Here is a 1,008,495-nt window from a genome sequence, read left to right on the forward strand (position 1 = left end):
AGAGAGAGAGAGAGAGAGAGAATTTTAATATTTATTTTTTAGTTTTCGGCAGACACAACATCTTTGTTTGTATGTGGTGCTGAGGATCGAACCCGGGCCGCACACATGCCAGGTGAGCACGCTACTGCTTGAGACACATCCCCAGCCCTGCTCCATTTTTTAAATGAAGGAACTCACTGCTAAAACGTTCCTCTTAGAATTGTCTTCATACTATTCCAGATCTTTTTACATGTTATATCACTATTCTCATTTATTTCTAAGAATTTTCTAATTTCTCCTCTAATTTCTTCTTGTATCATTTTTCATTCAAAAGAGTATTATTTAATCTCCAGTTGTTAGAGTGGTTTCATTTTTTTAAATCTTGTCATTGATTTCTAAGTTCATTACATTATGATCTGATAGAATTCAAGGAATTAACTTTTTTTTTGTATTTGCTAAGATTTGTTTTCTGTTCCAAAATAAAATCTTAATTTTAGAGAACATCCCATGTGCTACTGAGAAGAAAGTGAATTCAGTTGTCAATGGATGAAATATTCTATAGTTATCTGTTAAGTCCATTTGAATAATAGAATTTTTAGTTCAAAGAGTCTACACTTAGTTTACATCTGTTTGACCTACGAAGTGGTGAGAGGAGGGTGTTAAACTCACCCACTATTATTGTATTGTCTGCTTGATTTTTTTATATTGAGAGGAGTTTGTTTTATGCAAGTACCTGCACCATTGTTTGGAGCAAAAATATTTACAATCACTATGTCTTATTGTTAGATGATTCCCTTAATCAATATAAAGTGATCTTCTTTGTCTCTTCTTTTTTTAAAAAAAAATATTTATTTATTTACTTTAATTAGATATATATGACAGCAGAATGCATTTTGATTCATTGTACACAATTTCAGCACAACTTTTCCTTTCTCTGCTTATAAACTGTGGAAACAACTCAGATGCCCTTCAGTAGATGAATGGATAAGGAAACTGTGGTATATATACACAATGGAATATTACCATATTACTCATATTGTTCAATGATGTAGCGTTGCATCATATGCCATAGCCATAGGGTAATGATGTTCATCTCATTCCACCATCTTTCCTGCCCTCATACCCTCTCCTCACTCCTCTCTCCCCTTTGCCCAATCAAAGTTCCTTAATTTGGGGCTGGCATTGTGGCTTAGCGATAGAACGCTCGCCTAGCACATGCAAGGCCCTGGATTCCATCCTCAGCACCACATAAAAACAAATAAAGGTATAAAAAAAGTTTCTTAATTTTTCCCATGCCCCTTCCCATTATGGATCAGCATCCATTTCTCAGAGAGAACATCATCAGCCTTTGGTTTTGGGGGATTGGTTTATTTCATTTAGCATGATATTCTCCAACTCCATCCATTAACCCGCAAATGCTACAATTTTTATTATCTTTTAATGCTGAGTAATATTCCATGGTGTATATATATACCACAGTTTCTTCATCCATTTATCTACTGAAGGGCATCTAGGTTGGTTCCACAGTTTAGCTATTTTGAATTGAGCTGCTATAAACATTGATGTGGCTGAGTTACTATAATATGCTGATTTTAAGTCCTTTGAGTATAAACTGAGGAGTGGGATAGCTGGGTGAAATGGTTTTTCCAAGTTTTCTAAGGAATCTCCATATTGCTTTTCAGATTGGTTGCACCAATTTGCATTCCCACAAGCAATGTATGAGTGTGCCTTTCCCCTCACATCCTAACCAACACTTATTGTTGTCTGTATTCTTGATAACTGCCATTCTGACTGGTGAGAGATGAAATCTTAAAGTAGTTTTGATTTGCATTTCTCTAATTGCTAGATACATTGGACATTTTTTCATATATTTGTTGATTGAATGTATATCTTCTGAGAAGTATGTGTTCAGCTCCTTAGTCCATTTATTGATTGGGTTGTCTGTTTTTTTGGTGTTAAGTTTTTTGAGTTCTTTATATATCTGGAGATTAGTGCTCTGACATGCATGTGGTAAAAATTTGTTCCCAAAATATAGGCTCTCTTTTCACCTCATTGATTGTTTCTTTTGCTGAGAAGAAGCTTTTTCATTTAAGTCCATCTCATTTATTAATTTTTGATTTGGGCTTATAGTCCACTTTTTGACATTCAACATTTTAGGGTTGATTTACCCAGATGCCTGTGGCCCCCAAAATGTGGTTCTACTTTCCCCACAAATAGGACCTGACATTGGCACAATAGATCTGTCTTGGTTGGATATTTAATTTTCTCTGATGTTTGATCACTTAAGTCCTGGGCCTGGGCCAAGCAGGACTTCAGCTTCCAGAACCCCTTCATAAGCTACCAGGGATATCCTCTGGCTTTCCAATTTCCTAGCTTTTCAACTTCTTATAAATCATAGTTTCTTATTATCTTCCTCTAGGGCATCAGTGGTGCTTAGCAATAGCCATGAAATCCACTGCCATAGAGTACCCATATGCTTCTCACCTGCCTGGTATGTCATACCAGCTATCCTATTAAACCCAATAGGTTCACCATTCCAATTCATTTGGTGTGAGAATATTAATCACTGGGTTGCCACCTGTGCCAGGTGCTGTCTATACTCCTCCTACCACAGTAACAGAGACTTCAAATGTCAACAGGGAGGGGTGATGCAGTTCCAAAGCCTCGTTTTATCACCATTTTCTTAGGCCATTCTCAGCACCAACCATCTCAGACTGGATTACTTCTTCAGAAACATGGAGGCTACATAAGGAAAAAGCATTTAAGTTATTGAAATTACAGGCAATTTTCTAATTTTTTGGTTGGGTGGCGGATTCATTGTTGTTTTTTATATTACAAGGTGATTTACATATATTTACATATAATATTTTAGGTATATCTAATAATTTTTAAATAAGAAGGCAAAAAAATAAATCATTTATTAATTCTTTTTACCACATATTATGCTACCATAATTAGAAAGTTATGGAAAAACATTATTCCATTAAAAAATTCTCTTTTAGCCTTCCAAATACTTTAAACCAGTTTATGCATGTCTTTATGTTGTTGAAAGTATAAGTGGTCATATTGAAATTAACTAAAATGATGGTAGTACATCATTTTTGTCACTTTTTATTGTATTATTTTTAAGAAAAAAATTGTTTGTTTTAGTTGTAGATGGACATAATACCTTAACTTTATTTATTTATTTGTATGCGGTGCTGAAGATCAAACCTAGTGCCTCACATGTGCTAGGCAAGAGCTCTACCACTGAGCCACAACCCCAGTCCACTTTTTATTGTACTCTTGATAATTGATTTTGAATAGGAAACACTTCAAATTATTTTTTTATAAATATAGTCTGCTTTAACTTTTAACCAATTAATGTTTTAAGTCTCAATTTTGAGGTGCAAATAGAGATTGACCTAGAAGTCCTGATCTCAACAGGGTTCTGAGACAACATTATCAAAGTCATAAGAAACACTTCTGGTGTCAGTCTTTAATAAATTGTACTGATTTTGCTTCACAAAGTTTGATCTTTTCATAAACTTTGCTGCAATATTAATGTAATGATTCTCAATTCTTTCTATGATGGACCCCTTAAATATTGGCAAGTTTTGCCCAGACAAGAGTTGGTTATTAAATAAGATCTTTTTTTTAAAAAATTTTTTATTGGTTGTTCACAACATTACAAAGCTCTTGACATATCATATTTCATACATTAGACTGAAGTGGGTTATGAACTCCCAATTTTTACCCCAAATGCAGATTGCAGAATCACGTCGGTTACACATCCACAATTTTACATAATGCCCTATTAGTAATTGTTGTATTCTGCTACCTTTCCTAAGATCTTGAATAACTGTTTTTTTGGTTTTTTGGAGCAAGGGAATAAATGGTCACCTCTATGCCTTGTGAAACTATATCTGGCTACTAGATGGATAATGAGTGCAGGAGAAGAGCTTGGGAAGAGAAGGACAGCAGCCACTGGAACACTTGCCAAAGTCCAGGTGAGAAACAGTAGGGGTCCGGATCAAACTGCGACAATGATATTGGAGAAGGAGGATGAAATTAAGAAACTTTTTGACTCTATCCTGGAAAAGGACCTGATCATTTAAAGATAGAGATAAAGAACAAAGACAAGTTAAAGATGACTCAATTTTCCACTCCAATTGACTGGGTGGAGATAATACCATCTGCACAATTTAGTAATTAAGGATAAATCAGTAGATTTGGCAGAGAAAGGACTAACTCAAATTTTAGCCATGCTGATTGTGACAGGTCTATAGGCCACAGAGTTAGAACCATACAGATTTTTAAGTGGGAACAATTACCAAAGGAATATATTATATATTTTTTAATGTTTTAAAAAACTCTAATCTGCCATCATCTCCGTTATGCTTTCCTTATCTCCCTAAAATGAATAAGAGAGAGGACAGATTTTCCAGATCTATGAAAGGAAGTAAAGAGTGCCTGATCTAGATAGCAGCCCTAGACCAATGCCCCAGCACTGGGCCACACACATGCAGATCCACGGACACCTTACCTGGAGCTGATTTTTTTCTCCCTAATATTTTAGATTCTATTTTTTATTTAAAAATTTTTTTTGTAGTTGTAGATGAACAGCATGTCTTTATTTTGTTTATTTTTATGTGATGCTAAGGCTTGAACCCAGTACCTCACCCTTGCTAGGCAAGCTCTCTGCCACTGAGCTATAGCCCCAGCCCAGATTCTTTTTAAGATCACAAAACATTTTTAAGATCACAAAAACATTCCCAAAATATAACAAGTTCAATTCTTTATTAGTTTTTAATATATAACTCATGCTAAAAATGAATGATTATATACTGTCACAATCCATAATTCCCAGTGGGCCAACACAGAAATAATCAATGTATAACAACAGGCCTACTGAATAAGCCAACCAGTTCTTTTATAAATGGGGTGTATAAAGCATTAACAGCAGACCCGTTCTACACTTTTATTTTTAGTTGAGCTTATCTGACCTTAAAATAGATTTGCACTGGGGGAAATGTAAAACTTCCTCAAATATAGTACTACTTGATTTGGCATAAGCCATGGGGTGGGGTTATGTCTCTGAAGAGACTTTTTTGCATACTGGAAAACATAAAAGAAAGTTCTATTGCTAAATTATTTCTCTGAACTTTTTATACTCTGATGAAGTTTATGAATGCATCTTTGGGCTTAATAAAAATACTGCTAACTGGTGTGCCCCTCACAGCTATCCTCACTTCTGGAATTGGCCCCAGAGCATCTACTCTCAGGGTGATTGGTGTTGCAGTTTGGCAGCTATCCCTGCAGAGTTTGTTATGATGTCACCAAAGGATGATCCAAAAAATATTGTGATCAAACTGTAGTGGCTGCAAGGATGCCAGACTGGCCGGCAAATAATTGATTAGTCTGCATATCTTCTTCACCAATGACTTTTGGCGTAGCTTTTGCAGTAACAACGGCACAAATGTTATTGTGGCCACACACTTTATTTGTCTTAGATAAATGTATTTTGTCTTCTGGGTTCTTAACTTTCCCATCAACCCCCTATTACCGGGACTTCTTCCATTTCCTGACAGCCTATCAGTACCTATCTCTGCTCCTTCAGCAATAAACACAATATCTGTTTGTTATGTTTCGGATTTCTCAAATATTTCAGTTATTCATCATATAACTTTGTAAGTAGTTATCACCCTTTCACTAAGGATAATACTACCGGGGGAAACTCAGGGCCTGAGAATGTAAGTCAGGTATCTCTAAAGAAACAGAAGTAGGCAGGTGGGGAGAAGGAGATGAGGTCCAAAAACCTGAGAAGAACCAGGGGAGCTAATGGCGTCAATACTAATCAAACCACAGAAGTCCAAAGTCCTAGCTCAAGCCTAAAGGCAAGAAGCACAAGGAAAGAATTCCTCCTTCTTCTACCTTTTGTTTTATTCAATATCTCAGATTAGATGATACCCATCCATTTTAGGGAGAGCAGCCTACTTCACTAAATGTCTTCCAAAGACACCCTCACAAACACACCCAGAAATAATGTTTAATATGGGCACCCCAAGGTCAGTCATATGGACACATAAAATTAACCATCACACTGAAGTAACTCAATTGACTCCAGTGTTTAGATCAGGCTGAACTTCAAACCTCAACCATTATGCTATGTTGACCTCCTATGTTACCTGCCTACATTCTTCCAAAATCTGTAGCTAAAGGAAATACTTTAGGAAAACAATATACTTTCTAGTATGGAAGATTATAGGAGATAGAAGTCCTCAGAGGATTCAGATTCTTGGATCCAAGCCCCCAGAGGGCAAAAGTTGGCCTATTTGACTCAATTCAACAAATGATAATTTAGGCCCTCCATATACTAGTCACTGTGCTCCAAGTTAGAGCAGAAACAAATATAAATTAGACCAAATTCTATCCCTAAGCAACTCATATTTCTCTGCATCTTTGTTTACCAAGTATTACTGGATAGCGTGGTAACCTAACAGAAGAATTTAGCTTAATGAAGGCAGTAACATTCTAATTTATCAGGTGTAACTTAGTATATTGGTTATTTGGACCAATCCCCAGTTCCTTACATTCCCCAGAGTATCAAGGACTACCATGAATAGCAGAAGTAGAGTAGTGATAGAAAGACAAAGCAATTAGAGATCTATGTAAGACCATCAGAGATCCCTGGACCACTTATAAGTTATAGTGGGCATTTTTTTAATCATCATCCCTTTCTTGGAGAAACTTCTCTTTTCCATAAATGGTGATATCCTAATGGAGCTATTATCCCACAGCCCTATCTTCTTTGGCCATGAAAGTAGGCACATTACTCAAGTGTCCAATCATGTCCTTCAAGGCATAGTGATTGGTCCAGAGGAATACATGTGCTCTAAGCAGAGCCTGTCAGTATCACAGAACCCTGATGGCATCATTCATTTCAACTCTAAGGTAGATTTATTAGACTCTGAGTTCCATGAAATACACTCATGCATTAGCAAATTGTTTTATATGTATTTGTTTGGGGGCTGTTTGTGTGTTTCATGTAACTGAAAGTGTAAGAAGCAGCATAAGAAGTTGGGTAGAAAGTATAAATTGGGTTGAGTTTCTGTTGCTTGGAACCAAGAGTTCCAACTTTAAAAAGAAAAAAAAAAAACAGTTATCCTTAAACCTTATTCGGCATCAGTTAGTGGAGCTGCGTTGTTAAATCTCTGAGGACGACAAAGCACAAAGTAGAGGGCTTGGCACAGTTCCCCTGCTCTTCATTTTCTGTGCCCCATAAAAACAGCACTCTTGGCTATGTGCTCACTGTGTCTCCCAGGTCTCTTCCGGAAGGATTTGGAGCAATCTCTGCCACTCTGTAAGAATCAAGGGTGTCGCTGAGAGCAGCATCTGTGGAATCCTAAGTATCCAAGGCAGGCCTCACCTCCCTATTAGCAATTTAAGCAGTTTTGCCGTCAGATCTTGGGACTTGACCCTTTTTCTTTGTTCTGACTCTCTGCAGATGCTGAGCAATGAATTGAGAACACTGGTCTAAGGTTTTTATCTCCAATATTTTAAAGCAATATTTTAGCTCCTTCTTCTTGGTGATGAATAGATAGATTTCCAACTATGAATAATCTGAAAATAAGCATTTTGTGGATCTTCACTGACCATTGTTAAGGCAGTTAAGACTTAAATCAATTTCAATTACCTGGCACCATGGAAGGAAGGATGAGATCTGGAAACTATTGTCATGGATTACATGTGTTCTGTGGTCCCTGGGTCTGAAATTTGGCTACTTAAAAACACATACAAAAAGTAGCCGAGTTTCAGCCTCACAAGCTCTGATAATTTACCACTAAAAACAAACATGTGCTCAAGAGACAACTACTATGTAAACAACACTCAGAAAGATTTTTTAGCATCTGCATACAGAAGCTGCCATCCTATACCCAGGAAAGCCCAGGGCACCGAACACAAAGAATGCTTTATCTTTTTGGGGAGGGTGGAGGCAGCATCTGTTGAGCATGAAAGAGAGACAGCACAAAGAGTCTCTTCTTTAGCTCAGGCGGGGAAATGAAACGTGATTCATCGCTCTGTCTTAAGCAGTTGCACATTTACTATTCCATAAGTGTGCTAAAAATTGGAGCTTACCTTTTATTAGAAACTTAACACTTATCCTTAGTATTGGCAATGGGTTACAAAATGCTTATCAGGCGGCAGAGTCATTCAATGTGGCTTGTTTTCACTGAGAACTCATGGCCATGTATGGAAATAGTAACTGGCCCTTAGTAGGTGCTTAATATATTGCATTTCTGGCCCATGTTTCCATGCACACTGTTCTCCTTTACTTTTAGCAAATATGGTTTTAGAAAATCAAATATGGCAGGTAAATTAGGGCATACACACTATAAAATCAGAAGACTCTCTTATCTCAGGTTAATTTTAAATAGCAAGTCCCCTCACTTAAGATGCACTTAAAAATGGAACTATTGACAACCAATTTCACTGTGAAACTTTTAGTACACACTAAACAGGGCACACATTTATGAGTGCCATTTGGCTCCCACCAGGAATTTGCAAAGCAATGGCTAGAAGAGTTGACTGAAAGAATAATTGTTTAGTGAGGCAGGAAGTTGAAAGTATTTAACTTAAAATTAGGTTTGGGGATTATCTGAGGTCTTCAACTATTCATACAAATTGTATTCTTCATTATCATGGGTAAACAGGATAGACTGTGAAGCCTATGTGAATTTATTGCCATGTGTTGCCTCCAGAATCATCAGTTCACAGATTTATGGGTTTCGAATGTGAATTTTTCCATGGATCACACACCCGTCATGATGGTGAGTTGCTTTGGCCAAGCTATGTGAGACACAGGGACTCCTGCCAAGATGCCAAGGGGTGGGGAAGGATATGTAGAAAGGGAAGAACCCATGCTACTTGATATCCTGCTTTCTCAGCTCCATTGGAAATCTGAAAGCTCCAGCCTACCTTCCAATGCAGATCAGGTTCCCCATGGTAGACTAGCCTCCTCATTAAGGCTGGTCCCTCCCTAGCTCACCCCTGCCCCTTCTGCTGCCTATTAGAGGTCGTAGTGAAATAACTCACTCCAGGCCTACACTTGAGTGTCTCTTCAGAAGTCCTTTTAAATTTAGGCAGATGGTTTAGTTTCTTTTCTCTTATTTCAAGTTTGTTTATGGTTTTGTGCTTTTATATAATTACACATAACATTATCTAAGGAGAAATGTGGTTCCTAATTATCTGGGGTCTGATTCTTGCTTTTAGCATTTACCAAACAATAGCTAACATTTCTGGTGATCAGCTAATAATTCATTTTCATTCTTGCTCCCCAAATCAAAACTTAGGAAGTCCATCATTCTAGTGCTGAGTAAGTCTCATTGGGGGACTAAATATCAGAAGTGCAGAATTTTAGAAACAGCTCTGTGACGAACTCTATAAGCTTAAGCAAGTCCTGGACTCCAGGACTCTTGTGATGGTTAATTTTGTTTATCATCTTGGCCAGGCCCTGGTGCCAAAATATGTGGTCAAATGTTATTCTAGATGATTTTGTGAAGGTGATTTTAGATCAGTGGGCTTTGATTGTTCTCCACAGTGTGGGTAGTCCTCATGCAATCAGTTGAAGTTTAGAAAAACCAAAAAGACTGGTTTCTCCAAATAAGAGTTAATTCTGCAGCAGTTGGTCTCCAAAATTGAATTGGCACATCAGCTTATCCCTCTGTTTCCAGCCTGCTGATCCACCTTGCAGATTTGGGACCTGCCAGCTTCTATAATCACAGGACTCAATTCCTTAAAATACTTTAAATCTCTCTCTCTCTCTCTCTCTCTCTCTCTCTCTCTCTCTCTCTCTCTCTATCTCTCTCTCTCTCTCTCTCCATATATATTTATTCCAGTAAACTCCAAACTTAAGAATTTGTAATAAAAACCAGTACTTTACTTGAAGTTGAGCAATTAGAAATTTATTTTTGTGATAATGACCCTTCCATGAATCTGTCTTCTTTGGTCTGATCTCCATCTCAAACAAGCTAACTCCTAAGTATGGCCCACAGGTCTCAGAAAAAAAAAAAAAAAAAGGCTCTGTTTCAAGGTGAATGTCAAGGTCGAGCTCCCTGTGCTCTTATCCATGTCATGGCGGAAGGAGGGTTCTGACTAGTCTTTCATAGGTCCCTGTTCTCCTCACCAAGATACACAGGGGATTTCCAGGTGACTTCTAATATTCACGTACAATTTGTTTACTAAGACAAGATTGACAACATGTTAACAGTTTTTGTTCATTCAATTTTTTTACCCATTATTTTTAAAGTCTTTATAGAAAGTTTATCATGTACTAGGCACTAAGAGTTCAAAGATAAAGAAGAATCCCTCCCTATATCTAAAAAAATATACTACAGACTCTTAAAACTTCCAAGGGAGATGACATGAAATATTCTCAAATCCCTAAAATCAGGAACACAGAATTATTTTTAGTTTCCTGCCTTATTTTCCTAAAACATTTTTTTTTGCTTTCTCACATATAACCTATGAATATTTTCATACCACAAGTTAGCCATCTTTTAACTTTGCTCAGTTGTAATCTCTTCTACAGAAAAGTTATTTTTCCCTATGCCTGTAAACAATTATTTGTTATATGTTTGCTCCTTTAACCAGAAATACATTATCAGTGATGAGCAGAAGACCAATAGAATCAATGGGTCAGTGGGTTAATCCGTTTATCAGATAATCAGCCTTGGACTTGAAAACCACCCACGTGGACCTGAAATCCAGTCTCATATTTCAAACAATTCAGCTGAGGTCCCAAGTCTACATAGTGGCATTATCTCTCCTCCAAGGTGTGTGTTAAATTCTTGAATACCTAGAGTTGACTGTAAAATGCACCTTTGTTTTCCCACCCAACTTAGTCCTCCGGTAGCTAATGTCATTCGTTCAATTGTACTCCATACCCTATCTGGTCATTCTTTTATGATAACTTTTGCCCTTACCCACTTCCACTGGCTCCAATCATACATCCCTTTTCCCAGACCACCCTGCCTCCCAATTAGAAGTTGCCGGATTCTATCAGCCTGGACCCTGTGACCTTTCTTCGTCCACATTGCTCCATTTTAGTCCAATTGAAAGCCCTGACAAAAAGCTAGGCCAAGTGTTTTATTTTTATTATTTTTAAGGTAGATTATTTAAATTTCCAGGAATCTTTTTTGATTGATATTTTCTACTACATAAAAGTCTTTAATATTATTATTCTTTTGCACTTGGTGAGCAATCCCTTTATCATCTTTTGTTATTAATTTCACATAATATATGAAAGTGCACAATCATAACTGTAGAGCTTAGTGAATTTCTACAAAGCCAACCTACCTGGTATGTAGCCATTACCCAGATAAAGAGATCAAATAATTCCAGCACCCTAGAAGCTGCCCTTATAGTCCCTTTCTAGTCACTATCTCTCTCTAAACACTCATCTTGACTTGTCTGTCTTCAACTTCATGCAAATGGAATCAAATTGTGTAATTGCCACTATTGATATGCCACTCAAATCTCCCTTCAAGAAAGAACTAGCAGGAGGGACACAGTAAGCCCACAACCTCTGGCTATTATACCATCATATCCTGTGGCTTTCCCTAGGTTGCCCAGCCAATGATGAGCAGGGTGAAGACACTGGAGCCAAGCTATTGATGCCCAATACAGGACCCTCTAATGTGCAATCTTTGTTTTAGGCATTTCCATTGGCTTGGCACTACAGAGTTGCACTACAGTCTAAAACTCTTCCCATTTAATTCTCCCTCCTTCGTCCTCTCCTCTCACAGATGTCAGAGCACGTTGTCACATGATGTCTCTCCCCACCTATATCTACTCCCTGTCCTCTTTATTTTTCATAATACATCTCACAGTCTTCAATTCTGTCTGGGCATCTTCTTCATAAAGGACTTGCACTGACCCAGATTTTTTTGTCTGACTTCTTTCACTAGAGCTTGTATATGTGACATTCACCCATGAGCAATCCTTTTATTAAAAGTCTAATTATGCACTAATAAGGCTATTAAAAGTCTCTTGATATAAGTGTTAAAATTTTATAACCAACTATAGTCTCTTTTTTTATCTCTGTGATTAATTCTACTCTCCCAACCGCCAGCCTTCCCAAGCCTCAGTCAAATCCTCACAGATGATCTAATGCAGCCTGAAGTGCATGCCTAATAAGAACTTGTCTCAGAACCAGCTCAAAAACTATCAATGGCTCACTCATTCATATAAACAAATAGTATGTTATTACCTACTCTGTGCCAGGAAGTGGGAGGGACGATCCTTGGCATGCCAAAGAAAGTCGAAGTTCAGTAGCCTGTCAATGGAGCACCCCTCCGTGTGTGGTTTCACTTTGGCTTTTCAGCTACATCTCCATGTACCCCATTTTTACCCTTGAAGAAGGCTGGTCCCCCATTCCAAAGATTCTTTAGGACTTCCTACCTCTGCCAGTCCAGTCGGAACCTCAAGACAGATCTGGACAGGACTGGATGCTTCCCTGTTTTTACCTTCAAACCTTCAACATCAGCCTTAACATAGCATTGGAGAAGGGCCTTAGAATTTGGTGAGAAAGTGCTGGGCTTCTCAGCATCAAGAACAGAGTTCAAGACTTTGCTCTTCTACTAACTCTATGATTTGAACAGTCCCTTAATCTTTCTGAGCCTCATCTGTACAATAAAGAGATCAAACTAGATTGATCTCTTCTCTTATGGCCCTGTTGAGGACTCCAACCTACTTGATTAAGCAGAGAAGGCCAGATAGTGCTGCCACATTTGGCTGTGTAATGAACCACAGCATGTTCTTAATGGTTCAGTGACATTCATTTTGTCATTTACTAGGATATAATCTTCTGGGCTGCCTTGCCCCAACTACTGGGTAACCCTGCTTTCCATCTGGTACCTATTCTGTGGGCATTCCAGGGACTTTCATTTCCTGTGTTGGAGTCTGGAATCTTTGAGACCCCTAATTTCAAGTTGGAGGGGAATAAAATTGGTCCTGCAATTCTAAATGCAGAAAAGATGAACATTCTATAACCCATTTGTGTCACAAACATGTTCTCTCTCTCTCTCTCTCTCTCTCTCTCTCACACACACACACACACACACACACACACACACACACACACAATCTAAACAATGTCATGAATGTGAATCATTAGCTATACATATGCATAACTTCAAATTTAACTTGTAGGTATATACAATTGCATCTTTATATCATTTTGTATATAGATCGAAAATTTTAGTTTTAAGAAGTAACTTATTCAAAATTCTAGGACTGAAGAGTTAGTCATTTCAAAATATACTTTTGGTTTTGAATTTCTGCCAATAATCTAAAAATAGTTAGAGTAGTACTTTTGCTTTTATTTTAAATATGAATTCTGTTTGACTTGATCATCTGTCATCAGAGGCTCCTAGTTTCCCTCTGAATTGAATCCTCTGCCTGAATTTGTAATGCCTGAAAATAGTAGTTAGAAATGTAAGCATCGACAGCATACATACAAATATACTCCAGTTAAAATGCTTACTATTAATGTGTGTGATTATGTAATACTTTAAGCACTTAATAGCACTTAAAAGAGTTTGTCTTCATATAGCTCTAATTTTCCCTGGAGTTTTAATTCCATTTTCTAAGAATATTTACTAGCTGTTTTCAAAATGGCCAGAAAAAGCCTAGATAAATATGTGACTAGAAATTTAATAAGTCCAAGTTTAATAAAGAGCAGGAAAGAAAGAAAACTAGCATTTGTTATATGTGTATGTGCCAACTTTTGTGTTAGGTACTTTCATATATATTCTTTTATTTAATTACAGACAAAATGCCTATAATAAAAAAGGGATAAGTTTAAATAAACTTTAAAGATTTAACAGGAATTTAATGATTTTACTGAATTCATGCAGATCTTTTCCAATGCCTGCTTTTAAGTTCAAATTGATAATAAATGTTTATTTGAACTCCCTGAAGACATCACCTCTGGTGTATAATTAAAATGAAATCTCCTCAGCTTACTTTAATAACTAGAAATGTGTTCAGCATTTTGGCCCTTCCATCTCTCCTATTTTGTCATGTTAGTATAATATTAAAATTGCATTTTACTTAGTCCTCTCTGTTCATCTTATTTTCTAGGAAATCTGAGAACAAATTTGCATTAGGTGTGATATGTTCTTCATTGAGTGTTGCAAAAATGAATTTCATTTGTATTTAATAGACTTCATTGACATAAAGTAAGACATTTTTAGGTTACTTCTAATTCAAATCTTGAATTGTTAATGAATCTGTAGGAAAAAATAGCAATTTTAAAAAATAATAGCACTTAAAAAGACCCATTTATACTTTTAAAGTGTACCAAAATTGTCCAAGCATATTAAAATAGAAATTGCAAGAGAGGCAAAAGATTTTTTTGTCCTGCTTAGCAATGAATAGTCAGTAAGATAAAAGATTTTTAAAAATCTTTTACCAAAAAAAAAAAAAAAGACAAAAATGGACCAAAAAAAAAAAAAAGTTTCTTCCAGAAGCAATTTGTAGAAGGCATAGGATGGGAAGACATTTGTAAATTACTCATAAACAAGTAAACATGGATGAAAGCAGTCTGGGGAGTTGCCCCATACTGTTTTAGTTCATTAATATGGAAATTTAAGAGTCATATTATTAATGATAGCTACTAACATTTGGAAGCACAGAACCATTGCATCAGTTTCTTATTTGATTTTTAAACAGCCAATAAGTTCTCCAGGATCTTCACCGTCCCTTCTTACAGGTGGTATTGATGTCAGAGGCAGATTGGAGAAGAATGTTCCTTGGTAAATTATTGTGAAATCTCTGTGGCCTCCTTTTCCAAGAGGTTTAGTTGGAAGCATCCAGATGTGCATGATTATTTACTTTTGCTGTATTTCACCCACATTTAACTCCCGTTCATTTATCCAGACTCAAGAGATTGTGTAGATTACAGGCCTGTGCTTCTCAAACTTGAGCCTGTAATAAGAATTTACCAGAGAGCCTGTTTAACCACAAGCTCTCAGGCCCAAAACCCAAAGATCCTGATTCAGTAGGTCTGGGTTTATCTCAGAATTTGCATTTTTACAAGTTTTTCAGGTGAATTTCTGCTGCTAATCCAAGGTCTCTTCTTTGAATAACACAGTATAGGCTTTTGGTTTTATTTAATGTAGGATCTAATAAAGACATAGATTGCTAGAGCCACAAGGAGAGGATCACAGGCCAGCAATAATCACTTTAATGCTAACAGAGCTATTTGGCATGATTAAGAGCTGCGCAACTCTACAGGTCTACTTAAGTCTTCAACCTGTACAACTGTCCACTGTATCCTTGAATACTATATGCATTATTCCAGAAGTAGAAAGAGAAGGGGAAACCGTCAGAGTAGGGAAAATGTAGAATTTGGTTTGACCATTGGATTTGGGGAAGTTCCAAGTTGTGGGATATTATCACAGCCTGTCTAGTCAGGCTGATTCTGGATCAGAAAGTTTAAGGAGAAAATCTGAAATCAGCTCTGGAAGACAGAGATTTAGAGCGGCTTGATGTTCATACAGTTCTCTTTGAGTTCCAGGGGATAAAGAGTATCATAAAGTTAGTTCTATACAGAATCCTTGTTGACTTAGGTGGCACAGGCCCCTGGCAGCATCATGAGATAGCACCAAGGCACCATCCACAGAATGTTAGCAGCAGAGGTGATATAAAGGCATCCTCTAAGTGGCAAAAAAATACCTCCCCCACTGAGGGGAAGTCAGAATTGAGCCACCACAGATATCACCACAGATACCACCTGGGGACTCCAGGGGCATCGGGCTGAGTTCTTGGGGCAGTGCAGGCAGCAAATATGAAGCTTGCTGAATACCTCTTAATATAACAGGAACTTGCTCCTGCTTACAGGCTATGAGTTCTGAGTACCTCCAAATGAAGAAGGAAAAAAAAAATCCAGTAATCCTAAGAATACAGATTGCCAGTATTCTCTCTTTTTTGCCCCAGTATTCTCTTTTGTGATGATGTGATGGAGAAAAACTTTATTATTTTACTATTAGTCATAACACCACCAGCAGTTCAATCTTTTGATGGATTGATCTCTGTGGCTGGTAAACTGCCACTTATATCACCACCTCAGTTTGTCACCAGGTTTTGAAATCTGATACAAACCCACAGCTCTGGGAGCAGGAAAAGCTCGGACGAGTGGGTTTTACTAAGCTAAAGTCCACTGAATTGTAGAGACCATTCTCTGTTCCTCCCAGCATTCCCTCCATGGCCCATTGAGTAGGAAGACCTGCCTCATTGAAAGCAGTGGGAAGGAGCTGTCTGTCCTCATTCCACCATTTACTCCTTCCCAAGGAAGGAGCAAAATATCTAATTGATAGATTTGGGAAGAGGAATGGAATTGTTCCTAGTCTAGTTCTTTCTGCTTTGATATGGTCAGTCCTGTGGGAGGTGAGAGTATTGTCCTCCTCTGCCCAAAAGGTGTTTGTCTCCTACAGAAGAGAATCTGATTGTGGTGTAGTGGTAGCTGGGTGGCTAATCTTGTTCATTATAGTTTGACTGCTATTTAAACCACATTCTTCCATCAAGGTCCCAACAAGAAATGGAAAGTACATGCAAATTATGGTAATTTGAGGAGGATATATTCACAAAGAAGCTATTTACAAATGTGGGGGAAGAATACTGGAAACCCCCAAGGGATAGTGCCGGGATAGAGCCAAAATAGCAAAGGGGAAGGAGAGATGACCAGTGCCCATAAGCAGAGGACCATGCAGGAAAGATTACCATGAGAGGAGCTTTGATCTTCAGTATGCAGAACAGTGACCCTTGGTCAAGGGACACAGCCTGAGGCAATTAGATAGGAAGAAAGACAAGAAGGTAATACCCTAGTGTCACTCATTTCTATTCCTTTTATCTTGTACCAGGGCTCCCTGTTGACTGACTGCAACCAGAGGCCAAGCGCAAGGGAGCCCACTGATGATAGAGTTCAGTGACATACTATAGGGGTCCCACATCTCACCTGGACCTGCCCATTGTCTTGCATGATGTGCCTACACCATAGCTTCTAACTGAAAGCACCAACAACTCTTTGCCTGATGGATTTCTCAAGCCAGTGGAATCCACTTGACTTTCATACAGAGCAGCTGAAAGTCCCAGATAGGTAGTGAGTTCTGAGAGCACCCCTTAAACAGTGACTGATAGGAATTGAAGGATTACTACTCCAGCCCTTGCCCCTCAGGGGTAATTCTAGGCATGTTCTACACTATTGCCTAGCATTTGCCTGTAGGATCAGTGGGATTCACTGTCCACAGTTGCAATTCTTGATACCTCATCCTTTATTAGTCTTCCTCCCCTTCCTTGTCTCACCTGCCCATTGTCCTGCTGGTACATGTAAGGATTACCTCCTAAACTATTTTGTTCAAACTATTAAACTAAATAAACTATTTTGCTCAAGTCAGATCTTTGAGTCAGGTCTTCTCTCAGGGCACCCAGACTATGATAGAAGAACATACAGAGCAAAACAATCAATAAATACCAGTCTACAACAGACTAGGCCTATTACATTTAGATACAGGAAGATAATGCTAGAAGAAACAGGTAAAACAATTCAAAGTGACTCCCTCTGGAGAGGGGATTTGAAATAGAGCTGGAGAAACAGCTGGGAAAAAAACATCTGCTGATTGTTAAAACTTGGTATGAGGATTTGATTATTTAATATATATGTATTTCATAAAAATAAAAGATATTATTAAAATATGCTTTTGACTTATTTGCAAAAGAGGAGTAAAGGGAAAAACAAAGAAACAGAGGCCAATTAAGCTGGAGGAAGAAAATTTCCTTGAGAGAAATGTAATCTTTGTGATTAGGTTATAAAGATATGAAGAGAAAAATGAAGCACTGGAAACCAAATTTAATCTACCCAATTTGGAGACAGATAGAACTGAGTCTAACTGCTAATGAATATGGACTATAAAGCAGGGTGATGTTTTAATTATTATTAGCCCTTGAAAAGTAAATGGGGCTCAGAAATACACACACACACACACACACACACACACACACACATATATATGACTCAAGATTCTAGGAGCAAAAGCAAACTGAAATGGCATCCCTTGAGATAATTCAGATATAAGAAGTACTGAATATCATTCTCTAAATAGGGTGTCCATAAAACTACAAACTGGAAAGTACACCATGGAGAATAAAATGATTCTACCAAGTGATGACAGAAAACCTGGGCAGCTTTGAGAGGAAACTATCAATGTAGAATGTTCAAAATATTATCGGTTAGGTAAACTTCATGGTGACCTAGTTTGGGTTGCAATAATCTAGATATTACCTGTCCTATGAGAAGAGAACAAATCTAATAATTCGTAGAATTCTGGGGTTATTCCTATTGAAATGGTTGAATGAGCTTCTATCATACCACAGATATACCACAGATAACAACTACAGACTCTAGAAAAAATATAATTAAAAAAACATTTAAAAATATAATAACACAAGTATCTGAAGGGAGTAGTGTTTAGGAGGAAAGGGTGTCAGGGGGTGAGTTTCCTACTTGTATGGCTTGAGTCCAGAGCTGATGTTGGCATTATACAGAGCAGCTGAACTCTGGAGGAAAACCCAAAGTTGTTCTTCCCTAAAGGACCAGAATCAGAAACAAGAATTGGAGAGAATCATCCAAGAAAGTATTTAGAGAGATGGAGTGCCAAATAATACAGCAAAGTTATATCTGGTCCCTGACATCCAGATAAAGATGAACTGAACTGAAATTTGAGCTGTCACCCAAGAGACAGAGTTTGAAGTTTGAGTCTAACCAGGTTAATTGCCTGACCAAACTCAAATGGGGGGGGGGGGGAAGGTCAATACTTTTCAGAGGAATTTAATAATCCAATCTCTACAAAATAATAATCTTGATATCTAGGATACAACTCAAAATATTCAACACATAAAACTAGAACATTTTGACTTACTCTGAAGAGAAACAATATTGAGAGACCAAACCCAAAATGATTCTGTTCTTAGAATTAGTACACAATAATTTTAAAGTAACTGTTAAACTATGGTCAATGGGGTAGAGAAAAATATGCTCAAAATGATTGAAAAGATGGGCAATCAGAAGAAATATGAGTGGTCAAAAATAAATGAAAAATGGGCTGGGGCTGTAGCTCAGTGGTAGAGTGCTTGCCTTGCATGTGGAAGGCACTGGGTTAGATCCTCAGCACTACATAAAAATAAAATAAAGGTACTATGTCCATCTACAACTAAAAATTTTTTTAAATGAATGAAAAAATGTTCAACATCTCTAGCAATTACAGAAATACAAATCAAAATTGAGATTCCATCTTGCCCCCATCAGAATGGCATTTATCAAGAACACAAGTAACAATGTGGGGGAAAATGTTCACTTACACATTTCTGGTGGGACTGCAAATTGGTGCAAGCACTATGGAAAGCAGTATGGAGATTCCTTAGAAAACTTGAAATGGAACGATTTGACCCAGTTATTCCATTCCTTGGTTTATACTCAAAGGACTTAAAAACAGCAATACTACAGTGACACAGCTACCTCAATGTTTATAGCAGCTCAATTCACAATACCCAAGATATGGAACCAACCTAGGTGTCCTACAACAGATGACTGGACAAAGAAAATGTGGTATATATACACAATGGAATATTAGCCATAAAGAAGAATGAAATTATAGCATTTGCCAGTAAATGGATGAAATTGGAGAATATAATGCTTAGTGAAATAACCCAGTCCTGCAAATTGGTGCAGCCAATACGCAAAGCAGTGTGGAGATTCCTTGGAAAACTGGGAATGGAATCATCATTTGACCCAGCTATCCCACTCCTCAATTTATACCCAAAGGGCTTAAAAACAGCAGACTACAGTGATGCAACCACATAAATGTTTATAGCAACACAATTCACAGTAGCCAAATTGTGGAACCAACCTAGATACCCTTCAGTAGATGAATGAATAAAGACAATGTGGCATATATACACAATGGAATATTACTCAACATTAAAAGAGAATAAAATCTTGGCATTTGCAGGTAAATGGAGAATATAATGCTAAGTAAAGTAAGCCAACCCTAAAAAACCAAATGCCGAATGTTTTCTCTGATATAAGGATGCTAATTCATAATGGGGATGGGGGCAGCATGGGAGGAATAGACAAACTTTAGATAGGGCAAAGGGGAGGGAAGGAAAAGGAGGGGGCATGGGGGTAGGAAAGTCAATAGAATGAGACAGACGTCATTATCCTAAGTACATGTATGGCAACACAAATGGTGTGACTCTACTTTTTGTACAACCAGAGACATGAAAAATTGTGATGTATTTATGTAACATGAATTGGGTTGCATTCCGCTGTCATATATAACAAATTAGAATAAATAAAATGATATATATTATTAATATATCTAAGATGTGTGTGTGTATATATATATATTAAGAAAGAAGCCAGTCCCAAAAAAACCAAAGGCAAAATATTCTCTCTGATAGGTGAATGCGAACCCACAACAAGGGAGTGGAAGATTAGAAGTTCATTGTGCTAGACAAAAGGGAATGAGGGAAGGGAGAGGGAATGAGAATAGAAAAGACAGTAGAATGAATCAGACATATCTTTTCTATCCTTGTATATGAATATACAACCAATGTAACTCCCCATGATATACAACCACAATAATAGGACCTTAATTGGAACAAGTTATACTTATTTTATGTAAGGTATAATTGTCAAAATACACTCTATTCTCATGTATATATAGAAAGAATAAATAAATAAAAGGTAGCTTCATACAAGTTAAATTATGATATCAAATACTAGAAAATATCAAACAGCTTTCAGCATTTTACTCTCCTCAAGAGTCAAAGCCTACTTTAATACCTTTCAAGCGTTGAGTATTATACAGCTTTTATGTTATTCAACTTAATAAAAAATTATTTCTTTCTGCTATTTCTATAATGTTCTCTTAAGTGATTTTTTTTTGTAGGCCAAATTTTTAAATGTATCAGAAATTTAGATGACTTTCTTTTTGAGCCATTTCTCAATTACAGTGGGTATTATATATCCTGATCCAATGATAAGATCTACTTATTTATTAAGGCAATAATTATTTGCTAAAAGTAGTAGGTTTTTTTACATAGTAACTATTTACTTTTTAGTTCTATCTGTGACATTTTGAAATGATAAATGTTTTGCATTTTTTCTAACCAAAGCTAAACTTGTTTTTGTCTCACATTCCATGATTGGGAAGGTTTTGCCCATTATAAACATAAATTTTCATTGGGAAAAAAGATAAGCAGTCAGTAGAAAAGCAAAAACTATGTAAAAAATCAAATGGAAATTTTAGAATTGAAAAGTAAAATGCTTGAAATGAAAAAATTACTGAATGGAGCATAAAGGAGATGACAGAGAAAGGAAGAAAATTTGAAGATAGATCAATAGAAATTATTCAATCAAAAAGTTAGTAAAAAGAAATCAATAAACTACAGAAACTAACTCAGAAGAGATAATGATATCAAAATGTTTAAAAATTTATACTTGTGCTCCATTTGTGTACAATGTGTCAAAGTGCATTCTACTGTCATGTATAACTAATTAAAATAAATTCTTAAAAATAGTAAAAATTTATAATTGAAGTCCTGGAAAATTAGTAAAGAGACTGGAGAAGAAAAGAATTATTATAATTTAGGTAAGTAGTATCTCTCAAAAACACATGTGTGAGACAATGCAAGAATGTCCAGAGAAGAAATGATTAGGTTATGATAGCCTTAACCTAATCAGTGAATTAACCCACTGATTATGAATTAGGAGGTAACTTTAGGTAGGTAGAAGGTAGCTGGAAGAAGTAGGTCACTGGGGTTTATATTTTTTACCTGGAGAGTGAATCACCCTGCCTTTCTCTCTCTCTTCCTCTCCCCCCACCACTCCCATCCTGGTTATTATGTCCTAGGTCACTTTCCTCTGCCATGCCTTTCCACCATGATATCTGCCTTACCTTGGATCTTTAACTCAGAGCTACAGAATTAGCTCACTATGGACCAATCCTCTGAAACTATGAGCCAAAATAAACCTTTTCTCCTTTTGTCATGTCTTTTGGTCACTGTTATGAAAAAGCTAACTAAAACAAGACTATTTGAAGAAATATTTGAAGAAATCATGGTCAACATTTTTCCAAATATAGTAAAAGTCATAAATTTACAGATTGAAGGATCTCATCAAAACTCATGCCTGGCATTCAATCCCCAGCACCATGAACAAACAAGCAAACGAAAACCAAGTAGGGTAAATATGAAGGAAACTATGACTGACACTTGATAGTAAAACTGAAAAAAAAAAAAAAAAACCAAAAGCTACAAAAAAGAAAATCCTAAAAAGCAGCCTGAGAAAAAATGTTTTCCTCCAGGATATTGTCAACTTTTTATCTGAAACATAGAAACCAGAAGACAATAGAAAGCCATATTTAAAGTGTTGAGGGAAAAAACCCTGTATGTTCAGAGAAAATATCTTTCAATAACAAAGATGAATTATAGACATTTCAGGTTAAAAGAAGAAACTAATAAGAGGATTCATCACCGGAAGCCATGTACTATGAGAAATATAAAAAGCATTCTTCATACTGAAGGAGAGTACTGGATGAAAACTTTTATACTTAGGAAGGTATAAAAAGCATGGAAATGGTGAAGAAATGGATAATTGCATAAAGTCTCTTTTTCCTTCAATCTTTAGAAATGTGAACAGTTTAGACTTGTATTTAGATGCAATAAATATGGCTACTTTAGTATAAGGGAAAAATGGGACAAATGAACCTTTATGCAAGGAGTCAACATTTTACATAAATTGGCAAATAATAACCCTAAGTGGGCCATTAAAAGTTAAGAATAATAGATAATAATAATTCCCAGTGTAATTAGCAAAATAAGTAATGCAAAAAGGTATACCTAGATAGCGAATATATAGATTGAAATGAAATTTTAAAATGTTCAGTTGATCAAAAAGGCATAAAAGAAAAGGAGAGGAACAAATTAACGAAAGAGTCAAAAGACATAGATGCAATCAGGCATAAATCCAACCATATCAATGAATGCAATTCAAAAGTTAAAGGACACCTTTAAGCAAAGGGCCCAGGAATAAATAGATATCTAAATGTGTTGGGGAGGGGGTACTGATCTGTAGCTCACATAGTACATAACAATTAAAAAATAAAAACTAAAATCATAATGCTTTTAATGAGATATTCTTTTAGGAGAATAGCTTCATGACTTGAGGATAGGCAAACTTTTGTTAGGACACAAAAACAAAAAAATTATTTGGGGAAAATGACAAATTAGATTTCACCATAAAGAAAGGGACTGTTTATAAGAGTGTAATCAGAATATAGAAGAAGCAAAAGAGGGTAGGGAGAGTTTTCCAGAATCTAGAAGGAGAGACTCATGCAGGAAAGGTCACTTTGAAAGGAGATATGATCTTCAGAATACAGAGCAGTGACCTTTGGTTGGGCTACACAGCCTGTTTGAAGAAATCCCTTGGGAAGGGAACCAGGACAATACATAGGCTAACATCTTCTTCATCTCTTACTAGGGCTCCACTTGGACTAAATCTAACAAGAAGCCAAGGACAAGGACTAGTTGATATGGCTGTGTGAGACATGGTCGGAGCCCCATACACATTTCCTTGGCATTGACATTCCCAAGTTGTATTTATCAAAATCACCTTTTAACATTTTTATTATATGAACACAGGAGATGCCAACAGTATCATTCTGCTAGTTGCTATAGACCTACAGTGTGTTAGTTAGATTTTCATCGCTGTGACCAAAATACTTGACAAGAACAATGTAGAAAAGGCAAAGTTTATTTTGGCTCACAGTTTCAGATGATTCACATGATTGGTTCCAAGGCAGAGACATCAGGATGGAAGGGCATGGTGGAATAATGTTGCACTGCTCATGGCAGCCAAGAAAGGGAGAGAGAAAGGGGGGGCAGGGACAGAGAGAGTCCCCAAGACCAACCCCCAGTGACCTACTTCCTCTAGCCACACTCCCACCTGCATAACAAATAGTTACTACCCAGTAGTTCATTATATATGAATCCATCAAATGGATTAATCTCTTGATGAGGTTACAGCTCTCACAATCCAACCATTTCCTAAAAGCTCCACCTCTAAGCCTTGCCTTGGGGACCATGCTTTCAACCAAGAGCTCCTGGGGACATTCCAGCTCCAGACCATAATACACTGTCAGATCCCTGCCAGCTCTCAGCTTCCCTGCTCCCTCAGCTCTCCCATATGACCTGTTTTAAGTTTTAAGACAAGCTGTGCTTGGTGGTCCCCAGGTCCCCTCTGACAAGGCTCTTGAGTGGCTTCCACACCCACAGCTTCTGCTCAAGACGTCCTTATCCCTCATCACCCTGCTTTTCATCACTTGATCTTCTTACTCTAGCGCGGGGGGGTCGGGAAGATACCCCTGTGTTTGCCAGTGATGTTAGAGAGGGATCTTCTGGCACAAATGTTTTCCCTGGAACTGGAACTGGAACAAAATTTGAATGTGAGATAGAATGGAAGACAGTTGGGTCACTGGTAGCACTTAGAACAGAGGTAGGATGAATGCCCAACATAGAAGAACACTAGATCCTAGAACAGAGTACTAATTTCTGAAGAGATTTTTAAAAATAGATTTGCTAAAGTTCAACTGTTTCTTGAATCAATTTTCATTTTTTTTTCTTTTTTGTGAGACCTGGTGAGGCTTTCTGATATCTCTTAATAAGCCTGAGGAGACCAGAAAAGATCTCAGTTCTTTGCGATTTAAAAAAGAATCCTCTTTCATTCAGTTAAGACACAAGTCTAAAATGATGCCTCACACCATCAAATGGTCTTGAAGTATTCAGGTGATGTTGGATCCAGCAATTCAGTGACATTACCAAAGACTGATCTCATTGTCTATCACTTTTGCCAACTGCAGTGTTGGCTTTATTTAAGGTTCCAAATAGAAGCTCTTCTCTCATGGTGGCAGCAGTTCTAGCCCTCACAATTTTATAATCCATCATTGGAAGGGATAGAAAAATAACCTTAGGATAATTTCTGCATAAATCTTGAGATTTGCACTCATTGAATGAATTCAAGTCACATTTTCATCCATGATTCAGTCTCAGGGAAGAGGAGTATTTAAAGAGCTAATTTGTCAATGTTCTACACCTGAAGCTAGATGTTGGCTCAACATCTATGAAAAACATGATCTCCCAAAGAAACTGGGGTCTATGGAGAATGGGTTACTAGAGAATGGATACTTGGAGGCAATCCATATGTTCATATGTTCCAATTCTTAGCCTAAATGACTACCAGAAAATATGCTTCTGCAAGCATTGATTTATGGAGCCTGGCATTCTACTATATTTTGTTAAAACTTGACCCTCCATTAATATGCCAGTTTCCCTGTTAAGAAAATACAACCACACACACATTCCTGAGAAGACAGAAATGAGGAAGTGAGACAGTAATTGAAAGCAGGAGGCTTGTATATCTAGGAAGAAGGAAATTGCCCCCCCAAAAAAAGGAAATGGAGAAGAGACTTGGGATGCTAATGACAAATTGTGTCTTATTTAAACATGTGCCAGCTGGGTGCTGTAACATGTGCCTATAGTCCCAGCTATTCATAGGACTGAAGCAGGAGAATCATTTGATCCTAGGAGTCTGAGGTCAGTGACAACATACCTAGACTCTTTTTCCAAAAAAAAAAAAAAAAATGCCAAGTGTCCATATTTCACAGTGCCATATTTCACGGTGTGTCTGAGCTGAACTGAGAAGGCTGAGAAGGTCCATTTGCCCCCCTCCCACCCGGCCTAGAATTGGTTCCTGGACCTCAGAGACCACTCTAGATATTTGAGACATTTTCAATTAAATCTTGATGGACAGTGGTAAAGCAGGAAGATGGGTCTCTTCCAAGACTTCCTTCTCTACTAAATTGAAATAAACAAGATCTGCCATCAGGCATACTCTTCCAACTTCCTACCAAGTTGCACAGACTTACACCTATTTTTACAACCAGAGACAAAAGTGATACAGAAAGGTGCTTATGCAGTAACCTTGGAGGTTCCTTAATATGTCATTCAGACTTATAAGCATTTTAATATGGTGCCAATTAAGCACATTGATCCCTCATTCATACCGATCCTGCCTTCATTTATTCCTTTCTCATCCTGTACAGTCCAGGAACTATCTAGATCAAAGCAAGTTTACAAAACTCCTATTTGATAAGCTCATAAGCCAATGGGTCAGGAGAGAGAACAATGCTGATTTATTTATTTTCCTATAAAAATTAGAAAATTAGTGAGATACTTGAAAAAATGAAGTAAAAAATATATTTTAAAAATTAGGTAAGCAATTAGTCTGTTATCTCAACGAGGTGACACTCACGTTGGCAACTACTCGTTTGGCAATCTTGCAAGCAAAATTTTAAAGACTTCCGCTGATTCACAAGAACAGACTCATAATTTGTATAAGTTTAAGTGTTCCAGCAAGTTAAATATCCATATGCAAAACAATCAACTTCAATCCATACTTCCTACTATATGCAAAAAGGAGCTCAAAATGGATCATAGACCCAAATGTAAAATCTAAAATTATAAAATGTCTGGAAGAATGTGCAGGCAAAAAATAGTTGGTTAGGCAAGGATATCTTGGGTATGATACCAAAAGTAAAATCCATAAAAGAACAAATTGGACTTCATCAAACTTAACAACTTCTGCTCTTCAAAAGACACAGTTAAAAGAATGAACAGACAAGTCACAGACTGGAAGAAAATATTTGCAAATCAAATATCTGATAAAGAACTTGTGCTTAGAATATATAAAGAGTTTGCAAAATTCAATAAAAAACCCACATTTTTTAAAAAGACAAAATAAGATATCCAGATGGCAGATAAGCACAGAAAAAAATGTTCAGTGTTAGTCAATAGGAAAATGCAAATTTCCAGGCATGGTGGAACATGCCTGTAATCCCAGTGGCTCAGCTCGGAGGCTGAGGTAGGAGGATCTCAAGTTCAAAACCAGTCTCAGCAACTTAGCAAGATTGTCTCAAAATAAAAAAGGGCTGGGGATGTAGCTCAGTGTTTAAGCTTCCCTCAGTTCAATTATTGGTACCAAAACAAAAAAAAGAAAATTCAAATTGAAACCTCAATGAGAAAGCACTCACATCTCTTGGAATGGCAAAATAACTGGCCATAGGAAGCATTGGTAATGCTCATAGACTATTAGTGTAAACATAAAGTAGTATAAACTTTGGAAAAAGTTTGGCAGTTTCTTATGAAGTTAAATATACATCAACTATATAATCTAGTCGTTCCATTATTTTTTATTTAAATCTAAGAGAAATGAAAACATGTCTACACAAAGACTTTTCTATAATGCTTAAAGCAGCTTTATTTATAATAGTTAAAAGCTGGAGACAATGTAAATCTCCATCAACAGGTGAATGAATAAGCTAACTGTGGTACACCTATACAACAGAGTATTAGTAGACAATTAAAAAGAATGACCTATTGATATGTAAAGCAATGCAGGTAATTCTAAAAAGTAATCACACTGAGTGAAAGAAGTCAAGCCAAAAAATAATAATAAAAGAGTTCAAAAGGTATGAGTGCCCTTAGATAAAATTATAAAAAATAGAAACTTATCTATAGCAACAGAATGGGGTTGGGGGAAGAGGGAGGGATTACCAAGGGCCAAAAGGAGGAAACTTTTGGGAATTAGAACTCATTCCCTAACTTAATTAGGGTGAAAGTTTAGAAGATATACAAAACCTATCAGATTGAGTGCTGTAAATGTGTACAACTTATTGCATGTTAATTATACCTCAGCACATAATGAAATTTTCATATTGGTTGAAGATACCTAGTCGTGCCTGAATCTACCCAATCCCCTACCCTGGGATTGCCCCTTTCCGTTCACAGCTGCAGGCATTTGACTGTTCTCCCAGGCCCTCTGCCATCCTGCCTATGGCTTATTGACAACAGGAAATGCTTCTTTTTAAACCCTTGGATTTAGATTTAAGTAGATCTCTCCTTTAGAGGACTAAGCCTTGAGAGTGTTGCTAGTCAGACTTTCATCTTATGTTCTATCTCTGGTAACTATGCTTCTTATTTCTCTTGTACTAGAATTCTGGAAATAAATTTCCCATCTCTGATTCCTATTTTTTTAGTGCCTGACTTGTTAGCTGATGATGTCAGAATTTCAACTGGCTGTTTGTAACCAAAGTAGGAAATATTATACTTTAGAAATTTTCCTCTCATGTAAAAAACAAAATTAAACAAAACCACCCAGAGATAGATAGCCTATGACTGCTAATGATGGATGGCTCCTCCATGGTCAGTGGTCAGGGACCAAGTGTCTTTCTTTCTATAACACCATACTTAAAGCATTGGTTTCTAATTTCAGGGTTTTCTGATGGCTCAAATTGTTGAAGCCTTAGCCATTGATGTTGGCTTCCAAAAAAAAAAAAAAAAAAGGCAAGGGAAAGAAGAAATAGAGGGACAAAAAGAAGCACAAAGCAGCTATTTGCCCTTTAAAAAATTTTTCAGAAAGGTTCACTTTGCAACGTCCCACTTTTATTCCACTGGCTAGAAATTAGTTAGTTATATGGCCAAACTTTGCTACACACACCAAATGAAACCAAAGTTCTCAGAAGGAAAGAGTAGGTTTGGGGTGGACATAATTGCTCAGCCTAGACACTTGCAATACTCCTTACATCCTCTCTTTTTCCCTGTACCAATGCCCTGTCTTATCTCTCAACCTTAACATGTGCTGATGGACTTCTAGACATCTGACTGTCTGCTGACTACTCACCTGTGTCTCAAAAGAATTGTGCACTTCTAGTTTCTATAGCTCTGCTGTATTACCATATTTGTTTAGATTGCTTGCTTACTTCTTATTGGCTTTCCTTGCTGTTGGCACCAGACTTGGACTGTCTTGTGTATGAATTCCTGGTAAATTGTACTTTCCAGTATTGCCAAAGACATTTGCAGTCCCCTTAGGGAGGGGAAGATGAGACTTTTGCATGAGAAGCAAATATGGAAAAAGGGCAATGATAGCTAGTCCTTAGGTCAGACAGAAACACATTTGGTCTAGGGCAAGCAGATCCTTACCCTGCTTGGATTGCAGTTTCTTCTTCCTTCTCATTCTTTGCCTAATCAGCCATCACTTTGAGAATATACCCCTGTATCCAAGATTTTCATTCCTAGTTTGGCAAGTACATTGCTACTTTCAGAAATTTCTCCTCTTTATGGATTCATTGGCACAGAATCATTTTCCAGCAACAAAAGTCTTTAGTCTTTGATTTAATCTTAGAAATTATATTTCCTTGACTTTCTCCATCACCTGTTCTGTCAGACACCATTCTCATTAATAGCATCTCCAGGCTCTATTCTGAGAGTGTTGATAAACAAGTTTGTTTGTTTCCAGGGGGTTTGCTGGAGCAGGCTTATGTTGGCTTAGAAGAGATGGCTGTTAAAAATAAAAATAAATATAAAAACATAATTTGTCAAACTGCTGGTAGCTTGAAATTGGCCATGTAATAGTAATCACAACATGAAAATTGAAAACTGCTACTAATAAGGGCTTTCTTTTTTACTGAAAGGTGGCTCACCAGCAGGGCATTGGTTGTTTCTTCCCCTAATTGCCCCATGAGCATGCCCGTGCACACCCACAATGGATGTTCCTCTTCTCAGATCCTTATTTCTTCACTTTACCTTAGCCTCCAGGTGCAGATGACCCTTCCATACTCAGTTATATCCCATGACTTAGCATTTTGGCTATTATATTCAAACATTTGCCTCATATGATAATGGGATATGTATTTTGAAAGTCCATTCTGGGTTCTAAAAGGACTTTTTGCAAAACTACTGATGACACTATTTAAGAATTACTAATATCATTCATCTGTTTTTAGAACATAAATAATCATATAGAGGTATCATGGTGTGTGGGGGAAACCTACATATAGAAAATAGTGTTTCAATACAAGGAATTCATCTATCCATATCAGAGTGACTCATCATAAAATATTAACTACTGTGAAGTTGATATCAGCAGGAAAAGGACCAATTAATTATTATAGGTATTTCAGAAAGCCTGATGCAAACTGTGCAATGATAAAACTACGTGAAAGAACCAAAATACCAAATTGCTTTGCCCTTGGCAGGAATGACATCAATTCTAATCATGCTGTTACCTTGTATTGATCAGGAGCTGTGTTACATGTGTCTCTGATTAATAGCAATGAAAAATGAATTGTTACTTATTATTAAAGCACATCATAAACAATATTATTCAAAATATGGAAGGAATAATTGTAGAAAGAACAAGGAAGACTTAGGAAACACTAGACAGAATTTGTAAAGAATATGATAATCTTTGATTAAAAAGCTACTATTTCTTTGCTTATAAACATTAGAGGTTGTTAATATAGTAGTGGCTGGAGTCACATGCTGAGGAGACAGACTGTCTGGGTTCATATTTAGAGCTTTGCTACTTATTAGCTCTGTGATTTAGGGTAAGGTACTTCTTTTCTCTGTGCCTTAGTTTTCTCATCTGTAATATGTAACTAAAAGCACCTGCTGCACATAATTACTATGAAACTAAAATGAACTAATACATAAACCACTGAGAATGGTAGCTGGCATTTACTTAATAATTAACAAATATTTATTTCATTTTCATTACTGATGTTATTTCTTGAACACCTAAACAATGTGCCAGGACCTGTGCTACATGATTTATTTTCAACTGCTTGTAACCCAGCAGATAGGCACCAACATTAGACCCATTTTTTCAGTAAGGAAACTGACTCTCTGTGACATGTAATTTTCCCAAGGTTTCAAGGCTAGGAAGTACGAAAGAGCTTGGCCCAATATATTTTAAATGATAGAACTGTATGTAAAACCACAGCTGGTATTAAAATCCAAGCCATCCCTATATTTAGTATTCTACTGGGAAATTCTTCTTCATGGTCAACTGAATGCTTGCATGCTGTAGCATAAACTATTCTCGTTCTGTCTTCAGCAGAGGCAGAAAAGCTCATCAGCATCCTTGTGTTTTCGCTTGAAGACTATTAGTAAGTTGCCCTTCTGACTTATCTTCTTCAGGTTTTAAAAACACACAGCTCCTGTAGGCCTTTCTCATGAATCCTATTTATTAACCATAGAATAATCTCCACAGAAGCACTTCCACTTTCTCTACCAGTAATTTTTAAATTAGACTTTAAATCTGAAGTTCATTATTAATGTAAGTAGGGCGCAGTATCCTTTGGCTGAACTTGCTTCATTTATGAAGAAGCTGAATATAAGGATCCCTTTCCTTGTTTTGAACTTTCTTACTCTACCTTCCTATTTAAAAGCTGCCTCCTACACAGAAACACAATACATTTTAAAAAGGATTTTTTAAATTTTCAATTTTGCACGTCATTTTGTTTCTCAGGGCTCAGTCTAGATTCACGTATACTTAGTTGTGCCATCAGGAAGACAAATGGCATTCTTTAAAAAGTGAGGCTTGTGTCAACATTAATCGTTGATCCATTCACCTTGTCCTGGCCAACACTGTGCTAGACACCAGGAACAAACAGCATGGTTCTTGCTAACAGGGAGTAAATAAATCTTACAAGAGACACATGTGCAATTATTTATGATAGAGCAATGAGCTGGATATGGTGGTGCATATCTGTAATCCCAGTGGCTTGGGAGGCTGAGACAGGAGAATTGCGAGTTCAAAGCCAGCCTCAGCCAACTGCAAGGCGCTGAGCAACTCAAAGAAACCATGTCTCTAAATAAAATACAAAATAGGGCAGGGGATGTGACTCAGTGGTCTAGTGCCCCTGAGTTCAATCCCCAGTGTCCCCACCCCCCCACCCCCTCACCCCCGCCAAAAAAATAGAGAGAGGCTGGGATATAGCACAGGGGTAAAGTGCCCCTGGGTTCAATCCCCAGTACCAAAAAAAAAAAAAAAGATGGAGCAATACATAAGAATCAACAGGACTATGCTGGGCATGATGTTGCATGCCTGTAATTCCAGTGGCTTGGGAGGCTAAGGCAGGAGGTTTGTGAGTTCAAAGCCAGCCTTAGCAAAACCAAGGTGCTAAGCAATTCAATGAGACCCTGTCTCTAAATAAAATACAAAATAGAGCTGGGGATATGGCTCAGTGGTTGAGTGACCCTGAGTTCAGTCCCTAGTACCCCCCTCTCAAAAAAAGAATCAACAGGAATATGGGACAAGGGGAAGCAAAACACTGTGGAATGTGAGAGTAGTAGAATCTGATCAAGATCTGATCAAGAACCCTAGGTAACCAGTTGGCAGTTCTGGCTCAATCCCACTGTAACAATTATAATCCCATCTATTATGGGTTGAGTTGTGTCCTCCCCAAAAATGATCTGTTGGAAGCGTAACAGATCTTATTTGGAGACAGGGTCATTTAAGATGAGGTCACTGGAAGACGCTAATCCAATATGACTGGAATCCTTATGAAAATGGGGGATTTGGACATAGAGGTAGACATGCACAGAGGAAAGACAACGTAAAGAGACAAAGAGGGATGTTAGCCACTTATAACCCAGCAGAGAAGCCTGAAAAAGCTTCCCTCCTGGCCCTCAGAAGGAGCCCATTCTGCTGACATCTTGATCTGGGACTTCCAGCCTCCAGCCTCCAGCGCTGAGACAGGAAATTCCTGTTGTTTAAGCCATTCTGTCTAAGGTACTTTGTTATCAGAGCCCTAGCAAATTAAGATACCATCTCAATGTCATAAGCATAACTCACATGCCAGATTCCACTCTAGGCAAGACTAGTTCCACATTTGGGAGGATTTGGACAAAAACAGGCAGAACAAACAAACCAGAGATATGCCTGCATCTGTCTTCAGCTTATTCTTATGCTGTGACCCAGAGGAATCCAAAGGTTTCTCTTTAGTGAGTTTGGGTTCACAAGAAGACCCCTTAAACTTTGGACCTCCAAAAGCAATACTAGTGGTCCTTTGTTTATGAGGTAAATAAAATAATGTGGGGAATTTTAGAGTGCAACTATGATTAATAGATAAAACTGTACTAAGTAACAGATCAATAATGGCATTACTTAAATGGTTAATAAACATAAGAAAATATGCTCAATAGCACACTCATGACAAAACTGCTCTAGGTAAACAGAGGTACTAATTGCACATCTGAGAACAAATTGTGCTTCCTGAATGAATTACAGCCTGTCCACCTACAATATACACTGGTGCCATTTGTCATTCTTGTTGCCAAAACCAAGGTCAATGGAGCTTCCTAGAATACACAGTGACATGTACCTTTAAAACCAAACCCAACCTTCTGTTAGGTGTATGTTCATTTCAGGAACATCTTCTAAGGGAAAAAAAAAATTTAACCTAAAAAGGTCTGAAGCAGTGAAAAGATAATCTCATAAGTTCAGCCAAGGTACAGCATTTGGGGGTTTTGTTTCCAGCATGCTTTGCCCTCAGGCTGGTTAGGTTATGCTTTCTTTTCTCACCCCCAACTCTTCATTTTCTCTGGAAAATTTCCATGCAGAACTCTGGTTCCAGGTCATCACTTGATCTGTTGCACTGGAACACCAAGGGAATGACTCATTCCTTTGGATTTGCCTCAGCAAGTCTCCAACAAGTCTTTGTTCCTCTGCCCACTTGCACTCAAACCCTTGGCCTTGGCCAGTGTCCATAATGGGTTTTTCTTTCATTCTCTCTTGCCATCCATCCTTTCACTTCTTAAATAATACTATGATTATAAAAGTGATATACCATGGGGGAAAAATGAAGTGTACAGAGTTAAAAGTGGAAGTCTGCCCACCTTCAGCCTCACCCTAAGGCAAGGTCACTGTGTGAGTATCCTTTCAGGCAAGTAGATTTCCATCCTCCCTCCCCACTTCTTGGAGTTTATATTGTACATAGTGTTCTGACTTGCTCTGATCACTCAGAAATATATCATGGATACACTTCCATGTCAACACACATGTATCTCCCTCATTTTTCAAGTTATTTATTATTCCACAGTGTAGGTGAGAACAATTTATTTAGCCATTCTTCTATATGTAATGTTGAGATGCAGTCCTTTTTTTTTTTTTTTACTTTTACAAATTCTACAATAGACATCTATGTAAAAAAATTTCTGCACACTAGGTATTTCTGCAGGAGAGGTAATTTGTAGTGGAAATGTGTAGTCAAAGGTTACATGTATTTTTAATATTTGTAAGTACTGCAAATTGCTTTCCAAAAAAATGTTTATTAATTCACACTAAAGTCAGTTAAGTATGACAGTTTCTATTTCTTATACACACTTACAAACACTTGATATTAAAACATTTTTGCCAAATAGACAAATTTTAAAAATATGCTTCTCAAAATTTACATTTTAGTCGTGTGTGGAGGTGCCTGCCTATAATCCCAATGGCTTGGGAGGCTGAGGAAGGAGGATTGAGAATTCAAAGCCAATCTCAGCAAAAGCGAGATGCTAAAGAACTCAGTGAGATCTGTTTCTAAATATAATGCCAAAATTGGGCTGGGGATATGCCTCAGTGATCGAGTGCCCATGAATCCAATCCTTAGCACGAAAAAATAAAATGAATTAAAAAGTTTCAGAAATAAAATTTACACTATAATCAGTGGTGAGACTGAGTATGTTTTCATATGCTTATTAGCACAATTCCTTCTTTCAAGAATTGCCTCTGCATATTCTTTATCCATTTTCTTATCTTACTGCTTCTCTTGTCCATAGTGATTTTTAAAAGCTGTGAGTAAAAACAGTAACCTTTTCCTGTTGTGTATATATATTGCATATATTTTCTCCCACTAAGTAACCTTGTTTTTGGTACATTTCACTGAACCAAAATTTTAAATTCTTTTGTGGTAAAAAATAACCAATATTGTAAAACAGTTTCTTAAGTCTTTTCTAGTTCTTCTAAATATTGAGATTATTAATCTATCTGGAATTTCTTCTAAAATGTGGAGTAAGATAAGGTATTTGTTATGCTTAACTCAGAAGGTATTTTTATTCAGAGAACAATTCACTGTGGGTGTCCAGCCAGTAGATACCAAAGGGTGACTCAGAGACCCAGTCTCCTTCCATTCTACTTCTACCCTCTTCTAGATAAGGAGTCAACAAACATTACCTACATCCAGCCTACCATCTGTTTTTTTGGAAATAAATTATTATTGGAACACAGCCATGCCCACTTTTTACAGAGTCTCTGGCTCCTTTCCCATCAAATGGCAGGATTGAATACTTGTGATAAAGACCACATGAAGAACACAGCTATCTGGCCCTTCGTGGAAATGATTTGTGACTCTTGCTCTGAAATCTCAAGGGCCTTAGCTTCCACCTGAGGGGCTATAGTATACTGAAGAATAAAACAACCTCCAGATTTCAGTGCTTAAAAGAACAAAGTTTTATTTCTTGCTTATCCTGTATGCCCACTAAGGACAGAGTGATGGCACTGCTCACTGTCATCATTCACTCCATCTTGGAAGACTGGCCATCACTTTGCACCTTGTGGTTTGCAGTACTAGAAGGAAAAGAGAATGTGGTGACCTTTACATTAGCTCCTAACTTTTTCCCAGAGTGATATTCATCAATACCATCCATCTTTCACGGCTGAAGCAACGTGCAGGGTTCTATTCCACTTCAGTCAGGAGGAGAAGTGCAATCCCACAATCTGCTTTGAAGGAATATCTGTGACCAGCCCTAATAAAATACCACACACACACACACACACACACACACACACACACACACACACACACACCACATTCATCCCCTCCCTTAAGGGAGATAACCCAGATTTTACCTAGTGACTACTCCCAGTCAAAGTCCAGGATCCCTGATCTCTATCAGGTCTGGATATTTAATAGCAATCTGGAGCCTAGCAACTAAAATCACTCTCTATCCACATGACTTGTTCAGATATCAGAATTCAAATAGATACTACACAAGTTATTGTGGCCTAAAAGCCAGCTTCTGGGATCTGAACTACTTCTGTGAAGGTGAACCCTGCTCTCAATGACTATGCCTAGAATCAGGAGAATCAGGAATCCAGCACAATCTAGGGGTGGAAAGCAAGAAACATGGCGTTTTGCTGGAATCAATACTGTAACAGTCAGGTTTATTGACTCCGATGCTTATGAGCACATTGGATAAAGGTGTGGGTGGAAATTCGGAAGAAAACAGTAGGTACAGTTTTAAATTACCTACATGAAAATATTAGAAAATAGAAACTAACGTATTTTGATCACCTCTCAGAAGACATTTGCTTTAGAAATAAAACCTGCACTTTCAAAATTTCTGTAAAAAAACATTCATAGATTAAAATCATAGAGAATCATTTTGAGCAACAGAATCATACTAGCATCAGACAATCTCCTAGTCATAATTTCAAACAATAATTTTTTCAAACAAATTTTCAAAATATAGTGAAAACACCAATATGTATTCTTTTTCTTTAGATTTTTACCTCCAAATAATAATAGAAAAATAAGTTATTCTTGACCTAACATTGCTTTGTTAGTTATTTGATGTGCAAGATTTTCCTTACATTTCAATAAGCATTTAAACCCTCTCTTCCAGAAACTGAAGGTTTTATTTTTTCCAGAGTAAATTATTTTGAATAGCAAAGGGTATAAGTTTGATTTGAAACTATCTACAAAATTTATAAGTCTGAGTTCTTTGGCTGAGCCCTTAGCTAATTCTTGAAAGATAGAATTGTTTTACACAGTTGCTTTATACTTATCTTTTCATGGAGGGAGACCCAAATTCCCAGTAAAGAATTAGTTTTAGCCTAGCATGTGGTATAGTGTTACTACACTACTATTCTCCATTTTTTTTTTATCATCTTAATGCTTTAACATCTTTCCTCTCAGTACACATAGCAGTTATTCTTATGGCCACTACCTACTTCCTGGAAACCGCCCTCAAATGTCACATTCAGTTCTTGGGAGTATTTTTTTTTTGGTCAGACCTCACTAAGCAAGTTGGATTTGGAGTTCTGGAAAGATTATGAAGTGGTAGAATAAAGGAATGAAGACTGAATTCAAAGCACTTCCTAGAAAAGCAACAATTTATTATTCATTTTAGAATTCTTAATTATATGGGAACTACCTCTCTCAAAACTTATGTGAATTATTCTGCAAAAAAAAAAACAAACTCTAAAATGTGCATCAAATTCCAAGTCAAACTTTTACAAGTTACCTACTTCACCATAACTTACTAAGCAATAGGATGGTGTTTGTCTTCCACATGTGGGGCCTCTAGAAGTAAGCTTTCCTCTCTGCAGCATAGGTGGGGCCAGCCTCTCTGAGAATGAGTAATTCTTCCACCATTTATTAGCTAAAAACTTAAACCTCTCTGTGATTCAGTTGTTTCTTTACCTGTAAAAAAAAAAGGATAAAAAATAATAGATACCTGGTGGGAATGTTTGAAGGATTATATCAGCTAATACGCATAATTTAACCAACATGTGTTTATATTTTAAATGAATTCGTGATCCACATACTAATCCAGTGTGACTATTAGGTAACAAGAACAATCAGCACAAGTCTCGAAAGAAAATAAGTGTTTTCCTTTTAGCTCCTCTCTTGTTTGTTAGGGTTGTGCTTTGTCAACAGAGGCACGTTTTGTTAGCAGATTTAAACTTAACCCAAAAGGTGTATTTTATTTAAAATTATAAATTTCTGGACATGGGAACATAGACAGTTCTGCTGTACACTCAGGAACCCTTACACACTCTAGAGCTTGAGAGGCATAACTGACTCCGGTCTGATATTTGTAAGGGGCTTTGACATCCATGCAGTCGCCTAGAAACAGTTACTGGTATTGAGAAAAAAGAGAGGCTAGGAAGTTGCTGTTCAAAAATAAACTGGAGAGCTGCCTGCATTTCACTCTGCGGCCTCTGGAAGAGGCGTGTTATCTAAAGTGCTTCCATCATGAATAATGATTGAGAAACTGCCTTTACTCTCCCGACTCCTGCACTCTCAGGCAGAAACCCATGGGCCGATGCCTAAGGCGTCTCATTGTAACTCGGTTATCTCTCTCTCCCTCCGTAACCGGCCCGCCCCCCACCCCGATCATACACGCGCGCGCACGCGCGTACACACACACACACACACACACACACACACACACACACACACACACACACACACACACACACACACGTTTAGAACCCAGGGTGAGTCCAGGAGCGAGGGCAAGGGGCCAGAACACTCCGGGATAGCCCGATTTGCAAGGTCAGACTGAGTCTCTACTTTATCCGTGCCTATTTTTCGGGTCATTTTCAATAGGCTATCTTTGTTTACATTTTGAACTTGGACCGTCACCAGAACGCATTACTACCTTCTAAAAGGAGAAGCATCTTGCCTTTGCAGACAGTGCTGGTGGGAGCGAAGTTCATTTTCCTGGATAGGGAAGGATGATTCCCTTGCAACTCTTGCGGGTTGTAACACAATCTTTGAATAACGGGGGGAGTTTCCGTGAGGAGGAGGTTTGGGGGAGAGGCAAGGAGGTTGGTGTGGAGCAAGGAAGCAAAGTGCGGAAGCTGTATGGGGATTCTTCTAGAAAGTAGGGTGGGAAAGGAGCTAGGGAGGGCGTGTGGAGGGACGGGATCTGTGTCAGAACGTGCGTGTGAGCGGATACAAAACCCGAGAGAGGCGTGAGCAGCGCTGTGTGTGCGAGCAGGAGCGAGGGGCGCCGGCTCGGGGTGTGTGCGCCTGGTGAGTGACACTGAGGGGCGGGCTGGCCGGCGGGCCGGCGGGCGGGGGCAGCCTGCGCGGGGCGGGAGTGTCCCTGCGTGGAGCCGGCCGAGTCGGAGTTGTGTCAGTGAAGGAATCCAGTCCAGGGGCCGAGCCGGCTGCGCTCTCCGCCGCGAGAGCGGGCAGCGCGGGGCGAGCTCGGGACGGCGCGCGGCCCAGCAGCGGCTCCCTCTCGGCCCGCCCTCCGCGCTGCAGGGGCCGCCACTGCCACGGCGCCACCCCCGGCGACCGCGCCCCCGGTTCCCGGCCCCGACCCGGGACAGAGCGACCGACGCTCGGCATTGAGGTAAGCCAGGAGCCGCGGTCGCCGCCTCCCGGGACCCCCTCTACGCCCGCCTGCCCGCGCCGGGACGCGGAGCGCGGGCAGACGCGGCGGGGCCTGCGCGGCGGGGATGGAGGCTCGGCTCGGCCGCGCGCTCCGCAGTCCGGGCCGCCCAGCCCCCGCCGCCTCCCGCGGTGCTGGGTGTGGCCCGCGCTCGGCGCCGACGCGGGCTGGCGGCGCGGGCTGGCGGCGCGGACCGGACGCGGAGGTCGCCGTCCTTCCCTTCTCCGGCCGGCGCGAGCGAGCGGGAGGCGGCGCTGGCTCCAGCGCACATCTGCGCGCCTCGGGCGAACGTGTAGCCGCTGCGCTCCAACGTGGACCCGCCCGCCCGGGATCTGAATGGCCCGCGGCCGCGTTCTCTGTCTGCCCTCCTCCCGCGCGGGCGCCCCCTTGCACTCCCAAACGGGAGTGTGACCCACCCACCTCCCGTCGCTCGCCGCCCTCCAGCTCCGAGCCGCCAGGCTGCCCGCGTCAGCTAAGATCTTCCAGTCCTCATCCCGGCAGGGTTCGGGGGCCGTGGGTCGCGGAAAGTCTGCGCCCTTGGGCGCCTGGCGGGATCGGGATGCCGGGAGATCCCCTGTGTCCAGTGCCCAAGTTACGCTCGGCGGTGGCAGGCTGGTGGACGGAGTGGTCGCCAGAGCCCCGGCCGCGGGACAAGCGGTCGCGCCGCAGCGTTGGGCGGGTGGACCCCAGAGTCGGCGGACCGGCCCTGGAGCTCAAGACCGCGGGTTGTTGCCCACACGCGGAAAGCGTTCTTCCCGCTGTCTGGACACACTTCACTTTCGCGTGTCTGGGTAGATCGCCCTGCCGGCTTGCACAGGCTCTGTTGGTCCACGCTACTGCAGGCGTGGGGTGAAGGGCCGGCTTCACCTGGACTGGGACTGAAGCTTTGCATCTTCTCCAGAGGAGGTTTCCAGTGTTTGGAGGGATGTGTGTTTGTGTGTGTGTGTGTGTGTGTGTGTGTGTGTGTGTGTGTGTGTGTGTGTACTTCATAAGAGCCTCGGTTCCCAGGAATCCTGATTTTAGCAGATGCCAAGGTTTTGGAGACCTGACATTTTCATTAAAGATTCTTTCTGTACAGCATTTTCCTTTGAGTGTTTTACAGCATCTCTAGCTTGAGAACTAGTGAAAACCCTTGAACTTCAAACACAGCTTCTTTCTTTCCTAACGTGAAATATTATGTGTAATATTTTCACTTATTTAATTAAAAAAATATTGAAATATTTACCAACCTCCTCTCATGGCCCACAGACTTGGAGAAAAAACGATTCAGACATTTTAGAACCTTTGCAGAGAAAGAGATTTTACAGCGAAAAGAGTAAAGTCGGGTGACCTTTCTAACATCATTTTAGTTTGTCTTAAAGGAACATTTCATTGCTACTCTAATTTTGTTTTTCAAAGAATTAAGCATATGTGCATTATGGCAGGGAAAAGGACAGGAAGTCAGAAATAGAAAAGACTATTCAAGTAGTAAAAACAATTATTTTGAAAGATACTCTTTAAAAATAAAGTTGCCTTCTGGATAAAGTATTTTATAGGCCTTATAAAATTGTGTTACTTAACCAGAAAGCCATGTAGTGTGTAGGGAGACAGTCTTATCAGGTAACTGTAATGTTTTAAAATATCTGGGTATAATGTTGCCTGGTTCTTTAACTGGGGAAAAATCATCTTTGGGAATGATTTTCTGTTTGTACAAGGCAAATACTACTGCAGTCGCTAATTAGAGTTTCAGAATAAACTCACGCTGAGTTAAAACCTTTTTTATGGAAAAGCAGAACAAAAACACATTAAATTCTATATCTGTGTGGCTTTAAATACACACAAACCAGAGACTAGTTCCCCAAAATAATTTGCATAAAAATACACTCACTTGAATGCAGAGAATATTTAAGAGGTTAGCAAAAACTGAACATCTGGGAAAAGGGTATATTAATTGGCAATTTTCTTTCTTTATTCCTTGAAAATATTAAATGATTTCCTAAGAATCAATTTATTTTATTGTACTCTTTTAGGTAGTCAAAATGATCAATACTCCTTTTGTACTCATTTTTGTTTTTAGGAGGAACCTCCTAAGGAAAGTCTTCAATTGTTACTTTCTCTGTTTACCCAATTTTTCAAATGGCTGTTGTGGAGAATAGTATGTGCCTGCTTCTGAAGCCAATTCCTCCACCTCAGTATTCATCTGGGAAACAAAATACATCGGCAACACCATGACCATCTTTGAAACACTACCAATCTGAAGCGTCTTATTGGTCACTTTTGCCATGTAACTGCTAATACTTTCCACCAGATATTAAGCTTTAGAAATGTCTTGCTTCTGGTCCTATTTTTTTTAAAATCAGTTTCTCAGCATAGGATCAGAAAATCATACTTTCCTTAACAATGAGTGTTTATTAATGGTGGTAGGTTGGAGGTGCATAGATGGTCTGCATTCTGTTACCTTTATTCAGTTCTAATTAGCCTCTTGTGAAGTAAGCCACGATGAGAACTTTTGGTTACAAAAGTTTTGATAAGATGGAAGACATGAAAGTCAGTCCTGGTAAGATTGAGGTTGCTGCCAACTGTCCTACTATATGACAAGAGTGGAGTATGTTTTGTATGCAGTAGACAAGTACTGCTTAGTCACTGTTCCATGGTATTGTTTCTTTGGTCATTTTCTGTAGAACTTTTACTATTATTTGATTGTGATAATTAAATCTGATGGTTGCTATAACTTCTATACACAGGAGCTTTTGTAAGGACAACAGATCATATAGACAGATGTAAGTAGTTGGGCCTGTGCGTTGAACCCTAAATGAGTGTGCATAATTCACCTGATCAGTTCATTCCATCACTGTTTCCCTTAGAGTGTAATCACACAATTAAAATAGGATTCATGGTACAAACAGTTAAAAAACCAGTAAACATACTTATAGAAGAAAAACAAACTTTTTACTTCCCTTTTTTGAAGTAGTTTGCTATGAAGGTGTTATTTCCTTGACACATCAAAATGGCTAATTTGGAGTTGTGATGCTCGTTATGTAAATAGACCATATGTTGAATTTCTATAGAAAGTTTATTTGTACAGTGTTGTAGTAATGGATAGGATCCCCTGAGTACCATAGCTGAGAAAAATAATCTGTGAAGCTATTATCTCTATATAATTTTAATTACTTTTGTTTAATAACTAGTATTTTTATTTTCTTATAAATTTTAAGTGTTTCCTATTGGTACACCATATGTATTCTTATCTCTAATACCAATACAGACACTTTGTTTAATAGACTTTTCACAGGGGTGTGCTACTGTCAGGTTATTAGAGTACAGGTCTGATAACAAGCTTTTCATATTATCTGCTAAACTTGTTCTGGTGATGGTGAAAAGACTTTCCATTGCTTAATACTTTTTTTGGTATTATCCAAACTGGAAAGCTAGAATCCACCCCTGACTCTTTTCTGCCTTTTTCCCTCTGGAAAACTGTGTCAAGTACTATTAATTCTTCCTTTGTAACAGTTTCTCCAAGAGCCCGCCTCCACATTTCCTTTTCATTCTTCACTTCCCTTGGAGCCCAACCCTCCGCCAAAACTGTTTGCTACAGTCCTCTACACTCTGGTCTGTTATTGCATCTGGTCTGTTATTGCATCTTCCCATTCTGTGCACTTCTATCTCATCAACCTCCCTAAAATGTTTCTTTTAGAACTCTTCTCCAAGGAGGTCTCACAATAACACTCACTGTGTTGAACTCAGGTTTAGATGATTCTAAAATTAGTGCTATTTCCAATATAGATGATCCCTAATTTAGGATGGTCCTGCTTAGGATTTGTCAACTTTATGATTGTGTGAAAGCAATGCTTATTCAGTAGAAAACTGTACTTTGAATTTTCACCTTTTCCTAGGCTAGCAATGACGCAGGGCAGTGGCATCCAGGTGGCTACCAGTTAGCCATGGATACTCTATACTGTACTGTGTTGCCAGTGCTTTTTGGATACATGCATTCAATAAAGTACATGGGATAGTAAATGCTTTGTCATAAAATAGTCTTTGTGATACAGGATTTTGCCAGGCTGTAGGCTAATATAAGTGTTCGGAGCAGGTTTTTAGGTAGGGTAAGCTATCATAGTCTTCAGGTTAGGTGCATTAAATCCATTTTCAACTTTTATGATATTTTGAACTTATAATGGACTTAACAGGACCTAACCCCACAGTAAGTCAAGGAGCAACTATATTTCAAATACTTTCGAGGGCTCTGCTCAGCCCTCTTGCCTTTAGCATACAGTTCAGCCTCTCAACCTGGTTTTCATGTAACTCATAGTCTTGCTCAATTTTAACGTGTCAACCTTATTTGCCACTTCTTTCCAATGCCAAACATCAGCTCTTACTAGTTAGAGCATCACTGTCCTTCTTAGATGACATGCTCCTTTATCTTGTTCCCTTTTGTTTACACTCTGCCTTTTAGAATGCCTTTTCATGCTTCTCTGACCTGACTGCACTTTTCAAGTTCAAACCTTGATCTGATCTTTTTATTCCCATTGGTTTCTTCCTCTTCTGCCCTTTTGTCTGCATCATTCTTTAGACTTTCTTAGATCCTCCTCCCACTGTTGTGTGCTTCATTCTTGCTTAGCCAACTAGATTGAAAGTTCCTTAATGGCACAGATATACCTCATACTATGTCTTTGGACCAACTATAGACCTGGTTATAGCATGTACTTGACAAGTACACCTGTTGAATGAATAACCCACAGGGTGATTTGTTTTCAAGTGATGGGCCTTGTTACTGTCTCTGTGCTGCTCACCAATGTGTCAGCTCACAACCTGACACGTTGTCATGACCTCAACAAATATTTGTTAACATAGAAAGTAATGTTGAAATTGGAAAAAAGAGTCAGGCATTTGAGGGAGGCATCTGTCAAGGAGTTTCTCCCACTTTTCTTCTGTGGTTCTAATCAGCCTCTCCATTCATCAGCTGTGAGGATTTTGAGGACTCGGCATTTCCCAGAGTTCAGATAATGATGGAGCATAGCAGTTGTGAGTTGGAGTTTAGAAAGCTACAGTTATTTTAAGGTTGAATCCCAGTAGTGAGCAAAAATAAAAGCATCAGATGCCAGTATTTTATACATGATACAATTTGGCTAAAGTTATCAGTTATATAAAAGTTTGTTTAATCAGCCCTAAAATTCCAAAAACTCAACCTTTTCATTTAAAAGCATCTATATATAAATTGAAAAAAAAATCATCTGGGCAATCCATCTAAGGGTGAAAGGTGATATAGGGATGCCATATCCATCATGTTGTATTCAGAACCAAATTCAATTCTTTAAACCTTTGGTAAGGCTTGTTTTATATAAGGCACTATTTCTGCTGAGGACTTTGTAGTCTAGCAGGAAAAAATAACACAGGCATCCAGGAAACAAAAGTCCACGAGTTCAGGAGAAAATTTTCCTTCTGTTTGAGATGGAAGGGACTGCCCTGGAATGAGGGCTGTTTTGGCTGATGATTTAAAGGATTTGGATAAGATTTTAATAGCTGTTATTAGAAATATATGAATGGAGAAAGGATGACGAGGGTCAGGTGGGGAGTAGAGACCTAAATTCTAGGATTTTTTTTTTTTAATTCTAACATAAGTTCTCCTTTACACAACTGCTACTTCTAAACTGAAATCCAGCTAGGGTTCTCCTGGGCACTAGGGATCTGCAGTGTTTGATAATGGAACATAAATAATATATAGATACCTGTAATAATTCTATATGATGCCAGGTGTTGAACTGGCCATGACATAAAGCACAAAATAAATCTTGTAAACAATATGACCAGTATGTTCCTGCATAGCATCCAGCTTGCTTAACAGTGCTTGAAAAGGCCTCCCTCATTGTGAGTGCTGACACACAGTAGCGTAAGTACTGAGAGACCTACACCAGATTATTGTCCCAAGCGACCAGTCAGAGCTCAGTAAATGCCCTTAAAATGGAACCCTCATTCTGATTCTGTAGAACTACCCTCAAGGACTGTTAAACTAGGACAACAGGTATATGTCTCAGTAGGACACATTTGGGGTCAATATAAGAGAGCTTTTCCTATTCCGGATTGTGCTATTTCAGGGGTTGGTAAAACTCCTACCAAAAAACATGTACAAGGCTGTATCAGGCAATGCCTTATTTAATTACATGCATTTTATCTTTCTTTCCTAAATACAGTGCTATGAAATACATACTTGTGTTACCCCATTTTACCAAATGCAAAACTGAAGCCCAGAAAGGTGGAAATCTAGGAATTTGCAAAACAGGTATCAAACCCAGGCAGTTTGAGGGCAGAGACTGCATATGTACTATGATGAGGAAAGGTTACAAATATCTGATTGTTATTTGGGTTTTTAAGGTCGATTCCTATCATTAGACTTGATTCTTTTAAGTCTCCTTTAGGAAATAAGATGCTGATTGTTGCAAAACACTAATTTATTGTTAGAGCACCCAATTCTTAGAGATTTCGAATTCACTGAATGCAGTCAACACTGTCATTGTTATCATCATCCTCATCCTCATCTTCATAGTTATCATCTCATTAAACCTCACAGTGAACTTGCAAGGTAGAAATTATGTACCCTTTTAAGAAAGGGACACTGAAGCTCAGGGAAGTTACATAACTTGATTAAGTCTTCAAAGTTGATAAGGGGTAGATGAATTTGGTGTCTGGTCCCCCAAGCTCCTGCTTTTCCTTATGCCATCCTGTGAGTAATGCACATTGACATTGAAAATATTTACTGAAAATATTTACTGATCAGTTCTGTGGACCAGTCAGAGAGACATCAAGCTACAAACTACCTCTATGGCTCTACAGATAAAGAACATTGCCTGAGGTGAATGTTTAGGTGAACTCCAAAAGTGTGTAAAAGGCTTATAATATACCAAGATCAGATCTGAAACTTCAGAAAACTAGTGAATTTTTCCTGTGTTCAACTTTATCTGATTTTATGCATGATATATAGTATTATTAAAGAACAAAAAAGCCTTCTTGTATAATTATACAGTTGGCCCTCTGTATCCACAGGTTACCTCTCCAAAGGTTCAATCAACTACAGATTGAAAATACTGAAAAAAGATTCTTTGTCATTATTCCCTAGGCAATATAGTATAACAACTATTTACATAGCATTTACATTGTATTAGGTGTTGCAAGTAATTTAGACATGATTTAAAGTACACCAGAGGATGTGCGCAGGTTCTTCTGCAGAGACTATGCCATTTTCTACAGAGGCTTGGGCATCCATGGATTTTGGTAACTGGAGGTGAAGGCTGGTCCTGGAACCAATCCCCTGCAGATACCAAGAGACTATTGTATTTCATTTATATTTCTAATAGTGAAAAATAGTTTAGCAATGGGAGTGTTCCATCTTCCTTATAAATGAGAGTCTTGGGGCTGGGATTGTGGCTCAGTGGCAGAGTGCTTGCCTCACATGTATGAGGCACTGGGTTAGATCCTCAGTACCACATAAAAATAAATAAATAAAACAAAGGCACGCTGTCCATCTACAACTACCAAAAATTTTTTTTTTTAGAAATAAAATAAATGTGAGGATCTTTCCCATTCTCTTCTTTTCTTTCCCTTCCTTCAGTCTGAAGCAAATTCTCTGGATGCCATCCCTTCTTGCTTCCTCTGGTGCCTTGCTCTCTTATATCTTTTTTTCTTCAGGATCTTAACCAACCTTTTCATTCAGAGCATAAGCATGCGTATGTCTTTTTCACATTTTTTAAAAACAGAAAACGAAAGACAAAAATCCCTTTGGCCCATTCTCTCTTAGCCTGGTCATGATCCATCTCATTCCTGGTCTTAGAAGGCAGCTTCTTAAGGGATGGATCCTCATGAATTGCCTGTGCCTCTTCACTTTCACTTCACCACCACCCTTATGTATTCCTGTCCTCTCATGATGGCGGCCCCTGTTCTTCAAACCCATAGATGTATTGCCCAGAGTTCTTTTCTGTCTCTTGACCTGGTATAGCATTTGGTGTATTGATTACTCTCTTTTATGTGAAACTCTGCCTACGTGTCTTTCAAATCACTTCTTTCTCCTGATTGTTTTCTTCTTACTCAACTACTCTTCATTGGACCTCTTTATAGGCTCTTCTCTTTCTGCCAAACTTAGTGCTGTAAAGAGTCTGGCCTTCAGCCTTCTGCCTGCTCTTCATATTTGCCCTGAAGTAGATCATCTGTTTACTTCTGCTATCATCTATGTGATTCTTTTGTTTGGGTCCCGAACTCAAGGTTGCTTTATGACTGAGATATAGCTACACCTCCCCCGCACCTTTTTAAACTTTTAAATTTTGAGACAGGGTCTCACTAGGTTGCCAAGATTGACCTTGAATTTGCAATCCTCCCGCCTCAGCCTCCTGAGGAGCTGAGATTACAGGTGTGACCCACCTTGTGTGGCTTGCCATTGATTCTTAAATCTGTGTATTCAGTCATGAACATTTTTCTTACAACTGCTTCAGGTACCTTAAATTCAGTAAGTTCATAACTCTACTTCCCCAGCTCTAAACCAGCAGATTCCTCTGCATTTTTTTTAATCTCAATAAATGAAACCCACTTCGTGGTTGAAAATTGAAGAGTTGCTCTGGATTCCTGTCTTCTTCAGTCCCTACATTTTATTTTATTTTTTTTAAGAGAGAGTGAGAGGAGAGAGAGAGAGAGAGAGAGAGAGAGAGAGAGAGAGAGAGAGAGAGAATTTTTTAATATTTATTTTTTAGTTCTGGGCGGACACAACATCTTTGTTTGTATGTGGTGGTGAGGATCGAACCCGGGCCGCACGCATGCCAGGCGAGCGCGCTACCGCTTGAGCCACATCCCCAGCCCCCCTACATTTTCTTGACAACTAAACCCCGAGAGACTATCTTTTCAAACTCTCTTGAATCTTTCCTCTCCTGTCTGTACCATTACCACCACTACTGCCTTGGCTCAGGCCCTCAGCCCTTTCTTGAGGATTATTACAGCAGTCTCCTAACTGATCTCTCTGCCTTCTGTCTGGCCTGTCTCCAATCCGTTCCCCACACTGCTGCCTTTCTAAAAGGCAAATCTGATCACGACTCTCTGCTGCTTAAAATCCTTCAGCACAGTCACTGCATCTTCAGGATAAAGTCTAAGCTCCCTGGCATGGCACAAAAGCTCCTTTGTGATCTAGGCCCTCCCTTCATGTATGTATCAAAGTCTCCTCTAATGATCCTGGTCCCCACTGTCTACCCCTGCCCATAGCATCTGTGGTACAGGAAATGAACTGTTATAAGAAAGAAATGATAGGAGAGATTATGGAACTGCAATGTCCAGTACCATAGCCACTATTGCCTGTGACTATTGAGCATTTGAAATGTGGCTAGTCCAAAGTGAGATGCACTATAAGTGTGAAAGAAGACTTATTGTTCTTTTAGGGTTTTTTAAAATTAGTGCCTTGTGGATACACGTAAAGGTGAGATTCACTGTGCTATAGAAAGAAGACTTTATGTGGAAAAAAAAAGAGTGTAAAATATCCCATTAACATTTTAATATTGGTTGTATGCTGAGATAATATTTTGTTTATGGTTGAGTAAAATATATTATTAAAGTTAATTTCATATTGTTTTAGCATGGCTACTAGAAAAAATGTAATTACCGCATGGGTTGCATTACAGTTCTATTGGACAGTGCTGTTACAGGACATCTCATTCCCAGGAAATGTGTCCTATACAAGCCAAGCCCATGAGCCTCTTGAATGATTCAGTCAGCCCTAGAGTATAGAGAAGCAACAGTGGTTTCGTTTCTTAAATCTAGAGATATAAAGTGCTTTAGGTAAGATTCAGAATCAGAGAGACAGATTCTGAACACTAGAGGCAGGAATCATACATAGAATGTACACAGCTTGGAAAGTACATTAAAGTACATCAGTCATTGCAGGCCTCCCTAGACCCCCATCAGGAGTGGGAAGCAGGTCTTGTAGTGTAGCAGAGGGAGGATTTGAGATGGATGGAAAAAGCAAGGAGGAGAAAGTAGAATTACATCCCTGGAAGCATTCTGCTTGTGAGGTACCAGGTGAGAGGCAGAAGGCCAGACCTCTGAGATGCCCTGCTATTGATCTTTCCCAGTGAGTTAATTCCCAGTTCCCACTGTCTGGTTCTAAGATCCTGAACAAGTTAATGAATTAATGAGCCTGAGTCTCGATAACATACACATCATACAATCACTGTTCATCAAACAAAACTATAGGCCAAAAACCCCCAAAACCAAACAAACAAACAAAAAAAAAAAAACTGGTAAGTGCTCCATGGAAGTCAGTTATGCTTTAAAACTGAGGGTAGCCATCTGTGCATCACTTGGCCCAAAAGGCTTTAGGGGAAAGGTATGCGGGGCTCTCAGAAAACCCAGAGGGTAGGTAGTATGTTGTGTCATAAAAGATAGGCAGAGCTTTATTCATGTGTTCATGGTGGAAAAGCCAACTAGTGACAGGAAACCAGAGCTTGTTGGGTTGGAGCAGGAGGGAGAAACTCTCCTGGAGGAGGCACTGGGAGAAACCAAGACAATTAAGAGAAAAGTTGAGAAGATTAGATTCCAGTGAAGTCTGGAATAGGCAGTGTGACTAGGTGTCTTCTCTCCTGGAGGGTTGCATGCTGCATTCTTCTGAGCCCTAAGATTCTGAAAACAATCTTCCTCCTTGAAGTCTATATGAATAGCTGTTTTTATTTGCTTTACGTGGTGGACATTTGTATAAGAATATTTGTTAAGGGGGGATATTTTTGTGCTAAAAACAAAAGTTTGAAAGTCATTCATCTCCAGAAAAGGCCTGATAGGAGTGGTGAAAACCCTGGAGTGGTTATCACTCCTTTGTCTGCAAGATTTGGGACCAGTTTAGCCCTTTGCATGCAGAGGCAGCTCCCTTGCATCTCTCTGTCATTGACTCACCTGACATCAAGCATGTGTAGTTTACCCAGGGACATGCAAATGCAGCTGCAGAATGCAGAGCTCAGCCTTGTTCTTGGATATTCAAGTTTTTACTTTGTATTCCAAGTTCTACTTTGTCTCCTACATTCACAAGGCCCTGCTTTGAGTTCTGTGTGGGGATCCCAAATCATCTTGAGGACCAGTGCTGTCATATCTCTCCAGGTTCTCTTGGGACAGTAGTGTTGCCTCTGAGCTGCAGACCTTAGGGCCATGTCACTGTTACTCTCTTTTAGGTCCCTTCAATACTGATACATACCAGCAGTGGTCAAGACACTTAATAGATGTTTTTAAAATTGAATAATTTGCCTGTATACTGGCTGTATTAGTCCTTTTTTGTTACTATAAAAACAAAAAAATTTGAGGCAAGCTAACCTTATAAAAAAATGGGGGGGGGTAATTTAACTCGCAGTTTCAGAGGCTGAAATTTCAAATAGCATGGCTGCAGCTTTATCATGGGCCTCATAATAAATGGTAGAAATGCATGTGGGAGAAAAGAGATCTCAAAATAGGAATCCAGAAAGAGATTAAGATCCCATAATCCCTTCTCAGTGACCTAAGGACTTCCCAATAGGCCCCAACTCTTAAAGGACCCACTTCCCAACATTGCCACTTTGAAAACTAAGCTCCTAACACACAAACCTTTGGGAGACAAATGACATCTGGACTATACCACTGGCTGTTGGGGTTCCAGACCGCTGACAGCAAACACTGCTTTCAGAATGGCTGCCCCTCTTGTTTCTACATTCAATTTGGAAAGAAGACAAGCAGTGAGCCCATTTTCTTAAATTAGGATACATGTGTGTCTTTGTCTTCAGTGGGAAGGCTGGTCTGAAGGGTCCATGGGAAAGGTGGCTGCCTTGGCGGTGTGATTTCAGAATCCTTGCTCCTAGAAAGGGTACTTCAAACATTGGCAGTTTCTCTTTCATGTTTTCTAACATGTGGAAGTCTTCATTACAAAACTGCTGTTTTCTTTCCTAATTCCAGTATTTCCTGAAAGAAAGAAAAGATGAGCTTTGGTACTTGAAAAACCTGACTTTGGCTCCTGTAATTAATTGGCTGGCTGTATGATCAAGTTGTTTCATCTTCCTGAACCTCAGTTTTTTCATGTATGAAGTGAAATTAGAAATACCTACTGTTCTGTTATGTCTAATTAAGAGAAAAAAGAAAGTGCCCAGCACCAGGACCTCAAATGCAAATGCTATGGAAATAGGAACTTAAACTTAGAAGACATTTGCTCACTAGATTGAATAATTATATAGACCTTTCCCTGAGACGGATAGGGAAGAGAATAAGAAATCTGGACCAAGGAGCACTGGTGAAAAATGACCGGAAGGAAGCTGCCTTCGTATTTTGCTTAAGTCCAGTCCTGCCTAATGGTTTGCATTTGTAAAAATATTCATCTTGGATTATGGATCCAGCATGAAGCCATAAGGGAAAAAAGCCAGTTTACATCCTCTGCCAGGATAACATAACAATAAGCAAAGTATGTGTTTGAATCTCTGAGTAGTCAGGTGCACTACCATCAAAATAAACTTTTAATTTCTATTCTTTGCTGATAAATTACAAATTAAAGAAGCCTCTAAAATTCCCTGAAAGGGAAGGTTCATGTACAAATTAGACACCAAGGACAGGTTTCAATCATTTTGTTGCAGCTATTCTTGCCTTAACTGAAGGTGTTTGGGAGGTTCTTTTATTGCAGCCTTTGTTGCTTATGAGAAGGAGGGAAAAGCTTCAGTACACTAAGGAAAGATGATTTTGATTAGAGGCAATATTGTTCTCAGTGTGGGCTGCCTTTCATACATTATAGTGATTGCTAGTACATAACTGAGGGAAACCCTCTTATTGAAGTGCTGTAAGCAGCAATGAGATAGTCTGATCTGACATACTGCCACTTCTGATCGACAGGTGTTTATTACAGGAATGTGGGCAGACTTACACTCTTTAAAGAGAAAAGTGGAAGATATTATGCTGGTTATGTGACTGCTAATGTCCTGATCTAGCAGGTCTTTGTCCTTTATCATTTATTTCCCCTGTGAAATCTGAGCGGTGGACTGGATTCAGTACATGCACAGGTTTCTGCCTTCCTAGACTTTTGATGCAATTGATCACCTCACTGTAATACTGTGGCCTACTTGAAATATTATATCAAAATTATGAACTTCAAGGAGAGAGCATAAATCTGCTGCCTCAAAAATTAAAAATAAAGAACTTTAAAAAATGTTATTTAGTGCTGCTTTGTGGATTGAATATATAAACTCATTTATTGTTCTGATAGTCCCCGAGCAAGAACTATTTTGGCTGCAGTAAATGATATCAACTAAGGTTTCCATGGCAGCATCAACTTATAATTTTCAAACTTTTGTAGATTTTTACCTTCTGGACTCTTCTGGATTGAGTTTAAATTTGAAGGGTTTTTTTCCCCTCATTTATTAAGGCAAAGCATTTTTAGGTATTGCTTGCATTAATGTACTAACATGAAAATTACTATTAAGAAATTAGAGGGCTGGAATTGTGGCTCAGTGGTACAGCACTTGCCTAGCATGTGTGAGGCACTGGGTTCAATTCACAGCACCACACATAAATAAAAATAAATAAATAAAGGCCATCGACACCTAAACAATATTTTTAAAAAAGAAAGAAATTAGAAGCATACAATGTGGGCATTGGAAAGAGATAATGAATACTATGCTTCTAATCACCCACCAACTGCAGGAATACCTTCCACAGTATCCCAGTTGCAATTGAGCCCAGCCAGGAATTTATAGTTTTATGATATCAATGCTTCCAATGACAGTTGTCTGCAGTTCCTAGATCTTAAGCTTCTCTTTAGATTTGAGTCTTGTCTTATTTGTGATCGTACCAATACTCATTATTAAGCACAGGCAGACAAAATATTTTTTTCCTCATGGTGTGCTGAAATCCACCTCCCCACAGCTCACCTGATGGTCTTCCCATGCCCTTTGTGGTGCCACAGAATAAATAGGGAGCTTCTGTGAGGTAGCTCTTCAAATATTTGACCATATCTATTGTAACTACTAAAAGTCTTTTCCTTTCAGAGTTATGTGGTCACAGTTGTCAACTGATATTTCTCCTGTTGCTTACACTCATCTGGACCCCGCCTCTCTGTTCATACCCACTTAACCATAGAGTATCTTGAATTCAACACCCTTGGCCTGACTCTTCTGAACAGTAGAAACCAGGGCTACTGTTGACTCACTTGGCCTTGGTAACGTCTGTTATTAACCTGTTCAAATGTGGTGACGGCTTCCTTTGTAAATCAAGGCAGCACACTGTTAGATTATATATAAAGTCAAATAAAACTCCAAGTCTTTTTAACACCTTCTACAAAGCTAGTTCTCCTTTATTCTCTGCTTGAGCAATCAATCATGTGTGCTTGTTGGAGGATTTCACATTTGTCCTTGTTAAAATTTGTCTTTTTGTCAAATTACTTTTCTTCATTATCAAAAAATTTTTGAATTCTTACTTTTTAAGTCAATCTGTTAGTGATACTTTTCCCTTGTTTATCAGTTGCACATTTGAAAATGGTATTATCTCTGTGATGGATAAAATGTTGTCCAAGAAAGGCCAAATATAGGATCCTGAAAATTTCTATAAGCAACTTCTTGACATCAATATAGTATTAGTTGTTTTTTTTTTAACCTGTTGTATCATCTTCCGCTTTTGCTTACTTTCTTGTCTAAGAGAAGGAAGTCAGGGAGAGACTTAGCCAGATGCCTTAGTAACTCTATCATTGTTGGTCCTCTAATTGCCAGTCGAGAGAAGTAGAATGAGATTAATTTGGAATAAATTTAGATCACACTAATTTTCATTTTTGAAAGTTTTACTAGAAATTGCTTGTTACCACTTCATTCAGTTCTCTTTACAGAATCATTACTCTTAAAATGAATTGGTGAGGTGACAAGAAATTATTCCTTAGGTGTCATTCCAACATAGTATTGTATTCACACCTCCTGGGACAGACAGTAATCAGGCTGAGACATGTCCAAAGAGTTTATTGGTGCCTGCATAAATGGCTCCATAACTTCTCCATAACATGACCATGACAGAGAATAAACTGATGGCATTATGTCACCAATGGGTTTGTTTTCTCTAAAATCTGTATTATTTGTAAAGAGTTTTTCCCCCCTCACATAATTTTTTTTATCTTTTTAGATTAATATCAGATATCTGTCAATAACACATGACAGTGCTTTCTGTACTATATTTTATAGTTTTTATGTACAAAATTGCCCATGCTTTTTTGCCTGGGACTAGATTAAAAAAAAAAAGAGTAAAAGGATAGTAGTTCAAGAAACACAAATCTATGATAAGTCAAGGAATAAAAGTTATTGCCTCACAAAATACTAGCATTTTGTGATACTTTATTTTTTGAAGTATTCAAACATTTTGTTTTGAAACTAGTTTGATTTTAAAAATAATGTGTACCCCTTAAATCTGGAAATCACTGGAAAGGATAAAAAAATATGAAAAGTCAACTAAAATTTTACCACCCACAGATTGTTACTGTTGTGACTTGAGTATTTTCTTTCTAGATATGCATTTTTGTGGGTTGTATGTATGTTTAGGAGTGTGCATGTGTGCATGTATTTGTGTGTGTGTGTGTGTGTGTGTGTGTGTATGTGTGTTTCAAAGTTTTAAGCTAGCCTCATCATGGGCACAGGAAGTTTGTACTGAAGAATCATTTTGGCATAGTAGTTAATAGTGCTTTGGGATCTAGAGTGTAGCTTAGTGGTCTCTGGATTTGATTTCCAGCACGAAAAAAAAAGAAAAAGAAAAAAAAAAAAAGAAAAAGAAGTCTTTGGAGTGAGACACAGATACATTGAGATTCCATCTTGTCATACTGTTAATATAGTGACTATAAATTACTGAAGCTCTCTAGACCTCAATTTCTACTTTTATAAAATTCATTATAAGAATTAATAAGATATAAAAAGTTTATTATAAAAATTAATAGATAATTCATGTAACATATGTATGTCATTCTTGGCCTATAGCATATATTCAGTAAGTGTGAGCTAGTATCATAAAGGTTTTATTTTCTACTTTCTTTACCTAAATTCTAGGGTAAAAAATTTCTTATCATAAAACATTATTTGATAATATTTGGAATGACTGCCTAAATTTCAATATATGAATATACCTTAATGTTATCATTTCTCTACAGTTAGACCATTTCCAATTCTTTGCTGTCATAAAAGTGCCACAGTTAATATTCTTTACATTATTTTTTGTGCATAGAAAACAGATTAAAAAATGAATGAATAATGACATTCTTACATAGAGAAAAAAACCCTAGCAGTTCTTTCATGTCTACTAACATAGCAGATTATATGCAACATTCTTTACAGCAAAATTCTCATTTAACTTTTGCACAACCCCTTTGAGGTAAGTCTGTCTTCCCCATTTTCCAGATGAGAAAGTTTGAGGGTAGATAAGCCTTTTGCTTAAGGCCTCAGAGACCGGTGGTAGAGATGGTATTTGGAGTCAGCTGTCTGATTCCAAAGCTTAAGTTCTTCCCACTCTGGCATGCATTCATGCCTATCTTTTTGAGGCAGGCAGAATGAATGGATACCATTGTACTTTCTACAAAATGTCACTTGGTGCCACATAAAAGGTAGGACACTTGGCCTGAACTCTGGGCTTATTCAATATAGTTCCTCTTGTTTTCATATGTTCTTATATGTTTTAGAATCAGGCCTCATTAAAATAAGGCATTAGCTAAAGGAAATGAAGCATTGATATGATTACTTGACAAAAGGAAACCTCTGGGAAGAAAACATTTGTTTAGTCAACAATATAAAATGCTTCTTTGTTTTAATTGTATGGACTAGGCCTGAATCATTTATCTCCCTAGGAATCAGAGTGTTTCACACAAATCAGTTTAGGAATTAAGCAATAAGAACAAAGTAAATTGACACTGTCAAAAGAAACTGTACTTTTTATTACTTGTACATTAAGGGTTGAATGAAAAAAATATTAACCTTAGCTATAAGATGATACCAGCAAAGAGCTGTGATAAGTACAGATCGAGGGGGAACATAAAGTATACTGGGAAGTATAAGGTGCCCACCCCAAAGAACTATTTGATGAACTGACAGGCTGTCTTTAAAGTCAGCCTTTCGGAACACTTACCTTGGCAGCTCTCAAGTCTGACTTACGGCTTGTAGTGTGGCAGCCAGTTTTGTAGGAAAAATACATAATTAATACGAAGAAGAAGGTACAGGTATTGCCAGTCAGCACCTCACAGTTTCTTAGAACAAAGGGACAGTCAAATTTGTCTTTTAATAGGGTAATCCTCATTTGTCACTTTGTACATTTCAGTTCTTAGTAAAAATGGAAGCAAAAATTCTAGCTTACAACTTGTACTAGCTTACAACCCTAGCAGTAATATTTCATATGCAAGAGGTACTTTGTTGCAGAGTTTGTAATTTTTATAGCCCTTGAGCTTGCACATTTTTTTGTCTTGGAATTATTCCTATTTTCCTTGGGTTCTTTGAGTTCTTGCAGGGGAGAAACAGTGTCCTCAAGGCCCAATAGCCAATAAGGTTTTGTACCTTGACAATATCACCCACCAACTTGAACCGTTGGTGTTTTTTCCCCATGTGTTGTTGTAGATGGAAGGGCCAAACAAGTAAAATTCCAGTTCTATGTACAACTAATGAATAGTTAGATTGGAACACAGAACTATATGTGGAATCTACAAATCAGTTCTGAGACATCTATTACTTAGTAGCTGTCTAATCTGGGGAAAGAACTTTACTATGTCTGAGCCTCCAGTGATAGTCAGAGATTATCTGTAGGATCAAATATATCGAATAAGCTGTTTTGTTAACTCAAAAGTTATTTTGTGATTCTTTTCATAATTATTAACTACTAACCACAGGTCATGCCTCTTGGGGAGGAGCTAACATTTAAAATATTTACAAATGAAGAATGATGAAAATATTTGTGACCTATATTACTAGATCTTTCTGACTCTTTGCTTGTGTTTTATCCAACAATAAAGGTCCTTCCTTTACCCTGGAAACCTATGGTGCTTAGCTTTGAATCTCTCAAACTTTGGATTTGGAGAGGCTGGGATTGTGCCTCAGTGATAGAGCACCCTCCTAGTATGCATGAGGCACTGGGTTCGTTTCTTAGCACTACATACAAATAAAATAAAGATATTGTGTCCACCTAAAACTAAAAAATTAATATTAAAACAAATTTGAGTTTGGATGGTCACTCCAAGGCATATTCCCCTGAGGATGGAGGGGAACCCTTTGAACACAATAAAGACTTTTATAAAAGTAGACATTAGATCTGTTGTGTTGTTTTAAGATAGAAACAAAACTGGTATGTGCAATGCCTATTTTAGCTTTCAAGAAAAAGGCTCAAAGAAAAAGACAAAAAGGTAGAAAACATATTCCAAGATTGCATTATAGAAAACTATAGGAAGCTCTTTGGTTATTAGAGGACCATGCTGCTAGTGGCAAGAGGAAAGAGAACAAGAAGTCAGGAATTCTGTTGCTGGGTGACATCATGTAAGCTTTTTGGAACTCTCCCATCCCCATTTAACAAGATAAGGGCTCAGAACTGCATTTCTGCCCTTTCCCTGGGCTGCTGTGGGGTTACTGCTAAGTTTTGCCTCGCTTTTATTGCCTCCCAGATGGTCATAGAGGGTGGCCCTTTCTCTCAGTCTGTTAGAAGAATAAGATTTGTCCATTGGCCATGCTTCCCTGAGCTGTACCGTAGGACCCTTATGAAGGTGTTTCGGGCAATTAGTGATTGAAATGTGTCCGTGAAGTTGCCCAGGGATGGGAGTGAGCTAAGTACTGTTTCAGACAGCAAGCCACTGTGACCAGTTAGTTGGGAGCTGACTCAGGGCCCCTGGTCCCAGGATGCCCTGAACATGCCAGGTAGTAATACCTAAACCTGCTGCTATTCTCATTTTGAATTGGTTTCTAAATTTTATTTCTCTTTCTACACAGGAAACTATTCTGAATTTCCCTCCTTTGCTTTAAAATCCAGACATTCTTCATTAGCTATTTCCTGAATGTCTGTCTGCTCTGAACTAGGCATGGTGAGAGGAACACCGAGAAATCAGACACTGAAAAGGAAAAACATGCATAGGTAGAAAGCAAGGTGTACCTCCAGAGTTGAGAGAAGGGGGAGGTTAAGTTTGTAATGATTTTCTTTTCCCTCTGTACTTTCTACAATAGATTGTACTACATAAAAAATCTATAGCAATATTCATTTATGTAGCAAATCCTATAATAGTGAAAATCCCTATTATCTGTGACTTTGGCATGCATCTGTAGTACACAATTCCAATACAGAGAAAACTTTGGACAGTCCCTTGGAGTGAGCTGAAATGGGATTTGACCTATATATCAAGCTTTTATGGTTTTGATATTTTTCATTTCCTCGTGTCAACAAATACCTGACTTGATATTAAAGCCAGTTAAATCAATATTTCTTGCAGTAGTCAAGGTACAGCAACATATATCCAAGGGCACCATATCCCTAACAGCCATATTTTGTTGTGTACATATATTTTATCATAAACCTAACTGACTGAACTGTCTTCTGATGGATAGCTGAAAATATCAACATAGCTACCATAAAAAGAAAAAAAGCCAGAGAATCTTTAATCTTGTTCCTCACCCATCGTTTAAGCAATCCTACAATTTATTTTGCTTACTTTAATCATAAGGAAGGACAACATGAAAGGTCTCTATGGTGGTGGTTGTGGTTTCTTTATCTCTCCCCAAATTGATCTGCTTTAACCTTTTCTCTCTCTTTCATCCCTACCTGAGGATGTCTGACCAGATACAGGTGGACCCAAGAGTCTCAGACTGCAGGAATCTAGTCATTGTAAGGAGAAGGAGAGTGGGGTGGAAGCCCATTCCTACTTACTCTTTTTCCTGAACTTGTAACCATTAGATTTCTCAAAGCTACCTGTTAGAAACTCATGGTATTTCTAGAAACAAATGGCCAGAAACATCAGTTTATAAACACCAACAAATTCATTTACTGTTTGTTATCAGGACCTTCCATGTACTTCGGTACATGCATTATTATTCTCACTTTATAGATAAAGAAATGTGTGAGACTTGAGCTGCTGAGTGAGTTATCCAGGAGCATTGATAGAAAGGAATTTGGACCCAAGTTTGTTTGATTCTAAAGCCTTTTCACTTTTTATTACATTAGACTGTTTAATATATATCATGAGATTGAAGAATAAAATTTTCAAGTTGTTAAAGTAATAAATACATACTTACTATAGAAAGTTTGGAAAGCAAAGACATTATAAAGAAAAAAATTACTCATCCTTAATCCTTCACCCCAGGGATAATCACTACCAGAATTTCAAATTTTTTTTCTTTTCAGGCTTAACGAAAGCTATAATTTAGACACTCAGATGAATACTATTGCCAAAAATTATCATCTTTGAAGTTAACACATGTACTTCAACAGTGCTGCCATTGCTTAAACTTCCTTGGAATCATTTTGAGAGCCAATTTAGGAAACAAATTCCCTGTAGACACCCTCATCCAGGGGACTTTGGTAGAAACAGCAAAGACAGTGTATCTATTACCTGAATACCTATCAAAATAATACATAACATGTTTGACCATTTTGCACCTTCTAAAGCCATATGCTACAGCTATTTAACTGTCCTATAAAGAATACCATCCTTGCCCTCTCTAAGAGTAAACACCGTATTTCAACTTCAGTTGCCGTGGGGGATGGAATTTACAAAAACGCTGCTTCTTACCATGTCAAATATTGATGGATATTTGGGGGTATGTTTAAAAGCCTTTATTAAAAATTAAATCTATAAATGTTTAATATCTTATTTGACAACTCATTTATTACATTGTCAACACAGCAGTGTTTGCCTTTTGCAGTGCATAAAGAAAAATCAGAAAATTGTTTTTGTCAAAAGTTTGAAAAGCATGTTTTGAAATCAATTCCTTTGTAATGGAAGAGTTACTCTCAATGAATTATTCCCCTCCAAGGAGTTTTTGTGAAAGCAAATTTATCTAAGTGTGATGAACTGATCTTTAAATAAAGTCAGTAGCATCTTGTGTAGCAGTTAATGTTTCCCAAGGAAGGAAGCGTGCGCACGCGCGCGCACACACACACACACACACACACACACACACAGAGATTGCTATCAAAATGGCCATTGATATACTTTACTAAGTCTAGAAAGTCAAGGAGTTAAGCACCTGCATCCCATCAGCTTATTCTGTCACCCTACCCCAAGACCACTGGGCACCTGGGACTCCTGACTCTGGATTTTGGATGGCTGCAGAATTCCTCAGGGCCACTCCCAGGGTCGAGGATTGGGAAATCTGGGCATGTGCACTTGTCCACAGGACTGTGTTCTTCCCCATCTTCTGATTGCCAAGATTTCCTACCATAACAATTCACTTTGCTTTAGAGCTAATTATGAATGTAGGTCATGTCTGTGTTGAATGTCTTTGGCATTGTCCTGACATTGTGTCTGTCCACGTTTGTTGGGTAATTGAAAGGTTATAATATATGCTCTCGGAAAAATGGACTGTTGGGAGAAAAAGTTAGTCTGATTGAAAGAAAGTCAGAGTCAATGGTAGAACTTCCAGGTCAGTGCTTTCATTTAAACATGAAACTTAGGAATGTCAGATGACTTGAGCAAGGTCACCCAGAGGTGGTGCCAGAGCCAGGCGTGCAGCATTAGCATCAGCTTTCCTAAGGAGTCCCATTCTTTCCAGCACCTCCCTGATCTTGTTTCCCACTGGTTCCCTGGATGGAATTCAGCCTTCTGAGTGTAGGATCACTGACCAGAGCATCCAAATCCCCACACGGTGCTTAACACATTGGAGATATGGGATTCATCACTCAAAGAGAGGGTCTAGTGAGTGCATGAGTTCTTGGTTGACCTAGGACCTTTGCACACATCTCTGTGCCTAAGTGATTACTGGCTGACTGCTGAGTTCTGTAGGTTTATGTGTACATTGTAGGCTATCTCTCCGAGAAGAGAACATTGGTAACAATAATAGCCAAGATTTATTTTTACTACATTAGGCAGGATATCATGTGGCTACCAATCCAGGCTGATTGACATACAATTATTGATATCCAATAAAATGGTAATTTTTTTAAATGAATCACTGATATTTGGATGGATATTTCAAAAGTCTTTACTGGACTTTTGAAAAGTCCTGATTGACATCGTTGGAAGCACAGCCCCACTGTGTGTGTCTTGTATAATTCAATGAATCAGGTCTTTGGACCTCTCTTTGCCTCATTTTCCAACATCTATAAAATGCCAGTGATGACACTGTCTCCCTCAAAGTATTGAAGGAGTTTGCCTTTGTGAATAATGCCTTAAGAAATGAATGTTAGCAATTGTTATTAAAATATCACTTTTATGTGCTAGGTGTGTTAAATGCATTGCACACATTTGATATCATCTATGACTTTGTTAGGGAGATACTATCATTACCTTCATTTTGCAGTTGAGTAAACTAAAGCACAGGGTGGCTACTCCACCTACCCAAGGCCACGGAGCTATTAAATCATGGGTTAGGACCAATTCCTTGTCTACCAGACTCTAGATGCTGTGCTCAAGTGCAGGTATGATAGGGAATGGATGGTGTGGTCACTAATATGAGACATGCTTGACCTTCCAAATTTCCTTTCTTTATAGAACACTCCAGAACCCTTCTGCTTCCAGGAACATCTCTGTGGATTCCAAGGTAAGTAAAGATGGTCCTTCCCTTCTTCATGACCTCCTCCTGCCTATATAGCCAGCTGTCTCAGCACCCACATCTGACTCCTGTAGGCCCCCTTACAGCTGCTTCTCAGGGTCTGAATACCAGAGTTTTATTTATAGTGTGTAGACTGAGGCACTCCTGCTAGGGCCATTGGGGCCAATGGATCTGAGGTATGTCTGCCCATCCGCATCCTCTTCCCACCCATCTCAGTATGTCTCTGGATATTGTTAGTTCTCATGCATCTAAACTACTTTGGAATACCACAAAAAGAAAAAGGAAAAAGGTCTTTTATATACATGCTTGTGATTTAGAAAAGAATTACCATTAAGAGTGGCAGACTCTGGAGCCAGACTGCCTGGCTTTCCATCCACACCGATAGCCTTTTTCACTCTTGTCACTGTTGTTGAAGAATGTGCCCCAGTGAATCTAGAAGTCTGACTTGCAATTCCAGTGCTCAGTCAGTGTGAAACGGGAGTGGAAGAACCCAGGCCTCAGAACCAGACATCCGGCTTTGCCTCCTGCTTATGATTAATAATCACAGTCTTTGCACTTCACTTCTTCAAGCCCCAGTTTCCTCCTCTGACATGTGGATGAGTATGCCCATCTTGCAGCATTATTGGGAGGTCTCAAGTTCAGATATGTAAAGGAAACTTACCCAAGCTTGACATCCAAAAAGATGGTAACTATTTTTCATACCAATCCTTGATATTTGACTGGATATGTCAAAAGTCTTTGCTGGACTGAAAGTATGTTGTTTTAGGTTCATACATTCTCTGAAATGTTTGTATCCCCCTCTCCCAGCAGCCTGTATTCTTTGGGAAAAGATCATCTTTGGTCCAGATCCAGTCAACGAATCATAAATTCCAAACTGGGCTGGTACAAATTAAAGAGGCCTTAGTGATTCCTGTACATTTTCATGAATATTTAATCTAAACTTGTTTTTTTTTTCCATAAACCCCACCCCAAACTTTAGTAGTAAGATGACTGTAACTTTTTGAAAAGAGCCATTCACATGGGTGGGAGTTGGTTGTTTTACAGGCATATAATATAGTGCTTAACTTCCGAATATCTGAGTTACTGCAAAAACCCTTCTTTATAGTTGTTTAAAGAGAATTATTCTGGGAAGAACTAGTTGATTTTTCTCTCCATCTCTCTGTCTCTAGACGGACAGACACATACACACACACACACACACACACACACACACACACACACAGCCTAGTTGTCCTTTTGGTTAGGCAGCTGAAGAGTTACTATGTAAATTCTGGCAGCCTTCTCCCCATCAGACAAGCAAGGGCACAGTCAATTCCTGTTTTCTTGGAACGTATACTAAATAATCAGAAACTCTGATTATTCTGCTGGAAGGCAACAGCTTGATGGAAAGATGTACCAGTTGAAAACAATTCTGATCATATTTTTGTCAGGAGAATGAGATGCCTCCAGCTGTCTGTCACTAATCATATTAGAGGTGGAAAGCAGGAATGCTTTGGCCTGCAACAGATTACTCTAATCGCATGTTGGAACACTACTTTTACTGGCTGCTTATCCCAGAACGGTGACATTAGACGTTCCTGCTGTAACTGGTCTTGCCAGTTGGTAGTAGTCTAAAACATATGCCACATGAGCACACTTAAGGAATTTTCTAATTACAGCTCAAAGGCTTTGCTTTTATCTTTTTATGCTTATACTGCAGACATCACTGATTGAAATGATTTCTCCCTCAGCATAATCCTATTGCCAGTAGTTACAACAGACTGGGAAGATGGTAAATGAAACCCACAATAACTGAAGAGGTGTCCGAATTCAATTAAGAGGAAGCCTGTCCCATGTGGACACAGAAGCCATATAAATCCATTTTAATTGTGAGCTGTGGTACTTATCTGGTCATGTTTATTTTGGATGCAAGTGCCAAAGCTGGATTTAGACCAGAACTCCAGATCTTCGAGCTCTAATGACTAATTTGGGTTCCCGTTGAATCCCTTTATTCATTTCTTAATTCATTCTCCTAGAATTAGAGTTGCTTGGTTGCAATCATTTCATAAATTTCTTGTAAATCAAAACAAATATACATAGATTTTTTTTCCCCTGATGGTGCACACATAGATCTTAAAGAACTGTTCTTGGTATCAAAATAATACTAACAGTTTCAACAACAAAAATAAAGTAACTTTTTGCAAGGTACTATAGTGGAAAACGGAGTGAGGCCCCAGGAGACAGAATTTTGAATCTCAGCTCAACTTCTCATAGTTGTAGGACCTTGGTCAAGATTCTTTTCTTCTCTCTGCCCCAGTTTCTTCATGTAAAATGGGATGAATGGTAGTACCTACTTCACTGAGTTGTTTTGAGGACTAAATAAGCTAATATGTGTAAAATATGAAATGTGCATTGATATGTGGAAGATGCCTGGTGCGGTAATAAATGCTAGTCATTAGGTTTGTTATCAATAAGACAGTGGTAGACCAATAAGCAGATTTTGCTGGTGCCACAGTATTCTTATCTAAATATATCCTGTTTCTGTATTCCATTTGGAGAACATTAATGATGATAATGAAAACACTGGAGACTCTGAATTTGGGATTAATCTCTATTATTTGTATTGTACCCTTAATTTGGCTACAGAATTAGCATTTTTTGGCTTTCCAGCCTTGATCAGTGGTAACCTGAAACCCTTTTGATGCAAAATTGCTTTAAAATTGGAAAGAACATTTTATTCTCTCAGCATACACAATATTGGCCTTTGGTAAAAAGAAAAGTGTGATTATAATATGTAAAACAATGTGTGTGTGTGTGGGGGTGCATGTGTGTGTGTGTGTGTGTGTGTGTGTGTGTGTGAGAGAGAGAGAGAGAGAGAGAGAGATAAAGAAAGAGAGAGGAAAAAGAATAGGAGAGATATTTGGGGGAAGAATCAGCTCGGATAAATGCATTGGAATTTTTCAAGCTATTTTAACAGTAAAATATGTTTATTGCCATGTATGAGCTAAAGTCTACAAAAAGATAAGTCTGGTAATTTGATGATCTTTCTCCATGGCTACATAAGAAAGACTATTGAGTAAGTTGATAACCAAAAGATGCATTGCAATTATTTTCCCTTAGTTTTTTTTTTAAACTACAGGAGCTCTTCAGGTATACATGTGTGTACCTGTCTATCTGTTCTAGAGAAATGTATATCCATGTGCATCCAGTGATGGATGAAGTGTAATTATATGTTGAAATATTATACAACAATGAAAAAATTAACTAGAGTATATACAATAACATGGGCATGTTACTAAAGATGTAATGTTGAAAAAAGACACCAAAGAACAATACATAGCAAACTTATTACACATTAAAAAATATGAAAATAGACAAAACTAAATTTGTTGCTAAGGTACATATACAATGTGGCTAAAACTATAAAGAAAAGCAAGAAACTTATTACTGAAAGAATCAGGTATGAAGATAGTGGTTACCTCTCAGGGAGGGAAGAGAAAGGACCTGGAGGTTAACTGGATATGAAAATTCTACATTTTTATTTTAACAAATTTTTACAAACTAGCAGAGTCTTTTCTGCAAAGAATTTTCAGAAACTAAAGATAATTTTAACATTATAAGCAACAAGACAATGTCAAAGCTTTGGATTGTCAAACTCTGTCATTCACTTTATGAGGTAGTGATAGTGACTTCTAGATCACATCTGGAAAGAACTGATCACAAAAATTCTGAATTATCTGGGAGACATACAGATTTATATCTACCGTGGTTAATCATAAATCTCATCCTACACATATGTGCCTTGATATATCATGACTACAAACTTGTCAATATTGTCATTCTGCTTACCTTTTTTTGTTCATGGTTTATAAAATACAATGTGTTAATACAACAGTACATGTATATGAATTGTAAACAAGCAACCAAATATATATTGGGGATACATGTTCAAAACATGTGATAAAATATCTTGGGTACCACTACTACTTAGCTCAAATGTATATCATAGTTGTGGGATATACTGTCACTCCAGTCGTTAAAATGTATAGAAGATGGAAACTTGCCATCTATGTTAAAGGGAGACACATCTCAGCCCTAATTTTTTTGTTGTTGGCAAACATCAATACTAAGGCATTACTTTATATATTTTATTGCATTAAAGCTTTTGTAGAGCCCTTAGGTTTGGGTTGCAGTAGAAAAGACAGAAGGAGAATCTCAATCTCTCTTCTCTCTCTCTCTCTCTCTCTCTCTCTCTCTCTCTCTCTCTCTCTTGGTTTGGGTTTGGGTTTGGGTTGCAGTAGAAAATACAGAAGGAGAATCTCAGTCTTCTCTTCTCTCTCTCTCTCTCTCTCTCTCTCTCTCTCTCTCTCTCTCTCACACACACACACACACACACACACACAGAATAGCTTTTTTGTTTGTTTGTTTGTTTCTGTTTTGCTTATATTCCCTGTAAGATTCTTTTTAACTGTTGGGAAAAAAAATATTGAATACCCTCAGATAGGTTTTCATGAGGCGAGAATACTGGAAAGTATCAGGTGGTACATGTATTTTGGCTTGTGCCATCTGCCAGCATCCAGACTGCAGTACATAGGCCTCTCTGAGCCTCCATTGCCTTCTGTCTATCCTGCAGGTGATATCAGCAACCTTTCCCCGACTCTTTTTTTCTTTTTTCTTTTTTTGGTACCAGGATTGAACCCAGGCTACTCGACCACTGAGCCACATCCTTAGCCCTATTTTGTATTTTATTTAGAGACAGGGTGTCACTGAGTTGCTTAGTGCCTCACTTTTGCCGAGCCTGGTTGAACTCACCATCCTCCTGCCTCAGCCTCCCGGGCCACTGGGATTACTGGCATGTGCCACCATGCCCCGCTTTCCCCAACTCTTATGGGGCCATCTATGTGAAAGTATCTGTAAAACGTTGCATTTCCTACAAATATAAAATATCATGATGATCCTGTTCCTTCTATTTCTTGTTTAACACAATATAACTTTTTATGAAGTCCTGATGTCCTTAACCTGCAAAGTTCTTTTGATTTGAAGATACAGAAAATGGCTGGTTTAAATTTTAAAAGTAGTTATTTAAATTTTTTTACTGGAAAGATCCTGGGGTGTCTCAGAAATGATGAATGGTTGAATCAAACCAAATCACATGTAGGACATGGGAAACTCAAGGGACCTCAGCATTGGACTTTATGGTTCTTTTCTCTTAAGATATTGCTATTGTTGTGATTGAGCAGTAATGACTGCTCTGGAGAGAATTTCATTGGTCCATCCCAGGTCAATTGATCACCCTTTGAGGAGATAATGTCATGTATGACAGACACGATTCCAGGGAGCTCCAGCCCTGCATATCTGGGACAATTCAGAGAATAAGGGATGCCTCTGAGTATCTGCTTACAACTGGTATAAATGTTTCAGTAGCTGTGACGAACCCAACTTTCTTTAAGGAACTATTCTAATAAAAAATTAATCAAAGAAATATAAATACAAAGGTGAGGGTTTTCTTCAGTAAATGTCAGCACCACCTGCTTATGTTCATCTTGCCGGGTGGGGGACCAGCAGGGACGGGGACACTGGACTTGATGTCACTTTCTTTAATTGCTGAAAAATTCTCTGAAGGTCCCATGAAGCATCCTGTGTTTTGGCTCTTTTTCTGAAGTTTGGCTTTACTTTCACCTATAATGACTGTTTTACCTCTTTTAGAAAGAAGGCATTAAATCAGTTTTAGCATTACTAATGTTGATACTCTCTCCACTAACAGCTTAACTTGCCCTAAAATTTTATGCCAATAGAGAAGATAAGAGAGTTACACAGAGTCTGCATACCACAGGCGAGTCATCATTACCATTAAAAGTCCTCGAGTTTTTTTCTTATAAATCTATTATATTTGAATATATCATAACCATTCCTAAAAAAATGCATATAGCATTTCTCATGTGAAATGGGTTATCTGATAAGTAGCATTTGTTCTACCAGGGTCTGAACAATTACTTGTAATATTCCAGAATGGATATAATGAAAATGTTCATATGTCTGACAAATGACAAACTTCCAAAACAAGTTGAGCAAGTCAAATATGTCCTAAATATTGAGTATCCTAAACTCTCTTTGGAGTGTTCATTGTAAGCTATAAAAAGTGCTGCAGTTTTTTGTTTTTCAAGCACAAATATGACTGAAATAAACAAACTTCATATTGTTCACATTTGCTTTCTGTATAAAGAAATTTTTTTTCTTAGAGAAGCCATGCCATTGAAGAGACAGATATAGTGATAACAATCATTATTTACTTACCTTTCATGTTCCAAAACGTGGAGTTATAATATAATGTATAGTGCATACTTTTTAACTTTTTTCCAATACATTGTCAACCCAATTCTCACACTGGTTATAAGAATAAATTATTATTTGTCAGATTTTAAGTTACTGACTCATGAACTTCTATTGGTGGCTATTTTCCAAAGGTTTCCAGGTGTCCTGACTAATGCTTTGAAAGACCAGCATTAACAATAAATCATACTTTTTCTGTAGTGGAATGGAAAGGATTTTGCATTCTGGGTCCTCTAAGCTTTGATATTTGGAAGTTACTTAAAGTAAAGGGGTAAAGCATTCTCAGGCTTTAACCCTTGAACTTTAGGTCAGCCATAGTCAATAGCAAAAGCATCTTGATAGCTTTGTTCTCCTAACCCTGAGATTTCTTGACTATAGGAACTGACAGAGTGCCAAGTAAAGGCCTAATTGCATTCCTTGTTACTGAGAAAATAAAGCTCAAAGGAATTTTCCTTTTTTCAAAGGGATACCTGAGCATTAACATTTTTGGAGGATAGCAAAATTGTTTATAAGACTTGCAAACCTTTCTGAATAGCTTGAAGAGCGGTCTGGAAGCCAGATAAGAGGCGTGTGTGGCTTACTTAGAGCAGTAAAGGGTTGGGGAGTGAGTTAAAGGGTGGGAATTGACTCTGATCAACAGGCTGATCTTCTTCCTTCTCTGTGGTCTGTTCATACTCAGCTAACTGACTGTGCATCAGTTCTGTTCACCAGTATTCCCAGTGTCGTGCCAAGTGTGTGATACTGGTATGTGAGAGATGTTCACTTAGTATTTGTTGACTGCATGAAAATATTCAGGTCAATATTTCTGTGATCTGTGTGTTGGAGACTAATGTTTTGGGCTGGATCTCCTCTGAACCAGATTAACTCTAGTTAACTCTAGTGGATTGAGATCTTTAAATACATAGAGTTTATATTCTAGTGAGGGAGCCAGACAGTGAGAAATCAAGTAACCAAGTGAACAAATGAAAAATTACAGCTAGAGCTACGAGTGGCAAAAGACCTGAATGAAGAGAGTGCTGTGATAGATACTAAGGGCTTTGAGAAACCAGACTCTTGGAGCAACCTGAAAACCCCGGTGTTAGAGAAGGACTTGATACAACCTTTCAGATGGCTCAGTTTACTTTAGGAGTTAGGTGGTCCAGTGAAAAGTCTTATCTTGTCATACTTTTTCTTAATGCAGTAGTTTGCAGAGGTCTTACCATGCCAATAACATCAGTTTCTACCGTATAGAATTTTGCTTCCGATACCTCAGTTGCCTAGTGCCTTGTGCCCAGGCCAGGGATCGTTCTTTGCCTCACTTCACTTTTCCCAGCTGCAACTTGTCTCCCAAAGCTAGTCAGCTGCCTCCCAAATGCACACCAGAGAAAGCCAGATGACCAGAAGAGGGTAGATCAGCACAAATTTATCATCAAAGCTAAAAGAAAGAGAGCCTCAAAGTGAATGCCCTGCTGACTGTGGGTCAGGGTGTTATCTTTGTATCTCAAGGACAGAACATTTAATAAAGATTTGGGTACAAAGTACACTTCACCCTCCAAGCATGCTGAACTATGTCAACCAGAAAACTGTTCCTTAGGGTTTACAATTTCCTCTCTTTCCTAAATTAAAAAATGCTAATGTGAACTGTTGACTCTCAACAATACGTTATTATCCTATATAGGGCAAAGAGTAAATAAGACACTTGCCTAATGAAATAACCATTCATTTTAACTCAGCAAGCTGGAAGTAATTTTAGCTTCCCCCACCCCCATTTTCCATGCTTCTTTGTGGAAATAGGCCAGAATCATTTTTATTCCACCATTCTTCATAACCTTATAGTATGCTTCCTGTTTATGCTTTAAGAGCTGTTTTTAAAGAGCCTTAAGGGATATCCTTTAATACTTTCCCTTTTAAAAGGATTATTCATCTACAGTACCCCCTTAGAATGTTTGAGGGTTTGGAAATATAGAAGCTTCTTAATGAGATATGGTTAATGGTCTATGCAGCGTATCACAGTGTTTACACCTGGTTTAGTTAACATAAATTGTATTTAATTAGTCATTCTCGAAAAGAAGTAGATATTTTAGAATAGATTTAGTACCTAAAAACACAGTTTGCATTTTATGTATAACAGCCATAGATTCTGTGAGTAGTATTTATAGATTAAAACAACATGTTTGCAGTAACATAAAGTCAATTCTTAGGAACTTAAGAAGTTACATGAAGTGTCTTATTGGTACATGCAAAACATTCACAAGAGAATAGAAGATCACTTTTATAAAAATTCTTCATGAACTTCAAAATGCTGAACAAATGTAAAGCAATCATGTTATTTTTGCTATTTTTACATTTGTGGCATGCAGAATTTCCTGACTGAATGACAGACCATAGCTTTTTGTTTTAATGCTGAATGTGTTCCTGTTTAGAGTGAAATTTCCCTTTTCCCATATGACCCTGTGTCAGAGGTGCCCTTCAGTTCCTTAGCTGGGTTCTTTCATGCTGCACTTGACTTTTGAACCCTTCAGACCATACTTTTGCCTCCATATGATGCTTCACATGACACTTTAGAAGCAGGTATTATTGCCAGGAAGGAACCATGTCACATCTGCAGTCTATCATGACTTAAAGAGTCCACTGTAGCTGTCTCCCCTAGTCCCTTGCATGCACTAGAACAGAAGGGAGCAATACCAGTCACTGGTCTTATGTGGCACTCTGCTGTGGTCCTTTCTGACAAGTCAATATTTCCAGAGCTCCCCAGTGACACTCTTTATTCTTGCTGTTGTACTATTGTCTTGAGACTGGTACTTTTTTTTTTTTTTTTAGCTAATTGTTATTATTATTTTAATTATTCTAGCTACCTGAGGTTTTTTCCTGCCCAGGCTGTGTCTTGGTGGATCTCTTTATTCTTCCTGATCCCCCAACACCAGATTCCCTGTGTGTTACTCTTTTTGTCCTCACTACTACAAGGTACAAGAAAGCATGTGCTGGTGATATTCCCTGCCCAGGTTTTCATCCTTCTCCCTGGGGTGAGGCTGCTCTTTCCCGCAGCACTCCAGAGGTGCCAGCCATGCCTTTGTTCCACACTCATCTCAGAAGGCTCCCCTGGAGTCAGTGCAGTGGGAGGCACGGCCCTTTCTCCTTGGAGTGCTCCTCCAGAGAAGTGCTGCATTGTCCCTCTTGGAGGACCCAGCCATGGGAAACAGACTCCCTGACAGTCACCCTGGGTTACACAAATATTACTTCCATTTGGCTTGACCTTTCACTGTGCTAAAAAATGACTGAACATACTTAAATCTTGTACAGAATTTTTCTGGAAACAAAAATAAATGGGGTTCTTTCAAGATGCCACACTCGAACTTTTGCCCTTGCTCTTCCCTTTTTGAGTCATTATGTTCAGTTCAAGGTTTCCTTTTATCGTGTATTTTCTTGTTGTAAGAAATAGATAATTTCTCTACTGATAAAATTATGAATCACAGAAGCGACATGATTACTAGAGATAAGGACACTTCATGTGGCCCTAAAGTGTTTAGCTCTGGGAATAGAGTCTTGCTGACATTTCTTAGTGCTCACATGTGCACTTATGTGTCACTGGAAGACTGACTTCTCAATTCTGTGACTGCTCTAATGCAATGGCCCAGCTTATCTCACAGCAGCCCTGCAAAGAGGTGGTGTCATCACCCACCCATGTATTTTAGAGACACAGATGCAAAGGGAGAGTGAAGTTAAGCAACTGGCCCAAACTCACACGAACTGTGGGCAGGACCAGGCTTCAGAACCATGGAACAACTAAACTGCCCAAATGACTTTCCTAAATATAGCTCCTGGAAGCCTTGGTTTTCTCATCTCTGAAATGGAATAGTAATACCTACTTTGCTAAACTGTGAGGATCAAATAAAAATAATTATTTGAAAGGGCTCAGTAATTTGTAAACTGCCAAAATATGAGGTTTATGTCTGGGCTCAATGTTTAAGATATGTTCTATTAGTCAGGTGAGTCTCACTGAGTCTGACCCTTGATGTTTGGATGTACTGGTAGTTCAGGTGAAAACCTGTTTGTTTGTTTGTTTGTTTTCTTGAAGCTGTCCAGAAATCATGGAAAACATACGGTTTCACAATGAAAATGATCTTTTTCTTTCACAATGAGAATGATCATTTTCTTCCAAAATGGTGGCATTTGGAAGCAGTTAGAGCACAAGCAACAAGTACCAGAAAATTTTTAACATACCTAATAAGTTCAGTGTCATTGTTTCCCTGTAACCCCAACCCCCATCAGTGTAGCACTTAACACCTCTCTTTTTCTTCTAAGTTGTGCTCCATCAATTTTCTTCCAAGTATCTGTTTCCCACATACTGTGGGCTTGTCAGTAACTGTCCTCAGTGTGGAACTGTGTCCCCTGCCAGCATGGGGCCCTGAAACAGAAGATATATTGATTGGACCAGGGCTAGGCCAATCAATGGAAAAGAGCTGGAAAACAAACTCAAAGATAAGGATTTGGAAAGGCCACAGACTAAAAAAAAAACCCGTGCTTCAAAATGTGGGACAGGAGACCAGAGCCAGCACCACAGAGAGGTCTGCTGGGTGGTTCCAGGAGCTGGGAGGAAAAATGAGGAAAGCTCTCCTTCCCCTCTGATGCTGGGCCTGCCTTCCCTACAGGGACTCCTTCGTGTTTCCTTTTGCTTCCCGCCTCCCACAATGCTCTTCCCCGTCACGATGGGGCATCAGATCTCTCACAGTCCCTTGGGGGAAGTGAATAGCCTGGAGGAGAGCTTTTATGAATCCTAGAAATTGAGTTTTTCTGTTTTTTTTTTTTTTTATGGGACTCATATTGCATACCCAGGGTCACCCTGTTTGGCAGGTCTTCCAAGCAGGATTTGTGATCATAATGAATGATTTTTTTCCCCTCTTCTATTTTCTGGATAAGAACAATATCCTTGCCATCCAGTCTCCAAATATAACAAGCAGTTATGATAGAAGAATGTCCTTATGTTAGGAAAAATGTTGGCAGTCTCAATGATGTGAAAATGTCCAAATTAGAAAACATGTTTAAAAGGAAAAGCTGTTGTTCGGTCCTTTTTTTGAATCAGGTGGACTATAAAGGAATAAGTAAAAAATTCAGAAAAATGTGTGGTCTGACAGCACATTCCACTGTTTCTCTTTAGTCTTATAGGTACTTGTTGATTTTGCCTAAACTTCAGATATCATTTCTATCATTTCATTAACATGCCAGGCTGCAAACTGGTCCTGGCATCTAATTGGGAGCATAACTTGCATGAAGATTTTCCAGCTGATGCATGTAATCAGAGCACTGCAATAATGTTGCTAAGGACTAACTGCTTAGAATGTCCTAAAGAATAGTGGTGAATGTCAAAGAAGTGTACTTAGCATAGAGGATGGAGAAATGACAGCAGGTACCCAAGAAAGAGCCCAAATGGAATATACTAATAGTTGTCCACTCCCAGTAGATGCCTAGAACCCTATATACATCATGTATTTTTCTGTTTACACATGCCTTTGATAAAGTTTAATTTATAATTGAGCACTGTAAGAGATGAATAATAGCTAAAAATAAAATTTAAAAATTGACAATATGCTATAATAAAAGTTATGTGAATGTGTTCTTGCCCTCAAAATGTTTTATTGTACTGTACTCAGCCTTCTTCTTGTGATGATGTAAGTTGATAAAATGTCTACATGATGAGATGAAGAGGTGAGTGATGTAGCACAGTGATCTAGCAATAGGCTCCTTCGTAAGTGTCACTTGAACTCAAGCACAGCAGTACTGCAACAGTTGATCTGATAAGTGAGTGACCAGTGGTAGGGTAGCGTTTATAGCATGGATACCTTGGATAAAGGGATGATTCAATCCCAGGCTAGCTGGAGCAGGACAGTGGGAAATAATGATCACACTTCTTAGAATAGTGTGCAATTTAAAACTTGGGAATGGTTTATTTCTGAGAATTTCCATTTAGTACTTTTGTATCTCAGATATCCACAAATAACTGAAACTCAGGGTAAGGGGAGGCTACTGCATGAACTAGTCATGGCAAAAGTGTATAAATAGGGAGTATCTGGTATGACATCATCTAATTGATGAAGGCATCTGTAGTTATTATTTATCAAAATTATAAGCACATCACTTAAACTTGACCAACTCAGGTGTGCCTATGCAGCTTTTCTTCATGCAGTACTGAACTTCTCATAGCACTTAATAGGGAAGCAACTCAAGTAAGTGAAACTATGTGACTCCCCATCTAGAGAGCAGTTTGGCATTTTTGAAATTATTATTTCTTTTAAATAGGTTTACTGTTTTGTCACAGAAATTTTATTTGTAGAAATTCATGTTAAGGAAATAAGTACAGATATGTGTAAAGGCTTTAACCACAAAGATGTTTATTACAGCATTGTTTATAATATGACAAGTAGGAAATTGCTTAATCAGCAATAATAGATTAAATATTTTATGTGTATTATGTTACATTCATACATAGAAATAATTATTTGATTACTGTGGATGTTATAGATAAATATTAATAGTGAAAAGATTTTTATATTATATTTTGATAAAATGTAGCAAAAACCCAAATAGGTACAATGTGATCACTTGTACATTAATGTATTAATATAGTCTCAGAAAATGACCTGGAATTATAATTAAGATTTTAAAAGTGGTTCTCTGGGTGGTAAGATTATAAGAATTTAAAATGTTCTTTCTTTTATCTGTTTTAATGTTCTTGTTCTAAGCATATATTGCTTTCTAGGAAAAAAGGAAGGAGGGAACGAGGAGGAGGAAGAAGAAAATAATTTTTCATTGAAAAAGAGAATACGGAGCCAAACTGTATGAAAGAGACAGACTCTGGATAACAGAGCCTTCACATGATGATTTCTATCAGAATTTACTTGTAAACACATTTCGACATGTCCATACATAGGTATGGACATGTCAGTTTTGAGAATAGTAACTGCTCTTTAGTACTCTTGGTTTAGTTAAGATCATTACTCTTTATCCAAATCTTCCCTGCAGAATAAAGGAGCTCAATTTATTAGGGCAGCTCTGGGGTAACTTCCTATTCTCAAATCCCAGGTCTACACTTCCCACTTCCTGGGCCTACAATTTCTTGTGTGTACACTTCCTAGGTCTATACTTTCCAGATCTACATTTCCTGGATCTACACTTCTCAAGTCTACATTTCTTGGGTCTACACTTCCAAAGTCTACACTTCCCAGGTCTACACTTCACAAGTCTAACCAGAGAGACTGCTAAATGGGAGACTCTCTGCATTTCTTCTATTTACAAGCTGCCAAGCAATGAAAATGTATGATGAAAAATTCATTGAATTATTTGTAGTATATTAACCCACTCTGAAATATTTTCCTTAATCATCTGCTTCTTTGAAGAGAGGTGTTCGCAAAGCCTAGCTTTCCATCACTTGTTGGTTACCCTAGTTTTTACCTTTGCAATGCACTTGCAAGGTCAGGGTTACACAATTGAGAACTGCACAGTATTTGAGGGGAACTTCAGCTGTAGGTGGGAAGCAGTTGAAGCAACCTGTAAAAAGGATTCCCTCCCATCAGAAAATAAAAATTCACCCCAATTGATAAACTCTAGCAGCCTCTCAGCCTCTTTCTTTTGGATCAAGGATGCCTCTGTCCTGTCTACACCCTGGACCTGGTTTCAATCTATAAGACAGGATATCACATATTTTTCCACATTAAATCACCTTTGGCATATGTCATGGTTGGAGAACTCATTTGTCCTACCTTTAAGAATATCATTTCAGAATGAATTCAAAATTAAATGTATAGGTAGGTAAATTATAGTATACAGCTGGCAGGCTGACACCCTCATTCTATAGCTTCTGAATGAACATTGGTTGAAAGAGTATTACTCCACAAGTTAGAGTCTATATTTTGGTCCATTGTTGTGGAACATTAGAGAGATGACTTAGCCTTTTTGGGTCTAAGTTTTCTCCCCAGTAACAGAGGGTTAAATTTGGTCATTTGCAGGCTTCCTTCCAGTTCTGAAATGGTATGACTGTCATCTACAAAGGCATTTATTGTTGCCTACTGACTCAAGACCAAAGGCAGAGGGTCATCAAACAGTCCATTCCTGTGATTCCCCTGCCACCTGACTCTCTTTGTCCAATAAACCATTCTTCTCTTGTTTATCTTTCTTTTCTTATGCCATGCTGCATAATTTCAGAGGCAATATCCTTTTGGCATTCTCTATATCCTCTAATATATGATGTATCTTTGTGAACTAGTGAAAAAAATTCTTTAAAGCAGCTACTTCCATTATTCTCCAATTTTTAAAACTATCCCCTGGGCACTAAATGTCAATTTAAAGATTCCTACATTTGTTACCGTTTCTAACCTAACCAATAGAAGTCTGAGGCATAATTTGAAACAGAACGATTCCTGCCTGGAGACAGTAGCTCATAAATATGTAGTTTGACTTATTCCTATCATTCAAGAAGAAATTAGGATTTTTAAAAACATTTTTAGCAATATTTTATTCAGTATCTAAATTGAATATGCAAAATTGGGCTGCTGTACATGCTTGCAGATCCTGCATTTTTAATTGTAGGTACATCAGTTTTTAATTGAGTAATAATTACAAGTGAAGTTACTGTAAAATGGAAGTCAGGTTATTGACTAATGAAAGATTTTACAAAATCAAATTCGTTTGTGTTTTAACTTGCTTTTTAATTTTATAGACTTAAAATATGTTGTTCCTCCTTTGCATATATCAAATATCTGTCCCTTTTTTGTAGTAAGCACAGAAAACCCAACCTAAGCAGGCCACAGAAGAGACTACCGATTTCCCAACCATTACCCATTCTTTCCCTCTTCCCTAGTAACACACCTTGATTTTAGTCAAAGGATGGATGTGCCTAGCTAAAAGACAGCACTTCCTTGCTTTCCTTACAGTTAGGAGACAACAGAACAATCATTTGATGAAACTTGTAGAAAACCTCTTCAGCGGGAAGTGACTGAGTTGCATACTTCTTGACTTGCTCCTTATTGGCTCCTTTCTAAGCTCCACATGGTCGCAAGAAGGCAACCTGAGTTGCAGCGTCTGCTTCATTCAATCCCGAAAAGAAAAAGTCCACTTTCCTAATAACTTAAGCAGAGCCCTAAATGTGGTTGTCCTTGGCCTGATTGTCCATTTGGGGTTGCAGTGAACTCACAGTTGATTCACATGGAATGATATGCTGATGCATCATTTTGCATCAGATAAACCACCCCTGAGTGGAGGTAGCTTCAGTGGGTCTCCCAAACAAAGTAGAACTTCTCTGGCTAAGAGAAGTGGGAGTGGATGGATTTGGGATGATCAAGCCACAAATATCCACCCCACCAAGTTTTCAGTTTCTTTTGAGTTATTATAGTGCCTAGCAATCTAGTAAACTGAATGCTTTGCAAAATTATGTCAACAGTGGTTTGGCCATTGGATTCATTTATGGTAAAAGAAATTGAAGGCAAAGCCACACCATTAATCCAGATAAGATATCAAAATGTATTTTAGTTTTCCAGAGTAATGTCTTACAATAAGCCATGTAATTTCCCTTTCTCATCTTTAGTATGGCCCTCTAAAAGGGTTGAATAAAGAGCTAGCAAAAAAAATTTTTTTTTAAACCCACAACAACCGTTTTCCAATATAGCTTGCTGATGTAGCAGAGGACATTGTTTCTGAACATAAAGTTGTATAACATGTTAGAGCTAAATGAAATTTAAAACAACTTGTGACAAACCCTGAAAAAGTACTGCTTTAAAATAGTAATGTCAGCAGGCTATTATGCAACCATCATACTAGTAGTGTTTTGAGTTTAGATGGAGGAGTAATAAATAGGGCAATGACTATTGTGTTTTCTTTGATATGAATTATCATGTAAAAGTGACTTGGAAGTGACTGGCTGCAGATCCACATTGGGACTTGGTAACCAAAAACACAGATGATCATGGCTACATTTCTGAAAGTGTTCACATGGCTCTCAATTAGCTCTGGGCAAGGCAGCTTCCTGCAGAAGCCCACATTGATTTTTCAGAATGCTTCCTAGCGTTTCAGCAGACCAATTGTGTCGATCCTTTGAAGCCACGGGAAACATCCTTGCAGGATGAACTGTGAGACATATTCCTGCACTGGCCAGAGACTGGCTCTCTGGGCTGAAGAACTGGGTGAAGTGAGACTGAAGTGTAGTGACAGAGCTTGGGCTCTATAGGGAGAATGGCCTCGGTTGGACGCTGGTACCTCCATATGCACCAGAATATCATTTAAGCTCTCTGAGCCTCACCTTTCTCATTTGTAAAATGGAGGCCTGTGATAATCTAATGCAGGCATGTGAAGCATCTCACCCAGTGCTTCTGACCTGTTCTGAGTGTTCAGTGCCCGTCAACCATATTGTCTCATGGCCAACTCTAGAAAAGGAATGTTGACTCTTCCACTCATTCCCCCTGAGTTTCATTAAGGGAAAAAGGAAGAAACTGTGGGTGTGGAGAAGTTGAGTTTGAGTTGGCCTCAGCTCTAACAGTGCTATTACTTTTCTATGTGGAAAAATGGAGTCAATATTGGCATGTCATAGGTGCTTTCAGCTACATTGGGTCTTGCCCTTACTTTGAGTACAAGTCTGCTTAATGTAGCTTCCTTCTGGAAGAATGCCATTCACTTGCTACTGGAGAAGAATACCAAGAAGTTAGCAAAGCCCCAGGCCTGCAGAAGGCACCATGTGAAAGACTGGTGGACACTCTGTTCTTTTAGGCCTGTAAGAAAGAGTATCACCACATCTCAGAACATCCATACCCAAGGACCCATAACCCTTTAGTTTACAAAGGAGGAAACTGAGCCCTGAAAAAGGAAAGGTGACACAAAGACCACATCGGGAGTCAATGTCAGGGCTGGGGTTGTGGCTCAGTGGTAGAGCACTTGCCTAGCATGTGTAGGCACTGGGTTCAATTCTCAGCACCACATAAGCATAAATGAAGGCCCAACAACAACTAATAAAATTAAAAAAAAAAAAGTCAATGACAGAAACTAAACCCAAGTTTCCCGATGCCCAAGTCTGGGGAGATAAGGATTCTAGCCACCAGCTGACAATGCTTATCTTCCAAATCTCTTTTTTCTGGTCTTCTATGAATTGCCAGTCTCATTCAACCACTGAAGGACAGGAATTCCCTCCTTCCAGCAAATTGATTTCTTAAAAGCCACCTCCCACTCCCCCAACTGTCAATATCTCTCAGTCTTCCTTCTGAGGCCACTCCGTATCTCCTGCCTTGGGGTCTAAAAGGGGCCCCTGCCTTTGGCTGTGAATGGAGAGGGGCTGAAGGCCTCAGTGTTCATATCTAGATTTGTTCCTAAGCACTTGTATTGAAGATGACTCAGTGTGCCCTGTCTGGTGCCTGGAATCCTTCACTTCAGGTTTGATTTTTCCAGAGAATAAACTACCTGTGTCCCACAGTGGTGGGGACAGATTGTTGCCAGGCCATTCTGTCATCCTTCTGAGCTTTACCAGGGCTCTTTGGGGTCCACATGACTGCCTGCTCTTCTGTACTCTTGTCCTTGGGCTCTTAAGTTTCAGTGTGCCCTGTTGAATCAAGTTGCCACTCCTCTGTCTGCTTTCCAGCTTCTAGAATGGTTATGTCAGGTCTCGGCCATATTTGTCTCCTCTCCTAGTTTTTCTTCTTGGGGCTTATTATACCTTTTATATTTTCACCATCCTAGTGGGATTTGGAAGGAAGCAGAGATTAGCTCATTAGTGTTAATTCCCCTTCCTTCCTCCATAGAGATGGTAATAGCCATTTTTAGAGTATATTGTCTAAAAATCCATCTCCCTTAATACAGGTTTTAATGTGATTGACCAGAGCTGAGTGCAGTTAATTTTTTTTTTCTTTTTTTTAAATGTTGAGGATCTTGGCCTTCAGCAGTACAGAGAATGGGTAAAGGAAATCGCAGTTCTCATGTGTGAGGAGTTACCATCCGTGAAGATCACACCATATGTTCAGTCACTGCCAAGAACCTTCTGAAAAACAAATCTTCTCAGGTTTTGTGTTATCACCAAAAATTAACCTCACAGCATGGTTCACAATCATGTTTATGAAAGTGTTTTAAAAATGAAGTGCAGCATTCTACAAACCATGGGTGGGAATCGGTGAGAGCTCTGGGGGAGAGTCAGAGCTGAGGATTCCTTCTGGAGCTGAGCACTTGCCGGGAGGGAGTGCCAAACATCTCTGTCAGTGTTTATGTTTTTAGATGCATTCCAGCGACACAAAGCTTCCCTCCAAGTGTGTACACACGGGGAATGCAGAGGAATAAATGTTTGTTAAGTGAATAAACTTAATGTATGGTAGATTTTGTGCCTACACCAACATGTTTGCAGCAAAAACATCTGAAGTCAAGACACTTTTCAAAACCCTAGGAAATTAGAATTAAATGAACAGCACATATTTTATTTTGCCAAAGACTAAAATTTTCCAGGAAAATATAAATATACTACCTTGTCAGTAACTTTTCTCTAACACCTGATATATTTTAGTTAATACCACATTATTCTTGGTGTTCTGACACACATAATTGTTGCCAAAGGGATTCATCTAATATAATATTCAGAATTGATGGCTGATTTACGTAGCCTTAAACTGTGAAGGATGGGGCAATAAAATCTTCGTATTCACTCCTCCCTCCCACTAGCAAGGGTTTATTGATTGAGTTTTTCTTTTTGATACAACAATAGTTCAGCCTTGTGAAAACAGAAGGAACAATCATGTAGAGTTTAGTATAAGGTGGTTTTGTTTGGACTGCTTTATTCAGGAAGTGTTGGATTCTAGAACTATCTAAAGGCTTTAATTAGGAATCCCCTGCCCCTTGATTTCGTTCTTTGAGGATGGAAGCCCCATGTTCCATTTCATTCTCTCATATTGATCTGGTTCACCGTTGTTCAGGCCTATAGATGGTTGCCTTCTATTCCCTTTAGTGGGTCCTGAGCATGTCCTTATATCTCTTCTCCAGTTTCTGTGGACAACTTTCTAGCTTGGGTAATTCCCCTTTTCAAGGCACATTGTAGTTTCACATTAATATGCATGAAGAAATAACCAGAGTCTGATTTTTTTCTTTTTCTTTTTTTGCATTTCACCTCTTGCTTTTGCTAACGCAGGGCAGGACCAGATGACAGTGCCTCTTGTTTTACAACCAGAAGAGGTGCTTGCTGCATTTGTGCTCTGTTTGTTTTCTTATGTGAGTGAAACTGACAATTTAAGGACCATAGAAAAAAGGCATACACTTAAAGACATAAAATGAATTTTTGCAAGCTCTATATAAAACATAAAACATTTTGATTTTGAGGCCACTGTATAACCAGCAAAAGTTTAAAAAAAATTTTAAAATCCAACAGCATTATTTTTCTTTCTCTTTTAAACATTATCCCAGATAACTGGCTTAACTAGTTTTCCTCCCACTCTATATCGATCAGTCGCTCTGGCTTTGTGCAGAGGCAGCTCAGAATGCTCTTGTAAATCTGATGCTTTTTTTTTTTTTAAACCCCTGATTTTAAAATAGCTGGATTTAATGGCAGGGGGCCTTCAGACTCTGTTCCTGAATGCTGTTTTCCTCCCACTCCCTTGGAGAGGGAAGCACTCATAATTTCTCCCCTTCTCTTTTGATTATAGGAAAAATCAGGTTTGGGGGTAACTGAGTGCCCGGCACACCTCAGTTTAGGGTTTGGTTCCCCAGACAATTGCTGTCTTGTTCCTCAGCTTCCAAGGCGAGGGGAACAGAGAGGGTGAAAGGGTAATGAATTCTTCTAGGTGGTGATAAGAGCTACATTCCAAGAGGATTAACAGCACAAAAACCTTCATGTGCAGGGGGAAAAAAAAGAGAAAATGGGGGAGGGGAGCACCCACATGGACACAAATAGCCACAAAGGGGAACTTTTTCAGGTGTCCTCAAAGCCACATCTAGTTTCAACTACTCTGGCAAGAGCATCTACATGCTGTGCATGACAGGAACGTCCTTTAAAGGCTTGGAGCACTTTTGCTGCTGTTCCAAGGAGGGTGCCCTGTGTGGTTTCCTTTGCTCTGCCACAGGATTACAGCTGGCCCCTGTCAACTACCTCCTTGATCAAAGCACAGAAAAATTTCCAAATACCTTGATTTTAGACTTTCCAACCTAAAAAGCAAAGAAAAGGGAATGACAAAGGGTCCATGTAATCTGTTAACCACATCTGAGAACTGTTCTGGAAATGGAAATTTGGCCCCGTTTAAACTTTCCTAAAACAGCAGGATCACAGCATTGAAATTGGGGATCTTGATTGTGCAACTCAAGAGGAGGTCCCTTGTCTGTGTTTTGACGGAAGTATTTGGTGAAATTTAAAGGCGGTATCATTGCCATCTGCTAATCAAGGTCCAGACCCAACCCACACACATCTGCTCCCTATCCTCACTGTCTGTTAGGAAAATAAGCCTCTCTTTTCTTGTTTTATTTTTTCCCCAAGTCACTAACCCTAAAGCGGAAAACAAGAGCAAGTAGATGTGGCCCCAGGATGTTTTCACCCCCTTGTAGCATCTTCTACCCACAATAGCTGTAACACCTCAAGTTTTCAAACTTTGTCTAACTGCCCTTGACTTCCTACCTTCTACTTTTCAGAAAGAGTCTTATTTTAGCTTACCCCCCCCAAAGGAAAAATCTAAAGGTATTTGCTATTCAGACCCATTGTCCTTTAGAAATAAATACATAATCAACTCTTATTGAACCGTGAATTTTACAAGTAATGTGCTATGGCCTAAAATAGAAATGTGTCCCACTATTGTAGGCAACTACAGCTTTTTACATTTTCTTGGCAGAACTCAAGTCCTCTCTTTAGGGAGAAGAGAACATTCCACAAATATCGAACTGTGCCTTTGGTAAAGATGCCTGATCCATATTTTGCATGTGGTGTCCCTTGGAAATGTACCCTCTTGATGTTTAAATAAGTTAAACATTTGCCGGGTGAGTTTTGTTTGTGAGAGGATTCAGTTCAGGAAGGCATGTTAGAGCAAACCTTAAGCTTATTAGCTAACCATGTGTAATTATCTGCCTGTGTCCATAATTTTAACAATGTGAATCATTAGCTCAGACTCTGCCTGTCTTTTATCCCACAGAGGAAAATTCTTGGCTAAGACCAAGAATTTTAGTGAAAGCTCTTTGTTCTTGGTAGGAAAGGATCATGTTTCTTACCTTTTCACAATGATGTGACGAACAATCCTGGAAGTGAGGCCTTAGGTCTTAGGTCATGTGACTTATACCTTGTAAAGAATCCCAAGATCTGCTGGACCATCTTGCCTACCTGCTTAATTCTCATGCATTTGAGGCCCTCAACATCAGAGGAGGCTGGTTATTGCCAAGGATTCTTGTTGCTGTCCACTTTTCCCATTTGGGAGGACAATTTATAGAAAATACAAGTAACTTTTAACTGCCTGTAGATGTATTTTAAAGTGCTTTCTGAGGTTCACAAGAAAGAACTTTTCAGTTGAAGAGAAAACAGCCATTAGTGTGTTAGTTATTGGCTGTGACTGAACAAACCAGATTTTAGCAACAAAGGCAATACCTTTGACGCCTTGCCAGGGTTGTGTGTTGTAGCTAAACATGACATTTAGAAATGTCAACTATGAATGACTTTAAAAAAAAAAAAACTGTGGTAAGGTACAGTTGGATATACTACAATCTCCGACTTACAAGAACTTGACAAACAAGTTTCCCGTGGACATTAAAGGCCACCCTTCCTCCATCTCTCCCTCTGAGGCATCCTTTTCACTTTCCTCCTTCACCTTTCACCCCTCAATGCCAGAGCTCCTTCAGCACTGCTATGGAAACTCCCCGTGGAAAAACTTGTCTCTTCTAGGAAAACTGGTTTCTAAATCAAAGAAGAAGTTTTGCAAAGTAGACATAGCTTGCGGGTCTGACCCCAGACATAGTTCCTGGGCAGGACCAGATGGGTTTCCCAATATTTTTTCTAGCATGGTGTGATTACATTTTAACTTCATTTACTTGGACTCATTTGGACTTCTGAGAATCCTTTTTAAAAATCCAGATGTCCATGAAAGGACTAAGGAAACTCCCTCCATTCATTGATATGTTCACATGAATGAGGTAAAGCTAGTGACACCACACACACACACACACACACACACACACACACACACACAAACCAACCTCATGTGTGCTCCGTGATTTATATTTCATTATTTACAAAAGGTTTCCACCACACATGTGGTCTTGACAGCTTCTTTACAAAAGATAAAGTTGCGACTCAGATAACTTGAAATATTTGAGCTTCTGAAGGCAGGACTACAAGTTACAAACTTTAAATTCTGAATTGAGTTCTCTTTTCATTCCATGTTTTATTGTGTGTTCCACTGTGCCTTTTTAAACAGTGAAGCAAGCACATTTTCAGGTGATTGGAAAATAGGATATAATTCAAAGACTCTCAAAACCATCTCTGACCTTAATATTTGGCTAATGTGGAAGATCCTTATACCTGGAAGGTGAAAATTAGATGACTGAGTGTTGTAAGGAAATAAAGAAGGTTGTTTCTTTACTTTCAGTTCTTTAAGGAATGAGGTTATTGTATGAACCTATAAAATACAGTTAAAACCAGAACGTTGAGATTTTACAACTTGACTGAGAAATATCTATGTACTGATAAATTAAGTAATTAATAAAAATTAGGAATTATATTCCTATTTATGGGCCTAAGCTGAACTTACATTTGTGAATTTGAATTAGTTACTCAGTCCACGCTTGGTCAGTGGGTGTTTGTATCTACAAAGTTTGCTGGAATTTCATACCAGAAAGCCAGGCTCTTTAAATATTTTCATGCGATAACCTTTCTGATCAAGGCCTAGATAACACATTCTAAAACTGATAAACATGCATAAAAGCACAATATACAGACCTATTTATAGTAATAAATGGCTCTAAACAGATTGGCTCACTGGCAGTGAACATACAATGGGAACATCATAAGAGATGAACTTGTGCCATTTTCCAAGATAGAAAATTCTCACATTTTACATAAAGCCAGAAGTATAAAAATGGTTCCAAGAAAAAACATGTGTTAAGAATTATAAGTGTTTAGCTTAGAAGGAGGGGAAAAATGGGTTATCACAAACATTGCTTTTTTTTTTCCTACCAAAGTATAGAAACAGTTTCCATTCTCTGACTCCATGATGTCATGCTCCGAATACGACAGTGAAAGAAATGGAATTATGCAAATGAATACAAATTCAGCTGCTTTAATAGGAAGTGAAAATCTGAAGATGGCTTGGCAAATAACTTAGAAAGCTTTAAGCATCAAGGAATTATTATTTTTCTAGGATCTAGGTGAAGTATGTTGCTGATTAAAACTATAACATTACCATCTGATTCACAGGTATTGAAATCTGTTCATTTCTCCTTTATTTCTTCACCATGTGTTTTTGGACATGTGTTTACCCTTCCAATCTGCCTCTCTCAGAGAGGCCACTGCATTCCTGATGGTCCTTTCATTGGCTTGTCGATAGGATTATGCTTTGGATTTTGCTGTAGTCTTTAACATATCTGGCTAAGTGAGCTACTGAGAAATAAAGCCAAACCCAAAATGTCATTAAAAGGCTTCCCAGCTATCTGAACATTGGCAGGAATTTGGAGGCTCTGACTCTCATCTCACCTGTCACTTTCTTTGGAGAGAGGTAGTTATTACAAAGACCATTGATTTCTGCCTTTTGAAAAACCTGGAGAGGAAAAAGCAACTGTATAACTTATGTGATTTCTTTTATTATTAAATGCCTCTTTTCATGGTTTAAACAGGATTTGAAAAGCCAACCCAGACCAATTACTTTTTCCATACTTTAATACATCTTGGCTAACTTTTAAAGCACAGGCTGCGTTTTATATAATGAGAACAGAGAAATTTTATTCTTATTTCACATGAAATGGCAAGTACCGTGACTTGGTTTAGATCAAATTACATTCAAGTAGCCCATCTGAATGTTACCTGTGAAATAGCACCGGATTTTGAAATCTCTGCAGTTAGTTTTAGAGCATCAGTATGTACATGTACAGGACCAGTACCTGTCTCAGAGTGCATTGGAGACGTTACCTTTGAGAGATGACAAGGATAATCAGTTTGACTTCATAGCAGAAGGCACCCAAGCACACACAGTTGCTTAACCACCGAGACAAGGAAACTGCCCTGATGTCAAGCAGCTCGTGTTCTGTCACTTGCCAAACACTCCTGCTACAAAGTCATGTTCTGAAATTTTCATCAACCAACTAGATGAATAAACTATGTGGTTTGGATTAAATAATATCTGCCTAAAAGGAAAGAAGTGAAGATAGCCACAAGGCCAGATGGCAGATGTATTTTCTGCAGAACTCTATTTGGAAAGTGAGCTTTATGCAATTTGGAGGCGTTTCTTACCATCTTCGGAGACCATTTTCAGAATAAGTCATTGAGGAATCTAGCACACAGCTTTCAAAAAATGAATGGCACAGATGTAGGCACATCATATAACCTGTGCACAGAATTATAGCTACCTGGTGAAAATGCTTGAATGTCTGTTTCTCCCAGCATTGTTATGACCTCTTCCTCTATCCCATCTCTTTCATCATTCATTTGATTGAATTTATGTGACTGCATTATCCTAGAGCTAAACTTCATAGCCAAGAACACTGTGGAGTTCACACGTAGGAAAGATCTGGCTGAGAAGTTACATGAACTAATTATCGCTCTTTATCTCATGGTTGATGAGATTGTTCACTCATATGCAGAAAACTAGCAACTGTCCATTACATACACACAAAGATAATTTCCTTTGTTTTCAAAGCAAAGCATCATTCTAAAATGAGTCTTGCAGCAAACTTAAGGATAGTTTGGACTCTTAAAGATTTAGCCTGTCTTCCATATTAAAGACATTCTTTGAGATTAAAGGGTAAGCCCTAAGCTTTTAAATAGAAGCAAAGAAACATCAACTCACACTACTTATACAGCAAATCAAGACAGAGGTGAAACTTCAAGAAATCAATTAGGGCTGCCAATTTTCCAAGTGGTTGGATCATCTCTATAGTATTTGATTTTATCTGTTTCTTTATATCTTAACTGGTCATTAAGACTTGATCATATCCCTTCTACCTGACTTTATTCTCCATGATCACCTTTGTTATGCTAGTCAGACCCTAAGAGTCTCCTTCCAGACTCTTCTGAGTCATTCTAACCCAAACCAAATATTTTTCCCACCCAGTATGCATCTTAATGTTGTCCTAATCTTCATAAAACATTGATGGAATGATTTTGTTTATATATAACATTTTCTGTGGTTCTGTATTTTGTTCTACCACAAATCAAATCCAGATTTCTCAGCTTCAGTTTCATGGTCCAGGGTAACCTGCCACTTCCTCTCTTCATTCTCTCCTCTGATGACCAACTGTATTTCCTACTCTTCTATAGTTCGTTGATGCTCTCATCAGTGTGATGAAAGCTAGTCTCTCTCCCATTTCTGTGATGAGTCTGCTCCCTTTTTCCTTCTAAGTCCTACTTATTCAGCAACCATTGGCTTAGTCCCCACCTTCTCCTTCCAGTTCAGCTCAACACATAACACACTGAGCACCTGTTGTGAAATCAAAAGTCACTTTACAGTGCATGGAGGGGACTCAAGGCTGTGGAGCAGGTCCTCTTTTGTATCACTTGAGTCTTCTGGATTCTCCAGACTCCCAGATCCTTCTCTCCTAAACTCATGTAGCACTTCATGTCTAGAACAGTGGTTTCCAGAGTGGAGTGCTTAAAATAAGTCATGGATTGCAGGAAGAATGTACTGGAACTTATGCTGATATTTCTTTCATATCTTTACAAATTCCTATTTCAGTGTTTCTATACAGCATATGATATATTAATACAGAAGTACCTTTGACATTTATAGATAAATAGCATATATACAGTCAGTCTTCTGCGTCTGTACTGTATCCATAGATTTAACCATCTGTAGATAAAAAAAATCCAGAAAAAAATCTTGTACTGAGCATGTACAGACTTTTTTCTCTGGTAATTATTCCCAAAACCACACAGTATAGCAATTGTTTACATAGTATTTACATTGTATTGTAAATAATCTAGACGTGATTCAAGGCATCAGGAGGACATATGTACATTACACACAAATACTGTATCATTTTATATGAGGGACTTGAGCATCCATGGATTTTGGTATACAAGGAGGTGTACCAGAACCAGTAACCCACTGATACTGAGAGACATCTTTGTGAGTACATAATCCTTATGCAAGCTATCCACTATAATTATGGATAATCTACTATAATTAATGGAGTAAATGATCAAAAATATACAGACCCTCAAATTTCAAAGAACAATTTCATTGGACTTTCAGGAGGTCAGCAAACTGAACTGCCAAAATCCATTGATTCTCTCATTCAGAAATTGTTTACTGATTCCCTACAGTGTGCCAACTAGTGGTTAGAGAGAGAGAAGTCTGGCAAAAAGAGATCAAAATATCAGCTTTATTTCTGAAAGAAGCTTGCTGGAAGATATGGCTTTATATCTGGGCAAGGATGGTTTGTAATACCTTACCCAAGCATTTGGCAGACCAAGTCACAAGCAAAGGAGACATTTCATCCCCTTATCTACCTCTTTCTTCCTCAGCCAAGTGCAGAGCCTACACCTAAAGCTACTGCAAGTCCAAGAGCAGGTGAGGAGGTAGCCTCTTGGCTGGCAGGTGGAAGGATTCTAACAGTGAGGACTGAGATTTAGTAGAGCCCACCTGTTACCCTTTCAAATGCACCCATGAAACAAGCCACTCCTTTTTTTGGGGAGGGGAAACAGGTGGCAGGGGCTCAGCAATGTCCGAGTAATATGGGTTCCCTTCTAATAAATAAACCACTAGTATTTTTTGACTTTTGTCATCTCCTAGTAAGTTCTGTTATTTCAAATGTATCTTCCTAGAAAGAGCATTCTTTCTTTTTCCCCCAAAGAACTAGCAAAACACATAAACAAGTTGACAGGATTAGAATTGGCTGCAGTAAAGATGTATCTGTACTGAGACCTGAGGCTTGCTGCCATTAGATGACCCTTCTCTGAGTTCATCATCCAACTTCTCAGTGCTGTGATAGAACTGATCAGGGGGGTGTGTATGTGCATGCACACTCCTGCCTGCCTGTCCATTGAAGTGTCTTCAATATTAAAAAAATGGCACAGCTGTTAATCACATCTGGATTCCTAGTGAAACTCCTTCCCTGGTTCTACCCCTATTCCTCCCTCCACACACACTGAGACACACACACACACACACACACACACACAAACACTGTTACCACCATCACACTTTGCAGAGTGTGCCACATGTACGATGAAAGATGTGATCATGTGAAACAAAACTTCTAAGTGCAAACAGAGAGAAAGAAAGAGGAAGGAGGAGGAGAGAAAAGGCATTAGTAGGGCATCATGGGCTAGAAAGTGCTGGTCCCTGGATGAAGGACTTCCTTGAGGCTATCTTCCTTCCTGCCTGCTTTCAGAGGGTAGAACTCTCTAACATTCTGGAAAATTAAACTCTTTTCACATTTTATCTCTTTATAAAGAGAGACTCAGTAACTAAGATGACTAAACTCAGGCTCAGGGAACAGTTTTCTCCAAATTCTGAAAGCTTTCATGCTATACTTTAAATGCTTCCCATTCTGTTCTGGAGGGGATTGTTCAGCACCATCCTTTGTCTGAACAGTGATATTAAGTTGACTAGTAGATTCATGATGAATCAAGCCAGTCCTATGCCATCACACACCTATTGTGTATACACGTTTTTAAATCCCCTCCAATTTTACACATCCTACTTTAGTTGTGGAAACTAAATCTAAAAATCACTTGATACTTTCTAGTTGCTTCTCTGTGTTTATCCCATATATTCAGTTGTTTATAGGACTAATGTTAATTCAAAATCACTTCTTTGCCTGTCCATCCTAATTTCTTCACGGTATTAGGGCATTTATACCTAGATCTTGAGGATATAGAAATCTTAATCCAATGATATAAATGTTGGAAATTTCACGGAAGTTAGTGTGGGAATTTTGGGGATTAAATATTAGGGTGCTGATTTGGCTGCTCTTATAGAAGGTAAACAGCAGCAGCTTAAAACTGTAAAATCGATTTCTCTGTCATGTAAGCATGTAAGCACACAGCCTGATGTAGACCAGACACCTGCTCTGTCATTCTTCCACCCCCACTTTATGGCCTCCATTTCAAGATCTTGTCTCACATCACCACAAGAAGGAAAATAAAGGAGATAGGAAGCACACACCTTCCTTTCAGAGGTACCCAAAAGTCATGGAGATCATTTCCATTCACATCCATTGGCCACAATTTAGCTGTGTGGACATTCCAAATTGCAGAGAGCCTGGAAACCATGGCCTTGAGCTTGGTGATCATGTGTCTGGGTGGAAGGAAAGAGGGAAGATTGGAGACAATAGTTCACACTGCCTCTGGCTTTGTACAGCCAGCCCAAGAAGCATGTTTCAACCCTGAGTTCAGCCAGGGCACTAGGAAGCAGAGTAGAAAATGCCTCAGGTTATAGAGGAGAAGAAATGCTGCTCTGCAGTGGAAGCTTGGCATTGCAACCTCGTGCATCTCAGGCCTCCAGTTCTGTGATAAGACGTACGCCTCTTTACTAAAGAAGTTGAAGTGTATCTCCCAGGGATACCATTTGCTATTGCGTAATTGAATTAGAATAGTTTTCTAGTGATTTTCAGGCTTAATAGATGCCAGAGAAGAAATGTCATTGTCATTGTCATTTTGGGTCACAGAAGCCTTGCTGCAACCTCTAACCACACTCTCCTTTCAGTCTAAGTTATTGCTACACTTCTATGAAAGGAGCAGTAATATAGATTAGAGGCCTGCAATGATAAATATTAAACTTTTAACATGCAAATGAATGAATCTTTTTAATTTTTTTAAATGATACTTCTGCCATCCTTTTGTAAAATCTGCATTCCTTTAACAATGTCTGTTCTAGGAAAATAGCCATAAAAATATGTCCTGCTGATTACAGTGCTGCACATACCCCATCTGGGACTTGCATTTGTTTACTTGATTAGCCAAGCGCTTTTTCCTGTTAGTGTCCACATTCATCTTTTTCAATTATAACTCTGGTTTTCATCTCAACCTGACAATTCCAACCTGGATTTTGACAGTCACACTGATTTTTATCTATTTAAACTGCTAGAAGCAAAATCTGATTTTGCCCCTTGCTTTTATTATTGGGAAAAGTAATAAAAACCAAGGTGGAATTAGATCATGGACATCCATTATTTTAGCCAGGAACAAAGAATAAATATATAGTTTTTTATAAGTTTGGATTAATTTATGAGTATGGAGGCTGTTAAAAAATTACATTGGAAATATGCTGGTCATTTATTTGATATACAATGTTAACAATTTGCCTGTTATGGAAAAACTATAACACTGATAATTCTGCACTAATCTCTGTGGTCAAAGCTCTGGTCAATCCCACTGAAACTATATGACTGGCACCCAGCAGAGGAAGAGGGATGGTGGGGAAGCTTAGTGTAAGACAAACAATAGGTGCTCCCTTCAGTATCATTATTTCCATTCAGGTAGATCATGCATGCTGAATAGGAGGGAAATTGCATCCACTTCACAAGGAGTAAAGAAATCAGATACTAAGATTGAGGTCAGAGCAGAGTCATTGCTGCAGTAAGTAGGAAAGAATAGTAGGGGAGGTGGGGCATTGCTGGCTTTGGAGATGAAAGAAAGAGAGGAATGAAGCTAAAGACTGGGGTCACTTCTAGAACCTGAGAAGCAAGGAAGCAGAGCCTCCTCCAAGGCTTTCAGGAAGGATCCGTGATGAGCCTCTGACCTACAGAACTGGAAGATAATAAATTTGTGTCATTTTTCATTAAATTTGTGCTAATTTGCAACAGCAACACTAGGAAAATAACGTGTTCAGTTTCCTCTCCTATTCAATGAGAAGACTAGAGTGATCCATTTCACCAGTTTGCTGTGGGGGCTGAACAGAATGTCCTGTGAGAAGTCTTGATGCAGGGTGGTGGTGATGCACCATGGCCTGATCAGCATTCGGTAGGGACTGCTCACTGAGTACTTTCCCATCTCAGGCTGCTGGTGGACTTATTTATTTGATATCACTGACAACAGTCAAGTCCTATGTTGGCCTTGTGACTTTAAAGGGACTTCTTACTGGTATCCCTGAGATTCATCATGAATTGATTTTATATTCCCAATCTCAGAAGACATTTTTATCCTACTCATTGACAAGTCATGGGAAGTTCCTTCTAGTGTCTTCCATGTACCTTCCCCCGAAAAAATTTCCCCTCTAATCTCTTTCACCCTGGTAGGAGAAATGTCTGGTAGGGTATGTGGAGAGGTTAGAGGGAAAATCCCTAGCAGAGAGAAGAGAAGGGCAGTCTGTCAAACTCCCAGGTAAGGGTAGGAGAGATATCCCTGTGGGCTGCCCTTCCAGAGCCATATATTCCAAGTCAGGGCCTTACTAGGCTGGGAGGAATAAATCTGGTTACTGTTTTCTTTTTTAACTTATGGAAAGTTTTGTTCGTTTGCTTGAATGTTTGTTCTTGTCTAATGACTCAGAAAAGGAGAATCTTTACAGTCTAACATTCATTGACTTGCTGCGGCCAATTAGGTCATTTGGGTTGAATGGTGTCAATGAAGTGAAGGTCACAGGTTCTTCTGTATCTTAGTTGAGTTAGATTCATTGTCTTAGGAAAAGAAACCATCAGAATTGCATTCCTACTACTCTGGTGCTAATCCCACTTGGGTTTGCAAATCACAACTGATACCGTCAATTACCAGTGAGGAGTCCTGCTTCTTCATGTGTTGAAGTATAATATTAGAGAAGCACGCCAAGGCAAGCATATAAATCAGGGTTTATTTAAAAAGAGGTAACATGGACTTCTCCCAAGAGGGAGAAGGGGGCATAGCTGGTATCCCGGTATCCCAAGAAGTGAGGTGTTCCTCCTTTTTTTTTTTATGTCTTAGGCTTCCTTTGTTCTCCTGCTCTCTTCCCCTTATCTTTCTCCTTTCTGTGCATGAGACTAGGCCCAGGAAATGCTTGGTGGGATGGCCAAAAGGTGGGAATCAGGTGGGCTGAAGGGGGATGGGAAGGATGGAGAAGCCCAGGACACATTAATTAATAACTTTATAACTCCCTGAAGGGAGGGGCAATTCCTGGGACACGTTACTTTAGTATCAGGTTGTGGGGGCAGGGTGGGCAGTTTATCTTGATAGGGTGAAGGAAGGGCTCTGAAGGAATTAACATGTCAATTCCTCCATTCTCTGGATCTGACCCTTGTCTATCTGCCTGTCTAATTCTGGCTTCATTATGAAGTAGATATTATTACTTGCATTCTCTGTTGAGGAGGGGAAAGTATCCTCACAACATCACTATGAAATAGAGAGATAGAAGTTGTTATCCCCATCTACAGCCGTGGGCCCAGGAGCTCATGGAGGGTGGCAGCTGTAGGGTCTAGCTGTAGGGTCTGACTACAGCGCAACTCCCCCCTGGGGATGGTGTTGGGGCCTCTCAGCTGAGACCATGTTTCAAAGCCTGATTTCCAGTCTTCAAAGTCTACATTGGGCTCCGTGAACTCAGAGATGATTGGGCTCTACGATGGAAATCTCAGGCTAACAAAGTTTCCATATGATGATAGATCAACCAAAAATCTTTTATTTTCTTAGGGTGTTTCCTTCTTTCTAAGAATTATGTGCTTCCCCTTTGGTTGGTATCCCCATTCACGTGGCTAATTTAAGACCCAGCTTACGTCTAACCTCCACCTGGAAACTTTCCTTGGCCCTCCTAATCATGATGATTCCTCACTTCCACCTCCAACTCCAGGTGTTCTAATAAATCATTGCGCTTTCCCTGTAGTAACTGACATTGAATTATGCTCTGTGCATTTGCCTGATAACCCTCACCAGAGTCAAAGTTCCTTAAGGCCAGCGTCCATATTTCTTTTCTTTTTTTTTTTTTTCTTTTTGGTACCAGGGATTGAACTCAGGGGCACTGGACCACTGAGCTACATCCCCAGCCCTATTTTGTATTTTATTTAGAGACAGGGTCTCACTGAGTTGCTTAGTGCCTTACTTTTGCTGAGGCAGGCTTTGAACTTACAGTCCTCCTACCTCAGCCTCCTAAGCCTCTGGGATTAAACTCGTGGCTTCAGGGTCCATATTTCATTCACAATTTTCAACTAGTGCTTGACACAAGTCTACCTGTATAGGAAATGCTCAACAAAATATTCTCAAATGAATAAAGAGTGGAAAACCTATGTTCAATTACCAGCCTTGTCACTTTTTTTTCCCCCACTTTCTTATTGTGTGACTTTTAACAAGTTCCTTATAACAAAGGCTCTTATATCCTTAGGGCCTCAGTTTTCTCATTTGCAAAAAGGAAAAACTTTGTTGAGATAATAGGACATTTTTTTTCAAATATGAATGTACCAGGATTCTAATGTAACTCATTAGGCATCCAGGAGCCATAAATCAGCAATCACATCTTGCAAATGATAAGTAGGGAACATTGCCATGGACTTCATTTCTTCAACATGAATTGATTCTTTCACTCCATCCACTTGCATACCTTAATGGTCAACAGACTCATACCTATTTCTGTGTTGGTAATTCTGTGTTTGACCTAAGGGTTTATTTCCTACAGTATGCTGTCTTCATTGAGACTGATTGGTGTATCTAAAAGGAACTCTTTCAGCCTGAGAAAATAATAAATTATGCTTACATTCACTTTTTTTGTTCTATGTCCATCTATTTTTACCAGAGGCAGTTAAATAAAATCTTTTGCTGTACTGAGAATTTCAAGTGAAGATAAATTATTGTAAGAGAAGCATCAGTATCAAACAAGAAAATAAGTCAGTAAATATTGTTGGTTTTCCATCAACTTGAGTTGGTAATAGACCTAATACCATAGTTTAACTGTGTAGAATATTTGATGAGAAAATAAAGGAAGAAAACTTACTATTAGAATGACAGCAGTAAAAGTGTGAATGTCAGTTGTAAATAGTTGCAGTAGCTCATACATGGTGTCTGCCGAGTTAACCCCAGGGTAGAGGAATTCATGTCAAACTAGAGTGGATTTGAGACTTATACATTTTAGAGGTTGCTGCATTCTGTGTTCCCAAACTTATTACTATAGGAATCAGAATCTTTCCAGGACTCAGGTACTTCTTACTAGTAAGGTAAACACAGTTAGACATTTCATTAATATATCTTATGTAATCAACTGAAATGGTAATTCACTTAAAATTTGTATAGGTACACATACTTTTTCCTAAAATTTGCTATACATTTTCTGGTGATTATGACTAATTGAAGCTCAAAAGCAGACTCAACATTTTTTAGAAATTTTTTCTTAGCCTTTCTGCAAAGTCTTTGTTGTTGGTCGCCCAGGCTGACCTTGAACTCCTAGACACAGTTGACCCTCCTGCCTCAGCCTTTTTGAGTAGCTGGGACTACAGACCTATGCTACCATACCAGGGTACCTCACCGCAAAGTCTTAATATTTTTGAAATATAATACCTGACAAGATAAAACATTAGTATTCTAAATAAACCCACTACAAATAATTTTTAGCCTCGATTTAATTGAATGTTTTTTTTTTCCAGTGCAGAATTTTCTTTTATCTTTGGACAAAAATTGTATTCAGCCTAGCTAGTAGACTAATTAGCATTAAGTTGGGTTTCCCCCCTCCCTCTCTTCCCATTACTTTCATGGCTTGTTGCTTAGTTAGCAATCCATGCTGATCTCTGACCTGCTGACTCAGCAGAGTCCACTTCCAGGTCAGGTGGCCATGACCTCTTTGGACAGAGCACCGACTGTTAGCAACACACCAGGAAAACAACAAAGACAAATGGATTTGTTGTTTATCTGCACACAAGTTGTTCTGAGCTCCAATCCCGGCCAATAAAAATGATTTGATGACTCAAATACTTGATACACAAACCTTGATGAAAATCTATACATTTCAAGAAAATAAGAGTGTATATTTATTTCATACTGAGAACAACACCTTTTGCATTTAATCAAAGGTTACTTAAATTACTTCGCAAAAAGTAGATTAATGAAATTAAGAAAGTAGTGATTGTATTTACATGTCCCAGGATTGAAAGTAAATTCCAACTTTTAAGCTTCATGTATGGCGTAAAGATATGTAAATGAAAGTCCTAACTTTAAAAGTTACTAGTCATGTTGATGATCAACTGAATAACTGAATAATATTATAAATTGGTCTACATTCTTTTAAAACGCTACTTATTCCCATCATTGAGATCAATGATTCTTAACTGGTGGGTGATAAGGGATGTAGTTTATAATGTAGTACTTTATTAGCTCTGATATTTAAATTACAATACTTAATTTGATATTAAAATAAAGTTTCCTTTATCAAAACATTGAGAAAGCTGGTTTTAACTCATCTACCCTAAAAAAATAGGTTGGTAAATGGCAGAATTTGTAACAGATCAGAAATAGAAGGAAAAGGATTTTCCACTGGAATAGTGAAGTGGGTGGTTCCTAGAGCAGGAATCTTGCTTTGTAGAGAGGCAGAGGTGTGAGGATCCAAAAACCCCAGAGAGGACATACACTTGTTGACGTGAAATGGAAGAAGAAAGAAAAGAAAAGCCTGGAAATGGTTCTTTGGCACTTCGTAAACATTCCATAAATAGTTTTGAGTGAATAAATGAACTTCAGACCACTTGGCCATCGCAAGCATTGGTATAATTTACTTCTGATGCAGCATACAAAAATGACACAGGAGTAATAAGTCAGAGTGATGAGAGACTTAAGCTGTTTGGACATCTGTTAGAAGTCTTGTTCATGTTTAAGTGAAAACAAGGTCTCGGATACCAATTTGCCTTACTGTCATTTTCATCTCTAGGAAAGTAAAGGAAATGAAGGGAAACACTCTTTTGGATCTAATTTTAACCAAGAAGAGATTGGCTGGAGAAACAGAAGAAGAGGGAAACTTTATCCATTTACTCAATAAATATGTATCGAGACCAGCAGTCATTTTAACTTTTAACTTTTGTGACAGCCAAGGAGCAAACAGTGGATACAGCCACATATCCTATGCATTTTAGGAGAGAAATTTCAAGTATTTCAGAGAAGTAGTGTACAAGACCTAATATATTATATATATATATGAAATATAAATATGATTATAAGATACATTAACATAATCAATATTATGTTGCAAATAGTACACATAGTATGTACTGTATGTTCCAATTATTATAATCAATAAATAAAATTCTGGAAGCATAATTATGAATATTTTTCCAAATAATTAAAGCTTATGTGTGCACACACACACACACACACACACACACTACAAGTCTAACATGCCATGATTCTTTGAATGATTAGAATTAGAGGTGTAATTCTCAAAAGTAAGGAAGGGAGATGGTTGTGGCTGCAAAGGGCACACTCAAATTAACTCAAAATATAAACATTCATTTAAAGAAGAATGCAAGGGGAAGCAAATAAATATGAACAAATATTAAAGCAAGAGAGAACCCCGTTAGAAAAATGTCAGGGAGCCTAGAGCCCAGGGTGAACTGAAGTATGTAAAAAATTCTAAAAACAACAAAAGAGACTTAAAAAGCTGGCAAGGAACAACCCTTCAGAAAATGAAGTTGACAAAATAAGCCAGATGTAGACAACTGGAATGCTTGGGATGTCCAGTGAGTTGTACACGTTTTGGAAACACAATGTTATAATTTCCTGTCAAGTGGAATAGTATTTCTATTATATTTTTCATTATGCAGTTTTGTTTTACATTTGTGGAGAAAAAAATAAGAAAGGGACAAGACCTCTGATGAGAAAAACAAAGGACTATTCATAAATTCTTATTCTTGTCTATTAATCCAGGATACCAATTTATTACCTGGTGAGGAGAGAACTGAGACCAGCAGTGTCATGTGGGACCCTTGACCCTTTATCATGGATGGGGTCTCCTGGGCCAGGTTGCTTCCTCAGGCCGAACACACCTCTGATTGATCCACTCTAGTCAGTTATTTTACGGAATTTCAGAGAGAGCTCTCCCAAAGCCTAACGATTGACAAAAAGAGAAAACATAAAACCCCAGTAAGATTTGAGAATTTATTCTGAAAACAGAACACTCAGAAAAATAAAGTGATAATCATTTGGAGCCAACAATAAGTTAAGTAGGACTAAGTGATTTTCCTGTTCAGTGGCATAACTATAATGCAAAATGAAGGAAATGTGGTAGATACGGTATATATGAACCTCATCAAGGTGGTTTTGACCACATCTCAGGATTTCATTATGGATTTAATGGAGATATAACAACAGAAGAGTTAAATGGATTCCAAACCCAAAGTGTGTGAAAGAATAGGTTGATGTGATTACAGAGGATGACCTGTGTAGACATCTACTTTCTTCTAGATCTCTCTGTAAATGGTGTGAATTATGATGTTTGATGAGAACAATAGAAATAACTTATTATTGAACTCTTATTGTCACTTTCTATTATTTTCTATGTGTTAACTTATTTAGTCCCCACCACAATTGCATGCAGTTGATACTTTTTTATCCTCACTTTATAAAAAAGGAAATAGCACAGAGAGTTTAAGTAATTTCCTCAAGTGTCTGCAGTGTCTAAGTGGCAGAACTGATTCAAACCCAGACTGTTTACAAAATGGCCTAAGTGACATAAATAATATCCTTCAATTTGTGAATGAATGCAAAATGAATATCTAACATAGAAAGTTATAGATTTGGTACCCAAAAGAACCCTAATAGACTTGGAAAATAAGCCATATTAATGAAACAAAATTAATTTGAGCTAAATACAGACTCATACATTTAAGTTCCCAAAAATCATTTGCAAAAGATTGGGAAAATGGGATTCTGTGATATATTACATGAAGAAGTTTTGGAGAGTTTAATTGACTATAGTGCCATTATCGCCAATGTATAGAGTGATGTGATTATCAATAAAATCAATGTTTGGCTCCAATGAAAAAAGAATAAACTATAGAAAGAATGAATGATGAATGCGTATACTCTCAAAAACAGAGTTCTACAGGTTCAAGAAGATGAAATGCCTTAGCCACAAAAACAATGTTGGGATTTACAGAGTCCTTTTCAATTCTGTCATCTTTTTATCTTATGAATACTTCTGTACTGGAATAGAGGAAGCATACTTAAAATGAATCTGGGAGTTTGAGGAGAGTCGTCAGACTTAAAGATGTCTGAAGGCAGGACTATAGTATTATGTGGGAAGTTACAGGAAGGAGTTGACTCATTGTAGCCAAGAATGTAGGTGTGTAAGTGGCTTTCTCAGGAGTGGAGTTGTATTTGTTTGAGTAAGAGTTGGATGGTCACTTGATGAGAATGTTGGTGAGGGGACTCACAGTTCAGAAAGGAAGGAGATTTCTTCGTCCCTGATAACCCCAGGATTCCACTAGAATAGAATTCCCAGCCCACTCTCTGGAAACCAGCGGTGAGGGATGGATATTATTCAGTGAAGGGTTGAAGCGGTACCAACTTGTAGGTTTGTAGCTAAGTTGAGACCAGAAAGATGCTTCTCATGAGAGACGGATTGAGTTACAAGCCAAATCTAACACAAAACTGTTTGACAGAGGTATTTTTGTCTCCTGGTGGCAGTTTCTTTAGATTTTGCTTCAAATAATAAATCACAAGTTGTCTTCTGATAAATCCATATTTTCCAGGCATTTCTGGCCCTGTCGGTGCCAGGCTTTTTCCATTACCATCTCAGACTTCTAGGCACGAAGAGTCCAGAGGAAATAATTGACTTCTGGGTGTATGCCTTGTAGTATCAGTGGGACTTGGTTTCAGTTTTCATTTCAAGCTTTCACATGATACCTGTCTACAACTGAATGAAAGTACTCTGGATTCTTCCTGGGAACCAAAAGTAAAGATGGAGAATATACTACAATACAGGCATTGTTTCTCCTTTTTGAATTCTAGAGTTACAAGGCACTCAGAGGTCACCCAGCTTCCTGAATTGAGTGTATCTCCTCTCCAACATCTTCACGGAGTGGCCACCCAATCTCTGCCCAAACACATTCTGTGACAAGAGACTCACTAGCACTCAGGATAGCTTCTGCCTTTAAAAATACCAGAGGTATCTACCAGAGGTGTCAGACATGGTGGCACCCACCTGTAATCTCAGCGACTCAGGAACCTGAGGCAGGAGGATTGCAAGCTTGAGACCAGCTTTAACTTAGTTAAACTTAGTGAGACCCTGTCTCAAAATAAAAATAAATAAATCAATAAACAGGACTGGAGATGTATGTAGCTCAAGGGTAAAGCACCTCTAGGATTCAATCCCCAGTACCCCAAACAAACCAACCAACCCAGATGTAACAGGAAGAACTCAGGTCAGAAAGAGAACTGGGGTGAGGTGAGAATGAGAAGGAGTTCTCTTATTTGCTAAAAGCAAAGCAAAGCAAGGATGTTACAACTGTGTAACTGAAATCATACCATGTAACACCTTCTCCCATCTTCTGCCTTCTGAGATCATCTAATTGCTTACTTCCTGAAAATCCTATCTCCCTACAGGAGCCAATCTTAAAATTTTACTGCATTACAGTTTGCATTAAATAAAAACACATAGTGGATCCTCAATAGATATTTATTAATTGATGTCTGGCCACGAAGTGAGTAGGTTTTCTTTCTGGCTTCACTCACGACTTACTTGTTTCTGCCACAGGTTTCACTCTATGCTTTTTTCCCTGAAATGCTGTTCCTGTCAACGTTAGTGGTATTGCCTCTAGGTGGTGAAAAATGGCACCTCCTCTCTGAAGCCCTCTCTGATTAATGCCACCTCAAATAAAGCCTTCTCAGCCCTCCAGAAGTTATAGTCATTTCAGAATGATTAGTTTCATACTGTTACATTCCTGTTTCTCTGGGCTCTGACACCTCATGCCCTATAATATACACACTCCTGCAATAATAGTCTCAATTCTCAGAGACACATGGACACTCTCTATCTACAACTATCAGGCTCATAAGGAGCACGCTCAAAGGGCATGTTCCACAATTGGATAATGAAATTGTTAGCATGGGTTAAAGAAAATAAAGAAAGAAAACCTTGATTACCTGTCTCTATAAATCTGCCAAGAATGGTATAAATGGAATCAAGACTGTAAGGGATGGATCTGTTTCATCAAACAGGTGATCAAAACCTAATGCAGTTACACTTCAAAATTGCTTTAAGGTAGATTGGATGACTTAACAGAAAGTCTTCCAATGGGAAATAATATACGGTATTATATTTAGTCAAGAGGCCTGTACAATATTTGAGCTATTGTACAAAAAGAGTTTTGATTCATTCAATCTTCAGAAAAATGATTTGGAAGAGATTAAGCTACATACTGCTGTGGCTTATAGACCATCATAAGTATCTGGTACTTTCTGAATTTCCCGCATTGTGAGTTGAGTCATCGGACAGGCCAGAGCTCAGTGCAAAGTAGAAAAGATATGGTGTGTGCTCTCAGGCCTTTTAGGCTATAAATTATGGGGTAGACAAGATAGTTCATGAGAAAAAAAGGTTTCCAAAGATCTCATAAAAGGCATATAGGTATCGGCACAACAAAAATCGGTATCCTGCTGGAGTTTACGTGAGTATATAATGGTGAGGTTATTGGTCAAACCTGTTTGCACTGCGTGGAAATGAATTATTTTTATTTTCTTATATTCCATAGAAAGATAAATTTCAGTTATTTATTTATTTATTTTATTTGGATGGAAATGTGAACTTTGACGGAAATGGACTGGAAGACCTATTGTCACTTGGTTATGTAGTGTACCATGGCTGTGTTGACAAGAAATGAAATAAGTGGTGGATGCTGGCAAAGTTACCTGGTTAAAGAGGTGGGATATGTGGGGTCCATTAATGATGTGGAGGAAAAGGTGTTGGTGTTTGGACCTCTGCTAATGACCAAAAGGCATTGCAGGGTTAATAGGGCAGTGGGGAGGAGGACAGGGTTACCCCCCTGTTCATGGAAGGGTGTGTGAAGGGATGCAGGCTGGAACAACATTTGACAATGCAGATTCTAATGGTGCCATTTAAACAGATAACTTAGTACAAGGTGTTAAAAAAACTGGGAGATAAATTATTAAAAACTCATTGGAACCAACAAAGGGAGAATAAATGACAGGACATGCGTTCTCCTTCCAGCTGTCTCTGCCAAACACTTAGCTTGTCACTAGCATTGTACTCAGTACCTGGGAAAAAGAAAGGCCAAATGGAACTGATCAGAAGCAGTCGTTTTAAGAGGAAGGAATTCTTTTTGTAATTTCATTAACTTTATGCATGTTTTATATATTTGAAGTATTTTAAAATTATTTACTGATTTTTTCCCATTACAGCATATTTCCAGTGACAAATTTCTATTTTTTATTATAGTTAGACATCGAAAGAAAATTTGCTAAGATAGTCAATAAAACCTCTAGAATTTGAGCATATTAAAAAAAATGATCAAAATGAACAACTGTATATATCCATATATAATAACCTGAAATCAGAATGTGTGGAAGGAAATTTAGTAGTCTTTAGATTTCCCTAATTAGCTCTAAGACTTTACTTGAACTTTGCTCTTTTTGTGTAATAACTGCTTATTGTCTTCTAAGGATAACCACCTCAGCTGGGAACTTGGTCATAAAGCACCGATCACATCCAGTAGCCACCTAGCGTGGTCTATGGGGAAGAGGTATTGTAGTAGTAGATTTGCTTCTGCTTGGGTTTAAGTTTTAAGAGCACAGAAAATTAGTGACCTCTGGATACTGATACAGCTCTGAGCATTCCTGTCTCCTGTGTATGCTGCTGCCAGGCCCTGCCTAGGACTGCCCCGCCCTTCTTTCTGAAGTTGCCCTGGCCCTCTATCAGATGGCAGTTCAGTGGGAGGAGGGAAGGGTGGAGCCACCGGAGGGCAATGTGTGGTCAGAAGGTCAGGTTTCAAGAGCCAGCTCTGTCACCTGCTGGATGCATAAACATGACCTCCTAAGCCTCAGCCTTTCACCTGTAAAATGAGGACAGAGAGAGATCTACCATGCAGACGATAGGGATTCTATTTATATTCCTTTACAGTACTTTTATAGTACTAGCCGTGTGCCAGGCACTCTTGTAATCACTTTACAGATACGAACACATGGCAGTAACACCCTCTGAGGTAGTTACTATTATTATCCCAACTGTACTGATGAGGAAATGGAGGTAGAGAGATCAAGTAACTTGCTCTAATCCCCAAACTAGTAAGAGGCAGAGCTGGGACTCAATCTTGGTAAAGTGTAAAGAATCTGTGCAGCAGAAAAAAGGCAGTGTTTCCTCTGTGTGGCAGTGACAGAGGCCCTTCTTATGGACACCTCTGCCACAGGGTTGGTGCTGGCGGCTGCCAAGGTGGCTGCCTCTGTGTGCATAGCTAGTGGCCTCTGATGGGTGGGACCAAGTGAGGCCTGTACAAAAGACATAGTCTAAGTATGTGTAGAACACTTTAATTTTCTAAAAACATCAAACCGGCCAACAAGTAACATGTAGAGGAGAGCTAACAGATGATTCTAGTTGGGCCAAGAACCAGGAACAACAGGTTTTAGGACAGGGAAATTGCTTCAGGATACAGTACCGGGAATGTTTGCTGATTGATTAATATTCCAGCACTGGTGTCACCTGGAAGATGAGAATCCCTTCGTGGACAATCTTACCCAGAAACTGACCTTTGGAGTGAAGACTACAGTCCCACCCTGTACTGTCTTGCAGTCCTTAGAGCCCTCAGTATAAAGGTTACAAGTTCAGTCTTACACCTTCCCTAGGGTAAGAAGAATGAAGAACTGGGCACTCACTAATATGGGCCTGAGGCAAAAATCAGTGGGAAGTTTACAAAAAGGAAACAACCCGTCTCTGAGAAGGTGAGGCTCTCTGAGGCCACTGGCCCACTGCTGATTACTCAGCCACACCCAAGATCCTGACGCTGCCCGGGTTTCTGGCTCTACCTACGTCACTATTGAGATGACTTACTGTAAAAGCAAGTTGATAAAGGTGGCCAGTTGGGGCACAGAGCTTATCGGCTTGCTGAGAAAGCCTGTGGCTGGAGACTGTGCATCGAGGGCCCTGATCTGGAACACCAGGAAGCCTTCAAAAGTGAGTGGGGTTTGCATTTGCCGGGAAGCCTCAGGAAGGACAGTGACGGGGACAGAGGCAAGAGTGGGGCTGGCAGCCTGAGAGTTCTTTCCTGCCAGATGTGGATGTTCAGGGTCTGCCTTAGCTCCCTAGTATTTCTTTCCCACCAATCACCAGTGCTTCCATATGCTATTTTGTTCAGCGAGTGCCAGTGACATTTCAAGAAAGTAGGAGGGACACGACTTTCTGTGCTACTTTAAGAAAATCTTTCAATGTTTACTAAGAGAATTCTGACTTAATGAACAAGGACTACTGTTTAGAAATGGGAATATACTCAGAAGAGATAATGGATTCCTGTTCCGGGTGCTTATTTCATGACAACTGAGTCAGTGTCCCAGAAGAGCTAAATGTGTAGGTTAGGTTTGCCAAGTCTAGTTCGAGGTTCTCTTCCTCAGCCCAGAATTATATTACAGAACCACAGTTCGGGTTTTCTTTGGAGATGACTATGCAGCGTTGTCCTGAAAAAGATGCAAAGTTTTCTAAAGCATGGAGCCACACCCCCTCGAATAGCAAGCTGCCCCTAACCTTCCTCATGCCAGGTCTCTTGGTCTAGACTCTCCAACTGCGCAGACCATAGTCCCAGCATGGCACAGAATCTGAGCTACATCAATTTCAACTCTCATTTCTTTAGTCCATACTCCGACTTCCTTTTTCTACCTCTATATATGGCTCTTTTCTTTGTTTTTGCCATGATCTCTGTCTCCATTGTTGATCCATAAACTCCTTGGGGGCTAGGAGATCTGGAATGAAGAGACCTGAGTTTGAATCTCAGCTCAGCATTTTAATAGCTATATACCTTGAGTGAATACCTTACCTCTCTGTGCTTACATTTTTTTTCTATAAAATGGAGATGATAACACAAGTTCATACTCCATAGGGCTATTGTGAGATTAAAATAAGTTAATATGTGAAAGATATAAAAAATGCTAGAGAAGTACTGGGTATGCAGTGAGAGTTCAGCAAGGTTCAGCTTTCACCATTACCAGCATTCCCCAGGGAACCTGGTGCATTGTCAGTGTTGAATGAATGTTTGTCAAATAATAAGGAAAAACATTGCCCTTTCTGTAGGAATTACTCATAGCTGGTTGGAGAGATGGGGGAAAGGAAAGGAAAAGATGTTATTTCTTTTTCAACATTTGGGGAGTTTGTGACAAGGTTCTTGGTGCTCTGGGGTGTGAAACACTGTAAAGATCTGTGGTCTAAATCCCTCTGGGATTTGAGATTTGGGATTTTCTCAGTGGGTGGTGGGATGGAATAGGGAAAGCAAATTCTCCTGTGATCTGCAGGGGGACTGTTTGTAATGGCTTGCTTGCAGAGGGTGGGATTCTTCTGAACTTCCTCTCTGCTTCACATAACACTGGCCACTTTACCTTTCTTGAGGCTTCTCTGAGGATGGGCATATTTTAAAGACTTCAGCTTACATCATCACATCTTAAAAGAACAGAGCATAATTGAATTGCTGATACAAGTGGGTACTTGTACCAGGTCCAGGTCACCCGCATCTCTATGGAAACACATGTTTGCTTTAAAACCTAGCAATCAAAAGCAGATCTTTATAAGGAGCCAGTGTCGGGTCACTTTTAGAAAAAAAAGCATCTATTTATACTCTCTAGCTGTCAGAGACCTATAAAATCAAATAATTTCAAATTAAATAGAAAAATCATGTCATAGATGAATGCTAACAAAACCTGCCATGCATCCTTTCCCCACGCTTGCACTGCCTGAGATCCGCTGCATTTATTTTAGCTGTCCTTTGCTCTTTTGCTCCCATTTGCATTCTGCTGCCATGGGGAGGTGGTTTGGCACGTTATGCAAAAATGGTTAATCTTCATTCATAAGCATTTGCCAGTACTAAAATGGAAAATTCAAAGCTGGGCCTGCCATAAAGTGTGCTTTGTACTCGTCCCCATCGTATCTCTGTCTGTGCAGCATACACAACGTTGCCCACAATGCGGCGGACTCTGCCGCCCACATAAGCACCGGGGCTGTGGAGTGAAGATATTCCCTCATAAAGGTCTAAAACTTGCATCAGCACATCTTGCCCTAGATCTGCTCAAGTGATATTCTAAGTGATTGGAAGCTTTTATCTGCCTCCGAAAGCAGGCCTTTTCAAATAAGTATTGACTGTTAATGACCTGTTTAAATAAAACATTCAATTTTCTTTCTTCCCCCCCACAAAGAACTTAGTAGGCAGCGACATTTCTCAACCAAAGGCTAACCCTGCTTTTCAAAAGAGGCTGAGCTGAGCTTTTAAATGTGAAATTTTTTTTCTGGCATTTGCCCTTAAAAGGCTTTTCAGTGAAGTTGTTCTAACAGTGGGTTGAGTACATTGAAGTGTCTTTGAATAAAAATGCAACCTTGAGATTTTTTTTCTCCCATTTAAACAAAAAAGTCTAAGTATCTTCATATGAAATTCATATTTTAGTCACCATTCGGTTCCATTGTTTATGTGTTCTCAATGCTAATAATTAAAGCAACTCTTCTTTAAGGAACAAGACTCTACACAAGAACTTTTATTAAACTATGGAAGTTAAACCACAGATAAAAAGAGCTAAAGCCCTTGGAATCTAAGAGACCTCAGTAATTACAAGGCCAGATAAGGAACAGCAAAGTGTTGAGAGAAAAGGAAGAGGCACCCAACAGAAGACAGAAGATTAGGCCACTGAAACGTTAAGCAATGTCAAGAAACCTATCTAATAATAAATTTAGACAAAGTCTTAATAGAAGGGACACTTATTTCCCTCTCAAGCTGGCATGCAGGCACCCCAGATCATGCTTGGGAGATTGGATGGTTGGTTTCTTGACTAGTTCAAGAATGATATATACACAGAAATGGCCTAGTTCATCCAAGACATACCCATGCCGTTTTGTTGTTGTGTTGATGAATTTCAGCTTTCTGCCATCTTGGGGCAGTTTGGGTGTTGTTCCTAGCAATTCTCAGTGTCCTTACAGGCTTATAATAACTGAGAGCTATAAAGGATCATAGAGGTCATTTGCTCCCACCTCTTATTTCATAGCTGGAGACCTGAGGCTCACATGCCTCACTGTGGCTGGGTCGGTATGAACGGTACCCCATATGGACAGGTGTGCAGCCTTCCTGTAACTGAAAGCTCAGTTCTTGTCCTGGATGCCAATTAATGTCAATTTAATAAAGAGGGCACAGTTTTGAGGAAAAGGGAAAAGTTTTATTGCTTTGCTAGCTAAGGAGAAACACAGGGGACTTCTGTCCCTGAGGTTGTGCCCATCAGGGAAAACAAAGGAGCTATTCAAAGGCCACATTTCAGGTATGCTGTAGTTGGGGGTCCTAGGGCTCCCTGATGGTGTGTTAGGATTCACTTTTTAATTTGGGAGATATTCACTTCCTAGATTCTCTGTTAGACATCTGCTTCCTGTGGAGCACAGATAACTCAAGGTAATCTTGTTTCTCCCCCACCTCCAGGTGAGGGAGGGGAAGAGGGAGAAGAGGAAAAGGAAAACATGCCCCTTTTAAAAAATAAGCCTCAGAGCTATATTTGAAAGGTGAAGTGGACCACTGTTACATCTAGCCAGGTGCCATGGTGCACACCCATAATCCCAGTGATTTGGGAGGCTAAAAGGAGGATTGAAAGTTTTAGTCTAGCCTCAGCAATTTAGCGAGGCCCTGTCTCAAAGTAAAAAGTAAGAAAAGAATGGAGATGAAGCTTAGTGGCAAAGTTCAATCCCCAGTACAAAAACAAAAACAAAAAAGCCTTTCCCCTCCATTTTCCCCTTGCATCAGAGCACTACTCTCCACAGTAGGAGAATGAAATAAATCAACCTGTGATCTTGCACCTTCTTGCAGAGGCAATAGCACGCCCTAGACTAAGGCAAAATGCAGGCATCTCTTAAGAAGTTCACACTCTGGGAGGCAGCTGGATGCCATTTAGGCTGAGAGGCTTTCTGTTGCTTCTTAAATCATGTCACATTACACACACGATTGGGCCTGATTCTTCCCCTCTGAAGCAACCTTCAGAAAATGCCTCAGGATCTATGTGATCACAGTATTGCCTGGGTATACCAAAGCCAGGTACATAGACATTTTAATTACTTTAATTTATAACAAAGAAGCAACTAAATGCTAGACCCCAGGAATGCCATGGAGCCCTTTGGTGGCATCCAACATTCAGGAAACCATCCACTAAATGCATCCCTTTGCACTCTCCCCTGGGAGTAGCAAACTTTAAAAAACAGCGCCTTCGCTTTATAACAAGTACATGAAGAGTAGAAAGGTTTGCTCTGCAGTTTGTGCGCCCTTTATATGTACATCACATGCCTGCCTGTTGGGATGGGCCCACAACGGCAGGAGCCTGCCTCTGGATGGTCTTATGCTTCTTGTGTTTTTCCTGCAGTTCACAGACAACAGGTTCCATGACTGGTTTAATCTGATGGTTTTGCTATTAGTACAGTAGTCTGAGACACCAGAGTCCATTGGCTTGGATTTGAGTTCTGGCTCTGCCACTGGCTGTAGGAACTTGAGTTCTTCTTTGTGCCTCAGTTTTCCCATGTGTGGAATTGGGGTCTTGTAATTTCTAGCTTATCACATTGTGAGGGCAGAGTGAAAACATGTGTCGAGTACTTTGGCAGAGTACCTGGTGAATTTTAAGTGCTCCATAAGAGTGCTAATTATTATTAATAATATGTCAGTGAAGGAACCATTCCTTAACAATGTTATTTGCAAGAAACTGACCCCCATTTATCCATCTAGGTTTCTGTAGGAATCTGTTTGTTGTGTGCAGAGATTGGGATCAAGGAAGACACCCTCTCTGTATATTCCCAGGAGCAGACTAGACTCTGGCGGTTCTCTAAGTTTACCCAGTGTGCATCCACTGAGCTATAAGGCTGGTTCAGCACCAACTGCTGCCCATCTCCAGAGCCCTGATTCACTCTCTGGTGAGGCACCCACTGTTTACATTGCTAATAAATTCAAGGTGGTATTGGGGCTGTTCCTCTAGGAACCATATTAGGCTCCAAGATCTCACTTTTCAGTAGAGATATAATGTGAGCCACACGTGCAGTTGTGTATGTTCTAGAAGTTACATGAAGAAAAGTAAAAAGAAAAGGATGAAATTAATTTTTAATATTCTATTTTGTTTGACGAAACCTATCAAATACCATACTTTAAACATTAAAATCAATATAAACACGTTAATAAGAATTTACATTCCTTTGTTGTACCAAGTCTATAAATTCCCTGGTGTTTTTTACACTTTCAACACATTCCAACTCAGACTCATTTTATGGGAAAATAACCTGGGTAGTGGCTGTTTTCAATCACTTCTCCACACTATTTGGAGCTGGGACTCAAAATTATTTTTTAAAACTCCTCAGTGGATCCTGATTAGTCAGAAAGTCAAGTGGATCCCCATCCTGTACCGACTTGGTCTTTTTTCTTTTCTAAGCCATAAATCATGATATTTGGCATTTATCTATGCCCTTCAATAATGTTATAATAATTTATTGAATATATTAACAGCCCCAAATATGCTTTTCGTGTATTTTATAATTTTTATGTTTATAAAAAATCATGTGGAAAATGTTGCATAAATGGTCTTGAAAAAACATCAAAATCATTATTTTAAAATTTTTCTTATGTCTTTCCTCTGGTTTCCTAAATCCAGTTTAAGTGGAGTGATATAATACCTAGAACAGGAAAGTGAATTTAAGAGCGGTAATTGGGTTTCAGAGAAACAAAAGTGAAACTTTATCGCTGTCTACACTATAAAACATGGGCAGAAACAGAGATAGGAAAGTCATAAAGCCATTTGGCATTTTAGTATGATGTTTTAACTTTTCATGTTTCATATGATTGCGTGGGAAATATAAAATATATTTTAAAACTTTGATTTGATAATTGATCAGGTTTCCATACATGCTAAACTTTATTGAATTGTTATCGATTAGAAATGCTAAAACAAATGTATATGCCAGAATTTCTACTCTTCAGGCTTATTTTTCATAAAATATGTTTATCTTTTAAAAATATTTTTTAGTTATACATGGATACAGTATCTTTATTTTGTTTATTTATTATTATGTAGTGCTGAGGATCAAACCCAGGGTCTCACATGTGTGAGGCAAGCGGTCTGACGCTGAGCCACAACCCCATCCCAAAATATATTTATTTTTACTTATAAACTAATAGATCTTCTGACTAGTATTAATGCATAGTATGTAAGATCTTTGTGCTATGAGTAGTTCAGTTTGATAGAACTTTGTGTTTGAAGGGATTGGTGATAATCATATTTGTACTTATTAATTTTACTGTGGAGAATATTAGAGATGATATATTAAAATGGTGAAATTCTTTCCTTTGTGATTGATGTCTTTTCCTAGTAAGTTTTAATGGTTTTCTTGATCTTCATTTTTCCCTAGGATATATACAAAAATTTGATATCTATGTTTATTTGTAACACTGTGACTGAAATCTAAATTTTAATTTTAAAGAAAAATCTCTTGCAATTTATTCATTGCATGAATGTTAACACTTACATTTCTGGTATCTTAATTTTACAATGATTATTTGAAATGGTGCATGTGTTCACAGATTCAAATACAGTCTTGGGTTGCTTAACAGGAGGTATACATCTGAGTAAATGTGTTTTGAGATAGTATCATTGGTGTGGTGAACATTAGAGAGTGTGCTTACACAAACTTAACTGATATAGCCTACCACACACCTGGACTACGTGGTGTGCACCATTGTATAGGTAGGCCTTCATTGACCAAAATGTATGCAGCATATAATTGTAGGTAGGCCTCAATAATTTGTCTGTTTCAAGAATAGCCTCAAGTGATAACAGGAACTAGAAACCGAGTTCTTTCCCAAGAAGTCAGAGATCCCAGTACCTGTCTTATAGACTTAAAGCTCTTGTGGTCCACCTCTGTTAGGGTGTGAGCAGTGGTCATGTACAGCAGCATCACACTACTGAGTGTGATGACCAAGCATGATGTGAAAGAATTAGGCAAGTCTGTTGTTCCAGAACGTCTCCCACTCACTGTAGGACCAGAAAAATCACAGCATTAGGGGCTCTTGTAGCTACACTAGATGCCTGCAACTTGGAGGGCTGGGGTTCCACATTACTGAACCCTGGGTTTGCCATGTGGAAAGAGGTGAAGATATGTTTGTTGGGAAAAAAAAAATCTTTAACTATCTAGGTTAAACAGTGAAGATTCAAGTTCAGTTGAGCTGTCTGGCCAGATACAGTTCATAGTAGAAAACAGATTCCCAAAAGCTTATCAGCACAGCATAGTTTCCTTTTCACAGGGAAGAGCACAGGATGCCATGCAGATATAATGTGTGCTTCTGAACATTCTGGAGGGACCAGGGCCAATAGGAGGCTGCAGACACTCAAGGAAGACCTACAGGGCACATTGCAATTTGCCTTTGCCTGTCCCACAGTTTCCCTGGCATTTGTCTTTATCAGTAGAACCCATCTAGCCACTAAATCTGATAATTTTTTTAAGGCAAATTTATGATCTTTTTAGAATAAAACCCTTCAGATGTTTTCCATAACTGGAATTGTGGCCAATTTAAAAAAAAAAAAAAAAACGTGATTTGGAAAGGGTGTTGGAATCCACCTGGAAGCAGAGTCTGGAGAGGCAACTTTCCACATGGAAAAAAAATTAAGAGCCTCAAACAGGCAGAGAACAGCTCCCTACTGTTACTTTTTTTTTTTTTTTTTAATACTTCAGCTTCAGAAAGTGCTGCATACTCAAGTCTAGACATCAAAAACCAAATGTAAAAACAAATCAAAACTTTTTCACACATGTGTAATTTCAAAATTAGCTATGTCTAGAAAATTCAGCTGGTCTAGTCAAGCGAAAGGCTCTGTGGCTCATGGGCCCATCCTAACAAATGGCACCAAGGCCAGTTGTCAGCGTTCAATTCTTACAGCTCCATAGGAGTATCTCCATGCTCCCCCATACATCACAAACTGCAAAGTCCATGCAAATACAGTGTATGTTTACATAATGCCAGAGCTTTCATTTGGATGAGAAAAATCAGCAGTCTAAAAGTCATCAGGTACGATTGTAGACAATCTTACAGGCACTGAGATGACTGAGGTTTCACTCTTCATGACCTGTAAACAGAAACACTGAATTATTTGTCCTGGTACTTCACAGGCCATCTCTGTTTGCTGTTAGAGATAATAAGAAAGTTATCTTTTACTGGTAACTTTCAGAGGCAGGAACAAGTGAAAAGAAAATTCGGGTATTATTTATCAACTATATACTTACTTTCTCCCATATACCAATTAGAGGACATAGAAATTGCCAATTTGAAGACATGGGAGGTGTGTTAAAGGGAAGGGGCACACTGTTTGTAGAGCATAGAGGAAAGAGCTGCTGTACTGGAAATAAGTATGCAGGGTCTCTCCTACTAGTGTGCTAAAATGCACCTGTCAGTGGCAGCACCATTTGGAAACTCCTTTGAATAAAGTCTTAGTATTTTTAATATTTGATAACATCTATGTTGATTACTACTGAGAAAAATTAGGGGGTTGCCTGACTTTCATCCTAAAATCAGCAAAAGGTAATGAGTCTAAGTTCATGCCTTACTTTAGAACTAGATTCAAAGGGAGAAGTCAGAAAACTGTTGGGGAGAAAATCAGAGGAAAAAAGCAGATAATTTTTGCAAGTTATTTAAAACATAATATCTCTGAAGATGGGGGCACTTTATAGCAAAAGTCAGCAAGAATACAAGAAAGAGTTTCAATGGTCCTTAATTGACAAAAAAGTGTTCAATATGCAAATAGGTAGTATACATTAATACCTTGGCTTGATTAGCTATAGCTGCTAATTTCTGAAACAATCTGTTCATGCTTTTAAGTTATTTATTCTCTATCTCAAAAAGATTGAAACTGTATTAAAGATGTAAGATCTGTTTTCCATAATGATGGTGAAAGATTTTAACCATATGAGAGAAGCAAAAACACAACATCTTGATGTCGGAGAGTCAGATCTCAGAGCAGGGCCACCACACAAAGAAGATTGGGCACCAAAGGCAGAAAACCTGAAGAGTTAGGGAAACACAAAGATTACGGACAATGTTAAGAGCTCATTTAGAAACCAGAGATCTTAAATTCGTGGTCCTCAGAAATTATGTTGCAGTTATATTTGTATTGCTCCAGAAACTCGTTCATGTTAGTTAAGGGAAATGCAAGTTTAAACACAGTCATGTACTAATGGAGAGACAGGCAGGACCTGGAGACTTTAGGTAGTCAGGGAAGCCCTCTTGGAGGAGGCGATATTCAAGCTGCAATGTCAGGAAAGAGATCTAAAGTAACAGCATTCAAGATGGAGGAGAAAGGAAGTGTTTATGTTTTCACCTGGAGCCACTTCTAATTCTTTCTATAGTGCTTGGTCTAGTTATTTAAGGAAGTGCCCATTAAATACCTGTGAGATTACCTACAGGCTGATAAAAGCTTTGGGACAAAGAAAATTGAGATGAAAATGCTTAGTTTAAATAGGTGCAATTTCCCTTCTCTTACTGTTTTTGACCACCTTTTTTTTTTTTTTTTTAAGCACAATAAGAAGAAACACAGTTTGGGTTGCATTCCCATCTGTCTTTGTCATTTTTAATGTCAATACAGAATGAATAAAAGATTTTACGTTGTCTTCCAGAGTTCTCATATCATACTTATAGAACAATCTAAGTCAATGCTTAGCTTGAAAGTATTTTTACATTCTAAAATAGTATTTATGATTATGACTGAATGAAACTGTTTACTATGTCAGAAGGCAGCATAAAAAAACATGTTGAGAGATCAATTTTAAAATTTCAATCTTTTTTTCCCCTTCTTCCTTATAGGGCTTATTCCACTAGAAGCAAGATGGCTGAACTCAATACTCATGTGAATGTCAAAGAAAAGGTAAGATCAAGTTATATTGGCTTGCAGAACCTCCAGACTGGATAACATAATCCCTAGTTGGTAAAAAGTCATTTACAGGGCTTGGGTTATGGCTCAGTGGTAGAGCACTTGCCTGGCATGTGTGAGGCACTAGGTTCAGTTCTCAGCACCACATGTAAATAAACAAATAAAGGTTCATCGACAACTAAATATATATTTTTAAAAGTCAATTACAATGGAAGAAGGGGAAAATGGTTTGGGGGGATATATAGTAAGTTTGTCACACTATTCAACTATTAACAGAAAGAATGATAAGTTGCATTTACTGAATGTATATTAAACACATTACATTCATTTTCTCATTTTGCTCTTGACTATAGCCTCATGAAGTTGATACTGTTGGAAATTTCTATTTTATAGGGGTAGATATCAAGAAATAGAGAGATAATTTGGCAAAGTTCACAGAGTGAGTAACTGACAGAACTAGGATTTGAAGCCTGGCAGTTCCCCTTTAATGCCAAGATTCTTGACCAACTTACTTGGTTGCATCTGAGAACGAGGGCATTACATTACCTTCCAGAACTGGCTTCATCTAGAGATGACCAATGCTTTACCAGATGGCCCCTGGGTAGCCTTTTCAAGTCTCTTTCAACCCTGAGAGTTCATGACACTGAAAATGTCCCTTCCTCATTATTTGTTGGAGACCAGTTATACTTCAGAGTCCCTCTAAATCTGTGACACTTCCTCCACCTAAGCAGTCCCTTATTTGCTATACACACTACCTTAGCTCTCAGCTCTTAATGACCCATGAACACAGACCATGTAGATAAACCTGTCCAACCCATTCATGTGGCCCCTAGAAATAGAAGCCCTAGAAGTGAGTTGCCTGTGGTCATCCAGGTAAGCAGAACAGCCTGGCCTCAAACCTAGGTCTCAACCATGTTCATGCCACCTTCCCTTGGGAACCCCTCCCGCCATTGCACCGCCAGTCACTTAAGGGTGGGAGTTGGTCTTTCATCTCCTTGTATCCCCACCATATGAACAATACAGAGTGAAGAAAGAAAAAAGTAACATTTCTGGAGTCCTTACTATTTCTTCTTTCACTTAGAAAAGCTGCCATGATCCCAAACACTGTTCATGCTGGGAATATGACTGGCACTGAACAAGTAGATGAGGTTCCTACTCCCACAGAGCTCACATTCAGGGCAGGGAAGCAGAGAATGAACTCAAGAACATATAAGTGAGCACAGTCATTTCTGACAGGGATAATGACTATGAGGAAAACATGCTGGGTAGTTTGATGGAAGGGAGGCAGGGGAGGTGGCTACTTACATGAGTAGCCAGGGAAGCTCTTAGAAGAGGTGATAGTTGAGCCTCATGAGATATAGACAACGGGAAAGAAACACTCATGCAGATCTGAGGACAGAGAATTACGAGTAGAGAAAAATTGAAAACAGTTGCCCAAAATGGACCAAGTTGAATGTGTTTGAAGAGCAAATGGCCAGTGTGGCTGGACTGTGAAGGGCAGAGCGGGTGGGATGGGAGCTGAGTTCAGGGGGTACCACTTTGCCTGGGCCCACAGACCTCCAACGGACATGAAATCCAGAGTCCATGAGCTTGGATGGGAACAAATACATTTTTATCTTAAAATATGAAAGTACATTTTTGTCACCAGTAACATCTAAAGGAAATTTAGCATTTCCTTCAGTCATGAATGTCGGCAAAGAGTAAAAATAAACCCATAGTAACAGCAGCAGGACCTGTTACTTTCACAGCTAGAAACCATGAATATTTTCATATCAGATTACATTTGTTACAGATATCATGAAATGTTATTTGTTCATCACTGCTTAAAAATTACTGTAGTTCTAGAACCTGCTGCTGTATTATTCGATGTGTTAATGGAGAAGTGCATATTTTACTGTAGCATAAATTTGCTTTTTATTAATATTTTAACTGTATTTCAATGTGAGTAGTTTCTTTTGTAATCATATGTATTTTATAGCATGAATTTTAACACAGTATCCTGAGAAGGACCCCAAAGGCTTCACCAGTCTTGTGGAGGAGGTCTGTGTACCAAAAGGCTCAAAAACAGTGATAGGGCCATTTAGGGCTCTATTCCAAGGGCGAAAGCAAGCTGTTTGAAAATTGTAAGCAGGAGCTCGGCTTAGTGTAACAAAGCTCATCCTGGTTTCATCAGTGACTATGTTACATGTTTTGTAAATCTCCTTATTAAATAGCCTTCTGTTTGACAAGGGCACTGAGGCTTGTGATCAGACTTGGTCAAAGTAAGACTCAGGAAATGTACAAGAGTAGGGATTCAGGCTCAGCTGTGTCTGGTTCTAAGGCCTGTGTCCTATCTACTCCATGACTGCTTCTCAGGGTTTCTACCAAGATATTCCTGAGAGCACAGAAGAACAGACTTGTTATGTCTCTGGAGATGTGGTCAAAACCAACTTCTACCAACATGTAATATTATTGGAATTTTATGTGTTATTGTAAAAATTGATTCCATTTTTTAATTTGTTTTAATTAGTTATATATGACAGTAGAACACATTTTGATACGTCATATATAAATGGAGTATAACTTCTCATTCTTCTAGTTGTACATGATGTAGAATTACACCAGTCATGTAATCTTATATACACATAGGGTAATAATGTCCAATTCATTCTACTATCCTTCATACCCTCATACCCCATCTCCTGCCTTCATTCCCCTCTGGCTAATCCAAAGTACCTCTATTCTTCCCTAGCCCCTTTCCTTATTGTGAGTTAGCATTCACATATCAGAAGAAACATTCAGCCCTTGGTTCTTTGGGATTGGCTTATTTCACTTAGCATGATATTATCAAGCTCCAACCATTTACTGGCAAATGCCATAATTTCATTTTTTAAGGCTAAGTAACATTTCATGGTGTGTATATAACACATTTTCTTTATCCATTCATCTATTGAAGAGCACCTAGGTTGGTTCCATAGTTTAGCTATTGTTGAGTTGAGCTGCTATAAAAACATTGATGTGGCTGTGTCACTGGAGTATGCTGATTTTAAGTCCTTTGGGTATAAACTGAGGAGCTGGGTCAAATGGTGGTTTCATTCCGAATTTTCCGAGGAATCTCTATACTGCTTTCCATAGTGGTTGCACCAATTTGCAGTCCCACCAGCATCGTATGAGTCTACTTTCTTTCCCACATCTTCACCTGCCGAGATACATGACTGAATCAGTCAGGGTCACTCCAATGAACTGGGCTGCCTACTAAATAACCACACAGAAATAGAAAGTACCTCTTTTGGGGTTCAATGATGGTTCCTTGACCTCAGCTTCCATAAGGGAGGCCAGAGAGGCAGGCGAGAGAGAAAGAGAGAGAGAGAGAGAGAGAGAGAGAGAGAGAGAGAGAGAGAGAATGCCTAAAACCCCTCCTATTTATTGGGGAGAAGCCATTCAAGAATAATCCACCCAAATAAGGTAAGGGATTGTGTTGTCCCATTGAGTGATGCCCATTGCCAGAGCTGTACTTCCTTGCAGAGCGAAAGTGAGGTCCACCTGCTCTCGTGCTGCGAGGGGAAGCCAGTTTCACACTTTCATTGCTCAAGGCTTGAGGGTACGTGCTCAGCTCCTATGTGCTCAGCTCCTGTTCATGGCGGCCCCCAATACTCACTAACATTTATTGTTGCTTGTTTCTTGATTATTGCCATTCTGACTGGAATGAGATGGAATCTTAGCATAGTTTTGATTTGCATTTCTCCAATTGCTAGAGATGTTGAACATTTTTCCATATATTTGTTGCTCAGTTGTACTTCTTCTTTGAAGTGCCTGTTCATTTCCGTAGCCCATTTATTGACTGTTTTTTGTTTGGTGTTTTTTATAGTTCTTTATATGTCCTGGAGATTAATGCTCTGTCTGAGGTGCTTGTGGTAAAGATTTTCTCCCATTCTGTAGGCTGAGTCTTTACATTGTTGTTTCCTTTTATACAGTTTTTATCCATTATATTCCATGATGTAAACTACAGATCATTTTAATATAAACTATTTTAGCTTATTGATAATTGAGTAAACAATAGCAGAAAGTTGTGCACTTTTGATAGCATGGTTTCATATTCTCCCTGATTCACAGTCAGATATTCAAGTGAGAATCTGTGTTCCCCATTTTGAGACTCTGGGTAAGGTATAACAAAGATTGGCCCCTTCCCAGCTGTATTTGGATGGATTGAACGGCTCTCAAGATGGACTATGGGAAGGAAGAACACTTTAAAGAACCAAACTCCCTACAACACATAACTAGTAGACCAATATGGTAGAACGAGCAGTCAACACTTGAGTGTTGTGTTGTATTCATAACACAGTTGGCATCTGGCCAGTATAGGGAAACAGACTGATCTACATGCACACAGACTGCCATGGTTAGTGTTAAGGTTCCATGTATTAGCTCAGGTGCCACATCCATCCACCTGTCATGAGCATCGTTAGATACCCATGTGAAGCATCACAGTAGATGTTTGCCATTGCACTTCAGTAGCTTATCAAAATGTTGGCAATTATTTTGAAAAAAGGTGATGTTTAAGTTTTAAATATTATCAATCTGCATGACAATGAAAGTAGAGCCCTTCTAACTCAATTAGTGAATTCCATCTTCCCATGTCAAGAGGTTAATAGAATTTTCAACTCAATAAAATAAATCATAATAAACAACTGAAAATTCTGATCTTCTATAATTTTACATTAATTTATTTTAACATACTTGCTTCCTTTAGTTATTAGCTTTTATGGCCTTTTTATGATTAGCTTGTTTCTCAATCTGTCACACCAAGCAATGACATTTCGATGCTTGAGAATAATAACAACTGTTACATCTTACATTACAAGCTTTTGGGGATTAGAGAACAGAGCCTATGTAGTATTTTTAATGCAATAGCTAGTCAAGCACTGTGGGAAATGAAATAGACATGTTGAAGTGAGTTCTTTGTTTATCTCTAGTGGCTTTGTGATTGGTGGATTAATTAGGAGTAGGTGCTTTGGTGAAGAAATAATTTTTGTCCTCATGAAGCTTTTAGTCCAAAGGAGGAGCTAATAAAATTTAATATTCGAGTCAAGTGAAACTTACAGTAGACACTCTATGACAGTTTTATTTGAAAATATCCTCACATATTTGGATTATAACTCTAAGGATTTAAAGTGGAAACATCGTTGGAGTCCAAGTTCATTCTCCTTCGTGTGACACAATGCTTTGATCAGACCCCAGTCTACTTTGACACTTTCATCTCCTGCCACTTCTCCACATACCCCTTCAGTCCAGCCAGACTGACCTTGAATACTTCTTCCTCTGTGCCATTACAAAGGCAGTTCCTGCATGTGAGATGTCCTCCTCAGGGACCTGACCTGCACTCACCTTCCTTTGAGGAACTCTTTCTAAACATCTCACTTTCCTCTTGCCCTGCCTGAATTTCCTGCACTTCCTCTGTTGTCTGTCTTATATTTTGGTGGGATTCTCTGCATTTTTCACTGAGGCTGTTATTCCACATAGCATAATTGTTAGTTGGATCTCTGTCTCCCTGTGTGGACCTGCGTGTTCCCTGGAAGGCAGGACTGGATCTTAGTATGCTCCCGATTGACACATAGTTGACTCCCCAGTTAGAGTTAGATAAAATGAACGGATAACAAATGAATGAACACACCTGCTTGAATAGTTAAGTTCTTTAGAGACTACATTTCCCATTCATGATATTTTGCAAAATCTCGAGCCTTCTTGAAAAATGAAATGTAGGTTAATGGAAATGTCATCTCATTTTAGTACTCTTTTTGCTATTAAAGTGTGTTTTAAATTACTTCTAAAAACAGAAACTTAGGTTGCTTAGGTTGACTACCTCTGGTTCTGCGGAAAAGTGGCATCTTTATGAGATGATTATCAAATACAAGTGGTTTCAGGTAAGACTCACAATAACAACTGAGGTTATTAGGTGAGTAACCAGCCATATTCTGCCACACCAAAATAAAATAAAATACATTGATTTATTTTAACATACTTTCACTCCACTAAAGAGAGATACCAGAACAAAATCTTTGGAGTAATCAGGGATCTTATATTTAGGACATAATTCATTTTTCACAGCTCAAATGATTTTTAAAAGAAATTCAATCCTAGAAACTCAGATAAATTAGTCAATAGTGACTATTGGATTATTTTTTTTTGCTTGAGATGCTTGGGTACTAAAATGATTTACAGTTTTTTAAATATAATTCTCAAGTGAATAAGAAAAGGATCATTAGGACTGATATAGACAAAATAGAATTTTTAGTCACATGTTATTTATGCATTGTTATGAATGAGTTTAAATCAGATTCAATTCAGCAATAGTACTTGGAGGTGGAAAGTAAAGCAGATCCTTGTTTGTAAAATGGGGTTAATATTTGCTGAGTGTTCAGTTTCAGAGTGAGAACTCATTATGATGATGAGAGATTCTTAAGCCACCCTGGGGACCCAGTATCTCTTTAGGAAGTAATGTCCAGCGAGGTAGAGGTATGGAAGGTGTACAGAGTTTGGAGATAGGTGTTATTAGTTCCCCAGTTTTTAGTTGAACAACCTGGAGCAAGTCACTTATCTTTTCTTGGCCTCAGTTTCCTGATTAGTAGATTGGATGTGATTATAAAACTTGCCTCACAGAGCCATCAAATACAATAGTAAGTGCATAGCTGCTTTATGAACTCTTAGTAATATGAATTATAAACAATCTGCTTATTTTACAATCAGAAAATTTAAAAAAAAGAGTCCTGATTAAACATTTTGTTTGGAACTCAAAAGTATAAATTTCCATAGAACTGAAATTAGGGGAAAAAATTTAAAGTTCAAATGAGAGAAAGAATATCAAAGTGGACTTGACTTCTTCAAACTTTGATAGCTATTGCTGAGCTTCACAAAAAATAATTGAGACTAGACAATAAGATGATATTGAAATGGGGAATAGCTCCATCTATAATATCATTGCTGAGCTGTGCCACTTATTGCGAATAGCTTTTAGAGCTGTTAAAGTTATAGAGGTAAATTGGATTGTAAACAATAATCGTATAGTGTCATTAAAATGAAGGGGAAGGAATAAAGAAAGAGAGAAGAGTCTCTTGTCCACACTGGGTGCAGAGAGGTGTCATTGTCAGCATTTCTTCAGATGACTGAAATAGAGGGTGTCTATGCCTCTATGTCCTGGAGTCCACAACAGGTGGACAGATTTTTTTTTTGATAAATATATCCTATTTTATTTTTTTCCTGTAACTGTTTTGATCTATGTTTTACCAAGTACTAAAATGTAGTTCAGATCTTTTCATGGGACATATATAGTTATAAAAAAAATAAAATATTTGATTAAAGAGATGTTAATGGGATGATCATATAGAAGAAATCCTCATTATACATCTTAAAATATTAATCCCATTTGATACAGAATTCATTTCATGGGGTTGGAAATGAGTTTTAATGTTATGCAGTTGTTTTGAAAGAACAAACCATGCAAGCTTTGGGGCAAATCTTAATTTCATAATTTTGCAGGAGCATTTAAGTTAACTTAGCCCAGCCCCTGGATTCAAACAGCAAAACTTCAGCTGCACAGCTTTCAGATTTCACCATGAATCGGTTCTTGTCATCATTTTCTCATAGGAAAGGGTCATTAAATTTCCCTTTCAAAGGAAGGAGAAACATTGACAATAGTTATTGCCTAATGCTTATATACAGAACTGCTGTTATTGTTGCTTGGCAACTAGAAGAGATTTGACAAGGAGTCTAAAGGAACTGAATGAATAAATGGAAATGTCAGCATCAGTTTCAGGGGATAAGAAGAAATTTACTATTGCAGGATTAGCATCACATTGCTTTTTCCAAGTTGCATGATTGGAATGCACAGTGTTTCTGTTCTGCTTCGCCTGCCCACCTCTCCTTCCAGCCTTTCATCACAGCCCCTTTTTGCACTGTGGCTGAGAGGTATATAGAAGATAGATGGTTAATGCTAAAGAACACAAGAGCATGTCAAAAATGAAATTCTTTGCTGGCAGGAAAAAGTAACCTCCGTTGGCAGTCCCTTGGGATTTATAGGTACTTTACCAACATTCTAGTTATTTCTCACAATGATCCTTCATATTAAATTATCCAGTTTTTACAGATAAAAAACGACAGGGCTGCAACAAGAGTTTCTTCTCTTCTGACCTTGCATTCTGAAAATCTGTTCAGATAGATTACATAGACAGACAGATGGATAGATTCAGCACTTAAGAGTAAACTGCTTGTATTAGTAATAAAGCCTCTTTTTTTTTCTCTATAAGCCGTTTCTCCACAATTTGATTGCAAATTCCTTATAAGCAGATAGGGAATTTTAATTTATGTACGTACTTAATAGCTCCCACAGTAGTAATATCATAAACCTTCTGTCCCCAAAACATTTGCTAATTAATCAACATTTAGTTTAATGATTAGTCAAGAGTCTACAATGGCAATTCTCAATTCATAGAGCGGAAGAAGGAGCTGGTACATGCTCCCTGAGTTGGGGCAAGTATTAGAATGTCAGCTATAATTAGAAAAAGGAAAAAAGGCATAATTATGTTCATTTGAGTCTTCCAAGAAGCAGATGCCAGGATGAGAAGCGATTAGAAGAGATGTATTGGGACAGGAAGAGAGGGTAGTGCTTATCAGAGATAAAGAAGAGAGAGCAGGCAGGAACAGTTATGGAGTACCCTCAGACTTCCATGCAGGTCTGACATCTTTGAAAGGAATAGAAGAAAGGGAAATCGAGTGGAAAGAATCTCAAACTTGCAATACAGTGCTAAGAAAGTTTTGGCAGGTTAATGGGGTGTGTTCAGGGCATGTTGACCACTGGAGGATTCCCCCATTCTTCAGAAATCAGCATCCACTAGTACACGCCACCTCAGTTATGGACAGGGGCATCCTGGAAGGAGTATGGCTGGGGTGCAGATGTACTGCCCCCAGGGGTGCAGCTGAGCTGTCAGTCAGCTACTTCCTACAGCATATTCATATCCTCCACAACACTCAAGAGTATCACAAAATCATACATTGAAAAAGGATATTGAATCAATCATATGAGAAAAACATGAGATTTGATGTTCTTTGAAAAGAATGAATAAAAAGTTTGAGATCAGCTGTTCTAAATTAATTAGTAAATTAAAATGCAATCTCTAGAATTTTTCTTCCCTTAGTAATCTGAGCCCTACTGCCACTGGTGTGGGGCATCTCCTCAACTTGTAGAGTAAACATTGATTTAGTAATTTTATCTTGTTTTCTTCTTTGATATAATGAGAGCAACTGTGAACAGAGCAGGGAGGAAGAGCAGGAAGAAAAGATTAACATTAAACAGAGACATGAGATGGGAGGGAAAGGGAGAGAAAAGGGAAATTGCATGGAAAAGAAGGGAGACCCTCATTGCTATACAAAATTACATATAAGAGGTTGTGAGGTGAATGGAAAAATAAACAAGGAGAGAAATGAATTACAGTAGATGGGGTAGAGAGAGAAGATGTGAGGGAAGGGGAGGGGGGATAGTAGGGGATAGGAAAGGTAGCAGAATACAACAGTTACTAATAGGGCATTATGTGAAAATGTGGATGTGTAACCGATGTGATTCTGCAATCTGCATTTGGGGTAAAAATTGGGAGTTCATAACCCGCATCAATCTAATGTATGAAATATGATATGTCAAGAGCTTTGTAATGTTGTGAACAACCAATAAAAAAAAATTAAAAAAAAGAATTGATTCTGGAGCCAAGTTACATAAATTCAGTATGGCTCTAATACTTATTAGCCACATAACATAGACTGACTATATTACTCTCTGTGCCTCAGTTGTCTCATCTGTAAAATGGAAATAAAATATGATGTCTAAAAAAAAAGAATATACTCTTTCCTTTCTTCTTTCTTTTCTATTTTTTTATTGCAATACTAGATGGAATTCTAGGGATCTCTGAAACTAGGCTATATCCCCAGCCCTCTTTAAATTTTTTTTTTAAATTTTAAGACAGGGTCTCATAGAGTTGCCCAGCCTGGTTTCAAACTTGTGATCCTCTTGCCTCCGTCTCTTGAGTAGCTGGGATTACAGGTCTGTGCTTGCTTGCTTGCTTGCTTGCTTTTTTTTTTTTTTTTTTTCAGTTCTTGGAATGAACTCAGAGCCTGTGCATGGTAGGCAAGCAGCTCTACCACTGAGCTACATCCCCAGACCTAAAAGTGTATTTGTTACTAACCACATTAAAAATAACAAAGGAACATGCTAATTCTACTGAAAAACTATGTCCTTTGGTATATGGTGTTAAATCTCTTGTCTTTATGTGCCAACTGAGGGAATTCATGCGGCCTTCAGGATTCTCTCCAACTGTAATGTTAGGTGAATCCAAAGTCTTTCCCACTCATGAGCACTGTGAAAGACCAAAACAGGGCACTGTGCCACAGATAAGAGAACCTCAGCCCTAACTTTAGCCTCTCTGCATGTCACTTTCTTATAAAATGAATGAAGTTGATTAAAACTATCTCTAGAGTCCATTTATGGTTCACTGTTACAGCATTCCTCTTGCCTTTCTGTCTTTGGGACCCTTTAGAACTTTGCTCCTTAATCTTCAAAGATAATTATCAATAAATATGTGCTAAAATGATGATTGAGGATCAATTACATAACAATATTTTTTAAAAAAAATCGTGGTAAGAACACTCAACATGAGATTGGCCTTCTTATTGATATTTTAAGTGTCCAATATAGTATTGTTACTACAGGCACAATGCTTCTGGAACTTTTTCATCTTGCATGAAAGAACTTTAAATGCATTAAACAGCAACTCCCCTATTTTCTTCCATTTCCAAGCCTTGGACGCCACCACATTTTACTCTCTGCTTTTATGAGTTTTATTGTTTTAAAATCTTATAGGAATCCTGCAGTGTTTGTCCTGTGACTGGCTTATTTCCCTTACCATAATATCCTTTAAGGTTCATCCATGTTGCCAAGTTGTTGTGTGCTGCAATATTTCTTTCTTAAGGCTGAATAATATTCATCTCTATGTGTCTATCTCATTTTCTTTATCCATTCATCCACTGATGGACAACCATTAGTATTTTTCTTTGCTTATCGTTCAAATTGTAATTTTAGTTGTTAGACTCATGCATAAACTAATTTTACTTTTTACTCTCCTTAGAAGAAAAGCAAACAAATAAAAAATCATTGGGAAAACTAGATCTGGTTATTGGATGATTGCTTTTATTGATATTTATTATTGGTCACACTCGTTAAATAAAAAAGTGCTATGAAAGTGAACAAACACCATCATCATTAGCAATTAAAGAAATGCAGATCAGAATTACTCTAAATATTATCTCACTAGAATGGCAGCCTATGGGGAGGTATCCAGTGCCTTGTTTGGGGATACTTTTTCCTGCTCAGGAGGATGTAAGCCACCTATGAAATTGAAGTTAGAATGATTAGTGAGGAACAAAAGACAGAGTCAGAAAATAGTTTCAAAGGATGGAGCTCCTGATAGGTCCAGTCCACACAGGAGCTGGAGCCAAACAACTAGAAAATGGCTCCTGTGGTTTATTTAAAGGGGTACATCAAAATCAGGGATGTGATGTCAGGGGTGGAGTCTTGCTTCCTGATGTCTTGCAGTCAGCAGGTTGATTGGCATTTTGGAAGGTCACACTCATCTCTGAGGGGCTGTGTCACTGCAGCAGGTCACCCCATCTCCAGTGCTGTGTGGGACTTGAGGTAGAGCTTAAATAGGGTCACATGTGTCTGGGCAGTCTTAGCCAGAGGAAATTTCCCCTGGAAGTTCCCAGATACCAGATTCTCCTTTTCACTAGACTGTGATGATGATGTAGTTAACGCACAGCCTGCCCATGGTTGGCTCTCAACAGCAACCATCAAAAATATAAACAATAATAAATGCAGGAGAGGATATGAAGAAAAAGGAATACTTTTGCACTGTTGGTGGGACTGTAAACTAGTACAACCACTATAGAAGCAGTATGGAGGTTCCTGTAAAGACTATACATGGAATCACCACATGACCCGACTATACCACTCCTTGGTGTTTAGTCTAAAGAAGTAAAGTTATCATACTAAAATGATACATGCATACCCATGTTTATAGCAACACAATTCACAATAGCCAAATTATGAAAGCCAGCGTAGGTAGCATAGGTGTCCATTAGTGGAAGGATGGATGAAGAAAATGTTATATATATATACACTTATGTGTGTGTGTGTATATACATTGGAGTTTTATTTAGCCATAAAGAAAAATGAAATTATGTCATTTGCAAGAAGATGGATGGAACTTGAGAGTATTATGTTAAGCTAAATAATTCAAACTTAGAAGACCAGGGTCATATGTTTTCTCTCATATGTGGAAGCTAGAGAGGAAAAAAGCACAGGAGTGGGGGGAATAGGGGTGATTTCATGAAAATCAAAGGTAAATTTGTAGAGAGGAAAGGGATCAGGGGTAGAAGGAGAGGAAAGGGGAAAATACTAGGGAATGATATTGGCCAAATTATATTATAGTGTATACATGTATGAATATATAACAATAAATCTCACTATTATGTACAGCTATAGTACACCAATAAGAAAAATATGAACCAAAAAAAAAAGAAAATCAATAAGCACCTCTTAAAGAAGAAGTATATCCCTGGTTTTCAAGGGTATTCAAAGGGTATTCAAGTGGTCTGCTTCTTCCACACGATAGTGAAGAAATATCCAAAGTTAACATAATATGTTGATTAAATTAACTTTCTGATTCTAGCATTGACTATAGGGTAATTAACTTTTTTATTCTAGTATTGATTAAAAGGTAATAGTGACTTATACCTTTATAGTACTCTTTATCTGGAAAGTCTGTGAATGAGCAGGGGGAAAAAACAACACACAGTAAGAATGGGTGTCAATAATTACCATCCCCTCCTCCCCCAGTGAACACTAAATTCCAAAGAAAATGAGCAAAGATTTGACTGAATATTCTGATAGAAGCAGAAGATAAATTTCTACTGTGATTAAAATACCAAAAGCAAAATGTCTCGCTTTTTTTGTCTGCAGTAATAAGTCTAAATATGGAATTCATTCAAGATAGTGGTCAGACAGAATATTTGCCTAATCCTAAGACTATGCAGGTATGAACAGCTGAAAACAGACTTCTGATGGACTCAGGGGCTCACCCAGCCCTAAAATTATTTGCAAGTCTAACTGGTAATTCTGGGAAAATAGAAAGAATCAAGCACAATTATAGAAAACATGCAGGTCTACACAGAATAATGCTAGCTAGATGGGTGAAATGAAATGTGTATTAAACCGTTGCTTGTCTCAGTGTAAATTAAAGGGGCTGTTACCAATAGCAACCATTTCATATAATTTCAAGTGTCAGATTGAAGATCAAAATTCTGATGTGAAAAATTGCTCATGGACTAAATTAAAAGATTTAAGACATTTTGTTTATTTAATTTTACTAATTCTTTAGATAGGAGTAAAGTCCATATGAGTATGTCTTATTCTGCAAATCATCAGACTTATTTCTAGGAGTTAAAGAAGTAATATCTAACATAAACTATTGATTTCCATTTTGTGTTTTAACAACTGTTAAATTAATTTGCTTTTTTCCAAACGTTCAGTGTCTTCACCAAGTATAGACACAAAATAGATTGAAAGAACTCTGGGTTGTTGCTTTCATTATCTTTAATCCTTTGAAGCAGATTGTATTCTCCAAAGTGGCAACAACAAACAGTATCTCCCTCATTAAGAGATGGAGTCTCTGACCCTCCCCTTATAACTGGGTGGGTTTTTGGAGCTCACTGAACAGTATAATAGGATGGAAGTGACTTCAAAGCTAGGTGATTCTGCTCTTCCTCATGAATTGGATACTTCATGGAACGCTGGACTGCCATGTAAGCAACCTGACTGTTCTAAGGCTACCATGCTATGAGGAAGGACAGACTAGCCCATCAAGAGAAACCATGTGGAATGACCTTGAGACTACATGAAGAGAGAGATGCCCAGCCAGCCCTCAGTACACCAGCCTCTCTCTCCTCCATCATCTGCCTGCATGAGAGACCCCAAAGAGACTCACTCAACTGAACTCTCAAATTCCTGACTCACATGAACAGGGAAAAGTAATAGACTAAGCCACAAAGTTTGGGGTACTTGTTCTGCAGCAGTAGGTTAACTGAAGGGAGAGGGAAAAAATCTCTCTCCTACAGTTTTGATTGACAAAAAAGGAATACCAATATTTTTTATATTATGATATTGCATAAATAATGGGAGTATAATAGTACACTCAGGTAAATGAGCTGGGAGATGAACAGTAAACCTAAAAAGAGATTTGTCCTATAATACCTGCTTTTCTTTTCCTTGCCCACTCTTCCTTAACAATCCATGACTTCCATTATATGGCTCACTCATAGTTTGAGAACCATGAGTCCAATTCTGATTGGACATTAAACCCATGATAAAAACTTTTTAAAAAATGAATGCTAAATGTATGATTGTCTGGGGAGCTCAGGGGTATGTAAATTTTTTAAAGTTACCAGGTGATTTCAGTTTGCAGCCTGAGTTGATACCCACTATTTGATGCCAACAATGCTGGAATCTTTATCACTATCTCAGTTCTTCCCCTGTTTTCCAAAATCATAGATTCAGCTGCCTTCTAGATCTGGACATGGATGTCTCACAGGCCCCTCAAAAAGTAAAGCTAGTTTCCCCCTCAAGCATAGCACCCCATCTCTACCACAGCTCCTTTCTCAGGAAATTACCCCACTGGCCACATAGGCACTCGAGCCTCAAATCTGGAAGTCATCCATCCACATTGCTTTATCTTCCTCATTCCTCCACCTAATTAAACACAAATCAATGGCTTCCTTCCAAGCAATGTGTGAATCCTTCTCTACCATGTCCCATCTTGGTCCATTTTCTCTCCCCTGGAGATTGCAATAGAATTCTAACCAGCCTTCTTTTGTTCTCCTCCCACTCATCCACAAAGAGGCCAGAATAACCTTCTTAAATAGCCAATATGCATCCTCCTCTCCTCAGTAAAACTATTCAATGGCTTACTCTTAGTATAAGGCTTGGAAATCGTCCTATGACTTGCAGGACCTTCGCGTTCTTCACCCAGTTCCTTGGTCTCCAGCTTCTTCTGCAGTCCCCTCCATTTGATCACTGTTCCTTCTTTCCCTCAAGGCATGCCCCACTCATCTGACATCCAACCTTTTTATTTTTGCATATGTTCAGTTTCTTGACTGAGTACAGATTGACAGAAATCTGAGTGTATGCTCCTCCTGAAATACTCTATGTCTTCTCCCTTTCCCCTCCCTTGACTTAGTGCTTCTCACCCTGCATTTTGTGTAAATTAACTTCAATCTTTAGGGCTTCCAAGACTTTCTATGTTAAAATTAGTTTCCCCCTGACAGATAACAAAGCATCTTTACTTCTGTTGTCACACATCTGTTATCAAACATCTGTCTTCCTAGACTATAAATTCCAACTCAGGTCAGGGGATGTATGTGTCACAGCTTATGGTCCACCTTTGGAGTCTGTAGGTTGTGACTGATTGACTGAATAAATAAGTAAATGAATGTGAATTTTAAAATAGAGCTGGGGCTGTAGCTTAGTGGCAGAGCGATTGTCTACATGTCTGAGGCACTGGGTTTGATTCTTAGCACCACATAAAAATGAACAAATAAAATAAAGGCATTCTGTCTATCTACAACTACAAATAATTTTTTTAAAAAAATCAATATCAACTCTGGGAGTGTGGTAAATACTCTGGCCTCTGTACTTATCTCTGGCCTATAAAAATTCACATGAACAATTTGGCTCTGGCCTATATGAAATTCAGACCAACAAATCTACTAAGGTATAGGAGATGTCAACTCATTTTTTAAATGATACAAAATTGGAAAGAATAACTAGTTCACTGCCTGTTTGTGGGAGCAAAATGTGAGGTTCCAAAAGATACCAGCAGGCTAGAGTAATGAGTCAGAACTGATACATTAAAGTTTAACAAAAATCATGTCAAAATACTAGTCTTATATTCTAGTCATAGTACAAGTATAGGATTAAGGATGCTTATCACAGAAACAACCTGGGGAGAATTAATAGTAAGTAAGTTCCATTTGATCCAGTAATTGGTGTGGCTCCTAAAAGTGCTAATGTCATATTAGACATTTTCATCGATAAGTGGGTTACCACCATGGCAGGTACTGGTCTCCCAGTCCTACTCTAATCCAGCCTGTTCTGGAACAATGTGCATCATTTATGGAACCACATTTTAACAGTAAACACTCGAAAGAGCTCTGCCAGATGGTGGAAGCTTGGGAATCACAGCTTATGAAAAATTGCTATAAAGCATATGTTTACCCCATAAAGATGGAATTCTGGGGAGCACTTCTTAGTTCTTATACATCAGAAGGCTAGAACTGGTAATATCTAACATCTCCTTTCTGGTCATGTCCTTATCATTGACCTCTCTCATCTCTTTTTTTCTCAATTGGATCTCTCATCCCTCCTCGTCTCCCTTGTCTCCCAATCCATCAATCCCCTCATAGACCCCGATGCTTTCATCGACTACCCTTATGGTACCCGGCACCCAAATCCTTGAGTCCTAAGACCCACCACTGTGTTTCTTGCAGTTTGTAACCTTGGGCCATTCTTTTCCTTTGTTCCTGCTTCCGGCTCATGAAGAATTGCTGCCACGCCAGCTGGCTCTGTGACCGATCTGTGCTGTCCAGCATCAGTGGGCCTTCAGGCCTGCTTAGCCCTCTTTCATTGTCCAAGGCCATTTCCGATCTCATTCCCAGTGGAGGCAACTCGAAATCTTTCTTCACTTTTTAAACCAGAGGAATGGCTTCCAGAGATTTTCCTTTCCACAGTCTCAGATTTTTATCGTTTCTTTGCTTTCTCTTTCTCTCCTGATCCTCCTTTCTCCAAATTCTGAGAAAGAGAGAAAAGACTCTCCCCTCCTATCCAAAGCTTGCTTTTCCACGTGAACTTTGGTGCCATTTTCTCTCATTTCCTGTGGGACCTGGTTTCATAATTCATCTCCTCTGTCTCCTTTCTTCAAATGCTTTCTCACTGCTGGCTCCTTCTTTCCGTCAGTGAATGTGCTCCAGCACAGGGGAGGTCCTTGTGCAGGGATTGTTTTAAGATGGATTGGAGAGAGGGGAAACTAAGCCACAGGACCCACTGAGGTTTTTAATCCCAGAATCTAGGGGAAAGACAAAAGGAATCTGAAAGAAAGAACAGGCAGGGAGTAGATGAGATCCAGAGAGAGTTTTATTATGAGAATGACTTTTGTTCATTGTTTTTTTTTGTTTGTTTGTTTGTTTTGTTTTTCTGTGTGCCTTTGCCTTATTTTCCTTACCATTTAGTCAGCTCCTTGGGGCAAAGATTGTGTCAGATTCATCTTACTTTTTCTCACAAAATCTGACTTGCAATAATTCTCCCAAAACCTTTGGTGGGAAAGGCTGCCAACTGGAAGGTGTGTGTGTGTGTGTGTGTGTGTGTGTGTGTGTGTGTGTGTGTGTGTGTGTGTTTTAAAGAGGATAATTGGGGAGATGGAGATGTAGTTCAGTGGTAGATCATTTATTTTCCCAGCACATGTGAGCTGTGGTTCGATCCCCAGTACCACATACATACACACAAAAAGAGCACAAGAGGGCTGGGGTTGTGGCTCTGTGGAAGTACACTTGCCTAGCATGTGTGAGTGTGAGGCACTAGTTTCAATTCTCAGCACCACATAAAAAATAAATAAATAAAGGTTCACCCACAAGTAAAAAAATATATATTTCTAAAAAAGCACAAGAACTTAAAATACTTAATAAAAATAAATAAATAGAGGATAATTTGTGGATTTGGAAACAATGTATCTTTATAAGAAGGAAGAAAGTGTCAGAATTGTTTCTCAAAATCGGTCCTTTGTATTAGCTGCCTGTTGCCACTTTCGCAATTTGTCAAGGGTAGTGGCTTAAAACAGCATATACTGATTATCTTAGCGTTCGGGAGGTCAGAAGTCTGAATGGGTCTCACTGGGCTTCATCGAGGTGTAAGCAGAACTGCATTCCTTCCTGGGGGTTTGGTGGAGAATTCACTGTCTTGCCTTTTTAGCTTTGGAAGCTGCCTGCATTCCTTAGCTTATCACCCCTTCTTCCTTCAACCCCTCAGTGGCTTGGCTAGTCTTTCTCACATTGCATCACTGACTATATTCCACCTTCTTTCACTTAACAGAGGTCCTTGTTATTATGTTGGGTTCACTGAGATTATCAAGGACAATCTCTCCATCTCTGGAGATAGGCTAACAACCTTGATTCCATCTGCAAGTTCAGTTTGCCACACAACCTGATGTATCCATAGATTTTGGGGGATCAGGACATATTGGTCCTTGGGGAGCCATTATTCTGCTGCCACAGCCCTGAACCAGCAGCATCTACCTCACCTGGAAGTTTATTAGAAATGCAGAGTCTCAAGAATCTCACCCCAAGCCTCTGAATCAGAATCTGCATTCTAATCAGATCCCCAGGTGATAGGGATGTATTTTAAAGTTTGGGAAGCCACAAGTAGGCTACTGCTAAGATTCTCTTCACTTCAAGCTTCCTGTGATTCTTGAAAACTGTTGCTGTTGTTTTGTTTGGTTTGCATCTTCAAGTCTTCATCATTTTTTCTAATTCTTACTTCCTTAATTTTTATTTGTGACTCTGGTGTTAATTCTGCAAAAGTCAGCCAAGTATAACATGATAATACCCCCTGCACAATTTTTTCCTGGCAGGAAATCGATGTTAGAAAAGGCAGTTAAATTATGGAACTATACTTGATGTAGAGGTACTGGTCTGCAAGGAGTATTTTCTTCCCCAAGAAGATTCATAGGAGAACTGCCTTATTTTCTCCTTAGTGTGTAGATAATATTAGTGGCCCAGAAAGTGAAGCAAAAAGTGCAACAGATGAACTATTTTTAAGGCATCTCTGAATGGCTTAGCACTTGAGAAATGTGACCAAAGCTGATTATAAAATTTCCTTCAAAGTTGCAGGAATGGCAAACCCATAAATAACTTTGGTTCTCATTGGTATGAAGTGGAGTTGCTGCTGTTTGCTGTCTTTATTGTAGGGTTTAGGATTAAACTCACCTCTAAGATTGCAAACTCTTTAAGGCTTGGAAACAGCCATGTGCTGTGCTTGGGATCTAAGAGGCACACCATACATTTTGAGTTTGAATCCATTAAGCCTTAAAATATGTATATATGTATGTGTATATGTATATATATATATATATATACACATACATATATATTTGTTTTAGTTATAGATGGACACAATACATTTTATTTATGTATATATGTATGTATGTATGTATGTATTTTAAAGAGAGAGAGAAAGAGAGAGAGAAGAGAGAGAGAATTTTTTAATATTTATTTTTCAGTTTTTGGTGGACATAACATCTTTATTTTATTTTTATGTGGTGCTGAGGATCGAACCCAGCGCCCTGCGCAAGCCAGGCAAGCGCGTTACCGCTTGAGCCACATCCCCAGCCCCTTTATTTATTTATTTTTATGTGGTGCCCAGGATTGAACCCAGTGCCTCACACATGCTAGGTAAGTGCTCTACCTCTGAGCCACAACCCCAGCCCCGCCATTAAGCTTTTTAATTCTGTGTAATGCTTTATGAAGAATTTTAGAGATACACTAAAAAACTGGGGGGGGGTAAAAAACCTGGAATATTTCAATGACCATTTTACTAGATTTCCTGTGTTTTATTCATTCAATCATTTATTCAGTTATTTGACAAACATTTATAAATCCATCTACTAAATATCGTCTACTGAGGGTTTTTTTTTTGGGGGGGGGGGTACCTGGGATTGAACTCAGGGGCACTCAATCACTGAACCACATCCCCAGCCCAATTTGTATTTAATTAGAGACATAGTTTCACTGAGTTGCTTAGCACCTTGCCTTTGCTGAGGTTGACTTTGAACTTGTGATCCTCCTCTCTCAGCCTCCTGAGCCACTGGGATTACAGGCATGCTCCACGGCACCCAGCTTCGCCCACTGTTTGAGACTCTGGATGTAAAGATTTTCTCCATGTCATTCAGCAGCTCTCATCCTGGTGGGGCAAATAGCCACATAAGTAAATAATCACAGCAGAATAAGTGCCAGAAAAGGTTTCTGAGCAAGACTCCTGGGCTTCTTTTTTTCCCAGTCTTTCATTTCCAATCTGACTGTATTTATCTTTCAAATGTTCCATCTCTCCCCTTTGCCAATTGGAGTAATTATTTAGCTGTGTATTTTTATTTCCAGCCTTATCTGCTAATATTGCCTTCAGGCAAGCACTACTTGCTCTAGAAAATGAAACCATCTCAAACTGGTGCAAGTAAAAAAAAAAAAAAAATGGTTACTAAACAGGTCTGGCAAGGTGTCCAGAGACTTTGGGAAGTTAAGGAAGCAGCAAGTGAGAAAGTGGGACAGCCCCTGTCTATCTCCACAATGATGTCTCTTCCTTTGCGTTGAATAGCTGAGACTTTCAAGGCAGAGAATCTGATTGGTCCATTTGCCTTTTCAAGCTGGGCCTCTTCCTGACCGTTATGGTTCATTGTCAGTGTACTTTGGTTGTTGCCTTCATAGCACTCACTTAGCATGAGATGCAATTATAGACGGTCCCTGACTTACTATGGTTTGACTGACAATTTTTGACTTTACAGTGATGCAAAAGTATATGACAGTTCTGTTTTTCACTTTCAGTACAGTGTTCAATAAATGAAGCTGTTCAGCTCCTTGTTATAAAATAGGCTTTCTATTACATGATTTGCCCAGGTGTAGACTAATATAAATGCAATACATATAACACAGTAGGTTATACATACTAAATCCATTTTTAACTTACAATGTTTTTAACTTACAGTGGATTTGTCAGGTTTTAATTTACGTGTTCACATCTATTTCTTTCTCTAGATTTGGCAGTGATCATGTATCTTTTGTTATTGCTGTGTCTGGTCACTAGTGCAGTGCCCTGCACATTTAATAAATAGTTAAATGAAAGAATAAGAGGGAGATGAGAGTACGTACTAACCAAGCTAAAGATGCACTTATGGTACCAGTAGCTTGGGATGGGGATTGGGAGAGACTGTGGGGCCCAGGAGGTTCTCTGAGAAGGAGGTATATAAGACAGTCTTCCCCAAATAAGTCCTAACCTACTCTAGTTACATGTTGCCTTTTCAAAGCAACCGATAGATCCACACCTTCTTCTTCATGGCCCAATGTAAATGTTCCCACTTTTTTCTGTTTAAATTTTATTGAGCAACTAATATAGGTCTAATTCTATATCAAACACTTTACATACATCATCTTTTCCTGTTTTTATAGACTCTGTCAGGTAATATCTTCATTTTACGGCTACAAAACCAAGTTTCAAAGACCTAAGTAGTTCACCTAAGGTCACTGAGCTAGCATGTAGCAGAGCCAACATTAGAACACTGGTCTGTTTATTTCTAATGCTCCTTCCATGACATTTGGCTTGTCTCTCTAGGAAGTATGCTCCCCTTCTCAGGCAAACTTAATTTCTCCCTTCTCTGTAGTACCACAGTACCTTGTTCATAAAGACAGTACAGCACTTATTACATACTTTTATTATAGATATTTCTGGCTCCATTGCTAGACTGTGTCTCCTTAGAGAATCTGTGATTCTTTTTAAGATCCTGTCATACTTAGTGTTCAACCAGTGTCTTTCTCCTCAGCTGAGCTTTGAAAGGATAGATAGGCAATTATGGTATTTTTTTTCTTTTTTCTTTTGTTATTGTTTGGTGATTCTGAGGATCAAATCCAGGGCCTCACACATGCTAAGCACATACTCTCACTGACCCATGCCCCCATCTCCATTTTTTAATATTTTTGAAACTTACTGAAGTACCATAAGTTTCTTACTATACAGAAGTAAAACTGTAAGAATTTTAAAGTTTCATATTTCAGAGATTATTGGATTATTGAAATATTCTTCCAGTCTCTGTTAATGAAATATTAAAAAAAAAGTAAGTATGTTCTCCTGACCCACACAGTGCTTAGGTCACACCACAGTCAACTGAGACCCACCCCCCTATCATAGTGGATGGTACCTGCAGAGTAGTGAGATGGTTCAAACACATTAGTGGAATATTCTTTTGACTCTGAGTAGCAGTCTGGTATAGGTACATGTTGACAAGTATTTTATTAAATACCTACTAGATGAACCATGCTAGTCATTCTGGAATGGGCATGACGATCATACAGAAATTACTGAGATGAGGATTCTTCCCTAATATTGCTTACTATCTGGGAGGAGACATAATGCTTAGGATATGAAGGACAAGGTGCTAAGACACCTATTGACAAAGGACTATAGAAGTCAAGGCAGAGATGCTTCTGGCAAGGAGGAATGAGAAGAGCTTCATGGAGCACTTGGCATTTCAGCTGCAAGGCAAGACTCAGACAAAGCCTCTTAGGTTAAAGGCAAAGCCCAAGCAGAGGTGGGGTCTTGGAGCTCAGCTACTGATGGCCTTGAATGCCAGGATTTAGAAATTTCACACTATTTTTTAAGTTCTTAAGGAGGGAGTAAAATGGTCATGATTATGTAGTTGGCCCTCTGTATCCATATGTTTAGCATCCAACAATTCAGTTAACCATGGATGGAAAATGTTCAGAAGAAAATTACATCTGTACTAAACATGTATAGACCTTTTATTTTTCTTGTCATTATTCCCTAGGCAGTACAGTAAATAGCATTAACATTGTATTAGGTTTTATAAGTAATCTAGAGATGATTTAATTAGGTGGGAGATATGCATAGGTTATACACAAATACTGCACTTTTTTATATAAGGGACTTGAGCACATGTGAGTTTGGGCACCTGTGGGAGACCTTGGGACCAATGCCCTATGTATTGATACTGAGAGACAACTGTGTTTTAGGGAGAGTAGCAGCTTTGGGATGAATTTGCAGGGGAAGAGATTGGAAGCAGAGGAAGCAGTTAGTTTGTATTCATTTGGTAATTCTGGGTCTTTGATGATTACACAGCTGTGTAAGTGAATGGATAACTTGGGTCAGAACCACTTTGGAAACTCAGACATAGTTTAAGTGGCTTAGCAGTAACCCAAGAATTGCTAAGTCTTCATAAATAAAAACAAATAACTATGCCTAGTGTGAACTAGAATATCTGTTATCAGCTCTTGAACCACCCAGCTCTGGTACAGGGGAGGTAGGTTAATGTGGAAAGCTAAAGCCAAACTGGGTGCATGAAAGTCATACTGCCATGCTGCTTAATGCAGGCGAAGTTCCAGCTGGGTGGGCTAGAGGCAGAGTGGGCCAGAGCCTACAGTGCCAGATAGGAAAGCCCCAGAGATGGGGGAATGGAGATGAAAATACTCAGGAAGTAATATCTAACCAACCTGCTGTTTCGAAATAGCAAATTGAATTTGCCAAACCAGATTTAAATTAGTAGAAGCAAAACGGAGGAGCACAATTTGTAAATGAACCACTAACTAGCGGTCTTGACTGTCACCCAGCTGCCTAATTGGCCGCCTGGGGGGCACCTATGAACCTCTCTGTTTGGGGCATGAGAGCTGTAAGGCTGCATGCAAGTGCAGTGGCTTCCAACAGCGGCCTTACGTGTGAAACTGCAGCAGCCTCCACACCAGCTTGGGCCTGGCGCTGAAGGAAAGGCTGTGCGTGAAGTGTCACCAGAAACGGCCTCTGCAAAACAGCCACTGCAGGCGCGAATTTGATGAGTTCTCTGTATGCAGACTGCCATTAGTCATGCATTGATTGATCCATTCCTCCAGGAACTCTCTTTCCAGAAGCTTCCTTTCCAAATGCAAAGACAGCCTTTGAGCACAACCTCACAACAGTGCTGCCTTGGCCATCCATGCCTCGTATTTAATGCTATTTCATAATGAGGTCTCTGAGATTTAATCTTTGTGATTCTGCTGGGTCATGAATAATGCCACAGTGACGTTCTTTCATGTTTATATGCCCGTGTGAGTGAATGCAATTTCTCCATCTTGCTCAAAGACATTTCCATAGGAAAATAAATGTAATGAGTAAATAAATAACAAGGATGGGAAACTATGCTGCTCTATCTTCACATTAGCCAAATCTAGAGGTCAAAGCAGAAATTGAGGTTGGCCCAGAAATTCACTGGAATTCCATTTTTCTGTGGACTCTCTAAGTATAGGCTTTTTTCCTCTCCCACTCCCATTTCTGCAAAATTTAGAATACCTGTCCTAATCATCCTCTAGGAATTGTATCCAATTGCATAGTTAGATTTGATATCAGAACTCAGTTGTTGACAATTTTCTGAGTAAGATATAGAAAAATGCCAGAGATAGAATATGTATTCTGCATACATCTGACCATGGGTTTTTTTTTTTCTTTTAAAGGAGAATAGGAAAGAACAGTATAAATATCTTAAAAGGTAGTGTCTCTACAAGGAGTAGTTTATATTGTGTTTTGCCTTAACACAAAATGTATTAGTTTTGCGGGGGAGAGATAAGAAGCAGGGAAAGCAATTATTTTAAGTCTATTCCAAAATTTTGGGTCTGTGCCATTTGCACAGATGTGTAGGTAGATTAGAAACTTTGGTCTAATGTAACAATAATATAGTTCATGTAATTAATAGCTAAGTATTGTATAATTTAGAATGGCATGCTTGATGTGGTAATAATGATGGTAATTATTAAGACATTTCATATAATAGGAGCTAAACCATAGTGACTTGAAATATGAGAATTTTAAAGAAATTTATTAGAAGGATAACATGCCATTTTTATATGTAACTTCAATATATACATAAGCTATAAGACAACATTATTTATTGTTTGGACTGTTAATATAATAATCCTGGACTGGAAACAGGATTTTTGTCTTTGCTTTCTCCCCATCTTGACACCCATTAAATGTTTTTCCAAAAGGGTAGTGGGAGAGAAAAAAATTCTCTAACACAGAGATGAAAGATAAAGTACAGTGGAGGGATGCTGGGAAGGCCTGCACTCATGGTCTTGCAGGCCCTGTCTGACTTGGTCACTGCCCACGTCTGGCCTCACCTGTGCTCTGCAAGCCTCACCCTCTGCCTCACCTCCAGGCACTCCCTCTCACTGTGCCTCCCCCCATTCATGCTGTTGCTTCCTCTTGCCCTCCCACCCATCTCTGCTCACTCATCCTCCATATCAGAGCCAATCTGTAAAGTCAAATCTCACTGTCAATGAATTTATAGCACTCACATATAATTTAAAAGTATATATTAATTATTGTCATCATTCAATCAGTGTACATATTCCCTTTAGTCTCTATGCTCCAAAAAGTTTGGTGCCTCACCACATAGTAGGTGTACAAGAACAGCCCCAGAATTGAATTTTTTAAAGAAGGTGTACAGAGAAGAAGTAACAAAAAAACTTAAATTTTAAGGAGTTAATTTCTTTTAATGGAGGCTGGAGAAACTAAGAGCCATAGAAAACAAAAGAACCTTGATAGTCATATATATTTGTATTGGAGCTCTTGGTAAAACTCATATTTAGCATTTATAAATGTCAGGATTCAAAGCCAGCTTTCTAATCAATAATGTCAGCACCTCTACAAGTCATATACTCATAGCTTGTGCTGTTTTCTCATTATAACCCAAATATTCTTATACACAGATCTATATGAAATAGGCTGCCATTTTCTAACATAATCAGGAAATAGGGTGCACTGCCCAATGAAATGCTTTGGTCAATAGCATCACATTTCACATACTATGCTCAAATAATCCATATTCCATGAATCCTATTAGAGCAAACTACATTTAACTCTAAAACTCACTGATCATAATTTAACCACTAGTGAAAACATGTAAAGATTGTATAGTGCTTTAATGACCACTTACCTTTACACTATACAGTACTCTAGTATTCATCAGTGCAGAAATCATTTTTTTAGAAAGCTGGATGAACAAGGTTTTGCTAAAATAGAGCATCCTGTAATAATCATAAGTTTTTTGAGATGAAGACCAAATAATTCTAACAGGCATCAAGAAAGAGTCTATGCTAAATTTAATTAGTAAATGTTTATAGGTCGTTAATCATTGAATGTAAGCTTGCACTGATCAAAATCCTTAGCTTCTATATGTATTTACTTCTTTTTTTTAATGTTTGATTTTTCAGAAGTGTTTGAGAACATTTTTCATTTACATCTAACATTACCATTTCATAAATAGAGCACTCCACCTTTTCCTATCTTTATAAACATTAGCGGAGTTTCACAACATGCTTCTGTGACCCCTGTTATGACTATTTTTATTGCACAGATAGAGAAGCTGAGGCATGAGGCTATTTCTATACATTTTCTAAAGATACCCCAGAGCCAGTGGAAAAGAAGCCCAAGACAGAAAAAGATTCTGTGTCCTCACTGAAAACACATCTCGTATGCATCTTGGTCTTGGGGGAGGGTAGATTGCAAAATCAGAGTTGGCTTTTCACAGTTGCTGTTACAGGCCTAACAAGGAGCTCTCTGTAGCAGTGTGTACACCAAAAGCATGGGTATCAAGGTGGTTACCAGGATGATCACTCACTGGTCTGAAAAAGCCACAGTGTGCAGTTACCTTTTCAGGCCTTTCTAATAGCTATCATTCTATCCAAAGGGAGATTCATAGATGACAAATATTTGAAGTGTTTACCTTTCTTTTTCTTTTCTTTTCTCTTTCAGATCTATGCAGTTAGATCAGTTGTTCCCAACAAAAGCAATAATGAAATAGTCCTGGTGCTACAACAGTTTGATTTTAACGTGGATAAAGCTGTGCAAGCCTTCGTGGATGGTGGGTACATGTGTTCCCTGAAGCCAAAGACAGTGTAACTCAATATTCCATGTATTCTATTTTCTTCCTTAAATGAACTGAATGTCAGTGACCAATGTTTTAGTTTTCATAAAAATATACTAGAATTTTAAAACACACAGTCTTACTCAAAAAGAGCAGAATTTAGAAGTTATTTTTCCTTCATTAAAAAGAAAAAGAGTTCTGGTAGTTTCCAAAGGATGCTGATTATAATGCTCATATAATGATATGAGTTTCCTTATGTCTCAGTCATTCTGATTTTGTTACTAAACGTGGCCTTTGCCAGGCATGGTGGCACATGCCTGTAATCTCAGCAACTCAGGAGGCAAGAGGATTGCAAGTTCAAGGCCAGCTTCAGCAACTTAGTGAGGCCTTAAGCAACTTAATGAGACCCTGTCTCAAAGTAAAAAAATAAGGGGCTAAGGTTATAGCTCAGTGGTAGAGCACTTGCTTAGTATATGAGAAGCACTGGGTTTGATCCTCAGCACCACATAAAAAAATAAAATAAAAGTTATTGTGCCTATCTACAACTAAAAATATTTAAAATAAAAAAAGAACCAGACATTTTTTTAAGGTGAAAAACAAAAAGGACTGAGGATATGGCTCAGTGGTAAAGCACTCCTGGGTTCAATCCCCAGCAATCCCCCCGCCAAATGTCCTTTGTTTGATGGCATCTTTGAGAATGGAGGACAGTGAACTTTACTATTGACCTTTATGACTGGAGTCCTTGAGCTCAGTGCTTCTGTAGTCCAAGGGGACTGGTTTATGGCTTTTATATTTTTTTTCAGAACATCAGTTCATCTTATCTATCTCTAAAATAATTTTGCTGTCTATAAAGTTTTTTTATTGTTTTTTTTTTTAGGCAGTACATTGCCAGTGACATTATAGAATCTAGTCTCAGAAGTTTGCTTAATCCTAAAAGTATACACCTTAAAGCTTTAGATTTTTCTGTAAATTATGGGGAAATTCTCTTCTTCTAATCAAAGTAAACAAGTTTCAGTTTTGAACAAAGATCCCTTATCTGTCCTTAGTTATTAAATGTCTTCTGTCCTGGTATTAGTTTCAGTTTTGTAAGTAGGGACTAGCTAAACACAATCTGACAAATAGAGTCAGGGAAGACCTGTCAGCACATTCTCAGTTGTAGCCCATCTACACTTTATTTGCCAAGGACGGTATGATTTACTTATTTTCCGAGGAGTAGACTAGGAGTAGAATAACCTTCCAGAGTTTCTGCAAGTATAATTGCATTTCAGGGCAAGATCTTGGAACCAAACATGCTCACATTCTGGTATCACCAGTCAAGGTTTAGGATCCTGAGTGAATTAGCAAATGATTATCATTCAAAATAGACCTGTAAGCAAATCGACTGAGCATAACTTTGCTGTTTTTTCCTGCTCTATAAGCTAGCAGATGTTGAATCCTTAGTCATTCGAAACAAATAATAGAAAATATAATATTAATCTGCCTCTGCAGCATTAGGTGCCATTTGTCTCAAAAAATTTTTGGAAATGTGCACATCCTGGCTCAGATAAGTCCTCTTTTCAGGTTTCACTTGCCAACATCACTTGTACAGAAGAAAAATTTTAGAAAAGGAAAAAGGCTATTATCCCCATTCCTCCTAATCCCCGCTTGGATTGAGGCCCCCGTGGTCCCCATGATGAAAGTTTTTATTTCAGTGACCTGATGAGATGTGCAGATGTGCAGATGTGCAGGAGCAGGGTACTGCCTTCAAATCTGTTTGTGATTAGATGGATCACTTTGCTTGTCCTTGAAAATTTCACCTTGTCTCTGTTGAGATTTCATTAATAAAACTCGTTGCTGAGGAAACTCATATCATTTTGGTTGAGAATCCAATTGGAAAAGTTGTTTAAAAACCAGAGAGTCAAAAATATTTGTTAGGAGACATTTCTAAGTCATATTGCAAGCCCTATTTCACATGGCTTAAAAAACTCCCAAGCAGCTTCGGTATAATTAAAATTTAATACTAACAGCTTCAAAATCCTCTGCAAATATGGGTATTTCTTCTTTAGAATTACTCTCTATAAGGTCACTGTCCAAATCACAAATAGAATTTATGTCAAGATATAAAAACTGGAGGACTAATTGAATATTGCAGTTATAAAAGCAGAAGCTATTCACCTTCTTCTGATTAAAAAGAATAGGAGTTAGCACTTTTTAAAATTACTTTTATTTAGAAAACAGAAGCTTAGCCGTCAGTTAAAAATGACCCTGCTGATTATGAACCACTGTTGTGACTTCCCAAGAACCTCACGAAAGAACTTCCTACAGTTCTTACACAGGAAAACACTGTGAAACATTAATTCTTTGGGAAAATCCGAAAAGCCCAGTTAATAAAAAGTCTGAATTATAGATTACTTTTAGGAGCAGTTTTATTATTTCAAATACAAGCAACTCAAACAAGTCTAAGAGGGGCATAGAATTGGAAACTGGGTAGATAGGAATGAATCGCCTGTCTAAACCTTAGCAAGAGAGCCTTCTGCGAATGTGCCAGCCACAACGGACCCAATGATTGGGTCCCTTCTTGTTTGAAACGTCTTACAGAGAGGAGCCTGCAGTTTATCTTTGTTTAGCCAACACACTCTCGGTAGAGAACTCTCAGTCTAATAAGATCATATAAGAATGCTTACCATTGTTGAAAGAGTACACTTAAGAGCTATCCTCTAAGAAATGCCTGTGTATATGAAAACAACTGATGAACTCACTATCAGTAACTTGTTATCCAAATTACCCCCAGCAGTTGAAACCAGTAAACTTTGTTAGACCACGTGGAAACAGCGATTATCCTAGCTGACCAGTGATAAAACATCCTGTCAAAATGTTTTATAACTTAATCAGATCTGACTTTTCCTCTAAGTCAGTGCCATCCCATATCTGTGTGTGAATGGGATAGACGGAACTTGTGACTCAAGTCATCGTTTAATGATCTTAGTTGGTTTCAAGATGGAAGCCTTGTGAACATGTTCCATCCCTATCACAGTGGACAGAGAGAAACTGATACTGTACGATCTCCTCATCCTCCTGCAGGTTTTGAATGTAATGAGTATGAGTAGAAAAAGAGAAAGAATAGCCACCCGGAAAACTATAATTCACAAGGTTAATAATATTCAGAATCCCATGTTTGGTTCAGAAGATTTAGGGTGTTTTTATTCATATATTAAACAGAATAATTTTAATTCTACCTATAGCAATGAAGCTATCAGAAAATTCTCAAGGTGTGTTTCATTTTCCCTATGATAATACAGTGATAAAAAATAAGCTTCATGGAGTGGAGCTTAATATTAAGATAAAACTAAGATTATGCAGTGACTTAAATGAAAATCTGGGAAAGAAGAAATGAAACTCACATTTTTATTAAGGTAGGATGTAGCAAAACAAACAAAAAGCCCCCGTTCCCTGCACAATTGCTACCAGGATGAAAAGAAAGAGATGTATTTTGTGTGGTGTTTTATTATATGGATATTTGTTGAAGATTTTTTTGTCTTTATCTAGGCAGTGCAATTCAAGTTCTCAAAGAATGGAATATGACAGGAAAAAAGAAGGTAAGATTAATATTGATTGTGAATTAGTAACATCATCAATCAAAACCTTCAAAGTTGTTATCATTTCAACAAAGCTGCCAATTGTATGCTTCTTTCAGATATATTAATATGTATACCCAGAAAGCTTCCAAATTCATGACTTTCTTAAATTACCAGCCACTCTCATTATTAATGCCTCTATTTTCTGTTCAGTGTTTTTTAACCACCAGGTGTGCTTAAGAAGTCCTATAGTTGTGTTTTTTTGTAAGTATTAAGGGGAACCCAGCTGGAGAATTCAAAGCATTTAAGACATTGACTTGCCTGAACATATCCCATACTACAAAGGAAAAAATTAAGGAGTGTTTTTAAAGATACTTGAAAAGCTCTAAATATATTTTCACATATTTTTTTTTCATCTGAAACAAGCTGAATTCTAAGGTTGATTTTTAATAAAGGAAGATCAAAAACTTCCTTGAAGCTGTGGTAAGCAAGGGGCCTTCTTGAACACTGGCATGCCCCTCCTCCTCCGAGACAGAGGGGAGGAAATTTTACTCTGTCCCGTTCCAGTTACATGTATTGAGCCCTTATCTAGTCACAAGGAGACTGTGACTTCTGAGCACATGAGTGGTACCCGTGGCAAAAAGCTGCAGCTCTTTTCAAAGCCACCGACCCACCTGTTTGCACCATGGCACAGCCAGGCCCTGTGTTTTGGTTCTCATGGGATATTATATGCCAGCCCACCCTTTCCCAGGAGGGAAGATCACAGGCCTGTGAAACAGGTTTTTCACAAACAAAAAAGGAGTATTACATTCACACAATCCCAAGATTACTGAAATTACAAGAATCATCCTTTTCCCCCCTTTTCTCCTTCTAGTTTCATGTATAATAAGAAGAATTATAAGATTTTTTTTTCATCTTTGTGTGCCACCATCTTTGACAATCTCTGCTTATCTTTAATCATAGCTTCTCAGGCTTCTGTGTGAGATGAAGATGATTTGCAAGTGATTGAAAGGCAGTATTTATCTTTACATGGAAAAATTTCAGATGTGTGGTTTGGGTTTTAAATTTCTCTGATGTAAAAAAAAAAAAAAAAAAAAAAAAGAGCAGAGAGCAGCAGCTGCAGACCCAACTCATTACCAAGTCTTTCTCTTCCAGGCTCAATAGGGAAATGGCCTCCCCAGCCCATTAGACTATAGACTTAGGGCCTGAAAGCTGGAAGCCCTTCTCCCTCCACTCCCCAGACCCACTAAGGGGTGGTGGAATAGGTACCATTGACTCTTTTATCCTGCACACGATGATGTTCATTTCTCACCTAAAGGAATCTTATTGGAAAGTGAATGGGGCTTCAAAAGAGAAGAAAGGGAGTGGGGAAGAGGGTGAACAAGAGGAATACATTCTTTTCATTTCTTTCCCAAGTATGCAGGAGAACAAAGCCATGGCTGGAGCCTGCATCCTACTGAGTTAAGTACACTGAATATCAACTGGATGCAAAGCCAAAGTCAAAGAAAGTGTACCACATACTTAGGAGTAGCTACTCTTAATTTCCTAGATAATATTATATATTCATGATTAGGGCATTATAGGAGCAATACAGTAAAACTTTGCCATATGATATTGGGGTCTGAACAACTTCATCTGTATAAAATGCAGGGTTATGCTATTTCAGATAAACAAAGTGAAGCCTTGTAATGCTGTTTAGCTAGTAGCTGAGAAGACCAGGGATCAGCTACACTGTTGCACAGTCCAAATCCAGGTGGACCCAGATGAGTTTGACATTTGTCACCTCCAGCCTAAATATTCACAGGGATGATTATGGATCCCATGGCTACTTGAGACTTTCTGAATAGTGGCAGCAATTTTAGGAATTTCCTGCTTGGTTGGTGCCTATTTCAGAGGTACCCAACCTACCTTCTACTTTCTCATTTTCACAGGAAGAGTTCAACCCTTTTTTCTGGCAATCCTCCTCTCTGGCACCCTCCTTCCTGAGTGATGGGAAGGCCTCCCCTGTCCATAACCACTTTAAGAAACCAGAGTTACTCTCTAATGGCACCGATGCTGAACTCAAGTTCATGTGACAAAATTTTGTTATATTACCACTCACGCATTAGAGCCTCACATTGCTCAAATGTCTCTGCTATTTAAGCCATTCCTTGTTCTCTTTTTCTCCTTTTAAAGGAAACTGTGTTTGTAATGTAAAAATTTAGACAACATATTGGTAGGAGGAAAATATTTAAATTAACTTGGTGGTTAAGATATAGGTATTTTTGCCTATTAACAGAGCCAAGAACCAAACAAAACAAAACAAAAAAAAAGATAACCTTATTTTCAACTCTCAGATCGAGTCTGAGCTGAATATAATTATTTTCTCATTTGTTTCTCATTATAGAACAATAAAAGAAAAAGAAGCAAGTCTAAGCAGCATCAAGGCAACAAAGATGCAAAAGACAAAGCCGAGAGGCCTGAAGCAGGGCCCCCGCAGTCCCAGGCACCAGCCATGCAGAACGGCCTTATAAATGGCTGTGAGAAGGACAGCTCATCCTCTGAGTCTGCCAATGAAAAGCCAGCCCTTGCCCCTCGTGAGAAAAAGATCTCAATACTCGAGGAACCTTCAAAGGCGCTTCGTGGGGTCACAGGTCAGTAAGTCTTAAATAAATCTGCTTAGGCAGACACAGAAGAAAAGAACACACAGGGAACTCATTGGGGTTGCTACTGGTGATGCTGGAGAAGCATCCGCTTATGCACAGATGCATGGATCCACATGGGCTTCCTGAAGCCAGGATAGGGCAGGAGTACAGGGTTAAGAAGACGTGCTCCATCTAGCCCTGCACTAAGTCCTTAAAAAAAAAAAAAAAAAGTTCTAGTCTGTATTGGGATCCTCAGGACAATGGAAAATCTTATTTCTTTGTAGACACCTCTGTTGGAATTCACCTGGGATAGGGAAGGATAATTGGTGACAAAAAGAAATCTTTCCTTTAGGAAGGGCAGATCAAATTACTTTAACTCCTGGTGAATTTTATATGATGTGATAGAATATGAGCATCCAGGGTGTTAGAATCTGGAATGTTAATTATTTGCACTATAGCTATAATTAATTAATCTACAAAAAGCTACTTCTCAATACACTGTTAGGCTTTGAATACATCATATTTTTTTCCCTCCAGTTTCTCCCATTTCTGTAAAATTAGAAAACTGTCTTAGTCTGTTTTCTGCTGCTACTCTAACAAAATACCACAGCAGGATAAATTATAAATAATAGAAGTTTATTTGACTTCTGGGAAGTCCCAAGATTGAAGGGTGATGGGACAAACTTTCTCCTTTTATAAGTAACCCACTCCCGCAATAACTAATCCACTCCCATGATAACAACCTTAACTCATTCATAAGGATGGGGAGGCTTATATGTCAAGAGCTATGTAATATTTTGAACAACCAATAAAAAAAAGGATGGGGAGGCTCAAGTCCCTTCCATATTGTTGCATTAGGGATTAAGTTTCCAACACAATAATTTGGGTGACACATTCAAACCATAACATAATTGTATTGAAATCTAATAGAGCAGTCGTTCTCAATGCTGTCTGACCCAAAGCCCCATTTTTATAACAAATCTTAAAATAAATCTTATAAATAATATAATTTACCTAGAAATAGAATTTCAATAAAAAGATAAGAACTCTAGGAATAAGTAAAATGGAAGGCCTTATAGAGTGACCCAGTGACTACTTGTAGTGGTGCACTTTGTACTTGTATGATGTAAGACAGTAGTCAGCTGGATACTGTGGACACTGTTTCTTTATATTTAACATGTGAAGAAAGCGTCAGTAAGTATGGTTGTGCATACATGTGAAATCACTTGGAATGCAGCTGATAAACACCCAGATTGGCAGGGGGTGCTGGGTGCCAATTTCAGCATCAGGACTGCTCGTCTTCCACTTGGGGAAAGACTTAGTCAAGTCCTGAACACCATAACGTACCACCTTCCCCTCAGTTTCCACAGAAGTTGAATCCTGGCAATCTAAGTAAATCCTATAAGTCCTTAGTAAAACTGTCTAGATTCACCTCATCATTTTTTTTTTAACAATCATGAATGTCCAGGTAAACATAAGAAAGTTCAGAAGGCAGCACAATTCTTGTTGTACAGGATGTTCCTGTGATTGTGATCATGTGGAAGCCCTTCCCCCCAAACACACATATACAGTCATTTTGGTAAATGTTCAAAACACTCCCTTGGCCTTTCAGAATGCCTCCTATGGGGTGATAGATCCCTCAGTGAAAACCACTCCACTCATCAATTCCTAACATTTCTCTTCTAGCTATAAAAATCCTGACTTGATTGAATCAGTGACTTTTTAAAATAGTCTGACATCCAGAGCACTGTGCTTGGTGCCTCAGTGGGTTCTGAGAAGGATAAGGTGTGTTCTAGTCTTTGAGGGGATCACATTATGATGTCCATGTAGGGAGGGCTCTGGGTACCCCAGGGAATTTAAGGTTTGGAGAGGAGAGGTGCCACACCCAACTGCGCCATCCATGGTGGCAGTGGGCATCAAGGGGCCAATAGTCAAGGTGATAGGGAGGACACAGAGGCTCGGAAACAGTGAGAGGAACTTTACCCAGCACCTATCTCTATTACTTTGCTGTTTGCAAGGCATTGGCAGCAGCTGACATGCCAAAGATGAGTAAGACACCATGCCTGGCTAGGATAAGAGTTGGGTCCAGCAGAAGAGACAGGGAGACAAACTAGAAATTACTTGTGCCAAATCAGGTGCCATGTGCCAAGTCAGGGATTCAGTGAGAAGGCATTAGAAAATGGACATTCTGTACAACACACTGGTCAACCCTTAAACTGCTCACGAAGCACAAACTTTCTTCCAGAAACAATTTCCTGGGGTTGGGGATGTGGCTCAAGCGGTAGCGCGCTCGCCTGGCATGCGTGCGGCCCGGGTTCGATCCTCAGTACCACATACCAACAAAGAAGTTGTGTCCGCCGAGAACTAAAATATATATATATATATATATATATATTAAAAATTTTCTCTCTCTCTTCTCTCTCTCTCTCTCTCTCACTCTCTCTTAAAAAAAAAAAACAATTTCCTAACAACTCCATTAATAGTGCTGTAATTCAGATCATCCTCATTTACTATAAGATGGTTTTCTTAAAACCAAACAATGCCCTAAGCAACTTAGTGAAACCCTGACTCAAAGTACAAAAGAAAAAGTCTGGGGATATAGCTCAGTGGCAAAGTACCTCTGGGTTTCCCAGTAACAAAACAAAAAAGCACAAAATAAGACAGTGGCAACAACAAAAATGATCTATTTCGTTTTGAATGCAAATTCTCCAGGAATTTTTTAATTTAATTTTTACTGTGTCTACAATTTGGAGAATTTTTTGATTTATAGTCAGGGCAGGAGAAAGAGATTAAATAATGGAGTAGCAGATTCCCAACTTCACTTGTTATTGCTTTCACATGAATTACTTTCAAAATCTAATTACTCAAGTTACTGTTTTGATATCAATCATAAACTAAAAGCTTAGCACATATATTTGTTCATTTACTCATAATTTATACCTTCTTCCTAAAACAATTTCAATAACTCTGTCAAGTATATGACTAGAGAGAAGGTGATGCAGAAGGGCTTCACTTCATGGTGGGTTGCTAGCTTGAAAGTTAAGTGCCCACAAAGGGAGTTCTCTATACAAAGGGGCTTTGGTAAACCCTATCATAGAATTTCTTATGAATAATTTCTGATTGCACAAAGAAGCAACCCAAAATCCCTTTGGTTCTGTAAGTCGAGCATGAAGGCATTATTTGTTAATGTCACTGATTCATTACAAATCTTTATGCTTGGTGTACACTTCTCTGTTAAAGAATAAATGATGGGAACGGAAGGTTAATGGATGTTTTTGCAAAAGGAAGAGAATCCTCTTGGTTGACCATGAACTTCATTAGCAGCCCACGGGTTTGGATCATGAATTTTAAAATGAGTTTGTAACTAGTTAAGTTTTACTTCTCAATGATAATGAGGGTTCATCAGGAAGTTCATTCCAAACCTGTTAAATGACTTTAAAATGCCTGTTTGGTCTATCAATAATCCTAAAGACCTCTAAAGATAACTCTTAGATGAGTGTTAGGGTTTGGGAACTCTGCATATCATGTTGAGGGGAATTTTGGTACTGGCAAGGATGAGAGAGAGTAATCCTTAAATCCTGTCTCCTCCCTTGACAGCTGAGGAAACTGAGGCTCATAGGTCGAGAAACCAAGAGTATATCTGTTCTCTTTAAAAGTTGGCAAAACCCTGACTCAGATCCATGCAATCTTAAACATGCAGTGGAGAGCTACTGCTGAAACTGTGAACTCCCTAACTCCTAAAAAATGGATACTGAAAAATTAGAAAAAGTAATAATAATAATGATAGCCTATACTTGAGTGGGTTCACAGTTTGAGCCTAAAAGAAATCTCCAGGCTACTTGTGGTGGAGCATTTATCAGGCTCTCCAGTAGTGAAACTGGCTGAACAAAGCCTGCCTTGGATGCCCCACTGAGCAGGAGGCTGTGGACGTGTTTGGGGCGTGCTTTATCTTTTATAACACCTTGACATTCAGGATCTCTCTTTTTTAAAAAGCCTTAAACAGAATCATTGTTCTGGTAGGGGAAGAGTTAGCGTTAAGATCTATGCAGGTGGCTCAGGGGTGTTAGTGTGACTTCCTACGTGAAAAATAACTACCCAAAGCACCATCATTTCAGGCTGTAAATATAGTACTGTCAAGTGGGACAGTGCTGTGTGTCAGTGTATAGCTTAGAAGTTTGGGAGTAGGTTTTAGGCCTGAGAGTAGCTCTTTTCTGTATTTCAGAATTTTTAATAACAGCTCAAATTAGACCTTTTATATAATCCAATCAAAATCATCCTATGTTCAAATACTAAGTCAGGCAAGGAGTAGACCAAGATTTATTTTTACCACAAGTCATGCCAAAGATAATATTCTTTTTCTTAAGGAACCATCTAAATGTCTAAAGCACCTTCAGGTTCATATTTTCCAAGTATGCTTCCTGTCTTATGTTTAGAAACGTAGAGCAGAAAGAGTATTTCTAAGGCTCATGTAGCTGAGATGTGTAGGTGCTCATTTCCATTTAGGCTGGAACAGTAATTCACATTCCTCTATTGTCTTTCTTCTACTGGATGCAGTTCCCACTGAATAGGAAAGACACAGGACCACAGGCCACCAGCAGCTTCAGTGAGATAAACCTTGAGGCAGGCTCTCCTGTCTTTGCCTTGTCCTCTGGCTGACTCCAAGCACCTTCCTTTATTTTTCCTCATCCTGTAAAGCAATCTTGGCAAGTCTGGTCTTTTGTTCCCTGTTCCCCATGCTGTGTTTACTGACCTCCCCAAACCAGAGTTCAGGTTTGCCCTGTATTACAGGCCAGGTAGGGCCCTGCTATTTTCCCTTTACAATGAGAATTCTCGGTTTCTGCAAGGAATTGCTTTCTCATTCTCCAAGTGAAGTAAACCAAATGAGAGAGAAAGGGCCCTGTTATTTTAGAACGTTGGTTGCTTGTCTTTCATTTGTGCTTTCTGTAACAACAATAACAACAAAAGCACGCCAGCACTGTTTCGCAGTGTTTTATATGGCCTGAGGTTCCCACAGGATTTCCAAGCAAATTTTTTCATGTTGCTCTTGGCCCAAGCTTCAGGATGACCTCCCCTGCTTCTCTAAGCCCCATATTGGACCAGAGGATTAGAAAAGATGAACAAGAAGAAAGCAGCTAGCTTAGAACTTTAACAGCAAAGCCAAATGTGTATGTTCTAGGATTTCAGCAGTGCCAGCTCTCAATTGAAGCAATAAAGCCGTGACTCAGAACTAGGACATTGAGCAGTAGACTTGTTTCAGACCTTGATCTCCTCGATTACTAGACACATGACCCTGAACAAGTTAACCACTCTGATTGTCAGTTTCCTTATCTGCAAAGCAGAATATAGTACTCCACTTTATAAGATTCTAGTGTATAGTAAATGAGATCCATACGTGATTAGTGCAGCCTCTGGCACAGAGTAAACCTCCTACTGTTCATTGATCCATTGAGTAAATATTGTTAAGTATCTAACAGAACATGTGCCAGGTGTTTTTCTATAGGAAAAGAACAAAATGACCAAGTTTTTAGTCTCAGGAAGTTGACATTCTTTTGGGAATAGGAAAAAAGAGATGGATAATAAGACAGAATACAACAAAGGTGCTGAGATAATTATAGATTATGATGAACATGCAGGAAGCTTTTAGGAGGAAGTAGGGGGTGGGAGCTACAGTTTCGTCAATAAGCATCTGAAAAGGACACATTTAAGCTTAAATTCAGGTTCTTCCATTCAGTCTCTCCTATCAGGTTATCATGATCTGGACAGCCTATGTTTTATTTAAACTTTTATTAAGCACCCTAGTGGAACCCCTTATATAACTATAACCACAGGTTTTTGCTAATTTTTGAAAATTGAAGGTACAATACTTTATTAATATATATGTGTGTATACATGTATGTATATATGTATACGTATTAATATATATAGATGACCTTAAGTACTGCTACATGAACATGTATCTTGATATATTTTAAGGCACATATCTTCTATTTTCACTTCTCATTGTTATTTTAGCATCTAATTTCTTGGTCTTGGCTTTCATTTACAGTTGTGTCTTGCTCAGCCCCAACCTCTGCTTCAAGCACCACCATATCTGAGCTGTCCAAGTAATTTTAGGAGAGACCTTAGATTGCATTTCTAGTGACTCAGAGCCCTCCTTCCTTTCTCTGGGCATGATAAAACAGAGAGAGAGAGACAGGTACAAGATGTAGTGACAGGAGGACACAGGACACATAAAACCCCTCAGGTGTTTCTCTGACAATCGAGGAGGTGAAACTCCAAGGCTTCTCCTTTCTCTTCCTTGTTCAAAAATCACTTCAACTGTGACTGGATGACTAAGACACAAAACTACTCATCTCTGAATACAGATGCCTTCAAGACTTCCCACGCATATATTAAAATGGATTTCAATGACAAATGGATTTAATTAAGTGGACCATACTCCCTATAAAGACCAAGGTTTCAAAAAAAAATTTTTTTTAAAAAAGACTTACATGGTTCTATCAAAATGCCAGGAGAATTGAACCTGTTTTGCAGAGAAGTAAAACAGAGGAAGGCACTTGATTTGTTAACATGCCTACCCTTTGCCATTGACAGCTTGTTATTATCTATTACCTTTTAATATAATCAAGTCTGTAAAGGTATTAATGACATATGATTTGGTGTAAAGACAGTGTAAACAAAACTAAAAGATTTTTTTCCAGTCGGAACACAGCCAGCTTTAAAGCACTCTGAGCTGCTCAAGTTTCACAGGACTTGAATGAAATAATAAAGCCCATTGGCATTTGATAAAGAAAAGGAAAAGGCAGAACTGACGTTATGTCTGAATAAACCTGTCTGTTTTGGTCTCTGTTCCAGAGTTATTGGTTCCTCTGTTATCTGTTATTACCCTGTGATGCAGAGGTGGAAGAACAATGCAACTTGCAAGAGAAGTGTACAGTAATCGCACTGTGAAGAGTTTTCTTGGGGCCTCATCAGTAGACTCTGATGCTATCATATCTCATCAGTAGACCCTCATGCTATCATATCAAGAGAGTTATCTTTGCTCACTGTCTCTATTTGTTCTCCTCTTTCTCTTTCAATCACCACCCTATTTGTTATGTATGGCTTACAGTCCATCTCTCCAAAGAAACTGCTCCCACTAAGTTCACCGGTGGCCTGTATGGCATTGAGACTAGCAGGCATTTTCAACCCTTTATATTTTTTCCTTATAGCAGTATTCAACATTGGCACCTGCTGTATCCTTAGCCACTCTTTTTCCTCTTGTTTCTGCCACCTGACACTCTTGTGTCTGCTTCTTCTGTTTCCTTTGAGAGTCATTCTTTACCTGGCTATTAACTTGTTGAAGCTCTTCAAGGCTTGTTTGGTCCCACCCAGGTCCAGCATCATGTAAAGACAGCTTTTCTTGTTAGATCATTTCAACCATACCCTAGCTTTCATTATGCAACATGGCTCACAAACTCACCTTCCCGGTCCAGGTTACTCTCAGAACTTCAGGCTCTTATTTGACATTTTCTCCTTGACATTTCAAAGCATTTCAACAACATGCTCAAAACTAACTCATGATCTCCTTTCCAGTCTTGGCTCTCTTTTAGTCTTCCTGATCTTACTGCACCATCTCTCCAGGGACGAAAGCAAGAAATTTAGGTATCCATCATGGCATTTCAACTCCCACTTCCAATGGCGGTGACCAGGTTCTGTTGATTTTCATTTCTACGTCTTCCTAGAATCCATCCATTCTTACTGTCTTCACCTCTACCTTCCCACCCAAACCACCACCCTCTCTGGTCTGCACTGCTACAGTAGTTCACTCACTCATCTCCTACATTTAATAATTTCCCTCCAAATCATTCTCTGTTCTGTGATCTCTTCAAAAGACAAAGCAGACCTTTTATGAGTAAAGAGCGAAAGTCTTATCCTGGCCTCCAGACCCCACTCTAGCCCAGTTTGAAGTTGCTCATTGTTGTTTTTTATTGATAATTATGAAATTTGTGTTTCTGAACTTAAAATACCTTATCCTAATTGAGAAAATTTGGAAAATCAGTAATGTTTAAGGAAAAAGAAATATATCCTAGCTCCTAGAGAAAAAAAAAACTCTGTTAAATTTCATTTTAGAATTTTTTAAATGCAGAGATATAGAATTTTTTATAAAAATCCTATTATGCAACATGTGAACTTTATAAATCTGCTTTTTACTTGACATGTATACTACCTCATATCGTTTAATTTTCTCTAAGGTGATTTTAGTGACTGCATTGTACTTTTATGAATTTGCCATCTTTCTTTTAAATATTCCCAAACTATTATTCATGTGGATTGTTTCTGTTGTTTGCTTTTAAAAACAATACTTTGGTGGACCTCTTTTTTGTATGTAAAATTCTATAAACAATTATGATCATTTTCTTGGCATATATTCTCAGAAGTGGAATTACTGGATTCAAAGGATATAATTTATTTTTCTATGCTGGGAATTGAACCCAAGGCCTCACATATGTTAGACAAGTACTCTACCTCTGAGCTACACCCTTGGTCCTGAATATTTTGTTAAGTTCTTAACATGTTGCTGGTCAGAAAGGTTGTTTTAATTTCATTGTATTTATTTGTAAAACTGATTAGTAGGGGTAGAGATCAATTTTAGGAAGTTCAATCTTCATGGGTATTATTCTCTTGTAAATATTTAAGAAGAGTCAAATCAGTTAACCAACGAACCACTAATTATATATTTTCAGTTATCATAAAACACTACTAAATTCATTCAGTATTTTTATGGCACAGACATTTAAGCAACACAGATATTAGAAATCTTATCAATTTTTTTCCAGGTAGAACTACTTTATAGTACCCAAGTAAATCATAATTATGATGTTAATCATGATGTGCTTTACTGAAATTGTATGTGTATAGAAGATCATGAAACCATTGTAATGGGTTAAAGTAATTATTTTAGAACTACTCTATATTTAATTCATTTTAAAAGATAGATTTAAATACTGTGTATATTTCTTCAACCTGCTTATAAGTGTGTCAAGCTTTAACTAAAAAAGCAAAAAGTAGAAAAATTCATTCTCAGAAATTTAAAATTTGAATACATACATGGATATACATATATTATGAAAATCTTTGAATCAAGTCCATGTATTTCTCCCAAGAGGAAGATTTGTTTGCTTTGGTGCTGTTAACAAAAAATAACCAGCACAGGTTGTGTTTTACTATGTAAAATAAATCAAATCAAGGACAAGTAAAGTATGTAAGTTGATACCAAGATTTAATACCCTGAAAATTGATAGATGTCAGCATTCTTAAGAGTTAAATGTAATTGTATGCACAGCAGCTGAGTGTAAATTGGTACAACTTGACTGCAGACTAATTTGGCAAAGCATACCAAGAACCTTTCAAGAAAGACATGAATTTACATCTCCTTCATCATAAACCCCATTAAATTATAGTAAAAGAATTTTTAAATGTGGAAATCCACAATAAAGAAGAAAATGAACAAGAGGACATCAATTTCTAGAATAGGGAAAAGAAGCTTAGCAGGATAAGTTCAAGCAGGATAAGTCATAGAAAAACAACACTATAGTTAAACGATTAAAGTCAAAAATGAAGAGAAAATCGTGAAAGCAGCTGGAGAGCGGGGGAGACACTTTGCAAACAGGACAACCACCATAAAAATGAAGATTGACTTTTTATCAGAAACAATATAGCCCAGAAGACAATAGAGTAAAATCTTTAATGGGGGAATATTAATATGGAACTGTATTTCTAGAGAAAATGTATTTTTAAAAAATGAAGATATTTTCAAATAAAAGCTGAACAAATTCATCCCTAGCAGACTTACACCACAAAACAAGCTTAAGAGTGTTTGACATTAAACCAGATTGAAATTTGGAATAAATTGCTAGAGGAAATGAAAATGGTAAATAAGTAGATTGAAAGATAAGAAGTTTTTCTCTTCCATAATTTCTTAAAAAAACAACTGGCCATTTAATGCAAAAATAACAATTTGTTAACAACATATGTATGAGTAAAATATACAACCATCAGAAAACAATTGTTGAGTGTGAGTAGAATTATATTACTATATGGGGTCCTACTTTATACATGAAGTAATACAATATTGACTGAAAGAACACCTCAATAAATTAATGATACAATTTGTAATCCTTAGAAGAGCCTTTAAAATAAGGATTTTTTAAAGATTGTAATCATTAGAACAGTCTTTAAAATAAGTATTTTTTTTACAATTATAACCATCAAAATAGCCTTTAAAGAGATTTTTTAAAAATTAAAAAAAATTAGAATAAGATAAATTCAAAATGGTAGATACAATCCATAATACTGATGATCATATTAGATATAAATGAACTAAAATTCTAATTAAAAAACAGAGGTTGAGTAAAAAAACAAGTAAGACCTAACTATATGTAATTATTCTAAGAGATGCACTTCAAATGTAAAGACAGAGACAGGCACAAAATTATAGTAAAGATATACTCTCCAAAGACTGACCATAATAAAATAGGTCTGACTGTATTAACACCAAAGAAGATTTTAATACAAAAAAAATATTAGCAGGGTCATTTTAAAATAATATAGGTCAATTCATCAAAGAAAGGTGACAATTCTAATTTAATACATATGTAATGACCAAGTTTCCAAATCTGTGAAGCAGCAATTAATAGATCTAAATAAACAATGCCAGAATAATTATAGATTTCAATACCATTTGATTTAGTCAGCTTTTTTGCTGCTGTGACTAAAAGGACCTGACCAGAGCAACTGTAAAGGAGGAAAGGTTAATTCATTATTACTCATAGTTTCAGAGGTCTGAGTTCATAGAAGACCAGCTCCATTCATTGGGGCTCAAGGTGAGGCAGAATATCATGGCAGAAGAGTATAGTGAGGGGAAGCAGCTCACATGATGATCAGAAATTGGAGACAGAAGTCTTCACTTGTAAGATAACAAACATATACCCCAAAGTCACCCCCAATTCCCACCTCTATCAGCCATACCCTAGCACTTCAGTTACCACTTAGTTAATCCCTATCCAGGGATTAATTCACTGATTGGGATAAGACTCTCACAACCCAATCACTCTCCTCTGAACCTTCTTGCATTGTCTTACACGTGAGCTTTTGGGGAACACTTCACATCCAAACCATAACACCATTTTCTTAGTAATTGATAGCAACAAGTAGATTAAAAACCAGAGTATAAAAGATTTTAATAACACCATCAGCCAACTTAACATAATTGATATTTATAGAACACTACACCCAACAGCATCAAGAATATATAGCATTTTCGTTGAAATGGTCTTAATTTCTGGACTGTAAAATAAGTTGCAACAAACTAAAATATATTGAAATCTTTAGAATATGGTTTCTGACTACAATAGAATCAAATTAACAATCAATAGCAATAAGACACTTAGAAATTAATCAACCTTCTAACTAATTTTATTGGTCAAAGAAAAACTCACACTATATAATAGAAAATATTTTGAATTGAATTATAATGAAAATATAATAAACCAGTTTGTAATACCAGAAATGAAATTAACCCTGGCCCCTAATTCAAAGACTAACTAGCTACAAGGTAATATAAATAATAATTCCAACAACTTAGATGAACTAGACAAATTCCTTTAAAAACATAAATTGCCAAAATTTTTAATAGGCCTATAGCTAGCAAAGAAATCCATAACTAGAGCCTCCAAGTATAGATAGGCTTCATTTATGATTTCTAACTAATATTTAAGGAATAAATATAGAATACTACCAACTCATTTTATGAGGCCAACATAGCGCTGACAAAAGGATATTACAGAAGAATATCGTTCTTAAATAAAGAAACAAAATGTCCTCTACAAAATATTAGCAAATGAAGTAAGCAATATATAAGGAAGATAGCACACCACAATCAAGTGTGATTTATCCCTGAAATACAACATTGCTTTTACATCCAAAAATCAATCTAAGTATTTACTAACAAAATAAAGAAGAACAATGATGTGATCATTCCAATAGATTTTTTAAAAAATATTCTTTAGCTATACATGGATACAATACCTTTGTTTGTTCATTTTTTTAAGGTGGTGCTGAAGATAGAACCCAGTGCCTCACATGTGCAAGGCAATCGCTCTTCCACTTAGCCACAACCCTAGCCCTCCAGTAGATTTTTAAAAATCACTTGACACAATAAAAACTCCCAGCAAAACAGGAATATAAGAAAACTTCCCGAGTCTGATAAACATATAAAAACTCTATAGCAAATATTATATGTAATGATGAAATATTGAATTCAGTTTCCCTAAGATTAAGAACAATGCAGGGAGTTCAGTGGATTAGACAAAGGAGAATGAAGGGAAGGAAGGCAGGATAAGAACGGGAAAGACAGTAGAATGAATCAGACATAACATTCCTGTGTCCATGTGTGAATACATGACCAGTGTGACTCCATGTCCTACACAACCACAAGAATGGGGAGTTATACTCCATGTATATATAATATGTCAAAGTACACTCTACTGTCAGTTATATCTAAAAAGAACAAATGAAGAAAGAACAATGCAAGTATATCTGTTGTATATTGAACTAGGATTCCTAGCCAGTCCAATAAAGATTGGAAAGGAAGAAATTAAACTTCTTTACAGATGTCATTATTGTATATATAGAAAAAAATCTTAAGAAATCTATCAAACAAAATAAAAATAAAACTACCAGATCTCGGGGCTGGGGATGTGGCTCAAGCGGTAGCGCGCTCGCCTAGCATGCGTGCGGCCCGGGTTCGATCCTCAGCAGCACCACATACCAACAAAGATGTTGTGTCCGCCAAGAACTAAGAAAAAATAAATAAATGTTAAAATTCTCTCTCTCTCTCTGTCCCCCTCTCTCTCACTCTCTCTTTAAAAAAAAAAAAAAAACTACCAGATCTGATAAGGAAATTCACTAAGTCTCTAGATATAAACTTGGAATATATAAAAAATCAACCATGTTATTGCACTATAGTAACCAACATTTGGAAATTGAAAGTTTTAAAATTAATACCTAGAAAATAAATTTGACTATAGATACACAGGACTAAAAACTGTAAAATGAAGCAGAGTTTTTTTTTTTTAAGTGATACTAGATATTAAACCCAGGGCTGCTTTATTACAGAGTTACATTCCCCAACCCTCTTTATTCTCTGAGACAGGATCTCAATAAGTTGCCAAGACTGGCCTTGAATTTATAACCCTTCTGCCTCAGCCTCCCAAATTGCTGGGATTATAGGAGAGCGCCACCTTGCGCAGCTGTTGAGATAATTTTTTCTTCGCCTTTGGTACTGGGGATTGAACCCGGGGGCATTCGACCACTGAGCAACATCCCCTGCCCTATTTTGTATTTTATTTGGAGACAGGGTTTTGCTGAGTTGCTTAACTCCTTGCTGTTGCTGAGGCTGCCTTTGAACTCTCAATCCTCCTGCCTCAGCCTCCTGAGCCCCTGGGATTACAGGCATGCGCCACCACACCTATCCAAGATAATTTTTTTTTTAAAAGCCAAATAAATGGTATCCTATATCATGTTTAAGGATCAAAGGATTTTATATTGCTAATATATAAGGTATCCTCAAATTGGTTTATAATAGATTCAAAACAAGTCATACCAAAATTTCATCAGATTTAAATTTATATTGAGACACAGAGGGACTTAAGATATGAAATAATCTCAGAAAAAAAGAGCAAAGTTGAGGCTGGGGTTGTGGCTCAGAGGTAGAGTGCTCACCTAGCATGTGAGAGGCACTGGGTTGGATCCTCAGCACCACATAAAAATAAAATAAAGATATTGTGTCCACCTATAACTAAAAAACCAAACATAAAAAAAAAAAAAGCAAAGTTGGAGGACACACATTGCCTAGTAGTAGACTAGTTATATGGATACAATTACTTAGCAAACCAGTGTGGCAGTGGTGTGTGGCTAGATAACTTCGTCAGTGGAGCAGAGCCCAGAAAGAGACCCATGTGCATAATCAATTGATTTTCAACAGAGATGCCAAGACAGTTCAATGGGGAAAGGTCACCTCAGATTTATGTGCTCCTTAATTTTTTATTTTAGTTTTTCACATTTTACATATTAGTTGTTAAGGGCAGAGAGACTATGTCTCATGTGTCTCCTGTATATAAGCCCCTCGATACCACATCCTGGTACTCCACTGGATGTATCTGTTGAGTCCATTTGAATCAAAACTCAAAATGATTCTCAGTAAGTTATAATAATACCATCTGTATTTGGATTTGATAAGTATTTTTAATAAAAAGAAGGCTCAGATAATAGTTAAATTCAAAATCATATAAGCTTCTAGGAGCTGATTTTAGATACGTGGACAAGGATTAAATTAAAATTAATATACAATTTTATTGAATGCTGAACAGATTGCATGTTTCCAGAGATAAATTTTCTTTAAATGATGTGATTAACCACTTTGGTTCAAGTATTTGATGAATATTAAAGTCACAGCCTGAGACTCACATCAAACCAGGCTCCTTACAGTTGCAAGGGCCCTAGCTATGCAGAGTACTGAAGTAATGCTGATTCATTGATCCATTCATTCATTCGTGATTCAGTATATAACATGCATCTACTAGATACTAAGCATATTATGATAACAAGACATATATCACTACTTTCTAAGGTAGAAGTTACAGAATTTTTCAAGACTTGAATAAAATAAATATTCTCTTATTCTAGAATGTAAATTAGTGGAATGATCACACATTGTAGAGCACCTAAATCATGCTTCTTATGATTTATATTAGTACTATCCAATAGAGATATGATGCAAGCTACATATATAACTTTATGTTTTCTAGTAACTACATTAGAAAAGTACAGCCAGGTACAGAGGTACATGCCTGTAATCTCAGCAATTTAGGAGGCTGAGGCAGGAGGATCACAAATTTGAGGCCAGCCTCAGCCATTTGGCAAGACCCTTAGCAACTTAGAGAAACCCTATCTCAAAATAAAACAATAAAAAGAACTTGAGATGTAGTTCAGTGGTAAATTGCCCCTGAGTTCAATACTCAGGACACCCCCACAATTTATATATATATATATATATATATATATATATATATATATATATATATATATACACATACATACATAAACATATAAAGAAAGAGGTGACTTAAATTGAGAAATTTATTTTATCTAATTTGGTAATCTAAAATATTATCTCAGAATGCAATTGATATTTTTATTTTATTTTTTAATTTACTAAGATATACACCCAGTCCTAATATTTTTTAAATGATTGAAAAGCATTTTTTACTCTTTTTTTTGGTACTAAGCCTTCAAATTTCAATACATATTTTATGTACAGGACATCTTAATTTGGACAAGGCACATTTCAAATATTCAGTAGCCACGTGTAGCTTGTGACTACCCAACTGGACAGGAAAGACTTAGGTCAATCAGCTCATGGTCTGTCAGAGTTTATTCGTTCCCTCCAGAAAGATAGAGAACTGATGATGTTCCTGTTATTAAAGGGAATTTATTATATCCAGGAAAGAACTCCCATTTTTCTATCACTAGAAATATGAAGATTTGTGGTCAAGATGAATGTAATTCTATTAGAATGTATAATACTCGACCAGTATTCATCTGAAAGAATTCTGCAGTTTTACTATATTTTGAGACAGACTTAAACAGCCAGTATGCAAATATATCCAAGTAGTCCTTGAGAATTTAAACCTTCCTAGTGTTCAATGATCCTACCAATAATAATATAGTTTTTCAGGACCCTAAAAAAATATTGGTGCTCAAATTTCTCAATAAATATTTGCTGTATAAATGATGAAATGAACCAAACCACATTATCCGTTCTCTGATACACAAACAAAATATTTTTAGCTCTAGGGTAATGAGCCATTGCTCATTTGCATGCTTGTCTTCTGTTTAAAATTCATTTGCCTCTTAACAGAATAATTTTTGTTCCTCTACCTGTACTCATTATTTCTATTATGTTATCATATATGTCCCCTTGTTTTCAAGAATATGACTAATTTACAACACTGTGCACAAAGAGCTATATTTTAGATTCTCAACTTATAATATCTCATCAAGACTGAATCTCAGCTATGATTTACAAAGGAAATGAGTTGAAACCAGCTTGTACTTAGTCATTGTTTTAACACAGATGTTTATCAAGTGGATAATACCGCCCATGCCCACTCCAACAGAATCACCTGGGAAGCAGAATGCTGGGTCCCCTGTTGCATCAGGATCTCTGGAGGTGGTCTTTAGGAATTTGCATGTGTGATAAGTACCAAGGGAGAGTCATTACACACTGAGGTTTGACAACCACCTTGCTATGGTGAAGTTCCACTTCAGTGTAACAAAAGATAAAGATGCATACTGCTGTTTAAATTGGTTTCGTTACCGGAGGAAATACTGTTTTTGGTATTTTATTTAACTTTGTTCGTTACCTTTTGTGAACACTTTATTGTGTACTGTAATTTCCCTTTAAGTAAATTTTCATTGTTCAGCCCCTAAAGTATGTTGTGGTTCCTTCACATGTAGGCTATGAATGATGGAGTCAACTAGAGTCAAGTTATATTTAGCATAAATGAGCTAATGTCTAAAATCAAATTGACAAGGATTGGGATCATATTCTCGTGCACTTTCCCCTGGTGCAGTCTGTAATGATTGTGATGGTGTCAGGAAAGGTGCTTCTTTTTTCTTATTTCTTTTCAATGAAATCATTTCAAGTGTACTTAAATTCAGTCACCATTCTCTAGAAAGCTATAAGCCAAACACAAGAACTGGGACTTCAGAAATTACTGTGACTCAGTGTCTGCCCTCCAGGAGATCACAGCCTCTGCAAGGCAGTGGTGAGACACAGACATGAACTTTCTAAAAGGCATCATGGAAGTAAAGAGAAGTAGCCTGCAGCTGACTCTGTAAAGGAGACCAGGCTTCAAAGAGATGCTTATACCCCCTGAGCATGCACCATATTTGGCCAGAAAAGTGCAGACCTGCCTACAACACCCTTCAGGACGTGGGAAAGTTTAATGGAAGCATTCTTTCCACTAAACTCAGCTTTCTCCAAGAACCTGGCTTTCAAAAGCACACCGGCCTCCCTTTATTCACACCCAGAACTCTCCAATAGTAAGATGTTAAGGGTGATACATTTCCTTTTCCGTGCCCTTAGATGCCATTTAATTTACTTCATCAATAACGACGTAGGAACTTACCTTTAGAAGATGCCAAAAGCAACGTGCTGCTAATTTATTGCCACATCTATTAAAGCTCCAGAGAGAGACTAACTCCCTGGATTTTAAATATAGTTGAGATATTATGAGGATGTTCCCTGATTTAAGCTCTCCGTAAATTAGATGAAATGATTATAGTGCCTGTTGTCACTTCATTCTTGCCCTGTCTCCAATCACTCTTCTGCCTTCATTAATTCAGAATAAAATACCACAAGACATAAACATAGCACCTTGGAGATAGGAGGGCTACATCTTTATAGCTTCAATATGAAATCATACTTTAAGATGGAAATGGGGGAGCAGATCATGCTCTTCTCCTGTAATCCTCTTAATAACCAGCCTGGATAGCTACAAGTGAGGAAACCAAGGCTCAGAGTAATAAGACGCTTGTCCTGGGTCACTCTGCAAGTAATTACCAGAGCCAAAACACACGCCCAAGTCTTCTGACTGGAAATACAAGGCTCTTTCTTTCTAGTGTAACCTCTAATCTCCTGGGGATTCTATTAAAACAGTCCCTTAACCATTGTGCCATGAAAGGCACTATTGACAACATGTGAACAAAACCAAAAATCTTGGCATCCCCATCACTTTATCATCACTTCACAGTCATTATTTGGTGTTCTCTTACAGAAGGCAACAGACTACTGCAACAGAAACTGTCCTTAGATGGGAACCCCAAACCTATACATGGAACAACAGAGAGGTCAGATGGCCTACAGTGGTCAGCTGAGCAGCCTTGTAATCCAAGCAAGCCTAAAGCAAAAACATCTCCTGTTAAATCCAATGCCCCTGCAGCTCATCTTGAAATAAAGCCAGATGAGCTGGCAAAGAAAAGAGGTAAAGTGATTCCTTTTGCACAAATGATTCAACGTATTTTGCACACACAGAAAAGTGCCAGAATGATGGAACTTGCCAAAAGATGCTGCTTAGTGAAGAGAGATGCACATGAAATTGCATGTCTTTCTCTGATACACATAGATTGAAAGGCAGATGTTATGTTCCCAGGTTAAACAAAGGTCTGGAGTGTTCGAGTGGAATTACGTCCCCTTTCTCTGCCCCTCTGTGGCCACTTTCTTTGCAGACATGGATAAAAGTGCACCACAAATACCTCACTCCCTAATGAGTTACTATGCAAGTGTTTAAGCAGGAGCTCTTTTAGAAGGGGTTGATGTTTCTCAGATATACAAGTTCTAGAATTACACGGCACAAAGATGAGTCTAGAGTCTGGTATGTCTCCTTCAGAGATGATCTTGCCCACTGAAATTCATTTCTGTTATAACTTTCAGACTATGTAACACTGAAAGAGGGTTTTCTATTTGACATACTGGATTTTTGTTATTTTTAAAGCTTTGATATACTTGACTCAGAGCTCCTATTAAGAACGAAAGGAGCCAAATCATTTCCTTTCTGATTAAATCATATTCTTCTCCTTCAGCCCCAGTTGTCTCTGATTTCCTGGGGTGCAGTTTGATATACTTGCTCACTTTTCTTGAGGGGGATTTTATTCTTCTGAGAAACATGCCCTTGTTGGGATCAGTACATGTACTCTCTGTAGACCCTGGTGACAATTGCAGGAAACCAAGCATGATGGGCACCCAAAGAGCTGCTTTAAACACTACTGCTGTAATTACAGGCCTGGCTCAGGACGGATGGGGCTGCAGCCAACGTACCTGGCACCATGGCTCCATCCTCCCTCTAGCTTATTTGTACCTTTCCTGATCCCTGTGTCATTTTCCTCTTCTAAAAGCCCTGATGGCTTTTAACCACACACAGCAGTGTTTATAGAGAGAACCAGCCGCACAAATGGCCTTTAGATTCTAAGACACTGCAGCTTGCGGTAAAACACAATCAGAGCCTCTTTCTGAGGAGCAAAGAAGATAAGCATTCCCCAGATGGCCCAACCAGAGGCCTCACTGGTGAAAAACAGCAGCCTTGGGAGCTGGACAAATCACCCACTCTGCATTATACACATCCTCTTCACAGAACTTCTTTTATTCCATTAAGAGAGACAAAAGATGAATCTCTATTTTCGGTGGGTTGGTTACTCTGTTTGATTGTTTATCTCACAAACAGAGGATGAAGTACTCAAGTTAACAATTATTTTTTTCCTTGACATCAATTTCAGGCCCAAATATTGAGAAATCAGTGAAGGATTTGCAGCGCTGCACCGTTTCTCTAACTAGATACCGTGTCATGATCAAGGAAGAAGTGGATAGTTCAGTGAAGAAGATCAAAGCTGCGTTTGCTGAATTGCACAACTGGTGAGTCATTCGACCTAGGAACTATAAATGTGTTGTGCTTGAACCTATAGTTTGTAAAAGCATCAGATGGAAAACAATGTTTATTTTATACATAAACATCACAGAACAACTCTAGCAGATTTTCTTAAAGCTCTGCAGTGAGCAGCATGTATCTTAGGAATAAAAAGGAAGAGAAAGTATTTGAACAAGAAGAAACCTGAGAGACATAATTCACTTTAAAGTTGGCCCAAAATTATATGAAGGATGTAGAATAAAACCTCAATAGAGAAAAGAACCAATAATACTGACAAATGCCTGGAAGATGAATAATGTGAGTACAACCAAGGAAACAAAATATTTACAACTTTGATATTATAAAATAAGAAAAGTTCCCTTAACAAAAAGAAACATTTTATGGAAGCCTAGTGATAGAATCCTATTCTTGAGTATACTTAAGACTAGGTGAACTGACGTAGTTTTGTCTTGTCCTGCCTGCCCTGCCCTGCAACTGATTTGGATGGAAGATATTTCTTTGAGGCCTGTGTGCATGTCCACAAGTAAAATGAAATATTTATTGGTATAGGTTGTTATTATTAGTAGAAAAATGTTGAAAATACTGAAAGTGTAGCAGGACTCTGAACTTCAAGTGACAGAAACTCCAGTCACACTAAAGATAAACGAGAATTAATTGGCTGATGCACATAAAAATTAAAGAAGATTCCTTTTGGCAAATTTGGTTCAAACCCAAATTATATTATCAGGACTCAGTTTCTCCCCCACCCTTTTCTTCTTACCTTCTCTTCCTCATCTTTTCTCCTCTCTTTCTCTTCCTCCCCTTATCTCCTTTCTCAATGTCTCCCATGATTTTTCACTTCATTCTTAAGCAGATCTCTCCATATGGCAGCAAAGGTATCATCCCTGGTTACTCCAGACTTACATAACTCTTAAGCCCTGGAATCTAAGAGGTGGATTTATTTCTAATAATTCTAGCAAAAAAAAAAAAAAAAACAAGGACTACTTCCCATTGGCTGGGTTGAGTCACCTGCCTGTTTCTAGACCAATCACTGTGGCAAGAGGGATAGTCATCCCACTAGGCAGGCCAGAGTCATAAGGTTACCACACAGACAGCAGTGGGGTGAGCCCCACACCTCAACCCCCCGGACTATGAGTTGAAGAGCATGGTTTTCCAAAGGAAAACCAAGATGCCCACATCAAAAGAAAGAAGAATAAGGTAAGACAAAGAAAACTCATATCCACGATGCTCAGGCTCATCTAACATGTTGTCTGTCTCTTTGGCCTCCCATAATCCTAGCATTTGATCACATCTTCTGCATATTTTTCTTATTCCAAGTCTTTGCTTTGATACTGATGTGCTTTTTAACAGAAACTGTGGAGTTGTGTAAAACTAAGGATTAAGCTTCACACTAACTTAAATCTAAAATTCATGAATTTTAAACCATCTGCTACATATAAGATCCTAAGGATGCAAAAGACACCAGGGACTTCAAAGAAAAGCTTCCCCTGCAGTCACCAGTGAGAACTTCACAGGTGCCCTAGGTGAGGAATCCTTTGCCTAACCCAGTCCTTATGTCAGGGCCTTACTGGAACTCTTCCCTCTTGTCAAAATTATAGAATAACTAATGGTTTAAAGCAACTCCAAGAACATGTTTGAATACTTAGAGAAGATAAAGATGCTATACTAATGAAGGCTTGCATTATTATTATTTTTAGTTACATGAATTTTCCAATCTATCCTTAAGTAAGTTGCTTTACTACTTATATGTATACCCATCTTCGAGCCTCTTCTGCATAGCCAGGATCAGCAGACCTTATCTGGAAAGGGCCAACTAGTAAACATCTCAAGCATTACCAGCTTATGGCCTCTATGTGACTACTCAGCCTGCTGCTGTGGCTGAAGCAACCAGAGCCAATTCAGAGAGGCAATGGGCCAGATGGGCTCATGGGGGTTGCAGTTTGCCAACCCATATTGGGGGACTGCTTGGATAAGAGTGCTCTGTCCTGTCGGTTTGTGCGGCATTTTAGGATAAGCCCTTCCTCTGAGAACTTCTGCGTGATACCTTCCATCTTGAGTGACTCACACACTAGTTGACCGAGTGTAGCAATGACCTCAAATTACCTCTCTCTTCTCCAGATGTTCTGAGTACTTTTTATTTTATTCCATTCTTCTTCTTAGTAAAATGAATAGCACATGGATCACGAGACATCTTGAGATTTACAACAGATTTTTTTTTCTCAGTACTGGGAATTGAACTCAAGGGTATTCTACCACTGAGCTACATCCTCAGCCCTTTTGGAAAAAAAAAATGTTTTACTTTGAGATAGGGTCTCACTAAGTTGCTGATGTTGGCTTTGAACTTGCAATCCTCCTGCCTCTGTTTCCTAAGTAGCTGATTACAGGACTTTACGACTACATCTGGTTTCCCATTGTATTTTAAACCAATGGGGAAAGATCACTTCTAAATGAGCTCTTCCAGGCAGTACTGCTGTTGAAAAGTCACCTACATAATAAAAGGGGACTCTTTCTCCAAACTGAAGAAGACATTTACAGCAAATATTCTCTACGCAGTTGCTATAAAAGGAGTAAACACCAAGCACTTGTTTTCTGCTATAACCTTCAATAAAAATGATCCTACAATAATTGCATACGTGTTAACTTAAAAATAAAACCACAGTACTTTTTTAAATCAACCATTTGTATGCATTTCTGCCAAGTGGAAAACTTTGCCTCTGCTCCAAATAAGCCTACAGCCCAGCCTACGTGGTGACGTGTTTGAACAAAGCCTCCCTCTCGTTTTCTAAGGGGGAAGACAGGATGAATTTTAGAATCTGGAGTGCTCTTGAAAAATATCATGTGGCAGAATTGAAGGCAGCTTAGAAATTATTACAAAGAAGTTTTCCTATTGCTGGTGAAATCACAAACCCTAGAGAATCATAGATATAGCACTACCCATTTAGGTACGGTTGTAACCTCAGGATGACATCAGAAGGTATAGCTAGATTTAGAAGATATGAGACAGGGCTTCCAAAAAGAGTGCTAGTTCTGGAACAGATTTGAACTCGTGGTCCACAGTGTCACAGGTGTATGCATTCCATTGTCTTCTTTCTTTGGGCCACTAGGTTCTCTGACCCCAAAATACTCACTGGGTGTAGTGTGTGGTTTAGAAATAAATAGAAACACTAAGGTAAAAAATTAAAAATCTTCACTCTGCTTCCAAAGTGTCAGCTTGAGGACATGAGTCCTGCTCAACTAAATTACACACAACTAAATTGCACATCTTCAATACTAAGTGAACACCCATCAGGGTAAAATGAGCTGAGTTCCCATCGGTCCCAATCGGGCTGTGAAGAACACTTGTTCAATACAGTTATTGAAGAAAACCTTTAAGTAGCTAAAATATAAAAATCCAAGTTGGCATTTAACCAGGACTCAGCTACCTGGTGCTAAATGACCATAACTTAGAACGCTCTCATTTGCAAGGGTAACAAAGATGACACAATGCTCTCACAATACCTCTGAACAGAAAATTAATTTGGCAACAGGAACACGAAAAGTCACATCAGGAACTAACATGAAACAGCTGGTTTCTCTTCTGTACTATTGGCCTCCTACCACAACTGGAAAATATTCATCCTTTGGAATCGTAGCTGCCAGATTTCATTGCTTTGTGTGCAAACTAGTTTAGCGTCTCACCACAAAGCTGTGTGTGTTTGTGTCCAAGTTGATTGTGAAGGCTTAAAATGAGCAATAAAACATTAAATTAAAACAAAAACATCAAGGAAGGATAATAATACTTGATATTTCTGCCATATGTTGGGGGAGAAAGTATTCCAAAACAGAGCTAGCTGTAAAAATTCTGTTAGGTGCTATTGTCAATTTAACGTCTAAGTAAGACCACTTTTAAAGAAAATGGAAGCCCATCCAGGGCCAAGAGGGGGGGAATGTGTGCTGCAGGGGAGAGGAAGGAGTAAAAGGGTCTCAGAGACTGAATGAAGGAGAGGGCTACATTGCAAGCTGCTTTGCTTTCAAATAGGAAAGGGAAATCAGTCAAAGCACAGCGTTCTGTAGAAAGGGACCAAGAATGTGCCTATACTTTGTGTTTATTTTTTTCCTGAAGCAATGCCAGGTTTAGCCCAGGCAGAATCTGGAAATAGGTCAGGAGTTTCAGCTCCCCCAACCCTCTGTTCTTGCATTTCCCCTTTCTCTGCCTCTGTCCCTTAGTCCTTTCCTCCTTCACAGCACAAGGGGTGAGCTTCCTGTAGCCCGCTACAGGCCAGAGCTCCTCACCGAGACACCTCCCTGAAGACTGGAATTTGTGTACTGCTGTTCCCAAATACCTTTTCTTTCCTTCTGTCTAACCATTGAAACTTGTTTGCCTTATGTAACTGGTGACCTCATCTTTATGATGATATCTCCTCCCTCTAAAAGTGACATATTTGCATATTAACAAATGCTCCCAGGAGACTCCCCAGCCAAAAGAACACCAGAATTTCAGGATAAAGAAATAGTCATTCTGAGATAAGTTTATTTTGTCCAACATCCCTCAGTTCCCACTCATTTGTTACTAAAGCCCTGTTGGTAGCCAAGCACACATTTTGGGGGAGGTAAACAAGTTGACCCCATACACTGACAGATATCAGCTCTGTGACATTTTAAATGTTTTTTTTTTTCAAGAATGTGAAAGCCCTCCCAAATAGGAAATTCTAGTGAGAATGTTGTATTTCAGAATAACATAGGTGAGAGTCAGTCAGTCACATATTCCCAGATCACTGGACCTTGGATGCCCAAATAGTATAAAATTATTGGAACATATGTGCTTGGAGCCATAATAGTTTGAATTCAAATAAGATAATTTTTCCTCACTTTTGAAGGTTTATCATGCAACATGATTCTTGTTGTTTGTCCCTCCCCTTGCAACACACACACACACACACACACACACACACACACACACACTCTCGCTAAACTTTTAGCTACTTTTGTGTGATGCTGGGATTTCTACGTAATGCTAATAGCCTGGTTTTTCTGTGCCCTTTGGGGTTTGTCTTTGTGATTAACTTAACATTGACTGAAAGATGATACCTGTAAATTAATATTCAGCTTTCCATACCAAAGTATATGTGTGTACACTATTATTAAAAAAAAAAAAAACTCTTAAAGTGATTGTCCTTTGCCAAGTTGCCACCCCCACCCCAACCCCACTCCAGATATACTGATTTCAGTGGTCTCAGGAATAGGTATTTTTTTAAAAATTACCAAGGTGATTCTCTTGTTCATCTATAGTTGAAAATACTGGTTGAGGGGCCCACAAAGGGAATCATGTCTGGGGTCAGAATAATAGTTCACAATTGGGTGAATTTGCCCCGTGGGAGACAGTTGATCTGGCCACATTCATGTCACAACTGCAAGGAAGGAGTGCTACCAGCTTCTAGTAGGCAGGGATGCTGCTAACCAGCCTGGAATGCACAAGACAGCCCCTTCCCGCCCCCTCTTCCTTCCCATGAGCCCACAACAAAGAACTAGCTGGCCCCTGTGTCAGCAGTACTGAGACTCCTGGGCAAGAATGCACCAGTCCTGCTGCCTATTCTGCCACAGCTCCTTGAGGGAAGGACAGACTCCTCCCTTTGCAACACCCCTGAGCATTTGTCTGTCCCCTAGCCGCCCTCTGAGGCCACACTGGAGACATAAGAGAGGGGATTTCCTTGCCAATCACATACCTCAAAGAACGTAGTGTAATGCCTTCTCTTTTCAATCAGTGTACTAGGAAATGTTTTTTCCATACTGCCTGAAACATAAACCTTCTAGCTACATGTTTTAAAGGTCAAATTACATTTTTTGCCTCCTTGAGATCAGAAAAACAATTATATTGTAGTGTAGAAAATTGAGGGCTTTGCTGTTTTTGTCTGCTTTTCATTATAGAATTCAACTCAGTCCTTAGAAGAAAATGGAAAAATTAAGAACTGAAGTTTGTAGCTAATGACAGACAGTCACTTTCATTAGCCATTCTGTCTGTACCTGAGTCTTTTTTCCTCATTTTGCAATAAAACCAAATATCACAGTGGGGACCAGGATTAGGATGAAGATCTGAGGCATGTAAAGATAAATACTGTGGGGGGAATTGTTCTGTTAAGGTCTGTTTGGAGTTATTCTTCTGTGGCTTTAGCCAGTCATCAGTATTACTTGGTGTTCCTGGGCACACATGGCATATGTCCAGGTACTCTAATGCCTCTGGTGTACTCAGGTGTGCCAGCCCTTGCGCTGTTTACACTGAATGAAACAGAAGGTCTTTTTGCATGGCTTATGGCACAGGGGTATTTGAACAAATACTTTTTGACCATTTAATTACCCTCTCACTTAGGTGCATCATTGGAATTATGGACTACATACACTTTAATAGGAAAGATAGATTAGATGAACAGGACACTAGAATCACATCTGTGTCATAAAACAGATGCTATGACAACATGTGGACTTGAGATAAACATGAAGAATTGAGGAGAAACTCCATTGTGAAGCCCAAACAGTGAGCATTTCTAGTGCACACAGTGGAATGGAGGGTGTATGCACGGTAGCATGGCTGTGCCATCCCGAATCGATGCTTTTCTCTGTGCCACTCAACAAGGTGTGCTTAGGATGGGATTGCCAGTAGGAGAACTCATGTTAGGACCCCCTTTAGCCACATGGCATTTGTTATATGATGATTTTAAGTGCTTTCAGTTCCCTATTTAATTATCAGGAACAATTACTAGATTTTACTAGCTCCTGAGACAATGCATGTAATGAAGACAAAAATCCAGAGTTTAAGCTATATGTGTTTTTTGGTTTCTGGTTTTTTAATAAATTCAAGAGTTTGGAATGTGTTTTTAATTTTTTTTACAAGAAATTTAATAAGAAGTCTCTATGTTCTTCTGCTGTAGAAATGAATACAATCTTCCCATTGATCAAAACCTGAACAAACACAACTTTCTGACATATCTCCCTTTCTTTCTTATCAAATGGTTCTTCTAGGTGCCTGCATGCTTGTGACTTGTACAAAGCACCATACAAGGAAAATTAAACAAACTTGTACCTTCCCTCCACACCCAATATTCCATATTATGTGAGGATTTAAAAGAACACACCATGTGGGGAAGAGCATGTACTTGCCAAGGATACCCAGAGACAATAATAGAAGAGGCTAATAAATATATTTATGCCTCAAGAGAGCCATATGGATGGTTTTTGTTGCTGTCTAGCTGACAAATTGCCCAAAATGACTCCTTTTCCTCACTCTGCACCAGGCCAATAAAAAGAAACAAGCTCCCGGAACCATTCTGAAATTGTGAAAAGGGCAAATACCATATAACACGGAAAAACTCAAGGTTCCTGTGACTTTGTGGCTAAGGCCAGTCCCTGTGGTACTGTGTATTTCAAATCTTGCCTCATTTGTGAATATGTGTCATTCTAAATAGGTATAGCTCACTCTTTGGAGGTGAAAGTGTCTCTTTTCCTATTTCCTTTTCTCCCTGAGGTTTTTCTCTGCATTAGATGTTTCCCCAGGGCCACTACGAGGACTGAATGAATCAGATGGCATGAAGGAAGAACAGGTTGATAAATACAAAAAATACCAAACTGGCCTTTTCAGTTTAGGTTCAGTCCCAGGAAACCAGCATAAATAGCACCTCATATTAATAGCCTTCCTGAGCCGCGTGGTTGAATTACCTCCATACGTTATGTCAGCTGCACACTTGGCATGGGAAGTCCATTCTGTTTCACTGCAGCCTCCTTTGCAGAACAATAGACCCACAATAAGAGGTTGATCCTGGTTTCAGCTTGAAATCTGAAAAGATTTCTGAATCTTTTCAGCAAATGAAGGCTACCAATCAACCAGACTTGTAACATGCTTCTGAAAGGAAATTGTTGGCTTTCATCATAGCGTGAAAATGTAAGAAGGAATTAAGCAAATTGTTCTATTGGTACATTCCCATAGGGTACTGGTATGATCTTTCTTTAAATTTATAATATAATATGTTTTTCTGGGAAAAATATAATGAACTACATTGTTCTTACATGTTAGCATAAATATCAAATACATTATAGCATTTAAAAGGGGGCTATTCTAGGCTACAATTTCAGAATGGGTCTTAGAGCTTATTTCTACTTCTTATACTGGTACAGAGTGACCCTTAGAAACCCTTGTGGACATTTGTCAGCTAAGACAGCAAAAAAATTGTACAAATAAGACTGCAAGGAAGTCGACATATCAGAATTCCTTATATAACTCTTTCAATGACTATAAACTCTTGCTTCTCACTAGGCCATATTCTAATAAAAGTCCCATTTTCCAAGGTTTATTAGCCTCTAGTTAGGAGGCATGTGGTGTAAAGCAAGACCCATTAGAGTTTAAATCTCATCTGCACATATTCTAGCCCTGAAGCTGGTTAAGTTTCTTAACATGTACTCAGCTAAAAACAGGGGTACTGCTGTTACATTCAAGGGGTTTTATAAAAATTCATATACAAGGTAATGCACTCATAAGATCACTCTAGAAAACCACTATCCTGGCTCATGATAGATGTTCAGTTAAGATTGGTTCTCTTCCCTTCCAAGTGGCATTTAGGAAGTTTCTCTACACCCAGACCCTGGGAAGAACTTATCCTTCTCCAGCTTTCTGTTAGCATGCAGTAGATCCCAGGTATGAGACATGGATATTTCATCACTCTTACTGTTCCTTGCTTGAGGAAGCAAGAACTAAGGCATAGGGACCCCTGATTTCAGAATGGCCATGATGCCAGCTTTCCTTCCCCTTTCATCTCTTACCATCTCTCTCCCTACCTCTCTCTTCCCGTTTCCTCATTTGTCCCTTCAGTAGGCAGATGAGTGTGTGCCAAAACTCTAATCCTTAAACTTCTGTGTGCACAGGCAGCATCAGGATCCCCTTCCCACAGATTCTGATTTCATTTGTATGGGTCGGTGCCCCGGAGTGTGCATTAATGAGTTTAGTGAATACAAATGTAAGTGCTCTGAGCACCACACTGGAAGAAACACTGCCAAAAATACTAATGGATTAAGGCAATCTCTTTCCTTAAAAAGCCCAAGGTCTGGGACTGGGGTTATGGCTCAGTGAGAGAGCACTTACCTAGGACAGGTAAGGCCCTGGTGTTCGATGCTCAGAAACCACATACAAACAAACAACAATAAACCAATATACAAACAAAGTAAAGGTTAACTTCTTAAAAAAAAAAACTACAAGGTTTTTGGGGCTGGAATTGTGGCTCAATGGTAGAGAGCTTGCCTGGCATGTGTGAGTCCCTGGGTCCAATCCTCAGCACCACATATAAATAAATAAATTAAATAAAAGATCCATTGACAACTAAAAAAAAAAAAAAAAAAGCTGAAGGTCTACTGGCTGCATACAGAAAAAAAAAAAAAGCCACAAAAGTCAGGGTGGCAAATACTGGCTAGTTAGGAAAGGGTCTTGAAAGCCACTACTTAGAGCAGGGCAGCAAGTGAGATCGGAGGAGCCAGGTGGGTATGTTCTCTCCCCTCCTTTCTTCACCTGGGAGCCAAGGAACTCAGGAGGCTTCCAGGAGGCCAAACGACATAGAGACTGGGCCTGGCTGCCTTGGTTTAGATGTAGACCAGCATTTCTGATTGTTCTTCTACCTCCACATCTCTTACAGTTTCTGTTCCCAAGTTATTTATGTTCAGTAACTATGATGGCATTGGCATAGATAACCCCCTCCCAATTTTTTTTTTCTCAAAATGTTTTTGGGTGGAAATATAACAGAGTGTTTAGAATGTTTGGTTCTATTTTGTGTAGGAGACAAAGAAGGATTTTGCCTCATTTCATTTTGAAATTTGTTTTCTTTTATCCTGTTTTCTATATTCTCCAGTTTTTAAAATAAGCTTGCAAAAAAATGAAATTAACAAAATGTGAAGAAGAATGTCAGCTCAGCTCTTTAAATGGTACCCTTGTGTTATAAGACAATTAATCCATGGATAGAGTCTTTTGCTTTCTTTTCCCATGGGGGCTTAAATCCTATTATTTTCCTAGAAACTTAACTCCAGTTAAGGTGCTTTTCCCTGAATATTGATCCCTGTTGAAAGAGACCAACTAGGAAGTAGCTAGCAAAGGTAAATTGTATTATTAAGCAAAGTTATATGTAAAATTCTAAATGGAGGGATACAATGAATATACATTTTGCAGTTGGATATTTGATATCATAGGATTTGTAGACATATAGGATTTTTGCAACTCTTTGTCATTTAAAAAAGTTGCAAGAAGAAAAAGGAATCACTTTGGGTTTTCTTTAATTAACTTTTCTTTTTAAGGAAACCCAGACTTTTATAAAGTCTTCAATGTTAAATCTGTATGTGTCTCATTTCAGAAATACTCCTCAGACAGTACAATGCAATATTCGTAACTGTGATTTCAAATCATTGTTTGATTCCAACATAAAATATGCAGACTAAGATATTCACACAATGTATTACATCTGATAAATAGAAATAAAATGGGTTCATTCTGATTGGTAAGTGGAGTACAGTTGTTCATTGGCAGAGGGATATTCACTTTGCTTTGTATTATTGAGTATGCTTCATAGTGTACTATTCCCAGGGGTACCATTTCCAGTCCAACTTCATCATAATCATGATTAGTAGGCATGTTATAGACATGTATGTTGATGTTGTGTATTTACCAAATAATGCTGGAATTCAAGAAACCTTTGGAAAGATCAATGTGTTGCCATTGTTGCATTCAGAAAAAGAGAATCCCATTATGTCTTACCAGTTATGAAAAGAATTCAGGTTGTTATATGATCTTAATGCAAAAATGTACATAGGAGAAGGTAAAATTCCAGGAATTCCAGCAGTGTAGCAAAAAGCAAATAAATGTAGCCAACTGCTTGATAATGAGGGTTAAATCAAGGACAGTAGAAGTGGAGAGAAAGGTAGAAGAGGTATTTCTCTACTGGAATAGACTTCAGTGGACAGAATCACATGGGAAGTGAAGGACAAGGATTGGTGACATCAGTAATCTATATACAGAATATAGGAGAGAGACGGGATGGACAGAGTTCAATGAAGAAAGAAAGAACCAGGAATTGGTAGCATACAAGAACATGAGCGCCATTTGTAGTTAGAACTCAGTTCTCCTGACCCTAGGAATACACATCTTGCTGCACTGTGGCTCTCAAGCCAAGGAAGAGATTTCGTTGACAGTTATAATGGTTGAGAAATGGGTGAGTTGAAACCTTACCCTGTCTAACTTTTCCCTCCTTCAAGAATTACTGAGTACTCAGGAAGTTGGACTGGAAATGGTACCCCTGGGAGCAGTACACTATGCCTTAAATGTATAGAGGAAGCTTTCCTGCATTCCACCTGATGGACAAGATCCCCTCACCCAGGAGAAAGAACAGATCCTTAAACTTCTCAATACAGTTACTTCTTCCTTCAGCACTAGATAGTGAAGGGCAAATGGAGGTCTCCAGTTCAAGGCTCCTCTAGCAGCCACTGGGCATTGCAGGGCCATCTGAAGCCTGGGTGGCATCATAATTCTTACTCCTGTGCAGTAATAAGGAGCAGAGCCTAGGGTGGGAGAAATGCTCTAACATTACTCTTTCTTCTTCAGTGAAAGAAATGGAAAGTCTTTATACCGGGAAGCCTGGCTATAGGACTTGTTCCTCATTTGCATGCCTCCTACTATTTGGTAGAGGCCAAGGAGGGTAAAACATTCCAATAGCATTAGTTAGAATCCTTTCTTCCAAGTCTTCTCTTTCTTTATAATGAGGCAGAGGATGCAGGTTCTTGTACAGCTTGCCCACTTTGCCAGGCCCTGCGCCAGCCTCTGACTCCCTCCTGATCCTCCCGGCCTGCCTTGTCTGCTTGGCAGGGGATGAGTTAATGAAGCACCAGCTGAAGCACTTTTTGCCTACAAAAGGTCCTGAAGCAAAATTGTCTGGAATCAGATGGTCAGGGGCAATTTCTCTCTCTCCAGTCTCCCTGAGGCAAATGCTTCAGAGGTGGGATGTGGCCCAGTTTTAACTCTTCGCCATCCAACTCTGTTGTTGCAGACTGATTTCTTTAAATTCCCTTTGAAATTCTGCTTTCATTCCTCAGCATCCACCAGCAGTTCTTATCAATCATGGCTGCCTCCCAATCATTGATAGCATCTTTATTTTTGAAGAACACTAGGCCAGACGCAGTTCATCCAAGCTCCCCAAAGAAGCATTCATGTCACTCAGTGTCTTGGGCTCCAGATTTAAAGATGAGCCTTTCACAGAGCAGAAAATCATAAATCTATTCCTCCTAAAGAGGATTTCTGATTCTTTTTATTACTATTATTATTAGTTCCCCACAGAAAGGAATCAAGACAGTGGAAACATTTTTAGGAAATGACACTTTATCTCCGTGATTAACTATATAATAAACCATAAAATCTTTGCCATGGTAATCTCCTCCTTACACCTTATTGCTTTGATAATAAAAGCTTTTTTTATGACAACAAAATAAAATTTTATTATCCAAGCAGTTTAGATAAAAGAAGATGTGGTTTGGGAAGGATAAAGGGCAGGTCTGAAACATGTGAGGTCAGCGTGGGTTTTATGTGGTCTCTGTTTATATAGAACATGTTTGATATATCCTCAGTCCAAGCCAATTAAAGAGTTCTGTATTTCTGTCAAGTAGGCAGGATCCCTGTGGAAAAGCAAAACCATTCAATACTTAGAATTTAAGATGAGTGGGGAAAGCACACATTTCAACAATGAAACCAACCCAATTTGCAAACACAATCATCAACTACCTGTTTTGATTCTGAGCCAAACCTTGTTTGGTGAATATCATTACACTTGTACTCACAAGCTTATGTCTTAAATGATTAGATTCTGTCCAGGACCAAAATCATGGACTTTTACATAAACATGATTTATTTGCAAGCACCACAATGTGCCAGTTAAGAATTTTCATCATTGTTATGCTGTAGAAAGAAAATGTTGTCTTTTCTTACATTCATCATTATCAAGCTATTTTTGTCGAGCAACCCCTGAGAATCTAAGATCATAAAGTTGAACAGAAGTTTTTAAAAACTTAGAGCTGGGCGCCATGTGTCCCACGCCTACAATCCCAGAGGCTCAGGAGGCTGAGGCAGGAGGATCAGTAGTTCAAAGCCAGCCTCAGCAAAAGCGAGGCGCTAAGCAACTCAGTGAGACTCTGTCTCTAAATAAAATACAAAAAATGGGGCTGGGGATGTGGCTCAGTGGTCGGGTGCCCCTGAGTTCAATCCCAAGTATCAAAAAAATTTAAAAATAATAATAATAAAAAAAAAAACCTCAGTCAGAGCTTTCTGAGGAAGTGATGAACAAGCCAAGACTGGAAGGAAGACTTAATCAGATAAAGAGCTTGAGAAAGAAATTGTCTTCAAGGCCAAGGGAAGGGCATGTGCCAGGGCCTTGTAAAGGAGACAGCAGGGCTCCTACCTCCTGGGGCGCCACGATGCTTCAAAGAGACCATTCCAGTGAGGCGCTTGCACTCTGCTGATGTGCCTGGCCTGCAGTCAGCATTCAGAAACTGCTAGTTCTGATCAGCTCCCATCTGGACAACTGAAGGCTGATGTCTGTCTGACAGGAGTACCTCGAAAGCAAATGTGTGACCTTTTTGCTTCCCCAGTAGGAACATGGCCATGACACTGTGAGTCTTCTGTGACTCATCGACCCTGAATGTCATTCCTCTCGGGTGGCCTCCCTCCACATTTGATATCTGTACACCAGGGTTCTGCCAAACATGCTCAGCCTTCCCCAGCCTGCAGAGTTGTTTTCATCAAGCATCACTTCAGTGGGTGTCTCTGTCCTGGTTCCTCTAAGGAGATTCAGCAGCACTGAGGAATCACTCATGAAGCTGGATGTCACACCCAGTATTTGTGGGACTATGGAAGGCTTTAGACAGGGGCTTTCTTTTAGTCTGGAGCCAGCTCCTCACTGTCTGACAGGCAAAAGAAAGACTGGCGTATACTACTAAGTCTGCCACACCCATTTGCCAACGTATTCTTCCCTCCCCGTGCCTTCTGCCTTGGAAAAGCAAACCCAAGGAACCCTGAGGTCCTAAGGGACGAGAATCTCAGCAAAGAGTCAGGTCTTTCTGCCTCAGGCTGGCTCCTGATCTTGGTTTGCTGTAGTCCATAAGTTGAGAGCAGGGTCCTGATTCTGCAGAGAACCTTGGTTGACTTTTAAGTGCATGAGTTTTGAAAGCAGTCATACATAGATAACAGTGCTAGAGTTACTATGATGCCTAAGGACTATCTTCCTTTGTTGAAATACCCAGAGGAATGGAAGCATGGTTTGATGCCAGCTTCACAGGCTTTTCCATATCCCCAGGTGTGTGCATTAAACAGATTAACAATTTATTGTGTAAACCTTCATCCCTCCTGCTGCTAGCACAGAAGGTCTGAAGTAACCATTGTGTGAATATCTGGCTCTGTTTAATACGTGTTAGACGTGGGGATGAGTACTATCCCTCAAATGTCCATCTTGTAAACTCTCTGGGCACAAAATTATGTTAACAAATTTAATCAACAAAAACTTTCCCATGACCTTGTAGCTGGTAAAGAAATTATCAAAGGTCCTTTCCCACACCATTCTCCCCACCCAACACACAGCCGGTAGAATTCCCAGCCTCCAAGGTCTCTGCTTGGTTTGGGGCAGGGTTAGTGAGGGCCGATGACTGTGTTGGGACATCTAGGCACTCCCACTGCAGTCTGCTCCTCTCCCAGCTACTGGACATATGAGGACAGGCCAATCTTATGTCACATGCTTGTATTTCCCCTGGTTGTGTGCATGCCTCTCTCCAAACCTGAGGCTTCTATTTAGAAGCCTTCTAGTTCTAAATAATTTTTCCTGCCAGCATCATTTTCTTCCCTTTCTGTTTTTCACTATTTCACCTGAGTCCTGCAGGTCCTCTCACATTCTTCTCAGCTGTTACAAAAATAATGGAGGCTCCACAAGAGTAAAAGGAATCTTCTTCCCCTTCCTTCCTTCCTTCCTTCCTTCCTTCCTTCCTTCCTCCCTCCCTCCCTCCCTCCCTCCCTCCCTTCCTTCCTGTACTTCCAGCCCCCACACCCTTGGCTGGCATGGACAGTCACTCAGCACATATCGTTCAAATGACTGAATGTTTTATTGCTTTTTCCACTTCTGGGAAGCTGATGCTGTCTACAGTTGAGGCTCTGAGCCCAGGCCTGGAGGAGTTGCCATTCACTGCACACATCAGTTCTTTTTATTTGGATTTCCTCTCTCTGTCATATTCCTGTATAGCCATCTGAAACCTTGTGAAACTCTGCCTCACTCCACTGGTGAAGAGAATTGAGCCCAAGTTACCTGCAAGTCTCGAGTGACTCTTAGTGCCATCATTTTGTAACCCATAAGTCAGCTCAGGTTGCCCAGCCTTTAAATCCACTGGGTTTTCCTGGCCTCCTGTTCCATGTCCTGAGGAAGTACAAAGCCAGCTCTAAGGGCTGGGGGTGGGTTTCACATTATCACACTCACTAGGTCTTTAGGCTGTGCCTCTTCCTTTCTGTTCCATGTATTGATCCAGATGTGAAACCCAGCCACTTCCTCATGTGTGTACCCCTTCACACATCCAAGCTATCCACAGAATGCATAGTGAGGATATGGGCATCCCGAGCAAGGTCCACAGCAGTCTCCCTCATGATGGCATAGGAAACATTCGGGCTCCTGGAGAGGTTCTTTTGCTCTGCCCAGCCTTCTCACTGAATCAATATCTCTCTCTCTCTCTCTCTCTCTCTCTCTCTCTCTCTCTCTCTCTCTCTCTCTCTCTCTCTCTCTCTCTCTCTCTCTCTCTCATGTTCTCAGGCAGAGTACCTTAACCATATATTTGTAGTAAGGGCCCTGAGTCCAAAATATCTATGCTTGCTTCTTATTTCCTGAACAGCTTCTCCATTAGCCTCTGTTTTCCTAAACTAAAATGGAAGTGCCCTAAGAAGGTTATAAAAAAAAGCAAAATAACAACAAAAACACACTTGCCTCCATTATGGCTGCATTGGTGAACTTGACAGAGAAGCTCAGTATACCTTACAATCACAGAAACACAAGGCCCATTGACTCAGCCCTCCATTTTATACAGCTACCAAATATATGCTGGTTTGTGCACAGTTGGATTTTGGAAAGAAATACAAGAAACTTATAACATTGAAGACTTCCAGGGAGGGGAACCAAGTAAACTGGAACAGGAGTGGAATAAATACTTCCTTCTCAGCGTATGCCATTCAGTATCATGCATTTCCTATATTTAAAACACATTGACGTCATACCTACGTAATGTCAATAAAGAAGGTGCAGGTTTCCTGATATACTGGTTACACAACAGTGGTCATATCCAGTGACCTTAAGTCATATGCATCATGGGGATGTTGATGCTGTCAATGGATGAGGCTCTGGGCCCAGCACTGGAGGATTTGCCACTCACTTCACACTTCAGTTCTTTCCATTAGGATTCCCTGCTTGGAAAGAGCTGCTTCTCAGTCAGTTTTCAGTCATTCTCCAGGTGTTTAGGTAACATGCAGTAGTTGAGGAGCCCCAAACTGCTACAGATACAGCCCAGAGACCACTTATTCCTCCGAAAATATTGAAAAATTCTTAAGAAGAAATACATTTTCAACACTAAATTTGAAAGCACATCTGATGGAGGGAAACAAAATACACCTGGAAAAACAATCTAAATAGTAACAAGGATGATAACTGCAATGTATTGAAGCATGTTGGACATGAGCTTATAATTAAACTATACCCCCCCCCAAAAAAAAACTCATTGGTAATCTTTGGATGATGTTAAGAAATTAATTATAATTTTTAAAAAATATTTTTTAGTTGTCAATGGACCTTTATTTTCATTATTTGTATGCAGTGCTGAGAATTTAACCCAGTGCCTTGCACATGCTAGGCAATTGCTCTACCACTGAGCTACAACCCCAGCACCAATTATTATTTTGAAAACTGGTAAATAAAAGGGAGAGTCAAATGTTTATCCTGCTTTTCCTATACAAACTATGCTTCATCATAATCAAATAGCTGCAAGGAAACTTTCTTTTTATAGAAGGATATCAGTAAATATGTAAAGGAGTGATAGAACTTGAATGTGGCCATTATGCAAATCCTGTTGATCTAGGCAATGACTATCAATGGATTCCAATAACTGAAAATAAGATGTCCTTTTTATTTATGATAAATTCATTGTTAGATGCAGAACCTTGATGAGACTTAGTACTTGATTTTTTTTTCCAGGAAGAAAAGTTTATAATTCTATCAGCACACACATAAAGACCAAACACGCATAGAAACTATTTTATCTGGAAAAAATATCAAAACTGAATCTCATCAAACTTCTATATCTAATAACAAATTTGTAGAAAACACAAAAAGAATGGGTTAAATGGTATCATGGATATATAATTAGTATAATTCAGACCTTGGTCAACTTTAGAACAAACAGCCTGGTTTCTTCAAATAAATTGCAAAGGGAATGAGAAATCAGATAAGAGGTTTTAACCTATGGATTAAAACACAAGAGACAACCAAGTATAACAATCAGGCTTTGTTTATTTGGTTTAAACAACCTATTAAAAAGATTTATAGAACAACTGGGGAAATTTGAATTCTGAGTATATATTTACCAATATTAAATTATTGTTAGTGTTTTTAGATTCAATAGTAATACATCAAAATGGTCCCCCCCAAAATCCCTATGACATACATATTTATGATATGTATATTGTGTGTGTGTACATATATATTTTGGTCAATGAAAATAAAAGAGTATGTGACTTCTGTACTTGTATAGACATAAAAAAATCTATGAAGAAATCATAATGAGTTGTCACTTTGGGAAGAAGAAATAAGGAGTTAGTGGTTGGGATGAGAAGAGACATACTTGGAAAAATAATCACTTATGCAGGTAATATCTTCTCAAAGGACTAACCAAGAAATAAAAGAAATATCACCTGGAAATGCTTATTTGGGAGAATGAGAAAGGCAAAAATCATAATGCAGAGCATGCAGAAGGATTATCCTGAGTCATATTTGTCAAAGTACAATCCCAGGACTTTCTGATTCAGAATTGGGCCCACCTCACTCTCTTCTGGCCAGAATCTCAGAGAGTAGAGCACATTTGGCAGCTACAGTCCTTGGTGACCAAGTGCCAGCTTTTCAAATACTGGTATTTTGGAACTTTGGAATGTATAGGGCAAAAATACACCCAAATTTGAATTCAAAGCAGCACAATTCTGAAAGTCTGAAAGCCTTTTTTTTAGATGTGTTGACAATGATTTAATCAGCAGATGTCACTATGTAATCCTTGGGAACATCCCTTCCATGTTGCCTCAGTTTTGGAGAGACAGAGAGTGCTGTTGGCATTGTAGCATAGAAATATTTATGGTAATTTGGCATTTTGTTTAATGAAAATCATTTTTCTCTTACTTCCAGTGTCTATTAAAAGTTTATTTTTGATTAAGCATTCTTTCCTTTTGTTTTTGTTTTGTTTTCCCCAGCATCATTGACAAAGAAGTTTCATTAATGGCAGAAATGGATAAAGTTAAAGAAGAAGCCAGTAAGTAGACATATGGTTATTTGATTAGGTTCCTCCTAACCAGAAGCAATCCATAGGTCAGATTGACAATGATACTGGATTCTGAGCAGGTTCTAAAATTCACGTTGAAATCCTGGCTCATGTAACCTTAGTCAAGTCACTGATCCCCTGGAAATCACAGTTACGTCATTTGGCAGAAGGACAGAGCTGTGGCACCCCCTCAGTGTAAGTGTATGGCAGAATACTCACTCAGTAATTAATGAGTGTCAGTTGGAATTTGAAAGTTCGAGGGGACTTTCTTTCACAGGAAGAACTTATACTTAATCAGATTTAAGGTAACAATGAATTCAGTATTAAATTTTAAGATATTCATTGTTAAACCTTTATAACTTATTGATCTTGCTATATTATTTATACAGTCATTTTCTTTTTTAGATTCAATTAACTCAAGTATATCAAATTAAATTCCCCTAAAACATTCATCTCATTTGAAACTTAATTCCCTCAACATTTGAAATTTATATGTATAAATATATCTGACTTTTTTAAGCACTTCAAGTGCCTGACAAGACATTCACAAGCCTAACAAGCAGAATAGTCCCAAGCTTTTAAGCAACTTGTATACGATTAATAATTTAAATTTAAAGATATGCTAAATGAAATTTTCTTAAAACACTCCAATTCTGTTTGCAAACTTCATCAAATATGCTGACACCTGCCAACTTAAAACCACAAAAGAAAAACAATTCCATGTTCTAAATTGGAATCACAAGTTAGATTGCTTAATGTACCAAATTCTCTATTTAAATGATGAACACATTCAAAATTATCTTGATCATTGCAAAACTTTTCCTAAATTTAACACAAAATAACAACATTCTTAGTTTGATTTATTTTATTTTATTCATGTTTATGTCTGAACCTTTCAGTGTGGTAAAGTTACTCAATGAGTAGCAGAGCTGATTTGCCTTCCTACACAAGCCCAGGCTCATGGTTAGAAGTTTCATCGAAGACAAGATTACAGGTGGACATGCTGAGACTCTCTTATTATTGAATACAGTCTTCTATAACAGGACCCCCTAAGATAATATATTTTTCAGGTGCAGTTTAGCTTTACACTCCTGTTTCCTAGACATTTTAAATTCTTCATCCTCACCCACATTTTTTCTTACAAGTTGAATAAATGGCAGTCTGCACCCCCAGCCAGGTTTCAGCTAAATCCCTTTTCCTTTGCCCGCAATGTCAAAAAATGTTGAAATAATTTTAAACAATATTTTAGATCTAAAATTCAGCAAGTTTTATTAAAAGAAACTAATATGATCCAGGGTGAAGCTGTGGAATATTTAGGTAGTTATACAATCCTTATAACTGTGAAATTATTTTGTCTTATGAAACTTGTTTATTTCTTCAATAATAGTGGATTATACATATGACATGGGACTTTGTTTCTTAGATATGCTTTATTCCAGGTTCATGTCCTAATGATAAAAATGCAACAAGACAGACTCAAATGATTCTCTAGAAAGTCACTAGCATAACACTTTCTCAGCGCTTCACAAAAGACCTCAGGTTTTACATACTCATTTTTCCTTCTTGGAAAATTAATGTTAGATGCCAAGGCCTGTGGTATTTGGAGCATCTCTGGAAAGCACCACTGTTTTCAAAATTCCTTCAACCAATAAACATTCACTAGTGTGCTTCCTTACATGCTAAGCTCTGTTCCAGAGTAGGGTAAACAGCAAACAGATAAATGTACAGCCTACACTCACTGAGCTTTCAGGCTAACTGGTTCACTTAAAACTTCAGTAATTGGTGCTGCAGATTCTGGTTTTAGAAATGCCCATAGCCCTGGGAAAACCAGTTTGCTTGTTCTGGAGACAGACAGAACTGAGTCGAAATCCAGCCTCCATACCCAATGGCTGTGTGACCTTGAGCCATTTTGTTAACTTCTCAAAGCCTGAGGTCCCTTATCAGAACAGAAGAAGTAAGAATAGAATCTATCTCAAATAATTATTGCAAAGATAAAATGAGAAGATGCGTGCTAGACACTTAGCATAGTGTGTGACACAATAGGTATGTAAAAAGGGAAAAGCTCTTATAGTTTGCCAAGTGCCCCTTAGAGGTCCAAGAAGTTATGCTGCATCTTTCTGGAGACTTGCCTATGTCAATCAGATATCTTCTCCACAATTGAAGGAATGATTGAATTAAGTACCCCACTGAATCAGGGACAAACTGTCTTTGCAATCACCATCTTGAACTTGCTTATCTATGACCTCAACATTATTTTTCCATTTTCTGTACGTAGTATAAACCATTTTCCTCAATTATAACATAAGTTCATATATTCCTCATGGCACCTAGCACAACACTGAGAAGATTGTTGGTACTTCACAAATATTTGTTAAATTAAGTATTATAATCAGTTTAGTGTATATAGACTGTGGGATGCAATATTAGTGAACATTAATGTGATTGCAAAAAAAAGAATGAATAAATCTCACTTTGTTGCTAATATTTATAATTACCATTTTGATTATATTAACCATATCAAACACTTCACAAATGTTATTTCATTTGGTCACACAGTAACTCCACAGGGTGTATACAAAAACCTTCTTAGGATGTATACACATTTTACAGATAGAGAAACTTAACATTGTAGTACTAGAATCTCAAACTTGATCTGTCTACCTAGGGAACTGGGAGGCCTGCCTGCACAGGCATGTTCTTAGGGTGTGAAGTCTACTAGAGATATGGGGAAGAAAAGATCACTTTGTATTAACAGGAAATTTCACTTTGTAAAATGCCAAATTCACAAGAATTTGTCAGGAATAAAAAGAATTTAAAAGAACCTTTGTGCTTAAAGATTCCTTTCTGCTCTGACATTCTCCCCACACCCCCAGAATTCTGAGCACACCTGCTGATGAGTATTATTGAAGAAGCCTTAAGATTTTCCCTGGTTCAAGTAATATGAGCCAATCTTACAATGTGTTCCAAAAACTTGAAGGAATTTATAAATCCTATTGAGAAAATGGATTTCAGCATACCAGATACTGTTTATAAAAGTGCATAAATAATATTAAGTTCTGCACACAGTAAAAACCTAAGCTGTATGGAACTGTCTCCCTCTACAGATTTCTGAAAGGATGGTGCTTTCAAAACATACTTATTATTCTATTTTAAATTACAGGATCAATGCATCTTAAGATCTGATCTGTTTTTGTTTTTGCTTTTTGTTTCTGTGATTGATGTGTTTGAGGTGAAAATGTTTGCCCCTAAAGAATATTGGCTTTAGATCTTAACTTTTAAGGCTTTTTTTCATAATGAAAGTCTTTGAAATGTTAATGAGACTATATGTAAAACGCATCCCAACACTTGCTGATGCAAAGTATTCATTTTCGTGCACATTTGCATGAATTTCAACTCAGAATTTATTGGTGATCTTGCACCTGCATTCCCATTTTAGAGCCCATTTATATCTATTTCTAAAAATCTTATGTTTGGTGTGAATGCCCAAGTTCTATATAATCAAAAAGAACAATGACCCATAATTGTCACCAGTCCCACAAATGATCCATTAAGAAAAGTCAGATGTGCTTTTCGGAACAGTCACTCAGGATCTACTGACTGACCCCTTTACTAACTGTACTAACTGCTTGTCAAGTCTGGGTCTTCAGAATTTATTTTATTGTACTTTGCAAGATGAAAGTATCTCATTTCGTCTTTTTACTCAAGAAGTTAATTTTAATGTTGAATTGTAATGGCAAGGAAATTAATAAATAACCATTCAAAGGTATGGGTCCTCAATGTTCTAAGTGGTCCCTGGACCCTAGGAACTTCAATCCTTCATTAGATATTTCTTTCAAATAAAGGACTTGTTAATTCAGTGAATCCTTCATTCAGCAAGCATGGTGGGCACTCTCTGTGTACCAGGTACCGGGCACCAAACACAAAGAACTGCATGGATCATCAGTCTGCATTATAGTTCCATGAATGACTAAAGACATTGACAAGCAGGTAACATTAATCTGCTGAGAGGGACAGGTGAGAAGGTACCATGTTACATCTAAATAGGGCTTTGGCTCTTCTGCTTTAGCCAGTTGCTGACTAACTGTAGCCAGAAATTCCAGTATCTTAAGAGACACCAGAAATCTAGCTTTCAAGTGGAATTTCTTAATATTTAAATGTGAGCACTTAATTTGTAGAAGTAATGTGTGGGCCAAACAAAACAAGTCCTCTAGACAAAAATGACAATGGATCACCTTTTTGTGACCTCTGATCTAATTGGATAACCTGAGACATCATTCAATAATACATTATCTACATTGAGATGAAAATTCCTTTACACTCCTGGACAATTTTTTTACAAGCTCTTCTATATCCCGAAAGACCATCAGGCATGTTTTTTCTTTTCTTAATTTGTATTTTTAGTTATACATGACAGGAGAATATATTTGACATATCATACATACATGGAGTATAACTTCCCATTCTTGTGGTTGTACGTGATGTGGAGTTACACGGGTCATTTATTCATACAGGAACAGAGGAAAGTTATATCTGATTCATTCTACTGTTTTTTCTATGTGGTACTGTAAGGGAGCTCAGGTAAATAACCAAAGCATAATTGGTATATCTTGGCAGATGATTAGGCTTTATGACTTTTAGATTAATTATTTTATTGACTTCTCAACATTGATTAAACATTGACATTAGTTTAAAAAGTTAATGTCCCTCTGAAGAATGATTTGTGGTTTGCAAGGAATCTTAACTCTCCATGGATTCTGTACTTTTCAGATTTTTGAGGAGACTGCTATTTGACATTTTATATATTAAGAACTCTTAAAATCAGAAATCATATTGTTTGGCTCCACATGAACACCCTGAATCTGGTCTTACAAAGCAATTGGTCCTTGTTCAAAAAGAATATGAGTTCAACATACATGACATCTTACAGGGTTCCTATTTTCTTAGAACTCAAAATACTGTCCAAAAGGAATAAAAGCAATTCACATGTAATGAATTGGAGATCTCAGGTCTCTTTATTGAAACATGAAACTTCATATGTAAATCCCACCTAACGCGTTTGTATTTGTTGCTTCGGTTCCATAACCTTTTGGGAAATGCGTATACACAGTTTAACCTAGGGGTGACTACATCTCTCTGAATCTTTAGTTCATCTGACAGAGATGGGGAAGTATAGCACCAGAGAAGTGCCCAGTGTCTTCTTTACGCGTTCAGATGTTAAAGAGTTCACACAAATCCGGTTCAAGCTGGATTGTCTCACCCTTGAAATTTTTCCACTGGGGACTCTTATAACAAAGACATAAGATCCTCTGTCTGGAACTTCCCTCTATTTGCAAAATGGAAATATATCTGCAGAGCATCAAAAGCAGAGGCATTTTTCAGCCCACAAAAAGCTAATAAAGTAAAACTTTTATATCTGTGTGCCAGTAACACAGCTAGTTACCCTAAGTGAGTATATGTTAAAATTTAGAAGGTCTGGTGCTGCTGGAATTTAAGGTACAGCACATACAGAAGAATGGATTTTGCTCAGTGGACTCCCTAGCTTTGCAATATGGTTCTGATGGGATTTTAATGTGTCTTTTTTCAGAGATAATTGTTCTGGGTAACTCACACATTGAAAGTTCCAAATTAAGCAAGTGACATCAGATGGTAATGGAGAAAATGAAGAAGAGGAATGTGGGTAGATGGTGAATCAGAAAGGACCAGGTTTAGTTTGGGGATTAGTGCATAAGGATGCAAGGAAATGGGTTGTTGGTGAAGGGTATCAAAGATGAACCCTCTGTAGTGACCAGCTCAGAAAAGATAGTTGTTGGTCCAACTAAGTCATCTGTCTGTAGAGGGAGAACTAATTCCAAGAAATTCTGTCACTTAATGTTTAAATCTCTGGCCCTAACGCATTATTCCATCTTACTTGGCAGTGGAAATCCTGACTGCACGTCAGAAGAAAGCAGAAGAACTAAAGAGACTTACTGATCTAGCCAGTCAGATGGCAGAGATGCAGCTGGCTGAACTCAGGGCAGAAATCAAGGTCAGTTCTGAAATGTCCCAGCCTGAGCCTGAGATCTGATCACCATTATGTTTGTTTTGCATGCACAGGGTGCTGCTCTCCTTAGGCCTATCACCATACACCCAGCTCTCTTTCATAGGGTTGAAATGCAAAATACAGAAGAACAAAGAACCACCTAATCACTATATTTAAGTATAATATGACCTGAAGGGATATTACTACAAAGGAGAGATACAAGCTATTTTCTTAGTCCGTAGGAACTGACCCAAGTAAAGTGTACTCAACCATGAATTATAGCCAGAATGGGGAACATTATTTTCACACTATGTAATTTGTGTGTATGTTTATAAACACACACTCATCTAAGCACACCCTAAGTATGAACTCAGTGTAACAGTAGGGATTATAAAGCAATCTGTGTAGACTCCTTTCTCCTTTTCAAGCTTAATTGCCTTTTTATGAATCTGATTACCCACAAATGTGTATTTATTAGATTTCTTTTTCCATTGCCGGCAACAGAAATGACCCTGGCTAACCTCAGGAACAAGTAGAATTTGACAAAATGTCAAGGATAGGTCACCAAATCAGAGTGTGGTCTGAAGAACTTGGATCTAAAACTAAGAAAAAAAAAAAAAAAACTAGAGTGGCTGGAGTCATGTGGGAAACAAGCACTCCCAGATTCTGTCTTCTGGACACCGTGGGAGTGAGTGACTTTCAAACATCATTAGCCCTGGAGCCACCTTCCTTGTTTAAATATCTCAGAGAAAGGCACTGATTATCCTCCATTTGGACCACATCTATAATTTGGCCAAGAGTGAATGTGACACCTTGATTTACAGACCCAATGAGACTGTGGGTCATTTAAACAGCATTGGAGTTGCCCAAAGGGGAAGTGGTTGCCAGAAAGGCAAGGACAAGTATTCACAACCAAGTGGGCAGTTTATAAATTCCTCTTTTTCACTCAATAAACTAAATAAACACACACATGCACTCCACCTTTTACCCACCTCTAGGAAACTAGAGTCATTTTGAGAGAATTGCTGCTACTTTGGAAGAGTATCTGCTCATCTAGGTGTAAAGTGGTGGAGTGTGGCCGAAAGCGGCAAGTGACATTTTGGTCCCCTCCATCCTGGTTAGACATGAAAGGGAGATCATAGGGAAGAAGATGAGAACGAAAGCCTTGGGGTGTTTCCCTGTCTTCTCTATTCTGGTCTTTGCTGCCTCCCACCCAGCCTGTTGCTATGGCCACCAGACTTTCTGCCCCCACTGTCTCCCTCTAGCCAATCCTCCATCCTAAATTCAGAGTTATCCCTCAAAGCATATCTGGGCTTTCGTGGTATGATCCTTCCCTCTGTCTCAGAATAAAATTCACAAGTGGACTGCAATATATATTTCAATTCCCCCTAAGAAAATCCCAAGTTGTTAGAACATCAGGTGAGTAGTATGAAATTGCAGCTTCCTGGTCTATTGAAATCATGACTTCTTCCAAGTTTCATTTCTACTTTTCAAAATTCCACTCATATAATGGGTAGTAACACAGGCTTTGGAGTGAAACAGTACAGCTCCAAAATTTCTACATCTTTGAGGAGAAGGTATGTATAGCCTTAGATTCTTAGAATTCCATTTCCTCCATCTGTAAAATAAAGATAATAATAATCCTGATTTCATAATAAGGTGACCAGATGAAAGTGCGATTATCTGTTAAGAATCTGGTCAGTGTCTGGTAAATGTTCAATATTTTTTATAATGTTCCAGCTCAAATGCTCCCTCTTGCATAACTATTTCCCTATTCCCTCAGTAGGAGATCATTTCTTCCTCTTTTATATTGCTAAAGCACCAACTTTATTCTACCTTGTATTTAATGATATCTCTTCACCTGCCATTAGGTAAACTCCCTGGTAAACTCAAGGAGGGACTGAGTCATAGTTATTGCTGCATAGTTATTTCTCACTCTGTCATCTACACATAGATCTTTAAATTTTAAATTGAATTTTAAATGAATTGGAAAATAATCTCTTTTCCACCTCCTAAATAACAGCATTTGAAATTCCACCATTGAAGATGTTTTCTAGATACTGAAGGGTTTTTGGACTTCCTGGTTCCCTCTTAAAATAGGAATGGGTGTCTAGGAAAGATGATGTGTTTTCTCTTGATGGTTAATACCTTTGTAGGCCCTTGGCCAAACTAGGAAGCCTCTGCCAGAATATAAGTCAGAAAATTGCTCTAGCAAGGAGCACTAAAAGGTTAAATAGATGACTCCAGATGGACATTTTCCTGCATCACAGTTTTGTCTAAGCCTAGACCGGGGAAAGACAAAACCCATATGTATTCCCAGAACAAGGTGATCATGGTCAGGTAGAGCAGACCAAGACTGACTCCATGGAGCCTCATTGATGCCGCTCACCCAGCACCATCAGCAGGCACTGGAAGAGCAGAGGGAATAAATGTGCAGGTGTCTCAGTCATTTCTGTGATCGTGAAGCTCCTGCTTTACTTTTCTTTCCTCCAGCACTTTGTCAGTGAGCGAAAATATGATGAAGAGCTGGGGAAGGCTGCCCGATTCTCCTGTGACATCGAACAGCTGAAGGCCCAAATCATGCTCTGTGGAGAAAGTGAGTTTTGCATACTTGCTAAATAATTCTGTGTGAGTAAGCTTGGTGCTATTTGGAATTGATATTGGAAATGTCAGGTGTACAATCCCCCAGCGGGGCTAAAGTGAGGTCTAAAGAGATTTAATGATCTAAGGTCATGACACAAGTCACTAGAAATGTCAAGATTTGAACTTAGACTCTTCAAATGCCACTGCCCATCAGTAAATCCCTAGGATTTATTATGAGGAACAGAACAGGTCAACTGGTTTATACCTTTTGCAAACTTTTCCTGAGCACCGCCAGATAAACTGCTCCTCTGATTTCAGAAGGCCCTGGTCTACAGAGACTGTTCTGCAGAGAGTGTGAGGTCCTCATCAGTCTGGAAACAATCAGCTATTGTTGTGCAGGGTCCAGCTGTCCTGTGCACTGCTCTGCAGTTCCCAGAGCTCCCCGCCCTCTCCCCTGGTTTCCTCTGCTGAGTGAAACCTGCAGATAATGAAAGACCTCACTTCAGTCATTAGCTTTAGTCTTGTTTCCTATTAAGCTTTAATTAGAGCAGCTAATGTGCAACAAAATTGGCCGCTACTTTCCCCCCTACTCCAGCCCACCCACAAGGGGAGATGGAAATGAGCTCTAATGTGATTTTGAGGAGAGCCACAAGGAGGAAAGAAGGACAAGTGAGGGACAAGAACAATCCACAGTTTCACAGTCAACTGAAAAATTGAGATTGAGCTGCACTTTTCTTTTAAGTGGAAACTGCTCAGCCCCACCAAATGTAACAATATTTAACCTGATCTAAAAATTATTGAACTAATATTAAATAGAACATGACATCATTTGGGGGTATTCTTTATATTTTATTCACATATGCATGTTGTAATATCATTAACTGTTTTATATGCTCCATTCATGTATAATAATACAATTCATTTTTGCCTCTTCAAAATAGATAGTAGTCATTTTCCATATCAATGTATTCAACTGATCACTTATTTAAATATAGTTGATGTAACCAGTCCTCTGATGTAGCATCCAAGTTGCTTCCAGTTTTTACCATTAAAACAGAAATATTGCAGAGCATCCTTGTTCACACATCTTTCTCAATTACCTGACTTTCTGATTGCACTGCTTTAAAATTATTTTTTCCTTATATGCTCTCTCCCTTACAAAAAATCAACCTATTTGCCACTCTCCATCCCTAGCTTTTACAAACAACCCAGTTCACAGTTGGAATTTTTTGTTGTTGTTTTTGTACCAGGGATTGAATACAGGGCTGCCTAACCACCAAGCCACAGCCTCAGCCCTTTTTTATTTGAGACAGGATCCCATTAAGTTGCTGAGGGCCCCTCTCTAAGTTGCTGATTGGCCTCAAACTTGGAATCCTCCTGCCTCGGCCTCCCTAGTCCCTGAGATCACAAATGTATGCCACCACGCTGGACTCACGTTTGGAAATTTAACTACCCATCCCAGTTTCCACTTCAGCAGGATGATGAGCAAGATCCTAATGCTGAGTGACTCTCACCCATCTCAGGTGGGGTGGTAAAGTTTTACCCATTCTCCTTCCAGTGCCATCTAATGGGAGAAACCTTCCCTTACCAGATTACAAAGTCCCAATGAAAGAGCCTCACCTGTTTGTGTCCCTCACAAGGTCCTTTCCATCTTGGCTTTGTTGAGAGCACATTGAGAGCCCACAGCTAATGAACTGGAAGTAGCAGTCTCCAAGCTATAGGAAATAATGACCCCACACCACTGAATCTCATGAGTCATGCCAACAGCCCCAAAGAGCTGCCTCACCTTAACTATAAGATGAAGGGACTGGCCCCTCTCCTTTCCATTTCTACTGTTCTGTGATCCCTACTAGTCACTCCTAATCCCCTTGCAGAATGCTAGGATTAAGTCTGATCCAACAAAGGTAGCAGAGAAAATTGCTTTTAAAAATTGGTGACAATTTTAAGATTCAGAGAAAGGTCTTGCTGTCCGGCCTGGTAGTCAAATCCTGGTGAGCTGTGAGAGAGAAGTCACAGCTTTATCCTTGAATTGATTCCCTCTGGCCCAATTCAGCATAATCACATAGAAATCATCCTGTCAGAAACCACCACTTTCAAAACCAGTGGGAATGGCAATAATAAACGTTGAACAGAACTGCCTGCACCCTGAGCCTGAGCTCTGAGGGGGGTCTACCTGATCAGCCTACCTTGCCTGCAGCATTGGAAATGGTGCAGATCCACAGTGGAGCTAAGAAAGGATTGGATAATTTAGCTCTATTAGAATTTAAAGGATGCATCAGGGACTGGCAGGCCTGACCCAATGGCAAGGGGATATGCAAGAGCCAGAATGACAAGATTCCTAACACCTGACATGTTCCTGTTCCCATGCTCTCAAGACATCACAGCTCTGACAGCCGAGTGTCTGCATGCATACCTTTTCATCTGTGTGTCTTCCAGACTCACTAGTCCAGGGATCTGACAAGGGTGGCAAGAATGGGTTTGATAATGGGAATCTACAAGGAAGAAGGCATTTGCAGACAGGGCCAGAGAGGGAACCTCAAGGTTTCATTATCTCTCTTCCTTTGGTAATTCTTGACCTAAAGAATAATATTTAAGCTGCTCAGATAAGTTTTATTTCCTACAAATGTCTCCCAACTTGGATGATTATGCTGTAATCAATTTAGTGATTCTCACAGGAGAAACTGAGTGGTCTCTCAGCACTGAGGTACCCTTTCAAATGACATCTTCGAAAAACAAAACCTTGCCTTAATGTTTGTACAGAGCTACTGCCAGTTCCTTCATCCTCTAGTGCTTCCTAATGGTGTCTCCAGCAGCAGTGTCCCCACTCTGTGCCTAACACCAAGCTCTTTCTTGTTGCAGTCACACATCCAAAGAACAACTATTCCTCAAGAACTCCCTGCAGCAACCTGCTGCCTCTGCTGAATGCTCATGCAGCAACCTCTGGGAAACAGAGTAACTTTACCCGGAAATCCAATCATAACAAGCTCTCTGAGGGTAAAGCAGCAAACCCAAAAGTGGTGAGCAGTCTTCCCAGCACCACCGACCCTTCTCACCAGGCCATGCCAACCAACAAGCAGGTAAACTACCAGTAGGGGCCTTTTGACTGCCTGCAGGATCCCTGCAGACACTGTCACAGGGAAAGAAACCATCCATTTCCAGAGGAAGAAAACAGCAACTGCTAGATGCTGAGTTCCCAGGGGTTCCTCCCAAACTCCTTTACCCCCAGCAGCACTACCTGGTTCCACAGGACTCCCCTAGTCCATCCGGTCTACCCTTCCTGGGCTTTTCCCATGGGCAAGAATCTCATGCAGATGAACATTAGCAGATCCAGAGCAGGTCCACCTACATGATGAGATGGCTCTTCTCACTCCCTTGAGTGCCACCATACTGAGGTCCCCATTACTGGCCTACATGTGGAAGGGACCCACACAGCCACAGGAACAAGATTCAGAACCAGGCCATTGAAACCATTGGTGCCATGAAAACTGGTGTGTGGTTTTTCTTAAAAGATAATTTGATTCCCACTTATGTTTAGTTTATCAGTAAAAGGCCAAAGTTAGTATAAACTTCTCTTCCTCTCTTGGGATTTTAGTAGAGGAAAACACATTTCAAAATGCCATTATTCACTACTATCCACCATGGCCTCTAAAAATACTAGTTTCCAAAGGATAATATTATTTCTCTCCTGCTTTTCCACTCTACCTTTGAAAGGTGGTTTCTACCTTATGGTTAGAGAATGAACAAGGAATAAGATTTAGTGATACAGAGGTTGGGCATGCTGTAAAGACACCTTTTGTGATCTGTAAAAAAAAAAAAAAAAAAAAAAAAAAAAATCCCCCAAAAATGCTGGTTTTCTAATCCATGGCCTGTTGAGTCTTGTTTCGGTCTTTTAGAGTTCCCACTAATAGCACTGATTGGAATTTCTCAGATCCTGAATATCTTCATAAACTTAAAAGTAGCGCTTCAATGAGGAGCATTCTGTTTCTTCATAGGTTAAAGATCATAAGCAAGTCTGTTTTACTTGTAGTCTAAATGCATCTTCATCTCTCCTACTCCTTGCTCATTATTGAACACCATGTTAAATTTATATCTAACATTTAGAACAAGAGTTTCTCTTTTATAATTTCTTAAAAACAAAGGAAGCCATATGAGATGCTATGATGTAGATAATCCTCCTGCTTACTGTTTCAGCATTTTAGATAATGGCTCCTATAAGTTGAAATATTCTTATTAGTCTAAGCCAGAACACTGTAGACTGGGCAAGAAGAGACCTTGTACTTGAAAATAACTCTTTCCAGCCCTCCCCAGCCTTACCCTCCCTATAGAGTGGAGGGGTCATTGAACAAAGGAGACATAGCCACCCAGAACATGCTCCCAGGATTTGAACTCTGGGAATTCTTTTCTCACATGGGCTCAAGCCTGTTCTCAGGGTCTGTTTGGACTACTTCCCTGGATATACAGCCTTGAGGGCAGACCACACTACCAGTTTATATACCTATAAGTCCAAAGGGTATGGTTGTGGGACTGGGGTGAGCTTAGGTATGGTGCTAGCATGTCCACATTCATATGTGCAAGACACCCTCACAGCATGAGACACAGCAAGAGGTAGGAGGACAACACTCAGATAGATGCTGTGTGGCCCCTGATTAGGGGTTAGTGTGCCCTAAATCTGTATCAAGTAGTCACTGTGCACAAATCAAGAACTTTATATTCTTGTAACTCATAGAATCACGTTTTAATATAGAGGTTTGATTTTTAAAACGGGTCCACGTTCATGTAATAACCAACTTATTAATTTTGTCAGGAAATAGTACATCAAGGGGGAATGCCTCCACCATTTTCTCACTGTAGACTTTTAGCAACATTCTTTTGTTTTTCCTTTTTTTTTCCATTCTTTTTTTTATTGGATGTTCAAATCATTACAAAGCTCTTGACATATCATATTTCATACATTAGATTCAAGTGGGTTATAAACTCCCATTTTAACCCCAAATACTGATTGCAGAATCACATCTGTTACACATCCACATTTTTACATAATGCCATATTAGTAACTGTTGTATTCTAGCAACTTTCTTAAACCCATGATCCTCATCTGTACAATGAAGCAAATAACAGCAACTATCTTCAAGGGGGATATGATGATAAACAAGACAACACATGGTGAAGCACCTTCCCAGTGCCTGGCACTCTGTAATCATTCCATAAATGTTGGCTTTTATTCACCTCAAGAAGTCCAGAAATCTTTCACCTCTATAGGGACAGACAGGCTTAATCCATTGCTTCCTAATTACTCATCTGTTTATGTTCCTGGATGTTGATCAAAAGGCATGATTTTTTTCAGTATAAGGCTTCAAAATTGGTTAGCTTACAGCTACAAAAAGTTTAGAAAAAGAACTAATTGCCTCTGTGAAAATACATGTTACCTCCTCATTCTACCACAATGTACCAAATATACCTCATCTCTATATTTGCCCAAAGTAATAGTTCAGAGCTATGGTAATGCTTTTTGAAATAAAATAGAAAACTGCTTTAGAGAAGAAAAATTATGGAGAATTTTACTTTTTTCTTCCTACATGTGATTAGAATCCATATACATGGGCTATATAGAACATCTCAGAAACTATCATGGCAGAGAATCACCATTGCCCTGCCCTGTGTACATTTCATTTTGTTGTGTTTTAAGCACACTTTGTTGGTTTTATTTGGTCTGGTTTTTTATGTTGTGCTTCTTAGGCTCTCTTTCAACATCAGTAATTTTCTTGCAGTTCCATTTACAAGATGGGCCACATTGTGCTAAGGATTTTATTAGCTTGATGTCATTTGCATGTTGCCGTATTCTTCTGAGGCATTCTTTGGGGATGTGAAAAGCTTACCTGTGGCTTAGAGATTTGGTTTCCCTGTTGTCTAGTGGTGTCATCTGTGGTTTGCTAGCAGCTGACGCTGACACTAATCTCTTTTCTTTTTTGGCAGAATGGACCTTCTAGCCAAAGACGAAGATTTAATCCACAGTATCATAACAACAGGCTAAATGGGCCAGCCAAGTCACAGGGCATTGGAAATGAAGCTGACCCAATGATGAAGGGCAACAACCGGCATGATCACAGAAGACAGCCGCACAATGGTTTCCGTCCCAAAAACAAAGGTGGCACCAAAAATCAAGAGGTCCCTTTGGGGACAAAGACCCCAGAGGCCACAGCCCATTCTGAAAAGCCCCGGCGAAGGCAGCATGCTTCAGACAACTCAGAGGCCAGGCCTTTCCGGGGCAACGTCGGTAGGGTTTCACAGTGCAATCTCTGTCCCACGAGAATAGAAGTTTCCACAGATGCCACGGTTCTCTCAGTCCCGGCTGTGACGTTGGTGGCCTGAGCTAGGAGAGAAAAGAGCAGTTTTCACTCAGTTTTGGTTCCCTGCCCGAGGTGCTGACCCAATTCGCTGCCAAAAGAGAGTCAATCAGAATATACAAACCCTGTATGGTTGTGTTATCCTCTCTTAATCATTTTTACTAATTCTAATACTCGGCTCTAGCTTGCTTCATAACTTTCATGGCTTTGCTTGATCTGTTGACGCTTTTTCTCATCAAGATTTTGCAGCATTTAGCCAGGCAGTATTTACTCATTTGTTAGGAAAATCAAGATGTGGCTGAAGATCTGAGGCTCAGTTAGCAACCTATGTTGTAGCGGTGATGTCAATCCATTGATTGTCTTTAGAGAGTTAATGTTGAAAAAAATTCTTAATGAACAGACAAACATGATCTGCTGAAGACACATGCGCCTTTGTAGAATTTAACATCTGGTGTTTTTCTGAAAAATATATATATACATATATTGCTTTATTTGAAACAAATTAAAATATGCTGCATTTGACACCTGGCTCATTCTTTTATTGATACCTTATTTTTGAACGTTCTCGGTAGTATTTTCAAGAAAACTTGAGGGACTAGAGTCTTCAGTGCAAAGCTCTGTACAATGTTGTTTCTTGAACAAGCACCCTTTCAGAAAAAAATAATACTTCTTTCATTTACATTATAAATAGATGAATACATACCACAATCTTCTTTTAGACACCATGTGGTAGTTGGAGACCTGGGGTTCAAGTAAAGTAACCCTCGGCTCTGGCTACTTAAACTGATAAAGAGAATGTATTGGTTGAGTCACAAAAAGTCTAGTTTATCAGGACACCAGGTCCTTTCTCTTGATTATCTCGGCTCCCTCTTCCTCCTTAGCCCACATTGTATTGAAAATGGTGGCAAATGATCACCTTCATATGACTCAGTTCTGTCCCCGACACTATCCAGAAAAGAAAACCTTTCCAGGAAGCTTCTACATGGAGCAAGTAATCTTCTCAGAACTCTCAACAAAGGTCTTGCACACTGTTGTTCATAAGTCCATCCAGGGCATATACTAATTAGCACAGACTAATCAGAGCCCACCCCTGGTGCCAAGATGGGACCAGCTCTCAAAAAGCACTTTGGGCCATATAGAGAAGGGCTACCATTTCCTTAGGGAGAGAATGGCACTGGGTGGCCAAAACTCCAAAGAGCCTGATTCCCCTATATTTGCAGGATTTCCATTGCAGTTACATGTGTCCTACAGATTTGTTGGCTACTTTCAAGTGCAAATACTGCTTTTTAGCTCCATGGTAACATTTTTTTTCTGGCAACCCAGGTTCACCAGTTCTCTTCCACAGAGCAGCCTGAGCAGCTGAGCCTGCAAGCCACGCAAGCATCCGTTTCTTCTTTTGCCAAGTACAGGAGGATGTTTGCTCTTTCTCTAGCACTTTCTGAGGTCTCTGGGTGTAGCCAGAATTTAATAGGAATTCAAAATGTTAAGTCACATTCCAGGAAGGAAGGAAGAGTTGTTCGTTCAAATAAGAAAGATGAATGTTCAGGACTGCAGCTCTGTTTACCCCATCTGAAGCCCTGAATTTATGTCAGAAGGATTTTGTACAATTTTTGTGTAGCAAGACTTTGCTCACCACTGAAAAATGTCAGTTTAAATGTGACAGCTTTAAAGATGGGTGAGATAATTCTTGTAAGGAGAAGAAATATGGGCATGACAGGTCATGAATATACCTGCCTTTGTCAGGGTTGGAACCAACCACTCTTAACCTTGCCTCACTCCCTTGAGTTACTCTGGAGTTAAGAAAGCTCAAACACATTCAGAGAGTATGGCAAATGTTCCCTGGTCACTGAAAAGAAACAAAGGATGCTAAAAATTGTTCAGAATTGATTACATTTTTTTCCTAGATTTTTGCCTTAGACTCTGGGCATATAATTCCCTAATTCGCATTTTTCAAATGGTAATTTCAATATTTTTAGTGCCAATATTGGTCCATTTAAATATTTTCACCAATGGTAGAACCAGTTTTTGATCCTAGAGATCTTGGTCATATTCTGACATTCTTTTATAATGTTTTAAGCTCCTTTTTTAAAAAATCTAAGAGCCATATGTGTTTTAAACTCCCTTCTTAATGGACAAAAGTCAAAAGAATGGATACTTCTCTTTTAAATCTTTCTCTAGTGGAGATTAGAACAGTTAAATACCCATGAACATTGGATAACTTCAAAACTCACCCACAGTGTACCACATAGATTTTCCTTCAAGACTCCATCTGTGAAATCCGAACTTCCCTGTTGGGTCCCCAATTACATTTCCAAATTTACATCTCATTTGAGAATCTACATACTCCAGCTCTGTGGTGTTGAGCCTATCCTCTATCAGGGCATGTAAAGCAACCAAGCACAGAAAGTCAAACACAAGTCACTCCCTCAGTGGAGCCTCTATCACAATTTGGGGGAAGAAACTAGCAACCCAACAAATTCATTTTAAAGTTCAGTTCAAGAGCAGTGCAATTCTGCTGGTTTCAGAAAAAAAGAGATTCTAATTAAACTTTCTTAGAGAAGTGACATCAAACGAGGTTTATGGGGAAAGTTACCACACTAAAAGCAATTTCGGCCAAAGTGACAGATGGGAATTCTGACTCTGAAAGCCTAGATGTGAGCCTCAACCTTGATTTAGTAGAGAAGTAGAGATCAAGGGTCTGTATAGTTCTTTTCCTAGGACAATTTGGTGGTATAGGATTGGGGTGTGGGGGACTGGTTTGCAACTAGATAGGGAGATGCCTGAATTCCACACTACCTGTGACAAAGAGCTTCCTGCCTCCAAGTCTTCTCTCTCTCCCTTTGTGCACTGCTGCCTGTGAGGAGTGCCCTCATGTGTCTAGTCATGGTAAAATTTTTGGTTTTCAACAAGCATTCCAGTGACAGCATACATGAAATATGTGATGGCACTTTTTAAATTTTTTTTTAAACCAAACTTGCTTCAGAGGCCATGCCTAAAATTCAGGCATAGGAGGGCTAGGGACTGCAAGTTGTTCCAGGTAGCACAAAATGAAGCAAAAGAAAAAAAAAAAGCCAGTTACTTGCTCTCAAATTTCTTTAGCAAGCTATAAAATAGCAGAGGACAAAAAATAATAAGAATTCAACTAACTGGCTAATACATTTATCCAGCCTTCTTCAGCATTTTTCTGAAAGTACTGAACCATCTTAATTGGCCTAATTTTGTGAGAAAAAAATTATGAAGAGTTGCTAAGTCCCAGTAATACTCTCGTTACTTAGCTTTCGCTTTATCTGACATGCCTTTATAGATCCTAAGAAAGTTCTCTGTCTATTCAGTTTCAAAGAACCAGTTCCCTATCCTTGGAGGCAGATCAGCGAAAACCAGCTTTTAATCTCATTGTAGCAACCCGCAGGCAAAGGTTCACTGGCCTGGATCAGGTCATTCCATCTGACAAATGCACAATGTTGCGTTCATCACACAAGGTTCTTACAAATTTTTAGGATTAATTTTCAGAAGCCCCTTTGTCTGAACTCTGCTTTGTCCTATAGCTCAGAAGAACTCCTGGTGCTACTGCTAAGTTCAAGTTTCACAGGAGAAATTACCACACACAATTTCAATAGAAAAATAAATAAATCCTAAAGAAAATTTTATTTGTCTGAGAAAGCATGTAGAATTCTGGCAAAAAAAAAAAAAAATCAGAGTCATGAATGTGACAATGACCAAAGAACTTCTATAGAAAATGAATGTCAAAAGCATTTTAGCTTCAGATACGTAGATTTCAATTAGATTTAACTATTCCTAGTATTTTGAGAGAACACACTTTCTGTAAATTCCAGAAACAAGCCAACAAATAGCTCAGGATATAGCTCAGGCAGGGTCAGGATAATAACTTACCCCTCTGTCATTACCCTCTGCCTGAATACCTATCACATAATTAGCATTCAATATATTTTGATTGGAAGGAAGAAAGAGAAGATATGAATGAGTGATCAATTTCATTCAGAAAATTCTGCATGTGCAAAATAATTCTGTAAAACAATTCAAGACAAGATGGGAAGAGATCAGAGTAGCTAAAGTCCTGACCCTGGGTGTATCCTGACCCTGCCTGGGTTCAAGTCCAGGCTTCATCACCACTAACTGTGTAAACTAGGGCAAATTTGTAAGCATTTCACTACCTTGGTTTCTCCATAGGTAAATGGGGCTAGTGACCATATCTGCCTCAGAGTTTTTATGAGGATTGAATGAGTTAATATTTGCAAAGCACTTAGAAAAATATCTGGCACTAGGCTGGGGATATAGCTCACTTGGTAGAGTGCTTGCCTTGCATGCACAGGCCCTGAGTTCAATCCCCAGCACCACAAAAAAAAAAAAAAAAAAAAAAAAAAAAAAAAAAAAGAAAGAAAGAAAAATATCTGGCACTTTATATGGGTTTCAGGCAGGAGACAGTAACCACAGAGTAATCCGATGGGGACACTTTATAAATTTATATGAAGAAGATAGAACTATAAATGACTAGTAACAGGATTAGCTATTAAGGGAAAAGAACACAGGAATCACAGATAGGGGAATAATCATAAATAAAGCTGCCAAGGAAGGAATAGCTTTGGAAGAGCCTTTTCTTCCCAGCTCCCACCTTCCAAAGCTGAGATTTGGAACTTGGGAGAGTGTGACTGTGGCCTCTCAGCTCACAGAGGTGCTGCCTACTCACTGGGAATCCACCAGTTGGAGTGCCATGAACACACAGGAAATCCAGCTGGGATACCATTAAAATCTCTAGGAAGCCACCAGCAGGAGTACTATGGAATTATCGGGGAAGCTAGCGGGGAAATTCCCTAAATTGGAAACCATGTTTGGCAGTGCTTGCTGGAAGTAAAGGCCATTGGGACCTCACAGGCCAAGCACTGCAGGAGCAAGATAACAGGGTTGCATACTGAACTAGGAAGAAAAGCCCTTTCTTCCTGCAGCATCCTTCAATGATATACTTCAAACATCAGCCTGATAATAATACAGAAGTGTCCACAGGGTTCTGCTCCAGTATCATAAGCAGGGCAATGAAGACTGGATTCAGGAGTGAAAAGGAAAGAGGAAAAAACTAGCATACTCTTAGAAAGCACTATAAGAGCTTTTGGTAAATATAAGTAGCTACGCAGTATACAGAAGACTTTTAAGTCCCACTGTGTTCATCCCCAGGTTTGGGTGGAGTATAGCAAGTTCCTACAAGGGCAGGCCTAGCATGGTGCTTAGGGGCCTGAAAACTCCTAGCTTTGCCTTGTGCTAGTAGCTAGGCACCTTACCTACCACCTCTGAGCTTCAGTTTCCCCTTCTGCAAAGTGGAATCTTAATGATACACCTACATTATAGGGTTAGTGTATTAAATGTTAACATAAAAATGCTTAAAAGAGAACATCCTACCTTTTATTAGATAGCTCCTTGGTCAGAAAAGCAAGAAAAATATTTCTAATATTTATCAAAACCAGAAATATAATGAGCTTAAAGAATAGATTTTTTTCACAGGCATGCCTGAGTTGTACTTCATTTATTATCATCCTCCCTCTTGATTCCCAGGGTACCCCTCCTGCCTGTGATTACCAGTTCCAATGTTCTCTCACTCATCACAATTCCTATTTAGAGGAGGGAATTATTTGTTCCGATCTGGTCACCCGACTAGAGCAGTGGTTCTCAACTTGGGGCAATTGTTCTCCCCTCTAGGAGACATTTAGAAAATCTGGAGATATTTTTGGTGGTAGAGTAAGGAAGGGTAAAGAGGCATTGACCAGGGATGATACTAAACACACTACAGTACCAAGTATGATCCCATTGATTAAAAATTATCTGATTCAAAATGTCAACAGTGCCACTGTGGAAAAACCATAATCTAGAAGTGCTATAGTCTGAATTTGTCCCCCCAAAAGTTTATGTTAGTAACTTAATCTCCAGTATAACAGCATTGGGAAGCAAGGCCTAATGGGAAAGATTTGGGTTGTGAGGCTCTCCACTCACAAGTGAATTAATGTCGTCTATAAAAGCGCTTGAGGCTCCGAGTTCAATCTTGCTCTTAGTACTCTCTTGCCTTTCAGCCTTCCTCCATGGGATGATGCATCAAGGTTTTTGCTAGATGTGGGCCCATCAATCTTAGACTTCCCAAGCCTCCAGAACTGTAAAAAATAAATCTGTTCTTTATAAATTACCTACTCTCAGTTGCCCTGTTTTAGCAAAATAGCCCAAGATAAGAGGGTATAAGGGATTTGGAGAAAGGGAACAGAGACAGAGTAGACATGCAAGTGGTGCCTTGATTCCTCTGGCTTCATGGAGATCTTGACCAGTGTGGCCCATGTTACCAGCTCCAGACTGTCTAACCCACCTGGCATCCTGTACAATTTCTGATGTCCTTAAACTACTTTTGCCATCTACTTAAGTTCCCAGGTCTTCTGAATGAAGATTATTAGAGAATGAACTCTTGAAAAAGTTGCTATTAAAGCAGAAATGTCCAAATTTTTAAGAAATCTGGACAGAAGGAAACAGTTGTCTTTTCCCAACTTTTGCAGATATTCTACCTTTTTATTTCTATGACATGTTTTTTATTTTTAATAAAAGCCTATTTCTCTTCTAAACCCAGGCCCCCAGATTCATACCTGGAGCTCAGCAGAATTTTACTAAAGTAACATGGGCTTTGGGGTGAAAGAAGAAAAGAAAAAGTTTGAGAAGCTGTTAAATAAACAAGTAGGGCAGAACACTGACAGATACTGTAAAATTCTATTTGTCATAGCCACTGCCTACTTCAAAAACCATCTAGCTAGCAACTATAAAATGTGCATGGGCTGTCTGAGGCAACACACATGCTAACAAAGAAAAGTTAGCTTTTCTGTAATAATGTAAACCATGTGTATCTCATGGAGTTGACAAGACTGTGAGTGAAAATGGCCTCTTTGTGAGTGCACCACCAACAAACTTCAGTGAATATACAATTCTAGAAACAGCTGGAAATCAACTTTTTTGTTGTTGTTGTTAGCTATTCATGATGTTTCTTTTCTTGGTTGTACTACTTGCTTGAAATCCTGCATAATAACTGCAGCTCTCAACAAAGAACTACTCATCCACTATTCACTGACTGGGGAATCAGTAACTTGTTGATAGTTTTCAAGGGAGAGTTTTAAATATGGGAAAATGACAGTATGTTCCATAATTTAAAAGTTCCTTGTTAACTTTTGAATACATATATGTAAATCATTGGAAAATACTTTCCATTTGAAATAGTAGAAGCTATTTCCCTTCATTCCATCAAATTGATACTTTCCACTTAGGATCTAGCCAACATCAGATCAAATGTAGATTAAAGCTATTCAAAGTGAGTGAAGGTATATGTTAATCCTTTATAAGGCAACCTCATATTCATTTAAATGCTAGTAGTATTCCCTTTACAGAAAAAAATCACTACCACAGGCCTTTGTACACATTCAAAATGCTTTGTAAATCCAAAGTTTCCTATGAACAACTTCTCAGGAGAAGCTAAATATGCTTGTAATTTCATTCCTTCTTTAAAAGTAAAGGTATAATTGGATAATAATTGTACCACACTCAACCACAGACAGAAGTGGGTTGACAATGTTTTCAATGTTAGCACTTGCCAAGGAGGCAGGGAGATTTGACCTGTGAATGGAAAGAAATTGCATCAGCAGAAGTGGTGCACTGAAGCAGAAGGGGAGGCCAGCCTGGTGCTTTCCTCTCAAGTCAGGAAGTAGCAACTCTGGGATCTGGTAACGTATGTCTCTGAATTATTTTAAATAACCTGACAAGTCATGTAACTCTGCTGGTCTTTCCTAACAGTTATATGGTCATTAGCATGATCTTTATTCTCCTGACAAGTAGAAAATGCAAAGTCAAAAATCAGTTTCTGCACCCCCTGAAGATTGCTACTAGATAAATGTTTTAGAATAATTTTGATGCAGAGTGTTGCCCTTTAACTGCCCAGAAATTTATGGAAAATCTACTGTGCACCAGGCACTGTAGGTACAGAAGCAACAGTCTGTCTAGCAGGGAATGAAAATGTGATCCACTGCTTTAATGTTTTCCTGATCAAAAACTTCAAATATTAAGTAAATTCATACGTTTTTTTAATAATTACTTCCTCTCTTGAGCTTTTCCTTTAGTCAGACTGATGCTGTGTCATTCGGCAGAAATCAGATTATGGGGCTAAAATAGGTAATCATTATCAGATAGCCTTAACTTTTCTGAACTCCACAGATTTAATCTTTAAGAATTGGGGAAGACTTTTTTTCTTTATGATGTTGTTTTGAAAAGAAAAAAGCAATAAATAAAATATATGAAAGTATTTTGTAAATTGTAATATAGGGCAATTTAAACAAAAGAAATCCTTCAGTAGGTCCCCATTGCCAGCCTTAGGCTCTCAATGACACAACTAACCTGTTTTTACCAGGTAAAACCAGTTTTCAACAAGACTACCTGGAAGGGTATAATCAAATTTTTTTATATGAGTTCACTTATATATCCTACTTACCATTAAGAATTTCTATGTGTCTCCTGATCCAACTGCCTGAACCTACTTCTCAAATCACTATTTATAAAGCTTTTCTTTTTTCTTCTTTCTGTCCAGAAAAAACAATATCTTATGATGATTTATCCATTTATTTTTATGGTCTGCTAAGGTAATGAGGATTTTAGAATAAAACAATTAAAAACATATTTTTTACATAAAATTAAGCTAATCCCAGGGGACCATACCCAAATAATTTCAAGTTACTTGACCATTTAGAATTTGACTTTGACTCCTGATACTTGTGTCTCTTCCTTACCTGAACTGCACCAGCTTCCAATAATTATTCCAAATACATTCTTACAAAGGCTAAGTGCACCAAGTAGATTTCCCCTGAAATGGAGACTATTGTCTGACTCACCCAAGATTAATCTTTAAAATGCTTCCTCTTCCTTTCCAGTAAATGTTTATTATGTATAAAATACACCACACATACACACACACACACACACACACACACACACATACACACATATGCACATATATGTATAAAATTTTCTTATATGAATCATCAACTTGAAATCAAGAAATACTAATAATTTACAGATTGGTAGTTTCAAAAATTCACTATGGTCTTTAATTTTCAGAACACCTGGATTCTGTATAATAGCATTTTTAAGGCACCTAAATATTTTATATATTCCACAGAAGAATATTATGTATCTTCAATTACTTTTCTATCCAAATAAACCATGTATTTTAAAAAGTACTAGTAGATGGATAGTTATCCAAAATTGTTTTAATTATTTCATTCATTATCTGGACAAGAAAGCAATTTTGTAGGCAGAAATAGAAAACCTATTCTAACTAACAAACTTCAAACTGCTAAAGAGATTCAAGACTTAAGAACATTCACAGAAAAATGTTTCTTTTTATGGAAAAGTTTTTCTTTATTTTGTAAAAAATAATGTTTTGACTATGTTTATGTTTTTCAAGGCAATGCAAGAACAATGCTAAGCATCTAAGTAAAAAGTATCCTGCTTATTGTTGAAAATGCTGAAGGCATACTGCTCACTGAAAGTAGAATATATGTTTCAGTTACAAAACAGAACATGTAAAGTAAATGCACAAGTGAATAGTCATGAAAAATAGAGGATTAATCAAAATATTCTGTTTAAAAATATTAAATTCAAGTTATGCATAAAAAATCATACTGTATATTCAGAATGACTATAATGGTCAGTTCTGAAGAACGAATATTAACTTTAGTTAAAAAGTTAAATTTTTTAACTTCTCTTTTTCAAAGTAATTTCAAAACTGCACTATTCAAATTCAAAAATTTAACATTTCATTCCAAAGACATGTTGTATAGTTCTTATCACTGAAATCTTTCTGTGGTGTCTATAAATAAATCTGCTAACGGAAAAGAATAACAAAAGCCAATTTAGGAAAGAAAATGGCTCAAGTGAGAGTCAGAGTGTGATCTCAAATTATTGTCTTTTCCTCTCCCCATCATTTCATTTCGTATTGTGTTTTGAGCCTGAGAGCAACTGCAGGCAGCTTACCTTGTTCTACTCCCCTCTCTGACCTCTACTGGCTTCAATATACTGTAGGCAAGTGCTGATCCCACCCTCTCCACTCACCAGACAGGACCTGGGCTGCAAGAAGGAGCATTACAACAGTGCCTAGAGTCTACAATGTTTCAGCAACAAAAGAGACTTCTCTAATGATCACTGTGCTGTACTGTCACCTTAATACCAATTAACCATTTAAATAAAATTTTTTAAAAAACCAGAAAATCAAACTGCTCATAGACAATCCTTTAAAAGTTGGGAAGATGGATGAGAAGTAAATTTAAATAAAACCCCAACCATTCAAAGTCTCCCCTCCTCCATTCCTACTTCACACAATTCATTTTTCCCATAATAATCTTAAGCATAAACAGAAGCCTTCCCTTCTACTGCATCAAGAAACAGTGTCACTTATTGGTATCAGAGGTGTTGAAAGCTCTGAGACAAACAGGAGTACCAAATCTACCATTTTTATCCATCAGATTGGTCTTTCTCATTTTCAGTTCCCACATCCAAAGGTTTAGAGGGGCTGGCCTGCCTCGCTGCTGCTGTGGGGATGGGCAGAGAAGGCACTGCAGCACACAATGGAGTCCTCTTCAGCTTTATCACTCGGTGGGGTGTAGACTTCTTGTCAGAGAGCAACACCTTTGCTGGAGGCGGGTGTGGGGCTCCATTTTCAGCACTTCTGGCCCCATGTGAAGCTTGAGAGTGACCAGATGTCCCAGTGCTCACAGGGTTCACAGAGCGCTGAGATGCCTTTCCAAAGCTGCCACTCTGAGACTGGTTTGCTGGCATCTGAGAGGAGATCTGGATAGCGCTAGCTGGAGACACCCTGACTGAAGTGGAGTTTTTCACTTTAATTTGGGTGCTTGTGGAAGGGCCCAAAAATCTGACTGGCTTAGGACCAGCCTTACAATTCACACCTTCTTCTTCCTCTTCATTGAGTGTTATCAGTCGCCTAGAAATACAGAAGCATGTCTTTTTCAGTATTTACAGGTTAGTAACTAATCAAAACTTCTCCAAAGTGAACTTTTAGGGTTACTAAAAAGGTTTTCATGAAAAATTAAACCATCAGGAGGTTCATAAGTATCAACCTATTTTAACTTTCAACTTCCACTGACATCAGTATGTAAGTTAGCAGGTTTACAACTTGAATACAAATTATATTTTATCAAGTCACACATAAGGTAGGCAAGGTGGGACACATCTATAATCCTAGGAGCTCAGGAGGCTGAAGAAGAAGGATCACAAGTTCAAAGCCAGCCTCATCAACTTAGCAAGTAAGCAATTTAGCAAGTCTCTAAGCAATTTAGCAAAACCCTGTCTCAAAAAGTGTGTGTGTGTGTGTGTGTGTGTGTGTGTGTGTGTGTGTGTGTATAAAGGGCTGGGATGTGGCTCAGTGGTTGAGCACCCCTGGTGTCAAAAAAAAAAAAATCACACATAATATTAAACTCCAAAAGGTAAATATGGAGTGTTTTATAAGAATTACACTACAAATCACTCTGTTCCCAAGAATCCTGATGTAATAAGAAGATAATCAAGAATATCTAAAGTAGTTTTCCCCAGAAGTGTGAAGTTTACTGAAGTAAAAAAAAAAGAGGGTTTCACAAATAAATTTGAGAAATGCTATTGTATATTTTATTCTCCAACTGGAGCTTTAAAATCCATGTTGACAAATTAAAGGTTCTGAAAAGGTCTATAGTAACAACATCCATGTAACTGTGTTAGATCTGTATTTCACAATTATTCTGTAACAAAACCTAAGACAGCAGTAAAATGTGCATGTTGTGCACACATTTGAGGGTGGGACCGCTAGAATGGTCAAAAACATGGTATGGTTAAATGTTTTTGAATTTGGAATGTTCTGGACAAACTTTCAAAGATTCCTGAACTAAGGTTACCATTCATCATAAATAACCTAAAGGGAGAATATTTCTAAAAATGACCTAAAAAACATGAAGGGCAACAGCAATCTTCCCAGTCCACTTCTTTTCACACAGCCTTAGTGTGTTGTTAAAAGCAATTACAGGAGAGAACTCTCATTCTTGGAAATGGGATCAAACAATAGTATGATTATATGAAAATTTCTGTATGTAGTAAGAATGCCAATATAATACATTAAACCTTAAAACTTTACGGAACATAATTAGATTTTCTCTGGTGAGTCACATTGCTCCTTGGGTCATCATAGCGCTTCTCATTATCTTGTTAATGCATCAAAAATGATGCTTCATGACATCTTAGAGAAAGGGCCACTAACACAGAGGAAAGTCTCCATAAACCAGTCCTGTCTGCTTGTTTTTTGCCTACATCTTCCACTAGACTCTACACCAAGGTATCTTAACCTTTTGTGCTATTATCATTTTAGTCATATAATTCTTTGATCAGGTGGATCTGCCCTGAGGATTGTAGAATGTTCATCAGTATTCCTGACCTTACCTACAAGATGCCAATAGCACTGCACACCAGAAATGTGACAGCTTAACAGTGCCAAATATCCCCTGGGGGACAAATCACCCCTTATTGAGAACCACTGTGCTAGACCCAAATAATATTTGCTAACTATTGATTCAAAAGGTAAAATAAGGAATGATAATACAATTAAAATCTTTAAAAATAAAGATGAGATCTGTTTTGATAAGAGATAAAGATTAACTACTAAAAACTGCAACTTCTCTTCATTACTGAAAAAGATCCAGAGAACAAAAGTAAGAAAGTAGTCTGAAATTCCATGTGGTTAGAAAGCAAACTCCAGATCAGGTGATAGTGATGCCACAGTATCCCAAGGCCCTGCATAAAATCCAGACACTAAAATTAAAGTATGATTTTAAATGTATTTAAAACAGAAAGATGCAGATGTGAAGTGAATTTAATGCTAATAATGTCATGGAACACAAGAAAATACCATTAAATAAAAATGCTATTGGTGGCAATAGGAAAGAAAAAGAAATTCAGAATAAGGCATAGGAAATTTCAAGTATTAAGTCTAAATAGATTTTTTTTGACAATTGCCAATAAAGCATAGGATTTGTCTTCTGTGGGGGGAAAAACACCTACCACTGCTACTATATCCATTTAAAACCACATTCTCCAAAGAGAATATACTATACATTCAGTTTTAGAAAATTAATTATCCCCAGTTTTTACATAGTTTTTGTAATTCTACACTTCTCAAGATCTATATTATGATAAGGCAGAAGAATATTCACCAAGGTGACTAATAAGTTTATGGTCAAGAACTATTATTCATTTCCCCCTTCATATGGGAAATAAAAGCAACAGCCACATATTTTTCAAAAATAACAAATAACCTCTTTCGAATTGGAGTCATATGCCGCAGACTTCCAAGTAAAGGCCGCTCCTCCAGTGTCCAACATTCTATGAGTTCATGAGGCACCCGCCAGTAGCTAACACCTTGAAGATAAAAAGACCTAATTAGGAGACCCACTGTCCACACCGTTGAGAAACACTGTGTCACAGTAAGATTCACCAGGAAGAGTTTGAGATTCATGCCTCCCCACTTGATGAAGGGAGGCATGTACAACATCAACAGGAAATGCACCAGGACAGCAGAGTGGTACAGCGAATGGCCTGGATCTAGAAGAGCTGCTACCAACCTGGACTTTGCCACTTAGATTACTGAAGCAACTCAGGTCACCATGCATGCTCAAAGGGCTGAGCGCATGCTGGTTACAGGCACACACTCTGGCCAAGACAGCCTGAGTCTGTATCCCACTCAGTCACTCACCAGTGTTGCCTTAGGAAAGCTACTTTTCTGGGCCTAAACTTGATTTTTCTCTATAAAAAGAGAACGATAATAATAGTCTGCACCTCACAGGATTGTTGTGATAATTAAGTAAGTGAACAAATGTGAACAGTTTAAACACTCAAAATTGTTGGTTCCTTTACTATCAGTGTCATGTTGGTAAGATTATAATACTGAACAGTGATTATACCACTTGCTCTGTTTGCATCGCTATGCTGCTCTGACCATCAAATCAGGTAAACTTAGAGAACCATTCCTTAAATAGCAGATACTATGTAAATAGGAAACATCACCACCCTATTAAAGCCAGAATAATCTGAGTTAACATGTTAAGCCAAGAAAACAGCCAAATTAACTTTAATTTTTAAATATGACACACTTTTGATTGAAACTTAAAACTACATTCTTATGAACCTCAAAAACATTATGGTAATAAAAGATGCCAGATATAAAAGATCACATCTTGTACAATTCTATTTACATGGAGTATGCAGATAGGCTAAACTCATTGAGACAGACAATCCACTAGTGGCTGCAAGGGCTACAGGGGAAAACTGAATGGGCGGGGGGAGTAATTGCTTAATGGGTACTGGGGCTCTAGACAGGTAATGGTTTCCCAACATTGTGAATGTAGTAAATGGTATGATATGTATAGTTTAAAGTAGTTAATTCTATATTATATGAATGTTACACCAATTTAAAAAAAATTATATATAGACAAATGAAAATAATTATGTTGAACAAAAATTGCTTGGCATTAAAAAAATAACTCTATAAGTCCCAATAATATTCTTTGTGTCTTCTTTTCATCATTAAAGTTCTAGTAATAATAACCAACTTAACAAATATAGCCTATAAAATATTACATAGACATGTTCAAGACTCAAAGAACCCTATTAACCTCATTTTAAGTACAACTTTCTGGAACTGTTTTATCACATTCCAAAAATCTACGTGTTACAAATCCATTACTAAATAGTCCATTAAGTTTGCCTTATTTTTTAAGTCAGGTCTAAGATAATTTACATAAAATAAGATTTGCCCTTTTTAGGTACATACTTTAATGAGTTTTGACAAATGTGTAAAGCCATGTACTCAAGGTCACAATCAGGATATAGAACATTTCTATCAGCCCAAAATGTTCTGAATTAACAACATCCTCCCCTCTTTATCTAGTTTCACCTTTTTCAGAATGACATAAAAATGGGATCATATAATATGTAGCCTTTTGTGTTTAGCTTCTTTGGTATGCTGCTTTAAAATTCATCCATGTTGATGTATTATTGTTTTTTGCTAAGTAGTATTTCATTGTATAGATCTATGGAGTGCAATTTGTTTAACTTTCATTTTTTACCTCTCTATAAAATAATTCACACTCATTATATAAAACCTGCAAAATATAGAAAAGTATATATAAGAAACTCAAAATCAATCCTAATCCAAAAAAGTAGAAATTATAGCTGAGGACATATTGATATATTTCATTCCAATCTTTTCTAGTCATATGATATATTCATAGCTGAAAGTACTTTGTTTCATTTTGTTTCCTGCTTTTGATCATTTCCTGAATTTTATGATTTAAGGACATGGAAAACAGGCCCCAAGGAACTTCCCTTACTGTTCCCCTACCGCCCTGCCCTAAATGATCCCACCACCAAAACTCCTCCCTTGACCTGGACCTGCCAGCCAAAAGGGCCCTCCAAAAGTAGCTAACTCCTCCCATGAGCTGGCTCTCCTAAGGCCCTATAAACCCCAGACCCTCATGGTGGCCTGCTGCCATTCCTCTTACTCTCCCACCAAGATATGCCCTGTGGTGCTGAATATAGCATTGCTCTCCATGAGATCTCCCTCCATTTTCTTTTTCTTTTTGTATTCTCTTTCATGAGCTTTCAATGATGAGTGCTAATTTATGTCAAAAGTTGTTCAAACTAAATTTTTTTTTATTGATTGTTCAAAACATTACAAAGCTCTTGACATATCATATTTCATACATTAGATTCAAGTTGGTTATGAACTCCCAATTTTACCCCAAATACAGATTGCAGAATCATATCGGTTGCACATCCACATTTTCACATAATGCCCTATTAGTAACTGTTGTATTCTGCTACCTTTCCTATTTCTACTATCCCCCCTCCCCTCCCCTCCCATCTTCTCTCTCTACCCCATCTACTGTAATTCATTTCTCTCCTTGTTTATTTTCCCATTACCCTCACAACCTCTTATGTGTAATTTTGTATAACAATGAGGGTCTCCCTCCATTTCCATGCAATTTCCCTTTCTCTCCCTTTCCCTTCCACCTAATGTATTTGTTTAATGTTGATCTTTTCTTCCTGCTCTTCCTCCCTGCTCTGTTCTTTGTTGTTCTCATTATATCAAAGAAGACATTTGGTATTTGGTTTTTAGGGATTGGTTGGCTTCACTAAGCATAATCTGCTCTAGTGCCATCCATTTCCCTGCAAATTCCATGATTTTTTCATTTTTTAGTGCTGCGTAATACTCCATGGTGTATAAATGCCACTTTTTTTTTTATCCATTCATCTATTGAAGGGCATCTGGGTTGGTTCCACAGTCTAGCTATTGTGAATTGTGCTGCTATGAACATTGATGTGGCAGTATCCCTGTAGTACTCTCTTTTAAGGTCTTCAGGGAATAGTCCGAGAAGGGCAATAGCTGGGTCAAATGGTGCAAACTAAATTTAATAGCTTGATTATATTCCAAACAACTTTGGGTTATATATACAAACTCCAAAACATGAGTATATATATAATATATAAATAATTTATTCCCAAATAATTTTAATATCTTATTCCATTCTGCAGATACACCCAAAATGTGTGTAGACAAATTTATCAATTTGGACTTTATGATTTATTTTGTGCTTATAATTTCTCTACTTAAAATGCCAACTGTTTGTTTAAATTTCTTTTAATTTGACGTAAGGTTTTTTAATTCATAAATCCACTTTGAATTATTTTGATAAATGATGTGAGGTTAAAGTTTTATTTTTCCTCTCAAGCATATTTCTCAATTATTTATTAAATAACCTATATTTTTTTCCATTGGTATTACAGACAATGTTTTTATTAAAATTTTACCAGTGTTTACTCTTGATCTGTACTCTATTCACACACAAGAAACCATTTTTTTTTTATTATCAGAGAGTTATTGTAGCATGTTTTACTATCAGCATGTTTTACTATCAGGCCCCTAATTCTACTTGCCAAAATTTTTTTGGCTACTTTACCTATTTATTCTTTCAGAGGAATTTTAGAATCATTCTCTCAAGATTTCCAAAGAGTTCCATTGATATTTTGGCATAAATCATGTTAAAACTCTAATATGAGAAAAACTAATATCTTTATAATATTCAGATTTTCCATTCAGAATCATGGTAAGTCTTACCATTCTCTTTTTTTTTAAAATAGATGGATGAATGAATGGATTGATGGAACAGGTAGATAAATAAATTTCATCAGTTTTCTTCATAAAAAGACTCAAGCATATCTTAGATAGTCTCAAGGGAGAGTCTAGTTATTTTATGTTTTGCTTATTACTATTGTGAATGAAATTTCCCCACAATCATTTCTAATTGATTATAGGTAAGCTGTCAATCACTGTAAATCTATGTTGTATCCAGCTATCTTAGTCTACTAAATCATCACTTAAATACTTTTAACTGATTCTTCCAAGTTTTCTAAAAATATATATTGTCCACAAATAGCAATGATTTTTGTCTTTTCTGTTCTACAGTTTTTTCTCTCTTACTTCTGTCACCTGGCACAGGAATGAAGCCAGGTTAAGAGGTTAAGAGTAAACACCAATGACAAAAATATTTCTCCAGGCCTTCCAGAACTTTGTTAAATAACAATGATGCTCTATTACATGCTGTTTTTAAAAAATAAAATCATTCACATGTTTTGTAAAAGTCAGTGATTCCAGTTTTCCATTTCAGCTTCCTAAATTCAGTGGAGAAAGAAGCCAGGCCAGGGCCCTCCAGAAGTCTCCTGGGCATCCTGCCAGGCCAGAGGCACAAAAGAAGACAGAGAGAACAACAGGGGGTTTGTTCCTCAACTTGAGCATAAGTGTCTCAAAGTAAATTAAATCTCAAATAATAAGCTTAAAGAGAATAGCTCTTTTTTCATTATTATACATCACCCTGCATGCTTGAGGGGTAAGATGGGAAAGGAAAAGGAGGAAGGTAAGGGGGCTAAAGTTGAAGAAAGGAAGAAAGGCTGGTGCCAGCACTGGCCAAATGGTGGACTGGCAGATATAGAGTTTTTAATAAAAATCTCTTCTACCCTATATTCATGTTTGATTACACTATTGGAGTGACTCTGCACCATGTAAAAAAAGGAATGAGAAGTTGTGTTCCACTTGTGTACAATATGTCAAAATACATTCTACCGTTAAATTAACTAATTAATAAATTAATCAATTAAAAGTCTCTTCCTTGTGGGCTAGGGATATAGCTCAATGGTAGAGCACTTACCTAGCATGACAAGGCCCTAGATTTAATTCCCAGTACATAAATAAATAGCCTCTTCCTTTCATTCATTCTTATGTGATTGGCAATATGGCTCTACCAGTTTTCAAAGTCATTTGAGGATCGTGATGTGTCTTATTCATCAATGGATCCAATTTTAGCACTTAGAGTGCTTTGTACCTAATGAACATTCGATATATACTTATTATTTAAGAAAAAATACTTAAGCATAGAACAGTTAACTCTCTGTAATTCCTAAGCTAGTCCCGCATGGTCTTTCTGAGACTGTTTCCTCATCTATATACAACTGGAAATAGTAAGCAGTATATACGTTGCTTTAGTACTAAGAGCTATACATGCAAACTGATTAAAACAGTGTATTGTCAGCTCTCTCCAGGTAGCTTGACTTAAAATTTCCAGTTTTCAAAGTGTGTATTTAAAAATTATCTTGTTTTCTAAGAGTGCTTTAGACACCTCCTTCATGATTTTCATTTTTTCTCCATTTTCTTACTCATTTTATGCTTAATTTAGAGGTTTACTTCTTAGGACAATGCTAGGTACACAGTAGGTCTAAATAAGCTCTTGCTTAATTGAACTAATTAAGCACAACTAATAAAAGCATATTTGAGGCTAGTAAATTATAAATTATTAATAGTATCTCGAAATTCATGGAGTTTAAAGATTTATAAGGAAACTATCTCTATGTCACCACAAGATGACAAATAGCTTGACACACTCAAAAATATATTTTCTCAAAAAAGAAATACAACATTTATGTTTACTTTGTCTTATTAAGGAAAAGTATGTGAAAAGAATTGCACTGTACCTTTTCCTTCCCAAGCATCGAAGGCATCCATCATTTTCTTCAACTCAGCTACTGAATAATAACTCCAAATGTACTGAACATTATTTCCCGCCTCTCTAGAAATATTACAAAAAATAATGGAAATACCAACATATGAATCTGTATACATATATTCGGCTAAGAGACTCAGTAAGTGCTTGATGACTAAGGAAAAAATAACATACACATTCAGTTGTTGTTCTGTGACCCTTACACCTACACATAAACTATAAATTAATATACACATATGTGTATGCAAGTATATACACACACACAATAGCACATACATTTGATCTTTTTTTTAACCACAGTAAAGTATCTGTTAATTTCATAATATAAACCATATTGATAAGTCAGTACATTTTTTTTATAATGGGCACATACATTTTAAAATCAATTTTTTAAAAAAATCAGCCAACTCTAGTAACTTTCCTATCATCATGCCATGCACTTGTATATACCTCATATAGAAGCATCCTTGCCCATAAAGAATTCAGAAACTGACGACCTCTATAATCATCTGAAAACCAAGCCTATATATATGGTCAAGCATTAGTCACTAATATGTGACCCAATCTAATCTCCCAGAGAATTTAAATAAATAAATAAAAGTTTGCTAGTTGAATTGACCAGTATCATAAGATTACACGAACTACATTAAAGGGACAACTTTAATGTATTTAAGTCATAGAATTCAAAAGCTGGAAGAGACCAAGGAAGGCCTTCATTTTTCAGAAGATATGAGACACAGGCAGCCCTGGGCCACTCAGTGGGCCTGCTGACTTCTAGTCAGTGCTTCTGCCTAGTGTTCAGGAAAGACGCTGGGCATGTGGCTTTGCTTTTTTTTTTTTTTTTTAAGCCTCTCAAAGGATTCTAATGCTTACTCCTTGTTGAGAACCACTGTCCTGACCATACAGATGGCCTGTAATTTGTATACATGTAAAATGGTGTTAGTCATACTCTCTTCCTGATGTAGACCTATCTCCACAGCTATGGGGCTCACCACATTCACTGAGATGTGCTTATGGTCTTTTCTAGTCAAGCACAATATTTCACCTCTTAGAAGGCATCAACACTCTATTTTGTTCCTTTTACTTTTAAACTTGGACATACCTTTTAAAAATGCTTTTGCTATGAATTCTTCCTCCAAGCTGCTTATCAATAGCATCAGTTCCATCAGTTTTTGTGGCATATACACCAATAATTCTGCTCTCACAGCTTGCACCAGATGTGTTAAGATAGTGGAGAACCCAAACTGTTGGCTTATTGCAAACTAAGCCATATGAATCACAGAAGTCTGTTAAAGCCTGAAGCAAAATATATATATATAAAAAACTTGAATTTAATGGAGTAAAGTGAAAAATGAATTTGTTCTATTATTTTCATGCAAAGCTAAAATCCAAACTGATCAGAAGAGAAATAAAAAAGATTATAAATTTCAGCCTAGTCTTTAAACATGTATGTAATGAAATTATGGGTGGAAGGGTCACAAAAAATACCACCCAAAAACCAATGCACTTTTTTCATTTAGACAATCCTTTTCCATATGGAAATTCTATTTTATCTCCTCTTCCAGCCGACCAATTTTATAATCTTTTAATTTTATAGTCTTCCTAAAATAAGTAAAAGTTAGATCTCTTCTTTTTCCTTTAGAATATTTTCACAAATATTTCCCATATTTCAATCTTCCATTCACCTTCCACTAACTAGCCCCATGGTTGGTCCTTATGTTTAATTCCAAATTCCAATAAAGGACTAACCAGATTAACTTGTTCTTTTACACTGAAAGATAGATATATGTGAACTCAAAAAATATTGTTTGAACTCATTTGGCATTTATCTAACCATTCATTTGCTTGAATATTAAATACCTACTATGTGTTGAGCATTAAGGTCCTGGAGTTATTATGGTGAAGAGACCTACCCTCCAAGAGTTTACAGCTAATGCAAAAGACAGACATTAACTAAGTCATCAACATACCATGTAACAAGTACCACCTGATGAGAATAAAGTAACTGCAAGGAAGGGAGCATGGGGTTTCACCAGTGGAATAGCAAAGGACCTTCCCTGGGAGAAATGACATTACTACTCTACACACCTTAAGGAGAGGCACCTTTGTTGTTTTGTTCACTAATATATCCTCAAGTGTCTGGAATAGTGGCTGACACAATGGACATGCCCAATATTTATACTAAGTAGTGAATCTAAGGACCTCTTGTGTCTTGCCCTTTCATTTAATATTGCTCCTGATTGGTCTTAAACTGTCCTTGCATATCTAGAAGAATTTCTAACTACACTATAAATTGTTCAAAGGCAAAAACTGTACATTGTATTTCTGAGTATCCAACACAGTCCCTGTACAGTGCCATATATGTCACGAACAGTTAAAACATATATGTGTTAACTGATTAAATAAATGTGGATATGCTTTGCCTTCATTAAATACAAACTAGGAATAAAAAACAATAGAGTTGAAATTCAAAAGATGAACATTAACTTTCCCCAGGCTTTTTTTTAGCCCCATTCTGTAAATATGTCAAACAGCACTAAAAGACTATTATTTGGCAGTTAAATTTATAAATAACTTCAGTATCAAAACACATACATCTATGCAAATTCCTGAAGGGAATCTGGAACCAAATCAACTTTCTCTCTGAGCTGCACTCCTAATGATCAACCATCCATCAGCTTACTTCCTAGACACTGACATCCAAATCAAAGAAACAAACCAGTTGAGATCACTTTTCACTATTAACAATTACCCAGGGAAAACAGTTTTCTTAGGTACTAATTAATATCAAATATAATATTTATCATAAGACAGAGATAATGAAACTTATCAACTCATGTAAAGATCTTAAGATGCAACTCCACATGGTGTACAACCTGAGAAATGAAAAGTTGTGCTCCATTTGTGTACAATGAAATGAAATGCATTCTGCTGTCATGTATAAGTAATTTTAAAAAATTTAAATTAAAAAATGTTAAAAAAAAAAAAAAAAGATGTGGCTGGGTGCAGTGATGCACGCCTGTAATCTCAGCAGCTCTGGAGGCTGAGACAGGAGGATCGTGAGTTCAATGCCAGTCTCATCAACCGCAAGGCACTAAGCAACTCAGTGAGACCCTATCTCTAATAAAATACAAAACTGGGCTGGGGATGTGGCTCAGTGGTTGAGTGCCTTTGAGTTCAAACCCTGGTATACAAAAACAAAAAACAAACAAACAAAAAAAGATGTGATTTAAAACAGAAACATCTTTAAAAAGATTTACTGATCTCAATTTGAATTAAATTAATGTTTTAACTCACTGATACACTCACTAAATCAGGTAAAAAAAATTATTATTTAGTATGACTACTCTTTTAAAATAACCATTTTAGTAAACTAAATAATACTAGTATGCTCTAAGAAGTATCATAATATTTCTCTTAATTTAAAAGAGCTTTAGCAGCAGAATGGTTCTATAAAAAAGTCATCAAAAAGAGAAATATAAATTCAATTAATCCTTGAGTGGCAAAGTAATACACTTTTCTAGAACTGAATTGTGGCCTTAAAAACTGAGTAGGAGTAATTAAGAGTCGTGTCTTCAAAAAGCATAAGAACTATCTCATGTTTCATTATGTGACAACACAGGTGATACAAGATAATACATATTGCTTTGTGCATAATAAATAAATTACATATTTTAAAACTTAAGAAAATGCCAAGACCTTTTTAAGTTCTATATTTGACCTTAAAGAATATGTCTCCATTTCATTGGCCAAGTGGTCAGACAGGCTGTATGGGTAAGGTATGCCAAAGTAATCAGCCTCTTCCTGTAGGGCAACACGAGTGTGCTCATCTGTGGGAATCTGAACTTCTCCATGAAGATAATCCAAAAGGTATTTAAATAGATGTCCATCACGATCAATAACACAAGCCCCTAGAAAACATTCAGTTAAAAAATGGTTGCATAGATTCATATGATGATCAATAAAACTTCAACAAGTCTGATGACCTCTACAATTGTAAATATTTCTTTCTCACAAAAAAGTTAACATTTATTATTAAGATAGGTTTAGCTAATCAAACTAAGTTAGACTTTTGATGTTTCACCTGGAACAGTAAATATGATATACTAGCTACCCTCAGCTTACAAATAGATGATAGTACATAATTGAATTTGAGTGGTTGTTTGGGGAAATCATCTGCATCTCTAAAACACTGCACATAAATCTGAAAGCAAGTATCTATCTCCAGGGTTGTCATGTTTGGTTGTGTGGGTGAACTCTGTACCTGTAGGCCAGGCCAAGGGGATGAGCAAGGCTAAAATCAAGCTCACACTTTGCTCTTCCAGCCAAGTGCACTCTGCCATGGAGTTGTACCCTCTTGGATAAAAGGCTACACTTTTCTAATACGCACAAAAAGATTATGTGGGCCAGGCACATGCCTGTAATCCCAGCAGCTCAGGAGGTTGAGACAGGAGAATCAAGAATTCAAAGCCATCCTCAGCAGAAGCGAGGCATTGAGCAACTCAATAAGACCCTGTGTCTAAATAAATACAAAATAGGGTTGGGGATGTGGCTCAGTAGTTGAATGCCCCCGAGTTCAATCCCTGGTACCTCAAAAATTAAATACATAAATAAATGATAAATTTTTTAAAAATTAAATTAAATTTAAAAAAGATTATGTGGGTTAGTGGTATACTTTGTATTCTTACCCACCATAGAGTAAAATATATTCCAAGATCAACTTGGAATTTTGATGCAATAACCACATTCCTACTATGGTCACTGCAAAAACCAAGGGGACCTCAGACTGATAGTAGAAAGGAAGCTTACCCCTAACTTCAACATCTTTAAAAAGATTTGTAGGCTATGAGGGCAGCTACTTTCCACAGAGAAACACATTTTCTAACTTGAAGAACACATAGAAAAGCTAATATATTTAACCAGTCTCAATACCTTCACCCATAAGGTCTCAGGACAGGTGTATAGAGTTGGAGCTGCCCCTTGCTAAAGAGGACACTTGGGTACTTGCCACTATGTTCAGCGTTGAAATATCAGTGACACTATAAGCCTGAAGTTCCTAGCACCAAGTATGCCCTATGTTTGAGATTTTTAGGTTAGTCCCTTAAGAGTGTGAAAACCGACACTTTAAAAAAGAAGGAATGCCACATTGGTACCACTTTATGGTAAGAATTTTCTTAGACAATTTAGTAAAATCAGAAAAAAAAGAAAAAGCTTCTGCATCACATACTTCGTATTTTCTTTTCTCCCTTGATTTGTTGAGAAAAGGATTAAGGAGGTAAAAATTGGGACAGAGAATAGAGCTCAATCCCTGGTTACCATAAACATTCTGCACCAGGGATATCAGGCTGTGGGTACCAGACATTCAGTGATTTTCCATTCTTTCAACTGCATGTAGTTGACAAAGCAACCTCCCAAGACCTTGAGTCATTAATAATAGAATAGTATCGTGTGCTCAGGACTTCTCAATCCCAGTTCTCTAATACAGAACTAGAGTGGGTTCTGAGACTCACAAAAATATTTAGGGCAACACAAGTGTGCTCATCTGTGAGAATCTGAACTTCTCCATGAAGATAATCCAAAAGGTATTTAAATAGATGTCCATCACGATCAATAACACAAGCCCCTAGAAAACATTCAGTTAAAAAATGGTTGCATAGATTGGGGTGATAAAGATAAACCAGTAGTAGGTTCAGTAGCTGTCACAGTACTTGAAGAAAAGAGAACAGACCCAGACCATATTATTATATTTTATAGTTTCTTCTAAAACATCAACTTTGGAGACCAAAGGTATCACTACACTGCCATTTCCTCAACTTCGCATGTCAGACCACACCACACAATACAGCTAGGCCAAGTGGCAAGGGCAACTCTAATTTTACAACATCTGCTTTGTAGGATATGAGGGCAGCTACTTTTCAGAGCAAAACACATTTTCTAACTTGAAGAACACATAGAGAAGCTAATATATTTAACCAGTCTCAACACCTTCACCCATAAGGTCCCATGACAGAAATAACTTTCAAAATACTATTAATCCCCATAATCACGTCCTGGTTGGCCTTCATGTGTTCACTTCTTTGTTAACTTTCAGCAATAGCATCACAGATTTTAGAAACTCATATTTAATTTCTATGTACTTAATGAATCTCCATACAGCCCTAATGATCTCAATAATTAGTAGACTAATATATTCCAATGTAATTAGGAAAATCAGAGGGAATTTAAAATAGATTCCCATTCTAATGAATATTCATGATCATGCTTCCAGACTTTAGAAATTTACCTGATTCATCTGTTTTTAGAGGAAAACGACCACTGAACATAGATGCCAGCATAGAATCCTTAAAACGGCACAAAGACTCTCGCCGGGCTGTGTAAATACAGCCACCCACATTCAGCCGAAGAATATCGAGCACCTCTTCTGTCTTGTGGCCTGCCATTGCTCCCTTGGACACCTAAAGGTTTGCCTCACACTTTCAAACTTCAAAATAATGGCAGTCCAGGACCTCCTCTGTAAAAACAAAGGACAATCATCACTGACATTTTCAACAATAAATTAATGATAAAATAAATATACTTGAATATGATTTTAAATCACTTCCTTAGAACTGGCAATGTTGAATTGAAATATTTTATAGAATACGAAAGAAGTTTGGGGCTGAGGTTGAGGTCCAGTGTAGAGCGCTTGCCTAGCACATGTGAGGCACTGGGTTTGATTCTCAGCACCATATTAAACAAATAAATAAATATTTTAAAAAAAGAAGTTTAAGATATGCTGAGAAGTTGGAAAACTGGCCTGAGAATTTATAACAGATCATAAACTATCATCAACTAAATCACAGCTGCTGAGATGACTTCAGAGAGCTAAACATATGTCCACACACAAAGCAAAGGTGAGGCACACTTATGTTATTTGGTATTGACATGTCTTTTTAACTGGAGAAGCTACCTGGACTGCAGAGGACATTTGTGTATAGCATGGAATTGAGCTGCTAGGCTTTTACCATTTAGTTCTGAGATCTTGGACAAATTATTTATCTTCCTTTTCTTGTTTCCTCATCTATAAAATGGAGGCAGCAATGGTGCCTACATTAAGGACTAACAGAGGAATAAATAACAGAATATATAAAAAGTATTTGGAATAGTCTCTAGTTCAGAGTAAGTATGCAATAAATGACAAATATGCATAATGAAATAAATTTTACCATAAGGTATTTACTGACTTGATACTGACTCTGTAGATTAAAGGAAACAAAACAGCAGAAGTTATTAACAAATAATTCTAATTCTTAAGTTATATCACTTATCAATTGAGATCAGAATTCTGTAGCCAGAGTAGTCTAGAACTATAATTGACACCTCTAAGGTATCCAGTTTCTTCACTCTAAAATGGCTAAAGCTTTGGTGATGTTTTAAGGGTTTTATTCCTTCATCCATTCTGGAGATTATTAACCATAGGTGTCTGTAGTGTTTTTACAGAACCTGAAATGATACTGTGCTAGGAAAGATGCTCTTTTTTTTTAATTTTTTAATATTTATTTATTTTTTAGTTATCGGCGGACACAACATCTTTGTTTATATGTGGTGCTGAGGATCGAACCCGGGCCGCATGCATGCCAGGCGAACGCGCTACCGCTTGAGCCACATCCCCAGCCCAGGAAAGATGCTCTTAATAATGAGAATCTTCAGTACCTATATACTTCATAGCAAGCTTAAAATGCCTGCCAAAGGCGCAACTACATCCAGGTCAATCCATTATTACTATGTGATCAACTCAAATCCTTTTGTAGATAATCCTATTTAGGCAGTTGCCAATAAAATGGAGAAGACCACATATGTGGATCATGGTCAATAGACAGAAACTATTATGGGATAAAAGTTCAGTCTTACAAAACCGTTATGGATGTGACTTCTTGCTGTCCAGAAGTCCTGGGAGCAGCACTCCAAAGATTCACGAGAAAATGGCTTCTGAATCATGGGGTGGCACTGGTTCCCGCTACCCTAGTTACCAGCTCCCTGGAATCCTATCTATTCTTCATGGCCTTGACAGATCTCTTTTCTTGCATGAACTTCCCAAGTACCCACCCCAAGTTAGAATCCTTACAGTTATTCAAATGTACTTTGTACTTCTGCCCACGTTTCTATCCACTTATTTAACCGCTACTTTTTTCTTATTTGTAAGCTTGAGGAAGGCAAGGCTGGTGTCACCCTTAATAATTCCCATTTACTGAATGCATGTGCCAGCCACTACAATTCACAGAAAAGCCTTATCCGATAGGAATTACTGACCCTATTGACAGATGAAAATACTTGGATAAAAAAATAAGAGTGATGTGTGCAGGGTCCACATTGGGACCTAGTCATAAGTGATGGAACCAGTTGCAATCCAGGGTAGCAGGATCCATCCCAAATTCTTCCAGCTGCACCCACGAAGCGGCCTCCTTCAGGACTGCTCCACCCTTATGGCTCCTGATCCAGGACCCTTCACTCACGAAGCAGCAGTGCATCTGAAGACCTGATAGCTACAGGAAGGCAGCAGCACCCTGAATCCGAGGGGCTAAGAGCTCCTCCCCCACCTCCAGTGATCTCTCTTAAGGCTGAGGACCATCATCAATTCAAGACTAGATCTGTGGCGGCATTCCCAAAACCCCATCCTCAGATGCACCCATTTAGGCTTCCTTCTATGTGAGAAGGGCAGGGCTCAAAGGGGCTGTGTCCCGGTGTGAGGTTCTGAGACCACCTGCATCAAAACCATAAGGACGCTGGCTGAAAATGCAGACTCCCAGGCCACAGCAGAATCTGGTTCAGTCTGAGAGGGGCTCGGGATCCGCCCTAGGACCACACTTTCAGAAACACTACTCGAAGGGCTCACTCTTCCTCGGAGAGGGACGAAAAGGAAGGGGTGGAAAACCAGAAAGCCCCGCGGGGGTCTCCAAAGGCCCAAGGACCCCGAATTGGTCAGAAGCCCAAGCCTGCAGCCCGGGGCGCCGGTATCATCAGCACGGCCCGGGCCTCCTGGGGGCGCCCCGCCTCCTCCCGGGCCCGCGGGCCGCGGCCCACCCGGCGCCCGGCTCCTCCGCACGGGCGGGGCGCGGCGGCGGCCTCCCGACTGACCTGCGACCGGCCGGGCCTTCGGCGCGGCAGCCGGACGCCGCCGGGCCCGACGCGGAAGTGAGCGCCTTCTCCGCTGCTGGGCAACTCGTGGAACAGAGCTGCCCCAGCGGCGCCCCCGTGCGGCCGGTCGGGCTGCTACGGCAGGAGGAAAGGAAGACGAAAGGCCCCGCCCCCGATCTGCCCACCCCGCCCCCGGCCCCGCCCCGTCGGCACACTCCAGTTGGGACTTCATCCTCGCCCCAGGGCAAGTTGCCTAATGCCAAGATTTATTAATTTATTGTGGATAAGTCTGTTTGGGTAGCGTTTGCGATTTACATGTCTTTTTCACACAAAGGATTCCTGTTTATCTGTGACAACCCTGTAAAAGATGACTTTATTCCTGTTTACAGCAAGAAAATTGAGACAGGAGCAAACATTAACTGAACACTTTTGTACAACTGACACTGTGCTAAGAAGTCCTTTGCTGAAATGCTTAATTTCTCCTTAATAGTCAACCCAAAAGAATTCTTTCGGCTTCTGGTTGCACCCTATCTTGTACAAGGGACTGTGCTGGACATTTCAAGACAAATAAAATACAGTCCTGTTTTCAAAGCACTTCTCCGGAGTCCAGAATGATAAGTTCCTAATTCATTTGTCTGGGTTTTTGAAAGGAAGAAGCCAAAGAGAGGTAAACCTGCCTACCTCTACATCATCAGCTATTAACAGTCTCGGGGACACTGGAAAGGGTTTGCTCAATTTGCAATTACTGAGCACTAGCTATGAACCAGACACTGGGAGTGAAGAACTGAACAAGATCACGTGGCCAACTCATGCAGCTTAAATCTAGTACAATGATCAGAACAGTTTTTCTGTAAATATTTTAGGCCTCGTGGATCATACAGGATTGATGAACTCTGTTGATGTAGTGTGAAAGTAGACATAAACAATATGGAAATGAATGAGTGCTGTTGTTTTAGTCAGCTTTTTTGTCACTATAACCAAAAGACCTGACAACAGTGTAGAGAAGGAGAAGTTTATTCAGGGCTCACAGTTTCAGAGGTCTCCATCCACAGAAGGCCACCTCCATTGTTCTGGACCTGAGGTGAGGCATGGAGGGTGAGTAGGAGAAAAGCAGCTCCCAAAGGCCACCAGGAAGCAGTGAGAGCTTCACTATCAGGGAGGAAATATGTGCCCCAGAGGCACACTCCCAGAGACCCACCCTATTCAATCACACCCTTCCTGCCCAGTTACTATTTACCACCCACTTAATCCATTCAAGTGAATTAATGCATTTACTAAGTGAAGATTCTCATAACCTAATCATTTCACCTCTAAACTCTTGCATTTTCTAAACGTGAACTTTGAGAGGACACCACAGAGCCAGACCATAACAGTCATGTTCCAGCTTTATTAAGGACACTGAAATTCAAATTTCACATATTTTTAAGTGTCATGAAATAGTCTTTTAAAATGTGCTATTGTTTTTTTTTTTGATAGACCCAACCTGATCTTTTATTAAAATTGGGAGCCATCTTGCCACAAAGCCATGAAAAGATAATTTCGGCTTTACTGTAAATTACTGCAAATTCTGAACCTGCTTGGAATGCCTGCTCGTGCCTTGAACTCACCCATGCCTGGCTCTCTGACCAGATAGCAGCCCTCTCTGAAACTTTAGTGACACCTCACGAATCTTGGCCTTCCCTGGCCAGACAACGACCCTCTCTGAGGCTCTAATGGTCCTCATAAATTCTGATGTTGGGGCCAGCAAAAAAAATGTAAACTACCATTAGTGTGATGCTTGTCAGAGTTCTATTATCTGTAACCCCCCTTTGTGTAACTTTTTGGGCTATAAAGCTGGGCAGCAAGAAAGCTGCAGGGCTGTCTTGTTCTCGCCGTTTTGGGAGGGAGAAGCAGCCAGGCCGGTCAAAATAATAAGCTTGCTTTAATTTGATTTTAATTGGAGTCAGTGGTCTTTTCTTGCATCCTGGTCTAACATTTTCAAACTCTTCAATATATAGCATCCATTCTTAGATCTAGAGCCATTGAAAAACAAATGGCAGTTATGGGCCATAACTTGATATCCTCTGTTAAACAAATGGCAGTTATGGGCCTTACCTTGATATCCTCCGTTCAAGTGGGAGAAACAAACCTAAGCAAAATAGTTACAGAGAGTGATAACTACCTAGCAGAAAAGAGTCAGAACAAAGTTGCGTAGATATCTGAGCTTGGCTGGAGAAGTCTGCACTGATAAAGATGTTTAAGTTGAGAGCTAAAAATGAGCCTACCTTCTGAAGGGTTGGAAGAAAATATTTCAGAATGGAGGAAGAACAGAGGACTCAGCTGTTTGTTTGTAGAAAAAGAAAGGATGCTGAAACTTGGTGGGCACCAGGACTAGTGGAAGGTAATAGGAGATGAAGTTGAAGAGAGAAGAAGAAGCCAGGATTTAAGGCAACTTGTGGACATAGCAGGAGGGCAAAATTTACTTTTAAGCATAATGAGAAGCCCCTGAAAGGTATTAAACATGTCAGTAACACAGTGATTTACTTTAAAAAAAGAAATCACTCTACCTACTGTGATGAGAATAGATTGGAAAGGCATAAAAATAGCCAACTGTTCTCTATTAAGTTGATACTGATTCATAAATGGAGAGTGGGCTAGGGAAGAATGGAGGAACTCTGGATTGGGCAGAGGGGACTGAGGAGGGAAGGGGTTTGGGGGTGAGAAAGATGGTGGAATGAGACAGACATTATTATCCTATGTACATGTATGATTGCTTGAATGGTATGACTCTGCGTAGTATATAACCAGATAAATGAAAAGTTGTGCTCCATTTGTGTACAATGAGTCAAAATGTATTCTGCTGTCATGTATAACTAATTAGAATAAAAATAAATACATAAGAATAGCCAACTGTTACAATAATGGGGGCGGAGGGAATCATAGCTCCACCTGAGTAATGATGACAATAGAGAGAAGTGGATAAAGAAGGGATGCAAGAAATATATAGGAGACAGAAATGACATAAAATATGTGAATGGATCAACTATGATGTGTTGGTTTAGATCTTTTGGGCAGCAACCAACAAAGTCAGGTAAGACATGCAAGAGATTTGGGGGAAACAACTGTGAAGGAAAAATTGGAATGCATCTGAGGGTAATCAGAAGAGATATTAGAGTAGATACAAGCTAATCCACGTGGAAAAAAAGGAAAGGAAGGGTAGGAAAAATTGTACACATGATGCCATTCTAAGAAAGTTTCAGCAAAGTTAATGGGGAGTCTTCAAACCAAGGTCTCCCATCAGAAGAGTCCCAGGTCTCTTTGCCTTTATACCAGCTGTTCTCAGTAGTGACTGCTGGGAAATACAGCTTGAAACATAGTGATGGATGTCAGAGTACAGCAGCTTGGGCAGTCAGTCAACAATCCTGCAACTGGAGATCTGAGAGGTGCACATTCATGGCTGCCACATATGGGAAATAAGGAAAAGAGGGAAATGCAGGATTCCTGCTGAATTGTTAGCTTGAACAACTGAATGATGGTAAATTTATTGAGATGGTGCATTATGGGAGAGGAATGGGCTTGAGGGAAAGGTTGTATTTTGGACTAGTAAAATTTAGAAGTTTAACAAGACATCGAACTAAAGAGATAAATAGCAATCAAAAGTAAAGTTCTGTGATAAAGGTGTAAATGTAGAAGGCATAAGCACTTAGAGCCATGGAACTGGATGAAGTCCTCTGCATAAAGGACAGATAAATAAGACTGACTTCAACAATTAGAGGTCAAGCTTAGAAGGAAGAATCTGAGGAAGAGGAGAATATGAAATTATAGGATCCAAGAGAGCAAAGTTTCACTTGCTATCAAATGCCAATGAGAGATCAAAAGTCCATTAGATTTAATAATGTCAGAGTTCTTGGTGACCTTGACAAGAGCAATTTTAATGCTGTGTCAGCTTTCTGTCAAAGTGACACAAACCACTTACAAGAAGGAAAGGATTATTTTGTCTGATGATTATAGGTTCAGTTCATAGTTGCTTGGCCTCATCACTTTGGACCTATAGCAAGGCAGAATATTGCCGCAGTCTGGCTGGGCACAATTCAGGAGCCACTTGTCAAAAGAAACTAACTTTATTTTTAGAATTATAAACGCCAAGCAAAACAGCTCCTCAGGAAAAAAACCCTCAGAGCCCAACTGCCACCACCGGCTTCCACAAGCCTCTCACCCACACAACCCTCACCACCTCCCACCATCCTCCTGCTCTTGAGGCTGATTGGCTGGGTCGCGTGGGCGGCCAAAGAAGTCCCCCAATGAGCAGCTCCGTGGTCTGAAAGGGCAGGGAAATAGTCCAATGAGCAGCTCCGTTGAGGAGCCAATCAGCTAGATATTGCTGGGGCTGCTGTGAGCCAATCATCAGCTGGCAGTCTGAAGGGCAGGGAAACAGCCCAATGAACATCACCACAGAGGAGCCAATCAGCTAGATGTTGCTGGGGCCGCTGTGAGCCAATCATCAGCCGGCAGCTGGAAGTTTGCTGGCAGCTGGAAGTTTGCTGGGGCCCCTTTGGCTGTGGCTCTCAACAGAATATCATGGTGGAGAGTGTATGGTGGAGCAGAGCTGCTCACCTCATGGCACCCAGGAAGCAGAGAGAAGAAGGGACCAGGGTCCCAACATCCCTTTCAAAGTCATACACTTGACCTAACTTTCTCCCATAGGCTTTACCTCCTAAAGGTTCCACCACAGGGCCTTTGGCACATGGTCTTTATGGACATTTAAGACCAAACCAAAATAAATGCAATGGTGAAGATGCAAATCCAGATAAAAGAGGTTGGAGACTAGATATGGCTCTTTAGAAAAGATGAGTGATAAAGAGAAGTGGGGTGTGATTGAAGAGAAATAATGGTCAAGTTAAGGAGTTTTTTAATGATAGTCAACAGAAAAGTTTGTGTGGATGGAAATGATTTAGTAGATAGATAGAGATAGGTGATGCAAGAGAGAGAAGGGACATTTGAAAGAATGAAAAGCTTAACAAAGCGAAAGGATACTAGAGTTACAGTTCAAGTGGAGAAATTTCAGTTTAACAAGAGTAGGGATAAGAAGTAAAACAGATTTAAGTTCAGCTCGGTAGATTTCATGGGAGGAAAGGGAAGATGAAAAAGTCTGATCAAGTGGCTTCTGCTTTCTTGATTCAGTCTAAAGGCAGGTCAGGGCTGAGGGGAGGAAGAGGAAGATAGAGCTTAAATTACATAACTTGGGAAATTGAAAACTGAACTCTATAAAAACATGCTAGATTCATGTAGGTCCTGACAAAGTAGAAATAGCACAATAAGATAGAAAGAGAGAGACATAGAGAAAGAGGAAAATAAAAGTAAAAGAGGAAAATAAAATATAAATATATTATATTTATAATATAAAAGTATATTATAAATCTGGGCTGGGGATATCGCACAGTTGGTAGAGTGCTTACCTCACATGCATAAGTTCCTGGGATCAATCTCCAGCACACACTACACACACACATACACACATACACACACACACACACACACACATACACACACACACACACAAATATACCATAAATCTGATCTTTTATCCACTCATGGTATTGGCACATGAATAGATGAATAGACCAGTGCAATAAGAGAGAAAGTTCCAACAATTGGTCCTAATTTGTATGGGAATTTAGTAGGTGATAAAAGTGGTTTCTCATATCACTAGAGAAAAGATGAATATTTTAATAAGTATTTGTAGGACAACCAGGTCCTACTAATTTGGAGAAAGACCAAATTAGATTCACCAGCTCATACCATAATGAAGAATAAAATCCAAATGGACCAGGAATGTGAATGCCAACTATTAAACCGTATAAATTAGTATAATGACACATGTATTTGGTATAGAAAAAAAAAATATCTACCTACTATGACTCAAAATTCAAATGAAGTAAAAATAGAATCAATGAATTTGACAATGTCTAAATTTTTTGACTAACAATTATAAATAATGACAAAAGACAAATTGAAATCTGAGAGAAAACATTTAAAACAAATATTCCAGACAAAAACCTGAGAAGGAAGGGTGAGTAATATAAAAACCACTGGATAAAAATGCATTAAAAATGTGGACAATTCACACACACACACACACACACACACACCATATATAATCACACATATACTCAAAGAGACTGACACACACACAATTGTATTAGTTTGCGTGGGAGCCCTGGATATTAGGGCTCTATCTGAAGTGTGAGAAGTAAAAATTTATTCCTAGGATGTAGGTTCCCTATTTACTTCTCTTATTGTTTCTCTTGCTGAGAAAAAAAACTTTTTAGTTGGAGTAAGTCCCATTTGTTGATTCTAGTTATTAGCTCTTGTGCTATGGCTGTCCTATTAAGGAATTTGGAGCCCGACCCAACAATATGTAGATCGGAGCCAACTTTTTCTTCTATCAGGCGCAGAGTCTCTGATTTGATATCAAGCTCTTTGATCCATTTTGAGTTAACTTTTGTGTATGGCGAGAGAAAGGGATTCAGTTTCATTTTGTTGCATATGGATTTCCAGTTTTCCCAGCACCATTTGTTGAAGATACTATCCTTTCTCCATTGCATGCTTTTAGCCCCTTTATCAAATATAAGATAGTTGTAATTTTGTGGATTGGTCTCTGTGTCCTCTATTCTGTACCATTCATCCACTCACCTGTTTTGGTACCAGTACCATGTGTTTTTGTTACTATTGCTCTGTAGTATAGTTCAAAATCTGGTATCGCTATACCGCCTGATTCATACTTCCTGCTTAGAATTGCTTTTGCTATTCTGGGTCTTTTGTTTTTACATATGAATTTCATGATTGCTTTATCTATTTCTATGAGAAATGCCCTTGGGATTATGATTGGCATTGCATTGAACCTATAGAGAACTTTGGGTAATATTGCCATTTTGATGATGTTAGTTCTTCCTATCATGAACAGGGTATATTTTTCCATCTTCTAAGGTCTTCTTCTATTTCTCTCTTTAGGGTTCTGTAGTTTTCATTGTACATATCTTTCACCTCTTTTGTTAGGTTGATTCCCAATATTTTATTTTTTTTGAGGATATTGTGAATGGGGTGGTTGTCCTCATTTCCATTTCAGAAGATTTGTCGCTGATATACAGGAATGCCTTTGATTTATGTGTGTTGATTTTATATCCTGCCACTTTGCTGAATTCATTTATTAACTCTAGTAGTTTCTTTGTAGACCCTTTTGAGTCTTCTAGGTATAGAATCATGTCAACTGCAAATAGTGATAATTTAAGTTCTTCTTTTCCTATTTTTATGCCTTTAATTTCTTTTGTCTGTCTAATTGCTCTGGCCAGTGTTTTGAGAACTATATTGAATAGAAGTGGTGATAGAGGGCATCCCTGTCTTGTTCCAGATTTTAGAGGGAATGCTTTCAGTTTTTCTCCATTCAGAATAATGCTAGCCTGAGGCTTAGCATATACAGCTTTTATGATGTTGAGGTAAGATCCTGTTATCCCTAGTTGTTATAGTATTTTGAACATAAAGTGATGTTGTACTTTGTCGAATGCTTTTTCTGCATCTATCGAGATGATCATGTGGTTCTTATCTTTAAGTCTATTGATGTGGTGAATAACATTTATTAATTTCCGTATATTGAACCAGCCTTGCATCCCAGGGATGAATCCTACTTGATCATGGTGCACTATTTTTTTGATATGCTTTTGTATTCGATTTGCCAGGATTTTATTGAGGATTTTTGCATCTATGTTCATTAGAGATATTGGTCTGTAGTTTTCTTTCTTTGAAGTGTCTTTGTCTGGTTTCGGTATCAGGGTGATGTTGGCCTCATAGAATGAATTTGGAAGATCTCTTTCTTTTTATATTTCTTGAAATAACTTGAAAAGTATTGGTATTAATTCTTCTTTGAAGGTTTTGTACAAATCCGCTGTATATCCATCCAGTCCAGGGCTTTTCTTGGTTGGTAGTCTTTTGATGGCTTCTTCTATTTCCTCCTTTGTTATTGGTCTGTTTAAATTGTGTGTACCTTCCTGACTCAATCTGGGCAAATCATATGACTTAAGAAATTTATGGATGTCTTCACTATCTTCTATTTTATTGGAATATGGGGTTTCAAAATAATTTCTAATTATCTTCTGTATTTCTGTAGTGTCCGTTGTGATATTGCCTTTTTCATCCCGTATGTTGGTAATTTGAGTTCTCTCTCTTCTTCTCTTCGTTAGCATGGCTAAGGGTCTGTCAATCTTATTTATTTTTTCGAAGAACCAACTTTTAGTTTTATCAATTTTTTCAATTTTTTGTTGTTGTTGTTGTTGTTTCAATTTTATTGTGTTCCGCTCTGATTATAATTATTTCTTGCCTTCTACTACATTTGCTGTTGTTTTGCTCTTCCTTTTCTAGGGTTTTGAGATGAAGTGTGAGTTCATTTATTTGTTGGTTTTTTCTTTTATTGAGGAATGAACTCCAGGCAATGAATTTCCCTCTTAAAACTGCTTTCATTGTGTCCCATAGATTCCAATATGTTGTGTCTGTATTTTCATTTATCTCTAAGAATTTTTTGATTTCCTCCTTTATGTCTTCTGTAACCCATTGATCATTCAGTAACATATTGTTCATTTTCCAGGTGATGCAGGATTTTTCCTTCCTTCTTTTATCATTGATTTCCAGTTTCATTCCATTATGATAAGATAAGATGCATGATATTATCTCCACACCTTTATATTTACTAAGAGTTGCCCTATGGCATATATATATGGTCTATCTTTGAGAAGGATCCATGTGCTGTTGAGAAGAACGTGTATCCACTTGATGATGGTTGATATATTCTATATATGTCGGTTAAGTCTAGGTTATTAATTGTGTTATTGAGTTCTACAGTTTCTTTATTCAACTTTTGTCTGGTGGATCTGTCCAATGGAGAGAGCGGTGTGTTGAAGTCACCAATAATTATTGTGTTGTGGTCTATTTGACTCTTGAACTTGAGGAGAGTTTGTTTTATGAATGTTGCAGCACCATTGTTTGGTGCATACATATTGATAATTGTTATGTCTTGTTGGTGGATCATTCCTTTTAACAGTATATAGTGGCCTTCTTTATCCCTTTTGATTAACTTAGGTTTGAAGTTGATTTTATTCGATATGAGTATAGCCACTCCTACTTGCTTCCGAGGATCATGTGAGTGGTATGATTTTTCCCAGCCTTTCACTTTCAACTTGTGTACATCTTTTCCTATCATATGAGTCTCCTGAAGGCAGCATATTGTTCAATTTGTTTTTTTAATCCAGGTTACTAGCCTTTGTCTCTTGATTGGTGAATTGAAGCCATTAACGTTTAAGGTTACTATTGATATATTGTTTGTACTTCCAAACATGCTTATTTATTTATTTTAATATGGTTCGTTTTTCCTTTTTGGTTATATTTTTTTGTTCTTCCCTTTACTGGGTTACCTCCCATTGTTAGTTTTGGGTGCTGTTTTTCAATTCCTCTTCTTGTAGAGTTTTGTTCAGAATGCCTTGCAATGCTGGTTTTCTGGCTACGAATTCTTTTAACTTTTGTTTATCGTAAAATATTTTAATTTCATTGTCAAATCTGAAGCTTAATTTTGCTGGATACAGTATTCTTGGTTGGAATCCATTATTTTTCAGCTTTTGAAATACATTGTTCCAGGATCTTCTTGCATTTAACATCTGTGATGAAAATCAGCCATTAACCTAATTGGTTTACCCTTGAATGTAATCTGCCTTCTTTTTCTCATAGCTTTTAATATTCTCTCCTTGTTCTGTATGTTGGATATCTTCATAATTATGTGTCTTGGAGTTGGTCTATTAGGGTTTTGTATGTTTGGGGTCCTGTAGGCTTCCAGGATTTGGCAATCCATTCCATCTTTCATATCTGGGAAGTTTTCTAGGATTATTTCATTCAATAGGTTGTTCATTCCTTTGGTTTAAATCTCTACACCTTCTTCTATCCCGATGACTCTCAAGTTTGGTTTTTTTATAACATCCCATATCTCTTGGATAGATTGCTGGTGATTTTTTAGCATCCTTTCTGTGTTGACTATATTCTTTTCAAGTTGATACACTTTGTCTTCAATATCTGATGTTCTGACTTCTATTTGATCTAGTCTATTTGTAATATTCTTCTTTGAGTTTTTAATTTGATTTATGGTTTCCTGCATTTCTAGGATTACTGTTTGACTTTTTTAAAAAAAATCTCTATATCTCCTGGTAGAGCTCGTTCATTGTCATTTGAATTTGCCTATTTAATTCGTTTTCAAAGTATACTTTCATTGTTTGGACTTGCTGTCTAAAGTCTTCTCTAAGATTCCGTTCCATCTGAGTTAGGTATGCCTTGAGTTCTTTCTCTGTCCATTTTTCTGAAGCCTCTAGGTTCTCCTGTGAATTTAAGTTGTCCTGCATTGTTTGTAATCCTTTTTTCCCTTGTTTTTTCATGGTGCTCACGTTGTTTTCCAACTCTGTTTGACTGCTGTGTTTCTGTTTTCTTCTTTAAATTTGTTTTGGTTTTTATAGTTCCAATATCTCTCCTTTGTGTTGGGAGACAATGTTTAGAGATATTGGGTTTAATTGTGCTTTAAGGTAAATTCATTAGTTTCATTAGAGGCCTACAGAATTTGATGGCATTTATAGAATTGAGGGTTTTAACTTAGGATTTTATGATGAGGTCGGGTGCTTTGATGGTATGGAGGTTAGCATATGTTAACTTCTTTGGGGGGTTGCTCAAATGCAGGCGGATATTAACAAGAGAATAGACAGGAGTACTTGGGTGTAGTTAAGGGCTTAGGTGGACTATGGACCGATTCGTAGCATTCATCTATTTACATTTAGTAAGTTGTACGTATTCTGGGTGGTCATGCTTAAGAGGAAAGATGGGGAAAAGGTAAGGAAGCAAACCAAGAAAGAGAGGGAGAGAGGAAAGAAAGAGAAAAGAATAGAAAGGAAAAGGAAATGATAATAAAAAATTATAATAAAATGCAGTAAAATAGAAATTACAATTTAAAAAAATAATAGTATAATTGTAGAAAAGAAAAAAATTAAAATTAAAAAAATTTAAAAGAAAAAAGAACACTGTTAGACTTCTATTTTCTTCGCTTCCAGTAGGTGGTGCTGTGCCTTCTGGGCCAAGATTTTGCCCTCCAGCTATAGGAAACAGTCTGTGTGAGGCCGCTCCCTCCTCCCCCCACTGGTGTCTCTCAAAACCTGTTAGCTTAGGTTAATTCCTGGTTTCTAGTTCCCTGGCTTCTCCTGTCAGCCAGGTCTATCCCCATGTGATACTTCTGCGCAGTTCAAACTACACTCTGTGCCTGCAGTTTCCTGGACGTGGAGTGCTGCTTTTGGGAACTGGCACCTTATTGTTTTGATTTCCTCTGCTAGCCCCTCCTCCTAGAGCTGGCGAAACAGGTTTCGATTTTGCCAATGGTGGGAGGGAGGAGTTGGGGGTCAGGTGCCTTTGCCTTTCCCCCATGCCTCTACTCATGTTCATTCTGTTAATCACGCCCCCGGAAAGCCGGGGAGAGATTTTATGTGATTTCTCCACTGTATGGAAGATGGTTTTGATGTCACAGATCTGTTCTATGTCTGAATGAGCTATGATCAGTCGAAAACTGGCGATGGTGACGTCAGCTCTCCAAGACAGTGGCCAATGGCTTCCTTGGTGGTCTGGCTGGTGTGGAGGATAGAACTGGACCGCTTCCTTCCCCTGTCTCAAACCCAGAATTCAGCACTGAGCACAGTGAAGGCACAGCCAGCAGGCGCCCGAAGAATCAGCAGCGCCTTATCTCTGCCTTGCTAGGTCACCATTTCTAGGGACACCGTTTCCCGGCGCGCGCCGGAGTCTCTACCAGCAGGGCAAGTCACTGAATAAACAGCTTGAATCTCCGTGCGGACAAATCGCTGATGGTTGAGTCCCAGTAACTGATCCTCGGGGGATAGAAATCCTTCCTCTAGGTTTTGGTGCACCCTAATTTTGCTGGAAATTCCCAACACGATAGCTTTTGCTGCTCCAACTCGTCACTCACCTGCGCAGTGACGTGGTACACGGGGATGATGCACTCCATTCGCAGCCATCTTCCTCTCCTTCCTTTTCTATTGTTTTTGTCCATACGTATGGACCTTTTTACTACATGATTGTCCTATGAATCAGAATGGCTGTAACTCAGCCACTGGAGACAAGAGATTTTAGCTGCTGCTGCTTGCTGCTAGCTATGGGGTCCTAGCCCCTGTGACCAACAGTGCTTTTAACCCTTGAATTACTTGACCTAAATGCCAAACACAGACTAACTTAAGATCTGATGGTAATGCTAGCGTTTGCTGCTAAAAAACCTTTGGAGCACCCACGTGCCACGGAAAAAAGTGCAGGATGCACAAGAGCTGCAACCGCAGGTCACAGAGACAGAACAAGCTGCTACCGCAGTAGGATCTTAGCCAGGAGGGGGGAAATGCAGACAAAATCAAACAAAATGCAATAGGCTAGGAAAACTTTGGGAACTTTTTCCCCAACAATGGGCAGTAAACTCCATGTTGTTTGTATCACCATGGTAACCAAGGGGTGCCTGGCAGGAAGAGCAGGCTTCCTGGTCCCACCTCCCACACTTTCGTGTGCTTCCAATTGGTTCTTCCACAGTCACTCAAACAGGACTTCTAGTCCCGCCTTCCAGCCACTAACCTGTACTACTGTGTTTCAGATTTCTATGGGAGCTGCTCAGAGCCAGTATTTTTAAGAATGCCTACCTGTAAATGCTAACAAAAGATATCTTTTTCAGACAAAATTTAATTCCACAGGTTTCTATGTTGCAGCCCTAAATTTAAGTTAGTTCTGAGTTAAATAACCTGACTTTTCTCTATAGTTGTGTTACTAAATAATGTTCTATTGATGAGAGATATCAAACATGCTTCTTTATATTTTACTTTTAATTTTGGAGGTTATGAGGATGCATTTGTTCACCACAAGAACAAAGCCGGCAATGTTCCTGTGATGACCAAAAAATCCTTATTCTCATTCCTAACTATAAAAAATAAATATATATACTCAAGGATCTTATTTCAGTTACATCAAGTGACATCACATAGAAGAGTGCACTCCTAGTTAAAAGTAAATTAAAATGGATCCAAATATTTTAAGACCACATGGTTACATAAAGTTAATACAATTATAAGTTATGTTCTTATTCTTAATATATATTTTGTAGATATTTAGATAAACTATATTTGTTAATCTATAAAATAATTAGCACATGCCTAATTGATTAGTTAATATATATTTGCCTTATTGTTTTTCTTCAACAGAAAACCCATAATTTATATTTTATATTTACGTTTATCAGATACTCTGCCTTTTCAGTTATAGAAATTTGAGATAAATGTGTTTACTATAAATTTTCTTTTAAGTGAAAATACAATCTTCAAGTAGTTTCTAATTCTCAAAGTTACTGTTCAAACTCATAAAATGATAAATAATTATAATTATGTCTACAAAATATCTAAGGATTTTAACTATATTTTCATTGATATTTCTTATCAAAGTACAATAATTTGTTTATAGATTCTAAGGTTTTCAGAAATTGTTCCAAAGTATAACCAAAAGAATTTTTCTAAAAGAAAAAGATGCTTCAGCAAAGAAAAAGCACTCATGGATCCTAAAAAGAAGAAAGAAATCATCTTTGAGGAAAACAAGGTCTTTATATTCATATTTCAATGATAAAAGTATTTTCCTAAGTAAAAAAGATTTTTTTATTATTATCTAAACAGATGATGTAAAAAGTTAGAATGATTAAAAAAGAGATTTATATATACTAAACTGACTATAATTAATGTAAGGGTATTTCAGGCTATTTTCCTAATTTAACTATACTAATGTGAGCTAAGATTTTGTCCGTATTTTGACATTATAAGCACCTATTAAAATGTAAGTTTATTTCTTTAAAGAAAGATCCTTATTGCCTAATAATTCTTACTGTTTAAGACAAAGATTAATTTTTGTAAATAAATTCACATTGTTGATCATTGAACTACTAACTTAAATCCTGATTTTAACAATTGTCCTTAGAGACTAAAATTGATTGATTCTAAGACACTGAGATACTAATTTGTACATATTTTGTTTGTTAGATAATTATAAAATTAAAAAACCCCAACATTTTATTAAGACTAAAGTTCTCCAAATTAAAGTTATGTATTAATTTTAAACAATAAAGTTTACAAAAAGATTCATTGATATTATATAAGTTCTGACTAGATCTATTGTCCATAAAAAATACAGTAAGATTTATACACTGCTCCCTACACAAAAATAATCTTAATCATATTTTTTAAAGGCAATTAAGAGATACCTATTTAAAGGATAATCTAAAAAAATAGAGATTTTGAGACCTTCTCTCAAAAAGATTGAGATTGTTAGAATGGATCAACTAGTCTACATTAAAAAATTTTAATAATCAATAAAAAGTAAATCTATTCTTAATCATTTAAATACTTGTACTATTATCTATAATTTAAACTAATAATACTATGACTTATGCCAAGCATTTACTCAATTTTATTAAATAAGGAAAAGGGGAATACAGGATCCCAGAGAGACACTAGTCTCTTTTAAATACTTTAAAAGTTTTTTCTTAAATTGTAATATTGAGAGTCTTAATGTTACTGAACATGATTCAGTAAATTAAATCAGATATCAAAGGAGGGTTTAAACCAGTCATCATTATAATGATTGAGAAACCTGGCACAGGAAGGTAAATTTCCAGCTACAGAGTTTATAGCCATGAAGCTTCATGAGCTTGTCAGGTAAATAAAAATTATGAAAAGACTTGTATGGACCCATTTCCCAGGTCCACCTTTAATGTGTCTTGCAGTGTGGACTGGAAAGTCCACCCATGAAACTAAATTAAATGTCCTGACTGTAATGGTCAGTTATACCTATATATTGATTCTATGGTAAACAGACTGTCTGGAAGTATCTTTTGAGAAAAAGACAGTATTGAAATAACGGATTGTTCCGCATCTGTATGGATGGCGGCTGTGGACCAGATGTGAGTAACACCAATTAAGGGCCAATTCTGTATGAGGGATCTCCTCTTCCTCTGTCTCTCTCAGCTTTGTCACTATATTAGTGTTTGTCTGTCTATGGCATGTCTCCTTCCTTCCTGAATGCAGCCCCACCAGCCCAGTGCTGTGAGCTGGGCCCTCCATGGAGAAGAAACCTGAGTTTGCTGATCCTAGGGTAAATGCTGGCGTGGAGGCCATGGGGTTCATTATCTATCAAGGAGACAGAGAGCCCTCTTGGGGATGATGCCATGCATACTCCACCTCACCCTGTTAGGCCCCAGAGGATGGCTGGTTAGTCAATGACGGGTAAGATTCCTCAAGGGAGGTACAACCTAAGATAGGCACAGTCGCAGAGGGGCCATCAGGAGAAAATTTGGGGGCCAACAGAGGTGAGCCAAAGAACCCCCCCCCCCCACTGAGGTAAAGGCCTAATTCTTCTCCCCTTCTGCGAGATGTCTCCTGCCCCATGGCTGCTTTGCTCCCTACTCCCAGCTCAGATCAGAACCCTAGTGAAAGAGACCTAGACTGTGGGAAGTCATTCTCGCACGTGATTGGGCACCTCCCGGATTGGGTGTGAGGCGCTCTGGCTAAACTGTGTTGGAGCTTTCCCCACCGTCTCCAGGTGCAAGAGCCTGTCCGTGTGGGGGTGTGACTGACCACTGACCCTGACCTTGGAATGCTGCCCCCCCACATTCATTGGATGAAATTTTCCCCTAAATTTCTTGTTCTCCAATAAAAGGCCACTCCCTGGCATGCTCTCTCTCTCTCTCTCTCTCTCTCTCTCTCTCTCTCTCTCTCTCTCTCTTGCTAGCCCTGAGTAAGCCTTGCTGCCCCACTGGGTGGTTCAAGGTGAGAGCCATCTCAGACCTGGTCATAGAAAAAGGTAATTGAGTCTGTTTTATTTTGATCTCACTAGTTAACTTCTATGCCACGAACCTCTTTAATGAAACCAGCGTGCTGGTCGCCTGGTGGACTAGTCAATAGTGACTGCCTGCTCACCACAGCAGGAGACAAATGCAGCTACAGGAATGGGCCATGTCTGGATGCTTTTCTCTTTCTTGGTTCCCATTTTTTTCTATGCTTTTCCTTTTCCTTTCTTTTCTCATCAGGGTTCTCCTTTGACAATACATTTAATAGAAGAGGAGAAGATGTTAGAATAGCCTTCAGTTGCAACTAACAGCCAAGAGCATATAGAGTTTCCTCACAGTATGGTTACATTAGGCAGAAGATGATTGGCTTATGGATATTATCTTGCTTATGTAGATTGACAGGCACGCCCCACTCAAACCCTATAACAGTTGTGTACGTTCCAAAAAGAAACTGAGCTACTGGACATTGACTTGAGGTTTGTCACCAGCCAGTTATCACCAGCTCCTGTGACTGAGGTAGCCAAATAGCTGAGCAACAAATTGACCACACCAATAACAGAAACTTATGCTAGACAGCAGATAAAAACCCAAGCCAGCCAATTATGCTGGACTTTAGTGATTAAGACTACATTTAACTTTATGGACAATTGTTGGAAAGATTATTAAAATAGATTTTTCCAAGGGTATTTGTATTACTGACACACCTAATTAACTCCTTAAATATGAGAGTAAAGAGAAATAATGATAAATATCCTGTAGCCTATAAGAATACAACTTATTGCCTCATTAATTATTGCTAGCTAATATTTCAGAACTATTATATGCTGAAGTTAATATTGAAGCTTTGAAACAGGTGTATGTCTATTAACCAGACCTAGACAAACTGCTGGTCTCATAATCCCTAAAGTGACTACTTTAAATATTATTCCTTGCTTATTCAATTTCGGCCTTTGTGGCTATGTCTTAAAACTTACATTGTATGGATTTTCTTAATGTTTGACTTAAATTACATCCAACTTCCTTCATGGTCAGATAAGTACTGATGGAAGGATGAGAACTAAGTAATGATGTTCTATAAGATAATGTAATGAATAATGTGAGTGAGCGCTTTGCTCTATGGTTTATGGAGAGGCCTAAATGCCATGGCAATGAAAATGTCTGTTACTATGGCCAAAAACAATGCGTCCCAGTAAAATTGGGAAAAGATTAAAAATCTTCTGATGAGTGTTTGGCAAGGTAATAATAATCCAGATTATTGTGTTGACTGTTATGAAGATACTATGTTTTCTACTAATTCTTTTTGTGTTTCAATAGCAGATTGTGATGACCTTGGACCAAGAGCCAAGTGACTGAAAGAAAATTTCCCAGTTACATTCTTTTTTTTTATTAAGAAAGGAGGAATATGTGGGAGGCCAACCTTACGGGTGACTGAGTTACACTCCCTAGCTGGGTGCTGAGGCGCTCAGTCACAGAAATGGGTGTGTCTTGCTACAGCCCCATGGGTAAAGCTATGCTCACCTGTTCCTTTGTAATATAACCCCTTGCCCTGTTTAGGATAGAATCTTCCATGGAAGTACCTTGTGTGTGTCCCCTTCTCTTACTGTGCCCTTGGGTGTGGCCTACCCGGGTGTCAGTCAACCTGCTGACAGTGGACATCATGAAGATAGACTCAGCCCCCTGAAACCTGACCCCTTGCCTCATTTGAATAGCTTCTCCTCAATAAAAGGGGTCAGCGCATGTGTGCGCTCTCTCTCTCTCTCTCTCTCTCTCTCTCTCTCTCTCTCTGCAGACCCTTAAGGTCAGAGGAGCTGTCACAGTGACCCCAAAGAAAAAGGCATTTGTGTCTCTTTTGTGGTTATTTCGTGCAGCCCAGTTAGCCCAGTTTAACCAGAGTGACCCCTGAGCCTTTTAGTTGCGAGAACAGAAACCCAGCAAGTTTGGACTGCCATAATGAAATATCATAGACTGGATGGCTTAAACAGAAGAAATTTACTTCTCACAGTTCTGGAGACTGAGAAGTTCAACATTAAGGTGCCAGCTGATCCATTTTTGGTAAGGACTCTCTGCCTAGCTTGCAGATGGCTGGCTGTTTCCTTGCTATTTCATCATATGTTAGGGTGGGAGGAGTGGGGAATGGCTCTTTCTTTTCCTCTCCTATAACGCCATCAAATCTAAAAGGGTAACTATGTTCTTAACAAAACCATTTAGCTATTCATCTATCTTGATGAAATTCAGATGATGGAGAAGATAAATGGTCTTTTGTGAATTAACAAAAATTGGTAGTCATATTTTTATGAAGAAAAATACTTCACATTTGCTTTTAAGGGTGAACGTAGAAAACCTTTATGACAAATGTTTAGGGTGAATGTTTAGCATTTATGTTTTAGTATGTTTTAGTATTTATACTTTCCTGCAAAGCAGGAAAGGATGAGCCTATTCAGGTGGGTGTATTTATAGACATCATCTAATTTTTTTTAAAGAAATTTACAATCCAGTGTCTTTATCTTTCCCTCTCCAATTTTTTGGTGCTTTCATCAGCAGCCAACCCATTTTGAAATCAGTGCTTTGTATTTCCTTCTTTGATTAATTGTATGTTAAGAGACGTTATCTTTGTGCAGTAGTTGATATAACAACACTGAGTGTTTCTGGCACAACCTAATTATTTCTTTATTCTGTAAGAGCAACTATTTACAAGAGATAAGGAAGTTTTGGTTCTCTGAATAATGTCTCTAAAATGTCTTTTTTTAAATGAAAGTATCAGAACAATTTTTTAATATAGAGCTTTTATTTTTTTTAAAGGAAGCAAATATTTTAAATGAAGTGACAGGTAAAAGCTCTACATTCATATAACTTTGAAGGCTTACAATGCAATTTGATTCGCAAACTCATGTCTATCCACATGTGGTCTTTCCTCTCTTCTTGCCTCAGAGGAAGAGGTGACTTTTTAATCTATGGTGTTTCTATTCTGATTCTGGATCCACACTATCCCCTCTTTCCTATGTGATTTTCTGTCCATCTCTGCCACCTTCTCCTCAGCCTAAAAAAAAAAAACCCTCCTTCCAACTTGAAGTCTATTATAACTATTACTACTTTTCTTTTTATGCTCAAAGAAGTGTCAGCTCTCATCTCTGCATCTAGGGCTGCTCTCACTAAAACAGTTGTTGTTTTAGTGTAAGGCAAGATTGGATGTTAGTCTTCTCCTTGACCGTTACTTATTTATTTTGCACCGTACTGGGGATAAAACCCTGGGCTTTAGGCATGCTAGACAATTTCTTTACCACTGAGCCATATCCCCAGCTCCTGGCTGTCCCTTCCTTGAAATAATCTCTCCAGGCCTCCATGAAGAGGGGGTCACCTCCTACCTCTCATTACCTATTGCTACCCTCCCATCATTCTTCCAAATGTTGACATTCACTGGGGCTCCACATTCAAGGACAGAGTTACCAACCTGTCTTCCCGCTGCCCTAAATGATCCTACCACCAAAACTCCTTCAAAGACCTGGCCCTGTCCCCCCCCCCCCACTCTGCTTGCCAAAAGGGCCCATAAAAAGTCACTAACTCTGCCCCTGCTGGCTCTGCTAAAGTTGGTTGTAAAGCCCAGCTGCCATTTTATCCCTGAAAATGAGTCACATCAAGTGTTTGGTCCATTGACTCCAACTCTGAATAAAGGGAAGCTTGCTGATAGAAGATCTGCTCCAGGCTTCCCTCATTCATATGCTCATGTACTTACTCACCTTCTACCCTCTTTGTGCTTCCACTTGCTCTTTATCCATAGGGTAATCAATGCCTGTGATTTCTTTTCATTTTTTTTCTATTTGGTAACTGGGATTGAATTCAGGGGTACTTGACCACTAAACCTGTGAATTCTATTGGTGTTCATTGATTGTAACTGAAAACTCAGTCCCTGTCCCCAAAGCCAATCAATGCCAATTTAATAATAAGGACACAGTTTTTTTGAGAAAAAGGAAAAAGAAGGTTTATTGCTTTGCTAGCAAAGGAGAAACATGGCGACTCCTATTCCAAAGGCTGTGACTCTGTTTCAGGAGGGACAGGGGGCTTTTAATATAACCCTCTTCAAGGTGTGCTCTGGTAGGGATTCCCAGGGTACACCAAGGGCATGTTACGATTCACAGGTTAATTTGGGAAATATTAGTTTCCCAGATTCTCTGCAGGCATCTCCTGCCTATGTTGGATGTGTCCAAGGGCAATTAACTAGGGGAAGAAAAGATAACACTGTCTTTCTAATCTTGTTAGTTAGGGAGGGGGAAAATGGGAGAAGAGAAGAGGGGGGAACCTTAGAGCAATGGGGGCTATATTCAGAAGGTGAAGGGACCACTGTTACATGATGGCTCTCAAATCTAGCCATCTCTTTTCAACTCCATATTTATCTGTGTATCTACTGGGAATTTCCATCTATATATTCTAAAAAGACCTCAAATAGCAGAATTCATTGTTTTCTACAACTGCTGTTCCTTTGCATTGGCAGCAAAAAAATAGAAGAATGAAGGGGAGTTAAGATTTTTACTGGAGTCTCAGGCCAGATGCCTGACTTTGATGGGGGAGGGTTTCCAACAAATTAGATCCAATCATTCTTCCTCAAAACAAACAGACTCTGTAATGATGAGAAACAGAAAAAATAAAGTTCAAACAATATGACCTCATTGGAAAGGTAAAGTGAGATAAAGCACCTCAGCCTTACCTCTGGGTGCTATGAGCTTTAGGTTTAACTGGAGGAAGAATTGGAGCAGGAGGAAAGAGTATGCATAATTAAACCATCTGGTCAAACTGTGGGTCTGTTTGAGTAGTATCTCAGTTCTGGTTCTTTGAGATGGCCCCAGAGAGTCTTTATCATCAGAGGAAGGAATTTTTATTTGCTGCTCAAAATGTTTATCTATCAGACTTATGATCCTGGAAGGGGGCAATTCAATTCCCCTGAGATGATTGCTTCTGCTTGGGGGAGCAGTCACATAGGTTGATCTGTCTTCAAGGCTCTGCTGCTCCTGGAAGGTGTAGGGCAATGACTATAGACTTCTAGGATGCTATGCCACTCCAGAGGTCTGGAACAGGATGCTGCAAATACTGTATCTCTATTCTCTCCACCCAATAACTTTTTCTGCTTCTATCAGCCTTGGTTAGTTTTTCTTGATGCAATTCATCCAGTTAGAATGGCACACATGATCAGATCAGGTGGTTTAATAAAATGAAGGTACACTATTTCTACTTTGTTTTATTGGTTTATTGATTTGCAGTGACTTTTGCTTGGCTCCTTCTCAGGGATCATTTTTCTTGGATGATTTTTGTTTCAGTAATGCTGATCTGTTAAAGAGGAATTTAGAAAAGATTTTAGCAATCAGCTTTTTTTATTCTCCTTTTTCTTTGCTTTTTTTGAAATGTGAGGTGTGTGGCTCAGAACAACCAAAATTTAATTGCCTGGAATTCAGCCTTAGGTAGGAAAAAAATCAGGTAAAGAGTTTAAAGGAAAACAGGGAAAGGAACAAAATCAGTGTCCAGTGCAGGAAAGTATCACAATAAAACTGTGACCTTACTTAATTGGTTTATTTTATAGATAAGGAATTTGTAATTAGGAACATAGAACTAAAGGCTGAACTACAACTGTTATCTCTTGACTCTTAATCCAGGGCTACTGCCTTTGTCTATTATATCAAAAAGCAAAAATGACTGGAAAGCAAGCTAAGATCAAGTTAAATTCAGCCTAGTTAATTATATTTGTGTGTGATAAGAATTTACATTTTGAAAAGCATTTTATACTTACAAAGCACTTATATCTTAACTGCTAAAGATAAGATAGTATTTTTCTAAAAATGTGTTGGAATTCTTGTCCTATTATTATTATTATTATTATTTTACTGGGAATTAAACTCAGGGGTTCTTAACCACTAACCCACATCCCCACTCCTTTTTAAATTTTTATTTAGAGACAGGGTCTCATTGAGTTGTAGTGCCTCTCTAAATTGCTGAGGCTGGCTTTGAACTCCAGATCCTCCTACCTCAGCCTCCCAAGTCACCTCAGCCTCCCAAGGTGATGGAAGTACAGGCATGAGCCACCACGCTCCTCCCCCAGCTTGTCCTATTATCTTTAAAACATCTTTTCTTCCTCTGAATTCCCTGTCTCCTTTTTCTATTTATTTTAGTTTTAAAGTTGTAGCTACAAAATTAGTGTGTTAGGAGGAAAGCGTTTTTATAATGTCTCTGAACAAAAGAAACCATCATAAAAATATATTGGATGTTGTTATCAATCTCCATTTTGCCAACGAGGAAACAGAAGCCTAGAAAGATTAAATAACTTGGTCAAAATTAAATAACCATTAAATGGCAGAGCCATGACAAGGTTCATTTAAAGAAACAAAATATGCATTGAGCAATTTAATGTTCTAGATTAATTAAACAAAATACAGTGCTAGTTAACTCCTAGGTTACCAGAAATTTCCATATTCAACATATTACATTTGAAACTGTTATTACTGAAGTTTTTATTGTATTTTTTTCAACTGGTCAATCATTAAATACTTTTTTATTTATAGAAGATTCATGTAAGTAGGATTCAGATCTGTAGGAAGACTGACCTCTAAATCTATAAATAGACAAAATATCTTAACTCAAAAGCACTTCTTGCATCACTTGACTATATAGATTCTTCAAAGATGGAAAGTTGTGATTCTCAAATATTCCCAAATAAACTAAAAACTGATGATAGACGTCCGCGGTGGGGCACGCCTATAATCCCAGTGGCTTGGGAGGCTGAGGCATGAGGATTACAGGTTCAAAGCCAGCCTCAGCAAAAGCAAGGCGCTAAGCAACCTAGTGACACCCTGTCTCTAAATTAAATACAAAATAGGGCTGGGGATGTGGCTCAGTGGTTGAGTGCCCCTGAGTTCAATCCCCAGTACACTCACCCATCCCCCAAAAAAGTCGAGTGAGGAATGCTTTTAAGTGAACACTAAAGAGTCTGGCATCACAATTGGGAATGAAAATATGCAGAAAAAATGGTGAGATGTAGGCAGGTAGTCTCCCAGTTATGTAAACAATATAAACCTTTCAGCAGACTCGAGGCGGCTGTCAAGTCTTTCCGAAGTCTGATTAATAAAGGTATTTTGTCAGAGGCGTGTTTCCTTTTTTCAACCACATTTCAAAACAAAGGCACGTCACCTGCTTAAAATCCAAGGGCATCCCTGTCACGCCAGTAGTCCAATTCCCCTAGCCACGCCCCCTCAGCGCTTTCGGCGGGGCCCCGCCCCTTCCACCGCCCACTTCCTGGAAACCGAGCGTCTTTTCACATCCTTCTCGGAACGTGATTGGCTGCTGCGGCAACCGCTAACGGCTGTGTAATTTAAACCTGAGCTCTGGTTGCGGCTGCGCGCCGAGCTCCTGGACCTGCGTGGCCGTTCCCCACGCTAAATGAGCGGTAAGTCAGTGACCTGTGACTCTGGTGTGGCCGTTCCCAGAATGGCAGAGTCTGTGCTTTTCTCGAGTTTGCGCCTCCTGGGTCTGCCAGCCTGGTCTCTGGCCCGTCCTCTGCCCTTCCGGATCCCGACTGCTGCCGCTGCCCCGCTATGGGGGGCTGGTTCTTTTCTTAGGCTCTGCTGGGTTTAAACGCCCTGTTGGGCCGGGGTAGGGTGGGGGCCTTCGAGCCACCAGCTCCTCGAGGGAAAGGGTTTCTGTCTTTGTGACTGCTCGATTCCCTGCTTCAATAAAGATTTCCAGTGCTCGATACAAACTTGATTGTTAAGGATGCTGGCTTAAAGGTTCGAGGGAGGGAGCTCACTCCTTTGGAGCGCTCCTTTAGAAGAGAAGCTGGCCTGAGGCGAAGGGTGATGGAAGACTAGGGAGAACTTGAACTTGAACTGGGTCTCCTTGATGTACAGGTAGGATTTAAGTAAAATAGGAGTGATGCTGTTTCTAGATGAAGGATCTTATTCAGGAGAATTGGATGTGGACCAGAATATTTTGAATTTAGAGATAGCTGAGATGCGGGCTGGCTAGGAGCTACAGATATTGAGTGCTGTCTATGTAGCAGGTCGCATACAAGGCACTGTACATACGTGGGCTCAGTGCCTTATATACTATAATTTTATATAGTATAAAATTATTTTAATCTGGAAATTGAGACTTAAGAGATGTTGAAATTACTTAGCTGTGAAATGTTGAAACTGGGGCTCCACTGAGTTCTAACCACTGTCTCTAATGTCTGTTTAGATGGTAACTCACCCTGGAAGGATATTCCAGTGGTGTGGTTCTGACTTCTTTGGTGAGGTCATTGATATGGGATGTGACAGTGTTAAGAAAGACATTAAGGAAGAGTCCCTGATTTCTAGCAGGAGCATTTGTATGGGTGAGAGCTCTGTTTATTAATTTAGGAACTGTGTTAAGAATCAACTTATTGGGGAGGGCAGTTCAGCTGTGGTTTCCTAATTAGTAAAATGAAATTTGATTTTCCTGACTGGCTTTTTTTTTTTTTTTTTTTTCCAGTGATGGACTTGGTTTTTATGTTAGGTTATCTTTCAGATATGTGAGATGCGGTAGTTTGTATGGAGGTTCTGTGTTCTTGTGTTTTACTGCCAATGGAATAGAGAGTGATCTTTTGTTTTTATTTTTTTTAGTTGTTGATAGACCTTTATTATATTTTTATTTATATGTGGTGCTGAGAATCAAACCCAGTGCCTTACCCATGCTAGGCAAGCACTCTACCACTTAGCTACAACCCCAGTCCCATGGTCTTTGATTTTAAAGTTTATTTTTGATGAAATTTTTGGAAGATGCATTGAGCCTTAATTTTTTTAATGTCTTTAGTTGTTGATGGACCTTTATTTTATTCACTTATTTATATGTGATGCTGAGAATCGAACCCAGTACCTTATATATGCCAGGCAAGTGCTCTACCACTGAGCCACAACCCCAGTCCCAAGCCTTAATATTGAAAGCGTTCCTTGTTCAACTTCTTCTCTCTTGTAGAAATTCCTTCTAAAATTATTTGTCCATTATTTTCTTGACATCTGCTCAGTGCTTTCAATAGGTTCATTCCAATATTGGGCAGATTTTACTATTGTAAAGTTCTTTCATTCATCCCTACTCATTTTTTTTTTTCTACAAATGTTTATCTAGTAGCTGCTGTATGCAAGGAACTATTCTAGGCTCTGAGAATAGAGCAACAAACAAATTTGATAAAAAAATTCATGACCCCACTATGCTTACATTTCAGTAAGAGAAAACAGATAACACATTAAATAAGAAAATTACTTAGGTTTTTGTTAGACTGATAAATCAATGGAGAAAAATAAATCAGGAAAGGGAAATGGTGACAGATGTGCAATTGTAAATAGTTTGAATGGGAAGCCTTATTAAGAAAGGGATATTTGAGCAGAGACTTGAAGGAAGTGAGCAACCCCTAGTTTTTGAAGGAAAAGTTGATACAAAGGAAAAAAAGGAATGCATTGGCTCAGCACTGGAAGCGTGTCAAAGTGGCCCAAGTGGCAGGAACTTAGTGAAAAGGTAAAAAAGGTATGTAGATAGGGGAGTTGAGAAAGGGAAGAAGTAACAAATTGTATAGTACTCTGTAGGCTATCACAAAGATTGAGTGACATGGAAGGCTACTGGAGGATTTTATAACGTAGGAGTTATTATATGAATTTATAAAGTTTAGTAGGATGTTTCTGGTTGCTGCTTTGAGAATAGACAGTGAGGGAGAAGATAGTAGTAATGACACCATTTAGGAAATTGTAGCAGTAATGTATATGAAAGAGAATGGCATCTTGGATCAGAGTGGCAGCAGTACATATAGTGGTAAGTGACCCATGGAGATATATTTTGAAAGCATGATTGATGATAAGAGTGGATGTGGATGTGAAAGAAAGAGAAGTTTCTGTCTTGAGCAACTGGAAGGATGGATGAAGAGAACATTAAATGAATGAAGAGAACATGGTAGAACAGGTTTGGGGTAGGAGGAATTTAGGACGTGTTAAATTTGAAATAATAATAAACATTTAAATAGGAGATGAGGAGTGAGCAGATGAATTAATCAAGTTCAGGGAAGAATGTAGATTGAGAATATAAATGTGAGAATCATCAGCATTAAGATTTAAAAGTCAGGGACTGGGTTGTGACTCAATGGTAGAGCACTTGCTTAGCACATATGAGGTACTGGGTTTGATCCTCAGCACCACATAAAATAAATAAAGATTGTGTCCATCTACAACTAAAATATATATAAAGTAAAGATTTAAAAGTCAGGACACTGAATAATAGCCCCAGAGTGAATATGTAAATAGAGAAGAGATGAGATCCAAGAGTTGAGATCTGGGTAACTCCAATGTTATTAAAGATATAAAGAATAACCAACAGAAAAGACTAAGACAGGAGAAAACCCAGAAGAATGTGCTGTTTTAGAAGCTAAGTGAAAGAAACTATGTCAAAAGAAGGGAATGATCTGATTTAAATGAGAATTGGACTTTTGAACATTGTTATTTGATTTAACAACATGGTAATTTAGTGACCTTAATGAAGAGTTTCTATAAAGTAATGGAGAAAAATCATTGTAGCATGCATCATGTAAGACCGGGAGAGGAAGAATTAGAGATAGCAGGTATAGACCAGTATAAGGGACCACTTGTATTTTTTAAAATGTTTCATTTTCATGCATTTGCACATACCTTTCCTTCTCCCTGCAATTTCTGTCCTAATCTGGATGCCTGACAAGTTTTTAAAGTTTTGTTCATTCAACAAATATTTATTGTGTTCATAGCATTCACTAGGCACTGTTCTCTTTCAGCTGGGAACCATATCTGAATAAAATATACAAAAATGCATGATCTCATGGAACTTAGATTCTAGTTGGGGAAGACAGACAATACATTCTGTAGTATGTTAAATAGTTATTTAAATGCTATGAAAAAATAGACAAGTGTAAGAGTGATCAGTCAGTCATGCTAGGGGAAGGAGCTAGTTTTAAGTGGCCTCACTAAGAAGGTGACATTTAAACGAAGACTTGCAGAAACAGTGTATATCTGGAAGAAGAACTTTTTAAATAGAGGATATTTATTCTAAATAAAAAATAAACAATACAAAGGACCTGAGACTGAAGAGTGCCTAGGAGATATCAGAAATATTTGGATCTTGCTGACCAATGTGACCTGACAGGAATGAGCTACAGGGAGAGAAACAAGAGTTGAAATATAGTGATTGGAAGAAGGGGAGATGGCAGAGAGACTTCTGGACTTGTAAAGACTTTAGAGAATAATAGGAATGATTTGAAAGTTTCAAAATATATAAACTTATCTGCTGTAGGGAGGGCAGTAGTAGAAGTAGGGAGCCAAGAGACTATTGCAAAAATTCAGGTGAGACAAGATAGTGCCTTGGAGTAGGTTAGTAACAGTGGACATACCAAAGAGGTCAGAGTTTAAATATATTGTGAAGGTAAATTGGGATGTGAGGGAAAGTTTTGGCATGAGCAACAGGAAGAATGGAGTTGCCATTAACTGAAATGGGGAAGGCTCTTAGGAGAGCAGTTTTGGCTAGGTTAAATTTGATACACCTATATTGGATAACTTGTTTTGGTTTTTCAGTTGAATTGTGGAATAGTCAGTTGGCTATTTGAATCCAGGGAAGTTCAGGAAAGAGATCCAAAATTAGAGACATAAATTCTGAGAGTTTTATTATCCAGATGGTATTTTAAGCCATGAGGACTATGAAACTATGAAATAGTGCATATAAAGTCCAGCAGAGAACCTGTTATATGACCTATAAAAGTGACTGTGAGGGAAAAGCTAGTTAGGTATGCATGTATCGCTGGGGGGTGGGGTGAGGTTTAGGATCAGGAGTATGGTATCAGGAAAAAGTGTTTTTGAGTAAGGTGGAATTAACCATATCAAATTCATATAGATCCTGATAAATCAGGTAGATGTGGACTGAGAATTGACCTTGAGATTTAGCAGTGCAGAGGTCATTAGAGATCTTGGCAAAAACAGTTTAGGTGTAATAGAGTAAATGCGTGGTTGAAATAGGTTTTTGAGAGAATTACAAACACATAGATAATTCTTTCAAAGATTTTGCTGTAAAAATCTGAAGACAATTGGAGTAGTATTCTGAGGAAGAGGGAATGAGAGGGTTCTTTAAGATGAGGGAAATAGCAGTACACTTACATGTTGATGAGAATGATCCAGCGGAGATGGATTTAGAGGAGAGAATTGTTGGAGTTGTGTTTTTGAGAAGGTGGAAAGGCATGGGATCCAGTGCATATATTTATATCTAAGTAAGGCAAGCTTGGCTATAGATAGGAACACAGTTCATTTATAGCTACAGGAGAGAAGACAGATGGGATGACAGGAGTAGGTCACTGTAATGGGAATTTTGAGAAAGTTCTCCACTTTACTTCAATGTTCTCAGAGAAAATAAAAGTGAGCCAGGATTTGAAATTATCAGCTGAAAAAAAGAAGTGACCCACAGGATGGTAGGGGACAATAGCAATGAGGGGTACAGAGTAATGGAATCTAGTGATATTCTATTCAAGACTGGGAATTTTTAGGGAGAAAGGAGTTTGAATGGTCTTCAAATATGAATATGATGTGGCCTCTAGAAGGGAGATGGGACAAAAAGTAGCCCTTGCCTATTCTCCAGGGCTGCTGGAAAGTCTGCATCCTCCGGAGAGAGACTGGTTCAAGAGGATGGAGTGAACATTTAGAAAAAATATTGAGGCTAGAGAGGTTTTGCTAACAATGGATTGTGAGTTTCAGAGGACTTAAGGAGTTGGGCATGGGGAAAAATGGAGACCACAATCATTTTCTGTGGCTACTGTGGCAAATTACTACAAACAAGGTAGTTTAAAACAACAGAAATTTATTTTTTTAGAGTTCTGGAGGCTAAGTCCAAACTCTACTATTTACTGAGCTGAAATCAGAATGTCTGCAGAGCTGCTCTCCTAGAGATTCTAGGGAAGAATCCATTCCTTGCCTCTTTCAGCTTTGGCCATCTGTGGCTTGTGGCAGCATTGCTTCAATCTTTGCTCTCCCCTCTGAGAACAGTATTTAAGTCCTACCTGGAGAATCTCTCCTTCATAGGATCCTCAATTTACTCAAATCTGCAAAGAGTCTTTTTCCACATCAAGTTTAGAACCACATATATTTGCTGGGGTGCGTTTTTCAGCCTACTTTAAGATTAAATGAGGGTTGTAGAGAGCTGGAGTGGGATTAGAAGGAGAGAGATAGGGTGACCTGGGAGTTTAGAGATTCTTGTAATCAACATAAGGAGCACAGTGAGAGATAGTCCTTTGGGCTCAGAGTAAGTAGTAGTGGAGGGACTGAGTATTCAGGTGCCTACCTCCAATAGATGACAGGGGTTTTTCTAAAAATCTGCAGGTGAAGTTTACAGGCTTGAGAGGTTGGTCTTTTCCAAGTATTTGGCTCCACATCAACTGCACTTTCTCATTGAAACTTTTTCTGATCCTTTTCCTCTGCCCAGGTAGAGTTAATCACTTCTGTGTATTGTGCATTAGAACCACAGTTCTTTTCATACTATAATTGAATTATTTCTTTATCTTTCAGTTTTTAATTAGACTTTAAGGTCTAATAGGCCATAAATCTAATAGACAAATAGACAAGTTTAAAGTTTCCTTCCTATTTCTCTAATCCCCCTCCCTTTTCTCAAATTAGGCATATGTCTTCTGTGCTTCCATTAAACTTCCTACATTGTATTAAAACAGTCTGTTCCCACACTGGATTATTTATTTTTTGAGAGCAGAGATCATAACCTGTCCTCTGGTCTCAGTACTTAGTCTAGTGCCTGGCATATAGGTTTGAATGAAAAAAAAGATAGTCATTTACCTTTTTGGATTCTACTTTAAATTACTTTTTATTGCTTCCATACATTCAGATTTTATGTGAAAAATTTTGCAGATACTTATCTATGAAGGGCATAAATTTTAGAATGTGATTATATTACCCTTTCCTGTGGTGTTGGTGGATTCTGTTATTGAAGTATCTTGGTTTGGGGTGATCTGTTCCTTTTACTTGTATTAATACTATTATTAATAACTCCTACCTCCCATCCTTTGCCCTTTCTTTTTCTTTCATTTCAGTGATGGAGTACCCAATGATGGAAGCTAACTCAATTACCTCAGGAATTAAGAGAAATGTGAAAGACAGAAGAATTTCAAAGACTAAGTTGAACGTTTCTCTTGCTTCAAAAATCAAAACAAAAATAATCAGTAAGTACCACAAGTTTTAAAGTATATTCACACTTTTACTTTTCTTGGAGAATTGATATATTTGCTATCTTATTTCATCAAGAATAGAAAATTATGCTAGGCATGGTGGCACACACCTGTAATCCTAGCTACTCAGGAGGCTGAGGCAGGAGGATCACAAGTTTGAGGCCAGCCTTAGCAACTTAGTGAGATCCTGTCTGAAAGAATAGAAAATTCTGCTACTAGAATGGCAATGTGTAAATCAATGGAAGTGTAACTGATGTGATTCAGCAATCTGTATACGGGGTAAAAATGGGAGTTCATAACCCACTTGAATCAAACTGTGAAATATGATATATCAAGAACTATGTAATGTTTTGAACGACCAACAATAAAAAAAGAAGAAAAAAAGAATAGAAAATTGCTAAACCTACTGTTTTGTTAGTTGTAATTTTTTCCCCCATTTGATCCTTCCTCTGTCCTTCAGCTCCTGTTAATTGAGTAGTTTTGTTGATTTTTTTCTTAGTGGTGACAGCTGCATTTTCAACAGTGAGGTTTGGGTGACCCAAGGCAGCTACCTCTTATGCTGCAAAGAAAATACCAAAGTGATTTCTCTGGAAAAAAGCTAAAAAGAGTAATAGATTGTTCTGGCATGCTGTGGCAATTGGATGGTAACCTAGAGTGGCGTTGGCATAGAGTGGGGTGCTATAGTAGGTTATTTTATATAGCCAAAACTCACTATGAAGATACTAAATGCTTTGGGAGTGGGATTTCATGAATTCATGAAGGGGCTGGGGGAGGGATACAGGAGAAACTCCCCAGAATAAATTCTTACTAATTCTATAAATTATTTGAATTGGTTTATATCCATTTTAGTTGGAATGGAGGAAGTGTCCTTTGTAGTTACATTTCCTGCTGCTATATCTGCTCTGAAAGATAATTGTGTTTGTGTTATGAAATAAATAAGCCTTGAGTATCTTTAAATCATGATGTTGCTCCTGTCTAGGTCTCCAGGGCCATCTTGTATGTTAGCCCATCTCCTATAGTGGCTGAGTCCTTCTCTCTTTGGCAGGGCCCATTGTGCACCCCCTATTATAAGGGATATGCTGTGCTTGAGGAATACAACAGGAAAATTGTTATTACCTTTAGCTTCTGGAAATTTTGAACTGGTTCCAGTCTTTTTCCACCAGCTATACCAAGGAGAGCTATCTGAAACTACTCTCAATGCCAAAGATAAAGCTACGTTTTGGACCCTGATTTTTAGTTGCCCAAATTTTCTCTGAATATCTAAAAATATTATTACATTTTATAAAACATATTTTACATAAACTATACTTTTATCCAGTGGAATATGTTATTGGCATATGGTAAGATATAAATCCAAATTATAAAACTATAATTATGCTTAAAGTGTACAAAGGGAACATATTATATTCAAGATGAGTTAAACCAAAGAATGCACACTGAAATTTCTTTGCTACCAACAGAATAGCATTTCAGTAGTGATTTGAATCATATTTGCATAGTCATTTAAAACATACAGGTCAGGTTTAGATTGCATTCCGTGCCTAAAAATAAGAGATAGGCTCTTTTGGATGTAAGTAGGAGATCCCATAGTTTTGACTATTGTCCAAAATTACAGTAAGGATGCCGCCTTCTACTTGATGTTCTTTTGGTACCAGGGATTGAACCCACAGGTGCTTAACCACCGAGCCACATCTCCATCATCCCTCTTCCCCGTTTTATTTTGGTACCAGGGATTGAGACAGGGTCTTGCTAGGTTGCTTAGGGCCTTGCTAAATTGCTGAGGCTGGCCTCAAACTTGTGATTCTCCTGCCTCACTTTCCTAGTTGCTGGGATTACAGGCATTCATTACCTTGCCTGGCTTCCACTTGAGATTTAAAAAATGGACTTTGGGAACATAAAATTATTTATCCAGTTCTGGAACTGTAGAAACTGGCTTTTAATGTTTCACAGATTGACTATCTCAATTCCTATGAGACATTGCCAGTTAGAGCTGTGGGATCAGCTTTTCTGTTTTACCTTCTATTCAAAAGTAGGAAAGAAGGTAGGGCAATAAGTATCAAGAGTTCATTTTCATGGTTGATCTAACTATCTAGGACACTGGGTCTGTATTACTGTGCTTCTCTTATTCTCAACTTCATTTATATACATTTTGCTCTCTTTGCAACTCTTTTCTTCATCTTCTATGTAGCTTTTATTTCTTCATCTTAAACTCTGGGTACAGTTTTTTTTCAAAATGACATCTGTATTGCTATTTTTTTCTAGCATTCAGTTCAAACTTATAAACTGAAATACATTTTTAAAAATAGTTTTACTAAGGAATATAAAAATTTCTTAAAGCATAAATTTAATATTAACTCAATTTTTTTTACAGACAATTCTAGTATTTTTAAAATTTCTCTAAAGCACAACAATAGAGCATTAGCTCAAGCTCTTAGTAGAGAAAAAGAGAATTCTAGAAGAATTACAACTGAAAAGATGCTGTTGCAAAAAGAAGTAGAGAAACTGAATTTTGAGAATGCATTTCTCCGTCTAAAGCTAAATAACTTGGTATGGAAACTATATTGTTTTTGAATTCTAACGTGTAATTAGAATCTTTTAATTAGATTATTATAGAAACTAAAAATGTTTTTTAAGTCTTTGATTTTGCAAAGAAGCATTGATAATCAATATGCTATGTAAATTTGTGTTAAAGGACCAACATCTAATGGGTAATAAAATAGTTAACTTCAGTCTAATTCTAAATGTGTGCTGTGTGCTCTGCAAATCAGTATAATTTTGTGATGCACATTTGATTATCATAGCAAAGCAAAGCTTGATGCTTTAGTACATTATAGAAGGATGAGCTAAATTCCTCCTGGGAAATGAGATGAGTACCCTCCCAGGGTGTTTGTATTCTCCTTTCATGGTAGCATTTCCCTGGCTACAAACCAAATATAATGAAGGTTGTAATTATTACTTTTTCTTTGAACTTTCAACTCTCTGTCCATAGGCTGGGCAGTGAGAGCCAGCTAGGCTGCAACTATAGATCTAAATCTAAAATGAGTAGAAATTAATTTAAAATGGAGAAGTGACCTGTAATACTCAAAGGTTAAATATCTCTGATCAATTATGTTTATTTGCTAGGTGATATATTATTATAAGAAGATAGAAAAATGTTTGTAGGAAAATTTATAGTTGATATCTCAAAAGCATTCAAAATGTCTGTGTATATGACTATTTGGACTATTCAATGTAATGCCTTTTTATCTCAATGTGATCTCCATAGAAAACAGTTGAGTCTTCTCACATTGACAGTGTTCACAAATGTATTGTATTATAATAAACTCCAAATCTTAACTGATTAAAAGAGGTCTCTCTTTATTTTACATATACAGAATAAGAAGCTTATTGAAATAGAATCACTCATGAACAATAACTTAATAACTGCAATTGAAATGAGCAGTCTTTCTGAGGTAAGTGAATTTGTGTGAGGATAATGTCATTTTTTAGCATTATTGAGGATAATTGAGAATAGCTAAATACCATCAAGGTTAGAGATCATATTTTAAACCTTGTGCAAAGAAGTGATAATATCCATTTTTAACTGGCTAACAGCACATTATTTTATGTAATTGGTTATTGAAATTATTACATAAAATTTAGATATCTATTAAAAGTAATAGGGTTACATGGCTCATTGAAATACAATGGCTTCTAAACAGACTCAGAAATAAAAACTTAATAGAAAGGTAGGCATTTCAAATTAGGAAGAATTTGTATTATTTTAAAATAAAAGATAGAAACAATTGGAAAAACTATTTGTGGGGTGGAATTAGAGGCAGATTCTATTCATAGCAATCTCCAAAATAAATTCTAGATGGATTTAAATGTAAACAAGGGAATCATTAAAATTGAGAAGAAAATGCTAGTGAATTCAAGTTAGGTGGAAGAGATTGTTCTATACCTAAGCAAGTGCTATACCATTGAACTACATTCCCAACCTTTTTTTTTTTTTGGACAGGGTCTTGCTAGTTTGCCCAGGGATAGCCTGGAATTTTTGATCCTCCGGCCTCACTCAGCCTTCCAAGTAGCTAGGATTATAGATGCATCCTATGTGTGAATATAGCAAAGTTTTATATATACTGTCTACAGTTTCTCCTGTACCACCCCTGTTAGGTTTTCACCACCATAACACTAATACTGCTATTCTGAAAATGACCATTAATGTCAATGTTGTAAAACTCTACAGATAAGCCTTGGTCTTAATATTGACCGTTTATGACTTTTAGAAGACCACACATGCCTGTGTCTTATCCTAACTCTCTAGCTGTTATTTTTCATCCTGTTTGCTGGTTCTTTATTTTCCTGACTTAGTTCATCAATCTCATGGTTTTATTTATCACCATGTACTGGTAACTCCTGAATTTGCGGCTCCAGCCTGGCTGTCTCCTCTGAACTCCACATGATACTTATCCAGATAACCTGCTTGACACCTATTTGGCCATTGAAAGGTATCTCAAATTTCACTTTTGCTACCAAACTGGTTTCTTTGAGGTCTTTATCTGAAGTATTTTCCTATCTTTTTTCTTGCCCAATCTCTGATCCTTTAGCCAATCCTTTTAGCTTTGTCCTTATGATCTGTCTAGAATTCTACCTTTTTTCACAACCTTCTTTCACCACCCATGGCCATGGTACCACCATCTTTTACCTGAGTATTATAATGGCATCCCAACTTGAGCTTCTTGCTTCTGTTCTCTTAACTCTGCACTCTTCTCAAGACAAAGTAAAAGCCACAGTGATGCTGTTAAAATGTAGTCTCTGCCTAAAACCCTCCAGTGACTTCATCTTATCTCTTGCCCAGTTTGATCTGAAAACTGAAACTCTTATCGTTTCTCACATCTCATAAACTCCTCTCCCCTCCATCCACTCTAACTTCTTCAATCCGCAGACCTCCGCCCACTCCCTCGAGCATAGATGAGCTGCCACTTTGAGCACCTCCATACTTGTTCTTCCTTCACATATTGGCTCCAATATTTGTGAGCTCCCGTGTGAAGCTTTCCTTGGCTCCTCTGTATAAATTTAAACACTTGCCCATCCCATCCTTCATTTTATATCTTGCTTCCCTGCTTTAGTTTTTCTCCTTGACCACTTTTTATACTATATAATATATAATTTTACCCATTAATTTTGTTTTATTCATCCCACCAGAATGTAACTTGATTACAAGGATTTTTGTGTGCATGTAGGAACAATGTCTAAAACGTAATAGAATGCAGTTAATTTGTTTAGTGTTTTTTTTTTCTCATTGAGATTGAGGCTTTTCGAGGGTTTTGATTTATTTTGAGACAGGGTCTCAGTTTGTTGCCCAGGGCTTTGCTCTGTTGAACTGGGCTTCAGTTATCCTCCTATCTCAGCCTTCTGAGGAACTGGGACTATGTGGTGTATGTCCCTGTACCCAGCTCCCTTTTTTTTTTTTTTTTGTAATTCCAAAAAGCAAGGTACATATTATCCTGCAATCTCTCTGTTTTTGAGATTTTTAATAAAAATAATGCTAAATAATGTAAAAAAACAAAACAAAACTTTTTAGCATGATTGCCATATGGTGTTTCTTCTTAGGTTTCAACTGATTACTTATTTTAGTAGTTTTCCTAATCTCATAGTTCTGGGATAAACTTCAGAAATGATGTATTATTCTTTTAACTCATGCTACTGAGTTATTTTTGCCAGTAAGTGAGCTCTCTTTGTAGTTTTTTCTCCATACAGGCTTTAGGCATTGATAAAAATGTCATATATACTAAGATTTTAGAAGTTTTTCTTTTCTTATTGTCTGGAGAAGTGATATAGTTTTAGAATTATTTATCTTTATAGGTTTAGTAGAATTTTTTGTGAAACCATTTGGACCTGGGACCTTTTTAATAGGAGTGATTATCTCTTTGTCAACTTTTTTTCTATAGATATTGATCGACTTAGAAAAATTTCTTCCTTCTATGGTCAGTTTTATTTATTTACCTTTCTTGGAAAAATTATCTGTTTTATCCAGTGTTTTAAACTGATTTGCATAGAGTTGGCCAAAGTACTATGTCATTTTAAAAAATTTTGTCTATTGTATTTTCTCAGTTGACTACTTCCGTGTATTTGACCTGTAATTTTTTCACTATATTAGGTAGTTGTAGTTTTTCTTTTGTTCCTTTAAAAGCATCATTCTTTTAATTTAATTTTGAGTTCTATCTTGGTGTTTTAAGCCTACTAGTTTTCATTTTTTCTTTAATAAGTTTTTCTATTTTTCTGTGGTTTATTTTATGTTAATTTTCTAACTTATTTAGAAATGCTTGTTTCTTTAACTCTGTAGGTAAGGTGTCATTTTCTTACTGCTTTCAGAATTTTTTTCATTGTCTTTAGTTTTGAGAATTCTGACTTTGATGTGTTTGGGCATGAATTTCTTTGGGTTTATCCTTTTGGGGGTTCATTCAGTGTCTTAGATTTGTAGGTTGATGTCTTTCATTTTCAGAACTACTTCTCCAGGTATGTTTCTACCCCTGCCCTCTCTCTTCTCTTCTGGGACTCTGAGAATGTGAGGGTTATGTCTTTTGTGAAAGTCCTACAAATCCTTGACTCTGTTAATTTTTTTTCATTCCCTTTTCTGTCTTGTTCTTTTTGGGTGATTTTTATTGTTCTGTGTTCACTTTCATTAAATTTTTTCCCCTTCTGTCTTTTCTTTTATTACTTTTGAGCTCTCTGGATTTTTATTTCAGTTTGTCTTATTTTGGTTTTTTTATTTTTCAATTCTAGGTTTCTGCTTGGTTTTGTACAAATTTGGTTTTCTGATACTTTGTTTCTTTGCTGAGTCTCTTTCTTCACTTGTTTTAAGCAAGTTAATAATTCTTTGTTTAAGCATTTTTTGATGGTTGCTTTGAAATTCTTGTCAAATAATTCCAATATTTGTTATCTCAGAGTTGGTGTCTGTAGTTCGTTTTTTTTCTTATATAAATTTAGGTTTTCTAGGCCTGGGGATGTGGCTCAAGTGGTAGCGCACTCGCCTGGCATGCGTGCGGCCCGGGTTCCATCCTCAGCACCACATACAAAACAAAGATGTTGTGTCCACCGAAAACTAAAAAATAAATACTAAAAAAATTCTTTCTCTCTCTCTCTTAAAAAAAAAAAAAATTAGGTTTTCCTGAATCTTGGTACATGAGTGATTTTCTGTTGTATTTTAGACATATTAGGTGTCTTATGTTATAAAACTCATTATTTTCTCAAAGTCTTCTGTTTTAACAAATCTCCTCTGACTTCATGTGGATGGTTAAGAGGAGGTACTGGGTACTGCCAGGTGGGGACCAGTGTTTAGGCTCCTTAGGCAGCTTCTATTAATTATACCTGTTGGTAAAAGCTGCCTCATAGCATGGTTGTATGTTGTGTAATTTTATGGTCCTTATTAAAATTATTTAATACACATGTTTATTTCAGAAAATTCAGAAAGTCTAGCTATTCAAAAATATAAAAGGTTAAAATCACCTACACTAGAATTTTAAATATGTTTGATAGATCCAATGTATTATATTATATGATGATATATGTATTATATTATATGATGATATATACATGATATATATATATTACATAATATGTAGACATGAATGTATGCATATAAGTGTAAAAATCTTATATATGTACGAATATTTATTCCTTTCATAGAAAAATATTTGGAAGGTTACTTAACAGAATTATTGGGTGGTATGATTAAGGATGAACCGTTTTAATCTTATTGTCATATTGTTTTCAGTCAACTATTGATGACTAATGCAAAAATTGCCCTGTTACTACTTATGCATGTCCTTATATAGTTTGGCTGCTTTAAGGACAAACATCATTTAATGAAATTAGAAACTTTGCTTTCAATTTTCTTTGTTCTGTCTGTTTTCTTTTTTCTGATAGTTCCATCAAAATTCTTTTCTACTGCCAGCTAGCAAGAAGAAATGGATTAGTAAACAGTGCAAGTCCGTGCATCTTCCATTTGCAAGGTAATTGCTTCAAAACTTGGCTAAATAGTGACTTGCAAACTTCTACATTAGGATAAGGCAGACTGGACCTTGAATAGTTTTTATTTGGTTTTATTTCTTAAAATTTAGAAAAGCATTTAAAAATAAATAATGAAATTTATTTTTAACATTTTACCAGTAAAGGAAATTAGATATTCTCAAAGCATTCAGTTTTAAACCTTGAAATAATAGAAAGAGGCACCGGTGGACTCTTGGTTACATGGGCTTGAATTTCACTGGTTCAGAGCACAGAGGATTTATATAACACAATCAGTGTTTTCATTGTACAGTCTTTTTTTGTCAATCTGTAGTTGCCTATTAATGTGGGAATGAGAATGGTTTGTGGTGTCTTCTTGTATAGGCAGTATCTTCAGGACTCCAAAGAAACTTAATCCTTAAGTCAGTAATCAAGTTCTTCTGTAGTATCCTCCTACTTTTAATTTATTTTCTTTCTTTTGACCTCTGTTTTTTTGCTGGGGAAATCTGATAACTGTTTCTATGTTTATCATACTACCTCAAGCTTTATAATTAACTTTCATCTTTTCTATTTTCCTCCTGTCTAGAATTCTCATTCCTTAATTTTATTATAAGTCATAGAATGCATCTTATTTCAATCAAACCTGTCAAGTTAAAAGAAAGTCATCAAGACCAAGACAAGTTAAATGACTTAATGAACTAATAGCATTGACTGAAATCCTGTTGTTTCTTTCCAAAAATGTTCTTTCTGTTATATAATTTATAGGTTTTATGCTTTTTAAACAAATAAATGCACTTATATATTGAAACATTAGTTGTAATTATAGTTTAAAATTTCTCATACTCTCTCAATTTTTATATTCATTCTAGTTTATCCCATTGATTTGCCTATTATGTATGTTATTACCACTTTATGCCAGTACATTTTAATTACTGTAGTTTTATAATGGCAAAATGTATTATTTTGTAGGGCTTTAGTTCTTTTTCAAAAATGTTAACTATTATACATATATTGTTTCATATACACATACAAATTTCATAGTGTTTTTTTCAGTGAATTTTTGTTTGAAATAAAATATAAATACACGTTAGAATTTGGCAAATTTCACAAGTGAATAGCATTGTATGACCCATACCTAGACCAAGAAATAGATTAGTAATATTACTTTAGATACCGCACTTTTGTGCTCTTTTCTAGTCACTACCTAATACCCAACCATTAGGATAAAGTTATATCTTATCAGACTTTTAAAATTTTTTAAAGAATTTTTCCATTTCTTTCATCTATAGTATTGAATTATTGACATAAAATTGTTCATAAAGGCATAAGGCTATGTGCTTAATATGTGTAGGATATATAGTAGTATTCTCTTTTTTTTCTAAATAATTTTTTAAAATAAAAATTTCTCAATTCTCATTTGCCTTTAAGGGTTCCATTAAGTTTGAATGATGATGATGATGATAAAGAGAAAATGCAGAATGATGACAAAATTGTATCAAAAGCATCACCTGATATTCTCTCTTCAGTATCAATAGGACAAACTTTATCAACTCAATGTAATTTGGATGTGTCATTCCATAAAGAAAATAATCAGAATGTGAATGATTTAGATCATTCAGAAGATATTTCTTCCATTGTTGATGTACTTCCCAAAGGTGAGATTATTTTAAAAATTCATTTTGAGCTTAGTTACATTCATCAGATTTTCTTCTTGAGGACGATGATATGTAAGTAGTTAGTAAGTTAGATCTCTTAATGTTACAAATGTGCTAACTTCTCTCATTTAAAACTGCTGATATTTAAAGGAAATATGCTGACAAATGTAATATCCATAACTGCCTATTACTCTAGAAGCAATATTTAAAAATGAGCAGGCCTATGATTTTCTTGGTACCTTAGCCTATGATTTGAAAATAAATATTTTATATATATATTTTTTTTAAGTAAGTTATTTTCCTCTCCTTTTCATAAACTTGAAAATTGGGAGCTTAAGTGGATATTACAGTGACTTTTACTACCTAATAGTGGTAAACCAAACTCTTGAGCCTGCACAATGACTGAGTAATAAACAATGATGACACGAATATTTTATTTACATGGTATTCCTAAATAATTATCCTGTGGTATATCTGACACTCACATATTTGTCATAGATTTTCAGATTGACATATAAAGTCATAACTGTATTAAATTCAGAGCTTAGAACTATTTGTCCTTTCTGACAATTTATAATAGCCTAATAGCTTTTGTATAATAATTCTTATCAGAGTTATCTCTGATATTTGGGTTCATTCATTGGCCTCCTTCCCCTTAGAAATCATATGTTAATGGTTCTACTGTTGGCTCTACTCCACTCTACTGTTGGGGCTGAGGCAGTATGAATTCTCCAGTAGTATATATTTTTCCATAGATACCCTTTTAAAATTTAAGTTTTTATCAGCATAGATTCTTAATAATATAAGGATCTGGCAAGAATATATTGTCAGAAATCTTCTCTGTGAAATGGCTTCATTTTCTAATTTGTTTAAAGTAACTTATTACCTATTTCTGATTTTTTTCTTCTTTATTTATAGAAAGCTGTTCTCACTCAGATCAGCATTCTAAGAGTTTACTAGTGAGTGAGATGAGAAATGCCCCATTTGTCAGCCACAGAAAGGAGAAACCATCTCCTACTAAAGTGGACAAAAAGAAGAAGTGTGGGTCATCTTGGGAGTCTCCTGAAGACACTCCCTGTGTGACAGATTTAGATCAGCAACAGATTTTAAGCCCAGAACTAAAGTGGAATAATGAGATAAATGATTATTCTAATGAAAAAAATATTACAATACAAAGAAATAGACAATGCCTTCCTGACATATCTTCGGAGTTTGCCAGCAAACCTAGTGCAGAATGCATGAGTCCAGTTAAGAATAATGATGACCTTCAGGAGCAGAAAACTGTGTATGATGATGACATGGATTTAACTGCTAGTGAAATAAGCAAAATTATTACAGTTTCAAGAGGCACTAAAAATAAAAGTAAAATAAAACCAAATGATTGTGGAAAAAAAACTTTCAGAAAAGTAAAAGATTCAAGCTCTGATAAAAAGAGAGAAAGATCAAAGAAAAAATGCAAAAAGAGTTCAGATGTAGATGTTGAGGAAAGGATTGAAAATAGACCAGAAAAATCTGTTGTCCTAGATGGCAAAAGGGATTCAGAGGATCCAAATTTTATTTGCAATACTGAACACCCGATACAGGCAAACATAGTGAAGAAAACAACCCTTCAGAATAGCTTTGATCAAGATGATGGACAAAATACACACTATAATGAAAAGGAGAGAGGAATGCATGTAACAAATGAGCATAAATTTCTACAGGACAGCAAATTGGATATGGGTCAAGATTCTCTAACTTATAATAAAAGTAAAGCTTCTACACAGACATTTGTGATGCACAAATTGGAAAAAGATAACTTATTCCTAGACCAAAAGAATAAAGAAACCATTTCTGAAAACCTAGAAGTTGCAAATAAATTTCAAAGAGCTGATATTTCCTCCCAAAATAATGGAAATTTTTGTGATTATGAGACCCAGAATATGTTGGACACTGATATGCAGCTTGCTCAGCAAAATGAATCAAAAATAAATAATAAGCTTAGGCAAAAAGTAAATAGGAAAACTCAAATAATTTCAGAAGTGAACCAAATATATGAGGCTAATGATAAAGGTCTACATGTCCCAGAAAAAGGTAACTTTTTTCCCCAAACCCAAGTGGTTAAAGAGACCTTTTCTGAAAACCTATCAGTTTCAAAAGACTTTCAGATTCCTGCTCTTTTCATGAAAGGTAATGGAAACATACATGATTATGAGACCCAGAATGTATTGGGTTTGCAAAAGCAGATCACCAGTTTGTACCCTGTTCAACAAAATGAGTCAAAAGTTAATAAGAAGCTTCGGCAGAAGATAATTCGGAGGACGGAAGTAATTTCTGAAGTGAATCATTTTGAAAATGACAAAAGTGTGCATTGCCCAGAAAAAGGTGATCCTTTCTTCCTACAAAAGGATAAAGAAGCCATTCCTGGAAACCTGAAAGACTCAAGTGAATTTCAAACACCTGTTCTTTGTACCAAGAAGAGTAAAGAGCTATGTGAGTATGAAACTCAGAATGTTCCTGGGATGAGAAGGCATATTCATGATGTGCAACTTGCTTGTCAGAATGATTCAAAAGTAGACAGGAAGCTTAGACAAAAGGCACATCGAAAGACAGAAATAATGTCTAAAGTCAACCAAATATGTGAGAATGATGACAAAGGTATGCATGACCTAGAAAAAGATAACTTTGTTTCTTTAACCCCAAAGTATAAAGAAACCATTTCTGAAAACCTAGAAGTTGCAAATGAATTTCCAGCAGCTGATTTTCCCACCAAAGATAATGGGAATTTATGTGACTATGAGATACAGAACGATTTAGATTTGAAAAAGCTTGTTGCTAATATGCAACTTGTTCAACAAAATGAATCAAAAATAAATAAGAAACGTAAGCAGAAAGTAAATAGGAAGACTGAAATAATTTCTGAAGTGAACCAGTTATATGAGCCTAATGATAAGGATGTGCATGACCAAAAGAGCTATACAGAAGATCTTGATTTGAAAGCAAATAAATCTAAACTTGAATGTGAAGGTATTATCAGTGGACATTATATGGAAATCAACAATAATGAAAAGGAAAGTTGTAATGAAATTCCAGATCTTTATAAACTTGTTAACAAGCATAAAACAAAATCATCAGGCAAGGCAAAGAACTTTTTGATAAGAGATAAGAACAAATCAATTTGTCAGTTAACAGATTCTTCACTGTCTAGTTTAAAACATAGTACTAATGAAGCAGATTCTGATCCTGGAAAACAGACTGAGCCACCTAAGAATCACAAGCAAAGCACCATAACTCTGAATACAAAAAGAGATGTCACTTTTGTGGAAGTGATAAACGAAAAGTGCGAGGTCAAAAAAGTAAATAAAAGGACATCCAAATCAAAGAAAAGGAAGACCCTCGCAGATCATTCTTCAGGGACCAGTGATGTAGTGGAGATAATACCTGACATTGATCACAGAAAGTCATTTGACTCTGAACAAGCTAATAAAGAAAACTATTTGGAGAAAGATAGTACTGTCAAAATTAAGCCATACTTTCACACAAATGTGTTTAAATCTTTAGCTCAGATGTATTCCCCTAACATACAAGATTCTTCCTTTGACAATGTTCATGAAAGTTCAATACCTTTGAGTATTTCTTCCAGTAAAAACCTGATGATAAAAGAAACTTTTCCCTTGGAGAACTTATCCATCTTTCAAGTAAGCGATGATGTACATGAGAAGATTAAAGAAGTCAGCCAGCAAACAGGAAAATCAGGAAGAGGTAGGTCAATACCTGGAGTGATCAAGTTGTAGAAGTGGTATGTCTTTGTTTTTGGTTTTCAGTTAGTAAAAGTATTTTATGTTATAACTGTTTTTTGTTTGTTTTTGTGGTGCTGGGGATTGAACCCTTGTGCATGCGAGATAGGCATTCTACCAACTGAGCTATATCCCCAGCCCATAACTGGTATTTTTCATGGAATTTTAAAACAGTATATAACTGTGTAGCTTAAACGAATTAAATTCTAGTGCTTTGAGAAGATAACAGTATTGTCAGGGACATTTACAACCTTAAATGCGATTTGGTCTTTACCACAAAGTTATCTAATAGTAGCTTTAGATAGAAAATTTCCTTTTTCATGTGTTTGAAGGAAATTGAGTGTTTTAAATGTATATTATAAGGAATGGCATTGGTTTTATTATTTGGCTACTTATAATTGCCAAAGACTATTACAAGTTTCTTAAGAGTGCAACTCTTCATTCAACAGCATGTGATCTAAGAGTTATTCTAGGTGTTGTCAAGGACTGAAAAGTAAGACCAGCATCCTTTCCTTAGAACATAATGCATGTGAAAGTAAAAAAAAAAATACAATGGTGAAATAAAATTCTTCTAATAAAAGCAGGTAAATTATGCTAAAGGATATAATGAGGGGAAATTTCAATTAGAGGAATTTGCAAAGACATTATTAAGTAATCAGCATAGGTAAGATTTTTACTCTGTTAGTGTTTTTTCTTTCCCCAGTTATTCAAATAATGAAGTAGAAAACCAGGAAAAAAGTCACCCAGAAAAATGGCAGTCAAGCTGAGCTAGCAATTCCGGAGGCGAGGCAGGATGATTGCAAGTTCATAAGTCAGCCTCAGCAAATTAGTGAAGTCATAGGCAACTTAGTGAGACCCAAAACAAAACAAAACAAACAAACAAAAAATCATAAAAAGGTGATGTGGCTCAGTGGTTAAGTTCCCCTGGGTTCAATCCTTGGTATAAAAAATCAAATCAAATAAAAAATGGCAGTCAGCATTTTGCCATATGCTTGAAAACTTGAATCTGCACATTTTAAAATACATATTTGAAATAATACTGTATTTGATTTTACTTATCCCACTTTTTTCATTAACATTGAATCCTAAGGATATTCCTTTGTTATTAGAATTTTGTAACATTAGACATTCCCATATTTTTTTCTTTTTTTTTCATTGGTAACTCCAGGCAGGATCCAAAGAAGAGTTTTGCAATCTCTTCTCTGGGTTCTATGGAGGTTTGCTTTACCCTTCTGTGTTAGCTTCTTAAAGCACTGCATCAACCTTAAAAAGGCACAGGTAAGGGTGATACATTCTCATATCAATTGAATTTTTTCTACTGGGAAGTAACATTTCAAAACTTGTATGTAGAACACTAGGATTTTGATATGGATAAGGATGTTCAGGTAAAAGCCACCTGAAGAAAAAGAAGTACAAAGTCTAGAGTTATAGGATATATTTCAGGACTGGGGAACAACCTCTCATCCCTCTGTTCCTCATAGTGCCTTTCACAGTGAGCAATAGTGACATCTATGTCGAATGAATGTGCAGAAATTTGTGTTTCTGTGAAGAGTTGAACCATGAAGAATTTTTGGTATATGACTTTTTTTTTTTGGTACCAGGGATCAAACCCAGGGGTGCCACAGCTCCAGCCCAGCCCTTTTTAAAATTTTATTAGAGACAAGGTCTTGCTAAATTACTAAAGCTGGGTTTGACCTTGTAATCCTCCTGCCTTAGCCTCCTGAGTAGCTGAAATTACAGGCATGTGCTACCACACCTGGCTGCTTTGTATGTGATTTTATAATAAAAATGCTGCAGGCTTTTTTTGATAATTTGTTTCCAATTTTAGGCCTCTTTTACTCTCAAAATTGAATCATCAGGTTTAAAATTCCTGCCATGGATTTGCAAATTGCCATATATCCCATTTCTATTTCTATAACTTTGCGTACAATTTTACAAATATTTGTGAAAATAATGTTCTTTGCAGGTAGCAGAACATTACAGGACTTGACAAATACCAGTTTTGTTTCAAATAACACTGCTAAATCTAAAAATGACTTAGAAGATCTATCTTTAGAGATGCCAAGCAGAAGAAGGAGGTGTGCTCCTGCGAGTTTCAAAGAGCCAAATCTCAAAAAGCAAGTATTTCAGTGATTTCAATATGCTATTATAAAATAGGTGCTTAAGAAAAAAATTATGCCAAATTAGTATTAGAACACTCCTAAACATCAGTAAAACATATAATGTTGACATATAATAGCCACAGTATAATCTGGGTAGATGTAAAGAAATGTATTCTTTAACCAGGGTTTTTTTTTTTGTTTGTTTGTTTTTTTGTTTGTTTTTTAATGGAGAGAATGGGGGCTTGAATTTAAAGTGGTTTTGTTTTGTTTAGTTTCCATTCTACTACTGCCATTTTTTAAATTGTAAATTGATAATTATATTTTTATATGTGTTGCCTATGATTTACAAGCCAATGTTGTCTATATCTGTTACCCATATTTATTTATTTTCCACCTTATTCTCTGGAGGAAGTCAATGTGGTTTGTGTCCTTTGGTCTCAAAGAATAATAATGCTTTTTAAAAAATATTTATTTTTTAGTTGTATTGGACACAATGCATTTATTTTATTCATTTATTTTTATGTGGTACTGAGGATCGAACCCAGGGTCTCATATGTACCAGGCGAGTGCTCTACCACTGAGCCATAACCCCAGCCCTACTTTTTCTTTTTTGTGTAAACTTTATATATACCTCAACAAAGAGACTGCTATTGCCTCCCATCAATTTATCTATTCCTCAGGTTCGATATTTATCAATATTTTGCCATATTTGCTTCATCTGTCTTTTTTTGTTTTTTTAAAGTAAGTCCCTAATACTGATTTAATTTCTAAAATACTTCTGTACGCATCTCTAAATACTGAGAATTTCTTAATAAAATTCTTAACAAAACTAGATGAAAATTATCACATGTAACAAAATTGTCAATAATTCCTGTCAACTAAAAGCCAATCCCTATTAAAATTTCCTTAATGAGCATCAAATGACCAGATTTCCCTTTACATTTGTATTATTCAAAAACTCATGTTTTTAAGAATAAATCAAATATGCTACTTTAGAAAATCTAATCATTCTGGAGCCGTGTTTTCTGTAGGTTAGAGAAAAATATACTAAATCTTCCTTTGCATTGTTTCAGTATTTGCTCTTTTTATACAATTTGAGACATTAATGGTTTTGACAGGTATTTAAAAAATAAGTAGTAGAGGGCAGCAACATAAGGGAGGGTGAAAGAAGAAAGAGTGAAATAAAGGACCAATGCTTTTTAAAAACAGATTTATCAACATATAGAATATAGCTCTTTATAGTGACATACCATACCATAAATTTCACTCATTTAAGTTGTGTAATTCAGTGGCTTTTTAGCATATTCCATATTCCTCAGATATGTGTAACTATCAATTTGAGAATATTTCTTTACCCCCCCCCCCACCGTGCCCCCTAAAAGACTTATTCCCTTTAGCTATACTCCCCTATCCTCCAGCCCTAAGAAACCACTTATCTGCTTTCTGTTTCTATAGGTCTCCCTGTTCTAGACATGTCATTTAGCAGTATGTTTCAGAAGTTATGTATGCTATACCAGTAAATCATTCCTTTTTATGACTAGTATTCTATTATATTAATATACCACATTTTGCTTATCGTTTCATCTATTGATGAACACTTGAGTTTTCCTGGGGTTTTTTTGTTTGTTTTTTTGCTATTATAAATCATATTTCTGTGAAAATTCATGTGTAAGTTTTTGCATGATCATGTTTTAATTTCTTTTGATTATACATTGAGGAATGGAATTGCTGTGTCATGGTAGCTGTTTAAAAATTCAAGGAGCTGTCAGAATGTTTTCCAAACCTGATATAACATTTTACATTACCACCAACTGAAGAGAGTTCTGATTTCTTCTCACCAGTATCTGTTATTATTTGACTTTGATTCTGGTCATCTTAGTGGGTATGAAGTGGTATCTCACAATGATTTTGATTTGCATTTCCTTGATGACCAATGATCTTTGAGTATCTTTTCATGTGCTTATTGACTACTGTATATTTTCCTTGGAGAAATATCTATAGATGTTTTGTTCTTTATTTAGTTGAACTTTAAGTTAAATTGTATTTTGAATTAATTTTAGATTTACAGAAATGTTGAAAAAAATAGCACAGTTTCCCATTGACCCCTTACACAACTTTACCTAATTTAAACAATTTATATTGCCACATTACAGTTATCAAAACTAGAAAATTAGCATTGGTACAATACTATTAACAAAACTTTGGATTGCCTCTAACATCCTTTTGTTTTTTAGAATCCTACCTAGGGTCCCACATTATATTTAGTTTTGATTTTTCCTTAGCCTCCTCAAACCTGTGACAGTTCCTTGGTCTTTTCTTTTATGCTTTTGAGGACTATGGGTCAGTTATTTCATAGAATGACCCTCAATTTAGGCCTTTGTAATGTTTTCTCATGATTACAATGTGACCATGCATTTTGGGCAATAACTCCACAGATGATGTGTCTTTCTCATTGCATCATATCAAGGATTCATCATGTCAGTATGTCTCACTACTGGTAAGGTAAGCTTGATCACTTGGTTGCAGTGGTGTCTGCCAGGTTTTTCCACTGTAGTTTTTATCTTTTCCTTTATGAAGGATGTGGGGTACATTTATGTATCTTGTTTCTCAAAATTTCACTTACTAATTTTAGCATCCACTGGTAGTGAATCATGCTTGCAACGATTACTACTTCGATGTTTGGCTAATACTTTCTATGTCCCTCTTTCCTTCTATGCTACTTGAAATTCTTCTGTAAGAAAGTATTGTTTTTTCTTCCTTCTTTCTTTCTTTCTTTATTTATTTATTTAAGTGTAGACTCATGGATATCTATTTTATTCTATAGATGAAAACCCATTACTGTAAATCTTGAGTTATTCAAGTTATCCCAACTTTGGTATTAAAAATTCCTTCAGGTTGCTTTCTTTTTCCTTTTCACAAGACCTCATAATATTTTGAGCAGTTACTTACTTTCTGATTCACAAGATGTTCTAGGCTTATCATTTCTCTGGCCTGGCCCTAGAATCTAGCACTTCTTCAAGAAACCTGATTCCCTTGACTGTAGAATTTTGTTCCAAAATCAAGGTCTAGGCACAAAGTATACTTATTGCTTATATTATATTGGACTAGCTATCTATTGCTGCATAACAATATTACCACGTATCTAGAAGCTTAAAACAGCATACATTTATTACTTCTCAGATGTGGTCCAGGAATCTAGGCATGGTTAACTGGTCCTTTACTTGGGGTCTCATAGCTACAGTCAGGGTGTCACCCAGACTGGTTCTCATCGGGAGGCTCTACTGAGAGAATGTGCTTTGAAGACAGCATGGGTGGTTGGCAAAACTCATTACCTTATGTGTGTAGAACAGAGGGCCTCAGCATCTTGCTGTTGGATATAGACTTGTTCTCAGCTTCCCTCCCAACCAGGCCACTTCTTTCAAAGTCAGCTATGAGAGAGTCTCTAGAGAAATCCACTACTAAGATGGAGCTTTATACAATGAAATGTATTCTCAGAAGCCAGGTAGCCTGCCACCCATGTCACATTCTATTGGTTAGACACAGATCATAACTCCTGCCAATAATCAAGGTAATAGGATTATGCAAAATCATTAGTGCCAGTAGACATGAATTATAGGGAAATCCTCCTTAAGGGTCTGTCTACCACAGACATCATTGCAGTTAGACCTTCTGATAGACAGAGCTAGGAAACACATGTATAATATAGTACCATAGACACATACATTTATATTTTTTTATCTATATGTATAGTAAAAATCATGAATTTATACTAGTAGTTCTGTTTCCAGTCCAATACCATAGGGTTCATTTTAGCCTTCCCCATTTGCTTATTCATAATTTTCCCATCACTGAAAAGCTTCATTCTCACTATTAATATTTGTTCAATTCAGTGTATACACAAGTAATTTTAGAATCATTAGTCCATTTTCCTGTGAGAAACATGTTAACTAGCTAGATTATAATGTGTGGGTTTTTTTTTTTTTTGTCTTAGATTAGTTTTTTCCTTTCCCATTTCCTTCATTGTAGTTATGTTATTCACTTGTCATGTGATTAAGTTCATGTGTTATAGTTTCCATTCCATTGTACCAATATGTGTCTCATCAGCAGGGTGGTAGAGTATGCCCTTTCTACAACCTCATCAACAGAATGTATTGTCATATTTTAAAAATTTGTGCTGTGATAGATAAAAATTAGTTATTTCCATGTCATTTAATTTGCACTTCTCTGTAACTGAATGTGTTTTTCTTATATTCTTGTTTATCATTATATCATTTTTTTGGTCAATTTATGTCTTTGTCTTACTTTCCTATTGGGTTTATGATCCTCTATCCATCAGATATTAGGTATTCTTTAGGACTAATTAGTCCTTTGTGGTATGGAATATTTTGTCAATATTTTTTTCATTTATCAGTTTTCTTCTTTGTGTTCTAATTACGTTAAAATTTTTTATTTTCAAAGTAGTCAAATTTACCAATCAATTCTTTTATCCTTTTTGAATTTTGAGATATAGTTGGAAAGCCTTTCTTCTTTCCAAATGGCTACATACCTGTCCCAACACCACTATTTAAAAATGCATTTTGGCCAGGTATGGTGGTGCACATCTATAATCCCAGCAGCTCGGGAGACTGAGGCAGGAGGGCGTGAGTTCAAAGCCAGCCTCTGCAATGGCAAGGTGCTAAGCAACTCAGTGAGACCCTGTCTCTAAATAAAATTACAAAATAGGGCTGAGGATGTGGCTCAGTAATTGAGTTTCCACTGAGTTCAATCCCTGGTACCAAAATTAAATAAATAAAAATGCATCTTTATCAGAGACTTGAGTTATTAGCCATGGTTACATACTAAATTCCTATATGTGAATTTTGGGAGGATCTAACCTGGACTTTTTATTATATTGCAATGGTCAACTTATTTATTATGGGGACTTTTTAGTATGTTTTAAAGTCTGGTAGAGATAATACCCATTCATGGGTTTTTGTTGTTGTTATTTTGTTTTTGCAGCACTGGGAATTGAACCCAGGGCCTCACACATGCCAGGCAAGCATTAGCATTCTACCATGGAGCTTTATCCCCAGCCTTTAATTTTAATATTGAGACAGGTTCTTACTAAGTTGTCCAGACTGACCTGGAACTTGTGATCCTTCTGCCTCAGCCTCCCAAGTGTCTTGGGATGTGCCATCATGACCAACTCCCAGGTATTTTTAGATGTTTATTTTTCCATATGAACTTCAGTATTGACTTGTCTAGCTCAGATTTTTATAACCTCAACACTAACATTTTGTTAGATTAGATTATCTAACATTTGGAGTTAGATATTTCTTTTTTGTGAGAGGCAGTTTGGGTACATTGTCAAGATACTACTAAAGTATCACTAACCTCCATCCACTAGATGTCAGTAGCATCCCCCCATTTGTAATAATCAAAAAATATCTTCAGGTGTTGTAAAATGTCACTGAGTTGAAAACCACTGGTCTAGCTTGTTATTTTGGGGGGGATTTCACTGAATTGATATGTTAATTTAGGGATTGATCTTTGTAACATTAGCTTTTTTCTTTTTTTTCATTCTCTATTCATTAAATTCTTTTTTATATATCAGAATGCATTATAATTCTCACATATAGAGCACAATTTTTCATATCTCTGGTTGTATACATAGTATATGCACAACAATTCTTGTCTTCATACCTGTACTTTGGATAATAATGATCATCACATTCCACCATCATTAATTACCCCTTGCCCCCTCTCTTCCCCTCCAACCCCTCTGCCCTATCTAGAGTTCATCTATTCCTCCCATGCTTCTTCTCCCTATCCCACTATGAATCAGCCTCCTTATAGCAAAGAAAACATTCGGCATTTAGTTTTTTTGGGATTGGCTAACTTCACTTAGCATTATCTTCTCTAACTCCATCCATTTACCTGGAAATGCCATGATTTTATTCTCTTTTATTGCTGAGTAATATTCCATTGTGTATATATGCCACATTTTTTTATCCATTCATTAGAGCAGCAGAATTCACAATAGCTAAACTGTGGAACATTGGCTTTTTCTATCCCAAAACAGAGAATATCTTTCTATTTGTGTAAATTATTATTTTGTATGTGACTTTTAGAAGTGTTTTAAAATTTTCTTCACATTGAATTTGCACATTCTTGTTGCATTTATTTGTAAATATTTAGTCTTCTTTGTTACTATCCTAAATGGAAATGTAAATCATGCTCAGTTTATTGTTTTGTATATATGAAGACTATTGAATTTGTGTCAGTCAGTATATATGTTGTTTATATTTTTTATTTTTCTGTCACTCATCTCTGAAGTTTTTCCAGGTATACTATGAAATCTTCTGAAAATAGAGATAGTTATACTTCTTTAGCCCATCAAACACCTCTAATTAATTTCTCTTTTCTATTTGCATTGGCTAATACCTCACTATAGTGTCAGATAGTGGTAGGAATAGAAGACATTCTTACTTTTTATTTTAGAGCAAATATTTTTATTATCTATCTCATTTAATGATTCTGGCTTTAATCAAGGTATTTATGTTTAATTTATCATATTAAGAAAGTGTCCCTCAATGCCTTTTGAGTGTTTTATCATGAATTTTTCAGTCTTTTTTAGCATATGTGGAGATAACATATGCATTATTTCCTTAGATTTATTAACATATGGTATATGATAATGCATTTTCTAATATTGAAATAACCTTGAATTTCTGGAATAAACCCCATGATCATGATGAGTCATGATGTGTTTCTTCCTATTGTGATATCAGATTAAATTTGCTAATTTTTTTTTTAGAATTTTTTGTCAATATTCATAATTAACATGGATTTAATGTTTTTCTTATTTGACCTGTCTATCTGGTTTAGGTTATCAGTATTACATTTGCTTCAGTAAGAGAATCAAGAAGTTCTCCTTCCTTTACAACGTTCTAAAATAATTTATAGAGGATCTGAGAGTAGTGTGTTTAAGTCTGTTATTACTGAGTCCCTATGTCTCCTTGTATCTCCTGTAGTAGTTTTTTTTTTTTTTTCAGAAAGATAGTCATTTTGCTATTTGATACATAAATATCATACTTATTATATATTCACTATAGATTCTGGCTTTTATTATTAAAAATGTTTTGTTTCATCATGTGTAGTGCTTTGGAACTTAAAAGGTAGACACTTTAAAATATGTCATTTGTATCACTTTCCTGATTACTGTTGCCACTCCTATGCCAGATATCTATGATGACCATTCTGTGAGAGCAAGCAGTTCAATTAGAATCTTTTCTCATGGGGGTTAACCAGAAACTATGATATACCTGCTACATTCCATTTCCAATTCAAAAAAGAAAGAAGAAAAAGTGTGGCAGCTGGGTTGCCATCTCTAACTATTTGTACTGAATGTACATTGTGATTGTTTTGCTCTTAGAAAATTTGCCAACTAGTATTATATGGTGTGTGGAACAGGGTACAGCACAGAGAAATAGACCCACTCTCCATCTAACCTTTCTTTTCTTCTGAATTTGGGATTGTGTGCATGCATGTTTGTTTTTTTTTCTAAAAACATACATATGCACGCATGTGAAGAAAAAATACAATACCACTTTTTGCAACCTAATTTACATACTAAGTAGATGGATCAACCAACTTAGTGAGAAAATAAAATTACTGGGTAAAGGAAGAAAAAAATAACTCAAATGAATCTGTTAGCTAGTAGGAAAGCAAGAGAAGCTCAGAGCAGAGACTGAATGAGAATCAGAACACAAAACAGTAATTGGAGCCTGAACCTGGCTTTTGCCAGAAGGCATTTGTTTAACTAGGTGAACCTAACATTGAATTTACAGCTTTCTAAGTAACAGAACACAAATCCTAGGGTTTAGCTAAAATGAAGAGTCTAATAATAGATTCCTTTTAAATAACGTTGAGCTCTTCTGTCAGTAGAGCACCAAACAAAAATAACTTCCCACTAATTTTTTTTTCAACCCCAGAAAGTAACTCTGGTGCTGAATTTAGGAGGAAAAAAATATTTTTGAGAATTAAGAACCAAAATCAAGCCCTCGTGCAAATCACAGCTGGAATTCATAATATCTGGAAGACACAAAAAACTTGAAGTGTAAGATTTAGTACAAGTACCCCATGACTTATAGCACTCTTGTTGTCTTGAAGAAGCAAATGCAAATATTTTCTGGAGGAACCCTCCTTCACTTTGGCCTCAACACATTTTCCACAGCTAAGTTCCAAGGGAAGTAAACAGCTAGCTCACAGTAAAAGAAAACACTACACACACAAGGAAACAAAGTTCCAACAGAAATGACTGATAGCAGAATCAAATACAGAATATACAATGAGTATATTTAATGTTTCAATAAGGAGAGGCTTGGGAAAATGAGTAGTTTAGGAAGAAAGGAAGTCACAGAAAAGCACATACAGCATGATTTCATTGATATATAAAGGTCAAAAGTAGATCAAACCAAACAATAGACTTTTTAGGAGTACAGTCACAGAGGTTTAAAAAATAACTATGAAGAAAAGCATAGAAATGATTAATACAATGCATGATGCTGGTTACTTTTGGAGAAAGAAGGAGATGTGATTAGACAAGGACATACTGATGACTTCTTAGGTGTGGTAATATGTTTCTTAACCTGAGGGGTAGGTTAAGAAACATTTATTGTTTTTAAATTGTACATTTAGAAACTTTAAATTGTATATTACACTCACCTATTGTATGTATGCTGAAGTTCATAATAAAAAGGAAATATGTAACAAATTATGTATAAAATCTGTTGATTATTTTTTCTTAGACCATATTTATAAATTCCACTATCAGGGTATTTCAACTACATGGCAAAGCCTGCTTTTCTTCTAGTATGAGGCAATTTTCTTCTCTACACTTCATAGAAAAGGAATTAGTTTGGAGTTATTGTTAATCTTCCTTTTTTTTTTTTTTTTTGCAGAAAGATGAGAAGATAAGGTAAATATATGGATCCTAGTTTTCCAGAGTTCTCAAAGTATAACAAGTCAGAAAAGAAACAAAACAAGGATCAAGAAGATGAAACACTTGAGGATATATTTTTTGTTTTTTTCTCTTTTGGCCTTTTGTCTTTTTTGGAATGTTACTCTATCTATCTATTCTTGTATTTAGAAAAATGTACATAAAATATCAGTTTTTATAATATTTAAAATTTCATAATCATTTTGATCATCATATTCCTGCTCACTTAAGTTTATTTCTACCTACTATCCTTTAACCAAACCAATTATTACCCTTTTAACCAATAAAGTATATTAATAAATACTCTTGCATTGGTTATCTTGTATATCAAGTCATGTTTTGTTTTGTTTTGAGCCATTCTATACATGTGAACATTCAAAGGGGTTTAAAAATCACCTCCTACCCTGGCCAGTTTTCTCTCATCCTTCATTCTTCTACTTTCCGAAATACTTGTTAGGGATCAGTTTATTACTTTTTTTTAACATATAAAATCTGATGACTTTGGGGAGGGAACTAACCTTTGAGACCCTTTTGAGTTTGGTTTTTAAAATTTTATTTTAAAGATTGCTTACTATTCTAGTAGTAAGTCCTAGACAATTTCTCACCAGTACAGGTTTAGGCCCAGAAATCTGCATTTTTAACCAATGCTTCAGGTAGTTCTGTGGCTAATTGTCCTAAGATCACAGGGAGACTACTAGAGGAATATAGGATGGCACGAAACTTCTTCATAATGTTAAAGGTGACATTTCTACTGCTAAGATAGAATAGCCACCCAATAATGTCAGTATGTCAGTTGGATAGAGGAGGGATACTTTTGTTAGATTTTCATATATATATATAGTTGTAGATGGACACAATACCTTTGAGCTTCACATGTGCTAGGCAAGTGCCTTACCACTGAGCTACACCCCCAGCCCCTTGTGTTAGTTTTTTGTCACTGTGATCAAAATACCTGGTGAGGACAAGTTAGAGGAGAAAAAGTTTATTTTATCTCACAGTTTCAGAGGTTCAGTTTATGGTAGGTGGATTCCATTGGTTTGGCCCAAAGTAAGGCAGAACATCATGGTGGAAGGACATGGAAGAGGAACACTGATCATATCTTGCAACCAGGAAGCAAGGAACAAGGGGAGGGGCCATAGGGAAGATAAATCCTTATAGGCCACACCCCTCAGTGACACACATTCTACATGCCTATGGTTACCACCTGGTTAGTCCATCCAAACTAGGATGGGCTGATTAGGTTACAACTCTCATAATTAATAATTTTACCTCTGAATATTCCTGCATTAACACAGGAGCTTTTGAGTGACACCTCATATCTAAACCATAAAATACACTGTGGTTAAGAGCTTGGCACCTCACAGTCTCTGTTCACTTTCCTGAACTATTATTTTAAGACTTTGTATACCTCTTAAATTCACTAAGGTATTATATTTTGGTTCCCTATTATTTCTATTTTTTTCTCCTTTTCATGAGATTTGTCCTTTTATTTCTTTCCCATGCAAAGTATTTTTCATTTTATATAGTCACATTTATTGAGCTTTTACTCTTGGTGGAATTTGGTCACAGAATTTCTATTCCCTGATTGTAAATGTGTTTACCTCTGGTTTTATTCCCCCTACATTTAAATTTCTGGTTCATGTGTATTTTTTTATATTACATAGTATGATATGTAATAGAAAAAAATACACAGTGTGAAGTATGAATGTAATTTTTACCTTTGTCCATATAACTCCCCATTAATTAAGAAGACCATGTTACTACTGACTTAAAGTGCCACTTTATATTTTATTCCCATGTGCGCTTAAATTTCTTTGATTGACTTTCTTCTGTCTTCTAGCCCTTGTATTTTTTATGACCAGTACTATACCCTCAAAATTATAAAGAATGAGAGTTTCAAAGCTTTCCTCATGGGTTTTGCACATTTCTTGATGAAATTGTACTAAGGTATTCTATCTTTTTTACCTGGATAGTATAAATGTGGCATTCTCTTTGATTCTCTCTTCTAATTGATGATTGTTTGTTAGTTAGGTTTCCATTGCTATGACAAAATACCTGGGAAAAACAAAGTAGGAAAGATGTATGGTTTCACAGGTTTCAGTCTATGGTTAGCTGTGGGGACAGGTGCATAATGTGGCAGGCCACTCCCCTTGTAAGTGTGTGAGCGGCAGGTCACTTAACCCATGGGCACAGCCCTGGGCGTGAGGCCATGTGTTGCAGTCCCTGCGCTTGCTCCATGGCCTGCTCCTCGATTGGTCACTGCAAAGGCATCAGAAATAGCATTGGTGGCTGTCTGTAAGCTGCTTAGCTACTGCCTGAGTATATGTACATGGTAACTGTGCAATAAAATCAGACCTGCTTCTTGCCTGGTCTCCAAAGGTCTTGATTAGCGACTCTGCAGTCACACTCTCTTCTACCCTGTTCCATGGACCTCCTTGCTGGATGAGAGAGAGCCCACACAGCCAGCTGTCTCCATTGCTCTGGATCTGAAGAGGCAACACATCAAGGCAGCAGGCCATGGTGGAGCAAATCTGCTTACCTCATGGCAACCAGGAAGCAGAGAGAGAAAGGTGCAGGGGACAGGATACAGTCCCCAAGGGCATAACTCTAAGGATCTACCCACTCCTTTGAACTAGATCTCACTTTCTATAATTTCCATCATTTCCCAACAGTCCATTCAGCCATGAATCTATTAATAGGTTAATCTATTGATGACATTAGAGCCTTCATGATCCAATTACTCCAGGTCTATACAGTTGGTTGGTGCTGGTTTCCTGAAAGGGACATGATAAGACTGTGAAGTGTGAAGCCAGCTGTTGTACTAAAGTCAATCACTCCTGCCAGAGTGAACCATTTCTGCATGGTGCAACCAGGAACAAAGCACATTATTCTTCCTCCTCCATACTTCCTGTTTGTTTCTAATACCCTCTTTTGGTAGAGACCAAAAAGAAGCCCAGAAAAAGAAAATAATTATTTGCAAAGACCTGGCCTTAGCAAAACAGTGGATACGTGTGGATTTGAATCTGAGACGCAATAGCTTAATAGCACAAAAGTGATCTATGAATGTTCTCCTTAAATGTGTTAATGAGATGAACTATATTCACAGATCTGATGATACTGAAACCTTGTTTTCATGAAATGAATCTCACCTTTTAATATATGCCAGTTATGGTCTCAACTCTATGCCTGACTCCATGATTTACTATATGACATTGGAACTCTGAAAGTATTGTTTCTGCTTTACTAGCTAACTTTTTTTTTAACCTCTGCCAATGGAATCACTAGAAAGAGATGGAAAAAATGGAAAGAAGGAAAAGAAATTTAATCTCCTTCCTGTGGCTTTGCTTTTCTGTCTACATCATCTCAGTAATGGCATCTAATCCAACGGCAACAGTTCCAGTCACCAGTTAGAGATACTAGCATTAGTTGGGTTTTGTCCCTCATCAGAGGCTTCAGGCCTGCCTTTATAGGAAGACTCCTTTAGTTCCCGAGGTATCAGCAACATCCTTGCTTTACCTGCTCCTTAGAGATCTCAATCCTACCCTGCTGAGCAGTGCCCTCCCTTAGAGGTCTCCTTCAAAGTTTCTAGGTTCTAATAACCCAACTTCCCTTTGTTACACTTGTTGGTTCTTATGCATTGCTAGAAAAATGAAAAATTGTATAAGCCTATAGAAAAGATTTTGATAATATCCAACAAAATTTTATATAATTGACTCTGAAATCACACCTTTTCTAAAGTATACCAAAAATCCCTTGCAAAAATGTTAAAATATCATTATGGCATGATTTGTAATTACAAACAAAAAAGAACAATCTAGTAACCATCAACTGGAGACAGTTTATTTGAAAGCCTATTGAAATGAAAATTTCCTATCAAGTTCATAACAGAAAACTGAGATAGATAACTAGCTTTGGAAAAAATATTTCGAATCTACATCCTCTGTAGGGTATACTCTAAGGTAAAAAGGAACTTTAAAGAAAACTTTCACTCACTAGTCTTATTGCTATCGTAATATTAATGTTCTTATTTTGAAATATATCTGTGAACAGGATAAACTATTAAGATTTTAGAACCAAGATTATTGACACAAGAGAATAGGGGTATGATTGTAAATCAGTCTGTTTTCTGTTACTATAACAGAATACCTGAGAATAGGTAATTTCTAAAGGAAAAAGTTTTGTTTGGGCTCATGATTCTGGAAGTCCAAGAGCATGATGCTAGCACCTACTTGGCTTATGAGAGGACCTTGAGCTGTTTCAACTCACCACAGAAAATGGAAGGGAAGTGAGTATTTGCTGAAGAGGCAAATCAGGAGGGGCTGCCTTGTGGTAACTAATTTAGTCCTGAGCAAGAATTCATGTGAGAAAGACATTAACTCATTCATGAAAGCTCTATCCTTTAAACAAAACACCTCTTACTAGGCCCTGCCTCCCAACGCTGCTGCCTCAACATCATTTTTGTAGAGACAAACTATATTCAAAGCATATCCAAGGTTTTTTTAAACCTTTGCAATTTTGAATTTTAATTAAATATATCAATGTGAACTTATACTTTTTTTTGCCCCTTTTATTACTTTTTATATTTTCTAGCACTATCCATTGAAAATGTCTATAAACAATGGCAACTCATTGGCAATGAGCACCTCTCCCAGATTGTGGTTTCTCAATATTATTACCCATTCAAAGAAACCAGGGCTCTTTCAAGTATGTCTGATTTTAAGTCTGGGACAGGATATAGAGAAGGGACATTTTGTTATGCCAGAAAGCAAGAAGATTTTCAAAAATTCATGCAATCACATCAAAAGAACAAATTATAGTTTGAAGATACGTCCATTGGCTAAAGATGGGACACACAGCATTATTAGGAATAATAACCATGATTGATTAAAACACTGGCTATGGGGAAAATCATAAATTGATATGATAAAAGGGGAAGAGAGATAAAACACTTTGGATACTACTGTAGGTTAATAGGATGCTAACTGATTCTCTGAAAATTTATAATTTAAGAAAAAGTTATATAAATTTGTCTTTCTGGTATGAATTTAATTTGTGCATTGTCAATAGTTCTAGGAAAGGATAGGGAATTCTATTCAAAAGAATCCCTGCTGATGGCAGGTTCTCTTACATCGACCGCCTAAGAGTTGTAGTATATGAAGCAACAACTTCTTCCCTCCTCTCCTCTCCGCCATTTGCTCTGCAGCCAGAAAGCAGCAATCATGTGTAAGTCCATCTCCATCCACGTTGGCCAAGCTGGTGTCCAGATTGACAATGCCTGCTGGGAGCTCTACTGCCTGGAACATGGCATCCAGCCTAATGGCCAAGTGACAAAACTACGGGGGGGGGGGGGCGGGGGAGGAGATGACTCCTTCAACACCTTCTTTAGCAAGATAGGCACTGGCGAGCATGTCCTCAGGGCAGTGTTTGTAGACCTAGAACCCACGGTCATTGATGAGTTCGCACTAGGACCTACCCTCAGCTCTTTCACCCTGAGTAGCTCATCATCGGCCAGGAAGATGCTAGCAATAACTACGCCCGAGGTCACTACACCATTGGCAAGGAGTCTATTGGCCTTATCTTGGACTGAATTCATAAGGTGGCTGAGCAGTGCGCAAGTCTTCAGGGCTTCTTGGTTTTCCACAGCTTTTATGGGGGAACTGGTTCTGGGTTCACCTGATGAAACATCTCTCTGTTGATTATGACAAGAAGTCCAAGCTGGAGTTCGCCATTTACTCAGCCTCCCAGGTTTCCACAGCTGTAGTTGAGCCCTACAGCTCCATCCTCACCACCCACACTACCCTGGAGCACTCCGTGCCTTCATGGTAGATAATGAGGCCATCTATGATATCTGTCGCAGAAACCTTGACATTGAACATCCAACCTACACTAACTTGAATAGGCTGATAGGTCAAATTGTGTCATCCATCACTGCTTCCCTCAGATTTGATGGAGACCTGAACGTTGACCCGACAGAATTACAGACCAACCTGGTGCCCTATCCCCGCATCCACTTCCTTCTGGCCACATATGCTCCTGTCATCCCAGCTGAGAAAGCCTACCATAAACAGCTTTCTGTAGCAGAGATCACCAATGCTTGCTTCGAACCAGCCAACCAGATGGTAAAATATGACTCCCACCATGGTAAATACATGGCTTGCTGCCTGTTGACGTAGTCCCCAAAGATGTCAACGCTGCCATTGCCACCATCAAGACCAAGCATACTATCCAGTTTATGGATTGATGCCCCACTGGCTTCAAAGTTGGCATTAATTACCAGCCTCCCACTGTGCGCTGTGTGCATGTTGAGTAACACCACAGCCATTGCTAAGGCCTGGGCTCGCTTAGATCTCAAGTTTGATCTCAAGCATGCCTTTGTTCACTGCTACGTGGGTGAGAGGGTGGAGAAAGGAGAGTTTTCTGAGGCTCATGAGGACATGGCTTCCCTAGAGAAAGATTATGAGGAGGTTGGTGTAGATTCTGTTGAAGGAAAGGGTGAGAAATAAGGAAAGGAATACTGAAGTTAAAATGTCACAAAGGTGCTGCTTTTACAGGGAAGCTTATTCTGATTTGAACATTGAAAAGTTTTGGTCTGATCAATTAATCTGTATGTAGCATTGTATGCTCTCATATATAATTACTGACCCATGCTTTAAAACATGAATGCTTTGTCACAGACGCAGGCTGTCCATTTCTCTGATGAGTTTTAAATAAAGTATTCCCTGTCAAAAAAAAAAAAAAAAAAAACGAAGAATTCCAGCTGATGAATACAGAAGGAATGCTAGAACTAGAAAAATTGCAACTGCCTCATAATAACAACTGGCAATATTCTACGAAGAATGTGAAACCAGTGAAATGTTGAAGAGAAAATCATTATCAAGACAGAGATATCTTATTGAACTCATTGATAAATATTAGTGTCATTAAGAATGAGATAATCAGACTTCATACACCTCCTGGTGTGCTGCAATATACCTATGAAGTATTCTTTTTTGAATATTTATTTTTTAGGTGTAGATGGACACAACACAATGCCTTTATTTTTATGTGGTGCTGAGAATCGAATCCAGGTCCTGCCTGTGCTAGGCAAGTGCTCTACCGCTCAGCCACAATCCTAGCCCCCTATGAAGTATTCTTGACATACACACACACACAAAAAAAAAAAAAAATTGAACCCAAATAAAATCAAGGCTTTGGGTCTAATATCCAGTGTATAGAAAATAACTAGTATGTATGGAAGAACAAATAACTCCAGGAAGAAGTAATCAGTTATATTTAAAATGTGGATCATTTCTATGGGATAATCAGACAGGAGAGGAAGGCCAGTATGGGGAAAGGCTGGTCCTCTAGCAAATTGTTACAGGTAGAAAAGACGAGTAAGTTCTGGTTTTCTAGGGTAAATACACTTGAGAATAATATATTGTATTGTATATCTCAAAATAGTGTGAAGAAAGGATTTTAAATGTGCTTACCATAAAGAATGATATGTTTAAAGTGATACATATGCTAATTGCCCTAATTTGACTGACACACAATGAATAAGTAAATCAAAACATCACATTGGATGTATGAACAATTATTATAGGTCAATCAAAATATACTATGAAAAAGGGGAGGAGAGAGGAGATTGTGTTAGATTAAGAGACCACAAGCAATTACATTGAGTATCTTTTGCTTGATTCAAAGAAATCAAGTGTAAAAATACTTTCTTTAGACATGGAGAATGGTATCATGCCTAAATAAGAAAACTTTTGTGTGTGTGTGTGTTTAATGTATCCTGAAGTATTTCACAGTAAAAAGATGTGTTTGGGATTGGTTTTAAAAATTGCAGAAAGAAATGAAGTGTTGACCATTGCTACAGCTTAGCCAGAGGGAGGGAGATGCTACTTATACACTTCTCTTCGACATAGAGATTTAAAAATTTTTCACAATAAATTTTTTTTGTGTTTAGATAAATAAAACCATATAGGAAAATGTTCTAAGTATGTTAAGTAAAAAGAAGTCTGGGAAGTAATGAGTTTGATCCTATTTGAGTTTTAATAAGTTTTAATGTGGATTTTAAAAATGCAAAACAGAGCCAAAAAGTTAACATTGGTAAATTCTCAGCATTCGTTTTTGGATGATTTTTAATGTTTGTACTTTTCAATTCCAAGTCGTTGAATTTTTCCAATATGTCTTACATCTGTTGTCATTTGTCAGGTAAATTTTATGATTAATTACTGGATAACTTGTCAATTATGATAAAACTTTTTCTTAAAAGTTCATATCAAAGTAGCTCTTGGCTTAAAAATCATAAATTTGTATAATTATTTGTAAAGCCAGAAGGTAAAGTTGTAAAAACCATCCGTAGTTGCCAGGCGTGGTGACGCACTCCTGCAATCCCAGTGACTCCAGAGCCTGAGATAGAAGGATCCCAAGTTCAAGGCCAGCCTCAGCAATTTAGTGAGGCCCTAAGCAACTTAAAATTTTGCGATTCCAAGGGCTGGTAAGTGCCCCGGTGTTCAATCCAGGTACCTGAAATAAACAAAAACAAAACAAAAACCCACCTCGTGGCTTTCCTGCAGATCTGAATAATCAATGCGAGATTGTTGACCATTAAGAGTACCAGACGGCAGCAGGCGAACTGGGAGGGGAGAACTTCAAATCAGTGGGAAAGCACCTAAAATATCACCCTAAAACGACCAAGGCGATGTCGCTGGACCCACGGTGGCTGCCGAGGGAGCAACGCAGACGCCTAGCACCACCCCCAGGGCCCGAAAGGGTCAGTCCCCTCTGGGCCAAAGGCCTCCGCCCACACAGCGCCGGTGACGCCCACAGACGTGCCAACCCGAGTGGCTTCCCAGCTAAAGCTCTGCGCCCGGGCCTCAGCAGCACTGCCCCGGTCCGGAGGGCTGGTGGACCTTCGGCTCCGTTAAAACCCGTCTGGCTTGGCGGTCTGTACCACCCCGTCCAGCTGCCGCGCCTCCGGGGTCCGCTGTCCTCTGCAAACCCGGACTGGGACCGCACGGCTGCCACCATGGACCCGGCCCCCGAGCTGCTCTTCTACGTGAACGGCCGCAAGGTGAGCGCGCCCGCGGGGCTGCAGTGGCTCCTGCCACAAGTTCCTGGTCCCTTAGGGCACGAGGCGCGGGCGGGGCATTCTGGTCCCCACCTCCACATGGGGACAGAAAAAGGAAGCCTTTCAGGGACTGCCCTGTCTTTTGGCCTCTACTCCCTGGATGTGCCAGTTCCCTCTATTTTCAAGGCTCACAATCTGATTACTAACCCCATTCCCTCCTCAAAGAAGGAGAAAAGAGTTTCTCTTACCCATCAAGGCCAACACTTCCAAATCTTCTGCTCCTGGAAAACTCAGCTGATAGAAGGAATGTCTTCCAATAGATTGAGAACAATCTAAGTAGATGGAGAAGACTTAATTCTCAGTGTGTCTGAGCAGAAAGCATTTCAAGTCAGACCACAGGGATGAACTAATTCAAAGCCATCCCCATCTTATCTCAGATGAAGAAATTATGACCTTCCGGAGTCACAGCAAGTTCCTGGCAGAGTTTAGCAAAGCCAGATTCTGGAGACTACCAATGTCCTCATAGGGCCCTCTGCCCTGAGGCTCTGTCGGTTTGTTCTGACTCTGGGACTGATCCAGGCAGGGTTTGAGTCATTCAGGTATAACAGAGCCCTGTGAGCATCCTTTGAAACATTCCTTGGACTTGGCATTGACTACTTGCTCTGAATGTTTTCTCAGCACAGTCTGACACACTTTGAAGGGGGAAACCAAGGCAGGAAGGTTGAGGGGTTTGTATTTGTGGCTGGCTTTATATTATATATTTTTTAAAGAGGATCCCCCAAATTACACATGTTTTAAGCCCCATAAAAACTTCTGCCCCTGTTGCCTAGGTTCCATAGCAGATGAAATAAGCTGTTTTTTCCTAAACTGTAATGAGGGGCCTTTAGGATCCCTCACATGACTAATATGAGAGAGTTAGGATGATGGGGTAGATTGACAGCATGTCATTTTTTCCCCTTTTTTATGACAAAATGGTAGAGTAGACACAATCCTGTTGGTGGTAGTGATGGTATTTACTCAAACAAGGATTCAATTCCAGCTCTCTCATTGATCCAACCAGGACTTTCAGAGGCTCAGCCCCTCTCCTAAAAGGGGACAATACACTTTATGAAGAGTGACTATTTAATCTGCTTTATTTTTAAGGGCCTACATTATGCCAGCCCATGCTCACATTTGTGGGAAACAGCAAGTCCACTGGAAACAACAAAGTTCCTATAAGCATGGAGTTTACGCTGCCTGGGGGAAACAGACCACAGCAAATAAATAAATAGAAATGTAGGATGTTAGGCATTGATGGGTGTTGGTATGAAAACAGAGCAAAGGGAGGGTATGGAGATGGGCAGAAGCTGATACTTGAGATGAGATGGACATTTTGGCCTCTCAGGGTGACATTTGAGCAGCAACTGGGAGGAAATAGGAGTAAGGCAAGCAAACACCAGGGAATGAGTATTTCAGGCAGAGCGCATTGCAGGTAAAAGATCTGGGATCAGGAGGACTTCTGTGTGTTTATGGGGTAGGTCAGTAGAGCTGGAGGCAGGGCCAAAGGTCAGATTAGAAGAGGAGTGTTAGGTGATAAAGGTTTTAGTTAGTGATTTCACCAATCTAAAAAAAAGACATACGGTAGTGAGGCAGCACAATTCACAATAGCTAACTGTTGGAATCGACCCAGATGTCTGTCAATAGATGAAAAGATTAAGAAATTATGGTGTATGTATATGATGGAGTTCTACTCATCCAAAGAAGAGAATGAAATGATGGCATTTGCTAGCAAATGGATGGAAATGGAGAAAATCATGCTAAGTGAAATCAGCCAAACTCAGAAACTCGAAGTTTGAATATTTTCTCTCTTATGCAGAAGCTAGAGTGAAGTAAAGGAAAGGGAAAGGAAAGGATAAGATTACATAAAGAGGGCTGGGGATGTGGCTCAAGTGGTAGTGCACTCGCCTGGCATGCGTGCAGCCCGGGTTCGATCCTCAGTATCACATACAAACAAAGATGTTGTGTCCGCTGAGAACTAAAAAATAAAAATATTAAAATTCTCTCTCTCTCTCTCTCTTACTCTCTCTTAAAAAAAAATTACATAAAGAACCAATCAAATACAAATTAATAGCCGAGCCACAGGAACTCTAGTAGAAGAAGGAGGGGGATCACAAACTGAAATTGAATTCCAGGCATGTATGAATTTGTTGGGGTGAACCCAAATGCTCTGTGTAACTATAAAGCTCTAATAATTAAAAAAAGTTTTTATTAAGTGAAGCAATAGGCATTTTGAATCTAACATCTTCTTCCCCTTTTTTCCTCCCTTTCTTCCAAAGAAATAGTATTGGGATTTTTAACATCATGACAAATACAAGTTCGTGCTCCATTGATTTTTAAGGAGAATAAACTTGTTCTTATCATTGGGCCCACCCTATCTATAGGCCAATCTAATGTCCTGAGATAATTTGTAAAATACACTCTGGAGATATTAGTTCAGTTTTTGCAGTTACCTCATTTAAAAGAAAAATCACATTAGCCTTTTTCTACCCTTTCTCTCCCTTCCAAATTCTGTTAGGTGTTCCAACGTTGACAAGCAAGCCTAATTACTAGATGGATAGAATTAGAAAAAACTTTCTGATTCCAAGAGTGAGAGATTGTGGAGAATGGTGTGAGAGGAACTACCCAAAAGAAAGAGGTATCTTAAAGTGAAACAAGACCTCTGGGATTAAAACATTGCCTTTGAAAAGGAATCTTGGAAGCTAATTAAGAGTCTTTAGGTGATGTGGTTGGTCTCTGGTCTGTGATTTTTGCAAAATCTTCCCATGTCACCAAAAGTTGTCATCAGGCAGGAGCTAAAGCCATCTGGAAAACAAAGCCAGCTCACATTGCCTAGAGACCTAATTATGGAGAAATTTATGAAACCATCTTCACTTTTCCAGGGGACCCCAGAAGAACAGTGACCCATTGAACATGAGTTTAAGGGAGGAAAAGCCCATGGATTAAGTATACTGTAGATACCATTTTCTAATCTCAACCAAGAAACTGAAGCACTTTGTTCCACCAGGGAGTGAAGCCTAGAGACCCAAGGTGTAGGCTTTGGAACTAACAAGGCATCAATAAGTTTGAATTCTGCAACTGTGTAGCTACTCCACCACTAGGCAGCTCTGGGGCCTCAGGCAAGGTGTTTCATATCTCTGAGTCTCAGCCTTCCCTTCTGCAAAATGAAACTAATAACCATACCTTTTCTTGTGGAACTGGGATGAAAATTAATTCCATGGTTAGCAAGGCGCGAACTATTGTTAATACCTGAGCTAGAAAGCAATCGGCTTCCTTAGTAGAGCCAGCATCTGCTCAGAGGAGCCAGGAAGACAGACAAGTGGTCATAAGCACGGTTTGCTCATTACTTGTTTAGCGTTAGCGCAGAAATCTGGAAAGTTGCTTTCTGTTGGTTAGTGTCCTTGATTTACCGGGAAGAGAAAAGAAATTTCTGGGACGCTGGGATGGCTGCAGTGCTTCGGAGAAAAGTGGAAGGGGTGGATGCAGATGAGGCAGCAGGATGCAGCAAGTGAGGCTGATTTTAAAACAGCCCGAGTGTCCTCACTGCCTGTGCCTCACGTCTTCTTCTCTGCTGTGGATTCTTGTCCTTCTCTACTGTGTCCTACAATGTTCACCTCCGTCTCCCCTCATCCTCTATCTCTCAGGCCTTGTCCTTCTGCATGTACTTCCTTCCCTTCCTTATTTTCTGTTCTTTCCCCCTTTTTCTCTTTCTTCCTTCGGCCTCTATCTTAGATCTGGCTGAGCCTTGTACAGTGTGAACTTGGACTCTCTTGAAAGAACTAGCAGAAGTACAGAGGGACAGATTTCACCCTTGCAACATCCAAAGTTATGCTGGGATAGATACATTCTGTGACTGTGGCTTCACTTCTGTCTGAGTGAAGCCAGGCCCTTCTAGAATTAACTTTCTAGTCCAGAGTCCCTGAGAATAACTCTGCTCTTCACCCTGCCCCACCCCTGGCCACCGTGGTAGTTCTGACCTCCCTGTTTCACTCTAAGAGCTTACAGGAAGGATACTTGCTGGCTTTGTAATCTCCTCAAACACTTACTAGAATAAATATTCCAAACCAGCAAGGCTGCTTCTGTTAATTTTTTCCTAAAATATGTCAATGTCCTCAAGCCTAATATGCTTTACTCTCCAGGCTAACCAGATCCTTTCTCTCCATGAAAACTGGGCTTCTGCACATTCACCATCATATATATAAATTAGGATTAGTTTCAGATTCAGTGGTATAAGCTTAAAAGTAACAGTAGTTGGGCTGGGGATGTGGCTCAGTGGTAGAGCGCTCGCCTGGCATGCATGAGGCACTGGGTTCCATCCTCAGCACCACATAAATATAAAATAAAGATATTGTGTCCATCTATAACGAAAAAAAAAATAAGTAACAGTAGTTCAAATAAGATAGAAGTCATTTTCCTTTTTTGAAGAATGTATATATGGGGATAGAAGTTGTGAGGGTGTTCCAGAAGGTTCATCGTGTTATCTGGGACCCACGTTTCTATTTCCCACTGATCTATGAAAGCCACTTGAGTTCCAGCCATTTCATCCCTATTCCAGGAAGATAGAAGGAAAAAAAGGAGAAAGCACCCTGGGATTGTAAACAGTCTTTGCCATTAATAACTTCTTTTGTTTCTTTTTATCCTTTCTTTTCTTCTGTTCTGTGTAAAACATCATCCCTCCCTCCTTGGAGTTCTCATAGCAAATTGGACACATCATATGACATTTATTTATTTAATTAATTAACATTAATTATGTCCCTATGATATATTTCCAGCACGGAGCTCAGTGTTTGAAGCAAAAAAAAGAATAACATAAGGTAGTTTTCCCAAGATCAAAAGAGGCTGTACAAGCACAGATAATTATGATGCAGGGTAAACCGTGCAATAAGAGGTGAGGTCGTTGACCAGGAGCTCACAGAGGAGGATGCTTCCTTGCCATATGGAGTGGGGAAGGTATATTAGGTAGCAGCACTCTCCACAGAGAATTTTGAGCAGGACATTGAATGGCATGCAAAATTCTGCCAAGTAGAGGGGAGAGAGAGAGAGGACTTTCAGGACAGAAGGAAACCTGTATGTAATTTAAATGAAAATTAAAAGTATATAACTTCTGGGTCCAGCCAGTTCTTGTATCTGATTCAAAATACATGGGTCAGTTGGCATGAAATGATGGGCAGTTTGTCAGAGATACATTGCCAAGGAGTTTAAATTTCTTCTAGGACTGTGGGAACCCTTGAGTATAAATTCACTAAGACCCATTCAGCTTGCTCATTAAAGATGTGTATTTTTGGTTTTCTCTCCCAGAAATTCTCTCTCCAGAGGGGCTTTATTTTAACAAGCACCTGGATGATTCAGTAAGTCCCAGAATGGCAGTCTGGCAGCCAGGAGTTATGCTGAATTTAAGCAGATACATGAAATGATAGGACTTGGGTTTTAGAGTGATCACTCTGGTAGTGGGGTACAGGGAGGCATTGCAGGTGCCAAAGTGGATGTGGGAAGACACATTAGGCAGTGATTAATTGTTCAGGCTCAAGGTGGTAAGAGCTCATGCCAGGTGGTGGCAATAGAAGTGAAGGGTGTTTAGAGAATCATCTTGGAGGTGTGAACTAGGTAACACTGATCGCAGTGGGCTGAAAGGAAGAAAAATTGAAAATGGCTCAGGTTTCTAAGCTTAGATGACCCAGCAGATAATGAGGCCACAAAATAGATTGAGGAGGAGGAAAAAAGAAGTTGGGGAAATAAAGCAAAGAGTTCCACTGAGGGCCAGTTATCTGGAGGATGCCTGGAGCATACCTCCCATTTTTCTTGTAGAATGTGTACATGTGCGTGCGTGATACACACATCTCTCTTTCTGTATTGCAGAGTCCCCTAGGGTACAGACTGTGGCAATTGGCATAACCCTCACTTTTGTCTGCCCTATGGCTGTCAGAATTGAGAGAGTGAGGAGGCAGCCCGAGATCCTTCTTGTTCCTCCTTACCTTCCTCCCTGAAGGGCAAACTACTCAACATTACAACATTATGAAAGATGATTTTGGCTTCTGAATCTGAGAAGCAAAATATACTTTTATCTGTTCTGTTAATCTAAAAGAAATCTCAAACCTTTAATGCAAAATGAGATAACATGGTCACTTTGAAAAACATGACCGATGGTGACATCTTAGTCATGCCACTCCTGGGTATGGCTGTCCCATGCTGTGCTGCAGCTCACACACACACCTGCTCAGGTGTGCCCTGCCACACAGCTTGACATCACTGACCTAGCCATCATATCTTCTCCTTGGCTTCTTTGATTTGGGGCCATGGTTGGTTGTGGTCTCTTTGTGGAAGCTAATTATTTGGTAAACAAACAAGTCTTTTAGTTAACTTTATTGATTTCTCAGAGACTCATCTGTTCCATCAGCTCCTCTCAGCTGCTTCAGAGTTTCTAGGAGAATCTGGACAGAAGTCCCTGCTGTTCCTGTTAGTAGAAACAACCACTACCTTAGAGAACAGTGATAATTCAGGACTAAGGACAGTGGCAGGGTGGGGACTGGAGGCTGGGGCAAGATTTAAACTCTACACTTGAGAGGCAAATTCATGTGTCACAGGTTCCTTAAACCTGAAATCAACTTGAAAACGTGTTAGTGTGCATTTTCCCACATCGATGTTCATAGCAGCACAATTCATAATAGCTAGACTGTGGAACCAACCCAGATGCCCTTCAATAGATGAATGGATAAAAAAATGTGGCATTTATACACCATGGAGTATTCCGCAGCACTAAAAAATGACAAAATCATGGAATTTGCAGGGAAATGGATGGCACTAGAGCAGATTATGCTAAGTGAAGCTAGCCAATCCCTAAAAAATAAATACCAAATGTCTTCTTTGATATAATGAGAGCAACTAAGAACAGAGCAGGGAAGAAGAGCAGGAGGAAAAGATTAACATTAAACAGAGACATGAGGTGGGAGGGAAAGGGAGAGAAAAGGGAAATTGCATGGAAATGGAAGGAGACCCTCATTGTTATACCAAATTATATATAAGAGGTTGTGAGGGGAACGGGAAAATAAACAAGGTGAGAAATGAATTACAGTAGATGGGGTAGAGAGAGAAGATGGGAGGGGAGGGGAGGGGGGATAGTAGAGGATAGGAAAGGTAGTAGAATACAACAGTTACTAATATGGCATTATGTAAAAATGTGGATGTGTAACCTATGTGATTCTGCAATCTGTATTTGGGGTAAAAATGGGAGTTCACAACTCACTTGAATCTAATGTATGAAATATGATACATCAAGAGCTTTGTAATGTTTTGAGCAACCAATAAAAAAAAGAAAATGAAAAAAAACGTGCATTTTCCTCAAGTTTGCATGAGCCTACCAAAGTAGCTCTCTCAATTTTGCGTGTATAACTCTTGATTTTCTCTATTGTATAGGTCATAGAAAAAAACGTCAATCCAGAAACAATGCTGTTACCATATCTGAGGAAGAATCGTATCCTTTTCTTTGCTTCAAATGTGTGTGTGTGTGTGTGTGTGTGTGTGTGCAAGCACGTGCATGCTTGTATATGTTTAGCTGCAGTGTTCTCATCAGATGATATTTCAAATGTTTTTAGAACTACACCGAGACACATGCCCTACTATCATGTTCATCTTTGAGGAAGTCCTACATCTTAGTTTTATAGTCAGTGCACAATTGTGGCCGTCAAGAGAACCAAGTTCTTTTCTGATCTCTATTTTAGCACTAAGTAGATGGCTTAAACAGTGAAACGAGCAATGGGAATTAAAGCAGTTGATATTAAAAGGGATTAATTAAGCATCCTTTGTATCCTTGAGGGACACAAGATTTCACTCTGTCTGTAATGATTAATCAGCATTTCCATTACAAAATAAAGCACAGGAATCTCATGAAATGAAAGTAAAATAAAATTGGAGAAATTCAACCTGAAATCTCAGACACGTGAGCATGTTCCTAAAGCCATCCAAGATCTTCAAACATAACAACAATGAATGCTGACTTCCTAGTCAACCACAGTGCCTATGTGTACTATTTGAAGTCTGGCTCACTGTGAGTGACAGAAAACCCAAATAGTAGTAGACAGGATGGAAGACAGAAGTGTATTTGTTTCTCATTGTGTTTGTTCAGGATCTCCAGGAAGCCGACACCAGAAATAAAGCTACATATGTGAGGGTTAAATGCCTGTGTGACAGGAGGTAAGGAGTGACTCAGAGAGGGCTCGGGGAGCCTCTGTAAAGTGCAGTTTTTCCTTCCCAAGGAAGGAAGTCCTTCCCCCCACCCCTTGAGGGAAGTTTGAGTGGAAGGGCTCTGGGCTTCTGGTCAGTACAAGGCATGGACATCAAAGCATTGGGGATGGTTGACATGGACTCCACGTCTTTCCACAACACAGAGTCGCTTGTGGAGATCAGCCCCGGGGAGGTTTGGATCTCATGAAGGTGGTGGCGATCACTTCCTGAGTACAGCAGCCGGATGGCTTAGTCAGTCACCACCCCTGTTGAAGAAAGTCTGCTCCCGGGACTGTCATGCTCCCCTTGAAGAAATGAAAGATAGGTTGATCAGAATTAAGAAGCAGTGCCAAAAAGTTATCAGGGAAGGCTTATGTCTGCTCCACCCTCCTCAGCATGAAGCTTTTACCTCGTAGAGGTGACTAATTGAGATCCAGTTGTTACAACTGAATTCCAGCAGAGAGAAAGGAGGAATGGACAAAGAAGGGGGCACCCCTCTTTTGAGTACACTTCTCTTGTGGATGTCATACATAGTACTTATATTTACTTCCCATTGACTAGCATTGTTAATGACCCCATGTAGTGACAGAGGAGGCTGGAAAAAATGTATACTTTGATTCTGGACAGCCATACATGTGTCTAAAGTTTGAGGTTTCAACTATTGAGTAATAATGAGGGAACAAATACAGAGTAACAAGTAGCAGTTTCTGCCCCTGAAAGGCAGATAAACATGGCTAATATGACACAAATAGTCCATAAGTCATTCATAATTTAACATTTACTTTGTATGTCATTACAGACTCAAATAAAGATGAGAACAAATGTGAAGTGTCCTTATACCTTAATATGCTCAAAGTTGTACATGTATAGACTCTTTCCGTTGTAGTTTGGCCCTGTTTTTGGCAACATGAGGTCCAGTTTATTTCAAAGACGTGCTATAAAGACACACAAGGAAATCAAGAATTTACGAGACTAAAACAGTAGCTAAATACACCACTTGACAAATGTGTTGAACTTAGAAATATGTTAAGAGTCTGTGAAGGTGCTGTTTGACAAGGTCAAGGCTATTCTAGAAAAAGAATCATGGAAAACACATTGTTCTTAACCATGCTTCTTGCAGTGCGACTCACAGGGACTAAGTATGGCTGTGGCGGGGGAGGCTGCGGTGCCTGCACAGTGATGATCTCACAGTATGACCCCATCACCAAGAGGATAAGGTGCCTTGCAGCAAAGTGCAGATATGGTTCAATTTTTACAATTTTGTTTAATGTCTTCATTTGGTAAATATGTATCAAGCACCTACTATGTTTGTATCACAATTATTTTCAGGCTAGACTCACTCTGCTGTTTGGGCAGGAAAGGCCAGGTAGAAATGGTAGAGGAGAATAACTCTTACAGCCTGTTAATTCATCTCCTTGCTCCCACGCAGTGCATTCTCTCTCCATCAGCGGAGAGATCCTATCCTGCTTCTGCTTAAAGCACACCAACAGCTTCCCATTATGTTTAACATCTCTGTGTTTGGTGTGTGTCCTTCAAGGTCACCAAGTTTCTAGGCTCTATAGGTTGATGTCTTCCATCAGCTTTAGAAACTTCTCAAGGCATTATCTCTTCAAATTTTTACCTTTGCTATTTTTCTTCCCCCTCTTCTGCAACTCCCATTATACACGTTAAGACATTTTATGTTATTCCACAGAGCTTGGATGTGGGCTAAGGGTCTAGCACTGGTTTGATTTCAGATACGCCTGTGCACCATAGCCAAGCCACCTGCTTTCTGAACTCTGAGAGATTTCACCCTGCTTTTCAGCCTGGTTTGCCAACTTTTTAGGCCACTGGGAGTTCTCTTTGCTCTCCTTTCTTCCTTTCCATGCTCTGGGGGCTCTCTTGCATCCATAGTGTTTTGTTTTTAGCCTCTAAAGTATAGCAACAATCCTACACTCCCTGAAGGTGGAGTGCCTAAAGTTTTTTCTTCCTCCACAGTCTTCTTTCTTTGCCTGGAGAGTTTCTTTCAGCTCTCCTTCCCCACCTCCATTTTTTGGTCTCTACCTCCAGCAGAGGATAATGCAGTCTAGCTTTGTATTTTAATCTGTTAATATCCACCTACAAGTGACCATTGATAGCTTATTAAAAATCAGTCTGGTTTGAACTTTAGATAGGGAAAAGGAGAAGGAGGGGAAGAGAAGGGGGCCTATGGGTAGGAAAGATGGTGGCATGAGACGGACATCATTAACCTAAGTACATATATGAAAACATGAATAGTGTGACTCTACTTTGTGTACAACCAGAGACATGAAAAATTGTGCTGTATTTGGATAATATGAATTGAATTGCATTCTGCTGTCATATAGAACTAATTAGAATTTTAGGAAAAGATCCTGTTGAAGATCTTTTGTATGTGAAAAGAAAAAAAGTCAGTCTGGTTTCTCCTCCTTCCTGTCTAAGGCAGATTCCACCTCCTCCTCCTTCTTCTTCCATTTCAGGAAGAGAACAACTGTACCTTAGGGATGACAGCAGCTGTGTCTTCTGTCTTACAAGAGTTTGTCACATAAGAGATTTTATTTAGGTTTCTTATGTACTCAGTATGGGGTGAGGTTTTTTTTTAAAAATATGTTTTTGTAGCTTGTTTTGGCTTTAGAACAAGAATGATGGTCTCTTAAAACTTTCTACATCTGAACTGCAAACTCAGCTGCCTTAAAGCCAATACTCAAACATCTCTCTTTCACTATGTGCCCCCTTCACCTTCACAACTTTCTCTATTCACTTAGCCTGCACTAATTTATTCACAGCACTTCTCATCATCTCAATTGCACAAAGTGTATTGTGTATTGTCTATGTACATGTTCTTCCCCTTCCTTCAACCAGAATATGCATTCTGCAGCTATTTTCTCTATTTTGTGAATGAATCTTAGCACCCAGAAATCTGCCTGGCACATAGTAAGCACTCAATGAATATTTATATTTACTTATCAATAAATAATTTCCTTCCAGTCTTTCTTTTGTGTTTATCATGTGGAAGCATACTGCACATAGTGTTTAAATACCTATATATTTTGCCTAATTTTTCATGGATATGTTTTAGTAAATAAAATGTCAATGGCTATGTATGTTCTATCATTTTGGTGGACTAAAACTCATCCCCAAATAGGAATAACTTAGACTGTATTAATTTTCATTAATATCAGCTATGCATCAATGAAACTTCTTATATTTGTGTCAGTGATTATTTCTTTATAAAACATCTATAGAGGTGGGATTGCAGAGTAAAGAGTATGCATATTTTAAAGCTTTTAAAAATGTTTTCCAATGAAGTGTCTTCCAGAAGAACTTTGGGAGAGCTTCATTTACATTCTTGTAAATAGTATATAAATCCCATTTTCCAAATCTTTGCTGATAATAGATTCTATAATTTTTAAAAACATTTATCATTTTCTTTGATAATACAGTATTTCTCATTGCTTAATTTGAGTCCCTCGTGATCATTTTTGAGGTTCACTTCAAGTGTTTGAGGAACACTTCAAGTGTTCATGGCCACCTGTAGTTCTGTTTGGTGAATAAGAACATTGTAGGAGTCATTTTGAACTGGACATTTTCTAGCAGTATTTTTTTTTTTGCTTTTGTGGGATTAAGTGTTCTGTATCTCACACTCGATCTATCTGAAGAATGACCTCAAAGTTCACTTTATTGACCAATAACCTTAGCCCAGCATCTGCCTGGAAGGTGGAACAAGGCCTTGGGTGGATAGGTAGTTACATGTAACTAGAGAATGTCAGCCCCTCATTCAAGAAGAAAAACAACTAAGGTTAGCTGAAGCTATTCTGGAATTAGAGTTAGGAGGCAGAATTTAAACCGTGCTGTCCACATTCCCACTGTAACCTTGAGTAAATCACTCAGAACCTCAGATTATACTTCTGTAAAATGAGTGTGAGCTAAGGACCAATTGCAGATTCTCAGCCTGGGGAAGTCATACAAAACCTGCGCTGTAGAAAATGAGGACTTGGTACCGTGAGGACCCAGTCCTCTTTCCCACTAGACATGATGCTATTTATACTCTGTTCTTCTTTTTTGCATCCTGAAGACACTACCCTGCCAACGCCTGCCTGACCCCCATCTGTTCTTTGTACGGTGCCGCCATCACCACAGTTGAAGGCATAGGAAGCACCAAGACGAGAATTCATCCTGTTCAGGTGTGGATGTGCCTCTTTCTCACAGGGTCTCTATGCTTGGAAAACCACGAATGACATTGTGAGTCCCGAGATTGAGAGTAGAGCCACCTGGGCCCTGCTGCTTGGTCACTGCTAACAGGTTAAACCCAGCTGGAGCTGAGAATAAACCTGGCATGCTGTGATATGATTTTGTGACTGCCTTGGAAAGGCACTTTTGGAAGAGGGGGAGTGAGGTACCGGGGATTGAACTCAGGAGCACTCAACTGCTGAGTCAAGTTCCAGCCCTGTTTTGTATTTTATTTAGAGACAGGGTCTCACTGAGTTGCTAAGTGCCTTGCTTTTGCTGAGGCTAGTTTTTAACTCATGATTCTACTGCCTCAGCTTCCCAAGCCACTGGAATTACAGGCATGTGCTTGACTTTTCCCTAAGAAAATACTGACATGACCTCTCATGTTTTCTCTATGTTTTAATTAAATGGGACCTGACCATCTTATGTTCCAAACTCATAAAGGTAGAAGAGTCAGTGCATTGAGGGATATAATTTTATATATTTTTTCTTGTTTTGTTTGTTTGTACAGTGGAAAATTACATGGAAGTATCAGCTACCAAAAAAATTTGTTAAACATAGGGCTTGTTCAGAAGACAGTTGAGAGGCCCCGTCAATGAATTTTGTGACTTTTCTCCTAAAACAATCTCCTTAGAGCTTGTCCCCCAAGTGAAAGATACCTTCAGAATCCCCCAAAGTGGCCTGGGTTGTCAAGATCCCTGCTTCTCATAAGCTTTTAAGCTTTTAAGAGTAGGTTTGTTGAAATCATACTTGTTTTGATCTAAGTTAAGGAAATTCATTATGAGAAGTGGACAAAAGTTGGAAAACACGGGAGCAGCCTAGAAAATAGCCCAGCTTCAGATTCTCTAGACATGAAGGAATTTTGTTTATTTCTCTGAAACCTCACTAGCTAGCGGGAGAAGATTCTCCTGGGTGTCCCTGTGAGACTTGGCTGTATACAAGCACGGGAACTCTTTCATCCTCAACTACTGCTGAGCTCCCATCTTCACAATGTTGCCAGAAAGCAGTTTGCAAACTGGACCTGTCCTTTGGAAATTAGACTCCAAAGAGGGGCAAAAAGTACCAGAACAGTTAAGGCAGTACTTCCTGTTTCCTCATCTGGATTAGTGGTGGCCTTTGTAAACTGTGTGTAACAGCATCAGTACAGTAGTTGGCAGATAAAACTCAAGAAATACTCAGAGGCTGGGTGTGGTGACGCATGCCTGCAATCCCAGTGGCTCGAGAGGCTGAGTCAGGAGAATCGCGAGTTCAAAGCCAGCCTCAGCAAAAATGAGGTGCCAAGCAACTCAGTGAGACCCTGTCTCTACATAAAATGCAAAATAGGATTGGGGATGTAGCTCAGTAGTTGAGTGCTCCTGAGTTCAATTCCTGATATCCACCCCGAGCCCCCCCAAAAAAGAAAGAAAGAAATACTCAGAAAATTTTTCTTCGTTAATTTCTCAATTTGAGTGTAATTTGACTCATTTCTCTGAAGGATTTCCTTGATATAATTGACCCACAACTGCAACTGTACCTTGAAACCACCTAGGAATCTTTAAAAGATATTATTCCTGTACCTCACTTGCACAGTCTTTTAGTTAATTGGTCTGGGGTACAGCTGGGTCCTTGGAAGTGTTGAGCCCTCCTGGTGATTCCAAAGGCTGAGAACCTCTGCTGTAAGTGAAGCTTAAAAGCTGATGAGAAGCGGGGATCTTGACAACCCAGGCCAAAGATACTAGGCCCTCTGGGATAAGAAGGGCTTTCAGGGGCCTCTTCTTCAAATTTAATATGCCCAGAAGTATCTGGAGATCTTCTAAAATGGAGGGTCTGGTTTAGTAGGTCTGGAATGGAGCTCAAGATCTGCATTTGTAAATGTTCTGTCCTTCCAGGAGAGGATTGCCAAGTGCCACGGCACCCAGTGTGGATTCTGCACCCCTGGGATGGTGATGTCCATCTACACGCTGCTCAGGAACCATCCAGAGCCCACTCTTGATCAGTTAATGGAAGCCCTTGGTGGTAGGTTGTGTGTGTGTGTGTGTGTGTTTTTGTAACGATGATGACAACAGCTGATATTAGACACCTTACCGTGTACCACACAAATGCTGTTTTAAGATTATCTTACAATAACTTTATAAGACAGGTACTGTTAGTATCCCCATTTCATAGATGGAGAAGCTGAAGTTTGGAGACAGTCATTTAAAGTATGCCACCTAGGTGTAGAAGAGTAGGTTTGTTGAAATCAAGCTTCAATTAGGTCGCACATCGCATTTGGCCAATGTATTTCTCAGTCTTCTGTCTTTAAGATTTTCTTCTTTTTATCAGTTGTTTGCCTATTTTTATAATCATTAAAAAGCCAGGTTATTCATTTACCCTTGGAAAGAAACCAATTACCTCTACAAGTTGCTCTCTTACTGCTCAGGGTAGGTGATCTCAGCAACATCTCACAAATCAGAAGACCATTGATGAACATTGCATGAAAAGATCTTCTGATGATTTCTTATTTCAAAGAACTGTCTGAGGCCACTCTGGAAAGATTTTATCAAGTTCAAGATCTCAGTGTATATGTGTGCATGCGGGGGGTGGTCTTCATCAACAAGATTCTACAAAAATTAAAAAAAAAAAATAACAGCTAGGCTCTGGCTCACGCCTATAATTCCAGTGACTCAGGAGGCTGAGGGTGGGGGATTACAAGTTTGAGGGTAGCCTCAGCAACTTAGCAAGGCCCAAAGCAACTTAGTAAGACCTGTCTCAAAATAAAAAATAAAAATGGCTGAGGATGTGGCTCAGGGTTAAGTGCCCTTAGGTTTGATCCCCAGTACCAAAAAACAAAAAATGAAAGTAAAAACAAAAACACAGCCTCTCAAATCCTATGTCTGTTGATACTCTCCATGGCTCAATTTGTCTTTGTTTTTGACCTCCTGAAGACCTTGTTTCTATGCTCACCAAGCATGAGACTGAAGCTCATGTCTACACTTCCTCTTCAGAATGTTCCAGGGAAAACTAGGGCAAACAGAAGCGGAAGAGACAGTATATGAACTTTATTCTGCCTAATTTCCTTTAGTCTCATCCTGCCTTTGATTTCATGGCTGTTTTTAAATGTAAACAGTTGATAAGGGTTCTCAAATTTTAGGGTATAGACATATATGGGAAATTTGTAAATAATGAAAAATTTTGGAACCCACGACCATAGAATTTGGCTCTAAGGTCTTGTTTTTTTAAATTATATGTCAGATGGGGGTGGTGGAAGCCTACGAGACCACTGTGAGAGAAACACTGACCTGGTAGTGATTTATTATAAATGAATTATGGGCCCAGTTGCTTCCAAAGTTTAATAACTACCTTTGCTTCTATATAATATTATCCATCTTTCTATCAACTGAAGCTTAACACATACTCTTTATCTCTCTCTTCTCCTCTCTTGCAATAAATTGATAATTGCCATAGTAAGTATTAATAATAAGGGATTTTCTTCTTTTAAAAGGAGAATAAAAGCCGGGTGTGGTGGTGCATGCCTATAATCCCAGTGGCTCTGGAGGCTGAGATAGGGGTTTACAAGTTCAAAGCCAACCTCAGCAAAAGCAATGCTCTAAGCAATTCAGTGAGACCCTGTATCTAAATAAAATACAAAATAGGGCTGGGGATGTGGCTCAGTAGTTGCATACCCCTGAGTTCAATCCCCAGTTATCACCACCAACAAAAGAATAAAATCTTTTTTTGTTTGCAAAAACATGGACGAACCTAGAAAACATTATGCTAACTGAATGGAATAAGCCAGACACAGAAGAGCAAATATTTCATGATCCCTCTTATATGAAGAACCTAAAATAGTCAAATTCAGCAAAGCAGAAAATAGAATGGTGACTAGCAGGACCTGGGGAAAGGGAAAATGAGTGATTGTCAAAGTTTGTTATGCAAGAGGAATAAGTCTTAAAGAGATAATGTACAGCATGGTGCCCATAGTTATCACCACTCTATTATATACCTAAACATTTGCTAAGAGGGCAGGTCTTTTGTTAAGTATCCTTGTTATTGAATGACTGAGTGCATGAATGAAAAATGAACAAATAAGCAGCAGGAGGAAACTTAGGTAGCTGAGCTGTTAAAATGTACCTCAGGATTCTCAATTAAATATCCCAAGTTGCTGATGTAATAATTTGTGCAGATTAGGTAGACTGAAATGTCCAGCAGAATTTCCTTCTGGGATGAGGTCCTTATTTTTATTTATTGTGTTTGGCAGCTTGTGTTTTTGTCTAGGTTACTCAATTAACAGAGCTGGGGTTTCCTCTTTCAGGTAACCTGTGCCGCTGCACTGGATACAGGCCCATAATTGACACATGCAAGACTTTCAGTAAAGTAAGTAGAAAAGAACTTGTGAATGAGTATATTTTTCCCCAATGAAGCAAAGTTGTAGGGTTCATCAGGTGTGATTAGAGGAATAGCCATTGTAATACAGGGCTACTTCCTATCTCGAGGTCTATGATTGTTATTTTCTCTTTAGCCTTGGGCAGGAGGGTTACCCTCATTCATTGAGCTTGCCTTAGTAGTTTCATCGTGAGCACCTAAGCATTTTGACATTGGTGGCAGTTATTGCTTGCAAGAGGCCATTCCTGATCTGTTTGGGTCAGGTACCTTCCCAGGAGCTCCTATAGCTCCTTTGCACCTGGCATGTATATGGGCATGCCCTGCATAGCATTGGTGATAGTGTGGCACCATTGCCCATATGCTGTTCCATCTCTTCACTAGACTGTGTGCTACTTGCAGCAAAGGCTGTATATCTCCATGGCTGGTCACCATGTTCTAATTGAGTGGTTAATCAATATTTATTAAATGAGTAAATGAACAAACAACTTTGGGATGGAAGACAAAAGACAGCCTTTTGGAAGTTAACCTGTGAAAGAATGATGTCATAGATAAGAACAGAGTGTTTATATGCCAATAGTTGTGCATATTTATTGTTAAATGTTTGAAATATTTAATATTATTAATTTTAATCATTAATCATTAATAATAGTAATTGCTGTGTGCCAGGCTTTGTTATAAGAGCTTCACATAGTTTAACTTGTTTAATGTACACTGCTATTCCAAATTCCTTATAAGCTCAGGTTTTTCATTAGAGTTAGTTTGGATGTGTTTAAGTACAAACAATTCTCCTTTATGACACCATAATCATAATGATTCTATATTATGAGGTTTATCTGGTAGTTACCCACTTTATTTAATATTTAGTAGGATCAGCATTAAATTCCTACTGATTTTTTTTTCTCATTAGACTTTTGGCTGTTGTCAAGGTAAAGAAAATGGGACTTGCTGTTTGGATCAAGGAATAAACGGATTACCAGAACTTGAGGAAGGAAATAAAGTGAGTGAAATGTAAAGTTGTTTTAAAGTTTTCTCAGGACATGTGCAATGACTGACTTGCTCTTAGAAAGAATACCTTCCTCCCCAACCAGTGTTAACATGTTCCTTCTCATTCTCACTTCATTTCTATTTTTAAAAAATCAGCCCAGGAAGGAGCAGGCAGATAGAAGACCGGAAACAGGTACAGGGGTACAGTTAGATAGGAGGAATATGTTCTAATTGTTCAATAGTCAGTGAGATAATTATGATTGACAGCAATTAATTGAATATTTCAAAATAGCCAGCAGGGAGGATTTTAAATGTTCTCAACACAAATAAGTGATAAATATCTGAGGTGATAGGTATGTCAGTTATCCTGCAGTTTCAAACTACATGCCATTCTGAGTAGTGTAATGAAATCTCATACTGTCCTCCTTTATTTTATCCAGAATATGAATCTTCCCTTTGTCCAATGTATTCCACTTTATATATGCTACCCACCTATTTGTCATTTATTTAGTAGTCATCTTAGTTATCAAGTCATCTGTCAAAGTATTGCACGGCTTGTGTTCAAGTAATCCTTCTTTTATTTAATAAGGGCTCCAAAGCACAAGAATAGTGATGCTGGTAATTTAGATACACCAAATGGTAACTATAAAGTACTTCCTTTAAGTGAAAAGGTGAAAGTTCTCAACAAAATAAGGAAAAAAGGTTGTATGCTGTGATTGCTAAGATTTATAGTAAGAATGAATAGAGTAAGACAGCATATATAAGGTTCAATATGATCCACAGCTTCCAGAAGCCATTGGGGGTCTTGGGACATATCCCTCTACAAAAGTGGGAACTACTTTAACCTCTGGTACTTTTTCTCTTTAAGACAAATTCAAAACTCTTCTCGGAAGAGGAGTTTCTTCCATTGGATCCAACCCAGGAGCTGATATTTCCTCCAGAGCTAATGGTAAGATAGGCAATGTTGGGTCTAGAGGGTTGATTTATAGAGGAATTCTGGATTCTTTCAGAAGCTGACTAGCAAATAGGTAACACCTTTTTGTCATCCTTATCTCAAGGTCTAAAAAGTGTGGACCAAGGAAGAGGTGGGGGAATGAGGGTGGAGGGGTCATCTGACTGAAAGAAGGAACTGGTGGTGTCTGTAAAAAGCCATGCAGTCACAATGCCTATAAATGTAAACACATTTTCTGCTTCCAGTTTTTCTGTAGTTCATTCTTCCATAGGATTATTTGACAAAATTCAGCATGTTTAACATTAAAATGAATTTCTTTGAGATATAAGAGCACCAAAGGGATTTACATGGAGAACCTCTAGAAGGAGAAAAACACTGTCATATTTTTATCTCGAACTCTGATTCCTTGTAAAGCTCCACTTTTTAGGTCATTTATTTTGTTTTTCAGAAAATCTGTATTTCTTTTCTTTGTTCCTACAATGATAAAGCAAAAATGAGTGGAAATGTTGTCATATGTATCTTGAATCCCCATTTCTTTTTCAATAGATAATGGCTGAGAAACAACCCCCCAAAACCAGGGTTTTTCATGGTGATAGAATGACATGGATTTCCCCGGTGACCCTGAAGGAACTTCTGGAAGCTAAATTCAAGTATCCCCAGGCCCCTATTGTCATGGGGAACACCTCTGTGGGTATGTAGATACCCAGGGACTTCTTATGGGGAAATCAAGGGAAAGGATTTAGAAGGAAAACAGCCTCATATATGTGTGTTTTCAAATATAATAATCTGGAATAGCATTTTTAATCCTTTGGACTCAACTTTCTCATCATTGCTCAAGAGACTTTTTAAAAATATTTTTTAGGTGGCAATGGATCTTTATTTATTGAGATGCAGTGATAAGAATTGAACCCAGTGCCTCACACATGCTAGCCAAGCGCTCTACCACTGAGCCACACCCCCAGCCCCTCAAGAGACTTTTTATAACGGCAGAAGTAAATCCCTTGTGTCCTTCAGTGCCCAGAGTTGTGCCTCACAAGCTAGCTCTGTAGCAAGCCAGCAGCAGAGGGGCTGAGGATGGTTGTCTTGCCATTGGGAATTAATCTGAGCCTCATCTTGAAGCTTCTCTCTGTTCCTTCTCTGGGTGGTGTCTCAATGAAGATAATGTTTTACTGATGCTGCAGTTTCAGGGGCTTCTGTGGTAGCAAATGTAGGTTCAGTTTGCCCCATTCATTAAGAACATGCCCTCACCCCCACCCCAGAGTCTTTCCAAGGAGAATTCTGAGCATGCCATAAGGCCCAAGTTTTAGGGTTGATAATTCCAAAGAGTCCTCCAATTTTAATGAAAATGTACCCAGCCATTTTCTCTGGGTCTGGGTTGACAATAACTAGACCAGCAGATATATAACTTTAATATGTTTAAAATCATCATTTTGATTGTAATTTCAAAATTAAAAGGACAGTTAGCCCCCATTTATTCTAATCTTCTTGTTTTTTTCCCCCTAATTCTTTAGGGCCTGAAATGAAATTTAAAGGTATCTTCCACCCAGTTATAATTTCTCCTGATAGAATTAAAGAACTAAATATTGTGAATCATTCATGCAATGGTAAGTTCTTAAGGCCTTTGCTCTCTTAGTTAAGACACATTAATCAACTTTGTTGTTATTGCAAACAAGCAGACAGAATTTTTCCTAATTATAATAGGAATTCTCTTCTAAGAATGATAACATTCGGAGAGGGGCTTAGGAAGAATTCTCTAAAGTTATACCAGATATTAATTGTCTGAATAGTCAGATGTTTTTACTGAAGCAATTTCCTTGTCTACAACACCAGAGAAGGTAAGAATTACTCAATGAGGGTCCTGGGCTAAGTACTGAACAGAAGAGAAAGGTGAAAAGGATGCAACCTCTGCTCTCCAGAAGCAGGCAAAGCAAGTTTATGTATTAAGCAGCTTATGCACTGACCTCTCCATTCCTAAAAGGAAGTTGATTTAATGACAATGATGAGAAGCAACATGAGTGTGGGTTTGAAATATAGTCTCTGGAATCTAATTGTTTACTATGGCAATTATATATAAATTTGTTCAGATTGTGGAGATTAAGCATGATAGAATGAGTAGTGCTTGATACAGTGGGTGTTCAGAGAATTTAGCCTTCATCATCTCCACAGTCAATTCTATCACCACTACCACCTCCATCATCCCACCACCTCTACAACCACCATGACCTTCCCACCCATCACCATCTCTACCTCTACCACTGTCATCACCATCACCACCACCACCACCTCCATTGTCATCACTGCCTCTACCATCATTGCCCCCACCCATCATCACCACTACCTCTACTGCCATCATCACCATCATCGCCCCACCACTCCCACCATCACCACCTCTACCACCACCACCACATATAAGTAGGACAACATGTATCTACTATAAAGATTCCTTGTCTGAAGCTTTGGTCCAGTGGACATTTTCAAGTAAGAAGTGATCACATGGCATTATTTATGCATGACCTTATTTTAGGACTGACCCTGGGTGCTGGCCTCAGCCTGGCTCAGGTGAAGGACATCCTGGCTGATATGGTCCAGAAGCTCCCAGAAGAGAACACTAAGACGTACCATGCTCTCTTGAAGCATCTGAGAACCCTGGCTGGGTCCCAGATCAGGAACATGGCTGTATGTATTTGATGGCAATAAACTCTGGTGGATGACTATTCCCTCAGGAAACATTTTTGTTCTTTAAGAACAAACAAAAGGAATAGTTCTCCAAAGTTTGTTTAATCCTTATTTTAGTGCTCATGTTTTTATAATTATAAAACTAAAGTAAAAATAACTTATTATTTTTAAAAGTCTTTAGGGGGCCACATTGTGAGCAGGCATCTAGATTCAGATCTGAATCCCCTCCTGGCTGTGGGTAACTGTACCCTTAACCTGCTGTCCAAAGGTGAGTGACAGCTCCTAGTTGGAGATTGTTAAATCGGCTCCTCTGACCCCTCTTTCTCTCTGGGGAGGCAGAAAGTCCAATTCTGGAAATGATTATTTCTTATAATGTTAATGTTTCTATCTGTCTTTCTGGAGGTTGGAAAGATGGTCAGTCTTGTCTTAATCTCACACTCCCAACCTCATCTGCTTCTCTTTGAGATCCTGTGATAGATATTTTCACATACTGACCACCTTATAGTGAACATACTTGTGTTGGTTAATGTCCTAATGTGATTTGATTATTGGAAAGAACTATAAACCATTGAGAAATCTTGGACCCTATTATTGGAGAGATCCCTCAAGGGTGCAGGAGTGTGTTGCATTCACATCATGTTTTGGGCTCCTACTTAATTTGTTCTAGATAGATGCCTACAGGTCTTTTCTAGCCAACCAATGGCTGGGCCTCATTATGTATTTATTTATTTGATTTTTGAAACTAAGTCCAGGAGTTTTATTTTTCTTTTTTTATTTGTTCTTTTTAGTTATGCATGACAGTAGAGTCTATTTTGACATATTTATACAAACATGGGCATATACCTTATTCTAATTAGGATCACTGTCTTGTGGATATACATGATATTGTGCTTCACTTGTGAAGTTTATTTCTCTTATTCCAATTTGAGCAACAATTATTAAAAAGTTCTAATTGATCCTTTATAAATCTAGAGGTATTTTCTCTTAAAATTATGAACTTTCTATTACCTGCATTGTGAAATACTTACTCCTCATATCCTCTAACCTATTAAATTATCTTAAGAAGGTTTGAATTCAGAGTTTTCAATTTAGGTAATATCACTGTTAAAAGTCATACCATGAGAAGCAGGTTTGTCATGGGACTACATCCATCAAAAGTTCCTTAGTTTTTATCCCCAGGTCATGTTTTAATGTGGCTTTAAACTGTCCCATCTCCCAAATATAAGTGCTGGGAAAGGTACAAACAACTAAGACAACACCTCACTGGTATATAAACTAATTAAAGGGAATTTTAAAATCCACCACTGAACCTAGTAGGGTTGCTAGTTATAAACTGTAACTGTTTATTGGATGACTTGATCAAAATATCAAAAGAAATATTAATATCTACTCCCTATTGGTGAAGCTCAAGCTGAATCATGCCATGCAGGAAGAGGACTGCTAAGGTCCTGTCCTACTCTAAATTCTGAGCTGCTCTTTACCAGATATTTCTACCTGTAAGCAAGCAGAGAAGGCGAAAACGGTGGGAATAGGCTGGAAGGAGTGCTGCAAGATGCCCACAGAGGGTATGAGATTTGGGAGCATAGGAACGGTCAGTTTCCCCAGGTACATGGTAGAATTATTTCCCAAGTTCTGTGATTTTATTCAATAGGCTGGAGATTTCAGGGCAAGTGTCATTTCTTTCCACAGAAGGAAAACGACAGATCCCTTTAAATGAGAAGTTTCTCAGCAAGGACCCCAGTGCAGATCTTAAGCCTCAAGAAATCTTGATCTCAGTGAACATCCCTTACTCCAGCAAGGTGAGAAGGTCCTTCTTGCCTTAGTGTTGCCTGTGAGCCCACAGTGGTTTATTCCAGCATAGGGTGGGCCAAGAAAAAACATTGAGTGTTGATAGGGAAGAAAAAAATCAACTTTAGAAAGTGGCATGAGGTCTTTATCTTACAGGACCTGTGAACAGTTCCTTTTGCACCTAACATTTAAAAAAATTTTTTTTTTTGTCCCATAAGACTTTTTCCCTAAATGAAAAACAAAGAATATACCTCTGCCTGTGTGCTGGGGTTTGAAAGAGGCTAAAAGATATATTTGCAGTAGAATTTAGAAAAAACAAGGGCTTTGGAGACAGATGGACTCAGATTTCAGACCTGGTTTCAAGACCTGAACTAATTACTGAATCGCCTTGAGCCTTCGATTCCTCATCTGCAAAATGGGATAGATTACACCTGCCTCAGAGGATATATTAGTTTGCTGGGCTGTGATAACAAAGAACCACACACTGAGCATATGTTACAACGTAGATTTATTTTCTGCAAATGTCAGAGGCTAGGAGTCTTCTATCAAGGCATAGCAAGGTTCATTTCTTCTAAAACCTCAGACCTGGGCTTTAAATTGCTTTCTTCTCTTTCTGTTTTTGCAAGGTCTTCCCTCTTTCATTCGTATGTGCAAAATTCCTCTTCTCAAAGGACACTTCAACATGTGAATTTGGGGTGGACATAATTCTGCCCATAAAAGAGGATGTGACAAGGATCAGATGAGACAACATACACATACTCCCTCCTGGTACAGATCGTTTTCAGTATGTTTCTACATGTGCCATTTAACTTTTCTTTCAGTGGGAATTTGTGTCAGCCTTCCGACAGGCCCAGCGGCAGCAGAATGCTCTGGCAATAGTCAATTCAGGAATGAGGGTCCTTTTTGGAGAAGGGGATGGCATTATCAGAGAGCTCTCCATCCTGTATGGGGGTGTTGGTCCAACCATCATCAGTGCCAAGAATTCCTGCCAGAAACTCGTCGGCAGGTAAGGCATCATGTCCTTAGACCCCAAGTAACAGAGCAGCCCAATCTATGGGGAGAAGTAATTGTGAGAAGAAAAATGCTTAGTACCTTTCTATTTTATGGCAGGGAATCCCAATAATACTTCATGATTATTTCCATGTCTTGTTTTAGTGAATTCTCAAGTAGGCATGATGGAGAGAGAGTCATGATGGAGAGGGAGGGAGAGAGGGTGGGATGAAGGGAGAGAGAATGCCAATATTCTTATAGTACATGTACATTCTTTATTGTAGGGGATCATTTACCACGATGAGAAATAGATTATGTGAGTTTGTTCTAAAATTAATTCCTAAATGTATTTGCTTACCTGACTTCTTATATTTATAGGTAACATTAATAGCTAGGGGCTGGGGATGTGGCTCAAGTGGTAGTGTGCGGCCTGGGTCCGATCCTAAGCACCACATACAAAACAAAGATGTTGTGTCCGCTGAAAACTAAAAAATAAATATTAAAAAAATCTCTCTCTTTCTCTCTTAAAAAACATTAATAGCTAATATTTCTTGAGCACTTACTAGCATTTACTAGCATTTAATAGAGAATAGTGGTTAAAACATGAGCTTTAAACTATTGGTGGGTCAGACTGCCTGATCCAACTCTCAGCTCAGCCCCCCACTACTACATGATCTCAGTCATCATTTTTTGGGGGGTGGGTATTGGGGATTGAACTCAGGGGCACATCCATTGAGACACATCCCTAGCCTATAGTTTGTATTTTATTTAGAGATAGGATCTCACTGAGTGCGCCACCACACCCAGCTCAGTCATCTTACTTAACTTTATGGTACCTCAGTTTCTTTATCTGTCAAAGACAAATAATCATATCCACTTCATAGGGAAGTTGAGATGATTAAACAAAAGAATGTATATACAGTGCTTAAAGCAGAACTTGCTTCTCCCAGGCCATGGAGTGAAGAGATGCTGGATACAGCTTGCAGGCTCATTTTGGAGGAAGTGTCCCTTCCGGGCTCAGCTCCAGGTGGGAAGGTGGAGTTCAAAAGGACCCTCATCATCAGCTTCTTCTTCAAGTTCTACCTGGAAGTTTTACAGATTTTGAAGAGGATGGTAAGTGGAACTGGTCATGTGTTAGCTTTCCCAAGACTGGGGGCTTTGAGGGGCACCCAAATGCTCTGTTGAGTAGAATAGAAAGAAGACCCAAATCAGAAATGCTAGGACTTACTAGGTTTCCATCTGGCTGTCTGTGGATGGGTGTGAGTTTGGGGAAGAACTGCAGGTGGAGCACAGTGTTAGGCAGGATTCTATTTAACACCACTCGGTTATTTTGTCTCTGACCTGTTGTTTTTCTAGATAATGTTTAGAAAACTGGCTAATGATTTGAATACATTTTCTTCCACTTATTGAAGCTCACCCATGTTTGGTTTTCTTTTCTGGGCTCAGCTCTATTTTTCTCACCCATATGGTGATGGCGGCAGCCACTGTCCAAGATTATTGTGAAATGGGTCATCATAGAAAAATGGCTTATATGATCCTTGGTGCTTCAGAGGAACCACTTAGTGGTGGTCCTGATGATAGTGGTGATAATCCTAGCATTCTCTTGCCTGGTCTTCCTTGTGACAGTTAGTTGCAAGATTGTTGGCTAGGGAGGACACAACTGAAAATAAATTCTCTGAATAAATTCATTAGGACCCAAGGAAAGTTGAACTTTATTGGCCTCCCTTAACCCCCTGCTACAGCCAGCCTTAGAGATGAGACTGGAAGCCATGACTCTTCTTGTGGTATGGAAAGTGTGTTCACCTTAAATAACAGACACAAAGTCCTCTCTTATCATTGCTTTTGAAAGTACCTTCTTATTATGAATGGGAACAACTAAGAACCAGAAAGTTTGTATCAGAATTTTAAGAATGGAAGTCTGAAGTCATATATAAATGAGATTTGGCACTAGATCATCAAAAATGGGGAAAAATATAGCCAATTGTAGACTCCCTTAATTAAGAGCAAACGAATACAATTTCTTGGTGAATCAGTGATATAATTTAAAACTTCTGCCTTGTTGTAGTTTTATACCTTCCATCAAACTTCCCTTCTTTAAAAATAATAGCCTTTATTAACTTTATTTTCTATTGAAATTATTTAAGTTTTAAAAAATGACCAGGTGTGTTGCTTAAAGTCTGTGTAAAAACCCAAATGCCCCATTTCCTTCTGTTCCTAGGGGTGTTCTTCCTCCTGTGGAGTGGTGGCCAGGTTCTGCCTCTGTACCCCTTTTCTGCCCACATGGCAAGGTTTCATGATCTTTGCAATTGCATGATTTGGCTCTGACTTTTTCCTGGCTTAAGTATTCTTTTTTATTTTATTTTATTTTATTTAGCTTCCTATTATATTGGTGTGTAAGTCCTCAAATAATTTAGGAAAGTGTGTAGAGAACAAGAAATGTAGAGATGGTGGAAGCCAGTGACCTACTATATTTACTGGGCTCTTTCTACTAGGTGGATGCATATGTACTTTCTAGGGTACATGTCCTTGAAGTCAGGGAGTTGCTTGTACTTCCAAGGTTCAGTACTTAATAAATGTTAGACTTCAGAGTAGAAATACTTGCTAAAGCTGGGGGTAGTGGTACATGCCTATAATTGAAGAGGTTCTAGAGACTGAGGCAGGAGGATCATGAGTTTAAAGCCAGCCTCAGCAACTTAGTGAGACCCTAAGCAACTCAGAAAGACCCTGTCTCTAAATAAAATATAAAAAAGGGTGGGGGATGTGGCTCAGTGGTTGAGTGCCTCTGGGTTTAATCTTAAGTAGATACTTGCTAAGAATAACTCTAGCCTCCCTTCTAAAATCAATTTGGAACATTCGAGAGCATTTAAATATCTCTCATGGTTCTCCTTTTCAGGACCCAGGTCACTATCCTAGCTTAGCAAACAACTATGAGAGTGCTTTAGAAGATCTTCATTCCAGACATCACTGGAGTACGTTACAGTACCAGGTTAGTGGCCTTTTATGTTTTCTTTTTAAATTCAGAGTCTGTGCTACAGAACTGTGGGAGGTTCCCAGAGTCTCTCAGTGACTCTCAAGCTTCATAAGCCCAAGTGCCCCTTCTGGTGAACTCCCTGCCTCCTGGAGTACTAATTAAAAGCCCAGAACTGGGCCAGAGATGTAGCTCAGTGGTAGGGTGCTTGCCTAGCGTGTGTTGGGCTCTGGGTTCAATTCCCAGTATCATGAAAAGAAAAAGAATTGTAAACCAATGAGGAAGAATCATTACTGAAAACAGATTTAGCAATGGTTATTTTAAAGAATAATGTGTTTTGATTTTCAAGGCCACACGTTTTGTACTGTGGCCTGTGCTGCTGACTTGAACGAGCTGCTAGCTTGCTGTGTGCTTTCTGCCCTTGGCTTTGTGGTTGTCAAAGCTCAATCAAAGCTGCGGTCCATGTCAGGACTGTGGGCTGCTCTGGTTTTATTCCAGAGGAACAGAAGACAGTCCTTGGAGGCTGGTGAAAATTCAATGACAACTTTTTATGAGAGCTACTGATTTGTTTTGTTCAAACGTGGAGATCCTTTGCTCCCCCAGTTCCTTCCACCTGTCCAAGTGATTTTTCTGTGAGTTCCATTTTAGAGTTGAATCACACAGGAGTTCTAAGAACTATTTTCAAGTTTTCTTAGTATTGGCTGACTGTATGGGGAAACAGAGCTGCTCACATCTTTCAAATGGAATTTTCTGCCATGACATCCTAAAAATATCACCAGAAGTCATTCTGTTGGTAAACTGGATACAATCTGATGGGTTTTTCCTTGAAATTATTATGAAGAAATTTGACTTTGAGAGTTGTATTAAGTTAAAAACAGGAAGAGTGTCTTTAAAACATCAGTTCAGTGAATCTGTTGTTAGATTCCGTTATAAAACTTATAGTATGTCATAACAAACACTGAAGTTGCTGTATACCCCTTGAGGTTTTAGGTTCAATATGTTCAAAAATGCAAATATGCCAAACAGCATTGGAAGTGAATATTTTGAAAGCTGAAAACTGCCATGTTCCCTGGTGTTCTGTAAAATATGGTATTCACAATCTTCAACTTATAAATACCCTAAGATTGCCATGGCAATGGAATACATTTCAGCAAGAAACAAATTAGTGGGCATTCAAGCCATCCAAAAAAAACTGAAAATCTTCACATAGTGGATGACATTGAAGGAAGTTGTTATTATAGATTGCAAAATAAAGGTTTGGATGCAGTATATCTCCTACACAGATGAGAGTTGGTTTTGGAAGAGACTAGTGTCCCACATCCCCTTTAAGGGCGTACCCCCAATGACCAAAAACCTCCTACTCGGCCCCTTCTCTTCAAGGTTCCCTGCTTCTCAATCACCTCTATCACATAGGACTTTAGGGGACATTTCAGACCTAAACTACAGCATACAGCATGCAGCACCACCTTTCTCCAGTATATTCATCACAACTGATAGGAAAAAATTATAAACTCAGCTAAAATAATTTCATACTTGGTTACTCAATAAGATAAAGATATATTTTGGAATTCTCCCTCGATCTTTTGGTAGCTTTTACACAGAACATTTTCAAAAGACTTTTTTAATGCTCTGATACTTTTTTTAAAACCAAAAAAAGTGTTAATAATAGAAAGTTTCCAGAGTCTTTATAGATTCATATGAATGTGTTTCTTAGTGTCCAAACTTATGAATTGCCTAACATTTTACTTTTGGGAATGAAAAGAAAAAACTCTTAGGATTTAAAAAACATAATTTTTCACTCAAATGTTGTGCAAGCTGAGAGCCCGGTGTAGTATGATAACTCAGCACTTTGGGGGATATTTTACAGAGGAATCAACTCCTATTATCTGTACCATTTGGAAAAACATACCTGATAAAAGCTTCACATTTTTTTTTCTTTTGATCATCACCTTAGTTCCCTAAAGAAGAAGAGAATTACTGAAAGGTTCTGGCCATATGAAGGGAGCAATGAGCTCTATCAGTGGAGTTGGTGTGTGTTGAGGCTTCTTCAAATCCCTGCTCATATCTGAACCACCATATGTAAAATTTTCTTTCATTTTCCTGTATTTCTCTGCATTCATAGACTGATTAAATTGTGCATGGTTCCAGTCCTAAATTACTTTTTTTAAAAATAATTCTCTGCTTTCTAGCTTATGAATCAGGATGAACTCAACAAGAACCAAAAACACTGAGCCAGTATTCCTTTTTGGTGCTGTATATTATGGTCACTACAAATTGAAGTTTTCATTTAAGTAAAGTGAACATAGATATTGAAACAATAAATGCTATTGATCAGCTTTTATTCTATTGTAAAACAGTACATTTTTATAAAATAGAAATAAATTCAGTGCATCCTCTACACATCTTATGCCAAGTCAGTTATAAAAAGCACTCCAATTTCTGCACAAATTTGGTTGACATTTCACTTCTTATTTACATTTTGAAAACAATTGGGTTATTTTCATTTTCTAGATGATCCACAACATGTTCCCAAATTATGCATACCACTCTCTCTTTCCCTTGTGATATTCTGTGCCTGTTATCTGCCTGGAGAATTTCTGATCTATCTTAAGCTAAAGTTTTCTTTCCTTGAGTGCCTCCAGTGGGTGGACAGTAAGTGAGGACCACTCTTCTCTAATCCTGTGGGTGGGAGAGGGCTTTGGGGGAATTGTATATTTCATAGCTATCTTTACATAAAGTTCTCCATTGTAAACATGTCTCTCCTCCACTCATGAGATTTCTTCCGTTAATTCATTCAAAAAAGACAAGAAAGCCAGGTGTCTGCCAGAAAAGGAAACATGTTGGATCCATAGGATCTCAAGACAACTTTCCCTTGGTTCCATAGAACAAGAGTCCTGGGGCATTTTCAGTGAACCAGGAATCACTTCAAACCTGAAAATATGTACCTATAAATGAAACAGGACTTAGACATCTCATTCATTGCCAGTGTGTACTGAACAGACTTTCTCAAACTTCACATTCTGGTAATTGAGTACAAAAACATCTAGGTTTTCTTTCCCTCAGATGCCTTAAATTATACTAAGTTGGAAATAGGTCAGGTTGTAGAGTTTCTTTTTCCTCCCAGTCAAGGTTTTCAACCAGTATGTGTTCTGTTTGTGACTTCTCTCTTCCCACCTGCTGTATAATATAGGCCAGTGCTATGGGTTTATCTCAAAAGAAGAATCCTTTCTTGATCCACAGTTCAGGGTGACCCTGTGAACTGCAGAATGGGGCAATGGGTGAGACAGGAAGGGGAGATGTCCCTAACTTTGCCTACACCTCACTCTACTGACCTGACTGTGTGCCCTAAGGAAGCCTCTGGGGAACTTGGCCTCAGCTCAGCACCAAATACATTGAGTTATGGAAGAGGCTGCCCAATACTGCTTGCCAGGCAGCTCCTCAGCCACAGCCTTTACCCTGGTCTCTAAGCTCAGCCTAGGTCATGTCTTGAAACCCCTTCTCCTTTTTTTCTTCATACCTCCACTTCTCTTCCCAGTACCGGCCCAACTAGGACTGCTAACAGCTCTTGTATCTGAAATGTCAGGGGAGATGTCATGTTGCTTAGTTTCTGTTTTGATTGGTGCAACATCTAAGGTACTCACAGAACCAGGAGCAAGTCATTTTACTCTATGGCTCTCTAAAAAAGAGTAACACCAGTCAATCACTCAAACACCAATGAATCACTTAAATTCAAGTCCATTGTCTATCCAAATTGTCTAAATTAAGAGTTTTACTGGTTATTTCTTAGAATTCTTCACTCAAAATGGTAGTGGTGGTGGGGCTCTTCTGGTTAAAAACATACTCTCAATATTTTCTATAAAGATTGTCACCATATCATCACATTCTTGCAAAATATTACATGCATCATGTTCATATGTAAGTAGGAAGATACATTTGATAATAAAATTTAAAGAAATACATGAACATTAGCAAAAGAACATAACTTTATATTATCAGGAACAAAGATTTAAATTAATTTGCATATGCAAATAGAATTTCCATTAGAGATGTCTGACATCTATATTCAAAAAAGTGAAAACTCTAAAAACCACATGATGGCTACATATTCCAGTTTTCCTATCAAATTATTGTAATAGGCTTATTATTCCTGGTGTTATTGTGAATTGTGACTGTTTTCATTCCCTGAAGTGTTCTGGTTTGGGTGTAAACCATATTGTTACCCTCTTATAGGAAATGTACATAATATGATTATTCTTGTTTTCTCTATAAAAATGTAAAAATTATATGTTGATTATTTATTAAACAGAATGTAGACCCAAAGCAGCTCCCGAGAGACCCAATTGGCCGTCCCATCATGCATCTGTCTGGTATTAAGCATGCCACAGGGGAAGCCATCTACTGTGATGACATGCCTGCAGTGGACCGGGAACTGTTTTTGACTTTTGTAACTAGTTCAAGAGCTCATGCTAAGATTGTGTAAGTGGTCTTACTCAAAAGGCATTAATGATTGCCTTTTTGTCTAAATCAGTCACATTAATGGAGAGTAATGGTATAAAGAGGGTAAGCTATTTGTTGGTGATGTCCAATGTAAACTGGAGACACAATGGGATTGAAATTTAGTATTTACTACAAATTTTCCCTCCATGTGATAACTTCTGTGTCTCCCAAATTCTTTCTAATTGTCTAGCAGAGAATTATGGGAGTAGTTCTTTAACATATTTTTACCTCTCTCATCTCATACCTTATTTTCAAATTAACCACATTCTCAAGGATCTGTGGGGGGTGTGGCTTCTCTGAGGAGCCTGTGTGTGTGATGTCGTCTAGGTCTATTGATCTATCAGAAGCTCTCAGCCTGCCAGGTGTAGTGGACATTATGACTGCAGATCATCTTCAAGACGTAAATTCCTTCTCCACAGAGACATTGCTGGCAACAGATGAGGTATTTCACTTTTGCTTTCTGTTTGAAAAATGACTTCCTCAGTTCATGGCACTTCATATTTTCTTAAAGCTACCATTTAATTTGATATGTCATAAAAGTATTCAATATTCTTGAATTATTATTATCAAATATAATAAGATATTTTTATCTTATAAATATATCTTATAATATAGATATTGAATGCATTCAAATATATTCCTTTCCACATAAGAAGTTTAATAGTTATATAAAAGATACTTTGGTGTTTTATATTTTATAATGGTTATATAGTATGTTGCTCACAATATGAAAAAATAAATGAACAGAGGATTAGGCAAGGTTTACTTGCAAATCCTTGCCCCTAGCAAATCTCTTGTCATTACTCCAGTCCCACCATGTCCAAATTTTAAGTTTGAGTTCAAGTGGTATCGTAACTCTGAAGCCTTTTCTTATCCTTGAATTCAGAAGTTCTCTTTCCCTCTCTGAACTAATTCTGACTCATTCCGTCACACTACCACATATTCAGTAGTCATTTCTTAAGGATCTGTTATATCTGATCATCATAGCTGAACAAGACATGTGGTCCCTGCCCTCAGAGAGCTTCACGTCTGTCTTTGAGAAGTGGACTTTCAATGCACATTTTTTTTCTTGCATCAAGCTTATTTATTTGTATATCTTATCTATTCCCCCTGCCTAATATAATTTCTTGAGTGAGGGGCCATGTCTGATTCATCTGCATATTCTGTGTAACAAGGTAAAAGAGTAAAAAACAAAACAAAACCCAGTGAAAACACCATTACCATTTGAAAGCTTTAACTTGGTCTACTGTATGTCAAGTTACTAGAAAATACAGCAAGGACAGTGTTTAGCAGGTTTTCTGCATAACTAATTCAGACTTCTCAGTTCGATAGTTATACAAAAGAGCTTCATCCTTTGAAATAGTCCCTAACTCTGGCTCTTGCTGGAAGATTTAGTGAATAAAAATGAAAGCTTGATGACCAGAAATCTGAACTCAAGGTTGAAACTCCCCTGAGGTAGGGTTGTATATCACTGGCAGGGGGCAGTGAGAATTACAGTCCGTGCATAAATGTTAACTAAACAAGCGGGATTTCCTGGCTGCACCTTAGAACCTGCTCTCTGAAGTGTGCTTATGCAGACTGTGAGCATCTTAGGGATTGATGTGCCAGGTCACAGGGGCAAAGCCGAGCATCTGTGGAGAGTAGTGCCATGTTGGAGGATTGCCTAGCTGGCCTCACTCCTTTTCTAACACTCATTTATGGCACTTTATGACTTTTAAACATCTTTTCACTGCAGACATTTTTGTAATCATGCACAAAATAGAGACTCCATAGAAGCATCCTCCAGCTTCAACAATCAACATGTTTCACTTCTCTCTCTTCTCTGCCCCCAATGCACCACACCCAACTATACACTAATGTTTTAAATACTATTGTGTGTTTGTGTGTGTGTGTGTGTGTGTGTGTGTGTGTGTATGTGTGTGTGCACTGCTGGAGATTGAACCCAAGCCTTCACACATGCTAGGCAACTTCTCTATCACTGAGCTAAGCTCTCCAAACCTGGTATCATTTTTTTCTGATAACATTTCTGTGTTCACTGTGGAAGACATAATGGTCTAAAGTAGATTGTTTTAAATGAATGTTTAAATTTGAGTGTGAACCATAGAATAAGGTGGGAGAGAGAACTCAAATCACCTGGTTCAGACTATTTTTACCTGTCGTGAGCCTTAGTTATCTGCTCCCCCCACCCAATCCAGCTTTCTGTCCTGGTCCCTGTGTGAGCTCCCCAGTCCACCTACCTCATCTGCAGGTGACATGATATTGACTGCAGCCCCCCAGGGAAGCGATGCCCTGTGCTTGGTCATATCTTGGCAGTTGAGTCTTTCACATGTCTTCCTGAGAAGCCTGAGCTCCAGGACAGTTTGTAGGCAGTGACTTGTTCACCAGCAGTGTGGTGTAATCACATGAGAAGTCTCTTTCCCAAATCACCCCCTTTTGTAGATGAGCTACAAATTCTTGCTTCTCCCTGTCTTTGAAAACAGAAGGTTCCTTCTGCAGATTGGCCCTAAATGTGGTGGGACAGCCAGGCCAATCATAGCTTGGTTCTCATAAGCCAGTTGGCCCTCAAGAAGCCCCCCTTGACTAGGCTAGAGCCTGAGTCCGATCAAGGCCGCATCGCCCCTTCCCCTCTGCAGCTGCCTCTGCCCCTGATACAGCACAGAGATGTACAGTGCTTTAGAGTCAGCAGGTTCTATCGGCATGGGCAGATGGAGAGGGGTCCTTTATTGTGCGTATCAAGTCTTGTGCTGTGGGGGGCGGGGGAGATAATGAATGAATACCTGCTCTCCTTGACATCAAAGGTCTTTCTGTGTCATAGGTATTTTGTGTGGGTCAGCTTGTCTGTGCCGTGATTGCAGATACTGAGATTCAGGCAAGACGAGCTGCTAAGCAAGTAAAGATTGTCTACCAAGACGTGGAGCCGCTGATCCTAACAATTGAGGTAATGAGTTTGAGGTGGTGCCAATTTAGGGAATGGAAGAGCAGACATCAGAAGTATATCAGTTAAAAGTTAAAATGCTTTTGGTATAGTAAGACCTGATCAACTCAAACTAGATCAGTATGACCAATTTCTCCAATTTATTTTTGCCTCTCAAGGGATGAGTATAGGCTCATCCCTTGTGCACACAGATGGCAGCTGGGAAACATGGGTTTCCTTGTTCATGTTCAGTGACAAAAGGAACCTTATTGTCTCAGCATTCCAGGCACATGTCCTGAGACAACCCTAATTAGGCCACTTGGGTCACATGTTGAGTTAATGACTGGTCAGAGAAATGTAGGAGCTGTTTGTTAACACTGAAACTGAGGGTGGGATCATATTTCTTGGTAATGCATGGGCTATAGAGGGAGTGCAGGAAACCTATACAGAAATCTGAGCATTGCTTGGAAAGGGGAAGATGAGAAGAATGCTAGATGGACAGCTAGCAATGTCCAAGACTGTGGGTCTATCCTTAGCTCTGATTCACCTCCTCTCAGGATCTGGACTGATTAGATCTTCTATGAAGCAGATCTGGGAGATATTACTTTTAGATTCTTAAATGCATATCTTAAATGAATGTGGAAATAGATCATAAAATGCCTACAGGAATTTTGGCAACTTGAACAAATTGGAGAGTTGCATTTTCTATCCTAATTTTAGACAGACGTTGGAAATCTATAGAGGTGGTAAGAACCATCTCCATGAAATGGTAAGGGTTCTGAATATTCCATTGCTTCTTATAATAAGGAAAGCATGAAACCTCCTGAGTAGACTAGGTTCAGTCCATGCAGGCTACATGTACTCTTGGGAACACAGTGTTACCCTCACAATATAATGAGCACATGGTTCTCTAGGTGAGTAGCATGGTCTGAGATGAAAAGAGGAAATGACTTGGCCAAGGTGAGTGTCATCATGAGAACCTGACCTTGAGGATGTTTTCTGTCATGAGACTTTATACCTAGGAACATGGCATTTTTTTCTGGAAATTTTACTTAGCATTTTAAAATTACAATAAAATAATGTTAAGAAGATAAAAACAGAAGTTTGTTTGAGTGAGGCCTTGCAGATGTCCCTGGCCAGTTTCAAATTCACACATTCTATTCCCTTCTCAGGCCGTATCATTCTTATGTTGCCTGCTGTTCCTACTTACTGTATGTATTCCTTTCCCCAAATTTTGCTTTTGAGTTAGGATTACTTCTTAAGAAATTATTTACATAATACCCCATAATTTTTTTGGTAATTCTTTTCCCAATACAAGTGGCTGAGTATCCACCCTTCCCTTCCCCACATTCCAGCCAAATGAAAGTCCAATAAATAAATAGATACCCTCCTCCCCTGCCTTCCCCACTTCAGCCAGCAGTTACCTGATTGTCTGCCAGAGAATATCAGAATTATGGAAAAGAGTTACCTCCCTCTTGGTAAGAGATAAAATTCTCCACGATCAGTCAACTGGATCAGAGTGTATTTGATCCAAGTTGATAGTAGGAAGCTATGCCTGGCTCCCTACACATTAAAGTCCTGCTAACACTTTCCTAACCAATGAACATTCAGGAAATTGACTCAAAATTATTAAAAGAGCAAGGAGAAGTGAAGTTGAAAAAGCTTAAATTTTAAAAAGTGGAGTTTACAAAGGTAGCTTCTTTCTTCAACTTGGAATATCTGAATCTTCAATTAATAAGAAAAGCACTGGAGTGTGAATTAATTCCAGTATGAAGTATGTTATAGAACAAAATAGGATAACAAGAAATATATCTGTCACTAACACTAAAGTTGAGCCTGGCTTATGCCTGGTTTTGGTAGTTTGAATTGGGAAACTCTATCAAAACTCTTAGATGTGCGGGGGTGGGGGGAAAGCTGAGGGCCATGGTGAAAAAAATGTGCTCCCCACCAGAGTTTCTCCTTAAGCATCATCATCCACAGCTCCATCAGCTGGCAGCTTTGAAGAGCTCTGCGTGTGGGGCATGGATCTAAGGTGGTTTTGTGCATGACCTCACTAAATGCTCACAGCAATCTTAGGATGCCAAACCACTGCAATGACCATACTGATGAGGAAACTCAAAGACAGTTACCCAGGGTCACATTGCTAACTGTAATAGCAATCAACAAACACTTTGTCCAACAGCCTGGATCTCACAGTGGCAAAAAACAAACCAGCCCACTTTTCTCAGTGGAGGAAATGACAGGATGACAAAAGAACATCCCTGTAAGGTGTGTGGACAGGATAGGTCCAGACAGATACTGATGGCTTGAGAGATCCAGAGTTAGGAGAACCCCCAACTGCCAGCAGGTAGGAATTTTATGGATGAACGATAATCCATGGTGGATCATGCTGGCAGGAACTCACATGGCCCATTCACCGACAAACACATGGATCATAGTAAGATAAATTCCCAGGGATAGGTAAGAAAATCCTGGGTACAAAAAACCAACCTAGGCTGTTGTAGCTGTATTTTTATTTATGTGTACCACTGCACTCCTTCTCTGGGGACCAGGGAAGCCAGTGTGTAAGTGGATTGGTGGCACCTGGACAAAGCTGATAATAGAGACTTACTTCTAGGATTAATGGTTCCAGGTGCTCCACTTCCCTCTACAAATGAAGTGCTTATGTCCCCAAAGGAGGAAGGCGAGACCAGCAGGCAAAGCCACCATGATCTCAATCATTAGTGTTTTCTGCTAGCATTTATTGAACATTTAACTATATGCCATCCAAGCCCTTTACATGTTTCATTTCACAACCCTCTTGGACCTATATGCACAACTGTTACTTCACAAGATGATACTCATAGAGGGGAAGTAACAGCCCACAGTAAAACAACAAGTAAGTGGAGAAAATGGATATAACTCTGGGTGGAGCCGCATTTCTGAACCAGTGTGCTATGTGGCCCTGAATACATAAAATAAGTTGTGGATTGAAGACAATAATTTGCCTGCGAAATACTAGTTCCATTCTTGGATTGCCTCAGTGCCAGGTTTTTTCTGAATATACTCAGTTTCTTTGGACCCAACAGGCAGATTTCCATTGGCTGGGGAGTCTCCAGGCCTGGTTCAAGGCTCATAGGATTGTGGGAAAGTGCCTTGATTGGCACCCCAGGGTGTGGCTACTATCATAGGACTGGATCTCTTGCAGACTTGCAGCCTTCTCTGTTCTCTTTCTAGGATGCTATACGACATAATTCCTTCTTCAAGCCAGAAAGGAAACTGGAATATGGAAATATTGATAAAGCATTTAAAGTGGTTGACCAAATTGTTGAAGGTAAAACTATCTGGAAAAAAAAATAGGGGGAGAGAAAATAACCCGGAAGCCTTTTGAGCAGGTCTAAATTTAAGCCTTCCTTTGCCTTCTAAAAATCACCTGACAGGCTCAGTGTGTGTTGCCCTTGGAAACAGGCACTTCATTCACATATGGATCTCCCTGTGTCTTTGGTGTGGGATTTACAAGGGACCCTGAAACTGAGATTATTTTTCCTAACCCTGTGCTGTCAGGCAAAGTACCAGTAGACACTTTCATATTAGTGGCTTTTTGGTTTGTAAGGACCTCATGAAAATGTAAATGTGCCTGGAGAAATCACTCTTATGCCAATAGTGGGATAAAATTGAGTCTCAGGGATTACTTGATCAAGTTGGTTTCCATCCTAGAGAGTTGAGATCAACACCCTAGGGTGAAGGGAGGGGGCTGTGGGTGGGGCTGCAGGGATGGTCAGACAGTGAAACAGGTTGTTAATACTTTGTTAATTCCTGGGCACAGGGGCACATCCTTGTAATTTCAGCTGCTTGGGAGGCTGAGGCAGGAGAATGGCAAGTTCAAAGCCAGGTTCAGCAACTCAATGAGGCCCTAAGCAACTTAGTGAGACCTTGTTTCAAAATAAAAAGGTCTGGGGATGTGGCTCAGCGATAAAGTGCCCCTGGGTTCAATCCCTAGTATCAAAAACAAACTTTGCCAACTTTACAGGTCTATCTAATATTGTTCCAGTTCTGTTTATTTTAAATGAAGTGAATATTGAACAAAATAAACTAGTACTACTGCAAGCCCTGAACTCAAGCCTAGTGGCTATGTGTGGGTTCTCATAAGTTGTTAAAAACTTTAATGGAAGTTAAGATCTGAGTTCTCGAAATTTTAATGTTTATATTATGTAAATGAGGGAGTCTGTTCATTCTGCTGTTCTCTCTTTGGGTGTGTGTACATGTGTGTATATGTGTGTGTGTGTGTGTATGTGATATCTACTATACATATTAGATTTTGTGCTCAGGTTTTCTTTACTTGGATTTTGGATAAGATAGGAACTCTAGAGTGAAATACAAAATATTTCCTTGGGAATCTTCCTCAAACAATTTACAAATCGCTATTATTGGGCACATTTAAAAAATTTTTAAAGTTCTACCTTCCATCCAACACTTCCCTCTGATTTTTATCACCCCCCTCCCGCCTTCCTGTGGGCTCATTTGAACAACTTTTAGAATTCCATTTTGATTTATCTGTATTTTGGAGTATATCTCCTTGTATACAATTTTTTTTAGTGAAAACTCTCTCTGTATAAATATATATGTATAACTATGATATATATCCTATATGTAAATAACCATGATATATTTATATATTACATATATTTACAGTCAGTGATATTTTATATATAATATCAACATTTTGCTAGTTTAAGTGTGAACCTTACCTCCCTTTCTATCCCTTTACTCTTCCCTATTCATAATATAATTGTCTTAAATATTTCCTGTACATACATTGGGAACCACACAAAGTATTGCTATAATTATATTTTAAACACAATTTGGAAAACTCAGGAGGAGAGTTATATTCACCTGTATTTTTATTCTTTCTGAAGTTGTTTCTTCCTTACAGATATTCCCATTTCCTTTTATTTTTTTTAAGTCATTTCCTACCTATTCCAGAAACTTTCTTTAGCTATTATTTTGGGGTAGGTCAGTTGTAAACAAACTCTTAGTTTTCCTTCAGCTGAGAATGACATGGTCTCCATTTAATTCTTGAAGAATATTTTTACTGGATAGAATTCTAAGTTGATAGGCCTTTTAGAGCTAGAAAATTTGGTGCTGCTTCCTCTGGTCTCTATGGTTTTTTTATTTTTTATTTTTTGGACAGAGGATTGAATGCAGGGCCTTGCACTACACTCCAACCATTTTTATTATTTTATTCTTAGACACAGTCTTACTAAGTTACCTAAGCTGGCCTTGAACTTGGGATCCTCCTGCCTTAGCCTCTGAATAGCAGGGACTACTGGTGCATGCAACCTAGCCCAAGAGAAACCGGTGGTCTTTTTTTTTTTTTAAGAGAGAGAGAGAGAAATTTTTAATGTTTATTTTTTAGTTTTCGGTGGACACAATATCTTTATTTTATTTTCATGTGGTGCTGAGGATCAAACCCAGGCGCACATGCCAGGCGAGTGCGCTACCACTTGAGCCACATCCCCAGCCCAACCTGTTTTCTTTGGTAGTGTGTTTTCCCTACAGATTAGGTAGTATTTTTCTCTCACCGCTTTCAAGACGGTTTTTTGTTTATATTGCTTTTTTTCTTCAGTTTTCTGAAGTTCAACCGTGGTGTATCTTGGCATGGAATTTGTTTAAATTTATCCAATTAGGGTTCAGTTGGCTTCTCAGATCTGTAGGTTTATGTCTTTTGCTGTTTGGAAGATATTCAGCCATTATTTTTTTAAATACTTGACTTCAGTGACCCAAATGTCAGATCTTTTGTTTTGGTCCCACAGGTTTCAAAGCCCTGTTCTTTTTTCTCCAGTTTGTTTTTTCCTGTTATTCAGATTGGCCAGTTTCTCTTGTTCTGTATTCTTGTTCAATAATCATTTCCTCTGTTCTCCTTAGTCTCTTGGTGAGCCCATCCAAGGAGCTTTTTAAATTTTGCTTGTTTTATTTCTTAGTTGTAAAATTTCCATTTGACATTTTTATGCCTTCTATTTCTTTGCTAAGACTTTCTATATTTTCATTATTGCTAATTGAATCATTGTCAGATAATCCTGACATCTGTATCATTTCCATGTTGGCATCTTTTGATTTTCTTTTCTCATTGAAGTTGAGGTTTTCCAGGTTCTTGGAGTGATATGCCATTTTTTATTGTATCTGGGACATTTGGATATCATGTTATAATGTCTGGATCTTATTTAAGTCTTCTATTTTCCTAGAACTGACTCTGTTGGTGGAAAACAAGTGCGTGATGTCTTGTTATTGCCCATAGAGAATGGGAATACAGGTTCCCCATGTATCTGCAGACATAGCCCAGCAGAGGGGCTGGGGTGCCTCATTACAGGCTGACTTTCCACTTAACCTTTGCAGGTAGAGGTGAGGCTGCAGATTTTTCCGTGGTGTTTGGTTGGGGTAGAGTGTTTATTGTCTCAAAGTATTTTGTCTTCTGAGGCTTCCCTTTTCTTGATCCTTTGTCTTAAAAAAATAGCAGACTTTCACAGGTATTTTTTTTTTTCTGTCTTTGTCCGTTGATATTTTTGGATGGCTGGCTTCTCTAGATCCAAGGCTGGCATGCATGTGGCAAGCATTTACAATGATTGCAAAACCCACTGAATCCAATGCTCTATTTACACTTTGTCTCAAAGTTCCTAGTCAGTCTATCTTCTTCTCTCCTCTTAAGTAAGTCTTCTGTCAATTTGACATCAAACAAAACAAAACAAAACGAACAAACAACAACAACAACAACAAATCACCAAGCAAAAGATTTACTGGGAAATCAAATACAAGAAGAAGAATTGAAGTTGGGAGATGCACCCAACTAGAGGTGGCCTCTGGTTTGTCAGAGGATGAAGGAAAATGTTAAGGTTTTACTGAGGACAGAGGAGGTTACACAGGCTGTTTAAAGGTAAGCCCCCTGGCACAGCAGTGTCACTGGCAGCTGATGTGTTCTGATTTTGGCAAATGTCAGTGGTTGGTAGGTTAGACTTTTAATCTTTCAATTTTAGGGTTACAATTAGTCCCTTGTAGTTTTGGGTTGAGCTTGCAAGACAGGCATTTATGACCTGAGCTTTTCTCTTCATTGGCCTCTTGACACTGTATCACTTGGGGAATGACATAAATGACTCCATTTTGTGTAATTAGCTTTCATACTTCTTGTGTTGATTTATACATAGTGTATTTAACAGGAGGAACAGGGAGAATTATAGCGACTCCATCTTTCCTTGGAACTAGACATTACCTGGCTATCAGTTTTTGACTCTAAAAAGGCACATATCTTTCCCTAGGGCTCTGTGGCCTGGCTCAGCAGACACCACATATTTCTCTACAGAACTCTCCTTCAACTCTGCAGACGTGCAGAAAGCTAAACATTGTTAATTGTTACCCTTCACTACCCAGCAAACTGCCTGTCATTGGAGTTCCTGAAAAACAGGATATAGCTGGGGGGCACTAGCTGTTCTTTGTGAATGCTTCCTTCACTTCCAAGAATTTTCCTTTAATAGGTGAAATACACATTGGAGGTCAAGAACATTTTTATATGGAAACCCAGAGCATGCTTGTTGTTCCCAAAGGAGAGGATCAAGAAATAGATGTCTATGTGTCTACACAGAGTCCTAAATACATACAGGTAATATGGGGCCATTGTGAAGGCTGTCAGAAAAGTCACAGGATCAAATGTACAAAGCACAAAAATGTCATTTCTTTAGGAACCAAGGAAATATTCAGTACTAGTAGCTATATTGATTAGGGAATTAAGAGCCATGTAATTTCCAAACTTTATTTTTGTTGTTGTTGTTTATAGATCTATTACTTTAAAACTATTTTTGTAATCAGCAGGTCTCTTTTGCTCTGCCCTTAGTACTGTTGAGAAAAAAGAGAAAGGCCTATCTTCCCTAGCTTATAGTACCCAACTCTCAAGAAACAGTTAGGGAGCCATATTGGGAAAAGTATATCAAGGTGCTAAATCAGTTAAGTCAAAATTTACGTGAGTGGAGGAATGAAGAGAAAGAGGGGTTTGTTGAGGGCTAGAATGACCCAGGATATTCATTCTCTCTCTCTCTCTCTCTCTCTCTGTCACACACACACACACACATACACACACACACACACACACAGAGAGAGAGAGAGAGAGAGAGAGAGAGAGAGAGAGAGAGAGAGCCTTAAATCTGGATTTATAGTCAGAGTAAAGTTTGTCTAGATGGTAGGAGAAGAGAGGGCATTTCCATGCCATTTCACAGCAAGATCAAATGCCACTCATCTATTCACTACTCATATCCTCTGCAAACAGTTGTTGCTTATGTCCCCTCTCTCTGGCAACATGCATGCCAGCAAGGAGGAACAGCACGATGACTTTCTGAGCTGGGATAGAGAGTGCAAGACAGGGAGGTTAGGTGTAAGCATCAGAGTGAAAGTAAGGAAAGCAAAGGGTCTTGATCCAGCAGGTTCAAAAGAGCCAGTGCTATTACCAGAAGAGCAGGAAACAGAGTATGGACAGTGGAAAATGAGGCCTCACAGAAGTTGGAACACTAAGAAAGGGTCAGATGAACTCCGTTCCAGTTCCATCTGCTCTTCACTCCCTGTGTGATGTTGGGCCCGTCTGTCTTAGGCACCCCATCTGTCAAAATCAGTTGTTAAGACTAAGACCTCAAAGCATAAAGAATAGCACCTGCATCCAGGGAAGACCAAAGGGTCCACTTTCACAGTAATACAGATGGGGTGAGAAGTGTGCATGCTTCAGTGGAGACAGCAGAATGAAGGGAAACATCCAAGCTGGGAGAGGCTCAGAAAGCCACAGAATCTTACAGCTTCAGGAAACACATCCCTAGGGATAGTGTGAAAAGGATACTTTGGGTGTTTCATGGGGAAAACAGGCAAAAAAAATGATAGTCCCTAATTATCCATTGTTATTGCAAGAATTATTTAATAATAGTTTTGGCAATGCCATTGTAGCCAAATATTGCTGAGATCAACTGGGGATGTATGCTAAGGTTCTTGGGCTTTTTTTTTTTAATCATTTAGCATAGCCACACAGTTTATGTAGCATATACAATATGATGGAATCAAAATGTAAAGTGGCTGTCACACTCCTGTTTCAGGGAACAGTTTCTTTTTGCTAAGGTTATGGGTGTGCGTGGTGGTCACAATTAAGTCCTTGCTGAAGATAGATCAGATTAATGAAATCTGTTATCATTTACAGGATGTAGTTGCCTCAGTCTTGAAGGTCCCAGCTAATAAGGTCATGTGTCACGTAAGACGCGTCGGTGGGGCATTTGGGGGAAAGGTGCTCAAAACCAGCACAATGGCAGCCATCACTGCGCTTGCTGCCAGCAAGTAAGTGGAGAAAAATCTTCTGAATATATTAAAAATAAAGTCAGACTGAAAATTTCAGTATCAGGATTAATGAGGAAGAATCTAGGCCAAGATTATTTAAAAATCACACATGATATACAAGCACCCAAATTAGCTGCCAGCTTATGGCAACTTCTTTGTCTGTATCGTCAAGCTATATCCATATAAGAACCAAAATAAAAATCAATTACTAAAAAGAATGAAAGCCACAGAAAATCATTAGAATACCTGGAAAGTTGACAGAAACAGATCCTGAATGAACGGGGCTACTTGTTCTTAGCACCTGTTAGACCTTTAGAAGAATGTGTATGACCTTTTGAGGTAAACACACACTCTCTCTCTCTCTCTCTCTCTCTCTCTCTCTCTCTCTCTCACACACACACACACACACACACATTTTTAAAGTGTGTATAGTTAATGTGTATAAGTATGCTTAAGTGTATATTTTCTTGATTGATTTAAACAGACTTTGCTTTTGTTAGGTTTATTTATTTATATTGTCATTTTCCTTTGAGAATCTAAAAAATAATAATAATAATACCAATTATTTCTTGACCAATAAAAAATTCCTAGAAAACTTTCCATAGTAGAAAATAATTATTATTTTTCTTTAAAAGAGGTAGTTTACTTATCAAAGTGGGATAACTACTCCAACAGCTAGAAACTTGCAGGAGTTTAAGCCTTTATTATGTTATTTCTTGGTCAAGAAATTGTCTTTGGAGGAGGCACATCTAAAAGGCTTAATTCCTTTGCAGAGTAATGTAGGTCAGTTCCTTTAACCCAGGAGCAGAAACCTTGATTCTAGACCTGTCCTATTTGGGAGTACTTGGCAGTCAGGCCCCACCTGTGTTCCTCCATTTGTAACCAGATTGAAGTGTGGCCTTGAGACTTTACCTATAGCCAGAGGTCTTTATGACAAAGGGAAATGTCCCCTTGAATACCCTGGAGACTTCCTCGACAAGTAGCAAATGCCAGATGTCATGATCTCACCAAAGGGAGGGGAGGCTACCACATTTCCTGGAGGTCAGCAGAGGCCAAGTGTGGGTAGTAGTTCTGTGTTTTGTGATGTGAGTGAATGCCACTCAAGGTCTCACTAGGAGCTATATAACCTTCATTGTAAGAATTTACCTCTCATGCCTTTTTTCTGTTTCAGACATGGTCGTGCAGTCCGCTGTGTTCTGGAACGAGGAGAAGACATGCTGATAACTGGAGGCCGAAACCCATACTTTGCAAAGTACAAAGTGAGCAGAAGATGGGTGGAGGGAAGGATTTGCTACAAACAGAACATGACAGAAATGCAGAGGCGGCATTTATCTATTCCCTAATGGGGAGTAACAATGAACAAATTAACAAATGGCGCGTCTATTTAACTTTCTGTTCCTTGTGCTGATTGTTTAATTACTGGCTGGTTCAATGAAGCTTTTCTGTTTCACTCAAAGATGTCAATTGGAGAAAAAGGACTAGCTGGCATTGGACATTACACAGTGAATAATTAGAAAACCTGTGAGCATATGTGTCTATGAAAGTAGGTCTAATAACTACTCACTCACACAATAAAAGAGGTAAAAAATAGAATAATTCTCATAACAATGGTGTTATGTGAAATTGCATTTATTTGCAAATGGAGTCCTCTTTTTTAACATATCAAGGGTATTTTTGTAAAACTGTGCTCTAGAAATTCCTAGAAAACTTTCCATAGTAGAAAATGATTATTATTTTGCTTTAAAAGAGGTAGTTTTACTTATCAAAGTGAGCTAACTACTTTAACAACTAAAAACTCTCAGGAGTTTAAGCCTTTATTATGCTATTTCTTGGTCAAGTAACAGCCCAGTGTAATCAGCAGAGGTTAGAGGAAGGAGGACTCTGTTCCACAAAACTATTCAGAGACTCAAGCTTTTTTCAAGTAGTGCTACCACCATCCCTTTGGATTGCAGAATCTAATATGGTAGCCAGTAGGCCATTTGAATGACCACTGAAATTCACATTTGAGTGAACTAAATTAAACTAAAATTCCGTTCCATAGTTGCATTTGCTTTATTTCAAATGCTCAATAGCTACATGTGGTTAGGATCGAATAGTACAGACACAGAACCTTGCCATCATCACAGAAAGTTCTACTGAATAACTCTGCCCAAGGACACTGAGTCCTCTGTAGGGTCTTCTGCAGTAGATAAGGAAAGAGAAAGCACATGGAGTGATGTGGAAGGTATTTCTCACACCAGGTCAGTAAGAGGTGGACCTTGCAAGGACCTTGGTGTCTTTGGCCAGAACTTGGCCCCCTAACTAAAAAGGTAGCTGGAAATACATCTTCCTGTGTGCACAGGATGGGGACCACAGGATTTGTTGAATGTGTATCATGGTCTCTACAAATGTCTCCCTGAACACATATTTTTAGAAACTAGCAAACAAATCTATTTTACTCTAAGCTACATTTTGAATTCAGTTTAGTTCAAAAGAATTTGCTAGAGTGAACTTTGTTTTGAGGAGATTATTTTTGGGGGAAGGAGGAGAGGAATAAAACTTACACATATGATATCATTATGCAAACATTAAAAATTGAAGGTTAAAAGGTAAAGTACATGTAGCAAATCTATGAAGAGAGGTGAATATAAGTTGGAGTATGTACAGAAGACTTCTTAGAACAGGTGAAACATAAATGGACCTTAAAGAATGAATAGATACCATAAAAAAAACATACTAGGTGGTGGAACCAATAATGCAGTGGTGGAATGAGCATGGCATGTTTGATAGGGGTAGGGGTAAGGGGAGGGGTGCATTAAAACACAGAGCAATTACCAGAAGGTAGTGTAAATAAGATGTAATACAAGACCAAGAGGGGCCTAAAGTTCCAAAATGGGGAGTTTAAACTCTCTCACAAGAAACAGGAAGACTGAATAGATTCTTGCTCAGTCAAGTGCCATAACTAAACATGGGTGCATCAGTGAGGGTAATATGATGAGAAAGTGCAGGATGGCCTGAGAGAGGAAGATGGACCAGTAGAAAGCAGCTAATGCATTCAGACATGAGGCATTTGATATGATAGTAAGAGGCAGAAGAGATGAGTCTAAGAGTCATTATTCTGTAAAATAAGATAGGATTTGGTGAAAAATTTGGCAAAATACAATGGAAAATAAAACCACAAACATGACTTGGAAATTTTTAGAAGAAAGAGTCGAGTTGGAATGAGAACCAACCTGGAATGACAATGAGCTGGTTTGTGTAAATGTTGGAGAAGAAGTGACGATAGGACATTGAAACAGAAATGTCCTTCACCAATATGGGACTTTGTTGAAAGGACTAGATTATAATTATAGACGTTATCACCACTGTGGTGACTAAAACTATGAGAAGATAATGTTTTCCAATGGAGAGTAGTGTGAGAACAAGAGATAATATTAATATTTATAATAGTAATATTAATAATTTATATGTAGAACATCTGCTGTGTGTTGTTTATGTGCCTGTAATTTTCCATGTATTACTTTATTTATTTCCATTTCACAAATAGTCTAAGAGGGTAAATGGCTTTTCCAAGGTCACAGAGCTAGTTTTATATCCAAGAAATTATTGCCAAGTCTACATCATAAAGTTTTTTCCATATGTGGAGAGTTCACAAGTGACAAAGTAAACTTTAGATATTTAATTTCTAGTGTCAGTATCAGAGATCAGCTCTCTCTGCACAGGTTGGATTCATGAACGATGGCAGAATCTTGGCCCTGGACATGGAGCACTATAACAACGGGGGCAGTTCCCTCGATGAATCATTATGGGTAAGTGTTTTAAAAAGCAAGCTTTCTTGCATTTTTCAAAGAGTATTATGTAATATGATTTATGTCAGAAAAAATGTTCCATCATTAAATAATATATAATTATAAAAGCATAGAGTCCATCATTGCAGGGATAGCCTAGTGTCACTCACTGGCACCCACAGAGTAAGCCCAGAGATCTTGGCTAAGTCTCCATATGTGTGCTATTTCTGTTCTTCCATACTTAGATCTGTTTTCAGATGCAAGCATTGACCAACTTTCTCCTCTCTGGCTGGACTGACATTTTGGACTGATATCTTTTGCTTGTGGGGGCTGCCCTATACAAAGGAGGATGTGTGGGCATCCTTGACCTCTACTCAGTAAATGTCACTGGTGGGCTCACACCCCAGTCTTAATTACCAAAACTAGCCCCAGACCTCACCAATTGTTCTCAGGAGGTGGAGGGAGGGATTAATCCTGATGGAGGAATAAATGCCAACCCCCCTCCTCTCATTTTCCCTGTTTTCCAGAATACTGCCTTCTGTAGAATGCATAGACCCCAGGGTTTAGGGCCTACGAACATTTCCAAGGCTTCTGGAAATATTTGAAGCCTAAACATAATACATTTGGGGCTGGGGATGTGGCTCAAGCGGTAGCGCGCTCGCCTGGCATGTGCGTGGCACTGGGTTCGATCCTCAGCATCACATACAAACAAAGATGTTGTGTCTGCCAAAAACTAAAAAATAAATATTAAAAAATTCCCTCTCTCTCTCTTTAAAAAAATAATAATACATTTGTTCTAAAACTTAGAAATACTAAAATAATAATTTTAAAAGAAAATGATTCAAATTCTTTAGAATAATTTAACAGTAAAATGCATTTTAATTGGGAGCATGGCATATTTTTAGCATGTATGATGTGATATGAAGAGAGGATGCTGTTTCCAGCCTGATTTGGTCTGAGATATCAGGATGGTCAAACAGGTCCAGAAGGACAAGGCCCTTACCACACCAACTCTGGATTTCTCTAGGTGATAGAAATGGGACTTCTGAAAATGGACAATGCTTACAAGTTTGCCAACCTGCACTGCCGAGGTTGGGCATGCCGAACCAACCTTCCCTCCAACACAGCTCTGCGTGGGTTTGGCTTTCCTCAGGCAGCGCTGATCACCGAGTCCTGTATTGTAGAAGTTGCGGCCAAATGCGGTTTGTCCCCTGAGAAGGTAACACTGTTTTAGTCTTGCATATAAAAGGTGTTGAATATCCGAGGTGGGAGGGCCTTTGAGAATCATTCAGTTTGAGGTATTTGAGATCCAAAGGGATATATGATTTGCCTGAGGTCACCTAGCCAACTGGCAAATATAGAGCCAGGACACCAAAGTTCAATGTTGCTTGCTATACCCAGATATCTTCTCAAAAATCCAGGAAACAGGGTACACTGAGGAGTAAGCAATAGATTCTTACCTGTTTAGTGAGAATTTTCCATTGGTTGGTGGGTTCTATTAGTTTATTTTCCTTTGATACACAAAATGCCAGTGGTTTATTTAGCTCACAGTTGTAGAGATTCAAGAGCCTGGTGTTGACTTCAGGGGTCAGGCTCATTCTTTTATGATAACTCACTCTCATGTCAACTAACCAGGATCCCATAAGAACTACCTTCATGTCTTCAGAGGGCAGCACCCTTCAATGACTTAACCCACTAGGCTCCATCTCTGATGGTTTCCACCACCTCAACACCACTATTATTGGGGACCAAGATTTCACATGAACTCTGGGGGGATCAAACCACATCCAACTGTAGCAGGTATATAATCCCTACCACCAAATTCTGTCAAAGTCTTCTTTCCTTCATGTGATAGCGGCTGTCATGAAGTTTGTCATTTCAGTGGCTAACATGATTTTCTTTGGGTGATTTTTGAGTCTCAGCCCAGTCATCATCAAGGATGTTTCCCTCCTTGGTGCCTCTTCCACCCTTAGATCGTAGAGTGGAGTTGGGTGGGGAGATGTGGTAAGCTCTCTTCCCGCCCTCCCTTGTTCCTTCTGCTGTGACACTGGGGCAGGGAGGAGGAAGAGGAGGACCTGGGAAGACAAATGGCCCCTCCCCATGTGACTTCTGCCAGTGAGTGCTGTCCTCTCTTTGGCACTTCATTTAGCATTCCTCTAGTGACCAAACCTCTTTGCCCCATGCCCCAGTCCCCAATTCATGTACCTACTTTCCCCTCTAGATTTCACAGTGTTGGACTCTATAGCCACAGATAGGAGTCATCCTTGTCTCTGGAACTTGTTCCTCCCTTCCTGTCCCCCCACCCAGCTTCTCTCTTTGATGTTCTGTCATACTTGGTAGCATGAAGAAGGAGAATCATGTGAAGACCTTCCTTCCTCTTCCAGAGAATAACCTCTTAAAAACTCTGTTTTCCCTGCAATGGCTCAGCTCACTAATTCCTAGTCTTCCTCTAATAATGATCTGAGAGAGTTTTAGGGGGGATAGAATGAGGCAAGTGTCTCTGTAGTAGCCCCTGTCAGCTTGGAGAGGGGCCTGGCCACAACTGTGAGTTTTCTCAGCTGAGAATGTAAGGTACTTGGCATCTTTTGTTCTCAGCTGGGAAGTCTTCATTGCCAATTCTGTGATGAAAGAATTGTACTCAGCTCATCAGATATCTTGGAATAGAGTCTTCTAATTTGTTCTTCTTCCTAGATGTCAGTTATATGTAAACAAACTTTCCTGTTTGTTTTGGAAGTAAGTCTTATTTTGACACAGCATTTGAATAAACCAAATCATTTAGCCAGATACTTTCAACGGATACCCACAAGTGCAACTAGAATTGAGTGGATCTGGATAGTGTTGAGATAAAGAAATCTAAGGGAAGGATTCCTTCCTTTAAATTTGCACAAGAACAGCATAGAAACATACAAGTCATTGCTCACATCATTGATAGATGCTCCAGGTGGGGAAGAGGAGAATTCAGTGTCTTGTGAAAGGTTTCATTCAGCAAGAACCAGGGAGAACTCAGCTTGGATCACACAAGATGGGCAGAATTGGACTAGGAAGATGGTGCATGGATGAGACCATACATTCTGATTTCCTTTCACTTTTAATCTCCTTTCTTAGGTTCGAATGATAAATATGTACAAAGAAATAGATCAGACACCCTACAAACAAGAGATTAATGCCAAGAATCTCAGCCAGTGTTGGAAAGAATGTATGGCCAAGTCTTCCTTCTCCGTGAGGAGAGCAGCCGTGGAAAAATTTAATGCGGAGAATTACTGGAAGAAGAAAGGGCTGGCCATGGTTCCCCTGAAGTATCCTGTTGGAGTTGGCTCTGTTGCCTTCGCTCAGGTCAGTTCAAACACAGGGGCGTGCCATCTGGAGGTGGCCCAGGCAAAACAAAGAGCATGGAAGGAACTTTCCATTCTGTTGCACCAGCCACGTGATTTCTGTCTCCAGTTGCTAAACTTAACCAGAGTTGTGCTTAGTCACATCAGCTTTGCTCCAGAGGAGACTGAGCTCCTCTGCCTATGCTCCCATGGTTGGTGAAAACATTCTTGCTGGGAAATTGGGAAACCTGAGGTTTACTCCCGGCCCTGTCAAAAAGCAGCTGAGATGATTTCTCTGGGCCCCAGATGGCTCATGAGGAAAGTAAGAGGGTAGGAACAATGACTTCCAGGACTCCTCCATCTATTGTGGTTCTGTGTCTCTGGAGAGGAAATGGAAATGGAGGCTTGCAAGGTGTTGGGGTGCCTCAACTCCCATGGGTGGATTGCAGTAAACTAAACCCAGAAAAGTAAATCATTTCAATAACTTTTAAACACAAATTTAGGAGTTTGTACCCCCTCCTAGCTATTAAAAGTATAAAGAGAAAGACTGGGAATATGCTCTTATAGTTTCTTTAACTGATTAAATAAATCCCCTTGCTTGGTTGCTAAATCCCACTAGCTATTTCCACTTCTTCATTCTGGAATGAAAATACCCCTAACAGCTGGCAAAGAGCTGCTGTATTCTGACTCACTGAGGGCAGCAGTGATGCAGACTGCCATTTTCTCTCTTCTTCCATAATGTAAATTTCCATGTATGTAGATATCCAGCAGGGCCCTCACAGAGCTTGGTGGTTCTTCCTCTGCAGGATTCACACTTCAAATGAGCCATGAAGAAGGTACAGTGGCAGGTGTGTTAAGTGAAGATGCAATAGGAAAAAATAATGGGTGGATAGATTGTGGGAGGAGCATTAGTGAATAGGTTGAGGAAGTAGACAGGAAAAGTGGTAAAAAGTCCCTGCCCCATTCCCTTGTCCATCCATACACCTAACTAGCCTAGCTGAACTTTGGTGTAATCTTTATACCATTTTCATGCAGCTTTGATTGTAGGCAAGTGGCTGCTCATTACAAGTGGTTGTCCTACTGCAGCCTTTTTATTCCTTGCCTATTTGCAGTGACAGAAAGTAACAGAGAGCCATCTGTACACAATTTACTCAGACAGCAGGGAAGTGGGTTGGTGGAGATATTCAAGAGGCCATTGTTGAGGAACAAAGGCAAAAACAAAGTTATTAAAAAGGAAGTGGGGGAGAGGACTGCAACTGAGAAAAGGGTTTGTGAATAATGAATCTTGGTATACAATTTGGGGTTAAACTTATTAGCTGGCAGATAGCAAAGAAGTTAGTCAGTCCTTAAGCAGACTGGACAGGATTGTCAAGAAACTCAACTCTATTGTTTATGGGTCTTCTGGCAATCTTTTCTTGTTTTGGTTTTTGTTACCGGGTATTGAACTAGCCACTGAGCCACATCCCCAGCCCATTTTTAATTTTTATTTTGAGACAGGGTCTGGCTAAGTTGCTTAAGGCCTCACTAAGTTGCTGAGGCTGGCTTTGAACTTGAGATCTTCCTGTCTCGGCCTCCAAGGCCACTGAGTGTGTGCCACCACACCCAGTATCCTCTGGCAATCTTGAGTGTTAGGCTATGGGGAAACATGGCAGGCTGCCTCTAATTAGTAGCTTCCATTACTTAATGGCTAGCCTTTGCTGTAGACCAGGTCTGTATCATTTCCCTTATCAGAAATTTCTCAAAAAGTAGATGAAAGTAATAATAGTTGAGTACCCACTGTTATAAGTCCTTTAAGATTTTACTTCATCCAACCCTCAGGGCAGCCTATAAGGTTTGTATGTTCATTTTATAAATAAGAAAACTAAGACTCAAAGAGTTTAAATATCTTGCCCAAAGTCCCACAGCTAGTAGAAGCTAAGCCAGGGCTGGAACTCGGGTCTGGGCAGCTTCTGAAACCTTCTGCCTGGAGCACTTTTTGATGGGAACTGAGCTGGGATTCAGCTCGGCCGAGAAGAAACTAGATGAGAGCCAGCAATACAAATTCATTCTCAGAGGCTACTGGGAAGCCTTTGCCAGAGAACTGCTGTGTGCTCAAAAGCTTTGCTTAGGACTAAATCAAAAGAGTTTGAGATCAGTCACAAACTGCTTCCCGAAAGACACAACCTGAAAGATTCTGTTCTAAAGCAAATAAAATAGAGAAGGGAGCTAGAAATATTTGAGCGCCTTCTCTGCGGAAGGCCCTGAGGTGGGATTTGTAATCTCCCACTTGATTACCCTGATCTTGTCTCTACTGAGTACGTGTGATTCTGTTTTATAGATGGGGAAACTGAAGTTGGTAGAGATTTGCTCTCTTGCCCAAGGACATGCAGTAAGGAGTGGCAGAAGGAAGATTTGACCTGCACATGCCTGGTCTCAGGTCCCATGGGTCTTCATTGTCCCATACTGCCTCCCTAAGCAGAAGCACCAGCTGAGGGAGTTCTCTGTAACTCACCTACAGTAGGCTTAATTCCTAGAGTGGGAACACTGAAGGACACAGACAGTATCTAATTAACTTCTGTGTTTCTGGGGCCTTGCTACAGCACCTGGCAATGGTTGTGCATTGTTGAATGGTTGGGCATTTGGGGAATCTTAGGATTAGAACTAACTTTTCACCAATACTAGCAGTCATAGCTTGAAGATTTAAATTGTATCAACTAAGTTCTCTATTAATAATGGAGAGCCATCTGTTCCAGTGCTCCAGTTGTGCCAATTTTGTAGATGAAGCTTTGTGGAATTATCTTTTGTGGTCTAACAATGAACCATCCAGTGGTGCCACTTAACTGAACCAAATTTGACATTTTTAATAGCCTGAGGAGATTGCAGCACCACATGGAACAAATTAATCAGGGTCTACAATAGAAATACTGCCCGAACCCCACAGGCAGAGCGCAGTCACCAGCAGGTTCACACAATGGAGGACAGGCACAATCCTCTGTAATTGCAGCTTAGTCACAGGTGCTAAGTCCATCCGTGCTTGGCAGAGTCAAGGAGGCCAAATACAAAGTCTGAAAACTTAAGAAACAAATCAAATCACTATGCTCTTGCAAATTCATTCATTGGATACTTCTTGAGGTCCTACCACAGGCAAGACACCATCCCACATTTCAAGGGATGCCTTAAGACAAGCTCTTACCTCTCCTGGGCTCACATGCCAGCAAGGTACAATCAAGTGCAATAGAAGAAAGCCCAGAAGTGACTGTTGACATTAGGCACCACCTGGCATCTGATGCACACCCCCAGAGCAGCCAGTTCTGGGCCATGGGTAGAGGACACCGCTCTTTCTCTTTATCATGCAGCCAGGAGCACAGGATGGTGAAGTCATATGTTAGTTGACAGTAAATCACCCATTACATCTTCTCAGGGCCCCAGACATGATTATTATGGCACAAGAGTCTAAAATTCTCCATTGGACCATGAATATATGTGCCTTTGTTCTTAGAGAAAGTGTACTTTGGTGTCCCCATTTTGACAATACATCCCCAGTTTACACCTGCTGACTAGCTGAAAAATCTACTTTTATTGTCCAAAGTGTCATATTTGGAATGGTAGGGGCTTCTGGTTGTCACTGGAGTAATGTGAACCTTTGGATATCAAAAAAGAGTTGTTCCCCAAGTGTGGTTCACAGCCCAAAAAATGTCTGTGAAGGTCCTTCTGTTGGGCAGAGAATTGGCTGAGAAATACAATCCTTTTCTTGGGTTTATCTGGTGATTGACATGCAATTCCTGTAACTTTCACTTATAACCAGGGTTGCTTCTAAGTAATCTAAGTAGGTAAATCATAATATAATAGTAATAAAATATGAGGTTCATCAAGCAGAAATTACCAGAATTTTCTGAAGATCTTCTTTTCAAATCATAGATTATTATGCCACTCTGTACAGAAACTTAGATACTAAGGAACCCAGCTCACAGAGCCTTAGTGACCCATGAACAGCTGCACAGGTTGCCTCTCAGGCCTTCCTAGACCACAGTGAAACCAGGTGGAAGCACTTAGACTGTAGACTGTATGGTGTTGATGTTACTTTCATATTGGAGACTCCCTGAAGAAGTCATCCTTATTTTCTGCAGTCCCCTGGATTAGAGGCTCCATACTTTAGCACCTGCAGGCTTGCAAGAAAGCACATTCTTGTTCATGGTAAAGCATATTTAGCTTGCAGACTGGTGTTTCTAGAGGAACCTTTAATTTTGTTAGCAGTTTGGTTGCTTCTGGGTCCTTGTGGGAAGCTATATAATTAGATAAGATTCCTTGCAAGTTTCTTTTCAAATCCAAAGCTTGTAATTCTGTGCCAAGATGAATTAAGATGGGTTTAGCTCATTTTGAGGAAAAACAAATCATGTCTGTCTGTCCTTCTTAGTTGGGTTTTCATTTTTTCTTCTCTGCAGTATGCTTACAACTATGAGAATATTCTCTCTCTCCCTCAACCTACATATATTTAACTGAGCATTTTTAAATGGAGGGCTTGTGCGTGCACACATATATGACCCCAAGCTCCACTCCGAAGCAGGGAGAGGGGTCCCTAGAGACACCCGTGTGCTCAAGGGCCCTAACTAAGAAACAGTAACTTAAGGTGCATAGTCCTGCCTCAGACCCAGACCCACCTAGGACAGTATGGCTTCTTGTGTGGTGATCACAAGGCATTGCTTGCCCCACCATTGCCATGACTTTGCTCTGGTTGTGCATATATTTGGCAGGGTCTAGGGAGGATGGAAGGAAAAGGATCATTTCTGAGGAAAGCATTTTTATTGACATGATATGTGATAACACCAGTCAAAAAAAATTCTCTTCTGTTTCATCTGCTTGCATCTCTTCTGCTTAGGCTGCTGCCCTGGTTCACATTTATCTGGATGGCTCTGCGCTGGTCACTCATGGCGGGATTGAAATGGGGCAGGGTGTTCATACTAAAATGATTCAGGTAAGAGTACCAATAACTGTATTCTGTTGGGTGTGTCCTCACTGATTAAGTTCATGAAAGAAAACTGTGAATGTATATTTTCTGTTCCAAATTAAAGGGTAAGAGATAGATAAGCTGCTAAGTTATGAGCAGAAACTGGGTAGATAAACCAATTTTATAACTGAGGCCCTAAAAAAAATATAGTAGAAGGGACTCAAGTTTTTTATTTAAAAGAATGTCATGTTTTATTTGTTGATATATATATATAAACAACTGAGTTGTATTTTTTCAAATCTTTGCTAGGCAATAAAAAGATTTGCAAATTCTGACTTATTGCTTTATTTCTTGCCCTTTTTATGGTAAGGGCTCTGAACAATTGATAATACAAATAACATTTAGTATTTCTAACCAAACTCTAATGGTTTTCTTTTGGCTCACTTGTTTTAGATTAATTTGAAGCTACTGTTTCTATTTTGCTAATTATGATCATAATATTAGAGTCTATAAAACGTCAAAGATGCAGAAAATTGGGGGGGGGGGAAGATCCTACATAATTTTGCCATTTTGGCATCTTTGAATTTTGCCTTTTTTTCTTTTTCAAAAGATTACTGACATGTTATTTATGTACTTTTTAGTGACCACTTCCTCCTGTCATTAAGAATTCTTAACAATCATGATTTTAATGGCTGCATGTGGGTGTATGTGTAATTTATTTAACTATCTCCAGTTGTTGAACACTTCAATTAATGTTTTTGTACATTACCCTATGATCCTACAAGTAATTGTTTTCTCAAAAAAGCTTACAGAAATAGAATTAGTAGGTCACAGGATATAAGTATTTTAAATTGCTTGACATGTATTACCAAATTGTTTTCCAGAAAGCATCCATTTTATCATATCCTAACAAACACTAAATATGATGGATTGTTGAAAAATTTTAGATAATTTGCTAGATAAATGAAAATGCTTCATTATTGTTTCACTTTACATTTTTCTAATTATAGACATGTTGAGTACATATTTTCTTTTATGTTGCAATCACTTGAGAATTGTCTGGTCATTCCTTTTCCCATTTGTGGGTGAGATTTTAATGTTTTCCTTATGAGACCACAAGACACCTTTACCTTGTGAGCCTGTGCACTCTGTGCCCATGCTCTGCTGAGAGCCAAGGATTGTGGAAGAGCTCCATGTACCCATGTCCTTGGAGTGTTGGGCAAGTTCTATTAAGTTGTACTGCTAGCAGGAAAGAGGAGAATTTTGGATTAACTAGAGTTCACAATATAATTGTCTCCAGCACTAAAAGTGAAGAACAAAGCAGCCTACTAAGCTCTCATGTTGACACTCAACCCCAGCATTATCCTCTTCTTTTGTGATGTCTATGTTGCTGCTTTTTCAAAGCCATTGTCCTGTCTCAGGAGAGATGCTTTTCATGGAGCATCTACAGTTATGTGCACAGTAGATAAGCATTTATTATTGATAACATTGACTTCGTTAGAATTTTGCAGTATGGTGGGATGAGCAGCCTCAAAGGCATTAATTTCATGACTATAAAGACATGAGTAGAGCAGTTCCTCCTGCTTTGGCCTGGGTCCTTGCCTCCTCTTCCTGATGCTATTGCACATGAGGAAGTCAAAGAAAATAAAGTGTCTTCATAACTTGGGGCCTGAACAAACTATAGGACTTTTAGAAGAGACAAACTTTTGTGACTGGAGGTCCTGCTTCCTTGTGCCCGTGGTGTGTAAAAGGGCTTCACATACATACTGTACCACCTGGGCATGTGCACAGATCTACAGCTCACCAAAGTGTTTGAAAAGAAACTCTCTTCTAAAATCCAGGTGGCCAGTCGGGAGTTAAGGATGCCAATGTCGAATGTCCACCTGCGCGGAACAAGCACGGAAACCGTTCCTAATACAAATATCTCTGGAGGATCCGTAGTGGCAGATCTCAATGGGTTGGCAGTAAAGGTAAATGTCACTGTAGTGGCATCAAAATCATTAAGCCCTCTAGCACCAAATACATGAGTGGAGCTCAGAAGATGTTGTTGAGTCATCCATTTCTTATCTCCTACCCGACTCTTGGGCTCAGTCAGCGGCACAGCACACAGTTCTCCTATACTGGAAATGCCACCTTTTTCTCCCTCACTTTTTTTTATTTTTTGTTTTTTCTTTATTTTAATTAGGTATATATGACAGAAGAATGCATTTTGATTCATTGTACGCAACTGCAGCACAACTTTACATTTCTATGGTTGTACACAATATAGTGTCATACCATATGTGCAGTCATACATGTACCTAGTGTACTGATGTTCATCTCATTCCATAATCTTTCCTGCCCCCATTCCCCCTCCCCTCCTCTCCCTCCCCTTTGGCCAATCAGAGTTCCTCAATTTTTTTCCATGCCTCTTCCCTCCTCCTTATGGATCAGTATCCACTTATTAGAGAGAACATGCGGCCTTTGGGTTTTTTGGAATTGGCTTACTTCACTTAGCATGATATTCTCCAACTCCATCCATTAACCCGCAAATGCCGTAATTTTGTTCTCTTTTAATGCTGTGTAATATTCCATTGTGTATATATACCACAGTTTCTTTATCAATTTATCTATTGAAGAGCATCTAGGTTGCTTCCACACTCCCTCACTTTTGACATTTTGCTGGCCAGCAAGTCCTTTTAATTCTACCTGAAACTGTCTTTATATCTTTCATTTCCATATTGTGTTAATCTCTTTGAGTCAGATTCTCACCTCTTGCCTGGGTCATGGTAAGACTTCTGTCTCTTACTCCAGTTTCATTCCTCTCACTCTGTCTTATGCTACCTGAATGAACTTTCCCACAAATGAAATCTGACCTTGTTTGAAGACAGTGGTCAGTGGTTTGCCCACAGTTTTTCTGTGAGACGCTGACTTAGCATGGCTTCCAAGGTCACCATCTTGAAGCCCTGTTCACCATTGACACACGTGTGGTGTGTACCCATGTGAGATCTTTCACAGCATCCTCTTACAGGGTTGGTCTCTTACTTATCTTCCTAAGACCTTTCAGATAAGCCTATGGGATGACATATCATGTTGTTTTAAAATTGGTGTTTTCATGAAATTGTTATCATCTTCTAACTTAAAAATAACCCCTAGGATGCTTGTCAAACTCTTCTAAAACGCCTTGAACCCATCATCAGCAAGAATCCTCAAGGAACTTGGAAGGACTGGGTGAGAATCACTGGTTCTCTGTGTTTTATGTTAGAAAAACAGGAGGGTGTGTGTGAGAGGGATATGTGTGAATTAAATGTCTTCAGGAAGGCACTCCAAATGGCACCACCACTGCTTCATTGTAAATGAGAGATCCTTTGGCTCTCGGCATGAAAAGGTCCTATCATAATATGATAGAGGAACTCTCACATATGGAAAATTTTCTATTGGAGAAAGAGATGGTTTTTTTCTGACAAAACTCCTATTTTAAACTAGAATTAATTAATGTTTCATTCTATGGAACCTAGGCATTTTTTGGATAACATCTGTCAATGTGTTTTCTTCAGGTTTCACCATTCCTAAAATAGAAAAACAGCACTGGAATCATTCCATAAAAGTAAAAATCGTTTAGGCACTCATTTAGAAATAGTAGGCCTTCAGCTGCTTCCTTTGATCAACTTACAGTCTAGTTGGAAGAGAATATACATTCTCAAGTCAACTAGCAAACTTTTCAAAATAATAGAGTATAAAGTATCAGATGGTATGGAATAGACATCCATAAACACTGGGAGCATATGTCATACTATTCTAAAATATCAACTTTGCAACATCAAAACACAGGTTTGGTGAGATAATATTTAGGGAATCTACTTACATGATTCCAGGGCTGGGGGTATAGCCCAGGATGGAGTGCATGCTTAGCATGCCCAAGGCCCTGGGTTCAATTCCCAGCACCCCCGACAAATGTTCCTGCTATTTGATAGAGTAAGGACTAACTCTGTGATTCATATTTATGGAAGCTTTCGGTCTTTTCTGGACATATTTAAGGATATGAAATCTTTAAAAGGCTTTCAATGTTTCTGCTCTCTGCCTGGTGCTGCCCAAGTCCAGCAAGGCTGAAAGTGGCTGGAGGAAGCTACAGAGATGCAGTGCAGAGTAGTCCTCTGCAGTTCACTGCAGAATGCTGCCATCCGCCCACTGTCTCCTGTAATGGGTTGCACTTCTCATCTTCTCTCTTCATCCTGGAGATGTGGACCTAATCCTCATTTTTCTATGTAGTATCCAACTGTGTGCACTGTTAGTCAGAAGACCTTTTAGTAAAAATGGTGCGATTTAGCAAAATTATTCTCTTCAACTGAAACTGTTATGGATACATGATGTTACAATTAAACATCTAACCAACCATTGTTTCCTAAAATGCCCTCTGTTGACAGGCTGTCTTCCCAAATGACTGAATGAATTTCTTTATAAGCAGAACATGGGTTGCCCATTATAGTCTGGTCTATAGGTGTAACATACCATAGAAGTCATTTATTAGAGTCACACACATTAAACAAATGTAGTTACCACCTGCAGTGAACCACAAATGCCTGTGGAGTGATAAAAGGAATAAATTATTGCTGAAAGGAATAAGTTAATCTTGTCCTCCCTAGTTATTGCTCTGGGTAGCTGAATGTAATGCTTAGTAAAATTAAAACTGAAGTCTTGAGGGATTCTTTCTTTGGATATCTTTATTACATCACATTGTATTCCTTCTTCACAGGCACAGGCTGCTTTTGATGAAAGTATCAGTCTTTCAGCTGTTGGATTCTTCAGGTAAGTAGTCCTTTCAATCACTTGTGGATTGAAAATAGCAAGTGGTATTGTGATTATGGAAAATAGCAAGTGGTATTGTGAGGAAGAGTTTCAGTTCTGTCTGCAATTTTGACAAAAGTATTGATTTTATATCTTTAATTAATCCACTATTATAAAGAACATTTTAGCAGCTAGTTAATCCATGTCTAGAAAGTCTTTTGCTGGGAAAAATAGGCATACAAATGAAATTCAACCTAGTAATGACTCAGCTCATCCTGGGTGCAATAGTTAGGCTCTCTGGGAGTTAGTGCTTGGAACCCCTGGCAGTGGCTGGCTGACTGTTGAAAACACAATCTACCCCTAAGTTAAGAAACAAAGGTAGGGATGCAAATGAAATGCACAATAACATAGACACCATTTGCATCTTCTAGAACAGCAAAAAAAGAAACTTGACAATAACTGTGGTGTCGAGATATGGAGCAATTAGAACTAGCATACTTTGGGAAATAATTTATCAAATTACTTTAGTGAAGAATTAATGCCATCGGAGAGCAGGGTGATATAGTGAGTCTTACCTGATTTTGTCACTTTGCCGTTGTTGTAGGAGTTCTGGGCCACTGACTAAAGATTGGAAATAGGCACTGGGAGCATTTTCAATGGCTTTCTCCAGCTGCAGGAGCAGGGTAGAGAGGCTAGAGAGGACTGGCAAGCTTCTGTCCTGTATCATTAACATTTGCCTGGTATCCTTAAAGAAACAAGAGTTGGGAACAGAACAGGCCATCATAGATGGCAGAGGCAAAGAATGAGAGCTAAGAAATCTGATCCATGCACCCCAACTCTTGCAAAGAAGTTGAATTTTGAAGCCAGCAAGTGAGACAAAGCAGGCAATTGTGCACCCTTGAAATAGTGTTTGGTGTAAAATGCAGATGGGATTCCCCCAATCTGATGACAAAAAAGATTAGCTAAAGGTTATAGGATAAATAATCATAAAGTCAATATCAAACCTATGGGAGTAAGGATTCACTCACTGGTCAGAAGTAATTGAGTGTTTTATCAGACAATGTGAGTTGAAGAGGAAAGAATTAAATATTTATTTACTTAGCACATTTGTTGAACATGCGTTACATGCTGGCCCCTCACTGTATAAATATGTCCCTCTGATTTGCACAGCTCTGTATGGGTCTGTTTGATCATTATGGTTTGTGATTATAGGACTTGATTGCTTAACAATGCACCTCAAGATTCTGTTTCCTTCAGGGGTTATGAGTCACACATGAACTGGGAGAAAGGCGAAGGCCATCCCTTCGAATACTTTGTTTATGGAGCTGCCTGTTCAGAGGTTGAAGTGGACTGCCTGACAGGGGATCATAAGGTCAGTACCCACTGGGAAGCTTTGCAGGTTGCACTTAGGATGCATCTAGACTCCACCTATGTCATCCGTTGGAGTGTAATTGAGTGTGGGGTGACTGCACCATGCCTTTGGCTAAGGGTGATTTCTCTGTATCAGAGAAATCAAGGGCAGACAGTAGTCAGTTTTTGAAATCTTTTTAAAGGTCCTTCTTTTGCCAAGCATGGTGGTGCGCACCTATAATGCCAACAGTTCTGGGGGCTGAGGCAGGAGGGTTGTGTGTTCAAAGCCAGCCTCAGCAACTTGGCAAGGCCCTAAGCAACTTAGCAAAACCTTGTCTCAAAATAAAAAATGAAAATGGACTGGGGATGAGGCTCAGTGATTAAGCACCCCTAGTAATAACAACAACAAAAAGGTCCTTCTTTTTAGATTATTTAAGTGCATCCCTGGGTTTTTAAGGGATTCTATGAAGAGATGCACACTTAGATTCTTACACACACACACACACACACACACACACACACACACACACACATACACACCAGCTTCAAGAATTCAGTTTGTCTTTTTGTACTTGGACATTCTGGAGTTAAAGAAGTCATTTACTGGTCACTGTCAATAATCATAAATAATAATACATAATCAATAATAATAAAGGATTCTGGAATAACTCTCACTAATGTCATGGACCAACCTATTAGTATTAATCTGTCCCAACCTTACCCAGAAGCAAGCTTTAATTCTTGATGTCAATAAATATCCCTTGGGTCTACATTCTTGAATTGTGCTCACATGTAAGTTTTTATTTATTTTGTCGCCAATATGTGTTTTAAAAATTATAGTCAATCTGATCTTTAAAATTATGTCTACCTGTATTGTACTTGCCTATTCCAGTATCTGGCTTGCCTGGGCTCTAACTCAGACTAGCTCCCTTTTGGAGACTTTGGACTGAGACAACACAGTGATCCCTGTAAGCATGGCTTTCATGCTAGAGTGGTTGTCCCACTCCACCAGGAAGAGTTCTCACACTAACTGATTTCTAAATCCCTTTTCCCTCAAAGAGAAAGTTAGTGAAAATTTAACCATTTGGATTTTCTTATATCTTGTATATATGCCTTGGCCTTGTCAAGATCCAAGAACAAAGTAATAATTAACCTTGGTCTTAGCTTTTAAGATATGTTCTTATAACTTATTTGAACAATCTTAAGAGATGTATTAAATAGTCTAATCATAAAAGCTTGATCTATGCTCAGGGAAGGTGTCACCCCTAGGCAAAAGGCCATTATGTGCCTTTCCACCAGAAGCCTTCCCTGGAGACATGTTTCTCAGCCATTCTTCTTGTGTTGATAGAATTGCTCTGATTCCTGCAAAATTCTATATATTAGTTGTCTATCACTGTATAACAGATTACTCCTAAACTTAGCAACTGAGAACAATGTATGTTTATTAGCTCACACCACTCCTGTGGGTTGGATATCTGGAAGTGCTTAGCTAGGTGATTCTGTCTCAGGGTTTCTCATGAGGCTATGGTCAAGATTTTGGTGGCCTCAGTAGGGACTGGAGAGTCTGCTTCTAAACTCTATCACATTGTCCCCCATCCTACCCAGTACTAGGGATTGAGTCCAGGAGCGCTCTTCCCCGAGCCCCAGCCCCAGCCCTTTTTATTTTGTATTTCAACACAGGGTTTTGCTAAGTTACTGAGGCTGATCTAGAACTTACGGTCCTATAGCTTTAGTCTCCTGCAAAAGTAGGATTATAGGTGTGCACCACTGCACTCAACATCATCACTTTGTTATTGATAAGAGGTTTATTCCTTGCATGAACCTGTCTGTAGGTTGCATGAGTGTCTTCAGGGCATAACCACTGGCTTCCCTCAGAGGTGCTAGTCCAAAAGAAAGAGATTGTGAGCAAGTGAGAGAGCAATAACCTAATAACCTAATCCCAGAGAATTGTACTACTGCTTCTGCTGCATCCTAATGGTCACAAGACTGACACTAGAGAGTTAGGAATAGAGAGGACTACATAGAATGTGAATCCCAGATGGTGGGGATAAGTGAGGGCCTTCTTAGGGGCAGGATACCACATTCTAGACCCACTGCCCAGCCTGGTTAGAATACAATGACAGATTGTATCAAGTCCAAACCTCTGAAAGCAGAACCTTCACTGACATTGGACTTCAGATGGCTTCCTATCAACTCCAGTTGAGACTGCTTGCCTCCTGGAAGAGCAGTCTTGTTACTGGTGCCAAAGAAAATTTTACATTTCATTGTATCTTTTAATAAGAGAGGTAAGCACCTGAAGTCGGACATTCTCAATCATTATCTAATTTTCTTAAGAAAAATGTTAGATGAAACTCCCAGATCAAACAAGAAAATTGATGACTTCCCTTTGCTCCATTAATAATTATAAATAGAATCTCTTTGTCATGGCAGAGACCATCATGTCACATCAAAGAAGGTACAGACTTGTTAAAGAGCAAAATGGTGTTAGCAGCACCCTGGCTGGGCCTGCTCTTTTCCTCATTTACAGGTTATCAGAGAGTAAGCTGTAATGTCAGATTTATTATCTTCTCCACTCCCAAAATGAAAAATCTAGAACAGCAGATTACAGTCCAAAGACTTTCTGTTGTTGCATCCTGAACTCTGTGTTTCTGTAAACATCACTCAGTCAGTTGAACTCTGGATACTGGGTTGTGTAGTAGCCATAAAGTTGTGCAATAGGGATCTGAAGGCCATAGATGTTTTCTTTTATCATGTCATCTGTTATATTTGTTGTAGTGGATTAAGCTCAATCTGCTGCATCACTCAGCTTGAATCAAAATCAAGTAAATATTTTATTTTCTTACCATCTCCAAGAGGAAGAAGAAAAAAATAGTGCTTCAGCTGATCAAGAGTATTTGTATAACTTTAAAAGTTTTACGTAGTAAAACCTAATCACATAATAAAATTGCCATGGCTTCACTTTCCTGGAATAATATGACCCAAAGAAAGGTTTTATCCCAAAGCCAGCCAGGCAGGAAGTTGCCTCAGCTTCTTCTAAGTTACCTGCAGTAAAAATAAACAGTTGAACCTTTTTTTTTACTAGAACATCAGAACAGACATCGTCATGGATGTTGGCTACAGTATAAATCCAGCCCTTGACATTGGCCAGGTATGTAACTCAGTTGCTCCGCTTCCTCCTCATACAAGCCAAAGCTGCTTCAAGGTTTGCAGGGAAAGTGTTCCATGTGTGCTTTATCTATTCTCTTACCCATCTAGTCAAAGTCTATTCATTCAACTGCAGAATGCAAATTTCTTACCTTTAAAGGGGGAAGGAAACACGATGTTTTAGATAGTTTTTGAAGACATATATGGTCTGATTGGGGAGCTTGATTGAAGCAAGACCAAGCCTACAAGTGCCCAATGGGCCCCAAACCTCTGATATATAAGAAGATCCAGTGCTGAGTGCTGAGCTTTGGGAATATGATGGCTCTAGCTTGAAAGAGTTTAAAGTTGGGTTAGAATAACACACTTCAAATAATTATAACAGTAGCTATTGACAGGTAGCCTGTGGGCTGATTTCTAGCCACAGACATTTTTCATTTAAATTTGAAATAACTGACAAGATTGAAAACTCACAAATATCTAGCTTCTCTTGAAAACAAAAATTTTTGCCAATGCTGGACCTGCATTTCTATAAGGCAGGGGGGTTGATTCATTGCATCTTTGGGAATTCACACACTCCCCCAATGACACAGAACCCACCTGGAATCTTCACACACTTGCTTTACCTGCCTTGAGCTTGTGGCCAATTCAGCTCACTACCTGTGACATAGAGCCTAGTGTAGCATCTCTCCAGCCCTGGAGAATGAGAAAAATCTGTGGGGTGGAGGAGTCACAAGAGGCTTCATGGGGAGAAGTGAGCTTGGACCAGGTTGTCAAGGAAAGATCAAGAGAAGACCTTCCAGGTGGAAAAAGACTAGAGGAAATCAACCTAAAGAAGGACCTGGAATGAAGAACATGCTGTTCCTGGCTGGCATGGGTCCAGGGCTGAGAATGGTGGTGCCTTTGTGGGAGCAGCAGGCAAAGAGCCTGGAGCCATGGTCAAAGAGGAACTGGTTGGTGATGGGTCTCCAAAGACAGGCAGTTAGCTTAGTGAATGCAGGTGATATGCTTGGGAAATGTCCTGGAGTTTTAGGAAGTCTCAGCTAACATCATGATGGCTCCCTATGGTCAGAGGAAGGAAGTAAATGAGGAAGAGACCCAGAAATGAGGAAGAATGTCAGAAGATGCTTTTGGCCATGAGTCCATGTCTAGGAACTGGAGCATTTTAAAGTTGTAAAGGAAGCTTAGAGGTAACATAGTTCACATTCGTCATTATAGGGGAGAAAAGTGAGTCTATAAAGGTGAGGCTCCCTTGGGAGTGGGGATGTGGAGCAACCTGATGGGATTCTGGAGCCCTGAGAGCCTTTCGCTGTAGACCAGGCAGTCAGAGGTCTTTACCTGCCTCAGTAGCAGAAAAAATGAGGGTATTTGGACGACAGGCTCTGTGAGGACTCTCCTTGAGCTATAATTTTAACTGTTAGACAAGATTACAATCCAAGTCACTTGACTTGGAAACTTAGCTCCAGACGAGATGTATAGAAATTCCTTTAGGTAGACTTTCAGCAACGTGCTCTAAGACACCCTGAAAGCCTTCTTAAACCATAATTTAAAAATTCAAACAAACAGCATGAGGTTGAAATGCTGTTTACTGTTGAAAATATTCTCATATGTGGAAATTCTTTTTTCTTTTTTCTTCTTCTTCTTCTTCTTCTTTTTTTTTTTTTTTTTTTTTTTTTGCCTCAGGTTGAAGGTGCCTTTATTCAAGGCATGGGACTTTATACAATAGAGGAACTGAAATATTCTCCTCAGGGTGTTCTGTACACACGTGGTCCAAACCAATATAAAATTCCTGCCATCTGTGACATCCCTACAGAGCTGCACATCTCTTTTTTGCCTCCATCTGAAAAGTCCAACACCCTGTATTCATCTAAGGTAAGCTGTGAATAAATGCACGTTCATATGATACCTGTTGATCAGAGAGAGGCCTACCGTCACTTCTTTCTTGTCTGGTGTTTTCACCAGGATTGCAGAAGAAAACATCCCTATTAAACATTTTAAGTATAAAGTAATCTAGCAACATAATAAGAAACATTTTAAATATTGCAAATCTTGGAGCCTAACATGAGTGTGTTAGTGCCATTAGGTTGTGTCTCATTCTCCATCTTGCAATGATCATCTTCATGCTTGTATCTGCTTTCTCTACTTGGGATAATTTTCTTAGAATTCTAAGAATGGGACTGTTGGGTCAAAAGATTAATCTACTTTTTAAATTAAAAATTACATATATAATACTTCACAAATATACAGTCACATTTTTTTCTATATATTTATGTGCAAAGTTAGAGAAAGAGACATCATCTGATTGGTTTGTTTGTCCCAAGGGTCTGGGAGAGTCTGGAGTGTTTCTGGGGTGTTCCGTGTTTTTCGCCATCCGTGATGCAGTGAGTGCAGCAAGACAGGAGAGGGGCCTGTCTGGACCACTGAAGCTCAATAGTCCACTGACTCCAGAGAGGATCAGAATGGCTTGTGAGGACAAGTTCACAAAAATGGTATGTTCTACCTAGTAGAAAAAAATGATAAAATTCTCAATTTGGGGCTCATATTGGTAACCATAAATTTCTTTAACCCACTACTGTGGTTTTTCCATGGAAGAAAATAGAACTGGAATCCTGAGGGCATCAGAGCAGGAGAAGACCAGAATGGCCCTTGAACATGGACCCCTTCGGTTTCATTTTTCCCTCAGCCTGGCCCTGCTTGGCTTGTTCTGGGGCCCAGTTCTATGCCACTTGAAAAATGGAGGTTCATTCCCCTTATTTTTATGTATTTTCTTTGTCTCTGTCCTTCCCAAGACATCTGTGTCAGAAACAAGAATTCAGGGACTGTCCTCAGAACCTAGGACTCCTGGGCCAAGAGTAAGCTGCTCCAATAATCTGTTTCCACTCTTGCCCCACACAGGAGAGGGTGACTACAGGAGTCCTTCCCATGACCTCCCTGTGGAGCATACAGCTTGGGTCTTCTTGGTTATAGTCAGTGATAGGATTTTTAATTATGGAGGAAAGTCATGCCATTCAGTTATTCCTCTGACTATAAGAAAGTTCTTTTTCACATTGAGGGGAAACCCCTCCTACACTCTTGTGCTGGCTCTAGGTGGCATCCCTTATGGTCTCTCCAAGTCCCCATGAATCAGCTCTTTTACTCTGGAGAGGCAGACTTTTTCATCAGTCCCTCGAGTGTGAGATGATGGCTTGTAGCTCCTCCTCACTGAGTCCTCTCCTGGATCCCTCCTCATTTCACATGCTGTTCCATTATGGTGTGTAATAAGTGAGTCTTAGAATTATCACACACCAGTTGTTCCCTAGCCCCTTGTTGCCTTGGTTGCCCCCCAATGGGTTTGGCTTACTTTATGGTCTTACTTTATTTATTTATTAATTTTGCCTAAATTACAAACTTTTTCTAAGTTGTGAACTTCCCAAATTTATTCTTTTATTCTAGATTCCAAGAGATGAGCCTGGGTCCTTTGTCCCTTGGAATGTACACATCTGAATCAAATGCAGACTTCTGGAGATGATGGGACAACTCTTCCCACCTAATGATCAATCCACTCTCTATGCTCTAATCATTCCACTGCTTTTATAGAAAGATGATTTGAAATGGTCCATTCAGATTTTGAAAGCTATGATTAAGCCATTTATAAATTATATTTTGAAATAGTATAAATACTAATTGGCTTTCTCTAGGGTGATAGTCTTCATTGCTCTGTCCTTGGATCCATCCAGCTAAATGGAAAGATAATGACTTGTAAGTGATTCATATTTGGCTTATATTCATCAACAGCAATTATGCTGTCTAGTGAAAGGCAATTTTATAAATAATTTTTTATTAATATGAACTGTGAAGTTGTCATTTTTTTCATTTATTCCTATCTGGTATGTCCCCCCTTTTCTTGTCATAATGGATATAGACACTGTATCTAAGGAGTCTGTAGGACCAAAGGGGAGAAAATACCAGATAAATTGAACTTCATGAAAATTAAAAGTTTATGTTTTAAAGGATACTACCAAAAATTGAGAAGAAACCCACAGAATAAAATATTTGTGAATCATGTATTTGATAAAGGCCTCATATCCAGAATATATAAAGAACTCTTACAACTCAACAGTAAAAAGAGAATAACTCAACATAGAAGAATGAGCAAAGGAATCAAATAGACACTTTTCCAGAGAATATGCATAAATGGCCAATAAGCCCATGAAAAGATGCTCAAATTTGTTAGTCATTAAGGAAATGCAGATCAAAATGACAATGGGCACCATTTTACACTCACACACACGAGGATGGAAATAATCAATGATTGACAATAGTGAGTGCTGGCAAGGATGTAGAGAAATTGGAACCCTTATCCATTGCTGGAGAGAATAAAAAGGGGTTTAGATGCTGTGGAAAATAGTTGGGCCATTCCTCAAAAAGTTAAACATATAATTGCCATATGACTACTTGAGATTGAAAACATATGTTCACACAAAAGCTTACACACAAATGTTCATAGCATTATTCATAATAGCAAAAAGTAGAAACAACCTAAATTTCCATCAGTGGTAAAAAATGGATAAAAGAAATATGTTATGTTCATACAAGGGAATTTTATTCAATCCTACAAAGGAATAAAGTACAGATATAAGCTACAACACACAGGAACTTTGAAAATGTTATCTAAATGAAAGAAAACAAACACAAAAGGCCATATGTTGTATGATTCTATCTATATAAAATGTCCAGAATAGGCAAACTCAGAAAGACAGAGAATAGATTAGTGGTGGCCTGGGACTGAGGAGATAAAGCATAGGGGAGGTGGGGAGGTTACTGTTACTGTATTGGGCATGAGATTCCTTTTGTGGTATTGAACACATTCTGCAATTAGTGGTAGTGTTTGATATAACAAACCCACTAAATTGGGTACTTCAAAAAGGTGAGTTTTATGGTACCTGTATCATATCTCAAATTTTTAGAAATGCATCTGTAGAAGAAAAAAAAGAAAACTTGGAAAAGTTTGAGAAGTTATGAGTATCATAAGAAATTTATTCCACTGTTGTCAGAGATATGGAAACCTCAAAGGGAGGCTAACAGCAGGATATAATCGATGAAAAACCCCATTCCCACTAATAGCCATGAGAGGCATCCCCATATACATATAAAGTGCTAGAGACATCTTGTCATAGCTTCTTCTCTGACATCTTCAACTACAGAATTGTCTCAGGGTCGGGTTGAGATTATAGCAGTTCATCGGTTGCTCAGACTAATGACTGAGGTCATCTTGTTAGGGTCCATAAGTATCTCCCTTTAAAGAGCGGATTCTCTTGTTCACAATGATTTATGGAGCATTGACTCAATGCCAAGCCCTGTTCCAGGCTCTCAGGGTGTATAAGTAGAAAAATAAATAGACAGTGGTCCCTGTCCTTGGAAAAATCATATTCTGCTCAGGGGACACAGACAAAATAAAAAACATAACAAGTTTGGAGTGGGATTGATGCCGATTAACGCTAAGGGGAAAAGTCAAAATAAAGCAGGTGAAGGCCAGTGGGGTGGGACGGGGTCAGGAGGCAGCGTGCAGCTGGATGAGGTCAGAGAAGGCCTTGCTGAGGAAATGGAGATGGTGGAAGTGTGAGCCAAGCAGGTGTCCAGAAGAAGAACATTCCAGAAACAGAGAGCAGTGGAACAGAGTCCCTTAGAGGGAGCAGCCTGGCCTGTTTGTGGAACAGCAATGGTGCATGACTGGTACGAGTGAAGAGGGAGCAGGTCATTATGAGGACTTGGGCTTTTAACTTAGGTGGATGCAGAGCAGAGCACCAGCATAAACTTACTTCTGTCTTATGGGATCACCTCGAGTGCTGAGTTGACATAGACCAGAGGAGAGCTGGGGTAGACGGGAGATATAGTTCTCTGCTTTCTTCCCCCATCTTTGGTGAGTGTCTTCTTTCTGTCCCTTTGCTGACTCTTTCCCCTCTATCACATCTGTATAAATGTTGGGATTTCCCACCTTCTTCTTAGTAAGTGACTTTTACTCCTATGGCCAGGAACGACTCTCTTATTCTAGCTCTGGCCCTCTAAACCTTATTCTTGTTTTTTTACTGCCACTGAGTTGTCTCAAAGTTCACCAGACTTAATGTGTCCCAAACAGATTTCCTTGTCAGTACAACCTGCATGGGTGTTCAGCCAGAAATAGAGAAGTGATTCAAGGTGCTCTGTTCTTTTGATGTATGAATCTATTCAGGCATCCTGCCAATCCCAACTCAGACACCTGTTCTTGAATCTGCCTCTCACTTTCTTTATTTCCATGGCTACCATGTTATTCCAAGCTACCTTAATCTTTCCACTGATGATTGTAATAGTCTCCTTCTGAATTCCTTGCATATATTTTGTTTCCTTTTCTAAATATTCTCTACATTGAAGCTAAAGTTTTGTGAACACGCCCACACAATCATGTTTTCAGCCCTGGCCTAAAACCCTTTAATGACTTCTTATTCATCCCACCAGAACAACATCCCAATTCGCTAAGGTGGCATGTGTGCTCTGTGTAGTCCAGCCCTTGACCTTCTCTTTAGCTTTGTCTCAGGATGCCCTCTCTTTGGCCATTTGGATTTCCCATTCTATTTTTCACTTTGGAACCTCTGCCTGTGTCCTCTGCATGGAAGGTGCTCTCACTTTCACCCTCTTTTAACTTCTCTATAGTTAAATGTGCAAATGCAAATGAAGGATCTTGTTAGAATGCAAGTCCTAAAGTCTTGGAAAGCTCAGAAGCAATGAGGTAAGGTAAGGTGGAAAGTAGAGCATTCAGAATCCAGCTCCTATGTGAATGTAAGGATTTTAAGCAAATAGCAAGAGCAGGTCCCCAGTCCCCAATCCCTCACTGCTGTTGCACCAGCCTCTCTCCCACAGTTCGCAACTGGAGCTACAGGATGGGGTGGAGGGCCTCTCATGACAGGCTTACAGGGGAGGAGAAGCTGGCCTTGGTTCAAGTGGTTTGACTCCAAATGTAGGTATAAGCTAGCTATGTGTTATGTGCACTCTGGCCCCTTTAAGAAGAGGTGAGAAGCAGGTCTCCCAACAGGCAGAGCTTTGGGTAGCACAGCTGGTTATCCACTTTATGTGGAAAATAGAAGCACCCAAGGTCAAAAATATTAATGGAGTAGCAAATGGTTTGGCCAGCTGCTCAGGGGCCTGGGAGGGGAAAGATTGGGAGACGGGACAAAAAGTACGTAAACGGACACATGGGAGTGAGCCCAATATGTGAAGATTTTTATATTATAGGTTAACACTGAGCAGGAAGCTCCCATTGTCATGGGAGAAGGGATGTCTCCGGAGACATTTTTGAAGGAGTCAGAGAAGAGGGGGGAAACTCAAGTCAGGACTAGCGAGGTTCTTGGCATACATGACTGGAAAGAATTTCAGCACGAGCCAGACAAAGGCATAGAGAGAAGTTTATCTAGGAAGGTAGATACATACACATGCAAGGAGAATTCGGCTGTCTCAAGAGTGAGAAGCAGGCTGACTTGGGCTGGGTGTCCAATATTTATAGACAAACGTATCAGGGGCCAGACTGGAGGTGGGTCCAGGCTGGAGCTGCATAATTTTTTTTGCCAGTTTTCCTGTGCTTGTTTATTTCCTTCTTTTTACAAGGGTGTGGGCCAAGGACACGTGCCAAGGTTTGCAACTGTGCTTTCTGCATTTCAGTGGCTTGATTCTGCATTTTAATGGTTTGAGGGTTTTCCCCTTAAGATTGTTCCTTTCTCTTTCCTTATCCTAAATCCTTATCTCACTTTGATTTAAAAAAAAAAAGAAAGAAAGAAAAAGAAAAGAAGTGCCAAACAACCAAGTAGACAAAATGGCATGGCCACTTGCAGCCTCTGTCATAAGTTACCCCAGTGCTGACACAAGGGTGTGAGGAGTCATGAGGTCAGGGTGGAAGCTACATGGGATCCAATAGCTGGAGCTCCTACTTACCAAGCTCTGGTGCTACAGGAGGTCCTGTCTGCCCCAACACAGGGCAAAGCTCCCTCCATCTGCCACCACCCCTCCAGGAGACCAGCTGGCTGACTACATTAACCCTTTCCATCCTGGGAGGAGCAGGGATTCATTTGAACAGAAATTATACATTTTCTGGGTAAAGGTTTATATTTCCTGCCTCCAATGGTGATAACCATTGCCTTCCCCTCTCTAAGGGCTCACATGGCATGAAGCCCACTGGCATAAAGCTCCATTTGATGAAAGTCAGACCAAATCACAGCAAACAGAAGGGACCCACTTTACAGCAGAGTGGGAATGAGCACACGACCGTGGAACCCACTTGTCCCATCACACGCTGTACCTCTCAGAAGCAGCTGGTCTGAGAGCAGTGGAATGGCATAGTGAGGCACAGCTGGCATGGCAGCCAGGCCTGTGAGCATGGGCTCCAACCCACGGGATGCAGATACTTGAAACTGAAGGACTCTCTACGATGCTGTGCCCCAGTAGACAGTTAACAGACGGGCAGAAGGAAGATGTGCATTTATAACAGATTATGGTTAGTATCCATCTTATACAATTCTTCAAGTAGACAAGAAAGTCAAAAAGGAGAAAACAATCAAAGCCGGGGGAAAAAGCACAAATATTCACTAATATGTAGCAAGATGGATAACTTCACAAAAGAAGAGAAATGCTAACCACGAACTGTCACCACATACTGGAAAACGACAGTATGAATACCACTCAGAGCTGGGGAGGGCTGGGAGGCACTCTCCCTTGCACATGATTTGTCTCTTAGGAAAATTAGGTGGATCCAGTAGTGTGTATACCCTCCAAGCCTTAGAATTCCATCTCTAAGAATTCATCCCAAAGAAGCACTTGCTCAAAGGTGCAAAGGAAAAGTCCTAGGATTTTCATTGCAATGTATTTGTAATAGTGAAAAACTGAAAACCCTTTGTATTGTAAGTCAATAGAGGATTTACATACCATGACAAGTAAGGCAACATGAAAGCTGTTAACATTTATGGAAAGCTTACTCGGTGCCAGGCACTATTCTAAGCACTTTACATGTAGAAGTTAATTTAATCCTCAAAACAACCCTCACAGAGATACCATTATTTTGTCCATTTCACAGGTAAGGTAAGATATCCTAAGTAATGAAGAGAACACAAGTTTTAAATTAGTATGAACATCGAAACACTGGCCAGAGCAATTAGACAGACGAAAGAAATTAAAGGCATAAAAATAGGAAAAGAAGAACTTAAATTATCACTATTTGCAGATGACATGATTCTATACCTGGAAGACCCAAAAGGGTCTACAAAGAAACTACTAGAACTAATAAATGAATTCAGCAAAGTGGCAGGATATAAAATCAACACGCATAAATCAAAGGCATTTCTGTATATCAGCAACAAAACTTCTGAAACGGAAATGAGGAAAAACACTCCATTCACAATATCCTCAAAAAAAATAAAATATTTGGGAATCAACCTAACAAAAGAGGTGAAACATATATACAATGAAAACTACAGAATCCTAAAGAGAGAAGTAGAAGAAGACCTTAGAAGATAGAAAAATATACCCTGTTCATGGATAGGCAGAACTAACATCATCAAAATGGCGATATTACCAAAAGTTCTCTATAGGTTTAATGCAATGCCAATCAAAATCCCAATGGCATTTCTTGTAGAAATAGATAAAGCAATCATGAAATTCATATGGAAAAATAAAAGACCCAGAATAGCAAAAGCAATTCTAAGCAGGAAGTGTGAATCAGGCGGTATAGCGATACCAGACTTCAAACTATATTACAGAGCAATAGTGACAAAAACAGCATGGTACTGGTACCAAAACAGGCGGGTGGACCAATGGTATAGAATGGAGGACACAGAGACTAATCCACAAAGTTACAACTATCTTATATTTGATAAAGGGGCTAAAAACATGCAATGGAGGAAGGATAGCATCTTCAACAAATGGTGTTGGGAAAACTGGAAATCCATATGCGACAAAATGAAACTGAATCCCTTTCTCTCGCCATGCACAAAAGTTAACTCAAAATGGATCAAGGAGCTTGATATCAAATCAGAGACTCTGCATCTGATAGAAGAAAAAGTTGGCTCCGATCTACATATTGTGGGGTCGGGCTCCAAATTCCTTAATAGGACACCCTTAGCACAAGAGTTAACAACAAGAATCAACAAATGGGACTTACTTAAACTAAAAAGTTTTTTCTCAGCAAGAGAAACAATAAGAGAGGTAAATAGGGAGCCTACATCCTGGGAACAAATTTTTACTCCTCACACTTCAGATAGAGCCCTAATATCCAGAGTATACAAAGAACTCAAAAAATTAGACAATAAGATAACAAATAACCCAATCAACAAATGGGCCAAGGACCTAAACAGACACTTCTCAGAGGAGGATATACAATCAATCAACAAGTACATGAAAAAATGCTCACCATCTCTAGCAGTCAGAGAAATGCAAATCAAAACCACCCTAAGATACCATCTCACTCCAGTAAGATTGGCAGCCACTATGAAGTCAAACAACAACAAGTGCTGGCGAGGATGTGGAGAAAAGGGTACTCTTGTACATTGCTGGTGGGACTGCAAATTGGTGTGTCCAATTTGGAAAGCAGTTTGGAGATTCCTGGGAAAGCTGGGAATGGAACCACCATTTGACCCTGCTATTGCCCTTCTCGGACTATTCCCTGAAGACCTTAAAAGAGCATGCTACAGGGATGCTGCCACATCGGATGTTCATAGCAGCACAATTCACAATAGCTCAACTGTGGAACCAACCCAGATGCCCTTCAATAGATGAATGGATAAAAAAAATGTGGCATCTATACACAATGGAGTACTATGCAGCAATAAAAAATGACAAAATCATAGAATTTGCAGGGAAATGGATGGCACTAGAGCAGATTATGCTTAGTGAAGCTAGTCATCCCTAAAACACAAATACCAAATGTCTACTTTGATATAATGAGAGCAACTATGAACAGAGCAGGGAGGAAGAGCAGGAAGAAAAGATTAACATTAAACAGAGAAATGAGATGGGAGGGAAAGGGAGAGAAAAGGGAAATTGCATGGAAATGAAGGGAGACCCTCATTGCTATACTAAATTACATATAAGAGGTTGTGAGGGGAATGAGAAAATAAACAAGGAGAGAAATGAATTACAGTAGATGGGGTAGAGAGAGAAGATGGGAGGGGAGGGGAGGGGGGATAGTAGGGGATAGGAAAGGTAGCAGAATACTACAATTACTAATTGGGCATTATGTAAAATTGTGGATGTGTAACCGACGTGATTCTGCAATCTGCATTTGGGGTAAAATTGGGAGTTCATAACCCACTTCAATCTAATGTATGAAATATGATATGTCAAGAGCTTTGTAATGTTGTGAACAACCAATAAAAAAAATAAATTAAATAAATAAATAAATAAATAAAAATAAATTAGTATGAACAGTTCAATTTCACTTTTTAAAAACTAATAATGTATATATGCATGCATACATTCGTATGTTCGTGGGAAGACTGAATACATAGGAGTTCGGTGCTTGATGACTAAAAAGTAGACATTAGCAAGGAGAATATTTACTTTTTGCTTTACATATATTTTTTTTAATACCAGAGATTGAACTCAGAGGCACTTAACACCTGAACCACATCCCCAGCCCTTAAAAAAATATACTTAGAAACTAGGTTTCACTAAGTTGCTTAGGGCATTGCTAAATTGCTGAGGCTGGCTTGAACTTGAGAGCCTCCTGTCTCAACCTCCCAAACTGCTGGGATTAGAGGCACATGCTGCTGTTCCGGGCTATTTTTTTTTTTAATGCATTTTAAAAAAAATCATTTAAAAAGAAACTGACAAATATATCCAATACCAAGTAACTCGCCGGAATGTGGTTTGTTTACATGATTCCTTTTCACTTCACTGACTATGGTAGGTTTTTGTGGCCGGAAAGTTTTTCCAGTGGATTACCCCTGGGACAAGGAGAAGTACATGTTCTGTAAGAGCTAAATTGAGATTGAAGTTCCAAAGTGGCTTAAGGAAGGGGGAAAGTGGGAGTATCAAGGAAGGTGGTGAAATAAGGTTGGGAGCAGAGACAGGACTGGATCACAGGAGCCCACTCAGATAGCAGACTCTGCATCTGGCTCCTCAGCCTCCACTGGGAGCCCCTCAGCAAGACTGTTACGAGGACACAGAAGCAGGTGGAAAACCTCACAAGACTCAGCCAACTCTGTTGGCATCATGTCTTGCTCCAAGGACTCAGATGAGCTTATTTTCTTTGTGAATGGAAGAAAAGTGTTCTACATTGTTATTGCTAAATTTACATAGAGAAAGGAAGTGTGATAGAAATAATCTTTTTTTTTAAATGTTGCCAAAGACGGTATTAGATTCAGGTGGGCAACCTGTGACAAATCCAAACCAATCCTTATCTGTAGTTCCTCGGAGAGAGAGGGAAAGGGGAAGGGAGGAATTAAGAAAAGGAAGAAGAAGGAAAAGCCTGGGGCCAGAAAGAGAGGATCTCATAATACATATAAAATGTGTTAGGATTACTAGAGGAAAAGCACTTGGTTATATTAATGTCTTGAGATCACATTTTGTAAGAGTGTTTGCATTCATGTTAGGTTATGGCTTTTCTTTTTTAGGACCCTATTTCCCCTCCTTTCCACCTCCTCCCCCAGCTCTGACTGTAGCTTCTACACCCCCTCTACCACTGCTGACACATGACCATGCATAAATTAGGAGTTTAAACCTTCAGATCACTTGCAAATAATGATGCAAGTTTTGACCAGAAAGAATGGAAGGGATGTGCCCGAAGGGCACAGATAAACTTCACAGGTTACATTTTAACACTTTGCTTCTTTAAGCAGAGATTCTTAACTCCCTTAAGAGAAGAAGCTAAATCATTTTCTGGTCTCAATTTTTTTTTTTTTTTAACTTCTTGAGATTTAGCCAAGGTGTAATCTATGACTGGAATGTTCTTTGATTTCCACCGTCCTTGACGTTGCATGTGATTGTGCAACCCAATATTTTTGTTTTCAGCCCTATTGGCAAAGAGGAAAAGGCAGTCAAAGTTTAACTTGAGCTTAATGGTACTGTGTGCTGTGCACACCAAACACAGACTGGGAAATGAAATGAAGGCTCGGCGTGGCCATGTAGGATGCCCTAGGTCACTCAGCTAACAAACACTGCGGGGACCTTGGCTTTCATCTGTCTGCTTGCAATGTTTGTGTCCTCTCCCCTGCTCCGTGTCTTATCTCCTAAGGAGATGGCTGGTCTACAATTCCCCACTAAAGGGAGGTGCCTGTGGATTTCCTGGGTATTGAACTAATTCTGTTTGTCCACTGCTTCCTTGTTCGCTTGTCAACTCTGAGTGAAGAACAGAGAACAAAGAGGGTATTTTGCAGGTGGCCATGAGAGCTAAAATTCAGCTCAATTCCCCACTCCTTTCATCTAACTGTATGAATGCAAGAGTTTTAACAGCGTATAGCTCTTCAATATTTCAGACCTTTTTTATTGTTTTCTTGAAACCAGGGTGGTTTTAGAATGAAAATTCTTGTTGGTTATCCTCTGAAACAAAGCCAAACACTTGTCCTGCCAAAATAAAGCAGAAAGCAATACAGTATTATGTAATTTTATAATTGTAGAGTGATGTTTGATCGGGTCAGGCAAATAAGATTCAACAAATATATTCTAAATGATTTTTACTATTCATAAATAATAATAGGACAAAAGAAAGTTGCCTCAATCTGTAAAATCATGTCCTGTACGCAGGTCCTTGAGAGGAATGCAGACCCGGAATAAATTTATTACTCTATCTGAGAAAACCATATCCTTTTGTTTGTTTGGGAAAGCAAAGCAAATTAAAAACTCTGGTAACTGAACTTTTTTCCTATTATTATGCTTCCTTACAAACATCTCGATGTGTGTTGTAATTGAGTAAAGTCAGTGGCTTGTCTTACAAATGGAATGGCATGTGGGCAATGGCTCCCAGTCTAAGTGAGGACAATGGTCACCAGTGGATAGTGTTTAAAACATGGATTTTTCCAGCTCTGCTTCCAGGGATGTTAAATCATCCTAAGAAATGTCCTTTGATGGGGACCCTCAACTTCTTGGTCAGCATCATATTTAACTGAGGCTCCAGCATTGGTCTCCAGGGCCAACACCAGGCTACCTGTGAACACATGATCCTTGCCTGGACTGCCCTTCCATGCAACTGAAGGTTCACAAACAGGAGCTCTGAGAGCCAAAACCAGTTTGAGTTTCCCAAAGGTGAGCCTCAGTGTATGTCTTGCCAATCTGCCTCCTGGAGGTTATCCTGATTGATTCCCAAACTTGAATCATAGGATAAAGATGAGCATATGCTATAGGGTGGTCCCTGGGACAAATTAAACCACATCTACACCTGTAAGGGTCCGGCGGAGCATCGGAGAAAGAGACCACACAAGAGACTGGCTCCATGCAATTGGCAAAAGGGGATTTATTGGGGATCCATTCCAGCGTGCTGGGGCCCCGTGCTCACTCAAGAAGGGAGAGCAGCCCTGAGCCCAGAGCTGAGGTCAAGCAGAGCTTAAGTACACTTTCTGGAGAGGGCGGTGGGCTTTGCATACATCAGAACAAATCATCATGAGGCAAGGGAAAATTGAACAACAACTCTGAGACACGATTGGCACATTCATTGGCGGGAACAGGTTGGGCGGGGGTGATTGGTCATTCCTAAGCGGGTTACACATTCAAACTGATTGGTTTGGGCCCTGTGACAAACTGCACAGGGCCCTAGGCTGAATGGCCAGTAGGGCATTGTCTTAACTATCTCCGGAATCTGGGTGTAACAGAGGAACTTAATAATACCTAATCTTTTACATTTTAATTCAAGCCTTCCAGCTTAGAAACTTTATCCTTTCACACCCACACAAGAAATGAGAGCCAGAAGGCAGAGAAAGACCCTGGCAGACTTTGTTTTTTGTTTGTTGTGTATTTGTGTATTTTAATACCCAAAATGTTTTAAAAATATGCCCTTAGAAGCTAAATGGGCATCATCCTGAGTGTGCTGTCACTCATTCTTTCCACTTTGTCATTTTTCACATTCATATAATGAGGTCAATGTACCAAAACAACATTGGGGCCTTTCCAGCTCCACCCAGAAAACCATCTCTAATTCACTGCATCCCTTCTGTCCTCCCCATCACCAAGTCAAGAATAAACTTAAAGTCAAGGCATCTTGTTTAAAAGAGGTGGTATTGTGGAGGATCCAATTAGAGTGGGAATCATCTGTTCTCAATGACTTCCATGGCTTTTAGATTACTTTTTTCTCTTCTGTGTGGAAAAAAAAAAAAAGATAAACCTGAATAAAAGTCAAAAGTGGAGTTGTTATGGTTTGGATGTGAGATGTCCCCCAAGAGCTCATGTGTGAGACAATGCAAGAAGGTTCAGAGAAGAAAGGATCGGATTATGAGAACCTCAACCCAATCACTGAATTGATCAGTGATGGAATTAATTGAGGGGTAACTGAAGGCAGATGAGGTGTGGCTGGGGGAGGTGGGCTTTGGGGGCGTGGCTTCGGGGTATACATTTGTGTCTGGCAAGTGGAGTCTCTCTCTGCCTTCTGATTGTCATGTGAGCCGCTTCCCTTGGCACGCTCTTCTGCCATGATGGTCAGCCTCACTTAGAGCCCCCAAGGAATGGAGCCAGCCTTCTAAGGACTGAGATCTCTGAAATCGTGAGCCCTCAAATAAAACTTTTCCTCCTCTAAAGTTGTTTTGGTTGGGTCTTTTAGTAATAGCAGCAAAAAGCTGACTAAAACAGGAGGCTCTCTAAACCAAGAAAAGAACAGGACTTGCTTCAAACTGCCAAGAGGTCTGTGTCCCTGACCTGCAATTGGCTGAGGCTGATGATTTTCCTCCATGGCAAGTGGCTGGCATCCGTTGGTTGGTAGGTCAAGATGTGGTTTCTTAAGAGATCCCACATTCTAACTGATTTATACTTGAGCACCAATGCTTGTAGGGCAAGCAAGGTATTTCAAGAAGTCATTGAAATTGCACCTGTCCTGAAGTCATTTTTCCCCTATGTGAAAATTTAAGGTTAAGGATGGACAGAGTTAGTTCCTCTTTTTTTCTTGACCATGACACTTCCAGTCCAATTCACAGGGATGAAGTATGACTGTGGAAGAGGGGGCAGTGGCACCTGTACAGCCATGATCTTAAGTTGCGACCACATCTTCCAGAAGATCCGGTATCCTTCCTCCAAGACTAGTCCATGCAACTGAATCCTATGTTGATTTTCCATGGAGTTTTATTCCTGGCACACTCTGGCCCATGCCCCACTCAACAAAGAAAGCTGAACTATCTCATCTTTTATGAGCTAGAGCAAAATTAACTATCTTACTTGTTGATAATTGGAGAAAAGAGGAACAGGATTATACTTACTTCTGCTATCAAACATGACACTAGTTCTTGGCATCCTCCTTTACAAATAAGGGAAACTGAGGATCTAAGGGAATTTGTATTTTTTCACCAAAGTTATAGAACTAGTGAGAGAGCATAAAACCCAAGACCATTAGACTGAAAACCCCAGATTTATTTATTTGTTCCTATGTCCATTTCAGTTTGTCAGTTGTGATGACTGGTCAAAGAATTAGCTTGTTCCCTTTAAACAATCTAGGTAATGTATGATTTTAGAAAGACTCTGGGAGGCATGGGGAAGAAGTTATATGAGACCACTAGCAAAGCAAATCATCCAACAATTGAGTGCAGGTAACTTTGGTTCTCAGTACTTAGGGAAGGGGTAACTCAACAAATATTGGTTGGATGAATAATGAAGTCAACAGGGCATTTCACCAAATTCTCAGAGGGTTCCATGCATATGAGATTCATTGTACCTATCAGGAGGAGAATGAGAGAAATTGAGTTTGGCCCTGAACTTGGTTATCTGTTTCCAGAAGGAATAGTAGGAAGGGTGGGGCAGTAGGCTTTCAAATCTGTCCTTGGCAGACCTTGCAAAGAGAAGAATCTGGGGTTTTCAGTCTCTATTCCTGAGATATTTTGTTAACAATATAGTTTTGGGAGATAAATGGCTTTCTTAATTTCAGGTATTAGAAGTTTATTTTTAAGTGACCATACTTAAATTGAAAATCATTGTGATGACTCAGCTTTAACTTGTACTCAGTTATGTTTGTGTCAAAGCAATTAAATATATATCATCTAAATACACATTTTTCTTTCTTTTCCCTCCGAATGCCACTGCTGTCTTTGCCAATTCTTTTCAGCTTCCCTGTGGGAACTCTGAAGTCACTTCTCTGTCGCTGCCTGCCTGGTGCCCATCTGTTCTCTCTATGGGGCTGCTGTCACTATGGTAGAAAGCACAGGAAGCACCAAAAGCAGGATTCATCCTGTTCAGGTAAGAGCGTATTTTAACACTTTTAGGATAAACATTGGTTTAGGTAGCTTCTTTAATTGTCTGGACTTTGGCTTATAGTTTTAGAGGACACAGATTGTTGCAGGGACAGATGAGGCAAGGCACCGAAGATTCTAGGAAACAGTTTTATTTGGTTGCAGCCAGGTTCAGAGGGCACAGCTTTTGCTGTAAACAATCAATTCCCTGAACCCTGAGTTCAGGTAGTTTCAGAGTTTTATACTCAGCATGTAAGGGGAGGGGCTCAGAAGTTCACAGTCTGCAGAAGTTCACATAAAAGCAGCTTTTTTTTTTTCCCTCCACTGTTTTTGGGCAAGTTAATCCTTCAAGGATAATACTTGAGAAGAGGAGAGCTTCTCCTCCCCTCTCTTTCCTCCCCCTTCCAACTGTTACCATGGAGCCCAATTGATAAAAATATAGACACCTCTATATCTTAAAAATATAGACACCTCTGTGAAGCCCATCTCAAGGCCAGAGGCCTTGTTTGCACATTTCTACAAACTACTATACTGGATACATTTGTGAAAACTAGTAAGGGGGTGTCCAGCACCTGGAGTGCTGATTTCTTCCTAGCCAGTGGCAAAGCAAGATAGGGCAACACGAAAATAGGAAGTTTATCTACAGTGAACTCTTTTGCAGAGACTCTTGCTGACAGTCCTAAAATCAGCCATGGTGAAGATGAACTGGAGAAGCCCAGGTAAGAGTTTTCTGTGGACAAAGGATACCACTTCAAGATGGCAGGCTAAGACTTCTATCCCCTTTATAAAAAGAAATATTGCCCTTTTCTTAATTTCCTTTTCCTTCTGCAGCTTTATTTACTTATTTATTTATATTTTATCTCCACAGAAGTATAGAGAAGGTGGTAAAGAGGTCATGGCTCCAGCCTGAGTCCCTTCAGACCATCTCTTGACCACAAGGAGGAGTCTTCCTTTCAGGAATGTTTTGGGTTCTACCAAAAAGACACAGCAGGGGGAAAAAAATCACGCTTATCTTCATTTCTGTAATAAAGTGAGAAAAACAAAGATGGAAATTCTATGTATGGTCTGTGTAAAGAGTTATGCTGCTAATTCTAGCCAGAAAAAAAATAATTTTGTGACCCAGATATATGAATCTGGCATTGGCTGCTACGTAGTAGTCCTTGATCAAAACTACATATGATGAGTATACCCCCAAATTAAGTTATAAGTGCTTTAGGGGCAAGGATTATGTCTTGCTCCAAAAATACCTTTCCACACCATGAGAAATTGGTGTTCCATTACGATTATTGGCAGACAGTGAGCCACAGGCCAGAGGGGGGGAACATCACCAGCAGGTTTGTTTGTCCTTTTGTCCCGAGGAAGTCCTTCACAACATCAGAGGCACATATATGGTTGTTAGTTTCCAGTCCAAGTTTTTATAGGACTTTAAACTCATCTACTAAAGATTCAGTTTACTAAAAATGTCCAGACACAAACGAAACTCCAGGTACCCATCAAGGTCAGAACAAAAAGTAAGACATGGTAAAAATGGATCTCTCCTTATGGGGACAGGCCTTGATATTAATGCTCCAATTTAAATTCTTTTGAATGGGTGAGGGTGAGGGGATCGCCCAGGTGGTGGTGGAATGAGAAGACAAAATGAAAAATTAGCTATTTCTATTTCCATTGTCTTGACTGACTCCAAACTGGCCCTTGAAGTTATGTGCTGGGTTGACACTCTGGACTCCTTTCCCAACTACCTCAGAAAGCTTCCTTGGCACTGTAAATGTGAGAATTCACAGCTCTTCCAGTCACTAACTGACAGGCTTGTACCTACCAATCAAAGGTCTCTGTCTCATTTCCAAGAGTTTCCTACCCCTAAACTTTCACGTTAAAGCTCCCGTGCTCTTTTCTTTTAGGAAAGGATTGCTAAAGGCATGGTACCCAGAGTGGATTTTGCACCCCAGGAATGGTGATGAGTCTACACCCTCCATTAGATTAGATAATGGAAACCTTGAGTGTAAAGTCACTAGTGTCTTAAATTGTGGGATAGTTGTTATTTTCAACAAGAGGAGCACAGATGCTAAAGCGACTTCATCTAAGGGATTAGGCCAAAGGGCTTATTCATCTTTATAATCTCTATAATCTATACTATTATTCATCTTTTAATCTATACTTTTAAAGATGTAGCAATTATCATTCATCCTGATTTTGTGGGAGGAGAAACTGAGGTAGCCAGACAGGAAGTAAAGTGAATTTTCCATATGACTGTTACATTCTTGGCATCATAGCAATTGTTTCTGGTAAAGCTAGTGTAATATATATTTGGATGGCATATGCTTTGTGTGGGTGTCGTTGATGCAATTGAAATGTTATTGAAATGGTGTTTGGAAATATTAGGACTTTTGAATCTTTTAATTATGTTCTTAGAGCTAGCTGAAAGAAGCAGCGACCTTGCTTTTATTTGTTGTTGTGGCTGTTGCTGCTGCAGTCATGGTTGAAGTGTAATTAATGCCTATGAAATCATCGACTCTTAGGAATTAAGGGGGAAATCACTTGTGACTCATGAACTTGCATCCAACTGAAATGCCTTAAGACTTGAAAAATGGCATTTCTCTCCCTCTGTCCTTTGGGAGACTTTTTTTTTATTCTTTTAAAATTTTATATACTATTCTACTCTGTCTAGATACTTTTTAAGTTCTATTCTGTTATTTGGAAATCTGAAAAACATTGCCTTCTGTCTTGATGTAAGTTGTGGGCTAAAATATTGAACAGGGTAAGATAAGCAGAGGTTTATGGGATCACGGTGAACACTGTACTATTGTTTTCATGTATAATGATTTACATTTGTCTCTCCTCTCCACAGAGGAGCACAGATGTGTCAAATGCCTTGTGAAATTCTTGTGCTTTGGTCTACGGTGTTGGTCAGTCTAGAATCTTATCCCCTAAGGGGGGAGGGTAACTGTATTGAGTACCCAATTTCCTTTAGGGACCAATTTCCTCTTGTGCTTATCTGATGCATTTAGTTCACCAAACATTCCTTTGGTGAAAAATATGGAAGTAAAAATAGGAACGAGATAGTTCTGCCTTCTCTCTAATAGTCTGTTGATACTACTCTATCTTCATTGAGCAATGTGTTTGTTCTCACTTTGATACATTTTGTTGTTGATGGTATTTTCCACAAAATCTATCTCAGTCTGGTGTTCAGCCAACTTAATATTGCTCTGTACACACTTTCCCCTTCATCTTTAGTTTATTTTTTCCTTCAGAGTAACAGGCATGAGTTTATTGAAGATATAGGAAAAGAGAAAGGGAACTTTTTCAAGGGTAAGAGGGTCCTCTCAGAGAGAAGGCCTCTTCTGCCCTCCAGTTTTATTGGGAGTCCTAGGGAAGTTTCCAGAGAATCCTGCCCAGGTCCACCTTTTAATTTTTGACTGACAGCATAGGAACTTCATGCACTGCCTCCAAGAGGGGATGGTGTGTTGCTCACAGAGTTGGAGATTTTAAGGAAACTGGGTCCCCCCTGCTTTTGCCTCAATTTTCTCCCCCCTTAATCTGTTTGTTACCCTTTGAAGAGCCCCCAGCAAGCTTTCTTTGTGAGGGTCTTGATGTTTTGGTTGCCCAGGTAATCGGGGCGATTGGGAGTTGTGATAGTTTCATGATAAAGGAGGGTCTAAGTCACATGATCTTGAAGCAATAATTTTTCTAAAGAGGAGGTAATTATGGCTGGGGGGAGGTTTTAACATTCTAGCCTCCCATCTTCCAGGAGCTTATCTGTCAGATAAGGCTTCTTATAGTTTCATGTCACCCTTCATTGTCTTTTCCCTGCTCATCAATTCATGGCTGATAAGCTGCCTAACATCCCCCTACTTAAGGACTTGGGTTCCTGAATTCTTTTAGTGTATTTGGGAATCCATTCAGTCTGGATGCTTCCTTCTGAAAGAGGGCAAAGTTGGGGGGTATAGCCCAAAGTCTTTGTTTTCTATCAGGTGAGACATGGACAGTTAAATGTAAGTGACATCAGGATAGTCCAGAGATCCATGGTGACATTTGATGGATGACTGGATGAGGCATACTTAAGGCAGGGATCATGCTTAAACATGAATTAGAGTTCTCACTGATTTTACCCTTGAGTGAGATTCCATTAAGTTCTGGAGATAAAAATGAGAGGGTAAGAGGAAGAGAAAGAGGTGACTTTACTCTCCCAGGCATCAGGGTTCAAATCTCAAGATCACTTCAGATTCTACAAGGGTGTTACCATCACCTCAAATCCTTCTCTATCTTCATTTACCAGTTAAGCATTGCCCTTCAAATGGACTGAGGGTGAAAGCCCCAACTTTTACACCTAAGGGTTACAGTATCTGAGCTCCAATCAAGAGGCCTTTTGGTTCTTACTAGAATGTGCTCGAACTAAAGAACCATGGATTATCTCAAGATTTTTCCTCTAGTCTCCAAAAATTTAAGGTGAAGAATAGAGGTACAGAAAAAGCAGAATGAAAATAACCAGAAAAGAATCAGGATAACCAATGATAACTTGGTGCAAACTCCAGAGGTTACAAGTCAGAGATCAGCTCTAAGGCTGAATCAGGCAAAAGACCCTCTTCAAATTCTGATTCTTGCAACCATGCCAGGAAGATTTCAGGCCTGTGTGCAGAAAAACAGGCATGAATTTATTGAAGGGATTAGAAAAGAGAAAGGAGACACTCTCATGGGAGAGAATGGATCTTTTCAGAGAAGAGAAGGAACTCAATCTTCAGTTTTGCCCCATGACTTTCATTGTTTCTTTATCTCCTTACTCCTGGATTGGCTGTACTTTGATATTTTGACACCATCATGGCAGCCAACTTTTTTCAGTACTTTCTATATACAAAACATTATTCTAAGCTAAGCATTATGTGCCAACTGTACAGATGAGGAAACTGATATGTAGAATGGTATGGAAGGGTGAAGTTACTGCCCAGGATCGTATAACTAGCAAGTGGAGAAGTCAGGTCTTAAACCCTGGTAATTTGGTTGTAGGATCCATGTTCTTATTTATCTTGTCTGAATCTATTTATGTTTTCCCAAACCATTTTTTCTTGAGAGGGTAAGAGGAAGAGAAAGAGGGAATTATTTCTCATGGGAATTATCAAGACCTTCTTTATTTTTACTTTCCTCCAGTAGAACTATTTTTCTCTTTGGTTTCATGTTGTAGAGTATCACCTGGGTTATGTTTTAATCTTCTAAATTACTGATTTATTTAGTCATGCATCCCTCTATAAACATTAATGACCACCTATTTTGTAATGTTCTGTATGCTTATAGTCCTCAACTTTAGGAAAAATCAGTCCCGAACAGGGATTCTAATTCAGAGACAATTCTATAAGGGGTTCATAAGCCTGCAGATTTTGTGCATAACATTGTGTGTATATTCACAGAACATAAATGTCATCAGACTCTCAAAGACTCTATGACCCCTTCAATAAAAGTGAAAGTCAGTAATCTAAAAAGATACAGAACAGTTCAGTAACGTCCTGATTAGATCTAGTTGCCCTGCCCTATTCCCAGACATACTTTCCTAGTTGTTGTAAGAGACACTCTCTCCCTGTCTGGGTCAGTCCTTTCAATATTATATGTTAACACCATTTAGTGACTGCCAAGAACTGCAGAAGGTCTGAGATTTTTTACACTACTTACAAGTTGATAAGTTAGACTGTCACAGTTTGACAGATGCTGATAGAAGACATGAGACTCCTGGGTCAGAGACAAAGGACTTAATTACTCACAGCACTAGCAATAGCTACAATAGTATCATTAGCACCAGTTTCCACAATTTAATGTGAAAAAGACCAGTGATGCCCAAGTGTGCCTGAGTATTCAGGAGAGAAACCCTGAATATAAGGAACTCAAGTCTTGCAAATGGGTGATAAGTTTCCCAGAAAGTGGCATTCATTATTTTTAGTATTCTGGAAATAAGTATTTCTGCTCATTCCTTTACAGAGACACTCTTTTTATTTCAAGGCTCTTCACTATAGAAACATCCTTGAAAAGATAATCTGGACCAAAAGCAATTAGTTCTTCTGCTTATAAGATATGCACATCTCTGGCATGTGACTTGTATCCCCTCTAGAGTTCTTTCTGTCCTTTCTCTTCACCGTTTTCCTGTTCTGCATCCTCCCAAAGACTGCATCCCAGAAATGTATCCTAAGAGACTTCTGAAAGCTCTAGCTCAGTCTAGAAAAGCTACTGGAATTTTTTATGCTTTTTGGTGGGAAGATAAAAAGAGACCAAGTTATGAGTGAAAGAGACATATCAAGGGCAGAGAAATGGCCTCTGGGTTGAAACATTGTATATTCCTTTCTACCCAGATAATTTACACTGCTGTACTGGATGTAGACCCATTGTGGAGAGTGGGAAAATGTTTAGTCCTGTAAGTGTGCAACAACTGATGGCTGCTGAGCCAGCAGTCCTGGGCTATAGCAAAGCATCGTACCCTTCCCTGCCTACTCCCTCCTCATATCCCACATCCACAGGATTGGTTTTCAAGGAAAGCTCAATATTATATATAGAAAAAGATGCTTTACCATTTTACCCATCTCAGTAAGGGGAACTAGGTTTTTTTTTTTCTTGTAATGCACACAGTGACACCTTAATAGACTTTTTGAAGGTAAAGTTTATGAAATAGCATATTCTAAATGAAAATGGATTAGGCCATCCTCCTAACATCTTGCTTTGTGATAGGGAAAAGCAAAGAGTCTATTTCTCATACTGCCATTTCAGCAGCACTTTTTGTTGAGTCATAGCCAAAGTGAGACATTTTCACCAAATAAATGCCTGAGTTCTCTCTGTACGTGATTCCATCTTTGATTAATACTGAAGGTAGAGGGGAAGAGAGGAGAGGCCATTTCCATTTTTCACATTGTATAGAATCAATTGCCACCAACATCCTACAACATCCAACTACTAAGCCCAACTACTAAGCTTCAGACTCTCCTCTGCCCACGCCCTCCACAACCCCCTTTCTGAAGAAACACACACTATTCTTCCACTCTCACACACAGAGCTTCTGACACCAGATGTGCGGGGTTTTCCACACAAGCAATTCTCCAACTCTACCAGTTTAATTCAGTTCTGACACTTTTCCTACAATTAGTGTCACAGCCCATAAGTTAAGGGTTTGGTCCCACAAGACCACTTCCCACCTCACCTGCCAGTGGCAAGTCTGGGCCTATTTCTGATCCACCGGCAATAAATTGGCAGTTCCTACATCCCATTCTTAGGGTTTGACAATTTGCACGAAAGATCCAGAGAACTCAGGGAAACATCTTACTTTTGCTCACAGGTTTATTAGAAAGGCTGTTTTAAAGTGTGTAGATGAATTGCTGGATGAAGAGGTGCATAGGACAAGAAGGGTTCTGAGTCTCCATGGGGTTGAGGTACACTGCCTTGCTGGCCCATGGATGGGGTAATCAACTCAGAAGCTTATAAGTCTCCTAGTCAAGAGTTATTTTTTTTTTAATATTTGTTTTTTAGTTTTAAGTGGACAGAATATCTTTATTTTATTTTTATGTGGTGCTTAGGGTAGAACCCAGTGCCTCATGCATGTTAGATGAGCAATCTACCACTGAGCCACAGCCCCACCCCTATTCAAGAGTTTTTACAGACCTCTCTAGCAGCCTCTCTCTTTAGAGGTGGGTGGGTGGGGTGAAACTTCCAAGCCTCTAATCACTTGATCTTTCCATTGACCAGCTCCATCCTGAGGCTATCTAGGGTCTTCGTCTTAAGTCACTTGAACATAAACTCAGGAATGATCAAAAGGGCCTCACCATGAGTATCTAAAGACATTCCTATCACTTGGGAAAGCCAAGGTTTTTAGGAGCTCTGTGCCAGGAACCAAGGACAAAGATCAATATGCTTTTATTATACTCTATCTTCCCCCCGCCACCCTCACTATTGTAAATGGCTAAGAAAGACTATATGAAATCATTTATTTAAAAATGCATTCTTGTTCTTGCAAAGATATACCTTATAAACTACAAAATTATATATACAGATATATTTGAATGTCTATATTATTTTAAAAATGTGAAAAAGTAAGAAAAATTTAGGATGATGACCAAAAGGGACATGCAAGGAAATATATGTAAAGGAAAGGTTAAAAGGAGATTAGAGGACTACATAAACAAAACTGATATGAATGAGCCATGTAAAATATTTATTGTTATATCTGGCAGTTATAATTATTATTTTTACTATCTACCTGAGCTGGACAAGTAAGACAAATAACAATAAGATTTATTTATTTGTTCATTCATTTTTCAATTCAATTCAATTCATTCATTGATTATTTGAAATCATGTATTATAGACTCTAGTACCATTCATTATCAACTGTGCTTCATTTTTAGTTTCCTTGTGTTTTTAAAGATCACTTGAATCAGTTTAATTAGCTAGATCACTGGGATCAGATAAGCATAGAGAAAAGACCCATGCCTGATATCCAGGGAAGAATGCGTGGTCATAGTTTGAGTAGTAGGAAAAAATTCTTCAGTGGAGCCCAATTCTTGAGTTTTGGTGGCAACCCAGATGACATTGTCCTAACTTTGAAGGCTCCAAAAGACAGCTTTTCTCTCTTCTTTGGGAAACCTGGTCCCTGCTCCTTTCTCTCTGGAGAGGTTGTTTGAGGATTAAAGACCTAAATACCTTGGCACTGAACATAATACCTAGACTATGGTAGACAACTAAGAAATTATAGGTATTTATTAAAAATTAGAGGGAATATAAATTTATGTTGTATAAGCAAGAAATAATCCTATTATCAGATTAGTACAGCTTCAAATTCTGATTGCACTATTCTCTAAATTATATTATAGCTATATAATTTGATAAATTGCAAAACCTTTCTAAGTATTTGTTTCCTTATCTGTACAATGGGATTATGATTACAAGGATTAAGTTACATCATATCTGCAAAGCATGAAACATCATGCCCAGCACACTGAGTGCTCAACAAAACCTAGACTACAACTAATAAGGTTACTGCTACCACCACCACCACCACATCTGAGTTTATTTTGTGCTACTATAACAGAATACTGCAGACTGGGAAATTTATAAGGAACATAAATTTATTGGTTCACAGTTCTAGAAGCTGGGAAATTCAAGATTCAGGGTCCATGTCTACCAAGGGTCTTCTTGATGCATCATAATATGGCAGCAGGCATCACAATGGTGGTAGGGCAAGAAAGTGAGAGAGAGGCAAAAAGGGACCAAATTCGTCCTTCTAATAGGATCCCGCCCCTGCTGTAATGGCATTAGTCCATTCATGAGGGCTCTACATTTTTAAAGAACTCATCTCCCAGTACCATCCCAATGACAATTCAATGTCAACATGAGTCTTGGAGGGGACAAATGTTGAAACCACAGCCTACCACTACCATAACCACCATCATCATCTCTTTTGATATTTGACAATTCTATGATTTTCCAATTTTGCTATTTTTATTTTCTTCTATAGAGTTCCTCTTGCCATCAAATGAATGAAGAAGGGAAATGTTGTTTGGGTCAAGAAGAAAACAAAACTTAGAAGAAAGACAATGTAAGACTTTCTATTTCCTGAAGCTTTTTATATTTGGTCTGAGTGTGTCTCGTCAATCTGATTAACAGGGCTTGGGGTGCTGATGGAGCAGGCATGGGAAGTTCTAAACACCATGTCATTCTCCCAAACTCTCAATCATCGCCAACCCAAATCTACCTTGTAGAAAGGGTTCCCTGTACTGGGCCTGAAAGGAATAGTAATCATTCAAAGATGGCACCAGCATAGTGATGACTGCTTAGGAAAAAGAGGGCCTAGTTCAAGTCCCAGATCTGTTAACTTTTTAGTTCAAGTCTATTTTTTTCCTCAGTATAATGGTATCAGATGTCAAAAAATTTGTTGGGAAGACTAAATGGTAGACATAAAGGATATATATTATACCTCAATTAGAGTAACAAGCACATAACAATTGCTTATTAAATGCCCACTTTCCCTAATAACTGATGTCCAGGATCACCCTTAGAGCCAATCATGGCATGAGATGGCTCATAGAGGCAATAGAAATTAGAGTGTTGGGTTAGGGTTGTAGCAGCTCAGTTGTAGAGCACTTGCGTAGCATGTGTGAGGCACTGGGAAAAATTCTCAGCACTGCACACAAATAAATAAATAAATAAATACCTTAATTATTATAAATAAATAAATAAATAAAACTAAGTTCTATCAACAACTAAAACAAAATTTTAAAAAAGAAGAAATTAGAGTGTTTAGGGAATTCAAATTTTCTATGTACTCTTTGATCCAGCAATTTCACTGCTGGAAATCTACCCCAGGAAAATAATTACAGATAGGTCAAATACTTATTATATACAGAGGTATTTGTCACAATGTTGTTTATAATAACAAAATATTGGATATAACTTAACTGTTCAACAGTAGGGGATCATTTCAATACATCAAAGCATAACTATATAATTGAAACTTAGAAAAATCTTTGTTTTTGTAACATTTGAAAATAAAAATGCTACATTTGAAGTGAAAAATTTAAAAACTGAGCACTCTTGACACTGAATCTGTAGGAAAAATTATTATTGGTAAATACAACATAAGCATAAATATACAAAGCCAAGAAAAAGGAGTAGAAGGAAATGTACTTAACATAATGGTAATTATCTTTTCACAATTGTCTTTCAAAATCATTTTTTCTTCTATAGAATTTTCAGGAATTCTACATGATTTTTCTACATGAGCATTAATTTTATAATCACACACACAAATGTTTGGACAAAAAGAAATTCTTAAGGATGGTATAGTAGTTACAGCAAAAACACAATTCCCTTTAAAAGTCAAATTTGGCATGATTTCTAGGCTAGAGTGGAAGAAAGAGGAAGAAAGTTTAGGCCAGTTTAAGCTGTTTATCAAGTGGCCAGCAAGTACCACTTCCTGGAGTGACAAGAAAGGTCTGGCCAGACCCTGACATTTGTAGACCCAAAGCAAAAATACAACTGGGTTCTATTCTCTTCCCACTTCTGGTGTCACAGATTGGATACCTGGCTCACAATTCAAGCTCCATCCACTTCCCACTCTCCAGTCAGCTGTCTCTTAGCCATGGCTCAAGCACCTGACCTCTCTGAGAGAAGGGACTGGAGCAGAGACCACATGGGCCCTGGAATAGGTTTGGGGCCTTTGGGGCAAAAAAAAAAAAAAAAAAATTGAGCACATGGGTATTCACAGCCTATGGCTAGAAGATGAGATGCAGGATATGAGTGGAATATTTCTTGACCCCAGGGTCTCTTTGTCCCTGTGGAGGGGCATGAGTCGGGGCCAGAGCAGAAACCCAGTGATCTGGAGTCTAAAGAGCAATATGGGAAAGTGCTCCTTGAAGCCAATTTGATGCTTCTGATATCAATAGAATATAAATAAGAAGATACTCCAGGATGGCAGGCCTCATTTTTCAGATACATAAAAATAACATTACATAAAATCTAATACAGTGCCTGTTTAATCCCTCAAGCTATTATTATTACATTACTTATTTTTCAAGCTATTACTACTACATTGCTAATTCTTCACATGTGATTTTCCCTATCACTATGAGTTCTTGTTGGAACTGCTAAGCTTCTGACCAGTGAACCCTCTTGAAGCTGGGCTAGCTGACAGCTAGAGCTAGTCACGGTCCCTGGCTGGTCTGTTAGAAAGCCACATCTTGCTTTGAGCTGAGTTCTGCTATCTTGTAATTTCCATGTATGGGATAGCCCTGGGGAAATCTGTCCCCCATCTTTGAGACTGCCCTTCTTATAGAAGTGGCCCACTCACATCTCCACCTCTCCGTACTCACCTTCCTTTCTCCTTTCTAGGTAAGTACTTTTCATGCACTTATTTCACTTAATTCCTTGTTCGTCCCTGAGACTCCACGTGACATCTCCATAAGTGGCTCCCAAATCCATTTCTGCTTCTGTTGTCTTTCCTGATCCTTCACTGCACTCCTGATTCTGAGTTTATCATGTTCCCCACCAACTCCAATAAACCCCTCTCCCCTGACTTTCTATAGTTATGCTATTGATACCATCACTTTTTTTCCCTCCCCCAGAGCCAAGGCCTGATGATCCTCACACTCACTGTGAGGATCATCTATCCCTTTTCATTTGCACTCAGCTCATCTATCCCTTTTCATTTGCACTCAGTACTCACTTGGCCCAGACCATTTTCATCCATGCTGAGATTATTGTGGAAAATTCCCTACCTGGTCACCTTCCTTCCAACATGTCCCCTTCAACTCAACTCATGGCAAAGTTCCCAAATTTCCCAGAATTGCTTAGAAGGATTATTAAAAATGAAAGTGTTTTTCCAGATTAGACCCTCTTGGTATGGCCTAGAAATAGCTCTGAACTTTTACAAACCTCCTCAGGGGACAGATGCAGTTTGTCTGCAGGTCTGGAGTTGAGAACCACTGCAGACCCACAGTCAAAGAAATCTCCCAGAAAATTGGCTCAGAAATCGTCAGTGGCTCCCTCTGGCCCCAGAGTGCTGTCTTAGATGTGAAATTTGCTTTGAAGACTCCTGGCAGCTCCTTCTGACCCTCCTCTCACTCTGCCTCCTACTTACTAACCTCTCCCCTGAAGTCAAGAGGATTCACTTGACTGTGTGATTTTCTCTATACCCTGTGAACAGCCTCCCAACTGAATCTGCCAGCTCCATTGTCCTCTCTCCCCTCTTCCAGGAAACCTTAGCAACCACTTGCTCCCACCCCCATCCCCACCCCGGAATCTACTCCTTATACCACGAATTGACACTTGTCTTCTGCTGCCCTTCAGTGTAGTTAGCTGTCCCCAGCTGGGCCTAGCCCCTGCACACAGTCACCACTTAACTAACAGCTGCCAGTTTCTTTCTGCTCCTAGTCCCCCTGCCAACCTGCTCTAGCCAAAGCAGAAATGAAGGGTTGGTGTGTCTCACTGCCTTGTATCCCCAGTCCACAGTCCAAACCTATCAAACAGGAGACACTCAGGACTTGGCTGCTAGGGATCATGAAGCTGATCAACTTTTGACTTTGTTTTTGTCAAAAAGACTAAAATATTTTTTTTCTTAAGGTTTGTACAAACTATATGAAAAAGAAAAATTTCAGCCCTTGGACCCAACTCAGGAATTTATATTTCCCCCTGAACTGATGGTGTATTCTTGTTCTTGTTTATGACACTTTTGAGAGAAAGGACATTCCCATCAGCTCATCCCCAGTTGTGTCTCTGCCACCATTTGCCCCTTTGAGTAACTTTGTATCATTGTCCTCTTCAGAGACTTATAAAAGAATTTTTCTCTCCAGATTTTGCTCCTGGACAAACTCAACTTGTCCCTGATGGTCCGTGTAGCAAATCTCCTCTCCCTCCTGTGTCTAGGGCAGGACATCGCATATGGCACACAAGTATCTTTATTAAAATAAAGAAAAACTCAGGATATGAACTATAATCAAAGACTCCTACAGACTTCCTGACTCATGTTATCTAACATCTTGACATAGGTTTAAATAATTTAACAGCCTCCCTTTTAAATTTTAAAATTTTTCATTTAAAAAAATTGTTTTCATTTTAAAAAATTGTTCCTCTTGACCTCTCTTGGACTCACTTGTATTTGTTTCAAAAACTTCTGTTAGAAGTCAAATGTCAGGCAATGAACTAGGCACTTGGGATACAAAAAAAAAAAAAAAAAAAAGACAAACCTCCTGCTTCAAAGAGCTCATGAACCTTCCAAATTTGTGGAGGGCTTCCTATGCCCCACAGAGCTCTGTCCTTACCCACCCAGTATTTTCATGCCAGTAGTTCTGGGTGTGCTCACCAGGTCTGAGTGCATATCCGGCCCGTGCAGAAAGAGCTGATGTGTAGAGGTTCCTTACTACTGCTTCATGCAGTGCTCTCAGCATCCTGGTCTCAGAGCTGCTCACATCTTTAAAAAATCACTAATAACCCTAGTGAGGTTTTGTTTATATGTGTTATATCTGTTGGCATTTGTAGTATTTAACTATTCATTCACTCATTCACGTCTTTAGAAATAATAAGAGAAAACACGTTAGCATAAATCCATTGTTCACAAAGAAAAACCTATATTTTTCCAAAAAAGAAAATCAACAAGAAGAGTGGCATTGTTTTACACATGTGTAAATCTATTTAGTGCAAGCTAAAAAGAGGCAACTGGTCCCAGCAGCTCAGGAAGCTGAGTCAGTAGTGAGTAGAAAGCCAGCCTCAGCAATGGTGAAGCTCTGTCTCTAAATAAAATACAAAAGTAGGGCTGGAGATATGGCTCAGTGGTTGAGTGCCCTTGAGTTCAACCCCTACTATCCCCGCCTCCAATAAAAGAGGCATCTAGGCTCGCAGATCTGGCTTCTGCCTTCAGCTGGTTTCAATACCATACATCACACAGCCTTTGTAAAAACTCACTGGACACTCCTGAGAGAATGAGAAGGAAGGAGGCAGGTAATATCCTTCACTACGAAATCATTTTGACCTTGGGACCCCTAAAAAGGGCTCAAGACTCCCAGAAATCCTTGCACTATAGTTTCAGAGGTACAAGCCTCACCTGATCAGACATGTGAATTATCTCATTAATCAGAGTTTTCATTCATTCCCAGGGACTCCCATCTCTGTCACCCTTTCTAACACTAATAACTTAATGCAACATTTACAGACTCTTCATGATAAAAAGAAGTTCACTTAGCCAGTCTGCTTTTAATTACTGCTTATATGCCGCAGGCTTTGCCATGATTGTTGTTCCTTGTTTACATTTCTCAGAGTGAAATGTTCTTCTATGAAAGCATGGAAATTCCACCAAAAGATCTGTCCTTTGGACGCTCCCAAAAAAAGAACAAAATAGTTTTTCTTAAAATATTTTTGCAAGGGTATCACCATAATTTCAAACAAATTAAACAATTCAATTCCTGCTTGAAAAAAGCTTTCCTTGTTTATTATTAACTGGCAAATTATTTAAACAATGCTTCTTCCAGATGCATGAAACTCTTTCAGTTTCAGAGAGCTCTGGGCAAGGAGCCTGGTGTCCCTGGGTTCATGGTCATGTTCACATTAACCATCTGTGTCACCTTGACCAGGTCACTTCTCCTCTTTGGGCTTCCATTTTTTCTTCTGTTAAGCTAGACCAGTGATTCCCATATTTACTCAAGTGAAGGAGCAATTGGAAGTCAAGGGCTTTTCTTTCAATGTCATATTCTTTGCTGGAAATAGTGACAAATTTAATTAGACTCAGTGAAATAGGAACAATTTTAGACAGAGAAAATATGAGCATATTAAATGATTCCTGTATTGAACCAAAACTGAGACCACAGAAATCCATTTAAAAAGAAGAGAAGAGAAAAAGGCTGCTGGATTAAACATGGTCAATATTTGCAAATTATCCTCATAAATATTTATTTCATACTTGTTCATTTCTTCTTATTGTTACCTATCACAGCAGTTGGTTTTAGAGAAATTGACTGAAGGAAACCATAAAGAAATTCTGCCCATGAACTACCGCTAATTGAGAAAAATCCAATTTTCAAATGTAGCTGTGAAACCTTTGAATCTTGCTTAGGAAACAATAATCATATGTGAGAGAAAGGTCCCCACTGGCTTTAATAGGTTTGACATTCTATGTTTTTATTGAATTTCTGCTGTTCAATAAAACAGCCAGTCTTACCCCACACTTCAGTTGACCTCTGAGAGCCAAAAGACCTTCCTAGATCATCTAGTCAAATCCCTGATTTTCAAAGAAAGCAAGCCAGGTCAAGAGAGTTTCCAGGTTTTCCTAAATTTGCCTGGCTACCTTAGTGCCCGGATAGGGAAAGAACCTGGTTCCCCTGATTCCTGGTTCACTTAGTGTATTTCCATTCTCCATGCTTGCCTGATGATAAATAGCTCACAGTCCCCAGTCTACATGTAGTCAGTTCTCTGTGGATATTCCATTATCATTTGTAACTTAGTCAATAATTATTTTTCAGTTGAGAATTGGATGTTTGAAGTTTTATCCCCAGTACATAGGATTCTTAAATGTTTATAAGTTAAAATTTAATTAAAACCCACTTCGTTTTTTTTTTTAAGAGAGAGAGAGAAGGAGAGAGAGAGAATTTTTATTTATATATTTTTTTAAGCTTTCGGCGGAGACAACATCTTTGTTTGTATGTGGTGCTGAGGATGGAACCTGGGCCTCACGCATGCGAGGTGAGCATGCTACCACTTGAGCCATATCCCCAGCCCCATCCACTTCGTTTTTTGAAACTATAACAGATGGAAAAATAAATATGCAAAGCAGTGAATGTGATTATGAATTGATTAGGCCACCATTCTAACAAGTTTCTTTGTTTTGTTACCCATGGAGGTTCCATTCATTCTTGTTCACCTTGTGTGTTATAAAGAAGTCTGTGTGTGTTGTTATGGACATTAGCACTAAGTCTGACTATAAACGTAAATACTGCAGAGGATGGCAGAGGATCCTCAACAGAAGATTCTGACTTTCTGTGGGGAGAGGACTACCTGGATTGCCCCAGGAGCCCTAAAAGACCTCTGGAACTGACAGTGAAGTATCCCAACACTCCTCTTGTATTGGGAAACACTTTCCTCTGTGGGTAGCAAGGAGACCCCAATTCTGACTTCCTTTATTGAAAATCTAAATTTGTGAAAGGAGGTGTAAGTGTGGCATCTACTCGCAGATCAAAATACATACCTAGTGATTCGACTGCCCTTTTGCCTGGCTCATCTTGTTATATGACTAATTTCTTTGGCTCCTAAAAAAGCAATTTGGTTTCTCATTCCAACTCTAGAATATGATTAGATTTTTCTGGGGTTAATATTTCCATTTTTTTTCAAGCATCGATCAATAGCAATATAGATGTTCCTCTTACTAAATTCTAGAGTATGAAATCCTGGCTTACTATTTGGGCCAGATTCAGCTCAAATATGAGAAAAATGACTAAGGAGGAAGACAAGTCTCCTTTGTCATAGTTTTATTTCACATTATTCATTAGGTCTATAAGAATCACTTCTAAGTTGTAGTGTTATTTGCAAAATGAAATCTAGCTGGCTTCTTACTCTACTAATGATAATTCTTTTTCCTTTAGGGCCTGATATGAAGTTCAAAGAAGTTTTCTATCCAATTATCATCTCTTCTGCAAGGCCCTTGGAATCATTCACAGTGACTAACACAAAAGAAGGTGTGTTCTCATTTATTATAACAACGCCCTTATATTGCAGATGGTTTGGCTAAAGAAAGCAAAGGCTATTTGACATTAACCAAATCATGGGGCCATGCAGCTGGAGGAAATCATTTTTGGCACCATAATGCTGAACCACAGCTAATCTTTTGAAAAGAATATCTCCTAAATTCAGAAACTCCCAGTAAAGATTACATATCCTCTCTTGAAACTCAATTTTCTGCACAAAGCTGGAGTTCAACAAATGTTTGTTGATTCATCCAGAAATTCATTCGGCTATCTCCGATATTTCCATTGTTCAGGGAATGCTTAGCTTATTAATTTCCTTTAGCAACAGAAAAGAACAGCTATCATGCTCCCTGTTAATAGCCCATGGCATTTTCACAGGCCAGAGGCAGGCCTAGGTATGCCCCCAGTTCCTCCTTCTCCAGCTCAGCAGATCCAATTTCAGTGGCTGTCCCCAAACTACCCAATAAGGAAAGGTATGATTTGGTTTTCCTCCATCATTTAGGACTCAGTGGAGTTGATTCCTTAAATTAACATCATTCTGTGAAAAGTACATGTGGAATAAAACTATTAAAAAATTATTTATTGATTAGTTTAATGGTTATTAGGCTTTTCACTGGATTGCCTGCTGGTAAACCAACCTCCTGAAAAAGCTTTGATTTCTTCCCAAGAACTAACTATATCTTGGGAATGTTAGATGCATAAGGAGATTATGCATCTACAATGGTAGAATAAACAATAGTTGACATTAATATTTTCTGTTATCAATAGTGAAATCTTCTTCCATGATGTAATGGATGCTTTTAAGATGGTGCTGTGTTTGGCTTATCTCAGTTACAGTGATTTTTAAATGTTAATTAAGTAGAATTGGGGATTTTTAAGGAGAAAAGGTGAAAAAATACCCATTTAAAATGCTGCATACATTGATTTTAAAGCCAGATATAAATTTGCAAACATGAAGTAAAATATTTTGTGTGTATTTTTTTTATGCTCTTCTTAATGCTTTCCCAGTATGAACACATCTGTTTGTCTTGGATAAGTAGAAAGAAGAGAACATTTTTAAAAATGCTTTCTATCTTGTAGAATGTCTAGTAAACAAAAGGATGTATAATTCTAGGGAAGCTCACACCTAAAACACCCTTCTCTGGTATTTTAGAGTCCTTTGAATAACTGGACAAATGTGGCTCACACACACAAGTGTACGCACTCACATGCACAAGAACTGCTAGTGTTGTTGATTTCACCCGTGGTTTCAAAATTGCTGATTCATCCTAACAGTTCTGATTCTGTAAGAAATTAACTCATGCTTTCAATCTTTATTTAGTTTTCTTCTCTAAACTTGGATTACTTTGTAGTGAACCTGCAATTAAACATTCTTTGAGGTCTAAATAAATATGTTTCATAATCTCAAAGGCCACAGATCGCTATTTGTTCAATGACAAATCACAGCCATGTTAAGACAGGTCAAAAAAGTTCATGACCTAAGTTCACAATGTAATATGAAAAGCTATGGAGATGTGGACATGTGCACAGTTACCTTCTAGATAAACCTTTCGATTCCTGAGCTGGGATATCTGTTCAGTTAGCCAGTTGGGTAAGCATAACAGAATCTTGTTGAAGAAATTTCACCCTGAGACAAATTCATCATTCCATCTATTTACCCCAATGAAAGTCAAGCCCTGCTTCACCAAAGGTCTCAGCTCCATGCAGCACTGCCAGCAAACCTTGTTTAAAGGAGTCCCAATGCTGACTTCAGTTTCTTTTTACAAGAGTCCTTTCTGTCTAACTTCCCAAAATTAAAGCGTGAGCTCCCCCTGCTGAGTTAGTCTGTGTTGATGAAACAAAATCCAGAACATTCCTGGGTTCCCTATCAGCCTTAGAAACATAAGAGATTATGAATTATAATATTTTTCTTCTTTAAGAACTCATGACTATAGTGCAGAGTGGAATGGAAAGGCAAGGAAAAGCAATTTTGAAGGTAAAAATTCATTAGCTGAACTTTCTCAGTTTCAAGACAAGATTTCCTAAGCAGATAAGGCATTGCTTAATAACCACTGAAATGAGTTTACAGGAGGGGTTTGCAAGCTCCCTTCTCATACCTACCCTATTACTTGGTTTTGGTACTTCACAGCACTTCTCATATCTGAAATACATCATTTATTCATTTGCCTGGTTATAACCATCTTCCCCTGCTGAATGCTGACTTCCTGATAGAGAGGAGACCTATCTGTGCTCTTAGTCCCTAGAACAGTGCACACAGTAGGTGTTGGGTTGATGGATGGAGGGAAAGAGACCAGTGAGCGTTTACTCACAGTGGCACTTAGGGTCATGGTTCAACTAGAGAACATTTCAGTACCAATCAATCACATAGAACAAGTTTAATAGGGAAATAGAGAAATGAGAGAACCATGAAAGCCATGGTGAACGGTGTGGAATTCAAACTCAGCTTTCATATGGGGAGGGCTTGAAGTTAGATAGGGAAACAAGCACGGAGATAGGCACTGAGGATAAAGAATCTAAAGAAAAAGGTCTGGACCTTGCCCTCATGAAGCTCATAATCTGTTTCACACAAATAATATACAAATAAAATGCAAAATTGCAATTGCAACCTGTGCTATACAGGAGAGGTGCAAATGTTAGAGAAGCAGATAACAGGTCAGCCCGACCTCCCTGGGAGTTAGGGAGGGTTTTGCCAAGCTGAAGTCACAAGGCAAGTGGAGTGATTAGGTAGAGAAAGTGGGAGCAGCATATACCAAGGGCCAGAGGCTGAAAACAGCACCTATTGCTGGGAGAGGAGAGGTGGGGACAGGCCAAGTAGTGCCTGGTGAGGGAGCACTCTGTTCATGCAGCAGAGAGCTATCGCTCTCTGGTTCTAAGGATCGTGATTACTTCTCAGAGATCCTGTATTATTTGTGCTCTCTTTTCCACACTTTTCTGTATTCATAAGTTGTTCTACTGTGAGTATGTGTTACTTTAATAATCAGCAAAATGGAGCATTTCTGAGAAAGGTGGCATCATATACCCACAATGGTCTTCTCTCCTTACTTGCTTTCTTCTTTTCCAGGCTTGCAGAATATTAACGAAGCTGTCTTACTTTCAGAACTGACCCTGGGTGCTGGCCTCAGCCTGACTCAGGTGAAGGACATCCTTGATGTGGTTACCAAGTTCACCAAAGAGAAGTCACAGATATATTATGCTCTCCTGAAGCATCTGAGAACCCTGGCTGAACAACAGATCAGGAACATGGCAGTAGGTTCCCTGCACCCCACACCTGAGTGTGGGTCCTGCAGGAAGGAGAGCTTGTATCATCCTCTGTTTCTACCATGTTCTGCTGTGTCCGTCTGTGTATTTCACATGACTGAATCATGCATTGCCAATTTCAAACCCTGTTGTAAAATCCATTTAAGTGATCAGGTTTGTTTGATCAGGGGGTAGTGGGGAGATGTCTTCCTGGTTCACCCACCCAGCTGAACTTGTCTACAACTGTCTCTTGAGGATCTACCCAGTCCAAAAAGGTCTATCATTAACAGCTCCCAAAGGAGTGCTTCAACTTGTTACTTTATAAAGACAGCTGATAGATTTATTGAGAAGAACTGACTTGATAACAAATATGAATGCAAACCACACAATTTATTCAACATCATAATGTAATTCTATATTAAAACTATAATATGTAATATAGAGCTATAAAATACTAAAATAAATATAATATACATGTAAATAGGTATAAACTATAAGTAATATCCAGGCAGCGTTATGCCTGTTAACCTTTAATCCCTCTGCATGAAAGAATCACCAGACTATCTTTGCAGTCCAGTCCTAATTCTCTTCTTTGATTATGATGGTTTTGTCTCTGCTGGCCTCTTCAGGACTCTGTGTTCATATTCCAGGCTTCCTGAGTTGGTATGGTTGTACTTTCTTTCCCTGAGGGCCTTTAACCAGCAATGGGAATCTCAGTCATGCTATCTGTAGTACATTGTTGGAAGTAAATTCTTCACCAATGGGATCCTCATGGATGGCCTTTCCCAGAAGCTTGCTTCCCCAGATCCAAAGGTTGTTATTGTGTATTACCTAGAGGCCATCTCACCTCTGCTCCATCTCACACCCAATGCCAAATTTTAGCAGTGGCATTCAAGTGAATTTTCACTTTCATTTTCATTTGTCTTCACATTTCTGTTTAGTAAATAAGTAAAAGGATTAATGTTTCCTGAAAAACATTTTAGGGTTTGCAAGAAAATTTCATCCATGCTGGCATTTTTAAAATTCTAATTGCTGAGTTAGGTTGAAAAGAAATGTCATTCTTTGTTTAATTCAGCCCTTTCACAATTTATTTAACAACAAAAGCCCTGAGATTGCTTATTCATCTTTCTTTTAGTCCTTAAGTGGTTACATGATGAGCAGATTACCAACTTCTGTCGTCAGCCCCATTTTGGGTGTGGGTAATTGCATCCTCCAAGTTGCTTCCAAAGGTGAGTCACTGAATTCCCTTATAGGTACTGATGTCTATTTTACAAACATCAACACAGAGTAGTAAGATAATATGAACTCCTCATTGACATCGTTGGATGCAGTGCTGACTTTTCATTTGGCTGTGGCTAGACCTGAAAGCACACAGATTCAAGAAAAGTGGGTGGAAATGTCACTTCAAGCAATCAGGGAGCACCAGTGAACACATCTCAACTTGTCTTTCTCCTTATCTATTTATTATTAAAAGTAAACCCATGGGGTTGGGGCTCAGTGGTGAAGTGCTTGCCTGGCAGGGGCAAGACCGTAGTCTCAATCCCCAGCACCATAAAACCGTGAAGAAAACACCAAGAAAGTAAAATCCTGCCACTGATTTATGTATTAGAGCAAGACTATAAAGGAATAGAGCATAGAGTTTTAGTTTAGTAGCAATTTTGTTTTAAGAGCTTACTCTTTGTCCTGCACTTAGGTGTCTTAACCTACAATGTTTCTAACATCAGAGTGGGAAGATTTTCCTCACTCACCAAGCTGTTTTCTGTCAGACATTCACTGAGTTTAACTCAATTGTGGTACTGCCTACCTGGAGATAGAATCAGATCCCACACACTGAGGGCTCAGTCCACATGACTGTCCCCACTTTAGATGCCAACAATAATTCTAGTCTTCTGGAGCTTCTGACCAACAGGCTACATATTGGGACTCTTATGACCCTTCCCTTGGTTTCCACTGATTTGCTAGAGTAGCTCACAGAACTTTACCCATTCATTATAAAGGATGTTGGGAAGGATGCTGAAGAACACCAAGTAGAAGACATGAGTAGGGCAAAGTGTGCCCTCTCCCAGCCTTATCTCCAGGTATCTCCAGCTGGCCCAGACCCTAGTCCTTTTGAATTTTTATGGAATTTTCATTATATAAGCATGAGTGAAGACATCATTTGGCCTCTGCTAAAAGCAGTAATCCTCTAATCACTTGGTTGGTTTCCCTGGCCACCAGCCCCTAACCTGAGTTTGTCCAGATGCCCACCAAAAGTCACCTCATCAGAATAAATGATGCTCCTATTTACCTGTGGATTCCAAGGAACTTAGGAACTGTTCAGATGCTCCTATCACTCAGGAAATTACAAAGGTTTTAGGAGCAACCAGATCAAAAACCAATATTAGAGCAAAATATTTTCCTAATACTCTTGCCTACAAGGGTTTTAGAAGCTCTATGTTATGAATGAGGGTATATATATATATATATATATATATATATCATGCTGGTATAAATTTTATACCAACTTTGTCAGGCAGACTTATATGAAAGGAAATTTCCAGTAGGAGCAGCAGACCAGGGAAGTGGCCCCTGTGTAATGAAACAAAAGACAGACTCACCTTCATCGGATAAAGATTTATCACCACCAAGTACCTTCCTCCAGAGTTCCCAGAACATCACAGGTGGACAGCGCCATTTAGGTTAAATCTGTCCTTTCTCCCAAGGTGGTTGTTTCATGGAGAGTGACATTGATTTGGGTGTCCATGTTCTCCGATGTGGGTTTGAAAGAATCACATAGGCTTAAGATTGTTTCATGTATTGATTGTTGCTGTCGTTGGTATTTAATTGTGGATGTCAGTGCTCTCGTGAGTAATGTGCCCATGCTTATTCCCATTCCTCCCTGGACAGTCCAGCCCTTCCAACACATGCTCATTATCTCCCCATCCACTCATCTGTCTGCCATTGTCACATTTGTCCACTGATCCGGATCGCTCTGCCGTGTAAGTCACGCATTGTAAGCTTAGCAAGTGTTTCCCATAAATCACAGGAGTCCTGCTCTGTTAGTACAGGTAGAAGGTGGTTTTTCCAAGACAGTCCCCAGTACATCTGGATACAAACGAAATCTTGGGATAGTCATGATGTTACATGTGGCAATTTTTCAATTTAATTTTAATTTTATAATGTGTTTTCAGAATAGAAATATGACTGGATTTAATAAAGTAAGTTTCAGTACTATATACTTGGGAATAAATGTTTTTTCCTCCTTCATAGAAGGAATCCAGCAAATGCAAGCCTGAAACCAGAACAAATCCTAGTTTCTATTTTCATTTCTGTCTCTAGAAAGGTATGGGTTATGAAGTTTACAATATTCACTTCTATGTTTGAATTTAGTTGCCTTATTTTTATTTTGAATTAAACTCAGCATAATAAAAAAATAGAATTTGTAGCAAATATTTTGCACATGCCGAGGTATAAGCAATAATGGCAGATTTAACATTAACCAGTTTCATTAGCAAACTCTAGGACATTGCATTACGTTCTTACCCTTCTTCAAATGCTCTAAAAGCCCAGGGTCTTTGGAATCACAACTCATGTAATTAAAAAGGACCAATAACCCAATATCCTTATTGCATAGGTGTAGAAATTGCAGTCCAAAGAAGTTTAATCTTTTCAACAAAGGTTCACAGTGAATGAGTGACAGAACCAGGTCTAAAGTCCACCATCAGCCTCAGGACAGTTAAGTAAAAAATAATTTATAAAATCTTTCATTTAGGTCTTATTGTCCAAGACTAATGTTTTCTTTCAATTAATGAGGACTACAAGGATATGAGCTAGCAACCAACTGAGCTCTGATCATCTAAGACACTGTCAGTAAAGGAGGATTCCATATTTACCGACGGGCAAAATCTACCTTTGACTTGCTCTTTCTTTGATAGCATACCTGTTTGCCAATTGAAAACTTGGTCAAAAGTGGATGTTACTATTGAATCTCAGTTCTTGTGTTTCAGATCACTTGAGCCAGTAAATAAAAATCAATTTCCAACACCAAAACATAGAAGAGCAGAACATCTATTTTGTGGGCATTTTCGCCTGGTATTATTCACCCACTCAGAGTTTGAAAGTCTGCTGGGCACTACATGAGCGTCAAAGACAGATGGTCATCACCCTTTGCTAAAAATGTTAATAGGTGTCTTCTCTGCCCTAGGGCTTACAGAAAAAAAAAACTTTAAAATTCAGAAATACAGAAAAATAAAGTATAAGGAAAATGAAATGAAATTAAGATTTGCTATTGATAACTTGTCACTGATCCTCAGAACCCAACATGCAGATTCATGACTGGTTCGTTTTAAGGATGCTAGGACTCAGGAAAAGTTTTGCCAAATGAGAAGAGAGATGGTGTTCTGAGAATGGAACCTAACCCGGGTTCATGACTTTCCATTAGGGTGTCTATAGCAGAAAGTGGGGTGATTTTGAAGTAAATGAAGCAGCAGATTCTACATCACATCACCTATATAGTGTTCTTGTCACCCTCCAAAGTTCAACCTAAATCAATCCATGAAGAAATAATCAGATAAGCTCCAGTTGAGGGTAGTCAGCAAAACAACTGACTATGACTCTCATAAGTAAGTAAGTAAGTAAGTAAATAAATAAATAAATAAATTCTTCTAGGATAAAGAAGCTAAGAGGGGTGGAGACAACACCTTTGTGGCTCTCATGGGGTAATCATAAAGTTTCTTCTTGTATACTTGAGGAAATCTGAGCATGAACTGTACATTAAATAGCAGTATTGAATCTTTTCTCATTAATAAGGCTTATTATTATGACAATGGTGTTGGTCAATGGTTATACAGGAGACAACCCTGGATTAAGGAGTTACATATGGAAATATTTAGGGATGAGTGTCAATGATGTCTGTGATTAACTCTTAGATGGAACATGTGTGTGCATGTGTGTGTGTGTGTGTGTGTGCAGTACAGTGAGAACATGCATATGTGGTACAATGTTAGCCATTGGTGAATCTGCAGACCTAGGTGAAAGGCATTTATTGTGCTACTCTTGATATGTCTGTACATATCAAGAAAATTTTCCAGAGTAAAAAAAGATTCTTATTATTTTCCAGTGGGAATTTGTGTCAGCTTTCAGACTGGTCCACATCAGCAAAATTCCCTTGTGATTGTGAATGCTGGAATGAGAGTCCTTTTCAAAGATAGCATAATCATCACCATTATGGACTTTGGCATCTTCCATGGAGGAGTGGGCCCCACTACATTCAGTGCAAATAGGTCCTGTCAGCAGTTTATTGGAAGGTGATTTCTAAACCTATACCTCATATCAAATAAAGTCTGCTGCTCCTAAAACAGTGACAATTGACATGGTTCTCAAAGGGGGTCCCATGTTCCCTCTCTGTAGCATCATAGCATCTTAGAGTAGATGTATGTGATTATTTAAAACAATGCTTTAAATAAACAAGTGTGCACCAGGGCCCATGTGTAGGTTATGATATTCCTATGTGAAAAATAGTTTTAGCAGCCTTCCTTTGTGTTTTTAAAATTAATTTTCTGGTAAATATCACACACCTTTGTATTCCTTACTGAACTGATTAGATTTCTCTCTTTCTGTCTTTCTTTTTTCCCTCCTCCTCCTCCTCCTCCTCCTCCTCCTCCTCTTCCTCCTCCTCCTCCTCCTCCTCCTCCTCCTCCTCCTCCTCTTCTTCCTCCTCCTCCTTCCTTATTCTTTTTAATCTAGATGTTGGGGTTGAATGAAGCTTGCAGGCTGATTCTAGCTAAAATCACCCTCCCAGCATCTCCTCTGCGGAGGAATGGTGGAATACTGAAGAACTTTCATGATCAGCTTTCTCTTTAATTCCACTCAGATGTTTTGCAGCAATTAAAGATGAGGGTAAAGATGAGTTTGCCTTTAGGACACTCTAGGGAAGAGAGCTCTTTCCAGGTGCTTCCAGCCTCTCTCAAGTTTCAATAAGCACCACGTGTTTATTTGATCTCTTTTTCAAATTGTGTTTCTGATGTCCCTTAATGGATGATACTCAAAGAACTCCTCTAATTTATAGAAACTTCCCCAAAGTGATGAAAATAAAAATCTGAAGACCATGCAGCAACATACAGTTTTTTTTAAAAAAAAAAAAAACAGTCAACTAGATCTTCACAATCAATACTTTCCATTAAAATAATAAAAGTGTCTTTATTTCAGGACCCTTGTGCATATCACAACATCTCCAAGAAACCAGCATCCTAGAAGACTTTCCTTTAACCATACCTCTGGGGACTCAGTCGTTTGAGGTTAGTACATTTTTTGAATGAACAGAACTGACAAATAAGGATACAGCTGTCCTTTAACCTTGCTTTCCTTTTGAATTTCAAATCACTATTGTAAGCTCAGCTATGGGATGTTACACACAAGCAATAATAAGAAAGTGCAGTGAGATGACAGTTCCCCTTAACAACAGCAAACAGAAACATCTCTGAGGATAATATCAATAAGAATGTGCAGGGCCTACACATTAAGAGAAGTTTTAAACTAGTATTAAACTTAAAATGAGACATGATTTGTTAGAATGGACCCAACTACTATGAATAACTGTAACAGTCTAATAATAATTTTAAAAGACATGGATAAAGGGAAAGATGCAGTCCTTAGCTAGGAAGACATAAAATTAAAACATAAAAATAGACATTGTGAAAAATAATAGTAGTAACAAAGGGAAATTAACCCTATACACTTCTGAAATATAGTACACATCTCAAGATGTTAAACATTATAGATACTGTCACAGGAAGAGACTGAAAGACCAATGGGACAGCACAGAGTTCAGAAATAGATCAGAAAATGGGGTATCATGAGAAATAAAAATGCATGTTAATTAAGTAATAAGATGGAGTATTTAAACAGAGATAATTGATGCAATTAGCAAACCCTTTCAAAGACAAAGAAAGAAACATAAAACTGTCTTATTTCTCACCTTACAATGAAAATAAATCCTAGCTTGATTGAAGTTTTAGAAATTAAAAACAAAGGCAGGAAATTTCTAGGAAAAATATGCATGATTATTATTTTTTTAAGTCCATAGCTCGGGGAAGACTTCTGTGAGTACAACATGAAACCCAAAAGCTATAAAGGAAAAGACTGACAAATTTGACTATGGAAGAGGGAAAAATAAATTTAAAAAATATGCAACAAAAACTTTTATACGTTAATAAGAATAAAGGAAAACTAAGAAAAGCATTCCTACTGGCAGATCACAGGGAAAATAAAACCATTCAACTTCTAAAGCCTCACATGGTATTTTTTAAAAGGCAAATTTTAAGCAAAGCGATAGAACTTTTATCTCTTAAGACTGGCAACAATTTAAAATGTTGGTAATAGCCAGGACTTATTGAATTTGGATTTTTGCCTATAATCTTATTCCCTTATATAATAAAATTACTGAAGCTAGATAGCATATTGGTTAAAATGGCCAGTATTACCAGGACCTAGCAACAGGGGGCAGCAGAGATCTCCTGCTGTCTCTGTGTTCAGTGACTTTCACTGTCGCAGTTTCTGAAGTGGCAGAATTCAGCAAGAAGGGACGTGTATTTTCAGTTCTTGTCATCTTCTTGGTGACAGTGAGTAATCAGGTGGCAGCTGACTCGATGTTATCTTTAAGGCCTTCTCACCAGGCCAGGATGTGTCTGTCCATGCCAGGATGTGTGTGCTCCAGTCAAGGAATCTAGTCAAACCCACCATCAGCAAGTGGGTTGCTGCACCTCTGTCCCTAGCTTGTCCTGAGTGGGACAATGATGTTTCCTGAGGAAGCTGGTATTTGAAGAGTGGACACTCCAATCTGAATATTTCACTAAGAGTCCTTTCCAGTCAATAAACAAGAGAGAACAATGAAACTAATAAGAAAACACGGTCACTGTCACAATTCTCATTTGCATAACTAAGGAAACACCAGTGACTCTAGTTATATTAGCTGCATGGCTTTGGGGTTGAGAGGGAGAGATGAAAGAGAAAATCAGAGTATGAAGGCAGGAAGTAGGTTGACCCTGTTCCCTTCCCTGCCTGGGAGGGGGCATTTGGGTCACCACAGATTGCTCTGGCCATCTATTGCCTTCAGGTTTTTTTCCCATGATGTGGGTTCATTTCCTCCTCTGATCTGCTCCAGCCCTCACTCAGCCTTGAATTTCAGAGCCTCCTGTGCTTCCCATTCTCTCCCACAGGACTCAGACTCCAGTTTCCATCAGTGAAGGAGCTGCCTATTCACGCTGGAGTCTTCCACGGCAGAAGAGAGCCCTATGTCCAACTCATATGGCTGTGATGATGGACACCTCTGAACTTATCCAGCAGGGCAGATTAAGTTTCAGGGAGTATGTTAGTCAGCTTTCCATCATTGTGACAAAGCACCTGGGGAAATCCACTTAATAGGAAGAAAGGTTGTTTTGGCTCATGGTTTGAGAAGTTTTGACCATGGTCTGTTGGCTCCATTATTTGGAGGCCTGTAGCAAAGTAGTACCTCATAGCAAAAAGCATACAGTAGAACAGAATTTCTTACCTCATGGTGTCTAGGAATGAGAGAGAGAGAGAGAGAGAGAGAGAGAGAGAGAGAGAGAGAGAGAGAGAGAGAGAGAGAGATATGGGAGTCCTAATAGCCACTGCTGCAAGGGCACATTCCTAGTGACTTCCTTCCAATATGTTCCACTCCCTAAAAAATCCACCACCTCCCAATAGCACTATAGGCTGAAAATCAAGACTTCAACACATGAGCAGGAAGCTTGAGAAAACTTTTTTCCATATCACAGTCAGAATCTGTCCTGTCAGCTGCAAAGACACCTTTAGGAATCCTGGGTGTGGTGTGTCCTTCACCAGGTACAGGATTACAGAAAATGTGGATTGAGAAATCAATATAGAATGTATGAATTCATACATATACATGCATGTTTGCACTTTCTTATGATAAAAGTAAAATTCTCTGTAATGAACACTTGACAAATATAGAAAAATATAAAGAAAACCCAAATCTACTGGAAACCTTTCATACATACACATACAATCACTTTTAAAGTAATCAAATATTAAAAACCTAATTCTCAGGCAAATCTAAAGTAAGCATGTATCAGAGACTTATTTTTTATTTTTAAATTAATTAATTAATTTTAATTAGGTATATATGACAGCAGAATGCATTTTGATTCATTGTATACAATTGCAGCACAATTTTTCATTTCTCTGGTTGTATACAATGTAGCATTGCACCATACATGCAGTCATACATGTACCTAGGGTAATGATGTCCATCTCATTCTACCATCTTTCTTGCCCCCATGTCACCTTCCCACCCCTTTCTCCCCTTTGCACCATCAAAAATTCCTCCATTTTTTCCATGTCCACTCCATTATGGATCAGCATCCACTTATAAGAGAACATTCCACCTTTGGTTTTTTGGGATTGGATTACTTCACTTAGCATGATATTCTCTAACTCCATCCATTTACCTGCAAATGCCACAATTTTATTTTCTGTCAGAGACCTATTTAGCTTATTAATGAGGGGACCAGTGAAATGATTCAACTGAATGAAAATGAACTTGAGATTGAGTATAAAGTCACTGAAAGAATAATGAAAGACGTAGCAGATATAGATAACAGAAGTGGTAAATATCTTAGAGGGAATAAAGCTGTAATCTTTGAGACTGTCATTTCTAAGGGAAGGAATCATTTGATTCTTTACTAAAAAAAAAACTACATGTTACTATGTAACTTAACAGAATTTCAGCCTAATCATTATTAAATAAAAAGTCCTAAAAAAAATGATCCCCTAAAGAACAAGGTAACCATTGACAGGTTTGTTGGACTGTGTTCCAGTGTGACATTAAAAGCACATGAAATCTTCTTTTATCTTTCTCCAAGTTTTGAATAATGTTTTAAACATGCTATTATCATTTTAATAGATTTCCTTCTAATCTTAAGAGTTATTAGGGTGTAATAAATAAGTAAATAAAAATAAAGTGAGTATCATATTGTATCTATAATCTGACATCCCTCTGTTTTTACAAAATAGCACTATCATGAACCTTTCTTCATGTCACTAAATATTTTTCAAAAAGGGATTCTTAACTGAAACAGGTTTTTTATTCAAATGGATAGGCTCTTACTTACTTAACCAATCCTCATTTGGGGGAACAAACAACATTTTAGCAAATATTCTAGTACATGAATTTGCACAGATTTCCATTTATATCCTTAAGACTGATTCCTACTTGTAGAATTTCTATGTCATAGGTTCTTGAAAAGAGCCTAGAGAGATTGTTTCCCATTTCAGCAGCCCTTACCTTACCAACATTGGGTATTATGTGTTCTGATCTTTCACAATTTAGAGAAAAATTGTATCTTGTTATTTTGATTAGCATTACTTTATTAGTGAAACTATTTCTTTTTTTCAGATGTTCACTAGCCATTTATAGTTCTATTTTGTTTTTATATGATTAAATCTCATAAAAATGAAAACTAAAGATAGATTTGAAGGACAAAATTATACCCAAAGGGCTGCTGAAACCTGAAGGAAATATTAGGAAAGGGTTTTTCACTTGCCCTATAGCTAAAAAGAGGATTTAAGGCCATCTGCACATAAACCTCATCACCTCAGGCTAACCCACCAGTGTACACCAACCCTCGTCACCCCAGGCTAACCCACCAGTGTACACAGAGGGCCACAGGAGAGGACAGAGCAGTGTTCTAATGGTTAATTTTAATTTTCAACTTGATTGGATTAAAATATGCCCAAGATTAAGGAGTTTATGGGCGTGTCAATGAGAGTGTGTCTAGGAATGATTGGCATGTGGGATAGCCAACTGAAATGGAGACCCTCCCTAAGTGTGGGCAGCACCATCCAATAGTGAAGCCAGATTTACAGATAGGTAGTTAGTGTAGTTAGGTAAATCGGGTCTAATATCAAGTAAGATAAATAAAACAGAGGCCATTATTGAGAATGGAGTCCAGGAAACCAGAGCAACACTTGGGGAAATTGAAATGTTAATGTCCCCAAGGCCTGGAACCTATTCTAAGGAACAGTTAATGAAACAGCTCCCAGCAAACAGGGAAATGCTGATCAAAGCTGCCCCAGGCCTTTTCTGCCCAGATTATTCCTTCAGCCCACCTATCCCCTACCTTTTGGGCCTTCCCACCTGCCTCCTATCACTGCAAGATAACGGAAAACAAAGGACAGGAGTGTGGGAAAGCTGAAAGAAGACCTTAGCTATAAAAAAGGGAAGACCTCTCCGTTCCTCAGATTCCACCTCTTGGGTCCCCTTCTTCCTCCAGGGAGAAGTCTTTTCTGCTGTCCTTTAATAAAGCTTCTACTTTCCACTCTAAACTTGCCTCTGCGTGCTTCTCTGGTGTTATACCTCAGCATTTGGGGAAGCAAGGACTCGTCACTGGTAAACAGCGGTTACAATAGGATGGTGGCTTGGATGGGATGAAAGTTGGAAGAACAAGGAAGTAGAAGCAGATGTAAGCTCCATTTTTCTCCAATGGGTTCTTGACTGCAGCTACAATCGTCTGAGGAAATGGGACTCTCACTTCTTCACTCTTCCAAAGTGGTTTCTCCAGAAGCCTTCAGTGTTGGACTAGGGTAGCACCGTTAATCCCTCTTGTTCTGGAGCTTTGGCCTCTTGGACAGTGCAGCTATTGGTTCTTTCAGTTCTTCAGCCTATAGATGGCCATTGTAGACGATTCCAGCTTCTGGTCGAATAAGCTAGCCTGATAAATCCCCTGCTTATAATTATACTTCCTATTGATTCTATTCCTTTAGAGAACACTGACTAATACAATTGTCTAGATTTTTTTCCCAAATAAAGAGCTTGGCCCTCCCTCTCACATCAACTGATGTTCTGAAGCTGGATTGGTTGTTGGTCTAAGGAGGTTTACCAAATGAAGAAAAGAAACTGTTATTTGGAAAACATCCTGGTGTTCATCTCCAGGAGCACCATGCAACAACTTCAAGGGACAGAAATATCCACTGGGTAACTTCAATTACATGAAATTACAGAATACAAGAACTGACACTTCTTAAAGATCTTCACTCTTGTGTTATAAAATTTGCCTTCAATGAAGGAAGAGTAAACTTCATCCGCACCCCAGCTCTAAATTCATAGACCCAGATTAGTTAAAAAAGAAAAAAAAGTCTGCCAGGCATGGTAGCATATGCCTGTGATTCCAGTGACTTGAGAGGCTGAGGCTGGAGGATCACAAGTTCAAAGCTAGCCTCAGCAACTTAGCAAGACCCTGTCTTGAAATTAAAGAAACTAAAAAGGGATGGTGCTATGGCCTCTTTGGTTAAGAACCCCTGGGTTCAATATCCAGTACCAAAAAAAAAGCCTCTAAATTTACAAGTTCAAAAGTTGGTTTAGCTAAAAAGCATGATTTTTGAGGTTCAGAAACGAAAGCCCGAAGAGTTTGAAAATAAATAAGCAAGCAAACAAAAACTTCTGCCCAAAGTTACTTATGGCAGTTCTGGGTCCAGAACTGTGTCTCCTAGTTTCCCAACTGATGCTTGTTTAGTCAGCACTGCCTCCCTGCCTTAAGGGGAACCTCACACAGGCTCCCTAATAGACGTGCCAACAATGGGAAATTGTACCTCAAGTGGTATTTTACTAAGAACTGTTTAAACTATGTAGTTTTTCTCATAAAAGTAGAATTTCCCATATGCAGTTCTTTCACAATCAATCTCCTGCTGGTCCAGTCCCCACCTTGCCTCATCCTCATCATATGTACCCTCTATAGTGTCATGCGGATAAACAATGAGGTTGAAGAAAACTCCAGTTAGAGCTGAACACAGGCTTGAGGCATTTAGAGTAGACAAAGATGTACCCATTTCTTTATGGTTGCTTCTGACTCATAACACCAATCTGCTTTGTGCTTTTTTTTTTTTTTAAACCCAGTTCATAGATCCCCAGAAGCCCTTGCAAGATCCAGTCGGACGCCCATCATTCATCAGTCTGGCATTCACCCCTCCACAGGGAAGGCAGTGTTTTGTGATGACATGCCTGCCTTGGCAGAGGAACCCTTCCTGGCAGTGGTGACCTGCATCAGGCCACATGCTAGAGTTGTGTAAGTGACCAGACTTGCAAACCCAGTAATGCCTAGGAAGTTTTTTCCCCAGTTCCATTGATGCGTCCAAGGCCCTGGCATGGCCTGGTATCCTTGAAGTGATGTTCCTGGTGACAATGGCAGTGAAGAAGGCAGACTGTATGCCCAGGACGAGGTAGCACCATAACAGTGCCTAGCATTTTCACAGCAGCTGCTCTTTCTTGGAACTGATTATTTTCCAGATGACTTTGCACACATGACCATATACAATCCGAGTCATAACGTTAGATTTCTTATTTGTACTAAGCCTTGTTTTGGAACAGATTTAAGGCAGCTAAGACCCCTGTTAAGTTGACACTGTTTCATTTTAAGATGAAGACTTGGAAACTTAGATGGTCTTAGCAAACTGTTTGGGGCCATATAGCTCTGAGTGGCAGAGCCAGAGTGAGAACCCAGACCTATCTCTATGCTACCAGTCACCCACACACCATTCCAGGCATGTCTTCCCCCAACCCCAGTTGGCAAGAGCCTTTCCAGTGCACATTTTCATTCCCTCCTGGCATGTTCCTTGGTCTGTTTTTTTTTTTTTTTTTTCTGCAGGTAATTTGCATGGGTCAGATTGTCTGTGCTGTGGTTTCAGATTCATATGCCCATGACAAGCAGGCCACAAAAATGATGAAGTTTGTGTATCAAGACATGAAGCCTGTGATTGTGAGTATTCATGTAATGTCAGCATCTGCTTGGCCTTTGGCCAGTTTGGAAGTGTCTTTCCAGAAAGTTCCAAAGGATATTGTTTTACTCCTGAAAACCCTTAATCTTGAGTTTTCCATCTGCTATGGAGATAACACAAACTGGAAAACTTATTTTGTCCTGAAATTTTCAATTTTCCTTCCTCTTACCACCAGGTACTTCCATTTGGAACTGTGTCCTCCTATCCCACAGCAGATTCTAATCATGCCCTGTGTGTCTAAGTACTCCTGAAATGCTTCTGGTTTTCCTTAAAGGGAAAGTCTCAAATTCCAGCTTGACATTTGAGTCCTACAAAGTTCAAACCTTTGCTTTTTAGGTTGATTTTAACACTTGTACATTTGAAATTTATTTCCCCTAGCTCCTGTCCCAGGTTCCAACACCTCAGGTCCTTCACTGCCCTTAAGTTTTCTCCTGTCCCACATTAACTGGCTCAGTCCTCATTGAATGTGCCTTTGTTGCCTGGGCTTTTCTTCACTTTTTGCCAGGTTCCAAGGTAAATCTACAGTGATGCCTTCTGTGTATTCTGCGATAGATCCACTGCAGAGGGACATAGCAACATTGCCTAGAAGTAGGATATTGAGAGTAATCATTTGCATTACATTGGCCAGGCCTGGCAGCCTCTGCTCCTTCTAAGGAGAGAAACTGAAAATTTGTCCACAGATAAATGCCATGGAATTGCTCTCACTGGAGGTCAGGTTCAAAGTGAAAAAAAAGGAATGATCAGAATTAATTTTAACATACTACCCCATGACATCAACATAAAACAAGATAAAAGGCCAAAAGTGAAATGAATCCAAAAAGCAAGCAAGAAAAGCACGGGGGAACTCCTCAATAGTATTTCTGAGTATAACTCAAATTCTAACTTTCATAAAAGATTTATCAGTTATACTATATAAAGTAGCACACTTCAGCAAAAGAAAAATATAAGCAGTCAAAAAATAAATACCAAGTGGAAAATAGTTGCCATACCATAGGCACCAGTTTCTTAATCGTTCCTGATTTCTTAATTATATAAAGAATTCCTAGAAATGAAAAGGAAAGGCTAGAAAAATAAGCAAAGAATACCAGCAGACAGATCACAGGAGTAAATTATTTAAAAAGGGCCCTTATAGGTAGGAAGAGATGCTTAGTCCCTTCCTAAATGAAAAGCTACAATTTTAAGCCATTTTTAGCCTACAAATTGTCAAAGTATATTAAGTTTGACACCACATTCTGTTGCCTTCTTATCTTCCTGATAGAAATACAAACTAGAACAACTTCTATGAAGAAAGATTTAGCAATATCTATGAAAAGTCCAAATGTATATGCCATTTAACCAGCAACCCTGCTCTGGGAATTTATCCTACAGCTTAGCTTGAACTGTTCACCTGCCAAATAACGTATTTTAAAAGTTTTTCTTTGTACCATTGTTTGCAATAGGAAAACACTAGAAACAAATCGAGTGTCTATCTATTTATATAAGGGAATTCAATATGGCTGCATATGTAATTTTTTTTGATTGAGGACATTCTCACACTTCAATGTGAGAGATGAGGAGGAGACCAAAGTCAGAAATCTTGAATTTGGTCACATTGGTAAGATCTGTTATTTATTACCTTCTGTGGGATAGAAGGATCTCCAAGTTATTCAGATAAGCAAAAGAAAAAAAATGCAGAAAGGTGTACAAAGCAGGGAGTGTGGTAATATAGATTTACATTTGCTTGCATTTGCATAGAGAAGTTCTGAAAAGATACACAGGAAACTAATGATAGTGATCTTCTTTGGAAAACAGATGGAGGGACCAAGACTCTTCATCAGATACGTTCAGATTCTGTTTCATTTTTAAACCACTGGAATGCATTGTCTAATTTTGAAAAAGAAGTTTTCAATGTAAGTTTGAAAAATCCCTTAAATAAATGATAAATCTGGGCTAAGGGTGTGTGTAGTTCAGGGGTAGAACGTGCCTAGTGTACATGAGACCCTGCGTTTAATCGTAAGGTGCAGAACATAAACAGACTAGAGTTTGAGAACAACTTGACTAAGGAACAAAGGTTATGTTTCTGTGGAGGTCTACGTATTGAAATCATTCCTTTGTAACATACTTATCAAAATCCTAACTAGGAATGAGAGACAGGTAGAGAATTCTGGAGTTGCCTACAGGGTTTAGACTAATCTAATATTAAGCCTCCATAATAGGTGTGTTTTTGTGAGAATAAAGGAGAAAGAGAAGTCCAAATCCATGAAGGATGAATATGACTGGGTTCCATTATATGGTGAACCTGTGTTCTGAAATGTGCCAGCTCAGGAAATATAGTTGAAAAGTGCAGGTGAACCCATGGAGGCTCTAGGAAGTCATGTTTGAAATCTGCACTGTCCTAGGGAATTGTTAACATTACATGTAGTTTTCAGCATGAGGGTTGTGAAGATGCCCAAAGACAGAAATCTTGAACTTGTCCACATTGGTAGTACCTATTCTTCATTACCTTTCAGAGGATGCAATACAACATAAATTATTCATTGGACCTAGAGGGCACGGGGAGCGGGAGGGAACTATGACAAAGAAACATTTCAATGTGTCAGTCAAATCATTGAAGGTGAATTCTAAAGCGCCTTTTTATCATGGGAGTTTTGGGCATATTGATGCTGCTTTAATGATATTACTTCTATATTTATTTATTTAATTCTTATTTATCTTAATTCTTCTCATGGAAATTAGAAGAAAAACAATCCAGAATCAAACTCAGAGAGAAGGAAGGAGTTTTACAAAAGAATTTGTACTGGTTCTATAGCTTGTAGAAGCCATTTGAGATTTTGAAAAAGAAGGTGACAAGGTCAAGATTGCCCTTGAATGCACCTGGAAGTGCAGTTTAGATTGAATGGGAAGAGAGTGCCCATCAGAGAACAGGGTCAAAGGTCATTATAGCGTGCCAAGTGAGAAATTATACTTGTTGCAATAGAGTTGGGCAGGAAATGTAGGTGCAAGAGATAGTCAGGTACTGACTAGGTATGAAGAGCAAAAGGAGCATTCAGAGGACTCTGAAATTATGGATTTGATGAGCAGGGGAGAGACAATATCATTAACAACCTGGGGACATTATAACATATTTGAAGGCAGGCAGAAGATGAGGGGGTCCCAGGGGCCAGCAGGTGTTCATGGGTGTTATTCACAGGCAGTTTTGAGAAATACTGGGGCTGGAGATGGGAGTTTGGAAGACCCCATGAAAATGAATGAAGTTACCAAAGCAGAGAACAATGTCCAAAAATCCACTTAAAAGAAAAAATTATATATATATATATGTGTGTGTGTGTGTGTGTGTATATATATATATACATATATATATATATATATATGGCTCTCAGATAAAAAGACTAATAAGCTAATACTGAAATCTGATATCAAGAGGGAGGAGAGAAAATTGCTATTGTTGAGAGAATATATTTAATTGAAATTTACCAGACTTTAATTGGGCAAAGAATGATCCTCCAATTGGGCAGCCCTCAGAACTGGAAGAGGTTCAGAAAGCTGTGCTCCACAATGTGGGCAGATATTTATAGATAGGAAACAGAAACAGTCCAGAAACAGCTCAGTTGGTTACATCTCAGGCTGTCTTTATTTGGATACAGCCTAATCATTGGCAGCCTATGATTGGCTGAATTTCAGTTTCTGTGATTGTCTAAGACTCACCTGTTAAAAAAAACAAAAACAAGAACAAATTTAAATATTCCTAGTTAGTCTTTCAGTTGATGTACTAAGTTAGGTTATATTTCATTACCTAGAGACTCAAAGTATGTAGACACCCTCAGACCAAATTTGGTGTAACCTAGTGCTATGATTGGTTAATGAAAATTACAGCCACCAAACTCATAGCAGAAGGAGCGGGTGGGGAAAGACAGAGAATGCCTGAAGACAGAATCTTTACTGGCAGTTGCAGTTAGAGTTATTATTAAATTGCAAATTTCTGTTACCTAGAGAACTAAAATTGGATGAACCAATAAGTCCAAGGCTTAGAATCAAGGCTGCCCATATATATATTTTGATACTAATGATTTCAAAATTTATATCTATGAATTGCTCACTAAATCTTCAACAATGTTTTAAGTTATCTCAATGCTTTTCTAAACCACCTCCCCCTTCTTGAATGGAGACAAATGTTATCTTTGAAAACCTATGATTAATCATAGGCTCTGAAGTGTTACTTTCCACTTGGGAGAAATCTGAAAAGAAGGAGAGAGACTTTTCCTCTACTTCTTCTCTCCTTCTCCTCCCTCACATGCACCCATTTATTTTTCACACATCAAGTCCTATGGAGTTGTTTATTTGTTTTGTGGGGCTGGGGATGAACCCAGGACCTCACACTTGCTAGGCAAACTCTATTGCTAAGCTACACTCCCAGCTGCGCTGTGGGTTTTAATGAAGTTGAAAGAGATTTCAACTCAGTGGCTGCAGAGTTGTGGTTTGGGGTTTTAATCTTTCCAGCAAACAGATGAAAAAATTATGTCGGGTAGAATGTCACTTGTTGTACAAGTTTCTGTTTGCTGTGTAAAGTCAATTCTGCCCCCAGGCAGTTACATTACAGAGGTGGCTTTACCCTTAGGTGAACGCATCTCATTCTTTGTTCTTCCCTGATGATCAAGATCTGTTGCTCAAGTCAATAAGAATGAGTTTCTAGTTCTTGAGAACATACTAATGTGGGAAGGCAGGCAAATGGAGCCAGATGCACAGGAGATTTTGAAATTGAATGTAATTGCTCAATTATCTTGCATATAATAAATTACCAATGAACAGTTGGCCAAATTATAAGGATTACTGTAAATCAAATTAGGACACAAAATGTTGTCCCCATGAACTGAAAGAAAATAATATTAACATTTAGTGAAATATACTACATTCTGTTTTGAATACATAAAAATTAAGTTCCTCTAAAGATAAGCATCTCTTTGCTTTGCTGTGTCTAAAAGGGAAAGTGCACTTTGGTGAACAGGAACATTTTTATATGGAGACTCAAAGTGTATGTGGGGCACCAAAGACAAAGGACAAAGAAATGAACATATATGGGTCAAGCCAGAATGCAGTGTTCACACAGGTGGGTTCCTTTCCAGTCACGACTTCTGGCATCACAGCTGTAGAACTAAATGAGGCATTGTCATTTTTTTCTAATTTATAGCTGTATAACCAAGATAATGAGGTAATGTTTAATTAAAGGCTGAACATCAGGACAGGGGCCAAGCCTAGCCCAAATTTTTACATTTCCTTTAGTGTTCTGCAAAATTCTACCCATCCCCCACTTTGTCTAAGACGATGACAGCCTCCTACTTCATTAGAGAAAAAAAAATTGAGGTCATCAGTTCTGGAATGTCCCAGTCTCCTCCATCTCTCCCCATCCTCATCACATGCACAGTCTGCAGGTGAGAAGTCCTCCTTCCCCTCCAGGCCAGTCTTTACACCTGCACCTTTGGTCCCACTTTCTCCCTATCAATCCATAAACTCAAGTCTGATCAAGGAACCTGGTGGCTACTGCTTCTCTCTCTTCCCCTTCTGAAACAAGTTTTTAGAAGAGTTGCCTACACTTGCTGCTTCTCATTTGTGCTTCAATTCACTGCTTCTGCCAAAGTCACCAGTTGTCTATTACTTCTCAAATCTAAAAGATATTCTTCTCTTCTTCCTGGATGTCCCTGCTGCCTTCCACACTGAAGATCACTTGGGCATTGACACTCTTCATGCTCCTGACTTTTCAGATGCTACTGTCCTGAGTTTCTTTTCATGATGAATGATTGAACTTTTCCAAAATAAAAATTTAAATAGGAAAACATAAGAAGGAAATAAAACATGCTAAACATATAGTGAGGATATACAATACATGTATTCCTCTAATAGTCTCCTTCATAATCATCCTCGGGAAACTTAACATTGACAAGCCCTATTTATTTCCTATGGATCATGTTCAAATTTCTACAATTGACTCACTAATGTCCTGGTTTTTGTATTTTTTTTTTGTCTTCTTCTGATCTAAGATCTAATCCAGGGTCATGCATTGCTGTTTCTTTAATCTCATTTACTCTAAAATAATTTCTAAGACTATGTTGTCTTTCACAGAGTAGATATTTTTGAAGAGTCAAGAAGGACATTCCTTAATTTGGACTTGATGGTGTTTTCTTCCTGATTAGATTCAGGATGAACATTTTTGGCGTGAATATTACAGGAATGTCTTTTGAGCTTGTCATATCAGGAGGCAGGCCCACCATGTTGCTGTGGCCCATTACTAGGGATGTTAAGTTTGGTCATTTGTTGAAAATGGTACTGTCAGGTTTTTTCTTGGGTACAGGTACCTTTGCCCCTTTGTAATGAAGCAACCTGTGGACTGCTAGTTCAAGACTGAGAGTATATATCTTCCCCAGTGATTCTAGTGTCACTAATGATTCTTCTCTGAAGATTCCAATTCCATTATACATGTGCATTTATTACTCAGCACTCTTCCATAAAGAGCTTCAAACGTTTTTGTATCAATGTGGACTTGAAGATTCTTTTTTAAAAATTGATGTTACAATGCATTCCAGTTATCATGATTTTTGATCCTCAAATTACCCTGAATTTGGCCAGAAGGAACATTTTCACGCTTTCTTTCTTCAATATTTTGACCTAGAATCTATCAGCTTTTCAGAACTTTCTCCTTGTTACTTTTAAGGGAGAATGGTATTTAGAAACCAAATCTGGTGCTAAGTGTGTTCACTGCTCATGGGGTATCAGTACTCTTAGGCTCTCTCAGTGTTCACAAATAGAACAAAAAAATTTTTAAAGAGAAGACCATACTGATCCAACAATTCCATTCCAACACTCCAAGTTTCTCTCTGTTATTCATCCTTTCCATATTTGTGTCTCCCTTCACCCACAGCAAGAACCCTGGTTTCCAACAATATACTTTATATTTATTCATTTGCTCAATCTTATAATACACACAAAATAGTTTCAAAATCACTACTTTCAATACTACAAACAACAAACTATAAGTCACATTTAAGCTTTCTTTGTATTCTTATAACCTTTCCCAGGGACAGACAGCGTGCACAGAGCACTGAATTCAAAGTTTACTTGGCTTAATGTTTTGTGACGACTTTACACACAGCTGAATTCATTTTTTCTCTTTATATTCAATTTGAGCTGATTTTCCCATTGTAGTTCAATATTTTTATTACCTAAAGCACCTTCATAAATATTAATGGTGGGATATAATGCTTCAGTTATTGGTCTTTTACTTCTGAAGTATTTGTGATTACCTTCAGACTTTATAAGGATTTCTTCATGGATCCCAGCGTTTTCACTAATATTACTAGTAATTTGCTCTTCCCTAGTATCCTTGCACACTGGAGATTGTGTGTACCATCTCCTGCCCACCTACCTGCCATGAATTATCTAGGTGTGACTACCCCCACCACACACCAAATATGAGCTACAAGCTGGGATCCAGGGTTTTAAATCTGCGTTTCTATTCCCCTCAGCCCTGGCCATAGTATTTGGGGTGCTCCTGTGATTCACATCAGCTCCAGGCAGAAATGACTCAGCTAATTCCATTTTGGAAAGGAACCAGGGGTCCTGATCCTGGTGCATATGCAATCTATCTCCTAGGAGCTCTTCAAATGCTGATATTTATTTTCCCTTTATAGACTAAGGAGATCAAAATTCTAGGTGTGGGCCAACATAAAATTTTGTGATATATATATATATATACACACACACATATACATACACATATATACACATACACATACATACATACACACACACACACACATACACATACATACATATATATGTATGTATGGCTTTAGGAGAAGCTTACTTATCAGGTTTGCAAATCCTGGGCACAAGATTCTCAGCTTGCCTCCCAATTCAAATGGCTATTGATATAAATCTATAGAAGAACCTTTATTTCCTCCCAGAAATGTACCAAGAATTTGTTATGCATTCATGAGCCATTAGAAATCATTTAAAATCTTATATAACTTAAAGGTACTCACAGAGAACAAAATAGAAATTATATTTGGTGGTGCACTGATGTTCATTTTCAATTCATTCCTCATCCAAGAATTGGTGAATCTTTGGCCCTTTGTAGTTAAGGTCTTTTTCTTCTTTCTCTGCCCCATTCCATGGTATTTCTGTGTTTCCAGTATCTTTTTTTACTCCTACACAGCTCTGTGGACATCACATCTTTGATTTCAGGCCCTTCTCCAAGCACACAGATTATTCTCAGTGTCCACAGACACTGAATCTATGTATCATCATGTTTCCTCAGAGATATTTCCCTGCTGCTCATTGCAGAGGGTGTCTCCAGCTTTGCCCATGACCTCTCTCCCAGCCGCCCTCCAGCCCTACTTTCCACCATTCTGTTCCAAGTACAAGCTCTCCATAGCATTCTGTGCTGGTGACCACATTCTGCCCAGCGTGACAGAAGGAATTATTTCCTGATTGATGTCTGAGTTAAACATGAATCCTCTATGGAGCAGAAACATAGATAAACATAAAGAATCGAAGTGTCTTTCTGTAAACTTCTTTCTGCCCAGCTGCTGCAGGATTCATATCATCACTTCTCACCTGCTGGTAGGGGTCATTACCAGCTTTCCTCCAACCCACTGGCTTCCACTTCTGCCTCTCCCTGGGTCAGTGGCAGGCCTTGATTTATCTCCATGTCACACGGATGGCTGGTCAGCTCTGCCTGACTGACTCAGGATCATCTTTATTATTTCTCTCTGTGTGATGCAGAGTTCCCTCTGACTGTCTTTTCTGGCAGCTCATTTATATGAGATATTAATGCTCATCTCTAAGCATCTCAGCGACCCTTTGTGGGACTCTGGGGGCTGCTGAGCAGAGGACAATGAGGAGCCCAGTATGATCACTTTTGTGATCTATCACTAATACATTTTGAAAAGAAATATTAATTTATTCTCTCAATTGTGACTTTGCAGGCATCTATAGCATTTTCTAAAGTCATCTCCCCAAATAGATAAAGAAATATATTTTATTCTAATAAATGGGAAAATGATAGGAAATTTCTTTTCCTGTGAATGAACTTCTTGCTCATCATGTGTGTACTGTGTAACATTCTGTAACAACTCCAGACCCACAGGAAACAGTGGTTTGTACCTTGGGCATTCCAAAGAACAGGATCAGCTGCCATGGGAAAAGGGCTGATGGATCCTTTGGAGGGAAGTTGAGCACACAAGTGAGTGTTATCTGTGAGCCACGCTCACACGAACCTGGGTCCTCTGTATTTCAGTTCTTAGTCCTCCATTTCTATTAAATCCCAGAGTTTTCTCAACAACACATGAGGATAAAGGCCAATGGGCTGCTACCCTTCCAGAACTAATGAAGGAGGGTCACTGTAGCATGAAGAGTTGGACACCCTCTGTGCTTCCAGCTGCGTCCACAGTGCTGGGTGGATTCTGATCTAATTATTTTCCTGTATTCCTTCCTATCTCTGCACAGCAAAGGAAATAAGAATAAACGAAAGAGACAATTTGATTCATTGACAGTATTTATTTAGCTATGAGCAAAACTTCATCAATATAGAAAGTAAGACAAAAAAAGGATATTAATATTTTGCCTTTGGGTGGCTTACTATTTCTTAAGGACAAGGACACCTGACCATACATTAAAAATTTAATATATTTGGAAGAACTCTTGAGAAACTGCTGACAGCTGTGCTTCCTGAAAGAGCTAGGTAACTGGACCACCAGAGCAGGAGCTGCAGTTCTCATTAAGTACCCTTTGAACTTTCTGAACTGTGTGACATGTGCATGTATTACTTATACAAAAAATAAATTATTTACAGACATTACTGATGCACACAGCTAGTAAAGAGTGCTGTTATAATGCTGGAGGGATCAGATGATAAATTCTGCCTCTCTGAAGCAGACCAGATCTGTTCTCATGTAACAAGCATCTAGGAATAGTTACCCAGGGGTCAGGGACCAACACACACACACACACACACACACTCCCCCCCCACACACACACACACACTCACACACACAGTTCTGGAAAAGGACACAAATGCAAAGACATGAGATGTGTGTTGGATTTTGGTAGTCCCAACCAAATTCAGGTTGATAGTGAGCATGAGAGCTTCATAAATGAGGTAATGTCACTGACATATTGAAAGAAGGGAAGGTTGAGTCAGTCTGTTGAATGGACCACCTCAGGTTTTTCTGTATAGGTCATAATCAAAGTAATGTTTCCTTAGATGGTGGCTTCTTGAAGGTGGAACTAGTCCAGAGAAGACTCCAGAATTGCAGTAACTACAGTTATCTGGATGTAATGAAATAAAAGCTCAGCCCAGGGGGTGGCTGTTGCAAGAGGAGAATTATATCCTAGAAATAATTGGCAGGATTTGAATATGAATTGGTATTAGATGAAGAATGTGAGAAATTGACTTAAAACCGAACTTGCAGATATGCTAATTATTGACACCACTAATAAAATGAGGAATCTGGTCAGTAAAATTAATTAAGGAATCACAGAAAGCTCCAACTTCAGAGGGTTTTTAATGTCCCAAATTACTCCAAGAGGAAAATCCCATGAATAGGTCTTGACTACTCTTCAAAACTATGAATCATGTCCCCAAACAACCACAAAAGATTGCTCAATCATGGCACCTAAGAAAGATCAATAGAAAAGAAACCCTGAAACATACACACAGCATCCTAACTGCCTCATTTTCAAGAAGCAGCAATAAACTTGGTGCTTCCTTTTCGTTCTGGGAGTGACTGTGCTCTGAGTCTTTTTTGTGTGGCCAATGGGTGACATTGGTTTCTGGAACATTCCACAAACCTGAACTCAAAATCTCAAATCACTTAAAATTGTGACCCTCTTTCTCTCTCCCTAGGACTGGATGCCCAATCTATTCTAAAGTGTGAGGATGACATGTTGATAACTGGGGACACTACCCACTAAGGGGAAATATAAGGTCACTGGATGGGACACATTTGCAAATTCAGCAATCCACTTACTTGCAGCTTCAGATACATACAGTCCTGTGAATGTAACTGATGGATCTTTTTACCAGGTCTTGGTACCATGCAGTGTGACAGCTGAGTCACTGTGCATAAAAGAGGAATACTAATATAGGGACTGGGAGAAAGGCCAAAAGCAAGACAAGAGTGTGAGCAGAAGCTTGCAGCTACAGGTCTCTTCATTTCTGGGGACCTCTGGAATACCAATGTTAGGATTTGTGGTGAACTTGTCCAAGCTTAGTTCATCTTGTGCATTCATTGATCTAATTATAGACATGATTCCATCTCTTTGAAGGATAGTATTCTAGCAGCTTCAATCTCAAGAAATATAGCCTGTTATCTAGAAGGGAACAAAAAATACTGCTAAGAAATAAGCAGTAAAATAAACATCACAAGGCTCCAACTCTAAGCCCTAGGGATTTCGGCCCATAAGAGAGGACCTTTGGTTCTCACAGTCTTATCGACTCTAACTTGAAGCTTGGGTCATTTCTCACTCTGCTGTGGATTAGAAGCAAACCCCTGCTCAGATATCACCCTCTTCAGCTAAGCCCCAAGTCCTTACAGATTCAATTCCATCCACACCACAAACTATAGCACATTTCCCATGTGCCACTGCATCTGGCTCATTCCTGCCTGGGTACCTGACACAGACCTCTAGCCTTAGACATCTCATTCTGAGTCAAATGACCAGCGATAAGCCTATCTCCATATTAGACTACTGTCTTCTTCTATGGAAAGAAGGTTTCGGTCTTTGCATTTCCATTCTCCTAGTATCTAGTGTATAAAAGATGCTCTAGAAATACATGTCAAAATTAAGCAGGTGACAGCTGACACTTTTAAAGGAATGGAGGTCAGGCGGGATGAGGGTCAAGTAAGCTGCTTTCCTTGGAGGGATAATTATTTCAATAGATAAATACCCTGTGCAGGGTCCTTCAATAAGATCGTCAGAGAGCATCAGTTGAGTCAGCCAAAACAACGAAGGGATTTCCAACTGTCACTAAAAGTAATGGAAGAAATTTGTATGTTTAGTCTGAAGAAGAAAAGAGCTAAGGAGCAAGGGTGAGCCCCTCTCCAGAGAAGAAAGTACCCCAGGGAAAGAGGGCGGGACATGTGGGTGACTAAAAGAAAACACATCACTGGTCAACTTAGGACAGACTCCTCTCCCTTCCTGCCTACTCCCTGCAGCCTCTAAGCTGGGGTTCACTGGGTGTTGTACTTCTGTAAACACACCAGAGCTCACAACACTGATTGGGACTGCAGCCCCCTCTTCCACCTCCTGATGGCTGATTAGACAGCCCAGACAACCAGGTTGCAACCCCTCCTCTGAAGACCTGTGGAAGGAGGGTGTAGAACCATTTTCTGTTATGATAGAAGAACAGCCAGAAAAGTGGACATAAGAGGAAGACAGAGCTCCATCCCCTGTGAGAGCTGGCTAGTGCTGGACCAGCTATCTCCCTGATGCTCTTCCTGTTGGCCAACAGGAGGGATGTTATAGGCCACCTCTCAACTGTTTTACCATGACTCATAAAATACATGTTATGATGAAACCCAGTACACACACACACACACACACACACACACACACACACACACACACACTTACAATTAATAAATGTAATACTTTCTGATACTTTTTATCTTTCTCTCTTCTTCTCCTCTTCTCTATTCCCCTATTGCTTCCACTCTCCTTCTCTTTCATTTATTCTTTTAAATATGCCAGTTCCAACTGAATCAATTGATTTCATTACTTATTAATGAAATAGTTTGAAAGGCACTGAACAAGGTGGATTTCTGTCAGGGTGGCCAAATAGCACATATGTTAAAGCCTTGGAGATGTTTGTAAAAATGCAGATCCCTGTGCCTCACCCAGAAACCCTGCATCTGAACTTCTAGGAACTGCTTGGGACACAGGTATAACTCCTGCAGAAAGCCCTGCCATGGAAGAGTTTGAAACAGATGACCTCTTAACTTCTTTCCAACTCCAATCAGTGTATGCAAGGCATTATGTTAGGAGTTTTGGAAGAAATATAAAACATTGGCACCCATCCTGCTGGAGATTCAGCATGTGCACATGAGGAAGTCAAATGGCAGTTCATAACTAACTGGTGGCACTTGATTACCAGCCAAGCATACTATCCATGAGTTCAGAAGATATGGACCCCTGTGCTGTTGTAGTCAGGGAAGACTCAGCAGCCAGAAAATCACTATCATTGTTATAGTTACTAGGGAAAAAAGCATAGTAGCACATTAGAACAGTACCCCTCCTAACCAAGAGTGACAATAATTTTCTGGTTGCAGAGTCTTTCCTGACAACAAAGAAAATAAATAGCTGACATTAATTTATTTAATTGCTTTCAACACTTGCCTTCATGGGAATTCTCATTTGATGCTGGCAGCAATCCCATGAGTGAGGTCAGTGGTAATCAAAGTGTGGTTTGTGGACTAGCAGCATCAACATCATCTGGGAGTTTTTTGGAAAAGCAGACTCTCGGGCCCAGAAGTACTGAATCAGAAACTCCAAGGTGGGCCCAGTAATTTTTGTTTTACCAAGTCGTCCAAGAGATTGATGCACATGTAGTTTTAAGAACCCAAGGGTCAATTAATAGTTTTGTCCCTGCTGTTTCACATGAGGATGCTGAAGTACAGAAAGGTGTGTTGGTGGCCCAGCCTCACCCAGGTAGTCAGCGGTAGAACCAGAGTTTGATCGTGGGTAGGTTCACTTCCCGGTCCACACTCAGGCAGGATTAGAGAGAACTCCCCTTGCATTGTTGAGATGATCAGGATGCAGTACTTGCATGTCACATACTCAGAAGCACACACTGTTCATCTCTCACAGCTTGGCTTTATGAATAATGGGAAATCGAGGCAGCAGACATTGAACATCACATCAACGGAGGCTGCACTCAGACGACTCTGAACTGGTACGTGATGTGCAAACACATCTGGGAATCCTATTTTATTGTGTTGATTGGTTTAATTTAGGCTTGGTTTCTTAGAGTATAGACTTAGAAGGTCTGCTGTGTCACTTCACCCATGCCTACTAGGCATGGAATGTAAATTAGAGCAAGAATGACTCAGAAAGTTCTAGGTCTGTGCCGCCCTCTGAGGCAGCTGGGAAGCTACCCTGCCAAGAATGCCCAGAAAGTACATTCACTTTCCCTTTGCTGTGCTCTAGTTGGGGTGTGACCCTTTGATGAAGGCCAAGGTTGCCCCCCAGAAAACTTCCACAATGCAGAGCCCAGTCCTCCCTCCCTTTCTTCCTTCCTACCACCTTGACCCTACACAAGACCAGAAGGGATCAAGGAAGGACACCTTTGACTTCTGGAAGGAGGGAGCATTAGGCCTGTCTTGAGCAAGTCTCTCCTCTGCTTATGCCAAGAGATACCTCTTATCTACACTCTTCCCAGTGTCTCCTCTACCCATCTGGCAGAGCTGTTCTCTCTATTATTTTTTTCCACCTGGAGTCATAACCAGTGATTCAGGAAAGTCATTCTGTGCCATAAATATCAAAACACAATTGTCCCTCAGTGTCTGTGGGAGATTGGTTCCCCTGAGGATTCCAAAATCTGCAGATGCAGATATAAAATGGCATAGCATTAGCTTATAACCTACACATATCCTCCTGTCTATTTTTAATCATCTCTAGGTTACTCATAACACCAAGTACATTATAAATGCTGTATACTATATTGTTTAGGGAATGATGGCAAGAAAAAAAATGCCTATGCATGTTCAGTACAATTTTTCTTTTTTCTACATATTTTTGATCGGAGGTTGGTTAAACCCCTCAGATGCAGAACCCACAGATGTGAAGGACTGACTATAATTTGTTGGGTCATTATCAGAAACCTTAGGATTTGCTAAGATTTCATATTTTAAGTATTCAAGAAAAAAATGGAAATTATCCCAGGAAATATTAAAGAAATTGAAGTCTCCAGTCTAAAGAAAAAATAAAAGGCTGATGGTTCACAAACTCATAACATTTGGGAGGCATCAGAGAATTTTTTTTAAAGCTAGCATTAAGTTGTTTCCATTCCTACCAAATTCAGAACATCAATTAAAAATACCTTTTCTTTTCTTTTTTTCCCCCTCCTGGTGCTGGGGATTAAATGCAGGACCTTATGCATACTGAGCCCACACTGCCACTGAGCTACATCCTCAGCCCCAGAAATATCTTTTATCCATTCATATAAACATGGGCATACATACATGTGAGTGAGTGTATGTGTGTGTGTATGTGTATGTATGTATGTATGTGTGTGTGTATGAAGTGCATGTAATTTAAAATTAAGTAGACGGTCACTTATGTAGATATAGGTGACTAGGGAACTTATGAGATTCCTCTCTACAGTGATGCAGAGAATCAAAGAAATATATCTCAGAAATTACTTCTCCTTCCTTGACAAGAAATTTGATTACTGCCTACTTAAGGTGACATCAATCCATATTTCATTATTTCAATGAACTTTTTACAGTGTACTCAAACACTGAGCATGCTTTGCTCAGACTTGAAAAAAATGCCTATAAGATCCCCAAACTGTATGTCCAAGACTGAGCCTGCAACACCAATTCTCCATCCAATACAGCCTTCTGGGGGTTTGGTTTTCCCAAGGAGGATATGTAACAGAGACCTGGATGACAACTGTGGCAGCCAAATGCCATGTACCACCAGAGAAGGTAACAAACTGATCATCATAAAAGGTCCTTAGTTAGAAGCAGTCTTTCAATTCTCAAAATCACATTTTCTGAAATGCTTAATTTATCTTCCATGTGTTCTTTCATGCTGGTTCCTTTATATTCCACAGCAAACCTCTGTTAGGGACTCACTCTCTGTGGATCTTGTTGTGAAGTCTGGCATTTTTAGTCACCAGGTTAGAGTTAAACATGTACAAAACAGTTGATAGGACAACCCACACACAGGAATTTGATCCAAAGAGTCTGATAAAATGCTGGGAGAAATGCATAGAAAATTCTTTACACTACAGCAAGAAAAAAAAATATGCAGAGGAATTTAACCAACAGAGTTATTGGAGAAAGAGGGGAAATGCTATTATCCCCATGAAATTCACAGTTGGATATCCAAAGACATTTTACCATCAGGTAATTTTCAGGAATTCTGAAAAAAAAAATTTCCAAGGGCTTATAATAAAAGATCGATTGATACCAATTTTTAGAAAATAACAGCAACTCCAGAGGGTTTGGTACTAGTTCCCTTTGCTAGAGCTATGGGGCTGTTAGTTGATGAATAATTGTTGATAACAAAGAAAGTCTGAAGGAGAACATCAAGTTTTAATTTACAGATAATTTAGGGAGTGTCTTAAATCACAATCTCATTTAACATTTGTTGACCTGCTTTTCTGTATCCCTTAAACATTACTTCTGGAAAGCATCTCCGACCTGCAACACCTGCCCTGCACCACCTATCCTCAATTCTTAACTCTAACACAGTCACACTATTTAAGATTATTGATTTACCTTATGGCTCATCATTCCTGGCACACAGAAGCACACACTTATCTTGGTCACTGCTTATTTCTTTGACTAGCACAAGGTATACAGGTCTGCATGGAAGGATAGATGAATGGGTGGGTAATGGATCAGATGGATAATAGATGTAGATGAATGAATGCAGTTTTACATGAATGAGAAAGAATTTTTGTGAGTATTGAGTATTCCTTTATAATTTCCTTAAATTTGATCTACAAGTTCTGGGAAAATAAACTGGGGTTATGTGGTCCTTTCTACAAAGCCACAGTGGAATTGGATAGTACAGAGAAAATATTTTTTGTCAGTGATTCGTTGTTACTTTCTGTAGATTTCCCAAAGAATACATTTTCCCTTGGGAGTGTTGCAATAGCCAGAGAAAACTATGAGTCTTTTTCAATAAGGGCCAGCAAAATCAGGCAGAGAGATCCCTGAAAATCATCTTTATTGGGATTTTCGAACATTTTTTTTACAAGAGTGGAGTTATAAAACTATAAAGTGTTGCATTAGAAGAAAAAAATGGATGAAAATATCTAAACATTCCTACACTGAATATTTATGGGTTCCTTGTCTAAGAGAGATGAGACTCTTCAAGCTACTTTTTAAGATTCTAGTAAACACCTTCCCGTGGGTGGTTGTGGGAGAGGGAGCCACTCCAAAGAACTAGGTTGGCTGGAGCTGGGGTTTGTCTACTTTAGCACCTCCATCAATCGCACTGTTCATATGTTGCCAATGGATGGTTTGGAAACATCCTTCCTATTAAACAGGTTTCTTTCAGATGTTTAATTAGCCACACCCCAAATTTCGATTTAAAGCAATCACGAACCTCAGGGAAGACAATGACTAGTTTAGCTTTTTAAAATTCAAATTAATACATACATGTATATTTTTTAACATGTCAAGAGCTGCTTACCTCTAACATATCCTGACTCCCAGAATATTCCTATAAAATCTCTCAAAATTCACCTGACCAAGATTCTGTATTCAAACATTCTCTGCTCTGCTCTTGAAAGAACGTAACCTGTGATCACAAATTGTTTCCACTTGGCAAAATCAATCTCTTAATAAGGGATTCCTAGAGGTGGTGTCTACATCTCCTTGTTTTCTTGGTGTAGGAACCTGGGATGTCACCAAGAGCACTGCCCCATAGGACAAGGAACTCCAAGCACCATTTACACCCAACCACCAAGTGCTACTAACACATCTCCTTTCAAAGAAAATTGTTTAAATATGTTTTTAGAGATAAATATTTTATCTCAATGAAAATAATTTTATTCCATTGTACTTATATAAATAATATATGTTCACTACTGCAAAAAATTAAACAATACAAAAAGATTCCAGAAAAAAATTAAAATCCACTGGAAGTCTACCAAGTCAAGAAAACTGCTATGAATGTTTTATTAATATTCTTTTCTATACCTCTCTATGCATTCCTACACATATCCATATAATTTTACACTATTGAGGTCATTTTATACATGTTTAGTTGTAGACACATTTGAACATTTTTCTGTTTTGTTTTAGTTTAGTAGGAATGTTGCTTCCTCCCCTCCCCCAGCCTTCTCCCTCCACCTCAGTCATCAGGTCACCATCTTTAGCAGTACAGGGTATGTCCTCCCATTTCTTTCTCCCTATGCCTATAATCGTGAGTAAACATTCATACACATAAACAAAAGTTTGATAGCATCATAACATCACTGTGTGAGAATGTTCCTGCCATCTACCCCTTACCACCTTTCTGGTGAATAAACACCTGGAAACCAACTTACATCAAGTGAAAAAGCAGTAGCCTCAAGAAAACTAATGAGGCAGAGGTGGGATTGGTGTGTAAAACCTCTTGCTTCCCTTAAAATTCCACTTGACACATCCCCTGTCAAGCCACCTCAGTCATCTTGAGTTCAGAAAGAAAAGCCAGAGCCTGGTATTCTCGGTACACCATTGCTGATACCTCCTGGGTGACCGACACCCTCACCCAGGCAATGGGCTGCAGTCAGGGGATTTGCTGAGGGAAAGTCTGACTTTGTAGCTGACTGTTTAATAACTGACCCTGACAGGTCTCTAATTCCCATGTTGGTTTCCTCATCTGCAAAATGGGACTAATGTAGTAGGATTGATATGAGGACTAAATGAGATAATATATTTTTAAGTTACAAAGCATGTTAGTGTGAGAGATAAAGGAAGCATGAGGCAGCCCTTAATGAAAATATGAAATGTTATTCAAAGATGTGAAAGGGACACAGATAGAATCATTTCAGTTCCGGAGCAGAGGGTAAATGACAAGGTTTCCAAGGACACACAGATGGCATCAGCTTCATTTTCAAAAAAATTGTTTTTCAACATATATATGCAAAGATGTTCATTGTTGGAAGATATTCCTACAAGAGTGCAACCAGAAAACAGAAACCTGCACAAAGCATTCCTTATTTAGAAACCTCCTAAATAAGTTATAATGGAATATTGTGCAGATATTAAAGCAAATGAAATGGATCTTATATATGCTGATAGAGAAAAATATTCAAGATAGATTATTAGTAAACAAAATCAAGAGCCGAATGGTGCTTATGCTATTAAACCTTTTGTAAAAGCTCATCACCAAATGATGGTATAGTCACACACACACACACACACACACAAAAATTCTGAAGAAGAATTGTAAGGAACTGATAATTGGTTTCCTTTAAGAACAGAGACAGGGCTAACAAGTGGGCAGGGAGGGCATTCTTTATTTTGTACCTTTTGCATTTTTAACTAGGTACATGTACATGTTTGTCACCCCTCCTATGAAACCCTTGAAGCCAGATGTAAGATCATTATCTGAATTCCATGTATTATGTGAAATCCTTCGTGGAGTCTGGGCAACACATCCCATTTAGGCGTGATGATATATATCTCTGTAGCAAAGTATCTGATTATTCACGCTAAGTGATATTTTAAAAAAGATTCTGAATCTCACCCCACTGGATGAGATTGGTGAAATTTCTCCACCAGGAGTTTGGGAATTTAGCATTACAGGTAAAGAATTGTGAACTTAAATTAGCACTTATCAGTTTTTCTTATAACAACATAGTATGTGAGAGTGAGACTGTAGACACATTTTATACTTTGCTGTATCTTATTCTATAATTCTCTATGTACTTCTGACTTCCTAAGAGCAATTGAGAATAATACGCCAGGAGGAACAAAGAGAAAGTATCCACTAGGATAGAATGTCAATCCCCAAGTGACAACTAAGGGTTGAGAAAGTCTGTAACCCAACAAAGAACAATGAACTCTAGATTCTTCTGATTGTTAACAACTTGAGTCAGTTCGTTATTACTTTGCAGAGTGAGCAGCTTCTTGTTGAATTCAACTCCACACTAGAACAGACGCAAAAGGGAGGACAATGCCCATCAGGCATGCAAAGTGTAACTTAGTCAATGCTGCAGGAAATGGTGAGAGGACCCAGTGACAGCGCCTGACGTGTTCTAACAACAAGATACGCTTTTAGGTTTCACCTTACTTCACAGTTTTCATGGACCTCATACATGCTAGGCAAGCACTCTGCTGCTGAGCTACAGCCCCCACCCCAGGTGGAACATTTTTAAGGAAGTCATTGGTCAGGTAGCAATGAAACCGTGGCTTTCTTTCAATTGGCTTTGGGTACTTGATTTGTGACTGTCTCACTGTCCAAGATTCAAGGAGAGATGGCAGGAAGAGCAAATTTCTCCCTTTATTGTCAGGCTGCTGCTCTGGTTCACATCTACACAGATAGATCTGTTTGATTTGCTCATGGTGAAGTTGAACCAGGACAAACTATTAACACCAAAATAATACAGGTGAGAGAGATTGTCTCAATTTTGCCATCATTCAAAAGTAGACCTTATAAAATTTTCCCATTCTCTGTATTATATGAACTTTGGACTTAATGATGCAGTGACCACCTGTACACAGTACCCTTAGGAGCTCATTCTGGACTTCCTGGGAAGGAATCCACCGGAATTTTGAAAGAGGGCTTCACCTTCCTTCTCTAGTTGGAGGGACTTCACCAGAACTCAGTGTCCCAAGGGATCAGTGGCTTTTGACCCTTGGCTGCAGCAGCTAGAGCTTCTCATGGGCCCCCAAACTCAGCTGCTAGGAAACCAGGCTTCCCAGACAACAACTGAATGTAATTAGCACAATAAATTCAAACCTCTTGATGCCAGAAAACCTGTTCATTTTCCTACCAACAAGTCTACTTTCTCACTCTACAGATAGGGAGTTGAGGTTAAGTCTAGGGATCTCTTTTCTAGAATGTGGCCTCCTTGCCACATGTCCAGCAGGCCTCTCTGTGGGTGATGAAAAGGTGGAGGATCTGTGCTATGTCTTGCAAAGTCCCACTTCCCCAATAAAGCCTGCTTTAAATCCTGCCATATGACATCAGGGGATCTTTTCTGTCTGCAGTCACTTGATGGGTTTAGGGTAGAAAGAAGCACTTATCATTTTAAAAATTCTTTGGAAGTTTCGATTTGTATGTTTACCCAAATTGTAGGTTTTGAAATCTCCTTATTAACTTTTCAAAACAAAAAAATAACTTACTAGTTGTAGTTTCACCATGGACTGGTACATTCTGTTTGCTTTTCTGGGCAGGTGGCCAGCCATGAGTTAGAGATACCGAACCCTAGCAAGAAGAACAAAATGATGGTGTCCAACACAATCAGCACCGTGGCTTCCCTGGTGCAACGTCAATGGAAAAACTGTGCCAGTGACCATTTCACTGACTCCCATCCTTCTCCATCTCAAAGCCCTTTACCAGAGGAGCCTTCTCTAGTCTGGCAAATTTCTCCTGGTGCTTTTCCACATGAGCCCTGGAGATAAGAGGGTAAAAGGCCATCTCCTAATGTGCCTTAGTATCACCCAAAGTAGTAGGCACCAGAATACTGCTTAGCAACATAAATTCTAATTTTCCTTAATCTATTTTAAGAACACCCTAAGACCCTACCTTCACAAAGGCAGGCATCATCACCTCTTTTCCTGAAGCATTACCTGAAATACAGAATATAATAAGACCCACAGAAGGCAGAGCCTCAGGGAGAATCCTTAGGTGAGATCACTGTATATTCAGTTCTGTATTAAAGTGCAAGGAGGTTACCCCTTTGAAGGCTTTGAATGTAGTTGTTACCACTCCTATGCCCTTGCCATTCCAGTCTCTATGCCCAAGCAGGACAAAGTTATAACAAGCCCCTACATTGAAGACCTCCTTATATGAGAACAAAGATAGTTTCAGATGCCTTCTCAGCAGATAGAGAGCAGTTTTGCTGAGCTAAGGGTTCTGGTGTCTGGAAAAAGGCAAGTATGCTACTTTGAAAGGAGACACTTTAATCCCAGCTACTCAGGAGTCTGAGGCAGGAGGATTGCAAGTTCAAGGCCAGCCTGTGCAACTTAGAGAGACCCTGTCTCAAAATAAAAAATAAAAAAGGCTGGAGATATAGCTCAGTGGAAGAGCATCCCTGGGTTTAATCCCTAGTATCAGAAAAAAGAAGGAAGGAAGGGAGGGAGGGAGAGAGGGAGGGAGGGAGGAAGGAAGAAAGGAGGTAAGTGAGTGAGGGGGGAAGCGGGGAGGGAGGGGTCAGACTTTCCTGGTTTGGTCAGTTGAACTTGATACCAATGCCAAGAGTAACTTACTTAATCCCAACAACTGTGTAGCCACTCAGGCTCCAGGCTCTTCTTCCACACAGCTTTAATGAGTGATTCTAGAGTAAATTAACTGAGATAATAGTGAGTTTTGTGGTTACCTGGTCTTGTTAATATTTTCAAAAACCCTTCAAGGTAGGTACTAGATAGAGTGATATCATCCAAACCACAGCACTTTGGAGAACATGACATAAATGCAAAGATGATGAGTATAAATGGGGATTGATCCGGGCAAAGCAGACTGTGTGGCCACCTAGTGCTAGGGTCTTCATGTCACAGATGAGGTCAACAGTGCCTGAAGAATAAAAGTCACTTCAATGCTGAGAAGAAGCGGAGCTATTCAATCCCAGGGACATACAGCATCAACGTGCACATTTCTTTACACACTGCATTGAATTCTTGGGTTCACTTTCTTGGACAGTGGTTTCCATAGATTTACTAAATATTTGGGAAATTGTAAATAAAATGTTGACACATGGAACAAAGGAAGCACTTTTTTGGCTGAACTGGGTGGGTGGGATTTGCATTTTGTCTGGCCACCCTCTGACCTACTCTTTCACCTCATGAAAGGTGGCCCCAAGGTTCTATCTTAGCAGCATTTCCATAAGGTACAACAGGCCCTGACACTTTTCCAGATTGGAGACATACCACAAGGGAGGTATGTCTGAGGGAGGCAGAGATTACGGAGGCCCGTGTAGGAAGTACTGCGTTTGGAAGTCCTCACATTCCAATCCTCTGTTGCTCTTCTTTTGCAACCTGTAGAATGCCTGACAGACCTTCATGGGATACCTGGAACCCATCATCAGCCAGAGTTATAATGGCACCTGTAAAGGGTGGGTGAATACCAGGTGTGGCCAAAGCCACACAGTTCCTGGGGGTCACTTGTCTAAAGCACCGTTCCCAATTGTCAAGGAGCAGACAGATTACCTGGACACCTTGTTAAAATGCAGATTATGCTCGGTGGGTCTTGGATAGGCCTCAGAGTCTGCATTTCTATCAAGTTCCCATATAACTCCTGTGCTGCTTGACCATGCTTTAAGCAGCAAGAGAGTAAAGGACAAATATAGATCAATAAGGTACCTTGCAACCAGATCCTATTGGACAGAAATATCTGGTTTACCTGGAGAAGTAGATCAGAGGCACTAAATGTCATTCTTATTTGAATGTAACTTCATATGTAGCTGGTTATTAACCAAGGAAAGTAGAGCCTATGCCATCCAGTTCACTTTTAGAAAGTTGCAGGAAAAGAAAATAGCAATCAGTTAATGGGGGCTCTTGCTGGAGAAGCTGTTATATTGGATCAAGTCTTGAAAAGCATCTTTGGTGAAGGCTACAGATACTTGCCACTTTCCACATAGTCAATTCAAGCACTCTTGGGGAAAACTGGCTAAGTATATCTGGATGGTAGTTTTTGTTCTCTAAGAATGAAGGTTTTTATATGAGAACATGATCCAGAAAGTGAAGGAGCAGAGGTTCTGCAAAGCCTCTTATTAGCACTGTTGGAAAGTGACTTTGAAGTTCCATGAGAAAACCTTGTGATGCAGCAATGGACCGAACAGGCTTGAGTGACTGGATCACGTGATCTATCAAAGTTTTCACTTGGGTTCTCTGAAACTTAAATATATATGTGCATATATATGCCATGGCCATAGCTCCACCCTCAGCCATTCCCCAAGGATAGCAACAGGAAGACATGATATCCTTTGACAGACTTTGCTTGGCAGTCCTGAATTTGAACTTCCACCACAGACATCTACCTTAATCATTTTTCCTTTTTTTTTTTTCTTTAAAAGGATCCACCAAAGCAGTGACTTGCCCTCCTCAGGGGAAGTCAGACAGGCAGTCATACTTCTTGAGCATATGTCAGAACCTGCTTTGGAAATATGCTTTTTGTTCATTCAGCAAAATAATATTCCAATAATAAGGAAGAGTATGACAGTCAAAAAATGGCTGTTTTCTCATGCTTTGCTTCTTTTGTCCAGGTATTTATTTTTCCTTTAAAAATATTGCTCTCCTGCTGGTCAGTGAAGCTTTTTGTCAAAGCATTAGTCTCTCTGCCACTGGATATTTTACGTAAGAGATATCGAATGCTGCCCTAAAATTAGTTTCTTTTAGAATATAAAAGGATCTTTGGAAAGTGGTACTCTATTGTTTACATTTTTTATTTTTTCTGTTCTTGTTTATTTTACTTCATTTTCATTGAAAGGTTTTCACTAGGAAAAAAATGTTTATCGTGACAGGAATGTAGGTAATATTGAGATGAGTCCCCAAATTTCCTACATACAATGCCTTATTATATATAAACCAGTCACAAGTTCCCACCTGCCATGTTAATAGTCCTGTGCATAGGGTGGACAGCTCAGGATAGAAGGATTTTTGTAAAATTTGAAGTGCCAGACAGCATGGATTTAGCATTTATGCTTTTCAGTCCTAGTATTTAATAAGACATATGTACCACATATGTACCACAATTCAAGCTAATCACAGGGAGCAAATAAGGAACATGTTGAGTAGGGCTGCTAGTGTTTCCCCTGCCCAGGAACAGGATGATTCCAAAGCAGAAAGCAGGGAGTTGAAGGTGAAGGTTCCCACCTAGAGAAGATGGGAAAATTCAGGAGAGGGAGTTAGGACAGCTCTCTCCAGTGCTGTTGGAATTCATTCCGCTTTCTCCTTTTCTTCATGTTGACTCTCTTCATTGTACTGCAGAAAATACCAAAGTCAATGGAACCAAGACTCCAACAGCAATTTCCCAAAATCTTGAATCCAAAAGTAAAATCATGAGAAAGCATTAAAATCCAGATTTTGACAACTCCTCTCACTAACTCAAAATGCTCATTTCCATGCTTTTTTCTTTGAATGAATATTTATTGAGTGCTTGTTATGTGCTAGGCGTTGTTCTTGATGGAGAAACAGCAGTAAGCCAAGAACCCAGCCCACATGTTTTGCTTGCAGTTATTTTGCATTGCCACCTCATTTCCCGTCCTTTCCTCCTCTTCCTTCCAAGACACACCTTTTAATTGTCTTTCAGTCCTGTCCTCTCCTGTCTCCCCTGAAACCGCCCCATCAATCATCCCTTCCCTCTGCATCTTTCCCTTAATTCATTAACATCCTTTTATCAATATGCTCAATTTGCCCTAACCTATTTTACAAAATTAAAGAACAACAAAGACAATCTAATGTATGAAATATGATATGTCAAGAGCTTTGTAATGTTGTGAACAACCAATAAAAAAATAAAGAAAGAAAGAACAACAGAAGCCTGCTCTCACCCATGCTGTACCCACCCTTGCACTGAGCTATAGTTTCATTTTTGTCTTTCTGCTTCCTCTCGCCGCCTCACTTTGCAAGGTGAGTCTGACTTGGGCACTCAACACCCTGATTTCTTAATCCATCCCAAATGGCTGCCTCTCCACAGTACTCTAACGCCTTGCTCTTGTTAAAGAAGTAAAATGATTTCCACTAAGCTGTTTCTTATTATGTAGGCAGTTAAACCTATTGTATATGTAGTATAGTTAACTCACAGGGCACCAAATGGATTTCATTTCTGATTAGCTGGGATAAAGACTGCCTGCAGAACTCTTGCCAAGCATTTTGGAGCCAGATCTGAGCCATACAGAAAGAATCATGAGGTAGATTAGTGATGTTTGTGTTGGGTGAATGAGTGTCCAGGGAGAGAGGTGAGAGGCAGTTGGGGACAGGGTTTTACTTATATTATCTCATTTAATTTTCCTCAAACCCTGCAAGGGGAAGATTCTCGACCTTTTTCATAACTGAGGAAACTGAGACTCAAATAGGTTATGTGTTCCCTGAAGTCATGCAGCTGGCAATAAGCAAAGCCTGGACCCATGTATCTGACCCAAATGTGCTTGCCTTTTTCATTCCACCACCCTTCTAACTACTTTCAAAACAGAGGTGGTGCACTCAAGAGAAGCAGCAGAACTTGACAATCAGGATTATTGCTCCTAGTTAACTTTTTTTCCCCATGTCCTCATTACACTGTTAACCCTTCTTTTTGTGGCCAAAGGAAGTTAATGCTCTTTTAGCAAAATACAGAAATAATAATAACTAATAATAAAGTGATAATATTAAGAGCTAACTGCAATAAATAGGACATTCATCAAGCTCTTTTAGTATGCCAGACATCATCTAACTACCCCTAATTATGTCTCAAAATTCTACAAGGAGACATTGTGACTTTCCCATTTTATTTATTTGTTTTTTTGTTGTTGTTGTTTTCATTGATTCTTTTTAGTTTTATATATATGAACCATTAAGATACATTTTGACATCATCACAAAAGCATGGAATAAGAAGCAAGGAACCGAGTCTTAGTGCAGCCAAATACTTGCCTGAGGTCCACAGATAAAAAGAAGAAAGCCAGGATTCTGGGTGGGAAAGCCAAGCCCCTCTAAGGGACCCAACACCTCATCATTACACCGAGCTCCCTCTTTCCAGTGACTAAACAGTAGACAATATTTTAAACTAGCCTAAGCTCTTATACTTAGCATAATTTCAAACTAGTTTAATTCTCTAAGCCTTACATAGCTATCAAATCAAATAACCAAACTTTATGCCTGGATTATGTTACTGTCATTCTCATTAGAAATACATACACAGAACTATAATTCCATGCTCTTCTCTTAATTTTTACTGAGATATAAGAACTTGGTTTATCTAAAGAGTCCCAGAATTTTTTTAATAAAATGCATATTTCAACTTACTTATTTGACAATGTCCATTTAAATTTCTGCATTATAAATTACTTTTTAGAGAGCCAAGCTATGAAAAATTTCTTTTCCTAGTGATCTGCTATTCTTTATATTTTGTTGTTTAATAAATATTAAGTACTTTCTTTTTATTTCTTTGCCTTGGCCACCAGGAAGCTTGAAGTTAATTTTATGCTTAATTTAGTTTTATTATGCATAAATCCTTAGTCTTTTAAGATTCACTCTATTTCATTTCTTGGTTCTCATCGGTTACTCTTATTTTAATGTCTTGATTATTGCATCTGTATCTGTTGGGAATCATTTTGTAAACAGGCTCATTTGAGGCTCCTTATAAGTGAAACTAAATTAAATGTTTGTATTTAAATGAATCTCTCATGAGTTAAATTTCTCAGCAGATGAAAAAGACCCTTTCCACAGCAAGTGACCATGCACTTGAATACAATTACTTGACCAGTTTATTTTCTTTTCTCAAGAATAATTGATCACCAAAATTTTAACTCCTTTTTAGATGTTGAAGCAACCACAAATTTATTTTTAAAAGGTTGGAAGCACAATACAGATGATTTTATTTCTGCAGAATCATTTGAGAATGAATTGCCCTATTGCCCCTGAGCACATTAGTGCTTAGTATCACTCAATACACAATATAACCATAAAAATCCATGGTATGTTACGAATGTCTAACCATCAGACCCTATGTGTGACTTGCCAGTTGTCCCAGTCAAGTCTTATATAGCAAAAAGATCCAACACGGAATCTTACTTTGCATTTAATTGTCCTGTCTCTGAGGTATATTTCAGTTGGCATCAGGTCTTCCATCTCTCCTAGACATCTACAACTTGGACTACAACTTGTGAAGATCATGGCCAGGTATCTTGTGAATGTCTCCTAATTTCAGTTTGTCTGATGTTTCTTCATGATTAAATCAAGGTTATGCATTTCTGTCAGCACATTACAAAAGTGACTTCATGTTCCTTTCATTGCATCCAGTTGGGTGACACATGATTACAGTGTGTCCCACCTGATTAAGATAGTATCTACTAGACTTCCCTGCTGTGAGGCTGTTTCTCTCCTTTTGTAATTAATACTTATTGCATGGAGAGACACTTTGGAACTATGTAAATATATGTCTCTCATAAAACTTCCTATTTATTTATAATAGTATGGACTCATGGTTTCCTATATTATTCAGTGAGTGATAATTTATTTACTTACTTTTTTTGGTGCAGATGATTGAACTCAGGTCCTTGTGTATTCTAGGCAAATGCTGTATTACTGATCCACATCCCCAGCTCACATTATTCATTTACTATTATTTACTATCATTTATTTTTATGCTTGAGTCATCACAATGGATGACTCCAGGACTAGGACAGGAAAAGTAAAAGGTGAGCCTAGAATAGTGAATTGTGCCATAATACAAGGAAGAGTCCTGAGAAGGACAAGGACATGTCAAAAGGACACAGAATGGGTGCAAGGGGCTCCAACTGGCCAAACTAGTCAGGAATTTTGCTTTTTGTTTAAAAGACCAATTCTCTTGTAGAGCAGTCATTTTTATTACTCTTCTTTGGACACTCTTTTGGTGCACTCCTCCAAACTCCAGCAGGAGTCCCAAGATACCACCAGCAGGAGACTGCTTCCTGATCTTTGCTTCTCCTAGTCCTCTCATGAACTCACAGCATCCTATTTCTCAAATTCACTCTACTCTGCTGTTGACCTGTGGCCTATTTTGCTTTTTCTCTGAAATTCAACTGAGATGTGAAGCCAGGATATCAGCAAAAAGCCCTTCCTACTTTTACACTCTCCCTAGTTGCAGAAGAAAAATCATAAAAACTGCAGAGGGAACAGATGACCCAGAGTCTCCATGGCCAACACATTCTCTCCATGACAGGTCTACACAAGAAGTCAACTCAGAACCAGAAGTTTTCCTAAGGGCATAGAATTCAGAAGGGGGATTTTATGAGCAGGCTTTTCAATGCAATATTCCAGCTAGGCTCACATCCATCTCCTACCAACCACACTGGAAAATACCTGAGTTTCACAGGAGTTCCCTTGCATGCTAACAATGGCCTCTGTTTCTTTCTGTCTCTCAATCTCATAAGGCTTCCCCAATTTTTCTTCTGATTAATGTGTTAACATAGAGATGAATCTCATAATTAATGTTTTAATGTATTAATCAGAACTCATCTTCTGATTAATATGTTAACAGAAATACCTGTCTGACAGGTATACAAATAGTGTGCAACTTTTTTAATCATATAGGTCAAGACTAATTTCTCTACAAGAAAAATGGTAAAAGAGGACTTGTACTCAGAAAATATAATCTGTACTATCCACATATAACACTAATATCATAGAATATATACAACTCATACAGATATAATAACATTGTAGAATGGATGAATAATGTGGGTTGGAAGAAGAGGAGTTGGAGTGTCTGGGAAGGAAGGAAGGCAGTAAGAAGGGAAATAGAAGAGAGGAAGAAAAGAAGGAAGGTCATGGAGAGTTTATGGAAAAAAGATGTCTCACTTCTTGGCTGATCAAGTCAGAAATATAAAGTCAATTCCTCAAAACTATTATCAATTATTTATATGAGAAACTTTGTCCAAGTGATCCCGGCTTGCAATTTAAAAGAAAAAAATCACCAAAATGTTTGTGACTAGTGGAAATTTTGACTAGGAGCAGAAAATGAAAGAAAACACTTCAAAATTGAGAGCAATTTTAAAATCACATAGGAAGGTGAAACTCACATTGTAGGGAAATTTTGGTGATGTACAGTATAAAGATGTTGCTAAAAAAGAGTCCCTCTAATCAAATGACAGCATCATTTAATTATGAACCTTTCAGCTCCACATCTTCCCAACATGGCTTGTCAAGCAAAATGCCACTTGTGTCACAAGTGTGTGTGGGTCTGGGATCTCAAAGTACCACAGCAAGAAGTGGAAGAGGAGCGATCGCCGTCATCTAAGTGCTGGATCTCTTGAAATGTGTCATCTGAGTTTATTTAGCCTTATTTCCTGACAAATGCATACTCAGTGCCACTGTACCTTACCACCAACCAACAAGATAGTGTAAAAAAGAAAACTATTCTGGATTTTCCTTCTTTTCCAAGTTGCAAATGTTTTAAATGTTTTGGGAGTATTTTAAAAATATGGATGTATCATGGAGTAGATGCTTCAAAATTTTACTTTTGCTTAAAGTTAAAAGTGGAGCCTCTTGTTGAAATCCTGCATGTGAGGTGGACCATATGCCTCACAGCAGGATCATGTCTCTTGTTGTCTGCTCTAGGCACTTGGTGAATCCTCGAGAAGCACCATACTCTGTTTGTGATGTAAGTTAACTCTGAAGACGGTCTGATTTCTCTCATTTTCATTTCTTAGAGAAAGCTCTGCTGCTAATCCGTGTTCTGACTACAGAGAGTATTTTGTCTTGTTGGTGCTAAGAAGTTCACATAGACTGGGAGAAGGGAGAAATTGACATTTATCCTTATTTTGTTTGTGGAGCTGCCTGTTCTGAGATTAAAATTGACTGTCTGACAGGTGCTCACAAGGCAAGTGGCAGATACCATATCACTCCGTGGTAAATTTTTAATGAAAGTGCTGAGACTGACCTTTTGTGCCCATTGCCTAGCAAATATTTAATAAATAACAATTTGGGTGCCAGCAAGTATATCGAAAAAAAATGAGTACTCTCATCCCGTGTTGGTCCTAATTTATTCAAATGGGTTAGCCTTTCTTGAAAGATACATCAAACATCCTCACACTGTGTGTATAATCTGAGTAATACTACTATTAGGCATTCTTCCTGACTCACCCACAGGTGGGGGAAGAGGTACCAAGGTGGTCAAGGAAAGCAAGAAACCAGGCAGATAAATCCTACCAACAGAAAAAGGCATAATAGCTGACAACTGTGGGTTTTACAGAGAAAGCAGCAGGGCTGGCATACTGTGTCTGGGCCACACAGGTGGTACCACTCAGAAGGGCCACAGCAAGTGATTCTAAGAGATGAAGCTGGGGAGCTAGTCAGGGACCTTGGCCATATGGCAACCCACTGACACTTCGGGTGTCTTTTAGGAATCAGGATCCAACCAAGGGTTTTTAGCAGGGGGAAAAAAGTCATGGTTAAATCTGGAATTTAGATAGGTCAGTCTGGTGACTGGGTAGATAAAAACAGATGACTAGCACAGAACCAGAAGGCAGGGAGGCTTCTGCAATAACCTAAACAAAAGAGGATGAGGGTCTGTATCAGAAGCCACAGGAATGAGAAGAAGGGGGTAGATCTAAGACATATCGCATGGAAGGTGGATGTCATTTGGTGATGGAATACTGAGGAAGGGAAAAGGAAAAAGCAATGGCCTACCTTAGGTGATTGGACCCCTGTTTCATTCAGTTTTCTTTTTCTCAGAGCCTAGCCCAGAGCCTGGCACATAATAAGTGCTCAATTAGTGGTCATTGAGTTGTGAATTTTTAAGTTTTATTTGTAGAATAATAATATTATATTATTATTTTAATTTTATATCAAAAATTTGTTTTGTACACCACTAGTGTTTGTATACCCCTTTGCAATTAGTAAAGATCTTTCTGGGAAATTACTTAGTTAATTCCATAACAACTCCATGAGCTAGGTATTATTATTGGTATTTTCATTTTACAGATGAGAAATCTGAGACTCAGATTAAGAATTTTTTTTTTTTTTGGTGGTGCTGGGAATTGAACCCAGGAACTTGTGTATGCTAGGCAGGTACTCTACCAACTGAGCCGTATCCCCAGCCCTCAGATTAAGAAATCTGATCAAAGTTTCAGTTACTAAATAGCATTGTGAAAATTCAAAAATCAGAATTTCTGACTCTTTTTTTCGGGGGTGGGGGTGGATACCAGTAATTGAACTCAGAGGCATTCAACCATTGAGCCACATCCCAGCCCATTTTTTTTTTTTTATTTTGAGACAGGGTCTTGCTAAGTTGCTGAGGCTGTCTTTAAACTTGAGATCCTCTTGCCTCAGCCTCCCAAGCCACTGAGATTTTGCCACCACACCAGGCAAAATTTCTGACTCTTAAATTTCATACTCTTTTCGAAATAAAGGTTTTCAAAATAAATGAAAAAAATAAACCATCCCAAATGACAAATCATTGTTCAGTTCATCCCTGATATACTAATGTACATTAGAACAAGTTACCAAAGAGCTGGATATAACAAATCTCCTTGTCACTCTATCCCAGCTAGAGAGAAAGCCACAGACCTCTTATTCTTATTTCTTCTGGCATTAGACTCAGAGACTTGGAAACCCCCTAGAAAAGTTTATAACTGTGGCTCACAGTAGGAACAAGTGAGACTGGACCTGAGGGAAAGAAACTGGCTGGTAAGTCAGTGTCTTGATGGAAATTTGGAACTTGACCCAAGTCTTACTAGCTCAGATCCCTGCCACCTCTGTATACTGGTAACACCCTCTCCCAAGCTATAAAATCCAGAAAGAGGTCTGCTGTCAGGTGCTGTGTACTAGCCAAGTGAACTTGCTAGTTCACTTGGATAGATATATGAAGGTTCTAAGCCTTAATTCCCTCATCTGTGGAATGGTAATTCCTAGATAGTGAAGGCCAAGCTTAGGTCCACCAGGTTCCAGATGAAAACAAACAAAAGCAGCCAGGAGTTCAACGCTTTCTGTGAAATGGGGACTGAAATCCATCCTCACCACAATGGGAGAGCAGCTTGATTCACTATGAAAAAATAACAGCTAAGGCAGAGATTCCTGACCGACCAATCCTGAGTTTGAGGGAAACTGCAATTGCTGCCTGGAAACTAGGAAATGGTCCAACCAGAAGCACTATCCCAATGAGCAAAGAACCCAGAATTACTGACAGAAGACCTGCTTCTAAACCAAGGAACCTGGTGGGAGCAATCACACAATCCAGGGATGAATGGTTAGGGAGAGAAAATAAAAGAAACTTCACAGAGAATGAGCTTGAAAACTAAAAATTTGAAAGCACACAAGGAAAAACTAACATCATGAAATGTGATAAGATAATTTGTTGCTATGGAATGAATATAACAAATTGAAATTACTTTAAGATAAACATGTTTAAGATCCTCAAAGAAATGTCTGGGTTTTGTTTTTTGTTGTTTTCAAAAACAGGAGGATATGAAAAAAGTTGATGACTATCAAGAATAAGTATATATGAAAAGAACCAATAAAATATCCTGACAGTTAAAAATACAGTTATTAAACCTAGAAGTTTTGAGATCAGAACTAGTCAAAAAGAGAATTAGTGAATTGAAAACTCACATTGAGGGATTTATTGAGAATATAGCCTAGCAAGATACAGAGATAAAAAATATGAATGAGAAATAGTGAAGCCAGATTTAAAGTTAAGTTAATCAGTGTAGTCAGGTAAATCAGGTCTAATATTGAGTAAGATCTAAAATGGAGGCCATGTTGAGAATGAATTCCAGGAAACGCAGGACAACTCTTGGAATGTTAATGAAGTTCAGGAAAAAGCCCAAGGCTAGAGCCCATCCCAAAGAAGTGTTAATGAACAGCCCCCAGCAAACTTGAAGGTGGTGACTCAGAAGTCCTTCCTGACCAGATTACTTCTTTGACCCACCTGTGTCCCACCCCTCAGGCCTTCCCACCTACATTCCATCACTGAAAGAACTATCACTTTCACGGATTCCATCTCTTGGGTCCCCTTCTTCCTCCTGGAGAAGTCTGTTCTGCTATCCTTTAATAAACTTCTATTTTCCACTCTGACCTTGCCTCCGCGTGCTTCTCTGGTGTTATACTTCAACATTGGGGAAGCAAGGACTCGTCACCGGTCAACAGCGGTACCAATAGGAGACATGAAGGACAAACTAAAATGCCTTAGTATATTTCTAATAAGAGTGAGAATAAAAAGTATAAAATACAGGAAATGGCAAAGAAATAGTAGCTAAGTATTATTTAGAATCGAAAGAGATACAAAATTCAAAAAATACCCAGCAAGATAGTTAAAAATAAATCCAAATATAGACACATTATGTAATGGATAAAAGATGAGGAAAATATTAAAAAGCTAAAAGTGTAAAGACATACTATTTTTAAGAGGTTGACACAAGACTTCTTTTCAGCTTTTCAGATTCCAAAAACCAATGGAGTGTTATCTTCAAAAGACTAAGAGGAGATAACTATCAACCTAGAGTTTCAGTGAACTTGGGATAGATATATAAATATCTATATCTATCTGAAAGAAACTGAAAGGGTTTGTCAATCACCAATCTTCATGGGGGGGGGGGAATAAACAGAAAGAAGGAATGAGATAATTAAGCAAACCTCTGAAAGAAAAAAATGCATTAAAAGCTTTGTAACATTGACATATTTGTAAATTCGATATTCTTCTGTTTATTAGCAACATGCTTTATGCAAAGTAAATAATAAGTGATGCCTATTCATTAAACTGAGTCAAGACAACCCTGCTACATATTTTCATTATAAAAATTATAGCTTCTAAAACTCTTTCACAATATTATTATCTTAAAATAGCATATAACTTAAAATAGACATATTGACTTCTAGTATTTTTATACAAAATTTTACACACATATTCTTATCTGTGTATTTAATTTTATAGCCTGATTTTTCTTAATTTATATACCATTATTTGGTATATTATTATTTCTCTCCATAACCATTATTTTAAATGGCTATATAATATTGTGACTGATTAAGGTAAAAATTGTGATGCTGATTTTATAGGAAGAGAGACTAGTACTTGATGTTAATAAACTTTTAAAGTTCTAGTAGATAGCATATACATATTATATACCAAATAAAAAAATAAAACCATACAAAAATACCAACTATTGCCAGTCAAAATGTTTCTTGGGATCAATAACCTCTAATTTTTTTTTATTCCAAGAAACATTTTAACTGGCAATATTTGGTATTTTTATGATCTTTATCAAAAGTAGAACTTTGCCATGGCATTCTATGATCACCTTTTAAACCCTTGGTAAGAGAAAATAATCTTACAGTTTAAAAATGGAATATGTACTATAACCATCTGTTTTCATTTTTAATCCCTAAAGAACATTAGAACTGACGTTGTCATGGATGCTTCCTTTAGTATAAATCCTGCTGTGGATATAGACAAGTATATGTTTATATCTTATATCTAAATTGTCCAGTGAGTTAGTATATGAATTTTTTACATACTAATCAATATTTTACCTGTCCTAACTACAGGTTAAAAGAAGCAAATCTCTTTCTTCTATTTTTGGGTATCATTAAATAGTTTGTTCTGTTGTTTAAAATTATTTCCTCTTTCTCACCCTCCTATTCATTTACATGTAACAACATAGGAATAGAATTCTTGAATTCTGTTTTTTTTAATTCAATGAACGTCTATGGATTGCATAGATACAGGCCCTGCTAGACCCAGGGAATCAAGAGGGTCCCAGAAATCTTGTGTTTCTACAATTTCTAAGAGACTGTGACACCCATGATGGATAATGGAACCACAGACCAATGCCTAAGAATCATTTAGGAATTCATTACAGGGATGAGACAAAAGATGTACTCAGCAATGGGAAGAAGAATAAGGAAGAGGAAACAGATGTTCACAAAGACTTAGGAGATAAAATTATCAATTGACCAGGACTAGAAGAAAAAAAGACAACGGTGGTGGGGGAATCCCAAATTTCCAGCATGGAGATCCAATGTTGATGGTAGTTCCAAGGATGGAAAATACAAAGAGGTGTAGAGGTGTACACTTACAAGTATGAGCTCAGCTTGGCTTTGTTAACCTCAAGTAGCCTGTGAGAGATCCAGGTAGAAGTGTCAAGGAAAAGATTGAAAGTCCAAGTCCAAACCTCAGAGCAGAAGGTGTGTATTTGGGAGTGATCCAAGTAGAAGTATTAGTTGAAATCACATGAGAATTAGGATCATGACAGAGAGGGAGGGAGGGGTAGAGAGAAAGAGAGAATATGAGCTTGGAGGCTTTAACTCCACAGTGAAAAGTCACACAATTGTATTTGTTAACATTTTTATGTAACCCAAATATTTTAGCACATTACAAATATGAACAAAGAAAACAAAAGTTTCTTTTAGCCTAACATTTCTTTTATCTTACCATTGATTTCTTTTGGATCACATTTTTGTAGGCCTAAATTCTATTTAAACAGCTGCTAAATTTAAAATATAATCAGCTTATGTCAAAATTTAGCCCTTGGAAAGAGAGAAAGAAGGGGGAAGATGCTGGGATATGGGTCTACTGCTTTAGAAATTTTCTGGGACATTCTTGAGAAAGAACAAACATGAGACCTTGAACACCATCCTCAGATTTTGGAAAGACCCTTTGATAACTGGAAAAGGGGCTGAAGAACTTTTTTGAAAAAATTATAAGTTATCCTTTCATTGGTAAAATGTCTTTGGGGTGAAGAGATCTTGTTCCAGGAGAATGAGGCATCTGTTTCTAAAATTCACTGCTAAGCAAATAACTTAGCAGACCATTGAAAATAAGTATTATTTTGTTTTCAAGAAAGTCTGGGCATTTTTCCAAAACCTACCCAAGAATTTCAGAAGTCATTGCTTATATCTGTAAGTAGAATATAGAGAGCTATAGAGACCTGGACTCCAGAGGGAATCAGTCACTTTAAGTGAGTGAGAGCTTTCGATGATCTAGCTGGAAATTCATAAACAGCATGAAAAAGTGAGATTCATTTCTTTCTTTGTCTCAGATTGAGGGGACATTTACTCAAGGTCTTGGATTTTATGCCTTAGAAGAACTGAAATATTCTCCTGAAGGAGTCCCATACACATGTGGTCCAAAGCACAACATTCCTTCGGCTACTTACATCCCTGAGGAGTTCCACATGTCCCTGTTGACATCAAAACAAAATCTAAAAGCAAGCTACTCCTCCAAGGTAAACATCTACAGTCTTTATTTAATTTGACCCCTGTACATGCTCCTTTTTCCTTTTAACAAATGAGTGGATGGATGAGTGGCCTAATCTGTGTTCTATTAGGATATTTAAAAATCACACTGAGGGATTTGCTGAGAATATAGCCCAGAGAGGTATGCAGAAATGAAAAGCATGAGTGAGAACAAAGGAGAGATGGCATTAAGATAATGCTAGGGTGGAAGGGTGGCTCACAGCTGCTCTCTGCTATAATTAGTCCCCAGATCTCCACCAGGACCCCTGCAGAGGAGATGAACTGTATTTAAAACAGCTGGCTGCAACATTAAGCTAAGAAAGCGGTGAAAAATCACACAACACAGAGAGTAGTTTTTAAACCAAGGACAGGTTGGCTTTGTGACCTTAAGGATCAGCTTCCACACTAGAAAGAGAGCTCTGGAAAGAGAGCATGAGCCCTCATTCCTTTATTTAATAGCAGGGAGCTCAGAGAGGAATAAGGTTTCAAGGGTGGAGTCATGCTTTATGATGTTGTGGTCAGCAGATTGATTGACATCTTGGTGAGTCACACCCATCTCAGGTGCTATGTGGGATCTTAGGCAGAAGTAGAGGGGGAGGTGCACCTGCATCATGGGATCAATCCCTTCACAGTGCCAGGCCTATCCCTTCACTTGACTACTATGCGCAATAGTTCACACACACAGCCCACAGACGGCTTGTGACACCCAGAGAGGTTTCTAGCACCTATCTCAATATCTGGAACCCCTTGGGGTCTTTTGATAAAATATAATATCTTTTGAAAAATCTGGAACCCCTTGGGGTCTTTTGATAAAATATAATATCCTTTGCAAAATCTGGGGAAGGGGATGGGTGTCTGTATGCCTGTCCTTGCCAGTGTACTTAGCCATACCCATGCTCCTCTCAAGCCTGACTCAGAAGGCTGCATTGGAGCCAAGGGTTTAAAAAAACTAAAAAGATAAAACAGATTCACTTCACTACCCCTCACAGTTCCATCCCTTGACTGAGAAGAGCTGAGATCAGAAGAGGCAAGGGAGAGGGCCTGCTGATGCCATCTGCATCTCCTTTGCTCCCTTCTTGTGGCTAACAGCAGCCCAACCATAAGAACCAGCATGTTTGCAAATGGATTCCAGCTTTACTTAACCTCTTGGTCCCAAGGATATCAAATGGGTCCTTCCTCAAGTGTTAGAGACAAATATCAAAAATCACCTAACTGGTGTTACCAAATGCCAAAATTAAATAAATCCATGCATCTACTAGATAAAGAGGACACAACATTACTAGATATTGGAGTAGATTTTGTCAGTAGATGTCCTTAGCTGATATTAGGTTGAATCATACAAAACTGATGATATATTTGACCATTTTTGACTTACAAATATGGTAGTTTTATATGGTTCAGCCTAGTAGATGAGGAAATACTGGGAGAGCAAAGGCTGACAGGACCCAATTCTGGAGACAGGAAAGCATTGATTGGGCAGAGTTGTCCCCAGAAGTTAGGCAAAGATGCTCATCAAAGACTCCAACATTCCCCATTCCACATCCTAGCTAAGTCTCCCTTTCTTTTAAGTGTTGTCAAATCCCTTTATGATAAACCTTTGAAAATTCCCCAAACTCTATTATTTTAACAGCCTACTTGTAAGGATACCTAAAAGGCTGAAAGATCCCACTCCACTCTTGAACTTGAATCATATGTATATGATTCAGTAGGTCACCAAAAACTGATAAAAATCTCAAAATAAGGCTTCAAGAATTTGTTTCACAGCCACTGTGTCTTGATTCATTCTGGAGATTCCAGAACGTCTAACAGCAGGACAGCTAGGACTGTGTATCTCCTACAGGGATACCAGTGAACCAGCAGATGATGTTCTGAGAATTCCGTTAACCTTGAGACCAGCAGCAAGGAGAAGTCCTCAGGAGTGCCTTCAGCCCTTGTTTCCTGTAAAACTTGTTCACATTGTTAGAAATGGAGGAACTTTCTACACCCCCATCACTACACCACCCCTAACCCACAAGCAGGGTAAGTTCTAGTCATTACACAGCTGCTCCCATGAGCCTTCCCTCCCTAACCCACACTCACCAGTGAGAGGGCTACCCCAACATTCCAAAACATGAGAAAGAAGCAGTGCGGGGCATCCTTGCCAGCCACGCTCAGGTGCTAAACCAGAAAGCTAGTCCAACATCCTTGTCAATTCTTCCTCCATTCTCTCCCAACACCCATAAAACACCCAAGAAGGGCTGAGGTTGTGGCTCAGCGGTAGAGTGCTTGCCTAGCATATGCAAGACCCTAGGTTTGAATAAATAAATAAAATAAAAGTATTGTGTCCAACTACAACTAAAAAGTAAATATAAAAAACAACTACAACAAAAAAAGAGTCATAAGAAGATTCCCTGAACTTCCTTGGCCCCTCCAATGTGTACCTGGACACCCTATCTCAAGTCTAATTCTACAATGTCATATTCATGAATCTTCACCCGCTCTACAAAATAATAAACACTTCCTGTGGGCGGATGATTTGATTTGTTACTTCATCTGACTTTCCAGGACCCCACTCCATTTCCTCCCACTTAAAGCCAACTATACTTCCATTTCTCAGAAATTTTTGTGATATTCATTTTCCAATTAAGGGCAGCAGAAAGTTTTATGTAGTCACTTAAATGTCACAAGAGGGAATTGAGACCTGAGCTTTCCTTTTAATATATGTGGAACTTAGAGTTTTAAAGTGTTAATGATTAGCCAGTTTTAAAGATGGCCATATGGACATCATTATCTTGACCCCAAATATGGCTCTGAATACGTGGGTAAAAGAGGCTGAACTGAACATTATCCTTTCAATAACAACATTGTTCAACAATAACACCCTTTCAATCCACAGAATTGGTCACTGCTCATGCTATGGCAAAGCTTTGACACACGTTTAGAGAGGGGATATAGAAATAAGAAATGGTAATAAGCCAAAGTTCTCCAAACCACAATTTCAGATTATTGTCTCTACATATAAATGTTTACATGTTTATATGAATTTATTTTTTTAGGTATAAACATTTTAGATATAAATGTTCACATGGAATATAACCTACTCACTTCTCAGCCCTGTAATCTGCCCTCTGCTCTCACCATGGCACTAAAACAAGTGTCCCCAAAGTCTCCATGATCTCAGTGCTACTATCAGATACAATGGGCCCTCTTTAGCCCTTAACCTTCCTGACCTCTCAGCAGATTCACCGCCACTGATTGCTTCCTCCTCAAATCTCTCTCCTTGGTTCCTGCAATGCTTCACTCTCCTGATATTCCTCCTCCCTCTCTGTTTATTTCTGGGTTTTTGTTACTGCAGATTCCCATTTCTCTGCCCAGTCCTTAAATGTTGATGTTCTCAGAACTCCATCCTGGACCTCAATGTTTTCATTCTAAAAACGTTCCCTACATGATCTTATCCACTAGGAAACAGCCGTAAGCATTTTGAGGACAAGTCCTACGTAACCTCCCTCAGACATAAGACAGTAGATAAACCTGGGGGATACTTAAAAGTATTTGACATGTTGAATTGATTTTTTTCCATCTCTAATCTAGTCCCCTCCGTGGCTAATCCCCAGACCCACTCCATCAACACATATATTTCCCCTAAAAGAGAGTGATGGTCACGACACTGTACTTCTTAGAGAGAGGTCATTTTTTGCCCTTCTCCTGCTGTATATATTTTCTCAGTTAAGTCCTGGAGTATCATTTTCTAATTGGCAGTTTATGGCTTATTAAAGGATCATAAAATTAATTTATGAGATCATAACCACCATTTTAATTAAGCTTCATAGAATACAATAATAGAAAAATATCAATATGTTTTATATGTAATAAGGAAAAAGATTTTTTTCTTAGATGTCTGCATATGTGTGCATGTTGCCCACATGTATATATTGGGAAAAATGTGACATGTAGATCTTACAGTGGATTATGATAAAAAAAATAAAAATAAAAAATTTGAGAGACACTGCTTAGAAGTGTTCATGTCTTATCCAGATCAAATATAATCCTGGCATAGTCTGTCTCATAAACGATGTAGGTTGATAATGCCCTCCTTAGCCCTAATGAGCATGATGAATTTAAATCCATTTAAGAGTAAGTTTCAGAATAATTATTTTTTTCATTTTAATAAAACTTCATAAAATGATGGGCTACTCAAAAATGAGGGACTCGTGTTGTAGCTCAAAATTTTCTTATTTCAACAGGATGTTGTCAAAATAAAAAATAAGTAGGTCACCATATATTTTTCTTTCTTTTTAAAAATTTAATTATTTATTAGCTCTAATCAGTTATAGATAACAGTAGAAAACTCTTCGATTCGTTATATGCAAATGGAGCTGAATTTTTTACTTTTCTGGATACATATGAAGTAAAGTCATACCATTTGTTCAATTATACATGTACCTAGGGTAATGATGTCCATCTCATTCCACCATCTTTCCTACCCCTTTGTCCCCACTGCCCCTCCCCTTTGCCACATAAGTTCCTTCACTTATCCCATGCCCCCCCCCAATATGGATTAGAATCTACTAATCAGAGAAAACATTCAGCCCCTGGTTTTTTGAGATGGGCTTATTGCACTTAGCATGATATTCTCCAATTCCATCCATTTACCTGAAAATTTTATTCTCTTTTAATGCTGAGTAATATTCCATTGTGCATATATGTACCACAGTTTCTTTATCTATTTGACATCTATTGAAGGGCATCTAGGTTGCTTCCATAGTTTAACAATTGTGAATTTTGCTGCTGTAAACGTTGAAGTGGCTGTGTCACTGTAGTATGCCAATTTTAAGTCTTTAGGGTATAGACAGAGGAGTGGGATCACTGGGTCAAATGGTAGTTCCATTCCAAGTTTTCTAAAGAATTTCCATACTGCTTTCACATTGGTTGCACCAATTTGCAGTCCCACCAGCAATGGATGAGTGTGCCTTTCTCCCCACATCCTCAACAACATTTATTGTTGCTTGTATTCTTGATAATAACCATTCTGAATGGAGTGAAATGAAATCTTAGAGTAGTTTTGATTTGTATTTCTCTAATGATTAGAGATGTTGAACATTTTTTCATATATTTGCTGATCAAATTTATATATTCTGAGAAGTGTCTGTTCAGCTCCTTAGCCAATTTATTGATAGATGGTTTGTTGTTTTTTGGTTTGTTTGTTTGTTTGTTTGTTTGTTTTTTGGGGGTTTTTTTGGTGTTAAATTTTTTAAGTTCTTTATATATCCTGGAGATTCGTGCTCTGACAGATCACCATATATTTTTCCAGAATATATTTTCATAGTATCAAATAATCTATTTCAGGAAATGCATGGCTCTCTGTGGAATGGGCCACAGGACCTTTAGACAGATACCATCCTATGGAATTCTATGAACATGCCACCAGGGGGCTACAGCAGGCACTACTCAGGCTCTAAACACAGCTCCTTGCACTCCACCTCCTCCAGAGGATAATGAGAGGGACAGTTAGGTACCTATTCCAGACCCTAGAATTAAGGATATGTGTGGTGGTATAATCTCCTTCTCAATGATTGTGGCTTTTTGAAACCCTGGGACAATATGTCTAGCTAGTTACTTGGGAAAGTATCACCTTGTGCAGTTTCAGAACCACACAGGGAAAGACTATAATGTTGCCTCACAGTCTGTCTCAATGGGTTGCCTTTTTAAGATGCTTATTTTCAATGAAAACACAGATTATAAGAAATGACTTGTCCTAGCACAAACTATGCCATGGTATCCCAGCTTTCCCCTTTTCCTCACCCCACACTATACTCATCTGGGCCACATATCTAAGGGAGTGGGAACAACCTCTCTGGAGTTAGGATCATCAAGTTGTCACGTAGTCCTCTGCCCTGGAAGCATTTGATCTTTTCAGATATCGCAGCATTTTGGAACTTCCTATGTGCAGTTGGACCAGGACTCATTGCTTGTCTTGGGTGCCTCTTCCCAAGTCCAGTACAACCAAGTGTTGCTTTTCTGAGAAATGCATCATTAGGCAATTTCATTGTTGAATGAACACCACAGTGTGCACTTACAGAAACTTCAATGGTGTATGTCTGTCACTCAACATGGCCAGGAAAAGTTAGGTGTGTGAGATGCTGCCAGCATAAGACAGAATATTGTTTTACAATCAACTTTCTTTTAAATAAGTAGGAGTACACTCTAAAATAATTTTTAAAAATAGTAAATACATAAACTAGCCATAGAGTTGTTTATTATTATTACCAAGTTTTATGTGCTGTCCTTAGTTGTATTGCTATATTTTTATACAACTGACATATAGTACATTTGTTTACACCAGAATCACCACAGACATCTGAGCAATGCACTGTGTTATGATATTAGACTATACAACATCACCAGGAAACAGGAATTTTTCAGCTCCATTTTAGTCACAAGGGACCATAATCACATATTCTGTCTGTCACTGAGCAAAACATTGTTATGCAGCCCATGACTGTACTCAGAGGTACAATTTCATAGTTGTTCTATATAATTATATAGTTATATAGTTGCTCTATGCCAACCAGGAGAAAGGGGAAACTTCTTCTAAGGTAAAATAAGGAAACTCTACATAAGGACAGGTTGACACCTATAATACTGCTCAGTGCCAATTGGCAGAAAAAGAGATGGGACAGCAGAAGAGTCACAGGTATCAGTGTCTTCTTTTTTGTTCTGCTATACTGGAATGCCTGAGACTGGGATATTTAAAATGAACAGAAGTTTATTTGACCCATAGTTCTGGAGGCTGGAAAGTTCAAGACTGAAGGGCTCTCTTGTTGCATTAAAACATAGCAGAAGGCATTGCAAGGCAAGAGACAGCAAGAGAGGGCCAAAGTCACTTTTATAACAAATCCACCTTCACAATAAAGAACTCACTTCCACAGTAATGGCCTTAGCTCATTTGGCGCAATGCCCAAGGTGTTGAGAGGCAGGACCTGCACGAGGCAGGGGCAGAGCTCCCGTGACCTACTCAATTCTTCAAGGTCCTATCTCCCAACTCTTTTGCACTGGGGATTAAATTTCCAACACATGAACTTTGGGAGACGCATTCAAGCTGTAGCAGTTGGTAAATGTGACCACCCTGCAGAGGAGAGTGATGCTGAATCACAGTAGCTGTGGATTTAAGGTTCAGGAGTGCCAGCAGGTTAGGTCCAATCCCAGCTATGCAGCCTTGGGCAGTTACCTAACTTCTCTGAGTCCCAGTTTCCACAACAAAAAAAGGGACAACAGCCAGGCCTAACCCTCAGAATTATTGTGAGAATTGAAGGACACAACCCATGTGAAGGGCTTGACAAGGCCCAGCAGGGTCACCTGAGGATTGTGGTTTCTGCTGATGTTACTTATGCTATTGTTATAACTGCTCAACAAGCTCTTCTGGATGGGTGTTGACTTATTCACTTATTCATTCAATAAATATTTACATTGAGCACCTGTATGTGACAGTTCAGCCTCAGATAGGACTGACATGGCCCCATTTTAGGCCAAGCTGGTGGCATCATTCATCAAGCCATTCCTCATAGACAGAGTGACTATCACCGATGGATTCTAAGCCTATTCAGGAGCCTTTGATCGCAGCTTGCTTTCGCCTCAGATTTGTCCACAGGAAGATACCAGCCCAGCTCCATCTATACAGTCTGGTTTCTGCTTGTAAGTTAATGTAATGGAACAAATTTATATATCAGTCTCTTGAGAGCTTGAGTAGTCTTCTAGGGCCAGTCAACTGCAGAGCCCTGATACTGGTAGGTTTCTGCTGGGTTAAGAAGTAAACTCAGACTATAATGATTGTCAGCTCCTCTTCCCTTGTGAAACCTTCCAGATCTGCCCAGGCTGCCCAGGGGACTCTCAGGAGCAAGCAACTGATGTGCAGGGGTCAGAGCCCAACTCTACCACCTTTAGTCACCTAATCCTGGGTAGGACACTCATAATGCAGGGACCTCACTTGCCAGGGTCATTGTCAGGATTCAGAGTCTAATGTATGTGGAAAATTGTTGGCAGCAGAAGGCAGAAGGCAGGTACAGTCACATACTGTTTCAGTTAATGACAGACCATATATACAAAGGTGGACCCATCAGATGATATCACCTCGATCCCCTATTATTGTCTTAGTTTGTGTAGTTGCAGAATGTGGGAATTGCCTCACAATGCTTTTTTACAATGTTCCCCTTTGTTAAGCAACATATGACTGTATACAAAAACTATAGCCATGGCTTCCCTCTCTCCGGTCTCTGGCACTCTGGCCTGTTGACGACAGAGACATGGGGTGTGGATCCAGGCCTCCAACCTCAGAGGAGTCCAGCTGCTGGGGAGGGCAGGGCTGCAGGACCTGATTGAACCAGTATAGGTGCAGTAGTGAGCCACTGATAATGTCAACAAAGGTCTTTGAAGCTTCTCTGGGCCAAAATAACTCCACCAGCTCCTGCTCATTTCCAGGGTTAGTCACTGTCTGAGGGGTTTCATAAGCCAATTATGTGAGTTAAGACATGATTGATCAATTAAGGCAACGGATTAGCTATGAAGTACATAAGGAGGAAGAAAGTTAAGTCATTCACAGTAAGAGCCCTTTGCTGGTTCCCCATGAGCTTATGATACACACAGAGTCCTCAACAAGGCTTCCAAATCCTGCATAGTCCACCCACTGACCTTTCCCAGGGCTCCTGGTGCCATGATTTCTGCATTCAAGCCACATGGCCTTCTTCAGTCCCTGCATGGGCCCAGCCTTTCTCTTTCAGCCTTTCTCTTTCTTTGCCAATGTCACCTGCATCTGTCAGGGTTCTCGAGAGAAACAGAACCAATGGGACTACCTGTGTATATGCCTGTACATATGTGAATGAGTTACACATGTATGTTTATGTGTACATGTATGCATGATACATACATATGTGTATACATATATGCATATGTGTGTATGAGTATATACAACACAGATTAATTTTCTTTCAATTATGGGGGTGACAAGTTCAAAAGCTGTGGGGCAGACCAGCGGGCTGAAAATTCAGGTACATTTCTGGGTTAAAGCCTTGAGGCAGAATAATTCCTTCTTCTCAGGGAAACCTCAGATTTTGCCCTTAAGGCCTCCAGCTGATTGGATGAGCTTCACCCACAGGCTCAAGGGTAACTTTCCTTAAAGTCAACTGATGATCAATGTTAATCACATCTACAGAACAGCTTTACAGCAACACCTACACTGCTGTTTGACCAAACATTGAGGTTCCTTAGCCTCATCAAGCTGTCACATAACCACCTGCCCTTCTGCCTGAGATTAACCCTCACCTAACTGTCAGTTCTCACCCCTGAGATATCAGTGTAAATGTCACCTCCTCTGCCCCTCAGGTCATGTAGATGTCCTGGCTGTCCTGTCTCATAGCACTTTGATTTTTCCTCTGTGACTCAGCTCATTTCCTCTTGGCATCCTCCTCCTACTCGACCTCACTTCATCAGAGCAGGACTACATAGGCTCTGGTCACCACTTCAGGGCTTCTCTGGCCTAGAGAGCATCTTGAGGCAAAGAAGAGAAAGACTTCCTCCCTCCAGGTGGATGAGCACCTCACAGATCAGAACCTGCTAAGTAGCGAGTGGTCTAAATGTCACCTCATGATCCGACAGCTCATGTGCAGGAGTCAGCCTGTACAACCAGTCAGAAGAGTGCCAGTGTGTGACATAAAACTTTTCATGCAGTACAGGATGTATGAATGTGCCCTTGACACAGTGGTACAGGACTTGGGTGGTGGGAAACTTAGATTTTACCCTAGGGGGCATTTAACCCAGAGATACTCAATGGCAGGCACCGCACACCAAGAGGACATGAATCTCCTGGAAGGGGCATGAGTGTCTTTAAAAAAGCTTTGACCTACTATGATACTCTCAGTTTATAACTTGGGAAAGCTTTATAAGACCTGTAATTTTTAAAAAATTCATACTAGGAAAGATAGACCCTTGGCAAAGGCCCGGTTGGGAATGTCAGCCAAAAACCAAGATATTTCTTTGTCCTCCTCATCCTTTAGAAACTCAGGTGGAACTGTGGGTATTACCTGAAACTGTGGCCAGCCTCCCTGCCTGCACCCACATGGCTCCCTCAAGCATAAGCATTTCAGGCCTCTGCCAGTCTCTCACCATTTGGCAAGCTTCACCAACTTTGGGGGTAACCACATGGCCTACCTGCCTCCAAACCAGAGCTTCTTTAGGGACCAGCCAGTTGCCTATACAAATGGAAACCAAGTCCTGTAGCAGAGCTCAGAGCTGTCCTGGAGATCCTAAGGGACAGTTGGGAAAAACCATATCTTGAAAAGAGAATGAGTCCAGGTAGGTAGGTACTGATTTGGAAGAGATAAGGGACTATCAGGCAGAGCCCACACATGCTCAACCATAAGTGAGTTTGTTCAACATTCACCATCCCCAGCATGACCCAGACCCTCTAGATGCTCTTCTACATTAGCTTAGTCCATTGGTCACTGTGCCCACCCCTGCCCAACACCACATGGGCCAGATGTCCTAGGCGAGGTTTACTAAAAATCTTCTCTTTTAATTTTGTCTCCTCCCCCTCCCACGATGGTTCAGGGGAATCCAGAATGTTCCTGGGGTCTTCAGTGTTCTTCACAAGAATTGATGCTGTGGCTGTAGCTCACAGGGATACAGGCTTAGCCCCAATTTTGGGATGAACAGCCCAACCACACCCGAGTTGATTCAAATGGTCTATATGGATCAGCTTACAGACACAGAATGGGACCCTCTACCTTGTCTGCAAATCTCTGGAACCCATCAGTGCTTCTTGGTACATGTGGGGCAGAGAGCATATGTCAACTTGAAAGTAAATTCATAGTCCAAGAATAACATTTTCACTTAGAAAATGAAAGTTACCTATTTTGAATTTGCAAATAGAAAGCTATAGGATTTTTATGTTTATCATAGGGTATATGGATTTTAAGGGTTGAGTAATGTTTCTTTCCATCTGGGGCCTGAAAGGGTTGTAGTGGACCAACTATTGATCTTTTCTGCTGCTAGCAACCTTCAGCCACAACCCAACTTCCTCCATTGCCCCAGGTGCGCTGCACAATAGTGTCATTTCCTACATGTGGCATGACCTGGAGAAGGTTGGGCAGCCCCACCTGTGGCTCCACAACTGTGCTGTCCAGGACCATAGCCACAAGCCACATGTGACCACTGAGCACTGGAAAAAAGTCTAATTCACATTGAGATGTGTCACAGTGCTAAATGCTAAATTCACACTTCACTTTGAAGCTGCATTACCAAAGAAAAAATATAATATTCCTCCTTAATGATTTCATATTGATAAGATGGTGAAATAATATTTTGATATATTGAGTTGACGTTAACTCATTATAAATTAATTTTATATGTGTATTGATGGTTTTTATCACTATAATGAAATTCCTGACACAGGCTAACTTTATAGAGCATAGACATTTACAGTTTTAGAGACTGAAAATTCAAACAGCATTGTGCCAGCTCTGGCAGGGGCCCTATGACAGATGGTAATAGAGCTTACAGGAGGAAAGATTACAGCTGGAAACAAGAAGCCAAAAAGAAACCCAGGGTTCAGACTCAGGCTTTTCTAACATCTAGCTCTGGTAAGAACTCACTCCAGGAGGCCAGTATTTCCTTCAGAATCAGTTCCTCTAATGACCTAAGTACCCCCAACTAAGCCCCTCCTTTTAAAAGTTCTACACCATCTTCCACTTCTGTTGAGAGCCACAGCAGAAGGGGCCCCAGCAAACCTCCAGCTGTCAGCAAACTTTCAGACTGCCAGCTGATGCACAGTGGCCCCAGCAACATCTAGCTGATTGGCTCCTCTGCGGTGATGCTCATTGGGGGACTTCTTTGGCTCCGCCCATGCAACCCAGCCAATTGGCCTCAAGAGCAGGAGGATTGTGGGAGGTGGTGAGGCTTGTGTTTGTGGGAGAGGCTTGTGGTAAGCCGGAGGTGGCAGTTGGGCTCTGGGGGTTTTTCCTGAGGAGCTGTTTCCTTTGGCCTGTGTGGTTCTAAAAATAAAGTCGTTTCTTTTGACAAGTCGCTCCTGAATCGTGCTCAGCTAGAATGCGGCACACTTCTACATTGGGCATCAAGCTTCAAACACAGTTTGAAACTTTAAAGGGCAAACCACAACAAAACCATGGCAACATATTTTACTTTTTTCAAGTGGCTACCAGAAAATTTTAAAACTTATGTGTGACTTTTATCTGTGCCTTGCATTGCATTTCTATTAGACTACTGCAACTATGGACAATCCCTTTTGTATCTTGACCTGAGAACAAAATGACTAGACTTAGAGGTATTGGAAGTTGGAAGTGATTTAGGGGCTGTGGGGAACCAGGGCAGGTGATCAATCCTGTCGTTGCTTAAAAAATAAGCTTTCACAAGCTTGAGAATTAAAAGTCCATACCAAGGAGAAATGAAGAGAGAGGATGAGGAGAGATGAGGAAGGGGAGGCTGGGGAAGAGGAAGTACTCCTGAACTTGATTCATCCTTCAAGTCGCTCTTCCTCCTTGAACCCTTTTAATGTCCCCATCACATCTGCCCTGATATTGTTATATTTGTCTTCTGGCCACCCCCATCTGTTTATTTGTTTAGCTCAGTTTAAGTAGGTTTTATGTACCTGGTACAAGGCATTATATTGGGCTGAGGCAGAAACACAGTAAACAACACCAGTTCCTGCCCCAAGGAGTTCAAAGTCTGGTGCAGAGACAGACAATGGAAACAGGTGGTTACTAAACAAACCACCCAGTATAAGGACCAGCACACTGAGACAGCACCAAGAACTGAGAGCTGTTTACACATCCAAAGTGTTTCCCCAGCTGGGTGGCTGACTTCTTTAGAATAGTTAGCATGTTATATTTCTGCTTCATCTTTGATCACTCACAAAATGCTAACCAATTAGAAAAGGTCAGAGTGATATGCTAGCTTTGAAATCAGATGGTTAGGTTTGAATCAGTCCCAGCAATGCCACTTAACTAGCTGTAAGTGTGACCTTGGGCAGGTTTTGACCCATTATTGTATGCCTTTAAAATAGTGACAACACCTATCCAGTTGTGTCTTTGTGAATGCTAAATAAGCTTAGCTCTAAAACTATTTAACAGTGCTGGCACATGGGAACAGCTGAATAAATGTTAGCAATGACTATTAATTAGAGCAACACAAGTAGAAAGTATTGTAGTGGATATAGCACAAATGCAGGCCTACAGAAGGTGAGGAGGAGAGAAGATGACCTCTAGTTGATGGTTGAGGCATAGACAAATAGACATGAGGGAGAAGGAATGCCAGAGAGAGGAAAAAGCTAATGCAAAGGTGGGTGTCAAAGAATCATGGGGTACATCTTGGAACACAGATAATTTGGTTTGTCTGCAAAGCAAACCAAAGAGGAAAATCTGGGGATTAAACTAGGAAACTAGCCTGGACTAGAACATATTAGACACAAACCTATATTAAAGCCTTCGGGTTTTATTCTGCACACCCGCAGGTCTTTGGAGGTAATTTGATCATAGAAATGGCATAATCAGGAAGCTTAATCTGGCAGGTTGCATAAGGTGAATTAGCTTGAGACAGAAGAGTTGGGAAGCCTCTGTAATAGTCAAGAGATGGCAAAGGATTGAGCAAGACCATGCTAATAGCAATGAAGAGGAAAGACAGATTTAAGCCACAGCATGTGCTACCTGATTGGATGGGCTGGAGAAGTTGGGGTGAGGACAAACAGTCAAGATAAACCCAAGGTTGTGCTCAGGCAGAGCAGGAGGATGGTGACAACAGAAAAAGACTACCAAAAAGGTGGAGCTGTTTCTGAGGGAAGGTGGCAAATTCACTTTAGCCTGGTAGTCAGCCAAGAGATTTATCCAGCAAGGAGTTAATTCCAGATTGGCAAGAGGTCTGCACTGCAGATTATGACTCATGAATTAAATTGGTAATTAGAGACATGAAACTGGATAAAACTCACCAGAGGGTGAAATTACACAGAGGAAAGAAAGAGGAAAATATAGCAGGGGATGAGAGAAAGGGAGAGAGAGAAGAAAGAAAAAATGAAGGGCAGAAAGAGAGGAAGGAGTGAGGCAAGGCCAGGAGGGTGGGGAACATGAAATGGGAAGAAAGATCTGAGTCAAATGGGAGACATCAGGCACAGAACACTTTGAAAGTGAGTTAGGGGTCCCCGGATTCCATGCACTCTGGGTACCTTCTGACAAAGCAAGCCACCTGTGTTGCAAGGAGGTTCCCTTTGGTCAGCGATTTTAAAGGTTCTGAACCCCACCCCCACCTCAATCTCCTGTACACCTACTTAAAAAAGAACTGGCCTGAAAATCACACCATTATCACCCCGATGGGCGCAAAGACACAGCAAGTTACTCTGCCCCCAGATCCAGCAGTGCTCAGGGGCCGCCTGGTGCCCAGAAGCCCCTTCCCCCGCCCCCTCCCTTGCTGTCTTCCATATCCTGGAAGGTACAGCAGGGATAGAAGGTTTTCTAAACATAAGGAAACGGAGGTCACAAGAAATGGGTGAGTGGGCGGTGGATACATCTTGATGACCTTCAAGAAAAAATGTGTACAGATTAAAATTGTTTGCCTGCCTGAGAGATCACTGTGCCCAAACCTGGAGAACCGCAAATAACAGCTCTGGTCTGATGCAAATGGCCTTTTTCACCCAGCCACTCAGAAGCCGCCCCCCAAACCCCAGCCAAGAACTGCAAGCCCGTCAGAGCGTCGCGCACCCTGCATTTCGCCACCAACCGAGAGTCGCAGAGTCGGATTTGCCCTGAACTTTAATAGCGGCTCCCGCAAGCCACGCGCGCTGCCCACAGTGCGAGACTCGCGAGATTCAGAAGTTTCGCTTTCACAAAGACAGACTGTGACCACCCCTGCCGCCACTATCAGCCCCAAACTGAGTTTGGGGGAAACCGGAGGTGGGAAGGGTCCTGCGCCCAGGTCGCGGCTCTTGCGGAAGTCAACGCGGCCCCGCAGCACAGGGTGTCCCAAAGGGACTCGCGGGGACACGACGGTGGTTGAGGGCACCACAGGCCTGCAATATCCATGTCCCAGCGCAGCTACCCCGCAATCCAGGGACGCTGGTGGCAGTGAACGACAAAGCCCAGCAGCATGAATTTCTTCTCCCTGCAGGGGATCCTTGCAAGGCGAAAGTGATGGCGTTTATTCTTGGGCTCTTGGACAAACAGAAGAATTCAAACAAAATATGTTCAGGTCATTCTGAACAAAAATATGTTTTCTCCAGTTGCTCCAGTGTGGAAAACTGGTAAAGAAAGATGGAAAGTTAAGGAATCCATTCTGGAAAGTGCCCTTTATAAAAATGGCTTCAAAGAACTTGATGAGTTTCAAAAACCTCAGTAAATAGCATTATACAAGTCATCTGTCTTGACATGATGCAAGTACAAAGGGATGTATATTGTGATTTTAAGAAATGGATACATCCTCCTTTAGTGCCTGCTGTATGCAGGTAAGAGTTTCACCGAAGCAGATACCTGGTTTCTCAAGTGTGGGAACAATATGATATTTTTGCCCTTGAAACTAACGCAGAGCAAAAATGTGCCAGGGTTCAATTGAGGACTATATCACCAGCAGCCTAACCTCTCTGAGAATACTGGGTGCAGTATTTCATTACTGCACAAAGGTGTCCTGTGTTTTAAAGTACTGCTCTGGATAGAACAAAGCAGAAGGGCTGGATCTAGGAAACCAATAAAGAACTTAAAGAGTATATGGCATGAGGAGCTGAGCTGCTCAGGGTGGTGAGTGCTGCCGATGTGGATGGAATTAATTTGACACATTGTTAGAATTCTTTTTCTAGCGCAAGAAACTGAATGAGCCCAATGACTCATCTGTTTGCTTGCCACATAGAATAATCGGTGTTCAGATTATATTCACCCTCTTTCCCTTGCAGCCGAAAATGAATTTAGAAAATTAGAAATCAAATCCTCATTCTGAAAAGTATCAAAAGCAAGCTGTGTTATAAGCAGTGTTGGCCTTGGATAGAAAAATTGTAATCTTTGTGTGTAACTGCTTGAATTTATCACCAGAAAGGAAAACTACCAGTGATTCTCAGCCATAAAATACAGAAGACAGTATTTCATTACTGGAATTTTGCAAACTTATTATGCTTGCTTTAAATTAATGGGGCTGGGGATGTGGCTCAAGTGGTAGCCCACTCGCCTGGCATGCGTGCGGCCGGGTTCGATCCTCAGCACCACATACCAACAAAGATGTTGTGTCCAACGAGAACTAAAAAATAAATATTAAAAAAAAATTCTCTCTCTCTCTTTCTCTCTCTCTCTCTCTCTCTCTCTCTCTCTCTCTCTCTCTCTCTCTCTCTCTCTCTCTCCCCTCTCTCACTCTCTTTAAAAAAAAATAAAATAAATAAATTAAATGACCCCTCCAACTAAATCAACTAAACTGAGATGACTAGTAATGCAAAACACCCTCTGAATGATTCTTCTCATGTTTCTTTATATGTGTAAGAAAAACATTTAAAGAAAGAAAATGTTTTTTAAACTAATTATGCTATGAATGTGTCATGCTTTTTGGTTTGTCAGAACTGACTACGGACTGAGAAAAAATGGGAAATTCTATTTTATGCAATAGATATGAATTTACTTCTTAGATAAATTTTTACCTCCTGAATATTAGTGAAATAAAATTATCCATCTTTAAATTTTCTCTTATTAAATGAAAGATTGCTAAAAGAGAATTTTGATAGCCTAAATATAAATTCTATTTTACTTGGTGTATTTAGCTTTTCTTTTTTTATTACACATTTAATTTTTTTCCAGTTTCCATGCCAGTGGGTACCTATTTTCAATGATAACATACTTTTTGGTTCTTTGAAACTAAAAAAGGACTCATTTTAAACTTACTATGACTTTATGATAATTTAACTTTGTTTTAGCTTTCCTTAGCAGCAAAAACTCAATTTTGAACTTAAAAAAAAATTCACATTGATTTTTATGAGTTATTTCCTTGTTGTTTTATATACCATTTTTAAACAGACTCTACAAATTTTTGAATAATCATTATGCACCTGAATAATCATTATGCACCTGAAGATTATTCTATGCCACTAATTATTTCTTTGTTTCAATTTTTTTTTTGGGTCTTCATACATGTACTTTGGATTGTAATGATCATCACATTTCACCATCATTAATTACCCCATGTCCCCTTACTTCCCCTCCAACCATTCTTTGTTTCAGTTTTGATTAAAGTTCACTTCCCACTTATGCTCAAGAACTTTTACTTCTGAGCTGGTTGCAGTTTATGCATGCTAATAAGACCACACAGAAAACAGAAGATCTAAAATGGAAGATTAAACATGAAGAAACATTTTCAAATCAGAATATTTTTCATAATTTGAACATTTAAAAAATTTTTAAAAAATCTTCTTGTTTCTTTTCAATTTATTAAATGAAAGATTGTTAAAAGAAAATTTTGACAGTCTAAATATAAATTCTATTTTACTTGGTGTATTTAGCTTTTCTTTTTTTATTACATATTTAATTTTTTTTCCAGACTATTGTGGAAATTTAGTTTGTTTTAGTTTGTTAAAGAATTAGAAATTCTTTTTTATTTATCAAAAAATTAATAATTCCTGTTTAGAAAGAGGAATCATTTACACAAGTGAGATAATCATTGGAGAATATTTTAAATATCTTATTAAAAATAAACTATTTTGTTGCTAATTATTTGAGTAGTTTAAAATATTTTTAAACCTTTTTTCTTAATCTTTTTCTGAAGTTTTCTTTTAGGTTTCACAGACTGATTCTAATTGCAGCAAACCCTGGTCCATCCCTATTCCCTAATGTTTGGGGTTCAAGAACAGAAATTAATTTTCTGATGGATTTAAAGGCTCAGGAAGTCATGCTATGAACATCTTATCTAAAATATATAGCAAGTTAGAGGCAAATCTTAAATCTGCATATTTACAAAATGTTTTATAATCCCAAATTGTACACATAAGCAGTGATGCTTCTGAAGCATCAACAAAATTATGGTGTTTAAATCAATCAATATAGCACCTTTCAATTTGTGTGCAGTGCTGACTTTATAGACAAAATGAATACCTTCACCATAATGTTCCTATTCTGGGGAAAACATAAATGATTTTGTGGTTCTTTGCTTGCAGTTTGTGAAGTGACTTATTTAAGATATTATTCTTAAAACTTAGTTTTCTTCAGTATGGAAAGATTTGCCACTGTAATGCCAACAAAGCAATGTTCAGCCTCTTTCTCTTCATTGAATTTTTTTCCTCTATGACAGTATTCAAAATGAGGATTGATTGTCTTTAATGACCCAAATAAATCTGCTCAGGTAAAAATGACCAAGTAACTGTACTCAATATGCCTACCAATTAGGTTCTAAAGACATAAACACTCAATATTTTCAGTGTTCAAAACCTACTTATCTGGTCTGGAGTACTCTAATATACATGTTTAAATACTGAATGATGAACAATAGAGACTTCTTTTTGTCCAACTGATAAATATATAAACTTTTTAGGGGCCATGAATGTCAACAAGCTGCTTTTGCACATGGCAGCACAAGTCCACTCACTTCAATAAATCCTTTTTTGGATTCCCACTTGTTCCCTCTCACCTTTCCCTTTTGGGGGTGTCTCTCTCCCTCTCATCCCTGACATTTCAGTGTAGGAACAACTTGTGTGACAAGTGAAGAGAATAAAAGATGTCATGCTAAGCAGGAATAGGAAATCAGGGAGGTAATTTTTTTATCATCCAGGCTCTCAGCACATTCTGTTGGAACTACAGCAATAAAAATAGTACATAATAATGGTCAATATTTGCATGTCTCTTTCCAGTTTCCATTTCCGCATCCTCTGTTCCCTTGGAGCCTCACAGTAGACCTTCAGCTTTGTGTCTGTGCATTTAATCTTGCTTTGCATTTTTTTACTGAATCATCAAACACACTTGTCAGTTTCTTGAAGGCAGGAACTGTGTTTTATATTTCATGAACATATGCACATATTAAACCACGTAGAAATTAACCTTCTTAAACTGACTGCCAAGTGGTCAAGAGCTTTCAATGGAAGAATCCCTGGATTTGATGATTCGAAAAAATATATATATATTAAGACTGAAAGGAGACCAATGACACTGACAGAGAGGATTGGAAAAAGTCCAAGGTGGTTGGGTCAAAGGAAGATGTCTAAACAGGGAGATGAGGGAAGTAACATTGAGGGATCCCCCCTAAGAAGATGCCTCCAGGGCCAGAGCCCTCTGAGACATACTTTGAGGAACATTACCTTAGGGGCAAACTTGCTTTCCATGGTACCTACATATGATATTCAATTATTTTTTTCTGTTGAAGCGCATTTATTCTATTACAAAGTTGGTAGTATATGTGAAATGATTTTTATAGGCATAAAGTAGAACATTATAATTACATCTTAGTTCTTAGTCTAATTTTATTTTAATTGTATTTTTGCTTAATCACATTTGTTATTTTTATTATTAGACTTTCAAAGAAATTTTTATTTTGTTCTTCAATACTACTCTTTTCCCCGTTTTCTTATTTTTTTTCTACTTTTGTCTTCATTTTGTACATATTCTAATTTTTCTTGATTTGTTTTTCTCCTACTACCTTTTTGAGGGGCTTTTATTTTAAATCATTCTAGTTTAGTCAAAACATTTAGAGCTATGAAATTTCACCCCAAATATACTTTTAGTTGCATCTCATAGATTTCTTTGATATATACATAGTACTGTCTTTATTTTCTATATTTTATATTTTTTCTTTTTATTCCTTTCTTGAGCCTAATGAATCAGAAATCTTATTTTAAAACTTACCCATGGTAGTATATCCTTTCCTTATCTTTTTATCATTAATTTCCAGTGCAATTTCATTGTGATCATACATGATTTGTTTAAAGGGGAAAATAAGGAGAAGATGATATAAGAAATGAACTGGGGAAAAAAATATATATATATATTATATAGGGCATAGGAATATATATAAAGGTGACATGACATTAAAGAGTAAAATAAAATAATGAAAACAAATGAAAAGAGGAAGTAAAAGGACCCATGCCTGGACAAAGGAGAGTCTCTAGTCTTGCTCATTGGCCTGGCAGCTGGTTGGATTGTTGATAGCGCTCCCTGTGCCAGGCAGTGTCTGGAAACCAGAAAGATGCAGGGCAGGGAGAAAAGGACAGAGTAATGGGAGAAATAAGCACCAGAGAGACTCCTCAGAGAAAATTCAGCTGCTTGACTCCCCTACCATACCACAGGCAATCTGCCAGCAGTCTGGCCCCTTTCTGCCTCCCCGCCACCCTCTGCCTAGTCCATGCCTTCTCATCCCTTAATTCCTCCAGGGTCACAACTTGGTATCTGTCTCACACTTACCCCACCCTTTATTCTCCACCAGACAGCCAAAGCAGTCTTCTTAAAACTTGAATCCAATCCTATCACGGTCAGCTCAATACCCTCTGGGGACTTCCCACCCTCTTTAGAAGCCTCTGCAAAATCCCCACCCCACTTCCATAGCCTCCTGGTATAATATAGTGTCTAACTACTCCTGGCCTCATTTCCTGCCAGGTTTTCATCTGCAACACTGAAAGGAGATTACAGATACAGACTCCAGAGCAATCCTGCCGCTCACGGGCTGTGTGGTATTAGGCAAGTTGCTTTAGTTTTCTCTGAGCTCTTGTGGGATGAAAAGAGCCCTAAGAACAGCTGCCAACCCATGACCAATCTATGCACAGGTCAATGGTTTAAAATAACTTGGTGTCTTGAACAATTAAATTTTTAAAAGGGAGTGCCAAAATTATTAAGGAGAGAAAATGTTCTTGTGGGTTGTTACAATCAAGTGTTAAAAACAAATTTTTATGAGGTCTTTCATTGTGTGCACAGTGGAATCTCCCTTTGCTCTTTCATTCCAGAAAAAAAAAAAACATTAAAATCTCATTAATGTTGGTAGTGTTGTATTGATTTATAGCTTGTTTCATTTTTAAATAAATAATATTCTCTTAAAAACTCACTTTTTAAGAGAATATTAAAAATATTTTGAAGTCCCTGACTTCAAATCCATTTCACAGGGGAAAAGAGTCTTAGACACGCAAAGGCAGTGAGCTGACTCACTCATAGCCCTGAAGGGAACAGAGAACAGCCAAGAGCTGCTGGAAGTGCATGTGGGCAGGCAGGTGAGAGCCCTGGTTGGTGCGTCTGGACTGCCAGTGAGACTATAAATCGCCCTGTGTCAGTCTGCGCTGCCCACTTGAGCTTCCCCAAGGCCTATAGGTATCTGGGATCTTGCTCTAACATATCTGCTTAAAAAAAAAAAAAAAAAAGGAATAAAAAAGAAAAAAAAAGACGTTCTTTATTCTGGTAGAAGCAATTTTTTTATTTTTTGGCATAATGCCTTCCCCTTCCAATTCTGATGAGCTGATATTTTTTGCGAATGGAAGAAAGGTAAGTTCATGACATGATTAACATGAATTTTCATATACCAGGGATAAAATCAAGGCTTTCTCCCCCCCCCCCGTGTGATGCCATTCATTTAATTTTTCCTTAACTTCTGTCTTCTTCTGTTTGAAGTCATATAGTGGTATAAACTTGGGTCAGTAGTTGAAATGGTGCCCAATTATTAAAACATGGGGCTTCTATTTGCTTTTTGTTTTTCCTCTGCCTTCCCTCACAGCTTAGCCTCTCTGTTTCACTGGGAGACACAGAGAACTAGTGGCAGAAGTAGGGAAACAATAGCCCTGGTTTTAGGAAATCTTCTCTGCCTAACCAATTTAATGACTTTCTGTGGCCATGAGTTATTTGAGTCAATTTGGGAATCTGTGTATTCGTTCCCTATCTGAGTCCTTTTCAGGTAAGTTGGGGTCAAAAAATTATCAGGTATATCGGAAAATTCAGGCATCAGAAAATGCACTATATCTTCAAAATTTGGGCTCCAAGTAGTAAAGGATTTCTTTATTATGTTTCTCTTCTAAAGCCACCCACATCAAAAATGTGCCCTCAGAGCAATGTCTAGAATTGCCATAACATGTCGATATTATCTTCCTAATCTCCCTTCTCCCATTTCACAATGTAGGTAATAGAGAAGAACGCTGATCCTGAAGTCAATCTGCTGTTTTACGTGAGGAAAGTTCATATCCTTGTGTTTCGCTGTAATCCATCTGAATTGGGTAGTAAGATGTGAACATGGTAAGAACTATCAAGAAAGTCACCTGAATTTGTTCTAGATAATGACCTTATGTTCCATTGGCAGAGTCTAGTCGGAGTTCAGAGAATGAATCTATCAATTTGTGCTTTGTTTGATGCATTTTTTTTTAACCTGAGCAAAACCAAAAGAAGCATCCAAAGAACCATGACTGTGCTCACTTGGGAAATAACTTATGACTTTGGAGCCCAGTGGTCATTCTGATGCTTGTTTCATATTCAGGAATATTATTGATGTAAATGTGTCTAGCCGAATTTCTGGCCAGCTAAATATTCATAGGTGCATGTCACAGGCAAGAGTGTTCCACAAGACATACTACCGACTGCTCCTATGTCCTTGGGTCATCCCTATCAGAGAAAACAAGTATTATTAATGTATTTCAAACTCCCAAAGTATAGTTAATGCCCTTCAAGCTTTCCATCTCTGCTCTTAACTCCACATTCCTCTGAGACCTTCAGTACACCTTTAGTATTCAAGGAGAATTCCTTGGATTTGGGTGCAACTATAAAGGGCTGGTACTTAGGACCAGTTGTGGCCATGGTTATATAAATTTATATATGAGCCCAAATTGCATTGAACTATGCACGCATGTACCTGAGTGTGTGTATAAGAGGTGAGCTCAGGATAAGTTCTGCACTCTAGTTACCAACACTGTGCCAATGTCAAATGGCTGGTACCGATTTGTACTATAACTATGTGACTATCATCAGTTGGGTCAATTGGGGGAAGCTGGGTGATGAATATACAGGGCTGTCAGTACTACTTTACAAACTTCCTGTGCAACTATAATTATTTAAAATAATAACTTAAAAATATATACTCATTGAGCACATACAAAGCTCCAGGAACTGTGTTAGGCTCTAGCCAATGATGAACAAGTTGATATTATCCTCTTTCTCTGTCTTTTTTGCCCCCAACATACATATCTGAAGACTATTTCAATACTCCCTGTTCTCACCATGACCCTTTGCTAAAAAATAGACTGTATCTCACCCTTGTTTTCTCTCAGACTCCATCTCTCTCTACTTAGTACCTCGTTGTCTGGTTTCCTACCCATCTTTTACCACTCTGCCCAGTACTGCCTCCTAAGGTCATTATTCCACTTACATTCCAGGTGGGCAAATCTTCCCTCTCCACTCCTGCCATTTCCCATCTAACTCCTTCAAAATCATACTAGAAATCAGCAGGACCTATCACTCCCTTTTTATATTATTTCTAAGTACCAACCACACTTCCCCCTGCTTTCTCTGACATCTTAAAATGAGGAAATAGATCTATATTAGGAGAAAACTGAAAATTCACAAATTTCCAAGCAAACATTGCCAGAACTAGCCCTAGGAAAAAATCACCCCCAGCGCCCCCACCTGCTTTTCCTCAGCACCTGCCTCTGTTCATTCCTTGATGGTGCCTAATATAAATAAGCAGTTCTGGGCAAGTAAGAATTGCCTGGGACCACCAGATCCCAACTTTACAATTAGAGTGAACAGTTCTGTACAGTTCTGTAATGGGGTCAGAGGTGTTATAAAACTTACTTGTTCCTCAAGTGGGTTGTTATGATGAATGGCTACTCTAGAAATGAATGTTTGTGAATAACCACAGATTCTTCTGCCAGTATCGTCCTACTTCTCTTTCACAGGACTCCTGTAGTCCTTCCAAAAAACTGTACCTACGTCTGGGAGTGTGTGTGTATGTGTGTGTGTGTGTGTGTGTGTGTGTGTGTGTATAATTTTTTCCTTTAAATCATGTCATCCATATTGCAAAAACTTTAGGATCCCATAAAACCTTAATATACTAGTGACTCAGGCCTTAGCTTAGGAGTCATCCCCAGAGTAGAACACAGTCACACAAAGAGCAAACTTTGGAGGGATCTGCATCTCTCTTCCACTGTCCCATTCTCTCCCTGTCCAAGATCAGAGGATCTTTCAGAGGCCCACAACTTCCCATTGACACATCCCAAAACCCCCACCGCCCCACCCAGACCGGCCAGTGGATCCTGTATCCCTGCTTGTTCAGCACCTTCCAGCCTGGTTTTAAGCAACCTGCAGAACAAGATGATGCACCCCAGGCTGAATGGCCCACAGCTACTTGGGGAAAGAAGGGTGCAGCACATTAGAGTTGTTTAATCTCCCATGAAATCCTGACTCTAGAATCAAACTGATGACTTCAGGGGAGAGGGGTCCTAGAAGCACCGCCAAACATTTGTCCTTCACCCACCCCTCACCAGAGCCCTGATATTGCTTGTAGTTCTGAAAACACTTCTTAATTTTATTCAGCTGATTTTATCAAGTGCCGGGTATTCTAAAGTAAGCTAAAAAACTGTGGGCTGCACAGAGGAAGTGGGGTGAGCCCCATGTCATGGCACACAGGGAGGGGCACTCACCCTGGGCTTGGGGAGAGAAGGAAAGGACCAGGCAGTTTCAAGGCAAATAGAACTTGGAACCAAGGGCATTCCAGTCAGTGTCCAGAGCATAGAGTGCTTGCAAGGAACAGAAGGGAGTCCTGATGGCTGCAAAGACCTGGAGGTGGGGGTGGGAGGCTATGGTGGCAAATGAAGGAGAAATAAGGAATGAGGTCCTTGAAGCAAAGGGCCAGGCCTGGCTGATGTCATTGTCACAGAGTGCATGAGAGTTACAGACCACCAAACATACTAAGCCAAATTGAGAGGGAATAAAAGGTTCTTTAATGAGCATGCCAGGCAAGCAGCTGGGAGCAGGCTAATGCCCCAAAGAACTCCCAGCACCTGAATATTGGAAGTACAGAGTTTACAAAGACAAAAACCATAAGAACAACTGAGGCACATATAGGTCAGAAAGACCCTGTTGATACAGATAATTTTGATCATATGAGAGAATTGTTTTGATTATACATTTTAGAGTCATTTTGTTATACATCAGGGCTGTAGTCAGGGATGCAGGAAGGTCCTACTGTACTGTCAACATAGATACAGCTGTCAGGAGGCTGCAAAGAAAATATTTTAAGCAAGCATTCAATGGAGTTAGGTCAGAACAAAATGGCATTACTTTGGTTCTTTTGCATTTCAGTCACAATCCCTGTGCACGCCACCTGCCCACTTAGTGTTGGGGTAACTTTGGGATATATTGTTGGGCTATGAATAGGACACCAAAAAAGCTCTTCAATGTAAAGGAACAAACAATAACTGACCTAAGTCAGTTTGACTGAAGTTGCTGTGTTAGGCATATAAAAAAAATATAGCACACCCAGTTAAATTTGAATCTGAGTGCGTAAGACATGCTAAATATTCCTATCGTTTATCTAAAAGTTAAACTTACCTGAAGGTCCTGTGCTCTGTCTGGCAACCCTACCTGATGATGAGTGTTGAGATGACTCTACAAGAATATGGAAGGAATTGTCAGGAACTCCTAGTGAGGGTGGAGGGAGGGGCCGTCAAACCAGCTACTGGGCATCCAGAGGACAAAACTGCTGATGGAATCAATTTTTCACTTTTTACTCAGGACAATTTTAAAATGCATGTCACAGACTGTTTTTACATTCTGAGGAAGTGAAAAGTGACCCTTGTCTCTGAGCCAGATAGCACTTGATTCTTTATTTGGAAATTTCAGGAATTTCCAAAAGCAGAAACAGAGGATTTTCTTGCCTTTCATGCCCCATTCAATGGAACACTTCAACTAAGATATGAGCCACTTACTTTCAGCCCTCTGCCTGGATGTGGAAAGCCTGGCTTGGCAACCCTAAGATGGCTTAGCTGGCTCAGATGGGGACTAAAGAACAAAGCAGAATGTGTGCAGCCTGTCTGGGCTGCTGCAAAGAACTTCCCCTTACTCCACCACTAGGGTTATCCTGACCCTGCATTACCTCTCCTGGACAGCAATTTCCAAGATGAAAATGAGCCTTAGCCTCCACCCAAGCCAATTATAAATTTCACCATGAAATCCTTTTTAAACTTCATCCAGAAAATGTCCCAAGCAAATTCCAATAGATTCTTGGATGCAATTCCACTAGAACCTAAAGTAGGGGATTTGCATATATTATTTGTGAAAATATGCAGATGTCTTATAGGAAGAAGATATACAGTGATGGTTGATATTATTGACTCAACTAATCCCATAAGAAAATAAAAGCATTACATTGCTGTACCTGAGAAAGTTAAACCTCATGGGGTTGGGGGTGGATTTTTCTAAGTTCTGCACACAAACTCCTTCCATCACTCTGAAGCAATAACACCACAAGGGTTCTGAATCCATTGTCCAGTTCTGGACTTTTTACTGTGGACTTTTTCACAACTCATTTAGATGCAAACTCTGACCCAACAAATGTGAGGTTCAAGCAATCTTTGGGTATCCTACTTGTGTGAATGTCCATATGGGTCACTGTAGAAGTATCCATGTTTGATCACAAGGGGCTTCTCTAGGCCCACTGGGAAAATCTGAAAATTTTTATATCTGGAAATTCATCTGGACCCGAGGTTTTCAGATAAGGCAGTGTGGGTCTTGGGATTTCTTCTCACCTTTCGTCAATGAGCTCATTTATAAGCAAAAAGATCATACATAAGCAGGAAACTGGCCAATTTGTTACAAGAGACATGGAAACATGTTGCTTGTTATCAATCTCCAAAGGAGAGAAACGTGAAAACCAAAGCAGCCAGGGACCCCCTTTTCCTTAACTCCCTTCCCCCAGTCCGTCTCACAGGTACAAAATATGGCTGTGGGGGAGGAGGCTGTGGCGCCTGCACGGTGATGGTGTCCAGATACAACCCGAAGACCAAGAAGATCCAGTATCCTTTGTGTTGGCCTGGCTCAGCTCTGGCCTCTGGCAGGGTGTGGAGCCTCTCACTTTCGCTGTGGCCATGAGCCCCTCCCATCTCCTTCCAGGAATCTAGCATAGTCATGTTGCCTCCAGATCTTTCCCACAGATGTTCTTTCTGGCAGAATGTATTGGCCCATGTGCCAGTCGCTCAGGGCTCTGCTCTCTACTGCTGCAAAAACACTTGCTTTGTTTTTGAATAGGAGATTTCAGAGTGTGTATCAGGCAAGAATGGTTAATGGAAAGAAGTGATAGTCTTGCGGGAAGATGTAGGTCAACTCAATGAGAAGAGTTGTTTGCTCAGAAGTGCTGAACGACTTCTCGAATCATGCCATACAATTGAACCAACATTACCTTGACCTAGAAATGAAATCTGTGCTCTGATTGAATGCAGAGGTGAAGGGAGAGTTGTCTAGCATGACTGCCAAGTTTTTGCCTTAGGAAACTTGGCAGGGGGCATTTACAAATTAGAAAACTTGGAAAGGGGTGAATTTAGCTAGAGACACATTGCATTTAGGGTAATTATGGGACACTTCAGAGGGACTGTCCAGCAGAACTCTAGATTGTTCTGTTATTTAAAGAAGAGTTCTCATTTAGAGCTTATAACTTAATGTTATATCATCAATACTAACAATAACAATGCTAATAAAAATAACTATTGAGTGCTTATTGCATACAGGCACTATTCAGAGTTGCTTACATATAGGATCATATTAAGTTTCCCAAACAACTTTGAGATAGACATTAAATTCACTCACATTTTGAAAACAGGAAACGGAGGCAAATAACTTTCTCAAGGTTTCATGGGTCAGTGAGTAGCAAAGGCATGTTTTCATCCCACATCATGTAAAAGGCAGGGGAACTACAGGAGAGAGTAGAAGTGTGAGACACTGTAGGACAATAGAAAGGAAACTGGGCAAAGAAAGAAGCCCCCACACAGGAGACCAAAAGAGTCTCCAAAGTTGAAGGAAGACTATCAAATGGAGAAGGTTCCAAGAAGATAGCGGTGATCACTATTGTGAAACCCTAACCCTAACCTCAAACCCTAACCCCAACCCTAACCCTAACCTGGGAACACTAGATTGCTGCCAGGACAAGGTTGGCAGAAAGATAGAGCCAGAAGGTAAAATCCAGTTGCTACAGGCATGATTGGAAGGCATGGAAATGGTGGAGAGATTTTGAAGAAACTTGAACAAGAAAGGGAAAAAAGATGGGTCAATGCTAGAGAGAGATGTGAGTTTGAGTGTTTTGTTTTTTGTTTTATCACGGCCAACATTTGACTTTATTCCTCAATGCAAAAGAATTTAGGGAAATGAGACCCTAGAAAGAAAGTGGATAGTAAAACAATGGAGGACAGGGAAAGTCCATGAGAGGTCAAGAGTAAATGGGATCCAGAGCACAGGGGAGGAGGAGGATTGGTAGTTTCTCACCTACCGATCCTTGAATGGAGGTGAGAATGATGCAGATCAGAGGAGCAGTCTCGCCAGCGGGTGAAGAGAGCTCATGCCTCTATTCCCTAGATGAGGCTCCAGGATAAGACTGAGGAGAGCAGTGAACACTGGAAGTGTCACAGAGAGAAATGGGAGAGGAAGAGAAGACTAAGAGGAACGAAGGAACTGGAGAACATAAAAACCAAAAATGGATCTGTTACCCAATGTGCCTGGGGTCTGCCCTAGCTTTGTACACCAAACTCTCTTCCTGGGTCCCTCACTGGTCAGCTGAGTGACTTCCACACAGCTTTGATGATTCTCAGGGAGGGTGGAACCAAGAGCAGAACTTGGTTTTTGTTCAGAAGAATGGCAGTCATACCCCAGCCTGGGTAGAAGAATCATTCCCAGAAAAAGGAACACTCCCCACACCTGAAAAGACAATGGGACTTAGCCTGAGTGGGACTCAACAAGCTAAATTTAGCTAATGATGTCTGGATCCCATTCCCAACCAATGAGATGAGACTCCAGTGCTCACCGCACCTACCACGCCATTAAAATAGACACTAATGTGGGACAGGTGGCCAAGACAAGGGCAGGATACAGTGCCTTTCAAACTCAGCCACACATTGAAGTCATCTGAGGAGTGTTAAACGTCACTAGTTGATCTGATTTAATTTAATACACCAAGAGTATCTGTATTTTGTAAAACTTCTCATGGTTGAGAATCACTTGGCTAAACTTCCACATGGTAGTTCTCAGAAATCAACATATTAACTTCTGAATTCCTTTCCCTAGAACGAGAAAAAAATAAAATAGAACTGGAGAATGGAAGTCTCTGAGAAGTCCTTGAAAGCCTTTACTTTCTTTTCCTTTCCTCTCTAGCATTCTACCAGCTATATGTAGGTCCTTTCTTGACATATCCAGGAGTGCATGTCCCTATAGCTAGTCTGCTCTGTGTTCCCAGGGAAATAAAATATTGTGACTCTTCCTGGACTGAATTGTCATCCCCCAAATGTCACCCACTCCTGCAATTCCAGTGTGTTCTCTTTACATCATTCCATTGCAGCCATTATCCCGTGACAGCATGCCTGGTGCCCATCTGCTCTCTGTATGGGGCCGCTGTCACCACTGTGGAAGGTGTAGGGAGCATCAAAACCAGGATTCATCCCGTGCAGGTAAGAGCACAATGATTGGGACCAGCTGATGGTATGGGAATCCCCCACCCCAGTCTAGTGACCTCCCATTTGGTCACCAACTTTGACATCCTTTGGGCTTTTAAATTCTTATTTTGTGACATTCAGTGCTTCATTTGCTAGTGCTCTTTTCAGGGATCTTTTAAAAATTCTTTCATTGATTGTAATAGATCTTAACCCCAAGAAACTTTCTCAGCCCCATCTTTGCCCTAAACCAAAAGAAAAGTCCAGTCTGAAAAGAGAAGAAAATGAAAGAGGAAACCAGAGATTTATAAAAGTAATAGTTTTCCCTTCACTTTTAAGATAAACTGAACTCTAATAGGGAGCCCAACCATACATAAGAATACTGCACAAATGCTTTCCAAACGTCTGACAAGTAACAGTACACCATGCCACAATAAAACAAAACTAAAATAACAAGGTGTTGACTAAAATTCAGAGGACTATCTAAAGATATGGAAATGTTAGTTTTATATACTAGAAGAGGAACATCTTCCCGGGATGAGTTTTAAAAGCACTATGTAGAAAAAAGAAATTATAAAAGCGTATCTTCCCCTGAGATTCCTTCTCTTGGAAGGCTGTGCTTGGAACTCCCAAGCTTGGCTGACAGCTCGTTACCTTTGATGGACACTTGCTAATAATGCATGTCTTTCAGCCATCAACTTAATGGCTTTGTGTTCTGTTTAAGATCTTGTACCATGCTTGGCTCATCATCTTAATTATGCAAACACTTTCTGCTATACTTGTTGGATTTCTTTCTCTGAAGTTCTTGATAGTACAGAGGTGGGATTTGTTCAGCAATGCCCCGGAGCAGGCTTGTACTGACTTGTGAGCATGAATTGTCAGTGTGCAGGAATTTCACAAGCCAGTCTTAAAACATACACCTATTCATAAATCAAACTATATACACTCACAATTACCTAATTTATAAAATAATATGGATTATGGAGGTGGAAGTAGTTAGACTATGAAAATTGGCAGAAAATATAAATCAGGGCTGGTTTTTCCCCCAGAGAGCCAGTTTTTAAACATTTACAAGCACATTTACAACCGGATTTATATGCCACATCTGAAATAAATTGCCTTTAGCAATAAATTTAACACAGCCATATTGTCTTCTAGCATTAGAACAATGTCTGTCCTTTGAGTTGAGCCACAGATGAAGTGTTTGGCTTTCATTTCAAGAGGCACACTCTTTGAAAAAATATTTATTTGAAAACATTTGCATCACACTCAAGCCGGCCCATTGAGCAGCCGTTGAGAGGTGCACAGGACAGATGCACGGTCCTGTCTCCCATTTATGTCATCATGGCATAGGGTCTTTGAAAGGAGCAAAGTAAATTGTCATTTCTCTTTTTCTGTTGTTCTGTTGTATTTGAGCGTAAATGGTTAAATTGTGTAAATTAAGTACATGAATAGTACAACACTACTAAACAACACTGTACAATTTTCAAAACATTCATATAGATAATGTCCTTAAAGTCATCAAAAATTCTGAAATATAGTTGGAGAAGAGGATGCAAATTATTTGCTCATATTCAACTATTTATAATGATCTGTAAAATAGATATCATTATCTCCATTTTATAGATGAAGAAGTCAAGTAAATCAGCCGAACTCACACAACAAAGGAGGTGCCAGAGGGACCAAAACTCACATGAAAATGACACCAAAGCACATTAGTTGTTCTAAGCCACACTTCCTGTTTCACAGGCTCCAAATAGCAAAGTGTCTTAATTAACTTGCTTTTCTTGAGGGCAAAAATAATACACATCTGATTTTAAGAAATAAAGTGCTTTCCTTTCAGGGGTTATCTTTTACCCTGCAGTTATTTCTGGAAAGTGGAATCTACAACCTTTTGTTGCGGCCTGGGGAACAAAGGTAGGGAAACAAGAGGTCTAAAGCATAAATGATGGGTGTACCATTGCTTCCCAGGAAAGACTTGCCAAGTGTCATGGTACACAGTGTGGATTCTGCAGCCCAGGAATGGTGATGTCTATCTACACGCTGCTCAGGAACCACCCAGAGCCAACACCTGAGCAGATAATGGAAGCACTTGGAGGTGAGTCATCTTGGCCCTGCGTAGGCAGGAGTCAGAGTAAAAAGTGCTCAGGAAGCTAGACACAGAGACCCTGGCTCATGGGAGAAATAGTGGCACAGCTTCGTGGTTCCAGGCTCCTGACTTCCTTAGTACCTGTCCTGACCGAAGTATTTCTAGAAGGGGCTGTCTTTGTTTGGCAGCAATGATGCCAGGAATGGGCATGCTGCTGAATTCCTGACTAATACTTTTCTTTTGGTAGAGCCGTTTGTCACTCTGCAAAGACACACAGATGGGCTCTTTCTAACACTATCTTTTCTAAATGTAGAAATTTAGGTAAGCTGGAAGAACAAGATTGTGCTATTTCCTTTTTAATTAATCTGTCTGAATAGTTCATTAACATCACTTACTAAAATTAATTTTGCAAAAAGGAAAGACTTTTTAGATACTTTGTATCTTTATGCCCTAGTTGGTTCATTATAATAATATAATCCAGGAGATCGTAAAAACAATTAGTTATCAAACAAACTTAGCAATTCGATCTCCTGAGGCAAAAGAGCTATCAAATTTAAATGAACAAAAACAATTATCTACCTGAAAAAGCTATGTTGACAAATGCAGTGTTCTTCTTTTTTTAAATTTTTATTGAGAAGAAATTCATTTGTCATAAAATTCACCTATTAAAGTGTACAATCCAGCGTTTTTAGTCTGTTCAGAGTTGAATAATCATCCCCACAATCAGTTTTAGAAAATATTCATCACCCAGAAAAGAAATGCCACAACTACTTAGTAATCAGTACCCCCCCCCCCGTTCTCTCCCTCCCAACCTCCTACCATGGCAATTACTTTATTTATTTATTCATTCATTCATTCATTCATTCATTCTAATCAGTTATACACGACAGTAGAAAGCTCTTCAATTCATTGTACACAAATGGAGCAGAATTTTTCACTTCTCTGGTTGTATGTGAAGTAGAGTCACACCATTTGTGCAACCATACATGTACCTAGGGTAATGATGTCCATCTCATTCCACTGTCTTTCTTACTCCTCCCTTTTCCCCCTCCCTTCTACCTCATACAAAATTCCTCCACTTATCCCATGCCCCCCCATATGAATTAGCATCCACTTATCAGAGAAAACATTCAGTCCCTGGTTTTTTGAGATGGACTTATTTCATTTAGCATGATATTTTCCAACTCCATCCATTTACCTGAAAATGCCATAATTCTATTCTCTTTTAATGCTGAGTAATTTTCCATTGTGTGTATGTACCAAAGTTTCTTTATCCATTCATCTATTGAAGGGCATGTATGTTGGCTCCACAGTTTAGCTATCGTGATGTGGCAGTGTCCCTGTAATATGCTGTTTTAAGTTCTTTGGGTATAAACTGAGGAGTAGAATAGCTGAATCAAATGGTAGTTCCATTCCAAGTTTTCTAAGGAGTCTCCATACTGCTTTCCATTTTGGTTGCACCAATTTGCAGTCCCATCAGCAGTGTACGAGTTGTCCCCCCACATCCTCACCAACATTTATTGTTGCTTATATTCTTGATAACTGCTATTCAGACTGGAGTGAGATGAAATCTTAAGAGTAGTTTTGATTTGCATTTCTCTTATTACTAGAGATTTTGAACATTTTTTAATATATTTGTTGATGGAACAAATGCAGTTTTCCATAACAACACTAATTTCATGGTGACTGGTCACTAATTCTTAGAAGAAAGCTATTAAGGTAAATTTCTAGGTATTATAGGAAAGTTCTTTGTTCTTTTCTATAAACAGAACTGGACAGAAACTGAGTTTTATGATGAAAAGATGCAGAATACGACTAAATAGATGTTAAATTTAAATGTTATACGAAGTGGCATATTAGTATTCCCTAATATTTTCCCTTATCACTTAACAACAACTTTTTCAGTTTCTAGTTAAACACTATTAAAACATGGGTCGATAATTTCAATTATAACCTGAATGGATTGAGCAATTGATAATTTTTGCTCAGTGAAATAATGAGCAACTAATGAGGTATCAAGAACTTTGAAAAGCATAGGTCTTGTGATTTGCCCTTTTTATCAGCTTATTTGATTATGAGGCAATCTTACAGAGACAAATTATACCTTTCATGATTCTGTGCCTGTGATTAACATAGAAACCATCAAGAAAGAGATGGTACTGTCAAGTTTGGCTAAGTGGATGAGTCAGACAACTTTGTTCTAGGTGTAGATAACTTGAAGGGTATATTTATGCTCTCTGTAGATAACTCGAAGAGTATATTTATTTGCTCTCTTTCTAGAATTATAAATATTAGACACACTGATAACCTTTGTGGGTCTTTTTTTTAATAGGTGGTGCTGGGGTTCAAACCCAGAGCCTTGTGCATGCGAGGCAAACACTCTACCAAATGAGCGATATCTCCAGCCCTCATGGTCATATTCTAAGAAAAACAATAATACAGGGGCTGGGAATATAGTGCAGTTGGTAGAAAGCCTGCCTTATATGCACCAAGTCCTGGGTTCAATCCCCAGCACTGCCCCCCCCCACAAAGAAAGAAAAACAATAATATAAAATAAAGTTCAAATAAATGTAATTAGTATAGGCTTATAAGTTCTAAAATGGATAACCAACATAAACATCGCTGCTTAATTTAATCTAGGCTTTTCCTTTCAAGACTAAAGGAATAACATTTTTGAATTTTCATCTTTTTTTTCTTCTTAGAATTAGAAAAATGTCTATAATGGGCAGTTATCTTTTCTTCAGCAGTCTTTAATACAGTCTATGGAGTTAACACTGATTATGTAACCCTGAACAAAATGAAACAAAAAGCCCTAATACTGGCTCACCCCAGCCTTTACTGCTAGCTTACAGCTTATCAGAGAGAAGATGTGCATGGCCTTCCCACTACTTGTATTTCATACCACGTAGTTATGTTCTAGAAATTTCAGCTTCTTCCTTCTACTCTAAGGAATTCTAAATTCACATCCTTCCATGTTTTTTCTTCTTTGGCAAAAAGAAAGAGACTATGGAGTCTGCACCCATTCTTGTGTATTCAGGTTCTTCTAAAAAGAAAGGAGGGAACCCACAGCCCAACTTCCCTTGTGACTCACTGGAAGCAACACTTTTCTTCTAGGAGTTTTAACTTGCCCGATCCACATATACACACTCCCTCTGAAATTGTTAAACTATAATTGAACATAATAATTTGAAACATACTTTTAGTATAAAAATAATACATTCTATTGTGAAAGGGTCCCCAAATTTAAAGACATAGAAAAACTCACCAATAATTCTGCCACCAGTAGCGCCACCCAGACCAAGACATTAACACATGAGCCTTTGGGGACTCAGACTATAGCAGTCCCAATTCCTCTTCCCCTGGGAGACTGCAGGAGAAAGGTATGACGAAGGGACATATAGATGATATGGAGATGCAGATATACAACTTAGGATAGGGGCAGGAAATAAAGCAGAAAGGATTGAGAAAAACTTTGGAGATTTCTGTGGTATTTCAGGAAGAAAATGTAACCATAAAATCTATTTTTTGAAGAACATCTCCAAGGGAAACATTTTTTTCTAAAAAATCTTGCTGGCTTTAGGGAGAAAAAAAAAAGAATCTCAATACTAATACAACTATTCCACTGAAAACATGAAGTACAGATATGCAATGTATTTCTATATTATTTTCTAAAACTTTACCCCTTGTTAATCAGGTAATTTGTGCCGATGTACTGGATACCGACCAATTATAGAAAGTGGGAAAACTTTCTGTGTGGTGAGTTAAAAAAAAAAAAAAAAAAGACTACCCATTCTGTTACATTAATGATCTTTTGCATAAAATAATGTATTGCATTCACTAATCTCTAAAATAACTCTAGGTTGCCTTTTCTAACCACTGAAAGTTGTTAAATACCTACAGCTTGTTTTTTTTTTTTTAAATAAATGGTTAGCATCTGTCTTGTTTTTATCCTTAAATTGGTCATTTTCCTGAGGAGGACAGAATTTAGTTCATGACTTCAAGAAATGTGTGGTCTACTAAAAAAAATAAAGCATGGAAACAATAAAACCATAATTGAAAAGCAAGATATTAAAAACTCAACATATCCAATATATGCATATAAATTTTGAAGGAACATGAACTTAAGAGAATTAATAAATGAGAAGAGAAGAGACAGAGGAGAGAAGGGGAGTTTTGAGCTAGGTCCTAAAGGAAATGCTAGAAATGAAGGCTAGAGAGAGGTCTAGGAAAATTCCAAGTAAGAAAATGGATGGAAGTAGGAAAAAGAGAGATGTCTAAAATTCAGGTAAGAATGACTAAATGATGAGACTAAAGTATTAAAAATTTATAAGATCCTGTTTGGGGCTAAAGAATGTAAATGTAAAGCTGATTACCAATGTGTAGTCATTGTTCTCAAGCCAGAAATAACACAATGAGAACAGAATTTTGGAAGACAAATTCTTGGCACTTGCTTATAGATAAGCCTGGGGAGCCATGTTGGGAGTGAAGGCATGGACTAGTGCCATATCCCACACAGGAGAGAATGACGACCCAGACCAGTGTGGCAAATGTGGATACAAGGAAATCACTTTTAAGAGGATTGCCAGAACCATAGCCACCAGATGGTAAAGAGCAAGGAACCCAGGTCACCTTCCAAGTCAAGAAACAGGAACCACAGGAGACAAAGGAAGCTGGGGAAAAAAATGATTTAGCGTATGGGGGAGCAGGTAGTTTTGAAATATCTTGTTTTCAGAAAGTTGAATGTCAGGAGAAGATATATTTTGAAACAATTTCAGTAGGGGTGTTTTTCCAAAACCCATTTTTTATGGTAAAAATTAATTTTTATATAATTTTTTGGCTAAAAACAATTCAAGGTACATAAGTTCATGCCAAATACTATAAAATCTTTAAAAGATATATTTTAATGCCAGTACTGAAAATTTTCAAGTTCTACATACTACTGGCTATTTTATTTTAATTCCTGGGTTGGATATTATTTATGTGGAACCATATGAGTGGGCAATATACTACCATTTTTGACCTTCAAAAACAGCAGTTTCTTTGTCTGATTCAACCTCTTACAGTGTGATTATTTTTCTGGTGACAAAAAAAAAATCTGTACAAAGATAGAGACAAAATTAGATATTTAGACTCTCTCTCACACTGGGTCCCCACATTCAGTTACTTATAGTTAGTTCCTTTGCTGGGTACAGCATTGACACAAAATCCAAATCCCTTCTTAATTCTGTAGAAATGATCTTGCAAGTAAGATATACCAGCTGCTACTTTGGCTGTAGTTCTATGTGTCAGGCACTGTATGAAACTTTTCTAATACTTAAATCTATCAAATCTTTTGGGGGTGGGTTTTATAATCCGAATTTAACCCTGCTAATATGTGTTAAAGCAGACACTAGACCCAGTTCACCTTGACTTATTTTTTTTTAATATTTTTTAGTTATACATGGACGAAGTATCTTTGTTTTGTTTATTTACTTTTATGTGGTGCTGAGGATCGAACCCAGTGCCTCACACATGGGAGGCAAGCGCTCTACCGCTGAACCACATCCTAGCTGCCTCCCCTTGACTTATGTATGAAGAACATCTCTAGATTGCCACAAACCCTTTGCCAGTGTTTACACATTGAAAAGGGAAAGCAGGAATGATAAGTCTGATTGTTGTAGTAACTAATAAATGAATTCTGACCCCAAACTCTGCATTTCTGCATGAAATGTCCTAAAAATTAACGTTAAATGCTTTTCATATGCTTGAGTCATCTCAATAATTCAAAATGATCCCAATAAACTAATAATAAGCTCAGGCTTTATTTATATTGATATTTAGAAAGTTTTCAATAAAGATACATGCTGTATCACCATTAAGATGACAAAAAGCAATCTGTTGGGTTGGTTACTACAGTGTACCTACACTTCATATATCTCAGTTCCAATAGAAGCCTCTGCTGGCTGACTCCACCCGCCTCTCACCCCTTTGCCATCCCCAGATATTGGAATGACACTGTTTACAGGACTCCATCCTGACTTCGTCTCGTTCACTCCCTATTATTTTATTTAATTGTTCAATGAAGAGATAGCAGGTTACCTAACCTGCCAGAGGCTAAGATAGGTAATTAAAGAACTAACTAATGAATTTGACTTCAACTGCATTACCTCCTAAGGAATCCAGTGTTTGTCAGCTGAAAGGATCCGGAAAATGTTGCATGGATCAAGATGAGCAGGCTCTTGAAAACAGACAAGAAAAAGTAAGTATCTGGCTTTTCCATTTCAGTTGAGATTGGCTGAAAAACATCCATATAAACCCAAAGGAGTTCTCTGTTAGTGTGAGTAAGTAAAATGCAAAATAAGTGAATTGGGATCATCAAAAGCCTCAAAGAGCTCCAAAAATTAGGAGGTTCATGATTCGCACCAGGCTTGTGGCACAGGCTGCTTCCCTTCCCAAGCATCAAGGCTTTCTGTGCTTAGTCTGAGTTTAGCAACCATCCCCATTCCTCTCACTAAGAGGGACTGAGCAGCAGTGCCCCCTCATGCTCTAGCCAGAAAAAAAAAAAATACCTGCAAATGATTTCTGGGACTCAGAACAAAAACCTGAAACCCAATTTCTGACACCAGAGGAAGAAAACCAGAGTCTAGTAAGCAAGCTGGGAAATCACCCAGTGCTCCTGAGAGAGTGGGAAGAACTCCACTGAGGGATGCCCTGTGGTTCTGGCACCTCATTCTGTGTCAGGACATGTCAGAGGAAGGGGCCCTGACTCTGAAGTCTCACACTTAAACCTTCCTGCACCTTTCTCAGTAACTCCGTGTTTTGTTTTGTTTCATTGAGATATGTACCAAACTGTATGATGAAGATGAATTCCAGCCATTGGACCCATCCCAGGAGCCTATATTCCCTCCTGAACTGATAGTAAGATACTTCTATTGTTTCATAACATGATATGGTCTCTGCCTTTTTGTATTACACTATGAAATTACTAAGCTGTAACATTAAAAGTGAGAAGTGTGCCCAAGATAATGGAGCAAAAACCCATTTTTAGGGACTTTATTCAGATAAGTGGACCAGACAGCTTGGAAGAGTGGTGCTGCCAGGATCAGCTGCCAGGATGCATTGGTTGAATCCCATCAACTGAAGAGCCTCAGGCCAGAGTACAGTGACTCACCCAAGGTCATTGGTACTCTGTGAGATATCTTAAAGGTCATTTGTAAAACCAGTGAAGTAAGAATCCAATGATGGGCTGGAGATATGGCTCAAGCGATAGCGTGCTCGCCTGGCATGTGTGTGGCCAGGGTTCCATCCTCAGCACCACATACAAACAAAGATGTTGTGTCCGCCGAAAACTAAAAAATAAATAGTAAAAAATTTTTTAAAAAAAAGAATCCAATGACACTTAGAATAGCAGAATCATACTATTCTTACATTTAGTTTCTGTAATTTCAACTCAGGGTGGGAAAGAGAAAGGGAAAATAACGTATATAGTGCAGTGTGTCTGCCACTCTCTTCTGTGCCTGGAGAGAACACGAGAGAGGTGATTCCACTAGCTTCAGAAGGTCTCAGTCCCCACACACCTCTCAGAATGTGAGAACTTGGGCATCCTGAGTACAAATCTAGAAATAAAAATTACATGCATAGTGTAGCTGTCTGTACGCACATATCTAAATATAGACATAGAGACAGTTGTTCAAAAAACCCATTTATGCAATTCCTGCTGAGTGATTTAAGGGATGCTTTTCAAGGATAATTTTGTCTATAAACAATTCTTGTCCAGCAGAAAATCTCAAACCCAAAGATGAGTCTCCTCTGAGTCACTGTTGGGCAGAACTAGAGCAGGAAGCCTGGCATCTTAGTTCCAGGCCAAGCCACCTTCACTACATTGTGCTATTTCCTCTTCACACACTCACTTCACAAACACAAACGGAGTTTAGGCCACTCTCCATGATGATTCTTTAGCAGTGCCATATGGATCTTATCAACAGATGACTCATTGGCGATCCCTAGAAGCTGGGTCTCTCCAGAAAGCTAAAATGCAGCCCACCTGGACACCCAGAGCTGTGGATACACTCGTGGCTTGTGTTCAAGAGCCCTGCTTGAAAGTGTGTTACATTTGCTTCTCTGCAGAGAATGGCAGAAGATCCAAATAAGAGGAGATTGACATTCCAAGGGGAGAGGACTACCTGGATCACCCCTGTAACCCTGGACGACCTTCTGGAGCTGAAAGCCAATTTCCCAAAAGCCCCGCTTGTCATGGGGAACACTACAGTGGGTTAGTGTTTGCTTCCCTGTTCTTTAGAGTGGTTAGCCTAAACTCTGTGTCTCTTCTGAAACTCCTCGTAAGTGCAATTCCTTTTTGTTAATGAGACTCATGATCCTTTAGAATGATTTGTTGCTTTCTTTTGAATATAAGTTACGAGCATCACAATTTTCATTCTGGCTTATCAGTATTATTATTAGCATCCATTTTCTTCTTTTTTCTGATTGCTTGAAATGCTATTCCCCCTAAGGACCCGCCATTAAGTTCAAAGATGAATTCCATCCAATTTTTATATCTCCACTTGGACTTCCAGAACTATACTTTGTGACCACCACAGATGATGGTAAGTACCTTCTTTCACAAATAAGATATAATTGTTGGCTATTGGGCTGTTGGGAAGCAACCACAAGTGCTGAGTGATTTTGAGATTTCACAGAATAACTCACCTCACTTATTTATTCAGATATTTACTGAGCACCTACCCTGTGTCTTTTATGAGCATTTTCAAATGGATTTACTCAGCTTCATCACTGAGCTCTACATCATCATAGGAGCCATAATAGCAGAAAGATGTCACATACCTCACCAGGTATTTAAGGATTGACCAAACAAGAAACTGAAGACATGTGCTGTCCAGTAGGAAAGGTTCTTGTCACACATTACTCTCTGATTCACAAATTTTCTCAAGACTCATTCCATATACACATACACAAACATATGCACACACACATACACATATCTTGACCACAAGAAATGTAACTATGAACAACAAATTTGTTTGAAATGTAACTATGAACAACAATTTTTTTTATCTTCACATGCTTTACAACAACCCCGAGAGATAGACAGACATAGCAGGCAGCCATGGTATCTCTATTACCCTACAGACGGTATAGAATCAAAGGGCTTAAGTAACTTCATCAATATCACACAGCTAGCATATCCAGGTCAAGGCTCCAACCCAGGTCTTCTTGCTCCACCTAATGCACTAAGGAAGGCAATCTGAAAAACACATCCCACCATCCACTACCCAGACTAAGCACTGGAATGATAATGACTGTAGAAACTAAAAATCCTATAAAGCAAGGTTCTCCCCAGTGAGGAAACAGAAATCAAGTAGACAATTTCTTGACAGCCCCTCTGACCTGCCAGTCTGAAGTCAGTCTGTCTGTTCACTTTCTAACCAACCTGTTGGAAAGTCTATATCAATGGACTCACAGGGAGAGATCGGGCAAGGGAGGCCAGCCATGTAGAGCAGAAGGTTGGGAGAAGGTGTGGGAAGTATTTGGTTAGGGTGTGGTGAGGAGGTGGGGAGGAGGTAGAGCCTGTGGGATCCAAATCAGTGTTTGGGTCTTCACTGTTGTCCCTCCGGGGAGCAATAGGCACTGTTTCCCTAACCATCCATCTAGTAGATTTTAATACCACCCATAAAATGTATATCTTTTTTATGTGCAGTGTGTGTTTTGGTGCTTTATACATAAAAAGAGTTTCGCACTCCTTTGGGAGCAATATTGCCCCCATTGAGGATGCATGGACTAGATGACATCACTACTTAAACCATACCCTGTAAGCATACCTGCAAATAAAATTGACCCAAGATATGGCAGTTGTCTATTCTTTTTTATCTTTTTGATGTGAGAACAATAAGAAGAGATAACTGAAGAAGGACAAATGGGCAATTGACATTTTTCAGGTTAATTTTTATTTAGGCTTTGTAAGCTTAAAAACAAAACAAAAAACCCTTATGAGACCTTGACTAAGATTTCCCTATTTGAGCAATTTATTTAGGAAAAGTAAATGAAGTACTGAATTTCAGTTATTCGTGCTTGATATGTGCTAAAGTCTATGACACACATGACTGAGAAAAGGAGTTTGGTGTTCAGTATTTGAGAGTAAAGCAGATTGCCAGAAATATTTTTAATTATTGTATTTGTTGGTTGTTGTTCTGAGTGAATATGGAAAGCGAAGACAGATTGAAGAGACTGGTTTCATGCAGTCCTATCTTGTTAAAGTTCAGTTAAGCTTATATTCCACTATCTTATTTTTAGGGGTAACAATAGGTGCAGGATACAGCCTGGCCCAGTTGAATGATGCCTTACAAATTATTGTTTCGGAGCAACCAAAGGAGAAGACTAAGACATTTCGCGCCCTCCTGAAGCAACTGAGGACACTTGCAGGAGCCCAGATTAGAAACATGGCTGTACGTTCTCTATTAGATAAAATAAGTCACAGTTCTGGACAGACATACAGTTCTGCTCATTTTAACCAGTGTTATCCTGAAGAGGAATCCTAAGTCAATGTTGAACATGTCTCCTCAATATGAGAGTGGGGATGGGTGGAGGTGTTCAAAGTAAGAGAACTGTGATATAACAAGATTATGATACAAGAGTCAGAAGATTCCCAAATCCTAGTCCCAATTACCTGTGATGATGTATGATCCTGGAGAAGCTATTTGATCTCTTTAAACCACTGTCTCTTAATTTTTGAAATTAAGGTCCAACCCAATGGACTGTCTCTAAGGTACTGTCCAGCTCTAACAGTCTATGAAATATGCCTCCAAGATGCTCTTTTATGGCTGGTTCTCCTCTTAGATCTTTGTATTAAGGTCAGTTTCTAAATGTGTCTCCCACATGTGCATTCATGGATTCCCCCAGTTGTCTAGCTTACTGGGGTTTCCTAGTTATTTAATATTTGAGAAAAAAAATCAAAGGGAGATCAGTAGAGTAGAAGAAGGGGATCCAGGAGAGTGAGGAGGAGAGGGGAAATACTGGGAAATTATATTGACCAAATTATATTGTGCACATGTACAAATATATAACAACAAATTCTACCATTATGTACAACTGTAATGTACCAATAAAAATACAGTGGGGGGGGACTTAAGAAAAATTGGCTCAGACTACTCCCCATTCCACACATGGTGGGTAGATTAGCAGGATTTGGTGGGGTCATGGGTCACTGTATTTCTCCTGTTTGGCTCTGGCTCTTTGGCTGATCCTCCAAATCTGCCCTTCATTTTCACCTTCTGCATCTTATGTCCCTTTTCTAAATGGCATTGCTCCTCTCAATTTCAACTTGACCCCGTAAGTCTTCAGAGAGCCCTTGTTTGAGTCAATGTGGAATAGCCTTTACTGAAAGTCCAAGGTGACAGAGAAGCATTCTATTTCACAGCAGCAAGATAGGCTCCATATCCCAGTTTTTCAATTTGCTCAGGCCACAGTCTCTCCACCCTCCTCATGTTGTCTGACACTTTCTCTACCCTTTGGCCAAACCTTCCCTTCCCGCTAACCTGCTTTCACCAGCTCCCAAAATCCCATTCATTTCCTTTTGTATCTATCTTCGTAGGTAAACACGCCTATCAAGGAATGTTTCCAAAGACAAATGCATATTTGAGTCAGTCCTTGAGGAAATCATTCCTCCTTGTTGCACATGGAAGAGGAATATTTTCTCAGGATGGGGTCAAGAGTGGGAATCTTGTATGATATGTTGTCTGAATCTACTTAGCTGCTTCCAAATTCACAGATCTTTCTGTGACACAAAGAAGAGAATTAAAAACTTAACACAAGGCCTCTGTATAGAGAATTCATTATCTGACAAACAACTAAGTACATCTTTTCAAATGCCATCCTTTTTTATTTAGACTTTAGGAGGACATGTGGCAAGCCAACCTCATTTTTCTGACCTAAATCCCATTTTAGCAGCAGGAAATGCAACCATCAACCTGATATCTAAAGGTAAGAGGCCAAGCTTCAGATATTCTACTTTAGACTTACCACTGTTTGTTTTGTAGCTTCTGCTGTAATTATTAGCTGGGGACCCAAGAATATTTAATTTCACTTCATAAGGCTATGTTTACATTGCTTCATCACACACCTTCAAAGGGTGAAACTTTGATCAGTTAGTCTGCTCTCCAGAGGTCCTTTATCTTACAAACTGGATACTTTTATTGCACCTGACAATTCTTCTTAAATATTTGACCAATTTGTGAGCAGTTAAAATTACAGTATCAAAGTAGTTGAAGAAAAATACTAATGAGCAGTCTCTCCATGGCATATTTCAATCCAGAGTTTCATAAAAATGGCAGTTTTTCTTATAAGAATTTCATTTTAAACTAAATGAAGTTTGTGGGACATCTTACCCATTACTTCTGTCCTTATTCAGATACTTTGAGCTTTTGGGAGGATTTTAAGTTTCAGGAAATTAAAACAAACTCATATCATTCGCAGGGCTACTGGTGTATGAGATTCTTCTCTGATTAAAATTACTTTTTTAAAGGTGACTCAAGAGAGTATGATAAACTAAGAGAACAATGTGTGTGTGTGTATGTGTGTGTGTGTGTGTGTGTGTACACATATATGCAAATAATCAAAGAGAAAGTGATATATCAGGAATCCCACCTCTGCCGGAAGTCCTACCTCTAGTACTATGGAAAGGTCATTCAATCTTTCCCAACCTCAATTTTACCATTTGTGAAATATAAACATTGCAGATTGTTTCCAAATAACTTTAAAGTTCCTTAAGGCCAAAATTTGTGAGTGGTGTATAAATGTGCTGTGAGAACAGAAAAGACTCCTCAGCTTATCAGGTCCATCCCTGTCATTGTGCAGATGGGAGCCCAAAACTGCCATGACTTGCTTTTCAGCAATCCAGGTTGGGAGCTGGAACTAGACCCCTGTGTTCTGGCTCCCGGCCCTCATGCTGTCTTTCCCACAGAGACATCACATCCACCCCTTGCCATGGGTTCTGCAGTGAAAAAGCTCAACCTAATCAAGGCCATTTTCTCTAACAGAAGGAGAACGGCAGATTCCATTAAATGGCCCTTTCCTGGAGAGAGCACCAGAGGCCAACCTGAAATCTGAAGAGATTGTCTTGTCCATTTTCATCCCCTACTCTACACAGGTGACGGTCCTGGAACTGCTGCCCTGCCCCACAGAAGCCCTGCTGGCCCTGCGCGGAAAGCCTGAGCTGCAAACAGGCTTCCAGGGGAAATGGCCCCCTATTCAGAACCAGCTGCTTCAGGGAGACTTTGGGCCTCTCACAGGGGGAGGCCAATTCCCAGATGGTCATTTGATTTTCTTTCATAGAAGGGTCACATTATAACTTTCATGGATCCTCAGCATTTGATTCTTCATGACTCCCTTCTTCCATAAATATATATATTTATGTTTGTATAAAGGCAAATATAACCCTGGCTGCATTCAGTACTCTATACACATTATTATTATTATTATTATTATTATTATTATTATTATTATTATTATATTCATTTCTTTCTTTTGATTTAAAAGAAATTAAGAGTGAAACATGGGCTTGATGTATATTACTCTGCCAAAGTTCAAGATAGCCTTTACACGAACTAAATATGTTTTTACTCTTGTTGATTTTATTTTGTAGTTTTCTAATAAATGGTCTAAAGATTTCTCGTTAATGTTTTGCAGAGGTACTGCTTTAAGAACACGTAACCTGGGTTAATTTTAGATAATAAATTATCACCTACAGGATAGAGAGATAGATATTAAAGCCCAGTACTCTGGTGATATTGATTTGCTGGATGTTTAAGATTAAGATTTAAAATTAAAGTTAAATTAAAAGGGCCAAAAAACCCAAAAGAACTCCTAATAGTATCCTGGTCCTTATCCTTGGGTCTAAGGGTACATCGGCCTTGCAAAAGCAAAATCTTTTTTGTGAGTAGAATTTTTGATTTCAGATGAATGTGCATCTTAGCCAAGATTGAGTACATAGTCAACATTAGCTAGGGGAAGCTTCTAACAAAGTAAAAGTTATTTCAGGTGTTTCAAAGTCAACCAACATTTATTAACCAAATCATTTAATAAGATTCTTTACCTACCGACTATGTATCACGGCACGGTGTTCAAACTGGAAGATACTATAAGAGTTAAAAGACATGGGGTCCTGTCCTCAGAGTCTCTAACAGGAAGGGCTTGAAAGGTAGGGTAGGGGAAGGGGGACCAATTGCCTGGGACAGGAAATGACAGGCAGCTAGAGTAGTTTCTATTGGGGGACAGCTGGTGACAGAGAGACTCCTGCCCTGAAAAGGGAGAGAAGGCAATCAGGGTCAGAATAAAAGATGATAGCCCTGAATCCATGGGGTGGCCAGTCTGGGCAGGAGAACCACGTGGAGCTGGGAGGTAGGGAACAGGGCAGCTGGACAGCCTGCAAGGTGAGGCAGGGAAGGTAGCCAAGGTCCATCACTGAGCATCTCAGCTGCTACAAGGACTTATGTGTTTTAGCAGGTGGCCACCTTTGAAGGCCTAAAGCAAGGTAAAATTTGAATAAAAGAGATATTTTAAGAATATTGATCCAGTAGAAGAAATGAGTGAGCATAAATTGGTTGGGGAAGGACTGAGGGCAGAAGGAGCAGTGAGGAGGCCAAGGCAGTGGCACCTTTTCTCCTGACTGTCCCCTCATCCCAACAGCAGCCCCCGTTACCAGCTGATCCAACCCAACTTCTCATTTTAAAGAAAATTAGAATGTAAACGGTTTAAGTCACTTACTTACCCAAGCTACATGTGGCCATCCAGAGTTGAAAGAAATAGAGCCCAGGGGATGAGCAGGGACTCTGGAGGCAGACAGCTCGGGAACCCCAGCTCTGCCACTTACTTACCCCAGCTCTTACACTTACTGTGTCTCTTTGTGCAAGTAGATCAGTGGAGATAAGCACTAACCCTTTCTCTATCTCTAGTGGCACTTTGTGTCGGGGCTCCGGCTGGCCCAACGGCAAGAGAATGCCTTTGCCATTGTCAATGCCGGGATGAGCGTGAAGTTTGAAGACAACACAAACACAGTCCGGGAGCTCCAGATGTTCTTTGGAAGTGTTGGCCCCACCGTGCTCTCTGCAAGCCAAACCTGCAGACGGCTTGTTGGGAGGTATGTCATGGCGTGTCTGAGACATGAAATGTGGGCCATTCTGTTTGGAATGTTTTAATAAAAAATGTACTTGGGAAATTTTTTTCAAACATATATATGGTCCCCTTAAAAAAATTAAGCACCGCAGAATTGGATGAAGAAAGTACAAGCCACCCAAAAGCCAGGCCTTTGAGAGAAAATGATTCTTTTATTGCAAGTTTCTGTAGTAAAGTTTATGCATAAATCACATGGTTTGAGTAGGTGGTACCTCTAAGGAATCTACTGTAAAATACGTAAATAGCTCTAATTCTGGGACTTAAGACATCTGAATATATTCTTACTCCACTTAAAGAACATGAAATATATTTTTAAAAAGTCACATTGTCTTTTTCTTGTAACTCTCATGACCTCTAGCATTTGGAGAGTAAGTTCTAAAAATTCTTCCAACTTGCAGTTTTACAATAAATTTAACCCATCATCAAAATTTAACCTTCTTTGTCAATACTAGCAATTAATGCCAGGTTTTTCAGATATGAAAATAAATCTATGCTTCCAAAATAACTCTGTACAAATTTCCGCTCGTGAAATTTTTCCAACTCTCTTCAATCATTGGGTCATTTACCATGTTTATGCAGTGTACTGTGTGTACCACTCACTGATCTAGTTCCTGCAGACACAGCAGAGCACAAGACAGACAGAGCTGCAGGTCTCAGGAAGCTTTGGTTTTAGTAGTGTTTTGGTTGTTTGTTTTGTTTTTGTTTTTCACTTGAGCTATGTGAGGTAAATCAATATTTCCAACTCATTTCATTAAAAAAAATAATAAAGGAGAATTCAGTAAGGAAACTTTGGGAGCCCCTGCATTAGATGCTTAAAAAAAAAAAAGCTAATGAAGTATTTTGAGAATCTTTTGTTCAGACTTCATAGATAATTACAGATGCCTGGAATTATAGCTCCGTGGTAGAGCAGTTGCCTAGCACATGTGAGCCCAGATTCAATCCCCTGTACTTCCCCAATTCTCTCTCTCTCTCTCTCTCTCTCTCTCTCTCTCTCTCTCTCTCACACACACACACACACACACACACACACACACACACAGACATACATACACACACACACACACACACACATACACACACACACAAACCAAAATGGTTACAGGATGCACTCCATCTTTCCTTGCCCTATCAGTTTCATATCTATCTGTCTTAGTACACTTTCTATTGCTATAACAAAATTCCTGAAACTGGATGATTTATAAAGGAAAGAGGTTTACTTTGGCGCAAGGTTCTGGAGGCTGGAAGTCCAAGAGCATGACACCCACAAAGGCTTCTTCCACTCCAACTTATAGCAAAAAGTTGAAGAGCAAGCAAGGAGGTGTTGGCTGAAGAGAGGACACAGTGGCATACTTGCATTTTAGCAGCATGCTGTTACAGTGACTAATCCAGTCTCTCAACTGCATTAATCTCTCTTAAAGATTTAGATCACCTCTTTCAACACCACCACAATGGCAATCAAATCTCAACATGAGTTTCAGAGATGATAAATCGTAGCACTGTCTTTGCCCCGTCTGTGAAACGTTTGCATTCTTACTGATAGACAGTGGGATGACGAGATGCTGAGTGACGCGTGCCAGTGGGTCCTGGATGAGATCCACATTCCCCCAGCAGCTGAGGGTGGCATGGTGACATACCGGCGGACACTCATCATCAGCTTACTCTTCAAATTCTACCTCAAAGTGCGGCAAGGGCTGAACAAAATGGTAAATGATTTCTCTGGGTCTCTGGTTCCTTGTCATTCTGAGCATGGGTCTGCACAGGAAGACTTTCCCTGCCTGGTTTGGATAATACACTGAGTGTACCTGGCATGGTGCCCCCCATGGTGCTTCCTAGCCTCCAGCCCTGCCTCTGGACCTGGAGTGGTTTCTCCTCCCCTTTCCCCTCCTGTACTCCCAGGCTCTGAAGGGGGCAGCCTTGTTAGTCTATTTGCCCTATGATCCATGTGACAGGTGCTAAAACGTAATAAGAGGTTAACTAACCATGGTGAAAAGCCTTCAGTAAGTAAATTATACCTTTTCCTTGTTTGAAACAAATTTGCATAAAAATAATTATTTAATACTTTGAAAATATGAGTTAATGTAATCCTAGCTATTTGGGAGGCTGAGGCAGGAGGATCACAAGTTCAAGGCCAGTCTGGGCAATTTAGCAAGATCCATTTACAAAATAAACATGAAAAAATGTCTGAGAATGTAGCTCACTGGTAGAGCAACACTGGCTTTAATCCCCAGTGCTGCAAAGGAAGGAAGAAGGGAAGAAAGGAGGGAAGGAAGAAAGGAAGGGAGGGTGGGAGAGAGGAAGGGAGATGTGAGTAAAGCAAAAAGGAAGAAAAAAATGATTTGTGACCCCCATCATCCTTATTCAACCATTATTAATATTTTAGTGCACATCCTTCTAAACCCTTCTTTATGGATGTGTGTGTGTGTGCATATTAATAACTGTTCAATAGACGTTGCTTGTTGAGACCCATCTGTGAACTATTTATACATGAGGATCTTTTCAGCAGGGTAGCCAGTGAGTGGGAAAGCCTGGTATTGGGAACTTCCCGTGGCAATCTCACAGGGTAAGATTGCCCACAAACATGTGAACTCCCCCTGAGCTCTGCTCAGGAAGGTCCCATGTAGGACCAGAGATGGGGTGACCTGCTGTAGTCAACAGCCTCTCAGAGATGGCTGTGACCTGCCAATATGCCAGTCAACCTTTGACTGCCAGACATCACGAAGCAAGACACCACCTCTGAAACTTTATCCCTGCCTTTGATGTACCCCCTTAAATAAACCACAGGAGCCATTTTCTAATTGTCCAGCTCCAACTCCTGTGTGGCTGAACCTATCAGGTGGTCCATCCTTTAAAACCGTGATTGTGATTCTGCCTTTTGTTCTTTACTAATTATTTCAGACTTTAAGTTCTTCAGAGGCTTATCCCTCTGAGCAGGCAAAAGGACCCTGGCAAGGTGCTAGCCACTCCTCGATAGTTGCTTACTTATTTTACTTAGTAATATGAACATCTTTCAATGTCATTAAATATTTCTCAGTGGCATTGTGACCAAATGGTTGCATGCATATTTATGGATGACTGTACAGTTATTTGATCCATACCTTATTTTTAAACATTTAAATTGCTTCAAGTTTTCTGTTAACTAGTTTTTTCTTACTCAACCTCGTTTAAAATAACTTCCACAGCAGTGTTTCTTCTACTAAATATTATTGATATATCTTATTATTATACACAATTATATACAATTATATATTCTATTATGTATTATATAGCATATTCTATATACAAATATATGTATAATTTATTAAATATGTTTTATTTTACCTATATTCATTATTATATATTGTCATATATTGCACACTTTTACATATTTTATCACTATAGAAGAATTCAAAATAGAGAGGGGCAAAATTTTTTTAAATCAACTGTAATCCAATAATCTACTATTACTATTAACATTTTAGGATATACACTTTGATATTTTTCAATTTCCTTTTACTAAATTGGAAGCATACTATACATAAATTCTGTAGCATTTTTTTTACTTAACTATATTCCCTGAAGTATATTTCTTCATCATCATAAAAACACTCCTACAAAACCATTTTTTTATGATTACAGAATATTGCATCCTGCTGTCACAGTGACTAATCCAGTCTTTGTGTTAAGCCATTTTCCTATTGTTTGATATTTAATTTAATTCCATTTTCTTCACTATCATAAATAATCTAAAATTGAACATTCTTGTAAATTAAGCACTGCTTGTTCCTCAGTTGCTTCTTGGAGATACAAGCTGAGAAGATTGGCCTGGATTTGAAAGCTCAGCCTCCATTTAGAAGTGCACATATTTGCACTCATTCATGATGACTTTGTCCAGTCTGATAGGTGGCTTATACCTGTAAGACCAGCATTTTGGGAGCTGAAGCAGGAGGACTGCAAGTTCAAGGCCAGCTTCAGGAAGTTAGTGATAGCCTGTCTCAAAAGTTTTTTAAAAATTAATTAATTTAATTAAATTTTTAAAAGAAAAGAGAGAGACCTTGTCAAGAAGGGAAGTCTTGGCTCTTGGAAACAACCTCACTTTTCTGTGTGCACAAGTGGATGCAGTAGTTATTCTCCAAACCTCGCCCACTAGCTTAGAGAACTCTAGGCTCAGGGCTTTCTGCCAACAGAGCTGCAACCTAAGATCTCAGAGAATCCACTGGATAACCCCATTTTTCCATGTTTTTCAATGTTAATCATTTATATAGCAAAATTAAATGTGAAATAATCTTTTCAGGATCCCCAGAAGTTTCCCGATATCCCAGAAAAGTTCTTGAGTGCTTTAGAAGATTTCCCCATAGAAACACCACAAGGAATCCAGATGTTCCAGGTGGGTGGGTAAAGTTTTTATTAATCTATGTATGTGTTTGGGATACATATGCCCGTTATATATTTATTACTAGTAGAGTCTACAAAAGCCTAATGTCACCCACACACAAATTGCTTGGTTGGCTACTGTGCTTTCATTCAGGGCTACTCAAATAATTCTATTCTGAATTTTTTTTCTCCATTATTTTCAGTTTTGTTGCCTAAATATTTCCCCCTTTATTTGACCAGTATCCATCCATCCTTTAAAACCTGACTCAACATTTACTGCCGCTAGAAAGCCTTCTTGCTTCATGACAACCACCCTGAATCTCCCAGGAACTTAGATATTTTTGTTACACTTTATCAATTGTGTAAATTATTCTTTATTGCCATATGAAATAGACCGCCTTATTTTAATGTGTGTTTGTGTGGGTTCTGATGCCTCAATGAGATTGTAAGAATCCTTGAAGACAGGAATGATGTCTTCTTTGGGGGGGGGGGCAGGAATGGGGATTTTAATCAGAATATATCCCTTACTATAGAACTCATGGATACTAATTAACCTGATTCACAGATATGAATATCTAATTACCTATAGTTTTCATTTGTTTGTTTGTTTGTTCACTTGTGAGTAAGCTAGACAAATCAAATCAAATTTTCAGGATATGAGAGAACTTCCAGTATAAATTTTACTTGCTTTGTTCATTAACAGTGTGTGGATCCCCACCAATCCCCACAAGATCCAGTTGGCCACCCAGTCATGCACCAGTCGGCCATTAAACATGCCACAGGGGAAGCCATATTTTGTGATGACATGCCCCGCCTTGACCAGGAACTCTTCCTTGCTGTAGTCACCAGCACCAGAGCTCATGCAAAGATCATGTAAGGAAACAAAAGATGTTCCCATATGTTACTAAAATGCATTCACAGTTTCACATTCAAATTGAGAGGCTATTGCATATTTAAGTCAATTTAGAATACTCATTTCTTCTTCTGGATAAGAAAAAGTTTTTGTTTTTTTTTCCAGAGATGCCCATGGCATTTGTTAATACCAGCCAAAAGTCCCTATTTACAGCCACACTGTTCATGACATTGAAGTGCTTAGGACCAGTTGAGAAAAGTCATTTTTAAGCATAGTTATTAAAGAATCTATGACCAAGAGTTAGAACACCTGCTAGATAGTAATATTTTTCAACATAGACTATTGGTCCATTATTTAGTTATGAAGTCCACATATATTTTTTTCTACTTGAGAAATCGTTTATATTGTGCCATGAACTTACTTCTGCATCTTTAATATCTACCATCATGTTTTCCCTGCTAGATCAATTGATACTTCAGAAGCCCTGTCACTTCCAGGTGTGGCTGATGTAATCACAGCAGAGGATGTTCCAGGGGATAATAACCATCACGGAGAGATTTTTTATGCACAGAATGAGGTGTGTGATTTGTGCATGGTTTATGATTTGAACACTTTGCTGGAGAGACCAAAATGATTATCAGTTGCCACTGTAACATCCACAGATTTACATGCACACCACAAAAACTGGAAACCAATGACTCCTCCACCTCTGTGATTCTCCACTTCTCTCTTAAATCAGGGGTCTCTTTGAGTTTCCGATCAGAAGTCATCAGTCTTCTTAAGGAAGGTCTCTGAATAACTGTGAAAGAGAAGCAATATGGAACAGAGACATTATATTAGGTAGAGGGGAGTGAAGGGAGGGGAGGGGGTATGGGGTTTGGAAGGATAGTAGAGTGAAGCAGATATTATTACCCTATGTACATATATAACTGTATGACCAGTGGGATTCTACATGATGTACAACCAAAAGAATGAGAAATTATACTCCATCTATGTATGATGTATGAAATGAATTCTACTGTCATGTGCAACTAATTAGAACAAATTTAAGAAAGAACAGACATTGAAAGAAAGCAGAATTTCAGGTTGACCAGATCACTGTGTGTGCTGCAAGAATGACGAGGAGTGGGAAGACAGCAGAAGGCAGATCATGAAAGTCAAGAGAGTTAAGTTCTGCAACCAGTTTTTGTGTCCCCTAAGTCCCAGTGGAGCCACTGGTTTAAATTTTATTCTCATAGGTAGAAAATAGTTTTCTTTTTGGCCAGAAAATCCAGCAGGTGAATGTTAAAATGTGGGAATGATCACTCCTTTCTGATGAGTCTATGCCCTTAGCTAATCAGCAGCATGTGGCTTTCCTGCAGGTCATTTGTGTGGGTCAGATCGTCTGCACCGTGGCTGCCGATACCTATGCTCATGCCAAAGAGGCAGCTAAAAAAGTGAAGATCACTTACGAAGACATAGAACCAAGGATTATCACAATAGAGGTAGTCTGACCACTTTGCATCTTGTAGCATGATTAGGGCAGTATACTTTGGGACAGAATTCAGTCATGGAGTTATAAAATAGTATAAGCTGGGCTCCATCTATATACTTTGTTCAGTGCAATCCTAGAGAAAGGCTCTAGTAATCAGCACCTCAAGACAGAATCCCGAGAGCTTTCCTGTCCAAACACCTTCTTCCCCACAAGTACTTCTGCAGCCAGGACAGCAGTGCAACTAACTTCCTATGCCCATTTCTCCTGTGGCCTCTCACCAAAGCCTGCCTGAGTATTGCCCTCAAGACCCCACAAACAAAGCTAGTCAATGGGAAAATCTAGAGCTCCGAGGAACTCATAAACATTGTAACATTTGTTATATTACAACTGCTGGGTCCTCTGTTTCTCTGCCCACTGTTCTTAAGCACAAACTCAGAAGACAAACTACTTGGATCCATAATCTGATTCTGCCATTTAACAGCTTCTCAATAGAATGAAAACCTTGGCAAGTTACTTAAACTCCACAGACTTTGGTTTCTCATCTGTAAAATAAGAATTTTTTATTTTATTTATTTATTTATTTATTTATTTTTATTTTTTGGTAGTGGGGATTGAACTCAAGGGCACTTGACCACTGGGCCACTTCCCAAGCCCTATTTTGTACTTTATTTAGAGATAGGGTTTCACTGAGTTGCTTAGTGCCTTGCCATTGCTGAGGCTGGTTTTGAACTTGTGATCTTCCTGCCTCAGTCTCCCAAGTCACTGGGATTACAGGCATGTGCCACAAAGCCCCGAAAAATAGGAATCTTTATGAGGTTTAAATGAAAGAATCCAAGTAAACTACTTAGAATAGCACCTGGGGATGCAGTCAATAAATGTTGGCTATCATTTTTGGTTTTATGGTTATTAATGAGAGCAAAGATGTGCTGTTTTGTTTTATATCTCTAGTGCCTACCAGTGTTAAACCCACAGTTGGTGCTCAATAAGTTTATGTTGAGTGATAGTGGGATGGAAGGATAGATGAGCAGGTAGATGCCTAATCAGGTTGAACATCTTCATTGATTTTCCCATTCTTCCCAACAATTATCAAATTCAAATTTTTCCGATGATCTTATAACTGCCACTTACTTCTGCTCCTTTCTTCTCATTCTCACTTTCACTCCATCCTCCAGCACCATCCTCACCACCTTATTGTCTGAATAACCACTTAAAGAGGCTCTTGTCTACAGTTCAGCCCCTCTCCCAGCACATTAACATTTTCGAGTCCCCAAGTTCAGCAGTTTACCTTTCCTATTCAGCACAGTTCCCTTACATAAGATCTAACTCCTCAATGTAGAGTCAAGGTCTTTCCTACACCATCCTCAATCACCTTTCCACACTCATCTTCCACTGTTTATTGATAGACAACCTGCAACCTAACCAGTCTGTCCTCATTTTGGTCCCTCACCTGATCTCAGCCTTAAACTGTTATTTTATGATGAGCCTTTAACTTCAAATGATTGTGGATCTGATTCAGGTAGCCAATACAAGGCCGTTCCTGAGCATTCCACCCACCCCAGCCTCCTCCTCCTTAAACTCTTTTTACTCTATCATGAGCCCGTCTTACCCCAGAGTTGGCGCCTTAAAACCAAATGCCTCAGATAATCACTCAGCAATCTAGAGGTGAGGTCATGGCTAATAGAGCTTTGTATCCTTAGCTCTTCTCCAAGTCCTTGAAAAAAATTAGTGAGTCACCTCTGGATGCCTGTAATTCACTTTAATCCAATTTTCACTGACTCTTCACACTGTTTTAGCTCCAATTGTCTCTGTTTGTAAAGATCTATCTGAGGGGCTGGGATTGTGGCTCAGCGGTAGAGCACTCGCCTAGCACGTACAAGGCACTGGGGTTCAATCCTTAGCACCACATAAAAATAAATAATAAAATAAAGGTACTGTGTCAAACTACAACTAAAATATATATTTAAAAAAAAAAGATCTATCTGATAGAATAGAAGCATGGAATTCTGACGGGGGACAAATAGTTTATTAGGATGCAAATTTAAAAATTGTTTTGGTTTGTTTGTTTCTCCACTGCAGCAAGCCCTAGAGCACAATTCTTTTCTTTTTTCTGAGAAAAAAATTGAGCAAGGAGATGTAGAGCATGCCTTTAAGTATGTTGACCAAATCATTGAAGGTAAGTACAATAGTCTAGAGCCAGAAAATAGAAACTTCTAACGTAAAAAACTAATTTCAGTCATCTGGTTTGAGAAAAGCTGAAACTCTAAGGCAGGGCTTTTCTATCCTATTGTGGTTGTTGAACAACAATTTAAAATGCACGATGAGTTTAAAGCTTGATGAATTTTTACATATGTAGAAACCTATGCAAACACTACCCCATCAAGATACAGAACATTTCCCGTACCCCAGAATTCTTCCTACATCCTGTCTTGTAGCCCTCAAAAGTATTATTTTAACTTTTATCACTGTAGATTCATTTTATCTGTTTTGAACTTCACATATATGGAATCTTTTAATATAATCTTTTGATGTGCTTATTTTTTAATTTAACATTTTATATGGAAGAGTCTACCATGTTATTGTATGGATCTGTAGTTCTGTTTTCATTTTTCAGTAGTTACAACATTAGACAAATAGTCCACAATTTATTTACCCATTCTGCTATTGACAGACATTTGAGTTTTTATCAGTTTGGGACAATTATGAATAAAGCTTTTATAAACACTATTATACTTGTTTTTTAATGAACATAAGCACTTACTTCTAATGGAATATACCAGGACTTAAATGCTGAGTAATAGCATATTTGTATGTTTAGCTTTAGTAGTTAATGCCAAATATTTTTAAATGACAATGAAAGTCATACCAATTTTATTCCTATTAGCAATTAAGAAAATTCCATTGTTATTGCCAGGCTTTGCAGCTTTATCTAATCAGTTAGATGAGTACTGGTATCTTGTTATGATTTTAGCTGGATTTATTTAATTGACTAATGATGAACTGTTTTCATACGTGTATGGGCTCTTTTTATAATTCTTTTTGTTGAACTATCTATTCTAGTCTTTTGCCTATTTTTCCTTAATTTTTTAAATCCAAAAGTAAAAATTAATTATAATTAATAATACATTTATATCACATTACTATAATTATGTAATTGTTATTAATGTAATTGATAATATAATAAATAATCTATTTACTTACTGGTTTACAGATTTTAACATGTTTTTTTTTTTTTTTGGTACCAGGAATTGACTCATGGCCACTCAACCACTGAGCCTCATCCCCAGCCCTATTTTGTATTTTATTTAGAGACAGGATCTCACTGAGTTGCTTAGTACTTGCCTCACTTTTGCTGAGGCTGGCTTTGAACTTTCGATCCTCTTGGCTCAGCCTCCAGAGCCACTGGGATTACAGGCGTGTGCCACTGTGCCCAGCTCATTTTTATATTTTTTGGTACAAATTCTTTGTTGGTCAATTATATTCTTCCAGTCTGTGAATTATCTTTTCACTTTCTTTATGCTGATTTTTTATGATTAAAATGAAATCCAGTCTTTAATACACAGTGCCAAATTAACTGCATGTCCATATGAAACAAAAGGAATCTCGAACCCTTATACCATATAGAAAAATTAATTTGAGACAGATCATAGACCTAAATGTAAAAGCTGAAACAATCAAGCTTCTAGGAAAAACATAAGAAAACTTCTTCATGACCTTGGAACAGGCAAAAATTTCTCAACAGACACAAAAGCCAGCAATAACTATAAAGAAAAGTCACCTAAATTGAATTTCATCATAAAGAATTTGCTGGAATTTTGTCTGAGATTGCATTATAACATGTATTAATTTAACATAATTGAAATACTAATAATAAGTCTCATGAACCATAAACATAGTAGACCTTGCCTTTTATTTAGGTTTTCTTTCTCTCAGTAATTTTTACAGTTTTCACTATAGATATCTTGCACATCCTTCTTAATATTTATTCCCAGTATTTAGTGCCTTGTGATGCTATGATAAGTGATATTTAATTTTCAATACTTCTATCTAGTATGTGAAAACAATGTTTGTGTATTGATTGGCTACCTAGCAATTTTATTAAATTCATTTGCTCCTTTAATAGTCTTAGAGAATTTCTTGAATTTTCTATGTATTTAATCTGTGACTGTTTTCTATCTTTTTCAATCTTGATACTATTGTTTGTTTTGACTTGGTGCACTAAGATCTCATTAGTGTGATTTTAAAAATATCAATACCTGAATCACACCCTAGACCAATGATATCAGAATCTTGGAGTATAGAGTCAGAGCATAGATATATTTTTAAAACTCACCATGAGATTCTAATGTATGGCCAAGACTGGTATTCACAACTGTCATTTTGAAGAAAATTACTGTGTGTCTTTGATCAGAGAAAACAGCACAGGGTCTCTGACCAGTAGGTTCTAAATAATTGAAATGGCAAGTGCTATAAATGTTTATCTTTTATTAAAACCTGGTAGAGACTAGAAATCGTGTTTTGCAACATCATTCTATTTAAGCAGAAACTGCAAACTACCTCGCAATTATATAAACAATCCTTTACTTCAGAAGAGGACACAACTGGTAAGCTGGTGAGAGATGCTCAGGAATCTGACAGTATCCACTAACTATGCCAAAGGTCCAATACTCCTCAAGGATTCTGTTTTTTAAAATAAAATGAAATTTTCACAAAGGCTATAAGTTTGAGGTGAAAGTTATTCACCACCACTCCCCCAATAGTCACCTCAACTAACATTCCTCAGGTACTTACTGTGTCAATACCATGCTAAACATTTTATATGTACAACATTATTTAATCCTTATAACCTTAAGAAATCAGTATTTTTTCTAAACCTGTCTTAAGTAACTAAGCATTTACTACGTACTATTTGAAATGTGAGGGAAATAATTTTGAGAAGGAACATAGCCATAGCTTCATTTTAAAGGTTAAGAAACTGAGGTTTATAAAAGTTAAATCCCTGGCTCAGGTCTCCTATCCAGTTAGCTGTAGGACCAGGAATAGACCCTGGTTCTGGCTGGCCCAAAGGCCTTGCTTGTTGGGCACCATGCTAGATTGTCTTTTCATTTTTATTCTCACTCAAAGGGCAGATGATTGACAAGGTGCCATTTGGAATTGCTGCCATTTGGGATTTGGGCAATTGTGGGATTTCAAAATGTTGGAACAAGGTAGGAAATTTGAAACATGAAGAAAAGAAATGACTAAGAGTCACAGAGAGTGCCAACATGAAGAAGTGTAGTAGCTAAGAGCATGCACCCTGGCTGGAGTTGGGTGACCCAGGTGTGAATCCCAGTTCTTGTGACTTTGGACGGTTTCCTTAACCTTTCTATGTCCTGGCTTCTCAATCTGCAAGATGTAGATAATAATACATGTTTCATGGATTTAAGGGTGGATTTGAGGATTAAATGAATTAAATGAATTAATCATCTATGAAGTGCTAAGCCTTAGAAAAATACCTGGTATACTACAACACTATGTAATATTAAGTAAATACATTTGAGTTTAAAATAATACCCTGATAGCATTAGGATTATTTTGAGCTGAGGGCAATTGAGAAATACCAGGAACAGAAAAAAAAAAAAGCCACTTTTTTCCAACTGAGCTGCATTTCCTATTAACTCCAAAAGCAGGGTATATGTTTCCTTTTGAGAAGATGTTCCCCTCCCCCCTCACACAGGGAAGGGCAAAACAAATTGTGACAGTGAGCTGCTTAACGCTTTGAATATAGCCCTTGCTGCTCTGCCACTGCAACTTATTTTTTAAATGAACATGTTTCTTTCTGTTTCTTTCTCCTTGCTCCTCCCTAATCTCAGGGGAAACAGGATAACCTTTCTTCCCCATTTTAAGCAGATTTATCTGTCCTTGAGCACACACCCACCATAGGAACAAAGTAATCCAGACTTTGGGGATGGCATAAAATGATCTCAGAAATGACTCCCAAATTAACAAGTGAATTACAACTCCAATAGAGAACAAGTGGAATGTAGCCTTTGTATCACCTCCTTAAAAGCCCCCTGCTCCTACTGACGGGCAGAATCATAGCCTTTGGAAAAGTAGTTCCCTGTGATTCTCCTTTGCTAGCAAAATAATAAAACTTATTTTTCCTTTTTCTCAAAACCATGTCCTCCTTACTGGAATTGGCATCAGGGACAAGGAGTACAACAGTATCACAAAAAGTGTTTTAACCAAATGATATAAGTCCAGCTCTCCATAACATAAAGCAACTTGGTCTTTATAAACAAAATGCCACCAATAGTGCCCATGTTGGTACCTGTGACTTAACATTGTCCTGTGTTCATGCTTTACAGGTGAGGTCCATGTGGAAGGACAGGAACATTTTTACATGGAAACACAAACGATGCTGGCTATACCAAAAGCAGAAGACAAAGAGATGGTGTTACACCTTGGAACACAGTTCCCAACACATGTGCAGGTAATAGGCTGTTTTTGGAAATGAGACTCCAAATGACCTCTCATTCTTGTGCCTTGAACTATGTGCATCCCTGACATTGGTTGAAATCCAGTGAGAATAAAATGGAATAAATAACTTTCAACATGATTTGGAAATTTTGCTACCTTCCAAAACATAGGACAAGGTTCATCTTTCCCTCTTAAGAATTGATCTCAGGGAGGTCAAATCCTTAGTACTGTATGTTAATTTTCCTTTATATGTCACTGGTATTGCTATTCTATATAAATGTTCTACTATATCGGTGGTATGTGGGTAAAGCAATTGCATTTCCAAGACATTTTCAGACATTGACAGAGTAGCAACTAAATTCCAGTCCTATGCTGTGGCTTGAGATATAAAGCAGTGTTGTACCCAGAGAAGTGAAAAAAAAAAGTCCTGATATTCCCATGTTTCAAAAATGGAGTTGCTCCATAACACTGTCCGGTACAAGGGGATACTTTAAAAATAGTGACAAGTGTCACTGGGAGGGAATCCTGACACCTTGAGGACCTGAAGGAGTGGCTCCATGGGAAGAAGAAGTTACCAGTTGCTATTCAGGCAAAATGAAAGGCTGAAGTCACTGGCTCTGAGCAGGGATATGGCTGTGACCTCCACAGTTGCAAGTTTTGAAGTGGATGGAGGAGGGGTGAGGGATATGAGTTTTACCTCTAAGCAGCCTTGTGATCTCTTGAAAGTTGCTGGGCATCAATATTCTTTTCTGTAAATTGAGGGAGGTAATAAGATCCCTGAGGTCCCTTTTTGCCAGAGGTTTGGGTTCTGGGCTTCCAGGGATAAGGTGCATGTGTCCAGATCACCATTGCCACCCACCACCAACACCATCAGTTCCACACAGCAGGCATCTTCCAAGGGTTACTAAAAAACTTAGGGCAGCATCAAAAGCAGTTACAGCAAAGCATTTGAGTGGACATTTCTGCAAAGAAGAAATATGAATGACTAATGATCACATGATACGATACTCTGAATCATCAGCTACCACAGTCTGGCTGGGCACAATCAGGGGCCACTTGTCAAAAGAAACTAACTTTATTTTTAGAACCACACATGCCAAACAAAACAGCTCCTCAGGAAAAACCCTCAGAGCCCAACTGCCACCACCGGCTTCCCACAAGCCTCTCCCAAAACCACAAGCCTCTCCACCTCCCACAATCCTCCTGCTCTTGAGACCAGTTGGCTGGGTCCTGTGGGCGGAGCCAAAAAAAGTCCGCCAATGAGCATCACCGCAGAGGAGCCAATGAGCTAGAAGTTGCTGGGGCTGCTGTGAGCCAATCATCAGCTGGCAATCTGAAAGTTTGCTGGGGCCCCTTCGCCTGTGGCTCTCAACAATCAGCCACAAGAGAAAGGCAAATCAAAGCCACAATGAGATATCACTCCACGCCCACTAACATGGCTATAATCTAAAAGAGAGATAATAACAAGTATTGACAAATATGTAGAGAAACTGGAACCTCCATAAATTGCTAATGAGCATGAAAAATGGTGTAGCCAATGTGAAAAACACTTAGGCAGTTTCTTTGGATGTTAAAGATGAAATGACCATATAAACCAGCAACTCTACAACTATCTACTCAACTATCTACCTTTGTCCACACAAAGGTTTAAACATAGATGTTCATAGGAGCATTACTCATAAGAGCCAAAATTAGAAACAACCCAATATCTATCAACTCATAAATAGATAAAATCTGATATATTCACACAATGGAATAATATTTAACCATAAAAAGCAATGAAAAACTCCTACATGACACAACATGGGTGACCCTTGAAAAAACATTATGCAAAGTGAAAGAAGACAGTCACAAAAGGTCACACATTGTACAATTCTATTTATATGGAATGTCCAAAATGGGCAAATCTATAGAGATGGAATATAGATTTGTGGTTGCCTAGGCTGGGAGGTTGCAAGAGATGAATTCTGACTGCTTAGTGAATACAAGGTTTCTTTGGAGATGCTGAAAATGTTCTCAAATCAGACTATGATAATGGTTAACAACTTTGTAAATATAAATATATGTGGAAGTACTTATTTTTTTTTTTACTGGACAGAGAGGAAACATGGATAAGAAAGTAAACTATTAAATTGCACTTATGAGGCCTTGGGGACTTACCTCTTATAGGAATATGTGGCTGCAGCACTCAGTGTCCCAAGAAGTAGAATCGCCTGCCACATGAAAAGAGCTGGAGGAGCATTTGGAGGGAAAGTGACCAAGCCCGCTCTTCTGGGAGCCATTAGTGCTGTGGCTGCCAATAAGTAAGTGACAGTGATCACTGTGTCATGTCAGCAGTCTGAGTGGCATGGATGGCACGTGATTCCTTCCAACCTTTCATCTCAGCCTTCAACTCAACTGAAATTGGCTGTGTGGAAGGAAGGTCAAAACCTCAGTCCTACAAGAGACACATCTTGTTATGGAATAAACCATGGGCTCTGCTGTTGCCTGCAGATGTTCACGCAGCCTCTGCCTCTTTCTGTTGGAATAACCAGACACTGGAGTAGCCACGATTTGTGAACCTTGTAACTACAAGAGTTCACCAAGACACACTCAGGACAAACTTGTCTTATCCCAGTCTACCACTAAAAAAAAAAAAAAAAAAAAAAAAAAAAAAAAAAAAGAGTTCTTGGAACTTTCCAACAATAGAAAAGGCTGTCCTTTAAGTAGCAGGTTTATAGGAGTTGGAAACATTCCATAAGAAACCAGAGTCCTTGATACACACTTTATGAAAAGGAAGTCTGCAAGGGAGGTTGAGCTGGACAGAGTGCTGAATCTCAAACTTTCAGCCTTAACAGCCCACCTACAGCAATGTGTTAATGCCCTCTTAATATCACAAGTGAAATGCATAATAATAAAGCCTATTTAAACACATAATTTCAAAATGATCATACAACTCTTTAATGTAAATATTAACAAGAAATAAAGGTGGAATCATTTATAACCAAATAATATATCACATTAAAATTAATATATATATTAATTTTAATGTTCTTACAGTTTGCAAAATGTTGTTAAAGGCATATTACTACCCCCTTTGAAAACCATTAAGCTGCCAGGTACTATGGCATACATCGGTAAGCCCAGTTACTTGGGAGATTAAGGCAGGAGGATCACAAGTTTGAAGCCATCCTGAGCAACTTAGATCCTGTGTCAAAATAAAATTTAAAAAGGGATGGGCATGTATGTCTGTGGTAGAGCAGTTGCTGAGCACGTGCAAGCACCTGGGTTCAATACCATAACAGGAAGAAAAATAAAACCCCACTAAGCTAAATTACTTCAAGTCTCCTTCCCCATCTCTATGCTTATACAACTTTGTGAAGCCCCCTGCATATTAACAGAGTCATTTCCCATAGGACTGGCTGCCCAATCAGATTTATCCTAGAGCGAGGTGATGATATGCTGATAACCGCTGGCCGCCATCCACTGCTTGGAAAATACAAAGTGAGTGAGAGCCTTCAGGTTTAACAAGCCACTAAGACATTATGTTAATCAATCAATAGTAAAGACAGTTGCTCAATTCCTACCTCTTAAAAAGGATATTTGGATGCTGCCTAAAGCTAGTCAGAACTTTCTGTCTGGATCAAATTCAACTTGAGCTCTCCCTGAGTGTTCATCCTGTGTCTGTCATATCTAACCACGCGTATAAGCTAGGTAAGGGTGGAGAATTGTGATCAGATGTGTTTGTGTACAGTACAGTTAGGTTGCAAAGAAGCGTAACTGAGAAAATTGTCTTGCTATCACTTTGCAGATTGGATTCATGAACAATGGTGTGATCAAAGCTGTTGATGTCAAATATTACATCAATGGTGGATGCACTCCTGATGAGTCTGAGATGGTGAGAAACAAGCTTTTCCATAGCTTTTCAGTGGGGCTATATGTGTCATGCTTTATTTGCATGAATATTCATTTTATGAATTAGATAAATTCTTAAATGGTTTGTGTTAAAAATAAAATTTAGAGAAATGGTTTTGAATATTGGATAGAAGTAAAGTTTTTTTTCCTTTAAAGTAAAGTTTTTTTTCCTTTAATCCAGGTGCTGGAGTTCATTGTGCTGAAATCTGAAAATGCATATGACATTCCTAATTTCCGATGCCAGGGCAGAGTTTGCAAAACAAATTTGCCATCCAACACTGCCTTTCGAGGATTTGGCTTCCCTCAGGCCACGGTGGTAGTAGAAGCTTACATAAATGCTGTAGCATCTCAATGTAACTTACTTCCAGAAGAGGTAAACGGTCAGAACCCCCCTAATAAAACGCTGGCTTCATTGGGTCAAATGTATCTTGTGCACCTACACATAGCATTATGTCAGCCTCTGTGTGGTTTCTCAAAACTGAAACATATCTATGTATCAGTTAGCTTTTGCTCTTGTAGTAAGTCAACCACAAAACCAAGTGGTTTAAAATAATTAGCATTTTTTCATGAATCTGTAGGTCAACTGGGGAGCACTTCTGGTATGGACCAGCTTAACTGGAGCTCTATTGATCTCAGATGGCTTCACTAACTTGTCTGGTAGCTATCTGGTGGATTTATCTGGGAATGCCTCACCTAGGAAGGCTGGAAAGTGCTCCATAGTGGCTGTGGTAGGCTAGCCCATATTAATTCTCATGGTAGTATTCCCAGAGTTCCCAGGAGCAGCAAAAACATGGCATGCCCCAATATGCCAATACTTTTCAAGTCTCAGTGTGCCTTCCTATGTATTATCCCTTTGACCAAAGCAAGTCACAAAACCAATCCCAGAGTCAGTGTGAAACTACCCCAGGGCAGAAATAGAGTAGAAAGATTATAGCCATTTGTGCAAAAGTTTAACCACAGTCAAGACTTTGAGGAGCTAATTTGAAAATAATTAGGACACAAGGCAATATTATATAGGAGTAAAAGGACTTTGAATTTGAACTTATCACTAACAAACTTGTGACAAGACTAATAATAATGTCTAGTGTTTCTCAGGATCATCAGGAAGTTAATTGAAATAAACACACTTAGAAAAACACTCATGCCTGGAGCATATAAAGTGTTAGTGTTTGATAGTATTTTCTGTTTTGCATTAATTTCAATTTTATACCCATACATTTGCATTTGCATATTTATAGCCACGTATTTAATTGTTTCTTTTTTCTTTTTTATTTTTTTGTTTCTTTTTTCTTTCTTTCTTTCTTTTATTATTAGTTGTTCAAAACATTACGTAGCTCTTGACATATCATATTTCATACATTTGATTCAAGTGGGTTATGAACTCCCATTTTTTCCCCATATACAGATTGCAGAATCACATCGATTTCTTTTTTTAGAAATATTTTCTCTGTATCAGACATATAACAAAAATGCTGTTATATATAGAACAAGCATTCATCCTTAAAATCCATTTTACTTTATCATCTTTCAGGTTAAAGAAATAAACCTGTATAAGAGAACTAGCAAAACAGCCTACAAGCAGACATTTAACCCTGAGCCCTTGCGAAAATGCTGGAAAGACTGTCTGGAGAAATCTTCATTCTATGCTAGGAAACAAGCTGCAGAGGAATTTAACCAAAAAAATTACTGGAAGAAGAGAGGGCTTTCCGTTGTCCCCATGAAGTATACCATTGGAATCCCCATAGCCTACTACAGTCAGGTGAGGTGAGGAGAGATGTCCTCCTGAAAGCCCTGTTCCAAATGACTGGCCTCTGGAAAAGGCAATCATATGCAACAAGGAGTTGTCCCTGCTGGGGTCAGAGAAGAAACTGGGGCAGTTTCCTTTAGCAGGAGATAGAGTAGGCTTAAGCAAGGATGGGGACTATAGGTATTAGGGCAGACCTAGCAGGACATGGCATGAGGACCTCAATCAACAATACAGTCTAGCTCAGGGGCTCCTGGTTTTAGTAGCAGGGTCCCAAACATGAGTATTGAGTAGGGAGTCAAATTTCAAGTCTGTGAGAGAAAGAAACCTTCCTAGTTTCTTGGAGAGCAGTAGGGTCATTTGAAGGCAGAGCTTCCAAAAGTATAAGAATAGACAGCTATTCTTCAAGTTTCTATAGACACAATAGAAACTTGAAGTTTTCTATTGTGAGGCTCAGGGACTATTGGGCTTTCTTTTTAAGTTTAACCATAATCAATTTTTCATGGGGTTCAATTTCTGATTCTGTTATTTTTTTATTTTTGGGTATATTCCCATTAATTGCTGAAATGCCCCATAACCAAACTTTTGCAAAGAAAAGCATACAGGCCCCCTTCATGGTGTGAGTGAATTATACAAATTATGTTGAAGTGTTATCCTAAAATGTCTGCAGATGGTGTGCTGACTCACAGTCCCACCTCTTGTCTCTAATGTGCTCCATCAATTAAAGTAATCCTACTTGATGAGTAGTCATCATCACTAAATATAACACGCTTTCTGGAGGCACATGATAATACTTAGGCGTGGTCATCCATTACTCTTGTTAGAGTGTCAGGAATATAAAACACAGTTTAAACATTCCTGTAGATAACTTAATGATCCAAAAAGTCTGGATCATAGCCAGGAGATGGAAGAGATGAATTAGTTGGTATTTTAATGCTTTGTGGCAGGGACATAGGCATCCATATAAAGGTAGGTTCCCAATGAGGTAAGTGCAGGATCCTGGGCCATATGCTAGAGTGCAATGGAGATTGAGCTCAAGAAAAATTCTGTGTTTGCAGAACCACTACGTGGCCCAGCCTCTTCCCTCCTATGGTCTGGCCCTGGAACGTGCAAATTCTATGAAATCTTCATTTGGAATAACCAGCTTTTTATGTCCTCAGCTAAATTGACTGAAATTTGTCAATATCAGTTTCCAAACTGTATTACAATGATCTCCACCAGGCAGCTGCTTTGGTCCACATCTATCTAGATGGCTCTGTCCTGCTGATTCATGGTGGCTGTGAACTAGGACAAGGTCTGAACACCAAAATGATCCAGGTGAGACAAGTGCTCATGTTTTCTCTTGTAGGAGAGCTTATCCCCTTACAGACTAAGATCAAGCATTACATGCACAAGTCAATTTTAATACTCATCCTAACCTCAGGAACATAAAAATGCAGTAGAGTGAGGGAAATAGATGTTGGAATTGAGAAAAATATAATATTCTTCCTGCATATGAGAGAACTATGAATTTTCTGAAAAATGTAGCTCCAGTTTCAAAGATAAAATACTGTAAGGCTTCATGGCAACTGCTCAGAACAATAATATGTGTCCCAGAATGATCACTCTGCCATGTGGCTTCCATAAAACTGGTATAAAAAGAAGTACAGCAAGACTGGTTGGTTGGTCCACATATCTCCAAAAAGGAGTGTATCATCTGTGGTGCCATTTAATACCCAGCTTAACTGTTGTCATCTCGGCAGGACAGCCAGCCAGTTTTATACTCAGTTCTAAAAAGAATGCAAAGTTTTCTCACTTAGAAGTGGGCATAAAGCCAATGAAATAATTTCTCTTTTGCATCCTGGCAGGTGGCTAGTCGAGAACTGAACATCCCCCCATCATACATACACCTTTCTGAAACCAGCACCATCACAGTGCCCAATGCTGTCTTCACAGCTGGGTCCATGGGGACAGACATCAATGGAAAGGCTGTACAGGTGATTCTTCTTTCATCTTTCAGTCACCCAAGGTCTGCATTGGGATACCTTGTCCTTCTTTATGGAAGATGAAACTGAGGTCAACAGAGTTCAAGTTCTAGGTCACTGGGCTAATTGTGATGGAGCAGAGATTCCCAGCCAAGTTTTCTAAAGCTCGATTTGGTGCTTCAGCTGCACTAGGCTATCTTTTATAATTCATATTCTTCTTCATTGTGCAAACCTGCCCCTTTAGCAGCCTCCCTCTGTCTCAGATAAAACAATCTCCCCCTTCTCTCACCCAGCACACCAGAGCAATGTGGTGCAGTCCTGCCTTGCTCTCTTGGAGAGCTTGGGCCTGGAAATTAACCTCCCTAAGAATCCATTCCTTTTGTGCATCACTGGAGATTGAGCTATCACCCATCTCATAGAAGTGGGTGAGAAGAAATCTTATAAAAATCCATCACATAACCTTCCTTCCCACCCCTAACCTCTAGAAAACTATCAATTGGTCACTAGTCACCAACAGAGACCATCTACACAACGTGACAAACACCTGGTTGAAAAGGGAAACTTTCTGCTTGACAAATGTGCCCCTGTATCAACTCCTTGGATAGTGGTCCTATGAAATGCTCAGTGAAAATATAAAAGCTCTACAATCACAGAGTTTGAGAGATGTTGCACTCCACGTCCCACTCCATGTAAATATTGTCAGACCACCTTTGAGACAAAATTAAGTTCTTCCTCTGTAGTTCAAAAATGTAGGAAAACTATATAGAGCGGAAGTCCCACCACACACTGGCCACCACCATCTGACTTGGTCAGCAACCTGTCCAGTATATTCAGAGGGTGCTCTTTGGTATGAAAGCCATTTGCTTGCCCTTCAGACTTTCTGCAGTTCTTCCTTGGACTTCCATGGTGGGCTGACTGTGCAGAGCTTTCAAAGCCCACGAAGACCCACTGCTTTCAATAGTTCTAGATTCTTCACCAACTAATAACCACATGAGACTTTCAAAGGAAATGTAACAAAAGCTGAGGTTCTGCTAACTGTAAAGGCATTGATGGTTCCACACTTTATGTACAGAGAATGTCACTTGGCTAGGTAGGACTCAAGAAGATGAAGTCATTCATTTCATAATCCCCAAACTCTAAAAATCCAAAGTCTTTTATATGGGAGTCTAGGAAATGGCCATTAAAAAATGCTTGTAGAAAAATCCTAAATAATTTTAATGTAAGAGCAACAGTAGACAGTTTAGGTAAATGAATAAGCATTTGTATACTTATGTTTATAGAAACAGAGAATGACTAACTATTAAACACTGCAAAGCAAAAAATGCAACAAGTGGAGAAAAGTAATTCTATTTTAAATTTCCATTAATTTCTAGTTATCCTTAAAATAAAATGGTTAAATACAGAAAGTGCATTAATTAGAAAACAAACAAACCAACCTAGCCCAGCAAGCATCTCTGCTGAATTGGCCTCTCACCAGAAGACTTGTCTTCAGAAGTAAGTACTAGTCTTCAGGCCCCCAAGCTCCAGGAATCCTTATCAAGCTCTATGAGTGACTTTGGAGCCCCTCTTGCTAGGCTTGAGGTGATTTAGGGGAAAGTTATCACCAGCTAGCCAGGCTGACGACCTATGCTGGGTTCACAAAATCTAGCTACATCAATAACTGAGAAAATGGCAAAGAAAGCACACAAGCACACAGAAATGCCTTTTCAAAATCCGGGATGGCTCTCAACCTTAGGGGTCTATTGGAAAGAGAGAGCTTACACCTTATGTGTTCATAACAATGTTAATTTCACTAAATTAATAATTGTTCATGAAATAATTTTAAAAAAAGAAGTTCAGAGTCACAAAAGAATGGCAAAGGTTCACTGCAATATCTCACTAAATTAAAGGGTGAACTTACCTTAGGAGATGCGTGAACTCTAAAGTCACTCAGAGGAGTTTAGTGGTCAGGGTGTTGCCCAGGAGACCTGCTGAGCTGAAGCCACCATGTGGCTCTCTAGCAGCAGGAAAGATTTCAAGCACGTTTTAACAGGCAGAGTTTTCGAGAGAGAGTGAGGTAAGGACACACCATATAGGCACTTCCAGAGAGAACAATATAGCTCTTATAGATCTAAGTTTTTAAAGGATTTGGGTCCCTTTGTTCTTCACTAAATTTCTCATACCTGCCCCCCACATGGTTTATTACCCCTTTGCATAACCCTCAGCAATTTTTCTTTGTGAGGATAGCAATGACCTGGTCACCGGGGAGAGTCATGAAGACCTGGTCACAAGAGAGAAGGTCTTGAAGCAATAGTTCCCTTAATGGGTTATAATTAACTATGTCTGAAGGAGTTTTGATGAGCCAGTACCCATTTTCCTGATGCTTATCTGCTTTGATAAAGTTTTATGTTATCCTCAGTCCCCTGACTTGTGGACTTTCCTTGATGACTGTGTCTGATGTTCATCCTGTAAGTTACTGCCCTTTAGTGTCCCCTCTCTACCCACCTGCTCATAACTAAACTACCCACCTAACAAGAGTGAGATAATGGGAAGGAGATCTGATATTTGGAAAGATATGGGGACTCTAGGACTTAGGTTGCCTTGTATGTGGCTGTCTCTTAGAAGGCATCCATTTGTAATGAGGTCAATGATTGAAAACTGAATGGATCAACAAAGACAAATCTATGAAAACAGTAATCTCCTCAATGCATGAGAAGCTATAGACCATTTTCCAAAGAGAGGATGATAGAAAAGTAGTAACAGAAGCCAAGAGGAGGGTGTTCTGAGGCTGACCTGAGTAAGCGTAGAGATACAAATGGACTCACATTTGAATTAAAGGTGGAAGCCAAGCTGGGATCCACTAACTCCCAGGGATCTAGTATAATCTTAGAAGTCCAAGAAATTACCTCAATAATTTCTGTTTTCATTTCAATAAAAATCTTTTAAAAATTAAAATAAACATTTCAAGTATGAGTGGAATACTTGTATTGATGATTGTATTTGCCCACATTTGGGACCAAAACTACTTTGGGTCAAGGCAACAACAACAACAAAAACAAACATGCAAACAAAAAAAACAGCAGAGATGGACTTCATAAATGAGCGTTGTTTTCCTGCCCAGTGTAAAGTAGGTGATGACAGGGAATAAAATGCAAGGGAAAAGCTCATTGCCATTTCAGTAAGAAGAGTGGAGAGAAAACTGATTCTTTACACTAGCAGAGTTGGCATGTTGGACTTAAAAGCACCTGCGCCTTAGCAGACAATACTTTTACACTCCAAGCAGCAATTTAGCTTCCAAAACACAGCATCATCTCTCAATTGAATTAATGTTGTTATTTTGAACTTTATTAGTATATATATTGGTGTGCATGATCTGTCATTTTGGTTTTGCTTTATAGTTACAGAAAAAAAACTAACTCTAAGGAGACTCTGCTTAGCTTTGTGTTAACATATATATAAACATTGTAATAAAAATAAGTCAACACTATAGAAGCTACAAGAAGATCTTTTTCCTTTGAAAAGATTCAACACATTTTTTTCTCAAGTTTAAGAAATCCTCCTATAAGAGTAAGGAAGATACTTAAAAAAAATGGCAGGCTCCATCAAAAGTGATTTAAATAACCAACAGTTTGCTATTCCCTCTGCCTTTTATTTCTGATACCATTTCAAACATTTATTTCTAGAATGCCTGCCAGATTCTCATGGCCCGTCTTCAGCCCATCATCAGAAAAAACCCTAAAGGAAAATGGGAAGAATGGGTGAGTGTTCCTTTTATTATCCCAGCCAGGAAGAGGCAAGGACATCCACATGGGAATGAGTCATAGATGTGTGGGCTGACAGGTAGCAACCATTCAAGAATACTAATGTATTAGCATTTACTTCTACCTTACAAAGCAGGTAAAAGAGATACCCATGTTCATTGCCACCTGGTTCTATTTCAGAGCCTAATATCTTATAGAACACAATAGCAGCATGAGCTCAGAAGTCAAACCCCAGGGGTGTTGCCCCTGTGCCATGGCTATGGCAGCAGGGCCAGGGTCTCAGGCTTTGGTGTTCTCACCTGTGCAATGGAGAAAACAGCAATGCTAAGATCAAAGGATTGCTCTATTTTTAATAGTTGCTACTACAATTACCATTATTATTATTGTTGCCTGCCCCTATCCAGTTACAGGGAAGATGACATAATCTTATAGTAAGACAGTCAAAATAGTGCAAGGTGAAAATCCAAATATATATATATATATCCTATGTGCATACCTAAATACATAACTACATAAAAATGTAGTCTACCCCGCTCCCTAATTTGTGAAAAATAGTAAAATTTTTACACTGTGCAGCCCAATTTGGATAATACCAGAACACAGCTGTCTGCTATTTTTCCCTAGCAAATTGTGACCCATAGCTCACACTCAGTCTTGAGTCTCACTACAGATAAATGTAAGTACAGAGCCCCATGTAAACAAGAGACAAGCCCAGAATGGATGGGTGTTGTAAATTACTTTCCCTAAACTTATACTTTCTTTTTAACTAATCATCTCTTTCAGATTGCACAAGCTTTTGAAGAATCCATCAGTCTCTCAGCAACTGGATATTTCAAGTAAAGGACATTATTACTTTGGCTAATATTATACTTGGGCAGGGGTGATGTGATGTGGGTGTTAATCCTGTAGTCAAGGGATCTCTGGAGATGGGGAAGGAGATGAAGATTTGGACCAGGAGCAGGGGAACAATCCAGAGCCTCCTTGGGGAAGGGCAGACACCAGTCCATCTCCTCCTGAATCTCAGCAATTCTCTTATAGCCCTGATTACAGTCCCCTCACAAGAGAAGGGGAAGCAGACCTCCAGCCACAGAATGGGGCACAGGGTCTGCAGCCTTCTGCCCTGTAGTCTATAGGACCCCACACAGCCAGGTAACCAGATCACTAATCAGGAAAGTACCTTAAGTACCTTTTTTTAAAAAATTCCATTCCTGATTTCTTTTCTCAGAGGCTACCAGACAAATATGGACTGGGAGAAGGAGGAAGGTAATGCATTTCCATATTTTGTTTATGGAGCATCCTGTTCTGAGGTTGAAATTGACTGTCTGACTGGGGCTCATAAGGTAAAAAGCAACATTTATATGTGCCATCTTTATAGGGTCAACACAAAAAGTAATATGTTTCCTATACTGTAAATAATAACTAACTTGATCCTCCACGTGGAAGAAATAGGGACAGATATATAACTTAGTTTTTAAAAAATCTACTTTAAATAACTTATACTGTCCATTATATCTTTTCTCTTGGTGTAGCTCCTTAGAACTGACATCTTCATGGATGCTGCTTTCAGCATAAACCCAGCCCTGGATATTGGACAGGTAAGTACCTTCCCCACAGAGACTTTTAGTCAATCCTATTTAAGAGGAATTCATACAGAATACAATTCTCCAGAATCATCCAAACCTTGTTCATACCTCATGCAAATATTCTGCAACATATATTATTATTACACACATCATGCACACTTGCATACACGTACAGATAGATAAAATACTGTAAGAAAATTCAAGAAAAAGTTAACAATAGATGTCTGCATTTCAGGAATATATATGATTTATTCTGCCTTGTAAGTCTCCATGCTTTCTAATTTTTCCTCAATGAATATTAAGTTTATAATTAAAACATTATACAGGTCCATAGTAATTAAGTTACGTTAGTGCTTACATTAATATTGAATTTAAACATTGCATGATTTAGGGAAATAAAATAGAAAAATTTTTAAACACAGTTTTTCCCCTTTGCTGAATTTAATTCTGATTCATATCTCACAAATAAATAAAATTAACTCACCCAAATCTTTTAAACTTGGAGTTAAAACTTTTCCAGTTGTTGTGGAAGCTCTGTTTTTTCCAAGTTTGTTTCTCAAAGTGGGGCCAACAGACCAAAGCATCAGCCCACATCAAACCTGCTCACCAGCTCCCAGGTGAGGCCAAAGTGACTGGTCCCTAGTGTGCACCTTAATAGCAATTTGGAGACTGAATATCTTGGCATCCAACCCTAAGAATTTTGTGGAGCTTTCATCTGCCAGTCTCATTCTACCATCCTAAATCCTAAGGAACTAGTTTGCCTAGCTTGACCAATGGACTTTATAAGGAATTATTTTGTTGACTCATCAGTGTTTCTCAAACTGTGGTCCTCAGTCTCTCTATACCCAAAGCAACTATAATGTTTCTGGCCCACTTCAGGTTGAGTTGTGCTCATCATAACTTTGGTAGACTAGGAATTGAAATTTGCACACAAAGTGGAACTTAAATTTGTAAAGTTTGAGAACTACAGCTAGTCCCAGGCCCTGGTCCACCTCTCCTTTTTTTTCTTCCTACTCCCAGCTAATTCCGGCCTCTTTATTGCTTTTGTAAAGGAAAATGGGAGATCCTATAATTAGGAAAAATTCTACATTTTCCCATCAGAAAAGGAAAGAAAAACAGAAGTCTAGACTGAATCCTTTGAGCTTTTATTTTTTCCTTTAGAGACACTGTCATTTCCTAAAGTAGCATTTATATGTGCTTACCTCATTCTAAAATTTGAAGTTTCGGTAAAAACTCAAGCCGTAATTCTCCTTCAAGTTTTATAACCTCTAGACAGGCATTTCCTTTGAAAAAACCTTTATCTCAGAGCATAATAACTTATAAATAAAGCAACATGACTTCCAACCCACCATGTTTAACATTGATCTCATTTATGAAGGGAAGCAAAGAATCCAGATATTAATATCTACTACAGTGTCCTGGCTCCATTTATTCTAGTTCATGCTCCTTTTATGGTAGCTTCTTTTCTATCTAATCCACAGACATTTATTGAGAACTCTATGTACCAGGCACTGTGCTGAGAACAGAATAGAAGTAGACCCGGCCTCAGTATGCTTAAGAGTGGGGGGTGAATAACAAGTATTCGAGGTGCAGTGAGCCTGGGAGATGCACCTAGAGGTGAAGGAATATCCTGAGAGTGGTCATTTTCACCTGGAACTTAAAGGGTGAGGAGGAGTGAATAGGGGTTTGCCAGGTAGACAAGTTGAAGTGGTCAGGTGTGAAGAGAATCAGGAGAAGCTGCATTTGCAAAGACTTGGAGGTGGGAAAGAACTGGGTGGGTTTGAGAAACTACCTGGAACTTGGGCAAGCGTCAGGTTACATGGGGTACCTGAGGATGAGGCTAGGCAAGGTGGAGGCACCTTTCTGAGGACCCTTTGTAAAGTCCATTGCAATACGTTCAAGAAAGGCTCACTGTGGTGGGGAACTCGACTTCCTTTCATACTGGAATATTTTTTCAACCAATATCACCCAAATCTCATGTATGAAATTTCTGACTGTAGGTTGAGGGAGCATTTATCCAGGGCATGGGATTTTATACCATAGAGGAGCTGAAATACTCCCCAGAAGGTGTGCTTCATTCTCGGGGTCCGGATGACTACAAAATCCCCACTGTCACTGAGATACCAGAAGAATTTTATGTCACTTTTGTGCATTCCCAAAATCCCATTGCCATCTATTCATCCAAGGTAAGAACTTGAGACCTCTGTGTTGACCAGGTCCACCATAACCAAATGCCACAGGCTGGGTGGCTCAAACAACAAATTGACTTTCTCATGCTTCTGGAATCTGGACAGTTGAGATTGGGATGTTGGCAGGGTTGGTTTCTTCTGAATCCTCTCTACTCAGCTTGTAAATAGCTTTTCTCCTCCTTCCTATTTCTTCACATTGTGTTCCCTCTATGCCCATCTGGGTCCTAGTTTTCCTGTCTTAGAGGGACACCTTTCGACTAGAGCCCACCCCAAATGACCTCATTTAATCATCTCTTTAAAGACCCTATCTACAAAAAACAGTCACATTCTTAGCAACTGGGGATGAGAACTGTTTTAGTCAGCTTTTTCATTGCTGTAACTAAGAGATCTGACCAGAACAATTTTAAAGGTAGAAATTTTACTTAGGGCTCACAATTTCAGAGGTCTTAATCCATAGAAGGCAACTCCATTCCACCGGGCTCAAGGTGAGACAGAACATCATGGCGGAAGAGTGTGACGGAGGGAAACAGCTCACATGATGATCAGGAAGCAAAGAGAAACTCCACTAGCCAGATATAAATATATAGCCCCGAGCCATGGCCCAATTGCTCCTGAAACCACATCCTACCACTTCAGGTACCCCTCAGTCAGGGGATTAACTCACTGATTCGTTAATTGTATTCAATTGTAATTGTCTTACAACCCAATCATTTTTCCTCTGAACCTTCATTCTTGCATTGTGTGAGCTTTTGGAGGACACCTCACATCCAAATCATAAGAAGGACTTCAACATATGAATTTGAAAAACCTCCTCTTAAAAGAACTTTTGAAAGGATTCCCAGAACTATTTTGAATTTGTTTGTTCCTTTGAATTGCAAATCCCCCCAAAAGAAAACAAGCTCTCTCAGAGTAATGCTCAACATCTTCAGAATCCTGAGTCCTCTTCATTCTTGAGATATGAAAGAAATCTAAATCAAATAAGAAAGGTCAAGGAGAGCAGAACGTCTTGGCTCCTTAGGCTAAGTGCCACCAGAAGATAAACTGACCTTGCAGGCAAATTACATCAGCCCAGATGTAATATGGGCTTTTCTGCTGCTCAAGGTCTAGCCACCTTGCTACCAGACCTCCTCATTATCGAAGAGGACCCTCTCTCACTGGCCCCACTTCTCCTTCCATATTTTCCTGAGAGTAACCTGGTTTTTCAAAACCAAAGCGTGGAAAAACGGTTGTCTACTCCCAGCCTTTGTCCCATTCCTCCACCAAGGTCCTGAGACCAGACTACCCTAAGGAAAGAAAGAAGAAATATCAGTACAAAAAGCTTTGGTGAATCATTCAAAATATAATGTCAATTCACATCCATCTAACACACTCCAAGAAAGCCCACGTGAAAAGGAGCAACCGTGTCACTGTCCCCAAGCCCATCTACAAAGATTGTGGTCATTTTGTTTTGGCTTTGAGTTAAAACATGATGACCCAGAGGCAGGATTAGAGAATCCTAGAGGGCAACCAGGGACTTTGGTCTTCAGGACTTTACCTGAGAAGGAGAACAGGAGATTTTAACTGCTAGATATCCTGGTGTCCTGGAACATTTTCATCAGCTACTCTCAAGAGCACCCACACAAAGAATTGCTGTGGGGGAGTTCAACCCAATAATCCAGATGCACTCCACTATAGGGGGCATTAAAGCCAGAAAGGGAGAACGTGCGTAAATGGCCTGTGTGTGTGTGTGTGTGTGTGTGTGTGTGTGTGTACACAAATTAGTCCTAAAAGAACTGTACATTTCTAACTGCCAGTTGTACCTCTCTCAGGGATTGGGTGAGGCCGGAATGTTCTTGGGATCCTCTGTATTGTTTGCCATATATGATGCAGTGACTGCTGCCCGCAGAGAGAGGGGGCTGAGCAAGACGTTTGCCATAAGTAGCCCAGCAACTCCTGAATTGATTCGGATGACTTGTGTGGATCAATTTACTGACATGGTAAGGGAGGTTCCTGTAAGAATTGCTCCTTACAAGGGTTTTCAGGTCCTTGGTTTGGATTTGATAATGACAAAATTAATTTTTTTAAAAAAATTACTTCCATAAGCTTCCAATATACTTCAAAGCAATTGCAAAGTGAGCAATTCTCTTCAAATAAAGATTGAATTATTTCAGACCCAAAAGATAAACACACTGAGCCAGTGCTAATAGAAGATGGATGTGGTAGGTTGCATCTTTAAACACTATCAAAATGCAGTTGGTGTGGCATTTTGATTAATTCAGTAACCAAATTATATTTACTAGGTATCAGATCTGGTCTATTACACAGAATGTATTTGTTAAGTAAACTAAGAAAAATAATTTAAATGAAAAATATCAGGTCCCTTGACACAACTTGATTTGCCTTATAATGACACAGTAATAAAACACAATTTCATTTGCCATTTGCTAAAAATATATCTCAAATTATCATCAGAAAGCATTTCTCTATTGAACTGCTTACTGCAGCATGAGTCTATCATATAAAATTAGATTGAACATCATGCTTTAGAAATTACAGGGATTTTTAATAAGATGCATCTTATCCCAAACATAAGTCTTGGAGGATAAGGAGGTTTATGATTCAAGAATTGAAACAAATATGAAAATTACACAATTTTGATAAGGATAAAATAGACATTGATTTTCCCCTTTTTAAAAATACATTACTTTTAATTATAACATTTTTCCATGTAATAAAACTATATTAACAACTATCTCCCTTCTTTTGATTTTTTTAGGTTCCCAGAGATGACCCTTCAACATTTACACCTTGGTCCATCCATGTATCTTAATCTTGTGTTTTCAAGAAAATGAAATAATATGTGATTAATCTTTTTCAAAAAGTCTCAAAGCAAAGCAAAATATAGCTTCACTTCTGATTGTCAAAGATAATTTTGGCATTTTAAAAATATTATCTGTGTCTTAGGTACCTGCATGATTATGTTTTAGGATGCAAATTTTCACCAAAAGTATAATGAAACTCAGAAATATAAATTCTAATTTTAGTTTTTATTATCCTAAATATCTATATCACCATGATTTTAAAACATGGTAGAATTTTCATAACCTGGACAACCCAAGAGAGACTACTCATGCTTTATTCTTCAGAAATCTGCTCAAAGCAGATTTAAATCTGTAAAATCATCCACACCAAAAACTATCAGGACTGGATTCCCCCAATGTCTCCTAAAAATAGCCAACGCACATGGTAAAAACCCTGGTTTACAATGCTTACCAATTCCCATGGTATAAATATTCCCACAATGGCAAATTCCAAGCCACCACTTTAGGAATCTAAATGTGGAGTTGGAAAGGAATGCTCATAATCAGCTCTTGTGAGTAGCTAAGGGCTGTCTCCAACACTGCATGTCCACCACAGTCCCAAGGCTCCTGTCAGTCCCATGTGATCTATTTAGAAGGGGCTTTAGGAGGAAGAAGCTACCCTGGTTTGGATGAAGTTTGTCACCAATGGTTCATGTGCTGGAAACTTAGTCCCCAGTGTGGTGGTGTTGAGGTGATAGAACCTTTAAAAGAAAGAGCCTAGCAGAAGGTTATTGGGTCAAGACCACTAGTGTGAAGGGATTAATGCTGACCTCAAGGAATGGATTGGGTCTCATAACAGTGGTTGAGTTTCCACAAGAGCAGATTCCTAAGAAACTGAGCTTTGCCCTTCTTTACTTCTTGATTCCTCTCTGGCCATGTGATCCTTTGCACAAGCTACCAATATGTGATGTCATCTGCCATGTTGTGACATAGCAGAGACCCTCACAAGATACAATCATCCAGAACTGTGAGCCAAAATAAAAACCTCTTTTCTTTATAAAGAACCCAGCCTTGGGTATTTTTTTATTGCAACAAAATACTAAGACTAAGGCACCATTCAAAGCCTCCAACTGGTCTGTACCCACCATGAGCCATGTACAAGGTACTGTATCTTCCTACCTGGAAGGTCACACTGAGTAAAAGAAAATGATCCCAAATCACTCTTGAGTCCCTTGTTTTAGATTAGTGTCTGAAAGGTGAAATCAGAACCATTTTCCTTTTGCCATCAAAGGGTCACAAAGTCCTCAAGAGTCTTTTTTATTATTTCCTAGCTATTTTACATTGCATTTTCCTGCAGAAATGCAGTCTCATGCCAGTTATGGATTTTTAGTTTACTGTGAGGTTTGAAAACACAAATAAACAAACTGAATCACTTCTCAGGGATCTGTGCAATAAGTATTAAAGCTCTGCATTTATTCAAGCTCTGTATACATTAACTTATAAATGTAATTTTGCAGTGGGAGAGTAAGTGTGTAGCAATTGCTTATATGTGTGTGAGATCAAATCAGAAGAAGAAAGGGCTGATAGTAGAAATAAAGGAGTTTTTTCTTTTTTTAAAGAGAGGAGAGAGAGAGAGAGAGAGAGAGAGAGAGAGAGAGAGAATTTTAATATTTATTTTTTAATTATTGGTGGACACAACATCTTTGTTTGTATGTGGTGCTGAGGATCGAACCTGAGCCGCACACATGCCAGGCTAGCGCGCTACCACTTGGGCCACATCCCCAGCCCAGAAATAAAGTTTTTTTCAAAAAAAAAAAAAAAAGAGGAACAAAGGCAAGTGTCTCTTCTTCCAAGTGAAGTGTGTATGTTCATGCTCGTGTGCACCCTTGTAAAAACTTAAGTGTGTACTTGAATTCATGCAATAATCTGGATTGCCTAGAACTTAACACACAAAAACACAAGAGCGAATAATAAAAAATAAAAGTTCACTGGAAATATATTTTCTGTAATAAAATTGGAAGACATGTTTGTCACAAACAAATTAACTATAAAACTATTATATTTCATAGACTAAAGGAGCTAGGACCCTGGTAACTCAGAAATTGAGTTTTTATAAAATAAGTCTGATCATTCCAACAGTATTGAATTAACTGGAAGAATTGAGATGAGAAGTCGTTCCAATACTGGTATGTTTTTAAATAATAACAAGTTTCAAACACAGAATTAATATTCTTATGCCTTAAATGAAATTACTAATTTATAATATCTGTTATGTTACATAATTAATCCATATTATTGATTGACATAAATATATGTCATTGTCTAATTTTAAAGTTATTGCATTGATAGTTGACTTTAAATTTAAGATGTAATTTTTTAACCAGTGTACTCAGCAAATGATCAAGGACTCCCAGAGATAAAAGCATGTAATTCTAACTCTGGGCAAACTCTTAATGCTTATTACTTGTAGAAACTTATCATTCCTACTGCTTCATTTTGGAGCCAGTAAAATTTTGTCAAAAGAGAAATTCTGTGTATCACTTGCTACATATACAGTTCTTCTCTTTTCATATCCATGGGCCCAAGGATGTCTTACTTCTCCTGGACAAAAGTTCACAATTAAACAGTTTTGTATCATCTTATGGAAACAAGGAAAATGGAGTTGAGTGAATAGTGGTAAGGATGGATTTGATTTCAGTTTAGCACCTCGAACCTGCAGATGCTCAAATTTGGGAAATGGTCAAGAAGAAGGCTGGAGCATGGCTCCATGGAGATCTCTGTTGTTTCTTTTAAGGAAAAATCTTAAATCCTCTGCACTTGGCCAATATTCTTTACACTACCAGGACACATAGTATTGCAGGTTGAGTTTTCCAGACACTAAGAAAGAGTTTGGGAAGCAGGACTTTTCCTAGAAATTGACACCCAGTAAAGAAAAGTTGAAAATGCAGAATTGGGCAGAGGAAGAGGTTGAATTGCAGTGTAGTCCCCCAAAATACCATGAACCCAGCAGGGAGCGCTGGAGCAAGTAGTGCTCTACTGAGTTGCAGACTGCAATGTACCTCCACATCACTCACTGGCAGGGCTCCCCCAGGAAGGGCACCACCTTGAGGAAGGAGGCTCTCCACCTTCAGGAGCTGGAGGTCCATGCTGACCCCACTCCCCAGCTGGGCCCAAGTGCTTCCTTCAGGGATCTGGTTGGCTCACCTCCACATCTACCACCCAGACCTATCAGTTATTCTTCCTGATTTGCCAGTTTATTATTTACATGCATATAAGTAGCAAATCACATTTATACATTGGATGAATTACTTTTATAGAAAAGATTAATTTTGTTTTCAAAGAAATGCACAATACATATGAATATGTAACGTTTTTCTACCTTAAGTCAGTACTTGCCCCAGAAATTCTATGTCCTAAATTTACTATATTCTTTCCTTACTCATTCAAAAGTATTCTATTAAATTCATTACAGCACACTGTGTAGGGTGCTGTTATTTATTACAAATAAAACTACAGAGCAAGTTAAGTTCTTCTTGAGATTCATTATCTGAAATTGACAGTAATTAAAAAATTGACTCTGTCCGTATAAAAGAGTGACCAAGTGGAAATGTTAAAGATGATGACTATCTGCAGAGCTCTACACACCCAAGCCCTGAGTTAACAAAGATGGCCTGAAATCAGCATTGTAAGAAAACAAAAATTTATTCTAAAAGATCATAGGGATACCCAAGGGTACTTCCAATGTAAATAGATGTTTAATATCAAATATTTCTCAAAAATTATAGTCGGGGCTGGGGATGTGACTCAAGCAGTAGCACCTTTGCCTGGCATGCATGCGACCCAGGTTCGATCCTTAGCATCACATACAAACAAAGATGTTGTGTCCACCAATAACTAACTAACTAAATAAATAAATATTAAAATTCTCTCTTTCTCTCTCTGTCTTTAAAAAAATTTATAGTCAAAGAACTTTGGTCATCAGCCAATCATTTGATTCACTTGCTAAGGAATATTCTATGACACTTCCTGCTTGCCATGTATTAAATTCATATGCACAGTAGACTATATTTTTAGGTTCTTCTTTGGTTTAATTGATCTAGTTATCTGTCCTTATACTAATACTATATTAATGAATACCATACCAAGTGCTCCCTTGATCTTCTTGTTTTTCAAATTCATCTTAACTATTTAGTCTCATACCCCCCAAAAAAATCATTTTATCCAATTACCTCTAAAAACTTAGGTAGGTAGAATTCTAATTAGAATTGTATGGAATTTAAATATTAACTTTAAGAGAATAGCTGTGTGTGTGTGTGTGTGTGTGTGTGTGTGTGTGTGTGTGTGTGTGTGGTGCTAGGGATTGAACCCAGGGCCTTGTGCATGTGAGGCAAGCACTCAACAAACTGAGCTATATTCTCAGCCTGAGAATTGCCTTTTTATACTAATTTTTCATTAAAGAAAATTTTGTCTTTCCATTTATGTAGATTTTGTCTCGTGAGTAGATCCTATAATTTTTTGCAAGAGGAGAACTAAATTTGTTTTTACATGATCTATGTTTTGGAGCTATAAATTTTCCAATACTTATGTTATAACCATTCACTAGATTGTTTCTTTCTCTACCAATGTTTATATGAAGTTATATGTTATTTCACTTTTTCATTATTTTGTTTTATCCATTGCAACCTCCAAGGATATGTTACACAATAAGAGAGAAAAAAAACTTTATCATTCCCACTTGACTTTCTACAATTTATATTGTACCTTCCCAATTAACCTGCTCTTATCTGTTTAGACTTCCTCTTCTCCTCACTTTTTCTGCTAATCTCAAATTTTAATCAGAACAGAATTGGTTTTTTGCTTTGCCTTTAAGGTTAGTATTATTTATTGGTTTTTCTAAGTAATCTGATTTCATTAGTTTCTTCCTCTTCTCTGTGATTTGGAGTTTTTCTTGAGAATGGCTTCTAAATCTTATCCAGTAATTTAACATAATCTATTTATTTGACCACAGTTCTCCTTCTCCGTTTTTAATGTAATATACCAAGCCAGATTTAATAATTCTGATATTTAACTTATAGTTCTGATATTGAATCACTCTTATGTCCCAGAAATAATTTTTTTACTGAATATATTATCCCTTGATATATTTCTGGATCTGATTTTCTAGTATTTTACTTAAAATATAAGTGGGATTCTTCTATAGTGTTTTCTAATATCTTGAGTTGTATTAAAATTATTAAGTTTATAAGATGAATTAGGGCTGGGGATGTGGCTCAAGAGGTAGCGTGCTCGCCTGGCATGCGTGTGGCCCGGGTTCGATCCCCAGCACCACATACAAAACAAAGATGTTGTGTCCGCCGATAACTAAAAAATAAATATTAAAATTCTCTCTCTCCCTCTCTCACTCTCTCTTAAAAACAAACAAGATGAATTAAGCAGAATTTCCCTTTATATATGCCAGGGAAAGTTTAAATACCCTTGTCATTAACTTAATGATTGATTATACAAAATTCATCTATAAATCATTTGTTCCTACTTCTTTGTTGAACAATAGGATTTAAATATTTCATCCTGCCCTTCATGATTTCTTATTCTGCTGTCTTGCTCTGTACAGAGGTATATTTCCTGCACTTTGTTTTCTAGGTCACTAATTTGGATTTCAACCATGATCATCTCGTCTACTGAATTGTTCTTTGGCTGGTCTAGTTTACTCCAAAAAGTGTTTCGGGGACTGCAGTTTAATGTTCTTTTTTAAATTCAGATTGACAGTTGTCTCCTCCCACAGTTCTCTTGTGCTAGGTGTGTGTCCCACCTATTTTGACTGATCCTCCCTCTGTTCTTGGACCTGTATTTGTTTCCCAGGGCTGCTCTAAAAACTTGTATAACTTAACACTGCAGAAATGTATTCTCTCCCAGGCTTAGAAGCCTGGAATCAAGGTATCAACCTTCTTTTAAAGGCTCTAGGAAATAATCTTTGTGCATCTTCCTGGCTTGTGGTAGTTCCCAGCAATCCTTGCCACATTGTGGCCTGCAGACACATCACTCCAATCTCTGCCTCCATCTCACCATCTTCCCTCCTTGTGTATCCATCTGTCTCCAAATCTCCATCTCTCTCATGACAGGTCATTGAATTCAGGGGTCACCCCAATCAAGTATAACTTCATATTAACTTGATGACATCAATAAAGACCCAGTTACCAAATAAGATCGCATTGAGAACACAAGGCTCTCTAAAAGGTCCATTAAGTTTGTTTTCATCTGTCAGCTCACTGGGCTTCAGCTTAGATTAAGAGTACCCTAAGAACCACAACCACAGGCTGTAGAACAAAAAATGCTCCTAATCCATCCTCACCCTCAGCAGGGTAGAAGCAGGAAGGCTGCCAGGGCCCTGTGAGGCAAATAGAGGAAGGCCCCTAGCCTTGGCCTCTCCCACTCCTCACACTCATCAAGTCTCAGGGTCAAGAAGGGCTCAGGCACCGCTTTTGGCACTACTGACCTACTTACACCAATGTCAAGATTTCTCTCCATGTATCACCCCCATCCAAGGACCAAGCTCTCTCCAGATTCACTGTTCTCAGGCTGCTGATCCCCAGGCACTCCCTCAGCCTATGGGGAAGAATCCTCTCCCACAGAGCCCAGAGCCTCACTGGCACCCAGCTTCCCATAGACTCAGCAGAGGTAGAAAGGTTAGAGCCTGGAAGGGCAGAGAAGGGACCTCATGGTCAGAAGAGTGGAGAGGGAAAGGCCTGGAATATGGGTATTTAATGATCAACCCAAACCCTCAAGGTCCTAAAAAGTGCTCACTGTCTGCTTGCCTTTGTTCTATTTGGGGTTTGTAATAACTCAACAAAGAAGGCCGCACCCAGTGACACCAAAGCCTACTACCAGTACTTTTCCATTTGTGTCAGTGAACAGAATGTGTAACTTCTTCCCCTACCCCCCAGGAAGAAGGCCTGTTTGAATTGGAGGAGAGAGTAAGTGTCATTTCCAATATTAATTCTTTTATTAGCTAACAGGGATCTTTGATGTAAATCATAAGTCCTTTTTTATAACAAACATCTGAGCACCTGTTAACATATGCGGAATTTCTCTTGCCCACTGGAATAATCCATTTAAAAGTGAAGAAACTTGTTCTTCCTTCTTCATTAAAGGAGAAAAAAAAAAGAAAGAAACAAAGTGATTGCTTTTTGCCATTGTCTTGAGTAAGATCTGAGAGCAGAGGACTTGGCAGAAACTGCAGCTCACCCTCCTGCTTTACTTCGCACACTCTTTGTTCACTCTGAAGTGGGCATTTTCCAAGCTAAGCTCCCCAGAGCCCTGGGGGCTTCTTAAGGGGAAAAAAAAGCCAGAGGACTTGAGACCTCACTCCTCAGCTAGAACAGCAAACTTTTTGTATTATCTGTTTACACTTCACAAGATTTCACTCAAACAAAGGTTTCCCGGATCAAACAAGTTTGAAAAACATTTTTTCAAAGGCAATACAGGATCAGTTTTCAGTTTCCCAGCAATTAATGCAATTGGTTCCCTAATCCAAAGTACTTTTATATAACCTAAATCTAATACCATTATCCAACCTTAGTACTCCAAAACTGTTTTTCTACTCCAAATGCTTGTATTTTATGTCGATGATGAGAGATATTTTCCTACGGCTGCTTTGGGAACACCATGGTTCATGCTTTCTGGTCTCTGGCAGCATCCAGCTCCCGTCAATGGTGACTATGGGCCCTTTGTGTGTACAAGTTGCCCTCTTTTAGAGGGAAGCATGAAGTGGTGAACAGATTGGGGACCCTTAAAAACAGCTGCTGTGGGGTGAGGGCATTCAGACAAATGCCCTCAAACTAATGCCCTTAAATCGAAGTGACCGCATCCTGTGTCGCCACGTGCTCCTTTCTCTCTCTCCTCATCCTGCTTCCCTTCTGGGCTCAATTCTCAGGAATTAACTCCTGTTCATCTTTCAGGCCTAAATGTGTCTTTCTCAGATGTATTACCTGGTCCTTATCCCAAAACAAGGCTAGTTTCTCTATTTTGTGTTTGTCAAAGGCTTAAATGTTGAATTATCTGCTATCGTCTTGTGAAACCCTGCAGAGAAAGGAAATGAGTGGATCTGCTGTCTTCTGTACCTCTGCCACTTAGCAAAGTCTGGTGCAAGGCAGATACACAACGTCTAGCAAATTAGTTCATCACTAATTTCTCCTTCTTTTAAAGTATCTTGGGTCATCAGTCAAGTACTTATTCACCCCTGCAATGAATATGTTATCATTCACCCTGACCACTGTGGGGGCTACAAGTAGCTATTGTTTACACTAAGGTTCTAAGTAGAGAAACACCAAGTTAAAGTGGAAAAACAATTAGGAAAAAAGTTTGGCTAGATTGTGGTTTTTGTTGTTGTGTTTTGCTTTGATTTATTTGGTTTTTATGTGTGTATGTGTAGTTGTTTTGGTTTTTGCTTTGTTTTGCAGAGAAAGAGCATCTGAGGCCAGAAACAGGGACAAACTGTAGAGGACTTAGGTCTGAGTTTGGACCTTATGTTCCAAGCCACAGAGAGCTACTGGGTGGGGGGGGTTGAGCAGGAGGAACATGATCAAAAAGGCTAACTCAAAGGTCTTGACTTACTCACACCATGATCTACAACTTCTCATAAACCTATTGTTAATTTATTCAGCCACTTCTTAATACATGTGAAATACACACTTGTACACTAGGTATGCTAGGCCTTGTATGCCTGAGGACCTGGCATTAGAATTATAAAGAAATTTGAAAGCTTCAGCTCATTTGATTAGGAGTGTTTTCTGGAACACCTCTGTGGTGGGAAAGATGCTGAAACCCCACCCGGACCAACTGAGAAAGAGATCTTCCCCATTAGCCCTGGCAGAGGGATGCCAGATGTCTGTGGTTTCTGGCCTGACACGCTGTCATGTAGTGAGTGTTCTTAGCATAAAGGGATTGCTCTAATGAGGGTTCCATGACCTCATGAAGGAAGTGTGGGGAAGAGAGGTCTTGCCACCTCTCCTGAGCATCTACTTGCTTTACTAATCTGCAATGCCAAGTCCTGGGCATGACTTCAGCTGAAAGAACAAGGACTGCTGGATTTTATCTGTGACAGCTCACTGGAGATGTTCAGAGAGGTCAGCCTGGTATGTTCTTCTGATCAAGGGTCTCTATGTATACCTAGAGATATTTCAACCCAGGAGATCTTAGTTTTGGTTTCTGCTTTACCTCTTACTCCTGCGTGACCCTGAGGTGACCACTCTGGCCCATGGGCCTTACATTAAAAAGAAAATGTACAGTGGTTGACTAGATCACTGTTTTCCAGCAGAATGATCACAGGGGTGGGGAGAAGGAGTGCAGAGGGGCTGGGTGGATGCAGCACTCCACACTTCTCCTTCCACTAGGGCACAGGCTGGACTTGTTCATATGTTTTCCTCTGAGGGGACATTTCCCAGGGTAGAATAAGGAACAAGTTGAGCAAGTGTGAGGTCTCAGGAAGCGCACCCTATACTCCAAGAAGAATGAAATCCATCCAGGATATGTTCCTAGGCTAGAGGTGACATTGCAGAGGGAGGTTGGGCCTAGATTATTGTTTTTCACACTGATGATTTCTAGACTAATGCCCTCAAACTTCAGAAAAAGCTAGAAAAGGTGTGGGCTGTGTGCCCAGCCAGCTTTGAAGCCAGGATTGGTAGGAGTGAGGCACAGGATTAGAGGCCAAGCCCTCAACATAAAAACCTCAAAGCAAGGAAGTCTCCACCTCCTGCCCTCCCCTCTGAGGCTCCAGCCAGGGAGAGAAGCCAGTTGCTGGTCCTAAATCCTTTCCACTCACTTCTGTGGCTGGTGCCAGAGAGCACTCCCCATAGAACTGTGAGCCGAGCATTGGCAGGTGCCATGCCTTGCCCATCGGGATCGGATGCGTTGGTTTTCTTCGTGAACGGGAGGAAGGTGAGTGTTGGGTGTTACTCCCTGGCTTGCAGAGGTCAGCCTGCTACAGGGCCTGATTCCGCCTGTTCCCCTCTCAGTCAGGGCTTGGCTCTAGCAGCTCCGTGGGCTCTGCCATTCACTGCATTACCTTACACAGAGAGCTTTGCCTCCCTGAGTCCTCACTTGTGGAATCTGTTTCCTGGGGCTTTTGTAAAGATGAAAAGAGAGCCACTCCCTTCATTGCTTAGGATCCCACAAAGTGCTTATATAACTGAGTCTGAGACACGAAGGACTTTCTCCAATATCATCTTCATCTTCAGACTCAGGAGGATAAGAAATGGAGCTTGCTTTATCTTTCTATTTACCAACTTCATTTTTCAGTTGAGTCCCCTTTAAGCAGAATCCATCAAAGTGTAATCTCCATCAGTTTAGTGTCCCCCTCTCTCCCTGGGTGTAGCCGAGTTCCAGGGGGAACCTATGTGACAAGGGCAGGGTCTCCTGGTTGCCACTTTTCCCTAACGTCCTCCCCTCCTGTCCTCACAATCCATCCACACAGACCACTGCCTGCCCTCAGCGCCCTCTGCCAGGCCCTGTCATGAGTCTGTATCTCTCGAGGGCACATAGCTTCTCTCGGGCCTTGTGCCCTCTCCTCCAGGGCCTCTCTGACCTCCAATCCCACATTCCTCACTGGGGTTAGGTGTGTCTCCCCCACCCACACACACACACCTCTGGGCTTGGCCCAAGAAAGGAAATAGACCATGGAGCTCCTAACGTCTCATCACTTGCCTAAGAACCCTCTCTCCTGTATCAAATCTTCCCAACCAGCAACCACCATGTACTTCCAAAACAATCCACAAGCTGAGCCCTACCTGCTTTGCCACTGGCCTTGGCTTTGGAGACTCAAAAGAAAGCCAGAGGAGGCTCCTTCCTCCTCATGCTGTTCTGTGTCCTTTCAGAGTAAAGTAGCTGCAGTCAGAACAGAGAATAAGTCCAGGGTTAGAGGTGGTGGGGGTGAGAGTGTTAGGTGATAAAAAATAGGATCCCACCACATTCTCAGTAAGTGTTTTAAAGGAATTAGGGTGGTACAGGGGCAGGCAGAGGGGGACTTCTTCCCTTGGATAGGTGCCCCTGGAATCCAGAAAGCAGCTGAATTTTAATATCTCAACTTGGAAGTACCTTTCTATAATTCCTTATTCTTTGAGGTCTAAAAAAGTATATGTCTTCCTTTGGGGGGGGGGAAGAAGAATCTAACACTGACGCCCACTGGATCTTCTCTTTCTCTATACAACAAAATGACCGTTTTCTGGACACCTCAAGACAAAGTCAAAGGAATATCCCAAGATACACAGTGGGAAAGAGGCACCAAAAAGGGCCCTCATGATTTCTGAGTGCCAACACTTCCACTTCCCAAGGGGAGGGATAGAGGAAGTCTAGTGTCTCACCAGAACCACCCTGGGCCCTGAGTAGGGTGTCAAGGCTCACTGTAGGGCCACTCTGCTATTGAGTACAGTAGGTTGAATTGGAAGATTCCACTAAGGTAGATAGGGGAGCAAATGTGAAGAATACAAGTCCAGGGGCATTTGTAGACAGAGGTGGATCCCAGTTTTTATCATGAAGATCAGAACTGCCATGCTTTGTGAGGCTCCTACCCCTAAATGTGCATGAAAGTTGTCTGACTTCAGAGCACCAAAAAAATAAAAAATAAAAAAGGTGCATGTCTAATATGATAGCCGAAGCCCTAAATCAAACAGGCTATAACAGACATTCCACTGGTCACTGATTCAACCCCATAATAACATCTCTTCTGTTTTAACACAGGTGACAGAAAGAAATGCAGACCCAGAAGTGACTCTGCTGACCTTCCTACGAAAAAACTGAACCCTTTTTAGCTAAGTCCTGGCTGTGTCTGTTCCTTAAAAATCAAGCCATGTGACCATGGGAACTGATCACTTCCTCCATCCAGTTGGCCCTTGGCCCTTGCTATTTGTTTTTGGCCATGGTTTTAAGTTGGATCTCAGGTGAAGGAGGCTAGTTTGGAGAGGAAGAATTTTCCCAGAGGTGCTTATATTTAATAGCATGAAATAGAAACTAAGCTCTTCATTTCCTCACGAAATAGTCCCTGGAGGGCTTTGCAGGTCCCCAGCAGAGTGTCATGTAATAGAAGTCCTGTTACCTGCCCCTTCATGAAACCAAATTCTCCAGAATCAGTGAGATAGTGTCAGAGGAAAAGATTTTCTTTCCCTATACCTGCTTTCTGACACCAGACTCCTCCAACCCCATTTTATATTCTGGAATCTAGATCTTCATAATGGCCAACATATTTTAATGGGCAAATCTAATGGATCTCTTGGAATTGCCAGAAAAATTAAAATAATTGAGAGAAATTTCAAATTGATTAAATTGGCCTCTACAATATTGTTTATAAGCCCACAAGCTCACATGGTTTATAATTAGTTGTCAATATTTGAAAATTAGGGAATTCCATGTTTTAAAACAAAACTCAAGATTTTCAGCTTCTCATTGTGACTGGGAAACTGGCCAGTCCTGCGTGTCAATAGTCTTGCTTAGAGCTCAGTAGGGACTGTTCCCTTTGAGTTCAGGCTCTCCAGTCACACCCTTGTCACTGTATTTATTTGTGTGACATCTCTGGTTAAGCATTTGAGGCCATGTTTTAATTCAGAGTAATAAACCCTATCATTAGGAAAAAATAGATAATAACAATAAAGACTCAGTGATTCTGAAGTGTTTTTAGCCAGTCTAGTCAATTACATCCAGTTCCATAAAGTGTGTGAAATAGATCACAGGGAAAAGGATGAATGCGGCTGGGCCTAGATTCAGGATCAGACTTGGACCAATCCAGGGGTGCTCAAGGAAAAAATAAAAAAGTAAAGACAGGAGTTTTCTCTGAAGATTCCTTGTTTTTAAATACAAGCTACTGAGCAAAATTCATAATACATTTACTAAAAATAAAGTTCTTCTCCTCCAATTATATGATTGGAGCCCAGAGGAAGACATATAAGAATACTCTATAATGAAATAGGATTTTTCAAAGTTTTTACATCATTATCCCATGATATGCTTGTGATAAACCTGTGACAATAAAGTAGATATTATGCCTCCTTCTGTGCAAATTAGAAAATAGGCAAGAAAAAATTAAGTATGACCCCATGTCACATAGCTAATAAGGTATGGAGTGGCCTTTAATAAGACCTGGAAGTAAGAACATGACTTCAGAGACCTGCAGCTCACCCCACAAAGACCCTAGGGAAGCAGTTAGCTATGGCTAGATGCAAAATGTTCCCCTTGGCAACTTTTCCTTGATCACCCCGACCTCCAGTAGGCCTCACAGGAACCAAGTATGCCTGTGGAAGAGGAAGCTGTGGAGCCTGCACGGTGATGGTGTCTAAGCACGATCCAGTATCCAAGAAGATAAGGTACCCACCAGACACTCAGAAGCCAGAAGAGGGCCTTGTTTATCTGCCTGGCTTGTGTTCTAATCTCGCAACTAAGAAAGATTTTTGGATTCTTGTCTCAGACTCCTCTGAGAAATCCCATAAATGCTGGGAGGCATCTACTCAGATAATGGAAAGATGATTAATTTTACATGTAATTTCGGGAAGATCATAAACCTCCCAAGGCTCGTCTACATGCCCTAGGTTAAAAAAATCCCAACTTAGGCCAACAACATATTTAACAGGTGAGGAAATTGAGACTCAAAAAAATGAAGTGACTTGTTCTGGGTAGAACAAGTAGTAGCCTGTAGAACAAGAACTTGACCCCAGAAAGCCTAAAGCTAATTCTCTTCTACTTTTGGGATGCCCCAACCCTGTAGAATAGACATCTGGGCCACATTATAGAACTTGTGCTTTTTCCAAATCCCATTGGCCCAAGAAAATAAGAGATGGTTTAGAACATAGGTCATTCAATATCATTTAAATTAACAAGCAAAAGAATACGCAAATGTGTAGCTATGGGTAAAAGACCCATATCTTTTGCTTGCCTTTGCTTTTTATGAGGTCAATGTCTCAAAGAATATCTGTTGAAGTTCAAGCACTCTCCTAGAGACCTTAGTCCATTCCTGTTGTTCCCAGATGAGTCCATTCTAGGCCTAGGAAGTTTTTCTGAAGTTCAGAATGCCCATCTCCACCTTAAGGATCCTCAATCCTTGCAGATAGCACAGAGACAAAGAGAGGACTGACTCTAACTGCTCCTTGCTGTCACCTCTCCAGTTCCCCAGCCTGTCAGAGCTGATTGATGGGCTTTGGAGGTCTTCTGCTGCCCTTCTGGCTCCAGTATACTCCATGAGGCAGGACTGTGTTTCTCCTCCTGTTTTTTTTCTTGTGTTTCTCATACAAAGACACTTCTCCGTCACTGCATGCCTGGTGCCCATCTGCTCTCTGTATGGAACTGCTGTCACCACCGTGGAAGGCATTGGAAGCATCAAAACCAGGTTTCACCCCGTGCAAATAAATATGAATCTCAATTTTCACACTTTTTATCTTTATTGCTTTACCAAATGTTTCTTGACTGTACTGATTCTAGATTACGATCAAGTAAGTAGAAGGTTGGGATGTGCATTGATCAAGGTAACAACATCTGTCCCTTGATTTAAAAGAAAACTGGAAATACATCCATGTTTTATTAGATGGTTATCCTTCTTGTTACTTTTTCTACCTGAATTATAAGCAGGATCATCAAAATACCAATTAATGACTATTGGACTATGATCTAGAATAGATACTACACACTGGCTATTATTTGTAGAATAAATACCTCTGTATATAAGAGGATAAAATTCAATATTGTTCCATGTGACACAGAGGTCTCAGGAGTACAATCAGAATTGGGGATGAGAGAGTACGAAGATGGCCGCTGCGTACAGGGGTTGCTGAAGTGCTGAGCGTGGGGCTCTGAGCAGCAGCTTTAATCGAGATTTTAAGCAGCGTGTTAGAGCTCATTTCACCATTAATCTGTAGTGGACCACCTTGCCAAGCAGCAGAAAAAACAAAGAGATTGAAAGAGAGACGCTTTTCTGCTCAGACCCGCGGGCGCTCTGCGCCCATCTGCTGCCTCTTTCACTTCGCTACCGGCAGAGAAGCTGAATACGTAAACAACAGCGGATTGTAAGTACCTGACAAAGAAAGCTCAGTACAACACCTTTTTTTTTTCTGAATATTTTCTATACAAGGAGAGTTAGTGGATTGGGATTGTTGGCTGGGCTGTGGTTTCGGGGCCGAAAATCCACTCCGCGGGAGCCGCCATTTGCTTCCTGCATGCTGTCTTAATGGCTCTGTCTACATGGTCCTGCTGCCGCACCTAGAGACGGGAACTGGGCTGCGTGCCGAGTCCTATCCTCTGAAGGCGGGACCACGACCCAGAACGCAGCAGTTGCTTGTTCCCTGCTGCACCTTTGGGCAGAAACTGTTCTGGAGTTGTTTTGTTTGGCAGTCCCCTGCAAGGGGACCCGCGCTCCAGAGGGAGGGGCCGGAGAGCTGCAGCGGCAGCCGCTTGGGGAGCCAGGCACCTAGCCGAGGAGCGACGGAGGTCCCAGCGTCGCTGCTAAGGCCGCGGACAAGCGTGGCGCCCGAGCGCGGCCCAGAGCCTGCTTGCTCAGGATCACTAGGCAAAGCTGAGCTGACGTGGAGCTAAGGCGTGCAGCCTGGGCCCCTCAGAAAACACACACTGAGCACGAATCAGCTGCATGCAAGCTCTGGTTCGCCTGCTTCTCGTGTCTCAGCACTAACGATCCCACTGAAGTAACTAGTCCCACCTGAACTCACAGAGGTAAAAACCAACTGAGCACCATAGCCGGACCCAGGGAATCAGGAGGGACGTGGGACCTGCAGCGCAGAACTCCCGGCTACTGATTCCACCAGTGCTGACAACAGAGGTCCCTTGCACCAGATACCAGGGGAGTCGCTACCTGAGGGCAAACAAGTTCCCTGGGGCCCTCAGCCCCAAGCCATACAAACTTGGGGTCTGAGGGAGGCAAACAGAAAGGGTGTGGCCAGGCATCCATGAAAACAGAGCTCCCAGGAGCAGCAGACCCAGCGTGTAGCCAGTAGTGTGGTAAGCGTCACAGGTGAGCGGGGCCTGGATTGAGGAACCACAAGAGAAGGCCCTAAGCACTCAGGATTGGAGACCCACACAGTCTGGGAAGAAGAGCTGAGGCACAGTGATTGGTTCCCACCTATCAAGAAAAGAAGCCTGGCCCAGTGGGCATAGCTCCACCTACTGGAAGAGAAGTTAACCAAGCTCTATGACTGCATTTATTATTATTATTATCTTTCAATGATTATTATTAGTACTTTTTAAAATTTTTCTATTTTTTTAATCTTTTTATTTTTTTTTATTTTTATTTTTTTTTACTTTTTGATGTTGATTAGTTGTTGTTCTTTAACTTTCTTATTAATGGTTTCAATTTTTTAAATTCTTTTTATTCTATTATGGTTACTATTATTTTTTAAACTTTAATTTTCATTTTTTATTATCACTATAATTTTTTTTGTTTTAAAGTCTTAATTTTTTGTTCTTTTCTTTCTTTCTTTTCACTTTTTTTCTTCTGTCTTTTCATTTCTTTTCAATTTTCTTACTTCCCCTTTCCTGAACTCTACCTGCCTACACTCATTCTCTTTAGTGACTTCTTCCCTTCCCTTCTATTATCTCTCCTCCCAAGCATCCAATAAATTTATAAGAATAAACAGTAACTCAGCAGTCAAACAGAACAAGAAGTAACATGAGCATAAAAAAGCAAGGAAGAAAAGGAGTACAAACAATGAAGGACAGCCTAAATATTCAGGAGGACTTAGAGTCATCAGAAAAATGGCCATATAAAGAACTCAAGGAACACCTTAGACAGATGGAAAAGAATCTTAAAGATCACATTGAAAGTGAATTACAGAAACAGATAAAAGAAGAAGTTAAGCATCTTTATCAGGAAATAGAGATTATTAAAAAAAATCAAAATATAATTCTGGAAATGAAGGAAACGGTAAACCAAATTAAAAACTCAATCGAGAGTATCACCAACAGAGTGGAACAAGTAGAAGCCAGAACGTCAGATAATGAAGACAAAATATATCATCTTGAAAGGAGTCTAGCCAACTCAGATAGGCTGGTAAAAAATCACGAGAAAAACATCCAAGAGATTTGGGATAATATAAAAAAACCAAATTTACGAGTCATCGGGATAGAAGAAGGCACAGAGATTAATACCAAGGGAATGAGTAACCTGCTGAATGAAATAATTACAGAAAACTTTCCAGAAATAAAAAAGGAAACAGATATACAAATTGTAGATGCATACAGGACACCGAGCACACAAAATCACAGTAGACCAACGCCAAGACACATTGTTATGAAGATATCCAACATACAGAACAAAGAGAAAATATTAAAAGCTACAAGAGAAAAGAGGCAGATTACATTTAGGGGTAAACCAATAAGGTTAACAACGGATTTTTCATCACAGACGCTAAAAGCGAGAAGATCCTGGAACAACGTATTTCAAACACTGAAAGACATTGGTTGTCAACCAAGAATTTTGTATCCAGCAAAATTAAGCTTCAGGTACGACAACGAAATAAAAATCTTTCAGGATAAACAAAAACTAAAAGAATTCGTAGCCAGAAAACCAGCATTGCAAAGCGTCTTGAGCAAAACATTACATGAGGAAGAAATGAAAAACAATAACCAAAACCATCAGTGGGAAGTGCCTCTATAAAGCCAGAGGGCGGGGGGAAAGCTAAGCTAGGAGAAACAAACTAAAAGAAGATAAATAATCAAACATGGCTGGAAGTACAAACCATACATCAATAGTAACTCTAAACGTTAATGGCTTAAACTCTCCAATAAAGCGACATAGGCTGGTAACATGGATTAAAAAAACAAACCCAACAATATGCTGCCTCCAGGAGACGCATCTGATTGGAAAAGACATACACAGGCTGAAGGTGAAAGGTTGGGAAAAAATATACCACGAACACGGACCTCGCAAGCAGGCAGGTGTGGCCATCCTCATATCGAATAAAATCGACTTCAAGACTAAATTAATCAAAAGGGATAAGGAAGGTCATTATATACTGTTAAAAGGAACCATTCACCAACAAGACATAACAATCATCAATATTATGCACCAAATAATGGGGCTGTGACATTCATGAAAGAAATTCTCATCAAGTTCAAGAATCAAATAGACCACAATACAATAATTATGGGTGACTTCAACACACCTCTCTCACCATTGGACAGATCTTCCAAACAAAAGTTGAATAAAGAAACTATAGAACTCAATATCACAATCAACAACCTAGACTTAACTGACATATATAGAATATATCATCCAACATCAAGTGGCTATACTTTTTTTTCAACAGCACATGGATCCTTCTCAAAAATAGACCATATATTATGTCATAGGGCATCCCTCAGTAAATATACAGGGGTGGAGATAATACCATGCATTTTATCTGATCATAATGCAATGAAAATGGAAATCAATGATAAAAGAAGGAAGGAAAAATCCTACATCACATGGAAAATGAACAATATGTTACTGAATGATCAATGGGTTACAGAAGATATAAAGGAGGAAATCAAAAAATTCTTAGAGATAAATGAAAACACAGACACAACATATCGGAATCTATGGGACACAATGAAAGCAGTTTTAAGAGGGAAATTCATCGCCTGGAGGTCATACCTCAAAAAAAGGAAAAACCAACAAATAAATGAGCTCACACTCCATCTCAAAGCCCTAGAAAAGGAAGAGCAAAACAACAGCAAATGTAGCAGAAGGCAAGAAATAATTAAAATCAGAGCGGAAATCAACGAAATTGAAACAAAAGAAACTATTGAAAAAATTAACAAAACTAAAAGTTGGTTCTTTGAAAAAATAAATAAGATTGACAGACCCCTAGCCATGCTAACGAAGAGAAGAAGAGAGAGAACTCAAATTACTAACATACGGGATGAAAAAGGAATATTACAACAGACACAACAGAAATACAGAAGACAATTAGAAATTATTTTGAAAACCTATATTCCAATAAAATAGAGGATAGTGAAGGCATCGATAAATTCCTTAAGTCATATGATTTGCCCAGACTGAGTCAGGAGGATACCCACAACTTAAACAGACCAATATCAATAGATGAAATAGAAGAAGCAATCAAAAGACTTCCAACCAAGAAAAGCCCAGGACCGGATGGGTATACAGCGGAATTTTACAAAACCTTTAAAGAAGAATTAATACCAATACTTTTCAAGTTATTTCAGGAAATAGAAAAAGAGGGAGCTCTGCCAAATTCATTCTATGAGGCCAACATCACCCTGATTCCGAAACCAGACAAAGACACCTCAAAGAAAGAAAACTACAGACCAATATCTCTGATGAACCTAGATGCAAAAATCCTCAATAAAATTCTGGCGAATCGGATACAAAGGCACATCAAAAAAATTGTACACCATGATCAAGTAGGATTCATCCCTGGGATGCAAGGATGGTTCAATATACGGAAATCAATAAATGTTATTCACCACATTAATCGACTTAAAGATAAGAATCATATGATCATCTCAATAGACACAGAAAAAGCTTTCGACAAAGTACAGCATCCCTTTATGTTCAAAACACTAGAAAAACTAGGGATAACAGGATCTTACCTCGACATTGTAAAAGCTATTTATGCCAAGCCTCAGGCTAGCATCATTCTCAATGGAGAAAAATTAGAGGCATTCCCCCTAAAATCTGGAACAAGACAGGGATGCCCTCTATCACCACTTCTATTCAATATAGTTCTCGAAACACTGGCCAGAGCAATTAGACAGACGAAAGAAATTAAAGGCATAAAAATAGGAAAAGAAGAACTTAAATTATCACTTTTTGCAGACGACATGATTCTATACCTAGAAGAACCAAAAGGGTCCACAAAAAAACTACTAGAACTAATAAATGAATTCAGCAAAGTAGCAGGATATAAAATTAACACGCATAAATCAAAGGCATTTCTGTATATCAGCGACAAAACTTCTGAAATGGAAATGAGGAAAAACACTCCATTCACAATATCCTCAAAGAAAATAAAATACTTGGGAATCAACCTAACAAAAGAGGTGAAAGATCTATACAATGAAAACTACAAAACCCTAAAGAGAGAAGTAGAAGAAGATCTTAGAAGATGGAAAAATATACCCTGTTCATGGATAGGCAGAACTAACATCATCAAAATGGCGATATTACCAAAAGTTCTCTATAGGTTTAATGCAATCCCAATCAAAATCCCAACGGCATTTCTTGTAGAAATAGATAAAGCAACCATGAAATTCATATGGAAAAATAAAAGGCCCAGAATAGCAAAAGCAATTCTAAGCAGGAAGCGTGAATCAGGCGGTATAGCGATACCAGATTTCAAACTATATTACAGAGCAATAGTAACAAAGACAGCATGGTACTGGTACCAAAACAGACGGGTGGACCAATGGTACAGAATAGAGGACACAGAGACTAATCCACAAAGTTACAACTATCTTATATTTGATAAAGGAGCTAAAAGCATGCAATGGAGGAAGGATAGCATCTTCAACAAATGGTGCTGGGAAAACTGGAAATCCATTTGCAACAAAATGAATCTGAATCCCCTCCTCTCGCCATGCACAAAAGTTAACTCAAAGTGGATCAAGGAGCTAGATATCAAAACAGAGACTCTGCGCCTGATAGAGGAAAAAGTTGGCTCCTATCTACATATTGTGGGGTCGGGTTCCAAATTCCTTAACAGGACACCTATAGCACAAGAGTTAATAACAAGAATCAATAAATGGGACTTACTTAAACTGAAAAGTTTTTTCTCAGCAAGAGAAACAATAAGAGAGGTAAATAGGGAGCCTACATCATGGGAACAAATTTTTACTCCTCACACTTCAGATAGAGCCCTAATATCCAGAGTATACAAAGAACTCAAAAAATTAAACAATAAGAAAACAAATAACCCAATCAACAAATGGGCCAAAGACCTAAACAGACACTTCTCAGAGGAGGACATACAATCAATCAACAAATATATGAAAAAATGCTCACCTTCTCTAGCAGTCAGAGAAATGCAAATCAAAACCACCCTAAGATACCATCTCACTCCAGTAAGATTGGCAGCCATTATGAACTCAAACAACAAGTGCTGGCGAGGATGTGGGGAAAAGGGTACTCTTGTACATTGCTGGTGGGACTGCAAACTAGTGCAGCCAATTTGGAAAGCAGTATGGAGACTCCTGGGAAAGCTGGGAATGGAACCACCATTTGACCCAGCTATTGCCCTTCTCGGACTATTCCCTGAAGACTTTAAAAGAGCTTATTACAGGGATACTGCCACATCGATGTTCATAGCGGCACAATTCACAATTGCTAGACTGTGGAACCAACCCAGATGCCCTTCAATAGATGAATGGATAAAAAAAATGTGGCATTTATACACCATGGAATATTACGCAGCACTAAAAAATGACAAAATCATGGAATTTGCAGGGAAATGGATGGCACTAGAGCAGATTATGCTTAGTGAAGCTAGCCAATCCCTAAAAAACAAATACCAAATGTCTTCTTTGATATAATGAGAATAACCAGGATCAGAGCAGGGAGGAAGAGCAGGAAGGAAAGATCAACATTAAACAGTTACAATAGGTGGGAGGGAAAGGGAGAGAAAAGAGAAATTGCATGGTAATGGAGGGAGACGCTCATTGTTATACTAAAGCACTCATAAGAGGTTGCGAGGGGAATGGGTAAATAAACAAGGAGAGAAGTGAAATACAGTAGACGGGGTAGAGAGACAAGATGGGAGGGGAGGGGAGGGGGGATAGTAGAGGATAGGAAAGGGAGCAGAATACAACAGATACTAATAGGGCATTAGGTAAAAATGTGGATATGTAACAGATGTGATTCTGCAATCTGTATTTGGGGTAAAATTGGGAGTTCATAACCAACTTGAATCTAATGTATGAAACATGATATGTCAATAGCTTTGTAATGTTTTAAACAACCAATTAAAAAAAAAGAAAAAAAAGAATTGGGGATGAGTAGGGTCTAAAAATAGCTTTGCTAGATTAGGAGTACAATCATTTTTCCAAATCCTAACCTGAAACCAGAACAAAGAGTTTGGATCCAAGAGTAATGGCATGCACTGGCAGAGAACGCATCAGTTCCTCTTTAGTGTCCTAGAGGTTTGGGGAGTCACAAGACCAGATCAACTGAGTCCTTCGAGGCAGAAGGAGCCCCAAGAATCTCTGAGTTTAACCACATGAGAATCATTTCCAAGACAAGCAAAGGTAAAGAATCCAAAAGAGTCTGTTAGAATCTACTAGATTAGGCAAGATGCTCACATCAGGTCCATAAACCCCAATGCTAGGATTACACTCTATCCTGAAATCTAGAACAGGGCTTCCTATTTCTGTTCCTAAACATCACCAGGGAGGTTGTTCAAGATGCAGATCCTGGGTCAAGAGGTTGGGAGCAGGGACCCTGAGTTCTGCATTTCCTACCAGCTCCCAGGGGAAACCAATACTGTCGGACCACAAACCACCCTTTAATTAACAAGGATCTTAGACACAGACCAAAATACTTAAAAGTAGAATTTCATCTGGGCCAACACAAAAGAATTCAAAGAAGAAAGGAAAATGAGATTGACAGTAGATAGTATTCAAATTAATCAAGAAGAGGTAGCCTCCTGGTCACCCTCCTTGATGGGGTGTTCAAGAAAACTATTTTTGAAATTTATGCACACGCATTATAATTATTAACGCCTGAAGAGTTCCTCTCTGGGAGTTGAAGGTGCACAGTATCTCAACTTGAAGGATTGAGCACCTGACCTTGAGAAGTGCCTATAATGATAGTCTATGGCTTCTGAATCACTTCCTCCTAGAGCATCCTACTAAAAGGGACACAGAGACCCTGACAAAGAGGCTAGGGTACATTTGCTCAGAGGGAGGGTTCCACCTCTCCTACCTTAATTAATTGAGTTAATTGCAGCAGGAAAGTATGGCTGTACCCATGCTATGTCCTTCCAGGAAAGAATTGCCAAGAGCCATGGCACCCAGTGTGGATTCTGCACTCCTGGGATGGTGATGTCTATGTATGCACTAGCTACCCCAGCCAGGTGGATAATTTTCTTCAGGCTACTATATGTCACCCTCCACATTATTCCTGCCTTACTAATATCTCCACATAGGTCATTTCTAAAGTAGCTACAATCCACCCAAGAGCAGAGAAAGATGCTAAGCAGTTCCCTTCTTATCACAGTATATACATGGTATGTTCTGCAAAGCACTGATGCACAGCATATGGACCACACCACTTATCTGTCCAGTGATTTGTGTGGCTGCCTTCATTAAGGGCCTGTGTTAGTACTGGGGCTGCCCTAACAAACCACCACAATCAGGTTGGCTGTAAGGAGGACCATTCATTCCTTGCCTCTTCCTAGCTTCTTGTCTTTGACAATAGCCCCTGGCATTTTTTTGGCTTATAGATGAATCACTTCAATCTGTGACTCCATCTTCACATGGCCTTTTCCTGTGCCGGTACATCCAAATCCATACCACCACCCCCACTGCTTTTTTTTTTTTTAAAAGGACACCAGTCCATAGGACCTATCACAATCAAGTATAACCTCATTTTAACTCAATTACATCTACAGAGATCCTATTCAAAATGAGGTCTTAGCCACAGATTTTAGGGGTTATATCTTCAACACATCTTTTTAGAGACACAATTCAACCTCAACAGAACTCTTACAAATTGAGAGAATTCTTTAAAATTTTCAATGGGTGTAACTTAATAAAAAGGAGTTCATCAATATGTCCTTTTTATGGGATCAGTTAACTTCATCTTCAGGTGTCAACACTCTTTAAACAAGTCATCTTTTATATTGAGATTTTTTTAAATATTTTTTTTTACTTTTAGGTGGACATAATATCTTTATTTTTATGTAGTGCTGAGGATTGAACTCAGGTTCTCATGCACCACTGAGTCCCAGCCACAGCCCCTAGACACACAGATTCTTAAATTGACCCTCAAGCAAGCACATGCCTGTATTCAGCCAGCTGCTGATAAAATTCCTCCTCTCTCCTGTCCTCTCTTTTCTCTCTGCTCCAATGCAGAATATCAGTTTAAGTCATGTAGACTCCCTACCTTCTTTGGGTCCCTCTCCTACTCTAGTCCTTCAGCAGATTCTCAGTTTAAAGCATGGCCAAGCCCAATCTCCCTCATTAGGCATTCAGAGAAGACTGGTAACTGGTCCCATTACCTAAGGCTTCCTCCTCCTCCATGTGACTCCCTTTAGGCCTTTCTCCTCTCTGCCTCTGCACATTTCCTCCTCTGCACCTTGCTTGTGTTGCTCTAAGAACTCAAACTGCTCCATACCAGTCCAGAGCTTGCTCATCTTTCAAGCCTGAGCTTCTTAGAAAGGTATCCCCAGATGAGCTCTAGTCCACACTGACCCTCCCACTCCCTATATCCTTGGAAACCTGAGGTTTGCAAGCTTTACCATGCAATAGAATAAACTACAAACCTCTTAAATGCATATTCCTGGGCCCACCCCCAAGACATTCTGATTCTAGAGAATCTGAGCAGAGCCAGGGATCTGTATTTTTAACAAAAAACAGCCTTCAGGAAATTCTGCTTCATGACCTTAAAATCCCAGAGGAGACCAATGACAAACTGCCCGAGGCATGATACTTTTCTCACCTTGTGCCTTGGGAATTTTTTATAGTTTCTGTTATAGGATCACGAATATCTTACGATCTGAAATATAGTTGTTGTCAATAAATACACAATGGGGATGAAGGTGGAGCTCAGTGGTAGAGTGCTCACCTGGGCCCTGGGTTCAATCCTCAGCATCAGCAAAAATAAATAAATAAATAAGTATCTAGAGCTATTTAAAATTTCACAAGAAGCCAGTAAATATAAGTCCTCCTGACTGTCATGCTTCTCCTCCAATTAGGTAATCTCTGCCGCTGCACTGGGTATCGGTCAATTCTTGAGAGTGGCAAGACTTTCTGCATGATGAGTAGGTGAATCTAGGGACACCCTACAGAGCAAGAATGACAGGGATGCAGGAATTAGTTTTCCCAGACCATCTCAAAAATCAATAAGGGAGATAAAGTAAGTGAGCTCCAACTGACTCACTGAAGTTTAAGCTATTTCCTGGGGATTGGGTGAGTTCTGTACCACCTTTGATGTTGTCCAAAATCACAGACAGAAGTCAAATGATCTAACCAGACATCCAGATATTTTTTTTTTATCAGTTAAGTAAAGTATCTAGATAGGACAAGCAAGAGGGCCTCAGGAAACCCAAGTAGACACACAAGGGGATAAAGTTTGCTGTGGTGAGGTAAGGTTTATTCCAGAATCTAACCAGCTGGGAAGATATGAACAGATTTAAAAAAAAAAAGTTGAATAAGTAGAGTGGAATCCAAAATTCACTCCAAGTGCAACAGCACAGGGAGCTTCCTCTACAAAATGGGGGAACTTCAATGGGCTGTTGTGAAAATCAGGTGAGTCTTTCTTGGCACTGAGTAAGAGTTTAAGAAATAGCTACTACTGTTGTTGATAATGTTGTTGACACTATGAACTAGCATTTGACGGGGGTACCAGACAGGTGCATCTGATGACCCTCTACTGAGGGTAAGATGGTGATGGGCAACAAAGTCCTTAGATCCAAGCAAAGATGACCCCACAGTTTAGAAGGCCCCCCTCTGATCTTTCTCCAGCTATTCTCAGGAGTCAATGGGGAAAAGTGACTTGCCTACCTGGAGTCTTCACCCCTTTTCTAGGTCATTCTCCAAGTATGGTTTTTGACTCCACTTTTAGACCAATATAAGCCCCTTTCCTGATATGCTCATCTACACCCTGCACCCTAGGTCAAAGGGAATGGACAGAACTTGGAGACTCTGGTGGGAGTGTTCACGTGGGTGAGGCCCCTCATAGTGGAGAACAGAGCCAGGGCTGAAAGAGAAAGGGAGCAGGCTATAGGCTGGGGCCACCATTTATATTCTTTCCCCAATTCCACAAATAATAGAGGTAAGCCTAGAGGTGGACAAGCAAGTATGTCCAGCTAACCACAAAGTCAGGCAGATGTTCCATGTCCTTGTGTCCCAGACTTCTATTGCCACATTGGGGAAGCCAAAGTTAACAAGCCAAGAAGTAAAATGAATAGACTGTGAACCCAACAAATTGCAGGTATAAATGGAAAAGCTCTTGTGAAATACAAAGAAAGTTAGAGGAAAGCCCTTTCCCTATGGATGTGGTGCTATTCACCTTTCCAGGCAAACTGATTCTGGGGATAAGGTAAAATGTGGTCAGAAACTGCACGCTACAGCCAACACGTCCCATGGGACTTTAATGGGCGACAGCAACCCAGCCCTAGAAGGGTTGTAAAAGGTTGATATCTCCTGGGCCAAGGGAACATGGGCTTCTTTCCATTATTGTTGACTCAAGGTCCATCCTGGCAGCTCTCAGAGATTTCAGTAGAAAAGGAAGCTTTCTACTTTCTTGGCCCAGCTATTTCAGTTTCTTGAACAGAATTAGTAAGATGGCAGTGTCAGACACTTGGGAAGAGTTAGAGAACTGTTGAGGTGTCTGAGAAAAGGTATTTTAATAGACACTTAGGAGAAATTATCTGAGGAAGAATATAGTAGAGGTAAGTTTGGAGGAAACAGAAATGAAAGAGATTCAAATGAAAACCTGCTTTAAAATTCATTATCAACTCATTCTCTGTCAACCTATGCATATCCCAAATGTCTGGGAGATCTGATTTCTTCTTTTGCTTCTTTCAAATTTTTCTCAAGTACCTTATATGAAATATGATTATAATGAATAATGTTGTTGAATATTGTATAGAGTATATTGCTATTGTCCCAAAAAACATTTTGTAAATTAATTATACTAAGTATTAATCTTAAAAATTCATAGATATTATACAATATGTACAAAAATTTTCATATACTATGTAGTATATAAACATGTAATATATAAATGTAGTATATATATATATATATATATATATATATATTATGTCAAATATCATTAATAGAATAGGGTGATGATAGTCTCTTTTATACTTTGGTACATTCTGTGTCATTTTATATTAGCATAATTATTTTATATTATATATATATATATATTCTATGTATATCATCTTATATAAATAGAGAAATACAGCAAAAGAAGAAAGGCCTTATGATTATCCATGTTCCAACAGAAACTACCAGCAGTGTTAAAAAGTGAAAATCGACAAATCCTTCAGGACACATATATACTTACCTATTTTTTAAAAAGTGTTTAATATAAGGCATCCTTCCTCTTAGGGGTCAGCTGACTGTCAGCAGAAAGGAACAGGAAAATGCTGCGTGAATCAGAGAGAAAACCATTCCTCCTCACTGGACAGGAAAAGTGACGTGAATGTCTTTGTTAGTTTGGGTCTCTGGCTGTGAGTGGCCCAGTTTTGAAACTGGACTTGCTAGTTTCAATGGTCACTCTCTGCTTTACTTAGAACTGTCCTAAGTGTATGCTCAAATATGGCACTTGGCATTTGGAAGTGGGTAAAATGGCTATCTGAAGCAAAGACCCCTATTTTCCCCTCAAAGCCTAAAGGACTAGAACAAAATCTACTTGCACAACAGAAAAAACATCCACCCCTCCTGAGGGTGGATCATGAGGTGGGAATGGATTTTGGAAGCTGCCCCAGCTCACACAGAGTCCGTACTCTGTCACTGCGCCTCCTTCTCTTCAAAGAGGGCACAGCAACCTCAGGAAGTCTGAGAGCCCTCCAAAGTCACATGTCAAGTTAATGGCCCCCATCCCTAGGACATCCAGCCCTAAACATTCCAGCCTCTGAGTATCAAGAGATACTCATTTCCAAAAAGGAGCCACTGCCAAGTTCTCAAAGAAATTACTTGGAGAAGTTAAAATGCAGGATAAAATAGAGAACTGGCTCCTGTTATACAAGAAAACCTGAGAGTCAGAGCAAGTCTTAGCCAACACTGTGCCTATTATCCCCTCCTCCATCTCTTCAAACCTACCCTTTTCTTTTGCCCTTCAAACCTACCTTTTCTCCATGTTTGCCCCTGTCACTTATTGGTCTAAAGAAAGTGTCCAGTGGAACAGAGAATGTTTCCCAATGGATGTGGGCTGCATCCCCCATGACTACTACACAGAGGATCATTACCTTGGTGCAGTTAATACTTTCTAAAGTCAATCTCAATTTCTTGAGAATTCAATTTGGGCAATGATTGGTCTCTAGGGGCCACCTGATTTACATTAACCAAACTTAAAAGAATATGATATTTAATCTAGAATGTGCTCCAATATGTTCATAAAGAAACACACGATTATTAAGTGGGTCTTGGGATCAGCGAACCACAAGTCCTTTTTCTACAGGAAATCTTGTATAGGAAATCAAATTATATTGCAAAGGCTGTGTGCCTAGCAAGGACACAGAGCAGTTGCACCATCTCAACAGGTACTGTTCTGAAAGACCCCTGTTCCATGGAGGTGGCCATTCTACCTGGCCAGGTGTCTGCCTTGCAAATCTGACTCCTCTTTAAGCTCTGTTAATATCTTCTGTTTGGGCAAGTCTTGGCCTAGAACCTGTTTAGGGGAACTCTTCATTTCTCAGCCTTGAATCATTATGCTTATCTGACATTTTCATTCTCAGGCCTACTCTCATTTCTAAGTTTTAGAGATACACCCCATCATCACCTGCCAAGTACTGCCCATATTTAATCTAACATAAAAACTAGTCATTCTGATATTGGCCCTTAATGCCTCAATCTGTGGCCCTAAAAAGAACCTTTAAAAGGAGAATTTTCCTCCTGGAAGCTGGGAAGACCCCAGAGACATAAAAAAAAGGGCATGGGGGTTGGACAAATGTCAGACCGTTTCACCTAATCATCACAATTACCCTTCAAAATAAGCATTACTTCCCCCTTAATCTTTAGAAAGGTTAAGTACCTTCCAATGGAAAGGTCAGAGAGCCGAGCTGAGAGTCAACTAGACCTGTATGCATCCCACATCTAAGTACCCTCCCATGGCACCTGCTGCCACCCCTGCATCCCAAGGATCTCTCCCAATTTTCCTTACTTCTTTAGGAATGTTTTCTGGCAACAAGTGTTTTCCAAAGCTAAAACAGCTCTGAATCAGGCAGGATGACGGTTCAGGAGATGGTTCACTATGCTTTGGTTTCCTTAAGTATAAAATCGAGATGACCATTAACTTCCTTTATACAATTATCATGAGAATTGAATAAATTATTATACATGTAAAAACACTTGGTTGGGGGTGTAGCTCAGTGGTAAAGCACTTGCCTAGCATGCAGAACAGGGAGGAAAAAAAGCACTCAGTAAATATTAACTATTATTATGAAAGTCAGGCTCCATGAGTGAGTGTATGTGCATGCTAAATACAGGACTTCTCAGAGCTTTTAGCATTTTGAATCCTGACTTGGCCGGGGGAAAGACAGTGGTTAACACAATGTAGAGGGCTTATTTAATGTCTAATAATTCTTCATACAATGTCTTAGCATTTCCCAGAGTACTTTTTGGAGCAGTTCATAGACTACTCTTTCCTCTAATATCATGCTACTGGAAAATCTGTATCTCTCTTACAAGATTCGTATTTAAGTTATTTAGTTTGAACCATTTCCCTATATAAGGAGAGTAGGTGAATTAGTATTAGTTAATCTTGCCTAATTCCTATAAAGAACTACAGCACTGTTGCCAATTGAGTGGGGCTGACAGGGCCATCTGCTTCTTCCTTCTAAAAAGATTTGCACAGAGTTATTTGCGAAAGAGGAGTTCCAGCCATTGGATCCAACCCAGGAGCTCATATTTCCCCCAGAACTCTTGGTAAGATGAGTTGAGTGTTTTATGTGCTTGTTTAAATATAACCGGTTATGAACTCAGTTTTATAAATCCACCCATTTCCTTCCTGTGACACTGTCAAATTGTGGAAGTGGTTGATAAGATGGAGATGCCTGTTCCCTCCCCAGCTCACCACCCCTGAGCCACCCCCTGAATGTACCCTGAAGCCCCATCTGAGGTTTTTAAAAAAAGATTACACCATTGCTTTCATCATTATTATCTGGAATTTGCCCCTGTCAACCATCCAGGTGATAAAGCATTGTAAGATCCTGCTTGGTTTTTCTGGCCACTCCAGTGAATTGGCTCCCAAAAGCACCCCTATTCCTTACCCTCCCCTTTGTCAGAATCACAGTCTTTATTCCCAAGTATTTTGTGTCTCGTTCTGTAAAACACCTTTTTCTGAAGATGTTCATTCATTCATTCAAAAATGTTTGTCCAACAAGCCAGCACTGTTCTAGGTACTGACATGAAGCAGGAAACCAAGCTAACAAAAAGCCCTGCCCAAGAGAGCTTGCAGTCTGGTAAGAAATAAGCAAAACAATAGATGCCCGGTTTCTGTTCTCTCCACTAAAAGGCTCAGGGGTCACTCTAGTTAAACTGGGCTAACTGGGCTGCATGAAATAACCACACAAGAGACACAAATACCTTTTTCTTTGGGGTTCTGTGATGGCTCCTCTGACCTTAAGGGTCCGCAGAGAGAGAGAGAGAGAGAGAGAGAGAGAGAGCGGGCGCGCACACACACACACACACACACACACACACACACACACACGCGTGCTGACCCCTTTTATTGAGGAGAAGTTATTCAAATGAGGCAAGGGGTCAGGTTTCAGGGGGCTGAGTCTATCCTCATGATGTCCACTGTCAGCAGGGTGACTGACACCTGGATAGGCCACACCCAAGGGCATAGTAAGAGGAGGGGACACACACAAGGCACTTCCATGGAAGATTCTGTCCTAAACAGGGCAAGGAGTTATATTACAAAGGAACACGTGAGCATAGCTTCACCCATGGGGCTGTAGCAAGACACACCCATTTCTGTGACTGAGCGCTTCAGCATCCAGCTGGGGAGTGTAACTCAGTCACCCTTAAGGTTGGCTGCCCACAAATAGATAAGAAATACAATGTGTCAACCAGTGAGAAAGTTGAAGGAGAAAAATTAAATAAAACAGAAGAGAAGAATAGGATGCAGGTAGTTGCCAGAGAAGACTTCTCTGAGAAGGTACCATGGGAAGAAAGTCTGGGAGGAAGTGAGGGAGCCAAAGATGTGCAAAGATGTACAAAGATGTGTGGGGCAAGAGCCATCCAGGCTGTGGGAACAGCAAGTGCAAAGTTCCCAAGGGTGAGAGAACAGCTGGTCAAGGGACAGAGTAGAGGCTGGCAGGGCTGAGCCAAGTAAGAGGCAGCCTCTGCTGGACTGAATGCCACTCAGCTTTTACTCTGCAAAAGACAAGGAGCCATTAGGAAGGCCTGACAGAGGAGGGATATACCCCTGCAGATGTAGCAATGGGATCATCCCAGCTGCTGTACTGAGAGTAGTCTACAAAGGGCCCACCCCGAATATCTTTCTGAGGGGTGGTGGCTGGGACAGGCTGCCAGAGTAGGCAGTGAAAAATGAGTGGATTCGGGATCATTTTGCAAGAAAAGCTTATTGATGGATGTGATGTGGGTGTAGGAGACAGAGGTGGCAAGGCCAAGAGCTTTGGACAGCTGAGAGAATACAGCAATTTACTGAGAGAGCACAGCAATTTAGAGCACAGGGGAAAAACTTTAGAGAAAGGGGTCATTTTTCCTTTTGGGGTTCCTTATCAGGGGCTTGGAAAGGGATTGGCTGGCAGGAGCTCTCTTTCAGACAGGTTAAATTTGAGAGGTCTGTTACATACCTAAGAGGCAACATTAGTGCTCATTCAGATTGAGTTTGCATTTCAGAGGAAAAGTCCAGGATGAAGATGTTAATTTAGGAGCATTGGTGTAGTTGTGATTTTTAAGAACATGAGACTAAATTATGCTAAATTAATCCACTCTGAATGGATGACAGGTACCAGCTTATTTTGTCACTTGTCTCCCCTCCCCCCGCAAAAAAAAAAAATCTAATTTCAGGAATTTGGGTATTAGCCAATAGGTGTAGTGAGCATCTTTCTGGGCAAGTGGAGCCCAGAACCCCCAAAATCTTTCTATTCCACCTGGATACTTGTTATAACCCAGGAGGACTGGTGTGCACACAAGCACACACAGTTGCATTTGCCCTTAGAGGATGGTCGAGAACTCAGGAAAGGGAACCCTGACCTTCTATGGAGAGCGAGTGACCTGGATCTCCCCTGGGACCCTCCAGGATCTCCTGGAGCTGAAAGCGAAACACCCAGAAGCCCCTCTGGTCCTGGGCAATACCTCACTGGGTGAGTGGCTGCAGTGGGTCTCATCCCACCATCAGGACTGAGCTGAACCTGCTGTCTATTACTCTGTTTTTACTGCATGTTTTAGGAATAAAAAAATCTCATTCTGTATAATAAAACCAGTGGTCTCCAAAGTTGGAGGTACATATACCCTGATAGTATGTACAGTGACTCCATGAGGGAGGGTGTAAGAATTAGCAGGGCTTTTAAAAAATCATTTAATTTATCTATCCTTTTTGGTAACACCTTTTATTAAGCCTACCTTCAAATAATATTATTTCATTTCATTTACAATATAAGAACCTTACAGCAATATATTTTCAATTCCTCCCCCATCAACCTTTGTGCTATTATTGCATTATATTTTTAGTTTTTTAATTTTAATCTATTTTTAATGGGTGCAATACAGTTATACCTAAAATTGAAACCCAATGTGATATGTTCTTACCTGCACATGACATAGTTTGGTTAATTTCCATTCTGCGGTTCCTCCCCTCTCCCATCCCTTCTCCCTCCCCCTCATCCCCCTTCCTCCATTCCACTGTTCTCCCTTCTGTTTTCAGATCCCCCTTTTTAAAAACAATTTTTTTTTAGTTGTCAATGGACCTTTATTTTATTTATTTATATGTGGTGCTAAGAATGGAACCCAGTGCCTCACACATGCTGGGAAAGTGCTCTACCACGGAGCCACCACCCAGCCCCAGATCCCCCCCTTTTTTGTTCCTTACTTCTCTCTACCTTCTGTGTGTGAAAGAAGACATTCAACCTTGACTTTCTGAGTCTGGTTTATTTCACTCAGCATGATGTTCTCCAGTTCCATCCGTTGACCAGCCAATGACATAATTTCATTCTTCTTTATGCCTGAGTAAAACTCCATTGTGTATATATACCACCTCTTCTTTATCCAATCTTGCTTTGTTTTTTAAAATATTGAGTAGACATCATACAATTTTATAAAAATATTCATAAATATTAACAATACAATGCACACCCAGGGACCACCCACACCCATCTTTAAGATTTTGAATTTACCAAGAACTTGAAGGCTCCCTGTGCCAAACCACATTCCCTTCCTTTCCTTCCCTTCTTGAAGACAATCCTTTGTCTACATTACATGTTGGTCAATATTTTCCTTGTTTTTATGATTTTACCATGCATATTTGAATCTGTAAACAATGTCATTTAGTTTTGCATATTTCCAAACTTCATACCAATAGTCCAGCACTCTTATTCTTTTGCAATTTGCTTTATTCATTCAATGTTCTTGACCTAAAATTCACCCCTATTGTTGCATGTAGCTGTGCTGTATTCTATTGTATGAACATGGAACAATTGCCCCTCCATTCTATTACTGAAGGACATCTGTTGAAATAGTTCCAGCTGTTTTCCAATTTGTGCTATTACAAATATTCTCATTTATGTCTCCTGATACCTATGTACAAGAGTGTTATGTCCTATTTTGATATAAATGTAGTGAGTATCTAGATAAACAAATGCATATATTGGGAGAGCATCTATAAATTTACTTGGCAAGGAAGCATGGTCATTGCCTTCACTTCTATGCTCATTTATTGTCAATTTTTAAAATTCATATCTTTTGTGAAACTATTTCAATGCAAAGGAAAAGATAGTTTTTCTTTCCTGCCTCTAAAATACATTCACCTCTCAGGACCTGCAATTAAATCTCAAGGCCACTTCCACCCAATTCTCCTTTCTCCTGCTAGAATTTCTGAGCTGAGTGTAGTGACAAAAACAAGTCACGTTGTTCTTAGTAGATGTCAATGAAACAGTTCCTAAGCTTACTAAGCTTACAACTGCCAAGTAATTCAGAGCCTTCTCATCCGGTTGTATTGTCTGGCCTATTTCTACCTCTTTGTTTTTGTACTGTGATAGGACATCTCCATCGTGGCACTTGACTGTCAAAAGCTTTGCAGGGAATATGAGGTATCTGAATGTCATTCAAGACCTTGCTCTCACTACAGGAGTCTTACCTACAAAATTCCATGGTGTCTCAGAGACGAAAAATTTACAGGTCACTTTGATGGAGGTAATAAGAAACAACAGATGGAATGCAGGGGGAAAATCGGAAAAAGATTGTCTGACACTCTCATGCTACCCATTTTGAGAGAACAGTGGCAAAAGACCAAGTGGGACAAAGAAAATTCTATAGGCAAGGACCCCTAGTCACTTACTACACCCCTAAGGGCACACTAGTGTGGCACGCTCTATTAGGGGAGGAAGTAGGAAGAAAGCATACAAGATTCACATTCAAGATGCACAACAAAGCCTTTAGCACAAAAAAAAAAAAACATTATTTTACACTTTTCTTCATCCTCCGGAACTCCTAGTCCTGTGCATGTACATAAATGCTCAGTCAATAGCTGATAAATGAATTAATGGAAAATATAAATGCATGAGTGGGTCAGGAACTTGAATGTAAATGGAATGCAGTAGAATGGTGACCTTCTTAACCTGGGCAACAGGAAGGTTGATGGAGCTGGAAGCTTTAATTAGGATTGACTCTAGCTCGCCCTGTGTTGGTGGGGACCAGTCGTGAGCAGGGGAGGGGGCCACCACAGCTGAATCACTGCTGTCCAGGAATCCTCTCTCTCTGGTCTCTCTGGTCTCTGGACCAGAAAGTCTGTTCTTCCTTGGCCTGACCCCATCCATTTCCAAAAAAAAGGACCCCTTCTTGGGTTTTGCCCAGCTTCAGTCTTTGGACAATTCAGTAATATTGCTGGTGTGAGCAGAAGGAAAGGAATGAAAGAATGAGTGGACCGGGGGTATAGACAGTAAGTCCAAGCAGAAGGTTAAGGCAGGAGGCCCTGAATCATCTAGGAATTATTTAGGAATTATTTAGTTCTACTGCTTTCAATCTTCTCTTTAACACTGTGACCCTATACTCAAGTCTTAAATAATATAAGTAAATGAAATAGGCCACTCTGCTTAAAGAAAGGGGAAGACTTTCCCCCATCCCTTCCTATCTCAAAGTCCCTCAAATCTGTTCTAAGAGGGCCTCTGGAGTACAACTCAAAATCCTCAGTATAATCCAAATCCTTAATTTTATAGATGGAGAAAGAGATGCAAAAAAGAAAGTGGACTTGCCCAAGGTCCCCAGATTGTCTGTGGTCCCCAGACTATCTCTCCCAAGCCCACCCCACAACCTGTTTAATGGCCATTTATTTTGACTGCTCAGTTTGGTCTCAGGTTGAAGTTGAGCCTGTCTGAAATCTAAGCCAACAAAGAGCATGAGTGCCCTCTAGTGGCGTCGAAGAACATTTCCATGCTTCTCAAACTTTTCTTATGACCCAGGAAGAATGAAAGATATTCTGGAGTAAACTGGAGCTGGATGTGCTCCCACCAGCACCCCTCAGGAAATAAATTTATGTTACTGTTGTAATTTTAACTTAAATATTTATTCAATTTTTTTATTTTTATCTATATACAAGACACCTCTGGCTCAGTGTCCTTTTCTTCCCCCTGAAAATCTTTCATCTAGTAAGTGCTCCAAGAAACCACTGCACAGGCCCATGGACTCTGAGATGGGTGGAGTTCAAGTGAAGCCCCCTTTCTGAGAATCAAAGTCTAAGCCCTTTTCAACTCCATTGGAATGCAAGCTAGGGTCTGTGCCTGGAGAGAGTCAACTATAAACACAATTATAGAGAACAGGAGAGCATCTCCCACAGAGAGGCAGCCATGTCGGCAGTGGAGACAGCCAAGAAAAAGCCCCAAAATGGATGATCTGGCCTCAAACTGAGCTTGAAATCTTTTTAGGATTCTGAAGATAGGACAGACAGCTGGCCTTTCACTTCCTCCTGAGGCTGGACTGCCAATTTTTACTTATGTCAAAATAGAGGTGGTGATGCTGGTCTGCATGAAGCCTCGGACCCTAAGGACCACTAACAAAACTTTTTGCATGTTTTTTCCTTACTAGTAAAGCTCAAGTCTTCTCTTTGGGGAGAAGGAATTATATGACTGGGAGCAAACACAGTTTTCTGAGATCCTGCAAAGAGAAGGCCAGAGTTTTTGCAGAAGTTAAAAATCAACCCCCACAGAACTGTGGTGACAAGGAGGCACAGACCATCACTGATGGGTCTGGGTGGGAACAGATCCATGAGACTGCCTTTCATGAGATGCAGAAGCAGGAAGAGGGCAGAGACTCCAGGCTGAGACATTCCAGGGAGGAGGGATAATTTAGCTACTTTTAAGCAAGAATCACTTAGAATAAGGATATTAATAAGCAGCTGGTGGTCTCCCTAATTGATTGAATTAGCTCAGATTAGTGAGGCAATGGGGGTGTTGTGGGTAGATGTTGGCAGAGGTGGAGGAAGGATCATGCCCAGGACATTTTTAATATTGGTAAACAGAGCTATGTGGAAGGTTGAGATGCACTCAAAGATTAACCAAGAAAAAAAAATCTAAGCCCAACCTGAAACCTGACAAAAAAAGATTAATACTTCCCAATCCTGCCAGTGATATCAAGCCCACCAGTGATGTCAACCCCACCAGTGATGTCTAGATGTGAGTGTTTCATGCTGCAAATCTCAGGGGAATGAAGGATTCATTTTTAAAAGGTTGGCTAAGTCATCTCCTGAAGTGACCACTTCACTTTTTGTTGTTGTCATTGTATATACCAGATTTTCCTTATTTCCTTAATATTGGTATGCTATCGTTATATATAGTAGGAGATTTTTTGTTGAATATTCATATATGCATATAATGAGCCTTGATTTGAGCCCCTTATTCCAAATGAAGAGAAATCCTGCAGTTTGGAACTAATATCCTACCAATCCTCATAAGTACTGTGGCAACAGTTATCAAATGTTGAATTATTTCCTGGACAGTTAGCAAGTAGCCCATTCAGTTCTCTTGGATGCTGTCCCATTGCTTCCCTGTCCCCTCCCCAGGGAGCCCCACCTTCTCCACACCCAACACCACCCAACCTAAAGCCTAGGGCAGCTGTTTGCTTAAGCTGTGTTCATGGGGCCTGGCTGGTGCCCCTCACAGAGCTCATTATCAAAGATTTTGAGCATCAGGTACCTGTAGAGGGACAAAATCTGAAGTCAAAGCATCACTGATTTTAGACAATGACCTTGGGAATTGAATGTCATGGAGCCAGGCCCATTTTGCCTGCCCCCCACACACACACACACACAATGCCAATCACTATATAATGAGTTTTTCAAAACACTTAGAGCTTACTCACAAGGCGAACAAGCACGAAGATTTCTGAAGTTTCCAATTCACCTCCCTGAGGACAGGTTTAAGGATATCATGAGATAAAGAAGCAGGGTGATTTAAGGCGTGGGGAGAGGTGATTGGAGGTGAAGTGATCAGTGGTCCCCACGTGCATAGTCAAACCTCATGGTTCCTCGTGAGCTGTGTGTTCAGAAAATGGCAGCATTAGCATGATCTGAGGGTGGAGCTTCCAGCCTTCTGAGATCAACAGGTCACTCACTGGGCACCTACACAGACCCATGTGAAGCTTTTGTGCTTTCAACAAAAGCAGACTGAAGGACCTGGACCAAACAAGGGACAAAGGAGGGCACTGCGAGGGGATACCTGGCATCCAGAGGTGGGGGAGGGTCAGTGGTGAACCAGGACCCATTCGAGGAGCCCAGGCTAAGAAGAATAAAGGGGGTGGGGGTCTGGGAAGTGCCAGGATACCACAGCACAAGGAGAACAGAGGGGAGGCACAGGAGGGGGCCAGAAAAAGGGGCCTGAAATCAAGGGACCTGGATAGGGTCCTCGAGAAGGGACTCAGGCAAGAAGCCAGGCCCAGGAATGGAGAGCCAAGTGCAAGCACCTGGGCCTGGGTGCATGAAAACAGACAGGGATGGCAAGGGGAGGGAGGGGGAATGGGGAGCAGGTGGCACAGGGGGAGGAAGGCTCAAGGCCCAGGTCCACTGCAGGGTGTCAGGGTTCAGGAGCAAGGCCCAGGCTGAGGGAGGCCAAAGGGCCCAGGCAAGGGGCAGGGCCTTGTTTTCCTGAAGGAAGCCCACAGGGCCAAGAGGCCAGGTCCTGTCCCCTGGCCTGGGTGACCATCCTGGGAAGGGGATCAGGAAAGTGGGTCTGGCAGGGTCAGGGATGAGGGCACAGCCTGAGGGACCTGTGGACAGGTGTGGGTGGGGTGGGGGCCAGAACCCCAGCAAGGAGCCCAGGTTATGGACCTAGAGGAAGGCCCAGGCAAGGGGAGAGCAGGGAAGGGTGGGGCCAGGAAGGCGGGGCTGCACTAGGGTACTGCAATACGGGGAAGCCAAGGGGAGCATGGATGGGACCCTAGCAAGAGGCCTCAGACACAACCCAGAAAAGCAGGGAGCAAGAAGGGTCACCAGAGGCTCAAGCAAGGAGCCAGGCCAGGGAACGGAGAGCCAAAGGCCAGGGCTTAGACAGGGGGCTAGGAACAGTGGACAAGACTTGAGAGGGAAGGCAGGGGATCCAGCAGGGGGCAGTCAGGCTCCAGGCCCAGAGCCACCTCCAGGTTTCTGTGTTCCTGGTGCAGGAGGAAGCACCCAGGGAGAGCAAGGGGCCCAAGGGAGGGACAGGGCTCTGTTTCCCATAAGGCGCTCTGGCTCAGATTGAGAATCCAGGGCCAGGGACCTGGCAAAGGAGGCCTGGCAAGGTAAGGGGCCAGGAGGAGGGCAACGGGAGGGCACGGCGGGGGCTCGGGTGGGTGCGCAGAGGGGCTAGATAGAGTCAGGACCCAGGCCAGGCGCCCAGGCAAGGGACCCACTGGACTCATTGTGATGAGGGACCCAAGGAGCAGAGATCCGAGAGCGCCAGTAGAAAGCGCAAGGGGAAAGGGAGAGAGGGGCTGCACAAGGACCAGGAGACAGAGGGAGACACAAGGGGCCCTGAGGGGCGCTCACTAGGGAGCCCAAGCAAGAGGCCCTCCTGGTCAGACCCAACACAAAGCGACTCCACACCACGCCAAGCCTCACGAGGTACCCAGTCAGGGGCTCAGGCTAGAGGCCAGGCCTGGGGACTGGAGCACAAAGGCGCAGGGTTAGGGAGGGCTAGAATGGGGTTACAACAGCACGCAAGGTGAGAGGGCAGGGGAGGCAAGGGAGGGGATTGCTCAGGGCTAAGTCAGCACATATTTCAAGTCCACTGCCATGTGTCAAGGTTCGGGCATAGATGGGGACCCAGAGGAGGGGCAGGGCTGTTTCCTATAGGGAGCATTCAGGGCACAGAGGCCAGCCCATTACACTCCTCTGTCTCAGGTGAGTAGATCCTCAGAAAGGGACCTGAATCAAAGAAGGGCCAAAAGAGGGCACTGTGAGGGGATACCTGGAGTGAGGAGTTGGGGGAGGGGTGCTCGGTGGAAAGCCAGGACCCATTTGATGAGCCCAGGCTAGAGAGAAGCAGGGAAAGCGGAGGGTCTCAGCAGTGCCAGAATACCACAGCACAAGGGGAACAAAGGGGAGGCAAAGGAGGGGGCCGGGAAAAGAAGCCTAAAATCAAGAGACAGGGACAGGGTCCATGAGAAGTGCTGTCAGGGGCTCTAGCAAGGAGCCAGGGCCAGGAATGGAGAGCCATCTGTGAGTGCTGGGGCATGGTGCTTGTAAAGGGACAGGTCTTGGGAGAAGAGGGAGGAGAGAAAGGGGAGTGGGTCGCACAGGGGGAGGAGGGCTTAAGGCCCAGGTCCACTGTGGGATGTCAGGGTTCAGGAGCATGTCCCGGGCTGAGGGAGGCCAAAGGGCCCAGACAAGGGGTAGGGCTACATTTTCCCAGGGGAGCCCACAGGGGCCAAAAGAACAGGTCCAGTTTCCTGGCCCCAGTGAGCATCCCGGGAAGGAGATGGGAAAATGGGCCTGGCAGGGACAGAAATAATAGTAGGGCCTAAGGAAGGCACAGCCTGAAGGGCAGGAAAATGGGTGTGGGTGGGGGGGGGGCCAGGATCTCAGAAAGGAGCCCAGGTTAGGGACCTAAATGAGTAAGGGAAGGCAGGGAAGGCGGGCAGCACCAGGGTACTGCAGTACAGGGAATCCAAGGGGAGTAGGGAAGCAGCCTGAAGAGGGGCCCACAGTCAAGCCCAGGGACTCACTGAGCAATAAGGGCTACCAGAGGCTCAACTGAGGAGCCAGGCCAGGGAATAAAGAGCCGAAGGCCAGGATTGGGGCAGGGGGCTCATGAAGGTGGACAAGGCTAGGGAGGGAAGGTAGGGGATTTGGCAGGGTGGAGCTAGGCTCCAGGCCCAGGGCCACTGCCAGGTGTCAGGGTTCTGGGTGCAGCAACAAGGGACAAGGGAGAGCAAGGGACCCAGATGAGGGGCATGACTCTGTTTCCTATAAGATGCCCTGGCCCCAATGAGAATCCAGAACCAGGGACCTGGCAAATGGGGCCTGGAAAGGGAAGGGGACCAGCAGGAGGGCCACGGGAAAGCACGGCTGGGGGTTGCTGTGGTCCCAAGAGGAGCTAGAGCCAGGAGCCAAGTCAGGAGCTCAGGCAAGGTACTGTCCAGTGACCAACCGAGGATGAGGGACCCAAGGAGCAGGAGACCCGAGAGCACCAGGGGAAAGGGCGAGGGGAAGGGGAGAAAGGGGCTTCGGGAGGACCAGGAGACAGAGGCGCAAGGGGCACCGAGGGGAGCGCACTAGGGGGCCCAAGCAAGAGGTCCCCAGGTCAGACCCGACAGGAAGAGACTCCACACCTTGCCACGAGACACAAGGAACCCAGTCAGGGGCTCAGGATAGCGGCCAGGCCTGGGGACTGGAGCCCAAAGGCTCAGGGTTAGCTGATAATCAGTCACTTGAATTTTCCCCCTTTTTAAATTGCCTGTTTATTTTCTTTACCTGAGGTTTTATTGTGGTATTTGTCTTCTTTTTCAAAGGTCTTTAAGAACTCTTTATACATTAATGATACCAAGTATTTGCTACAAATATTGAAGATTTTACTCCCTCATATTGTTGCCATATTTTTCAAAATAAAACTATTTCTTCCATCCTACATTTTTTCCTTGCTTTCTTTATCTTGCCTTGCTAATAATCTTTTTAATATTTTTTGATCAGTATGCATCTGTTCTCGTAATTGTGATTGATGTATTGAATGGCAAATTAGTATTCAATTTATAAGCTCTTGCAAGGAAGTGGCTAACACACTGGCAGCTGCAGGAGCAATTGCTTCTGCAATAGTGATAGCAATAACAGTGGCTATGAGAGTAGCAAGAAAACATTTGTGACTATGTAATATTCTTCATCATTGGGTATAGATATGACATCATGCTAAGGACAGGTAAGATGACCTGGAATCCATCCATGAGTTCATTGTTTTAAAATTATGGTTGCAGTAATATTTAAAGTGATATTATGGGTAGAATAACAAGGGGCTTAATTTCCCTGTAAAGGATAACTTTTCAGGGCCGTGGTTCACAGTAAAATAATCATCTTCTCATTTAAGGCAAGCATCTACATGTTTTCTCAACAGAGGGGCAGATAATAAATATTGTTGGCTTTGTGGGCCATATGATCTCTGTCACAATTATTGAATTCTGCTATTAAGGCATGAAAGTAGCCACAGTCAATATGTAAATGAATGGATGTGGCTGGGATCCAATAAATTTTGATTTGCAAAATGTGGCCCATGAGAAGAGGTTTGTTGACTTCTAGCTTTTTTTTTCTTTTTCTTCTTCTCCTTTTAAAATTATTATTATTATTATCATCCCCATCACCATCTTTATTGGGAAATTCTGTATGGCTCATGCCCCTGAAAATTTCAAACAAGGATGGGGATGGGGTCGCCATTTTGGGGGGCTGCCTCTGACTTGAGGATGAAGTGGGTGAAACCACTTTGTCATCTCCCTCACCATCAAACCATTGTGCATTGGACTGGTGGTTAGAGGCACAGGAGAAAGGAGACCACCTGTGTTCAAAGCCCAGCCATGACAAAAACCAGCTGTGTGACCTTGGATCAGTTGCTTTACATTTCCATGCCTCAGTCTTCTCCTGTGCACAACAGGGGATGGTGATGACATCCTACCTTGGAGGCTGTGGTGGGGATTAAATGAATTAAGACAGAGAATGCAGAAGTGGGCCTGGCACATGTGGTACTTGGTACAGGGAACCTGCGACTGTGACCTGAGCATCTTCCAAAGATAGGGCCTACACCTGGTGAAAGGTGTTTCACAAATCATTGCTCAGCCCCTCAGAATTTGACATGAGTGTGGAGTGTTGTAACCCTGTTCTCCAGACTAGGAAAGGAGACCTGAACAGGAAGTATCATGGGGGTGCCCTGCAGTGGCAGAACAGAATATAGTGATGGTTTTATTTTTAAACCACTTGTCCTCAAGTAGGTGGAATTTTGCAAACCCTCTGTCCACCAAAAGGACTCATGGCAATGTTTGAAGACATTTCTGGTTGTCACAACTTGGAGGAACATGAAAGCTTTGCTACTTGGCCACAACGGGTAGAGCCCTGATACACTGCTCAGGCATCCTTCCATGCACAGGACAACCCCATCCTATGAAAGATGCTTCCAGCCATCACAACAGCAATGCTAAGGTGGAGAAGCCCTGTTCTAAATACACTGCTTCATCAGGATTTCCTCAGATAAGGGCCCCAGTGTAAGTTGATAATTTAGGAGTGCTTCTAAGAAGCATGGGTATCAGGGAGGTCAAGTGAGACAGGGTAGTAAAGATCAAAAATAGAGGGATATTGTCAAGCATGTTTCCATGAGGGGAAACTGTGCCTAATCTTCTTGGGGACCCCTGAGGGGCTGTGCAAAGCATGCACATTTCAGACCTAGCTCACCTGAGGTGCAAGGGAGCTGGGTATTTATACACCAACACTGTCAGCCATGCTCCAGGGAGATGCTGATTTCCTGACACTTCCAACATGCCTCACTGATGGGAAGAAGGAGCCTGGTGGCCAGAAAATCTTTCAGGTAAAGGTTTTTCTCTGAGATGGGGAGCTGCAATTGAAAAACATGTCCAGAATGGAAAGTGCCAAGGACTGTGGGTTTTCACAGCTGGCCTGTGCTGGCCACACTGATTCCCAACAGGTAAACATGAATATACCCCAAATGAGCATCCAACATCCAGCCTTGCTTTCAGCAAGAGCAAGCAAATTATTTGTTGGATGAAAATCTGCAGGAAGCATTTCCTGGAAAGAGCGCCAGGGGATCTGGTCTTCACTGATTAGCAGGCTCACCGATGGGGTATGTCAATCTTAGGGTGGGAACCTAGGTTTGGGGAAACGGAAAAGAAGCCAGCTCCACATCCTGGGAAACTTTATTCTCACAAATGTAGCTTTTTCAACACTGGGGCAAAACAGTCTTGGTATGGAGCCAGGGCTACTTGAGAGACCTGTTACCATGGGGAAACTGGGTGGGCTCAAAGCCTGATGCCTGTCAGCAATAGACATGCTAGTGGCTCTGTAATGCCTGGGTGAGGAGGGCACACAAGGTATTGATCCTAATGCACCATAAAAGAACATCATGAGCAAAAATACAGTCTAACCCAAGAGACATAATATCTAACCCCCAAGCCTGCTCCATGAGAGCAGGTGGTGCTTGGCCATGAATGAAAGCCAGGAAAGTAAGGGGCCTGGCTCTATGACCTACCCTTGTCAGAGAGGACATCTGTTTGCTTTCCAAAGAGCATCTCACTGCTCAGTGCATGGTCACTTACTCAAATGGAGGTGCAGGGTCACAGTCCATCAAATGGAATCAACATGGCTGCAGAGGGTTAAACAAATGAGTTTATCAGAAAGAAGTTGGAACTCAATACTGGTATAACAGCCACCTTGAGAGTGCCACCTAAGTGCCAGGCCCCCTTCTTTGCTGCTTTTCAAAGATTTATTCATTGCATTCATACAGCACTCCCAAGATTATGGTGAGCTGCCATTGGTGGAACATCTCTTCATAGCAGTCACCATGCAGACCATGTGGCATCTACATCCATGATTCTATATTGATGAATCTAAATTGAAGATTTGACTTTGATGAATTTATATCAATGCATGGTTATCAATAAATCCATATCAATGAAATGAGATATTGAAGAATTGATATCAATTAATCTACACCAATGAGTATATATCAATGAATCAATATCACTGAAGGTGTAATGAAGTATCATATCAATGAATCAATATTAATGAATTTATATTGATTTATCAATATCCATGAATGAATCTATATCAATGAAATGATATCAATGAATCTCCATCAGGGAATCTATATCACTGAATCAATACTGATGAATCTGTGTCAATGATATTGGTATTAAAACATCAATATCAAATGTTATATGATGAATTGTTATGAATGAATTATTATCAATTCATTGATCTCAAAGAGTATTGGGCTGGGGTTGTAGCTCAGAGGAAGAGCACTTGCCTAGCATGTGTCAAGCACTGGGTTCGACTCTCAGCACCATATACAAATAAAAAAAATAAAGGTTCATCAACACCTAAACAAAAAATATTTTTAAAAAAGAGTATTGATAAATCGACATCAATGTATCTATATCAATCAATATATTGATGAATCTAAACTAATACATCAATATCGGTGTATTTATATCTCTAAAATATATTAATTTATATCAATGAATCTATATACACCAATTGATATCAATCAATCTACATTGATGAATTGATATGATGAAATCTTATTGATGAATCAAAATCAATGAATAGATCTCATTGAATCTACATTAATTTGTCTATATTGATGAAACAATATTAAGAAATTATATTATGCTGATGAATCTATATAAAATATTATATGATAAATTGATATCAATGAAACTATATTGAATAATAGATCTCAAAGAATATATCTTGATAAATCAATACCAATCAATATTGATGAATCAATATCAATGCATCTACTTCAATGAATCTATATCCATGAACCAATAACAATGTACTTATTTATTTTTTAATACTTTTTTTTAGCTGTACATGGACACAATACCTTTATTTTATTTATTCATTTTTATGGGGTGCTGAGGATCGAACCCAGTTCCTCACACGTGCTAGGCAACCAGGGCTTAAAGGACCTGGAAGAAGAGTCTGCAGGGGTCATTTCTGACCAGGGCTTAAAGGACCTGAAGTTGGGACACTATTCCTAGAAAACTTATAATGCAATTGGATCCATCAATTCCCACCCTGTCCCACTTCTACCTGCATTCCATGATAATTCTAGTGCAAGTTCTCTTCTAGCACTGAAAGTTGAACTCATGTTCTTTCTTGACATTTCCATTTATTTTTGAGCTGGTTATAATACACAGTTAAGTTTTTCAGAAACAATAATTATTACTTTGTTCCATCCTTTGACTTGTGTTTTTATTTTTTTTTATTTTTATTTTTATTTATTTATTTTTCTTGGTCAGACAAAATAGTGCATGTCGATAATCCCAGGAGTCCAGAAGGCAAAGAGAGGAGAATCACAAGTTCAAATCCAGACTCAGCAATTTAGCAAGGCCCTAAGCAATTTATCAAGACTCTATCTCTAAATAAAATATAAAAAGTATTGAGGATGTGGCTCAGTGTTTAAGTTCCCTTGGGTTCAATTCTTAATACAAAAAAAGAGAGAAAGTTTTCTTTAAATTAATTATATTTTTGTTTCTTTTTCTCACTTTACTTTATGTAAGTTTATTTACCAAATATTAGATTTTATGCTCCTTTCTTTCTTTCAGATTCTAATTAGGTTTTATATTCAGTTAGGGACTTGTTTAGCATCTCTATTTTCCAGAGCTCAAAAATCTCTATATTCTTTTATTCACATTGACGTGTTATCTGTCTTGGAATTTTTTATTAAATATGTTTGCCTAAGTTTATAGCATGAAAAAAATAATTTTATAATTGTCATTTTTTCCTCTTGTTAATTTTTGATTTTCAAATGCAGTTTGTTTCTTTTTATTCTGCTTTGTTTTATTCAACATGTTTATATCATTGCTGTGTCACTCATTACAAACTTTTATTAAATTTCCAGTTTCCATTTTCGTACTACTATATTTTGAATATAGGTAAATTCTTTCTGAAACCCTGTGATTTTTATTTTGGTATAGCAGGATAAAGAAAGAACCCTCTCTTTCAACTGTTCCCCTGGAAATTTTCACCTCCTAATCCATGAAACTTATGTGACCTTGAATGGTAAAAGAGACTTTACAGATGAGATGAAGTCATGAATTTTAAAAGTGAAGATTTTCCTAGATCATCTGGGTACAGCCAAGGCCATCACAATGTCCTTTATGAAAGGCAGCTAAGGAGGTACAATCAGAGTGGACCTGTAACCATGGAAGCAGATATTAGACTAATGCCTGTTGAAGAACAGGAACAACAGCTAAGTATTGCAGCAGCTTTGAAACCTGTTGTGGGAGGGGGGATGAAAGCTTTTCAAGTTGAGACACCAGATAGGAGCAGCCCTCCTCAAACCTTGATTTTAGGCCTCAAGTCCCATACTGGACTTTTGACCTCAGGACTAGAAGATGATATGTTTATATTTTAAGTGATAAAATTTTGGTAAATTTCTATGAAAGCAGTAGGAAACTGATACAATTAGAATAACCATTTCTTATGGATTTGGGGGTGTATGGACAGATGAGATATCCTGACTCACACCCACATTTCAGCATGCCTGTCACCTAGGTTTCTAAAGATTGTACTTATGAGATACAGCCTTTACTTTTCTAACATGGTGTTTAGCCTGACCCTCTTGTGTACTGCCATATTCACACCACTGGGGAGATTGAGCAATTCAGTGTCCCAGAGAGACAAAGGTTTTACTTTGTTTAATTCATGTCACTTTTATTTTTGTTATCAAGTGCAAAGTATGAAAGTTCAAGTTAATGATAGGGTTTCCACTGAAAGGTTAATAAAATAAGTACTTGTCACTCTGTTTTTCTATATGCTTAACAAAACACTGTTGAAATCTTGTTCCCAGGATGTGTTGTCCCCAACTGTGAACTCTTTGCTAATCTTGTTCCCAGAATGTGCTGTCCCCAACTGCCAAACTGCAGGATGCACTCCCTCACTCGGTTGCAGGCAAACTGCCCACTCACCCTGACCCATCAATGAACTTCCCTCCATGCCCTCTCCAAGAAAAGTATATAAGCTCTGCTCAAGCGGTTCTCAGGGCTCTATCTCTCTTTGCTATAGAGGGAGCCCCAGCATGCTGGTCTCCAAATAAACCCACCCTTCTGCTGTTGCATAAGAGAGTCTCTTGTGGTCTCTACTCCGACGTTTCGCCGGACCCTTACACCACTATATAAAATGTATCACATTAGCTGATGAGCTTTATCAACGCTGTAGCCCTATGAATACTGGCTGGGTTCTTGGACTGTGTGATGTCATCAATAGGTCACAATACATTGTTGAGGCCTTAGTGATAGTTGATCTCATAACAACCGTGATATTTTGTTGGGCTCTGCTCAGTACAGAGATTTAGTGAACACATAGCATCACTCCATTTTTTTTCCTTCAGGTGTGGATTTCATTCTTAGTCATCATCAGCTAAATTTTGGAGAATTGAGCTTCTGAGAGAAATTTACCTTATCTGAATAAACCTCCAAAGAGTTGAACCATGAAAAGAAGGCAAAAGAGGTAATATCTGGAAAGATACTCATTCCCCAATCTGCTAATAAGTCAAGCGTTATGTGTTGGCATATTCTCCAGACCTAAGGTAATCAGGAACTTCCTTCAAAAAAGGAGAAATAACTTTTTTTTTAGTCAGTAGAAAAGGAGGAGATGAGGGATTAAAAAAGCAAGAAAAGTGACAGAAAGAGGAAAAAAAAAGGAGAAAGCAGTATTATTCTACTGCCTATGGATCTGGGGGTGTATGAGATTATCCTGAAGGCAAATGTTTTTTGATAGTAAAGAAAACATTCAATGATCCAGTTTTGTATTTGGGGCTTTGGATCCTGGTCACCTACACAAGTCAGAGTTTATCTGTCAATGATCTTTCGTAAGACTCTAATTAAACTGAGGGAAAATAATATCATATATATTTTAATAGAAATTTTTCCTTTTAGTGAAGATGAAAGTGGCTCATATGGATGAGGAAAATCCTGAGAGAAATTTAAACAATTTAAAACTGGCCATGCAGGGATGTCTATGAAATTCTATAAACTTTATATACTCAGGAGTAAAAACTGTTTTGTTACAGACTCTAAGATAGAAACCTGGAGAACCTATGTGAAATGTAAAGAAAAAAAGGGAAAAACACACAAACATTGTTTAGCTATGATGGATAAATTGAGATAAGATTTGGCTTTTTAAGGGAAATGAGATAATGGTGGTAAATATACAGATTAAGTTTAAACAGATCACACTTTTGTAACAGTATCCTTCAGTGGTGGTAGGAGACATATTGGAGCCAACCCCAGAATACAAAATTGTAGCTCATATTTCTGAACACAATCTGATATTTCCTGCAAAAACTTCTGAGGATGATCTGATATTTTCAATGATATTTTGGACTTGTGTGTTTCCTAATGGTCATTTGGAGAGAAATGGAGAGCAAATCTGTCTTTGGCACCTTCAGTAAAATTAATATGTATTCAAGATGCCCAAGATGCTACTGAGTATAAACTGAGACATGCCAAGAACATATACCTATTCACATCCATGTGGATATGAACACATAAAACACGTAAGTAGGCCAGGAAAAAGATAAATATTTATATCTACCATAATTGACTACCTATTATACACCTAGTGAGATTATTTGTATCTAGAAATGTACACAATGACTTCATAGCAGCAACGGAGACAATAGTCACTATCATGAGGAATCTCTGAAGTCAAAATTTAGAATATAGAAGCAGGTAGAAATGATATATCTTTTTCCATGGTTTAATTTACAATTCATAGACTGGAATGGAAGGAAACTTTATCATCATGAGCATTGAGCTCTGTTGGATACCTTGAGTTAAAATATACCAGAAAGCTAGAAAAAAATAGCATGAAAACAATGGAATTTTGGTATGCATATTCCTGGCAGTGGCACATGTTACTTCCACTCATTTTCGGTGTAAGAAAGCTTAATCATATGATCAGAACTAACTCCAAGGCAGCTTGATAAATATAAGAGAGTAGTATGCCCAGGATGAAAGACATATCTGGCAGTCTCTGTTCCATTCACAAATGACATATTGTGCTAATAAAATCATCTGAGCATACATTGACACTGAAAGGAAAGCAAGGAACCGGGCGACAGGTGAGTGAGAAATGAAAGACCGAGATCAGGCAGAGATACACACAGAGTTTATTTGTCAGAGCTGTCAAAGTCCATCTCTCCACCGAGGGTGAGAGGCAACGCAGGCTTGGGGTTAGAGACTTTTATGGGGGTGGCTTAGGGGTTAGAGCCAGGTGGGTTCTAATGTGGACAGTTAAGGATGGGATTGGAATGAGGGAGTGCTCAGCCTTTCTCAAAAGGCCTTTGGGTCGAAGGTGAAAATGTTTCTTAAGATGGCAGCTGTCACTTAAAATGACCATATAGATGCTAAGCAAGGACCTTACATTCCCCCCATTTTTGTTTGTTATTGGGCCCCTTAAGAAAGAGGGTCATAGATCAACCTTTTGTAGCTTCTTCCTGGCTAGAAGGGGTGGCATCTGGACCCTTGTTAGGGGTGAAGGGTTTCATTGAGGCAATGGTGATGGTCAGGAGGTGCCGGACGATGCTGACTCTGGACAGCCCAATTTTTTTTTCTCTTTTTTTTTATTGGTTGTTCAAAACATTACAAAGCTCTTGACATATCATATTTCATACATTAGATTCAAGTGGGTTATGAACTCCCATTTTACCCCAAATAAAGATTGCAGAATCACATCTGTTACACATCCACATTTTTACATAATGCCATATTAGTGACTGTTGTATTCTGCTACCTTTCCTATCCTCTACTATCCCCCCTCCCCTCCCCTCCCATCTTCTCTCTCTACCCCATCTACTGTAATTCATTTCTCTCCTTGTTTATTTTTCCATTACTCTCACAACCTCTTATATGTAATTTTGTATAACAATGAGGGTCTCCTTCCATTTCCATGCAATATCCCTTTTCTCTCCCTTTCCCTCCCACCTCATGTCTCTGTTAATGTTAATCTTTTCCTCCTGCTCTTCCTCCCTGCTCTGTTCTTGGTTGCTCTCATTATATCAAAGAAGACATTTGGTATTTGTTTTTTAGGGATTGGTTAGCTTCACTTAACATAATCTGCTCTAGTGCCATCCATTTCCCTGCAAATTCCATGATTTTGTCATTTTTTAGTGCTGCATAATACTCCAGGGTGTATAACTGCCACTTTTTTTTTTTATCCATTCATCTATTGAAGGGCATCTGGGTTGGTTCCACAATCTAGCTATTGTGAATTGTGCTGCTATGAACATAGATGTGGCAGTATCCCTGTAGTATGCTCTTTTAAGGTCTTCAGGGAATAGTCCGAGAAGGGCAATAGCTGAGTCAAATGGTGGTTCTATTCCCAGCTTTCCCAGGAATCTCCATATTGCTTTCCAAATTGGCCGCATCAATTTGCAGTCCCACCAGCAATGTACAAGAGTACCCTTTTCCCCACATCCTTGCCAGCACTTGTTGTTTGACTTCAGAATGGCTGCCAATCTTACTGGAGTGAGATGGTATCTTAGGGTGGTTTTGATTTGCATTTCTCTGACTGCTAGAGACGGTGGGCATTTTTTCATGTACTTGTTGATTGATTGTAAAGACAGCCTAATTTTGGAGAGAGGTTAAAAGTCCTGTAACAGAAGCTGGTTCATGGTTTGGTTAGAGACCCTTTGAATATGGTCTTGAATAAATCTAATGACACAGGGGCCAATCATTAGTAAAAGACCTATGACAAGGAGAGAGGTCAGGAAGGAAGAGCCCACTGGAGAAGGGGGTTACTTAGCTGCCATCCTTCAGTTCCAATAGCAGTGGGAAGCTTTGAGGCCTGAAGGAGATCGGAGATAAAGGGGGCATTAGTAATTGAAGTTCCCTTGGTGGTAAGGAATCTGTGCTCCTTCCATATAGCAACTTGGGAGAGAAGTATGTGGAAAGCGGACTTAGAGTGAGTGTAAACAATGAGGGAGGCTCCCTTTGCCAAAGTGAAGGCTCTGACAAGGGCAACAAGTTCAGCCTGCTGATTGGATGTGTTTTTTGGGAGGAGAGCTGCTTCCACAACAAACCAAGGTTAGAGAGACTGTTGCACAGCCTGCCAAGTGAACTCCCTCCTGAAGGAAGGAGGAGCCATCTGGGAACCCTGTGTGTGTTGCCTGGAGCACGAGGTCTTCCTGTATGTGGGAGAAATGTGCAAGAAACTCCTCCAGAGTTTCAATGCATGAATGGGTAAGAGGAGAAGAGGTGGAAGAGCCCTGAGGAGCGGGGAGGAGAGTAGCAGGGTTTAAAGGTGAACACACACTGTGGAAAGTAAGACTAGGATCTTCCACTAGGGGAACCTGTAGAGATAAAAGGCAACTGGGGGGTGAGGAATGTAAGCCTTTGTAGATGAGCAGTTCCTTTAGGTGATGGGGAACTATGATGGTGAGTGAGGCCCAAAGGTGAGTTTCTTTGACTTGTTAATGAGTAGAGAGGCTGTGGCCAAGGTTGATAGGCAACAGTTAAGTAAAACAGTTTTTTTTTTCCCCCTCAGGCCTCCTATTGAGCCTACTGAGTCTGTCCCTTGTATTTCAGTGTTAGCTTCAGTGCAGCCTTGGCCAGGGATATTGTTGCCTAGGGCTTTACAATGTAAGAGAATTCTAGGTCCTTTGTTTGTCTAGAAATAGGGTCCCTGGAGGAATCTAGAGTTTTAGTGGCAGGTAGAAGCTGAGGAGGGGAGCAAGAGGCGCAAAGGGAAGGCTCTGAATGGAGAAAGGAGAAAGCCTGCACATAAGGGATTTTCTTGCATTTTTCTGAATGGTAGCAAAAGTTGTGAAGATTGGAAGGTTGAATTGGTCAGGAGCCAAATGGAGTGGGGCTAGGTGGGCAAGAAAGTAGCCATGAATCAGATGGGATTTGGGAGTTCCCCACGGCAAGCTGGAGTCTGGGACTGAGAGAGGGAGTCACCTGCTACTTCCCTAGTCCTGGGCTTTGCCTGTAGAGAGTCTTGGTTGCCTGGCCAGGGCTTTCATGAGCTCTGCTGAGGAGCTGAGAACCAAGACCAAAGAGTGAACTCACCAAGGGGAAGGTGAAAGGCGAGGGACTCACCTGAGGTGGAGATTCAACCAAGAGATTTTATTGGGGGGCTGCCTGAAGGGGAAGAAAAGGAGAGGCAGAGAGAAAGAGAGCTGAGAGAAAGAGAAAAAGAGTAAAGAGAAGATAGAAAGAAGAGGAAGAGAACAGAGAGCAAAGGAAGAAGGCAGAGGGTGAGCTTGCAAACTTCGGCTTAAGAAGGGTTGCGCAGGCGACGTGGTGGGTGCTGATTGGCAGGGTGACTCAGGAACCGTGAGCTGACACTGGGTCCTGCAGGGATTGGTCAAGAAAACTTTTGAATTTGGCGCTTTTCAGCTTGGCACCCTTCAGAGAGGAGAGGGCGGGGTAAGGGATTCCGTCATGTTCTGTGATGTTCTCATGAGACAGAAACTTTACTTCAGTGGGGAGTCTCCCACATACACAACAGAAGAATGGGCTAGAACCTTGGTGCTGGGCCAAGAGCTAAGTTCTAGAGAGGAGACTTGTACCCAAATGAGGCCAAGTGTGGGTGAAGAAAAACAGTGCTAGGTGAATGGAAGAAGGTGTGTGGTAATTGTCCTGGGCCCTCACGCCAGGATTCCAAAGCAGCTCAAATTCCCAGAGGGGAGAGCAAGACTGATGGGAGGATGTGATCAAGGCTACTCTGCAAAAAGTTTTGAGATGAATGTGAACAGGCTCATGGTGTGAGGCAATAGAAGGTCTTGAAACATCCCAGACAGAAAGGGCCACCTCAGAAGGGGGTAATGGGAAGGCACTGGCAGATGGAACAGGAGATGGTCCTAAGGTAAGGGTGAGGATCAGGGGAGCGGCAGGCAAATCTGGATGGAAGTAAATATGAGGGGAGAAGGAAAGCGTAGCTCTCAACTTTGTAAGGATGTCCCTATCCATAAGGGGAACAGGGCACTATGGAATGACCAAAAGGCATGGGTGAAAACTAGAGAGCCAAAGGCCCAGACAAAGCTAGATGTTTGCAAGGACTGGTATGGTTTGCCCTCTACCTGAACAATAGAGGTCGTAGAATGAGTGGTAGGCCCTCACAACTCCTTGAAAACTGAATATGTAGCCCTGTGTCGAAGAGAAAGGAGACAGGCCTACCTGAAATATGCAGAGTTACTCTGGGTTCCCACAGAGTGATGGTAGTGGTCAGGTGATGAGGACTTGGGTCTTGTCAGTCCTCTGTAGCCAGTCCTAAGAGTTGGAAAGGGGAACCAGTAGGGCTGGATGGCCGGGGGGCCTCTATGGGCCTGGGGACAGTCAATGGCCCAGTGTCCCTTTTGATGGCATTTAGGACAAAGGCCCGGAGGCTTGCAAGGCTTAGGACATGTATGTGCCCAGTGACCTGTCTGATCACATTTAAAACAGGGTCTGGGCCATCCCGAGAGACCCTTCCATGGGCCAGAGGAACCAGAGACACATGCTGAGGTCGGATGGATGGCTTGAGGGAGCACCTGATATTTTTGCTTCCAGGCCTTCTCATCTCTCCTGTTATACACATTAAAGGCCACTCTGAGAACCTTATCTTGGGGAGTTTAAGGGCCCCCATTTTGAGGCACCTTTGTTTGGCCTTAATATTGGGGACACTTTGGGAGAAAAAGTAGGTCATTAGTAGTTGTCTCCCATCTGGAGTCTCAGAGGCCAGATTAGTATCTTGAAATAAAGCCTTCATCAGGCGACCTAAAAATGCTGAAGTGTTTTCATTTTTATCTTGGATGACTTCCTGGAGCTTTTCATAATTGATAGCCTTATGGGCTGCCTTTCTAAGTCCTGCCATGAGGCAAGTAATGAATTGGTTTTTTACTAGTTACTTCTCCAGGCAAATTATAATCCCAGTTGGGGTTTCAATCAGGCATGGCTTCAGGAAGGTCTCATGTTCCCCATCAGCATAATTTCTAGCTTGCTCCTCGGGCAGGAGGGTGTTAGACAAGATCATAAGGCATATATGTGGTGGAACTTGAAGTATAGGACCTGAGCCACTCTTCTAACTGTGGAAGATCTGACAAAGAGAAAGGAACATGAACCCAGATTACACATTGATTCCAGCCACCTTGAGAGGGACACAGAGATATGGGTGGGACAGCGGCAGCCTGTGAGCATGGGGCAGGAGAAGAGAAGGGCAGAGGGCCAAGGGGACAGGGCTGTGGCAGCTTCATTAGAAAGAAAGGGGAAGTGAGAGCTAAGAGGACTTGTGTGGGAGAGCAAGAGTTGCAGAAGAGGACTTAGAAGAGAGGAGAAGATCTGAACATATGACATCTCTTTCCATTTTCCCGAATGCTCACAATAGTTGAAAAGATCCCTGATAACACTGGGATCTAGAGTGTCGTTGAACAGCCATTCACAGTTGTTAGCCAAAGGATATTGAGGCCAGGTCTCATTGCACAAATGGATAAGTTTGGCGCGGGGGGTTAGGTCCAGGATATGAGAGAAACCCAGTTAGCCAGGAGGAAGCCTAGAGGATGAGAGGGAATGAATAAGGATCCACCCATGGTGAGGTGTAGAAGGTGAGGATAGAGGTGGGGCATCCCCCAGTCTCTAGTATCACCCAGTCCAGAGGATGGTTATGCTCAGGGAGTTGATCCTGCTGTAAACATAGGGGGCAGAAGCCTGTAGAGGCACTTGGGCACCCAGCCAGGACTACGTAGGGGCAGAGCCATAGAGGGCATAAGTCCACTAGATATTAGTCATGGTTCTTTCCCAAGCAGATGTTAGAGAGCAAACAAAGGCAAATAAGGTCCCAAATGTGGGGGACACACACCCTTCAATATGTCCACAGCCTTAACTCTACTGCATTTAAAGCAAACTTTGCATTGGCAGTTTGGCCTTAGACCTTAGGCCAGGCTATGATGTCTGTTTCTTCCTGTGATCAAAGTCCCACAACTAATAAGCAGCTGGGCATCCTGAAGAATGAACTCAGTTTCAACTCAAAGCCAAAATACCTCCACCAGACCATAAGATTCTGGCAACATTCCATAGTTCTCTTCATACTTGAAAAATAATGATATTTTTAAATATCAGCATTTATGATGCATGTACATATAGTATTACATGTTAAGACACAAAGAGAACCTTTTCATACATCTGAGTCATCTCAGGGCTCCCATTCCAAAATCCAGAGAATCAGAGTTCAGTTTACATCATTGGCAAACACCAGCTAGAATTCATCTCAATACCCCCCCCTTTAAACATAAAAATATAGATTGATCCTGATATAATTTGGTTTCAAAAGAGTTTATCAATTATAGAACAATGGAGACATTTCATATCAATAAGTGAAATAATAGTAGGATCTGTAATTTTCATATAGAGATGAAATTGTGAACATCTCTACTTCATACCCCAAAGTAATATAATCCATAAATAAGGACCTAAATATGAAAATTTAAATTTTAATACAATACAGAATATCTATGACATTGCAATCAGAGAGAATTTCTTTTTTTTTTCTTTTTTTCTTTTTTTGTACTGGGGAGTGAATCCAGAGCCCTCAACCACTGAGCCACATCCCGAGCCTTTTTTTGTATTTTATTTAGAGACAGGGTCTCACTAAGTTGAACAGGGCCTTGTTAAATTGCTGAGGCTAGCTTTGAACTCTCTATTCCCCTGCCTCAGCCTCTTGAGCTGATGGGATTACAGGCATGCACCACCACGCCCAAGCAGACAAAATTTCCTAAACAAATTCAGACATTATAAAGTAAATGTCATTGAAAAAATTGATGCATTTAACCTTATTGAACTGTCTACATCTGTTGATCAAATACAAGAGATAAGTTAAAACTGGCATTATTCTTGGAGAAAGCATAGTAAGTAACAAAAGACAAATAACACGATATATAATAAAGTATATATATATATATATTTAAATTCTAAAGTTTGCAGATTTGAGAAGAAAGATTTCGACTTTGTTGAGCTTAATTTATTAAAGGTTACTAAATGTTTGTAATAAATATTTTAAGTCAAAAAAGAGGAAATTAGCCAGGCACAGTGGTGCACATCTATAATCCCAGCAGCTCAGGAGGCTGAGGCAGGAGGCCATGAGCTCAAAGCCAGCCTCAGAAAAGTGAGGTGCTAAGCAATTCAGTGAGTCCTTATCTCTAAATAAAATGCAAAACAAGGCTGGGATGTGGCTCAATGGTGGAGTGCCCCTGAGTTCAATTCCTAGTATCAAAAATAAATAAATAAACAAATAAGAAATGAAAACAATAACCTTGTCACCAGGTTACTTTCTCTGGGCCACCAGCCAAATCTCTTGCAACTCAACATTACCCATGAGGGCGCCATTGTGGTGGCCCTGGATAGGCATAAGGAGATCAAGTGGGCAAATCCAGAAACAGGAAGAGAGAGAAAGGAGACCCTGAGGCACAGGGCAATTTCTCAGGTCTTACTAAGCTCTGAGTTTTAGCCCAAAGCCAACCCAGTCCTCCTCCTTCCCATCAGGTTTTTCCAGTTTCTTCTTGCTATTTCTTCTCTCCCTAGCACCTCTTTGACAGCCATATCCTTTGAAATTCCCAGGTACACTTCACCAGTCCAGCTAGGGGTGTATCCAGATTTTGTGGAGGAGGAAGTTCATGTAATTGGGGGAAGGTTAGAGAAGAAATCTATTTTTAAAAGACTGAAAAACATTAAGTGTGCAAGTTACAAGAACACATGGCTAGGGGCTTTCTCAGAAGTTCTGAGGGTTCATTAACTTTATTAGACTGATTAGTTTTACAGTGAACTTTCCTCCTAGTGCATCCTCTATTACACTACCTGAATGTTTATTTCCCATCCATGGTCAGAGCCCTACATGCTTGCATTGGAAGGATGAAGGAAATGATAGTGAGAATAAAGCAACTATTTTAAGATCCCTCAGAACTTTGTTTCAGTTGGAAATTGTCATCAGGCTGAGCGACAATCACCCCACTTAGAAAATCCACATTCCTGGTGGGCTTCACCTGCTTCACACTGCCTCTGGCCTCCCGGTGCTTTGACGTTAGCTTCCCACTAGGTGGCATCAGAAGGTCGGAAACCCCGCACTGCTTTTGCCAGGAAAGCGCTAAGCACGCCCAAAGGAGTCCTTTCTCTTTTCCTTTAGCTACTGAAGGGCGCTGCTGAAGCCTCCTTGGGCCCCTGTGGGGGAAAAACCCGGTTGCACCAGGCATCAGAGTGGAGAAAACAGCTTAAAGAGCTGCTCTTAGAAAGGAGGCGGGTGCAGGGGCAAAGCCCGCGCTGCTGCCCAGGTTTGCACCTGAAGACCCAGGGCCCTGAGGCTGTTAGCACAGGCACCCACACTGAACACAGTCCCTTCATCTCCTGGGGCCACTGTATCCGAAAGGCGGGTTTCATCTTCTCTGGGATGGTGCACCTGTGGCTGTGGTCCACTCCCCACTTACCTGAGGCCTTCTGCTCCTTTACTAAGGCCGCCCACCTGCTTACGAAACACCTGTACTGCCAGGAGGAGCCTCTGTCGCATGGGCCAGAGGAAATGAACTCCACCAGGTTCCAAGATACCAATAGCAGTTTCTCAGCTGAAGCTTCTAGAACTCATGGAATCTGTGGAAGCCTTTGGATTAACCCTTGAAAAACAAGGTGACAGCATCATCACCATTGGGGCCAAGAAGCAGATGCCAGGGTGCAGGGTCTGCTTCTCTCCAGCATATGAAAATAAATGGCAGAGTTCAAGTCACTGGTATATGAGCCAGTAGTAAATCTATATAATAACACAACCCTGTAGTAAGTGTTGGATTCAGGCTGCTGTGCTAGCATTCAGTTTTTCACTGAGTCATAATTGAATGCGGGAACTTTCTTGCATATGCTGTCATTTAACCCTCAGTAGGAAGAAATCTGCAACCCTAGTGTATCAAGTGAGAAAATGTGCTCACAGGAGTTAATTAAAATTTATCCAAAATACTACAACTCTCACCCCAACTAATGTCTTAAGTTTTGAACTTTCTGGGGCTTTGGGGTTGTTTTTTCTTGTTCTTCAGTTTCCCAAATGATTCTGATGCTAGGAAGGGTTGAGAACACTGCTCTAGGGAAATGTAATGTGTTCTGAATCTCTTTACTCCCACCATGTTTTCCAGATTTCTATTTTTCTACTATTGTTTCCTGTGTTCCTTTTCCCAGAAGTTCCCACAACTCTCCTACAAGGTTAGCTTCTCTCCCTATGTTCTCAAACCATCCAGGTTGGAGACAAGCCTGGAGTCAATACAGTCCCTGGCTGCCTCCCCCACCCCAGCCCCACACATCCTCATTAGGCTTAATTAAGTTCCCCTCGCCCCAATACACACACTGTTAAGATGGCCAAGGACTGGGAGAATGGTGCTGATCACAGCTCCCAACTTGCTCTTGCATCTCAGCTCACTCCCCTCTCTGCTTTTTGATAAAGAATAAAAAACTGCTGCAGCTGAGTTCCATCACTAGGACCGCAGCCCTAATGACCTCATTTAACTCCAGTGCCTCACCTCATTCCCAGCTTCCTTCCATACCTTGATTTTTATGTTAGAAATGAGGTAATGAATGGGGAGCCAGATAGGATAATATATAACAAGAACCTGTGGATATAACATCATCTTCTGATGCCAATGTAGCCAACAGAAAAAAGGACTCCAAAGGAGATTCTGATCCCTTACAAGAAATAAAAATTTCAAGAGATGGTGGTAGGTGAGAGAGTAAGCAACCTGAGGGCAGAACTCTAGGTGTGGAGTGTTCCACTTTTTCCTTAGTAATTATCACAGTGCTGTTAAGTGATTTGTTGGTGTGTATGAATGGATGAATACAGACAATCCTGATAAGAGAACTAATCGTCTAATCGCTGCCCCTCAGCTATTTGAAAAGCACATGGTAGAAAATCCATGCTGAACATTTTGGTTTTGGTTTGTTTGTGTCATAAACTTGCAGATATAAATAAAGCTGAGAGTTATAGAAATTCCTTGGTCTGAAGTGAAAATAACATGTGAATTATGTAAAAGACATTTATTACAGTGGCACACAGGCCTGTAATCCCAGCTGCTAGAAGTAGTGAAGCAGGAGGATGGCAAGTTCTAGGTCAGCCTGGGAGACATAGGCCTTGCCTCAATATTAAAAAGGAGTAGGGAACAAGATGTGTAGCTCAGTGGTAGAGCACCACATTCCCTGTTAGGACAAGTACCACAACAAACAAACAAAAACCTGACATTCGTTCATATTAAAAATTTTTATTTTCACACAAGGATCTATCTGCCTCCAGATTCAAATTTTAAATCTGACCAAGAAGCAAAGGATTCCAATTTAAGTATGAATATCATGGACAGTTGGTCCCCTAATAATTCCCAATGACAAAAAGGTAACTGTTCTCATATGGAGAAAGGAGAGACAGGGCCAACAGGGAGAAAAAGGAAGAGGGTCCTGTGCAGAAACTTCCAGTTGGCTGTGTGCCTAGAGGCAGGGAGGAAGCCTGCTCTCAGGTCGAAGGCAGGCCCTGTGCAACGTGGTTGCAGGAGATGGTCCTAGGGCTCTGCCCAAGCCACATAGTTGTGGTGGTTGAGCTGGGACCACAGATTTCCCCGACTGCCTCTGGGCTGGGGCAGGAGGAGCACAGCTTTCCTAGATCTTAGATGCGATCCTGGTCTTCCGCAGCCTCCGGAACTGCGAACATGGTCGCCTCTTTGTACTTCAGGCACAGTCGCCTGAGATTACTGTGTCTCCAGGAGAGGCAACGCTGTCTTCACTTGGTCCCAGTCTAAAGGGAAGTTGGGTAGCTACTGAGCAGGGGGCTGCACTGTGGCTTGCAGAATCCTTCTGGGCGGAGCAGCAAAGATGCCATCTGCTTTAGAGGTACTGAGTGAGGTTCCCCTCACCTCTCACCCTTGGAAAATCGTTTCCGAACTCCCAGGACCCAATTTGCAGAGTGCTCTTCAAACTCTAATGCGAAAAGGAATCACCAACCTATACTTTAAAAAGAGATTCTGATTCAGTGGGTGGAAGTGAAGTTCTAACCATCAATTCTAACCAGCCCTCCTCGGGTGAAGCCCACAGAAAGGGACCACACCACCAGTACTAGTAGACTAAAAACCACAGCCAACACGACCTGCGCCTACAGGGCAGAGCCTTTTCTGTTTTCTTTTCACAAACCAGATCCTGCTGTTGGCTGCTGCAGCACACCAGCCACCACTGTAGAAAAGAGAAGAGTCCATCTCTGCATGGTGAGATATGAAGAGCTGTGATTTCTATGTGCCATTAGGCAGGGGAGTATAAACAAATCTCTGCGCTCTTGATTATCCTTTGGATCAGTCAGAAACGCTTGTTATCAGTACCCTGGTGCTCCAACATCGTCCTTTCAAATGTTTGGATATACTTGGGGGTTTTGATGGTGTTGGGAAATAAAGTTTTATTTTAGGCAGTGAAAACTTACATCTCAGTAACATCATTTTAATTTCAGTGGACTTTAGTGATTAAGATACCTTTTATGATTCATCACAGTCTCCTACTTTATGGCTTTAAATATTTTTCTCTATTTTCTAAAACACCTTTTCATAAAACTAGAACAGTAATTAGCAATGGGAGATCAAGAGTCTTTGTCTTTTCACATCTAATGGCAGGAAAAGAGTAGAGTCCATTTATCCAAATGCATTCAAGAAAAAAGGAAAAGGTTTATTGCTTTGCTAGCAAAGGAGAAACATAGGGGACTCCTGTCCCAAAGGCTGTGATCCTGCCCATCAGCAGGAACAGGAGGTTTTATAGAGGTGATTCAGAGAAAATGAGATTAGGGAGGAGAGATCAGGAAGGAGAAAATCAGGGAAAAGAAGGTTAGGGAGAAGATCAGGGAGAAAAAGATTGGGCAAAAGAAAAAAAAAAGCATGTAAGTTTCAAAGCCCCAAGGGATATAGTCAAAGCATCAAATGAACCCCTGTTACATTTCCCCACTATCAATTTCTAGCCTCCATTTCTATGGAAACTGGGCAATGACATCTCCAAGCTACTTTCTGCTGAAAGGGGGCAAAGTTGGGAGAAGTAACCCAAAGTCCTTGTCCTCTATTTGGTGGGGCACAGACAGTTAAGGGCATTCAGCATCAGAACAGTCCAGAGCTCCACAGTGGCAAAGGACAGGTGACTGGACAGGGCATACATAGAGCAGGGATGCAGCCACCTTGGATCCTCAGCATGGAAGTAAGTCCATTCTTGAGAGGGGCTCTTTTGTCATGTTCCACCCTCTGCCTTTCATGATGGCCCTCTAGTTTTCTCACTCTAAATAAAACAAGATAAATGGGGAAAACTCAATTCTCCATAACAAATTATGTACTTTCAATGATAGATGTGGCATGAACTCACTTAAGGGATTCTGAAAGATAGGGATAGGATTGTAGCCAGGGCCCAAAGAAGAAGCTAGTGCTGGTAACAGGTAAGTTGAGAATGTGAAGGCAAAAGTCAGGGCTTAACCTAAAGGCAAATGGACAAAAAAGGGGCTTATGTTTTCCCATTCATTGAGTGTTTTGCTCTCCTACTTAACTGAATAAATTCATGAAATGACTACTGATTTTTTTTTCTTTTTTTGAAGAGGAGATAAAATGTCATTGAAAAATATTCCCTCACAATCCATAAAACCAATTAAGATAAATATCATTATGTAATTATAGACCAAATAATGTTGATTTAATTTGAAAAACATCTTAAATGTCTAGAAAAGGAGAAGCACAGTGTCCCTACACCAAGGCATAGTCCAGGCTCAAGATCTGGGCACCACTCCACCTTGTGCCTTTCCAACTCAAACGAGGAAGGTGTGAATCTGCAGGGCTCCTGAGTGGGGATGGCAGCACAGGACAGTGGATCAGAAACAGAAATGGGTTTCAGAGACCAAGAAGGCAGGAGCAGGCTGTGGGAATGTCCCTGAGGGCCACATATGGCCTCCCACAGGTTCTTCTTCCCTTCTGTTCCTTTGTATCTACTAATCTACTGGGACAAGGACCTCATCTGCAGCAGCTTGAGGCTGCCAAGACCAGACAGGTGCTTAGACAGAAGTCTCCAATCCTATCCATGTGGAAGTCATTTCTAGCCTTTAAGAATTCTGCTCAGGGGCTGGGGATGTGGCTCAAGCGGTAGTGCACTCGCCTGGCATGCGTGCGACCCGGGTTCGATCCTCAGCACCACATACCAACAAAGATGTTGTGTCTGCCGAGAACTAAAAAATAAATATTAAAAAAAATTCTCTTCCTCTCTCTCTCTCTCCCCTCTCACTCTTTCTTTAAAAAAAAAAAAAAAAAAAAGAATTCTGCTCAGCAGCCCTAGTAAACTAGATTGGGTTCTGATCTCTTCGAGGCTTTCCAACCTGGGGAATTATTCCCCAACCTTGTTCTCTTTCTACGTGGAGCTCTAGGGTTGCAGAATTCTGTGCGTGCTCCTAAAGGAGAGAAAAAAAAATGGATTTTATTCATCTTTGCATATGTAATGCTTTTAAAATTGATTTACTTATTGGCACATATTAAACTGTACATATTGGGGAGGGATTAATGTTATATTTCCATATAGAGATATGGAGTGTATTGGTCACATCCATCCACTCTTCTTCCATCTTCTCTTGACCCCTTCCCAGTCCCTAATAGCCCTATTCTACATTAAAGTAATTTTTTAAAAAAAGTTTCCACATTTGAGAGGGAACATGCCATGCTTACAGCTATTTTCATAATACCTAGCAAAAGGTAAGCACTCTGTATATGCTTAAGTTAATACTAATGCAGAGTTTATTACATTGAAAGTAAAAGGAGGGGCTGGGATTGTGGCTCAAGTGGTAGTGCGCTCGCCTGGCATGCATGCGAGGCGATCCTCAGCACCACATACAAACAAAGATGCTGTGTCCGCCAATAACTAAAAAATAAATATTAAAAAATTCTCTCTCCCTCTCTCTCACTCTCTTTAAAAAAAAAAAGGATTATTAAACACAGTAGACTATAGTCCTGTCAGATACTAAATATATGTACTTCTGACAATTTTAAAGTGAATCGGATAGCCAGGCAGCAGTGGGCCATGCATGTAATCCCATCTACTCAGGAGACTGAGATGGAAGAATTTCAAGTTTTAGGACAACCCAAGAAATTTAGTTAAGATCCTATTTCAAAAAGAAAATAAATATAAAGTGGATCTGGTACAAGAATGTTAAAAATCTTCTTACATTAGGGAGATGTTTAAGGGGCCACAGTTATGCATTTGTCCTTCATTGGGGTTATGTTTTTAGCATAATAGTACCAATCACGTAAGAATAAATATAACTTTAAAAGGGTTATTAGTTGCATTATGTCTCAGGAACTGTCACTTTATTTAAATTTCCTTTTACCTTCTTCAGTACTGGGAATTGAAGCCAGATCACTTTAGAACAGAGACACATCCCCAGCCTTTGTTATCATTCTGAGACAGGATCTCCTTCAGTTACCCAGCCAGGCCTCAAACTTTCACTCTGCCTCAGTTTCTCTGGGATTACAGGTGTATGAGACAACTTTGCCTGACTGACCTATTGATTTCTTAATATCTAAAATCTGCTTTTTGAAATCAACAATTTTGTTCTCACTCAGAGGTTAATCAATCACCACCACCTGTGGCTTAGAAAATTTAAATGACACTTAAATCTATTATAAGTTGAGACAAGTATTTGAATCTGAACTGTATTTGGTTATTTGATATTTAAGTCTATAGCTTGCCCTCCCTCCCTTTTCTTCCCTCCCACACCTCTCTCTTCCCCTTAGTCCTTTTAATGTAGAAATTCATCTGTACAGAAACAACACAGGCAGCTGAGAATTCCAGGGAAGACTGGAGAATTGATCTCCCTCTTCTTTCAAACAGTCCTCCCCAAGAGGTCCTAAATTTCATTCTCAGCTACAGCATAGCCTGTGGTTTGATTTGGAATAGTGAATTAAGCCTTTGTAGAAGATGAAGTTACATGCCCTGAACAAATGCTACGTGACATAGGATATTATCACATATGTAAAGGAAACAGACTGGCATTTCATAATAAGTATGTCTTTGTAAAATATTTTAACCTTACTCTAATTAATAGCTGATACCATTTTGATTTATTATAAGTGCATTCAAGATGATTTCTTTCCTTTCTTTTTGTTATGCTTTTTTGATTCATTCTTCTTAGATATACAGGATAGTCGAGTGAAGATGATTGCTTTTCCACTGAAGTTCATCAGATCCAGACTTCTGATGCAAATTGCCTCCAAGAGTACCTGCCGAAGTCTGGCTTGGCACAAATCAGGAGCCACTTGTCAAAAAGAAACTAACTTTATTTTTAGAACTACAAACGCCAAACAAAACAGCTCCAGGGAAAAACCCTCAGAGCCCAACTGCCACCACCGGCTTCCACAAGCCTCTCTCCCACACCCCAGCCTCTCAACCTCCCACAATCCTCCTGCTCCTGAGGCCGATTGGCTGGGTTGCGTGGGCAGAGCCAAAGAAGTCACTCAATGAGCAGCTCCGTGGAGGAGCCAATCAGCTAGATGTTGCTGGGGCCGCTATGAGCCAATCATCAGCTGGCAGTCTGAAGGGCAGGGAAACAGCCCAATGAACATCACCGCAGAGGAGCCAATCAGCTAGATGTTGCTGGGGCCACTGTGAGCCAATCATCAGCCGGCAACTGGAAGTTTGCTGGCAGCTGGATCATCAGCCGGCAGCTGGAAGTTTGCTGGGGCCCCTTTGGCTGTGGCTCTCAACAAGTACCATCATCACCCAATATAATGAACTCTACATTAAGACTGTGCAAGAGAGCCATATATAAGCATCTGAATGCTTAGCAGCCACTCAATCCTTTGCCACTTCTCTCAGCCCTAACACTGTTTCTCCTGATCTAGAGGCCAAAATCATGGACCATTTACTCCTGTGTGAAGCAGGCTCTGGATTCTGTAGAGATGACACTGAAATCCCAGTTGCTTTTGACTCTGAGCTCAGAAGATTCTAGGCCATGGCTACTCCCCTTCTATCCTAAGCTAGGAAGGACCCTGGTGGGACAGCCTGCATTTCTACTGGGAACTGATCTCTAGGCCATGGGGACTGCTATATTGGGCCTGCCCTTGACATAGTCAGTTGCCTGCAGCCCAGATACTAAGAAACATGCCTAATTCCTCCTGCCTGCCTCCCTGCAACCTTATGCCCATGACACAGAAGAACTCAAATTCAGCCTCAGGAGAGTGCCATGCTGCAAAGCAACCATGAAGTCATCTACCCTGGCAGCTTCTCTTGGTCACATCCATGTAGTCCTGGAAAGAGGCTCCCAGAAACATGCTGATCTTTAACACTGGCCCATGACCACTGAGTCCTGGGAGTACTGAGTGTTCAATCTGAGAGATTCTATTTATTCTCCTCTTTCAGACAAATGTTAAGATTTCTCTCTTGCACATGTTTCTCTGTTCACTTACTAATAGGCAAGAGATGTTGTTTTTACAGGACCTCATAAATATTTGGTTCCCTTGCTCAACAGTAGACAGAATGAAGAGAGAAGAGAGGATGGAGGAGTGCTGCATGGGGTGGGAGACAGAGCTCTGATTCTGAGCTGTGCTGTGGACTTGACATCAGAGCCTTAGAGAAGGTCTGATTGGTGGGCAGAGTGTGGGGAGATCCAGGGAGAGCAATGCAAAGGAGCCCAGGTGTTGGCCCTGAACAAATCTATCCAGGTATAGGAAAGAATGTGTGGGATGGCAGGAGTTTGTTAGGTGGGAAGTGTGTCTCTTTGAACACAATTTTTATTCTGCATCTTCTTTTTTTTTTTAGAGAGTGAGAGAGGGGAGAGAGAGAGAGAGAGAGAGAGAGAGAGAGAGAGAGAGAGAGAGAGAGAGAGAGAGAATTTTTAATATTTATTTTTTAGTTCTCGGCGGACACAACATCTTTGTTGGTATGTGGTGCTGAGGATCGAACCCGGGCCGCACACATGCCAGGCAAGCGCGCTACCGCTTGAGCCATATCCCCAGCCCAATTCTGCATCTTCTTAAGGAAGGGCCTAGAAGTCTCCAGTTTCTAATGCCTTCACACAGCTGCCCCTCCCCAGCACAGCCTCTCCCAGACATTGGCCCCATTCAGACTAATGTCATTAAGACTCAGATATGGTTTAATACCCACCAGAAAGAGGAGGTCTTAGAAGGCAGAATTTCTGTCTCTGGTTTTTGGATCCCTGTGTTAATGCAGTTAATAAATATAGAAAATGTAAAAATGTCTGTTTAGACGATTTATTTCTTGATCGAAAAGCTTATATGAAAGGAAAACTGTAAAATATTAAAATAAAAATTTGAAAGGCATTTTTTACCCGTATTTTTGCTCAAATCAAAATGTAAAACTAACCTGATAAGAACATCCTGAAAGCAGAAAGATTTTAATACTTTTTATGGAGAAAATGTATATTTTATGAATGAAACCTAAGTCCATTCTTTTTTTTAATATTTATTTTTTAGTTATAGGTGGACACAACATCTTTGTTTGTATGTGGTGCTGAGGATCCAACCCAGGCCGCATGCATGCCAGGGGAGCACTCTACCTCTTAAGCCACATCCCCAGCCCCCTAAGTCCATTCTTCTGCAGTTGTTAAAAATAAAAAGGAATTGCAACAGTCTGAAAGGCAGGAAGTGGGATGTTAAGGCACAGTTGTGTTCCTTTTGCCTTTAGGAACAGAAACTGAATATACTCAGTTTGAGCACAAGGGATGAAGATAACTCATAATCTGATCAAAAAACAAAAACATATTATCAAAAAATAAAAACATATTTAAAACTGAACATCAGAGAATATCTCAAAGAGAGAATTTAAGAAATTAGAAAAAACTGCATCAGGAGGCCATCAAGCCCCAAAGCAAACCTCTTCAGAGCCACAAAGGCCACAGTAAATGTCATAATACTGGGTCACTCCAAGTGTTTGTGGGGAATGTGTGCATGCAGTAATGCACAACACTATTGTTGGAAAGTAAATGCTGCGTTCACCCTAAAAAACGATCTGGCAATGCTCAGCAAAATTCAGGAAATACTCTTTTGAGGGAACGGATATGTTTATGGGCACCTGCCCTAGATAAATTCTCCCACTGGTGCATAGGGACAATTATGTGTGGTGATAGTGTTACCGCTGTTTTACTGGTGAGGAGTCCTTGCTTCCCCAATGCTGAAGTATAACATCAGAGAAGCATGCTGAGGCAAGGTCAGGGTGGAAAGTAGAGGGACAGCAGAAAAGACTTCTCCCTGAGGAAGAATGGGACCCAAGAGGTGGAATCTGTGCAAGAGGGGAGGTCTTCCCTCTTTTATAGCTAAGGTCTTCATTCAGCTTTCCCGTGTGTCTGTCCACTTTCTTGTCCTTTGTTCTGTTATCTTGCAGTGATAGAATGTAGGTGGGGAGACCCAAAAGGTGAGGGGCAGATGGGCCTGAGGAGTAATCTGGTCAGGAAGGGCCTGGGGCTGCTTTTGATTAGCATCTCCCTCTTTGCTTCCAGCTGTTTCATTAACATTTCTTTGGGATGGGCTCTGGGCCTTAACATTTCAATCTCCCAAGTGCTGCTCTGCCTTCTGGGGCACCATTCTCAACAGGGCCTTCATTTTCGATTTTACTTGATATTAGACCCAATTTACCCAACTACACTATCTTTAAATCTGGCTTCAATAGGGGATAGCAGCAATATGAATGTCCACTGCAGGACAATGGAGATGTAGGGTGTGCTGAGGCACATCAGAGGCTACTATGTCAGTTCAAAGCTGCAGATGAAATGTACATAAAAAGAAGGGCTTTGATTGCAGATTAGTAGTAGAATTCTTGCCTGGCATGCATGAGGCCCTGGGTTCACTTCCCAATGCTACCACAAAAGATAAATAAACAAAAAAATGTTGAAATTCCTTCTTAATAAAATTAGATATGTCCCCTGAAACTTTTTACATCAAGTGAAAATATAATCACCTGAAGAATGAATCACTCCTCTTCCTATGATTTGTCCAAGGTGAAAATGGTTCACCATTGTCTTGATACACAAAACCCCACAAAATTTTACAAATCAAGAGGTTCAAATCTTTGTGTTCACTTTCTGGAAGATCTATGCCAATGGGTGAGTACCTAGGCCCAGAGTTTGGAGGTCTAGCTACTGTGGTCTGTTGAGAGGCCTCCAAGTGAGTGCAGTCAAGTGTGTAGTGGCAGCTGAGGTTCAAACTGGGAGCTTGCCTGCCCTCCCCTGGCTGGACTTGATTTTCTACTCTAGCTTCTTGTCTCTTTTGAATCCTAACTGCCTGGGCAGAATCTGAGTCCCAAGAAGCAGAAAGTTGTAGGTGGGTTTGAAAGGAAGACAGGCAGAGGTGGCAGTTAGTCACCTGCAAGGTGTCAGGGCATACCTGAAATAGCCTTGGGGAAAACAAATGACAGAGTTGCACATAATATAATTTCTCAAGTGGGTTTTCAAGGCTGCTCTGTATCTGCTTGGAGATATAGTGCTTGTAGAACACCCAATACACAAGTGTCCTGACTACCCGACCTGTAACCAGAAGATGCCACCAACCCACCATGCCAATAAGCAAGGCAACAGCAATAAAGATGGGCCCTCTTAGATCTGAACATTGTCTCTTACAATCCAGTGTTCTGAGCTTCCCCTTTGCCCAATCTCCAGCAGGAGTACAGTACACCCAAGAATTTCACATTTTAGCACAATTTTTATTGAGAAAAACAAAAGAAACATGCATAATAGCTCTGAAGCCTCCATGGTGTAGAAGCAGACTCACAAGCATTACTGTTACAGGATCTGTTCCAAAATGCTCCTCCAAACAAGGGAAATCTCAGCACTGCTGGGCCCCAAAGGTTGCAGACTCAAGCAGCCTCAGGAAGTGTTGTGCAGAGAGGCCTGGATCCACTCCCAGCCTTGGCTGGTCCCATGGTGGCTTGCAGGGGCAGGAGAATGAGGACTCTTAGAAACCAGAGGTTTTGGGGCTCCAGACTTTCATCACAGGTGCACCTGGAACAAGAAAAGGGAACCTCAGCGTGCAGTTGATGGTGGGGCACCTGGAGATGGATGCCCTGTCCAGGACAAGAAACTCTGTCCTGGAACAAGGTACCCTGTGCACTGGGAAAGTCACTTTGTTCTGACTGTTCCCAGCGAAGACACCCTAGCAGTGTGGAAAGCAGGTTGCAATCAAAGTCTTGGCTGTCATAGGAGCTAACCTCTTGGTGAATATAGAATGACAGTGGCCAGGGCCCAGGTGTCTGGTATGCAGAATTCCAGGCCATTGGCACATATCAGGGAAAGTGCTGCTCCATGGCACTGTGGGACTCACACAAGGTACCACAAGTATGTGGGACTTAGCAGGGAGCACCTTTTGCATTTTTATACTCCACTGGCCTCTTGGGTGTTCCAAACAACAGACTGGGAAACTGGGTGGTGCTCAAATTAATCCTAAAAGAAAATCCCATCACAAAACTCAATGATATCAACAACCACAAAAACCTATCATCTGTTAGTCTCTGTAATTGGGAGGCCATTTTGCTGCATATAAGTTATGTTTTTGTTTGGCTTTAGCAAGGTTGTCAGCACAATACCCAGATTCTCACAACATGATTGGGTTGTAACCCTTTTCCTGCATGAACTCTGCCTGAGTGGTAGAATTGTGACTAAGAATACTTTCAAAAAGCAATTTAAAAATGGAAAATGAGTTTTGAGTTCAGATCTCGTGCTAAAATCTCATGGATCTATGACCTCATACCTGACTCCATCCAATTCATATCTTGAAAAATGACTCTCCAATATAATAGGAAGATTTGAGGCTCTTTGGAGTACATTAGGTCAAGTTTCTTATGATTGGTATTTATGGCCCATAGTGGAGATTTTTTTTAAAATATTTTAAAGATAGCTGTCAGTGTGTTGGAAACACCAATAGGAAGAAGCTAGTGAAGGGCTGGGGATGTGGCTCAAGCGGTAGCGCAATCGCCTGGCATGCGTGTGGCCCGGGTTCGATCCTCAGCACCACATACCAACAAAGATGTTGTGTCCGCCGAGAACTAAAAAATAAATATTAAAAATTCTCTCTCTCTCTCTCTCTCTCAAAAAAAAAGCTAGTGAAAATCCACAAATTTGTAGAAAGCAAAAAACAATGCAAACAAGTTTCTGATCAAAAAGAAAAGCTCAAAGTAGAGCAGAAAATACATTGATATAAATAACAATGACAACACACTATACCAGAATTTATGGAATGAAGCAGGAACAGTGACAAGGGTAGTGTATTAATTAGGGGCTCTCTAGAGGAACAGAATTAACAGGAAGTATGATTATAAAAAGGGGGTTGATTAAATTGGCTTACTTGACCAGAAACTGGATAGTCCACAATGGCCATCTGCAGTCTGGAAATCTTTCTGCCTCCTGACTTGGTCCTCTAGGATCCTGCGTTATGGTTGTGATGTGTCCCAAAAGCTCACCTGGAAGACAATGCAAAGTTTAGAGGAGAAATGGTTGGGCTTAATTAGCCTTGATTTAATGGGTGAATGAATCTTTGAGGGGATTGACTGAGTGGTAACTGGACGAGGTGGGGTGTGGCCAGAGGAAGGGATTCCCTGGGGCCCTAGCTATGGGGTATACTTTGCTCTCTGACGGGTGGAATCTCCTACCTAAAACCGAAACAATTAAATACCACAGGTAAACGTAGCCTAATAACAAACCGAAATAAACGGAGCTGAAGGGGAACTGAACCTATAAGGGGCGGCGAGCGCAGCCTGGCCCCTAGTCTCCTGGCAATGAGCTTTGCCGCCTGGAGAAACAGTGTCTAAGGCGCTGTGCCTATCAGCCAGGGAACTAGGACAACAGAGCGCGGGAGACGCCCGGCTCCACGAAGGGCGTTGCTGTTGTCAAAAGAACGCCACTTTGGGCTGCGTTTAGTCCTTTAGTCGGGCGTCACAGAGAAGCAAGAGCTTGGGGAGAGGGTGCGGCAGCTCGATCCAGGCCCAGCTGGGTGAAATGCCACGGCTCATGGGAAACTAGTGCCAGCAACAGGGCACTCTTGCGGTACTAAGAGCCAGAGCCCGCACCGCAGCCGGGTGCAAACGCCGGCGCAATACCGCATGAACAGGGAGAAGGCGATTTGTGCAACCACCACAGCGATGCCGCCCGCAGAGCCGGCTCTGGATTTCTTAGGTTCAGTTCCCCTCCAGCTCCGTTTATTTCGGTTTGTATTCGGCTGTTATAAGTTTTCCCGTAGCGTTTAATTGTTTCGGTTTTTGTAGGATCCAAATTTCTATCCTATTGTTTTCGCCTCCTGAGTTCCTGGAGTTTGCGATCACTGCGCTTTAGCCTCTCTGGCTTGTCTCCGCCCTCCGCCTGGAAGACCGCAAATACTCGGGGCGGTGCGGAGGCTCTGCCTCAACTCTCATCGGCGCAGAGGCTTCGGTCCTGCTGGTATGAGGCTCGCGCGGTGGAGCAGCATTTCCTGGGCCCTGTGAAGCAGGCTCGGGATTCCGTGGAGGTGGCCCTAGAGCAGCGGCCTCCTCCGGTGCTGAGCTTAGAAGCGGTGGGCCTTGGCCTCTTCCTTTCTACCCTGTCCTAGGAGAGTGCTCTGTTGACAACTGCGAGCGCCTCTCCTGTCCTGTTGGCTGCGGCACCGGGTCCACCTGCAAAACGGATGCGGAATCCGTTTGCTCATTTAATTTCATATTCCTTTCTAACCCTGGGAACCTACCAAAGCCGGGAAGCTGGGACGCGAGAAACTGGAGGCTCGGGCAGATGGGGTGGAGTCTGCGGGAGAGCCCGAGGCCGTCACGCTGTAGCAGATTTCACTGTGAAGGTCGCAGCCCCCCAGCCCCCTACCCCGGTGACAAGCCGCGGGACACTGAGACCTCTGCAGGCCAGTGTCTCCCCAAGTGCCCCCGATCTGTCTCCTCCAACTGGTGGAACCGCCACCTGGTCTCCTCAGGCCTCCTGGCATGGATACGCCCCGTGTTCTCAACGCCCTGGGGGTGCTGCCCACCCTTCCCTGGCAGGGAGGCAGCCTTAGATCAGAGAAGGAGCCCCTCAGATCTTACTCTGTGAAAAGACTCTCAGTTACAAAACGGCTTCAAGTAGGAAATTAAAACGCACTGAGATTTGCCTTTAGTTGTTCCTTGTCATTTTTTTTTTTAATTCTTTTTCTCCTGACGATTCTCTGTAGCGGTTTCAGGTCGCCTTTTACTTGCCGTTTTCTTCTCTTTCAAACATCTGTATTCGTCTTGTTTCACATTCCCTTCCATACCTTTAGACTTTTATCCATTTCAACTTTGAGAAACAACGTGTACGATTTTAGAATCACTCTCAGAATTTTATGGATCTAAAGAATGAATGGGTTTCTCGATTTTATTCCTTAATCTTTAATACTCATGAAGTTTTGTTATTTAGCGCAATTTGAAATATAAATACGCCGTGGCTTTGCTCATTTAATTTCATATCCCTTTCATTTTTACAACATGGTTTTAAAATATTTATTTATTGATTGATTGATTGATTGAGACATTGTCTCTCTCAGTTGCTTGAGAGACCAGGCTCACTAAGTTACTGGCTGAGGCTGGCCTCGAACTTGTGATCTCCTGCGCCAGGCTTCCCAGTTGCTGAGATTACAGTAGGTATGTGCCACCATGCCCGGCTCTAAGGCGTTTTTAAATGCTGATATGGTTTACATATTTAAGAATTTGTATATTTTTGTCTTTTATTTTTTTGAGTCCCAGTTCGTTTTATTTCTATTCTCACCTCTTCCTTTTTTTTTTTTTTTTTAAGGATGACATTTCATTGCATTTCACACTCAGTAATTTTGATCCTGTCAAAAATCCCGCGAGGGAGGTATCAATCTTACTATTTCTGGTGGTAGGACCAGGCGGTTGTGCACACGGGAAAAGTGCACAGATCACCAGTTTGGAAAGATTCTTTACTGATTTGCACGTCTAGCAGTCTTTCCACCTAGGTTTGCTGTGGAAGGCAGGGTTTAGCACCGAAGGTGAGTGCTACCATTACTTAAGTGTATCAGAACTCAGTTTTCTGAGATTTCTTCTCCCAGGCAAGTGCGGGTAGGCCTAGGAGGTCAGACTTAGCCTTGTATCAAAATTTTCCACCTCGTACAGGTCGGGTGTAGCCTTGAATGTGAACGAATTAAGCGGAACACGGTCCCGTTTATTCCTGCCTGTGATTTCTTAGTCGTGTTTTGAAATTTTCTTTTTCTGACAAGTCCTGGTGAAAATTTTTTTTTAAGAGAGAGTGAGAGAGAGAGAGAGAATTTTAATATTTATTTTTTAGTTCTCGGCGGACACAACATCTTTGTTGGTATGTGGTGCTGAGGATCGAACCCGGGCCGCACGCATGCCAGGCGAGCGCGCTACCGCTTGAGCCACATCCCCAGCCCTTTTTGGTTTTTGTTTTGTTTTGTTTTGTTTTGTTTTGTTTTTAAGAAGTCAAATCCAGCTAGGTATTCTTGAGATTTGAAGCGTCTCCCAAGGCTGCGTTTTCAGGTCAGAACTTAGTGGAAGGAAACCAGTACTAGCCAAGCAGTCGCACTGAATACCTGATTGGTGGATAACTGTAGGCGTGGCCCGCTTCCTCTTATCTGCGCAAAGGACTTCTGGGTGGCATAAAGTGTCAGTTTGAACAGTCAAGTTGCACAAGTGTACACAAATTCTGAAATCCTTTTAATTTAGGCTATCCAGCAGCCCCAGTTAGAAACAGCACTGGCTTAGTATGCTACACTGGGCGTCCCCCACCCTACCCCCGTGACCTGGGTATTGAATCCAGGGCTTGCAGCCCTGAGTTCCACCCGCAGCCCTTGTCTCAAGTTTGCAGATTCACTTTACGAAGAAGCTTGCCCGGATGTTTTGCTTTTTAAATTTTCTTTTGGAGAGTTTATCCCTGGAATAATGTATTCGGTTTGTATTGTTTCCTAATTGCACTGCAGAAAAGTTTTTCACAACTTATTTCCTCCCTCCCTCCCTCCCTTCCTTCCTTCCTTCCTTCCTTCCTTCCTTCCTTCCTTCCTTCCTTCCTTCCTTCCTTCCTTCCTTCTTTCCTTCCCGCCATGTATTTCTCCTGCTGGTTTGAGTGCCAGGCAAAGGGCTTCACGTTTCCTTAGTAACATTCTGCAACAACCAAGCCAGGAAGTACTTGGGAGGAAAGTAGAGGTTTCCACAGTGGTTCCAGGGAAGACGCTCTAGGCGACTGGCTGGGGGTGTGGAGCTGAGGGGAGGGCGGGGGGACAGTGGTGTTTGAAATCAGGTTCCAGTGGATCTCCTGGCCGACCCAGAGCAGGATCACCCATGTCCAGTTAGAAAGTGAGTGGCCACGTTCCACAGTACATTGAGCCCAGAAGTTCTGCCTCCTGGTCTATTGAACCCCAAGGACCACTGCCTACAACCCCTACCACTCTCTGACCTGTCCATTTCACACCAGTTTACACAGATTATGGTGGGGGTCGTGTTTCAGAAATCACCAGCACCTGAGTATTCGCTTCTGATTCCCTGGGCAGTCCTATCTAGATTCTGGAAAGCTGGGTGTGGAGTGTAGTCTTCAGAGCAAATTACCACCTAAAACAGAATTAATGATATTCACACAGAATCTTTTCCTCCTGGATGAAATTGAGAAGAGATTGTCATAAGGTTTTGAAAGATTTGTGAAGAAAGCTATTGGGGACAGCTGGTTCACTATTGTACCAAATCACATTGCTAGTTTTGGAGCACAGTCTAGAAACCTTGTTCTCTGAACAGAGAAAGTCTGGAAGGGAAATGTGTGAATGGTGACTTAGGATGTTGAGGAGCAAGACAGGGGCACTTATTCAGTTTTGCTGTGGTCTTTCCACTTTCACAGTTTAGTCTACTGCCAGATTGCTAAATTAAAAGGATTTCAGAATTTGTGTACATGTGTGCAACTGCAATAAGCTAAAGTCTCAGACTGAGTTACAGACTAGTTGCATTTCTAGATGAGGGACCCTCACCAAGTTCTCAAACTGCTGCAGCGTTTATTTTAACCATCTCTGAAATGGAGGTCAAGTCAGCTCTCACTTTTTCAAGGAGGTTCCTTGAGTACTCTTTGGTGGTAAAGTGAATGATGAGCAGAAGACCAACCCATTCTGGAAGTGACTTTTGTTCCAATTTCACCAATATTGTAATAACTGACTGACTGCATCATGAATTGAAAAAAATACCTAATGGGAACGAAAGTAAAATGGACCCTTCTTTGGCAGTTTTTTCCCTGTGGATCTTCCTTCCTTCCTTCCTTCCTTCCTTCCTTCCTTTCTTTCTTTCTTTCTTTCTTTCCTGTTTCATATCATTTCCATGTTGGAAGTGTAATACAGCTTCATCTGAGTCAAGCCTACTACTGTAAAGGCACCAATGGATTTACATATAGATCACTATTGACTTAATAAAGCCTGACTGATCACAGTACTTACATCTTTACATTTATTTAATTTTATGCTATTTGATAGCACTTAAAAAATGATGTCTTATACTGTGATCTAACGGGTGAAGGACCCTCTCTCGCTCTGCTCTACTAAGCATAGTGCCTTGTGCCTTCTTAGAAGAAGGTGGCCAGGGGCCATAGACATCCTGTTATTTACACTCATTTGGCTTATCCAGCAGACAGGCGGTTACCCAGAGAAGTTAGCCTGGGAATAATCCTGCTGGATCTTCCTGGGACTTCTTCCCTCTGAGTCTGTCTCAGGGGGCCTCATGTGAGCCTCAAGTTGCTCTGAGGCCTCCAGCATCTCTCCTCTCCAAATACACCTCCAAACATTGGGTTCTAGAGACATATAGTCCCTTCCCCCCTGGGTGCAGACAAATTTCCACAACAAAATGTCCTTTCTATTCTGAGTTCCCAGTCTGGGAATCCTGCTCTACCAATCCAGCTCAACTGTGAAAACAGGACTGAGGTGGACAGTTGTGGCAGTCTGGCTCCCTGATTTTTCTTTTCTTTTTTTTTTTTTTTTTTGTACCAGAGATTTACTCAGAGGCACTCTACCACTGAGCCACATTTTGTATTTTATTTAGAGACAGGGTCTCACTGAGTTGCTTAGTGCCTGGCTAATTTGCTGAAGTTAGCTTTGAACTCTTGATCCTCTTGCCTCAACCCCCTGAGCTGAGCTGAGCATGTGCCACCACTGTGCCAGGCCCTGGCTTTGTTTTGTCAGCTTTTCCACTTCTGTGATAAAAAGATCTGAGAAGAACAATTAGAGGAGAAAACATTTATTTAGGGGCTCTTGGTTTCAAAGATGTCAGTCCACAGGTGATCAACTCCATTGTTCTGATGTTCTGGGCCCAAGGTGGAGCAGAACACCATGTGTGGTGGAGAAAAGCAGCTCAGGTCATTGAACCAGAAAGGAATGACAGCAAGGATGGGTGTGGGGAGGAAGAGCACAAATTAGCATCACTTAACAAGGACCAAAGGCAGCTCCCAGGGACCCACCTCCTCCATCCACACCCTACCTGCCTATAGTCACCCCCAGTTAATACCTATCAGAGGGTTGATGCATTGATTAGGTTAAGATCTGCATAACCCAGTCATTTCACCTCCAAACTTTCTTGCATTGTTTCACCCATGAGCTTTAGGGTGGGCACAACTAATATCTAAACCATAGCAAGCCTGAAAGCAGGACAACCTGCCATCAGATCATAAGAGTGCAGTTTCCCCCACCCCCTCCTGGTAGTGGGGATTGAAATCAGGGGCACTATGACACTGTCCAGTAGTAGCTACTACTGGTCCCAGCCCTTTTTATTTTTTTGAGACAGGGTCTTGTTTGGAATCCCTAAATCCATTAATTGGCTAAGGTGCCAGAACCTCTCAATAGGGTCAATAGGGAATGGAATTGAGAGCACCCACTGCATTCTGAGAAACAAGAAGAACACTGACATAAAATAGATGATCAGCAAAATATCAACGATACCAAGAAGTGAAAATTACAGAGATGATGTTCCTTCCTTTGGAACTGCTGCAAAATGTCAGGGCATTTAGATAGACCCCATCTCCCGCACATCCTCTTCAACATTTGCAGTCACACTCCTCTGTGTTGCCTCTGTTGATGTGGATTCCATTATTGAAGAACCATATACATCCCTGTTGTGAACTGCAAAGTACTACTTTTCTCCATGTGTTGCACTCCATTGAAGGATAACTTTGCGTTTTCGGTATTCCAGAGAATATTTTAGTGAGTTTGTCCGTAGATGATCTAGCCTAGAAAGTGATGATACAGATGTAGGTTGCAGACATTGAAATGCTATTATTTAAAGACTTTAATTTCCTTTTTTGCCCTTTATTTCTTAGAAGGTACAAACAGGAAAGACTATCAGTAAGCAATGGAAAAGAATTATTTCCTCAAAATTATTTCTTGCTTTCCTCCTCAACTATTTCTGCTGTTGACATCAATAAGACCTCTCACTGGAAGGTCATATTCATGTCATATTTTTTTTTTGCTTTCACCAAGAGAATGGCAGGCCCCATAGGCTCTCTCTTTTTGTTTGGTTCTGGGGATTGAACTCAGGGGCACTTAGCCACATCCCCAGGAGCCCCTCCCCCACCCCCACCTTTTTGTATTTTATTTAGAGACAGGATCTCACTGAGTTGCTTAGTTCCTGGCTAAGTTGCTGAGACTGGCTTTGAACTTGCAATCCTCCTGCCTCAGCTTCCTGAGCCTCTCCGAAATTACAGGCATGTACCACTGCACCCAGCTCCCATAGGCTCTCTTGCAAGGAAGAATTGGGAGTACAGTTCAACAATTGTTTATCAGCAACACAATAATCCAAAAACGTTTTTACCTAATGTTTGGAGCATATATTTGTGAAGCTCCTTTGGCAGCCAAATCTGATGGGGTTAAGTGGAAGCTATTGTTTTTAAAATCCCAGCTTATGTGTACATGCATAAGAATGATTGTTTACTGGACACTGTCCTGTTTTATTCAGCAGAAGTACACGTATACAAGTACAGAACCGTTATGATTTGTATCCCATGGAGCTGCAGTGGATCGGCCACTTAAAGCTGAGCAAGTATCCATTATTGCTTCATCACTCTCAACACAGAGAATTTGAAGAAGATTTGCTAGAGTATTGGAGGGGGAGTCCTTGTTCAGCTAGAAGGCTGAACCTGAGAGGTGGTGAGGACTGTGTGGGATGGACCCTGGGCAAGAGTGTTTTGTACTCTCTCAGCCTGGAGTCCCTGAGCTAGAAACTTGGGATACCACTGATCTGCTACAAGTCCTTGTTGGCTGGCTCCTCTCTGGTTGTTAAGGAAGCAAAAGAGACTGTCCAAAGAGAGGGGAGACCCATACACATGATTTGACCCCAGTTCACCTGAGGTGGCACCTCACATGTTTTGGTTCTTGGGATGAATGAGGACTCCTGAGACTAGAACTGGCAGTTCCAAGCAATGCAGGAGGAGGGCTCAGCTACACCTAGCTGTTTACCATTGTCCAAGCTTCCTGGAAATACCCCTTCATCAGGAATCTGGAGGCCACTGGCTTCAAATTCATCATAATGCCAAATTTTCCACCCAGCAGGGATTCCCTCTGCCACCTGTGAACACAGGTATGAAGAAGCATGATCTGGTACTGAATATGCTCAGGAATGTGCCAGCTTGTGCCTGTGTTTTTTACATGTGATGACAAGTCTTTCATCCTGAAAAAAAAGTACAACTAATGAAAAATCCTGGGCCAACTTGCGCCCAGCAAGAAGGTATAAAATTCTTAGGGAAATTAAACTCCATAACAAAATTCCTTTAGATTATATTCCAGCCAAGCAAGAAGGATATTTTTCTACTGCCAATATACTACCCACTGCATGAATATTAACACTTGTGAAATCCATGAGCACCTTGAAAAGATTCAAAACAGGCATCTAGGCTTTTATAAATATTTACCTGGGAATAAATGACTGATCCACCAGATTATTCTCCTGGCTCCCCTAGTGCATTACGTCTTCATTTTCTTGGCTACTTAAATGAGGAATGTCCACTTTACCCATCTGATTTATGATTTATGCCATAATGAAATGTACTTCAATCTGCTGTTATAAAACACTTTCAAAAGGAGCTCAAATTTATGGTGTTATAGCTTACAGTCCATGATGATCCTTACCTCATTTTAGCACCCACATGGCTTTACTCAATTGCACACAGTTTTGATTGAATTAAGGCTAATTAAGTCAAATCATTCACCTATTAAATTAAGGCTAAGTAAGCCAAATCATTTCTCCTCTTCAGGCTAGGAGGGTTCCCAGCGCCTTACAGCCCAGATCTTTGAACTGGCCTTCTTAAGCATTTCAACTGAGCATTCACAGGAAGGAGCCCAACACCTACTTGTCACAAGTCTTACCTGAATGAATAGGGGTGAGGTCTTCCCAGTAAGGGTTCCCCCTGCCTTCCTTGTTTGGGGGACATCGGTAACCAGTTTGGGACCACGCCCAGTGCGCCCCTTGCTTACTACAAGTAGTAGACCTTTCCTCAGCCTTCTGCCTGTGCAGATTGGCTTTGCAGTCACTCAGGGGCGATCTCGTGGGGTTCGGGTACCCTTCCTCGGTGAAAACTCACAGGCCGTGAAAATACAACCTGTGACAGAAAAACCGAGGCCCAGCCCTCTCAGTGAACACCTACTGGATGAAAAATTGCCCTGGGAAAATAGCTAGGATCAAGAAAGCCCTGCACAGGGACCCACCAGGTCTCCTGAGGGAGAGTCTCAGGCCTCTGGGAGCGGAGAAGCAACCTGGAAATCCGCTGGGCACTGCTGCCCCAAGGGCTGGTGAGAAACCCCAATCCCTGTAGGGCTAAGAGAGGTGGCAGCAGCCAGAACTCGACCTTCCTCCAGCCTTGCTGAGGCGGAGCCCTGCTACCAGGCTGTTTTAGTCACCTTTCTTCCCTACTGTGACTAAAAGGACTCAACCAGCACAATTATAGAGGAGGGGAAGTTTATTTAAGGGAGCACAGTTTCAGATGTTTTATTCCATAGAAGGTGGGCTCCATTCCTCTGGGGTTGGGGTGAGGCAGAACTTCCTAGAAGCAGAGGGGAGCAGCTCACTTGGTGTCAGAAAGCTGACTGAGAGACTCCACCCGCCTATTGGCTCCACCCACAGCTATTCCCCACAGCCGTGGCCCCAAGGAAGGCTTCCTTGGCCACACCCCCAGGGCCTCCAGTTACCACTCAGTCAATCCTCTCACCCATTAAATTAAGGCTAAGTAAGCCGAATCATTGCTCCTCCAAACCGTGTGCCTTTGGGCCACAGCACACCTAAACGTAACAGGGGCTCCTGGAGGAACAAATCAGGAGGCAGAAAGCTGGGGGGGGGGGAGCAACACCGAGGGAATCACTAGGAAAAACATACATTTACCTAAGTACAAACAAGTAATAATATTATTAAAGGTTTACACGAAAACAATACAAAACGCACAGCAAAATCTACCAAAGGAAGAATTTCTTTAAAATAAACAAAACAGAGCCCTACAAGGAAACTGCAAACGGTGTTTGTTGCAGGGTATGATCTTGGATTGCGATATCCCCGTGGGATGTGAGGGAGATCTTTTCCACCTAAACCTAAAATTTCCAAGATTCAAAAGACACCGGTATTGGTGACATCTACAAGTCCCAATAGCCAATGTTCCCTGAGTTCTACGTGAGTGAAAAACCACAGGCAGCTGCAGGCCGCGGTTGGATAAGGAGGTAATGGAACTGGCACGACCAAGAAATGGCTTTGGCGGCCACACCGCATTTCCCTGGGAGGTGCAAACCCCAAACATAGTCAAAGCGGGACTCTCCACAGCAAAACAAAACTTGTTAGGTAAAAGAAACTGCGGATCGTGCTAAAGTGGCAATTGTTGAACTGGCCTTTCAGAAAAATGGCATTCGCCAGTACCCACGTTTGTACCCGACATAACCATGACCCACAAAGCTGAAATGGAGTTTGCTCTCACGAATCCGGAACTTGCTTCCACTTAAATGTCAGGCGCTGCTGCTAAAACCGAGTTCTTAGGACTAAAAATCGGAGGCTGGAATAAACACTAAGAAATGGCCAATCCCGGACTTGCTCGGAGGAAGCGATCGCCCTCCGGTGTTAAGTCTTAACTGGCCATGGACAAAGGGGGTCTCCAAGACCAGGAAACCCAACTCGGAACCCCAGGACGCGATTCCGCTTCTAGCTTCGCCTCCAATCAGGGCACTTCTGGTACTTGGGCAGACAAGGAATGGTAATCACAGGCGCCTCTAAATGGAAACTTGCTAAACCAGTAAACGCACAAGGCAGGGAGGCCAGGGATCCTGCGACAGAGGCGCGGCGGTCACTGAAACAAAATTCGGTTCTTTGGTGGCAAAGGAGAGTAGGGCGTCGGGAAGACTGTGCTGGGAAAGAAAAAGCTCAGGCGCCCCTACAGCAGAAGGACTCGGGAACAGAGGCGCCGCGGCCCTGCCAGCCTGGCTGCCACTAAGGAACTCTGTACTGGACAACCGCGGAAACTGCATGTTAGAACCCATCAGAGCTGTGTATTCGCCTATGCCACCGAGAAAACGCACGCACAGAACAACTAGCTGAACTGAGACCAAGAGAAAGTGGGCGGTAGACAATGGTGTGCTGGGATTCCGCAAAGGACCTCAACTAGCCTTGCTGCCAGGGACAAACTTCCACTTTGGCGCCAACCACGGTGCTGTTACCTAGAATCTGGCGACGCAAAGAAAGGAGCCTTACTGCCACCCAGGCTTGGTGCAAATACGTGCTGTGTCAGGAAAACTGTCGGGGGCAAATGGGAACACGGAGAAAGGTGACCTGGAAAGGCTGCACCAACTGGTCTAGGAAGGAGAAAGGGACCGCCCAACTAAAGGCAGTGCTAAGGAGAAAAAGTAGGCTCTTTCTCTTTAGGGTGTGGCACAAGTGAACTGGATTCCAATTGCTGGCTTCACTGGACGCTGCCTGCAAAAGCCAAACCCAGTTTATGGCTTTGCAGAGGCCAAAAGCATTGCTTCTGGTTCCATCAGCGGTGCAGCAAGTAAATCTACAGCAGTTGGTAGCAGCAATGTCCGTGAGTCAATTAGTCTAGTGAGATTTCCACTCCTACTGGCTGTCCCCAAACCCACTCTTCCGACATAACAAAAACTTTCTTTTTCTTGCGGAAGTCCGGGCCCCCAATTACTAAAGTCTCCAGCAACTAACTCAGAGGGCTGCACCTGGTGAGAGCAGGCTGAGTCTCCCCCGAAGTGGGAACGGATCAGGCTGGTCTAATGGAAAAGTAAGGTATCCTGGACACTAACAGCTTTGCTAGCAGGAAGCAGTGCTGGGCCCTCCTTGTATGCCACCCCTCCGTCTTGGTCTGGGGACCCTCTCCTTTTGTAGACACCTCAGCGCTTTTAAGGCGAGTCAGAGAAACCCATTTCCCCCCCCCCAAGGAAACTCTGCCCTTAAACCTTCAAACTAGGGCTCCGGAATTACTTAGCTGAGGCTCTGTCCCACGACTTTTTATGCTTCCCCCAAAGATCTGCACTACTGGAAGGGATGCCCCACAGAGAATGCAGACTCCACCATGTGATTCTCCAGCAGCCCTTAAGATCTCCCACACTCCTCTGGTCCCATCAAATCAATTCCATCCTCTTCCTAAATGAGCCTGGGGTGTTTGCAGGAGGGGACAGGTGTCCCAGAGAGGTAAGGGGGCCCCTTTTGGACTCTTATTTCACCTACTCTCAAGCTGGCTACAGTCTTCCCCCACTATCCTACCATTTCCTCCCCTAGCCAAAACCCTCTCTGGTACTTGAAGCATCTCTAATCGCCTCCTTTGCTGTGGATCTGGAGAATGGAGGAAGAAGTGCCTTGTCCTCACAGGAAAAGTTACAGCCACCTTATCAGGACCAAGAGGCCAGGGCAGAGAGCTGTTTAAAGCAAAACTGCTGGCCCATCAGTCCAATTACTCACTCACCCACCCCTTGCTTACTCCATTCACTCACACTTTGCAGTACTGCAGATTGAACCTAGGTACTTGAGGCATGCTGGGCAAGCACTATAGCACTGAGCTAAACCCCCAACACTTCCCCTCCACCCTAGCCTTGCATCTTAGCAGAAATATTGGAATTAGCACCCCTAGTGTTAAGGGTTACCAACTCTAGTTTAGGAATCTAAAGAGGAGTTTGGTAGGAGTTACTCCCCTGAAGGAGTGAGTGTCCTCCATCCAACAAACTTGAAAGAGCTCCCTTGGTATCAGGCATGTCCAGAGCTCCCTATTCCATGGAGGCTGAGCCAAGCACACACGTGAGCCCCATCACTGGATGAGTTCACTGGATGAAGTCAGCAGTATTGCCAATGCCCTCAATTCTCTCTCTTTTTTTAATGTTGTCAATTGATACACAACAAATGAACATATTTATGAACTACAATGTGATATTTCTATACATACATACATTTTTTGAACCTGTGCCTGTCTCATTCTTAAAAGCTTATCTTTGAGAAGTTTTTTTCCATGACCCAGGTGTGGAGAGTCCATTCTCTCCACTGAACTCTACAACCTGCCACTACTGGCCACAGCTTAGAATCATCTGCCTCTTCTGATGTCCATTGTTTCCTTCCTTCCTTCCTTCCTTCCTTTGTCCCTGTCCCTCCTTTACTTCACTTTTTATTTTTACTTTCTCCTCTTTCCCTTTTAATTTTTGTTATGACTCTCTCCTCATTATTCCCTTATTTCTCATGATTATTCCTACCATTGTCTCTTAACCCCACCACAGCTCATATAAAACGCTGTTTCTTATAGTCATCATGAACATTAGGTTACTTTGCATTTAACCAGCCATCACGGGCTATGAGAGTTGGCTGTGTCCTGCATTGTCTCTTGCCTTTAGCTTGATTTTCTCTCACAAACATAAGCTCTTCAAAAGCAAGAAGCAGCTCTTCAAGTCTCTATATGCGGCATCCACCATAGAATTTCACTCATGACAGGTTACCACTCATGCTCCCTAAATATCTGAATTAAACTGACTTGGTTCTATTGAAGATAAATGTCTGGTCAAGGAAAGCTCTGCTTTCATGCACTCCCATTTTTGGGACTAGAATGTCTGATAAACTGAAGGAAACATCCACTAGAATGTAACTGCTCCAAGCACATGACATGAGAAAAAGCAATAAGTTCACAGCAGAAACACACATTGGAAACCTTTATAATTTATTAATCATTTAGGTTGTATTTATTATTTCATCAATTATGATAATACAATAATCATAATTTAACAACTTATTTTCTGCTTTGAGCTGTCTACTTATCATTGATGAATGAATTGTATCATACTACCTATGAAAGGTTTTGTTTTCAGTTCACAGATGGAAACATGAAGACTATAGATATTAAATCACCTGCTGAGTGTCATATCTATAAAGGTGTAGGAATAGAACTTAAACTTGTGAAATTCAGGACCTTTGCATTGCTCCCTCCCTATCAGAAGTATTTACCACAATTTTAGAAAGTTCTTTAGTGTAGTTATTCATTAAAAATATAAAAATAAAAACAAAATAAAATTTGGAGTCAACAATTACAATTACAATTTGTAATTCAACAATTACACCTGAACCCACCACATCTGAATACTCTTTCAATTCTCTCTGCATGCCTCTCTCTCCTTAGAGACCAGAGTATTCACAAGCACCGAGCAGGAATGTAGTGCACAGATGGCCAACCTCTCAGACTCAATCAGAATTGTCCTGAGAATCAAAGGAGATAAACCTACAGAAGTTATGAAGTATTTATTAGTCATTTTTGGATGGTGGTAGGGAGTTCTGAAGATTTGCTTACTCACCAAAATACATCCACAGGCCTTCTTATATTATATTTGAGACATGGTCTCACTAAGTTGTTTAGGGCCTCCTTAATTTGCTTGAGGCTGGCTTTGAACTTAAGATCATCCTACCTCAGCCTCCTGAGTCCTAGAGTAACAGTCAAGCAAAACCACACCCAGCCTGGGAACAATGTTCTAAACTGCTCAAGTCGAATCCCCTTTATGTATAGTTTGCCACATGAATTTCCTTGGTTACTATTTTGGCTGTGCTCATGGTAACCCAACCCTTGGCCTCCAGAAAATCCTTTCCCCTGGACTATCCATCCCTAAATGTGGGAAGCCATTCTCGCACATAACTCAGATACCTCCCTGACTGGGTGTGAGGCACTCAGACCCTCACTGAGTCAGAGCTTTCCCCACCCTTTCCAGGTGCAAGGGCTTGTCCATGTCGGGGTGTGGCTGACCACTGACCTGGAAACCAATCACTGACTCTGACTTTGGAATGCTGTCTCCCTCGACCTTCATTAGATGGATTTTTCCCCTGAATTTTTTGTTTCCCAATAAAAGCCCACTCTCTGGTGTGCTCTTCCCTCTTTCCTGCTGGTCTCTTGTGTAAACCTCACTACTGCCAGGTGGCTCAAGGCAGGAGCCGGGAAGGGCCGTCTCTGAGCTGGGTAAGAAAAAGGTAAATTGAGTTTATGTGTCTTTATTTTCAAACCTCTAATATGAAGCTAGCGTGCTGGTCGAGCGGCAGACCTAACTTCTTATCTTCTCTCTCCTTTTGTGTGTGTTTGTTTGTGAAAGGACCCTGGATATTAATTAATTACTTTATTTATTTATTTATTTATTTACTGTACCAGGGTGTAATGGTTATTTTGAATTACCAAATTGATTAGATTAGAGATGCAGAGGATTAAGAGGCTTATGGGTGTGTCAATGAGGATGTGTCTAGACAGGATTGGCATGTGGAATAGTCAACAGAAACGGACACCTCCTTAAGCATGGTCAGCACCATCCAATAAGATGATGGCTTGGATAGAATGAAAGTTGGAAGAACAAGAAAAGCAGCAGCAGATGCAAGCTGATTCCTCTTGAACAGTTCCTGATGGCTGCTGTGATTGAATGTCAGACTCTTGCTTCTTCCTTCTTCCAAAGCAGGCTGTGCCAGTTATTCTCCAGAAGCCTTTGGTCTACTACTAGGGGAGCACCCTGATTTCTCTTGTTCTGGGGATTCAGCCTCTTGGACTGTGCAGATACTTTGTTTTTCCAGTTCTCCAGCCTACAGACTGCCATTGTGGATGATGCAGCTTGTGGTGTGAAAGTCAACCTGATAAGTTCCCTTCTTATAACCATACTTCCTGTTGATTCTATTCCTCTCGGGAACCATAATGCACAGGGATTGAGCCCAAACTGCTTAATCACTGAGCCACATCCTCAGCATTTTTTTTTCCAAAGTCTCCTAAATTGCTTAGGGTCTAGCTAAATTGCTGAGGCTGGCTTTGAACTTGCAAATCCTCCAGCCTCAACCGCCTCCAAGGCTAACACGCCCACTCTCCCTTTCTCTCTCTCTCTCTCCCTCTCCCTCTCTTTCTCCCTCTTCTCTCTCTTTCTCTCCTTGGAGACTAGGTAGTAAGGTGTAGGCCATGGCAACCAGTGATGGGTATCCTGGGATTTTTAAAAATTGTTTTAAACCTGTCTATCAACAAAATCAATTCAATCAAACACTGACATCCAAGATGATCGAATTTCCCCTTCAGCAGAAATGTACTCATGAGATCCTATCTCCACTAACTTCCACACCATGTGCTTCAGGTCAAGAGGAGCCCAGAAGAGTAGAAATCATCAGGCAAGGGGACTCTGAGGACTTTTCATCCTCTGAGAGTCTGCAGCTATGGAGAAGCATTTCTCCAGCTGTGTGAGGGAGACCTGGGATTGTGGAGATGATGCTCCAGGGCCACAGGCACTGCTGGCCCTCATGGAAGCAGATCCTAGGCCCTGGCCTCTGCCTTTTTATCCTAAGCTGGGCTTCCTTTCTTGGAATCACCAGGACTTTAACCGTGAAACATTTTTAAAACCCTGTGAGTTTCTTGGCTCTGACTGCCCCCTCCATGGATCCGGATTGCACAGCACTTTGAGAAGAGGCACAGAGCTGCCTGTCTGCCCAAGCCCAAAGCCTCTGACCCAGCAGGAGCAGCAAGCCCCACTAGGAGAATTGGATATCTCTAAGAAACTAGGCAGACCAGTGCCCATGCTCTTTCCAGCATCCTGCTGTGCAGATGTCAAGAACCACTGCCTGAGGTTTCCACTCCCATGCAGAGATTTTAGATTTTAAGGCTCTGGACTCCTGGCTGCCTGCCTTTGGCTTGAGAGCACTGGCAACTCTGCTAACATGCTGCAATGGGTGATCCTCTGAGAAGAAACGATGTTAAACAATTCTCAGATTAGTAATCAAGTGAGAAGTTTATGCCTTCTTGAAATTTCATAAAATTTTCTGTCCCTTGAATAATAAAATTATAGAAACAATTGTTTTTCACTTGTGTTTGATTTGGAGATTGGGAAATGAAAGGCAGGTTGGCTGGATGCCAGTATGGGCCCTGCACAGGTATCTTTTCTTTGCTGGACAAGGGATGGATGCTGGGGTTCCCTTGCACAGGGGGCAGACAGGGTTCTCCATTGCCTGTTGATCCTGTATGATCAATATTAATTACAAGTATTCTTAAACTCATTCCACCTCTGTAATTGTTCTGGGGCCAAACATTCACAGGGCTTAATCCCAGAGTTGTCTGAACATTTGGACTTCTATAGTGAATTGCAAAAGTCTTACTTTTACACTTTTGATACACCACAGGGAGATGTTCTACTTTGTCAGATTCAAAAAGAATATTTCAAGGAAAGGCAAAACAGCTAAGCAAAGTATATTCCCAGAGAAACTGATGACCCAGATCAGTTGTAGAGATGTTCATGGGTCTTCAAGGAAGTACCTCAATTTTCAGCATATAGGTTTTTAAAAATTTTTATCTATTTTTTTTCTCATTAATCTGGCATTTTTTCCTTTTTTTTCTTTTTACTTATTTTTTTAATTGTTGGTTGTTCAAAATATTACATAGTTCTTGATATATCATATTTCACACTTTGATTCAATTGGGTTATGAACTCCCATTTTTACCCCGTATACACTTGAGTCTGGCACCTTAGACCACTTGGCCATCCTGACACAATTTTTATCTATTTTTATGTATTTTATTTTTTAAGAGAGAGAATTTTTTAATATTTATTTTTTAGTTTTCAGTGGACACAACATCTTTATTTTATTTTTATGTGATGCTGAGGATTGAACCCAGTGCCCTGTGCATGCCAGGCGAGCAGGATACCACTTGAGCCACATCCCCAGCCCAATCTATTTTTATTTTTTTAAGTGTTGAACAATATAAACACAATCAGGAAGAATCAGAAATAAAGGACAGTCCCTAATTTAATACTTTATTTCATGCACAAGTTTTTCAGCATCAATTGCAAAATACATTATTGAAATATGAAATATTGATGCAATTGAAATATATCTTGAATTCACACACTGGCAGTTCTCTATAATCCAACTTTCAAATAGTCACTAATAGAATTAGGAGTAGAGGTCTACAGTTTTTTCCTGTTCTTTTTCAATATACACTGAATCCAGGCAGGGCCTCTAGCATATGCTCTATACCATTCAGCTACATCCCCAGCCTCACCTTGTGTTTGATTACCTATTCAAGTTGTAGATTTGTTCTGGTGTTCTTTTTTTTTAAAGAAAGAGAGAGAGAATTTTTTTTAATATTTATTTTTCAGTTTTCGGCGGACACAACATCTTTGTTTATATGTGGTGCTGAGGATCGAACCTGGGCCTCACGCATGCCAGGCATGCGTACTACCCCTTGAGCCACATCCCCAGCCCTGTTCTGGTGTTCTTGTTGATTCAGTCTTGCTAGTCTTTGTTAATGTCAGCATTCATTCAAGCTGATAGGATTAAGACATGCCAATGATTAAGAGGTTTCTGGGTGTGTCAATGAAGGTGTGATTGGCATGTGGGATAGCAATTGAAATAGAGACCCTCCCTAAAGTTGGGCAGCATCCTCCAAAAAGATGGTAGCTTGGATAGAATAAAAGGTGGAAGAACAAGGCAGCAGCAGCAGATACAAGTGCTCATCTTCTTGATTGCTGATGCCATCACTTGAGGATATCTGTTTCTTGCTTCTTCACTCCTCCAAAGTGGACTCTGGCAGGGATTGTCCAGGGAGTTTCCAGAAGCCTGTTCAGACTAGGAGAACACTGTTGATCTCTTTTCTTTCCAGGGTTTCAGCCACTTGTGCAGCTACTGGTTCCTCCAGCTCTACAGCCTGCAAATGGCCATTGGGAACTATCCAGCTTCTGGTCAAGTAAGGCAATCTAATCATGCCCTTTTTATAATCAGACGTCCTGTTGAATCTCTTCCTCTTGAGAACCCTGTCTAATACACCTTCCTGGTCACTGTTTCTGCTTCATCCCATCAATTTTGGTATACTGTGTTTCCATTGTTATTAGTTATCTATGTATTTTCTTCTATTCCTTGTGCTTTTTTTCCTTGATCAGAATATTATTTTAAATGTTTTTTTGCTTTCCTCAATTTTATGAATTTTTACTTCCCGTTTTTATTATGAATTTCTAGCATCATCCTATTGGGTGTTTAGAAGATACTGACGGCAAAATAGTTTTAAAAAATCTCCAGTATGGGCCATAAATACACTTAATGAGGGATTATGGCCTCATTTACTTCAAAGAGCCCCAAGTCCTCCTATTCTCATATTAGGAATTCATTTATCAAGTTATGAATTAGATGGAGTAGGGTATGAAGTGATAGGTCAATCAAGATTATAGTACCAACTCTGAAAAACAAGATTCATTTCCCAGTTTTAAATTGCTTACTCACAAGTACTCTACCACACAGGCAGAGTTCAGGAATGAAAAGGGTTACAAACAAATCATTTTGTGATTATCTAAACATTGTGCTGAAAACCCTGCTAAAGCCAGAAGTAAAATGTCTATTTTTCAGTGTGTTGCGTGGAGCAAGTCTTCCTATTACAGAGACTAACAACTAATTGTTGTTGTTGATCTCATTAATTGGGCTTTCTGATGAAATTTCATTGCAGGATTAAAGCAAACACCACCCAGATTCCCAGTCTGTGGATAGAAACTCCCTGGAGGCCAGAGAAGTTTCAGAACACCAAATCTGCTGCCTGCTGAGTCCCACATACTTGGTGGTACCTTGTGTAAGGCCCCAAACACCGTGGAACAGCACTTTCTCTTCTGTGTGTCACAGGCTTGGAACTCTATATAGACCAGGCACCAGGGCTCCAGAGGCCTCTGATCCTGAGCTCAATATTTCCTGGGGCCCAGTTGCTGCCCTTCTACCTCCAGCCACAAGTTATCACCCATGACAGCCAAGACTTGCACTGCAATCTGCATTCTACACCCCAAGGGCTTCTTCTCTGGAATTGGTCATGGAAAGATGACTTTCCAAAAGCACATGGCACCTTGCACTAGGTCACAGAAATTCCTGTACTGGACCGGGCTTCTGCAACCCAGAAGAAGCCATAGGCTCCCCCAGGAAAGTCAGGGTCTCAAAGGTGCCCCGCCATCGACCACCCTCTGGGGCTCCTTGTGTTCCAGCTGCAAGTGTGAGGGAGGTCTTGAGCACAAGACCTCTGGTGGTGGTGACCCTTGTAAGAGTGCTCTTCTCCCTGCCCCCGCAAGAGGCCAGGAGACCAGCCAAGGCTGCTGGGAGTGGATCTCGGCCCTTCTGTGCAAGATTCCCTGAGGCTGCTTGAGTCTGCAACCTTTGGGACCCAGGAGTGCTGAGATTTCTGCTGCAACCATTTTTGGAGGAGTGTTTTGTTAGGAATACCTAGAAGTAAAGCTTGGATTTCCTACCCCACCATGGAGACTTCAGAGCTGGTGTTTTATTCTGTTTTCTCAATAAATTTTTGCCAAAATGTGAAATTTTTACATGTAGTGTACTCCTGTTTGGGGATGCTGGGTGGTGAGATACCATGTCCAGATCTAAGGGGGTCAAGTCTGGATCTAAGGGTGCCCTCCCTGATTGTTCTTGCTCTGCTTATCAGCAGGGTGGACTGGCAGCATCTTCTCAATAGAAGTGGGTAGCCAGGGCACTGGTGGATTGGGTGTTCTACAAGCAGGGCATCTCTAAGCAGATACACATCAGCCTTGAGTACCCAGATGGGAAATGATCTTCCTGTGGTACCCTGCTATCTATTTCCCCAAGGCTATTTCCGGGGTGCCCTGGCACCACCTTGCAGTTGACTAAATCCCACCTCTGCCTGTCTTCCTTTCAAACCCACCTACAACCTTCTTCTTCTTGGGACCCAGAGTCTGCCCATGGAGTTAGAATTCAAAAGAGTCAAGAAGCCAAAGTAGAAGATCAAGTCCAGCCAGGGGAGGGCAGGCAAGCTTCCCAGACTGGGTCACAGCTGCCACTACACACCTGACTGCACTCACTGCAAGGCCTTACAACAGACACCAGCAGCTACAACTCCAAACTCTGGACCTTGGTATTCATCCATTGGCATAGATCTTCCAGAAGACTCCACCCAGAGGGTCCTGCTTCCAGGAGGCCTCCAAGGAACTTCCCCAAGGGAGGCCTTCTTGGACCCTACTTTTCCTAGCGTTTTTAAAATTTGAACTTGAAATCATGGGACTTTGGTTTTTGACAACATTACAAGATGTATCTCCAGTACTTTTTAGTTCTTGTTTTGAGACTTGATCTAATGAAGTTGCTAAATCATCTCTTTAATTTTTTTTTCATACCAGGATTGAACTTAGGAGTACTCAACCACTGAGCCATATATCCAGCCCTTTTTCATATTTTATTTAGAGGCAGGGTCTCACTTAGTTGTGTAGCACCTCACCTTTGCTGTTGCTGGCTTAGAACTCCCAATCCTCCTTTCTCAGCCTTCCCAGCCACTGGAGTTACAGGTGTGTGTCACCCTACCCGCCTTATCTTGAATTTGTAATCCTCTTATGTCAGCCTTCTAGGTCACTGAGATTATAAGCCTGTACTGTCCTTACCCACATGGCAGGATTTATTTATTTTTCTAATTTAAAGACTGATTGATTAGATTTTTTTTGCCTTTTTTCAGTAGAATGAATGGCCCAGACCCTAAGCTGATACAAGACAGAGAAGTTGTTAAACCTCTTACTTCACAGTGTCTGGATTTAATATTTAATTACTTCTAAAGAACTTAAACAAACTAGAATAAAATCTAATCACAGAAGTTGCATTAGGTAAGTTCCTCAGAATCAGACATTGAGTCAAAGATTTATATGCAAATACTTTATGAAAGACACATTGCTAGAGTAATGGACAGGAGTTGGGGGAATAGAACATGAACAGAGAAGAAAGCAAGCAAAGGTGAAATTTTCAGTGAAGTTCCAACTTTAATCTGACGCGAAAGGTTATTTGGGGGTGTTCGTTTCTTACTACTGCAATTTGTCCTGCTTCCACATGGAATGTTGGGCTTCCTGGTTATGGACCAGTCAGCCACTAACTAGTGGACAATCCTGGGTGGAGGGAATCTATGTTCCAGTATCTATCTGCTCTTCACAAGTCCTGGAGATGAAACAGCACGAGTAATCCAACAAGAGTCCTCTGGAAGCAAAGCCTTGACAGTCTACTACAGGAAGGTAGTCCAACTAAAGGGGTCGTTCCTGGATACATTTCGGCATAATCATCTTTTCTTGACCAAAATCCTGAAAGTCAAAAGCATATCAATAGATGATGTAAAACTGAAGTACAGTTTGTTTCTATATCTTTATTTTCCATTGACAGAAACTTCCTCAAGTCTGTGATTTTCTCACATTTTCTTTAATTTCAGGGACCATAGCAGAGAGGTCTCAGGAGGAATCAAATATTCCTTAGACTTCTTAGATTCCACACAGTAAAAAAATGTTTCCTTTATATAAGCCACAAATTCTGTAGTATTTTGTTATATCATCCCTAACAAACTAATACACATGTCTATCCAAACTATTATGTCCTTAGTTTCTCATTCCAATATCCATTCCTGGGTCTATATGAGGAGATGACTATCTAGCAGAATAACAATCTGTCCTCTGCTCAGTGTTTTGTGCTTACTGAGTTAGACATTTCAGATACAAACTCCAGAATGGAATGGTATAGTTTGTCCAGGAGGAAACATTAAATAGGCTTTCATTCCACATTCCCTGGTACTATGTTCTCAGCAGTCAGGAAATTATTCTCAAGTCTATAGCATTGAGACCATAGTCATATCAGCATGATGACCAGATGCACTAAAACTAGGATCCAAGTGCATTTATTTTCAGAGCATTAGTAAAGGCTGGGTTGGAGGCAAGTTCTATAAGTGCTACTTAGGAATGCTAAGTAAACAAAAGCCAAACAATCTCTTTCATGTTTATCATTCTGAAAAATAAATCTAGAAAATCAACGTCATACATCTCTTTATAACTGCCTTCCAAAGGAAACAATTTCTTTGATGATTTTTATTCGAATAGTAAGTTCAACAAATAAATCCAGAGGCCAAATAAAACTTTTCTAAATAGAAATAGAAAACTGAGTTAAAATATTAGAACAGAGGAAACTGAATGGCTATGTGCATCTCTTTTTGAAATCCTTGTAAATGTCCCTGAAGTACAGAGTACTTCACCTTCTCTATTACAACCTCACAGAAACATGGGAAGTAAACATGGAAAGTAACTGAAGGTCAGAGAACTCACTAGGTATCTTGCCTTGGACCAAAATAATAAATGAATAGAACAGAAAAGCATAGAAAGATTTAGAGCAGTTCTTACATGTACGCATCTAATGAAAATATTCAGAAAGCTAAAAGGCAAATTAGATTCTGGTTGATAACATTGCAACAATCAAGAACACCATATTTAATTCACTATTTTAACAAAAATATAGCTCGTTGTTCAGTAAAACCTTAAGTTGGATTCCTCAAAATTTATTAACAATAATCAAATACAAGAAGCCAAAGGCAGGAACAGAAGCAAATTTACTAAAGATAGGTCACTCTCGAGAATATGCAAAGACAAAGAGCTGGAGTCCACACTTTAGATTCACAGGTGATTTAGCTTTTTTGTGTGTGTGTGTGTGTGATCTCTTCAGGGAATTAGAATGAGAAATTCACCAAGCAATTCTTTCCCATTATTTAATCAGCCAGGGGAAAAAAAAAAAAAAGTCCAGCAATCTACAGATAGTAGAAGGTCTATCTGAGTTGGAGGTACATATCAAGGTAGGAAACCACCCTAACTGTGATGGTCATGGTCTATGTCAATTTGGATAGGCTGTATTCACCAGTTATAGCATCACACATCAATCTACTTTTGCTGTGGAGGTATTTTGTAGGGTTGATTAAAACCCATGATCAATTGACTTTAAGTTTAGGAGATTATTCTAGATGAACTGGGTGGACCTGATTCAGTAACTGAAAGAGCGGAACTGACTACCCTGAGGAAGAAATCTCACCTGTGGACAGCAGCTTGCGTGCCTGAAAAAAGTTGCAGCCTACCCTTCTGGATGGGCTATTGTGTTGATTTCAGAAATGATGACCAGGCATCCACAACACTCTCAGCCAATTCATATACACAATTGGTTATCCATGTCTGTGTATTCGGCACCTAAGGATTCAAATAACCACAGTTTAAAAATAGGAAAAAAAATTGTCTTTACTAAACACATATTGGCATTTCTCTTGTCATTATTCCTCCCCAAATCCAGTGTTACATAGCAGATACATTGTGTTAGGTATTATGAGTAATCTAGAGGTTTTTAAGATGTTTTTTAGAGTATATATGGGGATGTATATAGGTAATATGGAAATATCTACAATGTTTGATATTAGAGACTTGTGCATCCATAAATTTTGGTATTCATTGGGGTGGGGGACTAGAGGCAATCCCCTGCAGATACCAAGGAACAAACTATATGTAAATGAATATGTACAAATATGTGTGTATGCATATGTATATATGTTATCTATAAATCATATATACATAAATATGCATATATATATATGACCCTCCTGGTTCTGCTTCATTACTTGAATTCTGTATACTAATTATTTGAACAATGAGAATTCAAAATAATTGTTAACTAAGTGCAAAATTATTAGCTAGGTAACTGACAGTGAAAAACAGAACTCAGAGCTATCACACAGTTAAAAATTGTTTTAATACTTATTAAAATTAGAAGAAGTTAAGTTGTAATAATAATTATTAAAACCAAAGAGAGATCCCAAGGACATAGTAATGGCTTTACTAGAGGACTAGTTGACTAGAGGACTAGTTGACTGATTCCAGTGTTTCTGAGTATACACTGTGATACTAACTCACAGGAAATGAAAAAAACTGAATTGCCGTTAGTTGCTGCTGACTGGAGTGAAGAAGCTGGGACAGATGATGCTCATGTGAAGGACAGGCGGACAGGTAGGAAGCTCAAAGGGGGATAGCTGCACTGTCTCCTACAGGCTTCCGATTTCCTTCTAGTGCTCTCAGTATTGGACCCTAAAAAAACAATGCAGATGGCAACAATAAAGTGCAGAATTCCTGTCTCAAAACAGGAAGATAGTTCAGAATATAGACGGCCTGATTTCCCACTGAAGAGAAGAACTTAATTATTGGAACAGAGTTCTGTATTTCTCAGAACATATACTTTTAGCAAAATAGCTTCCCAAAGTGAAAAAAACAACAAAAAGCATACAATTGGATATTTCTGTAGCTTACCATTTCGTGAGTTTCCTATTTTACTAGATAGAATTAAACTCCTTCTTTTTTAAAAAGTAGGTACTTAGGGTGTTGGAGTTGTAGCTCAGCTACAGAGCGCTCGCCTACCACGTGACAGGCCCTGGGTTCGATCCTCGGCACCACCTAAAAATAAATAAAACAAAGGTATTGTGTCCAACTACAACTAAAAAATAAATTTTAAAAAATATGTAGGCACTTAAACCCTCTTCTGCTTAACAATTCACTTCACATTCAAGACCTTGTAAATGGATTTTCATTGTGATCCATCCACTTAAATATCAACAATAATCTGTCTAATTGCCAAAATATTTTTTTATAATACTCAATGAAGCCAATTACATTCTTTGAATATGGGTCAGAACTAAAGAAGGATTAACTGCAGGCTACTTAAGAGTTTGTATTCTCCCTGTATAGGGAAATGTACTGGTGGGAATAGAAATCAACACAATTTAAAGTGCTAGATATTAGAAAGAAATAAATGATAAAATTTGAACCCCAACTCAGCATGAAGATAAGAATAAGAGGGAAGTTGGGATCACAACAAAGGTTGGTTTTATGCTTGTTAATTTTGTTGGTTGGTTTTAAACAAAACTTGAGAAAGATAATAACAAATTTGGAAACAGGTCACTCCATTTGGTTCTCAAGTATTGATTGTGCAAATGTGTCTCTTCTGCTCTCACCTTAGAGAACAGCCCGAAGTTTCTTGAAAATGGCATGTGTGTTGCTGGGGTTGTGGCTCAGCGGTAGAACACTCTCCTATAGTGGGTCAGGCCCTGGGTTCGATCCTCAGCACCACATATAAATAAATAAAATAAAGATTTTAAAACTCATTAAAAAAATAAATAAAATGGCATGTGCCATTCATAATTCTATGCCTTTTCACAAGCTATGCCTTTTTCCTGGAATGCATTTATTTCTTTACCTTTCCATGAATGACTTATTAGAACTCAGTCTCAAATCAGACTAATAAGAATTTAATATATAGGCATACTTCAGAGGTATTGTGGGTTGCTCCAGATCACTACAATGAAGCATATAGTGCAATAAATTAACACACACAATTCTTTGGTTTCCCAGTGCACATTAAAGTTTTCTTTCACAGTGCATATAAAAGTTATGAGTCTGTTATGTGTGTGATAGCATTATGTCTAAAAGCCAGTACACGTACCTTAATTTAAATTCTTTATTGGTAAAAAGCCTAATCATCATCCCAGCTAATCAACTTCTTAATGCACGGCTGCTATAAACCTTCAATCTATAAAAAATAAAATAAAATATCTCAAAAATGCAGTAAAGCAAAGTGCAATAATATGAGATTTACTTGTGTAAAGGAATGACAGATAAGCAAGGTCACCTGCATTGTGAAATGGATGTCATAAACACACTTGGTGTACAGCTTTGAAAGTTCCAAATTTCTGGCCTGATAGAAAGTAAGAAATACATACCATTATAACATAGATTGGAATAAAACACCTAATAATCCAATGAATGGTAAGATCCACATAAAAGGGAAATCACAAACTGAAAGATGTACTTTTTCGGAATGTTTAGATTGCAAGAAAAAAAATACATAACTTAAACTAGCTCAAATGACACAGGCAATATTTTTACTAACAAATGTAAAATCCAAGAAAGAATAGGTTTCTGGTCAGTCATGATCTAGTGGTTCAACAATGTCATTCAGAGTCTAGTTTCTCTTAATTTCCCCTTGCTTTCTGCTTAAGCCTAAATTTACATCCTTTTCAGATATAAGAAAGCAGTAGCAACTATAGAAGGATTATGTTGGATAATGAAGCTGCTTTTCTGAGAAACATTTCTAAAAAATATTTACTAGCATCTTAGTCATTTGCCTGTTCATCAATCAATCTCTATGGCCCAAAGTATCAAATGTGTTTTTTGGTTTAAATTATTGAAGAGATGTTATGAAAGAGGGGTGTAGACTACCTGAGGAAGGGGTTGAGAAAAAGAATAGAACAATCCAAAGGCTAGGGAGGCTAAGGCAGGAGGATCACAAGTTCAAATTCAGCCCCTGCAACTTTGTATGGCCTTGAACAACTTGGCAAAAACCTGTCTCAAAATAAAAAATAAAACAAGGGGCTAAGGATGTAGCTCAGAGGCCAAGGGTCCCTCAGTTCAATCCCCGTGCCAAATTGGAAAAAAAAAAAATTCCAAGAACTAAGTAAAAATAAGAGTAAGAACATAGAAAATTTCCTTAAATAGGAGTAGACTGGGTCACAGTATGGAAGTTCCTAAATGCGACTATATGGAGTTTATTGTTAACTTCGGGGCTGGCATGGGTCCTTCAAAAAGAAGATTATGAGAATATTTGATCTGAATAGAAGATAATAAAATTAATCTCAGACCTCAGATATGTTGATTTTAAGATTATGATATGACAACGTTTAAACAGGAAATTGGTACGTGGAACTGAAGCCCAAGAAAATAAGGGAGGTGGAAGACACACTTGTGACAGTTTTGAAGCTGAAGTCAAGATATCTGTCAGCACGTAGAAACTATCAAAACAACAGATTGCAGGGCTGGGATTGTAGCTCAGCGGTAGAGCGCTCCCCTAGCACCGGAAGGACCTGGGTTCGATCCTCAGCACCACATAAAAAATGAAATAAATCAAAGGCATTGTGTTCTGTCCATCTACACCTAAATAAATAAATAAATATTAAAACAAAAAACCAAAACAGATTCCACCACCTTCTTTCAGGGTGGCTTGTGTTATACTACCCATATTCAGTTCTTGATCATTCAAATAAAATGCTTTCCTCTAAACAGGGCAGTGTGCAGGGAAATGAAAGCAACTTGGCAAAAACCTGTCTCAAAATAAAAAATAAAACAGGAGGCTAGGGATGTAGCTCAGTGGCTAAGGGCCCCTCAGTTCAATCCCTGGCTCCAAATTGGAAACAACAACAACAAACAAACAAACAAAACATGGTAGAATTGATTTTGCATTAGCAATTTTTACTTTTTTTCACAAAAAAACAAGTTTGATTCTATAAATTTTAACTTTTAAAATATTGTGGCATCAAGTCAATGTGCCTTTCTTGTGGGATTCTTAGCTAATAGAGAAAACTATTAATAATGCCTACTTATTTCATAACACAGTATAACTTATTAATTTTTTAAAAAGGTCAAATCAGAAAACAGTTAATCTTGAATATGGAAAAATTCTGAATTTGACATTCTGTGTTGTCTTTCCCATTAATGGTTAAGATTTACATTCTATTGAACCGTCACATGTGATGTTGTATAGTAATAAACCCTTCACCTGGATAGGCTGCACTGTAGATAGACCACTGGCACAAGAAGAGAAGTCAGAGGAAAGACGAAAAGCAGCAGCTGTTCTTCAGCAGCATTAAATTGCAATTATTCATGTGAAACTGGACACGACTAGTAGGTAATAAATGAATTTGTTATACATTATGCATTTAAGACTTGTCATTAAAAATTAATTACCCTGATTTCAGAGTGTTCACTAATAAATAATTTTGTATACTGAAGTACATATATGAAGATATACAAGGAAAATAGAGGGAAGTCAAGTACTGAAAACAGAATTTTGAGTTATTTTCCTTAAGCTCTATTCAAGTATAATACTAAATACATAAATTTCATCAGACCCATTCTTCCAATTTATTGTATACATATAATGATCTTGCATCTTATGATAAAAATAATGTATCAAAATTTGTGGTTCATAGAAGATGTTAAAATTATCATAATGCTATACATACCTTCATTTGGGATACCTGTGGATCTCCATCTTACCTTTTGAAGAGTTCAGATTAGCTCTCCTGCCATTGATATTATGTGATTAAGATTGGTCTGTCTCTTTACAGCTTTGTACATTCTAGTGGAAATCTTTTTATCAGAGGTTTTGTAAAAGTTCTGTATCTCAATCCTTTATCTCTTTCTTTTTGTTCTTCACTGATACAGTCATAGAGGGGTATTCATGCTTTGAATCTAATTAGAAGTATATCCACTGGCATAACAATTGTATAACAAGAAGACAACAGTAAATGATATGGCATCAAAAACATTAATGAAGCAAATTGTTTCTGCTAGTGTTCACCTACTCCTCATGAAACACTGCCTAGATAAACATACTGGGATGTCTAGGATGTTGCATGAGGTTATGACAAGCTAATATTGTGAAAACTGACTGAAACTTCATAGATTTTCTATCACTAAAAAAACAATCACATCATTTCACATACATTCTGTTTTAGTCTATATTTACTCATTTGCATTTCTGGACACAACATAAATGTGGAAGCTAGCTTAACCTGAATTTCTAGTCTTTTAGAGGACAAATATATCACTATGGGTCATAAATGACCTACATCAAGATCACATAATATAGGAGGTATATAAAAAAAAACTTCAAAAATTTATTTATAATTAAATTTAATTTACCAAAGGGAAATTTCATCAGTGAACCAACCTCTCACTAAGCTAACACTCCTGTCCATTTCTTGGTGTTTTTGATTGTGTTTATAATCACAAAAATTGCTAACTTTACATCTTTCATCTTTCATTTTCTTTGAGTTTTACTTACCGGTAGACTCTTGAAGTTTGAAAGCCGCTCAACACACAGATTCTTACCAAGTGTTTAGGGACCAATTGCTCCCTGAACACTCCAGACAGCTCCTCCTCAGTGTGTGATCACAGTGTGTGTGTGCACACCATGTGAACTTACAGACCTGGGCAACATGGGAGAGATCCTCCCAGGAAGTAAGCAAGTTGCTTCCTCCGGGCAAAGCACACCATCTCATTTACAGATAATGATCATAGAAATTAGAAACCTTTGTATGGGTTGTTTATGGTCACATAACTAGTGGTAGATACAGAATTTAGGAAGTAAAACTCTTTACCTCTTATGAGTTTCAAGTGAACTTGACTCTTTAGAAAAGCATCCGTTAGGCCAGACTCCAGCGTTGTCAGTTGCAGCATGCTGTGTACAAGAAATTCAACTGAATTTTATTGAGATTGTGAGAATAAGGTGGCTAACAACCTAGATATTACTTGTGAAACATAATCCTATTACATTATTACATAAAATGATCCTTGGTTTACCCAGACCTTAAAATTTAGAACTTGTTATTTTGCTTGAAATAAATATATTCTGGTCTCTTAGTTCCACATGGTAAAATGAATCCTTTAATTCACAGCTATTTTTTAATTAAAAATGCTTGTGCCCCTCTGGTTATAATATCACAACCATGAGCAAAGTCATCTAAATGAATGAGGGGAAGATTACCCCCTTAAAGTCAATCGATCTGGTTTAACACATTTTTCTAAAGATATTGGGTTTGGCAGTTCCTGGTATTTCCAGGGGAGACACTGCAAAGAGTTTTGTAAGATTATATTTTTCTGAACAAAAAGTTAGTTTGAGAACATAGGCAGAAAAGGTGGAACTTCATAAAGGTATTCCCTCCCTCTACCTGATAACATTGGTGCCATGGAAGAGTATTATTTGAGCCATAGCTGTCAAGAATATTGAAAGAGAAGCCTCATTAATAAGATTTTGGTCTATTTATTTTATTTCATACTTCTTTATACTTTAATTTAGTTTTCTCTTGAAAAATATTCCAGGCACTATAAATTTGTGTTTTAGGTCAATATGTATTTCTTGTTTTATGCTATTGGCCATTACACCTCAAATCTAAACAGATCTCAACAGATATCTTTTCAATTTCCAATAAAACCTATCTGTCCAGACTTTACTAATTACAGATATCTGAAAAAAAAGAAGAAAAAAACCCCAGCCTTAACAGTAAGTTTTTTCATTCAGATTTACACCTTTACCTACTGAAGTGATATATGTTGTCTGTATGATATATGTTGTCTATATCTTTTATTTAAACTATACCAGGGAAAATTTGAACAAACAATGAGTACAATTTCCAAGCTGTTGAGCACTAGGAAATTTTCCCTTCAGATTTTAAGTTTGATTTGACTTTGCATTTGAAAGCCAGAAAGGGGAGGAACTTTGTGGATATTGAAAGGTTTGTGTGAGTAGTGGCTGCCACAGAGGCCCACACAGGCCTCCATTAGGACTGGTCAGTTTGTCAATGGCCAACACTATCAATACCAGATTAACATGTTATCTACTTAGAAGAGTGACAAAGTTGAAAGGACATCTCCAAATGCTGCTATCTGTATAAACTCCTCTTTCTGGGAAAAAAGGAAAATGAGACAGTCAAGAGAGATTCGACAATTGCATAAGCCCAAATAACCAAAATCTCTTAGGTTTTATTCCTATATCCCTGGTGGTCCAAAAAGCAGGGAAGCTATAAGAAGGATCATGATTTTAAAAAGTGAGAAAACTGGGGGACCCACCTATGCTCACTTGGGGAGTAATATTATAATGGCAGTAAGTCATTTTGAGAGTCAGTTTTAATCATCTAATCCCTGCCTTCCATAACTCTCTGTAACAGACAAACCCTGATTCTAGCCTCAGGCCTCCCCATTCTTGGGAATCGTAGAGGAGCAAGTCATGCAGGGGAAACTTCTATTGTCCCTGGCCATTGGATGTGGAACTCACTCATAGTCACCAATGTCAAAATCTATGGGTCCCAGCACAAGTTTTGGGCTCCTAAGGCTAAGTTTACATGGATGCATCCCAATTAGAGCAAAGATCTGGGCCACATGGGGACTGCCCAGGTAGTGTTCCTAACGTCTCTTTGGTAGGGAATCTGTCTAGGCTATTGCCTTGAGTTCTACTATGTAGATTGCCCAGCCATCTGTCATGGTGCTCTGGCTCCTTGGGAAAATGAAAGTCCTCTGCTTCCAACCAGTTTGACTTGTCCTCCTGTGTCCTGCCCTAATTCTGCATGACCAGGAAAAGGTCTGTTTTATTCGGCTTTTTCACTGCTATGACTAAAAGTACCTGACAAAACAATTTTAGGAGAAAAATTTTGTTGATGGGGGGCTCACCATTTCAGAGGTCTTAGTCCATAGACAGCAGGCTCCATTCTTGCAGACTCACGATGAGGCTTAACATCATGGTGGAAGAGTGTGGTGGGGGGAGGTGGATCACACGATGATCAGGAAGCTGAGAGAGATTCCACTGTGCCGGATATAAAATATATATCCCAAAGACATGCCCCCAATGGCCCATCCCCTCTAGCTACACCCTATCTGCTTTCAGTAATCACTCAGTTAATACCATCACTTATTGATTTAAGACCCTCAGAACCCAATAATTTCTCCTCTAAACCTTCTTGCATAGACCCACACATGAGCTTTTGGGGGACACCAAACATCCAAAACAAACGGGGTCCTCAGTGAAGAAGCAACCTCCCAGGGAACATCCCCAGTGTCCCCTGTCCTCCAGCCATGCCCCACCTGACTATAGTTACCACCCAGTCAGTCCATCAAACAGGATGGACTGATTACCATACAGCTCTTATAATCTGTTTCACTTCTAAATATTAATGCATTAACATAGGATCTTTCCAAGGATGTCTGACACCATAACAGTATGTCTAACTAAATATCCAATTCCAATATCAATGATTATTTGGAGTGAGATATAACTAGCCAATTAGAGGAAGCACTCTACTGCCCTGGTCCTTCTACAGGTACACACACGAGATATTAGAGAAAACTGCAAACTAAAAAAGAAACTTTTTAAAAAAACTGGTCTTTTTCTCTTGAAAATTTAAAGTAAATTTCACCAAGGGACCTCTCAAGTTTTTGCCAATTTTCCAATCACATCCTTCTTAATGAATGCACCCATGCTAGGATCTCACTTTGTACCCGGTTGTCAATTCTCTTCAATTTCCCTCAATCTGGAGCAATATCTTTCTCTCCTTGACCTTACTGATTTTAAGATGAAAAATTTCAGGACATTCATTTTGTAGAATGTTTCTCACTCTGCTTTTGTTTTATATTTTTTCTGATGAGAACCTCATTATGCATTTTGGATGAGATTATCACAGAAGAGAGCTGCTATTCTTCTCGCTGCCTCCTATCAGATAGTACATGAGCAAATTGGTCTCAATATTGATGACATTACTTTTGACCACTTGACAAAAATGGCTACTGCCAAAGTTGTTCTTTTTAATGCTTTACTCTATAATTAATAATTTGATTGTGTGGACAAAATTCAGGGCCATTCAAATCTCCCATTCCTCATCCCACATTCTATTCAGCACTACTTAACTATTATTGCTATCATGGATAAGGAATGGTGATTTTTCAATTGCTTCAATTCTTCTATCTTTATTATACATCCAACTATAAAATACTTTCTATTTCCATTTGGTTATTCCTATTAGTTCAATGGTTTATTTTAATGTGAATATATTCACATGAATACTTCTTTTGATGCACAAATTATTGCATATGTGGACAACAGGAACCCATCAGGTTTTTGACATTTTCACCTATCTTATATTACTTCCTTCATTTATGACAAAGAAAGATGCTATAATTACTCTTTCATATTTTATATTCTTTTTTGTGTGTGTGCTTAGCTCTAGGTTAGCCATTTCTCTATGAAGACTTGAATGTTTGTAGTGAGAATAATGTTTAGAAATCAAAGTCTGGATACTAGGGTATTTTCACTATGCTGGGGTGTTGCTATTTAGTTTTTGCCTTTTATCTGCATCTTTGATTAAATGTCTTATTGCATTTCACTCAAGTTCATGTCCACTCAGGCCTTCCTTTCTGCCATACTTGCATTGACTTCTCTATCAGTAAGACCCTAGCCTAACATCTTCAATATATTTGCTTCTGTGCGCAATCCCTTTATGTTGCCAATGTCCCACCTTACTACACTTCCTTGACCTGCAATTGCCACCACCATCCATGGACAGGACATTGTCCCTGGTACTGGCCAATGTCAAGAAAGGAGCAAAATATTGAGAGCAGGGAGAAGGAAGGAAGAAAAGAAGGAAAGAAAGAAGTAAGGAAAATGAACATTGATGGAATTGTCTTCATTTGGCCATCATTTCAATTGCAGCCTATGTTGTATTTTGTAATACATGTCTAAAATTACTGTGAGTTTCTGCCCTTGTAGATCATTCTTCTGCTATGAAATTGCTGATGTTTCAGCTTAGAATTATTATTTGGTTCATCTCACAAATTTTGGCATGATTGGGTCCTATGGAGTTCACCAACACTGATAATTGGAGGGAGGAGAAACAATATGTTCATTGTACTACAACGTGGACAAATAACTGTGTTGAGATGATACCCACTGTGAGTGGCAGCTCTACCAAAATCCCACAGTGGGAGTGTGTGTATTTAAAGCAAGGAGGGAAGGAGTTGATATGAGATCTGCTTCCATTAGAAAGGGAATGTGTCCCTCTTCTCAGCCTTCATTGCATTTCTCCTGATTAATTCCAATGATATCCTGAAAGGCATCCTTGTATTAATTTTCAAAAAACTGCATTGCATTAAAAAAATGAATGGTAGAATAAAATTTCTTAAGAAACAAATGACAATATCTGACACTGGTCTCCTTAGACTAATAGGATATACTCACTGTTTTAATAATTCACAAACTGTTTATTAAGCATACACTAAATTCTAAATACTTTCAAGCATGGGCTTCAAGATCAATCAAATGACATATCTCCCATAAAATCTCAGTGTATCTTGATGAGCCATTTCAAACTAACATATCACTGATAAAATGCACATGTCTCCTGGGTCAAGAAGGATGAGAAAAAATAAAAAAGCAAGAAAAAGGGAGAAGTCAGAGATGATAGGCAAGGCACACTAATAGACTAGAGCCCAGGAAAACAGCAAAGAGGCACAAGAGCCACTAGAGGCTCAAGCCAGGAGCCACTACAGGGAAGGTAAAGTCAAGGACTAAGAGGTGGGGAATGGAGCTCAGTAAAGTAGACAAGGCAAGGGAAGAAAGCAGGTAATGTAAGCCATGAAACAAAGGCTCCAGGCCCAGGACAAATATGAAATATAAGTCTTCAGTGTGTGCAACCAAGAATCCAAGGAGAGAAGGAGAAAAAAGAAGAGGCACTGAAGTGGGGCCAAACCAAAAGATTGAGATCATGGGAGGATTAGGGGTCTCTGCTGAAGGAGGGAAAGGGGAAGAGGTACTTGTCCCCAAGAAAGCCCAAAGGGGTCAAGAGGTCAAGCCCACTCACCTGTCCAGACAAGCATCATCGAAGAGGGGTCAGACAAAGGGGTCCTGAAGAGAGAAGGTCTAGGACTGGGAAGAAGGGCAGGCACAGTGTGTGGATGCAGTGAGTGCAGAAGAAAAAAATGTGGGGATGGAACACAGGAAAGGAAACACCATAGGGAACTAGAGAAGGGCCCGGGCAAGAGCAGAGCAGGGAAGGAAGGGCCAGGTAGAGCAGGAGGGCAGCACAAGGACAGAAAGAATACACAAAACAAGGGGACAAAAGAGGCAGACAACCAAGAGCCCTGCTTTAAAAGCCAATGGACACACTGAGTCTCAAGGGCCAGCAGAGGCTCAAGCCAGGAGCCAAGACAGAGAGTCTCAAAAAAGGTTAAGGGCTTGAGAAGGGGGCACAGGGGTGTAAACATCGATGAAGAAGGGAAGGGGATTGTACCAAAAAGGGGAGAGGGGCTCCAGGCACAGGTCTATGGGGAGGTGTCAGGGTTAAGGGTGAACTACCCGGGGGCCAGGGAAAGGAAGAGGCCCAGGCGAGGGGTGAGCCTGTTTCCCTTAAGGCGCCCTGGCCCAGATGAGAATCACGGGACAGGGACCTGGCACAGGGGGCCTGGCAAGGGACGGGGCCTGGAGGAGGGCGACGGGAGGGCTCGGCGCGGGGTCACGGGTGCGTGCGGAGAGGGGGTGAGAGCCAGGACCCAAGCAAGGAGCCCAGGCAGGGGACGGACCCGAAGGAGGACGACGAGCCCAAGCCACCCACCCACCGACGGACCGACCGACGGACCGACCGACCGCCGCGCGCTAGGGGAAGGCAGGGAAGGCAGGGAAGGGGAGGAAGGGGGCGGCGCGAGGATGAGGAGACAGTGGGAGGCGCGAGGGACACCGAGGGGAGCGCGCTAGGGGGCCCTAGCAAGGGGCCCCCGGCTGGGACACGACGCCACGCCACCCCACGCCAGGCCACGCGACAGGAGGAACCTCCTCAGGGGCTCAGGGGACTGGAGCGCGAAGGGTCGGGCTCGGCAAGGGCTGGGTTGGGGTAGGGGGCGGGGATGGGAAGGGCACGGAGCCGGGGAAATCGGCGCAAGGCCCACGTCCACTGCCAGGTGTCAGGCTTCGGGCAGCAAGGGGGCCGGGGCGAGGGCCAGGGCTGTGTTTCCTACGGGGAGCCTGTGGGGCGCACAGGCCAGCCAAGGCCACTCCGCTGCCCGCGGGGAGTAGTTCCTCGGAAAGGGACCGGGAACCAACTTGAGAGCCAAAGGAGGGCACGGTGTGCGGAGACACTGGGTCCCAAGCCTGGGTGTGGGGAGAGCCCGGACCCAATGGAGGAGCCCAGGCGAGGGGCCATCAGGGGAGGGGGTGGTTGCAGGCAGCGCAAGGATCCACAGAGCATCAGGGGAACAGAGGGGAGGCGCAGGAGGGGGCCCAAGCGAGGGGCCTGACATCCTGGGACAGGGACAAGGTCCTCCAGAACAGCAGCCTGGGCTCAAGCAAGGAGCCAGGCCCTGGAAAGGGAGAGCACGTGTGAGGGCCCGGCAGGACTCAAGGACTCAAGGGAATGGACGGGGCCTGGGAGGGAAGGGCGCGGAGGCCATGGCACCGGGGGAGGTAGGCTCAAGGCACAGGTCCACTGCCAGGGGCGGGGGGGGGTGGGGTAAGTTGGGGGGGCGGGGGTGGGCCGGGCTTCGGGAGCAGGGCACTGGGCCAAGGGAGGGCAATGGGACCAAGCATGCAGCAGGGCGACCTTGTCCCCTAGGGAGCCTGGAGGGGCCAGGAGGCCCGGCCCACTGCCTGGGAGCAGGGGAGCATCCTGGCCAAGGGGTCTGGCAGGGGCAGGGACAGTGGGGGACGCGGTGGGGTCTGAGGGGCGTGGGGCGGAGGGGCGGGGGGCCGGGACTCAAGCAAGGAGCCCAGGCTGGGGATCTAGATGGGGACCCCCGGCAAGGGCAAAGCAGAGAAGGCCCAGGGCGGGCAGGCGGGCGGCACCAGGACCGGGCAGTGCACGCGAGCCAAGAAGTGCAGGGAGAGGGGCCAAGCAAGGGCCCCGTTTTCAAAGCCCCAGGTCCCGCTGAGCCACAAGGGACAGCACAGGCTCAAGCCAGGAGGCAGCCTGGGGACGGCAGAGCAGGGGGCTAAGGGCTGGAGCAGGTTGGCTCAGGGGTGTGGACAGGGCCTGGGAGGGGAGGGAGGTGGTGCCAACAGGGGGAGGGGGGCTCGAGGCCCAGGTCTAAGGCCAGGTGTCAAGGCTGTGGGACCCGGGTCCCAGGCGAGGGGCGGGCCTGTTTCCCTTAAGGCGCCCTGGCCCAGATGAGAATCACGGGACAGGGACCTGGCACAGGGGGCCTGGCAAGGGACGGGGGCCTGGAGGAGGGCGACGGGAGGGCTCGGCGCGGGGTCACGGGTGCGTGCGGAGAGGGGGTGAGAGCCAGGACCCAAGCAAGGAGCCCAGGCAGGGGACGGACCCGAAGGAGGACGACGAGCCCAAGCCACCCACCCACCGACGGACCGACCAACGGACCGACCGACCGACCGACCGACCGCCGCGCGCTAGGGGAAGGCAGGGAAGGCAGGGAAGGGGAGGAAGGGGGCGGCGCGAGGATGAGGAGACAGTGAGAGGCACGAGGGACACCGAGGGGAGCGCGCTAGGGGGCCCTAGCAAGGGGCCCCCGGCTGGGACACGACGCCACGCCACGCCACGCCACGCGACAGGAGGAACCCCCTCAGGGGCTCAGGGGACTGGAGCGCGAAGGGTCGGGCTCGGCGAGGGCTGGGTTGGGGTAGGGGGCGGGGATGGGAAGGGCACGGAGCCGGGGAAATCGGCGCAAGGCTCACGTCCACTGCCAGGTGTCAGGCTTCGGGCAGCAAGGGGGCCGGGGCGAGGGCCAGGGCTGTGTTTCCTACGGGGAGCCTGTGGGGCGCACAGGCCAGCCAAGGCCACTCCGCTGCCCGCGGGGAGTAGTTCCTCGGAAAGGGACCGGGAACCAACTTGAGAGCCAAAGGAGGGCACGGTGTGCGGAGACACTGGGTCCCAAGCCTGGGTGTGGGGAGAGCCCGGACCCAATGGAGGAGCCCAGGCGAGGGGCCATCAGGGGAGGGGGTGGTTGCGGGCAGCGCAAGGATCCACAGAGCATCAGGGGAACAGAGGGGAGGCGCAGGAGGGGGCCCAAGCGAGGGGCCTGACATCCTGGGACAGGGACAAGGTCCTCCAGAACAGCAGCCTGGGCTCAAGCAAGGAGCCAGGCCCTGGAAAGGGAGAGCACGTGTGAGGGCCCGGCCGGACTCAAGGACTCAAGGGAATGGACGGGGCCTGGGAGGGAAGGACGCGGAGGCCATGGCACCGGGGGAGGTAGGCTCAAGGCACAGGTCCACTGCCAGGGGCCGGGGCGGGGGGGGGGGGGGGGTAAGGTGGGGGGGCGGGGGTGGGCCGGGCTTCGGGAGCAGGGCACTGGGCCAAGGGAGGGCAATGGGACCAAGCATGCGGCAGGGCGACCTTGTCCCCTAGGGAGCCTGGAGGGGCCAGGAGGCCCGGCCCACTGCCTGGGAGCAGGGGAGCATCCTGGCCAAGGGGTCTGGCAGGGGCAGGGACAGTGGGGGACGCGGTGGGGGCTGAGGGGCGTGGGGCGGAGGGGCGGGGGGCCGGGACTCAAGCAAGGAGCCCAGGCTGGGCATCTAGATGGGGACCCCCGGCAAGGGCAAAGCAGAAAAGGCCCAGGGCGGGCAGGAGGGCGGCACCAGGACCGGGCAGTGCACGCCAGCCAAGAAGTGCAGGGAGAGGGGCCAAGCAAGGGCCCCGTTTTTCAAAGCCCCAGGTCCCGCTGAGCCACAAGGGACAGCACAGGCTCAAGCCAGGAGGCAGCCTGGGGACGGCAGAGCAGGGGGCTAAGGGCTGGAGCAGGTTGGCTCAGGGGTGTGGACAGGGCCTGGGAGGGGAGGGAGGTGGTGCCAACGGGGGGAGGGGGGCTCGAGGCCCAGGTCTAAGGCCAGGTGTCAAGGCTGTGGGACCCGGGTCCCAGGCGAGGGGCGGGCCTGTTTCCCTTAAGGCGCCCTGGCCCAGATGAGAATCACGGGACAGGGACCTGGCACAGGGGGCCTGGCAAGGGACGGGGGCCTGGAGGAGGGCGACGGGAGGGCTCGGCGCGGGGTCACGGGTGCGTGCGGAGAGGGGGTGAGAGCCAGGACCCAAGCAAGGAGCCCAGGCAGGGGACGGACCCGAAGGAGGACGACGAGCCCAAGCCACCCACCCACCGACGGACCGACCAACGGACCGACCGACCGACCGACCGCCGCGCGCTAGGGGAAGGCAGGGAAGGCAGGGAAGGGGAGGAAGGGGGCGGCGCGAGGATGAGGAGACAGTGGGAGGCGCGAGGGACACCGAGGGGAGCGCGCTAGGGGGCCCTAGCAAGGGGCCCCCGGCTGGGACACGACGCCACGCCACGCCACGCCAGGCCACGCGACAGGAGGAACCCCCTCAGGGGCTCAGGGGACTGGAGCGCGAAGGGTCGGGCTCGGCGAGGGCTGGGTTGGGGTAGGGGGCGGGGATGGGAAGGGCACGGAGCCGGGGAAATCGGCGCAAGGCCCACGTCCACTGCCAGGTGTCAGGCTTCGGGCAGCAAGGGGGCCGGGGCGAGGGCCAGGGCTGTGTTTCCTACGGGGAGCCTGTGGGGCGCACAGGCCAGCCAAGGCCACTCCGCTGCCCGCGGGGAGTAGTTCCTCGGAAAGGGACCGGGAACCAACTTGAGAGCCAAAGGAGGGCACGGTGTGCGGAGACACTGGGTCCCAAGCCTGGGTGTGGGGAGAGCCCGGACCCAATGGAGGAGCCCAGGCGAGGGGCCATCAGGGGAGGGGGTGGTTGCGGGCAGCGCAAGGATCCACAGAGCATCAGGGGAACAGAGGGGAGGCGCAGGAGGGGGCCCAAGCGAGGGGCCTGACATCCTGGGACAGGGACAAGGTCCTCCAGAACAGCAGCCTGGGCTCAAGCAAGGAGCCAGGCCCTGGAAAGGGAGAGCACGTGTGAGGGCCCGGCAGGACTCAAGGGAATGGACGGGGCCTGGGAGGGAAGGGCGGGGAGGCCATGGCATCGGGGGAGGTAGGCTCAAGGCACAGGTCCACTGGGGGGGGGGTGGGGGGGGTAAGGTGGGGGGGCGGGGGTGGGCCGGGCTTCGGGAGCAGGGCACTGGGCCAAGGGAGGGCAATGGGACCAAGCATGCGGCAGGGCGACCTTGTATCCCTAGGGAGCCTGGAGGGGCCAGGAGGCCCGGCCCACTGCCTGGGAGCAGGGGAGCATCCTGGCCAAGGGGTCTGGCAGGGGCAGGGACAGTGGGGGACGCGGTGGGGGCTGAGGGGCGTGGGGCGGAGGGGCGGGGGGCCGGGACTCAAGCAAGGAGCCCAGGCTGGGGATCTAGATGGGGACCCCCGGAGGGCAAAGCAGAGAAGGCCCAGGGCGGGCAGGCGGGCGGCACCAGGACCGGGCAGTGCACGCGAGCCAAGAAGTGCAGGGAGAGGGGCCAAGCAAGGGCCCCGTTTTCAAAGCCCCAGGTCCCGCTGAGCCACAAGGGACAGCACAGGCTCAAGCCAGGAGGCAGCCTGGGGACGGCAGAGCAGGGGGCTAAGGGCTGGAGCAGGTTGGCTCAGGGGTGTGGACAGGGCCTGGGAGGGGAGGGAGGTGGTGCCAACAGGGGGAGGGGGGCTCGAGGCCCAGGTCTATGGCCAGGTGTCAAGGTTCAGGCTGTGGGACCCGGGTCCCAGGCGAGGGGCGGGCCTGTTTCCCTTAAGGCGCCCTGGCCCAGATGAGAATCACGGGACAGGGACCTGGCACAGGGGGCCTGGCAAGGGACGGGGGCCTGGAGGAGGGCGACGGGAGGGCTCGGCGCGGGGTCACGGGTGCGTGCGGCGAGGGGGTGAGAGCCAGGACCCAAGCAAGGAGCCCAGGCAGGGGACGGACCCGAAGGAGGACGACGAGCCCAAGCCACCCACCCACCGACGGACCGACCAACGGACCGACCGACCGACCGACCGCCGCGCGCTAGGGGAAGGCAGGGAAGGCAGGGAAGGGGAGGAAGGGGGCGGCGCGAGGATGAGGAGACAGTGGGAGGCGCTAGGGACACCGAGGGGAGCGCGCTAGGGGGCCCTAGCAAGGGGCCCCCGGCTGGGACACGACGCCACGCCACGCCACGCCAGGCCACGCGACAGGAGGAACCCCCTCAGGGGCTCAGGGGACTGGAGCGCGAAGGGTCGGGCTCGGCGAGGGCTGGGTTGGGGTAGGGGGCGGGGATGGGAAGGGCACGGAGCCGGGGAAATCGGCGCAAGGCCCACGTCCACTGCCAGGTGTCAGGCTTCGGGCAGCAAGGGGGCCGGGGCGAGGGCCAGGGCTGTGTTTCCTACGGGGAGCCTGTGGGGCGCACAGGCCAGCCAAGGCCACTCCGCTGCCCGCGGGGAGTAGTTCCTCGGAAAGGGACCGGGAACCAACTTGAGAGCCAAAGGAGGGCACGGTGTGCGGAGACACTGGGTCCCAAGCCTGGGTGTGGGGAGAGCCCGGACCCAATGGAGGAGCCCAGGCGAGGGGCCATCAGGGGAGGGGGTGGTTGCGGGCAGCGCAAGGATCCACAGAGCATCAGGGGAACAGAGGGGAGGCGCAGGAGGGGGCCCAAGCGAGGGGCCTGACATCCTGGGACAGGGACAAGGTCCTCCAGAACAGCAGCCTGGGCTCAAGCAAGGAGCCAGGCCCTGGAAAGGGAGAGCACGTGTGAGGGCCCGGCCGGACTCAAGGACTCAAGGGAATGGACGGGGCCTGGGAGGGAAGGGCGCGGAGGCCATGGCACCGGGGGAGGTAGGCTCAAGGCACAGGTCCACTGCCGGGGGCGGGGGGGGTGGGGTAAGTTGGGAGGGCGGGGGTGGGCCGGGCTTCGGGAGCAGGGCACTGGGCCAAGGGAGGGCAATGGGACCAAGCATGCGGCAGGGCGACCTTGTCCCCTAGGGAGCCTGGAGGGGCCAGGAGGCCCGGCCCACTGCCTGGGAGCAGGGGAGCATCCTGGCCAAGGGGTCTGGCAGGGGCAGGGACAGTGGGGGACGCGGTGGGGGCTGAGGGGCGTGGGGCGGAGGGGCGGGGGGGCCGGGACTCAAGCAAGGAGCCCAGGCTGGGGATCTAGATGGGGACCCCCGGCAAGGGCAAAGCAGAGAAGGCCCAGGGCGGGCAGGCGGGCGGCACCAGGACCGGGCAGTGCACGCGAGCCAAGAAGTGCAGGGAGAGGGGCCAAGCAAGGGCCCCGTTTTCAAAGCCCCAGGTCCCGCTGAGCCACAAGGGACAGCACAGTCTCAAGCCAGGAGGCAGCCTGGGGACGGCAGAGCAGGGGGCTAAGGGCTGGAGCAGGTTGGCTCAGGGGTGTGGACAGGGCCTGGGAGGGGAGGGAGGTGGTGCCAACAGGGGGAGGGGGGCTCGAGGCCCAGGTCTAAGGCCAGGTGTCAAGGCTGTGGGACCCGGGTCCCAGGCGAGGGGCGGGCCTGTTTCCCTTAAGGCGCCCTGGCCCAGATGAGAATCACGGGACAGGGACCTGGCACAGGGGGCCTGGCAAGGGACGGGGGCCTGGAGGAGGGCGACGGGAGGGCTCGGCGCGGGGTCACGGGTGCGTGCGGCGAGGGGGTGAGAGCCAGGACCCAAGCAAGGAGCCCAGGCAGGGGACGGACCCGAAGGAGGACGACGAGCCCAAGCCACCCACCCACCGACGGACCGACCAACGGACCGACCGACCGACCGACCGCCGCGCGCTAGGGGAAGGCAGGGAAGGCAGGGAAGGGGAGGAAGGGGGCGGCGCCAGGATGAGGAGACAGTGGGAGGCGCTAGGGACACCGAGGGGAGCGCGCTAGGGGGCCCTAGCAAGGGGCCCCCGGCTGGGACACGACGCCACGCAACGCCACGCGACAGGAGGAACCCCCTCAGGGGCTCAGGGGACTGGAGCGCGAAGGGTCGGGCTCGGCGAGGGCTGGGTTGGGGTAGGGGGCGGGGATGGGAAGGGCACGGAGCCGGGGAAATCGGCGCAAGGCCCACGTCCACTGCCAGGTGTCAGGCTTCGGGCAGCAAGGGGGCCGGGGCGAGGGCCAGGGCTGTGTTTCCTACGGGGAGCCTGTGGGGCGCACAGGCCAGCCAAGGCCACTCCGCTGCCCGCGGGGAGTAGTTCCTCGGAAAGGGACCGGGAACCAACTTGAGAGCCAAAGGAGGGCACGGTGTGCGGAGACACTGGGTCCCAAGCCTGGGTGTGGGGAGAGCCCGGACCCAATGGAGGAGCCCAGGCGAGGGGCCATCAGGGGAGGGGGTGGTTGCAGGCAGCGCAAGGATCCACAGAGCATCAGGGGAACAGAGGGGAGGCGCAGGAGGGGGCCCAAGCGAGGGGCCTGACATCCTGGGACAGGGACAAGGTCCTCCAGAACAGCAGCCTGGGCTCAAGCAAGGAGCCAGGCCCTGGAAAGGGAGAGCACGTGTGAGGGCCCGGCAGGACTCAAGGGAATGGACGGGGCCTGGGAGGGAAGGGCGGGGAGGCCATGGCATCGGGGGAGGTAGGCTCAAGGCACAGGTCCACTGGGGGGGGGTGGGGGGGGTAAGGTGGGGGGGCGGGGGTGGGCCGGGCTTCGGGAGCAGGGCACTGGGCCAAGGGAGGGCAATGGGACCAAGCATGCGGCAGGGCGACCTTGTATCCCTAGGGAGCCTGGAGGGGCCAGGAGGCCCGGCCCACTGCCTGGGAGCAGGGGAGCATCCTGGCCAAGGGGTCTGGCAGGGGCAGGGACAGTGGGGGACGCGGTGGGGGCTGAGGGGCGTGGGGCGGAGGGGCGGGGGGCCGGGACTCAAGCAAGGAGCCCAGGCTGGGGATCTAGATGGGGACCCCCGGAGGGCAAAGCAGAGAAGGCCCAGGGCGGGCAGGCGGGCGGCACCAGGACCGGGCAGTGCACGCGAGCCAAGAAGTGCAGGGAGAGGGGCCAAGCAAGGGCCCCGTTTTCAAAGCCCCAGGTCCCGCTGAGCCACAAGGGACAGCACAGGCTCAAGCCAGGAGGCAGCCTGGGGACGGCAGAGCAGGGGGCTAAGGGCTGGAGCAGGTTGGCTCAGGGGTGTGGACAGGGCCTGGGAGGGGAGGGAGGTGGTGCCAACAGGGGGAGGGGGGCTCGAGGCCCAGGTCTATGGCCAGGTGTCAAGGTTCAGGCTGTGGGACCCGGGGCCCAGGCGAGGGGCGGGCCTGTTTCCCTTAAGGCGCCCTGGCCCAGATGAGAATCACGGGACAGGGACCTGGCACAGGGGGCCTGGCAAGGGACGGGGGCCTGGAGGAGGGCGACGGGAGGGCTCGGCGCGGGGTCACGGGTGCGTGCGGCGAGGGGGTGAGAGCCAGGACACAAGCAAGGAGCCCAGGCAGGGGACGGACCCGAAGGAGGACGACGAGCCCAAGCCACCCACCCACCGACGGACCGACCAACGGACCGACCGACCGACCGACCGCCGCGCGCTAGGGGAAGGCAGGGAAGGCAGGGAAGGGGAGGAAGGGGGCGGCGCGAGGATGAGGAGACAGTGGGAGGCGCTAGGGACACCGAGGGGAGCGCGCTAGGGGGCCCTAGCAAGGGGCCCCCGGCTGGGACACGACGCCACGCCACGCCACGCCAGGCCACGCGACAGGAGGAACCCCCTCAGGGGCTCAGGGGACTGGAGCGCGAAGGGTCGGGCTCGGCGAGGGCTGGGTTGGGGTAGGGGGCGGGGATGGGAAGGGCACGGAGCCGGGGAAATCGGCGCAAGGCTCACGTCCACTGCCAGGTGTCAGGCTTCGGGCAGCAAGGGGGCCGGGGCGAGGGCCAGGGCTGTGTTTCCTACGGGGAGCCTGTGGGGCGCACAGGCCAGCCAAGGCCACTCCGCTGCCCGCGGGGAGTAGTTCCTCGGAAAGGGACCGGGAACCAACTTGAGAGCCAAAGGAGGGCACGGTGTGCGGAGACACTGGGTCCCAAGCCTGGGTGTGGGGAGAGCCCGGACCCAATGGAGGAGCCCAGGCGAGGGGCCATCAGGGGAGGGGGTGGTTGCGGGCAGCGCAAGGATCCACAGAGCATCAGGGGAACAGAGGGGAGGCGCAGGAGGGGGCCCAAGCGAGGGGCCTGACATCCTGGGACAGGGACAAGGTCCTCCAGAACAGCAGCCTGGGCTCAAGCAAGGAGCCAGGCCCTGGAAAGGGAGAGCACGTGTGAGGGCCCGGCCGGACTCAAGGACTCAAGGGAATGGACGGGGCCTGGGAGGGAAGGGCGCGGAGGCCATGGCACCGGGGGAGGTAGGCTCAAGGCACAGGTCCACTGCCGGGGGCGGGGGGGTGGGGTAAGTTGGGAGGGCGGGGGTGGGCCGGGTTTCCGGAGCAGGGCACTGGGCCAAGGGAGGGCAATGGGACCAAGCATGCGGCAGGGCGACCTTGTCCCCTAGGGAGCCTGGAGGGGCCAGGAGGCCCGGCCCACTGCCTGGGAGCAGGGGAGCATCCTGGCCAAGGGGTCTGGCAGGGGCAGGGACAGTGGGGGACGCGGTGGGGGCTGAGGGGCGTGGGGCGGAGGGGCGGGGGGGCCGGGACTCAAGCAAGGAGCCCAGGCTGGGGATCTAGATGGGGACCCCCGGCAAGGGCAAAGCAGAGAAGGCCCAGGGCGGGCAGGCGGGCGGCACCAGGACCGGGCAGTGCACGCGAGCCAAGAAGTGCAGGGAGAGGGGCCAAGCAAGGGCCCCGTTTTCAAAGCCCCAGGTCCCGCTGAGCCACAAGGGACAGCACAGGCTCAAGCCAGGAGGCAGCCTGGGGACGGCAGAGCAGGGGGCTAAGGGCTGGAGCAGGTTGGCTCAGGGGTGTGGACAGGGCCTGGGAGGGGAGGGAGGTGGTGCCAACGGGGGGAGGGGGGCTCGAGGCCCAGGTCTAAGGCCAGGTGTCAAGGCTGTGGGACCCGGGTCCCAGGCGAGGGGCGGGCCTGTTTCCCTTAAGGCGCCCTGGCCCAGATGAGAATCACGGGACAGGGACCTGGCACAGGGGGCCTGGCAAGGGACGGGGGCCTGGAGGAGGGCGACGGGAGGGCTCGGCGCGGGGTCACGGGTGCGTGCGGAGAGGGGGTGAGAGCCAGGACCCAAGCAAGGAGCCCAGGCAGGGGACGGACCCGAAGGAGGACGACGAGCCCAAGCCACCCACCCACCGACGGACCGACCAACGGACCGACCGACCGACCGACCGCCGCGCGCTAGGGGAAGGCAGGGAAGGCAGGGAAGGGGAGGAAGGGGGCGGCGCGAGGATGAGGAGACAGTGAGAGGCACGAGGGACACCGAGGGGAGCGCGCTAGGGGGCCCTAGCAAGGGGCCCCCGGCTGGGACACGACGCCACGCCACGCCACGCCACGCGACAGGAGGAACCCCCTCAGGGGCTCAGGGGACTGGAGCGCGAAGGGTCGGGCTCGGCGAGGGCTGGGTTGGGGTAGGGGGGGGGGATGGGAAGGGCACGGAGCCGGGGAAATCGGCGCAAGGCCCACGTCCACTGCCAGGTGTCAGGCTTCGGGCAGCAAGGGGGCCGGGGCGAGGGCCAGGGCTGTGTTTCCTACGGGGAGCCTGTGGGGCGCACAGGCCAGCCAAGGCCACTCCGCTGCCCGCGGGGAGTAGTTCCTCGGAAAGGGACCGGGAACCAACTTGAGAGCCAAAGGAGGGCACGGTGTGCGGAGACACTGGGTCCCAAGCCTGGGTGTGGGGAGAGCCCGGACCCAATGGAGGAGCCCAGGCGAGGGGCCATCAGGGGAGGGGGTGGTTGCGGGCAGCGCAAGGATCCACAGAGCATCAGGGGAACAGAGGGGAGGCGCAGGAGGGGGCCCAAGCGAGGGGCCTGACATCCTGGGACAGGGACAAGGTCCTCCAGAACAGCAGCCTGGGCTCAAGCAAGGAGCCAGGCCCTGGAAAGGGAGAGCACGTGTGAGGGCCCGGCCGGACTCAAGGACTCAAGGGAATGGACGGGGCCTGGGAGGGAAGGACGCGGAGGCCATGGCACCGGGGGAGGTAGGCTCAAGGCACAGGTCCACTGCCAGGGGCCGGGGGGGGGGGGGGGGGGGGGTAAGGTGGGGGGGCGGGGGTGGGCCGGGCTTCGGGAGCAGGGCACTGGGCCAAGGGAGGGCAATGGGACCAAGCATGCGGCAGGGCGACCTTGTCCCCTAGGGAGCCTGGAGGGGCCAGGAGGCCCGGCCCACTGCCTGGGAGCAGGGGAGCATCCTGGCCAAGGGGTCTGGCAGGGGCAGGGACAGTGGGGGACGCGGTGGGGGCTGAGGGGCGTGGGGCGGAGGGGCGGGGGGCCGGGACTCAAGCAAGGAGCCCAGGCTGGGCATCTAGATGGGGACCCCCGGCAAGGGCAAAGCAGAAAAGGCCCAGGGCGGGCAGGAGGGCGGCACCAGGACCGGGCAGTGCACGCCAGCCAAGAAGTGCAGGGAGAGGGGCCAAGCAAGGGCCCCGTTTTTCAAAGCCCCAGGTCCCGCTGAGCCACAAGGGACAGCACAGGCTCAAGCCAGGAGGCAGCCTGGGGACGGCAGAGCAGGGGGCTAAGGGCTGGAGCAGGTTGGCTCAGGGGTGTGGACAGGGCCTGGGAGGGGAGGGAGGTGGTGCCAACGGGGGGAGGGGGGCTCGAGGCCCAGGTCTAAGGCCAGGTGTCAAGGCTGTGGGACCGGGGGCCCAGGCGAGGGGCGGGCCTGTTTCCCTTAAGGCGCCCTGGCCCAGATGAGAATCACGGGACAGGGACCTGGCACAGGGGGCCTGGCAAGGGACGGGGGCCTGGAGGAGGGCGACGGGAGGGCTCGGCGCGGGGTCACGGGTGCGTGCGGAGAGGGGGTGAGAGCCAGGACCCAAGCAAGGAGCCCAGGCAGGGGACGGACCCGAAGGAGGACGACGAGCCCAAGCCACCCACCCACCGACGGACCGACCAACGGACAGACCGACCGACCGACCGCCGCGCGCTAGGGGAAGGCAGGGAAGGCAGGGAAGGGGAGGAAGGGGGCGGCGCGAGGATGAGGAGACAGTGGGAGGCGCGAGGGACACCGAGGGGAGCGCGCTAGGGGGCCCTAGCAAGGGGCCCCCGGCTGGGACACGACGCCACGCCACGCCACGCCAGGCCACGCGACAGGAGGAACCCCCTCAGGGGCTCAGGGGACTGGAGCGCGAAGGGTCGGGCTCGGCGAGGGCTGGGTTGGGGTAGGGGGCGGGGATGGGAAGGGCACGGAGCCGGGGAAATCGGCGCAAGGCCCACGTCCACTGCCAGGTGTCAGGCTTCGGGCAGCAAGGGGGCCGGGGCGAGGGCCAGGGCTGTGTTTCCTACGGGGAGCCTGTGGGGCGCACAGGCCAGCCAAGGCCACTCCGCTGCCCGCGGGGAGTAGTTCCTCGGAAAGGGACCGGGAACCAACTTGAGAGCCAAAGGAGGGCACGGTGTGCGGAGACACTGGGTCCCAAGCCTGGGTGTGGGGAGAGCCCGGACCCAATGGAGGAGCCCAGGCGAGGGGCCATCAGGGGAGGGGGTGGTTGCGGGCAGCGCAAGGATCCACAGAGCATCAGGGGAACAGAGGGGAGGCGCAGGAGGGGGCCCAAGCGAGGGGCCTGACATCCTGGGACAGGGACAAGGTCCTCCAGAACAGCAGCCTGGGCTCAAGCAAGGAGCCAGGCCCTGGAAAGGGAGAGCACGTGTGAGGGCCCGGCCGGACTCAAGGACTCAAGGGAATGGACGGGGCCTGGGAGGGAAGGGCGCGGAGGCCATGGCACCGGGGGAGGTAGGCTCAAGGCACAGGTCCACTGCCGGGGGCGGGGGGGTGGGGTAAGTTGGGAGGGCGGGGGTGGGCCGGGCTTCGGGAGCAGGGCACTGGGCCAAGGGAGGGCAATGGGACCAAGCATGCGGCAGGGCGACCTTGTCCCCTAGGGAGCCTGGAGGGGCCAGGAGGCCCGGCCCACTGCCTGGGACCAGGGGAGCATCCTGGCCAAGGGGTCTGGCAGGGGCAGGGACAGTGGGGGACGCGGTGGGGGCTGAGGGGCGTGGGGCGGAGGGGCGGGGGGGCCGGGACTCAAGCAAGGAGCCCAGGCTGGGGATCTAGATGGGGACCCCCGGCAAGGGCAAAGCAGAGAAGGCCCAGGGCGGGCAGGCGGGCGGCACCAGGACCGGGCAGTGCACGCGAGCCAAGAAGTGCAGGGAGAGGGGCCAAGCAAGGGCCCCGTTTTCAAAGCCCCAGGTCCCGCTGAGCCACAAGGGACAGCACAGGCTCAAGCCAGGAGGCAGCCTGGGGACGGCAGAGCAGGGGGCTAAGGGCTGGAGCAGGTTGGCTCAGGGGTGTGGACAGGGCCTGGGAGGGGAGGGAGGTGGTGCCAACGGGGGGAGGGGGGCTCGAGGCCCAGGTCTAAGGCCAGGTGTCAAGGCTGTGGGACCCGGGTCCCAGGCGAGGGGCGGGCCAGTTTCCCTTAAGGCGCCCTGGCCCAGATGAGAATCACGGGACAGGGACCTGGCACAGGGGGCCTGGCAAGGGACGGGGGCCTGGAGGAGGGCGACGGGAGGGCTCGGCGCGGGGTCACAGGTGCGTGCGGAGAGGGGGTGAGAGCCAGGACCCAAGCAAGGAGCCCAGGCAGGGGACGGACCCGAAGGAGGACGACGAGCCCAAGCCACCCACCCACCGACGGACCGACCAACGGACCGACCGACCGACCGACCGCCGCGCGCTAGGGGAAGGCAGGGAAGGCAGGGAAGGGGAGGAAGGGGGCGGCGCGAGGATGAGGAGACAGTGAGAGGCACGAGGGACACCGAGGGGAGCGCGCTAGGGGGCCCTAGCAAGGGGCCCCCGGCTGGGACACGACGCCACGCCACGCCACGCCACGCGACAGGAGGAACCCCCTCAGGGGCTCAGGGGACTGGAGCGCGAAGGGTCGGGCTCGGCGAGGGCTGGGTTGGGGTAGGGTGCGGGGATGGGAAGGGCACGGAGCCGGGGAAATCGGCGCAAGGCCCACGTCCACTGCCAGGTGTCAGGCTTCGCGGGCAGCAAGGGGGCCGGGGCGAGGGCCAGGGCTGTGTTTCCTACGGGGAGCCTGTGGGGCGCACAGGCCAGCCAAGGCCACTCCGCTGCCCGCGGGGAGTAGTTCCTCGGAAAGGGACCGGGAACCAACTTGAGAGCCAAAGGAGGGCACGGTGTGCGGAGACACTGGGTCCCAAGCCTGGGTGTGGGGAGAGCCCGGACCCAATGGAGGAGCCCAGGCGAGGGGCCATCAGGGGAGGGGGTGGTTGCAGGCAGCGCAAGGATCCACAGAGCATCAGGGGAACAGAGGGGAGGCGCAGGAGGGGGCCCAAGCGAGGGGCCTGACATCCTGGGACAGGGACAAGGTCCTCCAGAACAGCAGCCTGGGCTCAAGCAAGGAGCCAGGCCCTGGAAAGGGAGAGCACGTGTGAGGGCCCGGCAGGACTCAAGGACTCAAGGGAATGGACAGGGCCTGGGAGGGAAGGGCCGGGAGGCCATGGCATCGGGGGAGGTAGGCTCAAGGCACAGGTCCACTGGGGGGGGGTGGGGGGGGTAAGGTGGGGGGGCGGGTGTGGGCCGGGCTTCGGGAGCAGGGCACTGGGCCAAGGGAGGGCAATGGGACCAAGCATGGGGCAGGGCGACCTTGTATCCCTAGGGAGCCTGGAGGGGCCAGGAGGCCCGGCCCACTGCCTGGGACCAGGGGAGCATCCTGGCCAAGGGGTCTGGCAGGGGCAGGGACAGTGGGGGACGCGGTGGGGGCTGAGGGGCGTGGGGCGGAGGGGCGGGGGGGCCGGGACTCAAGCAAGGAGCCCAGGCTGGGGATCTAGATGGGGACCCCCGGCAAGGGCAAAGCAGAGAAGGCCCAGGGCGGGCAGGCGGGCGGCACCAGGACCGGGCAGTGCACGCGAGCCAAGAAGTGCAGGGAGAGGGGCCAAGCAAGGGCCCCGTTTTCAAAGCCCCAGGTCCCGCTGAGCCACAAGGGACAGCACAGGCTCAAGCCAGGAGGCAGCCTGGGGACGGCAGAGCAGGGGGCTAAGGGCTGGAGCAGGTTGGCTCAGGGGTGTGGACAGGGCCTGGGAGGGGAGGGAGGTGGTGCCAACAGGGGGAGGGGGGCTCGAGGCCCAGGTCTACGGCCAGGTGTCAAGTTTCAGGCTGTGGGACCCGGGGCCCAGGCGAGGGGCGGGCCTGTTTCCCTTAAGGCGCCCTGGCCCAGATGAGAATCACGGGACAGGGACCTGGCACAGGGGGCCTGGCAAGGGACGGGGGCCTGGAGGAGGGCGACGGGAGGGCTCGGCGCGGGGTCACGGGTGCGTGCGGAGCGGGGGTGAGAGCCAGGACCCAAGCAAGGAGCCCAGGCAGGGGACGGACCCGAAGGAGGACGACGAGCCCAAGCCACCCACCCACCGACGGACCGACCAACGGACCGACCGACCGACCGACCGCCGCGCGCTAGGGGAAGGCAGGGAAGGCAGGGAAGGGGAGGAAGGGGGCGGCGCGAGGATGAGGAGACAGTGAGAGGCACGAGGGACACCGAGGGGAGCGCGCTAGGGGGCCCTAGCAAGGGGCCCCCGGCTGGGACACGACGCCACGCCACGCCACGCCACGCGACAGGAGGAACCCCCTCAGGGGCTCAGGGGACTGGAGCGCGAAGGGTCGGGCTCGGCGAGGGCTGGGTTGGGGTAGGGGGCGGGGATGGGAAGGGCACGGAGCCGGGGAAATCGGCGCAAGGCCCACGTCCACTGCCAGGTGTCAGGCTTCGGGCAGCAAGGGGGCCGGGGCGAGGGCCAGGGCTGTGTTTCCTACGGGGAGCCTGTGGGGCGCACAGGCCAGCCAAGGCCACTCCGCTGCCCGCGGGGAGTAGTTCCTCGGAAAGGGACCGGGAACCAACTTGAGAGCCAAAGGAGGGCACGGTGTGCGGAGACACTGGGTCCCAAGCCTGGGTGTGGGGAGAGCCCGGACCCAATGGAGGAGCCCAGGCGAGGGGCCATCAGGGGAGGGGGTGGTTGCGGGCAGCGCAAGGATCCACAGAGCATCAGGGGAACAGAGGGGAGGCGCAGGAGGGGGCCCAAGCGAGGGGCCTGACATCCTGGGACAGGGACAAGGTCCTCCAGAACAGCAGCCTGGGCTCAAGCAAGGAGCCAGGCCCTGGAAAGGGAGAGCACGTGTGAGGGCCCGGCCGGACTCAAGGACTCAAGGGAATGGACGGGGCCTGGGAGGGAAGGGCGCGGAGGCCATGGCACCGGGGGAGGTAGGCTCAAGGCACAGGTCCACTGCCGGGGGCGGGGGGGTGGGGTAAGTTGGGGGGGCGGGGGTGGGCCGGGCTTCGGGAGCAGGGCACTGGGCCAAGGGAGGGCAATGGGACCAAGCATGCGGCAGGGCGACCTTGTCCCCTAGGGAGCCTGGAGGGGCCAGGAGGCCCGGCCCACTGCCTGGGAGCAGGGGAGCATCCTGGCCAAGGGGTCTGGCAGGGGCAGGGACAGTGGGGGACGCGGTGGGGGCTGAGGGGCGTGGGGCGGAGGGGCGGGGGGGCCGGGACTCAAGCAAGGAGCCCAGGCTGGGGATCTAGATGGGGACCCCCGGCAAGGGCAAAGCAGAGAAGGCCCAGGGCGGGCAGGCGGGCGGCACCAGGACCGGGCAGTGCACGCGAGCCAAGAAGTGCAGGGAGAGGGGCCAAGCAAGGGCCCCGTTTTCAAAGCCCCAGGTCCCGCTGAGCCACAAGGGACAGCACAGGCTCAAGCCAGGAGGCAGCCTGGGGAAGGCAGAGCAGGGGGCTAAGGGCTGGAGCAGGTTGGCTCAGGGGTGTGGACAGGGCCTGGGAGGGGAGGGAGGTGGTGCCAACAGGGGGAGGGGGGCTCGAGGCCCAGGTCTATGGCCAGGTGTCAAGGTTCAGGCTGTGGGACCCGGGGCCCAGGCGAGGGGCGGGCCTGTTTCCCTTAAGGCGCCCTGGCCCAGATGAGAATCACGGGACAGGGACCTGGCACAGGGGGCCTGGCAAGGGACGGGGGCCTGGAGGAGGGCGACGGGAGGGCTCGGCGCGGGGTCACGGGTGCGTGCGGAGCGGGGGTGAGAGCCAGGACCCAAGCAAGGAGCCCAGGCAGGGGACGGACCCGAAGGAGGACGACGAGCCCAAGCCACCCACCCACCGACGGACCGACCAACGGACCGACCGACCGACCGACCGCCGCGCGCTAGGGGAAGGCAGGGAAGGCAGGGAAGGGGAGGAAGGGGGCGGCGCGAGGATGAGGAGACAGTGAGAGGCACGAGGGACACCGAGGGGAGCGCGCTAGGGGGCCCTAGCAAGGGGCCCCCGGCTGGGACACGACGCACGCCACGCCACGCCCAGCGAAAGGAGGAATCGTCGGGCTCGGCGAGGGCTGGGTTGGGTAGGGCAGAGGCGGATGGGAAGGGCACGGAGCCGGGGAAATCGGCGCAAGGCCCACGTCCACTGCCAGGTGTCAGGCTTCGGGCAGCAAGGGGGCCGGGGCGAGGGCCAGGGCTGTGTTTCCTACGGGAGCCTGTGGGCGCACAGGCCAGCCAAGGCCACTCCGCTGCCCGCGGGGAGTAGTTCCTCGGAAAGGGACCGGGAACCAACTTGAGAGCCAAAGGAGGGCACGGTGTGCGGAGACACTGGGTCCCAAGCCTGGGTGTGGGGAGAGCCCGGACCCAATGGAGGAGCCCAGGCGAGGGGCCATCAGGGGAGGGGGTGGTTGCGGGCAGCGCAAGGATCCACAGAGCATCAGGGGAACAGAGGGGAGGCGCAGGAGGGGGCCCAAGCGAGGGGCCTGACATCCTGGGACAGGGACAAGGTCCTCCAGAACAGCAGCCTGGGCTCAAGCAAGGAGCCAGGCCCTGGAAAGGGAGAGCACGTGTGAGGGCCCGGCCGGACTCAAGGACTCAAGGGAATGGACGGGGCCTGGGAGGGAAGGGCGCGGAGGCCATGGCACCGGGGGAGGTAGGCTCAAGGCACAGGTCCACTGCCGGGGGCGGGGGGGTGGGGTAAGTTGGGAGGGCGGGGGTGGGCCGGGCTTCGGGAGCAGGGCACTGGGCCAAGGGAGGGCAATGGGACCAAGCATGCGGCAGGGCGACCTTGTCCCCTAGGGAGCCTGGAGGGGCCAGGAGGCCCGGCCCACTGCCTGGGAGCAGGGGAGCATCCTGGCCAAGGGGTCTGGCAGGGGCAGGGACAGTGGGGGACGCGGTGGGGGCTGAGGGGCGTGGGGCGGAGGGGCGGGGGGGCCGGGACTCAAGCAAGGAGCCCAGGCTGGGGATCTAGATGGGGACCCCCGGCAAGGGCAAAGCAGAGAAGGCCCAGGGCGGGCAGGCGGGCGGCACCAGGACCGGGCAGTGCACGCGAGCCAAGAAGTGCAGGGAGAGGGGCCAAGCAAGGGCCCCGTTTTCAAAGCCCCAGGTCCCGCTGAGCCACAAGGGACAGCACAGGCTCAAGCCAGGAGGCAGCCTGGGGACGGCAGAGCAGGGGGCTAAGGGCTGGAGCAGGTTGGCTCAGGGGTGTGGACAGGGCCTGGGAGGGGAGGGAGGTGGTGCCAACAGGGGGAGGGGGGCTCGAGGCCCAGGTCTACGGCCAGGTGTCAAGGTTCAGGCTGTGGGACCCGGGGCCCAGGCGAGGGGCGGGCCTGTTTCCCTTAAGGCGCCCTGGCCCAGATGAGAATCACGGGACAGGGACCTGGCACAGGGGGCCTGGCAAGGGACGGGGGCCTGGAGGAGGGCGACGGGAGGGCTCGGCGCGGGGTCACGGGTGCGTGCGGAGAGGGGGTGAGAGCCAGGACCCAAGCAAGGAGCCCAGGCAGGGGACGGACCCGAAGGAGGACGACGAGCCCAAGCCACCCACCCACCGACGGACCGACCAACGGACCGACCGACCGACCGACCGCCGCGCGCTAGGGGAAGGCAGGGAAGGCAGGGAAGGGGAGGAAGGGGGCGGCGCGAGGATGAGGAGACAGTGGGAGGCGCGAGGGACACCGAGGGGAGCGCGCTAGGGGGCCCTAGCAAGGGGCCCCCGGCTGGGACACGACGCCACGCCACGCCACGCCACGCGACAGGAGGAACCCCCTCAGGGGCTCAGGGGACTGGAGCGCGAAGGGTCGGGCTCGGCGAGGGCTGGGTTGGGGTAGGGGGCGGGGATGGGAAGGGCACGGAGCCGGGGAAATCGGCGCAAGGCCCACGTCCACTGCCAGGTGTCAGGCTTCGGGCAGCAAGGGGGCCGGGGCGAGGGCCAGGGCTGTGTTTCCTACGGGGAGCCTGTGGGGCGCACAGGCCAGCCAAGGCCACTCCGCTGCCCGCGGGGAGTAGTTCCTCGGAAAGGGACCGGGAACCAACTTGAGAGCCAAAGGAGGGCACGGTGTGCGGAGACACTGGGTCCCAAGCCTGGGTGTGGGGAGAGCCCGGACCCAATGGAGGAGCCCAGGCGAGGGGCCATCAGGGGAGGGGGTGGTTGCGGGCAGCGCAAGGATCCACAGAGCATCAGGGGAACAGAGGGGAGGCGCAGGAGGGGGCCCAAGCGAGGGGCCTGACATCCTGGGACAGGGACAAGGTCCTCCAGAACAGCAGCCTGGGCTCAAGCAAGGAGCCAGGCCCTGGAAAGGGAGAGCACGTGTGAGGGCCCGGCCGGACTCAAGGACACGGACGGGGCCTGGGAGGGAAGGACGCGGAGGCCATGGCACCGGGGGAGGTAGGCTCAAGGCACAGGTCCACTGCCGGGGGGGGGGGGGGGGGGGGGGGGGGGGGTAAGTTGGGGGGGCGGGGGTGGGCCGGGCTTCGGGAGCAGGGCACTGGGCCAAGGGAGGGCAATGGGGCCAAGCATGCGGCAGGGCGACCTTGTCCCCTAGGGAGCCTGGAGGGGCCAGGAGGCCCGGCCCACTGCCTGGGAGCAGGGGAGCATCCTGGCCAAGGGGTCTGGCAGGGGCAGGGACAGTGGGGGACGCGGTGGGGGCTGAGGGGCGTGGGGCGGAGGGGCGGGGGGGCCGGGACTCAAGCAAGGAGCCCAGGCTGGGGATCTAGATGGGGACCCCCGGCAAGGGCAAAGCAGAGAAGGCCCAGGGCGGGCAGGCGGGCGGCACCAGGACCGGGCAGTGCACGCGAGCCAAGAAGTGCAGGGAGAGGGGCCAAGCAAGGGCCCCGTTTTCAAAGCCCCAGGTCCCGCTGAGCCACAAGGGACAGCACAGGCTCAAGCCAGGAGGCAGCCTGGGGACGGCAGAGCAGGGGGCTAAGGGCTGGAGCAGGTTGGCTCAGGGGTGTGGACAGGGCCTGGGAGGGGAGGGAGGTGGTGCCAACAGGGGGAGGGGGGCTCGAGGCCCAGGTCTATGGCCAGGTGTCAAGGTTCAGGCTGTGGGACCCGGGGCCCAGGCGAGGGGCGGGCCTGTTTCCCTTAAGGCGCCCTGGCCCAGATGAGAATCACGGGACAGGGACCTGGCACAGGGGGCCTGGCAAGGGACGGGGGCCTGGAGGAGGGCGACGGGAGGGCTCGGCGCGGGGTCACGGGTGCGTGCGGCGAGGGGGTGAGAGCCAGGACCCAAGCAAGGAGCCCAGGCAGGGGACGGACCCGAAGGAGGACGATGAGCCCAAGCCACCCACCCACCGACGGACCGACCGACCGACCGCCGCGCGCTAGGGGAAGGCAGGGAAGGCAGGGAAGGGGAGGAAAGGGGCGGCGCGAGGATGAGGAGACAGTGGGAGGCGCGAGGGACACCGAGGGGAGCGCGCTAGGGGGCCCTAGCAAGGGGCCCCCGGCTGGGACACGACGCCACGCCACGCCACGCCAGGCCACGCGACAGGAGGAACCCCCTCAGGGGCTCAGGGGACTGGAGCGCGAAGGGTCGGGCTCGGCGAGGGCTGGGTTAGGGTAGGGGGCGGGGATGGGAAGGGCACGGAGCCGGGGAAATCGGCGCAAGGCCCAAGTCCACTGCCAGGTGTCAGGCTTCGGGCAGCAAGGGGGCCGGGGCGAGGGCCAGGGCTGTGTTTCCTACGGGGAGCCTGTGGGGCGCACAGGCCAGCCAAGGCCACTCCGCTGCCCGCGGGGAGTAGTTCCTCGGAAAGGGACCGGGAACCAACTTGAGAGCCAAAGGAGGGCACGGGTGTGCGGAGACACTGGGTCCCAAGCCTGGGTGTGGGGAGAGCCCGGACCCAATGGAGGAGCCCAGGCGAGGGGCCATCAGGGGAGGGGGTGGTTGCGGGCAGCGCAAGGATCCACAGAGCATCAGGGGAACAGAGGGGAGGCGCAGGAGGGGGCCCAAGCGAGGGGCCTGACATCCTGGGACAGGGACAAGGTCCTCCAGAACAGCAGCCTGGGCTCAAGCAAGGAGCCAGGCCCTGGAAAGGGAGAGCACGTGTCAGGGTCCAGCTGGACTCAAGTTAATGGAGAAGGCCTGGTAAGGAAGGGAAGTTGTTAACATGGGGAGCTAAAGATAGGAATGGGATCATTTCCCATGACTGGTGCAGAGAATGCTGCAAAGCAATGTATCAAGGGTCCAAAGCAAGAAATTTAGGGATTGGTGTAAGGAGCCAGTAACACACATAAGGAAGGGAGGCTTTATGGAGTTTGTATATTCACCTTCCCCCAAAAGATCACCTATCTTGCTCTTCCCAGCCACATCCCCTTTCCAATGACCACACTTGTGCTTTTTAGCCTTATCTTATTTCCTGTACTCATTCCTACTGTGCACCTATGGCCTTTCCTCATAACCCTATTTCTCACTCTTGCATGGTAGATATGAGAGGCCTGATTCTTGTCATGGTTTCAGCTCCTGTTCTTTTTATCAGTGTCCAGCACCAGGTGTGACAGGAAGCCTGGAATCCCATGATAATCCAATCCCAGTATCCAAATTCCTAGTCAACCCCCTACTCCCATCTCACCCCACCACTATATGACGAAAGTGGACTTACCATCTTAAGCATCCCGGCATGGCCACCAATAGAGCTCCTAGGTCTGGAAAGGTCTTCTTCCTCTTTCTTTTCAGTCACATGATTCTCACATGTCAGGTACCTAGAGATCTCACTGGCTAGGAATGGGTCAAACTGGTCCTTGCTGGAAGTCTGACATGAGAGACTTCCAGGAGCCAGTTTTCTCCTCAAACTTCAGTTTTTCATGTGAGAATGATACAAACCCATAAAAAAATGCTGAACTGTTGACAAAATTTTATCTCTGTGGTCCCAGTTACAGTCATATATGACATAACACTTCAGCCAATGAATATCAGTTTATAAGTTGTTGGTCCCATCAGAATAGATCATCTCATGATGTAGGCATACTCTGATGTTTGCATATGGACAACACCATCTCAGGATGCATTTGTCAGAAAACATTCCATCATAGAACACTACCATAAGTGTATGCCTGTGAAGAAGCATTATTTTGTTCTAGGACAATCATTTATATAAATTATCTTACTTAGACGCCTGAAAATTAAAATTGTTGTGCTCCAAAAAGAAACTAAGGTAGAAAAGCTGCCAAAATTTTACAGCCTGCTGCCTAAAGCTAGGAGTGTCAGTGATTGCTTGCCTAGCTTGTACCAGGCCCTGGTTTTAATCACCAGAATGGCAAGAACAAAAGAAGACTCAGAGCCTTAGTCTGCTAATTCCACCAACAACATGGACCCACCAAACCATATCAAATTCAAGTGAACCTGCTCTTGCTCTATGTACTGCTCTATGGTGAACATGTCAATCCTGTGTTAACGTGATAGGATCACTGCCCCTGTTATAACCCTGCCACTAATAACCTTCTTCATGTCCTGCCCTTTATGAGTCTGTGTCTCTTCTGATACTCCAGACATTTGGACAATACAAAGTCATGAAACAAATTACATCATGAATCTCAGTTATAACACCTAAATTTCCCTAAAATAGAAGCAATAATAGAATCTGTTACTTTTCTTTAATCTGGAAAGCCCATGTTGAAGGTAATGCCACCATATTCAAAGGTGAATGTTCATGAAGGTTCTGATTTTAACAGTGGGTTAATTTATTAGTTGGCTTAATAATTTGAACATACCACAGAGATGTGGTGAAGAGTATAGGCATATGGGGCATGAATGGAGGAAGTAGGTCATTATGGGTTTGCCCTTGAGGACAGTATTTGTCCTTGGCCCCTTCCTCCTCTACCCTGCTTCCCTGCTGCCAAGAGCTGAGCAGCTTTCCCTCACCATACCTTTCTTCCACGATATTCTGCCTCATTTGGGTCCCAGATCAATGGTGCTAACTGACCATGGACTGAATCCTCGGAAACCATTAGCCAAAATAAACTCTTCTTTCTTTAAGTTGCTCTTGTTCAGGTATTTTGATCACAGCCATGAAAAGCTAACATGGCATCTTTATATTTTTTTCATGTTAGGTTATTCTTTTTTATTTACTTTTATTTTTCATTGTCAATGGACCTTTATTTTATTTATTGATATGTGGTGCTGAGAATCAAACACAGTGCCTCACACATGATAGTGCTCTGCCACTGAGCCACAACCCCAGCCCTGAACTTATTCTTAAAAAAATATGTAGCAAATATATAAAACATCAATCATATAACCACAAATATTGACTTAATAAAATTATCAATTACACCACCAGAAATATACCACTTGCCTGAGTCTCTGCTTCTCACAAATAATACCCTCAAGGCTTTAACCTATAAGAACTTGATGACAAGTACCAATAGAAAACTATTATAATTTTTTTTTAATACTTACCTGAAATTGTTGTTAATTTTAAGATAAAGACACTTGGCTTATTTTTCTATGAAATCTTTATATTGAAAATATAAATGTACCTCCCAGGAAGGAAACACCCATCCAGTGGCAAAAAAACATTAACATGAACCAATAACAAATGTATTCCTTAAGTACATCTAATATTCATTTTTCTTAGAAAACCTATATTCAACCATTTGAGTTAATAGTCAATGGAAATTAAAGTTGATCATTCCCTTCCATCTTATAGAAGAAAAAAACTCAATTATTACTATCAGTTAAGCATAAAAACCAAAGTTCCTGAGCACTATATGGAATACAACTATTTTACTTCATTTGGCAAATGTTTCTGGAACTTAACCATGTGCCAGACATTACAAATAACTTCTACTGAATTTCCATTACAGTCCTAATGTGGGTCCATTGTTTCTATCATTTTTGAAAACACACAATTGACCAAAACTCTTATAACTCCCATGTCATTATCATGTGCTCAATGACCACAGGTCAAGTCCAAACTCCAAAGTAAGACAGACTACCAAGAGACCCACCAAGGGGTGTGTCACAAGAAAGAGAGCCCACCTTGTTGCATCTGCGTGAGCCATGCCCCCCATTACCACTTCCCTTCCAATTCCCTCTTCCAGAAGCTCCTCACTCCAAACCACAGACCCCTGTGAGCATTTCAGTTGCACTCACCCTAGGACTTTTTCCAGTGGGTTGTTATCCTGAGTACTCACAGTTTGTAGAGACCAAGAAGGGCACTGGCTGCAGCTGGGGAGGTGAAGGAAGGAGGTGTGAAAACAGTCCAGTTTCACTAGAAGGATCAAAGCTGAAGAACAAATGGAAGAGCTCATGGATGCCAGGCCTGGGAAGAACCTCAGTGTCCACTGTACTATCCCACTGCTTCCTCTCAACCCTCCACTCAACCACTTTGCAACTTACTGCACTATCTACTAATTTATTTCCTATTGCCCATCTCTCCCCCACTAGAGCATATACCCAGATAAGGGCAGCATTTTGCCTGGTAAGGAAACTACTGAAGCAAGGGCCTTGCAGTCTAGACTGAAAAGGATCATGTTATGATTTGGACATAAATGTCCTGAAAAACTGTTAATGCAGAACTATTCAAAGGTGAGATGATTAGACTTAGAGCTGTGACCTAAATCAGTTCACCTTATTTTGAATAGAGTAATTGGGTGGGAATCATAAGCAGGTGGGATATGATTGAAGGAAGTGGGTCACTGGGTACCTATCCTAAATGGGTCCATATTCCATGTGGCCTCTTCCCCTTCCCTTCTTTCTGTCTCTTGGCCAAAAACAATGGGGCAGCACTCCTCCATCATGCCCTTCCACCATGACATTCTGCCTTATTTGGGGCCCAGAGCAATGCAGTAAGTTCACCATGGACTGAACCTCTAAAACTATGAGCCAAAATAAAGTTTTAGTCCTTTAAGTTGTTCTTGTCATGTACTTGGTTGTTAGTGACAAAAACCTGACTAACACATGCCACAAGCCTTGTCTAGAGGAGATGAAGGATACAGGAATGCAGACAGGAAAATGTCTCCTTAAGTACAGTGAATAACTCTGCCTGGTGGGTCATCCAGTCTGCACCACTACACAACTGTGCTCCTGTGCCAAGAAAGCAATCATGACTGTTCCTATAAAACCTTACTTAAAAAATATGGTGGCAGGCCAAATTTGACTCACAGGTAGTCATTTCCTAAATGAAATAAAGTTCAAGTACAGACAAAAATGCCAAGATTGTGTTGTGTGGATCTATCAAACAGCAACACCAACAACAGCAGAGGTTTTATAACAGTGACAAAAAAACAGAAAATAATGCCCCAGGCTGGGAATGGTGGCTCCTACCTGTAATTCCAGCAGCTCAGGGAGTTAAGGCACGAGGATTATGAGTTCAATGCCAGCCTCAGCAACTTATAGAGGTCCTAAGCAATTTAATGAGACCCTCATCTCTAAGTAAAATATTAAAAAGTGTGGGGTACATGACTCGGTAGTTAAGAATCACTGGGTTCAAATCCTCATTACCTAAAAAAAAAAGAAAAAAATTAATAGAGGCTACATTTCCAGCTAGAGACAAGAACACAACTGTAAACATTAGGAACCTGAATCGAACCTCACAGCCTCAGGAATATATTTTATAAGGTCAACACCCACTTGACCTGAATAAGAGTTTAACACATGTACAACTGAATTCTATAACCAGCCTCATCACTACAAGCTAAAGGTCAAAAGCACTCAGAGTCCAGACAGGAGTGCTGAAGAACATTTCTGCTACCTGATGATACCTGCACCTATTACACAAAGTAGCAAAAAAATGAAAATTCATCATTCCTCATTCTCATGAAAATCATTAGAAAAATCAATGAATCACCAATAACCTCATATAAAAGTCCCTTTCAGGGCTGGGAATATAGCTCAGTTGATAGAGTGTTTGCCTAGCATGCACACTGCCTTGGGTTCAATGCCCAGCACTACCACCACCAAAAAAAGTCCCTTTCACAACATATAAAAAGTTGAAGTCCTCAGGAACAAATAACACAACAAATACACGAAGTCAAACTTCAATAAGGGACACATGTGGTGACTGGAGTGAACACATGCCTTGCATGCGTCAAAAAACCATTAATTTTGAAAACAAGATGTCATAATGAATGTAATTTTAAGTAACATCACAAACTGTGGGTAAGATAAACTTGTTGGAAAAGATTTTTGAAGAGACGTGGAGAAGGAGGGCAACCTTGTAAAGAGTAGCTGTGATCAGTGGGAACCCGGTGGGAATGCTCTGTCTATTTCTGGACCTCACAGTCCTGCTGGCCATAGCAAACAGGCTTTTTTGTGGGGGGGGGTGGAGGGGAGAGTGGTGAGGGCAGTGCTGGGGATGGAACCCAGGGTCACTGTATCATAGAGCAACACCGTTGGCCATTTTTATTTTGAAACAGCATTTTATAAGTTGCTGAGGCTGGCTTCCAACTTGTGGCCCTGCTGCTTAAGCCTTCCCAGTCACTAGAATTATAGGCAGGGTCCACCAGGCCAGTGGGGTTCTACATCTAAGAACTCATTCTCTCTACCCACTTTTTCCTTATAGTTCCTGGGTAGCCTTTTCAGACTCCAGAATGTATAAAGGCTTGGAATGATGGCACTTTGTGTCCACCTGTCCATGGGTTGAACATGGAACCAGGGCAGAGGATGCTGGGCTGTGTGTTATATAACTATGAAATGATTCTAAATACTTCTAAAGTTTGATGTTTTGGGAGCGTGTTCCCTCCTCACTAGAGCATGTGTTGCCAGACCTCATATGTCCCTTCAGACTCCCCACGTCTCAGCTACTGATCTAAACTACTGAGCTTCAGAAAAGACCCCAATTCAAGAGTTTGAAACACTCCTAGAGAGCTCAGGTTAAGGTAGGACTACACTCTGTCATGTGAAAGCTCATGACACTTCTCTGGAAGCCTAGAGCCAATCAGTGACAAGGCAAGGCCTCATCAGCTGTGCATTAATCTCAGAAGCCTCACCCACTAATACCACCTGCTACCAACTAGCAATTAGAGACCTTACCTGTTATCCTGACTGTCCACCGAGTGGTCAAGCTGGCTTCTCCAAGAACTGCTCCTGTACAGGAAAACCTCAGCTTCAATGAGACTTTACTTTTCACAAGGCCTGTTTCCGTATTAATTGAACAAGTGGGCTTTAAGAATTTTGGAAACCCTACTATGTGGTCAAAGTACTTCATCTGCATGGTATATTCTATAAGGTTTTTTTCACATTATTTTCTCCCCTCTGAGCATTGTAAACCTACACAACAATTCTCATTGTATTTCAATAAACTCTGACTCAGTAAATCATCTCCTCACTTTTGTCATATACAACAACTGGCAGTCAGCAGGATTTCACAATGCATAGAGGTGGAGGGTTGAAAAAAGTTCAAATTTTTTTAATTTTAATGAAAGAACAGAGAATGGAAATTGCATAGCATTCTTCTTCATTCTCAATATTCTACGGTGTTTTCACCTTTGATATCCTGGGAAGAACTTCTGAAAGTGACACAAACTCAATCACTGAGCCACATTCTCAGCCCTACTTTGTGTTTTATTTAGAGATAGGGTTTCAACGAATTGTTTAGGATCTCTCTAAGTTGCAGAGGATAGCTTTGAAGTCGTCATCCTCCTGCTTCAGCCTCCTGAGCTGTTGAGATTATTGGCATGCACCCCCACACCCAGCAAAACTACCAAAATTTAAATGAATGGTATACATAAAACAATAGGTTAGAAGCCAGGTATGGTGGTATGCACATGGAATCCCAGTGACTTGGGAGTCTGAGGCAGGAGGATCACAAGTTTGAGGCCAGCTAGGAAATTTAGTGAGATCCTACCTCGAAATTAAATTTAAAATAACTGAGGCTATAGTTCCAAGGTAGGGCACCCATATATCCCCAGTCCAGCAAATTAAGGTATGGAGGTCTCTACTATCTACATCTAGTAAATTAAAGACAGACAATTTCAGACCATACAGATGGTTCAACAAGAACCTGTCTACATCTCAGAACAAGGCTTATGTATGCACTTTAGAAGTCTCTTTTTGGGTTTAAGATACCAAGAATACCCACTGCCTTTTATGAAAACCCAAACAATTGAGTGCTGTGAAGGCAATCCTCTCATGGGAAAAATTTACATACCCATGGTTTAATGATGAAATTTGCACCTTCTTTATAATCCTACTGCCACTGTCTCTATTGTATGCTTTAATGCCTTGCTTAAATAAAAGCTTCAATTGCTTAATAAACCCTTAACACAGAGGCCTCACCCACATCTATAGCAGGCTATAAAATCATTAAAAAAAATAGAGAGCCAGCAGAGCCTTGTAATCCCAACAACATGGAAAGCGGAGGCAAGTGGAATGCATGTTCAAACCCAGCTTCAGCAACTTAGCAAGGCCCTAAGCAATTCATCAATGCCCTGCCTCTAAATAAAATATAAAATCTGGCTGGGGATATGATACAGTAGTTAGGTGCCTCTGGTTCAATCTCCAGTACCAAAAACAAACAAACAAATAGATACAATATCTTTGAAAACATTATTACCAGCAACGATCACCAATACATCTTATTATACATAAGATTACTACTGATTATCATAAACACTTGAAAGGTTTTAATTAAAAAAAACATGAGAAGGCTGGGGTTGTGGCTCAGTGATAAGTGAGCTTGCCTGGCAGGTGTGGGGCACTGGGTTGGATTCTCAACACCACATATAAATAAATAAATAAATAAATAAATAAATAAAATAAAGTTCCATTGACAAATTAAAAAAATATTAAAAAAACAAACAAAAAACATGAAAGCCAGGCACAGTGGTAACCATATGTAATTCCCTCTCAGTCACTGGGGGGATAAGGAGAGAAGAAAGAAACCTAGTTAACAGCCTGGGCAATTTAGGCTTTGTGCCAAAATAAGTAATAAAAACTGCCATGGCCAATTTAGGCAAGATAGTGGAAACCTATAGTCTCGGTGGCTCTGGAAGCTGAGGCAGGAGGACTGACAGTTCAAAGCCAGTTTCACCAATTTAATGAGTCAATAAGCAAATCAGTGAGACCCTGTCTGTAAAAAAAATATTTAAAAAGGGCTAGGCATGTGTTCAATGCTTAAGCACCCAGGGGTTCAATCCCAGTACAAAACAAACAAACAAACAACAACAACAAAAACTCAAAGGCTGTAGCTCAGTGGTAAAACTCCCCTGGATTCAATCCCCAGTATCAAACACACACACACACACACACACACACACACACACGAATGAATGTCCAACCTGTTAATGAGGTAAACACTTTTCTAACAACTCTGCAAACTGAGGAAGGAGGAACCAAAGTTTGAAGCCAGTCTCAGCAACTGAGGGAGACACTGTCTTAAAATTGAAAGCAAAAAGGACTTGAATGTATCTCAATGTATCTCACAGAGAATATCTGGGTTCAACCCCAAATCCCCACGGAGGTGGGGGGGAAGGATGTTGGCCCATGAGTGAAGCTCTGAATTCAACTCCCCAATCTTGCCCAAAATAGAGGACATATATTATCATTCATTAAATTGTTTTAAGTGGGCTGGGGTTGTAGCTCAGTGGTAGAGTGCTTGACTAGCATGCTTGAGGCACTGGGTTCGATCCTCAGGACCACATAAAAAAAAATACACAAACAAAGATGTGTCCATCTTTAATGTAAAAAAAAATTAAAGGCATTGTTTAAGTTATAAGAATACTAGAAAACACATATCTTTATAAACAATAATAACCACTTGGAGCACAATGGGGAAAAACTTATTAAGAATAGACGCAGAGATGGTTGGCACTGCCCTGCACATAAACACTAGACATTAAACCCAGGGCCTCCACACATGCTCAAGATTCACCCTATACCCTCACAACTGTTAAAAATATATAACATGTAAGAATAAATTCTCATGCAAGCTCTACAGTTATAAAACTGCAAAACTTTCCTGATACCTTTTTTTTTAAATGATGAAAAACTTCACCCAACTGGAGTCACACCTCTATTTGAATGAAAATCATAAGGAAAATAATTAAAAGACAAAAGCCTAAACCTGGACACAGAAGATACCAGCCTGTACTCCGAGCTGCTTAGAAAGCTGAGACAGGAGGACAACTTGACCCTGAACTTTAAAGCTAGTCTAGACAACATAGGAAGACCCTCTTCCAGAAAGGACAACTTGACCCTGAACTTTAAAGCTAGTATAGACAACATAGGAAGACCCTCTTCCAGAAAAAGGAAGAAAGAATGAAAACAAAAAACAACAAATATGAAATAACTCTACTCAGGAGGTGAGACAGAAGGATGAAAAGTTGCAATCTAGCTTGCTTCATCCCTTTAGGCCAGGGATGAAGCTCAGTCAGTGCTAGATCACTCCTGGGTCAAATCCCTACTTCCAGAAAAAAAAAAATTAAAAGAAAAAAGGAACCATAAAGCAGTTCACAAAGAACAGGACAGGCTGGCAAAGTGACACACATGTGTAATCCCAGCAGAGCTTGGGGGGCTGAGGCAGAAGGAGCACAAATTCAAAAACAGCCTCAGAAATTTAGTGAAGCCTTAAGAAACTCAGCGAGACCCTGTCTCTAAATAAAAATAAAAAAATGGCTGAGGATGTGGCTCAGTGGTAAAACTCCCCTGGGTACCTCACTATCAAACACACACACACAAACACAACACAATGAATGTCCAGCGGGTTAAAGAGGTACACTCCTTTAATACCAGCAACTCATCAAAATAAGGCCGGAGACTTATTTTGAAGTTTGAAGCTAGCCTTGGCAACTGAGGGATACACCATCTTAAAATAAAAAGTAAAAAGGTCTTGGCATTTAGCACAGTGGCAAAGAAACTCTGGGTTCAACCCCTAAATCTCCACCAGAAAAAAAAAAAGTTGGCCTATGAGAGTAACTCAGAATTTAATCCCCAGTTCCGCCAAAAACAGAGCATTTACATTATCATTCTTTAAATTGTTTGAATCATAAGAATGCTAGAAAACAAATACTTTTATAAACAAGAAGAACACAATGGAGAAAAACTCATTAGGAATAAATGAGGGGTTGGAGGTTTGGGGGGTGGTTGGTGTAGCGCTGCTCATGAACCCGAGACATTAAACCCAGGGCCTCCACACGTGCTCAAGTTTCACCCTAGACCCTCAGCACAGAAAACAGCAATTGTTAAAAATATATAACACCTAGGAATAAACTCTCATGCAAGCTTTACAATAATAAAACTGCAAAACCTTCCTGAAATGATGAAAAACTTCACCCAACTGGAATCAAACCTCTATTTGGATGAAAATCCTAAGAAAACGAAAGACAATCTCCTAAACCTGGACACAGAAGGTACCAGCCTATACTCCCAGCTGCTCAGAAAGCTGAGACAGGAGGACAACTTGTGCCCCCAACTTTAAGCCTAGCCTGAACAACATAGGAATGTACTCTAACAAAAAAAAAAAAAAGAAAGAAAGAGCAAGAAAACAAACAGCAACACGTATGAAATAACTCTCATCAGGAGGTAAGAACAGGGATGAAAATTTCCAGGATAGCCTGCTTCTAAATAAAAATACAAAGGGCCAGGGTTAAAGCTCAGTGGTAGATCCCTGCTGGGTCCAATCCCTAGTTCAAAAAAAAAAAAGAAAGAAAGAAAAGAACCATAAAGCAGTTCACAAAGAACAGGACAGGCTGGCATAGTGACACACATGTGTAATCCCAGCAGAGCTTGGGGGGCTGAGGCAGAGAGGAGCACAAATTCAAAAACACCCTCAGAAATTTAGTGAAGCCTTAAGAAACTCAGCGAGACCCTGTCTCTAAATAAAAATGAAAAAACTGGCTGAGGATGTGGCTCAGTAGTAAAACTCCCCTGGGTTCAATCCCCAGTATCAAACACACACACACAAACACAACACAATGAATGTCCAGCTGGTTAAAGAGGTACACTCCTTTAATCCCAGCAACTCAGCAAAATGAGGAAGGAGGAACCAAAGTTTGAAGCCATCCTTGGCAACTGAGGGAGACACCATTTTAAAATGAAAAGTAAAAAAGGCTTGGGATTTAGCACAGTGGCAGAGAAACTCTGGGTTCAACCCCTAAATCCACACCAGAAAAAAAAAAAAGTTGGCTGATGAGAGCAGCTCAGAATTTAATCCCCAGTACCACCAAAAATAGAGCATATAATATTATGAATTGTTAAATTAAGTCATAAGAAAGCTAGAAAACAAATACCTTTATAAACAAAATAACCAGTTAGAACAATGGGGAAAAATTCATTAGGAATAGAGGAGGGGGGTGAGGGGCTGGGGGGTGGCTGGCGTGGCACTGCACGTGAAAACTGGACAATAAACCCAGGGCCTCCACGCGTGCTCAACTTTCACCCTAGACCCTCAGCACAGAAAACAGCAATTGTTAAAAATATGTAACACCTAGGAATAAACTCTCATGCAAGCTCTACACTTATAAAACTGCAAAACATTCTTGAAATGATGAAAAACTTCACCCAACTGGAGTCAAACCTCTATTTGGATGAAAATCATAAGGAAAAAAAAAAAAGACAAACACCTAAACCTGGACACAGAAGGTACCATCCAGTAGTTCTAGCTTCTCAGAAAGCCGAGACAGGAGGACAACTTGCGCCCTGAACTTTGTGGCTAATCTGGACAACATAAGAAAACCCTCTTCCAGAAAAAGAAAAACAACAACAACAACAAATATGAAATAACTCTACTCCAGAGGTGAGGCAGGAGGTTGAAAATTTCCAGGCTAGCCTGCCTCTGAGTAAAAAATAAAAAGGGCTAGGAGTAAAGCTCAGTGGTAGATCACCCCTGGGTCAAATTCCTAGTTACAGAAAAAAAAAAATTTATATATATATATATAAAAGAACCACAATGCAGTGCACAAACAACAGGATAGGCCTCAAAACAAACAAACAAAACATATATGTACAGTAGTGACACTCCTGTGGAAACATTATTACCAGCACCAATCACCAATACAACTTACTATACATAAGATTACCATTGATTATCATAAACGCTTAAAAGGAAAAGTCTTCATTTAAAAAATGTGAGAGCCAGGCACAGTGGTGACCTCTGTAATCCCCCTCTCAGGGGCTGAGAGGGAACTAAGGAACTATGGCAGGAGGAATAAAGTTGGAGAGCAGCCTGGGAATTCAAACCTTCTGCCAAAATAAGCAATAAAAATTGTCATGGCTAAAGCAGGCAAGGTGGTGCACACCCGTAATCCCAGTGGCTCAGGAGGGGAGGCAGGAGGATTATGAGTTCAAAGCCAGCCTCAGCAATTTAGCAACTCAGCAACTCAGTGAGACCCTGTCTCTAAATAAAATATTTTAAAAGGCTCAGTGCTTAAGCGCCCTGGATTCAATCCCTAGTAAAAAAGCAACACAACAACATCAACAAGGAGAAAAACTCGCAAAGCTGTGGCTTAATGGTGAAACTCCCCTTGGTTGAATCCACAGTATCAAACACACACACACACACACACACACACACACACACACACACAAGCAAGGCATGCCCACCCACAACAGAATGAATGTCCAGCCAGTTACAGAGGTATACTCCTTTAATCTCAATAACTCTGCAAACTGAGGAAGGAGAACTCCCAGTTTGAGGCCAGCAACTGAGGGAGACACTGTCTTAAAAAGTAAAAAGGGGACTGGGGATGTAGCTCCGCAGTATCACGCTTGCCTAGCATGTGCCAGGCACTGAGTTCCAACCTCAGCACCACATAAAAGTAAAATAAAATAAATGCAGTGTGTACAACTAAAAAAAAAAAAAAGTTAAAAGGGCTTGGGATGTATCTCAGTAGCAAAAAAATATCTGGGTTCAACCCGTAAATCCACACCAGAAAAAAAAAAAAAAAAACACTAGCCCGTGAGTGCAGCTCTGAATTTAATCCCCAGTTCCACCAAAATCAGAGCATGTACATTATCATTCATTAAATTGTTTAAGTCATAAGAATGCTGGAAAACAAATATCTTTATAAACAAGAATAACCAGTTAGAACACAATGGGGAAAAACTCATTAGAAGTAAATGAGGGGTTGGCGCCTGGCTTGAACTCTAGACATTAAACCCAGGGCCTCCACACGTGCTCAACTTTCACCTTACACCCTCAGCACAGAAAAGAGCAATTTTTAAAAATATATAACACCTAAGAATAAACTCTCATGTAAGCTCTACACTTATAAAACTGCAAAACATTCCTGAAATGATGAAAAACTTCACCCAACTGGAGTCAAACTTCTATTTGGATAAAAATCATAAGAAAACCAAAAGACAAACACCTAAACCTGGATGCGGAAGGTAGGAGCCTGTAGTCCCAGCTTCTCAGAAAGCTGAGACAGGAGGATAACTTGCACCCCAAGCTTTAAGGCAGGCCTGGACAACATAGGAAGTCCCTCTTCCAGAAAAAAACAAACTAACAAACAGTAACAACAAATATGAAATAACTCTACTCGGATGTGAGGCAGTAGGATGAAAAGTTCCAAACTAGCCTGCCTCTAAATAAAAAATTTTAAAAGGCCAGGGACAAAGCTCAGTGGTAGAACACCTCTAGGTCTAATTCCTGGTACCGAGAAAAAAAAAAAAAAAGCAATAACGCAATTAACAAAGAAAGGACAAGCTGGGCAAGGTGGCACCCACTCTGGTAATCTCAGCAGAGCTCAGGAGGTTGAGGCAGGAGTGCAAATTCAAATCCAGTCTCAGCAATTTAGCAAGGCCCTAAGTACCTTAGCCAGACCCTTCTAAATAAAATATTAAAAAAAACTGGCTGGAAAAGTCGGTTCAGTTGTTAATCTCCCTGAGGTTCAATCCCGGGGCCTCCCAAAAATATAAAATAGAAAAAGACCAAAATGTTCCACCACGCAGGTGCTGAACAAAATGCAAAGGAACTCTACCTACCGAACCGGCAGAAATGCAAGGACTCACAACCCTGTTGCTGGACCTTGGGGACTGACCCAGTGATTCCACTTCCACAAACTCATTTTGAAGAGTTGGGGCCAATTCAACAAGTATATTCCACAAACTCGATTAAATAAGGGCAAATAAGGTGGGCGAACTAGCGCACGACAATGATCCCAAGTATTCAGGAGCGTGAGCCTAGAGGATACCAATTTTAAGCCAATCTCAAGCAAGTTAGTGAGACCCAGTTGACTCAGAATAAAAAGTAAAATAAATAACAAAAGTGGACTAAGGGGCTGGGGATGTGGCTCAGTGGTAGACCACTTTCCTACCATGTGTGAGACACGGAGTTCAATTCTCAGCACCATATACAAACAAATAAAATAAGGTTCACTGACAACAAAAAATATATTTTTTAAAAAATAGGCTGGAGATGTAGCTCCGCGATAAAGTAGTCCTAGGCTCAATCCCCATTAGCAAAAATAGTTTAAACAAACAACGACAGAGTACTATGAGGAAATATCCATGCATTGGCTCATTCAGGCTTCTAAAACAGACCCCATTGCATCTCTGTCTTACAAACAACCATTTATTTCTTACTGTTTTGCAGGGGTAGAAGGTGGAGTTTGAAGACTGCTTCCAAATTGCTTAAGACACCTTGCTGTAGGATCCTCATAAAAAAGGGAATCACTTTGGGACCTTCTTTATATAGCTACATCAATATGGGCAGGGGTGGGAGTGGGGGTGGGGGGGTGGACTCCACCCTCATGGTCGAAGGATCCTCCCCCTAAGAGATAAGTTTCAGCACCCTAATGGTACAATTCTGGCGCCACCACTCCCTCAATAGGGTGGAGTAAATTAGAGTGCATCCAAACAAAGTATCACTCAGCCTTTGGGAAATTATTTAGACCATGAGGCAAACAAACTTTTCATGTTTTGAGACAGCAAAGGAAACCCAAACACCACCAGTGTGACAATAATAATGAATTGCTATTGATAGACTTCAGTATTTATGAAAACCTAGCTTTGAGAGATACACAATAGAACATTTAATGCAATGGTTTTGCTAGCCATGCATGGAGAACTATTGAAGAGGGGCAAAGTGGCAAAAGCACAATCTTTCAACTTTTGTGAATATCAAAAATGCTCCAGGGCTAGACTGTGGCTCAGTGGAGGAGCGCTCCCGTTTGCGCGTATAGGGCACTGGGTTCCATCCTCAGCACCATATAGAAATGAATAAATAAAATAAAGGTACTATGTCCATCAAAACTGAAAAAGAAAGAAAAGGAAGGAAGGAAGGAAGGAAGGAAGGAAGGAAGGAAGGAAGGAAGGAAGGAAGGAAGGAAGGAAGGAGATGCTCCACCAATATTTTTTAAGTTATTCGTGTTTCCACTTAATGACATGAAAAACCTTAAGACAAACCATCACATACAGTACCAGGGAAAGAGCCACCTGTAATCCCAGTGGCTCAGGAGGCTGAGGCTGGAGGAGTGCAAATTCAAAGCTAGCCTCAGCAACATAGTGAGGCCCTAAGCAATTTGCAAGGACCTGTCTCTAAATAAAAATTTTAAAAATGGGCTGGGGGGCTGGAGATGTGGCTCAAGTGGTAGCATGCTTGCCTAGCATGTGTGAGGCACTGGGTTCGATTCTCAGCACCACATAAAAACAAAATAAAGATATTGTGTCCACCTAAAATTAACAAATAAATATTTTTTAAAAAAATGAGTTGGGGTTGTGGCTCAGTGGTTAAGTGCCCCTGGGTTTAGTTCCTGGTGCCAATAAATAAATAAATAAGAATCAAAAATTTAAAATACCAGGGAACACAATGTGAGTTCATTTAGGTAAATTTATGTATTATATGTACATGTTTAACACAAATCCAGGGTGATATCCTCAAATTAACTATGAAAATATTAATACTGGAGTTATAGTAGACTATGATTTTCACAACTACTTCCTAATGAGACCTTTCTACATCACTTGAATTTTAAAATAAACCCTTTGTTTTCACAATTTAAATAAAATTATTTCATTTTCTAAGTGATACAGAGAACAAACATTAAGAAGATGTACTAAGCTCAATGGTAGGGTGCTTGCCTAGGAGTATGAGGCATTTTGATCCCCAATACCAAAAAGTAAGGGGCCAACAAAGAGGAGATTAAAGCTGCAGACCTAAGGTCAGTTGAGGGTCACCCACAGAAAAATCCAGAAACAGCAAGGGGCAATAGAAGCAGAATCCTTGCACAGACAGTGGGCAGAGCAGGACAGTTCAGAGAACCACAGACCAATCAGAGTCAAGAGAGGTAGGGAGGGGCTGAGTGGGCAACCAAAGAATTCTGATTCTCCTTTGCAGGACAAAAAAGACAAAGGAAAGAAAGAGCAGGCTGCATCTAAATTTAGCAACAAGACCTGGAGGACCTAAAGAGACTACTCAGCATAGTATACTATGCAAAAATGTAAATTTCCAAAGGTGCCACCCAGTTGTACAGGAGTTGAAGCACAGGTCACAATCTAGGGGGAGAGGGGATGTTCCCAGAACAGCCAGAACACTCACACGTTTTCTAATAAGACCACAGTGCAGACCCTGAGGCATAAGGATAGTTTCCATCCCTTTGCACCAAAAGATCAACCTGATGCTAAAATTTTAAAATTATAAACCCTCCATTCCACTCCACTGAAGAAGTGCATGATGCAGGTACCATCACCCTTGTGTTCACAAGGAAATGAAAGGCCAGGAGTTTGGGCTAGATTCAGCATCTCTCTCCACACTGGACTTTAAAGCCCTTCTTAGAAGGTCACCCACAGGCCAAGAATAGAGGCTCAAGTTTCGAAGTCAATCAATAGGGGAACAGAGGGAGGAGGACTGAGAATTCAATGCCAGTCTCAGCAACTTATGAGGCCCTTAGCAACTTGGTGAGACACTGTCTCTAATTAAAAAATAAAAAATGGGCCAGGAATATGGCTCAGTGGTTAAGTGACCCTGGGTTTACTTTCTGGTGCCAATAAATAAATAAATAAGAATCAAAATTTTAAAATACCAGGGAACAAAATGTGAGTTCATCTAGGTAAATTTATGTATCATATGTACATGTTAAACACAAATCCAGGGTAATATCCTCAAATTAACTATGAAAATATTAATACTGGAGTCACATTAGACTATGATTTTCACAACTACTTCCTAATGAGACCTTTCTACATCACTTGAATTTTAAAATAAACCCTTTGTTTCCACAATTTAGTAAAATAAAATTATTTCATTTTCTAAAAGACACAGAGGCACAAACATTAAGAAGATCTACTAAGGTGCTAGGGGCATAGCTCAGTGGTAGGGTGCTTGCCTAGGAGTATGAGGCATATTTGATCCCCAATACCAAAAAGCAAGGGGCCAACAAGGAGGAGATTAAAGCTGCAGACCTAAGGTCAGTTGAGGGTCACCCACAGAAAAATCCAGAAACAGCAAGGGGCAATAGAAGCAGAATCCTTACACAGACAGTGGGCAGAGCAGGACAGTTCAGAGAACCACAGACCAATCAGAGTCAGGAGAGGTAGGGAGGGGCTGAGTGGGTAACCAATGAATTCTGATTCTCCTTTGCAGGACAAAAAAGACAAAGGAAAGAAAGAGCAGGCTGCATCTAAATTTAGCAACAAGACCTGGAGGACCTAAAGAGACTGCTCAGCATAGTATACTATGCAAAAATGTAAATTTCCAAAGGTGCCACCCAGTCATACAGGAGTTGAAGCACAGGTCACAATCTAGGGGGAGAGGGGATGTTCCCAGAACAGCCAGAACACCCACACGTTTTCTAATAAGACCACAGCTCAGACCTTGAGGCATAAGGATAGTTTTCATCTTTGAATGTGCAATCCTCCTGCCTCAGCCTCTGGAGTGGCTGGAATTACAATAATGCTAAACACTGAAGATGAATGAAGGCAGACTGGTGTCTGCCTTCATGTCAAAATGATCATCTTCACACTAACCATTACTTATCCCTTTCCACCACTCCCTCAAATGTAGCTCCAAAGGGGGTCACTTTTCCATCTGTTAAAGTTAAAACTGCCTGAAGAAATCATTACATTAAGGTACCCTCCCAGAGATCTGGAAGAGCTCCGCTAACCCATGTCTACAAACCAGGACCTCAAAGCTCTTTGGAAGTGCAAAACTCCAGAGATTGCTTAAGCATGATAATCCCTGCCTTCTACTCAAACTGCATGTGTGTTGGGGAAGAGGAAGAGGGTACATTCAGGGTATCCCAAAACCAGATAGAAAAGATTCTTAGTAATCCAGAGCCATCTCATCTCTTAGGCTACTTCTTTGGAGAGTATAAAGGCTTTTTTGGAGGGGAGGGGGGATAGCACTGCCAGAGATACCAAAGTCAGCAGGGTAGAGGTAGAAATAGCTCTGGAAACTTCCTTTCCAGAGTTTCCTTAGTTAGATTTCTGATTAGTTTCTTGTTTATTCACCCTTTCAGAACTGCCTACTATGTCTTCAGAAATCCATGTACTCAGGGGGAAAGTCAAGCCCATTAAATAAGAAGTTGAGAAGTTTAGGAGAGTAATGTTCATGTGAGTAGTCCTAAAGGTCAGGAGGATAAATAGGTGTGGCAGTCTATGGACATGGGGCCTTATGCTTCTTGATGGTACAGAACCAACAGGAGACTCACAAGGAGTTCAACAATGTAGAGGAGCTTCTGAGACCCTAAGACTCAAGGACAGTTCAGTGGACCCCTGATGCTGGTGAAAACTAGGACTGGGGGCGTAACTCGGTGGTAGAGTGCTTGCCTAGCATGGGCGATGCCCTGAGTTCTACCCAAGCGTGGGGGTGGCTGGTGACACACCAGCTGAAAACTTTTGGGAAAAGGAGTGCATGTTGCACTTACAAATTTTGATTATTGCCTTCCATTCTCCAAGACAGGCAAGAATTCAATTCAAACTGATGCCCTAAGTGAACCAGATTCTGTTTCTTAGGTGTGTGTGTGTGTGTGTGTGTGTGTGTGTGTGGTACTGGGGATTCCACCCGGGCCTTTTGCATGCTAGGCAAATGTTCTATCACTGAGCTATACCTACCCAGCCCATCATTTCCTATATCAAGCCAGGGTCTTGCCAAGTTGCCCAGGATAGCCTTGAAGTTCCTGATCCCACTGTCTCAGCCTCTAGATTAAAAAGGATTACAGACAACAGGGCCCAGCCAGATTCTGCTTTAATTTTAGGTGTCGATGCTGTTACTGACAGTCAGCCAAATAACCCGCCTGGCCAGCAACCCTGTAGGCAAGACTCAGCTGCCCCAATGCATAAGAAATAAGGAAGCAAGGAAATACAAATTTTATGCCTGTTGACCAAACTGGGAAGAAGCAGCTAGATTGTTTCTCCACAGGCCTTAAAGAAACTGGTTACAACTTATAGAAATAAAAGACAGGTGGGCTGGGGATGTGGCTCAAGTGGTAGCGCACTTGCCTGGCATGTGTAGAGCACTGGGTTTGATCCTCAGCACCATATTAAAAAAAATGAAGTAAAGATATTTTGTCTACCTAAAATTAAGAAATAATTATTTTTTAAAAAAGAAATAAAAGACAGGAGATATATATGTACAGATGTAGCTTGGCTATGTAGCCAGAGAATGTGAATTTCAGCTTCCTTGGCAAGAGCTTGGTCAGGACTTGCTCTTAATTTCAAAGGGGGATCTGTTTCAATGCTGTCTATACATTTGAATTTAACAGATCCTCATTGTGATCGACTTTAACCATGTCCCTGTGGGCACTTTTCTCAACTAAGCCTCAATTTCCATAGCCTAGTTTAGACAGAATCTTGGTACCCTGGCTTTTTATCACTCTCAAATTCTTCACTCTCCCCACCCTTAATGTCTCATCACCCTAGCTTGCCTTCAGCAAGAATCCTGCTTGGTATTTTTAGTAAGAACCTCCCCTACCCTTGATGTGTTGTAGTAATTTTCCATCTACCATTACCACCAGCCTGTTCCTTGACTATACTTGTGTTCAATGTCAAAAACAAAAACAAAAAAATCTTCCATACTGCAAAAGTCTTAACACTTTCACCTATCACAATGGTCCTCAATAAAATCTTCCTTACTATGTTAACTAGGGTCAGATAAATTTTTATTAAAAAAAAAAAAAAAACGCCTATGAGTAACAAAATTTTACTTATATTTTTTTATCTTGCTTATATAAGTTTTCTAGGATTTGTTTGGTGTCATTAGTTTGGCTTTGTTAACTTATGATGTTTAACCTATGCTAACCAAAATGTTAGTCTATTATTTAGTTTGGTTTCCTTTGATAACCATAAGGGATTCTGCCCTACTCCTATTCCAACCAGGGAGATCATGTGAACCATGTGTCAAGACAATCCATCATAACCAAGAGGTGATGAAACATATATTTAGGACCTGTCCCTCCAGAGGAATATTATAGATGGATGACTGTTTGGAAAAAAAAAAAGGAGGAACATTGGGAAGAAACTTGAGAGAGAACTAGCACGTGTTAGTTCATACCTATAAGGGCATTAAAGTTTGGGTCCCAATCATGCTTTTGGGAGATGGTTTTCAACTCTTGGTAGATTTAAAAGCTTAACTGGTATAATGGGTATTCTGCTGTTAACCTGTTCATTGCTCCCATGTTTGGCTCCACTGTGCATTAAAACTATTGGATCCACTGTAGAAGCTGCTATTGAAAGGATGACAACAACTAAGGTTTTGACATTGTATAAGGCTTTAAGCCAAGATAATGGTAATGATGCTCTTAAATTTAAAGGATTACATTATGAAGAGCATCATTAAAGGGGGGAATTGAAGTGGCACCCCCTTTCTCCACAGAAAAGCCCTCTTCACCATGGCTGATTTTAGGAATGTCAGCAAAAGAGTTTATTATAGATAAACTTCCTATTTTCGTGTCACCCTGTTTACTTGGCCACTAGCCGAGAAGATACCAGCACTCCAGGTGCTGGACACCCCCTTACTAGTTTTTCACAAACGTATCCAGTATAGTACTTGGAAGAAATGTGCATACAAGGCCTCTGGCCTTGAGCTGGGGCTTCACAGAGATGTCTACATTTTTAAGATAAGTTACAAATGGGCTCCATGGTAACAGCTGGCAGGGGGAGGATAGAAAGAAGCTCTCCCCTTCTCAGGTGTTGTCCTTGAAGAGTTAATGTGCCCAGAACAGTGAAAGAAAAAGCTGCTTTTATGTGAACTTCTGCAGACTGTGAACTTCTGAGCCCCTCCCCTTACACACTGGGTGCTGCAGTCTGGCTGGGCACAAAATCACGAGCCACTCACAACCTTGTAGATTCAAACAGCAATTCTTTATTCCTGAACTCACACCGGCACCCTACATGCACGTTCTAGGGAAAATCCACGCTTCCACTGGACTCTGCATCCCCAAATACTCTTTGAATCCTGTGAGAACTCAAAGGGAACTCAAGGAGCGGGTGCACCTGACGCAGCAGGATATGTCCTATTCCCAGCAGGGTACACCTTAAACCTGGATCCGCCCTGGTCCTTGAGCAAGGTCACCTTTCATGCAAAGTCACTGCAAATGACCTGGGTCCACAATGGAGAGTCCTTCCTCTAAGCAACATGGGGTAGGCTGACAAAGAAATTGCCATGAGTCATTCCTACATGGCAATGGCTCTCAGCAACTGGGTATAAAACTCTGAAACTCCCTGAACTCGGGGTTCAGGGGATTGATTGATTACAGCAGAGGCTGTACCCTCTGAACCTGGCTGCAGCCAAATAAAACTGTTTCCTGCTATCTTGGGTGCCTTGCCTCGTTTGTCCCTACAACACTAGGTGAGCACTCTACCACTGAGCCAAAACCACGCCCCAGAAATTAAATTCTTTATTGCCCCTCTGGTCAAATTATGTCTGGTGCTATTTATTTATATCATTATTTGATTGCAGTTAAAAAAAAAAGAGAGTTAAGAAAATTTAAGTCCTTGTCCAAGTGGTAATCACATTTCCCCAGTGGCAATCAACACAGACTGAATATTATTATATAGGCTTTAAGATTTTTAAAAAATATTTTTTAGTGTTGGCAGACCTTTATTTCACTCATTTATTTATATGCAGTGCTGAGAATTGAACCCAGTGCTTCACACATGTGAGGCAAGCACTCTATCAGTGAGCCACAACCCCAGCCCCAGGCTTTAAGATTTTTTTTCCCAAGGATGTGTATGAATCTATGTGTCTATTTATAATGGATACAAATAAAGAGTGCTCTGATTCTGTTGGGGCATAAATGGCAGATAGTTGTAGTTTATATTTCTACAGTTTTTTGTTATTTTAGAATGGCTTATAAAGTGCTTTGTATTTGGTCATTCTATTAACTTGAGAGTAAGTAGAAATAATTCTTCTTCTTCTTCTTCTTCTTCTTCTTCTTCTTCTTCTTCTTCTTCTTCTTCTTCTTCTTCTTCTTCTTCTTCTTCTTCTTTTTGATAGTGAGGACTAAACCCAGGGACACTTAATCATGGAGTCACATTCCCAGACCCTCCACTTTTTTTTAATTTTTATTTTTTAGTTGTAGATGGACACAATATCTTTATTTATTTATTTAAAATATTTATTTTCTTAATATTTATTTTTTAAATATGTTTTTTAGTTGTTGGTGGATGCAATATCTTTATTTCATTTTCATTTGGTGCTGAGGTTTGAACCCAGTGCCTCATGTGTGCTAGGTGAGCACTCTACCACTGAGCCACACCCCAGTCCCTTTATTTATTTTTATATGGTGCTGAGGATCGAACCCAGTGCCTTACATGTATGAGGCAAGCCCTCTCCTGATGAGCTATAGCCCCAGCCTGCCCAGCCCTTTTTTATTTTTAAATTTTGAGACAGTGTCTTGATAAGTTGCTCAGGTCCTGGCTAAATTGCTGGAGGTGGTCTCAAATTTGTGATCCTCCTGTCTCAGCCTCCCTAATCATTGGGTATACAGGCATGTGCCACTGGGATTACAGACATGTGCCATACGGCCTAGCACAAGTAGGATTTTTTGTTGTTGTTTTTTCAGAGAGAGAGAATTTTTTTTTTAAAGAGAGAGAAGAGAGAGAATTTTTTAATATTTATTTTTTAGTTTTCAGTGGACACAACATCTTTATTTTATTTTTATGTGGTGCTGAGGATTGAACCCAGCGCCCGGCGCATGCCAGGTGAGCGTGCTACCCACTTGAGCCACATCCCCAGCTCAAGGAATTTTTAATGGAACGATTTTTGTAGCAAATTTATAAGAAGAGAAAGTAGGTGGCCCCAGTGGCACATGCCTATAATCCCAGTGACTTGAGAAGTTGAGACAGGAGGATTACAAGATCAAGACCAGCCTCAGCATCTTAGCAAAGCCTTAAGCAACTTAATGTTGCTGACTCAGAATAAAAAATCAAAAAGGCTTGGGCTGGGGATGTGGGGATGTTGTGTCCGCCGAAAACTAAAAAAATAAATATTAAAATTCTCTCTCTCTCTCTCTCTCTCTCTCTCTCTCTCTCTCTACACACACACACACACACACACACACACACACACACACATATCCACACATCTCTCACTCTCTCTTAAAAAAAAAAATCAAAAAGGCATGGGATGTAGTTCAGTTGTAAATACCCCTGGGTTAAGTCCTCAGTACAAACAAACAAATAAACAAGAAAAGATAAGGAGGGGCTGGGGATGTGGCTCAAGCGGTAGCGCTCTCGCCTGGCATATGTGCAGCCCGGGTTCCATCCTCAGCACCACATACCAACAAAGATGTTGTGTCCGCTGAAAACTAAAAAATAAATATTAAAAATTCTCTCTCTCTCTTTCTCTCTCTCTCTCTTAAAAAAAAAAAGAAAGAAAAGATAAGGAATGAGCCCTCAGTTTTCTTACAATTTTTTAAAAATGTTTTTAGTTATAGATGGACACAAAACCATTTATTTATTCATTTATCTATCTATATATCTATTTATTTATTCATTTATTTATTTTTATGTGGTGCTGAGGATTAACCCGGGCCGCACATGTTAGGCAAGTGCTCTACCATTGAACTACAACCCCAGCCCTTATAGTTTTTGACCTAACAATTTTTTTTAACCTTTCTAGAATAATTCCATATGTACTTTTTCATTACAAGTCAAATTTCTAACTTAAAATATAATTTAGGTTACATGAGTGATATAGACATTTTATGAAAACATTTATTATGTAAACAAAACTTTAATAATCAATATGTACACATTAATGCCTTGTGCATCACCCTCAGTTTATGGTTTAAGATGGTGGTGATGATGATGATGATGATGACAGCGATGGCAAGGATGATAATGATGAAGCCTGATTTGGTTAAGAGCATGCTCTGTGGCCAGGCATAGGTGCTTTTCTATGGTCCTAACTACTATGGAGGCTGAGTTCAAGACCAGACTGGGACACTTAGAGAGCTTCTGTTTCAAAATTTAAAGAGCCTGGAGGTGTAGCTCAATGGTACAGTGTTCCTCTTTTCAATCCCCAGTGCTAGGCAGGGTGTGGAGAAAGAACAGTTGGTGGAAGTGGATTAATTGAATTTGAATTCCTGGCTCTTACTCTTACTGACTGTGTTGTCTCAAGGAAGTCACTTAATCTCTGGACTTTAATTTCGTTATCTATGAGAGGTCATGATGATCATGATCATGATAAAAATAATATCTAGCCCATAGGATATTTATAAGAATCAAATGAATTAATATCTGCACCATTTTAAAATAGTGTCTAGCACTCAAATTCTTGGTGAATTAGAATAGTGCCTAGCATATAGAATGCACAAAGTAACTATTTATTAAACAAAGCAATGATAATTAATATTTGCTGCAAACTTACTGTGTGCCTGTTTCCAAATTTAGTACTTTGAACACATTTTTGCTTTTCATTCTCCCAGAATCCTATATGAAGGATAGAGATTCAGGTTACAGATGAGGAAACCTGAAACCCAGAGTGCTTAAGTAGTTTGTCCAAAGTGGCACAGCCAGTGTGTAGCAGAATTGAGGCTGAGTTAGCCTATCTCTACCTAGAAGTTATATTAACACCCACTGCATGTCCTTGTTGCATTTAAGCCATTCTACTATTGATCAAGTTGATTCTGTACAATTTGGGATCCTCTACAACCTCAGTGAGCTGCATAAATATTCAACATTGTCATTCTCTTCTAACTTTTTTGTAACTATTCAGATAAACTAAGATTTATTATTTATTATTATTTATTAATCTTTTTGATATCAAAGTATACACATTTTTTGAGACAGTTTCTCCCAATGCTGTCCAGGCTGTCCTCAAATTTATAATCCTCCTACCTCAGCAATCTTTGTAGATGGGATTTCAGACATGTGCCACTATGCCTGGCTAGAGATATATTTAATGCCAAACAAAATAACATAGCTATCTTTAATAAGCATATAAGGATAGTAAAGATGGTTTTAGGCTCACAAATATTCTGTCTCTTCTAATAAGGAGATTACTTGGAATTTTTAATGGAACAATTACTTTGGTGACCAAATATTTTATTTGTTTGACCTCAGATTGAATCCTTCTGAAGCACAGCAAGGCCAAAGGTACCAGGAACTGAACCCAAGGTTGCTTAACCACTAACCATATCCACAGCCACTCCCAGAATTTTTTTTTTTTTTTTTTTTTTTTTTTTGGTATCAGGGATTGAATTCAGGGGCACTCAACCATTGAGCCACACCTCCAGCCCTATTTTGTAATTTATTTGGAGACAGGGACTCACTGAGTTGCTTAGTGACTCACCATTGCTGAGGCTGACTTTGAATTGATGATCCTTCTGTCTTAGCCTCCTGATCTGCTGGGCTTAGAGGCATGTGCTACCTTGTTGGCCCTTACAGACCTTTTTATGTTATTATATTTTTAATATTTTTTAGATGTTGATGAATCTTTATTTTATTCATTTATTTATATGTAGTGCTGAGAATCAAACCCAGTGCCTCACACATGCTAGGCAAGTGCTCTGCCACTGAGCCACAACCCCATCCCCTTTTTATGTTATTTTGAGACAAAGTTTTCCTAATTGCTGAAGGCTTTGCTAAGTTGCTAAGACTGATCTTAAATTTGCAATCTTCCTGCCTTAGCCTCTTGAGTAACTGGGATGGCAGGCCTGTGCCATCACACCTGGGAAAGTGCATATATTTCCACAAACAATAGGATCGGAATGAGGCTTTTGAAACATCAAAAAGGTAAACATACAGTCATGGATTTAATACTTTGAATATTTTTTATTTCCTAAAGATTGAACCCAACACTTTGTGCATGCTAAGCAAGTACTCTACCAATGAACTATACCCCTAGCTCAGTTTTAAATAATTTTCATTTCCTTTCCTATATTTGTAAATTATTTATTTATTTATTTATCTTAATGCCTTTATTTATCTTTATGTGGTGCTGAGGATCAAACCCAGGACCTCACACACATTAGGAGAGTGCTCTATCACTGAACCACAACTCTAGCCCTGTAAATATTTTTAATTGTTGTAAGAGATGTTTCAAAAAGTATTGCTCCATTTCAGGGAGAAAAAGACAGGATAAAAGAAGTCTCCTACAGAATCAAGGTGCATTCATTTACCAACTCTTTCCCAATTAGAGGTGTTGGATGAGCCCTTATTCCTGCTCCACTGGGTCCCAGTCCAGACCCATAGTCATTTTCTCCACTTGGGGTTCATAACGTGTGTAGTATTGCATGCTTTGGGTATTGTAAGGATGGCCTTAGGCCTTAGCCTTAGCAACCCCATCTTATTTATTTATATTTTTAAAGATTTATTTTTTTGTTGTAGTTGGGCAAAATACCTTCATTTTATTTATTTATTTTTATATGGTGCTGAGAATTGAACCTAGGGCTGCACACATGTGAGGCAAGTGCTCTACCACTGAGCCACAACCCCAACCCCAGCAACTCCATTTTAAAACTCCACTTTCAAACCTGCAGCCCCATCAGGCACACCTACAGAGCCCTCCAAAATGATCATCAGGCATTGCCCTGACACAAACAAGTCACTTCTACCCAACCTGACAAACTCAGAGTGAGGTCTGTGTCATGTTGTTCTCATCCCATAAGGGCAAGAGGCAAGAATATCAGGGTGGGGAACCACCCGATGCTTTAACCATTAGATGCTTTAACCTCAGGGCAAATGACATCACTGAAAAATATGATAGTGTTGTAGGGACAAAGGAGGCAAGACACCCAAGATAACAGGAAACAGTTTTATTTGGCTGTTTGGCCAGGTTCAGGGGGCACAGCTTTTGCTATAATCAGTTAATCCCCTGAACCCTGAGTTCATGGAGTTTCAGAGTTTTATACCCAGCATGTAAGGGGAGGGGCTCAGAAGTTCACAGTCTGCAGAAGTTCACATAAAAGCAGCTTTTTTTTTTTTTTTTTTTTAATTGTTCTGGGCTAGTTAACCCTTCAAGGATAACACCTGAGAAGGGGAGAGCTTCTTCTTCCCTTTCTTTCCTCCCCCTGCCAGCTGTTACCATGGAGCCCATTTGTAATTTATCTTTAAAATGTAGACATCTCTGTGAAGCCCCAGCTCAAGGCCAGAGGCCTTGTTTGCACATTTCTTCAAAGTACTATACTGGATGCGTTTGTGAAAAAGTAGTAAGGGGGTGTCCAGCACCTGGAGTGCTGGTATCTTCTTGGCTAGTGGCCAAGTAAACAGGGTGACATGAAAATAGGAAGTTTATCTACAATAAACTCTTTTGCTGACATTCCTAAAATCAGCCATGGTGAAGAGGGCTTTTCTGTGGAGAAAGGGGGTGCCACTTCAATTCCCCCCTTTAATGATGCTCTTCATAATGTAATCCTTTAAATTTAAGAGCATCATTACCATTATTTTGGCTTAAAGCCTTATACAATGTCAAAACCTTAGTTGTTGTCATCCTTTCAACAGCAGCTTCTTTAGTGGACCCAATAGTTTTAATGCACAGTGGAGCAAAACATGGGAGCAATGAACAGGTTAACAGCAGAATACTCACTACACCAGTGAAGGTTTTAAATCTACCAAGAGTTGAAATCCATCTCCCAAAGCATGTTTGGAACCCAAACTTTAATGCCCTTATAGGTATGAACTAACATGTGCTAGTTCTCTTGTGTCATTGGCTATATCCTTAACTGTTTGTCTATTGTCATCCATTTGGATGCAACAATCTGAGCTGTTGAACTCTCTACATATATTTTTTCCTCAGCCAGTAGGTAATCTAATGCCAAGTGGTTTTGATAGTTAGCCACTCGCATTTGGTTTTGATAGTTAGCCACTTGCATTTGGTTTGTTGTGTGGCTAGGAGGTCAAGGGATGTGGCAGTCTGATTAATAATAATTTCCAGTACAGCTTGTAAGTGAATAATTCTGTTTAACATGTAAGTAGGAGTTTTATAGCTCCAACTGCCATTTTGTGCCCAGGTATCTAGAGCATGAGTGGCAATAATCCTCTGGGGTGGCCAGTTACCTTTACCCCAAGATTGGTCACCTCCTACATCAAGTTTCTTTCCAATGGACCTCTTTTTCCTTTCCAAACAGTCATCCATCTATAGCATTCCTCTGGTGGGACAGGTCCTAAATATATTTTATCACCTCTTAGTTATAGTGGATTGTCTTGAATTTTTTCACATGATCTCCATGGTTGGAATAGGAGTAGGGCAGAATCCCTTAAAGTTATCAAAGAAAACCAAACTAAATAATAGACTAACATTTTGGTTATCATAGGTTAAACAGCACAAATTAAGAACGCCAAACTAATAACACCAAACAAATCCTAGAAAACTTTTATAAGCAAGATTAAAAAAAGTATAAGTGCAATTTTGTTACCCAGAGTCCAGTCAGTAGGAGTTACTCTTATCAAACCAGTAGCAAAAACCAAACAGAAAATTATGTATATATCTAGAAGCAAGGGGTGGCAATGCATTACAGTGTAAGAACTATCTCAGAGGTTGAAAGAGTTCATTAGTCTTGGTGGGAAGTTTATCTTTCACCAGGCATTGATCAGTCAGTCCCTCCTGTGTGGCTGAAACAGGGACATAGTCTCCTCAAGCTTCGGCCGTGCATAGACCAGTCAGCTTCCGGAGTGACTGGAGCAGGGCTGTTGTCCTTCTGATCCTCCAGCTTCTCCAGTGCTCCTTTTTCTTCAGGATGGTCAGCTTCAAGGGCACTCCTTGGAGTGGAGAGCACTCCCCAGTCCTCAGCTGCAGGAGTGAGTCTGTTGTAGTTAATCCAGGGACCTATCTCTACAAACTTTACTGCAGTTAGGATGGATAAAATACAGTGAAAGGGCCCTTCCAAAGAAGTTCAGGGGTTGAATATTTCATTCTTTGACCCAGACTCAATCTCCAAGCTTGAAAGAATGTGCACCTGGGTCAAACTTACTGGCAATCTTTCTCTAACCCATTGGTTGAGAACCTTTAACATTTTTCCTAAGGCCTAAAGCTGTCATCTCAGGATTAATTTTTCTATCTCTCTTAAGTCTCCCAGTAGTCCCCTAATAATTGGGGTGGGGGCTTCCCATATATTATCTCAAAAAAAAAAAATAAAAAAGAATTCAGTCCTCCTAGTGGGAGTGGATCTAATCCTCAGCAGTGTAATAGGGAGAAATTCGTCACAATGTGAGTCTCCTGACACAGTTTACCCAATTAATTGAGCCTTAAAGCCCTGTTCATCCTTTGAACTTTACCAGAACTCTTCAGACTATAGACAGTATGTAACTTCCACCTAATGTTTACACTCTTGGTCAGTAATCATATCACCTTTGCCCAAAACCTGGCTCATTGTCTGAGCCAATAATTATTGGGACAGAAAATCTGGGAATCATTTCCCAGAGAAACATCCTAATATCTCCCTAGCCTTTTTAGTGCATTCTGTTAGGCTTCTTCCCAGTCACAGTGGGAACACACAAAAACCAAAAGTTACTTATAGCCCCATGAGCTTGGTAGTTCAGTGAAGTTTACTTCCAAGCCTTCAAAAGGTGCTCCTCCTATAGTTTGGATTCCTGGTGGGAGCTCTGGCCCCTGACATGGATTGTTGTAAGCACAAACCTCACATTGTTTGCAGATCATCCAGGTGTTGCTTGAGAGCTGGGGGACATAGAAATGTTGACTCAGAACTGTCTCAAGTGCTGTATGTCCAACATGTTTTCCTGCGGAACTGTGTGATAAAGGCTGAGGCTAGAATCTCCGGGATGGCTATGCCGGCCATCAGAAAATCTCCACCATCCACCTGGGAGAAAATTTTCTTGTTCAGTCTTATATCACTTACTTTCATGTTGGGAGTATGTTGGCTCCCTTTCTGTTAGACAGTCAGCCAGGCAGAAGGGCAGCATTTAAACCTGGGACTGGATTTTCTTCCCATTTCTTGCAAACAACTAACCTGGCCTCTCTGTCAGCTCTCTGTCAGCCTTGAGAAACCACAATGTTTCCCTTTTGATGACCTTGGCAATATATAATCACAATCTTCCTGGGAGCCCACAGTGCATCCAAAAGTTTAAGAATTTCTTGCCCATCCATCATGCCCCTTTTTTTTTCCTCCTGAGGTAATGAGCCCCTTTTCGTTATATAAGGCCCTATGAACATGAAGGGTAGCGAACGAATATTTTGAGTCTATGCAAATATCCACACAGACTCCTGCTGTCAACTGAGGTGCTCCAGTCAAAGCAATAAGTTTTACTTTTTATGCTGAAGTTCCCTGAGGCCGAAGTTCTGCCTTGAGAGTAGAGTCCAGAATGACCATTGCATATCCAACAAAACATAGCTCATCTTTTATAAAACTGCTTCCATCTGTGAAGTACTCTGCATCAGCGTCCTTGAGAGGCTGGTCTGTTAGGTCTGGCCTGCTGGAGAACACTTTATCCATGACCTCAACATATTTGTGATCATGTTTTCCAGGTCCAATGGGCAGCAAAGTTGCTGGGTTTAGAGTTCTGATGACCCCAATGTGGATATGTGGGTTTTCACATAACATGCCCTGATATTTGACCATTCTTTCATTAGTTAACCAATAGTGTCCTTTATATTTTAACAATGTCAAAATTGAATGAAGAACTCTGACAACCAGTTCTTGTCCCATGGTCAGTTTATCAGCTTCTAATACCAGAAGAGCTGTGGCTTCAAGGGCTCATAAACAAGATGGCAAGCCCTGGGCTACAGAGTCCATCTGTTTGGACAAATAGGCCACTGGACGGTGCCATGTCCCCAGCATCTGAGTCAAAAATTTCACAGCCACTCCAGACTAATCATGTACATACAGAAAGAAGGGCTTTGTGAGGTCAGGGAGCCCTAATCCAGGTGCACTGGTGAGTGCTTGTTTAATGTCCTCAAAGGCCTTTTGCTTAGTTAGCCCCCACATGAGAGGATCTCATTCTCCCCCCTTTGTGGCTTCATAGAGGGGTTTTGTCATAACTGAAAGTTGGGGATCCATATATGTCTGAACCCAGAAGACCCCAAGAATTCTCTAGTCTGATGGCAGGTTGAAGGGACTGGATTTGAGCAGATCTCCTGTTTCTTTTGAGGCCCAGTTGCTGTTGTGTGTTCTGTTGCTGAGTCAGATGGTAACCAAAGTATTTGGACTTTTTCTTGATAGATATGGGCTTTTACGTCAGAGTCCAGTGCTGTCCCAAGGATGGTGTATTCAAGCCCCTAGGAGAAACTGTCATTTAGGGAAGGAAGGCGTACATAGAGTGTCTGGCGCTTTAAGATGCAGGAATTTTTTGTTATCTCCAGGTGCAGGATCTTGGCTTCTGGGATTTTCCAGCTCTTAATTCTAATGTAAATCTTAGCAGAGACTGATGACCCGGGGACATCATTTGGGTAAAAGGCACCTATGTAAATCTCGCTGTGGGCTGTCTGCCAAGGTTGGAGGGCAGAGGTGTGGGCCCATGCAGGTCCCAGTGTGGCAGCCACATTGTGCCCACCTCATTGTTGCTCTTTGACTTTGTGGCTTTACCCTCCTGCCAGGTGGGAGCCTGCTCTAATTGTATATAGTAGCTGCCCCACTTGTGCTTTTGTTCAGTATGCCTGGGTGCATGGGACTCTGTGGCCCTTCCTGCTGGTGGCTCACAGCGTGTGGCTTGGAGCCAGGGTGGCATGTCCTTTTGGAGTGTGCACCCTATGGCCCATTATCAACTATTAACATGAATATATTCCTGTTCATTTGGGGGCTTGCAGCAACTGAGCCCTCCTGAGGCGCTGGGTCCCGTGCATCAGATGCAGTTGTGTGTGTCTATGGGACCCCTGCCATATTTGTCAATCATCAACTTCCGAGCAAATGGGAAGAAACTGAAAGGAGGGGCTGGGGCCAAAGTCTTGGGGGAAAAACATTCACTCCTTCTCTGTTTAAGTCTTAGCTCTTGAGCATGGCAGTGGGTACTTGTCTGCAGGGGCCATTGGAGGCTTCCCCTTTTGTCTGGCCATGCTTTTTTTATCCTTATAAATATTTGGACCATTGGCTTTGTTCTATAGACCCCCCTTTGAGTGACCTCTGGGTTTGTGGTGAGGGCAGCTGTAAGGAGATCTTTTTGGTCTGCCTGTCTTTGAGCCTCTGGATCTCGATTGATGAAAACTGTGGTGGCCACCTTAATTAGCTCACTGGCACACTTCTCAGTAAAGTCCTCTAGGATTGTAATTTTGGCAAATGACTCTCTGAGCCTGTCCCACAAAGGCTGTATTAATCACCTGCTGCTTGCGCCTGGGCATTTCTTCACTGACAAACTTGCACTGCGGCTGCAATGTTTGTATGGTGCCCCTTCTCCCCCAGGCACCTCTGGGCAGGGAGAGGGGCAGCAGTGGCGGTGGCCTGGACATTTAGCTCTGAGTCAGTTGGGCCCACCTCTTTTGATTATTGCTGCCAGTTTCATAGGGCAGAGAGGCCTTAGGCAGATGTGGGGCCCAGAAAAATGTTCAGGGCTGTCGATGCTGGAGCAGCAGGAGGCTTATCTCCGCTCTGTCTGCAGATGCGCTCGGCTTAGGCTAGGGCTCAGAGCTGGCTCCAATTCCTTCTAATTCTTGGGCACAGACAGTGTGTTTTGTTCTCTTTTTTTCTTTTCTCTTAGACTTTCTATGAGGGCTTCTTGATATCTCTTTATCTTTAGACCTTCTTCTTTGTTGGGGCCCCATCCTAGGTCTGGATAATGGGCTTCATTAGATCAGTCATGATCCAGGGTTTCTCCATGTAGGAGGGAGTATGATTTTTCCAGCTTATGAGCACAATGGTGGTAAAAGGCTGGCACACAACTGCCTTTTTTCCCTCACATGTTTCCCCCTGGTCAATATGGGCAGGTCCTTTAGTCCCTTGCAGGGGGCCCGGGCTGAGGGAGGCTCTCATCTGGGTTGTGGCTCTGGTCTTGGGATAAATCTCCCACCTTAATCTTGGGAGGTGAAAGATTTTTTGGTTCTAGGAAACCTTTGGCTCTGAAGACATCAGAGAATAGCCAGTATTGGGGGCCATCATTTGTTGCCTCTGAGGACAAGGGGCTGAGGGGACAGTGTGGTGTCCCAGAGGTCTTGACAAATTTGGATAGAGTGGCACATAAGGTGGTGGGTCCTCTTCTGGCTCATGGGCAAAACTGTTTCCGTTCCTGTTTTTCCTCCATTAAGTTTTCTGTTTAGCTGCTTTGTGCTGGGTCTTAGAGACCACTGTGCTCCTGGCTAACATCTGCCTGGACTGTCCATCTAGACAGGCTGTCAACCAAGGGGGCTGTTTCTGTACTATCTCTTGACAGCAATCAATATAAGAGAATTGGTTCAGGGGTTCCAAAAACAATCAAAAGGACCTCAGTAATGACTCTCTCATCTAATGATCCTTCTGGTGGCCAGCCCACATCTTGGGTGGGCCATTCTAATGCAGAGAGTATGCTACCTTTGTGGAGGAGTTTCACCCCACAGTTACCAGGAAAACCTTCCTAAAGGTTTCTCACACACATTTCAGAAGGCTCAACTTCCTTTGTGTGTCTCTCATGTTCCACCCTGCACATTTAGGACAAGACTCACTTCATCCATCCCCAGCTGTTTCCCTCATGGGGACTTAAAGTCCTCTTAGCCTTGTGGGTTGGTCTTGGAGCTTTCACCATAGACTATATGAGGTGGCATGGAACCGAGGTTCAGGACTTTGCACTCGCTTTGGCCCTGGGGTTGGGTCGGAACCCTTCCCTTTGTCCGTCTCATTCACATACTTTCACACACTTTCCCATAGACGTGGTCAGAACAAAATTTCTATACCACCCAAACTCCAACAATTCCAAATCAAACAAAAAGGGCGTCATGGTTTCCCCCCTGCTCGCTGACCCCGAACACACGGCGATTTGGAGAGCCAAGTAGTTGGCCCTGGCAGGGGTCCCATGAAAACAGATGAGGCTGGGGAGGAGGGAGGGGAGAATGGGGAGCAGGTGGTGCGAGAGGAGGGCTCAAGGCCTAGGTCCACTGATGGGTGTAAGGTTTGGGGAGCAGGGCCCGGGCTGAGGGAGGCCAAAGGTCCAGAAAAAGGGGAAAGGCTACATTTTCCCAAAGAGAACCTGCAGGACCAAAAGCCCAGGTCCAGTCCCCTGGCCCAGGTGAGCATCCTGGTAAGGAATCAGAAAAAGTGGCACGGCAGGGACAGAGACAAAGGTCCCACTGATGGCACAGCAGGAAGTGCCAGAGGACACCTCTTGGTGGGTTGGTGGCCAGGACCTCAGCAAGGATACCAGGCTAGGGACCTAGACATGGGCCCCATCCTGAAAGAGCAGGGAAGGGCGGGGCTGGGTAGGCAGGTAGCACTAGGCTTCTGCGATGCAGGAAGCCAAGGCGAGCAGGGACGCGGCCCAAGCAAGGGGCCTGCAGTCCAAGCCCAGAGACGCACAGAGCAAGAAGGACCACCAGAGGCTCAAGTGAGGAGACAGGCCAGGGAATGGAGATACAAGGGTCAGGGCTGCGGCAGGGCCTCAGGATAGTGAAAATGGCTTAGGAGGGAAGGCAGGGATCCAGTAGGGGGGAGGCAGGCTCTATACTCAGAGCTACTGCCAGGTCTCAGGGTTCCGGGTGCAGGACCAAGGGCCCAGGGAGAGCAAGGGGCCCAGGCAAGGGACAGGACTGTCTTTCCCATGAGGTGCCCTGGTCCAGATGAGAATCAAGGGCCAGGGACTAGGGCAAGGGGGCCTGGCAAGGGATGGGGGCCAGGAGGAAGGCGACGGAAGGTCATGGAGCGGGGTCTCGGTGGATGCAGAGAGGGGCAAGAGCTAGGACCCAAGCCAGGATCCCAGGCAAGGGACCGATCCCACCAACAGAGCATTAGACACCCAAGAAGCAGGAGGCCAGCACTCCAAGGGAAAGCGCTAGTGGAAGGAGAGGAAGGGTTGGCACTAGGATGTGGAGACATGGCAGTGCAAATGGCACCCACTGGAGTGCACTAAGGGGCCCAAGCAAGGGTCCCCCAGGTCATACTCTACACGAAGTACACCTCACAATGCCGTGCAACACGAGGGATGTGGTCCGGAGTTTAGGCAAGCAGCTGAAACTAGAGGCAGGCCCTGAAACTGGAGCACAAAATGTCAGGGTTAGGGAGGGCTGGGTTGGGGTAGGGGAAGCATGCGAGGCTAGATGGTAGTGGAGGGAAGGGAGAAGATTGTGCAGGGCAAGGTCAGAGAAAGGCCAAGTCCATGCCAGGTGTCAATGTTTGGAAGGCGAAGAGGCCCAGGCAAGGGGCAGGGCTGTGTTTCCCATAGGGAGTCTTCAGGGCCCAGAGGTCAGCCCCAAGTGATTAGAACCTCACAGAGAGACTGGGTCCAAAGGAGGGCACTGTGAGGGCATACCTTGCATCCAGAATTGGGGGCGAGGGTAAGTGGGGAGCCAGGACTCTTTCGAGGAGCCCAGGCTAGAGAGAAACAGGGGGAGGGGAGGGCCCTGGCAGTGCCAGGATACCACAGCATGAGGGGAACAGAGGGGAGGCACAGCAGGGGCCTGAAATCAAGAGACAGGGATAGGGTCCTCGAGAAGGGCCGCCAGGGGCTCAAGCAAAGAGATAGGCCCAGTAATGGAGAGCCAAGTGTTAGCATCTGGGCCTTGGCGAATGAAAAGGGACATGGATGAGGAGGGGCGGGAGAGGAGAAAGGGGAGCTGGTGGCACAGGGGAAGGAGGGCTCAATGCCCAGGTCCACTGCAGGGTGTCAGGGATCGGGAGCAGGGCCTGGGTTGAGGGAGGGCAAAGGGCCCAGGAAAGGGGCGGGGCCTCGTTTTCCCAAAGGGAGCCCACAGGGCCAAGAGGCCAGGTCAGGTACCCTGGCCCTAGTGAGCATCCTAGTAAAGGGATCAGTTAAAGGGCGCCGCAGGGATAGGGACAACAGGAGGTCCAAAGGAGGGCACAGCGGAAAGGGCCAGAAGACTGGTATTGTTGGGGTGGGGGCCAGGACCCCAGCAAGGAGACCAGGCTAGGGACCTAGATGAGGTCCCATGCCAGGGAATAGCAGGGATGGGCAGGACCGGGCAGGCGGGCAGCACTAGGGTTCTGCAGGGAAGGGAAGCCAAGGGAAGCAGGGAATCGGCCCAAGCGAGGGGTACAAAGTCAAAGCCCAGGGATGCTGGGAGCAAGAGGGGCACTGGAAGCTCCAAGGAGGAGCCAGGCAAGGAAATGGAGAGCTGAGGGCCATGGCTGGGGCAGGGGGCTCAGGACAGTAGACAGGGCTGAGGAGGGAAGGCAGGGGATCCGAGAGGTGACAGGCAGCTCAAGGCCCAGGGCCACTGCTAGGTGTCCGGGCTCTGTGTGCAGGACCAAGGGACAAAGGACAGCAAGGGGCCCAGTCGAGGGGTAGGGCTCGGTTTCCCATAAGGTACCCTGGCCCAGATGAGAATCCAGGGCCAGGGAATGGGCAAAGGGGGCCTGGCAAGGGACAGGGGTCGTGGTGGGTGCAGAGAGGGGCGAGAGCCAGGACCCAAGCAAGGAGCCCAGTCAAGGGTCCCACCTGACTGACCAAAAATGAGGGACCCAATGAGCAGACTGCTCCCGGGCACGCCCAGGTAAAGCACAAGGGGATGGGGAGAAAGGGGCGGCATGAGAAGGAGGAGTCCGCTGAAAGCACAGGGTGAACCAAGTGGAGCTGGCTTGGGGGTCGAAAATGGAAAGACATCAGGCAAAGCCACACAGTGCTATGTGACTCAGGAATGTGATCAAGGACTCAGGAGAAGGATCAGGGTCAGGGAGGGCTGGGTTGGGGTTGTGGCAGCATGGAAGGCCAGAGGGCAGGGGAGGGAAGGGAGTGCAAAGCACACTTCCACTGCCAGGTGTCAGAGTTCTGGCGGCGTGGGGGACCCAGGTGAGGAACAAGGCTCTGTTTCCTTAGGGAGATTTCAGGACATAGAGACCAGTCAGTTCCACTCCTCTTCCCCAGGTGAGTAAATCCTAAGAGAGGGACCAGAACCAAAGGAGGGCCAAAGGAGAGACTGTGAGGAAATACCTTTCATCCTGATGAGGGAGCTGTTGGTGGGGAGCAAGGACACAATCAAGGAGTCCAGTCTAGGGAGAACTGTGGGAGGGGAGGGTCCAGGCAGTGCCAGAATTCCACAGCACAAGGAAAACAAAGGGGAGGCATATCAGCAACCCAAGTAAGGGGCCTGAAGTCAAGGGACATGAGCAGGGTCCTCGAGCAGGGCGGCCAGGGGCTCAAGCAAAGAGTCAGGCCCAGGAACAGAGAGCCAAGTGCAAGGGCTAGGGCCAGGGGCACATGAAAACGGACAGGGCTGGTGAGAGGAAAGAAGGAAGGGAGGGAGCTGGTGGCACAAAGGAGGGAGGCTCAAGGCCCAGGCCCACTGCAGGGTGTCCAGTGTCAGGGAGCAGGGCCAAGGCTGAGGGAGGCCAAATGGCCTATGCAATGGGCAGGGCTACATTTTACAAAAGGGAGCCCACAGGGCCAAAAGGCCAAGTCCAGTCCCCTGGCCCTGGTGAGCATCCTGGGAAAGGGATTAGGAAAAGGGGCATGGCAGGCACAGGGACAATAGGAGGATCCAAAATGTCACAGCATGAAGGACCAGAGGACTGGGGAAGGTGGGGTCGGCCCCAGGACCCAAGGAAGGAACCCAAGTTAGGGACCTAGAGAAGGGTCCAAGCCAGGGAAGAGCAGGGAAGGGCAGGGCCATGGAGGAGGGGCTGCACTAGGATATTGCAGTACAGGGAAGCCAAGGGGAGCAGGCAAGCGGGCCCGGTGAGGGACCCTCAGACAAACCCCAAGGAAGCACGGAGCATGAAGGGCCACCAGAGACTCAAGTAAGGAGCCAGGCCAGGGAATGGAGAACCAAGGGCTAGGGCTGGTACAGGGGTCTCAGGAAAGTGGACAGGGCCAGGGAGGGAAGGCAGGGGATCTGGCAGAGGGAGGCAGGCTCCAAGTCCAGGGCCACTGACAGGTATCAGGACTGTAGGGGCAGGACCAAGGGTCCAGGGAGAGCAAAGGGCCCAGGCCAGGGGCAGGGCTCTGTTTCCCATAAGGTTCCATGGCCCAGATGAGAATCAAGGGCCAGGGACCAGGCCAAGGGAGCCTGGCAAGGGACAGGAGCCAGGAGGATTGTGATGGGAGGGCATGGTGGGGGGTCACAGTGGGTGCAGAGAGGGGCAAGAGCCAGGACTCAATCAAGGAGCCCAGGCAAGGGACTGACCCCACCAAAAGATATTAGGGACCCAATGAGCAAGAGGCCCGTGCTCCAGGAAAAAGCACTAGGAGAAGGAGAGAAAGGGGTGGTGCTAGGATAAGGAGACAGAGGGCAGCGCAAAGGGCACAGAGGGGAGCGGGCTAGGGGGCCAAAGAAAGGAGACCCCAGGTCAGACCCTACACAAATAGACACCAAAGTAACATGACACGAGGAATGCAGTAGGGAATGCCAGGCCTGGGGATTATGGGGCGAAGGGTCAGGGTGTAGGAGGGCTGGGTTGGCTTCAGGGCACCTTGCAAGGATAGAGGGCAGGGGAGGGAAAGCAGGGGATCACCCAGGGCAAGGTCATCACTAGGCCCACGTCCACTGCCAGGTATCAAGTTTGGCCTGCGAAGGGGACCCAGGAGAGCGGCAGGGCTGTGTTTCCCATAGGGAGCCTTCAGGGCCCAGAGGTCAACCAATTGCACTCCTCTGCCCCAGGTGAGTGGATCCTCAGAGAGAGACCAGGACTAAAGGAGAGCCAAAGGAGGGCACTGTGAGGGATACCTTTGTTCTGGGATTGGGGGTTATTGGTGGGGAGCCACACCATTGGAGGAGCCCAGGCTAGAGAGAAGCAGGGGGAGGGGAGGGTCCAGGCAATGCCAAAATACCACAGTACAAGGGGAACAGAGGGGAGGCACAGGAGTGGGGCCGAGCAAAGGGCCTGAAATCAAGGGGCAGGGTGCTCGAGAAGGGCGGCCAGGGGCTCCAGCAAGGAGCCAGACCTAAGAATGGAGAGCAAAGTACCAGGACCTCATCCGAGGTCCAATGAAAACAGACAGGGCTGGGGAGGGGAGAAAGAGGAGTAGGGAAGCTGGTGGTGCAGGGAGAGGAGGGCTCAAGGCCAGGGTTCACTGCTGGGTATCAGGATTGAGGAGCAGGGCCTGGGATGAGGGAGGCCAAAGGACCCAGGCAAGGGGCACAGCTACCTTTTTCCAAAGGGAGCCTACAGAGCCAAATACCCATTTCTAGTCCCCTCACCCTGGTGAGCATCCTGGGAAAGGGATCTGGAAATGGAGCCCAGCAGGGACAGGGACAAGAGGAGGGCCAATGGAAGGCACAGTGTGAAGGGCTGGAGAAAGGGTATTGGTGGGGTGTGGGCCAGGACCCCAGAAAAAAGCCCAGGCTAGGGATCTAGAGGAGGGCTCAGGCCAGGGGAAAGCAGGGAAGGGCACGGCCAAGTAGGCAGGTGGCACTAGGGTTTTGAGGTGCAGGGAAGACAAGGGGAGCCAAGAAGCGGCCCCAGTGAGGCACGCAGTCCAAGCACAGGGAAGCATGGAGCAAGAAGGTCCCCAAGAGGCTCAAGTGGGATCCAGGCCAGGGAATGGAGAGCCAACGTTAGCACTGGGGCAGGGGGCTCAGCACAGTGGACAGGGCTGAGGAGGGAAAGCAAGGTTCCAGCAGGGCGGAGGCAGGCTTGAGGCCCAGCGCCACTGCCAAGTGGCAGTGTTCCAGGTACAGACCCAAGGACCCAGGGAGACCAAGGAGCCCAGGCAAGGGGCAGGGCTCTGTTTCCCATAAAGCACCCTGGCTCGGATGATAATTCAGGGCCAGGGACCTGGCAAAGGAGGCCTGGTAAGGGAAGGGGACCAGGAGAAGGGCAATGAAAGTACACAGTTGGGGGAGGGGTTCATGGTGGGTGCAAGGAGAGGCCAGAGCCAGGACCCAAGCCAGGCACCCAGACAAGGGACCCACCGACCTACTGAGGATGAGGGACCCAGGGAGCAGGAGACCTGTGAGCGCCAGGGGAAAGCACAAGGAAAAGGGAGGAAGGGACTGCGAGAGGAACAGGAGACTGAAGGAAGCGCAAGAGGCACCTAGGGGAGCCCGCTGGCAGGCCCAAGCAAGGGGCCCCCAGGTCAGACCAAACACGGAGTGACTCCATGTCATGCCAAGGGACATGAGAAACATGGTCACGGGCTCAGGCGAGCACCCAGGCCCTGGGACTAGAGCACTAAGAGTCAGGGTTAGGGAGGGCTGGGTTGGTGTAGGGGCAGCATGCAAAGCAAGAGGGCAGTGGAAGGAAGGGAGGGGATCACTCAGGGCTGGGTTGTAGCAAGTCCCCTGTTAGCTGCCAGGCCTCAAATTTTAAGGCAGAGAAGGGTATACAGGGTTGTGTTTCCCACATGGAGCATTCAGGGCGCAGGGGCCAGCCAATTCCGCTCCTCTGTCCCAAGTGAGTGGATCCCAAGAAGGGGCCTGTACCAAAGGAGGGACAAAAGGGAATACTGAGAGGGGATACTTGGTGTGTGGAGGTGGGCCGGTGTCGGTGGGCTGCCAGGACCCATTCGAGGAGCTTAGTCTAGGGAGAAGCAGGGGGAGCGGAGGGTCCAGGCTGTGACAGGATACCACAGCATGAGGGGAACAGAAAGGAAAAACATGAGGGGGCCAGTAAAAGGGGCCTGAAACCAAGGGACAGGGACAGGGTACTCGAGAAGGGCGGCCAAGTGCTCAAGCAAGGAGCCTGGCCCAGTAATGGAGAGCCAACTGCTAACACCTGGGCCTGGGTGAATGAAAAGGGACATGGATAGGAGGGGTGGTAGGGGAGAAAGGGGAGCGGGTGGCACAGGAGAAGGGAGGCTCCAGGTCCAGGGTGAGGCCCAGGTCCATTGCAGGGTGTCAGGGTTCGGGAGCAGGGGTCCGTCTGAGGGAGGTCAAAGGGCAAGGCAAGGGCCAGGGCTACGTTTTCCCAAAGGGAGCCCTCAAGGCCAAGAGCCCAGGTCAAGTCCCCTGGCCTGGGTGAGCATCCTGGGAAGAGGATTAGGAAAGCAGGCCTGGCAGAGACAGAAATGACAGGAGGGCCGAAGGAGAGCACAGCCTGAAGGGCCGCAGGATGGGTGTGGGTGGGGTGGGGGCCATGACCTCAGCCAGGAGCCTAGGCAAGGGACTTAGAGGAGGGCCCAGGCCAGGGGAGAGCAGGGAAGGGCAGGGCTGGGAAGGTGGGGCTGCACTAGGGTACTGTAGCACAGGGAAGCCAAGGAGAGCAGGGAAGTGGCCCCAGCGAGGGGCCCTCAGACAAAGCCCAGAAAAACATGGAGCAAGAAGGGCCACCAGAGGTTCAATCGAGGAGCCAAGCCAGGGAATGAAGAGTCAAGGGCCAGGGCTTAGACAGGGGGCTCAGGACAGTGGACAAGACTTGGGAGGGAAGGCAGGGGATCCAGCAGGGGGCAGTCAGGCTCCAGGCCCAGGGCCACTGCCAGGTGTCAGGGTTTCTGGTGCAGGACCAAGCAACCAGGGAGAGCAGTGGGCCCAGGCAATGGGCAGGGCTCTGTTTCCCATAAGGCGCCCTGGACCACATGAGAATCCAGGGCCAGGGACCTGGCCTGGCAAGGGAAAGGGGGGCAGAAGAAGGGTGAGGGCGGGGGGCTCGGTGCGGGGCCCTGGTAGATGAGGAGAGGGGTGAGAGCCAGGAGCCAAGCAAGGAGTCCAGGCACGGGACTGACCCGACTGACCCAGGATGAGGGACCCAAGGAGCAGGCACGTACTCCCGGGGAGAAAAGTGCTAGGGGAAGGGGAGGAAGGAGCAGGGCCATGATGAGGAGACAGAGGGCAGTGCAAAGGGCACCTAGGAGAGCGTGCTAGGGGGCCAAATCAAGAGGCCACCAGGTCACACCCGACACGAAGAGATACCACACAAAGCCACACGATATGAGTAACACGGTCAGGGCCTCTGGTGGGCAGCCAGGCCCTGGACTGGAAGGCGAAGGGTCAGGGTTAGGGAAGGTTGGATTGCTCTAGGGGCAGCATGCAAGGTGAGAGGCCGGGGAGGGAAAGGAGGGGATTGCCCAAGGAAGGTTGGCGCTAGGCCCACATCCATTGCCAGGTGTCAGGGTTGGGTGAGGAAGGGGGCCCAGGCGAAGGGGAGGGCTGTGTTTCCCATGGGGAGCCATCAGGGCGCAGAGGCCAGCCAATCCCACTCCTCTGCCCCAGGTAAGTAGATCCTTAGAGAGGGATCTGGACCAAAGGAGGGGCAAAGGAGGGCACTGTGAGGGGTACCTTTGTTACGGGATTGGGGAGGTGTTGGTGAGGAGCCAGCACCCATGCTAGGAGCCCAGGCTAGGGAGAAGCAAGGGGAGGGGAGGGTCCAGGCAGTGCCAGGATACCACAGTACAAGGGGAACAGATGGGAGGAACAGGGAGGCCTGAACAGGAGGCCTGAAATCAAGGGACAGGGATAGGGTCCTGGAGAAGGGCAACCAGGGGCTCCAGCAAGGAGCCAGGCCCAAGAATGGAGAGCCAAGTGCCAGGACCCGGTCACGTGTCCCATGAAAACAGACAGGGCTAGAGAGGGGGAAAAGGGGAGAAAGGGGAGCAGGTGGTGCAGGGAGGGGAGGGCTCAAGGCCCAGGTTCACTGCTGGGTGTCAAGATTGGGGAGCAGGGCTCAGGCAAGGGGCATGGCTACCTTTTCCCAAAGGAAGCCCACAAGGCCAAACCCCCAGGTCCAGGCCCCTGGCCCTGGTGAGCATCCTGGGAAAGGGATCTGGAAAAGAGGCCCAGCAGGGACAGGGAAGATAGGAGGGCAGAAGGAGGGCACAGTAGGAAGGACCAGAGGACGGGTGAGGGTGGAGTATGGGCCAGGATCTCAGAAAAGAGCCCAGGCTAGGGACCTAGGGGAGGGCTCAGGCCAGGGGAGAGCAGGGAAGGGTGGAGCCAGGCCTGCAGGTGGCACTAGGGTTCTGAGTTGCAGGGAAGCAAAGGGGAGCGGGAAGGGGCCCAAGCGAGGGGCATACAGTCCAAGCCCAGGGATGCACGAAGCAAGAAGGGTCCCCAGAGGCTCAAACACGGAGCCAGGCCGGGGAATGGAGAGCCAAGGCCCAGGGCTTCGGCAGGGGGCTCAGGACAGTGGACAAGTGGGAGGGAAGGCAGGGATCCAGCAGGGGGGAGGCAGGCTCCAGGCCCAGCGCCACTGCCAGGGGTCAGGTTTCCTGGTGCAGGACCAACTAAGCAATCAGGGAGACCAAGGGGCCCAGACGAGGGACAGGTTAAGACCCTTACAACCCAATCATTTCTCCTCTAAAAACCTTCATTCTTGCATTGTGTGAGCTTTTGGAGGACACCTCACATCCAAACCATAACAAGGACTTCACCATATGAATTTGAGGAAAGATAAATTCAACCCCTTGAAAAACCTCCTCTTACAAGAAGTTTTGAAACAATCCCCAGAACTGTTTTGATTTGGTTGTTCCTTTGAATTGCAAATCTCCCCAAAAGGAAACAAGCTCTCTCAGAGTACTGCTCAACATCTTCAGAATCCTGAGTCCTCTTCATTCTTGAGACGTGAAAGAAATCTGAATCAAATAAGAGAGGTCAAGGAGGAGCTGAACATCATGGCTCCTTAGGCTAAGTGCCACCAGAAGATAAACTGACCTTGCAGGCAAATTACATCAGCCCAGATGTAATTTTGGGCTTTTCTGCTGCTCAGGGTCTAGCCACCTTGCTACCAGACCTCCTCCTCATCTCAGAGGACCCTCTCTCACTAGCCCCACTTCTCCCTCCATATTTTCCTCAGAGTAACCTGGTTTTTGAAAACCAAAGCGTGGAAACATGCTTGTCTGCTCCTAGCCTTTGTTCCATTCCTCCACCAAGGTCCTGGCCAAGAAACCACAGGCCAGACTACCCTAAGGAAAGAAAGAAGAAATATCAGTACAAAAAGCATTGGTGAATCATTCAAAATATAATGTTAATTCACATCCATCTAACACACTCCAAGAAAGCCCACGTGAAAAGGAGCAACCGTGTCACTGTCCCCAAGCCCATCTACAAAGTTTGTGATCATTTTGTTTTGGCTTTGAGTTAAAACATGATGACCCAGAGGAAGGATTGGAGTATCCTAGAGGGCAACCAGGGACTTTGGTCTTCAGGACTTTACCTGGGAAGAAGAACAGGAGATTTTAACAGCTAGATATCCTGGTGTCCTGGAACATTTTCATCAGCTACTCTAAAGAGTACCCACACACAAAGAATTGCTGTGGGAGAGTTCAACCCAATAATCCAGATGCACTCTACTCTAGGGGACGATAAAGCCAGAAGGGTGAGCACGCATGCACATGCCTGTGTGTGTGTGTGTGTGTGTGTGTGTGTGTGTTGTGTGTGTGTGTACACAAATTAGTCCTAAAAATACTGTGCCAGTTGTACCTCTCTCAGGGATTGTATGGATGAGGCTAGAATGTTCTTGGGGTCCTCTGTATTGTTTGCCATATATGATGCAGTGACTGTAACCCGCAGAGAGAGGGGGCAAGACCTTTGCCATAAGTAGCCCAGCAACTCCTGAATTGATTCGGATGACTTGTGTGGATCAATTTACTGACATGGTAAGGGAGGTTCCTGTAAGAATTGCCCCTTACAAGGATTTTCAGGTCCTTGATTTGGATTTGATAATGATGACAAAATTAAATTTTAAAAAATTTACCTTCATAAGCTTCCAATACGTTTCAAAACAATTGCAAAGTGAGCAAATCTCTTCAAATAAAGATTGAATTATTTCAGACCCAAAAGATAAACACACTGAGCCAGTGCTAATAGAAGATGGATGTGGTAGGTTGCATCTTTAAACACTATCAAAATGCAATTGGTGTGGCATTTTGATTAACTCAGTAACCAAATTATATTTACTAGATATCAGATCTGGTCTATTATGCAAAAGTATTTGTTAAGTAAACTAAGAAAAATAATTTAAATGAAAAATATCAGGTCCCTGGAGACAACTTAATTTGCCATATAATCACACAGTAATGAAACACAGTTTCATTTGCCATCTGCTAAAAATATATCTTGAACTATCATCAGAAAGCATTTCTCTATTGAACTGCTTACTGCAGCATGAGTCTATCATATAAAATTAGATTGAACATCATGCTTTAGAAATTACAGGGATTTTGAATAACATGCATCTTGTCCCAAACATAAGTCTTGGAAGATGAGGAGGTTTATGATTCAAGAATTGAAACAAATATGAAAATTACATAATTTTGATAAGGATAAAATAGACATTGATTTTCCCCTTTTTAAAAATATATTACTTTTAAATTATAACATTTTCCATGTAATAAAACTATATTAACAACTATCTTCCTTCTTTTGATTTTTTTAGATTCCCAGAGATGACTCTTCAACATTTACACTTTGGTCCATCCATGTGTCTTAATCTTGTGTTTTCAAAAAAATGAAATAACACATGATTGATCTTTAAAAAAAGTCTCAAATCAAAGCAAAATATAGGTTCACTCCTGATTGTCAAAGATAATTTTAGCATTTAAAAAATATTATCTGTGGCTTAGGTACCTGCATGATTGTTTTAGGATGCAAATTTTCACCCAAAGTATAATGAAAATTAGAAATAGAAATTCTATTTTTAATTTTTATTATCCTAAATGTCTATGTGAACATTATTTTAAAACATGGTAGAGTTTTCATTAACCTGGAACAACCCAAGAGAGACTACTCATGCTTTATTCTTCAGAAGTCTGCTTAAAGCAGATTAAAATCTGAAAACATCCATACCAAAAACTATAAAGACTGGATTCCCCCAATGTCTCCTAAAAATAGCCAGCTCACATGGTAAAACCCTGGTTTACAGTGCTTGCCAATTCCCATGGTATAAATATTCCCACAATGCAAATTCCAAGCCACCACTTTAGGAATCTAAATGTGGAGTTGGAAAGAAATGCTCATAATCAGCTCTTGTAAGTAGCTAAGGGCTATCTGCAATACCGCATGTCCACCACAGTCCCGTGTGATCTATTTAGAAGGGGCTTTAGGAAGAAGAAGCTACCCTGGTTTGGATGCAGTTTGTCACCAATGTTTCATATGCTGGAAACTTAGTTCCCAGTGTGGTGGTGTTGGTAGAACCTTTAAAAGAAAGGGCCTAGCAGAAGATTATTGGGTAAAGACCACTAGTGTGAAGGGATTAATGCTGACCTCAAGGAATGGATTGGGTCTCATAGCAGTGGTTGAGTTTCCACAAGAGCAGGTTCCTAAGAAACAGTGAGATTTGCCCCTCTTCACTTCTTAATTCCTTCTGGCCATGTGATCCTTTGCACAAGCTACCAGTATGTGATGCCATCTGCCATGTTGTGAAACAGCGGAGACCCTTACAAAATGCAATCATCCAGAAATATGAGCCAAAATAAAAACCTCTTTTCTTTATAAAGAACCCAGCCTTGGGTATTTTTTTTTTAATTGCAACAAAATACTAAGACTAAGGCACCATTCAAAGCCTCCAACTGGTCTGTACCCACCATGACTCATGTACATGGTACTGTATCTTCCTACCTGGAAGGTCACACTGAGTAAAAGAAAATGAACACAAATCACTCTTGAGTCCCTTGTTTTAGATTAGTGTCTGAAAGGTGAAATCAGAACCACTTTCCTTTTGCCATCAAAGAGGCACAAAGTTCTCAAGAGTCTTTTTTTTAATATTTCCTAGCTATTTTACATTGCATTTTCCTGCAGAAATGCAGTCTTATGCCAGATGGATTTTTAGACCACTGTGAGGTTTGAAAACACAACCCTAACCCTAACCATAACTCTGGGCAAACTCTTAGTGCTTATTACTTGTAGAAACTTATCATTCCTACTGCTTCATTTTGGAGCCAGTAAAATTTTGTCAAAAGAGAAATTCTGTGTGGCACTTGCTACATGTACAGTGCTTCCCTTTTCGTATTCGTGGGCCCAAGGATGTCTTATTTCTCCTGGACCAAACGTTCGCAATTAAACAGTTTTGTATCACCTTATGGAAACCAAGAAAATGGAGTTGAGTGAATTATGGTAAGGATGGATTTGATTTCAGTTTAGCACCTCGAACCTGCAGATGCTCATATTTGGAAAAAGATTAAAAAAAAAAAAGGCTGGAGCAGGGCTCCACAGAGATCTCTGTTGTTTCCTTTAAGGAAAAATCTTAAATCCTCTGCACTTGATATGTTCAGTGATGTAAATTGGCCGATATTCTTACACTACCTGTACATATAGAATTGCAGCTTGAGTTCTCCAGACACTGAGACAGAATTTGGGAAGCAGGACTTTTCCTAGAAATTGACACCCAGTAAAGAAAAGTTGAAAATGCAGAATTGGGCAGAGGAAGAGGTTGAATTGCAGTGTAGTCCCCCAAAATACCAAGAACCCAGCAGGGAGCGCTGGAGCAAGTAGTGCTCCACTGAGTTGCAGACTGCAATGTACCTCCACATCACTCACTGGCAGGGCTCCCTCAGGAAGGGCACAACCTTGAGGAAGGAGGCTCTCCACCTTCAGGAGCTGGAGGTCCATGCTGACCCCACTCCCCAGCTGGGCCCAAGTGCTTCCTTCAGGGAACTGGTTGGCTCACCTCCACATCTACCACCCAGACCTATCAGTTATTCTTCCTGATTTGCCAGTTTATTGCTTACATGGGTATAAGTAGCAAATCACGTTTATACATTGGATGAAGTACTTTTATAGAAAAGATTAATTTTGCATTCAAAGAAATGCACAATACATATGAATATGTAACATTTTTCTATTTTAGGTCAGTACTTGCCCCAGAAATTCTATGTCCTAAATTTACTATATTCTTTTCTTACTCATTCAAAAGTATTCTTTTAAATTCATTACAGCACACTGTGTAGGGCGCTGTTATTTATTACAAATAAAACTACAGAGTAAGTAGTTCTTCCTGAGATTCATTATCTCAAATTGACACTAATCAAAAACTCCATATAAAAAAGTGACCATGTGAAAATGTTAAAGATGATGACTATCTGCAGAGCTCTACACACCCAAGCCCTAAGTTAACAAAGATGGCCTGGAATCAGCATTGTAAGAAAGCCAAAATGTATTCTAAAAGACCACAGGAATACCCAAAGGCTACTTCTAATGCTAATAGATGTTTAATATCAAATATTTCTCAAAAATTAGAGTCAAAGAAGTTTGATCATCAGGCCAATCATTTGACTCACTTGCTAAAAAATATTCAATAAGACACTTCCTGCTTGACATTTATTAAATTCATATGCACACTAGACTATATTTTTAGGTCCTTCTTTAGTTTAGTTGATCTAGTTATCTATCCTGATACTAATATTGTATTAATGAATACCATAGCAAGTCCTCCCTTGATCTTCTTGTTTTTCAAATTCATCTTAGCTATTTGGTCCCATACCCTCCACAGAAAAAAACAAAAAAACATTTTATCCAATTACCCCTTGAAGAATTAGGTAGGTAGAATTCTAATTAGAATTGTATTGAATTTAAATATTAACTTTAAGAGAGTAGCCGTGTGTGTGTGTGTGTGTGTGTGTGTGTGTGTGTGTGTGTTGCTGGGGATTGAACCCAGGGCCTTGTGCATGTGAGGCAAGCACTCTACAAACTGAGCTATATCCCCAGCCCGAGAGTTGCATTTTTATATTAACTTTGCATTAAAGAAAATTTTATGTCTTTCCATTTGTATAAATTTTGTCTCATGAGTAGATCCTATATTTTTTTTGAAAGAGAAGAGCTAAATTTGTTTTTACATGATCTATGTTTTGGAGCTATAAATTTTCCAATATTTATGTTATAACCATTCACTAGAATGTTTCTTTCTCCACCAATGTTTATATGAATTTATATGTTATATCACTTTTTCATTAATTTTATCCATTGCAACCTCCATAGATAAGGTACACAATAAGAGAGAAAAGGAACTTTATGATTCTCATTTAACTTTCTACAATTTGTACCTTCCTAATTAACCTGCTCCTATCTATTTAGACTTCCTCTCCTCACTTTTCCTGTATAATCTCAAATTTTAATCAGAAGAGAATTGGTTTTTTGTTTGCTTTTAAGGATAGTATTAGTTATTGGTTTTTCTAAGAAATCTGATTTCATTAGTTTCTTCCTCTTCTCTGTGATTTGGAGTTTTTCTTAAGAACAGCTTCTGAATTTTATCCAGTAATTTAACATAATCTATTTATTTGACCACAGTTCTCCTTCTCTGTTTTTTAATGTAATATACCAAGCCAGATTTAATAACACTGATATTTAACTTATAGTTCTGATATTGAACTACTCTTGTGTCCCAGAAATAATTCTTACTTAGTATATTATCCCTTGGTACATTTCTGGACCTGATTTACTAATATTTTAATATTTATCTTTTTTTTTCTTTCTTTCTTTTTTTTTTTTTTTTTTTAGTTTTAGGCGGACACAACATCTTTCTTTGTACGTGGTGCTGAGGATCCAACCCAGGCCGCACACATGCCAGGCGAGCACGCTACCGCTTGAGCCACATCCTCAGCCCTTACTAATATTTTACTTAAAATATTTGTATCTATATTCACTAGTGATATTCTTCTATAATGTTTTCTAATATTTTGAGTTTATAAAATGAATTAGGCAGAATTTCCCTTTATATATGCCAGGGAGAGTTTAAATACCCTTGTCATTATCTTAATGATTGATTATACAAAATTCATCTATAAATCACTTGTTCCTGCTTCTTTGTTGAACAATAGGATTTAAATCTTTCATCCTGCCCTTCATGATTTCTTATTCTGTTGTCTTGCTCTGTACAGAAGTATATTTCCTGCACTTTGTTTTCCACGTCAGTAATTTGGATTTCAAACATGATCATCTCATCTACTGAATTGTTTTTTGGCTGGTCTATTTTACTCCAGAAAGTGTTTCAGGGACTACAGTTTAATGTTCTTTTTAAAATTCAGATTGACAGTTGTCTCCTCCCGCAGTTCTCTTGTGCTAGGTGTGTGTCCCACCTATTTTGACTGATCCTCCCTCTGTTCTTGGACCTGTATTAGTTTCCCAGGGCTGCTCCAGAAACTTAACACCACAGAAATGTATTCTCTCCCAGGCTTAGAAGAAGCCCAGTGAGCTGACAGATGAAAAACAAATAAGTGTAAGTAGGTCAGTAGTGCCAAAAGCAATGCCTACTTAGTTATTGGTTTTTCTAAGAAATCTGATTTCATTAGTTTCTTCCTCTTCTCTGTGATTTGGAGTTTTTCTTAAGAACAGCTTCTGAATTTTATCCAGTAATTTAACATAATCTATTTATTTGACCACAGTTCTCCTTCTCTGTTTTTTAATGTAATATACCAAGCCAGATTTAATAACACTGATATTTAACTTATAGTTCTGATATTGAACTACTCTTGTGTCCCAGAAATAATTCTTACTTAGTATATCATCCCTTGGTACATTTCTGGACCTGATTTACTAATATTTTAATATTTATCTTTTTTTTTCTTTCTTTCTTTTTTTTTTCTTTTTTCTTTTCTCTCTCCTAGAGCCTTTAAAAGAAGGTATCAACCTTCTTTTAAAGGCTCTAGGAAATAATCTTTGTGCATCTTCCTGGCTTGTGGTAGTTGCCAGCAATCCTTGCCACATTGTGGCCTGCAGACACATCACTCCATCTCTGCCTCCATCGCACCGTCTTCCCTCCCTGTGTATCCATCTGTCTCCAAATCTCCATCTCTCTCATGACAGGTCATTGAATTCAGGGGTCACCCCAATCAAATATAACTTCATCTTAACTTGATGATATCAATAAAGACCCAGTTCCTAGGGCAGAGGTTGTAGCTCAGCGGTAGAGCACTTGTGTAGCACATGTGAGATGCTGGGCTCAATCCTCAGCACCACATAAAAATAAAAACAAATAAAAATAAAGATATTATGTCCAAATACTACTAAAAAATATTTTTAAAAAAACAGTTCCCAAATAAGATCACATTGGGAACACCAAGCTCCACCAAGCTCCCTAAAAGCACCATTAAATTTGTTTTTCATCTGTCAGCTCACTGGGCTTCAGCTTAGATTAGAGTACCCTAAGAACCCCAACCACAGGCTATAGAACAAAAAATGTTCCTAATCCATCCTCACCCTCAGAAGGGTAGAAGCAAGAAGGCTGCCAGGGCCCTGTGATGCAAATAGAGGAAGGCCCCTAGCCTTGGCCTCTCCCACTCCTCACACTCATCAAGTCTCAGGGACAAGAAGGGCTCAGGCATTGCTTTTGGCACTACTGACCTACTTACACCAATGTCAAGATTTCTCTCCATGTATCACCCCCATCCAAGGACCAAGCTCTCTCCAGATTCACTGTTCTCAGGCTGCTGATCCCCAGGCACTCCCTCAGCCTATGGGGAAGAATCCTCTCCCACAGAGCCCAGAGCCTCACTGGCACCCAGCTTCCCATAGACTCAGCAGAGGTAGAAAGGTTAGAGCCTGGAAGGGCAGAGAAGGGACCTCATGGTCAGAAGAGTGGAGAGGGAAAGGCCTGGAATATGGGTATTTAATGATCAACCCAAACCCTCAAGTTCCTAAAAAGTGCTCACTGTCTGCTTGCCTTTGTTCCATCTTTGGATTTCAAATAACTCAACACAGAAGGCCGCATCCAGTGACATCAAAGCCTACTACCAGTACTTTTCCATTTATATCAGTGAGCAGAATGTGCTACTTCTTCCCCCACCCCCCAGGAAGAAGGCCTGTTTGAATTGGAGGAGAGAGTAAGTGTCATTTCCAATATTAATTCTTTTATTAGCTAACAGGGATCTTTGATGTAAATCATAAGTCCTTTTTTATAACAAACATCTGAGCACCTGTTAACATATGCGGAATTTCTCTTGCCCACTGGAATAATCCATTTAAAAGTGAAAAAACTTGTTCTTCCTTCTTCATTAAAGGAAAAAAAAAGAAAGAAAACAAAGTGATTGCTTTTTGCCATTGTCTTGAGTAAGATCTGAGAGCAGAGGACTTGGCAGAAACTGCAGCTCACCCTCCTGCTTTACTTCACACACTCTTTGTTCACTCTGAAGTGGACTTTTTCCAAGCTAAGCTCCCCAGAGCCCTGGGGGCTTCTTAAGGGAAAGAAAGCCAGAGGACTTGAGACCTCACTCCTCACCTAGAACAGCAACTTTTTTGTTTTATCTGTTTACACTTCACAAGATTTCACTCAAACAAAGGTTTCCCGGATTAAACAAGTTTGAAAACATTTTTTCAAAGGCAATGCAGGATCAGTTTTCAGTTTCCCAGCAATTAATGCAATTGGTTTCCTAATCCAAAGTACTTTATATAACCTAAATCTAATACCATTAGCCAACCTTAGTACTCCAAAACTGTTTTTCTACTCTAAATGCTTGAACTTAGAGTAGAATATTTACCAATGGCGATATTTACCAATGGCGGCTTTGGGAACACCATGGTTCATGCTTTCTGGTCTCTGGTAGCATCCAGCTCCCATCAACGGTGACTATGGGCCCTTTGTGTGTACAAGTTTCCCTCTTTTAGAGGGAAGCATGAAGTGGTGAACAGATTGGGGACCCTTAAAAACAGCCTCTGGGGGGTTGAGGGCATTCAGACAAATGCCCTCAAACTAATGCTCTTAAATGGAAATGACCATAACCTGTGTCGCCACGTGCTCCTTTCTCTCTTTCCCCATCCTGCTTCACTTCTGGGCTCAATTTTCAGGAATTAACTCCTGTTTATGTTTCAGGCCTAAATGTGCCTTTCTCAGATGGATTCCCTGGTCCTTGTCCCCCAAATAAGGCTAGTTTCTCTGTTTTGTGTTCGCCAAAGGCGTAAATGTTGAATTATGTGCTATGTCTTGTGAAACCCTTCAGAGAAAGGAAATGGATGGATCTGCTGTCCTCTGTACCTCTGCCACTTAGCAGAATCTGGTGCAAGGCAGATGCACAATGTCTAGCAACTTAGTTCATCACTAATGGCTCCTTCTTTTAAAGTATCTTGGGTCATCAGTCAAGTATTTATTCATCCCTGCAATGAATATGTTATCATTCACCCTGGCCACTCTGGGGGATACAAGTAGCTATTGTATAGACTAAGGTTTTAAGTAGAGAAGCCCCAAGTTAAAGTAGAAAAACAATTAGAAAAGTAGTTTGGCTAGAGTATGATTTTTGTTGTTGTTGTGTTTTGCTTTGATTTATTTGGTTTTTATGTGTGTATGTGTAATTGTTTTGGTTTTTGCTTTGTTTTGCAGAGCAAGAACATCTGAGACCAGAATCAAGGACAGACTGTGGAGGACTTAGGGATGAGTTTGGACCTTATATTCCAGGCCACAGAGAGCTACTGGGGGTTTTTGAGCTGGAGGAACATGATCAAAAAGGCTAACTCAAAGGTCCCTACTCACTCACACCATGATCTACAACTTCTCATGAACCTATTGTTAATTTATTCAGCCACTTCTTAATACATGTGAAACTCCCATACACACTTGTGTCCACAGGTACACTAGGCCTGGTATGCCTGAGGACCTGGGCATTAGAATTGTAAAAAAAAATTTGAAAGCTTCAGCTCATTTGATTAAGTGTTTTCTGGAACACCTCTGTGGTGGGAAAGATGCTGAAACCCCACTCGGACCAACTGAGAAAGAGATCTTCCCCATTAGCCCTGGCAGAGGGATGCCAGATGTCTGTGGTTTCTGGCCTGACACGCTGCCATGTAGTGAGTGTTCTTAGCATAAAGGGATTGCTCTAATGAGGGTTCCATGACCTCATGAAGGAAGTGTGGGGAAGAGAGGTCTTACCACCTCTCCTGAGCATCTACTTGCTTTACTAATCTGCAATGCCAAGTCCTGGGCATGACTTCAGCTGAAAGAACAAGGACTGCTGGATTTTATCTGTGACAGCTCACTGGAGATGTTCAGAGAGGTCAGCCTGCTATGTTCTTCTGATCAAGGGTCTCTATGTATACTTAGAGGTATTTCAACCCAGGAGATCTTGGTTTTGGTTTCTGCTTTACCTCTTACTCCTACGTGGCCCTGAGGTGACTACTCTGGCCCATGGGCCTTAGTTTATTCATGTACAGTGGTTGACTAGATCACTGTTTTCAAGCAGAATGATCACAGGGGTGGGGAGAAGGAGTGCAGAGGGGCTGGGTGGATGCAGCACCCCACATATCCCCTTCCACTAGGGCACAGGCTGGACTTGTTCATATGTTTTCCTCTGAGGGGACATTTCCCAGGGTAGAATAAGAAACAAGTTGGGCAAGTGTGAGGTCTCAGGAAGCCCACCCCACACTCTGAGAAGAATGAAATCCATCCAGGATATGTTCTCAGGCCAGAGGTGACATTGCAGAGGGAGGTGGGGCCTAGATTATTGTTTTTCACATTGATGGTTTTCAAACTAATGCCTCCGAACTTCAGAAAAAGCTAGAAAAGGTGTGGGCTGTGTGCCCAGCCAGCTTCGAAGCCAGGATTGGTAGGAGTAAGGAACAGGATTAGAGGCCAAGCCCTCAACATAAAAACCTCAAAGCAAGGAAGTCTCCACCTCCTGCCTTCCCCTCTGAGGCTCCAGCCTGCCTGCTTCCATGCAGGGAGAGACGCCAGTTGCTGGTCCTAAATCCTTTCCACTTACTTCTGTGGCTGGTACCAGAGAGCACTCCCCATAGAACTGTGAGCAGAGCATTGGCAGGTGCCATGCCTTGCCCATCGGGATCAGATGCGTTGGTTTTCTTCGTGAACGGGAGGAAGGTGAGTCTTGGGTGTTACTCCCTGGCTTGCAGAGGTCAGCCTGCTACAGGGCCTGAAACTGCCTGTTCCCCTTTCAGTCAGGGCTTGGCTCTAGCAGCTCCGTGGGCTCTGCCATTTACTGCATGACCTTACACAGGGAGCTTTGCCTCCCTGAGTCCTCACTTGTGGAATCTGTTTCTTGGGGCTTTTGTAAAGATGAAAAGAGAGCCACTCCCTTCATTGCTTAGGATCCCACAAAGTGCTTATATAACTGGGACTGAGACACAAAGGACTTTCTCCAATAACATCTTCATCTTCAGACTCAGGAGGATAAGAAATGGAGCTTGCTTTATCTTTCTATTTACCAACTTCATTTTTCAGTTGAGTCCCCTTTAAACAGAATCCATCAAAGTGTAATCTCCATCAGTTTAGTGTCCCCCTCTCTCCCTGGGTATAGCCGAGTGCCAGGGGGAACCTATGTGACAAGGGCAGGGTCTCCTGGTTGCCACTTTTCCCTAACGTCCTCCCCTCCTGTCCTCACAATCCATCCACACAGACCACTGCCTGCCCTCAGCGCCCTCTGCCAGGCCCTGTCATGAGTCTGTATCTCTCGAGGGCACACAGCTTCTCTCGGGCCTTGTCCCCTCTCCTCCAGGGCCTCTCTGACCTCCAGTCCCACATTCCTCACTAGGCTTTGGTGTGTCTCCCCCACCTACACACACACACCTCTGGGCTTGGCCCAAGAAAGGAAATAGACCATGGAGCTCCTAACGTCTCATCGCTTGCCTAAGAACCCTCTCTCCTGTATCAAATCTTCCCAACCAGCAACCACCATGTACTTCCAGAACAATCCACAAGCTGAGCCCTACCTGCTTTGCCACTGGCCTTGGCTTTGGAGACTCAAAAGAAAGCCAGAGGAGGCTTCTTCCTCCTCATGCTGTTCTGTGTCCTTTCAGAGTAAAGTAGCTGCAGTCAGAACAGAGAATAAGTCCAGGGTTAGAGGTGGTGGGGGTGAGAGTGTTAGGTGATAAAAAATAGGATCCCACCACATTCTCAGTAAGTGTTTTAAAGGAATTAGGATGGTACAGAGGCAGGCAGAGGGGACTTCTTCCCTTGGATAGGTGCCCCTGGAATCCAGAAAGCAGCTGAATTTTAACATCTCAACTTGGAAGCATCTTTCTATAATTCCTTATTCTTTGAGGACTAAAAAAGTATACGTCTTCCTTTTGGGGAAAAAGGAAGAATCTAACACTGATGTTGAGAGCCACAGCTGAAGGGGCCCCAGCAAACTTCCAGCTGCCAGCTGATGATTGGCTCACAGCGGCCCCAGCAAACTTCTAGCTGCCAACTGATTGGCTCCTCTGTGGTGATGCTCATTGGGCTGTTTCCCTGCCCTTTCAGACCATGGAGCTGCTCATTGGGGGGCTTTTTTTTGGCTCCACCAACTTGACCCAGCCAATCCACCCAGCCAATCGGCCTCAAGAGCAAGAGGACTGGGGGAGGTTGAGAGGCTTGTGGGAAGCCGGTGGTGGCAGTTGGGCTCTGAGGGGTTTTCCTGAGGAGCTGTGTGGTGTGGCCTGTGTGTTCTAAAAATAAAGTTTGTTTCTTTTGACAAGTGGCTCCTGAATTGTGCCCAGCCAGACTGCGGCACACTGACACCCACTGGATCATCTCTTTCTCTATAAAACAAAACGGCCGTTTTCTGGACACCCCAAGACAAAGTCAAAGGAATATCCCAAGATACACAGTGGGAAAGAGGCACCAAAAAGGGCCCTCATGACTTCTGAGTGCCAACACTTCCACTTCCCAAGGGGAGGGATAGAGGAAGTCTAGTGTCCCACCAGAACCACCCTGGGCCCTGAGCAGGGTGTCAAGGCTCACTGTAGGGCCACTCTGCATTGAGTGGACTGGCAGGCTCCAGGGCTTGTCCAGGATGACAGCAACTCTCCCCACTCCCTTTTCTGCCACAGATCATGAAGACCCCTGATGTCATCAATCGTTTCATAGAGATTCCAGGAACTCCTTCTGCCAAGTTGTCCTCCTATAGGACCCCACACTGCCCACCCACTGTCCAAGTACCTCCCAGCTTTGAAATATTTCAAGAGTACAGTAGGTTGAATTGGAAGATTCCACTAAGGTAGATAGGGGAGCAAATGTGAAGAATACAAGTCCAGGGACATTTGTAGACAGAAGTGGATTCCAGTTTTTATCATGAAGATCAGAACTGCCGTGCTTTGTGAGGCTCCTGCCCCTAAATGTGCATGAAAGTTGTCTGCCCTCAGAGCACCCAAAAAAAAAAAAAAAGGTGCATGTCTAATATTATAGCCCAAGCCCTAACAGGCTGTAATAGACATTCCACTGGTCACTGATTCAACCCCATAATAACATCTCTTCTGTTTTAACACAGGTGACAGAAAGAAATGCAGACCCAGAAGTGACTCTGCTGACCTTCCTACGAAAAAACTGAACCCTTTTTAGCTAAGTCCTGGCTGTGTCTGTTCCTTAAAAATTAAGCCATGTGACCATGGGAACTGATCACTTCCTCCATCCAGTTGGCCCTTGGCCCTTGCTATTTGTTTTTGGCCATGGTTTTAAGTTGGATCTCAGGTGAAGGAGGCTAGTTTGGAGAAGAAGAATTTTCCCAGAGGTGCTTATATTTAATAGCATGAAATAGAAACTAAGCTCTTCATTTCCTCACGAAGTAATCCCTAGAGGGCTTTGCAGGTCCCCAGCAGAGTGTCATGTAATAGAAGTCCTGTTACCTGCCCCTTCATGAAACCAAATTCTCCAGAATCAGTGAGACAGTGTCAGAGGAAAAGATTTTCTTTCCCTATACCTGCTTTCTGAAACCAGACTCCTCCAACCCCATTTTATATTCTGGAATCTAGATCTTCATAATGGCCAACATATTTTAATGGGTAAATCTAATGGATCTCTTGGAATTGCCAGAAAAATAAAAATAGAGAAATTTCAAATTGATGAAATTAGCCTCTAAAATATTGTTTATGAGCCCACAGGCTCACATGGTTTATAATTAGTTGTCAATATTTGAAAATTAGAAAATTCCATGTTTAAAAAACAAAATCAAGATTTTTCAGCTTCTCGTTGTGACTGGGAAACTGGCCAGTCCTGCGTGTCAATAGTCTTGCTTAGAGCTCAGTAGGGACTGTTCCCTTTGAGTTCAGGCTCTCCAGTCACACCCTTGCCACTGTATTTATTTGTGTGACATCTCTGGTTAAGGATTTGAGGCTATGTTTTAATTCAGATGAATAAGCCCTATCATTAGGAAAAAATAGATAATAGCAATAAAGAGTCAGTGATTCTGAAGTGTATTTGGCCAGTCTAGTCGATTACATCCAGTTCCATAAATTGTGTGAAACAGATCACAGGGAAAAGGATGAATGAGGCTGGGCCTAGATTCAGGATCAGACCTGGACCAATCCAGGGATGCTCAAGGAAAAAATCATAAAGTAAAGACAGGAGTTTCCTCTGAAGATTCCTTATTTTCAAATACAATACAAGTTACTGAGCAAAACTCATAATACATTTACTAAAACTAAAGTTCTTCTCTTCCAATTACATGATTATAGCTCAGAGGATGACATATAAGAATACCCTATAATGAAATAGGATTTTTCAAAGTTTTTACATTATTATCCCATGAGATTCTTATAAACCTGTGACAATAAAGTAGATATTATGCCTCCTTCTGTGTAAATTAGAAAACAGGCAAGAAAAAATTAAGTATGGCCCATGTCACATAGCTAATAAGGTATGGAGTGGCCTTTAATAAGACCTGGAAGTAAGAGGATGACTTCACAGACCTGCAGCTCACCCCACAAAGACCCTAGGGAAGCAGTTAGCTATGCTAGATGCAAAATGTTCCCCTTGGCAACTTTTCCTTGACCACCCCGACCTCCAGTAGGCCTCACAGGAACCAAATATGCCTGTGGAAGAGGAAGCTGTGGAGCCTGCACGGTGATGGTGTCTAAGCACGATCCAGTATCCAAGAAGATAAGGTACCCACCAGACACTCAGAAGCCAGAGGAGGGCCTTGTTTATCTGCCTGGCTTGTGTTCTAATCTCGCAACTAAGAAAGATTTTTGGATTTTTGCTATCTCTGGATCTCAGACCCCTCTGAGAAATCCCATAAATGTTGGGAGGCATCTACTCAGATAATGCATAAGCTAATTACATTTTACGTATTCTTTCAGGAAGATCATAAACCTCCCAAGGCTCATCTATGTGCCCTAGGTTAATAAACCCCACCTTAGGCCAACAACATATTTAACAGATGAGGAAATTGAGACTCAAACAAAATAAAGTGACTTGTTCAGGGTAGAACTTGAACCCAGGAAGCCTGAAGCTAATTCTCTTTCTACTTTTGGGATGCCCTAACCCTGTAGAATAGACATCTGGGCAACATTATAGAACTTGGGCTTTTTCCAAATCCCATTGGCCCAAGAAATTAAGAGATGGTTTAGAACATAGGTCATTCAGTATCATTTAAATTAACAAGCAAAAAAATACCTGAAATGTGTAGCTGTGGGTAAAAGACCCATATCTTTTGCTTGCCTTTGCTTTTTATGAGGTCAGGGTCTCAATGGATATCTGTTGAAGTTCAATTACTCTCCTAGAGACCTTAGTCCATTCCTGTTGTTCCCAGGTGATTCCATTCTAGGCCTAGGAAGTTTTTCTGAAGTTCAGAATGCCCATCTCCACCTTAAGGATCCTCAATCCTTGAAGATAGCACAGAGGCAAAGAGAGGACTGACTCTAACTTCTCCTTGCTGTCACCTCTCCAGTTCCCCAGCCTGTCAGAGCTGATTGATGGGCTTTGGAGGTCTTCTGCTGCCCTTCTGGCTCCAGTGTTCCCCATGAGGCAGAACTGTGTTACTCCTCCTGTTTTTTTTTTCTTTTTCTTGTGTTTCTCATACAAAGACACTTCTCCGTCACTGCATGCCTGGTGCCCATCTGCTCTCTGTATGGAGCCGCTGTCACCACCGTGGAAGGCATTGGAAGCATCAAAACCAGGCTTCACCCCGTGCAAGTAAACATGCATCTCAATTTTCACACTCCTGAACTTTATTGCTTTATCAAATGTTTCTTAAATGTACTGATTCTAGATTACAATCAAGTAAGTAGAAGATTGGGATGTGCGTTGATCAAGTAACAACATCTGTCCCTTGATTTAAAAGAAAGCTGGAAATACATCTATATTCTATTAGATGGTCATTCTTCTCATTACTTTTTCTACCTGAATGATAAGCAGGATCATCAAAATACCAATTAATGCCTATTGGACTATGAACTAGAATACATACTACACACTGGCTATTAGGTGTAGAATAAAATACCTCAGTAGATAAGAGGATAAAATCCAATATTGTTCCATGTGACATAGAGGTCTCAGGAGTACAATCAGAAATGGGAATGAGTAGGGTCTAAAAATAACTTTTCTAGATTAGGAGTACAATCATTTGCCCAAATCCTAACCTAGAGCCAGAACAAAGAGTTTGGATCCAAGAGTAATGGCATGCATTGGCAGAGAACACGTCAGTTCCTCTGTCGGTGTCCTAGAGGTTTGGGGAGTCACAAGACCAGATCAACTGAGTCCTTCGAGGCAGAAGGAGCTCCAAGGATCTCTGAGTTTAACCACATGAGAATCATTTCCAAGATAAGCAAAGAATCCAAAAGAGTCTGTTAGAATCTACTAGATTAGGCAAGATGCTCACATCAGGTCCATAAACCCCAATCCTAGGATTACACTACATCCTGAAATCTAGAACAGGGCTTCCCAAGTTTACTGTTCCTAAACATCACCTGGGAGGTTGTTCAAGATGCAGATCCTGAGTCAGGAGACTAGGAGCAGAGATCCCGAGTTCTGCATTTCCTACCAGCTCTCAGGGGAAACCAATACTGTCGGACCACAAACCACCTTTTAAGTAACAAGGATTTTGGACACAGACCAAAAATCCTTAAAAGTGGAATTTCATCTGAGTCAATACAGAAGAATTCAAAGAAGAAAGGAAAATGAGATTGACAGTAGATAGTATTCAAATTAATCAAGAAGAGGTAGCCTCCTGGTCAACCTCCTTGATGGGGTGTTCAAGAAAACTATGTTTGAAATTTATGCACACACATTATAATGATTAATGCCTGAAGAGTTCCTCTCTGGGAGTTGAAGGTGCACAGTATCTCAACTTGAAGGATTGAACACTTGACTTTGAGAAGTGCCTATAATGATAGTCTATGGTTTCTGAGTCACTTCCTCCTGAAGCCTCCTAGGAAAAGGGACACACAGACCCTAAAACAAAAGGGCTGGGGTACATTTGCTCATAGGGAGGGTTCCACCTCTCATACCTTGGTAAGAGTTGATCACAGCAGGAAAGTACAGCTGTACCCATGCTTATGTCCTTCCAGGAAAGAATTGCCAAGAGCCATGGCACCCAGTGTGGATTCTGCACTCCTGGGATGGTGATGTCTATGTATGCACTGCTCAGGAATCACCTGCACCCCTCAGAGGAGCAGCTCATGGAGGCCCTGGGAGGTAGGTCTGACACAGGGGAAAACCACCAGCTACCCACAGCCAGGTGAGAAGTTTTCTTCAGGCTGTTATAAGCCACCTAACACATTATTTCTGCCCTACTAAGACCTCCACATAGGTCATTTCTAAAGTAGCTACAATTCACCCAAGAGCAGAGAAAGATGCTAAGCAGTTCCCTGCTTATCACAGTATATACATGGTATGTTCTGCAAAGCACTAATGCACAGCATATGGACCACACCACTTATCTGTCCAGTGATTTGTGTGGCTGCCTTCATTAAGGGCCTGTGTTAGTACTGGGGCTGCCCTAACAAACCACCACAAACAGGTTGGCTGTAAGGAGGACCATTCATTCCTTGCCTCTTCCTAGCTTCTGGTGTTTGACAATAGCCCCTGGCATTTTATTTATTTATTTATTTATTTATTTGGCTTGTAGATGCATCACTTCAATCTGTGACTCCATCTTCACATGGTCTTTTCCTGTGTCTGTACATCCAAATCCACCCCCCTTTTTTTTTTTACAAGGACACCAGTTCGTAGGGCCTACCATAATCAAGTATAACCTCATCTTAATTCAGTTACATCTACAGAGATCCTATTCAAAATGAGGTCATAGCCGCAGGTTTTACGGGTTAGAATTTCAACACATCTTTCTGAGAGATGCAATTCAACCCTCAACAGAACTCTTACAAATTGAGAGAATCCTTTAAAATTTGTAATGGGTGTAAGTTACTAAAGAGGAATTCATCAATCTGTCTTTTTTATGGGATCAGTAAAGTTCATCTTCAGGTGTCAACAGTCCCTCAACAAGTCATCTGTCAGACACACAGATTCTTACTTGAGGACCCTCAAGCAAGCACACACCTGTATTCAGCCAGCTGCTGATGAAATTCCTCCTCTCTCATGTCCTCTCTTTTACTCTCTGCTCCAATGCAGAATATCAGTTTAAGTCATGTAGAATCCCCACCTTCCTTGGGTCCCTCTCCTACTATAGTCCTTCAGCAGATTCTCAGTTTAAAGCATGGCCAAGCCCAATCTCCCTCACCTGGAATTCAGAGAACCCTGGCAACTGGTCCCGTTACCTAAGGCTTCCTTCTCCTCTATGTGACTCCCTTTAGTCCTTTCTCCTCTCTGCCTCTACACATTTCCTCCTCTGCACCTTGCTCATGTTGCTCTGAGGATTCAGACTGCTCCGCACCAATCCATAGCTTGCTCATCTCTGAAGCCTGAGCTTCTTAGCAACGTATCCCCAGATGAGCTCTAGTCCACACTGACCCTCTTTTACCTCTACTCCCTATATCCTTGGAAACTTGAAGTTTGCAAGCTTTTCCATGCAATAGAATGTACTGCAAACCTCTTAAATGCATATTCCTGGGCCCATCTCCAAGACATTCTGATTCTAGAGAAACTGAACAGAGACAGGGATCTGTATTTTTAACAACTACTTTCAAGAAATTCTGTTACCTAACCTTAAAGCCTCTGAGGAGACCAATCAAACTGCCCGAGGCATGATACTTTTCTCATATTGTGCCTTGGGAATTATTTATAGTTTCTGTTTTAGGATCATCAATATCTTACAGTCTGAAATATAGTTGTTGTCAATAAATACACAATGGAGATGGAGATGGAGCTCAGTGGTAGAGTGCTTGCCTGGGCCCTGAGTTCAATCCTTAGCATCAGCAATAAATAAATAAATAAATATCTAGATCTATTTAAAATTTCACAAAAAGCCAGTAAATATAAGTCCTCCTGACAGTCATGCTTCTCCTCCAATTAGGTAATCTTTGCCGCTGCACTGGGTATCGGTCCATTCTTGAGAGTGGCAAGACTTTCTGCATGGTGAGTAGGTGCCTCTACAGAGCAAAAATGACAGGGACACAGGAATTAGTTTTCCAAGACCATCTCAAAAGTCTATAAGGGAGACAAAGTAAGTTAGTTCCAACTAACTTAAACTGGAGTTTAAACTATTTCCTGGGGATTGGGTAAGTTCTGTACCATCTTTGATGTTGTCCAAAACCACAGACAAAAGTCAAATGATCCAACCGGACATCCAGATATTTTTATCAGTTAAGCAAAGTATCTAGATAGGACAAGCAAGAGGGCTTCAGCAAATCCAAACAGTCACACAAGGGAATAAAGTTTGCTGTGGTGAGGTAAGGTTTATTCCAGAATCTAACCAGCTGGGAAGGTGTGAACAGATTAAAAAAAAAAAAAAGTTGAATAAGTAGAGTGGAATCCAAAATTCACTCCAAGTGCAACAGCACAGGGAGCTTCCTCTACAAAATGGGGGAACTTCAATGGGCTGTTCTGAAAATCAAGTGAGTCTTGCTTGGCAATAAGTAAGAGTTTAAGAAATAAGTTACTACTGTTGTTGACAATGTTGTTGACACTATGAACTAGTATTTGACAGGGATACCAGACAGACACATCTGATGACCCTCTACTGAGGGTAAAATGAATATGGGCAACAAAGTCCTTAGATCCAAGCAAAGGGGACCCCACAGTTTAGAAGGCCCCCCTCTGATCTTTCTCTAGCCATTCTCAGGAGTCAATAGGGTCAAGTGACTTGCCTACCTGTATCTTCACTCCTTTTCTAAGTCATTCTCCATGTATGGTTTTGACTCCACTTTTAGGCCAATATAAGCCCCTTTCCTGATATACTCAAGGGTGGATCATGACAGCCAGCATCTACACCCTGCACCCTAGGTCAAAGGGAGTGGACAGAACTTGGAGACTCTGGTGGGAGTGTTCACATGGGTGAGGTCCCTCATAGTACAGAACAGAGCCAGGGCTGAAAGAGAAAGGGAGCAAGCTATAGGCTGGAGCCACCATTTGTATTCTTTCCTCAACTCCACAAATAATAGAGGTGAGCCTAGAGGTGGACAAGCAAGTATGTCCAACTAACCACAAAGTTAGGCAGATATTCTATGTCCTTGTGTCCCAGACTTCTATTGCCACACTGGGGAAGCCAATGTTAACAAGCCAAGAAGTAAAATGAATAGCCTGTGAATCCAACAAATTGCAGGTGTAAATGGAAAAGCTCTTGTGAAATACAAAGAAAGAAAGTTAGAGGAAAGCCCTTTCCCTATGGATGTGGTGTTATTCACCTTTCCAGGCAAACTGATTCTGGGGATAAGGTAAAATGTGGTCAGAAACTGCACCCTACAGCCAACACGTCCCATGGGACTTTAATGGGCGACAGCAACCCAGCCCTAGAAGGGTTGTAAAAGGTTGATATCTCCTGGGCCAAGGGAACACGGGCTTCTTTCCATTATTGTTGACTCAAGGTCCATCCTGGCAGCTCTCAGAGATTTCAGTAGAAAAGGAAGCTTTTTACATTCTTGGCCCAGCTATTTCAGTTTCTTGAACAGAATTAGTAAGATGGCAGCTTACTAATAGAAACTACCAACAGTGTTAAAAAGTGAAAACTGCCAAATCCTTCAGGACACATATATACTTACCCATTTAAAAAAAAAATAAAAAGTGTTTAATATAAGGCATCCTCCTTCTTAGGAGTCAGCTGACTGTCATCAGAAAGGAACAGGAAAATGCTGCATGGACCAGAGAGAAAACCACTCCTCCTCACTGGACAGGAAAAGTGATGTGAGTGTCTTTGTTAGTTTGGGTCTCTGTCTGTGAGTAGTGCCTGGCCCAGTTTTGAAACTGGACTTGCTAGTTTCAATGGTCACTCTCTGCTTTACTTAGAACTGTCCCAAGTGTATGCTCAAATATGGCACTTGGCATTCGGAAGTGGGTAAAGTGGCCATCTGAAGCAAAGACTCCGATTTTCCCCTCAAAGCCTAAAAGACTAAAAGAAAAATCTACTTGCACAACAGAAAAAAAAACATCCACCCCTCCTGAGGGTGGATCATCAGGTGGGAATGGATTTTGGAAGCTGCCCCTGCTCACATGGAGTCTGTACTCTGTCACTGCGCCTCCTCCTATTCAAAGAGGGCACAGCAACCTCAGGAAGTCTGAGAGCCCTCCAAAGTCACATGGCAAGTTAATGGCCCCAAGCCTAGGACATCCAGCCCTAAACATTCCAGCCTCTGGCTTTGCTTCAAAACATACTCATTTCCAAAAAGAAGCCACTGCCAAGTTCTCAAAGGAATTACTTGGAGAAGTTGAAATGCAGAATAAAATAGAGAACTGGCTCCTGTTATACAAGGAAACCTGAGAGTCAGAGCAAGTCTTAGCCAACACTGTGCCTATTATCCCCTCCTCCATCTCTGCCCTTCAAACCTACCTTTTCTCCATGTTTGCCTCTGTCACTTATTGGTCTAAAGAAAGTGTCCAGTGGAACAGAGGATGTTTCCCAATGGATGTGGGCTGCATCCCCCATGACTACTACACAGAGGATCATTACCTTGGTGCACTTAATACTTTCTAAAGTCAATCTCAATTTCTTGAGAATTCAATTTGGGTAATGATTGGTCCCTGGAGACCACCTGGTTTACATTAATCAAACTTTAAAGAATATGATATTTGAACTGGAAAGTGCTCCAATATTTGTTCATAAAGAAAAACATGATTATAAAGTGGGTCTTGAGATCAGTTAACCACAAGTCCTTTTTCTTTCTTTTTTTTAGTACTTTTAGTTGTAGATGGACACAATAACTTTATTTTGTTTAGTTCTCTTATGTGGTGCTGGGGAACAAACCCAGTGCCTCACACATGCTAGGCAAGCGCTCTACCACTGAGCCACAGCCGGAGCCACCACACAAGTCCTTTTTCTACAGGAAATCTTGTATAGGAAACCAAATTATATTGCAAAGGCTGTGTGCCACGCAAGGACACAGAGCAGTTGCACCATCTTAACAGGTACTGTTCTGAAAGATCCCTGTTCCATGGAGGTGGCCATTCTACCTGGCCAGGTGTCTTCCCTGCAACTCTGACTCCTCTTTAAGCTCTGTTAACATCTTCTGTTTGGGCAAGTCTTGGCCTAGAACCTGTTTAGGGGAACTCTTCATTTCTCAGCCTTGAATCATTATGCTTATCTGACATTTTCATTCTCAGGCATACTCTCATTTCTAAGTTTTAGAGATACACCCCATCATCACCTGCCAAGTACTGCTCATATTTAATCTAACATTAAAAACTAGTCATTCTGATGTTAGCCCATAATGCATCAATCTGTGGCCCTACAAAGAAACTTTATAAGGAAAATTTTCCTCCTGGAAGCTGGGAAGACCTCAGAGACATAAAAAAGGGCACAGATTTGGACAAATGTCAGACCGTTTCATCTAATCATCACAATTACCCTTCAAAATAAGCATTACTTCCCCCTTAATCTTTAGAAAGGTTAAATACCTTCCAATGGAAAGGTCAGAGAGCAGAGTTGAGAGTCAACTAGACCTGTATGCATCCCACATCTAAGTACCCTCCCCATGGCACCTGCTGCCACCCCTGCATCCCAAGGATCTCTCCCAATTTTCCTTACTTCTTTAGGAATTTTTTCTGGCAACAAGTGTTTTCCAAAGCTAAAGCAGCTCTGAGTCAGGCAGGATGACAGTTCAGGAGATGGTTCACTATGCTTTGGTTTCCTTAAGTATAAAATCGAGATGATTATTAACTTTCTTTATACATTTATCATGAGAATTGAATAAATTATTATACATGTTAAAAACACTTGGGTTGGGGGTGTAGCTCAGTGGTAAAGCACTTGCCCAACATGCATGAGGCCCTGGGTTCAATCCCCAGTACATGAAGGAAAAAAAGCACTCAATAAATATTAACTATTATTATGAAAGTCAGGCTCCGTGAGTAAGTGAGTGTGTGTGCATGCTAAATACAGGACTTCTCAGAGCCTGTAACATTTTGAATCCTGACTTGGCCGGGGGAAATACAGTGGTTAGCACAATGTAGAGAACTTATTTAATGTCTAATAATCTTTCATACAATGTCTTAGCATTTCCCAGAGTACTTTTTGGAAGAATTCATAGAATACTCTTTCCTCTAATATCATGCTACTGGAAAATCTGTATCTCTCTTACAAGATTCTTATTTAAGTTATTTAGTTTGAACCATTTCCCTGTATAAGGAGAGTAGGTGAATTAGTACTAGTTAATCTTGCCTAATTCCTGTAAAGAACTACAGCACTGTTGCCAATTGAGTGGGGCTGATGGGGCCATCTGCTTCTTCCTTCTATAAAGATTTGCACAGAGTTATTTGCGAAAGAGGAGTTCCAGCCATTGGACCCAACCCAGGAGCTCATATTTCCCCCAGAACTCTTGGTAAGATGATTTGGGTGTTTTATGTGCTTGTTTAAATATAACCAGTTATGAACTCAGTTTTATAAATCCACCATTTCCTTCCCGTGACACTGTCAAATTGTGGAAGTAGTTGATAGGATGGAGATGCCTGTTCCCTCCCCAGCTCACCACCCCTGAGGCTCCCCCCCAACCCCCTGCCCCCGCTGAATGTTCCCTGAAACACCATCTGAGGTTTTGTTAAAAAAGGATTACATCATTGCTTTCATCATTGTTATCTGGAATTTGTCCCTGTCAACTGTCCAGGTGATAAAGCATTGTAAGATCCTACTTGGTTTTTCAGACCACTCCAGTGTATTGACCCCCAAAACACCCCTATTCCTTACCCTCACCTCTTTCAGAATCACAGTCTTCATTCCCAAGCATTCTGTGTCTCATTCTGTAAAACACCTTTTTCTGAAGGTGTTCATTCAGTCATTCAAAAATGTTTGTCCATTTAACAACAAGCCAGCACTGTTCTAGGTACTGACATGAAGCAGGAAACCAAGCTAACAAAAAGCCCCGCCCAAGAGAGCTTGCAGTCTTGTAAAAAAGACAGACAATAAGCAAAACAATAGATAGGAAATACAATGTGTCAACCAGTGAGAAGCGTGAAGGAGAAAAATGAAATAAAACAGAAGACTAGGATACAGGTAGTTGCCAGAGAAGACTTCTCTGAGAAGGTACCAAAGGAAGAGAGTCTGGGAGGAAGTGAGGGAGCCAAAGATGTTCAAAGATGTACAAAGATGTGTGGGGCAAGAGCCATCCAGGCTGTGGGAACAGCAAGTGCAAAGTCCCCAAGGGTGAGAGAACAGCTGGTCAAGGGACAGAGTGGAGGCTGGCAGGGCTGGAGTCAAGTAAGCAAGGGGCAGCCTCTGCTGGACTGAATGCCACTCGGGTTTTACTCTGCAAAAGACAAGGAGCTATTAGGAAGGCCTGACAGAAGAGGGACAGGGCCCTGCAGATGTTGCAATGGGATCATCCCAGCTGCTGTGCTGAGAGTAGTCTGCAAAGGGCCTGGCAGGGACCAATGTCTTCTTGAGGGGTGGTGGCTGGGACACGCTGCCAGAGGAGGCAGTGAAAAATGTGTGGATTTGGGATCATTTTGCAAGAAAACCTAACCAGCTTGTTGATGGATGTGATGTGGGTATGAAAGAGAGAGATAGCAAGGCTGACCCCAGAGCCTTGGGCAGCTGAGAGAGTACAGCAATTTACAGCAAGGGAAAAACTTTAGAGAAACAGGCTATTTTTCTTTTGGGGGTTTCTTATCAGGTGCTTAGAAAGGGATTGGCTGGCAGGAGCTCTGCTTGAGACAGGTTAAATTTGAGAGGTTTGTTACATTAGTGCTCATTCAGATGTGAGTTTGCATTTCAGAGGCAAAGTCCAAAATAAAGATGTTAACTTAGAAGCATTGGTGTAGTTGTGATTTTTAAGACCATAAGACTTAATTATGCTAAATTAATCCACTCTGAGTGGTCAATGACAGGTACCAGCTTATATTGTCACTTGCCTCCCCTCCCCCAGCAAAAAAAAAAATCTAATTACAGGAATTTGAGTATTAGCCAATAGGTGTAGTGAGCATCTTTCTGGGCACGTGGAGCCCAGAACCCCCCCAAATCTTTCTATTCCACCTGGATCCTTGTTATAACCCAGGAGGACTGGTGTGCACACAAGCACACACAGTTGCATTTGCCCTTAGAGGATGGTCGAGAACCCAGAAAAGGGAACCCTGACCTTCTATGGAGAGCGAGTGACCTGGATCTCCCCTGGGACCCTCCAGGATCTCCTGGAGCTGAAAGCAAAACACCCAGAAGCCCCTCTGGTCCTGGGCAATACCTCACTGGGTGAGTGGCTGCAGTGGGTCTCATCCCACCATCAGGACTGAGCTGAACCTGCTGTCTATTACTCTGTTCTTACTGCATGTTTTAGGAATAAAAAAAATCTCATTCTGTATAATAAAACCAGTGGTCTCCAAAGTTGGAGGTACATATACCCTGATAGTATACACGGTGACTCCATGAGGGAGGGTGTAAGAATTAGCAGGGTTTTTAAAAATCATTTAATTTATCTATCCTTTTTTAAACATCTTTTATTAAGCCTACCTTCAAATAATATTATTTCACCTCGTGTAAATAACAATGTAAGAACCTTACAATTATATATTTTCAATTCCTCTCCTCCCAGTCTTTGTGCTATTATTGCATTGTATTTTCAGTTTTTAATTTCAATCTATTTTTAATGGGTGCATTACAGTTATACATAAGAGTAAAATCGGTGTGATATGTTACCTGGTTAATTTTCATTCTGTTCCTCCCCTCTCCCATCCCTTCTCCCTCCCCCTCATCACCCTTCCTCCACTCCACTGTTCTCCCTTCTGTTTTCAGATCCCCCCTTTTTTAAAAATATTTTTTAGTTGTCAATGGACCTTTATTTTATTTATTTATATGTGGTGCTGAGAACGGAACCCAGTGCCTCACACATGCTGGCAAGTGCTCTACCACGGAGCCACCACCCAGTTCCAGATCCCCCCTGTTTTGTTCCTTACTTCTCTCTACCTTCTGCATGGGAAAGAAAAAATTCAACCCTCAACTTTCTGAGTCTGGTTTATTTCACTCAGCATAATGTTCTCCAGTTCCATCCATTGACCATTCAATGACATAATTTTATTCTTCTTTATGCCTGAGTAAAATTCCATTTTACTCTTCTTTATCCAATCTTGCTTTGTTTTTGTTAAATATTGAGTAGACATTGTACAATTTTATAAAAATATTCATGAATATATTAACAATACATGTACACCCAGGGACCACCCACACCCATCGTTAAGAATTTGAATTTACCAAGAACTTGAAGGCTCCCTGTGCCAAACCACATTCCCTTCCTTTCCTTCCCTTCTTGAAGGCAGTCCTTTGCCTACATGGCATGTTGGTCAATATTTTCCTTGTTTTTATGATTTTACCATGCATATTTGAATCTGTAAACAATGTCATTTAGTTTTGCATATTTCCAAACTTCACACCAATAGCCCAACACTCTTATTCTTTTGCAATTTGCTTTATTCATTCAATGTTCTTGACCTAAACTTCACCCCTATTGTTGCATGTAGCTGTGCTGTATTCTATTGTATGAACATGGAACAATTGCCCCTCCATTCTATTACTGAAGGACATCTGTTGAAATAGTTCCAGCTGTTTTCCAACTTGTGCTATTACAAATATTCTCATTTATATCTCCTGGTACTTATGTACAAGAATGTTATAAGAATTTCCCTCCCTTTTTATTTTCTATTTTTATATACATGTAGTGAGTATCTAAATAAATAAATGGATATATTGGGAGAGCATCTGTAAATTTACTTGGCATGGATACCTGGTCATTGCCTTCACTTCTATACATATTTATTGTCAATTTTTAAAATTCATATCTTTTGTGAGACTATTTCAATGCAAAAAATATATATTTTTTTCTTTCCTGCCTCTAAAATATATTCACCCCTCAGGACCTGCAATGAAATCTCAAGGACACTTCCACCCAATTCTCCTTTCTCCTGCTAGAATTTCTGAGCTGAGTGTAGTGACGAAAACAAGTGATGGTAAGTGCCCGTTCTTCTTAGTAGATGTCAATGAAACGGTTCCTGTACTAAGCTTAACACCTGCCAAGTAATTCAGAGCCTCCTCATCTGGTTGTATTGTCTGGCCTATTTCTACCTCTTTGTTTCTCTACTGTGATAGGACATCTCCATCGTGGCACTTGACTGTCAAAAGCTTTGAAGGGAATATGAGGTATCTGAATGTCATTCAAGACTTTGTGCTCACTACAGGAGTCTTACCTACAAAATTCCATGGTCTCAGAGACAAAAATATACAGAATTACTTTGATGGAAATAGTAAGAAAAAACAGATGGAAAGGGGGGAAAATTGGAGAACGATTGTCTGGCACTCTCTTGCTACTCATTTTGAGGGAACAGTGGCAAAAGACCAAGTGGGACAAAGAAAACTCTACAGGCAAGCGCCCCTAGTCACTTACCACACCCCTAAGTGTGCCACTAGTGTGGCACTCTCTATCAGAGGAGGAGGGACCTGCAAAGTAGGAAGAAAGCATATAAGATTCACATTCAAGATGCACAACAAACCCTTTAGCACACACACACACACACAAAAAAAAAAAACTTATTTTACACTTTTCCTCATCCTCCGGAACTACTAGTCCTGTGCATGTATATAAATGCTCAGTCAATAGCTGATAAATGAATTAATGGAAAATATAAATTCATGGGTGGGTCAGGAACTTGAATGTAAATGGAATGCAGTAGAATAATGAGCTTCTTAACCTGGACAACAGGAAGGTTGACAGAGCTGGAAGCTTTAATTAGGATTGACTCTAGCTCGCCCTGTGTTGTTGGGGACCAGTCGTGAGCAGGGGAGGGGGCCACCACAGCTGAACCACTGCTGTCCAGGAATCCTCTCTCTCTGGTCTCTCTGGTCTCTGGACCAGCAAGCCTGTTCTTCCCTGGCCTGACCCCATCCATTTCCAAAAGAAAGGACCCCTTCTTGGGTTTTGCCCAGCTTCAGTCTTTGGACAATTCAGTAACATTGCTGGTGTGAGCAGAAGGAAAGGAATGAAAGAATGAGTGGACCAGGGGTATAGACAGTAAGTCCAAGCAGAAGGTTAAGGCAGGAGGCCCTGGATCATCTAGGAATTATTTAGCTCTCCTGCTTTCAAACTTCTCTTTAATACTGTGACCCTATACTCAAGTCTTAACTAATATAAGTAAATGAAATAGGCCACTCTGCTTAAAGAAAGGGGAAGACGTTCCCCCATCCCTTTCTATCTGGAAGCCCCTCAAATCTGCTCTAAGAGGGCCTCTGGAGTACAACTCAGAATCCTCAGTATAATCCAAATCCTTAATTTTATAGATGTAGAAAGAGATGCAAAAAGAAAGATAGTCTGTGGTCCCCAGATTGTCTCTCCCAAGCCCACCCCACCACCTGTTTAATGGCCATTTATTTTGACTACTCAGTTTGGTCTCAGGTTGAAGGTGAGCCAGTCTGAAATCTAAGACAACAAAGAGCATGAGTGCCCTCTAGTGGCGTCTAGGAGCATTTCCATGCTTCTCAAACTTATCTTGATAAGATCCAGGAAGAATGAAAGATATTCTGGAGTAAACTGGAGCCGGATGTGCTCCCACCAGCACCCCTCAGGAAATAAATTTATGTTACTGTTGTTATTTTAACTTAAATATTTATTCACATTTTTATTTTATCTATATACAAGACACCTCTGGCTCAGTGTCCTTTTCTTCCCCCTGAAAATCTTTCATCTAGTAAGTGCTCCAAGAAACCACTGCACAGGCCCATGGACTCTGAGATGGGTGGAGTACAAGTGAAGCCCCCTTTCTGAGAATCAAAGTCTAAGCCCTTTTCAACTCCATTGGAATGCACACTAGGGTCTGTGCCTGGAGAGGGAGTCAAATATAAACACAATTCTAGAGAACAGGAGAGCATCTCCCACAGAGAGGCGGCCATGTCGGCAGTGGACACAGCCAAGAAAAAGCCCCACAATATATGATCTGGCCTCAAACTGAGCTTGAAATATTTTTAGAACTCTGAAAATAGGACAGACAGCTGGCCTTTCACTTCCTCTTGAGGCTGGACTGCCAATTTCTACTTATGTCAAAATAGAGGTGGTGGTGCTGGTCTGCATGAAGCCTCGGACCTTAATAACACTAACAAAACCCTTTGCATGTTTTTTTCCATACTAATAAAGCTCAAGTCTTCTCTTTGAGGAGAAGGAATTATATGACTGGAAGCAAACATAGTTTTCCTGAAATCCTGCAAAGATAAGGCCAGGGTTTTTGCAGAAGTTAAAAATCAACCCCAGCAGAACCTGTGGTGTCAAGGAAGCACAGACCATCACTGATGGGTCTGGGTGGGAACAGATCCATGAGACTGCCTTTCATGAGATGCAGAAGCAGGAAGAGGGTAGAGACTCCGGGCTGAGACATTCCAGGGAGGAGGGATAATTTAGTTACTTTTAAGCAAGAATCACTTAGAATAAGGATATTAAGGAGCAGCTGGTGGTCTCCCTAATTGATTGCATTAGCTCAGATTAGTGAGGCAATAGGGGTGCTGTGGGTAGATGCTGGCAGAGGTGGAGGAAGGATCATGCCCAGAACATTTTAATGTTGTTAAAACAGAGCTATGTGGAAGGTTAAGATGAATTCAAAGATTAAATCAAGATAAAAATCCAAGCCCAACCTGAAACCTGACAAAAACAGATTAATACTTCCCAATCCTGCCAGTGATGTCAACCCCACCAGTGATGTCTAGTGTTTCATGCTGCAAATCCCAGGAGAGTGAAGGATTCATTTTAAAAAGGTTGGCTAAGTCATCTCCTGAAGGCTTGGGTGAATATATATATATATATAATCTGATATATATATATCAGATTTTCTTTTTTATTGATATGCTATCATTACACATAGTAGGAGATTTTTTTGTTGAATATTCATATATGCATATAATGAGCCTTGATTTGAGCCCCTTATCCCAAATGAAGAGAAACCCTGCAGTTTGGAACTAATATCCTACCAATCCTCATAAGTACTGTGGCAACAGTTATCAAATGTTGAATTACTTCCTGGACAGTTAGCAAGTAGCCCATTCAGTTCTCTTGGATGCTGTCCCATTGCTTCCCTGTCCCCTCCCCAGGGAGCCCCACCTTCTCCACACCCAACACCACCCAACCTAAAGCCTAGGGCAGCTGTTTGCTTAAGCTGTGTTCATGGGGCCTGGCTGGTGCCCCTCACAGAGCTCATTATCAAAGATTTTGAACATCAGGTACCTGTAGAGGGACAAAATCTGAAGTCAAAGCATCACTGATTTTAGACAATGACCTTGGGAATTGAATGTCATGGAGCCAGGCCCATTTTGCCTGCCCCCCCCCCACACACACACACAATGCCAATCACTATATAATGAGTTTTTCAAAACACTTAGAGCTTACTCAAAAGGCGAACAAGCATGTAGCGGGAGACAAGTTTCCAATTCACCTCCCTGAGGACAGGTTTAAGGATATCATGAGATAAAGAAGCAGGGTGATTTAAGGCGTGGGGAGAGGTGATTGGAGGAGAAGTGATCAGTGGTCCCCACGTGCATAGTCAAACCTCATGGTTCCTCATGAGCTGTGTGTTCAGAAAATGGCAGCATTAGCATGATCTGAGGGTGGAGCTTCCAGCCTTCTGAGATCAACAGGTCACTTACTGGGCACCTACACAGACCCAAGTGAAGCTTTTGTGGTTTCAACAAAAGCAGCCTGAAGGTCCCTGAAAAGGAGTCCCAGCAACCATTGTCACCAGGACCCATTGTCATCAGGACCCATATGTCAGAGGTGTTATCTATAAGCAAAGCAAGGGGAGGCTCAACACAGAACTCCACTGTGTGAGTTTTAAAGCTAACTGAAGCCAATAACTAGGAGAGGAGCACAGGGACTTGGAGTCAAAGGAGGAAAACACACAATGGGTTGGTTAGTATGAAAGAGACTCAGCCAGCTGAGTTTGTTGGCTGGTAATTATCCATATTAAGGCTCTGTTCCCCCATGGAGTCTTGGAGGCAGAGGTCCTATCCTTTTGATGGTTACATACCTGAGAATGACTCTCAGGCTCTTGAGAGATGCTTCTGAGCTACAGAAGGTGCCTATCTCCAATATAAGCCCTGCTTTTGGTAAATGCCCAGCAAATGGCCATGGCCATTGATCAAGGGCTCCTCCATTCTGCAACCTTTGCCAGTGTTGATGCCATTAGATGTATCTCTTAATCACACAGCAACTTGCACAGCTTCACCATGATCTGTTACAAGGGAGTCATGGAAAGTTCTCGTAGGATCTACTGCTGACTGTCATCTCTGGCATCCCTTCTCTCTAACCTCTATTTCCTCATATCTGTCAAGAAAAGGATGTGATCCAGGGTTTTCCAGTCCTGGTTGCACTAGAGGTCACCTAGGGAGCCTTTTAAAAATCCCCATGCCCATTCAGGCATGGTAGCACATGCCTGTAATCCCAGCAGCTCAGGAAGCTGAGGCAGGAGGATCGCCAAAGCCAGCGTCAGCAAAAATAGAGGCACTAAGCAATTCAGTGAGACCCTGTCTCTAAATAAAATACAAAATAGGGCTGGTGATATGGCTCAGCGGTCAAGTGCCCCTAAATTCAATCCCCAGTAACCCTTACCCTCCAAAAATGTCCCCATGCCCAGAGACTCCAATTCAATTGATGTGGGAGTGAATGTTGGTGCCCTTTTTGAGTTCTCGCTGACCCTCCACGAAGCCAGTTGTAATGGCTGAATGCTAAGACCCTGGTGCCAGGATTACAATTCTATTGCTTCTTCCATGTCACACAAAACCAATTCATTTTCCAGGACTAATCATTGGTGCTGCCTGCAGCCTGGCCCAGATGAAGGACATCTTGGCTGAGAGCATCTCTGAACTCCCAGAGGAGAAAACTCAGACATACCGGGCCCTTCTGAAGCACCTGCGGACTCTGGCAGGCCAGCAAATCCGGAATATGGCGGTATGTTCCCTGCTTTCAATCACTGAGCACACCTCGCCTCTTTCTAAACCTCACTGAAATGTCAGAATATGTGTTGGCAGAATCAGTATGCCAAAAGGTCTCGGCAGATGAGTAAGTTAATCAATATTTAAAATTAACAAGTATTATTTAATAAAATATCCAGAAATGAGCTATAAGTCAAATTCAACAGAATGCCTAAACAGCAGCACAGATGAGAAAAAGCATGTCACGATTTTGTTACTTTCAATGGCAAGCCTGTCAAAGAGCCTAACTTAGTCTCAGGTTGCATTAACAGAAGCACCAAGGAGGATAGGCTTCTCTGGACTATGCAAACCACAAGTGGAGAATATTGATCAGAAGAATGGATACCCTAGATGCATACCCTAGATGGTATTATTATCCTTGGGGTGTAGGAAATCAGGGGAGGGTACGTTTCCTTTGAAAAAGCTCTCAAGTGATTCTAAAGAGTTCTGTCCCCAGTCAGGAACTCTGATTAGACCCCCTAGAGATGGTAGCAAGAGAGGGTGGAAACATAACAAAAAGGGGTGGGGGGTAGACAAAGGGAGCATGAGAGATACCTTCCGATATTTATAAAACACTGGGGACAGATGTGCTACTCCATAGATCACAAAGGGTAGAAATACGGCCCATAGTTGAGAGTCCAGCAAGGCATATTTCAGCTCAGGGGGGAAAAAATCTTGAGGATGAAGATGTTCATATAGGAGCAGGTTGGTAAGGGAGACCCTGCCCTCGCCTATGTTCTAGCTCAGACCATGGGACAACTGGGAGGTCCTTGTGGATCCCGTCACAGTGCAGGGAGGAGAGCACTGTATTGGCTGGGCAGTCATTTCGCTCCCGAGTTCTGAGGTGCTACAGGCTTCATCAGGTCTGAGTAAGGTCTCCCAAGCAGAACCAAGGGACAATCCTGCCACAGTGTGTGTTCCCCTGCCCCCCAATGGGGTCCACATGAAGACTGGTTATTCCAGAGCTCGTGAGCATGAGGATGAGGCCCTGAGTACGGAGGCAGGCTGGCAGCTCTGTGGCTGTGCCTCAGCTTCCTGCACTGTCAGAGTTGGCCACCAAGCCAACTTGGGTTCGAATCTCAGGGTTGCCATGTCCTAGCTGGGGACCTGGGTCAAGTTTCAGAATTTCTCTGTGCCCTAGTGTCTTCACCGGTAAAGAAGGGATAACAGCCTCCATCCTGCTGGGTTACAAGGATGATTTCATGAGTAGGCATGACAGTAGACATGTGAAACATGCCCAGTGCTAAGGAAGGGTCAGTTATCCTCATTTCCTCTTCCCATCCAAAGGAGTTGGGCGGGGGGGCCTCCCTGACACCCTGAGCTGAGTCCCTCTGCAAGGAAGGAAAGGTCCAAACTGCCCAAGATGCCCCCTTCACCCCTTCAGAGCCACTGAGAGGACCATAAGCAGGAGCCATGGGGTGGAAGAATTGAGAGAGACTGACGCAGCTGTAACTTTCTCTTCTTAGTCCTTAGGGGGTCATATTATAAGCCGGCATTGCTATTCGGACCTGAATCCAATTCTTGCTGTGGGCAATGCCACCCTCAATCTGTTGTCAGAAGGTAAGCGACCCCTGAACACTCTGCACACCACCTAGAGATTTAGTGTATTTTTCATGAATTTTTTAGGGAATTACTTTAAGTCAAGGCCCAGGTTCCTGCTGTCAATTCTCCATGGGGAGAATAGCTCATGGGGGAAGGCACACTGATGTGAGGGGCAGCTGGAGCTTTCTTCTGATCCCCCACACAACATGTGTGCACACACAGTCCAGGACCACACCCACACTTAGCCTAGGTGTTAGCTCACTTATTTGTGCTTGGCCAGCAAGCACCAGGGGTGGCATGTAAGGCTGGGGTGAGAGCAAGTTTGCAGTGAGCACCCTGCCTGTGCCCAGGGGACCACTCCTTGCTTCCTCCTCCTCATGGTCCTCCTCCACCAGCCCCCAGTCTGAGGCTCCCCACATTACACTCCTCCCCCTCAGGTGCTGTGTAAGAAGCCACGGGTCTGATGAGGAAACACAGCAGATGTTTCAAGGACATCATGGGTCCCTGGAGCGAGGGGGAAAGCAGTGATTGATTCTAATTGCTGCTGAGAGGAACAGTTCCTGGGGGAAGCTCCCTGCTAAACCCCCATCCCAGTTCCCCAGGTGCCCTGTGCACTCACACTGCCTCTGGCTGCCCCAAGGATTCCAACACCCCCTTGACTGGAGGCTAGCTCCAGGCCTGGCTGTGTTGCACACTTGACACAGCCCATCTCTGATCCATACACCTCCCAGCAGCTAAAACAAAAATATGAGACTGAGTAATTTACAAAGAACAGAAACATATTTCTCACGGTTCTGAAGACTGTGAGAACATTAAGTTGCTGACACCTGGGAGGGGCCTTCTTGCTGCATTTTCCCATGGTGGAAGACAGAAAGGCCAGAGAGAGTAAAAAGGAGCCGAGCTCATTTTACCAGCAATCCCACCCATGAATGTGGAGCCCACAGGCCTGATCATTTTTATTGTTGCTGTTGTTCTTGTTAGTTATACATGACAGTAGAGTGCATTTTGACATATCATACATACATGGAGTGTCACTTCCCATTCTTGTGGTTGCACATGATGTAGTGTTACACTGGTCATGTATTCACACATGAACATAGGAAAGTTATGTTCGATTCATTCTACTGTCTTTCCCCCTCCTTTCCCTTCATTCCCCTTTGTCTAATCCAAAGTATTTCTATTCATGCTCCCACCCCACTTATTGTGTGTTAGCATCCGTGTATCAGAAAGAACATGGCCTGATCATTTTTTAAGGGTTACATTTCCTGTTTTTTGGGAGGAGTTCATTTTAATTTTTTGCTTTTTTTTTTTTTTTTTTTGGTGGCACTGGGGATCAGACATAGGGTCTGTGCATACTGTGTAAGTGCTCTGTCACTGATATACCTACAGTTCAAGGTTCACATCTCTTAATACCCTTATAATGACAATTAAATTTCATGGACTATGTGAGTTTTGGAGGGGACATGCTTTCCGACCATGGTAGGTGTCACTCCCAGTCTGTCTGATTTCCAATTGAGTGTGCACCCTCTCTTCCCTAGGCCATTCTGCCTTTCCCACAGGGCCTCCAGCTCTAGAACTCCTCTTCTGCTTCCCTCACCTACAACCTGCCAATACTCACTCTCTCTGCCCCTCCCACTCACCCAGTGGGCCACTGACTAGCTGGCACCTCCTTGATGCTGACAGTGCCCCAGGCATAGAGGAGCAGTCACAACCTCTGCCCATGCGGACTTCCAGGGTATGCCCACCCAGGCATGACATGCCTCCCTGAGGTTACTTCTGGCCAACATGGTTCTACCCCTCACTGCTGGGAATTCAGATGTGATGAGGAGAAGCTTGAGGACTAAAGACAAGCATTCATCCCCACATCACCCCATTTGTCTTTGAGGCCTGCAATGAGGAAGGAGAGGTAGGGTATACCCTGTTGACCAAAGCCAGACTTTTTTCTGAGTGCCCCAGGTCTATGGTCTGAGATGACCCAGCTCAACCCCCAAAGACAAGAGAGAAGCCAAGACTCTGGGGCAACCCAGTTACCATCCAGGGCCTTCTCCTACAGTGGTACTAACTGTTCTTCTACCTGGGTGTTCATTGTTGTCTTCAGCTTATGGCCTCTGCTTTCCTAGCTCAACCAAAACCGTCTCTGCCTCAGGGGTGGTAGGCCCTGCTCCAGGGAAGGTAGCAGATCAGCCCATTGAACCAGCAGCACGGCAGGTGGGCAGAGATCAACAGGGGCTCTCACGGTGTTCCCTGTCTCTCTCAATACACCTGCCTTCCAACCCACATAACACTAATGGTGCCAGGAATGGAACCCGTGTCCCTCCTGGGCTGCAATTTTGACCCCTTCTCAGCACATCCTTCAGTGCCATAAGCCAGATTTCCAAGCCAGAGGACATGACTCTGATCACCAAAAGGTGACAGCTGAGCTGGAAGGAGGTTTTACACTCTGCTCATTTTTCTTCAGAGTTTTAGGTATCTGTCTCTGGAGCCAACAGCAGCAAGAACAAAAAGCAAAACCAATGATCTGAAGTCTGTTAATAATTGAAACAGCCCTGTATCTGCTTCAGTTAGGTCTATGCCCCTATCCTAAGCTGTGGCGGGTTCTATTTAGCCAGCCCCTTCTGAAAGACCAGACCATGTGCCTGGTAGGCCTGCGGCACAGGTGACCTCAGTGCTCAAAGGGAATGGGACCCTGGTGATGTGCATAGACTCAGACCTCTGCCTCGATCTGTGCAGAGAAAGGGGACCTTCTCTGTGCTCGCTGCCAACATTTAAAAGTGCAGAATAATCTTGCTTTTCTGGCTGTGACTATGCAAAAAATATCATTTTCTTCCACAGAAGGTACGCGGCAGATTCCTCTCAACGAACACTTTCTTGCTGGGTTGGCAAGCGCAGACCTTAAGCCAGAGGAGATTTTGGAATCCGTGTATATCCCTCACTCTCGAAAGGTAAGAATTCCCACTGCTGTCTTTAAGTTGTTTTTCCTTTTTCATAATGGACTCCAGTCATCTTTGGAAATCTGAAAACAAATGGAAGGAAAATAACTCTGCCCTGAAAACCTGGCTCCTGTCCCACTGTGGATTGGTTCAGCACCATGGCCCTCGGACAGCCTGGAGCCAATAGCTCCAGGGTGTGGATTTGAGGTTGTTGTTTCAGCTGTTGGGTGCAGCCTGGCTGAGAACCTGGGTCAGGCTTCCATGCCCCTGCGTTCCCCGGGGGTCAAAGCTCTCTGGCTGTGGAAAGGAGCTTCTCTACCTGACCCACAAGGAAATGGAGTCCAGAGCTCAGCCTCCGCACTCCTCACCCTTGCCAACCCCAACAGTTCACAGAAGAATGAGGATCCCCAGATGTTTGCTAGCACAGGACCCTTGGAGTTGATGTGACCACATGGGAGGCTGTGAAGGTGATCCCTGCCCTCACTCTCTGTTCCTTTACCTGTCCCCAAAGCTGTACCTAAATCCAAGAGGAGAGTCTTTCCAGAGAGAAGGGTACAAGACACACACACACAGACTCATAGCAATCTAAAACCAGGAAACAGGGCTGGGGATATAGCTCAGTGGTAGAGCCTAGCATGTTCAAGACTCTGGGTTCAATCTTAGCACAGAAAAAAAATTAAATAAAAATAAAATCAGGAGGCAGCTCAGTTTTAGAAGCTTTTGGAAGAGAAAAACAGGCAGACTCAAACATGATCACCATTGGACCAGCACAAATGGAGAAGCCCTGCTGGGCACAGGCTGTCTTCATTGGCCTCACCTGGGCACACTAGTGGTTATGGCACCAAGGGGTCCACTGGGCAACCATCATCCCCTGGCCCTGCTCCTGATATAGGGTTCCCTAGTCCACAGCTGGAAAGCTCCATTCAGCTCCCCTTTGAGTTTTGCCAAATGAAAAAGTGATTATTTTTTCCTACAAAAAAAAAAAAAAAAAGAGTTGTGTCTCTTTGAATGTTACAAGCCCCTGTATTCTTAGGGCTTCTCTGTCCTCCTGGGAGTCAAAGACATCTGAAGCCTAGAGGGAGGAGCTCCTACAGATCCAGCACAAATTCATGTCCCTGATGCAAGTTTCTGCAGCATTCTGTGTAGAGTCATCCCAGGCTCAAAGGGAAAGTGCACAGAGACTCCTGATCCTTGAGGTGTCTGGGAACTTGGAGATAGGTCTTGGAAAGGACATTCTCACCTCGAACAAGAAGTCAGCCCGGTTGTCCTCCAATTGTGCTAAGTGTTGTCTGTGTCCCTTTTGAGTGACTCTAAGTGATTTAGTAGAGGCACTTATCGTTCTGCCTTATCTGATAACCCAGATTGATTTTTGTCTCCACAGTGGGAATTTGTGTTCGCCTTCCGACAGGCTCAGTGCCTGCAAAACGCCTTGCCAGATGTCAATGCTGGCATGCGAGTCCTGTTCAAAGAAGGCACAGACACCATCGAGGACCTGAGCATTGCCTACGGAGGTGTAGGGACTGCTACAGTCAGTGCACATAAATCCTGCCAGCAGCTCCTCGGCAGGTAAGCAATGAGCCCTGCACCTTAAGGGTGAAACTTAACATTGAAAAACCAAGTGGAAATTTGGCATTGGCAAGTGTTGATAAAACTCTGGAAAGATGGAAACTCCTACTTATAAAATCACTGCTTGCTCCTTCTGTATTTTTGCTGAATGAATCAAACCTTATTTGACTTGGATTAATTGGATGCCACTCTTTGGGTAAGGGACACAACAAAAATAGCCCAGGCCCAAGTTCAGCCAGCAGGCAATTATTCCCGGTCTGGCTGTCATTGTCTTATGCAAATCAACACTCAGCAAGCCACAGCAGTGTCCAAGCAGCACCTCACACTTCTACAATGTGGCACACGCAATTTCTTCCTCAGCAAAGACAGTATCCAGTTCTGAATCCATTTAGGTTCATAATGGGACTGGACTAAATGGTCTGTTTAGTACTTGTTTAGTTTAGTCTGTTTAGTTCTTCTATCTTCTAGCTCTGGAACTTTCTTGATTTATGTTGCAATGGAACAGGTCCCTTACTCACCCTGTCATGATAGTTGGGCCAATTGAAGCAGCCTCCCTAGGCCTCAATTTTCCATAGAGGTTGAATAAGGTGATATCTAAGTTTCCTTACAACTCTAAAAAGGAAATTCTGGGATCTCTAAAATGCCACCTTCTGGTATCTAGCATATGCCATGCAATAAAGACTGCCCTTTAACTGGCTCCTTCCTGCCTCTGTGCTACCAGGCACTGGAATGAGCTGATGCTGGACGAGGCTTGCAGGTTGGTTCTGGATGAAGTCTCCCTCCTAGGCTCAGCTCCGGGTGGCAAGGTGGAGTTCAAGAGGACTCTAGTAGTCAGCTTCCTCTTCAAGTTCTACCTAAAGGTTTTGAAGGAACTGAAGACCCTAGTAAGACAATTCTCTGTGCCTGTAAGTGCTCTAATGTATTTTGCTAGCCATCCTGTAACAAAGCATCACAGACTGGGTGGGTGGCTTAAACAACAGACATTTATTATCTCACCAATTTGGAGGCTTAGTCCTTGGTCAAGTTATCAGCAGGGTTGGTTCCTGCTGAGGGCTGTGAGAGTTGTCTCTGTGCCTCTTGCCTAGCTTCTGGCAGTGGCTGCAATCTCTGGGGTTTGTTTAGCTTGTAGGGGAACATCTCTGACTCTGCCTTCACAAGACCTTCTGTCTACATGGCTGTGCCAAATTTTCCCCTTCTGATAAGGACAGCAACCATATTAGACCAGGACCCATCCTCATGATCTCATTTTAACTTGATGACCTCTACAGTACACAGACTTTTCTTTGTTTGGATAAGGTCAAATTCTGAGATACTGGGGATTAGGACTCCAACTTATAAATTTGGAAGGACAGACTTCAATACATGACATCTGGCTCTTATTAGCTCCTTGCAGCCATACACCCCCAGCTTCCCTACTGCTTTTGTTCACTGTCTTGTGGGCAGTCTATGCTATAACCTGTCACCTGTTCTGGGCCCATCCTGTTCCTGGGATTCAGCCCCAAAGTGCTACATGAGGCTCAGGGTACCAAACTATCTTCAGGCCACAGTTCACCGTGTGCCCATAGCACTCAAATATCTGGTGCTTCCTTTCTCCAGCAGCATACAGCTTTTTTATTTTAAAATAAATTTGATTGGCCAGGCATGGTGGCACATGCCTGTAATCCCAGTGGCTTAGGAGGCTGAAGCAAGAGGATCAAGAGTTCAAAGCCAGCCTCAGCAAAAGCAAGGTGCTAAACAACTCAGTGAGACCCTGCCTCTAAGTAAAATACAAAATAGGGCTGGGAATGTGGCTCAGTGGTTGAGTGCCCCAAATAAAATAAAATTAAAATTAAAATACTTGGTTGATATATAATTTACCTCCAATAAAATTCATTGTTTAAATTCAGTGAATTTTGGCAATGTGTATACCTACATAGCCACCACCTCAAACTAAACATAGAATGTTAATTCCACCAGCCCAACCCAGCCCAGGCAGTCACTGATCTGCTTTGTGGCACTATATATTCATTTTGCTTATCCTAGAATTGCGAATGCAACATAAAATGTAAAATAAAATGTTATTTTTCAAAAAGACCAAAACTGATCTGTTCCTGATGCCCACGATCAGATTAAATTTCTGCAAATGAAAAAGAAAGACCAAAACTGATGTATATTATATACTATTATACTAATATTTAAGTAGCTTTCTAGATTTTCTGATTGTAAAATTCTGGGGAAAATTTTTACTTTTCTTTTTCTAGAATGAATTAAGCAAAGTATCCTTTCTCTTCTTCTCCTCCTTCTCCTTCCCATCCCCTGACCATAATTACAACTTTTTCCCATGATTACAACTCTCTCCCAACCCTGTACCCTGTTCCAGCCACCCCTACCCCGACAGCCCGCTGTTCTAAAACATCTGCATTTCAGCGACTCAGATGAAGACCTGCTATTTAATTTCTGAGTCAAGACACTTGACATGTTTCACTGATGCATAATTCTGCTGCTGTCCCAGAAAAGCTGAGTTCCTGAGAAAAGCAATCAGGACTTGGGCCTTTTTGTAGACAACAGCTTATTCTGGGATGGCTTATCCTGTCCAACATTTTCTCTCCACCACCCATACCCTCTGCCCCAGCTCACCAGCTGGCCTCTCCCTCCAGGTGACAGGGAAACAGATTCAAACCAGTCAGGCCAGGTCCTTATTGTGTGGGAAAGGACAAGGGTGTGGGGGTCATAAAAAGCGAAACCCTGGGGCGCACTGTGGACTTTGGTTATGTAAGAGTAACATTTGTCAAGTTACTCTCTAATAAACCCAAACCTAACTTAATCTAGACTAACCAGCCTCTTTTCGTTGTGCTGAATCATCGCAGGGCAGCAGTCGTTATCCGGAAATTTCAGATGGGTTCCTAAGTGCTCTAGAAGATTTCCCAGTCACAATACCCCAGGGAGTCCAAACATACCAGGTCAGTGAGTCTCATTTCACAGAAACCTAAACACGAAAAGATAAGCTGGAATTGCACAAAATGAGCAAGCTTTTCAGAGTTGTGATTTTGAGTTTTGACTTTCCAGTGGTTCCTACGTCCAAGTCAGGGCAACTCTGGAATCCAAGCTCAGGCCTAAGCTGCCACTAGATGTACTTAAGGTTGACCGATCTACAGACTAATAATTATAGTCTTTTCAAAGAGATGTTCTTTGGGCATTTGTTTCATATTTACTCAGAAGTGCAGCTGAGCAGAAGGTTCAGCCTCTGGCCCTGATTGCAAAAGTTTAATCACCAATCAGCAAGCAAGAGTCCTTTAGGTAACTGAACTCACTCTTCTGGAAGGACAATTTAACAATTATCCATTTTTACTGAAGCACAGTCCCTTCCCTACCCCTACACACACACACACACCTCTTCCCTGAGAACAGCTCCAGAATAAACTCTTAAATCTTTCTCTGTCTCCTTATACTCCTGCTGATGACTTTGTGCCACTTCCAGGGGTGGCCAGGACATCGTAATCTGGATCTGGAGGACTCCATAACCAATCTCCTACCCTTTACCAGAGGCCATGAGAGTCAATACTCAGGTTTCTGACTTGGATTTTGGTCCCTCATTGGGAACTAAATCCCTGTAGGCCTTATCTTGATTCTTTAAATGTGGACAGGTGGATCACTAGACCTGTGAGCAAGCAGAACAGGGAGACCCTCTAAAATGATGGCACCACAAAAGGAGAAAGTGGAGTGCCCCTTTACCTATTTCACTATTTTGCCAAAGGCTGGCCTGCCTATGGCATTGTCACATAACTGAATGACAATTCTCCAGTCTAGTTACAACACTAAGTTGTCACACTAGTCATCTGACCTACTCCAGTGCTCTTTGCCTGAGAGTACCACCTGGCTGCTCAGTCCTGAATCAGGAGTGCCTGTGATTGGCCAGGCCACTTGTGGAGATAGAAGGTTTTTAGAGCAACTCTTGTCTTCCTCTACAGAAAGTGGATTCTCACCAACCTCTTCGAGATCCAGTTGGACGCCCCATCATGCACCTGTCAGGTCTTAAACATGCCACGGGGGAAGCCATATTTTGTGATGACATTCCCAGGGTGGATAAAGAACTTTTCATGTCTTTGGTGACCAGTACCAGGGCTCATGCAAAAATTATGTAAGTAAATCAAAAACTTTTTAAAAGCATAGCTAGGGATTCCTTCATAAGAACTCGCCTGTTTCTTCTACGATGTCATATACTCAAAGAACCTACAATGAAACAAATAAAGAAAAGGTCACAAGGCCCCAGAGGAGGAAGATTACTATCATAAAATAGAGATACGGTCAGTCATAGGTCTCTTGTTTCCTTCCTAACCTCACAAGACGTGTCTCTGCTGTAGCCTCAGACTGATCTCAAAGGAGTATCTCTGATGCAGGGCTGATATGTAGCTGGTGGAAAACATTGTAGCACACTTCATTATTCAACAATGACCAATATTCTAAGCTTCCAGAGAAGGTCCCTTGCCAGTCACACTGCCCCTCCCCTAGCACTTGTCACCCCATACACACAACTGGAAGGTTATTCCCTAGCCCAGTAGGGGGGGGGGGTCCCCTGAACCCAACTCCATGGCAGGTCCATTCTGATTGATCAGGGTGAATTCATTGTTATATGTTCTTATTTTCAACCATGTTCTGTTATGGGGCAAGACGCTCAGAAAACACAAGTCTCAGCTTTTTCTGAATTGAAGAGTCTTTATTAACTGGCCAGTGACTGCTCCCTGCAGGACCCCAAACTGTCTCTGCAAGGAACAGCCTCAAACCTGAGGGTTTTAGGATATTTAGAGGCAAGAACCTTATCCAGGTTGGCATAGCTGCAAGCAAGCCGGGGTACAGAAGCTGAATTGAGCCATTAGTGAAACAATGCAATGCCCATAATCATAATTTCATTTCTGGGTTCATTGATATTTCCCACGGGACTTTGCATAATCACAAGAAGAGAAGTGGGTCAAAATGACCCTAGTTGAGTACAAATTAAAGAATGGTTACTAATGTCTAGACAATCAATCTCTGACAAGGTACGTTGTCCGAGAAAACTAGGACCCAAAAGAGAACAATTTTACATTCTATAAGAATTGCCATTTTATGTAGCCAAACATGCTATGGTAAGCAACTATTGATAGGTACAGAGACGGAGGTATTCCTAAGGCAGAAGCATTTCTTTTATGACATGGAGTCTCAGGGTAAAATGAAATCCGTTTGGTCATTGCTCATATAGCCTGACCCATGGCAGGTTTGAAGCCTCAAATCTTGCTGATTTCTACTTCTTCAATATCTCTCTATGTTCAGATCAATTGATTTCTCTGAGGCCCTTGAACTACCTGAGGTGGTTGATGTGATAACAGCTAAAGACATTCCAGGCACCAATGGTGGTGAAGATGACAAATTGTTGGCTGTAGATGAGGTGAGTATGGAACACACCTTCCCAGGTGACTTTGTGCAGATAACCAATGAGGTACCACCTTCAGCTGCCTCCCAGCTCTTTCTACCAATGGGAGGTAGAAGTGCCACCCACTAGCTCCTCTTTATCTCTAACCTTGTTACTCAGCACTACTTTTCTGGAGTCAGGAAATAATTTAGCAAAAGGAAACATTACAGTCAAAATTCAAGTACCATTTGCTTTTGAGACCATTTACCCTCATCTGAAGACTAAATGTGGGGCTAGGGTTGTTGCTCAGAGGTACAGTGCTTGCCTAGCAAGTGTGAGGCACTGGTTCGATCCTCAGCACCACATAAAAATAAATAAAACAAAGGTATTTTGTCCATCTACAACTAAGAAAAACATTTTTTTTTTTTTTTTTTTTTTTAGTGAGAGAGGGCGGGGGACAGAGAGAGAGAGAATTTTAACATTTATTTTTTCTTAGTTCTCGGCGGACACAACATCTTTGTTGGTATGTGGTGCTGCTGAGGATCGAACCTGGGCCGCACGCATGCTAGGCGAGCGTGCTACCGCTTGAGCCACATCCCCAGCCCCCAAGAAAAACATTTTTTTTAAAGAGTAAATGCAAGAAAAAATTTTATATATCAGGATAGAATGCCCTAGAAAGATCTAGAAAAGAGAGCACCAGGGGCTGGGGTTGTGGCTTAGCGGTAGAGCACTCACCTACCATGTGCGAGGCCCTGGGTTCAAACCTCAGTACCACATAAAAATAAATAAAATAAAGATATTGTGTCCAACTACAATTAAAAAATAAATAAATAAAGAGAGAGAGAGAGAGAGAGAGAGTGAGAGCACACCAAAAAACAACCACTCCCTCTAATTTGTTCTGAATTCCCTTCCTTCCTGAACCAATCCTCTTTCCGGGTACCACCTTCCTTCACACACTCCATTTTTAATAAAATTGCTCTTATTGTCTCTGACTTTTTTTTTCTTTTTTTATTGGGGTGATAGGGATTGAACCCAGGGCCTTGTGCTTGTGAGGCAGACACTTTACCAACTGAGCTATATCCCTAGCTCTTTTTCTGACTTTTTAATTCAAAGTTAACAATTATTTATTGAGCACTTGACTTTGGGACCAGACAGTCCAGGTTCCTGTTCCAGCCCTTCCACTCCATAGCTGTGTGCCCTTGGGTTTCATGATCTGTAAAGAGTAAATGAGCATAGCACCCACTTCACTATGTAGTTGTAAGATTTAAATGAGTTAATACATTCAAAGTGCTTTGGACAGTGACTGGCATAATGAAGGCTCTAGTGTTAGGTATTACTGTCATCTCTCAATGAGACCCAAACAATTTCTCCTCCAGCCATAAGGTTGTTCTTTTAGTTGAACTCCAGCTGAAAAGGTTGGTTGTCTGGAACTATGTTAGTCTGCTTGGGTTACCATAATAAAATTCCACAGCTGGGAGGCTTAAACAACAGAAGTCTAGAGGCTTCCTCTCCCAAGTCTAGAGGCTAAGTCCAACATAAAGGTGTTAGCAGGTTGGGTTTCTCCTGAGGACTCTTCCCAGTAAAGGTGTTAGCAGGTTGGGTTTCTCCTGAGGACTCTTCCCAGCTTACAGAAGGTAATCTTTTCAGTGAATCCTCGTAGGCATGCCTTTTCTCAAGAGCATTCCATTCTTAAGGGTGTATCTTCCTCTTATAAAGACACCAGTCATATTTTAGTAGGGTTCTGCCCTATGACTTCATTCAACCTTCATTACCTTTGTCAAAGTCCTATCTCCAAATACAATCACATGGGGTGGGGAGTGGGATAGGGCTTCAACATGTAAATTTTCCATGGCAGGGATGTGGGGGGAGAGGTTACAATTCAGTCTACTATAGGAGTCACATTGAACAAAAAATATTTTGCTTATTCTTAAACTCTAAAGTAACATCTGTGAAAGAGATACATGTAAACCAAACACAACAGAGGACACAGTAGATTCAGTTCACAATCAATCTCAAATCTACTCTGGAACTTATATTCACTGAGCAAAATAGCAAATGGAGCTGTCTATATTATTTAAATTTTACATTAAAAGTTTTTAGAAGTTTGAGCCAAACACATATAGTTGAATGAGTCCAATGTGGTTATTATTGCTCAAAAATGACATCTAAGATACCAGGCATTGGTGAAGTAGAGCTGCCTATTCCTGCCCTAATGTTCTATCTGCTTTATGCATGTACTTTCCACAGGTACTTTGCGTGGGCCAGGTTATCTGTGCTGTAGTTGCAGAGACAGATATACAGGCAAAGCAGGCAATTGAAAAGATAAAGATTACCTATGAGGATCTGGAACCTGTAATCTTCACCATAGAGGTAAGCAGGGCTGGCAGGTCTCACACTAAGATTGTAGAATCAAAAGTGCCTTTGTAAATATCTTAATGTCCAATACTGATTTAGGAATTTTGGAGAGGAGGGGGATTGACTTTCCCTGGAAAAGTAAGTTTTCTCTGGAAGATATTACTTGTATGAACTGAAATTATCTTTGATTCCAAGGAATATTTTTTTAAAAAAAATCTCAGTGTACAAGTTTTTGTCTCACATTCAAAAAGTCTAGCAGTGGTTTGTCCAGAGCTTATGTGATATCTTAATCTGTTTTGTGCTGCCACAACAGAAATCCTAAGATGGGTAATTTATAATGAATAGAAATGTGTTTTTCATGGTTCTGGAGTCTTGGAAGTCCATGACTAGGTGGTTGCATATGGTGCTTCATCATCCCATGGCAGAAGATAGAAGGTCAATAGAGGGTTCATGTTCATTTGTGAGATAGAGAGCAAGAGAAGGCCAAACTTGCTTTTATAACAAACCCCCTCTCTTCTTGATAAAGAACCTTCTCATAATAACTGCATCAACTCATTCAAGAAAATAGAGCCCTCGTGACCTGATCAACTCTTTATTTTTTTTTATTTCTTTTTTTTTTGAATTTTTAATATTTATTTTTTAGTTTTCGGCAGACACAACATCTTTGTTTGTATGTGGTGCTGAGGATCGAACCCGGGCCGCACGCATGCCAGGCGAGCGCGCTACCGCTTGAGCCACATCCCCAGCCCCTGATCAACTCTTTAATTTGAAGTTCCTGTCTCACAAGACTATTGTATTAGGGATCGGGTCTCCAACACATGGACTATGGGGGACATATTTAAGCCATGCATATGGGTTCTTGTGTCAGGGATCCAGCCTCCTTCTACCTAGTTGCTCTGTATGCATGGTTTCCATTCTTCAGGTCACCTCTGGACCTCAATGGCTACTGAAGTTCTGGCCATTAAACCCACATTCCAAACAACAGAGAGAATGAGGTAATGGGGACAGGAATACCCCCTCTCTTTCAGGACACTTCACAGTTATAAATGCCTAATTATATTTCATTGATTAAAACCTAGTCACGTGCCACACCTACCTTCAAGGGGAGATGGAAAATGTAGATTTTATTCCATGTGGCTATGTATCCACTAAAAATTAGGGATTCTATTACTTGTGGAAGATAATGAGAATGGACATTGAGAAAAATAATGTTTCCAAGGTGGAGCCCAAAAGTAGTGAGAAGTTTATGGTGGAATTTCATGGAAATTTTACACTCTCAATTGGAGTCTATATAATGGACTTCAGATGATATTTCCAGGAAAGCAAATGGAGAACACAATTCAAGTGAGGATGGGTATGTTAGCTCACTTTTCATTGTTGTAATAAATACCTGAGATAATCAACTTATAAAGAGAAAAGGTTGATTTTGGCTCACAGTGTCAGACCAATTCATAGTCCATTGGCCCCGTTGCTTTGGGGTCTATGGTGAGGTAGTATTTCATGGCAGCAGTGCATGGTAGAGCAAAACTTGTGGCTGAGACAGGAAAAAGAGAAAGAGGAAGGGACTACAGTCCCACAGTCCCCTTCAAGGACACACCCCCAGTGACCTAATCAAGTTTCCACCACCAAGCCTCTGGGATACATTCTAGATCTCAACTGCAGCAGCTAGGATTTGCAGGTTCTAAGAGACAGGTTCAGAACTAATTTGTTTGTGTGCTTATGACAGGTCATAAAAAGTATTGAAGACCCTAGTGAATCATTTGAGCATTTTAAAATGTTCCTAAAAGGTACAAATTGCTCAATGTTCAAATAACTTTTAAAAAGTATTTCTTAATATTTCTAAACCAAATTAACTCTGCTCCAAATTCCCATTTGCCAAGTTGGCAAAGAGTCTAGGCCATTTTTCTTGGCTCACTCACTTTCCCCGGGTTGTCCTAGGATCTTAATACGGGTTTTTGAAACTTCAATTTGAACCCCATTTTAACCAAGGGAGAAATTGCACCCAGAGGATACACCATGAAATTTTCTGAGATTCAGAGTGTATAGGGATCTAGAATTTCCTCAATAGGATGATCCAGAATCAGGAAATAATTCTTTTGTGACCAAAAGCAGGTGATAAGAGTCATATATACCAATACTGATTCATCCATCTATTAATTTGTTTATTTATATGAATCTGTATTACACATAAATGCACACAAGGTGGTGTAGAGTAGTGGTTAAAAGGACAAGTGCAAGAACCAAACTGGGAAAATTGAATCAAGGCTGTACTACTTACTAGCTGTGTAACCTTAGGCAAGTTACTTAATATCTCTATGCCAGTTTCTTCATCTGTAATCTGGGGGTAATAATAATATGTCTCATCATAAAACTCATCATAAAACTAAATGAGTTCATATGTATAAAGTGCTCAGAACAGTGCCTGGCTCATAATTAGCACTCACTAAAAACAGCATTTGTAAGAAAATTATATGCCTTGATCTCATTGAGTTAGAGCCTGCAAATCTCAGTTACTATTTACAATATGGAAGTAAACATCCCTGTACATGCAGAGGGTGACTTATTGAGATCTCAGTATAGCATAACATGAAATTTTCAACTATATGATTTGTTTTTTGTGGCTTTGAGAAATCAGGTGTTCATTATGAGGCAAGATGTTTCTGAAAACTGAGCCTGGGCTTGAACACTGCCTCCCTCACTTCTTTGCAGCATGACTTTGAGAAAGTTATTTTCATTGCTCTAAGCCCATTCTCTTTGTCTAGAAAATCAAGATAATCATGAAATTAGTGTGAGAAGACATGTAAATATACTGTTATTGTTCAGTGCATGGTGCAAATGTTATCACTGTCATCATCATCAGCAAGAAAGGTTGACTCCTAGGTTTGGGGAGTCTAAGAAGGTAGCAGAGGAGTGTCCTTCTGAAGTAATGGAAGACAGCTGGGATCCACAGGTTAAGTAAGGATCAGCTGCTGGTAGGTCAGTCCACAGAATGGAATGGCATCCAGTCTTCATATGTGAATCAGTTCATCTTATTGTCATCACCAAAACAAAACACACACACACACACACACACACACACACACACACACACACACACACCATGGAACAAAGAACTGGGAAGGCTCTTGTGATATATCCCAAATACTAAAAGAAATGAACAAACTTTCTATATTATTTTCAAGATGTCTTGCCCATGGATGTGTAAGGACCCGCCTATTGTGCCTCAACACAGCCTCAATTTTTCAGATTCTTGAGTTAGGGGTTCTTGCATGTGAGCCTAGTCTAATATCAGTGGTTTTTCTCAAGGAGAAGGTGAAAAAAGGGGAACAGAAACTCACTTATAGTCATTGGGACCTAATGCCTGTTCCCTGGAGATCCACATTAAAAATGAGGAATGAGCATTTATCACCATCCTACTGCCCCCAGACCTCAATTCTCAGTATCCTTCTTAACATTTCACTAATTCTTGCTGGTTTTTCTCTGCAAATCTGGAAGACAATCCTTTTGACATCCCTCTCTGCAGTGGCCTGCTGCTCCAGTACTTGCTTACTTGACACCTTTCATACATCCCAGGAGACAGTGATTTGGGGGAGTATAGTAACTTTCATTAGAGAAAAAAACAGCTGATGGAAGAAAAAGGTAGGACTAACTGGCTTTTGTGATTTCCCCTGTTACACAGGATGCCATAAAACACAATTCATTCCTATGCCCTGAAAAAAAACTTGAGCAAGGAAACATTAAGGAGGCATTTGAAAAAGTGGATCAAATTGTTGAAGGTAAGCAACTCAGGATGGCTAGTAGAATTTTGCCTGATTGAATACTGAACAATACCTCAAGAGCGTGTAATTTCTCACCAAAGAGATCATCCTCCAAAATCTTGGGGCTTTGTTGAATTTATACCTCTTCCTTTCAAACTGTGTGTGGGATAGGGAGATAGATTAATTGGTAGAGTACTTGCTTCAAATGCTCAAGGCCATGGATTCAATCCCTAGCACCATCATCAAAAAAAAAAAATCAAATTGTGTGTATGTGTGTGTGTGTGTTGTATTTGGGGGGTAAGCAGCAGAATAAATAGAAGAAAAATCCCTAAGATTGTGATTAGTTAAGGGTAGAGTAAGGAACAGAAGCTGACACATTTAACTTCCACAACTGTTGTTTCCAGTTGCTATAAGACACATGCCTGATTCCTTAGTCAGAGCAAATGCAAACTAGTCAGTCCATGTCTCACTTGTTTTTGAATTCCCCAAGATGGTAGCCTCCAGGCAGCATATACCTTCAGAAGTTGTCCTGTGCTTGTGCTTAACAGGAGAGGTCCACGTTGGAGGACAGGAACACTTTTACATGGAAACACAAAGAGTGCTTGTTATTCCAAAGACAGAGGACAAAGAACTGGACATTTATGTGTCCACACAGGATCCAGCCCACGTGCAGGTAAGATCAAGGGTCTTCCCCAACTCCCCACCTTCATAATTCCATCATGGCGGGCAATCCCCACAGCTCCATAGTTGATAACCATTTACCTACAAAACTTTAGAATCCAAGTATTGAACACCTGATCTAAAGCGGCTTAGACCTCAGAATGTTTTTATTATTTTTTCTGGCATTATCAAGTAATAAAAGAAGAGCCATGGTCACTTTAGTCTATTTCCATTAGGCTTAGATGAATTCTCAGGTTGGATGACACCACTAAATTATTTTTTCTCTAAAATAATCATTACAGATAATCTTTAGAGTCAGCACATTACCTCACAGAACATTTTTTTTACTTCCCCAGCCACAATGTGCTCTAGGGTTTAGTTGCATACATACCAGGAATTTGCTGGTTTTCAACACTGTGGGACTTTAGGTCTAGGCATTTGACTTGGAATTCAACTTAGAACAGAATCCAGAGGTGTAACAGTTTCCCTTCTGGTAAATTCCATGTTTTTTCTGGAAGAACTATTCTGCGAAGATTAATGAACTAAGCAGAGCTCCATAAGACAGATTTGGACTATCCACTTTTTTACCAAAGGTAGATGTGAACATATTCTGCTGTGATGTTATGTTTCAGGAAACAAAACAATTCTTTGCCATTTCCCTCTTAGAAATCTTCCTGTTATCTCATTTTTACAGAAAACAGTGTCCTCTACTCTAAACATCCCCATCAACAGGATCACCTGCCATGTCAAACGAGTGGGCGGAGGTTTTGGAGGGAAGGTGGGAAGGCCATCTGTGTTTGGGGCAATTGCAGCAGTGGGTGCTGTCAAGTAAGTATGCTAGAGGACACAGAGGGTGCAGAATGTAGAGTCACTTTGACTTCTGTCATAATCACTGTCATAGTCCTGGCAATTCAGTCTCTGTTTATAAAATGTAGGTATTAATACTTACCCTCCCACTCTTCTTCATTTTTTTGGCTGTTCTTCAGTACTGGGGGTTGAACCTAGAATCTTATGCATGCTATGTAAGCACTTTCCCAATGAGCTACATCACCAGCCTTTTTTTTTTCTTTATTTTATTTTTTGAAAGAGTCTTGCTATGTTGCTCAGGTTGTTTGCACACTCCTGGCCTCAAGTCATCCCAAGTAGCTAGCACTACAAGCATGCAGGACCATGCTCAGCCTTCCCACCCTTCTAGAGTTAGTGCAAAAGTCACATGTATCCAGGACTTTGAATAAGTTAATATGCTTTTTAAAAAAAGTGATCTTATTGGCTGAATACCTCTAGAGCTGGGGCTGCCCATTCTTGAGTTTCAGAGAAGGTGGCCTACAGGTAGAATATGGCACTCTGTCCAAGTGGATTATTCTCTGACTTTCCTTTCTACTCTCAACTCCAAAACAGTTTGGAGTGATGAAAGAACCCCGCCCCCATCCTCTGCCTTGCTGATGTGGGAAGTACCATCCCCTCAAACTGTTTATCTCAGTGGACAGATGACTTGTCCTCAAAGAGAGCTCCTAGGGGCTGGGAGTGTAGCTCAGTGGTAGAGTGCTTGCCTAGTACATGCAAGATCCTGGGTTCCATCTCCATCATGGGAAAAAAAGGGAGGAGCGGGTGGTTCCTGAGCTAACTGCTGCAATGGAAAACTCACCGATTCACTTGCCATTCATGCCTCAACATTCATGTATGATAGGTGCTGGCTTTTCTGTTACTCGTTCATTTTCTATGGCTGTTTCTTTGGTATTTTGTCAGAGGCTTCATCAGTCTTTAATGTCCCCAGATACTGCTTCCTTTGACAACCTCCATGTAGTTCAGAGCACATGTCTTAGTCTGCAGGTGGGAAAAGCAGGATCTGAACCTCATCTTCATTCTTTCCGTATCTAACCCCTCTCTATCTCAACCATAAGGGATCCAAGTGATTAAGAGAGAATTAGTTCTTTGTGTTCTCACAAGGCCTTGGGCCTTTCAGAGTTCTCAAATGTGACTGCACATTGGAGTCACATGGGGAACATTTAAATCCCAGCACCTGCACTTTCCATCACCAACCAAGGGACTGGAATATTCCAAAACTTCCCCAGTGGTTCCATTATGCAGCCAAGTGTGGGAACCTGTGCCTTAAAATACAACCCTGCCTTCACGAACAACTGCCATACATTACGTGACCCGCCCCCGCCCCCCACACACACCTGGAACAGTGTTCCCAAACCTCCTGGGTATTAAAAGTTTCCTGAGATTGTAGAAGTTCCTGCCTCCCCATGCCAGCCCCACTGATTCAGAATTACTAGACAATGAACCTGGAATCTTTACATTTAACTGATGTTTTTATAGTACTGTTGTTAACTTTGCATTTATCTGTTCAAGCTCTCTCCTTTATAACTAGCTGCAGAGAGATGCATAATAATGAAATCTGGGTGAGGATCACACTTGAAGGTCAATTTGAAGCCATAATAATGCAATTTAACTGTCATGTGACATTAATCCCTTTAGCTAGATTTTCTCACACTGAATTATCAATCACAGAGACAATAGTCATTTAGTCATACATTAATTCACATCAATGTCTAGTACATACAGCATGCAACTCATAAATCTATATGGGATGGATGGAGAGACAGTTAAATGAATGGCATAAATGAGTGGGAAGGTGGATAGTGGATGAATAGGTAGATGAATGGATAGATGGATATGGGAAGATAAATAAGGGTTGCGTAAATACGTAGGTGGATAGGTGAAGGAGTAGATGGAGGGGAGAGTGGAGGGTTGGGTGGGTGGGATGGATGGGGAATTTGACTCCAATTTTTTTTTTCAGAACTGGCCATCCCATTCGTCTTGTTCTTGATCGTGAAGATGACATGTTAATAACTGGAGGGAGGCACCCGTTATTTGGAAAATATAAAGTAAGTCTGAAAAATCAAATTATTAAAAATAATTCCTTTTACTTGAATGGTTTTCTTCTTTTTTACTAATTTTGATTTTGTAAAAACAATCTTATTGTCTAAAATATTAATGAAGATGCTATATATTTGCATATTCATAGCATTTCGTGGTGAACTTTTAACAAATCTGGTTTAATAATGAAAATATAATTTGAAGCAATATAAAAACACTACTTAAGGAATAAGATTTTATATTAGTAGCTCCTTAAAGAAAAAAAAATAAAACAGGACTGGGCGTTATTCAGAGGTCGTGCTTGCCTAGCATGCACAAGGCCCTGGGTTCAATCCTTAGCCCCACAAAATACAAAAACATGAGGTATGATAGTGTACAACTATAATTTTGGCTACTCAGGAGCCTGATACAGGAAGATCACAAGCTCAAGGCCAGCCTCAGCAACTTAGAGAGACTCTGACCAAAACAAAAAATTTAAAAAGGGCCAGGGATATAGCTCAGTGGTTGAGTGGCCCTGGGTTCAATACACAGAACTGGAAGGGGAAAACAAAACTCAAGATACAAACATTGTTACACCAAAACTTCTTGAATGTAAAAATATTATTTTATAGTAGAAATGTTTGGAAACATCTGACCATTTTAACTGCAAAATTATTTTTTATGAAAGTTTCCACTAAGTGACCATAAAAGTGTCACAAAACCTCTTTGCAGATTAAAAAAACAATTAGATTTAAAATTGTAAAGCCAGGAGCAGAGGCACATGACTGTTGTTACAGCTACTTGAGAGGCTGATGTGGGAGGAGAGCTTAAGTCCAGAAATTCAAAACCAGCCTGAAAAACATAAAAAGATCTCATCTTTAAAAAAATACTTCTACTGCATTAACTGCATTTTTATGCATCTGTAGTATAAACACTATTAAAATTATTTGCTGGCATCTAGTTGACAATGCCACTTTTCAAGTTTGTAATTGAGCAGGGCACCATGGTACACACCTGTAATGCCAGCAGCTTGGGAGGCTGAGGCAGGAGGATCATGAGTTCAGAGCCAGCCTCAACAATTTAGCAAAGCCTTGAGCAACTCAGTGAAAGACCCTGTCTCTAAATAAAATATAAAAAGGGCTGGAGAAGTGGTTAAGCGCCCCTGGGTTCCATCTATGGTACACCCCCCCAAAAAAAAACACCTTGAAAAAATTTGTGATTGAGCTGTTAGAATAGTTCTAATGTAATACAAAGCATGACAGACATTTTTATTTGGGCACTGCTATTGGCATACACACAGTTAGATTCCCTATCTGACTTTGTCATTCTCTTAGATTATTGCAGTATCCATACTACTAAAATCACAGCTTCCCATTCCACAGCGCTACTTTATTTCTTCTGTTGGCATTAGTAATTTTTATAATTAGAGAGAAAGGAACTGTGGTTGGCCATTAAATTTTTTATTTACCTTTGAATGCACAGAAATTAATAGTCACAGCTATTATTATCTTCTAGGACCAAGAGCAATTAGAGGCTAACTGCTGGAATTGTGGCAGTTACTGTTGTTAGGATGGATCTTGTGTCTTTTGTTTTGGCCTGGGTTATATATTAGCCTTTGTGTCATGGTTATGAGACTGTTTCAGTAATAATACTTATTAAAGAAGTTCTGAATTGTTAACATTTTGGTAATTATCATAATGCAAAATATAATTAAAAAGAGAGAAGTAAACTTTTTGAAAAATCCAAATTTTATCTTATTTTTAAAGAAATATAATGTCACTTCCAATATAATATATTATAAAATATAATAATATATATGCATACATAGGTATACACGTATCCTCATTCAGACTTGCTAATTATATTTTGCTTGGTTATTCAGAACTGGTTGTAAATTAGCATAATAGATATTTTGCGTAAATAATAATTTCCAAAATTCTTGAAAGGTTTATCCTAAACAGTTGAAAAATTCTTTCTGCTGCCTTATACAGAGTGCTATTTGGCTTAGCAATTCTCATGAAAAGTCAAAATCAAACTTCAGTCTAGAATTTGTCAAAACTATCATACATTTTGAATTTGTGGGTTTTCCTATAGTTCTTAACTGCTCTGTGGTCTATTATCTGATATCTTCCTTGCAATAGATGATGAGAGCCATACAGTTATATAGTTTCTTCAGGTGTATTATCTTTGTTTTCAGAAGGGCAAAGGGACCAGGGCCAGTCATCTTTTGGTAATACCAGAATAGAGGGTGGGGATTTTTCTTTTCATTCATCTTATCCAAACAAGATGGTCCAAGTGGGTGGGAGGGAGGGGAATAGCAACATCAGAAACCTGTGATCTGCCTTAAGCTCCTCCTAGACAGTTACAGGAGCACTAGCTCAAATTCTCTAGGTCCTGTAACCATCTACAAAGCGCCTTCGCTACCTAGGGAATTGAGAGTAGCTATTGCTGCACATCCAATCACTGACCTCAGTTCTACAGTCTGTTCCACAATGAGAGACCCTGTGATTCATCCCAGGACATTCTGGAATCTCAGAGACTTTTCCACAAGGAGAAAACCACAGACTAAATTAAAAAGAAAGCCAGTAAAAAGTGAAGGAGAATCTCCCGAGAGTAAGGAAGACAAGACTGGCAATTACACACTGAAAGACAAGCAAAAACTTTAACAGTGAAGCACAGAAAATTACATGTTGAACAAAGAGGGCTCAGCAAAATTCAGGTCCAAAGAGGTCTTCATCAATCAGACTGAAAAACAAGGGAATAGCAAGGTATGGTACACCACAGAGTGAACAGGGAGCAAAGTCTGTCCCCAGTTGTGCTCAGTAGGGGAACTTGGCTGTGGATGCTGTCGGCATGTTAATTTTAAACCTATCAGTAAAATGTCCATCATTTGGTGACAGGTGGGATTCATGAACAATGGGCGGATCAAAGCTCTAGACATTGAGTGCTATATTAACGGAGGATGCTCACTGGATCACTCAGAGCTGGTATGTGTATCAAAAAATAATCATGTTGGGCTGGGGATGTGGCTCAAGCGGTAGCACGCTCGCCTGGCATGCATGTGGCCCAGGTTCGATCCTCAGCACCACATACAAACAAAGATGTTGTGTCCGCTGAGAACTAAAAAAAAAAATGAATAAATATTCAAAAAATAATAATAATCATGTTGGGCTGGGGATATAGCAAAAAACTACGGCTGTGGTGGTGCATGCCTGTTAATCCCAGCAGCTTGGGAAGCTGAGGCAGGAGAATCTAGAGCTCAATGCCAGTCTCAGCAACTTGACAAGGCCCTAAGCTACTCAGTGAGACCCTGTCTTTAAATAAAGTATAAAAAGGGGCTGAGGATGTGGCTTAGTGGTTAAGTGCCCCGGGTAGCATTAAAAACAAACAAACAAACAAAAAAAACCACATCCTTAATTGTGAAAAGAGTGCAAAATTTCCAGATGAGTCTTTACTCATTGTACTTGATTTTTAGAGAAAAGGAGGGGGAGGCAGGATGTGATGGCCAATAAATGTGAATATCTCCTTTTACTTTAGGTAACAGAATTTCTTATACTAAAGCTGGAAAATGCATATAAAATCCGCAACCTCAGATTCCGGGGCCGTGCATGCATGACAAATTTGCCATCCAATACAGCTTTTCGTGGGTTTGGCTTCCCACAAGGAACCTTGGTGACAGAATCTTGCATCACAGCTGTAGCAGCCAAATGTGGCCTCCCGCCAGAAATGGTAGGAATGTAATCAGGTCATAACCAAGGTTGGTGAAGAGTCAGACCAGGGGGCAAATTGGCTACCTTGTCCCAAGGAAATGCACTAGAAAAAACAAACAAATGAGTCCTGGCTCAGCCTTCAATAAATTAAGAGATACCTACAAGAACTCATCTCCTCCTATCTTCTTCCCTCCTAAGGCAAAAATTTCTTTTTCTTTTTTTTAATTTATATTCAAATAATTACTTACAAAATATTCAAACCACACTGAAATAATCAAAGTAAAAAGTGAACATCTCTTTCTCATCCCTCATTCATGTTGGTCAAAGGTAACTATTATTAAGAGTCCCATGTTTACTTTTTTATCTTTACCCATCCATTTGTATTCATATATATATATATATAAATATTGACATACTCTCTATATATGTGCACATAGTTACTTATCAAAATGGAACCATAATATACATTTCATTCTATACATTTATTTTTCTACCTGACAATATGTCATGGTCATCTTACCATGTCAGTGGAATGATCTATTCTTTTTTTTTTCATGACTTTGTAATATGATACACCTTTAGGTTGTTACTCGTTTTGGTTATCAAAATCATGTTGCAATGAACATCTTGGTTACATAGGTACCAAGGGTGTATTTTACCCCATTGTGTAGGTGTATCTATGATAAACTAAACTTATAGAAATGGACTTCTGGTGCACTGAAAAGCTTCTGAGAGATACTGCCAAATGAATACCCTCTAAAAATATTATTTTGTGTAATATACTAGAAAGCACACAGGTTGCACAGTATACTAGAACAGGGAGAGGCAGCCTCGGTAATTGGGGTAATTGTTGATAATGCTCTTCTACTTCTCTCGCATTCCAATCAGACCCTAGTCTACTTTTTCCACTTCCAGCCTCTTTCTGCAATATAGACCCTCTGCACCAGCAAGGACTCTCTAGGCATTGTTTCTTGAACTTCTTTATCCCTAAATTCAACAGGGACCTCCAGGTTTATAATTTGTGATTGTCGAGGAGATTGACAAGGGTCTCCACACAAAAGAACACCTCATATTGTACCAGGGAAACAATAGATTTCTTAAGAGTCATCAGGTAAATGTACCATGGGCACAAAGGAAGAAGACATCACAGTGGCTTGAAGGGAGAGGAATCAGGAAGAACTTTCTGGAGAAGATGGCACTTGAGATTGGCCTTGAGGAACAATAGGCACAAGTGGTGGGAAGGTAATCTAGGCAAGTAGAACCCCAAGAACAAAGAGAGTCACTCTTTGTGGCTCAGTTTCCTTATCCATAAGATGAAGACAAGATGATTCACCTCAATAGTGTTTCTGCAGAATCGAATGAATTCACATTCATTAAAATATTTGTTCTCATAAAGCACATAGTATTATTCCAGTGTTGTTGCTGATAACAACACAGTAATCCTTTTATTGTTATTGGAACAAGATGGGGATAATGAAAAACCCTTGGGTATTTCTCAATAGACTTTTTTCTTTGAGTGTTCCAAGTTCCCAAGCTGTAAAACACACCCTATTCAAATAAATTCTTTAAAAAACTTGACCATACATTCCAAAGGCAATTGGAAAACTTAGAGGAGATTCTCTGTCATGATATACCAAATATATTCCTCTATAGCAGAACAAATCCTCAGTTATGACACTAAATCTATCAGCTCTGCTTCATCCTCTGACCTTGTGGGAAAAAAAAAGAAAAATCTGCTTCCCTAGGCCTAGGGCATGGCATTATCCACTGCCTGCCACTTCTGGGGGTAGGGGAGCTACCTTAAAAGATGCATTAATGAAGAGATTTTTAAAAATCTGTTTTTACAGCACCACATGCTATTCAAAGAAAACAAGAAAAAAATGACCTTCCCCCCCACCAAAGTTTATAGTTTAATGGAAAGACTTTTTAAGTGTGTTTGGTGGTCAGTGTCTGTCTTACCACAACTACTGACTGTATTTTCCATCTCCTTCAGATTAGGGAGAAAAACATGTATAAAACAGTTGATAAAACCATCTACAAACAAGCATTCAGCCCTGAGACCCTGATAAGATGCTGGAACGAATGTCTGGAAAGGTCTTCCTTTCACAACAGAAGAAGGCAAGTGGAAGAGTTCAACAAGAAGAACTACTGGAAGAAGAAAGGCATTGCTATTATCCCCATGAAGTTCTCTGTGGGCTTTGCTGCAACAAGCTTTCATCAGGTAAGTCACCCTCCTGGCAGAACACTCCTGGCCCCGTTGCCTCCCACTACTCAGAAAGGAACAGGAATCCACAACAGCTGCTGTGCTTTCTGAGCTCAAAGGATCTCAGGGAACAGGGAGGGGGAAAACGGGCTACTACTGGTCTGTACACCCAGAGACCGCAACACTCCTTGGTGTCCTGCTAAGTCTTAGGCAGAGAAGTCATTCCATTTTTCTCTACCAGCTGGCAGTTTCCTCTCTAAAGAATCTGTCAGCTCTGGTAGGGAAATGGGAGTGGGCATTAGAAATCTTCCAAGGTAAATGTGCAAATGGAAGAGGCAAGTCATTCATCAGCCAAAGGAAAGAGGAAGGTCAGCATGCAGATGAGTCACTTAAATAATGTGAGGACTGGGACGGACAAGTCTTCCCTGTATCCCAATGAGTCATGGGCAGGAAGGCTGTTAGAAAAATGGGAATGGTTGTTACGCCATTACAGACCACCAAAATTAGAAAACCCAGCAACTGGGAAAAATCTTACACACATTAGATATCCTTGTGTGTATATCAAAGCAAATTATTTAACCTCTCTGAATCTCAGCTTCCTCCATCATAAAATGTTATAATAATAATCTCTCTCTTCAGACTGATGAGGATTCTGTGAAATATGGAATGCAGAGCACTTGGCAGGGTTCCTGGAACACTGGAAGTCACCCAGGACAGCCCTAAGCCCCTCTCCAGGCCAGCCCAGAGGGACCTTGTAGGGCTCTTGCTCCTATGGGTAGGATGAGATGCCCTGGGCTTCTGAGTCACATTTCTCTTCCAGGGAAAGGTACCTATTCTATAAACAGATGAGGAAGTTTAGCTAGAAAGTCTGCAAGCTGGACTGGTTCAATGGCTGGGACCCCAGACAGCTGCCTGTATGGTTTCTTTCTGACACCTAATATTCTGTCTTTTCCAAACCAACTTTCCAATACCAACTGAGAGGGACACAGAGCACCTGTGCCTTCTGGGGGTTCATCAGCCCAGAATCCCCCCACCCGGACAGGTGGGAAGGGCTGAAGGATGTTCACACTCAAGCACACTCACATGCACACACCAGTCCCCTCATCCTAAAGTCACCTAGGCCTCCATGAGTTATCTCATTAACAGACAAAAGACAGTCCTTCCCCCATGCCCCGCCCCATGTGTCTCTTCATTCAGCTCTCCCTGAATTGTGTCTTTTATAATGAATTGGTAAGCATCATAAGGAATGTGCTTTCCTGAGTTCTTTGTTCCAGAAAATGACCAAAACTGAGCAGGTCTAGTGAAAATCCCAAATCAACTGTCAGCAGGCAGACTGTGAAGAGTCTGGCACCCCATTTGACCTTGGTGTCTGAAATGAGTGAAGTCTCCTGGGACAACAACACATTCCAGGGTTTTAGAAGCTCTGTACCAAGAACCAATTATAAAGACTAAATAATGATTTTTTTGTTCTATCACACCTCTCTTCACCTAGATGTTCACTTCTCACTAAACCACAGCCTCACTGCTCTCATCCATGGGAGCCAACTCCTCATCTCACCAAAAAAAAAAAAAAAAAAATTAAAATCAAGCAATGACTTTAAATCTCCATTTGAAAGGCCTTGTCTTCCCCTCAGTTCTAAATTGATGCACCAGAAACCAAGGCTAGGAATGGAGAGGTGTTATTTCAGGTCAGCTGATGACTCACAATGTAGGATCAGATCCCTTACTCTCTACTGACAGTGAGAACAGTGTTCTCAGAGGGAGTCAAAGACCCACAGTGGGGAAAGACTGTTATTAGCGCCTACACACCTTGGCATTCCCCGCCCCTCCAAGCCTTCCTGGGGCCTTCAGGCATCTCCAGACAGGAATGGGCTGAAATCTTAATCCCTCCTTCTTCCACCTTACCATCCATCTACTCTGCAAACTTTTGCATAGTGTCTCTGTGATTCAGATCTGCTCGAAGTTCTCCATAGGACACAAAGGTGCACAGGATCAGGAGCTCTTTCTTGGCAGAGTTTGTTATCTCTTGTTTTAGTCCATGAACACTATTTATGCCACAAAGTAGGTAGATTAAAACAACAAATTTATTCTCTCACAGTTTGAGAAACTGAAAGTCCAAAATCAAAGTACCAGCAAGTCTCTCCCCTTCTGGATTCTGGGAAGACTCCTTCCTTGCCTCTTCCAGCCTCTGGTGGCTCCTGCTACTGCTTGGCTTATGGCAGCATAACTCCAATGACCAACTCGTCTCTCCATAGGCACCTTCCCTGGTGTCTTCACATGGTTTTATCAGGACACTTGTCATTAGAGACCACTCTCATTTAATCCAGCTTCATCTTAATTACTTATATCAGCAAAGATTGTTTCCAAATGAGGTTACATTGGAGGTGCTAAGTGGCATGAATGGCAGTAGTTGGAGTAGCAGCAGGGAGACTGGAACACTATTCAACCCAATACTTCTGGTAAGAGGAACTACAGAGAAGGGGCGGATTGATCTTTTCCAGATGGGATGAAAAGCATCCAGGGGAATGTTAACAGAACAGAGACTGTGGGTATAAGTCTGAAGTCTGAGCAGACAGGGAAAGATCAGGAGGAGGAGCAAGCCAGGAATAGAGAACAGCATAAGTAAGAGTTCAGGTCAGAGAGGAACAGCAGTGGGGCAAGCGAAGGGACGAAGCTGGAAAAAAGCAACAAAAACAGAACCAAAGGGCTTTATGTTGTAATAGGAGCAAGGTGTTCCCTCTCAGGCAATAGGGAGATTTTGCCTACCTTGTCCACAGGCAAACCCTTCTCTCCTTCCTGACTCCATTCAGTTGTCACATCAGAGAATCCAACCCTGAGCAGCATGGGAGAAGTTGGACCTGTCTGCTGAGGTCTCCCAGGGCCCCTATATCTCAGCGTGTCACTGATCATGGTATACTACGATGCCTGGATTCTACCCTGTCTCCCCACTTTGTTGTGAACTACTTGAAGAAGAACCACGTCATATTCCTTTTCATATGTGTAGAGCTGATAAAATATTAAATTCATTTGCTTTATGGTCAGCCAGGGACTTTAAGCAGGAGCCAACTTTCAAACATTTGGAACCAATACTCACAACTCCTGAGGTTTCCAAAAGGGATCTGACTGCCCGGCTTCCTAAACTGCTTTACAAGTGTTTTTGCACAAACCAGAAGTAAACTTGAGAATTGTACCAGAAAACCCTGCCTCTCTGACCCTCAATGCTCTGTGAGATGTATTTCCCCACCTGATTTCTTTTTCTTTTCTTTTTTTTTTTTTTTTTTTGAGGGGGATACTGGGAATTGAACTCAGGCCACTGAACCACATCTCCAGCCCTATTTTGTATTTTATTTAGAGACAGGGTCTCACTGAGTTGCTTAGTTCCTTGCTTTTGCTGAGGCTGGCTTTGAAATCTCAATCCTCCTGCCTCAACCTCCTGAGCCACTAAGATTACAGGCATGTGCCACAGCACCCAGCTCCCCACCTCATGTCTTACATCAAACTTCCTGAGTGCCACCTTGCACTGAGCTGTGCCTTCTGGGTTGTTTTATAGGCAGCTGCACTTGTTCATATCTACACAGATGGGTCTGTATTGGTCACACATGGAGGCAACGAACTGGGACAAGGGATTCACACCAAAATGCTGCAGGTAAAATAAGTGTAATTAAATCAATTTCTATCACATTGTTGACATGACTGAAATTTGGGTAAATGATGATTCAAACTCTTAAGGCCCTGACTATTCAGTTGAAAGGCTTCTTACATACAAAATACAGTTATTGAGGTGGCAGAAATCCCATATGTGTGTAATACTGCTCCAGGGCATAGGGATGATGCCACTCATGAGCCCATAGAGAATATGGAGGGTGTTCCATGCTGGTTTACCAAGAGGAGGAGTTTTTCAGGTATTCTATTTTAAGACCAGTAGGTATAATTTTTTATTTCACACAACAATGTTAAGTTGCTGGCATTTTATTTGAACAGCAAGTATTTCGTCAACTATCATCCTAAATTTTTAAAGGATATGTTAATATATACACATACATGGAAACTAGGAAGAATATCTTAGAAGAATAAAAGAATAATCCCCTATATTGAATACATTTAACCTTGTGACAAATGTATTCGATTGTTACAGTGCACATTTAGAACTTTTAATTATCAGAATATTTTCATTATCAGAATATTAGAACCACATTTTACATGGTTCTAAAGTACTCCTCAGTTCAGTTTCCTTTTAATCCCATCATCCTCCTTGCTCCCACAACTGCCACTGATATAGCTGCAAGATCTGGGCCTAACCAATTCCGAACCTCACCTGCTGCAGGAAGAGAGGGAGTGACTCATGCAAGCCAATCAGTGTCCCAGACAGGTAGATGTTGAGATTATGCTGTAGGCCCGCAGTGGCTGGCAATTCTGTGCCATGTAAAAAGCCTGTCTACTGTTGTAAGGAACATGTAGAAAATAATAATAATAATAATAATGCAAGAGGCCAAGAGAACTTAAAAGAACATAAAGTTCCTACCTGCAGACATAACCTGACACTAGCTCCATCTGTCCTTCTCAGTTGAATGAACCAGTACATTCTTTTTGGATTTTCACAGCTAAGAAACAATGATATTTTCTTTTTTTTTTTTTTCTTAATGTTGCATCTTTGTGGGGAAACTCAATAGTTAGTGGCCTTAATTAAAAGATTGGCATTTGGGGACAAGAATAGATACATACCTACAGACATCTTGACAAAACACAAAAAAAGATGACAGCAGCCAAAATAGTGCTTTTTTTTCTTCCTACCTCTCTCCTTTCCATTTCTTTGCTCCTCTTTTTTTTCATTTCTTTCTGATTAAATATCTTAACTTCTACATGTATTTCCTAGAGAATCTAGAAGAAAACAAACAGAAAATAAGACCACAAAGGGCAAATACTAGAGAAGTATAAACAAGAGGGAACAAATAGAAGAAAAAAAAGGAATAAACTAAAGTTAAGATGAGACGAAGGCAAGAAAGAAGACCTCACAGTCTTTTCAAGTTCCAAGACTGACACCAACAGACTTCAGAGCAAATTTTGAGTCAATGAATCTAATTAATCTCTATCTATTCATCATCTGTCTCAATTTCTTCCTATCACTCCAACAAATAAGTTCCTGAAAATCTCAACTTTAATGTTCTAAAGACAGAAATTTGAAAAGAAAAAGCACTTTAACGTATTATCAAGAAAAAAAAAACCTTAAAAAACAGAGTAAGGTATTACTGAAAAGTTATTTTAATGCATGCATTAAATTAAATTAATGCATGCATGCATATTTAAAAGTTATTTAAAAACATATTACCTTAGGTTTTTAAAGTCTATCTTGAATGTATTTTTTTATTATTAAGGAAAAGTAATGACTTAAGTCTTCATAGAAATCCCTGAGGACTTGAAAATATTTCCCTTTCCCATAGGTGGCCAGCCGTGAATTAAAAGTCCCCATGTCTTATCTGCACATCTGTGAGACAAGCACAGCAACGGTGCCTAATACAATTGCAACAGCAGCGTCCGTCGGTGCAGATGTCAATGGCAGAGCTGTGCAGGTGATCTCTCCTGTCTTTCCCCAGTGTGCTTTCCCCAAATCTCCTGTTTTCTTAGCTGGATAAAGGTACAGCAGTTAGCTTCAGAGAAATCATCCGTGTCACTAACATGATCATAGGATAACCAAAATGTCAAGAGAGTATATCAGGATGTCAACTGCTGTCTGATTCACGAGTCCTCAGATGCTCAAATAAACTCTTCAATATAAAAATTTTTAAAAACAGAGAGTATATTACTTGGAGTAAGCTAACATGAAGTGAAAAAATAGATGCAGAATATAATGGCTCAAACACAACAGAAGTCCTTTTCTTGCACACATATCAGTCCAGAGAGAGCATTTGGTCATTCACATGCCCAGATGTGATAGTGGCTCCATCATCTACAACAAGGGGCTTTCCAGGTAGCCTTGAGCACCATCACTCCAATATGCAAGGAAGGGCCCATGAGGAAGACTCCAGGCCAGACCTGGAAGAGATGCAAGTCACTTCCACTCATAATCTATAAGCAGAACTAGTCTTGGACCGTGTCTAACTGCAAGAGAGGTTGGGAAATGTAGAGTAGTGGGAAACCATATGTGTAGGTACCATGGAAGCAGGGAGAAAGAATTTTGGTGAACAGGGAATCTCTGTTCCTGGGAGACACAAAAGAAATTTCAGTATCATAAAACAGAGCTGTGCTAGTTTCCCTTGGCACAAGCAAGTTCTTACAGGCAGGCAGGCAGGTCAGCCAAACTCCAGCCAAGCACATATGGTGCAGGTATAGTGTTATCATCGGTGTGGTTCTACCCAGAGTACTCAGCTTTCCTTTGTACTTATTTTCTAATTGATGTCTTTAACAAGCACTAAATTTGCACTATTTCAGAATAAAATCATGACTTCCTAGTCTCTAATTCAAATATCTGATTGCATATACTTTTTAAATTTTTATTTATTTATTTATTTTGGTACCAGGGACTGAACTCTGGGGCCCTTGACCACTGAGCCACATCCCCAGACTTATTTTGTATTTAGTACTGTCTCACTGAGTTGCTTGGCATCTCGCTTTTGCTGAGGCTGTCTTTGAACTCTCCATCCTCCAGCCTCAGCCTCTTGAGCTCCACCACGATCAGCTGATTGCATATACTTTTAAAGTAAAAGATACTGTATTCATAAAGTTTCTGTTACAAACTATTCACTTTTTCATTAAAACATTATTAGAGGCATATCTCCTGCCCCCCACCCCCACCCCGCCACACTGGACACTGAATAGTTGCCGCCCAGAAGCACTGATTTCCAATCAGTCTTACCTATATGGTGACATATAAAAGGGTCAAAAAGCAAGAACTCTATTTTGCTCAGAACAAATTTGTGAAAACCCTCAAATTCATCAGATCCAGTTTGGGGTGGAATCCAACCTAGGAGGGAAACAGGTCAGTGTGTATGGGAGTTGTCAACTCAAACTAAGTGTTAATCTATCTTCCTGCATATTGAGTTTCAGGTTTCTATTTTAAGGATTCGAAATTTTGTGGATCTAGGTTATTATAGGTCAAGTTTCTTATGTTCTCATTTCAAACCCAAAGCCAAGGCCTTCATTGTAGCAATTTGATGGTAAGTGGATGAACAGATGGAAGGATGAACAGAGAGTTCAGTGTTTCAGACCTGGAGGGTCATTAGCATGTCATTGCTTCAGACTGAAGAGCACAAATTTGAAGGAAAATGAAATGTTTATTACATTTATTTTAGTTGCTGGAAAATGCAAAAGAAAGTATAGAATAAAGATGTAAAAAAAGCATAAGAAGGAATTAAAAATCTGATTCATCTAAGAAAGAAGATCTGGGAATATAAATTCAGTTGAACCCATATTTTCACAGGAAGAGTATCATGAAGAGTGGAAAAAACCCTCCAGTAACAGAAACTTAAGAGCAGGGGCTGTGTTATCTCTGTTCCCAGATTAGCAGGAGCAGGCCCTTTATAAACATTTTCTGACCAAATGAATGATCAATGAATAGTCTTTCACACAAACCCTAACCATTAGGCTCTTTCCTAATGTGGATTTTTTTCTTTATTTCTTTTCTTGTTTAATTTTTTAATTTGTTCTAATTAGTTATATATGAGAATAGAATGCATTTTTACACATTGAACACAAATGGAACATGGCTGAACATGGTCCAGAGTCACACTGTTTGTGTAATCATACATATCTATAGGGTAATAATGTCCATCTCATTCTACCATCCATCCCATCCCCACACCCTTTTCCTTCCCTCACTCCCCTCTGCTCAATCCAAAGTTCATTTATTCTTCCCTACCTTTCTTTATCCATTCATCTGTTGAAGGGCATGTAGGTTGGTTCCACAGTTTAGCTATAGTGAATTGAGCTGCTATAAACATTGATGTGGCTGTCTTCTTTATTTCTTTAAGAATGCTTGTCAGATCCTTCTGAAACGCCTTGAGCCCATCATTAAGAAAAATCCAGAAGGCACATGGGAAAACTGGGTAAGTGTTCCTCTGCATTTGTTATTACAAATGAGGAAATAATCGGAAGCAGTGCTTAGAGAGTGTCACAGTAGCGCACAGTCAGTCCACATAGGGCAGTTTCTCTAAGTCTCTGTCACAGTGCTACAGCATGCTTCTTCCCCAGAGAAAGTTATTCTCCAATTGAGTGGATTTCTGTGAAAGGGCAGAAAGATTGAGAAAGGCATGCCAGGGCATACTTATGTACATATACTTACTAGAATTTTAACACTTAGAAATGAAGCCCAAATAACTTGTGAATTTAGCCCATATAACATGAATATGAAGCAGGTTTCCAGTTTACCTTTGTTTAATACAAACTTCTAAACTCAATCAGAATAAATATACCACCAGTGAAACTCCACATCATGTACAACCACAAGAATGGGATCCTAATTAGAATAAGTTATATTCCATCATGTATAATATGTCAAAATGCATTCCACTGTCATGTATATCTAAAAAGAACAAACAAAATAAAAAATAAATAAATTTAAGAAAAGAAACTCAATCAGAGAGAAATTGTCATGATGCCAGCCGAGGATAAATTACTATGATAAGTATACTATTAAGGGCAAAGCACTAGCAACAATCTGATGTCAATTTTGATAATATAGACTTTTTTTCATTTTTACTTATCAAATGGTATATCTACTTCATTTTGACTACATATGCCCATTCTGCAGATAGAAGCAGCCTTTGAGCAAAGAATCAGTCTCTCAGCCACTGGATACTTCAGGTAAAAATTAAAGTATCTTTTTTTTAAGTTTTCTAAATTGTTAATAGATCTTTATTTTATTTATTTATTTATATGTGGTGCTGAGAATCAAAACCAGTGCCTCACACATGCTAGGTTGGTGTGCTACTGCTGAGCCCCTGCCCAAGCCTTAAAATTAAAGTATCTTAACTCAGTTAAAAAAATTTGAGGTAACCCAGTTGCTCTGGGCCTAAATTCTCTCATCTGTAATTAAGATTTTATTGTATGGTTGCTGAAGTTCTTCTAAACTCAAAATTCTGTGATTTCACATAGGCCTTTGATTTATCTTTAAAGAAATATTTAATAATAAAAATATATCAAGCCTAACAAACTCAATTTGACTTATCTAACCATTATTTACTATACCCTTTATTGTGAGTAGTAGGAATATTTTATCATTAGAAATAACTTGCAACTGAGTTGCACAAACCTCCCTTTCTTTATGATGGAAACTTTCTCTTTTGGAGTTCCTAGCAGGGCAGAAGATGATGGGCAAGGTGATAATCATAATCATCATTTATGCAGTGTCTGTCAGTGGGAAGAGTCTTGGTAAATGCAAGGCAATTGAATAGAACAAAGAGAACTGGTAGTCACTTTCAAGAAGTGAAGAGCTGAAGGTGGGGGTGGGGTGTAACTCAGTGGGAGAGCACTTCTGGGTTCCATTCCCAGAAAGAAGAAAAAAACAAGAAGTAGAAGCCATTGTTTTTATAATCTGATGAAATAAACCATCAAATTACTCATGCACACACAAATGAAATAGCAAAGCAATGTCATGGGGGGCGGGGGAATAGGCAACAGCCTGGCGCAGTGCACATATGCAATGAGTTCCAAATTCCTGAGCTCATCTATGCAGGAAGACAACAATCCAGCCCTCAGTCTGAATACACATTCCAGCATAAATTAAAACTGAATTACTGGGGCTGGGGCTGAGGCTGGGGCTAAGCAGTAGCACACTTGCTTGGCATGTGTGAGGTACTGGGTTTCTCAGCACCACATTTAAATAAATAAATAAAGGTCTGTCAACAATTTAAAAAAATTTAAAAAAACAAAACAACTCTGAATTACTGGCCCCACTTTTTCTTTTCTTTCTTTTTCTTTTTTTTTTAAACCAGGCTGAGTTATTATCTGTCCCCTATGACTTTGGGTAGCACAGTCTGTAGGTCCCACTGGAAACACTTGACTAAAATCCATTGAGATTCCCAATGTACTGGCAGGGCTTGAGCTCAAACTTCAGATTTCAACATGGAGACCCATTGTGAGGTCCAGGCCAAAAGAGTCCATTGGCTTCTCCCTTGGTGAAATCTACCTGTGTAGCACAGGAAGTAAAATGAGGCAAACAATAACCAGGTAGGTTGTAAACACATAGTAGCAATTTCAGTGGGCTTGATGGTACACTCCTGTAATCCGAGCAGCTCAGAAGGCTGAAGCAAGAGAATTGCTAGTTTGAGGCCAGCCTCATATATTTATCAAGGTCTTAAGCAACTTAGTGATACCCTGTCTCTCAATAAAAAATAAAAGGGGCTGGAGATGTGATTCTAGCTAAATGTACCTGGGTTCAATTCTTGGTTTTAAAACAAACAAACAAAAAAGCCAGTTTAAATGAACAGCCATCAAATAAAATACTATCATAAAACTTTGATAATTTTTTAAATGAATCATTATTGTTTTCACCTTCCACTCCCAAGCTAAAGGGTTTTATTTCTTCCCTCAGAGGCTACAAGGCCTTCATGGACTGGGAGAAGGGGGAGGGAGACCCATTTCCATACTATGTTTATGGAGTTGCCTGTTCTGAAGTTGAAATTGATTGCCTGACTGGTGCTCACAAGGTAAGTCAAGTCTAATATTCTTCTTGACAAGTAAAATCAACCACAAAATTACATTTTACAGTAAGTAGCTCAACATTATTATATAACACTCAGATAACAAAAATAAGATTTTTTTTTTCAGTTCAACTGGGCGTAGTGGACGTGCACCTGTAATCTTAGCTACTGGGAAGTTGAGGTAGGAGGATTGCAAGTTCAAGGCCAGACTGGACAACTTACCAAGACCCTGTCTCAAAAAGAATGAAAAGAATAGAAAAATAAGTGTCAAGATTCTTTCAATTCCATTGGAATGTCCAGAGACCCAGCCTTGTCTTGTAATTTCCTCTTAAAAAGACCATTTAATGGTCAAAAAGGAATTGTTCATGACAGTCCAAATTTGACTAATGTATTAAATATATTTATTCACTTTCAGCAAAAAATCATTTTCCAAAGCTTTATCCAGAGGCTTCTATTTCTTGAGGAGGTACAAGTTCTCTCATCTGAAGAGATAAGGCATTTAGCAAATAGTCTTAAGCAAATGTCTTGAAAGCACAAAGCAAGGGGCTAATGTTTCTTAAAGTCCATTTTCCCAAGGGTACTACTGATCTTTAAAGAAAAACTTGGGAGAAGGAAGGTGTGAAAATATTTTTCATGTTTGTCATTTAATTGAGCATTAGAGAAACTTAATAGAGACAGAATTGCATTTAACCCAAAGTTAACAACTTACACCCTCAGAATACCACTCCAGGTGGTGGTACCATTCCAGGAACAGAGATTATAGAAGCTTAAATAGAAGATAGTACAATAAAAATGTGTTAAATTGTTAGAAAGTTTATGGGATGCACCAATGACACTTACACTTTTAAATTCCATGTACAAAAATAAATAAATAAATAAATAAATTCCATGTACAAAAAAATAAAAAGCACTGGGGATGTAGCTCAGGAATAAAGTGGCCTGGGTTCAATCCCCAGTACAAAAAAAATTAAATTGATTTTATACACAAATTATTCCAACAAAACCTTTTGGCAACCTTGTCCCAAAATAGAAATGACTAATTTATGTGGAAGAGAAAGGGCTTTGCAAATACTTACATGAAAATATATCAAAATGTCTTTTACTGTCCCATTTTGGGTTAACTTCTCCACCAATTTAAATATTATATGAATTTTTTTAAATACAGTAAATCAAATAAATTTATGAAATAAAAAATTTAAAAATACAGTGAATGAAGGGCCATCTGGAAAGCAGTCGCCTTCACATTCCATTCAAGGGTATCCTCAGGGTATGTTAATGTAGTGTCTCCATTTTTATTCTAGATCATTTTTAAGACACAGACTCATGTGATCACAGATTGCTCATCTGATTGTGCTTCCTACCGTCTTTCACATCATGGCACACCTAGATAATTATATTAGCACAGCACATTGCAGCATGTGATTAACCTGGGGGGCCCTGCTCTAGGGTCCTTCAAAGCCCAAATGTCAGTATTTCTGCATACCTGTACCCAATTTGATGGAAAGCTGTTTTTAGGTACACACCAGTTTTCAGACACCATACTCTGATAGTTATGTTGCCAGATTTAGCAAACAAAAATAGAGACCACCCAGTTAACTTGAATTTCAACTAAATAACAAATAATTTTCTGTATCCCATGCAACATTCAGACCTTTTTATCTGTCAATTCTTTCTGAGGCTCTCAGAATAAATCTCTAAAGAAACAAACCACATGAAGATCTTCCAGAATTTATGGTACCAGAAAAGTTAAAATGTGTTCTTCCTTCTTCCTTCCAGCTTATATTTATAATTAAAGGTTCAATAATTTCAGTATCACTTTGATCCCTTAAAATAATTGATTCCTTGAAGAGGCAAAACTTCCTTTAATTAAAGAGAATTCAGAAAAAGCAAATGAAGGCGTACTGCTGCCAGTTAGAAAGCATGCCTATTGCTGCTGTGTTTGTGGTGAGTGTACTAACGCAGGCCACTGATTCAGTGTCAGTGCACAGTCATCTCTTTCCCTGTCCAACTCCCATAATGCAAAGCATATCGGGTTTCAAGGAAGAAGTAAATTGAAGGCCTACACTGAGGTATAGCCTGTTCCCTTCCCTCTCCATGCTGAGGATAGATAAAGGCTGGTCCCAATGCCTGAGAGGCCAAGGTTAGAGTCAAAAGGAATGCCAAACCCAGAAGGCTATAGGAAGTAGGAGAACAGGTATTAAACTCAAACAGAGAATGACATTACCTGAATAAGGACTGGAAACAGGGGCAGAAGGAAACCCCAGAGGTATTCCTGAGATAGACCATAGACACTTGGGAGGCCCTTGTGACTCTCTAACAACCTGCACACACATACTCTGTGCCAAAACAGAAGGGCCAGATTAGTGTGCTGTTTCTCAGAGTAGAAAGTAGAGTAGCAAAGTCTAGGTTGGCCTCAACATTTTCCTTTGATACCTTCCTAGATCTTGCAAGCCCCCTAACTCATACATGACATCATGGCTACATGATTTCCTCAGTCAAATGGCAATAATGCCACCTGCGTCAGATTATCATGAGGACTAGATTAGCTCATGAATTCCATTACAACGATAAATCCAGGTTGAAATTAGATGCACAACCAAGCTCAATTATTTACTAAGTGACTCACTTAAACACACCAACATGCTGTAGACTTTGGAGTCCCTTAAGAGGAGTCAAAACCATGAAAAGTTCTTCCAGGGTCACTGGCAGTCCTGGTACTCAGTTTGAAGAGCCTAGCAGATGTCTTGCCAGCTCTAATGTTGATGGAGTTCAATGCAGTGTTAATTCACCAGCTGGAGTTTGGGAATAACTGGAGACTGTCTGAATAAACTTGAAAACTGTATTTTTTAATACAAGTTTTTATGGGGAGATCATTTTTATTTTGGGCAGAAAACCAGGACGGACATTGTCATGGATGCCTGTTGCAGCCTAAATCCGGCCATTGATATCGGACAGGTAGGTGCTGGCCCACTTAAAGAGATATCCCTTCCTGAACACAGTTGTGGTGCAGAAAAAGGCCTTCATAAAAGGCTGTAATGTCACAAAGCTTGAAATTATCCCCCTGCAGATTGAAGGTGCATTTATTCAGGGAATGGGCCTGTATACAACTGAAGAGCTGCAGTATTCCCCAGAAGGTGTCCTGTACTCACGGAGCTCAGATGAGTACAAAATTCCAACCATCACAGATATCCCAGAGGAGTTCAATGTCTCCCTCTTGCCATCATCACAAACCCCACTGACCATCTATTCCTCCAAGGTAAGCATCCAAAATTACCACGGATCCAGTAACATAGCCAAAGTAAGTCAGTGGACAAAATAACACATAAATGTTAATTGTTACATAGACCAAACCATATGGAGGTGAATCAACTAGGAAAAACTGAGATTCAGGGAAGATGAATGATCCACCCAGTGGCGATCATGGCCAAGGAGTTTATTAATATCCTCTCTTATTTATTGAAAACTTCAGGATTCATCAAAAAGCTTTGCCTTCTTCGGAGAATAGTGTTTTTGTTTAAAAAAAAAAACAAAACTTTAAGACTACAAAATTAAGTGGGATTGAAGGCATAGTGCTACTGAAATCTCAGAAAACCATGGTATTCTGGACAGAATTCTAGACAGGGGCTTTAGAAGACCTGGGTTCCTGCCCAACTCCACCACCCCCTAAGGTAAGTCACTCACGTTTGTGGGGCTCAGTCCTCAGCCACATCCAGAAATGAATTAAGAACAGTGGATATCAATGTGTGTGTCTATGGGAAAGTGATTTTATCACAAAAGAACACTGGCAATGTCTAGAGACATTGTGGTTGTCAAGACTGGGGGTGAAGGGATTTTACTGCCAGTGAGAAGAAGCCAGGGTTGCAACTAAAGAGCTCCAAATCAAAATATTATCTGACCCCAAATGTCCATCGTGTCAGGAAGCAAAATCATGAGCCAGCCCTTGATAATGGCTAACATAATGAAATTACAAATTAAAATTAAGGTCGAGGTTGTTTGCATTGCAAATTATGTAAAAAAAAACTCCCTCAGAGGAGAAACTTCACTGAGATCGGAGATGTTTTGTAAAGCTTTCTTTAAAATGTTTTGGGAGATGGGTTTGCTAGGAGTGGTGAATTGACTTTAAAAAAAAAAAAAAAAAAGAAAAGAAAGAAAGTACAAATATATCTGCAGGAATTACAACATTTCCAAACTGGATCCCACTTTGAGCCCAGGAATGTCCTGGAGATGAGGCCAGGGCAAATCTGAAAGGGAGAGAATCAAAGGGGCTTCAGAGTCTCATTAGAATGAAAATCACTCCAGGGGGCAAAAGCCCACAGAGAGCATCTTTCAGACCAAGAGTTTATAAGGCAGCTGGGAAACTCTGAGCTGGTGGTTGTGGCCAACCACTCCCAGGAGGACCCAATGGGTTTGGTCCTCTGCTGAGTGGTCTATATAATTACAAAAGAACCCCCGGGTACCAGCCCCAGCACTGTATTCTGTATTTACTCATCTCACAAAAAATCCCATAAGGTAGGCATCATTGCCTGCATCTCATTGACAAAGGAACAGAGGTTTTGAGAGATGATCTCATCTACCTAGAGAAACAGAGGATACGGCCTAGGATTCAGACTCAGTCTCTCTAACTGGGATTGCAAATTGATAGCCCATTGGCTGAATTTTGGCCAAAGATGTGAAATACGAATACCTAGTTGGGTGTGGTGGTACACCCTGCAACTCAGGAGGCTGAGGCAGGAGAATCCAAGTTAGAGGCCAGCCTGGGAAACTTAGTAAGACCCTGTTTCAAAAACTAAAAAGGGCTGAGGATATGGTTCAGTGGGAGAAAACCCCTGGGTTCAATCCAGTACCACAAAAACAAAACAAAACAAATACAAATACCAGAAATTGGACGACCTGGTAATTTCAACTATCTTCCTGGAAGACAAGGAACAGTGGCCCCTTTTAGATAAGTACCTCCACTTCACCACCACCCCCACTACTCCTTATTGTCCTTCAGCTGCTCACTTCACTCACTTGCATCACCTGCCTGTTCCTTGCAGACTGAAGTTTGCAAACTCTCTTAAGTGCTCCAGAGCACCCTGCCTCCTCAGATCTTGGAATCATACTTAGGCATTTTTTTCTCTGCTTATGAATTTAGCCAGTTCAATCCATTAAATGATCTTTACTAAATAGGTTCCCCACCACCACCTTTGTTCCTAGAGAACAAAGGCTTAACACAGCCAGGATTAAAGATCTGAGAAGTTTAGGTATTACTGGGATTTAAAAAAGTACTCAAGGGCTGGAGATGTGGCTCAAGCGGTAGCGCGCTCACCTGACATGCGTGCGACCCGGGTTCGATCCTCAGCACCACATACCAACAAAGATGTTGTGTCTGCCGAGAACTAAAAAATAAATATTAAAAATTCTCTCTCTCTCCTCTCTCACTCTCTCTTTAAAAAAAAAAAAAAAAAGTACTCAAAGTTCATTTTATCAATAAGTCAATCAACAAACATTCATGGAAAACCAATTTGTGCAAAGCTCTATGTCATGAGTTGAGGATATAATGGTGAACAAGACCTGGCTCTGCCCTCTAGTAGCTAAAGTCTAAATTTCTAAAACAAATGTGCTTTTTTTCAGGGCCTCGGGGAGTCTGGAATGTTCCTGGGGTCATCTGTGTTCTTTGCCATCATGGATGCGGTGGCTGCAGTGCGTAGAGAAAGAGATGCCGCTGAGGACTTCACGGTGAAGAGCCCAGCCACGCCAGAACAAGTTCGAATGGCTTGTGCTGATCGGTTCACAGAAATGGTATGGAATTATTATCTATTTTCCTAAAACTCGATTTTTCTATTTTGTGCTTCTTGAACCTCTGGAGTAAATTTATGACCTTATCTGTGTCTAGCTAATCAAACTATAAAATGATAAAAACAAATCACACAAATAAATACTGTATATATGAAGTACTTTTTTAAAAAAGCATCTCCCCATGTGTTATTTAATTTAACCATCTCAGCAGCCCTGAAGTAAGATCATTTGTCATGCTTCCAAAACTAATAACTAGCTGGGGGTGGTGGCTCACACCTGTAATCCCAATGACTCGAAAGGCTGAGGCAGGAGGACATCGAGTTTGTCAGCCTCAGCAAAAACAAGATGCTAAGCAACTCAGGGAGACCCTGTATCTAAATGAAACACAAAATAGAGCTGGAGATGTGGCTCAGTGTTTGAGTATTTCTGAGTTCAGTCCCTGGTACCTCCCCCAAAATAAAAAAATAATAACTAGGCTGGGAGTGGAGCTCAATGGTAGAGCATTTGCATGGTTGAGGCCCTGGGTTCCATCCCCAGCACTGAAAACAAACAAACAAACAAACAAACAAACGAAAACAAATAGCTAAAAGGGAAACAACAAACGTGCTAACTCCAGTAAGTATTCCCTCCCTCTCTGCCACCTACCCTGCCCTGCCCGACAACAAAACAAACACAAAACATAACCTCTGTGTCATACAGGTGTATTTGATAATGTCATCCTGCATGTTCCTGCACAAACAGAATGCACACCATCTGCCTGCTGTTTAGAAACAAAGTGGTCTCCCTGCCAGCCTCTGCCTTCCTACTTCAACCCATTTCATGACAGTCATGCCCATGTGATAGGACTAGTCAGAGACACATGTGGCAATCCCAACCTGCTGGAAATGACAGATACGCAACATTTGAGACATCCTCAAACATGCCCTTTGACAATTTCCTAAAATCTTCCTAATTTAAATAATAATAGCTGCTAGTACTGACTGAGCACCTACTAAACATTTTGCATATACTACCTCATTCATCATCATAACAACTCTATTAAGTCTATTATTTTCTTCATCTTAATATTGGGAAAACTGAGGCATAATGACTTACCCAAGATCACACAGTTACCTGGTGGGGGTAAGATTTGAACCCAGGCTGTCTGGTACTACTGTAGTGCACTGCATCCCAAAGAGAAAAGAGCTGATTCTCTATTTCCTAAAACTAAATGTTTGTTTTCACATTTATATTCAAAGAAATCCAATACTTAGCAGACCTCTTCAAACAACCAGCCATAGAGTAAAAGAAGAATGAAGAAATATTTCTTAAAGGGAAGCATCATAATTATTCATTTCTTTCCCTTACATGATCCACTCCTTTTTCCATCTCCAAATCTAACTCAGCAACATTTCTTGTGCTACAGTAATACCAGTCACTCTGTAACTTCCCTCGAAGTCTTCTTCCAAGTCAATGGTTCTGAGTTCATCCAGCCCCATTGAACACAGCAGTCATGACCATCAACTGTCTCTGGCTGGTCCTGCCTTAATGGGTAGGGCCAAGGAACTGGCAAGCTACATACCAAGACCCCTTCTCTATGCTGATTTTAGTCTGTAGAGCCATTATCAGCCCATTCCTGACTTCTTTCATGACATGGTAACTATAGAACATGGTAGCTTATATCCCAAAAGCAAAAGCACTTCTAACTTTTTTTTTTTTTTAATGTCCTCATGGTGACTCACACCTGTCATCCTAGCTACTCAAGAGGCTGAGGCAGGAGAATTGCAAGTTCAAAGTCATCCTAGGGAATTTAGTGAGACCCTGTCTCAAAATAAAAAGGACTGGAGATGCAGCTCAGTGGTAGAGCATTTGCCTAGCATGCATAAGGCCCCATGTTCAATCCCCAGGACACACACACACAAAAAGACTTCAGCGATCCAAGAGTTACTTTGTTCTGTCCTCTAGACCCCCCTCCTCAGCTGTTCAATGGCTCAGAGAACAGAGCAACCAGAAGAGAACAGAACAGCTTCAGCGGGGCCTCCCCAGGAGAGCAGAGAGGAGGAAGTTCTAATTCTGCTTAAAAAGAGGACCAGAAACACAAAATATAGAATCTTCTGCTATTTCCTGTTTCCAGAAATGACAATACTCTCCATCCATAGAAAAACATTCGCAAGAGGGGCTGTGGGTGTAGATTAGGGGTAGAATGCTTGCCTAGTGTGCATGAAGCTGTAGGTTCAATCTTCATCACCAAAATAGAAAGAAAGGAAAGAAACATAAATAAGAAACCTGGGAGTCCTCCTGGCATCTCTCTACCTGGTACTCTGCAGCCAGTCCTACACCATTTCCTGTTGATTTTAACTCTGTCAAAATCCCTTGAACTAGTCCCTTTCCTCCATTCTTTTTTTTTTTTTAGATTTATTTATTTGTTCTAATCAGTTGTACATGACAGTAGGGTGCATTTTGGTACATCATACATAAATGTAGTATAACTTCTCATTTTTCTAGTTGTACATGATGTAGAACCATACCGGTCATGTAATAACACATGTACACAGGATAATAATGTCCAATTCATTCTACTATCCTTCTTACCCTCCTTACCCCCTCCCCTCCTGTCACTATCCTTTACCTAATCCAAAGTACCTCTGTTTTTCCACAGCCCACCCCTCATTGTGAATTAGCATCCACATAGCAAAACATTCAGCCTTTGATTTTTGAGGATTGGCTTATTTTGCTTAACATGATATTCTCCAGCTTTATCCATTGACTTGCAAATGCCATAATTTCATTCTTCATTAAGGCTGAGTAATATTCCATTGTGCATGTATGCCACATTTTCTTTATCCATTCATCTGTTGAAGGCCATCTAGGTTAGTTCCATAGTTTGGCTATTGTGAATTGAGCTGCTATAAACATTGATGTGGGGAGTCATTGTATTATGCTGATTTTAAGTCCTTTGGGTGTAAACCAAGGAAATTTCCTTCATTCTTAACCACCACATCTTTCATTCACTCAACAGACATTGGGTAAATCTCCTGTGTGCCAGGAATTATTCCATAGACCAATGCCAGGAAGATAGCAGCAAATGAAACAGAGACCCCAGCCTTTGTAGAATTTACCTTCCAGAGACCCTAAATCCAACTCCACATCTGCAGCCTGTGTCAAGGCCAATTCCTCAGTGGCCTCTCCACATCCTGCAGCCAGAGGTTTGTGGGATGACAAAATTGACAATGTCCCTCTAGCACACTCACAGATGAAAAGCATTCTATTGCTTATAGGAGAGGTGAAATATCTTGCCCACCAAGCCTACAAACCTTCAGCATGGCAGCACCCACCCACCTCTCCAGCCTCACCAGACTCTATCCTGGTCATATTTGTTAGTTCTGTCTGTTCTTTTACTAAGGACTGAGTTGCTAGCTATCTCCTGCCACATGGCCTCAGCCTTGCTCTTCCCTCTACTTGGAAGCATCTTCCTTTTCACAGCTGGTTAACCCTCAGCCGCTTTTCATGTTTTACCCAAATCCAACACATTAATTTGATGCCTTCCTTTCTGCATACTTTCTTCTTGTTGTTGTTTGTTTGATACCAAGGATTGAACCCAGGGAAAATTTACCACTGAACCACATCCCCAGCCCTTTCTATTTTTTGTGATGGGGTCTTCCTTAGTTGCTGAGGCTAGCCTTGAACTTGGAATCCTCCTGCCTCAGCCTTCCAAATCACCGAAGTTTTCTGCATAGTTTGAGGTAACCAGGAAGATGGTGATAAATCAGTCTTATAGGTTGGTCCTCTTAAGGAGTTTCTAGAATAGCAGGGGAGAAAGATAATTACTATAAATTCTAAGTGCGTGGCTGACTCTGGGTTATCCCAGTGCACCAACGGAATGTTTTTCTACCTTAGCCTTGATCTTTTTCTTAAAGTCAGAGGGGTCATAGATGGGGGTCTCATCTTTGGTCACTCATTATGTAACTGTTTATTCATCTAATATTATTTGTTAAACATCTTCCAAGTGCCAAGCACAACTGGAGAAAGAGTGAGCAAAACACTTTCTTCCATCATGGAGTTTATATTCCTTTAGGGAAGCCAACAGAAATAACTAAACAAACATAATATAGAATTTCAGGTGTGTTGAATACTATGAAGCAAAATAGAACAGTAGGGGGCTACAATGCGATGGAGAGATGAATGTAGATAATTTGTTAGAGAAGTTTTCTCCAGGGGTGTTCACATTTGAGCCAAGGACTGCATGAAGTGAGGGAGAGAGTATAAATCTGGTAATGCTGTGTTCTGGGCAGAGAATAGCTAGTGCAAGGGTCCTGAAACATATTCAACCACTTCAAAGTAGCTTGGGACTTTGTAGGCCTCAAAAGTGGCCTTCTTATCTCTAGTCTTGCCTCTCTGATAGAAACTGAAAGACTATAATCATTGTTCTCCCTGGAGAAGAGAGGAAAATAGAGATGTGTGGAGTTTTAGTCAGCTCTTTTGCCACTAGGACCAAAAGACCTGACAAGAATAATTTTAGAGGAGGAAAAGTTTATTTGGCTCTCACAGTTTCAGAGGTCTCCATCCGTAGATGGCTGAGTCCATTGCTCTTGGCCTGTGGTAGGACATCATGGTGGAATGGTAGAGTAGAGGAAAGCAGCTAAGGACATAGGACCAGAGAGCAGAAAAAACACATTGCAGATGAGGGACAAAATATAAACCCCAAAGGTAAGCCCCCAATGACTCACCTCCTCCAGCCACCCCCTACCTTCTTATAGTTACCACCCAGTTAATCTCTAGCAGAGGATTGAGTCACTGATTAGGTTAAGGATCTCAGTACCCAATCATTTCACCTCTAAACTTTCTTGCATTGCCTCACACATGAGCTTTGGGGGGAAACTTCATATCTGAACCATCACATGTGCCACTCTATTGTCTGCACATCCTCATGATGAAACCTGGATAGTCCTTCTGCCAATCAGCAGCTTTCCTGGCAACTGTCCTCCATCACTTCCCAGGTCTGCTTCTTCACATCTTCCAAGGTAGAATTTCTCCACTCCTCTAGGACCACAGCACTCCTACCTAAGTTCCCGTGGGCCTGGCTGCTAACACAAACCCATCTCTCTCTCTCTCTCTCTCTCTCTCTCTCTCTCTCTCTCTCTCTCTCTCTCTCTCTCTGCCATATGATTTATTTTTATTTTTTTTAGTCATACATGACAGCAGAATGTATTTTGACATATAATACATACATACAAACCCATCTCTTGAAAGCATCTTGGAACAAATCTTGAACCCATATCAGAACTGATATTTTTAAATACATTGGATCAACTACAACATGGTTTTTTAGTTGAAATGTGTGATGATTCAGGACTGGAGTTGTAGTTGTGGTAGAATATTTGCCTAGTATATGTGAGGTCCCAGGTTCAATCCCCAGCACTACAAAATAGAAAAAATAAATATATGACAATTCACACTGACACACAAACATGTGTTATACAATACATATATATAGACAATAACACACTTTGTATTTGGCCTTTGGATACTATTATAAAAACACAATTTGTTCTGATGAGTAAGAAAGTCAGAGGTCTAGGTAGTAGAACATGAGCACTAGCAAGTTCAAAACCTCCTTTTTTAATAACCTTGTCCTACCATAAGATAAATAATGGCCTGCCTAGATCTATTTCTTAAACAGGAATGATGGTAAAACATTCTGTACTTTCCCCTAGGAGTTAAATAAATAATGCATGTAAAAATACCATGTAAATACGAGTCACTCTGTAAATATTAGTGTTAAGGTCTTCACCAAATACCCATAATTGTTAATGACCTTATTCAAAATATGCCTCTCCCACAAGGTTGAAAAAGTGTTTCCACATTAAATCAAGTTGACCTGCTGAGGCCAGAACAAATAACCACTCATAACTAGAAACCTCATTTTCATGGGTAAATTGGCTTCTGCAAAAAGCAGGCATTAGTAAGAAGCTTAGGGCATTTTTGTTATAAAATAATTTATCTGAATGAGCATTTACTATATCAAAAGTTTTTTCTACTTGTTTGAGTTTTGGTCAACTTGATCACCAAGTTGTTGACTGATATTTTATACATGGGCCCTTTCTTAGGAGGTTAATTTCTAGTGAGAACAGTATTGCTGGTGACAATTTCTGCTCTGAGCCCAGCAGGGCAAAATGGCCTAGCCAGACACAGCCAGAAATATCATCTATGCAATTTCCTTTTTGGTAATGGGAGGGAAAAAATGTATTTCTTGGAAAATGTGTTTTGTACAGCCATTTAAAATTCCACAAGAAAAAAAGGAGTAACTCTCCCTTAAAGATATACAAAAAGATACATAATTCACACTTTCAAATTAGGACTTCTCCTTAGAAACAGTCATTTGATTTTTTTTTTTTTAATCTTTCAGCCATGGAGACATGAAGGATTTCACAGCCTTAAAAATTAGAAAAATGATTGGGTGTGGTACTGAATGCCTCTAATCCCAGTTACTTGGGAGGCTGAGGCAGGAAGATCATGAGTTCAAAGTCAGCCTCAGCAAAAGTGAGGCGCTAAGCAACTCAGTGAGACCCTGTATCTAAATAAAATACAAAATAGGGCTGGGGATGTGGCTCAGTGGTCAAGTTCCCCTGAGTTCAATCCCCAATACCCCCACCCCACCCAAAAAAAAAGCACTGGGGATGTAGCTCAGTGGTAAAGTATCCCAGATTCAGTTTCCTAGTATCAAAGGAGGAGGAGGAGGAGGAGGAGGAGGAGGAGGAGGAGGAGGAGGAGGAGGAGGAGGAGAAAAATTTAGAAAACTGCTGCCTTGGAGAATTTGGCAATAGGGAAGATGAAAACAAACAAAAATCTAATACCTGTTATTACAGTAGCAAGAAGCATTTGTTAAGTCCAAAAAAGTAGAATATGGGGGAGGGGGAAATGCTAGGGGTATTGCTCAGAGGAGCACTTGCCAAGCATGCATGAGTTCCTCCTTTCAACCCCCAGCATTCAGGCTGGTGGCAGTGTAGTTTATGTGGGCTGCCATGGTGCAAGGTTATGTAAAGCCAGCTGGCAGATTCAGCTTTCATCTTCTGAAAGCTAGAACCTGAAAATCAGCCTAGGGAGAAGTTTATAAACAGGTTTCAGTTCACACCACATTTTGATAATGCTGACTCATGAGAATCCTCACAACCACCAGCTGTGTTCAGCTGAGGCCTGCTTTTAGTAATTTAGTTGCAGGGGGCGGGGGGAGTCTTTTCATCTTTAGATAAGTACTCCATTCCAAGTGGCCAGGCCTGTCCTACCCCTGCTCTTCTAAAAGACTGGCCAATGTGTAGTCTTGGGAGACCTTTGCCTTTCCCTATAAATCCTAAAATAGTCTCCACTCCCCTTCCCTCCTCCCTCTTAAGCACTTCCTCTCTTGCCATCCCCAAGTCTCCTTGTTTCTCCCCGCCTCTTTTGCAGTTCTAGATGCCCAGACTCAAGAGAGATTTGGCAACATTAAAAGTTCCACCTGTTTAGTTCAGTAAAGGGATCCTTCTCCTCCCAGATGAAGAAGGACAGGCACAGGAGCATGTCAACTCCTGTGGGTAGCTTGGTTTTACCACACTGATCTCAGCTGGTTCTCCCCAGAACACTTAGTCCCAGGAAATATGTTCAGTCCTTTATCTTCTACAGCCCTGGATTTCTCTGAGCAGGGGTGACATACTGCCAGTCCTGCAAGACTGCATTCATGTACTCTGATTCATATACTGCAACGCGTAAAAACATGCAGTTGCCAGTGTGTTCAGCTAAAATCTAAGCTACAGATAATTGGCAGGGCCTTATACCAGCAAAACATGCCTCAGTCACATGGGTTTTTTGAGATGGAACACAGACGCAGGCTGAATAACTCAAGAACAGACTTCTCTGGCTACAGTCTCCCATGGTGCCTTCCTCAGAGAAGGCACCTCCTACTGTCCTGTTCCCATGAGACACTTGCACGTGAGTGCATGCACTCACACACACACACACACACACACACACACACACACAGAGGCAGGTGCATGCTCATTCTTTATCACTTTCTTCTTCTTGCCTCTCTTGCTGGGAGAGGATTTATGGGCACTGTAACAGCCTGTGAAACTGGTTCCCCTTTAAACATGGTTATCCCAGGACACAGGGTCTGAATCTGTTCCCTGCAATGCCTGGCAACACTTCACACAGTAGCCGGTCTTACTACTACTGAAGGGGGATTCTCTGAAACCGTTTCATTGTTGGTTTGTTTTGTTTGTGGTGCTGGGAATTGAATTCAGGGTCTTGCACTTATTGGGCAAGTGTTCCACCACTGAGCCACACCTCCAGCTCTCTGATACTGTTATCAAATGTATATTTTTTTAATATTTATTTTTTAGTTATAGCTGGACACAATATCTTTATTTTATTTATTTATTTTTATGTGGTGCTGAGGATTGAACCCAAAGCCTCACGGGTGCTAGGCAAGGGCTCTACTACTGAGCTACAACCCCAGCCCCTCAAATGTATATTTTTGTATTTGAAAACTCTTCCACCTGCTCTCTGAAAAGTTACTTCTTAGGATGGGTGAAGCAGAGCTAGAGAGAGCTCCTAAAAGAAAGGAGACAAGGCTGGAGGCATTCTTCAGTTTAAGAAAGGGCATAAGAAATGCAGAATGAAAAATAGAAAGTCATTTTATCTGGTCATGGAAAGTAGTTACAATGAGCTGTTTTAGCTTAGTGGTTAGCAGATAATTGGCAGTGGTTGGCAGATAAAGACATGACCCTGGAGTCAGAGGAGGTTGGGTTTGAACCTCAGCTCTACCTTTGGTGATTTATTTAATTTCTGTGGTCACTCAGTTTCCTTATCTATGAAATGGAGTGCAGCTTGGAGAATTGGAGAGAATAATTCTATTAACTTTACAGGGCTGTTGTGAGAATTGAATAACACATATGCTTTAGTCAGCTTTTTCCCTGCTGTGACCAGAACAGCTGTAGAGGAGGAAAAATTTATTTGAGTGTTAATGGTTTCAGAGGTCTCAGTCCCTAGAAAGTCAGGACCATTCTTGGGGCTCAAAGTGAGGCAGAACATCATTGCAGAAGAGTGGGGTGGAGGGAAGCAGCTCACATGATGATCCAAAAGTAAAGAGAGATTCTTGCCAGATACAAAATATATGTTCCAAAGACATGCCCCCAATGACCCACCTCCTCCAACCACACCCTCCCTGCCTTCAGGTACTGGTAACCCAATTAATCCCATCAGGATTAAATCCCAATATTTCTCCTCTAAACCTTCTTGCATTATCTCACACATGAGCTTTTGGGGGACACATAACATCAAAACCATAACAACATATAAGGCATCCAGCAGGTGTCCCACACATAGTAAATGGTCAATATATATTGATGATGATGATTAAGATGATAGCGGAGAAGATGACGATTGCATCAGGGATCTCCAAGACCATCCTCAGAGTCAATAATTTAGCAGGGGCTGGGGATGTGGCTCAAGCGGTAGCGTGCTCGCCTGGCATGCGTGCGACCCGGGTTCGATCCTCAGCACCACATACCAACAAAGATGTTGTGTCCGCCGAGAACTGAAAAATAAATATTGGAAATTCTCTCTCTCTCTCTCTCTCTCTCTCTCTCTCTCTCTCTCTCTCTCTCTCTCTCTCCCCTCTCTTAAAAAAAAAAAAAAAAAGAAAAAAAATAATTTAGCAGAATGACACACAGAACTGAGAAAAGCTATTACAAGCACAGTTGTGGTTGATTACAGTGAAAGGATGCAGATTAACATTAGCCAAGGAAAAAGGTACATAAGGCAAAGTCCATCAGGAACCAGATACTAGAAGTAGAATCACACAAACAGCACTTAATTCTCCTAGCAATACTATGTGTGAAGATGTATGGAGTATTACTAACCGGGAAGCCTTGGTTTTTATTGAGAGTCAATTATATAGGCAAAGAATTGCCTGCTGGCTGAACTTGTTTGATTTCTCCAGAGGTCAAAGTGTGTGTCCCAATGCTCTAGACAAACAGAAAACATTGCTATTAGGCAGGATATTACCAAAGTCTTAGGGTTAGGTAACCAACTGCAAGGATCAAGCCTTTTTTCTTTGGAGGATGGGGGAATGTGCAAGGTTTGGACAACTCAGGCCTCCAGACTTAATCTAATACTGCATCATGATGATGATGTTGATGAATCCTGGACTGAGGCAACTAGCAATGTTAGTAGACCGTGACACCCATGAAACTGGGCCCAGGACTTATTTTAGAAGCTGACCTTTAACTAAAACTGGAATTGGTCTTGACATTCAAAGTGAATGTACTACTATAATTGTAGCTATCAAGAGTCAACCAGCAGGGCCGGGGTTGTAACTCAGTGGTAGAGCACTTGCCTAGCATGTGTGTGAGGCACTGAGTTTAATCCTCATCACCACATAAAAACAAATTAATAAAATAAAGATTTCTTTTTTTAAAAAAAAAAGTCAACCAAGGTAGAAAAGGAGAGTAGAAGAAGATAGCACCAAGCAAAAGATGGTGGTAAAGAAGGGAGGGAGCTCACCAAAGATCAATGCAATGCAATAAGTCCCAGGGCTTCAATTTTGGAGACCAAGAAAGAAAGGTATGTCCTCACCCAAAGGTCTAAGGCATAGGTGGGACTGAAGAAGGGAGGGGTGGCATGAGGATGAGATTGATTTAAGCCCAGAACAGAAAGGTACCCCAAGAGTCCACATCTGGTGAAAAGAATAGGAAGTGGGTTTAGAAGATTAAAAAGTCCCTTTCCTTAGCAGAATCTACCTGATCTGAATCAACCTTAGACTAGACTGAGGAGCTTTGTCCAGTGTCTGACCCAGTCCAGGGAGAACAGGATATAGTTCTAAAAGAACTTAACTGTACAACTCCACAGGAGCAGGTAAGAAGAGACAAAGGGAAGGGAAACCTAGCCCTTCATTTACATTTAAATACACAGACCACAAAGTAAGAATAGAACTTGTAAATGTACCCTATAAGGCAGGATTGAGGTGAATTTATTTTGTCTTTCTTTGATTTGGTTTGCTTTTTCTTGTTTTGTTTGCAGTGCTTGGGATTCAGTGAAAGGTCCCATGTACTCACTGAATCCCATCTGCGGGATTGTTATTTTTTGTGAAATCATATGAGTAGGAGAAAAGCTTTTGGGAATCTATAACTTTCTACCATTAGGTGGTTGGTTGGTTTTGTTTTTAACATTTTCTGGGGCTGGAGATATAGCTCAGTGCTTAGCATGTGCAAGGCCCTGGGTTTAATTCCCAAAGGCAAAAAATAAATAAAATATCCTTGTGAATAAAAGTCAACCAACCCTTTAAAGGAAAACATGACAATAGAGAAAGAAAGGAATATGTGTTTTGCTTTGGGGTCAAACCTAAAGGAAAGAATTATCAGCAGAGGAGATAGACATCAGAATCATAAGGAAGAAAGACAAACAAGTCAAATTCTTGCAGCTTGTAGCCCAGGATAGTGAAGAGGGATTGGGACTTAACTAGCCAAATACAGTGCCATGCAAATTATTTGGCTAATGATGCTGACAGCACTGTGGTAACACTGCAAAAAGAGTCTTAGCATAAGCAACACCTCTCAGCCTAGACCCTTCCCATTAAGTCCCTCCCCCCAATAATTCATAGAATATATGATTCTCTTTGGAATTCATACCTGGAAAGCAAAGAAGATAGATTACTAATGGAAGTGTCCTCTTACTGAGCAACATTAAGTGCAGCAGGGATCATAACACCAACCCATTGTCTTAAATTTTAAAAGTTATCATATGAAAGAAATGACACAGTCCCATTCCCCAGGAAGCAGGAAAATCCTGCCTCCTCCCATCAGAATTTCTCAAAGCTTAAAGATCTGATACAATTTTCTTCCTGGCAAAATATTGCAATAGTATTTGTATTAAGTATTTAATTTGCTTTCTCTCTTAGATCCCAAGAGATGACCCTAAGACATTTAAGCCTTGGTCTATCCCTATAGCATAACCCTGCTGTTATTTCCTGAAAGGTAAGATCAATAAAATGAAAGGTAATCAATCAAAGAGGAAAAATTAGCCAGTCCAGTGGTTCTCAAACTGTGTTCCATGGAACCCTAGGATTGAACAATTGTTCAAGTTAATACATTTTATCCTGTGTCTTAATCCTTTAACACTCAATATGCATGGCTTTTGAATATGAGAATGTTAGGTCAAAGTGCTATAGCCATCAATGAAGTTTTTCTTTGTGTTAGAAAACGAGAATGTGGTAGATTAGGACATTGTAAATATTCTACTCCCTGATTTGAGAGTCACTTGTAGCTTGAATTCAACATGCCAAATTGAAATCTATTGATTTTTCTGCAACTAACTAGTGCTATTTGGAAGAATCATCTATTTATATTCATTTAATTTGACTGCTTCAGTTTTGTGCTGCTGCCTAACACAAAATTCAAAGCACTGAAGGCTGTGGAGAATGACCATAGAGACACTCTGATAAAAAAAAAAAAAACACATTGTCATTGTTAGAAAATTAAACTTCTGCTTTTCATCATACTTAATGGGCAACAACAGAAAAACTGAAAGCATCTGGAAGAGAGAGAACTACATCATAAATTCAGAAAAAAATAATTTTTTCATTTAAGTGTAATTTTCCAATTAGATATCTGAAATAATCCACAAGTGTTAATATATGTTTAATTATATTGTGTTTTGTCATGAGAATAACTTGCGTTACTATTTTTACCAAATCAGGCTAAATATCTGGTGAGCATTTGCTACTTTTTTTTTTTTTTTTTTTTTTTTAAGAGAGAGTGAGAGAGGAGACAGAGAGAGAGACAGAGAATTTTTTAGTATTTATTTTTTAGTTCTCGGCGGACACAACATCTTTGTTGGTATGTGGTGCTGAGGATCGAACCCGGGCCGCACGCATGCCAGGCGAGCGCGCTACCGCTTGAGCCACATCTCCAGCCCTTGCTACTTCTTTACAATGACAAAAATCAAAATAGGCAACACTTAAAATCACATCTTAAAATTTTTTGAAAAAAAGTAATTTTAAAACTCAGGGAATCAAAGGCAGAATTATCCAACCTCTTTAATTCTCTCTATTTTTCTTTATCCTTCTAAATCCTAAAGTTAAAGTTAATATTATGACACTTCCACTCTAATTTCTATGTAAAACAAGGCACGAGCATGTATAGCACTATGCCTGACAAAGTGAACTCAGCATAGGGTAGTTACACACAGGGATGCACACATGCATGCTCACACAGACACACAGATACACAGACACACAGACACACAGACACACACACACACACATTCAGGTGTGCTAAGTAGCAAACTTTAAATTTTAACAAATTAGTTAATACCAGTAAATGAATTGGGTTGTCCAGTTTTTGTGCAAACCTTAAAATATATTAGGTCCATCCTCAAAGTGCAAGATGAATTTTAGAAATAAAAATAAGACAAAAACCTCTTACCACTTTCCCATTTAGAATTTTATTACGCTGTACAATCAAAACAAAATCCAGATATGAATTGCATTCTGAGTCTGTTAACTGTCATCTTTTATCTGCAATTTCAAATTTTTTGTGTTCTCCAAGATGGCATAATTGCTCTAATATATTTGCTTTACTAGCAAGTGTTAAGCATTGACCTTATAAATTTATACCACACTAAAACTACATGTACATGTGTATGTGTCTCTCAGAACATTTTAATCCTCCACTAAAAATCTTTAAAAACTTCTGATCTCAGCCAGGTGAGGTAGCGCACACTTGTAATCCCAGCAAAGGCTGAGGGAAGAGAAGGGCAAGTTCCAGGCTAGTCTGGGCAATTTAGCGAGACCTTGTCTCAAAATGAAAATCAAAGGCCTGAGGATATAGCTCATAGGTCTGGTAGAATGCCCCCTACAACGACATCAACAAATTAAAGAAAAAAAAACAAAACAAGCTAAACCGCCCTGATCTCCCCCATCTTCTTTCATGAATGAAGACTCAGATGCCGAGGGAGATTAGGAAAATACTCAACTGTACTTCTTCATAACTGTGTAGTTTACCAATCCAATTTTCAACTACTTATTGTTGTTCTTCCCAAACATAAAAATTGAAGGATCTGTACACTTTGTTTTATAACTTTTCTTTTCTCTTTTTTTCCCTAGGTGTTACAGTTTTTCAAGTGAAAAGATGTCTTGTTTTGTTCGTTTGTTTGTTTGATGTTTTGTTAATCCTAACTAGAATCCAAACTGATACTTTTATACTGTTGAGAGAGAGAAAAATAGCACAAAATTTATAAACATTCTGATTAATTACTTTAACAAGACAAATCATTGCTTTAAAATTATTTAATTAGACTTCTCGACTTAGAAGCCACAAGACAAGGTACAAATCAAGATGAAACTAATGTTGGAATGCTATGAAATAGCCATAGCAAGCAAATTTAATGCTAATTTGTTTCTGAAAAGATGGTGTAAATATTGCCATGAAAGCTAATTTTTCTCTTCTGCATCCATCCAATTTAACTGCACTGGCCATACCGGTTAAAATCATTGAAAGATACTTCTCATCAGGGTGTGGTGGTGCACACCTGTAATCCCAACTACTCAGGATGCTGAGGTAAGAGGATTACAAGTTTAAGACCAGCCAGTGAAATTTAGCAAGACCCTGTTTCTAAATACAAAATAAAAAGGGCTGGGGATGTAGCTCAGTGATAAAGGACCCCTGGGTCCAATCCCCAGTTTAAAAAAAAACAACAACAACAACAAAAAACACTTCTTAGTAAACATGTGATGACTTTTCCTGGTGATGCATTTGATTCAGTGGCCATAGAGCATTGACACCACAAGAGTTCTTCAAGCAAGCATTTATTTTGTTTTTACCCTGGATTGGCTGTGGGTCTGTGTATGTGCATTTGACAGCAAAGGAGTGGTATTTTCCTCATGAAGATCAACTATTCCACTGGTTAACATTCCTTAGGAATTTGGAAAGGAAAAAGCAGTATGAAACATTTTTAATGCATTGTCACAAAACATTTTTGTTGTTGTTGATGAAAAATATCTGATGTGGTATCAGAGTTTCAGAAATACTGAACACTCAGTTTCCCATACGCTGAAGTGAGTAAAACAGAGTAAATGAAACATAAATTGTAACCACCTCTACACTGTTGCTCAAAACATGCAGAGGGGTTGAGAGTGTAGCTTAGTGGTAGAGTATTTGCCTACCAGGCATGAGGCCCTGAGTTTGATTGCCAGAACTGCTAATAAATAAATAAATAAATAAAATATGCAGGATCCATAAAATCTGAGTGTTAGGAGTCTTTACAGGAGGAGAGCCAGTGTGTACATTAGGCCTATTTGACCAGAAAGTCAGGGGAAAAACTGACACTCTGCTAGCTAGAATTTACATAATGAGGCTTACCCAGCTGTGGATTTCAGTGATTCCTGAAGTGGATGCAGAACCAAGAGTGATGGATGATGGATGAGAGAAGGTATGGGATGAGGCACGCAGGTTGAGCCCTGAAGAGCAGGTACTCAAGGCCTTGGACACATTTGCTTGAAGGAGCTAGCAGATAGCTGTCTGTGGGCTAATTTTGGAGAAAGTGGAACAGTAGCATAAGGGGAAAGGAGATGGGAGAAGGTGATGGGCTGGACAAAGTTATGCAAGACACGTGTGTGGAAGAGCTGGGGAACTTTTCAGGAGTGGCAGGGATGAAATATATTGAGAGTAATAAAAATAAATTTATAAACTTCTTTTGAAAATAAAATCCTTACTTGTATAATCTAATAAAAATTCGAGAAATTTGCTTTGTCACTTGTCTCACTTCAAATAATGGTCAATAACTTAGAAAATCAAGAGTTAAATGTTTTCTCTCATGTGGAAGCTAGGGAAAGAAGGTTGGGAGAGGGGATTAGATATCATACAGATAAAGGGAAAAATCAGTGGAGTAGAGGAAGGAGATCAAGAGGGAGGGAGGAAGGATGGGAAAGGGGAGGAAATATAGAATGGACTTAACAAAATCATGTTATTTGTATACATAAATGTAAACTAGAGGGAATTTCACTTTTATGTATATGTAGAAAGTATCAATCAAAAATAAATTAATAAAGGAGCAAAAGGAAGATCAGTAGAGGAGGGAGAATGGGGGTGGGGGAAGGTGAGTAAAAGGTTAGAGTTGGGGGGAGGGATTGAAATTAAATTTCTTGTGTATCTGATTTTGTCAAAATGAGCCCAACTAGTATATATTATTATAGTGCTCTAATAAAAAAAGATAAATAAATAATGGTAAATACACTGGGCATAGTGGCACATGCCTATAATCCCAGCTTCTGGCTGAGGCAGGAGGATCACATTTTCGAGTACAGCCTCAGAAACTTAGACCCTGTCTCAAAATAAAATAAAAGAGGACTAGGGGTATAATTCAATGGTAAAGCACCCTTAGGTTAAATCTCTAGTACTAACTGGGGATGTGGCTCAAGCGGTAGTGCGCTCGCCTGGCATGCGTGCGGCCCAGGTTTCATCCTCAGCACCACATACAAACAAAGATGTTGTGCCTGCCGATAACTAAAAAAAAAAAAAAATATTAAAATATAACTAAAAAATAAAATATTAAAATTCTCTTTCTCTTTAAAAAAAAAAAGAAGACTGATGAGCCATGTTAAGAAAAAAAAAAACTCTAGTACTGCATGTGCACACACACACACAAATGATGATAGAGTTTGTATTTGTTTGGTCTATTAGGATCAAGGATGGTTACTGAGCATTTATGTTCTCTGTCATGGCAAATATTACCAAGTGCTAAAAATAGAGGCATCTGTCTATAAATGATTCCTGCAAGTCAGTGCACTAAAATCTGGATGAAATATATATATATAGTTTGTGTGTGTGTATGTGTGTGTGTGTGCGCACACACACTTGAACTCAGGGACTTGTACATGCAAGGTAAGCACTCTACCAACTGAGCTACATCCCCAGTCCTTGAATGGGTATTAATAAAGTGTTGAGGTTTTTTTAAAGACACATTTGAAGTCATATTTTTGAAACTAGTTCTGTCTGTGGGTTCCATAAGTATTATTGAAAAGATAAAACTTAACTATATTTTTAAAAATAATACATTGGCAAAATTCAAACACATATGCATAGCAAACTGATTCTCATACTGCCCTGGCATGAATGCTTGTTCCCCCTGCCCCCGGCCCATTCATATATTGAAGCCCAAATCCCAAATCAAGGGTATTAAGAGTGGGCCTTCGGGAGGTGATTTTGTCATGGGGACTCTTCCCTCACAAATGGCCTTAGTACCCTTAGTACCTGGATAGCCAGCTAGCTCCTTCTACTATGTGAGGACTCAGCAAGAAGGTAACATTTATTCATCAGAAAAGAAGCCCTCACCAGAAATCCAATCTGCTGGTAGCTTAATCTTGAACTTCCCAGCCTCCAGAACTGTAAGCAATAAATTTCTGTTGTTTATAAGCATTTTTGTTGTAACCTTCCAAACCAACTAAGACACACTCCATCCCTATCCATCTAATTCTCACACATCCATCTAATTCTCACACATGCACTTTCATTAGCTACTCTTTATTTGATTTTTCCCCATCAGAAATAACTGTGCCAAGGATACCCATATAATCTGGTCAAGATCAGAGCTACTCCTAGGTGGCCCTACAAATGTATGGGACAAAATGTCCAAATGTCAGAATGTCATAGAAAGTCTAAGGCAACCAGAGAAGTACCTGGTTCCTGCCCATTATACCTCCTGCTCCGCTTCTCTCTCTAGACAATTTTATCCCCTTCTTCCTGCCATTGATGGCAGCCTAATGACTGTAATAGAGAAGAGCTATAATTTATTGCTCATCTTGAGTTCTATGCATCCTATTTCTTTGCCCTGGTTCTTGGGAACACAGGTGTGCTCTTGTCTTTGTGAGCCTGGGTTCTCCAAGTGAATCCCCCCACCCTTCCCGCCCCCGGCATAAAGGAGCCTACTTCTAGCTCCTTCTCACTCCAAATCAGTGAGAATTAACACTTGATTTGTCTTGTATAATTGAGTAGACAAATAGCAAAAAGATGTTTCCAATTCTTAAGATGTCAAAAAGATATCAAAAAATTAGGCATAAATTGCTTCAATCTCCCCATACCACCTTGAAAGTCAATGTTAAGCTCTAACTGACTACAAAACAATAGCATTCTTTCCTTGGCAGAACCACCAGGGCAGGACAGGCTCTCCCATGCTCCTGTAACTTCACACTTGGATGGTGGCAATTGCTGGCTAGCTGGTCTTGCTTCAAAACATTCTGCATATATCTGTCAGGATAACCTTTCTCAAAACCCATAATCTCCCACCACCACTGGGTAAAAGAGTAGCATTCAGCTGGATGGTTTTTTATTCCAAAAAAAACTTTATTATCCTCTGTATAGTGGTCACCTACACAAATGATGACTACTGTGGTGTGCCAAATGCCAATGTCTCGGCTTGGCACAGAATCACGAGCCACCACACACCTTTGTAGGTTTAAACAGCAATTCTTTATTCCCGATCTCACACCGCCTCCACACAGGTCCAGGGGCAATCGCGTTCTGCCGTCTCCCGCACAATTCACCTACTCCACGAGGCTATCTCCAAATCCCATTTTAATCTCACGAGAACTCAACGGGAACAAGCAGCAGGAACACCCTAATCCCAGCAATAATCTTCAACCTCCAACTTCCCTAAAACCCATTGTCTTAAACTGGCAACGCCTTAAACTCAAGGAGCCGGTTACTTCCTCAAACCTGATCAGCTCTAAACCCGGATCCGCCTTGGTCCTTGAGCAGGGTCACCTTATTAAAGCATGCATGCAATGTCCCATCGAATGTCCTCTAAGCAGCATGGGGTACGCTTGGCAAGGAAATTTCGATGCGTCATTCCTACTTGGTAATGGCCCTCAGCAGTGGTGATGGTGATCCAAAGGTGGAAACTCTTCACAAAGAAAAAAAAAGGGATGTTTTAGTCAGCTTTTTTGCTGCCATGACTAAAAGATCTGACCAGAACAAATTGTAGAGGAGGAAAAGTTTATTTGAGGACTCATGGTTTCAGAGGTCTTAGTCCGTAGAAGGCTGGTTCCATTCCTTGGGGCTCAAGGTGAGACTGAACATCATGGCAGAAGAGAGCAGCGGAGGGAAATAGCTCACTCACGTCATGGTGATCAGAAGGCAGAGACAGACTCCACTAGCCAGATACAAATACATACCCAAATCCATGCCCCCAATTCCCACCTCCTCTAGCCTCACCCTACCACTTCAGTTACCACTCAGTTAATTCCTATTAGGGGATTAAATCACTGATTTTGTTAAGACTCTTACAACCCACTCATTTCTCCTCTGAACCTTCTTGCATTGTCTCTCATGTGAGTTTTTGGGGGACACCTCACATGCAAACCATAACACATGGGTTATTTTCTATCTTTTCTTTATTTTTCTTAAGGAAATCATCCATCCTTCATGCTATGTGTTCCAGTTGAGCTGCTGGGAAGGGAACATGATAACTCCAGAGCATTAGGCTCTTGAGAAAGGTTAAATGTCCACTGCAGCACATCACCTGGATGGCCAAGCCATGGAATCCATAAGTTCTTGCTGCTGAGATCCTGGGAGATACCTTGTTCCTGTACATCTTAAGGTCTGAGGTTCTTCAGCTTTACCCTCAATTCTGGGAGTTTGTATTCATTTCTTACAGCTGGCAGCTGGAGCAAATGACCATAAACCTGGGAGGCTGGAGCCTTCATTCATCACAGTTCTAGAAGCTAGAAGTCCCACATCAGTTGTCAGTAGGGCTATCAGTTCTCAGAAAAGGTCCTTCCTGCCCCTTCCAGTGGCTCCAGGCATTCTTTGGCTTGTGGTCACGTCATTCCAGTCTGCCTCATCACCCCATGGCCTTCTTCTCTGTATGCATCCAATTCTCCCTCTCCTCTCTATAAAAACACCAGTCATAGGATTTAGGGCCCACCCTAATTCAGTAGGATTTCACCTTAACTAATTTCACCTGCAAAGACTATACTTCCAAATAAGATCTATTATGGTTTAAATATGAAGTGTCCCCAAACCTTGTGTGTGAGACAATTCCAAAAAGTTCAGAAGATGATTAGATTATGATATTTGTAACCTAATCAGTGGATTGATCCACTGATGAATTAACTGTGTGGTAACTGTAGGCAGGTAGGGTATGGCTAGAGGGGGCAGGTCAGTGAGGGTATACCTTTGGGGTTTATATTTTGTCCATGGCAGAACTCCTTCTCCCTCTCCTTCTCCTTCTCCCCCTAAACCTCCGAGACCATGACCAGAATAAACTTTTCCTCCCTTAAGTTGTTCTTGTCAGGTATTTTGGTCACAGTGACAAAAAGTTGACTAAAACAGTCATTTTCTGAGATACAGATAGATACGATTTTTGGAGGACACTGTTAGACATTCTTGCTGAGACTAACAGATAGTCTTTGGAAGTAACTCTCTTTTATACCCCTATGATACCTGGCTCTCCTAGTGCATCATCAATTTGCCTACATGTGTATCTCCCACTTCTTAGATAAGAAACCCAGTGACTGATGGCAGGGACTATATTCTACTCACCACAGGATCAACCTCAAACTGAACTTACATATGTTTGATTAAGTAAGGACAATGAACGTGCCCCTTTACAACAGACAGTGTTGATGTAACTTAAATACCCATGAGCCAGGAGATCTAAGGAAGATAAAAAGAAGTGATTACTCTGAAAAATGAACCAGACTTCATTGTTATTGAATTTAAATTTGCTGAAGATACCATTTATTTTACTTCAACATGTTAAGAAAAAAATTTCTGAATCTTGGAAATAAGGCAAAAAGATGTACTATTATTCAATGTCATATTTTAGCACTCAGTGAGACCCTGTATCTAAATAAAATAAAAAATTGAACTGGGGATGTGGCTCAGTGATTGAGTGCCCCTGAGTTCAATCCCTGGTTACCACTCCCTGAAAAAAAAATAAGTTGAACTCAAAATAATAGGTTTAGAAAAATAATGGAGAATTTTACTTTAGCACTTAACTCGTGCTGAGAGTCGTGGGTAAGTTTATTGCATAATGTCCTCTGATACTAAATCCTTCTGCATTGGTCAGGTTCTGAAATAAGGAACTACTTCTCATGTGAAAATTAATTTTGTCACAGAAAGATCTGGGAATTACTCCAAGACAGTTTTAATACTGCCTTGTAAGAGTGGGATGCAAAATGCACCATAAGAAAAAAGTGTTCTACTTTTGCTCATCACATAAATTGGCATTAAATTTACTTAATGGTAGTTCATGATCTTCTTTTGAAAGAGTAATTATCAATTATATTGTAGGTAGTTTATATTGAAAACAAGGCAACCCTAACTGGGCACAGTGGTGCATGCTTGTAATCCCAGAAACTCAGAAGGCTGAGGATCACAAGTACAACACCAGTCTCAGCAATTTAGTGAGATCCTGTTTCAAAACAAAACAAAACAAAACAAAATGAAAGAGGGCTGGGGTAGAGTGACTCTGAGTTCAATCCCCAGTACCCCAACACACACACACACACACACACACACACACACACACACACGAAGAATAAAAGAAATACTGAACTACAATGCAAAGAAAAGACCACCAACTCCAATTTTAAATCAAATTAAAGCAAACTTATATTGTATACACAAAGAGAGCTAGTCAGCGGCTGTCTCACGTAAAATATGGCCACAGAACAGCCCAGCTCTCAGAGAAGAAAAGGTTTATATAGCACAAAAAGTTACAAACAGGATTGTCTTAGGAACTTACAGCGAACAGGGTTCTGGCAAACTTAATACAAGGGCAGTTAGCAGATTAATGATCTACCTGGCTTGATATTTCGAGGTAGGGAGTAAATTCAGATCCCAACATCAGAATTTATGAGGCACCACTGAAGTTTCAGAGAGGGTTGTTATCTGGTCATGGAGAGCCAGGATTTATGATGCACCACTAACGTTTTAGGAAGGGTTGTTATCTGGTCAAGGAGAGCCAGGCATGGATGAGTTCAGAGCATGGGCAGGAATCCCAAACAAGTTTCAAAATCTCAGTATTTTATAGTAAAACAGAAATGAACGTTTCATAACTTTGTGATGAGATGGCTCCCAATCTTAAGATGGAATTAGGCTGGGTTCATCAGAAAGAATGGAAATAAGGCAGTGCTGCTTACTTACAAAATTGTTGTGAAAAATTATGCAATACATGTGAAAATATATTGCAAGTGGCTACTTCCTCTATAGATGTAAGGTCTACTCTGACCATTCTATTGGTAGCACTAGTAGTAGCAGTGGTCATGTACTCCAAGTAGTTGCAGTACTACTACTGATGCTGTGTGTTAGCTTTCTGCTATCATAACAAACATGGGAGGTAAATCAAGTTAATAAGAAAAATGTTTATTTTAGCTCTTGGTTTTGAAAGCTTCAGTCCATGGTTGGCTATCCCTATTGCTTTTGGGCCAGTGATAAGGAATATATCTTTATGGGAAGTGCATAGTGGAGCAATGTGTTCACTTCGTGCCAGCTAGTGGAGGAGGCTGGACAGAAAATGAACTGTGCACCAGATTTCTTGAATTCCTAACCATCCCAATGATTTCAGCCAAAATAAAAGAGGGTACTTATTTACCAAATTTTGCTAAAATATTCAGGTAATAAAGCAATGTTTATTTTAATGTTATATTGATTGTGTCAAATATTATTAATCCTTATAGCATAACTATAATTAAAATATCTTATGTAGCAAATGAAATAGTCTATATGAACAAATAATTAAATGATATTTAATACTTTTTTTTTTCATTTAAAATGAAATTATTGGAAAGCTCATGACATGTTTTAGTTAGCTTTTTTGTTGTTGTTGTTGTTGCTGTGACTGAAAGACCCAACTAGAACAACTGTAGAGGAGGAAAAGTTTATTCAGTGACTCATGGTTTCCATAGACAGCCAGCCCCATTCTTCCAGGCTCAATGTGAGGCAGAACAACCTGGCAGAAATACGGTAGAGGGAAGCAGTTCAGAAAGTAGAGTGAGGGCCAGGATGGGACTGACTCCACTTACCAGGTACAACATATATACCCCAAAGCCACTCCCCCAGTGATTCACTTCCTCTGGCCATACTCTATCTTCCTTCATTTACCACCCAGTTAATCCCATCAGGAGATTAATTCACTAATTGGTTTAAGACTCCAATCATTTCTTCTCTAAACCTCCTTGCATTGTCTCACACAGGAGATTTTGGAAGACACCTCACATCCAAACTGTAACATGACATCTCAAAGTTTTTTGTTTTTGTTGTTCTTCTTTTGTTGTTTTTCCTTGTTTTCTTTTTAATAGTGAGGTTTAAACCCAGGAGCACTCTACCATTGAATTACATCCCCAGGCCTTTTTTTAAAATTTTTTCTATTTTTGAGACTGGGTCTCACTAAATTGCTGAGGATGGCCCTGTGAACCTCCTGCCTCAGCCTCCCAAGTTGCTGGAATTACAAGTATGTGCCACTGCACCCAGCTCAAAGCTTCTTTATTATAAAAATTTGTGGATCCTATGAAAATATTAAATTACATATGGGCTGGGGTTGTAGCTCAGTTCATAGAGCACTTGCCTAGATGTGCAAGGCCCAGAACTGTAAAAGACAAAAAAAAAAAAAAAAAAAAATTCACACGTGTGTACATACATATATAGAGAGAATTATTGATATAGATATACAGATAAATGATACAGTATTTAAGCTAGGTTTATTAGGTATTATACAATCTTCTACAAGAACAAAAGCATAGGAGTATACTTTGCCCAGCTCATTTCCCAAAGGAAACAATGTGCTTTTTGAAACAGACCATTGGCAGCCTCCTAGTTGTTGGAATAAAGATCTTTGGTTACTTGCTATTGAAAAAGCAACAGTTATGTATCCATTTCTACCATCAAAGTTAAAAGCAGTATCAAGTTCAGGTTGCACCTTTCATCTTAGTTCAAAAAATGTAATCCAAAAGTGCTAGGGGAGACTCCCAACAAATGGCGGAGGGACAGATCAGCAAATACTCTCAGCTACAAAACAACTATAAAACTGGCAAAAGTATCCCAAACCACCATTTTAAAACTCTAGAAATCACTGAAGGCAAACAACAAATTGAGAAGTGTTTATTCATAAAAAACTGCTAAACTTAAGAACAGGGTATCTGTGGTATTCTTGTCTAGAAGAAAATGACATATATCATAGTAACAAAAAAATGAAATAAAAACAATACGGGGGCGGGAAAGAAACAATAAAACCAAAGATTTTGTTTCTTTGAAAACACCAAAGCAGGGCAGGGGTTGTAGCTCAGTGGTAGGGCGCCTGCCTTCTATGCGTGAGGCACTGGGTTCGATCCTCAACATCACATTTAAAAAGTAAATAAATAAAAAACAGATATGTGTCCATCTACAACTTAAAAAAAAAAAAAAAAGCTGGGTGCAGTGGTGCATGCCTGTAATCCCAGTGGATTACAAGAGGTCAGCCTCAGCAAACTAGCCAGGAGGCCCTAAGCAACTAAGTGAGACTCTGTCTGAAAATAAAGAGCTAGGGCTCTATAGCTGGGGCTGTAGCTCATGGGTAAAGCACATTGGGTATCAATCCCTGGTACCAAAAAATAATAAAAATAATAATAATAACAACAAAACTTTATACCAACAAATAAGACAACTTAAATGAGATAACAAATTCCTAAAAAAGACACTATCAAAGCTGACTTGAGCCAGGCGCCATGGCACAAGCCTATAATCCCAGCAGCTCAGGAGTCGGAGCAGGAGGATTGCAAAACTAGCTTCAGCAAAGGTGAGGTGCTAAGCAACTCAGTAAGATCCTGTCTCCAAATAGAATACAAAAATGGGCTTGGTGGAGCTGGGGTTGTGCCTCAGCAGTAGAGCACTCACCTAACATGTGCGAGGCCTGGGTTCAGTCCTCAGCACCACATAAAAATAAATAAGATAAAGGTATTGTGTACAACTACAACTAGAAAGTAAATATTTTTTACTTTCAAAAAATATTTTGATTGATTGAGTTCAATCCCTGGTGCAAAAAAAAAAAAACAAAAAAAAAACAAAAAACCTTGACATGACAAGAAATAGAAATTAAGTAGATAGATAACAAGTACAGTAATTTGGGTGGAGTTGTACTAGGGATTGGATTCAGGGACACTCGACCACTGAGCCACATTCCCAGCCCTATTTTATACTTTATTTAGAGACAAGTCTCACTAGTTGCTTATCGAGGTGTTGCTAAATTGCTCAGTCTGGCCTTTAATTTGTGATCCTTCTGCCTCAGACTCTGGAGTCACTGGGATTACAAGTGAGTGCCATTACACCCCATTTGAGTGATCTTACATTAGGGAGAACCTTAAATCTGCTTTCATTTTTAAAGAATATAACTTGCTAGCTTTAATATAAATTTTAGTCCAAAACTGCTTGCTGCATATCCCACAATGGATGGCAATAAATCCATCAACGTGGGGCTGGGAGTATAGGTTGCTGAGGGCCATTGCCAAGTAGGAATGACACATCGAAATTTCTTTGCCAGCGTACCCCATGTTAAATGGACTTGCCTTGGACATTGCATGTGTCTTTGAGAAAGGTGACCCTGCTCAAGGACCAGGGTGGATCCAGGATTAGGGTGTATCCTGCAGGTTTTAGGAAGTATCCGGGTTTAAGATAATTTGAGTTTAAGGCGTTTCCAGTTTAAGACAATCTGAGTTTAGAGGGAAGTTCCAGGTTGAAGATTATTGCTGCTGGGAATAGGGCCTTCCTGCTGCCTGAGTTCCCACTGAGTTCTCGTGGAACTGAGAAAGTATTTTGGGACGTGAATTGGCGGGCAGAATTTAGATTTCCCCTGAACGTGTGTGGAGGCCCGTGTGAGTTCGGGAATAAAGAATTGCTGTTTGAATCTACAAGGTGTGTGGTGGCTCGTGATTCAGTGCCCAGCCCAGACATTGGCAATAGGTCAGTGGTAGAGCCTGTGCTTAGCATGCCTGAAGCCCTGGGTTCAATTCCAAACACAGAAACAAAACAAAACTTAGCAATGTGATGGGAAGTATAGATGCAAAACTTGTCAGAGCTATTCCTGCGTAGTCATGAGTACAAACCCAAAATTTAAACATCAAAGAGAAAGAATTTAGGCTTCATTTGAGAAGATAATGAAAAGGATAGCATAGTTAGGAAGTGATTGCAAAAGTCCCATAATAGATGACTAAATCAAGATGGTAGTAGAAAAAGATGATGAAATTGAGAAATGTAGTAAATACAAAAGATAAGCTTTGTGAAGGCATAGGTCTGATTGGTCACATCTGTATCTCTACTGGTCTCTAGTTTGATAAATATTTGACTTAAATATTTGATAAATGATTTAATAATTAAGATATGTGGTTGGTGGTATTTTATAATGATAGAGCTAGGCTGCTTGTGTTCAAATTGAGCTTTTCTGCTTAATAGCTCTATGACTTTGAGAAAATTATTTGACCTCTAGGCCTCACTTTCTTATCTGTAAAATAAGGCTATATATTGGTATCTAGATTATCTGGTATTCTTGTCAGTGGAAAAAGTTTAAATAGTTCCCAGAGCGGGAGAAACTTGATTTAGGACAGGTGGGGTTCTTGGCATAGTTGATGGAAAAGAATTTCAGCATGCTGTATTCAGAGACCCAGAGATTTATTTAGGAAAGCAGATAACATTCAAAGGAAATGGGTGTTAGCTCAATAAAGGGATGTGCTTTTAGAGTTCTTGCTCCTCTTTTAAAGGAAACTTAGGAAATTTGGAAAGTGTTGGGTATGGGAAAGATGTAGGGATGACATCAATCTGGGATTCACAAGATGGTTTATAATGGTGGTTCAAGTTTGTAAGGGTCCGGCGGAACGTCGGAGAAAGAGACCACACAAGAGACTGACTCCATGCAATTGGCAAAAGGGGATTTATTGGGGATCCATTCCACCTCGCTGGGACTCTGTGCTCACTCAAGAAGGGAGAGCAGCCCAGAGCCCCAAGCAGAGGTTAAGCAGAGCTTAAGTACACTTTTTGGGGAGGGCGGGAAGCTTTTCATACATCACAACAAATCATCATGAGGCGAGGGAAAATTGAACAACAACTCTAAGACATGATTAGCACATTCATTGGCGGGAACCGGCAGGGCGGGGGTGATTGGTCACTCCTAAGCAGGGTACACATTCAAATTGATTGGTTCGGGCCCTGTGACAAACTGCACAGGGCCCTAGGCTAAATGGCCAGTAGAGTGTTGTCTTATCTCAGAAATCTGGGTGTAACAGAGGAATTTAATAATACCTAATCTTACATTCAAGCTTTCCAGCTTAGAAATTTTACCCTTTCAAGTTCACCTATTGAATCTGGTTATTCTCAACATCCTTAGCTTGACTGGTTTCCACTATTTGAATAATAGAAAATGCTGGAAAGGGGCTGGGATGTGGCTCAAGCGGTGGCGCACTCGCCTGGCATGCGGGGGCCCCAGGTTTGATCCTCAGCACCACCTACAAACAAAGATGTTGTGTCCGCCAAAAACTAGAAAATAAATATTAAAAAAATTCTCTCTCCCGATGTGATTCTGCAATCTTTGTAATGTTTTGAACAACCAATAAAAAAATAAAAAAATAAATTCTCTCTCTTTAAAAAAAAAAAGGAAAAGAAAATGCTGGAAAGTCCCCTAAATTATAGGATTTCTTAAAATATTACACCCCTCTTGTTTGATCTATTTTTGATGGGCTAATTAACAGTAGACAAGGTAATTATCATAAGTGAGTGATTTTACAGGTAACTCCAAGATTTACACATTCCCCAGAAATTTGGGAATGACAGGCCTGGGAATCTGGCTTGGGGGGGGGCGTGGCACACCTGGAAAGGTATATAGAACCTCATATTAAAATTATATTTCCTTGTCCTTATGTCTCTTTTCTACCTTGTTTAAAGTTTCTTCAATCCTATCTCAGTTTTGAGATTTAAATGAAGTTAATATGTAAAGTGCTTAGAGGAGTGACTGAATATGTACTGAGCTACATAAAACTAGTGTAATTTTTTTAATGGTGAAATTGTATTGTTAACCCTTCAGAAGTGGAAAAACTTTTTTTTTTTTTTTTTTTTTGAGAAGGAAGAGTAATACATTGTGTGTTAACTTGGCAGTCCAGGAGAGACTGGGGAATAGGGAGAAAAGATGGGACAGAACTCCGATTCCTACCACTTCTCACTGACACCCCCTCCCTCGCCCCCCACCTCAGGCCCTCCCATCTCCTGACAAGCTCCAGTCACACTGGCCTCTGCAGTACCTGCAACAGTCATGTTCTTTCCTGCCTTAAGACCTTCCCACTGCTGTATCCTTGATTTGGAAGAGCATAGAGGCTAGACTCAACAAATACTGGTTTAATGATTCAATAGGTGAACCTGAAACTCCTTTAAATGGAGTACATGTTAAATATCAGAGAACATAGGAGACCGCCGTGGAACAGTTAGGAAAGAAGATAAAAAGTGAGTGCAGGAAAGAGGAGTCAGCAAAAATACAAAGGCTATGCTCTTTTTTTTTTTTTTTTTGTGTGTGTGTGTGTGTGTGTGGTGCTGGGGATTGAAACCAGGGTCTTATGCATGCAAGGCAAGCACTCTACCAACTGAGCTATATCCCCATCCCTTCAAAAAGTTTTTTCTTATTATCCCCATTGAACCTCTGCACTGGGGTTGAACTCTGGGGTGCTCTATCACTGAGCTTATTCCCAGCTCTATTTTTATTATTTTTTTAAAAATTCCTTAGTTGTAGTCAGACACATTACCTTTATTTATTTATTTTTATGTGGTGCCAAGGATCGAACCCAGCGCCTCACACGTGCTAGGATAGTGCTCTACCGATGAGCTACAATCCCAGCCCTCTTTTTATTTTGAGATAAGGTCTAAGCTACCAAGGCTGGCCTACAACTTGAGAGCTTACTGCTTGAGCCTCCAGAGTAGCTGGGATTACAAGCGTGTGACACCAGGCCTGGCAGGAACAAAGTTTTAAAGAGTTTTAAGGATTGTGGTTGGAGCAAAGTTGAAATGCTCAGAAGAGGCACGGAAGGTGAGGACTGAAAAAAAAGAAAGAAAGAAAGAAAGAAAAAGAAAAGTCACTGGACTTGGCAATAATTTCCGGAAAGAATTCTGAGGAAGTAACTTTCTTTGAAGTTTGCCGGCGGGGGGTGGGGGTCAGAAAAGTAAGGAGTAGAAGCCAATTAATATAGACTTTTACTGACACGTTTGATAAGCCGGGTCCAGAGAAGGTGATTTTAGGGACTAATCCTATTTTTACCGTTTCTCTAGTAGGGTGAGTGAGGACACAGAGGGAGACAACTAAGGTACTGAAAATAAAAACATGAGGCCACATCCTGGAAATGTTGTGCATAGAGTTGTGTGTGCAGGGCTTTTCATGGGCACTGTGTTATCTGATCATTCCCTGGTCCCTGAAGATACATCCCATGACTGATACGCAAAGTATGGTTCCTAGACCCGCAGTACCCACACAACAGAGAAAGTGTTAGAAAGGCACATTCTTGGGTTCCGCATCAAACCCATGGAATCTGAATTTGCAGACATGGGACCCCCTCAATCAATTTTAACAAGTCCTCCAGGGGATTTTAATGCTAAGTCCTGACATCCACTACACGCAGGCGACAACGAGAGAGACCACTGTAAGACGTGGCGGCCTCAATCGGTGGGCAGAATTTCGATTCAGAAGCCTATGCCTAGGTCTTCCATTTCTGAGAGGAGCGGTGCACGACCCCAGGTAGGCAGCACTGCAGAGTAAAGTCACCCTACTTCAGGGTTGGCCTAACGTACTAGACTGGGGCAGTGGAGAAGCGTAGCTCTCTTTATTCAAGCCAAGCCCTTGTCCCGCCCCTGCCTCCGCCCACTCATGGCCCGAGCACCCCCACCCTCAGGCTCCAACTTCCGGCGCTGGAGAAGGGGTCCGCAGGGTTGGGACTGGGGAAGGATGTATCCAATTTCGGAACTGACGGGGGACGCTTTCTTTTACTCAATACCCCTATTTGCTAAGAGGCAGGATGACGCGGCGGAGAAAGAAAGACAGGCTAGCCTAGGACAAGTATGTAGGCAGTCGGGGATCTAACAAGGGAATAAAGGAGTCTGAAACTCCTGCTCTCTTCCTTGCTTTACTTTCCCACCCCTCGCCTCCAGGAATGGAAAAGACGGAGGATTGCGGCCGTGATAGGGGCGGGGCGCGGGGTGGTGCAAGGAGGAGAAATCTCGCGATAGCGAAGCGACCGGGGAGGGGGTGGCACCTCTTCCCTCCTCCTCCTCGCGTTAGTTCCGGTCGCAGAGGAGACACCGCTGCAGTTGCCGCCACATCGGGGATTTCTGGCTCTTTTCTCTTCGCCTTAAATTCGGTGAGCCCAGTCGCCCGACTCTTGCTGGGCCGAGATTGCGGCCCGTCGTCGCCCGGCAAAGGGCAAGGGAGGCAGCAGGTCGGATGCGGCGAGGCTTGGGTGGGCCTAAGCGGAGGCCGCCGCATGAGGCCAATCGGATCCGGGGCCTGGATTCGAGGGTCGGGTCCCTAGCTTTGGCTGGGAGGCCGAGAAGCCGGAGATCAAGCCAGAAGTAGGGTCCGGGAGCTTGCCGCGGCGCCGCAGGCGAGGCAGTGGCCGAAGCGGCCCACCTCTGGACGCTGCCCGGGCCTGGGTAACAAAGCCGCCGCGGCCTCTGTTGGGTGATGTACGCGTGGGGGGTTCCGGCGGGCGGGGCGGAGGAGCCGCCACCACCACTGAGGCCGCCTCCTCCGCCGCTGCTTTCGCTGGAGGGCGGGCGGATGTACGGGGCGGCGGGGCCCCCGGCGCGGAGCGCCTCGGCGCCTGTGGTCCGCTCGTTGCGGCGGCCGCCACCCCAGGCGACAGGGTCAGTGGAGAAGGGCCCACGGGACCCCACGGCACCCGACTGTAGTCGAGAGAGGGTTCCGGGACGGGGGCGGCTTATCTGCTCTTGTGGGTGGCTAAGGAAGAGTGTGGGTTGGGAGGCACGTGCCCGGGGACGAGGCTCACTTAGACTGTAGGTTACAGGGCAAAGAAGGCCCGGCCGTCACAGCTAATTTTGCAGGCCGGAGTTGTGCAAGCTTCGGTTGCGATCACAGGCATGCCTTTGGGGTAGGGTGGTACTGCTCAGAAGAAGGGATTCCCCTTTTGACGGCGTCTCAGGATTGAAATATATATTTCGGTGACTAGTGATAATTTCGGCGTTCTGTGGTGCTTAGAAGTAGTGGAAGATGTAGGCGAATTTAAAGAGGAATGTGGAAGAGACTTAACAATTATGTTTGTGATGGTGGATTTGTCACTGGTCACTGTGACACTGTAAAGTCATCCAAAGGTGTAGTTCCCAGGATTTCCTTAAAGTGCTTCTTATAGAGAGAAATGCAGATTTTGAAGTTAGATTTAATTCAAGTGAAGATAATTCTTTGTGCCTGCACCTGGTATATTGTCAAGTTGAAAGTGTGTTCCATGTGATTTATATGTGACTAGACTTAAGTTTTTTCTATGCTTCGTTTTTAAATGACTGTTACAACACAGATACTTTTAAGGCCATATTTCTGTTTTCCTAGGGTGTCTTTTATGAATAATCAAAAGCAGCAAAAGCCAACGCTATCAGGCCAGCGTTTTAAAACCAGAAAAAGAGGTAAATATTTATGTTTTAATATCTCTTCACACCTCCAGATATCTTTTGTATCCTGGTTCCTCTGACAGTCATTGTATAGTACTAAAACCTCAAGAGAGAATATCAGAAAGGAACTTGAATTTCTAGGTAACTTCCATTTCAGATGTGCCCCTAATACTTCTACTGCTTTCTCAAATTTGTGCTTTTTAATTATCAGCTTATCTCTAAGCAGGTTATTCAATGTTGTTTTTAGTGTAAAAATAAAATACCTTCTAGGACTAGGGTTGTGACTCAGTGGTGGAGTGCTTGCCTAGCATGTGTGAGGCACCAGGTTCAATTCTCAGCACCACATATAAATAAATAAATAGATAAAGGTTCATCGACATCTTAAAAAAAACTTTCTTAAAAAAAGACTTCACTAGCTAGCAGTTTCCTTTAAACAAACTTTTGCTTGAGCAAAGAGGTTAATTTGTAAAAAGAAAATTCCTAATGTCATTAATTTCACCCAAGTTATGCCAAGATGTGTGATAAGGATTGGGGATGTAACTCAGTGGTAAAATGCTTGCCTTGGGTATGATCTGCAGCAGCACACACATTCCCCCCCCCAAAAAAAAAGTGTAAAGAGAAAAGTCATAATTTACCCATAAAATGGAAGTAAATTATGGAGTAAGAGTCACATTGTAATGTGTAATGAAATTAAATATTTCTTACGGATTTAGTAAGAAACTAACTACTTTTTTTTTTTTGTATTGGTGTGTACTTAAATGAATGTTGACTTCAGTAGCAAGGAATTATGCTAGTAGTACAGGAGCTAAATAAGATATGGTGTCAGGTTTTTTATTAAGCTTAATATTTTCCAAAAAAAAAAAAACACTTTCAAGTATTCTTGCTTGAAAACACATAATCTGTTTTAAAAGAAGTTTAGAGAAATGGGTCAATTAATGGTAATAAGTTGTTTTTCTTTTTTTTTCAAGATTAAATAAATTTAAGAAACAGAAAGGAGAAAGGGAGAGAAAGAGAGAGTGACTCTTCCAGAGAAGAGGGGCTCCAGAGCTGGTTCCCCAAGGAGTGGGGATGTCCTGCCCCTTTTTATAGATTTCAGGTTTCCTTTCTTCTCAGGCCTCCTCTTCCCACTCAGCCTGTGTGACCAAAATGACTGGAACAGAGCTTGGGGGAGGGGGCTACCACTCCCATGTGGGCCCAAAAAGGCAGGAAAGGAGCTACCTGGTATATTCTTTAGCAGCTTCTTGCTAGATATATTCATTAGCAGCTCCATGCTGGGAGGAATAATTCCCTGGGGGCAGGTGACCTTGGCAACTCCTTGGCCTTGGAGGGGAAGTACTCATTTCTTTTTAGATCAGCCACCATCTTCCTGACCCAATCATTCATTATCTATAGGGACTGTAAACCCAGTCTCCTTCCCCCTTCTGATTAACGGAAGTGTACAGTAAGAGCTCTGGCTGCTTCGAGCTGGAAAGGGCTGACATGGAACAAGCAGTTTGGGTTTCCCTTTTAGGAATGTTTTGGGTCAGTCTAGGGGTCTATGGTAAAAGTCTGTTTTGAAGTCTTCTGAGAGGTGGGTGCTATTTGGTGACAATTCCAGATGAGCCCCCATCTGAACCTGGTCTTGAAAATCAGGATCTGGTCCTTGTTCCCCCAGTGTTGAAGATTAAACACCTGAGAAATGCTAAGGCAAGAGCAAAAGGTAAATTTTATTTAAGAAACAGACTCCAGAGAGAACAGGGTCCAGAGCTGGTGCCCCTGTTTTTCTTTTTCTATCTTGAGTAATATACAACTGAGATATGTTACAGTCTTTTATAATCTCTAGTATTCTGTTCCCTTGTAGAGGTGGTAAGGAGAGCAAAGTGTGATTTGATTCTAGTCTTTGCAGGTACATTTAGATTTAGCCAGTTAATTTTCTTAAGGAACAGGAGTTATAAACTAGAACAAATAATGCTGGTCAATAATATGCTTTCCAGCTGTGTGTTCTGGTGCACACCTATAATCCCAGCAAAGCAGGGGACTGAGGCAGGAGGGTCGTAAGTTCTAGGCCAGCCTCAGCAACTTAGCAGCAAGACCCAAAATTTTTAAAAAAGCATTCCTGTGTTCAATTTCCAGTAACCACCTCTCAAATAAACAAACAAAAAATTTAACCCTGGGAGCCAGCTGGTGTGGTGACCTGCCTGAAATCCCAGTACCATTAAAAAAAAATACATATACACACACTTTCCAAAGATTACTTTAATAAATACCAAATGAATGGTTAAATTAAAAACCAAATTGTTTGTGCATCTAAAGAACCAATACCCCAAGTATTTGGACAAATTTTCAAAGGGTCACTTAAGGTTTGAAGGATAGTCTAAAATCTGAAAAAGCCAAGATGCCTTAGAACATTCCAGGTGGAATTGTCTTGTGGCAGTAGGTACATGAAACATGAGTGCAATTTAGCTCACTTAATGAGATTTGTTTGAAAGAGTGGCAGGAGAAAAGCCACATAATTTGTGTGACTAGGCCATCCTGACTTACATTTGCAGAAGGAAGCTTGCAAAGGATATGAATGTAGTCTCTTTCCTCTTGTGTTTATTGCAAGTATTGGGTCATGTAGCTTGTGTTTGCTTTTTTCCCAGCTGTTGAAATAAATGAAATTAAGAGGAATTTGGTTAACATTGTAGTTTGATAGTACAAATAAGTCTTTTGGTAAGATTTCAAATGATTTGGGTTTTTCCCCACAGATGAAAAAGAGAGGTTTGACCCTACTCAGTTTCAAGACTGTATTATTCAAGGCTTAACTGAAACTGGTACTGATTTGGAAGCAGTAGCTAAGTTTCTTGATGCTTCTGGAGCAAAACTTGACTATCGCCGATATGCAGAAACACTCTTTGACATTCTGGTGGCTGGTGGAATGCTGGGTAAGTGTCTGGGTTTTATTGGTTTAAGATTTTAGGGAAGTGAATGTACAGAGATTATGGAGAATCCGGAATATAGACTATTGATGAACCTATTGGGTGGGGTGGTATTTTTGGCTGTGTTGTATTTTATTTCGTTTCTGCCTCCATAAGTTTTTTCCATTCTTTTCTTCTAATTCATAATAAGTTATCAGATTTCCCTGTTCTGTCAAGCCTCATGTTTGAAGTCTAATTTCCTACAAATCCCCAATTGATGATTTTTCCAACATATGTTTGAATACTACCATTTTATGGAGAAACTTCTACCCTTGTTTTGTTCTATGGATGCTCTAGTCCTGTGCTGCTCAGTACAGTAGCCATTTAGTCACATATGCCTATTAAGTACTTGGGATGAGGCTAGCAAATTAATATATGCAATAAGAAAAAAGTACACATTGAATTTTAAAGATGTAATAGAAAAGAGCCAGACATGATAGTGTAATCCCAGCTACTTAGTGAATCTAAGGCTGGATAATCAGCTTTAAGGCCATCTTGGGCAACATAACAAGGCCCCATCTCCAAAAAGACTTATTTTTTTAAAAGTTAACAGAAAAAAGAATGTAAGACAAGTTATTTCAAAATGTTTTTAGAGTGATACTACATTGCCATCCAAGCTATGAGGCTTACCTGACAGTGAATTACCCAGTAGTAGACCCAGGAACTTAGAACTCCTACCATTTTGGGGAGTGAAATTTGCCAAATTATATTGTTATGTTGTTTACATGTTTAAATATATAACAACAAATCCCACCATAAACTATAATGCACCAATAAATGAGGGAAGAATTCATCCCTTTTAATGCCTAGTCAAGAGAGTATTTCTTTTCATTGCATTAGCCAATTTGTAGTAAAAAATATGAAAGGTTTCTATTTCTATTCATAATACTGTTACTAGTAAGGTTTTTTTTTGGAAGGGGCGGGGAAGGTCTTTAAAAACATATTTACCAAGGAAGCCAGGTACATGTCTGTAATCCCAACTGTTAAGGAGGCTAAGGCAGAAGCATGGCAAGTTTTAGGAAGTCCCAGTCTCAATAAAAAGGGCTGGGGATGTGGCTCAGTGGCAGAGTACCCTGGATTCAGTCCTGAGTACAGATTTTAATCAAAAATTGTTTTTCTAAGGAACATTTAAAATACATCATAAAGAGAATAATATAATGAACACATCTGATCTTTTACCCAGCTTCAACAGTTGTTAACATATCTGTGCTTTTTTTCTCCTTCCCCCGATTTTTTAAAGCATTAAGTTTTCATAACAGAATTTGTTTTTATAACAGAAGCTTGAAGGATTACTTTCTTCATGGAAAATTACATGTAATCAGAGCCATCTCTGAACATCTCCATTTGACAGATTTGGCACTACTGAATGGTTATAGAGTTACTTTAGGGTGCTAAGATTGTTCTATGTATTCCTGTGTACATTTTTACTCTTCATTCTTATATACTGAACCCACCAAACACACTGGTTGATTAATTTTGCTTTTAAATTTGTCTTTTAGGATGTTACCATCTTATTTTCTATTGAAAATTCTTCTAAAAAATATTTTTTTTAAAAAAATGGGGCTTGGGCTGTGGCTCAGCAGTAGTGCACTTGCCTGGCATGTGTGGGGTACTGGGTTTAATTTTCGGCACCACATATAAATAAATAGAATAAAGGTCTATCAACAACTAAAAAATATTTTAAAAATAATAAAATAAAATTGCAAAATTTGAGACTGGGATGTAGCACAGTGGTAGTGCCCTTGGTTCAATCCCCAGTGCTGAAAATAACTAAAATAAGCAAAATTTTTTGTTAATATTCTTTAGCCCCAGGTGGTACACTGGCAGATGACATGATGCGTACACATGTCTGCGTTTTTGCAGCACAAGAAGACCTAGAGACCATGCAAGCATTTGCTCAGGTAAGTAAGATTTTACTTCATGTTTTCAGTTAGCTAATGTTTAAGGAACTTTTTGCTTTAAAGGGAGGGACATGTAGTTGGGTGTTGTGTTGCAGGCCTATAATACCAGCCACTCAGGAGGCTGAGGTAGAAGGGTTTCAAGGTCAAGGCCAGCCTCAGCATTTTAGCAAGACTTATCTCAAAAAATAAAAAGGACTGAGGTGTAGCTCAGTGGTTAAATCTCCTATACCACAAGCGTGCTCATGCACACACCCAGCAATACAAATCTATAGAGAAGTTGCAATTAAAGCATTAGAAGTACTGGTATATTTAGGATTGAGGAGCTGATAAAACTCTTCCCAAGTTGATATAAAGTGTAAGCTTTTGCCTTTAGTGTAAGACTTCCTTCTTTGCTGTTCTGGAAATAACTTTGGTGTTCTTCATAGGTTTTTAACAAGTTAATCAGGCGCTACAAATACCTGGAGAAAGGTTTTGAAGATGAAGTAAAAAAGGTATGAGGAGGGATTGTGTGTAGCTCAATGGTAGAACAAGAATAGGGTCAGGAAGAGAATGTTAAATTCTAATTCCCACAGATTTGATATAATTTTAAATAGGTGAGCTATAATTGAAATCTAATTTTGGAGTATATTATATAGTTTGTTAAAATAGTTCTAACTTGTGCACTGTTGCTTAGCTGTGTCCAAACAAATGGCAAAGTTAAAAGGCTAAGTGGAGTTGTTCAGAATATGGAGGGCAAAGGATTAGAGCCTAAAAAATTGAATAACAAATTTAGCTTAGCTTACTTGATATTTGAGTCTCAGTGTGAAATGTTTTATAAACGGTGCAAAGAAAATCTGATAACATTAATATTTATTGAGTGCCAGGTTTTGTTCTAATTATATCAACTCATTTAATATTCATTGAAGACCCTGGGAGCCAGGTGTAATAAGATGCCTGTAATCCTAGTGACTTAAAAGGCTGAGGCAGGAGGATTGCCAGTTTGAGACCAGCCTCAGCAATTTAATAAGGCCCTAGCAACTTAGCGAGGCCGGGTCTCACTCAAGATTTAAAAAAAAAATAAAAAGGGCTGCAGATGTAGCTCAGTGTAAAGCACTCCTGTATTTAGATCCCAGTTAACCCCCATCCCAGAACAAACCTGGGGAGGTTGAGGCAGGAGGATCACAAGTTTGAGACCAGACTCAGCAATTTAGCAAGATCCTATCTCGGGCTGGGGCTATAACTCAGTGGCAGAGTGCTTGCCTAGCAAGCGTGGGGCACTGGGTTCAATCCTCAGCACCACATGAAAATAAAATAAAGATATTGTGTCCACCTATAACTAAAAAATAAATATTTAAAAAAGGCAAAAAATAAAGGAATTCTGTCCATCTACAACTATAAAAAAAGGGGGGGGAATCCTATCTCAGAATAAAAAGGACTAGAGGTGTAGCTCAGTGGTAAAGTACCCCTGGATTCAGTCCCAAATACAACCCTGGTAGGCAAATTTTATTATCCACATAAAGTGTGAGGAAACTGAAGCACAGAGATTAAATACTTTGCCCAAGATTATTTAGCTAATCAGTTATTACAACTAAGATATAAACTTGAGTGATTAGGTCCCAGAGCCCACCCTTTCAATCAATAGAGTAAGTGTGCCTTGCTGTTTGTCTTAGTGTAAAGCAATTGTTTTTCTGACCCTAAACTATTTACTTTTACAGCTGCTACTGTTCTTAAAGGGTTTTTCAGAGTCGGAGAGGAACAAGCTGGCTATGTTGACTGGTGTTCTTCTGGCTAATGGAACACTTAATGCATCCATTCTTAATAGCCTTTATAATGAGAATTTGGTTAAAGAAGGTAATTAACCTTTAGCATAGGGTAGTCTTTGAATGGATTAGAGTGGAGTAGGTGTAATTAAAGTAAAAAGAAATGCTTTGGGAACCCAGAAAGATTGGTACCAATTGGGAGACTTGGGACATCTTTAATGGAGCTGACACACCAGAAAGATGTCAAGCTGAAAGGAATAATTAGTTCCTATTTGTGGCTTCTGTATTCTGACAGTGATTTTTTTTTTTTTAAGCTAACTTGGGCTGGGGATATAGCTCAGTTGGTAGTGTGCTTGCCTCACGTGCACAAGGCCCTGGGTTCAATCCCCAGCTCTACAAAAAAAAAAAAAAAAACGCTAATTTTTTTTTCTTCCCTTATATGGGGTACTAAGTATTTAAGGGCCTTTTAAATTCTCGCCACATTCCTGTTATTGTAGGAACTGTTACCCTTAACTTACATTACAAAACACTAAGTATAAAGTTGGCCAAAAATATGCAACTAGCAAAGGATGAAATAGGTGGGGCTGGGATTGTGTCTCAGTGGCTCAGTGGTAGAGAGCCTGGCGGGCGGGGCGGGACCCAGTTCCATTCTCAGCACCATATAAAAATAAAGGCACTGTGTTGTGTCCATCTACACCTAAAAAATAAACATTAAAAAAAAAGGATGAAATAGAGACATTGGAGTGAAAATGTAAGCAGTGGTAAAGGAAAACTGAGGATTCAGTTTAGAAAGAGAATGAATAATCCTGTGTGGTTGTACTGTGGAGGGGGGGAGTACATCGAGATAACAAGATTAAAATCTGAGAAGGTATTTCTGTTAGATGAGCTTTTTCTCCTCCCTTTCCCCTTTCACAGGAGTTTCAGCAGCTTTTGCTGTAAAACTCTTTAAATCATGGATAAATGAAAAAGACATCAATGCAGTAGCTGCAAGCCTTCGGAAAGTCAGCATGGATAATAGACTGATGGTTTGTAACTTTTTTCTTTCTTCCCATTCCTACCAACCCTAGAGGTATATGTAAGAGAAATTTTATTTTGAAATCTGAAAGTGGACAATATTTTAATTCTCCTTTCAGGAACTTTTTCCTGCCAACAAGCAAAGCGTTGAACACTTCACAAAGTATTTTACTGAGGCAGGCTTGAAAGAGCTTTCAGAGTATGTTCGGAATCAACAGACCATAGGAGCTCGCAAGGAGCTCCAGAAAGAGCTTCAAGAACAGATGTCTCGTGGCGATCCATTTAAGGATGTAAGCAGTTTTTCTTTAAACCATCTTTTTATGGCTAAACTTCTGGCACTTTCATGCATTTGAGAAACTTCAGAAATATTTCACCAGAGTGAGTGAATTAATACTTAGAGAATTGTACTTCATCTTAGCCATTTTCATATAATTAATTATTCAGTACCTTACTGATGTCCCAAAATGATGAAACTTGGGTATTTTGTGCAGTCCATTTGACAGACCTGATTCTGTTTCCTTCTCAGTTCCTACTAGCTGGTTTGTGTGTAAACTGAGGCTAAAACTCACTACCACTTCCAGTTCCAAAGGTTCTATCTATATGTGGTACATATGTGGTTGTTACTAATTGCATGAAGAGGTATTTTTATGCTTTCATAAAATGTCTAAGTTTGATGTGTGAAGTATATATATCAAAACTGACTTCCTTTACTAAATTTGGATTGTTTTGCAGATAATTTTATATGTCAAGGAAGAGATGAAAAGAAACAACATTCCAGAACCAGTTGTCATTGGGATAGTCTGGTCAAGTGTAATGAGCACCGTGGAGTGGAACAAAAAAGAGGAGCTTGTAGCAGAGCAAGCCATCAAGCACTTGAAGGTATTAGAACTGTGCCTGACAAACTGTTCTGCTTTTTAAGTGGGGATAAGTGAATTCTCACTGTTCTTTTCTAAGAGGATATATCACATCTTTGGTTCCTGGGGATGACCCTCCAGTAAGTAGACAAGTAACATTAACTACTCATAACACTTTTAAGTCTGACTTAGGATTTATTTGTTTTTTATCACAGGTTAAAAAACAAGAAAACGTTTAAAAGTAATTTAAGCCTGCAATTTGATGTTTGTTTTTGAGAGAATATAGGAAAACACCCCCCACCCATATTAACTGTTCAATAGTTGCCTGAAATGCTTACAGAATTATTTGATTTTGATGCTTAGTAGGTTTATGGGGGTTTGTTTTGCTTTAATATTCTTGCTTTTAATTTCCAATAAATATATTTCACAGTGATTTTAAAATATGGATTGTGTTCTGTGTTGTAAGAGTTTTATAATGGTTGGTTATTGTATTGAATGACTAAATATTCTCTTCCTTTAAAAGCAATACAGCCCTCTACTTGCTGCCTTTACTACTCAAGGTCAGTCTGAGCTGACTCTGTTACTGAAGATTCAGGAGTATTGTTATGACAACATTCATTTCATGAAAGCCTTCCAGAAAATAGTGGTGCTTTTTTATAAAGGTAATATAAATTTTGAATGTTTTGAATGTGTTTTTTAAGTTCTTGAACTAGAGGAGCCAGGTGTGATGGCACATGCCTGTGATTCCATCTCTCAGGAGGCCAAGGCAGGAGGATCACAAGTTTGATTCCAGCCAAACTTCACAAGATCCTGTTTCAAAATGAAAAGGAGGATTGGAGGGTGGCAAGTCCTTGAATAGTCCATTGCTTTCAAATGAGTATCTGAACTTGGGCTCCTTGAACTGTTTTACTTCTAGGCATCTTTGATTAAGTTGGGTGCTTTTTAGAATATTTCTATCAGAATATCTCCCTGTTCACAAGTTAAAATCCAAAGCCATTGTGAACACCACATCAAATTCCCCCAGGTCGAGGCTGGGGATGTGGCTCAAGCGAGCGTGCTAGATCCTCAGCACCACATACAAAGAAAGATGTTGTATCCACCGAAAACTATAAATAAATAAATAAATAGATAAATAAATAAATAAATGTTAAAAAAATTTTTTTCCCTGGTCCCTTCTCCAGACATACTTCCTACCTCTAGTCGTCTTCTGCCTATGGGAAGCCTGTCACTCAATGTTGATTTTCATTTGTGCTTTAAGACTGGTTTAGAATGCTTCTGTAACTCCCCTATTGCAGTTTTTGCTTCTTTCCTGAGATCTGAGTTATAGAAACATGCTGTAAATTTAGTAGTAAATACAGGCCTCTTTTGGGAGAGAACCCATGCAGGCAGTTAATTTATTAGTGGTGATAGCACTTTACAGTTCCCCATTTATCAGAGTAGCCTGAATCCCAGTAGCTGTAGATGGTGTGTACATGTGTTCTCTCTCTAGTTTTCAATGATGATCTTTTTAGTTCTGTGTATTCTAAACTTAAGAACAGGAATCAACCCTGGTCTCTAAAAAATGTTTAAAAGGAAAGTATGGAAAATGGGTAGTACCTATGCTTCAGTGATTGTCATCTTTAGTATTTAGGTTTATTGAAAGCATTTATTCAAATCCCTACAGTTTGGGTAGTTTCATACATGAACAGCAAGTTGAGAAAAGTCTTTTAAAAATAATGATCCTTTCATCTTTTTAACTTTTCTTGAAATTGTGAAGAAACCAGTGTTTTGAATAGATTTGTCTTATAACCAAAAATAATGTTTTTACTTTCTGTAAATGTTGTTGCCAAGCAGGCATTGATAGTTGATAATTTTGAACCACCTTAGGTAGTTTCTCATGTGGAGAAATACATTAAAACTCCTAATGTAATGATTTATTGCTCTCTATAGCTGAAGTCCTGAGTGAAGAGCCGATTCTGAAGTGGTATAAAGATGCACATGTTGCAAAGGGGAAAAGTGTCTTCCTTGAACAAATGAAAAAGTTTGTTGAATGGCTCAAAAATGCTGAAGAAGGTAAGTCTTTCCCTTTGTGCAGATGGTTTGGAAACTGATTTTAATATTTAGGCTATATGTCCACATTTGCATTCTTCTCATTCTCTTGCTGCTTTGTACCTAGGGAGTACATACCTTGTTTACTTATGACAAACTTGCAAATAGTCATTGATTTAAGCCAGTTGGGGAAATTAGGCTATAATTATTAAAGTATTTTGATGGCATAGCTATAATACTAAAGATTCTTAGAAGGGATATTGATTTTTTGTTTGGTACTGGGGATTAAACCCATGGGTGCTGTACCACTGAGCTACATACATCCCCCGTCCTTTTTTTTTTTTTTTTCATTTTGAGATGGGTTCTTGCTGAGCTGCTGAGGTTGGCCTCAAACTTGGAATCCTCCCTGCCTCAGCCTCCTGAGGAGCTGAAATCACAGGTGTATATCATCATGCCTGGCAGGAAATTGATAATTTTGAGAATATTTATTTGAATGAATACTTTTTAATGTCTTCATATAAGTAAGATATTACTAGTGGAATTCTTCTTTATAATTTTAAGTGTTTTAAAGTAGAAAATGGGAAATTTTGCTTTCTGACATAAAATGTTTGACTACATTTTCCCCCTTTCTAGAATCGGAGTCTGAAGCTGAAGAAGGTGACTGAATTTTGAAACTACATCCTCAGTAAAGCAAACAGGAGTTGTAGATAAAATGTCATGTCTCATGTGTCCTGGTTCTTACATCTTCCTACCTCCCTATATCAAGCATGATATAAGGGCTTTCATGGCAAATTTTATTTTAACTGTTTCTATGGTTACTGGAAATGTTGGGTTTAGTTTCTAAAACCATGTTTTAAGTAGCTACAGGAGCTATAGATTTGAATCTAATGTTGCATTAGTCTTTTCAGTTATCTTCTACCTCCTGTATTTTCTACTGTAATAATGTAATTTAAGGCCTTCCACAATGAACAGTTCACTTTATTCCCTGGGTTTTCTATATATAAACAGTTTTCAAGATATGATTTGGTTAAAAATAATTTGTTATAAAAATTCTGTTTGCAAATTAAACTGTAAAAGTATCCAAAGTCTCAAAAGGCAATGGTTTGTGTGATAATTTGGTATGCCTAGAGCCCTATTCATTAATGAAAGTCTCTTACACAGTAATTGAACGCATTAACATGATCCTGAGTATTTGGACCATTGCTTGCATGTTAACATTTACTTGTATTTTTAATCCCAGATGTCCTTAAGTTCAATTGTTTGCTCTCTGTCTTTCATCATTAGTGAAGCTATGGAGAACAAACTTGAAGTTTGAGGAATCTCATGTCAGAGATGGTGGGAAGAAGAAAATTGAGCTTTTTCCCATTGAGAAACTTCTGCATTTAGTTTGTATCTTTCTAGGCAAAACAAATGGGTACTCTTTTTCATATGAACATTTTCAAATGTACCATAGAAGTCTTATTTTGGGCTCAGAATACCCTTAGTTTGATATGAAAGGACTTCTAAAAAAGTGTGAATAGAGGAAATGACTGTTATAGACCCCATAAAATTGTTGAGTCAGCATGTTCTAATTGGGGATCTGAATTTAACTTATATTTCCTTTTGGCTTAGAGCATTTATTCCAAAGAATGAAGTACAATAATTGTATATTCTCACTTGGTCGTACTGGACTGGCTTCATTCTCTTAGTACATTCAGTAATGACTCAAGCATCTGGCTATTAATATACCCTAGTTGCCAACTCTTAATTGCCATGAGCCAAATATTTCTTCTATGTGATTAATCCATTTATTTTAATGGCTGCCTTTTAATTTTTCATCTTTTTATTTTCTTGCTGCTGCCCATCCATGTATGTAGTCATTAAGGGGAAAATATTACAACATTTTTGGGTGGAAAGGCATTGTGTTATAAGTGAATGTTTTGAAGGATTTTTTAATTGAAAGAAACTAGCCTGGAATAATGCCACCAGAGATTGAGTGGAAATTACCCCTTTTGAAGGTGCCATTCTTATTAGCCAAGAAGTTGGTATTTAAACATTCATCTTGAGGGAATAACGTGTAATATATAATTTGAAATAAAGTTATAGTGACCTTAAGAAGAGCATTATAACAGATAACATTGTGGGAATGGGGTGATTTTGTTAAATGAATAACTTGGATAAAGTTTTCATGTGCAGGCAAAATGTATTCACTAGATTTCTACATAGTGATCTGCTTTTACTTTGTAATTTGTAGTCCGCAAAATACTTTTTTTTTTTTAAATAAAGTCCATCCTTACACTTAGGTTTTATAGATTAGCCTTTTTCTTTGTTTATAAATTTCATTTTAATACCTAGTAGTATACTGTATGTTGTGTGTTTAGATGTCTTTGCTGTATAAGCATTAAATAATTCCTCCTTTCATCCTTAAAACTCCCAAATTGTAAACACCTACACAGAATTATGATGTAGCTGAAACTACATTGACATTTTTACGACCAAATCATTGCATGTTATTGCCGTACAAAGTGTACCCTGTTCTATTATATACTGTGTATAGTGAAAGAGTGTGTAGTCTTCCAGAACTACATTATGATCTTTGATCATAGTTTTTTTCTTCATAATGACACAGTAGTGTTTACTTACTACAGTATTTAGTAAATGGATAAGTCATCTGTGAGTATGATATGAAGAAAGGGAATGCTTTATAAAACAATTGCAGATTTTCATTTTGAATTTTAAAACTCAGCTGCCAGTGCCAACCTATGGCCTCAAATATGTAATTCTTAATAAAGATGTTAAACTTGTACTTTTAATTTTATGATTGGATAAATGTTAAGTTGATTTTCCTAGTTTGGTGTCAGTTTCTAAGCATAAGTTTCCACTTGGATGCTATAATTAAATGTGTGTTTAGAGCTGATAAATTTCTTAGTCTTCCTCTAGGTTTATTGTCCTAGAAATTCTTTTTGTTCCCATAAATATTCATTCCAGATACCAAAATGGCCACGGGGTTTTTTAACATGATTATGATGGTGGTGAGGGAAAAATGCACATTTAAGAGATTAACCTCTGGTTCAGTGTTTCTTCTGCGTTTCCCCCAAGAAATTTATTTTTTTCCTAGTAGCATCCCCAATAAATTTTAATATCATAGATACACTGTGTATGTACTGTGTCTGTGCTTTATATATGAAAGGAGTAAGACTTTTTGGTTCCCCCTTGGGGTAAAGTCACCTCCATAGAGAATGTACACTTATATACCTTATTAAAAAAGGAGAGAAAGCTGGGTACAGTAGCTTATGCCTGTAATCCCAGGTACTTGGGAGGCTGAGTCAGGAGGAATGAAAGCTGGAGATACCAGTTGGACAATTTAGACTGTCTCAGAAATTGGGATTGGATGTTGCTCAGTGGCCAAGGCTTACCTAGTGTGTGTGAAGCACCAGTTTGATTTCTAGTGCTGTGGGTGGGGTGTTGGTTTTTTTTAAAAGAGGAGTCCTAATGATATGTGTTTATGCATGTCCTTGGTGAGAAGCAATATATATATATATATATATATATATATATATTTTTTTTTTTTTTTTCTGTCAGTATCACTAGAAAATGAAAGGAATTCCCATAAGTCATCTTTCAACAGTTTCCTTTGTACCTTAGCCCATCATAGGCACCAGGCAAGGCATTTCCTATTGGCTTTTGGAGATTCTTACTTGGTTGTAAATGTATCAATAAATAGAATCATTTGGACTTCTAATATGTAAAAATGTTTGAAAATCTTACAGATGATTGATTTATCTCAAGGTTGTAGGGACAGTGCTAATGAATTTTTACTGTTCACTGAAGTAGGCTGCTTATACAAAATAACGCACCACCACTGTGGGTTGACTTCAAATATAGATGACAACATTGGCATATGTATATTAGACTATAAAATTTACTTTGTAAAAATTTTCCTCGGTTGCTATTCACAGTTGCCATGTAAAGTAGATTAATAAGCATTTCTGTAAGAAATCTGTTAAATTGCCTTACCATGATTTTTTTAATATGTAATATTAGTCCTTTAGTATCAATATGAGGTATTTCTATTCACCAGCCTACTGAGGCCTAAAGATTTAAAATATTGGGAATAAAAAGGGTTTTCAGTAGGCTTGATTTTAAATGGAAACTGAAATCTGATAAGTACTTTTGTCTTGACTTTTGTCTTAGAAGTTGAATTCCAGTGGATTATAATCTGAACACAAACTTAGAATATAATTGAAAACTGGATGAGAAAAGCTTCCCAACTCTTCTCCCCACCCTATCCCTATTTAACTATGGGCAGTTTAGGAATCTGGCAAATCAGCCATTTTCATTCTCCAGTGCACTTATTAATGAAGTGAAAGAATGAGAGCACTTTACAAATGTACTTAAATCACTGTCACTTTAGTCCCTCTTAATCAGAAATTTAAAGCTCCACTGATGTATTATCTAGATGAGAGTGGTAAAAAGCTGCAGATTCCTTGCTTTTGTAGACTGCTCAGAGACCCATTTGTAAAACAATCAAAAGTTGTGTGTGTGTGTGTAATATATATATCACACATACAGGTTAGTGGCAGAGTACTTCCCTAACATACACAAGGCCCTCGGTTTGATCCCTAAAACTACAAAGAAAAAAATAATGAGCTAGGAGCCAATTCAAGCTAAAATATTAAGGAGAAAAGAATTGAAGGGACAAAAATTGTTTAAACTATTTCTTAAAATATTGAAGATTGTGCTTAAAATTAAGTTCACTTAAATAAACTGGAAATAAGTGACCTGGTTATAGACTGAAGCTTTTATTACTTAAAAAGACGTTCTACATTCTATTTTAAGGATAAAATATTTTCTCTGTAAATACACCTCATTTCTATTCTAGTTAGGCATAATGGAGCCGGGCACAGCAAACAGTTGAAGAACGGAGGAAACTGGATAGCTGGTAACCCAGATAGCTCTTGGCACTCTGAACAACCTCAAGTACAGCCATCTAAGCCAGTGATATTGCTGCATTCATTATTTGTGTTTAACTGTGAAACTTGCATCTTGTCTGTACTCTTGAAATTGAATAAAATTTCATGAGACTCCTTATTAATGTAGAGAAAAGCAATGACTGTTCAGTTGGTTGTACACTAAAGCCTCAGACCTTGACCTTATTTCATGGTTTAATTAGGAACCAAAGGGTTTTCTCAGACATGCTTTTCTTCTGGACGGCACCTTTGCCTTTGTATGGCTTACATATTTCAAACTTGTTGTGTGGTGGTATATACCTATAATCCCAGCAATTTTGGGAGGCTAAGACAGAATTACAAGTTTGGGGCCACCTGGCAAGAACCTGTCTCAAAAATAACTGGGGGTGCAGCTCAGTAGTAAAGGGCCTCTAGGTTCAATCCAAAGACCCCAGCCAGTGTTTGATTTTCAAAGATACCAATTCCATTTATTCTCTCCAGAGTAGGCTGTAGGTCCCTATCAGCCCACATGTCTAGTAGATCAAACTGTCCACTCCAGCTCCAAAAATAACCTATCAAATACTGTCACCTTAATTCAAGCCACCAGTATCTTAAATGGAGAAGTGACCTCTGCATACACTTTGTACACCTCATCTGTTAGCACAGTAGCTAGAACATTCTTTAAGTGTAGTTCAGAAGCTTGACTTCCCCTAGAAAGCCCTACATGATCACTTCAGTTGAATCTGCCTTTCCCTCTTACTATATGCCCAATATTCCTAATGTCTGTGGAAAGTTATGAACTCTACCTAACAAACTGTATAAGGAGGAATATCAATGTCCATCATACAAGGCTGGATTCCTAGTGGATAAAATACGTAAGGCCCAGGAGAACATTAAGTGTAAGCACAGTGGCCTCATCACTCCAGCAGCCTTGGGACACTTCTGGTTGTTCTAAGCATAGGACAGACACTTCACCAGGGTCCACAGTAAGGATTCCACTAAACCTAAAGCTACAATTGCTGCCTGATTATTTAGGGCTTTTTTTTTTTTTTTTTTAAAGGTTGGCCACCAGCAAATAAAGGTGTCAGTATAAAAGCAGCAAAATTGGCCTGGTTATTATGAAAGAGGGTTTGCAGGACAAGGCAGGATATTCAGGGCTTTGGGGTCTCCCTTGGGCATTTCTTAGGATAACAGTTTCTTAACTATTAAAAGTGGATAATTATCACACTCATCACCTTACAAGGGCATAGTAAGCAGTGACTCAATTTCCCCACAAGGGATGAAGAATCCTGGCACAATGGTGCATGCCTATAATCCCAGCCACTTGGGAAGCTGAGGTGGAAGGATCATGAGTTCAAATCCAGCCTCAGCAACTTAGCAAGGCCCTATCTCTAATAAAATATTTTAAAAGGGCTGGGGATGTGGCTCAGTGGTTAATTGCCCCTGGGTTCAATCCCTGGCACCAAAAGGGGTGGGGGATGAAGATGTTGATACTATGAGGAAAACAAATTTCTATTAATAATTCTAATTTCCACCTGTGTGGGGTTTTCCCAAACTCAGTTCTCTGGGTGTTGTCATGGCCACAGCCCAATTATGCCAGGTCAGTGTGGTAGGTTGTTGGAAAGCCAAAGTGCCTGGACACAGGGAGACATGACATTGAGGCAGATCAGTGACTTCCAAGAAGAGTTCAGTAGCAACAGGCTGAGCAGATGGCACCTTCAACCTTCATGGTGTTTCACCAAGCACTGCCTCCTCTCATGGTGTTAGTTGGGTAGTGGCCAGCTAGATACCCTTTTTCACAGTGCCCTCCATTCCACATCAGGCCCCAAAGAAGGGTTTTACATTAGGCTGCAGAAGCAGTGACTTCATCAGCATTAGCTTGCTTGTATGACCAACATTCCAAGGAGTAACTAACTGTCCAGATGTACATGCAGTAAAACAGCTTTCTTCAGATAACACTAACTTGCTCTGGTTTTCAGCATGTACAAAAGAAAGCCAGTGTCTTTTCAAGGTAATATGTATCTGCCATGTGGTGACACAGAGCATAGCTGTAATCACAGCCATTTGGAGGCTGAGGCAGTAGGATCACAATTTCAAGGTCAATCTGGGTAATTTAGTGAGACCAATCTCTAGTATTTGCATACGTATCTAGACTTTCTGGCCTAGGTTTGCTCTCATTTTCCCTTTGGCTAGGGTTTTTTTGGCAAAAAAAAAAAAAAAAAAAGAGGGGGGGCACTCAGGGACATTTTTTTCCCCCTTTTAACTTATTGTCCTGTCCCCCTCTTTAGAATTGAGACAGGTGTTCTAAAACTCAAAATACAATCCTTATACTACCTGGAGTTAGCATCAGATCTCCACAGGTTAAGGATTCAGTCTCACAACTCAGTCCCCACTCAAATGACAATCACACATCTTTGTTGTTTTGGGTTTATGTGTGATTGATAGTCATCAAATCCCCTTATATGTATGCCAGGCAAGTGCCCTACCACTGATATATCCAGCAGTTTTTAAATTGTATTATGAGAAGGTCCCAAACTACATTGCCTAGGCTGGCCTCCAACTTGAGGTCTTCCTATCTCAGCCTCCCAAACACCTGGATTACAGGTCTGCACCACCAACACTACCTGGTGTCTGGTTATTTATTTAGTGGTGTTGGGGATTGAACCCAGGGCCTTATGCATGCAAGGCAAGCACTCTACCAACTGAGCTACATTACTAGTCCTTTCTCAGATTATTTTTTAACTGACCAGTTACATGTCATTTATTGGCTTATAGTTCTCATGTCTCCCTCTTCAAGTCTGATAATTTTGTAGAGCAGCACACAGGATTCAGGAAATCAGTTTACTTACTAGATAGCCAAGTGTGATGACACATACCCACAATCCCAGTGGCTCCAGAGGCTGGGGCAAAATTCAAAGCCAGCATCAGCATCTCAGCCAGGATTGTCTCTAAAAGCACTGGGGATGTGACTCAGTGGTTAAGCACCCCTAGGTTCAATCTGCTGTACAAAACAAAAACAACACAACAACAACAAAAAAACCCTAAACAAAGGAGATGCTCAAATGATGAGATGGAAGAACTACATAGAGCAAGGTCACATGGAAGGGACATGATTCATTCAATAACTGGCCATTGGTAAGTCAATCCCAACCCCTTCTTATATATAACCTCAGAGATGGGGAAGTGGTGCGAAATTTCCACCCTCTTACATGGGTGGGTTTCCTGGTAAATAGCTCCTATACTGATAGGCTTTTTAAGTCACCCTTACACTAACATAAAACTCAGGTGTGGTTCAAAGGTGCTTGTGATGAACAAAAAATGCTTCTTTCACCTGTTATCTACCTTATTCCTCTTCACCTAGGAAATCTAAAGGGTCCAGTACCTGGCACAGAACTAGAGACAGACCAAATAAATCTTTTTGTCATTGTAATGCAATACCACAGTATCCCATTAGGGACAAGCATTCTAGACCAGCAGGGTGCGAATATTAGCCTCCAACCATTTACATCAGTAGGGATGTTCCACCTCAATGTATTCATCTTCTTGTTTGTGGTACTTGGGGTGCTCTACCACCAAGCTACACTCCCAGGCCATTTTGGGACAAGCTATTGGTAAACAGCATTATGTATAAGATCTTGGGATATGCAAGATTGAAATGCCTCTGATATCATGACTTTACCTTCTAGAAAAGTATAAACAAGTAGAGGAAAGTATGTAGTGTTATGCACTTGAAATATTCATCAAAGGCTCACATCAAAGTCATTTCTTGGCTTGGTGCTTACTGGATGGTGATAGAACCTTTTAGAGGCAGGGCCCAGTAGGGCTAAGCTCTCAAAAGGATTCTAAGGCAGGGTGATGTTGCATGTCTATAATTATAAGGCCAATTTCAGCAACTTGAACCCGTCTCAAAACTTAAAAGGGCAGGCAGGAGATGTAGGTCAGCAGTAAGGTTCCCATACCCCCCCCCAAAAAATTAAGTTTCTTTGAGGGGGTGGGAGTGGGTAAAGGGTTTGGGATTGGGCACAGGGCCTTGCACTTTAGGCAACTACCCAATCCCCCACCTTTTTTTCACAATACCTTTAATTTTTTATGTGGTTCTGAGGATTGCACCCAGTGCCTCACACAGGCAAGGTAAGCACTGTAGTGCTGAGCCACAACCCCAGGCCCTCCAATCATCTCTTTTTAACATTGAGACAGGGTTTCGGTTAGCCTTAAATTTGCAATCTTCCTTCTTCATCCTAAGTAGCTAAAAGCTAGGATTACAGCTGTGTAGTACCACTGCCCAGTTCCAACTGTTTTTCACATAAAATAATTTATATTTATGATAGAGACATAAAGAAAAGCATAGAAATGTTCTATGGCTGAGGATATGTCAGTGTGATAGTGCTTGATTAATATGCAAGGCCCTGGATTTGATCGCTAGTACCACATGAACACACATGGATCAAGTATAAATAAAACCATAGACAAAATTCTGCTGTATTATAGTTACTTGATAATTCAGAGACCTGGCTGCAAAGGATCCTCGGGTTTCTTCTGTAATTCATTATTAGTACTGAAGGAAGTCAAGGGTCTGAAGTTATTTGTGAAATCCTAAACTTGAACATGGAGAATGAACCCTCTTGGGTAATCAATGTGCCCTTTAATTTTGTTTCATATGTAGTAAGAAAAGGATGGCCTAAGTTCCAATTTTTACAACCCATAAAAATGAAAATAAAGCTAAGTATTTCCAAAGACTCAAGAAGAGAAATATTCATTCTTTAAAGTGACAAAGGTAGGAAGAAAAACAGTGCTAATAACAAACTATAGATTCATGTGAATTTCATTAGCAGTTTATTCTGAATAAATCACTTTATAATTACTGGAAAATGTTACTTTACTTAGCTATGTAATTAACAAATCAAATTATCGAGAAACAAAATGTCAATACAAAAAACTTAAGAAATTTACAAAGCTGTACAAAATAATTTAATAAACTAGACTGATACAGTCTGTAAGATCTCTTTGAGAGAGAGATAAATTCATGTACTTTTTTTAAGTGGGTAAAAGAATGGGTGTTTTAAGGCTTCTTTGAGAGTAATTCTTTTGGCTGGATCATACTCCAACATTTTATGAATAAGGTCAAAGAGAAGCTCATGTTCAGCATCCTGAGAGAGCATGAATTCCTGAAAGGAAAAGAAAAATATATTCAACAGCCTTTTCCACTACCATTTATTTCATTTTTCCATCAAGAACTGGAGAGTGGAACACAAGGCCCTGGATATTCAGTACTAGCATCAAAATAAATCTGTAACAAAAAAGAGGGGGAATGTCAAGTTTTGGATCATTTAAGCAACATCCCAAACTTACCTTCAGAGGTTTGCAGCGCCTTGAAACATATCTGCCAGCAGAACTATGTTCATCCCAGTCTAATCGGTCATGATGGAAATATTTACGTTTCCTAAAAAGAGTCAAGATCAATTTATTATTTATGTTGATATTGAAACTTTGAAAACATCTAGCAAAGGTGATTGGTTCTACCATTTACTACACTTTAGAAAGGTCAATGCTTTTAAGAGGTTTAAAATGTAGCGAAGGTACAGAGTTATCCACTCCCCACGAAAGTCATACTTAACTGAAAATCCATTAGTGTGATTTGTTTACTAAAGTTCTCATCCAAACAATTAACCAAGTTATAAAAAGGATGGCACTCCTTTTTTTTAGGTACTGGGGAACTCTTGGCCTTGTGCATACAAGATAAGCACCTACCCAACTGAGCTATATCCTCAGCCCCACAGCCCCGCTACCTCTTAATTAACTAAAACATACCTGGTTTTCTGTATCATATGTTTTGGTAGGGGTCCAAGAATCCTTTCCATCATTGCCAAGTGCTCCTTACTATCATGTGTCTTAAAAACAAAACAAAATATTGTTAACTATCTTTGCATACACATCGCACACTTTTCTCATTTAACATCAGTGTTAATTTTCTAAGTCAGGACATGAGTAGAAGGTACAACAAAGATGAGCGCCCAAAAATACTTTTCAGTGACTACATGGTGTGTTGTGTGTGTGTGTGAAAAACAACCCTGAATAACAACTTCCAATAGCTTGGCAATAACTTCCTCAAATGGACAGGGATAATCACTTATAAGAAGATGATATAAATCATCTTCTTATAAGTGATGATTTATAATTATATATAAATTATAATTTATATAATTATAATTTATATATCTTATAATTATATATAAACCTTAAATTATTCTTATAAATAGGCACTCTTCTAGTGTAAAACTACTGAAAAATCATTATAACTTACTGGAAATACTGTAAACCCAAGATAGTATTCAATAAGAATACATCCTATACTCCAGACATCACACGGTTGGGACCATCCTAGGGCTGCAAAACAAAGCACAATGTTAGGGGAGAAAAAACTTATTTCTTAAAGACATTAAAAGTCAATTAATGAAGAATTGGTATAAGTATACAATGTATACAACCAGAGATATGAAAAATTGTGCTCTATATGTGTGATAAGAATTATAATGCATTCTACTATCATATATGCAGTATAAAAAGTATTATTGGGAATTAAAATTTGCCTTCTTGTTTTTTGAGAAATATATAAAGGACTTCCATTATTCTGGGGGGAAAAAAAGGCAATTAATAACTGGGCATGGTGGCACACGCTGTAATCCCATTGCTGAAATGGGAGAATCACAATTTCAAAGCCAGCCTCAGCAATGGCGAGGTGCTAAGCAACTCAGTGAGACTCTGTATTTTGTAATACTGATTCTTAAAAAAAGATTTTTTTGAAAGTTCTATATTGAATAAGACCTAAATCTGAATTTTTACAACAGCTTCAAAATATACACGTTTTCAGAGCATAATTAACAAGTACTAACCTAAAATAACTTCAGGTGCTCTATAATGTCTTGTAGATACCAATGTACTGTGATGTTCATCATCATAGGTTGCACTGCCAAAATCTACAACTTTAATATCTGGATTTATTAAGGTACGTTCATCACGTTTCTGAAAATCATAAAATGATAGTTATGAAGACAAAATAAAAAAAAAACAAAAAATTCACCCTAAACTATGAAGATTATACATTGAAAACTTACCATTTTGGGATTATATACTTCTGTGTAGTCAGACTGCACAAATAAGATGTTTTCAGGCTTTAAATCTGTGTGAGTCAATTTATTGCTGTGCAAAACTGAAAATGAAACAAAAGTTTTACTGTAACCTGATAATAAAATAAAAAAAAAAAAAAAAAACTTGACCTCCCCAACTCTATAGTAAAAATCAGATGCATTTCCCGCATACTCAATCAATCAGTAAAATTTTAATCAGCTAGAAAAATAACCAGAGACTAAAAGGTACTACCCTTTTAAAAAAGTACCAACAGCACAAGGTTAATATTTTTAGGAAACAGTTAAACCAGTGTTCAATATAAACTATGTTGGATAATATCATTTGTCAAATTAAACATATGCTATAGACTTAACATCTTATAATCAAGTAAATCTTTACTACCTACCTACCAATTCGCCCTCTCTATTTGATAGGATCTCATCTTACCCAAGCTGCCCCAAACTCCTGGACTCAAGCTGACCTCCTGCCTCTCAATCTCCCTACTTTACCCAGCTCTCCTTTTTATTTTTAATTGACAATGAACTGTACATGTTTAGGTCTCGTTTTTTAAAAATCCAGACCAGTCTGGCATTGGTCTCAAACTCACAGCTTTTGGAAGACAGGTCAAGAACTTACAATTCACAGACTTGCATATCTGATATGCCATCTTCCTGATATGATCCAGTCGAAATGGCAGAAAACCATTTTCCTTAATGAAATCATAAGTACTAAGTCCCAGTAGTTCAAACACAATGCAAATGTGACCATGATGCTCAAACCACTCCAACATCTGGACACAGCGGCTGTAACATATGAAAAAAAGGGTGAGTATACCTTGCAGTTCAAATCTGCCTTGGACCATTTTCCAAATTTTACTTTACTACTTACAAAGTACTGTTGGGGTCTGTTGTATTTAAGTGTTCCAGAACTTGAATTTCTGAGCGAGCAGCTTCACAATATCTATCCACATTTTTAACTATTTTTACTGCTACATGTCTACCTCCCCTGTTAAGAGAAAAGAAATCTAAGTTAAAAAATGATAGATGTGCTTCAAACCTCAAAGGGCACCAAAAAGGAAATAATAAAAGATACATGTGATGTTCAATTTCAGTTTTCTATTATTCTCTTTTAACTAGTTTTAATCTGGCCTATTAAATTTTATTTTCTTAAACTTGTTGTTTAAGTACTCTATGATATGATTCAATATAAGCAACTATGGTCTTTGAACATAGTAGAATTAGTAATGCCAATACATACTAAATGACACAAACTTCTTTCATGAGATCACCATTCAGGACCAACTAACAATAAGAAAAGCTCTAATTTAACAAGTATGCGGTGATAATGCCACCTAAACTTGCATTCCAACTAAGACTCAAAACAAAAGTATATAAAGCAGTTTCTTCCTAAAGAAACTCACTCACCTGTCAAATTCTGAATTGGCTAGGTTATCAATAAGTTAGGATAAGGTGGCATAGCAAAGAATGCTAGGTCTCAGAACATTACCAAGTCTCCTTAAACTTAAAAGCTCTGCCATTTAGAAGGGGGAATATCACTGAGATGCTGGAAACTGAGCCCAGGCCTTGTGCATGCTAGGCAGACACTCTACCATTAAGCTACAATCCAGATGTCAAGAAAATAAATTTTAATTAGCAGTTTGAAGGATATATATATAATAATTAAATAATTATGATCCTAATACAGAAGAGTTATCAGCTCAGTCCTGGCTGTTATCATAATGAATCATGGCACTTTCTAAAAATGGAGGCTCCTAGTAAACCAAATACCTTGAAAAGATTTGAGACAAAAAAAAAAAAAGCTCCAAAATTCTAATGTAAAAACCAAGGCTGAGAAACACTATTATAAAAAGAGAAAAGGAGCAAGGAGGGGGAGCCATAACTATGCCTAGGAGGACAAACACATGAACACTTTTCAAAAACAAACTATGATCTCAGCCTGAACTAGAACCAAAAGCTGCATATATCCTTTTTCATTTTTAGTTATTGATGGACCTTTATATGTGGTGATGAGAATCAAACCCAGTGCCTCACATGTAAGGCAAGTGCTCTACCACTGAGCCACAACCCCATCTCTGCATACCCTTTTTTTCTGGTGCCGAGGACTAAACCCAGGAAAGCTACGCCAGCCCAGAAGCTGGATATAATACTAGCTACTTAAATACAACATAAATACAATATCTTTAGAAGTTTCTCATAAACAAGCCAAGATACCCCAGCCCAAACAGCTTAATGATATAAAGTACTTTTCTATACTGGCAAGCTTCTCAAGTATAATCCAAGCACAGGAAACTTACGCTTTATGATCGATACATTCCACAACTTTTCCAAAAGCCCCTTCACCTAAAGTATCAACAATTTCATCTAGGAGAGAGAAATGAATCTCAGTTACACCAAAAAGTGGAAACAAAGTACTTATCATAATAAATGCTATCAATGAAGATTATTCTAGTTCATGTTACTAATTTCCTTATTGCTAGATATTTATTTTATTGGTCAACACCACCAAAAAAATACAACTAGTTTTAGGTCTAATTTCATTGTTAGGCTAACTTCATTAACTTGATTTACTGCTCTGGAAGTTCTGCATAACATTAAATTTCTAAAGAAAGCAAAAACACAATCCCCCCCCACCAAAAGAAATGGAAAAACAAAATAAAAACAAGAAAATAGAGAAAGAAAAAAAAGATCTCCAAATCCCTGAAATCTTAATCTATATAGATTATACTATCTGAAAAGTTAATAAGTGTTGAAAAATATTCTATACATCTTGCACTTAGTACGTCTCCACTCTGACAGATCAGGTGACCCTCCTCATCATCCTCTACACTCCTGGTTCTTTTCCTTCGGTGACTCTTCTGGAAACGTCAAGTGGGCGGCACCAAGATCATCCAGCCAATCAATATACCCGAGTGAATTCAGGGCAGAATACGAAATTCATTCAGCGGGGAGATATTCAGGCATTCAGATACACGCCAGGCCACAAACGGTTGGCAGGAGCAATTTCAAATTCAGTCCCCAGAAATTCACAGGGCACATAGTTTATGTTAACAGGAGAAAAACATGGCAAGGAACAGATTTTCAGATAAGATACTCAAAGTGGTAAGGCAACAAAACATAAATACAATTGTTTTTCTTAAAAAAAAAAATGCTTAGTTGTAGCATTCACTGAAACACTGAAACATAATTTTAAGTTTCTAGTGTCCTAATTTAATGTTCCAAAATTGTAGGATGTAATATTTACTTGTTAAAGTAGACTGTGGCCAAATTAAGATTTCCTAGCTAATCTAAGAAAACAAATATCAGAACAGTAAATAAAACCAAAGTCCTAGTTTTGGGAAGAAAAAAGAATTGGTATACAAGGATAACATTACAGTATTTTAAATGTCATCTGAGCTATCACCAGATTAATACATAACCCATAAAGTTCAAATCTTTTATAGTTTGTTTAATGAAAGATTACAGAACATGCTTTGTTAGGAGAAAAAAGTACATCTAATCAATCACACAAAAATGTCTATTTTTTGTGATGTTTGAACTTATCAAGTCAAAGCAGAATTCTTGAAGTACTATAAAAAACCTTTCAGAATGTCTTGTTATTGCTTTTATGTTACCTTCACTATTTTCATTGAAATGACAATTAGAAGCCAACTAGTAAGTAAAATCTATTATTACAGAATTAAACATACTGCTTTTCTGGAATTTTATCCAACGTACAAATAGAAATAATCCTCCAAGTTAAAGCTGAGATGGCTTTATCTTAAACAGAATTTTCTCAAACACAAATTAAAGTTTTCCTGTTCCACATGGGAAATAAAATTTCCAAATGTTTTAAAACAGCTCATACCCCATGTGAGCGATGATGTGAAGTACTGTGCTGAATCCTGTGTTTACTTTTATAACTACTTCTTCCACTTCTACCAGAGGACTTGCTACTATGGTTCTGATATCTGCTTTCATGATCTCGATGGCGATGTCCAAGTTCACATCCTTGACTGTAGTCATTTCTGTACTCATCAATATAGCGTCGACTATGATAATCTTTCTCATTTATAGATCTGCTTTCCATGTAATAGCTAGAAAAAAAATATATTTTCTATTTTCTGCCAATACTAACCTTTGTTAAATTCCTAGTTAGCTTTTATTTTGAGGTGCTCATGCATGCTACTGCAAGAACTCCACTACTAGTTACAGCCCCAGGCCTACAGTTACCTCCCCCTCCAAACACGCAACTTTACACATTAGAAGCCATCAAAAATCTCACTGGAAGCAGGAATGGTAACCACAAGGTAACACTAGTTCTATCACCATAAAAATGTGGTTTTTATATTCAGACACCCTTCTTACCTATCAGATGTTTTAGAGTGATTGTATTTGCAATGCTTGTTCTCTCGACCACTGCTATATGATCTCTTCTTTCTCTTATGACTGCTACTGCTTCTCCATTTTCCATAATCCCAGTCCTTTTCATCCCAGTCAGGACAGTAAGTTCTCTTTGAGTGTCTCATCTACATAAAAGACAAAATCATCCCAGTTAGATTGTATCTAACACTGTAACTTTTTAAAAAAGAATATTTTTGGTTGTAATGGACACAGTGTATTTTATTTATTTATGTGGTGTTTGTTGAGAATGGAACCCAGGGCCTCAAACATGCTAGGCAAGCCCTCTATTACTGAGTCACAACCCCAGTCCTAACATCTTAACTTTTAACAATATATAATTCTTTACAAATTCACTGTTGTTACAACCTTTTAATCAGAAATTGCTAAAAAATTATTGCACTGTCCCATATTTTGAAGTTTGTGAACTTTACTCACAAGCATTCTGCATTGTCCATGTCATGCCCAGATTTATTTAAAGTTTGTGTATGGGAGGAGGCGTTGTAAGGGAATTTGAGGAACCCCAATTTAACTTTGCTAAAATTTTATTCGTGTCTCCAGTACAAGTACACATGCAAGCCAAGTGCGGTGGCCCGTTTGAGCCGCCGCCAAAAAGTGTATGAACACATACACACACACACACACAAAAAAAAACCCACATGTGTACATACACATACTAACAGAAACATGTATATATAAACACGTTTGCACATAAATACACAAACTGTGCACTCTATGCTCTTTCCTCCCTCGGGCTCCTAGTTCGGTTTCTCGGGCAGCACTAAGGGTAGAGCGCCTTCTATACTCTTTACGAGTCAACCAGACTTGAGACTGCCCTTATTCCACCAGGAGTCAACTATTTTTTTCCCCCTCCATTTGCTATGGACACTTCCGCCCACAGCAGGGCGACCTAGGAACATTCCAGAATCTCAAGCGGCGCCTCCCAGGGACAGTGCTAGGCCTGGCCTCCACCCCGCCGCCATCTTAGGACTCGGGCGGAGGCACCGCAGGCCGGAGCTCGGCGGGCCGCCGCCCTACCGAGCGGACCCTGACAGGGCGCGCGGCAGGCAAACACCGTCGCTACTCCCCGCAAACAGAAACTGGCAGCAAAGGATTCGATAGAGGGTACGAGCGCGCTGCCTTTATGGAGCTCTGGGGTGCGGGAATAGGAGGCAGCGAGTCGGACAACCGGCAAACAAAAAGAGGGCAGCCCCCGACATACAAGGAGGACGCCTAGTACACTCCCTCCACCGCCTCGCGTCTCACCGTCCTGCTGGAGACTCTAAGCCGAAGGAGACGAAGCTTGCAACGCGACCTCGGGAAGACACAGCTAATTGCGACGGGCACCGACCACAAAATGGAGCTGACAATCGCAGCGGCAGCCCTTGACCCAAAAACACCGATGACGTGGCAAAGGCGTCGGGGCCGCGGGGCAGGGCACGCATGCGCGAAGGGCGGGGCACGCGCGCGGCACTTTGCGCAGGCGCAAGGTGGTCTCTCGGATTCCAAGGAAAGGGGGTTAGAACCGGAGAGAAATCCAGTCCAAGCTCATTAAAAACTGGGATTTTGAACGCTAGTAAAGTGAGGGAAGCTGGATACAAAATAGCTCTGTTCTTTAACTGCAGCCATTAAAAGAACGCTTTACCACCAGCGTCAAATTAGCTCTGAATTAGTAATTGGCTTGGTTTGGGCTTTTGCTAAGATTCTAAAACCTGTTTAAAATTAGTTTCCTCAGTTTGGTCCCAGCATCGCAAACAAAACAGTTTTTAGTGGCTAGGCACCACACGCACTGAAATTGGGTTGGAAAGATTTTTCCTAAAATTTTAAAAGAAAGAATTGAGTGAGCAAGATCTTGTAGGAAAAGACTATAAACATTCAAGCATTTCAGCGTTACACCAGGCTTCTGTAGTGTTAAGACCAAGTGAACTGAAAAAAGGTATAAAAGAAAAATTATGAGAAAATATGAAGTGTAATTGTTGTCACTTTTAGGAATATTTAAAAACCCAGTCAAGGTGACCAAGCTGTAGGTGTGTAGCAATTGCTGCTCAGCTACTGCAATTTATTGTTAAAATGGATGTTTCTCTTCCTGCTCCTCCCTAATCTCTTATCTCCTCTCTAACCTCAAGGGGAAAGGGGATTACCTTTCACCCCCACCCCAGGCTGTTTTTTGTTCTAGAGCACAACCCCGCCCCCCATACACACAGGAAGGAAGTAATTCAGACTTTGGCATGGCACTTGAAGACCTCAGAAATTATTATCTCCTAAATTAATAAGTGAATTACAACTCCTAAAGGGAAATACCTGGAATGTACCCTTTGAATCACCTGTTTAAAAAGCCTCCTGTCCCAGATGATGGACAGCCTCTGGGACAGGAGTCCCTGTTTCTCCTTTGCTAGCAAAGCGATAAAACTTCTTTTTCATTTTTCTCAAAACCATGGCCTCATTATTGGACTGATATCTGGTACAAGGTCCAAGCTTTTAATAATAGAATGTGGTTCTTGACAAAATCAACAGAGCCTGGTAAATGGCTTTAATAGGTAAAAGCCTTGAATAGGTAAAAGCCCTATGGTAGACCTGAATGTTAGGAAAGCAGTTACCTGGTACAAACACTTAGTACCTGCCAGGAGCTTTACACCAATTATTTCACTTAATTCTCACAATGGTCTCAGGAAATATAACTTATGGATGAGAAAACTAAACTAAATAAACCTGGAGATGTTAACTTGTCTACAAGCACACAGTACTAGGACCAGCTATGTTGCAAACCCAGACCAGGACTCATGCTTTTAACCAGTTAGTGGCATTTTTCAATGTTTTCAAAGATCGGCTTTCAAAAAATGTCCCATGAGCAAATCAGTTGAAAAATGTTGAGCTTACTGTATTCTAAGTGAAGGACATGGAAAATAAACTCCAGGACACTTCCCCTTTCTACAGCTGTTCCCCCACCTGCCTTCCTGCCAGGTGTGTAGGGAGACTTCTGTGGTAAATGGGAGCTTTTGACATTCAGAAACCCAGGCCTCTGCTGAAAGGAAGGCAAGAAGGGAAAATGGGGAGAACATAAAAGGAAAGGGCACCTGACCCCTATCAGACTGAACTGGCTGTCTCCAGTACAACAGCCCCAGGGAACTTCCCTACCAGTCCTGTCCCATCCTAAATGAGCCCATCAAAAGTAACTGACCACCTCATCCCAGGACCAGGCCCTGCTAAACCCTGTAAAACTCAGACCCTTGTTGTAGCCTGTCACCATTTTCTCTCCTGAAAATGTGCCCCTCTGCTGCTTAATAAAAAGCATTGCTGATCCCCTTTTGGTTATTTTTGCTTCCACCAAGGGCTTTACTGTAAATCTAACGGCCAGAGAAAAATAGCAAATGCTGAGGGCCATTGCCAAGTAGGAATGACGCATCGAAATTTCCTTGCCAGCCAGACTGCGGCAAGCAAATAGATTGGCTTGTCTTTCTAGACCATCTCTTTACCTTGTTCCTCTCTTTCTAACAATGTAAAAAGTTCATGGAAGACAATATTTGTAGGTTATGGATTAATTACGGTACTAGTTTGTACTTAGGGTGTTAAAAAATGCTTGCATTTAATATAAGCTCAACATTTAAAATTGAATATCTATATGGGATAAAAAATTAAACAGAGGCAATATTTTATATTAAATTTAAAAAATATATTGAATAATAGTAGTAAAGAATATGCTCCAAGAATAGGGGTTCCCCCTTGGTACCAACGGCTCATAGATGATCTTTGCTATAAGCCAACAGAATGACAAAATCTCTGACATAATTAAAAGTGGGAAAACCACAATGCATGTTTCAGCAATTTGCCAAGTATTTGTCCAGGTCTATTAGAGTTACTGAGCAAATGGGTTGGCATGAATAGTTATATCCTTAATGTGCACATCGTTAAGAGGCCGATATGTCTTCTCATTTACTGGTAACTTCTCCAATTCATCTAGGGTCTCCAGACCATCTATTACCCTGAAACAGAAAAAATGCAATATATGAAAATTTCCTCAAATTGAAACATAATATTCAAATATCTGTAGCACTATAATCTCCTTAAGAGGAAAGGATCATGTTTTATAGTTCTCTGAATTCTCTAGTTGAATGTACAAAAAAATATTAATTATTTTTATGCTATACATATGGATTAAAATTCAGAAATAAAAATTCTTTTTTATGCCTCAGTCAACAAGAGAAATGGGTAGGGATATTCTGATCAGAGTGCCTAAAATTATCTGCTGCATTAATAGCAATCACATAGAATATCAGCCAATGGTGCCAGTATAACAATTAAAGGGATAAAAAATTTACTCTCCCAACATTTAATACCAAATGTGTTGGTTTTCCCAATCCTCCACTTCCCTGGGTGCCCATTAATTTAATTCTGACATTTCATGGTTAGTGCAGGCCTCACAGCTTAGTCCCACAAGACTGTCCTGCCACATTAAAGTCCCAGGTGGCAATCTATACTTCTGACTAACCAGCTACAAGTTAGATGTTCCCTCAGCCACTCCTTGGGGTTGGTAATTTGCTAGAATGGTTCACAGAACTCAGGAGAATGCTTTACATACTATTACAGTTTATTATAAAGGATATGACTCAGGAACATCAAATGGAAGAAATTCAAAATGCAAGGTATGAGGGAGGGGCAGAGCTTCCATGCTCTCCCTCCAGGCCCTCTTCCCAGCACAGGCACGCGTCCACCAACCTGGAGGCTCTCTGAACCCCATTTAGGGTTTGTTTTGTTTTGGGGTACTGGGTAATTGAACCCAGTGGCACTCTAGTTCTAAGCTACATCCCCAGTCTTGCTCACTTTTCAGACAAGGTCTTAAGTTTAAGTTTCCCAGGCTGGGCTCTTGTTTGTGACTGTCAACCTCAGACTCCTGAGTAGGTGGAATTACAGGCTGCTCCCCATACCTGGCTCATTTAGCGTTTTTGTTTTGTTTTGTTTTTAGTACTGGGGACTTACCAGGAGCACTTTGCCTGTTTTAATCTACTTTTTTGCTGCTGTGACTGAATGACCCAACCAGCACAATTGTAGAGGAGAAAAGTTTTATCCAGAGGCTCAGTTTCAGAGGTCTCCATCCATAGACAGTAGGCTCCATTCCTTGGGGCTGGAGGTGAGGCTGAACATTACGGTAGAATGTGTGGCAGAAGGAAGCAGCTCACACTGGCCAGATACAAAAATATATATATATATATATATATATATATATATATATATCTGTATATATATCTCCCATAACCATACCTCCCCAATGAACCACTTCCTTCAGCCACACACCACCTGCCTCCAGTTACCACTCAGTTAATCCCACTAGGGATTAATTCACAGATTAGGTTAAAACTATAACCCAATCATTTGTCCTCCAAGCCTTCTTGTATTATCTCACACATGAGCTTCATGGGGACACCACATCTAAACCATAACAACCACTGAGCTATACTCCTAGCCCTTTTTATTTTGAGACAGGATCTTGCTAAATTGCTAAGGGCCTAAACTTGTGATCTTCCTACCTCAGCCTCTCAAATTGCTGAGATTATAGACATTTATGGGTTTTATGGAGGTTCTGTTACATAGGGATTTTAAATCATTTTAAATCATTGTTTTTAGTACTGGTGACTGAACTCAATTTCCCATCCTCTCTCCTTCCTGGAAGTTCAGGGTGGAGGAATAATAAGGGGGCTAGGATTTAAAGTGCTAACTCTAATTAAATGGCTGGTTCCTCAGGCAACCAGTTCTCATCCAGAAACTCTCTACAGGCCAACCAGGCATCACTTCATGGTATAAACTCAAGTATGATTGAAAGGAGTTTATTATAAATAACAAAATATTTGTTTCATTCCTATCACTCAGGAAATTCCAAGGGTTTTAGCTCTGATACAGGAACAAAGGATGAAGACCAAATATGTTTTTCTCATTACATCACTATATTATACCAGTCATAGGGATTTCTTTGCATATAGGAAATATACAGAGAAAGTATATAAGGACTGTCCTACATTAAGGGTCCTACATGCATGACCACTTTGCATTTTATTGTTTAAATTTTGTGTTTCTCCTTTTGTTTCTAGACAAGAAAGCAAGATTGACAGTTAAGCTCCACCAAGCCCACTTCATATTTCCACCAAAAAGCAAAAAACAAAACAAAAAAAACAACAACTCAGATTTATATTAAAATACCTGTTTTGGAAGTCTGAGGAGAATATTTGCTGATATAAAGTGGCTTTTTAAAATTATTCCTCTTTGTGTAACTCAATTCAATTCTCAAGATTTACATATGTACTTTTAAAAAATAACTGATTTACATTTCCACTAAAATGGTACTTTAAAAAAAATATAGAAAAGAATGCCTGAAAGTGGCTTCAGTGACAATAACTACTATTACCAAAACCTTTTGACCTTACTCCTAAATGTAAAACAATATGTTCTTAAATTATCATCTGGGCTAAAAGAAAAACAGGAAACAGAGGAAATAATGAGGTCTGGCAACAAAAGGGCAGGTAGGCTGAGAGTGGTGGCATAGGCCTATAATCCCAGCTACCTGGAGGCTGAGGCAGAAGAACTCTAAGTTCCAGGCCAGCCTAGGCACTTAGTGAGACCTTGTCTCAAAATATAATACAGCTCAGTGGTACAGTGCCCCTGTGTTCAATCCCCAATTACCCCCCACCCCCAACACACGAAACACAGATTTGAAGCAGATAAAGTCTAATAAAATATCTAGGACATGGGGCCCTTAGAGAACCAGAGGAAGGCTATGGATCATTTTCCTAGAAAAATGTATATGAAAATCCAGCTGTAAGAAGTTAATGAACCTAAGGTTACACTTCATTGTTTCATTTCAGATCTAGTAAGATAAATCCTGGTAATTCCTGATGAATAATTCTGAATGACCAGTTAGGGAGAAAATGAAGAAAACCTAGATTACCTATATACATATACAAAGATAATTGGATGCTCTAATATTTCATTAACTTGATTGACTATTAACAAAGTATAAATTAGCCAGATGCAGTGACACACGCTGTAATCTCATTGATCTGGGAGCCTGAGGCCAGGAGGATGACAAGTTCAATTTTAGTAAGACCCTAAGTAACTTAATAAAAATAAAAAGGACTGGGGATGCAGCTCAGTGGAAAGCAGCCTGGGTTCAATCCCCAGTACCAAAAAAAAAAAAAAAAGAAGATGTAAATTAGATTTAATTATATGGAATTTTTTTAAAAAGCTGTAGTCCCGTATTTTTATTTAACCTAACTTAGCATATAAACTGTTAAATATAACAGATTATAGGATTATGCCTTGGATTATTGAGCTTGGTAAATATTTTTTGAGGGCTGGGGCTGTAATTCAATGGCAGAGTACTTGCCTAGCATGTGTGAGGCACTGGGTTCGATTCTCAGCACCAAAAAATAAAATGAAATACAGTCATTCTGTCCATCTACAACTACAAAAAAGTTAAAAAAAATTTTGTTAAATGAATTTAAGTCATATATAATTTAAGAATTTAACTTATATAAAAGAAACTCTTGGAAATGTGGTAGAAACTGCTAAAAACCCCCCTAGGATCTATTTTCCCCTTCTTATTCTGAGAAACCTATTTTACTGAGGTTTCTTTGTGTCCTATCTCTCCCTTATAGGTAAAGTATGGCCACATTACAGAGTTCTGGTCTCCCTGGAAAGTTCTTTAAGAAGAAGTTGACTCTGCTGGCAAGAATCCTTTGTCTTTTTATCACAAAGTGATCTTGAAATGAAAGCTAAAGATGGTAAAAAAACAAGAGGCACCTCAAAAATTGGTGGCAAAGTAGAACCATCAAATCAGTCCACCATTTTTAAGCAAATATTTTCAGATCTGTTGTGGCTAAATGCTATTTTTTTATTTTTTAGTACTAGGGATTGAATCCAGGGGCGCTTAACCAATGAGCCACAGCCTCAGCTTTTTTTGTATTTTATTTGGACACAGGGTCTCACTAAGTTGCTTAGTGCCTTGCTAAATTGTCGAGGCTGGCTTTGAACTCACGATCCCCCTGACTCAGCCTCCGGAGCCATTGAGATTATAGGCATGTGCCACCAAATGCTATTTTTAATAAAGAGGGATATATTACTATTCATTTACATAAAATCCTGAAAAACATTACTGATACTTCTTTTATAAAAAAAGGAAAACAAGTCTAGAGAAGTTATAACTTTCTTTCCTCTTGGCTCTTTCCAATATTAGTTATACTACTCTCACAGTCATGTTTATGCACTGAGATATCAAAACATAATGAGGGCTGGGGTTGTGGCTCAGTGGTAGAGTGCTTGCCTAGCATATGAGGTATCACATAAAAGTAAATAAATAAAATAAAGATATTGTGTCCATCTACGACTAAAAAAAAAATGTTTAAAAGAAACATAATGAGAATACTTACTTTCCAAATACTGTATATTTCATGTCTAAATGTGGCTGCTTGCCATAGGTGATAAAGAACTGAGATCCATTGGTATTTGGGCCATTATTAGCCATAGATACAACACCTCTAACGTTGTGCTGAAAAAAAGAACAAAGCCATTAATCTGTGTTTTTAACTATTCCAAATATAAAACTGAAATAAGACATGCACAAACCTTCCAATGTTTAACAAACCAAGAAAACATTAAATAGCTCTATTAGGTTAATCCAAATGTTCAGTTTCTATATATCTGTATCACTATAAAGCCTGTATAAATTATATAACAAATCAAATTCTCAATAATTTCATTTTCACTTTGGAGAATATAGCCACAAACACTTTTAGCAATGACAGAAATAATCCTTACATTTATATTAAGGAATACTGTGCTGGTATGAAACAATCAGGCAACAAAACAAATTCCCCATAATCTCTTCTCATATACAGGACTCTTGCTAGTTTCTTTATCTGCAAAACAAGGGAAGTTGGACTAGTTCAGGGTCTATTCAGAATTCAGATGCTCACAAGGATCAAGTAGATAGTAAACTGAATGTAAACATTAGGGAAAGATGGAGTCTTATAGTGAATAGTTTCTCTCACTTTATGGCATTAAAACAATTTATTTTTCACTGATGGCCACAGGGAATGTTATCTATGGTTCTTTTACCCATGGACAGCTATAACCCTAAGACTGGATGATCTAAGGAAGGATTCATTTAGCGCTAATATCATGACACTATTTGTTTACAAGGGAGTATGTGCTGGAGTTAAAAGGACCTTATTGATAAAGCTGAAGACATGACCGAGCTATGCTATAGGGAGGTGCTCCCCAATAAAATACACTACAAGTAACTCCACTGTTGTGTTAACAACTCATAGGGTAACACTAATTAGACAAGCTATATAGGTGTAGTTACACCAATATAATAATGCTTTATCTCCCTAAAAGGTGACTACCAAATATATTACTAGATCCATTAACAAGAATACATGTACCATCGAAGAATTAATTTTAATAAAAGCATCTATTAATTTTTTTCCCAGCTTGAAGAGTAACATTTACCAAACTGTTGCAGATGATTATGTGCTCTGCTCCATCTATTGTTCTGCCTCCCTGGGAGGTAACCATTATTCTAATAGGTTTACACAGGCCCAGACTATGTTTTGTTTCCTTTGGCTACTTTCTAAACTCCACAAAACTGTATACAACTTTAATCTTTTCGAAAATGCTTTTACATTTAACACTGCTACGTTTCTAAAGATTCATACATGTGTACACAGTTGTAGTTCATTGATGTTTTTTCCTACTGTAGTGTGATATTTCATTAGTGAATAGACTAAACTGTACCCATTTTATTACCAATGGACATGTGGCTTTTTTCCAGACTTATTATAAACAGTGTGCCAGGAGCACTCCTGCTGTCCCTTGGTGCACATGTACAAGAGTTTTTCTTGGGTAAGCATTTGGGAATGGACTTGCTGGAAGAGAATATATGCAAATTTAATCCCCATCCTCTATTCTGGTGTATAACATATTGGTTTTTAACCTGCCTACAATGGAATCACTGGAGAACCTGAAAATAAAGCTGATGTCCTAACCTGTCCTACTGACAGTTTTTCTCTATTTTTAGTAGGGTAAGACCCTAATCTTTTACAGTTCTAAAACTTCCATAGATGATTATGCCACAGCCAATCTCTGGTTTTCAACTGGTATAGGACGCAGTCATTAATTCACATCTAAAAAACTATTTAGTTTTTAATTCAGGATAAGTCTGACTTTTCAAAAAGTTTATCAACTCTAAACAATTCAAACAATAATTTGTTTTTTAGAATTTTTGTGAGTATATTTTATTTTTGTGTGTGTGTAACATATACATATATATGTAAATTAACTTATAAAATAGAGAAAACTTTCTATATTTTACCTTGATACTGCAGAAACTTTGCAGGTAGTTTTTTATATACATACAGAGAACTAAATGAAATTTTAAAAAGCTATACCAATTCTATTACTAAATAGTTTTAAACTTTTATAATAGATATATTTTAATATAACTAAAATATAATAAACCAAATTGCATGTTCTAGTTGAAAACTAATCACTTTTCTCTAATTCTAAAATATCACTCTATATAGATATGAAGTTTGAAAAGATTGCACAATAAATTGTTAACTGAAGTTATCTCTGTGAAGTAGAACTGATTTTCTAAAACTGGTAAGCACTATATTTTCTCTCCCCAACCCTGGTACTGGGGATTGAACCCAAGGCCTTGCATAAGCCAGGCAAGTACTCTACCCCTGAGCTACATCCCCATTCTCCCCCCCCCCCCTTTTTTTTTGGTACCAGGCATTGAACCCAGATGTGCTTAATCATTGAGCCATATCCCCGGGCCTTTTAATTTTTTATTTTGAAACAAGGTCTTGCTAAGTTGCTTCAGGCCTTGCTAAATTGCTGAGACTGGCCTTGTGATCTACCTGCCTCAGCCTCCTGAACTACTGGGATTACAGAAGTATAGCACTATCCCAGTTCCTCCCTATCCGTTTTTATTTTGAGACAAGATCTTTCTAAATTGCCCAGGCTACCCTAGAACTTGCACCCTCCTGCCTCAGCCTCCCAAGAAGCTGGGAGTACAAGCATCTGCCACCATGCCTCACTAGATTTTCTTAATTTCAGGAAAAAAAAATTCTTTAAAGCTTGAAAAATACAGAAAAAAGTTAACAAAGAAAATAAAAAATCCCTAATTTTATCACTGTGAGGAATTATTTATATTTAAAATACTTGAGATCTACCCCAAGATCTCTGGTTTTCAACTGGTATAGGACATAGTCATTAATCCTTTAAAATACTTGAGATCTACCCCAAGTATTAAGTAAAATTACTACATGAATGTTCAATCATCTAACATGATGATAAAAGATGGGGATTGATAATAAGCAATTGATTAGTTAAGAGACAATGTTTCCTTCCCCTCTCAAAAAAGGTCAGTGATTCATGACATTCAACAGGAACTTTATGGTGAGACATTAAGCTTCTTTTTTTTTTTTTTTTTTTTTTAAAGAGAGAGTGAGAAAGGAGAGAGAAATTTTTAATATTTATTTTTTAGTTCTCGGTGGACACAACATCTTTGTTGGTATGTGGTGCTGAGGATCAAACCTGGGCCGCACGCATGGCAGGCGAGCGCGCTACCGCTTGAGCCACATCCCCAGCCTGACATTAAGCTTCTTAATGTCTCACCATAAAGTTCCTTCTTGTATACTGCAAGTTAAACATTTCAGGTTGGACTCAAAAGATGAGCTCACTATCAAGATCAATGAAGTGGTGGAACTCCAGTACATGTGTCAGGCTAGAATTGCCATTTATATTTTCTCACTAACTTCATTTATCAAACACTAAAAAGTAGTTAGTAATAATATCAACTTGTGTTACTACAACACATCTGTCAATGTGTCCAAGTGTAACTAGAGAGAAAATAAAATTCTGAAGCACTGGGATATACCTTCAGATATTCACTATATTCATCCTCAAACTTCTTGCCCCAGATACTGTTACCTCCTCTTCCAGTACCTGTATTACAAGACAAGAAAATCAAAAGATATATATATATATATATATATATTTAAAATTTGTTTGTAGTTATAGATGGACAACATGACTTTATTTTGTTTATTTTTATGTGGTGGTGAGGATTAAACCTAGTGCCTCATGCATGCTAGGCAAGCGCTCTGCCACTGAGCTACAGCCCCAGCCCCCAAAAGATATATTTAAAGTTAAAAAAACCATTCAATTTCTAAAACTTAGGGGAACTTTATAGCATAACACTTTAAATACAAATAAAATTTTATATTGTAGTTCCCCAGCTTTCACTTTACAAACCAGAAAAATAAAATACATCTAACAAAAAAAGAAAGAAAACCCTCCTTAATAATATCAGTCAGAATTTATGGGCAAGTGTGAATACCATCTGCTTCAAAGTTTCTTGCTGTTATAAGGAGCCCATTATACAGACACCACATGCTTTGTTTTTCCATTATTCTTTTCACCCTCTTCTTCATATTATACATCCAATTCCCCTGATGTTAGTTAATGGAAAAATTTACCTGTTGGATCTCCTGTTTGAACCATGAAACCCTTGATATTTCTATGAAATATACAGCCATTGTAGTAGTTACTGGCACAAAGAGCCAAGAAATTCTGAAGAGAATAAAAAATGATGATTGAGAAATAGTACAGCAGAAATGCACTTTAGATAAAGAACCAATCATATTTACTGAAAAAACATGATAGCAGTGATATTAAATATGGCTTTTAGGTATTACTTTGGTAATGTCACTTCCCTGCCAAAAACCCTTTTAAAAGCTTCCCTTTGCTCTCAGAATAAAATAAAATATAAAGTCTTAATCCTTATTAGCAGGGCTTAACAAGGCCTACATGATCTGGCTCCTCTCTGCATTTCATATGATAATAATCCTTTCTCTGTTGCTTACTATGTTGAGCCTATTAGCATTTTGGCAATTCATCCAAAAGGGGAAGGTTTTCCTTGGGGAATCTGTAGCTGCTACTTCTATATGTAGAATTTTTTGTTTGATTTTTGGAGTGCTGGGATTTGAATTCAGAACCCCACACATGCTAGGCAATGGCTCTATCACTGAGCTACACTCTCAGTACCTAAAATGTTCTTTTCACATCTCTTTCCATTGAGATGATTTCATACCTTCTGCACTCAAGTTTGATTATTAGTTTCTTGGGTAGATCTGTCCATACCTTAATTAGCTTCTTTCCTATTGTATTATTCTGTATCTCAATACTCTACCTTTTAGAATCATTTAGTCTTCATGTCCTATCTATTTTCCCAGCTAGATTAGCTCCACAAGAGCATGGAGTGTCTCTGGTTCACCATTGTATTCCCAGATCCTGGCAAGATAACCTTTCACCAGTAACTGAATGAATACACACGCTTTCTCTCTTTCTTTTTCCCTTAACCATATCCCCAGCCCTTTTTTATATTTTATTAGAGATAGGTCTCACTAAATTGCTTAGGGCCTCACTAAGTTAGTTGGTGGGGCTGGCTTTGTACTCACAATCCTCCTGCCTCAGCCTCCTGAGTCACTGGGATTATTGGCGTGTGCCACATTGCCCAGCTTGCATTATTGACTTTTTATTTGTTCTTTTTGGTTGTACATAACAGTAGAATGTATTTTGGCATATCATGGAATATGGAATATAATTTCCCACTTTTTAGACCTTTATTTTATTTATTTATTTTATGTGGTGCTGAGGATCAAAACCAGTGCCTTGAACATGCTAGGCGAATGCTCTACTGCTGAACCACATGCCAGCCCCCCCCCATTTTTTTAAAAAAAATATTTTATTAGTTGTTGATGGACCTTTATTTATTTATATGTGGTGCTGAGAATCGAACCCAGTGCCTCACACATGCTAGGCAAGCGCTCTACCACTGAGCCACAACTCGAGCCCCATTTTTTTTTAATATTTATTTTTTAGTTGTAGTTTTTATTTTTTAGTTATTTTATTTATTTATTTTTATGTGGTGCTGAGGATTGAAGCCAGTGCCTTGCATGCGCTAGGCGAGAGCTTTCTAACACCGAGCCACAACCCCACCCCTAACTTCCCATTTTTGTGGTAGTACATGATATACAATTACATTGGTTGTGTTATTCATATATGAACATAGGAAAGTTATGCCTGATTGCATTATTCTTAATATGTACATATAGTACTCACCTCACATGTTTTGGGAGTCCTCTCACAGAAGACTTCTATTTTAATGTCACCTACATCTGTATGCAATGTCACAGACTAAAAAGGAGAGAGAATATTGAACAAATGAGATTTCTTCATGTGACTACAGATACTGTATTATTTCCCTGACTGGATTCAAGATGATAATCTAATTATAAACAGAAATACTGCTTAAAAGATGACTCAACTACATATCAGCTCTGAGAGATGAGTTCTACTTCTTACCCGAAATTTATTTCAAAAGCAGGGAAAAACTCCAAAAGACAAACATAAATGTTAGTGCAAAGTGGTATCTCTGCTAAAAAAAATTTGGAAGCAAATATTGTGATGAGAATAATTTTTGGGGGATTGGGATTGTGGCTCAGCGGTGGAGTGTTCGCTTCATATGGGAGGGACCTGGGTTCGATCCTCAGCACCACATAAAAATAAAAGCATTATGTTATGTCCATCTACACCTAAAAAATAAATATTAAAACAAAGAGAATAATTTTTTTTAACTTTTTAGTTGTATATGGACACAATACCATTTTTTCATTTATTTATTTTTATGCAGTGCTGAAGATCGAACCCAGTGCCTCACAAGTGCTAGGCAAGCACTCTACCACTGAGCCACAATCCCAGCCCAAGAATAATTATTTAGGTTTGAATTTTTCATGAATAAGAGTAAAAATAATTGGGCTGGGGCTATAGCTGAGTGGTAAAGTGCCCACCTCACATGTGTGAGGCACTGGGTTCGATCCTCAGCACCACATAAAAATAAATAAAAATATTGTGTCTAACTACAACTAAAAAATAAAAAAGAATGCTGTTTTAAAAAATAAAAATAATTGTCATATATTATTGTTTTATGTCACAAACATCATTTTTTTAATATCTATTTTTCAGTTTTAGGTAGACACAATATCTTTATTTTACATTTATGTGGTGCTGAGGATCAAACCCAGTTCCTTGTGCATGTTAGGCGAGCATTCTACCACTGAGCCACAACTCCAGCCCCATCAACATCACTTTTGTTGGAAAATGGTAAGAAATGATTTCTTCAAAACATAGTATCCATCATTTCCTGTAGGTAGTTTAATTCTAATAGGATTTTAAAAAATTCCTTTCTTAACTATACACAAGAAAAGCTAAAAAGTTGTCAGTGTTTCTATATCCTTTGCAGAGGTAACCATAGTGCTCTTTAATTGCTTTTTATTTATTTTATATTCGTAGTATTTGTAGTTTTGGTTTTTATATACCCTTGCCATCCTGTTATCCTATTCCAGAGAGGGCAAAAAACATTTGGAAAAGGCTTTCTTTTTCATTTATTTATTTATTTATTTGGCAGAGGTTCTTAACCCTGAGGCACATTCTCATCCCTTTTTATTTTTTATTTTGAGACAGGGTCTCACTAAGTTGCTTAGGGCCTCACTAAGTTGTTGCAGATAGTCTCAAATTTGTAATCCTCTGGCCTCAGCCTCTTGAGTTGCTGGGACTACAGGTGTGCTTCATGGCACTGGGCTCACTTATCTTCTTAAAATAGTACCTAATAGTCAGAATAGAATTATGTTGAAGATGGTGATAGGAATATATGTTCGGGGAAGAACAGGGCACTTTTATTGCTTTTCTTCTTCTTCGAGTTCTAGTTGCTCTCCTTAGACTGAGAGCAAAGGAATTCAATTTAAATGATTATACTTACTATTCTCTTCTGATAATCCAACTTATCTTTTTCATTATCAATTTTTTTCCATAAAAATTAAATTCTGTGTATTTTAAGTGAAAGTATGAAAAATTTGCCAGGTGTGGTGGCAAACACCTATGGTCATAGTTACTAGGTACACTGAGACAGGAGAACAAGTTGGAGGCCAGCCTCAGAACTTAAGTTTTTTTGTTTTGTTTTTTGAGACAGGGTCTCAAAATTATAATTCACCAACAAAATTTTTAAAAAATCATTCTACATTGTATGCTTTGATAATCTATCATTTGTTTATCTTGTCACTGAAATTTCCATGTATTTTTATTTTCCTTGGCCGAATTTCTAAAAATTACTTATAATGAAAGACTTAATTTAAAAGAATTCTGTAAAGCTTACCATTTTTCTTCTTGATGGTTTCAGGAAGTACGATTTAATTTCTCAGTCGTTCAGAGAAAATCTTGAAAATAAGTTTCTATTCCTAAAAGAAAAAAGATTCAGTTCATTTTTTTCCTATCTTGTTCACTCACACACGATTATATTTACTGTTTTAAAGAACAAGTCTTAAATTGCATCATAGAAGTGAAGAGAATAGCCTACTCAACTCAAGCCCCCAATCTCTTACTTCCCCTGATCTTCCCGACCCTCTTTGTAGGACAAACCTGTCATACGACCAGGCACTGGTTATTTCCTTTATTTGGAAGACTTACATTCAAACATCTGAAAGGGCCAATTTCCTCATTTCCAAGTCTGCGCTCAAATGTCAGGTCTTACTGACCCTATTTAAAACTGTTTTAACCCTAAGACCTGCCCTATTTCTTTCTCCCATAATATTGATCACTAATATACTATATATTTTCCCATTGACTTGATAATAACACTCTCGCCGAACAGAATGTTCACTAGAGTATCCGGAAAACTAAAACAGTGCCAACACAGAGCTCACCAAACATCTGAATAAGTAAATGAAAAAATAAATGATATTCCATACTTACCACTTCGGTTAGCACAGTCGTTGTTAAAACAGAAAAGATACAAGCGCCTTAAACCGCAACTCTGTTGACTCGAAATGGTAATTTCTTTGGGCCACCAGAAGTCAAGCGTGGGGCCTCTTATGTGAATTCCTTTTATCTCCCCTCTCCTCCTACAGCAAACCAAAACGAATAGAACTAGAGGGATAATGTTACTTATCCTACACCTGAATTTGACAGTGAAAGAGATCTTTATTAATAATCACAAACAGAGAAACAACATAATCCGGAACTACCTGGCCAAACAAAGCAATGCTTTAGACTCGGAAGTAAAATGGTCTGGACCACTTCCGCCCGGCGCCGCGTGGAGGAAAATAAGATCAGTACCGGAAATGACGTACAGGATAGTTTCCGGAATCGGTGAGTAGTGGGCGATTTCAAAACTTACTGGGGTAGTTGTGCTCTTTGCCTCAAGTCGTGGTTAGGGTTGGTTGTGATTGTTTTGGAGTGCTGCCGAGAAAGAACATTAGGGAAGAAAACTGTTTCGGCATACGAGAGACACTTTCTGGTCCTGACTCAAGAACGGCTGCCCTACCTGGCTTTTGTCCTGGAAAGGGCTTGAGGTGGCACTGAAATGAAAGTAGATAAAGTGATGTGGAGGGAACATTTTGTAGGTTGTAGCGCCTTACTGTTACCAACAATAGCAAACAAGGCTTACGCTTACACTATCCCCTGCTTTATGTTTTGTTCGTTTCGTGGTACTGGGGATTGAGCCCAGTAGGACTCTACCACTGAGCTACATCCCCAAATTTTTTTATATGTTTTATTTTGAGGCAGTGTCTCTAAGTTGCCCAGACTGGCTTTAATTTTGTGATCTGTGATCCTCCTGCCTCAGAATCTCGAGGAACTGGGATTGCTGATGCCTGATGATACTGAGATTTATCAAAGATAGTTCCTGTTCTCCAGGAGCTTTAGCATAGAAGCTAAAAGAATTATAACAGTATGTCAATGTTATATTGGAGGGAGAAAGGCTTTATTTAGGAAGTTAAAGAGAGTTCGGAAGGGTAATACTTAAGAGTAATGGAGAGGTGATGAGGGTCTTTGAAGCAAGGTTGGGGAGAATAAAAACAAGGATATGAGCCAGTCCTGGTGGGGCATGTTTTTTGGTCCCAGCAAATTGGTAGACTGAGGCAGGAGAGCAAGTTCAAAACCAACTTAGTAATACCCTGTCCCCAAATAAAAGGGAATAGCAATGTAACTTAGCGGGGAAAGTGAAACTGTGTAGTATCCCCAGTATCCAAAACTTAAACAAATCACCAAGGTATGGGGAGAGTGGAGGAGGAAGAAATGTACATAGTATACTATATGTGAGGTTTTGCTAGGTGACATATTAATCTATTTGCTTATCCAGATGGCCTGCAGTGTAGGTTGGGTCTCCATTTTGTACATGAGAAAAAAGCTGTCAGATGTTAAAGACTTACTTAGGCTACATCATGCTGGAAAGGGGCAGAGCCACTACTTGAAACCAGGTCTGTATAATGACAGATATTTTTCCCACATGCTTTGATGCCTTTTAGGTCCAGACCTAAAGTGTTCCAGAGTACCATTTCCTGTATTTTTACTTCAGATACTCAGTTTTACCTGATTTTTGAATGTTATCATCTTGTGTACGCTTGGTTCCCGCAACAGTCCGGCTTGTCCAGTCCGGTATCTGCATTACTTCCCGTTCCTTCATGGATTTGAAGGCTCTTCTTTCCTCCTTGAATGACTTTGCATCTCTCTCATTTGCTGAGAGTTGGGACAATGTTGGATTACTGGTGGAACCAAGTCCACCACATACTGTAAACATTCTCTTCCTGACCAATGACTTGACGGAAGAGGTAATGGAGGAGGCTCTGCAAAAGAAGGCAGATCTCATCCTCTCCTACCATCCACCTATCTTCCGACCCTTGAAGCAGATAACCTGGAAAAGCTGGAAGGAACGCTTGGTGATCCGGGCTCTGGAGAATAGGGTTGGCATCTATTCTCCTCACACAGCCTATGATGCTGCACCCCAGGGAGTCAACAACTGGTTGGCCAAAGGGCTTGGTGAGAAGCCTCTTGTTCTTTCATATTTAAAATTTTCCTACAAATACTTAGAAATTTTAAAATGTCTTTCCAGTAAAGTTTTAACTGTTTTAGGGGTGAGGGGACATCATTTGATTTTTATATGTCTAAAATAATGTTGCTGAAGTCTGGCCATTAAATTGCATTTGAAAAACCAAACATTGTTATCCTTAATGAATAAGGAAAGCATAAGAACTCATCATTGTTAGGCAACTTCACAATTCTTCATTCATGTGATGCAGTGACTAGAACCCAGGCATTCAAACAGTGCTTGAATTGAAATTGAAAGCTGAGGCCTGTCCAGGATATACTTGGTATGTTAGTGACTGAGACATCGGAGTTTAATAATGTCCAGTGTAATGAGGGAATTCAGCATATGTGTTTTAGCTTTATTTTTGTAAGTTATTTTAAGATAATACTTTCTAATAAGCTTTTCTTGAGTGACTTTTTTTTTTAATATTTATTTTTTAAGTGTAGATGGACACAATACAATGCCTTTCTTTTTATGTGGTGCTGAGGATCGAACCGGGTCCCACCCGTGCAAAGCGAGCGCTCTCCCGCTGAGCCACAATCCCAGCCCCTTGAGTGACTTTTGATAAATCATTATGAGCTAAAGCTTTTATGATGAAACATCTCTAGTAATGTGTTCAACAGATTATGAACATTTGTCACCTGGAAAAAATGGGTACATTTTACATGGATAGATTTATCAAGCAGTAGACAATCTGTATCACCTAAAAAAAAAAAAAAAAAATTCCACAAGTCAGTCTTTCTTGTCCAGATTTTTCTGAAATTTAAAATACGGGAAAATAATTCAATAATGTTTCTCTCTCTCTCTCTCTCTCTCTCTCTCTCTCTTTGTGGTGCAAGAGATTGAACCCAGGACACTCTACCCCAGAACTGTATATATTCCCAGCCATTTTTATTTTTTATTTTGAGATAGTTCTTATTTGGCTAAGTTGCCCAGGCTGCCCCTGAACTTGCAATCTTCATACTATGTAGCTAGAATTAAAAGTGTGCACCACTGTGCTTGGTTTGATTTTTTTTTTTTTAATGAATTTGATTTTGTATGTCCATACCAAATCCTTAGACTATAGGGGTATATATGTGCGTGTGTATTACAAAAACATGAAAGTGTATTTTTTTTGTGGTGCTGATGGTAGAGCTAAGGGCCTTGTGTATGTCAGACAAACTATCTATCACTGAGCCACATCCCCAGTTCAAATCTTAAAAAATACATTCATTTTGCCTTGAATAGTTTATCTTACTTTTTAATCTTAAAAAAAAAAAACCAACAAGAGCTTTAGTTTTCCACAATTTTTTTTCTAGGAGCTTGCACCTCCAGTCCTATACATCCTTCCAAAGCTCCCAACTACCCTACAGAGGGAACTCATCGAATAGAATTTAGTGTTAACCACACCCAAGACCTGGAAAAAGTCATGTCTGCAGTGAAAGGAATTGGAGATGTTTCTGTCACTTCTTTTTCTGCTAGGTACAATGTATTTTTCTCTTTTTTCTGTGTATTATTGGTAAGTGTATTTATTGATAAGTGCTTTCTTTGTTTTAATTTACTTTTTATTCTGATTTGTTATATATGACAGCAGAATGCATTACAATTCATATTACACATATAGAGCACAATTTTTCACATCTTTGGTTGTATAAAAGTATATTCACACCATTTGTGTCTTTATATATGTAGTTAGGGTAATGGTGTCCATCTCATTCCACCATCTTTTTTTATCCCCAAGCCACCCTCCTTCCTTTCCCACCCCTTTGTTCTATCTAGAGGTAAGTACTTTCTTACAAAGTCTGTAATTCTGTCTTAGCTTTCTATTGCTATGACAATATAACTAAGAGAAATCAGAGAAAGAGATTAATTTTGGTTCATGGTTTCAGAAGTTTCAGTCCATAATTACTGGGCTCCGTTGTTTCTGGGCCTATGGTGAGGCAGAACATCATGGTGGAGAGTGTGGTGGAACAGTGCTGCTCCCCTCATGGCAACAGCAAAGCAGAGAGAAAAAGGAAGGAGCCAGGGCCAGGGCCAAAATATACTCTTCAAGCATACGACCCCAGTGATTCATTTCTTCCAAGCAGGCCCTGCCTCCTAATATTTTTACCACTTCCCAATAGCCCATTGAGTTATGAATCCATAAATGAATTAATCTATTGATAAAGTCAGAGCCCTCATGATCCAGTCATTTCCCAAAGGTCCCCACTGCTCCATTGTGGACTAATTCTTCAACACATGAGCCTCTGGAAGAGTCTTCAGGTCCAAACCATTATACTCTGATACTTAAGTTTGAAACAAATTATATTTTCCTGGCATTGATTTACAAGCTGTGTGTTTCTCATGTGCCTGTGGGTTCCAGACAAGATGAATTGTGGAATCTTTTCAAAACAATTAAAATGGTAATATTTATTGAATATTTTCCACTTGGGAGGGATCATACCATACATTTTACATGTAGTATTTCTAATCCTCCTGGTAATGTTTAGGGGTAATTCTTTTTACTTTAGAGAATGCAGACCCTGATAAGTATGACTTTTTATTAAAATTGAAATCATTATATGAAGCTACACCAAAAAACAATCTCTTTAATGAGTGATTTTTTTTTTTTTTTGGTATATTATTTAGAGATGGAGTCTCACTATGTTGCTTTAGGGCCTTGCTAAGTTGCTGAGGCTGGCTTTGAACTCGCAATCCTCCTGCCTCAGCCCTCTGAGCCTTTGGGATTGTAGGTGTATGCCAGTGCGCCTGGCTTAATGAGTGATTTTTTAAAAAGTATTGATTCCTTATTGTAAAGTCATCAAAAATATCTTGGAGTATTTCCAGAGAATTTGAAGAATCTCAAGAAAAATTATTCCTAGGACTTTGCAAAGATTTCAGCTGTGAATATCTTCTGCCATTTTTAAATACTGAATAAATACTTAAATTAAAAGAAAAGTTAATTCTACAAATGAGGTATGAAAAATTGAAACAATACAATAGTCCCCTCTTCCTTCTACTCAATCCCAGTATCTTTAATTCAAGTTGTCTTTTCATTTGTTTATAGAGAAGTGGGTATCTTTTCAAACAGATGCAAGGACATGAAGAAATATATAGTTTTATTTTACATTGTTTTCTTAATTAAATAGTATGCTCTTTTTGTCTTTCTTAACAGCATGTGTTAAAAGATCTTTTCATTTATGTCTATACCATTCTTTTTAATTAATCTTTTTTTTTTTGTTGTTTTTTCATATTTATTTTTTAAAAAATCCAGAATGGATCAAAAAGAACAATCTCAAGGATGTAGGTGCCAGATGCGCCAGAGGGTAGCTAGAAAAGTATGCCTTAGGAACATTAGGGATTTAAGAACTACCTTATTTTAAGCTACCTAACATAAATAGCTTAGTTTTCCACTGACCAGCTTCCTCTGTCCCACCTATTACAACTGTAGCACAGCTAGCTCTCTTGCACTGCAAGAATTAATCTTTTTTTAATTGCTGTATAATGTCGCTTATTATGATGTATTGCAGTTTCATTAAGCATTCTTTCTCTTACTGATGGACTTTTTAGTTCAGTTCAATTTTTCCATATTACAGTTCATATCTAGGTTTTACTATTTAATTGGGGCCCAGCTACTGTTTGTCCTTTTGAAGCACCACAGTTGATTCCAGTGTTGGCAGCTATGCTTCCGGGTTATATTTTCTTTTCTTTCTTTTTTTGGTGGTGCTGAGGATTGAACTTTACACATGCTAGGCGAGCACTTCAACACTGAGCCACATCCTTAGCCCCCAGATTATATTTTAAGGTGTCCTTTAGTTTTAGAATTCTGTGATTATCAAAACATTTTGGTGCCATTTTTTGGGAGGAGGGAGGCTCTAGGGCATTACTGGGTGGGGAGGAAGGGAGAGTGAGTGAGAGAGAAAGAAAGGGGCCAGAGACAAAATATACCCTTTAAGGCTGTGCCCTCAGTAGTGCCACTTCCTTCAACAAGCCCCACCTCCTAAACTTTGAGGACATTTTGTTAGATAAATTCACAGCACCTCATCTAGATCTAACTGAATCAGAAACTTGGAAATAGGGCCCAGTACTCTGTTTTAATTATTCCTCCAGGTGATTCTGATGCATGTTACAGTTTGAGAAACACAATTTTAGAACAAGGATTGGTTTGAGATGAAATGAGTTCTGTTGGTCAAATCCTTAGTTTCATATAAATCTGCTCTATCATAGCTAATTTGTCAACTGGAAATTTAAAAATATATTATTTTTTTCTATCCCAAACCAATGAGTGATTTTTTTCTAGGATTGACAATGAAGAACAAACACGCATCAGTCTAAATTGTACTCAGAAGGCTTTGATGCAGGTTGTGGCTTTTCTCTCCCAGAACAGACAGCTTTATCAAAAGACTGAAATTCTGTCACTGGAGAAGGTAATAAAAGCATTTTATGGGACTGGGGTTGTTTCTCAGTAGTAGAAAGCTTACCTAGCAGATATGAGGCACTGATTCTATAAATAAAGGTCCATCAACATTTATACAAATATTTAAGAAAAAGTATTTTATATTTGATTTTACATTATGTGCATTTGTTCACAGCTTTATTGAGGCCAAATCAATTAAAGAACTGCACTTATTTAATGTGTACCATTTGATTAGTTTCATTTTTCTGTATTTTTGTTGAACAAATTTATTTTTATACTGTTGGATCAACAGTCCAGAAACGATTACTAAAAGAAGTACAAAGGGAGGATCCTCGCTGGGGGTATAGCTCAGTGGTGGAGAGCTTGCCTAGCATGTGTGAGGCCCTGGGCCCTGAGTTTCATCTCTAGTACCATACACACACACACACACACACACACACACACACACACACAAGAACAAAAAGTGCAAAGTCATGATGAGGATTTAATTTGAGAAAGGGAGATATTCCAAGAATAAGAAAACATTGGTATTTCCTCTGGGGCACAGACTTACTTAGAGGGGTATAGGTTTTGTGTTTTTGTATTGCCTTCCTTAAACCATTTCATTTACTCTGTTAACTTGGCAGATATACATATAATATTGATTCCTTTACTTTACTTTCTGACTCAGAATGCTTTCTTTTTTTTTTGTACCTGGGATTGAACCCAGGGGTGCTTAACCACTGAGCATATCCCCAGCCCTTTTTTATATTTTATTTATAGACAAGGTCTCACTAAGTTGTTTAGGACCTTGCTAAATTGCTAAGGCTGGCCTTGAATCTGCAGTCCTCCTGCCTCAGCCTTTGGAACTGCTGGGATTACCTGCATGTGCCACCATGCCTGGCTTCTCACAAGTATATCAGATCTAATATATATAGTTTTATATGTGTATGTGTGTGGGGGGTATATTGGATTGAATCCAGGGCCTTGTGGAAGTGCTGTACCACTGAGTTACATCTTCAGTCTTTTTTTCTATTTTTTTTAAAAATGTTTTTAATACAGTAATAGGGTTCATTTTGACATAATCATAAATACATGTAACATTGTTTTTTCATTCTCAGTTTCTAGGACTTCTCCTTTCCCTTTCCTTCTTCCCGTTGATCCCCTTTCTCTACTTGTCTATTTGTTTATTGTTTTTATTTAATTGGTGTATTGTAGATATACATAAGAAGGGAGTTCATTGAGATATATTCATATATGCATATAAGTGGGTCAGTTTCATTCTGCAGCTGCTCCTCTTTCCCAGTCTTCTTCCCTTTCCCTTGATCACCTTTGTCCATTCCATTGTTTGCCTTTTTATTTTCATATCTCCCACATTTGTCTCTAACTTCCACAAACGAGAAAACATTCAGTCTCTTAATTTTCTGAGTATGATTTATTTCCCCTAGCATGATGTTCTCAAGTGTCATTCATTTACTAGAAAATGATATAATTTCCTTCTTCATGGCTGAGTAGAATTCCATTGTATAATATAACATATTTTCTTTATCCATTTATCTATTGACAGGCACCTACATTGGTTACCAACCCTTTTTAAATTATATTTTGAGACAAGGGTTCAGTAAGTTGCCGAGGCTGGCCTTGAACTTGTGGTCCTCCCGCGGCAGCCTCCCAAGTCACTGGGATTACAGGCATGCACCTGACATCAGGCTCCACTATATGAAAATATTGACCTTATTCCTGTCTCACCCCTTTATATCCTTTTTTTAAAAAAAATTATTTTCAAGTTTCCCCACCTTCTCCCTTTGTCCTGTAAATCCAAGCTCTGCAGATTCTATCCCCATATTTATAAAATGTTTCTCCTCTTTATAAGCTCTATCAGCTGAGAGCTTCTACAGCTAAACTCTCATCTGCCTCCTTTGGGATATTAGTAGTCTCCTCACTGGGTACCTGCTGTGGCCTAAGAAGACTTCTTAGCATAACATAGGAAGACCTTACTGCTCCAGCTTCCTCTGCTTCCCCAGCATTTGCTGTGCACATCAGCCATACTTTCTGTTGTTAGATCTGCCCTCACAATGTGCTGCTGTCTTACATCTTTGATGCCTTGTACATGTTCTTTCAGTTTAGAATGCCCTTCCACATCTCATTCTACTCCTCTATTACCACACTTCACTTAACATCACCCCTTTTGAACTCCTTTCTAGTTTTTCTGTAGGACCCAAGTCTGTATTAGACCTTCTTAAATTAAAATTTTACCCCAAGACCCAGCTTAATTAAGTTGTCATTTCTTTGTGGTTCCCTAACAATAGCACCTACCTTGTACTTAACCCACTTTTATTATGATTATTTAATTAAACATATGCCCTCTTGGAAGGCTCTAAACTCCTAGTAGTTAGAATGTTTTTGCCTCCCCTGACTTTATCCTGGAGTGTGCTACAATAAGTTCATAAAGTGCATATTTTTTTAAAAAAATTTCAGTTAGTATTTACTATTCTGTAAGTTTGTTTTTTAGGACTGATATTGGCTAGTCTTTGGGGGTTTTTTTTGAGGCAAGTTCTCTCTATGATGCTGAGGCTGGCCTCAAACTTGTGATCTTCCTGCCTCAACCTCTCAAGTTGCTGGGATTATAGGTGTGAGCCATCAAACCTGGCTTGATGGAAAGTGTTTCTAATTTGTGTTTCTCTTCAGCCTTTGCTTCTGCATACTGGAATGGGGCGATTATGCACACTGGATGAATCTGTCTCCCTGGCAACAATGATTGAACGTATCAAAAGACACCTAAAACTGTCTCATCTTCGCTTAGCTCTTGGTGTAGGGAGGACTTTAGGTAAATATGTCTCCTTCATTTATTCAATACACTATTGGTGACCATGGACAAAGGTTAAAACTCTTGGTTTTATTAATAAGTGATAAAGGACATGTTAGCAGCTTATGGGAAATGATTGGCTTACTTTGTTGATCAATGTGGGCTAGGTTACTGTGGAATACAACTCACTGGCTTAAACAATGAGATTTCTTAGTCCTACCATGTTCATCGAAAGTCAGCAGGGGAAGTCTGTTCATTATAGGACCAGTTGCTGTTGTGCAGAGAGAAAGAGAGAAGGGTGTTAAGTCATTAATTAAGAATAACAGGTTGGAAATGGTATGTGTTAGGTCTGCTCAGTCCAGTGTCCAGAATTAGTCACACTATCCAATAAAACCCAGAGAGGACATAAAGTGCAGTCCCATCATATGCCAGGATGAGAGCTGGACTCATGACTGCTACAATAACAATATAAAATTTTGACACTTTGCAAGAAGGGTGATATTTTAAATTTAAATTTTAAAATTGTTCTGTGAAGTTCAGTTACTGATTCTGTAGCTAATGCCTTCTCTTCTATCTTTTCCCAGTACTTTGGGAACAAAAATAATGATGAGACATTTATGGGATAGCTGCAGTGAGGGCAGCACTATAATGAGTGTCTGTTCTAAGTATGTGAGCTCCCACTACAAAATCAGGTGCACAGTGGTTGTGAGTGTGGATCTTGATGTCAGACAACCTGGGTTCCAGTTTTTTCTATTTGCTTTGTGACTTTTTTTTTTTAAAGAGAGAGAGAGAATTTTAATATTTATTTTTTAGTTTTCGGTGGACACAACATCTTTGTTTGTATGTGGTGCTTAGGATCGAACCCCGGGCCGCATGCATGCCAGGCGAGCATGCTACCGCTTGAGCCACATCCCCAGCCCCTGCTTTGTTACTCTTCTGTGCCTTGGTGGCCTCAGCTATAAAGACTGCATTAATGATGAGATAACTTATGTTTTAGTGTAATCCATGTGACATGGCACAGTGTGACTCGCACACTTTAGAGTAAATGGTAGTGGTGTTGACTGTGTGGAAGGTATTATTACTCCCATTTTGTAGAAGTAATAATAGAGGCTCAGAGAGATAAGTAACTTACCTAAAAGGCACAGTTAAATCAAATGACTCCTGAGAATAAGTTCCAAAGAAAATGAATGATGGATGGGGTATGGCTTCAATCCAACCTCACAGCCCTACTTTGATACCATACGTTAACCAGGGGTGACTGCTCATAAGAACCTAAAAGGATTTTGGCTTGGAAATGTCTGTCATTTCACTTTTCAGAAGGTGAACTTTGAGGCTAAATACTGTTTTAAACATATTTTCCAAATCCACTCATAGCAGTCCTCTTTCCAGCTGACCAAATCCACTCATAGCAATCCTCTTTCCAGCTTCGAAAGAAACTGAAAGGAGAGCTAGTGCTGCCATCTTTTTCACTGTTGGTCCAGGTGAAATTACTTGACCTGACAGCATTGCAACAAAGCCTAGAGCTGCACCATTAGTACTATTCAGAGTTTTGTAGGCTTGTGCAACCACATCCAAAGCAATGATTTGTGTTCATTAAGGATTAGTTGCCTATATTAAAAATGTTTTTAAGCTGGGCATGGTGGTGAATGTCTGTAAACCCAGCGGCTGGGAGGCTGAGACAGGAGGATTGCAAGTTCAAAGCCATCCTCAGCAAAAGTGAGGCACTAAGCAACTCAGTGAGACCCTGTCTTTAAATAAAACCAAAATAGGCCTGGGCATGTGGCTTAGTGGCTGAGTGCCTCTGAGTTCAATCCCTGGTAACCGCCCTCCCCCCAAATGTTTTTAAGACAGCAGGCATGATTCATATACTGATGATGATAACAGGAATGTAATCTGCATTACATTGGGTAATTATAATATTATAAATTATAATATTAATGTATATTATACAAATATTATATATTTATATAATGCAAATATATAAATTATAATATTACAAATTATAATATTAAAGTGAAAGGGTTTTATAAAATATTGATCTCTCATTCCAATTTTCTTTATTTTCCTTAAGAGTCCCAAATCAAAGTCGTGGCCCTGTGTGCTGGATCTGGGAGCAGCGTTCTGCAGGGGGTAGAGGCTGACCTTTACCTCACAGGTAGGACAGCCTTAAGCTCTCTTTCTCAACCTTGCTTTATTTTTTTTACAAATTCAGAAATAGCAGATTTTAGAACAGTACTGAATACAAATGTCTAATATTTTTTGAACTTGAACTACATAGGAACTATACAAGAATTGGGGGCACACTGTATTCTTGGTGTAGGATAGAAGTAATTTAATCATTTATTATTAGTTTATCAAAAATTGATAGAGCATTTTTGTAGTGTACTTTCTTCCTCAACTTGATTTCTCTCCAATATCATGTCAGTTAATAGAATACTTTGTTACCTTGACAATGGCTCCTCCTTTTTTTTTTTTTTTTTTTTTTTTTTTAAGAGTGAGAGAATTTTGATATTTATTTTATATTTATCGGCGGACACAACATCTTTGTTTTGCATGTGGTGCTGAGGATCGAACCCGGGCCACACGCATGCCAGGCGAGCGCACTACCGCTTGAGCCACATCCCCAGCCCCGGCTCCTCCTTTTTTAAAAAAGAATTTATTTTGGCTGGGTGTAGTGATGCACACCTGTAATCCCTGCAGCTCAGGAGGCTGAGGCAGGAGGATCGTGAGTTCAAAGCTAGCCTCAGCAACTGTGAGGCACTAGCAACTCAGTGAGACCCTGTCTCTAAATAAAATACAAAATAGGGCTGGAGATGTGGCTCAGTGGTCAAGCTTCCCTGAGTTCAATCCCCAGTACAAAATAAAAAAAAAAAAAAAAAAATTGTTTTCCAGGGATAGATCTCCTTGTGGTGGCCTAGGCTGGCCTTGAACTCTTAGGCTCAGTGGATCCTCTTGTCTCAACCAAGAAGCTGAGACTAAAAAAGTGCAACCAGTGAAAATGGTTCCTCTTACTCAGCCCCATAGCTAGTCAGCAAGTCCTATCAGTTCAACTGCCAAAGTCTTTCTAGAACCTTTTCCCTTTTTTCTAGGCATCATCTGCTATCTGATATACTGTCTCAAGCCTTTAATCTTATCTTCCTATGCTCCACCTCCAATTTTTAAATGATATATTTATTTATTTATTTTGGTACCAGGGATTAAACCCAGAGGTGCTTAATAACTGAGCCACATCCTTGGTTCTTTTTATTTTTATTTATTTATTTTTTTAAAGAATTTTTTTTTTAGTTGTAGTTGGACACAGTAACTTTATTTATTTATTTTTATGTGTTGCTGAGGATCAAACCCAGGGCCTCACATGTGCTGGGCGAGCATTTTACCACTGAGCCACAACCCCAGCCCCAAGTTCTTTTTATTTTTTTATTTTGAGACAGGGTATTGCTAAATTACTTAGGGACTCTCTAAATTGTTGAGGCTGGCTTTGGATTTGCAATCCTCCTTCCTCATTCTCCTGAACCTCAGGGATTACAGGAGTGCATTTCCATGCCCAGCTCAAAATTAATTTGAAAGGACAAATTTGATAGTGTTATTATCCAGGTTTTAATGCCTTTGATGATTTCCTTTTTTTTGGACCAGGGATTGAATTCAGGGGCACTGAGCCACATCCCCAGCCCTATTTTGTATTTTATTTAGAGACAGGGTTCACTGAGTTACTAAGTACCTCACCATTGCTGAGGCTGGCTTTGAACTCGAAATCCTTCTGCCTTAGTCTCCCAAGATGCTGGGATTACAGGCATGCGCCATTACACCTGGCTTGGTGATTTTATTCATCTGTTTTAGTGAAGACTGAGACATTGCATCCTTTGCCATATATCCTTTTCTTATGCTCTTTTCTCTACCTAGAATACCTTTTCCTTGTCCTTTTCTTTGTATTTGTGATGATAAACCCAGAGATCTCCTCTGTAAAGCTTTTGCTGACATTGTCTTGCTCCTGCCCCTCTTGGAGTCCTAATCCTTTGTTCTTGACCTCTAATGTACATTTCAGTTGGACAGTACCTGATTATTTGTCTGACTTCTAGGCTTTCTACTCTGTCCTTGAGATACAACCTAAAAGATACTGGTTACTTTTTTTGTGTGTGTGGTGCTGGGGATTGAACCCAGCGTCTTGTGCATGCAAGGCAAGCACTCTACCAACTGAACTATATCCCTAGCCCCGGGTTAATTTTTATTGAAATAATTTTTTTTTTTTTTTTTTTTTTTAATTTTTTTTTTTTTATTGATTGTTCAAAACATTACAGAGCTCAAGACATATCATCTTTCATACATTCTGAAATAATTTTTTGACCTAGTTACTACTAAGGAATATGACCAAACTTAGTCCATCATTCCTTCAAAGGATTTGGAGGTGTTTGGAGGCCACGCTTTGTACACTTGTTGCTACCAACTGTATTTTCACCTCTGCTCCTCCTTGAATTTAGCACAAAGTAAGTCAAAGAATTGTTTTCCTACTTCTGGGGCTGGACTGTATGGTCTTCACTCTCTGACCATTCCTGTGGCTTCTATGCCTGTCCTGCCCCACACCCAGGCCGTATTACCTAGTGCACTATTTCACAAAGGGTGCTGCACTCCAAGTATCATGGCATCCAGATGTAGAGAGGTGCAGTGTCTGAGCAAGTCTGATGTGATTGCTCTGAGACAATAAGTTGAAAATGTATTTGACCATTACCTATTTACTATTCTTCTAAAAATATAAGATTTTTAGGACCTTCATATTCACACATATTCATGCCAAATTGAAATAAACTTTCAATATATAGGCGATTTAACTGATTATCTTATAGTATGACATGTGCCTATTTAAAAAATTAATTTTGGGCTGGGGCTGTAGCTCAGTGGAAGAGCGCTTGCCTAGCATGCATATAAAAAAAAAAAAACAACAAAAAGCCAGTAAATTAAAGGCACTGTGCCCATCTACAACTACAAAAAATAATAATAATAATAATTATTTTAACTTTTTACTTGAAGGCATTTCAGACCCATAGAAAAGGTACAAAATGGCTGGGGAGATAGCTCAGCTGGTAGAGTGCTTACCTTGTATGTACAAGGTCCTGGGTTCAATCCCCAGCAGCAGCACCACCACCAATAACGAAAAGGTACAAAATAGTGTAATAAACTCCTGTATGCCCTCCACTTAGATTACTAATAGTTACACATTTTGTCATATTTTTACATTCTGTTTTTTTTGGGGGGTGGGTACTAGGGATTGATCTCAGGGGCACTCAACCACTGACCCACATCCCCAGCCCTATTTTGTATTTTATTTAGAAACAACATCTCACTGAGTTACTTAGAGTCTTGCTTTTGCTAAGCCTGGCTTTGAACTCATGATCCTCCTGCCTCAGCTGGGATTAGAGACATGTGCCACCACACCTGGCACAGTTTTACATTGTTTATGTATACATTCATGTGTGTGAATATTTATATACAGGGTAAGTATCCAAACTGCTTGAAATAAGAAGTGTTTTGGAATTTTGGAATATTTTGGATTTTGCATATACTTAATGAGTTAATATCTTAGGGATGGAATACAGAATTTTTTGTGTGTGTGTGGTACTGGGGTTTGAACCCATGGCCTTGTGCATTCGAGGTAAGGACTCTACCAGTTGAGCTATATCCCCAGCCCTGGAACACAGAATTTATTCATGTTTCATATGCATTTTATCCATATGGTCTGAAGGTAATTTTATACATTATTCTTAGTATATCTCCATATTGATTACAACCATTATTTGAGGTCAGGTGTGGAATCATCTACTTGTGGCATCATGTTGGCAGCACTGAAAAAAGTTAACACATTTTCAAATTAGTGATGCTCACCCTGTATAAGTATGTCTAATGTGTTAGTATGATAAAATAAATATCCACATATATATTTATGTATTTCCTTCCAAACCATTTTATAGTAAATCAAATATGTGATACCACTTCACCCTTCAATAAATAATCTAAGAACAAAGATATTCTTTTATATAACTATGAAAAGTTATTGAGTTTGTTAATTTAATATTGTTAAAACATATATGCAGTCATATTAAAATTTTCTGGTTGATAAAAATTTATAGCATTTCTTTTTTTAGTAGGGGGGTGGGGACTGGGATTGGGGAGGACTGGGATTGAACTACCACTGAGCCACATCCTCAGCCCTTTTTATTTATTTTGAGACAGGGTCTCACTAAATTCTTGAGATTGACTTTAAACTTGTGATCCTTCTTCCTCAGCCTCTTGAGCCCCTGGGATTACAGGCAGCCATGCGCCATCATGCACGATAGCTTTTGGTTTTTTTGCTGATCCATGTTCGTCAGTCTGGAATAGTTCCTCAGCTTTGTCCTTATAGCATTCTGTTAGGTCTTTATGGGTAAAATACTGTAAAGATCAGCAAATGGAAGCTGTCATGTTACAAACCAAATTATTTCTTGTTTGTCTCTTTTACTCTCCTTTTGCTTATTCTTTCCCATTGTGCCAGGTTTTTCTTTCCTTTGGCCTCTACTCTTAATACAGGGTCCTCCTGATTTTCCCACTTTTGTGCTTTCTCTAGCCTGTGAGTTCATGATATTCTGGGCAGCCAGGCTGTCTTCCCCTAAAACATGGCTTTCAACCTGGTCACTTTAGTGTCTTTTTCTACTTTTACTTTATTTTCACTTTTATAGAGTAAGATTTTTGAAAAGGTTCTTGAAAACAAACTACTTCTAATAGTGAAATGATACATATTAGTAGAGAATTGAAAATTATTATAATTAAAACTACTCATTTTCCCCCTAAAAAAACTTTCTTCTTAATTTTATGGCTATATAAATATAGTTTAAAATTATGTTTTTATGAGCATCCCAAATTGTGTACACTATATTTTTGCTATCAAATTCAAAGTCATCATTTTCTCACAAAAATCCTGATGAGATAGCACCACTGACATGATGCCAAAATGGAAACTTCCACACTTAGCTTCATTCATGTAACAGGTCACAGTCAAAACACAGTTGTACTAAAATATTATATAAAACTACTTTCATGCCATGTGTATAAGGTATGTGAAATATTTCCTATTTAGTCTTGGGTTCCATCCTTAAGATATCTTACATATTTATGTAAATATTTCCACATGAAAAATCCCAAATCTAAAACACTTCAACATTTCTGGTCTCCTGTTTTTTTTTTTTTTTTTTGTTTTTTTTTGTTTTGGTTGTTGTTGTTTTGGTACTGGGCATTGGACTCAGAAGCACTTAACCACTGAAGCACATCCCTATCCCTTTTTGGTATTTTATTTAGAGACAGGGTCTCATTGAATTGCTTAGTGCCTTGCTAAGTTGCTGAGACTGTCTTGAACCTGCAGTCCTCCTGCCTCACCCACCCAAGCTGCTGGAATTACAGGTGTATGCTATTGTACCACACCCAGCCCAGCATTTTGTATAAAGGATACTATGCTTGTTTTTTTTTTTTAAATAAATCTAGAAATATCTTTAAACTTGTTTCATCCTTATGAGTAGACTAGGGTTGATTGTGAAAATATTGGTGCTCATAACTCATAAGAGGAACTTGGGGGAAGTATACCTGTGATTTTCCCTTCAGGTGTTATTGCTTTCCTAAGAAGGGGACTTCCTGAAAGTGTTGTTTTACTTAGCAGTGATCATTTATTTTATTGTGAAAACACTTTCAGTGTGTGTTCTTACAGATATGGTTTTGGTTGGATATACTAGATTAGAGATTTACTGCTATGATTTAATGTGCTTTATGTCCTCCCAAAGGTTCGTGTGTTAGGATCTTGGTCCTGAGAGTGGTATTATTGGGAGGTGAAGGAACCTTTGGGAAGTGGGGCCTAGCGGGTCTTTGGGTCATTGGAGGTGTGGTCTTAGAAGGTAGTTCTTGTGTGATCCCTTGAGTTCTCTTGAGAGGATGGTTGTAAAATGAGGAAGCCTGGTGCTCGAGATGTCTTCCATGCTCTAGGTTTGAGGTGTGACCATTTTTTTGATCCCACATAAGCTCCTACCATTACCATCCACACCAGGAGATGATGCATCCAAGGGATGGCCCTCACTATAGAGCCTGCTATTAAGCTATTTTGGCCCGAATCTCCAAAATTGTGAAATAAATAAACCTTTTCCTAAATAGGCTGTGTCAGTTATTTCATTATATTGATATAAAGCTGACTGACTTGCTTGGGGTCTTCCCAGAGGAAGTAAGAGAATTTTCAGTGGGATGGCCTATTTTCACACTGAGGGTCATGTAAGAAAACTATACAGTTTTCTTTATTTATATGTAGTTACATGTATTACATTTACTTCATACAGAATTTCATGTCTAATATTTAAGAATTTGTTTTTTCCTTTTTGTTAGGTGAAATGTCTCATCATGATATTTTGCATGCTGCTTCCCAAGGAATAAATGTCATCCTTTGTGAACACAGCAACACTGAACGAGGCTTTCTTTCTGACCTTCGAGATATGCTGCGTGTGCACTTGGAGAATAAGGTTGATATTATCCTCTCAGAGACAGACAGGGACCCACTTTGTGTTGTTTAACACATACAGCAACATAAGGATGACACAATCTAAAAATCATTTGGATCGAAACTCAGATGTATAACTTAAGTTAGTGGTACTGGGATACTTCCAAAGGAGAATCTTAGAATGTATTATCATCTTTGATTTGTTAATCTGGTTCACCAAATGTTTTATAGCTCATAAGGTAAAAACCGAAATGTAACTACCATATTAAAGAACTCTATAAAAAAATTACTAAATTATGTTTACTTAACATTCTTGGGAAGTAGCTCAAGTAATCATTGTATTAAACTGTAGATAGGATATGCCAATCTAGAAATTTCTGCCTTTGCAGAGCTTTAAAAATACAAAGATTTTTGTAAATATTACCATCCCACACCAATGGGTTGCTGTCTCTCACTCTGGTGATAGTCCATTCTTCCTTGAGTGCATATTTCTCACTTTACTCCACAGGCATCACATTGCCCTTACTCTCTCTTAAATATATATCTGCTTTCTTAAATAAACCACTGTTTATGCCTTTGAAAAATATATTTATATAAGCTTTAAAAGCTTGGGTTTGAATATTTATTTATAGGAAGCAGCCTCTTTGTGGTGGTAAGGTCTATTTATGTGTAACTATTCCTAGATCCACCTAGATTCAAATCTCCCAAATGCATGTCAGGATTTGTTTTGCCTTTTTTGTTGTTATTCAAAGTGAACAGTTTTCAATTTATTGCTTCTCCAGGTGACTTATATGTAATTTTATTAGTATACAAAATGATGCTTGTCTCTCAAAATAATATTGATGATACCATATTAATTTTATGCCAGGTGCTCTGCTGAGTCCTTTGTAAACATTAACTTTTCAAGCCTTATAAACAAGCATATAGGTATTATACTCATTTTAAAATTGAGGAAACTGACACAGGTTAAGTAATTTTCCCAAGGTTGCTTAGCTAGGAAGTGGTGGAGTTAATGTAGGCAGTCTGGCACCAAGCCCTCTGGCTTAATCACTTCTTAAACACATTTATAATGAAATTGATAGAAGCAGTCTGGAAGAAACCCACTTTTGCTGTGATTTTTCTTTGGATAGTATGTTGAAAAGTATTTACAAATTTTCTTCTGAGCAAGTTGCTTTGATAATGATAAAAGCAGATCTTTTAAAGTATTGTCCAACATGTCGAATTTTACATTCCTTTTGTAGGTTACTTTTTCTAACCAATCTATCTCCCCAAGCACTTAGGATCCTAACTTAGAAATTGTTCAGTGGCTCTCCTCTAACTTTGATCCACTGAAGAAATAATGTTTGGCCTGAGTCTTGTGAAGTGCCCCAATTATAAATGGAGGAGGAGCCAAGAAAAGAGGTGAGGAAAGAATGGGTAGTGTCAGAACCAAGGAGAAAGCTTCAAATGGATGATCAACACTATCAAAATGGAGAGAATGAGTTAGTAGATCACCTTTGAGGAATTATCTAATGGTATTTGATCCAGTCAGTCATCATTTGCCTTCTATATGCTGGGCCTAAAACACATGGGGGTAGCATAGATCAGAAATTTGGATGGTAATTATAAGCCAGGGAAGGTTTTCTGGGAGTAGATTAGAACTCAGTCACTAGGAACAGCTTGAACAAATGTACATGGGAGAGAAATAGCACAATATACTGGAAAGCCCAAGTAATTAGTTCATTATTAATTACTTAGAAAGCAGGAGGCACTGGCTCAGGAAGCTGAGACAGAAGGATTACAAATTCAAGGCGAGCCTCCGCAACTCTGGAGCTCTAAGTAACTTAGTGAGACCCTGTCTCAAAAAAAATAAAAGGAACAGCCATGCACAGTGGCACAAACCTGGTTAATACCTGTGGCTCAGAAGCTGAGGAAGGAGGATGGAAGGTTCAAAGCCAGCCTCAGCAACTCATTAACAAGAGCAAGACCCTGTCTCTAAATACTAAAAAGGCTGGGGATGTGGCTCAGTGACTAAGCTGTCTTGGGTTCAATCCTCAGTATAAGTAAATAAAATTAAAAGCACTAGGAATGTAGATAAGTGATAAAATGCCCCTGAGGCAGGGTAAGGGGTGAGCAGGAGGCAGGAAGGTATAGCCATGTAGCCACAGAAGAAGAAAGCCTGGAACCAGACAAAGTGGTGCACACCTGTAATCCCAGCAACTCAGCAAGCTGACAGAGTGATTCCATGTTTGATGCCAGCCTCAGTGGGTAAGCATTCCTGGGTTGCCCTGTGTCAAAAAAAAAAAAAAAAAAAAAAAAAAAAAAAGCAAGCTTGGGTTCAGTGGACTCTTAAACCCTTTTTTTCTTTTGAGCACACAAAAATGATGTGATTTCATCTGTGATGATGGCAATATCTCATTTAGTTGGAGGTTTTGGTAATTTTCTTGGATAGAGCTCTAGAAATGGTTAATGGGTCAAAGAATGTATTTATGATTGGATATTCTTTTTTTAAAAAATAGTTTTTTAGTTGTAGTCGGACACAATATCTTTATTTTATTTATTTACCGCTGAGCCGAAATCACCATCAGTGGGGAAGAGGGAGGGTAGTCAGGACATAACTGCTGGACCTTAAGGAACCAATGATGCTGATACAAGTTAATGATGAACATATGATGATTCTGCCAAGATCCTCAGTGTTTTGTCAGATGAACTAAAAAAATTTTTTGAAACTACTTTGAAATATTTTAGTAAGAAAACAGCACTATAAATTTAAAAAGGTGATTCTATCCAAATTGGCTTTTTATTAATAGTAAATTCTATTGACACATACTGCTTGCAAATAGTATAAACACAAAAATTACAAAAATAAACCAGTAGATATTTAAAGGCAAATGCAAAAATTTGCACATTAGATTATTAAAGGTTTTATATAGTTTTTATACTGTTAACAGTTGTCAAAACTAGATATATTAAGCAAAAAAGCAAGGTGCAAACCAGCAAGTACATTAGTTACCATTATGTTTTTGAAAGAGAAAGACATATTGTTACATGTGCATAGATTACATCTGGAAGAATACTTAAGTTAACTGCTATCAGTGGTTACCTAAAGGACCAGGGATTAGGAAATGGGAAAGAAATTCACTTTCATTGAATATCCTTTGGTACTATTAAATTATTTAATCTCATATTCAGGTATAAATTTTGGTTAGTAGTTATTATGAGACTAAATCCTTAATAAGTGGACTTAACATGAAATTAATTATATGAAAAAACTTCCAAATATTTCTGGAAATATTTTCATGGAAAAGGTTTACAGGATAAGAAATAAGAAAAACTGATGCACTGAAGACTTTATTACAATGATATTTAAATGAATTTCATTTTCAGGTGTGACATATTTCAGGGGGTTTGTATAATCTATAAGCTAAGCTTGACCACTGTTGTCAGCTTATAGATAATAAGAAAAGCTTTTTAAATATCTAGGAGGCTTGAAATTGTCACTTTAACAAAAAATGGAAGTATCTTACAGTGAGATTAATGTCTACTTGACAGAGAAACCAACATTTTCAGCCAACCACTAATACACTATTGTCAATATACAAGAATAATGAAGTGTTTTATTTTGTGTTCTGAAAACAATAACTAAGTCAGGATTCAGTTTCTTTAGCCTGGTTTCTCACTTGTATTATTAAGGTCAAGGTCATGGCTAAGATAATGACTTTTCCAAATAAGATCTATAGTTGATGTGTTTTCTAAGTTGGGTATATACCCTATATCGTCCTTATGCTTATCTCACTTTCCCAACTGAATAGTATTACCCCCCTACCAAGTATGTAGCCTAAATTCAAAAGGAGAAAGGCAGATCACCTACTTCTTCTCCCCCAGACCTTTTCTTAAATTATTTCACAAACAGCAAGAAATGATCTATTGTCTCCACTCATCTGTTCCGAAACAAAGAACACACTTCTGTGATGCCTGTCTTTGTACTTCTGTGCTCTGGAACAAGCACACTTACAATCAGCTCCAGGAGTGTTAAAAGGCCCTCAAAAAATTAGGAATAATATCTTTAGTAGAAAAGAATTCAAAAGCATCCAGTTCCAAATAGTCCCTGAGCACACTGATCATTCCAGCAAGAAGTCTCCAGAGAGGTAATGAGTGAAAGGCACATTTTCTGCAACTCAAGGACCACTTGCATAGTACTAGAGATGGTACACCAGCCAGGCTAATTAAAAGATCTAATTGATGACATATTCTCTCCTAACATTGAATTTTATTATATGCTGGAAAAATAATCTAATGTTGGATGTAAACAACACTTTCGACTAGAGTGGCAGCTGGGTACAACAACCCTTCCAATGGAAGATTCAAGAGCAAAAGATAGCTTCAAGCCTCCTCTTCTTCCTTTTCCAAGAAATCAATCAATGTTCCATTGTCAACAGGAATTAACAAATATTCTACTCCATCAGTTCCCTAAAAGACACAAGAACACCATTAATGAAATGGATTTGATTCTTTGATATAGTGTTTTAAAGAAATACCAAAATATAAAAAGGCAAAAGGACAAACAGACGTATTTATGTATTTTAAAACATTGAGTTATAGTTAAACCATTTTACCAGGAAAGGAAAACTAAATAGAGTGGGGTAGGTGGGTAGATATTTTCTTCACTGAGCTTTAGATCCTTTATCCTGCCTTCTCCATAACCTGATTCCTGATTTCTCTGTTCTTTTTTCCTCTTTCAATAAGATTCTTTCCACTGGCTTTTAAACACATTCAGGTATCTCTCTCTCTTTTTTTTTTTTAATATTTATTTTTTAGTTTTCGGCGGACACAACATCTTTATTTGTATGTGGTGCTAAGGATCGAACCCGGGCCGCACACATGCCAGGTGAGCGCACTACCACTTGAGCCAAATCCCCAGCCCGGTATCTCTCTTTTTAAAAATAGATTTCATTAGGTTCCTTCATTCCTCTCCAACTACTGCCCTACTCTTGTTATCTTTCCAGAGAGAGCACTGTCTATATATATGTGTGTGTGTGTGTATATATATATATATATATATATATGATCTGTTTCTTCACTTATCACTCCACATAGTCCAACCTAGTTACTGCTCCTGTTATATGTCATTCTGTTAAGGAATTCCATATTCCTAAATCCCACAGATATTTTCAATCTTCATCTTTTTGGCCCCTCAGCAACATTTGACTATTATTCTCTCTTCCTTAAAAATACGCTACTCTTGGATTCTCTGACACCTTGTTTTTTTTCTTTTCTCTTCTCTCTGGCTGTTTTCCTTACCTCTGGAGGTTTATCCTTGACCATTAAATTTAAGACTTCTTGGCTTAGTCACTGTCCCTCTCTTCTCATTAAATGTCCTCATTCTAGAAGTCCCACCAATGCCTGGTTTCAATTACAGCAGGAATAAATTGGAATCATAATCTTGTATGTCCAGCCTAGGTTTTTCCTCTGGTTTCTTGCTCTAGGTATCCAACTACCTAATTCACACTCCACTTGGGAATCACAAAGAAAAAACCAGAGTTAAAAGTCTAAACTTACTAAATTCATTAGCTTATGATCTGTATCCCACAAACATTACTTTTCCAGTTTCTCATCAAATGATCCCACTATCTCTGGCTATGCAAACCAGAAACCAGAAATCACTCTTGACATTTTCCACATCTAATTTTTCATCAATTCTTGTCAATTCTGCTTGCCAAGTATATCTTGAATCCAACCACTTTTAAGCTCCATCAGAAAAGCAGTTAGGATTTTGCTTATTACTATAACTTCATACTTAATCTAATATTTGATATATAGTTTGTGCTTACTAACTATCAAATAGTTATATTAATATATCAAATATATAATATACTGAACTAATTAGAAAAGAATTATTTGATTCATATTATATTTCTAATGGCCTATTACTTTGGACTAGAACTTATACACAGTATTCTTCTCTGCAGTGAAGCAGAGTACTCGTTTTTTTGAGAGAGAGAGAAGAGAATTTTTTTTTAATGTTTACTTTTTAGTTCTTGGTGGACACAACATCCTTGTTTTGTATGTTGTGCTGAGGATCGAACCCGGGCCGCACGCATGCCAGGCGAGCGCGCTACCGCTTGAGCCACATCCCCAGCAGAGTACTTCTACATGTCTCTTTTTAGAGAACTAAGATGGCACATACACTAAAGGAATCCTTGTGGCCCACCATGGAAACTGTTTCATACTCAGGTGTGAGTCAAAGATATACTTATCCAAAGTAAATGATATGTACTTCTCCTGGTACATAATCCTAAAACAGCAGAATCTTACCTTCTTTGTTCTTATAAGTTTGTGGTCCCTGAATTCAGTTAACTGGGCTCGGAGTGTCAAATCACTATTGACAAGGAATGCTTCCCGACACTGCTGGTAAAAATCTTGAAAAGAAAGTCCTAAAGAAATCGAAAGGAGATGTGAACATAAGTCTGCATTTAAGATGTAACCCATAAACAGATACCCATATCAAAGAATAGATAACAAAAGCGTTGCCAACATATTATGCCAAAGCCATCAATAAAGATTGATTTTTTTAAAAAAGAAAAAAAAAAAAAGCCAGGTGTGATGCTGCATGTCTCTGATTCCAGCTACTGGAGAGGTTGAGGCAGGAGGATCATAAATTTGAGGCCAGCCTGGTTAACATAGCAAGCTGGGTATGTAGCTCACTGATAGATGTCCCCTGAGTTCAATCCCCAGTACCTAGCAAAAACAAACAAACAAAACAACCCATGGAAGAAGCAACCTTACCGGAGAGAAAACATTTTACGTTTGCACCTGTGGCCTATACTTTTTAATTTAAAGAGAACTGAATGCTGAAAGTAGTTAACTATGACCAAGCAGAACATAAGCCTGTGGACATTCTATTTTTGCCTCCCACTCCTACCAATGGAGATTGGACCCAAGACCCCCTGCATGCTTTGAGGCAGGGTCTCAATAAATTAATTATCCATCTGGCCTTGAATTTACCATCCTTTTGCCTCAGCCTCTTGAATAATTGGGATTACAGGCCTTTGGTACTAGGCCCAGCTACTGCAGCAGTTTTAAACAGGGTGAATAAAGTGACTTTAAAAAGGGAAGGAACTAATAAGTCATGAGAGCTGAACAATTAAATCTACTGTGTTAAGGACATACCCATCACAGAGCAACCACTTATTCACTACTTTGAGAAACTGCAGTTCTTCCACTAGATTCCACAAAAAAGGAATTTAAGTTAGGGGTAAAACAAAAGTTACACATGTATCAAATATTGGATACCAATGTATGAAGGGTTATCCTGGTTATCCAGCTGATACTTTATTAGTAGCCTGAAAATCCCCCTAAAGAAAAAGAAAACAAAAAGGAAGTTACATCTAGAATAAGAGCAAGAAATAACAGCTAATAGTAAGACACACAAAGAGAACATCAAATATCTGGCTTGTCTGCATTATCTTCTTTCTATTCTTTTCTCTAAGGAGTATCATTCTTTTTGACTCATAGAAAAGAAGCTTTTTTTAATATAAGAGCATTTTCTTTTCTGACTGCAGATTAGTTCTCTTTATAGAAAATTTGGAATATATACCAACAACTAAAGACGAAAATATCCTCCTAATCCTAAGATAATAACCACTAACATTAGGTGTAGAGATCATATTGCATAAGCTGCTACATCAAATCTTTCTGGAGTGAGGCACCGTGAAAATATACAAATTAATACATTTATATACTGTATGCACCATTTTATCCTTCACCTTTTCAATTACTGATTTTTCCCATGTCTTTTTTTTTTTTTTAAAGAGAGAGTGAGAGAGGAGAGAGAGAGATAGAGAGAATTTTTAATATTTATTTTTTAGTTCTCGGCAGACACAACATCTTTGTTGGTATGTGGTGCTGAGGATCGAACCCGGGCCGCACGCATGCCAGGCGAGCGCGCTACCGCTTGAGCCACATCCCCAGCCCCAATTTTTCCCATGTCTTTAAAAAGTCTTCTTAAAAAGTTTTTGTTTTCTTTTTTGAAGTACTGGGGACTGAACCCAGGGCATAGTGCATACCTTACTACTGAACCACATCTCCAGCCCTTTTTATTTTGAGACAGGGTCTCACTGACTTTTTGAAGTTGATCTTGAACTTGCAATCCTTCTGCCACAGCCTTCTAGGTAGCTGGTATTACAGGGTCTGGGCCACTGCTTCTGGCTTCTTTCTTTCTCTTAATCTATTCAGGTTTTACGTATCTGTTCTCAGGAAGGTTTGTTATTTTTCAACAACTCGTCTTATGAGACAGATCTAGAATCTTATGCTTTTGAGAGGGATCATAATGCTCAATACATAATTAAACATAGCCATAAAGTTTAAGTAAAATCCAAGCTGAGTGTTACACTGCCCACCTATGTACCAATTACTCATGAGGTAGGAGGACTGCTTGAGACCAGCCTGGCAACAAGATGAAACTCAACCTTGAAAGGGGAAAAAAAAAAGAATCTACCAAAATTCTGCTTTTTCTCATAATGACCATTTAGATGCTCTCATTCAGAAATATAAAAATTTATTAAAGAAAAAATATTAGTACTCTTGTTTATTACTGGGCAATTTGATAGTCTAGTACTGAGTATTTTGCCTACTGTATAACCCAATACTGTAACTGTTTTTATTACTATCTCTCGTAATCCTTTAAATAGGGACTTTAGTATAGCACCAATAAACTTCGTAGTACAAACATTCAAATATATAGAGGGTTTTTCTTTGTATTTTGTAAAACTGGGATCAAACCAGCACCTTGTACATACTAGTGCTCTACCACTGACTACATCTCCAACTCTCACCTGTATAGTTTTTAAAAAAAGAATTAGAGTTGACATTCTTACCTTGCATTAGGGGTAAGGCTTCGTAACACATGTGTCAGGGAACTAAGTGGCAGAGATCCAGATTGTTTAACCAGAAGAGAATTCTCATAAGAGGTTTCTTCAGTATAAGGACTATATGTAGTAGTTTCATACCAGAGCCAATTATAAAGACTTTGCTTTGCATGATCCCACACTACAGGACATGTCCAAAGGAAAGAATTACAAATTATTTTCGTGTTACTAGATTCCATTCCAGGAAAAAAATGAGAAAATACTAAATAGAACAAAATGAATCCTGATTTTTTGGGGGGTAAGGGGTTGGGGAAGTACTGAGGATTGACCCAAGGTCTTGCACATGCTAGGCAAGTGCTCTACTTCTGAGCTGCACCCCTATCCCTTTTCATACTAAAATTGAGATATGATCTGTCTAAGTTGCCCAGGCTGATGTAAATTTTTTTTTCTCCCAGTACTAGGGATTGAACCCAGGGCCTCAGACATGCTAGGCAAGCACTCTTCCACTGAGCTACATATATTACCAGCCCTTTTTATTTTGAGATAAGAGTTTCACTAAATTGCCCAGGATAGCCTTGAACTTGTGATTCCCTGGCCTCAGCCTCCAGAGTAGGTAGGATTACAGGCCTATACCAATGCAAACAACTCTGAAATTTTCCATTTTTATCACTTCTCCATCCAAACTAGTAACTCACAACCTAAATTTCTTGTCAGGCAATATCTCAATTTTTATTTGTACACTAAATACAAATTAAATATGCCTCTTAAGCAAGTGAATTTTTATTTTCTAGAACTATGCTCTAAATCAAATTGAGAATACCTAAAATTTTTTGCAACCTGTGTCTTTAAATATCTTACACAGGAAACATACTGGAAAACAATAAGAAAACTTTGTAAGATGGATATCTCAAGAAAGAAAAAGTAACTTATAACTTACTGAGAGGTGCGTTGAGATGATCAATAGATGCTATAAGGTATACGTTATGCAAAGATGACAACTGTCCAATAATTTGCTGGCTCTTTTCTCCTCTCAACATCTGGCTATCCAGATTGTGGATAAGAAGGAAGAGTTTCAAGGAAGAATCTAAAAGGAAGGAAATCCAATTATTATTCTGAGTGCATATTTGTGAAGTCCCTACCAAACACAGAGCTTAGGTATTAAAGAATATATTAAAATATTAGAGACAAAATAAAGGTTGCTAGCTGGGTGTGGTAGCCCACACCTATAGTCCCAGCAACTCAGGAAGCTGAGGTAAGAGGATGTTGAGCCCTTGAGTTTGAGATCAGACTAGGCAATATAGCATAACCCTATCTTAACAGTACCTTAAAAAACAAGAAAAACAAAACCCCAAAATCCAAACAACCCCACAAAACAAAACCATACAATAACAACAACAACAACAAAGATTTCTTAGGGATATACAATTTATTTGAAAAGATAGGTCATTTACTTAGAAAATAGGCAGGTTATTATGGTTAGCACTTGAGCCAGGCCCTAAAAAATGCAGTTTTAACATAGCAAGATTCATGTAGCAGACTGGAAATGAATCTCTGCATGTGACATTGCAAGGTGGATTAAGTGACAACAAAAAGAGTTCCCATTAAGCAGTAAGAGATTATATTGAAAATCCTGATTATCACAAAAGCCCAAGAAGACAAAAAACGGGAGAGAGCTTTAGGATATTGCTCAAGTATCTGGAAGTTCAGAGAAATATATAAATGAAGGGCTGGCATATAACTCAGTGATAGAATGCTTGCTTAGTATTTGAGCGGCCCTTGGTTCAATATACAGTACCACACACCAAAAGTCAATGGAGAGCAGGATGCGATGGTCAACACCTATAATTCCAGCTTCCCAAAAGGGCAAGGCATGATTACAAATTCAAGGCCAAACTGGGCAACTTAGTGAGAACTTGTCCAAAAAAAGCAAAACAACCCCCCCAAAGGATAGAGATGTTGCTCAGTGGCAGAGCCCCAATGGGTTTAATCTCCAGTACTACCAGGAATAAAATGTTGTGATGGAAGAACTTAAAGGATGGAGCTGTCAACATCATGGACTATATCAGAGCAAAAGAATAAGCCAAGGTCAATGGCTTTAAGAAGGAAAAAAATTATAGGTAGGCACGGTGCTGTACACTGCTATCCTAGTGACTTAGGAGGCTGAATCAAGAGGATTTTAAGTTTGAATACTGTCTGGGCAACTTAGTAAGACCCTATCTCAAAAAGGGGAATGTCTTAAAAAAAATCTCTGAAATGATATGAAAATAGAAAAACAGTCATGTGGAAGGTCAGCAGAATTGGGTAAACTACTTTTTTTCCATTAAAACTCAATGGTGCTGGGCGCAGTGGTGCACATCTGCAACCCCAGGATTTTGGGAGGCTGAGGCAGGAGGATTAAGAGTTCAAAGCCAACCAGCTTCAGCAACTGCAAGGCGCTAAGCAATTCACTGAGACCCTGTCTCTAATAAAATACAAATTAGGGCTAGGGATGTGGCTCAGTGTTGAATACCCAAGTTCAATCATCAGTACCAGAAAACAAAACAAAACAAACAAACAAAAAAAACACAAAACCCAACTCAATGGTAGTAGTAGTGTCTCCGGAGACCTAGTAAGAAACAGGAACACCTTGTGTATATGATGGAAAACAATCCTTTCAGAAATAGTAAACACATTTTTTCTTCCACCCGAGGTAGAAAGAATAAGAGGCAAAAGGGTTGAGAATAAAAGTCAATGGGAAAAATCCCAGTGGCTTAGCAGACTGAGACAGGAGGACTGCAAGTTCAAAACCAGCCTAAACAATGGGGAGGTGCTAAGCAACTGAGACCCTATTTCTAAATTAAATATAAAATAGGGCTGGAGATGTGGCTCAGTGGTTGCATGCCCCCGAGTTCAATCTTCTGTACCAAAAAAAAAAAGAGAAAAGAAAGAAAGATACACATGACACATGGTTTGTTCACTTTATTTTATTTTTGCGCCAGACACAGTGGCCCATGCCAGTAATCCTAGCAACTTGGGAAGCTAAGGTAAGAGGATCACAAGTTTGATGCGAGCCTTGGAAACTTAGCAAGACCCTATCTCAAAATAAAAAAAATTTAAAAAGGGCTGAGGATATAGCTTGGTGGTAGAGTGTGCCTCGGTTTGACCCCCAGAATTGCAAATTAAAAAAAAAAATTGTTTTTTGCAGTGCTGGGGATTGAACCCAGGGGGGCCTTGTGAATGTTAGGCAAGCACTCTATCACTGGGCTATATATTTTAAGCCCTAGAAATAAAAATGTTTTACAAAATATTAAACAAAAAAAATCTGTCAAAGATGTACCAATCAACTAGCGGCATAAAACCTGAACATTTATAAGTAAAAAGCTATACAAATTTAAGACCGTAGGAGATATTCTTTCAGTTAGATGAAGTTTATAGAACAAATTCATTAAAAAGAAAAAAAAGGACATTACTTGAGAGATATCTATATCAGCATTATCTTAATATGGATGATATGGAAAAAAATTTTTCCCCAGTACTAGGGATTAAACCCAGGGGTGTTCCATCAATAAGCCACATACCTCCACCCCCCTTTTTCCTTTATGTTTTGAGATAGAGCTAAGTTGCACAGGCTGGACTTAAATTCGTGATTCTCTTGCCTTTTGAGTAGCTGAGATTAAGATATGTGCCATGGCAGCTAATAATCCTCATTTTTGTGTATACAAATACATAAATATGTAAAAGTGTATGTTTAACTAAATCCCCAAACTGCAAATCATCTACTTCATGTTACCTTCTTTAAATTTGTTTATTATCCAGTCTAGTTGGTCCAGTACACTTCGGAAAGTACCCATATGATCAAGGACTTCTTCTGTTATAGAATTCAAGATCTACATCATAAAAGTGCAAAAGGTACAATATCAATTATAATTTATTGTTATGTAGGATAAATACAACTAGTAAATCAATCTTTTTATATAAATTAAAAATTACTTTTCACTTAAAACTTGAAAAATTACTTCAAAAAATTCTACTAGGTATTTAAGTGTTTCTAATTCATTTTTCCCATAAATTATGACTAAAAAGAAACAGGGAAGTACAGCAAAAAGTATAAAAATAATATAAGAGTAGCAAAAACAAAAAACAGTGAAAAACATTTGAAAAGTATAAACTTATCAAGGGAAACAGGATATAAGCACAAAGGACACTAAAGGAATGCTATGGTGGTTCATATTCAGCATCTAAAAGCTTTAAAGAAATTCTCAAAGCATGAAAGATGAGTATTTTAAATAAAAATACTCTACAATATACACATAAAACTATAGACTATTATTTATATTATTATATTTAGAGTACCAAATTACATAAAGATATAATAAAATTTCAGACCCCATAATCCTATCCTGCAGAGAATTTCCATATATATTTGATATAGTAACAAGCTAGTATTTCTTTAAGGTTTAATACATATCAGTTATAAAAGCAGGAAAAAAGTGGGGTTTTTAAAGCCACCCTCTGATTCCAAATACATAATCTTAAGTACCATGCAATCTAACTAGTTTAAAGGCTAAAACAACAACAACAACATCCTTTAAATATTGTTTCCTTTAGTCTTTTTTAAACTTACTGATTTCACACTGATTCCAGGAAAGAAGCCATTGATGACAACATGAATGGAATCTTGCAGCATGGTGGTTCGAAACCTTTCTAGTAAATCTCTCTTAGAACCCAAACCATAAAGCACAATGTTGAACCCAAGGCTGTTAGGAAAGATAGCATTCATGAAATTCACGTTTAAAATCTCTTATTGCCAATTTCATTATTAACTGATTACTTTTAGCTTATAAAGAGTACAGGAAGATCTGAGATGTCTAAATTGATTCCCAACTTGTGCAAAGTAAGGGAACCATTCTATTAGCCATTTGAAACCTTATGGTTTCAACTTCTTTAGTAACTTTCTCTCTAATGCCATTACCTTTCAGAGACAAAAGAGACCATGGTCAGTAAAGACACTAAAAAGTTTAACAGCTTAAAGCAGAGTTGAAATTGATATATGTATATTGAATTATTCACACAGCATCCAACCTACATTCAGATATTCACATCTGCTACAACTGAGTGAGGTCTAAGTTAGAAGTAACAATTTTGACAGTTACTCACATACAAATAGTATTAGAAGTCAAAAGAGTGAAGGAGACCCTCCAAACACTAAAGTCAAGCTAAATCCAGCTCTATGACTGTTTATGGAGGTCAGTCAGACAAAGAGTATTTATGTGATGCCCTATGGCAATGACACTACAGCCTAGAAATAAACAGAGAGAGGTAACACTGGAAGATGGAGATTAGCAAGTTCAAAGAAACAGAAAAAAAAGGGGTAAAGGAATTCAGTTAGTAATTCCACTGAAGTAGGTGACCACAAGGTCTAGAATGGGAAGCACAGTAAATCAAGCAACCTGAATTAACAGGCAAAAGGAAGAAGTGGTAAGCAAGGGAATAGGATTTGAGTAAATAGCTGCTGTACAAATTTGTACTCCTCATATCCAGAGTTACTGAGAAAAGCTGAGGTCCTTGCAAGAAAGATAATCATTTTCTTCCCAGCATAACCTCTGTATATACTATCGCCAACATAAAACTAGGATCAATTAAGGATAATTATGATAATTTCTATGGTCTTACTGTTTGATGGACCTGTCCCATTTAGTTGGCCCAATTGACTCTGCAACTATGAATTTGCAGGTATATTTACATTAGCATACATTTTAAGCACTATTTTATGTTAAGGTCCTTTTAAATACAAGAAGAAAATATTTTTATTTTATTTTAATCACTCTTCTATGCATTTTAATAGAAATTTAAAGTTTAACTGAGGCATCTGAAAAATAGTAAAATTGAAAAAGTTTTCTAAGGAATAATTTTAAAATGCTAAAATGTTCAAGTAACAAACCTTATGAAATTCTTAAAGTATATGTAAATACAATTATATCAAAAGACAATAAATATACATTCTTTCATTTTAGGAACTTTACTATGGAAAACTAGATTAAAATATTGATATCTATCTTCATATTACAAATTTTTAAAAAATATAGAATTTTTGCAGTTATTCAATAAAATGACATCCCTCTTTTTGAGTCATAAAATTGGAAAACTACCTACTTTTAATTAATTTATATATATAAGTACATTAAGTTATTTATAAAAATAAAATTAAATATATTATTTTAACAAAAACATAAAAATATATTCTTTATTTGGCAAAGGTTTGTTATGATAATAATACTTACTGTAACTGCAGCATCCATTTATGAAATAATTTCTCATATTGTTGATTTAATTGTTTAAGTTCAGCAGAAAAGGAAGGAGAAACCTTGCTCAATAAGTTACGCAGAGTTTGCTTAAAAAAAATTAAAAAATTTTTTTAAATGGAAGAAAATAATTCTTAAACCACATACTGATAATCAGTCCAACTAAAAATATTTCCTTAGAGGTTGAGGTTAGAAGAGGCTATTAATAGAAATATTACTTTATCAAGTTTAGAAATGAATACATCAACTGAATACACATAATACTGCAAATATGACTTAAATATTTTGTTTTCTTAAAAACCTTTAACACTTTTAAGTACAAATATGTAATAATAATATAAAATATCTGCTAAGTTTTAAATATAATCCTTTAATTTCCAAAAGATTACCATAAAGAGATGATCAAGTCTGCCTCCCATCATGGACAAGTCCAGACAGACTTTAAAAAACCCTTGAATCAAAAAAACAAAAAAACAAAAAAACAGTGAATCTAGCTCAATGATATAACACCTGTTCAACAGCATGTATAATGTCTGGGTTAGACCCTCAATATCACAAAAGCAAAAACAAAAAACAAAAAAGCACCAACTTATGGATTTGAAAAAATGTAAACACTTAAGGTAACTTTTCAACACTTAATTCTCAGAAAACATTAAAGGTTCCTTATAATTTACCATTATCACTAGTAAATCTGAATCACTGCAATTTTACAAAAAGCTATTTTCTAACAAATCCATATCATTGATAAGAATGGCAAATATTTATCTATCTATATATCTACTTGTATTTTTGTTTTGTTTTGTTTTATTTGGTACTGGGGATTGAAGCCAGGGGCACTTTACAATACTGAGCTACATTCCCAGTCCTTTTTTTAAAATTTTGAGACATTTACTAAGTTGCTTATGTGTTCTGCTAATTTGCTGAGGCTGGCCTCAAACTTTGTGATATTCCTGTCTCAGCCTACCAAGGAGATACTGAGCTATATCCTTATTCCATTTTGTTTTAATTTTATTTTGAGACAGGGTCTCACTAAGTTTCTGAGGGTCTCACTATATTTTATTTTTGGAGACTGGCTTTTACATTTTTAATCCTTCTGACTCAGCCTTACAAGTCAATAGGATTACAAGTGTGTATCACCATGCCTGGCTAAATATGGCAAAATGTTAAAAACAGTGATATAAAAAATGAGGAAGACTGGGTACACTGGCTCATGCATATAATCCCAGAGTCTCGGGAGACTTGAGACAGGCGGGTCCCAACTTTGAGGCCAGCCTTGGAATACTGAAGTCCTGTCTCAAAATAAAGTATTTTTCAAAGTGAGGAGAAGACTGGGTGGGGATGTAGCTCAATGGTGGGGATGTAGCTCAATGGTAGAGTGCCCTAGGGTTTAGTCCTTAGTACAACAAAATTAAAACTGCTGGAGATGCACTCCCTACACCCAAAGTTTATAAATTCATGCTGGTGAATCAAACATAATTTTTTTAAAAATGAAAACTCTAGCAAAAACCTGTAATATGCATCTTTATCCTGGTACTATCATATTTTCATGATTTTACCTTAAATGTATATGTTCTTTTAATCCTGCAGATTAGAATTATAATCAATATTCCAGGTGTTCTGGCCTATGTAATTATTTTTCCACATAATTAAAGAACAGGACTATTTTTTAGTACAACTGTCAAGTTTTTAAAAATCTCTCTCACCCCTTCTGGTGTCAAGAGTTCTGAAAAAATACAGAAAGCATTCCCCATAAATCTTTTTTAAGTTTTTTAAGTTGTAGATGGATACAATACCTTTATTTTATTTTTATGTGGTGTTGAGGATCGAACCTAGTGCCTCACATGTGCTAGACAAGTGCTCTACCACTGAGCTACGACCCCAGCCCCATTTCCTGTAATTCTTTATGCTGGAATATCTAAGTATGTTTCTGAGTATTTGTATTCAGGGTATGAACAACTCTAGAATGCTTATTCTCATCTTTGCACTTTGATTTCAAACTTTAATATCAATGGAGAACTGGACTACAGGCCCCAACACTTAACCCCTCCTGTATCTACACCCTTTCCTACATGACTTTGCTATCCCTCCCACTAAATGGGTGGAGTGTGGTTCAGCCACATGATTTGTTTGCTGTGGTCACTAGAATGAGACACAAGTGACAGATCATGTGTTTTATTACCACTTCTCTTAAACCTCTGCCATTCTCATTAGAAGAACATGATTCAGCTAGCCCACTGATCTCATGAGGAAGAGAGACATGGAGCAAATACTAGATTATCCAATCTCTTGTTAATAGATGGACACAAGAAATAAATATTTACTGTAACATACTTCTGAGATTATACTGGTTAGCTACACTATTTCTACAATCAAAGAAAGGTCTTCCCTACCTTCATTATCTGTAACAAGTTGTTTGTTTCATCCTTGTAGATATCTTTTTGACTCTAGGTCCTACTTTGATCCTAGATCCACTTATCCTTCTCCTATGTTACTTATATGAAAATATATGCTCTAAGCAAACATTACTGTTATCTCTTCCTTGGAATAACTTAGCTTCTTGACATTTACTTTATTTATTTTTTTACCAGATCCATTTTATTTTTATTTTTTAAGTATTTTTTTTTTTTAGAAGTAGTTGGACACAATACCTTTATTTTGTTTATTTACTTTTATGTGGTGCTTAGGATAGAACCCAAGCCCTCACACGTGCTAGATGAGCACTCTACCACTGAGCCACGATCCCAGCCCCTTGACATTTATTTTTTATCTAGTCTCTAATCAGCCAGGTGATAAAAATCTAAAAATCCCCCAAACTGCACAGCACCAGGTTATTCAGGCTACCCTTATCTTTTTTCTATGTCTCAAACACTCTGTCAAAAGCTCCATGCACCTTAGAAAATTCATTAAATCCTAGTTTGCAGAGTATAGGTCTTGTATCCCTAATCCAGAAATTAAAATTTCCAAAATCCGAAACCTTTTGAGTACTGACGCTATGTGAAAGGTCATGGTCAAAACAAGAGTTCTTTAAAATATTGCATAAAATTATATTCAGGCTATGTGTGTATTAGAAACAACAATAAATTTGGGGGTTAAGAGTTGGGTCTTACCACCAAGATATCTCATGTATTATATAAACATTTTGAAATCCCAAAATATCAAAATCAGAAACACTTTGTCCAAAGCATTTTGGACAAGGGACTAAACCTGTGTAAGTCAAGAAGACTTAGATTATCAGCCCTCTTTCTAGTAAAAATTTTTCTCCTCTTTGGGGAGGTATCAGCCCAAAATTCTACAAGTATAGCTATATAGTATTTTTTGAAAAATGAGCTATACAACAACCTATTACCTTACTGCACTGGGAAAGTTTTCTATAACATCATCAAGCATTTGATGAGTTTTGCCAGGTTTGTAAATGAGAAAAAGTCAGGTCAAAGTCTGTTTTATGACCAGGGTGAGATTTAATGAACATGTTAGTTAAATTAATATCAGAGTCTAATGGTACATGGATATCAAGGATGATGTTTATTATAAATCCATAAGAAAAGAAAAATGACAAAAAAAGTATGCCTACATTGCATCAAACAGAATTCTAAACCAGTGAATTACTTACTGTTTATATGATAAATATGTAATAATTACAACACATTACTTTTGTGTTTTATTTTATCAGGACAATAATTTTGCTTGTGTACACTTCAAATTTATCAACTAATGTAGTAAAATTTTCAGGTCATATTAAGAAAAATTTGGGACTAACATACTTTACAACATACCTGGTCCAGTTTTGCTTTCTTTAACTTCTGCAGTGTTCTATCAGAGGTTAAAACTTTTGAACTGCTGTGAGCTTCAAAATATTCTTCTACTAAGTCATTCTGAAATTGGAGAGAGTAAAGTCAGTTCTAAATAGTCTTAGACATTTGCATTCTACCAAAATTAACTTTTTTTTTTAAAGTATTTTTTTTAGTTGTAGATGGACACATACCTTTTTTATTTTTATGTGGTGTCAGGATTGAACCCAGTGCCTCATGCATGCTCTATACTGAACCACAACCCCAGCCCCCAAAACTAACTTTATTTATTTATTTTTTTGTGGTGTTGGGGATTGAATTCAGGGCTTTGTGCATGCAAGGCAAGCATTCTATCAGCTGAGCTATATCTCCAGCTCCCCCCCTCCCCCCGTGTTTTTAGATGGACACAACACCTTCATTTATTTATTTGTTTTGTGATGCTGAGGATTGAGTCCATTGCCTCACACATGCTAGGCAAGAGCTCTACCACTGGGTTACAACCCCAGTCCCAAAACTAACAGTTTGATTAGTCTAAAATAGGACTAGGACACATGAAATCATTATTTTTTTTCTTTTTTGAGACAAGGTCTTACTGTATCCCCCAGCTGTTTTAAGCTTGTGGGCTCAAGTAATCATCCTGTGTCAGCCTTCCAATTAGCTAGAACTATAGGTGTGCATCACCAATAAAATTCTTTATTTGTGTGTGTATATATAAAATATATACGTATAAAATATGTATATATTGTGTATTATGTGTGTGTATATATACATATTTAATTTTCAGACAAGATCTCACTAAATTGCCCAAGCTGGCTTTAAAATTATGATCCTCTTGTTTCAGCCTCCAAAGTAGTTGGGATTATAGGCAGATGCCACAGTGCCCAGCCATATAACTATCATTTACACAGACTTCAACACATCAACAATGGTTACAAAAACGAGATTATATAAAATTTTTTTTTAATGGCGCTGGAGATCAAATCCAGTGCTTTGTGCATGAGAGGCAAGCACTCTACCAACTGAACTATATCCCCTGCTCCTATAAGTTCATTGTTATACAAATGAATTGAGCAATCACCTTCTGCCTATAGTGTAGTAATGGTTCAAAGAGTCCAGAAGATAAAGCTCAAAAATAGAAACAAATACATGTAGGAATTTACATGTAAGGTTGAGAAAAAATATAGAAAAGTGAAGAATAGAACTGTTGACCCCTCCCCTCTCCTATGGATCTTTTCTGTTAGGGGAGTTGCCTTTGAAGGATTATATTTAATTTTTCCTTAAGGCTAAAGTCTCTCTTCACTTACTCTTTTATCTCTTTTCATTTTCTTAGAAGGTGTTCCTTTGCAAACAGAAGCCGAAACTACTGTATTCTGAGCTTCAATCTTTTGTCTGAATGTGACTGCATTAGTGGACTCTTCATACTCTTGTGCAACTCCTTCATCATCCTCTGAGTTGGAAGCAGAATATTCACTTTCACTGTCAGAATGAGACCTTGGCACTATGGGGGGAAAGAGTAATTGGGAAAGTTTAAACAATAGAGTCATTGTAGGTTAATGAAAAGAGTATAGGCTTTTGAGTAAGAGACTTTGAATTCTTGTTTTGTCATTACTTGCTCATTATTTCATCAAAGTTAGTTACATAAATTCTGAGTACCAGCTTCCTCATTTATCAGATTCAGCTAGTAGTATCTAATTTAATAAACCATTGCGAAGATCATGTTGAAAAGTATCTAAAGCAACTAATAATACCCAACATATAGGAACTGGTAAAACTGTGAACCATACCTAATACCTTTCTTCTTCCTTGCTAAAAGAACTCCATTTTCATAAAATGTAGTAATGTTTTCTAATCGAGGAGATGAATCCTGGTAATCATCTTTTCCCTCTGCTAAATACTTGCTTTCCCAGCTTCCCTTGAATCTAGGGTTGGCTACATAACCCTTTGACTAGTGAGACTTGAGGAAAAAACTGCTGGAAGCTTCAGGAAAAGATATTCCTCATTTGTGGAAGAAAAGCCCCTATTTACACCCATAACTTAAAATTATAGAAGCTATTCATCAGTTAAAGTATCAAACCAAAAAACGAAAAATGCTGATGGCAGAGTAAATAGATTAAGAACAACCTGGGCCATTAATGACACTGTAATTACACCTAATTACACCTCTAGACCTCATATGCTACTAAGATTTTTAAATGTCTATAGCTTATACCAGTACTGCAGAATTTTCTGTTGCTTCCCACTAAAAATACCATCCTGATACAGCTAGCAAGCAATAAATGACAACTACTGTTATCACCACTGATCCATATATCATTGCATCCCAGAACTGATTCAAGAATTTAATAAATATAAATAAAATTTTTATACAAATAAATTATTTTTTTAAACCCAAAGGTAACCTGCCACTGAGCTACATCCCCAGTGTTTTGTATTTTTTATTTTTGAGACAGATTCTCACTAAGTTGCTGAGGCTGGCCTCTATCTAACTTCACAATCCTCCTACCTCAGACCCCCAAGTCATTGGGATTGCAGGTATGTGCCACTGTATCTGGTGAGGAAATAACTTTAAGCAAAACAGTATGTTTATTTTGAACAACAGATCTACCCCAGAAGATTGTCCAGAATAAGCATATCATAAATAGACACATTAAAAAGAAAAAGGGGAAAAAAGACCTATTTTCCAGGCATAAATAGTTTAATAGATTCAGATTTGTACTGACTGTTGCTCATGACACATGCCTAAGTTAGAAGTGACAGAGGTGCCAGAAAACATCTGTTTTATTACATGTAGGAATATATAAGTGGTGATGGCTGAGAAGGAAAAGTTTACTTTCTGTCTAAAAAGAGGATTCTTCTTTGGGGTAAGGAGAAAATATAGGACATGGAATGTATTTGACATGACATAATACATATTACCTTTTACTACTTCAGATAGACAATCATTTAGCATTGCCATTTTTAAACTGACTATAAATGTAGTATTAATAGGTCTATGAAATCCATACCTTGAAAGGGAAAGACTAAACATGAAGCCCTGAGTTTTGACTAGATCTGATAGTGCTAGCCAATGTAACTATTGTCAAGAGGTTAACATCTTTCAGAGACATAAAGGCCAACAGCCATTTGTCCCAAAGCCAAATATTTCAACATCTAAAACCATTTTTAACTTCTGAATAAACTTATTTCATTAATATTCAGAATTAATCTTTAAAATAGTTCTATACTTATTTAGCTTTCAATAGCATTTGGTACAAGTATGAATATTTAAGGTTATTTCATTATAAAACTTCTCCATAAATCAACAGAACCACTTCCAGACTGTCTCAAAACAAACTCAAAGGCATATTACTTTAATGGACTTCAATGTTCACTGACCATAATGTGGAAGGTATAGTACTAAGATTAGATACAGTCCGCTAGTTTTTGACCTTAAGGAATCTCCAGTTTGAAAACATGAGCGTATTCTTCTTTCATGAAAAGAAACAGCAATAATAAAAAGTGATAGCTAATACTTGGTAGCTTGTACCAAGGTCAAATATAATGAGTATGTCTATTTCAATTAATTCTCATCATGTCTATTTTACAAATGAAAATATCGAGTCACAGATATTTTTTGGCACTGATGAGCCAAAGATTAAAACCCCAAACAAAGTCTACAACCTTTATACTTAACCATTATTGACCCTTACTTATTTTTTATAAAAACTTCATGTAAAAGTTAAAACATACCTATTAATCTTTTTCTTAGACTACGAGGTGGTGTTGACAGAAATTCATTTTGGTCACTGTTCTGTTTAAAAATAAAAAAGCATAATGGTTAATAAAATGGAAGTTAATGACTGATTAGAGGGGGAAATGCTAGGGAAAAACATTATGCTTTCAATAGACTATATTACAACTAGATGATAATGAAAAATGATTTTGTTGAAAGAAAAAACAAAGGGTATATTGAAAGCAATATAAAAAATTCCAAAGGACTACTAATTTCTAGAAAATGAATTCCAGACATTTGTAAACAATGCATGTATTTTTCTTATTATATAAAGAAAAAACATAAGTTTTTGAACCATATGTATAAGGTTAGCAGGATATAGTTTTAAAAAGGCAATAATATGTAGTGTTGATGACCATGAAAGGAAATAGTATATGTTATGTATATATGGCAATGGATCTTTTAATGCACTAGAAATTTACTAATGTTTAAGTATTACATCAATGGTAAAGAGTGTATGACTAGCATTCCAGAGGCCCTGGTTCTATTGCCAGTCCTGCCAAAAAGAAAAATACTGTAATAATCACAATAACCTCGTTGATCATTTACCAATGGGCTTATGAAGTATAATGCAGTATGTTTCAAATGTTTTGATCAAAATCATTAAAATTCTTTTTAACCTTTTGCCATCTTGACTCAACACATGTGTGTATAATTGAAAAGTTATGACAAAATAATACTTATGAAATAGAAATTTTATATTTTATTTTTTTAAATATAAGTATGTCTTACTAAAGTGGTTTCAAGATTGAAAATGAGAAAACTTCATCTAGATGGCTTAATTATCAAGTCTGAGAACTAGAACACTCATGTTAAAATAACTATTTTAGAAAATGTTTTCCAAAAAGATAAGACTAATTTACAACTTCTCTGTTACATGAATTTCTGCAAACTAATCTATCTTTACAGTTTGTTCATTAGGACAAACTATTCTCCATGAGGACAAAAAATGACTCCATATAGCAAACACCATGTTCCTCTTATCAAACAAGATCAATTATCAAGATATACTTCAAGACCTTCTCTTTACTATGTCAATCAATCCTAAAATATGGTGTCCCCAACTTTGCCCAATCCCAATCAGTTCTTCATCTTGTAAGACATGCCTTAAAACCACTTGAGCTCAAATCCTCAAGCTTGATATATTTAATACTCTTAAACTTCCTCTTTTAAGACAGCTATTAGGACTCCGTCATGGTGTTGTCTCTTATTGTGGTAGGGAATGCTCAAATACTCATTGATGGGCTTTCTAATGGTCTTTTGGGAGAATTGACAAGATCTACTAATGTACTGTGATATATTAACTTAAAAAATAATGCTCTAATGTATCTCAATTTTTGCTTGGTTTCTAGCTTTTTTTTTTTAATAGTGATATAACATAGAAGATACAACAAAGGAAAAAAAAAGCATCATTAAAGTTGAAGGAAAGCCAGGCACAGTGGTTAATACCTGTCATACCAGCTACTCAAGAGGGTGAGGCAGGAGGATCTCAAGTTCAAGGCTAATCTGGGTTATATAGTGAGACCCTATCTCAAAAACAAAAACAAAAACAAACAAAGGAGACTCTGACATGACTAACATATTCAATCCTACACCTAGACTTGCCTAAATAGAAGAGCATTACTGCAAGATCATAACCATGGTCTTGAATGTCTGTACTTAATTTTTATCTAAGGGATTCTCTACCTAAGCCTGTACATAGCCCAGGCACCTATAAACCTATAGATAGAAACACTCCCACGTATATACTCAATGTCCTATATTCCTTCATAACCATCTGAGTTTGCCCAAATTCAGGCAGGACCATACTGAAAAAACAAAACGACCAAAACATAAAGTAGGAGATAAAAACTGTCAATTCTTTTTAGTTACCCTGTAATGAATATAATTAAACCAACTTAGTTTTCAAATGTAAATTAAATTATGGTTAATAGATTTAGTGGATCTTGAGATCAACCTCTCCAAGTAACATCAGAGAATTATATATAATAACCAAGGAAAAACACATAAAATTCCCAGGTCAGTTCTAAGTTGAAAATTCCCAGGAACAGTTCTGACACAGCAGAAAGAGAACAGTTCAGAAGACCAGGCTCATTTTCTAACTTTACTCATTCTGAGTTAGATGCATTCAGACTTTACCACTCTGAACATCAATCTCTTCATCTACAAGTTAAATACTGTGTTGGGGATGTAGCTCAACAGTAGAGTGCTTGCCTAGAATGTGAGCCCCTGGGTTTGATCCCTAATACCACACACACACACAAATAAATAACAGCCAGGCATGAGGGCGCATGCCTGCAACCCCAGCAGCTTAGGAGGCTAAGGTCATGAATTCAAAGCCATCCTCAGTAAAAGCAAGGTACGTACTAAGAACTCAGTGAGACTCTGTCACTAAATACAAAACAGGGCTGGAGATGTGGCTCAGTGGTCAAGTGCCCCTGAGTTCAATCCTTAGCACCCCCAAAATAAGTAAATAAATACAATTAAAAACTCAGTATTTAACTGACAAATACCTATAAATCACACTATATAAACTAAGATAAAAGATGAAATGCTTATGGTTCACGACTTAATTAGTAACAGTAAGTTATTTGCCTTTTTTTTTTTAAAGAGAGACAGAGAGAACCCCCACCCCCGCCCCCGCCCCCGGCAGACACAACATCTTTGTTTGTATGTGGTGCTGAGGTTTGAACCTGGGCCACATGCATGCCAGGCTTGAGCCACATCCCCAGCCCCTATTTGCTTGTTTTTAGTAATTGCTTACCTTCAGCTGGACTTTGTCTGAAGCAGAATGCCCTAAATGAAACAAAAAAACATGATTTACTATAGACACTTAGCTTTTCATCATGGTCTAGTTTTGTTTAAAGCAAATTTGTAGTTTTTACACAGAAGCCACTACATACTATTGAATCTCAATTAACTACCATTCCAATGGAAGTTAAATTATCACTATTAATGTCATGACTATTCCCATTAGTAACAGCTATCTCCTGCATTTCTAACAAAAAAAAAAGAAAATAGAGCCTTTTGAATGTTTGATTATTAAAAAGTAGCCTGTTTAACCTAGTTTGAATGGTTGTTCAAAAAAGATTCTCCACAATTCTCCACAAATCATGACTTCTGAACTCTGAACTCCTTATTATACTTAGTAATTGTTAAGCCAAGTCTTCCATGAACAACTGGCTAGCTAACTCAAGGAAATGACATAGGATATAAAGACCTTTCTTAGTTGACGCTGTCAATATGTACAACTTTAGTTTAGTTAGGACAGAAAAACTGCTTTTATTGACTAATAAATATTTGTATATAAAGACACACTGGAGTACTAACTGCATTTTTCTGAATGTTCCGAACAGAAGAAAATACATGAAAATTCACTTGGATAAGAAAAAAAGTAACATACTCTTAACTTGAAGCATCTATAAAAATTATCTTCAAAGAACTGAGGTGAAGTAATCTTACCCTTGCTACTTTGAGGAATGTTTATTGTATCTTCAGCATCATTTTTCAAACTGAATGAAACACATTTTCTTGTTGTTTTTGCTAGTTCTGAAGCTGTAACCAGACAAATAAACTTATAAAAAATGTTTTAATGAACAGTAGAAAAAGAAAACAGCCTTATTTCATTTACCTAAAGTCTAAAGAAAAAAACCTGCCTGCTACTTTTATCAGTAAGAAAAACTTACCCATATTGAGTACTATTTTTCCCTTTATTAATCTTTCTCCCCCGCATCTTAAAATCTTAAATCTTCTAATTATCCACAAATTTCTCAATAAATGAAATACAAATAACTTTGACCTTGCTGCTTTCCCGCCAATTTTTTTTTTTTTTTTTGGTACCAAGAATTGAATTTAGGAGCACTCAACCACTGAGCCATATCCCCAGCCCGATTTTGTATTTTATTTAGAGACAGGGTCTCACTGAGCTGCTTAGCTCTTTGCCACTGCTGCGACTGGCTTTGAACTCATGGCCTCAGCCTCCCATGCTGCTGGGATTACAGGTGTGTGCCACATACTTGGCTTCGATTATATTCTTTTCTCCATCAACAACTTAACACTCCTTCCATCTCTTACCATATATCCTGGAGGCATATCTTCACTAAGAGGCAGATGGGCCAGAAAATAGGATCTAAAGACAAGTGAAAACTATGCACGCTCAAATTATGTTTAAAATCTCTTAAATCACCTACAAAGTGTGGAATTCTTTATTTTGTGTCTAAAACTCTACATTGAATAACTTATAAAATAGAATATGGTGTTGGATAGATGACAGTCCCTTTAGTTGAACATCAGATAAAATAGATGGATTCTCTTAGGGGACATTTTAAATTTTAAAAATCCAATATTTATTTTCATGATGCTCACAACACATGCACTGTAACAGGCACATGGAAAATGAGCCTAAATGAAGGAACAGATATATATTTCTCAAGTTACCACTCACACTGGGACATTGTTTACCGAGAACAAAGGTACAAACTAGTTAACTATCTCAATCCTTTTCTTCCTGAAATACAGAAGATATAGTTGAATTTGTATGTTAAGGCCATTTTATTGGCTCCACCATTCCTAACTGTTTGCACATGCACCCACAAATCTTAAAAATTAAAGATTCTCATGACTCTCTACAAATGCACTGGCTTCTTTTTTCTTGATCTCCTTAGTCTTCCATAATTCAGTAGGGTTTTATAAAAAAGCTTTCCTTGAAATCATTCCTCCATTCGGGTCCCATAGACATTACCCTGGTCCCCTGTTACATTTATTGTCCTCCTCCTTCTAAATAATCTAGGCATGCTTTATGACTCAGTCCTTGGCTCACTCTTTATACCAGAAAAAGGTCTCATTTTTTGGACTGTAAGATGCTGATCCACAGAAGGGATGGGGAAATCCTCTTATCAAAAAGAATCACATAAACACAAAGCAACTTAGCTGAAATCATTTAGGTTTTACATTGAAACAAAAGCTCTCTAATTATGAATAATTATTAAACTACAAAGAAAACATGAGAATGAGAGTAAAAGGTAGTACAAGATAGTCATCAATGGGTGACACAGAGATAGACAAATACCTCTTGGGTGACTCAACAATACTTGAAATAATTACTGGCACAAGGTACAGTATAATTATATTTCCCTGCAACCTCCTTTTCCTTCTATATTCCCTATCAAATTTCGTAGTACCTTTATCTACCAAGACCTTAAGTCCAAAAATCCCAGGATCATCTTAGAACCCAGCTTTCTTACTGGTATTCCTTTATATCTCTTTTATTTACTCATTTACACACACACACACACACACACACACACACACACACACACACTCTGAATCTAGGGGTGCTCTACCACTGAGCTACATCCCCAGCACCCCCCCCCCTTTTTTCCTTTCTTTTTTTGAGACAGGGTTTTGCTAAGTTGCCAACGCTAGCCACAATCTTGAGATCCTCCTGCTTCAGACTCCCAGGGTGGGATTAAGGCATGCACCACCATACACAGTCAACCTTCTCCCATTCTTGACTGAGTCTCTAGTTCATCCCCTCCCCCTATTCCCACAGCTCTCACTTTGTATGGACTCCAAGAGAAGCCAGTTCACATTGCCAACATGGGCTTTATAAGATACAGATCTGATTGGGAAACACTTGTACTTAAAACCATCTGATCACTTTTCCACAACGTATCAACAGAAGAAATATATACTCTTTTGCTTGATATACAGGCCCTCCCTTATCCAGTCCCTAAAACTTATTTTTACTACAGTCCATTTTGTAATTTGTGCTTCAGCCATACCTCATGACTTGCAGGTGCATGGATGAATCATACATTTCTCTCTTACATCACTTTCTCCCTGTCTTCCTGACAAATTCTATTCATCCTTCAAAAACTGATATCACCACCTCTAAAATATTCCGGTATGTCCTAAGAGAATGCCTTTGTACTTTAGCAGCCCCTGTAGCTTGTATACAACTCTATGGAGGCTGGGCAGTAATAGTGAAGAGTATAAGTTTTAAAATTAAATAGGCTGAGATCTAAACCTGGCTCTGCTACCATCTGTGATTTTTTGTACACATTATAGGCTTTTCTAGACAGATACATATATAAAGCACTGAGCACAGATTCTGGCATATAGTAAACACTCCATAATAACTGCTATAATTGTTACAGCATTCATTAAGGAGTAATTTTTTTTAAATTTTTTTATTAGCTACACATGATATTACAATGATCTTGGCAATTCATACATTTGAATCAATTGGGGTATAATTTCTCATTTTTCTGATTGTACAGATTGCAGAATCACACTGGTCATAGAGTCATCTATATACATACAGCAATCATAAAGTCTATTCTATCATCCTTATTTTTAAAATTATTATTATTATTATTTTGTGGTGCTGGGGATCAAACCCAAGGCCCCGAAGATGCTAGACAAATATTCTACCACTGAGCTACACCCACAGCCCTCCATCAAAGTTTAAAGAACAAAATCTTCCTGGCTAAGATTGGTCCCGGTACTCCTCCCCAACACTCTTCTGTCCCTCCCCATGTACCACTGAGTTTTTAGTTTCCCCCAAAGGCCAGTCCTTCTGGCCACATGGGCTTTGTAGCATGTTGTCCCCCCACCTGGAACAATGTCCCCTATAGTCTGCCTTGTTAACTCCTGCTTGTCCTTCAGCAATCTTACCCAACCAGGTCAAATTCCCTAATGACACATGAATCCCTTCTTTGTAGCATTTATCGTAGGTGTGATTTTACATGTATTTGTGTATTTTTTTAAAAAAACACCTGCTTCTTTTGCTTGACTGTAAGCTGCACAAGGGCAAATTCCTGGAACACGTGACTCAATAAATCTTGGTTGAAAGAAAGAATCATATTAAACATGTGAAGGGCTAACATGATTCCGTGCACTTAAGAGAACTAGGATTAATAAAGTTATAGATGATAATATTTTAGTAAGCACATACTATATACCATGTATAATACTATTACACATATCTTATTTAATACAATGTATGAATTAGTTAAAATTATTAACTTCTGTTAGGCTACGCCAAAGGCAGCATAGCCAGTAAATAGTAAAGTTGGCAGGAAGTGGACCTGACTCCTGGTTCTTTCCTCTAGGTTGCTGTTTGAGGGGAGGAGTTATGAGATGTTTTATCTCAGGAGTTTTCAAGTACAGGCAGGACAAGCCTGTGCTTGACAGGGCTATGAAATTGTGATCTTTGCACAATTTTAGCTCCTAAATTCCCTTCTTAGGCCTAGCTGGATTATCAAGCTGATTTTCTTCCTCAAGTCCAATTCTAGAAACTAAGGCTGAGTTTAATTCCTGCCATCAGACAGCTTGCCCATATCCATTAGGACAGTGCTCTCCCAAAGAACTGTCAGGATAGAAATGGTCTATCCCTATGGTCTGATGGGCTGCTACCAGTCTCCTACCGCTGTTGAGTACTTGAAACAGGGTTAGTGTAACTGAGAGACTGGCTTTAAATTTTTATTTTAGTTAATTGTCCCTGTATGCACACTGGCCTTGAACTATCTACATCAATCACCAGGGAGAGAAAAGCAAATAAAAAGCAGCATAATCCGTTCAATGGCATCAGTGTAACACCAAGAGAAGCCATATGCTTCATTTTAGAGGGAGCAGGCAGGAGGGAATTGGACAGATCATGTCACAGTTCCCTACACTCTAAGGCTGTGTTGTCAAGTATTGTAGCCACAAGCCACCTGTGGCCATTTACATTTAAATTAATTAAAATAAAAGGAGTAATTTTTATTTATGTATTTTTTTGGAACTGGGGATTGAATTTAGGAGCACTGAGCCACATCCCCAGCCTTATTTTGTATTTTGGAGATAGGGTCTCATTGAGTTGCTTAGCACCTTGCCATTTAGACTGGCTTTGAACTCGTGATGGTCCTGTCTCAGCCTCCCAAGCTGCTGGGATTATAGGCACGTGCCATCTCGAGTAATTTTTGTTTGTTTGTATTTCCATTAATAGGTATAATCTCACCAATCTGTGAAGAACTGTCTTAATCATTTTGGTATCCTCAGTTCTCCATAGTAGAAGGTCCACAAATGATTGTTGAATGGCAGCTTCATTATATGGACTATCAAATACTGCTCTTGAATTATTTAAAATAGTTTCAAGCACTACTAGAAACATGGATATCACTACTTGTCCCTTCATCAAGCCTTTCTTTTATTAAATTCATTTTCCCTGTTACTGTTTACCTTTTACTTATAAATTAAGAAGTATCTATGTATGTCCTGTCCAACCTGTTCACTTTCTAAACTCTTTTCAGTGGCAGTCTTCAATGTATCTTCACCCTTCCACTATTATGATCAACATACCTCTACAGTTTCCTAATGAAGCCAGTACCTAAGAATCCTTCTCAATACAATGTTGAGAAGGGTGGTCACAACAGAAACTTTCTAGCTCAAAGAGCTGGAAATATTTACTATCTGGACCTCTAATCAATAAACTCATTCCAGATAAAAATAGTCAAGCCCTACTCTACCCAAATGTATACCATCACTACTTCACTTTGCCCAAAATTACATTTGTCTTATTCTCTTTTATACAAATCTCCTTCTCAATTTTTCCATACCTGCTGAAACATGGGTTAGCTCTTTTTTTTTTTTTTTTCCTGGGATGGGGGGGTGGGGTGGGGAGAGGGGAGGCAGGTCTCTAATATGTTCCCATAAGCTATTATTTCTTTCATAATGTCCTTTTCACAACTGAATGGAATACTCTTCATTACATTTCTAAATCTCTGGTCTAGGGCCAAAATTAAATAATGCAATAATGTAACTCTTTTTTCTAACTTCCTCATTCTAAGCTATACTATTTATTAGCACTCTCAAAATATGTGGTATATAGGCAAGCGCAAGTCTATAAACTTTTTAGTTCATAAGCCTAGGAATTAAGAATAAATATTTAGAAACTTTTATAATTATTTGATATTGCTGCAATATCCAAGCTTATGAACACACCAGGAAACCATTTGAATACTGTTAAATGCATGTACATTTAACTTGACACACTGATTGCAACATAAGCTATTTTAAGGTTAATTTGTTAACCTCCACACAAAAGTACATAAAATCTGGACTCCCTTTGTTCACCAGAAGAATTTCAATCTACCCATAACTTTATAGGTTATGTTGTTGGATCTGGCTTATTATCAAGAATTAAAGAAGAATTTTGACACTATATGTCAGTCCTAAGTTTGCAGACATTGCTTAGAAAGTTATCATCTATTTACTTCTGAAAACCTTTTTCCATCTATGAGTGTTATTAAAATAAAATTTAGACATATTAAGCAAGAAAAAAGTTCATTTGTTAAATATAAAACTTTACTGATTATCTATGTTAGGGATCCATAAGCTATAAGCTACTGGGCCAAATCCACTCTTCCATTTATTTTAAGTTTTATTGGAACATAGCTACATCATTAATTATATTGCACTATAGTTGCTTTTGAATTATAACAGCAAAGTTGAATACTCACCCACAAAAGATAAAAATATTTACATTCTAGCCCTTTACAGAAAAAGTCTATTGATCTCTCCTCTATATTAATCATGAAAAATCATCACCTTTCAATAATTGTATACAGTTTATATAATTCTTTTCTTGTTCCTATTTTATCCTTGTTCTGATCATATTAAATGAAATGTTAATTGTGTGGTAATTAAAATAAAAATTAGGGCATATATTTGCTGTGTCTTTTAATTTTCATTTTTCTATCATATTTTACACAATAAACTGGTCTATAACATATTGAAAATTTTAAAATAAAAGTGCTAGGGTTTGAGTTATAGATCAGTGGTAGAGCATTTACCTATGAAGTGCTAGGCCCTGGGTTTCATCCCCAGCACTACAAGTAAAGTAAAGTAAATAAATGAATACTCTTCCGGCTAGCCTCTCATCAGTCTACTATAGGGTCCTACTTAAACATCTTTTTTTGAGGGGGAGAAGATATTATTTATTTTTAGCTTACATATTTGTGGAACACTTAAAATAATTTTGATGTATAGTTATAATCTTAGTAGCTAAAAATAAGAAAAAAAATGTACTCCAGAATAAATATAAGTAGAAAAATGCAGTATATATTTCTTAAAATAGTATAATGATGTTTGGAAAAGTAAAGCAAAGCTCAATCTAAGGATTTTTGCATTTTATCCTGTAAAGGGTAGCTATACAAGGTACTTGACCAGGGGAGATACATAATCTATTTATTTTGTTTTTCAAAGAAAATTATGACAAGCCAAGTCAATCACATAATTTGTGGTTCTCCTTATTCAAAATGAAAGAAAATGCATAACTAAAGGTACTTATAAGGCCTTTTCTTTCTTTTAAAGGCTGAATATTCCACCGTGTATATAAGCCATACTTAGAGACTTCGGTTGATTCCATATCTTGGCTATTGCGAATAATATTCAATGAACATGGGAGTGCACATTATCTTTCCAACACACTGATTCTATTTTTGATTTCCTAGAAGTTATCTCTTTCTTCAAACTGGCTGAACTCCTAACCTCTCTACTTGTCTTTGCTCTTTTGTTTACATTTATTTTCTCACACTAGACACAGTTTTTACAAAACCTTCCTAACTCTTAGTTTATAAGCCTTATATTTAAGTTAGCCCAATTAAATGAAATCATCATTTATATTCAGTAGTAAATGACAGATTATATTATCCATAAAATACTAATACATTCTATTCTATTGTTATATTTAGTATATAAGCAACAATACTTACTGAGTCAAAGAAATTCTTTAAACAATATCACAACTATAGGTCCTAACTAAGCTTAAGTAAAAGAGTAGAAGTTATCTGAGTGGATAACCAACATGCAAATAACTTAGATTTATCTGTGCATCTAAAAACGTTTAATTTCTTGATACAGACAATAAACAATAAAAAACACATCAGTTAAGGTAAATTATTTTATGAACTATGTTATGTTCAAAATTAGTAATATATTCATCACATTTTTGAGAAAAAGTAAACAAACTGGTAAATGATCAAATTATGTTCAGAAGCGCAGGTTTTATGATTTCTTCCTATAATTCTCTAATCCATGTCAACACTTAACAAGTGTAATTTTTACTTTACCTTGAATGTTGACATGGGTCACTGGCTGCAGTGATTGAATAAAAAGACATCACTTAAAATTATACAGAGGTGCTAGGCATGGGGGCACACATCTGCAATCCCTGCAACTTGGGAAGTTGAGGCAGGGGGATCACAAGTTTGAGGCCAACCTCAGTTACTTAGTGAGATTCTGTCTCAAAAAACAAAACAAACAATGGAGTACTATGCAGCAATAAAAAATGACAAAATCTTAGAATTTGCAGGGAAATGGATGGCACTAGAGCAGATTATGCTTAGTGAAGCTAGTCAATCCCTAAAAAACAAATACCAAATGTCTTCTTTGATATAATGAGAGCAACTATGAACAGAGCAAGGAGGAAGAGCAGGAAGAAAAGACTAACATTTAAGAGAGTCATGAGATGGGAGGGAAAGGGAGAGAAAAGGGAAACTGCATGGAAATGGAGACCCTCATTGCTATACAAAATTACATATAAGAGGTTGTGAGGGGAATGGTAAAATAAACAAGGAGAGTAATGAATTACAGTAGATGGGGTAGAGAGAGAAGATGGGAGGAGAGGGGAGGGGGGAGAGTAGGGGATAGGAAAGGTAGCAGAATACAACAATTACTAATTGGGCATTATGTAAAATTGTAGATGTGTAACCGACGTGATTCTGCAATCTGCATTTGGGGTAAAATTGGGAGTTCATAACCCACTTCAATCTAATGTATGAAATATGATATGTCAAGAGCTTTGTAATGTTGTGAACTACCAATAAAAAAAATAAAAAATTAAAAAAAAACAACAACAACAACAACAAAACAAAACAAAACAAGACTGGGAGTGCAGCTCAGTAGTAAAGCACTCATGGTTTCAATCCCCAATACCAAAAAAACAAAAAACAAAAACAATGGGGCTGGGGATGTGGCTCAAGCGGTAGTGCGCTTGCCTGGCACACGTGCGGCCTGAGTTCAATCCTCAGCACCACGTACAAACAAAAGATGTGTGTCCGCCGAAAATAAATAAATAAATACATAAATAAACATTAAAAAAGGAAATATACATAAGTTTATAATTATAAATCATAAGTGCTCTTAATATGACTATTATATTTTACCAAATGGGTAATTATTATTCCCTTAATTTTGGTATTCCTATGCCTTTATATACTGATAAATCTTAATTTTCAAAGTGCTTTCATATATATTGTTTCCTTGCCTTAAAGCTTTCAAAAATGACGACCTCTCAAAAGATCTAAATACAGTACCAGAATGTTTTAAAATAAGTGACAGTTTAATGGTAATGTTACATGTAATTTATTATAGTCCAGTTCTCTGAAAATCAGCAATTCATATAAACTCATATGGGTGGTAACTTGTTTTAAGAAAAATGTTAGAAGAGACCATTCCTAACAATTTTATGTAAATATTTTTCTATAAAACAAATAAAATTTTCTAAGTACAGTATCAAAGTCTTAATAAAAAATTTAGAAAATCTCTTTGTGTATATATGCACTGGGGATGAAATCTAGGTCCTTGCACAGGGTAGGCATGTGATTCAGAACTGAGCTACATCCTAGTCCTTTTTACTTTTTTGGTACTGGAGATTGACCCTGGGGCACTCAACAACTGAGCACATCCCCAGCCCTACTCTGTATTTTATTTAGAGACAGGGTCTCACTGAGTTTCTTAGCACCTCAGTTTGCTGAGGCTGGCTCTGAACTCACGATCCTCCTGTCTCAGCCTTCCAAGCTGCTGGGATTACAGGCGTGCACCATTGTACCCAGCCCCCCAACCCCTTTTTTTTTTAAATTTTGAGATAGATTCTTGCTAAGTTGCCCAGGCTGTTCCTGAATTTGTGACCCTCCTGTCTCAGACTCCCAAATACCTGGGATTACAAGCATGCACTTCCACATCCAACCCTGTGTGATTTGAGTCACTCATCATTTCCTAATTATTTATTAAGCACCTAAGATACATGTATAAATATTTCAAAATGAACCCCAATATTATGTATAACTATAATACACTATTAAAAAATAACCAGGACCCACTGCTGAACAATTAAAAAGAATATCTGGGAAAAGGATTTGAGATTTTAAAAATATCCCAAGATGGTTCTTATGAGAAACTAGAGTTGAAATGCAACTCTTTCTTTTACATATGAGAACACTGCCAACCCAAGAGTTAAATGACTTGTTCAATGTCAAGTAGCTTTTTGGGGAATTGTAGGATTATATTTGAGGGCTCTTGATTTTCCCACTTCTCTATACATTGTGCATTCTACACATTCACCACTTATATACTATGGAATATCATTAATCATGACCTCCCTCATGTGCATACATATCTTGTATCCCAAACTAGGTTGTCACCAACATAAGGAAACAAATATATCTGTTCTCTGTACCCCCTTCATTGCAGATAATTTAAGGGCTCAGAATATATTTGTGGACTGGTCAATTTATTTAGCTAAACATTTCTGACACTGCACAGCTGCCATCTTGTTTCTCAGAAGTCATAAAATTCTGACGATCCTTAAATTTTATAGTATGATCAAGTAATAAAAATGGAAGTAGGGCTGGGGTTGTGGCTCAGTGATAGAGTGCTTGCCTAGTATGCATGAGGCACTGGGTTCAATCCTCAGCATCACAAAGAAAACTAAATAAACAAAATAAAGATGTTGTATCCATCTACAACTTTAAAAAAATATTTTTTAAAAAATGGAAGAATTAAGAATTCTGGGGAACATTCTAGTGATTTTTTGGGGCAACCCACCATTACCCAAAGCATTCACTAACTTTTTCTAAGCTTTTAATGTATATGTATTTTTAAAATAAACTTCATTATTATTGTTGGAGGCAGGGAGAAAGAAAGAAAACACCTAGTCTACCTATTGTGGTACAAAGAACAAAAGAAAATAATTAAGACTGGGTTTCAGCTCAGAATAGAAGACATCTGAACATGAAAAAAACTAACTTAAGCGTGCTTAATATAACATGACATTATTCTTTTAGGAAATGCCTCATTCTCTAAATCTTAGGAAAAGTTTTGTTATCTTTTTTTTTTTTTTAATATTTATGTTTTAGTTATAGGTGGACACAACATCTTCATTTTATTGTTATGTGGTGCTAAGGATCAAACCCAGCACCCCATGCATGGTAGGTGAGCTCTACCTCTGAACCACAACCCCAGCCCCAAGCTTTGGTATCTTTTAGGGAATGTAATTGGATAATAACCAAAGGAAATGTCCTTAAATATAGCTTAGAAAAGACAAATGATTGTAGAAATCAGAAAAGCAACATACCTAACTTAGCCATCTTTTCAGAATGTTTTCTACTCTGAAAAGCATAAACTTTATTTCTAACATCTGTAGCAGAGCCATTTTTCAAGGATTCTGAAAGAGAAAGTACAACATGCATTTAGGAAAAAGGAACAAAATTAATTTATAAGAAAAAAAGAGAACACTTTAACTAAAATCTTAAAGATTCATACCCCTTACTGCATTGTAAAACAATGTAACAATATGTATTTACAAATATAATATTAAAAAATACATTAAGCAGACTAATCCTACTTATATAAATTTTAACACAAAAAAATGCTATTCACAAATATAATTTTTCTCCAGACTGGATAAATTAGTAAACTCTGAGAATTAAGTCAAGTATGTCAAGATATGTATTAATTATAAGAGGGTCATACTTCAGGGGAAATAATTAATAATGTGTTTAAAGGTTGTCTTAATCAGTTTTCTATTATTATTACAAAATACCCTAAGGCTGGGACTTTCTAAATAAAAAATGTCACAGTTCTGGAGGTTGAAGGACATGGCCCCAGCAAGGACTCAGCTCTGATGAACATTCTCTTGGCTCTGTCACATGGTAGATGGTATCATAGTGGAAGCCCAGGTGAGAAGTAGAAATTACATGGCAAGATAGGAAGCCTGAGAGCAACTCAAGAAACAGGCTCACTTGTTTATAAATGGCTCTTACAAGAACTAATTCAGGTTCTCACAAGAACTACATCCCTTCTGGGGCAGCAACCCTTGATGAAAGTAATTTGCACTAGGCCCTACCTCTCGAAGAGCCTATAATTTCTCAGCATTGCCACATTGGGGATGATACTTCTAATACATGAACTCTTGGGGGGACAAACCACATTTAAACCATAGTGAAGGTCCCTGCTGAAAAGTTTTTTTGTTTTTAACTCTTTCTAAAGTTTCTGTGTCAAGTATTCCTGTCTTCTAAAAATGCTTTTCTTCTGAATATAATAAAATATTATGTAGAATCATATTATTTAGTATCTCAAATGAGGTAAAAGATGATAGGTGTAATTACCTCTTCCCTGTAGAAAACATAGAAAACTCGCTACAGTTTAGAACAGCATTCTCTACCCCTATGATTGCAAGCAACTAGAAACAAACAAAAATATCAGTTATATTGGTAAGACTGAACTATTCTGTTGTGCATGCCCACAGCCAAACAAAAGCTTCATTTGCTGGACTCAAGACTGTTACATTGGAGAGTTTGTAGCACTACAGTTAATACCAGAATGTACTTGCTACTGTATTTCACAGGGAATAAAGAAAAACTCTTTAGAGATCTGGTTCTAGGTCTGCTGAAATTTGTTTTACTACAATCAAGAGAACCAAAAAGTACAATCTTATCCAGGAAACAGAAAAATATCTAATCTGAGGAGGTCTTTAAACAGGAATATATCAAACAATAACTCTTTTCATAGAACTCTATTATTGTAGGTTCTCTCAAATGAAGTAATAAAATATCATAATAAACTACAATTCAGTGAAAGTATTAAAAGACAATAAAGGACTCTAGCAACAGAGTTTGAGATTATGATACGTGACAGGTAACTGATCTGAAGTGTTATTTTATATAAACCAAAAAACAACACAGAACCTATGATAAGAGTATTTGTCTGTACAACTGGCCAGTACTCTTCAGGTTAAAGAAAGCTAAGAGAACCCACACTAAGATTCTCATAGCTTTCAGTGCATCTCCAATACAAACTCCTGTGACAGTTACTTGAACGGTAGAAAGTAGAATTGAAGGTACTTCATTGTTTTGTCTCTTCCATGCCACATAGGATTCATTATTTAAGGAAAAAAAATTTTTTGAACAATAAGCATCTTCATTCCTCCCCACAAAAAACCAAAACGGGCTAAAACCATATCTTTAGGAAAACATACTATGATCAATGAGTGTAACTTACATAAATTTCAGGAGAATGAATACGTGGCAATATATGTCAGAACAAAACTGTTCATGCCCAATGGGTATGTGGAGCAAAATCCTTGCTAGCAAGTTCACTAAGGAAATAATAATAATGAATGTACCTAAAGATTCAGTATAGCAATGTAGTAAAAAATTCAAAATAACCATATAACCAACAAAAGGTGACTGTTAAATTATTTCATATCCATATAGTAGATCAGATTCTGCAGTCAATAAAAAAGTGTAAAAAAGAATGTCTAATGACAGAATCATGTGTCTATGATACACTACTAATTGTAAAAAGCATGTTAGGTTATAAACTATTTTATTAAAAAAAATCCAAGTTTATGTGTGCCCAAGGATGTATAGACAGAAAATACACATCAAAACAGTTAACAGTTCCATGTTCTCTAAAGAACCCATTCTCAACAGGGACAATGACACTTCCTTTCCCAATAGGGTTAAAATTAGTTTTTACTGAGGGAGGAGTAGAGGGAAAAAAATCTTTGTTATTAAAGTGGTCTGTGGCCCTCCAAAGAGTCACAGTATATAAGCAGATAAATAGCGTATAAATCGTTTTAAAGTTCCATGGATCGAAATGATTAGGAGAAAAATAAAATATGAGGGATGACAAAAATTAAGGCAAGCCTTCCCAACAAGTATACAGCAATAAAAGATATTGTTTACGTATATGCAGGGTATTAATCCTCTCAGCCTTTTGAGAATGCCAGTCAGGGCTGGCAGTGAAGGGTAGATTAGGGCCCAGAGGCAACTTCTGGTCTGGAACATCCTCATCCATTTACTCTAGTATGCCTCTAAATACCACTTTTTGATGCTGTTATTTATTTTTATTTTTGGTACCAGGAATTGAATCTAAGGATGCTTAACCACTGAGCCACCACCCCAGCACTTTAAATTGTTTATTTAGAGACAGGGTTGTACTAAATTGCTGACGCTGGCTTCGAACCTGCAATCCTCCTGCCTCAGCCTCCCAAGCTGCTGGTATTATAGCTGTGTATGCACTACTGCACCCTGCCTGATGCCATTATTATGTGGAGAGAGTTGAAAGAGTTGTTTCTTCAACTACCATTATAATAAGAAATTATTTTTAAGAATTCAGAGGGTTGGGGCTGGGGTTGTGGCTGAGCAGTAGAGTGCTCACTTAGCATGTGTGAGGCCCTGGATTCAATACTTAGCACCACATAAAAATAAATAAAGGTATTGTGTCCAACTACAACTAAAAAAAAAAAAAAAAAAGAATTCAAAGGGATGGGGGTGCAGCAGTTCAGGAATCAAGCATGTAGTATGTGTGAGGTCCTGGACTCAATCCCCAACACCAAAAACAAACAAACAAACAAAAAAACCAAGTTTCTCTTTTGGAATACTGTTTTCAATCTTTTCTTATTTTAACATAATAAGTAATTGAGAATCCAAAGTTCTCATCAGAATATGCCCCCCACAAAATACTGATTTTCAAATTAGGAACAAATAGGAGATTCTACCCTACCCACTAAGCCTAATGAAGGGCAGTGGCTCTTTGAGTTGAACTAAATCCACTCTTAAGAATATAGAATGGGGGAACTAAAACACACAAACAGTCATTTAACACTGGAAACTAAACAGGAGCACAACAGACTTAAGTGAGAGAAAGGTAAAAGGTAGTCATGATGGCAATTTATGTGAAATAGTGAAAAATACATGCATGAAGGAAGTAGTTGGCATAGATAGAAGCATAGAGATAACCCAAGGGAAAATAGGAGACCTATGAGAGCAAAGTTCCTCCATTTTTAATATCGTCGAGCTAATGCATCATGACCAATGATATTGATTTCTTTCCTTATGTTTATTTTTTTAAATTTTTTTGTAGTTGTAGATGAACAGCATGCCTTTGTTTGTTAATATGTGGTGCTACAGATCAAACCCAGTGCCACACACATGACAAGCAAGTGCTCTGCCAATGAGCTACAGCCCCAGCCCCCTTATGTTTATTTTTTAAGTCAGCTTGTGTGGATCTGTGTTCCTTGTGCCCGGAAGAACCCTAACTAAATTATAATATAAGTCTAATTTAAGTATGATCTGACAGGAATTTAATTTAGGTGTTAAAAGAACCACAATATAAACATGTCTAAGTTGGAATAACACTAGTTCTTAGAATGTTCTTTCTGATTATTTCTGTAAAGGAAATCAAGGTAACAACAAAGTGACTTGCTTTATAAAATACTTTTAATAAGTTAAAAATGCATGGGCTGGGGTCACAAAATAAATATCTTAAGAATAACTTTAGAATGGTTGGTCTATTAATTGCTTTTTTCTAAAAATAAATATAAGGCTGGTTATTAAAAAAAATGGAATTGCAGAGAAAAAACTCTTAAGGATATACTTTTCAAGAGATATAATTGTAAACCACTGTTTAACTTGCTAGATTACTTCTGTGTATCCTGCAAAGCAATTTCTGCTGCGAGCAAAAATATGAGTGTGTATCTCCCCAAACAAATACCTCTCCCCTTAAGCAAATACCTTGAACATTTCTTCCCAAAACTTCCACATAGTTCTGATCCTTTAAGACTTCTTCATCATTTTCCTCCAACTCATATTCTGGCTTCTTTATTATTTTTTGGGGGTTGACTAAAAGCTGAGCTCTCTCCTTCTTTAATTTAGTACCTATATAAATATACAAAGAATTTGAACATGACAGGTATAAATTCTTTCTAAATATTACATTTAAATAAGTAAATAAACTGTACTACTCAAATAATCATTACTTAAAAGCTGGGGAAAAAAACGTCATTCTTCCAGAATTTATAAAACTGAATTGAAAAAAAAAAAAAAAAACCTTGAAAGTGTTTGAGGGGTCAAAATAATCTCATCTTTTAAATTACAAAGGGTAGTTATTATTTACTACCACTGAGCATCTCATTTTAGACATGGCCTTATTTATTTATTTAAAATTTCAATTAGAAGTCTGAAAGAAATAAACTAAAAATCAAAACAATTTTTAATTAGTCTTACTAGATTAAATGCTTCATGTTATAAAATGTTAAAGTAGTTTTAAAATAAAATAATCCATAAGCATCTCTTCAACTGTATAATAATTCTGTACCTCCTTCCCTATCAAGAATGTGATTAAGAACATCATCATCTCCCACAAATTGAACCTCCAGCATCTTGTCTTCCTTTAATTCCAGTTTATTCATCATGGCCAACCTAAACAAAAGCAATAAATCAATATGACCAAAAATTCATGCCATCTGCCATATAAATTATACATTCATAGCCAGGCATTATTACCTATAATCCCAGTGTCAGGAGGATGAGGCAGGAGGAATACAAGTTCAAGGCCAGTCTTGGCAACTAAGGAAGGCCCTAAGCAACTTAGCGAGACCCTATTTCAAAATACATTTTTTAAAAAGGGGAACATAGTTCAGTGGTAAAGCACCCCTGGGTTCAATGTCAATTAAAAAAAAATTCATGTAATGAACACATGTATAACATTTTTAAACTCTTCTAAAGTAAGGAGTCAGCCCTGCCACCCCTATAATCCCACCTCTTTAAGAGGTCAAGGCAGGAGGATCACTTGATACAATGAGTTCCAGACCAATCTAGACAACACAGCAAGACCTCTTCTCAAAAGTAGAAAAAAGACAAGATATTTTATGCATTATTTTCTATCATTATGTTTGTGATTGTAGGTAACTGAATTCTTTATCTGAAAAATAGTGGAAAAGGAGGAAAGATGCCTGCAATTTGAGAAGAACCAAAAATCTAACAAGGGTAACTAATATATAACCAATATATATATAACTAACAAGGGTAACTAATATATAACTAATATATAATTATATAACTAATATATAAGGAAAATATTCTGCTTGTAAAGAAAAGACCTAACCTATCTATATAACAATCATATTAACAGAAATGAGGCAATTAACACACAAGATTTTAGAAAAAAAGAGTGGATTTTACTATCTGTTCACTAGAAAGGTGGAGTCCACTGGGGGAAATCTGATACTTCATTGGTACACCAATTCTTAGTCAAAGAACCTTTAAGTACCTCCCTTTACCATCCCCCCAACCCTGCCCCCAGTATTGGGGATCACACCCAGGGTCTCATACATGCTAGGTAAGTGCTCTACCACTGAGCCTCAGCCCATCCTTCTCTTTACTTTTACTACATGCTATCCAAGCAGGTTATGATCCCAACTATGGTTCTCTAGGCATCTTGCAAACTAAGCAGTAAATATAAACCTCTTTAGCAACTTATAGTCAGTATTCACTGAACAAACTTCAGTGTGGCAAGCAAAAGCTTTATCAGCTCTGGCTATTCTGACAAAATTTAGTTTCAAAACTTGAATATTTTTCCTTTCCACTTTCTTAAAAATCCTATTTTTCCTTTTCTTCTGAAAAAGTAACTACTGACTCTCTTTCATGACCTAGTTAGTTGCATGCAGACACCTAAATGTTCCTAAGCTTACTTTTGGCAAGTGTCACACTTAAATGTCTTATGTCAGTGTCATTTACCTTTTAAGCTACTACATGTTCTGCAGCTGAAAAATGCAGACAGAGTCACCTGTAATTAGAAAAAGAACTCACTCAGGGTCAGGTAACAAGAAAACAAAAGCAATGGGGCAAAACACAGAAATCCTTGAGTTATAAGAAAAACAAGTAAATAGATAATGTTCTTCAAAGTTCTTTTGATGGCAGATAAATGTCAAAATGACTATTACTATTTTAGCTAAAGAACTCTAGAGACTTGAGTGCATTTGGGTTGGAAAGGTGAGGAAAAAAATTTAAGCATTTATTCTTTCTAGACATAGTTCTGCATGCTTTACATGCATTCTCATTTTATCTTCATAACTCTATGGAGTAATAGTAAAGATCATAAATATTTCATCCATAATTCATATAATAACCACTGCTAGTAAGATATATCCTCCTGGACAATTTTTTCTAGTAATGATACTGCTTCCTATTCTGGGGAATATGGGGGAATTAGAGAAAAAAGCTTAATGTATTTACATGATATTTGTGTAAGATAAACAGGTTTTTTTGAGGAGTTGTATGTCAGGTATTGTATTAGGCACTTTTACATACACCAATTCATTAAATCTGCATTCTTTCAGGTATAGATTGTATGTGTATAATTTCACCATTCGTAGATAAGTAAACTGAGGTAAGTATTAAATTTTCAACCAAATTCACACAGTACAAAAATATTTCAGGAATGAAACTCATGTCTAACCAATTCCTAAATTTCTGATTATCCTATTATACCACATACTTCTACTGCCATTGAATGAAAGTCTGTTACCCTTATTCCTTATTTGACCTCCAGAAACTATCCATAATACATCTAATCATTTTACCACTTTAGTGCTTCTAATATGCAAAAACTTCTATTGTTTTTCTAAGTTTCCAGATCATCAGGTTAAACAATAGTAGTTCTACCACTCAGTCCTCCAAAGCATAATCTACATTTTTAATTCAAACTACAGTGTTCTACAAAGGATTTTAATCAGTGACAATGAGCAAATACAATAAAGCAAATGAGTCTGATTAGGGAAAATACAAAAACAAAAGCAAAAATAAAATCATGCAAAGAACTTTTAGCTCTGCCTTTCATGGCAATCCAAGAAAAAATAAACAGTAAGGTCTGTTACATAATTCTTTATTAGCAAAAACTTAGTAGTTCTTTAGTGGGCGTGGGTTTTCTTTTTTTCTTTTTAAGACAAAGGTTTATTTAGCAAAGGTACATTCAAGGGAGAACATGAGCTATCTCAAAAGTACAAAGCTTTGGAGGTAAAGGAAGGAATACACATTTAAGGAAGAAGGTGGGCCATCTCCAAAGAGAGAAAGGGGGGGGGAGGTGAATTTAAAAAAAAAAAAATATATATATATATAAACAAATATGCTAAGCAATTTAGTAATGCCCTAGGCAATTTTCCTATGGTATGTAAATAAAAAATTACTCAACAGAGAAAGCCTCAGTATTGTTCACAGCCAAATGCATTTATAATTGCCTAATCTAGATTTAAGCCATTTTATGTAGTACAAAATCACCACAACTGAAATTTCTAGAGCTCTTTCTAACAGTTCCTGAAAAAACCACTACCTAATAATCACACAATAAAATGTAAATATGCTTGGAGGCCATCTAGGACCCTTCAAGGCACTGCTTGGTACATATAGGTCAATTATAGGTCAATTATACAGTAGCACAAGTGGTAACAGCAATATACTCTCCTATGGGAGCAAATAAAGGACTTGTTACAATTTTTAAAAAATGTAATCCTTTTACAGAAAATGTGGTTTAGATTAGCAATTAAGCAACAATTAATAAATTAATATCCTATAAATTCGGGTTCTAATCTCACCTCCACACTATGGCTCTATCATGAGATCACATGCCTAGTAAAGTGTTCATTAAACTTTCCCTATTATCAGTATTTTTATTTTAAGCTTCAACTTAAGCATGCAGGTCTTTTGCACGTCTCTATATTTCATTCCACAGAAAGTGATCAATAAGTGACGAATGATACGCATTTGGTGTTCAGAACCACTGCACAATATAATAAAGGTAATATTTTTTTCCAGATTGCAATTTAACTAGGGGAAGGTATAATGGTTCTATTATTATTTCAACAGTAAAATGAAAAATAATGTTTCAACATAATTTTAATTTAAAAAGCTCTACCAAAATATCCTAGTTTATCAACATTTTACAACCCAGTACTGTCACAAGGTGACTGTTCAATTAGTATTTGGTTATCCAAGCAGGGATAACATCGAAAGTTCTCCCTACAGTGGTAGTTTGGGAACACGATACATTTCTTCTCGAACTGGCTTATCTCACGGGGCACTTTACTACTTTCGTTACAGATCTTTACAGTTTTTTACCCAACCAGAGGGCTCCGTGAAACGGAAGAAGACTAATAGTCTTCCCAGTGCGAACCTCTCACCCCAGTGGGTCTGAACCTCCCAGCACTGATCAGTTGGCTGCGCTCCATCAGCCCCTGGTTCCAGTGCCCTAGGACGGTAAAGAGGGAGGTGCAACGATCCATCTCCGAGTGCTGAGGGGAATCCCCTGAGACCAGCTACTGCCACCCAGGACGCGGACGCCTCAGTTTGGCCGCGGGACTGGAAGCACCTGAACTTACCTCACAAGCTCCAAGCTAAGCAGAAAAGAGAGGCAGGCTACTCCGAAGCCCAAAGCCCCGCTTGGTCTCAAATAGGAGCGGCTCCCGCCACTTCACGACTGACGCACAGAATTCTGTTGAATCGTTGCCGCAGATAAGGAGACTACCCACTGCACGAGAAGCCAACTTCTCTTAAACCGCGCAAGTGCAGGTAAATGCAAAGACCCCCGGAGGCCGTCTGGGGGATGGGAGACCTGTGCGCTGCACACCGAATCTCCCGCCCTGCTTAGGGGGCGGTGCCCTGCCAGACCAATAGGAAGCGGAGTTCTCCAAGAACGACGGGTATGTTAACCAGTCGGCGCCTACCGGTAGGCCTTGCCCATCAGGAAATCTGAGGAAAACGAATCCCTAAGCACAATGTTCCGGGGCTTTCCTTTCATCTTTCCGTTTCCGGGGGAAGAAGGAAGTGTCCGTTGGGTCTGAGGAAGTTTGTGGAGGCAACCAGCTGCACGGTTCCTGTATGTCTTGTGGCAGTCTTAGTGATTTATCTAGCTATCTTTTTTAAGGAAAAGGATAAAGAAATGGATTCTCTCTCTCGCTCTTTTTTTTTAAACTTTTTCTCATTTGTCCTAAAAGGTAGGATGTCGTTCATATCAAGGGCTTGCGGTAGGGAGGAGGGGAGACGTCCTTTTTTCAAAGGTAAAAAGTAGGGCCTGAGTACTGGAAAGGGAGATGGGCTCAGACAGTTAATAGGACGGTAAGGCGCGGAAAATAGAATGAACTGACAAAAAGAAAATGAGGGAGAAAGGGAACGAACCTGGCTAGGATACATACAATATTACTAACAGAACTGTGTCGTTCGAACTCATTCATTATTCAAAACAACATTAGAGTTCCCTGCGTACGCAGAAGACGAGGATACAATATCGAGGTAGACGAACGCGATTTCTCCCTTCACACTAGCTACTACACGAGGAGATGATGAACGGATAATACTGAGAAACATGCTACAATATGGGAAGTGCAGTGTTTATTGGAACACGTAGCAGGAGTCAGGAACAAATCCTTTGAAGAAAGAGATGCTTAAGCTACAACCTGATGGCTAAATAAAGGAAAGGTAACATTTTCCATGTAGAAGGTCCAAATCAACATAGCAAGTGTGTAAAGTGGTTGAGAGTTGGGTCTGTTATTATGGAGGGCTAGTTGGTCCCTGTGGCACTGGTCAGATTTGTATTAAAACGTCATTATATATAGGGAATTTAAGAAGGCTAAGGAAGAGATGGAGTCACACTATTTGGCAGCTATGTAGGGAATTCAGTTGAGAAAAGTGATGGTAGCCTTGCCATCTCAATATTCCATTTTGGTTAGCTGGAGGGAACAACCAGAAAAAAGAAAGAGCTGGACGTGTAACTCAGTAAATGTTCAAGGCTCTGGGTTCAATCCCTAGCACTACGGAAAAGAATGAGATAATTTTCTGTGCATTAGAAATATAGTATTTGGTGCCTGTCGTGGTGGCCACACACCTGTAATCCCAGCAACTTGGGTAGGCTCAGGCTTGAAGATCAAAAGTTTGAGGACAGCCTGTGCAACTTAGTAAGACCATGTCTCAAAATAAATAAAGGCTAGGGAGGTAGTTCAGTGGTAAAAGTACCCCTAAGTCCCCAGACAATAAGCAGCCTGTTCCTGGCAAACTGGAGGATTGGCTTAGTTTCTAGATCTTGTCATACTTAGTGGAGGAATTAGAGTTCACAAGGTGAACCTGAGAGGATCTAGACTGTACCACCAGTACAACTGAGAGTTAAGAATAAAAAATCATTCTAAAACAGTTGTGTTGGGGAGGGAGTTATGTGGAAAACTAAGAGCTTTAATTTGGCTCCCCAAATACTAGCAATTAGTCATATATGAAATGACCTACCATTTAGTACACACTTGATAAGGGCTCAGTAGGTCATTACTTGTATCTAGGAATAGAAGAATTGGCCTCCAGAACCTACTTTCTCTCTAAGTATGTCCTATACCAGAAATAGTGAAACATTGAGCCTCCATACAGCACATGAAAGATGACTTCATCAAGTAAATAGTGAAAGATTAGGCATAGTGAGCCTTAAAAATAGGTAATTAAGAGGTAACTAGCTGGGCTGGGGATGTGGCTCAAGTGGTAGTGTGCTCGCCTGGCATGCATACAAACGAAAGATGTTGTATCCGCGGAAAACTGAAAAATAAATATAGAAGAATTCTCTCTCTTTAAAAAAAAAAAGAGGTAACTAGCTTTAGAAAATAATTCTCAATACAGCTCTAGTGTGTATAAAAGCCACTATTTAAAAACAGTTGTGTCAGTAGATTTCTTAAAATTCTGATTTACTTTGAGGAAATGAATAGTACTTATCTGACACTATTGTATTAATACTGTATTTTCCTTAAATTGTTTAAAATGGTTCCTGGCACTCAGTAATTTGGTGTTTAATATGAAAAATCTTTGGACCTTAAAATATGTTGATCTACCTGGATGAGAGCTGGATGTGTGTGGAGGAATAGTGCCTCCACTGTCTTATTAATGTCATGATTGTACTACAGTACCTTAAAGGAAAATGATGTTTACCATCATATTTTTTGTGATTATTCTAGAATTTTGAATGAGCAAGTATAACAACATTTCTAATAAAAAGGACACATTGAAACTGCCAACTGGTGAATCTCATTCTAACAAATGCAGATCCAGTCAAATTCACTTTCAGGCCTCAAGTTTTTTCTTTTGGAAGTGCTAGCTTTTGTATTGATAATAATAATAATACCAATGTGTTTTTGTGAAGCTTTGGTCCATAGCAAGGAATAAGAGTCATCAGGAAAAAAAGGCTGAGAGATTTTTCTAGAAAGTCCATATAAAGAAAGGGAAAGGAAAAGTGTGCATGGGCCTCAACCCTTGATTAAATTCATGATGCAGAAGAGGACTAAATAACTTACACACCAGAGTCTATGTAAAAGGGTACTGTTAATAATGTTGGCTCTTCTTTATAAGGACCCATGTAAGAAAATTTTCTAATAAATATCTTCAGTACTAGATATAGTTGTGCTTCCACTGAAAAGCTGATTTGTTTAATCTTAAGGAAGAATCATGTAATTAATTTTACTTCTTTACATTTGGTTGCTTTAAATTAGTACAATGCTAAACTTGTATCCCTATAAATAACATACAGAAACATACCGCACGTATTTTATGTATTACTTTTAATTCCTGCCTTTGTAAGTTGTTTCTTATTGTGTCATATTTTAATAAGTTTTATATATTACCTTACTTTATTTAGTAGGGTATAATATAAAGGTTCAGATTTACATGAATAAAATTTCATGCTTTGAGAAAATATAATAGAAGAACTTTTGTAAATGAAAGGACTATTTAGGTAAGAAAATCAACCCCAGGAAATCCAATTAAAAGCCAAATAAAGCTATATTTTTATCCTGTACAAAAGAAAATTTACATTCTTAATGTAAGTAGATACACCTAGGGGCAAATTACACATCTCTCAAGAAACACAATATTTAACATCTTAGATTATGTTTCTGCATTGCAGACTGATAGTGAATTTTATACATCTTTATTTACAATAACTTAAAATATTTTTCATCTCTGGCAGATATTTACAAGGTCAACAGTGACATTTCACATTTCAACAATCAACAGCATTAATCAGTTCAGTAAGACAGGATAATGGCTTACATGCACCAGTAAATATGATCTTAAATGTGCAGTTTTTTTCCTTTAGTTCTGAAAGAAAAATGATTTGTTTTACTAGTCCTGGATTGAAAGGGCATCACTTAACAGAAATTAATTTTTACATGCCTAATCTATTTAAACTTTCACCAGCACTCATTCTCTGAATACTTGGGAAATTTATTCCAAGCTATCGGTTGAGGCTGGGTAAAACAACAAAACAGGAGCTGATCTATAACATCCCATATCCTTTTATGAAACAAACATTTTGTGGATATTTCTTTTTACTTGTCCATTGCTACAGAGATCAGATTATATAAAGCCATACTAGTAAAAATCTTTCAGAAACTGCAGGTCAGAAAAGCCAAATTATCTTGAGAAAAACAGTGGGAAAATAATCTGCACCATAAAAACTGTTTCATTTAGCCAGTTAAAATGAATATAAAGCCAGTGTAATTATTAGTGTAATAATAAAGATTCAATGTAAAGTAGTAGATGAACTAATTACAAATATTTTCAAACACCACATGAAACATAATCTGTCAATTCAGATTATGAGATTATTGAGTGATTTCAGATAAAACTTAAAAAAACACCAATCATTATAAGAAAGCCAATTTTTTCTTTCCAAGATAGCTGATCAATACATTCCTTACTTTGATATATGAAAAGATAATACATATAGAACCTATAATTTACAATTATATTTCATGATTTCAAAAATCATTTAACAACTTAAACCTTTAGTTTTTTTATCTATACATTTAAAAAATTAGTATTTTAGCTTTTCTTAAACCAGTGTTTTTATACAAAGAAAAAAACTGATCATGTATGTAAATTTTGTAAACAAGCCATACCAGTTTAACCAATATCCTACTTATTAGAAATAACTACCACTGAACAAAGAAAGAAGTGCATTTCCACAATTTCCTCCACATTTTAAAAACTATACTATCACACAATGTACCAATTTTAATAATGTCCCCTTTTGTTCAATACTGATAAGCCGAATCCTTCGTTTTATTTAAGGAAATGTGAAAATGTGCCATAAAGAATAATATTTGGAGTTTGCCTTAAAATAGTACTTTGCCAGAATATTGAAATCTTACTGGTATAAGAAAACCTCAATTGGAATCTTATAACTATTGTATACTTGTTTTCCAGGTCAAATAATCTTATAATATTTTCCCCAGGGTATGCAATCCTATGTATAGGTCAGATGGGCTTTATTCCTTAAGAGGTGTTTTAAAAATTACATTTGGTCAATAACATTTTCTTTGGTAAATCCATAATGAAGGTGTAAAAAATTTTCTCTGATAAAACACTGAGCTCTTCACACTCAAATACAACAAACCAGATTGATATCAGTTCAGTAGCTGGGGATGGATGGATTGTCCAATTAAATTAATTTCTCTTTGAAAATAAAAGGATCTCTTTATTAAACCTACCTGCAAATACAGTTTTTAAAAAGGACTCATTTATACTTAACCTGTACCTAATTCTACTTTTTGGTAAAATCTATATTAAATATAATAGCATAATAGCAGACATATAAGTATGCCTTAATTTGTAAACATCATGAACACATTTTCTCAAAATCTAGAAGCAAAACAACCTACATATTTCTGTACTATGCTGCCAGTTATTTCATATCATTCCTAGCTTTCTGCTAATTTCTATTCTGAATTGTTTGCCCTTGTGTATGTTTCTCATGGGACTGATGCCTAAGATTACAAAAATACTGAAAAAATGACCAAAATTTTGTTGTATGGTCAGGGTTAGGAAAAAATGTGCTTATATGGGCAGGGAGGTTAGAAAGTATCTCCTGTAATGAACAGTATTTTCCTATAAATGTTCAGTGCCAGTTTGATATACCCATTAGATACACACAATGCAAGTAATACTAAAATTTGTATTATGTTGTCAGTTCTGACCACCTTAGCATGGAAAATTGTACCAATCTGGAGATTCATTATGATTTTATTAGCACTATGAGTTTTATACTGCATTCTATCTCCTTATAATCTGACAAATATTCTAATTTTAAAGAGTCTAAACTAACAGTATTTAGTTGGTTTTCAAACAACTTATTTCTAAAAAGCACTTTTAAAAAATTAAAGTAGTACAAATAAGTGTCTCAACCAACTTGGTGGTGAAACAATGACAGTAATCATTCAACTTGAAAGCTAAAAAGTCTCATGTTCAGACTGTTTAAGAAAAGTACCCTAAAATTCATATAGATTTTCTGATCACTGGCATGACCTATTGAACTTTTTAAACTGAAAAACAGACAAGTAACTGAAATACTGATTTTTTTTCCCAGAAAACCAAACTTACTTTGTAATATAATCCATGATCAGAAATGGATAGATCCTCCTTGCCAGTGTTTTTACAATATGCTACCCATAAAGACAGATACTAATATTTTTATTTACAAATGAACATGCAGAAAACTAAATGACACAAATGATTGTCAATAACTAAAGTACACAAAAGTGGACCCATACAAACCTCACAGAGCGAGGTAGGAAAAAACACCCCACTTCATTAAAATATTCACAAAAATAGTGCAAACAAAACAATCTGAAATTATTCTCAGTATTCCAGTGTCTAGAAAATAATTAATTTAAAGCTACTAAGTGGAATTCGAGACTACAGGTTGGAAATATTGAGCTTATGTATCTGACTACTGCATTTAAGACATTTTATGTGATATATACACTTAAAATGAGATGTTTACTATTCCATCCTGGAATCATAAGCTTCACACCATAACATTTTTTTCAGTCATATAAGGAAATATTGCTTTCATCTTCTATAAGCACATTAAGGTCCAATCTCTCTTTACCTTAGAAATCAATGAAATCAGATTTATTTAAGCTTTTACAATACTCCATTATGAAATACAATGAACTGGCCACCTTATTTGCTGAAAGCTGGCTGATTCAAAAATTATTTTAAAATAGCTACAACACTGAACAAAACCATTTCACTGAGCTTACTTTGCATTTAAATAAATCCCCACAAATATATAAACAACATGGCAGCATATCATCATTATGTGGCAGAAAATGAGTAAGGCGTAAATTAAAGAATAATGTACCTATCCTTATATTTGTAAAAGATACCTATTTTTTAATACTTCCGCATCTACATTTATCACTCTACATTTTTTTCTGGATTTAATACTTTTCTTAATGTGTTGTATTTACCAACTACTAGACCAGAAATGTAAAGAAGCTGCAGAGATGGAAAGTATTTACGTACCATATTTACCATAGTATGGATAAAGAGTGGCAGTGGGGTGTTAATAAGCATTTGATGGGAGATGAGGGTTGATTCTGGCTCTGCTTCTTAGTTATACAACCTTGTAGTGTCACAACCTCTTTGAGTCTCGTTTCCTGAGGATGAATGTATGTGGGGAGACTAATTATCTCTAGGGTCTCTTCTAGCACAAAAATTCTGATACTATAATAAATAGGCACAGAAGAGTGGATTTGGTAAATAAGGGTGGTAGGGGATCAGAATATTAAATTACAACTATTTCCTCCTTAGCTTCTTAAAATATTTTCATATTTAAAAGTCTCTCCTAAGTTAAATTTAACTTTTCGTATACATTTAGTTTGCTTTCTAGTAATATGATCTTAAAATTAATGTCATACGAAAGAATTCCCAGACTCTTCTAGTATTTCTTAATTCAACCCAGCACAGATGGCACCAAATAGTTTTATTATAGAAAACAAGTATTTTCTCTCTAAGTGTCTTTTTCATAGATGGGTAAACTTTTTTAAGGAGGTATAAAAAATATAAAATAAAAGACTGTTAAAGGACAAAGTATGAATATTGCTGGCGTGTATTTGTATACCTGAAATAAAAGTATATTAAATACTAATAAATAATGCAAAAGGAATTTAAAAGCCTGAAAATTTGATAGTTACAAGTTAAATTTTTTTCATTGTAACTATATCTTACACAGGAAATCTATTAAGACCCTGAATGGAAAGTCTAAACTAAATGAAATGTTTCTTCATTGGGGCCAAATATCACCTACAAGAAAACAATTGTTACAGGGTCCTGAAACATTAATGGGTATGTGTACATTCAAAATCTATATGTTGGGGCTGGGGATATAGCTCAGATGATAGAGTGCTTGCCTTACATGCACAAGGCCCTGGATTCAATCCCCAGCAACACACACACACACACACACACACACACACACACACACACGTATACACGTGCAGATAAACAAAATCCTCTAAGATGAAATTTTTTTCTTGCGATAATGGGGATTGAACCCAGCGGCACTCTACCACTAAGTCCTTTTAATTTTCTGAGACAGGGTCTAAGGTCTAAGCTTCTAATTCTGGCCTTCAACTTGCCATTCTCTTGCCTTAATCTCCCTAGTTCTGTGATTACAGGCTACTGCAGATCGTAGCAAGATGAAAAAATTTCAAATTAATTTTGCAGATATAACAAATGATTTCTTAAAATATTTTCATATTTAAAAGTCTCTCCTAAGTTAAATTAAACTTTTCGCTACACATTTAGTTTGCTTTCTAGTAATATGATCTTAATGGAATTCTTAAAGAGAATTTTTATTATAGCTTTTACTGTAATTTCATTTATTTGGTATTTCTTTTGTGCTTTTAATTCAAATGCTTGATTTAGATGCCAATATGTGCACAACTTGTTGAATTAAAAACAGCCTATATAAACCAGGTATTTTTGCCATAAAATGAGGAAACTCTGGCCATAGCCAAGATCTCATTCCCTGGTGAGTACAATATTCCTTTCCTTACATACCTGAAACTTTGCTTTCTTTAGTATGCTATAAAGTTGTATGCCTCATTTATTTTGGCTGTTTAAAATTTTCTTTTCACTTACCTGGCATCTCTTAAATATTTAAAATATATCTTTGTGATATATTTACATAACATACACATATAAATAAACCATCAACTTTTACCTGGACTTTGGCAATATTCTGGATACTAGTTCAGATTCTAGTTTTTCATTTTCATATGAGTTGAAAAATGTTACAGACCACCAAATTAAAATCCTTATGAACATGCTAACATAAAGTCCCTGTTTTTTTTTTTATGCTCTTACAACTGAAAACAACAGGGGGATTTTAGGTGTGGGGAAAAAAAGGCATTTTCTTAGTTATCACAAAATTATTTGTAATTTCAATTGGTAGAGATAAAATTTAAAACCATTAATAAGGAGAATACTTGCTTTCTATAAACTCATTTTTCTTTCACAATAATAAAGTAAATGTACAAAGCACTATTAACTGTATTTTGTGGAAGGATAATTTATAGCAGTTCAAGTCACAATACTGATTTTCAAAAACCAAGTATATTCCCTTCTTTTTCAAACATTAGATCTCGAGACCCAGAAGAGGTTATAATAAATCTTATCAATCAAATCAGAATTTAAAAAAATGTTTTAAAATCAATAATGTACTTCTGTAGCCTTATAGCAGTTACCAAATGCTACTTATATACATTCAACATCTAGCTTACTGGCATGATTTCAAAGTTTTATAAAAATGAGAAACTTTGCAGATTAGAAGATACACAAACTGCATTATACTAAACACAAAGGCAGTGTAGTCCTTATAGGAGAAATCAAGTCAGTACCCCCTGGTAGAAATGTTCTATAAAAATGTGTCACATTGAAGCGTCAGTGTTTTCAGCCAACTATCTGTCCCTGATGTATTTCCTTGGAGTATATGATCTATCAGGACTTTAGGTTTATTAATCCAAAATGTCTGACTGAATTTAGGTACATCTAGAAAGCAGCTGAAAGGGTTTCTCCAAGAGTCTAACATCACAGAAATCCCTCTCTTTACCTGAAGACGTACAGTTCTACTTCAGTCATCATCAGCTCACAAAGAAAAGAAAACACCAATCAAAACCCCCCTCAGACACAATTCCAACAAGCTAAACAAAAACCACCCCTCCCCCAACAAAACCCCAGCACCAAAGTGTCAATCATTCCTGGGAAATAGAACATGCTCCTTGAATTCTCTGATTTGTTAGCTGTTCAAAATTTAAGGACAGAAATGATCTTAAGTCCTTGTGGGAAGAGGGAAGACATGTTAATAATGACTAGAGAGCCATTGAGAAAGTGCATTATCAATTACACAATCAACTTAGAGCCGCACCCTCCCAAAGGAGGTGGCTACAAATTGATTTAAATGCCTCAGTAACTGAACAACTAAGTCCTTGGGATAAAAAAAAATGGGGGAAAAAAAGAGCTACCCTCATTTTAATGAAAAAGTGCAGCAGTCCACCACCTTTCCCCATGCTTCTCAAGAAAATGATTGCACAGACTCAGAGAAGTCCCAAGTCATAGCAGAACCTCTGAGGCACTCCTGGTTAAGAGAGAAAAAAATATGATCCGGTAATCTTCATAGTTCTATAGATTATGTGAACAAACCCGTTTTGTCTTGTTTTTGAACAAAAGCCAAAGAATCATAAGGATCATATACACCACTTCCTCTAGTGTATCCTCAATCTCACAGTGTTGAAATGGGACCAATCAGCCTATGATGGATTGCACATCACCCAAGGAAAAAGGAAGGCATGGAAAAGGCAAACGTGTTATACTGCTTCACAAACACATTTACAAGGTACAGGTGAAGAGAAGATATAGGAAGGAGGGAAAAGAAAACCTTATTGCTGTTTTCATACAAAATACAGTATGAAGATACCTAAACTAAATCAAATCTGATTACAATGACCAATATTTTCACAATGTGGGATGAGTGTCTTCTTATACAATGAAATGTTCCATTTAAAAGGTAATCGAAGAGAGGATGTCAAAACTACACCTGGGATATTAGCTGCATATTGAAACTTGGGGATCGAGACTGCTTGGTTAAGGGGGCTCCTGGGCTGAGGAGCTCTTTACCTTCACCAGTTTGACCTAGCCGGTCTTCCTGTAGACTGATAGTTGAATATCGATTAGCATTATTAGCTGCTAGATTAGTAACTCCCTCAATGCCAACCCCAATGCTGGTACTTGCTTGACTGCCATTTACATAGTCAAATGATTTACTTGAGGAAGCACTGGCTGTCCTGATTAGACTTAAACTATTGGTTTTTGGCACCACCTGGCCAGCAGGCAGGCTCAGGTGTTTCTTCATTGGTGTCAGTTCAATGGAATCTACACCAAGATCAGTTGGTTGTTGAATATACTGCTTGCGAACTACTGAATCTCGAGGGATCTCACTGGATTTGATGGCAGAAGCTGTTTCTTTATCTTTGGCTGAACGCCCAGTTGCTACTTTCCGTAAGCTTCCCCTCTGAGAAGAGGATGTTTTGGTCCCAATTGGTTGGCTGCTGAGGGAAGCCCCTGATGAAAATCCTTCATCTGCATCATTCAGGTTTACAGACTCCTCTCCTCCATTTACACCCTCAGCACCTAAAAAATAAATCAGAAAGATTTAGTAATAGCTAAATTAAGTTAAGTAGCAGTTGTGAATAACAACACTGACCTTTTTCTTGATTAACATTTGCTATGAGTTCATAATGATCTTACTATTAACACTTCTAAGTAATTTAGGAGAATAAATCTTAATCTATACAGAATTCTAATATAGTATTTATTGTGTTCATTTAGTTTTAATTACTTCAGTTTTTATAAAACTATTCACAAACTTACTTAATATACTATTAATATTTGGGCATATAAAACCAGGCACAATACATTAAATATATAAATACATTTATATTTATAACTCTTTATAATATACTGTTTTTCATTTGACATGAACATATTTACCTATTGTAAAACAATTGAAACCTTTTCCTCATATCTTCTTTAACCCACCATAAAATGTACAAAAGGAACTCTTCCAATTTCAGTTACCTAGAATTATACCAAAACCTGATTTATGCCTATAGGCCAAAACTATAATAAGATTTTATATTTATCAAGTTAACTGCTTCTCTATGGCTTAAAGGCTTTTAATATTGAACTAATAGATTTTCTAACTCAAATCTAAGAAACTACATTGCTTCCAATAATTTCACAACCATATTTTGTCTTATGGACAGGACTACTCACTGGTTTCCATACTTTCTTGAACAATTAATATGAAGAAAACATTATCAGGGAACAGTGGTAAAAAACTAGCAGGGATACTTAAGAATGATTTTCATTTCCTATATTATATATGTTAATATTTTAGATTCTAGCATTGAGATGTATTACTTTTTTATAAAGCATTTTAATCTTTTATTTGTAGTTAGACACAACATCTTTATTTCACTTATTTACTTTTATAATCACAAAATATTATAATGCCCCATTACATTTCACACATAAACTGTAGTTAACATAAAAATCTGTATCTTGAGTTTTTGTGGGAAGAGAAGTATATATAATACATTGATCATGCTATTCCAGAAAGCCCAATTCTCTATTGATTGTATTTACTTTCTAAGAGACTATATGACCATACTTTTTCTTCTTTCAAAAACATATTTTTCCCAGACTGCAAATAAGTTTAATCAAATCTACAAAATAGATACCAACATTATAGTTAGAGTAAAATGTTAGTAAATAATCTACACAAATATTGCTTTGAGATACAAGTTAAAGATATATAAAATATTAAAAACACAATCTTTTACTTAACATAGCACCTGGAAAATAAAAATACATTCTTGGCTATATTTTCTCATGAATTTGTTATTTCCTTCCTTCTAAAGAATGAAATAAGCTATCCTTAAAGCAAAAGGCACCTTGTTATATATATATACATATATATATCCAGCAATTTAATGTTTAATCATGCAAAGCTATGTGAAAATGCATTTACTAAGAAAAGTAGCAGCTGACACCATGTCTCTCAACCTCTTCAAGAGAACTGTATATAATGTCCCATGAAAATTGAAACTTTAATTTACATATCGTTTTAGTAATTTACTTAAAATTAGTATAAAGAACTCTAAAATGCCCAAGAAGAAATAGTTACTAATTCAAAAGTAGTATTGGTAATATAAAACAAGGAATGAACAGATTTATCTATTAATTAGGAAGGAGACTGAGAGATTTAGTGCTAGCTTTGAATCTTGCTACATGCAGATCTTAAGCCAAAGCAATATGGCCATAAAAGAGATGATGGTAACATGAAGACCACCATGCAAGAGAACCTACTGGTATTTTATGTACTAGGAAATGGTTCATTATAATGGAACAATGACTATACTTTAATTATAGGAATCATCTTCAGTTTAATAGGTAGATGATAGGTTCATATTCTCCCTGAATTTCAACAATCACAGTTTTAACTATAAAACTATTTAAAACCATCATACTTTAAAACATATTTAAAAGATCAATTATTTACATTAATTCAAAAGCTCTGGCATACTACAGAATTACCAAAACTTCTCATAGGTTTTAGTAATTTCCTTCCTGCTGTTTAAAAAACCTTAAGAAAGAAAACAGGCAATTCTCAAAACATTTTTCTTTTAGTTCTCTCTAGGTAATTATAATACTACTCATGATCCAAAGAACAATCTGTAAAAAAAAAAAAAAAATTGCCTTTCTTATTCTACTAATATTGATTTAAAACTATAATTAAGCTAGACTAAAGGGTAAGATAATTGTCTAGAAATTTCAAACATACTCAACTTATTCCCTGCTCTATGTGGTGGCTCACAGCTGTAATCCCATCAACCCAGGAGGCTGAGGCAGGAGGATCTAGTCTCAGCAACTTAGCAAGAATCTAAGCAACATTATGACATCCTGTCTCAAAATAAATAAAAAAGGCTGGGGATGTAGCTCAGTGTAAAGTGCCCCTGGGTTCAATCCCCAGTAAAAAGAAACAAATTTATTCCCCTTTCCTTATGGTTTTATATCACCAATCCCTCACTAAAGCTAACATTTTACCAGTAATTAGAAATATGAAAATAAGGCATTTAAATATTTAATAAGATTCAATAGGTTATTAAAGAGAAATTAACTGTTTTGATTCCTTTTTCAAAATGTATGATTTCTGATGAATTGGAAGCAATATTTCAGACTAATCTAACATTTCCTATAATTTTATCAATACTAATTAACCGTGCTACATTTAACACATACTTTCAATAGTCCTAACAATGGCAGAAGATACTTCTTTAGTAGCTCATTTAATCATCAAGAATATAAAGGAATAAGATGTTGTTCAATTTAGGCCAACTCTGGGTTCCATACTCTCACTAAAAATTGTTAGGGAAAGTATAAAAAGGGAAGGCTGCATCTTCCATAGCCATATAAAGAAGAATCTGAAACGGTACTAACTTCTCTGGGTTCCTAGATCATGCACATGCAATACTGTAAAATGAAGGTTGACTGTCCTGGGCACATGGGCAAGGGCACAGAGTATAGGTTTAAATTCTTACTGAGCATGCTCAAATTTCTAATGCACCAAAAAGAGAAAGACTTCCTTAAGGTGGAAGTTAATTGCTTTATGTATGTTTTGCTTTAAGCAAAAATATGTACCTCTTTTAAAACTACATGGTTTATTATGCAAATCAGTATAAAGATTTCACAGTGGCAACACATTGGGTAATGAAAAAGCTATTTACCTACAGTTCCCTCTTTCACAAAGCTAACTCATGGCATTCCATGCAAGGCAGCAAGTAAATACTTTCCTGGAGGACAGAAATGTTCTTTTACAGAGAGAGTGGTGGAAGATGGTAGGTAAAAAATTCTCAAGATACCTACATTGTAGAAACAAGAAACTACTAGGATATCTGATCTCTAAATAATACATTTCAATTCCATTTGGGAGCTACATAATAGAACCATGATTTACAATGAATTATAAAATGTAGTGTGCACCAGGACAGCACATATATGGAGGAAAGTGTCAGTAATTCTCTAGACCTAGGCAACTTATCATAAGGACTATAAAAATTCAATCAATATAGCATACTCTGTCAAAAAGGTGAGAAATTCTTATTAGATGTTAATTTAACATCCTAGAAATACAGATAAATTGATCAGCCCCATTTCAATTTCCCAAGTATACTCATGTTTTGAAACTCTTCACAGATCTTTAAAGAATAAGTTATTATATAAATACATTTATATTGATTATTAAGGCTCATGTCCATTGGGTGCATTTTTTCTTTCCTATTGTTAGAATAAACATGCTCAGTAATGAAAAAATTCCAAGCATTTGCAAATCTTTTGGATACAGGCCCCTGCCTTGTTAGTAGCCATGCCAAGCTGTTCTTTGATTACACAGGGATGCACACTCCAGGCCAGCACAAACAGTAACTAAAGATTGTACCTAACCTGGTGCTAGGCATATAGGGAAGAGAGGTGCTTTGCAAGGAGAAGCTAATACACCCTGGGGTAGTGGAAACACACACTAGAATGGAAAGATGTTCTGCTTGGGGATAGAGAGCCAGGATCCTTCTCCAGCAACTGCCTCACTGACTTCTGCCTCCTCATCTCTGTCCTACCCTCTGTTGTGGCTGCTGCCGAGTTGGGCTCCGGCGAGCCATGCTCAGGGGTCCTGCGCACCAGCACCTCCCCCTCTTGCACACGTTTGATCCCTAGGTCAGTGGAGCCGTGTTGGATCGGGGAGCCAGGAATACTCGAGTCAGCCTCGTTTGAGAAGTCAAAGCCATCTGGGATTCAACATATAAAATTTTAGTGCTTTTGTGCTGCTCTATTCTTTTCTGAGCATTCTGACCCAGGCAGATAAGAGAATGTTTATATGGATATGATATTAACACAAACACTATTTATATAATTACATGTGTGTGCATAGCTTGCACGCACATAAGGCAGCAGATGAACAATGTGAGGTTTGCAAATGAACAGGACAGAAAAATAGGGATTAAATGGCAATTAATATCTCTTAGGCAAGACAGCTTGACTATTCAAGAACTGTATGTCTTACGAAATACTGCTGGGTTCAGCACATTTAAAAAAGGAAATGCAAAGATATAAATCTAAAACCACAGTCAATTATTTTATGGATAGCTTGTATTACACTGTTAGTTTGGTTTGTCATAGTTATCTCCCACAGTGCTCATACATGCACCTTTTATTTTTTTCCTCAGTAACTTAGAAGGCTTAAACTTTTTTCCTGTTGTTACTACTAGTTCAAAAACAGACAAAAATTCTTCTGATCTTATTTTTGTTTTAATATTTATACAGCAGTATAACATCTTTCTACCTCATGTACACATATATTTATATTAAATATAACAGTAAGCATTTAATCACATTTCTAAGAGCTATCTTAAAAACTAAAAAACTTTTACTTTAATTATATAAAATGCTATAATACCATGAGTTAATATAGTCTATACAAACAGTGAAAAATTTACTTGACTCCATGAGCATACTATGGGGATTTTGTACTTACCTTCTCTTCTCCATCTATGCCGACGGATTGAAGCTGTTGTAATTGCAGTCCGAGAAATCCTCGGCACTGTTGGGGTGACTTCCACTTTAAGTACTTTCTGGCCCTCTTGTGAAGAATCAGGAGCATCAAATGGTAATGAGTTTTTCATGGCATTGGCAACCTAAAATGATAACATAAGGTGTACAAATTTACAACCAACATGCAGCTTTTGCTTATTCTGTACTTCATGCTTCTGTAACTTTTTGAATATGTATTTAAAACCTATCCTAATATAACAAAAGTACAAATGTTTCAGAAATATTTGTATCTCTAACATTCTGTATTATTTAAAAACAAGTTTTTCAAAGGAGAATTTATTTTTAAAAATGTGAGTCACTGGGTTGGGGGTGTAACTCAGGGATAGAGAACTTGCCTAGCATGTACTAGGTCCTAGATTTGATCCCAGTACCACAAAAATAAGAAAAAATAGAAAAAGTGAGTCATACCCCACTGATTCTTGGAATTGTTGACTTTCAAGGAGTATTTACCATTTTGCACCCTGATGTAAGAAAAATTAGAATAAGCTTCTAGTCTTCACATGATAAATAATAGGCAAAAATTAAGTGGTTTTGTTTCTTGTTCATTTGTTAATTAGGCTTTTTTCCATTTCTCTATTTCCATAAAGAGAAGTCTTCCCTAAATACTTCTGGCATTGTGCCACACTACTTTCTGCTAGCTTGGAGAAGTGAGAAATCTGGCTGGTGAGTAATTGAGAGTTGACTAGTTAATATTTCTTAAATAGGTTACTAACCTAGCAAAGATCTTGACCTAAAGGATTATCTTTCTCCCTCCCTCTCTACTTGGCCAAGCACATATGGAATGTATCAACCTGGATAGATGTGCCTGACCTGCCCACTCAGGCCTTCTCTCCAGTGGACTACTAGATAGATGAGTAAGGAGTTAAGTATCTGAATTTAGTCTTTATCAGTAATATAGATGATGCTTGTTTCTCCATATGCCAACTATTTGTTCATGTAACTTGCAACTTGAATAAGGAAAGGGTTATCATTTATTGGGTCCTTCAGAGTTGCCAACAAAGAATAATCGATTAACCTGTACTGCCTTGGAAATGTCACTTTATTAAATTTTTTTAAAATTTTCAAGGTAGTTACAAGGATAAACCATGAATTTAAAGAGCCTTAAAAATTCAAGTTATGATGATGATGATGAAATTTTTTGTCCTATTACCTGTTTTAATGTAACCCTTAGTGTAAAATAGGGGATATTAAAATGAGAAAAATAGGAATTTAATATCAAAAAACTATTGCAAATGGTACCTTAATAAATTTATATTCAGCTTAAAATATTTAAAACAAAGACATAGCCAGGCATGGTGACGTGGCTCTAATTCTAGTGATTCAGGAGAATGAGGAAGGAGGGTGACAAGTTCAAGGTTAGCTTCATCAACTTAGTGAGACCCTGTCTTAAAATAAAAATAAAGAAGAGCTGGAGATATAGCTCAGTGGTAGAGTGCCTACCCCCCATCCCCCCAAAAAAGATAAACTTTTTTAAAAAAAGTACTGCAGCCGGGCGCAGTGGCACACACCTATAATTCCAGCAGCTCAGGAGGCTGAGACAGGAGAACTGCAAGTTCAAAGCCAGCCTCAGCAAAAGTGAGGCGCTAGGCAAGTCAATGAGACCCTATCTCTAAACAAAATACAAAATAGGGCTGGGGATGTGGTTCAGTGGTCAAGTGCCCCTAGGTTTAATCCCAGGTACTCCCCCACCTTCTACCCCACAAAAAGTACTGCAAACTGGAAAGAAATTAAAGTGATCCATAGTCAGATCATCTAGTCAACTATTATTATTTTGATTCCTATGTCTAGATTTTTAAAAAGCTGCACACTAATTTTCCACTTAACACAAACTAGCATTTTTCTTTTCTCTTTCTCTCTTCATTCCCTTCCTTTCAAATGGAACCCAGGGTCTCATGCATGCCAGGCCAAGTTTCTACTACTGAGCTACATCCCTATCCCTACCCCCAGGATTTTTGTTTCATATAAGTTGTCAAGCTATAATTTTATCAAGTAAATATCATAATAAATCATTTGCTGCTTGGAACTATTTTTTCTTTTGGTACTGATTGCAACTTTTTTTTTTCTTTTGGGATTTACCACTGAGCCACATCCCCCGCCCATTTTATTTTACTTTTTTAAAAAATTTTGAGACAGGGTCTCACTAAATTGCTTGGTACTCACTAAGTTACTGAGGCTGGACTTGGACTTTGTAATCCTCCTGCCTCAGCCTCCAGAGCCACTAGGATTACAGAGGCATGCCAGTGAGCCTGGCTTGCTGTAAAACATTTAGACTAGTTTTATTCCTTTGCCATTTAAAATAACATTGTAATGCTGTGCTTATAATACACGTTTTTGGTATTTAGTTTTCTGGGATACACTACCACACATGGAACACAGAATGAAAGAACACATACACACATTTACCAGACTGCTTCCACAATGAGATGATCAAAGTTGTGTCATACTACCACCACAGCACAAAGAATGTCTTCCTCAGTGGATATTTACATTTGTCTTTATATTTATCATTTACATTTTTGACATTTATTTTGTAAAGCATAAACTTTCATATGCAGAATAAAATAACTGGCTTTTTCTTGTCATGCCTAATGAGAATATTTTTTTTCTTTGTTCACTGCATATTCTCTTTGCATTTAAAACACTAATTGTTTAGAATTTAGGTATTTGTGAGGGGGCATCAAACTCATTTTAGCAATTCATCATCTCACTTCTGTCACACCCTTTATTCTAGAGATTTCAATAACTTATATTTAACATTTCTTCTCTCTTAAAGGATTTCAAGACATTTAATTCTTTAATTTACTGAATTTTAACTTTTTTTTTTAAGAGAGTGAGAGAGGAGAGAGAGAGAGAGAGAGAGTTTTTAATATTTATTTTTTAGTTCTCGGCAGACACAACATCCTTGTTGGTATGTGGTGCTGAGGATCGAACCCGGGCCGCACGCATGCCAGTCAAGTGCGCTACCACTTGAGCCACATCCCCAGCCCTGAATTTTACTTTTATTCTTTCTAATTTTTTAAACTTAGTAGTACCTTCTTTACATACAGATATGTTATATAAAGAGTAAGTCAGTCAGATACCTGTAATTCCAGCCACTTGGGAAAGTGAGGCAGGAGGATAACAAGTTCAATGCCAACCTGGACAACTTAGTGAAAGGATGTCTTAAAAGGGGGGAAAAAATGGAGTAGAATGCTGGGGAGGTAGCTCAGTATAGAGTGCCCCTGGGTTCAATTTCTAGGGCTAAGAAGGAGGGGGGGAAAAAAAAGTAAATATAACTTACCAATAGTGGTTGAGAAAAAAGTTCTAGTTGAGCTCTATAAATGATGTCATCGAGAACTTCCTGGCCAAGGTCCCACTGTCCATTATACCTGTAGATAAACATATCATATACTATCTTTAGCAAATATCTCCAATCCTCACATAATTTAAAAAAAAAATTCTAAGTCCTACTATTTGGGTTGTAAATAAGATTTTCACATCAAAATTTTCCTTCCTGGTAATGGGGATCAAACCCAGGGGCACGATACCAAGGAGCTATACAGCCAATCTTTTTAATTAATTTACCTGGGATAGTCTCACCAAATTGCCCAGGCTGGCTTCAAATTTACATATCTTCCAAAGCTGCTGGGACCATAGGCATGCGTCATCACACCTGGCTTCACATCGATTGTTATATTATTTCATTTCTACAATGTTTTAATTTTGGTTATAATAACAAAGGAGATTTCAAATACTATGTTTAAAGTAGTTTATAGATGCTTCTTCAAATAAGTTGATTTTTATCACATGGGGCTAATATTCAATCATATACTTAATGCATTCATGAAAACTTGAGTTATGAACTTTTTAGAGATAATTTTCCATACAGAAAACCTGAAAATTTTTAGGATGACTCTAATTTTAACAACTAATTATATATTTGCTACTTTAAAAATAATGAAAGGAAACTACATTAGAAAAACAAGATAGTGTGCTCATCCTGGGACAAAAGACCCTTTGTTACATCTAATAAGAAAGAATTCATAAATTTCATCTACCACCTACTTACATGGCATAATAAACCCCTGTGAGAAGTTGCACCATAAATTCAGGATCCAATACTATTCGACCACAGAGTTCTTTCCAGTGTTTTTCATGTTGTCGTGGAAATCCACTCACACAAACCCTAGAAAAATAAGGTATGTGTGATTTCCTGATTCACTAAATACAGTAATTGTGCTTTTATAAATTCATTTGTTCAATTATTCATTCCTTAAATATTAATTGATGCCTGCTATATGCCAGTCACTGTTCTTGGCCTACGATACGGTCATGAACAGGTAAAAGATTAAAAAATAGGGCTGGGGATGTGGCTCAAGTGGTAGCGTGCTTGCCTAGCATGCGTGAGGCACTGGGTTCGATTCTCAGCATCACATAAAAATAAAATAAAAGATACTGTGTCCACCTAAAAATAAAAGATTAAAAAATAAACCTGTATCTTCACAAAGCATACATTCTAGTGGACTATATCCATTAAAGCTAACTTTTATCAAATAACTAAAAACCTCTTTCACAAATATTCATTTTGCTCCACTCATGCTTTCCTTTTCACTCACACTCACACGCACACAAATGACTGGCTTTTATTCATCCAAACAAGGCAAATTACTCTGAAGCACAGAAATCACAAAACAGACATTTCAAAAATACTGTTGGCTATGAGGTCATTTTAATTTTATTCAAAGATTTTTTTTGTTTGATTTAATCAAAATAAAATATGCACATAAACTATCTATTCGTTTCCTTCACTGTGCAACCTGGCACCAGGATTAGTGGCTCTGATAACCAGCTGGGCTGCTATTTCCAGAAGCAAACACTGGAAAAAAATCTCAGACAACAAGATCTGTTACACATATGCAGCACTTGAAGCACCTTGTTGTTGTGGAGCAGGGGCTTTCAGAAGCCACTGGACAGCATATGCTTTCTTTGTCGCTCACAGAACCAAGACCTGTCCCTTGAGTCTTCTCTACACCCTGCTGTAACACCTCTGGGTTTCTGTCAGTTATACTTAATTTTGATGTATCAGTCTGACCCATACCAGATAAACTTCTTGGTCTTCTTTTTGAGGAACTTGAGCTTTACAAGAGATCTGAAGGTAGCCATGATGCCAAACAAACAAAAAAAAAATAACTGCCACCTTTTTGGGCAGGGTTAAAGAAGAGAGAGCTGTGCCATAAACAACTCCCTACCTTTCATATGATAGAGATGTTTCCTTAATAATAAACAGAAGATAAAATGTTCCATAAAATTTATAGTTTTTGTGTAAAAAGATTATTAAATCCTTAAGTGCAATAGGTTCATAATTCTCTCTCTCTCTCTTAAGAGAAGAGTCTGATTAACTTGCCCATGCTAGCCTCGAACTTATAAGTCTCCTGCTTCAGTCTCCTAAGTAACTGGGATCACAGGTGTGCACCACCATACCCAGCTCAGATTATGTAAATCAGTTAAAATATTAGGATAATTGTTATATGTATATACACACATATGCACAAATATGTACATACATACATATCTATAGCAATTAAGTGATGAATAAAAGACTTTAAGTTGAAAACAGGGCTGGAGATGTGGCTCAAGCGGTAACGCACTCGCCTGATATGCACGGGGCGCTGGGTTCAATCCTCAGCACCACATAAAATAAAATAAAGATGTTGTGTCCACCGAAAACTGAAAAATAAATATTAAAAAAAGTTGAAAACAGCATTATATTAAAAGAAAATTGTTTAAAGAAAGTGGACTAGAAATTCAATTTCCAGGAAATTGTGTAATGTTAGACTATTAGAGAACAGTCTTGCTTGTTTATTTATCAATGGATGATGGCGAATATTATATCTCCATGGCATTTGGGCTACACATATTTGAAATAACCTAACTTTTTTATTATATCAATATTTATATAGCAGAAATCATATATCATTTGCAAATGTTTAAGATAGGACAAAACAGTTTACACATCAACTTAAAAATGTACAAAAGATAAAATTTTTCAGTATTCTTAAGTTTCAGGACCATTTAACTCTGCCATCACTTTTGTTATTAAGAAACTCTAGCCATATGTGGTGACACAAGCCCGTAATTTCAACAACTCAGGAGGCTGAAGCAGGAGGGTTACAAGTCCAATGCCAGACAAAGAAACTCAGTGAGATCTTGTCTCAAAGTTAAAAAAAAAAAAAAAAAAAGGCAACACAAAGGGTTCAGGATGTAGTGCTTAGGTAGACTGCTTCTGGATTCAAGCCCTAATACCACAAAAATAAACAAAATTCTACTAAAGGCCATAAAAATGCTGCCAAGTATGACAACAAGCACATTTCTTTTAATGAACCTGAAATAGTTTTTTATAATGTTATCTTAAGATAGGCAGTAAGTGCTTAAACAATGTATGCTCTTGAAAACAGAATCTAATTGAGAAATACTCTGTTGCCCACTGATGTTATTATAGATGAAATAATGTACTTATTTTAAGATAATCTGTAAAATTTCAGTTATAACTAATTTAGATTGACCCACTTACCAACATTAATGTTATAAACAGGATCACATTCTCTTCCAAGTAACACAACAGTATATGAACTTCAGCTAAGCATTTGTGGTAGGAGACAATCTTTTGGAGGCCTCGATCCCTGTGATTCCCTCCTTTCTGGTATTTACCCTCCTCCCTTAAGTAAAGGTATGATCTATGAGGTAATGGGATTCCCCAGTTATGTGCTTATGACTATGTGACTATGTTACTTAAGGAAAACGGTCTCGCTGGGATCCTTTTCACTCCTTCTCTAAGCTTTGAAGCTGTCTTAGTCTGCCTATGTTGGGAGGTCCATGGCATGAAACTGAGGATCAACTCTGGCAGACAACCAATTAAGAAACTGATGGTCAGCTGGGCTACCCAATACACAACAGAAAAAACTGTAAGCAATCTCGGGAAGACTTGTTGCACATCAACAGATCATTCAGGTCCTGGATGCTATGGACTAGGACCCTCAGCCCTACAAACACAAGAACAGAATTCTGCCAACAAGGGTTGAATCTGAGGTAAGACTGCAACTCCAGACAACATTTTAACCATATGATCCCAACCAGAGGACCAGCTAACTCATGCCCAGATAAGTGTGTGATGTTTCAAGCCACGAAGTTTGTGGCGATTGTCATGCACAACAGAAGACAAACATAGTATTATACTCTTCTGGGGGGCAGAAGGAGCAGTTGAGTTTCCTCAAGTAGAAATTAGTTGGATAGGACAGAATTGAAATTCTGTGACTCTAAATTAATTTATATTACTTGAACTTTTTTCTATTCTACCAGACCTTTAAAGATGAACTATATACCAATGTTCCTCAAATTATTCCATGAAATAGAAAGGGAAGAAACACTTCCAAATTCATTCTATGAGGCCATATCATACTCATACCAAAACCAAGTAATGTCACAACAAGGAAAGAAAAATACAGACCAATATCCCTGATGAATTTAGATGCAAAAATACTTAACAAAATATTAACAAATCATATCCAACAATATATTAAAAAACATTGCACACATGACCAAGTTGGTTTTATTCCAGAGATGTTTTTATTCAAGGATGGTTTAATATACACAAACCAAAAAATAATTCATAGATAGAATTCAGACAAAAAACATTTAGTAATTTCAACAGATGCAGAGAAAGCCTTCAACAAAATTCAGCACCCATTCATGATAAAAACACTGAAGAAACCAGGGACAGAAGGGACATCATAAAGGCTATATAATAAAAAAACAAAAAAAAAAAACCCAAATCAACCTCATAGTAAATGGGGACAAACTGAAAGGATTTCCTTTAAAATTTGGAACAAGAGAAGGATTGCCACTCTTACTACTCCTATTTTATATAATGTTAGAAATTCTAGTTGGAGCAATTAGGTGAGAAGAAAACAAAAGGGATAAAAATAGAAAAGGAAGAAATCAAATTATCACTATTTATAGATAAGATAAAAAAGCTCCACCAAAAAACTGCTAGATCTAATCAACAAATTCAGCAGTCACAGGTTACAAAAATCAATAGTTTTCCTATATACCAATAATGAATCTGTTGAGAAAGAAATCAGGAAAACAATCCCATTCACAATAGCCTCAAAAAGGTAAAATAAAATACCAAGGAAGTCAAAGACCTGTACAACAATGAAAACTATAGAACACCGAAGAAAGAAATTAAAGATGATACAAGATGGAAAGACATCCCATGATCAGGGATAGGCAGAAATTTTTGTTAAGATGGCCATATTATCAAAAGCAATATACACATTCAATGCAATCCCCTTCAAAGTACCAATGACATCCTTCACAGGACTAGGAAAAGCAGTCCTAAAATTCATCTGGAAAAATAAAAGACCCAGAATAGTCAAAGCAATTCTAAGCCAAAAAAATAATGCTGAAGCTACCATAATACCTGACTTTAAATTACATTACAGAACTATACTAATAAAAAGTGCCTGATACTGGCATAAAAACAGACACATACACCGATGGTACAAAACAGACAAACCCACACAGATACTGTCATTTGATCCTTGACAAAGGTGCCAATTATATCCACTCAGAGAAAAGACAGCCCTTTTAACAGTGCTGGGACAACTGGTTATCCATACATAGAAGAATGAAAGTAGACGCTTATCTCTCACCCTACACAAAAATCAACCCCAAATGGAACAAAGACCTTGGAATTAGACCAGAAACTATGCAACTGCTAGAAGAAAACACAGGGTCAATGCTCCAGCTTTTAGGCACAGGCAATAACTTTCTCAATAGGAACACTAAAGCTCAGGAAATAATGCCAAGAGTTAATAAATGGGGCAGCATCAAATTTAAAAGCTTTTGTACAGCAAAGGAAACACATAGGAATGTGAAGAGAAAACCCACAGATTAGGAGAAAATGTTTGCTAACTACTCTTCTGACAGAGGACTGATATCTAGAATATATAAAGAACTCAAAATTTAACACCAAAATTAAAAAACCACCTCCAATTAATAAATGGGCAAATGAATTAAAGAGACACTTCTCAAAAGAAGAAATATAAGTGGCCAACAAATACAAGAAAAATATGTTCAACATCATTAGCAATTTGGGAAATGCAAATCAACACTGAGATTTCATCTCATGCAAATCATATGGCAGTCATCATGAATACGAAGCAGAATAAATGCTGGAGAGGATATGGAGAAAAAGGAATACTTTTACACTGTTGGATGGGACTGTAGATTAGTCCAATACACTATGGAAATCAGTAATAGAGCCTCCTTAAAAGACTAGGCATATGACCCTGCTATACCATTTCTTGGTATTTATATTGAGGAATTATTAAAGTCATTATACTATAGTGATACATGCATATCCATGTTTATGGCATCATAGTTCACAATAGTCAAATTATGGAACCAGCCCAGGTATCCATTAATGGATAAAGAAAATGTGATATATATATACAATGGAATTTTATTCAGCCATAAACAAAAATGAAATGATGACAGTTGCAGGAACGTGAATGGAACTTGAGAACATATGTTAAGCAAAATAAGTCAAACTCAAAAATAAATGTCTTATGTTTTCTTTCTTATGTGCAAGCTAGAGAGGAAAAAGGAAAAGAAAGGTTCGGGGGAGAGGATCTCATGAAAATCAAAGATTCTCAGTAGAATAAAGGAAGGGGACTAAGGGGAAGGAGGAGGGGAAGCAATTGGTAAAATGAGGGCAATGTTATTGTTCAAATTACATTGCTATATATTGTGCATGTACCAATATGTAACAATACAAATCACATCATTTTATACAACTACAATGCACCAATAAAAAATGTGGGGGAAGAAAGAAATGAATATAAAAACAATACAAAATATTTTTTCTATAGAGCAAATTTAAATTTCAGTCATGTCTATGAAATTAGAAATTCTAATATAATAAAGGTTATTGTGAGACACAGAACATCACCCCCTAATTCCCCACCAACACATACACACAGATAACTGTTGCAATTATTAATCTTCAATACAGAGACTGTTATTTGTGAAACATATAAAGGAAAAAGTTTACATTCCTTATTTCTCACCATGATTTCTAAAAAGTGGCATCCAGGGAGTGATTAGACGTATCATTCAACAATGCTAACTTGGCCTAACTCCTTGTTCACCTAGGAAATATTCTTTTAATGCTGAAATAATTTTCCAGAAATCATAGGGATGAAGAGGACTCCTACAGAAATAGAGCTCTGTGAAATTGTTTTATTACTGTATCATGATACATTAGAACAGTGTCTGGCATAGAGAATATACTCAATAAATATTTTTCAAATAAATTAATGAACATGAAAGTTAATTAAAATCACACTTCTCACCTGGAGCCCATACGACAAAGAGATTGGTAAGATGAGGCAGGCATATACACAATAGCAGAATTATAACATAGCATGAGAAAACTCAGGACTTCAAACCTGGAAGAAATAAACAATGGAAAAAAATACTGCATACAATTATTTCCACTAGAGACTACAGTAAATATTTTATTCACCGAATGGCTTTAATACCTTAATATTGACTTTTGTGATTTCTCAGATTACTATGGCATCCTTTGTTTCAGTTTCCATTCTCATTATTACAAGCCATATCCCTGGATGCCATCAATATTTTCTTCTTTAAAAAACAAATCATCATCCTTAAATCGATGACTCCCCTATCCCCTATCATTAGAAGTCTACCATGTTGCTATTCACTACATGATGAAATCCAAACTTACTAGAAGGTCCTTTGAAATCATGGAATCTTTACTACAAGGTCCTTTAAAATCCACCTTGAACTTACCTCTCCAGCTTTATTCCTCCCCTTCACTGCCCACTACATATACATACTCCATTAATCCTCTCACCGTTCCATGATTATGTTATAAGCTTTTGTAACTCCTAATTTAATGCATGCTGCTCCTTTTTACTACAATACTTTCTTATTTGGAAAATTCCCGCTAAGGTTTTAAGTTTTGGATCAAGTGGTGTTAGGGACTGAACCCAGAAACTCATGCATGCTAGTTAACTGCTCTACCTCTGAGCTCCCCCAGCTCCCAGCTCATATTTTTACCTTAGACATAAAGCTATTCTTAATTAGCCTAGCTGAAGAAAACTGCAGGTCTAAAACAGCATTTATTCTACAGAATTATAACTTTCTCTCTCTTTCTTGGTTTTACTCATTTAGTTACAGGCAACTTTAGGACAAAGAACCTGACTTTTTCATCCATATTGTTAATGTCTAGCACAGTGTCTAATATAATTGCTTAATAAATAGTTATTGAATGAATAAATAAATGCTTTTCTAATATTTATAGTCTCTAAAAAAAAAGTGGCTCTTAAACCTGGATCCATACTAGTTATACAAGACTTTTTAAAAACATATGTTCCTATGTCTCTATCTAGAGTGACCCAATTAAGAACCTCTGAGGACAAGACCCAGAGGAGTTGTACTTTTAAAAGCCTTTCCACAGATGGATGGTAAATGGTATGTGGAAACTCTTTACATTATTTTTGCCACATTTTTTGTAAGTCTGAAATTATTTTGAAATAAAAAAGTAAAAGGAGAAAGCCTGATTTGAAAGCAGTCATACCTTCAAATCCTGTCTCCTTCTCCATAAATCTAGGTAATACTGAAGACTTATTTTCCAAAAGGATAAAAGAGAATTCTTGCTTAGGAGCCAACAGGCACAACTGTGATTTGATGTGTGTGTAGGGGTGAGGGGGTAATACTAAACAAAGATTGAAGTCAAATATGACTTGCTGAATATTGAGACCTCAAGCTCTCCTTCACCACTCAGCCATCAGAATGCTAGCAGCCAGCCCACTACTTAGGGAACTAGATGAATTTGATGACTCTTAAGGGAAAGACTTCCAAGATTTGGACTCATGAAATTTCCCAAATGAGTGGCACAGTGAGATCACCCAACAGGGAAGCTCACAATTAGCCCACTAACGTGGTCAGAGCTTCTTATTTTTATTCCCCTACTTTTAAATAAGGGGGGAAAAAAAGACTACTAAACAAATGAGGAACTCTATTAATATGAAAGAGACTAAAAGTTAAAAAAGGAAAAAGGCAATTTGATGAAACTAGCATATAAAGAAAAAATAACTTTTCGTAACTAATTACTATTAATATTCTCAAAAATAAGAAGATATAATTTCAAAAATACATCTATTCAAAATGTATTCAGAGAACTGTAAAAGCTTTTTAGATTAAAAAAAAAAAAAGCTGCAAGAATTAAAAACTCAAGAAAGCCAGGTGCAAAGTTGCACACTTTTAATCCTAGTGTGTCAGGAGGCAGAGGCAGGAGAATTCCAAGTTCAAGGTCAGATTGGGCAACTTGGCAAAACCCTGTCTCAAAATAAGAAATAATAAAAGGGCTGGGGTGTCCAAAGTTCAGTGTAAAGCCATCCCTGGGCTCAATCCCCAGTACCATCAAAACGTCAAGAATGATTGGTGAATGCAGTTGAGGAACAGTCTCAGAAAGTAAAGCCATGGCAAATGAAAAAGAAAAGGATCTAGGAGATCCAATATCCAAATTAAAAGAGCTCCAGATGAAAGATTATATAAAGTGGAAAGTCTGAACTAATTAACAATAACAATTCGAGAAAAATTCACAGTCTGAAGGGCATGAGTTTCCAAATCTAAAACGTCCACTTAGTGTTCAGAATGGATGGAATAGGCCCACACCAAGCAATTTTGCAGTGACATTCAGAATTTGTGGTATGTAAATTATATTTATATTAAAAAATAAAGTTAAAGCCAATAATTAACTGAAAATGCGCAACAAGTAAAACAGTGTTATTATTTCAACATTCAAAATATTGCAAATCAGTAAGGAAAAAATACACAGTATAATATGAAAAAAGGATACAGGATATAGGTCAAGAAAAACAATGAACTAATACATAAATGTATTCAAGCACCAGCTAAAATGAATGAATACAAAATGACATCAAGTTTTAGCTATCAAATTGGTCAGAAAGAGGAAATAAGCACTCTGAAGTCACTGGTGGAACATTCAATTGGTACAGTTGTTTTGTGGAGGGTAATTTGGCAATATCTACCAAATGAATAAGTATACATTCCTTAGCATTAACAACTCACCTCCAGGAATTTATCATACAGATAATTATTGTAGATAATTTGTGTGCTCTCATGCAAAACATACAGAGAAATATGTGTTTCTTGCAGTATTCTTTATAGCAGCAAAAAACTGATAACAATCTAAATTTATTCAATATGAGACTGCCAAAAAACTGATGGTACAGCTGGACCTGATGGCATGTGTCTTTAGTCCTGTTATTGAGGAGGATGAGGTTGGAGAATTTTTTGAGCCCAGGAATACAGGGCTCCAAAAAAAAAAAAAAAAAAAAAAAAAAGCAAAACTGAGGTAAAATCTCCTCAGTACATATATAAAACAAAATAACAAGTACTCATTAAAGAAGAATGAGGCTGCCTAACATATGTAAGGCCCTACATTCAATCCTTGACAGTGCAAAAATAAGAAAGAAAGAAAAAAAGAATGAAGAGATCTATATGCACTGCTAGAGGAAGAAGTTAAAGATCTATTCTTTGGTGTAAAAAGCAAATTGTTATATAATATATACAACTAAATCCCATGTATATGGGCCTGCATGTGTTTAAGGTTCAATATATGCTATGTACATATAAATCATTTTAAAAGGACACATAAAAAACTGCTAACAGTTTAATTACTGGAAGTAGAAATGGGTGATTGGAAGGATGAAATTACACTTATGTTACTCTTTGCATTCTCATCTATTTTCATTTTATTCCAAGTTCTATTTTAAATTTACCACAGTATGTAATTTTATTCTTTAAATAATTTAAATTATAAAACAAAAAGGAACCAGGAAACTAGGTGATTTTATATGAGGAAGTCTTCAGACTATTTATGAGCCAATGTTCTTAATATATTAAGTTTATATTGTGGAAGGATTTGAATAAATCAACATTACTACATAGAAACAAAAAACCCTGTTATTTAAAGTTGGGATAAAGTCTTCTCCAAGAGTTATAAATATAAAGCACCTTGCTTATGAAAACAATCATCAAAGTTATATTCCAAACAACATGTCAGGACATATGGAAAATCATACCATTTTCTACCATATGTGTAAAATCTATAAGACGGTAAGAAGAAACAGAATTCTGGCCAAGCACTTTATCAGATGTCAACAACTACAGAAATGTGTCTGTGTCTGGAGAATGCTTTCTCCTGCCTAGGAGTTATTCCTCAGGGGTAATCAGTTCAAGAACCCTTGTAATATTCAAAATCCACAGATGCTTAAATCCTTATATAGAACAATACAGTATTTGCACATAACTTATGTGTACCTACCTACACACACACTTAAATCATCTCTAGATTACCCATAATGCCTAATAAATGCAAACATTATATAAATGATTGTTATAATGTATTGTTTAGGGAAGAGTGACAAGAAAAAAGTCCATATGTGTTCAGTACAAATGCAATTTTTTTCAAATACTTTCCATCTATGGTTGGTTGAATACATGGATATAGAATACATAGATATAGAAAGCCAACCACGTTAAAAAGAGGAGGGGATTTACATACCTCCTCTTTTTAATGGAGGTATGCAAATCCCCTCCTCTGACAGGTTATATCTACTGCCATGTTATGATATGGTACAACACTGACATTACTGGTAAAGTTATAATATTGATCTTTTTTAAAATTGTTTTTAGTTGTAGATGTGGTGATGGGGATCGAACCCAGGGTCTCAGGCATGAGAGGCAAGCACTCTCCCGCTGAGCTACAACCCTAGCACGTAATTTTGATCTTAATGAGTAAATGTACTCCTAAATTGAGGTAAAATCTCCTCAGTATGAATACTAATGAAAACTGCTAGGTTTAATTAATCATCAGCTAACTTCTATGAAAAACATTTCTGCCTAAGTATATCACAAAGTAGACCAAATTGCTACAAAATGCTTACAGTGGCTTTAAAAGGCAAGTTAGTTATTCTTTAAATCCCTAACTTATATTACCTTCTCCAAATGTTAGTTAGACATATTCATGATGATAGTATGCTGTGTTATACAAATGCTATACTAAATGTGTTTATCCAGGTAAACACATTTATTTTTGCTTAAGAGAGCCTTGGTCAATAACCAGGACATGGCCTATACAGTAAGTAATTGGCCTTGCTCAAAGAGAAGACTGGTCCTTGATTTTAGGAAGTAACTAATTAGAAATATATAATTAGAAATATCTTTGTTTAGGGTAGGGGCTGGTGACAGTAAAACTTAGGGTAGTGCTGTCCACATTTGACATTTTAGGTGGGGGCTGGCTATGCCAGAAAGAACCACAGTGTGATTTAATGTGATGGCTTCAGGTCACACTGTTTCAGTCAAGTTGGAGGCTGAGAACAACCATATGGGCAATCAATTTAACTACTCATGCTTACACAATGAGGCCTAAATAAAATTCTGGAAATCAAAGCTTCAGAGTTTCCTGAGATATCAACCCTCTGTGTATATGGTCACACATTGATGCTAGGAGGTATTCTGACTCTGTGGGAAAGGAAAATAGAAGCTTTGTGTTTGGGGGGTCCTCCCATATTCTACCCCACACATCTCTTCCTTGGGCTGATTTTAATTTGTATTCATACCCTATAATAAACCACAGCTATGTACAATGGCTTTTATTGGGTTCTGAAAGTTCTTCTAGAAAATCATTAAACAAAAGGGTGGTTTGGGGGTCCCCACCCCCTCCAGAAAACTTTTGTTGCTATCAGAATTGAGGACAGTCTTGGAACTGTGCCCTCAAACTTTGCAGTTTATCTGATATTAGGTACTAATTCCATTCTATAATCAAAAAAGCAAAGTGTAGAGATTAGATAAAATGCCCCAAGGGCACATTCCACATTGTAGTACTAGAACATGAATACTGGTTTGGCTGACTCCACACCCACACTCTACAAGTTTTATATAAGATTACCATAACATATTACCAAGCATTAGATAGATGGGTATTAACTACAAGATGAATAACCATTATCCAAAATGACTGGGACCAGAAGAATTTTGAATTTGGGGATATTTATGAAATATCTTGGGTTCAGACCCAAGTATAAACAAGAAATTAATTTATGTTTATACATACCTTATATACATAATGTGAATAATTTTAGTGTACCTGCATTTTTATTATGTCCCAATGTATGGAATTTTCTATTTGCAGTGTTATGCTGGCACTCAAAAAGTTTCAGATTTTGGAGCATTTCAGATTTTTGACTTTCGGATTAAGGATGCTCAATCTGTACTACCATGTATTTTACCACTTTGCTTTTGAACTGTTCTTATATCAAACCTAAACTGAAGTAATCATGGTTAACTATGAAGCATAAATTTACAATTGTTACCATCTACAATTTTGTCCATTACCTGTTTTGTGCAGTGAATGTTTCTCTCTGAGGATGAAGATCACTATAAACAACTCTGATGAGATCATGTTGACACAAAGCCCCTTCTGTCAAAGCCATAGATCCAATTGTTGAGGGCTACCAAAATAAGGTACAGTATCAGATAGTGTCTCTAAAATAAAGTCTGTATCATGTAATCATATTTATTTTTGCTTAAACAAAGGCAGTATCAGATAATTTATTCTTCTCCTTTGAAATCTTTTCCATTTCTCAATTATACAAATTCTACAGCTTATTTAGGAAATTATGTATGTAAAATAGATAAAATTAAAAACATACTGCTTCAGTTTTTCAAAGTTAAGGAATGACTAGGAATCAGTCACTTTAAAAAAATCAATTTTAATTTTTTTGTACTCCAGAAAAGATCATAATTGCTTATAATCATTTAATACAAACAATATTGAGGACTATAATCTAAAGGTTTTTTTTGGCAGGGGGAGAAGGGTAATTGGGGATTGAACCCAGAGTGCTTAAGCACTGAACCACATCCCTGATCCTTTTTTTATGTTTTATTTAGAGACAGGGTCTCAATAAATCGCTTTGAGCCTCACTAAATTGCTGAATCTGGCTTTGAATTTGCAATACTTCTGCCTCAGCCTCCCAAGTCGCTGGATTATAGGCGTGAGCCACTACACCTGGCAAGTCTTTTTTTAAATACTGACATAAACGATTTCAGGTTTCTCAAGTTAAAAAAAACTCATTAGTGTTTCATTATCCTCCATTTTATTTCATAACACAATAACAAGAACTTACATAAAATCTATGCTAGTATAAATCTATGAAGTAGTCTATGCTAAAAATGAATCCTGGCTAAACAGAAGACTTTCTATTTCAACAGAAAACAAAGTCCAGGGGAATTAATTAAGAAAGTTAATTGCTGTATACAGCTATTTGACAAGAAGGATACTATGTTGACAGGAAAATGGAATATAATTTTTAGAATGTTTCTGTAAATACTTTCCTCACAATTTTATGCACTGAACACTGAAGATCACAAGTTTGATTCACTTCTTTGTTGGATTTTACTTAAAGAGAGCAGGAAGAAAGAGTTCAGCCTGATAGGCATCATCTACTCATATAATTATCAGTGTTCTCATATTCAACAAAATAAAGGTAAGCAAAAAAGTATAATGTTATTGATTAGCTAGATTGTGTGAATTAGACTCCTTTACCTTGAAATACAATGGTGTTAACATTCTAAAGTAGTCAGTTTCCTAAAGAATAGTAAAAATGAAACAATTTAACAGTTTCTAAGGGAAACTAAGATTTATCTTTAAAAATCCATAAGAATCTATTTTAAAAATTAAAATGATACTGGTGATAGAAGAAATAAGAACTAAAGGAAACTTTTTCATTAACTACTTTCCACCTCTCTTCACAAAGTTCAGTCTTAACATCACCAATAACAAAAGGGCAGGCTGGAAATATAACACAAACATATAATTTGCATTCTCCTGTCTTAGCCTCCTAAGTCGCTGGGTTATTAGTGTGCACCACGTTGCCAAGCTAACAAACGACTGATTTTATTTATTTATTTGTTTGTTTATTTTGGTGGTACTGGGGATTGAACTCAGGGGTGCTGAGCTCCATCTCCAGCCCTTTTATTTTTTATTCTGAGACAGGGTCTCACTAAGTTGCCAAGACTGGCCTTGAACCTTCTACTCTCCTTTCTAAACCTCCTGAGTTGCTGGAATTACAGGCATAACCACTACATCTGGCACTAACATCTACTTTTTAGAAACCAGTCAGAGGCTAAGGTTGTGGATCAATGGTAGAGCGCTTGCCTTGCATTTGTGAGGCACTGAGTTCGATTTTCAGCACCGCACATAAATAAATAAATAAATAAATAAATAAATAAATAAATAAATAAATAAATAAATAAATAAATAAACAAACAAACAAACAAACAAACAAATAAACAAACAAGCAAACAAACAAGCAAACAAACAAACAAACAAATAAATAAATAAATAAATAAATAAATAAATAAATAAATAGAACAAAGGTCCATCAACAGCTAAAAATATATACTAAAAAATAAAGAAACAAGTCAGTAAACATATGTTAGGATTCTATCTCTGGTTTTTAAAAAATGGCTTTGTATCTCAATATAATAATATATATTATATATATTATATCTCAATATAACAATCACATCTTCCCCAGGTTACTTACTTCATGGTATATTGAAGGCTTGGATAAGGAAGGGATAGTGAAAGATAGAACTTTATTATTTCCATCTTTATCAGCAATTTCCTATAGTCACACACACACACACACAAAAAAAAAAAAAGCACAAAGATAATGAAATAATCACAGGTTTATACTGTACGGAAAAAATAATTACTTCCTTAATTTATAGATTATAATTGGTAACTAAAGAATTTTTAAAATGATATATTAAACATATTACTACCCTATCATATTTTTTATAACTTAATTATCAGCAAATTTGTATACTATGGGAGTATTTTAAAACCCACAGAGATCTACTGAGCATAGTATTACACTAAATCAATACAAGAAGCAGGCACATAAATCAATTTTATGTTAAATTTACATATAAAACAGGGAGATTAAAACATTGTTGTAATGCAGAATGGGTTTTTTTTCCAGCTTTACTGAGGCATAATTAACAAATAAAAATTACATGTATTTATTGTGTAGAGCATGTTACAACCACAATCAAACTAATATACACAATACCTGTCATCTTTCTTAAGAATGAATCCTGAATTAAAAAAAAAAAACTCTTGCAATCATTCAGCAATAAACTACTGAACTAAAATAAACATGTTAACATAACTGATCAGTCCACGTGATTAAAAATAAATTTACATTTAGATAATTTCTACTGAGCTTCAAGAAAATTTTTGTGATTTTTTTTTAAACAACATTATCTCTTCATAAAAAGAACAAAGGTGTCCTTCATTTCTCCAGCCTCTAGTTCCTCTAAACTTCCTCAGGTATCAATAAACATCTGCCTATGAATGACAATCAGGAGCGATAAGCTGCAGCATCTTTCTTTTTGCCTATTGCCTTACTTTTATGTTTCTTTATAACTCATATTAGTACACATCACTGGCTTAAAACCCATACTGTCCTTAGTAGACTTGGATGGCAGGTAGTCAGAGAATGAGTAACAGCAAGCATAAAAGGAAAAGAAAAACAATAAACAGAATAACAATAAAAACAACTAACATCACTATAACACAAACCTGAAAGAACTTCCCAATGGACTCATTTCTGAGTTTACTATGTTAGGAGAGAGTACAAATTACACATGAACAAATACCATTCTCGAATTTTGGCAAGAAAAGTCTCCAGAGACCCCACATAGCTTCTTTGTAATCAAACTAGTTATTACCACACCTTGGTCATTGTATTGCAAAGAATGTTTATGCTAAGATAAAGGGGCCTGATTTAAGTTAGACATACCCCCCCGCCCAAAAATTCAATTTTTATTATTAAGTATACCATTTAGCCGAATATTTTGAAGTTATCTTTGTGTGTATTTCTCCATATCTTATGGAGAAAGATATGCTGAAACTTGTTAAAGGCCATATAAAACTCCCTCTGGGGTTATTTGGGCGGGGTAAGGGGGGGGAGGAAGAAATGGAGGAAAAGAGAGAAATCAGTACATAGGGAAAAAAAAGAATAAGAAAAAACTGATAACCACAGAGAAAAGTGAGTACATTTATTATGGAAATTAAAAGTCAGAAACCTGAGGTTAAATTTCTGACTTATAACTGGCATTTTCTTATATAGTATGCTATTTTTGAAGTGTCAAAATATAATTAAAACCAATAAGTACTGCCAATAACTTGCAAACAATCTGCTTCACAAAATATCTTTCACTTATCCAAGTACTAAATTATTACATGAAACAAATTAATAAAAATTATAGCTTAATGTTAAATAATCTAAAACACTAAATTACTAAATCAGCAAACATTACTAAATATGTAGCTAACACTAGAGAAAACACAGGTTACATAAAACAAATGTCCTGCTTTAAAAGAAAAAATAATCAAGTAAGTTAGCAAAGTAGAAAATTTTACTCCTAGACTAGTTTTTCATTAAAAAAAGCCTACCCTCAAGTATGATGACAATAAAAATGATAAACATTTATTAAATATCTTCAAATTGTCTTTTTTTTTTTTTTGGTACTGGGGATTGAACTCAGGGGCACTCAACCATGGAGCCACATCCCTAGCCCTATGTTGTGTTTTATTTAGAGACAGGGTCTCAATGAGTTGCTTGGTACCTAGCTTATTACTGAGGTTGGCTTTGAACTCAAGATCCTCCTGCCTCAGACTCCCTACCTTCTGGGATTACAGGTGTGTGTGGCACCCCGCCCACTTGGTTTCAATTACTTTTAATTCTACTAACAATGTTTTATTTTTTGTTCTGCAGGTGAGGCAACAGTAGTCAAGATATTAAGTACTTGCTCAAAATTTAAAATAGCCAATAAATAGTACCTCATGATTTTGAATTGAATATGAATGATTCTAAAGCCCTTACTCCTTCCTTCAGACTTCCAGTAATGGAAAATATTTTCCAATGATTTAAATGATAAGACTTAAAGGAAAAAGCACTGCTATAGAATATTTATTGTGAAGCTCAATTATCTAGTACTTTATACCTCTCAACTATAAAATCAAATGTTATTATGTGGAGTATTGTTTGAAGAGTATATTGAATACAAAGAACACAAGACTTCAAAGGACAGAAATTTTTACAAAAATGTCTTAAATTAAGCATGATGAAAAAAGCAAAAGCAATACTAATTTTTAAGGTACTAAAAAAGAAGAGTTTCATGAAGAATGCAGTATCAAATCATAATTAACATTTTAAAATTGCTATATCAAATTTTAATGATCAAACTACACTCTGGATGAAAAACTACACTTTGATTTGGAAATATCTATGTAACCTCTATATTATGAAGCTCAATAGAAGCATTTAAGTTTTAAGCCGGTGATTTCTCAAGCATTCCCCCATCAATGATTCCAACATATAATCATAATATTCACAATTCTTTATTGATGAACTCAGGTAATTTTCCAATTCTGTAAAGAAGGCATATGAGGGTAGAAATATAATGTATTATTTTGTTCCCTTGCATTGCACAGGAAAAAAGTCTTGCTGCCCAAATCTTCAGAAGGGTCATATGTAAGGGTCATCATGTTCCCATGTTCCCCAACTCTCTCCCACGTTTTCACCTCACTTTGTACAGTCCTTGTAACCTTGTAAGTACTTCCTTTCCTTTCTAACATACCCTCCCCATGTCAGTCTTCAAATTATACTATCAAGTATTAGTTGTTTCATTTCTCACTATAGTTTCCATTGTGTTCTTACTCAGATTTACAAAATCATAGTATGCTTTAACAGTATATTGGACTTTTCCCCTTAACTGATATCCTCTCCTAAGAGAACAGGAAACCCATGTCTACTTCTCCTACTCTTTTCAATTAAACATGTAGCCTTCAAAATATAAGGAGTGATGACTAAATTCAATTTATAATTCCAAGGTCTCTGCAACTTCCAGATTTACCTTTCTAATATACTGCACAGTTCTGCTCAAAGCTGCTTTCCCAATGCATACTAAAGAAAACCTAAACTCTTCACTTTAAAGACTGTCTAAAACTGATAAAAATCATTTTTCCTAGCTTGCATTTTTCCTTCTGTGCTTCAATTACTTTCCTTTTTCCAGGGCATGACATGACTTCCCTGCTTCTTTGCTTATGCTCATTTGATTATCATCTCACCTACTTCTAATCTCAACCTGTCAAAACTATTCCTCTTCATGAGACCCAGCTTAAATTCCATTTCCTTAGTAAAGTTGGCCAAAACTTCAGCTAATATTTCAGTTTCTCTCTGAAGTTCTTTTTCATACAAACTTTTCATTATTATTCATGTGTAAACATCTTCTCTAATACAGCATAAGTTGCCCTAAAAGGAGGAACAACATTAAAGTCAACTCAATTCCTTACACAAAAAGCATTCATAAATAGTGATCAAATAAAATAATTTGAAGAAGTCCTAAATTAACAATGCCATCAATTATAGTTTCATCTACTTTATAAAATGCTTATCTATACTTAATTAGTTCAAATTATTCAGTAGATATTTCAATATAATTTTCTCAAAATATTCCTTAAATATGATTTCAGAGGACTTTTTTAAAGTATCTATATATCACAAACTACCATTTTCAACTTACCAAATTATAAATTCCTAACAGAAGTGCTTCAATGCAACCATTACTCTGTCTGTCTCGGCTAACTGTAAGCCGTAAATAAACCCACATCAATTCTGGTAAGAACTGTAGCGTGAACCTCTTCAGTCGAACTTCAGAGCTACGATATAGTTCAAATAGCTGGTGGCAAACAGGTTCCAGGAGCTAAAAGAAATAAAAGTGCAGTAATTATTTCCATTCTTTTGGTTCTAACTATATTTCTTAACAGGCACATATATAAGTATAATGTTTTAAATATAAATCCTCTATATTAGTTTCTTTGTATTTTGAGTTAATTCAACCAATATCTCTGTAATCTCTATGTAAAGAGACCACATATTAAACTGATCAATGCACTAACTATAAAAAGTACTTTGTGCCCATATAATATCACCACACATTTTTGTTCTTTTGTTTTTATTTTTTGGCGGTACTAGGGATTGACATCAAATAATTTACCTCAGGCATGTTAGGTAAACACCCTGCTACTGAGCTACATCTCTTACCATCTTTATGTTTATTTTTCATTAACTTGCCCATGCTAGACTTGACTTGGGATACTCCTATTTCAGCTTCCTGAGGAGCTGGGATTACAGATATGTGCTATTTCACCTGGCACACCAATCTTTTAAAATCCTGTGCTACTAAATTTATTAGACCATTAAGCCTTTAGCCAATGTACTACATTTATACTTAATAAATTTCTTTTTCTGCTCTTACCAACTCTTATTATTCTCCATTTTAAAGTTTCCATTGGAATAAAATAATTTCAAATGGTCTTGCTGGAAATACTTTAAATCTCAAGAGAGACTGATTAAATAAATTGTAGTAAATACTTTTTGGGCATACAAAATTCTAGCTAATATTTTAAGTACATACAAGTGAAGCAAACTGATTACCTATAAATCATAAAACAGATTTAAAATTTCACTAATTTATTTGAAAGATTTTGAAAGATGCACAAATAACTTTTTCAATGTTAAACTGGCTAATTCTTCATATGTTATCACATAAAACAACTTATTAGAGACTTCATGACCTTGAAAACAAGAAAATGAGCAGTTACACATATTGTCAATTTAAAATAGGTCCGCTCTAGAGTAACTGCAGACTGAATGTAATTCGCTATAACTTTTAAATGCATATAATAGGATAACAAGAAACTACAAAGTAATTTTAATTTAAAATTTAATACCAATCCTTTAAAAATGAGTTATAGTAATTTCAAATGCTTACTTATAAATGACTAAAGTATCAAATTTAAAAATCTGTTTGAATAGTTATACCTCTGTAATAATATAACACTCTAGAATAAAGTCACTACTCTTACAAATTAAAAGTCAATAAATCTATACCAACTGTACAGTTAATATTTACTACATTAAGCTTAGCTCTTGAGGAGCAACTCTAAAGCGTAAAAGATTCACATACACACACATATCCTAGTCTAGTCAACACTAAGCCCTTTTTGTGAAGTCATTATCAGGGTGTAGTTTAAAATCTTAAGCTACATTTCAACTAGTCTAGGCCAAACAATATGTCAAATGTCACAGAAGTTAGTGATGGAGGAAAATGCTGAACTCAAGTCTTCCAACATTAAGTTGATGTTTTTCCACTCTACCACATTTCTTATACTAGAAAAGGAGTGAGGGTTGTTTAATTCATACAGTACTAAAAATGAACAAGTAATACATTTTTTAAAATAATCAATTACTGGCATCTTTTTAAAATGCTGACAGTACTGTTTTGCTCTTCTGAGGAATTAAGAGACCATGGCAGCTTTCATAAATTTGTTAAAAATATATACTTATTCAAATTGCTCTCCTCTTTAGTAAAAGAACCTCCAAAATTGTCTTCTTTACATTTTATGGACCATGATACAAATACAATGAATTTCTTTTGAAGAGTTTAATCCTCCTTTCTGAGCAGCAAGAGTACACTGGCATACATGACACAAATTTTAACTAAGCATAGCAAAGAAATACAGAGTTTCCAAAATTATTATTGTATTATTTTTCAAAGGAAAGGGAGATAATAAGAATCCATTAACTGTTAATCAGATTAACCCTACAAAATAAAAACTTACCAATACTATTCAAACTTTTAATTCTAAGTATAAGTATCATGCTACTATGTTCTCAAATTTCAATAAATGACACTGTCCTCACATTTGATACTCTGGCCCACATCACAAATGTTAAAAGTCATTTTCCTTGGGCTAAAAAGCTTAAGAATAATTCCCACCTTTCCCAAATTTGGCAAATATTGTTTTGGTACAAGTACTAAAATAAAAGCTACTTGATGAACACATTGAGAGCATTTAGGGTAGAATAAAAGAGATCTAAGCCTAACCTGAATGAGTTAAAGAAAAAATGTGAGGTGAAGAAATGAAAACAAGTAGACAGAGGCTATAAATGAGCAATAATTTGTGAAATTCATCTGTGAAGAGAGACAGAAAAATGGAATAGGTAATAAAATAGAAGGCAAGACTAAGGGTTTTTAAAAAGTGAAATGATTGTTTATCACTTCAACTACAAAACAGCAAAAAGGATAAAAATGCGAGCTGAGATTCTGGTTTAGTGATGGATATGAACAGAAAAAGAAGAGAGTTCCCAACTGTATTCTTTGTTAATAACTTACATAGCACACTGAGAAAAAAGAGGAAGGAGGTTAAGAGTATGAGGTCAGAGAAAATGTAAAATGAAGAGTAGGACAATGTACCAAGGAAGTAAATTAAGACTGCAAGGCTACTTATTATGTGCTTATTTGAAATTTGTAGTCCTGAATTTAAAATTTAAAAAAAATTATAAAAAGCATTTTCTTTAGGTATGCTCAGCTGTTCAGTTACAGGCATGACCAAAATAGATAGCTAGGTTTTGTCCAGTTTTGAGATTTTTGCCCAAAGAATATGAACTAAGGGAATAAGAGGCAAAGAAGCTAAGAATGTTTGCAAGGACATGACTGTAATAATCAGCCATGAAAATTTAACTACACTGACGGGAAGAGGAAAGGCATTTAAATCTTCAAAAAAAGATAGTTAACCCTAAGAAGTGGAATTGCTAGATGTGACTAAGGGATCTGATAGAGGAAAAGAAAAAGATAAAACAAGACCGTTGGTCTTACCATCTATAGACTAAAACTAAAGTTTTAGCATAGTTTGGCCATGATGTTAAATTTCTAGCCAGGTGTGATGGCACACACCTGTAATTCCAGCGGCTCGAGAGCCTGAGGCAGGAGGATTGCAAGTTCAAAGCCAACCTCAGCAAAAGCGAGGTGCTAATAAGCAACTCAGTGAGATTCTGTCTCTAAATAAAATACAAAATAGGCCTGGGATGTGGCTCAGTGGTTGAGTGCCCTTGAGTTCAATCTCTGGTACCAAAATCTCCTGTACCAAAAAAAAAGAAACTTCTAGGAAATATACTTTCCAAAGAACTCTGATGGCCTTTAAAGCAAAACTGGAAGATTGCCATAATTTCCAATTCATATTAAATATGACCATTTTCTGAAATGACTTTATAAGATTAATGTTCTCTTTTCTGTCCAAGTTAAACTCATGGTCTTAGTTTCCCGATATGTACCAGAAATTTTTATTATAAGCTAACACTTAAATTTCACAATGTGTAGTTGGGCAGAACCATTTAAGTTACAAAACTATGTGCTTAAAATGTAGCCATTTTGAGATCCCCTATCTGTTTCCAATCATATCAATAGACCTTCCCTTTGCCTGCCCCAATTTTAAAATTAGCTGACTAGGTAGATTATGACCCTGAGCTCCTGTCACAGCAAGGGGCAGTGTTGCTTTAGGAATAAAAACAGGTGGACTGCTCTGCCTCCCATGTGTGCTTGCTTTCCAGTCCTTGATCAGTAGCACACCCTTCTGCAAAAGTAAATTTTGTCTTGCCCAGCCACTTCCAAGTACACATCTGATTTTTCCTGGCACCCCAGTATCTCTAACAACTTGTTAACTAAATAATCCATTTGTTTATGTTTCAGAATATAATCAAATCAGGCCTCTGTGTGTGTATATGGCAAAAGCCAAATATAATATATGTTTTAAAAATATAACAAAAAGTCCTTCTATGAGTAAAGTCCAGAACTGTTTTAAGATCCTATACAACTTATCATTCTGTTTTGTTTTTCTGAAGCTTGGACACACAGAACCTGACTTGACAGAAGACTTGAAACCCAGACTTGCTTTAGTGGCTTGATGATTATATAATATAATATAATGAATACTGGGTCTTGAACTCTCAGGTTACATTGTCTCCATTTCTAGACCCAACTACAAGATCCTAAATGTTAATATTATTAATAAGTGTGACAAAATAAAGTAATAGAATGACTTTTCAAATCTCATATCAACTTAGAGGAGGAAAGTTTAAAAAACATAAAAATGCCATAGCTCTCAAAATATGAAAAAAAGAAAAAAGATATTTTTTATACACTGTAAGTCCTAATGAAAATCACAGCATTCTAGAATCTTTTTGATTTTCACTGTTTCTGCAAACAATATTTATTTATTTAGTGATGCTGGGCTGATCAAACCTAGGGCCTCCCACATACTATATAAACACTCTACCACTGAGCTAAACTCTCAACCCAACTGATACTTATTACATGTTCTTTTATACATGACAAAATACTAGATTCTAAGAAATAACAAATACAGAATCTATGACCACTGCCCATGAAGAGCTTACAATCTAAAGAGAAACTATAAAACAAATTTTTAATAAGCAAAGCTTATGTGTTAAGACAGCATAAAACAAGGGATAGGGAACACTCATTCATTAATCAGAGAATTCTGAACACACTTGGCCAAGGATATACATTATATACATTATCCATACCTAAAGTTATAAAACATTCAGAAATACACTGCAGGAGAAAAAGAAGCAAATGAATCCTGTGATTGCTACTACAAATATCAACAGATGCAAGTCTAACAAAAGCCAATCCAAATTTAGGAGACAGGAAAGAAAGAAGTCAATAAGCAGGCTTTTAGTGATAGGACAAAAATGAAGATGCATTTTAAGTTAAGCTGCTGGTTAGGAGATGATTACCTGAATTTCTTCAAACTCACTCCAGTACACAGCAGAGGCATTCTTGGAGGCTGTATCTGGGAAGATAAGAAGCTACTTTCCTGTGTGTTCCTTTCATTTTCATTTTAAAACATACATGAATCCAGTGGTGATAAAACTACATGTCATACTATTGTGTTAAAGGAAAGATAATGTGTGTATTTGGCATAAGCTAATATATAGATTCAATAGCAGCATTTTTGTCCTTCTATTATAAGATTGAATGACAGGAAACTATTATTCTGAGTTTATTAATTTTGACTATTTAGACTAACATCCTCTAATCATTTTCAGGTTAAAATTACTAGCAGCATCATTTTGTGTTACTTAAGTTTGATTTCACTGATTAGAGTGATTATACATAGTTTTATATTATTAATAAAATAACAGTTAACAACATTAAAATACAGAAAACTGAATCAGTACACATTTAAAATTTGGCTTCCAAAGCAGGAAAACATTCCAGAATGGGAAATAGACAAGTTTCAAATTAAATAATCTATTGAGATGATGGTCACTCAAATCAAGAATCAAAACATACTGTCCTCAACAGGAAAAAAATTGAGCCAAAATATTTTAAAATATGTAAAGGGAAGAAATGGGAAAAGCCAAAGCAACTATCAGAATGAAACACAGCAGAAAGAAAAATTTCCAGATCCATAGTAAGGACAGAAACTACAAAACTTATGTTTATGTGTTTTAGTACATATATTTCACTTTGCTATGCATAAATTGGTTTTCTTATCAATTTTCCTACCTCATTATTTGAATCTTGAATAACTTTATAGAGGGCTGGTACAAGTGCTTTTTTCCGGTGTAAAGTTGCTGCATAGTTGGTGATTTGAGTGTCAGGTAATGCCTAAAAAAAAAAAAGGAAAACAAAAATGAACTTATATTTGGGAACTTAGGAACATTATTTCATAAATGCCTCCTGAAAAGATCTATGAGAGTCAAGCAGAAAAGTAAAAATAATTAATATAAGAAATAACCACGAGTGTTAGTAAAACAAATTAAGTTTCCACACTATATCATACAATTCTGACTACTCAACCATGAAAAATGATTAGAAATCTCTCATTACACCTATATTTGCTGAAATGGGCCATCTTAATCTAACCTAAAAATAATAATAAATGTATAATGTATTGCAATTCTTCCATGTTTTTTTACAAAACAATTTCCATAATAGTCCTACGTTACATAGTTTTCTATCACAACTACATCTTTTAATTACAAGAAATGAAAACATAAGGCACACATCCTGTTTTTGTTTTATTGACGTGTAAAAGCTTCTTTTTTCTTTTAGCAAATTTTATTGTACTGTTTCATTTGTTTCTATTGGGATGGGGTCTCCCTATGTTGCCCAGAATGGTTCTGAACTCCTGGGCTCAAGTGATCCTCCTGCTTCAGCCTCCCAAGTATCTGGATTATAGGTGTTCACCATCACACCCAACATTTATTGAATATATTTTAAAATTTAATTATCACTTCATCGATTGCAACGATTATTTTCATTTTTACCTATTCCCTTCTGGACCTTATTCTCATCAGTGCATTTTAAAAGAACTGTAATTAGAAAAATGTTATTTCATATTTTTCCATTTCTATATCATTGTATACTTGTATGTTTTTCCACTGAACACGTATTCACTATCTGAACCATTGACACACAGAATCATATAATACATTCTTATCCCCACCAATTTACCTTGAATTCTGACAACCATTCTTCCACAACACCACGTTCAGATCCCAGCATCTTCTTTTACCTTCTATTCTTCTTTAATGCTAAAAATAATAATTAAAAAGAAAAGTACTGAACCTAAGGATAGCATTACTTAAAGAAACTACCAAAGGTAAATGATGTATGTGTACCTTTCACTAAAGAGACTCATCTAATATATATTTTAGATAAGGAGACTTGTTTGTAGTTTGGAGTGCAATTAAAACAAAAAGTTTCAGAAATGAATTCTATGTTTAATGATATTTTTGAAAGCTACTATCCTAACGCCAACAACTATACTTTAAAGTGGCAAAGAAAGTATCCTCATTACTAGGCATAGTGATGGATGCCTACAATCCCAGCTACTTGGGAGAATGAAACAGGAGAACCACGAGTTTGAGGTCAGCCTGGGCAATTTAATGAAACACTATCTATAAATAAATAAATTAGTGATTTAGGATTCAAGATGATGGGCTAGAGGACTGCATTCCCAGTTGTTCCGCAGCTCAGGATTCAATCAGTAATAGTACCTGCTTCTCTGAGGTGAATGAAAGAGGGAGTTCACTAAAACAATAGGATAGGCAGAGTGTCTTAGACTCAGAAATTTGCACACATTAAATAAAGAAGAAAGATTACATTAGAGTCAAGCCAGGTGCGGTAGCAGCAGTAGTGGCACTGGTTCAGTGCTGAGAGAAGGGAAACAGAGAGAAACACAATGGACAGATTTAGTACAGAAAAACCTGAGATCAGAAAAGCAGGCTGCCCTTAGCTGATCCAGAAGTTGCACTGTACACTGGTTGTTGAAAAGTGCCCCATGTTTTCCAACAGGCCATTAAGAGCTGCAAGAGGAACCATATTGAGGTGGCCATGCTGCAGATCCTGCTGTGGAAGCTGGGAGATCTGAACAAACACAGCTAGATTGTCTCAGCAAGTGCCTACCATGTGGCCTCCCATGTATCTAGCAGAATAGGAGTAAAATAGATAGAGAAAATATTTTACCCAAGGGGATTCAAGTCAGAAAAGTGCTTCCACCTTGAGTCTGGTGGCTCCTGTGACCAGCTGAAGTGGTTGGGAATCTGAATGGACACTCAGTGACTAAGCCTAGGAAGCCTGGAAATGTTGTACTGATCCAGCAGTTGAATAGAATCCTTACCACTTGAATAGAATCCCTGGGAGGCTCCCAAGACCCAGATTTACAGGAGAGATGGGCTACTGCCAGGCCCAAGGGGTGTACTGATCTAATCTCTCCAGAGCAGAAACCACCAAGCAAAGACCCTGATGCCTCATCAGACATAAGCGGCACCTGCTGGAACTTCACTAATAAAACTCAGCAGTGGACTGACCCTGGTCAGTGCAGACAAAACTCCAACTGACAGTACTTAACATCCCATCCTACCTGACACTAGGGAGAAGAGAAGCTGACATTATTTGAACCAAATTCAGTCTTAGGTCACTCCAACTGGTGGCTTGCTGAACAACACAAAAAGAGGAAGGGTTAACAACCCACAGCCCTTACTCTTGTCCATAACCCAAGAACAAACAAAAAAAAGTTACACATAGAGTATCCATCTTTACTCACTGACCATTTTGACCACCTCAGTAGAAATAATTCCTTGATTTTTCACTTAAGAATCTTTCATTTTTGTGTGTGATTTTTGTTTGTTTGTTTTGTTTCTTGCTGTGATTACTGGTACATGAACATATATACATATATATATTTATTTCTTTTTTCTCATTTTTAGAATTTTTTAAAATGTAGTTATTTTTCCTTGCCTTGTCTGTTGAGGGTTAGGGTTTTTTATTAGCATATTTTTGTTTTGTTTTGAAGTGTTTTTCATTTGTCTACTTCTCCTGTTTCTCTTTCTCTCTTTTCTTCTGCTAACAGCCAAATTCTATTGTTTTCTCTTTCACAAAAGAGATAAAAATAGAAAAATATCACTATTTATAGATAAGATAAAAAAGCTCCACCAAAAAACTGCTAGATCTAATCAACAAATTCAGCAGTCACAGGTTACAAAAATCAGTAGTTTTCCTATATACCAATAATGAATCTGTTGAGAAAGAAATCAGGAAAACAATCCCATTCACAATAGCCTCAAAAAGGTAAAATAAAATACCAAGGAAGTCAAAGACCTGTACAACAATGAAAACTATAGAACACCGAAGAAAGAAATTAAAGATGATACAAGATGGAAAGACATCCCATGATCAGGGATAGGCAGAAATTTTTGTTAAGATGGCCATATTATCAAAAGCAATATACACATTCAATGCAATCCCCTTCAAAGTACCAATGACATCCTTCACAGGACTAGGAAAAGCAGTCCTAAAATTCATCTGGAAAAATAAAAGACCCAGAATAGTCAAAGCAATTCTAAGCCAAAAAAATAATGCTGAAGCTACCATAATACCTGACTTTAAATTACATTACAGAACTATACTAATAAAAAGTGCCTGATACTGGCATAAAAACAGACACATACACCGATGGTACAAAACAGACAAACCCACACAGATACTGTCATTTGATCCTTGACAAAGGTGCCAATTATATCCACTCAGAGAAAAGACAGCCCTTTTAACAGTGCTGGGACAACTGGTTATCCATACATAGAAGAATGAAAGTAGACGCTTATCTCTCACCCTGCACAAAAATCAACACCAAATGGAGCAAAGACCTTGGAATTAGACCAGAAACTATGCAACTGCTAGAAGAAAACACAGGGTCAATGCTCCAGCTTTTAGGCACAGGCAATAACTTTCTCAATAGGAACACTAAAGCTCAGGAAATAATGCCAAGAGTTAATAAATGGGGCAGCATCAAATTTAAAAGCTTTTGTACAGCAAAGGAAACAAATAGGAATGTGAAGAGAAAACCCACAGATTAGGAGAAAATGTTTGCTAACTACTCTTCTGACAGAGGACTGATATCTAGAATATATAAAGAACTCAAAATTTAACACCAAAATTAAAAATCCACCTCCAATTAATAAATGGGCAAATGAATTAAAGAGACACTTCTCAAAAGAAGAAATACAAGTGGCCAACAAATACAAGAAAAATATGTTCAACATCATTAGCAATTTGGGAAATGCAAATCAATACTGAGATTTCATTTCATGCAAGTCAGATGGCAGTCATCATAAATACGAAGCAGAATAAATGCTGGAGAGGATATGGAGAACAAGGAATATTTTTACACTGTTGGATGGGACTGTAGATTAGTTCAATACACTACGGAAATCAGTAATGGAGCCTCCTTAAAAGACTAGGCATGTATGAAATATGATATGTCAAGAGCTATGTAATGTTTTGAACAACTAATAAAAAAAAGACTAGGCATATGATCCTGCTATACCATTTCTTGGTATTTATATTGAGGAATTATTAAAGTCATTATACTATAGTGATCCATGCATATCCATCACAGTTCACAATAGTCAAATTATGGAACCAGCCCAGGTATCCATTAATGGATGAACGGATAAAGAAAATGTGATATACATACACAATGGAGTTTAATTCATTCATAATGAAAAATGAAATTAGGTCATTTGCAGGAAATGGATGGAACTAGAGACCCACATGTTAAGTGAAATAAGTCAAATTCAGAAGGTTAAGAGGCGTTATGTTTTCTCTCATATTCAGAAGTCAGACAGAAGGAAAACCAATGTGGGGTAGATCTCCTAAAAATCAAAAGGAGATCAGCAGAGGAAAAGGACCAAGGAGTGGGAGGCAGAGAAGGAAGGGAGAAGTGCTAGAGTGTGATATTGGTCAAATTATAGTTATATTGTATGCATGTACAAATATGTAACAAAAAATGCCATCAATATGTATAACTATAATGCAACAATTAAAAAAAGGTGGAAAAAAATCAGTGAATGAATGAATAACTCAGAATAGCTCAGAATGTAGCTCAGAGGTACAATGCCCAGGGGTTTAATCCCCAAGTAACACAAAAAAAATAAAAATAAAATAGTATACTGAGTGAAATCAACTGGACACTGTCAATGAAAAATGCAGAGTCTATGCAACCAGAATGATTTATACATCACAGAACAACCATGTGACAGATTACAAACATTTAACCTAGATAAAGTAGATGGTGAGAGGCACAAATTCAGCAAACTGATAATAAACATATGCACTATACAAAATATGACCTTTGAAGAGGATAGATTCATAAATTTCCTAAGATGGAAAAATGTACAAATAGGAAAAGCAAATTGTGTATATAAAGTATAATTTCAGTTAAAAGTTCTATAAAACATGAAAAAGGCCTGGAAACAAATACACACTAATCCATTAAGTGTTTATCTGAGGATATTCAAACCATGGAATTTTGAATAAAACAATAAGATGTATCATTTTTAAAGTGAATAAGACAATAAAAATAAATTTTCCTACTTTAAGACTCAAAAGGTAAGAAGAAAATAAAGAATTTAGGGAGAATGAGGCACTAACTGTGAAACAACAAAAATGGAAGTCTTTTTATTAACAAGACAATGGGGCTGGGGATGTGGCTCACTGGTAGAGTGCTTATCTAGCAAGCCATGAGGCCATGGGTTCAAGGACCATCAAAATCAATCAATAATAAAATAACAAAAGATATATGTCCTAAGTATGTTAAATTCCAAATTAGAGTTCTTAAAAAATAATTTTAAATTTTTTTCCTCTGAATTTCAAAAAGATTTTAAGATATCTACAAATATGTTATTAAACCAAGTACTACGCACTATGTAAACAGAGTACAAAAAACAGTAACTTACGTTACTATCTTAGGATAAACTGATAGATTTCTTCAAATAAATTACAAGATTAAAAAAAGAAAGAGAGAAGCCTGGCATGGTGGTGGTTTGGGAGACTGAAGAAGGAGAATTGCAAGTTCGAGGCCAGCCTGGGCATCTTAGCAAGACCCTGTCTCAAAATAAAATAAAAAGAGATGGGGATATAACTCAATGGTGCAGTAGCTGCCTAGCAAGTGCTAGGCCCTGGGTTCAATCTCCAATACTGGGGCAGGGGATGGGGGAACTTCTCTGAGCTAATGTTTGTTTAATCTACAATATCAAAGATTCATAAAATTGGGGAGGAGTTAGAAAAAGAACATTCTAGGAAGAGTAAACAAACCATATAAAAGTCTTGTGGCAAGAAAAAACACACGAAGTTGTAAGATCTGAAAAAAGACTCAAGAGTCTTAGAGCAACAGAGCACAAGACCCAAGGATTTAGGGTAGAGAGGAAAGCATGTGAAGGGATAAGGAGGGCCTTCTTAGTGCACATTAAGAAGTTTGAAAAGTGACTTAGGATATTAAATATGTGGATAACAAAGTTCACCTGGCTATGATGTAGAGAAAGGACTGGTATCCCTTTTACAGCTAGCTACAAATTACACAATAGTACAAAAAAAATCCAGGTTCACTATAACATTAGCACTGAGTCCTCCTGCCACTTCATTGAAAGGTAAAAATCCTAAACCTGAATATCTACTGATTAGAAAAATGTTTTAGTATTAGCAAAGTACTTGTATAACAGTGAAATCAACTGGACACTAATACAATAAATAATAAAACTAATACAATAAAATCAGAATCAGTATACTCTAGTGAGTACCTATGGCTAAAACATTAACACAGAGAATATATTGAAAGGGACATAGCAAAAAGTTATCAATATATTTTACTGTGTGTTTTTTTTTTTAAATCACCTTGCTTACTTGGTTAAGGCTTAAGTCTTCTAAAATTAATTACATTCATAGTTTACTCTTTAAATGAATCTGGAAGTTATTTTAGAACATGATATAAAATTAAAATTCTTTTCTCTAACATATTTTGCATTAGTGACTTGAAAAACTACTTTTATCACATACTAAAGTCTTACATATTCTTGTAACTATTTCTGAGCTACTTTTTGCACTAAATTTTCCACCAGGACTATAATCTTAACTACCATGGCTTTATATTTTAGTGGATAATAGTGCAAGTTCTATTCTCTTTTTTCTAAAAATATATTTTACAATTACTATCTGCCTCATTCTTTGGTCTTAATACTTGCCACTTACCATGCTCTCCCAGCTCCCTGTATATTGCTGTATAAGACACAGTCCAAATGCCATCTCCTGAGAGAAGGCTTCCTTTAGTTAAACAAGTTACCCCTTCTTCCTTCTCCCTACAACCCCTATCACCCTGCCCACATCCTTCATATCATTTAGCAAATCTAATTATCTTATTCGTTTACTTATTACTGTGTTTGCCACTGGAATCTGTACTTCCAAGACAGGCGCTATTTCTCAAGTGCTGGGGACATTATGGGCACTCAAACCTCTGCTGATTTAATTACCTGAACTCATGAACATTATTTAGCACTTTTAGCATTGACAGCTTTGTTTTTGGTTGTAACAATCCCTAAGATTTTTTGCATGCATTTCCTACTTGGTTAACAATTTTATTTGAAAAATTAAATAGCTTCTTCAAAAATCACTCAGAAACTTTTGACAGGTAGATATTCTTCAAGATGCATGAATCAGCAACACCAACCTTGCCTGTCTTTGAAATTAGAGACAGAGATTCGTCAGTTTTTCTGACTTTGAATTAATGTCAGACAATTTCTATTTGAGAAAATTGTTCAATTTGAAACAGTTATACAGTAATATATTGCATTTATTTCAAGCAATACTCAAGCACTCAGACTGGATTAAAATTTCAACACTGTGTGGTGAGAATAATATCAAAGGAAATGATAAGTGAATAAAAGTTAAATTCTAGAAATGCCTAGTATGAATGACTACTATTATTTCAAAATTTAGTTGCCTGACTGCTAAAACTCCTTCTCAAAAAAAAAAAAAACTTGATCAAACTCGTGTTTCTCATAAATCCTTTCATAAAAAGGATTACATTCATAGTTTACTCTTTAAATGAATCTGGAAGGATTTATGAGAAAAACAAGTTAGTTTATTAATTTAAAAAATAAGCCTATTACATGTTAACATAAATAACATTTTAAATAAAAATTATATCTTCCAAAACAAAAACAAATCTAGTAAGAGTAGCATTTTTTTTACATCTTCCCCCACCCCCAGCCAAAGCTCATAAATGCTTCTGCATTCAATCAAGTTCTGAAAAACTTCCCTATATTAGAGAATGATAGTGGAAGAGGCAAATACTGTTTGTTGGTTTGTTTTTCTTTTCCATTTTTGGGGGGGTGGTGGTGGGAGGGGACAATACTTGGGACTGAACCCAAAGGCACTTTTACCACTGAGCTAGATCCCAGTACTTTTTATTTTTATTTTGAGACAGGGTTTCGCTAAGTTGCCAAGACTGCTATCAAACTTGCAATCCTCCTGCTTCAGACTCTCCAGTCTCTGGAATTATAGGTATGTGTCACCCCCATGGCTAAATACTGTTTTATTATTAATATGAAAAATACTTTTGTATTTTCAAGTCCATTTAAAGGATCTCCAGACAATACTTCAAACTCAGACTCTTGATACCAAACTGCCTACGGTTAAAGGTATTTTCTAGCTATGTTTAAAACCCTCTTACCCCTTTTTACTAGCTATACTCAAACCCTCTCTGACTCATTTCTCACCTTTCAAAACTAGAGATAATAACGGTGCCTACATCACATAGTTATTACACATTTAGAATACTTTTTAATCACAAGGTGTTTGCTGTATTATATAATTAATCTTCATGAAAGTATGTGCTATGAAATAGCTTCTGTTATCCCATCTAACAGATAATAAAGAGGCTGAGTGACCTACACAAGGAAACACAGCTTAAATGATAAACTACACAAAGACACATAGCTTAAGTGATAAAACTCAGATTTGAATTTAATACCTATTGACTGGGGCTGTAGCTCAGTGGTAAACAACTTGCCTACCAAGTACCAGGCCCTAGATCACTCCCAGCACTGTCAAAAAAATAAATAATGAACGCCAACTTTAAAACCTATGGTTGAAAAATGCAATATGTAATATGACCCCAATCTCATGTTCATATTACTCTCCTCAGTTTTCTGTTTTAGACACACTCTCAGTTTCTCTATGTCAAAAACACCTTCACCCCAAGGCATCTGTGAAGGCCTTGAATGGAATGCTATACTTGAAGGCCTGCCTGGAATGCTATATTGCTCCTATTTTCCCCCCAGTACTGGAGACTGAAACCAAGGATGCTTCTACCATGGAGCTATTTTTCTTAAATTTTTTATATATTAAGTCTCTGCAGCCCTTTTCCAACCACTGTATCTAAATAGCAGCCTTTCATCATTTCTCAGTATGTTCTATCATAACACAAGGTTTATTTCTTTCATAGAGTTCCAAATCTTATTAGTCCTTATTACTTATTGACTGTCTGTCTTCCCCCATCAGACTATATTCAAGGGGAAGAGAGTCCATGTCTGTATTGGAAATGCATGCAAAGCTAACAAGCATACTATGGTATCTGGATATATGACAGGTATTTAATTACTTATTTTTGTTGAATTAATGAACCACACTGCTTAAATATTTGGACAAATTACTTAAACTCTCTGGGCTTCGATTTCCTATAGTTAGTTAATTTCTGACTCTAAAATCCTAAAAGTATATTTTACTGACTGTATTTGAAAAGAGTGTAGTAGCGATTACAAAGAAATTTTGTAAACATAAAGTCCTAATCAGGCTTAACATCTTCTAGTATCTAAAAGCAACTATAGAACAGAAGTAAAAATATGCTGTAAACTAAATAGACAATAAAGAAATCTCGAGATCATTTCTTCCACTGTACATTACATTCATCCAGTCACCTGGTATGTGAAACTATAAATGTTTAAAAGCAAGAACTTAAGCTAGTATTCCAGCATGCAGCCCACTTCAAACCAACACTGCCTTATTTCCAGAGTACAGAACAATAGAGAACATTACAGAAAATTATTATCTTTTTGATGACCATGATAATACAACTTTTATTAGCAGACCCTAAATACAACATAATGAATAAAATAAATTGCTAGAATATGACCTGAAGAGGGTCAAGAATTATTTGCCAAAAAGCAAACTCACAAAATTTGTCCAAGTACAATAAGCTCTCTATTACCTACATGGTTTAGGAGTTCTGTCTTACCTAAGTCAACATATATAATTTTTTAAGAACTGTCAGTTTATAGTCAGAATATAAGCTGGCAACACAGCCTAATGGTTAAGAGTATGGATTCTAGCTCCATGGCCTACACATTGTATTTCTCTGGAAAAGTTACTTAACTACTCTGTGGCCTCAAATTCTTCATTTACAAAATGGGGATAATACAAGTACTTACAGCAAAGATTTTAAAAGACTAGGTAATTTAACATATAAGGTCTTAAAACAATGTCTGGCACAACATAAGTCTCCATAGATGTTAGCTACTATTATAACAAAAATAATATCAATACAATTATGTCATTTCTGGACAATTTAGAAACATTTTTCCTGCAGAGGTAAAGTACACAGATTATTCATCCTTTCTTTCAACTAATATTTACTAAACATCAATTATATGCTAGGTTTGAGTAAGATAAAGGATACAACAATGAGCAAAGAATGATTAAATGCTAAAGAATTTTTAGAGAACCAAAATTATTGAATAATATACAATGGAGTTCTACTCAGCTATAAAAAAATGAAATTATGGCATTTGCAGATAAATGGATGAAAATGGAAAATATCATGCTAAGTGAAATAAACCAGACTTAGAAATTCAAAGGTCGAATGTTTTCTCTCACATGAGGAAACTAGAAAAAACATAAAAAGGGAAGGAAGGATAAGATAATATAAATAACCAATCAAACAGAAATTAATAGACAAGTAGAGGATAAAGAATATGGGAAAGGGGAGGAAGAACAGCAGGGAAAGGGAGAAGGAAAGTGGGAGGGATAATGAACTAAAATTGATTTTCATGATTATATGAGTTTATGGTGATGAACTCAATTATTATGTATAATTATTAAGCTTTAATAAAAAATTATTATTGGGGGGGCTAGGGTTGTGGCTCAGTGGTAGAGTGCTTGTCCAGCATGTGTGAAGCACTGGATTCAATCCTTAGCATCATATATAAATAAATAAAAGCCCATCAACAATTAAAAATTTTTTAAAAAAATTATTATTAGATAAATCAAGCTACATTATTATCAGGACAACATGTAGAATAGCCAATGACAATTTCATTACTGCAAACTTTCAAACCTGGTCAACACTTATGAAGATATGTCTAAGTATTTGTCTGAAATTTAAAATTAAGACATGCTATTATTGTAAAAACCAAATTCCCTAAGGAAAAACTTAAAGCTGTCCTTGTTTTGTCTGGTGCAGAAGTTAACAGCCAGCTATGGATATTTAAAATAATTAAAATGAAATAAAATTTAAATATTTTCCTCCAATCTGGGGAGAGAAGAGAGTGGTACACATTCTGTACCCTGGATTGCTGACAAGAAGACCCATCTGGTTTCACTTTATGAAATCTGCCCTATATCCATATACCATTATACTAGATATAATCTAGAATTTCTGAGAAACTAAACCTGGAGATCATTTCTACTCACCTATTGTAGGTTCTCCATATGTACGCAAAATTCTGAAATGGGATCAGTTACACTTAGAAAAACATCCCAGACAATTTCATTATTCCTAATGAGGTAGGGAGATGGTGAAGAAATACCACTGCACAGAGAGGGCTCAATGAAGCTGGATTTGCATTCTCCTCACCTGCCACAGGTTCTATATTCTAAATCCTTTCTCAAGTAAGTCTTTGCAACCTTCACATCCAAGACTGCATTATGGATCTGTAAGATTGATGATGGCAAATTCATGCCTGCTTCCGGTGAAAGTTTTAGCTGGCATAGGTGAGAACAGTGTTAGTCTAACCTGACCTACAGCCATTACTAAGACTTCATAAGACATTTCAGTGAGATCAGCTTTTGATCATCTCACACCTAGCATGCTGAGTTTGAGAGTAACTCTATGTACACTGCCTTTGGGAGTCCTCTTGCTTCCCAACTCCACTTAGAATCTTGTTTGTGTGAGGCTTCCAGCAACCTTGCCCTGTCAGCCACTTCTGAATCCTCACCAAGTGTCTTTCTGGGTGGATTCAACTAGATAATTTTGCTTTTTCACACTCCTTTCCTTCATTTGTCTTGGCATCAGTTTTCTCTGAAAACAGTAAATTTGTTGGGTTTTATGCAGAACTTTGGGTTAGAGCCACAATGAATTTGGGGAATGAGTATTTTCTCTTGGTTTTGTATATTTTTTACATTAATAACAAATATCAGAAAAAGCAGCAGCTAATTTTTTTTAATGTAGCATTAGCTAAATTTCGAACAGCCAGAAGCCACAGGTGGCTAGAGTCTCTAATTTCAAACAGTAGAGATACTGAACACAGCCATTATCACAAAAATTCTACTGGATAGCACTGATTTAGATGTAGCTAGACAATGTAATTTTGTTGACTAAATTCAATAACTCAAATTCAGCTACTACTAAAAGAGTAATACTTTAAAAAATAGAATTCAAAGGCAATAATTAAGATCTGATCATTTCAGGTAAAGATTGTATAATAAACATAAGTTATTCTATACATCTAACTATAAGGGAAATGTATTCTTTAAAAAGTTAAAGTCCTAACTTTACCTGTGTTAAAATCAGTTTTCTAAAGGAGGAGGTGGCACAGGAATGCAGCAGAGTTCAAGTGTGGAATTCATTTGTTGAGAGTTAAATATTTCCCAAACCTATAAAAAAAAAATGAAAAAATGTGAAATATTAAGATAATATTCTCAAGAATATAGCACAAAGAAAGAACAGTTTTAATGAGATATTTATAATACAGGTCATCTAATTTTTTAAAATATGGATTAAAAAAAATTTATAATAATGAGTATACCTATGTATCTTTACCAAACCTAATAAAAATGATTTTGGAGAAAGTATGAATTTTAGTTTGAAAATTTGTCATTAATTATCTTTAAGAACTTGGGTAGGTAGAGGTCCTAGGCTGGATTTATAGTACCCACCCACCCCACTATTTTTTTTTTTCTTAAAAGAATGCTGTATAGGGGCTGGACTGTGGCTCAGCCGTAGAATGCTCGCCTAGCATGTGCAAGGCCCTGGGTTCGATCCTCAGCACCACATAAAATAATAAAATACATTAAATAAAGTTTTAAAAAAGTATGCTGTATAAAACCAAACTTAAATAAGTATCAAGGGGTACAAATTAATTTTGAATCAGTTTCACAACTAAAAAACTTATAATTTTTTTTTACACAGAAAGTGCATTATTTGAATTTTTAGCATAAAATCATAAAGCGTTTTGGTCAGAGAGAACCACTTTAAAATGGCTAACAATAGAGACTTCTTAGAAAGTAAGAAGTCTCTTTTCATATATTTGCTGACCACATTACACTGCATTTCTTCTTTTAAAGTGTATCCCAATTTTAAAATTTAAAACATTATATGTACGTGACATAGATCCTGGCCAAATGTATTTTTTTAACACAAAGAAAATACAACAAAATTGTCTTAGAGATAAATTACATTGTCCTTATAAAGTCTTCAGTATTCTTTAGACTGAAGAGATATCTGGAACCCCTAACTCTAACCATAGTAATGACTTTTAATCTCGTATATACTGGGCCTTCACATGAAATTTTTATTTTATGAGTAGATTCTGCATGGCAGGGAAGGGAACTAACATACCGTCTCTGGAAAGACAAAAAAAAGAGACTGGTAATATTTTTTTGGAAGGCACATCTGATTTTAAGACAACAGGGTGGGTATAAGACTCTGATCATCTTTTGTACCCTGAAAATTTTGAACCACAAAGACAACTGCCAGATTTTGAAGCAGTGTGTGTGTAGAAATACTGAAGAGCTAAGTGGAGAACCTCTATAGAGAAAGATCTCCCATAATATTTTAAGACTAAGAATATGGATATTCATTAGGTTCTCAATTAAGAAAGCAAAAGGGGAAAATAAGGGCAAATGAGAGAGAGAATGAGTTTTTTTAAACTTTTAACATAACACTAAAGCACCTTAATCTCTGGGTGATTGGAGGTAATTAGCCCCTCACCAGCTTGTGTAACAGTAAAGTGTAAATGGCCTCTATAATTCTTTCAGATACAAAATCTGGCACACAATTTAAAAAAAAACAATAAGAATGCAAAGGAACAATAATATATGACCAATAATTAAGAAAAAAAACTAAAGAGAATCAGACCCAATAATAAAGTTGAAATATATGGCAATTATTTAAAATAATTCTAACATAATGGGGAAAACAGATAAAATTGATGAAAGATGGAGCAGTTCATCCAATGAATTAGGATCTAATTTTTTTTTTTAATCAGGGATCTCACTAGATAGTCCAGGCTGCCCTTGAACTTGCAATCTTTCTGCCTCTCAATTACATGTGCATGCCACCATCCCTAGCTCCCAACAGACATTCTAGAACTGAAAAATTCAATCTATATAATTAAGAACTCAATATTTTTGGTTTTATAGCAAAAATGGACACAATAGAATATAGGATTAGTTAACCTAAGACAAGTTAATACACAATGCCCAAACCAAAGTATAAAGAGAAATGACTAGAAGAGAAGGGAATGAAAAGGCAGGGAAAAAGACAAAAGGTTTAAGAGAAAGGTGATACAGGCTCAAAATGTATGTATATACACACACACACACACACACACACACCAAATAGAAGCCTTAAACGATAGCACAAAGAGATAAAAGCAATATTCAAAAAAAAGAATAGCTAAGAATTTTCCAAAACTGATAAAGGAAATCAGTCTGGAGACTGATAATGCTCTACTAACTCCAAGCAAGACATATTAAAAGAAAACTATACCTAGGACATCAAACTATGAAAGGAAGAGAGGAAGAGGAAGAAAAAAAGTCATAATAACTGCCAATCTAAAATATTATACCTAACAAAAATATCCTTCAAAATTAAGGTAAAATAAAAATGCTTACAAACAAAAAGGGGAAAATTTCTCACCAGTAAGCTTATATTACAAGAAAATTAAGTGGAATTATTCAGACAGAAGAAAATCATCCTAGAAGGAGAACACGGAAACACAGAAAGGAATAACAATGCAGAGTAACTGAATTGCCTTGTAAGGTTTAAAGGTTCTAAGATTTTAGCAGTAATGCGACAGTGTTAAAAATCATACTTTGTATTATACATGCAATAAATTAAAAATAAATGTTATAATTTTTAGGGTAATCATTAAAATTATAATATATAACAATTCAGAAAATGTAATATTTATGTAATCTAAAAGCATGCAAAAAAAAAAAAGAAGAAGAAGAAAGAAAACAAACCAGATAAGCCAAACAGAAAACATATTATACATACAAACCCAACATATCAATAATTGTATTACAGTCTATGGAAAAAAAATACTTCAAGTAAAAGTCTAAGTTTGCCAAACTGGATTAAACAAAAAAGAATCATGGGGCTGGGGTTGTGGCTCAGCGGTAGAATGCTTGCCTCGCAGACGTGAGACCCTGGGTTTGATCCTCAGCACCACATAAAAATAAATAAGTGAAATAAAGGTATTGTGTCCAACTACAACTAAAAAATAATGTTTTAAAAGAATCATATCTCTTAAAGAGATACACTTTAAATATGTGCCCAGAAAGATTCAAGTAGAGGATAGGGAAAAATACACCATACCACGATAGCACACTAACCAAAAGAAAACTGATGTACTCTGGTAATTTCAGTTAAAGATTTAGAATTTAAGACAAGAATCATTGCTAAAGATGAAAGAAATATTACATAATAATAAAGGGATCAATCCCCAGGAAAATACCACAATCACAAATTTTTTATACCCCCATAATAACCTCAAAATACCTGAAGCTAAAATTTGCAAGCTTTAAAGGAGAAACAGACAAAGCCACAATCACAGTTGGAGACCTTAACACACCTCTCAATAGTTGACAGAAAAAGCATTAAAATCTAAACAGTGCAATGACAAACTTGACCTAAATGACCAATACAGAAAATCATACCCAGCAACAACAAAAATTATGATCTTTTTCAAGAACGCATGAAACTTACCCAAACTGACCACATACTGGGCTACAAGGAATCTTCAACACACTTCAAAAAAAAAAAAAAGATGATGCCATTCAGAGTATACTCCTTAACCACAACAGAAATTAGAAATCATTAATAACAATAACAATAAATAAAAACCTGGAAAAACACCAACTACCTGGAAACATAAAATTACATTTCTAAATAATATTTGGATTGAAGAAATCAAAGCATAAATTACAAACTAGGTTAAACTGAATACTACTGAATATACATTAAAACTTATGGTGTAGTTATAGCCTGAATTGTATATATAGACAGTCCTTGATTTTCAAGCAGCAACACAGAACAGCAAGTGACACAGAAAACAAGCATACAGTAGAAAAAAAATCAATGTAGTCAAAGTTGGTTCTTTGAAAAGATTAATATAATAAAATTGATAAACCTTTAGCCAAACTGATTAAGGAAAAAGAGAACACAAATTACTACAGAATTTTTAGACATCAAAAAAATATGAAATTTTATGCCAATAAATGTAACAGCATAAAATAGACCATTCCTTGAAAAATATAAATCACCAACACTGAAAGAAATAGACTGCTCAAATAGCCCCAAAGGTATTAAAGAAATGGAATCTGCTATTAAAGTTTTGCATAAAGAAAATCTCAGATGCAGATAGTTTCACAGGGAATTCTTTAAAACAATTAAGAAGAAACATAACTCTGTTACTCCTTCTAGAGAACAGAAAATAACAGAACACTTCTTAACTTTTTTTAAGAACCAGTACAAAAATGATACCAAAACTGATTTTATAAAGAAGAAAATCATGGACTGATCTAATAAACACAGATGTAAAAATATCAATGTACTGGTGAATAAAATTTAACATTATATATAAAAATAACATATATAGAAAGGAATTTATTCCAGACATTTAAGAGTAGTGTAGAAGAAAATTCATATGATTATCCAAATATGTATAAAAATAGCCTGTGACAAAATTCAATATTCATTCATGATAAAATCTATTGGAAAATTCACAAAGAATTTTGGATAAAAAGAAAAAAAGCCCACAGGAAGCATCACAGTCAATGGTAAATGATTAAAAACTTACCCTTTTCAAGTGGAAAACAAGTCATAGATGATCATTATCATCATTTCTATTCAACATTTTACTGGAGGGTTTAGCTAGTACAGTAAAACAAGAGAAACAAAAAGAATAAGGACTGGAAAGGTAGAAACAACATTATTCATAGATGATATGATTATGTCCTAAGAGAGTCCAAAAGATTCCTCAGTCTATTAGAATTAATAAGTAAATGTATATTTCTGGCTAGAAGATTAATATTAAAAAGCCAATCATACTTCTATAAACCAGCCATGGATTTTTAAAATATAAAGGACAAAAGAATTTTTTAAAACTAGGAATAAATCTAACAAAATTTGATTTATTTATCTCTAACTAAAGTATAAAAAAGGGCTGGGAATGTGGCTCAGTGGTTAAGTGGCCCTGGATTCAATCACCTGTACCAACAACAACAACAACAAAAAAAAAAGTTCCTAGACTGCAACATAAAGAAGGGAAATGCACATGAGTAAAGGAGGCAGAACCAAAAGTCCAAGTAGACTAAAGTGTTAGATAAAATAATGGAGAAACACAGAAAAAAAGAACACTAGAGATCTACAGAAGATCCCCTGATCAATACTTTTGAGTAAGGAAACTACCTGAATATGGAACAAGAAGCACCTAAAAGTGGATATAGCAATGTCACAGAATTCACATAGGGCCATACATAAATAGTGCCTCTTCTCACCAATCAGATTAAGGATTGGTATAAGTAAAGGGTCCTCCCTAATAAAGGGGGAATTAAAATTAGCCCTACACTGAGCACAGATTCAGTACTGTCTAGTAAATCTTAAAATCAAACCCTGAAGAAAATCAAATTGTTTTCAAACAACTGAAAAAGAAAATAGACTTCAAAAATATTTTTAGGAGTACAAAAATATCCAAAACACCATAAGATAAAATTCATAGTATCACATGCTTAATAACAAAATTACCAGGAATAGAAACAACCAGCCAAACAAGATCCATAATAAAGAAAAAAAAATCAGCCAATCAAAATTGACACAGATGTTAGAATTCTCAGATAAAAATATTTGAACAGTAATTATAACTATATTGTTCAAAACATGACTCACAGAAGGTGTTAACAAAAATTTTTAAAAGACAACCTAATCTTTGAGGCAAGGATTGTGGCTCAGTGGTAGAGCACTTGCCTCGTACACGTGACGAACTGGGTTAAGTCCTCAGCATTACATAAAAATAAATAAATAAAGATATTGTACCCATCTAAAACTAATCAAAACTACATTATAAAAATAATAATTTGTGAAATTTAAAAATGAGAATAACATTAGACATTGAATTAAAAAAATCAGTGAACTTGAAGACAAAGCAACAAAAAATAATCAAAATGAGACAGAAATTTAAATAACCTGTTATTTTTCAATAGTACCCATCTTTGACATGAAGAAGAGCCCCAGTGCCAACTCTTAAAATCCCTGGTAATCCTGGCTTAGATTTATGAGAAAATGTGTCCCCCCAAACAAAAGAATCAATATCAGATAGCTAAACCTATAGTTAGGGTAAGGAGAATTTTCTGACCCACTGGTTTTAACACTGAAATTTTTTCTCCTTCTCAGAGAAAACGGAAGGAATACAGATTTAGGTCCCACTAATGTGTATATATATTTTTTCCTTTTATCTACAATCAGTATTAGCAACCAATAACCCAAAGAAAATATTGCAGTGCTATCAATTAGTGATTACATTGCATAATGTCTAGCACAGCATTTCTAATTCCTTCCATTTTAACCACAAATAAGGAAGCACTGCATAGTCTGATATCTGAAAACCTTCTAAGATGATAATGTAGTATTAGTATAAGACACCACTTTCTCAGTGGTGCACACCTGTAATTCTGGAGGCTCACAAGGCTGAGGCAGGAGACTTCAAAGCCAGCCTCAGTAACTTAATAAGGCCCTGTCTCAAAACAAAAATATTAAAAAGGGTGGGTGGCTGGGGCTCAGTGGTTAAGCACCCCTGGGTTTATTTTGAAAAACAAAATAAAAACACCTTTTCTTAATTAATCAACTCAAAGCACGAGACTGATAAAACTAGGAGAGAAGAGATTACCAAAACTTTAGCAAGTTATAATCTCTCTGCATTACTGTGATGATCTGTTTTTTCCCAATTAATTCCCAAGAAATTATGTTTTACTACACAAAACCAGTAAAATATGTATATATCAAAAATGTGGCTTTTCACTTTTAAAATTTTCTAACAAAAGTCTCAGAACTTAAAAACCAGAAGTATACCTCCATTCAACTTAGAATAAGGCCAAGAGAAAAGTAAATGCTATGATATCCTGTGTGTGATTTAACAAATTTATGTTGGCTTTTCAAAACAAATCACTGAGCCATGAAATAATAGGACCCTATGGATACCAAAATATGGTTCTTTACCTAAGACGGCATCATATTTGCATACAACCTAAATTCATTCTCTCATGTACTTTAAATAATTTTAGTTTCCTTAATACAGTGCAAATGCTATGTAAATAGTTGTTATACTCTATTTATTTAGATAATAATGGCAAGAACTTCTAAATATGTTCAGTACAGATGCATTTTTTTTCTCTCCTAAGTATTTTGGATCTGTAGTTGGCTGAATCCATGATTGCAGAATCCACAGATATGAAGAATTTATTATAGTGAAATAAGTTAAAAGTGTTCCTTAAACCTGGGAAATAAGGGCGTATGATAATGTCCCTGAAACTCTGTGAGATGTATTTATAAAAGTGTATATTTTTCTAGATCCACAGTTTTTTAAAAAATATTTTTCTCGGATGTTGATGGACCTTTATTTCATTCATTTATTTATATGTGGTGCTGAGAATTGAAGCCAGTGCCTCACAAATGGTAGGCAAGTACCCTACCACTGAGCCACAACCCCAGCCCTAGATCCACAGTTTTTATCAAATCTTGATGGAATGTAACCCCCAAAAGATGAAGAAATACCTTTCCAGGCAAACCAAATGAGAAGTTGCTGAAGAACCCAAGAAATAAAAAGAACCATAATATGTAATTTGATCACAGGGGAATAAAAGTATTATAAGCCAGGCATGGTGGTGCACACCTGTAATTACAGTTACCCAGGAGGCTGAGGCAGGAAGATCACAAATTCCAGATCAACCTGGACAACTTAGTGAGATTCAGACTCAAAACAGATTAATTTAAAAAAAAAAGAAAAGAACTAGGGGATATAGCTAAGTGGTAGAATGCTTACCTAACATGCATGGGGGTCTGGATTCAATCCCCAGTATCATAAATTTTTTTTAAAGAAACATAATTTTTGCAGTTTAAATATATAATTTGCATCTTATGATCATAATCTATCTATATCTTATATATCATAATCTTATAGCTGTTTGTGAAAAGCTGTATTTCACTACTTGTCTTAATTTTTGAGGTCTAGAAACCACAAGTATTTCACCAAAAATATATGCCTCAAGTTACAAGGTACAGGTAAAATAGGGAAATCCTGTTCATTACATAAGCAACATGATTGACTGCAAATTAGATCATGGACATAAATCAGTCAGCAAATGAAATAACTGACCATATTTTCATGGAAATTACAAAATCATATTAAACATACTAATTTTTTAATTAAGCATCTATTCTACCTTATCATAATGCAGATTATTTAACAGTGCTTTTCATTGCTATACTGAAATTAGAATAGAGTCACAAGTTTCTTAGTGGAACATAAACTATGAAAGGGTTATGATAAATCTTTTCCAAAAAATCACAATACCATGATGATTATACATAATTTCATGTCTAACAGACAACCTTTGATTTTCTTGAATAATAAATGTTGTTTATAATCATTCTGCCTTTGTTATTTTTAAAATATTTTTTCAAATAGTGATGGACCTTTATTCATTTATTTGTATACAGTGCTGAGAATTGAACCCAGTGCCTCACACATGTTAGGCAAGCACTCTACCACTGAGCCACAACCCCAGCCCAGGTCTTTGTTATTAAAAGCAATTCTTCAAACAATAATAACTATGAGCAAATAAAATGGCTGTCATAAGTCACACTAAATTTGGGAGTTATGAAATAAAGGCTAATACATTTTTTAGGGGGCTCAATCCTCAGTGTATAGCTCAATGTTAACAGTGCCTGCCTAATATGCACAAAGCTCTGGGTTCAATACCCAGAACGGAAGGAAAAAAAGGGGGGAGGGGTTCAAAAATAATACATGAGCCTATTCTAAAAGGACATTAAAACTGACCTTTGGGGCTACGGCGGGAGCTGGGACTTAGTAGTAGTGTGCTTGCCTAGAAGGTGTGAGGCACTGGGTTCAATCCCCAGCACCACATAAAAAATAAATTAATAAAGGTATTGTGTCCATCTATAACTAAAAAAAAACCCCACTTGACCATTAATAGACAATTTTCAAAACATTTAATTAACTGAGTCCCTAAATAATACAGGATTGCACCAACATTATAAATCAGCCCATCATCCTTTCCCTGCATGTCCCACACAGGAAGAAGTCAATCTACTAAAGAACAAAATAATGGAAGCAATGATTACCAAAAATCTGGTCCTAGATGTTAATCTAGGTCCTAAATATTAATGTTTTTAAATTATATAGTTTTAGTGATGTCAACTGTCCTTTCCCTTTTTGAATGTTTGCCTGCTTCAGTCACATTGGCTTTCTTACTTTCTCTTGAATATGTCAAATTCATTTTGCCTAAGGCTGTATGTTTCCTTTACCTCTGCTGTCCAGCTGTTCACTTTATTCAGGTTTGGGATAGTCAAAGGACTATAGGGAAAGGTTCAATCTAAAACATTACCTGTCTCACTGTTTACTGCTCTCAATGACATTTACTATTATTTGTTTACTGTTTAGTGGACTAGGGATAAGCATGGCCGGCAATTCGATCCCAGTACTTGTTTATTGTCTATTTTCCCCAACTAGTGCTCTCGATCTCTCTCTCTCTCTCTCTCTCTCTCTCTCTCTCTCTCTCTCTCTCTCACACACACACACACACACACACACACACACACACACACACTCCATATGAAAGGGTGCCTTATTCATCACTATCATCACTATATCCACAATCCCTCTTTCAGTTGTCTACACAAAGTAGGCAGTCATTAGATGTATGGAGAAGAAAGAAAAGATTACCATTTACTCAAGAGGTATCAGGGGTGGCTGGTTTTAAAACTAGCGAAGTAATGACCTCCAAAAATCCTCTCATTTATAAAAGCAATGAAGCACTACAAATGGTCAAAATGAGGGCTGGGATTATGGCTCAGTAGTAGAGTGCTCACCTAGCAAGTGCGAGGGGCTGGGTTCAATCCTCAGCACCACATAAAAATAAATAAAATAAATATTTCGTGTCCAATGACAACTAAAAAATAGATATTTTTTTAAATGCTCAAAATGAACTTTTTCAGAACTTTGGAAATTAACAAATGGCTTAAAGCAAACTGTGAAACACATGTTTATTCAAGAAAAGTAGTGGAATCTTGAGAACTGGGAGCTTTAGTAAGTTTTAATTTGCCCTATTACCATTCACCTTTCTAGCTGCAGAGGATTTTTGAAAACATCACATCACAGTGAAAGTCACAAGTGACAGCCACTGAAGGGGACAGATGGGGTTAAAGTGCCTTCAAAGATCCATTTCCAGAGAATTATGATCACCTAACTTGTCTGGCAGTTCCCTGGTTCCCTGGAATACCCAACATGCAAGTTAATCTTTACTTGACATGATTTGGAGTTCAGCCAGTGCCAACAGCCTTTCCTTAGGGGCATTTATGGAAAACAGGGACAGATATTAAACATTATGGCTGCCTGAAGCAATGAAAACCAAATGGGCCAAAAACAAGCCAACCAAAATGATTAAGAAAAGATGGAGAATGGGATGTCCATAGGGAGCTTTGAAACACTCCCACAAATTCCCAGAAATCTAGAAGGCCATATATATGCTCGTAAAAAAAAACCTGAGATGGCCCTAGAGCTAATAAAGGCTCTGCACACAAGTCATATTGGAGGGATTAATCTCACTTCTGCAACTCCATTGAGACTTTTATAAGCCTTCACCTGGTTTCCTCCATATTTTGTACTACATGCTTGTTGCTTGACTGATTTTACTTTGTATCATTTCACAGAAATAAATTATTACCATGAATATAATGACTTGAGTCCTGAGAGTCATTCTTGCAAATCATGAAACCTGGAAGTATGGCCCTTGGGACCCTTGACCCACCTAAGCCCTTTGTCATAAACCTACTAAATTAAGACAGCTTCCCATCTTAATAGGACAAGAAGTTCCAGGCTCATCATGAATAATTCCTACCCTAGACCTAGAATTTCTCCAAGAAACCCTGGTTCCTTTCAGTGAGAAATAATATTTAGAGAACATATTCTGTGTGCTAAAGAATGAGCATGTCTTAAAGACAATTTATTTTCATTTAGTGATGAGGGGAAAGGCATTCATGTCAGATCCCTGCTTGCCACATTAAGAAATAAATTTTTCATATACAAAGAATTAAAGTCAAGGAAGGTAGTGCATGGATTTGGTAATGATCTATTCCCCTTCTTTACCTAGTTAACTGACACAGTTCAAAACAAGCTCTTTCGGGAGGCAAAAATATTTGTGTTGATGGATGTTTTCCCCCAATTTATTCATTGTAGTACAATAAACATAACAAAATTCACGATTATGGGCTGGGTATGTAGCTCAGTGGCAGAACATTTGCCTAGCATGAGTGGGGAACTGGGTTCGATGCTTAGTATCATAAAAATAAATAAATAAAATAAAAGCAGTCTGTCCATCTACAATTACAAAAAATAAAAATAAAAAAAATTTACTGTCATAACCAGTCTTAAGTTTACAGTGATACTAAAGCAATCATAATATTGTGCAATCATTACCACATCCATCTCCATAAGTTTCATGCTGTAAAAGTGAAACAACTCCATACCCATTAAACAGTAACTTCCGAATTCCCCTTCCATTCAGTCCTCGGTAATCACCATTCCACTGTTTGTCTCCACAATTTAAACTTCTCTAGGTTCCTTACACAAATGAAATTATATAGTACTTGTATTTTTGTGACCAATTTATGTCACTTAGTATAATGCCCTCAAGGTTCATTTATGTTGAATTCATATTGCAGAATTTCCTTCCTGTTTAAGGCTAAATAGCATTCCATCATATGTACAGTGAATACTACATTTTGCTTATCAATTTATCTGTTGATGAATATTTGAGTTACTTCCAAGTTTTATCTGTTGATGAATATTTGAGTTACTTCCAAGTTTTAAATACTGGATATACAGGTATTTCTTCAATACTCTGTTCTCAATCCTTTTGGGTATTTATGCATAGTAGCCTTTTTAACTATACTACAAAACTATATCTTAAAAAAAAAGGAGTAGACTTAATTGATAGAGGGAGATTAAGTACCAATATAGTTCTTCCTTTCTTCTTATCCTGACCATTATTACCTCTTAAATAGTATTAGGAAAGTTTTAATCTAGTATGTCTAGTTTTAAATAGAATTGAATGTAAACAAAGGAGCTTATCTTTAATTAGAGTTACAATTAAGAAAATAGTTAATCAAGCCAGGCATGGTGGCCCTCGCCTACAATCCCAGCAACTCAGGAGGCTGAGGCAGGAGGATCACAAGTCCAAAGACAACCTCAGCGCTAAGCAACTCAGTAAGACCCTACAAAATAGGGCTGGGCATGTGGCTCAGGGGTTCAAACCCCAGTACTCAGGGCAAAAAAAGGGGGGGGGAAGAAAACAGTTAACTGTTAATCCTTTTAAATCGTTTTATGCTTTTTGTTTTTAATAATCTCCCTCCCTATTCTAAGGTTATAAACATACTCAACGTACAATTTCTCCTTAAAGATTATAAATTAAAATTTTTTTTTAAAGATTATGAATTATACAGGGCACGGTGACACACACCTGTAATCCTAGCAGCTCAAGAAGCTGAGATGGGAGAATAGCAAATCAAAGCCAGCCTCAGCAATGGCAAGGTACTAAGCAACTCAGTGAGACCCTGTCTCTAAATAAAATACAAAATAGGGCTGGGGATGTGGCTCAGTGGTCATATGCCCTTTAGTTCAATCCCCGGTACCAAAAAAAAAAAAAAAGATTATGAATTATTACAGGTCTTATTTTATTAGCTAACATTTTATAACATTTAATATATGTCAGCAGTATTCTAAGTATTTTATATAATTCATCTATTTACAGCAATCCTATATAATAGGTACTATTACTCTCCCCATTTTATAGATGAAGAAATGGGCATTTCACCTAGTAAATGACAAAGTCTCTGTCAAGCTAGTAAGTGGTAAAGCAAAGTCAAGCAAAGTTTCTGTCAAGCTAGACTACAAGAACTTTGAACAACTCACTAACCCACAGAATATCATACTTGTTCATTACACTGAGAACACCATACTTATTTCACCTGGGCAGAAGACACCTTAGTAAAAATTACATGCATGTTACAGGGTAGAAGAATAGCATGAAATTTAGAACACTGCCAACTTAATGAAGTCTTTAGAGGTCCAATAGTTTGGACTATGCCAAAACACTCTCTTCGAAAAGTTGCCAAAGCTCATCCAGCGACCACCACTTGAAAGCACAGTGTTTGATAGGCCTCTTTAAATTCTGGAAATACAATCCATATTTTAGCATGTCCCATTTCCTGAATAATCCATAAGAGCTACAGGACAAAAGACAGCAACAAGTCAAGGTGACAGTTCAAACTACTCTACCCATTTGGGCTTTAAGTTCCAGCAAACTCAGTGGTGTTCAACACGTCTATGGTAAATGATAAAGTAGTTGTATAAAGAAGCTACCAGTAGGTTCTGACAAAAAAATCACAACACAGACCACTAGGCATAGAACTCAACATAAAGCAGTTTCTAAAAGTGGCACTATTGGCATTTTGGTCACTCCTGCAATTGCGAGAAGCTGTTCTATGTATAAAAAGATGTTTAGTGGCATCCTGGCTTCTACACACTAGATGTAATACTGCCCTTGAATTGTGACAAAATGTTTCCAAACATTGGCCCTAGTTAAGAACCACTGCTTTAGAATAGTACTATCTCCTTTCCTGCAGATGATTATGCTTTTAAGAAAGAGCTCCTTGCCTGGCTTTTGGATCCTAATAGAAATTGATCCTGTAATGAACATGTAATGAACCTAACCAAAAAAGTGAGTGCTCCAACCCACCAAGCCATAAGGCAAAATGTGCTAGCAGTGTTTCATCAAGTGAAAGTAATACTGCATGTCAGATATTAGTTTTTTTCCCTCCATCAGGGCACATAAGAGGACTATATTCCTCTATCATTTTTAAGTCAAATGTAATTTTGTGACTTATTTTGCCAAGAGCAGAAATCATTTCTATAGCTAGGTGTGATGGTGCAAACCTATAATCACAGCTCCTTGGTAGGCTGAAGTAGAAGGGTCACAAGTTCAAGGCCAGTCCAGGCAACTAAGAGAGACCCCTTCTCAAAATAAAAAATTAAAAAGGGTTTGAGGGTATAGCCTGGCATGCATGAGGCCTTGGGTTTAATCCAATTAGCACTCCACCCCCCCCCCAAAAAAATCTGTAGAAACATTTAATTGCTAGTGTGCAATTCTCCAGCCTGTTCTTACCTTACCAGTGTTATAACAAGAAGCTGAGACAAATATAGATGCAATGCTGACCCATCATATGAAGAACAGCTGCTCATAACTACAGCAGATTTTACATGAGAATAAACCCTTTGAAAAACATTTTTAAAGTCATTATTAGAAGATTGGTTCTTACCATTATATAATCTGCTAACTCTGACTACAATGGTTATATTATGAAATTAGAGCAGGCCATAAAAGTACCAATAAGCTTAATGGCCCAGATACCATGGCACTTACTTCTACTAAATGTAGACTCTCAATCTGTGGACTTGTAGAGTTCCCTAGATCAAATGGAAGAAGAAAAAACAATTGTGGCTGGTTCCTGGTTTACACATAGTTCTGTATAGTAGCATGACCTCTACATATAATAGAAGTGATGAAGAAAAGAGAGGCAGAGCTCCAAGTAGTGCATCTTATTGTTCAGTATGCTTTAAAAAAAGATCTAATAATCCAACAATAGATCTAACAATCTGGCAACAAGACCTTTCAACCAGTACTGTTCAACAGGTACATGAACAAAGCAGTCCTATCATCAGTAAGAGAAATTATATCCTGCCTCAATTGAGACTTTTCCTTACCAATGTTGACCTACAATTCCACGATATATCAATCTGTCTCACACCTCTATTCATTTTCTGAAGCTACTCTCCTTTCTGGAATGATTTTCAACTATCCTTTAGTCTAACTACCCTGCTCTTCTTCAATGGTTGTTTGCTCTATAAAGCCTTTCCATAAAAGACAATTCTATATCCTTCCCCTCCCCCTCATAAATTCTCATTGTAGTATACACAGACTCCTCAGGAAGGAATCTATGAATAGAATCATAAACTTTTAATAAGAACAAATTACACCATTCTTATCTCTAATATTTATAATTTGATTAGATTATCAGTGTATGCAGAACAACCAAAAAAACAGTACTTTCTTTGATTTGGTCACCAATAGAAATGTCAGATATTTTCATTATCAAACTATAATTGTTGCAGACATGAAAAGATCACTGTTCTTGTCAGGTCTTTTGGTCACAGTGGTGAAAAGCTGACTAAAACTAAGAATTTGCCTTAACTCTCAGAAGAGACTTTGGACTTGTGTTCTTCAGAAATCCTGGAACTACAGAAACTATGAAGACTCTTAAAATTGGACTAAAATGTATCTTGCATTGTGAAATGAGCATAAGCTTTTGGGCATCAGGGGTGGAATGTTATGGTTTAGATAAGAGGTGTCCCCCAAAAGCTCCTGTGTCAGACAATGCAAGAAGGTTTAGAAATTATATAATTGGGTTATGAGAGCCTTAACCCAATTGGTGAAATAATTCCCTGCCAGGGATTACCTGAAAAGTAACTGACAGCAGGTAGGGTGTGGCTGAAGGAGGTAGGTCAGGGATGTGCTTTTGGGTTTATATTTTGTCCCTAACAAGGGGAGTCAGTCTCTCTCTCAGTCAGTCTCTCTCTCTCTCTTTCTCTCTCTCTCCTTCCTGGAGCACTGTCCCCAGGTATGACTTTCCTCTGCCACACCCTTTTGCCATGATGTTCTGCTTGATCTCAGCCCTGAGGAATGAAATCAACATCTATGGACTGAGACTTCTGAAACTGTAAGCCCCAAAATACTCACTTATGCTCCTCACTAGTTCATTTCATATTTCTTTGGTCAGAGAGCCTCTCCCTGAATAAAAAATGTTTCCAATCTCATATGCCCAAATGTTTGGTTAAACATTATTTTGAGTGTTCCTAGGAGGTATTTTTGGATGAGATTAATAATTAAATCTGTAGACTAAGTTTGCCCTCCTTAATGCAGGTGGGCCTAACACAATCAATTAACAGCCTATTCTTTGGACTTTTCTACATCATAAAAATTTTGAACAAGCCTTTCCTGAATTGCCATTTAATATTTTTTGTACTTGTGTTTTTAGTTTTTTTTTAAATTTTATTTTACTTTTTTCTTTGAGGGGAGGGGATTTACTAGAGATTTAACCCAGGGGTGTTTTACCACTGAGCTACATCCCCAGACCTTTTTGTTTTTTATTTTGAGACAGGGCCTCATTGAGTTGCTGAGGCTGGCCTTAAACCTGTGATCCTCCTGTCTCAGCCTCCCAAACCACTGGGATTACAGGTACTCACACCACACCCAGCTATACTTGTGTTTTTAAATTTTTTTATAAGTCTCAGCAAAATTCTTCATAAATTCATATAGCAATTGTGTCAGTTTTGGGGCTGACTTTCTTTTTTTTTGTGATGTTGGAAACTAAACTCAGGGCCTTGCACATCCTAGCCAAGTATTTTACCACTGAGCTACATACCCAGCCCCAGGGCTGTTAAAGAAAATTGTAAATAAGCTGATCTGTAACCTACACTATAGACTTGCATAAAACATTATATAATCTGATACTATAGAATACAAACACAAAGTTGCACTGTCTTTAATAAAAGATCAGTTGGCAATTCAGTAATTCCATTACTGGGATATATCCAAAAGAAAGGAAATCAGTATATTGAAGAGACATTTGCACTCTCTTTATTGCAGCACTATTCACAACAGCCAAGGAAATGGAGTCAACCCAAGTGTTCGTAAACTGATGAATAAAGAAAGAAAATGTGGTATATAAACACAAAGGAATATTATTGAGTTATAAAAAAAGGATGAAATCCTGTCATTTGTGACAACATGGATAAACCTGGAAGACATTATGTTAAGTGAAAGAAGCCAGTCACAGAATGACAACGCATGATTTCACTTGTATGTAGAATCAAAAAAAAAAAAATGATCTCATAGACACAGTGAAAAGAACAGTAGTTACCAGTGGCTGAGGGGAGCAGGAGGGAAGAATGCGAAAAAGTTACTCAATGGGTACTAATTTATGATTATACAGGAAATATAAGTTCTCATGTTTTATTGCACATAAAGCGACTATATATAACAATAATGTGTTTCCAAAAAAAAAAAAGGTTTTGAATGTTCTCACCACAAAACAATGTTGTTTGAGGATTTTACCTTGATTTGCATCTTTCACAATGTACACATGTATTGAAACATCGCATCATACCCCATAAATAGGTACAATTATTATGTATCAATTTAAAAAGTAAAAGTAGAAGGTAGAGGCAACAAAATCCAGTATTGCTCAGATGAGAGGTACATAAACAAAGTATTAAAGATAACATCAGGTTCTAGTTTCAGCCCATTAGAAAAACGATAAAAGGGAAAATAGAATCATTTTAAGTCATAGCATATTTGAGGGCCCTGCAGATCATCTTCATCTGGCAGGTATTTAAATTATAGAACAGGAAAGAAAAAGTCTAGATTAGAGACATAGATAGAGAAAACAGACAGATATTTGAGAATTATCAGCCCTAAGAATCATCAGTTTTAGATACTAAGTGAATAAATAAGATCACAGAGTGACAGGTATACAATGAGAGATTTGATAATGGAACATTTAATTCTAATTTTTTAATTAATTTTTCCTAGTTTTTTTCCACAAACAATAAAACAGTAAATACTGTAAAATATTTCAAATTGTTAAAAATTTTAGATTTTATAAGTACTTTGTGTTTTCTATTTGAATCCTACAGTCTCTTTAGAAAAATAGAATGGTCCACAGTGTATTCTTCCAACTCCACTATTGTTTTCATTTCAAAAGAACTACAAAGGAATACACAGATTAGAAAGCTTTAAAATAAAAGAGTATGTGAAAGTATAAGTTTAATTTCCTATTCAGGATCCAACTCCTTCCCTCACCTGTTTTTATAAAATATGAGGAAAGAAATTTATGTAAATTAATTGACAAATCTCAGTAGCTATATTAGCCTATATCAAACATTATTAGTCAAGTATCACACTATAGATACATACATACCTATATTTATGGAGGCACAATTCTCAATAGCCCAGTTATGAAGTCAGCCTAGGTGCATATCAACAGATGAATGGATAAAGAAAATGTGGCATATATACACAATGGAGTATTATTCAGCCTTAAGGAAACAAAATTATGTCATTTGCAGGAAAATGGATGGCACTACATATCATCATGTTATTTTCAAGCAAAATAAGCCATACTCAAGACAAGTACTGCCTGCTTTCATATGTGAAATCTAGGGGTCGGGGATGATTTGGATGTACAAGGGGGACTATTACTAAGTAGAAGGGGATAGGGGAGGGGAGTGTAAGGGCGGGTAATGGGGAGACAGAAATGATAAAAATGTTATACACATATACAAATATGACACAATGAAACCCAATATTCTATATAATTAATATGCAATAATTTTAAAAAGAGCCAATTATCTGGGGCTGGGGACATAGCTCAGTTGGTAGAGTGCTTGCCTTGCATGTACAAGGCCCTCATTTCAATCCCCAGTACAACCAAAAAAAAAAAAAAAAGATTCAATTATCCATAATAACAAAGGTAATAAATCTGACTAACATTTTTTGAGGTATAGACAAAATGAGTATTCTGTAACCCATGTTTACCACTTAGTAAATTAGTGCCACCTGCCACATTTTATGACCAATATTTTGGCAGTTGTATCTCAAACACAGAAAGCATAACTCTATAATTAACCAAAGTCACACACCTTAAAATAAAATTTCCCCTAAATTTCATTCTTCTTATTTACTTTTTTCTCATACTTATCTATATGGCAGCCAGATCCCGAAACAAAAAGCTCAGAATTCATAAAGAGGAGCTATAAATTTATAAATTAGAACCATACCAAGGTCAACATATTTGCAATTCCAAGTTTTAATACATATTAGTGAATGACTGTTTATGCAAATATTAATGTATATTTGTCATATCATTGCAGTATTAAAAAGACTTTTAATCAAAAAAACTTTCAATCTTTATTTTCCATTTTTAATTCTAGAATTAGATCACTTTGGCAAACTGAAACATTCAGCATAATTTTCATTTCTAGCAATTTCAGACACTGGCTAGAAAAGTTACCCTAGCTATGTTGTTAAATGGTGACAATTTGTTGAGCTAAAAATTTAGTGATAGATAAGTAACTATTGTTACTGGTTCATACCACAAGTGCCAGAGCCTTGAATTACATCAATGGTTTTTAAAGTGGCAGCCATAACTAAACCAAATCATTAAGAGATTTTTTTCCCCAAAATGCATCTACTTCCTTCATACTCCCCCATGACTAAAATTTTGAAGTGTATATAATAACTGTGTGTATGCCTTTTTATAAACTCCTATTTTATTTTGAGAGACCTTTCTATCTATCTGTACCCAATTGGATAATTCTCAAATTAGGCAGTCCTTTTTTTAAACATTGTGTCAAAAGCAAAGCATAAGAAATAGAACTACAAAGTGACAAGAGCTCAGCAGAAGGCTAGGGAGGCTATTTACAACAGGTATACACCACCTTCAGAGATTTCTATGTCAGCTTCCTCCTGAATCCACTACATTACATCTTAGACATTGGTATTCATTATTCTGAGAAAAGCATGTAGTCTACCAGATAAAAATGTAAAAGGAAGCAATTTGGGACCTTAAGAAGCCACAGACAACTGGTGAGGTGGCGCACGCAGGTAATTCTAGCTACTTGGGAGGCTGAGGCAGAGGATCAAAAAGTGGGAACCACTAAGCGAGTCCTGTCTCAAAATAAAAAATAAAAAGGGCTGGGGATATAGCTTAAGAAGAAGAAATAGAAGGCACCACAGCCATCACAGACAATGAAACACAAAAATTCTGCTGTTCGTTCAGGCATTAAAAGAACAATAGAAAACTGCTGATAACTTGTTCAAAGAATTCTGCCCATATTTCATCATTTTAATTTTACATCATGTAGCACTGTTTTCTCTAGTATATAAGTTCAGTGGACTGAAAACCTTAATCATTTTAGAATAAACTAAGTAAGATATCAAAACTGTCTACTAAAAATAGTCAACTAATCTTAAACCCCCATTATATGATACCTTAAGGGCTGGGTTAAAAAAGTCAAAATCCATTTTAAAGCAAACAATTATACTTCTTTGCAGACACTGTTTGAGAGACAGGTCAGTTGGCAATGTTTACCTAGCATGCAAAAAGCCCTGGGCAATCCCCAGCACCACAAACAGTAGCTAGCTCAAATTCCTTATAAATAGCTCCAATCGTACTTTTGAAATATTTCAGAAGAAAGAGAACATTCATGATTTATAAATAATTATCCAATTACACGCTAACTGAATTAATGGTTCTTAAAGTACTTGGTAATTTTCTTCTTGGTGTTGAAGTTATGGCATTAAACATTGGGCAAGTGTTTCTTAAACTGCTTGGTAATCTCCTTCCCAATGTTCAATTTATGGCATTCTAAGATGACACCTACTGGCCATTCAAAATCAGCTATTAGTTCTTCAAGACAGCGAGTAGGCTGGTTACATAACACACACACACACACACACACACACACACACTCTCTCACTCTCTCTCTCTCTCTCTCTCTCTCTCTCTCTCCCCCCCCCCTGAAAAAACCTCTGAATAAAGGCAAATTTGTTCACAGATACTCAAATCACTACAAAATTTCACCTAGAAAGTTGTTTTCTTTGTAACTGAGATAGCATTACTCAAAAACAAAAAAGACTGAAACATCAAGAATCGTTTTTAAAACTTAATTAAACCATTGACAAATAATCTCAGTACTCTCAACACTTCAAAACAAACTCTAAGGATCCACTCCACTTCTCTTTCACAAATATTATTTTGAGCAAAACAAATGAAATTTTGATTTAGGTCTGTATACACTAACATAAATTAACATTAACAGAAAAAAAAAACCCACATCTTAGAAAGTTTTCCTGACATGCAGTACTAAAACATGTTCAGTAAAATGATATAATTGCTAATACTGAATTTGTTCTTATCTTCTAAAGGCAACACTTCAAACAGCTTACATTTTAGCAATATTTAAAGCTTTATTAAAAATTGTTTTCCCGTCTTTTAAAATCACTTTTCACTGAGCTACAAAATCAAGTCTTTATATACATACTGCCTAGAATTTCTATTTTAATCCTACATTTCATTGTGTAAACCTAAAATTATAAAGATTCTTTATTTTTCCAGTATTGAGAATTGAACCAAGAGTTTCACCACAAGACTTTTGAAAAACAGGATAATTTATGATTAATTTTATTTGTAAGTACGTTTTATATACTTCCAAGAGATTCAAAGAGCATATTTTTTAAACCTAAGAAATAACTCATAACTAGTCTCAGACTTACAAAGCAAACTACTTAAAAATTGACACCCTTCCTCCCCATTCAGACTTCCACCCTATTTTCACAATCTCTAACATCCACAATATCTGTGGGGAGGGGCGATTCTACCAATTAATTTTCTAGTCATCTTCCAATTTGTACTTACCTCCTACTATAGACTTTTTGAAGCTCTGCACTTTCCTGAAGATTAAAAAACGTACTTGTTACCATCCTTGACCCTCAAAACAAATTCATGAACTATAAAACATGAATCTGAACAATCATCTCAAACTTGCGCCGTATCTCTCCAGTCCAGATTTGGGATAAGCTCTTCGTGACTACTCTAACCTTCATGCTATCACCCTTCGCCTACAGAGCCTGCCTGGCTAAAAAAAGCACTGAAGCCAATGAAAAGTGTTCTAACTATCAAAAGGTTTGCAAGACCTCCTCTTCCAAGAGGGTCAACCTCGTTGTTACAATAAATAACAAGCCAAGGATTACATAATGCACAGCAATAGAATCTACAGGATCTGACCGCCAGTAAACAGCTTTCTTCTCCGCACCCCTTCACTACCCTCAGCAAATGGCCATAAGAAGAAATCCCTAGGATTTCTCTCAGGTGTCTGCAACGTCGCGTCCTTTTCTCGCCTGGGGCTTCGTGCAAGGAATTCCTTCAGCTCTCACTACCAGTGTCTTACTCCAGCCTCTCTTCTCTCTCTCAGACCACGCCACCACAACCCCCATGCTCTAAGCAGGCCCCCATGCAGCCCCACAGGACGCAGCCCCCGCCCGCCTCAGCTGCCATCTCCTCACGACCCTCCTAAGCGGCTACCTGGTTTACGAGGTTCCGGAACCACCAACAGTCTGGCTACCGCCTTCCCAGACCACCCTCGTCAGCTTCCCCTCTATAGGGTCCGCAGCCGGAGAAGAAGAAAAGCCCTCCTCATTTAGCACTTTCCGTCCCCCAAAGACAGCACCGCCGCCTACCAGTCACCGCTCTGCCTCCAGCTTCCTATCGCCACCGCCTCCCGCAGCAGCCTGCCAACTGCAGCACAACAACCAGCCTTCTCATTGGGTGAGTCCACGCTCCCAACAACAGCTTCACTTATTGGCTGGGGCAATCTTCCGCCCTACCCTCTGTGCAGTGCTTAAGGAGTCCCTCTTCAAACAAGGAAAATATCCCTTTTCCGCCCTTATTTCCTCTGAAATGTCTCTTAGCTCAATTATACTTAGAATGCACGTATGTGTACAAAATATTGACTTCCCATATCCCTCGTATTATCCCTATTTGGTCCAGAAATCATTGAACCAGGACCGGAACGTTAAACTTCTCCTCCGTTTTCCTACTGTAAGGAACTGTACTTGACAACTTCCGTTTCCGGTTGGCTCCGGCTGGACGGTTGACTATTGAGTGTCCTGAGAGGTCAAATTGCTGTAAGGTAAATTAGGGAGTTCGTGGGAGACCTCTATATTAGGATTGAGAGCTAGACTCTATTCTGAGGAAATGCAGACTGGGAGAAACTAAGTAGAGAAGGATGACGAGAGGAGGCAGTTCAAAGGGGAAGGAGGCCAAGGAATAAGCGAAAATTAGAACTGAAGGAGGGACAGGTGGTTGCAGAAGGATGCTGTGAGAATTATATTGGTTGTTAAATCCAGGTACTTTGTCCTGCCCTTGCCCGGTGCAACCCCCTTCTCGGCCCGTGGACATTTGGTTTACATTTGGATTGAATAAAGGCAAAAGGACAGCCCCCAAATCGAAAATATGTAAAATAATTGCAATGTATGCCTCATCAGCTTGTATATTTTTAAGTAAGCTTTTTCTGGTACAAAAGTTTATGGTACAGTGTTATAGTGTGGAGGGGGGAGCAGGATATAAAAAATCTCAGCCATTGCATGTGTTTAGGAACACGGACTGGACAATAACGTGATAAGAATCCTTTTGGTTTTATTTTCTCATTAGTATGATAATTGCGGTTTTTTAAATGGGGAGAATTGGGAATATATACTTGAAAGTCTTTGGTAAACTATAAAATTGCATGTAGAGGGAGTAGCATTACCCTCTTGCTTCCTTCTTAAGAAAATATGCCCTTGTTTTCCCTGTGCGGGAGCCACCCTTTTATTATAGGTTGATCTCCACCAAAATTAAGGTTCACTTAAGACATAAATAGCTTTTTACATTTTTCATAATCACATGTTCTTTTTTGAGCTGCTTTCCTTGCTGTTCTTATTTGAGCAGCTCTGAAAGTGTAATAATCATTCCTTTTTGAGTCTCAGCACAGTTTATAACTCACCTTTTCGAGAAAATTTTGCTTTTTATTTTCACATAATAGGACTATATAAAACAAAAGTAAATTTTGAAGAGTTGTAATCAAGCAAATACTTGTATAACCATCTCTCAGATTAGCACTGCTAATAATTTAGAATATGCATTCTCAACAGAGGTGTTCTGTCCTTGAAGTGAAAATGGAATGAGAAATGAGGAGAACACAACCGTTTATGTCCCTTAAATAGGGCCACAGTTCATAAACAGATACAAAATACATCTCAACTCCTTAGAGGTACTATAATTAAAAATTGGTTGAAAACACTGCCTTGGCAGGGCACAGTGGCTTAGAAGGCTGAGGCAGGAGAATCACAAGTTCAAAGTGAGCCTCAACAATTTATCAAGGCCCAAAGCAACTAAGTGAGATCCTGCCTCAAAATAAAAAATAAAAAGTGCCAGGGCAGTGGCTCAATGGTTAAATGTCCCTGGGTTCAATGCCCACCACCAAAAAACAAAGAAAAAAAGAAAAGAAAGAAACTAAAACACTTCCTTAGACACTTTTTGTATTAGCCTTTGTGATTATCTCTCCTCCACCAAGAGGTGAGCACTATCCTGACTCTTGGCAAGAAATCACTTGTTTTACTTTAATTCTGTCTAAGATGCATTCCTAAAAAGTGAATTAGGCTTTTCAACTTATACAAATGGGATCAATATGTATGTGTCTTTTTCTGATTCATCCCCTTGTTCATTATTATATTTGTGAAGTTTGCTCATACTTTTGCATGTAGCTCTTTGTTGTATAATATTCCATAATCCTTTCTATTGTCACTAGATTGGAATTACTTATAGTTTAGAGCTAGCAAAAAACAGTTATGTGACTGTAAAGATTCTTATCTAACAGGAACTGGGGTGTGGCTCAGTGGAAGAACTTCTTAGCATGCATGAGGTTCAATACCCAGCACCAAAAAAAAAGTCCCCAAATTTTTATAAAACATTGCTTGAAGAAATACAATGCAATCCACACATGTAATTTTTAAAACCTTATTAAAAGTAAAAAGAAACAAAATTAACTTTAATAGTATATTTTATCTAACTCAATTATTAGAAATATTATTTCCAAATGTAACCAATATTAAGTTATTGAAATATTTTATATTTTCACACTTTTCTAAATTTGTGTACTTTTATGTTTACAAAAATCTCAGTTCATATGCCAAATTTCATAAATTTAAACACTTGTTCAGTTTCTCAGTTGCACTAGCCATATTTCAAATGTTAGTGGCTACCAAATAGGACAGTGCAGATCTAGAGTATATATACCTAGGAGTGGAATTGCTGGCCTAAAGGTATTCAAATGTTCAGCTTTTCTAAAGGTATTCAAATGTTTCAGAATGATTGTTCTTGGTCATATTCATACCCAGAAGGCACATTGCAGTCTGTTTTCCCCAATTCTCATAATCTTACAAGGTTGGTTTTATGTCCATTGAATGTAGAAACTGAAATTCTGAAAGATTAAGTGATTTGCCTGGTGCTTTTATAGCTATCAATGGTGCAAAGTAAGAGAATTCCAGACTCTTCCTTCAAATGATCAGGATATTGTTGTTTGAGTTATGACTCTTCTGCCTTTTTGTTGTGTTTCTTTCTTTTTTAAAATTTTTTTTGTAGTTGTAGATGGACAGAATGCCTTTATTTTATTTGTTTATTTTTATATGGTGCTGAGGATCGAATCCAGTGCCTCATACATGCTAGGTAAGTGCTCTACCACTGAGCCACAGCCACAGCCCTTGTTTATTTCTTTGTTGTAGTAATGGGGATTGAACCCAGGGGTATTCTGTTACTGAGCTACATTCCTAGCCCTTTTAAAATTTTGGTAAATTGCTGAAGCTGGCCTTGAACTGGTAGTCCTCCTGACTTAGCCTCCCAAGAAGAAATACAATGCAATGTGTGGATTGCATTGTATTTCTTGAATAGCACTACTGTAGGCATGTGCCACAGTGCCCAGCAGTTGTGCCTATTCTGAAATAAAAATATTTTTTTTAAAAAAATGAAAGATTTTCTAGAAACACTGTTCAACTTTTTATTCTTTATATTTAGGAAATTCCTATAAAATCTTTCTGAAATACTGGAATTAGGTATAAGAGAAAGCACATTGAATTCATTAAAAGAAATTTATATAGGAGAAATAAGAATGTATGTACTTCTTTGGTTTTTTTTTTTTTTGAAGATTTTGCTTTTAAATTACTTAATATTTTAAGGCAGTAATATAATAGATTTGAAATAGCCTTCATACTATGGGAATGTTTCAACTTTTATTTTCCAAACCAAACTCTTTCATCAAAATTTTAACATGCCAGACACAATAGAGCACACCTCTAATCCCAGCAATTTGGGAGGCTGAAACATGAGGATTGGGAGTTCAAAGCCAATCTCAGCAACTTAGCAAGATGCAGTCTCAAAATAGAAAAGAATTGGGGATGTAGCTCAGTGGTAGAGCAACCTGGTATTTATCCCAGGTTGAATTCAATACCCATACCAAAATTTAACCCTGTTTTGTACTGTTTCCAAATACATGGATACTCAGTATTCTAAAATTGACAGTTGCTAAAATAAGGGCTTGTCTTGAAATCTATACAAACATTTTTGAAGTGAAACAATATTTCAAAAAATATTTCTTAAAACATGTTATGAAGGGCTGGGGATGTGGCTCAAGCGGTAACGCGCTCGCCTGGCATGCCTGCGACCCGGGTTCGATCCTCAGCACCACATACCAACAAAGATGTTGTGTCCGCCGAGAACTAAAAAATAAATATTAAAAAAAAAAATTCTCTCTCTCTCTCTCTCTCTCTCTCTCTCTCTCTCTCTCTGCTCTCTCACTCTCTTTAAAAAAAAAAAAAAAAAAACATGTTATGAAGAAGCCAGGACATTACCATCCCAAATAAATGTTTCTAAGTGTCTTTCTTTTGTAATAATGTATTGAATCTTTCTTTTTTTTTTGGTGCTGGAGATTGAACCCAGGGCCTTGTGCATGCAAGGCAAGCACTCAACCAACTGAGCTATATCCCCAGCCCAATGTATTGAATCTTAAAAGTCATTCTGAAACCCAAAACCATAATTTTTCTTTCCTTCATATTATTGAATCCACCAAATAATTAATAAGATTAAGTGTTTCAAAGTCATGTTTTTTGTTTGTTTGTTTGTTTGTTTTTTTAAAGAGAGAGAGAGAGAATTTTAATATTTATTTTTTAGTTATTGGCGGACACAGCATCTTTGTTTGTATGTATGTGGTGCTGAGGATCGAACCCCGGGCCGCACGCATGCCAGGCGAGTGTGCTACCGCTTGAGCCACATCCCCAGCCCCATCATGTTGTTTTAACTTGTTTGATGGGTATTGATTTTTTTCTCTTTAAATATATAAATAACCAACATGATATTTTGTGATATTTAACATGTTTATAAATATTAAGTGTTTGTTAATTTGTCAAAATTATTATGTTCAGTTTTTTCTCATCTTGGAATTATTGTCTAATGGAATGAGAATTTCACATAATGTGTCTTTAATGTACACTACCTAACAATTACTTCTGTCTTCTAAAATACAGTTTAAAAAAATCCTGTCTTATTATTGAGCCTGTACATAGTTATAAGTACAGCCAATGGTAATAATTATTTGGTTTCATTTTATTTCTGGAGTGACTATAGAATTGCTACTGCTAGCCTTATACAAATTATAATATAGCGTTATTTATTCATACCCTTTAATTTGAATTCATAGCAATTGAAAAGGGGAACTGAGATTAAGTTTATTTTTATATTAGCTGTAAAAATAACACTAGTAGAGCTGGAGATATGGGTCACTGTCAAGAGTTCTTGCCTAGCATGCAGCAAGCCAGGGATTTAGTCCACAGCAAATAACACACACATACTCATGCCCACACACAAAAATTAATCATGACACTAGTAAAAGTGAAATATTCATATAAACACTAAAGGCATTTTATTTATAGAAGCAAACATGGACTAAAAACGATCTTAAGGGGTTGGGGTTGTAGCTCAGTGGTAGAACTCTTGCCTAGTATTTGCAAGGCCCTGGATTCAATCCCCTAGTACCACAAAAAAAAAAAAAAGACAAAAGAAAAATGGGTCCTAAGGTCTCTGTTATTCAGTTCAATTAGTAAACTTCAGCCTATGAACCCCATTCAGCCCATTACCTCATTTTTGTAAGACCCATGAGCAAAGAATAGTTTTTTGAGATCACTTTGATACTAAGGAATGCTAACTTTGAGCACTAACTAAGCAAGATGGTGAACTCCAAAATGGAAATTTCTTTTTTATCATTAGTAGACCTATACAAAAAAAATTTAATTATACTCAGTTACTATTTATTATATCTTGGATTTTATCAATAAGTTTTGGAAATTTGTTTTCTTGTCATATATAGACATACATAATCTGCTCAATTTTACCTCTTTTGTCCAAAAGCGTAAAATATTTATTATCTGACTTTTTACAGAAAAAGTTCATGTGATCATACGTATTCAAAATCATTAAGACAACATTCTAAAAGAATCATCTAAATAAAGGTAACAAAACAGTATTATGCTTTCATCATGCATGTTTATGCATTAGGACTCAAAAGAGGGAAACAGTATTACTTAGAAAGTAGGAACAGTACTGCAAGGGTTAAAGCCCAGTTGTACCTTTTACTGTTTTTTGTTACCTTCAGGATATTACTTAGCTTCTGAGAACCATACTGCAAGGGTTAAAGCCCAGTTGTACCTTTTACTATTTTTGTTATCTTCAGAATATTACTTAGCTTCTGAGAGTAATTTCTTAAGGACATAACTTAACCTTTTGGAGTCTCATTCAGTTGTAAAATGGGGATATTTTTAAGTTAAATTCAGAGAGTTATTTTAGAAGTGATGAAGTTAATATATGTGAAACACAGTGCACCTGGCACACAGGACTCAGTAAATGTTTGCTATTTTTCTAATGAAGAAAGTAATCAAATAATAAATGGTTTTCTCTGGTACAATTACTGATTATTTTTCTGTTTCATATTCGTATTTCCTGTGAACACATACTAGTTAGTGTAATAAAATAATTTTCTAAAATTTCTTAACCCAGAATTTTCAAGCATTTATCTTAAAAACATTTAAGTGTACTTCTCTGTTACTTATTTTCTGTAGACATGACTCCTGGACATGGACATGGACATGAACATGGTCATGGAAAACTAGAACTTCCAGATTATAGGCATTGGAAGATAGAAGGGACACCATTACAAACTGTCCAGGAGAAGCTGGCTGCAAAAGGGCTCAGGGATCCATGGGGCCGGTAAGATGAATTAAGTAATTTAATTAGAACTTCTCTTTAAAAGTTAGTGTCTAGGGCTGGAGTTGTAGCTTAGTAGTAGAGTGCTTGCCTCACATGTGGAAGGCACTGGGTTTGATCCTCAGAACTACATAAAAATAAAATAAAAAGGTATTTTGTCTATCTACAACTAAAAATATATATACTTTTTTTTTTTTTTTTTTTTTAATTTAGTGTCTAGCCAGGCGTGGTGGTGCATGCCTGTAATCCCAGTGGCTCGGGAGGCTTAGGCAGGAGGATCACTTGGTCAAAGCCAGTCTCAGCAAAAATGAGGCTCTAAACAACTCAGTGAGACCCTGTCTCTAAATAAAATACAAAATAGGACTGGGGATGTGGTTCAGTGGTAGAGTGCCCTGAATTTAATTCCCAGAATACCCCCCACCCCAAAAAAGTTAGTGTTTTGTTTTCATTTTCAGTATATGACTTTTTACATTAAAATTTTAAAATTTTTTTGTGCCTACCTCTCACTCCCAATCCTCCTCATCAAACTCAAGGTGTCATGCGTGCTATGTAAACACTCAAGCGCTAAACTACATCCCCTTCCCATCTTACTTTTTTTGAGACAAGATCTGCCCAGGCTGGCCTGAAACTTATGATCCTCCTGCCTTCACTACCTGAGTTGCTGGGATTACAGGCATGCACCACCTTGCCTAGCTTAAAACCAGTTTTATTGAAATATCATTCCTCTAAAGTTCACCTATTTTAAAATTCACTCATCATATAATTCCATTAGTTTTGACAAAAATGCTGTTATGTAACCACCACCAAAATCGTGCTATAGAATATTTCTGTTAATTTAGAAAATTTCCTTTTGCTCTTATGCTCTTTTGCAGTCAGTGTTACCCTACCTGTGACTTGGTGACCCTTGTTGTGCTTTTGTCTGGATAGTTTTGATCTTTTTCAAATTTTGTAGAATTAATATCACATAGTATATAGTCTTTTGTCCTGGACTCTTTCACTTAACATAATGCATTTTGACATTTACACATGTTGTGGATTGTATCTAATCTTTTTTATTGCCTTTTTATTTTATATCCATTCTGTGGAAATACCTCATTTTGGTACCATTATCAGTTGATGGTCATTTGGCTTATTCTGAACTTTTGGCTGTTATGAGTAAAGTTGCTATAATCATTCAAGTGTGAGCATTTATGAGCACATATTTTGATTTCTCTTGGATAAATACCTAACTAGGATTTCTGGATAATAAGCTATGTCCACAGTTATTTTTATAAAAGACTGCCAAACCATTTTCCAAAGTGACTGAATTATTTCTCATTCCCACCACCAGTGTATGAGAATTTCAGTTGCTTAATATCTCTGTCAATATTGTTGTTATTAGTCTTTTAATTTTGGTGATTCTAGTGAAAATGGTACTAATACCTTCTTGTGGTTTTAATTTTCATTTCTATAAAAAGTGATGATCACACAGATCTTTTTCCTGTGCTTATTTGCCATTCACATATTTTCTGTGGTTAAATGTCTACTCAGAGTATGACTTGTCTTTTCATTTTCTTAAGTTTTAAATTTCAAAGAATTTTAAATTTTGATGAATTCCCAATTTAGCTTTCTTTTTTTCTTTTATGGGTTGTACTTTTGGCATCCTAAGATTTTTTCCTAATCATCTTCTAGGAGCTTTTATAGTTTTCTATTAATTAATTAATTAATTTCTTAAATTTAAGTATATGATCCATTTTTAGTTAATATTTGTATCATTTGAGATAAGAAGGAAAGTTGATATTTTTATATATGGGCATTCAGTTCTTCCAGCACCATTTATTAAAGACCATATTTCCCAGGTTGAATTACATTGACAAAGTTTTCAAAAATCAATTTACCGTATTTATGTGGCCTATTTCTGGACTCTAGTGTTATCCTGATCAATATGTCTGCACTTATGCCCATACTACACTGTCGTCAAATCAGGTATTATAAGATCTACATTTTTTAAATTGGTTTAGTTATTTCAGGTATTTTGCATTAACTGTGAATTTTAGAATGAGATTATCAGTTTCTACAAGACAATCCCTAGCCCTTTTTCTATTTTATTTTGAGACAGGGTCTCTCTAAGTTGCTTAGGGCCTCTCTAAATTGCTGAGGCTGGCTTTGAACATAAAGTCCTCATTCCTCAGCCACCTAAGCTGCTAGGATCACAGACATGTGCCACCATGCCTGCTCTTCTTGGATTTTAATTGGAATCACATTGAATCTCTTTGACATAGATTCACAATATGAATCTATTTCATATTTATATTAAATCAAATTCAAATCAAATTGAAGATAATATCTTTATAATATTGAATCTTCCAGTCCATGAGCAATTTGGATCTTCCTTAATTTTCTTAGCCGTATTTTGTTGCTTCATACACAGGTCTTGCATGTTTTGTTAAGGTTACCCTGAATTATTATTATTATTATTATTATTATTATTATTATTATTATTATTATTATTATTGCACCAGGGATTGAACCCAGGGGCGCTTAACCATTGAGCCACATCTCCAGGCCTTTTTTTATATTTTGAGACAGGATCTTGCAAGTTTGTTAAGGCTTGCTTTGAACTTACGATCCTCTTGCTTCAGCCTTCCAAGCCTCTGGAATTACAGGCACCCAGCACCACATTTTGATGCTATTTTACATGATATATTTTTTTAAGTCTCAATTTCCAATTGTTTGTTATTAGAAAATAAAAACATAATTAATTTTTATATACTGACTTTGTATTTCATTACCTTGCTAAAGTCACTTTTTAGTTGTGATTTTTTTTACAGATTCCTTAGAATTTTATTCAGAGATAATCATTTTATGTGTGAAGACAGTATTCTTAACTTTTTATTTTTTTTAATTGCATTAGCTAACTATACTAGTATGATATTAATTAAAGTGATATAAGCAGACATCTTTGCCTTTTTCCTGAGAGAAAGCAGTCTGTCACCACTAAGTTTGCTGGGTTTTAGGATTTTCAGAGATGCCATTTACCAAAATGAAGAATTTCTCATCTATCCCAAAGTTTCTCAGATTTTTATTTTTATTCCTTTCTTTTTCTTTTATTTAAAAACCGTGTTCTTACTGTACTTCCCAGGGTGGCCCCAAACTTGTGGGCTCAGGCCAACCTCTTGCCTCAGCCTCCTTATTAGCTGGAACTACAGGTACAAGCCACCATGCCAAGCTTTTATTATTTGGTTTTGGGTTTGTTTTTTTTTTTGTTTTTGTTTTTGTTTTTTTTAGTTGTAGTTGGAAAAAATGATACCTGTATTTCACTTATTTATTTTTATGTGGTGCTGAGATTGAAACCCAGGGTCTCGCATGTGCAAGGTGAGCACTCTACTGCTGAGCCACAACCCTAGCCCTTTGGTTTTTTTTTAATTCTTGAATTTCATCAAATACTTTTTACTGTATCTATTGAAATGCTCGTGTAATTATTTAATTCCATTTATATGATGAATCACTTTGATTTTCATATATCAAAACTGTTTTGCTGGGACTCACCTGTAATCCCAATAGCTTGGGAGGCTGAGGCAGGAGGATTGCAAGTACAAAACCAGACTCAGCAATTTAGCAAGGCCCTGAGCAACTTAGCAAGACCCTGTCTCAAAATGAAAAATAAAACAGGCTAAGGATGTTGCTCAGTGGTTAACTGTCCCTGGGTTCAATCCCTGGAGTCAAAAAAAAAAAAAAATTGTGTGTGTTTGTGTGTGTGTGTATTATATATAGTATGTATTCATATATATATGTGTGTATATATTTATTATATATATCTTAAAACCAATCTTTCATATGTGGGGTGAACTCTATTTCATCATGATGTATCTTTTTGTGTCTTGTTGGATTCAATTTTCTAAAATTTTGTTAAGAATATTTGCATCTGTGTTCATGAGGTATATTATTCTGTCATTTTCTGCTAACGTCTTTGGTTTGGATATTTAAATTTGATTTGATTAGTTTCCATATTTTCTATTAAGTCAGTATTTTAGTTATCCTTACTGTTACTGTGACCAAAAGACCTAACAAGAATTTAAAGGAGGAAAAGTTTATTTTGGCTCACAGTGGCAGAAGTTCAGGTCATGGTCAGCTGACACCATAACTCTGGGCCTCTGGTAAGGCAGAACATCTTGGTGGAGGGGCATAGCAGAGGAAAGCAGCTCAAGATATGGCAACCAGGAAGCTGAAAGATAGTTCCATTCACCAGATACAAAACATAAATCCCAAAGTCATTGCCCCAGTGACCTGCTTCTTCCAGCCACACCCTACCTGCCTACAGTTACCATCCAGTTAATCCATATTAGATGATTAATCTAGTGATTAAGTTACACCTCTCTAATCATTTCTTCTCTGAATATTCTTGCATTGTCTCACACATTCACTTTTGGGGAATACCTCATATCTAAACCATACCAGTCAGAGTTTTAGAGATAAATGGTTTTTGCTCTTCACAACGTGGTATTTTTCACTGACATAATATCTGTGGAAGGAGGTGTTTTTTTTCCCCTACAGTTCTCTGACTTCAGTTCACTTCTTTATTCAGTATACTCAGAAAAATGATTTACCTGAGCAGGAAATCAGTCTTCTGAAGTTCAAGCTTCTGTGACAGGGAAAAGCTGTGCTCCTTCTGAATTAATGTCTAATTGTCTTAAGTTGATCTTTCTATGATGTTGGAATGAGTAGTATGTGTATAGCCACCCAGCTAGTCTGTGATGGATAACCAAAGTGAGTCATGCATTTGAAGCATGAATAGTATGACTATAAAATAAATCATCAAGTGGCTTTTTAAAATATATTTTATAAGTAAAACTTGGTCATATATTCTTAACTATCCTATGCCACAAAAAGATTACTATTGTGATCCACATAGATTTTCTCAAATAATGTCACATTTAAGTATATTAGAAAAATTAAAATTAAATTTATTTTACTTAGTATTTATGAATTGTGTGTGATTATATTTTTTTTCATCTTTTTTCTTCTAGGAATGAAGCTTGGAGATACATGGGTGGCTTTGCACACAATGTTTCCTTTGTTGGTGTATTATTAAAAGGATTTAAATGGGGATTTGCTGCTTTTGTGGTAGCCGTAGGGGCCGAATATTATCTGGAGTCCCAGAAAAAAGATAACAATCATCACTGAAGATAGTATCTGGAAATATCTTAGTAACTCCTTTATTCTCTTATAAAAATAAGATTTCTTCACTATATCATACTTGTCCATGTGTTTGCCCCTTAAAGAATATTAGTAAGGATTAATAAAGTAAGAAAAACATATACCAGTCTGTTTTGTAATTCTTTAAAAAATAAAATGAAAATGTCTAGGGGCATATCAGAATTCATTTGGAATACATGGGACACTAGGTACCAATAGCAATGCATTCTGCATATAGCAGGCAGCCAGCAAATATTTGGCTGAACAAATGGATATGTTCCAACAGTTTTTGAAATGGTGCTATATCATGCTCTGCAAGTTGTTTGGAGAGACCTAGATTATACTATAAAATACTTGCTGCCCACTTCTGGTTGACATAACCATGCATGATGTTCACTTTCTTTATTATGGTATTTTCTAGTCTAGTCTTAGTCTTTATTGTTCACTTGTGAAAAGGTTAGCTATTTTAATCTAACAATAGACATTCTTCCTCACATAATTGACCTTTTTCATTTTAACTAGTTCAATCTCTAATTAAAGTTAAGATTTAAAACTCAGCTTATTAAGGAAGGGTAATATTTTTTGCTTGGATAATGAAGTTAATTGGGGCTGGAGTTATGGCTCAGTAGTACAGCACTTGCCTAGCATGTGTGAGGCTCTAGGTTTGATTCTCAGCACCACATATAAATAAATAAAATAAAGGTCTATTGACAAGTAAACTATATTTTTTTAAAAAATGAAATTAATTAAAATTCCAGGGTGATTCCCCACCCCCTACTTTGCCAATTTCTTGTTTATAAATATAGTCTTGAGCAATTCTAAATAAATGAGACAGAGGAAGAATCCCTAATAAGTTATTAGTGGTAAGTGGAATGTAGTAAAAATGGAATCATTAAAAAGTTTCAGTGCAAAGATAAAAGAGTTTAAAGAGTAGCAAAGCAGTGGGACCAACAGAAATAGCAAGGTGGGTCAGGTGCAGTGGCATACACCTGTAATCACAGTGAGTTGGGAGATTGAGACAGGAGGATTATGAATTCAAGATCTCAACAATTTAGTGAGACTTGGCCTCAAAATAAAAAAGAACTTGGAGATGTAGCTTAAGTATCCCTGGGTTCAATCCCCAATACATAAGGCAAAAATAAAAAACTAAAAGAAGAAATAGACAAAATCATAGTTGTAGATTTCAATATTCCTTTCTCAGTAATCAATAGAACAGTAGACAAAAAAAAAATCAGGCTACATTGCCAAGATCATTGTAATGTCATGTGTAGCTAATAAAAATAAATAAATAAAAATGTTTTTTAAAAAATCAGGCTACAGACAACGTAAACACTATCAAGTCACTTAATGTAATATTTATATAATACAACTTCACAAAAGCAGAGCACATTATTTTCAAGTGCACATGAAACATTTACTCCAACAGTAGACCACAAAACAAGGCTTGATAAATTTAAGATGATTAAAATAACAAGCACATTCTCAGATCACAAGGAAATTTAGACTAACATTTAAAAAATTATAGATATTTGAAAATTGGATAATGCCACTTGCAACCTTGCTCAAAAAAAAAAAAAAGTTTGGTGTTGGAGTTGTAGCTCAGTGGTGGAATACTTATCTAGCATACAGGGAGTCCCTGGGTTCAATTGCAGTGTGGGGAGGGGGATAAAAAAAAAGGAAAATGCACAAGATTTTTTTGTCAATCTGCATATTAATGTAAATATTTTACTTTAGGGACAAAGAGGATTGGCAAGATCCACTTAATTAGGGGCTAGGTAGAAGTATTCCAGTGAAAATAAATTGACTCTTTATTCTTTTTGTTTCCTATCATTGATTATGTTCATCATTTTTCTCTTTAAAATTTTAGTAATTAGATCATGGACTCTAACATGGGAGTCGCCCAAATGTGATGCACATAACTAAAGGAATGTGCAAGACCATCCATCAGGGTGAGAGAATAAAATATTTAAGACATACATTTTACACTTTATTCATGTTAATTGAAAATTAAATTTTGCTATTAATGTTTAATATGGAAATTCAAAATGAGCTTTTTTCCTCATGTGGTGGATACCAAGTAGTTACACAGAATTTAGGTAAATAAGATATCTTGAAGAAGTAAGAATTATGCTCCAAGGAGAGAACAAAAGGACTTTCAACAAATTGGTTCAGACTGTACTCTCTATGTGTTCAATTTGTGGAATTCATAATCTAGTTTTAACAAAACTAACCTTCATGAAGTAGATAAGTGGCTTAAAAAGATTTCACTGCTGACTGAAACTAATGCCAATAATGCAAGAACAAGCAAACAATGGCTGGAGATGTAGCTCAGTGGTGAGCACTTGCCTGGCATATAGAAAGCCCTGGTTTGGACTCGAAGCACTGAAAAGGAAAAAAACAAAAACAACAACAAAGGCAAACAAGAAAATAGCAGAGCTATTAATTCTTTATTAGCAACATTGCTGACATGGTCAAATCATAGGAAAAAGTCAATCACCCCCTACATACACACACACACAAAAAGACAAATATGGACTTGGACCCCATAATCAGTACAATGAACCTCATCCTGAGAGTATATTGATCTGATAAGTTAACTAATGATATCATGAGTCATGAACAGCAAGGCATTTTAAAATACATTTAATCTATGTCTTACCTTTAGTTTCTGTATTTATGTATTTTTAACATACACATGTAATAGTAGCAACAAAAAATGTTAAGTTACAGGTTGAGATTTACTGTGATTTTACAGACAATTTCAATTTTCATTAAAAAAAATTGCATTTGAACTCATCAGATTTTTTAAGTGTTTTGGGTTTTTTTTAATTACTCCATTTCTTTCTCATAGGTAACTGTTTTATCTTTACTTAGAATTGAGATATATTCATCAAATTAAATATTGAAGTTAAAGTGAAAGGTTTTCTCAATGTCTTTGAGGTTGTTTGTGTTCAAATTGACAGATGGATTTGAAACCCCTAACTTTCCCAACTTCAGGTATATTCTGGTACTTTGGAGCTCTCCACCATTACAAGAGAGCACTTTCATGTGTTCATAAGATTCTCAAAGGGCATCTTCTCCAAATGGTTTCAGGGATTCAGTTCATGGCTGGCTGACTCCATAGCTCTGGGACCAAGATGAGACAGAACATCATGGCAGAAGGGTGTAGCAGAGAAAACACTCAGCTTATGACAGAAAACAGAGAGCTGAAGTGTTTTTCAAATGTGGAATATGAGGTACAACTCCCGTAGTTCAATAACAAAAATTTCATGTTATTTTACATTAGCCTCTCAGTTGACAACATGAGTTTCAAATTTTGATATAATCATTGGTCCTCAGAGTCTCTAGGATTGTAAAGTACTAAAAGTAAAGTGAGTAGAATCCCTCAGGTAAATCCTGGTTTACCTCAGTATCAACTTTTTTTTTAATTTTTTTTTTAGTTGTACATAAACACAATACCTTTATTTTATTTATTTATTTTTCTGTGGTGCTGAGGATCAAGCCCAGTGCTTCACACATGACAGGCAAGTGCTCTACCACTGAGTTACAACCCCAGCCTTCAATTTTAACAACAAAAGGAAGCTTTTTTGTTTTATGCCAGAAAATCAGCTTCAGAAACTCAGGAGATTAGAACATCCAATGGAAATTGCATGCACTTGCGTAGGATTCTATCAGAATCGACTACAAAGGAGAATTTTATTTTAATTTTATATATTATATGTAGAGATATATTTTACAAAGTATTATATTATATATTTTGAATGTGCATATAATAAACTTCCTGATATGCTAACTCATCTAAAGGTTAAATTACTAATGCTATATAATTTATTAGTCTGAGTTACCTTTGATACATATAAGCAATGTAAAACATGGCTTTCAGTTAAAAAAAAAATCCTATGTTGCAAGGTCTGAATATTTTCTTGTTTAATCTCACATGCAACAAAATGAACTAACTCTTTTGAAATATCCACAAATTACAAAACTAACTGGCAAGAATTTTGGTTTTTGCTGAAGTCGTTTCTGGAAATGCACATTATACAATAAGGACATGTGTACATTTAAGATGTAAATCAGGTACCGGGATTGTGGCTCAGTGGTAGAGCACTTGAAAGGTATTTTAAAAAAAAAATGTAAATTAGAAGGTTTTCTTCCATTTGGAAAAAAATGTGTTTTCATTCATTTTCTTTTAACTCTGAAAGAATTTTTTTTTTTTTGGGTCAAATCCAAGACATCATTCCCAGCCTATAACAATTCTTTAAAAAAAAAAAAAAACAGTGTCATTTTTTAATACCTTTATTTTGTTTGTTTATTTTTTTGTGGTGCTGGGGATTGAACCCAGTGTCTCACATGTGCTAGGCAAGCAGTCTACCACTGAGCCACAACTCCAGCCCACATAATAATTCTTAATGGGCCAAACAATACTCTTAAAATCAAACTATGGCTAAAAAAAAAATATTCTGCTTTTATATTTTTACCAATTATACTATTTGTAAATTATTAAATTTCATTATAAATAAAGCATTTAGTATCCCCTGCAAATGTTCCACCTGCTTTAATTGCTGAATTTGGGAATAAAATTAGCATTTAACATAACACCATTCTCCTGATTTGGTAATTAATAAGACATCTTTCTAACTTTCCTTTCATTTTAAAAATACAATACTTTATTACAGAATAACAGACTTTGAATACCTTGCATTCAACATTTAAGTGAATTACACATTTCAGTGAATATTTTGTGATTGCAGTTCTTCTTGTGCAGTATATCTGATATATTTTAATTCATTTGTTATCTTCTTTTAAAATTGCCATGTGAGATACTGACTGTTCAGGGACATTCTACTGAAGGCCAAATCTGTGGTTCACAGTAACCATAGCAATAACTATCCTAAAAATAAAGAGTGCCTTTGTCAGCACAGATGGAATCATCTTTCTGAGGAAGAATCTGGTTCACAGGCAGTGGTATCACCTGGACCTGACAGTCCCACATGGTAGTAACAGAATACAATAGCATGAGACTTTAATACAGATATAAAGGTTTAAAATTAGATATTCAGACAAGACTTTCCAGTAAAACATAATAGAAACTAAAACTGTCAGTAGATACTAAATAATTTCCAACAAGGAAACATTGTGATTCACATATTTAACAACATGGAGATTTAACTCGATATTAATTCCTTAATGCATGATCTATAAAAAGGATCACAAAAGGTTTATGGTGGTGACTTGAGCACAGATTCCAAGACTGGAAAGCACTATTTTTTTTTAATATTTATTTACTTTTTAGTTTTTATTTATTTATTTTTATATGGTACTGAGGATCAAACCCAGGGCCTCACATGTGCTAAGCAAGTACTCAACCGCTGAGCCACAACCCCAGCCTCTGGAAAGGACTATCTTTTTTTTTTTTTTTTTAGGAGAGAGAGAGAGAATTTTTAATATTTTTATTTTTTAGTTCTCGGCAGACACAACATCTTTGTTGGTATGTGGTGCTGAGGATCGAACCCGGGCCGCACGCATGCCAGGCGAGCGCACTACCGCTTGAGCCACAATCCCAGCCCTGGAAAGGACTATCTTGATCCATGGCAAGAATATTCAAACTGAGCCCTAAACATTATGAAGCAAGCTGTATAATTTTCTTTGACTTGTTGATGAGTTGGTGATAAATATGCTAAACATTGAAGGTCAAGACCAATTTATACTAACTGAAACCAATGACTCCATGGCCATAGAATGTAATGAACATTTCTCCTTTAACACTTGTTTATTTTTGTTGATTTTTTTGTCAAAATTATAACAGAATCCCTACATGAAAATAAGGAGCATGCTTGCCCAGCCCTCCTCCAAACTATTGGTCAAGGAAACTTCATAGAATTGCAACATAGCACAGAAGTAGACCGACCTCTCAGCAACTTTTCCTTGAACTCTATTCATTTATTTAATGATTATTTATTGAGTAGCAGTTAAGTACTAGTGATATTCATGGTACTGCAAACACATAAATGAACAAAACAAGTTTCTCTTCTGTAGGTACTTATAGTGCAGAACTGATATTTTTCCCTGGCACCAATAGTGGGGATTCTCACTATCTATAGGTGCCAGAGACATTTTGTCCATATGCAGTATTTTACCAATCAAACATTCTTTCCCAGGATCACAAATCTGAAATTGCTATTTGAATCTGGTAAATTTTATTCTGTGTGTGTGTATATA

General features: G+C 39.6%; 14 protein-coding genes, 2 long non-coding RNA genes, 1 other non-coding gene and 2 pseudogenes across 62 annotated transcripts; 11 read left to right on the forward strand and 8 right to left on the reverse strand.

The window, feature by feature from the left end:
* Positions 1-35,386: 35,386 nt before the first annotated feature.
* On the reverse strand, positions 35,387-41,353 carry LOC144365726 (uncharacterized). Its single transcript, XM_078018476.1, has 4 exons — positions 41,194-41,353; positions 38,350-39,802; positions 37,226-37,385; positions 35,387-35,527 (listed from the first exon to the last, which is right to left on the reverse strand). The coding sequence occupies exons 1-2, from the start codon at positions 41,351-41,353 to the stop codon at positions 38,625-38,627; spliced, it is 1,338 nt and encodes a 445-aa protein (XP_077874602.1). The 3' UTR covers positions 35,387-35,527; positions 37,226-37,385; positions 38,350-38,624.
* Positions 38,106-200,729, forward strand: Spats2l (spermatogenesis associated serine rich 2 like). 3 transcript variants are annotated; one of them, XM_021720587.3, is made up of 13 exons: positions 38,106-38,243; positions 61,721-61,769; positions 114,117-114,177; positions 140,861-140,969; positions 144,498-144,547; positions 146,913-147,159; positions 165,033-165,239; positions 166,528-166,663; positions 185,194-185,252; positions 191,177-191,286; positions 193,774-193,876; positions 196,723-196,940; positions 199,837-200,729. In XM_021720587.3, exons 3-13 carry the CDS (start codon positions 114,139-114,141, stop codon positions 200,230-200,232), a joined length of 1,674 nt encoding a protein of 557 aa, XP_021576262.1. In that variant the 5' UTR covers positions 38,106-38,243; positions 61,721-61,769; positions 114,117-114,138; the 3' UTR covers positions 200,233-200,729. The 3 variants fall into 3 exon arrangements, with proteins under 3 accessions (XP_021576262.1, XP_077873939.1, XP_077873940.1); XM_078017813.1 differs by lacking the exon at positions 38,106-38,243 and adding an exon at positions 38,911-39,051; XM_078017814.1 differs by lacking the exons at positions 38,106-38,243; positions 165,033-165,239 and adding an exon at positions 38,911-39,051.
* Positions 200,730-209,144: 8,415 nt separating this feature from the next.
* On the reverse strand, positions 209,145-292,602 carry Kctd18 (potassium channel tetramerization domain containing 18). 5 transcript variants are annotated; one of them, XM_078017817.1, is made up of 8 exons: positions 292,433-292,602; positions 291,673-291,749; positions 225,657-225,884; positions 223,073-223,284; positions 220,476-220,669; positions 219,345-219,439; positions 213,578-213,680; positions 209,145-211,224 (listed from the first exon to the last, which is right to left on the reverse strand). In XM_078017817.1, the coding sequence occupies exons 3-8, from the start codon at positions 225,811-225,813 to the stop codon at positions 210,738-210,740; spliced, it is 1,248 nt and encodes a 415-aa protein (XP_077873943.1). In that variant the 5' UTR covers positions 225,814-225,884; positions 291,673-291,749; positions 292,433-292,602; the 3' UTR covers positions 209,145-210,737. The 5 variants fall into 5 exon arrangements, with proteins under 5 accessions (XP_077873943.1, XP_077873942.1, XP_077873944.1 ...); XM_078017816.1 differs by lacking the exons at positions 291,673-291,749; positions 292,433-292,602 and adding exons at positions 227,663-227,895; positions 228,488-228,621; XM_078017818.1 differs by lacking the exon at positions 292,433-292,602 and having other exon boundaries at positions 291,673-291,925.
* On the forward strand, positions 251,671-283,454 carry Sgo2 (shugoshin 2). Of its 2 annotated transcripts, none has more exons than XM_078017811.1 (8): positions 251,671-251,829; positions 258,490-258,618; positions 260,996-261,171; positions 261,999-262,076; positions 266,536-266,621; positions 268,045-268,271; positions 269,190-272,012; positions 274,014-283,454. In XM_078017811.1, exons 1-8 carry the CDS (start codon positions 251,823-251,825, stop codon positions 274,178-274,180), a joined length of 3,693 nt encoding a protein of 1,230 aa, XP_077873937.1. In that variant the 5' UTR covers positions 251,671-251,822; the 3' UTR covers positions 274,181-283,454. The 2 variants fall into 2 exon arrangements, with proteins under 2 accessions (XP_077873937.1, XP_077873938.1); XM_078017812.1 differs by lacking the exon at positions 251,671-251,829 and adding an exon at positions 251,851-252,289.
* Positions 273,202-273,323, reverse strand: LOC120883828 (small nucleolar RNA SNORA26). Its single transcript, XR_005726018.2, has one exon. It is a non-coding gene; the product is annotated as a small nucleolar RNA SNORA26 (small nucleolar RNA).
* On the forward strand, positions 288,349-289,873 carry LOC101974447 (tubulin alpha-1A chain-like; annotated as a pseudogene).
* Aox1 (aldehyde oxidase 1) lies at positions 292,143-360,844 on the forward strand. Its single transcript, NM_001282257.1, is given in 35 exon segments — positions 292,143-292,187; positions 299,631-299,688; positions 301,558-301,654; positions 304,510-304,618; positions 306,533-306,659; positions 308,935-308,996; positions 309,913-310,002; positions 310,858-310,938; positions 311,488-311,632; positions 312,453-312,545; positions 313,466-313,617; positions 313,792-313,885; positions 315,307-315,416; positions 316,227-316,411; positions 317,346-317,508; positions 319,289-319,381; positions 323,670-323,839; positions 324,188-324,302; positions 326,676-326,798; positions 329,991-330,087; positions 334,277-334,401; positions 335,971-336,104; positions 337,276-337,363; positions 339,806-339,892; positions 340,899-341,090; positions 342,977-343,204; positions 348,038-348,133; positions 349,948-350,076; positions 351,242-351,316; positions 352,839-352,891; positions 354,128-354,242; positions 357,303-357,368; positions 359,045-359,233; positions 359,683-359,850; positions 360,794-360,844. Coding segments are annotated over 35 exon segments (4,005 nt in total).
* An 8,418-nt stretch (positions 360,845-369,262) lies between these two features.
* LOC101976972 (aldehyde oxidase 3-like) lies at positions 369,263-460,809 on the forward strand (annotated as a pseudogene).
* LOC144365599 (uncharacterized) lies at positions 374,726-375,756 on the forward strand. The gene is made up of 2 exons (XR_013424226.1): positions 374,726-375,431; positions 375,581-375,756. It is a non-coding gene; the product is annotated as an uncharacterized LOC144365599 (long non-coding RNA).
* Positions 460,810-467,080: 6,271 nt separating the features above from the next.
* LOC101973702 (aldehyde oxidase-like) lies at positions 467,081-523,567 on the forward strand. Its single transcript, NM_001282264.1, is given in 35 exon segments — positions 467,081-467,134; positions 467,763-467,838; positions 472,560-472,644; positions 475,170-475,278; positions 477,232-477,358; positions 481,044-481,102; positions 483,504-483,587; positions 484,166-484,246; positions 485,456-485,600; positions 485,839-485,931; positions 487,637-487,788; positions 489,229-489,322; positions 490,378-490,487; positions 492,292-492,476; positions 494,052-494,214; positions 496,782-496,874; positions 497,565-497,734; positions 498,177-498,291; positions 499,076-499,198; positions 501,265-501,361; positions 505,533-505,657; positions 507,814-507,947; positions 509,040-509,127; positions 509,435-509,521; positions 509,720-509,911; positions 511,070-511,297; positions 512,504-512,599; positions 513,130-513,258; positions 516,909-516,983; positions 517,770-517,822; positions 518,212-518,326; positions 518,516-518,581; positions 520,570-520,755; positions 522,567-522,734; positions 523,514-523,567. Coding segments are annotated over 35 exon segments (4,011 nt in total).
* A 9,850-nt stretch (positions 523,568-533,417) lies between these two features.
* Positions 533,418-783,360, forward strand: LOC101965594 (aldehyde oxidase-like; the record flags this gene model as incomplete). The annotated part of the gene is given in 36 exon segments (NM_001282248.1): positions 533,418-533,471; positions 535,269-535,326; positions 536,788-536,884; positions 537,808-537,916; positions 546,501-546,574; position 546,576; positions 548,425-548,497; positions 716,723-716,805; positions 719,355-719,435; positions 721,150-721,294; positions 722,950-723,042; positions 727,861-728,012; positions 729,502-729,595; positions 732,410-732,519; positions 733,889-734,073; positions 734,795-734,978; positions 736,920-737,012; positions 738,021-738,190; positions 739,360-739,474; positions 741,686-741,808; positions 745,473-745,569; positions 746,103-746,224; positions 746,906-747,039; positions 749,015-749,102; positions 751,974-752,060; positions 752,611-752,802; positions 754,777-755,004; positions 758,537-758,632; positions 760,425-760,553; positions 762,951-763,025; positions 763,730-763,782; positions 765,512-765,626; positions 768,510-768,575; positions 768,688-768,825; positions 771,234-771,401; positions 783,307-783,360. Coding segments are annotated over 36 exon segments (3,936 nt in total), but the record flags the coding sequence as incomplete, so codon positions are not given.
* Positions 615,867-631,008, reverse strand: LOC120892793 (uncharacterized). 6 transcript variants are annotated; one of them, XR_013424232.1, is made up of 8 exons: positions 626,282-631,008; positions 622,611-624,296; positions 620,688-620,753; positions 620,014-620,588; positions 619,313-619,456; positions 618,923-619,093; positions 618,057-618,208; positions 615,867-616,297 (listed from the first exon to the last, which is right to left on the reverse strand). It is a non-coding gene; the product is annotated as an uncharacterized LOC120892793 (long non-coding RNA). The 6 variants fall into 6 exon arrangements; XR_013424231.1 differs by having other exon boundaries at positions 618,923-619,456; positions 620,014-620,118; positions 620,502-620,588; positions 626,282-631,005; XR_013424228.1 differs by having other exon boundaries at positions 618,923-619,456; positions 620,014-620,354; positions 620,502-620,588; positions 626,282-631,005.
* Positions 783,361-801,621: 18,261 nt separating the features above from the next.
* Positions 801,622-818,562, forward strand: Bzw1 (basic leucine zipper and W2 domains 1). The gene is made up of 13 exons (XM_078017838.1): positions 801,622-801,759; positions 802,962-803,035; positions 805,747-805,923; positions 807,763-807,857; positions 808,283-808,348; positions 809,552-809,687; positions 810,512-810,621; positions 810,730-810,900; positions 811,343-811,489; positions 811,988-812,126; positions 813,394-813,516; positions 814,126-814,149; positions 818,354-818,562. Exons 2-13 carry the CDS (start codon positions 802,972-802,974, stop codon positions 818,551-818,553), a joined length of 1,452 nt encoding a protein of 483 aa, XP_077873964.1. The 5' UTR covers positions 801,622-801,759; positions 802,962-802,971; the 3' UTR covers positions 818,554-818,562.
* A 4,674-nt stretch (positions 818,563-823,236) lies between these two features.
* On the reverse strand, positions 823,237-831,366 carry Clk1 (CDC like kinase 1). 3 transcript variants are annotated; one of them, XM_005338893.5, is made up of 13 exons: positions 831,209-831,366; positions 829,910-830,070; positions 829,410-829,638; positions 828,330-828,420; positions 827,860-827,926; positions 826,434-826,550; positions 826,182-826,348; positions 825,533-825,627; positions 825,311-825,440; positions 824,722-824,804; positions 824,229-824,308; positions 823,770-823,860; positions 823,237-823,585 (listed from the first exon to the last, which is right to left on the reverse strand). In XM_005338893.5, exons 2-13 carry the CDS (start codon positions 830,068-830,070, stop codon positions 823,442-823,444), a joined length of 1,455 nt encoding a protein of 484 aa, XP_005338950.2. In that variant the 5' UTR covers positions 831,209-831,366; the 3' UTR covers positions 823,237-823,441. The 3 variants fall into 3 exon arrangements, with proteins under 3 accessions (XP_005338950.2, XP_013220043.2, XP_077873963.1); XM_013364589.4 differs by lacking the exons at positions 828,330-828,420; positions 829,410-829,638; positions 831,209-831,366 and having other exon boundaries at positions 829,910-830,043; XM_078017837.1 differs by lacking the exons at positions 828,330-828,420; positions 829,910-830,070; positions 831,209-831,366 and having other exon boundaries at positions 829,410-829,550.
* A 2,224-nt stretch (positions 831,367-833,590) lies between these two features.
* Positions 833,591-847,127, reverse strand: Ppil3 (peptidylprolyl isomerase like 3). Of its 2 annotated transcripts, none has more exons than XM_005338894.5 (7): positions 846,806-847,123; positions 846,210-846,291; positions 844,121-844,195; positions 842,476-842,569; positions 841,875-841,942; positions 838,357-838,475; positions 833,591-833,922 (listed from the first exon to the last, which is right to left on the reverse strand). In XM_005338894.5, the coding sequence occupies exons 2-7, from the start codon at positions 846,210-846,212 to the stop codon at positions 833,796-833,798; spliced, it is 486 nt and encodes a 161-aa protein (XP_005338951.1). In that variant the 5' UTR covers positions 846,213-846,291; positions 846,806-847,123; the 3' UTR covers positions 833,591-833,795. The 2 variants fall into 2 exon arrangements, with proteins under 2 accessions (XP_005338951.1, XP_040150620.1); XM_040294686.2 differs by lacking the exon at positions 833,591-833,922 and adding an exon at positions 833,934-835,117 and having other exon boundaries at positions 846,806-847,127.
* Nif3l1 (NGG1 interacting factor 3 like 1) lies at positions 847,113-865,181 on the forward strand. Of its 3 annotated transcripts, none has more exons than XM_021735640.3 (7): positions 847,114-847,201; positions 848,359-848,869; positions 850,220-850,379; positions 853,177-853,303; positions 855,961-856,099; positions 858,150-858,233; positions 864,464-865,181. In XM_021735640.3, the coding sequence occupies exons 2-7, from the start codon at positions 848,434-848,436 to the stop codon at positions 864,646-864,648; spliced, it is 1,131 nt and encodes a 376-aa protein (XP_021591315.1). In that variant the 5' UTR covers positions 847,114-847,201; positions 848,359-848,433; the 3' UTR covers positions 864,649-865,181. The 3 variants fall into 3 exon arrangements, with proteins under 3 accessions (XP_077873965.1, XP_021591315.1, XP_021591314.1); XM_021735639.3 differs by having other exon boundaries at positions 847,116-847,201; positions 850,217-850,379; XM_078017839.1 differs by lacking the exon at positions 855,961-856,099 and having other exon boundaries at positions 847,113-847,201; positions 850,217-850,379; positions 864,464-864,532.
* Positions 865,182-867,322: 2,141 nt separating this feature from the next.
* Positions 867,323-910,884, reverse strand: Orc2 (origin recognition complex subunit 2). Of its 7 annotated transcripts, XM_005338896.5 has the most exons (18): positions 910,745-910,884; positions 908,109-908,157; positions 906,688-906,791; positions 906,105-906,248; positions 901,661-901,750; positions 890,725-890,817; positions 890,027-890,058; positions 887,220-887,280; positions 884,795-884,988; positions 883,476-883,574; positions 879,682-879,791; positions 878,025-878,157; positions 877,191-877,287; positions 874,359-874,505; positions 873,431-873,602; positions 871,848-871,909; positions 870,870-870,988; positions 867,323-869,024 (listed from the first exon to the last, which is right to left on the reverse strand). In XM_005338896.5, exons 3-18 carry the CDS (start codon positions 906,782-906,784, stop codon positions 868,938-868,940), a joined length of 1,737 nt encoding a protein of 578 aa, XP_005338953.2. In that variant the 5' UTR covers positions 906,785-906,791; positions 908,109-908,157; positions 910,745-910,884; the 3' UTR covers positions 867,323-868,937. The 7 variants fall into 7 exon arrangements, with proteins under 7 accessions (XP_005338953.2, XP_077873961.1, XP_040150617.2 ...); XM_078017835.1 differs by lacking the exon at positions 906,688-906,791; XM_040294683.2 differs by lacking the exon at positions 901,661-901,750.
* Positions 910,885-914,149: 3,265 nt separating this feature from the next.
* On the reverse strand, positions 914,150-990,599 carry Hycc2 (hyccin PI4KA lipid kinase complex subunit 2). 22 transcript variants are annotated; one of them, XM_078017821.1, is made up of 16 exons: positions 990,495-990,549; positions 989,674-989,708; positions 972,644-972,717; positions 971,551-971,592; positions 968,116-968,213; positions 956,463-956,542; positions 955,512-955,613; positions 949,659-949,838; positions 945,608-945,688; positions 943,395-943,510; positions 937,295-937,390; positions 930,949-931,065; positions 930,181-930,268; positions 926,824-926,983; positions 925,910-926,077; positions 914,150-921,866 (listed from the first exon to the last, which is right to left on the reverse strand). In XM_078017821.1, the coding sequence occupies exons 6-16, from the start codon at positions 956,511-956,513 to the stop codon at positions 921,268-921,270; spliced, it is 1,758 nt and encodes a 585-aa protein (XP_077873947.1). In that variant the 5' UTR covers positions 956,514-956,542; positions 968,116-968,213; positions 971,551-971,592; positions 972,644-972,717; positions 989,674-989,708; positions 990,495-990,549; the 3' UTR covers positions 914,150-921,267. The 22 variants fall into 22 exon arrangements, with proteins under 22 accessions (XP_077873947.1, XP_077873951.1, XP_077873950.1 ...); XM_078017825.1 differs by lacking the exon at positions 989,674-989,708 and adding an exon at positions 957,874-957,947 and having other exon boundaries at positions 990,340-990,547; XM_078017824.1 differs by lacking the exon at positions 989,674-989,708 and adding an exon at positions 967,032-967,063 and having other exon boundaries at positions 990,340-990,547.
* Positions 990,600-990,791: 192 nt separating this feature from the next.
* On the forward strand, positions 990,792-1,002,398 carry Ndufb3 (NADH:ubiquinone oxidoreductase subunit B3). 2 transcript variants are annotated; one of them, XM_013364584.4, is made up of 4 exons: positions 990,799-990,946; positions 996,281-996,350; positions 996,957-997,104; positions 1,002,108-1,002,398. In XM_013364584.4, the coding sequence occupies exons 3-4, from the start codon at positions 996,959-996,961 to the stop codon at positions 1,002,262-1,002,264; spliced, it is 303 nt and encodes a 100-aa protein (XP_013220038.2). In that variant the 5' UTR covers positions 990,799-990,946; positions 996,281-996,350; positions 996,957-996,958; the 3' UTR covers positions 1,002,265-1,002,398. The 2 variants fall into 2 exon arrangements, with proteins under 2 accessions (XP_005338955.2, XP_013220038.2); XM_005338898.4 differs by lacking the exon at positions 996,281-996,350 and having other exon boundaries at positions 990,792-990,946.
* Positions 1,002,399-1,008,495: the final 6,097 nt, after the last annotated feature.

Source organism: Ictidomys tridecemlineatus, chromosome 7 (genome assembly GCF_052094955.1).
Source record: "Ictidomys tridecemlineatus isolate mIctTri1 chromosome 7, mIctTri1.hap1, whole genome shotgun sequence".
NCBI lineage: Eukaryota > Metazoa > Chordata > Mammalia > Rodentia > Sciuridae > Ictidomys > Ictidomys tridecemlineatus.

Bases quoted from the DNA above. Each gene is read 5' to 3' on its own strand.
- Bzw1 (XM_078017838.1), top strand. From the start codon at position 802,972: ATGAATAATCAAAAGCAGCAAAAGCCAACGCTATCAGGCCAGCGTTTT. The intron at 810,622-810,729 runs GTTTGTAACTTT...TTCTCCTTTCAG, and splicing joins GCATGGATAATAGACTGATG to GAACTTTTTCCTGCCAACAA. The intron at 814,150-818,353 runs GTGACTGAATTT...TTTCTATTCTAG, and splicing joins GGAGTCTGAAGCTGAAGAAG to TTAGGCATAATGGAGCCGGG.
- Orc2 (XM_005338896.5), bottom strand. From the start codon at position 906,784: ATGATGAATAAACTGGAATTAAAGGAAGACAAGATGCTGGAGGTTCAA. The intron at 883,575-884,794 runs GTAAGTGAAGAG...CTCCAATTTCAG, and splicing joins AAATGAAAAGAGATAAAAGA to AATGACTTAGTAGAAGAATA. The intron at 870,989-871,847 runs GTATCCAATATT...CGATTTCTTTAG, and splicing joins GGATAACCCTTCATACATTG to GACTTTCTTTTCAAGATTTT.
- Kctd18 (XM_078017817.1), bottom strand. From the start codon at position 225,813: ATGGCAGGCCACAAGACAGAAGAGGTGCTCGATATTCTTCGGCTGAAT. The intron at 220,670-223,072 runs GTCTTGGCATTT...ATTTTGCTTCAG, and splicing joins CAAATATAGAACTTAAAAAG to GCTTTAACAGACTTCTGTGA. The intron at 219,440-220,475 runs GTATGTCCAAGT...TAATATTTCTAG, and splicing joins AGCAAAAGCATTTTTAAAAG to AGAGGCGGGAAATAATGTTC.
- Ndufb3 (XM_005338898.4), top strand. From the start codon at position 996,959: ATGACTCCTGGACATGGACATGGACATGAACATGGTCATGGAAAACTA. The intron at 997,105-1,002,107 runs GTAAGATGAATT...TTTTTCTTCTAG, and splicing joins CTCAGGGATCCATGGGGCCG to GAATGAAGCTTGGAGATACA.
- Ppil3 (XM_005338894.5), bottom strand. The intron at 842,570-844,120 runs GTGAGTACTATA...TATTCTCTTCAG, and splicing joins GGACTCCCAAAACATGTGAG to AATTTCTTGGCTCTTTGTGC. The intron at 841,943-842,475 runs GTAAATTTTTCC...CTTGTAATACAG, and splicing joins TCAAACAGGAGATCCAACAG to GTACTGGAAGAGGAGGTAAC.
- Spats2l (XM_021720587.3), top strand. From the start codon at position 114,139: ATGGCTGAACTCAATACTCATGTGAATGTCAAAGAAAAG. The intron at 185,253-191,176 runs GTAAGTAGACAT...CTTACTTGGCAG, and splicing joins TAAAGTTAAAGAAGAAGCCA to TGGAAATCCTGACTGCACGT. The intron at 191,287-193,773 runs GTCAGTTCTGAA...TCTTTCCTCCAG, and splicing joins AACTCAGGGCAGAAATCAAG to CACTTTGTCAGTGAGCGAAA.
- Nif3l1 (XM_021735639.3), top strand. From the start codon at position 848,434: ATGTTATCATCTTGTGTACGCTTGGTTCCCGCAACAGTCCGGCTTGTC. The intron at 853,304-855,960 runs GTAATAAAAGCA...GTTTCTCTTCAG, and splicing joins AAATTCTGTCACTGGAGAAG to CCTTTGCTTCTGCATACTGG. The intron at 856,100-858,149 runs GTAAATATGTCT...ATTTTCCTTAAG, and splicing joins TGGTGTAGGGAGGACTTTAG to AGTCCCAAATCAAAGTCGTG.
- Hycc2 (XM_021735650.3), bottom strand. From the start codon at position 956,513: ATGCTGGGATCTGAACGTGGTGTTGTGGAAGAATGGTTGTCAGAATTC. The intron at 955,614-956,462 runs GTAAATTGGTGG...TTTTTTTTTTAG, and splicing joins AATGGTTGTCAGAATTCAAG to GCATTACCTGACACTCAAAT. The intron at 930,269-930,948 runs GTAAGTAGGTGG...GTTTATCTACAG, and splicing joins ACAGGGGTTTATTATGCCAT to GTATAATGGACAGTGGGACC.
- Clk1 (XM_005338893.5), bottom strand. From the start codon at position 830,070: ATGAGACACTCAAAGAGAACTTACTGTCCTGACTGGGATGAAAAGGAC. The intron at 825,441-825,532 runs GTAAGTTTTCAA...TATGATTTTCAG, and splicing joins AAGTATATAATCCCAAAATG to AAACGTGATGAACGTACCTT. The intron at 824,805-825,310 runs GTTAGTACTTGT...TTTGTTTTGCAG, and splicing joins AGCACCTGAAGTTATTTTAG to CCCTAGGATGGTCCCAACCG.
- LOC144365726 (XM_078018476.1), bottom strand. From the start codon at position 41,353: ATGGCAAAAGTGACCAATAAGACGCTTCAGATTGGTAGTGTTTCAAAG. The intron at 39,803-41,193 runs GTAAACAGAGAA...CGCGGTCTTGAG, and splicing joins ACAGCCATTTGAAAAATTGG to CTCCAGGGCCGGTCCGCCGA.
- Sgo2 (XM_078017811.1), top strand. The intron at 266,622-268,044 runs GTAATTGCTTCA...TTTGCCTTTAAG, and splicing joins GTGCATCTTCCATTTGCAAG to GGTTCCATTAAGTTTGAATG. The intron at 268,272-269,189 runs GTGAGATTATTT...CTTTATTTATAG, and splicing joins TGTTGATGTACTTCCCAAAG to AAAGCTGTTCTCACTCAGAT.